The sequence below is a fragment of the Aspergillus tanneri genome (assembly GCF_003426965.1).
Source record: "Aspergillus tanneri strain NIH1004 chromosome Unknown AapTan_2_pilon_pilon_pilon, whole genome shotgun sequence".
Lineage (NCBI taxonomy): Eukaryota > Fungi > Ascomycota > Eurotiomycetes > Eurotiales > Aspergillaceae > Aspergillus > Aspergillus tanneri.
Window position 1 is genome coordinate 3,105,045 of NW_022984629.1, and position 1,088,828 is coordinate 4,193,872.

General features: G+C 47.5%; 326 protein-coding genes across 326 annotated transcripts; 173 read left to right on the top strand and 153 right to left on the bottom strand.

The window, feature by feature from the left end:
* Window positions 1-2,487: 2,487 nt before the first annotated feature.
* On the bottom strand, window positions 2,488-5,853 carry ATNIH1004_001003 (Nonribosomal peptide synthetases (NRPS); the record flags this gene model as incomplete). Its single annotated transcript, XM_033565703.1, has 1 exon — window positions 2,488-5,853. One exon carries the CDS (start codon window positions 5,851-5,853, stop codon window positions 2,488-2,490), a length of 3,366 nt encoding a protein of 1,121 aa, XP_033431460.1.
* Window positions 5,854-6,166: 313 nt separating this feature from the next.
* On the bottom strand, window positions 6,167-7,433 carry ATNIH1004_001004 (isopenicillin N synthase family dioxygenase; the record flags this gene model as incomplete). Its single annotated transcript, XM_033565704.1, has 5 exons — window positions 6,167-6,211; window positions 6,265-6,573; window positions 6,623-7,033; window positions 7,079-7,189; window positions 7,239-7,433. 5 exons carry the CDS (start codon window positions 7,431-7,433, stop codon window positions 6,167-6,169), a joined length of 1,071 nt encoding a protein of 356 aa, XP_033431461.1.
* A 318-nt stretch (window positions 7,434-7,751) lies between these two features.
* Window positions 7,752-18,286, top strand: nrps12 (nonribosomal peptide synthetase fmqA; the record flags this gene model as incomplete). The annotated part of the gene is made up of 3 exons (XM_033565705.1): window positions 7,752-8,174; window positions 8,227-18,149; window positions 18,205-18,286. The coding sequence occupies 3 exons, from the start codon at window positions 7,752-7,754 to the stop codon at window positions 18,284-18,286; spliced, it is 10,428 nt and encodes a 3,475-aa protein (XP_033431462.1).
* A 2,415-nt stretch (window positions 18,287-20,701) lies between these two features.
* Window positions 20,702-22,250, bottom strand: ATNIH1004_001006 (MCT family MFS transporter; the record flags this gene model as incomplete). Its single annotated transcript, XM_033565706.1, has 3 exons — window positions 20,702-21,128; window positions 21,286-21,976; window positions 22,061-22,250. The coding sequence occupies 3 exons, from the start codon at window positions 22,248-22,250 to the stop codon at window positions 20,702-20,704; spliced, it is 1,308 nt and encodes a 435-aa protein (XP_033431463.1).
* A 756-nt stretch (window positions 22,251-23,006) lies between these two features.
* ATNIH1004_001007 (uncharacterized protein) lies at window positions 23,007-23,780 on the bottom strand (the record flags this gene model as incomplete). Its single annotated transcript, XM_033565707.1, has 2 exons — window positions 23,007-23,286; window positions 23,767-23,780. The coding sequence occupies 2 exons, from the start codon at window positions 23,778-23,780 to the stop codon at window positions 23,007-23,009; spliced, it is 294 nt and encodes a 97-aa protein (XP_033431464.1).
* Window positions 23,781-24,592: 812 nt separating this feature from the next.
* ATNIH1004_001008 (putative Nonribosomal peptide synthetase) lies at window positions 24,593-36,693 on the top strand (the record flags this gene model as incomplete). Its single annotated transcript, XM_033565708.1, has 10 exons — window positions 24,593-24,793; window positions 24,849-25,116; window positions 25,164-25,309; window positions 25,387-25,735; window positions 25,803-29,260; window positions 29,328-29,769; window positions 29,830-30,131; window positions 30,192-32,544; window positions 32,605-33,815; window positions 33,874-36,693. 10 exons carry the CDS (start codon window positions 24,593-24,595, stop codon window positions 36,691-36,693), a joined length of 11,550 nt encoding a protein of 3,849 aa, XP_033431465.1.
* An 841-nt stretch (window positions 36,694-37,534) lies between these two features.
* On the bottom strand, window positions 37,535-38,282 carry ATNIH1004_001009 (uncharacterized protein; the record flags this gene model as incomplete). Its single annotated transcript, XM_033565709.1, has 4 exons — window positions 37,535-37,666; window positions 37,738-37,913; window positions 38,043-38,142; window positions 38,202-38,282. The coding sequence occupies 4 exons, from the start codon at window positions 38,280-38,282 to the stop codon at window positions 37,535-37,537; spliced, it is 489 nt and encodes a 162-aa protein (XP_033431466.1).
* A 4,530-nt stretch (window positions 38,283-42,812) lies between these two features.
* ATNIH1004_001010 (Nonribosomal peptide synthetases (NRPS)) lies at window positions 42,813-51,047 on the top strand (the record flags this gene model as incomplete). Its single annotated transcript, XM_033565710.1, has 4 exons — window positions 42,813-43,217; window positions 43,267-43,683; window positions 43,767-44,069; window positions 44,119-51,047. Coding segments are annotated over 4 exons (8,054 nt in total), but the record flags the coding sequence as incomplete, so codon positions are not given.
* Window positions 51,048-51,089: 42 nt separating this feature from the next.
* Window positions 51,090-61,865, top strand: nrps1 (nonribosomal peptide synthase Pes1; the record flags this gene model as incomplete). Its single annotated transcript, XM_033565711.1, has 5 exons — window positions 51,090-56,356; window positions 56,420-56,799; window positions 56,856-57,516; window positions 57,572-59,196; window positions 59,256-61,865. Coding segments are annotated over 5 exons (10,543 nt in total), but the record flags the coding sequence as incomplete, so codon positions are not given.
* Window positions 61,866-62,288: 423 nt separating this feature from the next.
* ATNIH1004_001012 (MFS transporter) lies at window positions 62,289-64,107 on the bottom strand (the record flags this gene model as incomplete). Its single annotated transcript, XM_033565712.1, has 5 exons — window positions 62,289-63,143; window positions 63,194-63,525; window positions 63,611-63,666; window positions 63,714-63,735; window positions 63,792-64,107. 5 exons carry the CDS (start codon window positions 64,105-64,107, stop codon window positions 62,289-62,291), a joined length of 1,581 nt encoding a protein of 526 aa, XP_033431469.1.
* A 4,155-nt stretch (window positions 64,108-68,262) lies between these two features.
* On the bottom strand, window positions 68,263-70,696 carry IML2 (TTC39/IML2 family protein; the record flags this gene model as incomplete). Its single annotated transcript, XM_033565713.1, has 6 exons — window positions 68,263-69,093; window positions 69,146-70,185; window positions 70,236-70,302; window positions 70,377-70,453; window positions 70,521-70,538; window positions 70,606-70,696. The coding sequence occupies 6 exons, from the start codon at window positions 70,694-70,696 to the stop codon at window positions 68,263-68,265; spliced, it is 2,124 nt and encodes a 707-aa protein (XP_033431470.1).
* Window positions 70,697-71,490: 794 nt separating this feature from the next.
* Window positions 71,491-72,014, top strand: ATNIH1004_001014 (proteasome regulatory particle lid subunit SEM1; the record flags this gene model as incomplete). The annotated part of the gene is made up of 3 exons (XM_033565714.1): window positions 71,491-71,602; window positions 71,690-71,801; window positions 71,981-72,014. 3 exons carry the CDS (start codon window positions 71,491-71,493, stop codon window positions 72,012-72,014), a joined length of 258 nt encoding a protein of 85 aa, XP_033431471.1.
* Window positions 72,015-72,776: 762 nt separating this feature from the next.
* Window positions 72,777-74,213, bottom strand: pgkA (phosphoglycerate kinase pgkA; the record flags this gene model as incomplete). The annotated part of the gene is made up of 3 exons (XM_033565715.1): window positions 72,777-73,543; window positions 73,619-74,039; window positions 74,148-74,213. The coding sequence occupies 3 exons, from the start codon at window positions 74,211-74,213 to the stop codon at window positions 72,777-72,779; spliced, it is 1,254 nt and encodes a 417-aa protein (XP_033431472.1).
* Window positions 74,214-74,922: 709 nt separating this feature from the next.
* On the bottom strand, window positions 74,923-75,844 carry ATNIH1004_001016 (Mpv17/PMP22 family protein; the record flags this gene model as incomplete). Its single annotated transcript, XM_033565716.1, has 4 exons — window positions 74,923-74,994; window positions 75,074-75,637; window positions 75,710-75,735; window positions 75,787-75,844. 4 exons carry the CDS (start codon window positions 75,842-75,844, stop codon window positions 74,923-74,925), a joined length of 720 nt encoding a protein of 239 aa, XP_033431473.1.
* An 888-nt stretch (window positions 75,845-76,732) lies between these two features.
* ATNIH1004_001017 (TRAPP trafficking subunit Trs65 domain-containing protein) lies at window positions 76,733-78,677 on the bottom strand (the record flags this gene model as incomplete). Its single annotated transcript, XM_033565717.1, has 4 exons — window positions 76,733-76,916; window positions 76,974-78,102; window positions 78,168-78,440; window positions 78,503-78,677. 4 exons carry the CDS (start codon window positions 78,675-78,677, stop codon window positions 76,733-76,735), a joined length of 1,761 nt encoding a protein of 586 aa, XP_033431474.1.
* A 168-nt stretch (window positions 78,678-78,845) lies between these two features.
* Window positions 78,846-81,527, top strand: ATNIH1004_001018 (snoRNA-splicing protein PRP40; the record flags this gene model as incomplete). The annotated part of the gene is made up of 4 exons (XM_033565718.1): window positions 78,846-79,091; window positions 79,153-79,307; window positions 79,373-80,429; window positions 80,484-81,527. The coding sequence occupies 4 exons, from the start codon at window positions 78,846-78,848 to the stop codon at window positions 81,525-81,527; spliced, it is 2,502 nt and encodes an 833-aa protein (XP_033431475.1).
* Window positions 81,528-82,758: 1,231 nt separating this feature from the next.
* Window positions 82,759-85,027, bottom strand: RLI1 (ATP-binding cassette domain-containing protein; the record flags this gene model as incomplete). The annotated part of the gene is made up of 8 exons (XM_033565719.1): window positions 82,759-82,782; window positions 82,864-83,935; window positions 83,988-84,084; window positions 84,136-84,297; window positions 84,350-84,752; window positions 84,817-84,828; window positions 84,904-84,928; window positions 85,008-85,027. The coding sequence occupies 8 exons, from the start codon at window positions 85,025-85,027 to the stop codon at window positions 82,759-82,761; spliced, it is 1,815 nt and encodes a 604-aa protein (XP_033431476.1).
* Window positions 85,028-86,155: 1,128 nt separating this feature from the next.
* Window positions 86,156-90,714, top strand: ATNIH1004_001020 (chromatin-remodeling ATPase CHD1; the record flags this gene model as incomplete). Its single annotated transcript, XM_033565720.1, has 2 exons — window positions 86,156-90,498; window positions 90,585-90,714. The coding sequence occupies 2 exons, from the start codon at window positions 86,156-86,158 to the stop codon at window positions 90,712-90,714; spliced, it is 4,473 nt and encodes a 1,490-aa protein (XP_033431477.1).
* Window positions 90,715-91,885: 1,171 nt separating this feature from the next.
* ATNIH1004_001021 (C2H2-type zinc finger protein) lies at window positions 91,886-93,138 on the bottom strand (the record flags this gene model as incomplete). Its single annotated transcript, XM_033565721.1, has 2 exons — window positions 91,886-92,499; window positions 92,607-93,138. 2 exons carry the CDS (start codon window positions 93,136-93,138, stop codon window positions 91,886-91,888), a joined length of 1,146 nt encoding a protein of 381 aa, XP_033431478.1.
* Window positions 93,139-93,810: 672 nt separating this feature from the next.
* On the bottom strand, window positions 93,811-94,815 carry PLR1_1 (aldo/keto reductase family protein; the record flags this gene model as incomplete). Its single annotated transcript, XM_033565722.1, has 2 exons — window positions 93,811-94,291; window positions 94,385-94,815. The coding sequence occupies 2 exons, from the start codon at window positions 94,813-94,815 to the stop codon at window positions 93,811-93,813; spliced, it is 912 nt and encodes a 303-aa protein (XP_033431479.1).
* Window positions 94,816-95,443: 628 nt separating this feature from the next.
* Window positions 95,444-95,953, bottom strand: ATNIH1004_001023 (uncharacterized protein; the record flags this gene model as incomplete). The annotated part of the gene is made up of 2 exons (XM_033565723.1): window positions 95,444-95,758; window positions 95,822-95,953. The coding sequence occupies 2 exons, from the start codon at window positions 95,951-95,953 to the stop codon at window positions 95,444-95,446; spliced, it is 447 nt and encodes a 148-aa protein (XP_033431480.1).
* A 1,538-nt stretch (window positions 95,954-97,491) lies between these two features.
* ATNIH1004_001024 (uncharacterized protein) lies at window positions 97,492-98,501 on the top strand (the record flags this gene model as incomplete). Its single annotated transcript, XM_033565724.1, has 3 exons — window positions 97,492-97,574; window positions 97,646-97,725; window positions 98,059-98,501. The coding sequence occupies 3 exons, from the start codon at window positions 97,492-97,494 to the stop codon at window positions 98,499-98,501; spliced, it is 606 nt and encodes a 201-aa protein (XP_033431481.1).
* Window positions 98,502-107,173: 8,672 nt separating this feature from the next.
* Window positions 107,174-107,953, top strand: ATNIH1004_001025 (C2H2-type zinc finger protein; the record flags this gene model as incomplete). Its single annotated transcript, XM_033565725.1, has 1 exon — window positions 107,174-107,953. One exon carries the CDS (start codon window positions 107,174-107,176, stop codon window positions 107,951-107,953), a length of 780 nt encoding a protein of 259 aa, XP_033431482.1.
* Window positions 107,954-109,449: 1,496 nt separating this feature from the next.
* On the top strand, window positions 109,450-110,979 carry ATNIH1004_001026 (uncharacterized protein; the record flags this gene model as incomplete). Its single annotated transcript, XM_033565726.1, has 3 exons — window positions 109,450-109,804; window positions 109,914-110,886; window positions 110,937-110,979. 3 exons carry the CDS (start codon window positions 109,450-109,452, stop codon window positions 110,977-110,979), a joined length of 1,371 nt encoding a protein of 456 aa, XP_033431483.1.
* Window positions 110,980-112,429: 1,450 nt separating this feature from the next.
* Window positions 112,430-114,568, bottom strand: ATNIH1004_001027 (uncharacterized protein; the record flags this gene model as incomplete). The annotated part of the gene is made up of 1 exon (XM_033565727.1): window positions 112,430-114,568. The coding sequence occupies one exon, from the start codon at window positions 114,566-114,568 to the stop codon at window positions 112,430-112,432; it is 2,139 nt and encodes a 712-aa protein (XP_033431484.1).
* Window positions 114,569-119,752: 5,184 nt separating this feature from the next.
* Window positions 119,753-120,811, top strand: ATNIH1004_001028 (uncharacterized protein; the record flags this gene model as incomplete). The annotated part of the gene is made up of 4 exons (XM_033565728.1): window positions 119,753-119,887; window positions 120,179-120,245; window positions 120,313-120,577; window positions 120,640-120,811. 4 exons carry the CDS (start codon window positions 119,753-119,755, stop codon window positions 120,809-120,811), a joined length of 639 nt encoding a protein of 212 aa, XP_033431485.1.
* A 558-nt stretch (window positions 120,812-121,369) lies between these two features.
* On the bottom strand, window positions 121,370-122,642 carry ATNIH1004_001029 (uncharacterized protein; the record flags this gene model as incomplete). Its single annotated transcript, XM_033565729.1, has 4 exons — window positions 121,370-121,805; window positions 121,858-122,246; window positions 122,296-122,364; window positions 122,487-122,642. The coding sequence occupies 4 exons, from the start codon at window positions 122,640-122,642 to the stop codon at window positions 121,370-121,372; spliced, it is 1,050 nt and encodes a 349-aa protein (XP_033431486.1).
* A 307-nt stretch (window positions 122,643-122,949) lies between these two features.
* Window positions 122,950-125,028, bottom strand: clf1 (putative cell cycle control protein (Cwf4); the record flags this gene model as incomplete). The annotated part of the gene is made up of 2 exons (XM_033565730.1): window positions 122,950-123,186; window positions 123,241-125,028. 2 exons carry the CDS (start codon window positions 125,026-125,028, stop codon window positions 122,950-122,952), a joined length of 2,025 nt encoding a protein of 674 aa, XP_033431487.1.
* Window positions 125,029-125,328: 300 nt separating this feature from the next.
* Window positions 125,329-126,915, top strand: PRP31 (U4/U6-U5 snRNP complex subunit PRP31; the record flags this gene model as incomplete). The annotated part of the gene is made up of 1 exon (XM_033565731.1): window positions 125,329-126,915. One exon carries the CDS (start codon window positions 125,329-125,331, stop codon window positions 126,913-126,915), a length of 1,587 nt encoding a protein of 528 aa, XP_033431488.1.
* A 714-nt stretch (window positions 126,916-127,629) lies between these two features.
* Window positions 127,630-128,464, top strand: ATNIH1004_001032 (uncharacterized protein; the record flags this gene model as incomplete). The annotated part of the gene is made up of 2 exons (XM_033565732.1): window positions 127,630-128,206; window positions 128,289-128,464. The coding sequence occupies 2 exons, from the start codon at window positions 127,630-127,632 to the stop codon at window positions 128,462-128,464; spliced, it is 753 nt and encodes a 250-aa protein (XP_033431489.1).
* Window positions 128,465-128,874: 410 nt separating this feature from the next.
* On the top strand, window positions 128,875-131,506 carry ATNIH1004_001033 (uncharacterized protein; the record flags this gene model as incomplete). The annotated part of the gene is made up of 6 exons (XM_033565733.1): window positions 128,875-129,505; window positions 129,592-129,806; window positions 129,859-129,951; window positions 130,441-130,705; window positions 130,760-131,153; window positions 131,221-131,506. The coding sequence occupies 6 exons, from the start codon at window positions 128,875-128,877 to the stop codon at window positions 131,504-131,506; spliced, it is 1,884 nt and encodes a 627-aa protein (XP_033431490.1).
* Window positions 131,507-133,845: 2,339 nt separating this feature from the next.
* Window positions 133,846-135,418, top strand: SAH1 (adenosylhomocysteinase; the record flags this gene model as incomplete). The annotated part of the gene is made up of 5 exons (XM_033565734.1): window positions 133,846-133,884; window positions 133,948-134,080; window positions 134,133-134,259; window positions 134,311-134,912; window positions 134,970-135,418. The coding sequence occupies 5 exons, from the start codon at window positions 133,846-133,848 to the stop codon at window positions 135,416-135,418; spliced, it is 1,350 nt and encodes a 449-aa protein (XP_033431491.1).
* Window positions 135,419-135,800: 382 nt separating this feature from the next.
* ATNIH1004_001035 (Tm-1-like ATP-binding domain-containing protein) lies at window positions 135,801-137,081 on the bottom strand (the record flags this gene model as incomplete). The annotated part of the gene is made up of 1 exon (XM_033565735.1): window positions 135,801-137,081. One exon carries the CDS (start codon window positions 137,079-137,081, stop codon window positions 135,801-135,803), a length of 1,281 nt encoding a protein of 426 aa, XP_033431492.1.
* A 138-nt stretch (window positions 137,082-137,219) lies between these two features.
* Window positions 137,220-138,172, top strand: ATNIH1004_001036 (TIM-barrel enzyme family protein; the record flags this gene model as incomplete). Its single annotated transcript, XM_033565736.1, has 3 exons — window positions 137,220-137,307; window positions 137,365-137,510; window positions 137,564-138,172. The coding sequence occupies 3 exons, from the start codon at window positions 137,220-137,222 to the stop codon at window positions 138,170-138,172; spliced, it is 843 nt and encodes a 280-aa protein (XP_033431493.1).
* A 138-nt stretch (window positions 138,173-138,310) lies between these two features.
* ATNIH1004_001037 (SDR family NAD(P)-dependent oxidoreductase) lies at window positions 138,311-140,177 on the top strand (the record flags this gene model as incomplete). Its single annotated transcript, XM_033565737.1, has 3 exons — window positions 138,311-138,362; window positions 138,428-139,213; window positions 139,828-140,177. The coding sequence occupies 3 exons, from the start codon at window positions 138,311-138,313 to the stop codon at window positions 140,175-140,177; spliced, it is 1,188 nt and encodes a 395-aa protein (XP_033431494.1).
* Window positions 140,178-140,403: 226 nt separating this feature from the next.
* ATNIH1004_001038 (C2H2-type zinc finger protein) lies at window positions 140,404-142,366 on the bottom strand (the record flags this gene model as incomplete). The annotated part of the gene is made up of 6 exons (XM_033565738.1): window positions 140,404-140,504; window positions 140,555-140,617; window positions 140,666-140,693; window positions 140,742-140,818; window positions 140,867-141,007; window positions 141,055-142,366. The coding sequence occupies 6 exons, from the start codon at window positions 142,364-142,366 to the stop codon at window positions 140,404-140,406; spliced, it is 1,722 nt and encodes a 573-aa protein (XP_033431495.1).
* A 1,174-nt stretch (window positions 142,367-143,540) lies between these two features.
* On the top strand, window positions 143,541-144,017 carry ATNIH1004_001039 (uncharacterized protein; the record flags this gene model as incomplete). The annotated part of the gene is made up of 2 exons (XM_033565739.1): window positions 143,541-143,768; window positions 143,859-144,017. 2 exons carry the CDS (start codon window positions 143,541-143,543, stop codon window positions 144,015-144,017), a joined length of 387 nt encoding a protein of 128 aa, XP_033431496.1.
* A 379-nt stretch (window positions 144,018-144,396) lies between these two features.
* PRP5 (DEAD/DEAH box RNA helicase) lies at window positions 144,397-148,285 on the bottom strand (the record flags this gene model as incomplete). The annotated part of the gene is made up of 5 exons (XM_033565740.1): window positions 144,397-144,671; window positions 144,765-147,188; window positions 147,249-147,672; window positions 147,750-148,076; window positions 148,145-148,285. 5 exons carry the CDS (start codon window positions 148,283-148,285, stop codon window positions 144,397-144,399), a joined length of 3,591 nt encoding a protein of 1,196 aa, XP_033431497.1.
* A 494-nt stretch (window positions 148,286-148,779) lies between these two features.
* Window positions 148,780-149,847, top strand: ATNIH1004_001041 (uncharacterized protein; the record flags this gene model as incomplete). Its single annotated transcript, XM_033565741.1, has 3 exons — window positions 148,780-149,301; window positions 149,364-149,666; window positions 149,740-149,847. The coding sequence occupies 3 exons, from the start codon at window positions 148,780-148,782 to the stop codon at window positions 149,845-149,847; spliced, it is 933 nt and encodes a 310-aa protein (XP_033431498.1).
* A 3,052-nt stretch (window positions 149,848-152,899) lies between these two features.
* Window positions 152,900-158,352, top strand: ATNIH1004_001042 (uncharacterized protein; the record flags this gene model as incomplete). Its single annotated transcript, XM_033565742.1, has 5 exons — window positions 152,900-152,938; window positions 153,004-153,714; window positions 153,775-156,769; window positions 156,826-156,953; window positions 157,024-158,352. 5 exons carry the CDS (start codon window positions 152,900-152,902, stop codon window positions 158,350-158,352), a joined length of 5,202 nt encoding a protein of 1,733 aa, XP_033431499.1.
* An 871-nt stretch (window positions 158,353-159,223) lies between these two features.
* Window positions 159,224-160,576, bottom strand: ATNIH1004_001043 (putative eukaryotic translation initiation factor 3 subunit EifCh; the record flags this gene model as incomplete). The annotated part of the gene is made up of 4 exons (XM_033565743.1): window positions 159,224-159,803; window positions 159,908-160,377; window positions 160,465-160,504; window positions 160,569-160,576. The coding sequence occupies 4 exons, from the start codon at window positions 160,574-160,576 to the stop codon at window positions 159,224-159,226; spliced, it is 1,098 nt and encodes a 365-aa protein (XP_033431500.1).
* Window positions 160,577-161,047: 471 nt separating this feature from the next.
* Window positions 161,048-162,010, top strand: ATNIH1004_001044 (arylformamidase; the record flags this gene model as incomplete). Its single annotated transcript, XM_033565744.1, has 2 exons — window positions 161,048-161,145; window positions 161,215-162,010. 2 exons carry the CDS (start codon window positions 161,048-161,050, stop codon window positions 162,008-162,010), a joined length of 894 nt encoding a protein of 297 aa, XP_033431501.1.
* Window positions 162,011-162,559: 549 nt separating this feature from the next.
* On the bottom strand, window positions 162,560-165,038 carry CKB2 (casein kinase 2 regulatory subunit; the record flags this gene model as incomplete). The annotated part of the gene is made up of 6 exons (XM_033565745.1): window positions 162,560-163,060; window positions 163,112-163,357; window positions 163,829-163,844; window positions 164,503-164,543; window positions 164,607-164,848; window positions 164,924-165,038. 6 exons carry the CDS (start codon window positions 165,036-165,038, stop codon window positions 162,560-162,562), a joined length of 1,161 nt encoding a protein of 386 aa, XP_033431502.1.
* A 1,824-nt stretch (window positions 165,039-166,862) lies between these two features.
* Window positions 166,863-168,290, bottom strand: ATNIH1004_001046 (uncharacterized protein; the record flags this gene model as incomplete). The annotated part of the gene is made up of 2 exons (XM_033565746.1): window positions 166,863-168,177; window positions 168,238-168,290. 2 exons carry the CDS (start codon window positions 168,288-168,290, stop codon window positions 166,863-166,865), a joined length of 1,368 nt encoding a protein of 455 aa, XP_033431503.1.
* Window positions 168,291-168,861: 571 nt separating this feature from the next.
* Window positions 168,862-169,997, bottom strand: gcy1 (putative glycerol dehydrogenase Gcy1; the record flags this gene model as incomplete). The annotated part of the gene is made up of 4 exons (XM_033565747.1): window positions 168,862-169,357; window positions 169,423-169,671; window positions 169,732-169,860; window positions 169,975-169,997. 4 exons carry the CDS (start codon window positions 169,995-169,997, stop codon window positions 168,862-168,864), a joined length of 897 nt encoding a protein of 298 aa, XP_033431504.1.
* Window positions 169,998-170,755: 758 nt separating this feature from the next.
* On the top strand, window positions 170,756-171,588 carry ATNIH1004_001048 (PSME3-interacting protein; the record flags this gene model as incomplete). The annotated part of the gene is made up of 2 exons (XM_033565748.1): window positions 170,756-170,921; window positions 171,017-171,588. 2 exons carry the CDS (start codon window positions 170,756-170,758, stop codon window positions 171,586-171,588), a joined length of 738 nt encoding a protein of 245 aa, XP_033431505.1.
* A 1,005-nt stretch (window positions 171,589-172,593) lies between these two features.
* On the bottom strand, window positions 172,594-173,385 carry ATNIH1004_001049 (uncharacterized protein; the record flags this gene model as incomplete). The annotated part of the gene is made up of 3 exons (XM_033565749.1): window positions 172,594-172,849; window positions 172,956-173,182; window positions 173,233-173,385. The coding sequence occupies 3 exons, from the start codon at window positions 173,383-173,385 to the stop codon at window positions 172,594-172,596; spliced, it is 636 nt and encodes a 211-aa protein (XP_033431506.1).
* Window positions 173,386-175,355: 1,970 nt separating this feature from the next.
* Window positions 175,356-176,549, top strand: ATNIH1004_001050 (uncharacterized protein; the record flags this gene model as incomplete). Its single annotated transcript, XM_033565750.1, has 4 exons — window positions 175,356-175,454; window positions 175,536-175,607; window positions 175,690-175,959; window positions 176,061-176,549. The coding sequence occupies 4 exons, from the start codon at window positions 175,356-175,358 to the stop codon at window positions 176,547-176,549; spliced, it is 930 nt and encodes a 309-aa protein (XP_033431507.1).
* Window positions 176,550-177,608: 1,059 nt separating this feature from the next.
* ATNIH1004_001051 (uncharacterized protein) lies at window positions 177,609-178,157 on the bottom strand (the record flags this gene model as incomplete). Its single annotated transcript, XM_033565751.1, has 2 exons — window positions 177,609-177,639; window positions 177,700-178,157. The coding sequence occupies 2 exons, from the start codon at window positions 178,155-178,157 to the stop codon at window positions 177,609-177,611; spliced, it is 489 nt and encodes a 162-aa protein (XP_033431508.1).
* Window positions 178,158-178,396: 239 nt separating this feature from the next.
* On the bottom strand, window positions 178,397-178,997 carry ATNIH1004_001052 (uncharacterized protein; the record flags this gene model as incomplete). Its single annotated transcript, XM_033565752.1, has 3 exons — window positions 178,397-178,566; window positions 178,635-178,647; window positions 178,698-178,997. 3 exons carry the CDS (start codon window positions 178,995-178,997, stop codon window positions 178,397-178,399), a joined length of 483 nt encoding a protein of 160 aa, XP_033431509.1.
* An 880-nt stretch (window positions 178,998-179,877) lies between these two features.
* ATNIH1004_001053 (uncharacterized protein) lies at window positions 179,878-180,768 on the top strand (the record flags this gene model as incomplete). Its single annotated transcript, XM_033565753.1, has 1 exon — window positions 179,878-180,768. The coding sequence occupies one exon, from the start codon at window positions 179,878-179,880 to the stop codon at window positions 180,766-180,768; it is 891 nt and encodes a 296-aa protein (XP_033431510.1).
* A 662-nt stretch (window positions 180,769-181,430) lies between these two features.
* ATNIH1004_001054 (putative VPS9 domain protein) lies at window positions 181,431-186,771 on the bottom strand (the record flags this gene model as incomplete). The annotated part of the gene is made up of 3 exons (XM_033565754.1): window positions 181,431-185,023; window positions 185,084-185,333; window positions 186,085-186,771. The coding sequence occupies 3 exons, from the start codon at window positions 186,769-186,771 to the stop codon at window positions 181,431-181,433; spliced, it is 4,530 nt and encodes a 1,509-aa protein (XP_033431511.1).
* Window positions 186,772-187,223: 452 nt separating this feature from the next.
* tim44 (protein translocase subunit TIM44) lies at window positions 187,224-188,817 on the top strand (the record flags this gene model as incomplete). Its single annotated transcript, XM_033565755.1, has 2 exons — window positions 187,224-188,083; window positions 188,142-188,817. 2 exons carry the CDS (start codon window positions 187,224-187,226, stop codon window positions 188,815-188,817), a joined length of 1,536 nt encoding a protein of 511 aa, XP_033431512.1.
* Window positions 188,818-189,578: 761 nt separating this feature from the next.
* Window positions 189,579-190,655, bottom strand: ATNIH1004_001056 (putative Hsc70 cochaperone (SGT); the record flags this gene model as incomplete). Its single annotated transcript, XM_033565756.1, has 2 exons — window positions 189,579-190,583; window positions 190,653-190,655. 2 exons carry the CDS (start codon window positions 190,653-190,655, stop codon window positions 189,579-189,581), a joined length of 1,008 nt encoding a protein of 335 aa, XP_033431513.1.
* A 326-nt stretch (window positions 190,656-190,981) lies between these two features.
* On the top strand, window positions 190,982-194,272 carry ATNIH1004_001057 (RIC1 family protein; the record flags this gene model as incomplete). The annotated part of the gene is made up of 5 exons (XM_033565757.1): window positions 190,982-191,242; window positions 191,302-192,687; window positions 192,741-193,008; window positions 193,060-193,535; window positions 193,589-194,272. The coding sequence occupies 5 exons, from the start codon at window positions 190,982-190,984 to the stop codon at window positions 194,270-194,272; spliced, it is 3,075 nt and encodes a 1,024-aa protein (XP_033431514.1).
* Window positions 194,273-194,484: 212 nt separating this feature from the next.
* On the bottom strand, window positions 194,485-195,217 carry TMA20 (translation machinery-associated protein 20; the record flags this gene model as incomplete). Its single annotated transcript, XM_033565758.1, has 3 exons — window positions 194,485-194,875; window positions 194,999-195,139; window positions 195,204-195,217. 3 exons carry the CDS (start codon window positions 195,215-195,217, stop codon window positions 194,485-194,487), a joined length of 546 nt encoding a protein of 181 aa, XP_033431515.1.
* A 205-nt stretch (window positions 195,218-195,422) lies between these two features.
* On the bottom strand, window positions 195,423-197,103 carry ATNIH1004_001059 (YchF/Obg family ATPase; the record flags this gene model as incomplete). Its single annotated transcript, XM_033565759.1, has 4 exons — window positions 195,423-195,592; window positions 195,642-196,023; window positions 196,251-196,808; window positions 197,029-197,103. 4 exons carry the CDS (start codon window positions 197,101-197,103, stop codon window positions 195,423-195,425), a joined length of 1,185 nt encoding a protein of 394 aa, XP_033431516.1.
* A 569-nt stretch (window positions 197,104-197,672) lies between these two features.
* On the bottom strand, window positions 197,673-207,419 carry HIR1 (HIR complex subunit; the record flags this gene model as incomplete). The annotated part of the gene is made up of 10 exons (XM_033565760.1): window positions 197,673-197,773; window positions 197,836-200,586; window positions 200,654-200,875; window positions 200,972-201,046; window positions 201,174-201,245; window positions 201,986-202,794; window positions 202,885-203,321; window positions 204,672-204,840; window positions 205,043-205,092; window positions 205,188-207,419. The coding sequence occupies 10 exons, from the start codon at window positions 207,417-207,419 to the stop codon at window positions 197,673-197,675; spliced, it is 6,918 nt and encodes a 2,305-aa protein (XP_033431517.1).
* Window positions 207,420-211,161: 3,742 nt separating this feature from the next.
* Window positions 211,162-213,729, bottom strand: NPR3 (nitrogen permease regulator 3 family protein; the record flags this gene model as incomplete). The annotated part of the gene is made up of 2 exons (XM_033565761.1): window positions 211,162-212,552; window positions 212,610-213,729. The coding sequence occupies 2 exons, from the start codon at window positions 213,727-213,729 to the stop codon at window positions 211,162-211,164; spliced, it is 2,511 nt and encodes an 836-aa protein (XP_033431518.1).
* A 1,474-nt stretch (window positions 213,730-215,203) lies between these two features.
* Window positions 215,204-215,838, top strand: ATNIH1004_001062 (GFA family protein; the record flags this gene model as incomplete). The annotated part of the gene is made up of 3 exons (XM_033565762.1): window positions 215,204-215,211; window positions 215,260-215,439; window positions 215,535-215,838. 3 exons carry the CDS (start codon window positions 215,204-215,206, stop codon window positions 215,836-215,838), a joined length of 492 nt encoding a protein of 163 aa, XP_033431519.1.
* Window positions 215,839-217,613: 1,775 nt separating this feature from the next.
* ATNIH1004_001063 (aldo/keto reductase) lies at window positions 217,614-218,738 on the top strand (the record flags this gene model as incomplete). The annotated part of the gene is made up of 4 exons (XM_033565763.1): window positions 217,614-217,753; window positions 217,817-218,078; window positions 218,140-218,467; window positions 218,539-218,738. The coding sequence occupies 4 exons, from the start codon at window positions 217,614-217,616 to the stop codon at window positions 218,736-218,738; spliced, it is 930 nt and encodes a 309-aa protein (XP_033431520.1).
* Window positions 218,739-219,079: 341 nt separating this feature from the next.
* On the top strand, window positions 219,080-220,303 carry ATNIH1004_001064 (phosphatase PAP2 family protein; the record flags this gene model as incomplete). The annotated part of the gene is made up of 3 exons (XM_033565764.1): window positions 219,080-219,165; window positions 219,237-219,751; window positions 219,813-220,303. The coding sequence occupies 3 exons, from the start codon at window positions 219,080-219,082 to the stop codon at window positions 220,301-220,303; spliced, it is 1,092 nt and encodes a 363-aa protein (XP_033431521.1).
* Window positions 220,304-220,491: 188 nt separating this feature from the next.
* Window positions 220,492-221,320, bottom strand: ATNIH1004_001065 (vacuolar protein sorting family 37 protein; the record flags this gene model as incomplete). Its single annotated transcript, XM_033565765.1, has 2 exons — window positions 220,492-220,978; window positions 221,046-221,320. 2 exons carry the CDS (start codon window positions 221,318-221,320, stop codon window positions 220,492-220,494), a joined length of 762 nt encoding a protein of 253 aa, XP_033431522.1.
* Window positions 221,321-221,864: 544 nt separating this feature from the next.
* On the bottom strand, window positions 221,865-222,524 carry ATNIH1004_001066 (ankyrin repeat protein; the record flags this gene model as incomplete). The annotated part of the gene is made up of 1 exon (XM_033565766.1): window positions 221,865-222,524. One exon carries the CDS (start codon window positions 222,522-222,524, stop codon window positions 221,865-221,867), a length of 660 nt encoding a protein of 219 aa, XP_033431523.1.
* A 489-nt stretch (window positions 222,525-223,013) lies between these two features.
* ATNIH1004_001067 (tRNA ligase) lies at window positions 223,014-225,476 on the top strand (the record flags this gene model as incomplete). Its single annotated transcript, XM_033565767.1, has 1 exon — window positions 223,014-225,476. The coding sequence occupies one exon, from the start codon at window positions 223,014-223,016 to the stop codon at window positions 225,474-225,476; it is 2,463 nt and encodes an 820-aa protein (XP_033431524.1).
* A 9,301-nt stretch (window positions 225,477-234,777) lies between these two features.
* ATNIH1004_001068 (basic helix-loop-helix domain-containing protein) lies at window positions 234,778-236,358 on the top strand (the record flags this gene model as incomplete). The annotated part of the gene is made up of 1 exon (XM_033565768.1): window positions 234,778-236,358. One exon carries the CDS (start codon window positions 234,778-234,780, stop codon window positions 236,356-236,358), a length of 1,581 nt encoding a protein of 526 aa, XP_033431525.1.
* A 993-nt stretch (window positions 236,359-237,351) lies between these two features.
* ATNIH1004_001069 (putative mitochondrial 2-oxodicarboxylate carrier protein) lies at window positions 237,352-238,521 on the bottom strand (the record flags this gene model as incomplete). Its single annotated transcript, XM_033565769.1, has 5 exons — window positions 237,352-238,063; window positions 238,124-238,207; window positions 238,275-238,304; window positions 238,372-238,382; window positions 238,447-238,521. The coding sequence occupies 5 exons, from the start codon at window positions 238,519-238,521 to the stop codon at window positions 237,352-237,354; spliced, it is 912 nt and encodes a 303-aa protein (XP_033431526.1).
* Window positions 238,522-238,787: 266 nt separating this feature from the next.
* ATNIH1004_001070 (putative GPI anchored protein) lies at window positions 238,788-241,094 on the bottom strand (the record flags this gene model as incomplete). The annotated part of the gene is made up of 4 exons (XM_033565770.1): window positions 238,788-239,398; window positions 239,457-240,087; window positions 240,417-240,911; window positions 240,978-241,094. 4 exons carry the CDS (start codon window positions 241,092-241,094, stop codon window positions 238,788-238,790), a joined length of 1,854 nt encoding a protein of 617 aa, XP_033431527.1.
* A 546-nt stretch (window positions 241,095-241,640) lies between these two features.
* ATNIH1004_001071 (uncharacterized protein) lies at window positions 241,641-242,024 on the bottom strand (the record flags this gene model as incomplete). The annotated part of the gene is made up of 1 exon (XM_033565771.1): window positions 241,641-242,024. The coding sequence occupies one exon, from the start codon at window positions 242,022-242,024 to the stop codon at window positions 241,641-241,643; it is 384 nt and encodes a 127-aa protein (XP_033431528.1).
* Window positions 242,025-242,059: 35 nt separating this feature from the next.
* ATNIH1004_001072 (uncharacterized protein) lies at window positions 242,060-242,743 on the top strand (the record flags this gene model as incomplete). Its single annotated transcript, XM_033565772.1, has 2 exons — window positions 242,060-242,409; window positions 242,458-242,743. The coding sequence occupies 2 exons, from the start codon at window positions 242,060-242,062 to the stop codon at window positions 242,741-242,743; spliced, it is 636 nt and encodes a 211-aa protein (XP_033431529.1).
* Window positions 242,744-243,059: 316 nt separating this feature from the next.
* On the top strand, window positions 243,060-243,630 carry PNO1 (pre-rRNA-processing protein pno1; the record flags this gene model as incomplete). The annotated part of the gene is made up of 2 exons (XM_033565773.1): window positions 243,060-243,132; window positions 243,197-243,630. The coding sequence occupies 2 exons, from the start codon at window positions 243,060-243,062 to the stop codon at window positions 243,628-243,630; spliced, it is 507 nt and encodes a 168-aa protein (XP_033431530.1).
* Window positions 243,631-244,853: 1,223 nt separating this feature from the next.
* Window positions 244,854-245,339, top strand: ATNIH1004_001074 (uncharacterized protein; the record flags this gene model as incomplete). Its single annotated transcript, XM_033565774.1, has 1 exon — window positions 244,854-245,339. The coding sequence occupies one exon, from the start codon at window positions 244,854-244,856 to the stop codon at window positions 245,337-245,339; it is 486 nt and encodes a 161-aa protein (XP_033431531.1).
* A 294-nt stretch (window positions 245,340-245,633) lies between these two features.
* On the bottom strand, window positions 245,634-246,215 carry ATNIH1004_001075 (HD domain-containing protein; the record flags this gene model as incomplete). Its single annotated transcript, XM_033565775.1, has 1 exon — window positions 245,634-246,215. The coding sequence occupies one exon, from the start codon at window positions 246,213-246,215 to the stop codon at window positions 245,634-245,636; it is 582 nt and encodes a 193-aa protein (XP_033431532.1).
* Window positions 246,216-246,464: 249 nt separating this feature from the next.
* Window positions 246,465-248,213, top strand: CECR1 (cat eye syndrome chromosome region, candidate 1; the record flags this gene model as incomplete). Its single annotated transcript, XM_033565776.1, has 3 exons — window positions 246,465-246,555; window positions 246,613-246,858; window positions 246,904-248,213. The coding sequence occupies 3 exons, from the start codon at window positions 246,465-246,467 to the stop codon at window positions 248,211-248,213; spliced, it is 1,647 nt and encodes a 548-aa protein (XP_033431533.1).
* Window positions 248,214-251,078: 2,865 nt separating this feature from the next.
* Window positions 251,079-253,157, top strand: PHO89 (inorganic phosphate transporter; the record flags this gene model as incomplete). The annotated part of the gene is made up of 6 exons (XM_033565777.1): window positions 251,079-251,254; window positions 251,314-251,741; window positions 251,800-252,511; window positions 252,571-252,654; window positions 252,709-252,863; window positions 252,955-253,157. The coding sequence occupies 6 exons, from the start codon at window positions 251,079-251,081 to the stop codon at window positions 253,155-253,157; spliced, it is 1,758 nt and encodes a 585-aa protein (XP_033431534.1).
* Window positions 253,158-253,405: 248 nt separating this feature from the next.
* On the bottom strand, window positions 253,406-256,598 carry BUD6 (formin-mediated actin nucleation enhancer; the record flags this gene model as incomplete). The annotated part of the gene is made up of 2 exons (XM_033565778.1): window positions 253,406-256,288; window positions 256,437-256,598. The coding sequence occupies 2 exons, from the start codon at window positions 256,596-256,598 to the stop codon at window positions 253,406-253,408; spliced, it is 3,045 nt and encodes a 1,014-aa protein (XP_033431535.1).
* A 1,896-nt stretch (window positions 256,599-258,494) lies between these two features.
* ATNIH1004_001079 (putative PAB1 binding protein (Pbp1)) lies at window positions 258,495-262,158 on the top strand (the record flags this gene model as incomplete). The annotated part of the gene is made up of 5 exons (XM_033565779.1): window positions 258,495-258,667; window positions 259,137-259,212; window positions 259,270-259,543; window positions 259,615-261,891; window positions 261,947-262,158. 5 exons carry the CDS (start codon window positions 258,495-258,497, stop codon window positions 262,156-262,158), a joined length of 3,012 nt encoding a protein of 1,003 aa, XP_033431536.1.
* Window positions 262,159-264,252: 2,094 nt separating this feature from the next.
* ATNIH1004_001080 (COPI-interacting protein CEX1) lies at window positions 264,253-267,153 on the top strand (the record flags this gene model as incomplete). Its single annotated transcript, XM_033565780.1, has 9 exons — window positions 264,253-264,375; window positions 264,465-264,605; window positions 264,681-264,791; window positions 264,872-265,018; window positions 265,077-265,450; window positions 265,513-265,807; window positions 265,876-266,079; window positions 266,136-266,308; window positions 266,382-267,153. The coding sequence occupies 9 exons, from the start codon at window positions 264,253-264,255 to the stop codon at window positions 267,151-267,153; spliced, it is 2,340 nt and encodes a 779-aa protein (XP_033431537.1).
* A 559-nt stretch (window positions 267,154-267,712) lies between these two features.
* ATNIH1004_001081 (uncharacterized protein) lies at window positions 267,713-269,896 on the top strand (the record flags this gene model as incomplete). Its single annotated transcript, XM_033565781.1, has 1 exon — window positions 267,713-269,896. The coding sequence occupies one exon, from the start codon at window positions 267,713-267,715 to the stop codon at window positions 269,894-269,896; it is 2,184 nt and encodes a 727-aa protein (XP_033431538.1).
* A 379-nt stretch (window positions 269,897-270,275) lies between these two features.
* Window positions 270,276-271,128, bottom strand: ARD1 (peptide alpha-N-acetyltransferase complex A subunit ARD1; the record flags this gene model as incomplete). Its single annotated transcript, XM_033565782.1, has 2 exons — window positions 270,276-270,667; window positions 270,741-271,128. 2 exons carry the CDS (start codon window positions 271,126-271,128, stop codon window positions 270,276-270,278), a joined length of 780 nt encoding a protein of 259 aa, XP_033431539.1.
* Window positions 271,129-271,534: 406 nt separating this feature from the next.
* ATNIH1004_001083 (uncharacterized protein) lies at window positions 271,535-273,079 on the bottom strand (the record flags this gene model as incomplete). Its single annotated transcript, XM_033565783.1, has 4 exons — window positions 271,535-271,538; window positions 271,623-271,818; window positions 271,871-272,470; window positions 272,539-273,079. The coding sequence occupies 4 exons, from the start codon at window positions 273,077-273,079 to the stop codon at window positions 271,535-271,537; spliced, it is 1,341 nt and encodes a 446-aa protein (XP_033431540.1).
* Window positions 273,080-273,967: 888 nt separating this feature from the next.
* On the top strand, window positions 273,968-275,018 carry ATNIH1004_001084 (SUR7/PalI family protein; the record flags this gene model as incomplete). Its single annotated transcript, XM_033565784.1, has 2 exons — window positions 273,968-274,376; window positions 274,429-275,018. 2 exons carry the CDS (start codon window positions 273,968-273,970, stop codon window positions 275,016-275,018), a joined length of 999 nt encoding a protein of 332 aa, XP_033431541.1.
* A 476-nt stretch (window positions 275,019-275,494) lies between these two features.
* ATNIH1004_001085 (uncharacterized protein) lies at window positions 275,495-277,564 on the bottom strand (the record flags this gene model as incomplete). The annotated part of the gene is made up of 1 exon (XM_033565785.1): window positions 275,495-277,564. The coding sequence occupies one exon, from the start codon at window positions 277,562-277,564 to the stop codon at window positions 275,495-275,497; it is 2,070 nt and encodes a 689-aa protein (XP_033431542.1).
* Window positions 277,565-278,172: 608 nt separating this feature from the next.
* LST8 (WD40 repeat domain-containing protein) lies at window positions 278,173-279,546 on the top strand (the record flags this gene model as incomplete). The annotated part of the gene is made up of 4 exons (XM_033565786.1): window positions 278,173-278,194; window positions 278,283-278,304; window positions 278,368-278,863; window positions 278,917-279,546. 4 exons carry the CDS (start codon window positions 278,173-278,175, stop codon window positions 279,544-279,546), a joined length of 1,170 nt encoding a protein of 389 aa, XP_033431543.1.
* A 554-nt stretch (window positions 279,547-280,100) lies between these two features.
* ATNIH1004_001087 (uncharacterized protein) lies at window positions 280,101-280,819 on the bottom strand (the record flags this gene model as incomplete). The annotated part of the gene is made up of 3 exons (XM_033565787.1): window positions 280,101-280,385; window positions 280,468-280,542; window positions 280,793-280,819. The coding sequence occupies 3 exons, from the start codon at window positions 280,817-280,819 to the stop codon at window positions 280,101-280,103; spliced, it is 387 nt and encodes a 128-aa protein (XP_033431544.1).
* Window positions 280,820-281,709: 890 nt separating this feature from the next.
* Window positions 281,710-282,202, top strand: VTC1 (putative vacuolar transporter chaperon Vtc1; the record flags this gene model as incomplete). Its single annotated transcript, XM_033565788.1, has 2 exons — window positions 281,710-281,743; window positions 281,865-282,202. The coding sequence occupies 2 exons, from the start codon at window positions 281,710-281,712 to the stop codon at window positions 282,200-282,202; spliced, it is 372 nt and encodes a 123-aa protein (XP_033431545.1).
* Window positions 282,203-285,456: 3,254 nt separating this feature from the next.
* On the top strand, window positions 285,457-287,562 carry ATNIH1004_001089 (uncharacterized protein; the record flags this gene model as incomplete). Its single annotated transcript, XM_033565789.1, has 1 exon — window positions 285,457-287,562. The coding sequence occupies one exon, from the start codon at window positions 285,457-285,459 to the stop codon at window positions 287,560-287,562; it is 2,106 nt and encodes a 701-aa protein (XP_033431546.1).
* Window positions 287,563-288,097: 535 nt separating this feature from the next.
* Window positions 288,098-289,192, top strand: ATNIH1004_001090 (uncharacterized protein; the record flags this gene model as incomplete). The annotated part of the gene is made up of 2 exons (XM_033565790.1): window positions 288,098-288,483; window positions 288,571-289,192. 2 exons carry the CDS (start codon window positions 288,098-288,100, stop codon window positions 289,190-289,192), a joined length of 1,008 nt encoding a protein of 335 aa, XP_033431547.1.
* Window positions 289,193-289,553: 361 nt separating this feature from the next.
* Window positions 289,554-290,207, bottom strand: ATNIH1004_001091 (GPI anchored serine-threonine rich protein; the record flags this gene model as incomplete). Its single annotated transcript, XM_033565791.1, has 3 exons — window positions 289,554-289,758; window positions 289,909-290,007; window positions 290,071-290,207. The coding sequence occupies 3 exons, from the start codon at window positions 290,205-290,207 to the stop codon at window positions 289,554-289,556; spliced, it is 441 nt and encodes a 146-aa protein (XP_033431548.1).
* A 711-nt stretch (window positions 290,208-290,918) lies between these two features.
* ATNIH1004_001092 (uncharacterized protein) lies at window positions 290,919-296,684 on the bottom strand (the record flags this gene model as incomplete). Its single annotated transcript, XM_033565792.1, has 11 exons — window positions 290,919-291,018; window positions 291,067-291,462; window positions 291,519-291,656; window positions 291,710-292,003; window positions 292,071-293,286; window positions 293,409-293,542; window positions 293,610-293,715; window positions 295,877-296,006; window positions 296,067-296,154; window positions 296,214-296,470; window positions 296,532-296,684. The coding sequence occupies 11 exons, from the start codon at window positions 296,682-296,684 to the stop codon at window positions 290,919-290,921; spliced, it is 3,012 nt and encodes a 1,003-aa protein (XP_033431549.1).
* An 872-nt stretch (window positions 296,685-297,556) lies between these two features.
* On the bottom strand, window positions 297,557-298,375 carry VPS29 (vacuolar protein sorting-associated protein 29; the record flags this gene model as incomplete). Its single annotated transcript, XM_033565793.1, has 4 exons — window positions 297,557-297,673; window positions 297,734-298,147; window positions 298,239-298,253; window positions 298,319-298,375. 4 exons carry the CDS (start codon window positions 298,373-298,375, stop codon window positions 297,557-297,559), a joined length of 603 nt encoding a protein of 200 aa, XP_033431550.1.
* Window positions 298,376-299,881: 1,506 nt separating this feature from the next.
* On the top strand, window positions 299,882-301,162 carry ATNIH1004_001094 (alanine--glyoxylate transaminase; the record flags this gene model as incomplete). Its single annotated transcript, XM_033565794.1, has 2 exons — window positions 299,882-299,970; window positions 300,094-301,162. The coding sequence occupies 2 exons, from the start codon at window positions 299,882-299,884 to the stop codon at window positions 301,160-301,162; spliced, it is 1,158 nt and encodes a 385-aa protein (XP_033431551.1).
* Window positions 301,163-302,030: 868 nt separating this feature from the next.
* On the bottom strand, window positions 302,031-303,650 carry nemA (Nem1-Spo7 phosphatase catalytic subunit NEM1; the record flags this gene model as incomplete). Its single annotated transcript, XM_033565795.1, has 1 exon — window positions 302,031-303,650. One exon carries the CDS (start codon window positions 303,648-303,650, stop codon window positions 302,031-302,033), a length of 1,620 nt encoding a protein of 539 aa, XP_033431552.1.
* Window positions 303,651-304,443: 793 nt separating this feature from the next.
* On the top strand, window positions 304,444-305,923 carry EIF2B2 (translation initiation factor eIF2B subunit beta; the record flags this gene model as incomplete). Its single annotated transcript, XM_033565796.1, has 4 exons — window positions 304,444-304,541; window positions 304,594-304,883; window positions 304,938-305,784; window positions 305,851-305,923. 4 exons carry the CDS (start codon window positions 304,444-304,446, stop codon window positions 305,921-305,923), a joined length of 1,308 nt encoding a protein of 435 aa, XP_033431553.1.
* A 547-nt stretch (window positions 305,924-306,470) lies between these two features.
* Window positions 306,471-307,112, bottom strand: rps23 (40S ribosomal protein uS12; the record flags this gene model as incomplete). The annotated part of the gene is made up of 2 exons (XM_033565797.1): window positions 306,471-306,649; window positions 306,854-307,112. The coding sequence occupies 2 exons, from the start codon at window positions 307,110-307,112 to the stop codon at window positions 306,471-306,473; spliced, it is 438 nt and encodes a 145-aa protein (XP_033431554.1).
* Window positions 307,113-307,546: 434 nt separating this feature from the next.
* On the top strand, window positions 307,547-308,287 carry ATNIH1004_001098 (DUF5315 domain-containing protein; the record flags this gene model as incomplete). Its single annotated transcript, XM_033565798.1, has 1 exon — window positions 307,547-308,287. One exon carries the CDS (start codon window positions 307,547-307,549, stop codon window positions 308,285-308,287), a length of 741 nt encoding a protein of 246 aa, XP_033431555.1.
* A 413-nt stretch (window positions 308,288-308,700) lies between these two features.
* Window positions 308,701-309,143, bottom strand: ATNIH1004_001099 (MICOS complex subunit Mic12 family protein; the record flags this gene model as incomplete). The annotated part of the gene is made up of 2 exons (XM_033565799.1): window positions 308,701-309,048; window positions 309,123-309,143. 2 exons carry the CDS (start codon window positions 309,141-309,143, stop codon window positions 308,701-308,703), a joined length of 369 nt encoding a protein of 122 aa, XP_033431556.1.
* A 518-nt stretch (window positions 309,144-309,661) lies between these two features.
* ATNIH1004_001100 (mitochondrial 54S ribosomal protein bL17m) lies at window positions 309,662-310,371 on the top strand (the record flags this gene model as incomplete). Its single annotated transcript, XM_033565800.1, has 2 exons — window positions 309,662-309,877; window positions 310,015-310,371. 2 exons carry the CDS (start codon window positions 309,662-309,664, stop codon window positions 310,369-310,371), a joined length of 573 nt encoding a protein of 190 aa, XP_033431557.1.
* An 831-nt stretch (window positions 310,372-311,202) lies between these two features.
* ATNIH1004_001101 (putative R3H domain protein) lies at window positions 311,203-313,772 on the bottom strand (the record flags this gene model as incomplete). The annotated part of the gene is made up of 4 exons (XM_033565801.1): window positions 311,203-312,550; window positions 312,654-312,794; window positions 312,858-313,651; window positions 313,722-313,772. 4 exons carry the CDS (start codon window positions 313,770-313,772, stop codon window positions 311,203-311,205), a joined length of 2,334 nt encoding a protein of 777 aa, XP_033431558.1.
* An 826-nt stretch (window positions 313,773-314,598) lies between these two features.
* ATNIH1004_001102 (zinc finger CCHC-type containing 10) lies at window positions 314,599-315,397 on the top strand (the record flags this gene model as incomplete). Its single annotated transcript, XM_033565802.1, has 3 exons — window positions 314,599-314,687; window positions 314,747-314,872; window positions 314,932-315,397. The coding sequence occupies 3 exons, from the start codon at window positions 314,599-314,601 to the stop codon at window positions 315,395-315,397; spliced, it is 681 nt and encodes a 226-aa protein (XP_033431559.1).
* Window positions 315,398-316,260: 863 nt separating this feature from the next.
* Window positions 316,261-316,644, bottom strand: ATNIH1004_001103 (CCDC12/cwf18 family protein; the record flags this gene model as incomplete). The annotated part of the gene is made up of 1 exon (XM_033565803.1): window positions 316,261-316,644. One exon carries the CDS (start codon window positions 316,642-316,644, stop codon window positions 316,261-316,263), a length of 384 nt encoding a protein of 127 aa, XP_033431560.1.
* Window positions 316,645-317,292: 648 nt separating this feature from the next.
* Window positions 317,293-319,452, top strand: ATNIH1004_001104 (pentatricopeptide repeat protein; the record flags this gene model as incomplete). Its single annotated transcript, XM_033565804.1, has 1 exon — window positions 317,293-319,452. One exon carries the CDS (start codon window positions 317,293-317,295, stop codon window positions 319,450-319,452), a length of 2,160 nt encoding a protein of 719 aa, XP_033431561.1.
* A 1,310-nt stretch (window positions 319,453-320,762) lies between these two features.
* On the top strand, window positions 320,763-321,330 carry TAF13 (putative transcription initiation factor TFIID subunit 13; the record flags this gene model as incomplete). The annotated part of the gene is made up of 2 exons (XM_033565805.1): window positions 320,763-320,823; window positions 320,882-321,330. The coding sequence occupies 2 exons, from the start codon at window positions 320,763-320,765 to the stop codon at window positions 321,328-321,330; spliced, it is 510 nt and encodes a 169-aa protein (XP_033431562.1).
* A 791-nt stretch (window positions 321,331-322,121) lies between these two features.
* On the bottom strand, window positions 322,122-323,308 carry ATNIH1004_001106 (eukaryotic translation initiation factor 3 subunit F; the record flags this gene model as incomplete). The annotated part of the gene is made up of 3 exons (XM_033565806.1): window positions 322,122-322,338; window positions 322,414-323,126; window positions 323,204-323,308. The coding sequence occupies 3 exons, from the start codon at window positions 323,306-323,308 to the stop codon at window positions 322,122-322,124; spliced, it is 1,035 nt and encodes a 344-aa protein (XP_033431563.1).
* A 323-nt stretch (window positions 323,309-323,631) lies between these two features.
* Window positions 323,632-328,027, top strand: UTP25 (rRNA-binding ribosome biosynthesis protein utp25; the record flags this gene model as incomplete). The annotated part of the gene is made up of 7 exons (XM_033565807.1): window positions 323,632-323,735; window positions 323,796-324,187; window positions 324,244-324,440; window positions 324,515-325,092; window positions 325,157-326,012; window positions 326,603-326,914; window positions 326,978-328,027. The coding sequence occupies 7 exons, from the start codon at window positions 323,632-323,634 to the stop codon at window positions 328,025-328,027; spliced, it is 3,489 nt and encodes a 1,162-aa protein (XP_033431564.1).
* Window positions 328,028-328,645: 618 nt separating this feature from the next.
* Window positions 328,646-329,794, top strand: ATNIH1004_001108 (uncharacterized protein; the record flags this gene model as incomplete). The annotated part of the gene is made up of 1 exon (XM_033565808.1): window positions 328,646-329,794. One exon carries the CDS (start codon window positions 328,646-328,648, stop codon window positions 329,792-329,794), a length of 1,149 nt encoding a protein of 382 aa, XP_033431565.1.
* A 904-nt stretch (window positions 329,795-330,698) lies between these two features.
* On the bottom strand, window positions 330,699-332,293 carry ATNIH1004_001109 (choline-phosphate cytidylyltransferase; the record flags this gene model as incomplete). The annotated part of the gene is made up of 4 exons (XM_033565809.1): window positions 330,699-330,839; window positions 330,898-331,306; window positions 331,364-331,714; window positions 331,779-332,293. 4 exons carry the CDS (start codon window positions 332,291-332,293, stop codon window positions 330,699-330,701), a joined length of 1,416 nt encoding a protein of 471 aa, XP_033431566.1.
* Window positions 332,294-336,009: 3,716 nt separating this feature from the next.
* PTC2 (PP2C family serine/threonine-protein phosphatase) lies at window positions 336,010-338,083 on the bottom strand (the record flags this gene model as incomplete). The annotated part of the gene is made up of 7 exons (XM_033565810.1): window positions 336,010-336,392; window positions 336,468-336,710; window positions 336,765-336,971; window positions 337,037-337,178; window positions 337,238-337,278; window positions 337,348-337,666; window positions 338,048-338,083. 7 exons carry the CDS (start codon window positions 338,081-338,083, stop codon window positions 336,010-336,012), a joined length of 1,371 nt encoding a protein of 456 aa, XP_033431567.1.
* Window positions 338,084-341,100: 3,017 nt separating this feature from the next.
* ATNIH1004_001111 (putative transmembrane glycoprotein) lies at window positions 341,101-343,907 on the bottom strand (the record flags this gene model as incomplete). The annotated part of the gene is made up of 2 exons (XM_033565811.1): window positions 341,101-342,105; window positions 342,180-343,907. The coding sequence occupies 2 exons, from the start codon at window positions 343,905-343,907 to the stop codon at window positions 341,101-341,103; spliced, it is 2,733 nt and encodes a 910-aa protein (XP_033431568.1).
* A 561-nt stretch (window positions 343,908-344,468) lies between these two features.
* On the bottom strand, window positions 344,469-347,867 carry CUE5 (ubiquitin-binding protein cue5; the record flags this gene model as incomplete). The annotated part of the gene is made up of 6 exons (XM_033565812.1): window positions 344,469-344,919; window positions 346,132-346,498; window positions 346,550-346,819; window positions 346,889-347,113; window positions 347,169-347,469; window positions 347,766-347,867. The coding sequence occupies 6 exons, from the start codon at window positions 347,865-347,867 to the stop codon at window positions 344,469-344,471; spliced, it is 1,716 nt and encodes a 571-aa protein (XP_033431569.1).
* A 93-nt stretch (window positions 347,868-347,960) lies between these two features.
* On the top strand, window positions 347,961-351,373 carry ATNIH1004_001113 (uncharacterized protein; the record flags this gene model as incomplete). The annotated part of the gene is made up of 7 exons (XM_033565813.1): window positions 347,961-348,185; window positions 348,257-349,310; window positions 349,384-349,685; window positions 349,768-349,923; window positions 350,527-350,575; window positions 350,652-350,763; window positions 350,953-351,373. 7 exons carry the CDS (start codon window positions 347,961-347,963, stop codon window positions 351,371-351,373), a joined length of 2,319 nt encoding a protein of 772 aa, XP_033431570.1.
* A 408-nt stretch (window positions 351,374-351,781) lies between these two features.
* VPS20 (ESCRT-III subunit protein VPS20) lies at window positions 351,782-352,634 on the bottom strand (the record flags this gene model as incomplete). The annotated part of the gene is made up of 3 exons (XM_033565814.1): window positions 351,782-351,991; window positions 352,054-352,417; window positions 352,591-352,634. The coding sequence occupies 3 exons, from the start codon at window positions 352,632-352,634 to the stop codon at window positions 351,782-351,784; spliced, it is 618 nt and encodes a 205-aa protein (XP_033431571.1).
* Window positions 352,635-352,936: 302 nt separating this feature from the next.
* ATNIH1004_001115 (putative AAA family ATPase/60S ribosome export protein Rix7) lies at window positions 352,937-355,275 on the top strand (the record flags this gene model as incomplete). The annotated part of the gene is made up of 3 exons (XM_033565815.1): window positions 352,937-352,984; window positions 353,056-353,289; window positions 353,371-355,275. 3 exons carry the CDS (start codon window positions 352,937-352,939, stop codon window positions 355,273-355,275), a joined length of 2,187 nt encoding a protein of 728 aa, XP_033431572.1.
* A 240-nt stretch (window positions 355,276-355,515) lies between these two features.
* erb1 (ribosome biogenesis protein ERB1) lies at window positions 355,516-357,795 on the bottom strand (the record flags this gene model as incomplete). The annotated part of the gene is made up of 1 exon (XM_033565816.1): window positions 355,516-357,795. The coding sequence occupies one exon, from the start codon at window positions 357,793-357,795 to the stop codon at window positions 355,516-355,518; it is 2,280 nt and encodes a 759-aa protein (XP_033431573.1).
* Window positions 357,796-358,312: 517 nt separating this feature from the next.
* ATNIH1004_001117 (Zn(II)2Cys6 transcription factor rglT) lies at window positions 358,313-359,359 on the top strand (the record flags this gene model as incomplete). Its single annotated transcript, XM_033565817.1, has 1 exon — window positions 358,313-359,359. One exon carries the CDS (start codon window positions 358,313-358,315, stop codon window positions 359,357-359,359), a length of 1,047 nt encoding a protein of 348 aa, XP_033431574.1.
* A 535-nt stretch (window positions 359,360-359,894) lies between these two features.
* On the bottom strand, window positions 359,895-361,422 carry ATNIH1004_001118 (Paf1-complex subunit LEO1; the record flags this gene model as incomplete). Its single annotated transcript, XM_033565818.1, has 3 exons — window positions 359,895-360,887; window positions 360,950-361,130; window positions 361,211-361,422. The coding sequence occupies 3 exons, from the start codon at window positions 361,420-361,422 to the stop codon at window positions 359,895-359,897; spliced, it is 1,386 nt and encodes a 461-aa protein (XP_033431575.1).
* Window positions 361,423-362,091: 669 nt separating this feature from the next.
* ATNIH1004_001119 (Mob1/phocein family protein) lies at window positions 362,092-363,548 on the top strand (the record flags this gene model as incomplete). The annotated part of the gene is made up of 4 exons (XM_033565819.1): window positions 362,092-362,329; window positions 362,394-362,508; window positions 362,577-362,965; window positions 363,502-363,548. The coding sequence occupies 4 exons, from the start codon at window positions 362,092-362,094 to the stop codon at window positions 363,546-363,548; spliced, it is 789 nt and encodes a 262-aa protein (XP_033431576.1).
* A 267-nt stretch (window positions 363,549-363,815) lies between these two features.
* On the bottom strand, window positions 363,816-364,911 carry ATNIH1004_001120 (uncharacterized protein; the record flags this gene model as incomplete). The annotated part of the gene is made up of 2 exons (XM_033565820.1): window positions 363,816-364,492; window positions 364,560-364,911. The coding sequence occupies 2 exons, from the start codon at window positions 364,909-364,911 to the stop codon at window positions 363,816-363,818; spliced, it is 1,029 nt and encodes a 342-aa protein (XP_033431577.1).
* Window positions 364,912-364,967: 56 nt separating this feature from the next.
* Window positions 364,968-366,678, top strand: ATNIH1004_001121 (rhomboid protease PCP1; the record flags this gene model as incomplete). Its single annotated transcript, XM_033565821.1, has 6 exons — window positions 364,968-365,008; window positions 365,086-365,516; window positions 365,575-365,678; window positions 365,761-366,094; window positions 366,167-366,341; window positions 366,423-366,678. The coding sequence occupies 6 exons, from the start codon at window positions 364,968-364,970 to the stop codon at window positions 366,676-366,678; spliced, it is 1,341 nt and encodes a 446-aa protein (XP_033431578.1).
* A 1,194-nt stretch (window positions 366,679-367,872) lies between these two features.
* Window positions 367,873-369,549, top strand: ATNIH1004_001122 (uncharacterized protein; the record flags this gene model as incomplete). The annotated part of the gene is made up of 1 exon (XM_033565822.1): window positions 367,873-369,549. The coding sequence occupies one exon, from the start codon at window positions 367,873-367,875 to the stop codon at window positions 369,547-369,549; it is 1,677 nt and encodes a 558-aa protein (XP_033431579.1).
* A 2,806-nt stretch (window positions 369,550-372,355) lies between these two features.
* Window positions 372,356-372,808, top strand: ATNIH1004_001123 (uncharacterized protein; the record flags this gene model as incomplete). The annotated part of the gene is made up of 1 exon (XM_033565823.1): window positions 372,356-372,808. The coding sequence occupies one exon, from the start codon at window positions 372,356-372,358 to the stop codon at window positions 372,806-372,808; it is 453 nt and encodes a 150-aa protein (XP_033431580.1).
* A 443-nt stretch (window positions 372,809-373,251) lies between these two features.
* On the top strand, window positions 373,252-375,547 carry ATNIH1004_001124 (uncharacterized protein; the record flags this gene model as incomplete). The annotated part of the gene is made up of 3 exons (XM_033565824.1): window positions 373,252-373,273; window positions 373,359-375,371; window positions 375,420-375,547. The coding sequence occupies 3 exons, from the start codon at window positions 373,252-373,254 to the stop codon at window positions 375,545-375,547; spliced, it is 2,163 nt and encodes a 720-aa protein (XP_033431581.1).
* Window positions 375,548-375,668: 121 nt separating this feature from the next.
* On the top strand, window positions 375,669-376,223 carry ATNIH1004_001125 (uncharacterized protein; the record flags this gene model as incomplete). Its single annotated transcript, XM_033565825.1, has 1 exon — window positions 375,669-376,223. One exon carries the CDS (start codon window positions 375,669-375,671, stop codon window positions 376,221-376,223), a length of 555 nt encoding a protein of 184 aa, XP_033431582.1.
* Window positions 376,224-376,254: 31 nt separating this feature from the next.
* Window positions 376,255-377,103, top strand: ATNIH1004_001126 (uncharacterized protein; the record flags this gene model as incomplete). The annotated part of the gene is made up of 2 exons (XM_033565826.1): window positions 376,255-376,416; window positions 376,474-377,103. 2 exons carry the CDS (start codon window positions 376,255-376,257, stop codon window positions 377,101-377,103), a joined length of 792 nt encoding a protein of 263 aa, XP_033431583.1.
* A 365-nt stretch (window positions 377,104-377,468) lies between these two features.
* On the bottom strand, window positions 377,469-379,441 carry ATNIH1004_001127 (uncharacterized protein; the record flags this gene model as incomplete). Its single annotated transcript, XM_033565827.1, has 5 exons — window positions 377,469-378,221; window positions 378,278-378,896; window positions 378,971-379,084; window positions 379,146-379,273; window positions 379,361-379,441. The coding sequence occupies 5 exons, from the start codon at window positions 379,439-379,441 to the stop codon at window positions 377,469-377,471; spliced, it is 1,695 nt and encodes a 564-aa protein (XP_033431584.1).
* Window positions 379,442-380,038: 597 nt separating this feature from the next.
* Window positions 380,039-381,379, bottom strand: RPL9B (60S ribosomal uL6 domain-containing protein; the record flags this gene model as incomplete). The annotated part of the gene is made up of 5 exons (XM_033565828.1): window positions 380,039-380,089; window positions 380,170-380,347; window positions 380,503-380,758; window positions 380,863-380,910; window positions 381,163-381,379. 5 exons carry the CDS (start codon window positions 381,377-381,379, stop codon window positions 380,039-380,041), a joined length of 750 nt encoding a protein of 249 aa, XP_033431585.1.
* A 479-nt stretch (window positions 381,380-381,858) lies between these two features.
* Window positions 381,859-382,749, bottom strand: ATNIH1004_001129 (glutaredoxin; the record flags this gene model as incomplete). The annotated part of the gene is made up of 3 exons (XM_033565829.1): window positions 381,859-382,169; window positions 382,250-382,601; window positions 382,675-382,749. 3 exons carry the CDS (start codon window positions 382,747-382,749, stop codon window positions 381,859-381,861), a joined length of 738 nt encoding a protein of 245 aa, XP_033431586.1.
* Window positions 382,750-383,627: 878 nt separating this feature from the next.
* ATNIH1004_001130 (alpha/beta hydrolase) lies at window positions 383,628-386,442 on the bottom strand (the record flags this gene model as incomplete). The annotated part of the gene is made up of 2 exons (XM_033565830.1): window positions 383,628-384,556; window positions 384,621-386,442. The coding sequence occupies 2 exons, from the start codon at window positions 386,440-386,442 to the stop codon at window positions 383,628-383,630; spliced, it is 2,751 nt and encodes a 916-aa protein (XP_033431587.1).
* A 2,256-nt stretch (window positions 386,443-388,698) lies between these two features.
* Window positions 388,699-392,812, top strand: ATNIH1004_001131 (uncharacterized protein; the record flags this gene model as incomplete). Its single annotated transcript, XM_033565831.1, has 4 exons — window positions 388,699-388,989; window positions 389,167-390,784; window positions 390,874-390,987; window positions 391,044-392,812. 4 exons carry the CDS (start codon window positions 388,699-388,701, stop codon window positions 392,810-392,812), a joined length of 3,792 nt encoding a protein of 1,263 aa, XP_033431588.1.
* Window positions 392,813-393,248: 436 nt separating this feature from the next.
* ATNIH1004_001132 (uncharacterized protein) lies at window positions 393,249-395,075 on the top strand (the record flags this gene model as incomplete). The annotated part of the gene is made up of 4 exons (XM_033565832.1): window positions 393,249-393,321; window positions 393,390-393,511; window positions 393,596-393,749; window positions 393,838-395,075. 4 exons carry the CDS (start codon window positions 393,249-393,251, stop codon window positions 395,073-395,075), a joined length of 1,587 nt encoding a protein of 528 aa, XP_033431589.1.
* A 616-nt stretch (window positions 395,076-395,691) lies between these two features.
* Window positions 395,692-396,711, bottom strand: OPI3 (bifunctional phosphatidyl-N-methylethanolamine N-methyltransferase/phosphatidyl-N-dimethylethanolamine N-methyltransferase; the record flags this gene model as incomplete). The annotated part of the gene is made up of 5 exons (XM_033565833.1): window positions 395,692-395,767; window positions 395,907-396,370; window positions 396,431-396,476; window positions 396,549-396,588; window positions 396,663-396,711. The coding sequence occupies 5 exons, from the start codon at window positions 396,709-396,711 to the stop codon at window positions 395,692-395,694; spliced, it is 675 nt and encodes a 224-aa protein (XP_033431590.1).
* Window positions 396,712-397,276: 565 nt separating this feature from the next.
* On the top strand, window positions 397,277-401,020 carry rgsC (putative intermediate filament protein (Mdm1); the record flags this gene model as incomplete). Its single annotated transcript, XM_033565834.1, has 2 exons — window positions 397,277-399,941; window positions 400,005-401,020. The coding sequence occupies 2 exons, from the start codon at window positions 397,277-397,279 to the stop codon at window positions 401,018-401,020; spliced, it is 3,681 nt and encodes a 1,226-aa protein (XP_033431591.1).
* A 609-nt stretch (window positions 401,021-401,629) lies between these two features.
* On the bottom strand, window positions 401,630-402,417 carry ATNIH1004_001135 (uncharacterized protein; the record flags this gene model as incomplete). The annotated part of the gene is made up of 4 exons (XM_033565835.1): window positions 401,630-401,776; window positions 401,867-402,050; window positions 402,116-402,167; window positions 402,252-402,417. 4 exons carry the CDS (start codon window positions 402,415-402,417, stop codon window positions 401,630-401,632), a joined length of 549 nt encoding a protein of 182 aa, XP_033431592.1.
* Window positions 402,418-405,304: 2,887 nt separating this feature from the next.
* sonA (putative nuclear pore complex protein (SonA)) lies at window positions 405,305-406,487 on the top strand (the record flags this gene model as incomplete). Its single annotated transcript, XM_033565836.1, has 2 exons — window positions 405,305-405,568; window positions 405,660-406,487. 2 exons carry the CDS (start codon window positions 405,305-405,307, stop codon window positions 406,485-406,487), a joined length of 1,092 nt encoding a protein of 363 aa, XP_033431593.1.
* A 719-nt stretch (window positions 406,488-407,206) lies between these two features.
* On the top strand, window positions 407,207-407,782 carry ATNIH1004_001137 (Yae1 family protein; the record flags this gene model as incomplete). Its single annotated transcript, XM_033565837.1, has 1 exon — window positions 407,207-407,782. One exon carries the CDS (start codon window positions 407,207-407,209, stop codon window positions 407,780-407,782), a length of 576 nt encoding a protein of 191 aa, XP_033431594.1.
* A 705-nt stretch (window positions 407,783-408,487) lies between these two features.
* ATNIH1004_001138 (SMP-30/gluconolactonase/LRE family protein) lies at window positions 408,488-409,696 on the top strand (the record flags this gene model as incomplete). Its single annotated transcript, XM_033565838.1, has 2 exons — window positions 408,488-409,323; window positions 409,393-409,696. The coding sequence occupies 2 exons, from the start codon at window positions 408,488-408,490 to the stop codon at window positions 409,694-409,696; spliced, it is 1,140 nt and encodes a 379-aa protein (XP_033431595.1).
* A 191-nt stretch (window positions 409,697-409,887) lies between these two features.
* Window positions 409,888-411,052, bottom strand: ATNIH1004_001139 (MYG1 family protein; the record flags this gene model as incomplete). Its single annotated transcript, XM_033565839.1, has 2 exons — window positions 409,888-410,920; window positions 410,991-411,052. 2 exons carry the CDS (start codon window positions 411,050-411,052, stop codon window positions 409,888-409,890), a joined length of 1,095 nt encoding a protein of 364 aa, XP_033431596.1.
* Window positions 411,053-412,020: 968 nt separating this feature from the next.
* On the top strand, window positions 412,021-413,413 carry ATNIH1004_001140 (ICE2 family protein; the record flags this gene model as incomplete). Its single annotated transcript, XM_033565840.1, has 2 exons — window positions 412,021-412,542; window positions 412,610-413,413. 2 exons carry the CDS (start codon window positions 412,021-412,023, stop codon window positions 413,411-413,413), a joined length of 1,326 nt encoding a protein of 441 aa, XP_033431597.1.
* Window positions 413,414-415,147: 1,734 nt separating this feature from the next.
* Window positions 415,148-415,769, bottom strand: ATNIH1004_001141 (endosulfine family protein; the record flags this gene model as incomplete). The annotated part of the gene is made up of 3 exons (XM_033565841.1): window positions 415,148-415,525; window positions 415,594-415,677; window positions 415,734-415,769. 3 exons carry the CDS (start codon window positions 415,767-415,769, stop codon window positions 415,148-415,150), a joined length of 498 nt encoding a protein of 165 aa, XP_033431598.1.
* Window positions 415,770-416,363: 594 nt separating this feature from the next.
* On the top strand, window positions 416,364-417,219 carry ATNIH1004_001142 (SAM-dependent methyltransferase; the record flags this gene model as incomplete). The annotated part of the gene is made up of 4 exons (XM_033565842.1): window positions 416,364-416,685; window positions 416,760-416,942; window positions 416,990-417,108; window positions 417,163-417,219. The coding sequence occupies 4 exons, from the start codon at window positions 416,364-416,366 to the stop codon at window positions 417,217-417,219; spliced, it is 681 nt and encodes a 226-aa protein (XP_033431599.1).
* A 610-nt stretch (window positions 417,220-417,829) lies between these two features.
* Window positions 417,830-419,830, top strand: kexA (serine-type carboxypeptidase kexA; the record flags this gene model as incomplete). Its single annotated transcript, XM_033565843.1, has 3 exons — window positions 417,830-417,957; window positions 418,064-418,424; window positions 418,487-419,830. The coding sequence occupies 3 exons, from the start codon at window positions 417,830-417,832 to the stop codon at window positions 419,828-419,830; spliced, it is 1,833 nt and encodes a 610-aa protein (XP_033431600.1).
* A 444-nt stretch (window positions 419,831-420,274) lies between these two features.
* Window positions 420,275-421,561, bottom strand: cia1 (iron-sulfur cluster assembly protein CIA1; the record flags this gene model as incomplete). Its single annotated transcript, XM_033565844.1, has 1 exon — window positions 420,275-421,561. One exon carries the CDS (start codon window positions 421,559-421,561, stop codon window positions 420,275-420,277), a length of 1,287 nt encoding a protein of 428 aa, XP_033431601.1.
* Window positions 421,562-421,897: 336 nt separating this feature from the next.
* ATNIH1004_001145 (IQ calmodulin-binding motif domain protein) lies at window positions 421,898-424,879 on the bottom strand (the record flags this gene model as incomplete). Its single annotated transcript, XM_033565845.1, has 1 exon — window positions 421,898-424,879. One exon carries the CDS (start codon window positions 424,877-424,879, stop codon window positions 421,898-421,900), a length of 2,982 nt encoding a protein of 993 aa, XP_033431602.1.
* Window positions 424,880-425,794: 915 nt separating this feature from the next.
* Window positions 425,795-428,113, bottom strand: ATNIH1004_001146 (CHY zinc finger protein; the record flags this gene model as incomplete). Its single annotated transcript, XM_033565846.1, has 3 exons — window positions 425,795-426,328; window positions 426,774-426,782; window positions 426,851-428,113. 3 exons carry the CDS (start codon window positions 428,111-428,113, stop codon window positions 425,795-425,797), a joined length of 1,806 nt encoding a protein of 601 aa, XP_033431603.1.
* A 743-nt stretch (window positions 428,114-428,856) lies between these two features.
* On the bottom strand, window positions 428,857-429,389 carry ATNIH1004_001147 (uncharacterized protein; the record flags this gene model as incomplete). Its single annotated transcript, XM_033565847.1, has 2 exons — window positions 428,857-428,971; window positions 429,088-429,389. The coding sequence occupies 2 exons, from the start codon at window positions 429,387-429,389 to the stop codon at window positions 428,857-428,859; spliced, it is 417 nt and encodes a 138-aa protein (XP_033431604.1).
* A 528-nt stretch (window positions 429,390-429,917) lies between these two features.
* Window positions 429,918-433,077, top strand: ATNIH1004_001148 (DUF2293 domain-containing protein; the record flags this gene model as incomplete). The annotated part of the gene is made up of 6 exons (XM_033565848.1): window positions 429,918-430,052; window positions 430,108-430,227; window positions 430,587-430,610; window positions 430,685-431,425; window positions 431,487-432,835; window positions 432,960-433,077. 6 exons carry the CDS (start codon window positions 429,918-429,920, stop codon window positions 433,075-433,077), a joined length of 2,487 nt encoding a protein of 828 aa, XP_033431605.1.
* Window positions 433,078-433,591: 514 nt separating this feature from the next.
* On the bottom strand, window positions 433,592-433,958 carry ATX1 (copper metallochaperone ATX1; the record flags this gene model as incomplete). The annotated part of the gene is made up of 2 exons (XM_033565849.1): window positions 433,592-433,743; window positions 433,871-433,958. The coding sequence occupies 2 exons, from the start codon at window positions 433,956-433,958 to the stop codon at window positions 433,592-433,594; spliced, it is 240 nt and encodes a 79-aa protein (XP_033431606.1).
* Window positions 433,959-434,275: 317 nt separating this feature from the next.
* ATNIH1004_001150 (uncharacterized protein) lies at window positions 434,276-437,170 on the bottom strand (the record flags this gene model as incomplete). Its single annotated transcript, XM_033565850.1, has 3 exons — window positions 434,276-435,341; window positions 435,394-436,084; window positions 436,144-437,170. The coding sequence occupies 3 exons, from the start codon at window positions 437,168-437,170 to the stop codon at window positions 434,276-434,278; spliced, it is 2,784 nt and encodes a 927-aa protein (XP_033431607.1).
* Window positions 437,171-438,047: 877 nt separating this feature from the next.
* SPC25 (kinetochore-associated Ndc80 complex subunit spc25) lies at window positions 438,048-438,887 on the top strand (the record flags this gene model as incomplete). The annotated part of the gene is made up of 2 exons (XM_033565851.1): window positions 438,048-438,279; window positions 438,343-438,887. 2 exons carry the CDS (start codon window positions 438,048-438,050, stop codon window positions 438,885-438,887), a joined length of 777 nt encoding a protein of 258 aa, XP_033431608.1.
* A 199-nt stretch (window positions 438,888-439,086) lies between these two features.
* Window positions 439,087-441,353, bottom strand: ATNIH1004_001152 (SKI complex subunit WD repeat protein SKI8; the record flags this gene model as incomplete). Its single annotated transcript, XM_033565852.1, has 6 exons — window positions 439,087-439,270; window positions 439,334-439,520; window positions 439,587-439,680; window positions 439,732-439,901; window positions 439,973-440,233; window positions 441,029-441,353. 6 exons carry the CDS (start codon window positions 441,351-441,353, stop codon window positions 439,087-439,089), a joined length of 1,221 nt encoding a protein of 406 aa, XP_033431609.1.
* A 396-nt stretch (window positions 441,354-441,749) lies between these two features.
* aspD (septin aspD) lies at window positions 441,750-443,074 on the top strand (the record flags this gene model as incomplete). Its single annotated transcript, XM_033565853.1, has 6 exons — window positions 441,750-441,888; window positions 441,954-442,082; window positions 442,139-442,220; window positions 442,271-442,408; window positions 442,469-442,682; window positions 442,736-443,074. The coding sequence occupies 6 exons, from the start codon at window positions 441,750-441,752 to the stop codon at window positions 443,072-443,074; spliced, it is 1,041 nt and encodes a 346-aa protein (XP_033431610.1).
* A 474-nt stretch (window positions 443,075-443,548) lies between these two features.
* Window positions 443,549-444,499, bottom strand: GUK1 (guanylate kinase; the record flags this gene model as incomplete). Its single annotated transcript, XM_033565854.1, has 5 exons — window positions 443,549-443,699; window positions 443,792-443,913; window positions 444,037-444,239; window positions 444,309-444,419; window positions 444,484-444,499. The coding sequence occupies 5 exons, from the start codon at window positions 444,497-444,499 to the stop codon at window positions 443,549-443,551; spliced, it is 603 nt and encodes a 200-aa protein (XP_033431611.1).
* A 298-nt stretch (window positions 444,500-444,797) lies between these two features.
* Window positions 444,798-446,858, bottom strand: ATNIH1004_001155 (putative Golgi matrix protein; the record flags this gene model as incomplete). The annotated part of the gene is made up of 6 exons (XM_033565855.1): window positions 444,798-445,021; window positions 445,074-445,180; window positions 445,249-445,528; window positions 445,581-446,016; window positions 446,071-446,496; window positions 446,550-446,858. The coding sequence occupies 6 exons, from the start codon at window positions 446,856-446,858 to the stop codon at window positions 444,798-444,800; spliced, it is 1,782 nt and encodes a 593-aa protein (XP_033431612.1).
* Window positions 446,859-447,644: 786 nt separating this feature from the next.
* On the bottom strand, window positions 447,645-448,591 carry SFK1 (Frag1/DRAM/Sfk1 family protein; the record flags this gene model as incomplete). Its single annotated transcript, XM_033565856.1, has 3 exons — window positions 447,645-448,116; window positions 448,185-448,454; window positions 448,512-448,591. The coding sequence occupies 3 exons, from the start codon at window positions 448,589-448,591 to the stop codon at window positions 447,645-447,647; spliced, it is 822 nt and encodes a 273-aa protein (XP_033431613.1).
* Window positions 448,592-449,674: 1,083 nt separating this feature from the next.
* Window positions 449,675-450,847, bottom strand: ATNIH1004_001157 (uncharacterized protein; the record flags this gene model as incomplete). Its single annotated transcript, XM_033565857.1, has 1 exon — window positions 449,675-450,847. The coding sequence occupies one exon, from the start codon at window positions 450,845-450,847 to the stop codon at window positions 449,675-449,677; it is 1,173 nt and encodes a 390-aa protein (XP_033431614.1).
* Window positions 450,848-450,873: 26 nt separating this feature from the next.
* Window positions 450,874-451,398, bottom strand: ATNIH1004_001158 (putative COPII vesicles protein Yip3; the record flags this gene model as incomplete). Its single annotated transcript, XM_033565858.1, has 1 exon — window positions 450,874-451,398. One exon carries the CDS (start codon window positions 451,396-451,398, stop codon window positions 450,874-450,876), a length of 525 nt encoding a protein of 174 aa, XP_033431615.1.
* Window positions 451,399-452,641: 1,243 nt separating this feature from the next.
* ATNIH1004_001159 (putative endoplasmic reticulum DnaJ domain protein Erj5) lies at window positions 452,642-454,001 on the top strand (the record flags this gene model as incomplete). The annotated part of the gene is made up of 3 exons (XM_033565859.1): window positions 452,642-452,714; window positions 452,823-452,888; window positions 452,959-454,001. The coding sequence occupies 3 exons, from the start codon at window positions 452,642-452,644 to the stop codon at window positions 453,999-454,001; spliced, it is 1,182 nt and encodes a 393-aa protein (XP_033431616.1).
* A 541-nt stretch (window positions 454,002-454,542) lies between these two features.
* Window positions 454,543-455,016, bottom strand: ATNIH1004_001160 (uncharacterized protein; the record flags this gene model as incomplete). The annotated part of the gene is made up of 1 exon (XM_033565860.1): window positions 454,543-455,016. The coding sequence occupies one exon, from the start codon at window positions 455,014-455,016 to the stop codon at window positions 454,543-454,545; it is 474 nt and encodes a 157-aa protein (XP_033431617.1).
* Window positions 455,017-456,398: 1,382 nt separating this feature from the next.
* On the top strand, window positions 456,399-456,803 carry ATNIH1004_001161 (putative DnaJ chaperone (Caj1); the record flags this gene model as incomplete). Its single annotated transcript, XM_033565861.1, has 1 exon — window positions 456,399-456,803. The coding sequence occupies one exon, from the start codon at window positions 456,399-456,401 to the stop codon at window positions 456,801-456,803; it is 405 nt and encodes a 134-aa protein (XP_033431618.1).
* Window positions 456,804-457,542: 739 nt separating this feature from the next.
* ATNIH1004_001162 (uncharacterized protein) lies at window positions 457,543-459,932 on the top strand (the record flags this gene model as incomplete). The annotated part of the gene is made up of 5 exons (XM_033565862.1): window positions 457,543-457,590; window positions 457,643-457,956; window positions 459,134-459,354; window positions 459,479-459,812; window positions 459,875-459,932. The coding sequence occupies 5 exons, from the start codon at window positions 457,543-457,545 to the stop codon at window positions 459,930-459,932; spliced, it is 975 nt and encodes a 324-aa protein (XP_033431619.1).
* Window positions 459,933-461,083: 1,151 nt separating this feature from the next.
* On the top strand, window positions 461,084-467,745 carry ATNIH1004_001163 (putative SNF2 family helicase/ATPase; the record flags this gene model as incomplete). Its single annotated transcript, XM_033565863.1, has 7 exons — window positions 461,084-461,126; window positions 461,182-462,623; window positions 463,029-463,047; window positions 463,110-463,291; window positions 463,363-466,591; window positions 466,659-467,113; window positions 467,203-467,745. 7 exons carry the CDS (start codon window positions 461,084-461,086, stop codon window positions 467,743-467,745), a joined length of 5,913 nt encoding a protein of 1,970 aa, XP_033431620.1.
* Window positions 467,746-468,659: 914 nt separating this feature from the next.
* Window positions 468,660-474,486, top strand: ECM29 (ECM29 family proteasome component; the record flags this gene model as incomplete). Its single annotated transcript, XM_033565864.1, has 4 exons — window positions 468,660-473,579; window positions 473,652-473,851; window positions 473,938-474,020; window positions 474,080-474,486. 4 exons carry the CDS (start codon window positions 468,660-468,662, stop codon window positions 474,484-474,486), a joined length of 5,610 nt encoding a protein of 1,869 aa, XP_033431621.1.
* Window positions 474,487-475,866: 1,380 nt separating this feature from the next.
* ATNIH1004_001165 (fungal specific transcription factor domain-containing protein) lies at window positions 475,867-478,496 on the top strand (the record flags this gene model as incomplete). The annotated part of the gene is made up of 6 exons (XM_033565865.1): window positions 475,867-476,085; window positions 476,412-476,544; window positions 476,590-477,176; window positions 477,237-477,419; window positions 477,480-478,001; window positions 478,074-478,496. 6 exons carry the CDS (start codon window positions 475,867-475,869, stop codon window positions 478,494-478,496), a joined length of 2,067 nt encoding a protein of 688 aa, XP_033431622.1.
* A 591-nt stretch (window positions 478,497-479,087) lies between these two features.
* ATNIH1004_001166 (WW domain protein) lies at window positions 479,088-482,785 on the top strand (the record flags this gene model as incomplete). The annotated part of the gene is made up of 3 exons (XM_033565866.1): window positions 479,088-481,468; window positions 481,548-482,154; window positions 482,240-482,785. The coding sequence occupies 3 exons, from the start codon at window positions 479,088-479,090 to the stop codon at window positions 482,783-482,785; spliced, it is 3,534 nt and encodes a 1,177-aa protein (XP_033431623.1).
* Window positions 482,786-483,419: 634 nt separating this feature from the next.
* Window positions 483,420-484,721, bottom strand: ATNIH1004_001167 (lipase family protein; the record flags this gene model as incomplete). Its single annotated transcript, XM_033565867.1, has 2 exons — window positions 483,420-484,382; window positions 484,458-484,721. The coding sequence occupies 2 exons, from the start codon at window positions 484,719-484,721 to the stop codon at window positions 483,420-483,422; spliced, it is 1,227 nt and encodes a 408-aa protein (XP_033431624.1).
* A 585-nt stretch (window positions 484,722-485,306) lies between these two features.
* ATNIH1004_001168 (WD40 repeat domain-containing protein) lies at window positions 485,307-486,577 on the bottom strand (the record flags this gene model as incomplete). Its single annotated transcript, XM_033565868.1, has 4 exons — window positions 485,307-485,347; window positions 485,422-485,662; window positions 485,716-486,302; window positions 486,355-486,577. 4 exons carry the CDS (start codon window positions 486,575-486,577, stop codon window positions 485,307-485,309), a joined length of 1,092 nt encoding a protein of 363 aa, XP_033431625.1.
* Window positions 486,578-486,881: 304 nt separating this feature from the next.
* Window positions 486,882-487,613, top strand: MSL1 (U2 snRNP complex subunit MSL1; the record flags this gene model as incomplete). Its single annotated transcript, XM_033565869.1, has 3 exons — window positions 486,882-486,955; window positions 487,037-487,250; window positions 487,317-487,613. 3 exons carry the CDS (start codon window positions 486,882-486,884, stop codon window positions 487,611-487,613), a joined length of 585 nt encoding a protein of 194 aa, XP_033431626.1.
* Window positions 487,614-487,731: 118 nt separating this feature from the next.
* On the bottom strand, window positions 487,732-488,715 carry ATNIH1004_001170 (ATG3/ATG10 family protein; the record flags this gene model as incomplete). The annotated part of the gene is made up of 4 exons (XM_033565870.1): window positions 487,732-487,938; window positions 487,996-488,211; window positions 488,271-488,390; window positions 488,473-488,715. 4 exons carry the CDS (start codon window positions 488,713-488,715, stop codon window positions 487,732-487,734), a joined length of 786 nt encoding a protein of 261 aa, XP_033431627.1.
* Window positions 488,716-490,715: 2,000 nt separating this feature from the next.
* Window positions 490,716-491,129, bottom strand: ATNIH1004_001171 (uncharacterized protein; the record flags this gene model as incomplete). Its single annotated transcript, XM_033565871.1, has 1 exon — window positions 490,716-491,129. One exon carries the CDS (start codon window positions 491,127-491,129, stop codon window positions 490,716-490,718), a length of 414 nt encoding a protein of 137 aa, XP_033431628.1.
* Window positions 491,130-491,226: 97 nt separating this feature from the next.
* Window positions 491,227-492,981, top strand: ATNIH1004_001172 (uncharacterized protein; the record flags this gene model as incomplete). The annotated part of the gene is made up of 1 exon (XM_033565872.1): window positions 491,227-492,981. The coding sequence occupies one exon, from the start codon at window positions 491,227-491,229 to the stop codon at window positions 492,979-492,981; it is 1,755 nt and encodes a 584-aa protein (XP_033431629.1).
* Window positions 492,982-493,852: 871 nt separating this feature from the next.
* Window positions 493,853-495,096, bottom strand: ATNIH1004_001173 (uncharacterized protein; the record flags this gene model as incomplete). The annotated part of the gene is made up of 3 exons (XM_033565873.1): window positions 493,853-494,486; window positions 494,850-494,969; window positions 495,041-495,096. 3 exons carry the CDS (start codon window positions 495,094-495,096, stop codon window positions 493,853-493,855), a joined length of 810 nt encoding a protein of 269 aa, XP_033431630.1.
* A 580-nt stretch (window positions 495,097-495,676) lies between these two features.
* Window positions 495,677-496,128, top strand: ATNIH1004_001174 (fumarylacetoacetate hydrolase family protein; the record flags this gene model as incomplete). The annotated part of the gene is made up of 2 exons (XM_033565874.1): window positions 495,677-495,848; window positions 495,917-496,128. The coding sequence occupies 2 exons, from the start codon at window positions 495,677-495,679 to the stop codon at window positions 496,126-496,128; spliced, it is 384 nt and encodes a 127-aa protein (XP_033431631.1).
* A 600-nt stretch (window positions 496,129-496,728) lies between these two features.
* pre4 (proteasome core particle subunit beta 7) lies at window positions 496,729-497,627 on the bottom strand (the record flags this gene model as incomplete). Its single annotated transcript, XM_033565875.1, has 3 exons — window positions 496,729-497,333; window positions 497,395-497,542; window positions 497,598-497,627. 3 exons carry the CDS (start codon window positions 497,625-497,627, stop codon window positions 496,729-496,731), a joined length of 783 nt encoding a protein of 260 aa, XP_033431632.1.
* A 152-nt stretch (window positions 497,628-497,779) lies between these two features.
* Window positions 497,780-499,040, bottom strand: ATNIH1004_001176 (HCNGP domain-containing protein; the record flags this gene model as incomplete). Its single annotated transcript, XM_033565876.1, has 4 exons — window positions 497,780-497,804; window positions 498,226-498,802; window positions 498,866-498,917; window positions 498,969-499,040. The coding sequence occupies 4 exons, from the start codon at window positions 499,038-499,040 to the stop codon at window positions 497,780-497,782; spliced, it is 726 nt and encodes a 241-aa protein (XP_033431633.1).
* Window positions 499,041-499,462: 422 nt separating this feature from the next.
* prs3 (proteasome core particle subunit beta 6) lies at window positions 499,463-500,295 on the top strand (the record flags this gene model as incomplete). Its single annotated transcript, XM_033565877.1, has 2 exons — window positions 499,463-499,551; window positions 499,608-500,295. 2 exons carry the CDS (start codon window positions 499,463-499,465, stop codon window positions 500,293-500,295), a joined length of 777 nt encoding a protein of 258 aa, XP_033431634.1.
* Window positions 500,296-501,499: 1,204 nt separating this feature from the next.
* On the top strand, window positions 501,500-503,232 carry MDM31 (mitochondrial distribution and morphology protein; the record flags this gene model as incomplete). The annotated part of the gene is made up of 3 exons (XM_033565878.1): window positions 501,500-501,737; window positions 501,793-503,021; window positions 503,101-503,232. The coding sequence occupies 3 exons, from the start codon at window positions 501,500-501,502 to the stop codon at window positions 503,230-503,232; spliced, it is 1,599 nt and encodes a 532-aa protein (XP_033431635.1).
* A 1,660-nt stretch (window positions 503,233-504,892) lies between these two features.
* On the top strand, window positions 504,893-508,132 carry ATNIH1004_001179 (GTPase-activating protein BEM3; the record flags this gene model as incomplete). The annotated part of the gene is made up of 2 exons (XM_033565879.1): window positions 504,893-507,971; window positions 508,032-508,132. The coding sequence occupies 2 exons, from the start codon at window positions 504,893-504,895 to the stop codon at window positions 508,130-508,132; spliced, it is 3,180 nt and encodes a 1,059-aa protein (XP_033431636.1).
* Window positions 508,133-508,350: 218 nt separating this feature from the next.
* Window positions 508,351-508,700, top strand: ATNIH1004_001180 (uncharacterized protein; the record flags this gene model as incomplete). The annotated part of the gene is made up of 2 exons (XM_033565880.1): window positions 508,351-508,639; window positions 508,696-508,700. 2 exons carry the CDS (start codon window positions 508,351-508,353, stop codon window positions 508,698-508,700), a joined length of 294 nt encoding a protein of 97 aa, XP_033431637.1.
* A 602-nt stretch (window positions 508,701-509,302) lies between these two features.
* Window positions 509,303-510,095, bottom strand: SVP26 (uncharacterized protein; the record flags this gene model as incomplete). The annotated part of the gene is made up of 2 exons (XM_033565881.1): window positions 509,303-509,940; window positions 510,026-510,095. 2 exons carry the CDS (start codon window positions 510,093-510,095, stop codon window positions 509,303-509,305), a joined length of 708 nt encoding a protein of 235 aa, XP_033431638.1.
* A 453-nt stretch (window positions 510,096-510,548) lies between these two features.
* On the top strand, window positions 510,549-511,444 carry ATNIH1004_001182 (18S rRNA methyltransferase BUD23; the record flags this gene model as incomplete). The annotated part of the gene is made up of 2 exons (XM_033565882.1): window positions 510,549-510,571; window positions 510,628-511,444. 2 exons carry the CDS (start codon window positions 510,549-510,551, stop codon window positions 511,442-511,444), a joined length of 840 nt encoding a protein of 279 aa, XP_033431639.1.
* A 655-nt stretch (window positions 511,445-512,099) lies between these two features.
* On the bottom strand, window positions 512,100-516,864 carry IDH1 (isocitrate dehydrogenase (NAD(+)) IDH1; the record flags this gene model as incomplete). The annotated part of the gene is made up of 7 exons (XM_033565883.1): window positions 512,100-512,187; window positions 512,251-513,154; window positions 513,235-513,309; window positions 513,362-513,445; window positions 515,005-515,324; window positions 516,105-516,380; window positions 516,557-516,864. 7 exons carry the CDS (start codon window positions 516,862-516,864, stop codon window positions 512,100-512,102), a joined length of 2,055 nt encoding a protein of 684 aa, XP_033431640.1.
* A 903-nt stretch (window positions 516,865-517,767) lies between these two features.
* Window positions 517,768-518,892, top strand: ATNIH1004_001184 (proteasome core particle subunit alpha 7; the record flags this gene model as incomplete). Its single annotated transcript, XM_033565884.1, has 5 exons — window positions 517,768-517,770; window positions 517,825-517,890; window positions 517,947-518,105; window positions 518,182-518,508; window positions 518,560-518,892. 5 exons carry the CDS (start codon window positions 517,768-517,770, stop codon window positions 518,890-518,892), a joined length of 888 nt encoding a protein of 295 aa, XP_033431641.1.
* A 179-nt stretch (window positions 518,893-519,071) lies between these two features.
* On the bottom strand, window positions 519,072-519,834 carry ATNIH1004_001185 (lumazine synthase RIB4; the record flags this gene model as incomplete). The annotated part of the gene is made up of 3 exons (XM_033565885.1): window positions 519,072-519,489; window positions 519,574-519,739; window positions 519,792-519,834. 3 exons carry the CDS (start codon window positions 519,832-519,834, stop codon window positions 519,072-519,074), a joined length of 627 nt encoding a protein of 208 aa, XP_033431642.1.
* Window positions 519,835-522,820: 2,986 nt separating this feature from the next.
* On the bottom strand, window positions 522,821-525,252 carry gfa1 (glutamine--fructose-6-phosphate transaminase (isomerizing) GFA1; the record flags this gene model as incomplete). The annotated part of the gene is made up of 6 exons (XM_033565886.1): window positions 522,821-523,041; window positions 523,108-523,269; window positions 523,327-524,720; window positions 524,810-525,041; window positions 525,120-525,193; window positions 525,248-525,252. The coding sequence occupies 6 exons, from the start codon at window positions 525,250-525,252 to the stop codon at window positions 522,821-522,823; spliced, it is 2,088 nt and encodes a 695-aa protein (XP_033431643.1).
* A 3,303-nt stretch (window positions 525,253-528,555) lies between these two features.
* set1 (histone methyltransferase SET1) lies at window positions 528,556-532,357 on the top strand (the record flags this gene model as incomplete). The annotated part of the gene is made up of 2 exons (XM_033565887.1): window positions 528,556-532,189; window positions 532,254-532,357. 2 exons carry the CDS (start codon window positions 528,556-528,558, stop codon window positions 532,355-532,357), a joined length of 3,738 nt encoding a protein of 1,245 aa, XP_033431644.1.
* A 1,676-nt stretch (window positions 532,358-534,033) lies between these two features.
* On the bottom strand, window positions 534,034-535,203 carry ATNIH1004_001188 (small ubiquitin-related modifier domain-containing protein; the record flags this gene model as incomplete). The annotated part of the gene is made up of 1 exon (XM_033565888.1): window positions 534,034-535,203. The coding sequence occupies one exon, from the start codon at window positions 535,201-535,203 to the stop codon at window positions 534,034-534,036; it is 1,170 nt and encodes a 389-aa protein (XP_033431645.1).
* A 1,309-nt stretch (window positions 535,204-536,512) lies between these two features.
* On the top strand, window positions 536,513-537,708 carry MRI1 (S-methyl-5-thioribose-1-phosphate isomerase; the record flags this gene model as incomplete). Its single annotated transcript, XM_033565889.1, has 2 exons — window positions 536,513-537,039; window positions 537,096-537,708. The coding sequence occupies 2 exons, from the start codon at window positions 536,513-536,515 to the stop codon at window positions 537,706-537,708; spliced, it is 1,140 nt and encodes a 379-aa protein (XP_033431646.1).
* Window positions 537,709-599,040: 61,332 nt separating this feature from the next.
* On the bottom strand, window positions 599,041-600,162 carry ATNIH1004_001190 (RNA-binding protein; the record flags this gene model as incomplete). Its single annotated transcript, XM_033565890.1, has 5 exons — window positions 599,041-599,093; window positions 599,146-599,521; window positions 599,585-599,684; window positions 599,736-599,792; window positions 600,080-600,162. 5 exons carry the CDS (start codon window positions 600,160-600,162, stop codon window positions 599,041-599,043), a joined length of 669 nt encoding a protein of 222 aa, XP_033431647.1.
* A 4,175-nt stretch (window positions 600,163-604,337) lies between these two features.
* Window positions 604,338-605,055, top strand: ATNIH1004_001191 (putative mitochondrial carrier protein; the record flags this gene model as incomplete). The annotated part of the gene is made up of 3 exons (XM_033565891.1): window positions 604,338-604,580; window positions 604,631-604,767; window positions 604,833-605,055. The coding sequence occupies 3 exons, from the start codon at window positions 604,338-604,340 to the stop codon at window positions 605,053-605,055; spliced, it is 603 nt and encodes a 200-aa protein (XP_033431648.1).
* A 1,748-nt stretch (window positions 605,056-606,803) lies between these two features.
* RPL18 (60S ribosomal protein eL18) lies at window positions 606,804-607,613 on the top strand (the record flags this gene model as incomplete). The annotated part of the gene is made up of 4 exons (XM_033565892.1): window positions 606,804-606,807; window positions 606,923-607,027; window positions 607,106-607,473; window positions 607,536-607,613. The coding sequence occupies 4 exons, from the start codon at window positions 606,804-606,806 to the stop codon at window positions 607,611-607,613; spliced, it is 555 nt and encodes a 184-aa protein (XP_033431649.1).
* Window positions 607,614-607,731: 118 nt separating this feature from the next.
* ATNIH1004_001193 (glutamate-5-semialdehyde dehydrogenase) lies at window positions 607,732-609,324 on the bottom strand (the record flags this gene model as incomplete). Its single annotated transcript, XM_033565893.1, has 4 exons — window positions 607,732-607,748; window positions 608,015-608,767; window positions 608,816-608,977; window positions 609,024-609,324. 4 exons carry the CDS (start codon window positions 609,322-609,324, stop codon window positions 607,732-607,734), a joined length of 1,233 nt encoding a protein of 410 aa, XP_033431650.1.
* A 1,595-nt stretch (window positions 609,325-610,919) lies between these two features.
* ATNIH1004_001194 (uncharacterized protein) lies at window positions 610,920-616,817 on the top strand (the record flags this gene model as incomplete). The annotated part of the gene is made up of 10 exons (XM_033565894.1): window positions 610,920-610,942; window positions 611,025-611,244; window positions 611,302-611,984; window positions 612,129-613,111; window positions 613,236-613,254; window positions 614,133-614,743; window positions 614,799-614,858; window positions 614,931-615,513; window positions 615,605-616,155; window positions 616,411-616,817. The coding sequence occupies 10 exons, from the start codon at window positions 610,920-610,922 to the stop codon at window positions 616,815-616,817; spliced, it is 4,140 nt and encodes a 1,379-aa protein (XP_033431651.1).
* Window positions 616,818-618,342: 1,525 nt separating this feature from the next.
* On the top strand, window positions 618,343-620,649 carry ATNIH1004_001195 (PX domain protein; the record flags this gene model as incomplete). The annotated part of the gene is made up of 1 exon (XM_033565895.1): window positions 618,343-620,649. The coding sequence occupies one exon, from the start codon at window positions 618,343-618,345 to the stop codon at window positions 620,647-620,649; it is 2,307 nt and encodes a 768-aa protein (XP_033431652.1).
* Window positions 620,650-624,227: 3,578 nt separating this feature from the next.
* Window positions 624,228-627,780, top strand: ATNIH1004_001196 (uncharacterized protein; the record flags this gene model as incomplete). The annotated part of the gene is made up of 4 exons (XM_033565896.1): window positions 624,228-625,148; window positions 625,218-625,371; window positions 625,429-627,683; window positions 627,745-627,780. The coding sequence occupies 4 exons, from the start codon at window positions 624,228-624,230 to the stop codon at window positions 627,778-627,780; spliced, it is 3,366 nt and encodes a 1,121-aa protein (XP_033431653.1).
* An 881-nt stretch (window positions 627,781-628,661) lies between these two features.
* Window positions 628,662-630,137, top strand: ATNIH1004_001197 (uncharacterized protein; the record flags this gene model as incomplete). Its single annotated transcript, XM_033565897.1, has 1 exon — window positions 628,662-630,137. One exon carries the CDS (start codon window positions 628,662-628,664, stop codon window positions 630,135-630,137), a length of 1,476 nt encoding a protein of 491 aa, XP_033431654.1.
* A 686-nt stretch (window positions 630,138-630,823) lies between these two features.
* ATNIH1004_001198 (aminopeptidase P family protein) lies at window positions 630,824-632,358 on the top strand (the record flags this gene model as incomplete). Its single annotated transcript, XM_033565898.1, has 3 exons — window positions 630,824-630,990; window positions 631,061-632,093; window positions 632,158-632,358. The coding sequence occupies 3 exons, from the start codon at window positions 630,824-630,826 to the stop codon at window positions 632,356-632,358; spliced, it is 1,401 nt and encodes a 466-aa protein (XP_033431655.1).
* Window positions 632,359-633,076: 718 nt separating this feature from the next.
* On the bottom strand, window positions 633,077-634,151 carry ATNIH1004_001199 (uncharacterized protein; the record flags this gene model as incomplete). Its single annotated transcript, XM_033565899.1, has 3 exons — window positions 633,077-633,601; window positions 633,655-633,704; window positions 633,950-634,151. 3 exons carry the CDS (start codon window positions 634,149-634,151, stop codon window positions 633,077-633,079), a joined length of 777 nt encoding a protein of 258 aa, XP_033431656.1.
* A 3,634-nt stretch (window positions 634,152-637,785) lies between these two features.
* On the top strand, window positions 637,786-640,206 carry ATNIH1004_001200 (bifunctional aminopeptidase/epoxide hydrolase; the record flags this gene model as incomplete). Its single annotated transcript, XM_033565900.1, has 8 exons — window positions 637,786-638,109; window positions 638,421-638,581; window positions 638,637-638,754; window positions 638,808-638,832; window positions 639,199-639,205; window positions 639,262-639,454; window positions 639,544-640,025; window positions 640,080-640,206. The coding sequence occupies 8 exons, from the start codon at window positions 637,786-637,788 to the stop codon at window positions 640,204-640,206; spliced, it is 1,437 nt and encodes a 478-aa protein (XP_033431657.1).
* A 349-nt stretch (window positions 640,207-640,555) lies between these two features.
* Window positions 640,556-641,662, bottom strand: CBP3 (uncharacterized protein; the record flags this gene model as incomplete). The annotated part of the gene is made up of 3 exons (XM_033565901.1): window positions 640,556-641,073; window positions 641,147-641,522; window positions 641,594-641,662. The coding sequence occupies 3 exons, from the start codon at window positions 641,660-641,662 to the stop codon at window positions 640,556-640,558; spliced, it is 963 nt and encodes a 320-aa protein (XP_033431658.1).
* A 1,290-nt stretch (window positions 641,663-642,952) lies between these two features.
* On the bottom strand, window positions 642,953-643,905 carry ATNIH1004_001202 (TIP41 family protein; the record flags this gene model as incomplete). The annotated part of the gene is made up of 4 exons (XM_033565902.1): window positions 642,953-642,958; window positions 643,019-643,126; window positions 643,190-643,580; window positions 643,628-643,905. The coding sequence occupies 4 exons, from the start codon at window positions 643,903-643,905 to the stop codon at window positions 642,953-642,955; spliced, it is 783 nt and encodes a 260-aa protein (XP_033431659.1).
* Window positions 643,906-644,229: 324 nt separating this feature from the next.
* Window positions 644,230-645,514, top strand: IPL1 (aurora family serine/threonine-protein kinase; the record flags this gene model as incomplete). The annotated part of the gene is made up of 3 exons (XM_033565903.1): window positions 644,230-644,325; window positions 644,377-645,327; window positions 645,380-645,514. 3 exons carry the CDS (start codon window positions 644,230-644,232, stop codon window positions 645,512-645,514), a joined length of 1,182 nt encoding a protein of 393 aa, XP_033431660.1.
* A 287-nt stretch (window positions 645,515-645,801) lies between these two features.
* On the bottom strand, window positions 645,802-646,636 carry ATP23 (mitochondrial inner membrane protease ATP23; the record flags this gene model as incomplete). The annotated part of the gene is made up of 3 exons (XM_033565904.1): window positions 645,802-646,029; window positions 646,089-646,348; window positions 646,408-646,636. The coding sequence occupies 3 exons, from the start codon at window positions 646,634-646,636 to the stop codon at window positions 645,802-645,804; spliced, it is 717 nt and encodes a 238-aa protein (XP_033431661.1).
* Window positions 646,637-647,435: 799 nt separating this feature from the next.
* On the top strand, window positions 647,436-648,355 carry ATNIH1004_001205 (glutamate 5-kinase; the record flags this gene model as incomplete). Its single annotated transcript, XM_033565905.1, has 2 exons — window positions 647,436-647,483; window positions 647,534-648,355. 2 exons carry the CDS (start codon window positions 647,436-647,438, stop codon window positions 648,353-648,355), a joined length of 870 nt encoding a protein of 289 aa, XP_033431662.1.
* A 355-nt stretch (window positions 648,356-648,710) lies between these two features.
* Window positions 648,711-649,217, bottom strand: ATNIH1004_001206 (putative beta-1,6-glucan biosynthesis protein (Knh1); the record flags this gene model as incomplete). Its single annotated transcript, XM_033565906.1, has 2 exons — window positions 648,711-648,776; window positions 648,861-649,217. 2 exons carry the CDS (start codon window positions 649,215-649,217, stop codon window positions 648,711-648,713), a joined length of 423 nt encoding a protein of 140 aa, XP_033431663.1.
* A 921-nt stretch (window positions 649,218-650,138) lies between these two features.
* Window positions 650,139-651,169, top strand: ATNIH1004_001207 (signal recognition particle receptor subunit beta; the record flags this gene model as incomplete). Its single annotated transcript, XM_033565907.1, has 2 exons — window positions 650,139-650,348; window positions 650,423-651,169. The coding sequence occupies 2 exons, from the start codon at window positions 650,139-650,141 to the stop codon at window positions 651,167-651,169; spliced, it is 957 nt and encodes a 318-aa protein (XP_033431664.1).
* Window positions 651,170-651,612: 443 nt separating this feature from the next.
* Window positions 651,613-653,387, bottom strand: CYS4 (cystathionine beta-synthase CYS4; the record flags this gene model as incomplete). The annotated part of the gene is made up of 4 exons (XM_033565908.1): window positions 651,613-652,233; window positions 652,297-652,973; window positions 653,037-653,123; window positions 653,183-653,387. 4 exons carry the CDS (start codon window positions 653,385-653,387, stop codon window positions 651,613-651,615), a joined length of 1,590 nt encoding a protein of 529 aa, XP_033431665.1.
* A 3,605-nt stretch (window positions 653,388-656,992) lies between these two features.
* ATNIH1004_001209 (hydrogen/calcium exchanger domain-containing protein) lies at window positions 656,993-658,171 on the top strand (the record flags this gene model as incomplete). The annotated part of the gene is made up of 3 exons (XM_033565909.1): window positions 656,993-657,447; window positions 657,509-657,805; window positions 657,862-658,171. The coding sequence occupies 3 exons, from the start codon at window positions 656,993-656,995 to the stop codon at window positions 658,169-658,171; spliced, it is 1,062 nt and encodes a 353-aa protein (XP_033431666.1).
* A 273-nt stretch (window positions 658,172-658,444) lies between these two features.
* ATNIH1004_001210 (uncharacterized protein) lies at window positions 658,445-660,142 on the top strand (the record flags this gene model as incomplete). The annotated part of the gene is made up of 4 exons (XM_033565910.1): window positions 658,445-658,599; window positions 658,670-658,946; window positions 659,004-659,483; window positions 659,531-660,142. 4 exons carry the CDS (start codon window positions 658,445-658,447, stop codon window positions 660,140-660,142), a joined length of 1,524 nt encoding a protein of 507 aa, XP_033431667.1.
* Window positions 660,143-661,445: 1,303 nt separating this feature from the next.
* ATNIH1004_001211 (uncharacterized protein) lies at window positions 661,446-663,860 on the top strand (the record flags this gene model as incomplete). Its single annotated transcript, XM_033565911.1, has 2 exons — window positions 661,446-662,427; window positions 663,175-663,860. The coding sequence occupies 2 exons, from the start codon at window positions 661,446-661,448 to the stop codon at window positions 663,858-663,860; spliced, it is 1,668 nt and encodes a 555-aa protein (XP_033431668.1).
* An 827-nt stretch (window positions 663,861-664,687) lies between these two features.
* AKR1 (ankyrin repeat domain-containing DHHC palmitoyltransferase family protein) lies at window positions 664,688-667,273 on the top strand (the record flags this gene model as incomplete). The annotated part of the gene is made up of 6 exons (XM_033565912.1): window positions 664,688-664,993; window positions 665,099-665,902; window positions 665,979-666,051; window positions 666,122-666,386; window positions 666,450-666,562; window positions 666,618-667,273. 6 exons carry the CDS (start codon window positions 664,688-664,690, stop codon window positions 667,271-667,273), a joined length of 2,217 nt encoding a protein of 738 aa, XP_033431669.1.
* Window positions 667,274-669,735: 2,462 nt separating this feature from the next.
* Window positions 669,736-671,298, bottom strand: ATNIH1004_001213 (uncharacterized protein; the record flags this gene model as incomplete). Its single annotated transcript, XM_033565913.1, has 2 exons — window positions 669,736-670,372; window positions 670,430-671,298. 2 exons carry the CDS (start codon window positions 671,296-671,298, stop codon window positions 669,736-669,738), a joined length of 1,506 nt encoding a protein of 501 aa, XP_033431670.1.
* A 7,411-nt stretch (window positions 671,299-678,709) lies between these two features.
* ATNIH1004_001214 (tyrosine protein kinase SWE1) lies at window positions 678,710-681,640 on the top strand (the record flags this gene model as incomplete). The annotated part of the gene is made up of 2 exons (XM_033565914.1): window positions 678,710-680,848; window positions 680,912-681,640. 2 exons carry the CDS (start codon window positions 678,710-678,712, stop codon window positions 681,638-681,640), a joined length of 2,868 nt encoding a protein of 955 aa, XP_033431671.1.
* A 1,227-nt stretch (window positions 681,641-682,867) lies between these two features.
* On the top strand, window positions 682,868-686,218 carry ATNIH1004_001215 (putative mRNA splicing factor RNA helicase (Cdc28); the record flags this gene model as incomplete). The annotated part of the gene is made up of 1 exon (XM_033565915.1): window positions 682,868-686,218. The coding sequence occupies one exon, from the start codon at window positions 682,868-682,870 to the stop codon at window positions 686,216-686,218; it is 3,351 nt and encodes a 1,116-aa protein (XP_033431672.1).
* Window positions 686,219-686,556: 338 nt separating this feature from the next.
* ATNIH1004_001216 (cytochrome b5-like heme/steroid binding domain-containing protein) lies at window positions 686,557-686,939 on the top strand (the record flags this gene model as incomplete). Its single annotated transcript, XM_033565916.1, has 2 exons — window positions 686,557-686,733; window positions 686,889-686,939. 2 exons carry the CDS (start codon window positions 686,557-686,559, stop codon window positions 686,937-686,939), a joined length of 228 nt encoding a protein of 75 aa, XP_033431673.1.
* Window positions 686,940-687,371: 432 nt separating this feature from the next.
* ATNIH1004_001217 (putative nuclear migration protein) lies at window positions 687,372-691,295 on the bottom strand (the record flags this gene model as incomplete). Its single annotated transcript, XM_033565917.1, has 2 exons — window positions 687,372-688,210; window positions 688,271-691,295. The coding sequence occupies 2 exons, from the start codon at window positions 691,293-691,295 to the stop codon at window positions 687,372-687,374; spliced, it is 3,864 nt and encodes a 1,287-aa protein (XP_033431674.1).
* Window positions 691,296-703,793: 12,498 nt separating this feature from the next.
* On the top strand, window positions 703,794-704,599 carry rasB (Ras small monomeric GTPase RasB; the record flags this gene model as incomplete). Its single annotated transcript, XM_033565918.1, has 2 exons — window positions 703,794-703,871; window positions 703,949-704,599. 2 exons carry the CDS (start codon window positions 703,794-703,796, stop codon window positions 704,597-704,599), a joined length of 729 nt encoding a protein of 242 aa, XP_033431675.1.
* A 1,731-nt stretch (window positions 704,600-706,330) lies between these two features.
* Window positions 706,331-708,581, top strand: ATNIH1004_001219 (putative acyl-CoA synthetase; the record flags this gene model as incomplete). The annotated part of the gene is made up of 4 exons (XM_033565919.1): window positions 706,331-706,709; window positions 706,779-707,174; window positions 707,230-708,102; window positions 708,157-708,581. The coding sequence occupies 4 exons, from the start codon at window positions 706,331-706,333 to the stop codon at window positions 708,579-708,581; spliced, it is 2,073 nt and encodes a 690-aa protein (XP_033431676.1).
* Window positions 708,582-709,078: 497 nt separating this feature from the next.
* ATNIH1004_001220 (putative GPI anchored protein) lies at window positions 709,079-709,662 on the bottom strand (the record flags this gene model as incomplete). Its single annotated transcript, XM_033565920.1, has 3 exons — window positions 709,079-709,340; window positions 709,392-709,474; window positions 709,525-709,662. The coding sequence occupies 3 exons, from the start codon at window positions 709,660-709,662 to the stop codon at window positions 709,079-709,081; spliced, it is 483 nt and encodes a 160-aa protein (XP_033431677.1).
* A 1,598-nt stretch (window positions 709,663-711,260) lies between these two features.
* Window positions 711,261-713,095, top strand: SHM1 (serine hydroxymethyltransferase; the record flags this gene model as incomplete). The annotated part of the gene is made up of 5 exons (XM_033565921.1): window positions 711,261-711,422; window positions 711,498-711,554; window positions 711,607-711,700; window positions 711,762-711,899; window positions 711,951-713,095. The coding sequence occupies 5 exons, from the start codon at window positions 711,261-711,263 to the stop codon at window positions 713,093-713,095; spliced, it is 1,596 nt and encodes a 531-aa protein (XP_033431678.1).
* A 456-nt stretch (window positions 713,096-713,551) lies between these two features.
* MARC2 (MOSC domain protein) lies at window positions 713,552-714,792 on the top strand (the record flags this gene model as incomplete). The annotated part of the gene is made up of 4 exons (XM_033565922.1): window positions 713,552-713,566; window positions 713,630-713,757; window positions 713,840-713,994; window positions 714,017-714,792. The coding sequence occupies 4 exons, from the start codon at window positions 713,552-713,554 to the stop codon at window positions 714,790-714,792; spliced, it is 1,074 nt and encodes a 357-aa protein (XP_033431679.1).
* Window positions 714,793-715,013: 221 nt separating this feature from the next.
* ATNIH1004_001223 (CinA family protein) lies at window positions 715,014-715,720 on the top strand (the record flags this gene model as incomplete). Its single annotated transcript, XM_033565923.1, has 4 exons — window positions 715,014-715,109; window positions 715,163-715,237; window positions 715,315-715,505; window positions 715,567-715,720. 4 exons carry the CDS (start codon window positions 715,014-715,016, stop codon window positions 715,718-715,720), a joined length of 516 nt encoding a protein of 171 aa, XP_033431680.1.
* A 438-nt stretch (window positions 715,721-716,158) lies between these two features.
* ATNIH1004_001224 (putative Patatin-like serine hydrolase) lies at window positions 716,159-718,085 on the top strand (the record flags this gene model as incomplete). The annotated part of the gene is made up of 4 exons (XM_033565924.1): window positions 716,159-716,225; window positions 716,280-716,290; window positions 716,358-716,857; window positions 716,927-718,085. 4 exons carry the CDS (start codon window positions 716,159-716,161, stop codon window positions 718,083-718,085), a joined length of 1,737 nt encoding a protein of 578 aa, XP_033431681.1.
* Window positions 718,086-718,475: 390 nt separating this feature from the next.
* On the top strand, window positions 718,476-720,332 carry ATNIH1004_001225 (DUF803 domain membrane protein; the record flags this gene model as incomplete). Its single annotated transcript, XM_033565925.1, has 2 exons — window positions 718,476-719,204; window positions 719,259-720,332. 2 exons carry the CDS (start codon window positions 718,476-718,478, stop codon window positions 720,330-720,332), a joined length of 1,803 nt encoding a protein of 600 aa, XP_033431682.1.
* A 985-nt stretch (window positions 720,333-721,317) lies between these two features.
* ITR2_1 (inositol monophosphatase family protein) lies at window positions 721,318-722,403 on the top strand (the record flags this gene model as incomplete). The annotated part of the gene is made up of 1 exon (XM_033565926.1): window positions 721,318-722,403. One exon carries the CDS (start codon window positions 721,318-721,320, stop codon window positions 722,401-722,403), a length of 1,086 nt encoding a protein of 361 aa, XP_033431683.1.
* A 901-nt stretch (window positions 722,404-723,304) lies between these two features.
* ATNIH1004_001227 (uncharacterized protein) lies at window positions 723,305-727,970 on the bottom strand (the record flags this gene model as incomplete). The annotated part of the gene is made up of 5 exons (XM_033565927.1): window positions 723,305-724,622; window positions 724,683-724,815; window positions 724,867-725,061; window positions 725,127-725,816; window positions 727,958-727,970. The coding sequence occupies 5 exons, from the start codon at window positions 727,968-727,970 to the stop codon at window positions 723,305-723,307; spliced, it is 2,349 nt and encodes a 782-aa protein (XP_033431684.1).
* Window positions 727,971-737,116: 9,146 nt separating this feature from the next.
* Window positions 737,117-737,413, bottom strand: ATNIH1004_001228 (uncharacterized protein; the record flags this gene model as incomplete). The annotated part of the gene is made up of 2 exons (XM_033565928.1): window positions 737,117-737,242; window positions 737,318-737,413. The coding sequence occupies 2 exons, from the start codon at window positions 737,411-737,413 to the stop codon at window positions 737,117-737,119; spliced, it is 222 nt and encodes a 73-aa protein (XP_033431685.1).
* Window positions 737,414-739,783: 2,370 nt separating this feature from the next.
* Window positions 739,784-744,711, bottom strand: ATNIH1004_001229 (putative ATP dependent RNA helicase; the record flags this gene model as incomplete). The annotated part of the gene is made up of 10 exons (XM_033565929.1): window positions 739,784-739,999; window positions 740,077-740,407; window positions 740,485-740,698; window positions 740,758-741,142; window positions 741,198-741,339; window positions 741,394-741,451; window positions 741,499-742,220; window positions 742,276-743,169; window positions 743,242-743,890; window positions 743,946-744,711. The coding sequence occupies 10 exons, from the start codon at window positions 744,709-744,711 to the stop codon at window positions 739,784-739,786; spliced, it is 4,377 nt and encodes a 1,458-aa protein (XP_033431686.1).
* Window positions 744,712-744,993: 282 nt separating this feature from the next.
* On the top strand, window positions 744,994-753,416 carry GCN1 (putative translational activator; the record flags this gene model as incomplete). Its single annotated transcript, XM_033565930.1, has 9 exons — window positions 744,994-745,114; window positions 745,197-746,886; window positions 746,983-747,268; window positions 747,316-752,017; window positions 752,067-752,258; window positions 752,319-752,477; window positions 752,531-752,612; window positions 752,669-752,810; window positions 752,862-753,416. 9 exons carry the CDS (start codon window positions 744,994-744,996, stop codon window positions 753,414-753,416), a joined length of 7,929 nt encoding a protein of 2,642 aa, XP_033431687.1.
* A 655-nt stretch (window positions 753,417-754,071) lies between these two features.
* RPL19 (60S ribosomal protein eL19) lies at window positions 754,072-755,317 on the top strand (the record flags this gene model as incomplete). Its single annotated transcript, XM_033565931.1, has 5 exons — window positions 754,072-754,095; window positions 754,150-754,256; window positions 754,417-754,686; window positions 754,904-755,054; window positions 755,168-755,317. 5 exons carry the CDS (start codon window positions 754,072-754,074, stop codon window positions 755,315-755,317), a joined length of 702 nt encoding a protein of 233 aa, XP_033431688.1.
* A 1,266-nt stretch (window positions 755,318-756,583) lies between these two features.
* Window positions 756,584-758,116, bottom strand: ATNIH1004_001232 (uncharacterized protein; the record flags this gene model as incomplete). Its single annotated transcript, XM_033565932.1, has 1 exon — window positions 756,584-758,116. One exon carries the CDS (start codon window positions 758,114-758,116, stop codon window positions 756,584-756,586), a length of 1,533 nt encoding a protein of 510 aa, XP_033431689.1.
* Window positions 758,117-760,198: 2,082 nt separating this feature from the next.
* ATNIH1004_001233 (uncharacterized protein) lies at window positions 760,199-762,778 on the top strand (the record flags this gene model as incomplete). The annotated part of the gene is made up of 4 exons (XM_033565933.1): window positions 760,199-760,250; window positions 760,465-761,855; window positions 761,911-762,041; window positions 762,757-762,778. The coding sequence occupies 4 exons, from the start codon at window positions 760,199-760,201 to the stop codon at window positions 762,776-762,778; spliced, it is 1,596 nt and encodes a 531-aa protein (XP_033431690.1).
* Window positions 762,779-772,630: 9,852 nt separating this feature from the next.
* On the top strand, window positions 772,631-776,060 carry clcA (putative C6 finger domain protein; the record flags this gene model as incomplete). Its single annotated transcript, XM_033565934.1, has 8 exons — window positions 772,631-772,771; window positions 772,871-773,061; window positions 773,324-774,790; window positions 774,844-774,924; window positions 774,994-775,196; window positions 775,256-775,578; window positions 775,636-775,781; window positions 775,838-776,060. The coding sequence occupies 8 exons, from the start codon at window positions 772,631-772,633 to the stop codon at window positions 776,058-776,060; spliced, it is 2,775 nt and encodes a 924-aa protein (XP_033431691.1).
* A 917-nt stretch (window positions 776,061-776,977) lies between these two features.
* Window positions 776,978-778,036, top strand: ATNIH1004_001235 (short chain dehydrogenase/reductase family protein; the record flags this gene model as incomplete). Its single annotated transcript, XM_033565935.1, has 3 exons — window positions 776,978-777,050; window positions 777,112-777,462; window positions 777,546-778,036. The coding sequence occupies 3 exons, from the start codon at window positions 776,978-776,980 to the stop codon at window positions 778,034-778,036; spliced, it is 915 nt and encodes a 304-aa protein (XP_033431692.1).
* A 1,087-nt stretch (window positions 778,037-779,123) lies between these two features.
* On the top strand, window positions 779,124-796,068 carry lah (involucrin repeat protein; the record flags this gene model as incomplete). The annotated part of the gene is made up of 3 exons (XM_033565936.1): window positions 779,124-784,475; window positions 784,607-794,464; window positions 794,539-796,068. 3 exons carry the CDS (start codon window positions 779,124-779,126, stop codon window positions 796,066-796,068), a joined length of 16,740 nt encoding a protein of 5,579 aa, XP_033431693.1.
* Window positions 796,069-797,047: 979 nt separating this feature from the next.
* MNR2 (CorA metal ion transporter) lies at window positions 797,048-799,861 on the top strand (the record flags this gene model as incomplete). The annotated part of the gene is made up of 4 exons (XM_033565937.1): window positions 797,048-797,457; window positions 797,513-799,480; window positions 799,535-799,737; window positions 799,791-799,861. 4 exons carry the CDS (start codon window positions 797,048-797,050, stop codon window positions 799,859-799,861), a joined length of 2,652 nt encoding a protein of 883 aa, XP_033431694.1.
* A 1,491-nt stretch (window positions 799,862-801,352) lies between these two features.
* On the top strand, window positions 801,353-804,118 carry ATNIH1004_001238 (putative phospholipid metabolism enzyme regulator; the record flags this gene model as incomplete). The annotated part of the gene is made up of 1 exon (XM_033565938.1): window positions 801,353-804,118. The coding sequence occupies one exon, from the start codon at window positions 801,353-801,355 to the stop codon at window positions 804,116-804,118; it is 2,766 nt and encodes a 921-aa protein (XP_033431695.1).
* Window positions 804,119-805,117: 999 nt separating this feature from the next.
* ATNIH1004_001239 (DUF3824 domain-containing protein) lies at window positions 805,118-807,777 on the bottom strand (the record flags this gene model as incomplete). The annotated part of the gene is made up of 4 exons (XM_033565939.1): window positions 805,118-805,590; window positions 805,648-805,962; window positions 806,028-807,431; window positions 807,495-807,777. The coding sequence occupies 4 exons, from the start codon at window positions 807,775-807,777 to the stop codon at window positions 805,118-805,120; spliced, it is 2,475 nt and encodes an 824-aa protein (XP_033431696.1).
* A 1,437-nt stretch (window positions 807,778-809,214) lies between these two features.
* On the bottom strand, window positions 809,215-811,353 carry hxt8 (putative MFS monosaccharide transporter (Hxt8); the record flags this gene model as incomplete). The annotated part of the gene is made up of 12 exons (XM_033565940.1): window positions 809,215-809,350; window positions 809,400-809,505; window positions 809,592-809,705; window positions 809,769-809,908; window positions 809,978-810,107; window positions 810,161-810,170; window positions 810,219-810,270; window positions 810,336-810,764; window positions 810,831-811,021; window positions 811,073-811,134; window positions 811,201-811,228; window positions 811,294-811,353. 12 exons carry the CDS (start codon window positions 811,351-811,353, stop codon window positions 809,215-809,217), a joined length of 1,458 nt encoding a protein of 485 aa, XP_033431697.1.
* Window positions 811,354-812,709: 1,356 nt separating this feature from the next.
* ATNIH1004_001241 (60S ribosomal eL42 domain-containing protein) lies at window positions 812,710-815,047 on the bottom strand (the record flags this gene model as incomplete). The annotated part of the gene is made up of 7 exons (XM_033565941.1): window positions 812,710-812,749; window positions 812,817-813,001; window positions 813,065-813,157; window positions 813,642-813,675; window positions 813,948-814,536; window positions 814,647-814,911; window positions 814,970-815,047. The coding sequence occupies 7 exons, from the start codon at window positions 815,045-815,047 to the stop codon at window positions 812,710-812,712; spliced, it is 1,284 nt and encodes a 427-aa protein (XP_033431698.1).
* A 1,743-nt stretch (window positions 815,048-816,790) lies between these two features.
* ATNIH1004_001242 (uncharacterized protein) lies at window positions 816,791-820,418 on the bottom strand (the record flags this gene model as incomplete). Its single annotated transcript, XM_033565942.1, has 7 exons — window positions 816,791-817,812; window positions 818,866-819,096; window positions 819,157-819,674; window positions 819,728-819,773; window positions 819,840-820,164; window positions 820,257-820,356; window positions 820,414-820,418. The coding sequence occupies 7 exons, from the start codon at window positions 820,416-820,418 to the stop codon at window positions 816,791-816,793; spliced, it is 2,247 nt and encodes a 748-aa protein (XP_033431699.1).
* A 1,240-nt stretch (window positions 820,419-821,658) lies between these two features.
* ATNIH1004_001243 (putative tubulin-specific chaperone Rbl2) lies at window positions 821,659-822,131 on the top strand (the record flags this gene model as incomplete). The annotated part of the gene is made up of 3 exons (XM_033565943.1): window positions 821,659-821,826; window positions 821,892-821,978; window positions 822,030-822,131. 3 exons carry the CDS (start codon window positions 821,659-821,661, stop codon window positions 822,129-822,131), a joined length of 357 nt encoding a protein of 118 aa, XP_033431700.1.
* A 150-nt stretch (window positions 822,132-822,281) lies between these two features.
* On the bottom strand, window positions 822,282-823,375 carry ATNIH1004_001244 (uncharacterized protein; the record flags this gene model as incomplete). Its single annotated transcript, XM_033565944.1, has 2 exons — window positions 822,282-823,282; window positions 823,339-823,375. The coding sequence occupies 2 exons, from the start codon at window positions 823,373-823,375 to the stop codon at window positions 822,282-822,284; spliced, it is 1,038 nt and encodes a 345-aa protein (XP_033431701.1).
* Window positions 823,376-823,962: 587 nt separating this feature from the next.
* Window positions 823,963-825,132, top strand: ATNIH1004_001245 (uncharacterized protein; the record flags this gene model as incomplete). Its single annotated transcript, XM_033565945.1, has 1 exon — window positions 823,963-825,132. The coding sequence occupies one exon, from the start codon at window positions 823,963-823,965 to the stop codon at window positions 825,130-825,132; it is 1,170 nt and encodes a 389-aa protein (XP_033431702.1).
* Window positions 825,133-830,606: 5,474 nt separating this feature from the next.
* Window positions 830,607-832,330, top strand: ATNIH1004_001246 (putative MFS transporter; the record flags this gene model as incomplete). Its single annotated transcript, XM_033565946.1, has 3 exons — window positions 830,607-831,435; window positions 831,489-831,744; window positions 831,811-832,330. The coding sequence occupies 3 exons, from the start codon at window positions 830,607-830,609 to the stop codon at window positions 832,328-832,330; spliced, it is 1,605 nt and encodes a 534-aa protein (XP_033431703.1).
* A 1,180-nt stretch (window positions 832,331-833,510) lies between these two features.
* ATNIH1004_001247 (putative C6 transcription factor) lies at window positions 833,511-835,044 on the top strand (the record flags this gene model as incomplete). Its single annotated transcript, XM_033565947.1, has 2 exons — window positions 833,511-833,690; window positions 833,740-835,044. The coding sequence occupies 2 exons, from the start codon at window positions 833,511-833,513 to the stop codon at window positions 835,042-835,044; spliced, it is 1,485 nt and encodes a 494-aa protein (XP_033431704.1).
* A 3,602-nt stretch (window positions 835,045-838,646) lies between these two features.
* Window positions 838,647-840,271, bottom strand: ATNIH1004_001248 (uncharacterized protein; the record flags this gene model as incomplete). Its single annotated transcript, XM_033565948.1, has 7 exons — window positions 838,647-838,658; window positions 838,725-839,084; window positions 839,151-839,387; window positions 839,453-839,472; window positions 839,540-839,959; window positions 840,047-840,152; window positions 840,203-840,271. 7 exons carry the CDS (start codon window positions 840,269-840,271, stop codon window positions 838,647-838,649), a joined length of 1,224 nt encoding a protein of 407 aa, XP_033431705.1.
* Window positions 840,272-841,080: 809 nt separating this feature from the next.
* ATNIH1004_001249 (NAD-dependent malic enzyme) lies at window positions 841,081-844,838 on the bottom strand (the record flags this gene model as incomplete). The annotated part of the gene is made up of 7 exons (XM_033565949.1): window positions 841,081-842,155; window positions 842,241-842,589; window positions 842,646-842,724; window positions 842,888-843,000; window positions 843,069-843,175; window positions 843,296-843,784; window positions 844,681-844,838. The coding sequence occupies 7 exons, from the start codon at window positions 844,836-844,838 to the stop codon at window positions 841,081-841,083; spliced, it is 2,370 nt and encodes a 789-aa protein (XP_033431706.1).
* A 2,478-nt stretch (window positions 844,839-847,316) lies between these two features.
* ATNIH1004_001250 (uncharacterized protein) lies at window positions 847,317-849,594 on the top strand (the record flags this gene model as incomplete). Its single annotated transcript, XM_033565950.1, has 2 exons — window positions 847,317-847,713; window positions 847,775-849,594. The coding sequence occupies 2 exons, from the start codon at window positions 847,317-847,319 to the stop codon at window positions 849,592-849,594; spliced, it is 2,217 nt and encodes a 738-aa protein (XP_033431707.1).
* Window positions 849,595-850,651: 1,057 nt separating this feature from the next.
* Window positions 850,652-851,975, bottom strand: SCJ1 (putative DnaJ domain protein; the record flags this gene model as incomplete). The annotated part of the gene is made up of 2 exons (XM_033565951.1): window positions 850,652-851,744; window positions 851,809-851,975. 2 exons carry the CDS (start codon window positions 851,973-851,975, stop codon window positions 850,652-850,654), a joined length of 1,260 nt encoding a protein of 419 aa, XP_033431708.1.
* Window positions 851,976-852,594: 619 nt separating this feature from the next.
* On the top strand, window positions 852,595-853,297 carry IMP3 (snoRNA-binding rRNA-processing protein IMP3; the record flags this gene model as incomplete). Its single annotated transcript, XM_033565952.1, has 3 exons — window positions 852,595-852,601; window positions 852,679-853,043; window positions 853,124-853,297. 3 exons carry the CDS (start codon window positions 852,595-852,597, stop codon window positions 853,295-853,297), a joined length of 546 nt encoding a protein of 181 aa, XP_033431709.1.
* Window positions 853,298-853,728: 431 nt separating this feature from the next.
* ATNIH1004_001253 (uncharacterized protein) lies at window positions 853,729-854,673 on the bottom strand (the record flags this gene model as incomplete). Its single annotated transcript, XM_033565953.1, has 1 exon — window positions 853,729-854,673. One exon carries the CDS (start codon window positions 854,671-854,673, stop codon window positions 853,729-853,731), a length of 945 nt encoding a protein of 314 aa, XP_033431710.1.
* A 4,237-nt stretch (window positions 854,674-858,910) lies between these two features.
* Window positions 858,911-860,826, bottom strand: ATNIH1004_001254 (allantoate permease family MFS transporter; the record flags this gene model as incomplete). The annotated part of the gene is made up of 8 exons (XM_033565954.1): window positions 858,911-858,962; window positions 859,012-859,192; window positions 859,256-859,604; window positions 859,659-860,078; window positions 860,129-860,189; window positions 860,249-860,393; window positions 860,453-860,548; window positions 860,625-860,826. 8 exons carry the CDS (start codon window positions 860,824-860,826, stop codon window positions 858,911-858,913), a joined length of 1,506 nt encoding a protein of 501 aa, XP_033431711.1.
* Window positions 860,827-861,597: 771 nt separating this feature from the next.
* On the bottom strand, window positions 861,598-862,480 carry pyrG (orotidine-5'-phosphate decarboxylase pyrG; the record flags this gene model as incomplete). The annotated part of the gene is made up of 2 exons (XM_033565955.1): window positions 861,598-862,265; window positions 862,324-862,480. 2 exons carry the CDS (start codon window positions 862,478-862,480, stop codon window positions 861,598-861,600), a joined length of 825 nt encoding a protein of 274 aa, XP_033431712.1.
* Window positions 862,481-864,360: 1,880 nt separating this feature from the next.
* On the bottom strand, window positions 864,361-866,098 carry ATNIH1004_001256 (putative diacylglycerol O-acyltransferase (DgaT); the record flags this gene model as incomplete). The annotated part of the gene is made up of 4 exons (XM_033565956.1): window positions 864,361-864,560; window positions 864,621-865,623; window positions 865,687-865,727; window positions 865,819-866,098. The coding sequence occupies 4 exons, from the start codon at window positions 866,096-866,098 to the stop codon at window positions 864,361-864,363; spliced, it is 1,524 nt and encodes a 507-aa protein (XP_033431713.1).
* Window positions 866,099-866,734: 636 nt separating this feature from the next.
* On the top strand, window positions 866,735-868,834 carry PFS2 (pre-mRNA cleavage and polyadenylation factor (CPF) complex subunit; the record flags this gene model as incomplete). The annotated part of the gene is made up of 4 exons (XM_033565957.1): window positions 866,735-866,825; window positions 866,946-867,061; window positions 867,122-867,322; window positions 867,410-868,834. 4 exons carry the CDS (start codon window positions 866,735-866,737, stop codon window positions 868,832-868,834), a joined length of 1,833 nt encoding a protein of 610 aa, XP_033431714.1.
* Window positions 868,835-869,895: 1,061 nt separating this feature from the next.
* On the top strand, window positions 869,896-872,128 carry pex8 (putative peroxisomal membrane protein Pex17; the record flags this gene model as incomplete). The annotated part of the gene is made up of 4 exons (XM_033565958.1): window positions 869,896-869,969; window positions 870,025-871,022; window positions 871,071-871,519; window positions 871,568-872,128. The coding sequence occupies 4 exons, from the start codon at window positions 869,896-869,898 to the stop codon at window positions 872,126-872,128; spliced, it is 2,082 nt and encodes a 693-aa protein (XP_033431715.1).
* Window positions 872,129-872,346: 218 nt separating this feature from the next.
* ATNIH1004_001259 (protein-S-isoprenylcysteine carboxyl O-methyltransferase) lies at window positions 872,347-873,291 on the bottom strand (the record flags this gene model as incomplete). The annotated part of the gene is made up of 2 exons (XM_033565959.1): window positions 872,347-872,435; window positions 872,484-873,291. The coding sequence occupies 2 exons, from the start codon at window positions 873,289-873,291 to the stop codon at window positions 872,347-872,349; spliced, it is 897 nt and encodes a 298-aa protein (XP_033431716.1).
* Window positions 873,292-873,685: 394 nt separating this feature from the next.
* On the top strand, window positions 873,686-874,492 carry ATNIH1004_001260 (sugar O-acetyltransferase; the record flags this gene model as incomplete). The annotated part of the gene is made up of 3 exons (XM_033565960.1): window positions 873,686-873,837; window positions 873,948-874,344; window positions 874,415-874,492. The coding sequence occupies 3 exons, from the start codon at window positions 873,686-873,688 to the stop codon at window positions 874,490-874,492; spliced, it is 627 nt and encodes a 208-aa protein (XP_033431717.1).
* A 2,036-nt stretch (window positions 874,493-876,528) lies between these two features.
* ATNIH1004_001261 (putative ubiquitin C-terminal hydrolase) lies at window positions 876,529-884,383 on the top strand (the record flags this gene model as incomplete). Its single annotated transcript, XM_033565961.1, has 8 exons — window positions 876,529-877,084; window positions 877,149-877,302; window positions 877,375-878,260; window positions 878,408-880,270; window positions 880,323-880,473; window positions 880,530-884,126; window positions 884,188-884,244; window positions 884,301-884,383. 8 exons carry the CDS (start codon window positions 876,529-876,531, stop codon window positions 884,381-884,383), a joined length of 7,347 nt encoding a protein of 2,448 aa, XP_033431718.1.
* Window positions 884,384-885,037: 654 nt separating this feature from the next.
* ATNIH1004_001262 (putative transcription factor TFIIE complex alpha subunit) lies at window positions 885,038-886,522 on the bottom strand (the record flags this gene model as incomplete). The annotated part of the gene is made up of 3 exons (XM_033565962.1): window positions 885,038-886,172; window positions 886,239-886,334; window positions 886,428-886,522. 3 exons carry the CDS (start codon window positions 886,520-886,522, stop codon window positions 885,038-885,040), a joined length of 1,326 nt encoding a protein of 441 aa, XP_033431719.1.
* A 662-nt stretch (window positions 886,523-887,184) lies between these two features.
* Window positions 887,185-889,081, top strand: PUS1 (pseudouridine synthase PUS2; the record flags this gene model as incomplete). The annotated part of the gene is made up of 4 exons (XM_033565963.1): window positions 887,185-887,270; window positions 887,328-887,531; window positions 887,590-888,807; window positions 888,859-889,081. The coding sequence occupies 4 exons, from the start codon at window positions 887,185-887,187 to the stop codon at window positions 889,079-889,081; spliced, it is 1,731 nt and encodes a 576-aa protein (XP_033431720.1).
* Window positions 889,082-890,458: 1,377 nt separating this feature from the next.
* On the top strand, window positions 890,459-891,554 carry ATNIH1004_001264 (uncharacterized protein; the record flags this gene model as incomplete). Its single annotated transcript, XM_033565964.1, has 4 exons — window positions 890,459-890,898; window positions 890,983-891,136; window positions 891,222-891,379; window positions 891,434-891,554. 4 exons carry the CDS (start codon window positions 890,459-890,461, stop codon window positions 891,552-891,554), a joined length of 873 nt encoding a protein of 290 aa, XP_033431721.1.
* Window positions 891,555-891,904: 350 nt separating this feature from the next.
* On the bottom strand, window positions 891,905-892,339 carry ATNIH1004_001265 (uncharacterized protein; the record flags this gene model as incomplete). Its single annotated transcript, XM_033565965.1, has 2 exons — window positions 891,905-892,005; window positions 892,084-892,339. 2 exons carry the CDS (start codon window positions 892,337-892,339, stop codon window positions 891,905-891,907), a joined length of 357 nt encoding a protein of 118 aa, XP_033431722.1.
* Window positions 892,340-895,666: 3,327 nt separating this feature from the next.
* On the bottom strand, window positions 895,667-897,318 carry ATNIH1004_001266 (cytochrome P450; the record flags this gene model as incomplete). Its single annotated transcript, XM_033565966.1, has 2 exons — window positions 895,667-896,097; window positions 896,175-897,318. The coding sequence occupies 2 exons, from the start codon at window positions 897,316-897,318 to the stop codon at window positions 895,667-895,669; spliced, it is 1,575 nt and encodes a 524-aa protein (XP_033431723.1).
* Window positions 897,319-897,980: 662 nt separating this feature from the next.
* On the top strand, window positions 897,981-899,002 carry ATNIH1004_001267 (class I SAM-dependent methyltransferase; the record flags this gene model as incomplete). Its single annotated transcript, XM_033565967.1, has 6 exons — window positions 897,981-897,997; window positions 898,081-898,334; window positions 898,409-898,553; window positions 898,618-898,722; window positions 898,769-898,869; window positions 898,923-899,002. The coding sequence occupies 6 exons, from the start codon at window positions 897,981-897,983 to the stop codon at window positions 899,000-899,002; spliced, it is 702 nt and encodes a 233-aa protein (XP_033431724.1).
* A 91-nt stretch (window positions 899,003-899,093) lies between these two features.
* Window positions 899,094-900,341, bottom strand: ATNIH1004_001268 (ankyrin repeat domain-containing protein; the record flags this gene model as incomplete). Its single annotated transcript, XM_033565968.1, has 1 exon — window positions 899,094-900,341. One exon carries the CDS (start codon window positions 900,339-900,341, stop codon window positions 899,094-899,096), a length of 1,248 nt encoding a protein of 415 aa, XP_033431725.1.
* Window positions 900,342-902,777: 2,436 nt separating this feature from the next.
* ATNIH1004_001269 (uncharacterized protein) lies at window positions 902,778-905,780 on the top strand (the record flags this gene model as incomplete). The annotated part of the gene is made up of 6 exons (XM_033565969.1): window positions 902,778-903,253; window positions 903,326-903,686; window positions 903,738-904,103; window positions 904,158-904,232; window positions 905,072-905,494; window positions 905,565-905,780. The coding sequence occupies 6 exons, from the start codon at window positions 902,778-902,780 to the stop codon at window positions 905,778-905,780; spliced, it is 1,917 nt and encodes a 638-aa protein (XP_033431726.1).
* A 420-nt stretch (window positions 905,781-906,200) lies between these two features.
* ATNIH1004_001270 (uncharacterized protein) lies at window positions 906,201-906,683 on the bottom strand (the record flags this gene model as incomplete). Its single annotated transcript, XM_033565970.1, has 1 exon — window positions 906,201-906,683. The coding sequence occupies one exon, from the start codon at window positions 906,681-906,683 to the stop codon at window positions 906,201-906,203; it is 483 nt and encodes a 160-aa protein (XP_033431727.1).
* A 2,763-nt stretch (window positions 906,684-909,446) lies between these two features.
* On the top strand, window positions 909,447-911,319 carry ATNIH1004_001271 (uncharacterized protein; the record flags this gene model as incomplete). Its single annotated transcript, XM_033565971.1, has 3 exons — window positions 909,447-909,693; window positions 909,743-910,272; window positions 910,333-911,319. The coding sequence occupies 3 exons, from the start codon at window positions 909,447-909,449 to the stop codon at window positions 911,317-911,319; spliced, it is 1,764 nt and encodes a 587-aa protein (XP_033431728.1).
* A 212-nt stretch (window positions 911,320-911,531) lies between these two features.
* On the bottom strand, window positions 911,532-912,929 carry ATNIH1004_001272 (uncharacterized protein; the record flags this gene model as incomplete). Its single annotated transcript, XM_033565972.1, has 1 exon — window positions 911,532-912,929. One exon carries the CDS (start codon window positions 912,927-912,929, stop codon window positions 911,532-911,534), a length of 1,398 nt encoding a protein of 465 aa, XP_033431729.1.
* A 283-nt stretch (window positions 912,930-913,212) lies between these two features.
* ATNIH1004_001273 (uncharacterized protein) lies at window positions 913,213-916,422 on the top strand (the record flags this gene model as incomplete). Its single annotated transcript, XM_033565973.1, has 5 exons — window positions 913,213-913,763; window positions 913,817-914,124; window positions 914,429-914,454; window positions 914,877-914,947; window positions 915,015-916,422. 5 exons carry the CDS (start codon window positions 913,213-913,215, stop codon window positions 916,420-916,422), a joined length of 2,364 nt encoding a protein of 787 aa, XP_033431730.1.
* A 1,897-nt stretch (window positions 916,423-918,319) lies between these two features.
* On the top strand, window positions 918,320-930,492 carry ATNIH1004_001274 (putative Nonribosomal peptide synthetase; the record flags this gene model as incomplete). The annotated part of the gene is made up of 5 exons (XM_033565974.1): window positions 918,320-922,356; window positions 922,427-924,886; window positions 924,935-925,641; window positions 925,734-927,500; window positions 927,560-930,492. 5 exons carry the CDS (start codon window positions 918,320-918,322, stop codon window positions 930,490-930,492), a joined length of 11,904 nt encoding a protein of 3,967 aa, XP_033431731.1.
* Window positions 930,493-931,772: 1,280 nt separating this feature from the next.
* ATNIH1004_001275 (sialidase family protein) lies at window positions 931,773-932,858 on the top strand (the record flags this gene model as incomplete). The annotated part of the gene is made up of 1 exon (XM_033565975.1): window positions 931,773-932,858. One exon carries the CDS (start codon window positions 931,773-931,775, stop codon window positions 932,856-932,858), a length of 1,086 nt encoding a protein of 361 aa, XP_033431732.1.
* Window positions 932,859-932,947: 89 nt separating this feature from the next.
* ATNIH1004_001276 (carboxymuconolactone decarboxylase family protein) lies at window positions 932,948-933,559 on the bottom strand (the record flags this gene model as incomplete). Its single annotated transcript, XM_033565976.1, has 1 exon — window positions 932,948-933,559. One exon carries the CDS (start codon window positions 933,557-933,559, stop codon window positions 932,948-932,950), a length of 612 nt encoding a protein of 203 aa, XP_033431733.1.
* A 640-nt stretch (window positions 933,560-934,199) lies between these two features.
* On the top strand, window positions 934,200-934,983 carry ATNIH1004_001277 (uncharacterized protein; the record flags this gene model as incomplete). Its single annotated transcript, XM_033565977.1, has 2 exons — window positions 934,200-934,420; window positions 934,470-934,983. The coding sequence occupies 2 exons, from the start codon at window positions 934,200-934,202 to the stop codon at window positions 934,981-934,983; spliced, it is 735 nt and encodes a 244-aa protein (XP_033431734.1).
* Window positions 934,984-936,398: 1,415 nt separating this feature from the next.
* Window positions 936,399-938,031, top strand: ATNIH1004_001278 (putative MFS alpha-glucoside transporter; the record flags this gene model as incomplete). Its single annotated transcript, XM_033565978.1, has 2 exons — window positions 936,399-936,560; window positions 936,631-938,031. 2 exons carry the CDS (start codon window positions 936,399-936,401, stop codon window positions 938,029-938,031), a joined length of 1,563 nt encoding a protein of 520 aa, XP_033431735.1.
* Window positions 938,032-938,114: 83 nt separating this feature from the next.
* ATNIH1004_001279 (uncharacterized protein) lies at window positions 938,115-938,787 on the bottom strand (the record flags this gene model as incomplete). The annotated part of the gene is made up of 3 exons (XM_033565979.1): window positions 938,115-938,410; window positions 938,471-938,626; window positions 938,685-938,787. 3 exons carry the CDS (start codon window positions 938,785-938,787, stop codon window positions 938,115-938,117), a joined length of 555 nt encoding a protein of 184 aa, XP_033431736.1.
* Window positions 938,788-940,968: 2,181 nt separating this feature from the next.
* ATNIH1004_001280 (cytochrome P450) lies at window positions 940,969-942,921 on the bottom strand (the record flags this gene model as incomplete). Its single annotated transcript, XM_033565980.1, has 6 exons — window positions 940,969-940,993; window positions 941,158-941,298; window positions 941,351-941,517; window positions 941,577-941,687; window positions 941,738-942,073; window positions 942,142-942,921. 6 exons carry the CDS (start codon window positions 942,919-942,921, stop codon window positions 940,969-940,971), a joined length of 1,560 nt encoding a protein of 519 aa, XP_033431737.1.
* A 2,579-nt stretch (window positions 942,922-945,500) lies between these two features.
* Window positions 945,501-947,135, top strand: ATNIH1004_001281 (uncharacterized protein; the record flags this gene model as incomplete). Its single annotated transcript, XM_033565981.1, has 3 exons — window positions 945,501-945,638; window positions 945,688-946,074; window positions 946,155-947,135. 3 exons carry the CDS (start codon window positions 945,501-945,503, stop codon window positions 947,133-947,135), a joined length of 1,506 nt encoding a protein of 501 aa, XP_033431738.1.
* A 1,099-nt stretch (window positions 947,136-948,234) lies between these two features.
* On the bottom strand, window positions 948,235-952,468 carry bud4 (putative GTP binding protein (Bud4); the record flags this gene model as incomplete). The annotated part of the gene is made up of 3 exons (XM_033565982.1): window positions 948,235-949,595; window positions 949,647-952,317; window positions 952,379-952,468. 3 exons carry the CDS (start codon window positions 952,466-952,468, stop codon window positions 948,235-948,237), a joined length of 4,122 nt encoding a protein of 1,373 aa, XP_033431739.1.
* Window positions 952,469-953,451: 983 nt separating this feature from the next.
* Window positions 953,452-955,263, top strand: mrh4 (ATP-dependent RNA helicase MRH4; the record flags this gene model as incomplete). Its single annotated transcript, XM_033565983.1, has 1 exon — window positions 953,452-955,263. The coding sequence occupies one exon, from the start codon at window positions 953,452-953,454 to the stop codon at window positions 955,261-955,263; it is 1,812 nt and encodes a 603-aa protein (XP_033431740.1).
* Window positions 955,264-956,012: 749 nt separating this feature from the next.
* SET9 (SET domain-containing protein) lies at window positions 956,013-957,971 on the bottom strand (the record flags this gene model as incomplete). The annotated part of the gene is made up of 2 exons (XM_033565984.1): window positions 956,013-957,797; window positions 957,861-957,971. The coding sequence occupies 2 exons, from the start codon at window positions 957,969-957,971 to the stop codon at window positions 956,013-956,015; spliced, it is 1,896 nt and encodes a 631-aa protein (XP_033431741.1).
* A 487-nt stretch (window positions 957,972-958,458) lies between these two features.
* Window positions 958,459-959,046, top strand: ATNIH1004_001285 (mitochondrial 54S ribosomal protein uL14m; the record flags this gene model as incomplete). Its single annotated transcript, XM_033565985.1, has 4 exons — window positions 958,459-958,473; window positions 958,536-958,620; window positions 958,693-958,917; window positions 958,976-959,046. The coding sequence occupies 4 exons, from the start codon at window positions 958,459-958,461 to the stop codon at window positions 959,044-959,046; spliced, it is 396 nt and encodes a 131-aa protein (XP_033431742.1).
* A 192-nt stretch (window positions 959,047-959,238) lies between these two features.
* Window positions 959,239-959,944, bottom strand: RPB9 (DNA-directed RNA polymerase II core subunit RPB9; the record flags this gene model as incomplete). Its single annotated transcript, XM_033565986.1, has 4 exons — window positions 959,239-959,283; window positions 959,343-959,432; window positions 959,633-959,804; window positions 959,865-959,944. The coding sequence occupies 4 exons, from the start codon at window positions 959,942-959,944 to the stop codon at window positions 959,239-959,241; spliced, it is 387 nt and encodes a 128-aa protein (XP_033431743.1).
* A 402-nt stretch (window positions 959,945-960,346) lies between these two features.
* On the top strand, window positions 960,347-963,994 carry pin1 (peptidylprolyl isomerase ESS1; the record flags this gene model as incomplete). Its single annotated transcript, XM_033565987.1, has 6 exons — window positions 960,347-960,349; window positions 960,424-960,827; window positions 960,878-960,994; window positions 961,838-962,361; window positions 963,449-963,820; window positions 963,975-963,994. 6 exons carry the CDS (start codon window positions 960,347-960,349, stop codon window positions 963,992-963,994), a joined length of 1,440 nt encoding a protein of 479 aa, XP_033431744.1.
* An 83-nt stretch (window positions 963,995-964,077) lies between these two features.
* ATNIH1004_001288 (uncharacterized protein) lies at window positions 964,078-966,788 on the bottom strand (the record flags this gene model as incomplete). The annotated part of the gene is made up of 3 exons (XM_033565988.1): window positions 964,078-964,248; window positions 964,303-966,417; window positions 966,483-966,788. The coding sequence occupies 3 exons, from the start codon at window positions 966,786-966,788 to the stop codon at window positions 964,078-964,080; spliced, it is 2,592 nt and encodes an 863-aa protein (XP_033431745.1).
* A 305-nt stretch (window positions 966,789-967,093) lies between these two features.
* On the top strand, window positions 967,094-967,879 carry CBC2 (nuclear cap-binding protein subunit CBC2; the record flags this gene model as incomplete). Its single annotated transcript, XM_033565989.1, has 5 exons — window positions 967,094-967,159; window positions 967,230-967,324; window positions 967,377-967,421; window positions 967,473-967,664; window positions 967,747-967,879. 5 exons carry the CDS (start codon window positions 967,094-967,096, stop codon window positions 967,877-967,879), a joined length of 531 nt encoding a protein of 176 aa, XP_033431746.1.
* A 207-nt stretch (window positions 967,880-968,086) lies between these two features.
* ATNIH1004_001290 (pyridoxal 5'-phosphate synthase glutaminase subunit PdxT) lies at window positions 968,087-968,999 on the bottom strand (the record flags this gene model as incomplete). Its single annotated transcript, XM_033565990.1, has 2 exons — window positions 968,087-968,666; window positions 968,728-968,999. 2 exons carry the CDS (start codon window positions 968,997-968,999, stop codon window positions 968,087-968,089), a joined length of 852 nt encoding a protein of 283 aa, XP_033431747.1.
* Window positions 969,000-969,384: 385 nt separating this feature from the next.
* ATNIH1004_001291 (4'-phosphopantetheinyl transferase family protein) lies at window positions 969,385-970,449 on the top strand (the record flags this gene model as incomplete). Its single annotated transcript, XM_033565991.1, has 1 exon — window positions 969,385-970,449. The coding sequence occupies one exon, from the start codon at window positions 969,385-969,387 to the stop codon at window positions 970,447-970,449; it is 1,065 nt and encodes a 354-aa protein (XP_033431748.1).
* A 658-nt stretch (window positions 970,450-971,107) lies between these two features.
* Window positions 971,108-972,042, bottom strand: SLC1 (1-acylglycerol-3-phosphate O-acyltransferase SLC1; the record flags this gene model as incomplete). Its single annotated transcript, XM_033565992.1, has 2 exons — window positions 971,108-971,277; window positions 971,331-972,042. The coding sequence occupies 2 exons, from the start codon at window positions 972,040-972,042 to the stop codon at window positions 971,108-971,110; spliced, it is 882 nt and encodes a 293-aa protein (XP_033431749.1).
* Window positions 972,043-972,852: 810 nt separating this feature from the next.
* CDC27 (anaphase promoting complex subunit bimA) lies at window positions 972,853-975,498 on the bottom strand (the record flags this gene model as incomplete). The annotated part of the gene is made up of 4 exons (XM_033565993.1): window positions 972,853-972,924; window positions 972,990-974,845; window positions 974,899-975,072; window positions 975,162-975,498. The coding sequence occupies 4 exons, from the start codon at window positions 975,496-975,498 to the stop codon at window positions 972,853-972,855; spliced, it is 2,439 nt and encodes an 812-aa protein (XP_033431750.1).
* A 1,008-nt stretch (window positions 975,499-976,506) lies between these two features.
* Window positions 976,507-977,076, top strand: ATNIH1004_001294 (SND2/TMEM208 family protein; the record flags this gene model as incomplete). The annotated part of the gene is made up of 1 exon (XM_033565994.1): window positions 976,507-977,076. The coding sequence occupies one exon, from the start codon at window positions 976,507-976,509 to the stop codon at window positions 977,074-977,076; it is 570 nt and encodes a 189-aa protein (XP_033431751.1).
* Window positions 977,077-977,570: 494 nt separating this feature from the next.
* ATNIH1004_001295 (uncharacterized protein) lies at window positions 977,571-980,334 on the bottom strand (the record flags this gene model as incomplete). The annotated part of the gene is made up of 3 exons (XM_033565995.1): window positions 977,571-979,374; window positions 979,431-980,147; window positions 980,213-980,334. 3 exons carry the CDS (start codon window positions 980,332-980,334, stop codon window positions 977,571-977,573), a joined length of 2,643 nt encoding a protein of 880 aa, XP_033431752.1.
* Window positions 980,335-981,922: 1,588 nt separating this feature from the next.
* Window positions 981,923-986,101, top strand: ATNIH1004_001296 (E3 ubiquitin-protein ligase SSM4; the record flags this gene model as incomplete). The annotated part of the gene is made up of 2 exons (XM_033565996.1): window positions 981,923-984,488; window positions 984,540-986,101. 2 exons carry the CDS (start codon window positions 981,923-981,925, stop codon window positions 986,099-986,101), a joined length of 4,128 nt encoding a protein of 1,375 aa, XP_033431753.1.
* An 849-nt stretch (window positions 986,102-986,950) lies between these two features.
* Window positions 986,951-990,783, top strand: ATNIH1004_001297 (uncharacterized protein; the record flags this gene model as incomplete). The annotated part of the gene is made up of 2 exons (XM_033565997.1): window positions 986,951-990,308; window positions 990,371-990,783. 2 exons carry the CDS (start codon window positions 986,951-986,953, stop codon window positions 990,781-990,783), a joined length of 3,771 nt encoding a protein of 1,256 aa, XP_033431754.1.
* An 836-nt stretch (window positions 990,784-991,619) lies between these two features.
* Window positions 991,620-998,717, bottom strand: ACC1 (acetyl-CoA carboxylase ACC1; the record flags this gene model as incomplete). Its single annotated transcript, XM_033565998.1, has 4 exons — window positions 991,620-992,402; window positions 992,468-998,227; window positions 998,311-998,481; window positions 998,550-998,717. 4 exons carry the CDS (start codon window positions 998,715-998,717, stop codon window positions 991,620-991,622), a joined length of 6,882 nt encoding a protein of 2,293 aa, XP_033431755.1.
* A 1,642-nt stretch (window positions 998,718-1,000,359) lies between these two features.
* ATNIH1004_001299 (SMP-30/gluconolactonase/LRE family protein) lies at window positions 1,000,360-1,003,021 on the bottom strand (the record flags this gene model as incomplete). The annotated part of the gene is made up of 6 exons (XM_033565999.1): window positions 1,000,360-1,000,523; window positions 1,000,592-1,000,798; window positions 1,000,835-1,001,267; window positions 1,001,320-1,001,580; window positions 1,002,754-1,002,900; window positions 1,002,956-1,003,021. 6 exons carry the CDS (start codon window positions 1,003,019-1,003,021, stop codon window positions 1,000,360-1,000,362), a joined length of 1,278 nt encoding a protein of 425 aa, XP_033431756.1.
* Window positions 1,003,022-1,003,363: 342 nt separating this feature from the next.
* Window positions 1,003,364-1,004,782, bottom strand: ATNIH1004_001300 (uncharacterized protein; the record flags this gene model as incomplete). The annotated part of the gene is made up of 2 exons (XM_033566000.1): window positions 1,003,364-1,003,697; window positions 1,004,457-1,004,782. The coding sequence occupies 2 exons, from the start codon at window positions 1,004,780-1,004,782 to the stop codon at window positions 1,003,364-1,003,366; spliced, it is 660 nt and encodes a 219-aa protein (XP_033431757.1).
* Window positions 1,004,783-1,004,966: 184 nt separating this feature from the next.
* Window positions 1,004,967-1,006,149, top strand: ATNIH1004_001301 (uncharacterized protein; the record flags this gene model as incomplete). Its single annotated transcript, XM_033566001.1, has 6 exons — window positions 1,004,967-1,004,979; window positions 1,005,040-1,005,187; window positions 1,005,245-1,005,541; window positions 1,005,592-1,005,685; window positions 1,005,754-1,005,945; window positions 1,006,000-1,006,149. The coding sequence occupies 6 exons, from the start codon at window positions 1,004,967-1,004,969 to the stop codon at window positions 1,006,147-1,006,149; spliced, it is 894 nt and encodes a 297-aa protein (XP_033431758.1).
* Window positions 1,006,150-1,006,184: 35 nt separating this feature from the next.
* ATNIH1004_001302 (uncharacterized protein) lies at window positions 1,006,185-1,007,707 on the top strand (the record flags this gene model as incomplete). The annotated part of the gene is made up of 4 exons (XM_033566002.1): window positions 1,006,185-1,006,562; window positions 1,006,615-1,006,734; window positions 1,006,802-1,007,220; window positions 1,007,335-1,007,707. 4 exons carry the CDS (start codon window positions 1,006,185-1,006,187, stop codon window positions 1,007,705-1,007,707), a joined length of 1,290 nt encoding a protein of 429 aa, XP_033431759.1.
* Window positions 1,007,708-1,007,732: 25 nt separating this feature from the next.
* On the top strand, window positions 1,007,733-1,008,329 carry ATNIH1004_001303 (uncharacterized protein; the record flags this gene model as incomplete). The annotated part of the gene is made up of 3 exons (XM_033566003.1): window positions 1,007,733-1,007,940; window positions 1,007,990-1,008,216; window positions 1,008,267-1,008,329. The coding sequence occupies 3 exons, from the start codon at window positions 1,007,733-1,007,735 to the stop codon at window positions 1,008,327-1,008,329; spliced, it is 498 nt and encodes a 165-aa protein (XP_033431760.1).
* A 995-nt stretch (window positions 1,008,330-1,009,324) lies between these two features.
* Window positions 1,009,325-1,011,202, bottom strand: nde1 (nuclear distribution protein NudE; the record flags this gene model as incomplete). Its single annotated transcript, XM_033566004.1, has 2 exons — window positions 1,009,325-1,010,836; window positions 1,010,963-1,011,202. 2 exons carry the CDS (start codon window positions 1,011,200-1,011,202, stop codon window positions 1,009,325-1,009,327), a joined length of 1,752 nt encoding a protein of 583 aa, XP_033431761.1.
* Window positions 1,011,203-1,012,332: 1,130 nt separating this feature from the next.
* ATNIH1004_001305 (cysteine hydrolase family protein) lies at window positions 1,012,333-1,013,738 on the top strand (the record flags this gene model as incomplete). The annotated part of the gene is made up of 4 exons (XM_033566005.1): window positions 1,012,333-1,012,439; window positions 1,012,584-1,013,008; window positions 1,013,054-1,013,185; window positions 1,013,236-1,013,738. The coding sequence occupies 4 exons, from the start codon at window positions 1,012,333-1,012,335 to the stop codon at window positions 1,013,736-1,013,738; spliced, it is 1,167 nt and encodes a 388-aa protein (XP_033431762.1).
* Window positions 1,013,739-1,013,879: 141 nt separating this feature from the next.
* On the bottom strand, window positions 1,013,880-1,014,543 carry TRAPPC2 (TRAPP subunit TRS20; the record flags this gene model as incomplete). Its single annotated transcript, XM_033566006.1, has 2 exons — window positions 1,013,880-1,014,276; window positions 1,014,353-1,014,543. The coding sequence occupies 2 exons, from the start codon at window positions 1,014,541-1,014,543 to the stop codon at window positions 1,013,880-1,013,882; spliced, it is 588 nt and encodes a 195-aa protein (XP_033431763.1).
* Window positions 1,014,544-1,014,722: 179 nt separating this feature from the next.
* ATNIH1004_001307 (splicing regulator NSRP1-like domain-containing protein) lies at window positions 1,014,723-1,016,048 on the top strand (the record flags this gene model as incomplete). Its single annotated transcript, XM_033566007.1, has 1 exon — window positions 1,014,723-1,016,048. One exon carries the CDS (start codon window positions 1,014,723-1,014,725, stop codon window positions 1,016,046-1,016,048), a length of 1,326 nt encoding a protein of 441 aa, XP_033431764.1.
* Window positions 1,016,049-1,016,402: 354 nt separating this feature from the next.
* On the bottom strand, window positions 1,016,403-1,017,884 carry ATNIH1004_001308 (Zn(2+) transporter ZRT3; the record flags this gene model as incomplete). Its single annotated transcript, XM_033566008.1, has 3 exons — window positions 1,016,403-1,017,593; window positions 1,017,641-1,017,771; window positions 1,017,830-1,017,884. The coding sequence occupies 3 exons, from the start codon at window positions 1,017,882-1,017,884 to the stop codon at window positions 1,016,403-1,016,405; spliced, it is 1,377 nt and encodes a 458-aa protein (XP_033431765.1).
* A 713-nt stretch (window positions 1,017,885-1,018,597) lies between these two features.
* NUC1 (DNA/RNA non-specific endonuclease) lies at window positions 1,018,598-1,019,581 on the top strand (the record flags this gene model as incomplete). Its single annotated transcript, XM_033566009.1, has 1 exon — window positions 1,018,598-1,019,581. One exon carries the CDS (start codon window positions 1,018,598-1,018,600, stop codon window positions 1,019,579-1,019,581), a length of 984 nt encoding a protein of 327 aa, XP_033431766.1.
* Window positions 1,019,582-1,019,694: 113 nt separating this feature from the next.
* On the bottom strand, window positions 1,019,695-1,020,938 carry ATNIH1004_001310 (putative RING finger domain protein; the record flags this gene model as incomplete). Its single annotated transcript, XM_033566010.1, has 3 exons — window positions 1,019,695-1,019,993; window positions 1,020,052-1,020,307; window positions 1,020,369-1,020,938. 3 exons carry the CDS (start codon window positions 1,020,936-1,020,938, stop codon window positions 1,019,695-1,019,697), a joined length of 1,125 nt encoding a protein of 374 aa, XP_033431767.1.
* Window positions 1,020,939-1,021,263: 325 nt separating this feature from the next.
* On the top strand, window positions 1,021,264-1,022,682 carry LAG1_1 (sphingosine N-acyltransferase lag1; the record flags this gene model as incomplete). Its single annotated transcript, XM_033566011.1, has 4 exons — window positions 1,021,264-1,021,336; window positions 1,021,399-1,021,709; window positions 1,021,798-1,022,085; window positions 1,022,146-1,022,682. The coding sequence occupies 4 exons, from the start codon at window positions 1,021,264-1,021,266 to the stop codon at window positions 1,022,680-1,022,682; spliced, it is 1,209 nt and encodes a 402-aa protein (XP_033431768.1).
* A 224-nt stretch (window positions 1,022,683-1,022,906) lies between these two features.
* ATNIH1004_001312 (Arf family guanine nucleotide exchange factor SYT1) lies at window positions 1,022,907-1,027,298 on the bottom strand (the record flags this gene model as incomplete). Its single annotated transcript, XM_033566012.1, has 3 exons — window positions 1,022,907-1,025,524; window positions 1,025,584-1,026,801; window positions 1,026,872-1,027,298. The coding sequence occupies 3 exons, from the start codon at window positions 1,027,296-1,027,298 to the stop codon at window positions 1,022,907-1,022,909; spliced, it is 4,263 nt and encodes a 1,420-aa protein (XP_033431769.1).
* Window positions 1,027,299-1,029,088: 1,790 nt separating this feature from the next.
* ECM14 (M14 family metallopeptidase) lies at window positions 1,029,089-1,030,905 on the top strand (the record flags this gene model as incomplete). Its single annotated transcript, XM_033566013.1, has 2 exons — window positions 1,029,089-1,029,499; window positions 1,029,565-1,030,905. The coding sequence occupies 2 exons, from the start codon at window positions 1,029,089-1,029,091 to the stop codon at window positions 1,030,903-1,030,905; spliced, it is 1,752 nt and encodes a 583-aa protein (XP_033431770.1).
* An 823-nt stretch (window positions 1,030,906-1,031,728) lies between these two features.
* ATNIH1004_001314 (dicarboxylic amino acid permease agtA) lies at window positions 1,031,729-1,033,664 on the bottom strand (the record flags this gene model as incomplete). The annotated part of the gene is made up of 5 exons (XM_033566014.1): window positions 1,031,729-1,033,049; window positions 1,033,112-1,033,272; window positions 1,033,318-1,033,324; window positions 1,033,384-1,033,441; window positions 1,033,517-1,033,664. 5 exons carry the CDS (start codon window positions 1,033,662-1,033,664, stop codon window positions 1,031,729-1,031,731), a joined length of 1,695 nt encoding a protein of 564 aa, XP_033431771.1.
* A 2,976-nt stretch (window positions 1,033,665-1,036,640) lies between these two features.
* ATNIH1004_001315 (uncharacterized protein) lies at window positions 1,036,641-1,037,696 on the top strand (the record flags this gene model as incomplete). The annotated part of the gene is made up of 1 exon (XM_033566015.1): window positions 1,036,641-1,037,696. The coding sequence occupies one exon, from the start codon at window positions 1,036,641-1,036,643 to the stop codon at window positions 1,037,694-1,037,696; it is 1,056 nt and encodes a 351-aa protein (XP_033431772.1).
* A 640-nt stretch (window positions 1,037,697-1,038,336) lies between these two features.
* Window positions 1,038,337-1,042,023, top strand: ATNIH1004_001316 (uncharacterized protein; the record flags this gene model as incomplete). Its single annotated transcript, XM_033566016.1, has 9 exons — window positions 1,038,337-1,038,504; window positions 1,038,548-1,038,558; window positions 1,038,609-1,038,681; window positions 1,038,730-1,038,815; window positions 1,038,886-1,039,164; window positions 1,039,211-1,039,356; window positions 1,039,404-1,039,936; window positions 1,040,270-1,041,336; window positions 1,041,396-1,042,023. 9 exons carry the CDS (start codon window positions 1,038,337-1,038,339, stop codon window positions 1,042,021-1,042,023), a joined length of 2,991 nt encoding a protein of 996 aa, XP_033431773.1.
* Window positions 1,042,024-1,042,212: 189 nt separating this feature from the next.
* On the bottom strand, window positions 1,042,213-1,046,395 carry ATNIH1004_001317 (aminophospholipid-translocating P4-type ATPase DRS2; the record flags this gene model as incomplete). Its single annotated transcript, XM_033566017.1, has 3 exons — window positions 1,042,213-1,043,061; window positions 1,043,114-1,043,417; window positions 1,043,472-1,046,395. The coding sequence occupies 3 exons, from the start codon at window positions 1,046,393-1,046,395 to the stop codon at window positions 1,042,213-1,042,215; spliced, it is 4,077 nt and encodes a 1,358-aa protein (XP_033431774.1).
* A 587-nt stretch (window positions 1,046,396-1,046,982) lies between these two features.
* ATNIH1004_001318 (exosome non-catalytic core subunit RRP45) lies at window positions 1,046,983-1,047,979 on the bottom strand (the record flags this gene model as incomplete). Its single annotated transcript, XM_033566018.1, has 3 exons — window positions 1,046,983-1,047,577; window positions 1,047,639-1,047,758; window positions 1,047,816-1,047,979. The coding sequence occupies 3 exons, from the start codon at window positions 1,047,977-1,047,979 to the stop codon at window positions 1,046,983-1,046,985; spliced, it is 879 nt and encodes a 292-aa protein (XP_033431775.1).
* A 221-nt stretch (window positions 1,047,980-1,048,200) lies between these two features.
* On the top strand, window positions 1,048,201-1,049,257 carry CWC15 (spliceosome-associated CWC15 family protein; the record flags this gene model as incomplete). Its single annotated transcript, XM_033566019.1, has 8 exons — window positions 1,048,201-1,048,210; window positions 1,048,265-1,048,287; window positions 1,048,347-1,048,423; window positions 1,048,477-1,048,767; window positions 1,048,815-1,048,899; window positions 1,048,947-1,049,114; window positions 1,049,161-1,049,196; window positions 1,049,240-1,049,257. The coding sequence occupies 8 exons, from the start codon at window positions 1,048,201-1,048,203 to the stop codon at window positions 1,049,255-1,049,257; spliced, it is 708 nt and encodes a 235-aa protein (XP_033431776.1).
* Window positions 1,049,258-1,049,696: 439 nt separating this feature from the next.
* On the top strand, window positions 1,049,697-1,050,269 carry ATNIH1004_001320 (RNA polymerase II mediator complex head subunit MED22; the record flags this gene model as incomplete). The annotated part of the gene is made up of 4 exons (XM_033566020.1): window positions 1,049,697-1,049,730; window positions 1,049,784-1,049,848; window positions 1,049,904-1,049,972; window positions 1,050,102-1,050,269. The coding sequence occupies 4 exons, from the start codon at window positions 1,049,697-1,049,699 to the stop codon at window positions 1,050,267-1,050,269; spliced, it is 336 nt and encodes a 111-aa protein (XP_033431777.1).
* Window positions 1,050,270-1,050,489: 220 nt separating this feature from the next.
* ATNIH1004_001321 (dihydrofolate reductase) lies at window positions 1,050,490-1,051,236 on the top strand (the record flags this gene model as incomplete). The annotated part of the gene is made up of 1 exon (XM_033566021.1): window positions 1,050,490-1,051,236. One exon carries the CDS (start codon window positions 1,050,490-1,050,492, stop codon window positions 1,051,234-1,051,236), a length of 747 nt encoding a protein of 248 aa, XP_033431778.1.
* A 749-nt stretch (window positions 1,051,237-1,051,985) lies between these two features.
* On the bottom strand, window positions 1,051,986-1,053,450 carry ATNIH1004_001322 (uncharacterized protein; the record flags this gene model as incomplete). The annotated part of the gene is made up of 3 exons (XM_033566022.1): window positions 1,051,986-1,052,142; window positions 1,052,195-1,053,280; window positions 1,053,335-1,053,450. The coding sequence occupies 3 exons, from the start codon at window positions 1,053,448-1,053,450 to the stop codon at window positions 1,051,986-1,051,988; spliced, it is 1,359 nt and encodes a 452-aa protein (XP_033431779.1).
* Window positions 1,053,451-1,053,843: 393 nt separating this feature from the next.
* Window positions 1,053,844-1,056,155, top strand: ATNIH1004_001323 (Zn(II)2Cys6 transcription factor; the record flags this gene model as incomplete). Its single annotated transcript, XM_033566023.1, has 3 exons — window positions 1,053,844-1,054,251; window positions 1,054,315-1,054,949; window positions 1,055,012-1,056,155. The coding sequence occupies 3 exons, from the start codon at window positions 1,053,844-1,053,846 to the stop codon at window positions 1,056,153-1,056,155; spliced, it is 2,187 nt and encodes a 728-aa protein (XP_033431780.1).
* Window positions 1,056,156-1,062,444: 6,289 nt separating this feature from the next.
* On the bottom strand, window positions 1,062,445-1,063,263 carry ATNIH1004_001324 (uncharacterized protein; the record flags this gene model as incomplete). The annotated part of the gene is made up of 1 exon (XM_033566024.1): window positions 1,062,445-1,063,263. The coding sequence occupies one exon, from the start codon at window positions 1,063,261-1,063,263 to the stop codon at window positions 1,062,445-1,062,447; it is 819 nt and encodes a 272-aa protein (XP_033431781.1).
* Window positions 1,063,264-1,065,273: 2,010 nt separating this feature from the next.
* On the top strand, window positions 1,065,274-1,066,043 carry ATNIH1004_001325 (uncharacterized protein; the record flags this gene model as incomplete). Its single annotated transcript, XM_033566025.1, has 2 exons — window positions 1,065,274-1,065,661; window positions 1,065,757-1,066,043. The coding sequence occupies 2 exons, from the start codon at window positions 1,065,274-1,065,276 to the stop codon at window positions 1,066,041-1,066,043; spliced, it is 675 nt and encodes a 224-aa protein (XP_033431782.1).
* Window positions 1,066,044-1,070,189: 4,146 nt separating this feature from the next.
* On the top strand, window positions 1,070,190-1,070,976 carry ATNIH1004_001326 (uncharacterized protein; the record flags this gene model as incomplete). Its single annotated transcript, XM_033566026.1, has 2 exons — window positions 1,070,190-1,070,447; window positions 1,070,503-1,070,976. The coding sequence occupies 2 exons, from the start codon at window positions 1,070,190-1,070,192 to the stop codon at window positions 1,070,974-1,070,976; spliced, it is 732 nt and encodes a 243-aa protein (XP_033431783.1).
* Window positions 1,070,977-1,071,987: 1,011 nt separating this feature from the next.
* On the top strand, window positions 1,071,988-1,076,355 carry ATNIH1004_001327 (uncharacterized protein; the record flags this gene model as incomplete). The annotated part of the gene is made up of 1 exon (XM_033566027.1): window positions 1,071,988-1,076,355. One exon carries the CDS (start codon window positions 1,071,988-1,071,990, stop codon window positions 1,076,353-1,076,355), a length of 4,368 nt encoding a protein of 1,455 aa, XP_033431784.1.
* Window positions 1,076,356-1,079,794: 3,439 nt separating this feature from the next.
* Window positions 1,079,795-1,080,187, bottom strand: ATNIH1004_001328 (uncharacterized protein; the record flags this gene model as incomplete). Its single annotated transcript, XM_033566028.1, has 2 exons — window positions 1,079,795-1,080,046; window positions 1,080,185-1,080,187. The coding sequence occupies 2 exons, from the start codon at window positions 1,080,185-1,080,187 to the stop codon at window positions 1,079,795-1,079,797; spliced, it is 255 nt and encodes an 84-aa protein (XP_033431785.1).
* Between the last annotated feature and the right edge of the window lie 8,641 nt (window positions 1,080,188-1,088,828).

Genomic DNA, 1,088,828 nt, shown 5'->3' on the forward strand with positions numbered 1-1,088,828 from the left:
CCCTTTCTCTTCTCTTAGCTATTTCCCCGTGACTTGTTTTCTTAATGGTTTTCTGCTATTCTCTTTGTCTTTTATTGTGCTTGTCCATATTACTTGACATTCATTCCAGCTAGGCTGAACGTCGGGAAGAGATTTCCCCATGACTGTTACCAGACTCTGTTACTTATTATATGCCTAATTCTAACTAACCAATCTTTGGCTTAAATTGCGTAAGGAACTATAACGCAAGGATTAAGCTGGTATCTAGATGTAAGGCTATAAAGTAGTGGTGGTAGAGACACGAGCAAGCATAGCAGTAATAGAAATTATAAAACAAGCTTGCTTGGGCAGTTTTAAGCAGTAAATTATACTAGTAAATAGCAGCCCTGGTCACCTATAGCCACTAAGTAGATAAATTAACAGTACAGAAATGCGTAGCCTGGCGTATAGGAGTAGGATCCTGTGTAAAACGCTGGAGCCCGTTTAACCTCTCGGGCCAATTACCCCGTTGTCCTGTTGTCCCTGTGGTCCCTGTTGTCCCTATTACCCCTACGGACCCTACAGGCGCTTTTAGCCCTATTGGCCCTCAACCCATATTACGTAACTTTTCACTTTATCTGTTTACGCTTATTTTCCTCTTCCTTTCTTCCCTTCTTCAACAATTCCTTTTGTTCGTAGCCTATCTTATAGGTTCTAGGGGTTCAGCCCCTAGGAGCGCAGGAGGTATCCAGGGAAGTAGTATAGAGGGAGAACTGCAAACAGTAAGGAGGATACACTGTAGACACTGTGGTTATAAAATTAGCTTGTTATACTGTTTATTTGTAATATTCCTTTTTAGGCCACCGTAGTAGCTAGATACTAGATATAGTATTCCTCTGCTTAAGCAGCGCCTGGGCAACCTTGTATAGTAATATATAATAATATATACTTAAAATAGTTATTGTTCTGTGTGGGTCGATAACGAACTGAATAGTACGCTATGGTGCCAAAGGGGGTACGTATATGGGAGGGAAGATAGGACCACCAGAACTAATCGCTGGTCTTCAAGAGTTCAGGCCCAAGGGTGCGAATATATAAACACTTCGTACCTGACTAAGCATCGTAGCTAAGGATCTGGCTATCACGCTTCTGAGCGCTCCTGTTATAGCCAAGCTCAGGATCTTAACTATTCCACTGGACCAAAAGACCACTATATCTATATCTGATCCCAATGGGGATCAGATATTCCTGAGCGCCTTATAGAGTAGCTCACTGTAATGTCAGGTGACGCACCCACACCTAACAGCTCCTAAAAATATCACACATATAATAACTTAGGTTTTTATATAACTAAAATAAGAAAATCTTCGAAAAGACATACAATTTAGCGATATTCGGGAAACTCCCATTTCCTAATGGGAATATCCCGATTTCAGTAGCGGGAAGGGAATTTCCTTTTTTCATTTACCTTCGGGGTGGGATTTTCCTTTTTTAATTTGCTTCCGGGAAGGGAATTTCCCTTTCTAATCTTAATTCCCAAGGGAAATTCCCGTACGGGAAATGGGACGGAAACGGGAACTGATGCTAAAGGTAAGTGGGAATGGGAATCTCCCGTCCCGAATCCATTCTAATGGGAATCACTTCCCATCAGACTTGGCACGGTGTGGGAATCAAAATGCAATTCCCATGGGACTATGGGATGGGACTGAAGCTCGTCCGTGATCCCGAATCCCGTCCCGACGGTCAGCCTAAATTTCCAGCTTGAAGAGCTAGTCTTTTCTTCCGCTCCTTTAAGTGAACTAAAATCATACTTTTGTAATAGATCACCGCGATGGGTAATTCAGTCCTTTGACTCCAAAAAAAAAAAAGCCCTCGTAGGGTTATGGTCACCTTCAATGCTTACAAACAAGGGGGACGGAGGATAGACGGGATTTGCGAGCTCTGACAATCCTGTTGAAGCACATGGCATTGCCGAACAGTATGCGTATTTCTATGGTCGTGCATTATGGAAAGGTAAAGTCAATTACAATACTGTTCCTTGCGCAGAGGGCCTAACCAAGTATTAATATCCGAAGCTATGTAGATAGTCAGGCGGGTAGTCGGGCCAATTTAATTTGTCTAGACTAATCTGGAGTAAGAAATTGATATTAGTCAATCGCTATATGGGGAGGTGGGAAGTGTGTTGTTGGGTATAGCGCTGACTCTAGGTCGGGCAAAAGTACTTGCTAATGCCCATGGACTTATTCCTTTTTCTTTCTCTTTGTATAATTACTAGCTGACGCCCTGAAATGTCACTGATTGTGTTAGGTGTGGCGCGTCACCTAACATTACAGTGCAGTAAGCAATATATAAGGTGCTCAGGAATGGATCAGATATAGCGGTCATTTAGCCCAGTGGAATTGTTAAGATCCTGAGCTTGGCTATAACATACTGGTCTTTCGGGTATTCTACATAGAAGATTCCATCATTTCAAGACTAAATAGCCTTATAGTCAAGGCCCTGGCTGAGTAAATCAAATACAATTCTCTCCTAATTAGGAGGTACACACTCAACCAGCCCTGGATACGGCGAAAGATCCAGTGCACTGTCTACCTGTCCCAAACTCTCCACCGCTTCACCGAATTTCTTCAACAACCAGTCAGAGCGCCTGTGAGACATGATATGGCTCGAGGACGCCAACAGAACGTTAACCGAGGAGGAATACGGATACACCATAAGCATGACCGGCCATTCCATCGTCTGATAAATCTCCTCCCGCATCGGGATAAACCGAATATCCACTGTCCGGGGCTGTCCATCCAGCGAAATCTGAAACGGCTCCGGGATTTCAAGAGTCACCGTGGTTCCGTAACCGGTGCCCTTAGGCCAGGCAGTGCAGTGAGAGACGATATGCCTAGGCTCCAGCATCTCATAGTCGATCGTGCCCGCGTATTGGTCGTGTACGTGCTGTAGCAGATCCAGCACTGTCCACGATGACGACGAGGTCGGGAACCGGACACGAATAGGAATGGTATTCATGCATGGGCCCATGACACTATCCAGGCCTCCCGGGACCGACACAGAACGCCCGTTGACATGGTGTCCGAAGACGACGTCGGACTGCTGCGTCAGACGCATCAGGACCAGTGCCCATGCGGCTTTGATGACGGTGGCCGTGGTGATTCCCGGCGGCGGAGCCTTGAAGGGAAAGTCTCCAGAGGACATGATCATCGACCGGGAGGAGTTCTTGTTCTGGGCCATGGCTGGGTTATCGGCTCCCAGACGCTCGGATGGAATCATGCAGCTTCCCTGGAGATAGTTTCTCCAGAAATCCTCAGCTGCAGGCGTGGTCTGCGCCCAACGGTACTGTAAGTAGCGAGGATAGTCCACGGCGGGTGGGGCCGTTGCTTGCTCTCCCCGGTACAAGACGCCGAGTTCCTCCAGGAGGGGATCTAGCATGAGACGGTCAAACTGGGCGTGGTTGAGTCGGATGATAAAGAGGTGCTGATTCTGGGCTGGGCTGGCAGACGACGCCAGGGAAACTTGGAAATAGGGTTCCTCCGAGGGCAGAGGCGTCACCACATCGCGTTGGCAGAAATCCTGCAGGAAGTCCTCTAGAGACTGGCCCTGGACGCGATACTGTCGTAGGGGAATCTCTAGCTGCGACAGAATCACCTGGATCATCTCCCCGCGGTGGGGGAAGAAGAGTGTGCGGAGGATCGCATGGCGATTGACGAGGGCCTGACAAGCATGCTGTAGACGATCGGCATCCACCGGCTCTGGGAACCAGCAGGAGAAATGCGTCTTGTGCTCTGCCATGAGCCAGTCCCGCTGGAAGTCCGTCGTGGGAAGAATTCTCTCCACGTTGTCGCAAACCAGGGACTCGGCCTGGCCGAGCTGCAGGTCGTCCAGCGCGCAGGGGCTGGCCAAGTTTGGTGGTTCTGATTGTTGTTGACCAGGACGGTGGTCATTCTGTCCCTGTGCTAACTCCGCCAGAGTGGCTCCCGAAAACGAACGAGATGCCGAGAGAAAGGGCAGTCCCTGCGCATGGGCTTGCTGGACCATCTTCATGGCGGTCAGGGAGTCGCCCCCGATGGCAAAGAATGGATCGTCGATGCCGACTCTGTCCCTCGGCAGGCGTAGAATCTCGGCCCAAATGCGCTGAAGGGTCTTCTCCGTCTCGGTGACGGGTGCCCGTTTGGAGGATCGACTGTGCAAGAAGGAACAGAAGCTATATTCCTCTAGCGAGACGGAGGAGAGAAGCTCGCACTGCCGGCGCAGCTCCGCACGGTCTGCTTTGCTATTAGAATTGAGAGGAACTCGACGCAGGGGAAAGAAGGCCGTGGGGACCATATATGTGGGCAATTGACTGCGCATCCCCATCACTGCCCGTTGGACTTGCTTGCCGAATTGCTCAGTCGGGGGAGCCAGAATGCTGCTGCTGCTGCTGCTGCTGCCGGTGGAATCCGGTTCAGGGACATGGACGAAGAGCCCTAGAAACGGCGCCCCGTTGGAAGGCGTCATCACCTCAGCCCAAACCTGACGGGTATGAGGAAGCTGAGATCGAGCATGGGTTTCGACCTCGCCCAGTTCGAGTCGCTGACCTCGCAGCTTGGCCTGCAAGTCCCGGCGGCGCACGTAGCGGAGGCCACCGTCTACGCCGTACTGGACAAGGTCGCCGGTGCGATACATCCGGGGCGACGCCAGGGACATGGGGAACTGGCGTCTCCAGGACGGACTGGGGATGAATTTCTCCGTCGTGAGGGCCTGCTGGCCGAAATATCCCCGGGATACAATGGGGCCTTCGATCAGAAGCTCGCCCACGGCTCCCACGGGCAGCAGGGTTTGGCAGTTGCTGGGGTCGACCACCCATGCGCGACTTCCCAGGGGACACCCCATATTCCGAGCGTCGTCATCGTCGTCAGGGTCGACGCGATGCGCGGCGGAATAGACCGTGGTCTCCGCGGGACCATATCCGTTGAAGAGCTGGACGTGGCCGCGCCAGACACGGAGATCTTCCGGGGCCACTGGCTCGCCTCCCAGAACCATCGTGGTTCCACGGGGCAGATCCGAAGGGGAGAGGAGCCGAGCCACCGACGGGGTCAACAGGAGGCAATTGACCTGCAGGTCCTGAATGACTCCCGCCAATCGGGCCATGCGGTCTGCCTCGGACGGGATGCACACGCATCCGCCGGCCACCAGGGTGGATAGGATCTCGGCGATGCAGGTATCAAAGGCATGGGACGAGGATTGGAGGACGCGAGACTGCCAGGTCAACGAGAATCGCTCCACCTGCGCTGTGGCCCCGGAGCTCATCGACCGATGTTCCACCACGGCACCTTTAGGACGGCCGGTCGAACCGGACGTGAACACGGCGTAGAGAGGCTGGTCGAAGGCGATCTGCGTTGGGAGTGTGCCCACAACTTCACTCCCAGGGAGGGACGCCAGGAAGGGGCCATCCACGGTAACCACGGAGTCTCCTAGTTGCGATGCCCGAGGGGCGTGTGTCGGCGAGGCGAGGATCAGACTGGCATGAATCTGACGGCATATGTCCTGGATGCGTCGGAGGGGGTGAGACGGATCGAGGAGCAGAAAGGCTCCGCCGGCCTTGGAGACAGCTAGTAAGGCCACGACTGCCCACAGCGACTTTTCGAAGCAGACGGGCACAAATTGCTCCTGGACGACACCGATGCGGACCAGGTGTGCGGCCAATGTTGTAGACAGGTGGTCGAGTTTCCGGTAGGAGAGATCACCGTCCCATGCGTGGATGGCGGGAGCGTCCGGGTGTGTCTTGCAATGTTGCGAGATGAGGTCATGGATGCAGCAGTCCACCGCAGGGGGTGTATGGCGGTTCCATTCGAACAACAGAGCCTGAGACTGGGGGTCCAGTCCGTGGACAGTGTAGTCTTGGTCCATTTGTGTTATCTCAACTGCGAATGACGGGAATAGCGTCAGGATTAAGGAGCATGTCCTTCTCAGCCAGCTCAGTATGACTCCAGTCAGGTAAGACAAGTTCAACTAGCAGACTTGGCTGCAGGGCATCCCATTACGCAACGGATATCACGATACTTCCTGGCGCCTAGATATGTATTACATCGGAATTACGCACATCCACCGATAATCATGATATGATGCAAGCCAAGGATGCAGCCGAGTACGCTGCAGCAGGCTAGTCTGTAGATCAATATATAACAAACTAACTAGGTAATGAGCATGACCATCCCCCGCCCTAGCTACGACCGCTTTTGACACCGTGTATCTGGCGATGCATCCACTAATGCGCGTGTTAGCTCACCCCAGGACCAGGAGGATCGAAAATATTCCTACCTCGCCAAAGACAAACGGTTCGGTTATGGCCGGCCGGTCGTCGGAGACGCAGTCACGCAGGCAAGAAATCGTGGCATTGTAATCTGCATTGAAGAAGAACGGAACGGAGTAGCGTTCTTCTCCAGTCAGATTGATCCCCCGGTGGGGAGTGGACTGGAAGATGCCATTAGAACTGTAGTGGAGGATATCCCCGATATTAACCACCAGCGTGCCCGGGATCGAGGGAGCCGCAATCCACTCCTGCCGGGCGTTCTTCACCTGCAACCCGGAAACGCCGCCTTGATGCAGGATGGTGAACAGGCAGATATCCTACACCCTGTCAGTCTAGATCCTTCCTAGGAGTATGGATTGTACGCACTGTATGGGCCCCTGTAGCCGCAGGTTCGGTCTCAGGATTACAGGCATAGTAGTGCATGAGGCGACAGATGGACGGGGAGTGCGGCCGCACTAGGGAATCAAACGAGTCCTCGGGCACGTCCAGCGCGAGGGCAAATATCTGCAGTAGTCGACGGCTGAACTGCAGCAGGCAGCGATAATAACGCAGCTGAGCCGGGTAAAAATCCGGTAGGATGGCATCGTCCGGCCATTCATTCGGCCCATACAGGCCACAGGGATCGGTGGGCATCTGGTCGTCCTCGGCCTTGTCTGGATCGCCCGCGAGCTCGTATCCAAAGGCCAATGACTCGAAGCCAGAGCCTCCCGAAACACGCATGTGCTCCTGCGCATCGTGAGGCAATGCATCGGAGGTGGGGTGGTAGCCAATAAACTCCTATCCCGATGAGCTCATGAAAAGAGGCAGTGAAGTAGATCTTACATTCCCGCGAGTGCCAGCGTACTGCCGCATCTTGGTCTCCAGGGGAAGTGCAAAGTACTGGCGTGCTGTGTCTTGCATGTCGTCGAGAAACTCGTCTGGAATGCCGTGGTTCTAACATGGTCAGCACCGAGAGGGTCAGCTTGCCGTCGTCGAGTCTGACCTTGATATAGAAGAATCCCACGGTCGTGGCCACCGCATAAATGTCGGCTGCCAGGCTCTTCTGGTCCTCGACGCTGGAACTGGACAGTCGGGACAGGTCTACGATGGGAATCTGCGTGAACTCTCGCTGGACGTGCTCTGGAGCACCGATCGTGCCAAAGCGCGCTTCGAGGGGTTTTTTCTTGAAGACAGACATTGTTGATCACTTGGAGACTCTGCTTTTCTCTCTCTGTCTCTCTTCCTCTGTCTCCCCCTCTCTCTTTCTATATATACACCTTGCCTAGGCGCGGATTGTAAATACGAACTATGATGCAATGTACAAATGTCGCAGGATTGAATTACGTAGGAGATTCTTCATCCTGGTTAGAACTGACATACTAGTGGGAACGGAATGTCCGATATGTAGCCCGGCAGAGCTCTTACCCTATAGATATTTAACTTGGCCTCGTCTAGATGGAGTGACGGTTATCTCGAGATTCATTCTACCTGTACCATGGGTTTATCCTCTTTCGATATGCCGAGCAACTCCCTGGGTTCAGCAACCGGGGCTCCATCCGGGCTGTTCCCCGTTATAAACGACGGCATTATACAGCCTGAGTCGGCTGAAGACGCAGTCACTATAGACCCAGTCGTGCTGGAGGAGATGCTGCTATTCTGTCGGCGTGCCAAAGTCCCGGTTTCCCACTTTCTCGCAACCATATGGGCAGTTATCCTGCGCCAGTACACCGTCCAGGATCAAATCCAGATGCAGCTGAAGACAGGCAAGGATATGAGAGAGCAGGGCACCATCCTGTCCACCAGCGTGGAGCCACGGCAGGGGATCAGCGACTTCTTTTGGCGAGAGGCATGGCACATTGCACAGGGCGGATCCACCACCTCTCCTCCTCCGAATACGATGATTGTTTTCCCTGAACAAGGGCTCTCTGGAGTGGACCCGGTGGGTAGCACCTCCATGCCTCCTGTCATGTTCTGTCTAACTGAGCCTGTAGCATTGCGATATCATGCTGGCTTTCAGCACCGACGAGGAGCCTACCTTAACCGTGCAATTCAAGCTGGCGACACTGTCGGCCGGCCATGCACGACTCCTCGGTGATCTCCTGGCTCATTATATCCGCAGCGCAGTCTACCAACCCGAGCAATCAGTACGAGACATCTCTCGGGTTGATCTTTCCCCGCATGGAGACGTCATCCGACAGTGGAACACGCGTCCAGGCCCCCGAAGCCCGGGCATCGCAATCCACAGTCTGATCCGCCTGCAGGCACTGCGGAACGGTCACCGGCCGGCAATCCACGCCTGGGATAAAGCGTTGTCCTATTGGGAGCTGGATTGTCTGTCGACTCGGCTCGCCATACGGCTTCACGCCCTAGACATTGGCCCTAGATGTCTGGTCGCCGTCTGCTTTGAGAAGTCCGCATGGGCGATCGTCAGCATGCTCGCGATCAACAAGACCGGCGCGGCGTTCGTCCCTTTGGATCCCTCCCAACCACGCCAACGACTGGAGACCATCCTGCAGCAGGTGCCCGTCGCTGCCCTGGTGACTTCGGCGCAGCACGCCGATATCGTTCCCGGGAGCCCCCTGGTCCGCATGGTCATCCCGGGGGAAATGATGGAGAGCTTGCCGGTGGATGAGAGGAATACCATTCTTCCTCGTCCCACGGCCGACGACCCAGCATACTGCCTGTTTACATCCGGGAGCACGGGAACGCCACGCGGATGCCTGGTACAGCATGCCGCTTTATCCAGCGTGGCCAACCACAGCCAGGCCCTGCGGATCGATGCCGGCAGTCGCGTGCTGCAGTTCGCCTCATTCGCATTCGGCATCTCCCTCATCGAGATCTGGTGCACCCTGACCGCGGGAGGCGTGGTCTGCATGCCGTCGGGGGCGGATCGTAACGATCACCTGGTGGACGTGATCAACGAGATGAAGATCGACTGGGCATTGATGACGCCCACCACGATCCAGCTCCTGCGACCCGAGCAAGTCCCGGGTCTGCGCATCGTCGGCGTGGCCGGGGAGCCACTGCGACGGGCGCAGATCCAGCTCTGGGCCGACGCCGTGCATCTGTTCCAGGCCTTTGGCTTGACTGAATGGGCCGGCATCTGCGCGGTCTCCCGCCAGGTGGGCACGAGCACGTCCAGCGCCGTCATCGGAGCCAGTGCTGGGGGCCGGTTCTGGCTGGTTGACCCGGACGATCATCACCAGCTAGCCCCTATCGGAGCAGAAGCAGAGCTCGTCATTGAAGGGCCGAGTCTGGCGCAGGAATACATGAACCACCCCGAGCAGACGGCGGCTAAATTCATCGCTCCGCCGACGTGGTGGATGGGTTCAAATCCTGCGGCCTCGACCCGGCTGTACAAAACAGGAGATCTCGTCCGATACAACACCGACGGCAGTCTATGCTATGTCTCCCGCAAAGGATTGCAGACGAAAGTGCGAGGCCAACGCGTCGAGCTCGGCGAGGTCGAGTATCACCTGAAGCAGGCGGCCGCCGAGGAGATCAAAACCGTGGTAGACATCGTCCAACTGTCGGGCGAGGAAGATGCCACCCTGGCAGCGTTTCTTCTGGCAGAACGACCGCCGGGAGAACGGCCTCAAGGCCATCTAGAGGGAGCCCAGAACTGCTTCGTGGCCGCCACGGCCGATCTGCGAACGGCCATCCTCCAGGCCCGGGCGACACTCCAGGACACGGTCCCGTCTTATATGGTGCCGGGGCTGTTCATCCCCATCTCGTATCTCCCGGTGACCGTGTCGGGCAAGACAGATCGACGGCGACTGCGGGAGATGGCGCAGCAGTGTTCACGGGGCAAGCTCACGGCGCTGACCAGGGACGACGAGCCCATCCAAGAGCCACAGACCGAGACCGAGCGCCTGCTACAGGAATGGACGGCGGAGGTTCTCAATCTGCCGTCGCCGGAGGTCGGCATGAACCAGCATTTCTTGGAAATGGGCGGCGATTCTGTGAGCGCGATGAAGCTGGTTGGACTGGCTCGTCAACGGGGCGTCGCGCTGACAGTTGCGGATGTCTTCCAACATCCTTCTCTTGGGGCTCTGGCGCAGAGATTGACATCTTCCGAGACACCCCAGGCGGGTCCGAAAGAATTTGAACTCCTACCAGAGAGTAGCAAACGAGAGTCGCTACTCACAGAGATCGCCGCGCTCTGCTCCGTCACAACGGACGAGATCGACGATGTCTATCCTTGCACAGCCATGCAACAGGGCCTGATGGCACTCTCGGCCAATCAAGCTGGCGCCTGTCTCGCTCGCTTCCAGTATGCCATCCAGCCGGGGGTGGACGTAGCCCGTCTGCAAGCAGCCTGGATGCAGGTGGTCGAAGCCAACGCCATCTTCCGCACGAGAATCGTCCAGACCGGCGCTCACGGAATGCTCCAGGTAGTCCTGCGTCCGCATACTTTCCGGTGGGACGAGGCAGGACCCAGCCTATCGAAATATCTCAAGAAGGTGGACGAGAGACGCATGCATCTGGCAGATGCACTGATAGCGGCAGCCGTCATCGACTCCATGTTTGTCCTCACCGTCCACCATGCTCTCTGTGATCGATGGTCCATGCAGACAGCGATGCGCCAGCTGGAGCATTGCTACACGCATGGATCCTCCCCGGCCCTGCCTGCATTTGCATGTTTCGTCTCGCATGTGCATCAGCAACATCTGCGCCAACACCAGCATCAAGAGTACTGGCGAGACTATTTCCGGGATCTCGACGTCGAGATATTCCCTGCTATCCCAGCCACACACACTCCAGTGGCAGACAGCAAGATTGAGGCCCTCGTCCGTCTGCCCACGGGTGTCCTCCCTCGCTGGACCATGGCGACTCTGCTGCAAGCCGCATGGGCAATCGTCGTGGCGCATCACACCTCCTCCGCGGACGTCGTCTTCGGCGCCACGGTCAGTGGACGAGGGGCTGCTCTGCCCGATGTCGACCGAATCTGCGGTCCGACCATTGCGAACGTGCCGGTGCGAATCGGTCTGGACCGGGAGGAACCGCTGGCCCGACTGCTCGACCGGGTCCAGCAGCAGATGGTGGCGATGATCCCGTTTGAGCAGGACGGGGTGCAAAACATCCGCGGCTACAGCGACGAAGCGGCCATTGCCTGTCGATATCAAAGCCTGCTGGTCGTGCAGCCTCGCTGGGAGACGCCGGCGCCGCATCTCTGGTCCGACAGCCATCAGGATGCCACCGCCGTCGGGGCGTTCGCCGCGACGGCATTGTCTCTAGTGTGCAGTCTGACGGATTGTCCTCGCGAAATCCGCATCGAGGCCATCTTCGATGCTCATGTCCTCCCACCGACTCGGGTCCAGCGTCTGCTGCACCATTACGAGTCGATCCTCCACACCGCCGTGCAGGATCTTTCGCAGACGATGGGGACGTTGGCTTCCATCACGCCCGAGGAGCTGGGCGAGATTCAGGATTGGCATCGTCGATTGCCTCCCCCGACGACGACGACGGCCTGCGCGCATCAGCTCATCGATCAGCAGGTTCGCCAGCGCCCTGAGGCCCCGGCAGTCAGCTCCTGGGACGGCGACCTGACTTATGCGGAGCTGGACCGGCTCTCCACCACGCTGGCCCGTCGACTCGCCCTGTGGGGAGTGGCGTCGGAGCAATTCATCCCCGTCTGTCTGGAGAAGGGCAAATGGTCCGCCGTCGCCGTGCTGGCGGTGATCAAGACGGGCGCGGCCTTCACGCTGCTGGATCCATCCCATCCGGTGGACCGGCTCCGGACGATTTGCCATACCCTCGGGGCTTCCGTGGTGATCTCGTCCGGGACGCAGTGGGCGGGAACCCTAGAAACCGAAGTTGAGCTCGTCGACCCGGAAGAGGTGGAGGGAGCAGAACGATCCGAATTATTCGAACTACCAGAATCGCACCCGGATCAAGCCCTCTACGCCGTCTTCACCTCCGGATCGACAACCGGCCAACCGAAGGGTGTAGTTATCGAGCACCGAGCCTTCTGCAGCAGCGCGCTGGCGCACAATCCGCTGCACGGCGTCGGGCCGACCTCGCGAGTGCTGCAATTCGCCTCATACGCATTTGATATCAGCATCCTGGAGATCCTGAGCACCCTCATTGCCGGCGGTTGTGTCTGCGTGCCGTCCGAGGAGCAACGTCGGGACGCCGTGGTCGAAACGGCCAACCGTCTGCGCGTCACCCATGCGTTCCTGACGCCTTCTATCCTGCGCGGTCTGGATCCCATGCAGCTCGAATATCTTGAGACCCTCATCCTGGGTGGCGAGGCGTTGCTCCCGTCTGACCTGTCGCGGCTGATGGGCCAGCGATTCCGCGTCCTGAATGAGTATGGGCCGGCGGAGTGCGCCGTCACGGCCACCGTGACGCAGGCCCTGCAGGAAGGGGACGATCCGAGGAATATCGGCTTCCCGGTCGGGTCCCGGTGTTGGATCGTCGATCGACGCGACCATCATCGACTGGTGCCCATCAGCGCCGTGGGAGAACTGGTCATTGAAGGTCCCACGGTGGGCCGAGGATATCTCGCCGATGCAAATGCGGACCAGACGTCGTATGTCGAGCCACCCGCGTGGCTGCAGCAGCAGGTGCTGCCCGGTAAACGCGTCTACAAGACCGGCGATCTGGTGCAGTATCATCTCGACGGCTCCCTCCAGTTCGTCGGCCGAAAAGATCGCCAGATCAAAATCCGCGGGCAACGCATCGAACCCGAGGAGGTCGAGACTCAATTGCGACGCTGCTTCCCCGGCCTGCATGATGGTGTCGTTGAAATGGCCATATTCGGAGAGGCTCAGACGGCAGCTCTGGTGGCATTTGTCCAGCAGGAGCATTTCCGCGCCAGAGAAGGCGCCAACTTGTTCGTGCCCCCCTCGGAGGAGTTCCAACGCGATATCGGCATTGCGGAAGGCCTCCTGCGACAGCGGCTGCCGGGGTTTATGGTGCCGGCGGTCTTTCTCCCTGTATCCTCCATCCCCCAGACCGGGACCGGCAAGGTCGATCGACGACGACTACGTGCCGCGGTAGAGCGGCTGACGGACGCAGAACTGCAGGCGTATCGCGTGCCAGGCTGCGATATAAAACGGGCCCCGGAGAGCGAGCAGCAGCGAGTGCTGCAGGCGATATGGGCGATGGTGCTCCACCGCGAGACGGACTCCATCGGCCTGGATGACCATTTTTTCTATCTGGGGGGACATTCTATCCACGCTATGGAGGTCTCCAGCCAAGCTCGCGCGATGCACTGGGACCTGACCGTGTCGGAGATCTTCGCCCATCCGGTCCTGGAGCACCAGGCCTGTCTTCTTCGACCGTCAGCCGGGGCTGATGATTCCGTGCCCGTCCCCTTCTCCCTGATCGGGGAGGATATGGTTCGCGAAGACCTGGTGCAGACGGCCGCTGAGCAGTGCCGGATTCATCCCGACGAGGTCCAAGACATGTATCCGTGCAGTCCGTTCCAGGAAGGACTGCTGGCTCTCAGTGCGCGACACTCGGCCTCGTCCTGCGTGGGACAATGGGTCTACCGGCTGCCCTTGGAGGTGGATATCGAGCGTCTGCGCGAGGCCTGGGAATGCGTTGCCCAGAGACATGCCATTCTGCGCACTCGCATGGTCCAAGGCCCGGACCGTCGCTTGTATCAAGCCGTGGTTGGTTCTGTCTCCCTCTGGTGGCAGGTATGCCCTCGTCTGTCGGCCACCAGCATGGAGGAGATCCGAAGAGAGATGATGATGGGCTTGGGACGGCCGCTGGTGCATCTACTCTTGCATGAGCAAACCGCTCCTCGTCTCCTGCTGACGATGCACCACGCCAGCTACGACGAGGTTTCCATGCGTCACATCCTGCACGACGTTGAGGCGGCCTATCGCGGATTCCACGGTTTGGTGACCCGTCCATTCGCCCCTTTCATCCAGTTCTACCTGCAGAGAGCAGCGGACCCCGCCGACGAACAGTATTGGAGACAAGCCCTAACGGATCTCGCGGCGACGCCGTTTCCTGACCTCCCAACCGCCTCCTACCAGCCATCTTCGTCCAAGGTGCTGGAGCACCGAATGAGTCTGAGAGCCCATCATGAGTATCATCGTGCCGGCGTCACACGCGCGTCCCAGATCCATCTGGCCTGGGCCATTGTGCAGTCTCGCTACCAGCGGAATCCCGACGTCGTCTTCGGAGTGACTGTATCCGGTCGATCCGCTCCAGTGCCTGGCATGGAGCGTATTTCTGGGCCCACGATTGCCACCGTCCCTCTCCGCCTGGTGCTGGATCCGCAGCAGCCGCTGGGGGCGTTGGCGCACCGCGTGCAGGACATCCGATCGGCGACCATCGCGCACGAACACGCTGGGTTGCAATCCATTCGCCAGTGGGGATCGGATGCGGCACAGGCCTGTTCCTTTCAGACGTTGCTGATCGTGCAGCCCGGGAGACAGTATGACCCCCACGGCTCTGAAGGCCTGCTACAGCTCGTCGACTCGGTGACCGACTGGACTGCATTCAGCAGCTACGCGCTATTGCTCGCATTTGAGCTGCACGAGGGAGAGGGAGAAGACGAAGAGCGGGTGGTCCTACAGGTCTGCTTTGATCCGGCCGTCATCCCAGAGCCACAGGTGCATCGGGTGGTGGCCACGTTTACAGAGGTGTTGCAGCATTTGATCCTCCATCCCGAAACGCGTTTGCAGGATCTCTCATCGATCAGCCACCGCGACTATCAGGAGATCGTGGCATGGAACAGTCGTCAAGAGTCCATCGCCACCAGCTATCACTCGGTCCATCAGCGGATCCACGAACAATGTCTCCGACATCCGGACTTCCCGGCCGTCTGCGCGTGGGATGGAGATTTCTCCTCCCAAGAACTGAATGTACTATCCACCCGTCTGGCCGAACACCTCAGCCAGCAGGGCGTGCGTCCGGAAGAGGTGGTTCCCCTCTATTTTGAAAAGTCGCGATGGACGACTGTGGCCATCCTGGCCGTGCTCAAGGCCGGCGCGGTCTTTGTTCTGCTGGACCCGTCGCATCCCCTGGAGCGTCTCCGCGACATGTGTGAGCAGGTCCATGGCCGGGTCCTACTCGTCTCGGAGCGCTGCATCGACATGCCTACCTCCCTCTGCGCCGTTCAGATCCCCGTGGGGGACCACTATCGCGACAGCTGGCCCTGCGTGCCGCAGGGTTGGACCGGCCCCCCCACCAGCCCCAACCAGGCCTTGTATATTGTCTTCACGTCCGGATCCACGGGGAGACCCAAAGGCGTGGTGATCGAACATGGCGGCTTCTGCTGTGCGGCGCAGGCGCACGCTCAAGCCCTGGGACTGGACCAGACGTCGCGGATGCTCCAGTTCTCGGCGTACGCGTTCGATATGAGCGCGATGGAGACGCTGACGACCCTGCTGATGGGAGGCTGTCTCTGTGTGCTCTCTGAGATGCAGCGTCGCGAGAGTGATCGCTTCGTGGAGGCGGTCCAGTCTCTGCGTGCCTCCCATGCCATTCTAACCCCGTCCTTTGCGCGCTCCATCCCGGTCGACCGCTCCCTCGGCTCGCTGAAGGTATTGGGTCTGGTCGGAGAGAAAGTCAAGCAAGGGGATGTCGACAAATGGGCCTCCACGCTGCACCTGGCGAATACCTACGGACCGGCCGAGTGCTCTGCTCTGTCGGTCATCCAGCCGCAGCTGGGCCATCAGCACCCGAGTACGATCGGTTTTGGCACGGGATGCACCACCTGGGTGGTCGATCCCGATGATTATCATCGTCTGGTGCCCATCGGGGCCACGGGTGAGCTCTTGATTGAAGGTCCCATCGTCGGCCGTGGGTATATCAACCAGCCCGAGAAGACGGCCGAGGTGTTCATCGGTCCCCCTGCATGGCGTCGTGAACTACCCTTACCGTGGGGCCGTCTCTACCGGACGGGGGATCTGGTCCGCTACGATGCATCTGGGGCCCTGGTCTTCCAGGGACGCAATGACACCCAGGTCAAGGTCCGCGGCCAGCGACTGGAGCTGGGCGAGGTGGAATCTCGCGTTCAGTCCTACTTCCCGGGTGCATCAGACGCAGTGGCTGAGTTGGTCGATCTGCACGGCGGAGACCTTTTGGTCGTATTTGTTCTCCCAGAGAAAAAGACGGCGTCAGCCCCAGATCCAGCATCATCGTCGCCCTTGGCCCCCTATAGCGCGGAGTTCCGGGCGGACGCCATCCAGGCCGAATGTCTGCTCCGAGAAGTCCTTCCTGATTACATGGTGCCGGCCCTATTCCTCCCCTTATGGCGCATGCCGCACACAGCCAGTGGAAAAGCCGATCGAAGATGTCTTCGAAAGGCAACCGCGGACCTGTCTCCGGAGGAGGTCCAGCTCTATCGCGAAGAGCCTGCTCAGCAGCAGCAGGGGGAAGAAGAGCAGCAAATGTTGAGCGAGGAAGAGAGGAGCATGCGCGAGGTATGGGCAGCGGTACTTCGCCTGCCTCAGTCGAGAATCCGCGCGGATAGCCACTTCTTCCGGCTTGGGGGCGACTCCATCGTGGCCATGAAGGTGGCCCCCATGGCTCGAGAGCGTGGACTGGGCATCACCGTGGCAGACGTCTTCGAGACTCCCCGACTGCGAGAGCTGACCATGGTGGGGATGCAGAATGCGCCCTGGCAAAAGGGTGGCCAGAAACCCGTCCCCCTGGCGTTGTCGCCGCTGGAGGATCCTTTCGAGTATTTCCAGTGTCTCCAGGCCCTGGGGTTAGTCCCGGCGCAGTCGGAGCTGGAGGACCTGTTTGCGGCCGCAGACGTGCAGTCATTTTTTCTGAAACGTCGCACGACGCACCATTATACCTTTACACTGACCGGAAGAGTCGACGTGGACCGTCTGCAGCAGGCTTGCCAATGGGCCTTGGAAAGCTTCAGCGTCCTCCGCACGTTCTTTGCCCGGCATGGAGACCAGCATCTCCAAGTGGTTCTGCGCCAACTCGAGCTTCCTTTCCATCATATCACCGGCCTCGCGGATCTGCCCGCTTTCCAGAAGTCCTTATGGGATGCCGATCGACTGAATGAGGTCCTTCCGGCCTTACCGGCTCGGTTCATGCTGCTGTCGAGCCGCGATGCCCAGGAACATGTCTTCATCGTGCGCTTACTGCACGCCCAGTGGGATGCTATCTCCATCCCGGTGCTGTTCAATGCCATCGCCACCAACTACAATGTGACTGCGCCACCGTCGCCCCCCTCGACGGACTTCTCTGACTTCCTCCATTGCCGTTCGCAGCAGCCGAAGAGTCCAGCCTTGGAATTCTGGCGTAGCCTGCTCGAAGGGTCCCGTATGACTTCACTTCCCACGGGAGTTGACAGATCATCCGACTTGCCTACCACCACGCTGTGGGAAAACCAAGAAATCCAGACACCGCACCAACCACCCACAGGGATCACCATGGCGACGCTAGTCAAGACAGCGTGGGCGTACGTTCTGTGGACCACGACCGGCGAGCGGGACCTCACCTTCGGCCAGACGGTCAACGGCCGCAGCCTGCCTCTGCCCGGCGCCGACTCGATCCTGGGACCTTGTATTAGTATCATCCCCGTGCGCATCCGACTCGATCCAGCCAGCTGGAGTGTACAGGATCTCCTACAGATGGTCCAGGACCAACATACCCAGAGCCTTCGGCATGACTTTGTGGATCTCTCTGATATCGTCGACCATAGTACCGCGTGGCCTAAAGGCACTGAGTTCGCATCGATTGTGCAGCATCAGAACTTTGATTTCGACTACAGACTTCCTCTCCAGGGTCTACAGTCGAGATTTTCCCTCCAGCATAATTTCTCCCCAAGATCGGAGCTGTTCATCTTTACGTATCCGCTGCCGGACCGGCTTCTAGTACAGGTGTGCGTGTCGACAGCCGTGATGGAAAGGTCGAGGGCTGTAGAGTTGTTGAATCAGTTGTGCGGGACAATCAAGGCTTTTGCTCATAGTCCTGAGAAACGCCTGTGTGATATTGGTGAGGTGTCTGTCTAGGAATCTCATCTCATCTTATTATAAAAGTTTAACTCTGAAGAATCGAACACAATTCAAACAATCCCTGCAGGAAATATCTGCGAGCGCCTGCTTTGCGCAAGGAATGTAGATATTTCTCAGAATATCTGGATAGCTACGAATTACTGGCGTTAACCGAATAGATGAATTAATGGATGGACGGCGGATATGGCAACATCAATGATCCACCTGCTTGGTAAAGGATAGGAAGCGTGAGAGACCATACTCTTGGTAGTCTATTCTACAGATTAGAGGACCATTAGGGCTTTCTTTTTCTTGCACCTATCATCTTCGCCATATTGATCTGGGATTATCTCAATGAAATGTGATTAACTCCAAGCGTATGACTATTATATTTCCCTCTCATGCAACCAATTAATAGCATAGAACTATGAATCCGTCTCAGGTCAATCTTTTCTGTCTTCACTTCTACTATCGTATATCATTTCTTTCTAGTAAGACCTCCAGCAGATCCGACTGCTAGATGCCAGGATGCGCGGAAGGATGGGAGAATACACCAACAGTAGGGCATCCTGAGTTCTTTCTATGGGAGTTTAAGAAATAAGCTATCCGTCAGTCCTGATGGTAACATCTATTGGACATGGCTCAGTATAGTTGTATTTCGAGTGAAGATGTCTGTTAGGGATATAACCTATTTCTGGCGCTACAAGGACATACTCTGTACGCTATTATGTTGAAAGGCCAATCTATGTTCCATAGTATCTATGAGGATACAAGGCTATATTTCTTAGTCAATACCAGTATTTAAAGACTTATATGCCAAGTACTATCGCGGCATTCTTTCTTTCTCAGTCGAAGACGCCAAGCAAGCAGCAGCCCTCAATCTGTAGAGACGCTCGACTCCTAAAGCTTCCGACGGTCCATTCTGCCTATACTCCGTGTTCTGTGGGGACAAATTAATAATGGATATGATACAAGGTCATATGAATGATAGAACTTCACTGGAACACAATATCGACAAAATCCCCCGCCTGTTGATAATTTCTCGGATACTAGAGAAGCTTAGGACTGAGCTGTTTTCAGGAAGGTATTCCATGCCTCCGAATCGATGTCCAACCGTCAAATCCCAAGTCAGCTAGTAACCTCATAACTGTTGATACAAATCTTTTTTGTCCAGCATCGTGCATGGGTGCTGCAAAATTGGTTGAATAAGTCCAGCCCCCGATGGAAACAAGTACTTTAAGGTTACGATTCTTTTCAACAAATTGCTGCTTCATGCATCCATAAACATTCTTTCCGCGTTCGAGCCATGAGTAGCCCCGATAATGCTTCAGATCCGCATAGGTGTCCGAAAGATATACCTCCCCTGTCTCACCGTGAATTTTGGCAAAGGCATACAGAACATGTGAGCCAGTGAACAGGAAGATCCTTGGGGTTGTGATTGCGCCCATAAATTGCCTGACTAGTAGTTGGTCAAAATATCAGCGAGGCCATGCCATATACAAACGATGCGCTGACCCAGTTCTCAAAGTAAGCAACAGATCAAAGCCAAGGTTCTCCTAGTCTTAATGGCGCTACTATGCCCGCACGTCGTACTTACGGCTACGTTTGCATAACAGGAGTCGCTAGTTGGGAGGATAATGATAGTGAAGACTAACCCTTTTAAAACAGATTGCGTGGAGCGCGAACATAGTGGATCAAGATTGGACTTCTGTATGTATTTAACGTGGCTTAATTTTGTTTCAGCGGAAAAGGCATTTATTCTGCTATTCTCTTCACTCTAGAAGCTAGCAGTCTGTCCTTAGAATCATATCTCGCAGCCAAATTTTCAACCCCCGGTGGCCATCCGTTAGTATACATTTGTAAATAGAATGCCTGTTAATTATGCATCTAGGTTCACTGTGAGACAGAAGCGCATGATATTTAGGGGTTGATACATCACAAATTGTCAGCAATATGTCCTAATTTAAACCTTCGAGTGACTACCGCATTTAAATAACTACTTCCGGCTAAATTACTAATAGGGGATCTTCATGCACGTATAGCTTAGCAGAAGTCCCGTCTCCAGTATACAGACGATGTGAGAAATGCCCAATCCAGGCTACATATGCCTATTAAGTCAAGAAAAGATTCCACGATATGTACAAAGTGGGCTAAATGATGCCGTCCGTATAAGAACCCTGAGGTAATTTCTGAGCATCATACTCCAGGCTGTTCATTATATACCTAATCTTTAGGGAACTGAACCTCAAAGCCCATTATCACATTATCGACTCAGCACATAGGTCAATGGAGTGTCAGTGTGGCATAGTAGGTACTTCGTCTGAAATCATCTCATGGAATAGTATTCCGAGGCTAAGAGAACAATGTGAAATGCTGCTACAGAGTTGCCTTTTTTTGGGGCCGATTACTTGTACGTAGGGATGTAATATTGTTGACGGTAACACGCCCCGATCCGGTCAGGCCTGTTCACTGAAGATTTGACCCCGACCAGAATGAGAAGGGTAAATGCCAGCAGTTCTATGCTGTGAACAGTAAATCGGCATCACACTTTCACCAAGGCAATTCCACTTTGAAGATAGCGAGCTATGGCAAAAGACAAGAACCCTCCAAATTCCATAACCCCACTGAAGACAATCATGCCCGTATAACTCCCTCCCCAGCTCTTGATCAATGCGCCGCCAATAGGGCTGCCAAAGAGCGCGCCCAGGCTCGCCATTCCATACATTGTGCCAATCCGCTGACCGACCTTGCCCAGCGGTGAGATCTGTGCCATAATAGTTGGAGCTAACGACACGAATGCACCCGAGGCAAAGCCAAAAACTGACGCAAACACAATGATGCCAGTATTCGACGTTACCGGGATGTAGATTGCCAGTATACATATAGATGCAATACAGCTCATGATTAACATGATATTAAATCGGCCGAACCGGTCAGCAAGATAATTGGGTATCGTTCGGCCGAAGAGACTGCAATGGGCCAGAGTGGTTAGCCATATCCTGCGAGAGTAGTCTTTCAAGTACTCAATCGAGCCAGAGCAGACTGATTGCTCCGGCCTGGGTTGTTGCCCGAAGCTCAGAAGTCTCATGGACACAGGTCACATCGATCCCAGGGGTTAATTCATACCTGGCTCCATTGAAGATGGCTACCGTATAGACAGCCATGTCCTGGCTCATACCTAGGTGTTCTGCCTCCGCGACCAAGTAGTTGACCGGAGTAAATAGACCAAATGAGAATAATAAGGTCCCGATACTCACGATAATGAACTTCAAGTCTTGGAATGGTTCAAGATAGTCCTGGATTCCACCCACGTTCCTTGGTGGTGGGAGGCGTGTCCTAATTACTAGATTTGCGACCACTAATAATCCCAGAATAAGAAATGCAGATATCCGCATACTCCAGGGGAAATCCACTTGTGGAAGCAATTTATTAATCATGATAGGGAATATTACCCCTCCTAAACTGGAGCCAGACGTGACAATTCCAGTTGCTAATGCCTGGTGTTTGGTAAACCAACCCGGTGTAGCACCTAATGCTACATAAAAGCACATACTGGCACCAATACTGCTGCAAATCCCTTGAGAAAGCAGGAACTGGTAATACTTTGTGGACAATGATGCCATCATAAGACCGAAGACGTGCAGAAAAGTCCCAACCAATAAAAGCCATGGCGGACCGTAACTGTCGAGGACTTTGCCAATAAAAGGACCTCCCAAGAACATAAAGAATACCTCAAGTGATGTAATCCAGGAGACAGTGCTAGAGTTATAGGTTTTCAACTGATGTGTTTCGTAATAACCCTGAAATATGCCAATGCCTGGGAGCAGTGGTCAACTCAGCTCAATGGAATGCAGAAACGAGCGAGAACAGGACTTGTCAAGAGCCGGATGATCGTACATACAATTTACCCATCCAAAGCTCACGAAGAGACAGCAGAAACCACCCAGGACAACTAACCAGGCTCGAACTCCATTCTGCGGCGGGATACCAGTGTCGGAAGGCTCAGATTTGGCTGGATCGCTCTGATAGTTCACAGAGGGACGTGGTGGAGGCTCCGAACGGTCGAGCTGCGCGGTGGTAGCAGTGGACATTGTCATACATGTAGGCTTCCTTCAAGGAGAATCTTCAATGACTGAGAAGGCTGGGAAAAAAAGATGTCGCGAAATCTTCTTCTTTCTCGTGACAAAGTCCGGCCTGTGCACAAGATGACTAGTCCGATATAGGCAAGTAGGGAAAGCTGTGTGATTGACCACTCACATTGGGAGGGACGGCGCCAATGTGCAGCGAGATCTTGAGTGATTAAGAACTGATGTGGAAGCTCCAAGACAGGGGCAATGTAAGGCGAGCTAGCGTGATTCGCCTGTGAAATTATTCAGACATAATAAAATGCTCAAAACGCCTGATATCAGTGTGCGGAATGTGGATGGACAGAAGGCCCTGCTAAAATCTGACGTTGCCTAATAGCCATGCCGTACGCCATTGCTGTCTTACCTATTTTTACGCTACAGACAGTGAAGACATAACTCCCAGGTGCCCGGCGGGAAGTACCGCCCAGCCCTGCTAAGTCTCGATGGGAGCCGGAAGATTAGCGTTGATCAATCGCTTGTCGCCGGCTGTGGCGTCATCTGAGGTGACAAGCCATGTAACATCAGTGGCTACCTCTTCGTATTCATGCAGATCGCAAAAATGTCGTGACAAACCATGTAACATAAGTGGTTACCTCGGTTCGTATTAATGCAAATCGCGAAAATGTCGTGACAAGCCAAGAGAGCGCACAACAGCCCAGTTCTCGGCTCAGGGGCAAATCGAATGTTCCGAACATTCTTGATCATCGGCTGGCTTGCACGTCACGGCATGACATCCTTGTGCATGGTCTGGTATTGCTCAATAAGACCGCCCGGAAGCATGTACCCCTTTTGCAGGTACTCATACTTCGAATCCCCTCGCGCCCCGAACCCACCTGTATCAACTGCGGAGGGCGGGCTGGTGAGGCCGGCCGTGCAATCCCTCACGGTCGGTGGTGCATCAGTGCCAAGGGGTTTCGGACGGGCATCCCGCGCAGGATCGTTGTAGGGCGCCGGCTCTTCATTATCCGGCAGTTCCCGCGCCTGATGTGGCTCGAACAGCCTGTAGCTCTCCACGGGTAATCCGGAAGGAACAAGGCGTGTGGTTATTCAGCAGCGCAATGCTTAGTGTGCCTTTTGATCCACTCGGCTGGCGATCACCCAATCCTCCAAGACTCCGTAACCGATTTAGCTTCGGAAGTTTAAGAGACATGCCGCAGCCGAGTTATAACGATATTGTATTGTTGATAGTTGCAGAACGTAAGATCGAAGAACTGCGACGAGGTTATCTAGATCTGTGACGATGTCACCCACGTGTCGACGAGGTATTTGTGGTATCATGTAACTGCAGCAATATATTATTGGAGACATGCAGGGGTGCTGATCCTATTATGCAACGCCTTCTATTCTTGATATAGATATGGATCGTCTTCGGAGATGACCAGGGGATCCACGATCCACTATGAAATACGAGGGCATTATGCAACGAGGTCTTCGAACATTAGCGCTTAATACAGCAAACGGAGCCGAATTCTGCACAGACCGGGAATGCTGCATTGCCGGTAGAGGGCAAATAGATTCATTCGCGTTAGCCAATGATATTTCCAGACATTAAGCATGTGGAATATTGTGTAAGACAAGTAGTTTCTACAGAATTGGAGATAGCAAGGTACTTAGTCCAGTGCCTTCCGGATTCTCGGGCTTCCTGCGCCACTACCACCTACCCGGCGTGGATAGAGACGGTCAATGCACTTAGCACTCTTCCTATGGCGCGAGTTACTGAAGTCTAAGCGTAGTAAGGATGATAGCAAAGTCGTGCACGGGCGGTATACAATACGTACTTGTTCGGGAATAATTGACGTATACCATCAGAACCCACATTCAGAATGGAGCAATAATGAAGTAGGATTCTTGTTTCTTTGCTGATCGAAGATTCAATGGACACTTGAAAATTGATCTTGGCGCTGGAATTGACGAAGCCCGATGGATCGCCATCTGAGTTAATGGCTCGATACGCTCTCTCGATGATGGCGTGACAGAGATTTCCTACATTCTCGTGTCGAGGGTGTCATGAGTGGAATACCGGATGCTATCCAGACCAATACCTGTTTGGATATGGGTAGTAAAAGGAATCGTTAGTGCTGACATGACCGGCAATGACGTTGTCGCAATATCAGTTCTCGTGTATACGAAGTCTTAGGTCCTCGAGAGTGAACTGAGGGGCGGGCATCAAGAGACTTTCACGCGGTTACCTATGAAATATAAGATGGTAACCAAGCAGCGTAGCTCTTCGTTCAGATATGCAACAAGAACTTGCCCTGAACTTCTATTGAGATCAATCATAATATACATCAAGTTAGTCACTCAACATGCCGGCTCCTGCTATCCATCAACAGCCCCAGGAAGAGCTAAACGGCATAGTTGGCTATGCCTGCCGCGTTCCTGGTGCGTCGAGACCGGAGGAGTTATGGAAGCTCATCGTAGAACAGCGGGATGTCCGGAGGAAGATGCCAAAAGATCGATTCAATGTGGATGGCTGGTTCCATCCACACGGCCCTAACAAGGGGACTGTGAGTTTGATGCCTCCCGCATAGTTTGAATGTTACCTACTAAGTATGCCCTTAGACGAATGCGCCATATGGATACTTCCTCGACCAAGACTTGGGTCTTTTCGACGCTGGCTTCTTCCGGATTTCCGGTAAGGAAGCCGAGGCAATGGACCCTCAACAACGGATTCTTCTCGAGGTGGTGTATGAAGCACTGGAAGACGCTGGTATTCGGATACAAGACATAGCTGGGTCGAACACCTCTGTATACTGCGGCTCCTTCACCAATGACTACTTGAAAATAACCGATCATGACCTCGCCTCCTATCCTAAATATGCTGTGACTGGTAAGTCTTACTCGGCAGGAAGAACCACTCAGCTAACCGACTGGCAGGCACGGGACAGAGCATCCTGGCCAACCGAATCTCGTACTTCTTCGATCTCCATGGCGAAAGCATGACCCTAGATACTGCTTGTTCATCTTCATTAATTGCCTTGCACCTTGCCAATCAGTCTGTGACGACTGGACAGTCAGACATGGTCAGTAACAATTTAGCCTAGCCATGGGCAGTAATGAACTTACTATTAGCCCAGAAATAGAAGCTAACGGTCTGAAGGCAATTGTGGTGGGGTCAGCCTTACATTACCACCCGGGAATGTTTGTCACCATGCAAGACTTTGGCATGCTCTCTCCCGAGGGTCGGTCCCGTTCTTATGATGCTGGGGGCAAAGGCTACGCTCGAGGGGAGGGTGTGTGTGCGGTAATCTTGAAGCGAGTCGCCAGGGCCGAGCACGATGGTGACCGTGTCCGAGCAGTGATTCGAGGGACTGCCTCAAACCATGATGGTACCAAGAGCGGCATTACACTTCCTCGCTCGGAGGCACAAGAAGAACTAATTCGCCGAACATATCGGCAGGCTGGTATCAATACGCGAGATACGCGGTATTTTGAAGGGCATGGAACCGGTAGGTAAACTCCTTATTTTCGGATTGATATGAGTCGATATCTCGACTGACCCGGAGCGCACCACAGGCACAGCGGCAGGAGACCCTCGGGAGGCAAGGGCTATTGGATCTGTGTTTGGATTTGATGATAGGACTGAACCATTATTTCTGGGCTCCGTTAAAAGTAACATCGGCCATCTTGAGGGAGCAGCGGGCCTGGCTTCAGTAATCAAAACAACACTGGCAATCGAGAAAAAGCAAATACCTCCCAACCGGCATTTCGAGTGTCCCAATGACAAGATCGATTTCGGCGGTTGGAAGCTAACTGTTCCCACCGAGTGCTACCCATGGCCAGAAAACGACAGCTGGCGCCGCGCGAGCATCAATTCATTCGGGTATGGCGGGGCTAACGCACATGTCATAGTGGAAGCTTATCAGCGGCATTCTAATACCATCAACGGAATTAATGGTGTGCACACCAACGGCATTCCCAAGCCACCGCCGCTCTTCGTCGTGCCCTTTAGTTCCCATTCGGAAACAGCAGGTCGCAAAATGTTTCAGCGATTCGCCGAATATCTACGCCAAAATCCCGACTGTAACCTTGGCCATCTAGCACACACATTGAGCACCCGCCGGTCTTTACATGAATTGAGAACGTTTCTTATCGCGGATAGCCCTGCATCCTTAGCGGTACAGCTAGGCGAGCCCAGTGGCGAGAGCGTAGGTCCATCTTGGGTTCGGGAGAGGCCCTCCAGCCAGCGAATTGGGTTTGTCTTCACTGGACAAGGGGCACAGTGGGCATCCATGGGCCGAAGCCTGATTCAGCTCTGCCCCCAATTTGTCGGCTCCCTGCAAAGATGTGATGATATCCTACAGCAGCTTCCTGATAGGCCGGAATGGTCAGTGGTTGCCGAGCTAACCAAACCAAACGAGTCGTCCCGTTTGAATCAAGCGGAATACTCACAGCCTCTCTGCACTGCAGTACAGCTTGCGCTGGTTGATCTACTCCATGACTGGGGGATCACACCGGCCGCATGCTGTGGACATTCGAGCGGCGAAATGGCCGCTGCCTATGCAGCAGGCATCCTCCGCTTCGAGACGGCACTCATATACGCCTATTATCGGGGCAGATACACATCCAAATCTCGCCCCGAGGCGTATCCCGTGCCGGGGTCAATGATGGCGGTTGGCATGTCCGAGGCAGAGGCCACGAGCACTGTTGAAAGATATTCGGGCCGTCTGAGAGTAGCTGCGATCAATAGTCCCACGAGCTGTACCATCTCGGGAGATGAGGATGCAATTCTAGAACTCAAGGCCCACCTCGAACAGCGCAAAATCTTTGCGAGACAGCTGGTTGTATCACAAGCGTATCACTCCCACCACATGGAGCCGTTCTCCCACGTATATCAAGAAGCGATGGAGGATTGTCCCCTCACCTCCCCTGCCTCGACTCCAAAAGCCGAGATGTTTTCCAGTGTGACCGCTCGGACCGCTCGATATAAGGAAATGGGTCCTTCTTATTGGGTCAAGAATCTCGTGTCGCCAGTGAGATTCTCCGATGCAGTAACCGGGATCCTGCTCGATGAATTGGATCGGCCAAATGTCGATATCCTCCTCGAGATCGGACCTCATCCAGCCTTGCAGGGACCGACTCGCCAGACCATGTCCGCCCTGCAGAGGGACGTGCCCTATGTGGGCACTCTGAAACGTGGCCAGGATGATGTGGAGGCGATGCTGACGACCATGGGTCGCCTCTTTACCCTCGGGGTTAATATTGACTTCGACCGCGTGAACAATAATATCCATCCCAAACGACTCGAGGAACTGCCCAGCTATGCATGGGATCATTCTAAGTATTGGGCTGCGACTCGGCTGACAAAGGAGGTCATGCAGCGACCACACCGACATCCTCTCCTAGGGTTTCCGTTGCCCGGATGGACGGGGTCCAGTCAACGCTGGCGTGCCATTCTCCGAACTAGTGAGCTGCCATGGCTCACTGACCACAAGATCCAAGGAGCCCCCATTTTTCCCGCTGCTGGGTATATCAGCATGGTATTTGATGCGAGTCTGATCGCATGCGAGGGGCTTGAATGGAGCCAGATCTGTCTTCGAGAGGTCAAGATCATCTCTGCTCTTGCCATCACAGACAGCGACACCGGGAGGGAGGTGATCTTGGAACTCGTGAGGGCGGCCACTAATAATCCAAGGGATCCCTGTTTCACATTTTCGATCGGGTCATTTAATGATGACTCCACCTGGGTGGAAAATTGCCGTGGCTCGGTCCAGGTGGTCGCGGGGAAGGCTGCTACCCCGATGCGGCAACCTTCGTCTGAGCCGCTATTCGATCGGATCATTCCTCGTGAACGGTTTTATCGAGGGCTTCACCGAGCTGGACTACAGTACGGCGATCAGTTCCAACTCGTCGACAGCGATGTGGAATCTCAGCCTGGGCATGCGATGGCGCGACTTCGCTTCGAGGATACCTCGCTGGACCCCCGGAAGTGTACACTGCATCCGAGTTGGCTGGATGCTTCGCTTCATCCATTGTTTGCTGCGATTGAGGCTCAGACGGACGAGCCTCTGGAATCTGCCTTCGTCCCGACGTCTATCGAGACAATTCGCGTCTCGAAAGCATGCATGGAACACATCACCACCGGCAATACGATTAAATCGATGAAGACATACGCGTCGGTTTCCCAGCTGCAATCGAAGTTCGTTGTGGGGGATATTCGCGTGCAGTCTCTAGACGATGATGTGTGTGTGGAGATGTGCGGCTTGACATGCACCGCGTTGGGCGGCGTAGCACATGACGTTGGCCGGTCGCTCTTCAGCCGCACGCGATGGCTTCCCGCTTTTAGCACTCTGGGAACACATACGAAACTCTCGTCTCCTGAATTCCCCGAATACCTCGACTTGCACACCCTATTGCAGTGGTATGTTCATGAGTTTCCGACCTCGGTCATTTCATATGTCTTCGGGGGCGCTAGTCCGTCGCCCGCCGTTCTGCGGGTCCTAGGGGCCGAAGAGGGTTACAGGAGACGACATTCAAAGTTGGATGTACTGTCTGTAGCTGAGGCCGAAACGAATCTTTCTCAGACCAACTGCGACCTCTGTGTCCTCGAGGGAAGCCTAACTTCAAACTTTACGAATGCCGTGGCTCCGGGTGGCTATTTGATTAGTCCACACTCAACCTCTGACCAGTGGCAGTCCGAGCTCGTCTTGCGGCTTCAGAGCCCCAAATGGGATATCTGGAGGAAGCAGGAATCCACGACACCCAACGGTAGAGTAGCTGATACACCACTGGCCATAATAACTGATTCATCACCATCGCTTCGAACGAAGACCTGCATCGATATTCTCAGGCAGAGGAGGCGGGCAGTAGACATTTATGAAATCTCGGACTGCAAACTGCAGGACGTTGAATCGCTCCCGAAGGAGATCATTGTCTTGGCTTCTCTGGACACACCACTTCTGGTCCCGGGATCTATCGGAGAGGACGATCAATTTGAGAACTGCCAGAAACTGCTTTGCAGCCCCAGTCGATCTGTGATCTGGTGCTTGAAGGTTGGGCGGTTCACACATCGTGAAGGATAAGGCTAACAACTATTCCCAGGGTGCAACTTCGGTCTTCTCGGAAACGGAGCCTGATCAGGGCATCTTGTTCGGCCTCCTCCGCACTGCGCGGAGTGAGAATGAACTCAACAGGGTGGTGACACTTGACGTGGCATCGTCAACTACGGCTCAGACGCTTTCAGATACTGCTATGTATCTTCTCTCAGATTTGACCGGTGAAGATGAAGTCGCCCGTGACAATGAGGCCCTGTATATCTCAAGGATAGAGATGGATGATACACTCAATTCCAAACTTGCGAATGGTTATGGGCGATTGCCGCATCCCGAACCATTCCATCAAGACGAGCGTCTGTCCTTGAAACTACAGGACTGGGATTACCACAGCTTGCCAATCTGTGAGAAATTCCCTGGAGAGGAACTGGGTGAAAACGAAGTTGAACTGCGGGCCACCACGGTCGGCATTTCACTTCCAGGTTCTACCGGTATGCCGGGCCTGCTTAATGAATCAGCTTTCATCCTTTGCTAATTGATATAATTTCTAGGCGTTGACGTAGCGGGTGACGTGATCAAGAAGGGTAGACTGGTGACTGAATCGGCTTTCAGGGTTTCTGACCGTGTCCTGGCATTGGATGTTTCAACCGGTTCTCTGGGTAACACAATCCGCATTGATCAAAACCGATGTGTTCGCCTGACAGGGCTCGAGGACTCTGCACTGATGGGCGGCTCGGATCTCTGCCTGGCAATTTATGCTGTCCAATACCAGGCACAAATACAGCGGAATGATGGGGTTCTAATTGTGGGTATGGAACGGAATGTGTCACTGATGATTGTTCGGCTCTGCCAGGTGAGTCGCGGCTTTGATTTCAAGGTTCCTATCCACTTAAGCTAATTCACTGAACCGCAGAGACTTGGTGCACGGGTCACCGTTTTGGCTTCCTCTTCGAATGATGAGAAGAGGGTGAAGCATCACCTGCAAGCAGAGGACCGCTTCCTTGTTATCAATGATCTTGCTGCATTGGATCAACTTCACAGAGATGGTGTGAGGTACAATGCCATAATCCAAACGTATTCATCGGCGGCGCTTAACGTACCCGACGATTTAATCCTTCCAGGATCCCGCTCCGTAAGTATCGACCCGTTGGCCTCGCTTACCCCAGCAAAACATATCAGGGCATGCTTTATCGCCGATCTTGCAGACATTTGGCGACAAGATAATTCCTTCCGTACTTCGATCCTTGAGACCACGATGGCTATTGCCGAGGACGGTTTCCTGTCCGTAGACGGTTTCGATTTTACTTTTGCGCAGATTGGTTCCACGATGGAGATTAATGCAAAGGAAAACACACGCTTAATTCTCAGGGTACCTTTGGAATTGCAAGTACCGGTGTTACCTTCCCGGAACTCACCACAAGAAAGGCTATTCAAGCCAGACAGAACGTACCTACTTGCGGGAGGGTTCAGTGGCCTTGGAGTGGAGATCGTGCAATGGATGGTGCGGAAGGGCGCGCGGAATTTGGTCATTCTGAGTCGCAGTGGAGCGACCAGTGAGGCAGCACAGAAATGTCTTAACTGGCTCCAACAGCATGGGGTCAAAGCAACTGTGTTCTCTGGCGGCGTGTGCGACCCTAACATCGTCCGAAACTGTGTTAAATCGGCGAACCCAGCCCTGGCAGGTGTCTTCCAGATGGCAGGGGTCTATCGAGATGCCAGTTTACAGGAGATGACCGTTGGACAATGGAAGGAACCACTTCAGCCAAAGGTGGTAGGGACCAGGAACCTCTCCATAGCGACAGAAGGCATGGATCTTGATTTCTTTATCTGTTTCTCGTCAATCTCTGCAATTAGTGGAGCTCGCGGGCAGGCAAACTACAATGCTGCCAACACTTATATGGATTTCCTGATGAGGTGGCGCCGTGAGCGAGGCCTTCCGGGTGTAACATTGAACATCGGAATGGTTCTTGGGGCGGGTCTGCTGGCTAAGAATAGTGCCATCCAGGAGATTATGGAGCGGACAGGGTCTGACGGCCTCTCCGAAGTTGAACTTCTTCGGCATGTTGAAGAAGGCGTCCGTGCCGGCTCGTCAGCGACGATTCGAGATGCATCAGGGATTGACTTGTATCAAATTATCAGCGGCGCTCGGGTGACAGACAAGGACACCTTTCGATCTCGCAAGCCTCTTTACAAGAGCCTAATTGCCGACAGGGATTCAGAATCTGGAAGTGCCACCAATGCGGAGCAGGGGAAGACGGATATCAAAGTCCTCCTGCGCAGCGCCTCCGATGAAGCTAGGAATGAAATTGTCCTGGACGCGTTTCTAACAAAGCTTTCAACAATATCAGGGGTCCCTCGAGAAACGATTAATCCAGCCAGTTCTCTTGCAGGTTACGGCCTTGACTCCCTCGTCGCAGTTGAAATCCGAAACTGGTTCCTCAGGTCTGTAGGGGTGGACATTGCGCTTTTTGTTATTCTAGGAGCGAAGAGTATCCGCAGCCTCATATCTGAAGCGGTCAAAGGGATCCAAGATGAGGAAGAGCGCGCCACAGACGAACCCACAGACTCTACAGTCGCCGCAGATGCCGCTCTATCGCCTATTCCCGTCGGGAACCGCCCGGATCACATTCCTCTATCCACTTACCAGGGGCGGTTCTGGTTTATGCATAATGTGATGGAAGATAGAACTCACTTTAACCTTCGCGTAATTCTGCATCTTCAAGGCATACCGGATGTGAAAATTTTACAGGCAGCTCTTGAGGAGCTCAAGCGACATAATGAAATCTTGCGCACGGCCTTTATCGATGGCGACGAGTTTACCGAGCAGCGTGTTCTAAGCGATTGTCGTGTCCACCTTCCGTACCACGATCTCTCATCACGCAATGATCCATCACAAGAGCTTGACAACCTCACCCGTGAGTTACAGCGATTAGAACTTGATTTAAGCCATGGCGAATCTCTCAGATTCTCTTTGGCGAAGGTCAACGAGAGGAACTTCGCGCTTGTCCTCATCATCCATCATATTGTGATCGACAGAGGTAGTTCCGAGGAACTCTTGAATCAAATTTCCACATTCTATGATGATATTGCTCTTGATCGATTGTCTTCACGCCCTCGTGATCATGTGCAATATGCAGATTTTACCCTCTACCACAATGACAAGCTTCAGTCGGCCTCTGTACGGGCCAATATGGAATTTTGGAAGAAGGAGCTAGACAGCTTACCTGATCCGGGCCCGCTTTTGCCTTTTGCCAAGTCAAATAGAGGTGAGCTGTTAAATTGGTTCTTTGCTTAACTCTTCCCAAAAGCTAACCTATAAAATGCAGATGACGTAATCGAGATTCAAACGTTTACACATCATGCGACACTGGAAAAGGAATATTTGAACCGCATGAAACGCATCGGAGCTTCACTGAATGTCACTCCTTTCCAATTTGTCATGGCAGCATTTAGATCCTTCTTTTACAGGTTTACAGATGCCACTGATGTAGCCATCAATATCGTGGATGGGGGCCGTCCTCATCCGGATGTTGAAAAGGAGATCGGGGCTTTCATCAACTTGGTTCCAGTGCGCATCAAGCATACATTTGATGGCAGTTTTGAAGAAGTTTTGAAAGTCGTGAGAGATAAGATGCTGGAAGTCAGCGAGTATCCGGTCCCATTTGACTCATTAGTTCGCGAGGCATCGTCCCGAACTAACGTCGGCACTTTCCCACTCAGTCAACTGGTCATCAACTATCAAATCCATGGCAAGATGGCAAAGTACCCCACCCGTGACTTTGTTATTGATGACTACTTTACGGAGGACGTACCGACCGCCTCTGAGATCAATCTAGAGGCCATTGAAGATCAGGAAAATGGACTGAGAATCCGGTTCGAACACACAACGAAACTTTACGATATTCCTTGCATGCAGCGATTCCTTGAAGGATTCGTAGCATTTATGAGAAGTGTCATCAAGGACCACCGTCAACCCATTCGGGAGGTCCCCATTATTGGCCAATCTGAGCTTGACTCTCTGCGTGAGCAACACTGGACTATTTCACAGACCCCTATTTCAACGAAGCACTACTCGTTGATCGAACAGATTTTAAACATAGCCAAACGTCAGCCCACAGAATCAGCTCTAATCACATCTGATGGCGACACAATGACATATGGTGAACTAATAGATGCGTCAATGTCCGTCTCTGCGAGACTTATTGCCGCAGGAGCGACACCCAAGTCACATATATCTCTTCTTACTTGGCCAGGAATACAGGAAATTGTTGCAATTCTGGGTATCATCATGTGTAGATGTGCTTATGTTCCTCTCGACCCGGACTTCGCACCGGACAGGATATCCTTCATTGCTGAGGACTCGGGTTCAAAAATTGTCATGGTCGGGGATGGTCTTTCCAACCTGGTGAATCACTCTGGAGAACAATTATTTCCAAATAAACAGATTATCTCCATTGCAGAAGCAATTACATATCAGAAAAAGAAGGTTCTTCACCCTACCAGTCTGGACGATCCTCTTTATGTGACCTACACATCGGTAAGTCTTTCCGGCCTTCTGTTAAGAAAGTTACCAGATGACTGACGCAGCATTACAGGGAAGCACTGGAAAACCCAAAGGAGTTGTAATGCGTCACTACAATGCTTACCCCATGTTCACTGTAATTGAGAACGACTATAAATTCAATTCTGCAGACCGATTTCTCCACCAAATATCGATGTCATGGGATCTCTCGGCGGTACAAATATTCTCTCCGCTTCTAGCCGGAGCTACAATGTGCATTGCCTCCGCAGAAGCTCGCAAAGACCCGTTGCTTTTGGCGAGCTTTATGAAGCAGGCTGAGGTCACGTTCACATACTTCACGCCGACTCAGTTTGCCGTGCTTCTGGAGGCTGATGTCGAAACCCTTAGAACCTGTAAGCAATGGCGTTTGGCTTGGTTCTGCGGGGAAGCATTCCCTGTTAGACTTGCGCAAGCCTTCTACGACCTGAAGGTACCTGCTCGCCTGTTCAACACATACGGTCCATGCGAGGCTATGGTCCAAGTTACAATGTATGAGGTCTCTCTGCCTCCGAACACGGCAACTTCGGTGCCAATTGGCCGCTGCCTGCCTACATGCCAAGTCTATATACTTGACGAGGGGCAGAACCCGCTTCCGCTAGGATTGCAGGGAGAAATATATATTGGGGGACCGCAAGTCGGTACAGGCTACTTAAATCGGCAAGAGGCGTCCGCCAAAGGGTTCCCCGACGACCCATTCGCAGTGCAGCTAGTCGAAGACAAGGCGTACCTTGGTGGTAAAATGTTCAGAACAGGCGACCTTGGTCGTCTCGACCAAGATGGTATACTGCACTTCGTTGGCAGAGTTGCCGGCGACAAGATGGTCAAACTTCGTGGACTTCGAATCGATCTTGGCGAAATTGAGCACAATATCTTTCAATTTTCCCGCAATGAATACAACGGTTTCCTTACTGATGTCTGCGTCGTCGCACGCCATATCAAAGATGAAGTACGAGGCACTGCAAGTGTAGCCGATGATCGCCAATTAATCGCTTTCCTGGTCTCTCGGAGGCATGATAGTGCCTCTAGACTTCGGTTTGTGCAAGAGCTCTCGCAGAGCCTCACCCGAACTCTTAATCAGTACATGATACCCACTGGTTTCTACTTTCTGGAAGCTCTGCCAACAAGCATCGGCGGGAAGACAAACCGGCAAGCTTTGTTAGGGCAGAACCTGGACGGATTGCTCCATTCTGGCCAGTCGCTCCCTGTTGACGAAGATTCTAAACACGAGCAAGATAGAGATCTAGGTACGAATTTCATTGAGAAGGTCACGGATTATTTCCGTGAATTACTCCAGGTACCAGATACCACAGAGTTGGGTCTAGATAGCAACTTCCTTGAGCTAGGTGGCAGCAGCATCCTACTCATGCGCTTGCAAAAGAAGTTACTCAAAGAGCTGAATGTGAAGGTTGCGCTCGGAAAGTTGTTCTCAAACCCTACTCCAGCCGCTATTGCGTCCCTTCTAGGTGATGTCACTGTCAAGCCTATATCTATTCAGCCTACTGCACAAGAACATGCAAAAAGCTCAAAGGTGAACAAGCCGAATGACCAACACGTGAATGACAATGCCCGTCCAATTAATTGGCACGAAGAAGCTCAGCTACCTAACGATAGCCGATTCCACATTCCTGCTCCAGATAGTGACGACCTATTTGATGCTCCCGATCCAACAGATATATTCATGACAGGTGCAGACAGCTTTATGGGCATTCATTTCCTGGCGGAACTTCTTTCACGCAGCCAAAACATGATTTATCTCGTCGGTACAGAGAAGCGATTGACAAAAGATCATCTCTTGTCTGAGTTCCGCCACTTCAACCTTTTAACAGGCAGCGTCAATGAGCGAGTTCTCACTTCTCGCCTTAATGTTCTCGGAGGAACCATGACACAGCCTCACTTTGGGCTAAGCAGCAGCAAGTTTGCCCTTCTTGGGTCGCGTGTACATACTATATTCAGCCTGGGCGTTTCTGTTTCGCTTCTGAAGTCATATCATGACCTTCATAATGTGGACATTCGGCCTGTTCGCGATTTAATCGAGCTTGCCGCGTGCGGAGACCGGGTTAGCAATATCGTTCATCTTAGCACCTGGAGTGTACCCCAGTTACAATCTTGGTCTGGGACGACGCGTACCCCACGGATCATTAGATCCGAAGAAAGTGCTGAGACATATGCACCACCTGCAAGCGGTGAACAAGGCTATATCAAAGCGCGCTGGGTGGCGGAGATGTTATTCCACAATGCCGCCAAGCGAGGATTCCCGGTTAAGATTTTCCGAGGAAGTGCCATGACCGGTTCGACCAAGTCCGGGGTACCTGAATATCGGGATGGTATCATCCAGCAGACTATCATGGGCATGATACTCACAGGAACTGTGCCTGAACTTGATGGGTTTGTAGCCGATTTTGTGCCTGTTGACCATTTGGCATCCTGGCTTTACTCGCTATCATTCAATGACCTTGAGCAGGAACACAATGATAGTGACCTTCCTCCAGCCGTCAAGAGTCCAGGTGCTACATATTACCATGTGACGAATCCATCACCGCTGCCTCTAAGCCGCCTTGTGGAGCTGATTCCACAGCTTCGCCCAACACTGGTTGCTGCAGGGGCAAGGTCGTTGCCGCTAGATCGATGGCTGGAAAAGGTGGAAAGCGAAGCTTCTACTGGTGCTGGAGACGATTTGCGATGGGCTGCTATGAGAGACCTCTTTCAATCCGGCCACAACATGTGGGCTTTAGATACCGCAGCTACTCAGAGCGCGTTGCGTCGGGCGGGAGAACGTCCTGAGGCTTGCCCTCCCGTCGATGCCAAATACTTGAAGCGACTTCTGGAAAACTGGACGGCTGCAGTGAACAACTAATCAGTATACAATATGTATAGAAGAGGAAAGGCCGCTTTGCTGCTACGATTTTTCTGTTTTGGTGATTCATCTTGTGCATGTTCTTAAACACAACCGTCTTTGATAACAGAGATAGATAGCTTAGACATCTAAGACTAGATAATCCTAGCACAAATGAATCAACTGCTAAGTAAGCTGGCATGAGTTAATAGACCTCTGTCCAATTAGTCCACTGTACTCACTAGAAATGTCCGCGACATAAAAACAGGAACATCCCGGACGAAACGGACAGGGACAGCTAGTTGCTTACGATTTGCCGCAGGCTTTACCGGAATCCAGGCCACTCGCTAGCATGAGACCATAATGTGACTATACCATTGGAGGCCTATTTCCCTCTCTGCCCTACCTAGCACTATCGGATCCTGTCTGCATTCCAACCCAGGAGTGCGAATTCCTACTCTGCGCAGACCCCCGATGGCCGCATTCCCATACACAATCTAAACGTTCTCCTGAGAACCACCATTGCTGTGACAGCAGAGTTGATCCCAAACAACAGGGGCCTGGCTCCTGGGAGACTTGTGGGATGACCGGAACTGCTGATGATGCTAAATAGAGTGCGTCGTCCGACGTGATTATCCACGTACCTCGGCACCTAAACCACCACCTCCTCCGTATTTGAATCAGGGGTCTGACGCCGGGTATATAACTGGCTTCGTCCAGAGTTCAATCCTCCAAGCCCAATCCTTTTGTTGTCCCCAATCAGACGGATAGCCATGAAACTCACTCTACCATTCCTTGGGGGGCTTTGATTGCCCTTGTAATCTTATATATATATATACACAGATACAGATCCACCAATGCCCTAGTTGCTGTTGACACCGATGTACATGTTCTCGATCCTCGATGATGCCTTTCGCACCAGCACAGTAGACGACATCAAGACCACGATGAACACCTGGGTCTGGGCCGCGAACAACGCATTCAAGACGCCTTTCTAAGCTCGTCATTGGGCCTGGCTGATACCTTCGCCCTCGCGGCTCCGTTCCAGCCACTCGTCCAGCGTACCCGCATCATGGTCGACGATATTATAGCGAAGAAAACTCTCATTCGGGAAGGGCTGACCAGCAGTCCCCTGGCGCATTTCGAGTCGTATATCGGCGGCTTGATCAGCGCAATGCCGGGGAAGTTCCTGTGGTCAAGGATTCTCTCCTCTGCTGGCTCTTCTCCGTGAAGTGGTATCGCTGGTGGTGATCAGCCGCAATGTCCTGGCATCATTGCCGATGCAGCCTTCGCCAGCACAGGTGTTCGCCGACCTCCATAGTAGTGTCACTCAAATCGATGCGTTGGTCCGTAAATTCAGCTAGACTGACCCCAACCCCTCTTATGAGATATCGTGGGCTTGGAACGACGTCGAGCGACGCCGGTTGAGTAATCTTGGTCAAGGACTTGAGCGAACAGGACCTGCTGCCACTGGCCCCGATCATTAACACCCTGTCCAGCGATATGCAGAGCCTGATCAATGGGCACACCCTCCGGTAGGACGCATTAGGGCAGATCCATCTCTCCCCGCCCATGTCGATGTGGAATTTGAAGTCGACTTCAATACACATGTCCGGCTCGTTCACCGATTACGTTATTCTATTGGTTAAAAAGGGGCTTAAAACGGCGTCGACGGGCTGCCATTTTTGGTCGCTGATTTACCATCATCCAGCGTTGGGATGCAATACAGAGGTGGCCGACTCACTTCCGTGGTCGACTCGCTTACCAGTTACGTTATTGAGGAACTATGCATGATCTGTAAGCACCGTTCAGGTATCCGGCATTGTAGAGTTGGGCCCTTCCTCACTCATGGTTCAACACCCATTAGGTTTTCATCATATTTGATGGGAAACACAACGTCATAAATACCTCCTTGGTCATCATCTTAGTTGCATAAACATTGCCATCGAGCCAGTACCGTTTCCCCACCCCCCTATTTTGCAACTCGAGAGGCTCCAGTGAAGCTATTGAAATGAACAGATCTAAAATCTTCTGTCAGCCGGTGGTTTCGTTCAATAAACCGCAACAGAGCCCGAGCTGTTTCAGTCGCGGATCCTCGGCCTTGGTGGTGGCATTAGAGAAATAAATAAGTCCGTGCAGTTAATAAGAGTACCATCATTCCATGTAGTCAAGCGGATGAAGCCATCACCAGATCCTGTTGCCCTACACGTTCCTGGGCATTGCAACCTGAGTTGTCCTTGCCTGCAGAAGCCCGTAGTTTGTTTGATGTGTTCTTCAGAGAGATGAGGTACATTCCGTAGCCATATCGGCTAGTGTGATACTGATAGTCGTGGTAGAGTTTTCTCTGCGTCTTCTGCGGTGCTGATGGCTCTCTTTTCAGGACGGCCATTTGGTACATTCAAAGTTCTTTCCAGCTTGGCAAGGAGTTCGCAATGGTCCGAATTGTTCCACAAGAAGTGCGAGAAGCATAGGTGATCCGTCTTCATGTTGAATGCAGGATCACATCGGTCCGATGGAATAGCCCTGAAACACTATTCTCGAAATTTGAAGAGATCCGTGGTGATTCAAGTCTTGCACCTTCAGACTTTTCAAATTGGCCAATAGTATGAATCTCCCCTGGCGATGGCTTTTAGGTAGTGCTAAGTCATCTTCTGAGATGGTGTAAAGAGTTTCTTAGAGACCTACCGTATTCGGTATGGTCACGTGGTCTCTCTTAGCCATCTAGATAGACAGCTCACCGAGCCCCTTGAATTGAAGAGAATCGTGCCTCGCGAACAGAGTTCACAGGTCAGCTGGACCACGCTACAATGACCGGTGCAGACATTGCAAACAAGGTTACGCGAACTTTAGCTTGGTCGAGGTGAGCTGTATCCCGAGGGGCGAAGGAATGTGCCGTGTTAACCTGACCGCTAATCTATATTTGGCTATCTAGAATGCACTAGAATGCAAATTTGCATTCTAGATGGGCTGCAAATTACCAGCGCTAGTAGTCACGCTAATGCTTCGGTTATGTCGCGAGATAATTTGACTTGTCTCCAAGCCGTTTATGAACTAGGATCCGGTCACCTTTATTTCTTTGTTTTGAACGGGCAAGAACGTGATCCAAGACAATAAATTATAAATCTCCTCGCAGACGCGAGAAATTGTACGCTCAAGCACGTTGCAGATGTTGTACGACCCTACTGAGTGGTTAGTTGCTGGGCATTGGGGTTGACAAATCGGCTGCCGGGCAATCGAGTCCATCGTCAATGGTGGACTTCCAACTTGGCTAGGTAGGTAACTGAGAGCAAGTATATCGCTCCAGTGTGACGCACCGGAACCAAAAGCACTCAGCATGAGCTGGACTGACACTTGGTTACCCACTCAGGAAACTACAATGACGACGGCGTAGAGACTTACCACATCTTGTTTGAATTCTAGAGTCACACAAACGCAGTGATCCAGCTGCATCGGCGGCTGAAATCCCGGCTCTGTTTGTTAGCTCTACATGAGGACATTTTGCTTCTCATTGTGCCATTCAGTCCGAGAATAGGAAAGCGCCAAGACCGAAAAAGGGGCGAGGGTAAAATGTTCTGACTATTGTTCACTAAGTTTCTTCCTTGTAGTACTGGACGCTGAGAAACTAGGTAGATGGATTCGTTACTATCTCTGCCGCAACTGTTGTATGTATACCGGGAATGCATCCCATCACAATAGGTTGTCGACAGATTTCCAAATCGAGAGCTGTCCCAATTTGGTACCACGTCACTCGCAAGATTAGGGAAGGGTAAGGAAGGGGAGTCAGGATAAATTCCAGGCTAGAGTTTTGTCAAAGCGCCGATGACTAGATCTGTACGTTGGATCTCGGGACGTACGGAGAAGACTTATTACCTGGTAGCGAAACGCCGCATCTCCTGACCGCCAATAAGAGCATAATGGCATGCCGAAGAGGGATCGGGCAGTGCTATCATCTTAATTGGGTGAGATGGTGCAGACCGGTATCAAGTAGGCAGCCTCCCTCCGTAGGGGAGAGTAACTTACGCGGGAGGATACATCGGGATAAATTAACTAAACTGATCGAATTAGCGACAAGCGGTGAATATGGGGCTCATTGCACTTCGTTGCTTCTTCTAATTTAAGTTGTAGGCCAGTGCCAACAGGGTTGTTCCGACCTCGGATAGTGAAGAAATGGGAGTTAACCACCTATTAACTAGTACCTAGATTAGTAGATTATTCATTGTCTTCTCCGTAGATGCGCAGTAGTCGAAATTTCCCCTTCTGCCCCACTGGAATGACAACACTTGTTTGGGTGATGAGGACATCCGAGTACCCATCTATGTTAATGTAGACCCTGAAGTTATTAGCAGTCATCACAGTAGGGCCCTGGCCAGTCGAACCTTACTTTTGTTTACCTACTGTGTATGTATGTACTCCGAGGTACGCACTTAGTGGTACCTTGGACAGCTCAGTAAGAAACCACTGGTGATATGCATCATATGGAGCAAACATCACTCGGTGTCCATGCTCTATGTACAACATCACAGATACAATGTTTCCTACTCCGTAGAATTGGACTCATCCTTCGCGTAGGCATGTTGCTATGTGAAGTACTGACTACCGAGTACCTGGTGGGAGGAAAAAAAAGAAATAGATTATGCTGAATATCACACCTTAGGAGGATGCTTAAAAATCTTCTAACACTCTATGCCAATATCTCCAAAGGATTTATGTGCAGGGATTGTATGTATCTCTGAGGTGTATTCCTCAGGCTACCACATAGCCGGTTCCTCGAAGTAATTCCCCATCCGAACTCAAAAACACCTACTCCGTAAAATAGGGGACATTGCCACCTGCCTAAGCAGTTCCAGTCTCCTCCTAATACAGGTAGTATACCTACAACCCACCTGCCGTGTCTTGTAGGTGGAGGGTACTTGCCTATACACTGTATCCCGTAGTTAAGTAGGTATCCATGCTCTGCAGTCAAATAACTGTTATGGGATCCGTGGTATTTTTTTTTTTTTTTTTTTTTTTTTTTCATACTTGCTTGTTCTTTAGGCGTACCCCATTTTGTACGGTAGACAGGCAGGTAGATGCTCTTAGGTCGTCACTGCGTTAATCACGCGAAGATTAAGATACCTGACTGCAGTGTTCCCCATGATCTCGAGTTTGTTCAGGGAAATACCCAATCATGTAGCAGCTAAATCCTTCTCTCCTCAACCATCCCTAGGATGATGGAGTATAACCTCCGAATGAACAGTGCCACCTTCTCCTGATCGGTTTGATCGATTTTGCGACTCATCACTTCGTCAAATTTCCCGACGCACCCAAACGAGATGATTTCGTTGGTCAGCGGTTTGCAAGGCTTCTATCAGCAGCATGCCCAAGACGGGAGGATTATTGGAGCGACTGAGCCATCTTGACAGTAATCATTAGCTATGAGCAAGTTAGACTCGTGGCCCAGCTCGTACATCAATGTTCGTATACAGCCAGATGTATACTGGGTCGCCCACAGTGGGTTTGACTTCCTCACCGTCTGGCTGCCTGCTTTTTGATTAATTGGGCAACTCCCAGAGACATAGTCCACTTCACACGTTAGCACAATGAACCCGATAGGCTTAAATCATATCTGAGCGCCATAAGAGAGCATGTACGCCATTGGGTCCACATAGGTTGCTTTCTTCTTGGACTTGCCCCATAGACAATACATTCCCTGTGATGTCCTGTGGCGGCCAATTTTCTGGCCTTTCCACATTTTCTAAACTCTAAGACGCATTATTGGCCCTTGACCATGTTGGTATAAGACATACTGGGATGATGATATTGTTTGTGAGCAACTAGGACCCCAATGGGGTTATTTAGTTGGCTCGATTAATCTATTTTTGTCTGGAATACATTTATATTTTTTAAATTTTTTTTTTTTTTCTTTGGTAGACCCCTTGACGAGATGCCCTCGATTCCTTATTTCTACCTTAAAAGCTATGAGCAGGTACTCCGTACTCCGTACAAGTCGAGTATCCTCCGATGTGCCTGCTGTTTGTCTCATATTGCTGGACCACTGAATCCTATCGGAGCAGCATCCCCAAGAAACTATGGCTCACCCTCCCTCATGCTGTCTGCCAAAATTTAGCCCTTCGTCGTCTGGTCCAAAACGACCTGTATCGATGAAAATTAAGACGACTCATTCTCAAAAGCTTCAACTGCTGTCTGCTTGGCGCCACGAAAACATCCACTCGTTATTGCAAACGGCGTGGGCCTTACTCCTACACTGCTATACCGGCTCTAATGATGTATGCTTCGGCTACCAGTATTTTGATTCCTCAGACACTGGAGACTTGTCGACAGTCAGTCTTACCATTAATGAGGATGATTCTGTCCTAGCAATCCTGCAAAATGTTACAGGAAAATATCATCTTATTCAAGACCCTGGCATGCGTACAGTGCCGAATGTTGTGCATGACAGCTACATGCTATATAACACCACTCTAATGATACGCGTTTGTGATTCCACACAAAACTCCACAAGTGCTCAGGCGCAGTCGGTTCTAGCCATTGCACTACCAGATAAAGTATGTTATTAGTCAGATATTTAAAACAGTCTATCTAACCTGCAAACAGTCCCGTGTTAGACTCCATGTGAAACTGCTGGAGAAAGATATCAGCATGTTCTTAGAATGGTGGAGTGATGAGATATCTACAGAGCAGATCAAAAGCGTAGCCAAGTACTTCGAGAAAGCGTTGGCACAAATTATTTCTGAAGACGATGTTGCAGTGAAGGAGCTGGATGGGATCTCGGAAAGTGACTGGTCTCGCGTCTGCAAGTTCAATTCAGTCATCCCGGAGAGTCTTGACCGTTGTATCCACGAAGTCATTCGGGAGCAGGCGCTTCTTCATCCAGAGAACGAGGCAGTATGCGCCTGGGATGGAAGCTTGACTTATAAGGAGCTGGATATTTTGGCTTCTCGGGTAGCATACTGCCTTCAAGAGCAGGGAGTTGGGCCCGAGATTCGCGTCGCTCTCTGCTTTGATAAGTCTGTAAGTGTTCCTGTCTTTATAAGTCTTTTCCTACAGTCCACTATATTCCCTCCAGTTCTATTAGGCACCGCTAATGGTTCCAGAAATGGAACATCGTCGCAATGCTCGGCGTTCTGAAAGCTGGGGGTGCTTTTGTGCCTCTTGATCCGGCATATCCAACATATCGTGTACAATATTTGATGCGACTAGTAAAAGCTAGTATCTTAATGTGCTCCAGGAAACATGAAGAAAATTTGAAATATCTTACACAAACGTTGATACCGTTGGATGGGGAAACCTTGGAACGGGTTCCAGCTTCGCCAGAGAAGGCAAACCCACAAGCCGAAGTTAAAAGCCACAATGCAGCCTATGTGATATTTACTTCCGGGTCAACGGGGGAGCCGAAGGTGTGTTATATATGGTCTTACATTTATTATTTACCACTAAGTTTTACAGGGCACTCTGGTAGAACATAGAGCATACGTATCTGGGGCTGTGGCTCATGCTCCCCAGCTTCATATCAACGCTGACTCACGAGTACTACAATTCGCAGCGCATACATTTGATGCAAGTCTTATCGATATCCTGACCACTTTGATGCACGGTGCTTGCATCTGCGTGCCGAGTGAGGAGCAAAGACTGAATGAAGTTGTCAACGTGATCAGAGATATGGAAGTAAATCGTGCTTCACTGACACCATCTTTCGTTGATTTTATCGATATTTCGAAAATTCCAGGACTGAAGACACTCGTTCTAGCCGGAGAGGTAATGTCTCAGTCGCATTTGGACACCTGGTCAAGAATTAAGCTTATCAATGCATACGGACCTACCGAATGCTCTGTTCATGCAACAGCTAGCAATAAAATTACGCCAACTTCTGACTGTAGGGATATTGGGCTCCCTGCTGGGGTCCGTTGTTGGATAGTGAACCCACAATGCCATGACCAGCTTGTTCCTGTCGGCTGTGTGGGTGAATTGCTGCTAGAAGGACCAACACTTGCTCGATGTTACATAAACAGCACAGGAAAAACCGCTGAAGCCTTCATTTACAATCCAAGTTGGGCCAAGGCTGAGAATGGAAGCCACTCAGACCGGAGATTTTACAAAACTGGGGACCTGGTAAGATATAACTCTGACGCTGGCTCGCTAACCTACATAGGAAGAAAAGACACGCAGGTCAAGCTCCATGGACAAAGAATTGAGCTAGGAGAGATTGAAGACAACCTAAATGCGGACCCAACAGTTAAACATTGTCTAGTTTCCCTTCCAAAATCTGGGTTCTATGAGAGCAAACTAGTAGCGGTCATATCACTGTCTGAACAGTCAAATGCTTCATCGGAGTCAGATGCAGTACCTTTGAGATTGCGTCAGCATTTAAATAAGGCCGCGGTTGTTGCAGAAATCCGCCATCGACTATCCTCACGACTGCCGACGTATATGATTCCCAGTTCATGGTTATGTGTTGAAGCCCTGCCTCAGCTTGCATCCCGCAAACTTGACCGAAAAGCAACCGCGACTTGGGTTGCAAAAATGGAGAACGACCCGGAAATTGGGGTGGCCAAGCTCAGCATTGACTCTAACGAGGGGATTATTCGCTCTGAAAATTTAGCAGAGGATCGACTAGCTTCGATCTGGTCTCGCGTGCTCAACATTCCTAAGAGTCATATTAGTCTCGACGAAAGCTTTCTTAGTTTAGGCGGAGATTCGATTGCTGCGATTACCTGCATGGGATTTTGCAAAAAACAAGGCATTGGCATTACCGTGCAAGAGGTGCTTCAAAGCAAATCCATCAAAAACTTGGCAACGCAGGTGACGGAGATCAATCATGTCACAGTCTACGAAGAAACTGTTGAGCAAACATTTGACCTTTCGCCAATACAGAAACTCCATTTTATGATGAGAAAGGAACGTCAAGGTTACTTCAACCAGGGCGTTTCTACTCGCTTGAATCAGCCCATTGGCGAGCGTGACCTCCGCAATGCTATCGAGGCTCTTGTTAAACGTCACTCAATGCTTCGGGCTCGATATACGAGTACTGGAACAAGAATTAAGCAGCGTATTACTGAAGAAGTCGCTGGTTCCTACTGCTTACGCACACACAACGTTGGCTGGCAGGACGACATTGAACAGGCCATTGCAGACAGTCAGCTATGCATTAATGCATTTGTGGGCCCAACGATGACAGTGGATCTCTTTCATGTCGATGGCGGGGAGACTATTCTGTCGATGATTGCGCATCATTTGGTGGTTGACATTGTTTCGTGGAGGATCATCCTGGAAGACTTGGAGGATTTCTTGTTAAATCCACAACAAGATACGCCTGGAAATGGCTCTCTTCCATTTCAGACATGGTGCAGGCTGCAGGAAGCTCAATATCACGAGGCAGAGACAACAAAAAGCGTGGACCCGGGAAGTGTTCCACCTCCAGAATTTGCGTACTGGGGAATGGAGAGCCATCATACTACGTACGGAGACGTGGATTGTGAAACCTTTGAAATCAGCCCTGAAGAAAGTGCTTCGCTCCTGATGGAATGCCACCAAAGCCTCCAGACGGAGCCAATTGATCTATTCCTCGCTTCCCTTCTACATGGATTTCGACAAACATTCACTGATCGACCCTTGCCTGTGATCTATAACGAAGGTCACGGGAGGGAAGTCTGGGACCCTGCAATAGATATTTCGCGCACAGTAGGATGGTTTACTATCTTGCAGCCTATCTTCTTGTCACATATTGCCATGGATGACCCTGTCGACGCGGTTATACAGGTAAAAGATCTTCGTCGCCGTGTTTCAGATAATGGACGACAAGCTTTCACACGCCGTGCTATCCAAAACAACCACCATTGCCCAATGGAAATCACATTTAATTACGTCGGTCAACATAGGGATCTCCAGAGAAAAGATGGACTATTTCAGCTTATAAATCAGATGGCTGGAGAGACTGGTCGAGGCGGAGGAGCTGCAGACTTTGGAGAAGAAACTCCTCGATTTGCGCTGTTCGAAATATCGGCAGTGGCGTTGCTGGGAAGTCTGCGCTTCACCTTCACTTTCAACAGATACATAGAGCACCAAACATCAATCCGAACCTGGATATCAACCTGCCAGAGCACGCTGAAATACCTAGGGGCGAAGTTGCGATCTCTTAAGCCAAGACCTACTTTGAGCAGCTTCCCAATGCTTCCGCTCACCTACAGGGAGCTTGAGACAATCTTATCGAATAAACTACCAAGCATTGGAATCCACTCGTCAGATTTGGTGGAAGATATTTACCCTTGCTCACGTATGCAAGAGGGTATCTTGCTTAGTCGTTCTCGTGATGAAGGCCTCTATGCCGTACATGATACATTGGAAGTAAAGGGCCTAGGATGCACGCCCGATGCTAATCACCTCGCTCTTGCGTGGCAAAAGGTCGTTTCACGACACCCAATGCTACGAACCATCTTCGTGGAAAATTTCACTAGCCAGAACTTGTTCTGCCAAGTTGTTCTGAAGAATTTTGATTCGCGTCCTAATTTTGTGAGGTGCCTGAAGGACCATGAAGTACTGGCCACCTTGGATGAGCAACAGCCGATGGCTTACCACAAACACCAGCCGCCTCATCGACTAACAATCTGTGAAACTGAGACAGGAAGGCTATTTTGTAGGATTGAGATAAGCCATATATCCATGGATGGCTCGTCGATTTCTATCATCCTTCGAGATTTGCAGTTGGCGTATGGTGGAAAGCTTGATGATCGCAGACCAATGTTTAAGAATTTCATAAGCTACTTGCAGAACGTTCCACAGCAAAACACGCTTGAATACTGGTGTTCATACTTGTCAAATTTCAAACCATGTCATTTACCTCTGTTGAATGACGGCATGTCCACCTCAAAGCAGCTGCGAACTATGCGGCTGAACCTAGGCTTCTCTGAGGAACTCCAGAAAGTTTGTGAACAAGATAGATTGACTTTATCAACTGCGTTTAGTACTGCGTGGGGGCTTACTCTTCGCTCTTTCTGTGGCACCGATGATGTCTGCTTTAGCTACATAACATCTCTAAGAGACGTTCCTGTCGAAGACATAGAGCTAGTTGTTGGACCGGTCATCAGTCTGTTACCATGTCGAATGAACGCTTCGGGGAACCTCCTTCTTAGTGATATCCTACATCAAGTCCAGAAAGACTACATGGAACAAGTGCCCCATAAACATGCATCGCTAATTGACATTCAACATTCCCTGAAGCTCTCGGATACAACGTTGTTCAATACAGGTATATCCTTCAGGCAGCTGCCACGGTTCAGTGACACCAAAGAATGGATAGAATTTCTCGAAGTCGGAGCAATTTATGATCCTGCAGAGTTTCCTGTTTTTATTAACATTGAAGTTTCAGACGATGAAATACGCATTGATCTGAACCACTGGACAACTGCTTTGTCAGATGGACAAGCAAAGAGTGTCGCCTCTACTTTCATCAAATCATTGGAGAATATCATTCACCACAAGAGCAAAAACATTGGATTAATAGACGGAATGAATGATTGGACTCAACAGCAAATTGCAACGTGGAACAGCAAAATCCCACAGAAAGTTGATGGGTGCATCCATGAGGTTCTTGAAGATAAGGCTAGTTTGCAGCCAGACTCCATGGCAGTCGCGAGTTGGGATGGAAATCTTACTTACTCCAAGCTCAATGAACTGTCCTCGGTCCTTGCTACCTACCTGACAGGGCTTGGTGTTAGCCCAGGAGCTTTGGTTCCGCTTTATTTAGGCAAATCAACATGGCACATTGCCTCTATACTGGCAGTGATCAAGGCTGGTGGTACCTGTATCCCAATGGACGAGTATTGCATACAGGGCAGTTTTGATCAATGGTTTATTGACAGTCGAGTACAAGTCGCCCTTACAAGTCCAACCACAACACATATGCTCGAGGGCACAATACCCTATGTTATCCCCGTGGGTAAATCTCTCTTTGAATACCTCCCAAAATCTACTGCAGAGAACAGCTTCCCTGTTCAGCCATCGGATGATGCCTATGTGATATTTACTGCACAGAAGACTCGGCCTGTTGTTCTCAACCACACTGTGATACTTTCCAGAGCAAAAGCATTCGCCGAAGCTCTTGACATGGACCAGAAGACAAGAATGTTCCAATTCTCTTCACCTACTTCTGATATGTTTGTCCAGGAGCTTTTTGGAACACTTCTGCACGGTGGATGTCTTTGCATCCCATCTGACAGCGATGTTGGGAATCTTTCGGCGTCAATAAATGCATCCCAAGCAAATTGCATCAGTATCACGCCATCAATTGCTTCTTCCTTGTTACCCTCCAGTATTCCTGAAGTCCAGGTCCTTGCCTTGTACGGGGAAGGTGCAATAAAGAGGCTCACTGAAACGTGGTCGCCAAAGGTTCGACTACATACTTTCTACGGTAGCGCTGAATGCTCCTCAATTTGTGTTCATAATTCAGCTTGCGACGTATCTTCCGAAGTGCCCCATGTTGGATCAAGTCTGGGTTGCATCTCCTGGCTTGTTGACCCTCACGATCATGATATACTGCTTCCTATAGGATGCGCTGGCGAATTAGTGGTAGAAGGGCCAATTGTCTCTCATGGATACCTTGATAAGGAGCAGCAACCACTTAAAAACTTCTTTGAGAATCCTAAATGGATTTCTAATTTTAAGAACACGCCAGTAAATAGAGAGGAGACTATTCACCAGGTGAACTCTCCTCGACGGATGTTCAAAACCGGTGACTTGGCTCGCTATAATTCAGATGGCACACTGGTGTATCTAGGAAGAAAAGACAAAGAAACCTCTTCTCAGTCTGAGATAAGCAAGTGGAAATTAGAGCAGCACATAAGCGCGCTGCTCCCAGCTCAATATCATTGTGCCGTGGAGACGATAAATTATCCTAACAAGCAGGCAATTGCCGACAATCACTCTGTTTTCATATTTTTTGAGAACACCAATTCGAAAGCCAGCAAAGATAATTACAGGTTAATTTCTCAAACGTCACCTCAGTTCTACGATGTTATCGCTACGCTTCACACCAAGCTATCGCGTTCTTTGCCGTTGAACCAAGTTCCGAGTTTGTATTTTCCAGTGGCTGAAATGCCACTCACGTCATTCGGCAAATTGAACCGTTTGGCATTGAGAAACTGTGCCCTGGAACTTCCTGATGATGTCCGACTTGGGTTTCATGTCAACAAATTCAATGAGTTTTGGCGACTTGCGTTGGCTGGTTCTGCGCCAAATCAATTTCCTCCGGTCTCTATCAAGCAGGGACATAAGACGAACACATCATGGTCCAGGCCAATAAAATTACGTCCCGCCGGAAAGACTGCAGTTTTAGCTGCGTGGGCGTTGGCTTTATATGGCTACACAGCATCTAGAGATGTATGCTTCGGACAGTTGCTGCTGGAGCCTGAGATAAGCAACACAGTAGTACCGCGGAGGTTCCATATTGACGAAGCAACTCCGATAAATGAATTCCTTGGTAATATCAACCAAGCCTTAGCAGTTTCCCAACCTTTCCAAAAAGGTGGGCTCCAACGAATTCGGAATCTCAGTGCAGACAGCACACGTGCATGCAATTTCACCAACCTGCTTTGGATATCAGATGCAAGTAAAGAAAGGCAAAGGACATGTCAGGACATATTTGACGCTAATGCCAAAATCCAAGATGAGTCTCTGGCTTACCCGTTAATACTGTGCATCAATTCAGGTGAAGACATGGAAGTCAGTGCTCGGTACGACCGAGGAGCACTATCTGCCTCCCACATTGAGCGAATTATATCCCGGTTCATGGACTATCTCGACTTTTTGAACTCAGCATCCAAGACACAAGACACAATAAGCTGTATGGCAATTTTCGAAGGCCAAAACATATACACCATTAGCACTGATATGGATTACTGGAAGAAGTCTCTGGCTGATGTTGAGCCGTGTCTTTTCCCCTCCTTGTGTTCGGAGACGCCTCAAGGAAGCTTTGGCTTCACTGAACTGGAACTCAAATCCGTCCCAGATATACACAAATTGAGCCAAAGTGTCGGGTCCAGCACCAAGTGTCTCCTTCAAGTTATTTGGGGCTTGGTTCTGAGGTGTTACACAGGCATGGAAGATGTGTGTTTTGGATATTGCCCTTCAATTACCGATAAGTTTTCAAATGGCCAAGATTGCACCAAAGAACCTTCATTTGAAGACGCCCTTGTCTGCAGATTATGTCTAAATGACGATATTAAAATTGCGGAGGCTGTTCAAACGAGGAAACAGGAATTTGAAACAATGTTGCTCCATCCTATTTTTCTTGCTCAGATCCAGAAAGAGCTTGGGTTTCACGAAACCACTTTCTTCAATACAATCTTCAAATTCGAGGAAGTCTCGAGTGTCTCTGACCGGCTGTATAGCTCATTTCCTTGGCCAAACACAGTTGACCCCTGTAGGTATATGGTTGCTGTCGACGCAATGATCTCACACTCAGCCGGGAGAGTCTTCTTTACCTACCAGAAAGGGTGCTTGTCAATTGACAGCATTGCGAATGTTATCGATAGCTTTGACCATATCCTTCGTTCTGTACTCAATCTTACCCAGAACAGCACAATTGCCGGTATTGAATTCTTCAATCACTATTCCTGCCAAAAACTTCGCCAATGGAATGCGACATTGTCCGAAAGACCTGACAAATGTGCACATGAATTATTCGAACAGCAGGTATTGAAGCGACCACAGGCACCTGCTATATGCTCTTGGGATGGCAGTTTTACGTACTCAGAGCTCGATCTGTTGTCAAATCGCCTTGGGCGACGCTTGAAGGGCCTAGGCGTCAGGCCTGACACTTTTGTAGCACTATGTTTTGAGAAGTCTGCTTGGGCTATCATAGCGCAAATAGCTGTTCTGAAAGCCGGAGGAGCATTTGCTTCTTTGGATCCTACGCATCCGGAGAGTCGGCTGAAGGACATGGTTGACGACATTGGTGCTCAGATCATCTTGTGCTCTACAAAGCACTACGGTAAATCTTCCAGAATCTGCAATACGTCACTTGCTGTTTGCGAAGGCATGATCAGCGGGCTTTTGGAATCGGGTCCTCCTGAGCCAGTTTCAACAGTCGAGAACGCAGCATACGTTATATTTACTTCAGGAACAACCGGGAAGCCGAAGGTGACAGTGGTTGAGCATGCTGGGCTTGCATTAGGTGCCAGCGCGTTTGCTAAACCTTTAAATATAACCCCAGACACACGAATGTTACAATTTTCGAGCTTCACTTTTGACGTTAGCGTTTTGGAGACAATTGTTGTTCTGATGATAGGTGGCTGTATTTGCATGCCCTCCGACACAGAGAGATTGAATGACTTGCCTGGAGCGGTTCGCAGGATGGGAGCTACTAACACATGCTGCACTCCATCTATAATAAACTCTCTTGACCCTAAGAGTGTCCCTACTTTGAAGATTCTATCTTGCGCGGGAGATAAAATGATGGATAGTCATATCGACCGCTGGCTGGACAGAATTGTCATTAATGCGTATGGGCCTTCCGAAGCGACTATAGTTGTCACTGCAAGCAAGAAGACCGATGGAGAGGGAAGACGCATCGAAAAAGATAGCAGCTCCATTGGTACTGCCATAGCTGGCAGAACATGGATTGTAGACCCTCAAAACCATCATCGGCTTCTTCCTGTCGGCGCAGTGGGTGAGTTGGTATTGGAAGGCTGCAATGTGGCTCGTGGTTACCTCAACAATGAACAAAAAACCAAAGAGGTTTTCATTCGTGACCCTCAGTGGATCCAACTTGACGGTCTTAAGGATTTGTTCAAGTGCAGAGAGCGCATGTATCTGACTGGAGACCTAGTTCGATACAGCCGCAACGGGACCATTCAGTTTATCTCCCGCAAGGACACACAAGTCAAGCTTAATGGCCAGCGCATTGAAGTGGAAGAAATTGAGCAACAATGCATTTCTCACTTGCCAAGAGACACTCAAGTAGTCGTTGAAGTTGTCACCCCGAAGGAGAAGACCGTGGCTAGGTGTTTGGTAGCCTTTATCACTGTGGATGAGAATGATGAGAATGATATCACGCATAGAGAGAGCCCGACTTCAGAACTACTTCCAATGACTGAGCTTCGTACGCAAATGATAAAAAGGCTTCATGCGTGTCTAACTGATTCGCTACCATTAACCATGGTGCCGAAGCTCTTTTTCCCGGTACGACGGCTACCTGTCTCGTCCAGCGGCAAACTCGACCGCAGTGCACTTCGAACTATGATCGAGTCGTTATCAAAGGAGCAGTTCAAGACTTTTTTTATATCCCGTGGCGGCGGTAAGCGGATCTCTGAGAGTGGAAATATAGGGGAACTTCAGAATTTGTGGGAAGAAGCCCTTGGCCTCGCACCAGGCTCTGTTGGCACTGAAGACAGCTTCTTCGGGCTCGGAGGCGACTCTTTCTCAGCTATGAAACTCGTCGGTGCTGCGCATTCTCATGGAATCTCGCTGACAGTTGCCAATATTTATGCTAACCCGTTCTTGATGGACATGGCAAAATGTTGTGGACACGCAACGACGATCACTGAGTCGACGGTACAGCCCTTCAGTATGTTGCCTAAACCGGGTAGACTTGAAGAGATAATGGCAGAGGTCTGTGATCAATGTTGTGTATCGAAGGACATGATATCCGACGTCTACCCTTGTAGCCCTGTGCAAGAGGGGGTTGTTACACTGTCCATCAAGCAGAAGGGGGCCTATATTGCTCAACCAGTGTTTCAGCTTGCGGCAAATCTGGACATCGAGAGATTCAAGGCTTCCTGGCAGCAGGTTGTGGGTGAATTGGATATCCTGAGAACACGTATCGTGTACACCGACTCTATGGGATTTCTCCAAGCAGTTCTCGATAAAGACCCAATAACCTGGACCATTACAACCACAGTCGATGAAGCGATGGATGGTTTCTGTGGCTTATCAACCTACAATGGACAGCAACTGGCAAAATATGCTATTGTCCAATCTGAGACAAACTCTGTGCCTTATTTTGTCTGGACGATACACCATGCACTGTACGATGGATGGAGTATATCTCTGATCCTCCGCAGGGTAGAGGAGATCTACTCGAAATCCTCTCCACAAAAACCAACACTTCCTTACAAGAATTTCGTAAGTTACCTCCAGGAGAGGGACATGTCCAACTCGGATGATTTTTGGAAACATCAACTTTCAAATATCTCTTGTTCCCCGTTCCCCCAAAAGAAGTCAACCTCTCCAGATTCTGTGCGGGTAGGAAATCGACACCACAGTGACATCAGCATCCCTCGAATTCAAAATAATTTGGGGTTAACTTTGCCCGAACTCCTCCGTGCTGCGTGGGCTATCGTGGTGTCTGCACATACAAGTTCCAGCGATGTCTGTTTCGGCGAGACACTGATGGGAAGAAATATCAGCCTTCCTGGGGTTACATATATTGCAGGACCGGCCCTTACAACAGTCCCTACACGCATACAGGTTGAGAATGATATGTCGGTTGTTCAGTATCTGCAAAATGTAAGGGAGTTGACCACAACGACCATTACACATCAGCATGCCGGATTGCAACATATTCAAAAGCTCAGTAGCGATGCATCTGTTGCCTGTGATTTCCAAAACCTACTGGTGATACAGATAGACGAAGGGGCCCTTGATAGGGGTATATGGACTCCCAGAGATAGTGAAACCAGCGGGGATTTCTTCACCCACCCACTCACTGTCGAATGTAAAACCAGAGGCCTAACTCTGGGAATAACTCTACATCACGATGAAGTTGTTTTGGACAGTTGGCTGGCTGAAAGACTAATCCATCAGTTTGGTGTTGTTCTCGGACAGTTGCTTGCAATTTCCAATGATGACCTACGTAAAATAGGCGATCTAGATTTAATCAGTGATTTCGACAGAAAAGAAATCTCACTGTGGAATCATGAGAATCCAACCCATGTTGAGAGATGCGTCCACGATATCATTCAGGAAAAGTGTTTGCTTCAGCCCAAGGCCTCGGCTGTTTATTCCTGGGATGGTGAGCTCTCATACAAAGAGCTGAATAAACTTGCCTCATCTTTTGCTGCATATCTACATTCTCATAAAGTTGGCCCTGAAACACTCGTACCTATTTGCATGGACAGGTCTCTTTGGGTGGTAGTCTCTATACTTGGTGTTCTCATCGCTGGCGGAGCATATCTTCCACTGGATCCTTCCCATCCAGTATCCAGACACAGTGAGATCATTACAGAAGTTGGCGCTCGGGTCATTCTTTGCTCACCCCAGTATCGTAATCGATATTCTGGGTCCGTCAATACAGTCATTCCTGTCAGCAAGGAAACCATAAGAGCGTACGGTTCTATGAGCGAAAGGCCCAAACATCGTCAGGCTGCGACTCCCTCCAATATGGCGGTTTCAATTTTCACTTCGGGCAGCACAGGACGTCCCAAGGGCATTATCCTAGACCACCAGGCGCTTGCAAGTAGCGGGATGGCTTTTGGTTCTATGGTATATCTAAATCAAAATACTCGGGCGTTCCAGTTTGCATCTCTTGCATTTGATGCGGCGATCATGGAAATACTTGTCACGCTGATGCATGGAGGGTGTGTATGCATTCCCAGTGAGGACGAGCGTTTGAATGATGTCGTCGGTGCAATTCAACGAATGAGTGTCTCATGGACTTTCTTGACACCCTCTATAGCAAGCATCATTGAGCCTTCGGCAGTTCCATCCCTAGAGGTTCTTGTCTGCGGTGGAGAAAAGCTGTCACGAGAGGTGATAAGTAAATGGGCCAACCGGGTGAAGTTAATGAATGGATACGGCCCAACAGAGACAACCATCTTCGCGGTGGTGAACAGGGAGGTTTACCCGAATTCTGATCCTTCTTGCATTGGGCACGGAATACCTTGCACGTTGACATGGGTCGTCGACTCTGAAAACCATGATCGACTCTCTCCACTAGGGGCAGTTGGAGAGTTGGTTTTAGAGGGCCCCGCTCTTGCAAGAGAGTATCTCAAGAACCCTCAGCGAACAGCTGAGGCTTTCGTAGAAGAGCCGGCTTGGATAAAGAGTTTCGACCATCCCCTACCTTCCCCAAGGAGGATATTTAAAACAGGGGATCTTGTCAAATACAACCCCGACGGATCTATCGTGTGTATTGGTCGCAAGGATCATCAAGTTAAACTTCATGGCCAGCGCATGGAGCTTGGAGAAATAGAGCATCGGCTGCACGAGGACCCTCAAGTGCGTCACGCCGTGGTGGTAATGCCAAAAACCGGTCTCCTTAGGAACCGACTAGTCACAATCTTATCTCTAGAGTTGCTGAATGGTGATAAGAGAATCATGTCATGTGAAACTTGCGAGCTTGTTGACCAGGACGCCATGGAATGTGTGTTGCCGAACCTGGTTGAGATCCAAAAAAATCTCAAGACGCATCTACCCATATACATGGTACCTCAGACATGGGCTGTATTAGAGAAACTCCCCATGCTTGTCTCCGGAAAACTGGACAGAAAAAAGATCTCAAATTGGGTTGAGAAGGTCGACGAACCCACCTACGCTCGGATAATGCAAGATTTTGACGGCATAAAGAGAGGAGACATTGAGCACAAAGACGACAGCCAGGGGACCGTTATAAATGTTCTCTGCGAGATTCTTACTCAGGTGCTTAACATTCCATCTCGCAAGATAAGCCTAGAGAGGTCGTTTGTAAGCCTAGGTGAGAGAAGTCATTACTCAGACGGCCAACAAGAGGGCATAAGAAACTAACAAAGTACTGCAGGAGGTGACAGTATCACTGGAATGGCCGTTATTTCCAAGGCCCGTAAGAATGGTATTCAGTTATCCTTACACAATGTGTTGCAGAGCAAGTCTATAGCCGAGCTCGCTGTACTGTCTGGAACAGATAGCAAAACCATCCTACATGAAGAAAAGTCCGGCGAGTCATTTAGCCTGTCACCCATCCAAAAACTATACTTCGAGCCTGCGAATATGTTCCATGGTAATGCACACTTCAATCAGAGTGTCACAGTTCGCATTACTCGAAGAATACGTCCTGAAATTTTGGGACGAGCTGTTAGGGCTATTATTGATCGGCATTCGATGTTCAGGACACTATTCACTGGGACACAAGATGGGGGTTGGCGGCAAAAAACCAAGGATGTATGTTAAATCTCCTTTCATTAAGGAATTCCAGGCTGACTTAATCACTTTCATAGGATGTCCATTCCTCTTATCGGTTTCACGTCCATGTGGTGGACAGCCTAATTGCGGTGTACCCCAAAATGGCAGAAAGTCAACAGAGTCTAAATATCTGGGACGGTCCAATCTTTGCTGCTGATTTATTTGAGGTCCATGATAGTCAGCAAATACTGTTCCTCGTTGCCAGCCACCTCTGTGTGGATATGGTGTCATGGCGTATCGTCTTGCAGGACATGGAAGAGTTTATCGAAACCGGACTCCTTTCATCCGAGAAACCATTGTCATTCCAGAGTTGGTGTGAGATCCAGACGAAGAGTAGCACGACTGAAGACACCAGTATCCATCTGCCTTTCTCTATCGGGCTGCCAGACCTAGCCTACTGGGGGATGGAGAATACACCAAACGTTTACGGCGACGTCAAGATGGAAACATTTACGCTAGGCGAGGATACCACTGCTTTTGTTCTTGGACATTGCCATCACGTCCTTCGGGCTGAGGCCGTAGATGTTGTGCTTTCGACAGTCATCCATTCCTTCCGCCAAGTTTTCACTGGCCGAGAGACCCCGACAATATACAACGAAGGACATGGCCGTGACTCTGGGGATCCCAATATCGATCTTTCAAGAACGGTCGGCTGGTTCACTACAATATGCCCATTGCGTGTCAGTAAAGGTTCAGGTAAACTTCCCTCCATATCCCCTTCATCCAGACTTCTTTCTGACTTGCATGGTAGACATAATGGAGACTCTAAAATATGTTAAGGACACAAGACGCCAAATGAACGATTATGGACAGGCTTATTTCACCCAGAGTGTGCTTCATCAAGGAGAAAATAAACGGTCCAAGGACTTCCAGGTACCATTCGAAATTATTTTCAACTATCTCGGGCAACTTCAGCAACTTGAACGAGACGACGCCTTATTCCAGCACTTTGGAAACGTTTTCAACTGCGAGAAGATGGAATTGGCTGGGGACATGGGGCCACAGACACCTCGATTTGCCCTCTTGGAGGTGTCAGCAATCGTTGTCAAGGGAAAGATTCATGTTTCATTCACGTACAATCAGCAGATGAAACACAAGGCTGAGATTATAGACTGGGCTTCAGAGTGCAAGCGAATACTGGAGGAAGATTTCCTTTATTTCAAAGACTACGTGCCCGAGCCTACTCTCAGCGATTATCCTTTGCTCCCTACCACATACGATGGGCTGCGCAGCTTTGTCAAAGACACACTTCCCGGCGCGGGAGTCAAAGATTGGGACTCCGTTGAAGATGTCTATCCCTGCTCTCCTATCCAGGAGGGTATTCTTTTGAGTCAACTTCGTGATCCGAACCGGTATATGTTTTACGCAATCTTTGAGGTGCAACATTATAATGAAGGTAGCATGATAGATCCAACAAGGCTCCGAAAGGCATGGTCAATGGTTGTCAGTCGTCACCCGGTTCTGAGAACACTGTTCATTGACAGCAATCATAAGGGAGGAGCTTTCGATCAAGTGGTCGTAAAAACACCGAACGCTAAGGTTATTGAGGTCCGGTGTGACAATGCCCTCGCATTCGAGAGACTTGAAAACATCAAACTCCAGGATATCAACGCCAATAGACCCTCAAAGTTCCCCCAACAGCTGACTATTTGTCAAACGTCTTCTGGCCGGATCCTGGTTAAGATTGAGATTAATCATGCTATCATTGACGGTAGATCGATCGACATTCTCTTAAAAGATGTAGCACTAGCGTACGACAGCCGACTCGTTTCAGGACCAGGGCCTCGCTTCAGCGAATATATCAAATATGTTCAGACGCAAGATCAAAACACAGCCTTGGCGTACTGGATAAATTATCTATCCGGGGTACATCCATGCCACCTATCATTCTCTTCTGTAGCAGGTGATCGCCAGCTGGGTTCCCTCATGATGAATTTCGACCGCTTCCTCGAATTACAGCAGTTCTGCGAAAAGAACTCGGTCACCCTTGCGACTCTAACACTCTCTGCCTGGGCAATTGTCCTTCGGAGATTCACGGGATCCGATGATGTTTGTTTCGGTTATCCGTCTGCTGGCCGTGATTCACCGGTCCCTGGAATTCAGGAGGCGGTTGGAATTTTCATCAACATGTTGTGCTGCCGAGTCAAGTTTGCTGCCAACCATACTCTGTTCGATGTTTCTAAGATGGTCCAGGACAATCACATCAAAAGTATTCCACATCAGAGCTGTTCCCTTGCGAAGATTCAACATGAGATTGGTCGTCAAGGACAGATGCTTTTCAACACCACTATCTCAATACAGAACCGCTCGCTGTCAAAACACACCAGTAATGATCTGATCTCACTGCTCCCCCAAAGAGTCCATGATCCAACCGAGGTAATTTACCGCAATATCGGTATATGAATCCAGAATGTTGTGCTAATTGGCGATATTAGTATCCTGTGACACTAAATGTTGAGACCGCTAGGGGCCAAGAAGGGATCTTACTGAGATTCTGGACCGACACCGTATCCGAGAGTCAAGCAAAGGACTTGGCCGACTCGATAGCTCAGGTGTTTGCATGCTTTGTCGAAGGACCGTCTACATTAGTTTCCGATTTGCCTCTTTGCCAGCTACCAAAGGACTCCCCTCCCACAGGGGTACAAATGCCTGACCACGACCATTTGCAAAGCCTGATCGATAGGCGTGTCGATGAAGTCATCAACCAAATGATGAATGAACGGAAACTAATACTCATCAAAGCCCATGACCAAGATAAAACCCAGTTAAACGAACATCAGATTAAATTACCTGACACCGCATACCAAGCAGCAGAAACACGCAAAATGGCACTTTCAGACTCGTTACCAACCCTAACCGGCGAAAAAGAGCCCACGGACCTTGAGGATCAACTTTACAGACTCTGGAACACAGCCCTGAGTCTGCCAGAGAGCACGGTCCGACACCAAGATAGCTTTTTCAAGTTGGGTGGCGACAGCATAACGGCCATGAAGATGGTTGGTGCTGCCCGAGAGGAGGGATTGAAATTGACTGTAGCGGATGTTTTCAACAGTCCCATATTCGAAGACATGCTGGCTATCCTCAGTGCCAAAAGCAGTCCTTCATCGCATAGCGCTGGCACACCACCCATGACGCCAGAGAATGAGAAAGAGACCGAGACTCCTGTGGTTCTTTCCAGGCCAGTTTCACCCGAGGTAACTGTCCTGAGGCCGACGGAGCTCGATAACACTTCTCTGCAAGCCAGAATATTCCCGAAGATCGGTGTATTCAGAGGCGGAATCGCCGACGTTCTTCCAGTGACCAACTTCCAAGCCCTATCTCTTACCGCAAGTCTTTTCAAATCAAGGTGGATGCTGAACTACTTCTTCCTTGATGGCAACGGGCCATTAGACATCCGACGAATCCGAGAAAGCTTTTTGAGGGTCGTCGATGTGTTTGATATCCTGCGTACCGTATTCGTGTGCTTCCATGGTCAATTTTTCCAGGTAGTGTTGAGGAAGATACGTCCGGAGATCTTTGTCTGTGAAACAGAGGAGAGTTTGGATGCGTATACTGGATCCCTGCAGCAACAAGATCGGGCCCAAGTCCCACGGCAAGGTGAACAGTATGTGCAGTTCTATATTGTGAAGAAGAAGACGAGCGATCAGCACCGTATCCTGATAAGAATGTCCCATGCCCAGTTCGATGGTGTATGCCTTCCACGGATCATGTCCGCCATCAAGATGGGGTATGAAGGGAGCCCAATTCCCCCCAATGCGTCGTCCTTCTCAAACTACATGAGGATGCTCCCTGCCTCGATCACGCCTGAGCACTATCGGCATTGGAAGAAGTTGCTCAAGGGATCCCAAATGACGCAGGTTATTCGGCGGGAAGGCCCGAACACTTTCCAGTACATCGGTGCCTTCACTGAGCAGAAAAGAACCGTCAGTTTTCCCCCAACTGTCCTTGAGAACGTAACAATTGCAACTGTCATGCAATCTGCATGGGCTTTGACATTGGCGAAGCTTTGCGCCCATGAAGATATTGTCTTCGGCCTCACTATCAGCGGTAGAAATGCCACCATCCCCGGCATCGAAGCCACCGTTGGGCCATGTCTCAATATAATTCCTGTCCGCGTGAAATTCGGAGAGCACTGGACTGGGCTGGATCTCTTCCGTTACCTCCAGGATCAGCAGGTCGCCAACATGCCTTTTGAGTCTCTGGGCTTCAGGGACATCATTCGACACTGTACGGATTGGCCCAGCTCCGTATACTTCACGACTTCAGTCTTCCATCAGAACGTCGAATACGAGGGTCAGATGCAGCTGGATGGTAACACTTACAGAATGGGAGGTGTCGGCGCCATCGACAATTTCACCGACCTTACCCTGTTCTCCAAAGCGTTCCCTAACCAGCAGAAACTTGAAATCTCACTTGGGTACTCCCAGAAAGGGCCTATCGGTCCGGCACTTGCCGCCCAGGTCCTCGAAATGGTCTGCGAGACCGTAAAAAGTCTCATTGCCAATCCCAGCATCCCTCTGCCATCGCCCTTGACTCTCTGCTCTCTTCCCTGCCAGGTCGTCAGGGACCTGCCCCGATCCTCCGACGAGGTATTCCTCTCCTCGCACCTCAACAGCCGAAGCATATCAGATATTCTGGTCCACTCGGACATTCTCAGCCAGATCTGGCGACAGGTGCTTTCCAAAAATCGCACCAGAGGCGAATCCGACAGCTCTCCGTGTCCTTACCAACTGAATTCCTCCTTCTTTGACCTGGGAGGCGATATCCTCGGCATGGCGCAAGTTGTCTGGCTACTGGAGCAGGAGAGTCTACAAGTGCGATTGGAGGATCTTCTCGAACATCCCACTTTCTTGGGCCAGCTGGCCGTCCTGGCTCTTCACAATGCCAGCCCTGATACTAGAGTCCACACTCCGGCGGAAGCGGAAGTCGACGAGGTACCGACTACACTGACATCGTCCAAGGCACTCTCAAAGAAGTCGAGTTGGAGTCCATTACGCAAGGCCGTTACTTTGGCCAGACGGTTCACGAAATGGGGCTCAGTCTAAGACTTAATCGGCCTCGCTGGTCCATGAAATTATATGCCTGTTGTATTATTCTACATCATTGCACGTGTACAACGGTTTCTCTTGAACTAATAATATTCATCAGTCTATTTTTCTTTTCAATTTCCAATTTCCTATTGTCTTTTAACTTTCTGATATAGTCTTTCATTCATGTCTATTTAATTCCTACCAGACCGATTCTTTTGTTATGATACAATCATTTCTCATTAGACTATCCCATTATGTTTCAAATATCAAATAATAGCCACTTTTTGCAATATGCAACCAAGAGCAAGTCTATCAACTCATCGCGTAGTGGTATCTCAATCACTACTCTTCATGGGTATTATTATGCCTTTTCACCCTCTATTTTTGCTTCTTCTTTTTTTTTTTTTTTTTTTTTTTTGCGCGTTCTCATGAATGGAATTAGTAACCGTAAACCGAAGCCCTGGACCACTTCCCCCTAGCTCGGATACGTTTCCCAAAGATATAAAACAGATACGGGATGGGAATCAAAACAATCCCCACGAAGCCCAGAACACTGGAAGCCCAATCGACACCCAGTTTCCGAAACATTATATGCGCAAAGAGCGGGAAACAACCCGCGAAAAGACTGCGAAGGAACGTATTTGCAGCGACAGCACTGGCGGCAACTTTTTGAAAGGTATCAATGAGATAGTTCAAAGCGGCCTGGAAAATCGTAAAGAACCCAAACCCCATCATAACAGCACCGATGATAGGTCCGATCCAGTGGACATCAGGATCACTAGTCCAACCAAAGACGAACAACCCCGCTGCGAAAACAACCGACCCAACCATCATAGGCGGAAGCCGTGCCTCGGGGACAGGGAAGTCATTGTTGGCTTTTAATCGCTTGATGTAGAATTTCTGATTGAAAAGGTTCACGCATGCACCGAAGAGAATCCCAACAAAGTAAGCGAGGAATGGCAGAGCACCAACGACTTGATTCCATCCTCGGACTTCTTGGAATTCGATCGGGAATGCCCCAAGGCTGAGATAGAGAATGCCGTAAACGAAGGAGGCGTAGAGAGCGACGAGGAAGCAGATGGGAGTGGATAGGAGGGCGAACGGACGAATGAGATATTTGTTTCCGAGCTCTTTGAACGTCACGTCCCATTCTTCGTGGCGCGCGTGAAGTGCCCAATTTCCGCTGTCGAAGCGGAGTCGACGCGCTTTGTAAACTAGAAGAACAGGGGGGTAGCTTTCGTCGAGGAAGAGGATGTCCATGGTAAGAAAGAACATCATCATGATTCCGGTTAGCTAGACATATTAATATTCTTGCCAACAATGTCTAGGGATAGAATACGAACATATTCAGTCCATCTCCATCCTAGATAACTCTGACAAATGGCACCGCCAACAATGGGCCCCAGAACCGGTCCTCCCACCACAGCCAGGGCGTATCCTACAATGGCTGCGCCTCTATCCTCCGCTGTCCAGATATCACTTAACACGCCGCCGGTGTTAGTAATAGGCGCGGAGCCAAAGAATCCAGTAAAAAATCTTGTGATCATCACGGTTTGCACGTCTTTCGCCGTGGCCGTGGCGAATGAGAAAATCGCCGCTATGAAATAGGGCGCCAGGACGGCGGGTTTTCGTCCGTAAACTTCAGACAGAGGAGCCCATACAAGAGGGCCCAGTCCTGTTACCGTCAATATAAATCTAGATAAGTGAAGTATACGGAGAACTACCGAAACCAAATAGTAGAAGGGAGGTACCGAGCGTACCGACCTCTTCGCCTACTCTAAACTCGGAATCAACCTGCCTTATACCGGTTGAGTAACTACTATTGTCAGTTATACATCAGATAATATGAATGGAGATTAGTACATGGAACTTGACCAAGTGGCGCCTATTTCAAATCAGCACCCACCAGATACCGATAAGATATTAAAAAGGTATACATACCCATAGTTGTCAATCCGTAGAGCAAAGTAGTGATACACTTCTTCCCAAACCCCCAATTCAGCGGCTTGTAAGGATCATCCGGACCGTCAAACTCAACGATCACGTCGTCGACTGTCTTGATATGGGAGAGCGGATGCGTGAAAAGCGCATTCTGACCTGGTTCTCGGCTCCGAATCCTAGAGATGACGGACTGCGCGCGCTGTTCAAAAACGGATAACCCCGACGCCACTGTCGTCTGCTTCTGCAGTGTTCCATTTCGGTCGTCGGCGGGAGTCTGTTCCGAGGACCCCTGGTTGGAAGATCCATCCTTTGCCATGACATATATCTACGGAGTAAGAAGTCGGCAGCAACCAACGATGAGTACTACTTCGTAGTAATGACCGAAAGTAAGGAGGAGACCAATTGTTCGACGTCACTGACAAACAGTCAAATCTGGTTCATCGTGACAGGAGCCGCTGCTTTTAAGGGAAATTGCCGACTTAGCCGGACAATTTCCGACCATCGGATGTCCGATATTACTCAGCCAAGTTATGTGGGGACGCCAGTGTTAGCTGCTACGGCGACGGATGTCCGACAGCTTTAACTGATTCTACATTCTATTATGAATCCTGAGAATGTTTCTGTGAAATCTGTCGGAATTTATCCGTGTGGCGAGTGACACTGCACGCTATGTCGGACATATAGTGGACCCTGTCGGTGGGCCTGGATGGGATTGGCGCTAATTCTCTGGCAAGCTTTTTGGCTGACTTAAAGGGGATAATCAGTTTTATGTTGGAGCATACCGCCACATATACGCACGCGCCTGCTGCCGGTTCCATCACCGAGCTGGGATCACCGAGCTGCACGCCTCTGTATTGCATATAAAATAGCACTTTTTATAAGCCTAATATCTTAACAACATGTCAAGAGAGCCTAGAATCAATAATACATAATAATAACAATGGCATACATATAGATACTAGGCCTAGATCCTTTTAGGATTTCTAGTTTATTATATTTCAAAAAAATACATTTAAATACAGCGGTATTTAAAATAATCTTGTATTATGAGTCAGCAAAAATCTTTATAACTATGAGCATTCTGAAGTATATTATAACTCTATGTTATTGTTAAAATATTAAGGTCATAAAAAGTGTTATAGCCAAGCTCAGGATCTTAACTATTCCACTGGAGCAAAAGACCACTATATCTGATCCCAATTCCTGAGCACCTTATATAGTAGCGCACTGTAATGTTAGGTGACGCACCCACACCTAACCGGAAAACCGAGTTTTGACAGCGTGAGAGATGACGAGTTTACTTGTAGAACTCCCGTAGACAGTTGCAAGAGGGAAGAACCCTCCCAGACCCGGAACTATTCCGCAGGGTTGTCGTCACGTGAAGCAACCCAAATAAAATGTTGGAAGCGATTGCTTATATATTGAATGGCTGGGTGGCCGCTAATAAGTATTCGATCACCGAGCTGCGCGCCTCTGTATTGCAGATAAAATAGCACTTTTTGTTAGGCGTGGGTGCGTCACCTAACATTACAGTGCGCTACTATATAAGATGCTCAATGGGGATCAGATATAGTGGTCTTTTGCTCCAGTGGAATAGTTAAGATCCTGAGCTTGGCTGTAACATTTCCCTCCCACCTTCCCAGCTTTTCGGTCATTATACAGTACAATATTATGTTACACGCAGCAATACCTGAACCTCACGCCTAGTTGTACGAGCCATGTGTATAACACCTAACCGTGACTTGCACCTCTACGCAGTTAGTACTAGTAGCCATTTACATGGTGAAACTAAGCAAGTCACGGGATAATGTTCTGTCGGCAGAGAATGAGGGATTATTTTTGCGGAGTGGCATCAATAGTCGTCCGTATGTAGTGTTTCTGTGGCACATGCTATATATGCCTACTGTGGATAACGTGATACAAGGAGCCATAGGCTCAGTACTTTGCTACAAAACTGCCTTAGCCTTATGGGTGGTCAGAGAAGATATTACTGTAAAAAGAATCATAGCTGGGTTCCCTCTGAGAGGGGAAATGCCCCTGGGTTTCATTAGCCCTAGAATAGGAGCTGTAACAGGGGAAACATAATTAAAGAAAATAATTACTAATTCTCTTCGGATTCTTGGACGATAGTTCGTGTTGTAACCAATTAAAGAAACAAAATGCAAGTACAATAATTCTGGCTTCGACTGTATTATGGGCCATCAATATTGAATTCTCATCCTGCGGGATTCTTCATCTCACTATTCTCAATGGCTGCATTTCTGTTCCCAGAAATAGACTCTTGCAGATGGGACAATCCATGCATCCTGCGAAATCAAATGCATCCAGCCAGGCGGGTTCTCTTTGAGGTTTTTCTCATTGAAAAGCGCAGCGTAGCAGTCTATGACGCCTATTATGTCTCTGAAGGTCCAAATCTTAAATATAACAAAACATCCAGATTGATCCTGTTTCCTATTCTAAATTGATCTATCCAAATTAGATTGTCCACCTCCTCCACGTCAACAGCAGAGGTCTAGAGCAACCCGCCTCTTCTGATAAAGTAAAGATACATCCCGTCCAACTGTCGCAGTCAGCCTTACTATTCTATCTAGTATTCCTCTGCTTGGAAGAACCGTCCAAGATGCCACTGGTATTTACCCTTATGTCTGAGATTCAGGCTCGGGTTGACGGACACAATGTATCTTTTCTCTTGAGCTTCTTCCTTCTGGGTCTGATATATTATTTCTTCTGGCCAGTTCAAACCTCCAGTTCCCATTCTCCCAGGCTGGCCGTGGGAAACTGTTTCTCGTGCATCAGCAACACTGAGCCGCAGTATTTAGAATGGGCAACTCAATAGGGGCATATTTCAGATCCACCTGGGGTATACTCTAGTCCTGATGGTGATCAATTCAGAAGCAGCTGCAAAGGAGATATTAGGATGTCACTCGCATACTGTGCCGTCGCGACCTACATTTTATATCTTCAACACCGTGTCTCTTACTCTATAAGTTAAATAAATGTCATTGACTTCTTTTATAAATAATAATAGTAATAATAGTAATAAATACCCTCTCCCGTAATCTAGGTACCACTGTCGGAAGCCCCAAATTAAACAATAGTCTGAAACACACCCGTAAAAAATCACCTCCTAAGCAAGCAAACCGGCCGTCAACTTGCATCTGGGAAATATCGACCAAGATACTTGTGTTCTAACCCAAGATCTGACGATCCCCTGTCATGCTGTCAAACCCCAGGTTGACCCGCACATGTTGTCGCCAGGGGTGGGTTCAGTCTCATAATGACAATGTGATGTGGTCGACAGATGTCCCTTGATTATCCGCTCACAGAGAATATCAACATGGAAGATCAGCTTCTGGCTCTGAGAAGTCCGGAGTTGAATTATCTGGATTATCTTGCTTTTCTTGGTCCGTTCATATTTATGGGTCTTGCGCCGAAGGCGGCGCGCTTGAGGGACAGACGAGATGCGTACGTTCTGAGATTGAAGAAGGATATGGATGAGAAGATTCAGTCCGGCACTTATCGCCCTTGTCTATATTCCAAAACTATTTCAGCTCCCATCCGCTCAGTTCCAGTAAACTGTCCGTGATTCTGGCCAACCTTGTTGTCTGCGGGTCTGGCCACAAATGCCCTGCACCGGGGGACCTGAATGGCCTTAATATCTTATATGCATTGGACCACGCTTCGAAATGCGTAAGAGACTCGACAGAAAGGGAATAATGTCAGAGTCAATTGAGTTTCCCTTCTTTGAATTCAGTCCAGGTACCGAGATAAGAAAGGACAGCCTTGCTGATGGAGCAATGTCAAGACAGACAGCCAAGGAAACAAGGAAAGATACACCAGGACCGAAGATCATGGGGCGATAGGTATGCAAGAGGCTTCGAAAGGTCGAATGGTCGTATGGTCGTCAAAAATAAGGCAGTGGATCTACTCCGTGCAAAATTGTGAAATTCTACAATGCTCTGAGCCACGGATTGATCATCAGACTGACGTCTGTAAATTCTCGGCTTTCTGCATAGCCGATTATTCAAATTGGTAGAATTGGCGTCGAAGGATTTATGCCCTTTCAGAAGACTTGCTATAGCCCCTTAGACTTGCTCCATGATTAGAGGATGATCCTCCATCCTCGAAATCACAATCGTTTTAGTACTGATACGAGCTGACAAAGAGTGATGAGAAGAGGCTAATAAGGAGAGGTGCCAAGATTATAATATTGTGAGATATAAATCAGTGAGGAAGTGCTCCTGAAAAATTTAGGTGGAATTCAGCCTGACCCGTACTGTAATGATTTATAGGGCTGCACGGTGAGCAAAAAGCAGCGCCACTTCGGACCGAATCCGGAAATGGAAGGTCGCTATGTAGAAATGCTATTCGGTAGGTAGATTCTGCAGAGGGAAACTTTCATAATTAATACCCATCTCTATTCTGCATCAAGGGAATATAATCTACACTATAATCATCACATCACATCACATCAATTAGAACTGGCGGTATGCGTACTCTCCCACTTATGTACCGCTTCCATAGCAGCCGTCACTTTCAGTCCAATACGGGCATCCAGTTCGTAGCTTTCCCATCGAGACGCTTTATCTAGATACTCCTTGCATTCGCGCACCTTTTTTCGTTCCACCGAGGCAGAAGATTCATCCCTTGCCGTCTCCACAAACTCTCTCGATTCCTTCCCGTGGACGATATACCCTGGACGTTCCATCCATAGATTCGCGGCCATTTCGAAAAGCGCCGCCGGAAGCACCCAGTTATCTTTCAGATGACCGGTGAACACGGACTTTTCCTGGCTCAGCACCGACGTTTGGATCAGCTCCTTGGCTTCGTTGTGTTTACGCATCGAGCGCCAGACGGCGGCACGCAGGAGTTGCAGAAGCGCTTTCTCTTCGGCACCCTCGCGGGTCCAGTTCTTATTCGCGTCGCTCTCCGACCACGCCAGTTTCCGCAGGGATTCCTCGAGATGATCGGTCGTCATTCGACTATGACCGTTCCAGAAGAAGATCATCTCCTCGATGGGATCGACACCCACGGCGTCCACCAATGGAACCTTCCACTCCTTGGCGCGCTCCTCCCATTTGGCGATCTTTCGTGCAACAAACACGTCAAAAGGCAATTGTCGCGCCATGAACCGCTTTTTCCCTGCCAGAGGAGGGGCTGTTCGGAAATACTCCATCGCCTTCTCGGCATGTTTGGCTGCGAGGTCAGCGTCCGTTTCAGCAGCGCTGCGATATAATGAGAGATGAGAGGACCCCGCAATGTAATAGTACAACGAGCGAGACCAAGAATTCAAATCCACGCACTGCTATCAGTCAGCCCTGCCTCTTTGGTAATTTCCAGCAAAGATGACCTACCTCGAGGAATGAATCCGCACACAGTTCATACCGGTGAAGGTACATCGCATTCAAGCTCCGTTCAAATACTCGCAGCGCTTCGACTTGCTGGAGTGGACTTTTTTCCTCACCACAAAGAAGCTCCAACGCCACCTCCAAGTTTCTATTCGCCCCTTCCATCCTGGATTCTTCAAGGAGCCAGAGTTGACTTTTGGGAAACCGTTGCCTCATCTTGGCCAGGAGTGACTCGAGCCTCTCTTGCGGATATCCCTGCACGTCTCCATCTTCCCCAGGAAGGGGATCGGGCATGATGTCGCAATATCGCACGAAACCATTGTAGTAGCCGAGAAGGGCAAATGCGGCAATGGCACCGATCAAGTTGTGGAACTTGCTTGCCTGCCATAACATCCTCAACCCTCGTTCCTTGTCCCCGTGGAATCCAATGATACCAAGCAGCTTACTAAAGGCGGGAGGCACCATGGAAATCAGCAAAAGGAGGATCCCGAAACAAAAGTTTGAGCCCGAATGCACAAAGACATCAATCTGGTTTTTGAAGATGTCTGATTCAGGGTCGTGGCTCAGCATATCTGCAGGACTGTCCGTCGAGGACACGTCTGTAGACTCCTCAGAGCCATTTGGTTCATCCGAGACGTTAATATCGGACAGTTTTTGCGATAGCCTGGAGGCTTCGACGGAGTCTGTTTCGGTTGATTTTGACGTTGACTCCTGCCCTGAGAGCTGACTCGAGGACTTTGCGAATTCTGCAGGAGTCACGTCGCCAGAACGGCTCATCTGGGTAAATTTCTGTTCCATTTTCAGAATCCCATCCAAGGCTATATAAGCTTTTCTTAGTTTATAAAATCCTTTGATACTCTCGGTGAGACTCTCGTTGAGCACTCCGACCACGGCACTCATGAGCTGCGCCATGGCCTGACAGAGTGCGAACTCGGTCCCGGGCGCATAGATCTGTGAATGGTAAGAATTCGGCGCATGCGCACTGTGTTGTGCCTTGTGCTGATCGTTGTAGGCACTGTTCTCGGCTGCATTGAGTCGTTCTGACGCTGCAAACGATCAGTACTGACCCACCTGAGAGTTCGCCAGACCAGCGTACCTTGACGCATCACCTCCAATTCGAAACCTAACGTTGCCCGGATAAAGGCGACCACTCCTCTTCCTAGCTGGATGCGCCAAATCATCAGTCCAAAGCAAACTATCCGAAATGTGGCCATTTGCCAGCACAGGTCATACACACATTATGAAAAGACGAGGTTCCTTCCGAGAGTCCATCTTCGGCCCCATCCACGTCGTCGTTGAGAATCAGCGTTGCGGCTGTGTTCCGGAGCGATTAGAATTGTGATGTTTTATCCATAAGAGGGAAGAGGCAACGTGATCATACCCTTCATCGCATCCTCCACTTCAATTCGGCGGCACCAGTTAGCAGAAGCTTGACAGGACAGTCCACCTGACGGGGAAATGCTCACGATCTCGCAATTCAGTCAACGAGTCTAGAGACTGGGTAGAGGCATTGGCACCGGACTTTTTGCCATAGAGCCATGACCCTACTCGAAGCATCTTGCCTCCGATTCAACGGCGTAGCAATCTAGGGGGGAAGAAAAGGCAGAAAGAAAAGAAAAACGGAAGATAAAAAAGGAGGGACAAACAGCCGAGCAGCACTGTATATAGAATGAATCGAATGGGATTTCCTTGTCATGAGCCGCGGGGTCCGAACCCCCAAAAGAAATCGGAATAGAGAAGAATGCAGCCTGTCGTCACCGAGAACGTGGAGACCTTCCGTGGGGCATCACCTCGCGGATGGCAACGAGGAAGGGAAGATAAGAGGAAGCAAAGAATCGGGAAAGGAAGAGGGAATGGGATGAATGAATATCTAGTACGACGGAGTTAAAAGGATCCAGAGTACGGAGTACCGTGATCCACTAGGCGGAGCATCACTGGAGTAAGATGAAGACAAGGCAGAGAGAGAAGAACTACATCATACTTCGATATACAGAATGTTACGAGACGGCCAAACCAAACCACCACTCATTCGATACCCAGAGGCATTACCCGTGGTCAATGTGGAGATTCTACCTGTGATACCTACGGAGTATGCAACCGATCTATTTTTCGTTCTTTCTTTCACTTGAATCCGGGAATCCCGCTGTGTGGTGAGCCTCAGGCTGCAGCCCCTGCGTTAGTACCGGCGGGCGGTGAAAGAACACACGGACAACCTCGCCCAGTCTCTCGCTCATAACCCGCTCTCATCGCCAATCGCCCAGGTTACCATCAATCCGATCCTCCACCTTGTATTTGTCTTCTGCATCCGACTCTTCTTCCTCACCCACGGTCGCCGACCACAGTCATCCACAATGTCGAACTCAACACAGACCCAGGAGAAGACGGAACCGTCCCAGCAACCACCGCAGCAGAAGCCCCCCGTGCTCGAAGAAGATGATGAGTTCGAGGATTTCCCCGTTGAAGGTTAGATGGATACGGATAGATCTCAGACCTGGAGATTGGGACGATTTGGTTGGACATAAGGAGACATGCTGACGGATGACTCTGCAGACTGGCCACAAGAAGAGACCGAACAGGCGTCGACCAACGGCGCCAATTCCCATTTATGGGAGGAGAGTTGGGACGATGACGATGCGGCCGAGGACTTCTCGAAGCAGCTGAGGTGTGTGGGTTTTATTTCTTTGCGATCGGCCTGCCTTTCTTCTATCGGCCAGCTCAGTATTAGCGTATCCATCTGGAATCTACTGGGGCCATCGCCTGATACATGATTTCCTTTATTATCGCGTTCTCTTTCACTCCTTCTCTTTAATACCAAGACTAACTATCTATATCTATATTCAGAGAGGAACTGAAAAAAGTCGAAGCATCTCGTTAAGATACCCCATTGACGTGAGACCGATTCGCAAGAGAAATACACCCCGCTCGATGATAAATAATTGGTTATGTTATGAAAACCAATAATATCAAGCAACTGGATACACTGTCCGAGCGAGGTTTTGTGGAAGAATGAGCCTTGGTTTGTCCGAGTCAATCTAAATTGAAGTGCTGTTGTGAAAACAAAGAATGAGGGGGAAACAGAAGAAACAAGCAGCTGCTGGAACAATTTGATGGGATCCTAGGTAATAGACAAACCCTGCGTATGGTTTGGTTAGGTTTGGTATGGAGACAATGTGGCTTGAGGATTATTTCCCCCCTACCGGTTCTATATTCTACGAGGATCTACCGTTGTCAAAGGAATAAACCCCATCTTTCGACTCGGCAAGGGTCAAGGCTTACGTACGATGCTTTTTTCTGGTCCCTACGAGTAGTACTCCGTAGATACTCCGTACTAGTCACGTATTCTGAAATTGGAAATTGAGATCACAGTTTAGGGCGCGTAGCTATATTTTGCATCAGAACCGGTCTCGAATAGAAACAAAATGCCTTTCAACTTAATTAACTTTAAACGTCTTGTACATTACATTCGTCGAGGATAACAGACAAAGCATCCCTCTCTTCAATAGAAATGCTGAAGCGGGTCCTATGGGGTTGCCAGTAGCCGGCTGTGCAAAGCCGTGGGCTCAGCCACCGTTTGTACATTTTGTTCCGCAATTTGCCCTTTCCAATGCATTGCTGGTGATATTGATTATGCGTACTTTTACTTACTTGACAGGGCAGCGACGCCGGGCAGCTCCTTGCCCTCCAGAAGTTCCAATGAGGCACCACCACCGGTAGAGACATGGCTGAGCTTCTCCTCAGCCCCGAACTTGGCAGCAACGGTGGCAGTGTCACCACCACCGATAATGACAATGCTGCCGGACTGGGCAGCCGCGACGGCAGCGTCGAGAGTCTCCTTAGTAGCTTTGGCGAAGGGCTCCAACTCGAAGACACCGGGGGGTCCATTCCACAAGATGGTCTTAGCTTCGGCGATAGTCTTCTTGTACAGTTCGACACTCTTCTCACCAACGTCCAGGCCCATGTAGCCGTCGGGGATGCCCTCAGCATCGGTGGCATAGCCAGTCTTTGCGTCCGCAGCGAACTTGTCGGCCGTCACATAGTCAACGGGCAGAACAATCTGGACGTTGTTCTTCTTGGCCTTCTCAACAATGTCGCCGACGATCTTGCTGCCAGCTTCATCGAACAGGCTGTTGCCGATCTTGACGTTCTCCAGGGTCTTCTTGAAGGTGAAGGCCATGGCACCGGTGATGATGAGGCTGTTGACCTTGGGGAGCAGGTTGTCGATCAGCTGGATCTTATCAGAGACCTTGGCGCCTCCGAGAATGGCCAGGAATGGGCGCTGGGGGTTCTCCAGAGCCTTGGCAAAGTACTCAAGCTCCTTCTTCACCAGGAAACCGGAAGCCTTCTGGGGCAGATCCACACCAACCATAGAGCTATGGGCACGGTGGGCGGTTCCAAAAGCATCGTCTATACGACGGATCGTTAACAAAATGATCTTACGGGCCTTGATCTATTAGATTTGGGGCTAATGGTGTAACTTACTGATGTAGATATCACCCAAGGCAGTCAATCCCTTACGGAATTCGGCGACCTTCTCCTTATCGGCCTTGACCTTCTTGCCCTCTTCATCCTTGTAGCTACCTTCCTCCTCCGCATGGAAACGCAGGTTCTCAAGGAGTATTACCTGGCCACCGGAAGCGTTGTTGACGGTGTCCTCAGCAGCCTTGCCAACACAGTCTTCCGTGAAGATGACGCTCCTGCCGAGCAGCTTCTCCAGCTCGGGAACCACGGGTTTCAGACTGTATTTGGGGTTTTTCTTGCCATCGGGGCGGCCGAGGTGGGACATGAGGACAACCGCCTTAGCACCGTTGTCGACAGCATACTTGATTGTGGGCAAAGCACCGGCGATACGCTGGGTGTTAGTCACCTTCTTGTTCTCATCGAGAGGGACGTTGAAGTCGACCTGCCAGTCCAGAAGCGTTAGCCATGATGCCCAATTTGGGGGAGCCCCAACCCACCACCGGGGAAAGGAGGGGCAGTCTCCATGGGAAATCGGCCAGGTTGCACGTACCCGGATCAGGACACGCTTGTCTTTAAGATCGACGTCAGTAATAGCGAGCTTGTTGGAAAGAGACATTGTGAGAGAAGGGTAGTCAGGTCAATCTGTCTGAAGTCAGGTTAGCGAAAAGAAAGAGACAGAGAAAAGCGGTACAGCTACTAATTAACTAACTCTTATTCCGTCCACGGTGAGTCTGCTCCGGTCGGCTCAGCGGCGGGGTAGGAGACTAGGAGCATTTGTTGTGTTGCGCCAGTGGGGCTTCGGTGAGAGATTTGCTGACGCATCGGGCTGATGCGGGACTTGATGTCAGTCACTGTGATCGATGACGGAAGCACCCGGGGCAGAGAAAGCTCTTGGGGGGTGTCAGTTCTCGATAGCCTCGGATCTCGCAGGCCACTTCCGCGACTGTGGCAGGCAATTCAAGTTCATGGATTTATAAACTACCGCTCCGGATTCTGTGTGGGTTGCGCTTGGCTTGTCTGATGCCTACGGGGTTGGTGGAGGACTTCCGGATATTCTATCGTATGGTACACTCATGTAATGATACTCTTTTTTTTGTTTGCTTTTTTGGTTCCTTCCTTAAAGTGACAAACTGCAGTGAACGCCTGTTGAAACACATCGCCGGCAAAGAAGACCTGTACACCATCCATTAGATTTCGAAGCGAATTCCCCAATGCTCTTTTCCAATGCCACGTAAGAATGAAATCACGCAAGTAACGAACAAAAAAGGGGAATAATAGATACCAAAGAGAAGAATCAAGAACAGAGGACATTCGTTTGTCTTGAATTACTCCTCCTCGGAAGAGTTGGTCAAGGACAAGTAAGCGGTCCAGGCGATGCCAACAGTGGACACAACGGGCTACAGTAAATACCGAATAGGAAAAACCATTAGCCCTTGGTCTAAAAATGTTTGCTAAAACCAACAGAGTGGAACTCACAATCTGGAACTGCATTGGGACAATACGGAAGTTCAGGATCTGCACTGCAGGCCACAGGACGAAGTTGGCTTTCAAGGTCGGCAAGTAGACGTCTTGGAATTTGCGCGTCAAGGCTCTTTTTCCACCACCCTCGGCGATCGTCATGAATGTAAAAAAGCACACCAGACCTAGATGCAGGTTGTCAATCACTAAACTCAGTCCACCGCAGGTGGGATCCGTACCAAAAGGAGCGAAGATGAATTGGTCGAAAGCAACCCGCTTCAAAGCCGGAATGGTCGGATTTTTCTTGGTAAGTGGGAAGGCTCTGGACAAGAAACCGAACCATTTGAACTGAATGGGCGCCATAAAAAAGCCGTACGACATGAAGCGAGTTAAGCGCTCAAAATCAAAGGGCGGCGGCAAATGCCTCGCGTGACCCAACTCCCCAAGAGCAGGTGGTTTTTCCTTGTCAAGATCATGTATCTCAATGGAAATTAAATCACCACCATCGGTCCGCGCGCGTGTAGGTCGGGACTTGAAGGCCGTAATGAGCTGTGCAACGGTGTCCGCGATTCCGCCAAGAATCTATAGAATACATCCACCGTCAATTGATCCTTCATTTTCAAAGCTGCAACATTGTAGAATTAGTGGGTTTACCGCATTGGTGACCATAGTAGTCAGTACTAATTATGTTAGTGGTCGTTCAGAGCACTTGGGGGCGAACACAGACTTACCCGGCTTTTCCGCATAGTAGGAGTTGAATTTCGCAGCCAGCCGCAGAACCGCCGCCATTTCAATGAGAAAGACTATTGTATGAAGGAGAGGCTACACAAGAGAGTATTCCCATAGGACATAATATCAGTAAAAGCATCCCATTTGAATATAGGAATAGGGGCGTAGCCCATATCTTTAAAATAGGAGAAACAGAAATGAACTCAAGGCAGAAATCAGCGCACCAAGATTCGACCACATACCAAGCGACCGTAGATGTACCTCCTGTTGAGTCCATCCAGGATTCTTCGACGTGTCGCGGAGAGCATAGTGTAGTCGATTTGGATCAAACCACTGGTAGATATATTAAAGGTAAAAGGATCGAGGGTGAAAGTTCCCGCCCGGCGGTGTCGAACAAAGTATGACGCAAAAGAGAGTACAAAAAGGAGACCAAGATACCACAGCAAACCCCTGACGCTGGACCCGTAAGAATAATAAGGGGAATAAAGGGACTAAAAACAAGGAAGTCAATTGGTAAATCCTCTTTGCAGAAACAAGCAGAGAACAAACCAGACTACCTTGTCCTGGACAGTTTGCGGGGAAGGGCGTTTCGGATGGAGAATCTCTAGGATGTTCAGACGGGGAAGACTTGGGAATTAATGATCGCCAAACTACGCACGATCAGCTGCCCGCTTAGTCCACCCGCCGCCTGGAGCGGACCCTGTTGCCGCTTTAAGCAGTCCACATCGTTCCAAATTAATGTAGGGTCCATTTGATACTAATAATATTGATATTGATATATATCGGTCCTGCATATGCTCCCTGGATATAGATTGCCGGTAGCACAACATTCATTTCATGCGATTCCATCCATCATTTCTTGATTTAAAATTCCTATCGTGTGTCTCATCGTTCGTCTCAAGTAACGACCATAGCTCAGAGGTCTATGTATAAGGAAAATTACACCAGTTATTCCACACCATTACAAGATGTGTCTCTTCTATCGAATGCAAGGATATCGGGCAGGTCCCTGATGTCTGTCGTTTCATTCGTATTCAGGTCCACAAGACGCACGGCCTCCATATGAAGAGAGCCAACCGCCAAGGGGAGTAGTTTCAATTCTGTCGCGAAACATGTTCCGGGGAGAAGCGGACTAGAGATTCGCAATTTAGAAAAGAACAGGACTGGTGAGGGGCTGAAAGCAACTTACCCAACCCGAACATCTGTGCTTAAGCTAACTAGTTCGACTTCTTGCCCTGCTACACTTTTCTGCATTGCATGGACAATATTGTCATCGATCACTGCTTCCGCCACTTTGTCCTCCTTGCGGTGGGAAATTGACGAAGAGGAGGACCGAGCTACATGTCCCCTTGAATCGGCCCGCTTCCTCCGTGGAATGGCAACCATAGCGAACTTCCGAGGAATTGTCGAACGGTTCACAATGAAAATATCCCATGAAAAAGGTTTACCAACTTCCACGCTGGGAGGGCCGGAAAACGAAATCATCACTCCTAGACCCGAGGCTGAATATGCTTTCTCCCTAAGAGAATTTCTACTGGGAGGAGGTGCCCCAGCTGTTGTTTTGGTTTGGTTTGGTGTCATAGAAAGGAGACTTGCAGGACGGTTGTTTCGTTGTAAAGCTTGGCTCGGGCCTCCAAAGGTCGGATTAAGAGCCGTAGAAAAATCAACATTCGTCCGCCATCGCATCAGTATCCGCGGGTTACAATCTTCAGACAACTTAACCGTTGCCTCTAAGGATATGTCCAAAAAACTCATTATTGCGGTTGTTAAAGGATTATGATCCGATCCATATTGTGGTGTCAATTTGTATATCAAAGTGATATCATCCCGTGGGCGACACCTCACGGGCGGAAGGAGCTCTTCCATATCTGAGAGTTTTTCTATTGTTCCATCTGATATTTGAAGATCTGCCTTGTCCAACACAACATCACAACTTAGGAACGGGGTCACCTCGAAATCGAGGCTCGCAATGGTCGTCGGCCATCCAGAATATGAGTTTAATCGAGAGCATCGTATCCGTGCGCTAGCCGCAGGAACGACTCGAATAGGATGACCTGATTCCTGTTCAACATTGTATATAGGATCTTCGCTGTATTTCGCGGGTACGACACGCAAGAGCCTTGAGGCGGGAAGGAAAGGATCTCTTTGGGGGAACGCTTTATCAGTCGACAAAGGCTGTAGAATATTGGTTGACGCCGGGACGAGGGATGGGAGGTAATCATCTTCACGAGATTCTCCCTGTCGGGCCTCTGATGGGTTAAGGGTGGCCGATGCAATAAAGAGAAACGACGGGTGCTGAATACGTATGCGAGGACGCTCTGAAAAAGATCAGTAAGGTGCCACGGTAAGGTGCCACGGTAAACCTAGGGGCAAGTCATCGTACTGAGAAACGTTTCGACGCTCCAAATCACGTATACATGATTACCAGAGCCCGTATCCCCCTCGAATTCATTCACCACGACCAGCGGTTCCTCTTCCGAATTGACAACCCCTGAAAAGACTAGATCTCTAGTGGGTGTTGGGTTCTCGGCGACAGTCTCCGCAGGATCAATAGCAAAGGCATCAAGTCTAACTTCGAGGTTTTGGAGATGGTGTTTCAAGCTGGACTGAGAGCAATTGGAGAGTCGTAGGACCACGCGAACGGTGCAGAACTCATCTATAACACTCTATATATGAGTAAGAGACAAAGGTCAATTCGGGCATGAAGTTTACACCTACCAAAGAATAGAAGAGAACGTTGTGGGATCAAGGACAGAACAGAAGATAGATCCTCAGCTCCTCCTTCCAAGGCGGAGGTCAGCCCCGCCTCCAAATCTGTACCTGGAGCATGCGGGACGAATGTATCTAAAACGGCATGTCGTAAGAACTCCCCCGGTACATCGAAACTTGGCATCATGGGGATAATAACCGCATGCTTCTCTGCCACGGACTGGCAGGAAGGTAGCACACAACAAGCCAACGAAAATATCAGAACAAATGCAGTACTTATAGTACGTGTCCCCGGGAGAGTGAGGCTAGTGGAGATGGTGCATGGTGTTTGACATTTGGGGCACATGCAAACATGACAAACATGTTAGTGCATCTAAAAGCTTCCTTTGGCCGCTACATTTTCGACTGGACTCGTGCCATCGGAGAAGCAGCAGTATTTCTCCCCTACACCCCCAGCATGAATCCGATGAATGGTCCTGCGGCAGTGCCTTCTATCTGGCAGGAGGCTCGCAATGCCGATGGAAGGCCATACTACTACAATGTCCAGACTAAGGCCACGCAATGGGCTAAGCCTCTCGAGCTGATGACACCCGTGGAGGTTGGTACCGTCCCACCTGTTTCTTGCCTAGCTATGCTAATCTCTTCTCTTTGATGTCTAGCGAGCTCTGTCGAATCAACCATGGAAGGAATATACGACAGAAAGCGGACGGAAATATTGGTACCACACAGAGTCCAAGCAAAGCACTTGGGAGATGCCAGATGTTTACAAAGATGCTTTGGGACAGGCCCAAACATCCCAGCCTCCCCCAGCAGCGTATGTCTACCATCCCTATCATTATAGGAAGTTTCTTTCGTTCTATTATTAACTCACACATATAGGGCCCCAACATTCGTTGCGGGAGGCGTGAGCTCAATGACGTCGTATACACCGCAGCGTGAGCGCGATGACTACGACCGGGGATACGGTGACCGACGTGGTGGCTATGGCTCAACTGATACAAACGGATTTATTGCTACTTCATTACCTGGCGCCGCCCAAGCGGAGCCCGAGTATGGCTCGTTTGAAGAGGCGGAGGGTGCGTTCATGAAAATGCTTAAACGCCACAGCGTGCAACCCGACTGGTCCTGGGAGCAGACTATGCGTACGGTCATCAAGGATCCTCAGTATAGGGCTCTGAAGGATCCCAGAGACCGCAAAGCAGCCTTTGAGAAATATGCGATCGAGGTTCGCATGCAGGAAAAGGACCGAGCGAAAGAAAGATTCGCTAAGCTCAGAGCAGATTTCAACACAATGCTGAAACGTCATCCTGAAATCAAACACTACAGTCGCTGGAAGACTATCAGGCCAATCATTGAGGGGGAGACCATCTTCCGGTCTACAAACGATGAAAACGAGAGACGCCAGCTTTTCGAGGAGTACATCCTGGAGCTCAAGAAAGAGCACGTTGAACAGGAAGCTGCCAGGCGCAAAGCCGCAATGGATGAACTGGTGACCATTTTGAACTCGTTGGATCTGGAGCCATATACGCGCTGGTCTGAGGCACAGGCCATTATTCAGTCAAACGATAAGGTCCAAAACGATGATAAGTTCAAGACCTTGAGCAAGTCCGATATCCTGACTGCATTCGAGAACCATATCAAATCGCTTGAGCGAGAATTCAATGATGCGCGTCAGCAGCAAAAAGCGGCCAAGGCAAGAAAGGAACGCCATGCTCGTGAGCAATTTCTTGAATTGTTGAAAGAGCTACGAACACAGGGCAAAATCAAGGCCGGCAGCAAATGGAATAGCATCTATCCAATAATTCATGAGGATCCCCGTTACCAAGGGATTCTTGGGAACTCTGGATCGTCTCCCTTGGACCTCTTCTGGGACATGGTCGAGGAAGAGGAAAGAACCCTTCGAGGACCACGAAATGATGTTTTGGACGTTCTTGATGTAAGTGATATCCGGTAGTATCCTCTCCCGCTCTCTCTAATATCATTGTTCTAGGACAAACGCTACGAAGTGACGCCCAAGACTACTTTTGAGGAGTTCAACGCCGCTGTACTTGGCGATCGCCGAACTGCCAACCTGGACCCCGAGATTCTCCAACTGCTATTCAAGCGCATTCAGGACAAAGCTATTCGTAGAAACGAGGAAGAGAAGCATGCGGCGGATCGCCATCAGCGGCGCGCTATTGATGCTTTGCGCTCCCGGATCAAGCGTCTGGATCCTCCTGTGCGGACTGCTGATACCTGGGATCAAGTGCGGCCCAGGCTGGAGAAGTTTGAGGAGTACAAAGCTATCGAATCTGATGAAATTCGTCAGGCGGCCTTCGACAAGTTTGTACGCCGTCTGAAAGAGAAAGAAGAGGATATTGAGCGAGACCGCGACTCGCGTGACAAGGATCGTGGAAGCCGTCGAGACCACGATCGCAGCGACCGTGATTACCGTAGCGGAGTATCCTACAGAGGCGAAAGAAGAGGGGCTTCCAGTCGGCATAGCCGCACCCCCGAACCCGACGCCTACGAAGCGGATCGCCGCAAAGCCCAGGCAGACCGAGAGCGATCCTACCGCAAAGCCAGCGGGCTTTCGCCCGTTCGAGAAAGGCGGGAGGAGCGTGATAGGGAGAGAGACCGTGATAGGGATCGTTACCATGAACGCGACCGCGAGTGGGATCGGGAACGGGAACGGGAACGAAGCTCCCGCTCCCTCAGCCATTATGGCCGTGACCGCCGTGAGCGGGAAGATGAACGCGAGAGACTCTATCGCGCCCGTGGAGATCCACGTGGCAGTCGAGATGAACTTGATTACGGTGCCGACACACGAAGCACAATCAGCAACGATCGCCGGCGTAGACGGGATAGCGATGCAGAAAGTGTCACTAGTCGTTCTACTAAGCGACATCGACGCGACAGTCGTGAGCGAGAGCGCAGCCACGGAGCAAGACGAGAGAGGGACCGCCACGAGCGTACTCCGGCCGTAGATGAAACGAAGAAAGAAGAGAAGGCTGTACATTCTGGTAGCGAAGAAGGAGAGATTGAAGAGGACTAAGCGTATAGATTGATGGAGGGATGAAGCTATCTACGAGTTAATTTGAATTGTAAGCAGTGGGAAGAGATTAAAAAATAAAATAAAAATGCTAGGTCACTTTCCAAATGAGTTCGTTGTTTCTCTTCCTTTTATTTTTATGCCCACAAATTCATATCGTCCTACACTACTATTGCCATCGTCCCATCCAGATAAGTTGTTGATAGTACCCCTATGTACACGAAAGGGTATCTTTCTCTGTTTCACCATACTCTCAAGCATGTATGATCTCTTCCATATTTGATGCACTTGAATTATCATACTGAGAATAGAATCCAAAGTCTAGTGATTGAGTCGATTGTCAATGGTTGATTCCATCTCATGGATATATATGTCGGCTGCATGCCAAACCTTAGGTAGTCTACTTTGAAGTTTTTCTACATTAAAATTGACCGGTAAGAGGGATGACAGATTTAAACAGTTTCCTCCTTTCTCTTGTTTATCGTTATATTCATGAAGAACTGAGTTCGATTTGCATGAATTCTTTCCCAATGGGGCAGTATTGCGGCTGGCTAATATTCGACTAAATATAAAAATGTCTTGTACGAGAAAAGAACGGCATTGAAATAAAGCGGGTAGGGGACTAGGGGAAGCATTCGATAGTAGAATAAGACAAACTCATGTTCAATCGACTAGCACATACCGCGCACATAGGTGTTTATACACAGTGGACATCTAGCTAACCCAATTTCAGTATCTTGACTAATCCCTTAACACGCTGGTCGATGCGACCATTTATATCATAACATCTTTGAAACTTTTGACAGACACAACTCCAGCTTGATCGCGCCAACCAGGAACCATAACCCAAGCAAAAACCCTTACGGATCAGGGTCTTCTACCCCCCATTATGGAGACAACTAACAAAGCTGTAGGCACGGGCGCAAGAGGAGGTGATATGATGTGACAACATCTGCATGTAAATCGTGGACTGGAATGCAGGTTAGACCACTGCCTCTAGTCAGAAGAGTCGTCCTCGTCATCTTCCTCGTCCTCTGACGCACCGTCCATATCACCAGTGAGGCACACACCTCGGCGACGTGGTCGCCCATGTTGAGCCGAAGCCTTGGTAACGCCGAAAAACGCCCCTAATCGAAGGTATCTCCACTCCCCGCGACGTCTGTTTTGTCGGCGGTCAGAGTCGCGATCATCGCGCCTGTGATGATCGCGGTTATGCTTTCTAGGGACAGCTTTCTCAACTCTCGTCCTCCAAGAAGAACTAGTGAGTGCAAACGTTAGCATGGTCAGCCATCGCATATTGGATATGGGGAGGGTCGTGCTGATCAGGGTGTGAACTTACATAATTGCCACTCAATTTCTGTTCCTGGTCCATCTGACTGTCGTACTTGTTGATACGAGGACGGTAGCTGTTGGGATCCCGACGGAAGGTAACATCCAAGTTCCTCAAGAAAGTGTTGCAGCCTGTGACCAAGGATTCGGGGGTGTTGGCGTGGGCATCAACAGATGGCTTGCCATCAAAAACAATAACTCGGTCGGCCAGATAGGTGGACATGATAAAATCGTGCTCCACAATAAAAGCAGTCTTCTTGGTGTGCATAATGAAACGCTTGATGACCCTCGCAGCAATAATACGTTGCTCGGAGTCAAGATACGCGCTAGGTTCGTCAATCAAGTAGATATCGGCAGGGATACCCAGGGCCAAGACAATTGCAACACGCTGCAATTCACCACCAGACAGGTTCTGAACCTCCTGGTCAATGAAATCGTCAATCCGAAGCGGCTTGTAGACATCAGTCTGGAATTGAGGAGACAGGAAAGCAGCCTTGATACGCTTGAAGAACAACTGGCGAACAGTACCCTGGAACTTAGGAGTGATCTTCTGAGGCTTCATGCTGATGTTCATGCGAGGGATCGAGACGTTGTTGTCGGGTTTCTCAGCACCAGCAAGCATTTTACAGAAAGTGGTCTTGCCAGTTCCGTTTTCTCCCATCATGACGACGATTTCGGAATCAGTAAATCTGCCGGCATCGATTTTCAAGTGGAAATTTCCCAGGGTCTTCTCCATGCTGGGGTAGCTGAAAGCACGGCCCTTATCGGCAATGAAATCATCGCCAGCCTCGGAAAGACGGAAAGTGAGAGACTCATCTCTGAATCGAAGGTTCTCGGTCGGAATGTGGCCATCCAAAAAGATATTGATACCTTCGCGAACAGAGGAAGGCAGAGTAACCACACCATAGACTGCGGGTTTTCCATAAAGCACGCAGACAAAATCAGAAAGATAGTCAAGCACAGCCAAGTCGTGCTCAACAACAATGACGTAGTCGTCGGCTCGCAGAAGCTCTCGAATGGTGCGGGCGGCGGCTAAACGCTGCTTGACATCAAGATAGGAAGACGGCTCATCAAACATGTAGCTGTATCTTCGTTAGCCTCTGCACGGGAAACCAATGGTCGAGCTCTCCTTACACATCAGCCTTTTGGACACAGACCAAACCGATAGCGAATCGCTGAAGCTCTCCTCCGGAGAGATGATCAATGTCACGATTGCGAACCTGCTTGAGTTCTGAAAGAAATTACTAAATGAAATCGAGAAAGTGCCAAGAGTATCACGTACCAAGAGTTTCCAGGATGTGCTCCATATTGTCCAACTGAGCACGAGCTTTGATCAACTCGTGAACGTTCTTAACCGGGCCTTTCACGGCCCTCGGAATCTGATCGACATACTGAGGCTTCACAACAGCCTTCAGATTGTCTTCCAAAATCTTGGTGAAGTAGTCTACATGCGTTAGCACCCGCTGCCTTGGAAGTAACGCCGGATACAAACATACTCTGCAATTCCGAACCACGGAAGTACTTCAGGATTTCCTCCCAGTCTGGGGGGTTATCATAGCGTCCAAGATTGGGTTTCAGCTTGCCGCTGAGAATCTTCAAAGCGGTACTTTTGCCGATACCGTTGGTTCCAACAAGACCGAGGACCTGTCCGGGACGGGGCATAGGAAGACGGTGGAGTTTGAAGCTATTGGCGGAATAACGGTGGGTGACCTGAGTTTCCAGGTTGGTCGGCAAGTTGATGATATTGATCGCACCGAACGGGCATTTTTTTGGACAGATACCACAACCGATACAAAGGCGCTCGGAAATGAAGGCGATCTTGGATTCCGGGGTGACTTCGATACAGAGCTTACCCGTACGCACAACGGGGCAAGACTTCTTACATTCTTGGCGACATTTCTGGAGGAGGTGAGTACTTATGTGGGACAGAGTATAAAGGTAATCTAGGGAGAAAATTTCTTACCTTGGGCTTGCACTATTATGGAAAAATAGGAGATGTGTGAGCAAATAGGAAGGGTGCCTTCTTTGTTGCGGGGTATTGTGAACTCACTTTGTCGCTATTGACAATGGCAATACTAGAGAAGAAAAAAGAATCAGGTTAGTATCTATAATTATTGCCACATAGACTTCACAGACTGGGAATCTGAATCCTACCGTGTAAGCTTGTCAGACATGATGTCTGTTCAACCTGAATCGACCCGCAGAGGGAACGAGAAAACAATGTCTATGTCAAAGTGAATGAGCTAAAATGCCAGAATAAGTGTTAGTACAAGAACTTTACCGGACACAGAAGATGGTATTGCAATCGTAGGACAAGCCAAAAGTAGGAGACGTCTGAGAACCGCGTAAACAGGGTGCCACCAGACCGCGAACAAGAGAAACGATGCGTAGAAGAGGGGTTCCAGAGTGATGGAAAACTATGTCGCCGCATTGTGGGTAGTGCCTCAGGCACCACACCACCGTTCATTATTTCTCTGCGCGCTGATTGGCCTGCTAGAATCTGACCGGAACAATGATTCTGCAGGCCCGACGGCCACGTGAGGGGGCGAGGTGTTGAGCCTATGGGAGCCTCCCTTGTTGGGGCGCTAAACCATATATAGCATAGTGCCCTGTAGCCGCCTGAAGGCTCAGGCCGCAAAGGCATGCATGGCCGGCGACTCGCTCACCTCCAGCCGACGTACAACTCTCTTCCTACTCTCCCATCATATTCCTTCCATCGTTTCTCTATTCCTCTCCACCCTCATCGTGCCCCTCCCCCCGCCTTTTCCTTTGTCGTGTCCACCATTAATTTCCTCATATTTCCCTCTCTCGGGGTCACCAAGCTATGGATTGTAAGTTTTTTTTCCTGCTTTCTTAGTCTTCTCAGACGTGTCGTAGCCCTGTCGTCTGGGGTGCTATTCCAACGGTCTCGACCCACCGAAGAACACAAGGATTCCTCTACAGAGACCGTATGGAGGCTTTTTTGCATACATTTTGGTCAAAGTCAGGACGTATCTCCTTTCTAGACTCGGATTTTGTGTATAATGTTCTCTTATGTTCTGTCATTCTCCCGCTGAACGTCTTAGTCGCGTTTCATCAAATCTTCCATCTACACCATCCTTATCCATCATACCCCATCTCCTACCCTCTTTCCCTGATGGTCAAGCTTCTATTGACCGGGGTCTTGGTCGCATACAGTCGATCTAGCCTCTAATGCATCTTCCATCCGCCCCCGACCTTGTCCTGAGCTTCAATGCTGATATCTATCCCCATCAATAGCTGCTGGCATGGTGATCCCATCTACCGAACCTTCGATGGCGACAATGGCCTTCACCAATGGGGTTTCGGCTTCTCCTATCTCCAATGCCGTGAGTATCAGGGATGAGCTTGCAGCTAGTGACGATGAGAGCCAGTCCCCCGATCCGTCGATGAACCACGTTGCTCCCGATTCCTCCCCCGACGGAGATGCCGCGGACGAGTCATACGATGCTGGTTTTCTAGATGCTGAGGCCGACAGGGATAATGTTCCAGTGGAGAACAGCGACAAAGATAGCAACCCCTCCAGCGGTGAAAATTCTTCATCGCCTGGAATGAATCGAGGCACGAAACGGAAGTCACCGTCAGTCAATGAATCGGACTACATCAGGCAGAATCCCGATTTATACGGGCTAAGACGAAGCGGTCGGGCTCGCACGACGCGACAGGTTGCCCAATCCGTTTCCGACTCTGATTCTGACGCCGTGGCTCCCCGTGCTAGGCGTCGGCGCCCTGTGGCCCCGCAACACTCTTCCAAGCGTCCCTCACGTTCCGCAACACGTTCGTCATTCTCTGAAGAGTCAGATAGCGATGAATATGGCGGTAGTCGCGCACGCGCGAGTAAAGCGAAGCGCCGGCGACTACTGCAGATAGCATCAAATGAACCTTCCCACGCCGAAATTCGCTTCTCCACTAGAAACGCCTCCAGGGTCTCGAACTATAACGAGGACGATGATGACTCTATGTTTGAGGATGATCCCGATGACCTAGAACAGAGCTACTGGGTTAACACTGTGGAGGATGACCGCCCGGCCGTTGATATCGTGCTCAACCATCGCCTTACAGATGGTGCAAACTTGACAAACCCCAATATCGGTCGTCATGACTTCGAATATTATATTAAATGGCAAGGCAAGTCGCACTATCATGCGACATGGGAAACCACTGAATCTCTCGCCAATTGTCGCAGTATTCGTCGCCTTGACAACTACATTCGAAGGGCCGTGTACGAAGACATTCGTTTGAAGCAGGATGAAGATGTTGCCCCAGAGGACAGAGAGAAATGGAATCTTGACCGCGAGAGAGATGTAGATGCCATTGAAGATTATAAAAAAGTCGAACGAGTGATCGGTATGCGAGATGGTGAAGAGGAGACTGAATACTATGTGAAATGGAAGCGCCTCTTGTACGACTCTTGCACATGGGAGAGCGAAGAGCTCGTTAGTAGGATTGCTCAGCACGAGATAGACCGGTTTCTAGATCGTTCCTCCCGGCCACCTTTTTCGGACAAGACCGAATCAAACCCTGCCACGCGAAAACCTTTTGAGACCGTCAAAGGCACGCCAAGCTTCTTAGAAAATGGGGAGTTGAAGGAGTTTCAGGTGAAGGGTGTCAACTTTATGGCTTTCAATTGGGTGAAAAATCGCAATGTCGTCCTTGCCGACGAGATGGGTCTGGGTAAAACTGTACAGACCGTTGCCTTCATCAATTGGCTACGCCACGTTCGGCGTCAGCAAGGGCCCTTTGTTGTTGTTGTTCCCCTGTCGACCATGCCTTCATGGGCCGAGACGTTTGACTATTGGACTCCTGACTTAAATTATATTGTGTACAACGGCAATGAAGCTGCTCGCACTGTCCTGCGAGAGCATGAACTTATGATGGATGGCAACCCGAAGCGGCCCAAATTCAATGTTCTTCTGACAACTTACGAGTATGTATTGCAGGATTCGACTTTCCTGAGTCAATTTAAATGGCAGTTCATGGCTATCGACGAGGCGCATCGCCTGAAGAACCGTGAATCGCAACTATACCAGAAGTTGCTAGAGTTCAGGGCGCCCGCTCGCCTTCTCATAACTGGAACCCCGATTCAAAACAACCTTGCTGAGCTGTCCGCTTTGCTAGATTTCCTGAATCCTGGTCTTGTGGACATCGATGCCGATATGGATCTGAACTCAGAAGTCGCTTCTCAAAAACTCGCGGAGCTGACGAAAGCAATCCAGCCTTTCATGTTACGTCGAACTAAATCAAAGGTGGAATCGGATCTGCCACCCAAGACTGAAAAGATCATTCGAGTGGAGCTTTCTGACATCCAGCTGGAATATTATAAGAACATTCTGACTAAAAACTACGCTGCCCTGAATGAAGGTGCTAAAGGCCACAAACAATCGCTCTTGAACATCATGATGGAATTGAAAAAAGCAAGTAATCATCCTTTCATGTTTCCCAACGCCGAGGCAAGGATCTTGGAAGGCAGCACCCGGCGGGAAGACCTATTGAGGGCCATGATTACTAGCAGCGGTAAAATGATGCTTCTGGACCAGCTTCTGGCGAAGTTAAAACGGGATGGCCACCGTGTTCTGATTTTCAGCCAAATGGTCAAAATGCTTGACTTGCTTGGTGAATACATGGAATACCGCGGCTATACGTACCAACGTCTTGATGGAACTATCCCTGCTGCTGCTCGTCGCCTTGCCATTGAACACTACAATGCTCCCGGGAGTAGCGATTTTGCTTTCATCCTCTCAACCAGAGCCGGTGGTCTTGGAATTAACCTCATGACTGCCGACACTGTTGTTCTGTTCGACTCGGACTGGAACCCTCAAGCTGATCTTCAAGCTATGGCCAGAGCCCACCGTATTGGACAGACAAAGCCTGTCAGTGTGTATCGTCTTGTGTCTAAAGATACAGTGGAGGAAGAAGTTATCGAGCGAGCTCGGAATAAGCTGCTTCTTGAATTCATTACTATTCAACGGGGCGTCACGGACAAAGAAGCGTCTGAAATGCAGAACAAGATGGCTCGGTCAGTTGGGGAGCCGAATTCGACGGATGATATTTCCCGCATTCTCAAGCGCCGCGGTCAAAGGATGTTTGAGCAGACAGGCAACCAAGAGAAGTTGGAGCAGCTTGACATCGACTCAGTTCTTGCAAATGCTGAACTTCATCAGACTGAACAAGCAGAAGAGATCCAAGCCGATGGTGGTGAGGAATTCCTCAAAGCATTTGATTACGTTGACATCAAGGTCGATGATCTTACGTGGGACGATATTATCCCCAAGGATCAGCTGGAGGAGATTAAGGCTGAGGAGAAAAAGAAAGCGGACGAGCGCTACCTTGCTGAAGTTATCGAGCAAAACCGGCCCCGCAAACGCAATGCCCCTGGGGATGAACAGGACTCGAGAGAAGAGCGAAAAGCTAAGAGACGAGCAAGGGCCCAAGTCAGCATGGAGGGCGGCGATGAATCCGATTCGAATGCTCAGTCTGATCCGAAACGACCACTGGTGGAGAAAGAGTACCGCCACCTTCTTCGAGCTTTCTTACGCTATGGTGACATCCACAATCGCGAAGAAGATATCATCCGGGAGGCACGTCTCCTAGACCGTGATAAGGAGACTGTCTTGTCCGCTCTACGTGAAATCACCGAAAGAGCCGCTGCTCTTGTTCGAGAGGACACCGAGAGGATGGAAGCTCTTGAGAACGCGGGTAAGATGCCGACGAAAAAAGAAAAGAAGGCAGTTTTGTTCGATCTTCATGGAGTTAAGCGTCTAAACGCTTATACTATCGTCGAACGCCCAACTGAGATGCGTATACTGAAGGAAGCTGTCTCATCAGCGCCTGATCCCAAGAGCTTTCGCATCCCCGAAGCTACCAAGGCGGCAGATTATACCTGCTCGTGGGGAGCACGCGAAGACGGTATGCTTTGTATAGGTATTTCACGCCACGGCTATGGCGCTTGGGTTCAAATCAGAGATGACCCAGATCTTGGACTTGGCGATAAATTTTTCCTTGAAGAGCATCGTGTGGAGCGGAAGAATGAACGGATGAACGCCGAAGACAAGTCGACTAAATCCCCTGGAGCTGTACACCTTGTCCGCCGCGCGGACTATTTGCTATCTGTTCTAAGGGACAAGGTCACGAATGGCGCGAGCGTCAACGCAAAAAGGGCCGTCGAAAACCATCATCGTAATAACAGAAAGGGCCGTCACAATACAAGCGCTAGCGTGTCAGCCTCACCAGCGCCCTCCATCTCTCGTAAAGGGCATCGTGAATTCGACCGGTCCAGACATCGTTCTAATACCCGCGGTATTCGCGACAGTGTCGAGCGGCATCATACGCCGAGTCACGACTCACGACCTAGGTCTGTACATGACGGCGAACGCAGTCGCCACAGGAACTCAGATGCGTCCAGTGAAGATGTTCGTCGCCGCAAAAACAGTGAGAATGGATACTCTGCTGGGAAAGAGGACATTTCTCGTTTGTTCTTCAAGCCAATTCGTGATGACCTGAAACGCGTTTCGGCAGTCACCAAGGAGAATTTCGCCAATAAAATTGAGCGTGCCTCGGAGTTGCGGAATCTACTTCATAAAATTGGCGATTTTATCGATCGTACATTGCGGGGAGAGAACTCTATCCCGTCCCTCGATACTCGTTTATGGCATGTTTTTTTTCCTGACAACAATCGTGGATATCACTTAGTGTAGTTGCTAACTTGAGCAACAGGCATTATGTTGCGGTTAATCATTGGCCGAATAAAGATGCAGGAGGAACCAAACTCCAAGAAATGTATCGAAAACTGAAGGCTGCTAACAAGGATGCGACTGCAGCCAAGCCCCCATCTACTGGCAACTAGACTAGGACATGTCTTGTGTGCAGCAAAAGCTATTATATTACTTCCACGGAGTCTTGCTTTATTTTCGAGGTAAATATGCATCATCATTAGGAAGCATGGCGACGGCGTCTGGTATGATCTACGAAGGAGTGCTGAGCATGAGTGGATTTGTTATGAATGTTTGCATGACACACTTTGGTCCTTTCTTCCTTCCTCTTTTAACATTTAGCTCTCTGTTCCCCCCATTTTGGAGCGAGGGGCATTGCACCATGTTTTTTACACATTTACTTTACTGTTATTCGGCGGCTTGGCCCCCTCCCTATGTTGGTGCGACGGGCCATTGCTATTTGCTATTTGGTCTTTCTGTTTTGTTTTCTCTTCCATGGGATCCCCTTTACTGATGTTGGGCCCTGTGGGGTACATTGTGTTCATTTATATTTCCTGTATCTTACTGGAAGGTCTTCCTGGAGTTTGCTTTCTGTTTGGGATCAGGCAGTTGTCCTGGGTCCCTTCAGCAAATGGTCTTTAGACTGCTTTTCGATTCTTTTGAAATATTTTTACCAATGGAAGGACGGAAAGTCCATGTGAATTATCTTTTTTTGTTTTTTGCTTAATAATCTGGCCACTAGTGTTTGCGTAAGACGAAATTCCTATCAACCCAAGCCGAATAGCTTCATGTGCTGAAAGGGGGCTGTAGGAATTTCTTGTCGCAACCTTATCGATATATCCACTTTAAGCTCGCATGAAAGTATAGTTAAAAACTTTTATGAATTTCATTTCCAAAAGAAAATAAGTAGTAGTAGAGTCGAATCTCATTCGAAAATACACATCAACAGACTCAGTATTCGTGAGACTGAATGAGGAACCCAAACCGTGACTGAAAGAACCGCATGCTCCCAGGAAAATGAAAGTAACACTCGATTAGATAGATATCTTGGTCCGTAGAGTAGAAGTATGGGTATACTTGGTCTTTGCCTTGATTTACACCCGCAATGAATATGAGTTGGAGAGAGAAGAGGGAAAAAAAAAAAAAAAAAAAAAAAAAAAAAAAAAAAAAAAAAAAAAGAGTACAAAGAATTGGTTGAAGAGGTGTCGAAAAGCGTTAGCGATGGAGGAAGAAACAAGAGAGAAAGAGGTTGAAAATGATCGAGAGATTCTAAGATAGGAAAGAAGATATATAGATGGCTTCGCTTCATAGCGAAACGGATCCCGCATCCGAGGTAGGCTTTGCTTGCTTTTCGGCAGTGTCGGAGGGCTTTTGGGATATCTCTGGAGCGTTGGAGGTTGCGGCGGGTACGCTGTCGCTGCCCATCAGGACGCTAAAGAGACGGAGCTGGGCGTCAATCACATCATCGAAGATGGCCTCCTTCTCCAACCAGGACTGTTTCCGCTTTGGTTTAATCTTTTCCCACTCGCGTCGTAGACCTAAACCCTCCTTCTCTGCCCAATGGATCTGTCGACGAAGGAGCCGGTACAGTTGTATAGGCGGAAGCCCCAACTCGTGGTCATCGAATCCAAGATCGTGGCTAAATTCGGGAATTTCGAATTCGTCGAGGTCCTCCGTACCAGCTACCTCATCGTTGATACTTTCACTATACCGATCTGTCTCATCCTTGGGTGGATGCGACAGCTTCAATTTGATACGCTGGACCTTGCTGGCGGGAGTCGCGGAAGGGGTGCCTGCCGCGGAGAAGGGGGGATTGTGATGCTTTGGGACAGGATCAGACGGGCGGAGCGCTTCGGTCTCGTGAACGGTTCTCATATGTTTTGCAAGAGCATCTGATCGAGTGAAACTTCGGTCGCATTCTGTGACGAGATTCGGACAAGTTAGTTGTGCCACCGCTGAAAGGTAAATGGGCCGTTCTCGTATGAGAGGTGACATTCCGAGAAAAAGACCAGAGGCCAAAACTCACCCGGTAGCGCACAGTAGAAAGGCTTTTCTCTGGTGTGACTCCTCATGTGGGCGCGCAGTGCGTAGCCGCTGGCATGCGTTTGTCCCTTTCGACTGCAATCGGACCACTCGCAGGAGTACTTCTTCTGTCGGCTGCCGATATGATCATTATGAATATGCTGGACCAGATCATCCATGTTTCCCAGATCCCCGGCATCGCATCCTTCCCATCGACATACGGTCACCTGGTCATTACCTTGGCCGCTGTAGTCGTCGTCCTGACTGCCGCCGATGAGGGCCCAGGTTGTGGGAGAGTTGGGGATGTCGCCAGATGTGTCAGAAGATATTGAGGACGAAGGGGAGGCCGGGGGTATCTCATCCTGAAACGATGTCGAAACCGGAGTATTGCGATCCCAGGATGCGATGCCTGTCCGGCGACGTTTAGAAGGAGGCATGTTCGACACTGGGGGCGATAAGCCCTGCTTTCCATCCTCGCGATCCGACATTTCGTCAGAGGCAATGGAGGAGAGGGGAGAGCCGGGGGATTCAGCCATTGGAGAAAGGGAGAAGGGGAAGGAGTCGACGAAAGTCCACAGAGACAGTGAATATCCAAGGCGGCGGGCAGCGGGCAGGACAGTGATGCGGTAGGGGCATCCAGATGGAGATGAGATGAGGCTGGGCGCAGCTCGAGTATATGGGCGGCACGTGATGGGGCTGTTGCGGCCGGAAAAAAGCGCACAAAATCCAAATTGATTCTTTCCTCCTCCTTTTCCCCGGCCCTCAGCGGTTACACGCACATATCGTCGCTCTATGATTCCTTCTAGATGGCGTTTAACTGCCAAAATTGTCGCGTCTGATAGTGTACTAACGATGCTTACATTCTTTGTCCAATTCGGGACACTCTCAGCTCTATATACATGGTAAATAGCCCCCCTATTTCCCACCCTTCTCTTCTTCTACCTTGTTCGAATATCCAATGATGAATGAATCAAGAATTCTGCAATCCTGACAGTCTCCTTCATTCTGTGAGATTGCATGTTGACCCTTCTACACTTGATCTGATCGATTTAATTTTCACTTCTGTTCCACAGCCTATTGTCGAAAGTGAACAACACGCTGACAGCAACAGTATCTACGGATATTAGATGAAGATTAAACAATGAAATTACGTCAATTGGAATCAACAGCACTCTTTGCCTGTATCCTACATACTACACGTAATATGTTCAGTACCGATTCCCAACAACTTCGTGTTGTTTCAGGATGGCATCGATCTCAGCCAACTCTGCGTCGGAGAGGCGAGGAACTCCTTGCATGTTCTGTGTAACCTTGTCAACTGTCGTGCCGCCGGGAATCGGGATAAAGGTGGGCATTCCCGGTCGGCCACTCAAACTGAGAACCCAAGCCAATGCGATCTGGGCTGGGGCGACTCCTTTCCGAGTGGCCAGCTTGTTCACTTCATTGACGAGTTTAATGTTCTGCTGCATTGCCGCGTCCTGAAACTTAGGCAAATGCCTCCGCAAATCGCCCTCGGGGATCTCGGATACCTTGGTGAAGGCACCCACCAGCACGCCTCGACCCAGAGGCGAATACCCCACGACGGGGATATTAAGCTCCGCACATACTTTGGCAACGTCGTTCTGGAGAATAGAAATATCCCATAGAGACAGCTCGACCTCGACAGCGGCGATCGGATGGACCTTGTGACTACAAACTTCGTATCAGCCAGCCACGCTAGTGCCAAAAATCCCGGTAGGACCAGTATATAATCCTCCAGAAGACATGAACTGTAGAACTTACGCCCGTCGAATTGTCTCCGCGTCAACCTCGCTCAGTCCAATCCCCCCAATTTTACCCTCCTTCACCAGCTTCGCCAACACCGTCACCGTGTGTTCCACAGTGGTGTTGGGATCCTGTCGCGCGCATTCAAAGATATCAATCGTCTTCTTCCCATCCAACACCCGCAGACACTCATCCACGCTGCGACGGATATTTGCCTCCGAGCCATCCGCATCAAGCAGACCGGGCCTCAACCCGCCCTTAATACTGAGGACGACTTGGCTTGCTTTTTCCGGGTACAAGGTGAAGTACTTATTGAGAATATGCAGGGAATTGTATTGTGGAGTGCCGTAGAGTTCGCCTCCGTTCCAGAAATTTGCGCCTAGCTCGAGGGCTTTGTTCAAGGTTTTGAAACACTCCTCTTTTGGGGGAGGTTGAGGGACCCAGGTCATTCCTAAATATGGTTAATATCTCAACATGAGTCCACCATTCCTAATCATAGACGTGAATTCAGGAAAGGGAGAGAAAGAAAGACGAACTCATCATCCCATAGCCTGTATGGCCCACTCTTCGTCCTACAAGAGAAACCATCGTGCTCTCAAGGTACCCACGTAGGATATTTTTTCAAACGGCTGTCCTGGATATTAATTTGCACAGCACAACAATAATCGAAAACTACTAGCCACTTATAACGGGAAAAAGACTATGTAGATGTATGACTGGATGTTCGGATTTATTCTTCGTCTTCCGTTCCTCTATACTTTGCCACCCACACTTTCGCCTTATCTGACGGAGATAGCATGGACTACATACTATTCGCTCTCTTGCCAATATTTCTCGGATTTACGATAGAAATACGGGATACTTTGCGCTCCGGTGGGATCATGAATGACTATTGAATTGTTACTAACTGGTATTTGAGTTTAACGATCGCTACTATTTTGTCATAGTCATTCATGAACACCACTGATTGGTGCTTTTAAGGATATCAAAGCCGAAAGGCCATAACCGGCTCGAGCAAGTAAAGGGCACAAGACAAAAACCATCAATCATTCCCCTCAAACAGCGAAGTAGCTCCACTTAAGTCAGAGTATGTTCATCACTGCTATCGCTCGCTTCTCGGAACCGATCCGACAGAACCCGGAACACCAAGCTCATGAAGTCTAACGGGTCTTTAGGACGTTCAGAATCTTCAGTGCGTTCTTCCTTGGTGACATCGGTGGAGAACCCGGATGACATGTTGCCATGTGCGGTCTTGGTGGGCGTTGAGCTGTGACTGTCGTCGATGGAATCTGGATCCGTCCAGGTCTTCCAGTGGTTGAGCTTCGCCAGGTTTCCAAGGCCGAATGCCGACAGGGCGTCGAAGAATATATCGCTACTACCAGGGATTTGTCCCTATTGAATATCCGGTAGTTAGTTCGTGGATTGTTTGCTGATTCTATGAAGGGGGGTGCATACCGGAGTTGGAGATCGCGGAGGCCGCGACTGCGGAGTGGAAGGGATGGGCTGCGAGGAGCAGATAGAGGACAAGGCCAGACAGGTAAATATCACGAAGCTAACGAATGATGACAGTTTGGCGAAGATTGTCATGGTAATAAAATGGAGTTGGTCCAGTGGGATCTAAATCAACTGTTGGCGTACTAACGAGGTCCTCGAGAACTGGAAAATAGCTCCCAAGACTAGGGTCGAGGCTGTCAAACTGACTATACCAACGAAGTGGCGGTCGATCAGATGGAGAACGTTGACTCCTAATATACCCTTGGGATATCTCCTTGTCTCCTTGTGCGGTTGTTCCGCCGCAGTATGGAATGGAGAGGGCTGGACTACTAGGTACCTCTCATCTCGAAGTGACTTGAATGACATTGTCGGTACGGAGTCTAGTTTCCATACCTAGAACAATAATGTGGCTCGGGAATAGCATAACGGGGCGCGTAGTCTGTCCAAACACTATCCCAACCATAAATATGTCGAAGAGCGGAATGGCTCTATTCTAAGCTCTAGGTCCGCTTGATGGGGAAATACTGGCAACTGCAGCCAAGCGATCCCTAATGGGCACTTGTTCTATCCAGGGCCTCATTGTGAGACCACATGTCTCAGTGGATCATGCAGGGAAGGTCGATTGACGAGAGGGAAAAGCCCATCCCTGGAAAGGAATGTCGCCACAGCATTCCAGAGATGCCAAGATATGAAGCGCGCCAGTGTCGCGCAGTATTCTTGCCACCATTCAGCATGAAGTTATTTCCAGCATAGAGCAACCCATTCTCCTGGAAACCTTCGACTAGACGTGCTATGCATCAGGAACCGATGTGGCAACGCGCCATACTGGAATGGAAGTAGGCGGTCGGCTGGTAGTCGGTCGCGACCATGGACTTGATCTGCCCCTTGTGTACTATTGTCCTTGGCAATGGGAAGATGAACATTAGCGGAGGATCGACAGCCAAAGAGGTTATCACTGTGGGTAAGTTGAGTTTATTTCTCTTACAAGAATATTAATGATGGTAAAGTACGCAGTCAAAGCAGAGACAACAAGCTAACTACTTCAGGTAAGGGACCGGCTGTTTTGCATCAACGGGCGTTCCAAGTCATGGAGATTGTTTCTTCATGGGGAAGTGGTGGTGTAGATAAAGAAATGTGGGTTAAAAAATAATAATAATCAATATTACTATTATTATTCTTATTATTCGGCGGTCGGTGGCGTTAATATTTTACCGAGATAGTACCTTAGAATCAACATTCACAATAATGCATTTGTAATCTGGGACTGAAAAATACCCTCTAAATTGCCTGTAATTTAGCTGTGGAAAGGACATAACTAAACAGAGGTGCGGAGTTATTATGAAAGGAATAAACAGTTAGTCAACCAAATTCAATTCATTCATAAGTTTGATCTGCTTGAACGAACGCTGTGGAAGATAGGGAATAGGGCCAATCAGGCTGGGCTGCTCGGGAGGCGCAATCCGGCCGGAATCTTAATGGGGAACTTGAACCCGAATCTGGAGCCATCTCAAGCCATGGACAGTCAGTCGCCTTTGACCCATCTCCTCTTTTCTTGATACCCAATCCGTCCAATCTCCATCAGAATGGCTAGCCCTGCGGATGACTAGCAGGTTGGGATGCAATTCGACTCCATGAAAGATGACCGCGATGCCCTCGTTCGCCATGCCCTCAAACTTCGCACCTCGTTTCGGGTGGAGAAGGCCAATTCCGAGAAGTACTTCACAGTTTGTCACAGTGGGACCGACTGCCCCTACAGAGTACGCATGTATACAAGCCGGAAAACAGGCCTGGTGCGAATTCAGACGTACGAACCCCTGCATACCCGCAGTCCCGATACCCACGACAATTGGAGACCTTCGTTGCCCGTAGGTTCGGAAGTGGAAGTGTCATCGCCATCGCAACCTAGAAATCCAGAGCGAGTCATCAATGGTAGTACAGAGACGTTCCTTTAACCCCCCCCTTTTTTTTGCACACAAGCACAAAAAAATAAAAGAGGAAAGAAAAAAGACATATCAATGCCTTTGTAATGTCAAGACTGGTATTACCGCCGTATGCCACAGCGGGACGCCAAGGCGCAATAATTCGGCCATTCAAGAATGTCCTGTCCAATATTCTTGGGCTTTCTTATGAATCGGATGGGGTCGGAACTCCATGCACCTAGTTTCCATATCTATCGCTGATAATCCAACACAGTCTAGAACTAAACCATGTACGGGAGACTGGCGTACCACGCAAACCAGGCCGGTCTGCTAAATCTCAAAACTCTATCTATCAAAAGGGTCTTCGCACCCGCAGGGCGGTTCTCGGTGATGAACATGTTGATCGTACCTTAGCCAATAGCTCGAGTGCCTTCTCCAGTCCAATGCAAGAGATGGTGACTGAGTGGGCCTGGGGAAATCTCTGTAACCGACCAGGACTAACCCGTAAGGAGAGCACCCTATTAGATATAGGGCTATTAATGGCACTGAACCGCACACCGGAGCTAGCGGTACATATCAGAGGGGCCATGAACAATGGACTAAGTGAATTGGAGATTAGAGAGGCTACCTTGCATTCAACGATCTTCTGCGGTGCGCCGGCGGGTATCGAGGCAACCAGGGCGGCAGAAACGGTGTTGCAGGAGATGGCAGAGAAGGGATAACATGAGCGGGTATTGATCTGATCTCATCATTGGGTTCCAAATCAAGATCACAGGTCACAGCCCCTTACGAGTTGAGCTCGTGGCCCGAGACGGTGTTGCAGACGACCGCATGGAGCTGAATCGGAGTATCTATACGAAGCTAATCTCAGTTGTATCTTCCTATACGAAGTTTGAGAGTAGATCTTAGGGCCTGGACTTTTTGATTAGTGAGTACCACAATGTCCAGCTCTCAGACTGGTCGACTGGTGTTAAAAAAGAACATGTAGGAAATTAGCTAATATCGCAGCCCAGTAGGTACCCATCCCCACTGCATTGCCACACATTAAAAAGAAGATTCAACGACGGGTCCTGCATTGATTGCAGTCCCTACACGTCCATTCATTTACGGCACAACTCTTGCAGGGTTCTATAATAGACATGTTATAGCACACTTGCAGATAGTAGAATGAAACAGATATAAAGGGCTACGGACCTATTCTAGAACCTATACAACTCTTAAAGGATAAGATTCGATACCGGTCTTATTATAATTTATGGGCAGGTACTGCCTATTTCATTCTCCATATCTCCCTGGTTGAAGTTCTAAGACGCCCACTCGACCAGCCTACTACTACCTTGGAATAACGCTAGAACGGAGTCCTAAAGTGCCTATTCTATACACTCTAATACAGTTTTTCTCTGCTCAGTGTTAAATCTCAACAGAAAACTCAGGAAAGTATGCTCAGCCAAGCATGAAAAGACAATTGATAATCCAGCAACATGCCATATCGTTTAGAAAGTCCTATACAGGATTAGGGCTCCGTAATCGGCGCGGGAATGCCGTAGATCAGCCAATTAACGGCCAACTCCACCGAAAACCCACGAGCTAATTAATTGGATCATGGTGCCATGCCAAGCCCTCGAGGACATCCCAAACCCCGGGCACTCGCACGACCATGAGTTTAAAGTCCTTCTCACTAACTAAGGACCAGATAGGAAATCTCAGACTCCGATTCGGTCGGCCGATACCTCAGCCCTAGATGAATCTAGTTCGCCGGCCCCACCCCGACCGCCGAGCATTCGTATGCATCTACGTAAGTTGAGATGAAGACAATAAAGTTGTCAGTTTAATAACGTGGCAGACTATGGAGAATGAAGACTCTAGGAAATGCTTCTGCCTTGCGCATGCTCTACTAGCTAAATGTATCCCCGCTGTCCCACTATATTACGTACTGTCAAACGAACCACCACGGCGTAAAAATGCTTAGCTCGAGCTAGAAAGGTAGTATCTACTAGATAATGTACTCCATAGAAACCCCGAGGGCGTAACGAGCTCGCTGCTGCCCCAGTCGGCTTCTACTTCCCTTCTAGTCCTGGATACTCTGTATATATTCATCCGGCCAAGTCCTTCTGCACCTGTAGGGTTTGATGCTCGCATCCTGTATGGTATATCCCCAAGCTTGAACCCCACCGAGTGACGTCTCTGCTGACGTATTTTAGCGTTGCTGTACTACTACGTAGTGCATGACGTCTTAGTTTCGGTTGTTATCTGATCGCGGGATGCTAGTAGCAGCCCCCTTTTTTTTTTTTTCCCTCTTTCTCTAAGCATTTTGCCGACGTACGCTTGTTCAAAGAATTAATGTTCGGCCGCTGTATATCGGAGCCGAGCATCCATGATGACCGAATTCGGGTACAAGATTGCACTAGAGTTGGTGTAATATCCTCGGCATCGATCCACATTCTGCACTTTATCAAACCGCCGCGTAGGCCAAGATAAGCAAAATAAAAGGTGGAGTCGATAGACGAAATCCACCTACAAAGTCTGTTCGCTAATCGACACTGCAATCCAATCTAACCCAATCTATAGTATTGAGGCGCAGCTCGGAAGCTCCGTTCCGCCACAATACGATGTAGTACAATACGTGGTACGCTAAAATAAGCTCACTTTTCATGTCCCGTACGTAGTCCGTGACGGACCCAAAAACTGTCTCAGCTCGGGCTTGTCCAGACCAGGCCCATTTTGTTGGGTAAAAAGAAGTATACAAGGTTTCCCGTTCCAAACCTTCTTTCAGACCCTGAAGATCTCGATAGAAAGATTAAATCAGCTGAGAAACAAGTACCTACTAGTACTCTACAGAGTTTCCCAACAACCAAAACCAACATGCCCGTCAACCCGACCAGGAAATTAAAATAACTTTGCATCAATCAAAATACCCTGACATCCTCCGCAGAAGACGACAAGCCTCTGCCATATTCTGTCCATTCGAAGGTCTAATTCTTCAGGTCTGGGTCTCCTCACCCAATGTGGCTGTTTCAGGTGCCTCTTAAAGTTTACCTACGGAACATTTCCGCTGACTTGGTTTGTACTGGATCATGGTATTTTACTTGGCCTCTTGCTTTCTCCCAGCAACATTCTGAATCCAAATAAAAGCAAAAAAGGGACTGGTGTAGATGAAACAAAAAGGTCAATAGGTACACAGTAGAAAAAAATGTTGAAAAAGAAAAGATAAGAAAATGACTTAAAATCCAGTTTGCCTTCTGTTTCAGTCTGTGCATCCGCCCCATGCTGCGCTTGGAGCCTGAAAGTGAGCCTGAAACTTTATCATGATGCCAAGACTGGCGTCATCCTACTACATCTTATCTGAGTATCCTGGTTATAGATAGCAATATGAATATGCACAATATAAGGCCGGCATGGTGGCATATTTTACAGGGTAATTTAGAAGAGTCAGAATAAACAGGAAGAGACAAAACTGATAGGGCTCCGGAGAAAAACCAGGAACACGATATACATACAGTATTGAAAAGGAGATTAGCTATGCAGACTCCAATCCTAGATTGATGATCAGAATAGCATGGTTTAATCTGCAGGATTCTTAGGGATCCTTAGCAGGATTGGGTCGCATGTACGGAGTACGGAGTACGGAGTATGGGCCTTTTCTTGTTCCTTGCCAGGGTTCTAGCTGCGATCCCCGACAGCAGTGAGCACATCCTGCGACTGGAGAAACCTATCCCGAACAGACCAATTGTTGGACTCGCTATCTTCCAGTATTTCTTGCCAAGTCCACCAAACCTTTATCACCGTGTTCAACGTTGCCCAGAGTTCCAGGAGGAGCTGAACCAAACTTGAGCAACGCATGGTTCGCTGCGTGGAGGAAGGGAAGGGACAACGGCAGACCCCTCATTTTCCGCTTTCTAAATTTCAGGCAGTTTAAGTGGTGCGTGGCTGACGATGAGATAATCCATGGTCTCCATGTCCAACCATGCAAGTGGGGGGGATCTAGGCGCTCTATATGCTCATCTAGATGATCTACGACCAGCTGTTGACCAGTAATCATATCCTGGAGCGTTGCGGGTCTCCACCTCTGGTAAATGAGGTTCAGGATCCCAGCTAAATGGCGAAATGGAAAAGTACATATTATTATAGTGCGGTACATGCTAGGCGTTGGGGCACATACCTAACCCTTATAGTAGCATGTATTTCAATACAAGCCATCCTCACGCCCGCCAGAAAGGTACCTTACTCAACATGAAAAATACCGTTCAGCCACAAAAGCACAAGGGCATCTGTATCTAACTTGGTATTATAATGTATGTATTTATATCGACACTAGGTACCTATGTTAGGGCCTAAGGCAAGGAACGACAAGTATTGCGGCAGCTATGATAGTTAGATAGGTAAATATAGCCGCGTTCCTGAAGGATCCAGCTACTGTAGGGACCTCGATAGCTTGCCTTAGTGTTGCAATTCATCTGTCTCCAAGAAATGAGGCGTCATTAAATGCTTGCTAGATACGGCATGATACCTCGGGTAGCTCGGCAACGGTCGGTCATTGGTACCACCCGGCAAACTGACATGTACAGCACCGTACGGAGTAGATGTAAGTACTCCAGATGATGAGATCGATCAGAAATCGGCCGACCTAAACTGTTCCTGACGAGGCGTAAGTCTGAAATCTCCGTCAGGTCCTCGGAGAGTTTTCTGGTCTATCAGTCACCGCCCGTAGATACACACATAATATGCACCTTATATACGATTGGTAAAAGCTGCCAGTCCTGGTATGCATTACTTCCACACTATATGGCGATTACCCCAAGTCCTAAACACTAGGCATACATATTTTATGCAAACCTGCAGCGGAAGCTCAGATATGCACTCGCCTTGCACTTATGCAGAACTACCTCCTCAGTGGCCCACCTATCAAGACGCTTCAAATCTGAGCCGTCGTGATTCCATCAGCCACGCATCCATCGGGAACGATTGTCCATAGAAACAAGCCTGGCCGTAGAACTCCCCAGCTGTATACGTCAGGGTCTCCAAACAATCCCAGCACCTAATCGCTAGATCTGGATAGCTCATATTGTCTGGCCGGCCCTGACGCGTATGATGAATCTAGTCGTACCCGCTAAACATTTAGCCAGAAAACAGGACAAGAGAGCCACCACCGCTGAACCATCCAGCGAGGGATGCGGGAGGATATCTGCGCATACAATCACTCACGGCGCTAAGTATTTTGTGACGAAGACGGCGTCTATCTCCTGGACTGCAGTCGTGCGCCCTCCCTCAGGCGATCGAAGCGTTGGCAGCTTATGCTCCCGTACTGGACTAACCCCGCAGCGCCACCGCTGGTGTGGGTGGATACAGAGTCAAAAGGGTGGGGATGAGGGGAAGGGCGACGTCGACAACACGTATGCATGGAAACAGATGGTTAATGAGAGGAGGGCTACAGACCAGACTTTGATATATTGCTAGGGATGTCTTAGTGTATTGTATAGGTTCTATCCAGGAGAGGGGTCCAGAGGGATTGGAACTAAACACACTATTAATTAGTATTAGCGATGTCTGACTGTAACCATGAAGTATCCCATTGGTACATATTTCTCCCGGTTGAGGAGAAGCAATTTAGTGTCGACGCTTTGTAGGAGGTTAACTTTGGGCTTCAGAGGTTTTTTTTTTTTAAAAAAAAAAAAAAAAAAAAGGAAGAGAACAGGGTTGGTTATCTGCAAGGGATTGAATCCACGTTGTTGAGAGGTACATTGGGCTGATCCAACGTCCCGTACTTTCAAAAGCCGGGAACAATAACTTCATACATACGTATGCAGTCTGCTATTTCTAGTAGCTAACTAGTTCTTTACTATTAACTCTTAATTTTACACTAGGTACTATTATTTTTAGTCCTGACGGTGTCAGTGTTATGCTGTTATTGGATCCAAGGGACATAATGGAATGAAACCATTTATTTCTGGCACAGGTGGAACGTCTGAATTTCCAGGATATTTCAATTTAATCCTTTTTACATCAGTTAGCAGCAAACAAGAAAACTGCTAATAGTAATCATATTTCCCGAATAGAATGCATCCAGTAAATGATGGTTACACAGTATAGTTACTCTGTACTCTGTACAGACAGCCCCAGTCCCGTTTCTGCCCCCACACTGAAACCCTCCAGCCACAGTACTGACTCGTACGAATACGAAAACGAAATTTTCCGAATCGCGATCAGCAAAATCCGAGATTGTGGACGAGGATACCAAAACAGGGCATTGAAGTATTCCATGAACCTGAAGTTTACTTATTCACAGAGTTAATCTTGGCACGGAGTAGGAGGAAGTCGAACCAAGACACTGTTCAACGTTGGGCTAATTATAATTAATACAGGGTGTAGAACCCAGGTCGGACACGGACAAGAGCAAATTTCATGGAATAGGAAACATCAACGACCTGCGCACACCAACCAACCTAAACCAGATTACTAGGGACCAGAGTTAATGCAGGATATAGAACCACGGTTTCCATCACACTATGGCTAAAAGCTTGTCCATAAGGCTTCTGGGGATGTGGTCAGGGGCCACTTTACCCGGTCTGGTATCGATGAGCGTGGTCGTCCATGATGGAATGGAAAGATTGGGATATAGTATTCCAGATGTTGGATCTGTGCGAACGATATAATAATGGAACAATATTATGTGCGTATGCATCGAGTAGACTGATTCTCCTGAAGATAATCGCTGTCTTTGGACTATTTCCTGGAATTATGGCTGAATTACTACATATGATTTTGGTGATACTGGGATACCGGAATTTCAATACCAAGTAAAGTTTACACCGGTGCAGGTACTAAAAGTTAACGAGATAGAACATTGCTTTTGCCCCCAGGAACCCTGGAACATGTGGCTGGTTTTTATTTTATTTTACTTATTTCACCATGGAGAGTAGAATGGGAAGGGAGGACAGCAATTTGAATTTACCCAATGTTAGGTACTTATAAATAAATAAATATTAGCTTTGAAAATACTCTCATTGGCACAGTATGTTAGATTGAGCCCACGGACATTGGGCTTGAGACAAGCAGTTTTAGTGGCACTCAACAGAATACAATACCTACTACCACAGACTAGCTTCCGGCAACCCCCATCATTTAATTATCTCGTACTCTGCGTATTACTCTGTATTCTTTCTATTTCGGTAAATCTCGTCACCAGCTACCTATGTACCTTTTCGGCTGACAGCAAGGAATTACCTAGGTACGCACTGGTCAGGGATCCAATTAGGTAGTTAGGACTATTCTTTGCGAAGAATGGATATAAAGGTGATGATGTCGTTGGTCTATACGGAGGATGGATAATGATGACGATGATGACACTTAGGTAATAAATAATAAAAATCTACCTTGGAAATAATTCCGTATTATGGAGGGGATGAGGGGGTTGACAGGGCAAAGCCACTTTGGATGGATCCAGCGGCTGTTCGCCGATGGGCGGCCGGGTACTCCGTACTAACCTGTAAGAGTGTAAGGAGTGCCCTACCAATTAGAACTGGGTCCATAATGAGCCACTAGCTGTGATGTACTTCGGGTATACTTCCACATGTTATTAGAGTTGCCATCAAAGCCAATCAGAATAGAAGTCTTTTTTTCTTTTTTACAGGTTGACAAATATGGGAGCCGTCGGCAACGCACAAGGCCCTGTATTTTTTGATACCAGATGTTTATATACGTCTTTTTGTGCTGCATAAGACTGAGAAGCAACCACCAAACAATTACCCAGTATTTTATTATTCTGACGATGATTATTTCCAGGATGGAAGACCTCCGACGATGTAGGGCCAGGAAATTAAATTACCTCGACTCAGCGAATTATTTCCGTCCTTGACCTCTGGGCAGACCCTTGGCCATCAGGACCAACGACTACCAAGGATTCTGCCCATGGATGGATCATGTTTCTTCTTCTTCAAATGAAGATGCCTACGGTGGCTCCACTCGTGGGCGAACTAACTGTTTTCTCATGGCGTCGTGGAGACCACCTTGAACTAACTCTGCCGCTAGTCAGCTCCCTTACCCACCGCAGTGTACTAGACTTAAACGGACCAGACTGACTGACGGACTGACTTACTGTGACTGATGGAAGACGGGTTCTCGTTCTAGATGACCAGAGCTTCTGGAGAGAGAGAGAGACAGACACAGACACAGACACAGAGACCCTGGAGCAGTTTCATGATGCTTCGTCTGGTTCTTCGGTCTGTTCTTCTACTTTCTCCTCCTGTTTTACGTTCCTCTTTTATTACCCCCTTCTCGTCCTCTATCCCCGTTGTCTTCCCTCTTTTCCTTCAATTCCTTCCTTTTCGCGCTTTCGTCTTTCCCAACACTGGTTCCACCTTCCCCGGCTTGACCTACTTTACCTCAACATCTCCTCACTCTCTATTACTTATCCCCGTACATCTATCTCCTTGATCAACACTGTCCATTGCCGCGTGGAGGGTTTGTTCTGATATTACTACCTTTGAACCGGCTGTTCCACGTTGTAGCTTTTTATCCTTATTCTTATCATCATCATCACTACTATTGTCCATTACTGTTCTTGTCTCGGATCTTGCTATATTTTTTGGCTTTGCACTTTTCTGGAATACTGTTGCTTCAGTCCTTTCTTACCAGGGTTATTATTTTTGCTTTTTTTTTCTATTTTTGTATCCTGCTTTCCCCATATTCCTTTTTCTTCTCTTTTTCCTGAACAGTCGTATTTCATCTAAACCCTGCACCTTCGCCGGGCCGGTTTACAACCATCGTTAAGGATCACTCTTATCCGCTTGCCCGCAGCAACTAGTGGCGCCAAAGAAAAGAAACTTTTTTCTTGCGACATCATTGTCTCACTAGGTGATTGGCTTTGGGTCGTCTTGGGGATCGGTTTGACCCAGAACGTGGGAGATCTTGCCGGAAGTCCTCCCGGTTTGACCTCAACAAGTTACTTGGGCAAGGACACCTCGAGTCATACGTCGGGTTGCTGTCAGATCTGTGCCTAGGTGCCTGTCAACAGATCGAGGGCGCGTTACACGAAGCAAAGGACAAACATCCTCGACGACAGCTGGTGCGTACTTCTACTTCCTGTTTTTATCTTGTTTTTTTTAAAAGAATAGAAAAAGAAAGATATTTTGTCTCTTCTCTGTTCCCGCCCGCCTGTCAATGTTTCTCCCTGCTATTTTTTTTCTTTTTTGTTTATCTAAGCATCGCATTTACAATCCCTCTCTTTCTTTCTTTTCTTGTCGAAGTGTCATCCTGCCAGAGGAGAAGTGCAGAAGAAACAAGGCGACACGCAATTGACAGGGGAAGAGGGAAAGGGTGACAAAGAGAAATAAGCAAGCTGATAGCTAATTGCCCATTAGTTTGTATCTTCATGAGCAAAGATCAGTGGTGCAACACAATGGCCAGCTGCAAGGGGAGCTTTGTGTCGATTTTGAACAACGATGATAATCCATCATTCGCTGTTCGATCGGCTCCGAGCGTATCTAGACATCACCTGTCTTCTCCAATATATCCATATCAGTGTGAGCTGCCGAATCGCTCTCCAGACCTTGAACCGCGTTATGGGAATGCCTATACCGAGTCAATCGCAGTGTCCCCCAGGGTAACGAAGCCACCGTTCAACCCTGTGTCAGATACATCACAGTCCACTTCGCCTGGGTCGTCCGATTGCTCATATGACTATATGACCAACCCTAGTGCTGAGCCATATTATCATCATGGCCGTCAAGAATTCTCCAGTTATCCTCAAGCAGCCATGGGTGCCCCGGAGAAGCGGCTCAGCGGCAACGCAATGGTTGATCCCCCGTCCCCGCCAACGTCCATCGGATCCAAAGACACAACTGCCCCCCGAGGATCCCGGAAGAATAAGTACCCTTGCCCGTTTGCTGCTAGCCACGGCTGTTCAGCTACATTTACGACCTCGGGCCATGCTGCACGCCATGGCAAGAAACACACGGGAGAGAAAAGTGTCCATTGTCCGATTTGCAATAAAGCATTTACTCGGAAGGATAATATGAAGCAGCACATTCGGACGCACCGGACACATTCAGAGGATATGCCAACGGGGACAATGGAGCGGGACAGCGACGGGAATAGCGGATGGAGCAGTAGGAAAGCCAGCCCTACCCAACCACCAGCAATCCGTGAACCAGTCTCAGGTATATGGGAACGCTTATGAGAGCATGTTAGCCATGAATTCGAGGAATTAAAATGGCAGTCACCATTGAAAGCCTTATGGGACGATGTTGTCACGAATTTATTGAAGACCGATGTGAGGTGAACTGTGCAACAGAGACACTGGACCCTCTAAAAGAGATAGCCATGCGGAGTCCATGTTAGATGGTCTCTGCAATTCTTTTCTTTTTCTCTCCTTCTGTCCCCCCCTTTGTCCCCGTCTCCCATTTTCCCTCCCTCGCCTTCTCCCTCTCTCTTTTACTTTCGACTTTCTTCTTCGTCCTTTTTTGGTTTAAGATGACTTCTGGCGTTCCGACAGAATAGCGTCCTGGGGGTTAAGAGAGTGACCGCGGTGCGGCACTCGGACCTCCTTTATTCGTCGATGGCCTTTATCTCTGCCGTCTGAGAATGACGGTTAGAATCAGGAATCATGATAGAACAGGGCAACCGGGATTCCCTAGTGACAGACTGGACTGCAGGATTTGGGCTTCTTCATCCATGTACACCTAGTCAATGGGAGAGGAATGACTATATATGTTTTTTTTTTTTTTTTTGCTATTTTAATTTGGATACCTTTGAGGGCTTTTCTGAAAGATTTCTCCGATACCGCTTGATTGTGTGCGTGTGTCTGTTTGTTTTTTTACTTTCGTTCTTGCCAGCGTGTTTTTCACGAGATTTCTGTGCCATGAGCTACGGATTTGGACTTCCAGAGTGCGGGTCTAAGTTCGCGATGTACAGTAAGTAAAGTACTTAGGTATGACTGGAGGTGGTCGATTTCAGGAGGCCGCATATGGAACATTAATGAAATGTGATATACCAGGATAAAAGAAAGTGGGCAAATCTATTGGCGTCGGTCGTTCTGTAGCCGCCCTGCCAAGGGCGTTTGGTGTTTGGGCTGGGAGGATGTTGTCGATAGAAATGGAACCATGGAACGATGCTATCCAATCCATGGTAGCCACACCAATTCGATGGACCACCAGGGCTGGATCAGGAACGCAACGGGTCCGTGGTTGCGCTTGATTTGATATATTGAAGTCTAGATAGCCTCGATGAGGCGTGGTCGATCAGTGACAACAGCGATAGTCACCAGTTCCTTTCTGCGACATGATGTCAATGGCGTTGGTCACCATTTCCTCGAGTACTTGGACAGAGAGGGAGACATGAGGAGCTTTCAGTACGAGTATGGCGGTCTGGAATGATCAACCTCATCGCGATGACTTGGCTGGGTGAACCACAGCCCACAATATCCTCGTTAACGGCAATCCAAACCATTCTGATGATGCTCTCGACGGATGGAAATTACCTAGAATACGGTGGTACTGGCCATACCATACATACGTCACTCACACTGACAGCCCCGCCTCTTGCCACATCCCGTGCCTTGTGACTTGCTTCCTCTTCTTTTTCATTCTTCTTCGTGTCTCTCTTTCATCTCATTTAATCCCTTTCCGCCGCTGTTCCATCTTCTATCTTCTCAATACGAACGAGCCGCGCCTCGCAATGACATACTACGGCGGTCGCCATCACTACCGCCAATCTCGACACAACTACCCACAGTCCAGCTATTCCAAAGAATACGATGGTCCCCACGATGATCGAACTCCCCAGTTGGGTGTTGTTCGTCGTCGTAATGGAAGCGATGACTCCATCGAGGGAGCCTACGGCGACTACCCCCTAGGGGGCTATGGCTACGAGTATGGCTACGGGCATCCGCATCCTCGCCTGTCTCGAGTAGCCAGCGTCCGAGATAGTGTACGCCGATCTCATTCTATGGGAGACCGCGATCCCTATTATAGTGACTTGGACTACTCTCGTTCACGCCGTAGTCGGCGATCCAGGCACAATGATGATCGACGTATGTTGCTCTACTTCTCCAGTCCGCTATCTCTTAAGCTACATACGGAAGCAGTACTGGGTGAAGAAAATCCAAGTATTTCGTCGCATAGGCTGACTCTAGACGACAGGCCACCTTCATAGACACCCCGCGCGCTCACCCTCTATCAGCCACTCCTCACCCCCTCGTCGCCGCAAGTCCCTCTCCGATCAGGCTCTGGGTGTTCTAGGTCTTGACACCGCTGCTTCGTCGGCGTCGAAGCACCGCGACCGCAGCCGTGGCCGTTCTCGTCGCCATAGGTCTGACTCCTACTCGCCATCTCCCACTCGGAGCCGAAATCGTCGCCACGGAGACAAGGGCGATCAGCGAATCGCTCAGGCTGTCAAGGCAGCTCTAACTGCAGGCGCAGTAGAAGCTTTCCGATCGCGTAAAGAGCCGGGCGATTGGACTGGTGCAAAAGGGAAACGGGTCCTGACCGCTGCGATTACCGCCGGAGGGGCTGATGGATTGGTGGACCGTGATGCTAAAAAGCACGCGAAGCGGCATGTTGTTGAATCCACCTTGGCGGGGCTTGCTATGAACCATCTCATGAACGGATCGAGCTCCCGATCCCGGTCAAAGCACCGTGGACGCTCCAAAGGCCGAGGAAGCGGCCTTGGAGACCTTGCCGCCTCGGGGGCCTTGGCTGCAGCAGGAAAGGAAGCGTACAGTCGATTCCGGTCCAAGTCTCGTCATCGGGGCCGTTCTGTGTCGCAGGATAGCTATGAGGACCAGCCACAACGGTCAAAAAAGCGCAGTAAGAGTGTGTCCGACTATATCAACCGCGGTATGGAAGCCCTAGGCCTTGAGGACAAGAATAAGGATGATCGGAGAGACCGCCGCCGTGACCGGCAACACCATGAGGACTATTCGGACGATGACTATGACAGTGGCAACAGGTCTAGACGATATGGGAGCCCTAGGAGCTCTAGGCACACTAGAGATGTAGGTCGACCCTCCTACCCCAGTGACGCTCGCAGAGAACCCCTTCCACTGTGGTCATCACACTATCCGGACCCAGCGGAGAAGGTGGCCATAACCAATCCCAAGATCGTCACTACAGTGTTTTGTGCCACAACAAATCTGTATAGAGTTATTCTGACCTTGGCAATAGTACCGATGAGGAGAAAACGAACGCTCCCGCGAAACCCTACTAGTCACGCTAACTCCTAGCTCTTGTCTCCATACATGCAGCGCGCTCATTTAGTGCAAAGACATCGCAAAATGGTAAAATTGTCAAGGAAGATGGCTCGACGACTGAGATGGCAAGAAAATAACGAATCAAAGACAACGTCATTAACTCCGCCAGCAAAGGTCTTACAACTGGGAATTAGTGCAGTTTATAAATGGAAAAATGCCAATGGAAACAAAAAGTGAACCCATTTACGAAAACTTGTCAGGAGTAGCAGGACCAGCGACATCATCAAGTTCAAAGTCGTCGATTTCTCTTATGGGAGCTATTCACCTAACGAAATTGAAAGAGTTCCCATCCGAACCAGCTCGGCCGAGGTCGATGGTTCACGAATCAGACTGTACTTGAAATGCATTCATTTGAGTTGGATTTGAAGCATTCTGGTCTTTTAAAGAAATATTTGGGTTGATCTTACGATTTTATCTGATACTATGGTAACGAAGAGCATGTTTATGTTATGATAACCATGATAATGTGTGATTATTCCTTCCAGTTAACTAGTGTTCTCTCTCAAGCACACTATTTTTGTTGCCCCGTTTCTACTAGCATCTTCGATTATCCAGTTGGTAGCCAAGAATTATAACCAAGTTAATTTGTGATCTGGACTTATCCAGTTTGTATGTACTTCAGGGATATTACATTTACGATTAGTTCACTCGAACAAGATACTTCGTTTTTCATTACTTGTACATCTTTACAGAATATACTAGGATAAGGACCAGGAAGACAAAAAATTCCGTCAATCCCATTCAAATACACGCAAACATGCAACAGCATGCAGGGAATATCTGTGGCTTTAAATCACCACTATTCAGCAAGAAGATCTATGTACAATGCATACAGTAGAGCACAGCCAAGGCAAAATAGAGAGGTAGAGTAAGAGAAAGAGAGGTATGGAAGGGGGAAGAGAGTGGGATGCAAAAGAAAACACCTAGCCTGAGAGCCGCCCCAATAAATACAGCAAAATCACAAACAACAAAAGTTGATCCGATTCATCGACTAGGGGAGGTATAGCAATGGTGAAATGCAACAAAAACATAATAAAGAATAAACTAGACGGAATGGAACGCTTCAACGCTCGACTCTAGCCAGTGGAGAGAGGGTATGTAGTAACTGTCAGTGTATGTGTAATATAGGTGGTGATAGGTGAAGGAAAGAAAAGTGGCTAACTGTACTTTAATCCATCCAGATGTGGAAGTGGATAAGATATAGGGAAGACAAAACATTATTTCTCCTTTTTTTTAAGGCAGCCTTTGGGTTTACTTTTCTCTTTCGCAACATCTGACGGAACGCGAGGTTGTAAAGAGTGAATTATTTTAGTCTTTGCGGGATATTAAAAGAGAGACAGCAGGCAGCAGTAGGTGGTTGTTTTCAATACAAGTGAATGTTGCCATGAACTTGGGTCCAGTCTGCCCTTAGCGTTCAGCGTGTAAGTTGAGCCAACTCATGTCGGAGTTGATGTTGTCGCGGGATGGTGGCATATGTTCATAGTTGTCAGGGATGAGCACACTCGATCCGCGCGTGTTGGTACTGGCAGTTGTATCCCGAGCTCCTGGTTCGTGGGCGGACTGTGGTGGCATCGAAGGCATGTCGCGCGGGCTTGGATTGTACATGCTTGGGTTATACATGCTTCTGCTGTACGTGCTGCTGGGTGGTCGCCCCATCCAGCTGTGTTGATAGTGTCCGTTTGGATCCTGTATACCGTTCGACAGCCCATCACGGCGTTCATAATCATCATCCGATGTAGCGCTGATGGAGCTGGCACTGGAAATGCGAGCGGACTGGCTCTCGGGAATGTTGATGTAGCGTCCATCCTTGGGAGATGACGCGTGCTCGGTGGTAGGGCTGCCTGTAACCACTCGTCCCAAGGGCTTGGGCTCGTCCAAAAGACCCATGTTCAGAGGCGTAAGATGGGGCACCGGCCATTGGCTCACCTGACTCGCTCGGTCATCTGATCTGGCAAATGGCGCTTGTGGTGTTTGATCGGACGCCAGGTTTACAGCACTGTTGTCCTGGAAGTACCGACCCCATCCTTCATCGGTCCTCCGATCGCCAGGACTTTGCGCTTCGATGGCCTTGTCCATCGAACGGGGCGAGGCAACCGCTGTAAGCTCTCCATCTGAGTGGATCGACAAGGGGCTTGGTTTCATCAAGGGCGGCTTCGTAGCAGGCGGGGGGCGAACGCCAGTGGATCGAGACTTTTCATCGCCCACATTACCTGCAAAAATGGCCAGGGAGTCCATCGACGTGGCGGCCAGCGGTGCTGGACCCTTCGCCATAGGGTATGCAGACTGGGTTAGGGGCTCTACACCCTGATCCTGGAAGCTTAGACGGTCCTTGTCGCCGCCGTTTTGGGCCTGTGCCGCCCGTTTCATGGCATTCTTCTTGCGCTTAAGGAGGAGAATAATCACGATCAAAAGCGCCGCAACGCCTAAGATACTTCCCAGAGTCGCCCCCAGGACGGTGCCCACGTTGGAGTTGTCCGTCTTGGAGCCAGCTGCAGGGCTCGTAGTCGCGCCCGATTCAGTAGCGGTGGCGGAAGGACCGGACGAAGTTGTCGTGGTTGGGAGAATCTGCTGCCGAGGTTTGTCGCCATAGAACAGCTTGGTCGCATTCACCCAGCTGTTAGATGTCTGGTTAAAGATAGCCAAAGTGTCGGTACCGCTTCCACTGGAGATAACGACCTGATTGCCGCCCTGTGCCAACGAATAATCTTGCCTCTTTGTCGAAGAGGCCAGGGAATCGTCGTACTTGGGATAGTCATCGATGGTGATTCTCTTCGTTCTCGATTTCGACTTCGAGAGTGCGGGCTTCCCAGCGGACATCAGTAGCGTTTCGCTGGTGACGGTGTTCGGCGAGGTGCTCATGTCAAAGGCTTCCAGGATCTTGCTTTCATCCGATCCACTCACAATGGCACATCTCACCTGATCGGGTAGCTCCTTGGATATCCGTACATGGGAGCTGCGCCATCCTTGGACGGGGTCGAACAAATACACCTGTTTCTTGTCGGTTATACCGCCCACCAATGCCGCCTCCTTGTCGCTCCACGGCAGCAAGATCGGATGGTAAACGGGTGATGCCTTGGACGCCTCGAAGGACGAAATGTTGTAGGGGTCGGCTGTATTGATAACGAAGGTGGCGGACGATGCATCGGTTTGGTGAGTCTGGTGGCCGCCATAGACTAGAATGGAGGAAGAAGATTCGAGGTAAACGGCACTGTGAGAGGTGCGATTGGCCATGTCGCCGCGAGAGGGCTCAAAGGACTTCCACTTCTTATCCTTAAATGAATAGCGTTGCACACCGGGGCCATTTCCTTGGGACTTAGACGGGATTCCCCCGACGACGTAAAACGCTTGTTGGTCTCCTTTACCGTCGACTCCACCCGTGACGCAGGCCGCATTAGAGACTGGCTCTCCCATGGTGAGTTCCGTCCACGTTCCATTCCTCTCGAGGGGGATCGAAGCAAATCCATTAGCGGAGTAGGTGTACAGGGTGTTGTCATGAATGACCGAGCAGTGGCCCTCTAATTTCACTGGCGGCTTGGGAACAATCATATCGAATGATGAGCCAAAGGAGGGGTTCTTCGAGAATACCAGCCGAAGACGAGCAGTAGTAAACCAGCCGCCTGAGGTTAAAATACGGGCGGAAGGACGGGTAAACGAATGGAAGGTAAACTGCCAGAGTACTATCTCATGATCGAGGGACAATGAATCGTAGGTGGCGCAGGGCCGTGCAGAGAGTTCGAGGAGGGGGTGAGTTGGATGAAGCTAGCAGATCCTTTCTTCGATTAATCCTGACTAGTAAACTTTTTTCTCCCTTTCTGGAATTCTTGCGATAGTCTCTAGAAACGAGTTTGGCGAAACCGAGGGTGCTGTCCGATGAGATTGTGTGGTGTTGTACGAATTGATGCACGCCGAATGAGTCGAAAAAAACGAGCAATGGCGACCTGACAGGACGGTGTCAACGAAGGACGGAGGGTAGCAGAGAAAACGGTCGAATAGAGAAAAAAAAAAAAAAAATACTAATAATAATAATTGCTCGATGTCAAACCGGCAGTCAAGGAGAGAGAAAGAGAACAACACGTCCCAGAAGAGACGGTACTGAGCGGAAGAGGAAATTGAAGGGGAAAGCCAGAAGGGGAATTCGCGAAAAGAGGGCGAGAGGGAGAGGAAGAGAGGAAAGAGGGAGGAAAAGGGAGATGAGGGTCAGGCCTGGTCAGGAGAGAAAGATAGTATGGGAGGATGAAACGACGGAGGGCAGTTTAGGCCAATACTAGGCCACTCACCTGGTATTTTTTTTTTGAATTTCTTGATTTACTGGGTTTTAATATGATTTAATTTCGAGATTGCATACTTTGGCCAACGAAGACTCGCGACAGAAAGAATTATCCGAAACCCCACACGAGTGCACAGCACGTTCAGAGATGCGGAAAGGCAACGAGAGGAAAAAAGAGAAGGAGGAGGCAAAAAGTAAGAAGGGAGAGAGAGAAAGTACGGAGCAAGTGATGGGATGATGGTGTCTTTGGTGGTGCCCCAGTAAGTTTAGTGGGTGGGCTGGTTTCTCAGAACCCAGCACGATCTGACTGTACAGGATTAGTTAGTAGAGAGAATAACTAGGAAGACGACGATGGCACAACAATGGGGCTTCGGAAGATAACGAGAGTGATTTGTTTTGGATCTGAACCTTACCTCCATCCCACGCAAGGCATGAAAAAGTGGATGGACTCAGGGGAATTCCCGTGCGACCTTTCCACGGCTCCAACCCACTGCCTACCGTGGTTCGTTTTGTCCCGAATTGGGTTGGATGCCCTCTTCAACCCCCAATTCGGGATTTTGGCCCCCCATTGGCAATGCTACACGAGAGACTTCTCGTCGATACTACCTACGACTTTCTACTATGTACGGTTGTTGACTCTCTGACTTGAATTCCAACCAGTGTCATTCGATGAGTAAGATTGGAAATCCCCCTGTTAAGCGTTGCAGCAACATAAAATGGAAAGCATCCACCAACATTACAGATAGAAGAAGGACAGGGGCAGAAATCTCCTCCATGCAGCAGCTATGACGGGGTGGCGGCAGTGTGATGGACACGCTGATTGGTTCTGTCGCCAGGGACCAGGGCTGCAGTGCATTGCCTTAGGAGGTAGGTACCTACAGGGATGCAGGTACACACATAGTACCTTCATAGGTAATATTAAGAGATATCAGAGCACTCCTAAATCGTTTTGTAGAAATCTCCACGTACAAATATACGGAGGAAATGCCTATTTATTTGATTCCCTAGCACCAGATAGACTGATAGAGCGATCCACTACCGAGATGAAACTCGTCCTGATATAAATAGGTTAGAACCGTAGCAGAGCCATAAATCAATCAAGTTAAATCTCCTAGTGGAGTATCTTGTTATCAATTACTCCCTCTTTCAGTACCGTACCAACTGGTCCCATCAAACCATCACATCCGTTCTTTCCGCCCCATGATTGGTCTACACCCTGGAACATTGGCCCCGTGCATACTCGACTAGCTGTATTTTACCGCAACGTACCTCGACACTGCCCCACCGCCCGGTGGAGCTTTGGTCGACACCTTCCTCCCTTTTATCACACTTCAATCTATCTTGCTAAATAGGGATTGATATTAATCAACTGGGCTGTCGCTCACGCTCGTCGGTTTGTGATTCGGACTGCGAATGATGCATTATTCTCCGATCCATGATTGCGAACTGTTTGCCGTAGCGTCCGTATTGAAGCTGTGGGTATCGTGCCGTACAATGGTGAAACCACAAGAACCCGCCTGAGATTAAGCAGCTTCTACTCCGTTCTACCTAGTACCTACGCAGTTATGTACTACGGATAGGTGCTATCTCTACCGGGCGATTTTGAATCTGACGGCCTGCTTGGTTTGGTCTTGCTGACCCTGTATCTAGCCCTTTTAAGTCAGTACGATGAAATCTGTGCGACATCCTCCCGTTGGGGCTGTATCCGTAATTTTGACGAATGATGCTCTATATATCCGGGAGATTTGTTGGTCACGGATCTCCCAGGTGTTTCGGGATAGACTCACTTTCGTAGGTTGATCCCTACAGTCGACAGTTGATCATCATTCTACGGTACGATGCCCATATCCAGACCTACTACTACTCTACCGAGTACCTTATACTATCAAGGGTGGCTGGGAAGTTTCTGGAATCCGAGACATGGGTATGGGTCAGTGATCGATTTAGAAGCAGACTATTCCGTTTAACGTGGAGTTCTGGCCCCCAACTCATCTCATCTGGGCCGCTCTCTTTCGATCGTTCTATTTTTATGATGAACGATTCAGGAGTCTTTTGAGGGCTCGACTTTATTGTCTATATACAATGAGACATATTCCAAAGATGCTCTGCAGGTGATGAATCAAGTATAGTCTATGCGCAAGTCAATTGTTGACTCTAATCTCACGGTCTTACTTCCCCGCCGAGCCCTCAGGCCCCAAGCTCTGAGTTCTGGGTACATCTCTAGTATTGAGACATGATTATTTATTGGCAAGCATCCGGCCTGTTGAACCAAATCTGATGCCAGAGGGTGACAGTGAAATGTACGAGAGTGAACTCATGTATACGTAGTATATATCTGAGTTACATGTATATGTTATAATCCATGAACTAGCTCACAATATATGTATAGATAAGTAACCAATATTTTATCACTTGGATATTATCCGTACTACAATCTGGCACGATGCACTGTATATTGTTACCTCGGAGTATAGTTCTGTAGGACTCGCACTTTGGTATATCTCATGTATAAGGGATTCCATATACGAAAAGGAGCCCCAGCTCCGATGCAACAACATCCTCCGTAATCTTGGTCCTATAGGTTACAGTCTACAAGGATGTTGCCCATCGCACCTGGTTTTGGACGCGCGGCTGTATCAAGTCAGAGGGGTCTCCTGAACAGTTAAGTAACTTCACCAAGCTAAGCTGCTTTCACGGGATGCTTTACTGCTTGTGGCATTGTAGGAGGTGAATATTAGGCCTTTAAAAAAGTGAAGAATCAATTGTCACGTGGGACTGCGTTCTGTGGCCAATTCTCTGCTACTTAAATCCACAATCGCAAGACCTGTCTTAATATAACAATTTGTGAAATATTTAATACCTTCGTTGTACTCTTGCACTGCTATGACAAGTTCTCTGCATTGCGTCATAACTGGATGACCGAGGTTTGAATTTCGGGGATTGATACGGATGCCTCAGGCAATGTCCGTATATAGACAGTTACCTGGCTTATTAGTGACCTTAGTCTATCCTACGCAATAGGACCATTAAATTTATGGTGATACGATCGGACCTGGATCATGCTCTGCAGTTACGCTGGTAGAGTATTCAGACACAGATTTCCTTTTCTGGGCAAGTACGCACTTTCCATGTGTCAATTGGGCCTAATAATAAATACTATCAAGTGATTTCACCCCATGCCTACACAGTACAACCAATCTGTCCTTTAATAATGGATCTATTCGCCTGATCTTCCCAGCAAGCGTGGCGGAACGCACGCTGCACAAATTATACAGTCGCGACGCTAGGAAAATAAATCTACCAATTACAAACACTGGTTCTAGGACTAGGGCCCTGTGTCAACATCAGAAGAAAAGTCTAGAAGATATGTGCCCATGCTGATAGTCCAGGGCACTATCACCCAGCATAAACGATAATGCCATATAGTTGCGGAAGAGGCCGCTGCTCCCAGGCTGTACTGACTGAAAGAGGATCTATTCTTATTAATTGCCACTCTTTTAAGAGAGGAGCACTGTTCATTAGATATGGTTGTTAAATCATCTATATAAAATAAAGAATAGATATATAGCTAATGCAGCTCTGCCTTGTTCTTTGAAAATTCAAATTCCAGAACATCAATCATAATTTAGACTGAAAATCACAGCGGATATAGTCTCTAGCTATTTAATTAATATTGTTTTACTGACTTCACGTTACTGAAGCAGATTCGATGGATCAATGCGAATGAGTTGCTTGGTTATTGCATGTTGGTGGATGTATATATCGACACTAGTAGATATCGGCTACCCTCATACAATCCATCCACCACAAGATATACGGGGTAAGTTCACCCCCAAGGTGATTGATAGTGTCCGACTTTCTAACGCAAATTATCGCTTCCAGTGCTATGAAAGATCTCGGAGCTGCTATTACCAGCCCAGTCGGCGAGGTGACTCCCGCCGAAGAACAAAAATCGACTCCGCAACTCAACCAACGCCTGTCGCTCCTGATTAGCCGGTTGATGATGGTCTCCAGAACATCTTTGGCCTACTGTCTCCATTTAGTGGGATGCAAAGTGCAGATGTGGACCCTAATTTTCTTTGGCATTCTCTGGACACGAGGGATTCCGGCGAAATAGATTCACCCGTCTAAAGAGTCTACAATACTGATGAAGAAGATATGTGAGTTGCTGTGTTGGGCTCATTGATCAATTGGCTGGACAACATTTGTCATAGCTAACAAAAAATGAGACAGAGCCAGTGCCTACTATATCTATATCCATCCATTTCTTTCGCTATTACCTCCTCCTGCAGCACTGCAGTATGATGGCCGGCCAGATGTATTCCGACCTCCTCCAGGAGAGGTTTGTACGATCCTCTTTGCCTTACTGACCCACATCGTCATTGGGCCTTGCGCTGTCCTCTATATTGGCATTGATACCACTTGCACAAGACCCAGCTCCCTTGAGTGAATGCAGTGTCTGGATGAGACGCGAGTATGCGCACCTCTACTCGCAAGCTGCCCTCGGCACTGCAGAGAAGGAGATCGATAACCTAACACCCCCTAGCTGTTCAGACCTTCCCTCGGAGCAAAGCGACACAACTTTAATGTACCGCCACGTTTGTATCCCATCCTGGCCCTTGTGATTCTGAGCGTATACGAGTATTACCAGCGTAGCAACATATCCACGATGCGCAGTCGTACTTATCAGTCCATCACAACGGCCATGGATTTCTGTCTTCACAATCTGGGCTCGAGTGCATCCGAGGGGCAGTGGCGTGCATGGTGGACCTCAGTTAGTTCTTCTCGGCTGACGACTTTAAGATGCTCGTAGTACTTAATTCGTCGATCTTGCAAGAGACAGTAGGCTTGGACGTCCTAACAGTCTAGGATTTTCTAACAAATGGCAGTCCCCCATTATATATGCGTCGGATCCAAGGATAACAACGCCGTACCCTGTTTTTGATGCGTGGTCGGGTAACGCAGAAGTATGAACAAGCTGGCTTTGACTGGTCCTCCTTGACTAATGGCATGACACTCATAGCAGTAACACCTGTACAGCCATGGCCGTTACTCATACAGGCTGAAGATGCTCTTTTATCCGTCTCCCACACCTTGGCATATGCTGGCATAGGTAGCAAAACGCCTATTAGGCATCCGAATCTACGCGACCAGATTCTACAGCTGGATTCCCACGTACTGTCGCTGGCAGCTGAATGCGACGTCTACGCTGGCACAATATGCAAGGAGAACATTGAATCAGTTGCAGCCCATCGTATTAGAATGATTGCACGCCTCCAGATTCACTCGTAAGCACCAGTCACTCCGACTTTGTGTGTTTCAGGACATGGGCTGATATATCGAAATCCAGTGCTCGGATAAAGTTACACAGTTTCAGTGTCCGACCGCCTCTCGATCTGCTATCCCCTTTTAACGTGCCTCGAGCCGGCAACGGAAACCCAGGATGCGGACCGCCTGCTGGAAGAACTCCGGCACGGGCTCTCGTCGGTGAACGAGTCAATGTAGAAAACCGTGACATTTGAAGGGATCCGACACATGGCGCGTAAATTGGATGCTGCGTATACTTCTACCTTTGATTCATGACCATACCTGTCCATAGTACGGTGCGGTATTTTCTAGGAAGCGGATCCTGTGCGAGGATGAGTAGCATCTCTTTCTAACTTAGGGATTCGGTCATAGAGCCGGATTCCTGGCAAATATAAGAGATGGATTGATGGATAGAGAGGGGTGAACAGAGTATTTAACCTCCACTCTGTCCCTGACCTGGTCTTTGAAGATCTTGGCTGCCAGCCACCGGGCCCCGTCGTTATTCGTCGAGATTATGCATGAGTCCCGCCGTGGCGTCGATAAGCTTAATTGTGTGGCATTCATTCAATCACCGAATACGGATACGTATATATCTTAGGGTTAAAATGCACAGGCCATCAACTACGGCTGAAATTCAGTTGACTTGTCATTTTTTTAATTATCTATCTTGGAGAGATGGTCAAGTTTGTCATAGTAGTATAGCGGCTACAATTCAGAAAAATATACTTTATTTAGATAAGATATATTGCTCCAGTCAGGGTAAACCATCCGATTCAAGAACCTGATCCAATGAGAACGCCCGCGCACACGGGACTAGGCCAGGGGGTGTTCGGCGCTGAGGTCCATGCGTTCCAGAGTATACCGAGGGGGATGAGGAGGGAGCCGATGATCATAGGTGGGAGACGGATCTCCGGGACGTAGGTTTCATTTTGATTTTTATTGTGGTTCTGGGTGTTGATCTTGTGGGTGTGGTAATATAGTCGGAAGTAGAAAATCTCGTAGAGGAGGATCGCGAGGGTACCGAGGAAGACGCCAGTGATGATGCCTACAAGGAGAACGGTGCTCAGACCCGTGGACCAGCCGTGGAGGTCGCCGTAGTCAATCAGGTAGGCGGAGTAGAAGAGGAAAAGTATCCCGTAATGGAAGGATTGGTAGAGGGTGAGGAGGGTGAGGATCGGTTGCAGTTTAGTACTATTCTTGCTTTTCTTACTATCGAAAGGATATAGAGATAGAAGACGCACGGAAAGGACGAGCGAGATACTGTCGTGCAATGTCTTCGAAGTTTAGAGGTCGCATCTGGATGCTGGCCTTGATCTGCGCATGTGCGGATTGTCGGTGCAGGACCTGTGCCCACTTCTGCAGGATGATCGGTGCATACGTCTCGGGGAATGTAACCGCGGATAGGAGACTGAGGACGAGTCCGGATATAATAACCAACCCCATGGTCCATCCCCAGCCGAGAGAAGACCCAGTTACAAAGCCTCCAACTACCCGGCCAAAGGAAGGTCCGGAGAACATCAGAGCCACCGCACAGGCCAGAGTAATCCCTCGATGCTCCAGTGTGAAGCAGTCGCTGACGACGCCTCCAAGGACTGCTGCAGGGGACACGCCGAAAAAGCCAGCGAAGAAAAGACCTAGAAGAAATGATTGCTATGTTGCTGCCCAGCGCGGGCATTAGATCGAAGACCGACGAGCCGACGATCAAGGGATACTTGCGTCCGAACTTCTCGGAAAGAGGTCCAAAAGTCAGGAATCCGAAGATGTAGCCCTAAATTGGGATGAGTCCAGATCAAAGTATACACGATCCTTGACATACGAAGAGGAACAGGGAGGTCCCCAGAACAGCCACCTCGGCCCTGGCGTGGAATTCCAGCATGATCGCCCTCTGACCTTTCCGACGATGCTGCTAGAGACGGTGCTGATAAAATTGAACATGCCTAGCACCCAGATCTGGCGCTGCAGCGTCCAGTTCTGTGGATGCTCTGGATTGTCGGGGCCATTGAACTCAACGAGCAGGACGTTGTCGCACCCTAAACTCGGTCCCATGATCGGCTTACCGTATCTGTGGTATTAGGAGGCATTGTTTAACATATACGTCTGATATATACCTGAAGGTAGTGCAGAGATTTCTCTTCGTCCCCAGATCCCGAGTTAGGGTTTTCTCCAGCCTCTGTTTCCGGTCTTTGCATTTTGTCCCAATCCCGAGAACAGTGCCGTTTGCTTGATGTAATTGCTAATTGTGTAGGTTATCTTGGTCTACAGTGGTAGTATGGGAACTGAAATGCTGTGTGATATTGACAATATGGAGCTGTTCATCGTACTACATGGTAATTGATCCGGTTCAATCCATCCATTATGCCTGGCCCTGTTCTTGCTTCCACTGGTGCGCTCTCTGCAACAGACGCGAGAGGTTCGCCGACGACTGGTCGTCCGCTGGGAATACGTAGTCCATGTATTCCTCGTAGCGGTCGTCGTCCATCTTGCGGCGCTTCTTGGCTCGCCGTGGCATCTGCTTCTCGATCTTTTCGATATCCTCGGGCGATCCATGCGTGTGCTCGAACGATCGCCAGGCGTTGAGGAGTTCCACACGCTGTTGCCATATTAGCTTCTTGCCCAACCAAAAATTTCAACGGCAATCGCTTACCTCTTCCTTGAGCTCCTTGTCCTTGAACACCTTGTGCGCTCGTTCGAAGATCCCCCGAGCACGTCGCTTGGCCTCGTCGCTGATGGGTCGCTCCTCCGCTTCTTCCTCCTCTTCCTCGTCCTCGTCCTCCGGCACGTTGATCTCAAACCGCGCATAGTTGATCCACACTTTGACGTGGTCGGTCTTCTCCAGGAGTCGTTCGTAAAGCTCCCGCACCCGGTCATATTCGCCTTCGTACTCTTCAAAGTCAATATAGGACTTCCACACCAACTCGGGCATATCCAGAGTTGGCTGTGCAATGCCCAACTCGTAGATGCCTCGCGCACGCTCGGAGTCATCCAAACCGCGCTCGAGTTCTGCGTACTGTATCCACGACTGGCTGTTGGACGCGTTCCACTCGATCTGCTTCTCAAACAGCGTCCGACATCGCACAAACTCAAACAGCTGGCGTTCCAGGTCGATGTAACCCCGGAACAGCTTGTCCTTGGGGCACATGCCTATCGCCTGGCCCAGAGTCTTGCGGGCAGCCGGAAGTTCCATCTGGCGGACCTCAAATTGCGCCTTCATGAGCCATAACTTGGCAAATGTGAACTTCTTGTGCGGAACCAGCTTCAGGCACTCGTTGTAGACCTGACGGGCCCGCTCGATATCCTTCGCTTCCATTTCCTCCCAGATCGCGTAGAAAATCCAGAGGTAGATATACCGCCGCCAGTGTCGCTTCTCCTGCGACGGCGGGATCTGGGCAATGGCCCGCTCGTAAATGTCGCGGACCCGCTCGGGGTCCCCCGAGGTCTCCTCCAAACGAGCGAAGTCGAACCAAATGTCGTAGTTCCGCGGGTTCTCCTTAAGCTGCTCCTCGTATTGAACCCGGCGTTTGGAAATGATCACATCCTCAACACCTTCCCGATCACCGAACTGCTTCTCAAAGGTCGTGTACGCCTTGTGTAATGTCATGGACTTGGACCGCGGTAATCGATCGAGCGCATACTTGTAGATGGCTCGCGCGCGTTCGTACTCCTTCAGCTTCGCCTCGAACTTTGCATACGAGATGAACAGCTTTTCATCCATGAAATCCTCTCCTAGCGTTTCAACCGCCGCTCCGTATACCTCTCGCACCAGATCACTGGTCCCATATTCCTCCTCGAACCGAGCCCATTTGATCCAGTTCCTCGGTTCGGGGTGTACAATGGTGAACCGTTGGAAGATCCCGCGCGCTCGTTCAAACTCATTATATCTCTTCTCAAGCTTGATATACGCGCTCCAGGCGCCCTCATCCGGTTCCCACGACATCCACCGCTCAAAGACCTGGCGGGTGCCGGGGATATTCCCCAGGGTCTCCTCCATGTAGACATACTTGTACCACAGCTTATCCACACGGGGCAGAATGGTCACGGCACGATCGAGCAAGTTCCGCGCATGGTTAATATTCCGGTTCCGCATCTCTGACTCGATATATCGAATCCACAACACCACGGAGGTCGGGTTCACGTCCAGCGCACGCTCAAAGATCGACCGTGCTCGTCGAAATTCTTTCTGCTCAAGTTCCCAGGCGGCATATCGCGTCCAGTTGTTCATGTTAATCCGGTTTCGGCGCACATAGTCTTCGAATTCTTTTCTCTTGCGACCTTGATACTCATGTAGTTCTTCGAGGTCCGCAAACCGCTGCGTCGGCGCCTGCAGCGAAGGCTCCTGTCGGTCGACCGCCTCGCGAAGCAGCTGCTCCGCTGAGATCTGGATCGGCGCAGCAGCCTTATTCTTGACCCTGGGCGGGCCGCGAGATGACTCCATGCTGGTGGGGGGTCACTCCTCGCTGTGAAGGGAAAGGGTAGGCTTCGAGAATCGAATGGTCCGGCGTCTGAATACCACTGTTGATGGAAACTGTACAGACCCAGTATCCTTTCGATGAAATCACCGCAGGGGAAGTTGTTTGGATCGTGTCGGCGGACAAAAGTCAGGCCGCTGCGGAAGTGGTCTGCATTGCCACCCGTTCATCATGACTAAGCCACTACAGGCAAATTGATACCTGGACCAAAGCTCAGTTTGACATCCCGTTTGCGCTCGATCACGACCCCCAAACAGTTGCCCATCATGTCTACCGCCGAAGAGCTCTTGCGGGACTTTGAGGAGGATGACGAGAATTTCCAGGATATCCAAGATGATCAGGAGGATGAACGGATGGAGGAGGACGTCGATGAGGAGCAGCAGCCAAAAACCGGTCCTGAAGCCACCAACGAATTCGAAGTTGCCATCTCAACCGGTGACGAACTGACACGTCTACACAAAGTTTTGCGTGATCATTATTCGATTCGGTTTCCGGAACTAGAGACTCTCGTTACAAATCCTATTGACTATGCTAAGACTGTTGCTATCTTGAAAAATGGCCCCCTCAACGATATCAAAGCCCTCTCAACGTCGGCCGACAACATGGTCGGCACTCCGCTGAAGTCGATCCTGGACGGCCCGTCTCTGATGGTTGTTGCTGTGGAGGGCACTACCACTCGTGGGCGTGAAATGACGCCGGTGGAACTGAAGACCGTCCTGGACACATGCGAGAAGATTCTGAAGCTGGACCGAGAGCGGACCGCGCTCACGGAGAGCATCCAGTCTCGCATGAGCCAGATTGCCCCGAACCTGGCTGCTCTCATCGGTCCGGAAACGGCCGCTCAATTCTTAAATCAGACTGGAGGACTACGCGAACTTGCCAAGATCCCCGCGTGCAACCTGGGTGCTCAGGGAAACAAGAGAAAGGAAGGGCTTGGCTTTGCTACGAACATTGGCATCCGGTCACAAGGATTTCTCTACAACTCGCCCCTTATACAAGGCATTCCCAACGACTTGAAGCGACAAGCAATCCGGATTGTCTCCGCCAAGATGGTCCTTGCTACGCGCGCAGACGTTTCTAATTATAGCCCCGATGGGTCACTGGGCGAGGATTTAAAACAGCAGTGCTTCCAGCGACTGGAGAAATTGACGGAACCCGCGCCAAACTCTGGAGGCAAGGCGCTCCCAGCACCGGATGATAAGCCATCCCGCAAGAGAGGTGGACGAAGGGCTAGAAAGGCCAAGGAAGCCATTGCCATGACGGAGATTCGCAAGGCCCAGAATCGCGTTGCATTCGGCAAGGAAGAAGCGGAGGTCGGATATGGTACGGGCGAAGGCACAGTTGGGTTGGGTATGCTCGGTCAACAGAATGACGGACGCATTCGTGCTACTCAGATCGACCAGCGGACGCGAGCAAAACTCAGCAAATCCAACAAGGGATGGGGTACTGCAACGCCCGCCAGCGGCACGGCTTCGTCTTTACGTGGGTTTGGCCAAGGAGGTATGGGAGGGACGGCGAGCGTTCTTCAAGCGAAGGGTCTCCGAGCTTCAGGCATTGGTACTTCGTTGGGCGCAGGCTCTGCCGGTACCGCGAGTACCATTGCTTTCACTCCCGTGCAAGGGCTTGAGCTAGTTGACCCCAAGGTACAGGCGGAATTGAGCCGGAAACGCAAGGCAGAGGAAGACCGGTGGTTCAAGTCGGGTACATTTACGCAGGTCGGAAATAGCCAGAGCAATAACAATTCCACTCAGGTAGACAGCGGAGGATTCAAGGTCCCGGCATTGCCTGCCAAAAAAAAGACCGACACGGGTGAAAGCAAAATGGCACCGCCACCACCGCCGCAGAAGGGATAACTGGATAACTGGGGGATAAGTTTTCTGATGTGATTGATGAGCATTCTACAAGGCGTTTGGAGACACAAGTCGGAATTCGCATGATACCACAAACCAATGTATTATATAGGCCTCGAGTGGTTTATAGTGTCAATCCAGAAGTTTAGCTTCTTCACTGCGGTCTTTCATCCGGGCGATCGGAAGGGGGTACCATGGTTCCAACCCTCTCCCGAGAATCCAAAATACGCCGCAAGGACAACGGATTGCGTGAGATCCGAAGATCCTGTCGCCATTGGCTCAGCAAGGGAAATGCTAATGTAAGCCGCCGTTGTGCCCCTGATCTATTTATTTTTGGGGGGAGCAGCAATACCGCCACTTTAGTCTACGTGGAATCGGACACGCGAGACTTAGGTGCAACAAGCATAAATTTGGTTACAATGATCCAATAAAGGATTGGTTCTCTGCTGGTGGTTCAATGGATTGCGGAACAGGTCTGGTCTCCTTTAGGAGACCGAGGCCGTCAGCGTATTGCGTGCTTTTCAGAAATCTTTCTTCATACCGCACCCAGGGCACTTTTTGTACCAAATTATAGCATTTCCCTCTCCTAATATCCTTCTCCCTCATCTCCCCATATTTACCATAGACATATCTTCTCTCTTCTAAAACCTTGTACGAAATTCTGGCAAGAATTGGTGTTTCTGTGATTCGTGACTCAGTGTCGACTTGAGCTATAGAATGGCACCCGAAATAGGCAAACCAGTGTTCCCAACAGAGGACACAGAAGGGTCTTCTTCATCGCCTTCTCCGACACAGAGCCCCTCGCTTTTCCATCATAGCCTCATAACGTCCGATCCGGATGAACTTAAATTCCACGCGGCCGCATCATTGCAATTGCAGCCCAGTCATGACCACATCGCCGCACCGTCGAGTGACCACCTCATCGCCTCTCCATATAACGATCCACTCCACCTTTTAGACCTGAAGACGCTGGAACAACCGAGCCAGTTATTTGCCAAGGCTCTTACCATCCTCAAACCGGTGCGCGACGACTATGCAACGGCTCCCTACACAGAATCGCTCAATTGGCAAGATGTCTTTGACTTCCTGCGAGATCTATCCCATGCCGAAGGGTACCAGTGGACGGCGCAGCATTTCTATGTGGTTGTGTTTCGGTCCCGTCTACGGGAGGATGTCGATATGAGTCGTTTGCACGACTTGGATGCCTTCTCGCATCAAGAAGCGACGGCTAGCGGAGGGCTGTTGAAGTATTGGTTTGGAACGAAGAATGCAAATCGAGAGAACCTGGCGACCTGTGAGTTTGTCCTTCCCTTTCTTCTGAACTAAGAACGTATGGAGATGAGATGAGACGGACTCGGCTGATGTTGGATGGACAGGTCTATGGCGCAGCCGGGGAGATGCCCGACTTGGAGGCACGGGACCGTGGCATAAACGAGCACGTGGAGCTGCACGCGATCTGTACGAGCAAATCAGCTTCACCACGTTGAAATTGGTGGTCGGAGATGGGGTGGAGACGTGGGGGATTGATCAGTGGAGGGAGGAGGATGAATGAGGATGTAGTCGAGTTTCACATAGAATTTGTTCGATATCAAATCATATAGCGGTTAATCATATTAGATGCATGAGTATTTACTCCGCAGTAGTACGGAGGTTGCTATACCGAGCCTAATCAGATCCACATCTTCGAAGTCAAGAATAGAACCCACCAAACAACTTACTTTTCCCGCTACCTGACCCCATCTGATTGGACTCCCCCACCTTTTGCCTCTACCACCATCCAAACGAGTATTTTTCCCCGCATGTGGACAGCGCGAAATATTGCCTGCTTCGGTTGATATCATTAATGCCTCATGAATATGTCTCCGCGGGGCTCATGGAGATCTGAAATATTTAAGCGGAGACTCGTTCAAAGCGATCCTCTCACTATCTACTATTCATACATTCAACTTTGACATTACCACCATGGTTGGCGTGCTGACTGATACCACCCTCTCCGTTAACGACGGACCTTTGACCTCTGAGAACGCGGGTCTCCTACGTCCTTCGGATCCCAATCTCCCCATCCAGGAGCTTCGCAGACGATACGACGAGGACGGGTATGTATTCCTGAAACAGGTTCTCCCGCGCGAAGATGTACTGGAGGCCCGACGACGGTATTTCGAGTACTTGGCTCCCACGGGGGTGTTGAAAGAAGGTACCGATCCGGTGGAGGGGATCTTCAATCCCACTAAGTCTATCGACGAATACCCTGGCATTGGCGCTGGGAATGAAGGCGCCAACGGTCGTCCGGGAGGGGAGAAAGCCGAGCACTTCGTGAACCGGGCCATCGAGGCCCATTACATGGACTGGTACACGGAGAAGCTGTGCAACCATCCCGTCCTGTACGATTATGTGGCTAAATTTACCGGATGGGGCCAGGACACCTTGGCGTTTCGTCGGACCCTGCTGCGGAATAATATCCCCAAGAGCAAGCCGATCGGCGTGCACTATGATCAGATCTTCCTGAGACATGGCGAGCCGACCAGTGTCACGGCGTGGGTTCCCATGGGGGATATCAAGATAAATGGAGGAGGGTTGATTTATCTGGAGAATGGTATGTTATGTTGCCTTCCATTCATCTAACATCCGTGGCATGAGGTTACATTAGAGCTTGCAGTACTGAGGGACGACTTGTTGTAGGGGACTCGGTGGGCCAGGAGATCGAATTGCAATTCACCAATAAGGCCAAACAAGCGGGCCTGTCCGAGGAAGAGGCCCGATCAGCCTTCAATTCCAACATGATGGCGACAGGACTGCTCTCGGAGCATCCCGCTCAGTTTGCTAAAGACAACAACCGACGGTGGCTTGTCTCTGCGTATGAGGCAGGTGACGTTGTCTTGCATAAACCTCACATTGTAAGGCTCCGATTTGTGCTTGCTTTCTGGACTCGACTAACCAGGGATTTAGATCCATGCGTCGACTATCAATAACGACGAGGATAATGTCATCCGACTGGCAACGGATCTGCGGTTCTGCGACTCGTCCAAGCCGTATGATAAGGTGGGTTAATTCTTGCAGGGTATATTGCTTTAGCATTCATGCTGATCGAATTCAGAGGTGGATGAACCATTTCCGGTTTAACGATGGCGTTTAGGATATTCCTATATTATTCCTAGTATCGTATGCGATCCATGCACAAAGTTTGATTAGGTAGTTGGCACTACTACGTACTCAGCACCACAAGGATAATCTACTCCTTATTCTGCCATAGTAATAAACAGAAAATATGTACAAATGCACATAATACTGAATTAGGGGCGTTGCAGCTCGGAAAAACCATCTAGTCCATCAGGAATCCTCGACACATCATTCCTTGCGTTCCCAAGGGATGAAGATTGGGACTGTATAATAAACTGAACATAGACTGATGGCATAGCCATAATATCTATACCTTCTTTCATTCGGATATTCATTCAAAAATAGATACATGGTTGATTTGATTCTGCCGGAGTTATCATGACTTCGTGGTTATTCACTCAATTACCGCAGCCGCTGCAAGATGTTCTACAACTGCAATCGGTCCAGCATGGGGTTATTGCGCTGCTCGTGGTCCTGCTAGCCAAAGTAATCAATTCCCGTCTCAACCAATTGAAGCAAAACAACAGGCTGCCGTCTCGTCCTTGGGATTCCCACAAAGAATTGGTGCTCTTGACCGGTGGATGCAGTGGGATTGGGAAGCAGATGATGCAGGACCTGGCACGGTTGAACGTCAAGACGATTATTCTAGATATCAAGGAACCAAGTTTTCAATTGCGTAGGTTATCTCTCCGTCTGAGAATTCTTTGATCACTTCAGACTGAGAAAAAAGCCGCCGGAGTCTTCTTTTACAAGACCGACATCACAGACCGGACATTGGTGAAAGAAATTGCATCTCGGATCAGAAACGATCAAGGCCATCCCACGATCCTGATCAATAATGCGGGTGTCGCATTCGATGAGACGATTCTGGATAAACCCGAGGAACAAATTCGTCTCACAATGGAGGTCAATATCTTGTCCCATTTCTGGACGGTGAAGGAATTTCTCCCAGATATGATCAAGAAGGACCATGGGCACGTTATTACTGTCTCTAGTATGGCCAGCTTTGTGGGCTTGGCCGAACTAGCCGACTATAGCTGCTCGAAGTCCGCGGCTCTCGCATTTCATGAAGCTCTGACTCAGGAAATACGACACTGCTATGGATCCAGAAGGATCCAAACGAGGTTATTTGCATCCTGGAATCCATGCAATATTATATTGATACTAGGTATATGGCTAACTTTGGACCAGCGTAGTCCATCCCTTCTGGGTGCGGACGCCCATGACTGACGATATCGACGAAACTGGGAAACATTTTGGCCTATCAGTCCTACGCCCGGAGGATGTGTCGGGCGCTGTGATCAAGCAGATCGTGTCTCAGAACAGCGGTCAGATTGTCCTTCCCAGGATCATGAGGATAGCATCTATGGTACGTGGACTACCGAGCTGGTTACAGGAGCGGATTGGGGATGAGGCATCCCTCGGGGCTTTAAAGCTTCGTCAGTTAAAAAAACCTCAAACAATCAAAGAGAAATGAGCCGGAGGGCAAGTATTGTCTTCCAGAGAACTCTCATTGTATATCCATAGTGAATGTTCCATAAGAGTATATCTAAAAGGACAGTATTTTGTTTTTGTTTAATATGATATTAGAGGTATAAATTTATAGCGTTATCGGGCCTCATGCAATAAGAAACATTATTTTTTCGATAATGATATTTCTCGGTCTAGTACTAGGTTGAGTGAATGTGAACAGAGCCTGATTAAAAAATCATACTGATGTGCCCGGACTACAAGTGCCCAGAGAGATTCTTATTCGGAAGCCCATTGCAATTCACATCAAGAGTAGAAAGATACAATCTGGCTGACATTTCTATATTATACTGAATGTTGAAGTCACTAGGGAACTAGGGGAAGAAGGTATGTTGTGAGGTGCTATGATAGCGGTAACTACATAGTATATTGAAACTATCGTGCGATCTAGTATCGTATGGTGAGTATCTTATTCTATCTTCGAGAGTGAGCGTAGACAAACGCTTTATTATGGCTACGTGTTCCTTAGCCCCGGAATGTGATATATCAGATCGCTGCGGGACTAGGATATCCGAAGGTGCCTTTGGCATCCTGATTTCCAACACTGAATAAGTTCAAAATATTCTCTGTTATTCAATGACAAAATATCCATGATCCTCTATATCCATGTGTTACGTTTCCCTACCATCTTCTTTGTACAGCTAAAAGCTAGGAGGGCTAGAAGAGTTTGACAAGAAGGAATTAAATCGGCCAAATTAGGATGAAGATATAACCAAAACTTCTCCTTTTCACATGTGTGCTTGGTAGAGATTGGGGTAGGGAGTATATGGACCAGCATCTTGCTTGAAGAATTTCTCTTGTCTTCGCCGGATCGGTGGATAGAACCGCAGTGGCCCGGCTTTCAGCGAGACTTGATAGCATATTCTCTGTCCAAGACTCAAGACTGGGCATATCCATACCTTGTCTAATCACCCTTTGATAAAGCATTGTAGTGGTTGATTTGGATTGTTTGGTCCATGATATCAAGATGGCAGCTGAGCTGAGAGAGATCCATTTCGTCATATCACTAGTTGTGGATCGTATCCACCCTGTATTACGTTCTCTTGACCGGTGGGAGGAACCAAGGGGGTTAAAGACGGTCATTATTCGGTAGCAGACTGGATGGCTAGTAGGATATTTTGTTTGCATTGTACTCTCTTGTGCTCTGGCAGATCGTCACCTTATCCTTTTTTGACGCCAGATGAAGGGTCTTGCTAATGCAGTGATTGGTTTGACTGGTATCATATAATAACATTCCATGAGACAGATAAACTCCTCTTTATATGAGATCGACGGATCCCATATTCCACCATACGATCCCAGTATACTAACTAATCCTCCGGTCAAAACGTACAGTGGCAGATCCTAGTAGCACCGTCAGCGACCAAGATCCAGATCCAGATCCAAGATATCCATCCTCTCCGCAATCGAGTCACATACTGCTGGAGATCACAATACCCTGCTTTCCAACCCTGGCCTTGTTCCACACACTACAGAGTCTGATATCAATTCACGGGTCGGAGTCCAAGAGGGGGATATCTACCGTGTTGTTGCAAATGAGGTTGCCCAGTTCTCCTCCCCCATCGGTCTCACATGATGAGTCGTTCTCTAAGACAATCTCCTGCAGAGGGAGACCTTTTGCGAGGGGAACGATGAAGCAGGTGCTGAGAAGCGCGAAGAGATTCATACTGTGGATGAATTGCATTCAGTTGATGGTGATTTTGATGCTTAATGCCTGTAAGAGGTAGAAAGTGGTTCGAACTCCCGATGACGAGGATCGCGGTATTTGTACCCAGCATTCCAAACTCCATAGGTACTGTTAAGGATCGACAGGTGGTGTCATCCAGTTGGTTGACTGCATTCATTCATGGTTCTCTGGACTTGTCTGTTGGATACAGTCTTGGATTGGCTCAGTGGTGGATTGAGTCCTACCATACACCTTGAATTAGCCTATTGATCGAATTAATTCCATCGGTTGAACCCAGTGTATCGATAGAAGAAGACAAAATCTCCAAGAGTCACACTGTTATTGTCGGCCCTTGCATGGATTTCCCGATTGGGATGTTGTCCGGCGCGGCGGCACAGAAAATCCGAGCCCCGCCTTCCCCCCTCTTTCTCACTTTCTCACTTTCTCACTCTCGCTTTTCCTCTAATTCTTCTCTTCCCTTCTTCCTCACTCATCCCCTTCTCTTCGTCCACGTCAGTACGTACTTCAATCACACCCCATTATATCCATTTCTTCCCTTCATCAAGCTATTCATTGCTAATGTCCTCCAGTCCACTCTACATTCCATCGTACCCATCACTATGGCTGCCCCCGCTCAGAAGTTCAAGGTTGCCGACATTGTACGTGGCTCTCTAGACCCCCTCCAAATCATCCTATCGTCATCCCATTGCTAACCATCTCAGTCGTTGGCTGCCTTCGGTCGCCGTGAGATCGAGCTGGCCGAGATTGAGATGCCCGGTTTGATGGCCATTCGTCGTCGTTATGGCGCAGATCAGCCCTTGAAGGGTGCTCGTATTGCCGGTTGTCTTCACATGAGTATGTTTTCCCGTTTCGATACGGAATTAATCCATCTAACCCAGGCCTCTAGCCATCCAGACCGCCGTCCTCATTGAGACCCTCACTGCTCTCGGTGCCGAGGTCACCTGGACCAGCTGTAACATCTTCTCCACCCAGGACCACGCCGCCGCCGCCATTGCAGCTGCTGGTGTCCCTGTGTAAGTTTTGTGCCGTTCCGTTCTGTCAATGGCCACTCTAACGTGCTCTAGCTTCGCCTGGAAGGGTGAGACCGAGGAGGAGTACAACTGGTGCTTGGAGCAGCAGCTCCAGGCCTTCAAGGATGGCAAGAAGCTCAACCTCATCCTCGACGACGGTGGAGACCTGACCTCCCTTGTTCACAACAAGTACCCCGAGCAGCTCAAGGACTGTTACGGTGTGTCTGAGGAGACCACTACCGGTGTCCACCACCTTTACCGCATGCTCAAGGACGGCAAGCTGCTCGTCCCCGCCATCAACGTCAACGACTCCGTCACCAAGTCCAAGTTCGACAACCTGTACGGCTGCCGTGAGTCGCTTATCGACGGTATTAAGCGTGCTACCGACGTCATGATCGCCGGTAAGGTCGCCGTCGTCGCCGGTTTCGGTGATGTCGGCAAGGGCTGTGCCTCGGCCCTGCACAGCATGGGTGCCCGCGTCCTGGTCACTGAAATTGACCCCATCAACGCCCTCCAGGCTGCCGTCCAGGGCTACGAGGTCACCACCATGGAGGAGGCCGCTCCCCTGGGTCAGATCTTCGTCACCACCACTGGATGCCGTGACATCCTCGTCGGCAAGCACTTCGAGGTCATGCGCAACGATGCCATCGTCTGCAGTAAGTATCCGACATTGCACACTGACAATATTTTTGAAATTTGCTCATGAAGACTAGACATTGGTCACTTCGACATCGAGATTGACGTGGCCTGGCTCAAGGCTAACGCCAAGTCGGTGCAGAACATCAAGCCCCAGGTCGACCGCTACCTGATGCCCAGCGGCCGCCACATCATCCTGCTGGCTGAGGGTCGTCTGGTCAACCTGGGCTGTGCCACCGGTCACTCTTCCTTCGTCATGTCCTGCTCTTTCTCCAACCAGGTCCTGGCTCAGATCGCTCTGTTCACGGCTGAGGACGCCTCTTTCGGCCAGAAGTACGTCGAGTTCGGCTCGACCGGCAAGAAGCCCATTGGTGTCTACGTGCTGCCCAAGGTCCTGGACGAGCAGGTTGCTCTGCTGCACCTGGAGCACGTCAATGCCAAGCTGTCCAAGCTCACCTCCGTGCAGGCCGAGTACCTGGGTCTGGACGCCAACGGACCTTTTAAGGCGGAGCACTACCGCTACTAGATGCATATTCCCTTCTTCCTTTTCCTTTTTATTATTGAATGTTCGGTATACCATGATACCTAGACTTGTTTTCTTCAACATGTGACGATGTTACGATGAACATAAAGGGCTCTGTTTCAACTTGGGAGCTCAAAAGTATTTGTCCTTCAACGGCAATCGCAAAAGTGTGGCATATATGAGGTTTCAGTTTATAATGGCTAGTATTTCTCAAACGGGCGGGCCTGGCTGGAGTATTTTGCATTCAACAGTGCGTGCCGTGGGAAGATGTTTCATAATATTAACGATAATGGATTAGACCGGTCGTGTACCGGAAGTCCGCATGGATTGACTGTCATACAACAGTGCATTGATCGATTGCCTGTAGATATAGTACTCTGTAGACTCAGTCCATTGCAATGAGGCGGACCAGCTCCTGCGCTGCAGCCACAGCAAAGTCCTCATTGATGCTGCTCGGATGGCGAGCGACAGCGATGCCCGTGCCGTGCAGCTCGGCCTCGAGCGTTGTGAACAGAGCCTCGTCCGCCTCGGGATCATGAAAGGGTTGACCCGGGGTATCCAGCAGACTGACACCGCCGACAGGCAAGAGCAGGCGCACGCGATCCGGCCGCACCGCACTGCGCAACTTACCAGCCATCCAGCGCGCCACACGACGGGACTCCTCCGCCGTGGTGCGCACCAGCGTGACCGTGGGATTATGCTCGTAGATGCATCGACGGGCCAACTCTGAGGGTAGTTCGTCCCGAGGTCCGAAATTAATCATGTCGCAGGCTCCCACGCTCACCAGCTGCGGGATCCCCGTCTGCGCCGCGGCATCCAGTCGACATGTCCCAGCACTGAGCACCCCTCCTAGTAGTTCATCCACCACCTCTGTGGTGGTTAGATCTAGCACTGCGTCCAGCTGTCTCTCCCGGATGAGTCGTTCCATCGCTTTCCCCCCTGCGCCTGTGGCGTGGAATACGTAGACTTCGTAGTTAACGTGGTGCGTTTCGAAGTACTCTCGTATACGATCCACCGCGGGGGTGGTCACTCCGAACATGGTGATGCCGATGCGGATGCGCTTCAGGTTGGGACCTGTGAGTGTGGATTTCTCCTTTTGTGTCTGTGTGGAGGAGTAGAACGACACCGTCATCCCGTTAATCGCAGCCGCCGCGTTGCTCAGGATCCGGTTGAGAATGGAGTTCGTGCCGGCGATGTCGACCACGGTGTACATCATTGTAATATCTGTCTCCTCGATATACGCTCGTACATTACCACTGGCCATGGTCGAGACCATCAGTTTGGGGAATCCCACCGGTAGGGCCCGTCGCATCACCGTCGTGGCGATGTTCGTGCCGCACGATCCGCCGATGCCTACGATGCCGTGGATGCGGTGCGCGTGGTAGAGTTCGGTGACTTGTACGGTGGCATATTCAGATACGGCGCCGATGTAGTCGGCCCGTGATAGGCGGGAGAGGGGGGGGTGGTAGAGAGGAGGCTGGATGGTGATGATGTTGGTGTTATTATTGCTCTCGTCATCGGTATTGCTAGTGGGTGTTGTGTTGGCACCCCGACCGACGTCGAGCAGAAGCACGGAGCAGACACCGAGTTGTTGAATCTGGCGCTGGATGAAGCACAGTTCGGACCCTTTGGAGTCGAGAGTACCGACAAGGAGGATGGTGGGCATTATAAATCTGTCTGGAGATTGTATGAGTATGGTAGGGACTATGCGTATAGATTATGGGAGAGAGTGGACGGGTGATTACGTTGAGCGGGGCTTTCGGTTGCTCGTGAACTTCAATCTTCTTTTCCTCAACTCCCCGGAATGCCTCGTCCAACCACTCGTCAGGAAGTCCTCGATCGCCTGCGCGAAACCATTGCGGATGGCTCCATCGTCGTGGGAGCTGGCGCGGGTATTTCTCTGCCCTCCGACCGACACGTAAATCTACTGGATACTGACATCTAACTAGGGATTGGCCTCTCAGCCAAGTTCATCGAAAAAGGCGGCGCCGATCTCATCCTCCTCTACAACTCAGGTCGATTCCGTATGGCTGGGCGAGGATCGCTGGCCGGTATGATGCCGTACTCGGACGCCAATCAGGTGGTGGTGGAAATGGTATATTGAACTTTCCCTTCCATCAAACAGATCCTCTCTAAGCATCCGATCAGGCCAACGAAGTCCTACCTATCGTCGAAAACACCCCCGTGCTGGCCGGCGTGTGCGGTACCGACCCTTTCCGTAGCATGCCCGAATTTTTACGAGAACTGCGTCGCATCGGGTTCGTGGGCGTGCAGAATTTCCCCACCGTCGGACTCATCGACGGCAAGTTCCGCCAAAACCTCGAAGAGACGGGCATGGGCTACGATCGCGAGGTCGAGATGATCCGTCTGGCCCATGAAATGGACCTGGTCACCACACCATACGTGTTCACCGTCGACGAAGGACAGCGTATGGCTCGCGCTGGCGCCGACGTCATTGTCGTGCATGTGGGACTGACCACGTCAGGCACGATCGGTGCCCAAACCGCCATGTCGCTGGATGACTGCGTGTCTGTCATCCAGGAGATTCGTGACGCCGTGGTGCAGATCCGACCGGAGGTGATCGTGCTCTGCCACGGCGGTCCGCTGGCGGGACCCGAGGATGCGGAATACGTGCTGAAGAGGACCAAGGGGGTACATGGGTTCTTCGGAGCGAGCAGCATGGAACGATTGCCGGTGGAGATGGCTCTGCAGGAGAATGCGAGACGATTCAAGCAGATCCAGATTGACGGTCTGTAAAGTAAAATTCCTAGGGCTAGGTCTGTCCCAATTGGGCAATTATCCGGCGGGGTGATCTATAAAACGTCAACAATTCAAATCTAGTTGTTGTCTTCTCTCTTTCCAGTACTCCGTATCGTAGACAGATCCGATCGCATCATGTCGCGTCCCCTCGAAGGCAAATTCGGCATCATCACCGGTGGTTCTCGCGGTAAAGCTCACTCCTTGTCAATTCTCCCCCGTTCCCCTAGTCCCCCAAGCTCATTCCCATCCCAGGCATTGGTGAAGCCATCGCACGCAATCTGGCCGAAAAAGGCTGTTCTCTACTGTTGAACTTTACTTCGGAATCGTCGCGCGCCCGCACCGAAGAACTCTGCATCGCCCTGGCGAGCGCACACTCAATCCGGTGCGAGAGCGTGCAAGCAAACCTGAACCACCCCGAAAGCGCCACGACCACCATCCTCTTAGCAGCCAAAGAGCATTTCACCAGCGCGACGGGCGCCTTCCAGATCGACATCCTGATCAACAACGCAGGGGTCTCGCAGGATCGACTTCTCAACGACCCAGTATCAGGACCCATCGACCCAGCCACCTTCACCTGGCACTACAATATCAATGTGCTTGCTCCTCTACTCCTCACCCAAGCCTGCGCGCCCTTCCTCCCCTCCAATCCGACCCGGTCTGGACGCATCGTTAACATCTCCAGCGTCAGCTCCAGCATGGGCTTCGAAGGCCAGACCGTCTATGGCGGTACCAAGGCCGCTCTCGAGGCCATGACTCGTACCTGGGCCCGTGAACTCGCCTCCCGGGCGACCGTTAACGCAATCAATCCCGGCCCCGTCATCGGTGACATGTACTTCCAGACCGGTGAGGGGTTCTGGAACCAGATCCAGGGGTTCCAGGATAATACGCCCCTGAGTCAATTGATAGATGATGATCCCCAGCTCCAGGCTCTCTCGCCGGAGCAGATCCGCTTGTTTAAGGACAAAATGGGCGGCCGGAGACCCGCCTTCACGGCGGAGATCGCTGGTGTCGTCGGAATGTTGTGTACAGCGGATGGGGGTTGGTGTACGGGTAGTGTGGTTTGTGCGAATGGAGGGATGAGAATGGGATGTTAATCATAGATATGATAATTATGATGATGATTGATTTGATCATTTGTCTGTAGATGGGTTTTTTGTTTGGTATCTTTTTTCATGATGGGACCACGTGAGAATACGTCATCGTCTCTCCTCTTCCTCTTCCTCTTCCATTCCTCCACGATTCTCCAATTATCTATCTATCATATCACTTTAGTAATTATTAACTGCTTTATCGGACAAATATAAAACGAGTAAAATAGAAATGACCCGTTTCCTCCCTCGTCTCCTCCGTCTTCGTCTTCGCGCCCCCATCCGATTCCCCCATCATCTCTTACTCTCCCGAACCCTATCATCATTCCGGCCACTTCCAGTTGCACGCGTCCCCTTACAGTGTCATTTCCGTGTCAACCGGCCGTCTTACTCAACAAACACCTTTGGAAAAAGTGAAAGTGATCTCATCGTGGATGAACTTGAGGAATTGTTTGTTCTCCTTGTTCCCAATTCCTTATCGAATCACTAGCCTGCCCTACCGGGGAAAAAAAAAACAAAGAGAAAGAGAGAGAACTAAAAGAAGTAGATACGAAACCGCCAAAGACGAATTTGAAATCGCAACGGAGAGCACAGATAGCGCAACGATCTACGCGGCATCAGACCGGGAAAGTGCGCGCGAAGCCCTGAATCAACTCTTGATTGTTTTTCAACTCTACACACAGGACCCGGCCGAGACGCTAGAACAGAGTCAGAAACAGGAGGATGAGATCCGGGAGGACATCGGCAACGATAACACCGAAATGCACGAAGAAAGTCGCCTCGTCGAGACGAGTTTCGACCCGTGGACGGTGCGTCCCGAGGTCAGGGTAGAGGTGAGAAGGAGAGTGGCGCAGCGGGTGAGGGAGTTGAAGAATGCGGTTGAATTGTTAGAGGAAAGGGCGTCAGCAGATTGATTATATTATAGGGCGTTATTCTTCTATAGGAGTTTTTTTTCCATAGGTTCTATTTACTATACGTCGATTTTGAACTCAAAGACTGTGGTTCTGTCCTGTATCGTATTATCATAGGTATCAATCCCGTTACTAATTACTATGTACTATGTATTATACATACAATAACTGTCGTCAAAATCATGATTCATATCCAACCGCTCATCAACAAGGTATAATATTCTCCCGTCTACGCCACCCTGCCGAATGAGAGCTCAAAGTTCTCCGTCATCGGCGACATGGTCGATCGGTCGTCCTTATGGGTCGACTTCATGTGCCGTTTCAATTGGTCTGCACCACGTCAGTATGTACCTCAAATCATCCAGTGGGGACGGGCTGACCAGGTCGGGTAAAGCTCTTGTTGCACCCCGGATATAGACACTTGTGTCGCCGCACCCCATGTGCTATCAGCCGTTAGTATCAGATCACCCACACAAAGAACATCGGCCTACTTAATCGGTGACTGGACATGTTCGATGACTGCGACGGTTAGTATCTTTTCTTCTAATAACCGGATACAGAACTTACATCGCCGGTCTGGAAGTTACATCCAGGGTAAGTGCACTTGAACGGCTTCTCGCCGGTGTGCGTCCGCGAATGAGTTTCTGCTCCTGTCAGCACGGGTTCTACAACACAGATTCCAGTACACCTACTTAGTTCGCTGCTGTCCGTAAAGGATTTCCCACACTCTGAACACCTGTACGGCTTTTCGCCGCGATGGGACCGCTCATGTCGTTCCAGCGTGGCTTGTCGTGCAAAAAACTTGCCGCACACCGAGCACTTGAAGCTTTTGTCTGTTCAGGTCAGCTATATCCCCTGCCGCAAAGTCTGGAATCCCTACAGTTGCTGTGTGTCAGAAAATGGCCCTGGAGTTTCGACTTCTGCGAAAACGGTTCATCGGGCCGGTGGCACCCCTGCCAGCAGCAGTAGTACCCTGTCCCCTTGGCTCCGTCGACCGTAGCCATGTGTCGAGAGACGAGGTGCTCTTGCAGGGTGCGCGGATCCGGGAATGTTGCCCCGCAGGTGGTACTGATACCATTTAGTGTTGTCGCCCACCTGCAGATGTGCAATTCACGATCTATCGGGCTGTACTCCGGGCTGGTCAGCACGGACGAGGCCCCACCGTCCAGTGGAGGTGGTGTCTCGCCCGGACTCGACAGCAATTGCGAGCCGGCGCTGGACCGTGAATGACGCGAGTATGGATAGAAATGAGAGTAGGGGTGGGCGTGCGCATGCCCATGCGTACGGCATCGGTGATGTGACCGACAAGGCCCCCTTGAGGTGCTGCCATTCAGATGGGCCGGGCTCTTCATGAGGTCATTTGTGTTGAAATGGGGGATATGGAAACAGGCGAGCGAATCGGAAGCAGCGTTTTCGTTAAGCTTGTCTGAATGACTTGGACAACCCTGATCTTCGTGCACATGGAAATTTTGGCAGGCCAGCAGATCAGGACACATCCCCAGCATGTGGAAGACCTCTGCTGGATTCACCTCGTTCGGTAAAGGATAGGTTGGGTTGATTAGGTTGTCGTGAGTTTCCTTGGGGAAGTCATGGCAATGAAAATGAGGGGTATTTTGAGGATGATAATGGGGCATTGCAGCAGCATAGGGCTGAATAAAGTGTTCGGCGGAGGGCTGTGAAACCACTATTCCCGACGCAGGGTTCCCAGGTGCTTTGGGTAGCTCGTCCTCCTGCGTGGATTGCATAGCAGTTGAGGAGATCAAGTCATGGGATTCCAAGTTGAGAGGGCCTCCCAAGCCTAGTAATGACTCGAGACTGTGCTCTGTGCCAGGGGCTTCCTTGGTGAAGTCGCGAGAGCCAAAACACTGGTCATCAAAGCAGGCCGGGTCGGGGTCCTCACAATTCTTGTGATCGCAGGCATCATCGCAGTGCGCCGCAGAGCATGCGGTGGACTCATCACAGTCCACGAAGCCATCGCAGACTGACTGGCAATTCACGGAGCAGGTGTCGACTTCACAACAAGTTTCATCAACATGGCAGTGGTCGAGTGAGGCATGGTGTTCCTCGCCTGCGCAATTCCACTGTGATGATGGATTCGTCCCCTGCAGGTCTTCCGAGTTTTTCCCGTCCAGATGGAAAGCTTCCCAGTGGCACTCGAGGCAGAAATCGTCCTTTCTCGTGTGAGAAGCCATCGTTGGTCTGAAATATCCAGCCTACCAATGGTGTTGGACGTAGGGAAGGAAAGATCCCCTGATAACGGAGGAGAGTGGTAAGGCTCGTCAAAACAAAGCAATGAAGAGATTGCAGCGTGGTGGAGGCAACGAAAAAGCAAGAATAGGCGGGGTGCTACGGAGTCGCAGTTGCAGCAATCTGAAACCAGGCTCCGTCCTATCACCACAGAATGGTGTTAGTGCGAATCTTTGCCACGAGAGTTTGACTGACAGGAACAAAAAATACCACTAAGCGCAGCGAGATGCACAAAGAAGACTATCAATCAGGGCCAACGGACAGGACAAGGTGTGGAAAGATCGCCTGGAAGAGAAAAAGACCGGCGGTTTGGGGCATGAGGAATAGGCGATAAGGACCTTGGGAGCATAAGGCCAGTCCGTATAATATAAGTAAATAAGGCCGGGGATTAGTAACGAAGAGCCTTGCGCGAAGAGCTGGGCGTGTAAGTTCTCGAATGCGTCAATTTCTCCCAAACTTTTTGGTTGACGATCCAACCCTCGAGGACCTTGCGGGCAAGGGAAGGACCTTGCGGGTTAGCGCTCAGTGGGTTCCGCCAATGACGATGCCTAGACTGTCAACGGGAGGAGTCCCGCTCCACGTGATTCTGCCTGCATAATCAGGCCCCGCGGTGGGGTAGCTGAGTCATCACTCATTTCCATTCTAGTAAAAAAAGTTAACTACTTACTGATTAGTTAACAGCTGCACGTATAGAATTGCATGAATATACAATATATGTCAATGTGACAGTCCAGCACAATATAGTCCAATGTCCAAAAGTAGATCGCACTAAGTTATATATAGTATAGTCCCTCGATGCATTTCAATAGCGTACCTGGTTACTCCATGCTCTGTAACCCAACATTGGAATGTGGGAGACCACGTGCTCCTCCACCGCCCTTTCTCCAGATCGTCATCCAGCTATCGTACCTATCGTCCGATCTCAACAATATCAATCGAATTATCCTATCTAAGTCTAACTTGCAAGGATAAAGTGTCTGCTTCTCCACGTATCAAACTCAAAATCCCCCTTACCTCCAGTCTGACCTTTATGGAAGATCTTTGACGATTTACTCATCAGTCTAATCCCCTTGAGCCTCTCTTCCGGCCAACCGCGCATAGACTCACCCCTTCCCCAGCATGGGAAACATCTGTTCTCGATCTAAAAACGAACCGGAACCTTTCTCACGTCCCGGTCGTCCTCTCGGCTCCAATCCTCCTCAATCAACTGGTGGTAACTCCTCCGGGCTGCGCGCCCCGCTCCCCTCGAAATCCAACTTCGGTACGCCGGGGAGGACCCTAGGGGATAGTTCCGAATCAGGTGGTAGGAATTTCGATGCACGCGCTAATGCTGCAATAGCAGCGCAGGTAAGCTGCTCACTCTCTAGAGATATTTAAACTTAAAATAAATAGACTCGGGGCATCCCGTTGACCAAGCTGACACTGGCTCAAATCTAGAAACGCGCCGAGTCCGCAACGACGGGGAAAGGGAAATTGGGCTCAAAATTGGCGGCGCAGAAGGCGCAAACCCAGGCTCAGACATTGAACGATGCTAGTCTCTCCGAGAGAGCTGCGAGGGACGCAGATAACGCAGCCGCCACTCGGAGGTGGGATTGATGTGCAGGGACGGATATCGATACCAAGCTTACTATTAGATGCCATTAGCCGGTAGTACATGCCTCTTTTTTCATTTTTCATTTTCTTTTCTTTCTTTCTTTCTTTCTTTCTTTCTTTCCTTTTTTTTTTTTTTTTTGATTCACTTGGGAGTTGAGGTTTATCGGGAAGTCTACAGATTCATTCTAGCGTTTTGTACCTCCTTTTATCATGGTTGGCCATAACTTGGCCGGTGTCCCATACTCAGCAGGCGGCGACGTCATAGGCATCAAGGTAATATTGTCATTCCGTCCTTGTATCTCTATCTAACCCACCTAATCGGTATTGAAGAATCTGGTATATTTTGGATTATGGTACAGATATATTTAGCTCCAGGTATGCCTTACACCACGTTATACCGTCCTCCCACGGGTGCCCGCGCGTCACTATCCACGGCAGCGATGGTTCCCTCTTTCAGCAAGCGCATGAGTTCACGCATGGCATTTGTAACCGACAGCTCCGTCTCGCCTTCAACAAGAATATACAGCTTGGGATTCTCGCCAGGACCTGGCTCCTTGCCAGTCGCATAGAAACTTCCCTTGGTCGTAATCGACGTGCCAGTAGCCTCGAGAATCTTGGCCACGTTGGTACGGTTGGTAACAGCCCACCGAGCCTTCTCTGTTTGATAATATCATTAATATATGCTGGGTCATGATAAACAAAACATAGTTGCAGGAGAGCAGAAAACAGAAAGGACAGCAAATAACTTACGAGGAAAGTCGTTAATCTCAAGCGTCGCATGGAAAGCTCCTGCATCAGGGCCGCGGTTGTCGATAGGCACTCCAGATCTCATCACACCAGCCCGGCTAAGGCGTGCATGAATGTCGGCAACTGCCGAGCCCACCTTGTCCAGTGGGTTCTTAGTTGTACCAGCAGGTTCCCTCTCAGTCTTATGCACAGTGATCTTACCATCGAGATCAATACCCTTAGGAACACCAGGGGTCGGGGTAGCAGAGGCGAACTGAGTCCCAGATAGCACCTTGTTGAATTGCTCTTCGGCCTGCTCATTCTTTTTCTCATCCTTCTCTTCTTCCTCCTCTCCCTCTTCGCCAGTCTTGTAAGTACGACGTTCCCGCATCCGGGCGGCGTCTCGTTCCTGATCCAACCGTTCCAGACCTTTTCCACCAAATCCAGAAGCACCAGCCTTCTCCTTTCCTGCACGCACCTTCTCCAAGAATGAGTCAACCAGCTTCTGCACGGGTTCCGGCACTTGCTGTCCACTTTGTTTAAGTGCTTTGGCAATATCAACCGAGTACCGCTCTTGGTCTTCCGTTAAGAAGGTTACTGCTGTTCCGGTATTTCCAGCCCGCCCAGTTCGGCCTGCACGATGGACATAATCTTCAAGGTGGTTAGGTGCGTCAAAATTCACAACAAGCTTTAGTTGCTTCACATCCAAACCACGCGCTGCAACTGAGGTGGCAATGAGGACGGGAAAGATGCCCGCCTTGAAATCCTCGATCGTAGAATCGCGGTCAATTTGATCTTTGCCCCCATGAATTGACATGCAAGGATAGCCTTTGCGCATCAGCTCGCGAAGAAGGGTGTCTGCGGCCTCTTGACGATCAACGAAGATCAATGCACGGGCATCTTCATTCTCTTCACTGGAGTACAGGTTACCCAGCAGCTCGAGGAGCCGCACAAACTTTTTGTCGTCATTTCGGACCTCCACAATCTGCGTGATTTCCGGCGCGACGACACTCTTGCCACCAACGACGATCTCGACGGGTTTGGATAATGTTTTGCGAGCAAGAGCTTCCATGTTTCGGGGGAAAGTGGCAGAAAAGAGCACAGTCTGGCGATCAGGTCGCACATTGGCCATGATCTTCATGACTTGGGGTTCAAACCCCATGTCAAACATGCGGTCAGCTTCATCCAGGACGACATATGTGACTCTACGTAGGTTTGTTACTCGGCCCGCATTGGCTGCAAGTAGGTCAATCATTCGCCCAGGAGTACAAACGATTATCTCAGCACCGCGCTTGAGTTCCGCGATTTGATCCTTAATAGGCGCTCCTCCATAGGCGCAAACGGCTCGGAGGTTCAAGGCTTTCAGAAACGGCTTGCAATCCTTGTGGATCTGAGTAGCCAGTTCACGGGTTGGCGTCATGATCAGCCCAACAGGCCCTTCCATATTTTCTAGCGGTCTTTGATCTTTGATGTGCCGGAACATAGGAATCAAGAAAGCAACTGTTTTACCGGACCCTGTCTTAGCCACACCGATCACATCACGACCAGACATGATCGCCGGTATAGCCTGTCCTTGGATTGAAGTAGGACTTTCATACCCTAGCCTATCAATCACATCCAAGGTCTGCACTCCCAAGCCACATTGGGACCACTTCTGCACCGGTTTCGGAACTTCCACTCCCCGGACCTTGATCCCATCAAACTCTAGTCGCAAATTGGCAACCTCTTCCTCGGACATTTGCGCCAAATCACTGGGTTCGGTGTAAAATTCCTTTCGGAATGGTTCATACTCGGCCTTCGCGTGGTCGACGGCAGGGATATCCTTCTTCTTTTTTGCCTTATTGGCTATGGCAAGAAAGTCGTCTGCATCGCCATCCCCGACGGCAGTCATGTCTACCTCATGCTCATCACCAAAGATAGCTTCGGGCTGCTGTTCCTTTGTTTTAGAGAATTTGGCACCCGCCATCTTCTTTGGAGGAGCAGTTTCGGCCAGCTCCGACATGAAAGCATCCAGAGGGTCAATCTCCTCTTCCTCCTGTACGTCAACCTCCATCTCGACGGAATCAGGCTGCTTTGGTAACCCATCATTAGGTTGGGTGTCGCCATTTGCCTGTTGCTCGTCATTCGTTTTCGTTTCAGTCATACGAGCTTCGTTTTGCAAACGCTCCTCTCGTCTTTCTGCCGCTGCCCGTGCCGCAGCAGCGTTTTCCTCCTCGGTCCCACCGTCTTGCATGTCGACATCATCGTCATCTTCTGCAGCCAATTCGGCCGGTCTATTAGCTTCTTTGGCATCATCCAATGGAGGGGTCGGCAATCTCTCCAATTTTCTCCTAGTCGACTCCTCTTCGCCAAACCCCAGAGTCTTGGTAGCGGAAGATTTTTCATTATCCGTGGCTTGCTTGCTACCCAAACCAAATCCACCTACATTGCCCTTCGTTTTCAAGGTTGCTGTGAATATATAGTTAGCCCCAGTCTTGGAATGAAATGGATGAGGGGTGATAATCATACATGAAGATGCACTTGTAGTAGCAGCAGGCTTGTTAGCTTGCACCTTAGTAGTGGTAGAAGTGGATGTCTTAGCCGGTAACGGAACAGGAACATCATTCCCCAATACAGATGGTGAAGTTTGAGATGGAGCTGCGCTCTTTGCGATGGCCTTCGGGTCAAACTTGCCGCCATAGGTAGCTGGAGCTGTATCTGCACCTGGAGTGGCAGGAGATTGAGGAGAACTGATAGCCGGCGATAAACCCGACTTTCTATCAATTTCTTCCAGGATGCTCCTTGCCCCACCGGCGGCAGCGGCTTCTCTCTGTTTTCGCTCTTTTTCTGCTGCCTGTTTTTGTTTCCACGCTTCCAGCTTCGCCAGCCTTTCAGCCCGCTTTTCGTCGTCGGTGGGGCCAGCGGGGGTCGTGGGTGTTGACAGTTTTGACGTCTGAAATTTCAGTTAGCGACGTCAGCAAAAAGATTTTTTTAAAATTAGCATTATGTAAAACTAAGCGGGAAGCGTACCTCTCTAGACCGCTGGAGCAAGTCCTTCCCCAGGTCCCGGCTATCATCCCGTCTAGACTTGTGCTTCAAGTCAGCAGAATCGTCTAACCGTCTCCGAGCCCGTTCGCGGGAGTCCTCTCGCCTGCTTCGGTAATCCCTCTCGCGGCTTCTACGACGATAGTCCCTATCATCATCTCTGTCTCTCGATCGACGACGGTCACGAGAACGATCCCTACGGCTGGGCCGGTAATTGTCTTCGTCACGATAATCATCGCGTCTATCTACCGAGCGGTCACGTCTCCGATATGAATCACGGTCGCGTTCGCGTTCACGTTCACGATATCGTCTCTGAATAGCAATAGATTGTTAGCTTTGGAAATACCGAATATTGGGCCACCCTGTCAGCAAACACGTACCTCAGGACTACGAGATCTTCGGTAACTCCTAGCGTCATCTCGCCTGCTCCTCTCATGGCGATCATCTTTGCGGCTTCGTCTGGATGAAGAATATGTGCTGCCTACAGGTGATGGTGAGCGAGTATCCCCGTGGCGAGCCATTGTTGCAGGCCAGCGATGAGTGAGTATTACTGAAAACTCAAAAGCACTCGATAAAGTGGAAAGGATAATAATGCGAAATGTTACCCTTCCATTGGACGCACAACTCCGTTGACTTGCAGAGAGTCAGTGTCGACTTCGTGGCCTGGGTAGCAGGGTGGAGTCCTCCAAGGTCAAGTCAAGGCCTTCGCTTTTGAGGCCCCGGACCTAATATCTCAGAGCCAAGTCTTGGGCCGCCTATCAGTCACGTGGTACTGACGCTAATAGCAACGCCTCTATATGTATGTATCACGTGGTAGCTTCTTCCCCTTTCGGGATATTCCAAATGATATGCCGTGACGCGACCCCAGCCTCCCGGATTCGTGTAAGCTCCTGCGGCCAAGCCCCTGCGAGACACCCAACAGCTGTAGTCCTTCTTTGCCTTGGTTGGCTGTGACTGATTCTAGTCCTTTGAGTACCTAGTTTGCATATCTTTGTATCCCATTCTTTATACCACCATGCCTTTTAATGTAGCTCCGGGCAGGGCTGTTCTTCGGAACCTTCGTCTCAATGCTTTCTCTCGTCCCATGCATGCGCCTTTGGCCCATTCTCAGGTCAGGCGCGTGTGTCTTGCGACGCATCGTGGCACTTTGAAACCCTTTTCTACGACTGTCCTTTCTTCCAGTCCCCTATTCCGACAACAAGTCAATGCCTATAGCACTGCCAGTGACAGCAGCAAGAAGAAGACAGCATCGAAGGCGGGGAAGGCTTCCAAGAAGACCACAGGCAAAAAGAAGGCCACGAAGCCAAAGGAGTTGTCAGAGAAGCAAAAGCTGACCCAGGAGAGACGAGAATTCAAGAAAACAATTGAAGCACTCAAAATAACTGCGTTAGAACCGCCGAAGAGACTCGTGGAAAATCTCTGGAACTTGGCTGTTCAAACTAAACTCAGTGAAACTAAAGGGGAATATAAGTCCGGAAAAGAAATATTCAAAGCAGCTACGGACCTTGCTAAGAATATAAGCCAAGAAGAGAAAGAGGTCTGTGCATCTCCTTTCAGGTCCAGCTCCGGAGAGATCTGACTATTACTCATTTTCCATAGAGTTTTGCAGCCACAGTGAAATCCAACAAAGAGGCCAACGAGGTTGCTTACAAGGAATGGATTAAATCACATCCAGCTGTCCAGGTTAGGGACGCCAACATTGCCAGGCGACGACTCGCCAGACTTACTGGTCGGATTTTCCCCCCTCTCCGAGATGATCGTTTGGTGAAGCGGCCTAGAAACGCCTTCTCGTTTTACATGAAGGAGAGATATGGAGGGGGCGATTTCAAACACATGACTGCCCCTGAAATGATTTCCCAGGCGAGACAAGAATGGCAAGGCATGACTAATATCGAAAAAGAGGTATGTCTATAGTTCTGATAATTATCGCGACCTCAACTCCATACCAGTGCAATACTGACTTATTTGCAATCAGAAATACGAGGAGCTTAAACGCAGTGATAAGGATCGCTATATCCGGGAATATCAGGAAGCCTACGGCGAGGAGCCCAAATTGGTCAAGAGGGAGCGAGAAAGCGCATAAAGGAGATCACATATTCATGGTTCCTTGTTTATGGCAATAGGAAGAGTGATGATGTTTCGTGCTCGTCATTTTGAATGAAGTTAAGGAAGGGCGTGTTGTCTTGCGAGTACCCGTATCGTTCTGTCATTTGTGCATTCTATTGCTTCTATTCTAGCACTGTTTTATTCTATGGCTATACTGTGCTGTTTATTTCGTTTCCGGTTGACAATAACCCAAGTATTGCAATCATCTGGCCCTTCTTGATGCTAATGTCATAAACCCTATGTTGGCAACGTGCCTAAAGTACAACCAATGTAATACACCCTATCAGTGCAGATTCCCGTTCTTCTCGTCCATTAGTTTAAGAGAAGGCTCAGTCCATAGACACATCCAGCTTGGTCAATATAACTAGCTAAAACCATGGAGAAGAAACGACGCTACTTGTATATTGGCTCATCAACAGAATATTTCCGATAAAGTCGAGTCAGGATAAACCTCGAGTGGATTTAATCGACAGTGCAATACTTAGTAGTACTGCCAATACTTTGACCTACGTCATATATGATGGGTGTTTACTGATATGCCTCATGCTAAAAGCAATATAGTCCCTCAAAGCGTATTGTCAATGAAGATCCCATCATACCTGCTTAAGAAGCTACTGAATCCAATCCAGATGGCGGGAAATGTCTGGCGGCTCGGCTGCATTGACCTTCCAAATGCAGGGGCATCACTTTTTGTAGTGCATGAAGAACTACACAGTACATACACTAGCTGTGATTATATTCAATATTCCAGGCCTTGCAGCAAGTCCAGGACCCATGAGTCATTCAGAGATCAACGGGGATGGAACTCGATTGCTGCTTTGTTGTTAATCTTCCACCGCCCCAGTCTGATCCAGAACTTCTGGGTCAGGTATTTTCGACATGAAACATGCTGTATAGCTTCCTCAGCGACTTGTACTCTGAAAATTTCTGCTCAGATCCCTACTCCGTAGAGCGGATGGCAATTCCGCCTGCATGTGCTCCGCAGCGGGGGACTGTGGTACAACCAAGTGAGCATCGGAAAATTCAGCCAGATGACCTGCTGTCAACAGGGCCAAAACAAAACAAAACAAAAATAGTAAAAAAAAATAATTAAACGGAATCGGACGATTCTCAGTGAGTAAGACGAAAATGGAGACTGGCCAGTGATGTAGTTATTGGGTCTAGAGTGAAAACACCCACTCTCATAGGCTCATGGGAAGTCCGCCTTCGATGCGGTGAAGAAGGACAGCGATCGAAGCACGCTCATTTATTACTGTTAGGAAGAATTAGTACATTTTGAATTTCCTATACCCGAGGTTCTCGCTGAATTTAGAAAAAAGAACAAGAATTGGCTGCCCGATGACAACCGTGGTCAGTGTTTCCGACTTTCGAGTCGAGTGACTGGAAAGAAGAAATAGCGGTCTTGCCTGCCTTGTGGCCTGAGTCACGATAGAATCCACTCGCTCACTCACACTCACCACCTTACGGAGTTACTAGTAGAGTAGGTAGTTCTTGCATTTTCTTTAATTCAAGACTTGTTTCCGCGTCGATTGTTTTAGTCCTCGATATCCTTTCTCTCGCCTGTTGACCCAAGGAACCAGGCTTTTTTTAGCTTCTTCTGACCAAGTATTTCCCTCTAGACCCCACTTAGATGGGACAACAAACACTGCACGTTTCTACTTCGATGACTACATCTGCTCACTCGTGAAAGGAACTGGAGTCTATCTATAAAATAATTATAGTACCTGGATTACATCAGGGTACAATTACAACTCCTTCCACCGTTTTGCCTTGCGTTCGCATCCATTCCAGTGAGAAGGAGGGGACGATCTTTATTGATAGGATTGACAATTCCTTCCCAACCAGTCGTTGTGCGCAATCTAGCCGTGTGAGTGGTTTGTGCCTGCGTGACTGCCATCGCTCATTGCTCTCTCTTGGCCTCCTCAATTGTTATCGGTCTTGCGCCAATCCCACTTTAGATCTGTGGTGTTTTCTTCCCAGTCCACTAGGCTTCGTTGGTTCCCCAGCCACCGTTTTACTTGTGCTTCTCGGGGAATCAATCATATCATCCTCCCGAAGATTCCTTCGTGCTACCCCAATCAAAGGCACTGTGCTCGTTCTTTTTCAAGGTAGGTCCGGGAAAAAAAAAAAAAAAAAAAAAAAAAAAAAAAAAAAAAAAAAAAAAAAAAAAAAAAAAAAAAAAAAAAAAATTGTTCATCCAAACTCTCCTGTCTTGACTTTTTGCGCAACTGCTGACCTTTCCCATGTACGCGCCAGCCTAGTTCGCATTCCGAACTGTGTGCGTCGCATACCTCACTGTCCAATCCCATCCCCTCTCAGAACGATCCTCAGTAGCAGTATTACTCTCCTTTCGCAAATCTCTCCCACCGCCTCGTGGTCATGAACTCCATGACCCTTCTCTATACCCCTGTGGTTTCCTGTTGAAAATTTCCATCCATTCTTCCCCGGGAAACTTATGCTTTCAACTTTGCATCAAAAACACCGAGTGCCTCTTTCGTACTTCTTCCTCAGCTTCTCTCTCCGGTTTTGAACCTTTGCTTCCCGTGTCGCAAAGTTGAGTTCGTCGTGGTTTGAACGGCCTTCCGTCTTACTCCCTGTGATATTCTTTGACTTCAGTTGCTCTAGGGGAGGCTTTATTATTATTATTATTCTTCTTCTTATTATTATTCCTCTGTAAAGTGTTTTTTGACACCGATCCTCTGCCCACTTCTTTATAGTTGGCTATTGACCAACTACTTGAATCGACCACAGCATTTTCGCAGGTAGATAGTTGCTTGAATTGCGGCCGATGCACCCTCAGTGCCTATGCGCCTGACGTGGTCGTCTCGCTGACCTCCAGCCAACTGCCTACCCTGTTTTCAACTATGGCGTCTGTGTGCATGGCTCGCTACGATGAATTTACCCTCTCTTTCGAGGCCTCAAAGACGGGAAATGCCATGGTGAACCACAGATGGAATGTACGATACACTACAAAAAGCTGCTTTGCTGGGGGAAGCATATATAAAATGGGTCCCAATACCTATTCATACATGCTTGAGGTCTCTCCTAAGCAGAGAGTGGCAGATAAGGTATACACTTTAACAAAAAATGAAGAACTCGTATTGATGCTGATCAGATTCAATCCGGGCAGCAGATAAGCAACCAGTTAGGCCACCTGTACAAGGCGGCCCTATTTTCAGAAATAAATGTTGAAGGACTGGAGCCACAAAACTATGATGACCTACCTTCGTACGACGATGCCACTAGAGATCTACCTCCGGAATATTCTATTCTTTCGCCCTTGGCTCGGAGCAAGGTCTTGTTCAACGTTTCAGCGCCACGCGCAAGCAGCGGCTATTCAAAACCCAGGTCACCGTCCCATATCGTTGATATTGACAGTCCGTTTGGGATTCGAGAACATAAAGGTGGAAAGAAAAAGAAGAAGCCTGCACCACAACGGTCACCGACGCCACCGCCGAACAATGATGGCGATAAAAAGGACGACGGTGCAGAAGATGGCCAAAACGGCGGAGATGCTGGAAATGACGGGGCTGGGACTGGAGGCGAAGGAGGAGGCGATGGCGGTGATGGTGGCGATGATGGCGATGGTGGAGATGACGACTGGGGCGTATGGAATACAACTGGCAATAAAAAAAAGAGCAAAAAGAAGAAGGAGGAAGAGGAGGAACAAAAGCGGAAAGAAGAGGAGGAGCGTAAAGCTACTGAAGAGGAGGAGCAAAAAGCTGCCGAGGCCGCTGCTGCGGAGGGCAATAACAATCTTAGCTGGGCAGACGATATTGATGGAAACGGCGATGATTCGTGGGCCGGATTTGAAGTTGCCGGAAAGAAAAAGAAGAAGGGCAAGGTAACGTGTTCTGGACAGCGTCCGTATAGTTTGTTTCCTCACGTACTAACTATGCTATAGGGCGTCGAATTGGTAGAGACTGACCCTCCTTCAAATTCATTCCAAGATATCAGTTTGAATGATGGAGCACCACGAATAGATCTAAATCTTGGTCCTCCAGGAGGGAAGTCTGGGAGGACCGATCTCAGTTTTGGTTCATGGGGCAAAGGCTGGTCCACTGGAAATAAATGGGGGTTGGATTCTCTTGACAAAGGGAAGGTAGACAACAATCCTTGGTCACTAGGTAAACAGGACCCATCAAAAGCATCAGTTGGATTCGATTTTGGAAACTTCGGGGACTCTACTGGTGGCGAGGTGGCCACAGAAGAGCCAAAAGCCGAAGAGGAGGATTGGGGATTCACCGTCACTAGCAAGAAGGACAAGAAGAAGAAGAAGGAAGAAGAACCCCCAAAGGAGCCTGAACCAGCCCCAGCAGTAGACAACGCTTGGGGAGCGAGTCTTTCGAAGAAAGAGAAACGAAAAGCAAAGAAGGGAGTCGGTAAAACTGCAGAGGAACCGCCAGCGGCAGAGCCAGTCACAGAAGAACCAAAAAATAATAATGTTTGGGCAGCGGTCAATGATAAAAAGGAACCGGAGCCAGCCCCAGAGGCGGCCGACGATAATGATTGGGGCTTCACCACATTGGCGAAAAAGAAAGACAAGAAGAAGAATCTCCTAGTCGAGGACTCCGTTCCTGAACACCCTCCCGCGCCTGACCCGCCTGCCCCAGCTGAGGACGACTGGATGAGCGGTTGGACTTCCGGTAACAAAAAAAAGGACAAGAAGAGCAAGAAGAATGCAGTCATCGAAGATCCTGCACCCGTTGTTGAGGAACTCCCACCAGCCCCAGATCCACCAGTAGCAGAGCCTACTGCGGAGGAAAAGAAGGATGATGACGGGTGGGCAGGCTGGAATGTACCTACCAAGAAAGAAAAGAAGAAGAAAGGCAAGGTTGCCGAGCCTGAGCCTGAGCCTGAGCCTGAGCCTGAGCCTGAACCTGAACCTGAGCCCATCGCGGAACTAGAACCGGAACCTGAACCTGAACCGACACCGCCTACACTCCCAGATGACCCTCTTTATAACAACTGGGCAACTCTGAGCGGGAAAGACCGTAAGAAGAGGGAAAAGTCGCTAAGAAAGAAAGGTCTACCTGTTCCCGGCCAGGACTTCGAATGGCCACCCCCGCCGCCCCCAGAGCCCGTGGAGCCTGTCAAGGAACCTGTGCAGGAGCCGGAGCCCGAGATACTTCCAGAAGTGGTCCCGGAAGAGCCAGTGGAACCAGAACAATCTGTTGAAGATGATGGTTGGGGCATCTTGGCCACTTCGAAGGACAAGAAAAAGTCAAAGAAAAGCAAAATTCCGGAGGCACCCCCGCCACCTGCGCCTACTCCTCCCTCGCTGGCATTGACTCCCGAGCCGGAGGGAACATTCGCAATCGACGATATACTGGAGGAGCCGATGTTAGATGAGACACCTAAACCGTCTAAAAAGAAAGTGGAGGAAACTCCACCGAAAACAGTCAAGGGGGGATTCTGGTCGACCTTGGGGGCGGCTGCGATGGGAAAACCTAAAATGACTACAAAAAAGAAATCCGAGGAGAAGCCCAAACCCGTTGAAGAGCTGGACCCTACTCCAGCTGAGCCTGATTTGCTCATTGACATTGGTGATGAGCCTAAGGAAGCCGAAGCGCCTGTTGCGTCAGCTGAGCCTATTGTAGAAGAGCCATCCCCGCCAGCCGCGCTGCCAACTAAGACACCTGATGTCAGCACCAAGACCAAGTCATCAGGCAAACTGTCGGTAGCAGAGCGCATCAAGGCCCTGGAGCAGGCCAAGAAAGATAGACTGAATGAAAAGCCCGTCCGAAAATCTAAGACGAAAGAAGCTGCCGAGCCTCCTCCACAGGAGCTCGAGCCTGAGCCTGAGCCTGAGGTACTTGAAGAACAGAAATTTACACGAGACTCAGTGCCAGGAAGTTTCCCTGACGCATTTAACGACGATTTTGAAGAACCACTACCTGCTCCGGAGCCTGAGCCCGAACCTAAATTTGAGCTACCGCCGGAGCCTGAACCACCAACCTTGTCAAAGAAAGCCAAGAAGAAGGAAAAGAAAAAGGGGAAGACAGTTGAGCCGGAACCTAAGCCTGTTCCTGAACCTGCTCCCGAGCTGCCTAAGGAGCCTAAACCCGAAGTCGAGCCTGCCAAGTCAGATCCCCAGCCTGAGCCTGAGCCGGCGCCACTGTCCAAGACTGAGAAAAAGAAGAAAAAGGGCAAGATAGTTGAACCAGCGCCAGAACCAGAGCCGGAGCCAGAGCCGGAGCCAGAGCCAGCCCCTGTGGGTGTGCCTCAACCGGAGCCGGAAAAGTCTAAGAAGAAGAGCAAGAAAAGCGCACCCTCGAAAGGAGCTATGGCTTACATGGATGAGTCACCGGCGGATGCCCCCATTGCTGATCCTCTGGACGCAGATGCTGGCGGCCCCCCGACGCCACCACCTGAGCCGGCTGCGCCTGAAAAATCGGCCAGGAAGGAGCGTGCTCGTGTCGAGCGGACAGCAGGTGCTGCTTCCTGGGCTTTCTGGGGAGCTACAGCCCCGCCAAGGAAGTCTGGCCACAGGGAGTCTGGCCACAAGGAGTCCAGGCATAAGGGGGAACAATCTCCAGAGATTGCCAGGTCAAAATCGACGAAACACTCGAGACCCCGAGATCCTGAGAACGATATGGAGAAATCGTCTGCATCTGAAAAGGACCGACGCAGAGAGGTAAAACACAGCCGAGGCATGGCCTTTTCCAATTTCATTCTTGGGGCGGCGGCTCCTCCACCTTCACGGACAAAATCTGGTCGACGGAATGGTCCGTCTGCGTCCAGGCCTACCTCCAGACGCCCGTCGATGGATATGAATGATGGTGGCTTCCCTTCGCCGCCGCTACAAGATCGACATGATTTGCCTGATAAGGCAGCAAGAATGATGGGAGTGTCAGGAATAAAGAGGGAAAGGTCGCGTGGGATACGGACCAAATCTGGTAAGGGTGGCAACGTACTGCATATTGTTGAGACATTACTGATTGAAAACGCCTAGGTAATCGTGATCCCTATGCCCTTGAAGATGAGGATATGGTTATGGTGGACCGGGACGATACTGAGGCCCATTCACCGAAAACACGCTCCAGAGGATCAAGGCATTCCGGGAAGAGGTCCAGGCGACAGGTAAGAGAGAATCCAAAATCGGATTGAGTTTGGAGAACGAGTGCATAAGGCTGATCTTGAATATCTCCAGTCGAGATCGAGACCAGAAGAGCTCCAGGAAGATGCGGTCATGGTTGATGCCGACCAAGTCCAACAAGGACCCGATGTCTTTTCCGGGCCTGATGATATTGCGTTTGTTGGAACTCCACCAAAGGAACAGCGCCTCAAACGATCGAGTACTGTTACAAAGAAATCTGAAACGGGTGGCTTCATGGGGTTGATCGGCTCGTTGCGAAGAAATACTCGCCCAGAGCCTCCCGAACGCCGAAAGTCCCGATCACGTCGTGATGAGGATGCAAAGTGCATGACGGAACCAGAACGAGACGAGGCTCGACGTCTGCGACGCGAGGAACGAAAGAAACGCTCCGGCCGACTGGATTATGAGGCCGAAGGCTTCGTCACCGATGCTGGCCCGGCAGAAGGAATACCCAAGATGGAAGCGGAGGCTGCGGAGGCCAGGAGAGCGGAGCGCAGAGCACGACGTGCTTCGAGACAGGTTGATTCGGAGAAAATTCAGGAAGGTGAACTTCGGGAGGCGGAAGAGCGACGCGCTAAGCGAAAAGAGAAGCAAATGGCTCGCGAGCGGGAGATGCAGGAAAGGCAGGTTCGCGAAGAAGAAGGACGAGAGCAAAGACGCCAAGAAGAGAAGATGGCACGTAGGGCTGCCCGCGAAGAGCGTCGTGCTCGTGAAGAGCAGGAGGCCAGGGAGGCACAAGCCCGCGCCGAAGCCAAATCTGCAGAGCGACGTGAGCGAAGAAGGCAGAGAGAAGCAGAAATGCATGAAAATACCAAATCCAGGCGATACTCGTACGTGGATGAACGCACTGCTCGGGATTTTTACGTCGAAGACCCTTACGCAGACCAGGGGCGTGGCGCTAATCGAGCTGGAGATGACGGAGAGAGGTCCCGACGTCGAAGATCCAGGGCCCCCGACATGGCCAGAGACCCGCCAATGATGATGATGTCTGGGGGCCGAAAGGATAAGATCTCATCTTGGGTAGATTCACAAACAGCAGAACCGCCAGAACCGCCGCCGCTGGTGCCAACCGTGCTGGACGAGCCACCAGGTCCTGGAGAGCCGATCAACGCACACTCCGTGTCATCGGATGAGGAGGCTCGTCGGGACCTTCGTCGTCGAGCTCGACGACGAGCACGGTACCCGGGACTGAACGACGAGGAAATCAACGACCTAAGAGACAGGAAAAGGGAGGCGCGCCGGGCTGAACGGGATGGACTTAAAAGTAGCTCTGGCAGTGGAGACTACGAGCGCGATCGTGGCATGAAATACGACCGATACGCTGCGCCACCCAGTTCTGGCGCAAAGATACCCAACTGGTTCAAGAAATTGACCAGTTTGTAACGCAGGGTATTATATACCTATATATGATTTGGAATTGCCTGATGATTGAAATGATGAAATGACAGCGTCAATGTCTTTTTGGATTATGAAAAGATTATGTTTGTTTATTTGTTTGGATGGACTGACGATTCAGCCCGATTTGGGCCAATTGGGAATACAGAAACCATATATGTACGACTAGCACCGACAGCTGTGTTACTCTCTGCTCAATAATATGGCAGTTCAATTGATGACCGTGATTTCACATATCTATACCTATCTACGATAATGCAAATCCGTGACGACGAGAGGGTAGAATACAGAGTATATATGCCGTTGCCTATTAGACATACGAACCAGATGTCAGAGAGTTAGTATCGTAACAGGACCGACGTAGATTCCAAACAATGCATTGGATGAATCTAAGATAAAACACAAGATGACAGCCCCGCAAAAGCAGACGGACAATTCGAGGGCTTGTGAAGCTACAACAGACTTCATAGTTAACTAGTTAGTTATCATGATATCTTATCTAATCGGCTATCGATAGTTTGTACACCATCACGTGCGACAGGTGCCCTAATGCCCCCATTAGGGCACAGCCAAGGATATAGAATAGAGCTGACGGGAGGGAAAGGAAAGGAAAAACTCAAGGAACAAAATACACAGGTCAAGTTCAGAGCATACGGAGGTTCAAGTAAAGCCAGATCAAGAAAGACTCAAGTCATATCCCGCAACTCTCTAGTTGTCACTGGAATGAGACGGACATATTAACAGTCAGATACAAAATTTTCCCTCCCTACGCCGTTTAAGGTTCATGCATGCAATTCCCAGAATCCCCAAGTTTCGGATAAAATATCATCAGTCGCCCGGTGTCGTCGCCATTCCTCCTCTATTTGGCGGTTTCACCCGGCATCAGGTTGCCCTTGACGGCAAACATCTTCCCAGTTGTGGCGGAGACGAAGCTATCGACTTGGCGCGCGTACTGCTCCACCTGTCGGCTGTTTAGCATGGTCTCCAGACGACTGGGCTCCTGAGGCAGCTTGAACAGTCGCTGCCATTCGTCCTCGGGGAGAAGAGGCTGTTTGAGGGCCGCGCGGCTGGCGTTCTCCGACTTGCGCTTGTTCTGCCAATTCGTGATCTTGCTCTGCTCGCGAGCAAGCGACCGCTGGTAGTACTGGTAGTTGTTGGTCTCGGTGTGGTGGACCTCAATGCTGTCCAGAAGAAGGTCGCAGTTCTTCTCGAGGAACGGGTCGATGCTGAGGGACAGGTTATCGTAGTTGGGCGCCAAGAGGTTGTCCTTGACGAAGGGTCCAGATTCCAGGGCGGCAAGAGACGGGGGAAGATCCGTGGGAGCCGACTGGCTGGGGCACTGGAGCTGATGGATGAAAGACGTGATCAGGTGAGAGTTGTGGATTTGTACCGGGAGTTCAACGAAGATGTCCTGGAATCTCAAGTTGGACTTTTGCAGCCTGTATAACATTAGCATGCGGGCCCGAATCTCAACAACTGGCAGAGACAAAAGAACGTAAAATTCCCAAATAGTACGGGTGAAAGCACATGGGCAAGAACATACTCATCAGAGGTAAACTTGTTCTCCTTGAAGGCAGCCATGAACTTGGGGGACAAGCGGAATGCCCTCAGGCTTAGGCTTCCCTGGGCACTGCGGCTGACGTCGTGCACAAGGGCAACTGTCCGCTCGTTCATCTCTTTCTGATAAAAGAACTGGTTTTCGATCACGTTCATGTTGACAAAGTTGCCCATGTTGGCACTGGTGTACCAACCGACGTTGTTGGCATCAACGTTGACCTCCCGAAGCATGCGAATCATTTCGGCCTGGTAGACAGTGTTGGCCTTTGCGCGAGGGGCGGCGGCAGCCGGATTGGCCGCAGCGTTTTCAAAGTGCGACTCCGGGGGAACTTCAATGACGGGGAAAGGGAAGCAATTTGTGATCTCGAGGACACCGTCCGAGTCCATACCAACGATCGAACCGGTCGCAGTCGTCGGGAAAGTCTGAGAGCAGTGCTTGATGATTTTCATCACCACCTACACGCGAAATTATATCAGTCTTACTATGGCTCGCAAAAATGGCGGGGGGGGTGACGAGGTTTTTATGGGCCAGAAAGAACATACCAAGGCCTCGACCTTGACGGCCGTAAGGGGAACTTCTTTCCTGTTGACTGAATTAGTGACAAAAACCATTGGAATAATCTCCAGATAGCAGTAAGGGCACTTACTCCGCCATGTTGAGTGCAGCAGCGCCAGGGATGCGTTTGACGGCGACGATGGATTGGCACTTGGGAGGTTTGTGTGGATGGATTTGATCAATTTCCCACCGCCTAATTCCCTATCGGGTTAGTCTGCCAAGCCCTTCGAGTTGACAATCACGTTTTTCCTCTTTCGGCCTCCCCCGAATCTCCAGCAATTCTATTCCTCGAGCTGGAATCAAACGGGCCTTTTCCTTCATTACGTGCCTATCTCCGGATGTGCCTGGGTAGTATCCGGTTCTGGTGGCAGGCTGTGATTGTGTTGGTTGTGCAGACCCATACATTTCTACCTGAAGAATCTGGATATCTAAACTCCATCTTAATGGCGACTAGTCCGGAACCCCTCCGGTCCCATGTATAACTAGTACACATGACACTCTCTTGTCCTCGCGCTCCTGTCCAGACCTCCAGTCTATTTCCACAACCATCCATGTCAGACTTTGTGAACAATGCTCACTGAAACGCTTCACTATGGCCAGGACCATGTCCTTCAGAGCGTCACCATCACCACCCTACCCCAGACCAGGGACACAGGCTATTGGGTGATGTATGTACTTCTCCTCAACCCCGCGGTTGTCACCCGTCCGGTCCTTCTGCTAATATAACATACATTCAGCCTCATACACGGTGGCGCCTGGAGAGATCCCAACCAAACCGCGACCAGATACCTCAGCGGTGCCGCATCCATCCTCACCACCTCACCCATCTACACCTCCACCACTCTGCCTCGCATTGCTGCCTTCGCATCAATCGACTACCGCCTCAGTCCTCATCCCAACCACCCACAGGACCGATCCACCACCAATCCTAGGGAATTTCGCGAAGCCAAACACCCCGACCACATCCACGATGTGCAACGCGCCCTCGCCTTCTTGCAGCAGAAGTATGGGTTCGGAGAGAGATATATCCTCGTCGGACACAGTTGCGGTGCGACGTTGGCGTTCCAGTCGGTCATGGGGTTGTTTCGGAGCACCGACAGTGGAGGTTTAAGTTCTCCATCTCCGACGGCTATCCTGGGTATGGCGGGAATCTATGATATCAGACTCCTCAGGGATACTTACCAGGGTATATCTATTTATCAGCAGTTCCTCGAGGAAGCTTTTGGCTCGGATGAGTCTGTCTGGGATGCCGTGTCTCCCGCTCTGGTAGAGGGGCCGAGCGGGGTCGAGGGCGGATGGAATGCGGGAAGACTGGCCGTTCTGGCTCACTCATCCGAGGATAGACTTGTCGATTTGAAGCAGAGAGATGTCATGAGACAAGCTCTTGCTTCATGGGAGAAGGGGCACCCCCGGAAGGACAGTACGAGAGTTGAAATACTCTCGATCAAGGGTGATCATAATGATTCCTGGGAGAAAGGGGATGAACTGGCGAGAGCGATCGCTTTTACGCTTGGAAAGCTAGATGATGAATGAGCGACGTTGCGAAGACTGCTACATTGGTTTAGACCCGTTATCACCTAGCCGTTCTAGCTATGCCTAATGTAAATAACTGCAATGCAAATGAGACGATTCCATGAGTACCACAAGAAGAGACTGAAACAATTTACCTATGTTAGATTTGGGCCCTGACTTCAATCTGAAAAAGACAAGAGCAGGGAATATATAACTAGTTCACATCAGAAGAACAGAAAAAACAGACCCGCCATTTCACAACTTCCAACGCCCACCAGTGCTCGTGATCTGAAATACACAGTATGTGAAATTGAAGCATGAGGATCCGTCATACGCCGGGTATTGCGGAAAACCGTGAGCCAGAAAAAGAAAAGGAGACAGATCGTAACTAAAGGAAAAGAGAATGTAGAATCATAGTCCACTTCAGCGCCGCCCACTACAGAGTAGCACGTGAGAAGAAGCCTATACAATTTATGCAAGGTAAAATGCGAGGATAGATCGGGCTATTGTGCAAAATGGGGTGGGTATTGCAAAATTAGAGGAAGACACCAGAGGAAAAAGATGTGTTTCTCAGTTACCCAGGTCCATACGGCCAGAGGCGGCATCACCAAGAGACTTCTCTTCCTTAGCCTCAACAGCCTGTTCTTCGTCCTCGTCATCATCCTCCAGCTCCTCCTCCTCCTCCGTGTCTTCGGCGTACTTAATTTCTATGCCAGCTTCACGAAGACAAGCCTTTTTCTCCTCGCGATATTGATCTTGCCAGCGCGCAAGTGCGGCGGTAGCATGGACTCTGAACCCATAAATACGAGGCTCATAACGGCGGACACTCTTCTCTGGAATCAGAGCGGGATATACCTGGAAGAGCATGCTGTGAAAAGAAGTACCAAAATAGGCACCGTCGATAGCAGCATGACGAGACGATTTAGGATTGTAGATATCCTCGCACTTGGCGCAGTAAAGACGGACAGTGCTCATATTAGGAATGTCGTGCTGGCCCATCGGAAGCAGGGGGTGTCCTTCGCACACGACGCGGGGGCATTTTCCAAAGTCGCCCCTCTTGTACTTGTCGACCTAGCTATGAGTCAGTAGACGTGGCCCACGGCGTTTCGCTTCGCTACACACCATTTTAGAAAGGCCACGAGTGGTGATGATATATCTTGCATGTACCAGTCCGTAGAGATGACGTGCCGATTTTTCGATTTGCTCGCGCAGGTCGTCGTCCGCATCCAGGTCGAACACATCGGTCACCAGATCCAAAGCATACTGATAATATGGAACCTCGGTATTCAATCCAGTAAGATTGAAGCGATCGGTTAAGTATTCTTCATCGATCTCGCAGAAATACTCGTTCCCACGGGAAGAAATGAACTGTTTGCGCCAATTAGGGATTTGCATCAGTCTCGGAAGTATCACTTCAAATGGGAATCTATAAGTAGGATTGGGAGGGGAAGGAACGCGTGAAAAGCAAGGATCGGAAGTGGTTTCGGTCCCATCGGTTGAATGTGCAGCATCCACCGATAATTCGGGCACAGCAGGGGGAGGCCTGAGGCGCCGAATAGCACATGCAACAGTGGATGGAGTAATAGGACGCGGGGAGTGATCCATCTTGAATCCAAACAGTGGTCGAGGCGACGGCCGCGAGCGGCTCAAGGGAGGAAATGAGTGTGAAGAAGAAAGGGAGATAAGTCCAAGTCCCAGAGATTCTTTGTTTTGAGCCTCGTTTCCTTTTCACCCAGCCGCAATCGCATCGTCAAGTGCAACCCACGCTCCTTCCCCCAGTTTTTACTCACGACGCAGGCGCGGCAGGATCGATGGATGAAAAATGAAAAGTGAACTTACCCAATCCTTCCAGTAACTGGTGTAGTCACTGTCAGTCTCACTATTAAAATCCTCCATCATGATCTCAGGTATATCCAAGACAAGAGAGAAGAAGTGTCTGGAGGTAAGATTATTTCTTTGCTTTGCCTGTAGCAGTTGCTAAGCGAAAATGGGGTCAGACCATCCCAGAGCAGGAGAGTCCCCGGAACTGCACAGCTGGAATAATCTCCCTCAGAGCATTCAACAGCCACGAGTCACGGAAAATAGGAAAGTGTGCTCGGTTTCACAGACGATGAGGATGCCCAAGTGATTGAAGTGTGTGTTTCTTCTCCAGTCCATCCGCCTGTTATCAGTGGACCTCCCTGTTGCAGTTTAGCGCGGGGTTGGCGGTGACTTTGGGTCGTGCATTTCTCACCGCCTTGTTTGATGGCTCTTTGTTATTTTGGCACTTGCAGTGGTTTAGAGCTATAAAGAATTCTGTCTCCAGAGCTGGTCTGCATCCTTAGGAGTTATACTAAGTATATACCATGGCTTACTCACATATGATCGAATAATCTTGTCAAGTTCCTTAACAGCCTACGTTATCCACGGCTCTACCATACGTCTGTCTGGCTACTATGTAAATATTTCGTTCACCTCACGAATCCAACTAAGTCGAAACAATAGCTTAGATTCTCTACTGGATATCGTCTTACAGAGGTGGGTTAGCACTATCCACCTGCTGCTCAAGGTAGGACTGCAAATCCAATATTAGCAATACAGGATCCCATCGTTCGTTAGACAGTCAATGGCAACTTACCTGGAGCCAGATACCAGCCTCTGGAGCAGGCTGCAGGGTAGAACCCAGACCACAGTGGGCATCGTATCGTTTTGCAGAAGTGTCAGATGTACCGTCACTCTCCTCACTCGACTTGACCCGGACGAATGCATCTACCAATTCATCTCCTGTGTCTGTTGTTGGGCGGGCTCCGAACCCTGTTCCTTTGACATTACACCAGTCACCCCATTCATTTTGACCTGTGGGTTGCTTTCCATTCCGTCCTGAAGATGCAGGTTAGATGAGTTATCACAGAAAATGGCAACCATGGAATATGTGTTCCAGTGTCAACAATGAACTGAGCATCGAATCCGACGCTTGTTCACTGTGAAGCCAACTTGTTGATATAACTCTTTTCGTCACAAACATCATTCCCCGAGGTGTAAGACGGGCAAGACTCAATATATCGGGCATTGTAGTTGGCCACATTAGTTGTCAGACCGCGAATAGTGGCAGGTGAAGCTGCGTTCTTGTAAACAGGGACGTATAGCTAGTTGCTGGGTCGATGTTCGCAGGCCATCCCTGCCATTCGGCGTGGCCTGGTGTTAAAGTTAGCTATAATATTAAGTACACCGGGGAAGTTTAAAATGATGTTTCCGTACCAGCTTCAAGATACATTGCGACATTGGGTAGGTTCAATTGCGCCAGCGCGTAATTAGTTCATCCTAGGTACGCCCCCTTGGGATTAGCACATTTAGGTATAGATCCATGCAACTCAGGGATTTGGGGTATGCACCTGGTATCTGAAATAATCACTATCATGACAATCGTCCCCTTTTGAACTTTTCGGTTACGGAGAGTTCGTCTTGACTCGTTGGCTATCTTCAGCACAAACAAATACAACTTCCTTATTTGGACGGGAATCGGAGCACTGCATCTGTTCTGAATTCCAGCTTTAGTCCATGCATGATACCTCGTTTAGACGAATCTCACCATGCGTCTCCTTTTTTCTTCTGGCAATCGGGACGTAGTTTACAAAGGGTGGAAGATGAAGAAACTGGTATAATTGGATGCAGCTGTCGTTGAAGTCCTCAAATATAGACTGTGACAGCTAGGCATCTCTTAAAGATATGTCCACTAGGGGATAATACAACTGTCAGACAGGTTTCATCTATTCGTTATGCATATTGTGTCGACATGTGGGCTTCGGGGGCTCTTCTACCGGTCATTTCCTCTACCGTGGCCTTTCTGCTGCGAGTACAATTGTTTCTCCATCTGTTCCTCGGACGAGCTCACTTTAGCCTGCTGGAACCCCAGGAGGCAATCCCTTCGCTGGTTATAAGCAATCTGTGAGCCCTTACTACAAGTCTGAAGTTGAAAGTCTAGCAATTCCATCCATGACTGCCGACTGCCCCACGGGCTGAGCAGGCAAGGGCTACAGCTGATCTCCATCTTTCCATTGGCTGTACGTGCTGCATAGCTACCGTAGTATGTGCACGGTTTAACTCGGCTGATAATTACATTGGTGAGTCCCCTTGAGTATGGGAATAATCCTGGATGTGTTCTCTAACGTCTCGTAGAACCTGACAGTCTGGCCAATACTAACATGAATGTTTGTTCTTTTCTGGGCATTTTTATTGAGCCGAGTAGGCAATTGCCGTGGATAATATCCCGGAGTTGCAGGAAGACAGTCAAGAATACTAAGGGTCCATAGGAATACCAAGAACCGAAATGGAGCTACGATACACCCGCTAAAGGCCGACGCATTGACAGACTGATAGACCCATGACCATAGCGACAGTTTATTAAAGGATTGTGAAGATACAAGGTCGGATATACTACTGGGGAAAGAAATACCTCGCATCCAAACCAACTTCGTTTCATCTATAGGGCTGAATTGCTCAAGTTGTCGCGGAGTTTCTCCCTTACAGGCTCCTCCAAGCTAATGATTGTCCTTTGGATCGCACCCTAACCTGGGCTCAAGTTATTTTTGTAATGATAACTATTGGAGTTTCATGGAAGCTCTACGCTGAAGACATCGAATGACGATGTCTTCAGTAGGCTATGGTTTAATAGCCCTGGTTTGATTCAATATGGTGCAATAATTCCATTGTTCAACGCTAACAAAGAAATTTTTTTTTTTTTTTTCCTCTCCTTTTCTTGATAAGTTCCGTGTGGTATCAACGGAGTCCTATTTCATCTTACATGTATGGATGATGCATGTAGATAATACAAAAGAAAAAAAAAAAAAATGAATGGAGATGACTGAGGAAGTCCCTGTAAACAACTCCAGTCAGGCTAATGGTGTAGAACTGCAAGGTCACACTCCGCCAAAAATCGTTGAATTCCTTCTACTCCATCGTATTCGGAGGAGCTCTCCGGAAAACCGGCGCTTGAGATTTCAGGGAAGAGTGCACGATCACCAAGTTCACTGATGTTGATGCTAGAATACCCAGATGAAGATGATATCCATGGGTTCTCTGCAAAAAGCGTGACATCCTCAAAACTTATTTGATTTCCCGATTTCCCAAGGCACCTAGATCCTGGTGATGTTGCAGGTTTGTTTTCCGGGGACATCATAGCTTGCCAGTCAACTTCCTCCGGCATCTCTCGCCCTGAAAGTTCCTTCCGGTAGAAATATTCCTCCATTTCGGGAGATGGAGGAACACTGGGTGCAAAAGGGTAAAGTAGAGCAATATCGGCACCTACACGGATGTCGAAATCTTCATCTTGAACAATCTTACCCCTCTGAACCCCGACTTCATCACACAACCGCTCTACAGTACCTGCATCGCATCCAGGGAACCGCACACGGATAGTCGACCTATCGTAAAGCAAAATGGGCAAATCACCAAGAGTTGCTAGTCGTTTAAGGTCATTCAACACAGCGGCTAGATCCTTGAGCGCACGGGCGAAGTCGGCAGAGAGAAGATCCAGAAGACCATCCGAGTTCAACGACTCGGACTGGAAAGCACCAGTTGGATCAAACTTCTGCAAACCGAAGGCTGTGATGGTAGGAGAGAGTTGAAAATCAATGTAGGAGCCAGGAGCTGTGCGGGGGATTGCCGTCATCTTCCGTTCAGCCTGGTCCTGGAGCATAGTCACAGCCTTGTATGTCTTGTTTCCAGTGATGGGATCGACGCCATCAAAACGAGCCTTTTGGCCAGAAAGAAAAAAGGCTCGCATTCCCACAGATACATTGTTGATGACCTGGGCGGGTGCAGCTGGGCCATGTGAGAAGTATCGTGCTCCCCCAATGCGACCTGCACCAATAGTATAACCACCCGCGGTGCGACCCAGAGTACCACCAGTTAGATTTGGACGGAGAGCCGACGCAAATGGGGCCCGACTGGTGAGACGGCCGATATTGGATGCAATACGAGACGCCTGAGAAGCAGCATTGCTGGGTTGAATGTTAGACCGGATATAAGAGACAAAGGAACCTGTTGCCCGCGTAGAGAAATGGCGGCTACGGGCTTGTCGGATTGCAGCAATTCGGTTGATGGGCTGTCGATTGATGCGAGCATGTGCTGGTTGGAGCCTAAGGGATCCTGGTTGCACATGTTCTGGAAATTTGGCTTTAATGGCTTTGCAAGCCTTCTCGTAGGCAAACCTGCAAAATGTCAGGACAATGGAACGGAGTAAAAAGCATACCGAGGACAAGAAAACTCACCTAGCTGCCCTCCAGAACTTGGGGAGCAACAGGTGCCCGCTAGAAGGCGGCATCCTGGCGATGATAAAATAAGTCTAAAAGAGATAAAAAGATGGAAAGCCCATCCCTGTGATGAATTGTAGATGGAGAGAATGAGGAGGATGACTGGGTGCCTGATGATGACGGCATTGTGGCGGTGCAGCACCTGACCACCAAGCGCTGGCTTTTGTCACATGATATTTTGTACGTACAAAGTCCTTAGAACTTCGTCGGAGTTTCTCTCTAAAAAAAAAACCACGGCATGTATAACTTGGCATATCTCTTTTGATGGTAGGGCCTTAGACGGGCAGACTTCTGCCACCAATCTTGATAAAATATTCATGCTGATAGTTGCCCGGAGAGTTTCTTCTATTTGCATGCAGCAAAAAAGTGTTGAAAAAGAAGTGGAACAAATTTTTTTGTTTTCTGGCAGATTTGAGAGTTTTAAGGGGAGCCCAGACCAGATCCTATTCTATTATAATTTAGATTAAAGGAAACTGTCAAGATTCTGCATCAGACGCATATGTGATTATATATAATTTTCAGAGAGAGAAAAGAAAGAAAAAAAGCAGCCTACACAAGTAGGACATCAAAATATGGGGAAATTTACTCATCATCGCCGAAGAAAACCTTGACAGGAAGCCAGCCGTCACCACAGACTTTAAAGCGGTCCTTCAGGTTGTCAAGCTGGTTGATCTCGTCGGGAGCTAACTCCCAGCCGTCAAGCTCGAAGTTTGCATCAATGCGAGACTTGCTGACAGACTTGGGGATGACACTCCATCCTTTCTGTAGACCCCACAAAAGCAGAACTTGCTGGGGAGTCTTGCCCTTCTTCTCCGCCAGCTGCAAGAGGGTGGGGTCTTTATACAACGGAGAGTTGGTGGAACCCAAGCAGGAGTACCCGGTGGAGTGGATACCTTTCGAGGTGTTGTAAGCAACCAGCTTGGGGGAAGGGTTGTTGGGGTGCAACTCGATCTGGTTGACAGCGGGAACGATCTTGCAGCTTGGGTCGTTGAGAAGTTTCTCAAGGTTCTTGATTCCAAAATTGGAGACACCAATATTCCTGACCTTGCCGGTGGCAGGCAGCTTCTGCATTTCTTGCCTGGATAGCCGTTAACGGAATTGTTCCTGCAAGGTCGGTTCTATAAGGTGAGTAGGCGTTCAGACCAGGTCTTGATAAAATCCCAGTAGGGAAGATGCTTCGACTTGTCATTGGGGTCAGTCGAGCTGGGCCAGTGTACAAGATAAAGATCAACGTAGTCTACACTAAGGTCTCTGAGAGACGAGTCAATGCCCTCGGGAACGCGGTGGTGCCAGGTGTTGTCTAGTTTCGTGGTGATCCAGATTTCGCTACGAGGGACGCCTGAGTCCCTGATTCCAGCACCAACCTCGGCTTCGTTACCATAAGCAAGGGCTCTAGGATGAACTTGTCAGTATATGCTCTAGAATGGAAGCAAGACATGAGCTGTGACGTACGTGTCGATGTGGCGATAACCCTTCAGCAAAGCATTCTTAACGGCCTCCCGGACCTCATTTGGCTTGGACTGCCAGGTACCAAGGCCAACGGCAGGAATCTGGTCCCCGGTGTTGAGGGTATAGACCTTCCTAGAATCAGGAACATATTAGCCTCGCGCTTTATTTCATTTTCTTGTTCATCACCCTCATCTCCTTTTCCTAGGACTGAATGCTACAAGGGGATACAAGTGGGGCAATACTTACTTAGTATGCTCGAGATTAGACATAGTGTATGATTGAAATATTAATTGGTGGTAGTGCGTGGCAGCCAAGTAAAAAAACACAAGGTCGAACAAAAAGCGCTGGAAGAAGAACGACTTTATTGCTTGGGGTTGAAGCTTGGAAAGCCATACTTATGATAAGGCAGGTCCATCCAGGACACCAAACGCGGGATGATGTCGATGGAGGGGCATTTCACGCCTTAACGCTGCTCCGAGCATATGTGGGGAGCCATCTCTATGGCCAGAAATTACCCGAGTTCTGGTACAATTTACATACAGAGAAACAAGGGAGAATGAATAATGACTGAAGCTTGATCCAGGAGAAGACGGGAAAAGTGGCTCAGGATGATGGGAGCAGCCAATCCATTCACCCAGTAATCATAGTACCTACGTACTAGTTTGCATGCCCGGAAAAAGAGTGAGTGAGGACTCCGTGTCACTGAGTACTTACAGTTACGCACTGCGACATGCGGCGCCTTACAGTGGAGCACGTATTCTCACCGCCTTTTACTGTCAGCCGTCCAGCCCGCTAATGTCTCCGAGGAACTCTCTAACAAAAACCATCAAGGTTGGATGAGGTGACATAGTCTTACTGAATTGCTCTTTAATTTCCCAAGCTCGTCTTCACTGATTCCAATTCTTTGGATAGATACTCCGTTGAAACGCGATAGTTCGGGTTACTAGCTCTTCCCCCTACATTGGTGTTTCCCCTTGCCTCTCTGTACGATAGATCACTAAATTCCTGTCGTTTCCCTCAGAACGCTATGTCTTCTGGGTTCGTATCTGCAGGGACAGACAAAGAGCCAATAGAACGTGACGATGAGTGGCATCGAGTACAGCGGGAACTTGAAGAAGAACGCAGGCGCAAGGCGGAACTCGGCAGACAGGATGGTGGGAAAAGTTTGTACGAGGTTCTCCAGCAGAACAAAAGTGAGTTAGAACATCTACGGCGTCGCTTATCCGATACACCGTTGTCCAGACCCATTGGATTGACATATTAGGGTGATCTTTCCTACAACACCCAGTGGCCAAGCAGGAAGCTTTCGAGGAGAAAATTAAGTTGAAGAATCAATTCCGTTCCCTAGATGAGGACGAAATTGAGTTCTTAGATTCGATCATGGAGTCGACACGGGCCCAGGAAGCTGCAGTTAAGAAGGAGACATCGGAGCAGCTCGAACTATTCCGCCGGCAGCGAGAAGAGGCAGAGAAAGCCATGTTAGAAGACACGTCTGTGGATGTCGCGCCGGCAGCTGAAGGAGAGGACTGGAAAATACCTGCTCGCAAGAGACGACGAGAGAGAAATAAGGATCTTCTATTCCCGGGTAAGAAACGCAAGTCCACGGCTGAAGTTACTGGTGAGGCCTCTCCATGCGAGTCGAAGGCGGATAAGAGCACGGTGAAACCTAGCGAAAAGCCTGATTCGGCTCAATTCAAAAATACTGCATCTGAAAGGAAATCGGAATCTCCTGTGGAATCAACTAGTCCCAATACAATGGATGCCAAGGATGCAGGTCAAGGACAGCAGGAAGCGAAACCAGTAGCAAACCTGTCATCATTGACTCTTGGCCTTGCGGGCTATAGTTCAGATTCAGAATAAACTTACTTCTCCATGTCGCCGTTCCATGATCCCGTTCCATGATATCACTTTTTTTGGTTCATTTTCACCGGGTTTCTGGATTGATGAGCATGACTACTTCACCCGATCCGCGTCCAGAAGCTCGTCCACAGAGTATCTAGAAATAGCTTTCTGGCAATGGATGGAGTGCACTGTTGGAACAATGTAGTATCCACCAAACCAAAAGACACCTGATCTAATGTCGGTTTTCTAAGGTAATGTAGCAACAGTACATTATTCGAACCTACAGCTCCCTTTCTCCCACGGGACTTTATTCATCTATCGTGATTAACCAGGAGCACTTCAGACACTAGTTTCCCCTGGTAGAATTGGATGGTCTACTGTGCAATATGTTAAGTGACTTATTTTAATGCTAAATTGTTTTGGACATATCCCCCGCTGTTAATAATGTCGTCTTGCGTCTTTAAGCTGAAATTTGGAGTGGACAATTCTAAGTTTAATTTGTGTTTGGTTTCGAAGATTCCCTCTAGCGTTTGGTCTCCTTTCGAACTGGCATTACGCCGGCCACACACCACGCCTCTTCTCTTTCCACCTTCTCCATACTTTCTCTTATCTCACTATTCCGCATTCCTTGTAAGTTGCAAAGGCCTTTTATTTTCTTCCTGTTCTACAACTCTTCGTTCCAGATCATGGGGAAGGTAGTCCTCTTTCTCGGTTCTTACTATGATCCATGGAGCATTGGTGAACAGATAGTTCATCTCCTCCAGAGGCAATTTCTTGGTTTCTGGAAGCAACAGCCAGAAGGAAACAGTGTTAGTGAAGTTGCAGATAATGAAAAGGAAGTAGCATCGATAACGATTGCTGTCCATAACAATTGGCGTCTCTTGGCCCATCTGTTGAACGCGTATGAGGTCACTGTGGCAAGAGAAACGCCCTTTGCTCGAGTGCGAGTATCGAACATCTCGGCATGAATAATCCATGCTAAGGGTCCGCAGGTACGTGAGAACGAGAAGTTGTACAACCAGGTCATAATAATGAAGTCCAGTGAGCTCCCGTGTTGTTAACTTCCGGAGCAAACTGACCAAGCAGAATGCAAGTGACGATAAAGCTGACAACATTTCCCACGTTCCTGAAAACTAGGGTCCAGCGACGACCAAGACGGTCAATAAACACCATGCACAAGAACTGAGCCACCAAAGCAATAATGGAATTGACTGCCTGGTACCGCAGGGTTCCATCGCCTCTGATCCCAACCTGCCCATAGATCTGTACCGAGTAGTATCTGCGGCGTGGAAGTTGTTAGTTCTGCGCACACTTAATTTTTAAGGAAAGTGGTTGGACTAGATATCAGGTATTTACTGAATCGCTGACAGGCCTGTCATTTGTACAGAAGCTTGCAATGCGCAACAGAGAAACAGACGGCGAAATGACGGCCGTGAAATGAACAGCTCTGTGTAAGACTCTGCTGCATGCTTGTGTTCAATACAATACCCTCTTGGATCTGGTTGTATTCTGCACGGACCGAAGGGTCGTTTTCATCTCCATACCCATGGAGCTTTGCGAGTGTCTTCAGGTCATTTTCATGATGACTATGGTCAATGAACCAACGAGGCGACTACTCCACTTTCGTCAGTGCGACTAGGAGAAAGAGGGTTGTATGCGTACCTCGGGGAAGAACGTGATTAAAAGCCCAAGAAAGACGGCCCGGATAATTTGCAGACCAAGCGGGACTTGCCACTGAGCGTTGTTGGTCGGAGCTAAACCGATATAGGTGCCATACGAAATCCAAGCAGCACATAGTGAACCGACACCAATCATGGATTGTTGCAAAGCAGTAACTCGGCCTCGAATGTCCGGGTGACAAATTTCAGTCTGGTACAGTGGGATGATTATGGTGAGAAACCGGACCCTATACAACAGATATCGTCTTACTTCTTCCAGTCTTCTGGGAGGCTTACCCTAGCCCAGCCAGAAATCGTCCTCTGTACAGATAATCCACTGTTTGCGCTCCTGTCTGAAGACCTCCACCAAGACAAAAGATAACGTATCTGAGACTGATAGTCCGACGTCGACCCAGGGTGCGAACCTGGACCCGAAGTATTTGCTGGCAATTACCTCCGCAATTACACCTAGATCATCTTCAGAAATCATTGTCAGCATCTAACAGCGGGTGGCATAGGGTCAATACTTACATCCACAGAGGAAAGACCCAAGAGAGGCAAAAATGCCTACCAGAAACTTCAATGTCTGTCAGGATTCGCGTGAACTATATCTTGTTCATTCTATAATTTGCTTGGTACCACGCTGGGGGTAGATGCATGGTGAGCTCAATGTGGGGCTCACTCTGGGCCTAATAGCATTTATTACTCCGAATTTCAGACAAATAAATGAAATAAAACGTGGGGTTTGGGCTTGGTATCTCCAACTTTTTAAGAATATCCGTGGATCGAGTAGCACGCAATCTACATTTATAACGGAGATTTCTATGTGTCCATTATCCATTTCCGTTGGATTTATTAGCCATTACTTATAGCCGCTAGTACAAAACATGACATTATCCTCGGAGAATCAACCAAAGTGTGACTTCCGACAGTATCTCCAAGGAGACGATCCCGGGGTTCAAGTCTAAAAGAGCTTCCCCGGTAACATGCCACAACCTATCGGAATATATTCACGAATCAACATGTAAATTTATCCTATGCTACACTAGATAACGTTTAACCTCTGCGGGGTGTATTTAAGCCATGCCAGCCGGGGGAAGGAAAGAAGCGCACCAAAATAAGGGCTCTGATTGACGGAAGTTCCCATCGCGCTTCCTCGGCTCCAGTACACCTTACACCACCAGCTTATGATCCAGTATATCGCATCATTTCCCTGGAACAGCCCCGCAGGGGATTTTACCAATTTATCGGCATGGCTACGCTGAAACTAGAAGATATCAACATTAGCTCTTATGTCACTTCCGCCACGACAGTTTGGCCTTTTATATGGTCGCCAAACTGATCCATATTGCCTTATCGTTCAATTCTCTACCAAGCAACTGATCTTAGGACCATTGCTATTCATGCTTAACTCTACTGCTGCATCAACAATGACCAGCTTCACAAAGTTCAGTGACCACGATGTGCTTAGTCTTGCCATCTCCAACCCCGCGCATCTCCCGGATCAACCCCAATATCTATGCCGGATTTACAGAGTAGGACCAGCATATCCTTCTGTTTTCTTCTATGTAAATGGGAAATGTATCTAATGCATGGTTGCAGGCACATGGATAGATGCATATATGGCGGCATGGGAGCCCTCTGTCCGATGAGAATGGGTTCCGCAAGGACGTGCTTGAAGCCCTGAAAGAACCCAACATCCCTGTTGTCCGCTATACTGTGGTAACTTTATGGCAACATATCATTGGATTGATGGGGTTATCCCTAAGGAGCAGAGACCTTCAAGGTATGTCTTAGACTGTTTAACAGCCTATCGCTGTTGTTCATGAGCAAATCAAGCCACTCCCCACTTCGCTAGTTATTTCCTGTCTAATGAGACCTGATTTAATGGAAATAAAAAGCCTGAAATTGTTTGGCTAGGAACGGAGACAAACCAGTTTGGAACTGACGAGTTCTTGAAGTGGTGTTAAGTTCTTGGGGCAGAACCTTTCTTTTGTCCGAACTTTGGGACAGGTAGAATACTCAAGCATGCATCTTCAGGACCTTGCGCGCTGAATATTACCTCATAGGAACCCTTGATGAAGGTCAACTTTTGACTTTTGAATCCACCCTAGGAGCCTTACCCTAATGCACTCTAGCACTGGCCTGGGTGGAGTGCTGCAATGGCACAGAAACACCTGCTATGCCAACCTTCGCAGGAAGAATGGCCAAGAGGAGCCGTATAATGTACGGCATCCTCTCCTCTTATCGTCCCAACAACACTAATGCATTATTTGGCAGATTAATTACTAACCTCTTGGAAATGAGACCTGGGGTCCTTGGCAAGATGAGCAGATGACCAAAGAAGAATACGCTCACAAGGCATACCATTGGCGAAAGGTATGTTAGTTAGTCCTTGAATATTAAATGACAAACGGCTAATATGATACTAAAGCCCTGAAACTACTGGATCCATCCTCAGTTCTTGTCCTGTGCGGACAAGATGGCACCGCTTCTTGGGATTACTATACCCTCAAGCAGTGTCTACTCCCTGCCCATTTGCACCTATCCACCAGTGCCGTTCCACTTATCGACATGCACAGTATCCACTTATATACATCCTCCTCCTCTCAACTTCCCAATGCCACCTCCCCCCTGGCAGCAGAATGCGCTGTTGAAATTACATCCTCCCTCATCGACCTCGCAAGAATCGAAAACGGGGTTCCTCCAGATCAGCTCCGTCCCACCATCTGTTTCGACGAGTGGAATTTATGGGATCTTATCTGCGCAGAAGGCAGCAGAAGCGCTGACTCGCTGAGGGATCCTACACACTATCAGATGCACTAGCCGTAGCAGAGTCTACCTTACCGTCTTTGTCCGCAAGAGCAAAGACGTCGGGATGGCTTGCATCGCTCAAAACGTCAACGTGATCTCACCTCTCATGACCACGAAAGACGGCATCACAAAGCAGGCCACCTGGTGTCCTCTGTACCTGTTCTCTCGGTATATGCGGGGTTGGACCATCAGTGTGCATATCTCCTGGTGTATATCTCCTATGGTGTCTATGAAGGGGATACTTTTCCGAAATGGATTCGTGGTGTCAAGGATACCCCGTGGCTAGATGTTAGTGCCACACTGGTTGATGATGGGGACGTGAACGTGGCTGTTGTTAATATCCACGAGAAGAAGGGGATGGAAACCAAGGTTGACGGGCCCTCGGGAGAAGTTTCCGTATTCACCGTCACTGGTGACAGTGTCACAAGCAAGCAATATGAACTGGAGGCAAGAAGTTGGTGTTACGGAGAGTACTTGGGTTGGAAATGGTTCATTCATGTTCACTAAGCATTCGCTTACTCTTCTAAGATGGAAAGCATAGGATTTCAACAGACTTTAAGTTTATTCCTTTATTTAGATATACAGAAGTAGAAAGAAAAAAAAGCATAGATAACAACAGTCACATGGACAATCTTCCTAACCAGCCAATCCTATTCAAATATCTTATTTATCCAAAATTAACGTCATGAACGATCTCATTATCATCCAAATAAATATTTAATCTTTAAACCCATCAGTGCATTCATCCCTATCTTTATTTTATCCCTTACATCTTGAAGACGGAGCGAGCAACAAAAACAACAAAAACTTACCGATCAGGTCTATAATCCATCGTCACCGCATCACCGGGCTTGATAATCCGATGAAACTCCGGAAGGTCCTTTCTACGAAACGTCTATATATCCAGAAATAAATCATACTTAGCTACCCAACCTATGGAGAGAATAGATGTACTGGGAAGAAGGGAGGAAGGGAGAGAAGATGGAAACAAACATTCACATCACTTGTACAGTCACTGATTTTCTTTCCTGCTAGTTTACTGAGCCATTCGGTTCTGTTGTCCTTGTCCTCTGCAGTGGCGTTGTACACCCCGGGGATGACGAGAGGCATGGCGGTGTGGAATGGTCGTCGGGGATAGAATAGTGGTTGGCTTTGGGGGTTGGTTGGTGGTGCAAAGGGGTATCGAGAATGGAATTTCCTCATGTAATGGAGTCAGTTAGAGGATATGGATGGAAGGACTACATAAATAGTCAGCTCGAAGTATTCAGAGTAGGGATGATGACGTCGTTTGGTCGATTGCTATTTTTGGATTAGTGCATGATCTGCCGGGACCTGAGTCATGTGCCGTACAATACTGTACTGTCAATACCAGATTACTTATGGGCTATTTTTATTTTTATGGACATTAAAATTCTAAATAGCACATATGGCATCCACAGAACAAATACATCGCTGGAGATAACAGAATGAACCCAATACAGACTCGAACACTTAACTATCTCCACCTCCACCATTCTTGAAACAAGTAACAAATCAATACAGAATCAGTTCGTTTATATCCACATTTCATGATTGATATGCATCGGGAAAGTATTTCCTATGCAACGTCAGTCAAGTCGGTCTTCAAGATGGGAGACCAGAGTGGATATGGACTTACGGAATTGCTCGCTGGTATATCTCCATGGCTTGCTCCGAGAAATTGCAAATGATGACTCTGGTAAGGGTCTCTCTGGGTCGATCACCCTCCAGGTAGTCGCGGATTGCCTCTAGAGCGACCTTAGCTGCTTCCTCAATAGGATACCCGTGTATACCAGTACTGATCGCCGGGAAGGAGATGCTGTACATTTCGTTCCTATCGGCGAGTTCTAGGGACTGCTGGTAGGCACTACGGAGGTGTCCCGCTGCCTGTTCTGCATCGTCAACGGAGTAGATAGGCCCTACAGTATGGATCACCCTCTCGCAGGGGAGATCATACGCCTTCGTTATTTTTGCATCTCCAACGGCGCAGTTTCCGAGCTGGCTACATTCGTCGTGAAGCTTTGGCCCAGCTGCGGCATGGATAGCCTCGTCGACTCCACTGCCCCCTTGGAGACTCAACTTGGCGGCATTGATCATGCAGTCAGTTTGCACTTTGGTGATGTCGTACTACAGAAGTGAGACCATCTGGTTGAGGGTTGGACATGGTTGGTACCCTGGGTTTGGCTCCAGTGTAAGTATCCATCCCTATAGAGCTGAGCCACCGTGGGTATCCGCATCGTGGGTAGAACCTCAGGACCACCCATGCGGTACCCGCGGCATTTCCCTGTCCTTGGACTTCCCCGGACAGTTCCTATGTCGGTGCCGGGGGACTCCTGCTAGATGCCGTCCGATGTTTCAGACTCCAAATCTATTATGGCCTCCGCCGCTCTCTCTTCGCTGGAATTGGATTCACGCTTAACTGGGGGGTTTTCAACAACGACACACCTTTCTGGAGTAGCGGGAGTTTTGGTAGTAGCATCCGCGTTGTTGGAGGTTTCGGGTATTTCTGCATGGCAAAGCATGAGCTAGTGTCCACTTGTTTTCTGCCTATATGACACATTCTGTCCTACTTACCTTCGGTATCCCCCTAGATATATCAGTATCTTCAGGTGGGACAAACTTGCCTCGATTGCGAACCACCAACCGTCGAAAGAGAGCCACTGTTTCTTCTGGCCTTTGCTGCAGTAGGCCTTGGAACTCACTATAACGTAGCCTAACCTGATTCCTGATGATAGTGTGGACCTGTTTCTGCGTCGCCTTGTATCGAAGATCTTTATGAAGAAAATTCTGATAATACAGTTCCAGTATTATGTTATTGGTGATCTCATTTCTGCGCTCCTCGGTGACCAACACGCCTAGTTGTGTCCAGATATCTGGAGAAGCCCTTCTCCGGCTGGCGCAGTACGCAGCCCTCTTTCTCCTGCGACGAGAAGCCATGTTCTTGATTCTCGAAGGTATGCAGCGAATTTATGCTTGTAGTTGAAACAGGTATTCCAACAAGAAAAGTTTTATCTCTGCAGGGGTAGAATATAGGGGGGTTTCCCGCCGTCGGGATAAAAAAGCTGGGAAAGTGTCGAATATGAACACAAAAATGACAATTCTTATAGACATTTGGGCAGAACTGTCACAGGTATTTAGATCTGGTACCATGGACAAAGAATAAGAAGATGAAACGGGATATTCTTGGCCTTTTGTGTCGTCAATCAATGGATTGATGCAATGGAGCTCTACTACAGGATGAATTTATAAATAGATCGGCCATGATGGGTTTCTGTTTTGTGTTATTCATGGCCACAACGCTTTGTTCAGGAATCTAGTTAGGCCTTTGGATGACCAGAGAAGAGTCTAACGCAACTGCAGTTCAACAAGACAATGGCAGTGACGATGATAATGCCAGCGCTATTTCCAGGCTGTTTAGGACGACACGACAATGGCCTGGTTCGGACTAACCAACCATATTGGTCCGATCTAGTTCAATTGCCTTGATGGAGCTCCCAGTAGAATTCAAAATGAGCGTCCATAATTCCAGGAAGCTGCGATGGAACGAAGTCGCTGGGGGCGCCTGCTTCGATTCCGACGACAACCTGGTGTCTGTGACCCTGGGGACATACACTCCAATTATTCGCTGCTCCATCACATTACCGTCTTTCATTAAACAATAATTAATCATACTCAATACGATATATCGCTTGTATTGCTACTGGAGTTATACCTTCCGCTATCCATCGTCGTTGGACAGCATACATTAACTGCATTCTCTTGTTTACTTTTCTACCTTGTCCGCAGCCCCTTTGCAGCACGAGATACTCTTCCTACAATGTTGACTATGTGGCAAACGTCCAGAGCATCCCGCCTACGGTGGACGGACAAATGGGATCTCATTGAACCTGGCATGCAGGAGAGTCCAATAAATCAAGACGTGGGCAGTGAATACAGTCGTCCTCTGAAACTGGTCATTCGAGCTCCACAAGCGACAAATATGACCGGCAATGTGAACACCACCATCACAGGGAATACAGCCTCGACGTCACCAGTAGCTCATAAGTCATTGGTTCCTCACTGGAGCTACGAAAAAAACTCAATCGCTGTAGCCATTGCCATTTCCGTGGTTGCGGTCCTAGGTCTTATAACCCTGGTAACTCTCTTTGTCCAGAAGGTCCGTCGAAGCTGGGGTCGGCGTCAAGAGGAGAAGATAGACTACGCGGATCCAAGATTTCGTGCTTTCCATGCGAGTGGTGATGCCGAAAATGGAATGTGTGAACGCAAACTGAGTCGCGAATCAGTGATGTTTAGCAAGGGCAATTCTGCTCCTAAGGAATATGTTGTCGAGCAGCAGGGCGACAGAATCACTCGAGTGGTTTGTGCAGGAAAGAAGGATGCACCCAAGGCGTTGGATTCAGTTGACAAGCCTTCGCAACAGCAAGAGTCCTCAGTCGAACCACCATCTTCGGAGTTACCTGTGAAGAATGACCATGACGACTCTACTTCCCAGCCGAATGTCGTAGTGCCTCCTCCGCTGAAGCATGCGTCGTCGTTGAAAGCCACTCCGACCACCCAACAATGGGACTCGAACCCAGAAAAGCCTTCCGCGTCCCGTAGACCTGCAGGTGAGGCCCGAAGGAGCATCATCAAGCTCGCATCTGCACCTGGCTCGTTGTTTCGACTGCCTTCGATTAAGAGGACCACGTCTCCCATTTTCAATTCCTAATGCCTGATGTCCCTATTATGATAGATATTCGGGTATATATATAGGAGCGTAGTCCTGAGAGTACTCCCCTGGCATGAGTACTAATGATCCAACGATGCTATTCCCGATGAGGATGGAAGAAAGAACAATGAGAAAGTTAAAGAGTTGAATGATGTGGTGGGCTGGGAGTCATGTTTTGACCTGTTTGCTTTAGTCTTTCTATCGGCTTCGGCTTTGTTTTTCTTTTTCATTATGTTTGAGACTGGCTTCTGCTTTCTGTACTTGCTGGCCATGGATGCTAGTCTGGTTTGTCGATCGTTCTTTGTATGCTAAGAAAAACTAATATTAGGCGTTTGCTTCTGAAACCACCGTAGCCTTGACATAATGAACCTTACTAGATGTCTGCGATGTACTGAGAGTGCAACGCATCCTCCGAATAATTCTATAAATTCTGCAGCAGCATTTACCATCAAATAGATGCTGCATAAGGCAAGAAGAGTAAATCCTCATCATCGGTGTTTTATTTCGATCTCATAACTTCATCATTATAATAAAACATCAAACAGTACAACAGCACAAGTAGATGAGGGTTTAAAAAAAGAAGGTAAATAAGATAACCACAAACATAGAGAGAGGTGGGAAGAGAAAGATAAAGGTACATCTACAGGAAAGAAGAAATCTATCTATAATACTGCATTGGAAGAAGACTCTCGCACGTTCCTCAAGCATCGTTCTAGCCGTTTCCCACGCTCTTTCTCTCGGACGAGAGTGGCCTTGACAAAGGCGCGGATAGCGTCGCGACCGACTTTCTCGCGCCAGGAGGTCCAGCCCGCTAGCTCGCCGACAACGACATCCTTGTTCCAGGTGATTTCCCGGGAGAGACGCGCGATCTGGGATTCGGATTCCTGGACCTTGGTCTCGAGGTCGCGGACGGATTTCTGACGCGATTCTTCCAGACCGGGGAAGTTGAGGTTGAATTTGCGCGGGAGCGAGGACGAGACGAGGGAGGATTGGGAGCGCGACAGTGAGCGATTGGCGGATGACAGGGTAGACATGAGCGAGAGTGGGCGTGCGAGAGAGTGCAGAATGGCGGTGGTGGTGTTGTCGATGGAGGTGAGGGCAGTCAGGAGTTGCAGGAGGGGAGAGGAGTCGGAAGACGAGGTCGAGAGATACGAAGCATAGCGGAAAAAGGCGTCCACGTGGGATTGGGGGAGTGCGTTGGTGGGCTCCTTGAGGGTTGAGACCGTAGCAGAGCATAAGGACACAGCGTCGGCCACGTCCGCGGCCGCGTTCTGCAACGCATATCCGCAGCGGATGAGGCTGCGAGTGTTGGCGTGCACCGAACGGACCATTTCCTGGGCGTGTGAGACGAACTGTTCCATCTCCCGCAGGCCGTCCGGCGTAATAGGTTCGTACTCGTCCGTGATGGTTTCGGAGAGAACCTGCGCCTTGCGACGGGACCGGTCCGCCATCATCTCCGGATGCAATTCCGGCACGAGAAAGAATTCCCAGAGCATCTCATGGGTTGCAAATGTGGGGTGGGAGAGCAATATTTTGAGAAATCGGTCGAGCTTCTCTTGCAGATTGTGAAGCACCGCGCGAGACGGCTTGGAATGGATTTGGAAGGGGCTGCGGAAGTCCGAGAGTGATGGCATGTAGGAAGCTGGATGTTCAATCGAGAGCCACTTGGCGAGATTCTCGAAATCCGAGAAAGTCCGTCGGCAGGTGGTAACGGTGTACATCGTGGATCCAGGTCTGGAATCGGCCAATTTGGTAGGGGGATTGGGGGCGCCGGATTTGAGAACGAAGCGTACCGTTGCATCCTCGACGAAGAATGAACGGACGACAGTGGTAACGCGCCCGGACGGATCGACCGTCCCCGATGGAGAGCTGGATATAAGGATGAGATCGTCGATCCGGTTCCGGACTTCATCATCCTTGGCCAGTTCGACGGCCGTCAGCCCGCGTGCCTCTTTGAGATGAACATCCACTCGCGGGTCTAGAAAGAGTATTCGCACTTGGTCGATCCGTCCATACTTGCTGGCCATCATGAGGGGTGTAAACTTCTTATCGTTGGTCGCATTCGGATCACAATCACTCTCCTGGAGGATTCGAATGGTGATATCCGGGTCGCTGACGATGTGCAGTAGCGTATTGCCCCTGGAGTCCACATGGCAGTCGAGGTGCAAAGGCTTGCCATCTCCCTGAGATTTCTGAGCCGATGTCAATGCCTGATGAACCATCGATTTGTAGTCCGGGTGATCGTAAGACCGACAGAGCGCGAAAAGTGGCGTTTGTCCATGCTTATCTCGTTGACGCCAGGGCAGCAATCCCTCAAGACGATGCATGACGGAAGGCGTACTGAATAGATAGTGAGCCACCGTGCGCCCATGGATGTCGGACTTTTGTAGGTAGGAGACAATCGTATCCTTTTCCGCTGCGCGGAAGAGGAAATCAAGCAAGACGTCTACAATCTCGGCGTGGGCCAGTTGAACAGCGGCATTGAGCAGTGTCGTTCCATCCATGTTCGTATCCTCAAGGATGTCTTCCAGAGGATAATATTCGTCCAGACTGAGCAGGTATCTCAGAGCCTCAGCTTGACGGCATTCCACCGCCATCATAGGAATGGAATGACCTGCGGGGTCCTGCGTCTTTGTCAATGTCTCGATGGAGCTGTCACCTTCGATCGCGCTTGTGATGGACCCCATCGTGGTTGTACGGGAAGCGAACGAGACAGCGGACGATTCAGATAGACTGCGAACATCCATAGAAACTCTCTTCACCGGACGATTTGCCTCCTTCGGAGGGGAAGCATTTTCCCATGTCTTAAACGGAAAGACGTGTGCGAGTGGTGGTACGTCAGGCGTATCGTCCCGGCGCACCGATTCACCGTTGATTTTAAGGTGCCCGTTGGGGATAGATAAGGAGTCTCGAGAGCGGCATAGGTCTTCTTCACCTTCAGTATTAAAAAGAACAGTTTTGCTCTCGGGCTCGTATGGGATATCGTCCATGGATTCGTGGTCGCCATCCGGCTCCAGAATGGCCTTCATATCAGATATCCGTCCGCCTTTGGTGGCATTCCATAGGCGCTTGTTCCGGACGCTGGCTCTTCGGAGACCGGCCGAATCAGTTACTAGATAAGTGAGGACTGCTTCAAGGGTACTCAAGGCGTAGCCCATCTCGCCGCTGTCCACATCATCGACATAGATGAAATGCTGCATATACAGGAGCCGTGCTTGCAAATGCTTCACCTGGGATCGGATCACCACGATCAGCAATAACGACACCAAGATATCGGCATTCACGGTTATTGGGGGTCGATCCTTCTCGGTCGTTTGTGGATGGCCTTTATCATATTTGCCGGGATAAGAGAGGATTTTGATCGTCTCCAGCAGGAGATTCAGCATATCGTGAGGACATTTTGCATCCAGCATTTTGCGGAATTCTTCCACGGCTCTACCAAGACGTTGCAGCAACTCCCGCTTGCCCTCATGGCCCCCTTCGACGACAATGCCGACCTGGGAAACATCGATGTTATCCATTTGACGAATCCGCGCATCCAACTCCACATCCTCCGATTCTCGAAAGCCGCACAGCCGAGGGAAGAGAAGGGTTTCGTGTACCTGCTCGGCGACATAACGCTCGATCAATCGCTCCACCAGAGGCCCCGTAAGGTCTGTCGTGGCGCCGAGGAAAGAAAGTTGCTGTTTGTCCACCAGCCGAAACAAGTCGATGGCGGCGGTAACAGCCGTCTCTAGACTTCGACGCATTAGATCCTCATCGTCCTCGAAATACTCCTCGGAATTGAACGGTAGTCCCTCCCTGAAACGCGACGACGAGTTTCTGATTGAAGCCACCTCGTCGGTCGGGGGGTTATCACGATCCTCTTTCCCATCAATTTCGTCGGGTATCGAAGGTGAGCGGGATGGTGGCGGAGGTAACGGCTTCCCGAGTTCCTTCCCAAATTCGCGGAATAGTCTCTCTAGTCCTGGCTGCATCTGCCTGGCAATCATCGGGAAATGCGCGAGTAGTTCGGCAAAGGTCCTGATCTCCTTCTTTGGTAGCGAGGAAACGGGCTCCCCGGGCTTGGGTTCCGTAGGGGTGGTGCTCTTGATCGGCAACGTTCCGGGGACCACGGCCGAAATGATCTTTCCGGGGTCGAACGAGCCGATCAAGGGCCGAGAGATGTAGTAAATAAGCCATGGCTGAGAATCATTGCTCGGAGTATAATAGAGGGCATCGGATAGTAGCTGGGCTTGGGTCAGAGACTTGAAGCCTAGATAGGTGGTTTAGCACATGTATGATCCGGTGAGCAAAACAGAAGATCATTCCCCACCCTTATTGCTGTAAACTGAATTCTCTTTTATAATCACCGTGCGCCCATTGGCCGTGGCTACCTGCTTTGCTTTCCCCCTACTATCGCGGACGTTCAAATCATCTTTGGGTCTGGCGCTTCCGTTGGCAACGGGAATGCGCAAGGTATGACTTCCCAGGAACTCTTCGGAGACCACGAGGTCAGAATAGAGGAGAGTTGATTCCCGATCACGGGAACCGACCAGCGATTCGGTCACCGGAACAAGAAGGATCTAGATAGTGCAGGAAGCGTGAGCATGTAACTGGAGTGAATAACAGCATTGTGGGATGGCAGAAAGGATTACATGATTCTCTATCGGAACGCACTGGCCCGGAACCGTGCTTCGGAAGAAGGCACGCAAGAAAGGGTTTAAAGGGTGCATCCAAACGGTCTTGGACGACGGCCCAACGAAGAAGCTCTGGTACTCATCAAGCCGCCTCTCTGAATCGCAACCACGACTTAACGGCTACTCGACCGTCACAGGAGGGGAGTAGTTTCGGCGCATGCGCTTGCGGGCAACAAAACGCAAGGAACGCGAGGAGAGGGCCACAACAGGCTTATGGATCAATTACTGATAGAGTTGCAGTCCCATCTGGGGTTGTAAGAGAGAAAGATGAGGATTCCCGTGAAAGTGAAGGAGAGGCGGCGATGCAACGCTCCAGCCAGCTGGAGGGCAAGCTACTGGCGCTATACCATATTTGGAATGTCTGATTCAAGAGAGAGTAAAAGCAGGAGAAAGAATGAAAAGAGCACCACAATAAGAGATCAAATACATTGGCTAGTGTACAAACATGTTACAGAACAAATCTTCTCAACTATTCCCCCCTAAGAAGCCAAATTCCCCAATTGTCCCCGTATCGAAAGGGTATCAGAAATAGCATGTCCTTCCTCTCACAAGCGCTCTATCAACAACATTCATACCGTCCATGCAGGCAACGCAGAAAAATCCCCCAGCTACATCCTGCTTAACCCAGTCGGCGGACCTTCCGGCTCCGAGTACCACCAAACTTGATCCGAGTCGAGTCGGTTACTCGACTGACCAATCCTCGAACATTTCTTCCTTCATTTCCGAGCAAAACCTTGGTGAACGCTTCGCGACCGGCACCGAACCCACGCAATACCACTTCTAACCGCTTGATCTCTGGGAGATAGCCTCGCTCCTGCATCTGGCCAAACACATGGGCGGTTAATTGATATGCTGGATCATACCCTCCACGGCCGGCTTTGCGGAACCCAAGATGACCGCAGCCCATGGACAACATTGGGTTGCCATTCGGACGGGTCAGGGTCAGTAGAGTGTTGTGCTTATGGGAGAAGACGTGGAGGTGATGCGGCGGAGACCGGTCGGAGTAGGGCTGTCTGATCATCTCGGCCTCCAAGCTCGCGGCCATCCGGGAGTAATCACGACTTACGCCCTGGTTTGTGCGAGACTTCTCTTGGCCCATCATTCGAGTGATTGCAGAAAGAGGGGAGTTGTCATTTGCTGGCTGCTCCGGTTGCGTATTCAGGATCTGTCTCTCAATTTCGCGGGTCTTGTCTTTGGCATCCGAAAGGCCCCTCCGAGTGGTCGAGAATGGTCTCGTAGAACGAAGAAGAGAACCTCGAAGTTGGCATTGTCGGCCAATGGATGGCAAGGCTCTCGTCAAAGCGTTTACGAACGGCGAGTTCATCTTGGTGTCGTGGAGAGAGATGGCGATAGATGAATTCCTAGGAATCGGGGAGTGCCGTGGACGACCCAACCGACCGACCAGCACAATTCGAAGAGAAGTAGAGGCGCAACCGTAGGCAGAACGACAAAACGATAAACAGATAGATGGTAGGAGTGAATAGGACTGGGAAGAAACGGCAAAAGGCGGCGGAAAAGGGCCGAATTTTCGGGTCTTGGCGCATCTCGACTTTTTTCCCTCTTCATCATCTCCAGCGGCCGAAATCGCCTCTTTTTCTTCTTTCTTTTTTCTTCCCCACGCTCCATACCCACAACTGTCCCTTGACTCCGGGGCAGTTTCTTTTGGATTTGATTTGTCTTCCATCTCGTCCTGAGAAGACTGCCTATCATCTCCCCTTCCCCTTTGTTTGGATTCTTTTTGCTATTCCTCTCCAGAGCATGATCTCGGCTACGAGAATGTCGGCTACCGCGCGGGCGGCGACCCTGCGATCCCAAGTGCTGAATCTGAAAACATATGGTAGCACGGTCGCTCTTCAGCAGTCGCTGATCCGTTCGACCTCTCATACGACGTTGCTAGCCGCGAGGTCTTCCCTTCTCGTCAAACACGAATGTCCTGTATCCTCAATCTTCTCCCCGTACGCTGCTCTTCCACTCACTAGATCGTTCCACGCCGGCACTGCTCGCTGGCAGCAGCAGCAACAACAACAACAGCAACAAAAAGAAACCAAGCCCAACGACGCAAACAAGGACAAGGACAAGAAAGAAGAATCGAAAGGTGAGGAGAAGGAAGAGAAGGAGGGAGATAAAGAGGAAGCCCCACAACCACCTCATGGAGATAAGACGCCTTGGCAGGTGTTCCGCGACACTCTCCAGTCGGAGTTCAAAGCCTCCAAGGAATGGAACGAATCGACAAAGGCTCTTGCCTCCTCAGCACACCAGTTCACCGAGAACGAGAATATCAAACGTGCTCGCGCCGCTTACGAGGCTGCCTCAGGAGCTGCCTCTAGCCACACCTCATCCGCATTCAAGACTACAGGTCAGGCCATTGGTAAGAGTGCTGCGTGGACATGGAACACGCCTGTTGTGAAAGGCATTCGAAAGGGCGTGAATGCAACTGGTTCGGGAATAGAGAAGGCGACACGGCCTGTGCGGGAGACCGAGGCTTACAAGAGCGTGAAGGATGCCATAGACGATGGCAGTAGCTCTCGCTATGGCGGCTGGATCGAAAAGGAGGAGCGTCGCAAGCAGCGGAAATTGCGTGAGGAGATGGAAGCTAAGACCGGCCGCAAAACTGAGCCAATGGTGGAGGATCCGAAGTAGGTGCTTGATCCAGTTAGGCCGTGTATCCAATTCTAATGTTCTCTTCTCCCTCAGCGCGGGTACCAACGTCACCCTTCACAAGGACTCGGCTTGGAAAGAGTCGTGGCGCGATTTCAAGGATTCGAACCCTATGATGCAGAAGCTTTTCACGTTAAAGGAAACCTATAACGAATCCGAGAATCCTCTTATTAGTACCGCGCGCAGCATTTCGGACCGTGTGGCAGGATTCTTTGCCGAGAATGAGACCGCCCAGGTGATCAAGAAATTCCGGGAGATGGATCCGAACTTCCAGATGGAAGCTTTCCTGCGTGAGATGCGCGAGTACATCCTCCCAGAAGTGCTCGATGCCTACGTCAAGGGGGATGCCGAAACTCTTAAGCTTTGGCTTTCCGACGCACAGTACCATGTCTATGCTGCTCTTGCACAACAGTACACCACTGCCGGACTCAAATCGGATGGTCGCATCCTGGACATTCGCGGTGTTGACGTCTCCCACGCTCGCATGCTGGACCCTGGCGAGATCCCTGTATTTGTAGTCACTTGCCGCACCCAGGAGGTCCATGTCTACCGGAACACGAAGACGGGCGAGCTTGCGGCCGGCATGGAAGATAAGGTCCAGCTAGTGACATACGCCATCGGTCTGACTAGGATCCCCGATGATGTCAACAATCCGGAAACCCGAGGATGGAGATTGATCGAGCTGCAGAAGGCTGCTCGTGACTACATCTAAACTTACTTCCCTTCGGCATGTTTCCTGCTCGCTTTCGACGATTATACTTCAAACATTTGTCTTGATTATCGGCGATTATTTATGAATTTCCTCCCTTTTCTCCCACCTATTCTTTTATTTGTACTTTTCATCTCTCTTCTCGAATGCCTTGATATCATCTGACTGTACAATACCGACTATTAAATAGAGACCAGGTGGAACGGGTGCTTTATATTCTGCCTGTGAAGTAACCTTGACCTAATCTTCGTTGGATATTCTTCTGCCTTTTTTTTTTTTTTTTTTTTTGGTGCCTGGGGCGTTTGGGGTTCCAGGATTACAACATTTACGCTCCACTCATCATGAAGCTTTGCATCAAGTTGATCCATGTCTAGCCGTTTACTCCTGTTGGTCCTATTCTATCTTGGGGACTTTTGAGCTATCTTGAAATGTAGAACATCTCACAGCGTAAAAATTGACTGTGCATTTATATTGAGGACGTATTGTTTACATGCATAACTCAGGAGGTCTGGTACAAAAGATGAGGATGATTGGTGTCTAAATCAGGGGACCCCGTCGTTATGTGAATAAATAAAATATCCTGGAATTGAAAAAGGGAGAACAAGTAAAGGGGAATTCAAATACTAGCAAGTGGTTCTTCGTTTATTGACCGTTGCCGCGGCCAGCATCACCACCACCACCACCACCCATGAAATTCCGAGCCCTTAAAAAACAGATCTCTAGGTTAGCTTCAAGTAACCAAAGGATGATTACACCGAGGAGACTTACATATCGGCAATATTAGGGTCATTCATCAGACTCGACATGTCGGGCATTCCACCGCCTTGGCCAAAGTTTTCGGCCATCTGTCTCAACTGAGGGTTGTTCATGAGGTTGTTGAGCATATCGGGGTTGCTCATCAGATTTTGAGCCATGCTGGAGAACATAGGATTGTTCATCAGAGAACCAAGATCGGGCATACCGCCACCTCCTGGTCCAGCACCACCACCAAGCATGCTAGCCAGCGAGGAAAAGTCGGGCATACCACCCGCACCGCGAGATGCTCCAGCGGCGTCATCAACGGCATCCGCAGGGGGCTCAGCACCACGGCTAGCCTCTTCAATCTTCTTCTTGGTGGTCTCGAGGCCTCTCTTCATGGCATCGCTACCACCGTTTCCTTCCGCCTCGATCCCCCTCTCGTAGGCTTCCTTAGCGGCCTTGTAATCGGCCATGTCATATCGGGCAAGACCCAAGCGGCTCCAAGCCTTGGAATACTTGGGGTCCACGGCCGTAGCGAGCTCGGCGTCCTCGGCAGCCTTCTCATGCTGTCCAGAAGCAGAGTAGGCGGCAGCTCGGTTGGAGAGGTAGATAGGGTTCGAGGGAGCAATTGTCAAAGCTTTGGTATACGAATCGATGGCGGAGTTGTAATCCTTGCGTGCCATGGCCGCATTTCCCTCCGACTTCAACTTGTCCGATTCGGGCGTGGGAGCGCCAGCCTGGGGCTTCTGGCTCCCGCCTTCCTTAGCCTGGGACGCCGAGCCAGCAGAGTCACCTGAGGGCTTCTTGCGCAACTTCTCATACACACTATAGATGCTGGCCAACGACTGACCACCCAAGGCATCCTTCACAGCGGCCTGATCGGAGGGATCAACCTTGAAGGTATCAGCAATACACGATTGGGCGATTTCAATAGATTCGGCATCATCAGCAGTCAGTGTACCATCCTTCAAGCTAGAGCTCAGGAAGTCGATGATCGCAAGCGCAAGGCGCTTCTTGGACTCGGTGGGAGCCTAGATACCACATCAATCAGAATTCGACTCACACAATCACATGAGATGATGGGCAAAGGCATAACCTACCATTTTTATGAGCGGGGAGACAATAAGAGATGGGGGTGGGGGAGCTACAAAGAAGAGGCTACAGAAACTAGAAGAAGACCTGTTTGCCAAGTTTGCCTGCCGCACGTGATGCCGCCGGTCCCCCGAGGCTCTTGCAGCTTGCCATGACGCTCCCCATTAGCACCCACAATACTACCTCCCCATTTTCGAAACAAGGCATTGATTGGATATGGTCAACACATCTGGGATTGAATCTGTCCCGCTCGCGACGGAATAATCCCCACGCATCCCACGAAGATGACTCGGTGTGAGCTCGTTTCCCTCCGTGACTACTGCACCTATATCAAGCGATGTACTGGCCCCACGGAGTTCCGCGGGTCTATGCGATCAATGGCCCTGAAATCCCGTTCACTGCTTTAGAAGATGAGGAATCTATAGGACTGGAAGACTCTGTGGAGCAGAGACTATCCTTGAATGATAATGACCCTAACGAACCCTCTGTGACGGAGTCGGCATGGGCGAGTGAAGCCATCGGCGGTCTTTGCGTCTCTCGCACGGGTCATATGTTTGCGACAATGACCCACACGTCAATCGCCTTATGGCAAACAAGAGTATGTCTCGGTTTGATATGCACACTTTATGGTCGATGCATGTATTGACTAATCGTTAGCCTACCGCTGTTGTTGCTGCAGTTGCCCGGTCCGCTTCGTCACTCAGCACCTATGGCCCCAACATAACGCTTCTGATGCACCCCGATTCGACCATCATTGTCGTACAAACACTCAACGGATATCTGTTGACCTATACAGTCGCTACGGACCCCCACAATCGAGTGTACCAACAGCATTTCGATCACTCTACTCAGAGACAGCTTGCGCGATTGTCCGCCGAGGAGGATGCCAACGGGATCCGAGATGTCAACATTCGCTTCCGAATGGCCATCAAGATCGAATCTGGAATTGTAAGAGCTCTTGCTTTGGATAACGAGCTTGTCGTGGCAACGGTGAAACCACCGGCTATTCAGTGCATTCGATGGAGCCCGGACGCCAACGGTGCCCAGACCACCTCGGAACTGTTGAGCCGTATCCTGGGTGTGTCTAAGCGGACATCAATAACAGACATGGTCTACGATCGCGCCATCAATCTCCTAGTCTGGGTCACCAATGATGGTCAAGCCTATGCGGTCCAACGCGTATCGGAGAAAGCCCAGGAACCAGGGGCGCCAAAGAAACTCTTCCATGGCCATTGCTTTCACAGCCCTAGGGTTGACGGAGAAAAGGCGATCAAAGTGGCTGTGAACGCACGTTTTTCGCTTCTGACGGTGAACTGTGCCAACGGTAACATTCTGGTGTATACAGCCAAAGACTACCTAGGCAACGTTCCTCTATCCCACAGTCTTCAACTACCAGCCTCACCGGCCACGACAGGGAAACTGAACTTTATGTGCTACTCGCCAGATGGATACTGTCTTTTCGCCGGTTATGATCGTGGGTGGACTACGTGGAGTGTATTTGGCAAGCCTGGAGGGAATAGTTTCACGGCCGACCGGTCACTAGCGGAAAGCAATGCCGAGGACTGGTTGAACGGGGTTTCACATGGGTGCTGGATCGCCGGAGGCTCGGATATCATATTATCAGGACTGAGTGATCGGCGCCTGTGGGTTTTGGAGACGGCTCGCAGCGCCTTGACGGGCTGCTTCTCGCCGGCGAATTTAGCGAGAGGACTGCTGCAGACAGGAACGGAAGTCATTCTTTATCGAGGACATGACTTACCCGACCTCATGACTATATCAGGGAAGGATTCTCTGTGGCATCACGCGCAGTACCCTCCAAGCTATCTTCAGTCACAGTGGCCAATTCGATCCAGCGTCATCTCTCAGGATGGGCGCTATGTAGCCATAGCTGGTCGCCGAGGGATCGCACACTACAGCGTGAACAGCGGGCGTTGGAAAGTATTTGCGGATGCCAGTGTGGAGAATTCCTTCGCAGTCCGAGGCGGCATGTGCTGGTATGGTCACATTTTGATCGCCGCCATCGAAAGTGATGGCTCCTACGAGGTTGGTAGTGGGTCGCAGGACCAATATACAGGATCTGGCTAACAGCACTTCAGCTGCGACTATATTCACGGGAGCAACCGTTGAATAATCAATCAATTTTGCATATCGAATACCTCCCCTCTCCGGTGGTCTTTATTGGGCCATCGGGTGAGGATTCTATCCTTGTTTATACATACGAAAACATCCTATATCATTACATCATCTCCTCCGTGCACTCTCGAATTACACTGGTCCCGGTTGGTCAGATTGCCTTTAACGGAATCGTGCGAGCCCCAACTCGAGTACGGGCAATCAGCTGGGTGTTGCCAGAGGATCAATTGCGTAAGTGCGCAGATGGCATTTGAGATGGATAGCAAGTTCTGACTGCAGCAGGGAATGGTGACCCGTCCCAGGATGTAAAGCAAGCGTCCGTGCTTCTTTTAGTGGATGGCAACCTAGTATTGCTGCAGCCGTCGACGTCGGATACGGGTGAGTTGAAATACGACATGAGAGTGATATCCCACGACGTTGAGTATTACATCTTGATGCGGGATCAATTTTCATTCAATTTTGCCGCATCCATGGACGAATCACTTCCATCTAGTCCGGCGGCCGAAGTAGTATTGAACATGTACCACAACAGCCTGTCGTTACGGGACTCTCTCTGGACGTTCTGCGGAAAAGACCTGCTGGCCTGGGCCGATGTGCAGGATGTTCTACAGCGAGACGAAGTTCCAAAAGCCATCCAGATACCGCTAGACTTTTATCCGCTATCGGTTCTGTTAAACAAGGGCATTGTACTAGGCGTGGAATCAGAGATGACTCAGCGTCGCGATGTCACCTTTGCCGTGCTCAAGTTTGCCATACGGGTAAGTTGGGGCCACTGTATCGGAGGCAGGTGAACAAGCACTGACGATTACAGAGCCATCTATTCCTTCCATATTTCTTACAGCATTGTTTGACACACGGCGACATGTCAGCAGCGCTGTCGCTATGCCAACACTTTTCCCACCTATCATACTTTCCGCATGCTCTTGAGATCTTGCTGCATCACGTCCTGGATGAGGAGGTCGACAATGAAAGCAGAAACAACAAAGTCGAGGACCCGTCCCAGAAACACGACCCCCTCCTTCCCTCCGTCATCTCGTTTCTCCAGGCATCCTTGCCCGCCCGAGTATATCTGGACATTGTCGTGCAATGCACACGAAAGACCGAACTTCGGTCGTGGCGCACGCTATTCACCTACCTCCCTCCTCCTAAGGATCTGTTCGAACAGGCACTCCGACTCAACTGCCTCAAGACGGCCGTGGGGTACCTCTTGGTGCTGCAGGCATTTGAAGATGAAGAGGGTCACGAAGCGCCGATTGAGGACTACGTGGTGCGACTTATTGGGCTGGCATCGCAGAAAGGCGAATGGGAGCTATGCGCCGAACTGGCGCGGTTCCTGATCGCCTTGGACCGGTCTGGCGATATGCTTCGACGGGCTGTGTCGCGCGCGGGACTCCGGAACGGCGGTTATGGACTCGGACTGGCGATCAGTCCGTCATGGTCATCGTCACCAGCGTCGTCGATTTCACCACGACGAGGTTCTCGAGAGGAGCAATAGGGGGTTCTATCTGTACATATGCTAGATATCATTGGCTTGAATTTAGTTCAGATCCATTACGTTGATTACCTACATACGTATAATTCATGCAAAACATAAATCTATCTCATCACTCATTTCATTGCCCTGGATCAATAAAATAAACGAACCAAAACGGGAATCGAAACAAAATCGTCCATAAAAGAAAACCAAAGAATGAAATAGAGTCAAATCTAGTCCAAATTCATCCTCCACAACCCATCCCCCAAATAATGTCCATCATCAATGACAATTCCCTTCTTCTTTTCCTTAATCTCCTCCGTCCCCGCCTTCAACACCCCAACCAAACACGCCAATTCCTTCCCCTCTGCCAACACCGCGACCACGTCTCCCTTTTCGAGTTTCTGGTCCGCGTCGGGGAGTCGGCCGCCCGCACTGGTTAAGCCGGGGGCCATGAGAGCCGCGCCGGAGAGGACGAAGCGGATGGCGCCACGGTCGATCTGGACCGTTGGGAGGGCGGAGGGGAAGGAATGGACTAGTTTTAGGTGCGGAATCGGTGGTCCGTCAAGTGGTTGGTAGAATAGAGGTGTGCTGTCGATTGTGTAGAGGGTGCACTTATCAGGTCTTTTATCATTCATTCATTTATTAGCTTTTTTTTTTTTTTTTTTTTTTGGAGTTGAGTGGCGGTGGATATGGGTCTGGATATGTGCAGATATGTAGAAATAAGGAAAAGAAAGAAAGAAATACAATTTCACCGCATCCAGTTGAGCCTTCTTCGGAAGAATCTCTTCAATATATGGTTCAAATCCTGGATACGTTTCTAGGAATCGTTGGCGCAGACCGCGCTGCACCGAGGATTTCACTTTCGATCGACTGCTAGGAGGGATTCTGTATCTGTTAGTCTCCCTCTGTGGGTTGTAACTCAATCACGACGGGGCAAACGAATTCTCACTCTTTCTTGAACATTTTGCTGGTGAGGTGGGTTGTGTCGTAGCTCTGCTCTCGATCGTGGCGGTTTGCAGTCGACGCGGGGAAGGGTTGCTGTCATCACGTGCAAAAGTCCTTTGCATATTGACGTCTATTCTATTCTGTATGTACTCACTACAGATACTCCGGTATACTCCATACTTCATACACAACATAGGTAACGTCATTTATTCATACTAACTATTTAACCACGGGCCGCTCCCGCCTTGATCAGAAGGATGTCTCCATCCTCCACTACATAGTCCTTACCCTTGGTCATTACCTTACCGGCGGCCTTCACAGCCCCTTCGTCACCGTATTCTCTCAGGGTATCGTAGTTATACACAATAGCCTGGATAAATGTTTTCTCGAAATCTAAATCCCGTCAGATGCAGTCACCCACACAGGAAAAATCCATACTTACCAGAGTGAATAACACCTGCAGCACCAGGTCCTTTAACACCCTTGCGAATAGTCCACTGGCGCACTTCATCGGCACCGGTGGTGAAGAAGCTGGCCAAGTTCAGCACCTGACGCATAGTGGTGATCACCTTAGGCAGGTTGGACTTGGTGCTCAGCTTCTTGCACTCCTCCTCGGCCTCCGCGTCAGTCTCGAAACGCGTGAGACGCTCCTCGAACGAGACGGAAATGGGGATCAGAGGATCGCCGGGGGAGTTGGTCTTGATCCACTCAAAGACTTTGGGAAGATACTTGTTCTTCTGGCGGATGTAATCCTTCTCACTGAGGTTGACCAGGTAGACAACCGGCTTGGCGGTCAGAAGCATGAGAGGGTTGATCACCTCGACCTGAATGAGTTTCCAAATTAGCGACTGATACTGAACCATTACGGCAAGAAAGACGACGAAAACACATCATATCAGACAGGACTTTATCTCAATATGACCTCTACGTGAATTAAAAATGAGGTCATTCGACGAGCTGGGTTAATTTCGAGCAAAGCTCTTATTCATCATAAAAACAGGCTAGGGCAGGAAAAGCCAAAACAAAGCGGGGGAAAAAAAAAAGCACATACCTCCTTAGGACTCCATTCGCCCTTTCGGACATCATTACCCTCCTTCAAATACTCCAGCACCTTGGTGACGGTAGCCTCTTCCTCACGGAGTTTCTTCATCTCCAGAGTCTGACCGCCACGTCGCGTCTGCTTGCTCAAGGCCTCCTGAGCCTTCTCGACGAATTCGATATCCTTGATACGCAATTCCTCGCTGATGATGTTCAGATCCCGGATGGGGTCGACGTCACCCTCGACGTGGATGATCTCGGCATCGTCGAAGCACCGGACGACCTGGAAGATGGCGTCGACGGCACGGATATGCGATAAGAAGGCATTGCCCAGACCAGCACCTGTGGAAGCACCCCGGGTCAGACCGGCGATATCATAGACGGTCAAGTTGGCAGGAACCTGCGACTTGGGCTTGTAGTGTTCACACAGCCAATCGAAACGCTGATCGGGGACGATGACACGCGCCTCTTCCGGATCAATGGTGGCATAGGGGAAGTTGGCTGGATTACCCAGCGACGACTTGGTGATAGCTTGGAACAATGTCGATTTACCAACATTGGCCAGACCAACCTAGAGATCGTTAACCCAAGGGGAGACCCATTATGTGTGCATGGTGATAGGAGAATATGAGAGTGAGAAAAATAAAACCAAGAAGAGAATTATTTTGAGGGGAGGGAATGAGATTAAATAGGGGAAGGAAAAAAAGGAAGGAAAAAAAATAAAATCGTGGCTGGGAAATTTAAGGGCAGAAAAAAAAAAAAAATTGTTGGTGGGGTCAATGCTCACATACGATACCACTTTTCAGATTGTTTCCTGGACGGCCCAGGAGTACCTTCTCTTGGACAACAGCCTTCTTGGGAGGCATCTTGGATTTGCTCTTCTTTTTACTGGCGTAGGAACGGACAGAGACGAAGAGGGGAGAAGAAGAGGAGGGGCAGAGGACGCGGGGACCGAAGGAACGGAAGCGCAACCAAGAAGCAGGACCAGCTGCAGCAGAGGAAGAAGAATGGAGGGGAAGAAGAGAAAGGAAAAGAACGGAGGAGGGGCGGGTGAGTGACGTGGTGGCGGCAGGCCCAATGACGTGGGCGACTACAGTAACTATTTGGATAGAGTTACTCAAGAGTACTTTGCATGGTTGACAAGTACGGTGTATATACTTGGTATAAGTACAGAGTAAAAGCCTGTGATGAAAGTCGATCTCGCCTAATCGGTGTGCGTATCACTCACCGCCCACATGACCGCAGAGCCCTGACGTCACCTGATCCGGTACCGGTACTCATGTGGTACGGTATGGTAAGATTGGTATCCATTGGTATAGTATGTATTGTACAGCGCAACAGAGCTCGTTCGACTGGACAATAACCACCCCCTCGCCCCCGGAAACAAACTCCTTGGAACACCAGACTCCAAGTAAATATAACCCTCAGGCCAGACTCATGTCTCCATGGCATCCCCGGCCTCCGAATCATTATTATCCACTACTCCCAGGAGCTTCGCATAAGGAACCGTCACCCTCTGAAGGTCCCGATGCTTACCTAGCACGCACACACCCTTCGTCAGCAGTTCTCTTGCCTCAACGTTGTAGGACTCCACTTACCCAATGCCAGGATCACCTCCTTCAGGAGGACCTCTCGTGGCCAGCCACAGAGGGTCTCCGAGTTCTCTCGCCAATTGCGGTCTTCCTGTTCGTTCCCCTGCAGCCGTTCTCCGGTCGCCGTCTCCTCTTCAAACAGTCCCCCAATCAGCCCCTTGAGTAGCTCTTCCACCTTTATCTTGAGCCCTTCGGCCCCAATGCGCTTGGCATACATGGACAGATACAGGCGGAACTCTTCCTTTGCGCCCAGGGACAGGGCCGCGGCCAGTCGGTTCTCCAGATGCGCAATGGACATGCTCGACTCGAAGCTCTCGTAGCCCTCCCGCGACAGAAGAACCTTGATCAGCCGTTGAAGGAAGTATGCTCGTCCACGTAACAGCGTCTCGTTGGTCGTGTTCCGCTCCAGAAACGGGATGATGCCCGCCGACACCATTGCCTTGGCTTCCTTGTCCTGCTTGGAATCTGTGGGTTGGAGGTTGCCCACCGGCGCATCCGTCGTATTCCAGTACTGGCTGCCTACCGCCCACCAGGCCTCGGAGATGCGCTGCCACGTATACATGGCGGGCGAGTATGCGTATCCCTCCCCGTTGGACAGAGCCACCACCACGCGGCCTTCGGAATTGATCCGCGCATTCGTCACCGCCGGTGCCGCCGTGGGATGCGCTCCCAGCGTGTGAACTGCCGCATCCAGCACCGGCTGCAGGGAGATAGGCGGGTGAGGCGACGACAGGTGCTGTACATTCCAGACATAACACATCCCCACCGCGGAGATGCAAAGAATCCATGGCCCATTGCATTCCAGTATCACCGGCTGCGCCTCCAGGACAAGAGCACTAACGAGACGACGGCCGGCGGGGGTCCAGATGTATACCGATCCATCCTCGCAAGCCGCAGCCCACATGTTCTGGTTGCCCGTCACAAGAAGGACGGCCCGCGGAAGGAAATCCTGCCACAGAGGCTGTTCCCCCCGATAGAGTGTGAGCCGGACTGGCTCCCGATCGACAGCGCGACCCGTCAAGCTCGCGGGAGATGGGTTCCGGGCTTCGAAAACCACATCTACCCGAGATTTACTCGACTCTCCCGCAGTGCTAGGGGGTTCGGTGGGCTTCCCTGCCTCGTCGATGGCACGCAGAATCTGGCTGCGGACCTTCGGCACCGCCAGTCGCAGTTGACTGATAGCCATGGATGGGTTTGTTACGGCGGGTCGAATAAATTCAGGTGTCGGTTGCTGCCCCTCGGACGGGGGTTGTGGTTGTGCAGGGAGGAGACCGTCGGGCGTGTTTGCAAGAATGGGAGTAGCGCCATTCGCACTTGCCAGCGCCACTCGTTTTTCAACGTGACCATCATCATCACCCTCCAGCTGCGCCAGTTTCCGTTTATTCCCAAACAGCAGCGCGGCCAGACCCCCTTTTGGCAGGCCGTCAAAGGGCTTGGAGAGATCCACGATGGACTGGGGTGTATCGGCTTTCACTTGGCTGCTCACCGAAGCCATAAGCCGTGCCTGTGGCAGAGAAGATTCGGCCGCCCCTGCGCCGGAGACCAGAAGAGGTGCGATACGCTTTCTGCCATCTTTCGTGTACGTAGGACGTTGCTTTAGTCTCTCCAACTTTGCCTGGTAAGGGTCTGGCTTCTCCACCTCCGGAGCGGCTGGTGTCGTCGTGGTTCCGTCCGGCTGTGCCTTTTGCGCATCGGAGGCAGGAGACGCGACTCGAGCTGGTGTTACACCATTTGACGGTAATGGGGTTGATTTGCCGTTAACCATGCTGTCGGCGGCCGCATGGTTATCGCCCATCAAAGCTCCCATTCTTCCTTCAACGTCCTTGATCTCGCCAGCCTTGCTCTTCTCCTCTAGTAGAAGACCGTCCGTAGTCTCCGTAATGCCGGCACCCCTTCTATTAGTACCGAACTTGGTGAGTGATTTCTCGTTCTCCTCCATTTCCATCGCAAAGCCAAGGTCTCCGTCCTCAAATCGAACCGCCAATATCGTACCATCCAGAGCAGTTGCATACAGACACTTCCCGTCAGGACTCCACGCGAGGTCGGATATGGATTTTGCCGCCAGCTCCTGAGCCACCACGATAGGCCGGGGGTTGCTTGTAATCCAGATACTCAGTGACTTATCGCCTCCCGCACAGGCAATGACCGTGACGGAGCTCGGTGCATGGCCTTGACTATCCACCCCCGGTTTGTTGGCCGGCTGGCTAGAATACAGACGCGGGGAGAAAGCACAGACTTCAACGGGAGCCTCATGTCCAATGAGGTTGATATCTCCGTCCCATGACCCACGATTAATGATTGCGACGGAGCTAACAGGTCCGTTAACGGCGTTTGCTGCCGCAATGTGCATCCCATCCGGAGACCAGGAGCAGCGACGGAAATAGGCTGTAAGTGGGGAATTATGGAAGGGCGCAGAGATGGTGTGTTCAAGGACGAAATTATTCATCTGATCGTGAGCGGTCGAGTTGGGGGCTGGAGAGGTAAAGCGGAAAATGCGAACGGTGCGGTCATCGCTCGCCGTCGCAAAGTATTTATTTGCGGGATCAAATGTAATCCCCTTGACATGGCTCTGGTGAACAGACAAGGTTTTGAGCTTCTCAAATGTGTGGCCCGACCACACCACCACCTTAGAGTCCAGGCCGACGGAAACCAAAATAGAAGAATCATAGGACCATCCCAAATCCTGCACATCATTATCATGGCCTATCAGTCTGCGAATTGTGCGCCAGTTCTCTACTGGTGGCGCCTCGTTTGATCCTAAATTGACAGCCCCCATCATCAGCCTCCATAGTTCTCCAAAGCCATTCGCATCCTCAGCACTTACCAAATGTCGAAGCGTGAGACGGGGGATTGGCATCCAGGGAGTAGATGCAAACAATTTTATCGTCTGCTCCCGATGCCAAGTACTTCCCATTAGGTGAGAATCGGACGGTATGTATTGTTCCGGAGTGGTTGCTCATAGAGGCCAGCTGTTTTGGCTTACTCGCAACCTCTGGGTCATCAGTGTTGCAAATAGCCTCCGTAGACCATATACGAACATATCCATCTGTAATCCAACAAAAAGTACAACGTCAGCTCCTATTCTCCTCGGCACGTTCTCACGACTGTAGGGACGCTATTGGGCATGGCACGAAAAACTAACCTCCAGCGGCTGTAACAAGTCGGCTTCCATCGGGCGAAACATCGCAACTGTAGACTTCAAAATCCTTCCTCTCACCTGCGATACAAGAAAAGAACACGTTAGCAGGTACAAATCACTTTTCACGCCGACCCGGTCCATCTCCGCAGAGCTCAATGGAGCAGTGAGAAAGATTGCCAAAAACAATAAGAAAATAAAATATTACCTCCATGCGTTAGCCAAACTGGCTTGATGATATGCATTTCCAAAACTTCGTAGCTATGAGCTTCACTTGTTTCTGTTGCACTCAATCACTGGTAAGTTGACGTGGATGGAGAGCTTCCTGGGAGCATCGCAATGCAACTGCGTCCACCAGTCATCGAACCACGGGATTATTTCTCAATCCAACGGGACGTCCAAGATTGGAGTAAAGACTTGTCTCGTCCTCGGAAATTCCGGGGTTGCTGGAAACCGGTAGGGAGAGTCAAGGAACAGACAACGCGAGAACCAAGAAAGGGCCGATAAAAGTCGCGCCCGAAGTCCATCTCGTCGCGATTTATCTCCTGCGTTGGTCCGAGCTTCTGCCGTTCTCCGCCTGCTTGGCAGATCCAATCTTTATTTGAAGGAATCAGCAACATTACAAGCCTCAGTTATCTACCTATCCTACTGTACATACATCCGGTTCAATTACATGACCTGGTGATGGGTAATGTCCTCGCTCCAAGATCCCAAGCTGCAATACAAGCACTCCCACCCTCAGCAAACCCTTTGTTTCTTTCTTTTGTACCATTCCTGGCCTCCGATTCCATGGACTCCAAAAGCCGCGCTAACAAAGTTATGGGTTGGGGGAAAGAGAAGAGAAACAATAGCGCGGGTAGAATACACGGAGAGGAGGATAGTATAATACTCAATCGTAAGTTAAGATTAAAAGGAAGAACAGTCCACAAGAGAAAATAAGGAGGGAGTTAAAATAGATAGCAACAAAAGAAAACACTGCGGATTGTCACTCAAGAGGTCCGATTCACCGGCTCTGCTTACTGGCCTGGTCGAAGCTCTCCAGCACATTCTCTGTGACGCCGTCTTTTCCAGTCGCTCCCTCCTGGGACTCTGCAACGGGTTCCCAGTCCTTGGTAGGTGTTGTCGGCTCATGGATTTCGTGAGAAGTTGCGCTCTGTGATGGCTCCGGCACTCCGAGAGCCTTCGCCGCGATGCTTTTCGCCTGGCCCTCTGTAACTTTGCCGTAGACAGCCATGGCATTTGCAATCATTCCACCCAAATCGCCAACGTTTCCAGGAACCACCACTGCAGTGCCTTCCTTCGCAAGCTTCGAGAACGCGTCGACGTATTTCTCAGCCACGCTGAGGCTGACGGCGCCGTGGGCATTCTCCTGACCAGCCTCAATAGCCTTGGCCACGGCTTCGATTCCGCGGGAAGTAGCCCGAGCCTTCAACAGGATCGCCTCGGCCTCACCAGCAGCGCGGTTTATCTTTTCCGCCTGGATGGCCTCCGAGGCTAGAATGACGGACTGTTTGCGGCCTTCCGCGATGTTAATCGCACTCTGTCGCTGGCCCTCGGACTCCAGGATCTCCGCCCGCTTCGACCGCTCGGCCGTCACCTGCCGATGCATAGCAGCAACCACTCCATCCGGAGCATGGATATCCCGGATCTCGTACCGCAGACAGACGACACCCCAGACCTGTGCCGCCTCGTTGATGGCCTTTGTGATGTTGGTATTCAAGGTTGCACGCTCCTTCAACACATGGTCCAGCGTAAGCTGACCGATTTCCGAACGCATTGTTGTCTGCGCAAGTTGAGAGACTGCATATTCGGGATCCTCGACGCCGTAACTATAGCCAAGAAAGAAAACCCCCGCAAACATTAGCCTCGTTCCAAAACCTCCGGTCCGCAGGGGCCCGGAAACAGTTGCGAACACTCACCTTGCCTTGTAGGCATCGAAAACCCTCGTGTATAGAACACCGTCAAGCTCCAATGTGACATTGTCGGCTGTAATGGCATTTTGACTAGGTATCTCAATAGCGGACTCCTTCAAGCTCTTGACGTAGGCGATGCGGTCGAGAAACGGGATCAGAATTGCCAGGCCAGGATCAAGAATTCGATGGAACCTCCCCATGCGCTCGACAATCCACGCGGTCTGCTGGGGGACGAACCGGATGATGGTGTTCATGGGAAGTGTCGAGCGATTCGCGAAGTATGTGGCAGGCACGCCGCCGCCCGGCGAGGAGCCAGGCCCGAAGTGCAGGAGTGATGAGTCGGGCGCAAGCCTTTGAGGCGAGGTAGATACATTTCTTCGTCGAACACGATTCAGGGTGTTTGTGGCTATGAGACTAGAGTGAAGACGAGAATTCTTGAGAAACTGGTAGGAACTGTTAGGGTGACACCGGAATAGCCTCGACGTATTTCTGGAGGCCACTTCCATTATGAAAACTTGAATGCTGCAGGACTAATTTCTATAACACAGTTTAATAGGAGGGGAGGTCGGGTTGAGCCAGAAAGAGCTATCTGCCGAGTGAAGATCTCCAAGACGCTGGCTTGTTCGTCACTTCAGCTACAGCTTGTGGCCTGAGGCAGACTATGATGAGTCATCAGTTCCACCCCCCAACCAATTACCTACGCAGCATTTCAGGTTACAATGTAGAATGTAGGCACTATAGTAAAGAAACAATGTAAATGGGGCTTACAGAAAGCAAGTAGGGGTTAATAATTGCCCCTAATGTGCCTAGCAAATTACCTTCACATAAAAAGGGGGAATGAAGTGGAAAGCAAGTCAACCAACCCGTATTAGTTATGCAAAATACAATGACACAAACACCATCCATCCCAACCAGCTGAACAAATAGATAGCAATATTTTAGTGAACAAAGCCCACTAGCCATTTGAGTGAAAAGAGTTCTGCCATACCATGCCTATAAAAAGAAGCCGACTTCAATTTTGTCTTTATGACCTCAAATGCGCCTTGTAGAAGAAAAGAATTTTTTTCTCTTTTTTTGGGGGGAGTTCTCTGGTTTTGATATTCGTACTAGAAATTGAGAGCAAGAGTGGAAACATTACCGCAATATTAGAGGCAAAAAGAAAAAGAGGATAAAAAAAGCCGATGAACATTCTATGGTCGTGGGAATAACTTCAACCCGGCACACCACAGAAGCAAACATCAAATGCAGACGATACTGCCCAGGAAAACATGCCCGGACTCCAGAAAATTTTGAAACCTCCCATGACTGAAACAAAATACGATGAAATTGGGGGGGAAGAAAAGACACAAGCTGAGACATTGAATGTGAATATATCAATCCACCCAGCCGAAGGTTGGCCATCGGCAACTGAAAGCAAAATATGAAAGATATAAATGTAGAAGCTGACAAATAATAATGCAAGTCATGATGGATAAGGCCACGGAAAAAAAAAAAAAAAAAAAAAAAAAGAGATAAATGGTCGGTGAAAGAAAGAGGGAAAACAAAAATCACTTTTCCAGCTCAGCTCGCCCAGAATACAGTTAACCATTATTTTGCGATGTTTGGAATCGAATTCACCGCGACAAACTGAAGGTTTGTAAAACCCGGACACTCCGACTCATTCAAGGGAGTTCAGTCGCAGTAAAACCGACAAGATCAAAGGAACCTCGCCGATGAAGACTTTTGCCTGTCCAACAAAAAAACAAAAAAAATGAAACCGTAAAGGTGAACAATTCGGGAAAGCCTTGGCTGACGTTTCGTGTAAGATCATCAAACGCTAGACTCTTAAATTCATTGTACATTTGTGCATTGAAATTTTGGACCAAGAAGTGCGACCAGAATTGGTACAGGACATCCATATCACGGTCACCATCTCGGGTTGCCGTATAAAGTTCGTTCGTCAAGAACACGTTTCGGAAAGCACTGCGGAGTTTCGTAAAAATAAAAACAATCGGAAAGGCAAAAACCATGACCGGAAGAGCCTTCTCTTTCGCGCCAGATGTCGATAGATTGATTCCAGGGGATTGGTGGAGTGCTCAGCCCACGACCTTAAAGTGATAAGGCCTATGTCTTGACTGGGGTTGAATTAGTAGAGACCGGGGACTCAAGGCGGATGAAAGCATACCAACAGGCCAGCATCCCGGGAAGAGAGGGAGGAGTTCTGTCCAAGGAGACCTAGTCTACCCGCTGCTTTAGGTCAGCACATTTGCCAAATCACCGGACTAAGAAGCCCATGTTTTGAACTGTGAACATGGAGAGAGGACACTTACGTATTCAGCTGGAGCATCAGTTGCCTTCGCAGGAGAGAATTCTGGCGCATCAGAAGACAATGATGTCTTGGGAATACCATTTGATAAGGACTGATGGGAAGTAGACCCATTTGTCGCCCCATCCACATGGCTCTGCGGTGTTGAGCCCTCGTCGGCCTTGCTCTGCTTTGCCGGGGAAGTGCCACTATTCTGAGCAGAGGGATCGCGCTGGTTCAAAGGTAGAACCCATTGCTCCCACTCCCGCGCTCGCAGACGGTCAACACCATCTTCTCCAGCAACATGTTCAACGTTTCTCAATTGACGGGCCGCAAGGCGGAGGAACTCAAAGTCTTCGGTCAATGTCTTGATTCGCTTGAAAGTGGCGATGAATGCCAAATCCACAAATCCCTGTGAGTCCATGTGCTTACGGAGGAACAAATCTTTGCACAGGTTATCAACAGAGAAATAATATTCAAGCTGGAACGAAACCATGCTCATCAGGGAGTAGGGTTCCATATATTGCGGATATGGGGCTGCCGTCATAGGACCAGCGTGCATTGGCTGATAGCCATACATGGTGTTGATATCCGCAGGGAAGGGATAGACACCATACATGGACGCAGAGTTAGGTAGCGAAGGTGACCTCAAGGACATCCTGTGACCCTGAGAACCATTGGCAAGCCCATGCTGTGGCCGTTGCCGGTCGCTAAAGCCGTACGATTTCTGGTGCATGAACGAACTATGCGACATGTGGTTGTTGGGGAAGTTGGAATTCTGAGAGCCGCCAAAGCCTCCCCGGCCACGGTGCGAGCCTCTGCCTCGTTCGGCACGTGACTCACGAGAGAACTCCTTGTCCTTACGGTCACCATAAAATCCAGCGAAATCCGCTGACCTGGGACCATTTTCAAATCGACGGTCATGTGAAGAACCATTGCGAGGACCAGCTTGTGCATCCACAGACAGATTCGGGTTTTTGGAACCATGATCTCCTTTGTGGCCCGATTCATGATTCTTGAATGCCTTAGCATCACGATGATTCCGGGGGAACGTATCGCCATGTCTACCAGCAGGGGCGGCATTGGCACTATCCGCTCCCTTAGGCGCACGGCTGCGGTCTGCTGCCTGAGATTTACGTGGGTCTGCCGAGCCAGCGTCGGTGCTGTTGGATCGCCTTGATGTTGCAGGAAGCGAGTTTGCGCGAGCAGAGTTTGGCTCATTCCTTCCCCGGTCGGTGGTTGTGGCCTTGCCAGAGCCCTGAGCTACCTGACCAGAGGCAGCTTTATCAACGGTAGAAGCTCCGGCACCGTGGGCTCCATTCCGAGCGCCATCCCGTCCTCCACGGGCAGCTCTTCCACCTCTGCGAGCAGCGGAGGGGAGAGGGGTGTTGAAAACGGCAGTAGGAACATATGGGACGGGCATCCATTTCTCCTTTCCGTGAGGTCGGATCACAGGGCTCTTCTCAGACTTCTCGGTCTTGTCGCCCTTTTCTTGTGCTTTCCGCTTCTCTTCGCCTTGAGCGACCTGAGGCGTCGGCCACGAGGCTGCATCTTCAACTGGTGGGACAGTTACGGATTCATCACGTACTGCCCTCTTCCTATCTTTGCCCTCGGTATCCCCTCCCTTCTTCCTAGTCGCTGCTTTTGGCTGATCTTGCTGGTTGTTCCCTGATATCGAAGAAGCTGTGGATCCAGTCTTAACACTTCCACTCTCAGAGTTGGCTGGCTTCAGTGACGCCACTGCTTTGGCCTTGGCTTCCTGTGCCTCTTTTCTCTGTTGCCACACATTTACCGACGGAAGTGGAGCAGCCTTCAGCTCCTTAGGAGGTTCGTTCTTTTCTTTCTCTCCCGTAAGCTTGTCCTTTGGGGTTTCATCCCCATTGCGCGGCTTATCGGTTCCCGAATCCTGGGATTGCTTGTCCCAGGTAGATTCCGAGGTGCCATTAGGAGTGCTTAAATCCTCATCCTTCGCTATTGTAGAAGTCGACGACGAGTTACCAACACTGGGGGATGATGTTCCTGAAGCGTTCGCCTTAGAGTTGATGGGAGCTGCAGTCTCTGAATCCTTGCCTGCGATGGCAGTTACATTCTCCGCTTCCTGAGATGCTTCGGCCTTCGAGCTCACGGAATTTTCAACTTGCACACCCGAATTTGGCCCATCTGGCTTGGTAGCGTTATTCGACTCTGCTGTTATCATTGTTGGGGCTGTTGAAGCAATGCCCTTAGCTGCTTGGGCGTAGGAAAAGGTAGTCGCCATATTCTTTGCGGTAAAGAAAAAGAGAAGTCTAATATATCCGCTCTAGAAAAGTGAAGAAAACCGATGTTCTGCCAGAGAACAGGTGCCTCCGTTGGTAACTCCAATCAAAGAAACCTGCGTGCGCCAACTGATGGCGAAACAGCTCCAACGTTGACGGCTATCAGAAGAACCAACTTCCGTCCTCTTTCGAACCCACCAAGCTGCAACTTCCCGTCACTGGAGATAAATCCTTCTCCGGTGCAGGTTGTGGAGGTAGATGTCCGTTTGATCGGTTAACAGAAGGCACGAAAATTTCGTTCGCTGCCGAAAAGTGGCAAAAACAAGTATTTTATCAGCGTATCCTCAATTATAGAATACTACCACACAAAACACATCGGTGTTGCTCTTGCTGATAGGAAAAAAAATATTTTTTCTTTGGGTCGGTTCGATGGGGGTGGGAACGATAATATTGGCGTGCGCAAGTTCGGAAAAAGGCGATCGAATCTTGAGAAGCTGGAGAGTTAAAACATGAAATCCAAATGAGAAACAATTCAAGAGCTTCAGTATTGAACGCAAAGTGTTGTGTAAAACCACCACAGAACTCACCCAGTTTGTATCGTTCGATGTTCGGTCCGCCGGAATATTTGCGAAGGCTACCCGAGATGCCACTTGAGCAGTTGAACAAAGTGACAGTGAATACACGCTAGATGTCTTGAAGAGGGCCTCGTTGGGTTGCCCCTTGTGAAGCGTAGGCGAGGCGCGACTTGCACGTGGCGACGACTGCTGCAGGATAATAATGAGACGGACTTCGAGAATTTCCCTGCGAAGGAACGGTCCAGGGGGGGAATAGAGATAAAAAAAGTAGTCAAGAGTAGCGACGGTAGTCGAAGCTATTCTCCTGCGGAGAAAATACAAAAAAAAAAAAAAAAGAAAGAAAATAAATTCCAAGGGGATCAACCGATCAGTATACCCTTGCCAGTAAAAATTCCCGCGAAATACAGGATGTGGGAAGGAGAAGATCGGAGAGCGGAAGATGTGCACTGAAGAATGAGCACAACCTCACTGCGGCAACACGGACGCCAGCAACGGAACCACGAACGTTGGCGAGGATGAAGAGAAGTAATGGGAAGAGAACTTCCAGGAACGTTGAGGGGAGAGAGGGGGAGAAGGAGGGGGGTAAGAAACAGAGGGAGAAGGAAGAAAGAGAAGTGAGGGAAAAAGAGACGAGCGTAGTGCAGTGTGTGAGAGAGACAGAAAAATAATTGGGGAAAAAAAAAAAAAAGACAGAATAATAATAAAAACAGTAATAAATTTGGAGGGACGTGGAGGGAAAGCCGAAGGAAGCAAATGAGAACAGTAATAATTGTGGACTGACAGAAAAAAAAAATTAAAAAAATGAAATCAATTAAAAATAAGTTACTGTCCGTTTTCTGCCTGTAAACTGCGCTCCATTTGATTCTCTGTACCTAAGCAGAAATGTAAAAAAAAGTAAGATTGTGTACTGTCGTTTCCCTCCCGTACGCGGAGCAAAGGTAAGTAATTATTACTTTCCCATTACTTTTGGTCTGCTTCTGGCGGTCCGCAGTGCTGGTTTAGTGGACTTCAGGGCTTCTGTGGGTATGAACCACTCTTTTCCTTCCTGGCTAGGACTAGATACTTCTCTTACTTCCGATCGTGGTTCTGATTCAGCACTCGAATTGCGCTAATCTGTTTCTAATCTACGAATATCCATATATACCAAAATATACGAATTATATTCGATACTCAATCCATCGATGCTGACTACCTCTTGGAGGGCGGTACAAAATGCCTAACAACATCAATATCTCAGAAAGATGTATTATTGTTTACCTGCCCGTCTGTCGGTCCAGGCTACATCTGACAACCTATAACCCCTCTTCTACATAGCTGTTCAACCACTATTCTGTAAAGGATGTCCTGGGATTGATTAAGAATAATACGAGCACTACACTGCCATTTATAGTAGCCGACTTCCGCGGCAGTATTCAGTACAAGGAAACAATTATCCGTCTGCATGTCCCACAGTGCCTGTGCAAGGTTAACTATGACATGTTTTATTGATCATGAAGGTGGTTCGAACACAGCTTCTATGCAATCAATATGATTGAAGCCACCGCAGCGAGCGGCGCAACACAGTAGAGGGGTGTGGAGGGGTCTCTTGGCCAACCCCTCCAAATGTAACTATACAAATTCGGCATAATTAATCTATCTACGGGAGAACAGTAGCTTGGTCCTCCGTATGTCTCTCCCAGGGGATGACATTGCAACCCCAAACTTCCAATGGTGTTTGACATGCCTAGGGGAATTATTGAAGAAGCTTAGCTCTCCCCTTGAATTTCTTCTTCGACATCATTCGAGAACCCAGAATAAACGTCAATCAAGACACTGCCCCGTTTTGTGAAGATTACTCCCAGACCATTGCAATCTCCTCTAATATGAATGGTGGGACCCTCATATCGGAGACACCTGCTCTTCCAGGGAGTACCTTGGGGTACCTACATAGGCACATACATACAAGCTTCCTCCGTGGGTGCTCCGGTCTCCAGAACCCAACGAAAGCATCAGAGGCATAGAAATCGAGTCTCAACCAACCAGAATCCAAGCAGGGGATTTAAAATCCCTGAGTAGGTACCAGTCTGCCTGTCTGGACCGCCGGAATTTCCTGCAAGTTAAAGTATTCCTTCTTCCTCCGCTTTCCCTACTAGGATTCTATTCCCTTCGTCCCGTTTTATCCTTTCCCCTTTCTTGTGCCCCCTGACTAGCCATGTGTCTTGAATGTTCCTTTCAAAATGCTAAATTCTTGGAATAAACCGAAGTATATAAACTATGTACTAACTATACCGTATCGACCTTCGGTACTAGATACCTACCGTACCTAACCTAGGTGTTGAATTCACGTGGCCCCTCCCTGTTTCAGCGGACTAGGGACCTGGTAGGAGCCCGTAGGTTAGTACCCCGTAGGTTAGTACACCGTAGGTAGAACCTGGTAGGTAAGGGCTCGGGTAATTGCAATACAGGCCCCTCTTAAACGTGGTTTCAAACATAATAATTAAATTTCTTCATAATTAGTGCTGCTTCTACTAGGTAGAACTTTCTTATTTTTATTTTTTATTTCCCATCTGTAGGTTCCAATCCTATACTCATCAAGTGATTGGAATCTCAATCTAGATATAGGTTATTTAACATTGATAGCAACACGTATTTGATCTGTAAAATCTATACAGGAATTACACGTGACACCTTGGATCTTTTCCGGCGTGTGCCGTGATGCCCCCTAGACAGGCGACGTAGCTATTCTCATGTCATAATTGTTGATCGCTAGCCAATGGCAATGCCCAGACTGCATGCCGAGGCGGACCTACACAGGCCACATATGGGGCAAGGGAAGAAACAATATTCATCGCTTAACAGCCCGCGTGAAGACCATTAGGGCTGAGGCTTCAAAGGGTCGCGCTCGGAATTCTTCGGAGGTTGACATCCGGCCGAGCGGTTGGGCATGTGTCACGTGAATGTTGTTTAGGCCATCCTTGTGTTAATATGTATTCTCCAATTTCTCCAGACCGAACTCCGTAGTATGGAGTGACAGTATGGAGTACCCCGTGCTAAGTATGTGCTACTGTTTTAGGGGATTCATGAATTAAATATTATAATAGAATGCATGCTCTATACAGGATGTCCTAGATGGTATCTGGTATATGCCATCAAAATACAAGGAATCAATCCTATGGAGCTAGCGTGCCTGTTACCAATGTCGTACGCTGACCAAGACCTGTTCAGCCGGATCCAATTCAATGGATGGCTGAGAACTTGTCACTAATCCCAGACGCGTAAGGACCTGCCAGACCAGTTTGCGCTTGAGATTCTCTCGCACGGGAATCTTTTCGAGCGCGTCATACCCGTTAAAGTATTTGATATAAATCGGCCAGTACTCCTTTAGTGAGTTTCGAAGTCCCGCATATTCCGGGTCACCCTCTGCAATATCACCGCTGGGTCTGCCTCCCCAGCCACGGCCCGAGACCCGAGAGTGTTGGGGGAATCTTGCCACAATCTCATCCAGCCATCGAGATTCTAGCGGCGAGGCACGATGAGGAAACAGAATCAGTGACGACGTTTTCAATGACGTGTTTCGGTCTAACAGTGAATGGGACATACGCAGGTCAGTGTCAGCTGTGTTCCGGCCTGGTATTGGAGTTTCTTCACCGCTGCCTTGGCTTGCAAGCGAGGATGACGAGGATGAACTAGTATCATCAAAATCGTCATGCTGTTGAGCTGTATCGGAAGAAATAGTGGTGGTCTCCCGCTTGCTCAGGTACTTGTCAATCTCCTCCCGTCGGAGAGCCGTCTCAACGGCCATTTTGATTTCCGGGGTGACTTTAACTCTTGCGAACGAGCGAAGTTGAGTAACCCACCCTCCACGTAGTAGCCATGCCAATATGGCGAAATACGTTTCTTTGTGATCTTTACTGGGGATAAAGCTCCCATACGGTCTGGGGGTCCCACTCATGGCCGACAACATCTTTGGGAGACTTGGAAGCGTGGGAAATGCTGCCTGGTAAGCGGCTGTAGCCACCTCGAGTTTGCTGAGATCACAGTTCGGGGACACAATGAAAGTGTCCCGTTGGTGGATTGGCGGTATAGCCCGTGCCCGTCTCCAGTACACGAGATGGCTCGCCAACATTTGGATCATTGAGAGAGGAATCCCGGACGATGCAGATATTTGGGCAAATGACTTCGTCGGCTTTGTACACCGAATATAATGAGCAAGAGCGGGGGCCAAGGCACCCCCAGATGACTCAACGTCTTTGAGGATGGTGGCCTCGTTGTCAAGTAAAAGCAGCGCAAAATGTTTGGCGGGCACCTGATGGGGTGCGGCATTCTCGTCGGCAGCTGGGTCATCCGCTGGAGTAACGCTGTCGGCTGTGGTGAGCCAGAGACCAGGAAAAGCCTTATCGGTTGGACCAGGAAGATAGGGTGTCGAGGTCAGAGGAGGAATCTGGAGGGAGATGGACACGTCCGGGCTCAACGAGACAGAAGCAATCTTAGATGCCGAGATACTAGAATACACCGTGTATATCGCTCTGGCCAGCGACGACTGGCTAATGAGCTCCGAGTAGAGGGTATTCATAGATGTTCCTGTAAATCAGGTCAACAAAGCCATTCCTGTTTGATTCCAGAAAACCCATTACATACTTTTCTCCTTTGCCTTCTCTTTGAGATGAGAGATGTTCTGGGCCTCCCGCCAGACATAGTCTGTCCGAGCCTGTTCCCATTTCAAAGCTTTGGCGAATTTCTTGATGATATTGTCATATACTTCGCGGATGCGCATGGAGTATTCCAGTAAGGGCGGATCCAGCACAAAAACCACATTAAACATCGTCATCGAATCCTTATCCTCGACATCCAGCGACTCACCTGCTGTCCATCCGGTCCTACTATTGGCTATTGACGCTCGCTGGGATTCAGCGGCCGTCAATAAGCTCGGACTCAAAGTCTCCGATGACGCTGCCATCACATCTCCGCCATCGTCCTGCGTATCCTCGACATTCTCATTGTGTCCAAGTTCACCTCCTTCCCACTCCGCCCGCGGTTTCTTCTGCTTTCGCCGCCGCTTCCTCCATGTTCCCTCTTCACGAACAAAGACGGGCCACCCCACGAAAGCCAGATCGTTGATCCCGACCTCAAAGCGCCGCTTATGCCACGATCGTGATGGACTCAGTAGCTTCTCCCACACATCTGCAGGGAGACCAAGCATTGACTCCCACGGCGGACGGAAAGGTCCCCCGCCTCCTCCTCCTCCTGCTCCTCCTCCTGCTCCTCCTCCCGGGCCATCCTCCGGTCTATCCGACGCAGCTCCGGGGTCGTCCTCCACGTCGGAAGCGCCCCCGCGCTTTCTCAATAACTTGCGGTTCGAACTGACGGATCCGGCCCGCTGGGAGTCACCACCCGGTGAAACCGACATAGATCCATGGTTGTCCAGGCCGAAGTTACTCGACCGCCGACCGGTGGTCGCCGAAACGGCGCTACCGGCCAGGTGAGTTACGCTGGGATTTTGGCTGTGTGTATGATGTTCCTCCTCGTCCTCATCGGATGTCGATCGACTATCTTCACTGGAAATTGAATCATTGCTCTTTGAACCTTGTCTGCTCCTGGTTCGCGAGGCCCGGCGCGCTTTGGCGGCGGCGGATCGTAGTCCATTCTCGCTGAGCGGATTGGGAGGGTAATGGAACACGAAGCGAGGACCGGCTCGCGACCGGACAATCAAGACAATTGCCACTAGGCAGGGATCTGGGGGACGTGCAATTGAGGACATTGGAAGTCAGTCACAGACGAGAACATGCTGAAAAGTGAGTTGGGATTGAAGCGTGGTCGAGAAGGCTGAGGTTGATGGAGTGGATCAGGTTGGGATTCCAGAAGGCGGGATAGCTTCCCCGCATGGACCACCGGTTGACATCCAGGCATATTCCAGTCTCTTTACACCCTTCATGTAGAAATAGCATATTCTCGCAGATGATTTTACATTCCTATGATACATCCATGAAATGATTACCAGGGTTATCGATCCAACGTACAGAAAGTAGATGCTAACTAGTATACACCAAACACAAAAGATGTATATAATACATGGCAATCCAGTCAACGCCTGAAAATGGAGATTCGGACGTCCAACAGGAACAATCCGGACGATCGTCTCGTCATACGGTATCATACAAATTGATATCTAAGAACTGACCATCAAGCTTCATGACTTTGTCTCTGCCGCTTCACTCGCTGCGTCTTTCGCACCCTCGTGTTTCTCAAAGATAAGACCTAGATTTTTGAAATCATCTGGTGCCATCAAATTCCTAGAATTAATTCCGAATACTAATTAGCTCATGATGATCCTCCGGACACGACCATGGCAATGTAGGAATGCAACCCGCGGGTGCGCTCCCAAACCCCAAAATCCACTTCGGGGAAGAACGTCCAGCAGGATTGGACAGACATACTTATCCATCCGACAAGACAAATATTCCTTTGCCAATTTCCGACATTCGTCATCATTGGTTCCTTGTCTTGATTTCAGACACTTCAGATAACTGGAGATCAGATGCTTGCATTCGCCTGTCGAGGAGAACAACAGGTGTCAATCAACAATTCCGAAGCATTGAAGAAGGGCCGTGGAAGAAAGGAAGATACCTTCATGGTCGAGAGGGAAACTACCACGCTCCGGACTATGGTCGGATTAGTCCAGGTTCAAGTGACAATTTGGAATGGCATGCATATATCCAAGCCAGCAAGCAAGAAAAGACAAGGCAGACTCACGGCGTAGGCTTGTAATTGGTGGCACCACCACCGGGGCTTCCGAACCCCATTGGATGCTATATCTTAAGAAAATGAATGTAAGAGGAATGATAATTGGAGTGAGAATGCAACCAATGGAGAGAATTGATCTCATCAACGGCCTGGAAGAGAACGGATCGGCTACCAGGGAGGATGGGATAGACAAACAAGACAAACACGACAAACCGCTATGCTACCAGTAAAACTGCTGAAGGAGCACGACGCATATTGGATGGCACAGTAGGGATCAGGGTAACGAATGACGTAAAATGAACATATGCAGCCATGTGAAGTCGACAGCCCCTCTTTGTTCGCCTACAAGTCCAGGGAGGGGTCTACAATCTACTATATAAGCTAAAGTCTCGGACTACCTGATGTATGGATGACATCGTTCTTTCTCATACTTCTCTATATCACCGATATACCTAGTTAATAATCCAACACGTACTATAACTACCTCCAAAATGCCGATGTAAGTCGTAAACAGCGCTCCACCCAAACCACCTGACTTAGACTCTAGGCATCTCGAAGGCAGCTGCCAATGCGGCGGAGTCGAGTTCTCTCTCGACTCAAGCACACCGGTTCCTTACCAGCTATGTGCATGCAGTATCTGCCGCAAGGTAGGAGGCTACAACGGCAGCGTCAATCTGGGGGGCATAGCAGACAGCCTCAAAATCAAGAAAGGGAAGAATGTGATCAAGTAGGTTCTAGTACTCTCTTGACCCAAAGATACCGGATATCTTGTTTGTCAACGACAGATATAGATAGGAACTGAATAAACGGAATATGGTTAAGGAAATATTCAGCCATTATGAATCGTGGCACTGCCGATGAGAAGGTCAGTTCGAGTGAGCGGAATTTCTGCTCGAATTGCGGCACAATGCTCTGGCTGTGGGATCGTCACTGGCCCGAGCTGATCCATCCCTTCGCCTCGGCAATCGATTCGGATTTGCCGATTCCTGATGAGATGGTTTGTATCATGGAGGGATCGAAGCCTTCCTGGGTGCGATGGCCCGAGGGGGAAAAGCAGGTGTACAAGGAGTACCCAACAGATAGTTTGGAGGAATGGCACAAGAAACACAAAGTCTTCATGGACTAGAAACTACAGCCCTTCTAGGTGATGTGACTACGTGGGTGATGGCTACGGAATAACGGGTGATGGAAATCAAGATGAGCTGAAAAAAATGAACATTAATATTGTCACTATTTTCTATATTCATAGCTGCAGGTTCATGTCCTATGTTTAACTGTCAGCTGGTGCGACGCTGAGTTGTGTAAACAACATCTTTGACAACAGAATCATCAGTTCTCCAAGGTGAAATTTGTTTTTTCTTCAATATGTATTCAGTAAGAACACAGCGATTGAAGTAATCATCATGGAATAGTATATAAAAAGAATTGAAGTAATACTCACATTTCAAGGTCGAAACCACACTACGAGAAGGATCCCTATTAATGAAATTGACAAGTTAGCACTCATTCGCAAAACGAGACTGAGTGATTCATTTTAAATTGTGTCAACTGAAATCAGGCTTTAAGACTCGTTAGCATGCATTGCTTCTAGAACAGGAACTTCTAAGTCAAGCTTACCTCATTAAATCAGATTTTTGTGTAAATGTTCATTTCCGCCCGCAGAGCGTGCAGATCAAACAGTGTGAATAAACACATTCATCATTTAATGTTGACATGTATGGTATTGGGGAATTATACGCAGAGAGTAACAATTGGCAGGTACCTAAGTCATTCCGTTAGCACGGAGAATGCCATAGAAATGAAAACTATGGGATGGTGGAGCTAAAGCTCAGGTGACGAAATCTCAACAATCAATACACCGTCCAAACAGCCGCAAAGTTTGTACGCTTTGCTTGTAATGGATGCAGGAAGATGCACAATTCTGTCCGCCCGTTCGTTCAAAGTATCCTCATCGAGAGATGGGTTAAGGAAAGGGTATGCAGCAGAAATATTTACCTATTCAACTAACTGTTAGCACATGTCCAAAGTAGAGACAGGTTTGTTAAACAGTGAATAGGATTCAAAGAGGTCAGACAAGGCTGAAACTTGAGTAAAAACACAGATTCCACATAGAAAATTAAGTTTGAGGAATGCCTTAAGCGTGTCATAGGGTCATCATAAGAAGTGTAGAGAAGGAAAAAACACAGAAAGAAAAAGAGAAAATACCGCATACCTTTTTGCAGTGTACATCTGAGTGATTGAAGGCAGGAGTTGGCCATTTGCTCCTATGTCTTAGTGGGCATGTTGGTTGACTTCAAGTGCAAGCTGATGCAAGTTGAAAAAAAAAATATTGTGGGCTGCGGCAGACTTTTATAGCAGGCAACTAGACCACGGCAGGCGGAAACCGCCAGATGCGCTGTTTGACGGAAAGGCAAACACAGCTATCTCCACGATAAACGCTCTGGTACTGCTTCAAATTTAAGATGTGACCAGAGAGATATCCGAGTTTGTATATAGATACACATTGCAAGCTCATTATTACCCTCCTTTTTCTAGAGTGTAGAGCTCATGGTAGCTATTGGGTGATTCCCTGGGAGGAAGGTTTGTGGGCGTATGACCTCAGACAAAGACTGGAAGCAAATCTCCAATTATTGGTTCAATTACAGAATAGCGATTCCCACGTGGCGACCCATCGATTGAGCCTAGAAGGATGGTTGTTGTTGTGGTGAAATTGGCTCACCTAGACGTCATAGCCGCAATAGATGGCAAGAAACGGGGCAAGCAATCAATGCGTCAACCTGACGTCGATTTGCAGATACATTCATAAATAATGAATAGACGGTGGCCGTAGTACAGTGCACAAAAGCCAGTTTTACAAGAGCAATCAATTCTTCGAGGAATCAAACCATAAAATCTACCACAATGGCGACCACCTTCAAACTCAACACGGGAACAAAAATCCCTGCAGTTGGATTTGGAACCTGGCAGGACGTAGGACAACAAGAGCAGGCCGTAGCTGAAGCGATTAAACAGGGATACCGCCACATCGACACGGCTCGCGTGTGAGTTTCAGCCTATCATTACTCTTGCGGTGGGAAGACATGCAAATGCTGATTGCGTACTAGATACGAAACAGAGAAGGCAGTGGGAGCGGCCATTAGAAAGAGCGGAGTGCCTCGCGAGCAGCTTTTTATCACAACTAAGCTCTGGAACAACAAACATCACCCAGATGACGTCGCTCAGGCTCTCCAGGATTCGCTCGACGATCTGCAATTGGATTATGTAGACCTTTTCCTAATGCATTGGCCAGTGGCTTGGAGACGAGGTTCCGAGCTTTTCCCCAAGGAGAATGGGAAGATTGCAGTGGTGGACATTGACTATGTCGATGTAAGTATTTCTGTGCTACTGTTTGGTCATTGTGGGCAGAAACACTGATTTCCCATCGCAGACATACAAAGCCATGGAGAAATTGTTATCCACCGGCAAAGTCAGAGCTATTGGTGTTTCGAACTTCTCGAAGGGCGAGATGGAACGCTTGCTGCAGAATTCCTCCGTCGTCCCTGCAGTGCATCAGCTAGAAGGCCACCCATGGTTGCAACAGCGTGCATTTGCCGACTGGCACAAATTGAAAGACATCCATGTGACCCATTATTCGCCCTTCGGAAACCAGAATGAGTTCTATACGGACGGTGGTACTATTGGCAAACTCATCGATGACCCTGTGCTGGTAGAGATTGGAGAGAAGTACAACAAAAGTTCTGCGCAAGTTGCTCTGGGTAAGGTCTGACCCTGTAGGCATTGACAGAACCCGAAGACTAACACCAGACCTTGCTTAACCCCTGCACAGCATGGGGAATTACACGGGGACATTCGGTGCTCCCTAAATCAAAGACACCCTCGAGGATCAAAGCAAACCTTGAAGGTGACTTCCAGCTGAATACAGACGATGTGCAAAAGATCCAGGAGATTGACAAAAAGCTTCGATTCAACGACAGCAGTGTGGACTTTGGCCGTGAATTCTTCTCCGATTTAGATGGCAAAAAATAAAATCTGATGTAGTTTATATAACATGTGCTGGAGAGGATGGACATAAAGGTATTCTAGGAATATTAGTTTTTCATGACTGACACATACATGATTCTTTTATCAAGACTCCGGGTATGAGGACCTTTGTCGTGGCGCAGTTCAATCATGAGGAAACCTGTCAGCCTAGCCAAGATGATCGGCGGAACCTGTACGTCACCGTGGATGGTCATCATGATGTCGGCAGTAGCATCCTACCCTTGACAGTGACTAACGAACTAATCTGCGCCAGAATACCATATTTTTTTATTTAGTATTTATTTATCAATTTTGGATATACTGTGTAGACGAGTTACAGTTTCAACATGGGCTCGCTCGCGGCGGTAAGTGCTCATCTGAGCATCTCCAAACGCGTGGTTCTTTCGTATATCCTGGATTGGATCTGGATCATGTGCGTACAGCCTGGTTGCTTGTATCTGCTACTGATGGAAAGTTTTTCCAATATTAAAACAATCTCTGTAGTGGCATTGCGCTCATTGGCTTTGGATTTTCCCGAGTCACACCGAATCAACGTCCATTCAGCTTGACTGACCCGAGCATCTCGTTTCCCTACACGGAGCATGAGACAGTGTCAAACAGTGTCCTGGTGGTGGTCTCGCTGATTGCTCCTGCTGTCCTCATTGTGCTAGTAGTATTGTTCTTTGTTCCCGCCTCTACGGCACGGGAGTCAGGCTCTCGATCCCTGCTGTGGAAGTCCAAAGTATGGGAATGGAACGCGGGATGGTTGGGACTGGGCCTATCTGCTGCGGGGGTCTTTATGGCTACTCAGGGACTGAAGGGTCTGTACGGCAGGCCTCGTCCAGATACGCTTGCGCGCTGCAATCCAGACCTCTCAGATATCGCCGCGTACGCCGTCAGCGGTCTAGGGCAGGAGCTTACCGAAGCGCCTACCATGGTGACTTGGGAGATATGTCGGAATACTTCCGATGATCTGAAAGTGGATGGATTTTCTAGCTTTCCCAGTGGTCACTCGTCCTGTAAGTAGTTCTCTCTGATTCAAGAAGTACATGGGCCTAACATTTATTGACATCTATCCAGTTGCCTTTGCGGGTCTAACATATTTCAGTCTTTGGCTATGCTCTAAGTTCTCCATTGGCTTCCCATATCTCGCCCATTCGCCTCTGAGCCAGGATCTGCGTGCGCAGAACCGCGAGTCCATCCGGACTCAGGGAGCGGCGCCTCCGGTATATATGGTTATCATTGCCTTCGTGCCATTTGCAGTCGCCTTCTTCATAGCGGCTTCGCGCTGGTTTAACTACCGACACCATGCGTTTGATATCATATTCGGTGCTCTCATGGGGGTTGCTTTCGCCTGGGTTGGATTCCGGATGTACCATCTTCCGATCATGCGAGGTGCAGGTTGGTCATGGGGAGCAAGGAGTCCACGACATGCATTCTATAAGGGAATTGGGCTTTCCAGCCATGTTGGCGCCGACAATTGGTCCAATACCGGGGATGTGACTATGACAGCAGAGAGAGAGGGACAGGATATTGACCTCGAAAGTGGACGGCGTAATCTGGCAGAATGAGGATTGGAGATCCATGATGAACATGGCAGCGAGGACACAACTCGCGGCGTTCAGTTAACCCCTCTTCCCCGAGCACCACATAATATAACAGTCCCTGTAGTATGAGATTTATGGAGACATAATCTGGTTTGGATTCAGTTAGCAAATAGTTTAGTCATTCAGAGACTGCGCAACGTACCCTCCCACAATCACCTCCATCCACCCACTCTCCCCTCGTCCCACCTTGCCTTAGCTTCCCTTCTTGCTGCCAATTTGGCGCCCTCAGCCCTTACCCGTCTGATCCAATCGGCGACTTCTTTCTCAGTGGCTCGTCCATGATGCTCCTCCTCGAGAAAGCTCTCTTCTACGGCTTGACACACAGCCTCCTGTTCCGCAATTGACGCCGCCATCCGTTGATATAAAGCCTTAGGTGACCATGGAGCTAGGGCGACGTCCATCTCCGACTGCTTTTTCCGCCAGGAGACCTCGAGAGATTGATGCTTGAGAAGGAGCGCTTCCGTCGAGCCACGCAGCTCTGTCAGATGAGACTGGATCTCCAGAAGACTGTTCGCCAAATCTTGGTTGTATTTGAGCTGCGACCGAAGATTCTCCTGATGGGCTGAGTATGATGGATGATGGCTGGCAAAGGCGGAGAGGAGGTTAGGGTTTCTAAGGATGGCTTGCAAGTCCACAGTCCTGCCAAAAAAAGAACGTTGGTTAGATCTTCGATTCTGTCCTTGTCAATGCGGAGAAATGCTCGTACGATTTGTCTTTGACACTGTCAGGCAGCCATCCCTCTTCGGCCGTTGGCGCTTTCGGAAGAACATTTAGCGAGTAGGTGTGGGCCATGCCAGGGGAGGCGATTCTATTCATCGTCTGCGTATTCATCCCGTTCTGTCCATCATGGGCGTCATGGAACTGTCGTGGTGTACCCGGTAACGATGGGTTCAATTGCGGTGTTCCCCTCCGACTAGCTTCGTGGCTGCTCGGTTTCGGGGGGGGAGGTGGAGGCGTGTCGGAGTTGAGCGCTGGGTTCATGACTGGGAACAGACCAGCTTTCTCTGTCAGACAGTCAGGGGGTAGAGACGAGGATTGTCTAAGGGATCAAATGAGAGCCAATGGAGATGCCCATGATCGAGGTTGGCAGTGCGGGGAAAGGCGCCTGTCACGTGGCGTATCGCCTGCTGCGTCAAGATTTCCGAACTAGGCAAATGGTCTATTCTATTGCTTGTTTGGTGGTCTACTGGTCTCTCATTGCTTCTGAATGGCATATTGGTCCTGGTTTTCTTTGTATCTAGCCGTCGTCGAGGAGATTGGCTCATGCACACCCAATATCTATGAGAGCCGTAGCTATTTCACGAATGGGGGGAATCGAGGGACATGCATTCCCTTGACCGTGCATCTAGAGGTTCAAGGGCTCGTGAGATACATATCTCAGAATTCAGAGCTCGAAGATACTCTGGTTCAAGCCCAGTGGAGACATCGACAGACCACAACAGTCGGATCACTGGAAGAGGTGGCACGGTCTACAATGAAGCCCATCATTTTAATTATGTACCTGATCGATACCAAAGAGCCCCATTTAATCCACTCTGCGCCGTACCTCCCGATCCTGCGTATCAATGTTCGACCCCCTGATGGCATCCATGACCAATTCGCGCAGTTGATTCTGCGTCGCTTCGCTGTGGAAATCTTCCCGGGCAGCCAGCTCATCAATCCTGCGCTTGAATTCCGGATCCACCTGATCGATCCCAGCGCTAGCTTCCTGCTCCGATACTGTCCCCAGGTTCACTTGGATATTCGGGGGTAATGGCGGAGCTGGATTTAAAGCATGCGCCGGTTGGTCTGCAGTCGTCAACGCTGGGAACCCCATCACCTGTCGAAGATATGCGGTGACTTCCGGAAATAAGCCTTCGGTCTCAATGTTGTCCAGCGCCGTGCACCCTTCATCATTCTTGCGATTGTAGTCCACGCCCAACTCTTCGACGAGACATTTGGCGATATCGACCGTCTCCGTCACGAACAGGCAAGTCTCACCGTCCTCGTCAAGTAGGTTTACATCCACTTGGAACTCCTTCACCAACGCACGTAGCAAATCAATATGTCCGTATGATGCGGCTGCGTGGAGTAGCGAATATCCATGCTCGTCTTGGTTGGATGCGATGGAGGGATTAGACCGTAGCAGCGCCAGAACAGCGGAAGGGTTATCGGCGGCCAGGATGTAAGGGTTCGGTTGACTCATAGCGGGCTAGACGTTGATAGAACCAGGCGATGAGTCAAACACAGTCTATGATCAGTGTCACCGCAATTTACGGCTGAGGAGGCAGAGGAGGCTGAGGAGGCAGAGAAGGTGGAAGTTTGCTGGAGAGAGCGAGAGGATTTTATCGGTGGCGCAGGCGGAAGAAACTAGAGACAAAAAAATGCATAGATTAATTGATTGCCACGTCTTTCTGCCCCGCAAACAACCAACATTGATGGGATTGAGTCACACGAGGCTCTTACTGGAGACCTAACCATTCGTTTTTTCCCTCCTATCGAGACAAAGCACTTGTACTCTTTAATGTGATCGTCATTTCCGAGCAACTTCCTCAACATTCTGGCTCCTAGAGTACCTACCTTCCTTCGGCACTTTCTGCCGGCTCCCTTGGCAAGCCCGTTTCGACCCTCGATCATTCCGATTTCCCTGGTCTATCGTGAAGGGACTAAGGCAACGTTCCGAACGAATTGCAGAATGGTTCAACAGGATATCGGAGAGGTGACCCGCCTCGTTGATAGCTTGGAGGCCGCCAGCAAAAAGACCAAGCGCGAGGGGAAGAAAGCGCTCTCGTGCAAGAAAACCTCCTTTCCGGTCGCAGGCTCGGATAATATCACGGTCGACTCATGGAAGTTTATGGACTGGGACTACAAACGGGACGGTCTACCAACTTATGCTCGTGGATTGTTCACCACCAAGCGCAAGGATGGGTCCCCTGAGATTGCGGTTCGCGGCTACGACAAGTTCTTCAACGTTGACGAAGTCAACTCGACGAAGTGGAGAAACATTGAGAACAATACTCGTGGCCCTTACGAGCTCAGCGTGAAGGAAAATGGGTGCATTATCTTCATATCTGGCCTGGAGGATGGAACCTTGTTGGTTTGCAGCAAACACTCGACCGGAGAACGACCTGACGCCGACGTGAGCCATGCGCAGGCTGGCGAACATTGGGTCGAGAAGCACGTCGCTTCGGTAGGCAAGACGTCCAAGGAGCTGGCCCAGGAGTTGCGCCGTATGAATATCACTGCTGTAGGGGAGCTGTGCGATGATAGCTTCGAGGAGCACGTTCTGGCCTACGATCAGATTGCGTCGGGCATTTACCTTCACGGCCTCAACTACAATATCCCGCAGTTTGCAACGTGTTCGAGCACCGAAGTCCATGAATTCGCCGACCAATGGGGGTTCAAGAAGGCCAAGTTCCTGGTCTATGACGATATCGGGACGGTAAAGAATTTCCTGGACTGTTGCGCAGAGACGGGGACCTGGGATGGCCGCGAGACTGAAGGGTTTGTAATCCGATGCCAGATGCATGAAACAAGCACTGCGCCTCTTCGGGACTGGTTCTTCAAGTACAAGTTTGAGGAGCCGTACCTGATGTATCGTCAGTGGCGTGAATGTACCAAAGCCGTCATAGCGGGCAAAGTGCCCAACATCAAGAAGCACAAAAAGATCACGGAAGAATATCTGCAATATGCTCGTCGACAGCTCGTCAAAGATCCCAAGCTAGCCAGGCTCTACCAGCAGAACCACGGGATCATCGCTATGCGAGATGGCTTCCTTCGAGAGCGTGGACTTACAGGCTCCGCTATCGTCGCTATGGAAGAAGGGGCCCAAGAGGAGGTGACAAACAATGTGATCCTGGCCCCCATAGCTTCTCTCGGCTGTGGAAAGACAACGGTGGCTCTCGCTTTGACCAATTTCTTTGGCTGGGGCCATGTGCAGAATGATAATATCGCCAAACAGAAGAACAAACCTAAGAAGTTCGCCTTAGACATCACCAACCTGCTGTCTGAACACCCGGTGGTGATTGCAGACCGCAACAACCACATGCGACGGGAACGACAGCAGCTCATGGACGATGTACGTCTGGTGGTCCCGAACGCCCGCTTCGTCGCGCTCCACTACGTCCACGAGCCCAAAGGCCAGCTGCTTCCTGGGATCCGCGAGGTGACGCGGAAGCGCGTTCTCGACCGTGGGGACAACCACCAGACCATCCGGGCTGGTAGTAAGACTTCTGAGGAGATCATCGGGATCATGGAGGGATTCCTGACTCGATTCGAGGGCATCGATACTGATCGCGAACCTGACAGAAGCTTCGACCAAATCATCGACCTCGACGTTGGGGCCTCTTCGCGGGAGAATCTCGAGACGGTGATCACCTCGTTGCAGACATCATACCCACATCTCATCAAGCAGGTTCCCACCGCGCAGGAACTGGACGACGCCATCCACCGGGCCATGAGCGAATACCAAGTCCAGCTCGATCTGAGCCACCAGTATGGATCGTCCGGGAAGCAGGGCCAAAAACGCGAGAAAAACAACAGGAGCCCCAGTGGTCCTTCCACCACGCCCACTCCCCATGCCGAAACCATCGCAAAAAACATTGAATACTTCTGCATCTCCCTCCCCACCGCAGACATCAGCGCCGTCCTCAAGTCTCTCTTCCCCCCATCCACACCTCCCGATAAGGCGCGCATCTACCACCAACTCCTGAACTCGCGCCGCATTCAACCCACCTTCCACGTCACTTTGATCCACCGCGCCCTGAAGAAAGATCGTGCCGAAGTCTGGGATTCCTACATCCGTCGATACCTCGACAAGATGGCCCAGAAGCCCGAGTCCGATCCCACCGTGACGCCGGTGCTCGCGCCAGCCCGTGTGCGTCTGGAACGTTTGATCTGGGATAACCGGCTCATGGCCTTCGTTGCACGCATCATGCCGCCTGATAGCCCGGAGCAGCACGATTGGGTATGCGTGAACTCCATACCGCACGTCACCGTCGGCACCGTGTCATCCAATATTAAGCCCAAGGAGAGCAACGACCTATTGCAGCGGTGGCTGGACGTCGGGTCTGGCGGGGATACTGGGATCTGGGAGGCCGAGATCCCTGGTGTGATGGTTGTTTCGGGGACGGTGGGAGAGGTGATGAGCAGGAGATAGGTTATATCCGTCCATTGATTTTAGGTTGAGGATAATACGTGGGATGTAGAATTACTGCTACTGTGTTAATGATGTATAATATAACGAACAGGACATACGTAAAAATAGCTGGATCAAAAATACAATATCCCATTCACTTGTTTAATACTCCACGTACTTACGTACCATGACGCCAGTTTTGGACGGTATAGTAGATAGTATACTGTATAGGTATAGTACATATTCTTATTGCAATAATCCCAGCTCAAGTTGGAAATAAATCCCCTTCGTGAAAACACACAGTATATTCAGTATAACGCTATACGCGCAAAGGATCTATCTACCAGACTTTAGGATAGTATCGCAGTATTACACCAATATCAGTATCAAGGCCCAGATCCGGATCAATATCGGATCAATATCATATCAAAACACGGCATAAATATACCTTAAAGAAAGCAGAATAATCTACCACGAAACGATGCATGCAATCTATCATCAGCGGAAAAAACAAACAAAACAAAGCAAAACAAAACATAACAAAACATAACCACCATCGAGTCAACTTTAATCGAACAATCTTAGTTATTTATCCAAGACGTGACGCGCTGTGCACCGAACCGACCCATGAACTGTAACCCCGTGCTACCCATGGGGAAATAGCTGACGAGATACCAGAGTAGGGCAGCCAGCTGGAGGATGGACGAGATGAGCGTGAGGAAGGTAGAATGGAGCTGGGAAAGACAAAAGACAAAGTAAGAACTTGGGTTAGTCTGGATCCTTCTATTCGGTTTGAGAGGGGGGTAGAGGGAAAGGGTATCAGATGGGAGTTAGAGAAAGGTAGGCAGATAGGTAGTTTGCCCTGCTGAGCACCGTTGCGGGATGTTTTCGTCTCCACTCGATAGAGAGAGAGTCTGGCATGTGCATGAATGATGTCATGGCAGTTGGGATGGATTTCGTGCATATGCAAGATCTCGTTGCGATTTCAACACCACCACACGAGTCAGCAACGCGGAAGGCGGCAGATGCGCCATCGCAAGGCTCGGATAGCGTGCAGAACAAGGGGGAGGGGGGAGATGATCTATTGGTATCCACAAAACTAAAGTAGTAGGGCACTTACTCCGATGGCAAAATACAGGGTCATGGCAATCGAGCCAAAATAGGCGGCTGTAAAAGGTAGCCGTGGTCCCGAGACCAGGTGCTTAGCGTAGACCAGGGGTCCCATGAGGACTGCCCATGATAGGAGAAAGAGGAGAGAACCGACGGACCATCTAGTTCAAAGCCAAAACAAAAAGAGAAACAAGTTCGTCAGCTCCGCAACGCATATAGAGTTCTTGGAAGCAAGCAGCATGGATGTTTTCTGCGGGCAAAGATCGGCCGGCGTGATACAGCCACACCACGACAAGCCCTACACCGCCTCGTGCCAGGAGCCTTGAAGAATGTAATGGGGTAGGAGAGGAATGTATAGAATTCCCGACGAATACACTTACAAGATGGCAAATTTGCGGGGTTTGAGTGAAAGCACTGGAAAGAGGAAAAAGCAAATAAAGAAACAAACCGCCGCCCCAAGGTTGCATGCAATGAAGACGAGCATGCGATCCCACCGACTCACTAAGGAATCATATGGTTAGCCATATAAATGTTAGGGGAACGATTGGGGCAAAAAAAATATTTGAAAAAAAAAAAAAAAAATTAAATAAATAAAAACGGAGAAGAATCAAGGCACAGTCCATGACGCAAAAAAGAGTCGTTCCTCTTCCGTGAAACCCATCCGGACGCAGGAACTGAACCGTCGTCACCTGGACTGAGCAATGCATCAAATCAGGGATAGGTGAGGTCTTCGGAAAGGAATCAGTCATGAGCTCGGAGATCTTACATGCGAAGAATCCTTCCTCCTCTTCCCGTCGATTAGCAGCCGGTAGGGGAGCTCCTGGAGCTTCATGAGTGGGCAGTTGCACGTAGCCCTCCCCTCCGAAAGGATTCCATGACTGTAACCTGGATAGGAAAGGAGTTGTTGACGACGAGTTGTTGGTCCGTACCGGTAGATCCGGGTCCCGTCGAGACCAGCCTAATGAGTTAACGGAGTCGCGGAACGAATTAGAGGTCATGATTCTGATTCGTGCGCCCCCCCTGTACAGTCTGGTTGCGTCCCGGATGAAAGGAGTGGAGGGGAGAGGAAAAGCAAAGCAGAGGGAGGGAGAGAGGCTCCGGCTGCAAAGGCAAGGCTACTACTGCGCTAGTGTTAACGGCGGGTAGGCCAGTGAAAAAGCAACACTAGAATGTCAAGCTGAGGAACTCTCTGCAGGGACTATGCACGACGGAAACCAATATGTACGTGCAGATGATCTGCAGATATCGACGAAGTGTGGGTGAGAGGGTGTAGAGCACAGCCGCCGGTGATAGGACCGACACACTGCCGGCCAGATGACTTGCGCAACAGGACGACTAGACACCCGCGGAGCTTGGGCACGGGGCAATCTAGAGTCCGCTAACGAGTCGTAGTTTCTTGGACGGTCGTCGCTCTGATAAGCTTGTGATCGCCCTCCTTCCAGACGCCGCGCTGATTTGCTATAAGATATTCACCCACAGCCCGATTTTCTGGGAAGAATCGGAAAGGTGGTTGGCCGGGATAGGTATAGTGATCGATCAGTCCGCCGGAGGAATGACGGTATATCTCCAACCCAGCACAGGGAATGTAAGCCAGCTATGGGAAGCGCAGTCGATAGATAGCTAGGTAAGGTACTACCAGGTGGGGAAAGGCTTGCGGAGAATGGGAAGGGGAGGGGGGATACTGCTGCAAGATGATGCGAGAGTCAAATCAAACGGCGTAATGCTTTTAGGGGCACGGGATTTATTATTTCGGCGACAGAGATCGCTTCTACCTGGTAGACAGGCTGCCATATCAGCCATCATCATCTGACCTTCGAAAGGAGGAGTACTAAAGTAAACAAGGAGGGGGAGGAGGGGGAATAAGGGTGTAGTGGAGGGTTGAGCAGACAGTTTTCGACTTGAGACAAATACAAGGCGCGGGTTGGAAGACCAGGGAAGGTTACATACCATGAGGATCAGAGAGGACACTAGTGACGGCGAAACCTGACTTTTTGTCGACGATGCTAATTATTTTTCGACCGTTTTTCCAACCGGTGTATGTGTCCTAGAATCGGCGATGGAAGAGGGATCCAACACTGACGCTGAGGAGGAATGGCAGTCGGAAGCTTGGGTGGACAGGTTGAGGTTGGGCCGCCAATCAGAGGCCGGTAAACCGGTAACGGAGGCCTGGTGACGGCACTAAACCTAAACAACACCGGTGACCCCCCGGGCGATTACACAGCCACCAATGGGCGCTTGAGGATGTGCCGTAGAGTACGGCGCTGATGTAAATTATTGGCCGCCTGCCTTGGTCAATTCCTTCCAAGTTTGAGACCCATTGGAGAGTTCCCGCCACAGCCCATGGGGTTTAATCGTTTAGCGCCGTTTCCGCTGACCATCAAGACATGCACCAGCCTTGGTAGTTGGTACCTCTAAAGTACAGGACAGGCTAAGTCCTAAGTACATCCCTGAATGTACCTATGAAGTACCCATAACTAGTCTTGGGCTAGGGTGGATCAATAGATATTAACTTTGCTAACTCTAGAAAGCATGGCTGCCTGCACCCAATGCTTCTGACACGGGAGATCGAACAGCTACGGAGAGTGCATTTTCCTGAGCCAGTGATAATGGCTGTTTCGCCATCAATCCCCTGGTCGTCTCTTAGCCCAATCGATCGCTGCTAGAGCAGCCGTGTTCTGCAGAAGTCTACTTGAACTTCACGTACGGGTACTCGGAAGGTCGAATAGGATAGTATACCAGCCGCGGAGCTAAAAGTTTGATGAGAGACACATTACGTAGATGGCCGCCTGTCATTAATTCGATGGGAATATTATCCGACGTAGTCAAATCTTTCTTGATTGAGAAAGAGCAGAATTGGGATCGAAAAAAAGGGGAAAGAAGCCGTGAGCGTACAACAGGTACATGAACATGAACATGCGCACTTGCTTTGGCTTTTCCCTTGGACACGCTCAGCCTGTCTGATGGCGAAGAAGGACACAGAAACGAAAATCAACGTCGAAAAGAGGAGGCAGGCAATAGCTCTATCTTCATAACCGAAGACATTTACTAGTTCCCTCATGCTGCGTTACTTCTTGTCAGCGGATATATTTCCCCGCGGTTCAACGGAAAGAATACTTCGTCATATCAGTCAGACAACCAGGGGGAATAACCGAAGGCAATCCAAGGATGAAGGATTCTAATCCCGTCCGTAGTCTATGTTTGAAGCACCGAACCAGAAACGCAGAACCAAAATAATCGTCGCGATGCGGCCAACGCCGGGCACTTACAAGCCATGAAAGCTCCTTGCAGTCAAACCGTGGATATCGGCAATGCACTCCGAACCTTGACGGGACGGGACGGACACGGGAGCCAAAAATCGCCTTCAATTCGCGACAAAACTCCGCATTGAGGAACACTATTCCATTGTTGACTGCAGGTAGGATCATAGTTCTTGGAGTTGTCGGTATGTGTCGTACTTGGCTTTCCCCATACCGCATTTTCATTAGCTAGCTACCATCGTTGTCGACATCCATGATGCGATAAACATAGTGGACTAGCTATGTACCCAAATGTATGTACTGTACCAGACACAGTACAAGAAAGGGCATCGCTCTAACATACCAGACCTACTGCAAAGTAATGCTTACCCCCCTCCAAATCTATCTATTTTGGTGCGGTTGGACTGGAGCCAGATAGTTTGTCCGCGGAGAGGGTGATAACCGAATTGGAATGAGGGAGTTCATTGGTCTGCTATTTTGACAGCATTCCATCTCAAGAATAAAGGCTTGATTGAGTCTCGTCAATGGGCTGAAGGTGGGCTAACCGACGCCACCCCCCACATTCTTTGCTCCGTAGTATTCCAAATCATGGACAGCTGAAAGGGTTAAAGAATGATTAATACAACGAATGTGCTTGAAATCGACCGTCTGAACAGCTGCGAATATGTGCCTCCTAGAAAGCCCTTGACCGAAGGGAAACACCTGTTGCAAGGGCATAGCCTCAGACCCTGATAGGCCGGAATAGGCAACAGGTAATAACGGGCATTGATTAGCTCGATGAAGAATCACAACGGATGCCATGATCCTCCCCCCCATACTACGTAAGGGAACGGCTTCGAACCTCTCCACCTATCACAGACCCCCGCATTCACGTACGACGCACTCCTTCTCGGGAGGCGACAGGATCTCCAGTCTGCATGGTGTCACGGACCGCCTTCTGAGCGTCAGCACCGAACAAACGCTCGGACGGCTGTGGAGGTCCGGAGGATTGGTTGGATTCATCAGCAGTGTCATCATCTATGGAACATTCTGATATTGCTACTAAGAATAAGTATAACCCAGATATGAATCATCGTTATAATAATAGTAGCCACCAAACACCGTTCCCGCCGTCATTAAAAAACATTACGACTCAAGAATCCAACAATACGATATTGGTACACACCCTCTCCTCAGGCTACTAACTTCGCTAACTAGCACTACTAGGTATCGACCGGGTCAATACTAATCGGATGTTGATTCCAGCATGTCGATCCTCTTAGTGTGCCCCTCTCCAGACTATATCCCTCGATAACCAGGTATGGGGGACTCCCGTAACCTTCATCTCCCAATCTGAATCCTCCAAGGAGATCTTTTCCCCCATACATCCCTTCCACATGGTGTCCCACGATCATACATACATTCCAGCGATACCCGGCATCAGGGTCGTATTGTCGGCTAGGTAGACATTATGAGCTACCCAAGAAGGCAAATATTTTTTTTTATGGCATCTCCCCAAACTAGGTAGCTTTTTATTGCTCCCCCCCTGCAATGATGTCATTCCCTCGCCTTCTCTTCTATTTTATCTGACTTTGGCTTTCAGGATGATCTATTATTGGTAGGTGGAGTGTTCTCATGCGAGAATGATGAATCTACGATCCTCACGCTCTCGGGTCATCCCCGCCCCAGCCGAATACTAATGATAAATGAACAATGATCTTGGTATGTTTGGAGTTTGCCCAAAGGAGGCATCTGATACATTCTACACTTCGGTTCGCCAGCCCGAGCGAGGATCAAGCCATCCCCCAACCAGAAATCCCCCTAATCTTCCCATAATCCTCCATAATCCAAAAATAATAATAATAAATAAATAAATAATAAGCAGAAAATAGAAAATAAGTCCAGAACACCCTAGTCTGACCGCAAGTGAGTCATGACCGCCCTGGGAGAAACAGGTGACAAAGCTCGTAGTACCTGGCTGCTCATGGGATTGCAGTGGATGGTTATTCTCCTCCATCCGGACTGTACGACCCTCCTTGACGAACAAGAAGACTACCGGATCTTCGTCAACACCATTTTGGTCCACCCCTCCCCCCTTTCTTCGTTGAATCTGGACGTAGCTAGAGATTGACACCCTCCATCTTCCCAGAGCTTTCTTTCTTGAGAGTTTCATCGCCACTGGGCCGTTGCCCCCCTTCATGCACTCAGCACACCTTCCTTGGCCAATCATTTATTTTATTTTATTTTTCAAATGTATAAGTAAATATCAATAATTTTTTTTTTTAGATTTTTATTTATTTATTTAAAATTTTAATTAATTTACGCTTTCCTACTTCTCGGCTGAAGATGAACGAGCGACGCACGTAATTCCCGTAGTCTATCAAGCCTCGTCGATTTGAGGATCGACACCCTGCATGACCATCGCTGTGATATATCAAATGAGAGACTGCGAAGAACGCCTCGGGAGCCCTTTAAAGCGTTGATTCCCTCGCCCGTTCGATCTTCAAATGTTTCTCTGAGATTTCATTTGGTTTCACTTCTCTGTCAATCTCGAACTCTTTCACCATCGTCAGAGAGTCATTTCTACATCGGTAATCGACCAGCTTCACCAGACCATCTTACTTGTCTGCCTGCGCTCTACTCCTTCCTCGCTCATGAAGAGGTACCGGGAGTAAACTGATTCCTCTGCACCTCTTGAGCTCGAGCCCCTTGTCAATGCGACTGGCCCCCGTATCCAGCAAGGTGCATGTGAGTTTACCTTCGGGCCCTTCTTTTGCCTTTTCTTTCCCCCCTTCCCTCCTTCCCAGCTTCCGATATCTCCGTGGTACATTGATCATGACCTTCCTCACTGCGGCGCGACGAGGCTCCGTATGAACTGAAGGTTACCCTCAGGTTGTTTGCTTATCCCACTGTCCCTGTCGCCTTTGATTGGTTTCTGAGAAGCGCATGCTCTTGTTGCCACGTGTAGTGAGCATCGTATTTCTAGGACCACCTCTCTCCTCTGGAGGGTTTCTCATATATATCTTTCTAGACCCCGCTGTGATACCCCAGAGGCTTACTTACTTCTCTTCATCCAGGAACGCGAATCAACCCACGACGAATCTGACCGTCTACATATCTCGTAAGTAAATCTTTTTCTTTTTGCTTTTTTCTTTTTTTAAAATCACCCCCGGTCATGTATGATCGTATATGATTCAAGTTTTCCGTTTAATTCTTCACCCCGTTCTCCCACTACACCAACCCCCATCACCACGAGGCTGGCGGGTCCAAGGAGACAGACACCACGACAAAAGACTGAGAACAATCGGAACCAAAAGGCATTTAAAAAGGGAAAATACCCCTCTTCTCTCCTCTGAACCTCACTGGAAATCAATTTGGCGCAGTTGGCGATTGTTGACCCCACTGCTGCACTCACGCCCGAACCCTGCAGGCTTTACTCGGCGGGGTGTTGAGATGGGGGAGTAATCTAACCGGGGGGAAAGGGTTGCTTATTCGATGGTCCAAGTTACCTAGAAAATAGCAAAAAAGCTAATCACCGTGGGGCAACCTTGGGCTCGAAAGTCCGTCAGTCTCACAGACCTTCCCCCCGGGAGGAGAGGAGAGCTGCCTTTCTGGTTGGACCGAAGCGGAGCGCTGGCATCCGGGAGAGGCGAAGGAAATCGAGACAGTCAGGGAAGCAACGAAAGGGGAAGAAAACATACAATCCAATGGAAAGGGCCAGCAGACAAAAAGCAATATGCAGTTCCCGCGACGGTCGGACAAACCCACTCGACAGGCACCAGCAATGGTGATGATGATCTAAGATAATCATAATTAATTAATGCCTGTGCCCACCGCCCGCCTTGCCTCACCGCCTCTGTCCTCTTGGACTCTTTCACCTCATTCTTCCCCACTGCACCTGGTTGCTGCAGTGATTAATCAATCAATCAATCAATCAATCAATCGATCAATCGATCAATCGATTAGTTCGGTCTTCCTCTTCGTTCTCGTCATACTAAGACATCTCCTCTCCTGGTGCATACAAACCGTGTCAAACTCTCCACCTCGGCCTTTTGTCCGTCTCCGACCGGTCCTGAACTGCTGTCCAGTTCCCCATCTGGCCTCTATTTCTTATCTTTCGCATTGTTCCAGCCCCGTCGTCTCCGCAGACCCATCGTGTGGCCTCGAACTTTTGGTTGGTCTCGCTTATGGCCACAACTCCCTATTTCTTTCTGAACACTGTCTTGTGTTGTTCTTGATCATTCTCGTTCCTGTCTTCGTGGTTGCTCACGGTACAAAGTTTCCTGACTCGATCGCTTTTCTTTTTCGGGACAAACGCCACCCGCTGGAGCCGCCTATTGGGCTTCGAGTTCCGCCCACGATAGTGGCATTTTGCCGATTTGCCCGTTTTCGACTCATACTTTTACCACGCCTTCGTCTTTCTACCCCTGTCAGTCTTATTTGGCAACATACAGCCCCTCACATTACCCTCGAGTCATCTCGTTCGTACCCCCAGTTGCATCTCACCACTATTAAGGCGTTTTCACTTTCACTACCCGGCTTTCCGTCTCGCCCCTGGTGAGTGTCATCCTCGCCCCTCCTCACTGCTTCTGGTATCGTCGATAGACATCGTTGTCTTGACTTGGTTGGGTAGATTTGTTGATCACATTTCGTTTTCTAGGTTATTTATGATCTATTTTCACTTGCTTTTGATGTCTCCGCTTTCACTCCTCGATCTCTTCTGACACCGTTCCCTGAGACGCCGAACGAACCTCGTCAATATCGCCATCGAAACCGAATTTTATCCCAAAGTCTTTTTTGCGACACTGATTTGAGTAGTGTCATACATTTGGACGCAGTTTGCTATTAGGTCGAATTTGTACTGAACCCAAATTTTTTTTTTTCCCCCTCTTCTTTTGGTGGATCTCGGACTGTAAGGGTTCCCTGTGGAGTGGTTCCTGGCTTTCTTGCTCGGAACTTGTATATGCTCGCACACTATGACTGAAACGAGCATTTTCATCAAGAGTGACCCTGACGACCACCACAGTGACCCAAACCTTTTCATGATGTCGCATGCCGGCTATTCCATGCCCAACCAATTCGGGAACGCCGACGGCGTCGATCCCTCGGACCTAACCATGCAGAATGGTGGATTCATGTCTTATCCGTTTGGCTCGCAGCAGAATATGTCCTCCAGTTTCAATTTCGGCAATTCCGGGATCGATACGGACGAGTTGTTAGATTTGGAGATCAATGGACACAACGGCATCCAGCGCGCGGACAGTATGAACTTCCTCCAGGACCAAACCCATTCAAGTGCCGGGATTTCTATGAGCCACCCCGGCCAGATGTCACAGATGTATTCGAATACCCCGGATGGGGCTCCCATGCATAGCCCCTTTATGAATAACAGCTTTAACTATGACCAATTTCGGGCGATGAACCAACAAGGACAGCCCGGTTCCCATATGCAGAGTGCTGGGTCCCACTTTGAGCAAAACTATATGAATGGCAAAGTACGACCTGGTCTCCAGACCGTGGATCGTTCTGCCGATGGCCGCAGCCCGATGACCCCAAAGACCCCTGCCCTAGGCGGTCTTACCCTAGGTACTCCCGAATCAGGCAGCTTCCCTACGCAGCCCATCCGCACAGGCCTCCAGCACCGTCACCAGAAGACCTTGTCGAACCAATGGGATGGTACACCTGGAAGTGTGCATTCCTTTGCGGAGTCCCCGATCTCATCCCCTGGCCATCCTCACACTGCTGGAATCTCCGAGATTCTCAAGTCGGGCAAGCACGCCTCCTTGCCGACCAAGGTTGATGCGCACATGCCCGGTTCTGCACAGGACCTGGAATCGCAAGAAGCCAAGCGTCGACGCCGGAGAGCCTCCCACAACCTGGTTGAGCGTCGCCGGCGCGACAACATCAACGAGCGTATCCAGGATCTCTCCCACCTGGTTCCCCAACACCGGCTGGAAGATGACAAGGTCCGGAAACAGCTGGTCAATAACACCTCCATGTCCGCCACGGGAGCCAACCCGAATGCTGCCACATCTCTCTTGGCGGGTGGCAATGGCCGTCGCGCCACAGGGGGTAACATCACCATGGGACTGCCCATTGAGGAAAAGGAGAAAGGCCCTAATAAAGGTGACATCCTGAACGGTGCCGTAGGCTGGATGAGGGATTTGATGTGGGCCCTGCACGTCAAGCACCAGCAGGAGGCAGAGCTAGCAGAGCTGATCAGTAGCCTCGGCGGAACGTGGCCGTTCGAGCAAACGGAGGAAGAGAAGCGGATGCGGACGGAGATCCTAGATGCGCTGGAGAAGAACGATCCCAGCTCCTTCAGTTACAGCCGAGCGCCGGGAACCGGCCTACGAGTCCCGAAGCACACGAACATGGCCGGGGAACCCGTCTCTGGCATCGGCGCCTTGAGCCCCCAGAGCCTCAGTCCGTCCTTTAATAGTGGGGCGAGCAGTGCGAACAGTGCTGGTGCAGGTCAGGCGCAGTACTGGAGTAGCTCAGGCCATGCCGGAATGAGCTTCAAGGAGGAAGATGAATACGCCATGGAGATGAACTAAGTGGGAGATGTCGCCCTTCCCCTTGAAGTCCAATCCTCTCTTTCTACGACACATGTCATGACCTGTTGCATACGAAGGCGTCTTACGGAGATATGGAGCAGTGGACCGGCGTACGCAGAAGTCCTGACATTTAATTATCCGGCTAATGACTTTGACTGCGCTTTCCGTTGGGTTTGTTTTGATTTCTAGGTGTTTTATTTTTATATTTTTATGGATTGATGCGCTTCTCTTAATGTTATTAACAAGCCCTATTTTTTATTTTCCTCTTTATTTGGGTTTGGGTTCACTATCATCATTGCACTCTTTTTTTTATTTTTATATTTCCTTTTTCTCGTTATTTTCCTGTACACACCATGGGTGGCCTAGAGTCAATTCTCCCATTCCTTGGAACACACCGACGCGTTCGTTTCTTGCGATCAATCAGTTGGGTGCAACTGGTATTGTTCGCCGGCTGGCCAGTGGTTTACACCTTGCAGTTCTCATTTCTGTCGATACCCTTTTCCTTATTACTTAATCATACGTGCTGTTTACCATCTCGGATGTTATTGTTAATGGGCGATGTGTTCTGCTGTTCATAGTTATGACATGATTCTTGCTATCATTATATTATTGCATGGTTTTATATGTAGTACCGATATTATTAGGAATGATGGCATGTTTTTTTATTTTTGTTTTTACTCTTTTCTAATTCACATTCACATTTCTTGAACTATCCAGTATCCATGGGTATGCATAATCGTCTAGATCTGAGCCTTATAGCTGGGTATATTGGGATCCCTGTTCACATATGCCATCCATGTGCATCTATCGTCGTAGAATGAAAACAGAACGGGTATTGTGTATTGGGGTCTGGGATTTCAGTTTCAACGCAGACACAGTTGGGCACGAGAATCCTTGTATCGCACAGTCTATGCAGGAGTCGATCTATTTGCAGAGAAATAGAGGAAATATAGAAAGAGAGAGAAAGGAGAGAGAGAGAATCCAACCTAGTGTTTACTCGCCACGAATCTTACGGAAAAAGTCCATAACGCCGGTGAAGACAACCAGGAGGATACCACCACCGGGACCCAAACGAAGAACTTTTGGAACGAAACCCTTGTAGAGGGCGGCGAAACCCTCCTCCTTCATGACGGTACCGACGGCAGGCCAAGCCCAGTTATACTTGGGGGTCTGACCGGGGACCTTGGGGCTATTCTGAATCCGCGACTTGACGACATCCATAGGGGTGTTCAGGATAGTACCGGCGGTACCACCGATTGAACCGGCGATGAGATCGTTGCGAGTCTGCTGGGCCTTGTTACCCGCTTCGGCGGGGGGCATCTGTGCCCGCACCTGGAAGATACATCCGAAGTAGCCACTGTTCCAGAGGATGTGACGCCAAAGGGTTGATTCCAGACCGTTGTACATGGCCAGGGGACCCTCGGTCTGAACGATCTTCTTCACCACGTCCAACATGCCATTGTATTTTCCGGCCGATGCCTTGTCCTGTAGACGAATCTTCACCAGTTCGAATGGCACTACGACGAATGATTCCGTAGCACCGGCCGTCGCGCCCGTCAACACAGCCAGACTCTGCGTCTGCTTCTCCACGCCGAAAAGCCCCCGGTAGAATGTTCCCCAGCTGTCATTGGCTGCGAATTTGGTCGCTCGCTTGGGCGCTTCCATCAGGATCGGGGCGCTGATTCCACGATATAGACGGGAGAAACTGTTCGTGATCAGGTTAGGGATAGGCGGTCAGGTATGGAGCCAAGGGAATCAGACGTACCCTTCATGCTTGACGATCTTGCGCAGACAGTCGAACATGCCAGTGTATGCTTCCTCACCGACTGCCGCACCCGATTGCAATTGACTGTGGGAATCCGTTAGATATGTTTCTGCGGCGGTGGCAAGAGATTGCGAGTGCGTAGGTTTCTTACACTCGGGTTTTGACCACGTCCAATGGGTACCTGGAGGATTTTACATTGTCAATCGCGACAGCGCAGAGAGGGAATCGTCACTGAAAGGACTGCCTACATCACGAGAATCTATCCAGACGCAGACAAGTTAGTCATAGGCCTGGGTCGGTTTGCCTCGGGTGAGAGAACCTACCTCCGAGACACCAGCCACCGCACCGGCGACGAACTGGTAGGCGAAGGGGAGAGGCTTCTGAGGAGTATCCGACATGATGGGGGAGAGGAGGTGGACAAGGGACTAGATGGGAGGAGGGGAGAGAAGAGGCGAGGAATGAATTGGGAGGAAGAGCAGCGGAAAGAACAGGAAGAGAAAGAGAGGCGGCCGGAGTCGCTCACCGGGGAGAATCTCCCAAACGGGAAAAATCAATCGCCCCACATGCCTCGAGCCACGCGGGGAAATCATACAATTTATTGTCTTCATTGTCTTCCACTTCAAATCATTTAGGTCATCTATTCGTGGTCTCATATTTACTACATTTATCGCATCATCCACAGTACCCCCATCACGCTGATTCCCACCCGGATCACCTCCAACCCCCTTCGACTCGCCGCACCCGTGGGCTGCTCTTTGGCCACTGTGCCCGTCGCCGTCGCCGTCGCCGTCGCGAGGGCCGTGCAGCTCGAACCACACGCAAAGCCCGTCGGACAACAGCCTCCGCCTGCGGTGTCTGCACAGCTAAACCAGCCATCTGCGCACCGTCCCGTAGCATCCCCGGATGCCGTCGTCTCCATCGGGACCACGATGGTCCGGTCGTTGGTGGTGATGGTGGTTGAGGGAGTGGACGGACATGAGGTAGTGTCGCAGTCGCGTCCAGTGCGACAACATCCTCCGCGGTAGACCGCGGAACACGCGTAGAATCCCAACGGACAGACGTCACCCGTTTCCTGGGACTGAGAGGTCGTGGCGGTGGAGAGACTGGTGGGTCGTGCAGGAGGAGAAAAATCCCCGGTGGATTTGGTTTCTTTGCTGGTGACGGTGGTGGTCGTGCTGTGACTACTGACGGTGCTCGTTGGCGGGATAGACTGGGTGGAAGTGGATGTCATCACCGTCGAAGAGAGCGTCACGGTGATCGTGTAGACCCTCGCACCTGAAGTCTACAGTCAGTGGGGAAGAACATAACAGAGAGGCAAGAGGAAGATGCTTACAGCCATCACTCACACAATCATAGCCCGGAATACAACACCCGCCTCCCAACGAGGCCGCACAGGTCGAGTACCCCGATTTGCACTTCCCAACGGACCCCGAGCAATTCTGACCTTGAGGACAACAGCCTACATCGCCGGACCCGGCATCTTTGACTAGTTCGCAGGTTTCCCCGGTACTGCAGCAACTGTTTGGCCGATCGATGGACGCACAGGAGAATGTCCCCGACGGACATTTATAATCCCGGCGAAAGAGATGGCCCATCTGCGGGAACGACGGGGGATGATGAGGATGAGATCGGGGCTGGAGGTCGATTCTTTCCTGTAGATCGTGTAGCTGGGTGGAATTCCCCATCTTGATGGCATCATCGAAGTACCAGTAATCCAGAAAGAACTTCTCGCCCTCGTCGGGGTTCATCTTCCTCACCCCACGGACGGGAATCTGAGCGAGATGGGCCTGAATGAGGGCATTGTGCTGGAGGATGTCCTCTGAGAGGATGCTTTCGGGGAGATGCGACAGGTTGGCATGCGCAGAGGCATGAGCCAGTCCCAACAAGAACAGAGGGACAAGCAACATGAGGAGCATGGGAATGCAAGTCCAGTTGCTTTGAAGATAATCTGAACCTGCAGATTCCTACGATCGAGAGAAGTATATGGAGTATTAAAGTGGCTGGGGAATGGTATTGGTATTACCAGGTACGGTCTCACCGCCTTGAGATACATCCATAGCAATTCAACATCATAGACAGATTCAGATTCAGTGTGCTTGCTCATCCTGACAGCTTGTATCCTTCTTATCTAGACTCTACAAAGACCATCCACCAAGCAACTCAACAGCTGCACTCCGAACAAGCGACAGGCCCTCCCTATTCCAACAGTCCATCCCCGCTGCAGCTCTCCAATGCGAGCCTGTCTCCTACCCCGCGGGACGATAGTCAACTCCTTCACTGGGAGAAGACTCACTTCGACCAGGACTAGGACTATCCACGACGGGAGATAGAGACCGAGACGGACGAGAGCAGACAGCACCAGCGGTTCGACATGGGAGATCTCTCTGGCGATGGCATGCATGAGAGATGGGATGATTAGACATGCCCATTTCTCTTCTATGTCGATATCTGCATCTGGGTCCGCTTTTATACGATGACATTGATGACACCGATAACACTGAGACACATGAGAAACGCAGATACTCTGCCGAATCCAGAGAAAATGCAGACGTGTCAACAGAACCGAGGCGACGACGCGAGCGACGGGAGCCAGTCGTATATGTAGAACCATACACAGGAGGGATTCTATACTTCTGGAGAGAACCAGACTGACGACGTCGTAGATGATGCCGAGCTTGATTCCTTGGAAGAGACCGCTGCGGTAGAGCGAGATACACGACTGGACGATGCGGGGGTCATCTTCGAGAATGAGGAGGATGGGAAGGAGGTGGCTGAGGATGTAATCGATCTAGAGATAGAGAGGCAGAGATAGATATAGTCAGTTAGTTTGATATGGATGGAAGGGGATACTAACTATGTAGTAGAGAGGGTATACAATCACAGGAAGGATGACGTTGTCGCCGTAGAGAAGGATGTTGAGGCGGTGCAGAAGAAAAGCACCGATGTAGTCGAGCGAGTGCATCCCGATCATCTATCTCGAAATGATCATCGAAGTGATGATTGTCGATCGGGATATTCATACACCTGGATAGAAGAATATGCCATAGTGTAACGTGGGACAGTCAGCATAAACCAGCAGCTCATCGTCCATCTCCAAGGCCTCTCCTCTCAGTCCATTGGGATTCTATCTATCTGTCATCATTGCCATCATATATGATACTATCTACTGTGCAATTCGGACTAACCTAGATCTCCTGTTGTTCATTCTTTACCAGTGAGTACACCTGCAAGGAGAAGTATGATATAGAAGACTTATAAGATGCCACGATGCTACGATCAGATCAATACACCATGGAATTCTCTCTGACTCCCTTGGACAGCCTCAGCCTGCCCATCCATGTGCCGCCGGCCTTCGCATTTACAACCAACCATCTTACCAATGCCATCACCATGCTGCAACATGGTATCACACAGCTGGTTTCCTGACTGGCCATTATTACCTACAACCTACATCCAGCGACTCTGCAAGACCTGCATGACTCTCCCATGATAAGTGTACAGTATCATCCCCAGAGCATCATCGTCCTACATTGGGCCAACTTCCGTGGACTGGCGCGCGAGACCTTCCTGCGGTGCCCTTGACGACGAACGTATCGTCAACTAGCCCCGTCTTGCGCTTCAGCTTCAATGTCTTATGCGACTGTCTCGTGCTTGTCGTCTGCTTCCACCATGCTGAAATGGATGGCATCGGCGAGATGAACGTCCTGTACGCCCCTAACACATGCTGTGTCGCAGCGCAGATCCGGTCCCCCGGGGGCCGTCGTCTGCCATCGAGGCCGCCACGCACGAGAGACTTTCGTGTGTCGCGCCCCGACGTCCCTTCATGGACTTGCGCAGCTACGGTCTCCAGTACTGGGCGACGCCATCGTATCTGACCATTGTCAAATTCCTCTTCCCGCATAGTCGCATCCGTCTGTCATCTCGCTCACCTCTGCAATGTCCGCCGATTCCAGGAGGACGAACTCTCGACTAGGGACATCGCGTCCGCCTTGCTGTGGCTCTGCGGGTCGCGCGCTCGCTCCTCATTGTCATCACCGTCATCGTCAGTCACCATGCATGTCGTCCTCTCCGTCAAATTCCGAACGGTCCTGCAAACCCCCCCAACGGGTCTCCCACTGCTACGTCAGGAATTGCATGGCCATCGCGTCGCCGACTCATTCTCGCGGGGATATAAACATCGCACATGTTTCAACAACCATAACCACGACCATCGATACGGCAGATCTACATCCCCTCGTCGACCTGGCGGCTGAAATCCATCACAACATCCAGACTATCGATCACCAGTCAGTCTGCGATGAGTTATAACGTATATCCACCAGCGACGAGAATAGTCCGTTGACCGCATTCTACCTCCCGGACTTCATCGTTACCAATCTACGATTGGCCCCTCCCCCTCTGCGAAAGTGGGACTGGGGGAAGTCCCTCAGCAGCATCGTGGATTTCCACCACCTGGAGAGACGAGAATCAGTGGACTCTGTTCCATCTTACAGGTGTGTGAGTGAGAGTCAGAGAGACGGGACACCACTATGGCGCGTTCGTGTGAACCTGGATCCGGTCGCCATGGAACGACTGCAGCAGGATAGACTCTTGGGGGGGTTGGAGAAGTGGCCAACGTAGTAGATTAAGATTCAGTTCGTGGTCCGTGGTTCCCCACTCCTTCCTAAACCTGCAGGACTTAGATTTTGTACATGTCACTACCCTTCAGCCAGACAGTACTACGCTGTTTCCGTTCAAGAATGGAGTATACTTTGTAACTGTAGATTCTTTGTAGATTCCTCGTCCTCAGTTAGGGCTGTACCATCACGTGGATTTTGCCCCACGGTAATCTCCACGTGACCGCCCCACAGGAAAACCTCGAATTAAAATTATCGTCAAGACTCAATCAATTGGCAACCACGATCATCATCATATCAGATCAGATCCATATACTACAATGCCTGCACCAACGGCGCTACGGCGCAATGACGAGCCGATGGTGGATTTCAACACGGGGACCGTTGTGCAGGGTATATCATCCATACCTCTATCTCTACCCTTATCCACGCCTATATTCATGCTAATTGCATCCAGAGCCGGAAGACGAATGCATTCTTGACCTCGATGCGACTCCCGCCCCCATCCAACTGACCGCGGACTCGCAACCACAGAACCTAGTCCACATTCAAACCCGCAAAATCCCGATCCCACCGCACCGATTCTCGCCCATCAAGGCAGAATGGCCAAAGATCTACCCTCCGCTGTGTGAACACCTGAAACTGCAAGTACGCATGAACATCAAGAACAAATCAGTGGAGCTGCGCAGCTCGCGATTCACGACAGATACCGGGGCGTTGCAGAAGGGCGAGGATTTCGTACGGGCACTGGCCTACGGATTCGACGTAGAAGACGCCATCGCACTACTCCGACTCGATGACCTGTTCATCGAGTCCTTCGAGATCAAGGACGTCAAGGCCAGTCTTCAGGGGGGATCACCTGGCGCGCGCGATTGGACGTATTGCCGGTAAGGATGGAAAGATGCGATATTCGATTGAGAACGCCTCGCGGACCCGGATCGTCCTCGCAGGTCAGAAGGTGCATATCCTCGGTGGGTTTCAGAATATTCGTATGGCCAGAGAGGCGGTCGTCAGTTTGGTGTTGGGATCGCCGCCAGGGAAGGTGTATGGCAATCTGCGGACGATAGCATCGCGGAGGAAGATGATGATGTGATGATTTTTTTTATTTTTCATTTGTTTATTTCCCCTCTTTTACACCTCTGTTTTCTGTCTTCTTTGGTGTTTTTACATGATTTATGAAGGAGTTGGGGTTAGGATCATGCATAGCAATGCTACTTTGCCAAACACTCCGTCGTTCCATAGGAGATAGGCGGGGTTCGGCTCGGCTAACTATAAAAATAACCAAGAATCAATATCCAATAAATACGGTTGAGAATAATAAATAGACAGAACAGAAATAGCCTGAAGAAAAGAATAATCTAATACAAAGTATTATTGAATGAAGGCCTTTCTTGCTCTCCCAGGCTCAGCCTCGGCCTTGTCTCGGCCATACACCTCGGAGGGTATCATCCTTTATATAGCCGGTTCCTACTATACAGAACCAAGAATACATAGGGTAAGTCTGATCGGCCTCGCTGCCGACGAGAGCATGCTCGGCACCGCGCATACGGAATTCAACTCGCTCTCGTGTGGCCAGAAACAGACCAGTTATCCGTACCTGAATCCACCGGAGCTGTTTCTACACCTGACGCGATCCTGGATTCAATCTGATTCGACTCCCCATGGCATAGGTACATACCCAGGAAGGATTGAATGGGAAGTTGAACGAGACTACCCTCAAGGGATTGGATGGGCTGGTCGATGTGATTACCAAGAATGGGAGTACTGTGATTTTGGATCTTGTATGCTCTCCTTCTTCCTTATTTTCTTCCTCTTCCTTCATCTGTAAGAGGAATATGTTAATGAATACTATGGAGCACAATTATGCACGATACTGCTGTGTCGTCATTGGACAACCGTCGCTGAATCTCCCCGGGGCACCACGAAAAGTCACCGATGAACATTTTGTCGATCTGTGGACGAAACTGGCGGATCATTATAAAGATAATCCGAATTTGATTTTTGAACTGATGAACGAGCGTAAGACTTTACCCGACAATCGTTAATCATGGTAGTAATGATAATGATAATGATATATAGCATGCGGTCTCAGCGCCACCATCTGGGCCGAAACCATGACAAAAGCCATCAGAGGGATTCAATCCAAAGCTCCCTCCCATCGTATCCTCATTGCCGGACCTCTCGCTGCTACTGTTGTGACTTTTGAGCTGCGATCCACACCCGCCCTTCTCCCACTGCTGGATCTAGCGACGTACCCCGGTCAGATCATCTTCGGTATGCATCAGTACTTCGATATCCTGAACGGGGGAACCAAGGACTGTCTCACCTGGATCCTGTTTGAGCCTTTCTTCAAGACGGCGACGGACAATCTGCGCAAACATAAGGCTACCGCTATGTTGACGGAGTTTGGTGGAGGGCCGAACGATGCTTGCGCCAAGATCATCGATAAGATGTTGACGTTTTTCGACGCGAACAGTGATGTCTGGGTTGGTTGGACGGCCTGGAGTAATATGTATGGTGATCAGGTTATTAGTCGGAATAGTAGTAGTGAGTATTATGCTTTGACTAAGGTGATGGATAAGTATGCACCGTTGAAATAGTCTATCTTTATTGTCGATATTTTTATATCTCTATTATATTATATATCTATTTAATAGTATTCTTCTTTGTATGCATAAAAACTTGTAGTAGATGGTCATTATTACTCTTAGGTTGAGTGTTTGCACTTAGATATTGGAAATCTCTATGAAATAATCCTCCTGTTCCGCAGGGATATAGATGTTGACTGTCTATGTATTACTTGAACGGTGCTAAAGGAATGTTTAACAGAAAGAATACAGGATGCGCCAACTGATCAACTTGATGTTTAGCCAATTCATGTGGACATCCCGAACTTATTGGGAAGTTCCACTATTCGTGTCCATCCTGCGTCTCGTATCTTTGTCGATGACCTCGCGTATTGCCCAGAAAAGAGGGTCTGAATTCGTATATTTATCACCGTAGGTCAGATTGAATTTGTAGTCAAAATCCGGCGGATTCTGGCCCTGCGTGTGTTGGAGGATTGTCTCCAATTTATCCATCGCCTTCACGGCCTTAGCCTCCGGAGTGGACCCGGCTTCATATTCCTCCCAGAGAGACATGATAGATTCCTTAAGCGGTGCGTCAAGTCCTTCTGTCAGCTGCAGCATATCGGTCCGTTCTTGTTCACTCTTGTTTGGGAATTGTTGCAGACTGACGGCAGGGACATCCCCACTGATGGCTTCGCCGAGATCATGAACCACACACAGTTTGAGAACCTTCAACATATCAAGTTTGGTAAATTCGTCTTCAAATGTCATCGCCATCAGACAAAGCCTCCATGTGTGTTCTGCTGTACTCTCGTTGCGACCTTGGGAGGTGTGACCACTTCGAAGGACGTTTTTGAGTTGTTCTGCCTCCCGTAGGAAAGCTAGTCGATTTTCGATGTTGGAGGTCATTTTGAAAGTTTCTCTTCTATTCAGGTTCTTTTGTCAAGTACCAAGAAGAAGAAAAGAAGAAAGAAAAGAAAGAAAAGAAAGAAAAGAAAGAAAAGAAAAGAAACCGGGGGTAAAGCTTGGCGCTTGTGGAGTAAATCACATGAGGATGACTCCGATGATGCCCGACATAGCAAGGCGATTGTGGACGACACAACCTTCCAAGTAGGCTGTCAAACTTCTGAAGCTTTAGATCTGCACAAGCGAGCCCGTATGGACAAGACAGGTGATGTTGGCCAGCTGGCCCAGGCTCATTTGCTTCTGAAGAAAAAATTCCTGGATTCAGAGAAGAAACTTAGACATGGTAGGTTCACGAAACCGTGCGTCTACCAAAGAAACATATTAATTCCCAATCTTACAGACTACCACTTTCGACAAGGGCTATCTGAGCTCGAGCGGAGAGCATGCTCCATCGTGGAGCGGATTCGATGCAATGAACTGGCCACCATCTGGAGATCTGAATTGAAAGGCAATTCAGAGCATCTGTTCCAGGGCATTGCATTCGATCTTGCGAAGGACACAATTCAAAAAACGCAACTGTGGCGAATTGTCAAGCGTCTGCCTAAGGGTGCATTACTCCATGCCCATATCGACGGCATGGTTGATAGTATGTAAAAAAAGTCGTTGTACCAGAGCAATCTAATATATTCAGTGGGTTGGCTCATCGAAACGGGACTGAATACTCCCGGCATTCATATCAAATCTGATACACCCCTTACGTCCCCCGACAGGTTCCGAGAGGCACTCATTGAATTTACATATCTCCCCGAGCCGTCGCAAGCCGCTATGATCGATATCTTTTCTCCGTCGTATACTCCAGGCGAAACGATGCCACTGACGCGCGCGGCGGAAATATGTCCATATGGAGGTCAGGATGGACTAGTATCCCTACTTGTATCGCGGGTTACCTTTTCTATGGATGACTGTCTCCGCCATCATGAAGGAATTGACAAGATCTGGTCCCGCTTCGAATCCATTTTCCAGATATTAGGTGGTCTTACTTTCTACGAACCGATCTTTCGCCAATTCGTACATCGCATGTGCGCCGAAGCCCTCGCCGACAACATTCGCTGGATCGACCTTCGAGTGGTCTTCCTTGCACCATTCCAGCTCGCCAATGGAACAGCAGGCGGATTTCTGGATCTACTCCGCGTATTCGAAGAAGAGCTGACCAGATTCCAGTGTTCGGAATCAGGAGCATCATTCTGGGGAGTTCGGATCATCTGGACGTGTCATCGTCGTCAGGATGACGAGTTCATTCGGCGCGATATGGAGAATTGCCTTGCAGCCAAGGCCCAGTTTCCGCATCTGATTGCAGGCTACGATCTTGTCGGCCAAGAAGGGCTGGGTCGCACCCTGGAGGAACATCTATCATCTCTTCTGTGGTTCCGACAGGAATGTAAAAACAGAGGGCTGGAACTTCCTTTCTTCTTCCACGCGGGCGAGGTGCGAGGGGATGGAGACTGTCATGATCTAAATCTTCTGGATGCTGTACTGTTGGGTACAAAGCGGATCGGACATGGATATTCACTGTTCCAACATCCGTTAATAATCAACGAGGTTAGGTCTCGGGATATCTGCGTTGAAGTGTGTCCCATAAGCAATGAACTCCTCCGACTGAATGGCAGTGCCTCTAGCCACCCAGTGCCGGCACTGTTGGCAAACGGGGTGGCTGTGGCTTTGTCGAGTGATACTCCGGGAGTCTTTGGGCATATTGGGACCCGCGTCAGCTGTGATTTCTGGCAGATATTGAATAGCTTTGATGCGGTGGGGTTGGAGGGCCTCGGTGACATAGCAGAGACAAGCATCCTGTATGCTGCGTTTGCGGATAGTCGTGGATGCTGTGAGGAGATGGGCCGGCAGGCAGGAGCTGTTCGCAAGACGCGGGTTGCTGAATGGCGGGGCGAATGGCTCGACTTTTGCAAGTGGATTATTGCAGAGTATGATGAGCAGTTTCCGTAGAATTATAAAGCATAGTATTGAAGGATGTGGGTGCCCAGAGTTCATTGTCTTCCAGTCCAGTAAAATATATTATTTCTGAGTGACACTAGAAACTCGGTATATTAACCCCCATAGAGGCAGTTTCTGCAATCCTTATTCCCTCCTTCCCCTCCAGTATATGTTCCCTCCTCCCTCTTTCTCTTTTTATCATCTCCTGTCATAATTCTTTTGTGCTGTCAGTTGTCATTTTCTTATTACATCTAATACTCTCTGTCCACTCCCGGACTACTGCTTTGTCATATTTCAGAGATTTACCTGGCTATTTAGCGACCTTGATCACTTTTAGTCCGATGGACAAGAGCTCGATGATGCTTAGAGAAGCCTTTTCAATTTTTCATACCTTAGTATACCCATGATATTAAAAGAAAGTATGGAAAAGCTGTACATCGCCCAAACGAGGATAAAATATCCATCTTCGTGAGTGAATATCCGAACTGCATGCCTGGAGGTGGGCTGACAAAAACACATATAAGCCCAAATTTCGAGCTCCAATCCTGCCACATATAAAGGAGCCGTAACCCGTTTATCGAATACTTCCCTAGTTACTCAATGCAAGCGGCAGTGGCTAGAGGCAAGGACCTCAGTTTGGAACAAAGGGAGTGATCAGCTTCGTACATAACTCGCAAACGCTGCCCAACCTCGCCAGTATCGAGACTATAGCCTCTATGGCATGATTACCATTGGTAGGCTCGTTCGGTATACAGATACAATAATAGGAACATACGACAAATGGCTAGTGATGACCCTGTGTACCATACTGTCAACCACAACGAACGGTGGCTACAAAAATTCAATTCATTAAAAATCATCCTTCGTCAGAATGGACGCCGGTTTTCGCATAACGATTTGTGCACTATCCTCGATTTCGGCCTAGGACAAGCGTCGTCCGAGTCAACGGCAATTGGAAGATATATGCATTCCAGCCAGACATTCCGCATCAGTATAGAAATATACCTACAGGAGCTACTAGATACTCCTAGATAAGATGTGGAATACAGTAGCTCCCTGTACTTAATCTGTATAAGGAAATAAGAAGCAACATATATATATGAATAGGCATAGATGGATGCAATTTAATAAGGAAGACCAGAAGGTCAAGACAAGCAGCACAAGCCAACATAAAGGACAAGAGACTCAACCTAACCATTCATAGATTACCCCTGGAAAGAAGGCCCGGTAGGACGATACGGATTCAGTCTTCCATCTTTAGCAATTCCAGACTTCTGTGCCTGCCATCCCGTGAATGTTGCTGAAGTATCGGTTAATGCCTGCCTGGTTCACCCTCTACCGCACGAGTCCGTCATCATAGTTCTTCCGAAGCCACATTAAAATCTCGACGCAGATATAGCACAACTAAACTCGCACTATCTTCACTACTATATGCCCTGGGAAAGCGACCAAGGCCTTGTTGGACATCCGATCCAGGAAGAGCTCAGAAAGAGCCTGGCATGTCCGATAGTCCTCGACCCGTATGAGACCTCTAAACCAGAACTCAAACACGAACTTGTTGGCTCTCCGGTTCATTCCCGTTGCTGGGACTTACTTACTCAGCTTAAAGTAGGGAAGTATTGGAAAGGGCGCCTGGGTCCCATCCCTTGCGCTCTCCGTCAAAGATGTCAGGAGGAACCCGATATATGGGCAGCCATGTGGGAGAGGCCTGACCATAACACCATACAACAGGAAGTTAATGTGGAGTCCGCGCAAACCTACTTTGTGCTGGTAGCATTGATTGCTAAACATACGACGTCTGGACCACCTGACCTGGTGAGAATGGGCCCAGTTTAAACCCTGGTATTGGATATGAAAGAACGGGGAGAGCGGGTTGAAGCGAAACTCTCCCAGAATCCTCAAAGTTACCGTTTCCCTTCTTCCTGTGGAGTTAAGGTACCTGGTATTAGACTACCTCGAATATAAGGATGTGGTTGGGATGCGAATGGCCATGGCTGGTAGGTGGAGGAACGCTACTGGCGCTTGAGAATGCGCACATTTTTTGTTCATGAGATCGAAGATATCCCTGTCAAAGATTTGGATCGGCAGTTCTTGTGTCCGAAACTGGAAGAATTGGCTAAGGCCTCGAAAGGTTGATTTTACGTCGGCATATCCTGCAATGTCTGGATGAATTGGAGGGCACGGTCCGTCGAAATTGGAGGACGAGGCTTAAGCCATGTACGGCTGGGATTCCGCAACTATTTCTAACTGCTTTGCATGGTTAAGCAGACAAGTTCAATTATTAGTACTACTATATCTATCAATAGGATTAGGTTCGTGACAGCGCCGATCTGTTGATCTTGACCTAAAGGTTAGAAACTACATAGCATACGGTATTCCCTCTTGCAATCCATTCTAGCTCCATCTCATCCTCAGTTTCCGCTAAAACCAGGAAGAAGTAGTCAGCAGATGGCTCGCCCACGTGGCAACGACTATACTCGCCCTCTCCCTAGGAGATGGCCAATCACTGCTACAAGCAACTAACCTGTGCGCCTCAGAGCTGGGCAGAACACCACACCACCAGATGTCTCGTATTGTGCAGCACATGTCGGAGAGAACGACGCGGACTGGTTCAGCAGTGCTCCCTTTGGACCCGCCAAGACGCATGCCCTATCCTGGGCGGAACCCCGCGAGCTTGAATCGAGTCCACGTTCTGCTATTAACGATGCTGATTGGCGGTATAGGAGAACATCGAGGCGGAGGCTTGGCACTGGAGGCCAAGACCTGTATAGATCAATTCCCTGTTCGAGCGGAGCCATAGAAACTAGATGATATAAGAATAGCATTCTACCTCGATTTCTTATACTCTCACCTCCTTATCCTTTAAGTCATACCAAGATGATCCTCCATCAGTTTGACTATCTCTTTGCCATCGGCACCATCTTTGCCTTTCTGGATGCTTGGAACATCGGTGCCAATGATGTCGCCAACTCCTTTGCTACCTCCGTGTCCTCGCGGTCCTTGACCCTGTGGCAGGCCATGATGATTGCTACGGTCATGGAATTTGCTGGGAGGTACGGATTCTCAGTCATTGATGTAATGGAATTGAATCGAATCTAATCTAATCTAATAGTGTCGGAGTGGGCGCCCGCGTCGCTGACACTATCCGCACCAAGATCGTCGACGTCGACCTCTTCGAGAGGGATCCCTCCATGCTGATGTTGGGAATGGTGTGTGCTGTCATTGCCTCCTCCATCTACCTGACCATCGCGACGCGACTCGGCATGCCCGTCTCCACCACCCACTCCATCCTGGGCGGCGTCCTGGGCATGGGCATCGCCGCGGTAGGCTCCGACGGCGTCAAGTGGTGGGGAGGCAATATCAACTCAGGTGTTGTTCAGGTCTTCCTGGCCTGGATCATTGCACCGATTCTCTCCGGGGCTTTTGGTGCCATTATCTTCCTCTTCACTAAGTATGGCGTCATGCTGCGGAGTAGCCCCGTGATGAAGGCTTTTGTCTCCGTTCCGGTCTATTTTGGTATCACCTCGGCTTTGTTGACCAGTATGTTATCTATAGTTCTTTCCGTGCCATACCGGTGAATGAGTGCTAACCTTTGTAGTGTTAATTGTCTGGAAAGGCGGATCCAGTCGAATCACACTCAACACCCCCCAGACCGTGGGAGTCATCATCGGCGTCGGAGCCGCCGTCGCCCTATTGGTCTGCATCTTCTTCCTGCCCTGGCTGTACCAGCGTCTCATCAAAGAAGACTGGCAATTGAAATGGTACCATCTCTTCCTGGGTCCTCTGGTGCTCCGTCGCAACGACATCCCCCGAGCTCGCGAGGGCCACTCCATTGTGCAGAACTACTACCGCGGCCACAAGACCATGGACGAGCTGCAGGCGGAGCGGGCTGGTCGTCCCTCCTCTGATCCTGAACAGGGCGTGAGGACCTCCGACCTGGCCAAGGAAAAGGAAAAGGAAAGCCACGCCACTTCCACCGCCGCGGAGAAATCCGAGCCTTCTACCAGTGCGCCCGCCTCGACCGTCGGCGAGAAAGAAGTCCCATTCAGCTTCATCGGTCCTCGACCCCAGGATAAGGGCTTCTTCCATCCCGTCATGCTCTTCTGGCAGTTCCGTCGGTTCTTCTTCCGTGGCGTCGAACAGGACGTTGTCGGTCTGCAGAAGAAACGGAATATCCTGACGGGGGATATCGAACTTGTTCATGCCCACGCTACTCACTATGATAATAAAGCAGAACATATGTATTCGTTTCTTCAGGTTATGACCGCTGCTACGTCGTCGTTTACCCATGGTGCTAATGATGTTTCCAAGTCCGTCCTCCCGTTTCCTCCCAGCTTTCATGACAATGACAATTAATTGATTGATATAGTGCCGTCGGCCCCTACGCAACAATCTACTACATCTGGTCCACTGGCGAACTCCACTCCAAGAGTCCCGTTCCCTACTGGATTCTGTACGTCCCCTCCCCTGCATATAATATATCATAGCAAAATATCTAATAAAATAGTGTCTTCGGCGGCGCCGCTCTGGTCATCGGTCTATGGACCTACGGATACAATATCATGCGCAACCTCGGAAACCGAATCACGCTGCATTCTCCGTCTCGGGGATTCTCGATGGAATTGGGCTCCGTGGTGACGATTATCATGGCGACGAGATTGAGTACATCCCCCTCCCTTATACATCTATATATCCATATAATATGGATGAGTTTGTGTGGGGACCGATGGAAGCTAATGAAATGGAATGATAGAACTCCCTGTCTCAACTACGCAATGTATCTCCGGCGCTACTGTCGGTGTTGGTCTGTGTAATGGGACCTGGAGAACGATCAATTGGCGCATGATTGCTTGGATTTATTTCGGCTGGGTTATTACTTTGCCTGTTGCCGGGATAATCTCAGGTTGTTTGATGGGGATTGTTATTAATGCGCCGAGGTGGGGGTTGGGGGTTTAATCTCTCTTTTTTTCTACTTTCTTAGTCGGGGATGGGGTTATCTGGATTTTTGACGAGTATATTTATTAATGGCTGGGTGAGAGGGTTGCAGGAATGTATCTATTTATGTCTTATACCCGAGTAGAGTATCTACGATCCACAAAAGTTTCCAGTTGTAACCATAGTATCATAAGGGTATCGCATGATATACTTCCAGTATACCATTGGAATCAAAACTTATCTACCTCTCACATTCTTCATTTCCCCAATCATACCCCGTCTGTCTCCATCTCTTCATCCTTGGCCACCTTCTGCTCGTCCACTGTCTCTCCATCTACTGCATCCACTCCATCTGCTCCGTCCACGCCATCCACTCCATCCGCTGCCGTAGATGCCTCTGGATTATCCACCTTCTCTATCTCCACCGCGCGCGCTTGCTGCCTCTCCCATACTTCCTTTCGGATTCGATCGTCCTTGGCCCGTCGTAGTCGCTCCGTTTCCTCCACCCCCCCGCTCTTCTTCAGCTTGCCTTCTTCCACGAATGTCCCTAGCTCCTTCTGGAAGAGACCGACCCGTCGACTCTCGAGCTCCTTCTGTCGCGCTTTCTCTGCCCGCTCGATGGCCTCTAACCGCGATTCGTGGTTCGGCTGCAGCGCACGCACCTCCCCCAGCACGTTGTCCTTCGCCTTCATCGGGTCCATCGCCGGGTCGATCACCACGTTCCGTGATGCACTGCGCAATACTCCTCCACCACTACCACCACCTCCTCCTCCCGTGGCGTTCTGCATCGCCTGCTGTTTCGTGGCCTGCTCCACCAGGCCAAACGTCTGCGCTGCTTTCTCCAGGTCGTCCTGAAGGTCTGCCGCAAGATCCTCCTGCATAGTGAGCTGATCCCGCTCCTCACACACCTGCTGCAACTCCTTCTCCCAGATCTTGGTCCAGATGGGCTTCTCCCGCCTGAGGAACTCCTGCATCTTCTTGATCTCCTTGGTAACTGCACTGATATCTTTGCTGACGCCCTCCAACTGTCGCGGCAAAGGTCGCACTCCGCGAGTCACCACATCTTTCCGCAGATCCTCCACCAGATCTTGGAGGTCGTCAACCCGTGCCACCAGTCGCTCCGACTCTTCCGCCAGTTCTTTCTTTCCGGAGTTGACCCGTGCACGACCCGCGTCCCCTTCAAAGGACGGCACTGAAACATCCGCTGCCACGCTCTTGACATTGCCAGCCTTGGCGCGGATGGCACTCATCGAGCTGGCGATGTCGGAGGAGAAGTTCGAGTACGTCTGGCGCAGCACGGCCAGATCACGCCTCAAACTCTGGAGCTCCGCCACTTGGCTGTCACTGCCCGTGATCGGACCCTTGCGGGTGGCCCCAGCCGGAGCGGTACTAGAGACCGGGGGTGCGACAGCAAGACGAGCTATCTCCTTCGCCGCGTCGAGCTGGCGTTCCGACACACGCTGCATCATGCTCTCCTGCCCTTCCAGAGCGCCCCGGACTCCCTCGATCAAGCGGCGGACTCCACCGAACTCGTCATCGAAATGCTTCTTCACCTCATCAAGGATATCCACATTCAGCACGAGGACCGAGCGGTCCTTCACGTCCCCAAGGTCCTCCAGCTCGTGACGCACGCCGGAAACTGTATCTTGAATATAAATCTCCGGTAGATCCACGCCGTTGTTGTGCGTATTCCAGGCAAACTTTTCGATGAAGGCCAACTGGAGCCGTCCAATGGTCAGGCCAGCATATCCTTCGGGAAGCACATACTTCTTGATTTTGCTCTTGTATTGTAGGAATAGGGTAAGCTCCTTCGCCGGGGATGGTTGCTCTGCGGCTAGTTGCGAGGATTGAGGTGATGTAGAGATGGATGTAGGGGTCGGTCGTTGTTCGGATTTGGGTGTGGTGGGAGCAGCCACAGCATCCGTGGTGTCGCTAACTGACTCAAACTCCTCGGCGAGTGATGGCTCTTCTGGCGGTCGAGGCAATTCAGGTAGTGGCCCGGTTGGGGCATTTCCCGGGGTTCCCTTACCGGGGCGAAGATGGGATCTATCCTCCGTGTCCACTCCGTCGGCTGATAGTTCTGCCAGAGATGCGCCCCGGGATGATGTGCGTTCTTCTTCGATCTTGGGTACACTTGACACAGCCGGAGGCTGCGCACTTTTGGCGCTCGCAGCGTCATTCGCTCGATTTGTCGACCGCTGTCTACCATGGGAGTACGACCCACGCAGACGCACCGCATTTAGGGATTCACGAACATCACGGCCTCGGTTTGGGATGGGAGAATTCTGAGTGGGCAGGACAGGGACCCCGTTGGATGATGCACCCAGGTGTTTTTGTATCTGATAGGCGGAGAACCTTCGGGAAGCACGGCGTTCAAGTTCGCCACTTCTCTGCAACGCACCGATGGCATCGTCTTGTTTCGGAGGAGGGGGTGGCGGAGTGGGATAGCTAGGGGCGTTGGTCGATGTCGACTCAGGACCCTTGGGGAGTATCGTCGTCTCCGGATGCGAAGGCTGTGACAGGGTCATCTGTGCTTCGCGTCGTGACGCTTCCCGCTCGGAGAAGCTCGCGCCGCGCATGTCACTAGAGGTTGATGGAGTTGGGGAAGCTCGAGCCATGGCATTTGGCGGCTCATCAATCGAACCATTGCTCCCGTAACGATGACCTGGCCGCTTTGGCGAGGAAACTGTAGAAGCTGTTTCCTCGTATGCCTGATTCACCGCGGCCTGTCCACTGCTGGCGCTTCCCGCGCTCGCCTGTCGACCCGGTCCGGCTCGAGCCTCCTCTCTCTGCTGCCGTGACCGTAAACGCGCTTGCTTCTTCTTGAGGCCATGCAAGAGACTGATGATGATGTCACGAATGCGTGGAAGGTAACGGTCGAGGCTCTGTGGGGACGCATCCTGGCTAAGGGTATCTTCGAGGATAGTGCGGAGAAGATCCGGAACGGGGCCTAGGTCTGAGGTATCAACCCCGATCGCGTTGAAAGCACGGCAGGCCAGGTTGAATTCATAGCCTAGCCGCACATAGACGTCGGAAACCTCGTTTTCCGATGCTTGTGTGCGGGACCATTGTGTTAACGTTTCCAACAACTGTTTCGTAGCAACCAGGAGATGTGTGACGCTCTTTTCGATTTGGGAGATCTGCTTATCGGGCTGTCACGGGACGCAAGTACCAAAAAGAATTAGCTGGGGCTTCCTGCAAGGCTCGAGGTGACCGACCGAGCCATCGGAGGAGCTTTGTCGGTGAAGGACAACGTGGTTATAGTACCACCACCACGGGAAATAAAGAGGATGGACTTACCACCGCACTTCTAGATTGTGACCTTCCGGAGCTGGATGAACTGCGTGGTGCAGAAGATTGCGAAGTCATGGCAGAGTCGATGCTACTTCCAGAGCCCGACGGAAAATGCTGGGCTGAAGGGCTCCGCTGGGAGCGAGAAGGAATATTGGAGGCCGGCTGCATATGGGAACGGAGATCGGGGTTTTTTCTTTGCTTTAAAAGGGAACAGACAGAGGGCGGGAAGGATGTGGCTAATATGCACGGAGCAAGAAAGAGAGCGACCAGGAAAGGGGCCGGATTATACGGAGGCAGGAGGATGTGTGTAAGGGGAGAAAGACAAGAAACAATCACGACGATTGCAACGATGAGGAGGAAAGCCAAGGAGTCAGTCGAACGACAGACCAGCCTCTCTCTTTCATGCCGTGGAATCTAAACGGAAGTTGTTCAGTTGCTCGTTTGGGCCCAACCGCTGGCCTGAGGCACATTGCCGTCACATGGCCCACCACCCACTCAGTCAGACTGGACGAAACATCCGGCTATTATTAGTATACTGAGGTTGAAACAGTCAGACATCTGATAATTACTCCGTAGCGGAGTAGGTTCAATCGTCAATTCTAGAACTATATACAATCCGTTGGCATCCTGAAGACCGTTCATTGCCTACGTCTGGCCTCTCAACAGTGATATTGACCTTGATCTTATTATTAGTCTTTATGCAATGCTTCAAAAGGAAAAACACAAGAAAAAAGGAAGACGACGAAGATGAAGAAGGAGTTTAAAATAAATCATCAAATCGATTCAAGTAAAATAAACTAAACAATTTTCAACACGGAAAAGACAACAGAAATCCAATGCCATTCCGGTGCACTATCGATACATAAATGCCTAGGATATACGAGATCAACAAGAACCGTCGCATCCAAGTACCAGCAACGAAGTACCTATTGGTCTCCATATGGAAGGCGACGATGTTTCAACATTGACCTGATGTGTTGGCACTTGGAGACCCTTGCTGGTCCAGTGGGACTTCCTACTGGATCGGAATACTGGAGTCGATGCAAGTGGGAGACGCAGTAAGACTGTGGACCCATCAGTGTTCGTCAGGATGATTTGAGATTTGCTGATAGCGAGGGAGACCATCCTGTAAGGAAGGGTCCACGGCTAGGAGCCTCACTGCTCTTGTAAATCATAATGGAAGTTGACCATCATGGTCCTGCGATGGGCTTCGACCTCTTCCAGGGATGCTTCAGGGGAGGCAGAGGTACTCACTCTACATCTACAGCCTATATAAGCAATGGTAAAGTGAAGCATACTGTCTTTCCGTAGACACACTATCTCCATATCCATTGTACAATTAATGAGAATCGAAACATCGACAAATAGGACTGGGCGGGTCCCCGCCCGCCCAACCGTCCAATGGAACCATGGAAGGCGCCTGCTGCGTTCTCTCCTCCACTCTTCACCTCACCTTCACCTTACCTCACGATACTAATCCAAACACAACATCCTTCTCCTCGTCCTCCCTCCCCCCCCCTCTCCCTACCCCCCACCGTTATTGCTTATCTTTGACGGTGTGAACTTCCCCCTTATTCTTAATTAGAATCGAGCCATTCAACTCGGTCGTATCTGGAACCTGCCATTCTCGACTCTCCTCCTCGTTCCCTCCTTCCCCCTCTTCTCATCCTCTTTTTCTGTGCCTCCCTGCTGAGATTCTCTTTCAAGGTCCCGTGACTTCTCCAGGACGGGTTTCTGCACTGGTGACCTATTTCTTGACTGGTCGGACCTTCTGGTCTTCTTTTCCCCTTCAGCTTTCTTTCTGACGAGCTTTTTTTTTGTCTTTTTTCTTCCCCCTCCCCCCTTGTTACCTTCTGTCTTTCATCCTCTCCTATCTATCTCGTCTTCCGTCACATCGCCTTGTTCCCCTTCTTACTTCGCCCCTGTTCAATTAACTTGTCATTCTGTGTGCACAACTGGTGAACAGTGGCTTCGTGCTTGCCGTCCGTCCCGGTTGGTCCGCAGCTTGGTGTCGTGTGAGATTCGACTACCTGAGCGAGTGTCCGGTTGGACAATCCAACCCAGATGACTTCTACCGTCAACTCCGTGTCAGCGGCCAACAGTGCGTCTGGCAATGCATCCTCCCAGAATCCGACCCCGAGACCCTCGCTGAGGCCCAGTGCCAGTGCCGGTGCCAGTGCCAAGGCATCCGACGGCGGTCGACACCAATCTGGCAGTCCTCTTGACGGGGGACAGAGGTACGTTTTGCTGTTCTTTCATTACCCCCCTTTCCCACTGCTCTGTTGATTGGTACCTGCTTGTTCTGTTTTTGTTTTCTTTTTTTAACGTTTCACCGCTTCTTACCGGATGATGGCTTTGCTGAACATTCCCCTTACGTTTTTTTTATTTTTACTTTTTTTACCCTGAGGCTTGTGAGGGTCAAATCTACTCCTCCAATTGGTTCCGTGCTTCTCTTCTATGTGGCTTTATGGTTTCTTTTTCCTTTCATTCCTTATTTTTAACCCACCCATCAAATGATTGATAGCCTTTCAAACTGAGTCACGGCATTACACCGTCAAATACATTGGACTAATTCTTGCTACTTCCCATGCAGGCGCAGCAATTCTCAGAGGGCTTGGACCCAAGGCACAAACCCGATTACCCAGAGATCTTCATACTCGCAGCAGAACGGCAATATGTCTCAGAAGCAATCTCCCTCCCCCCCAGACCGACTGCGAAAGAATCGAACACACCGGACAACCATGCCCATGACCGCCTTGTCTTCTTGTTTACTAGCTTTATTGTAAGCGTGGCTCAGCCTAACCTGCTTTGCTTGCAGTAGAATACTCATCATTGCTAGGGCCTTGCCACTTCGATCACCACGAAGAACGGCGATAAATTCACAGGCATATTTTCTTCCTCGTCCCTCGAACCCACCGATTCCTCCTTTGTCCTTAAGATGGTACAGCGACAACATAAAGACGAACAGTCTCGGGCGAACGGTGTGAGTGAAACCGCTAGCCCATACATGGGCCCGGCGCCCGATCATACTGTGTCTTTTGACGTCAGGGATGTCGTGGATATCTCGGTGCCCAACGTATCCACCTCGGAAGTCATTGCGAAGGCGTCGAATGGTAGGTCTATTTGTTCTCCCCCCCCTTTTATTTGGGGGGATATAATGAATGTATATTGACAACGCTCCTAGGTCATTCGAGTGGATTCAAAACGGATACTGACATTTCCGGAAACTATGCCATCCGTGAGCGGACTTTAAAACGCTGGGAACCAACCGCGGATGCGGACATCGGTTTGTCGCTGGAAGGCCCAACGTCGTCGGGGACCTGGGACCAGTTCGAAGCCAACGCTCGACTCTTTGGTGCTACGAGTAACTATGATGAGAATATCTATACCACCCGTATTGACCGTTCCGATCCAGCCTACAAACAGAAGGAAGCAGCGGCCGCTCGAATCGCTCGTGAAATCGAGAGCACCGAAACGGATAATGTCCACATGAGGGAAGAACGAGGGTTAACGGTCCCTGATACCGGGGACGAGGAAGAAAAGTACAGCGGTGTCCGTCGTGACGAGAAGAGTTTCCCCCCTCTGGTTTCCGGGCAGCCAAACAAATACACCCCGCCTGCCCGCCGGCAACCTGCCCCACAAACTGCATCAGCCAGCGCTGCTGGCGGGCCCCCGACCTCTATGCCGTCGAAGGAGAATCTTGCACCGCAGGCGCAACCGACTGCCGCAGCTGCTCCGAGTGTCAGTACCGATACGGAACAGAAATCGATTCCAGGAAAGACGCCGTCGACTGTCAATGCCGTCCCAAAACGGGCTGTCGCGGAGAACGCGTCCACTAATGTGGAAACAGAAGTGCTGGATCATTTCCGACAGTTTGCCAACAACGAGAAAATCAAAGTGCAGGAGCGACGTCGTAACCAAGCTTCCCATGATCGCACCATCAAGCTGAATGAGTTGATGAAGTTCTCGAAAAATTTCAAGCTTGCTACACCGGTCCCGAAGGACCTGGTACCGATCCTCGCCAAAGACCCTCACAAACAGGAAGAAATCATCCAGCGAGCCCAACAGCATTCCACTGACAAACCCACATCCAAATCCCCTCCCGCGGCAACTGCTGAGCAGCAAAAACCCACGGCTCGCGCTCCGGTTTCCGCAATACCCGCCTTGACGTCCGATCGCCCAACCTACCCTCGTGGCCGTCAGGTGTACCCTCCCGCTGGCCCTGGCGGACGACCTCCCCACCAGGCCATGCAACCCGGCCGTCAAACTACCGGTATGCTTGGTCACCGTCTTGCAGATAATCTCCAACAGCGAAAAGGGGCAGCAACGGGGCCGGTTCCAGCACCTCTGCCCATTGCCGATACGCGCCTGCCTCCTACTGGCCCGGCTGCCGACCAACCTGGAGTGTCCAGCCCGAACAAGGCTCAAGCGCCAACCTCTGCCACCTCGACCAAGTTCAACGTCCGAGCATTGGAGTTCAAGCCTAACCCTGCGGCCAATACCTTCACACCCGGAGCATCGTCGAACTCGTCCCCGTATGTTCGAGGCCGCTCAGTGTCCCGTGCTACCAGTCCGTCGGCCTTCTTCGGTGGGAAGAAGCCGCGGCCCATCGCTGAGCGCCCGTCTCTCAACGACCACTTTAATCCCATCAAGCGAATGAAGAAAGAAAGCGCCGAGCAAGCGGACAAAGATTACACCTTCAACGGAGGTATCCCACCCGCCTACAAAACTCTGCCTACCTGGGAGGTTGCACCCGGTAACGAGGAAAAGACGTACGATCAAATGTTCAAGCCACCTGCCGTCTCCCCTCAGAATCGTTCAGCTTCGAACTCGCAAGCGCCACCGCAGCCACAAATGCCGTTCCAGTTCCCGCAATCCACGCCTGGCATCCCCCCCACATCGGGGCCACCTCACGGACCTCACCTACATCCGCAGCAGCATCATGGATCCGGCCCACCTCATTTTGATGACCCTCACCGGATGCAAATGTCGGCCTCCACGTCGCAGGTCTTCCCGTCTCCTCGGCTTCAGCCCGGATACCCATCTCCTATGGCGCCGCATGCCCAGCTTGCATTTGGACAACATATGCCGCAATTCTACCAGAATCCTCCGCAGCCTGGCCCCGTCAGACATTACCCGGGCAATACGCAATTCATGAGCCCACAGGCCACCATGGGCGCTCCTGTGATGGTCCAGCAGCCCTCCAATGGACCCTACATCGGTGTCCCTCAGGGCATGGCCCCATATAACCCCCAAATGCAAATGTATTCTCCTAATCCGGGCCATTCCTACCCTCAGCATGCCCCACCTCAGCCGCACAGTGGCTATCCGAGCCCTAGTCGCGGTGCCCCTATGATGATGCACCAGAATTCCCAGCCAGGCCAGCCTCCCCAGCCGGTCATGTTTATGTCCCCTGGACAACATGGGCAGCCTGTTTACCCCGGTCAGCAGCCAGGGCACAGTACGTTTCACTGAACCACATACACCGCGCCTTTTATGTTGCTAATCATCACTAGTTCCTCCGGTTCGGGGCAATTACCCTCAACAACAGCCGCATTTTCAGTCCAGCCCTCATCAGGGACATCATTTCCCTCCCCACCAGCACCGTACACCAAGTAATGGCTACAATCAGATGCCCCAGATTCCGCCTCAACTCCCCTCTCAACCCCCGCCGTCCGGTGCATCTGGCCCTGCTCAGGCCCCGGAAGCTGCTGACGAGGCGAAATGAACGTTTCCAGAGTCAACGGTCCGCGAGATGCTATAATTGATTGGCCTTGCAATCGATGAGCACATATATTGTGACCGAAATAGTAATGCACCAGCGGTGCTGACGTACGTGTTAATAATCGATCTCTTCCTTGTCGGCAAATTCAGTCGCTCGTCGACCTCTCAATGTATTCTTGGAAGATATTTGTCTTGAACGTCTTCTCCCGCACTGGGTTCTAGGGCAAGGGCATACTGATTTTGGCGAGCGGGCACTGACATTCCTGCTTGTGAGTGTCTCAATCTTCTACAAGACTCCAATTTGATCTAGTAAATAACGGATCTAGACTGCCTACTTTCCATTTGTCCTGTCTTGCCGCGAATGTTCCAACCACATCAGGAGTGTATAGGATTCGGGATGATTTCCTCAAAATGTGTCACGGACTAGACTAGTTGTGTGGCCTGCGCGTCGGCAACTTTACAGGTCACTGCACGGGCTTAGAACCATATTGACCTTGTGATCACCTATACTATACGCAAGTGCAGAGGCTTATAAGATGGATTCGGCCAGTGTTACATCCCCATGTTTCAGAGATCCACCCATGTCCGTGAAATGGTATATGCCAACATGTTCGGGGAAATTCTTCGATACTTTTGTTCTATTTATGTTGTCTTTTATTTTTCTTCCTTTGACCTTTGTACCTAGGGGAGATACTGGGCATGAAGTAGGTTGGATCTGTTGGCAGCAACGAGCGACTGTGACCATTCCATTCCCGCGGATTGGAGATTACATGTGCTTTAGTGAATCAGATCCATACGCTTTTATCGGAGATATTGTAAGAGCGTTCAGCGTAGTGTTATACCGTTTTCACATAGTTAGGGGGCGATTGTAATGGATAGTGAAGATAATGATAGTACTCTAAAACGTTCATATGCAATGAATGGAAGCTCAAGTGGATACGGTTGTTTCCATTTCTACCTAGTCAAACTGCCAGAAAAAACCCGGGTGGGGAGGGGATTGTCTGCATCTAAGAATTAGCCACCAAATCTCAATGTATAATTCTGTATGATTTGCGAGGGGGTGTTGGGACGAGGAAAAGGACAGCATCTCCTCAGTTCTTTTCAGTTTATTTTCAGTCATCATCCAACCGGGGCAGAACATCGCAGTGCGCGGTGCTATATAGAGTCCTCATCCGAAGAACGAACCGTCGAGAGATCCAGACCCGACCAGGATTGCAAATTCCACAGGCGTCCGACCGAATCCAAGACCGCACTTGACACTCGTTTCCGATTCCAGCTCCGTCCTCGCTCCTTTTCCATCTGCAGTGAGATCCAAAGCCGCAACCCTCGACCAACCAATGTTCGCCACAGCCATTAGTTTCTGAAATTCCTCATAGAGACAAAGCGGACCAGAAACCCCAAATTGTGGCCCTAGTGTACTGTACACATGTCTTCCCAAGGTCTGCCACGTCAGGAGTCTTACGACGAAGCCCTCGTGCCTTTTACTAAGCCATGTGCCTGCATTTCGATGGAGGAGAAAAAAGGAGAGGAACTGGAGTGTCGAATCTTCCGCGAGGGTGGATGCGCGCGACTCAGACCAATTGGTGCGGACCAGGGATTCTGTCAACTCTAGGTCGGAAGGCTCTGTTCGATTGATTGGGATGAGGAGACTCTAGTACCTTCGGGCTTTGATGTCCTGGATAACGCGATCTGACCTTTTACCAGGATTCACATCACTGGAGATGCGTGGAGGGGGTGTGGTTTGACAGGGGAAATGAGAATGAAAAGCTCACCTGTTACGCGTGGTAGCTGAGCGGGAAGACCATCCTCCTTCCTCTTACTCCTCCTCCAGTGAGGAGACATGAAGGCGACAGAAAGACGACGCGGTGCGGAGAGGATGAGGAAGAGGAGAAGAGAGGGAAAGAAAGGGAAAATAAATTGGAGAAACCGGCCCTAAACCGGATTTGGGCGGGGTACCACGGTCAGCGCCAAGGGGCGAGAGAGAGAGAGAGAGACAGAGAGAGAGGAAGAAACATCCCTGGACAGGTTCTCGTGCTTTAGCTGGAGTCGTGATTCTCCGTCAACCTCCGATTGATTTTTGAATCACTCCGCGACTGTCATGGACTTCCTCAAGTCCGCTGTTGCCTCTGCCATCGCCAAAGGCAGCTCCTTTCCATACTCACTCGGAGACCGAGTCGACATTTCGGATTCCATATGGACACTTCACAATGCCACGAAACGCGTATGGAAATCCCAACCCCGTCCATGATACCCATGTCGGACATGAAACGAAGCTAATGCGATGATCCATCTGGTCTCCGCGACATGTAGGACGACGGCTCGGCATGCAGCATTTTCACCTTTGATATTACCCCGTCCAACAAATCCCGTCTGCCTCTGGCGAAGAACGCGGTGCGAAAGTCCCGAACACTGAGACACCCAGGCGTGATCAAAGTGCTAGATACGATTGAGGTATGGGATTGGAGCTGGGGACGACTACTAGTATCACTGCGACCAAGTCCCGCATCTGTTACTTACACGATCTAGACAGAGTCGAACATTTACATTGTAACGGAACGAGTGGCCCCCCTGTCCTGGCATGTGAAGCGAAGGAGTCTGGGTGAGGAAATTTGCAAATGGGGTTTACATACAGTGGCGGTAGGTGTTTTGGGCTACGGACGACCGACAATGCGATCGAAATTCGGAGCTGACTAGATTGGGGGAATGTCCCTGCACAGTCCACGCTCAAGTTTATCAACGAAGATGCTTCATCCGTCCATGGCGCTGTGAGAGCGTCGTCCGTATACTCCAGCGAAAGCGGCGAGTGGAAGCTAGGGGGTTTTGATGTCCTGAGCTCCATGAACGATGAAGATGCAGTTATATATGTCAGTCCTCTATATCCGGGGTCCTTTGGATAGAAGAAATTTGCTAACCCTGAATCAGACATATGGCAGTCTTGTGCCGGATGCCGCTCGATACACTCCCCCGGAGGTTGTCAAGAGTGGATGGGATACCATCAAACGCCATCCGCTCGCGGCCATCGACGCTTACGGGCTCGGCATTCTAATCTATGAGGTTTTCAATGGCGCTTTTTCAGGTGGGGATCAAGTGGGCAGAACGACGAATATCCCACCCACCATGCATCAAAGCTACAAGCGACTCTGTACGGCCAATCCCAAACTACGGCTGAGCCCGGCGCATTTCGTCGAGCAAGGAAAGAAACATGGCGGCTTTTTCCAGACCCCTTTGATCCGGTTGACGGACGGCATAGAGAGCTTGGGGTTGAAGAGCGACACAGAACGGGATGAATTCATCAAGTACGTAGTCTCGTCCCTGAGTCCGTGTATAGGTGGTGGTATGGATGCTGACTGAAAGCCAGTGAACTGGATGAGGTCGCTGAAGACTTTCCCGAGGACTTTTTCAAGATGAAGGTCCTTCCAGAGCTATTGAAATCGGTCGAATTTGGCGGGGGTGGCCCGAAAGTCCTGAGTGCTTTGCTGAAGATCGGTGGGAAGCTGTCACCAGACGAGTATAATGCCAAATTAACGCCGGTCGTTGTTCGGTTGTTTGGGAACCCCGATCGAGCACTACGGGTGTGTCTACTGGACAATCTACCATTAATGATCGATAACCTCCCCCAAAAGGTCGTCAACGACAAGATCTTTCCGCAGATGGTGCGTGCTATCCTACGACCCCCCTCCGCGTTGGAATGCTAGCTAGCTAATTTGATTCGTGTCTGTAGACATCTGGATTCACCGACGTGGCCCCGGTGGTCCGAGAACAGACTGTCAAAGCCGTGCTGGTATTGATAGTTAAACTGAGTGACCGGACTATTAATGGCGAGCTGCTGAAATTCCTGGCACGGACTGCCAACGACGAACAGCCGGGCATTCGAACGAACACTACCATCTGCTTGGGCAAAATTGCGAAGAACCTGGGGCAAGGCGTAGGTAGTCACTCGAAGAAGGGTACAGACAACATGGCACTGACGAAGTAATCCAGTCAAGAAGTAAGGTCCTCATTGCCGCTTTCACACGAGCTCTTCGGGATCCATTCGTGCATGCTCGAAATGCAGGGCTGCTTGCCTTGGGTGCCACGATGGAATTTTTCTCCGACGAAGACTGTGCAGGCAAAGTCCTCCCCGCTATCTGTCCTTCCCTTTTGGATAAAGAGAAGTGAGTTTTCTCCTCCCCTCTCTCCTTTTACCGATCGTTTTGCCGGTCCAAGTCTCACACCACCAAACCATAGACTCATTCGAGATCAAGCGAACAAGACGCTGGATTTGTACCTGCAGCGTGTACGCAAATTTAGTAGCACGATGGCCGACACGATGTTGCCGCCCTCATCCAGTCCTGACACTACCAAAGATGCTGCTCGTATGGAGACGCCAAATGATAAGTCCTGGGCGGGATGGGCGATTTCTTCGTTCACTAATAAGATCACGGCGGCCAACGGCGAGATTCAACCCACAGCCAACGGGGGCAAACCCCCCGTGGAGACTGAACCTGCTCGGTCCTCGTCTGTGCCTCGTGCGACCAAACCCTCCCCCTTGACGAAGGAGGCCCTACGACCTACGGCGCAGCCTCTCGGCCGGTCGCTATCGGAACAGCCCGTCCGCGTCACTAAAGAGGAACAAGATACGGACGACGTCTACGACGCATGGGGTGCCATGGATGACGATGACGATGGCCAGGACCAGTGGAAAGACGAAGATCCATTTAGCCCTGCCTCAACCACGAACTCGTCCACCGGCCTCTCTGCAGCACCCAAGGCAGCCCCCGTACCCTACGATGATGGTGGAGAACCGGATTTTGCGGGCTGGCTGGCGGCACAATCCAAGTCCAAGAAACCATTACCCAAGGGATTGAGTAAAACCACCACGACAACCACGTCAGTTCCCCGAACGGCCAGTCGGAATAATGCGAGTAAGCCCAAGACAGCGACGGCTCATGCAAAGAAGATTGACACGAAACCGAAGGATGATGAGGTGGATGATGGCTGGGGAGATGCATGGGATTAATCTCTTTTTTTTTTCTTTTCCTTTTTTTTCTTTTATTTATGATCTACTGCATAGCAAGCGTATCTACTGCACTAATTCTTTGTATTGATGCCCTGTAAATCAGTCATCCATCGCGTTTCCCCACAGCCAATCAGCAGCCGCAGGCCTCGTGATCACCGCCACGTCGTTTGTTCTACCTAACTAAGCCAGAGACAGTCAGCCTTGCTTTCTCCTCTTCCTCTTCGTCCTGCCACGCTGCCATCGCCAGTATCTATGTCATCCCGGCTGTCGTTTGTGCCTGTTTCCTGATCGAGATCAGGGTAGAGTTCCTCTTGGCTGTGCTACCCACTTACCAAGGCCTTGATAGGCTGTAATCTTGCTGCCTTCTTCTGCATCAGCCCGCTGTGTCCCCCGGTGTTGGGGCGGCTGCATACGGCCTATTCCTCGATGCGCGATGGATGACCGTTGACAAACCCTAGGGTCGCTGTCACTCATCGCATCGACTGAAACATTCCCTTTCCGTCGTGGGAATTCGAGATAATCACTCCATCCTTCCTTCTCAGTCTGCTGACTGTCCACCATGGATCACGAGGAGGAGGCTCCTCCGCCGCCCTACTCCGCCGTCGACCCGTTGCTCTCGGCCAACAACAATAATAATACTAATAGTAACAATAGCAACAACCACAACCAAAATGCGGCTGCTTCGTCAGAGGTGAATCGCGTACTCCTCCGTCTTCGCGCGCAGAGCTCCCCCCTCTCTGATTCTGCGTTGAGTGCTGGTTCCAGTTCCTCCCTGGTCACTACTACATCCCCGCTACTACCCGTCAATTTCACCTCCGCCGCCGCTTACTTCGTCGAGAGACCACCCCCTGCCTCGGACGACGGAAGACCGGTCCAGGAGCATCAGCTAACGATATACCCGCGAAGCCAGTCGAGGGATTTCCCCCGTCGCCCTCGTTGCTGGGGCTCCCGACAGGAGGACATCACCCAGCAGGACTGGGACACGTTTCTTCGATATTTGTTTCCCCCCCATTTGGGACTGGCCTCCTCGTCTGGCCAGCTCCCCCGCCAAGTCAGAGCTGAAATCCAGCGAGACCGCAAGGATCGACCTCAGGAGACGGATGGGCAGCGTAAGATGCGGATTTCGGCCGTGATCACGGAATGGAACCAATACTTTTTTGAGCTGCGTGCCACGCGCATCGTATTTGCCTACGTGACCGACCCGCAGAACGCTCCGCCTTCGCCTCTCTGTCCTCGATGTTATCCCGCTGCGACGAGGGTGTCGTCGGAGAATCGGTTGGGTCCATCTCCCGAGGCTGGCCGTGGCCGCCTGATCGTGCGACCCGACGCGGCGCCAGCTGCCGCTCGACCGCAAATTGCATCGCAGACCAATTATACGTACCCACAAGCATCTTATAGTTATCCAAGTCCGCCCGTGAACCCAAACCCGTACGGCCCATATGGTGCACCGTCGTACTTCCACCCTCTCACTCAAGCCTCTCGTGCATATCCTTATGCTCCGCAGCCACCGCTCCCTTATCAACAGCAGTACTCATGGGGTTACTACAGTGGACCGTATCCTACACCGAGTGCCCCCGGCTCAAAGGGTGGACCATTCGGATGGATCGCTTCGCTCGCGTCTCAGGCGCAGAAGTACGGAGAACGCATTACCGAGCAGGCCCAGCAATATGGGGACCAGATCAGTGCTCAGGCGCAGCATTATGGCAGGCAGGTCGAAGAGCAGGCCATGGCACATGGCCGTTGGATCGAAGAAAAGGCGGGTCTGCGAGATGCAAAGATGGACAGTGCATATGGTGGCATGGTTCATGCACCTCGCGGCGACTGGCCATCCGCAGACCCCCGCCCTCAACCAAATTACTACCCGGCCACCTACCACTATCCCTACACCGGCACCGGCACCACCACAGGGAGAAATTCGGTGGAGTCCGCGGCTGCGCCGGCACTCCCTCAACGCCCTCGCAGGGCATCCACCTGCTCCAACGCGTCTGAGTCGTCATTAACGTCCATTGACTCTTTGTCGACGACGTCGGAGCTGAGTTCGTCCGACCTTGCAACCGTCCGGGCTCAGCTTCTTTCTCTTGAAGATCATCATGACCGCGATCTACACGAGGCGGTTGTGGGTCTTCGGCGTCAGCTGACCCTTTTACAAGAGTCGCGCCGCCAGATGCGCGTGGATGGACGAGGACATTGGCGCAATGGCTGGGGCCAGTACCCGCAGCAGGGTCAGGGACGTGGCAGCCTGGGCCGTTGGGAATCGCCACAGCAGCGGCAACGCAGCAAGATGGAAAAACGAGCCTTGAAGGATGAGACGCGGGCCACGCGAAAGGCGTTTCGAGATGTACTGCGTCGCGCCAGGGATGAACATCGAGAACAGCGACGGCTCAAGCGCAACCAGCGGCGGCAGGAACAGCGAAGCCGCCAGATCGAAGCCGCTCCATCGGAGCCACCGTTGGAGCAGCGACTGCAGAATCTGGAGCTGGACCAAACCAACTGTGAGAGCCGTTCAACGGTCCAATCGTTCTGCCCGTCGCCTACAAGGTCGCTCGTGTCCGAGGTTAGTGAGATCAGCTCCATTAGCACGCCGAGCTCGGTGTCGTCCCGTCCGAGTAACCACCCGACGAATACCAGAAAATTGGACTCGAAAGAGGGTAAGAAAGACATGGAGAAGAGAGAGGCCGATAAGGAGACGAAGAAAAAGGATGAAACGGAAAAGTCTTCCGATACGACGAAACCCAGTTCATGACGTCTCGGGTTTGATGTGCGGCCGTCGATCTAAACTTCTAGGACATATAGGCTCTACTAATTCTGATGGATATTATGATAACGATACAGCGGTGTTTATAGCGGGTCAGGAGGGAGTTGTGGAGGTTTATTATTTTCCCTGTATTATGTGCTTGGATTGGCTTGTCATCGGGCGGCGTGTGTCCTAGGGGATGGAGCATTCTTTCTGGTCATTGAAATATCTAAAATCTCGCATGAGGATACCGGCGATCGATAGTTAACGAGATATGACCTTTTGCCTTTTCTTCTTCTCTGTTTTTCCTTCCTTTTTCCCCTCCTATGTCCTCTATCGTGGTTAGATGTTTATACAGAATCCATTTTTATTCCTTCGAAGAATCAATTTAAGAACTCGTGGCCGAAGTCTGCGACTCGTTCTTCTCGACCAAATCGCCCACACCCAAGCCGCGGCCTACCTTCACCTTAACCATTTTCTCCTTGTCCTTGTCGGATTCCTTCTTACCCAGCTCGCCGACCTCGTCGCCCTCGTCGGCATCCTTTTCATCGCTCTGCTGGCGTAGACGATCCTTGCGCTCGATCTCGCTCCAATCCATCCACATATTCGTTAGGTCCATGCGCATAGCGTAGGCATCCTCCCCGTCGGCGTAGTACTTGCTCTCGACATTATCGACCTGAAACCCGAGCGTATCACGATACAAGCGTAAAGCAGCGGTATTGGAGACACGAACATGAAGCGAGACATAGTGAGCACGATGCGACTCGGCCATTGCACGTTCTACATTAGTTTTCATTAGTTTTTCATTCTCTTCATTTTCTTTATTCACTGAATTAAGAGGGGGAAGACATACGACTCATACGCATCAGCCTCTCCGCAATTCCCAATCGACGGTGAGTCCTCATAACACTCAAACTCGTAATATGACCATGTTGCATCCCATCCGCCGGCTCCTCTTCCATCTTCGCCAACACGTACCCGACCACCTTGGGATACTGCTCGGAGACATTACCGCTGCCTTTTTGCCCTGCACCAACACCGGTGCCGGCAGTGGTGTACTTGGTATAGCCTGATTTGGGCCGCACGACAGCGACGAAGCTCAATTGCGGCCAGGTCAGCGCATGGTAGAGGTAGTATTTTAGGAAATAGTTTTCGGGCAGGTTGGTGATGTTGCAGGTTTGGATCGAGGGGAGGAGGTCGATGTATGACGGGTAGGAGGAGAGGGGGACAATGTCGACCATTTTTCTTTCTCTCTATTTCTTTCTTTCGGTTCTGGTCTGTTCTAGTCTCAGTTTATGGTAATGAGGGTGGGTAGTAGGTTTTGGAGGGCCACGGTGATGTGGATTGATTGGGTTATGATATCGGTCAGGTGCGCGCTAGCCGGATTGGGTGTGCCCTACTTTCTACCTATCTTTCCTCTCGGCGTATATCTTGGATCTTTCGCTGGATCTATTCGATATATATGCACAGGTGTTGTAATTGAATGTAGTCTGTATGTCTTTATATAAAGGCTGGGTTTGCTGATGAATCTCAAAATCCTTCTGCAGTCCAGGTAGCAGTCATGCTCTTAGGAGTGATGACTACAACAATAACTACAATAGTAGTGGATCAGATTGTATCAACAAAAATATCAGCATGAAAGTCTAGTTAGCTCATCAAATATATGTAAAATCATCGCGATAACTGTCAGCATCATATCTCATCAATCATCTACTAAAATATAGACACCAGATACTGTACCCCCGCAATCAGCACCATGGACACAGTCATACTCTGCGGCGTAACACTCCATCCGCCCGACGTCGTGCCACAGCACTTGCCATTATAGGTGACGTTGTTCATGTCGGCCGCCACCTGGAACACCGATCCGTTCACCTTGCCGTAGTTATAGTAATCGACCAAAAGGAAGTTGGGCGGACGGTCATGGTCCCCTACGAGTTCGTTAGTTCCTATCACTCCTCCAACACAGGGTCATCCACTTACGGGTGCAATTGGTAGCCATCCATCCCAGACTACCAAACCCATCCGCCGCATTCGTCTGATTCAGCAGCGCCATGTTTGGAATCAGCAGGTTCAGATTCGCAACGTTCAGCTCCAAATTAAGGTTATGGTTGGCCATGTACAGCCGGTTGCTGGCACCCGGCGGTTGCAGACCGGGCGGCCGCTGCACGGTGCAGGGGAAATTACGATCCGTCGGTGAAAAGGGCGTTTCCCACATCTGCGAGAACTCATCCATGAGCCACGGATATGCGGTCTGGTTGGCCTGGTAGTCCATGAACACGACCGCGCGTCTCCCTGACAGGATCATGGTCGACAGCGTGGGCCAGTCATGCAGACCCATGGGGATCTTGGGAGGTGTGTACACCATATCCATTAGTCCGGAGTTCTTGATGGGTTCCGTGAAGTTGCCCGGGTCAACATAATCGTAGTTGCCGATTAAGATCGTGACAACGTCATACGGATGGTCCTTCATCCACCGTGCGACGGTGGTGAGGTACGATTCCAGGGTTCCCACGTCTAGCAGATCGCAACTGGTGTGGCAGAGTTTCACAGTGCCGTTGATCAAATGGGTTTGGAATTGTACTGTGAAATATTTCAGCGAACGGTCAGCTTACGATGTAGGAGTCCAATTAAGGTCACAGGATACCTACACATGCGAATCCCATCATTCAACTGCGTTTCAACATGCAGTGCCTGATTCGCAGCGATATTCCCCAGTTTCACAAACGGACTATTATGGGCTGCCACCATGGTGATGTTGGAGTAGTTCCGTGCGCAAAGTTCGGCGTATCCATTGCACGGCTGGGTGTTGACGACGGGCGGCGAAGACGAGGCCGTGTTCGTCGCTGTGCGAGTGGCATTGACCGTGTTGTTGCCCACCAGCCGGGTCATCGAATCCGTGCTCGTTGTGTGCGTGGAATTTCCCGTGGAGGCCGAGCCTGTGTCGGACGTCAAGTTTGCCATACCGCCATGGTTTGTGGACAAGGTCTTGGTGCTTGTGTAGGTGATGTAATGGCCAGTGCGTGTGGCCGGTTCACTGACGGTGCCTGTGACGGTGCCATCTAGTGTGAGAAAGCTCTTGGTGTCGGAGATCGTTGTTTTGGACTGGTAGGAGGAAGAAGCGGAGGAAGTAGTATCATCTGCGGCCAGCACAAGAGCTGCAAGCAGCGGGAGGAGAGGAGCTAATCGCATAGTAGGATTAAGGCATGCGATATACTGGATAAAAAAAATATACAGAGAATATACACAAAGGAATATATAGAGAGAAATATGAAGAACGCAGAAATGTAAGTGAGCCAAAAAGATGGAGAATTGCTCAAATCGATGCGTATTTTTAGGTAAATAAGGCCGGTTATGGTACGTATCAAACGGATTTGTGTACCGTACTGGGTTAGTCAGCTGACTTCTGTCTCCACCCGATCGGCGCACCATATGGAGTGGCGCTGTGGCGTGGCCGTGAACCAATCAGCAGTGGCAGATGAGCAGGCAACGAGCAAAACAGACCCACTGATGGACGGCATGACGTTGTCGGCGATGAATTGGGGCCAATGGTGGCAGGGATTCGCCCACTTGGCGTTGCAATAGCATACTTGCCGATACGAACAACCAATCCAGGTAGATGAATTGCTAGGAATAGAATAGGTGACAAGAATCCGGTGGTGATCATTTCCATAGTCCACGTCAGGGATCACGACGACTACGCCTGTCTCCAGCCCTACTTAATAGTACTTATCCAAGGTTTGCTGGTCTAGGTGCCGATCGACCCGAAGAGGATGCATTTAGATAAAATAGAATCAGAAACTGCTTCACACTAGCCAATTCTTAGCTCCGACGGTGGCTTTTCTTCTTCCTCCAACCTTCTGCTCCATCGCTCTGTCAATCCTACTATCCTTTGAAATTTTATTTTTATCTTTTCCCTCTCTATTTTCTCTTCCATGGAGAACTCGATCCACGTCATCTATCTGACTCCCTAAACAGCTACCTTCCTTCATCTTTCCCGCATTCCCCCGTCTATTTTCTTTCTCCCAGCTCCATCGTCTTGACGTGCTGGTGATACCCAACTTCCCTTTGTAGTAGTCCATGGCCAAACTGCCTTTATTCCAAAAGTCTCCTCCACGGCTTCCTTCTGCCGGAAGGACTCAGTTCACTGTTTCTTGGCATCGTATCCTCCGCTCTCTGTTCTATCTCCTGGCCTGGATCTTCTTATTGCTGGTCATCATCGGCAATGTCTCCAACAAACCGGTCCTACGGGACACCTACTTTCTCAAGATCGACCTCTCCAATATCATCCCCCTCTCCATCCCCAATGCTGTCCTGATCAACAGTATTGCTCGCTCCATCGGTCTGCATGACTTCTACCAGGTCGGTCTGTGGAATTTCTGTGAAGGCTACAACGACGTCGGTATCACCTACTGTTCCAAACCGAAGACCCTATATTGGTTCGATCCCGTCAGTATCTTACTCAGTGAACTGCTCTCCGGCGCCACTAGTACGTATCCCCTCATAATCATTATCTTGGTTCTGGAACTGATCGACAACAGTTGCCCTCCCCGCCGAAATCACCGATGCACTACAAATCGCCCGGAAAGCATCCTACTGGATGTTCGGTCTCTTCCTCACCGCCATCGTACTCACCTTCGTCATGATCTTTCTCTCGCCCTTCGCTGTCTCGTCTCGTCCCCCACAGACCATCTCCGCCGATCCCGCCATCAACGTCGCTCACCCCGTCCACCGCCGTCGCACCTTCGTACTTTTCCGCTCCATTCCCTTCCTTATCCTCTCGTTCCTGACCGCTCTGTTCACTATAGTCGCCTCCGTTGTCGCAACCGTCATGTTCTACATCTTCAGAAATGTCTTCACAAATTCTGCCCAGGACTTGAATATCGATGCCTGGGTCGGTACGAGGATGATGGCGTTCATGTGGATCGCATCCGGATTCAATCTGATTCCCTTCCTGTGGCAATTGGGGTCCAGCTGTGTCGCTTGCTGTGGTGGGCGAAAGGCGAGGAAACTCTTGAAACAAGGAGGGAGTCCTGTGGGCACCTCCGAGTCTAATGGCGAGGTTGGGCACCAAATGCGTCAGAGGCAGAGGTCTCATTCCCCTATCCCCGCTGCGTCTGCGGTAAACTAAAGGTGCCGTGCTATTGGATTCTCATTTTTGGCATGGTTAAGTATCTTGATTTTCCCCTTCCCCGGTCTCGATATTATATATATATTTCAACGTGTACACACTTTTAGACGCGGACTGGTTAGATTTCCTACGGTATGTTTCTTTTTGGATATCAAAGTCATAGTGGACTGGGCTGGAGCATACATATACATCGGCGGTGCATTTAGAACGCGAGATTGAGTAGCTTGCTTAGAAGATGCCTGGGGCATTTCATTACCTGACGATTGTTATGACCGATTTTGGATTACGACCTATTTTTTGCATCTACTTGCTTTTATCCAACGGACCCTGAGTTACAATGTAGTCCAATCCATTTCACTTCAGTATTAGCACTGACGTTCGTAATGAGTATGGCATTAAGCTACAAAAATTCCATCGAGCTATGCAGATACATGAAAAAATTAAACTCCCGAAAGTAACAATGCAAGGGGGTATCATCAGTCTTGACTCCGTTCTAGTTCCGCTTCCATCGCACGCGCCAAATCATCATCGCTGAAGTCACCGTCATTCTCATCCACGGATGTACGGTGTGGGTGGTCATGGTCCCGTCGGGCCATGGGTGCTGCTCCATCCTGAAGTTGTGGGCGCCAGTGCACGTTCGATCCAGTATCATTGAGCCAATTGTATTTTTTGTTTCGCAGTGATTGGAGCATCTCCATTTGTTGTTGCGTCTGTTCCGACGAAGCTTCTGTGGGGACAGGCGGTGTCTCAGTGGTGTCCACCGTGAGATCGATCGTAACTGGTTCAGACTGGGTCACCATAGGTGTTGAACGCGTGGTCAATGGGGTTGTAGTACGAGGCTGTCGGTTCTCGTGAGCAGCTTGGGCGTCAGCCGCCGGAGAATCCTGAGCTGGCATGGAACGACTGCTTGATCCGACAGCCTGGTCGTGTGCGGGTGTCGAAGAGGCAAGTGGCGTAAGAGGCGGTGGCACGGGTGTCGACCATGTAGTACCGGCCGGCCCTTGTACGAAGGATTGTGGCTTGTATCCAGGAGGAATGGGGCTAACGGCGGGCATCTTTCGTTGGACGTGGATTTCGTACAAGAGATTGTTGTAGACCGTCCCCAGCTCGCTAAGCCTATTTTTCCACTGCTCAATCTCTTGCTTATATTGCTCGACCCGATTCTGGTGATGGGAAGAAACTCGCCGGAGCGTAACGTTCTCCTCGCGCAACAGCTGTTCTTTCGTCTTTCCGGTCGCTGGATCGACCGTCGCCCACTGAACCCATTCATTTCGGTATTTGTTCCTTTCCCGTGTGAGCTGCTGAACCCTGTCCCTTAAACTGGAGAGACGATAGTTCATCCGATTTTCCGCAACCTCTATGTATCGGACATGGACGCCTGGAGCTGACGGAAGGTATCCCAGTCGACCTCCATACGCTGGATAAGGAGATGTATATTCCGGTTCCTGGTATACTCGCCGAAAAACTTCTCGACTTGTATTGGCAATTATATCCTGAGAATCGAGTGAGAATCGTCGCTTAGTCATCTCGCTGAGCGAAGGTTGTGATGGGCTAAGGTCTCCTTCATTGACCACTGGTTCTGGGGCTTGTTCGCAGTGTCCGGGGCTACCAGCTTGATTCATGCTCAAATTATCTTCGTTGGTGGGCTCAGCAACAGGCGACACAGCGCCCAAATCAAAAGGGAAACTGTCTGCTGGCATCTCCAACGGAATGCCAAAAGTTGAGTCCTCGAACAGTGTATCCAATGAGGTAAAAAAAGGGTCGAGAGACTTCGCTCTGTCGGTCTCTGCCGGGGTATGAGGAGCACTGTCTCCTTGGCCAAGTCGAACAACCGAGTCCGCAGAAGACAAAGAAGGCGTTTCATTTGGGGTGGTACATTGTTCTTGTGTTGCTTCAGCATGTTGCTTCTTTGCCGATCCTGAAAAATAAAAACCTTCTGGAAATGCTTCACTACTTGTCCGTTTCTGGGACTTAAAAGCAACATCAATTTCTCGAAGAACAGAATCAGAATCGAAAAGAGGATCGTAAAAGAATGCTTTGGTCACATCATTCGAGCTGTCATCAGGCTCGACATTCAGGCCTTGCTCCGTCGAGCTATCCCTACCATCTGTCGATAACTTTTTGTCATTTGTAGTCGGCAACCTTTCGACAAACGGACTGGTACGACTAGAGCCAGTGGTATCGGTGGTTTCTAAGAAATATCCTTCCTGTTGGAGGTGCTTCTTGGTCTGGATATCGGTATCAAGGCCCTTCGACTGGTTTAATCCATCCTGCCTTCCGGGGCAATCAGGTCTCGCTGGGGCCCTAGCAGAAGGGTCGTGGTTTTCATCCGGTGAAGATATCCGAATAGCATCGGTAGATTGCTGCATTTGAGACCCAGGGGGAGGTGTAAGCCCCAGATCGTTTACATGCAGATAAGATATTGATGGAGAAGTCGGGAGATCTCCCAAAGCCAATGATGCTTCGGGATCAGGAGGGCAGGTCTGGAGAGCGGTATAAATACCTTCAGCCACACTTTCATCCATATCGGTCAAATATTCCAGCATATTCTACCTCAGAAAGCGAGGGAGCTAAAGAATGTCGTGTCCGCGAAGCAGGGTTGATCGGATACAACACCGAGTGTAGTTGACGTTGATGGTATTGTCGAATGGCGGATTTCATCAACAAGATCAGCAGCGGAACGCAATATAATGTGTCATCTGGACTATTTGCAGGCTATACAAGCAAGTGAGAACGAGACCTGACTAATCTTGCCACAGTGCTGTCGTACCTCTTGAGCCAGCGCAACTCTTTAACTAGAAACTTGACCCTTGATAACGCTGTCCATACAAGTTCAGATGAGCTTTGAAGGTAATGGAAAGGGTAGCTTTGTGAGCAGTCCGCTATCGGTCAACGGAGAAACGGTAAGATGCAAGTTGAAAATGTATGAACCAAAGGCTGAGGCAAAAAACAGGAGTTAAAAAAAAACAACAGCAGATCACCTGCTCCGCACTCCGCCTCCCATACCGCTTGGGAGACCGCTCACGTGCCCTAGTAGCCCAAGAACCCGTCACTGCGAAAAGTCCGGCATTTCACCAAACTGACAACTTTCCAAAGTTCTCTTATCTTCACTCTCTACTCACTTCAGCCATCTTTGGTTGTCTGCACCTCCAGCATGAGCGTTATTCTCTGTACTGGTAAGCTTCTGTACCATGCCCTTTGGATGTCACAGTTTTATTTATACTAGAACTCGAGCTGAAATTGGTGAACTGCCAACCTTTCCAGCTGGATATGACCACACTATTCGGTAGGTGTTTAGTTGCGTGGATCTGCCTTCATATTAGCATGTAGTGCTAACATGCCTTAACAGTTTCTGGGAAGCTTTATCTGGAATCTGTTCACGTACCATCCAACATCCTGACTCACAAGTGAACCGGCTATGTATCACCCCGGATAAACGCTATCTGGCGGCTGCAGGCCACAGCAATGTTAAACTATATGATATCAAGTCCACCAACCCCAACCCAGTGATGACCTTTGATGGCCATACGAACAATATTACAGGGGTTGCCTTCCACTGTGAGGGGAAATGGATGGTCACCAGCTCAGAAGATGGCACGGTGAAAGTGTGGGACACCCGCACTGGAAGTTTGCAACGCAACTATGCCCATAAGGCTCCAGTGAATGATGTTGTTATTCACCCCAATCAAGGTGAACTGATTAGTGGTGACCGTGCAGGCATTGTCCGTGTCTGGGATTTGGGCGAGAGTGTCTGCACCCACCAACTAATTCCTGAAGATGATGTTGCTGTACAGAGCGTCAGTGTGGCCAGTGATGGGTCCCTACTTTGTGCAGGAAATAAGAAAGTAAGAAGGGCAATCCAACACTATATTGCAATTTGTCTCTAATCTCGGCACAGGGCAATGTGTATATCTGGCGAATGATTCAAGATGCGGAACTTACCCGTATTGTACCGATCTGTACATTCCAGGCACACAAAGATTACCTCACCCGTATTCTCCTCTCACCGGATGTGAAACACCTCGCAACATGCTCTGCTGACCATACTGCCAAAGTATGGAACCTGGATCTGGACTATCCGCCGGCAAAGGCCGCAGTCAAAGACAAGATGAAAAGCACCACACCCGACACAACTGAGACCACTTCTTCTCAAGCAACTCCCGAGGGCCATAATGGAACTCCAGACAGCAGCAAAGGAAAGGCCGACTTCAACCCGTTCAGTCTTATCGAAGGGGTCACGCCTCCTCCTCCCAACAACGAGCCGCAGCAGTCCTTCCCCGTCCAACCAGATGGACCTCCAATCGATCCAAACACTTCGACACTCTACCTGGAGACCACATTGGCCAACCACCAACGATGGGTATGGGACTGTGCCTTTTCCGCCGACTCGGCCTACCTTGTCACGGTCTCGAGTGATCATTACGCCCGTCTGTGGGAGCTGGCTTCAGGTCAGGTAATTCGTCAGTATAGTGGACATCACCGCGGGGCGGTATGCGTTGCTCTCAACGACTACTCTGAACCTCGTTAAGAGACTCGAGACTCGAGTGCTAAGTTGAGCGGGATGGATACCTACCGCGTGCAGCATTGGATTGATACAGTTATTCTTTTTAACATGGGTAGCATGGCGCCAAGGATTTGGGACAGTAAGGAACGTCCCCTGTCTATTGAACTGGAGTTCCGGGTTCTTTTTTTTTCTTTTCTTTCTATTTGGCATTCTTTTGGATGTTTCATGTATCTCACTTAAAGTTCTAAGGGCCTGTGTGACGAATGCTGTAGTATTTCGCGGGTCCAATGTGACTGTAAGGTTGGTACTACCAAGAGAATAGAAGGTGGGGGTTATTTAAGCACCGCAAATTGAAACGCAAGTCCCAGATCAAAAGCCAGCATCTTATGAACACCCTGCTCCCCAAAAAGTAAAGGCCAATAATGGTAATGAAGGAATCGTCAGGCAACACGCATCGGTCTCAACATAGAAGAGCAAAACTCCAGCCCAGGCAGCTAATAACTTATATAGCACGAGTCAAATTATTTTTTTTAAAAAAAAAAAAAAAAAAATTTTATCTTTTTCTCTTAAACAGATTCCTAGTCCACCGCAAACCATGTCACGCTCACAACGACATCCAGACCCCGTTCATCAGCCCCGGGGTACTTGAATGTCCACATGCCATCGCGCTTGACATCCCAGAAAGCGCCCGAGGCAGAGTGCATGCCGCGCTTGCCAGCATTGCTAGCTGCGCCGCCTGCTGCAACCGACTTATCGATCAGGCCTTGTTGCACGATCGTGCTGTTCACAGTGAAGCGGTAGGGAGGGGATGTCGAGGATGAGGACGGAGAAGTAGCGGCAATGAGGGCTTTAAGAATGCCGTTCTATACGAGGAAGCACGTCGTCAGATGTTGCCCCAACGGCGGAATGCCGCTTAGACAAGGGAAGATGAAAATCGAAGCTTACAATGATCTGAGAATTCCAGTCTCCGACCTTCAAATGATCGTATCCCTCGACATCTTTAAGTGCGGAGTCGCAGACCTGGTGGAGAGATGTCAGTCCCAAATGACACGGTGACAAGAGTTTCATCCAATTGGCGACCCAAGTTGTATTAAATAGCGATGAGGTCAAGAGAGTGACGTGCCTCTGTAGAAATCTTTGTGAGCTCCGGGATGGGAACAGGCTGCGTCACGAGAGACAAGGCCGGTCAGCAAACTATAGGAAACACTCGGCACAATGGCGAGCCACAGTGCGCGCAGTGAACTTTCGGTGGGAGAGGCCGACTACTCACCGACGTAGGAGTATATTCTACAGCCATTGTAGACAACTTATTCACGTATAGAACAGGTAGGTGGCTTTTGTAGATGGCTTTCCAAGCTTGAGGAGCATTAGTTAGCATGGCCGGTGTACATTGCCGTCATGAAAACAAAAGGCCGAACGCGGTTTGTAGATGCGACTGTGGGGGGCAACTCCAGTACCGACGTGGGTGATACCGATTGATAGATGAGATTGTGGGGAGAAAGATACCTACTTTAGGTAGCTGAAGCAGATATGCAGGGACGGAGAAGGGCTAGAATCTAGCAGCACATCCGAAGACTGGAGCGGACAAGCAGCGGAGCGGAACAAGCGTGTTGTTTGGGGATGTTTTAGAGGCAGTTCAGCTGTGGTATCATGGGTGTGGCTCAGCAACAGATGGTTGGCTCCTGACAAGCACTCGCTATACTCGATAAGGATAGGATTATATTCTCTCCCGTCATAGCGCGTTTCTTAGGCCCGCACTGCCATATCGCAACGGATAAACAATTGTCCAGGCGAGTCTAGGAGCAAATCAACGGAGCACGTGCAAGTCTTCTAGCGGTGGGAACTGGCAGAATCCAGGGTACGTGCCAGACGCTAGCCCCGAGGCAGTATATGTCCGCCATCACCTGCAATCTGGGCGGGGCAGTATTAAATCCCATGGCACGCCATGCATTGCGTCGATTTCAGCTTTGAGCTCACCACTCCGTGCGATAGCCGCCTCCGATCAAGTTGAGATTGCTGCACATAATTCCCTTGCAGAATTTACGTGATTATTTTTTCCTATCTCCCTTTCAAGAGACCCGACTCGATTGATTCGATTCGTCTTATCTTTATCATCGACCATCACGGTGAAGCGCCCTTGTCTCCCCCCTTTTCTCGCTCGTCTGAAATACCCATCCATACAACAAAATGTCGAGTCAACCTCTCCTTCAAACAGCTCCAGGTCAGTATCTAATGTGCACAAGGAGAGCACAATTGCGCAGAATTCTCCCATCCTTACCACCTCTCTATCCTCTCAGAATCTATGTCGTCATCAACGTCAACTAACCAACCTGGGCCCTCAGGCAAGCGCATCGCGCTCCCAACCCGCGTAGAACCCAAAGTCTTTTTCGCCAATGAGCGAACATTTCTCTCATGGCTTAATTTCACCGTTATCCTGGGAGGGCTGGCGGTGGGTCTGCTGAATTTCGGGGACCGCGTTGGTCGCATTTCCGCAGGGCTATTCACCATCATTGCTATGGCGTCTATGATCTACGCTCTTGTCACGTTCCACTGGCGTGCTCAAAGTATTCGAAAGCGAGGACAGACGGGGATCGATGATCGGTTTGGTCCGAGTGTGTTGACCGTGTCTCTGTTAGCGGCCGTGGTGGTGAATTTTATCCTACGGGTGAAAGAGTTCTAAAGTACGAGAGGTTAAAAAGTTAAACAAGGCAGGAGTGATAAGAGGAAGAAGATTTCATGCTGTCATGCCACAATTTGTACCATTGCTTACATGTACACGCTTCACGGAGGATGCATTGGATATCTCTAATTACGGGGCTTCATCTTTAGCCTTGGTTTCAATATTACGCGGCCACTAGTCGAAATGACTCAATGCTTTCTTGGGGTTCATAGTCCTCGAAACCACTATTTATATCGCTCTTCGATATGTCATAGCGAACAAGAACGTGCTTAAGTTTCCTTGTTTAATTACTCTTGGAGAGAGATTATTCTCATGAATACTAAAAGTTTTGGAAATATATACTGCCTATTTCTCTTTCTCGGTGATTATATATATCAGGAAGTGGATTAGATCTGATTATTTCATTCGTTCCCAGATTAACAGATAAGACGTGATCAATGAAGAACTCGAGGCTCCAATAGTCTCCCTTTACTCCTTGTCAGTGCACGGTCCCATTATTCAAGAATCTTCCAATAACTGCTGTCCTGGGCATGTCTAGCAAAGGTGGCTAGTCCGGCGTTGAAGTTCCTGTGTTTCAAGTCGCTTGGATGGACTGCTCGCCCACGAACACTGGGATTTCCGATTGTCTGGTTTCAAGTAGGTAGATATATTATTGGATGTGGTATTTTGAGTTTAAAATAGCAATTGTGCTCTTTAGAGATTAAACAGAAGCCAGCCCGACCACTTTTGGACCAACTTGAAACTTCCTTCGAACATGCTAGTGATGGTGGCATTGGTCAAGGACACTGGGTTAATCACGGCTTGGTCAAGTTTCAGCACCCAGGTAGCGCCACGATGCGCGAGCTGCCGGGGTTCTGAGCTTTGACATATGCATTGGACTCATTTAGTGACGAATAGCGAACTAGTACGAGGGACTGACGTTCTCACAGCAATGTGCATGTTATAAGTTTAAGTGCGTCCTCGGTTATCTCCCTTAAGTAGGCGCACCGATATCCAGAATACAACTACGAAACATGTACATTCACCCGGACTGCATAGGAGGTTGAGACCCATAAACAATTGACACCAGCATGTGAGAGCTTGCCGATATATCTCCTTGTGTGACATACGTGGCGTATCGAGACCTCAGTTGCTCACATCATCATCATTAGATCCACCTGGGTATTGTGCCCAGAATAGGATCAAGACCTTGCCAGTAGCAGCAACCTTCATCATGGAGAGCTCTGTCAAGCCCATCTGTTTCCGAAGGCGATCTATAGTATCTATTAATCAGTGAGGAGATTGCCTTTAGGCCTTTGTAGATAATAAACATAGGACTAAGGCTTATCTTATTTGATAAATCAGCATCCCTCGCAGAGGTTCTGCTATTGGTCTTTAGAGTAGAGACCCTGTTGTGCGGCTTCGTTTGGATATACTCCTGAAGTCAGTAGAGAATATTGCCTAACTTGGCATGGACTGTTCCTTCGATAGGTGGTAGGTTCCTGTCATGTGACCCTAACAATGGGTACCTATGGAGAATGGGGGTTATCAGTCCTGATAAGTGCTCCGAAGTCCGCACCGCATTTTAGCCCCAGTCATTTCGGTTCGCTGAAGTCAGTAGATAGGCTGCGTACTCCACATAGATAGATATTGTAATCCTAGGTAACTATTTTACGAAAAGTACGACAACGGATGTTTCTCGATACCTAGGAAGACGGTATCAGACCAAATGGCACCACCCATGGACCAGTCCAGGCCCAGGATCACATCTTGGGCCCACCTACCCAAAGTGGATGAGAACGCGTTCTGATTTGACGTGTCATTCTCTGGCGGAAAACAAGAATCAGAGTTGGACGGTGGAAGTGAAAATGAAATACCGCCCAGATTTAATCAATACCTTAGTAGTACCTAATAAGTTACTGTAGTCATCATCACCACCATTAATTGTCAACAACAAAAGTCCCAATGGCACTGAAGAATAGTAAGACATTGGGTATTTGACTGACTAACCTTTGTTCCGTTTCCCCTCTTTGCCTCCCTATCTCACCCTGGCCCATTTACTCTTCTCTCCTCTTTCTTTTCTTACTACCTTCTCTCCATCTTGCTCTGCTGTCTTCCTAAATACCTCCCACTGAATCCAGATTCTTCCCTCTTCGGTTAACTTCTCCCCCTGTCTACCCAACTGATCATACTCTTCTATCGTCTTCGACTTCCCTGTGTCCCTGGACGGACAGCTGTGTGATTTATTATTGATCTTTTAGTATTCTTATTATTGTGTTTTTCTATTTTCTATTTTTTTTTTTTACTTGTCGTTATCATTGTTGTTATTTATTATTGTTGTTACCCCGACTATTATTGATTACTTACACTTAACTCCATGCTATATGATTTCTCGGTGCCCAAATAACATCTTCCAGTGTTGATCTATTTTCCCCCGTATTTCCCTCCTCCTATATCAGAGTACTGATTTGACCTATCTGGATTTATCGCTGCGTGTTTCCCTCTCCTTACTCTCCGGTCGTCGTCATTTTGCTGCCTGTTCCTGGTGCTGTTTTGTTACGGGGGCGAGTATTACCTTCTTATTAATAGATTACGCCACCCACCGACGCTTTGCCTCCCCCAGTTTTGCCAGTGGATCGTGCGTTCTTCCTCCTTCCACGCATTGATTGACTGAGTGCTGCCGTCAATCAATACACTTTGTCACTGACAGAATCATACATACCATACACTTGGTATACCAATCTTTTTTGTTTTTCTCGGTGGTTGTGTTTGTTATTGCTGTCATCATCATCGTCAGTAAATCACCCTCCAGCTCACTCCCCAACCAATCGGGAGAGAACGTCGATTCCTTCGATAGATTCTCTCAAACTTCTTTGTTGCCGTTCGGAGCCTATTGCGCCCGGTCCACGGTGTCTCTTTCCCCTTCCCCTTTTACCCTCGGCGATTCCCCTACGGTCGCAAATCACCTCTCCGCCGATCGGCGTTGGTTGTCCACTCCTTCACCAGACTCTACGCCTCACTCCACCTCTCCCATTCCCATCTCTCTTTTCCCCCAAGATCTAGATCGCGTTCGCATGCACTGGTGCATGGTTTCGGCACTTTGCAGTTGACTGTCGACGGGTGAATTTATTTTCTCTTTTTCTTCCCCAGACGTGTCGCATTCCTTGTCACTTAGATCAGTCGCATCCGTTTCTCTTTTTTCGCATGGCATGTTTCGGCTGCTTCCCTGGTCCTCTGCAATCGGGGGAAACAAGGCGATAGCTAAGGAGCTCAAAATGATCGCTGCCTCGCCACACTGCGCCGCGCCGGGCGTCAACAGCCTGGCGTTACCCAAGTTGAAGCGCAAGCGCTCCGATTCCAGTGACCCATCACCTGGTGAAGATGCTCCGGTCGCAACCAAGTTGCGTGCAGACAATGTGCCAAGTTACTCAGTCGCTACGAAACTGAATACATCATCGACCGGCCACAGTGCGACACAGGGTCCGGAGTCCTTAAACGGTCATTCGTCCGATTCGGCGTCCCGATCTCCTACCTCGTCACCTTGCCTAAACCCCGGTCCCAACGACTCTCCCACCGATGAGGATGCTACTTTGCGCAAAGTGGACGTTGACAAGTTGCGTGAGACGCTTGAAGCGCAGCTGAGCCTGGAAGTCTTGTTGAAGCACAACGAACTACGCTTGATTGACCAGGAGATAGCGAAGTGTCAGGTGGCGTTGGAGCAGCTGCGGCGATGCGCTGAAATCCCGTATCCGGGGACCCAGGTTACAGGGCCCTCGCAATCCATCAATAGTGGTACAGGGAAGGCGGTGCTTGCTCCTGGAAATGGGCCTGCACCACTCTCACCTGCACCGTGGGGTGTCACCGACGGGCCATACACCCGACACTATGCGAGATGGTTGCTCCCTGATCCCCGCTTTGACGGTGGCGAGGTTGACATAGGAACCCCCTTGGTTCCTGGTACCGTAGGGACCCCTACGATGGAAGGGCGATCGACGCGTGGGAATTCCGGTGATGGTGGCTTCTTGGCCGGGAAATCTAGGCCTCAACGTGGATCTGGAGGTGTGCGATTACAATCCTTGCCTAACGGCTACCCAGCCCCGAAAGAAAAGGCTGGTCCGATGATCATCCGGCGAAAGTCAGATGGCGTCATGGTCAAACTCATCTGCTTGGACTGTCGTCGAGACAACTTTTCTAGTACGCAAGGGTTCATCAACCACTGCCGCATTGCCCATAACCGAAACTTTGCCAGTCATGACGCTGCTGCAGTGGCATCGGGGGAACCTGTGGAAGTAGATGAGGCAGGTGCCGTGGTTGGGGGCAAAAGCGACACTCCTAGCACAGCCACAGCCGGCTACGTCCATCCGCTAATACGATCGGCTCATGTCATCGAGCCATCATCCAAGACTCCATCATCGGGTTCAGAGGACCATGCAACACCTCGGAAGCAATCTACCTCCAGGCGACAGGCGTCGTCCACGGTGGAAACACCCCGTGCGCCTGTTCAAACGTTGCTGGGAAAGCAGAGCACACCTGCAACGGTGACACCTTCGAGTACCGACAATTTTCTGGCCTCCGCCGACGCACCACATCTATCATCTCTTATGCAGCTTAGAGGGGTTGGGCTTGACCTGGGTCGATTGGTCGGAGAAGCGAAAACCACAGTTGATCTGGGTGCATATTCTTCCGACGAGGGTGACTCAGATACCGAACAGAAACAGCGGTCGGAAGTGAGCCAGGATCAGAAGCCGCTTGGACGTCGTGTAGGCCGACAACCAATGCAGACTACCGTTTCGCAAACAGCGTCGCGACGGCCTAGTAGCCGCAAGGGTGTGGACAAGACGAATCACAGACCATATCCCATAGAAACATTAACCCCTACACGGCCTGCACCGTACCGGTCGCCTTACGGTCCGACAATGTCCTCTCAAGCGGATGAACTTCGCGATGGTGACGGGATGGATCGCTCCTCGAACTTGAGTCCGAATACTGTGGAGTCGAACCAGGCTCCGAGCCTGGTGAGCGACGACGACGACTACGAGGAGGCATCAGACTCAGAGAGCCCAGGCCCCAGCTCTTCTGAAGCAGGGGACCATGAAGAGGACTTCAGCCATATCGATGTAGAAGGTGATGAAGACACCACGGCTTCGTCGCCAGCTACCGACCCTAAAGCGGACTCCAGTATGGCTGGGACGACGGCCCATCCATCAGCATCATTGTCAAAATCCCTTCGCCGTGGCAACACCAGAAAGAAGGAGAGACTACTTCCATCTTCGGTTGTGCCTCTGAGCAAGAGTGAGAGACGGGTGAGCTTTGCCAGTCCTGAAACGAATCCAGGTAGAGGCAAGAAGGACCACAAGCATAAGCCTAATGGGGGTTCATAAAGATAGATTTTTTTACTCGTCATCTTTTCAGCTTGAGAATTGGAGGGGCGAGGACCCTCGATGTTGTAATCCTGTTATCTCTCTTCTCCTGTGTATGTGACTTTCGCTTTTTTCAACCTACCGGCGGGGGTCTTTACAAGATGAAGTTCATGTTTCGGACTTTTTGTTTTTCTTAATTTCCTAATGCATCTATCTTATTTTCAACCTGTCTGTGCTTTGCCCTGTATGGGTACGGGTGCGATGAATTTGTGTGATGAGGAATGTCGAGCGTTTCCGTTGTTATGTTACAGTACAGCACTGGCCTGTGTTGTTACTGATTTGCCTGTATTTGATAGGATTAATACAAGATCTGGAATAAATATACTATTTCCCACCTCTGTCCCCATTCCCGTCTCTAAGACCCTTTCAGATTATAGCATGTTGTATAGGAGTCTTGAGCGGATTAAAATTCCCCCAGATCACATGCGGTCACGCCAACCGGATGGTATTCCACGAAGATTCACTCTCCATTCTACGGGGCCCAAACCCAGGAATAATGGCCAAAAAGACTCATTTGCTGGAGGGCAATATCCCAGATTTTCACCCGCACCACATAAGGGGGCCTACATTTCGTAACTTGCTAAACAGCTACCGAGCGACTGTCGAGGCCGCTGCCAGACGCAAAGCTACAGAGCGCATCGCCCGCTCCTCATCAGCTACATCGAGGAAGACAGAAAAGCCAAAACTAACCCCTCCATCTCAAAATAAACGAGATTGCGATGCGGAGCAGAAGGTGGAAAGCGAAGTCAAGGAGTTTTTACATCTAGATGAATTGCGGTATAGCTCTCTTCCGGACTTGGTGAAGGAGAGAACCGCTTCTGGAGGAGCTGGATGTGGGTTTTTAGAGAAGGAGGAATTGATTAGGTTAATGGAGTGGAAATTGTAGGTCTTTTTTTCTTTCTTTCTATTCCCGTCTTTGATCCATTCTTAGTTATCTACCGATGCTGATAGATTGAAATCTATCGCCAGAAAACATGGAGTCTTTCGTCCCATGTTATTAGGAATGGTAAAATCCAACCCGGAAAAAGTAGTCCGTCAGACTACGTCTGAGGCGTTTTCTGCCGTATCTGGATCTAGAGCTACAGTCGCACGCGATGACGAAGCTGACGAGTTTCCGAAATCCACTCTGGAGAAACTTTCACGTCCTCTTCGTGGAGTCGGACCTGCTACTGCTTCTCTTCTACTATCTGTTGGGACAGGATCTCAAGATCCCAAACAGGAGGTGCCCTTCTACAGCGATGATACCTTTCTTTGGTTGTGTATGGAGGTGTATCCGCGTCCAAGGGATCTCATGGGCCAAGAAACAGGGGGCAAAGATACGATTAAGAAAAATCGTCATTCGGATATCTTCAAACCAAATGGTGAGATTAATGTCAAGTATAATATGCAGGAGTATCGGATGTTATGGAATGCTGTGAAGGAATTGCAAACCAGACTGAACAGTGCTGAGTTGTCTGATAAGGCTGTGTCTTGTGCGGATATTGAAAAGGTGGCATTTGTGCTGAGACATATTGATCTTTCGGGCTATAATGAGCAGGGAGAATCAAACGGCAGTTCAAGCAGAAAACGGAAGCGCAAGGATATAATTTAATCTATGGAGGACTTTGGTTTCCGCATGCATATGTACTAATACATACCCTTTTTGCTTCACTTTTTGCTCCCTGAAAAGACATTGATTACTGGTGACCTTACTCTGAACTGTCCTGAATTCTAGTGCAATCTCTCTCTCCCTCTCTCTACATTATATTGGAAATTCCTGTTACCCGAAGTATCATCCTACACTGCTAAAAGTGTCTAAAGGTACCAGGCAAGAATTATTTATTATGCAGTAATAGACTAATACTAATATATAGTCCATATTAACCAACAACTTCACAAACAGTCCCTCTCAGTCCCTCCCATCAGATAGAGACAGACTCCCTTAAAAAAATACCGAATAGGCGATGTATATATCACAGCAGACCCCCAAGAACTCCCATCAAAACACCCACCCCCATCCCCATCCTCATACCTCCGACAACACCAGCCGCAGCCTCAGACGCACTCGTCGTTGCCCTGGTATCGGTTTCCCTGGTCGTAGAAGACGAGGACTCCTTGGTCTTGGTCGGAGTGGCAGTGGCCGAGGTGGAAACGGTCATGGAATTGGCCTTTGCTGCTCTACAGTAGCTGTCTGTTTGTTGTTCGATCCCGAATCGGTCGGAGTGGTTGGGGCAGTTGTTGTAGCAGCTATTTTTTTTTTTTTTAGCATATTTATAAAATATATGTGTATGTGAAAGAGACGAAGACATAGGAATAACTAAAACTTACGTCAAAAGATTATTACTTCTCTCGCACAGACAATCCCATTTATTCGGCTCGCATTTCTCAAGCTGAGGTTTCAAAGATTTAATACAGGCGCTGAGAATACTATCGTGATTAGATCATATTAGTTTCTCTTCATAGTCAAGGTCAAAGAAGAGGGAGGTATACTTTTCTGCCTCGCAGGTTGACGTGGACGAAGACGACGAAGTCTTTGTGGTAACAGCAGTGTTGGCGGTAGGAGTGGTGTCTGCTGCTGTGACTGCTAGTATGCAGGAGGTAAGGACGGTGAGGAGGCTGAGTTTCATCCTGTCTTATCCTCTTCTTCTCGTTCTGTCGTGTCGTGTTGTGTTCTTGAGAGGAGAGAATATAGAAGATGGTATAGATGGATGCACACAAGTTCGAGTACTCAGTATATTGGTTATAGGAAGAAAATAAGAAAATCAAGAACAAAAAGAGGATAGACTACTCTTTTATGTATCCATGCACAGGTCAGCTGAGAATGGTTGACAAAACTGACCATCGATGCAGCATTGGACACTATTGGAATCCCAAGTGAGACATCAGATACCACCCTCGATTATTGAACCTACTCCAGTTCCGGATGAATAATTCCATTGGATATGTCATAGCAACTAGCCTACTCTCGATTATTTGGAAAAAGTACGAAGTACATAGCACGATACAGAATAACACTCAAATCAGATGGTTATGGTCCATCGGAAGATAATACACAGTATATACAGAGCTCACCACAATCGACCAAGGACATCAGAAAAGAAAGTAAAGATAAATAAAGGTCATCAACCCGCGTATAATGTGTTTGCTCCAAGAACCCTCGCATGCAACAAAAAGCATCATCACGAACGAAAGGGGAATAATCAACGAGAGTCAAACAGTGTATTCACATCTCGGTAAAGACAATGCGCTCTCCAATTCAAACATCTTCGTCGGCCAGTAATTACTACGCTGGAACACGTCTGCTAAGTATATGTGAGTGCAGTCTATCATTCCAGCCTCTACTCCTGGCCGAATCCTAAGGTTTCCTCCACTGCGATAGACAACTTGTGCTCCAACGCGTCATGCGTCTTGTACGGTGGAAGATCCAGACGATTGAAACTGTCCCAAATTAGCCTCATTCCCTCCAGACTGAAAAATGACCCTTACCATGTGTGCGACTTCGGCAGCGCCACCGGATCACCCGATTTCTCAATTGTGAACCGTCTCGGTCCGTCAGACCCCTGCAGATCCTTGAAGCCGTTGACCGGAATCCGTGAAGTACCCGTGGTGAACTGCAGCAGCCGAGACTTCTGTTCCGCATCCCAGGAACGCACGATCTTCCAGAAGTTCTGGATCACCTCATCCTGCTCCTGGTAGCCGCGATAGTCGGTGTGCTTCTTCCAATCGTCCACATCAATATCTGCAATACCTCCGATCAACAGCTCGAGCTCGCGTTCATCAAACACGTTAACCAGATCCGCCGGGATCAGCTCGTTGAAGCCCGACATAAAGGCATTGAATTGCTCCTCAACCCGCTTTACAATCTTCCATTCCGTCACCAACCTGCAGAAACCATTAGCCAATACAGTCCATATAGCCAGGCAAGACAGATCACTTACTCGACGTATTCGTGCTTGTTCTCGTTCGTAACGGGTATATCACGACCGCCCGGCTTCAGGTCAATAGTGCGACGCTCTCCGAATTTCTCGTCATCCACAGAGAAGGTCAGTTCGATGATTCCCTCGATATCGTTATCTCTGTCCATCCGTCAGCACCAGCGTCATCCGTCTCCAAAGGTCAGGTCACATACAACGTCCATGCCAAATTCCGGTGCACATCCTCGTCGACACCTTCCATGTCCTGCAGCGAGACCTTCTTGCGTAGCATCATCTTGTAGAAAGCTCCAATGAAGAAAGAATCGAGGAAACGACGATGGAAGATGGCCAATCCAACGACGCGTCCGATGAACCTGAAGTAGTTCAAATGTTCCGGGTTAACACCCGAATGGGGATTAATTTGCAGGGTATAGTTATCATGTGCTGAATACTCGAAAAGACAATAGAACGGGTTGAACATTTCATGAGAAAGGAGGAAGAAGAATTCACTATTCCGTCAGTCAGTACAAACCCCCTCTGAGGTTATTCTTCTACGGATAGGCAGGGAAAGCTTACCGAGAAAGACCGCCATAGTCCAGGCCGTCCTCGCCATCGAACTTGATCATTAAACGCTTCTTCAAATCCGAAGCGCTCTGTCGCATGATCTCCGCATAGGAGTCTTCGAAGATGTTGTTGCGGCGCACCTTAACATGACACTGGCCGGACATGATTCGCAAGGCGGGTTGCGACCGGAAGTAGATCAACTTGCGCCTAAAGTCACGCTTGTACTGGGGGACACCCTGGTCCAGCGACGACGGAAGACGGGGATCATCCCAAGTAGTCGTCTTGGTGTTGTGGTCAACGAAGTAGACACGGGCCGTGTTCGTTAAGCGCATTTCCCAGCCACTAGGTAGCGGTCCCAGTTGAGAAACCGGTTGCTGCTGGATGGTTGTGTTGTTGCCGTTGGCATTCTGGCCGTACATCCGAATGTACTGCTGTCGGCGGGGGTCCACCCACGTCGTGGTTCGGGTATTATGGTCGACAAAGTATGGCCGCCCCTCGGGGGTATTCCGCTGCTCCCATCCTGGCGGAAGCTCGCCAGTGCCTGCAGTGGTAGCTCCCGTGGCCATCATGGACACAGCGTTCACGCCGCCACCACCGCCAGTTGGCGGGGTGGAAGCCTGTGGCGGCTGAGGTTGCGCCTGGTTATCTTGCAAATTTGGAGAGCTGGCCCCAGTTCGGTCCTCTGGCAGCATTCGGCTCTGATGAGCCCTTCGTTCCAGCTGCATATTAGCCTCACGCTGAGTGCGCTGTGTATGCTCGTTGTAATTTGCCGAGGGCCGAGTCCAGGTGGTGGTTCTCGTGTTGTGATCGACATAGTAGGTTCTCCCCAGGTTATCCTCCCGCCGCTCCCAGCCGGCCGGCAGTCGTCCTTGGCTATCTTCGAAAGAACTCAGGTTTGTGCGAGAGCCGTGTTGACCGTTGGGAAGTGTTGCAGCTCCGTTGGCAGGAATCACCGTGCTGGAAGGTCGGGCGGTCGACGGGACGCGTTGAGGGTTGAGAGATGGATTCGACACAGCGGATGGAGAATCGACCTGGCTTGGAGCGGAGGAAGTCGAGGGTGCAACCTGTGGAACAAGGCCACTAGACGTCGACGACTGAAGATGTGATCGATGCATACCATTGGCTTGATTGGTGTTGGGCGTGCTGAGATTGGTGGACAGGTTGATGATTAGTTTTCCGTGAACGACAAGATTATCATTGGACTTTTTCAAATCTCTCGTGAGCATTTCTATCGAGGGAAAGCACGAAAAGCAGCGAGGTCAGCTCCAGTTCACTCAATCATGCCAATAGGGGATGGGGATGTAGATATATTCCAAGACACCCCAAAAGGTTATGAGAGATGGAACTCACCATCACCACCCATTTGTAAATCTATCACATCTCCGATACGGACATTAATGACGCCGAGGAATCCTTGGTCCTTTTTTTTAAACTTCTTCTGGTCGAATATCTGGATCGCAAGAATGCTGTCTTCGTTGACTCGTCTACAGATTGCAACGGACCCGGATCAGACAAGGAAACCCCACCTAGGGAGCCTAGAATGCCACTTACAGGTCAAACATCTCATTCCAATACGGGTTCAACGTCTTCTTGATCACCGACGTCGTGTGAGTCTGCTCACCGCCGACAGTGGCCACAGCGAAAGGATCAGGGAAACCTGGAGGGTTGGGAAAGAATCATCAGTCCCCGACTGTACCAAAATTAATCGAGGGGAGATCACATATGCTGGACATACGGAAAACATCGCGTTTATATAGCCCATCTGCCGCGATAACTATAATAAGAAGGGAAAAAAAAGTATTCAGTCAGTTTCCATTCGTAGACAAGCTCCGTGACATGTTTTTCTTTTCTTTTTTTTTTCCTCTCCCACTGAATATCGGGACAAAAGGGTGGGACAGATTCTCACTTGTGACCCTGAGGTTTGGCTGGCTGTAATTCAATCGACAGGTTAGCACCACAAATTCACCACGCAGGAAATCCAACGTATTCGAGTCCCGAGAGCGACAGACGACAGGGGATGGTCACTCACGCTGGTAAATTGGAACCCATCCTATATAGGGGAAGGGGACGCTGGCCGTCTAAGCCTCCAGGAGGAACAGGCCGAGCAGGACGAGCCTAACTAGTAAATTGCGGCGTGCGCATCCACCGCCGTCCACAGACAGGGACACCGAGAGTAGTCCAGAACTCCCGGACACGACAGTTGGATAGCAAAATGGAACGAGCGGGCGGTGACGATGGGAGGGAAAAGGAGAAGGGGGGGTGGTGTCAAAGGGAATGACTTGGGGTGGATGGGGTGGATGGAGCGGGATGGAGAGACGAAAACTAAGGTAAGGTCGAGGTTGGCGATAACAAACGGAGACTAAAGAGTTGATGACTTAGTAACTCACGCAAACTCTCTCGCAAGTAGACTGACTCTCACTCTCACTCACTGGACTGTCACTAAGGCTGAGGCGCGGGCAACTTCCATGGGGCTGAGCAGCCAGTCTTGACGTTTGTTCTCTTGGGGCCCAATCACGGGCGACCGAGGGGTTTGCGGGTCACAACAGCGGGAGTGGGCGGATTTGTGGCGAACGACGGTAATCGACGAGTAATCGTCGACTCAAGGATAAATCTTTCTACTCTTTACTACATAAGTAGGGGGGAGGGGAGAGAGAAAGATGTCTGAATTCCAGAACTGATATAGATATGGTTTCTAGTAGAGCCCCTCTCTTGTCCTCCGTATTGGGTTTCCCTCGTATTGTTGTCTTGTATCGTCTTCCTCCCGACGGAGTAACGGAGTACTGTACCTCCGCAGTACTTCTTTGAGTACTTAATCTCCACCGTTATTTCACTTCCCCTAATACCTCAAAGGAAGACTGAACCCCCGCGTGGTTTTTCCCTAAGTTTCCCAAGTTTCAAGGCCAGAAACTCCCACCCGTCAGCCGGGCCGAGAACAGCCTAGCTCCGATGCATGGCCCAAACAAGGCAGCAGAATTTGAATCTCCAGATCTTAAAATATCATGCTTTCAATTTACCACGGTGACTAGGGTCTATCTATCCAACGGGAGCGTGAGATGGATTTTAATACCTAGAAATCCTGGTTATTACTTGATGGTAATAGTTACGTATGTACTAGTACAAGGTACGGAGTATGTTGAAGTTACGGAGTACATATAGCAGGGCTCTGTGGTCTTTACCTACCGAGGCAGCCCGATTCCACTGTACCAACTAAGGCGCTACATGGAACTCTTTAAGGGTGGGGCACATGGGGATAAGCATATAGATCTTAAAATGTCTGTATATATCTTTTGACTTTTCTCATCTTCTTGCAGGGCTAGATCAAAATACTCAAGGCCGAGACGGGGCACATAATCCTACCTTTAGATCCTTTGAAACGGATAACCCTATCGTATGATACCCATACGTCATCTCACCTGACCTACATCTCCCTCATCTATTTGAAGCCTTTGGAAGAAAGAAAAATATATAGAACAAGCGCGTGCGCGAGAGAGAGAGAGAGAGAGAACCAGAATGGTGGATAATACTAATAAGACCCAGAGTAGAATACGATATTGATATCACAGAATAAGCGATTTCGGTTATCCATCCATCTTGCCCAGTCCGAGGTTGCCAGATGGTTATCATACAGTAGTACATCCCAGTCCCCAACTCCAAATATCTCTTCCATGAAATAAGAGAGATTCCTATTTATCTTCGGGCGTCTTTCACCGTGACGCGTCGTAGCTCCCACAGTCCCTCTATTGTCTTTGCATGCCGTTCATCCGTCCGTCCGTCCGTGCCTAGTTTTGCATGCTCTTAGTAGGGGGCGTAGCCCCTACCCCGGCCACGGTAGCCGCCGCGGTAGCCTCCACGAGGGGGGTATCCTCCACGGAAGTGTCCTCGTCCCCGGAAGCCGCCCCGGCCGCGGCCGCGACTCATGCCAGGAACATTCGTCCGTTTGGGGACAACCTGCATGACCATATTAGTGGATCTGACTTGGCCGGCAGAAACAATTTTGGAGTGGCTTACCTTCAGGTTCCGGCCGCGGAACACACTTTCGTTCAGAACAAGGGCCTGGGCCACCAAGCTTGGCTCTGCGAACTCTACATAAGCGTACCTGTAGATCCGACGGTCAGCAGCTATGACAAACATACATCAACTATGACAGAGACCCACCCCTTAGGCTGACCCGTGAATTTATCCAGCAGGATAGTGACACGGTTTATCGAGCCGCAGCTCTGGAAGTGCGCTTGGATTTCCTCGGGAGAAGCTCCGTAGTCCACATTTCCTACGAAGATACTCCGAGCATCGATCTCTTCTTTATCCTCTCGTAGATTCTCGGACTGTTGATCAAGGGTGGCTTGCATTTCGCGTAGTTTCGCAGCTTCGGATTCCATTTCCGCGACCCGTTTCTTCATCGCCGCAATTTCTTCCTGAACCGGGAACAGCATGGGTTAGCGGAAAGGATAAAAGATATCATGGCCTCCATCTAACAGAGGCAATGCATTGTATCGAAAACGAGGGAGGAGCTTCTGGGGTGCGAATCAAAGCTTCAAGCAGCTTCGGCAGGATTCTTACCTCATCGTCACCGCCCTCTTCCTGGGTCCCCAAGCGCTCATCTTTAATCTCAGTTTCTTCTGTGGCCATTATGACAGATGGTAGGATCGGGAATTATAGGTTCCCTTTTTCTAATTCGAGTTGAGAGTTCACAAAGGGAAAAACTCGGTAGCAAGACTGCCCGCCCTTTCTACCAGGCGGGGAACAAGAGTCCTGAAAAAAAACTATTGGATTTCTCTTCTGTCTTAAAGAAGAGAAATGCCAACAACGACAACAACGCAGAGTCAATCTTGACCCTGTGTGTTACAAAGAATGAATGGAGGAGAGGTGCGCTGAGGGATTGGAATGAAAGTAGGTCATCGAACTTGATACCCGCGTTGGATCGGCGCCGAAGTCACTGCTACTCTTTCCGGCCTAGCGACTTTTGTCATCTGAGTTCTCGCTGCGACCAACGCAGATGCAAAACCACGAACTGAGGTGTTGCCAGACAGACTGGTCGGAGATTTAATATTTCTTTGTTCTTTATTCTGCGTGCCCTCTCCTGCTTTCTGCAGACTTGCTAAGATTCTCCATCCGTCCTTTATGTAAACTTTTCCGCATATAAAGCTACTCCTTCACTTTATCATAGTAGTAGCTACTTTCCTATCATTGCCCGAACAGCAACTGAAAAATAAGACATAATACACATAAGTTATCTAATGACGTAAAGTAGCATATTCCTACCATACGTGCGACAGTTTACCAAAATTACATGCACCGTCTAAGTCTATCATGACCTCCCTTCATTCGAGGCTCTATGCTCGCAGTTTCGTAGCGGACGAACCTTTGCTATAGAGTTCGAGCTATCACTAGTAAAGTCACGGCAGGCAACATTTCAGGAAGAAGTCAAGTAGAATTAGCGTCGTAATCGTATCTGTTTCTATGGCGTATATACAAGCGAAGAAATTGAAAAGAACATCAACTCATGAAGATGGGACATTGTTCTTGCGATATGAAACTTTCTCGACGGCGACGGTCTCGGCTCCGTTGGCATCCGTCTTGAGCTGGTAAACATACAGCACGAGCACATCACCTTGGATCTACGTAGAGGTTAGTGTGGGGACCACAAAGCGATCCCTACGGGGCCATGCAAGACTCACATCCATCAAGCAAAAACTAGGCGTCGGTTCTTCTCCATCCGCCCAGTATCCCGTGCTCAAAGCTCCTGTTGCGCTTCCGGGGTTCACGAAGAACCTGCCCTCCATTTCAAAGGCCTCGAAACGATGAGTACCTCCCCAGAGCAATATATCCACGTCCATCTGGCGCGCCGCAATCAGCAAGGCGTCGGCATCGCCCGGCGGAATGATGGTGTGGCCATGGGTAAATCCGATGCGGAGACTGCCGTGCGTCACCACTTTCGAGAGCGGAAGATTGGGAGAATCGACATCAAAGTCGCCCTTGACCAATTGCAAGTCCGGAGCAACCTGCCGAAGAAACTCGAAGGTATTGCGATCGGTAAGGTTCCCGAGACACAAGATCTGGCCGATCTTGCCAGGCGTTAAGAGCTTCCGGAACTACGGTCGGTGTCAATTGAGAAGGAGGGATTGGGAAGATAGTCTATCTAGACCGTCGCGTGCCGAAGAGAGGAGCAACGACGGTGCGTACCTTGGCTGGGAGATCCTAGCGAGCGCCAGTTAGTTAGCCAGCGATCATGTGGCATCCAAGGACCGGGAGAGATCACGTACGGGAGCCCGATCAGGGATAAAGAGGTCACCGATGACCAGGACTAGACGCGAGGTCATCCTGAAAAGAAAGCTTGGTAACTTAACGGAGCATTCCAGAGAGGGGAGGCGGCTTCCTAGAAGGCCCAGTAACTAGCCAGCTAAATGTCCACGGGTAGCGAAGAAAGCTGATGGATCACACTGGATGTAGGCGGCAGCGAGTTCTGGTTACGTATGACTATTTGTTGCGCTCCGGGACGTCGATGGGAGCTTCGCGGGGAAAGCTGACGGGCGGCAAACCCTAAACCCTACAGCAGTATCCAGTTTGGTTAGTAGTAGACTGAGAGTACATATCAGTATGGAAGAACCTACATTCATCCAGTGAATACTACGTATTAGATAGAAAAACAGATAATAGCTATACGATGTACGGATGCTAGAGTTTGCAATTCAAGGTTATAAACAACTCTCAGCGGACCTTAACTTGTAGCTGGCTGTACACTATGTACTAGATAGACTATGAAGAAGGCTTCTGCAGTACGCTGTGATCCTAAACCCAGCTTTTTCTGAGCTTCTCTTGGACTGAATACTGAGTCACCCTTTTCAGTTTATGATGTCTCGCTCAATACATTCAAAGAACTGTATGCTAAGTCTCTGTTCCTGTTTCTCAATGATATATGTAAGGCAAGTATAGACGAAATAGTAACGATTCTCTGCAATATACATCTCCCACTGGAGAGAGAACGATACCATGGGATATATTATGTAGGACAATATGTACCTAGGTACCTACAGTACATACATATAACTCCAGTTTGAATGGAATTGTATCCCTAGTTGGTTCTGACATACCCACAGTCCCATAGACATCTAACCTGACCGTCATCCCCAACGGTTGAGGGAATTATGCCGGATATTCTCTTCCTCTGAACCCCTCTCAATTCTCCAGCAGACTCAACCAATTCAACTCTTCCATAGGGAATTGTCCCGGACAACGGAGGTAGTCGCAATTGCAGTACGGATGGCTCCGCCCGTACAAGTACCTAAGTAATAGTAATACTGAGTGACGGAGGACGGTTAATAATCGGAGAAAACCAAAAAAAAAAAAAAAAAAAAAGATAACCTAGGTCATATTATATCAATTGGCGATTCCTCTCCCTTCTGATCCCTTTCAACAAACACCACACATTCCTTTCTTCGCGCCTTTTCTGGAGTCTTTCTTCATAGATATAAATCCATCCCAAGGAATTGCCTAGGCACATCTGATCGGCCCGATCTTTTTCTGGGGGCACTCTTCCGGCGTTCCCCGACCGGTTCCTTACGCTTTCCCATTTCCCCCGCGGGCTCTCCCGTCGAGAGCTGACGTCGTCGGAAACTCTGGCGACCAAGCAGGCGACGCAGCGGTTGAGCCTGATTTCCAGGCACCTGGATCAGCGCCTACCGCTGCCGGAGTTGAACACGCCTTTCTCGACCGAGAGGAATTCTCTCGCTCCCGACGATCTCGAATATAAACCCCTCGATCGCTCCACCCTACCCTCCATTCCTCCCACGATCTCTCCCCAACAACCTTCATCCCCAGTTGCCGTCATGTCGTCCCAAGCCCCTCACCCCACCCTGTTGATCCCAGGGCCCATTGAATTCGACGATGCTGTGCTACAGTCCATGTCCCACTATGCGTGAGTTCCCTTCCCCCTCCCCTCACTCCCCTCACTCCCCCATCTCGCTTCCCCTCGCCTCTCGTCTCAACTCCCCTCCCCGCACTGCTTGACTAACACTGCTTCGATTTCCCCCCCTCTTAGTGAGAGTCATGTCGGCCCTGGGTTCGTCAAGACCTTTGGAGAAACGTTGACCTTGGTTCGGAAACTCTTTCAGTCCACCAGCCCGACGGCGCAACCATTCGTCATCTCGGGCAGTGGCACCCTCGGCTGGGATATTGTGGCTTCCAGTTTGATCGAGAAGGGCGAGAATGCCCTTGTCCTGCACACCGGCTACTTCGCCGACTCCTTCGCAGCCTGTCTGGAGGCCTACGGAGTCAACGCGACACAGCTCAAGGCCCCTGTCGGGGAGCGCCCGTCTTTCGAGCAGATCGAGCAAGCCTTGAAGGAAAAGCCCTACAAGATCATCACCATCACGCATGTGGACACCTCCACTGGCGTGTTGAGTGACATCAAGCGTGTGGGGGAGATCGTCCGTCGGGTCAGCCCCGAGACTTTGGTGGTGGTCGACGGAGTGTGCAGTGTCGGCTGCGAGGAGATCGCCTTTGATGCCTGGGATATCGACGTGGTCCTCACCGCCAGCCAGAAGGCCATCGGATGCCCTCCAGGTCTCAGTATCCTGATGGTTTCCGGCCGGGCCCTGGAGCGCTTCAAGTCCCGCCAGACGCCTCCCGCATCGTACTATGCCTCGCTCGGCAACTGGCTCCCGATCATGCAGAACTATGAGAACTTCAAGCCCTCCTACTTCGCGACTCCGCCTACTCAGCTGGTGCATGCCCTACACACCACGCTGTCCCAGATCACCGCCGGCTCCATTGCCGAGCGGTTTGCAGTCCACGTACAGGCGTCGGACCGTGTCAAGGCTGCCGTCGCCGAGCTCGGCCTGTGCCAGTTGGCCAGCAAGCCGGAGAACCAGGCCCATGCCATGACGGCGATCTGGCTGCCCGAAGGTCTGACCCCGCCAGACGTCCTCCCGGGTCTGTTGAAGCGCGGAGTCATCTTTGCAGCCGGTCTGCACAAGGAAGTCGCCACTAGATACATCCGATTCGGCCACATGGGTGTCAGCGTCACCTCGGGACGCCCGGACATTGACAATGCAATTGCCGCCTTGAAAGAAGCGATCACGGAGGCTAAGCAGGCTAAGGGACTGTAGCTGATAAGTTATCTATATACGTACCTGTCTTCCCCTCGAGTAAATAGTCAATAGAGAACCAGAATGAACTTATGAACTATACATCCTCAAAATAGAGAGTAGGCTTATGTAGCATACTATGCCTATTAATGGACATTCGGTTATATATTGTTCCATCAAGTCCATGGGGTTGACCTGATGTGATTATAATGATTTCGTCGCATAGTTATACTGCACTTGTGTATTCAATTATTTACACTACCTGCATTTAAAATTACTGAATATTAGTAACTATCCAGGAGTAAACAATACAAAATACTTTTAGCAAGAAGAAAGAAAGGATACTACAGTTGAGATAAATTCCATGTCCGCTGGTTTGGATATTGTATATCATGGAAATTTAAAACTCTCGAGACTCTATCTTCCATAATAGTATCATAATTACCGATCTCAGATTCGTACATAAACTATAAAGACACTTAAAGTATTGAGTACAACAGAAAATAAGGAAAATAAATATGCATCAAATAAAAATTAATAGTAGGTAATCCTGCTCATAATGTCCTTCCAATCAATCAATCAATCAATCAATCCCTTCAACAGAAAAATAAAAATATAAAAATTACAAGGAGAAAGGAAGTCGCATAAAAAAAAGAAATAAGAAAAAAGAGAAAACACCAGATGGCCAAATAAAATAGGGGGTATGAAGTGATGCTAGGCACTTGTCATGCTTTCAATCAGCTTTCTTTACAGGAAACGTGAATGGAACTATGGATGCAATAAGAACTCATGTTAATCCCCAGCCTGTATTTTTGTTCTCTTTTCTTTTTTTTAGTGTCCATGGTCATGAGTACTTGCTTCGGCCTCTTATCGTCTCTCCATATCAAGGCTAAGCGTCTAATTCTCCCCTACGTAATGCTAGGGGTGCCCGGACATCGGTTACATACTGCAAAGCTTCTAGCATAGGAATTAGATGGAGGAGACCGTTATCCGTCGGGTCGTTTATCCAGCCCTCGATGGGAATGGCATTATCTAAAGAATCATCAACATCCGAATCGGCGGGTCGCGCAGGGTGGGAAACAAAACGGAGCTGGGGCGACCAAGACGTACCTTCGTGAAATATATAGCTCATAGGGCTATTATCCAAGATCATCACTTTGCTCAAATCAGGCTCCACGGAACTGAGGTCCTTGATATAGGCGCCATTACGGAAAGTACAGTGCTGGCGGTAATACCGAGCGTGGAAGAATTTCCGCTCCTGTTCCAGCCAGTCGATCACGGGGTCGGCGTACTCTTGCACACTGGCCGTGAAAATGACCAGCTTGTACCATTTGCAGATCTTCCGCAGGAACTCATCACAGTGTGGCCGCTTGTGAACGTAGTACAGGATGGGATGCTGTGGTCCCAGCGTTGTGGGCGGCGCTCCCGGCGTGAGAGCCGTCATCATCGGCGTAGCTAGCTTGACCTCAACCATATGGCCGCTGGACATGCGGCCGCCCTTGGCCAGCGAATGGATAAGTGTCTCGTCCAGATCGAGCACCAGCGTCTTCTGAGGGACCCGGAACCCACGCGACGTGGCTGTGTACGATGGAGCCCGAGGTGGGATGAGCGGTCGTGGAGGCACGGGCGAGTGGGGATACCTTGTCACCCTATGGACCGAAGGAGAAGTCGGGGATTTCAGACTATCGAAGTTGAGAGTTCCTTGGGGACTGCTATGCGAAGAGGATGATCCTAAATCGGCACTCTGCGCCCGACGGTGCCGTTGCCGTTGTAGAGCTTCCTCGTTGTGAAGTTTGATCCGAATCGAGCGACGAGGAGTGTTGTCGTCTGACAGCTGCTCCAATCCTGTAGACTTTGCTTTGGACGACCGATTGCCACCTGCCTTGACAGCTCGACGATCTCCTTCAGATTCGGAAGTGCTTGAGGCGACGGAATCCCGGGATACGTGGCCTCGAAGCTTCCGTGTCAAACTAGCCCGCCGTTTGCCGTTCGCAGGCCGGGCTTCTTTGGCCGTGCTTCTCCTTCTACTTGTCGGCCTAGACCCAAATACCGACTGACGTAGCTTCTGAACCGGCGCCATGGGAGTGTATTGGCCATTATCATCCCGAAAGCACTGAACTGCGTATATCCCCGGAGCGGCCAATGTAGATAGGATGAACTTGATTGTTTCGGTGATCGCATCAAAAAACCGCTGTGCAACCAGGCCTAGAGCAGTACTTTTGGTAGCAAAGACACCATCCTTCTGAATGCCCCGTATCAACGGCGACTTCTCATCCAGCGTATGTCCAAATCGATCGTCTTCTTCCGTTGACTCGAGCGCATTGTCACCGAACTTCTCAGGGACAGTGGTTGAATGGAAGTCGTTGCTACTGTAGGACCTGAATTTCGCGAGGTCGCCCGGCGAACTCGGTGGGGACAGGTCACCCTGGGAGCGAGACCGCTGACGGCTGCGGCTGGAATTGGAGGACTGGCCAATAACTCGGGACGACAGGATATTCAGCGAGTTCATCTTCCTACGCGGCCCACGGAAGTCCGGGCTGGCGCAGGTATCTATACAGACAAGGCGACAAGCGCACGAGTCAGCCAGCCATTCATACGATGTATACGAGTCAGCCAGACGAGAGTCCACAACAAGAAGTAAGAAGAGCAATGGGAATGAGGTGAGGGCTCCAGCAGTTATCTGGTTAATGCTCACCTCAATGCGCCAGTCGGCCGTGTATCGGAAATACCCGATCTCCAAGAGGCTGCTCAAATGGGGGTTGAGAAGCGGTCGAGAAATAACCGAAATAACCAGCGAGTGTCAATCTTAAAGGGTGACCTTTACGTGAAAGAAGAGGCGAGAAAGGGGAGGAAGACGGAGGATGGGCGAGGGGGAAGAGGGAGAGAGAGATGGGGAGGTGTTGGGAGGAAGATGACGGCGAGGTGTGGGGAGAGCGAGAGCCGTTAGTCTTTCTTGGGTCGACCGATGTCTGATTTCTCTATCCCACCATCTCCCCTCCTTGGTCCATCCCTCTGCTCTTCGACACCACTTCCCCTTTATTTTGGACGAGCTACTGTCCTCCATTGGTCTACCCTCTGCTGTCTCCTGCAGGAATTCTCCCTGAAAGTGCAATTTCGTGAGGGCTCTGGTATGCTGTGCAAAATATGTCCGTGACTCAATTGTGCTAACTGATCGGCGTAGCTCATACTGTTGCCAAATTGTGGAACATTTTTATTTATTTTATTTTATTTTATTTTTACTTCACATTCACTCTGGTCCTACCTTCAAAAAAAAAGAGGATCTTAGAAACTAGGATATCGCAATGCCGTCCACACCCGCGGCCTTGACGCCGGGTTTATCGTCTTTCCTGAAGTCGCTGAAGACGAACCCGATCGACACATCCATTGACAATCTAATCTCGTGTGTTATTAGGGATATAATACTTACTGCGATCACGCTAATGGAGGTGCAGGCTGCTTAAACGAAGACAGATTCGACACTCCAGATCATGCGCTACGGCGACTGCCTACCTTCTGCTCCGGGTCGTCTCGGCCTGTAGGACATCAGATGCAGCGAAGCTGATCGAGCGGGTTCAGAGTGTGGGAAGGCGATTGTTGGCTGCACAACCAAGAGAGATGGTAGTAGGGAATATCGTGAGACGTGTGCTTGGTTTGATCCGAGACGAGGCCGAGGACGACAGAGAAGCCGACTTTACACTGAGTGAGACCGAAAGCCAGCCTCAAACTCCCCGTGCCATGGATGGTGAGTTTTGATTACCTCCGGTCATTGAGGTGCGGAGGACTGAAATTAGTCTAGACCCGTCGGAAGCCATGTTGAGCCGTCACGACGGCTCCGATCGATCGTCTTCCCGACCTACGGCATCCTTATCTGCGCCGATTTCCATGTTCAGCCTTCTTTCACATCCGGAACCCGAGCCATCACTGCCTGGTACGCCGGCATCGGCGTCCCCCTCGGGCAAGCTCCTGGGCAATCCCCCCAACAAAGACGTTCGTGCCGAGGTTCTCGAAGGGATCAACGAGATTATCGATGAACTGGGCCAGGTGGATGACCAGATTGCCGCCTACGCCCTCGACCATATCCACTCCAATGAGATCATCCTCACCCATACCTCGTCGACCACCGTCCAGAAATTCCTGCTGAAAGCGGCTGCGAAGCGCAAGTTTACGGTCATCCATGCCGAATCTTACCCCAACAACCATGAAGCGACCCATGCTACGGTCAGCGGCACCGCTCCCAATGACGAAGAAATCCTGAGCTCCGAATCATTTCAAAAGCCCCTGATCGCATTGGGCATCACGGTCATTTTGATTCCCGATTCCGCTGTCTTCGCTCTGATGTCCCGGGTGAACAAGGTGATTCTGGGAACTCACTCGGTTCTTGCCAACGGTGGTCTGGTCGCCGCCGCGGGCACTCGGGTGATTGCGCGCGCAGCCAAGGTGCATCAAACTCCCGTCGTGGTGGTCAGCGGGGTATACAAGCTCAGCCCCGTGTATCCATTCGACTTCGAATCGTTGATCGAGTACGGCGACTCCAGTAAGGTCCTCGGGTATGAAGATGGGGATTTGGTCGATCAGATCGATGTCCAAAACCCCCTATACGATTATGTCCCGGCGGAGCTAGTAGATCTCTACATTACCAACCTGTGGGTTTTCCTTGACTTGTATTCTTTTGACCTTTGGATGAGCAAATAGCTAACGTGGAATTACAGAGGAGGACATGCACCATCCTATCTGTATCGTATTGTGTCAGATCACTACCGCAAGGAGGATATCAGCTTTTAGCTGCGTGACAGGAGTCAAAAAGAGGCGAAAATTTTAAAAAAGGAACAGAAAATAAAAAAAAATTGACAGAACAATAAACAGAAGTATAAAATGTCTACTCATAGCTGGGCGAGGTATGTGGAACCCCAGAAGGCATAAGGATGATAATGGGGAAAATGTGAGGCATGATACCCACGATATACTGCTTCCAACTTGGTATACAAAGGATACTTAGGAATCTAATACTTGAAGGCCGCCTGAGTGTACAGATTCATCCCGACTGTAGACGTCTCGGAGATGGAACCTACGAAACTACGTCGTAAGTCAGGTCACTTATTTTTGAAAGTTTGATATTTTCGGGCCCGTCCCAAAGAAAATCAATCATGGCGCCATCTTTTTATGAGTATATCAATCGTAGTAGCTGCAATGTATTTTTGCAGGGTCATCCGTCCTGAACCATAATATCCAGACCATATAGACCGAAGACAGAATCCCATTGGTATCTTCCCATCTTCCATGGAATGGGCCCCTCTCCATAATTTGCATCGCACCCCGTTTGTGCACTGCTCTACGAGCGGGGCTTCTCCTTCTTCTCCTTCCACAGAGCCATCAGACCGACACCGGAGACCTTGACGACCTTGAAACGGACACCGGGAATATCACCCTTGGCCTTACCCTTACGACCGAAACCGGCGAGGAGGACCTCGTCGTTCTCATCGATGTAGTTCAGGCAACCGTCATTGGGGACTGTGAATTCATTCCGTCAGCACTGGGGTTCACCAAAAAAAAAAAAAAAAAAAACTCCGTCGTTCTTGCTCATCCCATTCATGTTTGTCCATTCTAATTAGCCCCGAATCCCCCTCCCCGTATCATAACCATCTCTTTTCGATCTAAACAACACATGGAATCCCCCACAGGCTTAAAAAAGGTAAAAGAAAGGATTTCACCCACCGAAAGCGGCGACCTTCTTGCCGTTCTTGATCAACTGGACCTTGACACACTTGCGAATGGCAGAGTTGGGCTGTTTGGCCTCAACACCAACCTTCTCGAGGACGATACCCTTGGCGTGCGAAGCACCACCGAAGGGAGAAGACTTGTAGGCAGTACCGAGGAGACGCTTCTTGTAGTGCAGATCGGCCCAGCGATTGTCACGACGAGTAGTCGCGAGCTTGCGCGCGGCGTTGAGACCACGGGGCTTTCCCTTACCCATCTTGGCGTATTATGTTCGAAGGATGGTCTTAGAAACAAGAAAAAATCAGCGTTGGATTCTTATGCTGCTATCTGGACTGGTGGGTTGATTTGATTTTTGACTGATCCGAGAGGGAAGGAGGGAGGTTGAGATCGTGGAAAATCCGGTGATGGATGGACAAATCCCTCGAATCGAAGTCATACACCAGGGGGAAAACGTACCGACTGATAAAATTTCGCCAAAAGGCCTGATGGGGATGGTTGTCGAAAGTCGAAGGTCGAAAGGTTCCTTGAGGCGGTCTCGCTAAGTCAAAATGAATCTTCGGCTGTGCGCCCGTTGGCCGCTAAGCGAGCCATCCGGAGAAACGTCGGCCCTTGATAAGATAATCCTATACTATGGATGGTTACAATTAATTACTTTACTACGTTGTAGTTACGGTAGTTAGATAATTCGCCATGGATGCCGCCCCTCGTATGGAACATCTGAGGAGGGTTAGTACCCAGCGTCTCCCTCCTCCGGCTCTCTTCCAAGGCCCCTCTTTTCACGATGCTTCCCCCCTCTCCTCTCCTGGAACAAGCCAGCGGCCTCCCCTGCAGCGTCATCGCTCGTCGCGCCAGTCTGGGGTCCTGGAGACCCCCGGGTCCACGTCACCATTCCTATCTCGTAAGCAGTCTGCAGGCGAAGCCGACCGATCAGACGCCATTTGGCAGGAAATGCAAAATGCCTTATCGGAAGTCGAGCTGAGTGCCGTTACGAGCGAACACGTTTTCGGCGAGAAACATTCTAAGGCGCTGGAGGATCTCCGCACCAAGCAGCTGAAGCTTGCGCAGGCATGGGCGCGCAGTGAAGCGGATGACGACGGATCAGATGGCAAAGGGACTCTGGGGAAACCCTCGTCGGTGCGAAAGGGCTCCCGCAATACCGTCACGACCTCGGGTGATCCGGCCCCTGCGGACGATTCGTCCCCTAGGAACTTGGACGAGGAAACCGAAAAAGATCTTGCCTTGGCGCGTGAGAGGCGAGAGGCGAATGATCGTTATTTTGATCGAGTCAATGGCGGCGTGTTGGATGTGGTGGCTAAACTCGAGGAAGTGGCTGAGGCTATGGAGGTGGTCGAGAGGGAGAGCAGAGATATATGGAGCGACACGGATGCAAACAGCGTAGCTGAATCGACACAGCCAACCCACACCGGATGAGACTCTGGGGGCGGTGTTTTGATTCTCCAGCGATTCCTATTGGTGCATGTATAGTGCACTGTTACTTGTCTGATGGCTGACTCGCCATGTTATTCTGGCCTCATGTCTTGCACATGAAACTGACATGTTGCTCTACTGTTATACGCGCAGTAGAGCGTTGATATCTCCGCGTCGCCTCTAGGGTAACGAAATTCTACCCCGTCCCCAGGTCAATGTTCGGGGGTTCCGCATAAGCGTGGACGTATGAAGTTCGCGCAACCATGAGATAAGGCTCCATCGCCCGTTATGTGAACATAGTAGTAGTATAGCATCCAAATTTTAGTCATGACAATGGCAGGGTATCTAATTTTGAACTATTCATCCAATGTCAAACAACACCAAATGAGTATGTAAGTAACCATCCAAGCACTCCATCATTCCTTTTTTACAAGCCGAATCAAACTTTTCCATCCTTCCACCGCCGTATCCCGCGCATCCACCCATCGACTTTCGTACGCCTTCCTGGCTAACATTTCTACCTCCTTGTTCCATCTATGCTTCAGTAGATCTTTCAATTCCGGTCTGGAGGGCCGGGTAGCCTCCCTGTCCGGTTGGGGAAGATTTCGCGGGACAAGGCGACGGTCATAAGCGCCCACGGGGGAAGCCAACCGATTCAGAATCCGAGTCTGTTCACGGATGAGGTCGCGCTGATCAAGACGGTGGGACCGATGGACCTGGATTGAGATGTACAGTACAGAGGTGGTTAATGCGAACCCGCTGAACTGTAGGCCGCGTTAGCATCCGTGGATCCGTGACGTTTCGTTTGCACCGAAGCGAGGGTGCGTCAAGAACTCACAAAACCAGTGAAGAACCCCATCTTGATCGTGATATTCGTTGGTTAATTTAATTTATATCTGGGGTCGGATAGGCGGAGGAGAAGAGCCACGGCTCTCGGCGCAGCGAGGGAGAAGACAAGGACAAAAGAGCGGAATATCTAGACGAAGGGGGAAGATCGACTTCGAGAGATACAGACTCGATCCCAAAGAATTGGCACCGTAGTCCACCAGACAGGCCCAAAAAAAGAAGGGAAGAAGGAGTCATTCCATAAGTTCCGTCTTTTGCGTTGTCTGCTCGGCATTGCCGTTTCCAGCACTCCGATTGGCTGCGGCGGAAAGTCGAATCTTCAATTTCAGAGAGAGAGTGAGAGAGAGAGAACATTCAACCATCTTCATCTTAACGAACATCTCCTTTTCTTTCTCTCGCATATAATATACTTTCCTCCAGGGATTTTGATCGGCCACGTCGATCGGCTATATTCCTCTCTCTATCTGAATCTGATACAATCCCACCTACGAAAAGAACCTCCGTCGAATCGCTCTACTTCCCACCTTCACCATGGCCGGTGGTGCTGCTAAATACCGTCATCTCAGCCGCAAGTCGTCGCATCGACAGGCTTTGCTCCGAAATCTGGTTACGTCTCTGTTTAAACACGAGTCGATCACGACGACATGGCCCAAGGCCAAGGAGGCCCAACGACTGGCCGAGAAATTGATCACCTTGGGCAAGAAGAACACAGAGGCGAGCAGGAAAAGAGCATTGTCGATTTTCTATGTAAGTGAGGACTGTTCAAGTCCTTTGTGGTCTCCTTTTTTTCCCGTCTGGAGATTTAGCAGAAGACACTGGCAAAATGTCCCCCTTCACCCACATGTCTCCTGCGAGCTGTTTATTACCCCCAGCTAACCAGTTAGACTCCTCATGATTTGCTCCCGAAGCTTTTCGGTCCCCTTCGCGAACGCTACGCCGAACGTCCCGGCGGTTATACCCGGGTATTGCGAGTCGAGCCCAAGAAAGATGACCAGGCACCCAGTGCGATCCTGGAACTTGTCGACGGACCGAAGGATATGCGCTTTGCTCTGACAGCACGGACGATCGCCCGACAAAGGTCACAGGGTCTGGAAACCCTCAATGAGCTGACTGCTATGAATGTGCGCAAGGTGACGAGGTTCCGAAAGGACGGCGTGGAGGGCCTGGAAAGAGCGATTGATCGGTTGGCACTGGACGGGAAGGAGACCAAAAGCTCCAGGGATGTGGACGAGAAGCAATGAACGTGCAATACTTGTATACAATCATCATGTGGCATTTCTGACGTCAAATCAAGACGATTCCCTTACGGATTGGGGATCACTTGGTTGTTAAGCAACCCGATGCGACGGTTTGAGACCACCTTCTCCTCCTAGTGGTCTACTGGTGCATATCTGTATCTATCATGTTCTCTCTTTTTTGTCTTGTTTACTTCCTACGTACCTATCATGATCGTGTAATTCTAGCTGTCTTGGTGTGCAGATTGCCGGCCATTTCTCGGAAGGATGTCCCTGAGTTTACACTTCTTTCCTTTCCCCTGTCTAGCATATCTACTGTATGTATCTTATTTGATTCTAACTTCTTTTATTGGTTCTCACCCAAGTGGATAGCGTTTTTACCGGATACGTCCATACTTTGGGTCCGTGTTTGTACGATATCGTGATCGAGAAATCTAGGGCCATGTGTTAAAGATTCAAATGTTTCTTGATTTAAGTTCATAAGTCTTATGTAGCTTAGCATCCATCTTCCGCCTTCAGGGCCAGCAAAATCTAGATAATAAGCACGATAGCAACATGTCGTACTTGGAATTAAGACTGCTTTTAACAAAACGGCATCCATGGTGTCTACACAAAGCCAGCTTCCCACACATTTTTACCGTAGACAAGACGGAAGAAATCCATTTTCCACAGATAGCCGCCGAAAACTTCATGAGGCTTCAGTACTCTATCTGCCGGAGATAGGAGCCGCCATCTCGAACAACCTTTCCCTTATCACGCATACAAAGAGCAGGTGTGTTTCGGTCTGTAAGGATTCTATGCTTAGCCACTGGCTAAATGAAATAGTCGGACTGGCCTCTAATTCGACCGTGGGAGGCTGGTTCCTCCAGAAACAACTAGTGGGCCGTTTTTCGAACTTTGCAAACCATTGTTAGGGTAGGGAAGAGTCGTACCACTGCTAGCCCGATGCTTTAGGTCAAAATCAGACGGGACTTCAGACGGTGGTGGTTTCGGGGGAAGATGAGATGGGGTTCCCCATTTCGCGATAGAATCCCTACCCCCCAAGGCTGCTCCCTGAGGCTGTACACCAGCTTGCATGGCCGGGTACGAGACCATGCCATGCTGGTTGCTTTTGCTAGGATGTCGAGCCAGAGGAGCACCGGCCGGAACAAAGGAACGAGTTTGGGGATTGAATGCGGGTCTTGTAAAACTTCCTGGCAGCGGATGCGCACTCGAATGACTCTGCACTCCTGGATTCATTGGCTGACCCGGGTATTGGGTATAAGGATACGATGTCGGATTGAATGTCTGCGACTGATAGTTCGGCCAGGGCATTGGCGGTTGGTTCCGATGTGTGGGTTGTTGATAGCCTCCATGATAAGGCGGGGAAGACCAACCGGGAGGTGTATGCTGGAACTGCATAGAATTGGGAATGGGGTAACTGTTCATTGCTGGCGACGGTTTGGCTGCAGTCACTGCAGGTGATTGGTTGAAGGTGGCATATCCGGAATAGGGGGATTGTTGAGGCATAGCACCGTTCTGCCACGGGCCGCTTGTAGCCATCTGGGGGGATACAGGCATGGGATATTGAGGCGTGGAGTTCATGGGAGTAGAGAACATGCCACCATTCTGACCGCTATGAACGTAACTCGTGCCCGGAGGAGACACTCCAGGCCCTACCATACAAGGCTGGCCGTGAAATGAGGGATCGTTCATGGTCATATTATACGGAAGTGATCCTTGAGTATAATGCATCCCAGGGTAGTAGGCGTTGAACTGGGAGCGGACTTCGAAGCTGTCATCATGGGGAGTCTTCTGTCTCTGCGTCTTCTTACGTCCACTTGTTGAACTCGAACGCGACATATTAGTACCTAGATCACCACTCGCATTCTCTGAAGATTTGGACTCTGGGAAATCTCGGAATATCCGCTCTCTGACTTCATGGTACTTCGCTTCTCGTTCCTCCCGGGTCAATGCCATTCTGTCTTTGGCTGGTGTAGCACCGGCCGAAGAGCTGCCACGGTCCCCATCATTTCCACTGTCACCAGCTTCTGACCCTGTTTTAGATGGGATGCCGGAGCTGGCCGCTATGCTTCCTTCAGTGTAAGGCCGCTCTCCATCTGTGCGGCGCATAATCTTCATCGCAGGCATAGCAGGGGGTGGCGTGCTGTTTGTGGAAGCATGCAAGACAGAAAGAGGAGTAGGCCTGCAATAAAGTTAACACTATATGTCAGTCTTTTTTCCCTTTGGTTGACGTGTTTCCGGCTCAATCATTCATGGTATGTACCAAGAAGAGAAGAAAAACTTACAGCCGACAGAAAGGTGTCCTATGAAGTCGGACGGATGTAACATTGTTATCCACAAAATGGGTCAAATGGTAATAATCACCCAGTTTATGGGCTAGGAGTCGACCAAAGGCATTGGATGGTGGTAGTTCCAAAGATTGCTCTCTGCAACGAAACGTTAGGTAAGACAGTTACGAAAAGTTCCAAGCGTGTCACAGGTAGACTTACTTAGAACTTTGAATAAAGTGTCGGACTTTTTCTTCTAGTTGCAAAATTAAGAGACGATCCTTTGGAGATTTCATCGCCTCCAGGAGTTTCTCATCCGGCTCCAGGGGAAATGGATGCATTGGTATCGGCTGGCTCCCTGGAAAACCGTCCGGGGTTGGGACAACAAAATTATTAGAGACAGATTCTGGCATGACGGCGCCATTGGCTCTCTGATTTCCGTCGAAGATAGGTCCCATGTTGTGTAAGGTTGCTCGAGCTCTCTGTATATCTCTGAAACCACGAGCACCGGACTCAGAGCCCGTCAACGAATTGGGTGCGCCAGAAGCTGCGCCAGAAGCTGCGCCAGAAAGACTCTCTTCTTCATCAACGGCTTGGACACTGGCACTATCATCGGGTCGTAGGGAGTCCTTCTCGTCCATTGCGAAAGTAGTAACCGACGCCATGCTCTTCGAGTCAAAACTCGTGGGCTTCGTTGAGGAGTTCGACAGGTGTGTGCGATCATCTTCGAAAGAAGCCTCTCGTTTTAGAGACCCGGTGTCTCGACCTTCAGAAAAGCCGGGGCTCTCTTGGCCCTTTTTTTCCAAGTGTACGTCGTCCATCGCTCCCGATAGACTATCGACATTTCGATTGACGGGACTGGTCTCACAGAAGACCTTGTCCGAGCTTTCCTGGCTCGTGGGGACATCTTTGGGGCCTTGTGATTCGGTACATGTTGGTTCCTCGGCTGACTGTAAACCATTCTTTTCATCAGATGCGACAAGATCTTCCGAGTTCGGTGGGCGCATAGCAGCAATCTTATGCGCAAGTCAGAAGGATGGAGCCATCATTTACATTGCGATAGTCTATTCGTACAAATGAACATACCTTTGCAAAAGAGAGACGATGTTCGCCTCCTGTAGATCCTTTCGATGCCATGACTTCGCCAAACCCCCAGGAATAATTCGAAATTCGCTTGTTGACTTCTCTTCTTTTGGCGTGACAAACGAGCAGGTAAGGATGAATTCGAAGAATGAGACAAAACCTGAGAGGAGAAATTGCAGTCTGAACTGGACAGAATACAAGTTTTCACAAGGACGAATCCGAGATTCGAAGCTATAAAAAGCCACTCAAAAATCCCACTTCACACAAGCCCAAAAAGAACGACCGCATATCTTTGAAAAACGTAATTCGCCATAGGGAAAAAACCGCTTGGAGTCAGGACCAGTGAGTACACGATGAGCCGTGTGTTGCAAGCAATCAGGATAGGGCGAAGGCCAGTAGCGGATCGAATGGTAAAAAGATCGGAGGCACTAGGGACGTAGATAGATGCGAAGTGGAGAGACAGGCCTAACAAAGTCGGATCATGGCTTTTCTTTCGAATCGTGAACTTCTCGTGAAAGGAAGCAATAAAGCTCCTCCCAATCTGAAAGAAAACGAGCGAGTCCCTGCCGAGATGGAGGGAATCGAGCCGGCCAGACAGCTCTGCTTTCGTTGATGTGGTCGGTGGTCTAGTGGATCAATGGTGGTGGCTTTTTTTTTTTGGGTCTTTTTCGTTTGGGCTGAGAAGGAGCGAACCGTGAAGGGCGCTTGCCGGCGGTGAGCCGCGCGCTTAGACTAGCCCACTCGTTTGCCTGAACAGCCGCGGAGGGGATTTGATATATAGGCGGATCGCACAGGATTTAGAGAAGCTTGCAGCGATTCATGGTCATCTAGACCTTAAATGAGCCCTTAGGCCACATACGTCTATATTTTACTGCCCTAGATGAACCGCTATCGCAACGCCCCGGGCGTACGGGGTCCTTCAAAGGCAACCGCTACCACCTTGTGTCAAAAATGCCTGAAACGAGATATGTCCCCTGTATTCTGGCCATCTGAATGTCCCTAGCTAACTTGTTAGCACGGCACTATAGCTATGAGTGTACAGTGTCTGCCCAGGAGCGGCCCTATGCATCCCGCCCCTCTCGTACACAGCAACTGCTAAATCCGAATTTGAGGCCACAGCTTTCAACAGAGGTCCCGAATGACCTCCTGCGCACGTAAGTTTATTCATGTTATATATGTATAGTATTTAGTAAAGTGTTTAATATGTCTATAGAAAAGGCTTGGCTGATGAGCTGTTGACTAAACGGGAGGAAGAGCGTGGTCGTAAGAGAGACTTGGATGAATTCGATCCCCTCGAGACCGAAGGACAAACGTCAAAAGAGCTCGATCAGTATCGTCACATTCTACAAACTCTGTATCTACAATATCCACAAGTCGCTCACGTTCCGAGTCCCCGCCTCGTCATTCAGGCTACACTGCACCAAGTGGCCGTGAGCGGACTTCGTCAACGCCCTCTCGTCCCTCAAGGTCAAGAAAGAGGAGATACAGTGACTCGTCATCCGGCTACACAGGCTCTTCTCAGTCGTCAGAAAAAGGGACTCGTTCACAGTCGCGCGACTGGCCGGATGATAGGAATACTAGACGAAGGCACCGAGTATCCAGTCCAGGGCAACGTGGCCGCGCGACGAACGTATCCCGGGACGGAGGTCGCAGAGGACGAAGTCGGAGTTGGAGTGTAGACCAAAGTCGCATTGCAAGAGACAGGCACTCCGCCACGACAGCTACTGTGAGTGACGACCACAAGTATTCAAAAGACTCAACAAGAGGTCATGTGAACCTGTGGGATAATTCACGCCATCATCAAAACCAAGCACATGGTAGAGGGGGTGGACGCGAGCAAAATGGTGCTCCATCTCAGCCTCGAAGAGATCGAAGCCTTAGTCCTTACAGCAAGCGTCTTGCTCTGACTCAAGCTATGAATTTGGGTCAATGATTGTTAGATATTTATTCGAAATCTGGGGAAGGGACAAAGGTAAAATATATCAAAGGGCGGGGTGATCAGGAAAGCGAGATTTTGGTGGGGGGGGTAAGGGGTTCAAGTATTTTCCTTCAAGTTTTGCCTGCGAGTGTACTCCGTACAGCACAAGAGGACGGCTGGAAGTAATATTATAGACATGATGCTGTATTATATTAGTTTAATTTGTTTTAGTGTATCAAAGTTGATGTCCATGATTTAACTGCAATGTATGTATCCTTAACGCCTTTTTGATGTACACCCGGATCCCGATTCTGAGCGCCTTAAAAACAAAACAAGCAACATAGATAAGGATAAGACCAAATCATAACAGCGCCCATACCTCCCCTAGGGTATCAAAATCATGACATTTAATTCTCGCTATCCTTCTCATCTTCTTCCTCCCTCTCGCGGACATGGATTCCCTCCACTAACATTTCACCTTCGATGCCCACTTCCTCTCCCTGCCCATCTCCCCTGGAATTCGTGCTTTTGGCCTTGGCTGCACGTTGCACATTTTCCATCCGTTGACGAACAAGTCTTGCAATTGCATTTTGTGTCCTCACGTTGAGGGTATTAATTTTCTCATTAAGATCCCGTTTGAGATCCCAGTTGGGCTTCTTGGGCTGTAGCTTGAATAGATCGATCGGCTGGTCCCCCCTCGTCATCCTTTTTCGCCTGCTCTGCCGTTGCTTTCGCTATTTCGGCGGCTTGTGCTTCCAACGTAGCCTGTCCGTCGAGTGGGGATTGATCGAAACCCAACTTTGGGCCACGGGTCTCCGCGTCATAATTCCTTCCCGAGAGATATTTTGTTGCGACCTCATCGAAGGTATCCTCCTTCATCTCATCTTGAGCTTGAGCTTCTGCCTGGGGCTCTGATTCTGGCTTCTTCCGTTTCAACGATGCAAGCTTCGCAAGACGAGCTTTGCGCTCTGCCGCTGCCGCATCGAGCGAGGCATGGGTGGAGGCCATAATTGTGAGTAGGTAAAATGGGAGGCCGTCAAGAGTAATACAAGAGTACTAGATAATAGGCAATATTTGAACCCCAGAATGGGAGTGCTTGCGACACGAAACAAAATCCGGATGTAGTGATGCTCTGCGGAATTAATTTCTCTTGCTGGTATCGGAAGTGGTGCGCCACAGTCCGGCCGGGGGCACCAGCCACAGCCATGCCGGAAGAAAATGGGCTTTTTGGATCGATAAGCTGCTACAGTGAAAAGTTACTTAGCCCATCACCCTTCGCCATCCCATTACTGCGCTGTCCTCGTCCTTACCCTATTATATCCTGTTCTAATGTACGACATCAAGAAATCCTGAATGTCAGCTTGTCCGCATCATCTCCTGCGTTCTCGCTTCAACGCTGGTCTGCCATCCTGTTTTCCGCGGCATAGTCTGCGTCTAGGGCGTCAGGATTGCAGGAAGACGAAAACTTCAACTGCGCGGAATATTGCCAATTATGCGCAAAATTCTAGCACAACGCCTTTGGGCGATACTCGCTTAGCCGAAAATAGTTGGACACCTTGCGCCGCATCACGCCCCCCTGGTGTAAAGAGTAAGGTTCAACATGAGGATGTGTCTAATCCTGAAGCCTTCTCTGACGGATACGCGTGGGACAATTCAATGTATTCCGGGTCGTCAGATTCTCAAAGCACAGTTTCGTCGACCAACGAAAAACACGAAGCCCGTGCCGAGGAAGATACACCGTCCTTTCGCCAACGAGATGACCAAGCTCCGTTTTTCAAAACATACAGTCTCCTCGAAAGTGGTGCGACCTCTCTCGTTCGCTATAATGACCTCGTCTTTCATAACGGGGAAGTTAAACAGAGACGGAAAGTGGTAAGCCGGGAGTCTGTTGAATGGGAGGGGAGGATAAGGTCGAATTGTCTGTTGCTGGATGGACAAGAGCTCCTTAAATGGAAACTCTGCTGCTCCGAATTATACAAGGCGAATTTCTATAAAAGGAACATTAAAAGTGATATTTTACCGCACCTGGATCTGCGTGACGATGACTTGGATCTTCTCGAGAAAATCTCAACAGACTGTCAAGGCAGTTTTCGTGAAGCCTGGGAAGAGCTAGGGAAAATTGAGAAAGCGGACCACTGGAAGAGATTGTCCCTATGGTTGCTACACAACTCCCCTGAATTAGCTTGGGAGTTTCTCCTCGTTACGTGCCAGAGTGCGCACAAGCCAGTGTTCTTGATGGTGGCTAATTCCGTGATCTTCTTGGATGCTTTCTATTCCGATAAGCTAAAGCGTCGGGAAATACCAGGTCATACATACCGATCAGTCATTGAAACGTGCTTAGATCCAACACTGTGGCCCGTTGTTTTCTTGCCTCAGAAAGGTGTGCGGCTCTATATCCAGAGAGCCGACCGGCACAAAGTATATCAGGCTTATAACATTGTGCACGAACGCGGTTCGGACATCAAAGCTGAGACCTGGCTCTGTTTTATGCACCGGTTTACAGAACTGGGTGATGTTGACAAGGCATTGGAGGCACTTGCACAGGTTCAGCAGTTGAAACGACGCGATTTTACACTGGATTCTGTAGCAGTCATGCGTCACTGCTGCAAATTACTGCTGCTAGACTCTGTTCGGGATGATTCCAAAGGACGCAACTTTCGCATTCTCCCGAAGCTCCTCGAAATGGGAGTGCGGCCAGACCGGGACATGATGAATATTGTTCTCGCTAATGCTTTCAAGACCGGAGACCCGCAATTGGGATATGACATGTTGACTTACATGAAAAACCAAGGCATAGAACCGGATTCGTACACTTATCTCACCCTTCTCAATGATGCTGTTGTTCGTGGCGATCGGGAGCGTGTGGATTTATTGACGCAGGAGATTCGGCCCGTGGAAGAGTTCCAGAAAAACCCATGGATAGCGAGCAAGCTGCTCCATGCGCATTTTACCTTCACGGCGAAACATATTGACGCAGACGTCGACCCCAACACGATATTCTACTCCATGCTGGACATGTATAACCAATTATACGACCTAACTCCTCTAAAAGAGCTCACCATCATTCCCCCACAGTATGCTCCTCTGATACGAGGCGACAATTCTCCCCCATCCGTTGTGGCTCTGTACATTATTATCGCGACCTACCTCCGATGCCAGAACAATGTGTCCAACGCGCAGCGCGTCTATACCAAGTTTAAGTCGCTCGTGGCGCAGGGACATAAAACCATAGCCCCTCTCCAAGTTACGGACCATGTCTATAATGAGTTCCTAGTGGCTTTCCGGGACGATCCCCGCGGGCTGCGACCGGCTGTACGACTGGTGGAGGATATGCTGCAAGCTTCTAATGACCTACTCGACAGTGGCCGGGACAGTCTGGTTATTGTTCCTGCAAAGCCAACCGTCCGAACGTGGACCCTTTTACTTGCCACGTTCATCTACAGCCGACAACCGCTTGCGGCAGAAAAAGTGAAAGATATGATGGCCAAGCACCAGGTCGAGTATAACGTCATTACCTGGAACGTTATAATCAGTGGCTACGCCAATGCACAGAACATCCCTGAGGTTGCCAAAACTATAAAAGCCATGGAAAAGCAAGGGTTTGCTATCGACGAGTGGACTATGAAGAGCCTCCGCTACCTCCGGGATCCGGAACGCCTGTGGGTGGCACTCGAAGAGCTGGACAAAGGGCCCGAACCTCGAATTGACCTCCCAGAGCCGGAAACAGCATCCCCTCTTGTACTGGATGAGAACGAGGCGATGGAAAACGAACGACAGCTCGATCAAGGTCTGCAGCGTCTCAGCCGTCGTACCTAACTTAAGCTATGACCCAACTATGAGATACCCTTTCCCAGTTTTCCCCTCCTTTCTCCCCCTCTTATTTGGAGCATGGATTTAGAATACCTTGGGGTTTCAATAGAGTATGGATGTACTGATAGATACCACACCATGGGCGCAATGTAAGATATCACTTGACGTATGTACAAAGCATATATAACTCATACCAAAAATTTGAGACGACAAAAAGAGGAAAGACAACCCTATGCCATAGGTGATGCCCAAATCAACATGAAGTCTGCAGTAACGCCCATTGCCTGGTAAAACCATGAAGTCATGAAAGAAAGGGTGAGAAGCAAGTCAAAGGGTATAAATCAGCCACCGAAGAAGATCGAGACCTGCGAGAGTATCACTGTTAGTCAACCCATTCTTGATGGACCATCGGAACGTTGATTCTACTCACGGCCATCAACACGCAGCAGATACTGATGTATGGGCTGAGTCGTTCCCCGATTCGAGCACATTTCCAAAATATCCCGAAGAAGCTGAGAATAACAGATTAGCAACCAGCTGATCTCACACCTGAGATATAGTAAACAAGGGAGACAAAACCTACCCATGTCGATTGCGGTCCATAAACCCGGGCAACATAGAATGAACATAGGTGCTCGTGCAGATGATGAGCAAGATAACTAAGAGGAGGGATTGAAAATTGAACAAAGCTGACTGCAGTATATTTATTGGTCAGAATTCAATTTCATTCTTTCATAACAACCATATCATTGGAAGCATGGGGACTGCTAGCAGGTGATTCCTAGACTCTTCACTCACCATCTTGGTTGTTTACCATGCCAAGCCTTACAGACTGAGTTGATTCCTCTACTCCTTCACTTGTACTCTTTGAGACTATACCCCAAAACACCCACTTGTGCTATTTGCAGGATAAGCAACAAATCGATATTTAGCTGAATATGGCCAGCTTTCCATCCCACCGAATCTCGACTCTCATTCTGCCGCCATGCTTCCTCTCACCGCCCACGGGAGCTCTACGGCACCGCCTTTCACCCAACAATGCTAGAGCTTCGTCTCCAACGACTGGATCATCGTCACTGCTGCCCGGTCACACTCCTGGACCATCGGTCTCCAGGAATCCATACTGACTAACCAGATAACCCAGTTCTGGCCATGTGTCGAGGCATCTTGCTCCTCCGTGACCGTTCAACCCCCAAGAAACTGTCTTGATCCGCACCGGCTATCATCGCGCCTTTAAACCCAAGACCGCCGCGACTGAAGAAGAACATTCTCGCTCGGACGCAGCCTCGAGCAAGAAAAAGAAGAATCCCTCCACCATGGCTGAACCCAGGGCTCGAGTTGCCCGTCACAAGGGCCAGATGAACTTTCCCTCTGAACGTGAGTGATTCCGACTACGGAATACGAATCGATTCGCTAACCAGGTCAACTTCTATAGTTCGTCTTCTACTTCTTGCCTACGGCGATCCGAGTCCTCATCCGTCTTTTCCTGCGGAGCCTCTCCCCGAAACGGTCCGCGTACTCGATGAGATCGTGACCGATTTTGTTCTTGAGATGTGCCATGGCGCAGCCCAGTATGCCAGCTACTCGCGCCGTCAGAAGATCAAGGTCGATGATTTTCGGTTTGCACTGCGTCGTGATCCCAACAAACTGGGTCGTGTTCAGGAACTGTTGCGGATGGAACGTGAACTCAAGGAGGCGCGGAAGGCCTTCGATCAGAATGATGATCAGGTGGGCAATCTGAAAGATGCTGGGAAAAAGGGTCTCGAGGAAACCGTGGACAGTGCGGATGGTAAGAAGGGCAAGGGTAAGGGTAAGAGAGGTCCTAGACGCGATTCGGATGCTACGGAGGATGCTATTTCGAAGAAAAGAAAGGTCACTGTTTGATCAGACTGTTTCCCCCTCTTCTTTTCATCCTTCCTTTTTCCTTTTCTGTCCTACTACATACGGCGTTTCTGGATGACCGAACATAATGGCTTTCATACATAGACATTCCACTATCTGCATGGGGGCGTTGATCAAGGATGATGCACCAATACGGTATAATTTTATGAAATCAGTGGCTAATTTGAATTCTCTGAAACATAAATTCCACTGCGACTGTAAACATTTTTAGCATATGTATGTCCATTCATCATGACTTGCACGCCACTGTCGAAGATGCGACTTCGTAATCATCGAATCTACACATCAGAAAGCAACGACCTTCTCACATCAAAACCCCATTATCAGCTTATCCCGAGGACCACTCCATTCATCTCTCTCCTTTTGTTTTTTCCCAACCATTCTGAACAAAGCCAGATTGACTTGACTCCCATACGCCGTACTCTTGTTTTGTTTTTGTTTTTGGTTCCGTCCTTTAGATTGAAATGCTCCAGTAACCAAAAATAGAGGGAAAACACAGAGAAAAGCCGTGGGAGTGTAAAGTAAATAGGAGCAGAAATTGACAGAATGCTTTTTTCGGTTCTTCTTCCATATAATGAGATAACCCCTGGATAAAATAGGACCCCAGACATGTATCAAAAAGATAATGGGTAGAGGAAACAACAGCGAGGAGCGAGAAAAGACACAAAAACGAACAATGCGAAAAGCGAAAAACGGATAGGACTATCAAGATGTGCATCGAGATGTGCAAAAAGAAGAGAACATATCTAAACTATTTCTCTTTCCCATTCTTCTTACGCACGAGCCTCTTCAACACCACGTTCTTGGTTCCGCTGTTGTCCTCCACGGCCTCCTTTGCCGCCTCGTTGGCCGCGCTGACCAGATTCGGCATTGGCAGATTCTCCACCCAGAGTAAGCTGGGCGGTTGCTAGCCGGTTGGATAGCTCCATCTGTGTACGGATGGTGTTGGCTAGGTAGGACACAACCAGGACATCCTGGATGTGGTTGTTGCTGGAGAATCGAGTTAGTAAAAGAAACGGAGTTATACCATAATTAACAGGATGGGGAAAAGAAGGGAAAACATACAAGTCACGCTCGATATCCACCGCATCGACCTTGGGAGCCAAAGCGAGAGTGTTGAGAAGGAACTGGCCCAGAGCCGTGGAAGCAGGAGCCTCCTCATCAATAACCGACTCGACGTACCGGGAGACCCGGTCAATCATGCTCAAAACCTCCTCAATTGCGCGCTCAAGAGCCTCGATGTCAGTGAAGATGTTGGTCGTGCGCTCCTCCGTATCGCGGGCAGCGGACACCGCCTCCAGACCACTCCTTTCCGCCTCACCGTACCGGATCTCGTAAGGAACGGGGATGAAAGCAGCACTGTCGGCAGCTCTCTCAGCGGTGACACCCACGGGCGCGGAGATGTAGGCCCGGGTTTCGATATCCTTTCCAGCCTCGGTGGACACTGTCAGGTGGACAGCGGGGTGAGGCCATGTGCCATCACCCTGGCCGCTGTAGAAGTTCTGGATCAAAGCGGAGAAGGTGTTCAACTCAGACGAAGTGGCGTACCACCCGACGAGAACTTCCTTGGGGTTGGCCTTGAGATGTAACGCCAGCATCTGCTTCTGGTATTCCATATCGACCTCGACCTGATCCGTCGTCTCGGTATGTCCGACCGCAAAGGTGCTGCGAATTTCCACCTCAGTACCATCCTCCGACCTGGTTCCTAGAAGGGTTCCGATGACACGTTCCTGATCGGCATTGCGACGAAGAGAATGATCGAGGATCGAGAACAGGGCCTACCGCCACCCGTTAGTTACCCTAATTGTCTAAACCCCTTTCCTCCATCGGAGTCGCCCTCCTCTCGCACACATACCTGAGGTTGAATGACTACATTCAGAGGGGCGGTCGTCGGTGCAGACCCCACTGCCACGGGGCCCAAAGGACGAGCCAGATGAACGAAAGAATCGGATTCAGTCATGATGAGGGGACGGTGAGAAGGAGAATCTGGTAGATAGGTTCGGGGAGTCTTTCGCGCTGGTGGGGACTCCTTGTCGTGGTGGAGAGTGCGCAGGATGAATCGTCACTCGTTTTCTTTTCTTTCTGTTTCTATTTTTCGTCTTCAATTCTTTCTGCCACCAACTTCTCGGTGGCGGAGGTTCGGCGAGGCTCAAATTGTGTGTGCGCAACGGGAATTTCGCGCTAAGATAAGATAAGCTGCCCAGCAGAAAAAAATCAAGAAATAATTCCCAAAATCCCTCGACCACCACGTATATCTACGCATCCGAATTAGATTTCTTACTCATGGCCCCTCCTCGAAACAGAGGCTTCAAAGGTCGGGGCAAGGTCCCTGTGACCAATGCAAGAAGACGAGATGGCTTCTCGTCCTCCCGACTAGACGAGATACAGTGAGCATTATTGACCTTTATCTCTCACGGGTCAGTCCGACTAACCGGTTGGTCACTTAGGTCGGAAGAATGCTCTTCGGGGAGAGAAGAATCTACTATAGAAGAGATAGATGATGGAATGGACTACGAGGAACTTGTCGATGGAGGGTCATCAGACAGCGAAGAAGATGACCACGAGGATCAGGAATCCGGGCGTCCCTATACGGAATTGCTCCAACTACTCAATACTAGCTCGGACAGCAAAGGGCCAGCCCGGAAAAAGAGAAAGGTCGAGGAAAAAGCCAATGAAGCGGAACGCGACGCTGAGATGTTCCCCCGTGGCGGAGGGGATGACGAGTCGCTTGCAGACGTGGATCTAGAGCAGCGAGAATCCGAGGATGAGGAGGATGAGGAGGATGAGGGCTTGGAAGAAGTGGACATCGATGAACCCGAAGGAGGCGATGAGGACGATGGTAGTAAAAATTCCTACATTGATCCTGGTGCTCCGGCTCGTACTGACATCGCATAGACAATGATCCGTTCGAAACGCATTTTACAACTCCACCGGAAGATGAATTATCTAAGAAGATCCAGGCTGCGAAGGAAAACCAGTGGCGGACCGTCAAAAAAGAACTTCCAGAAGGGTTGAAATTGGTGCAAGCGGTGCCGGACATCGGAAATGACGTCCCTTTGCACCTGGCCATGAAGAACGTTGGCAATGTGAAGGTAAGCACCCTTTCTAATGGTCCTCTAGACGAATGAGAACAGCACTTCTCACACATTCATACGTACAAAAACAGCTCAAGAAGAAGCTCAGTGGACCCGCTACGGAGCACATCCGGGAAATCAGCGGACATGCTCAGCATCTTGCTCCGTATATCTTCAATTACCAGGATGTCTTGTATGGTGCCAGAACCACGTCTAACACAGTTGCTATGCGGGATCTTTTGGCCGTCCATGCGGCCAATCATGTGTTGAAGACGCGGGATCGCGTGCTCAAAAACAATGCTCGCATTGCGAAAGAACCGGATGCCGACCTCGATGTACGGGATCAAGGCTTCACCAGGCCCAAGGTGCTCTACCTGCTGCCGACCCGACAAGCATGCGTGCGTGCGGTGGAGGCGATCGCCCGATTCTACCAACCCGAGCAGCAAGAAAATAAGAAACGGTTCCTCGATACCTTTTCTGCAGACGATGACGAGGGCTGGGAGAACAAACCGGACGATTTTCGAGAGCTCTTTGGAGGGAACGATGACGATATGTTCCGACTGGGTCTGAAGTTCACTCGCAAGACCATCAAATTCTTTGCGCAGTTCTACACCTCCGATCTCATCCTGGCTAGTCCCCTGGGTCTGCGCACCATCATGGATCAAGCTGAGTAGGTCCCCCACAAAAAAAGTTAAACAAGGGTGTTTCGGGGAAGAACGCTGACACTCTTCCAGCGCCAAAAAACGAGATCACGACTTCTTGTCGTCCATCGAGGTCGTGATCGTCGACCACACCGATGCCCTGTTGATGCAGAACTGGGGCCATGTCGATTACATCTTCCAACACCTGAACCTGCAGCCCAAGGAGGCGCACGGATGTGACTTCAGCCGGGTTCGCACATGGTACCTGGACAACAACGCACGCTACCTGCGACAGCTGATCATGTTAACGTCCTTCGTGACGCCGGAGATCAACTCGGTCTTCTCGTCGCAGATGCGCAATGTAGCCGGCAAGATCAAATTGACGCCCGTGTACGCGGGAGCAATCTCAGAAGCAACCATGATGCCCATGGCAGTCAAGCAGACCTTCTCGCGGCTCGACTGTCTCTCGCCGGCTAAAGACCCGGATGCGCGATTCAAGCACTTCACGACGACGGTGCTGTCGTCACTCGTGCGCAACATCACCTCGAGTCGTGGCAAAAACGGCGGCGGCACCCTGATCTTCATCCCGTCGTACCTGGATTTCGTACGCATCCGGAACCACTTCGCCACGTCGACGCAGACCAGTAATATCTCGTTTGGGGCCATCTCCGAATATACGGATGCTCGCGACGTCAGCAGAGCGCGCACGCATTTTATGACCGGGCGACACTCCGTACTCCTCTACACGGAGCGATTCCATCATTTCCGTCGGTACCAGATCCGTGGTGTCAAGCGGGTGATCATGTACGGGCTGCCAGAGAACCCGACGTTCTGGGGCGAAATGGTCGCGATGCTGGGACTGGGTCCGGCCGGGGTGGTCGAGGCCACCGGCGAAGGAGGCGTGCGGGCACTGTTCTCCAAATGGGATGCGTTGAAGCTGGAGCGGATTGTAGGTACGAAGAGAGTTGGTAACATGTTGCGAGAGAGGGGGGGGGATACCTTTACCTTTGTGTAATTGGATGTTATATCCATTTCTCTATACCCGTACATGTCATATTATATCATATCATATCACTATCAATTTCACTAATAATATCAATCAATATCCAAGACTGTACCCGCAGATCATCCGACGGCGCTCAGCGCCACAAGCGCAGGAAGTCTTCACATTCATTGCATTTCTTTATTTTTCTTTTTTACTTCTATCTGAATTCTCTGTATTTTTTCTTTCTTTCTTTCTTTCTTTCTTTGCTTTTTCTTTTTTCAATTTTTTGCCCCCTCAGCTGAGTGTCTATAGTTAAGGGATCCCTTGGCTTAGATTAGTCATGGTGCTCGGAGAAAAATCCGTAATTAGATTAAACTAAATAACTTGGTGTAGGTGAAGTTTCTTCACATTATGATGCTTTCCTAAATAGACAGTCCTCTACATGTGATATATATATATATATATGTGTGTGTGTATGTTGATAGAGAGGGGGATCTACATATAAGAAAGAAAGTGTGTATATTGTTGTGTCTACCATGTCTTCTCCCTCCAAGGATGTCCATCCCCATCAGCAGTCAGCTTCGGATGTCACTTACGATACGAATCCCCCCTCCTTATTTTCAAGATTTGGCTGGATGACATCTCGACGGACGGATCCCGATGACGTGCGAAGACCTTTTCTGGGGTCGACAGCACCCTCCTCGCCGTGGTGGCAACGCACGCAAAAATCCGCCCGCGAGGCCTGGGCTCGGGGCAAAGGAATGATTCTGGTGCTGCTGTCGCAGTTCTTTGGATCGTCCATGAATGTGATGACGAAAACGCTGGAGATGGAGGGAAATAATGGACGGGGTTTCACTCCGTTTCAGGTACGTATTTTATGGACTGGCAGGTTCTACAGGTGGATCAACAGACGTACTTACAGGGATCAGATCCTCTTCGCTCGCATGTCCATCACAGTGGTGGCGAGCTATCTCTACATGTGGTACGCCCAGGTACCGCATCCCTTCGGTACCCGATCTGAGCTCGGATTGCTGCTGCTGCGCGCTACAGGGGGGTTTTTCGGGGTTTACGGACTGTACTACTCGGTGCAGTACTTACCGCTGTCGGAAGCCACAGTACTGACGTTCCTGGCGCCCATCCTGAGTTGCTACGCCTGTTCGTTCTTCATCCCGCATGAAAGCTTCACGATTAAGCAGCAGCTGGCTGCGTTGATGTCGCTGGCGGGCGTGGTCTTGATCGCGCGGCCGTTCTCCCACTCTGACGAGGAGTCGGCCGACACAACCCACCGGACGCTGGCAATCATCATGGCTTTGGTCGGGGTGCTTGGCGCGTCGTGCGCATACTCCGCCATCCGGATGATTGGTCCACGATGCCATCCCCTGGTATCGGTGACGTATTTCTCGCTCGTCACGACGGTGGTGTCGCTCGTAGCCATGCTGGTGATCCCCTCGGTGCCGCTGGAGTTGCCAGGCACTGCGTTGGAATGGACCTTGCTGACCGGATTGGGTGTGTGTGGCTTTCTGCTCCAGTTTCTGCTTACGGCCGGGTTATCGTACGTGCCGCCACCACCGCGCCGGAAGGAGAAACAGGTCAACAGTCTGTATGGGAGTGACGATAATGGTCAATCGGATGACGAGAGTGCACCGCGGCCATCGTCGTCGGGATCCCGGGCCACATTCATGCTGTATACGCAGATGCTATTTGCGGTTTTCTACGACCGAGTGGTCTGGGGGAGCTCGTTGTCGGCGGTGAGCTGGGTGGGATCGGGACTCATCCTAGTCAGCGCCATGTACGTAGCGATGGCGCGGGAGAGCCGACCCGACCGAGAGTCTTGCGCCGGAGAGGCAGACGAGCCGATCGAGGGGAGTCAGGATGCAGACAGCGATGCAGAGCGACGTCATGGAGGAGGAATGCTGGGGAGAAAGGCGGGGAAAACAACGCATGAAGCGGCGGACGCGGCAGGCGGTCGGACGATCTGAGGGAATTACCAGGATTTGGCTGCAGCCTGGTGCAGAAGTAAGGTTGCCAGACTCAGAGCTAGGAGGATTGTGCTCCGGATGTCATCATAGACGGGGATTGTACTTAATGATAATGAAGAAACGAGTATGGGTGAGATGATCTGGGTGAGAATACTCCGTAGATGGACGAGAGATACTACAAGATAGATACTGTAGATACTAAATAAGACGGAGCAATTATCCCGTGACAAGTACCAGATGCCTGAAGAATGCGACATCCTGAATGGACCCCAAAGCGGTATAGAGCACCCCACTGCCGACGGGTGATTGGCAACAGTGACGTCACAGGGTTGCAGTTTCCGCCGAAAAGACCCGAAAAAGGCAGAGGCGGATGCTCCCGAGAATGGCCGGCCACCAATGGGAGGGGCGGCAGTGGAGCTTCCCCGGAAGACAGTCGCCCATCCGTCAGTGGCGAGGTCTTAATTGTGAATAGCCTCAGCCATCAATCGCTCAGACTATGGGAGGGTCGCAGTATAAGAAGGTCCACCTTCTCCGGATCTTCGTCTCCCCACTGGGTCCAAAAGATTAAAAAACTAAAAAAGAGACTATACAAAATATAAAAATACAAATAAAAACGAAATGCGTCACTTCGATGCCTGGTTGCTCCGCGATCCCTACTCCATCTTCCACTACTATCCCACCGGTCGACGATGGCAAGAGACCGTCCGTGATCTGATTCAGGAACGCAAAATCTGTTCTCCCTGTCTGGACCCGCCGTATTCCTCCACTACCACCCCCATCGAGCCGTGTGCGCTTCCCATGGCCTCGCAGTCCGACTGCGGCCTCCTCAGCCGACTGCCCCCTGAGATCCGTCTGATGATCTACGGCTACGTCTTCGGTGACGAGGCCGTCCATCTGGTGCAGGTCAAGAACAAGATCCGTCACGTCCGCTGTCGTCATCCCGTCTCCTCGGTTGACCAGAACCGTCGCTGTTGCCCTTCCACTCCGGCCCACTGGCGTCAGGAGAGTAATAAGAATCATAATAATAATCAACAACTTCATCATCACAGCGCCATGCTGTACCCGCACACCCACGCCGACCTGCCCTCTGCACTGAGTAACTCGTCGCTGGCGCTGCTGCGCTGCTGTCGTGCCATCTACGCCGAGGCCGCCGACATCCTGTACGCCAACGTCGTCTTCGACGTTGACGACCTGCACACCTTCATTGCCTTCTCGCGGACCGTGGGGACAGACCGGCTGCGCTCCATCCGTCGTCTCACCGTGCAATGGTCTCCCGTTTGGCAGCCCATGGCCGGCCACGAGCAGCCCTCGTCCATCTTCGCCCACACCCATAACGACCGACTCTGGTCGCTCTTCTGGTCGCGCGTGGCCGCTCTGCGCGGTCTTGAGGAACTCCATCTCAGTGTCGATCTGGGTCGGTTCTCTGGCACCCCCGCCGGTGGCCTTATCGCCGGGAAACAGCGACTACGTCTGGCCATCGACGAGCCCTGGGTAGCCCCCATGTTGTGCGTCCGTGGTCTGCAGTCCTTCGAGTTGGGTATCACCGCCCGCTGTGACACTTACGCCAAGCGTGTGCTGGAGGGCGATTTGGTTCGCGACGCTGTCACTCTGCGCGATCATCTCCGTGCCATCCTCTGCTCGCCCCCGGGGTCAGTCCCATCCATCCCCGGTGTTCAGCTGCAATTGAAGCGTCCCTGTGGAATCGACGAGTTGAATGAGACCGTCAGGCCAACGGTGCGTCCTCGTCTGGCTATCACTGCTGCTTAATCATTCTTGTTCCTCTTCCGACCTTCTTTCTCTCATGATTTCTTGCTCCGATTACCTTAAAAAAAAGCGATTTTCTGTGCTAGAGATACCCCCTTTGTGCTTTCATTTGATTTCGTTTCGTCTCTTCTCTTCGAATGCCCAGTTGGACTTTTTGAATGCCCTGGTTGATCTCGACATGTTGCGTTGCATGAAGTGCATGCTGTTTAGACTAGAGGTGCTACCATAGACTTGATGAATGTCCATCCCATAAACGCCAGTCCATTATGTCGAGTCCCTTCTACCTATTCAACCCGGTTAGACAATCTATGAACATCTAATCAACAGTGGGGAGGGCCCAAATTTGCCTCCAATTTCGCCCCTTCCTCCGATCCCAGGCAAAACCAATAGCGACGGCCATAGTTGGAAAACATGAACTGAAAGATCCAAACCCAATCACATGCACATCCCTCTCCCTGTGGTTCAAGTAGGCCAAATAATTATGTCGAGAAGATCCAATAATAATACCAATAAGAAAGGAAGTATGAGCTCGCGGGGAGAGGGGGGAGATGTTTAAAAAATTAACAAAAGAAAAGCACGTTTCCACCCAATACATCTCATGAATCTATCGGATGCATACCAAAATTTTTTTTTTTTTTTCTCTTCAATTTTTTTTTTCCCGGTCTGCTCAAATCTACTCCTCTTCCCAGTAGACCATGTGCTGACATGCCAGGACGATCGTTGTGCTCCTCTTGTCCTAACTTACATCAAGTCAGCAAGTCCAGAGACATCTGTCCTGTGATTTATCCCACTATGAGGTGAAACTCGATCCGATAGATATATGAGAGGCTCGTATAGGTGCAAACGAAAAAAGTAGGAATTAAGGAAAAGAAAGGAAAGGGGGGAGGGGACAAAGAGAAAACCAAAATTACGCAGAATGAATTCTCGCATTAGCAGGTGTAGAGCTGCCAGCAAAATGACCATTACTCCGCTCTTGTTCAGATTCCTGATCCTCCTCGCTGACTGGAGAGTGAGCCCGACTTTCTACGAGGGACCGACGACTGCGCATCTATATCACCGTCAGCTTTGTGAACCTTTCCTTCTCCTTGGGACCCAGGGACACTCACCCATGCTCTTACTCCCCCAATCAATCCCAAGCTGTAGCCGGTGGCAAAGTCTTCATTGCGTCCGCCTCCTACAGGACTATCAGGACGGCCCAACGTCTCCACCCGAGAGAGATGAGTCTTGGTGCCCCCAGTTGGACTGACCAGACCACTTCGAGATCCGCCAAAGTCCACACTGTTCCTCGCGCTGGGCGCCGGGCTGCTGGGCCGACTGTTCTGCCAGAGCTGCCGTAATTCTCGCCCTAATTCTTGGCCGGTGGTCGACCAGTTCGTGCGAATACTGTCCCGAATCTCGGCGACGTGGCGCTTGATTTCGAGCTCATTCTTTTTAAGCCATGACACGTTAAGCTCCTGTCGAGAAGCGCCCCGCTTGAACTGACGCGAAATGTATTGGTCATAGTCGCGAACCACCCTGCAATTAGTCAGTTCTCAGCCGCTCTTTGCAATGATGAAATCAATTGGTGCTGACCTTGTGATGATGCCGGTAGTGCTGACACCTTCGGTTCGCTGGGTAACCAGGAACTTTCCTTGGGACTTGATCGGAGCATAGATATCATCGCCCTCGGCAGCGCCGTACGGCAGGTCATCATGTGCGACATAGTCAATCTGGTGCTGCTCGATAAATTCCGGAGTCACAATCCAGGGACAGTTGGGGATCACTTCATCCACCCATTTGCAGTGTCGGACACTCTCCGCGCGCTCCGTGCCGCTCAACACCGTCAGACCCTTCCGCTGATGAGTCTCCTCGTCGCCAGTAACCCCAACCATCAGATGCACGTCTGGGAAAGCCTTCTTTGCCTGCTCGAGCTGACGCATGTGACTAATGGGGGAGATGTGTTAGCAGAGATCAAAGCTGATCTATGGCAACCGGCGACAAAGCTTACCCCATATGGAACAGATCAAAAACGCCATCGGCATAGACCCGAACCGGGCGTCCCGTGGGAGGGGGGTTCGTCTTGTATCCCACTGGATCCTGCAACCCAGCCTTTTCAGGCGGCCCCAAGTTCTGCCGGGTCTTTATCTGCAACCCGGGCCGGCCCTTGCTTCGACTCTCAATGTCACTACTAGCGACAGTGGTCTCGGACGGCTCGCCCGGATCCTCCTTGCCGATTTCTGACAGCTCCTCGGCTGCAGAACCATTGATCGGACCGTGGTCAATTGAGCTCTTTCGGGCCCGTTTGGACGGCGGAACGGTCGCAGACGTTACGTCAATGGGAGCGGATATCTTGTGCTTGCTTGGAGATGAAGTGAGAGGACCGGTCGACTCATCACCCTCTTCCCCAGATGCATCGCGAGATGAAGGTTGTAGGAATTCAGCGGGAGTTGGTTTGGTGGCATTGGCCGGTAGATGTTGGGAAGCACTGCGCTTGCGTTTGCCCGCAGACGACGGAGAGGACATGGTGGCTGACCGAGGGAGCACAGCTCGACTTCTGTCGGGAATGGGGAGAAAAAATAGGAGATGGAGGGCGGACGAAAGGCCAGATGGCGAAAGACGCGTTGATGGATCGAAAGGGCAGAGTAAGGGGAAATGAGATACGGCGGGAGGGTCCAGTCGAGGAAGCAGCAGGTTGGACAGACTGAAAACACGCGACCGACGATGATCTCGAGTTCCGAGGCCACTAACCAAGTACTGTACAAGATGGAAAGGGGACCACCGTTCAAATTAGAGGACACTAAGGCGAAAAGAGGCGAAACTCGCGTTGGTTCACCAAGGAAGAGGATGCTACGGAGTAGATTTTCCACGTCGCGTCAAAGCCCCCAAAAAAGGAGACGCAATCACAAAAAAAAAAAAAAAAAGTTGTAGTTACGGTGTATTCCTGAGGCCGTGAAACATGGCGTATGGAAATGTCATAGCCTGTTCTGGTGGGCCCATGAACCGTACCATCTGACGTTCCGTACGGTATTGGCGAACCCACGAGGAAGGTCACTTAGTAGGTTTCACTGCTCCGCACATCCTCCATTGACAGAGCTCAGCGGTCCCTTTACCACCCTACTATCCCCTTGGCTGGCGATACGTGCCTTTTTTAGCGCCAGTTTTCTGCCGCTTCGCATTGACCACCTATACTAATACCACGCACAATGAACCTATGCACACCATTAATTCTTGTTGACTATCTCTTTATGATGATGGAAATCTAACTAACATGACCGTATATCCTTCCTACATAAAGGCACACCACAGATTTTACAGCTAAATGTAGTCTTCTGCTTGCACCAGTAGCATCTCTTTTGAGATGGAATTCGAATAGCCTCATGTGCTTCACCTGTCTCCAGTTCACTTATCCTCTCTAACTCTCTAGTTCTTTTCCCAGTAACCGCTTCCTGGAGGCCTAATTGGAATAGTTCTTTGTAAAGATCCTTCCGAAACTCCAGATGAGTAACTGTCTTTATTCCCCGGGATTGGCGAATGATATTGCCTATAAGATAAGCATTAATAATCGCCACATCTAGTAACCAAAAAAATATAGGCCACCATGAGCGAAGCATTTTTTGATAAGTCTCATAGCTTTCCCGGAGTTGGTTTGCACGATCAACACCTCCTATATGGAAGTTATAATTATTAAACACACGGGGAATAGGTAGTTCCTTGACTGGCTCTCCATTAAATGGCTCTCGGGCAATCTTTGCACTAGTAGATGTCTTTGCTGGTCGTTTGCGAAGGCGAGGGATCCAATCAGATGGCCTGTGTACAGTATGTGTAGTTGTCATGCCAGTAACTATATTATTGTCTTGCCATGCAAGACAAAGAATATTCTGGACCCCAGGTTCAATACCTGCAGGCACGGCATATAATGTATTCCATGGCTGAGATTTCTTGGACTCTTTGAATAGTCGAAGGACCTTTGGGAATAGTTGTTTAGAAGCCTTTGGACGTGTTGTTCCACATGCACCAATGCCAAGTTCTCGGAGGCGATGAAAAAGCGGTATTGAAGTAAAGTAATTGTCCATATAAACTGTATATTTATGCTTTTTCTTTGGTAACCCTTCCTGGACCAGTTGAAGCACCATTGAACCAGTCATAGTAAGATCTTCCTGCTTTTTAACCTCTACCATTGATTTATGCCGGCTTGCCCAAATCCAGTGTAGGATATAACCTTGGTCTGCAATTGCAAAAAGCTTAAACCCCTGCTTAATTGGCTTATCAGGCATTTTAAATGTGTGTGTAGAGCGCCCAAAGCCACGGATCATAACTTCATCCACAGAGACTGCATGTGATGGTTCCCAGTATTGTAGGCAGGCAGAACGTATACTAGAAGCAAATGGTTCTAGCTTATACCACCACATTTGATGAGGCTTTAAACCAAGCCTTATAGCCTCCTGCACAGCTGCATCAGGATTGGGATCAGCAACATGAAAAAAGCGCTTGATTTGTTGAAAGCGCTTTAATGACATAAATCGCCGTGGCATATGAATAGGCTCCTCTGAAGTCTGCCAGTAATCCTCATCTCTAGGAGATACATGAACCCCCATATAAACAAGAATGCCAAGAAAAATCATAATATCTGCAGGAGTAGTATCATGCCATGTACGCCCGGTTTCTCCTGCTTCCTTTATCCGCGCATATATATTTGTATTGGTTGATAATACCGCCAGTGACTCTTTTGAGGTAAAGAGGGAGAATAAGCTGTATGCACTTGAGATATTAATATCTGGTGGAATATGTGCAGAAGCATAAAAAGGCTTTTCTATATTAAGCGGTTCAAATTCAACATCAGTATAAGGAGGGATTTCATGAAGCATCTGAGCAAGATTTAGCTTCACATCTTCCCTTTTAGGCAAAGGAGTAGGGGAAGGGGAACGAGAAGGTGATGCAGATGATGGAACAATAAAAGAACTATGCAATAAGGGTTCCTCTGCCTCCTCTTTCATTGGATAACCCCATTGGTCCATAGTAGGGAGGAATGTAAGGAATCCAGAGGATGAAGCAGACCATGTAGGGGGCTACGCGTGAAATGCTTTGTGACGCGCTGAGGGACGTGCGTACTCATAACTAAGAATCTTCTTATGTCATCAGGCGGTGATAATATAAACCAATAAGAATGCTTCAATAATTTACCGCTAAAAAAGGCACGTATCGCCAGCCAAGGGGATACCATTGCCCACTCGCAGTCCCTGACACTTACTGGATTCGGCAAAGCGTTCCCCAACAGGATAGGATTACCTAATCACACTGTTCTCGGTCTCTCTATCCATACCTACTCCTTACAGCGGACCTTATTACTCCTGGACAAAGCCACATGATCATGATGAGCCCATTATCTATATCTGTACGTGATGGGAATAGGGACAAGATCCACTGGAAGCTCGTGTGCATAGATCACAATCCCAGAAACTCCGCTGCTCAGCTAACACGGTTCTTCATGCCATGGACGAAATACTTTCCGGATACGCCGTCATGCGTGCATTTATAGGTAGATTCGTCACTCCTCACCCCTACTCCTTACCCGGCTGTCTTACTCATGCCATCGAAGCGTCACCCCCATTAGTGAGCCGTCTCGTTGATCATATCATGGGATACCCGTAAGTAGAAAGCAGGAGCACCCAGGAGGAAGAAGACAGGCGCGAACGTGGAACGGAGAAGGGGAAAAAATGGAAAGAGAATCATAGAGATATCAAAGTTCATCAATAGCGGTAGGTTTGTGCGGTATCTTGTGGGAAGACATGAAACAAGGCGTACTCTCGTGAGGTCTGCCGCTCGCGGCTTCGAAGACAAAACTAAAAGAAAAGATAAGACAACCCCTCCTATCTTTAAGGCGAAAGATCCCCAGTCAATCCATCCGGTTCGATATGGAACAAAGATCACTTGGCCAGCTGAGTCCGGTTGCCGCTGCTTAGCTCCGCCTTATTCACTACCATCGGAAGTTGATCAGAGAAGAAATAAGAAACATGGGAAGGGGGGCGTTAGATAGAAAAAGAAAAGAAATAAGGTAGAATACGGAGACAGAGCGCTTAGGGGAGAAAGGGCTGGGAGAAGAAAAGAAAAGAGGTCGCAGGGACGGCAACGGTCATCAAATCACAAGAATCGTTTTCAAAAGCCAAAAAAAAAAAAAAAAAAAAAAAAAAAAAAAAAAAAAAAAAAAAAAAAAAAAAACAATTGCTAAAATCCCATCATAACTACGAAGTCGTAGATTGTTCCGTGCTTTCCGAGCTGCCACCGGAAGCGCTCTTCGCGGCGGTTGAGGGGGTCTCAGATATACTGGCAGATGCCTCATCAGACTTGGGGGCGTCGGCCCTAGACTGCGGCCCCGGGGTTCCTTCACGTTCCTTTCTAGCCGAATCGGGAGATTCATGCTGTGCCTGACGGGGCAAATCCCGGTCTTCCTCAGTCTGGTCAAAGAGCTCCTCGTCGTTCTGTTCAGGGATTAATTCTGTGCCGTCGCCTAAGAGAATTATGCGACCAGAACGCACGCTAAAGCCACGGGCACGATCATTATCCACCTCATAGTCATCCGGGTTCTCTTCGAACTGATTACGGATACCGGGGCCACGGAATTCAGCTGCGTCCCCGTTAAGTCAGTAGGGGTTGGAGGCCGCGGATTCCTCAAGAGACTTGCCGTATTCGGGCGGAGCACAAGGGCCGTCACCATTGGCCACCCTCTCAGCGATCTGATTGTACCACTCCTCCTTGGTTCTACCGTTCAGGAGTCCAATGATGGTCATGGTCATGTTGTCGCAACCCACACCGCCGGTTTCGCTGTTCGAAGCCAAGCAGTTGTCCATCATGTTTTCACAGATCCGGTAAAGGTCTTGTTTCGCTGCAATACCACGGCGAACGAATTCGACCACAGCCTGAGAGGTCTGGCAGTCCCAGATGCCTACCAACGTGGGGTTAGCGCGGGAATAGCTGTGACGGCGAACATTTCACGTACCGTCACAAGCAATGACTAGGAATTCATCATCGTCACTAAGTTCGTGGACCGTCACATCTGGGTATGCGGTTACAATCTGCTGTTCAGGCGACAGCTCGGGGCTCTTCTTAAATTCGAAATCACCAATGGCTCGCGAAAGGGCTAGGTTGCCATTCACACGGCCAAAATCGACAAAGCCACCTGCAGCGCTGATACGGGCCTTCTCGCCTACAATCAGGTTCATCAGTATCACCAGGTCATTAAGATGACGACAACAGGACCGAGTCACCAACCTTCATTCTGCGGCTTGTGATCAAACGAAAGGGGTTTCGCGCGACCCTTGACACCTAGGACCGATCGTGAATCACCAGCATTGGCCTTGTATCCAGTTAGACATGGCGAGACTGCGGTCCAGTTCGTGTTCAATTCCTCGGACTGGCCCAGTGGAGAGGGAGACATACAACCCAGATTTTGTGCTTTGAGATTATACTAACCGCCGCCGTACAGCCGGAAACCTCCTCCTCATATTTCGGATCTGGCCACGTCAGCGAGAGGGAAAACGACAAGAGGGGAGAAGATAAAATCTCCCATGTCATTTACGAACCTTCCAAGATAGCCCGGTCGGTAGCCAAGAAGCCGTCCTTTAAGGCTTGTTCGATATCGCCCTTTGCGAACGAATCCTGCTTCGCGACAATCTTGTGCAGGTTCTCCCCCGCAAACAAAGCCACTTTGTCCCCACCATGCCCATCATATACACCAAAGAAAGCGAGACGTTTATCGGGTTCGGAGGGTGTGTCCTTAGGAGTTGTATATTTCGCATAGAGGTCTAGGACGGCAGCATGGGCATCCTCCATGCTGATCCGCCAGCCTTGCATGGCGGAGACCCCATACACACAGCATTCATCTTCGCCTTCAGAGGAAGTCTAGAAATTTGACCTGAGTTAGCGATCGTGTGAATGCCAATGGTGACTAGTCATCCGTCATGGGGGCGGCTGCGGGAAATTTTCTTCCACTTATGAAGGACCCCGCAGGAGAAAACCACCACGTTGTGACGCCGCTCAATACCGCAAGGAAGGGATATAACATGGCCTGGGGTGGGCTACAGATGGGGATGACAAAACATTGAAGCAGAATACAGAACAAAAAATCTCAAGAAAGATAGGGTGTCGCTGAGAAACATGGTAGAGGCGTTCGGCAGGCTGCACAGGGAAGGAATGGAATTGCGTAAGGACAGTGTGGGGAGAGAGGGGAGGTGAAAGACAAGTCAATCAATCTCAATTTTTTGAACTGTAATTTTCACTCACCTTCTCGACGACTGGCTCTGACAAAGTTTGACCCATTATTGCAAGTAATCACAAGGAACTGTCAGGGGGGGACTGTGGCCAAAAAAAAAAACACGCAAGCACACAGACACAAAGGATCTAGGAGGGAAGGTTAAGGCGGTCTCTTTTGGGGGAAAAAGGGAAAGGGAAGTGGGAGAGAAAGACAAATGGAGGAGAGAATCAGGTGAGCGAGGGTAAGGGCAGAATCACTGGGCGGCGTGCGGGAAAGGGAAAGCACTTTTTTTCTGGTAAGGCAGGCAGAAAGGCAGAAGAGGAGGAAAAAAAAAAAAAAAAAAAAGAACTACTCTAGAAGCTAAAGATGTTCAAAAGTTTTAGAAGATCTAATTATTTAGATTTATATGATACTTACTGATACTTCCTGTGATAGTGATTTTATGTTTCTTCTAGCTCTTAAAGAAGTGGGGAAGCCGAATCAGGTAATCTAAGTCGGAGGAAAGATATGGGTGCGTAGAGAATCAACATTGCAAAAGGGGTTCAAATGTTTATAATATTCTAGAGACTAGGCAGAACATCTCAAAAATCCATCATATTAGGCTACTACAAGGGAGAGTCTAAAAAAATTTAGTTGTGTCACGGGCTTGTACAGGAACAGAAAAGGTTCATCCATTCGTCCAATTCCATCATCATCTCTTAAGATTCACCTGAAGAATTTCCCGAATTTCCCTGTCGCGTGTCCAGTAAGGTGGCAATTACTAGATACTACCAGGTACTACCTAATAGCTCCTAGGCAATTCGCGCTATACATGGTCTGAGATCAGCCCGCTGCTGACTAGCACGGGATTTCTGGAGCCCCAACCTTGACAGATCAATCCTTCCTTCTGTGATAGTACCCAGCAGACACTTAGGATTCCTGATCAGCAGCTACCTAAAAGGTCATTGCAGACTCTGTAGATACCGACCGACCTCCAGCTGTACTGCCTCGTTGTACGCCTTACAGACTACCTACAGAGTATTGTTAGTATCTAGCTATCCTAATCAGGATAGTTCCATCAGCTCTATTGGTGCCTTGCTTTTCAGGTCCGAGACAGGTCAGGCGCCGTCCTGCTGTCTTGAGCTCAATCAACCAAGCAAGGCGTTTTCATATCAATCTCAATAGATACTACTCCGTATTTCTCCTTGGATGCACCTCACCTCGCAGAAATGGCTGGTCTTGAAATACTCAAGATTGGATACCTGGACTGTGGAAGCTGCGGGCATTCTGTTCACACCGCATCGAGGTAATTCCAGGCATATCGAGCATAGGAGCAGCATCTACTTAAGCATCTATCCAAGATCTACATTACACCGAAAATCCCAATAAAGCTTGTCTGCATCCAAAATTATGGTCAAAAAAAGGTCAAATACAGCCGACATACTGGATCAATTCACACAACCAGTGTGTTGTTCAGCTAACCATCAGCTACCACACTGAATCTCAGCGTCCGTCATCTCAGTTCATCAAGAATAGACAAGGCAATAAAATATTAGAACACACTCGATAAGATATCATCTCGATTGTGAACCACAGGGTTCTCGTTCAACACGCAAGGGGCAATCATACTTACGCTAACCTCCAATGCGTTGTTTCTACCTGTCTTGGCTCTTTAGTATAATATCTTACTCCGCTGTTGCAATCTTCCATAATCTTACTTCCACAGTTTTATAATTCTCGATCTACTGCAAGGGCTCCTTTATTGTTCTGTTGTCGGTTCCAGTTTTATTTTGGGAACTTCCAGCTTTCTTGTCCTTCTTTGCCTTAAGTAGCGCCCTACATGCATCTATAAAGGCTGTCCAGGCTATAGTAAATTTGGTAGGTATTTTTTATGACCTCATGAACCAGCTTAAATGCTTCTAAATATTGATCCTTCCAGGTGTATTACTTTCGGGTACTGAGAGGGTGCGATGATAGTGACGATATCATATTGCCAGCATTATCAATAACTTTACATGGACTACAAGAGAACTCAAAGTCAGGCAGATGCCCCAACCAAGTCCCCAGATTACAGAGGATATGCCCTGATTACCAAGCCTTAGAATGCCACAATGGGAACTCAACATCGGGTAGACTTTACAGGAATGAAGAAGAAATTCTACGCTAGCATCTCTCAGCTAGACTTTATGTCCTACCCCGATCCCAGCATCCTCCATTAAATTACCGATAGCTGCAAAAAGACGTCAGAAGCACCTTACATTAGCAGCGTATAATCGCCGCAGGGTAATTCAACATTTCCATTGCCGCAGTTACTACCTGTTCTGTAGTTTCTGTCGCCGAGACAATGTGTTTCTGAGAGAGTACTCATGGGCTATTTCGATAAGCCGGCTTCTCTATCTTTTTGGAGTCTCCAGGGGATCTTAAATTAACTGGAATATTTATAGCTCAGGATAGCTCTGCCAGGTACATCTTTATAAGGCTAGATAAATGTAGTTTTAGAGTTGCATTAGCTGCGAATCCACCCGACCCGCCTCTTGCCCCACCAAGTCATACATAGTGTGTCAGTCAGTGGAGATACAGCGTGTATAGTTGTATCCAGAGTCGTCATTTAGTAACGGTAAGTGGTAAATCAAGTGTCTATACTCCCTACAATTAGACACAATAGACTAGTTGTTATGTTTCTATATCTGAAACTACTGTTGTCCGGCCATGGATTGGAAAAAGGTCCTCCAAAAAGCCAAGAAAAAGCATTCCAAAACAATGCGTTTCTGTGAAAGGTCTAGCTAGACACGCCATCCAGGTTCCATCATATTCGGACCACATCAGGCAGATCTTGGGATTCTCGAGCCTGGTGCATCAACGAATGCCTTCGATTGACAAGTCTATTCGAGAGCATCCAGAATGACGACTGTCTAATAAGAGGAAACAAAAGTTCATAAATAAATTAAAGGTTATCAGAGAGATCACACAACAGACTATGGATATCATGATGCAAATGCTGGTCAACCACAAAAAAAGAAAAAAAGAAAAAGAAAAAAAAAAGAATGAATCAATAAACAAAGGCCTAAGGCAAGCAGTAATAGAACTTCATGCCATCCCGTGCTTATACAAATGCTATATCACTCTTTATGCTGCTGTTCAAGTCCCTGGAGAGTCCTCGGCGGCCGTTCACGTCTCTCTCCGCTAATCGAATCAAGCTCACCCGACGGATCTTACCATCGAATGCAGCGGTTGAAAAAGAAGAACTCTTTCGCACTGGGGCTGGGATTGGCGTACCGCCATCCATGCCATCCTGCAGATACGAGTTGGATTGCAATGAGTCGCGACGGCCAGCCTGGATACCTTGCTCCTCCGTGAGAGCCTGAAAATTACCCGATCCGCTCTCGGGAAGGCTGGCCTCCGCCCGACGTCTACTACTCAAGCTTAATTCACTGTAGAAGCGAGGAAGTGTCTCCGAGTATTTCTGCGCCAGGCTTGATTGGCTTGGCCCTTTTCCAATCGGAGCCACTGGCTGCATATTCAAGGATTCCTCGGACAAAGATTCTAGGTAAGCGGATCGTCGATTGTCATCAGTATAGATGGATGCCGACATGGCCGTAGACCAGGGACGATCGCGGATGGACTCCCTATTGTCCTCAACGTACTTGGAGCTGTTGATGGTATCGGTCCGACTAGCGTTACTTCGAGCCCTCTCCAAAGCGCGCAGGCCAGTGGATGTGCGACGGCTGAGCTGACCTGCAAACAGAGGGTTGGAAGAGTTACGATGTTTCGCCCGACTGTGAACAAACACATCCAGCGAATCAGATTCACTGATCGTCAAGTTATCCGGCTCCACGGTTCGCAAGCTCATACGCTTCGGATACTCCGGGCTATCTCGGTCCCGAGGAGGCCGAGGAAACAAGGGCGCCAGGTTTCCAACACCGCTCTCATCACTCTGGAAGGACGTACGCGTATTTTGCCACGACACCCGGACAACCCCATGACCTGGAGGCCCAAACCCACCTGCCCCATGTCCAGCGCCGCTGAGCCTTACGGGTAAGCCCGATGCAATGGAGGAGATCCCACTCGAGCGCTTAGAAAGCCTCTTGGACCTGGATGATTGCATCGACTGTCTTTTCAGTGACCTTCTTGGCTGTATCGACTTGAGTGGTTCTCGCCGGCGGGAGCTATTAGTTCGCCTACGTGTAGGTGGGCTGCTTTGGAACGATAGGCGTTTGGGCTGCGTGTGTGCATCTTCAACTTGCGTTTCCTCGTGTGCTTTAGCGTTTTTTGGGTGGTGCGAAATCCCATCCAGTCGTGGAGTTTGTAGCAGCATCTTCCCTGGTTGACGCATGTGTTTGCTCGTCGTCGTGGAAAGGACTGGTTATTCCACAACGGTATCAATTCCAACCTTGGGGGTTTCGATATCGGCGAGGGACTCCTGACAATTTGCGGTGGACTCCCTTGGGCCATGTCTTCGAAGGGTTCGCAGTGCGGTAGCTTTGATGTCTTTAACCCTAGAGGCGGGATTTTCTCCGAAGGCGCGAAACTATCGTCCCGTAGCGCTATCCTGCGTTTACGGCACCAACAGTAGAAGAGGAAGAGGAAGCTCATGACAAACACAACAGGTACAACAACGGCGGCTGCAATGATTCCAGCTTTCCTTCCATGGATATCGCCACCACCGGAATCAAATGTATGTGGACTTGTGCCCTCCACAGCATTAATTGTAAAGTTTCGGGTGTCCTGAGCCGTTCCGTTGCGAGCAGTAAGTTTGATAGATGATTCGCCCGGGCTGATATCAGATGGGACTTGTCCGTAAAGTGTCTTATTGTCAGAGTTGTAGTGCAACCAAGGGAGATTGTTTCTAAGATCCACTTCAAGCTGAAACGAGTCATTTGCCAAGACAGTGTTGTCAAAAACAAACGTAAAATATTCACCGATGACTGCATTGCACCCCTTCACGCCACGAAAAAAATGTGAGTACTGCAAAGTGATGAGTAGTTTCGCTTCATTCTGATATCTGTCTCTGACGGAAATTGTTACATTCTCGTCTTTCCCACCGACTGGAGGATTACCACTAAGAGAAATCGACTCCTTGTCCAATTTAAGCCAGTCGGGAGACTCAATTTTAATACCAATCAAGTCAGCCGGCACTGGCTTGCGGCCATCCAAAGCCAGGGCATCATCAAATCGGGGGCTATTGAATTCTTTCCCTCCGCTGACAAAGAACGTTCGTACACTCTCATTAAACGACAATATGTGTGGACTGATTGTTATATCGAAACTAGCGGAGGCTGCACCGAAGCCTGCCACGTCCGAAGCCACTAGGTTAAAACTGAAGGTTTGTGGTCCAATATTAGGAGCCGTACCCGAAAATTGGAGATTCGACTGGTCAAATCCAATCCAGGACGGTAAAGGGGCATTGTTCGGAGATGTCCCATAATATACAGTAGAAGGTCGCGTGTTGGTAAAAGTGTCGGGGTCGAAAGCTATGGAAAACGAATCGCCTGAGTGAATGAGAATTGTGGAGGGGGCCGATGTTGCCCCAGTATGTTCAAGCTGAGGAAGAAGTGGTTTTCCTAATTTTGGACCATCGTCCTTCGTTACGATGAAGGTAACCACCATGCCAGCGGACTCGGGTCCATTTGATGCTACTAGCACGAATTCGGCCGTACCCTCATCGTCCTTCTTAGGAGTACCTGAAAAGGTACGCCTCCCACTATCCACACGCAACCATGATGGAGCGTTTGAGAGCGAGTATACAGTGTTCGCATCGACACCACCGAACGTGTTTTCGGAGAAGGTATACTCGAATGGTTGTGACACTCTAGCCACGGGAGGCAGCTGCGAATTCACGGGATAATCGGTGACCAACTTTGCATCCACAGCTAACAAGGCGCTGAGGACAATCAGTCCCCAAAGTGCCATATCTCGAAGGCACAGAACACAGTCCTCGAAGATATCTAATTAAGGGCGCACGATGCACGTCCGGATTGTCGCTCTAGCAGATCATTTGATTTGACAACTGTTGATGTGATTCAAAGAGCAAAAGTAGCTGGAAGTAGTTGAGCAACAAGTAGGGAAATGAGATTGGAGGAATGGGACTGCCCTTAGGGGAACACTATTGTCCTAGGACATAGGGTTATCGCGCTCAAGGACCGTTCAACACAGGAGAAGCGCGAATCGCACAATCCCTTTAACCGAGCCATACCTCGATATGCTTGACGTCACATAAAATATGGAAGGTGTCAGGGACGATGAATGCCGGCGCGATAAAGGTTCACGTTGTGAAATGCAACGCCCCTGCAAGGGATGCCTCGCGCTGTCGCTCAGGAGCCAAGAAACGCGAACCAAACCACCATCCCAAGGTCTCCTCCTGCCCTTTCAGCAATCTAGGAACACGTACAGACTTGCAAAAATTTCCCTGCCCTTGTTAAAAGCAAGCCCAAAGTCAAAGGGCTGAAGGAGATGTACTGGTGCAAGAGTAGCTCAAACACCATATTCCAGATCGAGGATCATCCTAATCCCCGTACGTCCCGGCGCGTAGTAATCAGGAATCTCTTCACGTTCTTCGAAGCCACTGCGAAGATACAGAGACCGGGCTGGACTCCTGGCCTTATCCACCCATAGTTGGATATATTGGCAGCCCTCCCTTTGCAGCCGGCATCGGATATAGTTCATCATTTGCAGCCCGACGCCCTGTCGGCGATGAGACTCAATAACACAAACCTTGTGTAGCAAGGCTACCCCTTTCTGCCGAACATAGACCGCATACGCAACCAAAGGTTGAGTTGCACCAGGCGTTAGACTAGTGGCATACAAGACTCTGGTGTTGGGCTTTTTCCTCCACAAATCCTCGACGAAGCTAAAAGCCTCATTGGCCGGGAAGGACTTTTTCTCGACGCGTGAAATATGGGCGAGAATCTCAAATGCCTGATCCCTACCCAAGGAATGAATGTCAGATATTTTAACCTCAGCCCGCATTCTTGCAAGTTGCAACCCCTCCAAAGTCTACATTCAAGGCAGTTCGAGAACTGAGAGGTGTGGCAAAGGAAGTTCTCCAGAGACGCCCTTGAGTGGGTTGATAATTGTGATTCCCAAGATTTATGATAGAGCATCAGTAAATATAACTATTAGGTAAAAATAGATGAATTGATGAATAGAAAGAAAAAAGATCCCTCTCGAGGACCAATCATGTGCTTTTGGCAACAACAGTAATACTACCGTAATTTACACTCTGACGGCCCTGTGGAATACCGTATCGTCCCATCCCAATCATCATTATTTCCTATGGTTCTAGATGCCTCTGCTCACTTCTCTTCTCTGTTAGGCCCGTTAGATGCCATCGGAGGTACTCGGTCAACATTCCTCATAGCCCTTTAGGACAAGCCTTATTGATCTGGACTTTTGTCATGCCGTCGCAATCTGATGACAAGCGTCAGGCTGCTCGTGAAGTCGTTGACATTCTTCACGAGATCTCAACGCTGCTTGTACGTGATTCTTCCATTTTTGATTCCGGCACTGTGGTACCCCATGAACCAGAACGTACTTTAGACAACTGTTGTTAATCGATTGGACGCGTATAGAATACGCATTTGGACCGAACAGAGCTTTCTCTCTGTGTCTCGCTAATCGAGAATGGAGTAAATCCTGACGCACTGGCTGTAGGTCTTGCTGTACTGATATCTCTGTTGGAGTCATAACAAGACTAATAGGATCATCGCTGTTGTACAGGCTGTAATCAAGGATCTAAGGAGAGAAACTGCAGCGTCTTCCCAGGGTCATCCCAATGATCATGGCTTAGCCGAGTAAAAACTCGCCTGGTCCCGATTTCTTTTGCCCCTTTGGTGCTTTCTCCCATTTCATTTGCATTATCCAAAAGATACCCGCTCTTCTTCAAGTTTCAACAAACAGGCTACAGGCTACAGGCTACAGGTTACTTAGCAAGTAGAAATAGTTATTAAGAATGTATCAAATACAAGCTAACTAGCAACTAGCTTTCAACCGTTTCATGCCTCAAATGGCAGTCTCTGGTATCATCAACGTCGTCTGAAGGTACAAATGACAAATATAAACGTAGAAATCGGGAAACAGACGGAGTAGTACAGAACGGGAGAGAGGGAAAGCACGCTAAGCTGGCACGCTTTCTCACGCTTTCCCTGCGTCCTCTGTCTTGTTGCTATCCTTTGACGAAGAACCAAACCCGGTCGTAGCTTTCCTAGCCTCATCTGCAGTCTGCTGATCTTTGGCCTTGGTGTCTCTCTCATCCTCACTGTCGCCCAAGCTGAATGGATCATTGTCCGCGACAGGAGATGGCTCAACTGTTGAGAGGGGTTGCCATTTGCTTGTCTTGCCTCCCACGGAAGGAGTTCGTTTCGCTGGCTCAGATGCGTCGTACAGATTTCCAATTTCAGTCGGCAGACCGTCTTGGAAAGACACCTTGCGTCTATCCGGTGAAGGCGACGAGGACTTGTAAAGGTTAGAGTTCGCGAGCTGTCTGGGGGGCTGCGCGGGAGGAGCTATGGTCCAACATTAGCGAGCTTTCACAGCATCCCATGGGAAGGACAGACCTTCTGTATCCCTTAGCTCAAGCGCAGAGAAGTCATCACTCAAGACTTGGGGATCTGCGTCATAACGTTCGCGGTCGCCGCTGCGGTGCCCGAGATCCCCACTTCGCCTCGGTCGACTGTAGCCTTCGTCCCGGTAGCCCTGGCTAGATGGACCACCGTCTTCCTCTTCACCATCGAGTCGTTTCTTCACGTTTTGAAACCACGAGCTAACTTTAGTTTGGGTGTCCAGGAAACCTTTGCGGATATTTTCACGTATCACAGGGAGGTCATCTATGCACAGGAAGTTCATTTAGCATCTGGAAGTGACAGCTGTGTAAATATACAAGCTAGGTAGCATACCATCAAAAAAACTGTATTCTCTTTCATCCGACTGCTCACTATCCCTCCTCGAGCGCTCGTATGGAGGGCCACCCTCCCAGCGAGATTGCGGTGGTGAACGACGATTGTAGTGTTCAGCAAGCTGACGGGCATAGAGTTCATCTGCTTCCAGCTGTCTCTGGGCTGCAGTTGGGCGAGGGGGCTTCGGAGGAGCTGCCGCTTCTTCAGCATTAGGGTCGGTCATGCCTATAGGTGTTCTGTTAGCATTATGCAGCTTCAATACTGTAAGACACTCGCGAACCCAGAAGAGCATGGAACGCCCGTTCAACATCCCAGTTACTTGCCACCAACACGGCTTTAACCACAGACACTTCAACCGTTGGAAACGCCTCTTTAAGCGTATTTTCTGCTTGCTGCTGAGGGCTCAATGGACGCGGCGGCTTTGGCGGCGCAGTTTCCGTCGCATCTGGTTGTGCTGTTGCGGAGGGAGGGGCTGAGGCAACACCAGTCTCTTGTGGTTCATCATCAAAGTCGAGGGGGCGTGCTGTAGTAGGGGACTCTGGTTTTATGCTGGTTGGCCCTGCAGGAGGTTTGATGGTAGCCTGGAGTCAAATAAGTAGGTGTTTGAAGACACGATTTAGACATCGGGGGAGCGAACGGTCTTGTCTTCTTCAGACATTGTCAGCGTTTTGGGGTTTTGGGATGACAGCTTAAAGGGTAAATATAGGCCAGATACGTTGATTTCTCGGAACACGGGGAAAGTAGGTACAAAACAGAAGAATAAAGCGCCCACAAGGCAGAAGATTAAGGAAGACTGCTATTGGAAGCTCCGAGCAACTTCCGATGTACAGTGACGTTAGGCACGTGACTGGTCATCGGGCTGAGTAATCATTCTTACCTTGCATGTGAGGATCAACTCTGGCATAGGCACAGGCACAGGCACAGACACAACTGTTAGCTTGCAGAGTTTTTGTAACTGCTTTCTCAGTACGGTTATCATCTTGGGGCTCACTATGTCTCAGCTCTGTCAATTAGTAAATACTGTATCATTTTTTGGTTGAGACAGGGCCGATTGCATTAGCTACTACTGCAAATGGCTTCGGATTTCGAACTCACATCGTCTTTCATTCCAGCGCTGTACAAGCCTGCTGCACTTTTACCAATTGCGAGGCACAAGCAGAGTTTACTCTACCTTGTGGAGACCTACCCTGTTACTATAGTTGTTGGGCAAACTGGCAGTGGGAAAACAACGCAATTACCCCAATACCTTGAACAGGCAGGATGGTGCGCCGATGGGAAAGCAATAGCAGTGACACAGGTAAGTTGCATACCACCCTTGTGGATCTCATCACAAGATTTGCTTGATTAAGAAGAGCTAAGTAATTGCAGCCGCGACGGGTAGCTGCCACCACTGTGGCAACTCGAGTAGCTGAAGAGCTGCGCTGCAAAGTGGGCGAGGATGTAGGTTACTCAATCCGTTTTGAGGACCTGACTTCTGCTGCTACAAAAATCAAGTTCCTAACAGATGGGATGTTACTAAGAGAGGCCCTTGTAGATCCTCTTCTGTCACGATATTCTGTAATTATGGTGGATGAAGCACATGAAAGGTCGCTCAGCACAGATATTCTCCTGGGCATTCTTAAAAAAATCATGAAGCGCCGCCCTGAACTCAGGATTGTGGTCAGTAGTGCGACATTACAAGCTGAAGACTTTCTGCGTTTCTTCACCGGTGATGATATCCATGATAATACAGGCTCGGGTCAAATTGGGGGAAGTGTTGGAAGAATCATCAGCCTGGAAGGAAGGATGTATCCCGTGGACATACTCTTTCTCGAGTCGCCTGCGGAAGAGTACGTTGAGAGGGCTGTTAAAACGGTTTTTGACATACATCTGCAAGAGGGAGATGGTGACATTCTAGTGTTTTTGACAGGCCGCGAGGAAATTGACACAACGGTACAGTTGATTTCTGAACGCGCCGCGGACTTGCATCCAAAGGCACAGGGCTTGCTTCCACTTCCCTTGTACTCTGGCCTCACAACAGATCAACAAATGTACGTTTTCGAGCCAGCGCCCGAGAACACACGCAAGGTCATCGTATCGACGAACATTGCGGAAGCGTCAGTCACCATTGACGGCATTGTATACGTTGTGGACTGCGGGTTCGCCAAGTTAAGAGCATACAATCCAAATACCGGGATAGAAACATTAACTGCAGTTCCGATATCGAAAGCAGCAGCAGTTCAGCGTGCAGGTCGCGCGGGGCGAACAAAACCTGGCAAATGTTTCCGTCTCTGTACCCAGCAGACGTACGAAACCCTTCCAGAAGCCACAGTCCCTGAAATCCAACGATCAAACCTAGCACCTGTGATAATGCAACTCAAGGCCCTCGGTATAGACAACATTGTACGATTCGATTTTTTTGACGCCGCCTCCTGCGGAGCTTGTGACCCGTGCATTCGAGCTTTTATATTCACTTGGGGCTGTTGATGACTATGCCAAACTCACTAAACCCTTAGGCATGCGTATGGCTGAACTTGCCGTCGATCCAATGATGGCAAAGGTTCTCCTTTCCGCTCAGTCATTCAACTGTTTAAACGAGGTTCTGTCGATTGCCGCCATGGTCAGCCTCCAGGGGTCCGTATGGGTGCAACATGAGGGGGATAAAAAATCAGCTGAGAGCAACCGCAGAAAGTTCGCAGTTGAAGAAGGAGATCACTTGACGTATCTCAATGTTTACCAGGCATTTGTCACCGTCGGGAAGAAGGATCCCAAGTGGTGTCGGGACAACCTCTTAAACTACCGGTCTTTACAACGAGCTGTAAGCATCAGAGCCCAGCTGAAGCGGTATCTTGAACGCTTTGGCATTCAAGTTGATGAGACGCTTTCACGTTCTAAACCAGCCCCGGGCAACCTGGGAAACATCTCTGAGCACATCTGCAGATGTCTCACGACCGGGGGGGTATTTCGCACATGCTGCCAAAATGCAGCCTGATGGAACTTTTAAGACAGTTAGTGGTGGTATTACACTCCATGCACACCCTAGCTCGCTAATGTTTGTATGTATCCTTCTGATCCGTCTCCCTATGGTTTTCAGTTGGCGGTGTTAACTTGTGCCTCTAGAATCGAAAAGCAGACTGGGTGATTTTCCATGAGATATTGCAGACAGGAGAAAGGACATATATCAGGGACATTACTAAGATTGAAAAGGGATATCTGATCGAATATGCACCTAATTATTACAGGGTTAAATGATGCCACTTTACAGGAACATAGGATAATCCCACCACATATGCCGCATGCGTTGCTAACAAGAGAAAAAAACTCATAATTATATGTACTATAGTCAATGGAAATAAGATTCTTAACCCAGCGTTGAAGCAAAAAAGACTATGTAAACATAAGCGACCTCTGACGTCATGCAGGCTTTGTTTTCGTTTCGGAGCGGAAGAAAATCCGCCTGCTGTCACATATCGAGTCGATTCACGGATCCAAAAATCGCAATCTGTCTGTCTAGAAAGGACGCAAATCAACGCTGGTTTCCTATCCCATTTCATACTGCCATGTCTGGGCATAATCATCATCACCGTCACGACCACGGCGGACATTGTCATGGGGAAGACGGACACGATCATTCCAATGATATCACCCCCGCCATCCAGTCCCTCCTCTACTCGCAGATCCAGTTTGATTCGATCACAACACTAAATGGTATGAGATATATGATCTTTCATGTTCTCCCTGTCTTATACTCATGGTTCAAGGTGAATTCTGACTTGAATTATAGAAGCCGCTCCCAAATCCGGGGCTGCCATAGTTCAAAAGGCATGGACTGAAAGACTGAATGATCAACCCGAGCTTGAGAGCGATGCAGATGAGCAACTGCTAATGTATATTCCGTACGTTATACCTGGTTTTGTCCCATTTGGTTTATTGGCTACTGTTTGGCTTCTTGTTCTTTTCTCTTTGTTTTTTTAACCACACCATATGTCCACTCATTCTCCCACGTATGATTGCCCCCGCCAGACAGTCGGGAATACTTGTAACTTACTTGAGGGCTCATTCTTATTGATACCAATCGCTTCTAGCTTCACCGGGCAAGTCAAGGTTCACTCCCTCCTCATTTACACTGCACCAACAGCATCTGCTCCCAAAGCCCTGAAACTCTTCAAGAACCGCGATGATTTAGATTTCGCAACAGCCTCGGAACTCGCCCCAATTCAAACCATAGAAGTACCTCAGCCAGTCCCTGGCGCGGATGTCTTTGAGTTGCCATTAAATCGTGCTCACTGGAACGCCACCACGTCCATCACCTTGTTCTTTGAAGACAACTGGAGTGATGGCGAGGAGGATGTGACCAAAGTCGGCTATGTTGGGTTCAAGGGTCAATTTATGGCCTTGAATCGGGAACCAGTCAACTTCCTTTACGAAGCAGCAGCTAACCCTGGTGACCATGTTGCAATCCAGGGCGTCAGCGGCGTAGGCGGCAGGATTATGCCAGGCCAGTGAACGCGTAGGAAATCATAACATGGTTTATTTCTGGAATTCGATGGTGGACATCCACATACAAGACTTCAGGAACAATGCTCAAGTGACTCATGAAAGTAATATGGGCTTGTGCATCCCTATAAACATGCAAGGCTCAAACAATGAGGGACGCAAATGATAAAGCACCTTTACTAAAAGCTGAGCCAGAGTCTATTTGAAAGTTAAGATATCGAAAGCGGCGACGCTAAGCTGTCTAGATGCGAATGTATCAGGATGATGGGAGAAAAGTGAAAGGGAGAAGAAAGAAAAGAAAGACCCGTCATGCATGTATCCGTTAAATCCAACAACGCCAGCGATGCTTTAATCTTCACATGTAGAATATTCAGACTTTCGCTCTTCTGCAGAAGAGAAGGGCGTAGGAATCAAATATCACGTAGCTGGAATTGCAGCTCGTTCTTCACCCTTAGTTCGTTCCTTGATCTGTGTTGTTTCTTCCTCGACTACCTCTGGAGGCGCAAGTTTAGGAGGAGTCGGTAGGTCGATTGGCCTTTGTGTCTCACGCTGTAAAGCGGCCAATTCATCCTCAACTTCATCTTCGTCTTGATTTGATAAATGGCCAGCGAGCATTTGGCTGATCTCCTACATCACAGACATATCAACATGCGAAAAATGGTCACATTTGTCTGACCAAGAATCCTCACCTCTTGATAGGCCCTCGCGTCTTCTGTCTCACCCATCAACTTTTCCACGGCTTCAATGCCGCCCATCTCCTTATGGATCGTCTGAAGCACCTGTGTACCTTGCTGCAAACCAAACAAGACATCCTTCTGGACAAGAGAGAATTCAACCTGGCTAGTCAGTTGTTCCAGTTGCGCTAGCTGGTCGTCTGTCTTAGAGAGGAGCGACACTTGATATTTCTTGCGGCGCAAAGCAAGAAGGGCACGATAGCGGTCATTCCTGGCAAGACACTCCTTCGCGATTTCGGTTTCGCGATCGGTGAGAACAGTGATGCGCCGTTGATATCGACGGAGATTATCCCGCTGGTTTTTTAGATCCAGTATCGCTCTAAGAAGAGAATCTTGGAGTCAGTATGGCTTCTGCTGAAGACGGAGATGTACGATGAGGGGAGTGTCACGAGGGCAACTGTCTTCGGGGGGGAGCTCCTGGGCAAAAACCAGAATAAGAAGGGGGATAAAAAAGCAGAAGCAGAACCATAGTCCGAACCGAGTCTAGCTTACCTATCCTCAGCCGAGATTTTGTGGGAGCTGTTGGAATTGCCCATGGTCGTCGCATTTGGTCGTGGCTCTCAGCCGATGCGATAAGAGAAGGATGAGTGAGTTGATAGGAGGTACGGTACGGTATCAACGTAATAATACCCTCGAAATGACGTGGTGTCCATATTACCGTACCAGATCCCGGCTGACAAGCCGATGGCCCAATCAGACACCATTACCGTGTAATTTCCACACTCACCGGCCTATCAATTCTCCGGCCGCATCAAAAATTATACAAAATCGACGACGATGATCGGCCATTTCTGAGACGCCATTTCCAGGGATAAACCGGCTGCCGGACTTGGGAAATATGCGTCGCGGGGGTAGACCAACCCTACGGCAGGGCCTAGATCGGGAGGTGAGAGATCCCAATTGCTCTGGTTTACGATTACAGGCCAGCCGCTTACTGTTGATTTAATATATATGTAGGTCTACCAGATCGTACGCAAGATTATTGATAGTCAGGCGGAGAACGAACACAAACGCCTCTCGGTACAGATTATCTATGACACCATCAAACGCTCAAATTCGAGCCTAAATAGAAAACCTAAACGGATTCTGGAAGACAGCATCGAACGGGTTGTGGAAGTGCTTGGAGAGGAGGAGGATGACGAGTCTGTAGAAGGCGACTTTGGCGGACTGGAGGAAACCCCACCGGTTCCGGTATGAAATAATATTTGCCCCATTTGGTGGTCCGAGTCTGACTGTGGACTGTGAGTCTAAAATGACACTGACCATACTTAGGAATCCAACAGCCTCAACAAGAGCATAGTGGGTATGTGGAGTACGACGTCGAAACTGCAGAAGTCCAACGAGCCCAACGGTACCACCGACTCTACTCCTGCGCCAGCGACGAGTAAAAGGCGACAGCATGGAGGCGAGTCTCACTCGTCCAAAAGGCGCAAGGCCGAGAGTGCCATCGATCGGTCTCCCCCAACTCATGTGAGCCTCTCGGATTTGGGTGGATTGGACGATATTATCCAGGATCTTGGAGACCTCGTCATTCTTCCTATGACTCGCCCACAAGTCTATCTGTCGTCGAATGTACAACCGCCGCGGGGCGTCCTCTTGCACGGACCCCCAGGATGCGGAAAAACGATGATTGCGAATGCCTTTGCAGCAGAGCTTGGGGTTCCCTTTATTTCCATTTCCGCGCCATCCATTGTCTCGGGCATGTCGGGGGAATCGGAAAAGGCACTGCGAGAGCATTTTGAGGAAGCAAAAAGGATAGCCCCTTGTCTAATTTTTATTGATGAGATCGACGCCATTACGCCGAAGCGAGAAAGCGCACAGAGAGAAATGGAGAAGAGAATCGTCGCTCAGCTTTTGACATGCATGGATGACCTGGCTTTGGAAAAGACAGATGGAAAACCGGTGATTGTTCTTGCGGCTACAAATCGGCCAGATAGCCTGGATGCGGCTCTGCGACGAGGAGGCCGCTTTGACAAGGAGATCAATATGACTGTGCCTTCGGAACCTGTGAGAGAGCAGATCCTTCGAGCACTCACGCGCAAGATGCGTCTTGCCGACGATCTGGATTTCCAGACTCTAGCGAAGAGAACCCCAGGCTTTGTGGGTGCCGATCTCAACGACCTAGTTTCCACAGCTGGTTCTGCGGCTATTAAGAGATACCTAGACTTGTTGAAGTCCCATAGCGGCGAAGAGATGGAAATCGAGGAAGTAGATGACACCAGTCCCATGGTCAAGGAGCTACGCCGTCTCATCAGCCACGCCAAAGAGACGCCTATAGGAGAGGAAGCGCAGGTTGTTCTAGTCTCAAATGCGGATTTCTTTACTGCACTCCCCAAAATCCAACCGTCGTCGAAGCGGGAAGGCTTTGCTACCATCCCAGACACTACCTGGGCAGATATTGGCGCCCTCGGAGGCGTCCGCGACGAGCTTTCGACTGCGATTGTCGAGCCGATCAAAAATCCCGATATATACGTCAATGTTGGCATCACAGCGCCCACCGGTGTCCTCCTCTGGGGTCCTCCTGGATGCGGCAAGACACTACTGGCGAAGGCTGTGGCGAACGAGTCGCGCGCCAACTTTATCAGTGTCAAGGGTCCCGAATTACTCAACAAATATGTTGGTGAATCTGAGCGCGCTGTGCGACAGGTGTTTGTCCGCGCACGATCATCCATTCCCTGCGTCATTTTCTTCGATGAGCTTGACGCCTTGGTGCCGAGACGAGATGACACACTTTCTGAAGCGTCTGCACGCGTCGTCAACACTCTGCTCACGGAACTTGATGGTCTAGGCAGCAATCGTCAAGGGATCTACGTGATAGCAGCCACAAATCGACCAGATATCATTGATCCCGCCATGCTGCGCCCAGGACGCCTGGAAACGCTTCTCTTTGTAAACCTGCCTAGCCCCTTGGAACGGGTCGATATATTACAGACTTTGGTCCGCAACCTGCCCATCGAGTTCAATGAAGATCTGAGAAAATTGGCAGAGGAATGTGAAGGGTTTAGCGGCGCAGATTTGGGAAGCTTACTTCGCCGTGCTGGATACTCAGCCATCAAGAGGCGCGATACGATTAAACTCGAGGACTTTGCGGCAGCGAAGGCGTGTATTCGACCCAGTGTGACGGATTTGAAGAAATATGAAAGACTACGGAGGGACTGGGGTGGAGGGGTGATGTAAATATAATACCTATAGATTCCATTTACTGTTGCTTGTTATCTACCTACCTTTTTTTTTTTTTTTTTTTTTTTCTTTCTTACCGGGCTGAGTGAATGTGTCTACAGGCTCTAGGTCGTTACAGTGGTGTCACTTCCCAAATCTAAGAATCCAAAACTTTTTTGATGGATATCTAAGAGAGTAATTTATGCACACCAAACGCCTCCTATAGAAATGATAAAGTATAATGACAGGACTATGTAATTACATCCACAAACGGCAAGTTCCATCTGCTCCGGCACTGACACACCATGCTTCCCGAGGATGCCAATCAATATCCAACACACCCAATTCTCCGGTAATCTTGTGACCCTTGAGCACCTTCAGGGGAACGATACTGGCGTTGCTGAGCATATCACCGGTGACGCTGCCGTGGAAGATTTGCAGAGAGCCATCGTCGCTGGCATCAGCGAAGAGAGGATAGCGGCCGCTTGGGTGGAACCGCACGGAGCGAATCGCCTTCCGGTGATACCGCAATGTCTTGTACGGACGCTGCGAAAGCTCGAGGTCATGCCACAGAAGGCGTCGATCGTAAGATCCAACAACGAGATTGTCTCCACCGGCGGCAGTGGCAGACGTCGGGTGGATGTCGAAGGACGAGATCCAGCGAGCACCGGGTTGTATGATCTTGACGAGAAGCTGACGGGAGAGGTCGTACGCGCGGATGGTTCGCTGGTTGGCAACAAAGAGAATCGGCTTTGAAGGATGGAAGTGCGCCGTCTGGGGAGGACCACCTCCCTTGATGCGCCGGCGGAATGGGAATTGGGTCAGATGTTTGGAGAGAGTATGTATAGAGATGGCTACAGAAGCCGGAGTCGAGGACCCGGGGCACACCGTGACAAAGTAATCACCGCGGCGATGCCAGGAAATAGTCTTGACCACATAACGAAGAGGGATGACAGCGCAAATACCAGAGTCAGCAAGAGACGAGGACGGGCGAATCCACTGAGGGGGAGTGTTCTTCTTGTTTTCCTCTGCTGCGGTCGGGGGAGGTCTCGATGCTGCATATCCCCAGCCTGCGTCGAGGATATCAAAGCTAGCTTGTTCGATTTCCGGATCAGCAATTGGAGGCACTGCAAGGAATATACTGTCGCCTGCTGCGGCGGCGAGTATGACGGCATCCTTGCCAGGCCTCCAACGAACGGCATTCACCGACTCCTCGTCACCCAATTTTACGCTCCACAGTTGACGGCCTGTGAGGAGCTCCCAAACACGGACGGTTCCATCGTCACCGCCGGTAGCAAGCCAAACACCGGAGGGGTCGACCGCAAGAGAACGAACACGACCCTTGTGGCCCCTAAATACAGTGGCGCAGGTAGTAGGGAATGGCTTCAACTCTTCGGGGCTAGGAAGTTTAGGGAGGAGGCTTTCGGGGTCGATATTCAATTTGCTCCTACGAACTCTAGGAGCCAGGTAAAGATCCAGACAGCGCTCAAACTTTTCCTTAACGAAAGACTCGAATCCAGGAACTTTACGAAGAGAGCCGAAATCTTGCGGAAGAAAGTCACGCTCTCGGTCTTCAGGGTCAGTCTCCTCCCAGGTCTTCCGTTCCGTTTTGTCAGGGAGATATTCAAGAGGAGGATGGTAACTCTCCTCATAGCCCGGCGGTGGAAGCTTGGGAGCAGGAACATTCATGGGGTGATCTGGCCGCTCTGCCTCGTCCGCCCACAGGTCGTAGTTGATCACATCCTCATCAACCTCGTCCTCGGTTGGAGGCTTGTAAGGCAGGATCCGACCTTCTTTGATCGCCTTCACGATCTTCATGACACGCTTGGCTTCGTGTTTCGACGGGACGAATCGACGCTTCGGCTCCGGAGCAGCACTCAATGGCATAATCTCCTTCTTACTGGAGAACCACTCCACCAGGGGTTCGTAGGGGTTATAATCTTCGTCCGGGATTTCGTTCATTTGCACCTTGCGCAACAACTCCAACTCATCCTGGCTTAACTCCAATGGCTTGCCGGTTGAAGGATCTGTAAGACCAGTCCAACCCTTGGGGATTTCAATACTATCAAGCAGTGCATCAAGAGCCTCTCCCTTGGCAGGACGCATGATTTTCTTTCCGTTGATATCGTAGCCGATATGAGGATACTGATCGTAGAACGACAAGGGAATATTGCCGATAGTGTTGGCATTCTCTTCGACATCGGAGTACTCTGAATCGTCATCAGGGTTAATCTCATCATAGAGAAAGCGGTCGTTCCCATTGGCATCCTTGACAATGCGATAATTCGGTTCCTCTCGTTCTGGGATTTCATCGCTGTCTAATTCATCCTCTTCCTCATCTTCTTCATCACTGAAGTCATCCACCAGTTCGACTTCCGAATCACTGGCATCTTCGTCGCTTGATAAATCATTTGCATTATCTGAAAGTGCACCTTCCAGATCACCAGTGTTCAATTCATCCCCCGAAAACACACCCGGTTCCTCCTCCACATCCCGAGTAACGGCCTTGCGTTTCTTCGAAGCCTTGAGGGCACTCATTGTCATGAAGAACCGCTGATGCCTCGTTGTCGTGACTTTGGATGGCTTTCCTGAACCTTTTTTTTTTTCCCTCCCCTTTTCCGAGATCTTCATGTTGACCGCCCACGTGACACACCGCCTACGTTGTTAGCTTATCGTGACCATTTCTTCGCCCCTATTTAGACTTGGTATTTGACTTCCACATGCATACGATGCAGTGGGTGACTCCCTGCTACTGAATAGCATTCCTCCGCCATGCAATCTGATGCTACTGAGTGGTCCCAGCCACTCCCTATACCGGTGGGTGGACCTTGTCCTCGGAATGTGGCCGCATCCCCTGCTTCGGCGCCAAAAAGACATGCGGCATGTGACGAGTGCAGTAGGTTTTCTTGCAACATGGAACTAAATACTAGGCTCAGAGTACTCACTATGTGTTTGTGGAACAGGGAATCGAAAGTTAAAATGCTCAGGCGAGGCGTCGGGCTGCAGTCGTTGCATAAAGCAGTCTCTCGTCTGCCATTATTCGGTACAGAAACAAATGGGCCGCCCACCAAAGAAGCGGGCACGAGAAGATGAGAACCTTTCCCACCTGGGTCTGTCAGGTAGTGAAGTATGGGCAGATTCGGATAGCTCTCAGTTCACATCTCTGGGGGTAGACATACCCGTCGTACCAGAATCTCTTCCCTTCTGTGCTCCGGTCTACTCCTCCCCGTTTAGTACGCCTCAGGCGTACCCTCACTTGGTATCTACAAGTAATATAGACCACAACCATTCATGGCAACTCGATCATGGAAAGTTCCTGGACCCAGTTCCGGCAACCACTGGGCCATGGCCCGATTTTTCCAGCGTATCGGCTGCAGCATCTAATTCGTTCTCATTGCCGCCAGGCTTACCACAATTGCAGTCTCCTCCCACCTCTCCATCCGACCCGGACTCTTCCGAAGCCCAATGTACATGCCTGTCGTATTTGTATTTATGTCTCAGTCATCTTTCTTCTCTTGCACCCTTCCCTGTCTCCCAGCACACATTGTGTTCACTATTCATCGCAGCCAAGACAGCTCGCGCAGTGATTCGGTGCCAGGCATGCCCGAAGAAGTTTGCCACGGGCCTACAAAATGTCATGTTCACAGGAACTCTGTTGACTGTCATGGGGGATGCCTGGCTGCGCGTGTCCAAAGCTGATGCGGCGGAGCTCGGGAAGCAGGCCGCGCCATCCAGTTATGTATATACAATCAACCAGAATTCCTCGAACCCCGCGGAAAGCTGGAAAGAATGGCTGCGCCAGACTGTTCGAAGTGGGGTTGCTGGCGTGCCAAGCGATCCCGCTGGCGCTGTCCAATGCTCTGGTGCTCCCAGCTTGCTCTCTCTCATCGAAGAAATGGAGGCTCGACAACGACGGTGGCATCAGTCACATCCGCTCCCCCAATCGGAACGTTTAAATGTCTCGCCCGAAGTTCTTGCCAAGCCCTATGATCCACAGAAAGAGCAGGACCTGCTGTGCTTGCGCGTGGTCAAGAGTGCCAGAGAAGTGATTGCAAAATTTGAATTTGAACCTCATGAGTTTCCGGATGGAGTGGGCATATAAGAGTAATCTGCGGGTTCTCTGCTTGAAAATGATCTCTTTCAGAGTTTGATTGGCGTCAAGGTTTAACTAGGATATGTTGGTCCACTGGAAAGTCTGCTTGGGCGTTAGAATGATGATGAGTGATGAGCCTTTTTTAGTCAAATATATATACATAAATATACATACTATAATATTTGCATATATTTTAAAAGATCGATGTCTTCGCGTAGGTCCAGGATATATGTCAGCTAGTTAGATGACTAATATGAGAATCTCATATCTTGAGAGCGATCACCATTTGGGGCCATGCTTGTCGTCTTGTGTTGTGATGAGGGATGGAATACACGTAAGCATGCTTCCAGATGAGTTGATCCATTCCTATTATTCTCAAGACCAAATAAAAGCACCAGGACTAAGAAACCACTGAATCGCCAAGTACAGAATCATCCACGGAAAGACTGATATAGTTACAAGATACCATTATCAAGGAAAGCAGTATTCATAGAGAACATAGCCGAAGCGAGATGAAGGAAAAAGTATTGTGTCGCAAAGGAATTTACTCGTCGTCATCATCATCCACAACGAAGCGGTTCTTCTTCCGGACAGGAGGAGTTCCAGATGCTTCTTCAGGAGACGTTCGCCGCTCTTTCGGTTTTGTGGCCACAGGCTCCTCCTCACCCTCCGCATCCATGTCTTCATCATCCAGGATATCCTCGTCATCATCACCATCCGCAACCTCCAGCTCCTCGTCACTCCCAACGAGGAAGCCATCATCCTCATCGTATTCATCCTCTCTCGTGCGGCCGCGGCGGTCGTAATCTTCCTCGTCATCGGTGTAGATTTCGCCACGACGATTGGCCCTGCGAGGTTTTTTGGCTCGGGGTCTCGTAGTGAGTAGTCCATCGTCATCCTCCAACCCACCAACGGTGAGACCAGCGCCTCCGGTGCGAGAAAAGCCGATGCGCCGGCCACGATCAAGCTCCCGGTCGGCAAGCTGCTGGCGTCGGCGAGCAGCCTTCAATTTCTCCCGTTCCGCAAGCTCCGCCTGTCGTTTGGCGAGTTCGGGGTCCTCCTTTACTTCGATTACGGGCGCCGACCCATCCACCGTCTTCTTGCCACCTCGAGCCGCTGCGGCCAATGACTCCTGGAGACGCTGCACAGCGTCATCGGTCTCCACAGTTGTCGGATAGATAGTGAGCCCGTGGGTCACATGGGAGGTCAACCTGAACACAGAAGATGTTTCTGCAGCCGCTCCTAGATACACGTGAGAGTCCAGTTTTGTCTCATAGTCACCCGCTTTGTTCAGAGGCGCCAACGGCTTCGTTGAAATTCGGTACTGCTCCTTTGGGGTCGATGCCAATTGAAGCGTCATAGAGCCATCTTCCCAACGAATGATTCGAGCGTTCGACTGCAGGAGTGCATCGTTATCCGGGTCGTAGCGCCAGCAGAGAGATGTGGCTGCCGTAGAATATGGAGGTGCGACGTAGTTTTCAGGATTGAATTCTTCCGTTTCCACAGACAAAAAGTGAGGAAACGGCACGGTATAGATCTAGGACCGTCAGTGCAAGTCAACGACGGATTATGCGTCCCGAGTTACAGTCTCCCACATACCTCGCCGTTCGAAGATACCGGCTCAGGCGCTCGACCCAAGCTCAGATCCATAATGTTCACCGTCTCCTGGTACTCGTCCTGGGCCCCATCCTCATAGTCCATCGGCTCCCCTGCCCGATCATATCTGTCCTCATCATCCCCTGAATCAAGATCCTCGTCATCAAGTGTCCGTTTTGGTCGGCTATCGGCAAAGTCAGTGTGCGGTTCCTTTGATTTACAAATCAAACAGAAAGGAAAGACCGAATAACGAGGAAACCATACTCATTATCATCCCCGAGCCCTCCGTCTGATGCGTCTGATCCAAAGAGGTCGGCGTCATCATCCCCATTCACATTGCCCGCGTACGAGCCGGCTGGACTGCTATGCCCTGCGACAAGGGAATTATCATGTTCGCTTCCAGACGGACTCTTAGGTTGACCAGCACCCGTGCTACGTCCTGGACGACGGACCACATCCTCATCGGATGAAGACATAGCAGGCGATCTGTGAACGTGGGCTGCAGGGACAATGTAGATCTGGATATCTAGATAGAGAGATCTGAAATGCGGTCCGCGGAGCTTTGAGGCGGGACTATAGATGATCCATTCCGGACCCAACAGGGCTTAGCGCCGGCAACAGCTGTACGGGGCGAGACCGATACGGAAAGGCAGAATCATGATCCTCCTCTTCATTCATTCATTCATTCTCATTCATTCATTTGCTGTGTCGTATTGATCCTCTCCATTCCATCTCCCTTCTCGCTCACTTCTCCCCCAAATTGCTCTGGTCGGTTGGGACGGGAAGTCATCACCATGGCTACGTTCTTTCAGAGTGTGTAAGTCATCCTGTCACCCATTTCTTTTCCCTCGATCCATGGATTCCTTCACTCCTTGATCCCCCACCTCTTCCTCTCTTGCACTCTGAGACTACAGCATGCGTCTGGAAAAGTAGAAGTCCCAAAAATTTGTCCATTCTGCTTTGTCAATGTTTCTTATTTTCTTATTGATTATCTTTTAATATATAATTACATTTCATCCTGATTCTACCCGCCCCCCCTTTTCTTTCTCTTACTCTCACCCTTAAGTACCTACTGACTCGCCAACTCTAGCCGCCAAGGGTTTGGCCGAGGGGGTAATAACAAGAATAACAACAATGTCCCTAAAATGAATAATGGAAGTCCAGCTCAGCCACCGGCTCCTCAGCACCCTCAGGCGGGATCTGTGCCCAACTCCCCATCTTTCCCTCCCAATCCGTCCGGAGATGGTTCCGCACCTTACGATCCTGATGCCCCCAAATACTTTTTTCAGGAGAAATATGCACCGTTAAATGTGAAGGGTAACTTTTTGACGCTATGCGCTTGTCCTAAGAATGTGGAATTGGGGGAATGGTTGGCCCATCAGAGTGAGCGGCTCTCATAACCTCATTTCTCGTGACTCTTGAATCGCTAACCGGCAATGTTCAATAGTCGTTGAGCAGTATCGATTGCTTCACGGCATGCTCCAAGTCATCCAGGATATCAATACCGTTACTGGCCTTCCCATCTGCAACGAGGCCACGTGCCCCACTATGTCGGCTGGCCGGTAGGTCCAATCACTACGTATGAGCGTTCAGGGGGCTGGTTCCTTGCTAATGTTCTCGAGCTTTCTAGCTTGACATACACCTGGCTTGTAGATGGCCGCGCCGCGAAAATCTCGGCTCCCAAGTTCATTAACCGCGTGGAGAAATGGATTGTTAGCAAGATCCATGACCCCGTCATGTTCCCCACGGACAAAGTCACCGGCATGCCCGAGACCTTTGCAATCCACGAGGCTGGTGGCACAAACCCGTCCAGCCCGGGTATGAATGCCCCTGGAGAGGAGTGGATTGGCAAGTCTAGTGGTTTCCCCCAAACTTTTTACAAGGACTGTCAAGGCATCATGAAACAAATGTTCCGTTGTTACGCTCATCTGTACCATGCGCATTGGCTGAACCCTTTCTGGCACATTAATAAGCATGACATCCTCAACATGTGCTTGTCCACTTCGTTACTGTCGCAAAGTACTACAAGCTTGTTTCGGATAAGGAGATGGAGCCCATGCAGCCACTCATCGACTTGTTTATCAAGCAGCAGCGAATCCCTTCGGAGGCACTGGCAGGTGGCCACTGGGGTCAGCCAAGTTCTAGCTGAGCTAGAGGGCCTATGTTTCTCTCCCTACATTCACCGGCAATGAATTGTCTTCTAACCTGGCGTTGGAAACCTCTTTTTGGTGTCTTACCCCGCGAATGCATGGGAATCGGCGGATGGCATGACCCCGGTTGAGAACTTGAGCATTTAGCATGTAGTGTGAATATTCTTTTCTAGTTACCCCTTGCATATTCCCTTTGTGTCGAGATTTAGTCCAGCGCCTTTTTTTTTTTTTTTTTTGGGCCTAGATAATAAACGCAGTGCATCAACCACTTTCTTCATGGTGAGACTTCATGGTTGGATGGGACCTTTTGATTCTTCCTGGAACTAGCGTGACGTGGAAATGAACCATCGTGGATAACCCCTAACTGAGAATATGAACAATGATTAATCAACACATCTATCCTAGCTGGCAGCACCTCCACCCGTAACTCGAACCTCACGGTGTGCAAGTAGTCTCCCCAAGATAGACCATATCAGGTCAAGGGTTATGAATGAACCCTATCACTATAACTGAGCGTAATCATAGGTCGTAGATTTCCGGTGATCCGATAACAGAAATCGTTAGTTCTAGGCGGTCATATCTGATCTCTGCCAACCTGCATAGTTCTGTTAAAAGGTAGATGGACGGACGGCTTTGTACATTGCCATAGGAATGGGACATATCAAGAATCCTGGACATCCTGTTTAGTCAAGAGGCAAATGAAACCAGAATCGACCAGCTCAAAGGTAGACGCCATCCTGTTCCTGATCATCGTGTGTATTCTGTCGTCGATCCCCTGTTGCAGAGGGGTCCTGTGGCGTAGTCACAGTGCGTTCCTCCTCATTTGTGCCGTTCGCACCGGACGGCGCAGGTTGCGAGCTGCTGTCTTCCTTCGCATCTGTCCTATTCTCTTCCACTTCAATCCACTGCTGGCCCCGGCCTACAATCTCCGCCTTCAGCAGCACGATCCTCTCCGTCATGGACTGCATCACATCCTCATTTTCGACGATGTAACTTTGTAGTTCTCGTTTCTCGTCCTCCGAGTCGCAGGATTCCAAGACAAATCTGTTTAGCTCGTCGTTCGAACGGCGGAGGTGGGAGATGGAGTTTCGGAGTTCTAAGACTTTGGCATAGAGGGCCGAGAGGGGCAACTCCTGGATTGCTTCTGCGAATGCAGACGGCTGGATAGGGATGGATTCTGCCGACATAGTGATGCTTTCTTCTCTCTCTGAGAGGATGAATTGGTAGCCTTGCGCTGCCTTATCGTGACTATCGACACGTGACCCGCCGACACGTGCCTGGCCCAGCGACTCCATTTGGACGATCAGTAGGGATGAAGTCGGAGATGCACGCTGCTGAAATGCAGAAGCAGCAGCTTCGGAGGCAGCCAAGGGCCGTTTGGTCCGGTTGAAAAGGTCTATCTGTGGGAATGGATGAATCGGGATATGCACCATCTTCGGAACAATTGGTCGGCCGGCCGGGACAATCCCGCCTGATTTTCAACGACCGGATTCCGCTGTTCGACATCATCTTCTGATTAAACCTTCCGCCGGTGCTAGACCCCTTGACGAGCTCGTTGTAGCCGGGACTCATCCCGCAGTCGCAGGATATGAGCAATGTGTTCGCCATATCGTGGCGTGTCCCGTGCTCGGGCTTTCGTCCTTCGAGCCTGCTCCAGTCGAGCCCATCGCCGCCGCCGCTCCGCCCCCTCTGTCGCATTTCCTGTCCACCATGGCTTCCAGACAGTGTGTCCAGACGGTCCATCGGCCCAATAAGGCCGTTGTCCTTTGTTTCCTCTCCATCGCCCCCAGCCCGGCGGTTTCTGATTCCCGACATTCGATCGTTTACGAACTCGGGCTATCGACCCGCTCAGTCAGTCCAGCCGATAGAACATGGCGTCAAACCTCGTCCGGATCCCTTTTCCCCAGCTGAGGTGAGTGCGATCTTTGGACGCCGTGCGAAAATAACCCCTCAGATGGGGAACCGCGTCCTCGCGGTGCTACACGGTAGACGCGTTGATGGTACTCTCGACCTAGACCTTCCCAATGACATAGTTTCGGCGGTCCGCCCGTCCAGCCTCCATACTGCCCTGCAGTGGCTCCGCAAGAACTACCCGCTCGACGAGGATGCTGCGATCCTTGCACGCATTGAACGAGAAGAGCAGGAGGAAGAACGGAAGCTTATCCAACGCGCCGAAGACCTTGGCCTGTACAAACCTCAAAGCGGTTCTTACGGAGCCGAGCTGGGAGAATCGAATAACCCCTATGGCCGGAGTATCCTAGAGGAGACCAGGCAGCAGAATGAGGCCCAGATCCTCGCCGAGGAAGAAAAGCGGCGTCAAGAATGGCTTGAAGGTGAGCAACGGGATCGCGAGAAGCTCCAACGCATGGTAGAAAAGAATACAGCGCTACAAAAGTATGAAGAGACGGCCGCCTTGGAAGGTCAGGATCCCATGAGACTATTTATCGGAGTAGCTGAGGTACTGACGGTTTCTAATAGTTCGGGAGCGCGCTGATCCTGCTCAACGTCCTTTCCTCGCCTGGATACAGAAACACCACCTGCGAGCAACAGAGATGGATCTAGACGTTTCTCAGATCTCGACCGTAAGTTTTATTATCATCATTATTTGCTAGTTTTCTATCCCATCCACGTGGATGCTAACGTTCATGTCCTGCCGTTTGACAGAGAAGGCGGTTACTTCCGTCTCTTGCTACCACCATTGTTGTCCTTGGCCTCTGCTATGTCTTTGCAGAGAACTACGAACCCCCAGCTAAATCAGACCGGATGTGGCCCACGGTGCCTCCGGCAGCTGCTACCGTTCTAGCTATTATGGGTGCTAACGTCGGCGTATTTGCTATGTGGCGCTTCTGGCCTCCGGCCTGGAGGATGCTCAATCGCTATTTCATTACCGTTTTCGGCGCCCCCCGTGTGTCTAGCTTGCTTGGAAATATTTTCAGCCATCAGACGTTCCCCCATCTTGGATTCAACATGCTGAGCTTGTGGGTTGTGGGAACTCGACGTGAGCACCTGGAATCCCCCCGGCCCCCGAACTCTCAGTGCCAACTGACATGAAACCTTTTTTTCTATCAAGTCCATGATGATATTGGCCGAGGAAATTTCCTGGCCTTCTATATGGCATCAGGTGTTTTCGCTTCTTTTTGCTCGTTGACGGTCAATGTCCTCAAAGGAAAACTAATGCTCAGTGCTCTTGGAGCTAGCGGAGCAATCGCAGGCATCGTAGGTGCTTTTTGCAACCTTCATTCCGAGTACGTATTTGACCAAGACTCAAACCCGCAGCTTCTAACCTTATCGATGGAACTGTTCTGACTGTTGCCCTCAACCAACAGCGACAAACTCACCATCCCTTTCCTTCCCGCAGAATGGAGAGATGTCATATGCGTTAGTGGATCCACGGTTCTTGCTATCATTGTTATTATGGAGCTCGCCGACTTAGCATTTCCAACATTTGGGAAGCGAGTGGACCACTGGGCTCATCTGAGCGGATATCTTTTTGGAACACTATGGGCTACGGTATACAAAAGGCAGGAAAAGGAGCGACGTACGAAAAAGTCCTGGTTTGAGCGGACATTTCAGAATGGTTGAGATCAGGATTTCATGCCGGACGCTGGCACCTTTGCTTGGGCTCGGATTTCTGGGATGAAGTTCCTCAGATCGACAATGTCTTACTCTGGCCCTTATATTCTTTCTGTGTCTTACTATACACCATTGGCATGTTATGTGCCGTTCTTTGTATTACAAATGAAAATAATACCCACCTTTTCCTATCACCAGTTGGTCATTCTGAGGAAGTCTGGTTCACACCCAAAGATGACTAGTAACCAGTGGTAGAAATTAATCATGTATGGGACTGCCCAATTGGGGCATAGGAAAGATCCTACATCCACTATGTCTCACATTACCTTTCAAGCCAGTGCTGCATGCGATACTGCGGACTCTCTAATATCTTGTTATCCGTGGCAAAACGTGTCTCACATCAACACGTTGGTAGCTTGGAGTACAGTCCAATGTTAAACTGACAATGCTATGTTGAAACCTGGGAAACAAACTTAGATTATCTGAAGTGGTGGACTAGTTCTAGAAGCCCTTTAATGTGAGACTTTTCCCCTTTCTCAAGGTCTATGTCCATTATGCGCCGTCTAAGGGCACTAAGAGCCTGAGGCATCTATTGTGACAGCTAGCGCTTCCCAACTGGGACAGTGAATTGAAGTGACGAAGAACTTCGCCTTGTGTCAAACCTGTCATGCTCGGCCGCATGGTCTCAAATCTGGTTGCGCAAGATTCTGTGACACAAGGCATCTCAGCGATACATAGGTCTTCATACAAACGTGGATGTCCACATCTTATTGTTAGTAGGACTCTTTGAAGAGTCTGCTTTGTAGAGATAGAGAGCCTCTTTATTCGCTTGCAAGATGCCATTGTCCACGAATGCTGTATTGATGGAGTTCAAAGGCAAACAAAGAAACCTTGCTTCTGCGATTGTAAAGCTCAGAAGAGTCTGCCCTCGCTTCTCAGAATCCCCTTTCTTCTTCCTCCCCTCCTCCTTCTACCATCCACCTCATTTTCCGTCTCTTCTGTCTATCCCATTATCTCTTCAGCTTCTAAAGGCCTTCTCCTCCTAAGCTACATTAACCTTATCATCTTATCCAAGCACTCAGTGAGTCTTGAGAGCTGAGGGCTCATCTCACCCTGTTTTCCCTTGCAAGTCAAACTTTTCAATTCAAACTTTGGAGGCTTCCACTGTTCGCCCTTCAATCCATTTCCCTAGACGTTGCAGTCATGCCTTTCAAGATTGACTGTAATACGGCGAAAGAAATGCCAGTCCCTCCCGTCTTCAAGCTCAAGAGAAGCTGCAAAGAGATCAAAATCGTGCAGAAAGCCATGGAAAGCAACACCATCTCCATTACTGACATTGACCAGGCTCTCTCGGACGATGAGACCTTGCATCAATCCCAAGTTAAGGTTCAGACAGATGCGATTGATAACCTAGACGGTTATGGTAGCGATTTTTCTGAAACTACATCAGTAGCATCGGATGACTCAACCGAGCCAGAAGCTAAAGGTGATGAATCCCAGCAGCCCATTCACGATGTTTGTCACCCCTGGGATGTTGTGGATTATCATCTGTATCTTTGTGGGCTTGAGAAGGGTATGGACACACACACGAGGCGCAATGGCATGTACGTGTATGACGGACTCGACTGCCGTCCAGTATGCTACCGTGAGCTCTGCGACAAGGAATCGTTCGATCCCTCCAATATCGGAGACGATCCCAAATTCTTATCTTGGATCTTGCCTATTAGCGACGGGGGCCCTTCTTTCAATGGAAGAAGCTATGTTCTCGGCTTCGATTACAACAGCGGTACTCTTTTCGCCCGTCACTTTGACTGGATGCCCAGTAGGACTGATGACATCTGGTGCGTGTGGGACGATGGATGTACCACATACCGTCTCAGCGTTCCCGACCTATTCAATGTACTGGAGTCAGTTCTCTCTAGCATGGTGCACGTTGGTGGAGGCATTCTCAGCTCTAGCCCTTATTGCTTGGCTGCCACGAGGAGCGATGACCCTGGCTTCGAGATCGTGATTACCATCCTGTTTTGCCAGTGGGTAATAGACTTTGCGGAAATCTTTTTCGACCAGGACGAAGCGAAACGCGACATATTCACGATGCAGCTCACCAACTATATGGAAGAGTGTCGTCTTATCCTGCAGCGGGCCTCATATAGGGCGTGGTTTGCTTCGCGCGACGGTTACACGAAGAATGAATACTCCCGCAAAGCAGCCATCGACAAATATACCAACGACCTTTACACTTTCAGCAAATCCGCCGAGAACGGGAGTTTGAAGGGCAAGTCATGGCGTGCACCAGGCCTGGACACATGTAACCTTCTCCGTCAGAAGGATAGAGTGCGGAGAAGAGAACGGGCCGAGCGACGATTGACCGATCTGTTTACAATTTCCGAGCCTGATTCCCATGCTGAATCTTCTGAAAAGGTGCTGGAGAAAATGTTGGCAAAGGCTGAAGAGAACTTTCAATCAGCTATTGGGTTAGAGACCCCCAGGACACCTTCGCCACGCCTCCTTCATACCAACTCCTTTGCGGGCGATGTCTCAAGCCCTAGATCGCCTGAGATTATCATCGCAGCAAAGGAGCCATCCTTTAATTTTGAGGCCACAGATTACCATAAGATACCACTCCCTCTTCTTCTGGAGCGTACCTTGGAGCTTTTCGAATCTCAGCCGGGTTTGGACACGCCAGAGAACCGTTACCAGTTTGGTGCTTTGTTGACCGGGTTTGGTATTGCTGTCCAACGTAAGCTCATGGAGCACTCCTCATCGGTCTCGAAGTTAGGATATGAGAATAACAGTTGGAAATTGGTTTTACGCTCTTTGGCTGACTCAAAGAGACCAATCGCCCGTCATCGCCTTCTTCCTAGCCCTATTCTGGACTAATAGCCATTGGAATCTGGATTTGCCATTTCGCAAGAAAACGATGCTTAATACCAGCAATGCACTAACCCCAATATTTCCTTTTGCTTTTGTGTTTGTTTGATCCCCAATCCCCCTTTTGTATTATTTAAGATGTTCACCCATAGCCCTGCGAAGTATTTCGATTTCGATTTATTCCTTTTAGGATGTATGAGTATGATACCCTTTTCATATTGACCTCCACTCTTTCTTGTTTCTCCTGCTCCCCCTTTTCTGTTTTTCGTTTTAACTTAACCTGTCTTTCTAGGAAATCTGTCTACTTCTGGTCTGATTTCATCCTGAATATGAATGCCGGCATCCTTGGTCGATGCAATAGGCTTGATCACGGACATATTGTCAACACATCTGTCGTATATTATTGACATTCAGGTCTGGGACATTTTGCGCGGAGATTGATACTGTTGAGACTTGGGTCAAGTCATTCGTCTGTGAGAGCTCGGCACTTGAGTTTTTCTTATACCCACATGCCCATTATCACTTGGTCGAGTATGAGTGTATTGATTGATGTTTTGAGTTAGCATTTGAGAGATTTATCAATGAGGGAGAGGAGAAGGGAGACAATAGGAGGCAATCAAGAACAAAAACAGGGGGAAGGTGATAAAGAAGAGGCCGAAAAACTCCAGGGGCTGGTCCTGGGAGATAGTGCATCAGAGAACTGTACGAGAAGATGGATGTCAGAGAGAGAAGACACGTGCTAGTCATGAGTCACATGAAATGGATAGACAAAATGCATTTTACTTTATGATATCTTCCGCAGTCCTGTAGGATGTACGGACCATGTATGCATTGCATTCTTAGAATAAGGTAAGCTTCAGAGGTATGAGCCGGGCAATATGAATCACATCCAATATGACTCACGCCCCCTTCCCTGATGGCTAAATACCCTTTCTTGTCTTGTGCTCTTAGTACTTATCGATTAAAAAGAAAGAAAATATACCCTGGGAAGAATAACCAAGAATGACGACGGAGACTACAACGCGCTCCGGGACCCGTTTAATCGGGGATTTCGCTCGTGAGGCGTCGCTTGTTTTATACTGAAGCCTTTGAGATTTATCGCACTTCTGGAGCTCTCAATAGTGACAGCAGAAGGTTATTTGACTACAGATCCCTTGGATGTTCATTGCAGTCTAACATACATTGTTGACGTATGGCGGCGACATTTTGTCCTCAATGAGGATATGCTCTAGTTGCATTGCACCATCATGACCTCCGAGGCCGTTTTCATAACAAGTGGACATGTGGATAAGTTTGAAGATTAAATGTGCAAGGACTCCAGGACGGGTGAATTTCTCCGCGCTGATCATCTGATTGAAAATATTTTGGAAGCCAGACTCAAGGGAAACAAGTCTGCGCGAGATATTGATATGAGCTCCAAATGTGGCGGCCAACTGGTTGACTCCAAAAGAATATGAAAGACATTCAAGCCGTAAGACTATCAGATCAAGTGGTCAAGGAATATGAGGGGATTTTGGCAAAGGCATGCTAAGCATTTTTTAGACCATCCCATGGAGATATCGAGATCTGTATGAATAATGACTCTTATTCTTCTTTTATGGCAGTCTGATAACTACGACCGTACAGAACTTGGTGAACTGATCGCCAGGTTTGATATCCGAAATCCAGATGGAAACAATCGGGGCACTCCCACCAACTCCGTTCAACCTAATATTTAAAAAACCACGGGGTCATACTAGCACATCGCCAGGCTATCTACGCCCAGCGATGGCCCAGTGACAATTCTTAAATTTCAGAAAGCTCCGTGGGTGTAACCAGAATGCCATGCCATTTGCTTCAGAACTATTGGCAAATCCTTTCGCAATGAGATTTCTCCCCGCCCCGGTCTACTCCGTGTGAGGGAGTTTCTTCTGGCAGAAATCCAGCATTTTGTGGACCCTGAAGTGGTAAGAAGCATCCAAAGTTTTATGAAATCCAAGAAACCTCCTTGAGTTTCCTAGACCGTTAAACACAGCTTGCAGGAAATACTCGCCTTCAAACTATGACGATTGGAGAAGCTGTCGCAAAGGGAATAGTTGACAATGAAGCATTAGGATACTTTCTTGCCAGAATCTATCTCTTCCTGCTTTGGATTGGCGCTGATAAGACCAAGCTACGTTTCCGCCAACATATGACCAATGAAATGGCTCATTACGCCACTGTTAAGATGCAGAGCTATTAACCTCGTATAGAAGGATAGAGTGTGTTAGGTGTGCGGATCGAAGCGCCTATGATTGAAGAGAACGGGAGAATCACTGGTTGTTCGAGAGCCTTGAGTAGAGCCGCTGAAGGCTGAGGAGTGGCAGGTCGATATCAACAAGGCAAAACTCGGTCCAACTTTCAGGGAAATGCCAAGTTAGCTCGAGGCAGCATTCAAACCCTTGGTCAATCCGAACGCGAAACGCTTTCTGGTGCCCTAAGAGAGCATGGCTATATTACAGTCAAGTTCCCGGCTTACCTGAGAGCATAGTGACGGTGTCTCAGGACCTCATCGATTTTGAAAAACGAACCAGGGTGGAGAATATGCGCGAATGCACACCATATATAATCGAGCCATCCTTTAGAATTGGGCGGATTCTCCATAGCCTTCTGGAACATGTTTATTGGCATCGGCTAGATGATGTTGCTCGTGCTGTAAGCGAACTCGAGAACTTTTGCGATGGATTTCTATGCTAATGTATCGTCTAGGTACTGTCGCTTCGTCTTTCGGTTGCAGCTATAAAGGTGTTGATTGTCCCTCTAGCAAACCAGCCCAGTTTCCTTCCAATTATCCGAAATGTGTCGCAGCGTCTCCGGCAGCTCGGACTATCCTGCCCTTGATAGTAGTGCGAGCATTGGCAAGCGTTACCTCGGAACGATGAACTGGGCGTACCACTCGGTATCACGATTAACTTCGATACACCCAAAGATGGCACCGTCACATTGCGGGAGAGGGACAGCACTCAGCAAGTCTGAGCCTCACAAGCGGACATTCTCGGAGCCATCAGGAATCTCGTTGACAATGCAGAAACTTGGGACGGCGTGTTCACGAGGCTCCTCGAGTTCCTCGGTTAGACTGGAGACAACTAAGTTAGGATTGTTCAATGGAAAGGCAGACTACCTCCAGCGTATACTAGATGGCACACGAGCTGGATCAGTGGCGGTGGAAGTGGACTCGATGACCTTTCCAGCGAGTCATTATTGGCCAATAGATGTGGATCAGATCTGGGCAGAGTCATTTCTTCCATGAATCGGCAGGAGGATGCTCGTCATGTCCTTGAAGCTGGGAAGAATACAGAGGATGATGGTGGTGGTGGATCGAAGTACTGGGTACCTAAAGGGTGACCTGGTCAGCAGAGAGGAACTGCCCCTCGTCGTCGGTCCACCTCGTGTCACTGGTACATCGACCAGGGGGAGTTGTGTATGTTTATTATGAATTCTGATCTGATTTGATCTGAATTTCTGCCTTGCTCTTTATTACAATTTTATTTTTACTTTTATTTATTCTTCTAAACCTCAATTTTTCTCCCTCATTCTTCCCATTTCGTCTGTCTCTCTCTCTCTTTCCTTGACAGTCCTTTCCTCTCATTCCTTTCCTTGAATTTCTCTCTTTTCTTTCCCCCTCTCCCTTTCCTTCTCTCTTCTAACCCCTTCCCTACATCTTCGTTCGTTATCCTCGTGGCCTTCTGAACAATGGCCGAACAGCTCGATTCGGGTAAGCACTCTCATTTGCTCTCTTTGTTTCGTTCTGAGTCTTGTCGTCGGTTGCTGACATCGTCGTTGCTGGTGCATTATTAAAGGCGCTGCCCTCAAGCAAACTTCCGACTCACGCGCCCAGGTTGACGTAATCTGCGGCCCTCTGATCAACTTCAAGAATATGGATATCACGCCTACTTCCTCGCTTTGGCGTGGCAGCGTGTTGATTGTCACGAAGCCTCATCAGACTGCGCCGCAGCTGCTCTTGCGCCAGGCCGGCCCTGTCGGAGACAACGTGACGGCCCTTGCGACCGCATCTCCGCGCCAGGAGGTTGCCATTGACGCTCTCCGTCTCTACGAGGACCCCGGAAAAGCTTTCTGGCGCTTCTCGATCGCCATCGCCGTCGAGGCCTACGAGTCGCGCTGGGAGTACAGAATACCTGGCTTCCGGTATGCGGACGGCCCCGACGTTGCGGTCCCCTGGGATTTTGTTGTCCCCTCCGTGACCCAGTCCATGCGCCTGATGTTTCACTCCTGCAACGGCTTCTCGGTGGGAACGGATATGGATGCGTGGCTTGGTCCAAGTCTGTGGAACGATGTGTTACGGGTACATGCGCAGAAACCCTTCCACGCCATGATCGGTGGAGGCGACCAGCTCTACAATGATGGCATCCGAGTGACTGGCCCCCTGAAGCCGTGGACCGCCATTAGCAACCCGCACAAGAGACGCACGCACAGCTTCGACAACGCCATGCGTGCTGCATGCGACGATTATTACTATGCAAACTACATCCGGTGGTACTCGACCGAGCCGTTCAAGGCGGCCAACGGACGCATCCCCCAGATTAATATCTGGGACGACCACGACATTATCGATGGCTTCGGCTCCTACACCGACCACTTCATGCGTTGCTCCGTCTTCCGCGGCATTGGAGGGGTCGCTTTCAAATACTACTGCTTGTTCCAACATCACATCTCGCCCCCCAAGTCCACCTACACCACCGACGCCCCGCAGACCATGAAGGCCGTCAATGGCACAGCCGGGGCCGATCCCCGACAGCTCGAGAATACCTTTGTGCTGGAGGGCCAGCCCGAGGATGACAGTTGGATCATTGGTCGACACCCGGGACCCTACGTGGAGGAACGAAGCCGGAATCTCTACATGCGCCTAGGCAAACGGATTGCCTTCATTGGCGTGGATGCTCGCACCGAACGAACACGCCACCAGGTGAACTACCCGGAAACGTACGACGACATCTTCGCGCGGCTGGAACGGGAGGTGTCCGCCGCCAACGGGGACATCAAACATTTGGTGGTGCTTTTGGGGGTGCCCATCGCTTATCCCCGTCTGGCTTGGTTGGAGAATATTCTCAGCTCACCCCTGATTGCCCCCGTTCGCTTGCTCAACAAGCGGTTCGGGTTTGCTGGGGGCTTCTTCAACCAGTTCGATGGCCAAGTGGATCTCCTGGACGACCTGGACGACCACTACACCGCGCGCCAGCACAAGAAAGAGCGCCGGATTTTCGTTCAGCGCCTCCAGGATTTCTCCAAGGCGCATTCGGTTCGTGTGACGATTCTGGGCGGTGATGTGCATCTGGCCGCCATCGGACGCTTCTATTCGAATCCCAAACTGGGCCTCCAGAGTGAGAATGACGCGCGATACATGGTCAATATCGTGAGCAGTGCCATCACCAACAAGCCACCCCCCAAGGCCGTCGCCAACCTTCTGGCCCGGAGGAACAAGATCCATCACCTTGATTCAGACACCGACGAAACCCTCATGGATTTCTTTGACCGACAGCCCGGAGGCCAGGAAAAGGGAGCCTCGTGGAATAAAGTGACCATGCCGTCGCGAAACTATGCGTGCATCACCGAGGTCGACCCGGCGACCCCCGATAGCAATGGTTCTGAGCCACAGAACAGCAGTGCGGTTGACCCCTTGCCAAAGGACGGTCACTCACCACTACACAAAGCCGAAGCCGAAGCCGGGGCATCTTACTCGTCCGCGGATGGATTCAGCAACAACAGCGGCTGGTATGGCGGCTTGGATGTGGCTATCCGTGTGGAAATCGACCCGCAGAACCGTGAAGGGGTAACGGAGGGTTATGGATTTAGCAGTATGTTCCCCCCTTAGACCATCGCGACAAGGCTAATATTGAATGTAGTTCCCGCATTGAAATATATCGCGGTGCAGGACAGCACGCGCCGGGGTTCACGCGTGCGTTCGTTGCGTCCGCGTTCGTCGCAGTCGCAGGCGCAGTCGAAGGCGACTCGTCCTCAGACCGCTACTTAGCCATTGGGCCTATCCGTGTATTGTTGTGTGTGTTTTCCGTCAGTCTTCCAGAGGACTTGTTATACTATATCATATATCCCCCAGTTGTATATTCACCATATTTGTAATGAAATAATTGACTATGGCTGGCTGTATCCGTAGCTCTGCTTCTCTCTACATGCCTAATAGAGAATCCCAGTCGCACGAGGGATTTAATGTAGTTTTCCTTCCCTTACATTCGAGGCGATCGGGAAAAAGGCTACTGACACCCAGCGTTGTACGTGATATCTTTTGGCATCTCTCTTCCACTGCTCGCAAAGACCACCTATCTCTCTATATCCCGGTCGTGATGGAGGTTCTCATGGACAAAAACACTGAACATTCTCCCCCTCGATATGCAGAGATCTTTGAACGATTAAGTACCCAAGAAGGGGAGGGGCTGAGTCGACTGGGCTACAAACAAGAGTTTCATCGGAACCGCTCCATGGTCACCCTGCTATTCCGGGTCCTATCCATCGCAGCCATTCCATACGGTGAAGGAGGTCCTCTGATGACAGCCATCTACGACGGTGGTCCACTGTCCATCTTTTTCGGCTGGATCGTCGTCTGTATTCTGGACGAAAGCATAGCCCTGTCCCTGGCCGAATTGGCAATCGCGATATCCCACGTCGGCCGGACCCTATCACTGGACCTTTAAGGCTCCTCCAAGTCGGTCCTCTCGTATATCAATGGCTGGGTCTCGCTCGTGGGAAAGTGTACCATCACCTTGCCGTCAATTTGGGCTTGACCTCGCTGGTGACGGCTCGGTCGCTCTGTATCACCCAAGCTGGAACGCCACCAGCCACCAGTCGCTATTGATCGTCTATGCCATCTGTCTATTAACCTTCTTCGTCTGTACCTTCGCCAATCGGTTCCTGCCCCGCGTCGACATCCTCTGTGCCACCTAGACGGTGCTCGTCATCCCCGTCATCCTCGTCGCTCTCTCCATCACCGCCGACGCGGGCAGACACAATGCCTCCTACGCCCTGGGCCATTTCGACCCGACCCTCTCCGGATGGCAGGACTTTTCCTTCTTCATCGACCTTCTTCCCCCGGCGTATACCTTCTCCGCCATCGGGATGGTCACCTCCATGGCCGAGGAGTGCGCCCAGTGCCCCTGGGCACGGATCTGGTCGCGCATCGATCCTCATCTCAGCGTCCCAGTCTCATCATTTGCCCTCGTGACTCTCGTCCAGATGCTCCTCGGTCTAACCAATCTCGGCAGTTCCAGCGCCTTCACAGCGTTCGTCTCCGTCGGAGTCATCAGTCTGGCCGTCGCTTACGCCATCACCATCGCGTTGAGTCTGCTCGACCGTCGGAGGGAAGTGTTACGCGCGCGTTGGACCTGTGGTCCTGTCATAAGTCCCCTCGTTAACTTCGTTGCACTCGGCTGGATCCTCTTCAACCTCGCCCGTCCTGTTCAGTATGCCCACCGTTCTGCCGGTTATGACCGTCTCGATGAATTATGCGGCGGTGGTTTTTGCCGGGATGATGGCGATTTCGGTAGTGTGGTATGTCGTGTTTGCAGGGAAATGTAAGTATCCCCGTCCTCTATACTTCTTATCAGCCTTTGGATGTCTGCTGACTCTTCTCTGTCGGGATAAAAGCATACAAGGTTCCGCCTGTGTCAGATAGTTTTTGGTATTGTCTTTGCTAATATATATCGGTTACGTAGAGGAAGGGGAAGGGAATGGGAATGAGTCAAGTCATAATGCATATGAATTTGTTCACTTCTGACTTGGGCCGATTATTGTAGTCTACATTCTTTAGTGATAGGCAGGAGAATTCATGTGAAATTCAGAGCAAGTAGACTGTAGTATTAGAGCGGAACAAACAGTATACCTATCTTCTATGTCAGATAAATTTGACATTCAATTCAGTTCAACACCAACCCTATAATATACTACAACGGATTCGAATCATCATCCTGATACTCCATTCCTCCCAGCAGTCCCTTGGACCGCCGCTTCCGGGGAACTCCTTCATTCGGCATGCGTCGCTGTCCCGACATAACGTAGTTAACAGACGCAGACATATCCGACGGTCGTCGTCGTCGCACCACCTGGTAACCCTTATCCAGTTCGATCTCCACCACACATCGCACCTTCAGTGCACTGACGGCCGGCCACACCCCCCGCTCGCCTTTCAGGATCCAATGGTCCAAGCTCTCCTTGGTCGGGTTCTGGAATAGCTTGGTGAAGTCGCCCAGTGACAGGTCGGGAACAAGAGTCAGATTGGGTCCCGGGATCGTCTCCTCGATGAGGAGCCGCGCGAGCATCTGAGGAAGAAGACCGACGTAGTTCAACTGTTTCAGGCGGTGTCTGATTTCGAGCAGCACCAGGCGCATCAAGGTCCGTGTAATGTTCCACTGGCCCATGGGACGTCGGTCGAGAAGGTCCAGATCCGACCGAAGAAACGGAACGAGGTATGGCCGCGCCTGCGACACAATGAAGTTATTGACGTTGAATAACTCGGCAATCCGGGTGAGGGGTGATTCTCTCTCGTCATATTGGGCATGCCGCCATGGATGAAATGTAACATCCTGCGCATACGTCCAGGGGACAATCGAGCCGGTTTCATCTTTACAATAGATCGTGACTGGCTGGTAAAGAGAGTTGGTCGATACATTCGAGGCCACTGCAGCGGACCAAATCAACTAAAGCTCTTTATTAGCACACCTCTTCAGTAGAAAGGGCAAGGGGATAGACATACTACGTTCGGTGCAGTTAGGTAATTCAATAAATTCGGAGCTCCCGTCTTACTCGACGTGACCACTGTAATGTTAAGGATGCGCTTAGACCGAGCATATGCCTCTTCGAAAGTCAGATCACCGAGGTTGGCTCGAACGCATTCTTCAAGAACCTCTGTATCAAAAAAGTACCCTTTTTGCGCATACCGCTTGATCCGTCGAAGGAGAGTCCACAACCAGTTGTCTCGCAGCAATCGCCCGCTGCTTCCGCCGGAGGCTCCCCTCCATCGTCGACGGTCAAAGGCGGTTAAATCAATGCCATCTCCATTGAGGAAGGTCAATAATTCATCCTCGGTATGGACCCCAACAAGAGCAGCAATAAGGGCCCCTGTGGCTGTTCCCGTAATGATCCTGGGCAAAAGGCCCTGCAGGTGCAAAGCCTTCACCACGCCCAAATGACACAACCCAAAAATCGATCCGCCTTGAAGGAGCAATGTCGTCCGCCCGAACGCCTGACGTGTATCGTGCAACAGCTCGAGCTTTGCTTGGGAAGTAAAGCCGCTTTCGTGAACTGGGGCCGTCTCTAGGCTCGTTACATACTCGATGGCAAGAGCAACTTCGGTGATGTAGTCGCTGATCAAGCTTTTGGTGCCGATATAGGAATGGAGGAAAAGCTTCCGCGACGTGATATTGCCCAGATGCGCACTAGTCCGGACCGAAGGAGGTTGGCCAAAGTCAGGATGTCATCATTCCGTCTGGCAGTCATAAGAGCATCCAGTCTTCCCATGATGAGCCGATAATCATAGTGGCGACTTGCTGCATTCTGGCGCCTATGTCCACGATCTAATATTAGTGCTACCGACATTCAAGCTTGTCTGTAGTGAATCTGACCATATGTCCATGCTGAGGAGCTCATCCAGCTCATACGCGGCCTGTTCCCAGTCTTCATACCTCTCTGCTGAGGCCAAGGTACGTCGCAGCTTTTTCTTAGAGTTTGATCCCCACCATGAGAGTAGCCTCTGTCCGAAGCCCAACACGTATTGATATACAATGTTAGCCCAACCGCATTGCCAATACGCATAGAAATATATGACGTATTTACGTACAGCCTTCCAGAACTGCGCGACATCCAGAATCATGTTAAAAATAGCAGCAAATACACCGCCCATCGCCTTCCAGGACTCCATCTTGATCGTGAGCGCTGATGAGAGCTTAGGGGAATAACGACGCAGGAAGGCACACGTGGGAGTGGGGCATTCTTCACATGCTCAAGCGGAGTGTGATCGATAGCGTCGGATTTGGGATGGACATGAGTGAAGTAAATACTGGCTGAAGCAAGCCACTGGCAGAAAGATGGAAAGTGGTAGCTAAAGGGCGGTCGGTAGATGGGAACAAGTGGAACCACTGTGTTGTATCCAGTACCTGTCTCCAGAGTTACTATGATACCGATATGGAGGTACTAGGTACCAATAACCAGTATGATCCCTATTCACTTTCTACAAGCTTCTCACTGAGGGAAGGTGGAATGTTCTTGCAATAGAACCATGTCCAAAACTCCAAAAACAAAAAAGAAATTGGATTGCTCATAGAAAGCTGAATATTTTTTTTCTACACACCACTTCCCAAGGTGAGGAGAGCCATATCCGTGGACACGTTAAGGGGCATTTGAATTCCATGGTCCTTGTTTTGCTTTAATTCGCGTTGCTTCCCTATGCAAGTGGGCGAAAATTAAATCTCTCCAGACATCCTATCTACCCTCCAAGCCGGACAAACCTCGTCACCATTTACTCTTCAACAATGTTACCCTTCTCCGACACGTACAGACCGTCAAGGAACTGGCAGGAATCAGACAGTTAGCGATGGAAGTTCTCGAACGCCTCTCTTCCACTTAAAACAAGGACATATATATGCTCACCTTTCGGATATCCTTGTTGCGGACTCTGCAGATCTGCTGGATGTCGGCGGCGCTCTGGGAAACACCCTCCAAGGAGTTACCAGACAGCTGGAGCTCATCCTTAACGTTGGGAGAGACGATAACCTCAACACCGGGCTGGGCAATCACACGACGGACGTACTTCTCACCCAGGAAGTTTCTGTCAAAAAAAAAGGCAGCCCATCAGTATACAATTCTCATCTCATAGCGAATCGACTCATGCGGCTGAACGGGGGGTTGTTGCAACTACCCCCCGTCCCCTTGCTAGAATTCAAATTCCAGATCCGTGTGTAAACGTTCATGTGGTCGGCATACCTGATTTCAACTTCGAACTGGCCGGTCTCAGAGTTCTTCTCAATGTTGACGTTGATGGGAAAATGGGCGTAGACGTAGCGCATCTTGTACTTGAAGCCCTTGGTGACACCGATGATCAAGTTGTTGATGAGAGTACGGACGGTACGGAGAGTAGCGACGCCCTTGCGAACACCGTGGTGCATCTCAATCGAGATAACATCCTTCTCGGGGCGTCCGAAAGTGACGGCAATGTGGGAGAGGTCCTTGACAAGCTTGCCTGAAAGGTTAAGGGAAACGCCAGTCAGAAATCCGTGTCGCAACATTTGCAAAGATATAAAATCTTGCAAGGAAAAGAGAATTCAGGAGGATTGCATTGCATACCTCGGGGACCCTCAACGGTGACAATCCGCGAGCGAATGTGAACCTTCACTATATGATGATATTCGAATCAGTTTTCCAGATCCTTTTTCAAGACGAATAAACGTAACCGATTCGACATCCACCTCTTCCTCCAGTAGACTCGAGCATCCGACATCTCTCCAATCTAGCCGCTACTTTGAAGCCGAGGCGACACTTTCCTCAATCTTCCTCCTTCGCGATGCTCATCCTCATATCTTCTTCCTTCTTCCTCCCCCCGCAACAGCGAAACAGAGGGTAAATCAGGGACGCTCAAATGCTCACCATTGTCGGGGATGGGCAGCCGTTCCTCGGAGTGAATGTACCGCATCTTGACTGCGTGGGCTGTGGAATGTCCGAGGGGAGAATTGTCGATGTCGTCGTGCGGTCGGTCGTTCGAAAGGATCGAAATTCGTCGAGACAAACCTCTGGCTTTCTTCGGTGGAGCGAAATCCGCGGGTTGTGCGTCGCTTAGGGCCCGTTTGGGTTTAATGCGTTCCATCTAGGGCTCTGTAATGTAATATTTCGCAGAGGTACGATATACGTAACTTCGGTATTTTTTACTAAGCACAACACCCCATGCAGCTATCATGCTGGTCGATATTCCTCAATGGTATGTGGAAATCTCAATGGTTATGATTCTTATAGTCTATCATGTATAGATTTGTGCCTTTGTACCTTTACCCCATTACCCTTTGTCCCATTGCCTGTATTCTTTCTCATCTACAAGGGCCTTAGAAGCGCTGGAATAATGCAAGAGTAAGCTACTCTTTAAGTGCCAATATCAAACAACCCTAAATGAGTACACATTACCAGACTATATTATTATATACATATGTACTGCGGCACAGATAGCCATCCAAGGACCCAATAAACCCCCATTAAAATGTATAAAACAAGAATAGCACCATTCTTCTGTCATGCTGGGTCCCAGCGGCACACATGGTATAACATCCGCTCAAAGACGGAGTAGGGACAGAGTTAATGGCTGGTCTCCTTGTGGCTCACCTCTTGGAGCCACTTGCCGCCCATCCCTTTCAAGATCGATGCCAATTCGTCCTTCTCATCAAGCGCTGCTACTTCGTCGCCCCCGCCGATACTTTTCCCACTCACCAATACATTGGGGACGGTGCGACGGCCTGTATTCTCGGCCAGCACTGTCTGTACATCTTTCCCCAGCGGGTGTTGATCCAGCTCCACCACGTAAGGTGCCGGGACAATCGAATATTTGCCTAAAAGAATAGATTTGGCTCTTGCACTGTGAGGACAGTAGGACTTGGAGAAAATAATAACTAGGTGGAATCACCAGAGTCAGCATCAACGCAACCGGATTGATCAATTAAACACAGATACATGCAAGAATGACACTGACTGGGTGACCGTTTCAATATACTATTAAGCTCAGCCTTCGCCTCCGCATGTTCGTCAACCACTGGTACTTGTTCCTGTTTTTCTGCGTCATTCCGGTTCCTGGTGACGGTCATCTTCGTCCTACCCGCTATGGGTATCTCTTCAGTCACTTCGTTGCTATCCTTGGGAATGGCGGGTTTCATCTCATCGGTGACGGGCTTCATTGAATCTCCATTGCCCGGTTTCGGGCCGAGAGGCTCTTTCCGCAACGAACCTTCTGCGGTTGTTCCAAAATTCTTCGCACCTCTATGAGCCTCTATCGCGGCCACAGTAGATTGGTAGAATTTCTGGTTCTGGACCCCTCGTGCGTCACCCTAGATAATAGTCGCGATCGCACATTGTGTAAATAATTTGCCAGCAGAAAGTGATCAGGGGGAGATGATCTACCGAGTAATATAAAGCCATGATGACGAATGTCAGCACGGCAATGGCCAGAAGCCTGATCCGGCGCTGGGAAAACATTATAGAATAGGGATAGGATACCCGAAGGAGAGTATTCATATATATAAAGAGGTAGAAGCTAGTCAGATCCTCGTTCTAAGCGCGGTTGCACAACAGGCAATGGGCTTTATATAACTTTCCGGAATTCCCAGGTCAAACAACTGTTTGGCGCATCGAGATCGGGAGTTGAACTAGGGGGTCGACAGGTCATAGGCGCAGCTCTTACACCTATACTGACGGAACATTTGGCGCCTGGGGGAGAAAAGGGCCCTCTAATACAAGCAAAGGCTATTCTTGGATATCCTAGACCTATATTCTCCCCAGGGGTCGAAATGACAGTCACAGTGTCGAAGATCGAATGATGTTGCCCGTGGGAGTAGAGAGAGGGTGGCGGCCAAGGTACACTACAGCGGCCCACAGGCCTAGTACTGTAAGTTCTTACGTCACGAGGTCTGATCCACTCCTATTTATCCACTCTCTTCCATTGTTTAGCTTTGGCCTGGATCTTTGGAGCTGATTCCTTGAGTATTTCGCTCGAATCACCTATGAGCGAGATGGATCATGTCAATTAAAGATTACATTATCAAGTATCCACGCTATCATCGGGTATTAGGCTAAGAAGCTAACAACAAATGGAAGAATTAACGGTATCATGATCAAAAAAGGGCGTCTTGAGATGGCACACAAACAAGCATGCCTACCCACGCATCCCTCGCTACTTGGAGTCAGCACTTGAGGGGGCGCAACCATGCCCAGCGAAGAGCAGAAAAACGAGTGACCGCAGGGCCTGCAATGGTAGGGCTCGGGGCTTGGCAGCACCTCTCAAAACACCAGCGGAATCGATCGAACAACTAAGATTCCTGTCCGTTTGCGACAACGGCGACTGTAGCTCCTGTCTACTATGCTTGAACGGCGATCCCTGGCCGTGTGCCCATGGTCCCTCGGCGCTTGCCCTGGACCACGATCATCCAGTCCTCCCACTCTTTGGCAATTTCCATGAGGACATTGCCCATCACCGCCGCCGAGGCCATCAATCCATGGCCTTCGCCTTCAAGGACCCGAACCTCACATCGCCGCATGGTTTGACCCAACCATCTCACGTTGTCAACAGGAACACGCGTATCCCTGCTACCATGGTGGATAACCACGTTTCGAGTAATATCGACATATCGAAACCCAATCGGTTGGCGGCGTTCCAAGCACACCAGCAGGTCAACTGCCGGATTGGCGTTTGTAGTGGCCAGTTCCCAAATTTTGTGGGTCAGTCGAGTATCATAATCGGTCTGGCGTTCCCGGTCTTCGGGCACGGCGACCGCAGCTTGGCTTGTCACAACATCGCGCTTCTTATCTGCCAACCCATTTGGTATTTGCGGCGCCTTAATACTCTGGAGCTTCCGAAAATCCTCCCCCTGTTGCTGAATCTTGCTTTGAAATCGTTCCGCATCATTAGACTCGAGAGCAGCTGCGTTGGATGAATCTTTGACTGTAGCTCTTCGCCTAGCACGTCGTGGAGATTTTGGTAGGCTGGAGGTGATACTAGCACTTGTTGCACTCATAAAGCTGGAATTTGCGACCTTCAGAATGGAGGTCGGGAGGGCACGAAGAATCCTCTGAGAATAAGGAACGGCGTTCGTGGGGACAGGTGCTTTCGGCGAGCTTATGCTGGACAGTTGGGATGGCGGTATCCAGGGGGCCAAAAGGTGTATGCGCCCCCGGATGTGCTGGGGGATCCTCAAGGCCGTTGCCAATGCGTAAATGGCGCCCGCAGAGTGGGCAAGAATGGAGAACTTGTTTACTTTGAGATAATTGCATACAATGGCAACATCGTCTACCGAGTATCAGTACTCTATGCCTCTGCATATATGGATTGACAGTCATGGAATTGTGCTTACCAGGCCAGCTGAGAGGAGTACCCGACTCACCCACATAAGGCCCACTCTCACCAACTCCCGGACGATCCAGTGTTATAAGTCGGAGATGGAGAGACCGGGCTAACTCGTCATAGAATGCCATCAAGTACCGGGTTAGGCCCATCCCAAGACAGCAAAGCACTACGTAACCCTTCGGGTCTCCTACTTCGGAAAACGCTATTGCACGGCCAGTGGTAGGATGAGAAATTCTTTGCGTCAGTTTTGGAGACAATATGTAGTCGAATACGGCAAGATCAACAGAATCGGCACTCGATGGTCGTTCATCGCCAATCGACTCATGACTCGCGGAAGCCTGGCCGGAAGGAGAATGTTTATCATGTAGAGGCGGAGTTGAAGATTCTATCGACTGCCTATATCGGGTCTTCTCGATCTGAACGGACTTGTCAAATGACTGTCTTGCCGCAAAGGACTTGAGTGGCGAATTGGACGGTGTAGAAGCGAGCGACGTGCTGTTGCGTTGGGTCGATCGGCTCTTCCCCGTCATAACCGCCGGCGCTGGAGCGCTCTCATCAAACTTCGCATCACTTGTATGCACACTTTCCCTCTGAATATTTCCCTCAGGACTGTCGTCTGGTGCGCGGGACAGCCGGGTTTGCTTGTAAGGTGGCTCCCTTGAAGGTCTATCAGGGGTGTCAGGACTGTCGTCAATCTCCAATTCGGTCTTGATTTTCTGTTGCTGGTCCTTCAGTTCTTGGATTCTCTTAGCTACCTGTTCGGCCTCGTTACTCGTACCGACGACCTTGGCGTCCGCTTTGGTCTCTCTACTCCCTGTTGAGGAATATCGAGCATGACGTATGGACCTGCGCCGCTTAGGACTGGATGAGAAGCTGTGCCGAAGAGACGATTCACGGGCCGGAATGACCCTGCCGCTTCCGATTCCACCGGGAGTACTGGGTGCACTTTCACGAGTGTACTGCGACGAATGGCGTTCCTTGCTGGAGCTTCTGCTCATGGTATTTGCTCTTGCTGATTCCACGTCGGATGGGTTCGGCCGCCCCTCTTCGGCAACGTCGGCCATAGAATACAACGATCGTAGGCTGGCTCTGCTACGGGGAAGATTGTGCCTCAAACTATCGTTGTAGCTACTTGTCTTCCGCAATCTCTCCGCGCGCTGATCTTTGTCTTTGTCGCTGGCGAATTCTCGAGAGCTCTTCTTCAGGAGACCCAATTGATTCTTGAGGCTTTTTCTGGAGCCTGACGAGGCAATGCTCGGTGTGGCCGCAACCCGGGGACCAGGCTCCGTGGTGATCATGCCAAATGCGTAGTCTTCGTACGCCGCCTTCGTCGACGTGTACGAGCCTCGGGAGGTGGGTCGACCTGGCGAGGGTGGAGGGTCGAAGGTTGTTTTAGACTTTGGAGATGGAGGAGCTCGGGCCATACGAATGACGGGCGCAGCAGCTGCATCATCTGGATGCAGAAAGGGACTATTTGTTGCCCCGTCGGAAGCCGTGGTTGTCCCGTAGCTCACACCCAGGCCATGTTCGTTGAGGGAGCGCTGGTCAGAAACCGAATGTTGCTCGGAGGGTGAAAAGATCGGCGACGAGGGGCCAGTATCCGAATCAATGCACGGCACGTTGTCGAAATGAGATTGAAGGGGTACGGAAATCGTTGAAAGGGATGAGATTAATGAAGATATTACTTCCGGGGATGCCGGGTCAACGGTCGAAGAGTTGGCGGAATGTGAGGGCGAAGGCACGGCTCCGCGATGTCTTGCAAGTCCTAGCGACGTTGAAGACTGGAAAGGGGTTTGAAGCATCGACAATGCATCTTTGGCGTGGACCATGGCGAACCCTCCTGCAGTTTGGTCCCCTTCCAGTCTGAATTAAGAGACAATCAAGGACGATGTATGCAGAAGGCCTTGGTACGCTCCTGCATGATCTGGTAGGAGCAGGAGGGATTGGCGTCTGCAGGCCAACCTATCGGTGTCAATCTATAACTTTAGATTGCAGGGAGTTTACGCATGTGCCAGTTAGAAATAAAAAATAAAAAAATAAAAAATAAAAAACAGGTAGGCAGTAATGATGGAAAATCCAAGTCCAATATGACCCTTTTTAGCCCCTTGCGGCATGCAAAGTAGCCCCTTGCAGAACGTTATTTATCTGAAGATACAAGGAAGGGCTAAGAAAAAAAAATGTGACGGCTCGGATTGGAACCGAAGAAGGAAATTAAAGGGCCGGAGAAGTAAGGAAATCAAATATAGAGAGGGAGGGAAAGCAGTCGGGCAATTAATTAGAGGATGTTCAGTGTAGATTAGATCAGATCAAGGTTTAGAAACTAGTGTCGAAGGGAAAAGAAGGGAAAGGGGGAGGATTTACGTAGAGAGGAAAAATGAGAGAAAGGCTCCAGAAAGGAAAAAAAAAAAAAAAATTTGACAAAAAAAAGATTAAAAAGGGGAGGAAAAGATCATCAGAACAGAAGACTAACGAGAAACCAATAAACTCCAATCAAGATACAGGGAGGAGGGGCAGACGATAAGGAAGGAAGAAATAAGAAAGAAGTAAGTAATCCTACAATCCCCCAAAGCTTCAATGCATACACAGTTACTAGAAGAACCCTTTTAGTCCAATATGCCGTGGGTAGGTCCTATGTACTCGAACGATACCTAAGGATATTGTTTATTATGTATTACTACTTTTACTGACTTAGCATCAATCACCATGAGCGAGTTAGTTCTGGATATAAATTAATCCATGTTCACACACACCCCTAATTTGTCCTAGTTGTGGTCCTCTGTTTGTCTATTACATCCACTTATTGGACTCCCTCAATCTGAACTTGAGAAAACTTCTCCGCACAGTTCGCAGATCAAAATTTCACTGGTGATAGCGAGAGATGACTGGCTGATGAGGGATCCGGACCGGAAATCTTAATCCCAGCAAGGACGGTCCGGTTCCGATCCATAGCGATTACACCATGGCCATTAATAACTCCAGGGTCATCAGGGTTCTTACTTCTCAGGGCTCAGCTCAGCTCAGCTCCCACCCTTACATGCCCGTACAGAAGGAGTCTGAGCTTCCCGACCCGGTCGAGCCTCCACCACCTGGACCTGGTGAATGTATTATGCAAGAAGTGAGGATTTATCAGTGATATAACATCCTACATGTATGTAGTATTTGGTGTAAACCCACATTGAACATAAATACATGGCTGTGATAATTCTTGGTTAAAGAAATAACTATTTTACCTGGTAAGGATCACCGGCTTTAGTGGGTAAGCCTTGGACTTATTAACCAACACTTGCATATATATAATTACAGAGTATCACTTACTCTTTCTCGACCTATACCCTGTGCATTGCATAGGTGAAAAGTACTTTGCCACGTATTAGCCCAACATGCTTTAGTTTCTGGAGAAATTCAGTAAAGAGTTATCTTAGGCTCTCCATGGGATAAAATCAAGGTACATATTAAGTTTGCCTTCCTCAGGCAGAAATGTGCACCTTCTATCAACATACGCTTGAAAGGGGTCGACCTATGTAGTATCGAATATCTACATACCAATCTAAAATTCTCCAATGTCTCCTGTCTACCAAGACGGAAATGATACAATCTCATGCTTTTCTAAAAGAAAAAGAAGAGAAAAAAAAAATACACCCAAGCAATTCTTTCCCGGGTAAGATATAATTGACAGGGCTATCCAGTTGAATTACATCTCAGCCAGCATTTCTATCTGAATTGTAAAATCATTCAGCCCTATATAACAAACTCATTCAGCTATTGTTAGCATTGCAGGAATTAATGAGAATTACCTTAGAGATATAAGATAGACCGACCATGCTGCCCACCAGGTGGCTCTATCAACGGCGGGCTTGGCGGTGATGGCATGGGAATCGTCTAGATAAGGCTATCAAGTTAAGCACCCACAACGGAAACACCGCCAACCACCCACAAAGACCGCATTTATCTTATTTCAACCCTCTTTCTATTCGACATCATCTAAACGTGTTCTGAGGCCAATCACCTACGGTGGTTTTGAAACCGTTCCATCGAAATTCAGATATGCGGTGACCTAGTCGTATACCAAACGACATCTGTCCGCAATGGACGCCTATCCCGAAGACTATGTGGTCAACAACCTCCCATTCATCTTGCTATCTGGCTTAGAGGCAAGCTCCGAGGATGACCTGCAACCAAGGGGGGTCGACTATCCTCTGCTCCATGAAAAGGGTGCGAGAATATACTCTGATTTCCCGCCCTTGAACGGACCGATCGCAAAGGAATTGCGGGAAATGCTGCTGGAGGAAGATGCTTCGGAGATCCCCTGGAAACCCCGGGATAGTGCCCATACTGGGTTGCCCCGAATCAAATACAAGATCAAAAGTGTTGGCCGGGTATGTCTGTCCTTTATCGCCCTCAGGAATTGAATTGCCTACGCCGAATAGTGGAACACTACAGCCCGTTCAAACAGGATCTAATCGCCGAGGAATTTTGCTATATACTGATCGCTACTCTTATATAGCGGCCTTTAGACAAGCATTGCAGGAAATCATTTACTGACCGCCAGATAGACGTACAGGCTCCCTCCACGCAAGGCTAACCCCCCACCTGTGTCTCCTCCCACAAGTCCAACGGCCGGACAAGGCGATGATATCCCACACGCGTCGTCTCTCATTCTTCATTCTCCAATATCCCCGTTGACACCAAGCTCGCCGACTTTCCCAGATGGCTTGCTTACACCTCTATGGGTGACGAAACACCAGAACTTGATCCCCGCCGCCGTGATCAATTTCTTCCCTTTCTGTTTGGACCATAACATGAGCTCCCTACGCGATAATCAAATGAAGATAGAAATAAATGGCTTGAAGAATGAATGGTCGGCTTCGGGCTATAAAACGCGGTTTATAGTGGTCCTTCTGTCGGAAGACTTCCCCGGTGGCTACATCGGGGATGCCGATGACCGCCTAGCAAGCATCCGGAGGGCAACCAACCTGGATCAGAAATCAATTTTCCTCCTTCCAGCAGACGCAACTTCGATGGAGTTGAAAGAGTTTACTACATCTTTATTGTCCTTGCTCCAGCCGTCGATAATGGAATATTACCGGGATCTATCCAAGCATGCAAGGCGAAAGCGAAATAGAAGCACCATCCCACCCCCGACGGCGCCGCCGACAAGTGGAACGTCGCAGACTCTTTCTCTTCAGGGGTGGAATGTGCGATATGAGTTCAAAATGGGAATCTTCGCGGAGTTCCGGCATGAAGTAGATGCAGCGTTAAGGAACTACGAAAATGCCTACGACACATTGTTTGGGCAGGAGGTCTTTGAAAATATTGCTGGATGGAACCCTAGATTTAATGACGCACGCCTTCTGGGGGATACCATTGCAATACGTATCATTCGCTGCTTACTTTGTTCCGGACAGACTACTGCCGCAGTACGGTCATGGGTCGGCCACAGAACTCACGTGCAGGATATTGTCAACCGCCGGGGTAAAGGAACAAGAAATTATGGTTGGGAAGCCTGGGAGGCTAGATGGTCCATGGTTATGGCACAGCTTATACGGCAGGCTGGTCTTCCTCATTTCTCTTCTGTCGGCGTCCCTCAGGACCAGTTTAATGAGCAGTATTCCATTTTCATTGCCCAAGAAAGGGCAGCCACCTTGGCAGATGCAGTTACTCCATGGGAACATCTTCATCACGAGGGTTACTGGCTGTATCGATCAGCGAAACATTCTATGTACCGACGGACCTTAGCAGAGCAGATCCCGGATGAGGACCGGATCCCACCAGGGCAATCTCCTGCTTCCCAAATTGCTAGCAAATCCTATCTGTACGATACATATTTGGCCCCAGAAAGCCATGTAGAGGCCCCTCAACCAGGCTCAATCGGCTTTGATCATTCGGCCCTGATATTGGACGCCTTGAAAGCCGCTCTAGCGGAGTTTTCGAAGCGAAACCAGACTAGAAAGACGGAAAGCCTTAGCCTGGAGATAGCTGAGGAATACATGCGCATTGGCTCATGGACCGAGGCTTATGATATACTTAAGCCTCTGTGGCCAGTCCTCACTTGGCGACGGTCAAACTGGTGGCAACTCATGTCAAAGTTTGGCTGGGCTCTGCGAGAGTCTGCTTTACGGATGCATGACAGTGAAATGGTTTTACGAGTAGACTGGGAGTTACTCAATTCTGGTAAGACTCCCGAATTTTGCGGCTGCGTTTCTTTTGATTAGATTAAAATATGAGTCCCCATGGTAAGATTGACACTCGACGGCTTCTAGTGTTCCAACCAAAATCCGACTGGCAGTATGACATTCATCAAAGTCTTAGTGACTTCCCGCTGGAGAAGCCCAAACCATCTGTTGTCCTCAAAGCCGAGGATGTTCTGTCTAGTGGTAGGTTTGGCCCGCCTTTCCCATAATCAGCACTAAAGCATCACTTTCTACCCTAGTCACTGCCTCGTTTGTCTTCGAAAAATTTGAGGGGAATGTGGGCGAGCCGTTGCAGGGTCAAATTACGATCACATCATGCGCCCAAAAATTATCCAAGCCCATCAGACTTTCCGGGATTAAGGTTGTATTTGAAGGCTGTCTTCGTCCAGTGAAACTTGAATTTGATGAAAGCGTGGATACTAATACCGCTGATTCCTGCGTAATATCATCACTTACACTACATGAGCCGAACTTACCAGGCGATGAAACATCACTCCATTCTCCAACGAGTGGCTTAACGGCCCTCGTCGGTGCTGCGGACTTGTCTCTTGGGCCTTCCCAAATCAAGGTGTTTGACTTGACGTGTATCCCCCGAGAAGCAGGAGATTGTCGGGTTGCATCCATTACTCTGTTGATCGAGGAAGAAAAGTTTGATCTCGCGTGCGCCGTAACGGATATGGCCCAGAGCGAGTCTTTCTGGTGGCGACAAACCAAGAAAGGGCCGTCTCCAAGGAGAGTGGGCAAAGATAGAGACACTATAAGGTGCAAGATTATGCCGAAACCACCTAAGATTCGGATTACAACACCAAACCTCAAGGACAGTTATTACACAAACGAGAGGGCTGTCCTTAGGATTGGCATACACAACGAAGAAGACGAGGCTGCTGATGTTTTTACTGAGATTCGGCTTTTTGGTCGGCCAGAATCCGCAGCTAAAATCATATGGCTCGATGAGGAAGACTCACCGTCACCCCAGAGCTCTGAGAGAAGCTCTCCGATCGAGGGCGTTTCCCATTTCATAAAACGTTCAATTGGTGTAATGGAGAGCTCTTCCCAACGAGAACTAGCTATAGTGCTCACAGGCACGCATGACACATCTGAGTATGAGCTTGAGATATCTTGTGTATACCACCTGGCGTCTGATATCCAAACTCCTATAATCGCGACTATGAGAGTCGTTCTATCAATCACTCGGCCATTTGAGGCCAACTACGAATTCCTCCCTCGTCTTCATCCCCTACCGTGGCCAGATTTCTTCTCGGTGAAGGAGGACGTGCTTGGAGATGAGGTGACGGCCAAGCCTAGAGGTTTACAGCAACGATGGAGCCTGAATTCCAAGGTTGTCTCTTTCGCATTGGAGCCTCTCGTGATTGAAAGTGTATCTCTAGTGCTGCTAGGAGCTAGTGGAGGAGCTACCTCCCACATAGGTTCGGAGGTGGCGGTTAGCCCAGAAGCATCGGAAATACACCCGGAGGAGCTTCGCGAATCAAACTTCACGTTGGACATTCAAAAAATGATCTTGGGCGACCGACGACCGACGGCACTGAATCTGGCACTGCAAATCAAATGGCGCCGAAGTAGTGCAGCTGAAGATGAATCTGCGCGGGACAGAGTCACCACCACGACACTTTCGATCCCTCGCTTTGTGGCCCCAGCTGGTGAGCCTCGAGTGCTTGCCTCGGTGCTGCCATCAGAGACCCTTTCTGGCCTGATTCACTTGGATTACACCCTGGAGAACCCCTCGATGCACTTCCTCACGTTTAATTTAACCATGGAAGCTAGTGAACATTTCGCCTTCAGCGGCCCGAAGACTATGGTTGTTCAGTTGGTGCCGCTGAGCCGGCACACGGTCCGATATAACTTGTTGGCATCACAACGGGGACTGTGGATTCAACCTCAGCTTCTTGTGGTGGACAACTACTTCAACAAAACGCTGCGCGTCCTTCCTACGGAGGAGATGGGATCTGATAAGAAAGGAATCCTGGTCTGGGTCAATGCGGATGATTAAGCTGTTAGGATAACTAGTGGTTTGGGGGGAGCAGGGAAAGTAGAAATCCGTCCTCTTCAGACACCTGTACCGGCTTTTGCTTGGAGTGGAACATGATGGTAGCGTAGCAGAACAATCTTTCTCGCAGTGTATATAGACCTCGGCACGTGATGTGCTCTTATTACGGCCCAAAGGGGACTAGCGGATATCAGATTAGTGGCTGGAAGCTCCCCCATTGACATTCTGTCCAGCGGAGAGAGTATCATTTCATCATTCCGTTTCCGATGGGCCGTTGCTTACTGCAACTGAAGATCTTTCATGAATTAAACAACAGTTAAAGAGATAGATCACTGACCCTGATCCTCACCCGGTCTTTTCTTCGTCTCATCTTCTCTCTTGCTCTCTTACGGTGCGACAACTGCATTATCCGTCCCGATCCTTCGCTTCATCGGGAATCATGGCTGCGCAGGCGGCTTTAATCGCTGACACTATCGTTGGCATGAAAAGAGCCCTACACAAGGAAACTAATTGTACGTCAAACATTAAGCTCGCTCATCTCTATTCTTGGCGATTTTCTGACCGGTCTCTCTCTTCACAGACTCAGCACCCGACGATCTCATCACTCAGCCAACGAATCGAGGCAACAAACTACGAGCTAATGCACAGTATGTGCGTGAAGGCGCATTGGGGTATATTCATTCAGAAGAACTCTATAAACAGGTGGGCCTTGACTCCCAGCGCTGATGCGCTTATGCGCTTCCTGTCTCTCGAAACCGCTGACCTGCGTTTCCTTGACATTGTCAGAAAATTGACCATGCTGGATACACTCGCTATATCCTCCAACCCAATCCTGTACGTTACGATTCCGAAGGGGATGAACTAGATGAGGAGGATGAAGATTCCGAGGCGGATGCTATTGCGGCCGAAGAGAATCCATTTTCTGAAATTGCGCTCGAAAGTCAGTTTCTCCCCTCCTTTGCCGTTTATGCAATGCAGTGAGCTTTATCAAGCCCCATAAAGCTTATTCTAATTCTTCTATCCTTTAGATTTTCTGTGCCCTCTAAAACACCCATCGGAGCTACCTACTCATCCTTCTTTGTCACACGCCTATACTTCCAAAGCTCTCTTCAACATGACACAAGCCATTGATGCCAAACTGCGACAAGAACGAGCTTTGTTATGGCGTGCAAGAAATCTCCACCGACAATTCCTAGGCGATGGATCATGGGTACCGTGTGGATCAGTTGAAACATCCGAAGACAGATTGATTTTTGCGCCTCGGATGCCCAGTACTGGACACAGCTCGCCCGTCGGCCAAGACGGACAGAATGGGACGTCTACACCATCCGTGACGGGGGGATCTCATACTCAGCGAAATGGACTACATAGATCACGCTCAACCGTGAATTCCCCAAGAGAATCTCAGATGGACCGGAATGAGGCACCGGGGGCAGATAAGGATGTGGAGATGACAGATGCCCAAAACCAGGCGACGGGATATGATCATACCGAGCAAGCAAAAACTCCAAAGGCGGAAGAAGTTGATACTTCTGTCAGTGACCTTCCACCACATCCTGAAACTACCGCCTCGGAAGCAAAAGTAAACGGTAGTAGCACAGGTGCGTGGCAGTCCGAACAGAGTCGAGTCTCAAACTCCGAAGGCGCAGTCGATAAAGATGGAAAGGAAGATACAAGAGACGGTGCATCTGCCGGTGTCGAGAGTACGCCGGCCGATCATGAGAACTGGGAGAATGAACTAGATAAAGATGAGGAAATGCAGGATGAGACTGATCTTGCTCTGCCTCGGCGGATGACGACTCGAGCCCTAGCAAATGCAGTCAACCCACAGCAGGAGCAGGAGATACGCAATTTCTCACCTTCACTTTCCTCCGATACTCTCAGCACACTACCAACCCCTCATCCTCTTTTCCTCCCCCCCAACTCTGTCCGACCAGACCCCAACTTCGGCCTACCACCCAATGAGGCTGAAGATACGAGACGATTGCTCTGGTCATATGTCCAGAAACAGGAAGAAACAGTTCGCGGATTCGAACACATGCTAGAGAGTCTCCTTCGAGCCTGTCGGATGAAGGATGATGTGCTGGAGTGGTGCAAAGCAGAGGGCCATGTGGGTGAGATGAGTGATGGGGAGGATTGGTATGACCGGGAAAAATGGGGACTCGCCGAGGGCGAAGATCTCAAGAAAGGAGCGGATGAGGATGAAATTGAGACTGTGGAGGAGAGTCGGACAGCGAACAAAAGGGGCCGAGGTCGACGAGCATAGATCAGATTATGATGGATTTTTTTTCTCTGTGCTCTCTCTTTGTGCCCTCCCTCCCTCCCCCTCTCCCCCGTCTCTTCTCTCCATATTCCAAGATGTTTTTCCATCATCACCCCTACACAAATCCATCGATCATCCTCATACATAGAAACATAGCATGGAGTTGGCTGTGATTATGTTCAGGACGAAAAACTAACAGCCCTGGGTTCCTCTTTTCTACTCGTGTATGATCTAGGCATGTCTTGTTATGATAAGCATTTACGAAATACCAAAACTGATTGATTACTATTTTTCAAAATTGATATACCGCTTCCCCCACCGTCAACTGGGAGAAAGTCAGAACACGAAGTAAAAACAGGTGATCGACCTCTCCTCTGTCTATGAAGACTTCTCGTTGGAACTCGCCCTTGTGTATTCATCACACCTCCAGACCTCTCTTACTTGTTGAATTTGCTCTACCCTTTTAGCACTTTTTTATTGACCATCGGGCCTGAATGAGAACTATCACCTCGGGACCCACACCGATTGGGTGGATGTTGAAAGCCCAAAGCCCCGATATTTTCAAGGCACTGCGTATTTGAATCATAGCCTAGTTCTGCAGCCGCCTAGGCGTTTGCTTTTACAGGTTCTTGCCGCCTTGTTTCGACTTTGCGCGCTCGCGCTCCCGCTTGGCGTAAATCTCAGCGGTGAAAGGACTACCCAGTCGTGGTCAGCGGGTCATGACACGCTTTTGCTTGCCCCCAGATGCTCTACAGGAGTAGACGAGGGAGAATAGTTGCATGGGGGTTGAAGACTGGGACAAGTAAAGAAGAGATGACAAGGTCAAGAACTTACTCCTCCCAACGGAGCGCGAACCAGTACAGAATGAAAACTTCAGCGGTCAAAAGGAGTCCCGCCACCTTTCCCTTGTACAGGGCAACACCCAGGAAGTTCAGGGTGCTCCCCCAATACATCGGGGAGCCCGTCACGTTGAAGGGGAAGCCGGTGACGGGGGCATCCATGAGAATGCCAAAGTAGTCACCAAGATAGGTACCAGTCACTCCCAGAGCGTACATACTGGACAAGACAAGGACGGACCCGATGGCAAAGAGGGCACCACCCAGGATCGGTTGGTGCACTGGGGCATAAAACGGTTGGTCGTCCAGGGCTAATTGATACACATGGTCGCGAGCGATGCCCAGAGTGAAGATGGTGAATGCGAGGAAATAGCACCCGTAGTAGGGGTTACCGAATATACGAGTCAGGTATTGTTTCCGATATTCTACAGAATAGTGCCCAATATTTGTGACATAAGCCATCTATACGAGAGATGATTTTCGAGTAGAAGTGGCCAGGGGGTTTAGGAAGGGGAAACCAACCGCCACGGGCAACGATACTGGAGGCAAGAGTCTCTCAGTCAGTTGACTGACGGCATTCAATGAGCACCAGGCATCTATATCTCACAGAGGGAGGAGGGGAGACAAATGAGCAACTCACTTCCAGAAAATGGGGTTGAATGCAATAAACCACGCAGCCCCTAAATAAAGAGCGCCAATGAGAATCACATGCCGGGAGAGGGAGAGGTGGAAAGTAGTGTTACCAAGGACTTACAGTGAAGGGTCACTTGAGACAAGTCGATGAAGTCCGAGAAACTGGCCATGGCGGAGTGAGCGAAGTACGTAACGAAGCAGGTGGGTGAGGAGAGGAGTGAAGAAAAGAAGAAAAGAGGAGAGAGAAGAAGAGAAGAGGAGAAGAGGGACAAAAACACATGACGTCGCTTTCATCGGAGGTATTATGCTTACCTAACAGGACCACATGTCTCTGGATTTCCGTTCCTGAATACCTGGACAAACACTTCGACCCAGTCAGAGAGTAATAATTCATTCACTTTACTCTTAAGTGATCAAACATATATAGTCTCCAAATACTCAATTAAAGGAACCCACTGTGTATTGACTGATAAGTACCAGGTACCTGTATAGTCAGTAGGTAAGGTATAATTAGTTTCCATACGGTACGGTACGTCCCTGGCAGATAAATGGCCTCACCGCCCGTCACTACTTCTGCCGCCATCGTCGTCCATTGAAGTTGTTGACAAGCGTTCCTCGAGATCTCTGTTCGGTTTAGTTTCATATCTTCTCTTCCCCTGATGTCCTCCCTCGGCGCTTTCTTCTCCTGAACGTCATGGGACAGCTTCTTCCAGCAGTGCAACTGACCCGGGGAGAATGGCCCTTCAGCGTCGTGATCTGGTACTGCTGGGCATCGGTGGTTTTATTGCCTGGGGTCTAGCTGTTCGTTGGATTCCAGTCCTGCGATACTTAGGCTATGCCGTCAGTCTAGGGATTCTTCTGGCATCATCAGCCTTGTTGGGCCTCGTCCTCTTTACTATAAGGAACCCTCCTCATTTGGCAAATCCCACCTGTCACAGGAACATCTCCATTGCAGCCGTTGCCCCCGACCACTGGCATCAGGAGTTACAGGAGCTTGAAAGACGCTCTACCTACCAGCCAACACCCCTCTATTCGTCATCCTTCGTTGTGTCGGAAGGCATTGATGAGCTTCTAGCGCTACTCACCCGAGACTTTATCGCATCCTGGTACAAGAGTATCAGCCCAAACCCGGTCTTCATGAACGAAGTCGATCGAGTGATTAGAATAGGGATTGGGAATCTGCGCGATAGGATATTGGAGGAAGACATTGTTTCTCTCATTGTGTCCCGCGTCTTTCCCATCTTGACCTCACATCTCAAAGAATTTGACGTCGCAGAGCGGTCAGTACGCGGACGGAATCTGACTCGAAATGTCACCGAATCGGAAGAGCTGGATCTCGCAATTGCGAACAAGTATCGCGACGGCCACCTCCACCCAGCTGCAGCTCTGTCGTTGGCGGATCAAAAACTAGTGGAGCAAGGGTACCTTCGGAAAATCGCCGTTGGGCTGCTCCCACAGCTAGTCCCCGAACATGTCCTCAAAAGTCGTATCGTCTCGGTATTGGTTAAAGAAATACTCGCCTGCGCAGTCCTCTCTCCCTTCGTGTCGACATTGTCGGACCCAGACACTTGGAACCAGTTGATGGAAGCTTATGGAAGAACCGCTCTCCAGGACCGTAAAACGGTACGAAAGCTTCGGGCTGCTTTGGATGAGCATGCTTCGCCCGTAGCGAAGTCTAAACATGCGCAACAATTCCCCCGGCTCAATCCACACGATTCCGAACGTGCTTTCGAGCGGTTTGTCCGGGCCATCCGCCGCTGCAACAATCTATCGGATGCCAGGCGGTTCAGAGCACTTGTCACGAGTCAGTTGAAACGGGAGACAATGGTTGAGGGACAGGACCAGATTTATCTCCGCCGTTTAGAGACTGGAAAGAGAGTTTTGGACCAAAAGGTATCCAAACTTTCAACAAGTGCTGGCGGCCCCATCTCGTATGCCTCCGCAGTGACGTCGCACTTTCACCGCAAGAACTCCGTGCCTCATGAGGCTTCGTTGGTCGACGTGATGCACGATGCCTCGGGACTCTCGTACTTTATGGAATTTATGGATCGCCAGCAGCTTATGTCCCTTGTACAATTCTGGATCGTGGTTGATGGTTTTCGCAACCCACTGGAAGATGATTTTGGGGATGAAAATTCCCCAAGTTCCACATCCTGGACAGCGACGGATCGAAATGATATGGCTCTGATAAGTGAAACATATCTGTCAAAGCCCGAACTCAACGTGACAGCAGAGTCACGTCAAGCAGTGAAATCGTTCTTGAGTGCGGGCAAGCGGGCTACCCCTGAACAGTACCGCAAAGCTCGGACGGTAGTTCTAACAACGCAGTCTGCGGTTCTAGAAGAGCTTCAGAACGTCTACTACCCCAAGTTTAAGCAGTCGGATTTGTATTACAAATATCTCGCTTCGGACGAAGTGTCACATCCTAGGTCTCATACCTCACCGGAGCCTCAAGGGAGCTCCACAGTCAGTACGGAAGCATCTGAGAGACGACCCCTGCCCCCCTTGATGGGACGCACGGCATCACATCCAGGCACTAAGTCAAAAGACCTTCGGAGAGCCGCTGTGTCTTCAAGTGATGTTCGGAGCATGGGCAAATTATTTGACGACGACGAGCCCGTGCGGCGCTCCTTCGATTCAGAACGGTCAGCTCCTCTATTTGACGATGATTACGATACCGACCCTCTTGCAACGTCAACTCATAGCCTGAGCCGGGATTCCCAATCTGGCGAGAATGAGGCGAATCAAAACAAAGTGATAGAAACAATGGAGGCCGCGCTGAATGATATCATTACTAACGAACCAAAAGCCAGCAGACTAGAAGATCTCAAAGGCACTGGTATATCTTCATCTGGGTTGTTGAGCATTGAGGAGAACCCAAAATCTCCCGGCAGCTCGATGGAAACATCACGAACAGACAATCGGACAGATGACAGGGCCAAGCCTAGTATTGCCTCACTAGGACTTATAGACCAATCCTCGCGTCTCGGGGTTTTTGTTGATGATCTTTTCCCTGACCAGCAGAGGTTTATTGAAGATGAATATGAAGAACCGGGCACAGATGACAAAGATCCCGCCGATGAGGTTCACAAGGCTGCTCCTGGAGACCTTGGGCTGACAGAAGCAGTTGAGGCACTCACTGCTGATATCGAAAAACTTGGATCTCAAGAATCAGTGGTAGACGCTCTAACCCGAAAGGCAGAGCTCACGAACAACACGGCAGAGCTCCGAATCCTACGGAAGTCCAAAGCTAGCATCCGACGTGAAATCCAACGGAAAGAGATGCAGCGACAACAGTACATCATTCAGGAAAGTGACAACAGCTTGTACGGCCGGTCGGCCGTGCGAATCAAGTCCATCGTTGTGGGCAAAGAGGAGGACGGACGAGAATTTGCCATGTGTATGTATAGCGCCGCCCCTTCCCTTTTCTGGGGCACTTCAAGTGGCTAATTATTTGCTTTAGACGTGGTCGAAGTCCAACGAAACGCTGGGGAGCAGATGCCCGCGGCGTCTTGGGCCGTTGCTCGCCGATATAGCGAATTCCATGACCTTCATCACAAACTTCGCATGAGATACCCATCAGTTCGCAACCTGGAGTTCCCTCGGCGCCGTGTGGTTATGAAACTACAGAAAGAATTTTTGCAGAAGCGACGCTTAGCGCTAGAGGCATATCTACAGAAATTGTTGCTGTTACCTGAGGTGTGTCGCAGCCGTGACCTACGCGCCTTTCTGTCCCAAAGGGCCATCATCCCACGCGACGAGACGCCTCCTGAGGGAGAGGCCAAAGATTTAGTGAGTCGAATTTACAACTCGGTAGCAGATGGGATGGATGACTTTCTGGGTAATTTTGGAGTGCTAGATCAACTGTCGACAGCCGGCCAGAGCCTTATTTCAGCAGCTACCAGCCAACAGAATACCGTTTCTCCTGGCTCGGGACTGGCCACCGAAGATGCCGTAACTTCAGCGGAGGCGGAGGCAGAGCTGAATGCATTCGAGGATCGTGAGCTGGAACCATTCATCAAGCCGATCTGTGATCTGTTTCTGGAGGCATTTGAGCTGAACCGGGGGAACAACTGGCTGCGGGGGCGCGCTGTAGTCGTCGTCCTGCACCAACTCTTGGGAGGTACGATCGAACGCAAGGTGCGTGAAGGGGCTCGGTCGTTGATGCAAGACGAGCCCCTGCTACGGTATCTTGCTCTAGCCAAGGAGAGCCTGTGGCCAGGAGGCTCGCTGCGTCAGAGTAAAGTTCGCACGGCATCGGAACGGCTGAGAAGTCGCACCGAAGCCAGCCTGGTCCTCGCAACGTTGATCCCAGATCTGGCCGGCAATGTTGTAGGGCGAGCCAATGCACAGGGAGCAGCACGACGGATCTTTGCAACCTGGAACAACCAACGTTTAAATGCCCATCTGGTGTTCACCATCCTGGATGAGATCATCTCTGTCCTGTTCGGCGGGGGAGAAGCGGCCCGAGGGCGATGAAAACGAGCCCAACTTGCATTTGGAAAATAATTTTTTTTTTTTTTTGTTGTTGTTTGTTTTTATATTTGTTTTTAGGCACCTCTCAACATTAGCGGGAGTTGTCTGGATGTATGTATTTATTAGGTTTGTCTACTTCGGGAATACTGCTATTAATTCTTTAGTGCGCGTACAACGTACATACTGCCGGTCCAGTTCTATACGTAGTGGCTACGAAGTGCCTAATAGCGTAATCTTGGCGCCAACATAGGCACTGAGTATAGATAACAATTGATAAGAGGCCGTTCATATTGTGCAGACACGGACTGGTAAAGAGAGCGGCAGTGCTTCTGGAAAGCATAATTCAATAGAACAGTAGGCCATGGAAATCTTCAAGCGAACCGAAAAAACAGCAGCCACGAAGTCCAGAGTGAAGAGTAGGACAAGACTGATTACAGGTACTATTAACGCCCTCTAAGCTCAAGCTTCTACACCCCTAAGAGCCTTGAAAGACAATTCAGGAGAAGTAAGGTGAGGCAGACAAGAAACTGTTGGCGTGACCATGGAGAAAATGGGGGAACGAACGATGAGAAAAGAAAAGCGAGTCCATCGCCTTGGCGTGAATGTTCATGTTTATGCATCGTCCTTCTTCTTCTTGGATTTCTTCGAGGATTGTTGGGGTGGGCCCTGTTTAGTCTGATGAACAATCAGGCGTGTCCAACACTCATCTTTGTCCCACTCAAAGCCAGCAAGGTAGGGCTGATCAAGCTCATCATCGGCCTACGGGTCATGACTTGTTAGTTTACTTTCACCGGAGATTGATCTTCCCACATGAAACACAGTGGATTACTTGTTTGGAGCAAACCATACCTTCTTCTTGAATTGTTTGTGGATTGCGTCCAGCGCATCCTTGATTGTGACTCCCTTGAGATTACGGGCGGTTACTTCCAACCCCAGGGGGAAATGTAGGTCGATTTTCTTGACTGGTGGGTTTACAAGTTTTAGCTTGAGAATGTCCTTGTCCTCAATTGTAGACGGAGAGGTGTTGAGCTTCCTGTGAACGAGAGATTAGACGCCTGGCAAGCGAGAGCGGATCTAGAACAAAGATATCAAACCTACCACCCTGTTTTCTGTGTCTCAATTGGCAATGTGATGTCAATCTTTTGCGCCTCTGAGAGAAGAGACAATTAGCATACAGCCCCGGTGAGAAGCTAAAATTGGCTTACATAGCTGAGCAGCGACAATGGGGACTTACCTAGGTCTTTGATATTCCAGACCTCTTCCGTCGAGGATGAGGTCCGACGGTCCGACGAGGTGCGTCGATGACCCTTCTTCGCTTCTTTGTCGGGAGCCTTCTCGTCCTTGGCCGATATCGAGAGGCCAGCGATGGCAGAGTCAACCTTTGTGAGTTCGGCGGACATGACTGAAAGTAAGAAGACGTATAGAGAGGGAGAAATAGAGCTGATTTCACTACGAATATAACCTCCCAGGTGGGAGAATTGAGTTAGTGCCGCGTGTCCCGGCCGAATGAGTGACTGGAAGGAGTATTGAAGAATGTACGTGTAGAAGAGAGGGGCGAGGAGTCAAGGTAACTAGGAAGAATAGAGGGGTACAATGGGAGTGAGGCTGCAGGAACGAACGGAACCTACCAAGCTGTGGAAGAGTATCAAGCAATGAATTCCGGGATGAAGAGTAGATGAAAGAGGAGAAAAAGGAAAAAGGGGAAGAAGAGAGAGGGAAGAAGGGGAGAGAAGAAGAGGGGAAGGGTAGGCAGGTGACCTGACCTGACCTGACCTGGACCATCATACAATCTGCTCCTAGGAAAGTACCGCTACCTCCTTCCAAGCTTACCGATGGGTGGGTGATCCAGTACCTGCTACATAGGTCCTTTACGCCTAGACTACCTTGCCTACCAGGGTCCATACTGGACCATGCGGGGTTCGACAAGCCACCCTCCTTGCTCTATGTCCAGGGGCATCGTATATTCCTCAGACTGGTGGGCATACATCAGTTTATGTAGTAGTGTCAACCCTATGTCTTCTGCATTTCCCCTCTCTCATCCCAAAAGAGGGATGGCACCCTAGTCACCACCTGCAGCCTGCGGACTAGAATAGTGGTACAAGGTAGGTACCAGTTCGTACCTACTTTCCTTTCCATACCTGGATCTCTCCAAGAAGGAAAATGGAAAGTTTCTCCCCTTACGTTTGAGAAATCTCTCCAATATTCAGCCGACTTAACCGGATCACGCGAGAGCCTACGTCGAGAGCTCTGAAAGCGGTCCACTAAGGCTGCACCCCGCATTCCGTTCGCTCCACTTTGCCCCATCGCCCTTAGACTGGGACTTAATACAGAGTCGAGAGAGTTCGTTGTCTGGTCCATCCTCGTTCTCATTTTTCCATTATCTCTCGTTGTTGCGTATGGGACGCATGTGGGTTCTCCATCCTGATGATCGGCTATACCTATAGTATGGGATAGCACGGAGTACTATGGACAGAAAAAGCCCCCAAGGTCAGTAGAAGAGATGTCCAGGAAGACCTCACAATACCGCCGACAATAAGAACATCACCACGCCTATCCCCTGGTACTTTTACCCCTTTATTCATTCATCCCACACTGGCAGTCGGAGCGTTTCCTTCCATCCGTGGAGCGGCGTCGCAAAACTGTAAGGAAGCGTTCCAAGGCAGCTGCACGTGACCCTCCGAGGATCGTGACACGTCATGGCTGGAGAGTCCCATTTTGAGAGTCTTTGCGGAGTTCCATCCAGAATTGTCAGTCATGGTATCATCGTTGAACCTTGTTCATCCCAACCTTTCCTTCTCATTGGCCGACTCGCATCAGACACACAAAACATGATCGTTGTATGCTATTGTGTAGATGGCCAGATACTAGGTACTAGGTACAGAGTGGTGTGATGCATGAAACCCAACACTCTGTAGTGGTGCTGTTCAACCCATACTAATAATACATCAAAGGATGAGGAGATGTGAGGTGATCATATGGTTGGCGGGTGGGGTTTCCGAAGCACCACTGCTAAATGTACGTACTAGTAACTTAGTAAGTAGTTACTACTACAAAGTTATTCTGTGTGTCGGGATGTGGGGTTTGGTCGCATTTGATTGATTGAACACATCCGACATGCTGCCTTTAGTAAGTACTCGTGGTGAGTAAGCAGCAGATCCATAAGTTAGTTACCTTACGACTCGATTGTGGTTGGGAACCGCCATTTTAGTGGTCGGTATATATCGGATAGCTGTTTCTCAGCCTGTACTCACTAAATGAAACTGGTTCATTTGTATAATAGACTCTTCATCTCTACCTGTACGGCACATTATTATGTTCAATTCCCTATGGTCACAGTTAAGAGCATATGTAGGGAATATACCCACTAACTGCTAGATCCCAGTAATAGAGAAGGTAAAGTTAACAGGAACATAAACTCTGACTTTAGAGAGCAGGATCTATTCGCGGCTCAATGTGATTAAGGATAGGCTCATTGTGTTATAGGGACTTGGCAGAGTCATTACCGTGGAGTAGCCAATATGCAAATATATACTACCACCACTAGTTTTATTTACCACATATAGTTGTTAACAGTCCTCTATATGAGGGTCTTACAGGAGTCTATTTAGAATTCAGGGCTCTCCTGGTTTTAGGACTGGAGGCTACTACAATTTTTATATCGACTTATAATGAATGCGACCGTGGAGTGTAGCGGCAGACTATAGAAGAAGCCGTTCATTAATAACCATCTATCTAATCCTGATATACTCCGTACACTGAGCTCACTCGAATTATGCTAAGGCTAGCCGTGCAATAAAGTAGCTTCAAAGAGACACACGCGTTGACAGTCGCGCGGGTGGACAGTCGTCCCCTGACGGATATGTTATAGTTGTAAACTAATTATGAAGTGGTTGGGTTCTGTAATACTATGGCTTTGTATAGGCTAGCTGCCACGTAATTAAAACTTTGTAGTGTAGTTGTGGGAAGCAGTAAATTGGTCATGTGATTGACTAGCGCGGGCGTCTCACCTGTACGACGATGCCACCAGACCTGTAACCTGCTCAAAAGGCGGTGTGGACGTGCCTGAGAATACTGCCGTAGCCTCTAGTCAAGCCTGTGTAATTGCTTTGCAGTGCATACTTTTTGCTCAACACTCATTTCGAACTCACCTTCTCACTCATTGACCACACCGGTAGAGATCTACCTCCTACTTGGTATTCAGCCGTATTCTCTCTTTGTGTTTGCGATTCCCGTGTTGATTTCCCTCGCATCTCTAGTCTAGTGGGTGAAAGACAAGTCCTCGTTCGAATGTCACTCTTCGGTTCTGTCGGCGCTACGTCGACGACGGCAGGTCAAACAAACACGACTGGCGATATATCTAAAGATGTAGCCCTCAATTCTCCCCCAGAGGACAGCATTTCCGACCTTCGGTTCTCCCCAGCGAGTGAGCATCTCGCAGTAGCCTCGTGGGACAAAAAAGTCCGTATCTATGAGATCAACGAACAAGGTCAGAGTGAAGGGAAAGCTCTATTTGAACATGAAGCTCCTGTGTTGAATTGCTGTTGGTCACCGGTAAGCTTAAATAGCCCCTGGCGATGTCAATCGTGCGGCTAACTCTTCCCCTTTTTTTCTCCCGTGGCTAACTGCTTTGCTCGCTTATTAGGATGGAACGAAAGTGGTGGGAGCGGGTGCTGATAAAGCTGCCCGCATGCTCGACCTTGCTGCAAATGCTACAACGCCTGTTCAGGTAGCTGCGCATGATGCTCCGATAAAATGCTGCCATATGATCCCCAACCCGGCCGGAAACAGTCCTCTTCTCGTGACTGGCTCATGGGATAAAACGGTCAAATACTGGGATCTACGACAAGCGACCCCTATTGCCGCGGTGGAATGTCAAGAGCGTGTTTATACGATGGATGTCAAAAACAAACTCCTTGTGGTCGGAACGGCGGACCGTTACATCAACATAATCAACCTCGACAACCCAACCAAATTCTACAAAACCATGCAGTCGCCTCTCAAATGGCAGACGCGGGTAGTCAGCTGCTTTACCGATGCCACGGGTTTCGCTGTTGGCAGTATCGAGGGCCGCTGTGCCATTCAATATGTCGAGGAGAAAGACTCCAGTTCAAACTTCAGTTTCAAGTGCCACCGTGAAACCCCTCCCAACCAACGGGACATCAACAACATCTATTCTGTCAATGATATTTCCTTCCACCCGGTTCACGGTACTTTCAGCACGGCGGGTAGTGATGGTACATTCCACTTTTGGGACAAAGACGCCAAGCATCGCCTTAAAGGTTATCCTTCCGTAGGGGGGACCATTTCAAGTACGGCCTTCAATCGTACCGGCAGTATATTTGCATACGCAGTGAGCTATGACTGGAGCAAAGGCTACTCCGTCAACACCCAACAGCTTCCGAACAAGGTGATGCTTCATCCGGTTGGCCAGGAGGAAGTGAAACCTCGACCTGGAACCAGGAAAAGGTAGTGGAGGGAGATGAAGCATAATGAATGGGGCGTAGTTTGGGATTCGGTGAGGTAAGGGTCTGCCTGGATTGAATTAATTTCAAATATCCAAAAAATTCAATGATATAGTGTGGTGGTGATTGATAAATCTCCCCTGTTGCCCTGGCTACTTTGGATTGGTTTCTCTACCTGCAAATGTTTTTTCTCTGCTTCTTTCTGTTTTCTTTTTTCTACTCGTCTTTCACCCATGCGTTATGTATTTTTTTTACATCCGGGAATGCATAGGAGCGAATTGTTTTACATTGGTTTCTTGTGTTGTCTCTTGTTTTGTATCCCTGCAAAACCACCCGTCAAGTCCTCATATTGGTAGTCAATTACGATGTTGTATGGATGATGATACGATAGTAGGCTCAATTACAAAATTCCATCGAATTTGGTCGCTGGATATGCTTGGTATTCAGCGTTTTCTCTATTTGTTCCGGTTCCGTTGGTTACTGGATGGCGGTGCAAGAAATTAATCTAAAAAAAAAAAAAACCGCCAAAAATCGCTGCCATTATCTAGAGCTTTCACTACTAACCATCACCTATATATCCACCTAATACAAGCCTTCTTTCGTTCGGCTCAATTTCCAAATACTTCGGCGTTTGTCCTTTCTCGTCTTCTAAGAATCGAAATCGCCATTGTTTTTCGTTCTGCCCCGCTGCCCGCCTCAACCTCGCCTCCAGGATTTGATTGATCCCATGGAGAGAAATTTACTGGAAAGTATCCTCGATCTAGAGGAAGACTTCTACCAAGAAGGATACAACCTCGGCGCATCGGATGGGGCAAAAACTGGTTATATCGAAGGCAGTGTGTTTGCTGTCGAGAAAGGGTTTGAGAAATTCCTTGAGCTTGGCAGACTCTATGGAAAAGCTCTCGTCTGGGCTCAGCGGTTGGCAGATTTGAACTTGGAAGACAAGGACGGCGATTCTTCCATTACCCCTCAACTAGTCAGTGGGGGGGAGCAAATCTCTTTAAAGCCATCTATTTGTAACGAGATGTCAAGATTTCCACCCAGTTTAAGACTAGCCAAGAATATCGACACGCTTCTCGAGCTAGTCGACCCCGCGTCTCTACCAATGCATAACACGGAGGAGGCTGTTACTGATGTGGATGAACGCCTGAAAGGTGCCATGATCAAGGCAAAACTCATCCAGCGTGCCTTGGGCGAACGTGAGGATACCTCGGATATTCATCCCGACGCGAAAGATCCTCAGATTTCGGGCGATGGGACGGGCAACATTGAAGATATCAGTTCACTGACCACTCGCCACTGATTTCTGGAATACATATCATCTCTGCAAGGATAAGGATGCATCAGTCCTCTATCCTGCATGTTCCTCAGCAACAACAATCCATGATCACCCCTCCGGGCTATCTCCGACCGCAAGGCTCGGCCTAATGAAGCCTATCTTGCCGTTTCCGAAGGTAGTAAGGGTGATCCGGGTGATCTACGGCAACGGTGAGATTTGCACACGAACGATACTATTACCCCATTTATGGACTTACCCCTCTTGTTGTTTCACAATCATCATCTAAGAGCCTTGTGACCCCTTAGTTGCAAGTCACCGCTTATGCAGATGCCAATGTTCTGGTGGGCCGTAAATCCCAGGGGTCGCTTTTATTCCTCTCCCGGGTATATATATATAACCAAATACATACCACATAGGGAGGATAAGAGGCCCGATGATCTTCCCATCAGACTGTTACCGCTCTCTATACGTGTAAATGTACTCTCACGTCTGTGTTTACAACTATGCGACCGTATCTCCTATTATTTCACTTACTATTGGTTGGGGTCTCTTGGGTGAAGCCGGGAGTAACGAATCCAATTTCAGAGATCTGTGGTCCGTCAGTGGTATGCATCAATCGTTACGCGAATATTCTACCGTAAGTTGATCTTAGAGGCACTTGGAATGGAAGATACACTGCGTTAAAACCAATTCAGGTATCATTTCTATCGAAATGTATCGACCGAGACTATGCCCACGACTTTTGGCGATACCTTGGTTGCAAATGGCTCTACACTGACAGATGTGAAGTCTGCCGATTTTGTTGTATTTGACAAAGAGAGGGGGCTGGAGATACTGGGTTCTGAGCCGAGCTACGAGTATATGTTCGCTGTATCCTACGCTATCCACGAGGCACCTGTTTACGTTGAATCGCAAAACAAATTGTATTTGTCACAGTTGGCTCCTCCAGCGGGATACCTTCCCCAGCTCGTGGTCGATCTAAATCAAGTCCCTCCTACCTTGTCAGAATTTCTCTCCGATCCCCCTGTCTATGCTCCCAATGGTGGCACATTCCACAATGGCAAGATCATCTGGGGGGCTTCCGGCGGCAATCAAACCATTGAGGGCGGCGAACAGCGCGTATCTCTGAGGACATTAGACCCGGAGACCAACAAGACAACTACTTTGGTCAACAATTATTTTGGATACTACTTCAACACCATCGACGACCTTGCCGTCCATCCGAAAACCGGGGATATCTGGTTCACAGACCCTCGTATGTTAGATCCGTGGTTTCCTCCCATTGCTATCGCACATGTCGAGGCACAGTGGGCTGACGCAGGAGCAGACTATTCCTGGTTTAATGGTCTTACGGATACACCTCCGCAGCTTCCAGCCGCTAGCTACAGGTACAATATGTCTTCTGGTGCCGTAACTGTTGTGGACGACAGCCTTGGTCAGCCCAATGGTGTAGCTTTTAATCCGGAAGGCACAATTGTGTATATTAGTGATAGTGTTGGGGCAAGCGGACCAGTTGACCCCAAATATGGACACGGAGGAACCCCGTTCAATACTACCCATCACAGGTATGCATGCATCTCACCCTGGACAAACGAGTGAGGTGTAGCTAACCAACCTCCCCAACCGATAAAAAGGACCATTTACGCATTTGACGTAAGCGAAGATGGTACCCAAGCTTTCAACAAACGCCCCATCTACTTGGCGGCCGGATTTATCCCTGATGGACTCAAGGTGGCTGCAAATGGATGCATATTGTCGGCAGTCGGGCGAGGTATTGATGTACTTGACCCTCTAGGCCAGCTGCTCTTAACGATTCAAACAAACTACACGGTACAAAACTTTGCTTGGACTGGTCCCGAGCTTAAGACTTTATGGCTGATGGGAAGTGGAGGAATCAGTAAAGTTGAGTGGGAGCTTGCAGGCCAGCGTTTGAAATAATCCCATGAGCCTAAGTGATATATGATGCAGTGAGTATAATGGAGTATGCACATGGGGGTAAATAATAATAACAACAACAATAATAAAGAGTATCAATGCAGACATTCAATTAGAATAGATAGGCATAACGTGCGCCATAAATCGTTATTCAAATCGTTCTAACTTTTTGTTTTCGGGAGATATTATCCACATTATTCATCCAATCCTCGAACAGCCATGGCGAGAGCACCATCTTTTGTTTGATGGCCACCGATGAAACCGCTAGCATGGACAAAGACGGCGCCGTCGGGGATCTTGGGCTTGCCCAACTTCTCTGCTTCCGCAGCCATGACGCCATCCAAGTCGGCATCGCGAACTCCACGCCACGACTCTGGTAGCGGCTTGCGAGATTGGAAGCTCCCCTCATTCACCGAAACACATTGCACACGCCATTTGGAACCTTCATTGGCACTTTCCGGGTAGAGAACGTAGTAGACCTGCTCGGCCGGGTTCGTCTCGCCGGAGCTCGATGCTTCCCGCTCGAAATTGTACAGATGCTCCTTCCAAGGGACGCCCCCCTGCGGCAGGACGATGATACGGCCGGAAGGGTGAACATCACGGCGGGAATGGTAAGCCGCACCGACGACAGACCGAGCAGGAAGCCAGGAAGAGGTTGCGTGGTGCAACTTGCGAGTGAAGACATGTCCAATGAAGGTGCTAGCTCGAGAAAAGAGACTATCCTCGTCCTGGGGCTCCCCGGGTGGACAAGTGGGGTCAGGGTTGTTCATGTCGCCCACCACGGAGGCAATCGTAATGCCACCGTCCCTGAAGCGTTTCTCGACGTTGGACGCGGCCAGGGCCGCAGGATCGTACACCGAGACGCCATTGTCGTTGGCGTCAACAGCTTCGATGAAATCCGTGTAGAGCTTCTCATACAGCAGAGTGACGTCGTCGTGATCCAGGGGCAGCGAGGTGTGTTGTGCAATGATGGCCCGACCAAAGTGCATGTACACTAACCCTGCGGAAGACAGCTTGGTGTTATGGTTAGGGAAGGTTGTCGAGAAAGTACGCTGATGATGGTCATAGCGGTTACTGGCGGGGTCATATTCGCCACCAACATCGACGACGGTATGACAGGTTGCTAGCTGAGCGGGATCCCGGGTACGGATCAGAGGAGAGGAGGAGTAGGTCGGGAGCTGTCGGAGGAGATAGACAGCGAGGGCTTCATCTGCGTGGAAGTGGCCGCTACAATTTATAGGATCAGTAATGAGAAAACAATCATTGGAGGATATAGGAGGGGCAAAAGAGGACAGACTTATGAGTCCCGATTAAGGGAGATGATGTCTTAAGCTTCTTTGTGAGAGTCTCGTCGGCCATTTTAAATAATTGTTGGAAGCGCCGCATGCAGCATCAATAAGAAGTCGGACTGTACTATGTAGGGCCAGTTCCTTTCGTCTTGTAACAGCTAGTCTCTAGGGCTGGGAATCCCAGGGTACGTATCCGACACGTGAGAGATTCTTATCATGTCCCAAAGCAGTATATTTGTATTCCATGTATTGGTACAGTTCCATACAGGTCACGACGTAGAATATTACAGTACTAGAGATGATGATAAATAATGGTAATGATGCTATCACCCTTATAAACAACTATGATCTAATCTACACTAACTGCAAATCCAACAGAGGGGATTCATTATTCTAAAATCCAGCAGCTAGCATGAACATCCAGCCTCCCCTGTTTCAAATTGACCGCTCCTCGCATCAACCAAAGTGGATTTAGCTTAGCAGAGAAATGGAATACTAGGTATGGCATGGTTCTGTGCCTCTCTACAAGAAGGGCCTATCTTATAACCACAATACTAAAGAGCGGTCGCAATGGAATCCCACTAACTTTGTCTAGATTCTCGCACTTTATATTTCTTTATCTTTGTTATTTTATCCCTTCCACTGTTTTCCTTCCTTCTTTGTTAAACATTCATTTAACCAAACAAGAGGGATCTCACGATCTCTCATCGCCGTCCCTCTCGTTGTTTCCAGTGCCACGTGAAAGTCCGCTTCTCCGTCCCACCTTAAAAAAAAAAAGAGCAGATCAGTCAAGCTTTCCAACAATAGAAAAAGAGAGCTCAAGACACAAGTGTCACACAGCACACATCCATCTCTATTCGCTTTCACTTGTCTACATTAGTTAATTACCCACCTTCCTCCGTCCTGACTAAGGATTTCGTCACCCGCTGTTTCTGCCTTTCGGAACCGTTATCTCGGTTCCCTAAGGACTTCACGAAGGTTTCTCTTGCTCCATACCCTTCTCCCCCTGTTGTGAGCGTGCCGTTCTTCTGTTGTCCGATGTGGCTCTTTCGGGTTCTCTCTTCGGCCTTCTTCCTGACCGTAACTGTTTCCTCCATTCCCCTGGCCTTCGATGTGGGTGGAAAGACATGCGGCTTGGCCTTCTCTCTATCCCTAGCGACCTTCTACTTCCTATTTTCGCTCCTGCGACTGACCACTCCTGATCGCTCGTGGCTCCGTTCGTCTCTGATTGTCCTCATTCAATCGACACAATGGATTATTATTCCGATTCTGCTTATTTGGTCGCTTAACCGCTTTTCGACCGACACCGAGAACAGCACCGGTTGGGTGGAGCGGACGTTCAGCGGGAAGCGGGCTCAGGATGCCTCGATCCAGGAGTGGTTGTTTGGCCCGGACGGTCTGCTAGAGGTTCTGACAATTGGAAACTGGGACAAACTTTTGAGATGGTCGACTCCGGTATTTCAGCTGGTAGAGGGATTTTGTAGTCTTCTGGTCATTCAGGCTGCAGGTCAGATCACCCGCTGGCTGGTCAACCGTGGTGGACGAAGTGATAGCTGGATGGTAAGCGCAAGCTATTCTTTCCAAATAGGCTGCATGGGTTGAGGGCTAACCTAGTCGCTTCTGGAAGATCGGCCTCCTGGTACTTTCCGCCTCTGTCATATCAAGTGCTGTATACTTTCTTTGGCGGGTCCTTCAGTTCCCTGGAATTTCCAATGTCGATGCGGCCCTGATTGGCGTGTCGATCACTTGCGCGGTGATCTTGTGCGCATGGGGGATTGGAAGTGGCCGTGGAAATGCCGTGGAGAGTTCCCTTCTGTTCGCGTACATCGTGCTGTGCATCTACCAGATCTTCACGGACTACCGACCATCATTTCCTGTGGAATCGGTTCCGTCCCCTGCACAAGCCGGTGACTTCCCACCGCTGCCGCCCATCATCATGGCCTCTTACACCACCCTGCTGCACGTCCTGTCCCTCCTCCCATCCATTATCCATGCGGCCTTCAACGTGTTCACGGCGGTCTTTAGCGCGGTGACGCCTTCTGTACTGATCTCATTGACCTACCGTATCGCGGTCCTGTATGCGTCCACCCGGATCATACCCGCTGTTCGCGAATCGGGTGCGCGCGCGCTCTCGCAAGAAGCCTCGTTGGATGATTCAGATGCCGCTGGCCAATTGCTGGGTCTCCTGGGTTATTTTTCTCCCTCCATTCTCATTGCTGTTTACACGAGTCTGTTAATGCAACACTTCTCTGCCACCTCTCAGGCCATGGGTGGTAGCGGCGAATGGTGGAGCAGCCAAGGAGGAGGCGGTGGGAACCTCTGGCGATGGATCAACTTAGCCTGCACAATGGCCCTGTATGCTGTTGAATTATGGCTCGGTGAAAATGACGACTTGGATACGGGGCTGACGGGCCATTGGAAGTCCGACTGAAACGAATAATCTGCCCTGTACACCCGGAGGCGTGTTGTCCTTTCCCAGTGCAAGATATACGACCTTGTACGGTTACACAGCGAGCACCATTCGCTCGCTTCCATTTTTTTTTTTTTTTTTTTTTTTTTGAGCCATAATGTCCTTAATCCCTTTGTTTGTAGGCGTCGATCCTGCATTGATTGCCCTTTGGACCAGACAGTTGGATGAAAATGTTGCCTTTGTGGTGCTAATCTACTATACTCGCGCTGAAGACACGGGAGATACTTTCTGGCCCAGTCCAGAAAATGTGGCTTCAGACGCGGGGCGATCTACCCTTGAACCTTCCAACTCCTTGTATACAAGCATACATGATCATCTCCGTTCCTCATTTCCACGTGTTGGCTGAGCATGATGATTGGAGATACATGGACTGACATGCCGACTTCTCTTCTTTATAGCGGCTAGGTCATGAGGGTTGGAAGGAGCTATAACCCAGCCTTGTGACATGATCCTTTGCCGCTGGAGAAATCTTACTCTTAGCGTACATCCGGGATTTAGCATCCAAGAATCTAGCGAAGAAGCTCATGAATATTATCAGATCAGATCAGAGCATTCCTATCTTACACCTACTTTTGCATCTCTGTTGCTCTACTTGTTGACCCTGAACTGGCTCCTGTTCCTCTCTTCTATTTGTGGAATCTGCTTGAGCTTTTGATGTGACTGTCCTTGCTTTTCGAGCTCCTTTTATTATACCCCACAGATCCTTTTGTCTTTTGTCTTTTCAGGTTTTCATTTCATTATTTTTCACCATTCCTTTTTCTCCCTCTTCCCCTTATTTCATCTTCCTGGAAGTTGTGTTTTGCTACACCCTGCATGTACGAGTAGCTCGCTGGTACTCTGGACACTGTATAGTACATGGATTAGCATTACCCAACCATGGGACGGCTTCCCACGCGTGCTGCTCTCTGAATTTATGTGTAAGACCTTTATTGAAACTCGAACCTCTAGCTGCAAGCAACCACTAGTTTACTCTGCCTTTTCGCTGGCCCAATGAATTCAGGCTACAGGTCGACAGCAATAGATTCTCCTAAGCTCTTACCAAACAATTGACAGAAGAGCTCCCAGCAAATTGAAAAGGAACTGGGATGGATGTGAACGAGTAAGACAAATCTCATTTTTTTGTGCAATTTCTAGAAAATCATACATAACTAGATACGCGCCTCAAAAAACTCTTTAATGAGATTGGGTTGTGAGGCGGCAGCATGTATGAACAAGTGATATGGAACAAGGCAGTTTGGAGGGTCATCACACGTGAAAGCAAGATTAAGGAACGGATTCGAATGTCTCAAAACAAAAGCAACTAAATCATAAAATATGCAGATGTATCTGGATAGAATTGAAAAAAAAGGGGAAAGGAAGGAAAAGAAATGGCGAGCGAAAAAATATATGATCTGCATATGAACAGAGAAGTGAAATAAGGATAAGGATAGGATGCAGGTGATGGTTAAAAATTGTGGCCAAGAAAACTTGGCATCACCTTCAGCCATCTTGATTTGCTCACTGCTTGCTCACAAGTGATTAAAAGGACGACCAGGTCAATTTTCGTCAACACATCAAAAGAACTAGAATCCTCCATAGCGCCAGGCTCATTTGAAATCACACAATCACCAAACGGGGTGATGTGCATAGTAAAAAAAAAAAAAAAAAAAAAAAAAAACAGAAGTGGCATGTGAAAGTAAACAAGCTGCAAAGCAACTATTGCCGAATGGGGACGCCACCTTGAGTGGGAGGAGGGCTGACGCTAAGGTCTTTTTTATCCTTGTCCTTGTCATCGATAGACTCATCTGCACTCGTTTCCCGTTGCAGATAGCTCCCCTCCTTTACAGGACTCCGGCTTTGGAATCCGATCGAGCCGTGATGGCCGCTAATGCTGCCAGGGATCTGCTGTCCTTGCGAGTTGGTGCTGGTACCATTGTTGGCGGCGCCGGGGTTATTGGCTCCGGAGGACGTGGCAGTCAGATGAGGGATGTTCTCGGGGACAGGGTGTTGCGAGCCGATGTTGGTCACTCCCACATCTGAAGCTTTACCCGCTTTGCTCAGGGCATAATCGCCCGAGTCGAAGTACTTGCGCTCCTAGATTGTTGCGTGGAACAAGTTGGGAACTGAAGATCGGGTAGCGGAAAGGACCTTGGCCAACGTACCTTCAGTTTATTCTGCAGGAGGTCTTTTTTGTTGGGCATTTTGCCATACAAACGCAAAAGCCGCTGCTCATCGGGGCTCAACGACTAAGAGGCGTGGTGAATAGCTAGATCACCATTCCATGGGGACGAGAGAAACTCACGCTGATATCGACCTTATTCTGCTGGTGAGGATTCATTGCGGAAGAGAAGAGTCCAACAGAATGAGCAGTGTAGAGATGGTGTTTGTCTGTCTGTCTGGGTGGATATGCCCGAGGGGCGATGAGAGAGGTATGATGGTGGGGAGAGAAGGTGGACGAAAGAATCACTGAACGGGTGTCGTCAGAGAATCCCCACCAACCCGAATTGTTCAACACTCGACCGGATTCTCCAAAATGTTCCACCCAGGGAATTCGATGGGGGCTCAAATGGATCTGGTATGATGGAGAATCGAAAATATTGCACGGTGGAGGAGAGAGCGAAAAGAGAAGAGCAGCCCAATATGTAGCTCTATGTAACTTAACTACGGTACCTTTAGATTACATAATGCTAGTATACATAGTAAAGTACAGGTCATTACAAGTCAGTACAATACCAATAGATAGACGGTCTTAGTCAGACTGGCTATTCGCACGGTGCCGCTTTAGGGCCAGGGAAGTAGAGGCGTTATTAAGTCAGGTTCCGATTTTGTCAGTCAGGCCTATTGTATTCTAAAGATTGATACTCGATTGGCAGATAACTCGCAGGATTGGACCTTCATCAGTCTTCCCATTCGTACCGTGAAGGTAGATCAAATGCCTTCCGCTAACCCGGTGACCATAGTGGTCGAGCATTTGGACCCTGAACTGGGTGACTGGTCTGCTTTGGAATATAGCTGCATCGCTCGTGAATCACACACGGCAGGCAGCCGATTTCTCCTCAGCTCAGTGCCCACGTCTCTGCAGATGCCAGAGGACCTGGCTACTACGAAAGGGTTCGAGGTTGAGCACCGGAGTATCGAGGAGATCTTCGCGGACCGGAAATCAAGGGTCTGTCTGTTGGACCCGTCTGCCCAGGTTGAGCTGAGTCCCGCAGATGGGGAGATTTTTGATGTGTTTCTTTTCGGAGGCATTCTTGGTGCGAGCTCCTCTCCTTCCTAGCCGCGAGCCAGCTGTCACCCCGCTAACTACGAAGTCTCAATCTACCTGCAGGCGATGACCCTCCTCGTGGTAAATTCTACGCTGAAATTAATGGCCCTACTCTCGCTAACCTCATGGATGCAGATCGGACATCGGAACTGAGGAAGAAAGGCTATGCTGGAAGGCGATTGGGCCCTAAGCAGATGACCACTGATACGGCAGTGCGAGTAACACGCATGGTGGTTCACGAAAAAGGTAGGGTTTAGGTAGAGGAAGAGAGAGAGAGCTAATCTCTTTTACAGTACCGCTGGAGCAAATCCAATATGTCGACTACCCGGAGATTCTTATCAACGAACATGAACGGACAGAGATGCCATTTCGATATGTTAAAGGAGATCATGGACAGCCTATTATGCCCCAGGTTCGTGTTCCCTCGGCTGTACGGCATTATTTTCTATCACTAACCTGCGGATAGGGAATGATTGATCTTATAAAGAAGGATGCTGACCAAGGCATTGATGATCTCGTTTGATCATCTGATGAGGCTAGGATAGTACAAATAGAATGTATATACAAAGCACAAAAGAAAAGAATGACGACGGCTTGACATTTGTTCTATTCATGCCTGCATTCATCCATCTATAGAGACCCACCAACGGCGGTTCAGCTGCTTAGTCATGATACGGTAGGTATCGAGGCCACGCCATCGTTTCATCGCCTCTTCGACTCTCCGTCATATCGCAAGGGGTTCCTTTTCTTGGATCAACGTTGACATCGTTCATGCGCACCTCCTATCAGGAATTTAATTATATAACCTTTTGTATTCTCCCTGGTTCTCTTTCCCCCGCCTCCTTCCTGTTTGTCTAAATTCCTCGACCTTCTCGATCGACGTCTCTTCCGTCTCTCCGCCTCCGGCTTCGATCGACATCATCGTCATCAGCATAGCATATCCATGTGTTCTTGAGTGACGTTTTCGTCCTCTCAGGACCAGTCTCTCTCCTGGCTATTAGAAACCTCTTTCTGTCTCCCTTTCAGACCACTCTCTACCCCTTTCTAAATTTGGGGAACTATTCAGGATGATTTCCTCCCTATTGCGGGGGCAGCCCACCCGGCGGGGAAACACTACTGTCTCATTTCTTGCCATGTCATGGGTGTTATCACTGCTTTTTGCTATCAATCCGACGCTCGTTTCGGCCGCTACTGCTGCGGACTACTATGTTCACTCGTTACCAGGGGCTCCCGAAGGGCCTTTGCTGAAAATGCACGCTGGGTGAGTTTCTACCTCTGTCTGATTGGATCGGGGGAACTGTCGTATTTCCCCCCCGGATTTTATCCTGTCTTCATCTGCAGAATGACTGATACCAGAGACTCCAAAGACATATCGAAGTCGATGAGAAGAGCAACGCGAATCTTTTCTTTTGGCATTTTCATAACCGTCACATTGCCAATCGTCAGCGAACTGTTATCTGGCTGAACGGAGGCCCCGGATGTAGCTCAATGGATGGCGCATTGATGGAAATTGGTCCCTACCGATTAAAGGACAAGAATACGCTGGAATACAATGACGGCTCCTGGGATGAATTCGCAAATCTCCTTTTCGTTGATCAGCCTGCCGGAACGGGCTTCAGCTATGTCAACACCGATAGCTATCTCCATGAGATGGATGAGATGGCTGCGCAGTTCGTTACATTTCTAGAACAGTGGTTCGAGCTGTTTCCAGACTATGCGCCAGATGATGTATGAATGATATCCTTCCCGCTTTCCGCCCATCCACTTGTTTCTGACCCCCCCGGTGATAGATTTATATCGCAGGCGAGTCTTATGCCGGTCAACATATCCCTTACATTGCCAAGGCCATTCAAGAGCGGAATGAGAGAGTTCGCGCTGGCAATAAGGCTCCCTGGAAACTTCGGGGACTCCTGATCGGTAATGGGTGGATCTCTCCCGTAGACCAGTATCTATCATACTTGAAATTTGCATACAAGGAAGGCCTTATCGAAGAAAAGTCCCGGATCGCCAACGAACTGCAAGTGTTAGAGTCGGTCTGCGAATCAAAGTTGCAGGGTGGGAATACTAAAATCAGCCTGAGCGATTGCGAAGATGTGCTGGTGAAGCTCCTGGAAAAAACGATTGACTCTAAGAAAACCTGCTTCAATATGTACGATGTTCGCCTCCGTGACGAAGCTCCGCAATGCGGCATGAACTGGCCGCCAGATCTAGAGCATATGAAGCCATATTTGCGGCGGGACGATGTTGTGAAAGCCTTAAACATAAACCCGGAGAAGAAAACGGGATGGGAAGAGTGTTCGAATGCTGTTTCTAGCACATTCTACCCAAAGAACTCCAAGCCCTCCGTCGAGCTGCTCCCCGGACTCATTGAAAGTGGAGTTGAAGTCCTTCTATTCAGCGGTGACAAAGACCTCATATGCAACCATATTGGAACCGAACAGTTAATCAACAACATGAAATGGAATGGCGCCACTGGCTTTGAGACGTCCCCGGGAGTCTGGGCTCCTCGACACGACTGGACCTTTGAAAGTGAGCCAGCCGGAATCTATCAGTACGCTCGAAACCTGACGTACGTTCTCTTCTATAATGCCAGCCACATGGTTCCTTTCGATCTGCCTCGCCAGAGTCGAGACATGCTGGATCGATTTATGAAGGTTGATATTACGAGCATTGGTGGAAGCCCGACAGACTCGCGCATCGATGGCGAGAAACTGCCCCAGACGTCCGTGGGGGGACATCCGAACAGCACCGCGGCCGAAGAGCAGGAAAAGGTGAAGATGAAGGAGGCGGAGTGGAAGGCCTACGCGAAGTCCGGAGAGGCCGTTCTCGTGGTCGTGATCGTGGGCGTGTGCATCTGGGGTTTCTTCATCTGGCGCAGCCGACGACGTCGGTATGGATACCAAGGCGTCTTCCACAAGGAAATGAGCGGGAGTTCTATTTTGGAACGGTTTCAGAATAAACGGACGGGGAGTGACGTGGAAGCGGGGGATTTTGATGAGTCTGAGCTGGACAATCTCCATTCGCCGGGAATGGACCGGGAGCACTATGCCGTGGGAGAAGACAGTGATGAGGATGACATTGCCAACCGGCATTCTCGACAATCTTCGTCGCGGGTTGGAGGAGACCGTTCGTGATAATACTGAGTGTATATATATATATTTTGTCGGTGTTGATATTGTTCCCTTTTCCTGTTTTTCCCCCTCCCTGGTACTGTCTTTCCGCGCCTTCTCCGTCGTACCTCCATAGTTGACATTTGTTAGGATCATATTGAGCATACATAGACATGAAGACTTATAATGACAAAACTTTCGGTTTGATTTGACTTTGTAGACCCTGCGCCTGATGATCCTGCATACCTGTGACTTTCCCCATTTGCTTCTCCTGTAGAAATCAGGCATATGCATAGACCCAGGCCTCTTTACTACTCGAATGGATGAAGCGGTACCGGTACCATGACAGATTCAATTTTTCTCTATTCAGTCATTAAAATATTACGCCCATGCACCGTCTAGGTAACGAACTATGTAGAACAACGCCTATAATATTCACCGGACATTTGCTCCCAAGATGCCTAAATCTCATCTCCCAACCGTCCAAACCTTGATGCTTCCATCATCCGCGGTGGTAACCAGGACCTCCTCTTCTGGTCCTGCCTCCCGACCTCGGTCTGCGCGTCTCGCCCAGGCCACATGGTTGATCTCGTAGATACCATGCGCACCGTCCACAACCGCAATAACTTTCCACTCGGTCTTGGGGACAGATGCACCGGTTTCACCGGCCGGAAGATCAGCGTCCGTGACTTGCGTCGACTCAGCAGCCACAAATCGCTCTTCATACAGAACTATCCGTCCATCCGCGCTTACGGACGCTAGGAGTCCCGTCCGCTTGCTCCATGCCACCGCGTACACTGAGAGCTCGTGTCGCGAGGGCAGGATGGTTTCTTCTTCCCACGTTTCGTCAATGCCTGTTGGTCGGATAATGCTGGGAACACCGGTGCCCCCGAACGGAGGTTGTGCTCGTTGCTCTTTAGGTTGTCGTCGCCAGATACGGACGGTTCGATCGTCGGAGCACGAGACGAGGCGAGGTCCTGACAGAGCACGATGATCTTTCCACTGAGTGGTCAGGGGGAGGGTTGCATCGTTGGTCGACAACGGTACATTGTCGGCTCCTTCCCAATCCAGATACCATACGGTACCCGCATGGCCCTTGATGCAGGCGACCTGGCCCCAATCGTCCAGATCCTCCCGCCACACTCGAATAGTATCGTCGTAGCTTGCGCTGGCCAGACACTCCTCGACTGGATGCCAGGAGACACATTTCACGTCGCCCTCGTGCTCCTGCATGACGGCCACCGTCTCGAAGTTGTTATCGCCGTCATCGAGGTCCTCCCAGATCCAGATTGATTTGTCCCGTGAGCACGTCGCCAGCAACATGCCCGACGGGGACCAGGACACCGACTTGACCTCGCTATCATGCCCATCGAGAAGTACCGCAAATCGCCACTCTTCGTCATCATCGCTGTCGTTGTCGTTGGGCCCGGTGCCATTGGCGACATCGGACTGAAGTCCGTCATCGCGGCCGTAAGTGTCCCAACGGCGCCAGATCCCCACGGTGGCATCGAAGCTGCCTGTGGCAAGAACGCTTTCGCCTTGCACATGCGGCTTCCAGGCCGCGGTACGCACGCTGCGTTTATGACCGCCGGTAATGGTCGACAGGAGTCGGAAATTGGTCAGCGAGTAAACCCGCACCGTCTTGTCGGAGCTGCAGGTGGCGACGATCGGGAGGGTGGGATGAGGCGCGGTCAACCAGGTGCGCTCGAGGGATGGAGGGCTTAGATCAGACAGGAGGGTGAGATCTGCTGCCATGATGAGAGTGAATTTGTGTCTCTGGCCTGGGGGAGATTCTCGTCCGGCGGAAATGGAAAAGGTGGGGGATGGAGGAGAGGCGGTAGATTTCTCCGCTCCGAAGAATGGAAGTAATTGAATGCACTCTTATTGAATATCCAAAAAAAATAGATCGTACGGAGAGATTGATATATAGTTATATCGTGTGCTCATGAGTTGATGTCATCATGGAAGATACACCACCAAAAAATAAGAATAAAAATAAAAAAAATAAAATATAAAAAAATTCCACCGCAGCAATTTCTACACCAAACAAAGCCTATATCAGAACCAATCCCTCCCAAAAAACGCCAATATTCATACTCTGGATTCGGGGGAAATGATTTCCCCAAGGATCTGCTCGTAGACCGTCCCATGGCATATCCAATCTACTTCACGGACCTTCTCCAATTCTTCCGTTAACTGTCCGACTTCGTTGACAAACTCGGGCATTCCTGCCCCCGCCAGGTTCTGGCTCGCCGTGGTTGTAGCCCGCACTCTTTCGCTAGCACTCGAAGCACTCAGCCGAGAGACAACGTGGGCTCGCAGACGTGACAGAATGAGCCGCGCAACGGGATCCGTAAAACTCGTCGCTACGGCTCCATTATTTGCGCTATGCCCTGGAAAATTGGCTGGATCAGACGAGGGGGATTCATGCTGAGACAAATCCGTCTCAATCGTGACCGGGGACTGTGTTCCTCCAAATGGCGAGACTGCGGCACAAGCAGTGGCAACCGGTCCCAAAACCCGCCGGATGGTTGCTGCCAGTTGAGCGCGGGTGCTGGCAGGCATCGGGTGTGTTGATTCCAAGATTGATTGAACTCGGTCAGGCTGGATGTCGCTAAAATCTAGGGAAAGGATTCGATCGGCCTCGGCTTTCCATTGGGACCGCACGTCGCGCTTAAGTAGGTTCTTCGCCGTCAGCAGGATCGATGCCGTGGCTACAATCTTGAACGCCTGCGCATGCAGTTTTCTCAGTCGTTGCCGGTCTAATTCAAGCGTCTCCGGAATCAGATCGTCGGACACGGAGGCATTGCTTAGCGCAAGATCCACGAGACCTTGCGCATAGATCTTGGACGCCGGTGGCCGCGGCTCTCCATTGACATTTTCCGGGTCACGCTTCCGCATCTCGTCCACGATGACGTTGTGATGGGTTCGCCAAAATCGTCGGCTTTTGACCAGGCCTATGGATCCATCCTGCAGTCCCCTTTCAAAGGTCCTCTGTTCATACCCCGGCGCTTCCTGGATGAGCTGAGGAGCTGCAACCTGGATCATGAAATTCGTGTGATCGAGAGACAGAAGATCGATGATCGCCATCAGTCTCGCCAAGCGGTCGATTGCATCCCCTGATGTGTCCTCTGCAAAGGCCTGGACTGCAGGGTCCCGATAAGGAGCACAGAGCTTGGGCAAGATGGTGTTCATAAAGTTGAAGAAGCTATCATAAGAGAAGGCACCGGCTTTGCTTTGAACCTCGATGAGTTTCGGATCGAGTACTTCACTAATCAGCACATGAAGTGAATTCCCCGGCCGTAGTGAGCGTAGTAAGCGATCCTGGATGACAGTGGCCATGGCCACGGTCCAATCCGTTCCCAGCCCGGCATCTACGTCTTTTCGCATCATCTCACACATATGCGCCATTACTTTCCTGCGCGGCTCCGTGTACTGAGTCTCCTCAATCTTAAATTCCTTATTGATGAGCAGCTCATGGACCAATGTACGATTTTCTGGAAGCGCCGTGAGGATTCGGGTGAATTGTTCATGGGGAGACATGCGCTGCCTTTCCAGTTCTCGAAGGAGCGTACTATCCGCATTGTTAAAACTCTCACTGATCGGTGACGCGACGCTTTCCGTGAGAGCTTCGGTAGACGAGGGTGCAACCTCGGCAGATCGTGGAATGGCCTGCTTGGACGTGGTTCTTTTCTTCTCGCGCTTGGCCTTCTTCAGGGCATCTCGGACCATCTGCATCGCATTTTCCGAACCGGCAAGACGCTTTAATCTCGCGAGGAGCAAGATCTGGTTCTGCCTGATTCCTTGGCGATAGTCGTCCGCTACACCTCCGGCTCGATCGTCTTTGACAGTCTGCCAAATCAGTTCTAGCTCAATGAACTGCGCCAGCATTATTTCGATTAGAACGCTCGAGTCATGTGATTTCCACGCATGGAAAGCAGAGAAAAACACGTTGTACGCCTCGCAAAGGGTCTGGAGCTCGGTGGAGATGACCGCAGGGGAGCAACAGCCAGCGGAGAGCAACGGCGTCACCTGTTCAAATGCCGCCAGGAGCTCGCGAGCTTTGGCAATTAGATCCTGTTCCTGCTCGCCATTGCTACTCAATACCTCCGCAGGGTGAGATACAATGAGGTAGCTGCTTAGAAAGGTCCGCACAGCACCCCGTCCGCCCATTGTCCCACTCTCCATATCCTCCAGACCGCAGAGCTGAAGGACGCGGGCCGTGGCGGATAGGACTATATCCTTCGAGAGGAGAGCACCGACATCCTCGAAGACCATGTCCCTAATACCATCCGTCGTCAGTTTTAAACGATGGAATTCCTGCATGACCCTCTTCGCACGGTAGGTCCGCCACACCCGTTGGATGGTCCTCGCGGCCGCGTCCCGAGTGAGCGATCTGGTGACCACCTTGGCCATCTTCTTTTCCTCTGCGGCGGGCAGGCTGCTCGTGCGATGACGTCGCTGACTTTGCTGGTAGAGAACACGCCTCTTTTCCGCCTCCGCGAATTTCTCTGCCATTTCTAACCGAAGACGGGCGTGTTCTGCGGCCTTCTTCTCTCGATTGTCCTCCGCCTTCTTCTTGGCCCGACGAACTTCCTCCTCGCACTTGGCAGTGATCTCAGCCAATAGTCGCTCCCGCGTCTGTTGGGCAGCCAGGGCTCTTTCCTCCCTTTGCAAGTTTCTGGTAGCAGCCTTCGTAAGGGCAGCGCGCAGTCTCACTTTCTCTGCATGCAACGCACGATCCGCGAGTCTCGCTTTCCGGGTTTCGAGGATAGAGGTACGTCGAAGGTGTTGCGCGATGTTGTCTGTAGAGGACGCGCCATGGGAAGAAGGATTCGAATGGTGCGAATGCAATGAGGAGGTCGAACTCCGGCGCGACGAAGCTGCAGAAGAACGGCGGACCAAACTAGGCTTCCGCGAGAAACGAGCAGCAAGATGTGAGGGCAGACTCAGCGGTAGAGGCTGCTCGTCCGACAGCATCTCCACATCTGGCTCGTTCAATGAATCGGGCGAAACAGTTGTCGGGCCCGCATCGGGCAGTTGAATCTCAACATCCGAGTTACGGCGTAGCATGGTCTCGAGGGCGAGAAGTCACCGTGGTTGATGTGTGCAGCCAAGGACGGAGGGGGATTATCAAATCGCGGGGGCTAAAACTGACGGAATTCGAGACGAGGATATTTTCTGGCTCGTCTTCTCTCACATATGCGGAATCTGATCTTTCTCTCTCTCTCACCCTCGCTCCAGCTGACATGCAGTCACAACGGTTCGAAGAGAGACAGAACCAAAAAGAGAGTACTTCTTGAGTTCAAGGACGATGCGGAACATGCCCTAGTCTGCGGAGAGATAAGCAGCTAAGAAGAGAAATGATGGAAGGGGAAATGGTAAGTAAGCAAGGAAAGAAGGAAAGAAGGAAGGGATAGATGGATAAATCGATCGAATGACACAAGTTCATTCGCCCATGACTAACTCGTGGACGCATGCAGCCATGGCCGTTGTCGCTGAGGGAGGGAGGCTCGAAGAACGCGACCGAAGACGCAACCAGGGAAGCTTAGCTAAGCGGCCCGGTTAGTTAACTATTGTGATGCAGAAGATTCGATCAAAGAAGATGCAGTCGAATATGCAGTCAGCGATCGTCCATGGCGATTACTGGTCTTGGATGCATGCATCAGTATGTCGATGCTGGATAGAGCTCTGGATGCATGTCCGATCGATCCACTATTCCTCTTCCATCTATCCATTGCATTGACGCTTACAATAGCGGAGCTGCATTCTAACCTATGGCGCTGATAAGAGGTATTATGCTTTGTAAATATCAGATTCTACGCAGATACATCGTGGCCCTCATGGGTTCAAATGAGTAATCTTAGATTGATATATGCGTAGCCTCGCCAAAAATGGTCCAACGTACATTGTATACAGCATAGAAAAAGCTAGGGAGGCAAGGGAGACATGGAGTGCTAATCGGACCAAAAAAAAAAAAAATTCTGTTCAGCGATGACCAAATATATCGAATCTCTCGTCGTCATCATCGTATTCTTCGTCCTCATCCTCGACCTCATTCTCTGAGTTACTATCTCCGGACGCATCTTCATCCTCTCTACCGCCTGATTCTGTTTCCCCACCAAGGAAACGATATCCATATTTAAACTTCGTGCCCCAGATGCGAAATTCTCCGCTATTGTCATTTTCATCGTCTCTAGATGCCCGCCTCCCAAATAATGAAGTCGAATAAGATCTCTCCGGTCCACGATACGGGGGAATCCCAAAGTAATTACTAATCACAGGGGACACCGCACGGCCACGTGAGAGACTGTATGAAGAGAATCGTCCACTCTGCTCAGCGGAGGAAGGTGCGCTTAATTGCGAGTTCAGACTTGTCTCCGGCGCGGTACCAGTGTCAACTCGCAGCGATTCTAGAGTTGATAGCATAGACACGTCAGCGCTCTGTGAGGACGATCGGAATCGAAGCGTATTGATACCCCTGCCTTCACTATCCTGCTCTATTGAGTCGAGTGCATCACCCTGTACAAGCCGTACTTGGGCAGTGTTATATGATTCACACCTGATATATATTAGCCCACCAGGAAGTGCCAATAAAGTACCATGCTCACATATCGCATCTCAGGCCCAGCCAATGATACCCCACGACTGACTTCACGCTGCAATCATTGCAATAAATAAGAGCCTTCGTATCTTTGAACTCAGTTGGCATCGGTTGACTTTGGATTGTGCGGTCGAGATTTCGAAACGTGGATTCCATATTGGTGATGGTTTTACTGCATATGGGACAGCGGTATGAGGACTTTGAATACTCAGACAGGCATTTTTGATGAATGCTGTGACCACATCGCATGAAAACCACAGTCTCTGGAGAAGTAAACATGTAATCCCCGCAGATTGGACAGTCGCATTGAGTTGACCGCTCGATGCATCGATGGGTGGTTTCTATCGAAATAGGCAGACATACACAACATGTCTGGATATGTTCGTTAGAACCGGCATATCCTACGCTGTCTCTTTCCTCTTGGAGTTTCTGCGCCTTACCTTACAGTGGAAGAAGTCTTTCCCTAATCCTTGACCGATTCGGCAAATCCCGCAATCATTGCAATGGTATATGCTTTTACTGCTGTCATTGTCCCACAGCTTGCAGGTATTGCAATAGTACTGTGCAGTCAGCTCGCCGCACTTTCGACAAAATTGTGCAGCAGATTGTGCATGGCCACACAACATGCACAGCATGTTTTCTGTTTGTGGCCGATTGAGCTGGTGGTCCTCAACCTCATCATGGCAGAATCGACATGTATACCACTTCTTGCAATGGAAACATTGCAATTTAACGTTCCTTTTATAGTGCGAGCAGCCCAGGCAAGGCTCCTCAGGCTCCTCGACGTCCACATCCTCGACATTACTTAGAGGAGAATCAAGTTCTGCCCCTGGATAAAACGTTGGCTTCATATCATCTTCTGTCACATTGTATCGAATGGTTTGAGAAACCACCGAGATGGGGGACGCTGAGGTGACGGACAATTGATCCAACGATTGCCGACTCCGACGTGACGTTGGAGTCCCGGCCCTTTCTGGGCTACGGGAACTGGATGGTGACGGCGCCGCCTTGAATGAGTGGCTATCATTGCCCCCTTGTAAAGCATTGTAGTTCGCTGTCATTAACTCATGAACCATGCGCGCTTTCTCTGCACTGCTGGACTTCAGGTCTCGAATCGCGTGGATCTTTTGCCGTAGTATACCCATTCCGTCATCCTCGGGGAGTAAGGGTTGTGTCCCAATATCATCCATATCGAGGCGATTATCTGGAATCCTAGTGATCTCTGTATTCGGATTTTCCTGCCGATTGACATATGGTGAAGATACGGTATGTCGACCTGACCCGATGGAACCATTTCTGGGTGTGACCCCCGACTGGATGTTTAAACTCCGCGGGGATGTACGGTCGGACACCTGTCTATTTTGCTCCAGTGAAAAAGAATGGCCTTCATCATTTTGGCTACTCCCGTCAAGCAGCGTCGATGTGGGGGTTGCTGGTCCATCGTTGGACCCCGCAAGGCTACCATGCGACCGTATCCTAGAATGCCTTTCGTAGTTTGAGTCCGACATTATGACACGCCCATCGCCATTTCTGCTGCTGGTGCTGCTGGTGCTGCTTGCTGAGGATGTCCTGTTCCGAACGTTTGAGGAGGATTCTACTTGGTTATGGTCGCAAGACGGCTGGGAGTCAATCGGTTGAGAAAAGCGGCGGCGGGCTTGCCGAACAATGGGGCCGATCAGCAAGGAGGATAATAGCCCGCTCATGGAGAATCGGAGGCAACATTTGATTCGGGAGAAAGCATGGGGTATGCCGACAGACGTCAATTTGATCGGAAATCGAGGGCCGAATGGAAGCTCTGCTACAATCCTACTCCGTACTAAGAGAACAAATCACCCACTAATGGGCTCGGACAGGAATACTGCCACCATGTGACATTATCTCGCCCGGACCGACTGCTGATTCGCTGCCCGAGAGTATGGAGGAGCACCGAAGGCACCCCTAAGTAGTTACCGTGTACTCCATATATTGGCTTATTCTTAGGCAACCTTCTCGGTGCCTACAAGCTATCTAGCAACTACCTTAAGGTACACTGGTCTACGGGAAGCTTCTTCTACTTTGACAAATGGAAGATGTTGTCTGTAGGTAGTAAGTAATCGTTTTACTCGTGAAATAGTCAGCAAGTAGAGACTGGTGTCACTGCCACCGGCCATAACCTCGAACAACTACTCATATCACCTTGTTCGGTTGATAACGCTTTCGGGTTTATGCTACCAAGCATTGCCTCTTCTGCTCCCTTGTCTGAGTGACCAATCTCCTAGCTTATTTCAACAGCCCGGGTTCATCTGAGCCACGTGGAGAGAATACATCGTGCCATCTATGCTTCATTTAGGCAGGAAGAGGCGATGGCGTGATGCCATGATGTGGCTAAGAGGGGGCTGATAGAAAGCCGCAGGTATTGTTGATGTTCTTGTGTTTGCGATAGTCGGGGGATCGACCGATTCTTCCATCATCTCAGGCAAGTCCCCAAAGACTCATTGAGGAGCATTAATGTCAGATTGAATTGCTCGTTAGCACTCTCCCGTAAACTGGCCTCTTTTTGATTAATTCCTAGTCCATACAAACTTGAGCAGAGTTAGCGCCAGCGCTTCTGTCACCTGTGCAGAGATCCAAGCAGACCAACGGGCGGATATGGTCCCATGCACAGCGGAATCATAGGAAGTAGAAGAATAAAACATACATCCGAAACTCTTTATTCAATATAGGCTGTTCCCAGTATCGCGCAATCAGTATATTTTTCACGATTTTATGCTCCATTCCTGCAACGTCACGTGCTCGCTGGAGAAAGCGCAAGGTGTTTGCGATTTTTTGAGGATCGAAATCCTGAGGGGAGCCAGATCGGAAGGATGAACGGAGAGTATGGAGAAGGACATGTCGAGACGGTGTAGAGTAGTTGACCACCTTCAACCCTTGTCGATACAGATGACGGTAGGCATGGAGAATCGCCTGATGATCCGCCAGGGGTGTTCGAATAGGAGCCATGACATTCATTTCCTGGTGGACTGGCGATGTGCAACGAAGATGGACCTGTTCTTTTCATGTCCGATGATCCTGGTGGACTAGCCCCGATCGGGCAAGCGCCGCGTTAGGCCGCAAAAGGCCCCATTCTGTGATTCTCCCACCTTTTGCAACCTCTCTTTCCGTATACTTCACTTCCAGAGGTCTTCTCTTTATCGTCGACCTCACCCATACGCCTTACTCTTTCGTGTGCTACCGTGGTTTCAAAAGAATCTCGGGCACTGGAATAACTGACGGAGGTGTTGCAACGACCTATCTTGTCCAGTTAACCCTTGACTCGGGCGCTGGGATTGATTGAACTTCCCGCACATGCGTTCCCCTGTATAGTAGAGATGATTGCTAACTGGGAGCACCCAGTCGTGGATGCTACTACTGGCTTCTAATGCTACTACTAGCTTCTACTAATACTGACGCCGTGCGGCCTTTTTGGAGAGGCGCCGCGATAATGAAGGCTTGTCTTGTAGTCACCTGAGAAGACCTGATATTGACAATATGGCCCGAGTGACTCGCAGGCTAGCCTCGGTCCTTGCCAGGCGCGCTCCGAGTAGAACTGCTCGGAGAAATGCTCGAAGGCATAAGGTGATCATGGAGTCCGTTACACAGGCGAAGAAGAAGCTTCGGAGTGTTGTATGTTACTGCGTGTCGTCGGTCGCAACCCGGACTATCTTGACAGTGGAAACAGATATCGTTCGAAGCGAAAGCACCACCTGGTTACACGTTCATCCCGGCCGGAAATCCCCAGCTTACGACTGCTTGCAAAGAGCTATGCCGGAAAGATGGTCTCAAAGTTTTTGCCGTCACGGTAGGCCAATGGTCATGTTTTGTCATTCCTTTCCGGTTGCCCATTTTTGGTCCTTCTTCTCCCGCTCTAATTCTCCTTGTTCCTACTAGACAACCCCCCATATGCATACTCATAATCTTTCTCAACATGTGCACCGCATAGGGTACCATTTCCCAAGTGCTGCTGTTGCTGCGGTGTGTATGGATTTAGGCCTATATCTCACTGCAACAGGGAAGGCGATGCCATTCTATGGTGCGACCTGTGCAGGGAACAACCGTAAACGCAGTAACTCAGAAGTCTCGCAAATAACAATCAACACTGAGGCAAGAGATGTTTTAAAGGATCTTTTCCCCAATATACCTGACAATGACCTAAATCAGATAATCAAAACGGCATTTCAGAAGGTATGTGAGCATAAAATTTTTTTTTTTTTGGATGGCTGAGCGATGAATACTAAGTTACTGCTGAAAACTATTAGGGTCAACGGAAAGTTGGCACAGCAGTCGAACTGCCTTTAGCCCGCCGAGCGCAATTGGCCGTCGTGGCACATATCCGGCATATTTATACCGATTATGATCGTCTTCTGAAGACAACTTCATTTCATGAGGCCAGAAGTACTGTCGAAGAGCCTACTTTAGCCAAATTAGTGGAATGGCGAGGAGACGATGAAAACGGAAAAACAGTCCTCGAGGACGTGTTTCGGGAAGTAATTGTCATCTCTGATGATGACGACAGCGATGTGGAAGGAGACGCACCCGAGTCTGTAGATCGAGACTACAGTGTGGAGATCGTTTCTAGCAAGCCGTGTGTCGAGGAACTGCAGACAAAGCCGGTGAATTACGCCAATCCTAGTGTTCGGGGCTCCCAAATAGATATATCAGAGGATGAGGCGCCACCGGGATTCCGTTACGTTCGGGAAGTCCCCAGAAAGAGGAGAGTTGATCGTCGCGGCTTCAGTAGATATCAGGCCTGGGACCGTGCCATCAACCGATATAGGAATATGGCACATGAAGCCGGCGGAACTAACTCTAGTAGATTACATGATGGTGCAGCTGACAATTCAAGATCTCTTTACTCTGTACGGCAGCCCTTGGAGCCGGCTCCCTACCGAGCCCTTGGCCCTCGTAATGGACAAGGCGCGAAGCCTACCACACCTAACCCGGCATCTGGGAACGATGGGATGAATAGATCGATGCTCGGCCCTTCCATAGAACGTCGTGTAAGTGCAACCTCATTTGATGACAGACGCTGGAAATGGTATCCTGCTGACTTCCAACGAGCCATATGAGCTATATTCCATGGTTGAGAGGCCTCACCAAGGTCTGATGGCTTCTTTGTCTGACAGGGTACCGTTGGAACGAGGACCAGCACTCCAACAGGAAAAGTATCCATTTCAGCAAGCTAACTCGCCAAATGCCCCTGTGTTTGTTGGTGGCCCTAGAGAAGTCCATGAGGAGCCCAGGAGTCGTTTTAGGTCCTATAAAGTATCAGGCCCTTACCCAAGCAGAACGGTTGCGAGCCCCCAGGAGCGCGTATTACCCTCTATTGAGGCTCCACCTGCAGATATCAGACGCCCGGATAGTGGACCTTTGGATCATTTGGCCCAGAGGTTATCTGGGGGGTTTTCGATTCGTTCATTGACGCCGCATCGTCCACCCCACAAGGACATCCCGTTGCAAATTATTGAGGACAGGGTGCAAGAACAAGCCCCCAAGAGAAGGCGGGTGGCCTACTACGAGCCTACAAAACCCTACAGTTCCCACCCGGGCATAACCTCATCTACAGTGGCAGAACCCCATACAGGAGAGCAGTATATTCGCCCTGCGTATTTTCCAGCCAAACAAATTCCCCCCCAGGATGAACCCCACTTGAGTAGGAGATATGCTGCCCCAGTTAATCCCCTCAGTGCTGCACAATCACGACCAGAGGACTTACAGGATACTTTCCTGGACACCATCCAGGCTAATACGGACTCGGGAATCATTATGCACCACAGGCGCCTAGAAGACCTTGAACGTCAACCGGTCCCACATGGCCGCCTGGCTCCAGTTCACGAAATCCCAGGACAGTCTTACGATTTGCCAGCAACCGGATTTGCTGTCCTTGCAGAGAAAGGCCACAAGAGGATGAGCCACATGCGACCATCTGACCAAGGAGACCAGCGCATCTATAGCACAGGCCATCCATACAATGCTGAGGGTGTGAAACCTTCTCAGTTGCCAAGGTCACATGAACCTAGTCTTCGGATAGGAACTTACGACCGTATCTCTGCGTCACATGAACTCCCCCAAAGAAGACACTATGCCGATGACTTTGTTCGTGCTATTGATTTGCGTGAGCCTATCCAACTAGACAGTCCTTTGCAACGCCGTCTTCAAACCAACAACTCGCCAGAATCCCAGTCTAATATTATCCAGTCTGACGATAATCCGTACAGGCCTAATCCACCAGGTAGTATAGCCGTGAGACCAAGTGGTCGAACCAATCCGGATTCTCCAATCAGACCGGGTACCCATATTTATGCTGTGGTGGATGATAGGGTTCCAAAACATCACAACAGCAGGCTACTTCAGTCTCAATCTGCGGCCCCTCGTTATGAAAGAGCATACGAGGGCCCTCTGGATTACTGGTATGATTTTTTCTAGGAGGTTAGCCTTGATAGCCAAAGGCCTAACTCCACATGGCTTTTCTTGTCCATCACTCCTTCCTTTGTGAAATTTTTGTCAATGTCAATGACTGATTCTATTGCACAGGCAAACCTACGAACAATTTGTGCCAGAGGAACAATCTCGTCCCACCTATGTGGGGAGAGTTGAGCCGCCTCAGCCTCAGTATCCGGTACCTGGACGCAGGGCTGTTATTGTGGATTAAGTAATGGTTTCTTACAGTTGACTGGGTTGCTCTGATTGTCTCCATGTTCCGGGATTTTCACTGTTATTTAAATTGTAAATGCCTGCATGAGCACTGTACATATAACAGGCTAGAAGTGGATGATACCCACAATCGTTGTTAACAGGGAAATATACTTCTCTAGAACATGAAAATATATTCATGATATCTCTGCTCTGTAGCTATGAAGGAGATCAGAAGACATAGGGCAGACTTTTTTATTTATGTCCCGGCCACCCAAAGCTGCGGATATCAGAATGTACAGTAACCAGAAAATATTGAATACACTATCTATATATATAGGAAATAGAAATAAAGAAATCTCGAGGCTCATTTGGTGCGTGGTATCAAGGATATCGTGCAAACTAGACGATGTTTCATTCAAGCTGAGGAATTTCACGCTACCCCACTATAAGAGAATCCCCAGGAGCTCATACTGAATGTGAACGCCACGGAGGACGGACGGACGTGACGACACAGCTCTCACCAGACCAACTCAAACACTCATCGTTTCGCCATCCGCTTCTCCACCTGTGACGGCCTTTCCAGTCTTCTTGATGGTGGCCAGCACTGTCTCGTATGCCAACGAGGTTTCCGTGGTGACGGTAGCGGTTTGTGACTCTAAGCTGACGTCGTACGATTTAACGCCTAAGAGTAAGACAAATTGTAAGCACGAGCAAAAAATAATTTAAAATAAGAACATAAAACATGTAGACGTTATATAATAACTGGAGTAAAATAAACAAAAGGAGACGATAGCAAGCGCAAGACAGACCATCTAGTTTCTTTAGGACTCGCTCCACTGCACCTGAGCAACCACTGCAGCTCATGGTGACGTTAAACTTGTATTGATGGTCAGACATAATGATATAAAGCCAGTTGAGGAGCGCACTTGAGAAGAAAGGAGAGTAAGCGTGGTGTGTGGACAGCTTTGAGTCCCTGTCTTATATTGTTGTAGTAATCGAGAGTGGGGAGGAGCTAGGGGTATGTGGGGGCGTAATGAAACGCTCAAAAATGAGCGAGGTGAGATAGCTTATGTACTTACACATCATGATTCTATTATTACTAATGCTATGCCCTACATAAGATTGCGCCACACCTTCATCACAATCACATCACGGAGAAAGAGCTAAGAAAAATCATGTTTAAAAAAGGGCACCAAGAGCCAGATATATAATAACTAAAACCCAGCTGCCCTCTTCTTCTTCCTGGTCCTCATCGCTGTATTCTGGCTGGCTTCTCGCCCCCCAAATATCCCTCGCTCTATTTGGGTCATGGGAAGGTCTTCTTCCACAGGCTGACTGCTTTGTATTCTCACCGCGGACGGCTCGCTATTTTCCGGCTGACTGCCCCATTCCCGAATAACGGGAACCGCGGAAGACGCCGGGGTAGTAGGCGTGGAAGGATGACGACTCCTGCTGTGAGAACGCTGGGACATCTTCTTCCGCGACTTGCGTTTCGGGGTTGCAGGATTGATCAGTCGCCGTGACTCTTCGTTTTCCAGTGCTTGTACGGTCCTTTGCCAGTCATATGTGGTTGGGTCAGTTCCCGGCTGCCAGTGGTGTAGCACGCCAGACAGGTTTCTTGACAGTGATCGCGTGCCATTGAACGTAGTAAAGGAAGAAAGGGTAGCGTATATGGTTCCAATGCCACTTTTCAACTCGTAGTTCCCATCCTCTCCGCCAATTGTGAGACTGCTTCGAGCTGCGGCACTACTAGGGGTTTCCAATCCGTGGTCATAGAAAACAGTCGATGACGAAGGTAATTTGTCTTGACCAAAGAATGAAGGCACACTGTCATACGCTTTTGAACTAAATGACAGCGCATAGTTCTCTGCCCTTCCTTGTTTATTGGAGATCAGTTCATCCAGTTCATAAGGCAGCCTACGCGCCGTAGTAATTTGAGCCAAAGCGAGATCAGCTGCAATGTAGCGGATCGCCTTCTCTTTCATGATACGTGTGCGTCCTGGTATATCATGTGGCAGAACAGCCAACCAATCATTGACCAGTCGGTCATACATATCAATCAAAGTCCCAGTTGACGAAGAAGACCTTGCCAAGTCGGTAGGCTTGAACGATGGCAAGCCAAAAAGATCAGGCGGTTGGAGTGCAAATATGTGTCGATTCTGGTTCTCTCGTACTGAGTTGTTACCCACGTTGTCCACAATAGCTGAAAGAAAACTACCCAAATCTTGAGCATTTTGGTCGATATCATCCAATAAGGGGCTGCTTCCGAGAGTTTCGAGTCTACAAAAGTTAGAGCCTTAAGTTCTGAACGTAGACACTGCTACAAACCTACATGGTTTGGCTGGTAGGCTGGTTGCTCAGGGTTATGCCATATAGTTTGCCTTCTAATTCTTGGATGGATTCCCTGAACCCTTTCCCTGTGATATGAAGCCCTTCCCCTTTTCTCGACACCATCAATCTTCCACTAGCGACTGCGTAAATCTGTGCGTAATCAACGGTCCATCGTGGGAGCGCTAATGGCGTAAAACAACATCCTGTGTCTGGTACCGTGAGCGTACTACCGCTAAAAACGGATTCGTCCCAGTCATCGACTATAAAATCATCCAAGGACCGTATTGACGATGCTCTCTGAATTCTCGGATAGCGTTTCCTCAGTCGCAAGACATCTTTCCTGAGTGAATGCTCATCTGTAGCTTCGTCACTAATAGGCCCAGTATACATTATTTCGCGGACAGATAGGCGGGAGTCCAGTATAAAAAGTTTTACAAGGCTGGAACTAGGACCATGACGATTTTTGTCCACCGATGACTGTGAGTTCATGATTTCTTTGAAACATAGCGAAGAGAAGTGTACCCCCCCTAGAGAGGTTTGAGGCTCAGAAGCATCTGATATCGATGGAATTTCCAAAACGAATGGATCAGGAACGGGTACTGTATCCGTAATATTGTCCTCTGTAGTAGTAGTAGGATAGCAGAAGGCCAACGCAAGGTCATTTAGCCGTGAATAAAGCACAAGGTAAAAATCTTGTACATCCGTCAGTACTACGAGGGCTTCAGGTAAATTCTTGAAGATGTAAGCATACCTTCACGAACGAACAAAGGGGCTAGTTGCAAGGTCGTGTCCTCAGGGTCCCGAAAATGACGCCAGGATAGGAGGGGGTATAACGGTGGTCTCGTATTTTTCTCAGTGGTTGCAGCAAGATCGAATGGGATATCAATCCAGAAAACTCGAGAAGTCGTGAGAATGAAAACGTGGGAAAAGTTGCAGTCACTTCTCTTGACATCTAGAACCCACTCTGATCGGCGCTTCAAATCAAGCTCAATTGAAAAGGAATATATTTGATCGTTTTGCAAGCGATAGAGCATCGGGCAACGCCGATCAGATACAATGAAGGTATTGACATCACTGGTCCATTCTATGGCTGCCCATCCATCATGTCGAGGACGGTCATCTGTATCCTGACTGTCGTCAAGGTCAAGCCATGGAAGTGAGCCAGACTTGACACATGCAGCGGTCCAATTGCCCTTGCTTCGCCTATGGCGACCTGAGATTTCCCAGATACTCCAGTTTCCCTTTACGTCAACAATTCCAAGTTGCTTCTGGTACCATGGATTGAAGGTCACGTCCGCGTGCATAAAACCTCCGGTCTTAACAATAGGTATATCCACCAAAGGGTTCGCATCAAGGCGCGAAGTGCGAGAATTAATCGGTGTCATGCGCTCATCACAATGATATATATGCACAGGAACTACCTTTCGATGGTACTCTGGCCTGCATATTATGGTAGAGCGAGGAAACCGAACGGCCATCCATGTCGCCTTTTCTTCAACAGTCCGTCCGAAACATATTTGACGGGCAGGGGCGCTACCTACAGACCACTCGATACTCTCTAATTTTCCGATTGAAGGAACTCGTATCGGAGTCGTCGCATCGCCTCTCAATTCGACAATATCCTCCTCCAGTTTGTATAGGGAGATGGCGTTGCCACATTCTCCAGAAGCTACCACCGCAATTGGAATGGCACGGTTTCCTGAACTGTCATTCTCGATATCCACCGCATATCCTAAGTCAAAAAGTGAGGAGACGAGAGGGTCACAAGCTTCACTCATGGTTGTGATAGCGTGGGATAGAGACTCATTGCTACCTGGTGGCCAATAGGCTGCAAGCTCAGGATAAACCTTTGGTAGAAAGTCTTTATTCTCGCTTTCATTCTCAATCAATGATGACTGAGAGGGTGCTGTAAGGGGTGATGGTATGGATACCCTTGTCACTCCAGCATAGGATATGTTTGATGCTTAACAATGACTTAGTAAATGCCGCCTTTTCTCCCTTGCTTGTAAAAGCTTACCCGGTGCCAAAGTCCGTGAGAACACCCAAGTCTGTGCTTCCGAATCATATATCGCTCTTCCGACGTGCCCATATTGCAGAGCACTTAACCCATTCATCAGGCCTCTCTTTGCTGCTAGAGATTTGGGCAAGCCCTTGTTTTGTGAGCATATCGGGAGCCAATCTACGGATATCAACGATGCTCCTTAACTGGTTCAATCGCGGGACGATGCTCTTGACAGCTAGCAACCAACAATCTGTAGGTATGGATAGTACATATCGAAAAGATCTGTTCCAGCAGACTAGAGATTCTGCCTGCTTACGCCGCCTTAAGCACGTGGTTCCCCTGAGGATGAGCTCTTAATCCAACATCAATCTGCGCTGTGATATGGATTGATGTGTTCTACTTTATTTATGTTAAACTATGCTGTCCTTTATATTTCCATTTTGACTATGTGAACTGATTATAATCTTGTAACTAACTCTGTTGAGCTTTGGCCGGGTCTTCCACTCAGGTGCCAAGCTTGGTTTAGTCCCGACGGTTGGCGGCGCAACGCAATCAGTTGAATGACAACAGTCAATCAGAACACCAGCTGAATAGGACGACAAGCGTACCTGAGCAGTATACAAGCCCAAAAAATACCAGGCAGTGCACTCATCATGTCCTCATCATTTGAGCCATCACTATCAATCAGCGGCATGCGCCCGCCTCTTACGTCGGCAGACGCGCCGTCAATGGCCGACTCTTTGCCCAGTATCAACTTTGGTTTCGAGGACTTGCGTAATCGCATGGCTCAGTTTACAGCTCGTTTTGATGCATTTATTGATCGAGGCAGGAAGCAGGTTCTGGAGGAGAGAAATCAGTTTAAGATTGGATTGGCGGAGCTTCAAGGTGTGTAATTCTAGAGGAGCGGGGAGGCAAATCGAGTGCGCTGTTACTAACAAATTGTCCCAGAGGATGAGCGAATGAAACAGAGGGATATTGAGATATTGAATCTCAAATATCAAACTCACAAGCAGACACTTCAAAAAGAATCAGCCGAGGCTGCCGATATGCATACTGCGATCTCATCGGTGACATTGGAACGCGATTCCCGCCTTGCCAAACGCGATCGCCTCAAACAACAAATTGACGAGACCCAAAAGGCCACCGCCCAGAAACTAGAAGCCCAGAAGGCCCATGCCAGACACTTAGATGCGCAATCCCGTCTGAATGTCCCCGAGCTGGAGTTTTGGCAAGAGTACCTATGTCTCAGGATTGAGGGAGCTGGAAGAGAGGATCGCCTCAAGTTTATTTATAGCCATTTGTTGGAGAAAGATTGGGAGGCAGAAGCTTGGTTTGAGCTGAGCACCACTAGTCGCGATTACGAGGTCTTCCACACACGGCCTAAATTGGATAAGGAAGCCCTTGGACGAGAGCTGGATATCGTCAATGAGGATCGTGACTTTGGCGCATTTCTAAAAAGAATGCGTAAACTTTTTATCGAAACAATGAAGTAATAATATGGATACTGTACATGAGAAGGGGGCACGTATACTTCATTTGTTTACAACAGCATTATGAAACTTGTAATGATTATGGAGTCTAGTCGGCGACTAAGGGGAGTCATAACTTAGCGTTTGTTGAATTTGATAAGAAAGAATCTTCATCTAAATACTCATGGTAGTGCTACAAATGTTTCGAATTTATTTTATGATATCAACCCCCAGTAGCCTCCCGGTAAAATGATATGCTTCGGTTCGCGCCAGCTGTGGCAAAGCCTTCTGATCTTCCAATCTTTGGCAACCACTTGACACTCCATAAAGCCTTATCGGTCTCGGAGTGGGTCGCAACACAAGTTCTTGCATCAATGGACCAGACTTTAACCTTCCCGTCAAACGATCTTGTAGATAGTCAGCCTCAAACCAGTGATAGCAGTTGACAGAGGGGATTTAAATGAGCTTACCCACTCAAAAGATACTCCCCTGTGTAGCTCCAAGAAAGCGATAAAACCCATGCCGAATGTCCTGAGAGGCTCGCCACCTGTTCGCCAGATGACGTATCATAGAGCACAATGACTTTGGAATCTCCAGCCGCAGCAAGGAACTTTCCACCAGGAGAGAATGCCACTGCCCGTACAGGTTTCACCAACCCTTGAAGAATTCAGATACAAGGTCTTAAGTTTACCCAGTAGAAGAGGATCAATGCAATATACTGACCTGAGAGGCTGAACGGCATACGATCCGTTTCTGTGCTGAATATATAGACACTACCATTCTCGTGACCGCTGGCTATAAAGCGACCATCTGCCGACTGTATATCTGTCAGCATAGCCAAACATACAGAATGAAGTTTATAGCCTACCATATCAATACAGGTGCCAAAACTCCCTTTTGTTTCATAGTCACGAATCTGGTTGCCGTTCGACTTCAAATCCCAGACCTTGATGTGTCCGTCTTGGCTCACGCCAGCAAGATACTGGCCATTCTGCGATAAGGTAACAGCCCAAACATCGGCAGATCCTGCATCATTGGCTGTCGTAGGTTAGTTCAAGGATGGTTATCCTATGGGTGCAAGCCAAATAGACAGGTAAGCAATTCAGTACCTGAGACTGTCTCATCTTGCGACCAAGTTCCACCGTCACAATGCCAAATCTTGATCTCGCCTCCAAACCCGACACTGACTGCCCTCGACCCATTTCCATCCGCTGCAATATGATGGCATCCAGCCTTATGGGCACCATCAATTGACTGGATGAGGGGAAATTCGGGGTCTGTAGTCGAATAGACCTTGATCGCAGAGGCCCCCGATGCCGACAAGACTTGACTGTTGGTCACTGCCAACGAGAATATGTCGATTGGGTGGGCTGTGTTTGGGTTGTCAATCAAAAAGAACAAAATTAAGGGCTAAAGTGTAGGGGAAATCTTAATACCATTGTCGGCGGAACCACAAGAGAGGTATTGCTTCGACTAAAGGATTAATGGGGTCGCCGTGTTAGAGCTTCGTGTGAACAAAAACTATTGGATATAGCTCTTCAGATCTTACCATTGCTAGAAAAACATGGGTACCGAAGAGACGGGGTATTTAAATCCGGGAAGATAGTAAATTTGTTGAGTTGGAGTTCGATGCGATATGATGACCGACAAATAGTGGGACACAATCTGTTGTCGGATGAGATCATGTGTTGTTTCTTCGCACGTCCATGACACAACTGTGGGCCACACTACGAGATTTAAGAGTGCTGGAGTTCCCAGACGCAGGAAGATATAAGCATAGATATATGCAATCGATCATTAGATTGATATTCAACATTTATACAGGAAAACAAGCTAAAAGATATGTATACATTCCGTGTTATATACCTAGACGCCAAGTGCCATACAGTAAGCATTTATCCTACACTTCATGTACATCAAATAAACCCAAGAAAAAACAGTATAAAAGTACAACCCTGGAATGTGCACCATAAACATTCTTTATCTCTTCATCTTTTTCTCTTTCTCATTTTGTAAAGTAAAACGCTTTTCCACTATGCTCTTTGACCCCTCACTGATCCATTATGCTGTTTACGTTTGCTTCCATTGCTTTTTGATATCTACAGGAACAGATTCACAGTCAGATATGCTGCAATCACAAGGGTGACAGAGAGTCGAAGACCTACTTTCAACACAATGTGGGCACAAAAAGTGAGCGCGCTTCATTTGGCCGCATCCAGGGCAGGTGTTCAGACTCTTCAAGTCCTTCAGACCCTTGCCAGCCATTTGCCTATGACGCTTCTTCATATGTGAGGTCTTCTTCTTGGGCACAGCCCGGAGAACGGAATCCCAAATTCCAGACAGCAAGCCCGGGATATTCAACGGAAATGCGGCAGGTACCAGTCGGGCGGGGGAGTTCAGGACATATCGAGGCCATCGCCCGGCAGCAAATGGCAGAGGGCGGGAGATCATCTGCGAAAATATGGCGGAGGGAAGCGATCGCAGCGCCATTTCGTCGCAGGGCACACAAGGAGAGTGAGAATTACCGGTCTTGAGACTTGAAGCTTTTCTTTCGGGATTACTGAATTTGGACCTGGAGACAAACTAGTCCAGATTCGGACTAGCGGCCCCCTGAGAGACGACAGTTTAAGGGGTCCAGAGGAAGATGACATTGCATCCCTCTTCCTCCAGACCGACTGGTATCGTATCCTGGGGGTAGACGACAGCAGCAGATCTCTTGTGCTCTAGACCTTGTTGGTCTTCCTACCTCTCTTTCATCATCACCAATTGAACCCCCATCCGCCGGATTCATCATCGATTTTCCTTAAGACTACAGCATTCACCTGTTTACTACCCCCGTCCTCTCTCGCTCGCTACTTCTTCCCCCAACTTGACTTTCTTTTGAACATGGCGGCTACATCTAGCACGGCCTCGACCTCTCCGGCTACGGTCTTTCCTCGCAGCCATGTTGGTTTTGACAGTATCACCTCCCAGATTGAGCGGAAGCTGCTCAAGCGTGGCTTTCAATTTAACGTTATGTGTGTTGGTATGTTCTGCCTCGATATGAGATGATCTTGCACCACCTACCTAGTATGCTAACTCCATGGGCAGGACAAACCGGTCTAGGAAAATCCACCTTGATTAACACCATCTTTGCTTCTCACTTGATTGACTCGAAGGGGCGCCTGACCCCCAATGAACCCGTGCGTTCCACCACAGAGATTCAGGCCGCTTCCCATAGTACGTTACACCTATCGATATATGCAAGAGGGCATTACTAACCGGTTATGACTAAGTCATTGAGGAGAACGGCGTGCGTCTCCGGTTGAACATTGTTGATACCCCTGGATATGGTGACCAAGTTAACAACGACAGATGGTATTGACTCAACAATTGTCTTGTGATGTTCAGGCTAACCCTTTTGACAGCTGGGATCCGATTGTGAAATACATCAAGGATCAGCATTCGGCATACCTCCGAAAGGAGTTGACCGCTCAGCGTGACCGCTATATACAGGATACCCGTATCCACTGTTGCTTGTTCTTTATCCAACCCTCCGGCCATGCGTGAGCTCCATCCAATCGCCTGTTGGAATGTAAATAAGACTAACCGCCAGATTCCTTCAGTCTTAAACCAATTGATATCGTGGTCCTGAAGAAGTTGTCGGACGTTGTCAATGTGGTCCCCGTCATTGCGAAAGCCGATTCCCTTACCCTCGAGGAACGTCAGGCGTTTAAGGAGAGAATAAAGGAGGAATTCGCCTTCCACAACCTGAAAATGTACCCTTACGATAATGATGAGTTCGACGACGAAGAACGAGCTGTCAATGCCCAGATCAAGGTATGAACTTTCGCGTGTCGGCCCTGTTCGTTCGCTCTCTAACTTCTACTCAGGATATTATCCCTTTCGCGGTTGTCGGAAGCGAGAGGACGATTGTTGTCAATGGTCAGCAAGTTCGTGGCCGGCAGAACCGCTGGGGCGTCATCAATGTGGAGGACGAGAACCACTGCGAGTTTGTCTATCTGAGGAACTTCCTTACCCGCACTCACCTCCAGGATCTTATTGAAACAACAAGCCAGATCCACTATGAGACCTTCCGTGCGAAGCAACTTCTTGCACTCAAGGAGAGCAGCGCAGCGGGAGGCCATACCGGTGGTAGCCGACCCATTAGCCCCTCTGCCGATAGGGAACTGAGCCGGAACTCGCAACGGGTGGCAATGAACGGCTATTGATCGTGCTCTGAGAGACCCGCTGGGAATGAATTTCAATGAATTGTGGAGCATACATTCTAAGCCGCCTGCTTCCCTACTCGACAGTATACAGCTTCAGTCGGCAGCTCTTCTCAAGTGCTATCTACTCTTTTCTCGCTCTCTCCATCTCTCAGTCTAGCAGCAGGCACTTATAGGTATTTTTTTTTATTATTTGAAGCTTCCGTACTAGTCCTATCTTCTACCTATACGAGAGAAAGTGACTTACCAAGCCCACCAATTTTCTTATGATTTCGTTCTTGCCGATCGGAAGGTGAATCTAGCATCGGGAACGCTAGAGCCGTCTCCTAATATTTGATGTACTTAATTTTTATCCGCTGGGGAAACTTCTCCAAACTGCATGTTGCGTTCTAAAGCCATAATCATAACCTCTTTCTGGGATTGCTTTAACCGAACTCTTAACTCCATATATATATGTTCTCTACCGCCGGTACGTGATCATTGCTGCGCTCCAAATCGACCCCCATCAACAACCCAATCCCTCAGTTCCTCGTAAGCCTTTTCGAGGTCGTCGTTCACAATAATTTTGTCGTGGGCTCCGGGTTGTTTAGAAAATTCAAGTTCGTTTTTCGCTTGTGCAAGGCGCTTGCTTCGTATTCCACGTAAAATTAGCATTGTACACGTTCGCATTAAGCAATCGTCGGAATACACCCCAGGCACTGCCGGGAATATTCAACATACCTCAGACTATCCTCAGTCTCCGTGCCTCGCCCACGTAGCCTCTTTTCCAATTCTTCAATTGACGGTGGTGCCAGGAACAAGAAGCGAGCATCGAGATCGGTACGCTTGACCTGCTTCACACCCTAGATCGTTCGGTACCGTCAGTCGTTTGTTCTAAACTGCTTTCGCATGCTTTTTTTCTCCTTTTTCTTTAGGACCCCTTCTGCCCGGCTCCTATACCATGCATCCAAAGAGATTTTTATTACCTCCATTTCTATGTCAAGAATACATATCCTGCCCTTCTGTGCAATATCCTTGACCGCTTGGACGCTGGTGCCGTAATGATTGCCGCCAAACTGCGCATGTTCGATGAAGCCATTTTGGCTAACGAGGTCCAAGAAATCCTCCTTTGTTGTAAAGTTATACTCACGTCCATGCTCTTCGCCGAGTCGAGGGGCTCGAGTGGTATCTGGATTGATTGAACAGATATGGTTCAGCTCAAATTGCAGTATGATGCGGGGTTATCCGAGGTACAGACGGGAAACCGAGAATCCAAAAGTATCGGGATACTCAGCGAATAGTCTCTTGAGCAGAGTCGACTTTCCCGTGCCAGAGGGACCTGATACGACCACCGGACGGAACTTGTGAACTGCAATTGTTGTTAAGGTTGGCCAGCAAGGAGGGGTTGCGGAAGGTAATTTCGTGGGCCATACCAGCGCTCGAATCCATTGTGACAGTCCGGTAGCGGGATACAACTGAGAAGAGATTATTGGGTGAGAATATAGTTGCTCTGGGCTTTAGAAAGCAATGCATGAAATTATAGAGCGCTCAGACGAAAAGGTGAATTGGTCATTTTACTCATCGAGCCGATCAGGCTGCGGCAAAACCAGAGGCGGTGAGACGACCTGATTAGAGACAGAACAGTGAATGATTACATTTCTAAGTATATTATACCCTATCACAGCATAACAGGAGGATAATTGACAGACACTTGTGTTGGTCTTCAGTGAAACTGATTAAATCCTTCTCAGGGCTTTGACTGAACGGTATTCTCTTGTGAATTCTGCGACTCCTGTTCGAGGAAATTGGACCAGAGTTCTGCCAGTGACTCCTTGCTAGTGTTGCCATTGTCCAGGAATTCGGTGGCTAAACTTGGTGTGCTAGGTGTACGGTGAATAGGTGTACCAGGGACTCGAAGATTCCCTGTGTTGGAGGCTCCAGGGCGTGCCAGGCCGGCCTGTTCACGTTGTTCTATTTTGGACAGTCAGTCCCACTCCCTTAGTTAGGGATGCTTTGAGCCTACCATCTGACCAGCCTAACAGCGCTGCAATAAGTTGCAGAATCTGAAATTTCTTTGGGTCTGACCGGTCAAGGGCCAGAAAATGTAATAGGTGATTTGTAACAATATGCCTATAGAACAGGAAACATTGATCAGTTTGATTGGATTTCAACATGCACCCACGTTTCGCAAGACGTACCTATCCACGTTGTCTTCCGGTTTTCCTTTCTTGAGAAAACGTAAAGCCTTCGTCAGGTGATCGTTCAACGTCACTGCTTCGTGCCGAAGTTTTCCGATCAAGAGATTTTTCTCCCTTACTTCTTTCTCAAACGGTCTCACTCGCTCAAGCTCATTCTGGGCCTCTTGAAGCGCTTGTTCTGCTTCCGAGGCTTTCTTCCCCGCGCCGTGAAGTGTTTGTTTAAGCTCCTCAAGTTGAGCGTCGGAACTCTCCACAAGCTCACGAAGCTCCTGTTTTCGAGCTGAGGCTGGTCAGCATTCGCCTTATAAATTGTACCTCTGGAGTCGACCTACCTGTTTGTATCTCCTGTAAAGCCCGCTGCAATCCATCTACAGTCGCTAGTTGGGAATCGCTCTCAGCAGAAGCCCTTTCGTAGGCATCTCTGAGGTTGGCCACTTGCTCCTCCAGGTCTATAACTTTCTCACCAAGGTTCTCCCGGATAGATCGCTCTTCCATAGCAAGGACCTCCCAATTGTGCATGGCCTCCTTAGCCTGTTCAAATTCCGATTGGAGATATGATTCCTGTTCAAGGAGTTCTTCTTTCTCCTTCAACCAGTTCTGTTGCGATAGGTTTGTTCTGTCTCGCAAAATCGAAATCTCCTTCATCCTCTCCTCATTTCCTCGGAGGAGTTCATCAATTTTCGAATTTTTTGATTGAACTTCTTCTTTCAGATTTGTATTTTGTTCTTCCAGCTCCTGGATCTTCGCTCTTGCTTGGCCCAGTTCCTCCTGTTGCAGAATTAGTTAGGAGACAAACAGTTTAGCAAGACAGGATCAACGTACAGCATCTTCCTTTAGTCTCTCACCCAGCTGAGATTTTATTGTATTCACTCTTTCCAAAAGCTTTTGAAACTGTGTTTCCGCAAGCTCTTTTTTGCTCTCAGCATTCTCCAATCTATGTTGCAGAGCTTCCATGTCTGCACGATGCTTGGATTGTATCTCTTCTAAAGACTTCCGCATGTCTGTCACCTCGGCACGTAGCGAGTCCCTGTCACGTATAAGGGTATCGAATCTCTCATTCGACTGAAGCGCATCAGGGTATGACGTGGTTTCGTTGTCTGCATGTTCGGTTTTATCGCCAGGGGCCGGTGCCCCCTTGTCTTCCGCAGGTTTACCTGTTGAATCGCGTAGACAGTTTGTTGCGGTTTTGCCCGCTTCGCTATCCTGACTCTTCTTCACATGCCCCTCAACTGCGCCGGACTGTTCGCCCTGTTGTTTGTTATTAGCACGAGTGGACTACTTGCCATTCTGAAATCACATACACTTGATTCCAAAGATACAGCAGCATTATCCACTGATCCCTCGTTCTCAGAAAGTCTCGTGGTAACCTCTTCCGTGGCTTTGGCTTTACCCTTTTTCTTGGCCTTCGATTTTCCGCCTTGTCGATCGATAACAGTCAGCATCATGGAGCGCACAGGTAAGATTGGAATTACATGGGCATAGATACCTTCAGGCATTTCCGTTGGGTTCCCCGGAGGGAGTAACGCGTCCGTTCTAGGGCACTTGATAAAAGGTCTTGTTTTGATGGTGTTGGACTTGCCGCGATCAAATCCAACCATAGTTGTCAACATCACTAGCGCTCCCGACACCTGTCTCGCTTAGGTATGCAAGCAAACAATCTACCTTTCAGACACTTAGGACCAACTGACTTGCGAGGTTTTATAATTGAAAATATTTTTATTATGAAAGTAATAATTAAATAAAGGCGTCGATTTGTTTAGCATAAACTTGTCATCCTAGGGTCAAAAGCCATTAAGTTGATACAGCTCTCTTAAATATCTTTAAAAGTCATGCATACAACTGCACAGAACAGTATCTGGGCAGCATAAAGGTAATAAAGTGCATCGGTTTATGATTACCCAATAGGAATCGAAGGTGCCCTGTATAGGACAGATTACCATTGAATGCGTCCTGGCTCTCGCTGCACTCTGACACAATCACCATTATCGGGAGCAGGGTGAATCAGGAGAAATAGGAGAGAATCCGCCGTAGTTTGGTTGCATAGAAAGAGTGATTTTCTTTCTTGCTTCCTTTTCTTTATATCACTGTCCGGCAGTGTCTGAGTTGCGACAAACATATACAAGATAGAAATTACACCAGAGCTTTGTTGTACCCTATAGAAAATGATATGATACATGCATTCCCCTCTATTGGACTCATCTCATTCGAGTACACTGATAATTACAGAGGCTGCGTGGATGTATAGATCTCCGAAGAAAAAAAAAAAATAAAATAAAATAAGATCAGCCGTATATACTCCAAAATCAAAATCGACAAATCCACCGGGGTATCCTGTGAAGCCCAATGCACCGGTTGTATGCGCTGCCTCCATTTCTCGACCCTGAAATCCATTCATGTTACATGCGCTGTCCCCGATAATAGTTGACATCATCGGCAATGGGCCCCGCGGAATCCATCGTTAGCGGTTCTTCGTGAGTAACTTCGACCTCAGGCTCATTCATTGCCATAGTGACCCGCTTCTCACCTTGGGGAACGCGACGACGGGTTCGCACTGACGGCAACAAATCTATGGCGAAGGAAAGAACATAGAAAGTAAATATAAGAGCGATCACTACAGAGCCATAGTTAGTCGGAAACGCAACACAAGGAACATGACTATATTCTTTACCCCATTCTATGACTGCCGCCGCATTTCTGTGGCCTCTGCTTGGAAGAACACCAAAGGCAATGGCCAGAGCGATTTCAACTACCACGAAGCATGCCTTGATGACGAAACTGGCTAACAAGACCCGATGTTGTGAGCGGTAGAAAATCCCGAGACGTAGATATTCGGCACAGATAAGGATGGCACTGATCAGATAGCCGACCCTACATCAATCAATGATAATCAGTGCCCTGGCGTTCTTTGCTCCGCTACAGCACGGATGAGGTCTCACAGGAACATAACTAGGAATCCGGAATGTAGATTGGAATGGCGAAGTGTGTCAAAGATAGAGAGCAAAATGAGTCCCAGGGCCCCGGCCACCGCGAAGAAAATCGACCCAATTGCGCAAGCCTTGTCGAAAATACCCTTGTTCGGCACTAATTGGCCTGCATGGCGTAACCATCGCTCGGCGATGAACGAGAGATCCAAAAACACCACCGTGACCACGCTGCCGGCAATAAAAAGTGGCTTCAAACTTTGCGCTCCAACATCGGAAATATATCTGGCATGATTCATGGTCAACCACGGCGTGAAGAGTCCACAGTGGAATAAGACCTACGCGATTGTCTGTCCCTTCTCCATGCTGGCGTAAATGGGAGAACCGACTACAACCCAGTGACCGAGCATTGCAAGTAGCATTGCTGGAAGGCCATGTTAGTATCTCACGTCTCCAGGATGCATTGGAAGAGCCATACCAATCCACATGCATGCCGATATGATTGGAAAGATCCAAAATGAGATCACCCACATTTTAGAGACTTGTGCTTTACTGGAGCTAGAATGATTGTATATCCAGATAAGTGAAATAAATGGAGAGAAAGTATATCAATCAAAGACGAGAGAAGGTAAATTTAAAGGAAAAAAAAAAAAAAAAAAGGGAGAGAGAGAGAAAGGAAGTGTGAGAGACACCAAAAAAAAAAGGGAAAAAAAATATTGATGACTTATTGCATCCAACTTTAGTCTGGTCGAGCAAAGAATAAGCAATTGGTTCGAAGTATAAGGAAGTGGCCGGAATCTGCGGGTGGCTTAGATGGCCGCAACTCCTATCGGCGTCGATCTTTTCTAGATCCCACGTTACCGGGAGAATAAGCAAAAGCAGAGAATGATAGGATATCTCACCCTGAGGTCTCTGCCAGGACTCGTCAATCAATGGTCTAAGCATACGTGACGGTCGGGCGAGGAGGGAGTTGACTGAGAGGATTCAATTAGGGTCGATGGAGAAAACTAATTCAGTCGAGTCGATGGTAGTAAGCTTCCACTCTGAATCCGCGGAAACCGGCCTGCAACGGTTCGTCGTGAGAGGTGGAAAAGAAAAGAGACTCGCTAACACGAGGCTATCGACGTCATCTCCAACGTCGGTGAATTAGACTCGGGCGCTTACGACGATCGACTATATACGTAGTTATTGCTCATCACCGCGACGAGGTTGCACCAGCACCTACTGGGTTTGGGTACATACACTTCGATCTATTTGATCTCGTATTACCTGACAATGCAGTTTAACTCATATCAATGTGAACATAACCCACAAACCCCGATCTATTAGAACTCCAATACGTTTTTGATTGTCGCAGAAGCCACACCTGGACTTTAATAATTTATTAAGGCACGCACAGAAAGGCCAAACCAAAAAAACACGACGACGCTCTCATTAGGCAGGAGGGAGAAAAGGAAAAGAAGGAAAGAATATATGGATAAAGAAGGGACACAATGCGGGGAGATTCAGGGACGACGGCGGCGCCGACGGTTTCCTTTGCCGGTTGCCACACGCGCTGAAGGACTGGCCGGGATCTTTCGCTCCACCACATCCACCATCTGCAACTCGTCACTGCTTCCGTCGGAGCTACTCTCTTTATCATCCTCGTCGTCCTGTTCATCAAGGGGATCCTCGTTTGCAGATCCGGCTGCGGTGAGCCATGAGGCAAAAGAGCCTCGCCCACTGCCCGGATGGCGTTCTCCGTAATTTGACATGTATTGCGCTGCTCCTAGCCGGCTCGAAGTACCTCGGGGATCCACGGGACTGCGTAGGGAATACGGAGGTGGATCTCTGGGATACGGTAATTGATAAGTAGGTACCCAATGCGGATCATCGGGAAGAGGACGTTGAAATGCGGTACTTTTCAAGGGAGAGGACGCCTGCGAACGAAAATAAGGGATCGTAGAGTGACGGTCGGCTTTGTGAGGCGACTGGGTCGGAGATGTGTTGGACTGCGGAGATCGCGAGGACTGAGTACGCTGCGAACTTGGAGAACCTGAAGCTCTGGCCCACGTATCATATCCATCACTGCCATCAGCAATGTTATACGGAGCCATTTGCCTACCCTGCCCCGCACTGGATACGCTTCGACGCGTTCCTGTTCTCGCAACCCCACCAGTCGGGGAACCATCTCCCGCCTTTAAACGACCATTTTCGCTCGCCTTTGAAGCAGGACTTTTGCGTTCGAGACTTCCCCCATCTGCGTGCATCCGTTTGCGTTCAAGAGCTTCCAGCTCGGGTTTGGATAGTCGCACGTTCTTCTGTCCCATCACTTGCGCGCGTCGGATTCTTTCCAGTGCTTTGTCCACCAGCCAATCCTCTTTATGCTTCATGGCCAATTGAACTGCATACGCCACTGTACTGTCTGCATCATCGTATATGTCATAATCCATTCCGTCAGCAGATTCCGGTTCATCGCCATAGTCGCTATATCCCACCATTCGTCTCCGCAACTGTGAACCCCCATCCATGTCCATACCAGCGAACAGCCTCGTGTACAAAGCTCGATCATTGCGCAGGATATATTCGTCCTCACTGTCTATCTCCTCGATTCGTGCGTCGTCATCTACCCAAGGAGCCGCCCGTCTCCTGGTTTGTCTCCCCAGTTGTGCCCCTGGTGGTCTTCCCCATCGGGGCATACCGTACGGAGCTCGCGGCCGACCACCTAGACCGCCTCCTCGGAAAAAGCATTCTCGATTGGTTTATCCATGAAAGCCGCATGGCCGAAGACAGTCACTCCCGTCGCACCGATCAGCCAGAGCACAGTCGTAATTGGAGAGGCCCAAAATCCCAGGGGAACGGCCACAATCAACAGTCCGGTGTAAAGCTGCGAGGTGTTGAAGCGAGCAACTCCTAGTTCCAGGTCGCGACCTTCCAGCTTCCCGATACCGTATAAGCCACCGGTAACTAGGATGATAACAAAGAGTAAAACGGGGTTTGTCAGTAAGCTGTAGATGCTGAGCATCACAAAGACCACTGCATAGTTGCTGGAAAAGTAAGACAGATTGTAGTTCACGCGGCTTTGCACCTCGCCAAAATTGGCCGGTTTGGAGATTCGCTTGAGATCAAGAAATTCGGAAACCGGTCGGAGGTTCGCAAAGCGCGTACCAATCGACTGAGCACGCATGCTGCTAAAACGATCACCAAATCGCGAGGTGATGGCGTCGATGGGAATCTTAATGGAGCTCATTGTGACAGAGGGTTGAGGTAGATAGTTAGAGATAAACAAAGATAAATTTTGTGCTACTTCCAATGGATGATGGAGGTCGAGAAATAACAATAGTAAAAAAAAAAAAAAGTACTGGGTAAGTGAAAAAAAGGGGGGAACTTGGAAGCGGCTTAGTTGGTCGAAAGAAATGGTTCACAGCAGACAGACAGACGAGGACTTTAGCCGTTTTTGTCTGGCCCGGTCGTACTTTAACTATAAGAAAATAAGCAATGAATTTATAAACAGCAGCCACAATAATGACAGCCAGGCAGCCACCAACAAACTAACTTGACTGCCTGCTGCTTGGTCGGTACTCAGTGAGGTACTTGACTCTTTTTAGGAGGGAAATACAGGAGAGAAAAAAAAAAAAAAAAAAAAAAAAAAAAAAAAAAAAAAAAAAAAAAAAAAAAAAAAAATCTCAATCCATAATCAAACAATGACAAAACAGGCTTCCGAAATCACTGGGGCGGTGCTAAGAATAGAAAAAAGTGGCCGTCGTTCGCGGGCTTGGCTGAGAGCGGAAGAATCAGTCGACTATGAATTAATTGCCTGAAAGGATGAAAACGAGCCGCATCTCGTCGGCCCCATTCTTCAGCATGGATGAGGTACCAGTACCTGCCTTGCACCGCGTAGTGAAGGGTGGTCAAGTAGGTACTCGGACACCCAGGGCATGTGCTTGGGACTGAAATCAAAGAGGCAAAGAGGAGCATAATAGACGAGGGGGACATTCATGGAATTTAAACCTACTTCCCCTCTTAACTTCCCCCAAATTACTATATTCTATTAGTTCATCACATTGGGTATTAATCTGTGGCCTACTAATTGATAGTACTGACTGAAGTGCCTGCCAACTTAGTCCTCTCTCCTCACCTCTTCAATCGTCTGAATAACTGGCTATCCCAATGATTGGTCCACGTTGTTCACCTGCAGAGTGGATCACACCCGTACGGTACGGTACTGTCTGGTAATTTAATACTGATTGCCTTTATGCCTGATGACAAATAATTTTTGCCTGAGAATGAAGGCATTCAATAGTTCATCAGGACAATTATGTAATTTCGCCCCAATCTCCAGGAAGACTCTCCCCTCAGACAACCACCCTTGTTCGTACTCTACAACTCCTTCGGTGGTAGACAGCCTGGGTGGTAATCCTTGCAGCCTCATCTTACATTTGTTCGTGGGCTCGGCGGTTTTGTCCGCTTCCCCTTGAAGCCCTTCGTCAACCATGAAGTCGGTAGCACTCCGCCTGTTACTGTTTGCTGTCCTATTTGTACTGGCCGCGGCTTGGACTAAAGAAGGTCGGCTCTCTACACCCCTTTTCGTTTCTTGACTTCTTTTTGCATGCTATTTTTACTCCCACCTTTGTGGCTTGTTGCCCAAATATGCTAACCTCCATGTGTCTCTAGATTATGAGATCTTCCGCCTTCGTGACGAAGTTGCTTCTGCGGAGGGCGCTAATGTGACTTTCTACGGTACAGTTGTCTTTCTCCCTATAGAAAACACTCTTTCGTCCATGGTGTGTCTGATTTGCCCGGTCGGTAGACTTCCTTGAAGTGCAGCCCAATGCCAACCAGGATGAGTTGAACAAAGCCTATCGCAAAAAATCAAGACTTCTTCACCCCGATAAAGTGAGACGATCTTTTGTTGCCAATAGCTCTAAAGACAAGACCAGGTCGAGATCGAACAAGCCTGGTGTTCATGTCAACAAAGGTCCCTCGGAACGAGAGATTGCTACGGCTGTCAAGGAGGCTCATGAGCGAGCCTCACGCCTCAATACCGTTGCGAACATCCTTCGTGGTCCAGGACGCGAGCGGTATGATTATTTTCTGAAGAATGGGTTCCCCAGGTGGAAAGGTACCGGCTACTATTACTCGAGATTCCGTCCTGGCCTGGGTTCCGTGCTGGCTGGGCTGTTTTTGGCCTTTGGGGGTGGCGCTCACTACGGGGCCTTGATCCTGGGCTGGAAGCGCCAGCGGGAGTTCGTTGATCGGTATATTCGTCAAGCGAGGAGAGCTGCTTGGGGTGATGAGTTGGGCGTTCGGGGCATCCCCGGATTTGATTCAGTGAATGCCACTGCGTCGTCGTCCACACCGGAACCAAGCGAAGCGACTGCCATACCAATGAACCGTCGCCAGAAGCGAATGATGGATAAAGAAAATCGCAAGGAGTCGAAGAAAGGGTCCCGAGCTACCTCCCGTGCTTCCGGCACGTCCACACCCACCACAGAGTCTGTAGAGCCCACCGGTGAAAGGAAACGTGTTGTCGCAGAGAACGGGAAAGTGCTCATAGTCGACTCGATTGGTAATGTGTTTCTGGAGGAGGAAAATGAAGATGGTGAACGACAGGAATTCTTGCTTGATGTTGATGAAATCCAACGCCCGAGGGTGCAGGATACAATGCTCTTCCGGATCCCAGTCTGGTTCTACCACAAGAGTTTAGGAAAGTTGGTGGGGTCATTTAACCCAGAGGAGAAACATACTAACGGCGAGGAATCCACCGAATTTGTGGAACAGACAGCAGCCGGTCCTGCGGTTGTCTCGAACGGGAGAACTAGGAAGAGAGGGAAAGGTTCACAAAAGTCTTGAGTTTGTAGAGCAAAGGCTACCATGATAGTTATCGTCATTATCTTGAAACAGGACAATTTTGTCTACTTCTTCCACTGAGAAAAAAGAATAAAGAAAAGGAAAAGGAAAAGACTAGGGCCAATGCTGGGCTGTACAGATAGATGTATTGTTAGAACTTAGAAATAGAGAGAATGCTGCTCCGAGTCCTTACAAGCCCTTTGTTAGATAGATCCGAAGACTATATGTCATTGCTTCTCTGTCCCTCTTTAAAAAAAAAAAAAAAAAAAAAAAAAAAAAAAAGGGCGAGAGCTGGACTGATATAAACGACCATTAAGGCTGGATACGTGGATTTCGACAGAATACCTTTGGAGGGAAAGCCCTGTTATGTCATTGATGCATAGCAACATAATCTTCGATTTTTGACATGATACAAAACCGAAAAGCGTTCAAATAAAAAGCATATCGTTATCATAATTGTCATGATCTTCTATGACTATCTTTGGTATCATCGACATAGGCATGGAACCCATCTTCCAATACATAGAAGCAATGGTTTAAAGGTTCACATGAACATTTTTGCAACATTCATCAGCCCAGTGATATTCTCTGCCATACCACTTCCTCCTCCTCCTCCACCACCACCTTGTGAGGATTGTCCACCTAGGCTTCCCAAAAGGTTCCGAGGCAGACGAATTCCAATCATAGCAAACAATTTCTGCAACACACCGCTGGTAAGAAGCGGTACAACAACCAGGAGAAGAACTTTAAATGGGTGACGGCGAGCATAGCTGGAAATGTCCCGGAATAAACGTTTGATGAAATGGACTACACGCTGAATAAAGCCCGATCGAGGCCGGGCCCGGCGCGAGGATGAAGAGAAGACTGATGGGCTTGATCGACCGGAGCGACTGCCACCACCGAAACTGAAGATTGAAGGTGCCGAATAACGGGAATGATGAGTTGAATATGTAGATCGACGAGAAGGAGAACGTCGTCGGCGGACAGACGAGGTTGTCAGTCCCTCGAACCAACCCATAGCGGCTAGTTGTCTCCGCAAAAGAGCAGGTGGACGACGGCGGACTACGCCTTCTCTGAATAGACAGCGTTGTCAGGGACTGAAATAATCAGTCTGAAGTGTGTGCTGCGCTCGGGAATTTGCTGTGTGGACGGAAATAACCCAAGCAATCAAAAACAGTTATGGACCCAGCTGCTGCAGATGCAGACAATTCCAGAGATCTACTTTAGACCCTTTGCTGCATTGATGGTCGCCACTAAATTTCAGCGCGGTACACAACGATTATACAAGATAAGTATAATCAAAGTGTGATCAAGTATCAAGCTTGTTTACTTGACAATTTCCAGCTGATACTGGTATTGGTATACTCTTCAATGAAATGACATGGAATTTTGAAATGGCAATTGGCAACCCACAAGGTAGTAAGAGGGAAAAGGGGAAAATTGACAGACCCCATCCATGCACGAAAGCTTCAACATATGGGGTCGTAATAATCGGTGGCTGGTGACAGCTGGTGGCCCTCATTGGCCGTGTTCTTCAGGGGCTCCTCCCGTCCCGTCCGAGTGAAAGCAACTATGGTGCCTATGAGAATATGTATGTAAAAATGTAGGGACTTTAGCCCATCCTCCTGTGTGTCGTAGTAGCACTTCCCTTTCTATGGAGTTCAATGTTCGTATATGGTGGGTATCATGGCAAGGTTGGACACCTGAGGCATTCACAGACGACGTCATCCTCAGGCCACCATATGGAGCTCCACGTTTACCCGTATCATGCCCCGCCCCTCAGTTTAAAAGCCTCGAAAAGGAAGTGTCAATATAATATATGTGTGTATGTGTGCCAAAATAGGTCTCACTTAGAGCCCGTAGTGCTTTCTATCCCGGACAGTAGTTTTTTTCATATTGGCAGGGAAAAATCTTTAGACGTCCTTCGATCAAATGAAATAATTCCTTCAACACATCTCAGTGCTCAAGTACCACCGATAGAATGCCTAGTGAGTTCAGGCGAACAGGATCTATCTGAACAGTGACCCGCTGATGCCTTCATTAAATAGGGCAACCCGACTACTGTAACTATCTCACTGACACAGGAGGCACTTGAAACTTTTCTTACCCAAATGCAGACAGAGTCCTAGGTGTATCCCCTTCCGCAACGCAAAGGGAGATTCGCACCGCCTACAAAAGGTGTGCGCGCGAAATTTCCGCAGTTGAAGCGTTGAATCTAAGCTGGACAGGGAATCACTAAAATCACATCCCGATCGAGTACCTGCCGACTCTCCTGAACGCCCTGCACGAACGCGCAGATTCCAGGAAATCAGCGATGCCTACTATACACTTTCAGATGAATCTCGTCGACGACAATACGATGCCACGCGAAGAGCCGAAGCAGAGGTAGAAGAGGACGAAATGCCTATTGGTGGGGAAGGAGGATTCTCATGGTCGACTTTTGGGTTTGGCGCCGAAGACCGTGAACAACGAGCCTCAGAGCAATTTGGATCGGTGTTTGAGGAGATGTTACGCGAAGAAGGGCTTTCTAGCGAAGATGGTGAGGATGGAAGACACACATACACCAGGCCTACCTCCCGATTTTGGTCAATTCTGGGTGGGATAAGTGGCGGGGCACTTGGATTCATTGTAGCCAATGCTCCAGGCGCATTCGCCGGTGCTGTTACAGGACATCGGCTCGGTGCTGTCAGAGATGCTAAAGGTAAAAGTGTCTACGAGGTTTTTCTAGATCTTTCGCAGAATGACCGTGCCCGATTGTTAAGCGAGCTGGCGGCCAAGGTCTTAGAGACTACTATGGGGCGTTAAGAGATCACTAAATGTACCCCTTGTCTCCTAGTATTGATGGACAAAGTCATGTCCAAACACTATTACAAGAATAATACTGTTTGGCCACAGAAAGTACGATTGTTTCTGTGAGCTCTAGCTTGGTATTAACATGTAGTTATTCCGACAGAACTCAATTTCGGACACTTGATATGGCAGCCCGTGGATACAATGTTTCAAGCCACCAGAAGAATGTCTACATTCTCACAGGCGTAGGTTACAAAGACCTATGTACCAGTGTTATCCATAAGCATGAAATTGACCAGCCTTCCTTTTAGCATTATCTATACAACCCAAAACAGGTAAGCTGCATTTGATATACTGTATCTATGTATGTACATCCCGCCTCTCACCGTATGCAGATAGGATACGTTCTTCCTGAATTTATAGAACTTGCTCCTTGATGTTGGCCATTTTTAGTTCCTTTTTCCAGTTAGACAAAATAATTTTTGCTTTCCCTTCTCTTATACCGTAGTTGTTCTCCATTGGCACTTCCTGAGGACATTTAGCACCATGGTCACAGAGGCCCCAGTGTATATCAAGCTCTGGAGGATCGTCCTATAAAGGACACAATTTGTCTCTTTGATGTTGATGGCACATTAACACCTGCAAGAGGGTAGGCAGTGATTGTGACCTCCCTACAGTATCATCCTATACTACGCTCTTCACAACTAGGAATGAGAGCTAACAGTCCCCTAATACTAAGTCTGTATCCCCTGACATGCTCCAACTCCTCTCCCAATTACGCCATAATTGTGCCGTAGGATATGTCAGCCTTTCTCCTGCATCCTTGAAGAAGCTCTGAGTCTTACATTATCCAGGTTGGCGGCTCTGATCTGTCAAGCAACAAGAGCAGCTGGGCACCACAACGAAAAGTTACCTCACTCTTCGATTTCTGCTTCTCCGAGAATGGACTGTCTGCCTTCTGTTTGGGCAAAAGCCCTGATAGTACCAGCTTTATCCAATGGATCGGAGAGGAGAAATACCAAAAATTCGCCAACTTCTGCCTCAAGTACATTGCTAATCTGGACCTGCTGAAGAAACGCGGTACCTTCATTGAATTCCGTAACGGAATGATCAATGTCAGTCCCACTGGGAGAAACGCAAGCATCGAGGAGAGAAATGAGTTTGAAGCGTATGTGCTCATCCTCACACTTGATTGGGCTTCGCGCGAATATTGGATCTTGAGAACCACCAGCTAAGAGATATTGATAGATATGACCAACAACATAATACATGAGGTGCTTTGTAGACGCTCTTAAGAAAGATTTTCTTGATTATAGCCTCACGTAAGTTAGGAAAAAGGTCCCTCAGCAGTCGAGTTGTGGAGAGTATGACATTGACAGTCTTTCGTTGGGATTGGTGGCCAAACTTCGTTCGATGTCTTCTGGGATAAAATATATTGATGGAAACATCTTGAAGCTGAGAAAGCTATCTTGGGCAATGAGTATATGACCATCCTTTTTTTTTTTGACAAGCCTTTCCCCGGAGGTAACGATTATGAAATCTACATCGATCCTAGAACGATTGGACATGCTGTTAATGCGCCTGAAGATACCTCGAAGCAAGTGAAGGAATTATTCCAACTGTAATTATTTGTTTATTCTTCTTAAATAAAATTAATGCCAGCTCTATCTTCCCCAGGGGTGATATATATCTTGACATCAAATAAATCTGGATATTAGCAAGATGTGATGGCCACATTATGTATAGTTAACTCTTAGGCAACTTGTGAGCGTGCGCTTTAACAGTTGTACGCCGGAGTTTATGATATTGCTATCTTTAGTCATTGCCGATTTTAACCGGCGAGGCTCTTTTCGTGTGGCTGAATTTGGTTGCCAAACTGGAACAAAAGGTTAATAGTTAATAAAATAAAGTTAGTCATCTAAACTCCCACCTGAACAAACATTTTGAGCTACAAGTTCCATGCGAGGGTGTCTCTATCCCTCTTCTTACTTTTCTCCCGATACATTATCCTTTCAACTTGCTTTAAGAATGGCGCACCAGAAATCTATCTCGGAGGTACCACGTTCCATCCTCCCTCGTTTGACATGGAATAGTTCCTCTGCGCGTACCTCAGTCCACCCCCCTCAGACCAGTGCTCTTTCTGCAAGGCGTCAGCAAAAGCAGCAGCGCATGTATTCTTGGGTCTCAGGTGGGCGACAACTACATAACTCGACACTTTTATCCGGCTCTTCCATCTTCCTCTCCGCCACAATCCAAGAAACAGTGTCACCAAGTGTTCGGCGAGCAATATCAACAAGCAGTGCCTCAAATCACCCAACTTCGGAACCAGCTAGCAACCCTGTTAGATATAATGGTGTCTACGTCGCTACTTTCAAACCCGCCCGGCGCGCTTTCCATGCCTCGGCTTCCCGGCAAAGGGATCACCATTTTGATACCTTAAAGTTTGTGCAACGGCTTAAGGATGAAGGATTTAGTGAAGAACAGGCTGCTGCCATGATGAGGGTTCTTAATGATGTTATTCAAGAATCAATCCAAAATTTGACCCGCACAATGGTTTTGAGAGAAGGTGAGCGTCATCTTCTACCATCGATTCTTAAGCTAGCATCCGCCTGTCACGCGGCACATCTGGACGGATTCACTTTTTCATCACACTATTCCCAAGGCTCGACTTATTTGCTAACTCTTTGCAGATACTGAAAGATCGACGTATACACAGAAAGTCGATTTCGCTAAGCTTCGCTCCGAACTTCTCAACGCAGACTCCACCGAAGCCCAGTTGACTCGATCATCACACGAGAAGATCGCTGCCGATCTTGCTAAGCTCAACTCACGACTACGAGACGAGATTGGGCGTACACAAGCCTCAGTCCGTTTGGACCTAAACCTCGAGAAGGGCCGCATCCGGGAAGAAGCGAACAGCCAGGAGATGCGAATAAAGGAGACAGAAACAAGAATAGAGCAAGAAGTTGCGGGGCTGAGAGAACGAGTGGAGGCTGTGAAGTTTTCCACGCTACAGTGGCTCATGTATGATCCATATACACACCCCGTAAAATCGGTCTTAACATTGCTGACATTTATGCTTCAAGGGGTGTTTGCACCGGTACTGCTGCCCTCATTTTGGGTGCTTGGCGCCTTCTGATGTGAACTGCTATCTCCGCACCTCTTTCTATCTCATAGATTTCTCAACCGGTTATTCCCACTTTGACGCGGCCTTCTCCTACTGTACTATAATTATTACCCTTATCCTTTGATTTTGATCAATGAGGACAGATCATGAAAAGTGAAATCTTCTTTCCATGTCATTCACTTTTGGTGTTGTCTGCACTGCTATTTTCATTATTAGCAATCTTGTTGTTATTAGTATGGTCAATCCAGGCTGGGACTGGAGTTTTGTTGATTCATGACCTAGCCTGGTGCAAAAATGGGCTAGCTGTTTCTCTCATGTCTTTTACACTTATGTCTATAATTTATCCCTCCTACAAAAACCCTGGAACTGTTCTAAGCCGATTATCGAACCAGGCAATTCAATGGAGTCTTCGGGGTGGGTTACATGCGCTACCATCGGCCGCGCAAAAAGTGAGGGGAAATGGAGTCTAGTCTACTAGTGAGCTCGGAGTCCGGCGCTGGACTTTGCTGGTAGGTACGACCAGCGTCACTGAAGAGTCCATATCCTGTTGTTAATATCCTATCAGAAGACAGACTAGGCAGTCAACATGTGGGTTTTCCTGCACGTTGATTTGAGGTCTCTATCCTATGTCTTGGTTTTAATGGAGCAGAGAGATAAGCCCAATTTGTAAAGAGATCTGATCCACCACTATAAATGGATCTTTTCCATTGAAGCCACTAGTATGAGAGTGATTCCGGACTATTAGTATTCTTGTTTTCCGGCCTCCTGAATCCTGAATACTGATCCTATTCTCATGTCCGATTCTTTGCCTCTGTTGTAAATTTGCACTGCACATTTTAACCTTGCTGCTAAAAAAAAAAACAAAAAAAAAAAAAAAAAGGAAAAAGAGAGAAAGGGCTCCTAGCGTCCTGATCACAGAAGTTGGAAGTTCCGGACTGCGCCAACTTGAATATCATACTATTGTCCTATAACGCAATACTAAGACGATAGGGTTGGAGGAGCCAGAGAGGTCTTTACTATAGATATGCTACTCTGCCTTTGCACGTTTTTTTGGATTGGCACTATTTTTGTCTCCTCGTGTAGTGCTACTTTAGAGGTCTTGCAGGAGTATCAGCCTGTACCAATCCCACATAATGGCAACTTGAGCTGTCACCACGAAGTTTTGCTAATGCAGCATGTGTTCGGCTCGAGTTACGGCCACCCATTCATCGGTGAGCGTCTAGTCCCCAACTACTACTGCTGCAGTCGATTGAAAATTCCCACCAGGTCATTATGAGCCACCTCAGTGCGACTTTAACTTTGTTCGAATAAACCTCACGGTTACGTCCAGAGGCCGGCAGTTCGACCGACTGGCACTCATGTACCTGGGAGATAGTGAAGTATTTCGTACTTCAACAGCAGAGCCTACTACTGACGGAATTGTTTGGACCTACATTAAGGACATGTCACATTACCGATCATTATGGAAGGAGCAACAAAAGCTGGTTTTTGACCTTGGGAACTTAATTAATGATGTCTACACGGCTTCCTTCACCGTGACCCTGACTGCGCTCTTTTCGCATGGTGATCAAGTCAAAACTGCGGACAGGATCCTTCCAATATCGGCTATGAGGTCATCTCGCAATTCCTCGAGCGCTTTTACTGTTCCTACAGAGAAAGCAAAAATACAACATAAGATTCCTCCTACAGCGTCGCGCGCTGTTGTGTCTATCTCAGCATGCGGTCAATCAACGGAGGAGTTTTGGTGGTCCAATGTGCTTTCTTCAGATATAGGAACATTCAATAGCACAGTGGGGGAGCTATACGGCTATTCCCCCTTTCGTGAGATACAGCTTTATATCGATGGCGTCCTTGCTGGCGTTGTCTGGCCATTTCCTGTCATTTTTACAGGTGGCGTGGTGCCCGGATTCTGGCGCCCAATTGTCGGAATCGACACCTTCGATCTTCGTGAACCTGAAATTGACATCTCTCCGTTCCTTCCTCAGCTCACAGATGGCCAACTCCATTCGTTTGAAATAAAAGTCGTAGGCCTCGATGTCTTCGATGAGTTGGCTTCATTTTCTGATACAGTTGGCTCATACTGGGTAGTCACCGGTAATATCTTTCTCTACTTGGACGCCTCTGGGAAATCACCGCGCTCCAGCCGTTTTAACCGACGAGGGCTTTCTATTATTGCGCCCACACCCCACTTCACGGTCACACGAGACCTTATAAAGAACCAAAATGGGGGGAATGAAACCCTCTTGTACTCGGTCACTGCTGAAAGGACCCTCCTTATCACGTCACATGAATTTTCATGGAATCAAACTTTATCATACTCTAATTTCGGCGTGTTCCAGGATAGGGGTATAACTCAGGCAAATAGGCAGCAAACCTCGGGGAGTACTTCTATCACACTTCTTGGACTCAATAAAACACCAGACCAGATAACCTTCGGATATCCCTTATATGTCAATTCTACCACCAGAGTCACGGGGGAAGGGCAGACAATTGACGCCCGAATGCGTAGGGGTCTCTACATCGAAGCGACAGACGTCACTGGAATCTCCACTTACACTCTCACTTCGGGGCCTTCACGCTTGCACACCGAGCAATGGGGGAGTGCATTTTACCAATCCAAGAACGACAGCTCAGTTTCTTTTGGTGATACTACTGATGTTTTCGAGAGCACTAATATTAGGGGGTCATACCGAAGGACTGTTCACGCAGTAAATGGAAGTATTGTATCAGATACAGATGCTAGAGGTGGAAGGGACTTAGGTAGCTTTTCGTAGCTGCTCCAAATGACCCAGCCAGGATCTTCACTTTACCCATGCTGATTCTGATATCCCTCGAACATGCCTTCAACTAGCTTTGATATGTAATTCATTATACGTCCATGTTGTTCTCAATGTATATGAGTAGGCATTTGTAGTTGGTCAACTTGGGAATGATTGGACCGGGCGAATTGGGTTCTATATGACCCAACCAGAGTTAACGACTTATCTTCACGTGATTGCGCGATAAGATATCAGCTGCCCCAGGCTTCCATTGACTTGACTTCCCCTAGAGCATAGAGGCACTTCCAGAGGCAGTGTGCTGACACAGCAGGGTACGGAATGACTGTGGTACAGGCCGAAATATCCTATCCAAGTAAATTATTTTTCCTTTGCTGTTGTTTTGCAAACCCATCGCTGATTTCACGTACTCCCCAGATCCTGTGCCTTATAATTTGGCCGCTGCGTTTGCGCCAAGTGGTGCGCTCGAGACCGAAGGCCCTCCGGGCAAACGTCGTAAATTGACCTCTGGCTTCCAGAGTCTTCGTACCCTGAACGGCGTGGGGGAGACACAGATTCCGTTGGGTTATATTCCTCTGGCCCGCTTGAATTTGTACCTGGTATGCAAATCCAGGTGCACCCACTAGTTTAGCAAGATTGTCTTGCTCACCTGGCTGACTCCTCCAAATAGAATTTCGCAAAGGAAAAATGGAAGCCAAATGGATCCAGTAGCCTTTTTAGCACTGCATCTTCTTTGCCTGTCCTAATACAGACGGCTACAAACATTGACGCCCCGACTCACTGTGTGACCGGCCTGGGGAATGATTGCTTCAAACTCGAGCTAGTCACCACATCGGGCCGGAATTTTATCTTCGAGGAAGGGTTTACTAGTCCTCATTTATTTGACCTGGGTAAACATTTGTCTCTTACCCAGGGTCTCGTTTGCGCCGACAGGTACTCCAGGAAGATCCCCTCCGTCTGTTACCAGTCTACTCTTTATCGCTCAGATGATACAAGCAGATTTCATCTTGAAACGGTTATCTTATGGAAGGACTCGTTAGTCATAGTAGATCCCAGCCAATTAGCGGGTGGGCCGTTGAAAGTATTCTCCAGGTACGTTCTTCAGGAGCGAGACGATGCCTCAGAGTATACGGGCCAGCGATGGAAGAGTCAGCGAGGGGGCCATGAACTCGGTTGGTCCCCCCGTGATTTCTATGACAACGTCTACGTCCCCCCAGATACTCCAACTTCATCAGCAGCAATAAAGTGCGACTTACTCGAGTGTCAACTCTTTCCGTTTCAGAGGAGGGCAGTTAGATGGCTTTTGCAGAAAGAGGGCATGGAGCTTCAGCAAGACGGGCAAGTGGTTCCTATTACAAGCCAGCCGCAGGATCAGCTACCAGTGTCTTTCCAGAAAATTATTGATGCAGATGGACAGCCCTGCTTTGCCAGTAACCTCTTTATGATAGTCACGAAGGACATGTCAAAATGGTTTGATGCAGGCGTCCAACTTAAAGGAGGGATTCTCGCCGAGGAAATGGGACTGGGAAAGACCGTTGAAATGATCGGGTTGATGTGTCTTAATCGCCGCTTGTTCTCACCTGAGGAAACATTCCCAGTCAGTGGCAATGGTGGATTGAGACCATCGGGTGCAACATTGATCATAACTCCGCCTGCGATCCTAGAGCAATGGGAACAGGAGATCGGGGCGCATGCACCCGGCCTTAGTGTCTTTAACTATACCGGCATCCAACGTCATTCAACACTTTCTGACCAGGAACTCGTAGAGATGATCGCAGATTATGATGTGGTTCTTACTACCTACAACGTGCTTGCTCGAGAGGTACACTATTCCGGCGATGCTCCGAAGAGGAATCTGCGACACGAGAAAAGGTTCGAACCGAGGAAGACTCCACTAGTCCAGATCTCATGGTGGAGGGTATGTCTTGATGAAGCCCAGATGATTGAAAGCGGTGTTAGCAACTCAGCAAAAGTTGCTCGGCTGATTCCTCGTCGAAATGCCTGGGCCGTGACCGGGACACCGCTTCGCAAAGATATCAAGGATCTCCTCGGCCTCCTTCTTTTTCTACATTATGAGCCGTTTTCCGGATTTGTTTGGAATAGACTGTGTAGCAGCTTTAGGCCTGTGCTGGCACGCATTGTTAACGCTATTTCTCTACGACACAGCAAAGACCGCATTCGTAATGAACTTCATCTACCGCCCCAAAAACGAGTTGTCATTACGATTCCTTTTACTGCAGTCGAAGAGCAGCGCTATGGACAACTTTTTGAAAAAATGTGCGAGGACTGCGGCCTTGATTTGTCTGGGGCACCACTCAATGATGATTGGAACCCTGAGAGTCTTGCTGTCATCGAAAAGATGCGGAGCTGGTTAGTCAGGCTTCGTCAGACTTGCCTTCATCCTGCTGAAAACACTCGTCGGGCATTTGGCATTTCTAACGGACCCCTACGGTCTGTGGCTGAAGTACTTGAAGTAATGATTGATCAAAACGACGTCCTTATTCATGCAGATGAGCGGTCGCTTCTTTTGTCTCAGCTTCGACGTGGACAACTTCTAGAGAATGCCATGCACCGGCAACAAGCACTCGATCTTTGGAAAGTTTCATTGGAGCATGCAAGTGAAATTGTCAAGGAATGTCGAGACCGATTACACGCAGAAAGGTTGAAGAACTGGGGCAGTTCCGGCGACATGGTTCAGGGTGCAATGGCAGCAGATCCGGAAAGCGACGATGAAGGTGAAGAAACAGACAAGAATACTCGAGTGGGCGCCTACCGTCAGAGGTTAAGGTCCGCTCTTGAGATTCAACACATCTGCGTGTTTTTTACCGGAAATGCGTATTATCAAATAAAAACAGACCCCAAACTTACCACCCCCGATAGTGAGGAATTCAAATCTTTAGAAAAGCGTGAAGAAGAAGCGTATGAAGCAGCCAAGTTGATACGAAAGGAGATGCTGAACGATATTTCCGAAAAGGTTGGCCGCTATATGAAAATTATCAAGGGGAAGTCCCTAAATGGGCAACTTGTGGATATTCCAAAAATGAGACCCGAGCTCTATGCCCGAGGGCTGGAAGCTCGTCGTGTTTTTGACAAGCTCGAGGATTTTTGTGAATCTATGAACCAACATGCTGAACAATATGAAGCATGGCGCCAAATCATGGTCAAATTACTTTTGCAGCCACTGATTGACCAGGAAGACGAGAATGAGCTTGAAGGCGACGAATATGAAAAATCCACAAAGCATCAAGATGAAATGTATGTCTATATGGAAGCGCTGCGCGCAATGTTCGCTGATCGCCATGACGCCCTGACGGGGCAAAAAAATGTCCTCATCGCACACGAGGTCAAGAGTGGATTAATACAAGCCCAGAAAGGGGAAGGCCCTTCCCCAAAGCTGTTCCTCGAGATTATGGACACTCGTAGTAATACTAAACCCGATCCTCAACTGGGCTCACTTCGTGGCATTATCAGTGAGCTCCGCAGCCTCACAACTTCTCTGGAGTGGCAGGCCGGCGGAGGAAGCTCGCGAGCCCAGTCCGAACTTGAAATTGCTGAGCTGGTTCTCCAGAACGCCAGCCGCATGGCTTCTGAGCAAGGGAAAGTCGCATTGAATTTAGAGAGGGAGGTGGAAATGTTCCGGGACACCATGAATAATCGCCTTGAATATTACCGCCAGTTGCAACAGATCTCTGATACCGTGGCTCCCTATGATGAAGAGAGCGCTGGCAAACCTTTAGATGAGACGCTGTTTGCTGAAAAGCTTAAGCAGGAGGACGCCATAGACGAGAAAATCTCCTCCTTGAAGGCAAAGCGTCGTTATCTCATCCATCTACGTGATGAATCTGGTTCCGATGACTTCTCAAAAATATGTGTTATATGTCAATCAGGCTTCGACGTAGGTACGTGCTATATAAATCCATACCCTTACCCTACATGACCATGCTGGTGGGTGCTAATGCCTTGTAGGCGTCCTAACCGTTTGCGGTCACAAATACTGCAAGGATTGTTTGCGCTTGTGGTGGCATCAACATCGAACTTGCCCCACATGCAAAAAACGATTGAAAGCGAATGATTTCTATCAGATCACCTACAAACCGCAGGAGTTCGTTGTACAGGAGGAGAAAACACCTACTAAAAGCGAAAATCGCCCGTCAAAGAATTTCATTTATACCGATATAGGTTCCGGAACCCTTAGAGAGATTAGGAATATTGACTTGGATTGTTCTTTTGGGACCAAAATTGATACTCTATCACGTCACATTATGTGGCTACGGGAGCATGATCCTGGCGCGAAGTCGGTTGTTTTCTCTCAGTACAAGTACTTTCTAGAGATCCTGAGTACTGCCTTTTCTCGATTCAAAATCGGCTATAGCAGTGTCGACAGTAAGGATGGCATACATATCTTCAAAAGTGACCCGTCGGTAGGTTTTCCCACCCTCTCTCTTCTATTCAATAGTCCGCAACGCATAACCCGCTCCCCCTCTGGGATCAAGGCTGACAGCTTCTCCAGGTCGAGTGCTTTCTCCTACATGCTAAGGCGCACTCTTCAGGTCTCAATTTAGTCAATGCAACTCATGTCTTTCTCTGTGAGCCTCTTATTAACACCGCAATCGAGCTCCAAGCCATTGCTCGAGTACATCGAATCGGGCAACACCTCCCAACAACAGTGTGGATGTATCTCGTCAACGACACTGTAGAGGAATCAATCTATGATCTCTCTGTGTCACGCCGTTTGAACCACATTGTCCAGAAAGAAAAGGAGTCTGCCAAAATCTCTGATGACGAAGCCGTAGTCAATAAACTGACCGAAACAGCCATTGACTCAGCAAATTCGTTGGAAGTGCAAGACGCAGCACTAGCCAAGCTAATGACGAGCGGTGCTTCGGGCGGTGAGCTCGTTAAAAAGGATGATCTATGGCAGTGTCTTTTTGGCAACCCGAGCCAAGAAAAGGTATATGGCCATTCTGCGGATGCCGGGCAAGAGGTGGCAAGATTCTTGAGGGGGGAAGCAGCAGAACAGAGAAGAACGGACACTGGGGAGTTGCAATACTGAGTGTGATTCACAATCTATTTATTATGTATTTTACATTTACATCTGGAATTGAATATTGGAAGTGCAAGTTTTGCGTCATTTGTCTGCATTACTATACTATTTATGTAGACTGCGTCTCTGAACTCTTTCTGCATTATATCAATTTTGAGTAGCCATTGTCAATTTTTTTGGCACCACCTTGCCTTGTGCCACAATATGTTTATTCTGCTCTAGCCTATTAAACATGTCGCTATTTTCAAGGACTTTCCCAGCACGTACTAAGACCACTGTCCTTGTGGTCACTTTGCTTCATTTGGTTAGTGGTCGGGTGATAGGGGTGGGGCCTGAAATTGAAAATCGCTTGAAATGTAATTTGAAATGGCCATTGAAATTTGAAATCACTGGTAAAATATAAAGGATAGTGTAATTATGGACGGATCCTAATTTTTGCAGAGATTGTGAAGGCTCTTTTAGCCTATCTAGCCTCGCCACTTTTTAAAAGGTGTCAATATATATATTTATAGGTGTTGCTAGGGATTCCAGTACAATTTCTCGGGAATGGCAGAATGGGGATTCTAAGGCCCTAGCTTAAAACTCTGATGACTAACCACAGCTGGACCCATTGAAATGAAATTGAAATCAAAAAAAAGTTGAAATTTCAATATTTCGTAATGGGTTTGCCGATTTCGTTATTACACCAGCTCTATCGGGTGAGGTATGGAGAGCTGACTAAGCCAGCAGGTGTTCCCGATCGGGATAGCAGCCTGTCGGCCTCAGGACTGCAACTGACGTGTGTCTCTCTCTGCCTGGAGAAAGGCAGTGGGGTCCAGTGAGTTCTTGCGCCCATCATCCCTTCAACGCTCACTTGTGGCCTTGTCTACTGTATTGCTGCGTCCATGTGTAAGGAATTCGTTCTCTACTGATTATTGTTTATCATGGCTTCCGAAACCACGCCAGCGAACCCGGAGGCTCGTGAGCTGAGTCTAATATCCAAGGTTGAGCTGCGGATTGCTCTGGCGGACTCCGATGAGAAACTTAGTACTCTGCTTAATACATACTTGGCCCCCTTGTTATTGAAGCTGGGGTCTGGAAGTCTTGCAGTCCGCAACAAAGTAATTGCTGTGTGTCAACATATCAATACTAGAGCACAAGCCCCGTCTATCCAGCTTCCCGTACCCGCTTTGCTGAAGCAGTTCAAAGAGCAAAAGTCTGCCCTTATAAGACATTTTGACTTGATCTATATTCAGCAAGGTCTAGATCGCTTGGATTCCAATGCCAGAGTTGAAATATTGGTTCCATTGCTCCAGGGAGTCTCCGAGATCGGGACTCCCACTGATGACCAGGGGGCCGTCTTGTTCAACCTCATCCTACGACTATTACCCCTACTGAAGTTGCCACCGAGGGATAGTAACGATGATACACAGCTGAAGTCTAATCTCGGTCTCTCGGACCGAGATACCAACTTCTTAGCCTACTGGTTTGAAAAATTACTCCTTCTTTCTCCCGCAGAAAAGGGTGAGCATGCATGCCCAGGGCTTTCTTCCTTGCAGTACAAGTACTTAAACAAGGGGGCCTCAATATCTGAAACATGGAATCCATCCTCGAACAATGGTTTAAACCTGACTGAGACCAAAGCAAGCGCGTTGAGGTTTCTTTCCAGCGGAGTTTTCACGCCAGCGGAACGCTTCATTCCTGCCTTAATTGCGTGTGCGGATGCAAACTCTCGCCTTTCAGACCTCGGCGAGGAAATGACGAAGCGGTTTGTTCCGAATCTTGAAGATCCAGATGTTGTGCAGCAGTTGTATGACCTATACTTTGGAGCGGATACACCTGACAATCCTCTCGCAGCCAGGCCCGCTTTGAAGATAAAAATACTAAATCATCTGGGCAGATCCATTCGAGCTACAATGGATATAGACAAAGTAGTTCAGTTGATTGAGGAAGGTCTCCTTTACAACGCGGCAGGGTGTACCCAAGGGTTACAAGCCTCAAAACTGCGGACTCAGATCTTCACTTTTACCACTTGGGTAGTCCGAATGGGATCTTCTTCCGACCTCAAACGAATGGCACCAAAGATAATAGCAGGTCTTAGGGACTATATTCAGTCTCAGGGTTGGCCAAGTCCCCAGGATAGCGGGAAAAGGCTGCCTTCGAGTGACTTGGGTTTACGAGGCCTTGCCTATGAAAGCATCGGAGCCCTAGTCCCTAAAGTGGATTTCCATGTTCAAGATGAACATGAGACGATATCAGGTTTTGAGCTCATCAAATGGCTCTTCATATCACTGAGTTCTGATGATTCGTTTCCTCAGATTTTTGTGAGCATTGAGCAGGCTTTAGGAAGCATTCTCAATTCTTCCGTTGATAGCTGGGATAAGGAATTCCAGGACCATCTGCGTCCCTTTTTGGTTCACCAAATGCAAAATAGCACTGGGGCAACCGACTCACTTACGGGGTTTAGGATAGCTCGGGGGCCTCAGTACGCTGCCGTGCGTTTTTCCAACAGGTTCCTGCCTTATAGCGACATTGTGGCTCGCTGGATCGACCTTATTGCTGTCGCACGTGGATCTGAGAGGCACGAAGAGGTCATGGAAGAAGGTAAAAAGGGCCTGCATCCTTATTGGTACAGACTTCTGAATCCCAGCAAGGATAAGAAATGGGTTACGTCTATGACAGATGAATCGCGTGCTGCGTGGTTTAGATTTCCAAGCTTCTCCGAGACGACACGCTTTATTCTTGGCTCGACGGGCTCGGCAGTAGTACCAGGCCTTTCCGCAGCAGAGATACTCTCTGGACCATACAAAAACGCATTTTCCCCGGCTATCGATTTCATTCGTAATATCTTGCTCTGGGAGTCCTTTTCAAAATTTGGCGTCACCGCAGAGATCCAGCAAGATTGGGACGTCAAACTTGATGTGTTGCTTTCGACCGATGAGGAAGCCCGTTCGGCCCTTAGGAAGCACATGCAATCCTGCGATAAAGAGGATCTGCTGCTGTTTCTGACAAGCACTTTGGCCGGATTTACTGGCCAGAGCCGAGACGGTCGGCAGAAATGTGGTGAGCTGTTTGTCAGTATTTGCTCGTTGGCCTTGAATGACATAGTTGGAGCGATAGCACCACACGCGCTGTCATTAAAACCTGGTCTGTATAGCAACGATCAAGATAGACAAGATATAGCTGCACATGCGTTTGGAATATTAGCCTCGCATCCTACGGTTACTGAAAACGATCTGGGAAGTCTAGTTGTGGAGTTATCAAATTTCATTACAACGTGGAAGGAAGCAATTGGTGAGGCTGCCCTTAGATCTCGAGGTGCAATCCTTGGATCATCATACCTATTCAGCAGGCTTGCGTTTCGTGGTACGAGATACAAAACATCTGATGCACACGTGAGCCAATTCGCAAATGCAGTTTTTGATATCATTGAAACTGCCCGTGACTCTCTTCTCCGACGCTCTGCGCAGATAGCCATTGGACAGCTTAGTCTTTCTGGGATTTTATTGCCAACAATGCTTTCGGACGATAGGTGGAAGACGGTCAAGGGCAAAATAATGCTAGACGCAAAGGCTGAGAACGAAGCGGCTATTACGGCCATGGGACTACTCTCTCTGACATTTTCTGCGAACGATGCTTGCAGCTCACGGCTCAAGGACTGCCTGGATGCACTCTATGCCTTACATGAAATTCGCAGTCCGGAGGTCCACTTTACCATCGGGGAGGCGCTGAGTAGTGCTGCCGTGGGATGGGGATCTAAATCACTAGCCACTGAATTTGATGTCGATGCACAGGTCCCTGTGTCTTCAATCTCCTCGTCGCTGCTTGCTGAAATATGCAACAAGCTCATAGCTGACAGCGGTGCGTCGAAACCGTCTCTCAGGAAAGCATCGGCCATATGGTTATTGTGCTTGGTGAAGAACTGTGGCCACATAGAAGAAGTGCAAAATCGATTACGCAAATGCCAGAGAACATTCTCAAGTCTACTTGGAGATCGAGATGAGGTGGTACAGGAAACTGGGGCCCAGGGCCTAAGCCTTGTATATGAAATTGGAGACCAGGCATTGAAAGATGATTTAGTACGTGACTTGGTCGACTCATTCACGGCGAACAACTCCAATCTTAGAGGTGGAAGGGTCAGTGACGATACCGAGCTCTTCGAGCCAGGAGCTCTACCCACCGGAGGTGGCTCTTCAGTCAATACTTACAAAGATATCATGAATCTTGCTTCCGAAGCCGGCGATCCCTCACTTGTATATCGTTTTATGTCATTGGCCTCGAACAATGCACTTTGGACCAATCGTGCAGCTTTCAGCAAACTAGGAATCGCTAGTATTTTTTCTGACTCAAGTGCAAGGGGGTATTTGGCCAAAAACTCCAAGATATATCCAAAATTGTTTCGTTATCGATTTGATCCCAATCCGAATGTGCAGCGATCCATGAATACGCTATGGCAAGCGCTAGTCAAGGAACCTACGGAGCTGATCGACACCCATTTCGAAGAAATCATGGGCGATTTACTCCACAGCATGATATCAGGTCGAGAATGGCGGGTGCGACAGGCAAGCTGTGCTGCCATCGCAGATTTGCTCCAGGGGCGGCAAATAGATAGCTACGCGAAATACACGGATGAGATAATCAACAAGGCTTTCAAACTTGTTGATGATATTAAGGAATCGGTTCGAGCATCAGCTTTGAAGCTTTGCCAAACGATTGCGAATGCGGTGATCCGCACTTTGGAATCAAGCAATCCAAACACCAAAAGAACCAATGATCTGTTAGCAGGCGTCATTCCCTTTTTACTGAGCGACAAGGGAATGGAATCTGGCGTTCAAGAGGTCCAAGGTTTCGCTATTGGTGCCTTAGTGCAGGTGATAAAAAAGAGTCCCGGGGGCCCTTTGCGCCCATTTGTTCCCCAGATAATGGAACAATTCTTGAGCTCTCTGAGTTCACTAGAGCCACAAGCAGTCAATTATGTCCACCTCAATGCAGAGAAGTATGGGCTGAGTGGTCAAGATATTGACAAAATGCGACTATCTAGTATCCGCACGTCTCCTATGATGGGAGTGATTGAGCGGTACCTCGTAGATACGTTGGATGATGATAGTATGAAAGAGTTTGCGGTAAAGCTCGAAGGCGTACTTCGATCTGCGGTCGGACTTCCAACCAAGGTTGGCTGTAGCCGTGTTTTGGTCCTCCTTAGCATGAAGACCATTCTCTTTCGTCCCTATGCGGATCGTTTTATCCAACTTCTTACCAAATACGTCGTGGATCGTAATGACACCGTTAGTGCGTCATACTGCACATCCATCGGCTATATTCTGCGACTGGCGTCTGACGATCGGATCTTAAAGACGATTGAGTATTCCAAGCACCTGTACCTGACCGCTGAAGACACCAATCAGCGAGCCATCTCAGCGGAGATCTTACACTCAGCGTCGAAGCTGTCCAATGACAGATTTATGGCATTTGCTGCGTCTGCCTTGCCTTTCATTTTCGTTTCGAAGCATGACAATGACGACCATGTGCGAGAAATTTTTGAGAAGACATGGCAGGAGAATGTGGGCGGCGATCGCGCAGTATCACTGTACATCAAGGAGATTACTGCTCTTGTCTTGGAGAATTTAGGGTCACCCCGTTGGGCCATCAAGCACACAATGGCATTGGGATTAGCAAATGCTATTATGGCGTTGGATCCTGAGATTGATACTGCTACAAGCGAACGTCTATGGTTTGTCCTGGAGAAAGCGATGGCTGGTAAAACATGGGAGGGGAAAGAGACCGTACTGAAGGCATTTGTGAAGTTTGCGAGTCAGGCAAGGTCCCTTTGGCTGGAGAAACCTCAGCTTGGTGATGCAATGAAAGTGAGCCGTGTCCTTTTTTTAATGTTTTTTAATTCGTCAAGATCCAAGACATGTACTAACGGCTTTTTCTAGGCGATCGCAATTCGGGAGGCGAAGCGAAAGAACCCTCTCTATCGCCCGCATGCGCTTGTCGCATTGGGTGGAGTTTCACAGGCACGCAAGGATCTTAACCTCATGCCGGATACTGTGGGCATCATATCTCAAGTGATGGATGAGCTGGAGGATGAAGAGGACTCGATGGATATCGACTCGGGTAGCGGCCAACTTTCCAAGTATGTCCTTACAGGCCTTTGGCCATCTACGCCCACGTCCCTTCCCTTGCAACGCCGAGTACTATTTTTACTGATGTGTATTCAAGAAACAACCTCGAGGATACATTTGCGGCTTGCATTAAATGTATTCTGCAATGCTTCAATCCAGCATTAGATGGACGTGCAAACGGTAAGCTGTCGGTCAGTCAGATATAGTTAACTAGGGCTATTTGCTGACCAAGACGCAAGGGATCACCCGGTATTTAATAGACAACAATACCCTGCTTGAGAAAGTGTTGCGCCATGGGGGTAGGAGAGTGCAGATCACATTGTATGATCAGCTTCGTATGCTCTTCAATCGACTGGAAACGTGGGCTTCTGAGAATACGGGGGAACAGTTCGATTCCGACGCATTACAAGAGCCGTTGGCAGCGTTAGCGGGGGATATGTTCTCCCGTGAGATAGATGTATCAGTCGAAGCCATTCGGATGGGGCGGGCGCAGGCAGTAGCGTCGTATATTACCATCTGTCACAAAACGGGGCTCCAGACCAGCCCAGCAGTCCCCGAGCTGATTAAGTCCTGGAGGAGAGAGGAACGGTCTGGACCGGTGCAGCAAATCCTGGACCAGGCATTGCAGAGACTCGTGCCACGGTGAGCTTGAGTAATGCGCGCATTGCAGCAAAAAGCGTATCATGTCTTAGTCAGGGTCTTCTCTAAAGGAACAGGTTTCCAGCCTATAATTCACAACATGGAAATTGGCAGGAACATTGATTACAAGATAGAGAGAGAGTGTGTGTGTGGTGATGCGAGATGTATCCAATATCGACAGTATCGCCTGGACCCTTCTTTCTTTTTTTTTTTTTGCTTTTTTATCCCTTCCCTGACCTAGATCGCGGCGACGATCGTGCAAGATAGAGTAAAAGGCCAGACCGTTCCAGGCCAGTCTTATACATAGCGTGATTCACACAGCTACTAATTTAGTGCTTAACGTTGGCGGGGAATTGGTCCTTTGTCTCTCCCTCTCCCCTACACACACTCTCTCTCTCTCTTAGTCTCTTCCCCCCCCTTCGGCCCAGCATCAGAAGAAAGTGATCTAATGCAGATAGGCTCACTGGTCAGGCTGATTGATCCATTCAGTCATCATGAACTGCATCCAAAGTAGAACCTACCCAGTGACAGTCCTGCACCCTCTCCACTCACTCTGCAGTCATCCAGCTATTTTCCGGATGGGGTGAGCACTAATCAATAGTACCGCAACTGGCTCTTCAATTCCCATCTTTTCTTTTCCCTGAACTTATGAGGATGGGCTGGGCGTTTCTCTCATTTCAGCCTTTTATTGCTGTACTGGTGTCCTATTTGGTGATTTCATCCTACATGGTTGATACCTGCAGTGAACTAAGCTCCCGAGTAAGTGCTATTAATTCATTCCGATCAGAACTTCGAACTTGCCCGGTCGTCAGCTAACCCCAATGCCCTCATGTGGACAGCCTAAATGGAAGTTGCAAAAATCTTCCCGATTCGCCTGCGTTGGTTTCGATCACCTTGGAATGCCCTAGGGTACCTGACGACCGCCACCGGCGACCAGAGGAGTTGGATGGACGGCTTTAGTGGAAACGCCCGCTCTCCTCAAAAATCTGGCCCATCCTTATAATTTATGTACGCGTTTCTCCATACTGAGAGGCGCCTTTTTTTTTTTTTTTTTCCCTTAAGATGCGCCCACGCCACCTTCAGCTGCGAAAACATGTATGAACTGGATTTTTGGTTCTTCTTGGCTTGACGAGGTCATTCCTCCCTTCATCCTTTCTAGTATACCTCGGTCTCGCTTTAATGATCCTTTAGGGTCTTCTACGCTTGGCATTTGTCAACATTGAACCATATAAAGTGTCTTTGCAGGAACAAAGGGTCCTGCTTCTTTTCTCCTACTGCAATAAAATACTCGGGTTTGAGAGGCAAAGTAATGGGTGACTGCATTCTTTGTTTGTCTGTGAGCACACAAACTGAATAGAGACTACATAGGGGCCCTTAGTTTCACTCCATGACGATTGTTAGTTTGGTGAAGCCAACGCGACGGGGCAGCTCATTGAGGAAGCGTTCCCTCTGGCTCCCCATAATCGCCCCTAAAGAGGATGCTACGAATTCTGGTCTCAACCTTCCGGTGGCCACCAGAACTAAAACTACACGGTCCCGTGTGCGGTTTCCGCCACGGTCTCGAACCGGCTGCTGGTATGTCTTCCTGCCTCAAGATGCTGCAATCGTCGGGAAAAATTAAAGATAGTTTTCTCTAATTCTGGTTTTGCTCCCTTAGGACATGTAGAGTGAGCCAACTATCCATTGATATCTGGGAAGTACTACGTTGGGCGACCCGCAGCATGCTAACCTGTTCTTATACAATGTAACAGAGCCGCAAAGGTGGGTTAGTCCTGCACTGCACTTTGAAATCGAAGCCTTTTTTGTTCTTTTTGAAGTATTGTTTTAATCAGTCAACAGTGAAGTGCGACGAAAGTCATCCTCAGTGTAATGTATTACACACAGAGTCGCCGTTGGCTGGTTTGGGGAACTGCTCACTAACTGAGATTCCAGCAATGTACCCGCTTGGGCCACACCTGTGACTATCGACCCCGTTTGTGCTTTCGCGATGATACCCGTCGAATCATGGAACGAATGTCCGATGTCATTATAACGGGGAACATGATATGGGATCGTGGGTGGTCCTGTTGGTCTTGCCTTGTTTGTACTGAGACTGACGTTCTAGTTCCAGCTGACGTATCGAAGACACCCAAAAGCCCCATCACAAACTTGTGTCATAATCTGCCCTCCTTTGTGATGCTCACGTCGGATGAAGATCGGGAAAAGAAAGCAGAAGCCTCTATCCCTGGCACCTATCATGTTATTGTCATCCCGGAGAGCTTCGCTCACCTTCCAGAGTACACCGAGTGCACTCCAGAGAAGGATGGGAGAGATCTTGTGGCCAGTCCGCTCTTGATCACCAGCGGAGGAGATCAAGACAGAGACGGTCTCCTCGAGGACGATCCGAACGTAGTGATCCTAAAGGGGTTTGGGGACTCGCGAAGATATTCTATCAACCGTAAGAGTACCGGGCCGTCACTGAAAGCTGATTTGCAGAGTCCTTCCATTGATGTACCTTCAGCCCCACCCACCATTGCGCACGGAAATAGTAGAGAGCACATGCCTGAGCTAGTGGGACATGATAATATATTGCTCGAGCATTTCCGCGACGTGGTAGTAGTACAACTGATTCCCGAGATGAGCATGGGTGGCTGCCCAAATGGCAGTTCTATGTTAAGCAGTGAGATCTTTGAACAGAAGGCAGCTAGGCTTCCTCGCGTAAGTCTTCTTCCGAAAGCACCTTTACATTGCCTGATGGTCTAATGCCTGTTTGTGCAGCTATATCATGCGATACTGGCTTTATCCGCCCTCAGTTTGTCTCGGCAAGGCAGTGGTCTCAATATGGATGCGTTGCAGTACTATCACCGTGCCTTGGCTTCCTTGGAGGAGGAGGTTCCTGGGGATGAAGATCTCCTGTCAGACGGAGTTTTGCTAACACACTTTTTGCTACTTGTATATGAGGTCTGATTCGTCGAGGAACTGTGTGGCATGCGAAAGCGAAACTGACTTTCTGGCGCTTAGATTTCAGCAGCACAACTTGACGATTCAAACCTACGACCGTACCACACCTCCCAATTGCTTCACATCGCGCACCGAAGGCAATCTGCCTATGGAGCGGAAAGATACCCTTTCCTCCTGTGGTGGGTTTGCTACATTGATTTGTACGCCCTTCTGAGGGGGGTGGGAACCGGGGAATTTGTCAAGGCAGCCATAGAAAGCCGTTGGCTCCCCTCCGTGGAATCCCTGCTTGCCCCTGATGGACTCGAAACCTCGAGTCCGGTTCATCCTGAGGAGCGTAGCAATCTACTTTTGCTTTTGGAGCGCTTACACCATGACACTTTAGCACTAGCCCTCCGAATTGGCCTCCTGGTGTTGGAAGCGAGAAAAAGTCTGTTGTCGTATCCCGGCACCCAAGTTGGTATGTGGCAAAACGCTGAGGAGTTGCGCGAAGAACTCCAAAGGCTCTGGGGTTCCCCGGAGGCACACTTCTTAATACAGAACCAGTCCGTTCTTCCGAAACGGCCACGAAATCTACTGCAACAGGTAAGCTCCTGCATTTCAGGAGGGTGGAGGCGGCAAAATTCGGACGTGGGTAAGGCTAACAAGCAGCCCTAGAGCCAGGTACTCTTTCATACGACACTCCTCCTGTCCTACATCAGCCTCTGGCCTGGGCAACGCACGGGACGGGAAACCTCATCCACGGACGGGGACGGGGAGGCTCAGTACCAAGCCAGCGTCATACTTCACCTGGCTGAGGACATGATCCTGCCAGCCCACGAAAGTGGCCGGCATGTTATCATCTTCCCCATCTTCCTGGCTGGGACGGTCGCGAGATCTAGTGGGCTCAAAATCCGGGCATGGGAGCTGCTCTCGAGCCTGGAAGAAGAAGAAATGGGGTATCATGCGTCGTCGACCTGCCACCAGTTGCAGCTGGTGTATGAGCAGCAGATGCAGCAGACCTGGGACGGCAGCGAAACTCCATGGATTGACTGTGTTGAATTGCTGGGGGAACGAGGAAGCCACTGCTCTCTGGCCTGAGGGATTTCTCTAGTGTTTGCTAGTATGGTACCTGCAATACAGATAACGGGATGTTATAAGATCCATGTAGTTTATTCGTAGTAGGTCCTGACGAGATCCATGCATGGATGAGTTGGTTCTGGTTTTCGGCTTCGGGCCGATCCTGACCTGATCCACTCTTCGTCGTCGCCGACGTCTTCCTCTACTTCCTCTCCTCTTCGCCAGGATGATCATGCTCCAGGCAGACGATTTCCCTCATTCGTCACAGAGCCCTAAACGGAGCCAACAGTAGCGCCAAGTCGGTTGGATTCTAGTGAGCCAATGATGGCCAGTGAGCGTCTAGTACAGGAACCCCTCAGCGGCTAATCGGAGGAGGGACAGGATGAAGATGGAGATACTTCTTTCTCTCTCCCTCTCTTTCACTTTCTCCTCATCTTTTCTTCTGCTTTTTTGATACCCATCACCTATCCCATCTCCTCTGCAACAACGTTGAGAGCTTGACCGTCTCTGGATTTAAATACCTCCGACTGATAGATTCATCGAGACTTACCCCTCCTGGGCCTGGTCATTCTCTCCTCCTCTCTCACAGACCAGGGTCAAGGATCACACAGAATGAATCCCAACAGCAGCCATCAAGGTACCCGTTCAGAGGAGGAACTATTTCTAAATAGCTCGTCGCAGCCACCGGTCGAATCGCCCGTGGTGGGGCCGCTGCGCATCAACAAAAGAGAGACCCCATCGCCTGCACCGCAAAGTGTGCCTCTCCCATACCCCGACGAACGGCTGAGGCCTCAGCTGCTGCACAATCCAAGCCCGACAGTCGATGGTGGACGAAGGTCAGGCGACTCCCCCACCATCTCACATCATCCGCCGGCTAGGACCGACTATCCACCCGCATTGCGACCAAGAGATGGCCGCGAGCCTAAACCAGCAACCCTAGCAGAACGACGGGGCAATGTGCCTAAACCACTCCCTGAGTCCCCAGCTGGAGACTCCCCCGATAGGGAAGGACTGTTTGCCAGAAAGGACCACCGCCAGGATTATTGGCCGCCGCCCCCGCGCGCGACCTCGTCGGGGACCGCAATGAGACCACAGCCGGTGCAGAGCTTGCAACCACCGAGCAACGCGATCAATCGAATAAGTTCGACGGCGTCGACCTCCACTACACGCGCCCAAAGGGGCTCTCCTCCTCCCCCAGAAACCCCCATTGTTGAGCCCGGTCAACAGCCAGGATCCGACATCGAAGCTCGCTATGCGGCGTCTGGGATCGCCGGCTCGTCAACACTATCGGGCTTGCAAGTCCAGAGCACTGCTGCCCAGAGGAGAGCCGAACAGTACGCAGGCCATCAGACTACGAACCACCCGCCCGTTCAGCGGCCATGGACTCCAACAGAACAGCCAGGGACCCAACCGCATGGACCACCTACGGTGTATCAGGGCGCTGGGGTGATCTCCTCAGAGAATCCCCCTGCAATTTTACACTCTCCACAGCCCGTTGCAACTCCATCGCATGTCCCTTCGGCAAATCAACCTCCAAGAGTCCTCCCGAATGCTCTGGAGCAGGATTTAGAACGAATTCGAATTAGCTCCTCTCCTCCCCCAGCGTACTCAAGTGTATCCGGATCTGCCGCCTCCCAGGGATATCCGAATGAAAAGCCGCCTGTGCCCCCATCGACAGGACAGCCAGCGCCCTCTGCACTGCATCCTGCGACGATGACGCCTGTAAACGGAGCCGTACCTGCTGCGACACTGGCGTCTTCGGCTCAGAACCATCCTGCTTTTGCCAATGATCCACAAGCGCAGCAGCAGTCGCAGCCGCAGCAGCAACAACAGCCACAGCCGCAACCACAGCTGTCGGGGCCATCTCCATCGAACGTTATCCAGTATGCAACTCAGAATGGAACGCTGCAAACGATCCAACAGACCCAAGCCAGCGCCTTGCCAACCCCATCGGGAATCCCACCAGCTTCACCTCCCCCTCTCCCAGAAGGGTGGATCGCACACCTGGACCCGAACTCGGGCCAGTACTATTACATTCACCTTCCCACCCAGTCAACGCAGTGGGAGTTCCCGAAGGGTCCAACGCCACTGAACCTCAATGAAACCCCTTTGTCCCCAGTGGGAAGCGTGTACAGCACTCACCCTCTATCGTCCCCGGGGCTGTCGGCCTTCAGCAAGCCACTAACCTCACCAGGCCTCCCTTTAACTCCGGGGTATGAGAGCTTGCAATCCCCGGTGGTGGCCGGCTTTACTGGGGCCCCGCCAAGCAGCGGCGTTGATGTGTATAAAGTTGTTCCAACGAATGGCGTCTACTTTGGCCCATACCTTCGCTACACGAATATGGACGTGGAGCGTGGCATTTGGCTAGGCTCTATTCTCCTCGTCACCGACGCTGCACAACCGCCAACGATCCACATCCATCAGAGTCTTGACCTTTCCCCTAATCCCCGACAGCTGAAGCCGATGTCCATTGCCGCTCATCAGCGATGGGCCTTCTACAAGTATGATATTGACTGCCAGATGGATGACTCCGGCCCTGCAAAATGGACATACGCCATCACTTCCCACCTCGGGTGCACTCGCTACGAATTTCTGGTGGCAGGACGCCATGAGAGCAACTGGCGCTTGGTCACGACATCGGGCAACGATTTCTCACTAAACGTGAACGCAAATGAACGTTCCCGTCTCGGAGGGGCGGGATTGATGTGGAAGGACATCATGCAGAAGCACAATGAAATCGGAGGATTCCATGCACAACTGTCTCTCGGGGGTCAGATCTACGCGGATCGAATGTGGAAGGAGGTCCCATCCCTCAGGCAGTGGCTTACTATTAAGGGGAAAGAAGCCAGGAAGAATGTGCCCTGGACTGCTACCCACGAGGAGGACGTATCTCATGCCTACTTCCATTACTATACCAGCCACTTTGACCAGCCATATCTTCGGGAATCGTTTGCACAAATTCCCTACGTTTGTCAAATCGATGATCATGACATGTGAGCCCTCTTTGGATACCCCCTCCCCTCTTTCTAAAACCCTGACATTCGTGTGACTTCATTACTGAGATCAAACCAGATTCGACGGATTCGGATCATATCCCGAACATATGCAATTCTCGAATATGTTCAAGAACATAGGGAGGGTTGGCATAGAAATGTACTTACTATTTCAGCACCATACTACGCTGGAAATGCTCCGCAACGTCAGCACGGACACAGACTTATTCACAATCACCGGAACCGGTTGGCATTTTGTCAAGTATCTCGGACCGGCGGTGGTCGTGATCGGCCTCGATTGTCGATCAGAAAGGAATCCTCACCAAGTAGTGGCAGGACCGACGTACCAAGGTATATTCCCCAAGGTTGCAATGCTGCCATCATCTGTGCAGCATTGCCTATGGATGATATCTTTGCCTATCATCTATCCACGTCTGGAAACAGCCGAGCACATTGCGCACACGGTTGCTACGGGGAAAAGAGCCGTCACGGGGGCGTATAATGTTCTTGGGAAGGTGACCAGCTCCGTGGCCGGCGTCGTCGGCGCGAAAGAGGTGGTTGGCTCCGGGTTCGATTCAGTTAAACGTGCTGTAGGAAAATCCGGCCTAATGGGCGGGATTTTGAGCCCGTTTGGAGAATTTGACGTGCTTGACGAGCTCCGGGATCAATGGACCCATGAATCCAAGGTCCGTGAGCCTACTCCCTAGGAGGCTTTTATTTATTTGATTTTTTTGTTTTGTTTTGTTTTTTTGGTTCTGATTGCATGTGCAGGAACTCGAGCGGACCTATTTCATTCGCACCCTACAAGGCATTGCACACCAGAAGTCCTTACGCATGACATTCCTTTCCGGTGCAGTCAACGTCTGCGGTGCAGGCTTGGTGCATGACCCTGCCCATCCTTCGGACCATAAAACCATGTATCAAATCATTTCTTCGGCGGTGGTGAACAGTCCTCCCCCTTCGTATATCATCAAACTTCTCCACAACAGCAACAAACCACTCTACGTCCCTGCCAACGGTCATCGCTCCACTCCGTCGCAACCCACAGATACGAAAGAAGATATGATGGAGATTTTCCAATCCGATGTTACGGGCCAGCCGCGGGAGCACCGAAAGTTGATGGGTCGCCGGAACTATGCTGCCATTGTGGCTTATGACCCAGACGCTGTCAACGCAATGTACAGTCAGACAGGGATCGGCTACGCAGGGAACAAGTTAAATCTTGCCGTAGATTTCATGGTCCAGGGCGAAGGAACCTATGGCACTGTGGTCAAGTATGGTCCGGTCATTGTTCCAAGCCTAGAGCGTGGAAATTGATTCCCTTCTTATTATTATTAAATTATACACCTTCTTTCTGTCTGTATGTCCTCCTGGTGGACAGTTGTCGAGTTAACTTCCATGTTATCCATTATTAGCGTCTAGTTCGGATTACTATTCTCAATTTTCTATCGGTTACTTTGCACGACGCTATGAATACATTATTTACTTAGATACATTGCATTGCATCCTAGGGGCACGTCCCCTCCCTTAAGTTCTAACTAGAAGTGGATGAAGCAGTCAATCCATCCCTATCGAGATGTTTTTCTTGAGTATTGATGCGTCATCAGGCTTAAGTTTCGAGAATTAAAGACCGTTCGCTGATTGTCATGATACCCGCGATATCTGGAGCACGGACAGATAGTAGAAAATCGCCCTTGCGTTTCTACTAAGTTTCATCTATCTACCGTCCGTCTGCTACACACTTGCATATATAGGAGGTGCCTTGCATGGATAACCCTTTATGTAATGCGGCGCGTTTTAATCGAAATAGCACTGGCACGTCTATACTGGTTTAAGCTATGCATGTACTCTCGGATGTAGGTAAACGAGGTAGAATATAGTGATTTGCGTCTTGCTGATACCATCCTACATCATATCATATCATCTACGAGCCATGGTTTATCGCGCTATTTTACCCCTTGCCAGTCGGGTCTCCACCAGGTACACAGAGACCCAATCGCCAGAAATAGTCCCGGTGAGTAAAGAAGAGTTCCCACAGTCGGTACCAAGCTGGAATGCGATTCCAAGGCAAACCAAGCCATGATTGTTGCAGATCACTGATGCCCTGGGCCAGCAGCGCTGAATCAAACGAATCCCGGTGCATCAAAATGGCCTGCTCTTCCAGATAAGCCCAGTTGGGACTACATTTTCCTTCAGTAAGAGTAGAGCCAATCTCGCGTATTGCTAACTCCTGCGCATCCAGTGTCGATGAAATACATCGACTATCGTTGTTTCCCTCACAAAGGTTCACGTCCAAGATTGACGGTGCAAGATGCACCTTCGAGATGAACATCTCCCCGGCATGCATTTCATACCCCCATTTATCCAAAGGCAGGAGAGGGACAGGATCATGAATGTGGGTCACTCGGCGAAACCTCCACTGTCGATCGTCAGATAGTCTTTCGGCATCATTGAGGCCAAACATTGCATTCAGGAAGCGGACAAAGTTGCCATTTCCGATTTTCGGCTCCCCAAAAGTGGTCACCTGCGGAGCCCAACCGCGCAACTGCATCTCCAGTCCGGCCAGCGCAGCTACAGCTCCACCAAGTGAGTGTCCCACCAGGATCAATTCATAGTCGGGATATCGCTCCCTTGCAACAGAAACATGGTGGAGAACGGTGTCGCGAGTGTTTCGCCACGAGGTCATGAACCCTGCATGGACTGTACAATTCGGACACTGCGGGGGTTCCTCCCCTTTGTGCCCGTCGTCCACATTATAGGGAGTATAGGGCTGTGGGTAGGCCGACAAGTCGACGATTGTATTTGTGATCGAATAGGTGCCGCGAAACGCTACAATGATGCGTTTGGGAGACGGGGGGTGGCTGAACGCTATGTAGCCACATGAATCGGAGAGTAATGGACCCGTGTGCCACGTCTTGCCAGTTTAGTATCCATAACTAACGAGCTCTAACGTCTAAGGGGGATGGTTAGGGACCATCCAAAGGCTTACAGTGATCAGCTCAAAACTCGGGAGTTCAGCACAATGATTCAAGCACGCAAAGGGCTTCCAGATCCCAGTGTTCCCAACACAGTACGACACATCGACGACACGTGAAAGTTCTTCCAGAGATGCAAAAACCAATGGGGATAGCGTGCGGTTGGACTTATGTCTTTGATCAGGAGTCTCATCGCTCGACCAAAGTGTATTTGAGGCCGAGAAGCAGGGCAGGAATATTAGAGCAAGAAAAAGGGCCAAATAGCGGTCAGATGTCATTGTTGGAGCATGAATCAGCCCTGGCCATTATCACGGCGGTCCATGGTTATACACTGAGTTGCAGCAAGGGCAGTACAATTTGAATATGTACCTGTGGAATCGCCCAAAATTACCGGAGGGCGTTTCAACGTCATTTTCCACATTTCGCCACTCTAGAAGCTTACATGTGACTTGATTACCTGGCTGAGTAGTAAGGAGTATATGAGCGACTAACTACTATTCTTTTTCTTTTTCTTGTATTTTTTACTGCTTCTTAATTAGTATAGCTTTCTGGGCCTTTAAGAGCCACGTACGGTCATTCTCTAGGAAGTCGTTTATGACTACTCGTACGAACATATGTACTTTTTGTTTTGTGTATTTAAATTACCAGCTGTATGACAATTCCCCAAAGAGGCAAGACTACCCTGGAAAGTCACCCGTCATTTGGGATTGGAAAGTGTCTGGTGATCTGACTTAAGGGAAGGTAAAAGATTACAGCTTAGGTAATAGTATGACAAGGATGTGCATTGGACTATACTGACATTGTGTGTTGTACTGGTCACCCTGGTCGGTGATCTACCTTATTATAGATAAGTTACTAAACCCCTAGATCACCCAAACAACTACACGCCCATCAACTCCGCTAGCTACAAGAAGGAAAAAGACAAGTTAGCAGATTCATCCAAAACTATCAAGGGAAGCGGAAGGGTCGGTAGCTTACTACTGAACCGGCGAACGGCCCCGTTGGCCTCTTCGTATACTCGAACAGTGCTAATAGTATTCTGGTGGACCGACTTGAGCTGCGTATCAGCCTGGGTTTGTCCTTTGAGATCCATCTGACGGAACATATTCAGAGCCGACTCCTCGCGGACGCTACCCGCGCCAGGGCCTGTCTTGTTTTCAATCGATCCCACAAGTTGCCACCCATTCTCATTGCCGCGGAGACGGTATGGTTCGCAGTCCTGCGGTAGGGGGTATTAGCATGATCCAGACTTCCTAGGTAAATCGGCCTTACATGACCAGCTACAATGATCTCGTCTTCCCCATTCCAAATCAAGCTGTTAAAAGGCAGAAGACGAGTAGTGACATTTAACATTGCACGGGGAGGTTGCTCTGGCGCACTTGGATAGACAACTGTGACACTGCTATCATGCCCAGTAAAAGCAAGCGCATTCCCACTTGGAGAAAAGCAAACCCCCTGAATCCACCCCGCCGAGTTATTCAGGAATTCTCCGCATATTGTGTTAAAGGGAAGACGCTCTCCCCAGGCACTGGCCTCCGGGCGTGTATCAACACCCTTTATATAGCTGGAAAGAACTCTTGCATGAGAGTCCGTCGAGCCAGCAGCCAGCAAGACCGAATTAGGATGCCAGGCAAGCGTAGTTATAGTGCTTCGGATAGGTTTCTTCAGGTGCTTTGAAATCCACCAGTCATTTTCTTCCTCAAAGTAACACACTGCTATCACGCGAGCTCCTGAGCCGACAGCAAACTTCTGTTCGGATGGAGACCAACGGACAAATGTGGCAGCTCTGTTAATTCGAAGAAGGACCAGTGTCGGTTTCCAACCAGAGTCGGTTCGCTCCCATACATAAGCGTTGCGATCTAGATTGGGAGTTAAGTTGGGCAGGGTACACTCGGACGATGTGAAACTTACCCTGCGAGCAGGTAACAATGCGGCCACTGCTAGGAGCAATGTCAACGCCCGTCACAGTCTTCTCATGACCTCTAAGCTCATCAGTCAAGGAAAACTTGCTTCCCCCTCTCTGGTAGAGCTCCACATTGTTATCCCGCGCAACTGCAAGGGTGTTCTTATCAGGTGAGAAGGAATGGTCTGCGATTGGGTTGTGAAACAGATGATGAACTTCTGGTGCAGACATTATTATTCGAGCGGCAGGAGGAGCTCTCTACTGCCGTGCAAAAAGAGAGAGAGAAGGAGAAAGAACAATAGTTTAGAGTAAGTGTCGTTTACATATAAGGCGGTAGTGGTGGAATGTAACCGATGACGCGGATAGTTAATGATTATGTAATTCCTCACGTGATATACTAGTTCTGCCGTCTTTTGCATCCACACACTAGCTGCGAGTAGTTGGGAACTCATGCGTCTTGGAAGCTCCCTTCCCTCGGAGAAAACATTTTGTCTCTCTTTTCATCTGAACCCCTACGTCTTCATCCATTGAAGCAATGACTACAAGTGCAACTCTTACGCGCAGCGGTACCCAGAGTAAATCTGCTCCTACTGGTCTTCCAAACCAAACGTCAGTCGTCAACCCTTTCGGTGAATAGGGAGAGAGAGAATAACAAAGTACGCGGTGCGGGAAATTCTGACCATTTTATAGGCTATACTGTACCAATCTTCCAGATAAGCTTCACAAGTATGACCTACGAATTTCGCTTTATACTCTTTTTTCCACGTATGGCACAGTTCTGGATGTCGTGGCTATGAAAACCAAAAAAATGCGTGGCCAGGCCCATGTTGTGTTCAAAGATGTCCAATCCAGTACGCAAGCAATGCGTGCCCTTCAGGGGTTTGAATTTTTTGGCAAGCCGATGGTATGGACATAGCCTTACGCACCATCTCACTTCAAAGTAAACACGTTCGCTGATGTCTGGTCACAGAAAATTGTTTATGCCAAGGGTTCCTCCGACATCATTTCTAGACTCCGTGGGACCTACAGTTTGGTACCAACAGGTGCAACACAAACTGTAGTTGCCTCTACAGATCTTCAAAAGACTATCTTCAGTGGACCTCCAGGGTCGGCAGTATTACCGCCCAGACCCGCTGGTGAGACCAACGGTGAACCTCAAGCTACCCACGGGGTCAAGCGGGCTCGAGATGAGGAAAGCGAAGAAGGGGAGGCGCCGATGGATGAGGATAGTGACGTTCCAATGGAGGCTTCATCGGATGAGGATTAAGATGTCTCACTCGATTTGAGGAACACTATCTCCTAGAAGTCGAAGTGGGTACGAGAAGAAGGGGTTAGAGAGAGGGGGAGAGGACAGTTTCCAGCTGGTCTGGTCCAATCACTCCATTCTATGTCTTGGGATTTCCTTGCTCCTTGCTCTCCAATTTAAGGAGCTCCTTGGGTAAATGGAGACCGAGATGATTTCCTATCAAACCGAGCCAGGCAATGAGGTACTTCTCGGGTGTGATATTCTGCTGCCCCACGATCTGCCTCATAGCATCTGCAGTGTTGCATGGATGAACGAAAAATGTCGGGGTTTCGGAGAGTGGGTGGTACTAGAAACATCAGCTCCGGCACACCGGATGATCTCAGAAACAGCCATTTGCACGTACACCGAAACTAATACCGCCCATGACACCGACACTTTGAAGTTCTTTCTTGTGCTGGTCTGCTACCAGGTAGTGGTAGACGGCGTCCACTCCCAGCGGACCGAGATTGCTACCCCGGAGCATGAAGTACAGGACGGGAACTTGATATGTCGGGGAGAGGAGAATTTCGTATTCTACTAGTAGACAAGTACTGGGGCGGGACGTACGAACGAGGGCCTCCTATTTTGATTAGTTGTCAGAAGATAGCCAAAGTATCCAATAGGACAGATTTCACAGACTGGGTCATCTTCACTAGCCTCCAATCGTGGTTCTGTAGTATCTACGGCTGGGGTTGCGTTGTATTGGTGAATATCAACATTGTCGATGCTGCGTGAGAGCTTCAGAATTGGGCCAGTTGCCTAACAGACCAGTTAAAACGTGGAGTAAGAAAAAGACAGCCCCACGACCAATTAAGGGGGACATGTCTAGCAGTAAACAAACAGGGATTTCCATCTGGCCGACTGCTGCAGGAAACACATAGATAGATAGAAGGGAGACAACTACCTGGTGCACCAGCTGGATCGAGGACCACCCCACAGCTGAAAGACCGAGCAAATGGACGCGATCCAAAAAAGCGCGACAGGCGCATTCGAACTCCTCCCGCGTGAGAAAGGGACAGACTGATAAAGAGGAGGCGGAGGCGAAGGCGGAGGTGGAGGTGTCTAACAAGAACGGAAGAGCCATGCGACTGGTAAAGACGCGGTGTAATACCTGCTTCGCTGACCGACATAGAACGGACTGCTCCTAGAAGATTTTTTTTTTTTTTTTTTTTTGCGTTGTAAAGCTAACTCCTCAATGCACACCGATCTCGTTCGTTCAGTCTAGGCAGCGTCACCTAAGCCGTTCTCGGGCTGCAAAAGTACTAAGTATTGTTTGCAGCGACTGTACTCTTAAGTACATCCAGATCGGGGATCAACCGGAACGGGTTGTATCTAGGTAGAAACGGAAAAGTAAGTTCCACAGAGCAATAAGTGTTTTATTTACTAGTGATGAATAAACATGAGCTACTTTTTTCAATTATTTTTTGTGATCTTCCTTGTCTGGAGACCTCACAATCCCCCTTAATGAATGAGAAGAATCCAGAAGAAAGAGAATTCTACCCAACATCTAGGCTTTTTACATAAGTTGCAGCATGCAAACGCCATCATTATCGTCATCGTTGCTGATTCATCATTCACATGCATGGTCATGGGTTGGTTGCAGCACTGCCAAGCCCGTGGTCGACCAATCAGCGCCCCGCCGCTGTCCAGCTCCCCGATGGAATCGGATTAAGCAAAAGGATATACCCTAGTACCTACCTACCTAGAACACTGCTAGGTAGTTACCAGGAAGTATACTCCGTAGAGAGGTACCTACTACCTAGGTAGTATGTTCAGCCTTCCCGGTCATACGGAGTGCTATACATACCTTGACAGGCCCCTGGGTAGAGGCAGCAGGTACCGACAGCTAAGAGAATGGATGTACCTGTCGAGTATCTACACGAGTCACGTCGCTTCGTAGCCAAATGGGACCGTTCTTCCTCCAACCCAACTCATGGAACCCAATTTCCCTACCCTAATCTGACCTTAATCCACCTCCTGCATGAGGAGGCCCTGCAACAACCAACCTGTCCGCATTCGGCCATAGCTCTCCACCTCTGCTTGATTGTTTTGCATGGCACACCTCCCACGACCACCACAATGGCCTTGTCAACCTTGGTTTCCATCTTAACTTTCCTCGCCCTCCGGCCGCAGTCGGATCGTCTCTCCCCCCAGATTCCCACGGTGCATGGGAGTTCCATAACGCATTCGTCATTTGTTGTGTCCCTCTCATCTCCTCCGCCATGTTCGCTTCTCTTATGTATCTGACTCTCTTTCCTTACTTGCCCCCAGGTTGAGCTTGACCTTGTTTCACGTCTTGAGCAGGATTTTTTTTTTTTTTTATTCTTTTGGATTGCTACTTTTACCCTTTTCTTTATTTTCGATTTTTTTTATTTTTTCGCCTTCGAAAGAAAATAAACTATCCGTAGTCATTATCACCTGTTGATCCTTTTGCCTGTTCTTTATTTGTCTTCCATTTTACATTCTTGGTTATATCTTTATTGAGTTCCGCGTCAGTCGTCTTTGTTCCCGGAAAGACGAAGACAAAAGAGAGCAGTCCAGAGTTGTTTGTTGTTTCGTCCAATTTTGTGGGCTGTGTACGGAGCATATCCCGGAGTCTTCCTTCCTCGCTCTGACCCAGGAGAGCGCTATTTCCCCTTATACATCTAGCTTTATATTTGTTCTCGCTTCTCCTTCCTTTACTGCCATCTGTTCGGCAGGCCCAGCCTCTGTCTACAGTCTCTCTCTCCAGTGCAATTGCGAGGAAGCAAGAACTTTGGGATTAGACCGAAGATCAAAAATAAAAAAAAAAAAAAGGTCCCGGATGCTTCCAGGACTCTCGCCAGGTAACCTACTTTCCCAGTCCTGCGTTGTTCTTGAGTCTGGATCAACGCGTCGATATCAAGCTCCGGTCAAGGTTTCAGGGCTCAAGGCTCTTTTATACACCCACTCACAAAATCGGCACTCGATACCAAACCCGTTGGCAAGCACCATTAGGTAAATGCCCACGAGGTGCTTGTGTTGGTTCTAATCCCCAGAACCTGGACTTCCTTCTGCACTGGGGAATTAGCATTTTTATATAGCCATGGGAAGCTTTTTCTCTGTTCAAAGTAGAAGCAAGCGCCGCCGCTCAAACCGGCTATCAAAGCCGCCCTCAAATATATCTACTCCGGTGTCAGTCAATTCATCCCTCCACACACCTAATCCCAGCTCTCCCATATCACCTATATCTACTACACCTACAGCTGCTACCTGGCAAAGTCCGTGGACAGGCACTTCCATTCCCATTGCCTCGCCTAGGCCGGAACTAAACGGTCGAAGATCGCAGTCGTCTCGTTGTGTGTCATTGAAAACTGAAACAGGATGGGTCGCTGCAAGCGAAACAAACAGAGCCAACTCCGTCACCAAAGAGCCAGATGAATTTCGTATCCATTCGTCAGCTTCTAGCTCAAACACCTCTGGGACTCTGTCTAGGCAGGCATCTTTCCAGCCCTCTCGCCAAACGGCATTCCAGCCCATGACTTTACGGAGCGAGGCCCAGTCCCCTTTATCTCGATCAGGGCAACCAAGGAGATCATACTCGGTTCACTCCCCACCCCACAGAGCGAAGAGCACCATGTACGCGACTAGCATCGACGAGGCTGCTTCTTCCAACACTCATTTTTTGGTTGACTGTCAGGGGTTTCCGTTGATTCGTCAACGCTCTCTCCTTACCCAACCTGGGGTTGCTACGAGACGATCAACAAAAAATGCTAATCAACGATATCCCTCCCCGGTATCTCAAGAAGCTCATTTCATATCTGATGACTTAAAAGCCCCCCAGCCTACGCAGTGGCCCCCATCAACCTCGCAGGTTATTGAATCCAGGCATCCTCTTTCACTTGCACAATTCCGCCCACCAACGCCAAATAACTTTGAGTATACACATTTGGGTGCACTCAAGTTAGGATCGTTACGAGTCGTAAATGGTTCTACGTCTCCATGTCCTAGTGATCGAACCCAGTTTAATCAGTGTCGAAGTCCGATAACAGAGCCTTCACCGGGCAGTACGTATCCGATAGGATCAGAACGCACCGCGGGAAGGCACGAAGCTCTATCGAATGCTATATCTGTTCCAGCTCCAACCGATAACACGGAATGCAGATATGGTGGGCCCTCACTCATGTTTGGGAGTCTGTCAAATCGGATCAGAGACGGCATGTCAGCTCCTATATTACAGACTCAGCATCTGCCTGAGGTCCGAAGATATGATGATTCCACAGCAAGTCCATTTTCATTCGACCAGTCTTTAAAGGCTACAAACCCTCATACCCTCTGCGAAAACGAAACTGGAGATGAAGGGATCTTTATACCCGATGATGATAAAAGCATAGCCTTCCGTCTCGGTAAAACATCCTCAGGGAATCATTGGCAAAGAAGACAGTCACGATCACATAAAAAAGATGACAGCGGTTATAGCTCTGCAGCTTCAATTCGTTCTCTCCAGGGCAGCCGTAATAGGACGTCGTTGGACTCCCATATGTCCACAAGACGTCCGTCCCTCAAATACCGCCGGTTTAGCCTAGAAGGCAACGCTAAGGACATTGACAGGCATGGTGCAATGGGTCCTTTATGTTTCAGCAACCATCTCCCTCTGTCCCTGACTCGCCGAGGTTCAAAAGTGGATCATAGACCCGAAACGAGCAACTGGGTGACAAATATGTCGACAATGTGCCATGAACCCCCTCAGAGACAAGGAAATGGACGGACAAGGAGCTTGTCAAATACAACCCGGCGAGCTTCTATCTTTCGGACTCTATCTCTTCCCCGATATTGTGCCCATCTACGCAGTCAGGATTCTGCTGCCACCGAAATGTCGATTTCCTCGCTGCGTTTCACAAACACGATTGAAATGGGAAACCGCGGTCAAGAAGCACTATGCCGACAACCCTGCTGTGGTCTGTCTAAGCTCAATATGAACTGCGGCTGTGAAAAAAAGGACCCCACAAGAATAGATGCTTCGAACCAAAACACACTGAACTGCAGCGGTGTCTTCGACAATGCATTTCCCCGCGCCACTGAGATCCATAGGACATACCTGAGTAAAGGTTTAGGACAAGCATATTACACAAATCCAGATTCAGAATGCAACAGCCGAGCAATCAAGCTTTGGTGCTCAAGACCGGGCGTTGACGACAGTGCGATTCAGATAAAGCCTGCTCCGGAAATAGTCGAGGGCATGACCTACGAGGATATTCCCAACCTTAATCTTGAAATCCCACGAGGTAGGCCGAGGAGTCGGAGTGACGAGTATCAACGTCACCAATTGTCAAAGCAACAACAGCGACGAAGCATCTACACAGCTAAGTCCCCATTGGTTGTCAGTCGATAACCTTAATAATATACCGCGTTTGTCTTTATCTTTTTGCGTTCGTTGAAAACGCTTGGCGTTAAGATAACAAGAGAGTTACCTATCCGGGTAGGATCTTTTGTGATTTTAATATACCCCTTTCGGTCACTAGGTGGCTTCCACTTTTTATTGTTCATCTTTCTTTTGCTTTTGTCTGTCATTATATTTTTTCTGAGATCAACCTGTTTTGGACGTTCCTGTAAGGAATACAGTTTTAGATACATGGAATGGTTGAACGGCAGATGCGCGGTCTTGAGTATCCTTGTTTCTGTGGGCTGGGAAATCTACATCAAAGAAAGGTTTAGCAGTGATCTAAGGTACATAAGTATCTTTTACACTGTCCTATAAGATTTGGGTTCCATAATAAATTCAGAGACTAACATTTCTTCTTTGGCTTACTGGCTTACTGTACATTCCGTTGGAAGAAGTGTCCACTGATCAGCTACGCATATATATATAGACCTAGGATATTGGAAGTTACACTGAGAGCAGCCCGTGGAATCCACACCCTTCGGAGTAAGTTCTACTGCCCTACATGTCTCAAGTAGAAAAGCCCTAAATAACTTATTGGTCTGGAATATCGTCAATAGTTAAAAGCACCCTTGTAGTTCGAGAAGATAGACAAAAATATATTAACATTTCTGAACTTTATCCATCATCGCATGCCATGATAAGTTTATATGATACATTTCATTGTGGAACGTTATATAAGTTCCCCATGAGAAACCCTGAACGGTGCTGCCAGATCAAACCAAGAAAAATATTGAGGGATTGAATCAAGAAAGTTAAATGCATTAGCAGTCGCGAATGGATTCCTCCTTCGATTTCAACGTTGTTAATGAAGTAAGTCAATTTACTCAATCCGAACCTTTTTCATTTTTTGTACCGGCTCCTTGGGCACAATCACTGAGAGGATTCCGTCTCTCAAGCTCGCCCGGACTGCTTCTTGGTCCACTCTTGTTGGGAATGTGAACACTCTGTGGAATTGACCAATTGACCGCTCCGATGCCCAATACTTGTAGGCAGGGCCACTGGATGATTGCTCTTGATGCACTGTTGCTTTATTTGGGGGGGCGGTGCTGATGTGTGTTGGTGAACCAGCAGATACCGTGGCATTGGGTGGTTCTTCATCTTCTTCATCTTCGACTGTGGGTTGGAGAGACCTTATGGATGAGGCATCATCGGTAATTTCATTGTCATCGGGCATTGTATTGCTGTAGTTGCGTTGGACATGGCCCTTAATGACTAACGTGTGAGGATCGGTAAACTCGATGTCAATGTTGTTCTGGTCAACACCGGGTAGCTCGCCGTCAAGATGATAGCAATCATTCCTTTCATAGACATCAAAGCGAGGGGTGAACGAGCGGACCGGTACAGCCTTGTTCTTTTGGCAGCTGGAACGATGCACATCATAGTCATTGAGCAGCCGGAACAAAGGCGCGAAGTCGTTGGCGACGCGGGGGAAGAAAGCCATGTTCAGTGCAGATCTTGGAAGACAGATGTTTGAAGTACTTGAGGTGCTTGAGGTGCTTATGTTTATAGATGCGATTGACTGTATTCGACTATGGCAAAACAGAGTCTGGGTGGGAGTCGATCATTCTTTTATATTACATGCGACCTATTCTAAAAGAGACTGGTACCTCAGATATTACATACAGTAAGCAGGTCGAATATGCCAGCAGATACTCGCAATGCGTGCGATCTTGATCTCGATACTCCAAGATGGCTCTGGGGCCTTCGAGAGTGCTTAGATAATCACGGGCTAAATCCGACGTAGTGGCGGGAAGCCGCGCGAAGCTTCCACGATCTCGGCTAGAATGCGACGAGAAGACTATCGTCGTCCACCTTACCGGATGTTCCGAATCCCAGGAGAAGAATACATTTCAAGCTGCCGGTTGCCTTTGCGCAGTAAATACTCTATTGCGCTGAAATCTTTTTTGCTAACCGAGAGATATTTGCGGAACTCCGCCCTATCGATACCGTTAGCAACCAGTAGCTTCGGGATTAGCTCAGTCGAGGTTCCTGCAAATTGGAAATATACCTCACATATGATCTAAAATTGTCCCTTGTCTCCTGGGAAGAGGGAGGACGACTCATTAGCCGAGGTCCTTCTGGGTGGCGACTACCTAGTATGGGCACCACTCACTATAGGCTTCTTCCGTATTTCTCGTAGGCATTTTCGGTAGAGGGACAAGACCTCCCTTTGCAGGCCCGAAAGTCGAGCCATTAATCTGTTCTGGGTGTAAGGTTGCGGATGGGTGAGGTTGGGAGAAGACGGATCGGAGCGATGCTATCAGTATCATAATTTCATGCGTCTCCGGCCGTCGCCGATTTTGCGGGAAAGGAAAAAGCAGCTACTAGCGTCTTTCCCAGCCGAATGAGTCGAGCCTTGTCCAAGGAGTTAGTTGAGTAGGCTGTCAATCCATAGTAATAATCTAAGGGGGTGTCAATACTCCGTACAAAACTAAAATTTGGGAGTAGTGGTAACTTGGCTCAGTAGAGTAGGATTGTAGTAACTCTGCGCAGACATGCCCACATTCTCCTGACCTAACTACATACGTTCATGGGGATATATATTGGTCGATCGGTGATTGCCCTTGGTACTACGTGATACCCTGAAGCTCACGCCTATATTTCCCTTTCCGATCACCATAGCGTCTCATTCGCTTTTTGGCCAATGATGGCCGAGTATATTATGGTGGTGCTATCCCCTCCCCTCAACGACCTGGCGACAGTGGTGAGGGCCTGGGTGATACAAGGTGAAATCTTTCCGCCGGCATCACCTCACGGATCAAGTCACCGAAGTCAGAAACCTTCTTGCACCATTAACGAGAAAGGGCATCGAAACTGTACGTTGTTTGGGGCTGAACTACGAACAACATGCCAGAGAGGCCCGTCTTCCACGCCCAGTATCCAGTCCTCTTTTACAAGCCGGTAACATCCATCACTGGACCAACTGATGACATTCCGGTCCCTCTCATGGCACAAGAAGGTGAAGGCCTGGGCTACGAATGTGAGCTAGTTGTCGTGATCGGCAAGGAAGCCAAAGACGTGCCTGAAAACCAAGCTCTAGACTATTATGTTCTTGGCAATGCTGTTGGCAATGATGTTTCTCACAGACACTGGTAATATCAAATGTGGTGGGGGTCCATGGGCATTAGGAAAGGGCTTCGATGGCTGGGCACCTTTAGGCCCTACTACAGTATCCTCCAAAGTAATCTGTGACCCTAACGCATTGCATATCTCGACAAAATTCAAAGGCCATACGGCCCAGTCTTCGTCAACCAAGGTTATAATATTCAATGTGGCAGTCTCGTTCCTGTCCCAAGTTACCACCTTGTTACAAGTGACTTGATCTTCACTGGAACGTTAGTGAAACCCTTGTACCTGTTTCAAGCCCTTCAAGTTCCTGATAGGATCCCAGGCCATAAGGTTTTGGAATGGGTAGAAGGCCCGCACTTTGGCTAAAAGACGGAGACTGTGTCGAGGTCGCTCTCGAGGGTGTGGGATCATGCGTGAATCGGGTTGTCTTTGACAAGACTTCCCCGAAACTCTGAGCGACTAAGGAGACTCAACAACACTCGGGTGATGCTGCGTGATGCAAGCAAGCGCCTCATGAGGCGCGCCGAAAGGCCCCTCTGCAAAGCTGAAATAGAAATATGCATTTGTAGTCCATTCTCTGCTAAATAAGTCCTCGCATTTAGACACCAGAATTTAAAACAAAGAAAACTAGTTGACCTGGGCTCCATATCCCTTGATGCCTTCCGCAAATGCCCAACTCTGAGCCTCGATCTTCTGATCTTCCTGCATCTCAATCCCCCCTTCAGTAATCACTGCCAAGGAGTACTTGTCGATGCTTCGGGCATCTCGGTACCAGAGAACCTTAAGACACTCTCTCAGTGCCGCCACTGCTTCGTCCTTACTGACTTCTTCTGTCGGTTTCTCTTCTGGGAACAATCGACGAAGAATCGGGACGGCGAGGTGAGCACCGAATCCGGTAGCAAGGTGTGGCGCTGAGAATGTAGTTCCTAGAAGATCCGCAGAGCTAAGGAATGGCTTCTTGTCTCCATCGAATCCGGCAACGAGAATGTGGTTCCAGAGCGGATTGAACTCGGAGCGGCGCTTATAGAACACCTTAGATAGATACGTATGGAGGTTCTTTGCATTAAGCATGTTTCCGTGGGCGGAATAATTCTCCCTGATATCGAGTGATCCCAAGAGACGATCAATGTACTGCATGTCGGACACATCACCACTGAATCCAATCACAGCCGAATCACCAAACACGCGAAGGCGCTTCACATCAGAGAATCGGGCAAGAGAGCCGTACGAAGCTAATAGGGAGCAAGTCATGTCAAAATTGTACTGAATGAGCTCTAAGCATAGGACACATACCTAAGTTATCGGCGGCGATCGCAACACCCCTGTTGAATTTGACGGCTATTACTGACGTTCCCGTCACGGCAGGTGATTGGGTGTGGGTTTTGGGGCCTGTCATTTGAAGATACGACGGATTATAAGTCCCATAGACATCATCCCTGGGCTTCCAACAAAGTGTCAGTGAGACATAGCGCACTGCTGCGATGTGATGCCCTTACCCGACCCCAACCTTCAGGGTAGTGATTCATGATGGATGTTGTGATTTGGAAACGTAAAGTGGACTGATCTGCTGCTGAATATGAAAGAAAATGGTGGTCTAAGGGCAAATCAAACCACGGACGCTCAAAAGAGTTAGCAGATGATATATATGCAACGATGTGGACTCGTAAGTTATTATGTATTAGGCAGTCAGAGCTGACGGAGCTCTGGTTACGTTAGTAACCAGTATTATCGGCGGTCGGGCCAGATACCGCGCCTAATCACAGCTCCCGCGCACGCGCTTAGCGACTAGCTGCCTCCGGTCTACTCTGGTATGGCGCTCCATCACTTTTAAAGTCTAAGCCTGGTTTCGACCACGGAGGTCCAGCATAATACCCATACACTTATGGATATTGGGCTTCGGCAATGTGAAGGCACAGATACTTACGCCTTGTCAATTTAATTTTTTTTTTTTTGCCCCCTTGACTCAAAACTTAATGACGACAATGGTGCCAAAATTTTGCTATGCATATAATATACTGTATGCTTCACCGCTAAGAAAGTTACTGGCTTTGAATAAATTTATATAATATGTGCCAATTATTGTGTATGATTCCTATCCACCTTTTCCATACTAGAGATAGTCACCTTAATCTCTTCTTTGAGTTGAGGACAGTTCCCGTGTGACTCGTTTCACTAGTCGCATTCACAAAACCAATTGTATCCCTTTGGCTTGCAAGCCTCTGGTCTTCTATGCTATTACGAGTTTCCTTCTGTGTCTTCAGGAGTTCTTCCTTGAAACCCCAACTCGGTAGACACGATGTATCCCACAGATCAAGTGGTAAAGACGTATAGTATTGCACCTGACCATAAAGGCCCATGTGATCCATCAGCTTCACGAGCAAATCTTGGTTCTTCAATGATGTTGAACTGGCTAGCTTCTCGTTAAAGTGAACTTCTTGTTCCTTCAATGTCAAAAAATGGGCAAACTTTGCATTTGCTGTAGGATTAGGGGTTCCAGGGGGGGATGGTGGGATGTCTAGATTAGGCACCGGCGGAAGTGTTAAATCATGAACCAATGTGTGCGACGTTGAGTATGGTGAGGAATGTCCATCCAACGAGTGAATATCTGAAGAATGGGTTTCTTGATGCAATGGGCCGAGAACAGGTCCACTGGGGTCTGGATTTATAGTATTTTTTGGGGTCTTGGGCCCATCACCAAATTCTGTTCGCATCACAATTAACGGTTAGATATACATCGATGTATTCATATATTAGCATACCTTACCTTTATTTTCCTCTGTTTTAAAGGCTAACTCTGGCCGATCTTTTATTACTTGCTAGAATGGTTTAGCCACCCTCGGTATATAAGACCCTACAGGGACACATACTCTCTGCGAAGAAGCACACTTTTGGTCAACTTCATCCTCGCTGCTGCTTTCATATGCTCCAAGACCCAGCATAGCTGTCAATGCTAATGTGCATCTAGTGTACTCCCATAAATTAGGTGTCAGTCTTGAATTTCACACAGGTGCTTGTGAATTTAAGGACTGTGTAATTCAATAATAGTAAAGCAAGTAAATGTAGACCGTATCAGTTCCTCTCTCGCTTGGGAACATTTAAGGTTAAGCTCCGCAGGAAGGCGGAATATCCAAGATTACATAAGCGACAGGCAGCTAGAGGACGGCGTCAGGGCAGCCATAGCTGCTGCATTGAGGACAGAACAGCCGATTCCTATCATCCACCAAACATTGTTGACATAAAATTTGGGAGAACTGTACAGCTCACTGAAGTGTGGCTTCTATTGTTCGGGTTGACAAGAACTGTTATTTACTTTGGAACTGAGTGAGGATCCGGACAAAATATGATGCCTCTAATGCCTCTAATGGGTCACCAACCTCATAACGAGGCTGTCGGTTACTCTTTCTCGCAGTCTCAGACTGCTGCACCCAACAAAGAACATTCGTTTTATCCGTATGTATTGGTATTCCAGGCCTGTCTTCGATGAAATAGCTGACTTGTATTGTTAGGTATACCGACAACGGTGGCTCCACCCTAGGTATCACAGGTGCGGATTTTGCTATCCTTGCTGGTGATACTCGTTCAGTTGCAGGTTATAACATCAACTCTCGTTTTGTTCCCAAGGTCTTTAAGATTGGCGGTGATGATGAAACTGGCGATGGTGCTCATATTCTTCTATCGGTTGTGGGCTTCGCTGCAGACGGTCAAGCTCTCAAAGAACGGCTAGATGCAGTGGTGAAGATGTACAAGTACCAACACGGAAAAGCTATGTCTGTCGGAGCATGTGCTCAGCGATTGTCGACTATTCTTTATCAAAAACGATTCTTTCCCTACTATGTGCATGCTATCTTGGCAGGCCTGGATGATGAGGGTAAAGGGGCATTGTACAGCTACGATCCTGTCGGCTCATACGAGAGAGAGCAATGCCGAGCGGCTGGGTCTGCAGCCAGTTTGATTATGCCATTCTTGGATAATCAAGTCAACCTGAAGAACCAGTACATCCCTGGAAGCGGCGAAGGACATGCTCTTGAAGCGAGGAACCCGGAACCATTACCCAGGGAGACAGTGGAACAGCTGGTACGAGATGCATTTACTAGTGCAGTGGAGAGACACATCGAGGTTGGAGATGGCTTACAAACGATGATTATCACGAAGAATGGAATAGAAGAGATCTACACTCCGTTGAAAAAGGACTAGGGGGAGAAGCGGTGTACATTTCCTCGTGTCTATTCTATTTCATTCCGATCAATTGGCCTACACTCAGTAGCAATGACAGGAGAATCCAGTATGCGATGACATTACAAGACATGTAGATGCTATGTCTATGATCACATTAAACTGTTCACCCTAGTGAAAGCATATTGGCGTTCGTAGTATAGCAGGGAATAGGTAATTTTTTGTAGCGATCTTGGTTGTCCAAAAGTTGTGAACCAATACCCACAACTGTAGTTATTTATTTAAATAGATTTCCATTATTGTGGGAACTTTCACATATAATTAATGCTATTTCTAATAAAACAAAAATTCTGGGGTTCCTAGAAAGTTTGTAAATCATAGTAGGGTAGCCTATTGAACTAGTACAAACAGGACAAACGTGCTCTTTACAGGTGCTGGGCGGAATGATTTCATTAAATTTTATCCAAAAGCAACGTCCAAACACAGTTTGAGACGCTTTCTGAGATTTTGGCTCACATCTGTTATCAGGTGCTTTATTAGACATTATCTCTACAATGAACAGATTCTCTTAACTAAGAAGATATTTGTTTTATCCATCTTCCCTCCCCCTCTCCTCTTTGTTACCTGAATTATCCACTATGTGACGGCGATCATGTCTAGCAAATTCGGACGCAGGCTATACACCAACTTTTGGGAAACGGCAAGCCCTTTCTTTGGGCGCGGACCATGGACAAGTCGTACTATTTTCTTCTCTGACACGGGAAATATAAATAATTCCATATTTGGCTTCCTGGGCAAAAGAGAGATCAAAAAATTATCATCCTTCCCTCCACGGAAAACGACAAAAATTACCAGGCGATTTGCTTCCGGAAGCTTTCTTGTTCTTGGGTTTTCACCAAACTCGACTGCAGTCGAGACTGGAACAACTTGTGCCATAACCCCGGAGAAGATTATTTCGCATAGAAGCTACCAACTTGACCGAAGATTTTTCCCCAGCCTGGCGCGAAGTGCGTTGGCACGGGGTTTCCATACGAATAATGATGACCGACCAAAATCAAAGGCACGCCAGGATTCTGTAATTTGCGAAAATAGAGATACATCCTCCCCTAAACATCAAAGCACAAGAGATGATCTCCAATCACATGATTTGAAGTCAGGACAGGAGCCGCATGAGCAACGTCTAGGAGAGCCGTCAAATCGACATTTGATAGATCGATTACCGCATATGTCACAATTACATCGGCCTACAAAGGAAGAGCTCTTGGCTGCGGCGAACGGTTTCTGGTCCAGACTCAAGGTACGCTTTAAGTGGTTCTCGATACGGAGTGTTAGACCTTTCAATCTGGAAGAAATAACTGCTCTCTTTTCGTGGGTTTTGTTGGGCCATGTGGTATGGATTGTTCTAGGTACGACAACTTTTTTCTCGTTGTTGATTATTGCTATCAACACGGTCCTCGCTCAAGGTATGTCTTGTCTATACTCTATTTCAGTGTCCCTCACTTTACTCATGCGACATAGAAACCCTTGCTCGTTGGATAGGCAATTACCTTACTAGGTCTTCAGGTGTAAAAGTAGTGTTTGAGTCGGCAATCGTTCCCAGATGGCGTGATGGTGTCATTACTTTTAAGAATGTTTTTGTCTCCAGAAGACCAGGCCAAGGTGCTGGACATGTTAGTAAAGGTTCATCAAAGACGGCTGCTGCGGTCGCCGCTGCTGCCGCACTCAATGAACAAGCTACCTCCGATCCAAGTGACCCTTCGGATCAGTGCCTATTTCCTGAAAACGAGGACACGAACTACACACAATTTGATTTATCGATTGAAATGGTTAACGTCACATTGTCATTCACAAAATGGATCAACGGTAAAGGGCTCCTCCGTGATGTTGAAGTAAAGGGTATACGGGGAGTGTTTGACCGCAGGTATGTCCACTGGTCAAATGATGACTTGGACCCTAAATCCTACCGGCATGAGCATAGTCCTGGAGACTTCGAGATCGATTCATTCAAGATGAGTGATGTGCTTGTCTCGGTTTATCAACCAGACAATTTCAGGCCGTTCTCCGTTAGCATATTTTCCTGCGATCTTCCGCAATTGAGGAAACAGTGGCTTTTCTATGATTTTATGTCGGCTAATATGATGACCGGATCATTTGACAATTCTTTATTTACAATCCATCCTCGCCAAACCCACAGTTTTACCGGCCCCCATTTGGGAAATGAAGAGGATGATGGCAAACGAGACCCTTGGAAGAAACATAGCAGAATTCGCATCGATGGGCTGAATGTCGACCATCTAAACCGCGGGGTACAGGGTCCATTTTCTTGGATACACGAGGGAACAGTGGATATTGTTGCTGATATTATGTTCCCCGCTGAAAATGATGAAAGTTTAACAAAGGTGATGGTCGATTTGTATGATCGGTTGGAAGCTACAGTTACGTCCAATCAATACCTTGAGGAGGTATCACACTATTCGGATCAAGCTGGGGAGACGGGTGTGAGCGATGATAGACGGTTTTTAATCACAGACCTGCGACTTCACTTGAACAACGTTCGGGCTGTTGTGCCTCTGTTTACACGAGATCTTTCTTATATTAATAATGCCCTAATTCGTCCTATCGTCGCTTACATCAATTCACGGCGTACCTTTATTCCTGTCCATTGTCGACTCGTCAAGCGTGTGGGCGACTTTGATGGCAGTTGGACCATCTTTGATAGTGGATTGATGGATGACCTCTCGGCAGCGGTAAGCTATTTTTCTTTCTTTCTTTCTTTCTTTCTTTCCTTCTCTTTTTCCCTCCCGGTTTGGTGCTGATGTATTGAAGGTGTACGATGCATTTGCGCGAGACGTAGTCGACGAACAGGCACGCAAGCGACGTTTTAAGAAGGTTGGCTTTTGGTCCCTCCAATTAGCAGCCCAGGCCATCTTTATGGGAATGGCTGGAAATATAGCATAAGCATGTATATTAGGTTATCATATCTCCAGTAACTCATTTCTTTGTGCATGTCTCTCATCTCCAAGGGAGAGAAAGCCGTTTTGGCTTTAAAAAAAGAGCAACGGATAGAAGTGCATTTCTTTTATTTTCACTTTTATTGTTAGTGTATAGGTCTCACCTCTTCTGACTTTATCATTTGTGGTTTCTCTTACCGCCTTAGTGTACGTGAAGCCATGTCGCCTTTCTTTGAAGACTAAGATATCTCACATTATTGATAAATTCGGCTTCGATTCTTTGTTCAGATTACTTCTTGACTTGGTATATCGCACAATTTTTTTTCATTTTTGTTTTTTGCATTTAGCAGAGTAGTGAAGTGTGCCCTTATACTACTGACTCACAACGAACTTGTTGAAAAGAGAGCAATTAGGAGAAGAATTAGTATATATATATATATATATATATATTAGGTCAACCAATATTAATATACATACGCTTCTTCAGGTGAGTAGATTACCCCTAGCTGGAATACTCTGTCGTAAAGAAACCTTCATGATCCATGGGTACCCTCCAGGGAGTACTGTTACGGAAATTTCCGGTGCAGTAAAGTTACTTTCGCTGGCAAAAAAGGGATGAGGGGCCATTTCGGTTGACTATAACCCCACTTTTGCCTGGGATTTGCATCCCTAATGTACGAAGTAGGGAGACATGCCTACTCATAGACCGTAATACCTAAGTAGGTACCAGACAGTCTCCGTACCAGGTACCAGGTACTCTGTAACAATCAGTACCTACCCCCTTCCCCCAACTCCACTCCTATGGATAAATAGAAAATTGAACCAGGAACATTATTTTTAATCCAATAAAGAAATGATATCAAAAACAATTTCAAGAAAAAAATAAGAAAAAGGCCTGGGACACCCGCTGCCATTATCAGCATGCTCCTTGGCGGCGATATCTACCCCCAACGGCAGACCACCTTGAAATTCTCTGGGGCGGTTGGCGCTAGTCAAGCCTAGCGTCCATGGGACTAATCCTCCATACGGCCACCAACTATTATTATGGATGAGCTTTGATTACTCCTGATCAAACCATGTCGCATATTTATCAAGAATAACAGCACCAGCAGGCTTTTTAACACTACACCCGTCTCTTCACATGCAATTGGCCCCGCCTTCTCTTGTCATTGACCTGGCGGCCGCATCTCCCCTGATTATTATATTGTTCTATCATTATTATAATTTTACAACCGCAGTCTGACGGGCTGGCCCTCGGACTCGGGGGCTGTTTCACTTAATAACACGAACACGTTTGCGCCGCTCCTCTTCATACAAGTCCTCAGTCTCAGTTACGCTCCAAAGGCGACATAAGTCATAGAAACAACCATCACCGAGATCATTTCCTTGCACCTATCCATTCCGGCATCGATTCTATTGACCACATATCTCATGCCGCGTTCCCAGCTTCTTCATCAGGTATTCGCCAAATTTCATCCACTACATCAAAAAGGAGGTCATTAAATGCGTCATACTAGTATGATAGAGATATGAACGGGCAGACAGACGACAACAGAGCGCTCCCGGCCTCAAGCACTCCGGAGTCTACGCAGTCAATAATATCTTCCACAGTATCTTCCATTCATACTAAACGATCAATGCCAGGAGAACGGCCGGGGCAACGCATAATGCCCCGCACTTCTTCAATCGATTCTGCTATATCGTCTCTCTCGTCCGCTTCCCAACCCCATAAGTTGTCGTTCGATGCCAACGCCTTAAGCCAAGCAGACATTGGAAACCTCATTGCTACGGCAGGATCAGCAGAGGCGGTGATCGTACATCTTCTGAAGGAAAAGCATCATGCAGCATCTCAAAATTCACAGCTTTGGAGGCTGGTCGATAAGCAGCGTACCCTCATCCTTGGGCTAAATAAGGATCTGGATCGTGCCTTGAAGGATAAAGAACGGTACAAGAAGAAGGTGAAGGAGCTACAGAACTCCATACCGCCGGTGCCATTGGTGGGTGCTCAAGCAGTACATGATAGAGCCACTAGAAGTAGTGACGAAGTAGCTGTCGGCCAAGGCACGTCCGGAAAGACACAGACACGAGACCGAGATGTCTCTGCGGTCTCTGACTCGGATACCAAGGGCCATTTGTCTAACTTGTCACTTGCTGATAGAAACATGGAATCATTGGCCACCAACTACCTGGGAGAGCCTGACCAACAAAGAGAGTCGCAAACACACCAATCGCTAATGTCCCCACAGCAAGAGCTATCAATGGGGGGCTCGCGATTCGCAAGTGCTATTTCCACCACGAATGACCTAAATTCTGGTGGAACTAAGCGACAAAGCCTCCCTCATCCAGTCCGGAAACCTCCCCCTGCGCCGCTGAACCTTGGTCAGCCAGATCGCCCTCGTGTAGAATGTCCAGTTGATTTAGACTCTGAGTCTGAGTATGAGGATATACTGGCTGTGGATGGTTTATCAGAGGAACGTGGCCGAAGGAAAACGAGAGACGACGATGACCGAGAGCGCGAGACAGCATTACACAAAGAAATACCGACTTTTGAACTGCCTTTAAAGGAAACAAACGAATCAGCATCAACCTCCGGAAAGCCTCAGAAAAGCCCACACGGTACGACGGGCCTTGGCCCAGAAGTAGTGCCACTAATTGAACAATCCGAAGAGACTCCTCGCGCTGCTCATGCGCCCCCTTTAACTTCTCATCCAGGCATTATGGTTTCAAAAATCCCTGGCTTACCGTTAAGTCCAAGGCCAGAAGACCGTCCCCCCGGGTCACCGCTACCTAGGATGCCGAGGGAAATATCTAGTTCTTTGACTTCCTTGCCAATGTCATCAGGAGGCAACCTCTCCGGTCTAGCCCTGTCACCCGGAGTTGGCCAATATCCGAATCTTTTTCAACCTGGTGGTCCCACTTCTACCGCTTCCAGAACTGGAAACCGTACAGTGCCTTCAAGTGATGCCGCGCAAATTGATAGTCTCCAGTCACCAGCGTCAAGGACCTACAGGATCTACCAAGGTTTGGTATCAGAGGATTATCCAGGCCTGCTTTTGCCGCCAAACGCCATTCCTTTAATTCGGGTGAAAGTGTCATCATCTCGACTTCGGCCTTCTAGGACCAGCTACACTATGCCTAGACCATCAGAAGAGGAGCCTGTTTTTACACTGGGTGTCTTCTCGCGGTCAGACGGTGCAGAACTCTGGCGCATCGAAAAGGTTATTGCTGCCCTTCCACAACTCGATCAACAAGCAAGACAACTTTCGACCTTTGGTGTAAAGCTGCCTGATCGGTCCATCTTCAACGGCCATTCTCCTGCGAAAGTTGACTCCAGGCGTGCCGCTTTAAATTCTTATTTTGACGCACTCCTCGAAACACCCATGGATGAAAAGACAGCCCTAGTTATCTGCAAGTTCCTCTCGACCGATGCAATCGAGCCTCGAGACGATGAAACAAGCCTGCTTAAAGGTAACAACCAAGCTGGGTCGGAGACATGCAGCCCAGATGAGAGGCCTCGGAAAGAAGGATATTTAACCAAACGGGGGAAGAATTTTGGCGGCTGGAAGGCGCGGTATTTCATTCTGCATGGCCCTGAGCTTAAGTATTTTGAGTCGCCAGGTGGCCCTCATCTCGGAACCATCAAAATTTACAATGCTCAAATTGGCAAGCAATCTCAGAGCGCAAATGGGCAAAACGGCTCCCCTTTGAGGGCTGAAGATGATGTTGATAACCAATATCGCCATGCTTTTCTCGTTTTGGAACCAAAAAAGAAAGATTCTTCAGCACTCGTTCGACACGTGTTGTGTGCTGAGAGCGATGAAGAAAGGGATGCTTGGGTCGAGGCGCTCCTAGAGTATGTTGAGGGACAATCTGAGAATGAGGGCTCTAATAATGGATCTTCGAAAGGGCAAACTCAAGCCCTTGGCAAGCAGACAGTCAGCTCAGCCCTCAAGCCCAAGATATCTTCGAGCGGAAGTAAGAAAGGGGGTAAAGGGGTCGAGGATCCGGATATGGAAAGACCTGATACAGTTCAAGGGTTTAGTTATGATAGCGCTACCCCTGCTGAACCGCCTGTTTTTGGCCCTTCTTTTGAGCCGAGAAGCCCCATTTCTCCTTCACTTACCCCAGGGTTGTTAACGGATTCTGGAGATGCAAATCAGATGGCAGACCCATCTCCAGACTCAAGTCAGCCATCCTCTAGACTCATCTCTGGTCCCACCAACGGTGCAGTTATACAGGATGCCGGAGCTTGGGGCAACAAAGCAATTAGTATTGCCAAAGAAAAAAAACGAAGCATTTGGGGATTCCGCACTAGATCCTCGATCGATCTTGCCTCACAGCTCCAAGCCAGCCATGATATCCAATCAGCACAAACCCACAACAATGTCTTGGGGGATAGAAAAGAATTTGTGAGGCCAGTGTTTGGGATCCCATTGGCTGAAGCGGTCCAATTTTGTGCACCACAGGGTGTTGCCGTTGAGCTACCAGCTGTCGCTTATCGTTGCATAGAGTATCTCAAAGCCAAGGACGCGGCGTCAGAAGAAGGGATATTTCGACTAAGTGGCTCAAATGTCGTTGTCAAAGCTCTCAAGGAACGTTTCAATACTGAGGGTGATGTTGACTTCCTGGCTGGGGATCAGTACTATGACGTACATGCCGTCGCATCTCTTTTCAAGCAGTACCTGCGAGAGCTTCCAACAACTGTCCTCACTCGTGGACTCCATTTACAGTTCCTCCGTGTACTTGGTAAGACAATGTCTCTTTCTCTCTTTAACCCGTGTTGTATGTTAACTCTAACTGGCTTAGAGCTTGATGAACGACAGCAAAAGATTGTTGCATTCAACTCGCTTGTTCACATGCTCCCAAGGCCAAATCTGGCATTGCTAAGAGCACTGGTCAATTTCTAATGGATATTGTAAACAATTCGGATATCAATAAAATGACAATCAGAAATGTCGGCATTGTTTTCGCTCCCACGCTCAATATCCCGGCCCCCGTTTTTTCGATGTTTCTCACCGACTTTGATGGCATTTTCGAGAATGTGTTAAGCCCCAGTGCGAGTGCAGTGGAACTAACTGCCAGCCACTCGATGGCCACAGAAGATATCTGTTCGCCACGTCGCCAAATGTTCTCAGATATACCCACTCCTACTTACAATCAAACGGCTTTCCGCAGCCAAGGAGAGCCTCCAGACGAATTCAATGCGCAACATGACACCGGACTCACCTCCATCCAGCAAAGCTACGAACAATCCTTTAACAATGCTGAATATCCTAATAACGATGAAACGAACTCTCCTTCCATGAATCAAATGCTCACGCCCTCCACTGAATCTCCACGCTCTGTCAAGGCGAAAAGACGAGAAAGCTCGATGTTTCTCATGGAGCTAAACCAACAAGCTGCACACAATCGTGGTAAGTTACTGTCCCACTTTTTTTTGGCTGGTGACCATCTTCTAATTATGAAAAAGCATGAGCAGCTGGTGGAAATCCTATAGTTCGCCAACCATGTCAACAGAAAGCTCTATGAACATTTGTTGCAATCATCGCCGCCGCTGACCAAGGCTGATAATGATTTGAATGAAGATGAAGTGATGAATATCCCAAGTTGTGCTACGCTCGACCAAGAGTTACCGAGAAGTTATTTAATACTAGTCTGAAGCGGTTGAACATTCTGCCTTCCTTCCTGTGTTTCCTGACTTTTGTTTCAAAGTACTTCTCCTGATATCAATGCAAGCATAAGTCTATGTACACGTAATTACATAACTTCATGTACAAAGTTTTGTTCTAAATGCATATTCTTTTGTCAATTTTAGTTGTACACATGCAATGCATGAATCATAAACGAAACTCCATATCACCCGCATCCCTTTCCCTTCTGAAAAGTTATGTTAGTATAGTAGTCATTGGTCGGTTGCCTCTTGAATCTGTTCACGATAAGTTCCAATCGCAGATATAAAGCAACATGAGCGTCTACTGAATTCTATGACATCCAGCTTTCCGAACGCATAGCAAGAAGTAAAAGAATCATTCACTGATACAATTCTATGGACATCAACTTGTATTTAACGTTAAGGCTTAGAACCTTTTAGAGCGATCTTCCCTCCAAAATCCCATTAATTCACCATTCTCTTTGACCCAATCCCGGACCCCATCAACCAGAGCCTTCGCCATTCCTTTATTCTTGTTCCTCCCTTCTGGTAACAAAGCGGTACTGCTGACTCCTACAGTCGAGATGCGTTCACCTGTGACATACTCGGAGCCCATGCTAGGCAGCACATTCTCACCCGCACTAAGGCTGACAAAAAGTGCGAAAGGCACCAGCCAGACACAGAGCCCAAAGTAAGACGCAACTTCAGTGAAAGTCGGCATATCATCCACATTGGCTTGATACGGGTTACGCCAGCTGCTTGCAGTTCGTGATGAAGGCAGCGGTTTAGAAAAGTGGCGGAACCAGAGCCAGTGATTTAGACCAACTAGGATGCAAGACATAATGAAAAGGGGGTCCGAGAGTTTAACAATCGGAAAGCGACGCAAATTACTTGCATAAACCATATGCGAGCCGATGCTAAGGACCGACAACGAAAGCGGGAATCGATCAAATAGGAAGAGAAGGATCTGAATGAAGACAATGCTATATATCAACCTGGTCAATAGCCGACGGGCGAGGACAGTATGCTCCTCTACAAGCTCAGACAAGTAGTAGAGTCCCGAAGCTAGACAGGATTGTCAGAACATCGTTGATTTCACTCGGGTAGCATACACTTGTCTCAGTATGACAATTACGACTGTGGGCCTTACCTATGGCCAGAGTCAAGAATGAGAATCCTACAATAACTCCCAGATATCCGACTAACGGCAGGATCCACATATTGTAAAACATAAAGGCGACGAGCGAATCTATAATTTAATATCCTATGAAGAATGAGAGGGGGTTTCGGATAAGAAAGGAGGCGGAAAGTATTCGTATGCAGCGGCAAAAGAGATGGGACCATTCAAAACTCATAATAATAATAACCACAGTAGAATATTTGGAGTACGGTTTCCTGAAGCAAAGGACTCCAGTCCTTCGGCGATCAGCAGGTATTCTCGGATGCTACTCTGGCCCAAACAGCGGGCAAAGTTTTGGTGCCTCAGGTATCATATTCACCGCCTGAGATTTTTGGCCTCCACAGTCATAGTTCCCGGCCTACGGACAATAACAACCAATCGGGCGCTTCCTGGATTTTAATACGACTTCTACCAGTTGTTTCTGTGGTTTTTTTTTTTTTTTTTTTTTTTTTTTTTTTTTTTTTTTTTTTTCTCGTTCAGTCCCAAAGTAACCATGTCACGCCCCGAGGATATCTTGTAAGTTGTGATTTTAGCAATCCTATCTCGGCTGTTTCTGACTGCTTTTACTGAAGACCGCCGGATCTCTTCTACGATGACAATGAATCCCGAAAATATACCACCTCTTCGCGTATCCGTAACATTCAAGCTGATATGACGAATCGAGCGCTTGACCTTCTCGACCTTCGATCTCCATCGCTCATTCTGGATATTGGCTGCGGATCAGGGCTTTCTGGTGAGATTCTCTCACAAGTGCCCGCAGAACAGGGTGGACCACATACTTGGATTGGGATGGATATTTCGCCCAGCATGCTTGATGTCGCGCTCCAACGGGACGTAGATGGTGATTTGTTCCTGGCCGATATCGGCCAAGGAGTGCCGTTCCGACCTGGCTCGTTTGATGCAGCCATTAGTATCAGTGCCATACAATGGCTCTGTAATGCTGAAACAAGTGATGTTAGTCCAGAAGGGCGTTTACGCCGATTTTTCGAAGGTTTATATGCCAGTCTTCGACGTGGGGGCCGTGCCGTCTGTCAATTTTACCCAAAGAATGATGCGCAACGGAGCATGATCAGTGGCGCGGCCATAAGGGCTGGTTTCGGGGCTGGCATCCTGGAAGATGATCCCGGTACAAAGAATAGTAAACTGTATCTTGTTCTGACCGTTGGAGGGGGTGGTTTGCAAGGTGACATTACAGGTGTTGTACAAGATATGGATGACATCAATGTCTTGGACGTTAGGAGAAAGTCCACGGACACCAGCAAGATATCACCTTCCAGGAAAGGTGATAGGGCTTGGATACTGCGGAAAAAGGAGCAGATGACACGGAAAGGCAAGATCGTAAAAGCTAATTCCAAATATACTGGCAGGAAACGGCGCCCCGCTTTCTGATCTGACGGTTTTTGGTGGGTTGATTTCTTCGCGCATTAAATGCATATTTTCCTTTGTGACTTTCAAAGTAGGAAAAAGAAAAATTGTCGAAACTTCGGTATCAACAACTGAGGCCCCTGTGAATCGAATACACGCCCCTGTGCATACAATGGGGGACAAAAAAAACAAGAGGGATCAGTGACTCCGATGTCGAACTCTTTTTTTTCTTTGCCTTCAATTCATGAGTAGAGAGTTGGTCTCGGGAGGACAAGGGATGCTCTATCTGGTTGATGATAGACCCGGAACTGGAAACACCAGCAGATTGTATCGAGAATGGCCACTTGGGGAGGCATTCTAGCTGGAAGTTCAGCGGCGTGCCATTACGACTGAAGTGATGCAAATGGTCAATGATTAAATAGGACCTCTATTTTCCTCAATGAAAAATGAAAGGAAAAAATTCAAACAGTATATAATTTTACATCTGTGTCACCTCCCAAAGACTGTTTCACATAACATTGTGCAGAACTCCCCCGTCATTGTCAAGGTGAAAGGTAATACAGGATGACGTATTTAGAAAGTGAGCACCAAGCCTGGAGGCACATACTTTGGGCTCATACAAGCTCTCGTTATCATAAAAATGTAGAGTAGTGCCTTCCGAAAAGCAGAAGTTGCACAATTACAGTGCAGTCTCCATTTTATCCAGGACAGCTCTTGTAAACTCGTGCGTTGTCGCCTCTCCGCCCATGTCGCGGGTCCTCGTTTTCCTACCAAAAGCGCATGCGTCAATAGAAGCCCTGAACGTCGGCTGAGACTTATAGTCCACTCACCCTTCTCCAATCACATCATACACGGCCTTTGAGATTCTGTTTGCGTGGTCATCCAAGCCAAGGTGACGCAAGAGCATAGACCCAGAGAGAACCATGGCGCTAGGGTTGGCCTGGTCTTTGCCCTTTATATCAAGACCAACGTGGCGACAGCCGGGTTCAAAAACAGCAACATCGCGACCCATATTGCAACCAGGAACCACACCTGGTCCGCCCACAAGAGCTGCACCAACGTTGGAAAGGATACCTCCGTACAGGTTGGGCATAACCATCACGTCAAATTGCTGAGGCCGTGAGACGGCCTGCATGGATGCATTGTCGACAATCATGTCATTAACCTCTAGGGTCGGGTAATTCTCGGCAACCTTGTGAAATGTACTGCGGAACAAACCATCCGCAAGTTTCATGATGTTAGCTTTGTGGATGCATGTAACCTTCTTTCTATTGTTTGCAAGAGCAAAGCCAAAGGCGAACTTGGCAATACGCTCGGACTTAGCACGGGTGATAATCTTAAGAGATTCAACAACCCCCTGGACAGACTGATGTTCAAGTCCCGAATATTCACCCTCAGTGTTCTCACGAATGATACATAGATCAACATTCTCATGACGCGTTTTGTAGCCAGGAATGTTTTTAATGAGAACAATGGAGGCGAAAATATCAAGCTCCTGGCGAAGGGCAACATTGAATGACTGGTGGCCTGAGCGTTCAACAGGGGTGAAGAGGATACCCTTCAGGCCCAACTTGTTACGTCGGAGCGATGCAATCGATTCCTTGAAAAGCTCTTCCGAGTGTTTATTGCCTGTATTCACCCCACTGACATCTACTTGCTCCCACTCAATGGGCACATTGTCGGCCTTAAAAATGGTCTTGACAGACTCGGCAACTTCGGCACCAATTCCGTCACCTTCGGATGGCAAGAACGAGAAATTGAACATCAGTAAGACGGAGAGTAAAGAGCGGGTTGGGCTAGAAAGCTGTGGATACCTGGAATAAGAGTAACAGTGTATTTACCACCATACTTGGTAGGCTTAAAAATATCAGACTGAACGCTGGCAAATGCTAAAAAAAAATTAGCGTGTTAACAACGAACACCCTCAAATTACCATCTCACGAAGGGGGAGGTTTGCAACGCACATCGCACTGGGATAGAAGAGCGGGGATACAAAGACGTTCCAGCAGCACGACGAAGGAAAGACTAAGGTTGAGAGCCGTGTTAGCTGCAAATTGGACATGGACAGTAAAGGGTGGATAGCAGCGGTTGAAAGGGAGCCAGAAAAAAATGTTGACGAAAACAGATAATGAACGGCAGAAAGAACAGTCCCATCTCTCTCAGCTCCTTTTTTCAATATTTTTTTTTTTTTTTTTTTTTTTTTTTTTTTTTTTTTTTTTTTTTTGGTGTTGTCAGGTATTGTGGCCACGGCGGTATTATCAGGTGGATGGATGTCGTCCGCATAGCCCAGGGCAAAAAAAATGCAAACAGAAAAGCCATTCCCAAAGGGCAGGACAACAAAAGAATATTCAATTGGTTAATTGGCTTACCTGCGCGGGCTGCGCGGTCCTCAATGAAAACATTTTGACGAGCAAGGTAGGAGGGATAGTAGGGCAACTGTCCTGGGCGTGGGAAAAAAGAGGCGTAAGGAGAGGAAAGAAGCAGGAAAAGGGAGATGGGAGTGGATTGTCACATTGCACAAGGCGCCGGAAAAAGCGGCGGATCCTCTCGGGCAATTGTTCAATCACAATGGATGGACGGATGGATGATACGGCCGGATCTTATCTCTGGTGCCTGCTTAGGTCATCATTTTGACCTTCCCTCCTTTGGCATATAACTAATTAGTTTGCAGTAACTATCTACTTTGAAGCAGGCATTTCACTGGCTTTACGTTTCTAGATATGAATAAGTAGATATAATCTGGTTTTAATTAACAGGCTCACCAATCGCAACTACTATGTATAGCAACACCCTTCTCAACAAAAGCGATTTTGTTTTATGGACTCCAACTATCGTGCATCATTTCCTGACCTTTCCTAATCGGTATATCAATTGGGGCTTTCATTCAATGTGTTATATAGGTAGTAGGTACCTTTCCAGTCTCTTTGCCAGCTCTTTATTAATTACTTGTTCCAGTTGACAACCACTCAGCTATTAGAGATGCTAACGCATGCCTTTGGAGATATTGGTACTTATTCATCTACGGTTTAGGCAATTAATGCCATCAAAAAGTATCTTCGTTCGTCTCCCCTCTCCCGAGCGAGAAAGAGCAAAATTTATGCCCGTTGGATAATGGGGTGGGTTCTTTTGGGCCAGTACGTCCCCTTTTACCCCTCTGGTCAATTTCTACCTGTCGTTTACTTATATCCATGGATTATATCGGTCATCCAGAATGGTCATGTCGCACCTGGTTTCTGCTTGTTGTCAGTTATCAATTCATGAGGTGATGCACAACCTTGGCTGATACATTCACCTTACTGCTGTTGTGCACCAGATTAAGCCAGACTTAATGCAGCCAGCTTATTGGGGGATGGGGAATCACAATTTAATTCACGATGTGGATCCCTTTTCAGGTTCATGGTACCGAACTATTCCCCTTGAAATAATCAATAGGCCTCCTGCTCTGTTGACGAAATGTAATGTGCACTAGTTCTAGCTTTCGGTATATATATACACATATATATATTCGAGTATAAGCCCAGACTGTCCCTCACTACTGGAAATAAACAATACTTGGGTTGATAAAACGTGAGCAAGTACCTTACCAAAGACCTTTTCCACAGCATTGACTTGATTTCCGACCTGTAACTGTCCTCCCTGAAAATGAAGCTTGTTGTATTCGTTCTTGCTGCCCTTGCGGCTACAACTGTACAAGCTGCGACCATGCAGAGATGGTGCAGTCTTCCTGGCCAGCCTTGCTCTATGCTTAAGCGTGCGGCAGATGCCACCGGTGAAGTTAGGCGCTCGGCCGATGCCCTTGCGGATGCCCTCGCAGAAGCCATGGCGGCGCTTGATAAGGAATAAAGACGCCTGTATGTCTGTCTCCAGTGTGATATTGCTCTTCTGTATACTAGTGCTTACATGTCTTTGGCCAGATTAGTCAGCTGGAATAGTATGTCTATTGCGTCTCAAACTGCATGAGGCAAGGGAATGACTTAGGCAGGTATTGACCAAGTCACTCTTTCTTTTTATCAGGTTTCCTTAGGTCATTTGCTATGTTTCAGCAGTTATGTCATTTCCGGAAGTGTGTAGTTTGAATTTTCTTAACTGCAGCTTTAAATACCGGGGAAAGAGGAAGACAGAGAAATGAAATGATAAAGCGAGGAGCAAGGTCAGAAAGAAACAACGATCTTACGGAAGTCCTTTATATGCTGCAGGCCAGCGGAACTTGGAAAATGTTGCAGTAGTGTTAGTATATTTGGCAGCGTAATGCAAAGCTTAAATTTATACCTGCAGTATTTCTTCCTTTCACTGCCGCCGTTTTCCTTGTTTTGTACCTAGCCAAAATTCATAAGATCACTGTCATGACTGCCTTATGCCGAGAAGTATTCCCTTACCAAATGCAAACAATAGCAACTATAGAATGTAGTCTACGATATCTGATAGCTTTACTCCCATCGGTGCTTATTTTGCTCCATTCTTAGGAGAGGACAAGCGCTGCAATGGTTCCCCTGCTATCTAGAACAGCATTTTTTTGATGGCCTAGAATAGAAAACGTTTCATACCAAAAATACGAAGTTGATAAACTTCGGTCTAGGTCCTTCCATGTTCTTGCCAACCGGGTTCTCCTGAATCACCACTCGAAAATGCACAACGGTTTGCCTTCCCCAGAGTAGAATACTCATATTCGACTAGTTGATCTCACTGCCATTGACCCTGGGCCTTGTAAACAGGATCCTTAGCGAGGATGTATGGTGTCCCAGTTGTGGGTTCCTTCCTCAGAGGCATATCGTGAGCATGAAGATTGCATGTCTTCTGCGAGAGCGCCTCGTAGCCAGATATCATGTAAGACTCAGCATACTGGCTGTCGTCATTGTTTATTTCCCGATTTGGATCACACATCTCACGGTCACTCTCGATGCCGTCAATACATACTGCTCGGGATACTTGGCTCAAGGGATCCTTGATAGTATTGCTCGCGCTTGGGGTCTTTAGTTGTCGTTGGAGTGTGTTGGCATCGTAGATAAATCAAGGCCGGTATGTTCTAAACTTGGAATTTGGTTGTCTCCCACAGCTCGAGTATCATTTGGATAGACCGTTTCAGAGCATATTTGCCACATTAGGAGTAATCGAGACCGTTGTTCTGGCATTGCATACTCTAGTAGTCGGAGCTGTGTTGGTGAAAGGGATAAGCTACTAACATCGTCACTCCTTACTGTCTTGTTTAGTGAGACTGTATCTGTGGAAAGGCTTGCGAAACCCTCCGGCCCCTCTTCTGGAGAACCTGAGGTTGTTTGGCAAACTTCATGGGAAGAATGAGGTAGGTGTTGTGCAGTGCCATAGGTGATGGAAGGTGTAAAAACGAAAGGCATGTCAGATGACGCTGGGGATTCCATTTTCATCTGTCTGGCAAAAAGAGTGACAAGGTCTTCTTGCATTCCCAATTCATCCTCGAGTGTTGACATGTCGCACTGCGTATCTCTGTGGTCAGTTACTCATCAAGTATGGATGAGAAACACATGTACCTGACTGCACGTTGGAATACCAGCCCTATCAGCAGATTTAATAAAGATCATCATCGATCGCCCACAGATCTGGCATCTGGGTAGTGCATACAAAGTCATGTCCAAGGAATCAGGGTACATCACAATTAATAATCAGACAGCACTATCCGATCAGTGATACAAGTAAGGAACCCGGGAATGCAAAATACACTGTATCATAAATTATTAGTGCACAGAGAAAGGGGCTAATTAATAGCAGTACAGCTTAGGATAAGACTTAACAAAAGACTCAGAGCTATGAATTTATAAGGGGGGTTTGGAGGACGACAGCTAATCTAGTTAATAAACTAAAAGTAATGCCACACTAGAAGAATTATGGTCTTATTTATATATATGGGGAAATAAAGAATTAGTGCCCGAAGTAATGAACATTGGGCATTTGGAATACCTAGATCATACTTATATATTGGACTAGGGTACTCCACATCAATCGCCAATATACTATGGAGTATTAATACCTGTAATTATGTATTCTTTTAAAGCTCCAGTGAGATAGTACACATGGTCCTGGGTTGGGACTGGCTGTTGTGGGATATAACTAGTTAAGGGAGCCCTTGTGGAGTATATAATAAGTCATGTGATACTGATAGGCAGAAACCCCGTGACGTGAACCCAGCTCCAAGCGGCAGGTACAGTCAGTTTACCTTACCTGCGTGCCTACCTGTAGTGTATCTCTGTGATCCGTGGGAGCTTCTGTTTTTCAAAGGCCACTTTCCCACCAGAGTCACTAGTGATTCTGCTCATCCCACTTTCTACATATAATTAATTTACCTATCTTTCTTCTACCTTAGGACCCTATTAACCATGGTTTGTCTTCATCTACACTCCCTTGGCAACAGAGCTGACGTATAAATATTTTAGACGTCTATCGGCACTGGCTATGATCTTTCTAATTCAGTCTTCTCCCCAGATGGCCGCAACTTTCAAGTAGTTATCCCAACAACACTAGGGATGCTATATATCAAGCTAACAATTCTCTCCAGGTGGAATATGCAGTCAAGGCGGTCGAGAACGGCGGAACGGCCATTGGTATCCGATGCAAGGACGGCGTTGTATTAGCTGTAGAGAAAATCATCACCAGCAAGCTTCTAAAACCGGGCGCAAATAAGAGAATAGCAACAGTTGATCGCCATGTTGGTATTGTAAGTCCATACTTTGGGACTGGAGTTCAATGTTGCCTTTTGTACTTGCTAATGTGTGTGGTTGGTGTTGATACAGGTATCAGCAGGTCTCGTTCCCGATGGCCGACACTTCGTTTCCCGAGCTAGAGATGAGGCCTCTTCGTGGAGAAGTGTGTACAAAGGACCTATCCCGGTTTCTGCGCTATCAAACCGCCTAGGTAGCTACGTACAAGCTTACACTCTCTACTCAAGTGTGCGGCCTTTTGGTGTTACCGCTATCATCGGAGGTTGGGATTCCGAGGCTGAGCTTGCTGTCGACGGTCAAGTTGGAAGTGGGCCGAAATCAGGCTCTGGTGGTAAGCTCGAGGGAGCTCAAACAGGTGGCCCAGGCCTATATATGATTGAACCAAGTGGGCTTTATTGGGTAAATTTATGAGACCCATCAGTCGAAATTTAAATGCTGACTCTGCTGAAGGGGTACTATGGCGCTGCGACTGGAAAGGGGAGGCAGGCTGCCAAAGCTGAACTTGAAAAATTAGATCTGACTTCTGGCAATCTGAGCTTGCTTGAAGGCGTGAAGGAAGCAGCTCGCATCATATATGTCGCGCATGAAGACAGTAAGGACAAGGAATTCGAGTTGGAGATGTCCTGGATAAGTTCATTAGATGGACCTACTAAGGGCAGGCACGAAGAGGTTCCAAAGCAACTTCTCGAGGAAGCAGAGATAGCGGCAAGGAGAGCTTTAGAGGGTGATGAGGATGAGGATGAGGATGTAACAAAGGTCGAGAATGAGCGGATGGAGGAATAAGATGGAAAATGTGAACAAAGACATTATAGATCTTTGAATGAAAGCTATTTTCCTTTCCTGCTTATTTCTAGCATTTCTTGCTTAATTTCGGTTCCTTCACTTCTGTCAAATAGCACTAAATTTAAGGGCTACCTTGTTTCCCCCCTATATCATTTCTCGTCCTGCCCCCAGGATATTCCCTAGGCAACCCTACCTTCAGCCCAATCTCTCCTTTTGACTCCAAGTTCGACGGCAGCATTCCCCCAATCTTCTCCGTGGTTATGCATGCCCTTCTTGCCCAACCCTGCCCTTTCGAGACCTTGTTCCTCATTCAATACAGTAAGAACACCAAAGATAACGGGCACACCGGTTTCAAGTTGAACTCGCATAAGTCCGTGGGATACTGCATCCGCAATGTACTCGAAGTGCATTGTTTCGCCCTTGATTAACACGCCTATGGTTATAATCGCATCAAAAGGCCGCATCGTAGCTGGTGTTGGTGACTGTGGCGACACCTTACTAAGGTCGGTAGTAGAGGAGGACAACAGGTCCGTCGCACTAATACCTACGGCCGAAGAAGGCCCTTTGGCAGCCTGGAGCTGGGAAGCAGCGTAAATCCTGTAATGTTGTTAGATAAGCTGCTAAGGCTAATTTTTTTTTTTTTTTTTTCCTATGAGTAGAAGTCGGGCATATGGCGCTTACCTCTGAGCAGCAAATGGCAATTCATAACTGCCTGGGACACTGTGAGTGGTAATATTCTCCTCAGTCACACCAGCCGACAACAGGCTTTTCCTTGTCCCTTCTAGGAGAGGACCAATTATCCCCATGTTCCATCTTGCGTGGACGATAGCAATTCGCAGTCCAGATCCTACAAAATGATGAATTAGCAGCCTTGAAGAATAGCTTTCAATGATTCTCACCGTCATAGATTTGGGAAGCCCCAGGCCCTTTCAAAGATGCCATGATCAACTCCCTATGTGGAAAATAGGGATAGGTTCACTAGGATAAGAGAGACAGATGGCAATCAGTTCAAAGTTCACAGTGGGGAATATGCATACTCCGTTATGTCGTTAGTATGGAGTACGTAGTCAACTTGTAGTATTACCTAAGGTAACTTAACCCAAGTTAACTAGTTAACTAGTCAGGTACTTTAATGCATTAAGCAGTATTATATATATTATATACACAAATTTATACTAACTTACTGTTCCTTCTACTGTTCTATGTAGTATATATGTATTTATATTGATTTACCTACTTATTTGTTACAACTAATAAATATAAGTGGATAAGTAAACCCCTCCAATATTCCTACCGTAACCGGACACCTCCGAGAACTTCCTAATTAAGTATGGCTTGCGTATTTAAATTAGCGAAAGTCTACTCCGTAACTAGTAATATGTACGGAGTAATACTTGTAAGAAGAGTTCGCATGGCCAGTAGAAAATTGACAATATAGTCTGTAATCCGTGTATATTCTAATAGGATATGGCTATTCCAACACCACTTAATATTGCTATTCTGACACTTAGCCCATCCCTTTTAGAAAGGTGGAAACACTAAACTGACCGCCTCCCTGGCCGCTTACAGATAAAACCACGTAGGTTAGTCATATCTCCACTAAATATAAGAACTTTCAATGAAAATAGAATCATTCTACGCATATGACGAGCCACATGCTTTATCTCTTGAAAATTCCTTCTATGAATCCGATTATGATTCCGACCCCGACCCTGCCTCCAATTCCTCTGCGCCAACTGAGCTTGATCGCTCGGTGTCGTGGCAGGCGTGGCGGTCGTGTAGGCAGTCGATCTAATTGATTTAAACTAGCCTAGAATAGGAAATAGGTGTTTGTTAGATTTTATTGCATTTTAGGGTGATTCAGACCACCTTGCAGAAGTGGCAGGGTATTTCGCTTGTAGGAGACACCATTGGATTTTCAAAAACTCGGCAGAATTTTGGTGGTGTGGGTCATTTGGTTGCACTATCCGAAAGGGGGATGGGCTGGGTGTCATTATAGCAATACGGAGTGTCAGAATAGCCAAATCCTTCTAATATTTATATGGAGCATACCGTTTTCTTTTTAAAAAAAGATTTAAGCCTCACAGTTACAGATATAAATATAAATATAAATATTTTATATTATTTAAAGGCTTTTTTCTCTTTTTTTCCCGTTCTATCTATCTTAACAGACTGCTCATATTATTATTAGTAGTCTATTTATAACTTTACAGAAGTATTTTCTATTTACGGAGTTGCACACTAACTACTAATCTATCTTCGTAAGTATTTTTATGTGTTAAGGTATCTAGAGATCATCTTCTGCTTTCTTTGGGATAGATTTAGTATACTCTATCTCTATATCAGGCTCAATCTAGATTCTGACGGAAGTGTGGCCAGTTAAGGGAGAAAGGCTTTTGGAAGGCTTTGGGATTTTAGCATAATTTCTTGTCTAAATAATCGTGCATTATACCAATTAGAACGTTGAGGCCTTGGGGGTTTGTAAAAACATTATAGGGGTGTCGCTACATCATCTCCCCAACTACGTAGATTCTATTGCATACACCCCGTGGTCTATATACTTGGTATATGCATGCTAGAAAATGCTAGTCACCATGGATGAAATATGTTGATTTAGGTCTTAATGCTAAATACCAAGTAATACCTAATAATGACTACCATAGCCCTCCCTACTCCGTCTGTTATGCCCTCTCTCTACCAGTTTGGTTGTCTATGCGCTAACAAATCGGGCACCCGAGTGTCCGGGGACACCGAGCGTCCGATTTCTGGGTCTGCTTCCCCCTGAATGGGTTAAGGGCCAGGAGAATTCTCCCATCATAAGCATTATCCTCCATTTGATAATATAGATAGTATAGAGGAATTTGCAATTGTTGGTGATGCTGCGGCAAAAAACTTAGAACACTCGGTGCCCGATTACGTTAGTATAGACTAAACCATTCGAACGACTGATCTCTGTATGTACAAGTTTGCCAATCTCACTAATCGCTGGGTACATTACATTAGTAGGTAGTAAGTCCATACTATATCAAGGATGTAGTAGGTATTGTCTGTTTTAAGATTTTCCATTAGCCCTTCCAAACTTAACCAATCATCTTAACAAGAATCTCAGTGGACATATAGCTGCTACGTCTATCTATAAGTTAACTAATTAGTTAACTTACCCCGTAATCGGTAAGCGAGCGTGCGGCTCTGTATTCCATATAAAATGACACTTTTTGAGACTCTAATATCTCAACAATAAAGCACCTAGAGGGCATAAATTTTAATATGCAGTATAATATAATGCTATATATATATATATTAAGTAGAGAAATTTCAGGAATAGATATTTCTCTATTATCTTATCAAGATATTTTTATATCTACTGGTAGTTGAGATATTAAGGTCTTAAAAGAGTGCCATTTTATATGGAGTACAGAATTGCGGCTCTCGCCATTCTGCGCTCGCTTACCGATTATCTACTCGATTAAGTAGATTACTTAATATCTTAATAATAATAAAACAAGGTAACTATAACTAGATCTCCTGGGCCTATTTATTGCAGCACAAAAATCTACCTGGGCTATAGAACATGTGCAGTCTTGAATGATCTCCCAAGTTAAGCTAACACTAGGCAAAGGTTAGACAGGATATCTATTGGCAATAGCCCATTTCTGCTGGCTCAAGACATTAGGCGGTTTATAGCCGCGCATGCAAGTCAACACCAGATGCCATATTTAACTGCAAAGAATATACTGGGAAATACAAACTCGCTCATCTCATCTAAACTATATTTCCCCGAAGAAGGTTTGGCTCCTATAACATCTGCATTCTTCTGAACACTATTTTAACAAAGTAAACGATATAGGAATCAAACTAAATACCACGAAGTACTAGTCACCATTTAGCTAGCCGGCACTCTCTACAGCGTATCTGCAGTGTGTAAGGTCTACTCAACAGTGACAGACTTCGCAAGATTGCGAGGAAAGTCAACATTGAGACCCTCCCCAACAGCGAGCCAGTATGAAATCAGCTGAAGCGGGATGACATTGAGGAGGCCCTGGAGGCAGTCGACGGTCTTCGGTACTTCAATCTTCTCCGTCTGTGCAGTTGAAAACTCCGGGTCATCGTGGTTGCAAATTACAATAGGGCGCCCACCACGAGCGATGACTTTGGGAACATTAGCAAATACGCTACACTTGTGAGAACGAGGACCTTAAATTAAATTAGACTGACCTTGTTGGTACGCATTCAACGACTTAGAGAAAATGTTATCCCTTGTGAGGATCATGATGATAGGTAAATTTTCGTCGACAAGCGCAAGGACACCGTGCTTCAATTCGCCCGACATAACAGCCTCGCAGTGAAGGTACGATATTTCCTTGATTTTTAGAGCACCTGGACGACGACAAGTTAATACCGATCCATGTTTAATTGGCCTAACCTAGTCCTTACCTTCAAGAGCAGTGGGAAACTGACTGCCCCTACCAAGTAGAAGCAGACTCTTTTGGTTTTTGAAGAACTTCGCACACATCTGTTTGATAGGTTCGTTAAGTTTTAATATCTCCCTAAACTGTTCAGAGACCTTAGCGAGACCTTCTATGATCTCTTCCCGTCTCTTCTGCTTCGAGGCTCGATCCTCACTGAGAGAGAGAGCAAACATAACCATGGCGACGAACTGAGAAGTATATGCTTTCGTAGAGGCGACACCAATTTCAGGACCAGCATTGATATGCACACCACAGTGCGTTAAAAGGGAAATGGACGACCCTACAACGTTCACAATTCCAACAGTCAATGCACCTCGCTCAAGGCAATAACGGAGAGCCATAAGCGAATCAGCTGTTTCACCGGATTGAGAAACGAAGACACAAGTATCATCACGGAAAACAGGTGCCTGTCTGTCCAAAAAGTCGGAGGCAAGTTCCACAGAAATAGGGATCTCGGATAGTTCCTCGAAAACTCCACGAACAGCCATGCATGAATGGTAGCTAGTTCCGCAGGCAACGAAAATTATCCTCCTGCAACGGCGAATGGTAGATATGTACTGGCGAAGCCCACCAAGTGTAACTTGTTTGTTGGGAACATCCAATCGACCTCTCATGGTGTTTACAACAGACTCTGGCTGCTCGAAAATTTCCTTTTGCATGAAATGATCGAATTTGCCCTTCATGATTTCCTGGAGCTCAAGCTCAATGGTCTGGATAGCACGAACGTTGGAGGTGCCGTCATCTTTTGTTAGTCGATGAATGTGAAGCTGTCCTTCATGCACATGGGCAATATCGTCATCTTCGAGGTAAAGGACTTTCTTTGTGTGCTCGACAATAGCAGACGGGTCAGACGACAAGAAAAACTCTGCTGGTTGGGGAACACCATCGTCAGATAAGAAAGCGCGGGACTGCGACCGATGCAAAAGCGACTTATCAGGAGGAGCAAGAAGCCCAGTAGCCGACTTCTTGATGGCAACGTTCTGAGAAGCTTGTTCCGCCGAAAGTGGCCCATCCTCTGAGTATTCGACATCCACGAAATCTACCTTCATCTTCTTTGAAGTCCTCACGCCAATAACGAGTGGAGAGCCTTTTCGAGCGGCAATGACCTCGTGGGGATAATGCACGGACTTTATCAGAAGACCAAAGGCACCCTCGAGCTCTTTCACAACAGCCTTAGCTAGCACAGTAAAATCGATATCCGGTTGCTGATCGTACAAGTATTTTGTAAGCTTTGCAATGCATTCTGTGTCTGTCTCTGTCTCAAAGCGAAATCCTTTGGTCTCCAATAGAGCCTTGAGTTCCTTGTAGTTGGTAATGATTCCATTGTGGACAATGGAGAACTCCCAATTCAAATCAGACCTGCACAAATATCACAATTAGCTAGTTGATTCCCATCCAAGTCAAACCAACCCATGTGGCACAGTCAGCAATGTACGTGATTAACTTACCTATGCGGGTGGCAGTTTTGGCGAGAAGGTGTCCCATGAGTAGCCCAGCGAGTGTGAGAAATACCAGCATGAGACTCGAACGTTTTTGTTAGGTCAGGTTTAGAATCCTCAATAAGCTTCTTCAACTTTGCGACCTTGCCAACTTCCTTGAATGCACAGACTTCGTTCTTCTTGTCACCGTCGATGGCAAGCCCAGCAGAATCGTAGCCCCGATATTCAAGCCGCGAAAGACCTGGAACACGTCAGCAAATCATTTTTAGCAATCTGCAGAATTTTGAGGAAAACAAAGGAGCCAGCTAAGGACACTTACCATTGAGAAGAGTATCAATGATATATTTACGGTCCCTTTCGACCAAGTAGTTGATATAACCGAAGATGCCACTGCTATTTGTTAACCACTTGGGCCATTTTAAGAACAACAATTATCCAAAAACACACCACATTGTTGTTCTAGGGGGGAAATTGCGCGATAGAGACTGATACAAGTTTTAATTTGCGGTTTCCGAGTCAAGCGCAACACTATCCTCGGTATATAAAGTCAGCTAGACAATGATGTTTAACCCTGGAGAACAATTTATTAGCATTGTTAATGTTTTGATTCTGTTAATGCTTATAGATAAGAACATACACAATGCAGATGGCAGTTCAATTTTCAGGGTGAAGGGTTGTTGGGAAGAAAATGAAGTACGAGAGGGGAGAAGTATTGTTGAACAGGATCGACAATCAGTTGGAAGGAGGGGGGGGAGCTGTTATGTTTTATGTTGTGAGATCGGCCCACACACAGACCAAGGAAGCAGCTACTACTGTGTATGGACTACAACTACCTGGTACCTAGTAAGGAGTAGGTGCCGTCTACCTACCGACCAGACTACTCTGGTTAGTTAGGTAGTGGTACTGGTGTCAGGGCGTAATCGATTCATTCAACAAGGTAAATGGCCAATAATGAGCCCCTTCTGCGCCTCAAACAAGTCCATTGGCATGTCTCACTCGTAACCCGGCTCAAGACCCATTCACCCATGGGAAATAGGAGGCGGTCCTAACCATTAATAGGAATATTCCCCACTTAAGGATTCAAAAATAGCCCACCATCCTTTTTGCTATTTATTATCATTAGTCGAGTGTGTATCGAGCTACTGTTTATGATCTGAGAAAGAAATGAGCAGGCTATACGGAGTATAATTAGGTACATAGGGTTTGATGGGTAGAAGCTAGCATCTACCTTGGGGAGGGTAAATATCGAAGCAATATCGAAGCAATTATTGGTATCGTATGTATACATCATATTAGCCTCTTGCTCCTTTCCTTCAGGCTGATAACTCCACGACTGAATGTCGCCATTATGCTTATTTAGAACTTAACAGTAGTTAAGTAGTTAAATTACCGGTCACAAATAACGAGTTACTTCAAATCCAGGATAGAGCAGTTTGGACATGTAAATACTGGAGGCCTCCTAGGTACGGTATATACTAATGTGCTTAACTCTTAGAGAGTTCGGAGTACCTTAGAAATAATACCCTAGGCCTTTCTATGAATTAAATGACTTGCCCTAGGTACCACTAATCAAAGACAGTGTCCGATAATGTTACCAATTCAGGGGTTTTACCTTTTTTAGGGAGACACCTAGCTCCACTTATCCTCCTAACCTCTACGGAGTTCCAGTTACATTGTTATGGTGAAACAGAACAAAGATAAGTCCCCCAGATCCCATACGGAGAACAGAAAACTACTCTATTTTTATCTATTCTTCTCACTCTTGGGCCTACTATTTTTAGTCAGGTTCGCGAGCCTCCTCTTTTCTGTTTGGTATCTCTTCATCCATACAACATACTCGATCACCGAGCTGCGCGCCTGTATATAAAATAGCACTTTTTATGACCTTAATATTTTAACAACAACATAGAGTTATAATAAAACAGAGGTATTCATTGATATAAATAATTCAGAATGCTTATGTAATTTAATTGGAATTTTAAGGTTTTTATTAAATTATAATACAGGATTATTTCAAATACCACTGTATATAATTGTATATTTTGAAATATCATAAACTAGAAATCCTTAAAGGATCTAGGCTTAGTATCTATGCATGTGCTATTGTATTATTATATATTATAGATTTTAGGCCCTCTTGATATGTAGTTGTTTAGATACTAGGCTTATTAAAAAGTGCTATTTTATATGCAATACAGAGGTGCACAGCTCGGTGATCGAGTACGTTACTACTCTGGTATACAAGCATACTTAGTATAGAAGAGAACACCTAAATCCCTCCCAGTGCCTAAAATACAGATCAATGACATGTACCAAGTCGGAGTAACACTATCGTCATATTAGAAAAATATACCTTTGGATATCTAGATACAGAGAAGTACGGAGTGTACTATATTGATACTGCAGAACCACCTATGTACTGTGAAGTAGATCTTTTTTACTCCTCCCTCTGGTAAAGGGGTAGATGATTGGTAATTTTCTACCCTCCACTAAGCGGCAACCATCTTAATGGCCTACCAACTACTTTTTATGGCTATATAAATTGAAGGTTGGCAGGTATATACGGAGTGGATGGCCCGTGTTCGCTGCACAATCTACTACGATATAGTGTGAAGTCCTGTCAGAGAGAATAGTAATACTATGGCGAAGTATCTGCCCAACAGTTTCTAGCCAGAGTTTACTTGTAGTGTATACTGGTTATTACGATTGACTACTCGCACCACAGAGTACAGTAATTATATTTAGATTAGAGTTGGCTAGTAGTAATCGAAGAGAGATAGTCGTACAGATACCAGGATGGAGAGAGTAGATTAGGTAGTTGAGATAAATCCATCCTAGTCAAATGTAACAAATCAACCGGGAGCTTTAAACATGATATAGAAAACCAAACTGCTAGTATAGTTAACTAAAGAGAAAAGAGCCTACATCTGACGTCAGCAAATAATTTTTGATGTATAACTAGTTTGTCACGGCAATTAACTAGCAACTGGATATTTAAACCAAAGTTGACAAGAAGAAGGGTTGAGCCCCCCAAACAACGGCCAGATAGTATATACGATGCAATGCTATGATTGCTAGAAAAGAAAATACAGCATAGTGTTTTTATCCATTGGGAATTTAGAGAGATACTGTAGTTTTCCAGTTGGTTGACTTCTACTATTTCGGCGACTAGCAAGTACTCCGTACTGCGTAATTAGGAATAGCAGCCAGCGGGTGTTCTGGTATCCTTTCGGGACATACCTTAAAAGGGGGGGGAAATCTTTAATTAACCATAACATCAACTAGATCAGCGCAAGAAGAACACAGCAACTCCATATCATATTCCATATTGTCTGCCTTGGCGTCTTGACTTACAACTTGAACTCCATGTGTGGTAACTCAACACTTGCCACTCCAACTGTTGTGAATTACTCCATACCCTCTTTCGCACCTAGTTTATCCGTGTCAGAAAATCCTGCGTCTCAGGACAGCAAATTTTTTCCCTCATTTGCTCTCATCTAAATGAGGGCCTTCCTTTCGTCAACCTCCTAGCTATTGAACAAGTAGAAAGGGAAGGGCTGCTCAATTTGTCTATCGCTCTACCTTTCTCAGACTCCTCACTACTGCCTTCCCCCTGCCTCCGAAGCTAGCTCCTATATTGTCTACACCAGGAGTAATTATTCGCTCTTTACCCACACATTAGCCAGTGGGATACGGTTAAGGATGCTGTTTCCTAGCCGCAAAGGCTTTGATTTTGGCGTGTAGCCATCACCACCATGTCGCGTTCCTCGGCAGGCTTTGCGGATTTCTTCCCTACCGCTCCATCAGTCCTCCAACAAAAACGTTTCAAATTAACCCGAGAGCGGCCTCAACCCCAACCTCAGTCTGGTAACGAGAAGTGCGAAGAAGAGCTTGCTTGCAATGCGGCTCCAAGGGGGAACATTTGTTCCACAAAGGAGGAGATATCTTCTGATGCAATCCAAAAGCATTGCGCAAATAGCGGAAAGGCATCTTCTGAAACTACAAAAGAAAGAACTGCAAGGCCTGCGATCAACGGAGTCTCTTCTTGCAGTGCCTCTGCTCCTCGCGGAAGCGCAACATCTTCACATGAAGTACATCTTGACACTCTCACTCCGCTCACTAATGCAGAGTTGTCGTCACCCCACAAACCTAGCTCGCCTCAAATTAAGATACCAAATGGGACTGCCGAAGAGGACACCACATGTTTGAAGCTGGAAGAGCAAAAGTCCGAGATAGCCTCTCTCCGAACTCCTCCAACTCCGCAATCACTAACTCGTCGTATCGGTGGCATCAGAGGCTACAAGCTGATATATGACCCTGACTTTGAGAAACGACCGTCAAAGGAGAAGCGCAAGAAACCTCGCTATTTGGATATTGGTTTCGACGAACAAACTCATTGTCCATCTGACCCTCGACTGGGTATATCAAATTACACGAGAGGTGCTGGTTGTAAACAGAAGACGAAGTTTCGGCCAGCGCCCTATACATTGAAGCATTGGTCTTATGATGCCTCGACTAGCATAGGACCTGGACCCCCGGTGCAGATAGTGGTCACCGGTTTTGACCCGCTCACCCCCATTGCACCGATTAGTGCCTTATTCTCGAGTTTCGGGGAGATTTCTGAAATTAACAACCGCACTGACCCTATAACTGGTAGGTTTCTGGGGGTATGTTCAATCAAGTACAAAGATAGTGAGTCGTTTAGAGGGGGCGGTCCTGTTCTCGGGGCGAATGCAGCAAAGCGAGCCTATTACGAATGCAAGAAGGAACAGCGCATTGGAACCCGCAGAATCAGGGTCGAATTAGACCGGGATGGCATGGTTTCGGATAAAATCGTTTCGAGGGCTGTTGATTCCCAAAGAATTGGATATAAGGGTAGCTTACCTATCGCTGAAGACACAAAAGTTGAACCACATGGGAAAAATGAACCTCCTCCGATGGCGCCGAAAGGCCCCTCTGGGAAATTGTCTATTCGGCCGATGGCTACGATTCCGGAAGGGCCAAGGGTAAGCTTTTTGAAACCTGTGGTTCCGTCATTAGTCGAAGATATTCCAATTCTGAATCAGATCAAACGTGACCCATATATTTTCATTGCGCATTGCTACGTTCCCGTTCTCAGCACAACTGTGCCGCACCTGAAAAAGAGACTCAAATTATTTAACTGGAAAGATATTCGCTGCGACAGAACTGGATATTATATAATATTTGAAAACTCTCGGCGTGGTGAAGAAGAAACCGAGCGCTGTTACAAGATGTGCCATATGAAGCCGCTATTCACGTATATCATGAACATGGAAAGTCAGCCCTACGGAAACCCGGGCTACGAGCGCAGCCCAAGCCCCGAGAGGTTCCAAGCAGAGCAGCGCGAAAGAGCTGAGAAAGAGAGGCTAAGGAAAGAAGCTAGTTTGGACGATGAAGAGGAAAAGAAGCAGCGAGCTCTTGATCTGGATCCATGCAAGGAGGTGCTAGCCATAATAATTCGAGATTTGAAGGATAAGCTTCTTGAAGACGTGAAGTCGCGCATTGCTGCACCAGCATTGTATGACTATCTTGACCCAGATCGGCATGCACCAACAAGGAAGAAGCTGGGAATTGCGGACCCAGAAGGCACCAGAATGCCCTTGTTTCGGATCGACTTTGATAATCGGCTTGGAACACCTGATTCTCGTTCTGGATTATCCCAAGCCGGTCGTCCATTTAATACGTCTAGTCTTAACGTACTTGCGCTTCCACGGATTAGAAAAGCCCGCCGCCTTGATCACACAGACGCTGCTTTCTTAGATGAAAGGCGTAAACAGCCACTGCGAAGAAAAGAAGTTCGCCCCCTTTACCATCGCCTACAACAGTTACATGATGATGACGACTCAGACGATGAGCAAAGGACCCCATTTGCTAAAGACACTGATGAGCAAGATAGTCGGCCACCAAGTCGGATGAGTTCGAGAGCTTCAGACACAGATGATGGCGATGAATTTGTCTCTACGTCTCTGCAAAGTTCACTTGCTAATAATCTGACTCATAAAGTGAGAAGTTCAGAGTTGGAGGATAAAGACGATGTCTTACCGGATGGGCCGTTTAGTGGCTCTACTCAACATTGTATTCCTGAGCTTTCGCCTGCATCGCATAAAAGGAAACGGCTTGGCGAAGAGCTTAAGGCACGAAAGAGACAGAAAGAAGATGAAGAGCTTTTCGGCATTAGCCCTACCATAGAGATAGAAGATGAACGCATCAGAGAGCGCTCAACTTCTCGGGAGGCCACTGACAAGGACGTTGTGGCTGGAGATATCAGCTCACTTCAAAGCCTGTCAGCTCAGGACGGCAAGAATCAGCAAAAGAAAACATTTCAACAACGCTCAGGACTCGAGAATCTGCAAGGAATTGATACAGATTCCCCCGTCATTCGAGACGGTCATCACGTCATGTTGAATTCCCTCGAGGAAGTCGACAATACAGAGCTACGGGATATATCAAAGACCCAAGTCAAATGGAGAGTCTCTGATGATGAGCCTCGGCCAATCGTTGATGATGATGATGCCATTATTATGGATCTTGATGGTTGGCAGACCTTGATTAAGGATGAGGAAGACCTCCACTTCCTTCGTGAAATTTTGGTTGAGCAGCAAAAGACCATTGTTGGGAACCTGTCAGCGTGGGCATGGAGACAAAAAGAGATAAAGGCACTTAATCGCCCTGGCAATATAGGGCCTGTACATGAAGACATAGTTATTCATGGTTACTATGTTTCTAATGCAACTGGCGCAGCTCGAACGGAAGGTCGAAAAAAGATTTTGGAATCCGAAAAGTCGAAATATTTACCACATCGGATCAAAGTTCAAAAGGCTCGTGAGGAACGCGAGGCAAAGGCCAAAAACGATCCCCACACCGTCGCCGCTGAAGCTGCAAGAGTTGCAGCAGCAAAGACTATTTCTAAGTCAACCTCCAGGTCTACGAGGGTGAACAATCGCCGCCTAATAGCTGATATCAACGCGCAAAAGCAGGCTCTTCCTACTCAAAATGGTGATGGTGATGTTCTCCGGTTCAACCAATTAAAGAAAAGAAAGAAGCCGGTGCGCTTCGCTAGGTCAGCCATACATAACTGGGGTCTATACGCTGAGGAGAATATAACAGCGAATGACATGATCATTGAATATGTTGGGGAAAAAGTCCGGCAACAAGTGGCAGACATGAGAGAAAGACAATACCTTAAAAGTGGGATCGGCAGCAGTTATCTTTTTCGAATTGATGAAAATACAGTTATAGATGCCACAAAAAGAGGGGGCATCGCTAGGTTTATTAACCATAGCTGTACGCCTAACTGCACCGCCAAGATCATTAAAGTTGACGGTAGCAAACGAATTGTTATATATGCGTTGAGGGATATTGAAAGAGGTAAGTTCAATATGAGCATCAATATTGGTAGATACATTTGGCGAGTAAACTAATAAGTGCCCAGATGAGGAGCTGACGTATGACTACAAATTTGAGAGGGAGTGGGATAGTGATGATAGAATTCCATGCCTCTGTGGTTCAACTGGATGTAAAGGATTTCTTAATTAATATGAAATTCTGCGCATGTTTTTAAGTGAGCCTTATGACTATGGTGTAATTATTTTTGGACGTAGGAAATACAGGTTTTCGAGAGAAGAAACGGCACTTGTTTTCTAAGTCATTGCATATGTCGGTTCTAAGAGCTAGCTAGCCATCTATTTTACTATGCCTAGAATCCTAATACTTTATTAGAACTAGAAATCAGTAGCAATACATTAGAGCTCAAGACGGACACAAATAGTAGAGTTAAAATTTTCCAACTTATAAAGGGAAATCAATTTCTATCGAGTTGACCATTGAGATGAGGCAGAGATATCTGCCAGCTTTAGGTCCATTAAAAAGTCCGTGCAACAATATCTCCCTTAGTACCAAGCCCTAAATTCTGCTTCGACTATGTATCCACTCCTGCCATTCATCCCCACCATATATTTAGCGAACAGTGTTTAATCAGGCTGAAAGGCAGAGTTAATAGGTTTCGAAAAGATTTTTTGGCTATATTCAGTATAATATGTAAATTGTAGCCAGTGACGCAGATAAGATATTCGAAGAGCATATTGAACTGAGTCTCTTGCTCTTGACATCAACTTATAGCCTGTCTTTATAATAAGAGTTTAAACTAAAAAGAAAGGAAAGAGAAACAATCAGCAGCGATCACAGGCAGTTGGGAAGCGACGCAAACCTAAATGGCTAGGAAGAAGAAAATTTGCTATCCCGTCTTTAACCAAGTATTGATGTCCACAATTCCCGCAGACCAACTTGCCCTGAACAATTTGTGTTTCCAGTAACAATCGATGGAGCTCTTTTAACGTCTGCCCATCCTTAAGCACATCTCCTTCGGGCTTTTTCGTGGGGATATTTGGGAACCCAAGCTTGTTGGCAAGTAAGTGCCTGTTCCCACAAATCTAAAAACATAAACACATGCATATTCATACCTCATTTGCCATTATCTGTAGTCCACTCCAGTCAATTCGAGGAACAATGTTACAGATAAACTCTGGTTGGAAATCAAGCTCTTGTAGTTCAAGCTCAACATCCTGAAAATGAAGTGGGAAGGATGCAGGAGACGTCTTGCAATCCTTGACAGCACACGTTAGAAAATTAGCAGTTAATACTTTCATATCGTCAACAGGGTATAGTAGAGGCGTTCGCAATCTTTTCCATTTAATATTTTATTTTCGAGGGTGGTGGTAGTTTAGGAGCAAATTATGTGTTATGCTCATCAAAAAAAAGTTAGAGAGTTATGGTCTGCGACTAAATTATCTCTTTGGGTACTACAAGTAGGTAATGATGTACAGTACAGTACATCCGCGGGAAATACTAGTAGCCTTAGGCAGAAACTGCCTTGAATGGAAAGAACTAAATCAGGACGGAGCTTCCTGCCTTGTGGCATTCTACCACACGCCTTCATACAAAATTCCTGCTTCAAAATCTAATTGTTTTGTGGCCTTGTTAGTATATTTTTGTAATCCATTTGACAGATTGTCTAGTTCTTAATTGCATAATTAAGGAATTATGATCCATATACCCCGTAGGTATTTGACTTATATAGACTCTCCATACAAGTGTTTATTTGGCCACATAGATCCATCAAGTATTTAATTTATATATTTCGCCAATGTGCAGCATCCTTGCTAACCACTTATTCCTAACAAAAAATAGCAATTGTGGAAGTAGAAGTCTCTGGATTATTTAATTATGACATCCACAAGATCTTCGTGTGTAATATCATAGTCTGTGAGGCAAGAATTCGGATCTAGGCGATCACCATCAAATATGAGATATACATCTTGGCACTCATCCACCCTTTGTGCATCACGATAGATGGCGACTACCTGGGAGACTCCCATCTGTGCACTGACATTCATTGTATAAGTCTCACGGCCAGGGCATTTTAAAGCAATTTTGATTGGCAGACATCGAGGTTTATCATCTTCCAAATGCTCCTCTCCTTCTAGATGTGTGAACAATGCTTGTTGACTACCAGGGGTGAAGTCTTCCTCTATAACAGCCTCCATGTGAATACGTATGCTGTCCTTCTCTGTGCGATAATCATCTGTGATTACTCTTTGCATATCTCTCTTTGCATAAATCCCCAAGCTTCTGCAAGTTGTGACATCGAATAGTCTGCGCCCTTTCCAAGACAAGAATACAGAGGAGTGCATCCCCTGTGGTAGATTCTGGTGCTTACACCACGCTAGACGGACATCTTTTAATGACTGTGACAATTTTCGATGGATAACGATTGGCTGTGTATTTGCTAGTCTTGAAGAGATAAGGATCTGAACTGTCACATCCCCACACATATCATTGCCATGAATGTCTGCCTGGAAAGTAGCATCACCATCAAAACCCTGCTTAGATTCAATAGCAAATAATTTGTCGGTACTATCTGGCTCTGTTGTGTGGTATGAGAGATGGGGCGTTAGAGGTTTCCAAAAGCCTGCTCGGTCATGGGACGGTTCATGAGCAGTGGCAGATACATCATCCACCCCAACATCCAAATTGTACTGTCTTCGCGAGGAAGTGCTACCCTTTTTATCGTCTTCGCTTGGAACATGGTAGGGGTCAACTCTAGTGGTAGATAGAGGGCCCTGATCACTCATCACTCGACCACTGTCTGGTAGAACAGGGTTCATTTCAAACTCTGGAGAATGTTCCCTTGCAGTAGGCAGGCGCTTACATACCTCGACATCCTCAGTGGGGGTAGTAGGGGCGCAATTAGCAGTACGTTCCCGAGCTTCCTTATTTGCGGCAACAATATCTCCATATGTTTGTCCAGCTCGGCGGTAGAAATCAGAAGGGGGATCCTTCTCCCCTCTGTTCGCCCAGGGTGGTCTATTAAAGAATGTCCGCATGAGGAGGACTAGTTTGGCTCTGCCTTATACCATCTAATCTGTGAAAAAATAACAGATTCCGCGTGAAAGAAAGCATGAAGTGCTGGAGTTATAAAATTAATATTGTTTCAGCCTCACCAGTCTCGCAGGTAACATAGATGACTAATATCCTAACTAGCATTTATCAGTGTATGCACGTGATTATAACTTGGTGACTAATCTTCTCCCAACCTAACTATCAACTTTTCTGTGACGCAAATAACTTGCTACACTAATAGGAGTTAAGAAGCAATAAAAAGCCAGTACAATGGAAAGCAGCACACCATCAGAAGGTCGAGATCCATCAGCTTTCTTAAGTGAAATTATTAGTGCTCCAGTCACAGTGAAATTAAATTCAGGTGTTGTTTACAAAGGTTTGAAGCTTTCTAGTGAACTTTTTCTCTCTGTATACTAATGATAACTTAGGTGAACTTCAATCAGTAGATGGTTATATGAACATTGCTCTGGAGAAATCGGAGGAGTATGTTAATGGAAAGCTGAGGCGAGTGTACGGTGATGCTTTTGTTCGAGGAAATAATGGTATGTTATATTACTCCTTTATATTAATGGGTCTAATGCAGTACAGTGCTTTATATATCTGCACATTAGAGCGAAATTTATAAGCTAAAGCTACTTAACACCTTGAGCATATTTCACTATCCCATTTATGGCATTGTGTGGTGCAACAAGTTAGTTTTCATTGGTCATTCAATATTGCATTGTACTATGTAGAGCGCCATGGAACAGAGGGTTCTAGTCTTTGACTACGCTCCTTTATATGTCTGTAGAAATTACATCTTTTTCTCTCGTGGATTATTCTTTGTAGGATCAAGGAGCCACGGATATATCCCTCTTTCTTCTTTATTTTTTAAGCGAATGTGGACCAGCATATACCAGACTATATAGATATCAAGAGCAACCAATTTTGAGTATGCTACTAAGCGGAAATCCTCACAGAAACGGCTTGTAGCTTCGTGTGTTATCAAATATACCCAGTTTGACTTCTATGCACCCTTTCTCCTCTTCGCATATGTGTATAAATCGAACCCCTACGCCCAATGGAAAAGAACTGGGAGGATAATCGAGGAAAGAGGGCTGGGTTTTCTGGACTTTTTAAGTACGTTGATGTCTGGGCATGGGTCACGTACCCCACTCGAAAAATATATTTTTCCGGCATAAGACAATTCAGCATAACACCACCTGAAATTTACCTACTCACATTCATCTCCATAATCTGCTATTCCATATACCTTTCCTCTCCATACCACAGCTACCCACGTTGGAATATAGAATGAGCCTGCAGGCAATTAAGTACACCAATGGCAGTCTTGCCATACTTGACCAGCTGCAGCTCCCATACGTGGAGAGATATTTCACAATACAGACATGTGAAGAGGGCTGGCATGCAATCAAGGAGATGCGTGTGCGAGGGGCTCCTGCTATTGCTATCGTGGCGGCCCTCTCACTTGCATCTGAACTTAATAATCTGATAACAAACAATAAATTACCATCCCAAGCACCAGACACACGGGCACTCATCACTGAGAAATTACGATATCTTGTGGAAAGCAGGCCGACTGCAGTTAATCTGAGTGATGCTGCACGAAAACTTGAGGCCGTAGTGACGGAGCATGCCCAGGAAGTGGGATCAACAGGCCATAGTGTTGCATCCTCGTATATCAGGGCAGCAGAGCACATGCTAGCAAAAGATGTGGATGATAATATGAAAATTGGCCAACATGGCTCAGATTGGATTGCAGCTAATGCAATCGCTATTCCTGGAAGCAAGGCTACGGTTCTTACCCATTGCAACACGGGGTATGTCCCAAGAGATTCATGCTAGTACCTTATTGACACTAATAATATATGTACAGCTCTCTTGCAACATCGGGCTATGGGACAGCATTGGGTGTTATACGTGCACTAGCATCAGCTAATATGCTGCAACATGCATACTGCACCGAAACAAGGCCATACAACCAAGGCTCTCGTCTGACTGCATTTGAACTAGTCCATGACCATCTCCCTGCCACCCTAATTACAGACTCAATGGCAGGTGCATTACTTGCAAAGGTTGAAGCAAACTTGAATGCAGTTATTGTAGGGGCAGATAGGGTAGCAGCAAACGGTGACACAGCTAATAAAATAGGCACATATAGTCTCGCAGTCCTTGCGAGGTACCATGGAGTGAAATTTCTCGTCGCCGCGCCCCTTACGACCATTGACTTCAGTACCAAATCGGGCAATGACATTATCATTGAAGAACGGCCCGCTGTTGAGGTGTCTAGGGTTAGAGGTCTTAGTGAAGAAAGTGGGACTATGGAGGGGCAGAGGTTGAAGACAGTATGCGTAGCAGCAGAGGGAATTAACATTTGGAACCCAGCATTTGATATCACTCCTTGCAAGCTTATTGACGGTATCATAACCGAGAAAGGTGTCATAGAAAAGGGCAATGACGGTGAATTTCACATGGAAGATTTGTTCTAATCCTGATGAGTCGCGGAGTTTTTCATAACCTCCTGCTTATTATTGCCATCTGCTTGAGGCAGAAGCTTATCACACCTCTCAAGTGTGACAAGCAGTTCTTCGATTCTGTATTCTAAGGCCGTGAGTTCATCCTCGAGTGCCGAAGCTGTCGCCTCGCCACTTGAGCGACGTCAGATGTGCCATAGAATCAGGACGTATTTAATTGGTGATTATGTACTTAGCTATGTCATCCAGGGTCTGTTGTCTTATCTATTAGCAACTTCGGTGCAAGTTGTTAATTTGATTTATTTTATGCATTCCATGGCTTGCATTGGCAGAGTTGGTGGGCAACCATCTCCTCCTAGGGCTAGCAGAGGTGTGATCTTACTTGTAAAACATAACTCCCAGTCTGGCCTTGGTGACCAGTGGTTTCAGACATGATAACCTGAGGTATTAAACTGTGTTGGATAATGACTTTAAAGAGTCATCACACCTTATTGTGGAACAACGATGAGCAAGAGAGTCTCACGTGGCATTAGTTATGATTGCGGAGACTCCTGCATAAAAGTATATTTTGCAGATAGTGGACGTCACATGACTGCTCTGTCTACGGTAGCTGCACTTGGATCTAGCTATTATCATATCAATACTAGTCTATTTTATTTTGCATGGTGTCAGAATAGCCAGACTCTGTCTTTGTGGCTACTTGGCGCTCTGTGTGTCTTCTATATCGTGGGTGATCTTGATCACCTGACGCTTGATATTTGTTGGAAGCATGGAGTCTAGGATTCGGGGGTATGGACTCTACGGAGGCACCCGCAAACTAGGCCAATAACGTACTCGATCACCGAGCCCCGTATTGCATACAAAATAGCACCCCTTATGACCCCAATGTTTTAACAATAACATAGAGTTATAGTAATTACAGAAGTATTCCTTGATATAACGTATTCGGTAAGCGAGCCGGCCATGAAAGCGAGTCAGCCACCTCGTATTGCATATAATATAGGGCTTTTTAAGGACCTAATATCTCAACCACAACATATCGAGAGGGCCTTAAATATATGATATACACTATTATGGTACTAAATATACATATAGTGGACTGGAAAGCCTATATCTTTTCTGGTTCTTTATATTACAATACATTCAATTGTATTTATCATATTTCCGTATTATAGAATGGGAAAAAATAATAAAATTATAAATAAAATATATACAGGCTTGGCAACGATACCTTCCAGTATCGATGGAATCGGTAGTATCACTGATACTAGCAGAACTCTCACCGCTTAATTAGTATAATCTCCTGTTTTATTATGTATGTAGGATTGGGTACTAATACCCTGCCAATTAGGTACTAACATTAATACTCTGGTTATATTATGCGGGAATAGACTGTATCTACTTTTAATTCTTTTAGAATTAGTTTATATATTAGTCTAAGCTACTAATTTTCTATTTTATATAACTTAGCTCTTGTGTATTGCAGCTTTACATAATTTCTAATTCTACAATATTATTATACGAACCATGGATTCTAATATAGTCTATTAAATTTAATACCTTTACCTATGCTTGATTCGGTTAATAGTAAGTCCAAAAGGAGAAAAATACCAGCAGCTTAAATAACATGGGCCCATACTCGTGCAGCTTATAATAGAGAGGTGTAATTTTATAATAATCCTAGAATTTAGTACTATATTTATTATACAGAATTAGTATATAGCACCTCTGTTACAACTAATATATAGAAACATCTTAAATCAAAACATTAAATCTCTATTAATCCTGCTCCAAGCCTGTTACAACAAGTAATATTTGACCAACTATTCTAACTTTATTTTAAGGCAAAGTCCTTAGATTAAACACAAGAAATTTATACTTAGGTCTTTCGAAAAATCTTAATTCAAGATATTATTAATAAGGCATTGGTTTGATTAATTATTGTCGGAGGAAAGTGGACCACTAGACTAACCAGGATAGGAATAGCCCAAGGCTATTCCTATTTAGAATTAGCTTAGGGGAAATGGATTGTGAATACTATTCTATAATAGTATGGTAAAAGAATAATGGTATATAGGGATAAGATATATTAAACAAGGTAAGATATAGTGGGTATATAATATAATAATAAAGAATAGCTTATACTTTCCTATTTAGGAAGGTATAGTCTTGAAGAATATAAAAAATAATTGTTCATCATATTTCACGCAGGGGTTTGAGCTGCTTTTATACCTTTAACATCCTAGGGTCTCCTTCTAGATTAATCTCGGGATTAAAATCCGTGTTATATACTTTTGGAAGTTCGGAACGGGCCGCCGAGATTTTTGTTTCCTAATTAAGTAATTACTTAATTAAATAATTAGAATATCCTGATATTCTAACATAACCCCCAGCTTCTAATATATATATTAATTAATTAATATATATTTTTAAGCTAAGCTTTTATTATTTTCGTTAAAATATCATGCATATTCAGCATTTTTATAATTTTGGCTTGAAAACAGTTTTGTGAATCTATCGGCAGGTATAATATTGGTAGATATTTATTTAATATCTAATTTATTATTTTGAATTTCTTGCCTGAGTGTTGCACGCTCGTACGGGTTGGAACTGCGTAAGTGGTTCTCAGCAGTCACCCTATGTTGTTTATTTATACTTTAAGTGTTTAACCTTGTCTATTTTTTTATCTTTAACCTTACACTAATTAATAAAATTAACTATGTTCTTTCTTTAAGCTTGTATATTTTATAGTTGGTAGTATGTTCTTGTGTTTTGTTTATTCTTTGGATATTTAATTACTAAGCTATTTAAATAGTTTAATATATTATATTTATTTAGTTGCTTTCTGTAGTTACTTTATTTTATTATTTATAGCTATTTTTATATTATTTTTTATTACTATTTTATTTATTTTATTACTATTTTATCTACCTTATTTTCCTTGCTTTAAGTAAAAATCCTGTGATATCCTTATACCATCACAGCAAGAGCTGTAAATTGCAGAGCTTGGCTATTAAATTATTTATTTTATTAACTTTAATACCTTTTGCTTTAGTTAAAAGCTAAATCCTAATATTATTTACTAATCTTACTATATTACCTTTACTACTAAATTACTGCTATTAGCACGGATCTATTTACCTAACTAGGATATTAATTATTCTACTATTTATTAAATAGTTGTAGAGTCTATATAACTAACTAAGTATTTACTAAATTAATAAAAGTATACTAACTAGCTAATATACTAACCTATAATTAACTAAATACCTTTATATCCCCTAGGATAATAATCCTTTATTTTAGTAATTTTTAAACCTTAAATAATCTCTAAATCTTAGATACTACCTATTTTTTAAACAGCTAAATAGTTTACTATTTATTAAATAAAAACTAAAAATATTTTTTTAGCCACCTTAGCTATTTTTAAAAGGCTTTTCCCTTTTATTAAACTAAAAGATAAGGTTATTCCTGTCCCTAATTTTATAATAGTTAGGTTAATAAAGCAAATAAAAATACAAGCTAAAAGTATTTTTTTTAAATAATTTTTATAATCTAACACCTGTGTTAGCTTACCAGGAGATAGTTAAAATATTTTTTTTATTAAATCTTAGTTATTAACCTATTTTTAAACACCCTATCTCCGGTTGGTCAAGATATTCTTGCTTAAATATTAGCTACTATACAAGTAACTCAGGCATCTATCTAATAAATAAATAGTTAGTTAAAGCAACTTAAGACTTATAGGGAGTAATAGCTATCTCCTGGACCTCCTAGTGCTCCTGGTCCAGCCGGACTGCCTGGTTAAGGTAGAAATGGATTAAATAATAGCAGCCCCTGGAAGACAGAGAAAATAGGCTACTTCTAGCTGGATCTTAAAAAATATAGCTATTAAATAGATTAATAACTATATTTATTACAAGGATATTAATATATTTGTTAACTATATTAAAAATATTATTACTTTAAAAAAAAAAAAAAAAAAAAAAAAAAAATAGTTTAAATTAACTTATAAGCTTGCCTCTGCAGAGCAGCCCTTGCCTGGTTTATTTTTAAATTAATTAAACTAAAAAGGACGCTTTGCGTACTCTACCTTTTATTAATTAAAATAAAAATAATAGTGGTAACAGGCACAGATAGTTATATTATCTAGCTAAATAGTTTAAACCTAATTTACTAAAAGCTTTTATAAAAATACAGGCCCTTTAATATACCTATACTAATATTTTTACTAAAAAAACTTTACAAGTATTTACTAAAAAAATTATATACTTAGTTTAAGTAGCTAAAATTTACCAGCCTTTTTAATAAATTATTATAGTGTAAAATATATTTAATCCTATTTTTTTAATAGTATATTTTTTAATCTTAATTTAAAATAACTAAAACCAAGTTTTTATAAAAACTAAAATAATAGTAATTTTTTTAGTATAACTTTATTTTCTATAAAAAAAATAACCCCAAGGCCTAATTACATAGTAAAATTAATCCTAATTAGGCTTATTATAACTAGAGACCCTTTTAAAAAAATAGTTACCAAGGACTAGATACTAATACCTTATTTAGATTATTTATATTATAAGCTGGTTTTTTTTTTACTAGTTAGTAAAAAGCTGTACTCTCTTTACTTTTAAGCCTACTAAAAATTCCTGTCTGCTTAGCTATTATATAATTATAATAAATATAATTAAAAAATGTATTAGTATCCTAACTAGTTTAATTAAGTTTTTAAATAATAGCCCTATAACCAGCAGAACTAACTACCTATTTTAGGTTAGCAAAGACTGCAGCTGTAAATAGCTAATAAGCCAGCAAATCCTGCTAACTATAACTAGTTATAGAATAATAATTATAGTTTATATAATTATCTAAGTTTACTTGCTAATTAGCTTTATTAGCTATAAAACTAAAACTAATAGTAAAAACCTTTATATAGATATATCTATAGTGCTAATATATTTAAGAATCTAAAAAAGGAGATTCCTAAATAAAATAATAAGTAAATATTACTAATACTAGGCAACCTATAAGTAACTAATTACCTAACTAATTACCTAAGTACCTGGGCAGATGGCTAATAATCCTTTTAATAATAGTTATAATAATACCTTCTACAGGAATAATTATTAGTATAATAAATTTTATAATAAATTATTTAATACCTATAATATGTATATATTATTTACTAAAATATTATTAAATAAAACTCTAAGTAATTTACCTGCTACTACTTTTAAAAGTAATAATAAAGTAGTAATATTATATAATTTTTATAATTTTATTTAAATAACAAACTACATGCTTACCTTCGCAAGATTAATTATTAAAAATACAGGGCCTTTAATTATTATTACTAGTATTAGTATTATAAAATATTAATTAAAAAAAATAATTATTTTTATAATATATTTTCCTAGATTAGTTAATTTTAAGCTTAAAAATAAAAATATTAGGGCTTTATTTACTAAGATTATTATACATGCTTAATTAGTTTCTAGTATTTATACTAAATTACTTATTAGTATAGATATTTTATTCTTAGAAAAATTTATTTTTAATTTTAAAAAGCAGACTGCCTTTATATTTTTATATAATAGCTTTAAATTTTTAATTTTTTATAAGGCTAAACTAGTATACTGCTTAAATTTTTTTATATATATTATTAGTTAAACTATAGTACCTCTAAAATTAAAAGGCAAGATTCTAGTTATAATAAATTTAAAGCTGTATAATAATTATAATTATTACTTTAAATCTTTAAAAAGTGCTCTGCTTATTATTACTATTTATTTAGTAAATTACAGTTTTTTATTTATTAAGGTCTAGAATAACACTAATAAACTAGTTGTTATTCCTTAGTATTTTTAAATAAAAACTATTTTAAATATAAATAACCTTTCCACAGTATATTAAGTTATAAATAATTTTTTTAAAAACCTATTTACTCCCACGGGCCTATTAATTAATAAGGATGCTAGTTATTTTATTAAGTAATTAAATAATTATATTATATAATAAGCTAAACCAAGCTTTGCTTACTATTAGTATATTAAAAAATTGTTTATATATATTTTACAAGCCTTTATATTTTTTACTATCCCGGTTAAAAAAAAGCCTAATAAGATTAATAATCTTATTAAGCAAAGTTACTGTTTACTAAAATACTTCGAGTCTAAAATATATTATTAAAAAAGTATAATATATAGGCCCTGCCTAATAAATTTAATATAGGAATTATTAATATTTCTAAAAAACAATAAATAAAAGTATTATTACAAGAAGGTTAGTAAAAGTATATACTAAAAGCTAGGGTGTATTATATAAAACTACAAAATAAAAAAATTATTAATAAAATTTTTAACCTGCTAAAATTTTGTGGCAAGCTAATTAAAGTAATTAGTTATATTTTTTTAGGGTATCCTATTTTTATTATTTATTAACTAGTCTGGGATAAGGAGCGAAATACCTTTAAAACTAAAAATAAATAGTTGTTAACCTCCATGGGGTAAATAAAAAAATAAAACTAGATCTATATCTACTACCTAGCTAAAAAAAAATTCTTATATTAGTACATGGTTGTTTCTTTATTTTTATTATAAATACAGTAAAAATTTTTTATTAATAGCCTGTAAAATAAAAGCATACAAACTATTTAGCTGTTATTTTTATAAAAAAATAAAAGATTTTCCAAGTTATAATAATAGGGTTTATTAATTCGGTGCCCTATGTCCAGCAGTAAATAAATAGTATCCTAAAAAATATGCCCTATGCCAAGGCGTATATAAATAATGTGGTAATAGTATTTAAAATATTTAAAAAGTATAAAAGTTATTTAGACTCTATTTTTACTTCAAGAATTTAAATATAAAGCTAGAGCCTGCTAAAGCCTTTATAGGCTTCCTAAGTGTAAAGCTGCTAGGCTAAAAAATAAATATCTTTAGCCTCTCTACACCTAAAAATAAGATTAAAGCTATTTAGCAGCTTATATTTTTAAAAACCTTGTTAGAGCTTAAACACTATCTTGGTTTTACTAGCTGGTTTAGATAGTATATTTCTTAATATGCCTTTATTACTTAACTATTACAAGAATAAAAGACCTTATTATTAAAGGGAGCTCCTAAAAAAAATCTAAGCAGCTAAAAGGCATATACTATGCAATCTTTATTTAAGCTAATTAAAAAGAAATTAGCTACCTTTAAGTGTTTATAGAACTATTTTATTAGCTAAAATTTACTATTTTTTTATTACTTTGCCCCCGAGAGACGCCTTTATATTAATCTAGACTTTTTTACTAAAAAACATGGAGCTATGGTTTACTATATTAAAAAAAAATATTTTAAACTATAAATACCACCTCTAAGAATATCAGTCGAGCTAATTATATTCCTAAGTTACTTTTTAAGTCCTGCTAAAACGCGATATTGGCTAACTAAACTAGAGATATCTTGCCTTATCTAGGTGTTGTAAAAGATACGCTATATAATTAAGTTATTTAAGTTAACCCTGGTTATTTATACCAACCACGCCTCGACTATTAGTCTGGTAACCCAAAGCTTGTTAGTAATAATTACCTCTATAAATTGTTTAAATCTGCAGCTTATAAGGGCGAGCAACTATATTTAGTAATTTAAGTTAAAAATTATTTTTAACCAGGGAAAACAAACACTGTAGTAGATACCTTGTTATATTTACCAGCTTAGAAACCTACTAGTTTAAATATTAATCTTAATTTAGCTTACTTCTCCGCCTTGATAGTCGAAATATCTAAGTTCTTTAAGCAGGAATTGCAACGTGCTTATTTTAATAATCCTTGGGCTACTAAGATTATTACCTATCTAAAAAAACACCCAAGCACCACAGAGGTTATTTTACATTAATTAAATAAAAACTTGTTGTTTATAAAGTATCAGCCTAGTAATAAATAGTGGTTATATTTACCAAGGCCCTTGGTTAAAAGTGTTTTTTAAATAATCTATAATTAAAAAAATTATTAGGGCCTTAATAAATACCTTTTTTATTTAAATAGTTTTACTATCTACTAAGATAAATATTTTTTAAGGTAGTATATTAACCACTGCTTATACTAGCTAAATAAACCTAAGCACTATTATTTTTATAAAGCTTTACAGCTAATTTATATACCTCTAGAGCTATTCCACACTATAACTATAGACTTTATTGTTAATCTACCTTTATCTTTGTTATTAAACAATTAGTTACTTGTTATTATCAACAAGTTTACAAAGTGTATTAGTTTAATTTCTAGGAAATCTACTTAGTTAGCTTGTAAGTAGGGAATAGCTTTAGTTAACTACCTTTAAAAATATAACTAGGGTTTTCCAAAGCGCATAATTACCAACTGTGATTCTAGATTTATAAGCTTGTTCTGGAAGGGCATGTTTGTAGCTATAAGAGTTAAGTAGTTTTATTTTATTATATACTTACTATTCCCAAACAGATAAATAAACTAAAAGGCTTATCCAAATACTTAAGATTATATTTTAATATTAATTAATAAAAAATCTAAATATAGATTAGAAAGACTTTATACCTTTATTTATATTAACTATAAATATATCTCCGAATGCCTCCACTAAAGCCTCCCTGTATTAATTAATATTTAGCCTGGAGTTGTGTTAACCATAAAATATTTTAAAAAGGTATTTTAGAAAAATCACGTTGAAGTTTTTATATTAAATTAATATTAAAAAAGCTTTAGCTCTTGCCTTGTTAAGAATAAAAAAATTTTATAACTAGAATTATAAAAACCCCCCTGTTTTTAAGCCTAGTAATAAAGTATTACTCTAGCTATAAAAAAAATATTTTATCCCTTTATTAAAGTAGCTAAAGAAATTATTATAAAGATATTTAGGGCCCTATAAGGTTAAAAAGGCTATTAGATATTTATTCTATTAATTAAAATTACCTTTAAAATAAAAGATTTATCTAGTAGTTTTAGTTATACAACTTAAGCCTGTGAGAACTAGTAATTTATTTAGGACCCTGCTAAAGCTGCCACCGGTGTCTAATAAACATTTCCTGGAATAAATAAATTATTATAAAATAAAAAGGATCCTAGACAAGCACACTGTTAAAAGAGGTTAAAAAGTAATGCTATTTACTAAGTATTTAGTATACTAGTATAAATATAGTTTAAAGGATAACTAATAAATATAGTTAAATAATATAATTACTAACAAGCTTATTAAGGAGTTTAAAACACATGTTAAATTATTTTATACCTTTTATTTAATATATCTTTTTTATTATGTATCTAGTTTATAGTGGTTAAGGACAACCTTATTTTTCTAAAACCCCTATATGTTGCACGCTTGTACAGGTTAGAACTATGTAAATAGTTCTTAGCAGTCACCCTATGTTGTTTGTTTATACTTCGAGTGTTTAACCTCGTCCACCTTCCATCTTCAACCTCACACTAATCAATAAAATTGACTATGTTCTTCCTCTGAGCTTGCGTGTTTTACACTGAGCCAGGGATTTTGGATATTAATATTTTTTAATTTTGTTTTAAATATTAAATTTTTTTTTGTTAAAAGACTAATAGTTTGCTGATTGTCGCAGTAAATCTAAAATTTTTGGTTAAGCCCTAATTCTAATAAATTAAATAGGCGCTTCTACTAATATAATTGTTTACTACCGCTAGTTAAAGCAAGTAATTTAGCTTTAGTAGTAGAGGTAGTAATAGTTCTTTGTTTTCTTGCAGCCCAGTTAATTGGTCTATTAAATAATAAAGCTATAAAGCCTTTAAGGCTTTTTTGGTTTTTATTATCTGTATATGCAGCATCTGCTGCAAATATAAAGGGGTTTTACCCTAATTTATTAACTTTAGGGCAATTATCAGGAGAATATTCAATGGCTAAGTATCGTGTGCTATATAAATATATAATTAAATAATTTGCAGCATGCATATGTTTTGGTTCAGGATTTAATTCTAAAGGAATTTAGACTGCCTTAGCAGTGTTAGGCCCATATTATAGTTGCATAGATACTAGACCCATTTTTCTACTAATATTCTTTAATAAATGCTGTAGTCGCTTTATAATTAGGGTCAGGCCCTAATTTTAACAAGTAGTGTAATGGCAGAGGTGTTTTGGGTGTTTTTAAATTAGTTATGTAAAAATAATTTGCAATTTTTTTTAATATATGTATCTTAGTAGATCTATAATTTTTTATTAGGTCTGTCCCTAATAATTCCTATATTTAGAAATTTGGTTATTTTACCAATTTTTTTTTATATTATATTTCTGCAAGAATTTATATTTAAATTCCTACGCTTTTGCATGATTTTTCAAATAATATAATATAATTATATTATTAACAAAGATCATCAATATAAGCATATTATTCAGAAATAGGCATGGATCTTTAGAAATAGGTTTTAGACCTAATTCTATTAGTGTTTTTCCTATTTCCTTTTACTATAGTAGAGGCGAACGCTTTTTAAACTATATAAGGCCTTATTTAATTTTAAAGCTTTGCCTTTCTGGCCATATCCAGGTGGATACTAAGTATAAATAGTCTTATCTAGAGGACTATTTAAAAATATATTATCTATGTCAAATTACATAGATTCAAGGTTAAATGCGGCTATTAGGGCTAATAAAGTCCTTAATATCTTAGATGCTAGGGTAACTGCCCTAGTATCTAAATTAGTTAAAATTTACAGGTCACCTCTAACATATATTCTAGCTTTAAATTTAGCTAGATATCCTTGGTTATTAATTTTATATATAAATACCTATTTTAATAGCAGTATTTGTTCATGTTTTATATTTTTTTTTTAATATTAATAACCAAGCGTTTTTATTTTTAAGCTGGTTAAATTTAATATTTGCAGCTTAAATAAAGTTATCCTTAAAAAATAATTTAATAATTCACGCCAGTTTTTGGTGGGTCAGGTAAATCCTTTTAATAAATTTTCTTGTTATGTTTATATAAAGCTGCTGAGAAAGCTTTATAAAACAATTTATGTTTTTTTATATACTTAGGTAACGGAGTTTAGTTATGTTTTAAACCTGCTAGCTTAGTGGTTTCGAAGTATTTATCGGAATTACCTTAAGTTTTATAAATTTTATAAATGTTATGATTTTAGTTATTAGTTATTATTTTAGTTATTATTTTGGTTATTTGGTTAAAATAATTATTCTGATCAAAACATGTATTATCGATTAGAATAACAGGTGGAGTTAGGTTAGGTAATATAGGTTAATTACCTAAAATTTTATTATTTGTTTTAATAACTTTAATATTTTCAGGATTTTCGGTATTTTTATTATTTATTAATAAGAGTTGGTAATTTGTTTGGTTAATAAAATTTTTTTTTTAAAAAAAAATGCAGTCTCGGGCTGAAATAGTATAATTTTGGCTAGGAATCTATATTCTCCAGATATTAGATATAATATAGCCTACTAGAAAACCTATATTAGCCCTAGGATTAAGCTTTTGCAACCTAGGTATAAAAGGAATTCGAGCATAGGCTTTGCATCCATATATTTTAAGATTTAAAATAGATGGTTTTTTAGTTATATAGCCAGGTTTTATTAGCAGTTTTTTGTGTAGGGTTTGGTTAGGGGTTAAAAACCCTAACTGCTTATTTGGAGTTCTATTTAGAATATAAATAGCTGCTTTAATAGTTTCAGGCTATAAATATTTAGGCAGATTTGCAGAATTTCTTAATAATCGAGCTTTATTAATAATTAAAGCTCCTAATTTTTCTGCAAAAGCATTTTGTTCTGGTTGTATTGGAGGTGATTCTATATAAATTATACCCTGCTTTTGGTAATATTTTATAAAGTTATTACCCAAGTTTTGATCTCCATCGGTAAATATTTTTTTAACTTTTATGTTAAATTGCTTTTCAATATAATTAATAAAATATTAAATTAAGTCAATAACCTCGTATTTTCGGCCTAAAGTAAGACCTAAATAGTATTTTGGAAATTGGATTATATATATGCGAAATATATTAATTATTATTATAGGCCTGATTTATGTGAATTAGGTCCCAGTAAATAGTTTTAAAAGGTAGATTTTTAATATATATTAGGCGTCTTGATATCTGCCTTTTAAAATTTAATATATTACAGGTTTCGCAATTTTTTATATCTTAAATATTATTATTTAAATTAATAATCTTGATATTGTTATCTACTGCATCCTTTAAATAGTTTATAACTTTATAATTTGGGTGCCCGAGGTGTTTATACCATAAAAATGCAGTAGCTTTTTTAAATAAAGGCTTTGCATTTGCAGAATTTGAAAAATTAATATTATTAATATTTTCTGCAGAGTTATTTGTTGATATATTTAATATATCAGGGTATCGAGGTATTTTATGATATTCAGGTGTTTTAGGTAGTTCGAACTCTTCAAGCCATTTAACTAGTAATATACTATATTAATCATTTATATAGTATATAGGGGTTTTATATTTTTCCAGTATATTCCTTTTCGCATTAAAATATAATCCTGCAGCTTTAGCTTTGAAAGTTGACATTATATTAATATAGAAATCAGGAATATAAGCCATATTATGCAGTTTAAATTAAACATCTTTACCAAATAGTTTGGAAGGTTTTAGTTAAACTGTGCTAAAACCCTTAATTTCTGCAGACGTATTGCCGAAATAAATTGTTAATATATTTAGTTAGAAATTAATAAATTTAGCTTTTAAATTGCAGATATAAATATCTGACGCAGTATTAAAGGCCTATATATTTTTAGGATATTTTAAAATATTATTATTTGCAGTTATTGCAATTTTTAATTCAGGATTTTAACTTAGTTAATTTAACTAATTTCGTATTTTTGATTTTGCTTTTTGCAATAAATTCCGGAATTTTATGTTTTTGCATGTAGTTTCAAATCGCTTTTTAATTTTAGAATTAACTGTGCCGTTTTTTATTAAATTATTCAAATATTTGCAATCGTTAAAATAGTGATTTCTATTATTAGGCTCTGATTAATATGGGCAATTTGGGAATTTCTGATTTTGCTAATTTTTATTATCCTGTAAATTTTGACCAGATTAAGTAGCTTGAGCAATATTAAACAATTCTGTTGGTTTTTGCTTATTTTGTTGATTATAAAGTTTTATATAATCACGAAATTGTTTAGTAATGGAAAAATGGAGGCATTTTTTTGTTATTTTTTTCTTTTTCTAATAGCTTATCACGCCATAATTCTGCGAAATAAGGTGAAATGGTTGAAACTGCCTCTAAAAAGTTAAATAGAGGTCTGCCCTGTTGCTAAATTTCTCTAATATTTAATTTAACTGCCTTAGAGTAGATATTTTCCTGTTGGGAAATCCATACATCATGTAAAGGGGCGAAAATGCCTTGCTATCTAATAACTAGATATGCACAAAGAGGAATCGCTGAAAGGGAGAAAGTAAAGGGGAGGAAGTGTGCGTTCTCATACTACAAGGAGTCATGTGACTACGATAAGCGGACCAATCATATGTGTCAATCGCAGCGAAGGTGAAGCCGGCAACATACAGGCGTAGCCCGTGACACATCAATCGAGTTGGCTTGATATTTTTATATTTTATAATATTTTTGAATAATATAACATTTCCGTGATTTGTTGGTAGGTGCGAGCTTATTTTTGAGTATTTTTAAATTATTATAGGCTGAATTCTGCCCTATAGTAGCTTGCCAATTACTATAGGATAGCGATGTTTAAATAATAAGCAGTATTACAGAGATATTGCTAATAATCCTTTTATATTCTTTATTTTAAGTTATATTCCCTAAAGGCGTCTCTCCAGAGTTCACGTTCTTTAGGGGTTAGGGCTAAGACTAACGTAGCCCCAGAATTAATTAATGCAGCCTCCGGGTATTGGGGCTTTGTTGGAATAGAGGGTTCTGGTTTAATATCAGGATTAATATAATCCCATACCCTTTTGTTTAGGGCAAGAACCCTAGTATTGTTAAACCATATAAGCCAATTATCTTGATTGCCTAATATAGTAGTGGCTTTATTGCCAATTAAATCCATATTAAACTAATATAATTAGTTAAATAATAATTTGGAATATCGTACCTTATTGTAAGATAAAATTATATCTATATATAAATCAATATATAGATAAATATATAAGTAGTAATATAAGCCTATGACTAAGCCTATTATGTGAATTGATATTGAATATGAAAGGTAATTAGTGTTGGTAAAGGTATTGGTAAGGCAATGTAGATAAGGCAAGCAGGTAGGTAAGATATTAAATAGAATAGTATTCAGAGCAACCGGGGCTCATAACCGTCGGAGGAAAGTGGACCACGACTAACCAGGATAGGAATAGCCCAAGGCTATTCCTATTTAGAATTAGCTTAGGGGAAATGGATTGTGAATACTATTCTATAATAGTATGGTAAAAGAATAATGGTATATAGGGATAAGATATATTAAACAAGGTAAGATATAGTGGGTATATAATATAATAATAAAGAATAGCTTATACTTTCCTATTTAGGAAGGTATAGTCTTGAAGAATATAAAAAATAATTGTTCATCATATTTCACGCAGGGGTTTAAGCTGCTTTTATACCTTTAACATCCTAGGGGTCTCCTTCTAGATTAATCTCGGGATTAAAATCCGTGTCATATACTTTTGGAAGTTCAGAACAGGCCGCCGAGATTTCTGTTTCCTAATTAAGTAATTACTTAATTAGGTAATTAGAATATCCCAATATTCTGACAATTATTGTATAAACCTTTTATTCTCTCTTGTTAAATAGCATAAGTTCCACAACTTTTACCGACTTTTTAATCCTAAATTAAAAAATTATATTGTTACAACACACAGCTTAGTTCCTAAAAAATTGAGCAATTATGGCAGATACAAAAAGATATTATACAAAAAAAGCTTTAGTCTGCATTATCTAGTGTTTATCTTTCGCTAGATATCTGGACCTCTCCTAATTGGCCTCTTTTTCTTGGTATTTGCGCCTACTTTGTTAAGCAGAGCCAGGAAAAACTATTAAAGGCTCTCCTTGCTCTTTATATAGTAGTAAATTATAGCAAAGAGGAGCAATTTAATACTTTTCTTCCAGTTTAAAAAACTATGGAACTGTACAAAAGCTTGGGGCTGTTGTTTGTGACAATTATACTGTGATGGTTTGGTTGTAGGCTGGCCGTTGGGAGGGGATTTTCCCTTGGGATTTCCCTCCCGAACGGGACCGGGACGGGAACGGGACCAATTTCAGGAAATTTATGGGAATTAGGGGTCTTAGGGAATATCCTATTCCCTAGATCAGGATTCCCTTTAATTTTTATTTAGGAAGAAAACAGGAAACAGGACCGAACTTATAAATAGGAAGGGAATAGAAATATTCTAATTCCTAGGAAAATCCTATGGGAATTTCCCTTATTTTAATTATATAATAAATAACTACTTTATATTACTTTATATAGTAAAATTTTTTATTTTTATACTATATAAATTTTTAGACTATATCCTATTAAAAAGTAGGACGGGATTCGGGATTTTTTATTAGAAAATAGGACAGGATTGTAAAACACGCAAGCTCAGAGGAAGAACATCGTCAATTTCATTGATTAGTGTGTAGATGAAGATTGAAGGTGGACGAGGTCAAACGTTCGAAGCATGGACGAATGAAGTAGGGTGACCGCTAAGAACCACTTATGCAGTTCCGACCCGTATGAACGTGCAACAAAAGGTGATAGGGAGATAATAGCCCTAGCCAGGAGCCAGGTGCGAGAAGCCAGGTGCGCAGGTAGGAAAGATATTATTAAATTTTTAAAAAGCCAGCAGAATTATAGTCACATGTTGAGCTATCCTAAAAGGGACTAGTGGGTGTGAAAATAGTTATACTGGGTGTGAAAATAGTCGGGTTCTAAATATATTACCAAATAACTCCGCAGGAAATATTAAAAATATTAATTTTTTAAATTCTGCAAGGCCTTTATTTAAAAAAGCTATTATATTTTTATAGTATAAACGCTTTATTATTATTATTATTATTATTCTTCTTCTTCTTCCATATTATAGAGCATTTTTCAGTCAGAGACTATGCATGCTCTACAGGTGGTAGGATTTGAACTAACAAACAGCTAAATCACATAATTGGTAGTACTACATAGCCTTTTTTAGCTAGGTAGAGACAGATGGAAGCCTCGGGCACCCAAATTATAATATTGCAATATCGCTCATCACACGGCCGGTAAGTAGGGGACTAAGCGAGAGTGTATAGCGCTATAAGCTGTAGGGACAGTCGAATATGGGAAGGGGCCCCAGGTGTAAAACACGAAAACTTAGAGGAAGAAAATACTCATTTCATTGATTAGTATTAAGTTGAAGATTAAAGGTGGACGAGGTCAAACACTCGAAGTATAGACAAATAGGCTAGGGTAAGTGCTAAGAACCACTTAGTTATACAGTTCTGACTTGTATAAGTGTGCAATATATGGGGGATTTATAAAAAGGTTGTTCTTAACCACTATTAACTAGGTACATGATAAAGAAGGCATATTAAGTAAGAAATCAAAGAAGTTGCTAAATAAAACAATTTAGTATAATAAGCAGTGGCAAGTTTTAGACTAACTAGTATTTTTAAACTCCTTGATAAGCTTGTTAGTAACTATACTATTTAACTAGACCTATTTATTATCTTCTAAACTATATCCACGCCAGCGCACTAAATACTTAGTAAATAGTGTTAGTTTTCGGCCTCTCTTAACAGTGCACTTATTTAGGTTCCTTTTTATTTTATAATAAAGGGATAAAATATCCTTTTTATAGCCAAAGTAATACTTTATTGTCAGGCTTAAAAACAGGGGGGTTTTATAATTTTGGTTATAAAATTCCTTTATCCTTTAACAAGGCGAAAGCTAAAGCTTTTTTTAGTATTAATTTAATATAAAAACTTCTGCGTGATCTTTTTAAAATAATTTTTTAGGATATTTTATAGTCAACGCAACTCCAAACCGAATATTAATTAATACGGGGAGGCGTTGGTGGAGGTGTTTAGAGAGGTATTTATAATTAATATAAATAAAGGTATAAAGTCTTTCTAATCTAATCTATATTTAGGTTTTTTATTAATTAATGTCGAAACACAACCTTAGGTATTTAAATAAGCCTTTTAGTTTATCTATCTGTTTAGGGATAGTATATAGTAAAATAAAACTATTTAGCTTTTATAGCTATAAACATAACCTTCCAGAATAAGCTAAATCTAGAACCACAGTCGGTAATTATGCGCTTTAGAAAGCCCTAGTTATACCCCTAGAGGTAGTTAACTAAAGCTATTCCCTACTTACAAGCCAAGTAAGTGGATTTCCTGGAAATTAAATTAATACACTTTGTAAACTTGTCGACAATAACAAGCAACTAATCGTTGATAATAAAGATAAAGGTAGATTAATAAAGTTTATAGTTATAGTGTGGAATAGCTCCGGAGGCATGTAAATTAGCTATAAAGCCTTATAAAAATAATAACACTTAGGTTTATTTAGCTAGTATAAGTAGTAGTTAATATACTACTTTAAAAATCTGCCTTGGTAGATAGCAAAACTATTTAGGCAGGGAAGGTATTTATTAAGGCCTTAATAATTTTCCTAATTATAGATTAATTTAAAAACACCTTTAACCAAGGGCCTTGGTAGATATAACCACTATTTGTTATCAGGCTAATGTTTTATAAACAATAAGTCTTTATTTAATTAATATAAAATAGCCTCTGTGGTGCTTGGGTGTTTTTTTAAATAGCTAATAATTTTAGTAGCCTAAGAATTATTAAAACAAGCAAGTCGCAATTATTGCTTAAAGGACTTAGATATTTCGACTGTTAAGGCAGAGAAGTAAGCCAAATCAAGATTAATATCTAAACTAGTAGGTTTTTAAGCTAGTAAATATAACAAGGCATCTACTACAATATTTGTCTTCCCTGGTTAATAAATAATTTTTAACTTAAATTACTAAATATAGTTAGTTGCTCGCCCTTACAAGCTGCAGATTTAGATAATCTGTAAAGGTAGTTATTACTAACAAGCTTTAGGTTACCAGACCAACAGTCAAGGTGTGGTTAGTATAAATAACAGGGTTAACTTAACTATATAACGTATTTTTTATAATGCCTAGATAAGGTAAAATACCTTTAGTTTAATTAGCCAATATCATGTTTCACCGGGACTTAAAAAGTAACAAAAATATAATTAGTTCGACTAACATTCTTGGAGGTAGTATCTATAGTTTAAAATATTTTTTTTTTTACTATACTAAACTATAGCTCCATGTTTTTTAATAAAGGAGCCTAGATTAATATAAAGGCATCTCTCGGGGGCTAAGTAACAAAGAAATAGTGGATCTTAGCTAATAAAATAGTCTTTCAAATATTTAAGGGCAGCTAATTTTTTTTTTTAGTTTAAATAAAGATCGCATAGTATATGCTTTTCAGCTGCTTGGATTTTTTTTTTAAAAGCTTTTTTTAATAACCAGGTCTTTTACAAGGGTTAAGTAGTGAAGGTATATCAAGGAATATACTGTCTAAACCAGCTAGTAAAACTAAGATAGTATTCAAGCTCTAACAAGATTTTTTAAAATATAAGCTACTAAATAGCTTTGATTTTATTTTTAGGTATAAAATAACCAAAGATATTTACTTTCTAACCTAGTAGCTTCACGCTCGGGAAGCCTATAAATTTATAGGCTTTAGTAGGCTCCAGCTTTATATTTAAATTCTCGAAGCAAGTAAAAACAGAGTCTAGATAGCTTTTATATTTAAGTATTTTAAATACTATTACTATATTATCCATGTACACCTTTGTATAGATATATTTTTTAGAATACTATTTATTACTATTAGATATAGGGCACCCGGTGGAATTAATAAACCCTATTATTATAACTTGGAAGATTTATTTTTTATATAAAACAACAGCTAAATAGTTTGCTTGCTTTTACTTTACAGGCTATTAGTAAAAGAACTTCGCCGTGTTTATAACAAAAATAAAGAAACAACTGTGTACTAATACAAGAATTACTTTTTAGCTAGGTAGTAAATATAGATCTAGTTTTATTTCCTTATTTACTCTGCAGAGGGTTAATAATTACTTATTCCTTAGTTTTAAAGGTATTTCGCTCCTTATCCCAGACTGGTTGGTAAATAATAAAAATAAAATACCCTAAAGGAGTATAACTAATTGCTTTAATTAGCTTGCCGTAAAATTTTAGCGGGTTAAAAGGTTTTATTAATAATTCCTTTATCTTGTGGTTTTTTATAGTATATCTTAGCTTTTAGTATATACTTTTACCAACCTTTTTATAATAGTACTTTTATTTATTATTTTTTTTAAAATATTAATAATTCCTATATTAAATTTATTAGGCAGGGCCTATATATTATACTTTTTAATAATATACTTTGGTCTTAAAGTATTTCAGTGGACAGTAACTTTATTTGATAATCTTACTTTTTAACAGCATGTTTCCTAACCCTAACTAGAATAATTAAAACCAAGTTCCTGTTAGTAACTTTTTTAGTAAAACCTTATTTTCTATAAAAAAAATAACCCCAAGGCCTAATTACATGGTAAAATTAATCCTAATTAGGCTTATTATAACCAGAGACCCTTTTAAAAAAATAGTTACCAAGGACTAGATACGAATATTTTATTTAGATTATTTATACTACAAGCCGGTTTTATTTTACTAATTAATAAAAGGCTGTATCTACTTTATTTTTAAGCCTACTAGAGATTCCCATCCGCTTGGCTATTATATAATTATAATAGATATAATCAGAACATGTATTGGTATTTTAACTAGTTTAATTAAGCTTCTAGATAATAATCCTATAACCAGTAAAACCAACTATTTGTTTTAGGTCAGTAAAAACTGTAGTTATAAATAGCTAATAAGCCGGCAAATCCTGCCAACTATAACTAGTTATAAAATAATAATTATAGTTTATATAATTGTCTAAGTCTACCTACTAACCAGTTTTATAAAACTAAAACTAATAGTAAAAACCTTTATATAGACATGCCTATAGCGCTAAGGTATCTAGGAATTTAAAAGGGGAGATTCCTAAAATAATAAGCAAGTAAATATTACTAATACTAGGCAACCTATAACTAATTACCTATTAAAGTACCTGGCTAGATAGCTAATAATCCTTTTAATAATAGCTATAATAATGCCTTCTATAGGGAGAATTATTATAATATATATATATTATTTGCTAAAATATTAAAAAAATTTTAAGTAATTTACCTGTTACTACCTCTAGGAGTAATAATAAAGTAGTAATATTATAGAACTATTATAGTTTTATTTTTTTATTAAATAATATATTATATACCTTTGCGAGATTAATTATTAAAAAAATATTAGCCCTAACTATTTAATACCAACAGCTAAAGCCTATTTCGTTAAAATTATTAAATAGGAATCAGGTATTTTTACTAAAGAATTGTTTTAATATTTGGTATTAATATTATATTACTATAAAAGCTAGCCTAAATTTTACTATTATTAGTAAAGCCTTTATAAAAACTATTAAAAATATAGTTATTAAAAATACAGGACCTTTAATTATTATTATTAGTAATAGTACTATAAAGTATTAAAAAAAAATAATTTTTATATATTAGTTAAACTATATCTCTAAAATTAGAGAGTAAAATTCTAGTTATAATAAAATTAAAGCTATATAATATTTTAAACCTGTAAAAAGTACTCTGCTTATTAATACTACTCAGTAGATTTTAGCTTTTTATGATACTGTTAAACTAAGTGTTATTTTTTAGTATTTCTAAATAGGAACTATTTTAAATATAAATAATTTTTTTATAGCATATTAAGCTATAAATAATCTCTCCAAGAACCTACCTATTTACTATTACAGGCCCACTAATTAATAAAGATACTAGCTATTTTATTAACCTATTAAAAAATCGCGCTGTATAATAAGCACCAAGCTTTGCTTATTATTAGTATATTAAAAAAACTTTGTATTTTTTACTATCCCAGTTAAAAAGGAGCCTGGTAAGATTATTATCTTGTTAAAGTTAATATTTATTAAAATGCTTCGAGCCTAAAGTATATTATTAAAAGGTATAATATATAGGCCCTACCTAATAAATCTAATATAGGAATTATTAATTGTCAGAATATTCAGATATTCTAATTATCTAATTAAGTAATTAATTAAGAAATTATTGAATAGAAATCTCGGCTGCCTGTTCCAACTTCCGAAACTATATAGCACGGATTTTAATCCCGAGATTAATTTGGAAAACATCAGGATGCTAAAGGTATAAAAGCAGCTCAAACCCCTGCTTGGAATATGGATAAACAATTATTCTTTAATATCCCTCAAGAATATACCTTCCTAAATAGGAAAGTACAAGCTATTCTTTGTTATTATATTATATGCCTACTATTATTTATACCTATATACTATTATTCATACCTGCTTGGTATAACTTATACCCATATACTATTATTTATTTATTATACTATTCCAGAATAGTATTCACAACCCATTTCCTCAGCTAATTCTAAATAGGAGTAGCCCATAGATATTCCTATCCTGGTTAGTCTAGTGGTCCACTTTCCTCTGACAGTTATAAATAAGCCCGGGTTGCCTTGAATACTACTTTATTTAATATCTTACCTACCTGCTTACCTTACCTATATTGTATTACCACTAATACCTATCACCTTTTATATTTAATATTAATTTTACATAATAAACTTAGTTATAAGCTTATATTATTATTATATTACTTTATCTATTTTAGGTTACATTTATTAAGCTTGCTTATATTATAAGCTTATATATTTATCTATATATTGGTTTTTATATATAGATACAATTCTATATTACCAATAAGGTATTATATTCCAAATAATTATTTAACTAATTGTATTTGTTTAATATGGATTTAATTAGCAATAAAGCCACTACTATATTAGGCAATCAAGTAATTGGCTTATATGGTTTAACAATATTAGGGTACTTACCCTAAACAAAAGGGTATAGGATTATATTAATCCTGATATTAAACCTGAACCCCCTATTCCACCAAAGCTCCAACATCCGGAGGCTATATTAATTAATTCTGGGGCTACATCAGTCTTAGCCCTAACCCCTAAAGAACGTGAACTTTGGAGAGACGCCTTTAGGAAATATAATCTAAAAAACAAAGAATATAAAAGGATTATCAGCAATATCTCTGCAATACTGTTTATTATTTAAATATTACTATCCTATAGAAATCGGCAAGCTACTATAGGGCAGAATTCAGCTTATAATATTTTAAAAACACTGAATTGATACATGCATAGATTTCCTAATAGGAATATTTACTCTAAGGCAGTTAAATTAAATATTGGAGAAATTCAGCAACAGGGTAGATTTTTATTTAACTTTTTAAAGGCAGTTTCAACTCTTTCACCTTATTTCGCAGAATTATGGCGAGATAAACTATTGGGGGAAAAAATAAAATAAGAAAAAAATACCTGTAGTTTTTTAAATTATAAACAATTTCGTGACTATATAAAACTTTATAATCATAAGCAAAAACCAACAGAATTGTTTAATATTGCTCAGGATACTTAATCTGGTTAAAATCAGCAAGATAATAAAAATCAGCAAAATCAGAAATTCCCAAACTATCTATATTAATCACAACCTAATAATGGAAATCACTATTTTAATAATTGCAAATATTTGAATAATTTAATAAAAAACGGAATAATTGATTTAATCGCGTGTAAAAAGCAAAAATTTTAAATTTTATTAGAAAGGGCAAAGTCAAAACTCGAAGCAAAGCAATTAAATTAAAATTCCGAGTTAAAAATTGCAATAACCGCGAATAATAATATTTTAAAATATCTAAAAAATATATGGGCTTTTAATACTACGGTAGATATATTTGCAATTTAAAAGCTAAACTTATTAATTTTCAACCAAATATATTAACAATTTATTTCGGTAATACATCTGAGATATTAAGGGTTTTCGCACAGTTTAACTAAAACCTTCCAAGCTATTTAATAAATATATTAATTTGAACTTTATAATACAGCTTATATTCCCGATTTCCATATTAATACAATATTAGCCTTTAAAGCTAAAACTGCAGGATTATATTTTAACGCGAAAAGGAATATACTGGAAAAATATAAAATACCTATATAATAGTATATTACTAGTTAAATAGCTTGAAATGTTTAAACCACCCAAAACGCCTAAATATCATAAAATGCCTCGAAACCCTGATATATTAAATATAACACTAAATAGCTCTGCAGAAAATACTAATAATATTAATTTTTTAAATTTTATAAAGCCTGTATTTAAAAAGGCTACTATAGTTTTATAGCATAAACGCCTTGGGCACCCAAATTATAATATTATAAACTATTTAAAAGATGCAGTAGATAACAGTATCGAAATTATTAATTTAATAATGTTTAAGATATAAAAAATTACGAAACCTGCAATATATTAAATTTTAAAAGGCAGATATTAAGATATCTAATATATATCAGAGATCTACCTTTTAAAACTATTTACTGGGACCTAATTCACATAAATCAGGCCTATAATAACAATTAATATATAATCCAATTTAAAAATACTATTTAGGTCTTACTTTAGGCCAAAAATACAAGATTGACTTAATTTAATATTTTGTTAAAAAACAATTTAATATAAAAGTTAAAAAAATATTTACCGGAGATCGAAACTTGGGTGATAACTTTATAAAATATTACTAAAAAAGGGGTATAATTTATATAAAATCACCTCTAATACAACCAGAACAAAATGTATTTGCAGAAAGATCAGGAGCTTTAATTATTAATAAAGCTTGATTATTAAGAAATTCTGCAAATCTACTAGATTATTTATAGCCTTAAACTGTTAAAACAGCTATTTATACTAAACCGAACTCTAAAGTAGTTAGGGTTTTTAATACCAAACCAAACCCTATACAAGAAAATGCCAATAAAACCTGGCTATATAACTAAAAAGCCATTTCTATTTTAAATCTTAAAATATATGGATGTAAAGTATATGCTCGAATTCCTTTTATACCTAGGCTGTAAAAGCTTAATCCTGGGGCTAATATAGGTTTTCTAGTAGGCTATATTACATTAAATATTTGGAGAATATAGATTCCTAAAAATTATATTATTTTACCTCAAGACTGCGTTTTTAATAAAAATAATTTTTATTAACTAAATAAATTACCAACCCTAATTAATAAACAGGTTAACTAATTAAAGCTTTATCCAAGGCCGAATTTAATATTATTTATAATATTGTAATCTCCATAGTCTGAAAAGGGTAAGACTAGGTTACAGGGTACACCCAATTGCCACGCTACTGCAAAAAGGTTCACTAGACTTGGTAATACCAAGTCTGGCTCCTAATTTACATATCTACTGTCTCCACGGTTATACTAAATTAGCTGTGATTATAATATATTAGCTATATCAAGCAATAAATATAATCTAAATTAAATTAATTTAGACTATGAAAACATCAAAAATCATAAAAATATTAAATATTAAATAAATAATAAAAATTTAGAATTATTTTAACTAAAATTATAATGTTTATAAAATTTATAAAACTTAAGGTAATTTTAATAAATACTTTAAAACCACCAAGTTAGCAGGTTTAAAATAGTAGTACTAGTAGTAGTAGTATTCATACTCGGATCTGTCAGCTCTACGCTGAGTGCCGGAAAAGGTCCTGTTCCGACGGCTGGGCCAACTGTCGGGGTAGTTAGATACAGGCACATGATTGTGTCACGTGTTCAAAAATATTTAACCTTATTCCTTATCTCGCCCCTGTATCCAACCTCTCTATAGTGTTTTATTGCTAATACCCACTTTGTTTTGTGTATACTATTAGTAAGGCTATACCTACTATACATATCTGTTTATATACCTGCATCCTATATTAGCACTATCCCTTCCACCTCCACGCCTAACTTATTAGTTATTAGTTTTATACCCTGTGTTATATATCTGTGTTATACACCTACAACCTGCAAAGGGCCTTTTAAGGGATAATAGTTACTTTTTAAATATATTTTTAATTATATATTAAAAGGTATATACCTATAGGTTATATAATAATACAGGGACTGTGTTATTAATACTCCTAAATTAGCTAAAAAATTATATTTATAGTATAAATATAACTACCTGCTATATTAGGCTGGCTGCTACTAACAAGATATTTAGATACTACTAATATTTTATTATTTGGTGGTTTTTTATAATATTTTTAACTATAAATTTATATATTAGTAGTATAAAATTAGGATATATTAAATTAACTATATCCTGTACCTGCATAGGCATGCGGTTGTGTTTATAGTACTAAAAATTTCTAGGTAAAATATAAGTATAATCTTACTAGTTTATATTTATATAAGCACCAAGCTTTGCATATAAAAAAAGGCCTTGTAGAGGTTTAATACATGCTTTATAGGCTTAGGTAGTATTTTTTTAGTATATTAGCTATAGTAAAAGGTTACCTATTATTTTTTCTAGGCTTTATAGGCAAGCTCGCGCAGGCACCAGCAACATGCAGAGACTAAAAAAATCCTAGGCTTTATTACTACTATATTATTAGCAGCTTAGTAATAAGTTTAGCTAGGTAGTTTATATACTTATTACTAGTAATATTTTTATAGCCTGGGAGCTACTAAAGGTATATATAGTAATATATAGTAACTTATTTTAATTATTAAAAAATACTATAAAAAATATATTAGCCTAATTATTATACAGGTTCAGCGCAGGCATGGATAGCAGCTTGGTTATTAAAATTATAATATTATTACTAGCTATATTACTATTAATAAAAATAACTAATATAAGTGCTATATTAATTTTTATAAGTTTTTTTATACGAACTATATATATTATTTCTTGTCTAACTAGTTAATATAAGGATTTCTATTATATAGTAATATCTACTAAGGTTTTAATATTATTTTTATAACTACTATTATTAATATAGGCCCTTGTAGTATCTTAGGGAAAGTAGTTATATTACTAGATTATTTTTTTATATATATTAGCTATAATAATTTTTAGTAGATTTTATTATAAAGGTATAACTACCAGCTAGATTATTTTTATACTAAATTACTTTAGGTTTTTTTTAAGGGCCTGGGCAATGCATTGTTTAAGCTAATATAATAATAATAGTACTAGGTGATATTTTATATAAATTTAATATATAGTAGGGGTGTTGTTTTGTATAGTATATAAGGTTTAATAAAAAAAATATAATTTATAAGCCCTGTTAGTAGCTATATATAGTACTATACTTGGTAGTAGTATATATAAATATACCTTTAAAATAACCTATATAGTTATATAGAAAGCACCTGCTATATAGTATAATATATAGTATTAAATACTCTCTAGTACTTTAGTAATTTATATAGTGCTTAATTAATAATAGCCTTTAGTACCTTAAATAAACCATGCTAAGCAGCTATAAAAAATTTATAGTATAAGGACTATAGTATATATATATTAAAAATATTAGGTTAGTATATTTTATATTAACCCTGTACTTAATAAAAAAATAATTATTAGCTTTATAGCTTTAACTTGTAGTTACTTAAAATATACTTTGCTGCTTAAGTTAGGGTTTAAAAAACCCCTAGATATTATAGCTTAGATATTAGCTGTATTACAGTGCTATTTATAATTAGGGGATAATCTAGCTTTATAATAAAAGTAGCATGGTATTTATTTTATAGCCTAATCTAGTATATTATATTAATTAGGCTATATTTAAACAATAAGAACTTTTAACACATATATTTTATATAAATATAAAGCTAATAAAAATAAGTATAATTTTTGTAAACTATTATATTTTAAACCAGGATATAAATATTATTTATATAATCCAGTCTTATACTCTTGTATATTAAAAGGGTATTAATAAAATTAGTATTATAAAAAAAATAAAAAATAGGAAATAATAATAACTTTTAAAAAATACTAGTTAAAACCTTGCACTTCTTACTCGGGCCCTTTTAGAGGTAGATAATAGTTTATTTTTTATTAAAAAGCTAGAGATTTATTAATAATATTATAGCTTTAGGCACTCCGTGCTTGTATAGATTATATAATAGGTATTTATAAAATATATTATTATATACCTTGATATCCAGGATTAGTAAAATAGCTATAATATTTTTATTTTCCCACGCTGTATATATTTATTTTAGTAGATACAGTGTATATTTATAAAATAGCCTTTGTAACTACTAATATAGTATTCTAGTAGAAGCCTGTAATATTTTATAAGGTAGCTAATTTATAATATAATAATAGCTTCCAGTGCTTTACTAATAGTGCTTAAAAATATAATTAAATAATAATTTTTAAAATTAAAATAGTTATTTTTCCCTGGCTTGTATAAGATAGTTTTTAATACTTTAAAATAGTTTAGGTAGTAACCTGTATTTATATAAACATTAAAAATACCCTCCAGCTATATTTTAATATAGGCCAGGTTCTGCTGTAGAACCAGGTTAGGGATCCTGTCCGGCCTAGAGGCCTTTTAGGGTGCGGCGTGGTGTACTGCTTGGCAAACCTTATAAATAATAATCCTTAGGGTTATAAGCAGTGATAAATAGCCTCTATAAATATTACTATAGTTAGTATTAGTATTATTAATTTTTAAAAAAAATGTTTATCTAAAAATATATACTTTTTTTTAGGGTTATTAATTAATATTAATTCCTGTGGGTAACTCTAGTACCAGTATAAATATAAATTAGGGGTTATTCTAGGTATATACCTACCAAGCAAGCTTTTAAAGTCTATTTATAGTAGTAATAGCTTTTTTTTTTTTTTTTCCCTGTGTATACTTTTATTTAGCTTGGCTATTTTGTTTATACTATGCCTTATAAAAATATTTAGTCTACTTTCTGCCCTGTGCACTTGGCCCTACAGCAGGCCCTTTTTATAAGCTGCTTAAGGTATTTTATCTTTAGTATATAACCAGGTTTAAAGCAGTATATATAGATTTTTATAGGGGTTATAATATTTATTACTATAATTAGTATAGTAACTAAGTAGCTAACTATATTATTAATTATATCCTGCGTAGTAGTTTAATATAAATATAAGTTTATATTATATATAGTATTTAAATATTTAGTTAAAATCTTTTAGTAAAGGTTTTAATTAGTAGTATCCTGGTTTTATTTTACCACCTTTAGTATTATTATCAGCTAAAAATCTAGCAGTGTGGTAATTAATATATAGCTATTTTTAGCTATAAATCCTTTTATATTTAGTAGGTAATTATATAGTTAGCCAGCCAGAATATAGTCTAGACAAGGTTAATTATAGTTTAGTAGTTACCCTGTTTATAGGTAACTATGTTTTCTGGGAGTAAAAGCTTTAGTTAGCGGTTAGTAACCAGGTTAATTAATTATTTAGCTTTAGGATCCTAATAGTCATAGCCTGTGGCAGCCTATATAGGGTGGTATAGATTAAAATTTTTAAGTATTAGATATTTATTTTTTTCACGTGTGTGGATCTCAGCCCTAAAATAGTTTAGTATATAAAATAGGCTAGTGTAGTTAATATTTTTTATTAAAATATTTTTTTTACTGTTATTTTTGTAATTTTATAGCCCAGGGTTATATATATTATTATATATATACTAGCTTATTAGCTAGTTTTTATATAGTTAGCATACTTAAGTTATATATATAATATTCTATAGTTTATATTTTTAAATTAATTTTTTTACTTATAAAAAATACCACTCGTGGCAGTAGTGTCTTGATATTATTAGTATAGCTTAGTATTAGTTAGATTACTATATAAAATTAACCTCCTAGGAATACTAAATATATAGAAATCTATATAATTATATAGTTAAAATATAGTTTTTATATTATAATAATATTTACAGTATTTTGCACCTTTTTTTTACTAAAAAAAATATTATATAATAGCAACATGTTTTCTATAGTTTGCTTGTAGGATTTTTAGTTATATTTTTTATTATATTATAAGTAGGAAAAAAACAAAGCTATATATTTTAATATATTTTTACTAAGCTTATTATTATTATTTTTATTTAGGTGTGGCTGCAGTGTACTGTACTAGTATATTACTAGCTTAATATTATTAATTTATTTAATTCCTGCTAGTAATATGTGCATGCTGGTAAGCTTTTTATTATTTTAGTTATTTATAGTTATAATATTATTATTATCCTTACTGTTTAAAGTGTTATATTAAATATATTTATTTTTATTCCAGGCCTAGTTTTTATTATATAAGCTTAGCTTTTAGTTATAGCTTTTAAAGCATGTTAGCCTCCGGCTTTTAAATAAAAGACTTTGCAGCTTAGGTTATATATTATAGCAGTAATTTTTTTGTTTATAGTTAACTATACTCGCTCCTAAGCAGGCGTGTGTTAGGGGCTATTTAAGCTAGTTAATTCTAGCTCTGGCTTTTATATTAGTATATTTATAGCAGGGACTGGGATCCTAGACTCTATTATCTTAAGAGTAGGTATATAGCCTTTTTTAATAAATTATTTTAATTTACTATTATTTAACAGGGTATTTATAGTTAGTATAGTACTTATCTCTACAAAAAATATAGTAGGTATATTTTTTATATTTATTATAATTTTTATATATATAGTTTTATATAAAGTGTTCCTAGCTATAGTATAATAGCTACTACTTATAAATACTAGTATTATATTACTTTTTATCTAGAATAAGTCCTTAATAGATTACTATATTAGCTGCGTGGTTATTATTAAATTTTACTATTAATATAGCTAGGTACTTTTATATTACTATTTTTTATAGCTGCACCTATCCTACGTAGGTAATCTCCGTGGGTGTAGTAGCTAATTAGTTAGTATTAGTTACTATTAGGTGCTTAATTAATACTTTTTAGTAATTTACCAGGTTCTTTTTACTAATTATTTTAATATCCACCTGGTGGACTATTATAAAATATCCTTTGGTATTTAAGCACAGTGTTGGATCCTAAGATATTTAGCCAAGTAAACATGCCTTGTTACAGTCTTTTAGTATTTTTTATATTATTAACTATAAAAATTATATTCCTACTAGGTAGCACACGACTAGCACGCGACTAGTAACCACCTTGCAGTGGCTAATTATTTTATTACTGCTTTAGTAATAAATTGGTTTATCTTATTAACTAATTTCTAGTAGTTATGCCGAAAGGGATTAACTACTAAGGGACCAGTCTTATAAATGTGTAGTTCTTAAGGTCTGCTGTTAAAAATAATACTAGGCAGGGGATCCTAATATTCTGGTAACTATACTGGGTACTGTGGATCCCTTAGTATAGGTAGTACCCAGCCAGTTGGATATATATAATCCTAAAGTTATTATTATAGTGGTTCCTAGAACTACACCGTGACAGGTGGCCTTAAGCCAGGAACACAAATGTCCTAACACAGGTGTTAATATGCTAGTCCATAAAATCCTAAGTATATTAATAAATTTAACTAGCTGTAACTAGTCTTTTGTCTGCTTCGCCACTAGGGACTTTAGTTTTATAATATTCTTGGTAAGGTCCTCCACTAACAGAGTTTTTTAAAATTATTTAACTAGTTTAATAATTATATCCATGAAGGGCTAGAATATACCCTTTAGCAGGCCGTGCAAGCCTGCTCTATCCTGGATTGCTTTAGCTCTAAGGCAACAGCTAAAAAGGCATTTATATATATATATATATATATATTTGTGGTGTTACTTATTTAATTAGCCTTATAGGTTTAAAAGCTATATAGCCTTTCCGCCCGCGTTTAGCACTTATTACGGCCACAATAATAACAGGAGAAAGGCCTGTTTTGAGGATGATCACGGGGTTATTTAATAAGTTAAGTATAATTTAACGTAAAATTTAAACAGTTGCGTACTTTGGTTGTGGTGCTAGGGCTTTTTTCCCCCTTATTTTATATACTAAATAATAATAGGTATATAATATAATAATAAAAAGTGGCTTGTACTTTCCTATTTAGGAAGATATATATTTAAGGGATATTAAAAAATAATTATTTATCCCTATTCTAAGCAGGGGTTTAAGCTGCTTTTATACCTTTAATATCCTGGGGTTCTCTTTCCAAATTAATTTCGGGAACCTATGTTATAAAGTTTTGGAAGTTTGCAACAGGCCACCAAGATTTCTGTTTCCTAATTAAGTAATTACTTAATTAGGTGATTAGAATATCTTAATATTAGAATCTAGAATAGCACCTAATAAATCACGAAAAAGATTTATACTAAATTAGTAAAGCTAAATATAGGTAAAATTTAGTACAATTTGCAACTTTAATTTCTCGAACTTTCACAAAATTATAAAAAATACCCTTTAAATATTTAATTAAGGTAACAAAAGCCTTTAAAGTAGATAAATGTAGCTTCGCTAATTACTATTTATAATAATTATACTATAAAAAGGCCTTGTCTGTGCAAATTAACGCCAAATAATAAATACCACTATTCTAATAGTTGCAAATATCCAGTAATTAATTAAAGACCAAGATATCAACCCAGAGGTTTAAAAACAATTTAATAATACTTATAATAAGAGTAAAAAGTTTTAAATCTTTTTTAAAAGGCCTTTATCTAAAGTAAAATTAGAAACTAAAATCTTAAAAATTAATATTAACTATAAAAAAAAACCTTAAAAAGTTTATATTTATAATTCTAAATTGAAATTCTATAATTTAAACTAACGTGATTTATATTATCATTATTGTATAGTCTATATTTTCCAAAAAAAAGTACAAAATAATATATTATATAAAAACAAATTTAGAATATAAATTAAAATATATTTATTAAATATTTAATTACTTAAAGCCCTTTAAATAGACTGGATTAAATCGGACTAAATACTCGGGTGAAAAACCCCATACAAGACCATATATAAAAATACCTAAAAGACCCGGGTATATAATCCAGAAACTTAAGTTTAAACGTCTATAGTTATAAAGTCTATATATAAATTTTATATACATCTAAACTTAGTCCCAGGTTATATATAGGGGCTCTAGTAGGCTATATTTAATATATTTAAAAAATATATTCCTAGCTAAAATATAATATTTTAGCCAGAGATTGCGTTTTTAAAAGTTAATTTATAATTTAAATAAACAAGTAATAATTAATACTAAGGAACTGAATAGTTCTAGTTATCTCTGCACTAGTAGAGATACAACCAAGTAACTATGTAAAAACCTGGTACAAGTTAATCCTTATTATATCTAGCGCTAGCCCTATATAGTAGCAAGGCCCTTAGTTCTAAGCATATACTGGGTTTAACTGGTAATAGGAACCTAAAAAATTTATCCTACGGACAAATTTTAGCAGGTTATTAAAATATTATTATAACAATATCACGATTATTAATTTAAATAATAATGTTTAAAATATAAAAAATTATAAAATATATAATATATTAAATTCTAAAAAATAAATACTAAAATATCTAAGATATATTAGAGATCTACCTTTTAAAACTATTTAGTGGGACCTAATTCACATTAGATCTATAATATTAATTAATATATTTTATATATATAATCTAATTTTAAAATACTATTTAGGTCTTTAGGGCGAAAATACAAGATTATATTAGCTTAATTTAATATTTTGTTTATTACATTTAAAAAAAAATTTAGTAAAGTTAACAGAATACTTACTAATAGGGATTAAAACTTGGATGATAACTTTATAGAATATTAGCAAAAAAAATGAGTATAAAATCACCTAATACAACCAGAACAAAATGCTTTTGCAGAAAGACCAGGAGCTTTAATTATTAATAAAGCTCGATTATTAAGAAATTCTGTAAATTTACCTGGATATTTATAGCCTGAAATTATTAAAGTAGCTATTTATATTCTAAACCGAACACTAAACAAGCAGTTAGGGGTTTTATCCCTAAACCAACCCCCTATACAAGAAACTGCCAATAAAACCTGACTATATAACTAAAAACCCATGTATTTTAAATCTTAAAATATATGGATGCAAAGCCTACACTCGAATTTCTTTTATCCCTAGGCTGCAAAAGCTTAATCCTAGGGCTAATATTATTATCGAAAGGCGGTAGGGGAAGTAAGGTATATTAAATAATCTTTTTATTTTTTAATAATTTTTGATAAAATGTCTTGCATGTTAAGGGCTTTAGTAAATTTTTTATAGTTCTAACTTAATAATAATTTCGTTAGGTCTGCAGGCATTTTTTAACTTGATATCTATTAGATATCTAGGTTTTTATTTTAAATCTCCTGCCGAAGCCAATAATTTTGGACGTTAATATGCTTTAATTTTGTTTTAAATATTAAATTTCTTTGGTCAAGTGTTTTCTGCTTTTTTGCTGCCTAATTAATAGGTCTATTAAATAATAGGCATATATAGCCTTCGGAGCTTTTTTTAATCTAGGTTATCTGTATATGCAGCATTACTGGCTAATATAAATATTAATTTAGATAAATCTAAATTATTGATTTTTGGATATCCTGAATATTCTATAGCTAGATACCTTTAGCTATATGAAAAAAATTGCATGATTTATTATATTTATATGTTTTAATTCAGGATTTAGCAGAAATTTGGATAGTATTTATATTAATTTTACAGTATTAGGTCTAGAAATTATCGTGGTATATAAGGCAGACCCAACCTTTTGCTAATATTTATTAATATATCGATCTGAAGCTTTGTAATTATTATTATTAGTGTCTTTAAATAGCTTTCGGACAGTAAAGGGGTTTTAGGCGATTTTTAATCTGTAAGGTAAAATTTAAATGCAATTTTCTTAATATAGGTATTCTAATATATCTATAATTGTTTATTAGGTCTGGCCCTAATAATTCTTATATTAAAAAATTTAGTTATTTTACCAAGATTTTTTATTTTATATGTTTTTAAGAACTTAGTTTTAAATTCTTGAACAGTTGTTTAATTCTTTGCATGATATAATATAATTATATTATTAACAAAGATTATTAGAATAAGGTATTTATTTTGAAATAGGTATAGGTTTTTAAGGACTGGTTTTAAACCTAATTCTTTTAGAGTTTTACCTATTTTTTTTTTTGCTATAATAATAGTAATCTTCTTAATCTATATAGTACCTGATTCAATTTTAGAGCATTATTCTTTTGACCATAGCCAGGTGGAAATTAGATATAGTCTTATCTAGAGCACTATTTAAGGTGTTATCTATGTCAAATTGCATAGATTTTAAGGTTAAAAGCTGCTATTAAGGCAAATAAAGTTCTTAGGGTTCTTGAAGCTAGGGTAATTGCCCTAGTATCCAGATTATTTATAATCTAAAAATCACCTATGACACATATTAGATCTAGCTTTAAATTTAGCTAGATATCCCTGGTTATCAAACTTATATGTAAAGACCTATTTTAAAGGTAAAATTTAATAACCCTTTATATTATTCTTTGACAACCATTGGTAGTCCAGGTATTTATATTATTTAATTATTGAAATTCAATATTTGCAGCTTGAATAAACCTGTTTTTAAAGGGATGCTTTAATAGTTCTAACTAATTTTTTAGTAGGTTTGGTAGATCTTCTTAGTAAATTTTCTTGTCTTCTTTATATAAAGCTATAAAAAAGGCTTTAAAAAATAATTTATGCCTTTTTAATAGAGTCAGGTAATAGGGTTTTATTATACTTAGAACCTGATGCCTGATTTATATTAGTATATTAATAATTGTGCTGAATTTTAACATTTTAATTATAAAAATAATTTTTATCAAGATCGGGTTCGTTATTAATTTAATTATTTGGTATAATAATATTTTTAATAACTTGCTAAAATTCGTCTCTAGAAAGACTTTCTAGAGGTTCTTAAGTATTTTCGTTAAATAGAATTTCTTGACTTAAATTTTAAATTGGTTTTTAATATATTTTAAAATATATTAAATAGATTAATTAATTTAATATTTTCGGGTTGATATTATCCCTAAATAATATTTAGTCACTAGGTTATAAGCATGTGAGGTATATAAGTCCCTATTATATATTTAATTTATATAAATTATATCCTAGTAAATTAATTTAAATAGTAATTGGCCTATATTAATATATCTTTTTAATATTTACTTTTTTATTTTGAACATATTACATATAGGACAATTCTTGAAGTTATTATATTCTGCAGGTTTAATAAAAATATTAACCTTTTTACTAGGGTGCCCAAGACGTTGGTGCTATTTATATACAGAAGCTGTTTCTAATATTAGTTAAAGGTTCTGTAAGTTATAAATAATTAAATATTTTAATTATTCTAAGTTGAATTATCCTATTTAATTAAGGAAATCAATCCCTAATTAGTCTTTTAACATGCAGATAGGCTTTTAATTATAAATTTTAAGCTAATTATTTTAAGTATTATAATATAGTCCTGCAGCCTTCGCTTTTAATACAAAGACTAAATTAATATAAAAATTGGGAATATATATAGTATTTAAAAGCTTAAACTATATATTTCCTTTTAATAATTTTAAGGGGGAAATATATACTGTACCAGTTCCTTTAATTTCTGTAAAAGTGTCGCCTAATTTTAACATAAGATGTTAATTTTATTAGCTGAAAATTATAAAATTTTAATCTAGAATTATAAATTGGATATATAAAGCAGTATTAAAAGTTTATAAGCTTTTTAATAAATTTTCTAGACTATATTTTGTAGTTATGGGTATTTTTAGTTTAGGATTATAATTTGCTAATTTTAATTTTAATAAAGCCCTTTTAAAGGCAGTTTTAAAGTTTTTACTTTTGTTATAAATATTATTAACTTGTTTTTAAACCTCTGGGTCGATATCTTGGTCTTGAGCTAATTGCTGGATATATTTGCACTTGTTAAAATAGTGGTAACTATTATTTAGCTTTGAATTACACGGACAAGGCCTTTGTATAGTATAATTATGCCTTTAAATATTACCTAAGCAATATTTATCTGTTTTAAAGGCTTTGGTTGGTTTAGTTTAATTAAATCCCTAAATTTTTTTTTTTAGTTATTTGGAAGAATAAAGGCATTTTTTTTATTATTTTTTTCTTTTATATTAGCTTATCCTTCCATAATTCTGTAAAATTCGGTGAAATAATTAAAGTAGCTTTAATAAAATTATATAAAGGTCTTGCACTTTGCTAAATTTTACCTATATTTAGCTCTACTGCTTTTAGTATAGATATTTTCCCATTGGGAAATCCATAATTTAATAGAGCTAACTCGAGGTGCTTTTTTAAATTGCATAATATTTTTAAATAATATACCTCTTTCAGGATTTATTAAATGATGCTATCTTAGATTTTAATATTAATAAGATATTTAAGGCTGAATTATTTCCTATAATAGCTTGCTTATTATTATATGATATTTAATTGGTAATAATTAATAGTATATAAGAAATAACATTAATTATTTAATTATATTCCTTAGATCTTATATTATATTTATAAATGGTATCACGCCATAGGTCGCATAGGTCGCACTTTTTAGTATTAAGGTCTAGTATTAAACTAGCCCTTTTATTAATATTCGAAATATTAGGGTACTGAGGCTTCCTTGGTATATTTGGTTTAATGCCTATATTAGGATCTATAGAATCCCAAACACCCTTATTTTAAGTAATAATCCTGATATTATTAAACCATAATAGCCAGTTATCTTGGCTTGATAGAATTGTTGACACCTTAGTTAAATCCATATGGTATTAATATTAACCTGCTTGATATTAATACTAATAAGTATAATAAGGTTTGTCCTATATATAGAACACCTTTATAAATCTAAAATCGTAAAGCAATTCGGGAAGGTATATTAAATAATATAGGTATTTAGCAGGTTAAATAATAAGATATAAGAAGAAGATAAGAATAATAAGATAGAATAATATTCACAGCTATGCCGGGCTTATAACTGTCGAGGAAGGCAGTAGGGGAAGTAAGGTATAGTAAATATTAGTAATATCTTTAATAGATTCTTATATTCTTATAATAATAATATATTAAAAAATAAATAGATTAAATTACTCGTCTTATTATTATAAAAATTGCTTCTAAAACCTGCTTTTATATTCGCATTTTAGTTTCCTTTTTGGGTAATTAAATCTGTATTAAAGTTCAGGTAAGACTTGCTTTGAAATTAACAGAGTTATATAGCTAATTAATTTCTCATAGAATCTTATAGAAATAAATTGAAATATTTTATAGTTTTCTGAGACTCATAAATTATTACTCATAATTTTTCCATGGTTTTGCTGATATTTTGCAGTAGTAATTGGTGCCTGATATATTAGGCTCCTATTTCCAACAAATATAGGTTTTCTAGTAGGCTATATTATGTCTAATATTTCAAAAATATGGATTCGCTAAAATTATATTATTTTGGCTTAAGACTGTGTTTTTAATAAAAATAAATTTTATTAACTAAGTAAATTACTAACTCTAATTAATAAAAAACAGGTCAACCAATTAAAGCTTTATACAAAGCCGAATTTAATAAGATTATTTAAAAGATTAATATTAGCCATGTCAAGCAATAAATGCAATCTAGATTAAATTAATTTAAACTATAAAAGCATCAAAAATCAACAAAATATTAAAAATAACCGAAAATCTTAAAAATATTAAAATTTTAGGTAGTTAGCCTATATTACCTAACCTAACTCTACCTATTGTTTTAATCAATTATACATGTTTTAATCAGAATAATTATTTTAACTAAAATAAAATAATAACCAAAATCATAGCATTTATAAAATTTATATAACTTGAAGGCGATTTTAATAAATACTTTGAATCCACTAAGTTAGCAGGCTTAAATATAACCAAACTCCGTCACATAAAAATAACAAAAAAACTAAAAAAATAAAAACACTTGGTTATTTAATATTAAAAGAAAATATAAAAAATCGACAAATACTACTATTAAAATGGGTATTTATAGAATTAATAACCAAGGATATCTAGCTAAATTTAAATCTAGAATATGCGTTAGAGGTGACCTGTAAGTTTTAACTAATTTAAATACTAGGGTAGTTACCCTAGCATCTAAGATATTAAGGACTTTATTAGCCTTAATAGCCGTATTTAATCTTAAATTTATATAATTTGTCATAGATAATGCATTTTTAAATATTTCTCCGGATAAGACTATTTGTATTTAGTATCCACCTGGATACGGCCAGAAAGGCAAGGCTTTAATTAAATATGGCTTTATATGGTTTAAAGCGTTCGCCTTTACTGTGGCAAAAGGAAATAGGAAAAACACTAATATAATTAGGGCTAAAACCTATTTCTAATGATCCATGCCTCTGATCTTTGTTAATAATATAATTATATATCATTCAGAAAATCATAAAAAGGCGCAGGAATTTAAACATAAATTCCTGCAGAAATATAAAATAGAAGATCTTGGTAAAGTAGCCAAATTTCTAAATATAAGAATTATTAGGGACGACCTAATAAAAAAATCATGGATCTGCCTAGATACATATATTAAAAAAAATTGCGAATTATTTTTACTAATTTAAAAACACCCAAAACACCCCTGCCATCAGAAAACTTATTAAAATTAGGGCCTGACCCTAATTATAAAGCGACTACAGCATTTATATTAGCAGAAAAATAGGTCTAGCATTATAATATCTAGGCCTGATACTGCTAAGGCAGTCCAAATTCTTTTAGATAATACAGCTATTAAATACTTTGCCGATAATAGCCCTCAAGTTAAAGAATTAGGGATAATCCCCTTTATATTTGCAGCAGATGCCGCATATGCAGATAATAAAGACTGAAAGAGCTTTAAAGGCTCTATAGCTTTATTATTTAATAGTCCAATTAACTGGGCTGCAAGAAAACAAAGAACTATTACTACCTTTACTACTAAAGTTGAATTACTTGCTTTAACTAGCAGTAGTAAATAATTATACTGGTGGAAGCGCCTATTTAATTTATTAGAATTAGGGCTTAACCAAGAATTTCAGATTCACTGTGATAATTAGCAAACTATTATTAATCTTTTAACAATAGAAAATTTATATTTAAAACAAAATTGAAACATATTAATATCCAAAATCACTGGCTCAGGCAAGAATTTTAAAATAATAAATTGGATATTAAATGGATATCTACCAATATTATGCCTGCCGATGGATTCACAAAACTGTTTTCAAGCCAGAATCATCAAAAATCTATAAAAATATTAGCTAAAAATGCATGAAGTTTTAACAATATAACAGAAGTCTTAGCTTAAAAATATATATATTATTTAATATATATTAGAAGCTGGGGGGGTATGTCAGAATATTGAGATATTCTAATTATTTAATTAAGTAATTACTTAATTAGGAAACAGAAATCTCGGCGGCCTGTTCTAAACTTCCGAAACTATATGGCACGGATTCTAGTACTAAGAAACCCTAGGATGTTAAATATATAAAAGCAGCTTTAACCCCCCTGCTTAGAATATAGATAAATAATTATTCTTTAATATTCCTCGAGAATATACCTTCCTAAATAGGAAAGTACAAGCTATCTTTGTTATTATATTATATGCCTACTATATTTCATGCTTGCTTGGTATATCTTATACCTATATATAATAGTAAAAAAAATATTTATACTATTATAGAATAGTATTCACAACCCATTTCCCCTAAGCTAATTCTAAACAGGAATAGCCTATGGCTATTCCTATCCTAGCTAGTCTAGTAGTCCACCATCCTCCGACACTTGCTAATTAAGTTTAAGCTTTCCAGACCTTTAAAGGTATTAAAGCTAATAAAGTAAAAATATTTAAAGGTAAGTATTTAGCCCTAAAAAAATACCTAACCTTTATTAATATACACATCCGGATTAAACAATCTTAAAAATATGGACAATTATATTATATTTGCAAGAACCTACTTTAAAAAGGTAGTATTTAACTGGTTTAAATTATATATATACAACTATTTTATAATAATAAAATAAAAAAGCGCAAAAAAGTTACTAGATAAGTATTTAATATTTATAACAAGAAATAATCTACCAAAGTATTTAGCAACCGAGATGCTTAAGCTGCAGCTAAATAATAAACCAAGGTATTAAGGTAGACTAAAAGCGCCAGAAAGCTTTATAATAAGATTTTATTAGATTTTACTATGCACTCTGCATGCTTTTAAAAACTAATACTTTAATAGTAAAATTAAAACACCTTAAGATATATTAATAATAAGCTATATAGTTAACAAAACTTATTAAAACTGCTTCTTAAATTAAGAATTATATATTAAATAAAAGGTTGGCAGAGCCCTAGACTATAAGAAAGCCCTAAAAGGACTGTAACAGAGATATTAAAATGCAGTTAAATATAACCAATGTAATTAATAATTAAGTGGGACAAGACTATATTACATATAACACTTTTTATAACCTTAATATCTCAACAACGACATGTTAAGAGGACCTAAAATCTAGAAAATAAAATTATATAATAGTATATATACAGATACTCAGTACACGACCTCGCAGAACTTCTTAACTCCTTATATTACAGAGAACGGGCTTAAAATCTCGTATTTAAAAAATATACTATATTGTAGCCTAACAAAAAATTAGAAATACTTAAAATATACAGGCTTTCTGTAGCTTATATTTAATAGGCAGAATTTACTATCAGTAGCATAGCTACAATATAGATTAAAATATTAGGGTTTTTAAAAGTGCTGTTTTATATGTAATATAGTAGTGTCTAACTTAGTTGCGTGTCTAACTTGCTTACTGGTTACAATACTTAAAAAATAAAATATTATTTAGTAATAAACATAAAAATAAAAAATTTACCAGAAATTAATTAAAACATGCGTGAAAATGCAAAAACAAGAAACAGATAAAGTATATAAAAAAATACCCTAATATGCCTATAGGACGGTTTAAATAATATTTAAAAGGGATTATTACATGCTTATACAGGTTAAAATTGTATAAGTGGTTTTTAGCAGTTACCCTATTTTATTTATTTATGCTTCGAATATTTAACCTCGTCCACCTTTAATCTTTATCTTCAACCTTATACTAATTAATAAAATTGACTATGTTCTTCCTCTTAGCTCTATGTGTTTACAACTAAATTATAAATTCTAGGCTATTTATATTAATGTATTAAAATTATTAAAAAGTGCTATTTTATGTAATATACAGGGTTGTTAGCCGCTTACTAAATAGTATATTACCCGCTAAAAAATAACTACCTAATTAAATTGCCCGTGGGCGTGTATTAATAAAGCTATATATAACCTCTAGGGCCTGTTAAAAACTACAAGTTAAGCAAGATTTACTAGTTTTTTATTTATACCTATTAGGCTATTATTAATTTAGTAAATTTATTACCACCCATTTAATTAGGAATGTTAAATTAAAAAAACCGCTGTATTAGGCGCAAGAAAATAGTATTAAAAAACAATATCCTTAAACTATTCTTATTTTATATAGTCAGGTTGTATGGCACTATAATAAAAATTAAATTAAAAGGGAAAACACTATGTAAAACACAAAAGCTTAAAGGAAGAACATGGTCCTTTTATTAAGTAGTTTTTTTAACTAAAATAACTAAAATAATAACTAAAATTATAATATTTTTAACTCACGAAACAAGGTAATTCTAATAAATACTTTAAAACTACCAAGTTAGTAGGTCTATAACTAAACTCTGTTACCTGACTTAGTATATAAAAGATATAAATTATTTTATTAAGCTTTTTTAGCAGCTTTATTTAAAAATAATAAAAAGATTTACTAAAAAAACTTACTAGAAGTACCTAAAAATTAACATAAATTATTAAACTATTTAAAAATAATTTTATTCGACCTTTAAATATTAAATTTAACCAGCTTAAAAATAGGTAAAACACTAATAGAATTAGGTCTAAAACCTATTTATAAGGACCTATACCTATTTCTAAATAATATGCTTATATTAATAATAATCTTTGTTAATAATATAATATAATTATATTATTTAAAAAATTATAAATTATTTTTACCTAACTAATTTAAAAACACCTAAAGCATCTCTGCCATTAAAAATCTTATTAAAATTAGGGCCTAACCCTAATTATAAAGCGACTACAGTATTTATTAAGAAAATATCAGCAAAAAAATGGGTCTAGTATATACAACTATAATATCTAGGCCTAATACTGCAATGCAAGGCAGTCCAAATTTTTTTCGAATTTTTACTAGATCCTAAACTAAAATATATTGTACATGCTGTAAACTATTTAATTATATATTTATATAGTATATAATACTTAGCCATTAAATACTCTGCTAAAGATAGCTACAAGATTAAAAAATTAGGGTCAAACCTGTTTATATTTGCAGCAGATGCCGAAAGACTAAAAAAGCTTTGAAGGCTTTATTGCTTGCTTATTTAATAAACCAATTAACTTGGCTGTAAAAAAAAAAAGGAACTATTACTATTTTTACTACTAAAACTAAATTACTTGCTTTAACTAGTGGTACTAAACAATTATACTGGTAGAAGCGCCTATTTAATTTATTAAAATTAGGGCTTAACCAAAAATTTAAGATTTACTGCGACAATCAGCAGACTATTAATCTTTTGACAAAAGAAAAATTAAAATATATTAATATCCAAAATCACTGCCTTAGGCAAGAAATTCAAAATAATAAATTGGATATTAAATAAATATCTACTAATATTATGCCTGCCGATGGATTCACAAAACTGTTTTCGAGCCAAAATCATCAAAAATTTATAAAAATACTAAATATGCGTCATATTTCAACGAAAATAACAGAAATCTTAGCTTAAAAACATTAGCTGGGGGGGGTTATGTCAGAATATTCAGTACCTAATCAAGTAATTACTTAGTTAGGAAACAGAAATCTCGGCGGCCCGTTCCGAACTTCCGAAACTATATAACACGGATTCTAATCCCGAAATTAATTTGGAAGTATAAGTTTAGGATATTAAAGGTCTAAAAAGCAGCTTAAGTCCCTGCTTGGAATATAGATAAATAATTATTCTAACATTACTCGAGAATATACCTTCCTAAATAGGCAAATACTTTTATCAACTATTATAGAATAGTATTCACAACCCATTTCCTTTAAGCTAATTCTAAATAAGAATAGCTTATAGCTATTCATATCCTGGTAAGTCTTTTAGTAAATCTTTTGTTATTTCTGTATAAAGCTGCTAAGAAAGCTTTATAAATAATTTAGATCTGCATTCAAGTTTAGATTAGATCTGCTTTGAAATTAACATAATTATATAGCAATCAATTTCTCATAGAATCCCATAGAAATAGATTAAAATATTTTATATTGTTGCACGCTCGTACAGGTTGGAACTGTGTAAGTGGTTCTCAGCGGTCACCCTACATTGTTTGTTTATACTTTAAGTGTTTAACCTTATTTACCTTCTATTTTTAACCTTACACTAATTAATAAAATTAACTATATTCTTTTTTTAAGCTTGTATGTTTTATAGTTAGTAGTATATTCTTGTATTTTATTTATTTTTTGGATATTTAACTACTAAGCTATTTAAATGGTTTAATATATTATATTTATTTAGTTGCTTTTTATAGTTATTTTATTTTATTATTTATAGCTACTTTTATATTATTTTTATTACTATTTTATTTACTTTATTATTATTTTATTTATTTTATTTTCCTTGCTCCAAGCAAGAATCCCGTGCTATCCTTATACTATCGCGGCGAGAGTTATAAATTATAAAGCTTGGCTATTAAATTACTTGTTTTATTAACCTTAATACCTCTTGCTTTACTTAGAAGCTAAATTCTAATATTATTTACTAATTTTACTATATTATCTCTACCACTAAATCACTGCTATTAGCACGGATTTATTTATCTAACTAGGATATTAATTATTTTACTATTTATTAAGTAGTTGCAGAGTTTATATACCTAACTAATTATTTACTAAGTTAGTAAAAAATACTAACTAGCTAATATACTAACCTGCAGTTAACTAGATACCTTTATATCCCCTGGGACAACAATCCTCTACCTTAGTAATCTCCGAACCTTAGATACCACCTGTCTCCTAAACAGCTAAATAATTTACTATTTATTAAATAAATACTAGAAGCATTTCTTTAGCCGCCTTAGCCACCTTTAAAAGGCTTTTCCCTTTTATTAAACCAAGAAACAAGGTTATCCCTGTCCCTGATCCTATAATAGTTAGGTTAATAAAGTAAACAGAGATATAAGCTAGAAGTATTTTTTTAAATAATTTTTATAATTTAACACCTGTGTTAGCTTACCAGGAGATAGTTAAAATATCTTTTTTATTAAACCTTAGTTATTAACCTGTTTCAAACACCCCACCTCCAGTTAGTTAAGATATTCTTGCTTAAATATTAGCTACCATGCAAGTAACTTAGGCATCTGTCTAATAAATAAATAGTTGGTTAAAGTAATTTAAAACTTGTAAAAAGTAATAGCCGCCTCCCGGACCTTCTAGACCTCCTAGACCTCCCGGTGCTCCTGGTCCAGCCGGACCGCCTGGTTAAGGTGGAAATAGATTAAATAATAGCAGCCCCTGGAAGACAGAGAAAATAGGCTATTTCTGGCTGGATTTTAAAAAAGATATAGCTATTAAACAGGTTAACAACCATATTTATTACAAGGATGTTAATATATTTGTTAACTTATTAAAAATATTATTACTTTTAAAGGGAAAAAAATAGTTTAAGCTAACTTATAAGCTTGCCTTTATAAAGTAGCCCTTGCCTAGTTTACTTTTAAATTAATTAAACTAGAAAAGGACGCTTTGCGTACTCTACCTTTTATTAATTAAAATAGGAATAGTAGTGGTAACGGACACGGATAATTATATTATCTGGCTAAATAGTTTAAACCTAATTTACTAGAAGCTTTTATAAAGGTATAGGCCCTTTAATATACCTATACTAATATTTTTACTGGAAAAACTCTACAAGTATTTACCAAAGAGGTTATATACTTAGCCTAAGTAGCTAAAATTTATTAGCCCTTTTAGTAAATTACTATAGTGTAAAATATACTTAATCCTGTTTTTTAATAGTATATTTTTTAACCTTAACTAGAGATAATTAAAACCAAGTTTTTATAAAAACTAGAGTAATAATAATTTTTTTAGTATAACCTTATTTTTTATAAAAAAAATAACCCCAAGGCCTAATTATATAGTAAAATTAATCCTAATTAGGCCTATTATAACCAGAGACCCTTTTAAAAAAATAGTTACCAAGGACTAGATACTAATATTTTATTTAGATTATTTATACTACAAGCTAGTTTTTTTTTACTAGTTAGTAAAAAGCTATACCCTTTCTATTTTTAAGCCTACCAGAGATTCCTGTCTACTTAGCTACTATATAATTATAATAAATATAATTAGAACATATATTAGTATCCTAACTAGTTTAGTTAAGCTTTTAGGTAATAGCCCTACAACCAGCAAAACCAACCGCCTGTTTTAGGTTAGCAAAGACCGCAGCTGTAAATAGCTAATAAGCTGGCGAATCCTGCTAACTATAACTAGTTATAAAATAATAATCGTGGTTTATATAATCGTCTAAGTCTACCTGCTAATTAGCTTTGTTAGCTATAAAACTAAAATTAGTAAAAACCTTTATATAAATGTGCCTATGGCGCTGAGATGTCTAGGGATCTAAAAGGGGAGATTCCTAAATAAAATAATAAGCAAGCAAATATTACTAATACTAGGCAACCTATAAATAACTACCTAACCAATTACCTGACCAAGTATCTGGGTAGATAGCTAATAATTCTTTTAATAATAGCTATAATAATGCCTTTTACAGGGATAATTATTAGTATAGTAAATTTTATAATAAGTTATTTAATATTTATAATATATATATATTATTTACCAAAGTATTATTAAATATAATTTTAAGTAATTTACCTGCTACTACTTTTAGGAGTAATAACAAAGTAATAATATTATATAACTTTTATAGTTTTATTTTTTTATTAAATAATAAACTACACACCTTCGTGAGATTAATTATTAAAAAAATATTAACCCTAACTATTTAATACCTACAGCTAAAGCCTATTTAGTTAAAATTATTAAATTAAATAGGAATCAGGCCTTTTTACTAAAAAATTACCTTAATATTTAGCATTAGTGTTATACCACTACAAAGGCCAGCCTAAATACTACTAAAAATCTTAAGGATATTTACTTTAATTCGGGGTGCTTTTTTACTATATTATTAATAAAGCCTTTACAAGGACTATTAAAAATATAGTTATTAAAAATACAGGGCCTTTAATTACTATTATTAGTATTAGTACTATAAAATATTAATTAAAAAAAATAATTATTTTTATAATATATTTTCCTAGATTAGTTAATTTTAAATTTAAAAATAAAAATATTAAAATTTTATTTACTAAGATTATTATATATACTTAATTAGTTCCTAGTATTTATACTAAATTACTTGTTAGTATAAATATCTTATTTTTAAAAAGATTTATTTTTAATTTTAAAAAGCAGACTACCTTTATATTTTTATATAACAGCTTTAAGTTTTTAATTTCTTGCAAGGCTAAACTAGTATACTACTTAAATCTTTTTATATATATAATTAGTTAAACTATAATATTTTTATAATTAAAAGGTAAGATTCTGGTTATAATAAAATTAGAGCTGTATAATAATTATAATTATTATTTTAATCCTTTAAAAAGTACTCTGCTTATTATTACCACTTATTTAGTAAATTATAGCTTTTTATTTATTAAGGTCTAGAATAATACTAATAAACTAGTTATTTCTTAGTGTTTTTAAATAAAAACTATTTTAAATATAAATAACCTTTTTATAGTATATTAAGCTATGGGTAATCTTTCTAAAGACCTATATACTATTACAGGTCTATTAATTAATAAGGATATTAGCTATTTTATTAATCTATTAAAAAATTGCACTATATAACAAGCTAAGCCAAGCTTTGCTTACTATTAGTATATTAAAAGATTATTTATATATATATTATAAGCCTCTGTATTTTTTATTATTCTAGTTAAAAAAAAGCCTAATAAGATTATTATTTTATTAAGTAAAGTTAATATCCACTAAAATATTTTAAGCCTAAAATATATTATTAAAAGTACAATATATAAGCCCTGCCTAATAGATCTAATACAAAAATTATTAATATCCCTAAAAAATAATAGATAGAAGTACTATTACAAAAAGGTTAGTAAAAGTATTATTAAAGGCCAAGATATACTATATAAAATTATAAGATAAAAGGATTATTAATAAAACTTTTAACCTGCTAAAATTTCGCGGCAAGCTAATTTAAGTAATTAGTTATACTTCTTTAGGGTATCCTATTTTTATTATTTACCAACCGGTCTGGGATAAGGAGCGAAATACCTTTAATACTAAGGAATAAATAGTTATTAACTTGCAAGCTGTAAATAAAAAAACTAAGCCTAATCTTTATTTTTTACCTTCCTAGAAAAAAATTATTATTATAGTTAAGGACTATCTATACATCTTAGTAATTAATACTGCGAAGTTTTTTTACTAATAGCTAGTTAAACCCAAGCATGTAAATTATCTTGCCGTGGTTATTTATTATAGCCAAGAAATTTTCTAAGTAGCTATAATAGGATATATTAATTTTATACTATTTGTTTAAAAACCATGGACCGAATTTTTAAGGATTTTTTATTTGCTAGAGCTTATATTAATATTGTTATTACCTCCAAATTAAAGACTATATTAAATACCTAAATAAGGTTTTCAAGCGATTCGAGTAGCTAAATATTAAGCTTGAACCTAAAAAAGCCTTTATAGGATTTCCTTTAGTTAAACTACTTAGCCAAAGGGTTAATATATTCGGGCTATTAACCCTAAAAAAAAAACTCTAGGCTATACATAACCTTTTATTTCTAAAAACCCTTGCTAAGCTAGAGCACTATTTTAGCCTTACTAGGTGGTTTTGTTACTATGTCTCCAGGTATATTTTAATTACCAAGCTGCTTTAGCAACACAAAACTATGCTGCTAAAGGGGATACCTTAAAAAAGCCTAGCTACCTAATAATTATAAACATCCAAACCCTTTAAGCCTACTACTTCTAAGCTACAAGCATTTAAAAAGCTATAAAAATATTTCGCGAATCCTTTATTTTTTACCTATTTTTCTCTAGAAAGGTATTTATATATTAATCTGGATACTTTAATAAATAGATTAGGTGCTATGGTTTATTATCTTAATAATAGCTATATTTATATTAACCCGGCTAAGCCTCCTCCGAGGACTGCAGTAAAACTGGTTATATTTTTATTTAGATTATTAACCAGCGCTAAGACTTGAATATTAGCCCACCGAACTTAAAGTCTCCTGCTTGGTATAGGTACTTTGGAAGATAAGGTATTTAATTAAATTATTTAAGTTTACTTTACTTGTGTATACAGACCATGCCTTAACTATTAGTTTAGCTACCCAGACTTTTTTAAGCTTAACTGCGACAGACTGCTTAAATTTATATCTAGTTAGGGCCTTGAACTATATTTAGCAATTTAAGTTAAAGGTTATTTATTAACCAGGGAAAATAAATATTATAGTAAATACCTTATCGCGCTTACTAGATTATAAACCTACTAGGTTAGATATTAATCTTGATTTAGCTTACTCCTCCGCCTTGACAGTTAAAATATCTAAGTTTTTTAAACAAGAATTATAATATACTTATTCCAACAATCCTTAGGCTACTAAGATTATTAGCTATTTAAAAGAACATCCAAGCGCCACGAAGGTTATTCTATATTAATTAAACAAAGACTTGTTATTTATAAAGCATCAGCCTGGCAATGAATAGTGGTTATATCTGCTAAGGCCCTTGGTTAAAAATATTTTCCAAATAATCTATAATTAGGAAAATTATTAGGGCCTTAATAAATACCTTCCTTGTTTAAATAGTTTTACTATTTACCAAGGTAGATATTTTTTAAGGCAGTATATTAACTACTGCTTGTGCTAGCTAAATAAATCTAAGCACTATTATTTTTATAAAGCTTTACAGCTAATTTATATACCTCCAGAGCTATTTTATACTATAACTATAAACTTTATTATTAATCTACCTTTATCTTTGTTATCGAACAATTAGTTACTTGTTATTATTAACAAGTTTACAAAGTGTATTAGTTTAATTCCCAGGAAATCTACTTAGTTAGCTTATAAGTAGGGAATAGCTTTAGTTAACTATCTTTAAGGATATAACTAGGGTTTTCTAAAGCGCATAATTACCGACCGTAATTCTAGATTTATAAGCTTGTTCTGGAAGGGCATATTTATAGCTATAAAAGCTAAGTAGTTTTATTTTACTATATACTATCCCTAAATAAATAAACAAACTAAAAGGCTTATCTAAATACTTAAAATCATGTTTCGATATTAATTAATAAAAAACCTAAATATAAATTAGGAAGACTTTATACCTTTATTTATATTAACTATAAATATGTCTCCGAACACCTCTACCAAAGCCTCCCTGTATTAATTAATATTCAGCCTAGAGTTGCGTCGACCATGGAATATTTTAAAGGGGTATTTTAAAAAGATTACATAGAAGTTTTTATATTAAATTAACACTAAAAAAGCTTTAGCTTTTGCCTTGTTAAGGATAAAGAAATTTTATAACTGGAATTATAAAAACCCCCCTATTTTTAAGCCTAGTAATAAAGTATTACTTTAGCTATAAAAAAAATATTTTATCCCTTTATTAAAGTGGCTAGGGAAATTATCGCAGAGATACTTAGGGCCCTATAAGGTTAAAAAGGCTATTAAATATTTATCCTATTAATTAAAATTACCTTTAAAATAAAAAATTTATCCAGTAGTTTTAGTTACATAACTTAAGCCTGCAAGAACTAGCGATCTATTTGGGAGGACCCTGCTAAAGCTGCCACCGGTGTCTAATAAATATTTCCTGGAATAAATAGATTATTATAAAATAAAAAGGATCCTAGACAAGCGCACTGTTAAAAAAGGTTAAAAAGTAATCTATTTACTAAGTATTTAGTATACTAGAAAATATAGTTTAAAGGATAACTAATAAATTAGTTAATAATATAGCTGCTAATAAGCTTATTAAGGAGTTTAAAAACACACACTAAATTATTTTATATCTTTTACTTAATATATCTTTTTTATTATATATCTAGTTTATAGTGGTTAAGGATAACCTTATTTTTTTAAAAACCCCCATATGTTGCACGCTGTACGGTTAGAACTATGTAATGTTCTAGCAGTTACTCTATATTATTTGTTTATACTTCGAGTGTTTGACCTCGTCCACCTTCCATCTTCAACCTTACACTAATCAATGAAATTGACTATGTTCTTCCTCTGAGCTTGCGTGTTTTACAATATACTTTTGTGACTTAAATTATACTTCATAATTTTTCCATGGTTCTGCTTATATTTTGTAGTAGTAATTAGTGCCTGATATATTAAGCTCTATTTCCATATTTTAAAACTGCTAACTCAGTTGTGTTAATCTATTCTCTTGAATTATCTTGAATTTTATAAACTATATAAATTTAGGATTCTGGTTATTATTTTGTTTATTTTGATTGCTTTAATTAACAGTAAAGTTAGGTTAGGTATTATAGGTTGGTTAATCACCTAAATTTTATTAGTTTTAGTATTTTCGGCATCTTTTATGATTTTTAATGCTTTTATAATCTAAATTAATTTAATGATCGTATTATTTGGCTAACATGGATGATACATTTCAATAATTTCACTAAATTCGGCTTTTATAAAGCCTTAATTAGTTTACTAGTTTCTTTATATTAGACTTGGTAATTTAGCTAATAAAATATATTTTTATTAAAATTACAGTCACGCGCTAAAATAATTTTTCCCTAGGAATCCATATTCTCTATGCATTTATTAGATATAAAATAGCCTACTAGAAAACCTATATTATATTAGCCCTAGGATTAAGCTTTGTGCGGCCTAGGAATTCAAGCATAGGCTTTGCAACCATATATATTTTAAGATTTAAAACAAATAGCTTTTAGTTATGTAAGCAGGTTTTACAGGCAATTTTTAGTATAGCGCTTGATTGGGGGATAAGAACCCTAATTACTATTAACAATTAAAGCTCCTGATCTCTCTGCAAAAGTATTTTGTTCAGGTTGTATAGAGGTAATTTTATATAAATTATACCTTTTTTATAGCAATATTCTTTAAAGTCATCACCTAGATTTCGATTTTTATTACTAAATATATTTTTTTGGCTTAACTGCAATGGGTGGAAAACAACAATATTCCCAAAATCCCAATATATAGAGGCTTTTAAAATTGCATTAGATATTTATATTTGTAATTTACAGGCCCAGTTTATTATTAATTTTTAACTAAATATATTACCAATTTATTTCGGCAATACATCTGCAGAAATTAAGTCCAAGCTATTTAATAAAGATATTTAATTTAAACTTTATAGTACAACTTATATTCTTGGTTCTTATATTAATATAATGTCAGCTTTTAAAGCTAAGGCTGCGGGATTATATTTTAATGCAAAGAGAGCACTAAAAATATAAAAATCCCATATACTATATAAAAACCCAATATAATATATATATTAATTATTAACTAAATAGCTAGAAATAAAATTCGTATTTCGGGCCGAGCGTCCGAGATTTTCTCTTACTACATTAGTATAAATTAGTAACTCGGCTTTTTCCTAATTAGGCAGTTAGAATATCTTAATGCTCTAATAAATCCAACTGTAGATTTAGCACCCTGTAAAAGGTATAAAACTCAGGCTATTTAATTAAAAATATAAAGACTTTAAACAGTAATTAATAATACTGTATTAATTATATTTTAATTCGAGTCCTTTTAAAGAATCTAAGTAGTAAATTATGTTTAACTTAAAAAAGCCTGCCTTAAGAGTATAGTTGTTGTGGTTAATTAATTATTATACAGAGCTCAATATACAATTACATAAAGATTTAATACTTTAATTTCGAAATAATTTTATATAATAAATTTAGTATTAAATTAATTCTTATAAATGTAAGGCCCATATCACAAATTATATAAGTATAGGCCTATATTATTTAAGCTGTTAGTGTGTTGCACACTCATACGGGTGGGAACGCTCATGCAGGTTGGAACTGCATAAGTGGTTCTCGGCGCTCGCCCTAGTTCATTCGTCCAAACTTCGAGCGTTTGACCTCGTCCACCTTCAATCTTCAACTTCAATTATTGTGATTGAAACATGTGTTATTAAAATAATAGGCGGAGTTAGGTTAGGTAATATAGGTTAAATCACCTAAATTTTATTATTTGTTTTAATATTTTCAGGATTTTCGGTATTTTTAACATTTTTTTGATTTAGATTAAATTCGGCTTTGGATAAACCTTTAATTGGTTAACATTTTTTTTATTAATTAAAAGTTAGTATTTTAGTTAATAAACTTTATTTTTAAAAATGCAGTGTCGAGCTAAAAAAATTATTTTAGCTAGGAATCCATATTCTCTAAATATTAGATATAATATAGCCTACTAGAAAACCTATATTACCCCCACTAGGGGACTAAGCTTTTACAGCCTAGATATAAAAGGAATTCGAGCATAGGCTTTGCATCCATATATTTTTAAGATTTAAAATAAATAGTTTTTTTAGTTATACAGCCAGGTTTTATTAGCAGCTTTTTGTATAGGGTTTGGTTTAGGGTTAAAAGCCCTAACTGCTTATCTACAGTTTGGTTTGGAGTATAAATAGCTACTTTAACAATTTCAGGCTATAAATATTCAGAAAGATTTGCAGAATTTCTTAATAAGCAAGCTTTATTAATAATTAAATCTCCTAACTTTTCTGTAAAAGTATTTTACTCTGGTTGTGTTAGAGGTGGTTCTATATAAATTATACCCTTTCTTTAGTAATATTTTATAAAGTTATCACCCAATTTTTAATTATATTTTTTTAACTTTTTATTGAATTGTTTTTTAACATAATTAATAAAATATTAAATTAAGCTAATAATCTTATATTTTTAGCCTAGGATATAACAAATAGTATTTTAAAATTGGATTATATATATGTAAAATATATTAATTCTTATTATAGGCCTAGTTTATATAAATTAGGTCCTAGTAAATAGTTTTAAAAGGTATATTTAATATCTGCCTTTTAAAATTTAATATAATACAGGTTTCACAATTTTTTATATCTTAAAAATTATTTAAATTAATAATTTTATTGTTATTTACTACATCATTTAAATAGTTTATAATATTATAGTTTAGGTGCCCTTTAATGCTATAAAAATATAGTAGCTTTTTTAAATAAAGGCTTTGCAGAATATAAGAAATTAATATTATTAATATTTTCTGGTGTTTTAGGTAATTCGAACTTTTTAAGCTATTTAATTATTAATATACTATATTGGTCTTTTATATAGTATAGTATATGGGCATTTTATATTTTTCTAGTAAAAATTAATAAATTTAGTCTTTTAAATTGCAAATATAAATGTCTAGCGCAGTATTAAAAGCCTATATATTTTTAGGATATTTTGAAATATTATTATTTACAGTTATTATAATTTAATTACTTTGCATTTAGTTTTAACTTTGCTTTTTCTAATAAATTCTTTTTGGTTTTTGCACGCGATTTCAAATTGTTTTTTAATTTTAGATCCGTTTTTTACTAAACTATTTAAATATTTGTAATTGTTAAAATAGTGATTTCTATAATTAGATTCTAATTAATATAGGTAATTTAGGAATTTTTGATTTTAATAATACTTGTAATAAAAGTAAAAAGTTTAAAACCACCTTTAAAAGGGCTTTATTAAAAGCAAAATCCTGAACTAAAAATAGCCATAATATGTATAAAAAATAGTCTAAAAATTTAGTAAAAAGCTTATAAATTTTTAATACTACTTTATATATCCATATTTATAATTCTAGATTAAAATTCTATAATTTTCAGCTAATAAAATTAATATTTTATATTAAAATTGGGGACACTTTTGCAGAAAGGTACTGGTACAGTATATATTTCCCCCTTAAAATTATTAAAAAAAATATATAGTTTAAGCTTTTAAATACTATATATATTCCTAACTTTTATATTAATTTAGTCTTTATATTAAAAGCGAAGGCTGCAGTACTGTATTATAATACTTGAAATAATTGGCTTAAAAATTATAATTAAAAGCCTATCTGCATGTTAAAAAAACAATCAGGAATCTCCTTAATTAAATAGAATAATTTAAATTAGAATAATTAAAATAATTAATTATTTATAACCTACAGAACCTTTAAATAATTAATATTAAAAACAGCTTTTACATATATATAGCACCAACGTCTTGGGCACCCTAGTAAAAAGGTTATCTAAAGGATGCAGTAAATAATATTTCTTTTAAATTTATAAAATATAATAACTTTAAGAACTGTCCTATATATAAATATGTTAAAAATAAAAAAGCAAATATTAAAAAAATATATTAATATATGTTGAGAATCTCGGGGAAGAAGCTATGTCGTGAGGTGCTAGAATAGCGGTGACTGGATAGTATATTAAAACTATCAGTGCGATCTAGTATCGCATGGTGAGTATGTTCTTCTATCTAGGAGAAAAAGCGTAGATAAACGCTTCCTCATGTCTACGTGTCCCTTAGCCCCTGAATATGATATATCACATCGCTGCGGGACTAGGATATACAAAGGTGCCTTAGGCATCCTGATTTCCAACAATATAGGCTAATTACCATTTAAATTAATTTACTAGGCTATAATTTATATAAATTATATAATAGGGATTTATATATTTTATATACTTACAACCTAGTAACTAAGTATTATTTAGGGATAATATTTTAAATTAAATTAATCAATCTATTCTGTAAATTTGCCTGAAGCCTTATAGCTAGAAGTGATTAAATTAGCTATATATATTCTAAATCGGACTTTTACTAAGTAATTAGGGTGAAAGCCCTATATAAAAACTTATATAAAAAATTGCCTGAAAAACCTGGGTATATAACCTAGAAACCATTTATTTTAAATCTAAAGGTTTATAGTTATAAAGCCTATACCCGAATTCTATATATACCTAGACTTAAAAAACTCAGTCCTAGTGTATATATAGGGTTTTTAGTAGGCTATATTATCTCTAATATATAAAAAATATGGATTCCTAGCTAAAATAGGATTATTTTAGCCAGAGATTACATTTTTAATAAAAATTAATTTTATAACTTAGAATATTCCAATAATTTAATTAACAAAAATACTTAAGAACCTTTAGAAAGCCTTTCTAGAGATGAATTTTAGCAAGTTATTAAAAATATTATTATACTAATTAAATTAGTAACAATAAACCCATAGATCTTGATAAAATTATTTTTATAATTAAAATACCAAAAATAATAAACCTTAAAAACCTAAATATAATTAAAATAACTAAATTCTTGGTAATTAACCTATATTACTATATATATTATTAATAGTATTAATCGATAACTTATGTTTTTAGGATTATTAATTATATTAAGAAAACTCTGAAAATAATAATTAAAATACTAATATAAATAAATAATCTAAATACTAGGGCAATTACCCTAGCTTTAAGAACCCTAAGAACTTTATTTGCCTTAATAGCAGCTTTTAACCTTAAATCTATATATACAATTTGACATAGATAACGCCTTTTTAAATAGTGCTCTAGATAGGACTGTTTATATCTAATTTTTACCTGGCTTTGGTTAAAAAAATAAAGCTCTAAAATCAAGCACTATATATATTAAGAAGATCGCCACTATTATAGCAAAAAGAAATAGGTAAAATATTAAAAGAATTGGGTTTAAAACCAGTCCCTAAAAACCTATACCTATTTCAAAATAAATACCTTATTCTAATAATCTTTGTTAATAATATATAAATAATCTTGGTAAAATAACTAAGTTTTTTAATTTAATATAAGAATTATTAGGAACAGACCTAATAGAAATTATGATATTAAGATACCTATATTAAAAAAATTATATTTAAATTTTACCTTATAAATTAAAAATCGCCTAAAACCCCTTTACTATCCAAAAACCTATTTAAAAACATTAATAATAATAATTACAAAGTTTAAATTAATATATTAATAAATATTAGCAAAAAGTTGGGTTTGCCTTATACTATAATAATTTCTAAACCTAACACTACAAAATCAATACAAATACTATCCAAATTTCTACTAAATCCTGAATTAAAACATATAAATATAAATTATGCAATTTCTTTTTTATATAGCTTAAGGTAGATGATATCTAGCTATGGAATATTTAGGATATCCAAAAATCAATAATTTAGATTTAAAGTAATATTTATATTAGCTAGTAATACTGCATATATAAATAACCTAGATTAAAAAAGCTCCGAAGGCTATATATGCCTATTATTTAATAGACCTATTATTAGGTAGTAAAAAAGTAAAAAACAGTTACTACTTCTACTACTAAAGCTAAATTATTAGCTATTTTAAATGCAACCAAACAATTATATTAGTAGAAGCGACTATTTAAATTCTATGTAATAACTATTAAATAATTAATCTCTTAATCAAAGAAAATTTAATACTTAAAACAAAATTAAAGTATATTAATATCTAAAATTATTAGCTTTGGAAGGAGGTTTAAAATAAAAACCTAGATATTTAATAAATATCAAGTTAAAGGGTGCCTGCAGATAGTCTAACTAAATTATTATTAAGTTAGAACTATAAAAATTTTACTAAAGCCCTTATACGACATGCAAGATATTTTATTAAAAATTATTAAAAAATAAAGGGATTGTTTAATATACCTACTATATTAGCCTTAATATACCCATATATATTAAAAGCTGAGGGGGGTGTGTTAGAAATAAAAGCCCAATATATTAGGCACTAATTACTACTACAAAATATCAGCAAAACCATGGAAAAATTATAAGTTATAATTTATATCACAGAAAACTATAAAATATTTTAATCTATTTCTATAAGATTCTATAAGAAATTGATTGGCTATATAACTCTGTTAATTTTAAAGCAAGTCTTACCTAAACTTTAATACATATTTAATTACCCAAAAAGGAAACCAAAATGCGAATATAAAAGCAGGTCCTTGCAAGCAATTTTTATAATAATAAAACAAGCAATTTAATCTATTTATTCTTCAATATATTATTATTATAAGAATATAAGAATCTATTAATGATAGAACCTGACTATTTTCACACCCAGTATAACTATTTTCACACCTACTAGTCCCTTTTAGGATAGCTCAACATGTGACTATAATTCTGCTAGCTTTTTAAAAATTTAATAATATCTCTCCTACCTACGCACCTGGCTCCTTGCACCTGGCTCCTGGCTGGGGCTATTACCTCCCTGCTACCTCTGCAAAATATATATTATTTAAAAATAAAATAAAAACTAACTAATACTTATTTCCTATTCTAGACTAGTCTATACAAATTGGCTCGGCCTGGCTGCCTGGCTAACTACTACCACAGCCATAGTTATGTTTACTATTGTCAAGGGCTAAACCTCTATAACCTAATAACTAGGGTGGATACAAAAGGAATCGTCGAAGAGGAAAGAGAAGAGGAAACAGCGATGAGACGATTGCGAAGTAAGGGGGGGGAAGTCACATGATAGAGTGTACTAATCAATATACTAATCATGTGGCAGGCGAGGAGAAAGGAAACACGAGGGCTGAGGGCCCGAGTAGGCTGAGGGGCTCTAGCCCCTTACAACTATGTCTACTATGTCCACCTTATCTACCTTGCCTACTACCTTACTGCACCAGTTAGCCCTGGACCTCTATACTTATCTTAGTGATTTTAAATACTAAAAATCATAATTTGGATAATTTTTTGCACTATATAGCTGCCCGTGCGTCTGTATAATACTAGGTTTCAAATAAAAAGGCGGGGATTAACTAGCTTTTTTCTTTACAGCAGTGGCTTAATATACCACTACTTATAAAAATAGTTTGGAGATAATAATTGTCCTATATTCTATATATTTTTTATTATATAAATGCAAGGAATTCTAACTGCTTTTATAATAGCTCCTATATAGTCCTTTATCTCTCACTTTCCTAGACTAGGAGGAAGGTATTTTATAGTTGTATTTTATACCTTATTTAGTGCGTAGAATGATATATACCCTATATAGTTATATAAAAAAGGAATATAAAGCTATATAGGGTGTTAAATATAGTTATTTATAGTTTTTTAATATATTTTACTATATTAATCCTTTACTACCTGCTAAATTACCTAGACTATATATAAAATATAACCCCGCCTTAATTAAAGCTCTTGCTTAACTATATAATACGATTTCTTATTTCTTAAAATAGTAACCTGGTTAAAATACATATACTAGTTAATATAATAGCACAGAAATTACTTTATAGTAAAATACTAAAGCTATTTAGTATTAATATACTATAAAAGCTCTATAGAAATTAGATTATTATACTCCTGCTAAAAGTACCACTATTCTGCTCTATACTTAGTCTTTATAAAAGTTTATATAATATTAAGAAAAGGCATGTTATACTAGTTGGTCTTGTATATATAATTTATAAATAAAATATAGGGGTTTTCCTGCAGATTTTTAATACAGATTTAATATATACAAAATAAAAAAGTAATATAGTTTTTTTTATTAGTTTAATATTAAAAATACCAGCCTTTTTTCTCCAGTAAAGAGATAATTAACGCCTGGATAGGTATTTAACTAAATTTTTTTTATATTTAAATTTAAGATATCTCTTGCAAGAAGAGAACAAGAGGGATTCTTTTTATATAAATTAAACAGGATATAGTGGATAGGAGTTACCTTATTAATTTAAGCCTTTATCCACTGTATATTTTGTTAAAGCTTGTTTTACCAGTAAGCTGGACGCGCTCCTTTAAATAATAAAGCTATATAATTATACTTAGGATCCTATATATACAAGGACTGATTAAAAGTATTATTATAGCTAATTATAATATTAAATAGGCAATTAATACACCTGGAATTTAATTACTGTTGTGCTGGCTGGCTGGTAGGTGTTGTACATGTGTGTATATTTAGTAGAGATATGGTCTATGTGGCTGTCACAGAGGCAGGCAGACGGTCGAGCGGTCAGGTTAGCGTTGGAGCTATCCTAAAAGGGACTAGTGGGTGTGAAAATAGTTATACTGGGTGTGAAAATAGTCGGGTTCTAAAGATATTACTAATATTCACTATACCTTCCCCTACCGCCTCCCTCCGACAGGTATTTACATATAAATTTAATAATCGAGGATATCTGGCTAAATTTAAAGCTGGAATATGCGTTAAAGGCGATCTGCAAGTTTTAAATAATTTAAATACTAGGTAGTTACTCTAGTATCTAAGATAATAAGGACTTTATTAGCCCTAATAGCCGCATTTAACCCTAAATCTATGCAGTTTAACATAAGTAATACATTTTTAAATAGCTCTCTAGATAAGATTATTTATATTTATTACCCACCTGGATATGGATAGAAAGGCAAAATTTTAATAAAATTAAATAAAGCCTTATGTATTTTAAAAACGTTCGCTAGGGTCAGACCTTAATTATAAAGCTACTACGGCTTTCATTAATAACATTAGCAGAAAATGGGTCTAGCATAACTATAAATAACTATAATATCTAGGCTTAACCCAGCCAAGGCAGTCCAAATTCTGAAGTAAAATATTATAAATAATGCAAATCATTTGATTCCATATTTATATGGCATATTTAGCCATTGAATATTCTGCTGATAATAGCCCTAAAATTAAAGAGCTTTACTACTGGTACTACTTTTTAATTTTATACATTATTAGTATTTTTAAAATATTTAAGGCATATAATAACTAAAAATTAATAAATAAAAATTAATAACATAAATTTAAAAATGCAATATAATATTACAGCACAAGGTTAGACAAATAATTAGAGTATAATTTAATAACATCACTTGAACTTTCTCAGAATAGGTCATGTCTATATTATTTATAGGCAAAGAAGGGGCAGCAGAAAGCCGTCATGTGACTGCTACCACTTTGAATTGTAACAAACAAATATAGTGCCTTTAAAAGCCTTCGGAATTATTTAGGTACTATAGATAATAGTAAGACAGGTAAGTCAACAGCTCTATACAACCATCCTAACTGTGGGCGTTTACACTATTGGTCGGGTTCGTGACTTCACTTGCATAAAGGGGCCTAGGTGTCAGAATAGCCAGCTCCTAAATATATATATAGGTCAGACACCCTCCTAAACAGGCATAGTTGCATGTCAGAGTAGTCGGATTCTTTTCATATAATATTATGGATAATAGCTAGAGCTGTCTGGTATGGTACTTTCTCACCTTAGCCTTGTGTAGCAATACAGACAGATAAGGACTATTGCCGGTAGGGAATATCGAGCATACAATTATTCTTATCTATAGAAGGAACAGTGCCCAGTGCCCATGTGTTATTTACCAAATCATCAACTACAAAAGCTAAGCATAACCATGCAATACAAAAATGGCAGACTACGTTCGGCTCGAAAGATATTGTTCGGCTTGCAACGATCGGCCGTGGTGGACGGGGAAGTGCAATCGTCTTCATATTAAACTGCGTCTTAAACTGGATGACGGACCGCTGGAATCGGGGCGAGCGGAAAGGACGACAAATACTGGCGAGCAATAAAAAGCGGTCACTCGATGTTCGTTCGGCGATGGCTCGAGCTGCTGACCAGGATAAATAACACCGTAAATAAACCAAACTCAAAGCACGTAACCCATCAGAAGCGCAAATTCTCCCCTGAACAAATAAAAGGAGGGGAGGTTGAGGGGATGTAGGTGGAAGATTAATGTGGAAGAACAAGGGGAAAAAAAGAAAAGAGAAAGGGGTCAGATAATATCAGACCACAACTCGGGCATACCATCAATCCCCATGACCTCAACATTGAGAGGAAGAGTTGGGAAATTATGAATTGCATTTGTTTCCCGCATCTCTTCTTTCTCAACTCCCCCCCTCTTTCAGCTTTCCAACCCCTTTCCCCTTTCCCCCCTTCCCCTGGACTTTCTTTCCTTTTCCCTGTCTCTTCCTTGCGATGAAAAGGTAGCAGAAAACAAAGTGATTATTGCCTCAGTGAGCCTAAACTGGACCAACCTACTCAGCGGTATCAAGCTCGTCGTGAGCAGAAGTCATGGGGTCTAGAGGAACTGTCACAATTAATAACATGGATTTGCCTGGGAAGACAGAGCAGCATCATACCTTTCCTGTTATCTCCATTTGGTACAATTTCATTATCATCATCACGTCGCTCACGTTCGTCGTCCTGGCGTTCTCGGTCATCCTTCACTTCCCGTTCTCTCTCATCAGGGCTACGAGAACGGTCACGAGAACGGTCACGGTCTCGATCTCGTCGATCGTAATCACGGTCCCGTCGGTCGTGATCGCGCTCGCGTCGGTCGTAGTCGCGGTCGTGGCGATCATAGTCCCGGTCGTATCGATCATCCCTCCTGGGAGAGTAGTCGCTGCGACCCCGGCGAGGGGATGGAGAACGGCCACGGCGTGGAGGTGAACGGTCACGTCGGCGGTCACGGCCAGAATCAAACCGCCAAGAAGCAGATGGAGGGGTCCGAGCCCACTGGCATCAAGTTGAGCGGTTGTGTATAGGAAGGTTGGATAAAATTGATTGTGAAAGACTTACTTCAATCTTGAGCAAATCATCACGGCCAATTCGTTTATTATGCATCTCATGATATGCATCATCTGCATCACGACGGCTCTCATACTCCACGAAAGCAAACCTTTGGGGCGTTAGAATTCAATAATAGGATACGGGGGATGTGGAAACGCACAATCTGCTGGACGGAGTACGTGGTGCTGGTATGTCACATCGAACCAGACGGCCGTATCTGAGGCGGTGTTAGGATTAGCCTTGAAGCTTAAATGAATCGAGATGGCAAATCAATGGAGGGTCAGTATGGGTGTTCAAGGGCGCGTAGCTTGCAAGATGGATCACAGGGTTTGGGGGGAAATAAGAAAAAGTTAAATCATAAGGCTACGACGGGCAGTTCTCTTTTGGTCACAGGGGAGCGGTGTTCTGACATCGACATTGCGAATTTCATCCGAGGTATATGTTGCGAGGATAAAACCGGTTCGTCTGAATAGTAGCGTGTAGCAATCGACGAGCGGCACGTACCGTTCGAATTCGTAGGCAAGGTCGCGAGCTCGAGTTCCGTGCCCGAAACCGGTGACATATAATGTAGTGCCAGGACGAGACATTTTATGTGATGTTTGGGTGATCCAAAGTATACACCTGGTAGCTGGAGATATTCGGGGTACAAAGATGTGTGCCCTTGAAAGATACTAGGGGTTGGTGGGTGAAATAAAGTCAGATGCCGAAACCGTCTTGGGGACTTTGTAGGTAGTCTGAGAACTACAGTTGGCGAGATAGTCCATATGTGCATTATTTCTCTCAACCATTCAATATTATAAAATAGCTGGTTAAACCGCTCACATTTGGGCGATTTAGAAATCTGATGTTAAAACAACCTAATAACTAGTAATAGTAAGTTCACTGATGTAGAGATTTTGTGGCTCTATAACTTATTTTTATCATTGCCGTACGAGGATTTTGTGTTATTCCAGATTAAGTCGGCCAGTATTCTGTGTACCTGCACAGGCCCATACTAATAAATGTAGTCTGATAGCAAAGGTGTACCATTCATACATTGCTACTTAGTGATTTGAATAATTAGAAGGAGAGAAAAAGAGAAGTATAGTAGAACTAAATTTACCTTTGTCTATAGAGTAACAATGGGTTATGTATGATGCAAGGCGCTGAGTGTATGTATATAATATCCTGTAATTGCGATTTCCTTTCCCTTCTCTTAATTTGACACTCTAGAAAAAAAAAGAATCTATTAAGCCATCCAGGGTACGCTCGTGTAATACCTCCCCCCCAACACCAAACTGTCCATTTGGCTGGTCACTACCATATATAGATGGCACCACTCTTTTCGAGATCGCATTAAGGCACTCACTCCCGGGCTACTGAGCCTTTTCTGTATGTTAGATGCTATCCCCGACGGATCAATGTTTCTCAAACTGGCCATACAGCGGACCTGGCAAGTTTATGCGGGTCAACAAATCTTGCCTAGTAGAATATATTACTTCGTATGTAGTATTAAATCATAGAGCAACAATTAATACATGGGAGAGAAGGCTTAATATCTCAGTAAAGGTCTTCCATCATGTCCTCATCAGCATCATTCCCACGACCTGTTTCATCTCTCTGATTAATAGCTGAACTGTCAACCACCTTTTGATTCCTATGCATAAATTGAAAGTGTTCATTGCTGAAACCCATTTCTAGGTTACCTTGATTAATACAGTGCCCAATAGCGCCCAATAGCTGCCTCTCCCATGTTAACTCTGTTTGAACATGGCACTCCTGAAATATACAGGATTTACCCGACGGGGCAAAGCGAAGCATCGTGGAGTTTACATGTGCTGGCGCATGAACCAGCATGGCGCTTACTGTGGAAGACATAATAAGTGATGCCACAGTCGCCTCAACCCTTTTGGGAGATGCCGTGTGGGTGGTAGATTTCTGTTGTGCTACATCTGATATCCTGAGGGCGGAAAATGTTTTCCCTAGTTTCAACACCATATATTTATTGAAAGCCGGAACTAGCTGCAATACCAGGCCAGTGTTGTTGTCCTGAATGTCTGTCAGTATGGAAATATTGTGATATAATCCCCAATGCACCAGTTGGTAGATGCACATGACTCACAGTATGCCATATAGAGCGTGCCATTTCAATTTCCGCCCGAAGTCTTTCAAAATTACCCTGCTCGAATGCATCGGCTATGGAAATATATGGCCTCGCCAGGGCTTGGTATACTTTCATCACATGTGAAGAAATTGCCGGCGGAGGCGCTAGTACCTGGGAAAGTATTAATCTATCAACCTGCGACCTAGAGATGGTCTTTTGAGATAATACCTTTCCATATCCTAGCAGGCTTGCTAAAAGCCATTTCTTGTATGCCTCCACCATTATCCTGCTGACGGAGTTGGTGACAGGGGAGGAAATGACTATACCCAACCAGTGAAGGGCCTTATCCCACTTTTTGAGGAAAATATAAACCATTGCACCATAGAGAAAATATTGAAGGTGATCTCTATGAGTTAATATCGAAGAAAACCCAGATGTATCAGTGATGAATGCCGTGTTACATTCATGATCGGCACACAGATAAGGTTGATGGTATTTCTGATAACCTTGGCTCATAGCATTGGGTAAGTGGTATATTTGCCGATCAAGAATGGGAAGTGCATAGCTGTACGATTTTGAAAGAATGGAAAGTCTTATAAATAGGAGGTGTACTGATGTGAAAACCTCAGACGAGTCAAGTCTGATTATGGAGTCCCTTATCACTGAAGCTGCTAAAAGTGGCTTTTGGGAGTCAGCGAGATGACAATAAGTTGGAGGAGGGGGACATATTAATTATATGTGATGTACCTTCGAGTCTGCCTGCGCAGCTTGCGAAACAAGTTCAACAAGCTGTCGCCATTCCAAACCAGCGTATCGAATTTGGATCGCATCAAAGCTCCTCAGGAAATGGACAGCCTTGGACCACAGGCCGCCGCCTGGAAGTATGCCACCAGGCAACCGATTTTTAGTTTTCCTCTGTATAGATTGAATATGGAAATTAAGGACAAAAAGGTAAGATAGACTGTGGATTGAAGGATCAAGACTCTGTTAAACACTTATGTAAGCTAGCAGTTTCTCAATGCCATGTGAAGACATATGTTTATTCATTTTCGTTACAGGGTAGTTGCTTACATCCAAGAGATAGTCACTAACAGGTGCGATAGCAGAAGCACTGCTGGGTTGCTTAAGAAAAGCAATTAAATCGTAAATTTGCTGATTGTATGTTTCATCACGGGATGTTGAATCAATCAAGCGAGGTGATACTGAAGTTAGGCGTGGAAGAAACTCGGCCATTTTATGTCTCTTTTTTTTATTTTTTGGGGGGTCGTATGTAAGATCGTAACTATAGATCAGCCAACAACCTAGGTAGAAAATCCAGAAAGAAGACACGAGTTTGTAGTAGATGAAAGCACCCCCGCATGTAGAGATCCGAGTCTCTGTATGAAGAAGACGGAGAGTACGGAGCACGGACCGATTGTTGGAGGCAGGATTATGTACGAAACTTACGGGCATCTAGTCCCTTATGCAATCCTATTACTTCGTAGTAGGTTGGTAATCTGTCGGTAAGCTGTAATTTGTGGTACGTTATGTATTTATTACCTCAGGGAAGAGGCATCTAACCATATGGAGTACTTTTGTTTGATTATTACTATTTTTAACATTGGGAATCTTGGCCTTAGTAATAATATTACAACTACTTGTTACCTGTGCCGAAACGCAACCAACACATAGCATCTCAATACCAAAATACGCTGCAATCAGAATATTACATATACTCCCACTTATCCTGTTTTATTATATCTCCATTTCCCTACAGCTTCTTTTCTCTTCCTTACGCCTCCCCCCACTTTCCTGGCACTTTTCTAGTTCCTCATAAAATGCCAGTCTAAATGAAAACCTGGATATCCCTATGGTTGATACATTGAGCCATTGACTCGATGTTTTGCAAGAGAATTTCGTTCCAATTCAATCAAGATCGGGGTTGTTCTTATACCTAATAGGCCTCGATAACTTAAAGCTCGTTCGGCTTAGGAAATTATCTCCCCTATTACCCCCACTGTGGCCCAGTACGTTGCTCCAGGGGCTCCAGTTTCTTGAGGTCATTATTTGTATCTTCTGCAAATCAGAATGAGCCTAGACCGCCAGAAATCAAGTCGACAAAATGAATCGACAAGTTCCGATAAAATGACTAGTATATCTCAATTTTCGCGGTCAACTGATCCGACGAAGGTAGGAAAACTTGCTGTACATTCAATAAATGAATTCTTAATGTTCTCAGGATACTGCATTCGTCGGCGAGATCAGAAGTAGGATAGCGGACCCTGTTATTGCCGCTTTTATCGCAGGCGGCGTGGCAGGTGCTGTATCCAGGACAATCGTGTCACCCCTCGAACGTTTAAAGATCTTACTTCAGATACAGAGTGTTGGCAGGGAGGAATACAAACTATCGATATGGAAAGCGCTTGTGAAGATAGGACGAGAGGAGGGCTGGAAAGGATACATGCGAGGAAATGGCACAAATTGCATTCGCATCATTCCTTACTCTGCGGTTCAATTTGGCAGTTATAACTTCTACAGAAAAGTACGTTGGTTGTGCGATGTAGTCCCGTATGGAAGCCAGCTATTTTCATGAAGAATGCTATGTCCATGGACTCGCTTCTCCTTTTGTCGCTTTTTGGCCCCCAGGATTGCTAATATTCGAAGTTCGCTGAACCGTCGCCGGGTGCTGATTTATCTCCAATGAGTCGACTCATCTGTGGAGGGGCTGCCGGAATTACTTCAGTCACCGTGACATATCCCCTTGACATTGTTCGGACGCGACTGTCTATCCAGTCAGCCTCGTTTGTCGCTCTCGGCCAACGTGATGCCAACGAGAAGCTTCCGGGCATGTTCAAAAGCATCGTCCTGATCTACAGGAATGAGGGTGGCGTTATTGCACTTTACCGCGGTATAATCCCAACAGTTGCTGGTGTTGCTCCATACGTAAGTTTGGAAGAAGATGATCACCGCAAACCTTAGCTGAACTTTTCAAGGTTGGTTTGAATTTTATGACATATGAATCTGTCAGAACATTTTTAACGCCTGAGGGCGAGAAGACCCCTAATGCTTTGCGCAAATTAGTGGCTGGTGCAATCTCAGGAGCAGTGGCACAAACTTGCACTTACCCATTGTAAGGTTACCTCTACTCGGGTTTCCGAAGTTTATTCGCGAAGAGTTAAATTGACAACATTCTAGTGATGTCCTGCGACGGCGTTTCCAGATAAATACCATGTCGGGGATTGGGTATAAGTATACATCCATCTGGGATGCGGTGAAAGTTATTGTAGCCGAAGAAGGGCTACGTGGGCTCTTCAAAGGCATTGTTCCCAATCTTCTCAAAGTGGCACCCAGTATGGCTAGTAGTTGGCTCAGCTTTGAGTTGACAAGGGATTTCCTTGTGGGTTTAGAAGATAACTGATACCCTGACCTCGAATTATTCATATACATCCATTCCACTTCGTGTGTGAAGTAACTTGATTGCAAGGAGCCATGCCATTTGTATTTCCCGGATGCTACATACCCTAGTCCACTGGGGCAAGTAAGACTACAGGTTATAGCTGGTTCAATATAGTACAGTGGTCAATGTGGTAGCTTTGGGAGCAAACATTTGGGAGGGGGAAGCTGTGGTGCATTCTCATTATTGTGTTTTATAGTGATATGAAAGCGGTTTTATTTTAGAGTATATATATGCTGACCTATGCACAGTCAACGCTCTGGGTGGTTACCAGTTTTCTTAAATACTGTATTAAAATGCATCTTCACTATGCTTCATTGTTGATACAGAGGAAACCGTATCCTCTTGTCCATTGAAGAATATTGTGGCATCTCGACAGAAAGCCAACGGCATAATATCTACCATATTATTAATTAGCGTGAGCTTCAATAAAAAATTATCTGTACAAACCATGCATCAAATTAATCCCAGTTTGCGACCTTGTAAGGCGCCTGGTATTTTTTGATGTACTATACCAGAAGCCCTCTGCAGTCTGCACAGCCCATGACAAACTAGATAAGTACGTAACCGGCATGTGCCATCTGTATTCTATACAAAATGGCTGGTTTGATACTCTGAAATCTCAATAACCAGAAAGTTCATATGAATATTAAGCGGTAATCATATATAGCAATATTATTTATTTTCTAGAAAGTTTTATTATTTTTTCTAGTTTTAAATATCCGAAAGTATAGGATACAAAAAAATACAGTTGTAATTTATCTTTGCTAAAAGTCCCTAACCTTTAGGAGCTGCCTATCTAATATATATAAGTATAGTATATTATTACTATATTATCCAACTTTTAAGCTCTCGCGACACTCTGTGGTTGAGATTTCAGAGTATCAAAAACAGCCATTTTATTGCCACTCAGTCTGAAGGCCACTCGCTTACCGAATTATACATCAACCAGTCACTACATATTGCTAAATTCTGATATATAGGTGTGTCATACCCGTCTCCTCCAGCTCACCGCCCGGCAGACCCTGTGAGCTGGAGGAGACGGGTAGCCATTTCCAATGATTTTCTGATGTCGACTATATTTTACAAAATTTACAGTATTTAACAATATTTTTATATGGATAGTACTATCTAAGAAACGGTAATTTAAATACTGACTGGTGGGCCATGGCTGTCGAACTAGTTGTGAATGGCTACAGTGATTTCAGAAATTTAGCAATATGCAGGCTGGAGACTATACAATATAATCGTATAACTATGTACTACTAAAAGATTCAACTCTCCAGAGCTGGATAATGTCCCAGCAGGTCAACATATGCTAAGCGGCTGAGGCAAAACAGATCTAAACAGTCAGCATATTAGTTTCTTATAAGTATTGTGACAGTCTTTACCCACTGCAAAAATTGAAACCCCTATATAAGGCAACATCAATAGGCAAGTATAGGGAACAGAATATGCTGTATGAAGTAAAATTTATTTCTTATGTTAGGTGTCCAACTCAAGCAAAAGTATGGAATACCAGCCAAGGCGGTGGACAGGGTGGAGACACTTCAATTACAAATTGAGCGCTATTCTATATTAGTACTGGGCTAGGGCTCAACCCGCACACACTGTCTATCTGAAATTTGTAGACTAAAACCCTCACAAGCTTCACTTTGCATACGGGTGCGACAGCCAGCCAACTCCCAGGTGTCCTGTTAGATTCAGCAGCAATGGGTATGTTTACAGATCTGGGCCTCCACATATATCTGCGGGTTATTTTCATCTGAAAATGATATAACGGACAGAAGATGCTATATATTTGTATATGAATTCGCTAACATTATCATAGGTATCGACTTGGATCGCCACCATGTGCGCAGCACCCATCGCAAGGCGCCTAAGAGCGAGAATGTTTATTTGCAAGTCTTGGTGAAGCTTTATCGCTTCCTCGCCCGTATGGATTAGCGGTCCCTTCAGCACAATTGAATTCATGGCCGTGGCATGGAAACTGATTGAAGTCTTTCTTCCCTAGGTCGCACGGATGCCAACTTCAATAAGGTCGTTCTGCGTCGCCTGTTTATGTCGAGAATCAACCGTCCACCGGTTTCGCTTTCCCGCATTGCCTCCAACCTTGCCGATGCGCATAAGGGCAAAACTGTTGTCGTCATTGGCACAGTCACAGACGATAACCGCCTCTTGAATGTCCCAAAACTGTCTGTGGCCGCGTTGCGCTTTACTGCTACGGCCAGGGCCAGGATTGAAAAGGCTGGGGGTGAGACGTTAACTTTGGACCAGCTCGCGTTGCGGGCTCCTACCGGAGCGAACACATTGTTGTTGCGTGGACCTAAGAACGCTCGTGAGGCTGTGAAGCATTTTGGGTTCGGTCCCCATAGCCACAAGGTAGGATGTTTCAAACCCTTCGATGAACTGAAATACCAATAATGGACTCTAACACGAAACAGAAACCCTACGTGCGTAGCAAGGGGCGTAAGTTTGAAAGAGCTCGTGGACGGAGAAGGTCTCGTGGATTCAAGGTCTGATGGGGCCTAATTGCATTGCATGTCTTGTAACTAGGGCGGAGTCGCTAGTTACTAGTTGATGAAAATTGTGTGCAGATATCCTGCCCAGTGCTTTTGCATCTATTTTAAATCCTGCTACCTAGAACAATGTAGCTTCTAGGCTGTGTCAGAATTAAATTTGAACTTCAAGGTAATTACGTCAAGCAATTAACTAGAAAGAGCTCCGCCAACTGCTGTATAAAAGTGAATCTCAATACGTCATTATTACTATACAGATAGGGGCTTATGCTTATATACTCTGCCTCCATGATCTTCAGAATAGTCAGAAGCTCGATGCCCTGCTCCCCGCAACAGATATTTATAGATGGTTAACCCATCCAACCCCACAGGTCCCCTTGAGTGGATTTTGTTTGTGCTGATACCGACCTCGGTACCAAACCCATACCTCATACCGTCCGCGAATCTAGTTGATGCATTCCAGAAAACGCCCGCACTGTCCACACCTTTCATAAAAGCCTCTGCAACAGTCTGTGACCTAGTCACGATCACATCAGTGTGTCCTGACGAATGCGAATTAATATGAGCAATAGCGTTTTCGAGTGCAGAACATTCAGGCGTCGAAGTGACAGTCTTGACAGCTAAAACAAGATCTAGGAATTCAGTTTGATAATCTGGGTCAACTGCATCTTGAAGTAATTCTAGTGGGGCGTTCGTTAAACCCTTCGCCAGTGCATTCTTGCTTGGCACATCACATCGAAGGCAGACCCCCTTGGAGAAAAGAGCTTTAGCGAGAACAGGAAAAATACTCCCAAGGGCGTCTTCGTGAACCAGTAGGGTTTCCAAAGAGTTGCATGCAGCTGGATAATCAGTTTTGGAATCCACGACGACTTTTACGGCAATTTCTGGGTCTGCATCGGAATGAAGATATGCAGAACAAACACCGTCAGCGTGGCCGAGTACTGGAATCTTCGTATTATCCTTAACAAATCGAACAAGTTCATTTGAGCCTCGGGGTATCACAAGGTCAATGAATGTGTCTTGCGCGAGTAGTGACCAGACAATATCTCGAGCCTTCACAAGCTGTATGGATGATTTGGGTACTTTGGTATTGGATAGAGCTTCTGATATAACGTTTGAGATGGCAATAAATGATTCAGTAGACTCTTTCCCGCCTTCTGTATGTCAGTACGAGCACGAAGGGAGTGGAGCGAAATTTTGCGTACCTTTGAGAATTGCCGAATTCCCGGACTTGATGGCTAAAGCAGCTATATTCGCAATGACCTCGGGACGAGCCTCAAATATTACAAGCAAAACCCCGATGGGGCAGCTCACTCGTTCGAGAACGAGATTATCATCCAATAGAGTTCTGAGTGTCACTTTTCCGACTTCAGACTGTTAGTAAATGCATTCAAACTTGTCTAGCATACCTACTTGGGTCTTCTAAATTTCGAACGCTCAATATACCCTTCAGCATGTCATCATACTTTCCAGGTTTCGACAAATCTAGTCTTTTCAAAACACTATGGCTAAGGTCACCATTCTCGGCTGCTCGGCTCGCTACTTCAAGATCCTTTGCATTCGCCTCCAGGATAGCACTTTTACTTCTAAGAAGTGCATCGTGGAGAGCCGCGAGAGCCTCATTTCGCTCATTATCAACTAAAATTGATAGGTACCGAGATGCTGAGGACGCAGCCGTTGCTATTTCGACAGCGGAGAATTCAGTGAGTGACATTTTATATAACCCTAGCAAAATTCGGACAAAGTGCAGTCGTAGAGTGCCAGTATGGTAGGTGTTTAGTGTTCGAGTGGGGGAGCAGCTTCGAAACTCTGATTTTTCTTTTAGGCTTTATTAGTTCAAGTTGTCACCTGTGACGCTAGGCAGTAGTAAAAGTGGGTCGGACTACTGCAGTACTCCATGCGCTCTGCCCACGGACAACAAAAAGTAATATTAAACAGGTACCTACAGTGTAAATCACACCCTCTTGTGAACCACTTTTGGAACAGGTCGGGCAATGCTTTAAATTATACGGAGTACTCTGTACATTCTTTGTGTGCTGGAGAATAGGTATACTACACAAAAAGCAGGCCTTGAAAGCCTAAGACTATGCTTCTCATAGTGTGCATTTAGATATCCCTTTAAATATATATATTATTTAGTAAATGAATTAAAATCTAAAGCATCAGAAACATACAACATTGTTTTTAACCTTCTTATGGGAGGCCAACCCCTATCTCTGGGTAGTTGTGTGTTTGCCAGTGTGCTTGAAAGCCAGGGTATAAGTAGATAAATAGCACTGGGCCTGGCCAGCGAACCGTCTATTTAGGCCTACCTGGTCGCAAATGGAGTAGGGACTACGTAGCCCTGAGCTGAGCTTTCCAGTCAAGGAATACTAGTACTAATTATAATAGCCACACTCCCAATCTTAATTATATAGGACGACTGGGGAAAGTTGAGTGGGGTAAATTATAATGTACCTACATAAACTAGTTCTAGACAGTAACACACCTGCATATCGCTTTTTTATCATAAGTGCTCTGTATTTGCTGAAGGATGCAGCTCCCCCAAACTAAGGGCAGGTTATCTACGGTCCACTGAGTATTACCTAGGTCCAAGTTTACCATCTGACATGGTAGGTAGGTAACCTATAAAGTAAACATAATAGCTATTCTGTGCATTTACATGCCATGCAAAAACATTAACATTAACTCTCTGGCTTCCATTAAAAACCATAGGATTTCTGGACTGTGTGTATCAGCCCCATATCTATTCAATGGAGGTGCTAGACAAGCTTGTTATATTATTTTCCAACTCCTGGAAATAAAAGAACTTAAAAAGGGGCTAAAATGGTAATTAAAGAGGCTCCGGAGTATGGACCTATACAGAGTACATATGTATGTATTATGTATTTGGCTACAGTAGAAGGATGGAAGGCTGCCAGATACCAGGCAGTACCTAGTACGGAGTACCATGTGTTCAAACACCCAGTGGGCCCGCTCCCTTATGAGCACTTTACTTCCATAGGGCAATACCTGCCCATACAGAGTACGCGTTCCCCCATATGCACTAGTACCTTGTATGGAGTAACCTTGCTAATATGAGGGGTACTTGATTCGACTTACTTCGCTTCTCTTCTTTAATTTCGAAACCACCAAAGAGCTTTCTGACTTTACCCAGATTGGCACCACACCCATATTACAACTTTAGCTATCATTTTTGATCTATTGTGTTTTTAGTGGAGGTTGCCTCCCTATTTCCTTGTCCCACCTGGTTTGGGCAAAAGTCGCCTCATACAGAGATATTAGTTGTCTAGGTTGGAACAGAAGAAAATGAATGTGCTCAGACTTCAACGGTTAGTTATACTCTACTTGTGCCTCCCTCATTCGGCTTGTCATTATCTTTATGCCATATACTGGATACTGTTCTGAGTTCAGTTCACACAGAAAGTTTCCACAATTTGAGCAAGGGGAAATATTTTCCCTCCAAGATGCATTTAGGAAGTTAGACATCGACGAGAAGGGGTATGTGGATGAAACAACTGTGATTAAGTCAGCTCAACAATCAGAACGTCAACCGTACGACATCGTACGCCAAGCGCTGAAGGAGGTCGAACTCGACAGTTCTCGTCGAGTCGAGTTTGAAGACTATGTGGATGTCAGTTTGCTATTATAATATACGTGGCCTTGGAAAAGCAGCTAAAAGCAGCCACAGCTCATCTCTAAACTTCGTGCAACTCCGGGGCAAGGAAGATCCGGCGATACCTCAACCACCGCTGTTTTACCTGGAAACGGAACTGGCTCTCGTCATGTCTCGAAAGGCAGCATCGGGGGTAAAATCCATGTGCAAGGATCTTCCGCAAATGTCACACATACGATCAACGAGGACGAAAGAACCGAGTTCACGAGACACATAAATGCTGTCCTTGCTGGCGACCCAGACATTGGTCAAGCCTTACCTTTCCCCACAGACACTTTTGAGATGTTCGACAAATGCAAAGATGGCTTGGTTTTGGCAAAATTAATCAATGACAGTGTACCTGATACCATTGATGAGCGTGTCTTGAATAAGAGTGGGAAGAAGATAAAGGAGCTTAACGCCTTCCACATGACTGAAAATAATAATATTGTGATTAACTCGGCGAAGGGTATTGGTTGCTCTGTCGTGAACATTGGAAGCGGTGATATCATAGAAGTACGAGAGCACCTGATCCTAGGTCTAATCTGGCAGATCATCCGCCGAGGCCTCCTTGGCAAGATCGACATAAAACTCCATCCTGAATTATATAGACTCCTGGAAGATGATGAAACTTTGGAGCAATTCCTCCGTCTCCCTCCGGAGCAGATACTACTGCGCTGGTTCAACTACCATCTAAGCAATGCAAAGTGGAATAGAAGGTATGTGGTTCTCTATTATATTTCAATCCGCTATCTTCCCTCTCAGTCCTTGCTCTATCTATAAAGGATTGGTCTTTGGAGCAGGCGTATCAAATACTATTGGTGGTGAGAAGTATAGACCGTGCTGATTTATTACTGTGACAGAGTCACCAACTTTTCCGCTGATGTAAAGGATGGTGAAAACTATGCAGTTCTTCTTAACCAACTGGCACCTGACATCTGTTCGCGTGGTCCTCTGCAGACCAAGGACCTGCTCCAACGAGCCGAACAGGTCTTGGACAATGCAGATAGGCTGGGATGTCGAAAGTTCTTGACGCCTACCTCCCTTGTGGCCGGGAACCCAAAACTCAACCTTGCGTTTGTGGCTAATCTGTTTAATACGATTCCTGGCCTTGACCCAATAACCGAGGAGGAAAAGCTCGAGGTTGAAGATTTCGATGCTGAAGGGGAACGGGAGGCTAGAGTATTCACCCTTTGGCTGAATTCCCTGGATGTTCAACCCACAGTCAACTCTTTGTTTGACGACCTTCGGGATGGGACCGTTTTGCTGCAGGCATACGATAAGGTCATCCCTGGCACTGTTAATTGGAGACACGTTAACAAGCCACCGGTCTCAGGTGGTGAGATGTTGCGATTTAAGGCCGTTGAGAACACAAACTATGCTACTGAGCTTGGAAAACATATCGGTTTCTCTCTTGTCGGCGTTCAGGGGGCAGATATCACCGATGGCCAGCGCACCCTTACACTAGGACTTGTATGGCAGTTGATGCGAAGGGATATCACAAACACCCTCTTGGGCTTAGCACAGCGGATGGGCAAGCGTGAAATTACAGATTCTGAAATGATTCGATGGGCAAATGACATGTCACAAAAAGGAGGCCGAAATTCGTCCATTCGCAGCTTTAAGGATCAGTCCATTGGATCTGGTATATTCCTTCTTGACGTGCTTAATGGCATGAAAAGTAGCTATGTGGATTACGAACTCGTAACTCTGGGCCGGACAGATGAGGAAGCCTATGCAAATGCTAAATTAAGCATCAGCATAGCACGAAAGCTGGGCGCAACTATCTGGTTGGTACCTGAGGATATCTGCCAGGTTCGATCTCGTCTGGTAACCACGTTCATTGGTGAGTTTACCCTTTTATGCAATGAAGGTAGATGGGCTAACGCCGGCGTTCTTACAAAAAAAAAGGCTCTCTTATGGCGACGCATGAGAAAATGTAGTAATTACCTAAGTTAGTGTTAAACTAGCACGTCCCAACATGCCTTGGTATGCTCAGTTACATTATTACTATCCATGTCCTTCGGCCTTTTCCTTGCCATTTTAAGAGCATCACCGTTTCATTTGAATTTGTTTACTCTTAAAAATGCATGGGCCTGATGTGAAATGCAGATATGCACAAGGAGTTTTCAACACTCGGAAAAACTTTAACAATTCACGACTATTTAAGTAGTTGTAGTAATAGTGGTGGTGTTGTCGGTAGTACTGCTACTTCATGTTATGAACGCGCTTCTATTCCAATTCTCCACTGGGGGCCTTTAGGTTGTTATATTCCTTTCCTCTGTGTTCGTTTTATAGCTATTTAGTAAATTAATATCTATACTTTATTTCTTCTAGAGGAATAGTTCCTAAGGTTATGAACAAACAGTATTATTTCTTGTTTTAGTAGACTAAGTCTCTAGGTAGTTATAACCAGTTGGTGGTGCAATGGTAGATGTGGTAATTCTTACGCTGTATAGTTATTTTTATCTACTTATTAATTACATAACTGTCTAATATCAGAACTAATATGGCCACGTATGGAGGAAGAAGGTACTTGAATTACTATCTAAAGGAGAAAACGCGAGCTCTATTTATATCTTTATATAACCACATAATTAGACACTAGACTTTAATATACCCCCCAGCCTGGCCGCCTTAAAGCCAGAATCTGCTGATACCCCAGAGGAGGCTCGGACTACGAGATTTGGAAATAAGCCTGATGAGACATACCCGCCATACGTAGCCCTCACCGCTTGGAAATCCTCCATCTAAGAATATATTCAAATTGTAATAACTCGTGCCATAGCTGCCAAAACTTTCTAATCAATGCCCCAGGGAAGCCACAATTGCTCAAGGACAATGTCACACTCTTGTGTCTCTGGAAGCACGGATGCCCAGTTTAGCACTGGCGAGCAGGACACTCTACAATGGTCCAAAGGTGAAGATCACACAGTTACCCACACGCACCGCCTTAGTTTTCACCGTTACCCTAATGACTGCCCCCTGCCGAAAGTAAGGTGGTTTTATGCTGTGGACTCCCCCAAGCGGAAATCAATGCTATGGGATCGAGAGAATAAGGATACAAAACCACTGCCACCGCCAAAAAAATTTGTTCCCTTTTCCTCCAGGGACTCTCAGGCGATAGAAGCCGCATTTCAGAAATTGTCTGACATCGAAAATGCGTGTGAGCACCCCAGTTATACCTACAAATGTGGACAGACGCAACGCAATTCTATCAAGGTAGCTGTCAACGAGGACTGTCTTTTCGATGTCGACGTGGAGAAGAGAGAGCTGAGCCCGGCATACTGGGCAGGCCCTGTTTACGAAGTTCGTCGCGGTACGTGGTTCCTCCAAGAAGGGTCCGCGATTAAACCCTGCGAGGAGAATTTAGCCTCTCAACTGGAGGAAGGCTACCTCAAGGTCAAACCATGGCGCGTCGAGGATCTCCTAGGCTCTTCTGCGCGGCCTTCCTCGGCCATGGGCTTCCAAGCCATAGGTGAATTTTACAATACGAGAAGGAACAGTAGCGTTTAGACTGATATTTTTACTAGCGCCTAATACTCCACGCAGTCGTACTGAAGATACTACGAATATAGCCCCTGCAGCAGGCGGTGGGTGTCAAAAGTATCGCCTTTTTGGTGCTTATATGAATAGCATAGTGACTTATGTGGATCAATCAACAGCAGTGTTGACAAATGATGACTTCATGTCGCGTATGAGCACCACTGTGTACCAGAAGCTGGGTGGTGTCCCGGGCACAAGAGTGATACGTGGGTTTGCTGAAACAAAGAAGGGAAAAGACGCGCGGAAACCAACGGGACAGGCCTTGCATAGGCCCTCAGAAGTACGGATTAATGCCTCAGAAAGCAGTGCATATAACTTCCTGAAACCTGATTCACAGCGTGATATCGCTGCTGAGACAATTTCAAAGCCAGCGCTGGAAAGGCAACTGTCCTCTTTGGCTGACGGTGCAAAGAATGAGCCCGAACTTGAAGAACAAGCATATGGACAGGAGGAGGAGGAGATGGAGGATTCTCGAGAAGCTGATAACGATGATAGGGAGCGGGAGATCGATCACCTTGTTCTCGTCACACATGGCATCGGCCAGCGTCTTGGACTACGGCTAGAGAGTATCAATTTCATACACGATGTGAATGTCTTGCGGAAAACTATGAAGAGTGTTTATAAAGCCTCATCTGACCTCCAAGCCCTTAATTCCGCCTTTCCAGACGAGCAGACGAACTGTCGGGTCCAAGTACTTCCTGTGTAAGTGGATATTATCACACCGTAGACTCTGTTGTATACTTCTAGTACCCACGAGCTGATACTAGAAATGTGCATTGCTAAATCCCTATAGATGTTGGAGGCACTTAATTGACTTCCCGTATCGAGCGGTGAAACAGCCCCGTAAAGAGTTTGACCTCGCCGACGCGGATTTCGTTGAGGATGACCAATTTCCAAGCTTGGCCGATATTACATTGGACAATGTACCGGCAGTTCGAAACCTGATTTCAGATTTGGCGATGGATGTGCTTCTATATCAAAGCGCGTATTGTGAGCATATCTCCAACATTGTCAGTCAAGAAAGCAACCGAATCCTCAAGCTCTTTAAAGAACGCAACCCGTCCTTTAAAGGGTCTGTCAGCTTTTGTGGTCATTCACTGGGCAGTGCCATTCTTTTTGATATCCTTTGCTCTGAGCAGCTTGGCAGTGGCCTTCGGCACGATCATACTACCCCATCAAAGAAACCAGAACAGCAGCAGCTGGATTTTGATTGTGAAGAACTCTTTTGTCTTGGTTCGCCTATTGCACTCTTTCAGATGCTTAAAGGGAACACTATTGCTGGGCGGTCTACATTACACGCCAGCAGAGCTACAAAATCGTTCTATTCAGAGGGACGAACAGAAGGTATTTATTTGCAATGAATCCTTTCTGGGTACAAGTTTATTCATATTACCGCAGGAATTTCTTATAGTGGTGGTTCAACTTTGGTGTCTTCTCCGAAGTGCCGTCGACTCTATAATATTTTCCACCCCTCTGATCCGGTCAGCTACCGAATAGAGCCCCTTATATCACCAGCAATGACATCACTCAGGCCACAGCCTTTACCTTCGGTGAAAAGGAGCCTTTGGACAAGCTCCGGGCAAAGTCTTTCCATCATAGGCAGTCGTGTGGGGCAAAGTGTTGGATCTTTGTGGAATAACTTTACTTCTGGTGTTGCCAGTAGCCTGCTCAACCGCAGTCTTGGTCTTGGTTCGGACGACGCCACGAATCAGCCTTCATCCTCTGGCACTTTTCAATCCCAACAGTCACAATTGTCGCCAAATACAGATAGTGGTATTCCTCGTCGAGACCAGCATCTTACACTTATAGAATCGAATTTGGAGACGCTTTATGAAGGGTTCCAGAAGTCCAGGCGGGAATGCAGAGATGTCTCTTCGGAGTCCAAGGGCGGTATCTCTGGCGAATATGATGAATTTGGTGATCATATGAGAAAAATACGATTAGAAGATGCAAAGGTGAGGGCATTGAACTCTAGTGGGCGTGTTGATTATAGTATCCAGGAGTAAGATTCCCTTTTTGATTATTACTTGGGTTAATCAGTCATATTAACTGTCAGTGTTAATAGAGGAGCATTCGACATATCATTGATAGCCAGCATTGCTAGTCACCTAACATATTGGGCAGATGAGGACGTCAATCATTTCATGCTATCTCAGATGCTATCTAGGAGAAATCCACCTCGAAGTAACTAACAATGTAGACATCTTTTATCCTTTTAATTTTTGTGACAATTCTAAGGGTATTATTGGCTGGGTCTTCTATCAGGTGGTTTAATGAGCTAGGGACTTTGTAGTAGCTGTGTGTGATTGTTATCAACCTGTACTATTTAATGTTAATATATATTATACAAATACACGGGTACCTAGGCTATAATATACTTATGTTACAGGGAAATATTGAGAAGGTCACATTCTTACATTTCCGAGGGAACATATGAAACTGGAGACGTGAACTACTAACTGTAAAGATAGTGAGTTAACTAGGTACCTATGTGGCCCGTATTTTTTAAATAAAAGTGATGGTGCTACAGCGAAATTGATATGAACCCAGAACTATCCATATTATATAATCAGAAACAGAGGTGTTCCATTTATAGCTAGTAACTGTATCTCCCCCAAAGAGTCCGAGGCGCCTCTTAGTTCGCATTTTATTCGTTGGACGCTGCAAGTACCCTAAAATCTATCCTGCTTGAAGCACCCTTAAATCGCAGCCTGGCTCGACCAAAAACCCTTTATAATCAACCCAACCTTACTGTGGCTAATGACTATTTTGCGGGCTCAATAACTATGGATGCCATGAACGAGGCACCTGCTTCCTCACAATCTTGTGGATCTGAACGTAGCATGGAAGCACTTGATAGAAGCTCTACGCCGAGGCATTGTACCAGTGAAGGCTACAGGAGCGATACCGGTTCGACACAAACAAGAGAGCTTATAGACTTAATGATCCAACACCTTTCAGCCTCCAGCAATGAAGCTCTACTATGCCTTTTCATCTGCCTAATGGGTGCAACATATGCTCTACTGGGAAGATTCGGCTTGGTCCTAATTGGACTCTTGAGTGGCATTTTTCTACACTCTTCGTGGGAGGGGCTGAACAATGGAGACTCGCCGAACCCCCACAGGAGGAGAGAGCTTTCATTAAATATAGCCAACAAATTACTCGATTGGAGCAAACGCAACCATACTGAAACAGGGCCTGGGCCCGACGACTTCGGGCAGCACTTCAACGAGGACATACATGATCTTATGCCCGGTTATTCATCTTTCGGCCCCGAGACAGCGGCCGCTCTGAATACATTGACTGAAGCGATAATTAGAGATTACGTGAAGTAAGCAATTCGCGTTATATGTCACATCATGAGCTTACCAGGAACGAAGCCATTGGTATGAGCCGATTCTACCTTCTGAGACGACTTTCCCTCATTCCTGCAGGAGCGTTTTAACTGCCTTTGTCACAGCCGTTGCATTGCATCTCGCACGTAAACGGACAGCAGACACTTTCCTCGAGTTTCTGACAAACTCTTCCTCTATGATAATCGTGTTTCTTAGTGAACTATCCACCGCCTTTGAGATTGCTGGGCCCTCTACAAAGCCGGAAGAGGCCATTCAGCGTTACCTTGAACTTTATCGGGAGAGCAGTTTAGCGAATGTTCTATCGACTCATCAACAGCAGAAGAAACTTAATATTATCGCCGATGATATCTTATCCAATTTCCTGGATTCGACAGCTTACGCCTGCCCTCCTCTTAGGAGCTTCCTTCGAGAAATACTATCTGGTATTGTTCTTGAATCCACCATATCCAATCTGTCCAGGCCTGAGACTATAAACAGTTGGATAATTTATTTGCTTAGCGAAGGCGAGTCGGGAATAATGAGCGCAATCGATGCTGGTGTTGAAGGTGCCCGCAACGATGGGGTAACTACAGCGAGCCGCTGCCATATGGACACATCTCTGACAACTTCGTTTGATAGCTTTGATTTGAAGTCGAAGTCTCCCATTAAGGCTTACCAAGGAGGACCTGATTATGCAGATAAGGCAACAGAGGAAGCCATAACCGAAGCAAAACGTCTGAGTGCTATGATTGCCGCCCAAGATCTACAAAGTCAAAGCTTTGACCAAACAACAGAAAATAGCTCGGGGAGTCAGACTTCTCAGCATGTTGACGGATTTTCTCCGGGATCTACCATTGACGCTATGAAGGATAAACCTGTCCCTGAAGTACAAAGGAGAGTGGAAGTCCCTGAAGCCAAGATGGACGGGACCCCATCTCAAATGAGCATTGAGCAGGGCGCCACGAGAGAATCTGGGTCCTCATCGGGGCTATCAGTGAGATCCTCATCATTAGAGCAACCCTTGTTGTTGTCATCTCCATTAACTCTTCACCGCGCATTTGTATCGATACACGATGGTTCTGAGTCCAGTGAAGAAATCATATTACGATCGAAACCAACCTCTAGTTATTTGCTCCAGATTGAACCGTCCTCGGCGCCGTGTACTGGATGGATGGTTTTTAGAAACTATGCGGATTTCGAGTCTCTTCATGAAACGCTAGAAGCTATCTCAAGATTAAACAAAATCCAACAATTTTCTGACGCCCACTCCTTACTTCCCACATGGAAACGCTTGACGAGTCGAGCTCTTGCAAACAATTTAGAAAGGTACCTACAGGATGCTCTCCAATATGAGCCACTCGCGGAGTGCGAGAGAATGAGACGTTTTCTTGAAAAAGAAGGACCCATCAACCATGAGACTAAATCCTCGACGAAGTCTAGCTTTTTCCCGAGCCAGGCAGCACTGGAGAACGTGGGAAAGGGAGTTTTGGGTGTCTTGACCAACGCACCTAAAAGCGTCTCTGGTGGACGCAATGCCGTTTTTAGTGGGATGGCTGGAGTATTTGGAGCAGGACCAAGCAAAAATACAGTGTCTAGTTTGATTCCGGCTAACAGTAATACTGCACGTTTTGGCGATTCTTTTCAAATCCCGCCCGGAATGTCCGGGAGCATAGGAGATGCAGTAGCAGGTCCCCTCCCAGTTCACCACGAGTCCCAGGAGCATGCGCCTACGCTTCCAGAGTCTTCCTCTACAAGGCCATCTGTCCGTGGTACTGAACATTTGGAGGAAAGCGTGCCAATTGACCTGGAAGGAACAACAAGCAGCGCTACAGAGAATGCTAGTTCTGGAAATGACTTTTCCAGCGATTCTGATATGGTACTTCGTATTCATGGGTTGTCAGAAGCTACACAATGTTTAGATGAACAGTGGAGGAACGATCTTCGGAAGGAGGATTTCGTGGAGCAAACGACTACTTCTGGGCGAGGCCTTTCGTCTGATAAGAACCTTTCAATCACGCAGGATGAGACTCGTGTTGCGGTAGAGCTTATTTTTGCTGTTATAAATGAGTTATACATGTTGTCTTCTGCCTGGAACATACGCCGAACCCTTCTGAATGCAGCAAAGACCTATATGCTACGCCCAGGAAACCCAAATTTAGAGACAATCCGCGGACTTCTGCAAAATTCAATGCTTGATGCTAATACATCGGATCAAGCACTTGCACGATATATTGTGAGACTCCGCGAAAATGCTCTTCCAACAGAATCAGAACTAGAGTCCTGGCCATCGCCACCGAATGACGCCGAAAAGGAACGTTTAAGACAGACGGCCCGAAGGATTCTTGTACAAAAGGGGCTTCCGCAGACACTAACGGGTGTAATGGGAGCAGCTGCCAGCCGGGAAGCGCTCGAAAAAGTGTTTGATTGTCTTCAGGTCCAAAGCGTGGCGAAGGGGTTTGTTTTCTCCATTGTAGTGCAGGCATTGAAGGCTGTAACTCTCTGACCACCCGCCGGTAATAAGGCATTCTGGTTTGCTATTATTATCATGGGTGATTGGACGTATATGAAAGCTCTTGGTTTTCTTGCCAGTATTTGCCCCTTACAGCCTAGCTGGCATCCTTTGTTTAATCTCGCTTCCAACATTACGGGTATTGCCTACCTATTAAATAGGCAGACAGCTAACCAACTAGTTTAGAGTTTTCACCTTCTAGATAGATATAGGCGGGTGTTAGAGTGGTGATGTTGACTGTAAGGATAGATTGCTTCTATAAATATGGCTGTTTTCTTACTCGTGGGAATTTAAGAACTCCCTCCCTTTAGGCCTCAAATATATTGCTTAAACTTTAAGCTCGTATGGGTTGACAAATTACATGCAAAAACAGGATCTGGGATGGAGGAACAGTAAATACCGAATCCCAAGACACAGCAGCCCTGTCCTGGTACTAGGACTGTTTACCTTTCACTCTCATCCTCTTCACTTGTTGCTTCAATATTCTTTCTTGACAAATGGGAATCCTCGTGTCCACTATTCCAATTAACCTCACGCTTGTTGTCGCCAGGTCCTTGCCGATTACCCGTGCTGTGATCATGATATTCCGGCCGAGGGATTGAATGCCCCTGTTCCTTGAGTGCAGCTTCAATGCCAGGCAATAAAGTCACGAGTGAGGCGAATTGATCGATTGGCATAGAAATTCCCTTAAGAGGATATTGAGCAAATTTTGCTGATACTGTCGCTTATCTGTGAGAGGAACTAACTTTCTTGCCAGGAAGCTCTTGTCCATCTTTCTCATAATACTCTCTAATATTTACCATAAACTTTCCTCGAAAAGAGGACACAGTGACCCGGCGCATTTTTGATAGCTCCCAATATCTATCCCCGTTTGAATCAATTTTCCCTCCTATGTCTTCGCGCGACATGTCTAGGCCGGAACATGTGGCTTCTTTAATGGAACCAGCCTTTGTTCTTTTAGGCTTGGAATGCTCAGTATGAGTAGAATCATCACTGGTATCTGACGCACGTTTTCTGGGTCCAGAACCCATGTTATTTACCTTTGTGGGGTTGGGGGCAACCAAGGGAGGAGGGACAGATCTGAGGTGGCAAAAAAAGGTAGAAATCATGAATCTTACGTTCTAATACCCAAACAAGCCAAGCACATATGGGCTCACGTGACTATTTGGATATAGTACTGAATTTGTATTCTCATGTTCTACCTAGGGGTAACAGTGAATATATAATATACATATTATATATTCTATCAACCAGGTATGTTCTTAACTTTCTGTACAAATAATATAACCTTTAAATCCAGGCTTCTCATTGAATTGTTGGACGGTGGGATTCTGCAGCTCTGCTCCTATACGAGGGTAGCAAATTAGATGGGGTTGCAGTTTAAAGCTGTATTTTACAATTATAACATTGCATATATTAATTAGTTTGTATATTTAGTAACTAGCTAGATTTTTTTGTAATTAGCTAGACATAATTTTCTACAACATCTCTAATTTCTCTATTATGGAGATTTTAGCATACTTCTTCGGACTTCTTCCACTTTCCTCTTATCCAATATAAATAAATACATGATTTTATATAGCTCGGTTGATTGGATCTCTATTCTTAAATTGGTTAAATATTGTTTGTTTTGTTGATATTTGTATTTATAACTAATAATTAACTAACTAGTTAGTAATCTGTATGATTAAGCGAGTTGCCATATTACAACAAACTCTATAGAGGTGCTAGAAATATAAAGAGGCTTGGTGGTATATTATGCATTATCTAACTTAGAGGAAGGGACACCTTTGTTATGTATATGTCAAAGATAGATTGGAAATCAGCCATGTTCGGGTCCTGAATTTTTATTGATAAGCTTGTACACAGTAACGCAAAGCTACATACAGTATTATCTTAAAAGTGCGCTTAGAAAGTCCCTATCTTAATAACATGTTGATGTAACTATTGTCATGATCTCATAATTGTATCATTATCTTATCTATGGGAGTTCTACTGTATCTATTATCTTCATCTATTCTTCGAAGAAGAGATTAAGGATTAGTTCTCCAAAATCTTGATATAAGATATAGTGATTTTGTTTTCTACTATCTTACCTAGCTGACCGGTTGATCTATCCAGCCAAGTAGATTCATCACAGCAGTATATGTATGTGACCTTCTATATTTGGTAATCCCCTCTCATAAACTAACGGTATAAGTTACATGATTATCCCGATCAAGAGGTTATGCGAATTATTAATGTCACGTGAGTTTTATATTTCAGATTAATTAGCTTTTTACTGTATTAATACTTGGTGTGAAATATAACTCCGAAGACTAAAGAATCACACCTCCGTATAATATAGTATTCCCATTATTTTGACATTACAAGCCTGGAGAATATTCAAATTCCTGCAAAAAATTTTTCTCTCTGTACTTCATTAGTTTCATATTGAAATAGAATAGATGATGTCGTCAGTTGCCTTGTTTTTCGCATAGTTATGTTCAAAAATTTAGTATAGTTAATTATCTATATAGAACAGTTCTGGAGACCTGAGCCCCTTTTCCCGCCATCCGCCTACGCCAAACGAAATCCCCTTTTCCGCTTCCAACTGAACCTATCCCTGGGATCTTAATCCATGGCACAGCTGCTCCCTCCGAGTTGAAAAAACATATTCCATGGGATATATGACAACAATAACAAAATAACGCCCCGCATTATTATTCATTGCGAACCGAATTATAATGAGTATCCTAAATTCTTAATTATAACATACTTTAGTAAGTACCTTACTCAAAAGCCAGTCAAGCATTATTTGCGAGCACAACTGTTTAATATATTATGTCGGCTACTGACTTGTCGCCCAGTTTCCCACAGTAGTCGGGCCAGAGAGCATAAAACCAATCAAAGAATACCTGGTATATCCCAGACTTTATCTATACCTATCTCACTCACTCTAATCCATTCTCGCCAAGTCTCTACCGTTTCTTCTTGTTCTCCTTCTTTCTCTGTGAGAATAAAAGGCGTGCTTGGCTGGGGTTTACATATCCCTAGTTTGCTTGTACCAGCGAATCGTGGTCGCACACAAATACGTCAGCCACGATGTGCTCTGACTAGAGGGTGGATTATATACCGTCCTGGCTATTAGGAGTCAATGTTTCTCCTAGACCCCTGAAACGGCCACTCAACCCGGAACCAATCTGAATGCTTTACTGTGTGCTGGAAAGTGGATACTGGTAGTCAAGCCATACGATCTGTCGTACGATTTATGATAGTGACATTTACAAAGCAGCTCCTCTTCTGTCGAGTCTGAACAGGAAGGCTAGGATGACCCACAGTTTGGGAGTCAGCATCTGTGGTACACCTACCAATTTGTAAAGTGCAAGACAGCACTTAGTGAAGTTCCAGTGAGAGTATCCTAGCTGGCGTGGAGTAATTAGATTTATCTCCGACGGCACTATTACCCTCTGCTGTCAATCGGGTGTGAAGCCGAGAAAAGCTGGGAGGACTTTTGCAACTATTGATATAATTGCCACATTAATTGTCTGCTTACTTACTATTGACCGGCTATTCATCTGTCCACGACAACCATGGCCAGCAACTCAACATCGGAAGTTATGTCTGCAAAATCCTCTAAACTACCTTCGCCTAGACCGACGTCGCCTGAATCTGTTTCGATAGCCTGCAGGACTGCCTCGCTTTTGCCTCAACCCGATCCACGGTCTAAAGATGAGCCGACAAGACCTGCCTGCGTCCCAGGGCAGGCTGAAGAGCCGTCTCTAGTACCACCAAGTGACAGTAACATCCAGGGGGGATTAGGCAGCTTGAACCGTTGGTCTCAGTCTACCGCATCTAGCAAAGAGTTGCCCGATAACTTTAGCCAAGGAGTACACCCTAAGGTGTTAAATGATGATAATTGTGGCTCTCCTGGGGGCGTGCACCGGTCAAACCGGGCAAACTCAAATGCTTCCCCTAAAGCTACCGGCGCACTGGTTAACAATGGACATTACCTGAACCCCTACTCAAACGACTTAGTAAATCCGGATATACCGATGCTTGAACTTCCAGGAATTGGTACATCGTCGACTTTCTCAACCAGCCTTGTGGATACAAACACTTCACATCTTGACCCTACATCTCTTGAGTCTACAGCTCTCACTACAGACGTTTTCCAAAATCCACGGTCAAAAGGGGGCACAGCAACGTCTGCAACTGATCAAACGTCGGAGGATATCTTTTCTCAAAGCATGTATGACACCGAAATTCCGCCTAATGATTCTCAACACTTGACCACTGGTAGTCGGACCGGTCACGAAAGACGACGACGGGGCCATTCCCAAAAAGCGATGCTCTCGAAAGCTCTTCAGAAGGCGAATACAGCTGTTCTTCTTGACAATGCAGCGAACTTTGAAGGCGCCATGGACGCATACAGTGATGCCTGTCAGCTCCTACAGCTGGTAATGCTTAGAAGTAATGGAGGTAAGGACGAAAAAGTTAAGCTCCGCGAAATTGTAAGTTGCGCATAATATCTGGAGTATGACTAGAAGCTAAGTTCTTTCTTCTCTCTCTGCCTCTTTTAGAGAGACACGTACATGATTCGAGTTATCGAGCTCCAACGCATGGATCTCTCGTTCCGGGGACCTGATAGCAAGGCCCTGCCAATACGCCCTCTTAGCCAAGAGTCTTACAGTGGGCTTTCTCAATTAATAGAGGATGATAATGGCGAGATATCAGGTACGAGCAATGTTCGATCTTTGTGGGTTTTTTCTGAGTCTCATCGTTCGTCACCAGCAGAATCAAGAGCACCATATCTCGACCGGATTCCACCGAGGCGCCAGTCTCTTTTACCTAGTGTAATTGATAGCTCCCAATTCGAATCATTGCCTAGCACATTGGGAGTGGAACAACAAGTGACAACAATTTCATCCGTTGAGGAGCGTGTTTCAGAGACAAATGTTCCAGAGAATCTGGATGACTGTCCACGATACTCTGAGTTACCATTGGCGACGACGCACACAAGCGATATTTATGAATCAACTTCCTGGCTTGATACTATTGACGAGTCTGGCGCATCTTCCCCAGTATCCATGGGCTCCAAAGCATCTTCCGTGTATCTTCGGCACAGGGGAAGTCGCCAACTTAGTCATGGTACAGAGGCCGAATTCGACGCTGCCCTTGACGCTGCCGTGGAAGCTGCTTATGATGGAGGTCTAGAGCCATCGGAAGACCCAGGTGATGGGTGCAGTAGTGATGATATTGTAGCAAACGCTCGCAGAAATGTCGAGCTGGCGAAACAGAAAGTAAGAGAGGCCGAAAGAGAGGTTGAGGTGGCAATGACGCGGGGCCGAGATGCGTGCCAAATGCAGGAGCTACCGACGTTTGAGCGATCAGACGATGTCGACTCAGATTACCTTGATGAAGAAGCCGAGGAAGAGGAACGTTTGTTGGAAGAAATGACCAGAGGCTATGTTATGGATGACGTTGAATTTGGCGATCAATCTAAACCTGCTCTCCCACGACGATCAAATTCGAACAACTTTTCCAGAAAAATCTGGGAAAGCCCGGCTTCAGTTAACATGGCATCACTTGGTTCAGCTCTGTCGACGCTTGCAGAAGATACTGCTCTTTCTGCTGAGGATACAAAGGTCCCGCAGAGCAAATCACCTTCAAAGAATAATCTCAATGTTTCTCCCATGTTGACGAAAGCAGCCCTTCAACAACTGACTCCGGGTCCGAGTGTACGAGAACGAAGAATGTCACACCAAAACACAACGGAATTAAAAATTGAAACGCACTTCAGGACAGGCTCGGACGTATCAGGGAAGAATGAACCTTCGGCTCTGTCTAACTTTCATGCGTTCTCTCCTAAGGATGAACCACAGACGAGCTTTCCTATCCTTGAAAATAAACCTCTGGACAGCAGCTCCTCCTTACGGCCTACAGGAAATTCTTGTAAGCGAAACGTCTCTGTCGACTCCATCACTGAAGAGACTTCCACAAAATCGGGCCTCAGCCGGACTTTGGAAAACGGGGATAGTGTCGAGACAGCGAAAACATCGTTACCGGCCCGTCAAATTGGGAAACTTCTGTCAGGCCCAGATAATCTGGGCAAGTCTAGCACGGGTCCGAAGACATTTCGCTCCAGAAATGTATCAATTCATGGTCCTGATCCAATCTTCGAATCCCCAAGCACTCCATCAAGTAATGCATTCCCCACCTTGGATCATCAAAGGGGGACGGTACCTACCGTGATGCCAATTTTGCCTACACCCTCTGGAGCTAATTTCGTTCCAAATGGTCTTCCTAGCGGTGGGCTATATTTGTTCGACAACCACATTCATTCTCCAACTAGCCTTGGCTCTCCAAATTTGATGGCTGCAAATGCCCCTCTTCCTTTGGAGCCATGTCCCGAGTCTTTCCTTCTGCGCCCTTTTTGGCTCTTGCGGTGTATTTATCAGACAATCTCTCATCCCCGTGGAGGCTATTTGACGACAAAGTTATTTGTTCCTCGTGATGTGTGGCGAGTTAAAAATGTTAAAATAAAGGCAGTTGAGGAAAAAATCTCAAACTGTGACTTATTAACTGCGGCGCTGCTCAAATTGGCAAAGGTGGATACCTATGATGCTGATGCCGTGTTGGAAGAAATGCAATCGTTCGAAAATATTTTGGATCAGGTACAAATCTCATTGTCGAAGAAAATCGGCAATGAAGTTGGTGTTCAAGGAGCCATACCCCTTTTCAAATCTCCCCAAGGCATAGATGACACGACAAGCATCGATACTTTGCCTCCTAAAACCTCTACTGGCCCAGGGAAGTCATACCTGAGTTCTTGGCGCAAATTGCGGTCCAAAAATTCTGGATTTGGTGCTACAACATCCCAGCCCAGCTCAAAGGATGCCAGCAAGGATAATTTAACAATAAGCTCGCTTCCTATGACTCTGATACCTAATTCTCATCTTACCAAGCACTCCACAACGCAGTTACAATTTAATGGACCTAATGCGAATTATATGGGTGCTTTGGCCCGACTATGTGATGCAGCTCAGGTATTAGGTAAGATTTATTAACGATATAATGCTCTCCAGGGTACTAACTGTTTTCACTTAGATCAAATTGCCCAGCAGGTTGAAGATCCAGGTCTAAAACATTCTTCCCCAACACTTGTTGGTTTAGAGCTGAGCACGCGTCATGCTGCAGAATTCTTTGGGTTTTATGTGTGCCGATTTGTTTTAAATGACATTAGTGTGATGCTTGATAAATTTATAAAAAGAGGCAGTGAATGGGTTCTTATTTAAATACCTGAACGAATCTGAATTGTGTTGCCTACGGTATACGGTTTCCAGTGTACCTAATTCTTAATTTTTTGGGGTGGACGATAGGTTATTGTTCCAAACCTTAAAATATGCATATATATTATTGTTTTGTACTGGTGGTTGGACAGTGTTAATGAGTATTTCACATTCAGGCTGTGGTTCTTTGACGCTGCAGCCAACCGCAGTGGATATTCCCTAAGTGAACCCCCCCGGCCCCCTTTAACAACCTGCAAATCCACGGCTACAATTGCATGCAAAAGCACCTCCGTGTTTTGCTCCTAAGAAGGAGGCATGATTCTAATACTAGGTGTCATATATAGGATAACTTAAAGTTGAAGTGAACATTGGTGTGTTACGGCCCTTGAATCCGCATTGGCAAATTACTATTACTTTAGGTGCCCACGTGCCTCCTTTACGCGCTGTGCCAGTCAAAACAAAGGGACGCGACAACACAGTCAACGGGCCAACCCGAACAACTACAGTATCTACTGCCCACAAAAAGGCCAGGCATTTCAACATCCCGTTCTTCGTGCTAAACTAGAGTGCAGACCAAACTCTACAGGGCCAGTGTTACTGGAGTTTTGGCTTAAAAAGATAAGATCGATATAACAGTTCATTACATCCACCAACACAGCATCATTGGTCTGAAGGACTGAGAGGCCAGCCCCATTTTAATAGTTTTACTCATCTTGATTCTTCAAAACAGTTGGCATGCCGCGCCCACCTACAAAACGCCACCGCAGTACTTCGAAAGGCTTGAAGGCTTCAAAGGAAGCCTCGCAGCGTACTGTTAGACGTAACGATGCGAATTTGGCCTCTGCTCTAGGATCACACTTGGGAAGCAATCAGGATGTGGAAATTTCTGCACATGTCATTACTAGTTCCCAGGTGCAGGAGATCTCGCGACAGTTGAAGGATCAGACACCCGTTTCTAATGCCCGCGAACGAGCGATTGGGTCGTCGCCGATAGGGGAGCATGGAGCTACAGGCAGCCGGCCACCTACCAGGTCTCGAGGCTACTCATCCACCCTGTCTGTAGCTGGGCGAAAAGGAGACATGAATTCGAGGATCCCCGGAACTCCTGCCTTTGAGAGTTCTATATTGAGCAATTTCAGAAGGCGACCACGACAACCAAGCATTCTGCAAATGATGCAAGCTGAGGACGAATCATCTATACTCAACGATGAGGATTTTCTCGGTGGCCTGAGCCCGGAGGACGAATCTACACCACTAAACCTATCTAAGGGGACGTCTCTTCAGATGGGGAACGCTATTACTTCATCTCCTCCGCTTTCGTTGTCATCTAGTGGTGGATCGCGCAAGCATAGACGGTCCATCGAAGAGCTTCAAATCCCCCAGTCACCCTTGGATACAGCGAGAATTAGTCCTACCAGATCGATAACCACAAGCAATCAAAGGCATGAACGAGAAGCCCATGGCTTCATGGAATTAGCCCAGTCCTTTGGATCTCTCGAAGCGCTTGGTCAAACAGTAGAACCACCTCTGAGCAGTAGCCTTCCCGCAAGCCCTACCTCAGCAGCTACGATTTTGGACCTTGCTCCATCTTCGACTGTCTCTAGGAAGCACATGAAGAAAACCGTGGTGTCGGCACCTGATTCTCTATCCACGACCACCTTACAAGACAAACTTCTTCCTAGGCGACGCCAACGGCTATACAAACCCCGCCATGTCGAAGATTCAAAGAATTCGAGCGATGACGATGGTTTTTTGTCTGAGCAGGACGAGGATGAATTAAATTATCTACCCTCCCACAGGACATCGCAGACTCAACGAAAGCAGATCACTAAGCGTAAACCATCCGGTAATCTTCCATATGTGCATGGAACCGAAAGATCGGCTAGTACAAGTGGAAACTATGTGCATTCTACTTTGCAGAGTGATTTGACAGTGAGCCATCCAAAACAATTGAAGCAGCAAGGAGTTCCACAAATGTCTTACTCTCTTGAGGATGAGGGGATGGACAAAGAAAACGTGCCTATTGATACTTCACCACTATCCTCTTCACTTTATTCAGATGCGTTTGAATCTGATTCTCAGCTAGAGCAACTGCCTACCAGCTACTTAAGTGACGAACTGAAGTTACAAGCAAGGAAGTTTGCAGAGGTTGATAAATGGGAAATGGAATTCGAAGATGTGCCTGACAGCCAGAACAATATTTTCGAGTAACCAGTCTTTTTTTTGTACATAGCACTTGCTTGTATGGTTGAACTACGCCTAGGGATAGATATGTATTGTGAATAAATTGTGCACAGCGTAGTTGGCCCTGTATTCCATGTAAAATAGCACTTTTTTAAAATCTTAATATCTCAACAAAGTCACTAGAGAATTTAAAATTTAATATATAGTATAGTAGTACTGAGCAAATTAGAAATAATATCTATAAATTAAGTTACTATTGTATTTTTGGTACTTTTGGCTTTTCTAGTATTTAGAGCCTAAAATAAATATTAAAAAATTGTAAAAAATTTTAATTGTTTTGTTACTTATATTATATGGTCCTACCCACTACCATTTATTATATGTATTGTTGAGATATTGGGCTATAAAAATGGCCATTTTTTATGGAATACGGGGGTGGCACTGGCCGGCTCGGCGCGGTTGGCTGGTTCGGTGGCCAACAACGTAGTTAAAAGGTATTTGTGATTTAGAATGTAATTAATACAATAATTATTAAACAACAATGCAAACAAGACTATGTATGTTCCCGGCGTTAGCCGACTTAGCCATGATGTTTGACCCCGCAACTAAAACCCCGCCAAATTTAAATCCCAAGTCATGTTGGTTTGAATATTATCAATGCTGTCCACAAGTTTCTAGACATTATACAGCTTTGGTTCATCAAGGGAACAACAATGGATACTACTGATAATATTATAGCGGGCAAGTATCCGGCCAAATCTCATGCACGTCGCGTTGCCGAACATCTTAAGAAAGCATGTGGACAAGCAGCTGGGATAATTTACTTGGAAGGGCAGAAGACACATTTGATAGAAGATAGTGACGAGACGATGCCATTCAGGTATACTTCTTTGACTCCCATATACCACAATTCACATGCATAGAACGCTGATCATCGAACCAAACCCCAGACAACGTCGTCCTTTTTTTTATCTCTCAGGGTGCTTACTTCCTGATTCGTCTTTGATATACGACATTAATGCTGAGAAGTTGGTCCTTTTCATTCCCCCGATTGACCCTGAAGATGTAATTTGGTCTGGCCTTCCTCTTTCTCCTGGCGAGGCCCTAAAACACTATGACGTCGACAACGTGCTTCCGACGACCCAAGTTAACGACACACTTGCTTCTATTGCCTCCTTCTACCGAGGCAATTCTACTGCCTTCGCAATTGCAGGACAGGTTTCAAGTGAAATTAAATTCCAAGGATTCTCAGCGACCAATGATTCAGTGTTGAGGGACGCCATTGAAAAGACACGCGTTGTAAAGGACATCTATGAGATCGCTCTTCTCAAAAAGGCAAATGATATCTCTGCGAAGGCTCATATTGCAGCCATCAAAGCATCTAAGACTGCAGATAACGAACGCCAAATCGAGGGTGCATTCATCGCAACTTGTATTGCTAATGGTGCACGCGAACAAGCTTATCATCCCATCGTTGCTTGTGGCGAGAACGGGGCCACTCTTCACTATGGGAAAAATGATGGCAGTTTGAATGATCCCTCAACCAACCAGAGGAAACGAAATGTGCTTATTGATGCTGGAGGTGAATATCGCACATATTGCTCTGATATTACCCGCGTTTTCCCCCTAGGTGGGAAGTTCTCAACAGAAGCCCGACAAATATACGAAATAGTCCTTCGAATGCAGATAGAATGTATTGCCATGCTAAAGGAAGGAGTCCAATGGGAAGAGGTGCATGCACATGCGCATCGTGTTGCGATCAATGGCTTACTAGACCTCGGAATATTGCGCGGTTCTAAGGACGAACTGTTTGACAGAAGAATTAGTGTGGCGTTCTTCCCTCACGGCCTGGGGCATTATCTTGGAATGGATACTCACGATACGGGAGGAAATCCAAATTATGATGACAAGGACTCTATGTTCAGGTATCTTCGAGTGAGGGGTCGTTTACCTGCGGGGTCAGTGATTACGGTTGAGCCAGGAGTAAGCCCGCCTTGTATAATTTATGGATCTGAGATTATGCCATGGCTAACATTTTGTGCTTAAGATCTACTTCTGTCGCTTCATTATAGAGCCATTTGTCAGCTCGCCCGAACTGAATCAATACATTGACTCTGATGTTCTAGAGCGATACTGGAGTGTTGGTGGAGTGCGCATTGAAGACAATATTCATGTTACTGAGGATGGGTATGAAAATCTGACCACAGCACCAAAATCGATTGAGGAGATAGAAGCGCTGGCATTGTAGGGACCACTGTCGTCTTCGCATACGATCGTAGGTTTTTCATGGGGGTCAGGTAGCGTTGCCCGTTTCTCACGGCTGGGTGCACCTTTTGTTCTAATATGCTATCCTGAATTGTGATTGTAGTCCTCGTTGTACCCATGTCTTTATGTGGCCTATGTAATTCTTTCAGTATGATGGCTGGTTAGATGGTAACTATACATACTACTTCTGGCCTGCATTTTCAATATACTCGGAAATAGTCATATGCCGAAGCTTTTTTCCAATATATTCTAAATATTGACTATATTTTGTTATTTATAGAAGCATTGATCGATATAATAGCTTAGGGATAGGTAATAGTGGTTTTGACGATTTAAATTAATAAGGATTATGACTTGGTATGGTCTTTATGTAATTCAGAAATCAATATCTAATTGTCTCTGAAACGAGGTCTATGATAAGTACCATGGATTCTGTATTAAATATAAAAGGGATGGAAGTTTAAACACAGCCTGATGATAATGAGACTTTGTAAAATGGTTACATAGTGATATCTGAAAACTATGAAATGCAGGCCACAGGTAGTAGAGCTCTTCTACAGTTTGAGCAAAGAGATTTTTGAATAAAAAGAAAGGAAAGGAAGGTGGTAAAAGTGATATTACATTGAGCAGAGCTCCCTAGCTATCATATCGAGGCATGTATCCCTGTCTGTTATCCACGCTGAATATTGTACATGTCCCAACTATATAACACTCCGAAGCCTTTTTCTTCCGCTTCCTCTGACATTGAATTCGGCTTCTGCCTTATCCCGAGAGCGTTTTTCTTTATCATCAAGAATGAGGCTGAGTACATCAAAACAGAACCGAGGAACTTCAAGGCACAGCTGGCAGAATTCTTCCTCAGCTTCGTGCCGTAAGACATGACTCCTCATTGCCCAGAATGAGGCAACAGATTTCCTAATAGTGACATCGTCGACAGGTGTGTGCGTGTAGACGTAGCGAGCGTAGGTTATTTCACCATGTGGACTACTGTTAATGCGATGAATCTTGGAATGGGCAAGAGTCTTCAATGAAGGCATCCCAAGCTTCTCCGCTAAAGTATATACACGTGCATGCTTTAGTAGTTGGTCGCCACTATCATCGATTTCGCCTATCACTACGTCTTCTGTGGAAGATGTAGCGGGTGATATAGAATAGTCCTGAGTGTATTGATACTGCAAAAAATAACCGAAAGCTTCTACATTCTCGTCAGGGAGCTCGATGCGACGCTGTCGGGTGTTAGCAAAGATTTCGGATAATTTGCAACTCCTGGTTAACCCACAGAGCCTGAATCGCTAAAAGCTGAGACTGCCTCCGCAAGAAACGGGGATTCTAGCAGCAGATTTTGGTGTGCTGTCAGTACTGTATTATTTTCCCCTTGCCCAACAATAATTTCCACAGTAGGCGATGTAAGATAACTAGGCGATGTAAGCCAGAGGCCTTCCTGGAAGTATATAACCAGGCCGTACTGATAGAGGGGTGACTCCAAAAATGAAAAAAGGAAAAAGATAAAAAAAAAGGGGACAACTCTTACTCGAGAAACCGAAGTCCAGGATTTTGTCTAACAGATGTCGAACCTTCCGATGGCTTTAGTTCTGGCTCTCCAACGTCTGGTAAAGAAATATCTGGTGTCCGTTCCGCTAGTCGCTCATTTATTGACTTCGTGTTTTGAGTCAAATGCATGACCACGTTAGGTGCCTCGGAGTTAACAGTATTTTGGATGCTTTCCGAGACCAGAGTATCTTCTGCACCACCTACCTCTACTTCAGGTTTGTCCATTGGGTAATGTTAAATGACAAAACACAAAAAAATAGGTTGCTCGAAGTCACCAGGTTCAAAACAATTGGGAAGAGTAAACCTTGTACGGAAACCAAGAGATTGCTAGTAGCAATTGAATCGTGGAGGAATTTGAATAATGGCCATGAAGTATTTGAATATCTAGAAGAAAGTACTACAGTTAATAAGGATAGGTGGTTGCTAGGAGATATGGTCCTTCTCGTACTACATAATACTGTAAACCTCCTCTATACGGGACTCCGCTGTAGGGGATCTCCAAATATCTAAACCCATTTTGCTGGTTACCATATTTAGGCCGTGAGACCACCTCCTAAGATCTATATATGGGATCTCCAACGCAAGGGATAAATGCCTTTATCTAAATTAATCCCCTATTGCGAAGTTTTACAAATCTACGTAGAGGTAACTACGGAGTATGGAGTACCTACGGAGTACTTCATATCTTTTTACGTTTCCTATCAGCCACTCATCCTGTGTTGGCATAGTTTGTAATATCGGTATGCAATATCGCTCATCACACGGCCGGTTAGATAGGGGACTGGACGAGGTAGTAGGACACCATGAGCCGTAGGAACAGTCGAATATGGGAAGGGGGGCCCCAGGGCCGCCCGGCCCTGGGGAGGACTGAGAGAATTCTATTGAGTCTTCTGAAGGAATGTATTGCCTAAGCTATCTGCTTGATGAGTCCTCTGTCTGGTCTGCTACTTAAGGTAGCAGGCCGCTATTTAACCTAGTGTCTACCGAGGCCTTCCAGTGCACTGCCGTGGGGATCCCATATCATACGATGTGGAATCGTATGATCTGGGATCATGTCTTCGGAGTGCCTGCGTGTTGTCGCCATATTTGTCAGGCACTATCCATATTAGTCATCCGGATGACAGGTACTACATAGGTAACTAGCTGGGGTATGTACTATATGTCTATTGTACTTAGGCCTGTATTTTTAAAAATTTCTAATACTAATTTTCTAATATATAGTGTACTTATATATTTTATAACTATAATTTTTTTTATAAAATACAGTACTTTAGTTATATAAAAGCTATGTAGATAACATTACTATAATTAAATACTAAGTATCTGGGAATACTAAGTGTCTAATTTTTTTCCTATAGTATTACTAAAAATTTTAAATTATTTTACACTATCCATATTATTAAATGGAGGATAATTTTTATAATAAAAAAAATTATCCTGTGTCACGGGCTACGCCTGTATGTTGCTCGGCTTCACCTTCGCTGCGATTGAACACATATGATTGGTCCGCTTATCGTAGTCACATGACTCCTTGTAGTATGAGAACGCACACTTCCTCCCCTTTCCTTTCTCCCTTTCAGCGATTCCTCTTTGTGTATATCTAGTTATTAGATAGCAAGGCATTTCGCCCCTTTACATCCTGGCCCTTAATATACTTTAAAATAGTTAATTTTTATTTACCCTAAAAGTAGTAATAGTATTTAATATTAATAAACAAACCTTTTAAAAATATTTTAAAGGTGTCTCTGCACACGCAGATATAAGAACAAACTATAAAAAGCTATTAAAAACTAAGGAATCTATTTTATTAGCATAGATTCTTAATATATACAAATATAGCTTGCCTCCAGGGCCTAAAATTATTAAATATTTAGCAGGATTATTATTCTCTGCATGGCTATTCTTTTCCTTATCCTCCAAGCCATCTCCAGCCCCCCTTAGTTAGAAATAGGTAAACTAGTTTATTAAGTTGTAATCTCCTTAGTCCGAAAAGGGTAAGACTAGGTTACAGGGTACACCCAATTGCCACGCCACTGCAAAAAGGTCAACTAGACTTGGTAATACCAAGTCTGGCTCCCAATTCACTTATCTACCGTCTCCGCGGTTACACTAAACTAGCTGTGATTACAGTATTATAAATATAATACAGGGAAAGATTTACTTAATCTTTAAAAATAACTTTTTATATTTTTATTTTATAGCTTATTAATATATATTATTACTCTCTAGTCTCTAATATCCAGAGTGGATTTATAGTAACTAGGTTAATCCCTTTTAGTCCATAGAGAGTACCTTTAAAGCTTTTTATTAAGCTATAAATAAAAACACCAACACCTCTATTTACAGCCCACAGTAATAAATTATTTAGCCTAGGGAAAATACCAGCGGATTTTTACTAATTTAAATAGTAAAAAAAGCGAATTAAACACCTTTAAGCTAAGTAAAATAAAATATCCCCTTTAATAATTACCCAGGCAGTTAATAAAATAATTAAAGGTGCAGAGATCAGCATGCAAAGGAAAGTTCTAGTATAGTATAAAATATATTAGTTTTAAATATTTTAGTAAAAAAAAAAAAGAAAAGAAAGCACCTTGAAAATTTATTTAAGATAAAGGTAGTTTTACTGGTTTAAAAAGCCAGCAAAAACCTTAGCAGATAAAGAAGGAGTTGCTTTAAAAAGAATTATTTAAAAAGTAATAAAAGCCTTTAAAGTGTAGTAATTATAGGTAAACTAGGTATAATTATTTAAAATATCCTAGTAAATAGCTTTATTTTTATTCTGTATTGTTGAGAATCTCGGGGAAGAAGCTATGTCGTGAGGTGCTAGGATAGCGGTGACTAGATAGTATATTGAAACTATCGTGCGATCTAGTATCGCGTGGTGAGTATATTCTTCTATCTAGGAGAGAGAGCGTAGACAAACGCTTCCTTATGTCTACGTGTCCGTTAGGCCCTGATCACGGGACTAGGATATACGAGGGTGCCTTAGGCATCCCGATTTCCAACATGTATATAGAAAATATTTGGATTTATAATAATTATGCAATAGTTGTAGTATTTGTAGATTCAGGGGAGCAGAGTAAAAAATCAGACACTCGTTGTTCCCGGACACTCAGTGTCCGATTACGTTACCTCCATAAAATATCTTTTCCTACTTATCTTTTGATCACTTCATTATCAAATAACAAACTAGGTAACTATTTACCTACTACTATTAAGTAATTATGAACACTGCATCGAATATATATGGCGATAACCACCTACCTACTTAGTTAACTCCCTATGAATGGCTGCGTAGTAATTTCAGAAATTTATAAAATACAGGCCAGAGGTAGGTAATGATTAAGATGTATCTCGATAGTTCTTGGCATTCTGGAGTTTCCTTCCATGTAACTATGGATCTTTGCATAGTTTGACATGATTTACTTCCCCAGAATCTGTCTAGAAACCTGCTAGCTAGTTAGGTCTGGATTACCCTACAGAGTCACAAAAGTAAATAAATACATAAAATCGGCGGCCATAGTAATGCCTATGTACCTACGGAGTAAGCTAGAGTACAATATTAAATACAAACCTAGTGTAATTTAAGATATTTATATAGATTTATCCGCTCTATACCTAAATTGAAGTTAGTTAATACTAGGTCCGTACATGTTCCCCTCCACAAAGTACACTGCCCCTCTCCACTGAGTCCACATGGCCTCTTTTATATCTCAACTCTCAAGCCTAGATGTAGTGATCTGGATTCCTTCGGAGCTCCACCAGCCAGCATTCATCTGACGAAAATATTCAAACGCATCGGACGGCTCAGCTATCTCACTCTTTTCAACCCTTTTTCTTCTAAGCTCGGAGACGTGCAATGGCGACTGTTAGCAATCCGCTTCGGGATCCCAATACTCTGAGCAATTATAATAACTGGACATCTACTCATATCTCTGCAAATTTTGACATTTTATTTGAACAGAAAAAGCTTGTTGGGAATGTTATTTATATACTCAAATCGACTACTCCCGCAGAATGCACCGATATTATTTTGGACACGAGCTATGTGGATATTGGTGGCGTGAAAATAGATGGCAAGACCTCTTCCTGGGAACTTCTTCCTCGCCTGGAACCCTATGGCGCTGCACTAAAGATCAAACTTGATCAGGGTGTAAATCTAAATGAGACCATCGCTGTTGATGTATGTTGCGACGTGGATTTCTGCGCTATTTTTACCTGGCCAACCCAACCAAACTGACAGATATCTAGATTGCAGTAGAAACCACTGATAAATGCACTGCACTTCAATGGCTGTCGCCAACTCAAACATCGAATAAAAAACATCCATATATGTGTAAGCTTGGCACCCGCAGAATGAAAAGAGTCCAAAAGAGAGAGGATGGGGGGAGGAGGGGGAAAGAAGGGAATACATATTGACAATAGGTAGTTTCGCAGTGTCAAGCCATCCATGCACGGTCCATTTTCCCATGCCAAGATACACCTGATGTCAAGTGTACTTTCGATTTCAATATAACTTCCCCACTGCCTGTCATCGCCAGTGGATTACCGGTTGATAACCCCGCAGAAAAATCGTCCCAGCCTGGTGATAAGACCCTTTATCAATTCAAACAGAGGGTTCCTATTCCAAGTTATCTATTTGCTCTTGCTAGTGGGTAAGTAAAGCCAACACTCTCGTATTCATGGCTAAACTCGACCTATCAACAACAGTGATATCTCGGAAGCAACCATTGGACCCCGAAGTGCCGTTGCAACAAGCCCCGATAAACTTCGAGAATGCCAGTGGGAGCTTGAAGCGGATACAGAAAAGTTTATTGATGTGATTGAGGTTTGCTTCCTGCGAAGTGTTAAACTGAGCAACATACACTAACCCGCACCTAGAAAATTGTCTACCCCTATGTTTGGGGTAAGTATAATGTGCTGGTCCTGCCTCCAAGCTTCCCATATGGGGGTATGGAGAATCCAATTTTCACATTTGCCACGCCAAGCATCATCTCAAAAGTAGATCTCCTTGCTTCTCAATCAGGGCAGTAGCCGTCGGTCAACACTGACATGAGTACTAGGATAGGGAAAATGTTGATGTAATTGCCCATGAGCTTGCGCATAGCTGGAGTGGTAACCTTGTCACCAATGCCTCATGGGAACATTTCTGGTTGAATGAAGGCTGGACAACTTATCTCGAGAGACGGGTTTGTGTTTTCCCCTATCATGTCCCCTATTGTGTCCTTCCGATGAAAATACAATTTCTCACTGACCACTCTTTAGATATTAGCTGCGGTGTGAGTAATCTAGGATAGCTAAAATTGTTGACTTTTTCAATGTTGATTAATTCTAGTCACGGTGAACCTTATCGACATTTCTCAGCTATTATTGGCTGGAAAGCACTTACTGATTCTGTGGACCACTATGGACATGATCATGAATTTACCAAACTAATCACTGACCTTAAGGGGAAGGACCCTGACGATGCATTCTCAAGCATTCCCTATGAAAAGGGATTTAATTTTCTATTCCATTTGGAGACGTTGGTTGGCAAAAAAAAATTTGATGAATTCATTCCCTATGTAAGGTTTTGATAATTAACCTGGAGAAATATCCGCTAATTCCTGCGTTTCAGTATTTCACAACGTTTAAAGGAAAATCGCTCGATTCCTACGAATTCAAGGACGCTATTTTGAGCTTTTTTAAGTCAGATATTGAGGCCACTGAACTTCTGAAAATGCTTGACTGGGATGCATGGTTCTATGCGCCTGGACTACCCCCAAAGCCTTCCTTTGATACTTCTCTTGTTGATGTTGTATATGAGCTATCGAAAAAGTGGAAATCGTTCCCCGAATCGTTCAAACCGCAGCCAAGCGATGTTCAAGATTTGACCGCGAACCAGGTCGTGGTATTCTTGGAACAAATTCTGTTTGAGCACTTGCTCACACCTGAACTATCCCAACTCTTGGGTAAGGTTTATGGACTTGCTACAAGTGAGAACATAGAGATCGCCAATCTGTATTTCCAAATAGGCCTGAAAGCTGGCGATGAAAGTGTTCTTGGACCAACGGCAGAATTGTTAGGAAAGGTTGGGAGAATGAAGTTTGTGCGACCTCTGTAAGTGTATCCTACACTTGAGTAAATAAGATTCACACTAATTGGATTGTATAGTTATCGCAACTTGCACAAGTTTGATCGTGCTCTTGCGATAGAGACTTTTGAGAAACATAGAGACTTCTATCATCCCATCTGCCGAGCTATGATTGAGAAAGACCTTTTTGGAACGAAAGGCCTATAATTGACTGAGCATAGTCTTATGCTTTGTCTATTTCTATATTACCGCCGTGCGGCCCGTGCCTGACAATAAATACACTTCGGAATAGTTTTACCAATATATGGAATGTTTGCCGCCAGGTAACTTCTATTATTTGGCTCGAGGACATACTCCGATATATTTATATTGAGATATTAACCTATTGATACTGGATTCTGAAACTTGGCTATGTCATCAGGTATATACAATACATTTTATGTTGTCTGGGTTTATTAGGGAATCTGTCGCCAAGCGGAAGTATCTAGATTAATACAAAACATAAGAAGATGAAAGACCCATGCACAGAATTATGCAAGCTATCATAATGGTGAAATTACCGTTTCACATGAACCATATTTCTATCCAAAACTGAATACCCGAAAATGCCGAGCTGCTCACTGTTTCGGTTACTCAACCGGAGTATCAAATCTGCCTCATTTACTTGCGATAACTCCGAGATCACTCGCCTCATATACACGACAACCCGGGCAACCTTCGTCCAGTCTAACTCAGTCCCGTCTGGTTCTGTGTGGCTCGCTTTCCATAAATTTCTCCAAACTGCTGCCCCCAAGACAGCGTCTCCTTTGACGATGCCCTCATCATAAGCTGCAAGAACGCCTCGCCACTGGATAAACAGATCCTTCAGAAATTTGTTTCGAATAGCACGACTGGTCAAGCCATGCAGGGCATCCATCCTATGCTCAGCATTATGTGAGAAATGGTCGATCAAGTGTCTCGAATATGTCTGGAAACTTTCGTGTGATGGTAATGCACGTAATCGAACGGTTAGCATGTACATGTGCAGGAATGTGATTTGCGACCAGGTAGAAAACGTCGGAATGAGTCCCAGATCTGTCGCTCATGAAATTAGTTACACACTAACATCTATTTAGGGAGCATTTTCGGCTCAATGGGCTGAACAAACCTTCATACCACCACCCAGCTCCTACACCAAGGTCTTCACCAGCTGCAGTTTTAGTGATCTGTGTCCCCTTCCCAGACAGCTGGGGGATACTGTAATCCGCTTGACTCGAGCAGGCCTCGAAAAGTTTTTGTGTCATTCCGTATGCCACATATGTCTCTGCTGCAGCACCACTGCCCGGCATCATAACCCGAGAGAGTCGTGAAGAGGCTCTGTTGCTTTGCAGAACAGGGCTGGGAGACGACAGGGCTATTGGTCGCAGCTGTCGACTCAGATGATGTACCGATTTCGAATTATAGCCCTGGAAAATACTACTGCACGTGTAGGAATAACATTGCAGTGTTGTGGACAAAATCGGTGACTTCTTAAGTTTTTGCTCCTACGGCTCAAAGTCCAATTAGTCTGGAGGACACTTCTCAGAAATTTTATCGAGCTGATGAAGAAGCATACCTGAAGTCTCATGCATCGAGGATTGCGAATGCCCCGCATCCATGTGCTGTTTAAGTTCTGGCAAGGCATCTTGAAGCATAAGTCAGATTTCTGAATTATTGAAGCGCTGAACCATGTCAATCTTGCCAAATGTGGTCCGCATCGCCTGCTGCATTCAATGTTTGCACTGTTTGCCAGAATATCCAATAAGATAGAGCCTTGGCAGTGAGAAAAAGTTTCCTCGTTTTCTGCCTACACCGCCCGCCTGCTTATACCTATCGGTAATTCCGCTGTTCAAACGTTTGTCAGGTGCATGTAGCATACCAATCATCTGCCTCAATAACACCTGTTATACAACGAGTAATCCGAGCATAAATCTCTCATCCCATCCTAGAGATATTTGGTATGCTCTGCCTACATGTTCTGCGTGATCTAGGTAGGTTGTAAGACAGAGGAGGTGTCCGGTCAAGTCGGGGCCAAGGGGAGGGGTGAACGAGTACTTTATCCTCCTACTGTATGTCTAGTACTCTGTACCTACAGAGCATAAAAATTGCTAGTTATACTACTTACCGCCTAATACGCCGGCCTTCCCACCAATTATCGAGGTTGCAACCCGCTTCATTGGAAGACGACACCTGATCATTGCACTATACTATTGTTCAGGAAAACCTTTGTGTAGCAACTCTATCTTTATTTCTGCAAATTTCTCCAAATGTCCGAACTAATGATGCGGACGATGGAATAAGATTATGAAATTCAATATGATTATAGGAAGAGTGATATAATAAATGTAGAAATGAGTGGTGGTTTAATATGTAATTGTACATGTATAGTCTATTACTAGAACAAATTTAATATCTATCGATAGATAACCAATTGTCTGCCTAACACCTTCCACAGAGACAGTAGGCCTAGTAGCATACTGTCCATTTGTTTTAGTGAGAATTTGAAGATAATGGGATCGAGTTGAACCCTGATTAATTCGCTTGTCTGACATTTCCCGATTACTGTGATAGATATCAGGGCAGTGGGAAGAGCATCAATATAGATTTCTCTTTTCTAGCTCAATAGGAGCTGTATGTGTTAGTTTAATAGGCACTTATAATGAGCATTATCTGGTGGATGTGGACAAATGGTACATATATTTGGAGAGCTTGAACTTGCAGTGAAATATCGCCGCCGATGGAGTGGCCGAAGTATAATGTTATGTGCAGAAATGTACCTGAACTGTCCGGCACAATCTCAAATTAGTAAGTGATAATGTTTTGCTAGTAGTTTGTGTCCAATTTTGAATGAGAGGTACTGGACGTAGTGAGCGCCTCCATCGCAAGATAGTGAATGTATACAATTTACTTTCCGCGATATATAGAATATCTCCTTCTACACCTCTGTCCAAAATTATGGGCAAGGCATTGTGGCTGCAACTGCCCCTGTTTTGCTGCTAACCCCCAACACGACTCGTTCCAACCGCTTCTCAAGAAGCGGAAGGATTTCTGATAGTCTGTTGGGATCTCTCATAACGGCTGGAACATCCTCTCTGGTAGTTGCCAAGACCTATAGAGACATTGTCAGCTCCCATTTCTCTATTTGTGGGTGTCCGGGTAGCTGTAAATATACCTGGCGGACAGTCTCGTAATCGCATTCTTTGGACTGGTGTTCACGAATCACTTCCAGTCTTTCAAAATCAATATACACTCTCGTATCGCGAAGGCGAAACAGAACATTATCAAGCCTCATGAAAAATCTCAAAAGCAGAAGCAGACGGTTTGGCATGACACGAATCTTACATGACAACGTCGTGATCCCATTGTCAGCGAGTTCATCTTCATATAAAACGACATCATCGAAAAATAAGATGGGATCCGGACGTTTTAGCAATTCGACAGGAATGGGCTTGTTTGTTTTCTCAAACGGCGGGCTTCCCGCAAGAAGAGTACCCGGATAGTCTGTGCTATAGGACCAGTCAAATGGTTTGACAACTTCTTTGATCCCTTCGTGGTTTTTCTCCCTACCCTGATTGTCAACGCCGTGCTTCAAATAGGGAGCCCGACATACCTGCTTTTTTGCCATTCTTTCGAATGTGCAACTTTTAACATTGATGAGCCTGTCTTATCTACACGATCCAAGGCATCAAACGCGTTGAAAGTGATGCCCCAATTTCCCATTTCATAATCAATAGTTACATAGTTATCACCAAAAATCATCTCTGGTGGGGCGATACCCAACTGGTTTGTCATGTCCTCGATCGGATCGGCTTTGAGTATAGGTCGCTTCTGAGTAGAAATCCTGAATCCCTTAACAGATATGGAACTTGGCTTTTGGAAAGCCGACATATTTGTAGCCGGGTGACCAGATGTTACTGTAGCTGTGGCATTACTGGCAGCCAAGGTTTCCTCAGGCGGTTCATCCGAGAATATCTAAATACCCCGCGGTTTCGGAGAAATGATCAGTCCGATACGTTGCTGGGGTGATCTGTTAAGGAACGGACCTTAGTAAACAGCCGAACAGCTCCAATTTTATCCTCTTTCCCTCACTCTCTCATTTTCCCCCAGTTAACTAATGGATGCTGCTTTATAATAATGCTCAAATAAATCACGGGTATCTTCAGCTACTGTACTTGTTTTTTGCTCTCTATTTATTTTCCTCAGCGTATCAGGATGTCGACTAAGGCACTAGAAGCTCGTCTCGAGCACCTATCTGTCAAAGATGAGAACGAGTCTGGGAACAACCAGGGCAGTTATCCGAAGCATAAGGTAATATCTCTGTATTTATAAAATGGACGCTCAGCTAATGTTGGCTTCCAGAGCTCTCTGTCAACAGCGATGTCCCTTTCAGGACTTGGGACTGCAGCACATTTGACAAGTGGGTCAAATAGGTCAAACCTGTTAAAACTGGCACTACAAAACACCAATGACAATAAGGTGAACGCAATGAATGCTAGCTCTTCCCCTCCAAAGGGGGTCACCATATCACAACGCAATATAGATGAAAATGGCGATCAGCGTCACCCCACACTTTACGAGCAGCCAGCACCAAAAAAGCTACACCTTGGAATGTTCGAGATTGGTAAGCCTTTGGGAAAAGGAAAGTTTGGCCGAGTTTATCTGGCCAAGGAGCGATCTTCAGGCTTTGTATGTGCACTCAAAGTCCTTCATAAGTCTGAACTTCAACAAGGTGGAGTGCAGAAGCAAGTCAGGCGTGAGATTGAAATACAAAGCAACCTACGCCATCCTAATGTTCTGAGACTATATGGCCACTTCCATGACAGCAAGCGGATTTTCTTGATCTTGGAGTTCGCCGGTCGGGGTGAATTATATAAACACCTTCGCAAAGAACATCGGTTTCCCGAGTGGAAGGCTGCCCAGTATATCGCTCAAATGGCTGCTGCTTTGAAATATTTACACAAGAAACATGTCATGCACCGCGATATCAAGCCCGAAAATATTCTTGTTGGGATCCACGGCGAAATAAAAATTAGCGATTTTGGCTGGAGTGTCCACGCGCCTAATAACAGGAGACAGACAATGTGTGGCACATTGGATTACCTCCCCCCTGAGATGCTCAAGCCAGGAACCCAAGACAGCTATTACAATGAGAAAGTTGACTTGTGGAGCTTGGGCGTGTTGACCTACGAATTTTTGGTTGGAGAAGCACCTTTTGAAGATACCCCAGTCATGACCCAGAGACGGATTGCTCGAGCAGACATGGCGGTGCCTTCATTTGTGAGCCCAGAAGCTAAGGATTTGATTAAACGAGTATGTCCACATCTGATATTCCAGTAACATCCGCTCTGCTTACCTTTTATAGCTTCTAGTACTCGAGCCAGAGAAACGAATTTCTCTTGACGAAATACAGCGGCATGCCTGGATTTTGAAACATTGTGTCAAAGATGAGAAAATTTTGAAGCGGAGTTCAGGGTTATCGAAAGAGGGTAAAGTTTGAAGTTCGCATCAATTTGCAAGCGGGTATTTTTTTTTTTTTTTTTTTTTGGTGTTGGATTTCTGTTCCATTGTTCGTGCATATCAACCTTCATGGGGCTGAGGCGTTTTTCCTAAGGGGTTTTGTATTGGAGTTCAGAGTTGTCTTGTGCGGGATTTTCTTTCGTTCGGGGTATGCTCGAATACAGTTGCATCTGATATATCTGGCGAAGAGCATTGGGCGTAATACATTGCAATGGAGTTTTCCCACATTGAGTAGGTGGTAAGAGTATACAAAAAGGGCGTATGGTGTTATCGGTAAATCTCGTCGAACGGTCGCGTGTCTCTGAAGCAGCTGTCCCAAACTTCATTCACAACCTTTTCCGCATGTGCCTCATCTTTACACGAGGGTCTTGCCCGTACAGATAAAATGGCTCTTCTTCGCACGCATTCCTGATGCTGCTGTGTGACTTTCCACTGACCTCGTCGGAAAAACTCTCTTGCCCATCTGCATTCTCCGCTGAGCGAGCTGGCACGAATCTGGAATTTAGTCGGTAAATTGAATTTTGTGGTCACAGGGCAGGTCTTGTTCTTCCTACCTCGGTGCAGGCTGCATGCCGCAGGTTATCTGCCCAATTAACTTTAAATCTTAGATGGTCATAGGCATGGACCATTTCATGGGCCATTGTGTCCTCAAGGTGCCCTTGGTCTTTCATTTCATTTGCGCAGAGAAGAATACCATATTCGGGATCAAATCCCCCAGCCTTCCTGTTTGTGCACCTACGGCAGTAGATGTTGTGGCTAGAAAGATCTCCTCCAAGTTGTCGAATATTGTCGCTCAGAAAACGAATAACTGGGCCTGGAAGAAGTTCATTGAGTCACTTGCTATCCATAGAAGAGACGGGATTGGAAGCCCACTCCACTGAAGTAGATAATCTCGCTGATCTTCGCAGCGCTTGCAGTCCGCAACTTCATTTCGAACATCTCTTGCAACCCGGAACTGTTCCTTTCCCTCGTCTGACATCTTCCCCGACAACATGGCAAAGATATTGCGCCATTGGGTCCATACATCGTTACCTGGTGTATATCCTGTGTCACGATGATCATCTGAGTGCGCGGCCGCGCCAGGCCACTCAGAGTCAGGCATGTCGGAAAGATGTGAGCACTAAATTTTCCAAGAACAAGGTGTCGAGGAGAAACCAGGATTTTGCCGCAATTCTCCGCAATGGCGGTGACAGGTTGCAGAAAGAAAGGACCTATTATTGTAGTAAGGTATTGTGCCGACCTTTGGCTCTAGAAATGATATTCAACATCTTAAAGGGAACAGCGGTATATTCAGAGAGTCTGTATTGGGTGGCTTTGAAATTAAACCACATCTGCCACCAACACAATGACCTCTCGACGGCTGACGATTGTCATCAAACTAGGTGCCGACATCAACCTGATTTCACATTACGCTTGAACCATTTTAACTTTCTCTACAGGAACAAGTTCTATTGTCGATGAAAATACACACGAACCGATTCTATCAATTCTTACACTTATAGTTGAAACAACTGCGAAACTTCGCAGGGAGGGGCACAATGTGGTCCTTGTTTCCTCCGGTGCTGTTGGCGTGGGTTTGCGGAGGATGGATACAGGTGAAAGACCGAGCAATCTTCCCCGCATACAGGTATAACTGCTGTTTTTACTGGGTATTTTGCAATAATTGACCGAATTTTTTCTGGAAGGCTCTAGCAGCTGTTGGGCAGTGCAGACTTATGACTCTTTGGGACGGCCTATTTTCCCATCTTCGGCTTCCAGTTGCACAGATACTTTTGACTAGGAATGACATCGCAGATGTAAGGCCCTCCATGGTTGTACGTGATATAAAAATATGCCCCCTAATATACTAATAGAGAACACAATATATAAATGCGCAAAATACGTTCGCGCAACTTTTTGAAATGGGAGTAATCCCTATAGTAAATGAGAACGATACTTTAGCTGTTTCCGTGAGTCTAAACCAGCTCTTATCCCCTAAGTAAGACTGACACGCAGCTAGGAAATCAAATTTGGTGATAATGACACATTGTCTGCCATAACAGCTGCTATGGTCAAAGCTGATTACCTTTTCTTAATGACGGATGTTGACTGCCTTTATACTGCCAATCCACGGCACAGCCCAGATGCGCGCCCAATTGAAGTAGTCTCTGATGTATCTTCACTGGAAGCCGATGTCTCTTCTGCTGGCTCGTCTTTGGGTACTGGGGGCATGAGCACGAAGATCGTAGCTGCCAAATTGGGTACGAGTGCTGGCGTGACAACAATTATCACTAAGAGCTCGAAACCCGGTAATGTCCATGAGATTGTGGATTATCTCCAACGAATTGAACGTGACACTTCTGCGTCTCCTGCGGCCCTCGAAAGTGAAAGCAGTCAATGTCCGCCCCCCCCGCTCCATACACGTTTCTTGCCATCTGAGAGCCCCATACAATCTCGTTCATTTTGGCTACTTCATGGGCTAAAACCACGCGGCACAGTTTATATTGATCATGGGGCATATAATGCCCTCCTAAACAAAGCTGGTCTCCTCCCAGCAGGTGTCATAGAGGTGGACGGCCACTTTGCGCAACAAGAAGCAGTCAAATTAGTTGTGGTGCAGAGAATTTCGCCGAATTCTCTAAATGGTGATTTTCTCCATCATGGCCAAGAACCCAAGGAGGTTGGTCGTGCATTGGTCAATTACAGTAGCCATGAAATCACACGCATAAAGGGTCACAGGAGTACTCAAATACAGTCTTTACTGGGATATGCAGACAGCGAATATGTTGCTCTTCGAGAAAATATTTCTTTCCTCAAATTAGACGATTCCCTGCGAAAGTAGGGAGACTGCTAATTGATTTTGCACCTGAGGATTTAACTGATGAACTTTTTTTTGTACATTTCCTGAGCATTGAGGTTGAGGATGAATAGTTACGAATCCTGACAATATTATTTGAGGCGATTAACTTGTTCGGGACGACAAGACATCTATAAACCAGAAAATTTATATAGTAGACAGATTGTATCATGGCAAAGGCCTCTCTTCTGGCTCCAATAACTAAGATTCAACGGTAGCCAAAGCGTGTGGGTAGATGTGTTAAGGCTACCTCGAGATGATTCAAAATATGAAACCAAAGATGGACGTGTTTTGTTATATTCTGCGCGTCCACTTGAAATTTTATACATATCATGGGATTTTAGTCTTTCCATCTTTCTAAGAACCTCTTCATATGAATATCATGGGGATGTGGCGCCGGGGAGGCCTAGATACAAAGGCAAGAACGTTAGATTTCTAGATACGATAGATGTGAGAGGCTAAGAGCCGACTGAACATTTGTATTACATACAGTATTCTCAACGCTGACCACAGAGTATGTCCGAGAGGCAGAGATTGTAGTCTGGATTTTAGGCGCAGGAAGGTATGTCGTCGCAATATCATAAGCGCTGGCGGGAAACTGAGGGACAGGTGACGACTTTCCGGGAATTGTGCTCCCAGGCTTCTTCGCCATTGGTGCATATCTTGTAAGCCCTGTTTGTAGTTGATAAGGGATTGTATATTCCCCTACAACTTCTTTTTTCCGCAAATCCCCATGGCCGTGAACTCCTTTTATGGGACGAGGAGATGAAAACAAGCCGGTCATTTCAGTAACTGTAAACCGTTCTGAATAGTTGATCACCATGGTCTCAGGCCCGAAAGCGACCATTTTCAGGAAACTGTTAAGCAAAGGCAAAGGATGCCCTTCAGCAAAAAAAAATACCAACCACATATAATGAGTATATCAGATAGTCTTACTATGCCTCTGGTTTGTCAATTCTGATATCTGGTTGGACCCTGAAGGAGACTGAGTTTCCACGCGCGAAGATACCATCTTTAATGACAAGATCCACTTCTTCCTATATAGGCCCTCTCGGTCAACCGGTGATAAGGATGAATGTTCGACAATATAATGGGAACCCACATAAGAGTCAGGTGTGTCTCGGACGGCACAGAGATAGAGATTATATAGGACTAGGTCCGATATATGAGGAAGCTTTCCAGATTCTTTCCAGTGAGCCGTTACAACATGCCCTGTTTTCATTACTGTACCAGTCACTGGCTCAGTGAATTGGACATCTGCCAAAACAGTTGAGAGCAAAGTAAAAATTAAAGTTAGCGAACGGAGGAACCTCATGATAACAGTACTATGTTCACGTTGAAGGCAAAAATAAAAAGTATAAGTGCAGAAGCTAAAAGAACAGCACGCATAAATTAATGGGTGGCAGATGGAAAGGGTTTACACCCTGCCAACCTGGAACCTAGAGGTCACACCCCCTGTGAACCACCGGTATGCAGAACTCCAGGTTAACATAACAAACCTGCCCCCCTTCCGTCTAGTATACATACTGGTAGTAGCTCAAAAAAGGGTGGGGCGGCATACTCAGGCCCTTAAAGCAGCAATAGGGTGGCATGATCAGATGCGGAATCCACCACCAACCAAATTTGGTCGATCAAACAGCCAAGCTCGGTATGCGAGGAGCTCAAGCTCTTATATTTCCCTAATCTTAGCACACTCACTTACATATATGAATGCAAATCTTTTTTAGTTTGTGTATTTATTCCCTTCTTTTATCAGATTAGTTTGAATATGCAAAATCATATGGGTTGGTCCATTGGTGGCATAGCTACCAGTTTGCTTGAAGGAAATCCCATTGCTATTGCTATTACGGCGCTCATCGCTTTTGGGCTACCGGTTTTGTTGCACCTAATTTTCTACCAGACGGTTGCTTCTCCGTCGCTCTGTAATTTTCTGCTTATTGGACCGAGTGGAGCAGGCAAGACGGCTCTTCTGTCGCTGGTAAGTCTGGCTACTCTTGGTATCTTGTGGCCTTTGGCAGCTATCGCTGACGTACGAATACCTGACTTTGGCAGCTTGAAACAAAATCATCATCTCTCGCGAAGCAATCGCGGCTCACACATATGTCTCAAGCATCCGCCTTAGCTACAGTCAGCCTGCCCGCCTCCGTTCCTACTGCTTCGAATCGCTACCGGTCCGTCAATGACTCCTCCTTGAAGGATATTTCTAGAAACCCGATTAAATATCGTTTGAAGGATACCCCCGGCCATGGAAAACTACGTGAGTCGCGGGTGCTCTCAGAGCTCCACTCAATGCTATCGTCGAAAGACAACAAGTCCAAGCTACGCGGAGTTATCTTTCTTGTCGACACTGCTGCTCTCTCCGAGGTGAATGCTTTGCGGGAAGCAGCTTCCTATTTGTATGACGTGCTCTTGATTCTCCAGAGACGTGCTCTGAGGAAGGGACGATCTTCAATCAAAGCGGCTTCTGAAATTCCTGTACTTGTTGCTGCCAACAAGCAAGACCTCTTCACTGCCCTGCCTTCGAGATCAGTGCAGGAGAAACTAGAGGCAGAGATGGATAGGATTCGCAAATCTAAAAGTAAGGGTATTGTGGATGTCAGTGCAGATTCTGTCATAGAGGAAGATGAGGACGAAATTCTGGGAAGTAGTGATATACGGAATACCTTTAGCTTTAAACTTTTGGAGGATGAAGTCGGGGTGAGAGTTGAAGTTGTTGGTGGTGCTGTCAAAGGCGACGAGGGAAGCATTATTGGGACAGGTGTAAGGAAGTGGGAAGAATGGATTGGCCAGTGCCTATGACACTCGATGACTCAATCTTAGATGTCGATGTATTTAGGAAAATAAGGGTTGGAGGATTCATATCTAGTTGCGGGTTCAGCTGTCTGGTGCATACATAGATCATAGTCATGTCTAGCCCGAGTTGCCATGATCATCCATTTCGCCAATATCTATGCTTGAAGAGGATCGAACACACGGCTAAAGTGAGGGATCTGCCAAGAAAAAATAGGGGAAAAAAGAAGCAGCAATATAAAATGAGGAGTCAATTAGGAGCCAATGACTCCAATAAGCCCCGGAATTTGAGCTAGTATTAACTGCGCTAAGTGGTGTAGGCCTTATCTATATTCTATATAAATCAAGCAAGTATTCCCCAATCAAACCCTGGCCCGCTACCGTTCAGCTCCCATATAGGTGAGCAAAAACTCGACAGTGGGTTCCAATACTTGCATCTCGGCTCTTTGAGTTCAGAAAGCATTCTTATTATGATGAAGCATCCACGTGAGTAGGTCAACTTTCGTTGCGACTGCAACCGGCTTCATTGCACCATGCTCATCTTTTTCGGTAACAATAGCTGCACTGTTCCATTCAAAGAAACGATTTAGGACACTAAGAGGTGTGTCCATAGTGATCTCCACGAACTTGCGATTTTGGATACGGGGTTGTGAAGCATCGTTCAAATTAGTTCCCTCCAGCCTCGAACTGATCAGTCCTATGTCCCTAGGATCAGTGACAATCTCGGGTATTTTGCTAAAATTGAACATGACATCTGCGACAGGACTCTTTCCTGTGGCCCGTCCATGTGTCAGCCGGCTAAGAATATTTCCTAGTGTAATTAATCCAACAAGCTTCTTTCCAGAAGACGCAAGGACAGGAAGTTGGTCAAATCCTCTATCTCGCATTATCTCAATTGCATTCTCGCAGGGTGTATTGGATTGGACCGTCGTAATTGGCTTCAATCGCAATGAATTGACTTTCGATCCAGCAAAGTCATCCCGTTGTTCTTGTGGCGCCGTGGAATAGGAAGGAGTGCCGGCGAGTGGAGAGGGCAAAAGTCCATTTGCAGCGAGCCAGTCATCATCGGCGAACTGTATCAGTCAGAAAGAGCACTAGTAGGTATCTAAGAAATGAGCGAACAGGCCTTCGATTACCTTGGTGAGATAGCTTCTTATACTATCGGGCAAAATGACAACCACCACATCATCTTTGCCAAAGACGTTGTCTTTTGCGGCTTGCACCAGAGCTGAGATAGCACTTCCGCTGCTTCCACCGATAAGGAGGCCCTCCTCTGCTATTAAGCGACGAGCATATTGGAAGGATTCTTTATCGTTGGTTTTGTACCATTTATCAATTGCGTGCTGGTCGAGAACTTCAGGAATGAAATCATATCCAATGCCTTCAACTTTGTAAGGTTCATTTGCATGTTCCTCGTTGAGGGTTGGGGGGATAGCAAGGATAGATCCCTGTGGGTCTGCTCCTATGACATGAACGTTGGGGTTGTGCTTCTTGAGACCCCGAGCTAACCCAGTGATGGTCCCGCCTGTGCCTGCACCGGCGACAATAGCTTTAATTTGTCCATCTGTCTGGGTCCAAATTTCTTCGGCAGTACCGAACTCATGAGCTAATGGATTGTTTTCATTTCCATATTGGTCCAAGATGTGAGCATTCGGTAGCTCTTTCTCGAGACGCTTGGCCACTCCGATATGGGACTCAGGCGAATCATATGCCGCCTCGTTAGGAGTACGGATGATGGTTGCATTTAATGCACGTAAAACGGCTACTTTCTCAGCGGACATCTTTTCGGGGAGCGTGATGATGGTCTTGTAGCCTAGAAGATGGACAAGGGAGAGTCAATGAGGCCGGTCGCGAAAGAACTCCAAGGAAGACTTACCTTTGACAGCTGCGACAAGGGCGAGCCCAATACCGCTAGATGACATGATGTCAATATGATGATTAATTCTAGCAGTGGCAGCAAGACCTACGTATTTCCACTTGTGGGTTCAATTAAAGTGTCACCAGGCTTTATTCGGCCTGTACGTTCTGCCTCCTCAATCATGCGCAAGGCAATTCTGTCTTTGACACTCCCGCCTGCATTGAAGTATTCTAACTTCGCAAAAACAGTCGCCTCGATTCCAAGACTACGAGGAAGCCTATTTAAGCGCACTAGAGGGGTATTGCCGATTTGCTGGGTAATCTTGTCTAGAGCCACTGGAGGAGCGGCTGGGGTAGTAGAGGAGGACATATTAGTAAAGGAAAAATTGGTGAATAATTTATGTGACTAGGTGGGATGCCAGAAGAGAGACCATAAAATCGAAGTTATAAAAGATGCAAAGGTTTTTAGTTGATCCACAAAAGGCAGGTTTCGCAACAGGGGGAAAAAACTCACAAGAACGGTACCCCTCCCGATGGTAGCCGTTGGCCGCCACTATTTTTCGTATGACAGACTAGTGGCATAATACCAATAGACAATATCAGTATCGGTATATACGCCGTGTCTACCTACCCTTGCCAAAGTAGAAGGTTTGTAAAACTGCCTCTCAAGATTTCTCTTTTTATCTCAATCGTGGTGAATTGAAACCAACTATATACATACCTAGTATATCTAACTAGTTATTAAGGAAGATTCACTGCACTAGAAAGGGTACTGGCCGTAGATAGGCTAGATAAATCTTCTAGTATTCTGGCACTACAGGTGGTTTAATTAAGCTATCTGGTACTTACAGAGCAGCCAGTAGCACTAATAATAGTTATTAAGAGTACGGAGTAGTCTGTTAATTACTCTGAGAGCCAGGATACACTGTAGTACTCTGTAACAACTTACTAGATAATTAGTAAGGATTCGGCATATAAAGCTCTTTCCAATGCGTGGCATCTACTTCAGTATGTACAGTTACACCATATCAACTAATTAAGTTGAAGCTTTCTGAATGGATGCCCATCTAACGTAATCCGACACTGAGCGTCAAGGGTAATTACCGCTAACCAACACCTCCTACATCATCACCACCACCACTGTCCCATATCCATCCATATCATCAAAATGGTGGATATTTCTAAAGAAGAGCGAATTATTCTAGCCCTTAATGCATTAAAAAAAGGCCATTATATCTCTAACCCAAAGGCTGCAGCAGCATTTGATGTCAACTACCGAACCCTTTATAGACAAGTTAGAGTTCTTGCGCGTGCTGATAGACTTGTAAACTGCAGAAAGCTATTAGTTACCAAAGAATTTACTTTTTTAGCATGGATTCTTAATATATATCAAGGTGATTTACCTCCTTGGATTGCAACTGTCCAGTATCTAGCAGGATTATTGCTCTCTCCGTGGCTATTATCCTCCTCCTTATCTCCCACCCCTTAGTATAAAGTGGGTAAAACGTTTGTAAAGCATCGTCCAGAGCTACGCTGCAAATATAATCGGAAGTATGGCTATCAACGCGCAAAATATGAAGATCCAAAGCTTATTTATAACTGGTATAAACTCTCCCCCAATACCAAGCTAAGTATAAGATTCTGGATAAAGATATCTACAATATGGATGAGACTAGCTTCCAGATGGGTGTTATATCAACTACAAGGTTATTTGTGGCTTAGAAATAAGAGGAAGTCGAGCAAAGAATCTACAATCAGGGAATCGCAAGTGGGAAACTTTTATTGTTGCAGTTAATTCTACTGGATGCGCATTACCTGCTTAGATTATTCTTGCTGGAAAGAAGCATCAATACGTATTGTATAATTCCACAAGAATATCGGATCAGTACGAGTGAGAAAAAGGGGCAATAGGGCCAACGGGGACAACAGGAACCATAGGCCCGAGAAGTTTAAACGCCCCAGCCCTTTACAGTTAATACCGGAAATTAATTCTTAATAACTTAACTAACTTAAATTAATTATGTAATTGATAAATTCTGTATAAATAGAAGTTGCCCCTTTATATTTACAACCACTTGGTGTGAGCTGCTTTTCTACTCTAAAAAAGGCATATAAAAAGAGTGTTGCGGAGATAATGCTTTGAGAGATTTATTTTATTTACGAGAACAACTTTTTATCTTATTATCCTACAGTTTATTAACATGCATTATCACCATCTAATATCTACAGTGGATTTAGAGCAACTGGTCAAATTCCTTCAGACCTAAAGAAAGTACCTTCGAAGCTTTCTATTAAGTTAAAAACACCAACACCTCCATCTTCTGCTCATAGCAATAAAATATTGGCCCACGGAAGACACCTGGGGATATTCTGGCGCATTCAACATCTCCAGACAAAAAAAAGCAATTTATCTGCCTCCATAATGATTCAGGCAGTTGATAAGATAATTAAGGGTGCGCAGAAGAATATACAGGAAGCTATTTTAGTTAAATATTAACTACATCAGTTCTATGCAGCGCAGGAGAAGCAGGACAAGCCGAAGAAAAAAATGTCTAATAAGTTTATTTAAAATGGGGGTAGTCTTACTGGCTTTGAAGCCAAATAACAAATACACGAGTAGTAGAAGGAGAAGGAAATATCCCAGAGGAAACGAAGGCCCCAGACATGTAGCAACTGTGGCCAAATTAGCTATAACTGGTTGAAATATGTAAGTAAATAGCTTTAATTTATTATTATCTCTTAATTTTATAATTATTCATAGTGGTTGGTGGTAATAGTGGCGTAGGTGCTGTGCGCTTGAAAATCCGTTGACACTTCGGTGTCCGATTACGTTAAACCTATTTAGGATTCTACTCTCCTTGGTATGGTCTAGATCTGTGGCTGTGTCAGGAGGATAATTAATCTAGAGAGTAAACATGGCTTATTAACCGCTTCCGCACCTGTCTTTCTCCCTATTTTTCTCACTAGAAAATATACAAATACAAGTCAAAGACCGCTACACGTAATGTTTGTTTGTTAACCTATATATAAGTTAACTAATCATTATTCTTTTCTAGAAAATTTTACTATTAACAGAATTTAACTGTGCAGGTTAGATTGTCAATTTTCTATTTTTTTGAACACAATATACTTATCATGTTATCATTAAGTCATTTTGTGCGATGATTATTATTAGACTATACTTCATCCTACAAGTTTTAGACATACTCCGGAGTACTCCGTACAGCATACAGCTAGGTGGCATCAATGACTCCATTCTGAGGCCTTGCCAATGTTTTCCATATGTGCATATTGATAATATCATGATACAGTTTAAGACCCTGCCAATGTCGTGGTCCCTGAAGATCGAGGGGCTTAGCAGGCTAAGTTCTAGCTGTCTTAGGTATTTGTTAAAGGTGGGTGGGTGCTGATCACTTAATACAACATGCTGATATGTATGTCCGTAAAAGTAATAATAAACAAATACTAATAATAATATGTTTTTTTTCCCCCAAAAATATTGTGGCAGCCAGCTCACACCCCTGGTTGTCACTTCAGCACCACTTCTTTTACTCTTTCAAGTTTTCATACACCTGCATATCGATCTTCCTAAATATCTACATTGCGAACTCTGCTTGTCGTGTCAATATGGGAAGCGCCGAACAGCTGCCTTTCGCTCAGCAAGAGGATTTAAGAGACAAAGGGGAACCTTCTAAACAATTCCCAAGATCGCATGAGGACTCTGTGCTCATGCTTCCTACACACAGTGACAATGCACCCCACCATGGTGTATTCCACATTAACGCTGCGGGAGAGAGTGGAAGACGTGGAGTTCATCCAATCCATTTCCTAAAAGTGTGTTTTAAGAGTACCTGTACACTGTCAATGCTAGTGAATATTCTTTGGCCGGTTGTTCCTGCAGCAATCGCTATCTACTTTGCTTACTTTGCTCGACGGGACCTTCCTGTCTGGATTTTCTCTCTTAATTATATTGCTATGGTGCCGTCAGCCAATTTACTTGGTTTTGCGGGCGGAGAGCTCGCGAAAAAGCTGCCCAAGGTGTTCGGTGTCCTGTTAGAGACGACACTGACATCGGTCGTGGAGATAGTCCTTTTCATGGTTCTGCTCCACAAAGATGAAGGAGGAAACCTTATACCTGTAATCCAGGCTGCTATTTTGGGGTCTATCTTGGCAAACCTCTTGCTCTGTTTAGGACTATGTTTCTTTTTCGGAGGGCTTCGTCGCGAACATCAGTCTTTCCATGAGGCTGTAAGCGAAGTGGGCACGGGGCTCTTGCTGGTCGCGGGCTTTGGCCTACTGATTCCAAGTGCCTTTCACTCGGCATTGAGCGGAAGCCCGTCGAATATAAATATCTCACCAGAAGAGCTATCACATTCCACTCTGGTCATCAGCCGGTCTACCTCTGTCATCCTTCTTGTGGCTTTTCTGATGTGAGCTAGCTTATGTTACCACCTTTGACTAGCGGTTTCTCCTGCTCATGCTATGCGTTAGGTACTTGTTCTATAATCTGCGCAGCCATCATAGTATATTTGACGAAGTGCTTGAGTTGGATGAACACCAAGACGAAGATCGAGAGAAAGAACTCAAGCGAGCGAAGCTTACATTAACTGAATGTTTTCTAGCTATTGTCATATCATTGGTTTGTGTCTGCATGTCGGCAGTGTTCCTGGTCCAAGAGATTGAAAGCATTGTTCACGAAAGAAACGTGTCGGACAATTTCATGGGCCTGATTCTTGTTCCCCTGGTCGAAAAGGCAGCAGAACATCTGACCGCCATCGATGAAGCCTGGTGGGTGAACCGTCTCGCTCAACCGGTCCATCTGGAGAATTACTGACACTGTGTAGGGATAACCAAATTAATTTCGCACTCTTCCATTGCCTTGGTCCATCAATCCAGACGGCCTTTCTGAATGCACCACTCGCAGTCCTAGTAGGTTGGGGCCTTGGCAAGGATATGGGCCTTAACTTTGAAATATTCATGATTGTTCTGGTAGTCCTGTCTATCCTCGTTGTGGGTAATTTCTTGCGTGACGGAAAGTCCAATTATCTTGAAGGAGGACTTTGCGTCTTGATTTATGTGATCATCGCTGTTACAACGTGGTATTACCCCAAGGTCGAACCTCAGGGTATCAAGTTGGCCCACCATGAAGCATAAGCCGTACATATTTAGGAGGGAATTCATACACAGTATGATACTTTCCCTGTGGACCAGGGGGTGTAGTATAGAATTGGAGCTGTTTCTGTTATACACAAGAGTATGATATTAATAATGCACATTTGTAGGTGGATTAGTAGCTCTATGTTGGTGGTTAGTTAAACTGTAGCACCTCCACTTTTGTGTGGGGCGGTCAATAGTTTGCTACTGGACCAAGACAGCATTAGCAGGTACCTCTGGTATGTCTGAACCAAACAAACAAAGGGAAGCTCAATGGACCCAGTCAACATTGTCCTGTCGGCCTTCAAATCTCATGATATTCATATAAAACATGACGAAATCAAACTAGCTCTCAATGATGAAGCCGCCAAATCGGCCTTGGGACTCCTGGTTGATGACACTCTCCTGTCACAAGAAGAGCTCATCTCGTATGCCACCATTACCAGGTCGAACCTTACACTAAATTCAATTGACTAAATAAATGACATTAAATACCAGATACTTAGAACTAGGAAGTTCTGGCGCCTTAGAGACCCTCAATCTCTCGGACGTGGATATGACTAGGCCATTCCTAGACGAAGACCTTCGGGGTGCGATCGAATCCTTGAACACATCAACAGCCGCGATTCAGAAACAGAATGAAATCTTAGCATTACAACACGACTTCCTGAACAAGCAGTTTAGCATGGAAAGCGAACGAAAACTTGGGCATAAAAAGGACGCGGAACGCCTAGGCCAAAGACACGAATCACGAAGGCAAAGTATAAATACAATGGTAATGATTTCTTACGAGATTTCAGATGATGGGCGCTGGCTGATTTATCTCGTATAGGCTACTGAGTTGGCCCACGAATTGAGCCTGACTCTGAAAAATGAGTCTGAAAAGGCGACAACTGACGGAAGGAAAATACTTTCCGTGCTGACAATCTTGATGAAGGAGGATGATAGGATATTCACTGATATAGAGAAACTTGTGACTGAAGTAAATACAACTGGCGATGACGCCTTATTCGTCAAGCATACGCTGGACCTGGACACACGGCTCTCACAATATGTCGCCGAAGAAATACAGCACCGGCTTGACAGATCATATTTGGAAAGTATCCAAGATAGCCAGAAGCCTGGACACTGTTTAAGAGAAACCGAAGATGAAGGTATGGCTACATTGGAGGACGAATTAGAATCTTTATATCCAGAAATCGATGTCCTCGCCGAGATTTCTTCAAAACAGCGGTACGGGGAACCCATCTTACGTGAGCTTCACAATCGTCACGGCAAAATGCGCATCGCTGCCCACAAAAAACTCGACTACGTAAGCCTCTTCTCAAACTTTACATCACAAAATCTAACTTAAATTAGATTATAGATTTGATAGCTGAAATGATAGTCTCGGCCGAAGACTTCACTAAATATTTGCAGGACCGCGAATCATTTTGCAGTACCCTCGAGACTTTGAGCGCCACGCTTCAATACGAGGTGGGCGAACAATTCCCAAATCCACATACCGCAAGGCGAGAAACATGGAAGAGACGTCCTGTTCAGCCTACGCCGATGCCTGCTCCTTCCGAGGGTAATGTTGGCCTCCTTCCCGAATTTCAGTTTCTCGCTGGCCTTTTGCGCCGAGTCAGTATGCCTTCTGAATTGGTGTTCCGAGCAGAAGAGGATGGGTCCATCGTTGCTCTACACGAGAAACGACTGCACATGTTCGAGTGCTCGAGCAGTTATGCGTTCGCTGCAGATGCATCATTGGTGGCAGAAACAGCCCCAACTGACAGAGCTACCCGACTTTTGTCATTATCTCTACACCCAAGTGATCACGGTGACTCTTTTTGCCATGTGGGCCATGAGAATAGCCTTCCGCAACTTGAATTACAGCTGCGGCGTATCCAAAAAGATATTGAACAACTAAACTGGGACGTGCTTCATCGACGAGACAATAACCGGAAGAGTTTCATGGAAAAGTGGGCATGAATTAGAACAATTATTGATCAAATTTCGTAGCTCCAGAGCTCCTGCAAGTAAAAAGGATACTATCACATTTGTTGTGAAGAAAGCTGTTTTAGACCTCGGCGCTCTTTTACTAGTGTCAGTATTCACTAATCATCTGCCAATAGTTAGTCCACGGGGTGCAATTCTATGTGGCTGGTGCGATGTAGTTCCGCGCCACATGATTTGCATAGTCATGTCTCTTGTCAGCCATCTTATCAAAGGGAAGATTAGAATTGTCCACATGGCATAAAGAGGTATAAGGGATGTAAGCCTGTTGCCTATGAAACCAACTGCTACGAAATACTTGACCTCACTAGCCAGGATCTCTGAAGAGGTTTCATCTTGGTCGCCCAAACATCCCTTTCACTTCATTGTATGAGGCTCTTAATGAAGGGCTCCTAGAAGTAGAGAAAAATATCAAAACAACATCTCAATTAGCGCTGCCCCTTGTCCAGAAGAAAGAGAGAAAGAAAGAAAGAAAGAAAAAGGACTGAAGGAAGGATAAAGAAAATAACCAAAATAAACTCCCTCTCATTGTCCTTTGACCGGCTGACTAGCTAATTGTGCCGCATGACTGAGGCAGCCACATATCATGCCTTTATTTTGTTCACCGGGGCATCAACCATCCTACTGCCTATAGGTTGCTTTGTTGATAACATCTTATTTTATTAGATCCATTATTGTAGATGATGATCATTAAGAAATTTGCTAATCTGCAGGGGTGCACTGCTCTAACGCTGTAGGCACTTGATACTAATGTTGAACACATAAACTCTTTATAACCCTTTTATTATTATTTCTTCCCTTGGCCCGTCCCATCCTTTATGCTGTCTCATGAAAAATCTTAATGATAACTTTGGTACTTGAAATGCAAAGAAATAACAAGCTGTATGCTTTTCTTTAGTCTCTGCATGGTAGGCTGTATCTATGTACAATCAGGCGGCTCAAACCCATGACATTACTCAACCACATGTTTCTGTTTATTTCTGTTATTACTTTTGCTAGCCATCTCGCAATGAAAAAGAGGCCAAGGTATCAGTTCCTATTGTTAGCTATTACTTGTAGCTGCTGCTGTCTATTTGCTGTCTATTAGATTTATGCCTGGCTACTATAATCGCTCAATCTAGACGAATTTGTTCATTTGAGCCTACGATCTCATATATAGATCCTCCAGATAACCCAAAGGTGTACAGTCCTCTGGTCCCCGGCAACAGATATTCTCTTGTCGGGTTCAGAGGTCATTCACTTATCATAGCTGGACGTCAACACTAAAGGATAGAGAGAGATGTGCCTAGTTGATGAGTACACTGACGTGTATCCAATGGAAATCCGATCGAGAAAAGTCTTCCACCGATGTTCACTTAGTGATGGTAGAAGAACCTGCAAGCACGTTCGGGTTCGAAACCATGGTGAATTTTACCACGCAGGCCGTGTCCAGTCAAGGGACTCCCCAGAAATAGCTTCGTCTTTGCTAGAAAAACCGCCGAGAACATCACCGTCGGCTCGAAGTCGCCCATCTAAATTCCGTGTTCCGTTTATCAGATTGTCTTCAGAGGCCGATGAAGAACAGAGCCGTTACAATTCTCGAAGTCACAGAGGAGCCACTCGTCCGTTCGTGGTTGACTTTCCTGAGGATATAGAGTGGACACGGCAAAGAACTGAAGGATCGAATACCCCACGGCGGCATACGGTTTCGCCGCAGAGCAAATTCTTTTTTGGTTTGGGAGACAAGGAACAAGATGACATTGATTGCATGTCCCGAAAATCTTATTCGCAGCATCGACCCCGAGTATCGCGCTCACGAGAAGAGAGGATGCCGATCCCTGAACGTGACCAGCGCCCATCTCTAGCTCATATGGTGGAAGCTCGTAATACACTTCATACCGGCAGCGATAGAGATCAGGGAATGAGAACCGGCCACCGACGTGTCCGTTTTACAAGCGAGGTAAACTATGCGGAGCCTATCAATAAAAATAGAGAGCACAATAAAACAGCCGATAGTGTCCACACTCATCAATATCGTTTCCTCAAGGAGAGGCCAAACACTGAGGCCCGTACGCCTTATCTTGCACGATCAATAGAAGTTACGAAGACTTTTACGGCATCTAGGTCAAACCGTCTTCGACCGAGAGTGATTCAAGACGGCAATCGCCGACTGGCTAGAGCGGGCGAGCGCATCTTCGTCGAGGCTCGGAGGAGACAAAGGGAAGACAGTGAATTCAATTCGTATACTGGCAGGCGACATTGGAACCGCCAACCTAGGCGTTGTACGTGAACTGAGTCCTGGCGATGACAGGATATTCTGCGATCTGCGATGAGAGCCATAATCGCTTTTCCTGACGCAGGCTAACCTGTATAGATAGTTTATCTTGGTCCTAATATGTTAATTTTGTGGCACAACTGTATTTTTGTGTTCGCCATGCTGTATCAGAAACATGGTTTCCCTCCATTTCCTCTGTCTTTTGTCTGGACGACGCAGACATAGTGGAAGAAGAAGCAGTTCAGTGTAATATATCACGTCTATAAGCCCTAGGAGACTAATTGGTGGTATTAAATGGATATGTTTATCAATGAATGTATGCATACAAATACTAAGTAGCAGCCAATAGCTGGGATGGTATGAATGCATGACTATGCAGAGGCGGATTTGGCTGGATGTGGGACCAATAAATGTCCGACAGCATTCTGGTACCTGGCTGGCTACTGCTAGACCACATAAGCATGCTAGGCTACAAATGCTTTCTCTTTAAAAGGCAAGCTACCCCTTAGAAGTCTGTGTTCTATTTACTTCCACCATACCTAGATCAATTCACTATAGAATTCACTCTTTCCACACAGGTCCTGGGCCGACAATGTCCTTGATAGATGATGGTCGATATTTTTATATAGGCTTGATATCCCTGTGAAACTGTGATGTTCACTGTTTCAGCTATCTACAGCTTATCCCACTGAATAGTTAGTCCTCCAGAAATAAATGGTTAGGGGATCATCACACAACTCTAACCGCACAATAGCATTCTCTGGCCAGAGAGCATTAATAATGGATAAAGGGACACTCAACTCTGGGCAGAATCTAGCACCTGATCTCAATCAGATTTCACCAATCAGGGCACTGGGCCTATTGTGTGCCAGCTTTGAGGTGCTGTCTAGGCCGGCTATGGACAACTCCAGCTCGTCTCCTGTCTGGACAGATAGAATATCTGATACAGCGCTTCCCTCAGTTCGAGGTACTGAATTTCGTTGCTCTCCAAGAGAATACGATCAAATGGATCGGGACCTTCTTCAACAGAGCATACTATCCAAGAGGTTCTTCTCAAAGCGGGAACCCCCGATCACATTGAAAGATTACTTACTGCGGCTCCATCGCTACTGTCCAATGTCTACGGCTGTCTACCTTGCTACAAGCATGTACATCACTCGAATGGTCACAACCGAAAGGGTCGTGTCGGTAAATCCGAGGAATATGCACCGCCTAGTGCTTGCAGGAATTTGCGTGGCAATGAAAATTCTTGAAGATCTCAGTTACCCTCAAAGTCGTCTTGCCAAAGTTGGCGGAGTGACAGAATGCGATTTGTCAAGGCTTGAGATCAGCTTCTGTTTTCTGGCCGATTTTGAGCTGCGAGTCGATGTTCGGATGCTTATTATCCAAGCGGCAATTCTTGAACAGAGTGCTATTTCCAATGTTGATTTTAATGAGTAAATAATTCCGCGTTTTATAGACATCTACCAGATTGCTTCTGGTTCTAGAAAGGATACTTATCACAAGCTATTGGGGTTGGGGATTTGACTATGTTCAATGTGACGCCATCCTATATAGGAGAGAGATATAGTATGCACATTCACACGTTGTTCTCTATTACATTCTTTCTTTTTGTTTCACCTGTTTATTACTTCTGAGAGAATAACAATGTTTATTCTGGATACCTACTAGGAAACTTAGCCTTTTCCGCTCGAAATCTTTTCTATCTGTTTATTGCAACTTGGTTGCCTAAATAGCCCCATTTGAAGACTGATGAGTAATCGACAGGGCTGATCGCGGTTCAGTATTATTAATTGCTATTATTTAAAGGAGTCGTGGATAGGAAAAATTTCTGTCACATCTATAAATAAGGATGTAGTTCTCATAAGCTAGCTTTTAATACGCATACTATACTAACTGGGACGAGATTTGTGCCACTTTACAGTTCTCCTGAAGGTTGTTGTTTGGGAATGCCTGAGGATCCTAGCGCCCGTCGCCAATTTCTACGAGCGAAAAAGTAAATTGTCCTGACCGTCCCCGAACTCTCCATTGTGAAGCCCTTTCGTCCTCTCGCTATTCACTTTTCTCATCAGCACCGGTGGCGGTATTTCCATATGAGACTTATATCGGTTTGTGGTTTGTGGTATTGATAGCACAATGATTTATTAGATCGCGTGGAGAGAAAAACAGCTACCCATACTTGCAATCTTCGTCACCATTACTCTTGCTTCCAAGCAACATATACGGTACACCTCCTTGCGCGGCAACCTACCGCGCTTTCGACGGAAATGTCTTCCGAATCTCCTTCAATGGAACCTCAAAGCAGCAGCAGTTCCGCTGGCCTAAGTTCGAGTTCACCATCCGTCGTCAATGGTAAAGGCACGACCACCTTCCCGAAGGTTACCCACGAGGATGCCAGCGTCGAACTCAAGAATATGAAACCAGAACGTGGAGGTATAAAAGGTGCAATCCCTCTGGGGGAAGATATTATGCAGATTGCTCGGATAGGCGAGATCCCAGCCATGCAGGGACTGTTCGATGAGAAGAAGTTCAGTGCCAACTATAAGGATGACGAAGGAATCACTCCATTGCATGTGGGTACCAATCTAATTTTCTTGTACCTTCTCCAAAACAACTTAGACGATTTATCTTTCTTTTTTGGCCTCCTTTTACTGACGTAATGCTTGCGTTGTCTCTAGTGGGCTGCGATTAACAACCAGTATGCGATGTGCAAATTCTTACTGGACTCTGGCGCTGACGTAAATGCTAAAGGAGGGGAGTCAGTGGCTACACCAGCAATGTGGGCGGCTCAGCGGTGCCACTATTATATTGTCCACCTTTTGCTTCAACGTGGTGCCGACCCCCTACTTACCGATGTACAAGGGTATAATATCCTTCATTTGGCAACTATCGATGGAAATGCTTTCTTACTTGTCTTATTACTGCACCAAGAAATACCTGTTGACGTTGTTGATCAACAGGGCCATACTGGATTAATGTGGGCAGCTTACAAAGGATTCCCTGCATGTGTTGATTTGTTTTTGCGCTGGGGTGCCAACGCGAATGCTGTCGACGAAGGTGGCCTGACCCCTCTCCATTGGGCACTGGTAAAGGGCTCGATGCCTTGTGTCATGAAGGTCATCGAGTATGGCGCGGATAGGTTCGCGAAGACTAGAGATGGTAAAACGCCAGCAATTGTGGCTGGCGAAATGAATACAACGAGAATTTGGCATCGCGCTTTAAAAGAATGCGGCTATGACCTCGACGGGAATGTGAAGATTGTCCCTATGGGATTGAATTCTTGGATAGGGAACAAGAACATTGCGTCCAAGTTCTTTTTCCTTTGGCCTTTTTTGATGGTTTTTGTGGCTGTTTGGATTCTTAGCAACATGGTGATATATGCCGCTATTCCAATGGTGCTTGTGGTGCTGTTCGGATTGCAGTGGATAGCGCAGAAGGCCGCCAGCCAAAGCGTACCTGAATATAAGATACTCCAGAAGACGGTATGTATAGACCCATGATGGTGTGTTTCATTTACGCCATGCTCTATTCTGGCATTGTTACTAAACTTCAACATAGCCATATTTGTCTGGTGTATTTGCAGGCACCCTATTCTGGGTTGGTATTAGATATGTTCTCTACGTGCTACCAGGTGCGATACGGTCTCAAAGCTTTCACCATTGGGCTACCTGAAGCTAATTTTTTTTTTTTTTTTTTAAAAGCGACTTACTCTACTGTGCCATTCTTAAATGCCTTTTTCGCCATATTTTTCTGCCTGACGGCATACTTCTACATTTACTCGATGGTTGAAGACCCCGGGTTCGTCCCAAAACTGGGTAGTAGGAACCAAGAGAGAGCAGTTATTGCCGAGCTTTTCGAGAACTGGAAGTTTGACGAAGAGAATTTCTGTGTCTCTTGCATGGTCAGGAAGCCTTTGCGGAGCAAACATTGCAAGCGCTGTGGACGCTGTGTTGCGAAACATGACCAGTGAGATTACATCTGCACAAATACGCAAAGCCCAGGACTAATTTTTTTTCGTTTTTATTTTAGCCATTGTCCTTGGATCGATAATTGTGTTGGTGCAAACAATCTGCGCCATTTTGTTCTATATATTACATGCCTAGAAGTTGGCATTATGTTGTTTTTACGGCTCTCATTTATTTGTAAGTGCATCTGTTGTTAAGGGGCGCAATTGAATTGTCTAACAAGAAGCGCCAGATATCAATGCTTTACCGGCACCAGCAGGGACCAAGTGCAACGTTATTAATGATACACTATGTGACTTAGTGGTTCGTGACACGTTTACTCTTATTCTAGATTTGTGGATAAGTATTCAGCTGGTCTGGATTACTATGCTTTGTGCTGTTCAACTAGTCCAGATATCACGGAACCAAACTACGTATGAAAATATGAGGGGGCATTCGATTGATAGAAGCTATCCAAGTTCGCGGGCCTTCGCGTCTGCTTTGACTGCTGGGGCGACGTCCCTTGATGCAGCTGGTCTCTCATCTGCCGGCCAAGGGCCAAACCCAGCCCTGCCACCGAGTGCTCCTCATCGACCTCGACGACATGGCTGTTTGCAGCAATGGTCATCTCTCCTAGGAATTGACACATTCTTCGCAACTGCACGGGATGGACTACGGGACGGTCGCCATTCGGCCCGGCCCAAAAACGCCTTTTCGCGTGGCTTTATTATCAACTGCCGGGATTTCTGGTGCGATCCCGCACCTTATTTTGGCAAGCGAGAGTCGGGCTCTGCAATGCTTGGTGGTGAGATAGTCAACTACAATCATATGTACGAAGCCCCACTACGGATACACAGCGGCGGTGGGTATCGGGGCCTGGCAATGGAGGAGCCCGAGCAGATGGTTTGAAAATGACTTCATGATATAGTAAATAGTTCTTCTTTTACCCTTTTTTTTTTTTTTTTTTTTTTTTTTTTTTTTTTTTTTTCAGTTGGTTTTCTGCTCAGCTTCAGGTTTGGAAGAGGTGGGAATGCATCTGAGGACCCAGCCTGATATAATGGAACGAATGCGAACCTTTGTATAGACGAGCGCATGACTGGCTAGGTTAAGATGGCCACAAATTGTTGTATTTTTGGAGCCCTTTCATACTTTGGTGTATTGGGATTTGCATACCTTAAGTACATATTGAATGACAACAGTACAATCTCAAGCTCCAAGGCATCACGTTCAACGAGAAAACACCAATGTTCTGAGTGATCTGGGACAGTAAACTTGGGACAAGGCTTGGAGATAAAAAAACAGTGGGAGCACGGAATCTCTTCGATTTAGAGATTTTTAGTTAGGAATTCAGATTAACAACTTTCACGGCTACCTTCCTAGGTTGTGGTAGGAGATGAATCACATTCATGCAGTCTACCTTGTGCTTGGTGAATGTCTGTCCACTTGGGCCCATGCCAGCTAGTACCTACCTACAAAATACTAAGGTACCGTGAGACAGGGAAGCAAGAACAGCCTAGTAAAATCGGTAAGTACTATACGCCGTACGCACTTAAAAAAAAAAAAAAAAAGAAGAAAAGAGAGAGAGAGAGAGAGACTAAAGGTCCGATATCGCCGGAATTCCGCAGGCTGCGCTAGGATCTTATCTCGGAAGGATGTATAGTCCAGGGGTGGGGGCTACGAACTTTCTACAGGCATACTTAGCTGCTGATACTTAACTGGTCTGACATTCCACCACCACTGTTAATATTCGTCCTTCAATCCATTTCATACTATTTGAAGATTTGGGGAAGCTACAAACTGCCCAACACTATATAGAATCCATACAATAACAAGCACCAGTTGACGGGAACGCGCCGGCACTGTTGGTCCGGATTGCCTGCGCTTACCTAGGTACTACGTTCTACGTTCTCCCCGTGACAAGAAAGGTATTGATTGCAGAGCATCGTATTCCCCCACGAGGGTCAACTTCATCCCCGTCATCGGGCCTGGGCCCTACGGGTCCAGATGTATAAAATGGGATCATATCTGAGACAAACAAAATCAGAGACCGTTACATGATAGTGATACCAGGACCCGAAGGAAGAGCTCCTATTCCGAAACCATCGTTGATTCTTCCCCTTATTGGGGGCAAAAAAAAAAAAAAAGCTTGTCCGAGCCAATGGACGGTGATGCCTGCGGATGGCTGGGTTCTTGGTTTTGTGGGTATCTAGGGGTGAAATGTGGGTAAGGGTTAATATTATCAATCAATTGATCAAATAGTTGTTGGAAGAAACTCCTTTGGATCTCAAACTCCCAGAAAAGACCAGTATTGAGAGAAGGATGGGGGATGAAGGTAACTAAGGGAAAAAGAAAGAAAGGGAAAAAAAAGGGAGACGGTATTGAATTAGCCAAAAGAGTTCTAGAACTAGCCACCTATATGTATGTATGGTCACGACGCACTGGTGATATTCCCCAATTGCTTTTTCTGTATTGACGGAGTGGATCGCTCCATGTTTTTTCCTGTCCTCGGGACGTGGTTTAAAAAGGGAGGGGGAAAGAAAAATGGCGCACTAGCGTCGGCCTCGGCTTGGTACCAACGTCAATTCGTGGGATGGCGCCATCAGATAACAGATGAAAAATTTTATCTGATCAGATTATCGGCAAGGTTCACGGATTCAACCTTTGGTTGTTAGATATCTATACAATGCCGTCTATAAATCAAGGAATGAACAGGAGCTCTCCTCTGTTTATACCTACATCCATTCAGCTATCTTAGCAATTTATTCTAACATTTGTCTTTTGCTAGTTGTTAATATTGTATCGTGTGTAGACGTGCCCAGAGCAATAATTACTCGCTAGTCATCAGCGGGGACATGTTTTACGAGTGCTTGCTACCTACCTGCTACCTACCTGCGACCTACCTGCTTCGTACCTGCGCCGTAGGTTTGCCTCACGATAATCGGTCGCACTACTCACAAGCCAGTAAATACGAAGAGACACTCCTTTTTTTCCTTTGGCTAGGAACACAACATATATCATATCTAGCTCTGAATTCAATTTCTGTCAACCTCTTTCCAGAACCCCAAAGTGATTGTATCTAGATAGCATGATATATATATAATAGACCGTAATAATAAATCTTTGACGTTAAAAAAAAAGACCAACAGAAGGTATTCTTTAGCCAAAAAAAAAATAAAAAAAATCATAAAATAAAAGCCAATAAAAATATCCGGTCCTCCCTCATTCCGTGTCCATTTCTACCCACTAGTCCATTTTCTGCCGAATTATTCTTCTAGCGCCGAATACGCGCAAAAGAAGCGGACTTGGAGGGCCTCCCCTACTCGTCAGTCCCCCTCTTGTCCTGTTCTCCACTCCTTGTTTTTTTACTCTTCCTAAAGCATAGCACGGTATTTGGGAGTGTCTGCCAATACTGCGCCCGCGAGCTGGTTTCCAAAAATTGACTGTACCATCTCTCCACCACGGGATGCAAGAACCGACAGAAGACTGTCACTCAAACCATGTGTTTTCTCGTTGGATCCTTGCAGCCAGATTCCAGCCTGCGCGCTGACTTTACCAGGATCTAGTTCAACCCGATATTCCCGGTTCGGGCTCCACTCTTCCTGGCCCACCGGGCGCAGATGCTGCACACTCCCTAGGAGCCGCTCATGCGCATTGCGGAAATAGCCCGTAGCCACCATCAAGGCGTCCACTTCCAAGGTTTCCTTGCCTTCGTCGACTGCGTTCTTGGCTTCCTCTCTGGCAGATTTTAGGTGAATGCGCATCCGACTATTGGGCCCGTAGTGTTCAACCCGCGTGATCTTCCGGTTGGGGAGGATGCGATGCTGCCATTTCGTTTCATCAGGATTCTGAACCCTCTGGATGTACATGTCGTGATAGATCTCCTCGATCAGTTCGAGTCGGACAACACTGTAGTTGGTCGCTTTATCGGCAGCGAGGGAGCGCTGGCGTTCGGCGGGAGAGAGGTTGAAGAATTTATCGACTCGTTCAGGGTTGAATAGTTCGTTGACACTAGAACCTCGCGTCAGCTAGCTGGTATAGAGCCTTGTCGGCGTGGTTTCAGCTTACAAGGGTGAATCATCACTGGGTCGCATGGCAGTATCTCTCATGATAAGTGTGGTCTTTGACTTGGGGTACCTCTTCTGAAGGTCGTGGAAGATCTCCGCGGCACTTTGACCACTTCCCAGCACCGCAATGTTGTAAACCTCTTGGTCGTTATTTAGCAGAGCCGGCAAGGTAGTGCAATATTTGGAAGAATGCATTATCCGAGGGTCCTGTGGAAGTCCTGGAGGAACCTTCGCAGTGCCTCCAATTGCTACAACGACCTTGCGTGCATTTCTTGCAGACACCACGCCCGTTGCCACGTTCCGAGACTTGACGGTGAAAAAGTCGACAACCGTACTGCTTGGGTCAGACTTTCCCGGAACTACTTCAATCACTTCTTCTCCGTAGGAGACCACATCTGAAAATCTCCGTGCACACCACCGCATGTAGTCCTCAAACTCCAGTCGGGCAGGAAGAAAAGTGCCCAGGTTGGTGAAATGGATCAGCCGATCTTTTTGGTGGAGGTAGTTGAGGAAAGTGAAGCTACTGCGAGGATCGCGTAGAGTCGCCAGGTCCTTGATGAACGAAATTTGCATCTTTGAGCCCGGAACCAGCATGCCCGAGTGCCACGCGAATTGCTTCTGTCGCTCAAGGAAGCACACTTTGGGCTGCCAGCCAGAGGGGGCGGACTTGTTCAAACACGGGTCCAACGCATCGTGAAGAGCAATCGCGATAGCCAGAGAAGCTGGCCCAAATCCAATACAGAGGAGATCGTGTAGCTCGTCCTTAGGTGTTGCCTTCAATCGAGGTGGATCGCCAGAGGCACGTTGCTGCACGACGGGCATATTGCGATGATTGTAGAAGCTCTCGGGCTTCAGTTCCACAGGCTCCATTGATGGAATTGAATATGCGGTGGTATGATATACTGTGAAGTAAAAGAGAGAGATAGAAGAGATAAAAAGAAATAATAATATAAATGCTAACCCCGAACTTGACCTAAGGAAAAATTATAGAACTCGAAAGGAAAATGACCAAGGATGTTGCGGGAGAGAGGGATAGCAGTTTATGTAGCGGTTGATGGAGAAGCAGAGACACCAGCTTTAATTATGCAGCCAGAAAACTGTAACAAATCTGGAAGGAAAAAAAAAAAAGAAAGGAAAAATTAAATAATAATAGTAATAATATTATCATCGAGTTACTTTTCAAAAAATAAAAATAAAAAAAGGCGGACCCAGAAAGACAGTTTTTCTAGGCAAACCAAACCAGGCGATTTCTTTGACAGCGGGCCGTGAATGGCAAGATAGTCGTCCTCGGTTCCACCAGCTGATTGATTAAGGTCGGAGAGTTTTCTTCTTCTTCTTCTTCTTCTTCTACTTCTTCTTCTTTTTCTTTTTCTTTTTTTTTTTTTTTTGGTTTCTTTCTGGCAGCCTTTTTAAAGAACTAGGAAGAGCGGGGGAATGTGCAAAGGTAATATGGCAACTGCTGTCAACCCCTGTAGCTCCTACTGCTTAAGTATGTACCTAGGAAGTAGGTAGGTACCAGCTAGGTATGGATGGGCTCTGATCGATTGCGGTAATACAGATACAACTCTTTCCTTTTTCTGGCAGGAGGAACAAAAATCGACTAAACACCTTAGTACCTAACTTTTATACATCCTAGTGTATTACTAGTATTTCTTAGGTCGGCCGGTGGGTTGGAACAGATAATCAGATAACTTTTACAACCAAAGCATGTGGAGATTACTCACGGTGGTTCGTTCCCTCGAACAGTTGAGTCCGTGTTGCCGAAACACGCCACGAGGGTTCCACTGATGAGTTGTAGCGAAAGAAAAAAAAAAAAAGGACTGGGCTATGCAGACAAGAAAAGAGGACGGTATATCACTTATGACTTAATATGCTCAGGCCATGCCATTTTCCCCCTCTCAAGCAAAAGCCAAATGCAAAGCCCCACATCAAGTTTTTTCGGCAATATGTGTAAAGTGGGATGATGGAAGCTCAGATTAGATCCGCACTTACCCGATATCCGGAGAATTGCGTCCACCGCCCATACTTGGTCCATGGCCCTACAACAAACTTTCCTCATCTCTGTGCCAAGTAGTACGTACCAGTACTTACTTAGTAGGTACAGACCTCAAGGATCTCGGCAATATTATGTTGGTACATGTACGAGCTGTATGGTTACCTTACAGCCGGTCCGGCGAAATCGGGTATTTCCTAGCCCTTCTCTTCCTATGTACAACCACTACCTACCTAGGTAGTTAGTAGAATGCTTACCACCCTAGGCCACGGGCAAGTTAACTTAATGTAGCCCAAACACATTATTGCTCAGCGGCATTCCCTGCTATTAATGCTGGGATAGCAGCATCATCTATCAAACAAACTTGCAAGAGCTTCGATGGAAAATATTCCCGCCTTGTTAAATGCCCATGATTCGTATAGTTAGGTATATCCGGAACTTTATCCAGCCGTGACGTCCCAGTTGAACTCAGGAGCTCCCCATCTGGTCCAGGGGGTTCTCCGCATTCTGTTCGTTATATTTTCTATAATGGTAGCGCGCACGCACCGCTTAAGGTCTTCACTTATGTCCAATGCCCACCCCCCACCATCGGAAAAAGGACGGACTGTCTCCGGGCATATTGTGTTCTGAGTCGGTTATACCTCTTATTGTGGTTGCGTTTCAGAGGAGAATAAGTTCTGCCGGTTTGTATTCAGGATAGGAAGAAGGTTTGTCCCACGCCAAGTATTTGCAAAATCCAAGGTCCGAGGTAGCATAAAGTGAGAAAAGGCACAGAGGACAAGACCAAAGAAGGCAATTAAAGAAACTCGGGAGAGAGGAGGGGGAGAAGACTCCTCAATCCTAAGTAGAAGGTAGGAGAATCCATACAAGTCTACTATCTGGCCAATCCTGTCTGTAAGCCCCCGCCGGGTCTCTTTTTCGAAGCTAACCTGGTCAATGGCCATGCAGACATCCACATATACGCATGCATGTTCTCCCAGTTCCCCCACCAATGTACCCCTCATTCAAAACTCGTCTCTCCGTTTGAGCCTACTATAGCCAGTGGCTAATCAAGTCCCATTTCAGCGTGCCTATCCACTCGCGGTATTACTTTCAGTGATGCGATAATTAGATGATCAAGACCTAAGTGTCTACCACAGCGCCTCGGGCCTCGCAATTACTGAAATCAAATAAAGGAAAAGGTGGCCGTATTTGTGACCCCGTGAACCTTAACAGTATTAAGTATATGGGGGGCCGATCTTTTTCAGGAAAATACTTTCGCCTAAAAATCGCTGCAGCGTAATGCTACTTTGGTACTCTAGCTTTTCTAGCATTTTCTCCTTTGCCTAAATTTCCAAATCCTAAGAAACCATCAAGTCTGCCGAGCTGCCTTCAAAGTTTATACATGGATATAACTGCTGACTCTTTAGAACCTCTGTACTGAATTGGAATAGAGGGTACATAAATTTGAAAAATGCACAATTGACACCATTCACTCGAAAAGAAAAGGGCGGAAATAAAATGGAAAGAGGAAAAGAGAGAACCGTAGTTGTGTTGTGGAAGGAGAGTGCATGAATGAAAGGTAAGAAAACACACCTCTCCTCTCTCTCTATATATCTTGTTATTCATGGCATTTTATCCTGTATAGAACTCGGAGGAGGGGCAGTTATTAAATATTAAACTTTATATTCTGAGAGCGAGTCATTCTAGTGATTTTAAAAGTAGCTGGTGATACCCCTATAGCATTCTTCCCGTACCCGGATTGGGCCTACTGTATACGTACATATCCCAACAGCGAACAAGCGTGTCTATTTATGGAAACAGTATCCATAATAAGCAGTATGTCAAACACTAAAATGGAACGAGTTGCATATACTACCATGTCCTACTGGCGCAAGTGACAACTTTTTTCCGTATGAATACTTAAAATTTATGTGAACTGCAGATAATAATAAAGTCCACCCGAGGTATCAATTTACAGATGGTTTGCTCAGGACAGAGGAACTAGACATTAACATTGTACGATATCTCATATGCCTACCTAATAAAGTTTCATCATAGTATATACTGCAACATCGCACATGTATTGGTAGTTCAGTGTCATTGGTAGTTTTAATATATACTAGGGAAATTAAAATCCCTAAGTGTATTTCCTATAATACTGGAAGAAGCAGCTTGTTAGGTGTGGATGCGTCACCTATCATTATATATAAGGCGCTCAGGAATATCTGATCCCAATGGGGATCAGATATAGTGGTCTTTTGGTCCAGTGGAATAGTTAAGATCCTGAGCTTGGCTATAACACAGCTTTTTGATTGTATTGGAACTTGAAGCAAAGAGATACTTGAATTATAAATAGCTCCTTTGAGAACGAATGAATTTTACATTCTGCCTATATTATTTTTTGTAATACGATTGTCTCACCCCAGGCTAATTCTAGCTTATCTCTCATAAATATGTCACTTTCTACCTCAGAGCAGAGTCTTCATGCATGCCCGCCCCGCTTGGTTACAGCTCTCAATTGTATCTGAATCTGGGCTGGTACAAAACCAGATGCCTGATTGCCATACAACCTCTTATAGACATCATGAATGAACACCACATCTCCCTCCTACGAGTTCTGTCAAAAGTAGCATTGGGTTTTGGATATTGACGTTTTTTATTTAATTCTCTACCAGTGCCGCATCGCTGCCTACGGCAAATATCATTTTAAAGTATTAGCAAATAATACTTAGAGAAAATTTAGCAACCTACAATTAACATGCTCGATAAGATTTTTGAAAGAAATACCCAAGAAGATCTATTAATAAGTGCCACACTACCTCCCAACGCAAGACACATGAACAAGTAGAGGGATGCATTGAGTCAAATCGATGGTCAAAATTTTTTTTTTATCTAATTAGGGCTAAAACATGACGTTCTACTAAGTAGCGGTGTTCTATATTTTAACCTTTTTGTCCTAGATCTTTTATATCAAGTCGATAACGATTAAAGGGAGTAGCCAAGTGCTTTATGATCTCTGAAACTAGAAGTTGTATAGTTTCAATAGCTCTGACAGTCAAGTTGCGGCATACACTGCATTATTGCTCTGGAAAAGGTTGAAGATACAGCGTAAGGGATAAGGTACATACATTGCTTTCATCCATTAATTTAGATAAAGTGGTACGTTTAACTAAAGGGCGCTTGTTGATTAGTCGTTTTATCTGTTAGTGATTATGTTCAACGTCTCTGGATAGGGATGGTATTAGCTCATCAATAATTTCAATCAAGGGTTGGTATATTTGCTAGATGATCAACCCAATTATTGTTCGATGTAATATGAGCTGGAATGAACAAACTAGGAAGGACTTCATATTTACAGCATTCTTATTTTATTTTATTTTATTTTTTTTCCTTCATTTTTTTTGTAAGCTGTGAAGCCATGCGGTGGCAGAGGCACATAGAAATATATATTCGGATTGTACATATTAAGCATGAGCTAATACTTATACCTATTTCGCTGACATCAGAATTATGTTCACAAAAATTATAATAAATCTGCAAATATGGATGTTGTCATATAAAATTGGCACTGGTATTTGGAGGCGCTGAGCTGGAGTTTAAGCTTTTAATGTGGCAAGTCAATGCGGATGTCAGGGGCTGAACCCGTAGAACCTATAATAGGCCAACGTACAAAAAGCAATCGTTGAAGAAAGAAAGAGGAAAAAAGCGGGTAAACAAACAAGGTAAAAGTCACGTGATGCGACTCGAGGGCCAATGGGGCCTGTAGGGCACGTAGGACTATAGGGACAGTAGGGTCAATTGGCCTGAGAGGTTAAACGGGCTCCTACCTGGCCCGTTATAGTGGAGGTCACTTGGATATGAGGCTGTTATACCAGTATCCATATACCAGGCTCGCGCAAGATATTGTATTTTTTTTTATTCTCTGAACCATTGTTTATACTAGACCAATAGTAAGATTATCTAGGTGGATGAGATCGTTTATTAGTCTAACTGTTCGAGTACCAAGTTTTGGACACGTCTGAGGAGGGCTAGCACGTGTGAGGAGTTATAGGCGGAGTGTTCAATAGGTGGGATAACTACGTAGGCCTGAATACTGTAATCAATTAGATATCAAGCTTGGTATATCTTAGGTGGGGATAATTTCAAGTTTATAGGATAAACAGTCGTTAATCAGATCCCGTTCTTTTACCTTTTCACCAACTGCTATACTAGGACACTACTAGTGTATAGTTAAATGCATCTATACTCAGTTAACTAAGTACTAGTTGATTATAAATCTGTATATGGGCGGTAATAACCAAGGCATGGTGGCAAAACAGGCGAATCCGTCATCGAAAACCAAGTGTGTTTTGCCTCTAGTAGAAATAAATCATGAACAATAAGGTACCCAGCATGGACTACGGAGTACGGAGACCTAGGTAATAGTGAAAATAAATTTGTAGTACATGCAAGGGGAAAAGGCTGGATTGATCCAAAATCCCCGCATCTTGCTTATCAGTATATCAATACAGCCAAGCCAAACATTACTTGGATAGGAAGGCTTCCAGGCTTCCAGCACTTGCTAGCTGGAAAATATTCGTGGCGTGCAAAAGGAAATTGGCCACCCTCCAAATCCAGAAATTAATATTTGGTCCTAATATGGATAGAGCGACAGAGGAAATAGAACGCAGCTGGGATTTCTAAACAGATTATTATGGAGATATCTGTATCCTTGTAATCATACGATCCGACTTAAGGCGTGGAAGTGATTGGGGTTACGCGTGACTGTGATCGCACTAAACCTAAAATAGGTACAGTCAACAACAAAAGACGCGTGCTGCGCGTGGAACAGAAAAACATCAGGCCTCGCCAGAGGATTGGCTGGAGGCAAAAGAGGCAACAATGCCAGAACTAAGCTAATACAACTTTTTATTTCTTTCCCTCACCCAATAAATTTAGCTATCGCGAACATATCTCATCTTCCCCAAATCCAGCTCATGAAAACGATCCATTCTAGAAACATAACAGCGCACTGTCTCAACCCGCAAGGGAAGTTCCTCGGGCGATTTATTTAGTGAGGAGGGCTGCATACCGCAACTTCATCAGCCCCTCCGTCCATCCCATCCCTTTCTTCCTCTCGCCCTCGCCCTCCTTCGCGTGGCGTCATTTTGGAAGACCTTAAACCTTCTATCACCCCTTGCGCAGTCGCCTTTCCGTTGTTATAGGGCCATACCAAGGGTTTAAAGAAAGAAAGGGAGACGGAAGGGAGTCGAAAGCCGCAGTTGCTGATTCCCCTGCTATCAACTTGAATCGGCCCGCCGCCTGCGTCTCTCCGGGCTCTATCTCCTTCTTGCGCACCGTCCTGTGTTTGTTGTTGTCTTGGAGCTCTCGTGTCTACCTCATCGCGCGTATTGTTTCATTCGCTCCTGCAGTCTCGCGACGCGCCTGCTTATTTTGACATCTTTGTTGTCACTTTGAAACATCCCTGTTGAGTCGAATTCGTCCCAGGCGCCAAAGGACAGAGTGAGCGCCGACACTGTATTTTAGGCGCGTGACTTGGTGCGCGCAGGTGTATGAAGGGGACTTCCACTGTTCCCCCCACCTTACGCAGTTATTCCCAGGTACAGAGGCATTAATCAGTTGGTTGGATGCTTTTCAACCTCAGAAGTATCTAGTGGGATGTGCATCCGTTGCCTGTTTTGTATAGCCGACTAGGTTTTGTCCTAACATTCTGGCGCTTCACCCTACTTTCGCAGCATTCTACTACGGAATCTGTTTCCTTGCCACGACTCGCTTATGGACTAAGGCACAACAACCGCCATATTGCCATAAGCTTCTGTCCTCGAGCCCCTGTGTTGTCAACAATTGCCGCGGCTGGAGGGCTTCGTATCTACCACGAACTGCACTCTCTTTACCAATTCGCTCCGCTTCTTGGTCATCATCATATTTGGATCTCTTCAACCCGTCCGTATTTACAACCCTGCTTTGACTTTCTAACACCACATCATGGTTGCGACTTTCTCGCCGCATCGTGATGCAGGCGGCACGCTACATTTGCCGTCTCACACTGGAATCCATCATGTTGACGCCAGTTCGGCTATTCGACAATTGCGCCGTTCACTATCAAGATCACCTTCCAAGAGCTCAAATTTTTCACTTCTCACCTCCCGAAATCACTCGCCTTCAAAAACAACTCCATACATTTCCTCCCCTTTGTCACCTTCGCGGCGGTCTTCGCATAACAGCTTTGTACTCTTTCCTAGTTCCTCTCACCCATCACCATTTGCTGTGCCATATCCACCAAGCGCCAAAATCTCAAGGCCTGCCATGCGCCGCGTGCGCACCTCTCCCAGAAGCCCTGTTAAACGTGCCTTGAACATTTCTGCGGACCAAGGGAACGCGAAACCTTCACAGTCGATTCCAACAACGCCGGATGTGGAGAACTTCCCTTCAATACAGGAGCCAACCGCCCAGTCGGCGGATAACATCAGCAAAAATGGCTACGTACCTAGCGTGCCAGCATGCCCGGAAACGACGCTTTCCCCTCGTCCAACACTGTCCCGGGTCGAGAAGCGGCGGAGCGGGACCTTCGGGTCTTTTGCGACAGTTAGCCCCCTAAAACGCAGCGACGGTATTATGAACCTTGACCGCGCTTCACGGGGCAGTCCTTCAGCCAAAAGGCGGAGCGTTCAGGCAGCCAATGTCTCTAATGAGTTCAGCATCTTTGATGGGGAAGCGACTCCGACTACTGTTGAAGAGTCTGTAGGCGAGACACTAGCAGAAGATGTAATAACTTCGTTTCCCACTACCATTAGCCCTTTCAGTCCTTTCGCTACGATTCCAAAACGCTCGTCTTCTTTGCGACGCTCGACGCTTCAGCAACGTCAAAGTGATCGTTCCCTTTTCTCTCGGGCAAAGGCTATGGGCGAGTCTGAATCTTATGAAACCGGAAATCGTCCGCGCCTGTCTTTGGATAGTAACCTCTTTCAACCAAATCGTGATAGCTTGTTCTCTCCTCGGCCTGTACCGGGCAGTCCCCTATTTACAACATGTACTGGCGCTGAACAGACTCGCTCTGCTGCCCATCCGCTCTCAAGGACAATTACGCAATCCTCATCGAGCTCAAGTCTGGTAGACGACTCGCCAACACATGAACCTATTCACAAGAATGAGCGTCCGAGAGGGGTGTTCAATTTCTCCAAGTCGCTTCCAGCAGGTGCCACTCGGCCTACAATTCGTCAACTGACCCGTGAAGATTCAACATCCTCCATCGATTCATTTGCTACTCCAGAGAACTACAAGCTAGTAAAGCCTCTGCCAGCTGCGTTCATGTCCACGGGTCTTATCTCTAAAAAGAACCGCAATGCTGAAGACCTTCAGAACATGATTGGCCTGAGCAAGAATATGCCTGATACCCCGTGCAAACGGCCTATCAATCTATTTCCCGCCGCACAGAAACCACAGCCCGAGCTATCGTTAGGAAAGTCAACATTGCTTCATCAGTCAGACGCAGGACTTCAGTCCCCATCCGACCCTCTTACCACACGTCCCAAGCCAGGCCAATTTGGGCGAGGTATGGGCATCTTTGGAAACCCCTTCAACCGGCCTGTGGCTTCACGCCGTGGTAGCTTTGTGAGTGTAGACGGAGATGAGGGGATGCAATCTCAGTCACCATCAGGCAGGCATGATAGCCAACTACTAGGTGAATATGACTTTCCACCGACACCAACTAAACAGTCTTTTTTCCCCTCGCGCACTTACCCACCGGCTGTCTCGCAAATAGCATCTCTCGAGAGGTTGTCCGAGGCCATGGGAACTAGCTCAAGCCCTCTACATGACAGGTTCCAACGTGAATCACCACATACTCCTCAAGAGCACTTCTTTCCTCCTGACCCAAGTGGTCTGTCAATTTCAGCACCCAATGACCAGCACTCTGTCAAAGCGGATTTCAATTCATCCAACCTGCCAGCAACCCCTACAGGACCACGCGAGTCTTTGCTGCAGTCTGGGAAGCGGCCTAGTTTGCCATTGAATGGATATCATGCACCTGACGTCGACCAGAGTCTCACTTCGCGCTTCGAGAAGGTCGAGCTTACGGGTACGGGGGAGTTTTCTCAAGTGTACCGTGTTTCTGAGCCCCACAAGAAATTATCGTCGATATTTTCAAGCGACCCTATGTCTCCAAAAATCTTACAGGAGCAGGTGTGGGCGGTCAAGAAATCCAAGCAGCCGTACTCCGGACTTAAAGACCGTGAGCGCCGCATTCGTGAAGTAGATGTGCTTAAGGCTTTAACAAATTCCGACCACATTATTTCTTTTATGGACAGCTGGGAAGACAATGGCCACTTGTATATCCAGACGGAGTTCTGTGAAGAGGGCAGTTTGGATGTATTCCTTGCCCATGTTGGTCTCAAGGCTAGGTTGGATGATTTTAGGATCTGGAAAATATTGCTTGAATTGTCCACAGTATGGCTGACCCCTTGATTCTCATGAAATCTCGGCTGCAAACGGTTCTGCTAACACCAATAGGGATTAAAACACATCCATGAAATGGGCTTTATCCACCTTGACCTAAAACCAGCCAATATCCTAATCACCTTTGAAGGTGTTTTGAAAATTGCCGACTTTGGTATGGCAACGCGTTGGCCAGCAGAGCACGGAATTGATGGCGAAGGGGATCGTGAATACATCGGCCCGGAGATCTTGATGGGTCGCTACGACAAACCGGCAGACATTTTCTCCCTAGGTCTGATCATGTTTGAAATCGCTGGAAATGTTGAACTGCCCGACAATGGCCTTTCGTGGCAGAAACTTCGGAATGGTGATATGAGCGATGTTCCTAGTTTAACATGGAGCTCTGGGACCAGCATCTTTCGTGACGCATCTGGGAACCCGGTTCCCGGGGAATCATCATTCGAAGAACTCTGCGCCTCGGATTTTGGTGACGATACGTTTGGTGAAAATGGGCTCCTCGGCAAGTCTAGTGAGCGCAAAGCCGTTCCCCTCGCTCGGTCTGGCGAGTTGGTTGATCCTCCAAGCTTTATGGTCGACGCCGGCAATGAACAAGCTTTGGACAGGATTGTACGGTGGATGATATCCCCGGAACCACTTGATCGGCCCACAGCTAATCAGATCTTGGAAACGTATGGTGTCCAATTCGTGGAGCGTCGACGCCGTGCCGGGGCTACGGTATATGAAGGCAATTGGGGCCCTGCAGACGAAATCCTCGCCGAGGATGCCGAAATGATCGACGTATAATCAGTGCTATTTGACATACTGGTGCATTTGGTTGGAGTTGGTGCTTTCTTTACAATAGCATTTTATGATGGCGTTAGGGTGGGTATCTGGGTTTTTGATATCTTACGTGCCTCTGCTCCTTGACTACGGAGTGGCATATGGTGGATACTAATGTGCGATGGAAACGTCATATAATGTACTGCGGAAATAACGCGTACACTTCTTGTTTTCAAGTCTCATACACTACCAACCACTCTTTGCACGACTCGAAACAGTCCAGTTCGACTAACAGACTGGAGCTCGATGCGAAAGGGTTTCACATTCCTTTGATCTTTACTGGGTTTCCTTTGTTTTTTCACCAATTTAGCGTTGATGCTGCTTTTCTGCATGTGACTGAACCATGGCTCTTGTATGATCGTTGAAAAGACTCCTGCACTTGATGTATCAAACCTTTTTTTTTTTTTTTTTTTTTTTTTTTTTTTTTTTGTTATCTTGAATTCTCTGATCATGGGTTGCGGCGGGAATGCCAGCCTTAATACCTTGATGTGTAAATTTTTTTTTTGTCTGTACGCTTGGCGGTTTAATGGCTACCATCACTTTCTTATATTTGTGACTCCTTTTCATTTGCGACTGTGGTATTCGATTTTGCGACTGTTAGTTTCTTCGTTTCCCTCTTGTTTTATATGTGTGTGGCCGATGAAACAGTCGATATGTGATCAAGCGGGCTTGAGAGCAGGTAATGCTTGTGATTTATACTCTTGAATGCGAACACTTCTGGACGCAGTATTTGCGGTAGATGAGCCAGAGTTGCTGTTTGATATCAACAGGGTCCTATTCCATGTAGAGACAAGTTACTGTATGTGGGAATGAAAACGATGCTGTTTCAGAAGGGATGTTGGATTCTCGCCACTTGCGGGTGTCTTGGCGACTCAGGGAGTTTCTTCGCAGTACCGTGCACTTTAGACCTACGACTACTAGCATCCCATCCAACACACTAGCCCCCCTCACTTGTTCCCCCCATCTACTGCTGTTTGTAGCAATTTCTTCTATTTTGTTCATATCCGATTGTCTGAATACTTGGGGAAATTTACAGCCGAGTCGCGACGATGTGCCGGTCAGCTTGAGAGACTACGAAGAGGAATAATACGCGCTTGGGACCGCTCCCCTTGAACTTCCAAACTTGCTCAGCAGACCAGGGAAAGAGACCAATAGAACCCTCGATTTAGATATACATATTTTTAACCAAACATGGACAACCGGACGTTTGTGTCGGATTCCCTTCTTCGCCTTACCAACGCGTCGGATCCTACCGTTGTTGACTTCGTGCTTGCGACCGCTAGCTCCGCCAAGTCAGCAAATTCACTGCAGGAAAAACTTGTTACTTTTCTGGATAGCGACTCGAGTGACATTGGTACGTTCTGCAATGAGCTGTATGGACGGGTCAATACAGGTAGCAAAAATGGAGCCGGCGATGGTATGCCGAGCAAAGCGCGTGGAGATATCGCGCCAATGAAAAAATACCGGCTTTTGGATATGGAGGATGAAGTTCCCGAATCCGCAGGCTCACTGGGACCGACAAACGTCGAGGCGGAAAGGGACCGGCGGAGACGAAGGGACAAGGGTCGGAATCGTGGCGAAGACAAAGAGGAAAAAAGGAAGCGTGAACGTAGTCGCGAGGATCCAGGCAGCTGGGACCGGCCTCAGTCTAAGAAGCTGCGGCGACGGGACGTGAATGATTTCGAAGACCGTTGGGGCGACGAAGAGATCCCCGACGACGAACGGTACGCCGAAACGCAAGAGCACGATTTCCAGCACGATTTCCAAGAATCACCCTCGAAACGTACACGCCTAGAGGATGGGTCCGCTTCACCACGGTCAACTATATCTGCGGACCTAGACCCCGAAATAAGGAAGGAGATGGAACGAAAGCGAGATCTGGCGGAGCGAGATGAGTTTGCTAAACGGTTAGCTAAGAAGGACGATAGAAGTACCAAAAAAATAGTTGAGGATCGGACGAGAGCTGGTGAAGCTGCTCGCAGACGGACTTTGGCGGATGATGCATCTGCCAGAGCAGCCGTCATGCCAGACCTGCGACTACGCTCCCGACAAGAGTATCTCAAGAAGCGCGAGACAGAGCGACTAGCTCTTCTGCGCAAACAGGTTGCGGAGGAAACTGCTGAGTTGCGGGAGAACCCATCCTTGACGCGCAGGGAGAAGGAGGAGTTTGCCAGGAATCGAGAAGTGCTCCGAATTGCTGAGGAACGACTTCGAATCGATGACCACCGCGATGGCTACATGATGCCGGAGGACTACATTACGGAGAAGGGGAAAATTGATCGAAAGAAGAAAGAAGAAGCTCTCTATAAGCGATATGTTGACCGCGACGACCACGGACAAGAGCGATTCATAACAGAACATGAAGAGTGGGAGATGGAGCAAACGGCCAAGGCAAAGGCTCAAATCAGCAGGGCAGAGTTTGTTGATGAAGGTGACTATGAATATGTCTTCGATGATTCGCAAAAAATCAATTTCATCATGGACGCCAAGATGGAGGGCACTCAAAAACCTATGACCCAGGAGCAACGAGCGCTCCAAGAGAAACTCGACGCCGCAGAGAAGAAGGCCGCGTCAATTGAAGATACGCGGAAAAGCTTGCCAATTTACCAATTCCGAGACCAGATCATCCAAGCGGTCCAGGACCACCAGGTTCTCATCATCGTAGGTGAAACTGGATCTGGTAAGACCACTCAAATCCCCCAGTACCTTCACGAGGCCGGGTATACCAAGAATGGGATGAAGGTCGGGTGTACGCAACCTCGACGAGTTGCTGCCATGAGCGTTGCGTCTCGGGTGGCGGAAGAAATGGGAGTGAAGATTGGCAATGAAGTAGGATATGCCATTCGATTTGAGGACAACACGAGTGACAAGACCGTTCTCAAGTATATGACTGACGGCATGCTGTTACGTGAGCTGTTGACAGAGCCTGACTTAGGCCAATACTCGGCGCTGATGATTGACGAGGCGCACGAGCGGACGGTGCCCACAGACATCGCCTGTGGTCTCTTGAAAGATATCGCCAAGGCACGGCCGGATCTGAAGTTGTTGATTTCGTCTGCAACTATGGATGCGCAGAAGTTCCAGCAGTACTTTGATAATGCGCCCATATTCAACATACCTGGCCGTCGGTATCCCGTGGATATCCATTATACCTCGCAACCGGAGGCGAATTATCTGGCAGCCGCGATCACAACAGTATTTCAGATTCATATCACTCAGGGTCAGGGCGACGTTTTAGTGTTTTTGACCGGCCAGGAGGAGATCGAGGCGGCGGAGCAAAGTCTACAGGAGACGGCGCGAAAACTCGGGGGCAAGATCCCAGAGATGATTATTTGTCCGATTTATGCCAACCTGCCCTCTGAACTCCAGACTAAGATCTTCGAACCTACCCCACCAAAAGCACGAAAAGTGGTTCTGGCCACCAATATAGCAGAGACCAGCTTGACTATCGATGGAATCGTCTACGTGATCGATCCGGGCTTCGCCAAGGAAAATGTCTTCAACCCTCGGACTGGGATGGAAAGTCTAGTGGTGACACCGTGCTCGCGAGCATCTGCCAACCAGCGGGCAGGTCGAGCTGGTCGAGTAGGACCAGGCAAATGCTTTCGTTTGTACACCAAATGGGCCTACCATAACGAGTTGGAGGAGAGTACGACGCCGGAGATTCAACGAACGAACTTGAATAGCGTCATCCTGATGCTCAAGTCGCTTGGGATCGACCAGCTGCTGGAATTTGATTTTATGGACCCTCCACCAGCCGAGACGATCATTCGTGCATTGGAACAACTGTATGCGCTGGGCGCGCTGAACGACCGGGGCGAGTTGACCAAAGTCGGCCGGCAGATGGCAGAGTTCCCTACGGACCCCATGCTGGCCAAGGCGATCCTAGCAGCGGATAAGTACGGCTGCGTGGAGGAGGTTCTGTCCATTGTGTCAATGCTAGGCGAAGCTAGCGCTCTGTTCTTCCGGCCCAAAGACAAGAAGATCCATGCGGATAGCGCGCGTAATCGGTTCACCATCAAGGACGGAGGCGACCACTTGACTCTGCTCAACATCTGGAACCAGTGGGTGGATTCCGACTTCAGTTACGTTTGGGCCAAGGAGAACTTCCTGCAGCAGCGCAGTCTGACGCGGGCGCGTGATGTGCGCGACCAGCTAGCGAGGTTATGCGATCGAGTTGAAGTGACGGTCAGCACTTGCGGATCGACCAACCTGATTCCGATCCAGAAAGCCATTACTGCCGGGTTCTTCCCGAACGCGGCCCGGCTGCAGCGTGGCGGTGACAGTTACCGAACGGTGAAGAATGGCCAGGTGGTTTACCTGCATCCATCCAGCACGCTATTCGAAGTGAATCCTCGATGGGTGATCTACTTTGAGTTGGTTCTGACGAGTAAGGAGTACATGAGGAGCAACATGCCGTTACAGGCGGAATGGCTGGTAGAAGTGGCGCCGCATTATTACAAAAAGAAGGACCTGGAAACTCTAGGACTAGAGAAGAAGATGAAGGGCACAGGGGCAGCGGGGGAGAAGAGCCGTGATTGAGGCCATGGTTCATTGTCAAAGTGTATGTAGCAGTATGTACTCTATATAGTGGCTATTGCATATAGTTGGATCGACCCAATAATTAACCATCTGACACCTGAGAAATCTGGCCAGAGTCAATGCATGTATGACCAATCACAACAGTTGTATTTCAATCGACCGCGGTTCCGACAGGCAAGTTACCTCGGTTGTTTCTGACCGGGACCTCCGCTTGAACCCCAGATCATCCATCCGTCAGTGATTATATACCTACTCCTTTCCAACTCATCCAGCAAGGATATCAAAAAAGACCGAAGTCCAATTAACAAGAAAAAGAGGCAACCAAAACTATACACAAAATGTCTCTATCCTTCACCCCTGCCGACGTCGCCTCCCACAACACCCCTGACAAGGGCCTCTACATCATCATTGATAACAGCGTCTACGACGTGACCAAATTCGTCGACGAGCATCCCGGCGGTGCTAAGATCCTGAAGCGCGTGGCGGGAAAGGATGCTTCCAAACAATTCTGGAAGGTACGTACTTGTCCCACCTATTTGTCTGTATACCTGTCTAGAGGGTAGATGGCTAGTGCCATGTGATCGGGGGGATGGTCTTCGGACTGAGTACCTAGGCTAACGATCTGGCTGTCCGACTGGTGTAGTACCATAACGACGGCGTTTTGAAGAAGTACTCGGCTAAGCTGAAAATTGGAGATGTCAAGGATGCGGCGAAGCTGTGAGCCGGGGGGAAACACTCTTGGGTGGCATGATCTTTTGATAGACATAAACTTATTAGACGAAGTGCTCGCTATAAATGGGGACAGACTGATATGTAATGATGGGTTCTTACACTGTATGTATGTGTACGTGTATTTTTTTTTTTTTTTTTTTTTGATTCTTTTATATGGATTACTTGGTCAGCGAAATGACATATGGTAAGAGTACATAGACTTTGTATCTCTCTTAACATTATATTATGATTGAGCTTTCCTGAACCGAAAACAAATCAGGTGGTATAATATGTCCAGCAATAAACGAAGTGGTATCAATATACGGTGGAAATCACGCTTTTCCCACATGCAAATAACAATTACATACAATCAGTCAATATAGTGTATCCTAATGCCATTTTCATATACAGTGCCTGGAAGCCTTTTCACGGAGATGAATACTTAAAACCCTCGGAAAGGATCGTCATGGTGAAAATGCTCACCATCCTCATAGGTTGGATACTCGGGCTCATGGTATCCTTGGCTTCCCACACCCCAAGGACTAGACGCCTTACTCCCATGCCAAGCACGAGTGTTGCGGATCCGGTTGGACTCCGTCTGGTCAATGAATGCCTCCATTCGAACGGTGCCAATCGCATCAAAGAAGTTTCCTGTTCCGGTGCTGGCTTCCGAAGTGCGCCGGCTGTAGCTACTCCGGCCACTATTAATAGTCGCCGGGCCATGGGATGTGGGCCCGTTAGCATCGGAGCCTCGCGTGCTAGGAATGGACGGCATTGTACCCTGGCTAGAGAAACTGCGGATCGCTGGCATGCGGGGGTTCGTGTTGCTTCGTTTGCGCGAGTGGTTAGAGAACCGAGGCACTGTGGGCGGATCGGCTGCATCCATGGAGTTCGTGGGTTCTAGGCTAGTAGGAAGCTCTGGGACTGGCTCCGGTTGATTTAACGATCGCTTCCCCATGGGTCCTGGTCGAGGTCGACCTTTGGCAATTCGGATCGAATCCCGGATTGGATTTCGACGCAACGTCGCCGTTGAAGCGGGCGACGTGATTTCTTCCTGCGGCACCGGTGGGAGAGCAGCAAGGTCATGGAGACCCGTGGCAGAGTGGCTCAAGAAAGACAGAGCTGTAAGCCAGACATAATGTCGCTCGACGCTCATTGCAGTAAATTTCAGGGCTCGCTTTGGGGTCAGGATTAAGATGGAACGATTGAACTGGTTCTGCGAGTTGAAGCCCTTGGGGAAAGGGGTATCATCTTTGACGTCCAGGACTGATTGAATAATTACTACTCCTAATAGTTTAGCAATGTCTTTCTCTCTCGTCAGCACTTGAAGGGATAACTTACGCTTTCTGCCACTCTTGCCAAGCAGGGCCGGCCCACTGGTGGGCTGCTTGCTGCTCCACATGACGGCTCGCTCGTACGGGGCCAGCCAGACCCATCGCTTGTGCCTCATTCCACTGTTGGTGATGTTGGCAGAAACCTCCTCGGCGTTCCGACCGTCCCAATTATCCTTGGATTCACCAACTCCAAACGATTTCCTCCGTACATACTTGAGCATCCATTCCCCAACCATAGTCTGGGCAATCGCATCAACGACACTCGTTGGCTGAACGGATGTTGCCGTTGAATCTTGCCTCTCATGAAGCAGGCTGCGAGGCGGGCCCGCACGACGCGTTGATCGTCTTTGGCTAGCTTGTCGGTCCCGAGGTGCCGTGATGTCATCGAATGGAAGGGGTGGTTGATGTTGAGGACTGTCCGGGCCATAAGAAGAACCTGACATCGGGGAAGAGAGGCTTCCAGGTCGGTGGTGCTCTGATGGAGCCATTGCAGCTGCAGATCGTACTCGCCGCAAGGTTGGACGACGGATAATCTGTGGCCGGCCATCGGAGTATTTTCGGAAATTGGGTGGAGTTGGGCTCTGGCGACCATCACTCCCACAGCGGGGGAATTTCCTTGAGCTGAGTCGGATTGGAACTGGAAAGGGAGGCGTAATGCTAGACGCTCTACTGGCACTGCCGCTGTCAAGGCTCGGCTCACTTGGGCTTCGAGGCCGTATCTTTTGATGCGCAGCTGCTCCACTGGAAATCATCGCGGCTCTTCGGATATCCTGCTGACGGATCCCCGATGATGTTGCCCCGGGCCGTGGACCTGGTTGAGAAGACCCGGCCAAGTCTCTGTCTTTTGGCCTATTCTCAATCGATGCGTCCAACAGATGAGAATCGGGGTCAAGAAGGTGCTCACTGAGGTCGGGCAGTGTTGGCTCATCCAAGCTAGGCCGTTCTTTAGTTGAGACCAACTTGCCCCGCTTTAATGTATACGAAGCAAAAGGCCTATTGAGAAGGGCGTCATCGGTGAATATGTCTTCTGATTCCCGAGGTCCATCATCATCACTCAGTTGCTCAAACCCGGCGAAGAGACTGCTTGATCTAAAAGGCCGCCTTAGGTCCGTCCTCAAGTCTTCAGACAAAGGTCCATTGTCGTTGTTGCCAGGGTAGGCTTGTACATGGCTTTGAATCTTGTTTGATGGCAGGGGTTTCGGCCACTTCTCTTGGACAGAGGATGGGGGCTTAGTCCTCGCAAGGGGGGCATGGTATGCCTGAATCGGAACATCTGCAGTACCTGCTCTGAGAGGTAGATCTTGTATGGCAGAGGGAAGTAGCCTCGCTGGTAATTTAACAGGCCGCTGGTCAATTCGAATTCCCTCTGTCTGTGTGCCCACTGTTTGAGTTTTAACGGCTGGCTTAATATCAACCTGGCAAGAGACGCTCTTGGTCTGTGGTGGGAGAACAACGCTTCCTCGGGGTGATGGGGGATTGGAGCATGGTGGATGGATCGCAATCATTGGAATCGCAAGATCCGGTGATGCTGAGCCATTATTCGGAGGCAGACTAACCCTTTCTGAATCGGGTCTAACATCTGTGAGCTGCTCTGTCTGGACTGAGACGGACGCCACCAATACTGTTTCAGGCTCTTGCGGTGGGGGTGATGATTCGTCGATCTTAGGCGTGAGAGGTGGAGTGGGAAGATATTCGACCGTCTGGCAGGACGCCGATACCATGTCAGCTGAGATTGTTGATGTACTGCTGTCCTTGATCGACCGCGGGTTACAATTCCGATTACCTGCATTTTCTTCTGCATGTCGGCTCAGAAGCAGGCCTTTAGTGACGGCCAGCTTCGGCGAAGCGGGAGGGGAGTATTGGATGCCGGTGTCTCGATACATGAGCGACACCGGGGACTTCCAGGGGCTGCTTGGCTCTGAAGCACCATCATCTCTAGTTACTTGGCCACCTGGATTGCTGTGAAGAGAAAGACCAAGGATTTTCCTCGCTTTCGCACCCATTCCGATTGTATGAGATAGATGAGATTGGACCGACATTGGACGTTCCTCAGGAAGTGCCTCGGGGGAATCAGGCACTAAGTCATTATCCAGCGAGCCGAACTCTTCGTCCTCATCGAATGCCAGCTCCTGGGCAAGGTTGAGGCCTTCACTCTCGCTACCTGGGCTGTTGGCAACGCTGGCCACCGAGTACCGAACATTATGGAAGTCATCCTCATTGGTGCTCAAGCTTGTGACGCTTGTACGGCGTAGTCCTTGGCTGCTGCCAGAACGAACACTTGCCGAATCACTTTCTTTCCCAGTTCCTTCTTTGGCCGTATCATTGGCACCTGAGTCAACGTCAAAAGGCCCAGCCGCCTGTGCTGCTGCCACCTCATCTACAACGACTCGGAGACGGCCTTCGACTACATGGACCTTGCGTTCCAGATTCCTGCGCTCACTCTCCCATGACTGCTTCTCGCGCTCCCAGAGCTTCTGTGTCCTCTCTATCTCCTCTTCCCGGCTGCGGATTCGCTTTTGGGCCTGCTCCAGCTTCTTGCGGACATCCGAAATACTATCCTGAACTTCATCTCGCTCCCTGGTGAGTTCAGTGAGAGCTGAGGAAGTACCGCCTTCCAACGATTGTAGTTGATGCCTAAGTGACCGGTTTTCTTTGTTGCTTTGCGATAAACGAACGGCGATGTTTTCATTCTCTGTTCGCGACTCGTCCAGTGTGCGTTCCAGCATGTCAATGGCCCTAGTTTTACTTTCTGCTTCTCGCCGGAGTGACAGAATCTCCGACACGAGGGAGGCATGCAGCGTTGGTGTGAAACGCCGTGGATCCAACGGTGATAATGTATCCTCGTCAGCGACATCGTCAAAATCAAACCTCCCATTGGGCGAGAAGTTCTGGAAGGGCAGAGAGGTCGGTGATGACGATGCGCCGGGAGAGGAATCATCCCTCGCATGCATGGAAGGTGTCGTTTGAGGGGTTGCGGATGGGGTTGGGAATGCCTTTGACGGCGGGCTCTGGGGGGTGATGTCCGTAGCCATCACGACTATAATCACATCGGAATCCACAAGACCATCACTGCATTATAGATCTACAGCCAGGATATTTAGCAACTAGATCTCGCAGGCCAATGGTCGGTTTATTTCCTCATGCACAGTTCATCGGGGATTATACGCCGGCGAAGTAAAGTTTTCCGGCAGTGAGGATGAGACAATTAGAGCGCGGGCCAGCTGTGGCAACAATAGATATCCCCACTCCTATAAGTTTTGCATTAGCGATATGCGGGTACGATTGAGGATAGAGTGTGGTTGAGGGCAAAGGCAGGCAGGGGAATAGACGTTGCTGCGTCCACCTACTTTTCGAATCAGCTTTCGAGAATGTTTCCCAGGATCGTCTTCGTAAACTATCCTGGCGTTGCCCAACCGGAGTCGAGAAACTTTTAGGTGCACAGTTCAATCGGAGGATACTTTCCTAGCCACTCAGTGGAAGAGGGAAGGGAGGGGACGAGGAGAAAGAAGTAAGAAAAACAGAAACAGGGAAGAAAAAGAAAGAAAAAGTATATGCACAATTGAATAGAGTGCTCGAGGCGGGGGGGGGGGGATGGCAAGAAATTGAAGATCAAACTCCAAGACGGCAAGGAAACTGGCGGAGTCTGTGAGGGTACTGCTGCTCCGTACTGACGATGGCTTCCCACCAACCCAGCTCATGCGAGCCTAGATTCTAGACGAAGATCTGAAAGAGAGGGGGGAACCGGGAAGAAATCCGTTAGATTACGGCCGGTCAAAAGCTAACTGACTAGCTAGCCTGGTGACATGTGTCCGAGCATCGAGATAGACACGGCATAATGGCAAGCCATGGCTACGATACTACATTTGAAATAGGCGGTTTGCTCATTCAGGGGTGTTCGTTAGGGGATGGGGAACGGAGTGTCGACACTCTCTCCGATTAGATAGAACGAGAGGGAGCAATAGAACCGTTCCACCAGAGCTGCCATTGACTGGCTTCCATCATGGAGCAAAACCCGAGAACAAAAGAAACAAAAAAATAAAAAAAAAAGAGGTAATGATGGCAAGGAGACGACGATCACGAATCAGGCTGCGTGATCGCAGGTGGATGCAATCCACCGGAACGCGGGTGCGGATTAGACTGACTAGTCTAGGACGGATTGACTTGGAAGGAACGCGTCCAGCGCGCAGCAAAGAAAGAAAACTAATGAATTGAGCCAATAATTGTACCGATCGGGCGTGGAAAGGGGAAAGAGGATGGCGATATCTGAAACAAGGTGGCCAAGTATGTACTTGGTACCTTAACTGAGTGTATTATTATTGACTGGGCTGGCCAGCGAGTGCACAAGTCCCGAGAAAAATCGAAATCAAACAAAAAAGGAGAGACACTAGCCAGTTAAAAAGGAGGAGTCAGTTAGTCTGGAGATCGGCCATTGGCATCTGCAACTAATCAAAATATTAATCAATAATACTGAATGATAGGGCTTGTTTGGGGTTCATGTTCTCAATAGCTGATGTTCTTCCCGCTGGGGAAAGAAAATAAAATTACCTAGGGTATGTATGGGACTTAGTCTAGTCGTATTTGAAGGGAGAATAATGCTGATAAAATTCGAGTATTCTATATGAGTAGCATGGTATAGTATTATCTTCAGTCCCTACCTAGTACTCCAAGGGTCCTTCCTTGGTTGCCTGGTCAATGATTTTGCTGTTGCATTTCATTATTGTACTCCGTACTCCGTTGGGCCCGAATATTGATCATACGATGTTCCCTGGAGAGGTGAGACCATTTTTTTTAAAAAAAATTTTGCCTTGTTTTTTTCTTTTCTTTTCTTTTTTTGAGCCATGTAGAGAGGATCGTCAAGATGTAATTTCCAAAGATCCCGTAGTCTGTGTTTCAGGACTTTAGGAACCCAGATAGTTTGCTATCTGGGTGGGAAGCACTCCCTCCGTACGCTGATCGTATCCTATTTTCATCATTATCATTATTATTACTATCATTATCATCATGCAATGGTCTGTGGTACGGAATATATTAGAGAAATAAGGCTCAGGTGCAGCAGTTGAGATCGCCATGCAGGGTCAACCATGGTAGTGTGGCTGTTAAGGACTTGTAAATTTGGCGTGGGTTCTGGGTGACAGATGCGTGGCGTTTGGCCAAAACCCTGTGGCCTTTCCACCTTGTGATCTAAGCTCTATTTAGTTCACGAGCATAAGTACCTACTACTCAGAAATAGGTAATCTACTACTAAGGAAGCAATAAAGATTACAATATATCATTCTTATCCGTTCTGAAAATTTGTCTTTGTTGACTTCAAACATCCTTAGTCTAGGCCAATCTACTCCGTATGTACGTAGACATACATTTGTCAAGTCATTTGCTGGATTCGAACATCTCATTCGAAATACTCATGTAATGAAAGTGTTTTTCCAGTTCAGTTTTCCAAGACATAACAGCAGAGGTCAATAATGATAATCGTAGGTGATATACTCCTTAGATGGCATCATGCAATCTATATAGAACCATAAGACCACGCACCGTGATGCCAAGAATGTCAGAAATCATCGGAGGAAAAGAAAAAAAGGGAGCAGCCGGAAGAGAACCCTGGTGGGGAGCTTTCTTGCCCACTTTGAGTTCTCCACCCTTTCCGCTATTCAGCCTACCAGTCATGGCTCAACTTTGGACATTTCACTAACTCCATTTCGGAGATTAGGAGGAAGCTGACCCCTGCAGTTGCTGCTTGGTTCTTTTTTGGGCGGTTCCGAATGAAGTACTCGGTAAGTACGGGGTAGATGCAAATAATTAGCCCCCAACCACTATGCATATATCCAAATTTCACGACACACTGACTCAATGATGGTTATTGTTCTGCAGACTTGCATTGCATAAGTACTGTGTATAGATCCTACTTCTTTCCTGTGCATAGCGATGGGCCTTAAAATCTCCAATACTGACTGATGCAGAATTATGGTTGCTAAGTACTCTGTACTCCATATACTAAGTACTCCATATCCCGTGACTAGGGACCATCGATCCTGTGGAGCGATAAGTTCGATGGACGGCAGTCATCACATCTTAGCCCAGAATCAAATCGCATGCCGCTCAGAACGTGAACCACCTTGGTAAAAGACAACGTGGGTAAAGCTCCAAAGTGTTTAGTCCCTTGTTGGTGACCCACTCAACCAGAGGACCCTCAGTTCAGGGGGTATCAATGAATTGACAGGTCACTTCGATGGAGAAAGTACTGAGTGAACAGAAAGGTACCTATTGGCTGTGAAGGCCGCGGGACTCGAAAAGGCCGGACCACTAGGGTATTCCGCATTTCTTCTTTGTTCGTGTCAGGGTTTCTTACACAAAATAGTTCCGTTGGTGGAGATGCATGGAACTTGGATGTTAATAGACATTTAGCCTAGGATTGTGTTCATAATCACAGGTTTTGGCCGTTGTGATGCAAAATTAGAAAAGAGGAGTTCGATGGAATTGCACCGTTGAGGGGTCTCCAGGCTGCAGCTCTCAAGGAACATGCCAATGGATCCTCGCTGCCCCCTGGCCAATTAACGATATGAGGCGCACGGTTATGCAAGCGGTATTCAATCAATGCTATAAATCTGAAGCACTGGTCAAGGTGATAATGTGATAGATCCCAGGATCACCCGCGCGGCGCACGGCTTCTGAGATGGTCCACCTAGTATCCAAGTATGTATACTTATATGAACACCATCCAATTTGGCAATGGAGACGGCTTGTCATAAATGGGGCCATATAATATAGCGCCTCAGAACAAGCCACCAGGGTACCGGGAATAATAATGATAATCCAAGATTGATAACTCATTTCCCTTTAACTCTGCTGTTACAAGTTTGCTCTTCTAGCACAATCCACATATGCCACATGTATCGGTGCTAGTCGACACTTTGGAAGGTTTTCCTCCAATTAATCTGAATAGGTCAGGACACCCAATTTTTGTTTTTGAGTCTAAACTAGCCCCCACTGCTTCCCTCCCAGGAGAAGCTGAAACCGGAAACACTAGGGAATAGAGAATTAATAATCTAAGCGTAGGATAGATCAGCAGACATCGCGTAGATGAGGCATTATGGCTTATATTGTGCGATGCTGATGATTCAATAAGGGTGGACTATAATTTATTGATGGTAGACCTCTCCCTATGGCTTCGCTGTTGTTCCCCCCAGCTCTTCCGATATACGTACTCCGCAACCTGAATAATGTCCAGCATATTGGCTCACCTCTCGAAGAATAACTGGACGACATTGGGGTAGTTAACCAAGGAGAAAGGATGAATAATCACCTCTAGTCGCATTTTATTTCCGTCCATCTGATACGACACATTCCCCCAGGGAGGACGCTGTGGAACGCTGGTTCGGTGTCCCGCATCCATACCTACCTAATACACGAATCTAAGGTGACTTGCAGATGGACGAGCCTTGCACAGCGAGATACGCCATGCGGCCAAAAGGTTGATTCAGCGTGTCGATCGACGCGCTCCCTCAAGTTTCTTCGACTGTCGTTGAGTGGCGCCCATGTGTCACATCAGCCCTAGAAGTGACCGCCAAGCTGGCTCTCAACGATCCTCACGGATCCCTCTCCGCGGATGTGCGCACACGTGTCTCGGCAATGACTTCAGGATTGGCGGAAATCCTATGGCCGATTTACCTGGAATTTTGACTCGTCGGAGGCATTTGAATCTGTCGATCAGCATCTGTACGCGACTTTGCATGACTACTCCGGCAACGCCAGACAGAGAATGTGTTCACAGATCAGGAGAGATGGGAGTTGCGTGCTAGCCCTAAGATGTTGAATCACCGATTCCGGACCTGCACCCTATCCAACGGTAATACCAGCTTGTTGGAAGATCTCCGGCATCAGGGACATCTACCTTTTGCTGATCTGATCAGCGCTTGAAAATTTGGAGCGTACAAGCCATCGCCCCGGTGTACCGCCGCGCAGCCGACCGATTCGGGCTGGATCCAAAGGAGTGTGCCTTGGTGGCATCCCATCTGGGCGATCTGCAAGCAGCCAAGACATGCGGGTTTCAGACCATCTATGTTGAGCGACCCCGGGAGGAGGAGATTATAGATCCTGTTCAGGCTAGGAGTGATGGATATGTGGACATATGGGTCGATTTGCACTGCGATGGCTTTGTCGAGGTTGCTAGACGACTTGGTATTTCTAGTTCTCTGATGTCTATGCATGATATAATTGTCTATCACTTTCACTCAATGCAGAGTTATCACCTCTTGGGTTCGTGTTTAGGCCTGCCATTCTTTTGCTCTCTACACCGTTCGTGGTATGTCTGGACTAGATATTCTATGAGTATATGCGATATCTTTGCTGCACAACACGGATCTCTGCGATCCTCTGGATGTAAACTCTACTCTACTCTTTCATCTCCAGGCTTGCTTCAAAATGGAGGGGGGGAATCTGTCCAGCGGCCAATATATGAGCCAACTCTTCCCCGTTGAGGGATTGGCATGCAGGACATTGAATTGCCCATATCAGACCATATCGCCGTTCCGGACGAACAGATCGATGAAATTGATTCCAATACCTGGAAGCTTAAAGAGACTGAAGATATAATTCACTATGTGCGCACTTCCTGATGGTAGCCCTCTTGATGTGCTAAATATGAGCAGCAGAAGACGAGAAGTGAGGATCCATTGCATAGCAGTCTTGGGGGGAACCAGCCTCAGCACAATACAAGGGCATGTTCGGGTGAGCCAGATATGCATCTAATGCCTTCAGGCTCCATGTCTTTCTCTCCTTAAGTCAACAGAAGTTGATTGTTCGCCACAGGAAAACGGAAGGCTATTGAATCGCAAGCACATCATACACTAATTTGTCAAACTAAAGAAGACACCGATGGGACTTAACGTGAGATACTATGATGGGGTGAAGACTGAAAATGGTATCTACTTTCGCACATTAGCTAAAAATGTGTTTCACAGAATTGGGCCTACTCCAAACCTGGCAATGGCTGAACAACTTCCTAGCACTCTCGGATTTATGTCTCGCCTATTGTCTCGTCAATCAGCTTCTCTCAAGTGTTCTGCCCATCCCTCTGGTGATTGTTCTCCGGCATCACTTGGGACCCTTCCAACTCCCTTATCCTTACATGCCCCCCTGAGGGCCCTTGGGCCCACCATGTCCAGCGTACAATTCTATATAAAGACTGGATTGAGATTGCTCCCTATCTCACGCGACAAGATCATCCTGGCCGTGAGATTTTTGGGGATTCTCGGCCTCAGATATTGACCATTTTAACATCCCATGCCAGAGAGTGGGGGATTTAGAAGATTTCTGGTGAAAATTGGGATAGTCTCTAAGGGCCACGAAGGTGCTAGTGACAATACACCAGTGAAGAGGACGGGACTGTGACTTATATAATAGCGATCAGAAAGCAATATTCTGAAAATGCAAGCCATAATTAGGTACATGCCACAAAGAATGGATGCAGCCTTCGATGCTGTTCCACCCTTGATATTTGGAAGATCCATATAGATGCCAGCCAATTAATTCCCTGGTTGTTGCAGTTGCTGAACTACAAATTATATAACAGATGACTCATACACATATACACTGACAGCATTTCTCAAGGGATAGATATTTATCGCACTACTATATCGCTAGTAGCCTTCTTGTGTAATACGAGTTCAATAGACAGATATGAGCACCACCGTCACTTGTTGCCTTTTCATTCCTTTCTACTCGTCCCTTACTACCAATAGCGAGCAAGTATCACATGTTCTTAATTGACAAACTCTGTAGGAGTTTTCAGTTGCTGCTTGTACATAGCTTGTTGGAAATGCAACGAACTGGTCTACCCCTGCAACAGTCGAATAAGTATATTATCAAAGTTATTCTTAAGTACTCTATCAGCTACAAGTCTATTTTTGAGATCGTTCAGTAAATAAGGACCACAGAGTGTACCAGAAAAAATTGCTAAAGTCTTCAGAAGCCCCAGATTTAGCAGTACGCAGATGTAGAGGAACACTTCGATGGTAAGATCCAGACTGCTGCACATTTATGTCGTAGGACTTGGGGATGGAGTTTCTTCGGAGAAGGATCAATATGTCGTTTACCTGGGCTACAGCTGTTTGTGGACGCGTCGGACCTATATCGTCCGGTCTTGAAGGGATGGAAGAAATTATCCAGCTGGTGATTTGGATCCTGAGCTGGGTCCGAATGCGTGGTTTTTCTCCTGCCGCTAGGGATCAGTGAAGAAGGGCCACTGAACGGGTTCACACAGCTAAGGCAACTGAGTTATATTTTAAAGTGGATTCGGTTATGAAGGATGATATACGATTTCAATTCTGTGGTACCCAAAGAAAAAAGATGATTTCGAGCACAAAAGCAGCAAGATCAACTGCATATTCTACAGCAAGTTCGACGATCGTCTCACGGAGCCCGTCTCACGGAGCTATCTCCTACCTGAAAGGAGACTAATACGATGAATGACTGGGTGTATGATAGAATCAACAATGGTGTGTACAAACGGGATTGCCACGAGACAGGAGGTCTACAATGTTATGCGTGCCCATTTGCTTGTGGGACTGGACCGCATCGAAGACCATCTAGATCAACGACATCAACAGTATTTTTGGGAAAGAGGGATCACCAAGACAGGCATTCGCAAGTGCATAGCCATTTACTGCTTTGACGTGACCTATTAGTTGGCTAGATCACGGGTATAAATTATAATTTGATGAATCCGTCAGAAGAATGGGAATGCTCAGAGGAAGGCGATATTTTCTACATGCATTTGAGTAGATCTGCATTATTAGAAATCAATTGTGGCTTAACCATGTGCACTGCTAGGCGACAATGATTGTACTCCCTATTGAAGTAACAGATTATTGCTGGATCATGATAGCTACCGAAGATGAAATGATCACCATAGCAACTCAGCTTGAAATTCCACGGTCAGCACCAACAGGTTGGGCATCCCATTGCAGGTCTACCCAAGATTATTAGCCCCGATGACATCAAAACGAATAAAATATGATCATTCAGGCAGCTACCATGTTTCAAGTCTCAACATCAATGCCCATGGATCCACTAGGTTAATACTTGTCAAGACGACGGTGGCAGAGATCCTATCAGTTTCCTGCATAGCCCGCACGCGGTTTATGCAGCCATCATTGATCGTGTACCAAATGTAGCAACGAGGATGGACTGAGTTGATGGCTTTACTGCGTAGGAACCGAAGGCTTGACCGACTGTTGCGGGTTTGAGGTTTCAGGAGACATTCGGATGTCCCGCTAGTCTACTAACCTCTCTAGGTAGGTCGAAACTTCCTAGGGCCGTCTCAGAAGAAGGAACCAGTTTCGACACAAAAAGAAACCTGTCAACGTAGCATATTCGTACCAAATAGAGATTTAAACCCTCATGAAACACTGTTCCATTCTATTTGTAAACTATAAAATGCTATCTTTTCATGACTTCAGCATGCAACAATTATTGTTTTTTTTTTTTTTTTTTTCAACTAGAAAGAAAGAAACCGGTCAGGTGCCATGGTTGCTAGCAGCTCGAGATAGTGGAACGCCCCTGACCAGGGCCGAATTGGCTGCCCAATTGGAGTAAGAGGAAAATAATACTATTCGACCACAGCTTGGCTGGAGCACCAGATAGCACACCTGGTCCCCTTGGACGAATGCAGAATGCAAGATTGCAAGGTGGTGTCTGCATGCAAGGGCGAAAGAGAGTCCATGCTGGACCTAGCTGAGGCGGATTCTCGCTTTCTCTACTCCGTACCTTACTTGGAAGAAAAGCATGAAATGTGAATCCTTGATATAAATAGAAGTTATGCCTACTTATGTCCGTAGCTCCAGGGGAGTTGCATGCAAAATGCAACATTAATGTTTTATGCGCAGAATTATCTAGGCCCTAGGTAGCTTGCCGTTGACCTACCTAGTTATACCTACATATATTCCAGAATGTGTTCGAGTCAGTTTGATTAGGATGGCACGGGAAACGGACGGGTTCGGATCCATTCAAGACGGCTCAGCTAGTACAGAGTGTAATTGGGTCAAATCGACCCTAGCTGTTACCGTTGCAACAGATTCCATGCTCGAAGTGAACCTTCATACGCCAATTGAATCATCAGAGATGAAATAAATCGAAACGAAACAAAACAAAATGAGACCATGCAGCGCCTCTAGGCCTAGTAGGTATAGTAGTTCCGGGCAACTTTTTGACCTTGCCTAGGTACGCACCCCCACGTGGGAGAACGGGATATTAAAGTGGATGTGCTGTTGTTTTCCTAATCAATCTACTTTGCTCCTAAGCTAGTGCACTGCACACATGCCTCGCCTTCTCCATGTCCCTATCAAACGGGCTGCTTCTAGAAGACTTCGAACATTTTCTAGTATATCATCTGCAGGCTAAATGTTCACTATTCGATTTTCTGTCTAGCTTCCCCTTCTCCCTTCACCCCTAAAGTAAGAACGTGCCAAGTATTCAGTACCCCCTAGTCTCTATGGGTGATAGTCACTCACAAGAGTCGCTTTGGGGATTGGAGGAATCCATGTTGGCTCGTGGAACGTATCCGCCATGGACCGGCCCGGCATCTGGCTATCGACGGGATTATTCCGGTAGGGACTGACTCCCTAGAGAGGAGTTGCTTTGTGCTGTTTGCTTATTAGCGGCAAGATTTGACAATAGGCGACTACATTAATATTTATACGGGCAATTCAGTTTTATATCTCTCGTATCCAGAGTAAAAATAAAAAATAAAAATAAAGGAGTATCACCGATGCTGATTGGCGCTACGAGCATTACAATAGGGGGTATGGAGGTACACCCCCACTGTGAACAAGGATCGTTCGGTCAACCATGTACGAGATTCTTGCTAAGCACTGACGGGGCGGCATAATTTTTCACATGGTGATGTTAAAGAAGGCCAGCGCTGGAAGCCAACTTAATAAGAAAGAATGCGAGATTAAAGGGGTTTTTTTTTTGGTAATTAATCAAGAAAGTGTGTTACTATCGTCTAAGATTTTATCAGCCACCACTTAAAATGAATATTATCGCGGGTTGGTTAGGTGAATCGCTGACAGACGGTCGACTCACATCAGCATCCATGAATTTATTTCAGCCCCCAAGAGGAAAACCGTATGCAGCTTACGCCATCCAGCACCTGGGGAAATAGGAATTCCGAACATGAGGAAGATGTCTGGGCCAGTCATTAGGGGCTACGGAATATTCCATTCTGCTTCCCCGTTGGCCTTCCTGGTGGGAAAAATGGGGACTAAGAGGATGGTGCTGCACTGGTAACATCCTAATGTGGGTAAAGGTGGAATCGTAGACTGGTTAGGTAGTACGGAGTACAGAGGAAAGAAGCAGCTAATAATTAGCTACATGTTATTTGGTCACTATCAGCCACAAAAGATAGGTATCGTAGCCTAGGTAGGCTGAGAGTTGCACTGATGGACAGTCATGGAATGGATTCCAATGTTCACGATCACCTGCTGGCCATGTACCAGATTAACCAGATCCCCCTATGACGGCTAGCATGCTAGGACAATCGAACCTTGGGACTGACCCGAATTGGCGCAAAGGCAAATCCAATCGTAATGGGCAGTCTGTGGAGAGTAGCTCTGAACCTACAGAGTAGTGTTTCCACCCAGTTCGTGTCTACCCGAAACCATCTACCAAGACCTCTCTTCATGGACAGTATTTTAAATTGAAATAAAAATACTGAGAGCATGCGTGAAAAATAATAATGAAAATGGAATCAACCCAATCTCCAGTATATAACGATGGACCTGCAATGCTAGGTAGCTACCGAAGTGACATAGGGATCGGGAGGATTGATACCGGGTCAGAAATAGGTACGATATTATACTGGAAGTAATGAATGGTATGCAGTTTCATCAGGTAGTAGTCAACAGGAGGAGGTGGAATGACGATCTCGTGCGATGGTGATCGATGTAGTTTTCAATTAAACTTTCTATAAGTAAACCGACTGTATATCTGCAGTTTCAGACTATTGGGATATAGCAAGGAAGGAAGGAGGAGGGAGAACATAATAACAGGGTCTCCAAAGCGACATGCTGGTGAGAAGGTTTGTAGGGGATTTAAGGGTAGGTTAGGGACTATAGTAGTAAGTTAGGAACTACCTTTCCTTCCATTAAAATACACCCTAAAATCGAGCTAGATAAAGACGGCTGTTGGTCTACAACAGGGATCGTCTCCGCTACTTCTTTTCATCTTTTTCTATTACGGAGCATATTATTCTGACTTTTTTTTTTTTTTTTTTTTTTTTTTTTTTTTTTTTTCAGAATAGTAATCTTCTCTCTTTTGCCCCCTCCTCTATGGTTCTAATTTTTTTTTTTCATTTATTTTTTGTTTTATTTTGATTTCGATTGTTCGCTGTCTCTCTTTTCCATTTCTTTCCAGCCTTTTCGCCCTTCTTACTGATTTATCATTATATTTTTTAGTATCTTTGGTCCCCTGATACTTTTCTACCTTAACCCCCTTCTTCTCCTCCCCTGATATCCATCCGACACTGATTGATTTTCCTCCTTGGGAGCCCCAAACTGTTTTGGTTTTGCCCCTCCTCGTCGTTTCTTTCTAGCCAAGCCTTCTTTTACCTTACCTCCTTGGTCCGGTTCCTCTTCCTCTTCCCCTCCCCCTCCTTGTTCAACTAGATAAGCGCAGGCGAAGTCTAATAAGGTACTTCATACAAGAAGCTCCCTCAATTCTCTGGCCCCCCAACGCCATCCATACTCGTCATCATAGTATCTGATTTTACCTACCACTCTACATATTACTTAATTAACATACAGACATCTCTGCGGGCGATAGTTCTCCCGGACTTAATCTTTCTTTTACGTCCACCTCCCGTGGCGGAAACAGCTTTAGGCAAAGTCCTCCGTGTGTCTTACTGGATATTTGGCAACAATCTGTCATCTTATTTTCTTCACAGCCTTTTCATTCTATTTTCCTCCCTACTCCTTGCTGCTTAGTACCCTCATTGATAATTTTGGTGGTTGTACTATCCTGCAGCTGTTGGTGGCCGCTTTATCCACTACGACGGTCGAGTCCGAATCAGGAGGAAATTCCCTCGAATAGCATCCCGAAAGCAGCTTATTCCTGTTGGATTTCTCCACCTCCAAAAGTCGGCTTCAGAGTTCGTAGGTATGTTATTTTTCTTTCTTTCCTTTTTTCCCGTAAAAAATCTTGTTTCCACTTTTCAATTTGAAGCCAAACGGAGAAAACAACCAGAACCATCGCCGTTTTGAGGGGCTTGTGCTAGGACGGCGGTCTGAAGCAACGACGACTATTCCGGTGGCTAATCGCGCTCACTACCAAAATAGCCGTTCTCTTGGGTCCCAGCGTCTCGCAGCATTCCGTTCCCGTGTCCGTGCTCGAGCATCCCATACATTGCTCTTTTCACACTTATTTTTTTTATTACCCTCTTTTCCCTCCACGCCGCGCACTCTTCCATCCTCCATCTAATACGCTCCGCCCAAATTAAGGACTCCAATCGCCCGCTACCTTTGTGTTTTATAGTCACCATGTCGGGAAAAATGACATTGTACAAATTGGTGGTGCTGGGAGATGGTGGTGTGGGCAAGACAGCGCTCACGATTCAGGTTAGCACTTCACTTCTCCACTTCTGATAATGTCTCAGTGACTGAGCTTTGGACACCCTGTCCCCTTCGTGCAATAGTTGTGCTTGAATCATTTCGTTGAAACGTACGACCCGACAATCGAAGACTCCTACCGAAAACAGGTGGTGATTGATCAGCAATCATGCATGTTGGAAGTGCTAGATACTGCGGGCCAGGAAGAGTACACGGCACTGAGAGACCAGTGGATCCGTGACGGCGAGGGATTCGTACTCGTCTACAGCATTACCTCGCGGGCCTCTTTCTCTCGGATACAGAAGTTTTACAACCAGATCAAGATGGTCAAGGAATCCACCAATTCCGGGTCACCCTCCGGCGCCAGCTACTTAGGATCTCCAATGCATGCTTCTCCAGGGTCTTCGCTTCCCGTTCCGGTGATGTTGGTTGGTAACAAAAGTGACAAAGCGGTCGAGAGGGCCGTGTCGGCACAAGAAGGACAGGCGTTGGCGAAAGATTTGGGGTGCGAATTTGTCGAAGCCTCTGCGAAGAATTGTATCAATGTCGAAAAGGTGTTCTACGATGTCGTTCGCATGCTTCGGCAGCAACGTCAACAACAAGGAGGGCGATCCCAGGATCGGCGACCGACCGGCTTGGGCGCCATGCGCGACCGTGATGCTGGCCCAGAATATCCAAAGTCTTTCCGACCGGACCGCACACGGCATCGCAGCTCGCTTAAGTGCACCATCCTTTAAGCTGGTCCGACTGGCCATTATACGGTGGGAGTAGAGATACTTTCACGGCCCTGTTTCGAGCAATCCATTCGATATTTAATCATTGAGAGTTCTCCTGAGACTGTTTCATGACAGTAACTTCTCTTGTCTATATTGACATCCACGCAGCTTGGCGGTCCTTCGGTTCTGCACCCAGCGCTTCCCTTTATTTTTTTATTTTTAGCTTTCTTTTTCGCAACGACTATTTCCTGCCCCCTATATCTTCCGGATCTGCCGGAGTATAACGGCGGGGAATCTCATATGCTTGATGCATTTTCTTTTTATTCGTCCTTTTTTTTTTTTTTTTTTTTTTTTCTCATTTGGGAGGCGATCTCAAATCCATGGCAGGGTGTTTCGGCTACCGGAGAATTGTCACGTTTTATGGGGCTGGAGACCCAGGATCTGCTGGGGCCATAGAATGTTCTTTCTTTACGTCTGAATTCTTTCTATATTGCTCTACATTCAACCCCACCGAATGGTTCCTAATCGTCTGGATTTTCTCCTCCACTAACCCCTTGGAGTTACAGCAGGACTGATAGTGGGAAGAGGATGAAAGTCGCGACTGACGTTGTCATACTGAGAAGGGAGCATCGGCTCAGGATCATAGCGATGAGGAGGACGATGCAGGGAGTCTGGAGATGGGAGATATTTTGGGAAAGAGGGCGGTGGTGGTGGTTGTGGAAGAGGACTGTAATTCTGGTTTCAACGAAGCCCAAGGATGGCAGTCAACAGTTTAGCAGGCATTGCGATATGATACCCTACGGCTGAGCTTTGTGTTCTGGTTCTGGTTTTTAATGCATTTGCGAGTAAATCAAAAGAATAAGAGAGGTCGAATCGATTAATAGAGTACAATGACAATATTTCCAAAAAAAAAAAAAAAAATAAAAAATAAAAAAATAAAAAAAAGGAGAGGGAGAAGAAGAGATGACAAGGGGAGTATTTTTCCGATTTCTGATTACGTGGTTTTCTAACAGCATTGACACGAGTGAACTGTTACTCTTAGCTAACGTAGCTACTGCTACTGCGTACTACCGACCGCCATACACCCTCTTGGTGGGTTCCAACTGTCATATGTCTCTCCGTCGAGGGCAGTGGAGGCAAGTCGATAACTTGATAGGTGAATTCTTTTGCCATCAAGCCATGGATGGGACTCTCTGGTCCATGCGTCGTGCGGGGAAAGCTCCGATCGTTGCGGATTGCTAATTATCTCTTAACCTCGGCCACTGTCTATCTCTCTCGCCATCTCCACCGAGTTAACTGTCCTGGCATTCTCGCCCTTTGTGCCCCCGCAATGACCCTTGTCACTTGTCCCTTTAGTTTTGCTTCATGTGCGTTGCCCCTCCTGCTTCTGGTCTCCCGCGGATATTTTTTGGTACTTTTTCATACGTCGCTTTTCCTCTTTCCCTCTCTTTCCCCCCTGGGTAGCTCGGGAGTAGTCTAGAACTAGCTGAACGGAATTGAATTGGATTGGACCGTTGTGTTCGCCTGTAGGGTAAATTGGTTTCCCCCCTTTTTTTTTTCTCTTCTTCTTCTTCTTCTTCTTCTTCTTCTTTTTTTTTTTTTCTGCGACAGCACACCGTCGTTCTGTTCCCCAATGGCTATCGTGTCCATTGTCTAGCGAAGAAAGATCATACGTATCTGGAATGCCAACCACCTGACCTCCAATCCCAGGAGAGTGTTTGTTTTGACTAGTTTTATAGATTAAGTTTCATGATGTCACCCCATTCACAGCAGCAAGTGCACCAGTCCTCTATTCAGGATCTGGAAGCCTTTTGGTCCCACCACGCCAGGGATCTGGACTGGCATCGGAACCCATCACGTGCTATCACTCGAACGACCAAGACTCTCCCTAGCGGTGCCAGCCACGATCATTGGGCCTGGTTTCCAGATGGCCAGATCTCCACGACATATAACTGCGTCGACCGGCATGTAAAAAATGGCAACGGGGACAATGTTGCCATTGTTTGGGACTCCCCCGTAACGGGAACCAAAGAAAAGTATACGTACTGTCAGCTGTTGGAGGAGGTGGAAGTGTTGGCTGGCGTATTGCGCGAGGAAGGTGTGCAGAAGGGTGATGTGATCATCATTTACAGTATGTTTCTATCTTTCTTGATTCCCGTTCAAGACCTGTCGAAATCGTATTCTCACAAGATACGGTCAGTGCCTATGATCCCCGCCGCTCTTGTCGCAGCACTGGCAATTGCACGGTTAGGGGCCATTCATGCCGCCGTGTTCGGTGGGTTCGCGCCAAAGTCACTGGCGCAACGCATCGAAGCGGCTAAACCACGGGCCATCATGACGGCATCATGTGGCGTTGAAGGACCCAAGGGCCCCATTGCCTACCGGCCGCTAGTTGAAGGGGCAATTGAGCTGAGCAGTTTTAAGCCCGAGAAGGTGCTTGTGTGGCAGAGGGACCAGCTGCGGTGGAACCAGCCAGACAAGCGGAATGGACAGCGGAACTGGCAGCGGTTAGTTAAAAGCGCGCGTATGCGTGGTATTAGGGCCGGCCCGGTGCCGGTGGACAGCACAGACGCGCTGTACATCATCTATACCAGTGGTACGATCCTTGGATGGATACAGTTCGACAAAAGATGACTGACTCTAGAGCCTAGGGACCACTGGGCTGCCTAAGGGAGTAGTCCGAGAAGCAGGTGGCCACGCGGTTGGGCTTCAGTTATCGATTAAATACCTGTTCAACATCCAAGGACCAGGCGATGTCATGTTCTGTGCCTCCGACATAGGCTGGGTGGTCGGCCATTCGTACATCCTGTACGCTCCTCTCCTAGTTGGGGCGACAACCGTCCTCTTTGAAGGAAAACCTGTTGGAACGCCGAACGCGGGAACTTTCTGGCGCATTGTGGAGGAGCATAAGGCCAATGCACTGTTCACGGCACCTACGGCGATGCGTGCGATTCAAAAAGATGATCCTGATAATCTATTCATCGAGGAAGTCGGCCGACGTGGCGGCCTCAAACACCTGCGGGCTCTTTTTCTCGCCGGCGAGAGAAGCGAGCCTAGTATTGTCCTTGCGTATCAAGCCCTCTTGACTCGACATGCAGCTCCTGGGGCCATGGTTGTGGACAATTGGTGGTCGTCAGAATCGGGTTCGCCCATCTGTGGCGTCGCCCTGAAGAGTGCAATGGGACTGATGCGGCAAGGAGAGACTAACTCGACGCCGTTGCCGATTCGACCCGGGTCGGCCGGGCTACCGATGCCGGGATTTGATGTTCGGATTGTCGATGATGAGGGCCATGAGGTCCCCAGGGGTACGATGGGAAACATTGTTCTCGCCCCACCACTGGCGCCCACTGCCTTCACTCGACTGTTCAACGATGACGAGAGATTCTACCGGGGGTACCTCAAACGGTTTGCGGGTCAATGGGTCGACACAGGGGATGCGGGTGTTATTGATGCCGATGGATATGTTCATGTAATGGCACGATCGGACGACATTATCAATGTAGCTGCTCATCGGTTCAGCACAGGTTCGTCTTCTCCCCTTCTTATTGTTTACAGCACGAGACTTAACGTTAGAACAGGTGCTATCGAACAAGCGATACTCTCGCACCCCGAGATCGGCGAGGCCAGCGTTGTGGGAATACCCGACCCTCTGAAAGGTCATCTACCTTTTGCATTTGTTCAGCTGCGCACAGCGACGGGAGAGTTGCCCGCGACACCGCGACGCGAGCTCTTTGACGAAGTCAACAGGCTGGTGCGGCGAGAGATTGGGGCTATTGCGTCGCTTGGGGGGATGATCCAGGGACACGGGATGATCCCGAAGACGCGCAGCGGCAAGACATTGCGACGAGTGCTGCGGGAGCTGGTGGAACATGGGGTGCAGGGAGATTACAATGCGACAGTCAGCGTTCCACCTACCGTGGAAGACGCCGAAGTTGTGGAGGTGGCCCGGGGAAAAGTGCAGGAATATTTCGAACAGAAGCGGAAAAAGGAGTCGAAGCTGTAGTTTGATAGTGCAATATCCAGTGTTCACGAAGCATTAAAATCAAAGCGATAGGTAGATATATGGCATTCTGTCCTACAACCTAGGCAAAGACGAGACATCTGAAGCATTAATGAAACGAAGATTATTCATACACAAGAAATAATATGAACATGGACAGGGCCACAATGCTAATCGAATCAATGTAACCCCAGGATAGGAACAGAAGGCGTAAGATATCCGAGAAAGTTAGAAGAAAAATGAGATGTATGGTATCGGTCGTAGCACCCAAGGGGAAAGCGAAAAATCCAAGAAAATAAGATAGGCCGGCACAACCTACTCCAACCCCAATCTTCTTTGCGGTGATTTGCTATAGTACCTAGGTATCGTACATACAAACGCAAATAAACCGTTAGGTCAGACGCACACAGGATACTCTGTGATCAGAAGATGGAGGGCCATTGCACCGACAAAAAGAAGAATGAATCACATGGCCTAAATCGAAATGGAAATCAAAGGATTTACAAGAGGTAGGCGACTAGACCGAAGACAGTAGCCAGACCAGCGCCAGCACCGACGGCAGCGCGCGAGGCACCGGCAGTGAAGAGGGGAGTGGCGGGGGTGGTGGCCGAGCCAGAAGGAGAAACGCCCGAAGGAACAGGAACAGAGCCGCTGGGGATCAGCGGCGTCGAGGAGACGGGGCTGCTGGAGGGAATGACCACGGAGCCGCTGGGGTTGGGGCTGACTGCGGTTGGCACGGGGATGACGGGGACACTAGTGGAGCTATAACAATTAATATCAACAAATAAAATAATAGCAGTAGACAGAACATACCACTTCTCGCAGTGAGTGACTGTGGAGGTGATCAGAGGACGAGAGATCGAGTAAGTGACTCCGTTGGATACGGTGATGGCGGGCTGGATCTCATTAGTCATATATCTGGGTCCATGGAAAATACATCACATACCGCTGTGGGAATACCAGAGGGCAGAGAGGTGGCCTGGCAGATGGTGGCATATTCAGTGACGTAGACGGTTTGTTCCACCTCGGTAGCAACGGCACCGACAGCCAGGGTAGCCAAGACAGCAGCGAAAGAGATACGCATTTTGATTGATTGAAATAGACGTGGATGTATATTTAGAAATTTCTGGTTTGGTGCAAAAATTAAATCGGGCGTGAAGGTGAAAAAGAGCGACTGAATGGTATATTGAAAGAATGTACTCGGTCAGACCGGGATTAGATATCAAGTGAGTAGACTGACGGGAGAAAGAAGGGAAAAGAGAGAAAGAGAGAAGAAAAAGGAGGAAGAAATGAGTAAGAGGCTAGTTATATGGATTCTCCTCTCCATAGCAAATAATCCCCATCAGGACGGCAACAGCGGGACATGCGACGCGACTAATGAAGTAGCCAGTGCGTCTAGTGACTTTTAGGTTTAGCTGTCTGGATTCTCCATTCTACGAGCCCTCGTTCGCAAATGATTTAATGGGATTTGATACTCCCACGGCCCATGCTTATTACCACCGCAGTCCCCCTTTTTTCCAGGACCATTGTGCTTCTTCTCCCCCGTTCATCCGTCCTTTTATCTATATATATACTTCATCAGTTCTTTTCCTTTTAGTATGACTATAGTCTACAGCTAGTTATGTGTATGTCTGTCTTCGTATTTCTTCCTATTTTTTTGCTTTCTTTCTTGGTCAATTAATCCCATTTATGCACCACCTGATGATCCTTGCCGGGTTCAGAAGGCTCTTATTTTGGGGCCAACTTTATCGCCTATTACTCTTTGGTGGAAGTTAAGTCCGTCGTATTAATATTAAATTAGTGTCCACAACCAAGGTCGGGGCTTCTAGACAAATTATGCCCGACCTTTCATTTCTCTTTTGTTTGTCTGGACTGGTGTACTGTTCCTGGTTCCTGTTGTTCAGGAACACGTAGAATCCCCACCGATGGAATAATCCGTTGTACAGTAGTACTCAGTCGATCCTCATTTCTTCAAGGCTGACCACCCCAGAACCTAAAGGATCTCATCTACTTCGTATTGGGTAATGCTAATCCCATCAACCATGGATGATTTACCTAGCTGTGATCTGAAACGAAGCCAAATACTGGGCGTACGCAGTATTCCATGGATAGATTCATAAATAGATGGACTTAACTACAATGATTCTATCAATAATTATCTAAGCCAAGGAATTCTTCATTTGATAAAAAAAAAAATAAAAAAAAAAAGTATATATAAAGCATGTATAAAACAGATCACACAACCTCCAATCCGATCGTTCATTGCCCCAGTATGGATGGTGAGAGGCGGGGACATCTCAGCAGCGCCCGGGAGAAGCCAGCGCAAGGCCGTCCGCTCCACGAGTGCTGTCCAGCAAAACGCCATTTCTTCATCTTGGATGTAGTTGTGTGATGAAGAAAGAAAGCGTGCGAAATGCCAGACTCGCAGAAATAAAATAAGCGAGCGGGACGGAAAATCTTTCATTCGACCCTCGGAGATGCTAGTCCAAGAGAGGTCTAGCGCAGACTGCTTTCCGCGGGCAACGCCGGTCATCGCATCAACGCAAGGTTGTCCGATGATAGGACTGACCCAGTTTTCTTCTTTTATCTAGGTCCTGTATGCTCATTTTTTCCATTTTCCTTCTACCTTCTCCAGGCTGATATCGAGAAAAAGAATCAGGAAAAGACGAAAGCGACGAAACCATGTTGAGTCGTTGCGGCCGCCAGGCCTTATGCCTAATTCCGCGTGCTGGAAGCTCCTCCCAAGCTATCGTCACCTCCCAGCTCCGACCTACCTCATGCCTCGTTAGATCAACTGCTCAACGGCGAGGTGTCTCGTCTTCCACTCGTGACGGACAGCAGAGTGTACGTGTCCATTGATTGGCTTTGATTATTCCTGTCCTTCAAGACTGGATGCTAACGTCAATTCCTACGGTTTAGCTCCTCTCCGCACATCTCCAGGAAGAGGACCCCGCTATCTACAATATTCTCCAAAAGGTGACTTCCCTCTACTCCCTAGTTGATTCCCGTCATACTCATGCATCTACAGGAGAAAAAACGTCAGAAGCATTTTATCAATTTGATCCCCTCGGAGAACTTCACTTCACAAGCAGTCCTCGATGCCCTCGGCAGCGTGATGCAGAGTCTGTACCCCACTGTTGTCGATCTCCAAAATTGGCGCCCTTTGTTTCTGACTGAGAACAGATAAATACTCCGAGGGATATCCCGGCGCTAGATACTATGGAGGCAACGAATTCATCGACGAGTCGGAGCGACTCTGTCAGAAACGTGCTTTGGAGACCTTCCGGCTTAACCCCGAAGAATGGGGGGTGAACGTGCAACGTGGGTAATTCAATCCGGCGTTTGAGAAATATGAAACTAAGCTGCGTATAGCTCTCTCCGGCTCTCCCGCCAACCTGTACGCTATTTCCGCTCTTCTTAACACCCATGAGCGTCTGATGGGGCTGGACCTCCCCCATGGTGGCCATCTTTCGCACGGCTATCAGACCCCAACCAAGAAGATATCTTTCATCTCCAAGTACTTTGAAACGTTCCCCTACCGTCTCGATGAGTCGACCGGCCTAATCGACTACGATGCTCTCGAGAAGTCGGCCCTCTTATATCGTCCCAAGCTCATCATTGCCGGAACATCGGCTTACAGCCGACTGATCGACTACTCCCGCATGCGTCAGATCGCTGATGCGGCCGGTGCTTACCTCCTGAGCGACATGGCTCACATCTCGGGCCTGGTCGCCGCGGGCGTGCTCCCATCTCCGTTCGTGCACTCTGACGTGGTAACCACCACCACGCACAAGTCGCTTCGGGGTCCCCGCGGCGCTATGATCTTCTATCGCAAGGGGGTCCGCCGGACGGACAAGAAAGGAAACCCTGAGATGTACGATTTGGAGAACGCGATTAATGCATCCGTCTTCCCAGGTCACCAGGGCGGTCCCCACAACCATACCATCACCGCCCTCGCGGTCGCCTTGAAACAGGCGCAGACGACGGAGTTCAAAACCTACCAGGAGACCGTGCTGGCCAACGCAAAAGCCCTGGCAGAGCGATTGGGCAATCCTCTCAACAACAGTGGCTTGGGATACAACATTGTGTCGGGAGGAACCGACAACCACCTGGTCCTGGTAGACCTGAAGAACCGCGGTGTCGATGGTGCCCGCGTGGAGCGCGTGCTGGAACTCTGCGGGGTTGCCAGCAACAAGAACACCGTTCCCGGTGACAAGTCTGCCCTGAAGCCTGGTGGCCTGCGTTTGGGCTCTCCAGCCATGACCACGCGCGGTTTCCAACCGGAAGATTTCCGCCGCGTGGCTGACATCGTCGACCGAGCGGTCATCATCACGCAAAAGTTAGACAAGGCGGCCAAGGAGAGCGCGACGGCCAAGGGGGTTAAGAGCCCGAATACCGTCAAGGCGTTCCTCGAATACGTGAAGGACGGTGAGGAGATCCCCGAGATTGTGCTTCTGAGACAGGAGGTTGAGGACTGGGTAGGAACTTTTAGCCTCCCCTGGGCGCAGGACGAGTAGACGTCATTATTCCCAATTATTTGCGACCGGCTTGAGGAGTTCTGTAGGTTTTTTTTTTTTTTTATTATTATTATTTTTGGTGTATATGTATGTACAAATGTTCAACACATCTACGTTAGAATCAATGATTTCTGGAACTGCAATGGAGTGCTACCCTTGTACAGTATGTGCATAGCTATGACTATGTAGATAAAGATTCCGACAACGGAAGCTTATCGGTCTCCGCATTCCCCAGACTCTTTTGTTTTCGGTTTCTTTTATTCCCTTCCCTTGTATTGATTCTTCCCTACATTCTTCGACCAACCTCTCGGCTGGGACATATTTAAAGTGGAGGATCTTCTCGGCGTCGGTGACTCACTCCCTTGTTTTGACTTGACTTGACTCTTGGAGTCACTACTGCGTAGCGTCAGCGCCTCACTCCCAGTCCATCGAGACAGGAGACATCCTTCGCTCATCATGAAAATTACGCAGGTAGCTAGCGATTCCTTCAAAAGTGTTTACTCCAGCGTCTAATGTGACTGACTTATCTCTCAGCTCTACACGTACCCGATTAAATCGTTGCGAGGCGTCGCCCTCCCTGCGGCTTTGCTCACGAGGACCGGATTCGAGTATGACCGTCGATTCATGCTCCTGAAGGTCAACGCAAGCGACGATGGTACCGAGTCCCTGAAAAAACATGCACGTGCCCCATTTTCCTGAAATGTGCCGTTTCCTGACCGACATCGTGTTCCCGACGGAGGGAAGCAACAACGGCAAGGTGATTGTCACATACCAGCCCACCGGCGTCGACGGCCACCGAATCAAGACCCTGGAAATTCCTTTGGTACCGGACGTGCGGGGGCTGGAAGAATTAGGGATTATGATGCACCAGAGCCCGACCAAAGGTTACAACATGGGAAGTCAGTATAATGATTGGTTCAGCGAGTGTTTTGGATATCGGGTTGTCCTGGCGTACTTGGGACCTCACTGGAGACCGGTGCTGGGGAGTTTTCCCCCCGGGGAAGAGTGCGGCGCACCGAAAGCCAGCCACCACGCCGCTTGTTTCAACGCGGTCCGTGGCAACCCTGGCGGCGTTGACCCTGCTCCTGAATGCTATCGGGGTGCCTATGGTGCGAGAGACCACCGGGTCGTCGTTGTTGCCCAGCCTAGCGGCCACAGCGGTCGCTGTGATCCTGTCGGTTGCTCTGGGCCGCCGCGACTGGTCGCGAGGAGGGAAGCGGAATGAGGAAAAGATCACCTTTGCCGACGTGGCGCCATACTTGGTAGTGTCGGAGACATCCGTGCAGGACCTGTCGACGCGTCTGGCCGGTGACGTGGAGATGGACGTGACCAAGTTCCGACCCAACATTGTTGTGGCAGGAGCTGCAACGGCCTACGAAGAGGACTTCTGGGCAGAGCTAGCGGTGGGCGAGAATGAATCCCGGCTTCTTATCACGGCGAACTGTGTACGGTGCCAGAGCATCAACGTCGACTATGACACGGGCAAGATGGCCCGGGGGGAGGCGGGCAACGCGCTGAAGAGACTGATGAAGGATCGGAGGGTGGACAAGGGGGCAAAATACAGCCCAGTATTTGGGAGATATACATTTTTGGACCGAGAATCGGAGAATACCCCGATTCGAGTGGGAGACGAGGTAATTGTGACGAAGATGATGGATGAACGGTCGGTAATCGGTGAGTTTCCTGAACTTCTATGACTGAAGGATGGACATTAACTATTTCTAGATTGGCCAGGTCTTAGTTGAGAGAATGCGTCGTAAAGATATACCTAGGTACTGCTAAATACAATGTTTTATAGAAAGTTAAGGATGCAGGTGACTGCCAAGACTTGCCATCATCATAGTATTTAGTGTAGTCTAGTAATTCAGCAACACCGCTCACATCATCCTACCGCATCACCACCGTGGATGTAGACAGTATGAGTGAATTCCCTCCATCTAGCCTTCGACCTCTGATTGCCGAGGTCTTTGATCTGCTTCGATCCCGTGAAGAATCGGTGTCCGTTGCTGAGACTGTATGTCATCTGCTGCATAATTGACCATACTGTACTGAATGCACTCCCTTTAGGCAGCTGGTGGGCTCCTCTCAGCATGTTTACTGTCGATGCCTGGCGCATCGTCCATCTACAGAGGGGGGTTGACTGTGTGTATCCCTGATCCGTCACGTTGCGGAGAGGATGGATAGATGATTATAATAGATAACTCTAATCTACATCACAGGTATACACTCTGGAATCGCGCATCGCCTTCGCTGGATGGACGAAAGAACACCTGGACCAGTACAAGGGACCTACTCCCGAGATTGTGGCCGGACTCGCAGACCATGTGCGTGAGAAGCTCGAAAGCACCTATACGATCGGTGAGAGCGGAACCGCCGGACCGACCGGTGGGACGACAAGAAATCGCATTCCGTAGGCACTTTCTTGTCTTGATTTGTCTATATTGGAAAGATGGAAAGAATAACAGTCGCAGGGGTTACGTAGCAGTCGCAGTGTCTACAGCGCATGGAACGTATACTCGCGAGAAGGAGACAGGGACAAACGATCGCGAGAGAAACATGGTGGCGTTTGCAGAGGAGGGATTGAAGTTATTGCGGGATGTGATGTTGGGGAAGGCTGTGTTATGATGCTTTCTAGGGACTCTGGAACTGTGCCTGACCCATCCATGGTACCTTTTTGTCATGGTGGGTCAATCTTTGAAGAGATAGATGATGTTGAATACATATGGGTCTGTAACTATTCCGATGTACTGCACCGCCTCGATGACGCAGAGAAAGCGCCACAAAAGAGAATCATGGTTTCACTTGCCCACCTCTGACTGGCTCTTGTTTCTTCATCTTCTTTCTTTCTTTCTTTCTTTCTTTCTTTCTTTCTTTCATCCTTTTTTCTTCTTTTTTCTTCCATTCGTCTTCTTCTTCTTCTTTTACCCCTCGAAACAATCATTTCTAAGTCATCCTACACTTCGCACCTGACCAGCCATTAATCCTCAATTGCCGTTATTAGGCCGCCACTTTCCCCTCCCAGGGTATTCTCCCCCAGGGAATAATCCCTCGACCATCCACATCATGGATGCCGTCAATCTTCGTCGCAAGGATACCACCAAGGGTCCTCCCTTGAGGATCCTGTCCCTTGGTGTGTTGTCTTTTTATTCTGCCACAGATCGAGAACCCAACTAACAATATTCAGATGGCGGGGGTGTTCGAGGATACTCCATGCTCATCATCCTCCAGGAATTAATGTACCGAATTTACGTCGAATGCGAAGGCAAGGCCCCCGCGACGCGATCAAATCCCCAAACCCTGCGACCATTTCGACCTCATCGCTGGCACCGGCACCGGCGGCTTGATTGCGCTCATGTTAGGTCGCCTACGCCTCGACCTGGAAACATGCAAGGAAGTCTACGTGCGCATGACCCGTCGGGTCTTCGAAACAGACAAGACGATCGCCGGCATTCCCTATCGCTCTACGCTGTTCAAGGCTTCGAAACTGGAACAGGCCATCCGCGAGTGTGTCCGAGAACACACGGTCTTCGAGGCCGAGGGCAACGACATGTCCCCTGGCGCCGGCGCCCGCACTTCGATTGCCAGTGCCCCGTTCAGTCCCAGTCCCATTCCCCAGCGGTCGGGAAGCCGCGCCAGCTTCAGCACCAGTACGTCCCATTCCTCCACCGCCGCCAGCCAGCGGAATTCAACATTTATTAACGGCCTCCGGTGGGGAAATCCGGATGCGCTATTGTATGATAATCGGGAGTATCGGACCAAGACGTAGGTGGTTTTTTCCCGCTTTTTTTTTGATCTCTATGTGGTTGTCCCCCGGCCCAGCTAACGGAATAGTGCGGTTACGGCATTATACAAAGGCACAACCCGCCAGGGGTCTGCCGTGCTCCTACGATCCTACGACTCTCGCAAAGAACCGCCCCCCGAGTTCAACTGTACGATCTGGCAAGCCGGTCGGGCGACGTCGGCGACCGGGCTCGCGTTCAAACCCATCCAGATCGGCCAACACGTCTTCATCGACGAAGGGGTCGGAACGTACAATCCGGCGCCGCAAATTCTCGACGAAGCCACCGTCAACGAGTGGCCTGGAAGGGAGGTCGGGGCGTTCATCAGCGTGGGGACGGGCCGGCGTCCATCCGGCACGAATAACCGGCAGCATGAGTGGTGGGAGGATTTCTTCGGGGATTCACTGGGCACCTTCGCGGAAGCCCGACGGCGACTGATCGCCAAGATCGAAGGGTGTGAGGAGATTCACAAGGACATGCTGCGCGATCATCTGGCCCGGCGCAATGTGAACAAGGACAATTACTACCGGTTGAATGTCGAGGTCGGCGTGGGCGAGTTTGGCATGAACGAATGGAATCGGCTGGCCGACATCAGCACCAACACCCGTCGCTACCTGACCCGACCGGAGGTGAAGAAACAGATCCTCGATGCGGGCGTCAAGTTCGCCAAGATCGAGCGCATGCACCAGCGATTGGCGGCGCACGAGGCGGCGGGACACGACCTGGCCGTATTTCAAGACGATGACAGTTCCATATATATCCAGAGTCCCCAGCTATCGGTGCCTCCGCCGTCGAAACCGTTCGCGGTGGAATTACCCGCCGAACTCCCTACCGACTTTCCCATGCGACCGCCATCAGGGCCTCCTCCTCCTCTGCCCACTGACACTGTCATGCCGTCACCCGCGCGGGGATCCGGTAGCGATCTGGGCAGCTTCAGCCCCAGCGAGGTGAGCCGACCGGGATCGCAGCAGTATGGATCGCCACGACAGAGCCTGGACCAGGTTGTCGAACACGGACCGCCACCGGTGCCGCCCAAGACGCCAATCCCCTATCCCATGGACCAGGTGAGCGAGCTGGGAGGGATCCCGATGCCCATGCCGTTGATGGGGTCGCACAGTCCGGGGCGAAATGGCAAAGTGCGACCGCCGTATCCGGTGGATGAACCTCCGGTGGTGAACAAGCAGCGGAAGCCCAGTTATCATCTGCGGTGATTATTCTGTATATTGTTGGTGGATGGAAGGATACCCGGATTTAAATTAATGAATGAATAATGAATGAATGATCAGTAAAATTAATTCAGAAAATTAAGGGGAAATACTGAATCAGCCCGCGATCCGTTTCCCCGCCCAGCCTTTTCTTTTCTTCTTTCATTTTTCTCAACTTTTCTCTCTCTTTTTCTTCTTCCTTTTTTCAATTGTTCTTGTTATTTCTCTCCCTAATTCGTCTCTTTGCTCCAAGGCGCCTAAAATTGTGACTTTCGATTTGCCGCCGTGAACCGTCAATCCCATGGATTAGTCGGATTATCTACTATAAATATATCTCTCTCCCTCGATCCCGATCGCCTCCCGATCGCTTCTCGATACCACTGCTGGCAGTGTACGATGGAATTCTCTCTCGAACCCCGATCGGACGGCCGACCGGCCTCGTACAAAGCAATCGGTGTTTCGCTGGCCGTCGCCTCGGGTCTCTTCATCGGAGTGTCCTTTGTCCTGAAGAAAGTCGGCCTGTTAAAAGCCAACGTCGAATACAACGAGGAGGCCGGCGAGGGATACGGATACCTGAAAAATGTCTGGTGGTGGAGCGGCATGACGTTGATGATCGTGGGGGAAATCTGCAACTTCGTGGCATATGCCTTTGTCGATGCCATCCTCGTCACCCCGTTGGGCGCCCTCTCTGTCGTCGTCACCACCATCCTGTCGGCGATCTTCCTCAAGGAGCGGTTGAGTTTCGTCGGCAAGGTGGGCTGTTTCACCTGTATCCTGGGATCCGTCGTCATCGCCCTGAATGCACCACAGCAGTCGTCTGTCAACAACATCCAGGACATGAAGCACTACGTCATCACCCCAGGCTTCCTGTCCTACGCCGGCGTCATCCTCGTGGGTAGTCTCATCATCGCCGTGTGGGCGGGCCCGCGCTATGGGAAGAAAAGCATGTTCGTCTACATCAGCATCTGCAGCACCATCGGCGGTTTGAGTGTCGTAGCCACTCAGGGGCTGGGGGCCGCCATCCTGGCCCAGATCCGTGGTGAGTCCCAGTTCAAGGAGTGGTTCCTGTATGCGTTGTTGGTATTTGTGGTGGCGACGTTGCTGACCGAGATTATCTACTTGAATGTATGTCCTCTTCCTTCCCAGGTCTCTTCCCTGGTCTGATACTCACCCTCGCAGAAAGCACTGAACATCTTCAATGCGGCCCTGGTCACCCCCACGTACTACGTCTGTTTCACTAGCGCCACCATCATTACCTCCGCCATTCTCTTCCAGGGCTTTAAAGGATCAGGCATGCAGATCGCCACCGTCGTCCTGGGATTCCTGCAGATTTGCTCCGGGGTAATCCTACTGCAGCTCTCAAAGTCCGCCAAGGACGTGCCCGATGGAGCCATCTTCAAGGGCGATCTGGATCAGATCCGCGAGGTAGCCACGCAGCAGGAGCCCGAGACCGAGCCCAAGGCCGACTCCATCCGCGGCACGGCAGCCATCATCCGCCGGCTGTCGACGCCGCGTCGCGCGATTGAAACGGAGGAAGTGCGTCGTTATCTCCGCGAGCGACAGGAGGACCAGCGACCGGCTGCGACGGAGAATGAGATCATTGAATGGGATGGCTTGCGCCGACGCAGGACCGTCCTAGGTGAGGGGCCCACGATGACGCGGGGACGCACTCCGTCGATGAAGAAACTGCCGCTGCCACCCTGGGGCATGTCCCGGTTTCCCGAGGAAGAGGAGGAGCATCAACATCGGCAGCAACGGGGGCCGTCGTTCCTCGATGAGATCCGGTCCAACCAGGGCTCCTCGTGGCAACCGATTCCAGAGGAGAACGAACCGGCGTCGTTGTTGGCCATGTCGGGTCCTCGCCCGGTCGACACGAGTTATGCCGGTTCCCTTCGACCGGTCGAAGTGGACGAAGGGATTCAACTAGCGAAACGGCAGTTTTCATTTTATATGTTCCCGCGCGGAAAGACCGATGCGCCGCACAGATCGCCGCGGAGTATTCTGCGACACGGTTCCCATGAGGCGAAGACGACGGAGGAGGAGCGACTGGGACTGGTGCAGGGCGATTCCACGGTGAACCACGAACCGACGGAACTGGCGCGGACGGAGTCCAACGACAGCGCGGACGAATTACCGTCTGGCCATGCCTACGCCCATCCACACGAGCATGATGATTACCGACGGGGATCAGGGGGGTCATTGTCGTCCGGACGAAGTCGAGGAGGGGGATGGCGAAGGGGGGCTTTTTTATGATGATTATGATATGATTATGATATATAATGATGTATGGTTATGAGTGTATGACTGTACTTATTTGATTAACCTAGTCCTCCATCTGTATTCTATAGTCTCTAAGAATGAATCTCGAGATAACCCTAATAGACTCTATCTTTCAACTCTAGACTCTAGCTACTATCGTAGTATATTCGTACTGACAAAGACTACTCAATCAAATCCCAGACATCTACCATTACCCCTTTCATCCGTCACTACTCCTGACCTCGTCGTCCATCCTTGTCACCATAACTCACCGTACAGAATCTCCGCCAGGTATTTGACACGCTAATGGTGACATATAATAAATAGACAGTGGACGAAATATATATTGTATCATTCTGATGATAAACAAATGCAGATTGGAAGATTACTTCTCGAATGGAGAGTACCAGCCAATGGATCATATGGATTCGGGCAAGAATCAGTCTATATCGACAGATAAGATAAAAGCATCCTAGAGTTATCTACGTATATCATATACGTGGCTTCTTGATAACTATGGTATTCTATACATCTACTCCCTCTCTGTGCGAGAGAGAAAGAGACAGTATTCACTACATTCCACCAAGCAAAGCACTCCATACCATTGGATATTGGATATTGGATATACCTACAAAGAATGGGGTTTCTCCATTATATACTCAGAATATAGTGTAAGTGAATCGATATGAAATGGATACCACTGCTCATAGTGAAGAAAATCATGGATATCTCCAATCGGCGAGCAGAATTAATGGCGAGGTCCATAGAATAGATGTCAAATGCATTTAGTATGTTTCAATTCGAGAGGTATAAATACCTCATTATTCTTCTAGATTATTATTATCATCATCCTCTCTATCCTCTTTATCCTAACCTTTTCATTCCATCCTTTTTATGTCTTTATCTTTATTATCGTTTAAAAACAAAAAAAAGGAAGATACAGTTTACCATCAATACACAAATCACAACACAACCAACAATGTCCAGTATGGGCTTCCATCATGAACTCCACATCGCCTCCTTGGCCGTCCAACGCGCCAGCATCGTGACCAAACACATGCAATCCGTCCAGGACAAAGGATCCCGCGACAAAGAGGACGCATCGCCCGTGACTGTGGCTGATTTCGCGGCGCAGGCGATCCTGATCGGGATCGTGAAGCACCATTTCCCGAATGACCATGTCATCGGCGAGGAGTCTGCTTCAGCTCTGCGCCAGGATCCGGGTCTCATTAAGCGAGTTTGGGAACTCGTTACTCTTGGTCTTGATGGAGTCGACGACCAGAAGGAACACGATGAGATTCTTCAGACCATGCCTTCTTCTCCGGATGAAATGCTCGAAATGATCGACCTGGGTGGAGCTGGTGGGCACGAGGATGATATGACTCGTGCTTGGATTTTGGATCCTATCGATGGTACGAAGACCTTCGTCCGTGGACAACAGTATGCTGTGTCTCTTGCGTTGGTGGAAGATGGAGAGCAGAAGTTGGGCGTGGTCGGGTATCCGAACATGGCGTATAGCGATGCCACTTCTGCGGAACGGCTGATGATGACGGAGGACGGTGTCGATGTCACCGGGTATGGGACCCTGTTGTCCGCCGTCAAAGGTCAAGGGGCATTCCAGCGTCCTATGACGGGTGGTATGTGTCTTCACATGGCGGAACCGCTCATCCAGTCTAGCGTCAACAAGACCGAGCTGGTGTTTGTCGAGGCCACTGCTAGTCCCTACATCGCTCAGGACAAACATGCCGCCATCCGTGCCCAGTTGCAGGCCACCGCTCCCTTCGTCGACCTGTGGTCCATGCAGACTAAGTATGGCGCTCTCAGTGTCGGCGCCGGTAATGCCATGGTGCGTATCCCCCGTGAGAAGGACTACTGTCCCTGGGTGTGGGATCACGCTGGTGGTATGTTGGTCTACGAGGAATCCGGCGGGAAGCTCACCGATCTCGATGGACGTCCCTTTAACTATGCCCGTGGACGACGCCTGATGGACAACTTCGGCGTCGTGGCTACCTTGCCTCAATTCCATGACCGCCTGTTGGAGGTGGCTCGTCAGTTCTTGGACTAAACATCCATGTATTTGGAGTTGGCTACAAAGAAAGGATTGGGAGATTGTATTGGAGGATAGGAATTGGATAAGGATTAGACGATTGGGAGACTTCTTTTGGAGGATGATTTCAATGATTGCACGTAGAGTATAAAGCTACGGAATGGGAGGAATGGGAGAATGCCCGACATGTCGTCAAATGTCATATTTTGTTTGAATGCCCATACACCATAGAAAAGACAAAAAAAAGAAAAGAAAAGACAAACCCCCTCAATGCAGGGGATTGAAGCCATAACAATATAAGAAACTCACGTAATAGGAAATTCGTCACATCATGGTCGTAAATATAGCCTCGCGGAAAAGCACATACCACAAGATGACTGACCAAAAGCACCATAACGCTGCCCATCCCTCAATCCAAGATGTAAAAATGTAAAAGCCTGGATCATGCCCCAACGCTTTTTCCAGGAACATTCCAAACCACGGTAGATTATAATAATGATCGTAGCCCGGCTTTCCACACCGGGTAGACACTCTCACCATAGAGGTGATGGTGCCAATGCTCCATCCCGTCTAGTCTTGATTCAACAGACAGCCCCAGAAAGAAGACAAGAAATGAAAAACAAAACCCTCCGAGACTCAAGGAAGAACATAGCGGCGGAGAATACCGATGTCGTCCACCATGATGCCATCACATCCCAGTCATGCGGAGGCAGTCTATGGGAAGCATGTAGAAAGCAAGGAAATTTTGTAATTCACTCCAACGAAGGGAATCATGACCCATCCATACAATAGGTCACCCTTTTATCCCGACTTTTTTGTTCGATTTGTGATTTTGGTCTTTTTTTATATTTTTTTTTTTTTTGCAAACGCTTTTAATTTCGTAGACCCAACCATGTATTAGGCTTCCAGACGACCACGATTAGCGACGGCGAGACACCACGCCCCCAGCTTTCATGGGCTGTAATCCAAGAGGTACACCCGCAACTGGCCCACCAACCTCAGTCAATGTCTTTCGGCGTTTGCTCTCATACTCGCCCCCACGGCTGTCGGGCCGAACAATGCGGTCTAGATCATCCTCCTCTCGCAAACGTTTGCCGGATCCCAGAGACCCATTCATCCCCGCCGAGTAGCCAGGAGCGGAGTTGGACGCCACCGAGTAATTTTCAGCCTGTCCACCGTTGGCCGGCGTGCCCCGGGTGTCGCTAACAATGTTGTAAAGACTGCTAGCGGCAGCGGCGGGTCGGGGCGGCGTGCTGTAACCGGATGACCATTGTGGAGGACCCCCACTGGTACGAGGAGTCATCCGCCCGGAGCCATTTTGCTGTGAAGGTGAGCCCGTAATGTCGGGAGTCAGCTGCGAATGATCACCCGTCAGGCTCCCAACAGATGGGTTCGTGGTATACGTGTATGAACCCCGGCTAGTGCTGTAGCCGCCATTATCATGCTGCACGTATTCCGACTCATGCTCCGGGACGTGTTCACCTTGTCCGTTGCCGACATGGCCATTGCTGTGAGAATAACGCTCCGACTTAACATCGGCAGTCTCACCCTCTGGCGGCCCGCCAGGGGTCCGAACCGAAGGAGGACCCATGTCATTTTTCATATATGTACCGTAAGGAGCCATGCCTGGCTGGCTCAGGGATTGTTGCGGAGCATAGTGGGCATGCGACGCAGGGGCGGTCGAATAGTACGGTTTCGAGCTGTCGTATCCGGACTGGCCCTGGTACGATTGCATTCCCTGCAGATTACTTCCCGGGGGGGTAGTAGCTGGCGTAGTGGGCAGTGACCGTGCATTGCTCAAAGCAGTGTCTATTGACAAGGGCTGCGAGTGTGGCACACCCGAGTTCATCCCTTGGCTTCCCCATTCATAAGAGGGGCCTTGATTTGCTATGCCCATGAGACTGGAGGCGCTGGCCGGTGGTGTCGGGAAAGCGGGCGCTCGATCAAGTCCTGGCCGACCCTGTGAGCCAATCGTTGAAGGCTGGGGCATATGGGAAGGAACGGGAGTTTGCAAAGAGTGGTGATGATGCAGTGCAGGAGGCTGAGTCCCTTGTGAAGTTCGCCCTGCTTGTGGGCCCTCTAACCGTCGCTGTTGCGACTCTTGAACCACCAGGTTTGTACGTGTTTGATTAGTGGGATGGTACAAAAGACCGCCAATATTGTGCACAAACAGAGGGTACAGAAGGTCTGTGATCTTCTCCTTGTTTGCAAATTCCAATGCACGTTCAAAAGGAATCCTGTACGAAAATGAAATATATCAGTTCAAATCTTCAACTGAACCATCGGAAACACCATACCACACGCCCTTGAGATGCATGGGGCCGATTTTCACCACGTGGCGGATTTTTTCACTCTTGAGAATTCCATCCCGACGACCTCTGGTCATTCCAGCAACATTGAGCAGCTTTGTCCCATTGATCATGTGGTTGTCTGGAGTGCAAATCAACACGATAATCCTGACAGCCAGAATGAGATGCTTACCTTCTCTTCGGGCGACGCACACGCCCTTCGCTTCCACCTGGTAGCAAAGACTGCCTTCGTCTTCCCACAGGGTTGCTGTCACCCGTGGTTTGGCCCCAGGAGGTGCGATTTGCCCGGTGGCATCGTAGACGTACCCTTGCAAAGGCGTCCCAGTAGTGTTTCCATAACCTGGGGGCGTAACAGTGTGGTTTGTAACTATTCATACAGACTTATCAACAATGGTCAAAGGAGATGCTAAATAAACCTTGATGAGAACTCACCGGGTAATGGCAGCAATTGAGCCGGAACTTGAGCACTCATCGAGGTCGATGGCGGTTGTGGCCCTCCTTGCGACGAGGCGACACCACTAGGATATGTATATTGCGAATATGAGCTTGCTGGTCCATAGGTAGTCGACGCCGGTTGCAACACCGGTGGCTGCTGGTGGTACTGATAATGGGCTATGCCACCGGCCGTAGCTGCCTGAGGAGCATACGGCTGCGCCGATGACAGATGCGAGTGGACATCCATGTACGGTTGAGTTTGGCTCATACTGCTAATGGAAGTTGGATGTGGATAGTACCCGTCGCTCACCGGTTGTTGGGCGATTGAGTAATCCTGAGGAGCAGATGAATCCAAAGACAGCCGGCCCTGGCCACCAGCCGCTAGGTCTGAAGGCGGTGGCGGGCTTCTGGCTTCGTTGACGATAGGTGTAGACCCTGATAGACTTGTCCGTGCACTCACGTTGTTAGATGCCGGGGCCGACGGGTCTTCGTAGCTAGTCCGGTAGGACTGGCCCGAGATGGGCGGCTGCGAGGCCGTTGGTAAACTAAGAGCCGGCAGTTTGTCGCCAGACAACAAAGGTCTCTCGGCGGCGTGATGATTATACCAAGGAATATCAACAGGACCTCTGGTGTGGACCTGCGAAATCGACGGTAGCTCCAGCTTTTCGGTTGGCGGGGGTAATGGCTCTAAGAATTCAATGGAATTGTAGGTGATGGACGTTGGACTCGAAAACGTCCAACGAACCGCAATATATGGTCAATTGCTCTTTTCGGGGGGACAGCCTTTCTGTCTTTTGTTTTCGTTTTTCTTAGCCCTCTGGCCAGGTCCCAACACTGATAGGTTTCCAAATGAACATGCAATGATACTGTCAGCTTTTATCGTTAATGACAAAAGAAAAGCCAAGATATTAGCACTGTATCAAAGAGTAATGCAGATATCCTGAGATAAAAAAAGAGAAATAAAATCAAAAAAAAAAGTGGATCGACAACGAAATGCAGAAAATGCTAGCTGTGCAATCGTAGGATCGTGGCGAGTCGTAACCGTAAAACACCTGAAGATCGCTGGCGCAACTGGATGGAGAGAATCGCTATGCAGGTTATGCGCTGAGAGAAATCTAGCTCCAGAAACTTAAGGAGATCCCAGTCGTCACAAGCAAAACATGGAAGTTCGAGGAACAACAGATCGCTTGCAGATGATCAACACAACTCGCTCAGCCAAATCAGAAGCACGAAATCATGGGTCTCGTTTCAAGTCGTTAAAAAGGGCCGGAGAAGGGGAGGGAGGAGGGAGACGACGTGATAGTCCAGCATCAAACGTCGATCTTGGAGGATGCGTTTCTGCACACTACTGCACCCGAGGGAAGGATGAAACCGAAAACGCGCAAAGACGAGCAACGAGCAGTGTATATCAAACTGGTGGCGATTCGTAACAGGTCGTAGCAGGTCGTCGAGCAAGTGGTGGCGTGCTGCTGCGCAGAGAGAAGTACAGGACTCGCGAGCAGTCTGTATGTAACAAGCGAAACAGGAGTAAGCAGGGCGTTCAGGTCATCAACATGATCATGCAGAATGAGAAGCAGAAGCAAAAGGCGGGCCAAGTGAGTGGTCGAGGTTAAAAAAAAGAAAAGGAATTCCAGACGGGAAGCAGTATGTATGTATAAGAAAATGTCAAACGGAAGGGATGCTACACTGACGGGGCAGACAAGGGGGAAGGGTAGGAACGGCGGAAATCTAAAGTCGAAATCCAGGCTCACGAATAAAGAGGGGGGGGCAGTAAATTGGAGAAAATAAAATAGGTAGAAAATGATCTGGGACACTTCAGCCGTCGATGATCATAGCAGACAGACTTCCCAATGAGAATAAGAAAGACGAGAAAAACAAGAAATAATAATAGAACAAATCATAAAAAAATAAAAAAATAATAAATGCCAGACGAAGACAAGCAGGCGGTGGAGTGCAGAGAGGGTAAAAGAAAATGATTGCTGTGCCGCAGGAGGAGCAGCAGATCATACACGAAAAGTGGAGGAGGCTGGGGGCGCAGAGCAAACGCAGGCCCCAAGGCTAAGCCTAATTATTCTCTGCAGCAGCTGGGCGGGTTGGTGTTTCTGGACCACGCCCCGAAGGAACTCCCTTCTCTTAAAACGAAACTATGGAGGCGGGGAGAGGGAGGACAATAACAATATTGAATGATGATGGGTGTGGTGGTAGTGTGGATGACGGGGGGAAGTGGGAGGAAGGGGGAGAAGGGGAAGGAAATAAAAACCGAGAGAAGGGAGATAGATGTACCAAGTAGGTAGGTATTTTTTTTTGTTCATTAATTTCTCTTTTTTTGGTATCTTCCCCCTTGTTGGCAAGTAAAGTAGTAGATAACTAGGCAGGAAGGAATTAAAGCTGGAGGGGTGTGTGGGATCAGAAGAAGCTCTCATCCATGGATGGCGAATGAGTGGTTGACGGATGGGCCGAGGAGGGGAAGGTTGGGAGCGAGGATTGGGTTTAGTCGGTTGGGAGGGGAAATCGAGTGGAATTAATGGGCCAGGGAAAAGGGAGAAGAGGCACTCTGACCGACCCAGAGATGAAGAGAAGGGGTCTCTTCCGTTCAGCTTTGGTTCCTTTTCCGCCTTTCAGTGGGAGAGTGAGGTTGGTTTGATTTGGTTTTGGCAATGAAAGGGAGAGTGGAAAAAAAAAAAAAAAAAAAAGCCTGCAGCAACAGTGCTCCCATTGAAAGAAAAGGGCCCATTTCCAGCACAATTATGGGGAATAAACCAATTCCAGAAAAATCTCCTTGTCAGATACTAGATCTTGAATGCACAATCATCCGCAATCGAACAAACCTAGTATCCTCATTCAAAGAAGGCTGCTCATGGTGGTTGGTTTTATGAGCGCACGGGGTATACCGGTGGCAGCAAGGAAGTATAGAGGAACCTCTTGAGGTCCACGAAGGGAAAGAACCAAAAAAATAAAATAAATATATATATAAAAATAAAATAAAAATAAAAATAAAAATAACATACCGGCACGTGTGTACTTTGCGACTTTCTGAATCACCAGTTTCTTTTGAGACCTGCTGCGCGGGAATGTAACAGAAGCTGCAAGGCAATAATTGCTGGATGCCAAAATGATTCTGGGTGCTTGTTTATAGCTCGAGTTGAGCTGGTCGGTTTCCTGGGTCCCGCTTTATCTATGGAAGGCCTCGGCTAGGTCCGTTTCTTGGTCCCGTTTAGATTCGGCGCTGAAGAAAAGGGAGTTTAGAGAGAAATTGGAGTATTGGAATGGGAGAAGTAGCCAGTGGATCACTCGACCATCCGTCTCTATAACTAAGTAGTATTCGGGAGTAAGTACCAAGTGGGAGTCTAAGATGAAGAGAGTTAAAAAAGAAAATTTTTTTTTAAAAAAAAGAATAAAATGAAATCTTCAATGAATAAAAAAAATAAAAAAAATACATAAATTAAAAAAAAAAAAAAACTGTCAGCAACCCAGGGCCAAGAGAGGGATTATTAAAAAAAATAATAATATATTTTCCTCTCAGATGTGGATCCACAACTCAAAAAGAAAAATAAATTAAACAAGAATTATAAAAACGAGGAAAGGAGTTGGATTTTCTGGGAAGACAACGACCGTGCGTCTTGCCTGCGGAAAGCGGAGATACGCCATCAGTACGTAGTAGGTCTGGTCTGCTGCTGCTTTCTCAGCCTTCTCTTCCTCTTTGGCAGGGTCCAGAAGCCTGGTGTCAAGCTCCGACAGCGAGATTCTCGCAGAACCGCCACGAAGCAAGGGCCACCGGTCGGATAAGCTAAACAAGACGCCAGACAGGAACCACCATTTGGGCTAGGACCGCGATGATCCAGTCGAACCGCAGCTGGCTGAGATTGGCTGGTCGAAAAGGAGAGGGGTCACGGTGAGAGAGACGGATGGATGAGAGAGAGGGGTGTGTGGATTGGAAGATGAGTACACTAAAAAAAAAAAAAAGGACAGGAATCCTTGACCTCTTCACGTACCTGTATATAGGAGGATTACTACGAACCGCAGTAAAGTTGAACAGAGGCACTGGTAGTTGGTTTTGGAGCGACAATGCTGATGGCACCCAAAAAAAAAAAGTATGTCGTCGGATTCTGCAGGGTTGAGCCACCATTAAGACACTATTTACATCGAGGGAAGGCCTGAGGCAAATTACCGTCCACCACGAAAGACCAATCCGATGAGGAGAAAGTAATCTGGAATAAATGAAGATTTTCCGAGCCACCTTTTTTTTTTAATTTTTTTTCTTTCTTTTTCCCCTCCTGACTATTTGCTGGGTACCCTACAAACATTTCGAGGAATTGCGCAAAACAGAAAAGAGGGGAAGAATTAAAAAATAGTTAGTTAATTAAATATAGTTAGTTAACGCAGGAGGTAAAAATGAATAAGACCAGGGTAGTAAAAATTAAATAAATTACTCAACAAGACATTCTAACTATGTGCTTCAAATTGACCGCGATTGTCGGTAGCCACTGTGAAATGTTGGGATAGATTGTGTTGCTGTAAGTCATTCGATCGTCCTGCGCTGCTGGGATAATGCTGGATCATCCTAGAAGGATGATCGTAAGTCTACTGGCTAGTAGCCTGAGAAGATGGAATTGTTATTAATACTGATATTTATTGTTAGTTACTAGTCCTCCGTACTCCGTATTTATTTATGATCATTATTTCTCATAGATTCTGCCCAGTATATCTTTTTCCCCCTTCAATTCAGTTCACGGGGCAATAGATGGTATATTGAACACTATCTATCCATTGATGAAATTATTAGGCGAATCGTAGGGAGAGTCTCCTCGTATGAGCAATTGAAATCCAATTCCGTCAATGACAATCAGTATGATGGAAACCATCCATACTCGAGACCACCTAGCAAGAAGGAAAATAAAAATTCGACAGGCATGTCTGAACTGATAGGCTCAGAAAACAGCCCGGAGCTAGAGCGAAACGAAATGACGGATGAGATGACAGGCGTGTTCCAGGATCGAACAGTACATTGTCTCCACGATGGAACACACGGGTCCCCACTACACGAACCAAGGACCCAGCCGCAAGCTTTTCCACGGAATCTCTGAGACCTTTGGTAATAATAATACAAAGTTACATGATGGAGCTCCAGAGCGAAATATTGAGGTTCGAGCTACAGGTCTGGAGGTCTATACCAGGGGTCCAGATTAGGCCTATTTATCGGCCATTCTTCTTGCGCTTGGGTCGGTAAGCTCCAATGTTCAGTCTGTTGTTTGCTCAGAAGAGCAGAAATCGGGTCAATTACCACTAGCTATGTTGCAATATCACTATTGGTGCAAATCAAATCCTCAATCAGGAGAGAAAAATCAATGCCTATAAGGGCCATAACCACGGGGAAAATAAGAGTATGCTTTATTCATAGTATAAAGGAAAGATTAATTTAGATAAATAAATCCAGCGAATGCAAGATTTGCGCAGTCTAAACGGTGTGGATCATTATGTAATATATGATATACCTAGCTACTCATTCAACACAGACCAACAACCTAAATCGGCTCAGAAGGTCAATCCCTATATGATACGGGATACCCCATTCAACCCAGGAAAGAAATGGAGCCCTGGATGCTATGACCTGGCAGAGGAAGGGGCAAAAATGGTTGAAGGTGAGCGGGTGGAAAATCCACAAGGGGTAAATAGCGACAAGATAATACAGATCAACTTCCCCTCGAAATGATAGTTCTCGAGGACCAAATTCGTATCCTCTTTCTTTTTTAAGGTTGATTTTATTTCGTACTCTCCCAGAGTATGCCGTGGCAAATATCAATTGTAGGGATTTCCGCAAACGATCCACTAGGCTTTAGTCCATTCTGCCCTGTCTGTTTTGGCAGACCGAATGATCCAACATTATTAATTACATCGGCTACCACTATCTACGCCCGTACGGAGCACTAAATAATAATACGAGATCTTTGCTAGGCGCCATCCCCGAGCAGACTAGAGAACGCCAGCGACCAATAGCCTCCAAACCAAGTGGCAACTCTTTCCGGCGGACCCATTGGACATGGCCCTGGCTTCCTGGTAGTGTGTGCGATACGTACATAATTTAAGGCTTTCGGGTCGATCTGGAGGGCGTTAGAGCGCGGGCCCCGCCAAATACCAACCCAAAGACCGCTGACAAGTCACCACGATCGGATGATGAATGAATGAGAGTGACTGGTCATCTATGGTAACGAGTATAATTCCCTTTTTGGCTTTAATAAGTGTTCTCGAAACTATCCTAATCATTCCACGGAGTTTATTTTATATTTTATTCCTATTTTAAAGAAAGATAAATCTGTAAGGGAGTGTTGTATTTGCCTCTAATTACTTTCACTTTTGTCACCCGTCCAAGTAAGCCGAAGGAGCCGGGGGGGAATAAAAAAGAACATACTAGACTGTAGAGTGGAAAGGAAAAGATGAAAATAGGTGTATGTATGCAAGCAAGCGAGTACAACCATGTCACACAAGTCGTCGCAGAAGAAGAAACAAAACTGGAAGAGAATAGCCTGGCAGGGGTTCGTGCAGCTGGCAGGGATGAATCACTGGATGAGAGAGCACCACGGAAGTCAAGGTGGCGTGCGGGCAACAGTCGATCAAGCTCAGTGTCTGGTCGGTCAGATTTATGGTACTCTGTATGGATCATAGTCAGAGAAAGTAATTTTAGAGCCTTCGTTGAGGCACATTATTAGGTAGTCGGTCAGGTTAGGTCAGGTCAGGTAGGTAGGTATGTATGTACGTCATACCTCCAAGTAGTCCATACTCCCTATCGATGTTGTCCGTTTCAACTCCATCCAGGGAACAGAACCTTACCAGACTGTTTCGGCTCTAGTCGCCCTCTCACTTCGCCCTCTTCAGGATCCAGACAAGATATATTGTAAAGTCATGGCTACCTGGTCGCAACCTCTATCGCTCTCCCCCTCCTTGGTCTACTATTCGATCACTAGTCTCAGTTGCAATACCAATCTCTCCTCACTCCCCTACCACCCACCACGTATCGATGTATGTACCATGACTACTCCGTAGTAGTAGGCTCTATTCCAGATGAGATCGTGCCGCTGGATACATCTAAGTCCCCAGTACAGAGTAGAGTCGGTCAAGAAGCCCATGCCTCATGTTTCTGGGCACCAACCCTTGTGGGTTCGCTAACAATTCTCCGTCTACAATGGCCTCCAGAATTCAAGTTCCTACTACGTGGGTCCATGCTATCGAGTGACTTGTGTCTCACGAGAACTATCAGAAGGGCATTGTACTAGGTTACAAACTGATTCATGCCAAGCAGGCTTCCATGATTGCGATGAATATGAAGCAAATTACCTTTTCGACTAAGAGCACAAATTAACTTGCGCTGGGATTTTCTGTTGATCGAATCGTGTCATTGAATCTGCTAATGCGACGCCATTTGACCTTGTCTTGATTACTACTACTTTACTACTAGTTAACTGGTGTCCGTGGAAGGGTACCTTCTTGCAAGCAGTAATCATCGGTGGCACAGTGGCAACTATCCACTTATTGGCTTGTCTCTGGTCCTTAAGCTGCACATACATACAGACGGAAGTATTCCGTACTTAGCTAAGGTAGTTTATTTACTAAAGAACGTACGGGTCCTGGCGGATATCAAATTCAAAGCAGATCCAAATAGACTAGGACGTCGCACTAAAATGGAGACTCGTGATGGCTGCGTTTTGTCCTGTACGGAGTACATACGTACATCCGAGCTTAGTACGGTGAAGGCCCCGACCACGACCCTTGTGTACATTTTCGTTTTTGGAGCTTTTTTCACTTTCTCGGAGTGCAAATGGTTCGGTGGAGGGCTCGTCCCAGGCGCAAGGGCAAAAAGTCTGTACACTATGAAACAGAGATGCACAGACATCAGGGTCTCACCGCTTGTTCTTCAGAGGCGAAGAACTATATTCAATAGACAGAACAGGGAGGGAAGAGAAGGGAGAGTGTAAAAAAAAAAAAAAAAAAAAAAGAAAAGAAAAAAGTCATTTGACTGACAAACCCTACCATTCCAGTTGTGCTTTTGCTCGGCTGATGGAGAATCAGGGAAAACAATAGGCCCAGGAAGCTTCCTCTCGCAGCACCTCCTCGCGACCCCTTGCGTGAGGTGGAGCGGGCTAATGACACACTACCCCACTACTATGATTGCCTAACCCCACTGCTGTCTGGACGGACCACGGAGTACTCAACAGTATCAGAGATACGGGGTGGTAACTGGTGGCGTTGGAATGATCCCATATTCCACTGTATGTACGGACGTATTGTGGTTGTCTTCGGCCGAATTATCTTGTATGTAAAGTATATACTACCTTGCTATGAATTGTTTGGGATCTTGACAAATCACTGAACAATGTCTCGATCGCTGTCGTTCCCGTAAATTTCACTCTCGAGTAACGCTGATGGATGATACAACTACGCTGGCCCCCCTCCAGTTGACCATATTAGGTATTCCGTCGAACCCTGGCTAGTCTCTTCTGTAGAGAGCAGAGTCGTATCTCGGAGATAGCACGGAGTAGCGTGTCCCAAGTATCGACACGTTCTGGAGTTGATTCCACAGTAGAAAGGCTGCAGTCAGACGGGGTATTCGTTGCGAGAGATATTTCTCAATGTTTATCCAAAAGTCACAATATTACCACATGCTTTTAAAAGTATACCACCCCCACAGAATACATACTTCGGTACTCCGTAGGGCAGCGTTCCATTGCTTCTACTTGCTATGTTATGCATGTATGTATGTACATAGGCCGGCTTATGAAGAATGACTACTGTACTCCGTATTCTAAGTAAGCTGTTATCCATGCAAGTTTAAATGCGCAGACGACAGGCCGGTTTAATGCACATCTGCATATCAATCCCGTCGACATCTACATAAGCATAGGTTTGGCAAAGCACAATGCACAAGAAGGTCCGTGTCTGCTCATCTGCGTCAAGTCTAACAGACAAAAGAAGTCTACTACTGTAGGAGCTAGAGAGGATCGACTAAAATACCTCCTAGTGCTCTGTAGTAACTCTAGTGACAGTCATTGCAACACTAGTTAGCTGCACCACATCAACCCCAACATGCGGCGCAGTCAAATTAGATTAGGATCTACAGTTGACCCGGAATTATCTTGGTCAGTATTATTTCTAATGCGATTCTCAGTCATTATAATTCTTCAAGCAACAGGCTAAGGTATGCAGTCCCGCAACGAATCAACAAAACAAAAAGACCAACAAGTAACCCCATTTTCAAGTTGAGATATAAGTCCCGAGTCACGCAGGATGACCAGTCCGCTACGGACGGGCCGACACCCGCAGCCGTCCGTACATACAGCAGATCTTGCGGGGCGACTCCCCATTCCAGTTAATAACGGAACGGTCCATCCATTCCATCTGGTCATGGACATTTATTCTAAAGAGCAGAATACTATCTTCGGATGACGGACCGATAGAGAGGATGGAACAATAAAATAAAAACTCGGAACTAAGACAGACGATAGTACCTTCCAGGGTACACAAAATGTCAGACACGCGAAATGAAAACGAGGGCTGTCACTTCATCCTCATGGGAGACTAAAAAATGCACTAAGAACCTAGGTAGCATCGTCTACTGCACAGGGACTAGACTGAGTCCTGACATTGCTCCTGCCCCACCGCTAAATTAGTCCCTTCGCTAGTTTGACTTTGACGGCTGATAGACAGAAGCAACCATGGTCCAGGCTGAGGGATGGATTGCTGGTCCAGCCTCATGCGCTAAGGTTAGGCTGTCGGAGCCAACCGTCACTCGGCAAGAGGACCAGTCGTATTGGATATCTTAGTGTCAGGCGCTAGCTGAGACGGTGGGAAGTATGTTCCATGTTGGTATGGTGGATTTAAGCGGCAATTCGGCTTGATTGTCTGCGTGTCTATTTCCAACCTTGGGATAGATAGAGTGGTTAATTTTCCCAGATCCCCGAGACGAAGAGAGTCGGAGAGGGTTAATTTGGTTGCGATGTGCCCGACATCCATAGTTAGTTCATTTTTAATTTCTTTTTACCGTTTTCGTTTTCTTTTCCTTTTTTTTTAAGTTTTTGTTTTGTTTTTTGTTTTGGTGGCATTTCCCTTAAAGTCACATGCGCTAATCCCAGGAGTGGGGCGTAGCTGAAATGTCGCAGGAATTCATGTCCTGTCCCGTAGAGCCTTTTTTCTCTCCCTTTTTCCCCCCAATACTATTTAAGTTCTCTGGGGAAACAATTTATATGTATAATATCAACAAAATATACCCAGGATGTGGCACAAGCAAAGAAGGATAATCCAGCGACAAACAGTGTACCTGCAGCTGGGCATGCAAGGAAAACCAACCGCTTCCAACCGCCGCTCCCAAGAACACTAAAGCAGTGTCAGCCAACGGAACGGCTGCTAGAGTACCGAGGAAGTAGGCGTCTCTTCAGCGCTGCCTACATTGCAGTAGCTTTCCACTCCTAAGCAGGTACCAGTTAGAAGCAGCTCGTCAGTCGGAGGATTCCTCCGTTGGTGTCGACGCTACCGTGTTTAGACCAACCGCTACGTGACTAACTACCTGGCTGACCCCTGACAGAGGCTGAGACGCTGGCCCCATTTGACGAGAAACGTAAGAGTAAATGAAATTCGGCACGTCCTGCTGTACTCCGTACGACTTAAAAACCCCATCGGCATGATCCTAGTCAATGATCCGATAGTTTTAGTTTTCCCTTGAGCTGAAATTCTCGGCAGTAGGAACACTTTTGCTCGACAGACAGGGCTGGGACACAACTGGGAAAGATTACAGCCATCCAAATTTAGTAAAAGAATGGTTTAGAGACCTCTGGAATAAGAGCTTTACGAACCCTGGTCTGCGTTTTCACTAAATTCGAATTTCGACTGTAATATGCCATTTATTTAGACAGTATCACTAGTGTTACTTGCGTAAATATATAAAAGTTAGTCCTCGGAATTGGGGGCTGATAACACTGAGACTACTGTTTGGATATAGCTATAATCCGTAGCATATAGTGACTTAATAATGTATAAAAATGTGGCTGTATGTACAATACATAGAATTCTTCACTGTATTGCTACCGAGGGTAGCACATGACATACCATGCTGCTTTCTAGAAAAGCAACGCAGCCAGAAGCGCATCACATTAAAACAATAATACATGATACCATCTTGTACCACCAATACCTCTTCCGTCCATACCATAAATTTCCCACAAGGAAGTACTTACTGCATATTGTTGCCTCGTGAGACCTGAAACCCACCAAGAAACATGGATAGGAACCATTGATCAGTTGGCCATGAAATCCTCCATCTGGCAAATTCGACGAGGAAAGGGGCCAAAGTGACATGGTTAATGAATTCCGGTCAATCTTGGGGGTAGTAACTTGGGTCTAATCGTAGTACGGAGTACAGCTGAATACCTACTATGATGACCACTGGGTCCGTCTTGACCTGAGAAATACTACCTTTTCCTCCGACTGACTATGGCCCGTTCATCCGAGGATGCTCCGTTGTCGCTAGGTAAATTGGGGGCCAATCACTCGAGCGGAGATCATGCTAATTGATCACGAGAATCGGGACGGCTTAGCTAGCTCTCTGGAGTCTGGTCATATTTTGGCTGCTATCGCTGCACGCAGGTAATTAACCTTACATTGCATGTTCCGTAGTTACCCGTGCACAAGAGATCGACTGCACGATTGGTGTCGACAGCATTGATTGGCTCTGGGGAGGTTCTCCTTTAACTGCTACTTATGATGATGAGCCATGGTCAACACACTAAATATAGCAGTCGTGTCGAGGGTCATGCTCTATACAACCTGACCTTTTCCTGGTAACCTGTTTCGATCAGAACTGAGGCTGCATGGGTTCTCTATCTCTTTCCATAAAAGAATACAGTCTACATATGATACCTTTGAAAGGGACACTATCCAGAGAATAAGGATAGTCTCTGTAGCATTGTGCTTTTTTCAGGCAATTCCCCTCCCAAATGAACCGCTCATCTTCGGTCCGGATCAATCGACTGGGATGCCAGTGTAACACCACACATCCCGGTCACCACGGGTCCATTCTCATCATAATCATCATCATCATCATCATCATCATCATTCGCAAGGATTACAGCCTATCAGTGACGGACCTGGAGCGATGATCAGTCGCGAGTGAGAGTTAAGACGAGACCTGATCCCCGCTTTGTTACCAAGACGGATGAGGACAAACCGCCAAGAACGGTCTCCATCCCGGCGCATCGCCCACGGACCTCTGGAATCAAGGAAGAGATTGGTGGAGGCCTCATTCTGCACAGGCCGGGTGGATTAGCTGGTGGGGGGATCGACTGGCTGTGGGAGCGACCACGTATGTAGGGACTTCGTTGGTTGACTAAATCGTTAGTCGGTGGACACGGGCACCGTTGACGCCGCGAACCGTCAGCTTTGGACGATTTGACATGATGGTTATTATTATGACGATGACGAGCTGTGTGGTTTTCCCTTTCCCTCCTCCCGACTCAAGTGTAAGGATCATAAATCCTCCTTCGTTTCATTTTTATTTTTTTTTTTTTATTTATCTTTTCTTTTTAATTTTATCATTGTGACATTTGTGCTGACTATCCTATCACCCCTAGTTATTGTCATCCTCGACCAATATGAAGAAGTATAATCTTCGGTCTGACCGCAACCTTCCACTTCCCAACCTTCTTTGGCCCCTTCCCCTCCCCTCCTTGCTGACTGCTGGATCATCCTGTAGGGTCTGGCCCGTTTGATCTTAGTTGAGAGGATGGCGACGGGATCCAGGTTTCAGCTGCAACAACCCGTGGTGCATATGCGAGTGCCGACCAGGATCTTCTGACGGAGGTGCTGGGTGGATATGCGAAATCCCTATCCCACACTCAAAAGAGGCGATGTCGAGGCTGGACAAAAAAAGCCGTCTGGAAAGTTGCAATACTCGATCTCTTTTCAGCCAGCGGATAGGAATACAAACTTCCTATCGAAGGGGCCAGAGACCATGGCTCCGACAATGTCATCCTCCCACTCACCATGGACCGACCAGTCCCACAGGGACCCGCGATCTCCCATGCAGCCGAGCCAAGGTCTACTCGACGTGTTGGTCACTAGTCGGTCTGTTCGGAAGGCAGGTGTGTTTAAACTTCTCTTACGTACAGAGTACATCGGCCAATGTATGTACGAAAGGAATAGACCATGCAGTCTATATATAGTGAAGTTCCTTTACTTTGTATAGGTCTTAGTGGTGGTGGTGAAATTAGTGGATGATGCAGGACAACGACGTCGCCAGAGAGGCGACAAATGATAAAACAACATTTCCAAAGTATCCGCATGAAACTATTAAGTGTATCATCGATAGTAGTTGAACAACAACCATGACCATGGCTCAATATCCATGGCTTCGTGCAGTGATTAAATTCGTTGAGCTTCGATCTAGCCAGCCACGTTTCACCGCTTTCTCGTCGTCTTTCCGTACGGAGTACTCCGTTGTTCCATCGTTTTTAGATGTTTATTATTATTATTATTATTTTGGACTTATCGGTACTACGCCAGTTTATTTTTCTTCTCCATCCGAGAATAAATCATCTTTTGCACCCCCTGATCTGGCGTCGTGCGTGGAATGTTGTGTCACCCGAGTTCGTCATGTGCATTCTTCTTTAGGGTCGATTCCACGGGTCCAGCAGAGATCAATCTAGGGATGGAGGGAAAGGAAAGGGCAATACGGCTGAGTTGTCGACCAGCTTGACTAGCCTGTTAGACGTCGCAAGAACCTAGTTTCGTGTTATAAAAACTCTATCTATCTATGTAGTGTTTTCGTGTCTATACCTGTACGGAGTACTGTATGTATGTATATATATTCATACCTATATATCTGTATCAATCTTTCTTCAGGGATATATGCATAAACATATATAGAGATACAACATACCTAAAAGTCCCATAGGTAGACAGGGTGGTAGGCTGCATCAACAGCTGCAGTCATCCAATGCAGTCAACACCACATTCACTGATGTATGAATGTACTTAATATGAATCTCATTGTTGGACAAGAACTTGTCGAGTCGACCGGACCGATCGGTTACATAGACGGCAGCGGACCTGTTCCTGCGTCGTATATAGATTTCCGCCTCATACAAGAGTATTCTATCCTTGCTTGCTGGTAGCAAGATGTCTAGATGGAATCATATGTATACAGTAATAAGGATGTAATATATAACCATGTCAGGGGATTCGACTTCCAGATTAAAAGTATATATGCGGATATAGAGGGTACTTGCAAGGGTCACATGAAATCAGGAGAACTTCAGCGTAAATACAGTGTGGGCATTTCATTTCCTCCGTGTTGAACTGCAGAACTCTAGGTGGTGAACTCTATTATTGTCCTTTTTCTACATGTACCTGGGGCTCTATTGCTAATTATTATTACATAGCCTATTTGAGAAATGCGTCCAGTGGAGAATCATAGTTAATGTCGAATCATTCTTCCCTATATGATCGAGTCCATGACACCCCATGCTGAGTGCAATAGCATGTCTAGTATCTACAAGAAAAAGATATGTATCTTCAACAAGAGGGAACAACAAGGGAATAACAAACACCCAATCATTCCACCATATCCCGACAATCCAAATTCCAACACCAAATCCTCCAAAATGAACACGATTTCATGAGTTGCGTTTCCCCGCCTGCGAGAATATCTGATTCCAAATATCAATCCACTGCTGCTGCTTGTATGATAGCACCTTTTGTGGATCGCGGAAGGTTCCAGACAGAATGTCTCGCACGCGAGCACTGAGCACCTTCAGCGCTAGCATCGACTTCCAGTCTCGAACTGCAAACCGGATTCGGTTGGCATCGATTGAAATCACACCGGAGTACATCTGTAGAAGGAGAGAAGTTAGTCAGCTTTTCTTTATTCGTTTCTTTCTGCTTCCATTCCGATTCGGCTGGAACTTACCTTGAACTCAGCCTCGCCGCACAAAAGAGCAATAGCAAAGTCGTCCACAGCGTTCGTTTCAAATGCATTGTAATTTCGGTTTCGTCCTTGCATGATGTGATAATATGAGAGCCACTTGATGGCAGGGTCGCACTGTTTGTTCACGGACGTGGGATGCAGTGTCACGGACTGGTTGTTAGCCACGTTTCGCCAACCTTTTCCTTCTCGGGTGAGTAATTTAGGATAAAAACTCCAAGCAATGACGGAGTTGACAATGACATCGTTATTGCTATTCAGGTCATACTCCTCAGGAATAGTGAAGAGTTGTCGTTGCCTACCACCATACCGCGCCCTGTGCTTATGTTAGCATCATATTGGAGACGGACTTCGGATAGAACACAGGTCAACGATAGAACGTGAGTGGCCTACCTGCTCAATGCAGCTTTTTGGGATGAATTCAAATTCAGAAGCCCTGCATCTGCAATGGACACAATAAGTTGCATCTTGATGTCTTCAATGTTCAACAGTGTCTGTGGACTGAGGAAATTCTTCCGGCAGAACGCGTATTCACTGACACCTAAGGTGTTTTTTGTGCGCTTCCAGGCGCAGTATGCATTGTATACAGTCAGAAGGTCCGAGTCGCCTGTCACAATTAGCTTACATAGAATATAACGTGGATCTTGAGCGGCTATCAGGTATAACCTTTTTTGAACGAGAGTCTTGAAAGATCCTTCTTGGTGTTCGAGCCTATAGTGTTAATAAAAGGTGACTTGGAAGAAAGGATAGCAGCGATGCTAATAGCTGCATCCAAGCACTTGAAAAACGAGCCATGGATGATCAATTTCCCGAGAAAGACATCCAAAGGCAACTTAGCAAGCTGCGTTCCCAAGGGGGTGAGATTTTCCGCATTTGTTAGGGCTTTGACCTCCTTCAAGGCGTCGATTGCACGACGGATATTTTTCGAAGAAGGCGGGTCGAGAGCTTCAAGTAGAGTCTGTTCTACCTCCCCTAGCTTGCAGATCTTCACTCGCAAGACCAGATCCTGCAGAGATAACCGAAGCATTTCGGGCGTTTGCTGTTCAGCGAGCTACGGCCAGTCAGTACTCATGTTACTCTGTATGTTGAAATAAAACGGGCCATACCGAATTTTCATGTCTGTACTTGGTGAACAAATGGAAGCAGACTCCACTCTGAACGCGACCGGCTCGTCCCCGTCTCTGCTTCGCATTGGCCCGCGAGATGAACGCCTCGACTAGCCTGGAAAGCTGTCGTCTCTCGTCGAACCTGATCATTTGTTAATAATAGACCTTCTCTGTGGCTATTGGGTCTTTCATTTACCGCATGGTCTTTTCCTTACCCGCATCAATGACAGCAGTTATATCCGGGATCGTAATACCTAGGGGGTGTTAAAATCCAATACTTCCAGCAGTGTGGAAGACATACCTGTCTCTGCAATGTTCGTGGCGATTACAATCTTTCTCAGTCCCTGTGGTGGCACCGCAAACGCTTTCTCCTGATCTTCACTTGCGATAGACGAGTGAAGTGCATGAACAATCCACCCTTGCTGGAAGGCAGGCTCCGATAGAATCTCATCGTTCAGGCGTCGAATTTCCGCCATACCAGGCATGAAAATTAAAATAGCTTTACTGTAGTGTTCCAACTCCGGACTTGAAGCGAGTTTGATTAATAACTTCTTGATTAGCTGGTAATCAAGACGGTATTCATCAACATTGAGGATGGTCTCTCGGGTTTGCTTTGAGTATCCGTCAAGCGTTGCCAGCAGCCCTCCAGTCGTATCTCCCTGGGAATTCTCGGGTGCTATTTCGTCGGTGTCTTCATCGACCAGGGCGTTCGAATCATTTTCTGATAAGCGATAATTTGTCATCTCGACAGCATCCTCTAAGAATTTCACCTCCACAGGAAAAGTCCTCCCCGGTATATTTAGCACCGGGACACCCCCAAGATAGTTAGAGAAGCGTTGGGCCTCGAGGGTAGCCGACATCAGGATTAGCTTCAAGTCTGGCCTTTTCTGCATCAGCCGGCGAAGGACAATTAACAGGAAATCACTATCGATAGAGCGTTCATGAACCTCATCCAGCACAACGTGGGTAATATCTTGAAAGTCTTCCGGACGCTCTAGCATCCGTACTACAACTCCAGTTGTCCTGCCCAGTATCAGCTTGTTTGATAGAGTCATTAAGGAGAAATGAAGAGACGTACGCAAAGACTAGTCTCGTGGATTGGCTCACTTTGCTCTCGAGCCTAACGGCAAATCCAATGAGAGAGCGGGATGTACCCACATCATTCTTGCTTTCTCCCAATTCTTCGCTAACTCTTCTAGCCAAAGATATAGCGGAGATCCTTCGGGGTTCTGTGACGAATATCTTGCAAGGACGACCTTGCTGCATCTCATGTTCAAGGATAAAAGATGGGATCTGCGTGCTCTTTCCACTGCCCGTTTCACTACAGATGATAAGCGCATGGTGAGTATCAAGCGTTTTGAGTATTTCGTCTTTGAAGTTCCATATCGGTAGTTTCATCCTGTCTTGGATCATCTGATGGAAAAGAGGAGTCGAAGACTTTTCTGCCCAGATATTCTGCAGTTGAGACTCAGGGTTTGATGTTTCCCTTACGCTTGGAGCTTTTGTGGGAGAATTCTGCCTGCTCGGAGTTCCATTTCTCCTACGGAAATTGTCTAACAGGACAATGTCATCCTCAAAGCTCCCGTGATTCTCTTGTATCAACTTCTTCAAACTCTTGACAGTTTTCTTCTCTTCCTCGTCTTCTTGGAGTTTTTTTGCAGTTGCAAATTCAGCCCATAGATCCCTCCACACTGCTGGGAGGCGTAAATATGATTTCCCTTCCTTTGAATTCTGTGGGAATAGGATGAAAATTGCAAGCGTCGAGACGAAGGCCTCTGCTTGTTGGGCAGTTGGCGTTGCCATGTTATCCATTGCGACAAAGGTGGCCCATGGACTTGACTTGTGTGTGACTGCATCCCATTCAAAGGGAAATGGTACATCCTGAGGTTTGGACCACCTTACTTCGACCGCCTTACGATTAGAGTGCGTCGAAGAGGAGAAGTCTTTGTAGGTAATTGTACTCCCGGAATCCCTAGATGATAAACATTGTTGTCAGGTGGAACTGTCTAATAGATGTTCAAGAATGCCACATAGCCATCCATACCTTGCTTTGCAAGTCTCCTCTAACACTCGTCGAGGATTTAGACCAGACCATTTCCCAAAGTCACGGAGTTGTATGGTAACCTTATTCAGCTCCTCGGTGATCACTTCTGTCTCCAAAATCGGCTCCTCATCCTGGAACATATCGCCTAGAAGGCCAGTAGCTTCGCCAACATCATCACTCGGTGGCGAGGTTTCCTCCTCCTTGTTCTCCGATTGCTCTTTGTTTTCACCTGGGCCTGCTGACAGTTTCTCATCGAGAGTACTTTGCCGGACGAATGCGGCCTCTTTCCGGAGGTCATCAAGCTTTTCTTTCCACCGGTATTCGGCCTCTGCACAGTCAAAAAGAACATCATTTTCAATGCCAGCAATTTTACGTTGCAGTTTTATTACTTGAGGGTTTTCAGTGCTAGATCCAGAGGCTTGGCGGCCTGCTTTCTTTGCTCTCTTGGGCTTGTCGAAAAGCTCAGGCCGGAGGCCATATAGCTTAGTTTGCAATTCCAAAAATTTTGGCAACAGGGTGTCAGGATCCAAGGAACTATCCGAGTCATAGGGACTCGGAGAGATCGATCCCTTTACATCAACCTTTGTCTTTTTGGGCTCGTTGCCATCCTGTATTCCTTTGGTGGCCGGGGATTGTACTGGCTCACGATCTAATGCTGATTAGCTATTCCTAATCCATGGACGACACTAGGCACCTAGGTTTACCGGATATCCACGAGATATTCTTTTCGTCTTTGCATAACTGGAGATTATTTGTCTGCATGTAGGACGGTAGTTCTTCGAGACTGCAGTGCATGGCGAGCCAATCCAGGGCCTCGTCTAGATTACACACCATTTCCCTATTAGTTTGGACAAAATTACCAGAGAAATAAAGTAAAAGATGCTTTAATGACTCTTCTACTTTTCCTTCGGGAAAACCGAGTCTAAGGAGGACCTCCCGTAGGGTCCAGAGTCTCATATACAGCTCTTCTTCCGTGGCAGACTTTTTCAGACCGTTCTGGTCCCGACCCGGTAAGGGACTTAGCTCGCGCTCCTCAGTCTCCGCGAGAGTCAGGATCGAGCTCAGGATATTCTTGGGAAGCCATTCTAGTAGGTTTAATAGCACGGCCTGTTGCCGGAGAACTCTTCGCTCGGTTTCCAATCTGGAGACCTGGCGGGATGCATCATTCTTGCACTTGAGTGCGTATTTATCCACCAATATCTGTAACTCCGCCTCCTCTAGGTGTCTCTCTAAATCCTCTGGGGAGTAGTTCTGTAGCGAAGGGGGTTCGTGCGTCGCTGTCGCCGGCAGGGTTCTCTCCGCGGGAGTAGGCAGGTCACTCTCCGAGAGGGACTTGGACTCTGCTGGAGTCGTGCGACCTGTTGAGTCAGTAGTCGCCGTGGATTTTGGTTTCGAGGGCATTGAGACTGTCGCAAACCCCCGAGCCGGGTTGGATGCGAGTTTCTTCCTTTTCTTATTGTTTGAGGGCATTGCGGTGGATGAATCACAATGAGTCAGTCACTACCAGTACAACAGTCGCGAACGTCCCAACCAAGGGGATATTTTAAAATGAAGATAGGATGAAAAATAAAATAAAATAAAATAGGTGAGGAAACTTCAAGCAGCAGGTCCATTGAGGAAGTGCAAAGAAACAGTGAAAGTTGGACGATGGAGGTGGATTATTGGGCGGCGAGCTCTCCCCACAACGTCGAAAACTCTTATGACAACATTCAAGTCTCTTCTCCATCCCGACATGCTCCAGGCCACCCAAACATGGACGACTTTCCATGGGATCAGGTGAAAGCAGGGGATCTGGAGAGCCTGCATGTCGTTCTCTTGTCGAGTTCGACTTCTCGCAGAATTCGTGCTCTCCAGGAACTCCGCGATCGAATTGGTAAGGCAGCCATCTCCAACCCCTCCTCTAATGTCCTCTCTCTCGCTCTCATTCCATTGCTCATATGTCGCTGTCTTTTCAGTCTCGGATCTTCCTCAACAAACCCGTCAGCCTCTTATTGACGTTCTCTTCAAGACCTATCCTTTATATATCGACCGTGCATCCCGACAGGCCGTCCAGCAATGTATTCGCTCTCTTCTGGCGACTCCCGTCCCGACCGACGATCTCAAGTTCCTCACGCAGAAGCTGCAGATCGAGGCCTCCAAACCCGGATTGGCTCCTAGTTCTGCCTTCGTGCTTCTGGAATGGTGTTCGATTTTGCTCCAGAAATTCAAAGATGACTCGGAGACACCCCTTTCCATCATTGTGGACCTCATGGCGGTGGACGCAAAGGTCCTGGAAATCTGTCTGTCGGCCAATCCTAAGCCAGCCGTGAAGATGTCCGCGCTCAGGGTCACTAGACGCGCTTTGCGGGCTGTTTTCTCATCGCCCATTCGAGGTGATGACGCGGTTCGTCAGTCCGTCCATCGGTTAACCAGAGACGCGAACGTAGGTCAGAGGAATGCTCCTTTCCTCGGTGTGATTTCTGGGGTTTGCGCTCGTCTGCCGGGCAAGAAGGCCGTGTTGGAGGGAGAGAAGAAAGTGATCATAGCATTTTACGTCAAGGAACTTGTCGGAGCAAAGGCTGCGCCGCCGAGTCACCTTACCGATGTCCTGTTCGACTTCTTCGTCTCCTTCGTAACTGAAGAAGACCTGGTGTCCGAGATTATACCACCTTTGGAGAAGGCTATTTTGCGGGCTCCCGAGGTAATTTTCAGCGGATTGGTGCCTTCGCTTTGCGCCTCGCTGCCGGCTACCATTGACCTGTCGGAGGTTCTGCAGTCCCGGCTGCTGAAGCATCTTCTATCAAGCATGAAATCGAACAGTCCTGCCGTCCGACAAGGTGCAGTCAACTCTTTCGAATCATTGCTCTTCAAATCCAAGGTCGAGACCTTGGTTCTCAAGACCATAGGTGAGGTTATCGCTCCTCTCAAGACTCAGAAAATCACGAATCCGGACCACCGTGCGGCGTATGCTCGAATACTCTCTTCTGCCTTGCAGTCGGTGAGCATTTCAAAGGAGGTGGTTCAGGGCCTTGTTCCTGTGTTTTTGCGGGAGTCCAACGAGGCTGCCTTGGAACAAGAAATCAAAGCGTTCTGTACACATCTAGGGGTCCTTGTCCGGTCAAAGGTGAAGGTCAGCGATGATGTTGTCAACACCATTGTTAAAGGTTCTGCAGAAAAGCGAATTCCATTTCGAAAGCTTTGGCAACTCAACGTTGGGGGAGTTTTTTGGGATGCGGATGCTACAAACTTAGTTAACCCTGATGTTGAGCCTCTTGTGACTAAATTTCTCAGTAAGATGAAGGAGCTGTTCATGGAAGTCTCTTCTAATCCCTTGCCATCGGCCCAGAGCGGCTCTCTATCAACAGCATATATCTTTGTGGCGCTCGCTGAACGGTTAGCTGCCGTGCAGGGCTTTGACCAGGCAACCTGGGAAACTGTAGTAGCCCAGTCTTTGGCTCTTCGTCCGAAGCCGTCTTTCCTTGTGAACCCCAAAGCCTACTCGAAATTGACATCTCAAGATGAGATTGAGTGGGTTGTTAGGGCGCTTTCGGCTATTACGACGAGCCCAAAGTTTGAGAATTCTGAAGAATCCACTATGGTTGCCTGGGGACAAGCATATATCTTTGCAATAACTGCGCCGGGACTCCACACAGACTTTCGCGAAAGGTCCGCGTATGCATTGTCGGAGGTTCATCTTATGAACTTCGGCCTAATCAGTCGTGTCATAATTAGGTCTCTATGGACTTGGATACTTTCCTTTAGGACTGCTGAGAAAGAATCCGCACCAGTTTCAGCGGGGCAGGAAAGCGAAAGATACCTCCATCTAATTGCAAAGGCCATCTGCCCCTCTTCCTCTGCCATACCTGAGCCGGAGATGATTTCTTCTAATTTGAAGAGTCAGCTTGTCAGCCTTCTTGTCCTTTGCCGGCCAGAACTGATCCCCAATGCGTCATGGATTGCTTTGTGCCTGCGGACTGGAACAGATCCCGGCCTTCTTGTTCGTGAATTTCCCGATCAATGCATGGAACAGTTGACACGGATCCAGGAGGTATGTCTTGTCTCCAGTCGGAATCATCAGCCACTAAAATTCTACAGGACCCCATTCAATCCAAACTCCCACAAGTCGAAGCGGCTATGCGGGCCGCAGCGGGAGACCTGGCCTTTGTAGCCCCTGACACAATGGTGCCTCAGCTTGTTGGCCAGATTACAGATGACCTGAATGTCTCCCGACTATCTAGGTTTACTCCGACCGATGCTGCTATCGCCCGTACCCCAGAAGGTACCATGTTCGTTGATGTTCTCAGCACCAAGTCGAAACAGCCTGCCTTTGACAAGAACACCAAAGACTACGATACCCTCAAGTGGGAGGAGGAATTACGTGCACAATTGGCAGAGAAGAAGGGCGAGAAACAGAAGAAACTTACCGCAGATGAGCAGTCTAAAGTGAAGGCGCAGCTCGCGAAAGAGGCTAAGATCCGTGAGGAGGTTCTCCAAGAAGTGAGGAGGATTGAAAGAGGTGCCGAGATCATCCAAGGTCTCGCAGATGGGCCCGCCGTTGACGCGGACGGCTGGATCAATTCCGCCGTGGGTTCTTTGCTATCCATCTCGCAAGCTGGCGCTGATATGTTTGTCGGTGATGCCATTTCCAAAGCATATATCAAATGCTCGGAGAAGGTATCTAGCCGTTTGGGCCCCCTGCGTCGTTTCGTCGGTATCGCCACTCTGCGGGCGCTTGGTAAAAGCTATCTTTCCCCGGAGATGGAAACGGAACCTCTGGGGCAGCTCGTAACTAGGATCCTTTACCGTTTGCGATTTGCATCAGAACAGCGCCCCCTCGACATCTCGTCCTTGGCTTACGTTCTTCCTTTAATCTTTGCCGTCCTCAGTCAAAACGGGGTTGACCAGAAGAAAGGAGAAGAAGGAGAGCAAGTGCTACTCGCCCTTGAATTTTTGTCCTTCCATTCGAGTTCATTCACGGATGATCGTCTTCCTCGTGTCAAGGTTCTGGACCACCTGCTCACATCGATGCAGAAGTATACTCCCCACTACAAACTGATCAAAGATACTTTGTTTGATTTGTGCAGATGCATTTCGTCAAGTATAAGCAAAGACGAGCTCGATATTCTCCTCAAAGGCACCATCGTCCCGGATACGTCTGTTCGGACATCGGTCTTGCAGGCTATTGAGGCTGAGATTGACTTGACCGATCTCGACTTCTCCGAGCACATCTGGCTGGAATGTCACGACAGCGTGGAGGAGAATGCTGATGTTGCAGAAACTATATGGGAAGAGAATGCCCTGGAGGTCGATGACTCTGCTTATGGAAAAATTATTCCCTATCTTGCTTCCAAGGATTCGCAGCTCCGTGGTGGTGCTGCCCGCGCGTTGGCACACGCCATTGAATTCAAATCGTCCATGTTTGGGGATGTTGTTTCGGAACTGCAGTCCAAGTTTGAGAGCGAGGCCAGACCCAAGGTACCAGAGAAAGACGCGTACGGAATGCCCAAGAAAATGGACATGACGGATCACTGGGAATTCCGCAGTGGCATTGCTCTCGCCTTTAGCGCAATGACTTTTGGATTTGAAGGAGACCAGATCGTCTCATTCCTCAGATTCTTGATTGAAAGAGGCCCTCTGATCGATCGTAGCGGCGTTGTTAGGGCTCAGATGGCTGATAGTGGTAGATCTGTCATTGCTGCGCGTGGTCAGCAGAAAGTTGAAGAATTGATGGGGCTATTGGAGACGACATTAAAGACATCAGACAAGGGCAGTGAAACTTCGGATCTTCTCAATGAAGCCGTGGTCGTCTTGTACGGATCCCTTGCCCAGCATCTCAAGGCGGATGATCCCCGTTTGCAGACTGTTATCCAAAGACTCCTCGCTACCCTTCCAACGCCCTCAGAAACAGTGCAGTCGGCAGTTTCTGGGTGCCTTCCCCCTCTCATCCGGCTTTCCGACTCCCGGAGCTCAGGGTATGTTCAGGAGATGCTAGACCAGCTTCTACAGTCAAAGAAATATGCCACCCAACGTGGCGCGGCTTATGGACTTGCTGGTATAGTCAGCGGCAAGGGTATTTCCACGTTGCGTGAGTTCCAGGTCTTGGCTCATCTCCGTGCGGCAATGGAGAACAAGAAAGAGCCACATCAGAGGCAAGGCGCCCTGTTGGCTTACGAACTTTTTGCGACAATCCTTGGACGCATCTTCGAGCCATATGTGATCCAAATCGTCCCGCAACTCCTAGCTGGCTTCGGTGACCCCAACACTGATGTTCGTGACGCCTGCCTCGACGCAGCGAAAGCTTGCTTTTCCAGTCTCAGTTCCTATGGTGTCAAGAAGATTCTACCCACCCTTCTTGACGGTCTCGATGACACGCAATGGCGAAGTCAAAAGGGTGCCTGTGACCTCCTGGGAGCCATGGCGTATCTGGATCCGCAGCAACTAGCGGCAAGCTTGCCAGATATCATTCCTCCACTCACAGTTGTTCTGAATAATACTCACAAGGAGGTGCGCAATGCTGCGAACCGAAGTCTTCAGCGTTTCGGGGAGGTAATTAGCAACCCTGAAGTGAAGGGTTTGGTTGACGTGCTCTTGAAAGCTCTGAGTGACCCGACGAAATACACGGACGAGGCCCTGGATGCTCTCATCAAGGTTTCCTTTGTTCATTATCTGGATGCCCCCTCCTTGGCCTTGGTTGTTCGCATTCTTGAGCGTGGCCTTGGGGATAGGTCGACGACCAAGCGGAAATCTGCTCAAATCATCGGTAGCTTGGCTCATCTTTCTGAGCGCAAAGATCTCATTACACACTTGCCAATCATTGTTTCTGGCCTGCAGCTAGCCATCGTTGACCCCGTCCCCACTACCCGTGCCACCGCGTCCAAGGCCCTTGGATCCCTAATTGAGAAGCTCGGAGAGGATGCCCTTCCCGACCTTATTCCGAATCTCATGTCTACGCTTAAATCGGATACCGGCGCCGGTGACAGGCTTGGATCTGCTCAAGCCCTTTCGGAGGTTCTGGCAGGTCTGGGAACGACAAGACTCGAGGAGACCCTCCCTACCATCTTACAGAACGTGTCCAGCGCGAAGCCAGCTGTTCGTGAAGGATTTATGACCCTCTTTATCTTCCTTCCGGCCTGTTTCGGAAACAGCTTCGCTACTTACCTCAGCAAGATTATCCCGCCTATCCTTGCAGGTCTCGCAGATGACATCGAGTCGATTCGCGAGACTTCTCTTAGAGCGGGTCGTCTGCTGGTCAAGAACTTTTCTTCGAAGGCCATCGACCTTCTTCTTCCAGAACTGGAACGCGGCCTGGCGGATGACAGTTATCGCATCAGATTGAGCTCCGTTGAATTGGTTGGCGATCTTCTCTTCAGCATTACCGGTATCACGGCTAAGGCCGATGCCGAGGAAGAGGCTGAGGAAGTCACTCAGGCTGGACAGTCTCTACTTGAGGTTCTTGGAGAAGAGAGAAGAAACAAGGTCTTGTCCGCTTTGTTCATTTGCCGCTGCGATACCTCGGGTCTTGTCAAGAGTGCAGCCATGGGCGTATGGAAGTCACTTGTTGCTTCTCCCAAGACTCTTAAGGATATGGTGGGCACCCTGTCCCAGTTGATCATACGACGCCTTGGTTCCTCAAACATGGAGCAAAAGGTCATTGCCAGCAATGCACTTGGAGATTTGATCAAAAAATCTGGAGAATCTGTTCTCTCAACTCTGCTTCCTACTCTCGAGGAAAGCCTGCAGACATCGCCCGATGTGGATGTCAAACAAGGTATCTGCATTGCTCTCCGGGAGCTCATTACTTCTGCGTCAGCCGATGCTCTTGAGGATTACGAGAAAGTCCTCATTTCTACCGTCCGCGTGGCTTTGGTGGACCACGATGAGGATGTGCGTGAAGCTGCTGCGGAGGCTTTCGATGCACTGCAGCAAATCTTGGGCAAGAAGGCTGTCGACCAAGTCCTGCCTCATCTTCTGCTCCTGTTGAGAAATAATGAGGATGCCGAGCAGGCGCTATCAGCACTCTTGACACTTCTTACCGAACAGACCCGTGCCAACATTATCCTTCCCAACCTCATCCCGACGTTGCTCACTCATCCCATCTCGTCATTCAACGCCAAGGCTTTGGCATCCCTGGCTGAGGTTGCCGGCTCCGCAATGACACGCAGACTGCCGACAATTTTAAGCTCATTGATGGACGACATCATATCAACCACGGATGATGGCCTTCGTGAAGAATTGAGCAGTGCATTTGACACTGTCTTGGTGTCTGTTGATGAATTTGACGGGCTTAACGTTGTTATGAATGTCATGCTCACACTTCTGAAACACGATGACCATCGCCGCCGCGCCAGAGCGGCGATCCATCTGAATAAGTTCTTTTCTGATGCATCAATTGACTATTCCAGATACTACCCAGACTTGATCCGCGTGCTGCTCATCTCTTTCGATGACAGCGACAAGGATGTCGTCAAGGCTGCATGGACTGCCCTGAGTGGACTGACTTCTCACATGCGGAAGGAGGAGATGGAAGTGTTGGTGATACCTGTTCGTCAGGTTCTACGGGGAGTGGGTGTCCCCGGAGCCAATCTCCCCGGCTTCAGCTTGCCAAAGGGCATTACCGCTATCTTGCCGATTTTCTTGCAGGGTCTTCTCAACGGAACTGTCGATCAGCGTACGCAGGCAGCACTTGCCATCGGTGACATTGTCGATCGTACCGGTGCCGATTCCTTGAAGTTATTCGTGACCCAGATTACCGGTCCACTTATTCGAGTCGTGTCTGAACGATCAGTGGATATTAAATGTAATGTATTTGCCTCTTCTGTTGATTTCACCACACTAATCGGTTGCAGGCGCAATCTTCTTCACCCTAAATAAACTCCTGGAAAAGATCCCGCTGGCGGTCAAACCGTTCTTGCCTCAGCTTCAGCGAACATTCGCCCGTGGTCTGGCAGACTCAACAAGTGAGACCTTGCGCAACCGGGCAGCCAAGGGTCTTGGGATCTTGATTACGTTGACCCCCAGAGTCGACCCACTAATTGCAGGTAGGGCAAAATTTGTGCGTTATGGAGATGAATTGTGTGTGTATTAATCTGGCTCTACAGAACTCATTACGGGAACGAAGACAGCAGCAGACGTTGGTGTCAAGAACGCCATGATGAAGGCCCTCCAAGAAGTGGTTGGCAAGGCTGGTGGCAATATGAACGAGACCTCCAAGAATTCCATCCTTGCTCTTATTGACGACGATACCAGTGACCAGACCGGTAGGTCGATTGGGCCATAAAATATTCGATCTATTTTTCTAACTGCTCAACAGATACTGTGGCCATTACAAACGCCAAATTGCTCGGGGCCCTCGTGAAGGTTCTCCCTGCTGCCATCGCAGGCCCTCTTATCAAGTACGTGCGGTATCAATATATGCATTAGAATGATCACTAACCGGCTGGACTCCAAGGAGCCGTGTGCTCACAGCGCACATTACACATGCGTCGGTGCTGGGGCTTAATGCGTTACTCGTTGAATCTCCCACATCGCTAACTGAGCATTTTGCCGCCGAGACGCACTCAGTTATCTGCCAGGGTGTCTCGAATAAGGATGTAAGTTGTAGTTGCTGCCGCGTCAGATCGAATACAACTAACTTAGACCAGCCCTTCATTGCCGATAACAGCGTCCTTGCCGCGGGCAAGTACTTGTTGGTGGAATATGAGCATCGCAACTTCGAGAGCAACAAGGCTATCTTCGAAGCATTGGCTCCCTGCATCCAGCCAGGTACACCTTCGGACACGCGCCGGCTGGCTCTGGTGGTTATCCGTACCGTGACTAGGCTTCACCCGGAGCTGACTCGACCCCATCTCGCCCTGCTAGCACCGCCCGTCTTCGCCAGCGTTCGCGATGTCGTGATCCCTGTCAAGCTGGCTGCGGAGTCCGCGTTCCTAGGCCTTTTCTCAGTTGTGGAGTCCGAAAGCACCGTGTTTGACAAATATATGGTGGGACCTGGAGCAGAGCTTCCGCCGGGACCGAAGCGGAGCATGTCCGACTACTTCAAGCGTGTTGCACTTCGCCTTGGTGGACAAGCCCGAGAACGTAGAGAAGCGGAGGGTGGACAAGGGGGACTGGGACTCTCCAATGACGAGGTTGAAGATGAAAGGGAAGTGTGGAGCATTGGGAAGGTGGATCTTGGGGAGGCTTCCTTTGAAGAGTGATTCGGGTTTTGTTGCTCCAGCGTGCATGAGTTAGATCTATATACCCCTTTGTTCCATCAAGGGAAAGATGTTTTCTTGTCTATATTGAACAAAAGTTTCCGTCGGACCTGTAGTTCTAATCATTGGGATTCCGTCCAGCTGCCATGTGACTTGAATTCATCGGTCACTTTTCTCTCTGATGTTTAGGGTATTTAAGAAGCGATTCGTATGTTTACTTCCTGTCAAATAAGTTGGTGGTAATAGTGACGTAAACAAGGTCATAAAAGAGGGGTAAAACGAACTCCCCTACACCTAGCAGAAGAAGCAACCTAATGATCCATAATAATAATCACAAGAATGATCATATCTTGATCAATACAATCAAGAAACCATCTAAAGCAATCATTTTAAGCACCTTTTCAAGAATAGTGTCTACCTTCCTATTCGGTATTAGCCGAATATCGGATACTTCCTGATCTCTAGTCACGTGATACTTAATCAGCAGGACACCTGCGGGAGGGACACTTGACCTCTCAGAAAAAGAGCTGATAGCTAATCTCGGATAAATCGAGAACAGTGACTTGCCAAGGAGTGAGCACTGAGCAGAGCCAGTATTGATGATGGACAACTCATCACGACTCATTCTGACTCCCCTCAATCCAATCCAATCCTGGTGATGATTGCCCAGTCCGTCTCCCCGGTATGGGGCACAAACCCTAAAGTGGAGCACTCGCTTAGCGACACAGTGGCTTAGCTAATCCGCCGCCCGAGTCTCAAACTCCTCAGCCGTGGGAATTCTCCCCGTCGACGAGTGCAACGAACATCATCCGCCAACGACCGTCGATACGCCGACTTCAAGATGTGAGTTTCATCTCCAGCCTCTGGATTCTGTCCCTAATGGGGAACTATTGCCCGTGAATGGCACCAGCTCCCATGTTCCGCCTCTTCTCCCGCTCTCATGGGGCTACACTTCATCATCCCTGAAAGGATCTCCTGCTGACCGACTGCCCCTACGATACAGGGTCAACCTTCGCACCCAGAAGCGCCTCGCCGCCTCCGTGGTGGGCTGCGGCAAGCGCAAGATTTGGCTCGATCCCAGTGAGGTGAACGAGATTTCCAACGCCAACTCCCGTCAGACCATCCGCAAGCTTGTCAGCGATGGCCTCATCATCCGCAAGCCCGTCACCATGCACTCCCGCGCCCGTGCTCGTGAGCTCAACTTGGCCCGCAGAATCGGCAGACACCGTGGCCTGGGTAAGCGCAAGGGTACTAAAGACGCTCGTATGCCTAGGTATGCATATATCGAATACCTCGTTCTGTCACCATCTCTTTTTTCAAAAATTTGCGCCATGGATGGGGACGAAGAGTCTATTTGGTGGTCGCCTGTAATGGGTGTGGGGGATTAGTTCGCAACCTAGGTGGCCAAAACAAAAAAAAAAAAAAAAAGATGATGTGTGATTGCTGAGTGATGGGACGTTCGCTTTTGCTAACGGGTTTTCGGAATATAGCCAGATCCTCTGGATGCGCCGTATGCGTGTTCTCCGTCGCCTCCTTGTCCGTTACCGTGCCTCCGGCAAGATCGACAAGCACCTGTACCACGAGCTCTACCACCTGAGCAAGGGTAACACCTTCAAGCACAAGCGCGCTCTCATCGAGCACGTAAGTTCCGCCTGACCCAGTTCATGCTTTACCCCGACAGAAACAGCATTGCCTCTCCCCCACAGGCCGTTTTATTGGGAGTATTGTCTGGCTAACCATTTTCCCCTCAATAGATCCAAAAGGCCAAGGCTGAGCGGCACCGTGAGCGTGTCCTCAAGGAGGAGATGGACGCCAAGCGTGCTCGCAACAAGGCTCTCCGTGAGAGACGGGCGGAACGCCAGGAGGCCAAGCGTAACGCTCTGGTCGGCGAAGCCCAGGAGTAAATTTCCTTTGTCGAAGTTTCACGGCGGTGCGGAGGTTGAAGCAGGAAGGAAGTGGGAGTTCGGCCAGCCAACGGAATCCGGTCGACCCGTTTCCGCTGTTTTGGCTCGATGGTTTGATGCATCCGGGACGTTTTTTTTTTTGTCATGTGGAGAAATCTGGATTGGGGGAGGGGTTCGTTCGGGAAAGCATATAAGAGAAGAAGGGAATGCAAATACTTTTTTTGTGTTTCGTATTCTCAGATTGATGACCACAAACCCAAATCCGGAGAGACGAAGAACTACGGATGCCCAGCAAAAGAAAAGAGAAAAAAAAAATATATCCCCATCCTACTAAATCAAAACAAATGGCATGGCGCTTTGTGTGATATGAAATCTCGAATTTTTATTTACCCGCATTTTTTTTCACTGGGCCACTTCCTTTTTTCTCTCCTTAGTTTCCTTTCCTCCAATCGACCCCCTTTCTTGTCCTCACACTGAGCAAGCTCCGATGCCTTCAAGTCCACCCCCTCCGTTATTCCTTCTCTTCATCTTCAAGCTCTCGTCCCCCGTTCCATCCAGTCAGTCTCCGTCTTAGTCCTAATGCTGTAACGTCTCGGATATTATGGATATTATTTGAAAGTAAAAATATGGTCAATTGTAAAAAGAGGTGTTCAGCCAAATCGGTCATTGAGTTAATTTCATGGATGTCTTGACGGACGCCTACCCATAGTTGATGATCAACATTGAACGTTAGTCAGACTGGGTCGTATTTAAATTATCTCTGGTTTACGTTGGCATCAGTCATAGATCTTGTTTATGCTCCTTGTGCTCAGATGTTGTCTTGTCAGTATGAAACTTTGGTGACGTGGAATATAGTATGTATTTCTGTGAGAATATGTATATATATTTGAATGCCTACAACAGATACGAACTGCTCCACAGAACCAAACCAGAAATAGTATTATGATCACAATTAGTGTCTCAAATAAAAGAAAGAAAAATCATCCATAAAATATTTACAATGAAAGTTATCCCAACATGACACGCTAAACATCAAACGCTAGTATACACCGATGTTACAATACTCACATAATGCCTGCAATAAAAAGTAGAATACAAATAAAGCCACATGCCTGCATCCCTTCATGCAACAATTTTCTGACCTTCATGGCTCATATTTCGTATACCTCGTGTACGTCCGGTTAATGAAGAACCACCCTGCCACGCACGGATTTGGTCCTGTTGCTTTTCACTGGTTTCTATCGACTACCTCGTCAGGCTCTTAGGTTATACATTGGCCCGTGGCAGAATAGTAAAGCTGTGTCGCTCCATCGCCCTCGCAGGGACTTCCAAGTCAAAAGGGTCGCTCCGAGTGCTGACTCTAGTCACCGATTCATTTGGGCTACTCAATCCCAATTCTGCCGCCGAAATGTGACGGCTGAATTGTTGGAGGCTACTTCCAGAGCTGCTTCGCCCGGGAAGAATAATGGTACTGCCCAAACTGCGGTCACTGCTGCGGATCGACCTCTCGTCCAGCACAAATGGCATCCCAGGTCGCTGCATATTTCCAGATTGGTTTGTGAATAAAGGAACGGAGGCGGGTCTTCGAGGGAAGTGTGCCTGCTGTGAAATCTGATTATTATCGACTGGGTTGGCGAATGGGTTCTGGACCGGAGAGTCTACGTTTGGGGTGCTTCCTTGCATTGCCCGAGTTATCTCTGCCGAATCGGTAAAAGGGTTGGAATGGCAGGCGTGCTCCTGACTAGGGTTATGATGACCATCGTGGTCGGAATTCACTAACGTATTTGGTTCGAAATTGTATAGTGAAGCAGAAGCGCCAGATGCATTCGATACACCGGAGCCGTATCCATGGTACAACCCGGCTGATGAATCTGCCGATTCTCGGCCACCACGCAGTAGGTTTTCTCTCCCTCCAATACCTCTATCATTTATCTGCTTCCGTCGCCTGTGGCGGAAAAGCAGGAAACATATTAGAAGTACTAGGGCTACAAAAGCGGAAGCGCCCAAGATGCTACCCAGTAGTATACGGAGAGAAGCATTGCCACTAGTGTCATCAGACGAACCGGAATGGCTTTGAAGAGACTCAGAGGGCACGCTTTCAGTAGCTGTTGAGGCGAATGAATAGGGGTTGGTGGTATCGATCGTAGGCGTTGCTGGAGGGGTAGCAGTTGCCGCGATCGACGAACGAGTAGACAAATCCCATTCCACCGGCAGCGGCACCGTATCCTCACCTATTGTATCATTCGAAGATGATAGACCTTGGGCTTCCGAGTCTTCTTTGGTCTTTGAAAGAGGCTTGGTGGAAGTTGCCAACAGTGTGGTTGTACTAACTGCAGGTGCGGCAATCACCTCGACATCATATGGTGTCTGTGATGCCTGCGTAGTATTTGTATCTGCGTGGGTCGAATGGGCGGCTGACCCAGCGGCAGTTGTATCTGCAGCAATCGTACCAGAAGCAGTTGAATCTGCAGTAGTCGTTCCCGTAGCAGTCTGGTGCACAGCAATCGTATCAGTAGCAGTTGAGTCCGCAGCAATTGATTCAATGGCTGTTGGATGTGCAGCAGTTAGCTCAGTAGTAGCCTGAGATGCAGTTTTATGGGACTTTCTTAAAGTGGAAAAGGCGGCGATGAATAACGTAGGTTGTAAGGTCACATCCGACGCGTTGGACGTAGTTGGGGTGAACGAAGATGTTGGGGTAGAAGAGGAGGTTACAGGTGTCGCTACTGCAGCCGAGTTCCTTGGGACTTTAGTACATCGTAACCCGCGATGAAAGATCACCGAAGGACTTGACATCGACATGTCGCCTAGCCCCGGGGGCTATTTGGACGCAAGAATAGCGTTGCTAAAACTGGAGAAGAAAGAAAGTTGAAGAAATGGTGCTGCATGGGATTTAGGACTAGTTAATGAACGGGAGCCTCACGCGTGAGCAGAATAATCAAGGAATGACTGGAAGGACTTAATGAATGATAAAGAAAAGGAAACCCCAATAGTCAAAGGAAAATGTGAACATGAAGGATCTTTCTCATTGTCTTTTCTCTCTACAGAAAGTCACAAGGAAAGCCATGACAATAGGCTTCAGAGGCGTCAGCCCAGTGAACCGTGCCGTTTCAGGAACCAGATAGCAAAGCAGAGAGAGACAAGCGCGGCACACCACGTTGACAGGGTATATAGCTAGTAGACACAGGGGAAAGAGAAACACAGAACAAATCAAAACAAAAACAAAAGAAGCAGCCTGGTGGACGATCGGAGCGTAAGGCAAATCGCTGGGCGCTCGCAATCAGGCAGGGCGCTTGTGGTCGAGTATGGAGAGATAAACTGGAAAGCATCATTCGACAAAATCTTAAGCAGGGGGGTGAGCGAGAGGAACCCCTCGGAGGAATAGATGAAACAAAACTTATCAAGGGTATCCAATCCCTTGTGCAGAGAGGTGGTGTTAGGTTGGCCCCCTCGCGCCCCCAATTGGGAGGGGGGTCAGCCATGGTGGACGCCGTCCAGGGAGGCACAGATGGAGACATGCACCCATCACATTTTACCGTTGGAGATTATGGCAGAAGATAAGTTGGAAAAGAAGAATAAAAGACGAGGGTGAAATGACGCCGTAGTGGGCTGCCTATTTGGGAAAGAAGCAGGTGCTTTGACCCAGCGCTGTCGACTAGTCCTAAATTAGACTAGTGACTATTCCTCTGACCATGTGATGTCATGTGGTGTGCTGACTCATTGCTACCACGGGCCGACTCTTCCGCTTTGGGATTCATAAAACCGGCATAATAACATCTTGGAGTCTATTAGACATTACGGATATGGGAAAAGAAACCTATTCAGATGGAATCATAAATAGGGCAGGAAAAATTACCCAGTCAAACGTACGGCATGACCGATATCGCTGTAAATAAAATATTACTAGTAGGAGACATTCAGTCGATCAATCCAACGAGTCAGGTAGTAATTTCCCACTCTACAGAGAGTCCAATTGGATCAATGTTCCTCTACTATCGGAGAACTGCATACTCCGTAGTACCTATCCTGTACGTACTTTCGACGTAGTTAGTTCCCCACATCTTCCACAATTGACACATTTCTGAAGTCAAATAAAGGCGATGGCCTGACTATCACCAGGGATCCCTCAAGGCCTGGCTAGGAGCTCATCTCCGCGGCTTAATGGTTGCAGGTTTGTTGAGGGAGTTCGTTAGTATCATGGTGCCTAGTGCATCGTCATGACATTCCAATATCCAACTGTCTACCTAGCCTTAACGGTCCCCATATTCAAGCGTGGACACTAGGACCGGCTAATCCACATACTAACAAGATGCCAAGTGGTAAAGAGCTAATGGCTCATCGCTCTCCTTTCCCTCATTCCCCCTCCACATATCTATTTCAGATCATCCCTCTTCTTCCAATCCTTAGTAACTATTCGCTTTTCCCTTCGGAGCTCATTTTGGTGGCACCGGTTACCCATTCGGGGCCCGTTTCACTGACTTAGCTTGGTATTACCATTTTTGAGCCGGACCAACAACCCCGGTTATGTTGAAACCCCGCCGCCACCTGATTTCCCCCAACCCTGAATCACCATCAGCGGCACCAGATTCGAGATTATTGACAGTTGGGCAACCCATGTGATTGCGCCGTCTCCTTCATTCCTTCTGTATCGCTGCTGAACGTAACAGCTTCACTGTCTCATGATTAATTCCCTCGCATTGTCTTCCCCTTTCTGGCATTAAGTAGACTTCACCTTTCATTAGAGCCCATATCATGTTCGGGTGGTGCGGTGGACTGGGTATGGCTTCCCTTCTCCTTACGAGCAAATGACCCCCCCAGCTATGCTTCCCCAATGCTCGGTTAACTCGATTCACGATAATTGCAATTGAAGTCACGACGCGGGCCATGTTGCAAAGCAATGTCTCCCACAACTGCATTCTTCATAAGCCTGTCATCGGTATAGACCTCTGGATTGGCCACCACTATCTCCTGTGAAGAACTTCATAGCTCTTAGGATTCGGAGTATAGCTCACCCGGTCTCCATCCTCTGGAGTCTTTTGTTTGGTGGACCAACTGTCAATGGCAACTACTTATCCAGACAACCATTATTACGCGCTTCTTCTTCTTCTTCTTTTCGAATCCTTATGTATTCCCACTAACGATTGACGTAGGCATCGCCACAGTGGGATTGGACCCCGAGCAAGAACGGCGGCCCCCGTCTGCGCCTACGAATCTGGACTTCCCACTTCACAAGGGCTTGGATGCCACAGGAAGCGAATCGGAATCCTCTTTGAGGCAAATAGGCGACCTCCTAGCTTCCATTAAAAGACCGCAGGATATCTCGTCCGAAAGGTTCAAAGCTTTCAATCTGAAAGTAGAGCTCAATATTCCTGCCACCTGCATTGTCCGACGGGATAGCACAAGTCGTTCACCCTTACTACCTTGGGAAGACAGCTCATCAAACCCGTCGCCGTCTTTAGATGATGGCTCTCCAGTCTTGCTCGAGAATGGGGATTCGTATCCGCCAAAGGAGAGATTCGAGGTATTAAAAGACGAACTTCTTATGGACAATGACGACGTATTCCGCGAAGTGGGCAGGTTACCTCCCCGCGAAGGCCGCCAAAGGGTTCGGGTAACTCAGACGAGAAAATTCTGGACGGGTTTGGAACGAATGTCCCAATACTGGGACTCCAGCTTGGATCACTACTACGAGCGTCCTGCAACACCACAACAACAGGGTCCAGCAGGCGATTCTGGGGGCAAGATGCAGACAGACAACGGAACACAGCCGGTCTCCCCGAATGAAACGGAGGTATCGATGGACCTTGAAGCTCCCGCCAAGACCAATGACCAGGTGCGCGAACAATCAGAATGTGTGACAATGTATAAAGGACGGCGTACCGGCTGTGGAAGTGAGATGCCAGAAGACATTCGCGAAGAGACCATTCGCGCATTGGCGGAAATGGCGGCCTGGCCCTTCGGGTGCCAAGTGGCTCTTCCCATTATGCCTCCAAGGCTCACAGTAAAGACTCTGCTTTTCCCTGTACGACAGACGTTCACGGTGGCTCGATCCCCCAAGGATCGACAACTGGCACGAAGCGGTGTTATGGAAGGACCCCTTCTTGTTGCTCAATGTCGACCCGAAACCTCTTTCCGAGTATCTCACGAAGCTCCTGGGTCCGGCACCGCAGAGATATGCGATTTGTTCCGGGAGGTTGGGGGCATGCTCCTGACTGCTCAAGAACGGTTGCGCCAGGGAACTGCCGAAGTCAGACCTGGCGAGGGGAAGTGGTGGACGACTTCGCCCCGGTGGGGTGGTGCTCCCAATGACGCTGTGGGTGATAGTGGCAATTGTAATGATATACCGCCAACACCGGAGTCTGGCAATGCTCGCAAACGATCTAAATATGAGCATCCTTTCTTGGCCTCCCGGAGACCAGCCGGTTCACGCAAACTAAGCAACAGCGAGCGGTGGAAGCTCGTTCAGCCAGGCCCTAGTCTCTGGGACCGGCGGATGAGGTATATTCAGATCGGGAAGGGCATGGAAAGCCCATTTGATGATGTATATGACCATATGGGATTTGCTTGTTATAGTAACATGACTAAGTGCGGTATAGATTTACATGTTATCCTCCATCAACCACCATCTTGCCATTCTCCATCTCCAGGTCCATCGGAGATACATTGAAATCTTGACGACGGGAGACAGTGACTTCCCCCCCGACACCGACACACCGGATCAACCATGGTACGTGCTAAAGCTACGGAGAACCAAATGGTATGATTTATTCGATCCCCAGGAGCGCCTGGAAGTATTCAAAGGAATATGGAATATATTGCATCATCTTCTTCGGCGCCCTTGAGCAGAACATTTGTTATACCCTTTTAGGTTGATTATGACTGCTAGTTTGAAAGGCCGACATACAGAGATTGCGTAGTTCTGTCCACTTGTGTATCTATAAACTGACTCATTCATTGGCCTGCGGAAGGAATGCTCAACATTGCACTGTATAAAATGTCATTCTCCAGCAGAGCTAGACCGCCATAGCGATACCCCTTCTTTAAGGTTTTATATGCCTAGTGTCATGATTACTTGCTAGCCAATGTTTTAGAGTTAGATAGTTTTCTGCAAGAGAATGAATAAAATATTCGATATGGGCTTCCCTACATCTCTCTGTGATACAATGCAAACGCTGAACCTCGCGTGCTATATCTATCAACATCTTCTGCTTCCAGGGTGGGAAGCATTGATTGGCATATTTCATAATCAGCTTCGATTAATATTATCTGTCTGCTTATTCCCACACCATCCCTTCTAAGTATAAGAGAAGTAGATGAGTCAATCAGTTTGGGTTTTGTATATCCAGTATACGTACAATGCCCCTGATCATCTTGCTTCGCAAGCAGCTACTTCTCGAAACAGATCTATGAATCCGATGCTGCGTATTATTGACAGTTTCCAGGAAGTATGTCCCCGGCGCATAGGATATGATCCAATACCTCCAGCTCTTAATGCATATCATACAGTACCAGCCGCCAAAGCCGATGGGGAAATAATGCCCACTCCTGCATGGAGTACGTACATATATGGATGCATACAGTACATTAAGACATGCGTTTGCATTGCCGTCTCCTCGACGCAGTAAGTATTCAGTACACCATATGAGACCTATTTTCGCAACAACTTCCTGTTCTGTATTAGACACTGTGAAGTGTCATCTAATTCTGGTATTTTTGGAGGCCTTTTTTTTTTTTTTTTTTTTTTTTTTCCTTTTTATTTCCTGTAGACATGGCTTTGGTTGTCATCATCTGGCTACGGCCGCAACAGACTGGTTATGTCATGTAGGAAGGGAAGGGAAGGGGAAGATCAAGGCCAATAACATCCGCTGTACTCCGTATTCCGTGCGCAGGTGATAAGACAGAGCTACCCAGCGAACAAGCCTTTGGTTCAGCCAGTCAGAACTCTCTAAGTAGTGAGGCTCCCTAAGGTTTTGATCATCCTACACCCATCAGATGCTAGGTATGTCTGTGCGCGTGGGTAGACACTATGGCTATGAGGATTCGTGGAGATGATATCCCATCCATATACGGAGTACTCCATATGAGGTAGTGAAGTGCGGAGTAAAGTGAAAAATAAATATGAGGCGAAATAAACTTATCAGTTTTTCTATATAAAAGGCACCCCTATGATGAAGACCAGCAAACCGCGGTGACTACTATACAGAAATAGATATATGAAGGGCCCAGCTGATCGGTATTGCTGATCGGGGGAAGCGGACGGTCCGTAAAGACAGGAGAGTACTTTTGTAGTTGATGATTCCAAAGGGAGTAAATGCGAGACTGCACTCTGATTGGTTGGTCTGGTAGACTCGTACCTAACCACGATGATAATTGCTTCTTTCTCTTCTTCAGCTGCGTATTCCAGACCATCTATGGACTAAAGAGAACCTAGAACAGGTATGCATATCTGCATATTTTATCATGAGGTGTTTCAACATTTGTACCCAGTCCTACTCCGTATATTCCAAACCAGCCATGGTCCAGGTCAGTCTGATTGGTAGTCTAAATGCCATATTTCTTGTCTGCACGGTTGGTCACTAGGCAATCAAGTGCGGTGCAGGTGGTATTGCAATGTCCACTAGTCATGGAAAGGCTCGGGACGCTTTAGTTAGGTGCCGATCCCTTCATACCTTTACTCTTTAGTATACCTATTGCAGGTTTATTGGGCCATATCAATAGTACTTATTGAACCCATAGGGTTTCCTTTTTAGACTTGCTGCATGTCTAAGTATCACTATAGGTGTCGTTCTACCCCGTACCAGGCAAAATTATCCCATATAACTAGACTAGTCACAATCTTCTAACTGTGTACTTCGTACACATGATGTGTACCACTTATTTATTTATCTATCTCGCTCTAAATGTAAAATATATTATGTATGAACAGAGGTCTAATTTTGTTGTACATACTCCGTACGTAAAATAAAAAATATATAAAAAGAGAGAGAGATTATGGGGACTTCGACAACTACATTGCATATGACATGAGAACCATCAATTCAAAAAGCAGATGTATATTAAGATGGAGTGAACATCTCTCCACCCTCACACCATTTCGAGGATCTTCGGTGTGCTAGAGAGGATGATCTCTGGAAAGGGAGGGGGAAAAGGAGATTAATGAGGTTCCAGATCAGTGGAAATATGATACGTCCAGTGGCGTCCAGTACAACGCTCGCCACGGACTTGCCCTCACATTGGTAACATCGCGGGCAAATTGTCATGCATTTACCTCAGTAAAAGCATGTTCGCCATGCAACCATAATAATGGAGTACAGAGTAAAAGACTTGACTAGGTAGCTGACGAGACTGACTGGTTCGCGTGGTCAGGTCAAACAGCTCAATTTGCCCCCACACGGCTGCCTGCCTGGAAGCATACCGAAAGCTTCCCGGGCCCACCAACCAGGCCCATGGAACGGACAGCGTGGTACCCTGTGGCTGAAATTCTATCTGAGTCATTAACTTTCTGGCTGTTGAAAAATTACTACTTCATCCACAAGTTCAATAACCATTGTCAATGTGAAGAACTCTGTATATCTCTGAGAAAATGTAGGTAAATAAAATCTGCTCATCTGGGGATGCCAAGAATTAAGGGAACATTTAACAAAGTGAGCGGAGAAAAAAAAAAGCTACACATCTCATTTCTGGGTGCATACTCTCTGGCGACTATTTGGATACATAGGGCTTCTGTCTATCTTCCATCATGTCTATTTCAGTAAGGAGACCGTTTAATCACCCCAGTGGCCTTCCTATAAGAAGTACGGGGTAAAAAGCAGAAGAAAAACAATAATAAAAGGTCAACTTTAATCCTAGTCGGAGTTGCACTCTAGAAGTCCCTATGCATAAACAGTTAAATTAAGGTGCGTAAGTCAGCTCTGTAGACATTGAAATGCCTCCATATCACTGGTGATTACATGTATGTACTCTGCAGGTACGGAGGATCCATAGAAATCTACTCCGGATAGGTTACTCAAATCTGCAGCCAACAATATACGAAGAAAGATATCTGGTAAGCCTACTCCATACTTAACAACACCTGTTTTATAATATATGTCAGTATCCACTTGATGGTTTGAGTTCTTTGGACGTTTACTACATGTTCTATGAGTCATAATCTTCTTGGCGTAAGACACAGATGATGGAGTACTACGCTGCAGGAATTATGTTCTGTTGTATACTGGCAGCGTAGTGAGAATGTGTTACTGCACAAGATAATTACAGGGGCACAGAATACACCTTAAGGCTCTAATAAACAATCCAGAAATATATTACTATTATATAGAAGCAAACAGCTTTGCTTCTTACCCTCAAGAGATCAGGCATCATCCGACCGGTTGGTATGGGAAGTTTAAGTCGGCAAGGAGTCAACCCAAGGGTGGGACATCGGCTTAGCGGTTTAAATTTGATAGCAAGCATGTAATTAAGCAGTAATTGTAGCTCGTGGATTTGTACATTTTCGGCAGTATTCATCTATAAAAAGCCCACAAGTAATACTTTAAATTTGAATGCGAGGAGAGGTCAGCAGATTGACAAATCCATGTTGGAATATAACCATGAGTCTATCAAATTAATTGTTGATATGATGCCTACTGCAGGGAACATAGATTTATACATTGCCGATATATTGTGGTATGAAATACCTGAACTACTGTATGTACAGAGTAGATCACTATAATAAGCAATTCTCCAGCCTGACTAACATACCTACCAAACGTTGGATTGATATTTCCAATCCCAGAGCTTTTAACTAATAACAAAATAATAAATTAAGCAATAATAATAATATACAGACCCTAAGTAGGCAGAAATTATAGAATATACGTTAGGCATAAACCAGAAATCTCAACAGTGCTCCAAATCGTTATCTTTCCGGAAAATGAATCTTGCCTTGCATGTGGAACATGTGGAGTGCCACTCAGATAAACAAGGCAGCTGCCTAATCTATTTCGTCACAGTAAGTCAGTGTCTTTGGCAGGATCCTCTAAGTGGATTCCTTTGAGCATCTTCCTAAGTTATTGGTTGGATTCATCCAATGTAATCGCAATGTATTTATGACTGTAATTGTAATCAACTGAACAGAATACTTCATTGATTAAAACGAAAATGCCCAGAATTTTATAGCTTCCCGTCCTTTGGCGTACTGATTTGGATCCGCCCACGAACCGCTGCCTCGGAGCCATAAGGCGGGAGGTCCCGTTGCCAGATCTCACAGAATATGGAGATTATCAGGGGCTCAGTTTTGTGACTATTGGCTCACAACCGATGATAATGTACCTGGATGGTTGGGGTTGAGTCTAGGTTATGTATAACGTTACAGAGTATAGTACAGAGTATAGAGTAGAGGGGTAGAGCAGAATTACAAATCTCCACCTAACTGTGGTTCTGAAACTTGGATTTGATCTGCGTTGTCCTCGTGATGACTGCATTCCAATCAGTAGAACGGAGACCTGTAGCATCAGTAATTGGATCCTTTGCTGAGCTATGTACTTGGCCTTTAACGAACCATATCGCACCGTCTCTGTCCATCATCGGAGTAGTGGGATTCGGATGCCCAACAGTTACATTACCACTGACCCTGAACTGCCAATGGCCGTAAACTTTATAGGCTTGTAGAGAAGAGGCTGTTCTCTTGTTTAGGCTGTGTTGGGTGTTTTATCTCGATGACAAAGCCGAAGTTTGAGAGGGGAATAGAATAAAAACTCTGAGTCAAGCATAGTTCAAGATCTCCAATTCCATTTTTTGTCTATTCTGTACCAGAGAGACTGCTGATTGTAACAGTACTCTGTATACTATTAGTAGTACCCATGTACGAGGAAGAAATGCCTTGTAAATTTGCTCACTTTTTATACCCATGCGACACATACAGGGTAGTTAAAAATGGTGACTAGTGAGCCTGTTTAACCATAGACGGGGGAAATGAATTCTGTCAGACTATTGTATCACTTCAACCACCAGAGTAGTCACATACTCTGCCTTGTACTCATACTGGTTAGTCAGTAATCAAATCTACAGGAAATTTTGACATAGTAACCTACCATACCAGGACTCACCCAGGGAGTATTGAGTATAGTTAAAGTATAAAGTTGTCCGTAGTATTATTGCTATGCCTATTTAGTTGTGTAGCTACTCAAATATATAAGTTAAAATACGCTGAGATTCTAGGACCTTAGGGAAGCATTAAACCTAATTGGACTCAGAACTCTACATATACCACTGTTTAGGACTAGGAAATTTAAGAGTCTGCCAATATAGAGGATGTTCCAAGGGTCGACATAGCTAACATATCGGCCAACAAAAGAAGGTTAATGAGAGCTTGCGAATAGTGCCCTAAACGTGTATAAATCTATATAGCATGATATATTTTCTAGGGCTTTAGAGATAGTAGGTTATCTGGAACAGTTCTTAACCTATTAAAATACATATTGTCATCGACTCATCAATTGTCCCGCCTTTTCCCCGATACCAAGAAGATACTAGCCAAACTTTTGGGTCTACCAACTCCGTATTGTTAACCGCCAGAGTATGTTACTATAGATCCTGTAATTTTGTGCTAAACCCACTCATGACGTATACTTTGAGAAATAACTCTACTACGTTTAGCATTCCTCTCATCTTATTGCTCTATACTAGGCACTATTCCGAGGCTCTCAGTACCCACTACCTGAAATTATACTTATAGGAGATACTAGACAAGGTAGGTTGTACTACATTCAATCCATACTACCTAAGCTCCAGGCACTGCGCTTAAGCTACTAGGGTATTCCGGAGTCGGGATGTACCAGGCTGAAAGAAGATTGACACATACGGAGTACTCTTCAATAAGTAGCTGCATTTATGTTATGTCACATGATTAATAGTATAGCATTGCAATTTAGATACGGACTGAAGCTCAGCAAACCGAGGCCCGCACATCTCTTTGGCTCCATAAAGTTGTGTGTGCTACATAGATGTAGTTAAAATGTTGCCACCCGAAAGAGACGGTATCTACGAAGAAAATAATAGTAGGTAGCAAGATCCTTGGCATTAGACCCAATAATTCGTCACTCTCGACTCCATTCCTAGTATCTCCTTCCCCCCTATATTACTACTTCGGAATACGGTAAATATTAGTATTAATAACACTCTTATTTTGTAACAGTGATGCCACCCAACCTCAGTTGTTGGAAATGTATGTACTACCAAGAATCCTTCCCGGAGCTTTCCTTGGTTTGACTTACCATGGGTTGACCGACGGGAGTCCCTGAATAGTGAATACTACCCAGGCGTGAGTAAATCTGGAACCAGGGAACAGCTGGCGGCTTGTGGAGTTTGGATGCATGTCACAGTGTACGTGTACATGTATGTATGTCCTTAAGTGACAGGGATGTTTAAATACATGACCTCATCTTGTGCACCTAACTAGTGATGGTTTGATCACCCTTCTTTAGAGACACTATTAAAAGCGATCTACGGAATACCTTACTACCTAGTTGGACCTAGATAGGGAGAAGGATGGTACCAAGGTATTAAATATTAAATACCTGTAAGATTTCGCAACGTTATATAGGAGCAATCTGCTTTTAAATAGGGTTTTTATTCAACTCTTTTTTAATCTCTAAAGAAGCTATCTATAGACATACAAAGTACAGACACAGTAAGTATATACCAAGTACTCCGTATTTGTTGTATGGATACTTATGTAGGTCTAGTGTTGGAGGCGGTTGGTACACTTCGATTATACCAATTACGACAGGATTCTCACCGTCTTCTGATCTCTTGTGGGGCTGTTATTTAGTATGCCTGCTCATACATGCCTCTTATTGTACACCCATTCACCCCTCCCTATTCCAATTTTTTCATACTTTAATGTCTGCACCTCTACTATGTGATATCTGTCCTTAATATTAAACCCGTAGATTTAACTGAACAACTGACCATAGACTTTGATAGATTATACCATGTAAATGTCTCTTGGGTAGCCCTGTATTTTATCGAGTTTGGCTTTTTTGACTAAGAAGAGGGGGGGAACCTTGCTGGAACAGATATTAGCAATAGTCACGGAACTAACACCCCTTGTTAACAATCAGCGGGATCAGGCTGGGTCTCAACGCAAATGGGCGCCCAACCAATCCAGAAAACATTTCTAAGAGGCTGAATGTGTGGACAGCAACAATTGTGAGTATGTAAATATCCGCACCACTGTCTATATGTTTATACACAGAGGCAAATTAAAGCTCTTTTACTGGTCGTTTTTATTCTCTCTTTAGGTACTATGAAGCGAGGGAATGAGCCGAAACCTTGACATTTCTATTATCGATTTGATTGAGTAGTCAATTCCTTGTTCTTTTGCCTTGTGGTATCCTACTACTTAGTCGCTTACTTCGATCCGACCTACTCCGTATATACTTGACCATCAAATACTTACCCCTCCTGATTTTGGGCATCGACCACTCCCTGATCAATCTAACATATCCTATATTAGAGAACATCCAGGGCCCAACGACGACATAAGATGCTATCGTCCAACGGTGCGTGGATGGTACCAGATGGTTTAATTTTGAGTGACGTCTTTCCTTTTCCCAAGATAACCTATGTGGCTTCGAAAAATCGAAGGATGGAACAAATTGCGGGTCTCACTTGACAGGATTGAAAATTGGAGACAGTACTCGGTACGGAGTATTAATACAACAAATTTCCCAGAATTGCTCTTCCCTCTTTTTTTCTACTTATTTCTCTCGACCCACCTCATCCTTAAGGCGCTCTGGGTTTTGGATTCTCATATCTCATCCTGGCGGTGTCGGACGGCTCGAATTGCGGCTCCACCTTCTTTCCTTTTCTTTTCTTTTCCTTTTTTTTTTTTTTAAAAAAAAAAAAAGAAAAAGAAAGAGAGAGATGGATGAAAAACGATCTGTCAATTTGTGGCTTGGGCTAACTGCTGCAAACCAAAATCCCAGTTCAGAGTTACAGGTTTCAGTCTATCAATCAATCCAGCAGAAAGAGGCGCGCGTTAAAAAAAAAAAAAAAAAAGAAAAGAAAAGAAAAAAGGGTAGAGAGATAGGGTGTATGAATAGATCAAGAGATAGAGCAAGAAATAGGAGAGATATACTGATCATAAATGATACTATTAACATTGCTTCCCTATGTAATTGTTTTTCTTGTTATTAGCTATTTCTGTACTCCGTACCATCACTTACACACATTCGACTGTAAGAGAATGACAGAAGATCAATCATTCTATGGCAAACTAGTATTAAGTCGGGTACAACATCCTCCCTCTATATGCATTATTATTGTTCTGCTTCCTATAGCTAGATTCCTCAACCAGCCTTTTTTTTCCCTTTTTTTATTTAAAAAAAAAAAAAAAAAAAAAAAAAAAAAAGAAGAGAGAGGGAGAGAGCATGAGGGACAGAGTCAGAGAGGGGCACAGGCATTCATCGTCTACCATCAAATCAATAATTATCACAATCACACTCCTACTTCTGTTTGTTGTCTGTGTGTGTCTCTGTTCTTTACCCCTTCCTCCATCTCTTTGGTCAACTTCCTCTGTTATGGTCTACACCATCCTTCATCCTCCTTGATACCTTCCCATCATCTAACCACCCCCGCCTTCTTCAGACAAGTACCAAACCAATTCAATATCCCGCTCCCGCACCATTTTCACCTGCCTAGTCTACTTCGTACATCTAGAGTCTTTACCACTCCTACATACTCTGTACTTACCAGACATACGCGAATTTTTTCCTTCTTTTCTTCCTTTTCCCCTCCTTTCACGCGATAGCAAACCTCGAATCTCTCTTACTTATTCTGAGTTAATCCGCCAGCTCCTGTCTCTCTATCATTCCCATCTTGTTTGGAGCTGTCTCCATTTCACCCGTGGATTCTCGACTTTTCTCTAATATACCGACCAAATCCTTTGGCTTTCCCACCGTTCGATCTACCTTTTGCACCAGGCGACCCGACAGCTTGGCTTAACTATCTCCCGATTGATCGGTGAGCAGAGTGCCAATCGCACATCGTATTTTATTATTATTACCCTTTTTTTTTCCCTGGCACCACTGTCGCAGAGTACGTACAACTCTATTTCATCATTATCATCGTCATTACTGCCTATTGCACAATACTGCCGGAGGGTTTTTTTTATTTTTATTTTTTTTTTTACCGTAACCTTATTATCAACGCTTCGCTTTACCCCCAGTTTGATTCACAGGAGCTGGTTCTAAATTGCTACCCCTCCCTTCTTAACTTTTGGTTCGGTTTGGTTTACCGTGTGCTTATCCTTTTTGGTGTTTCAAGAAGAGGGAAGGAAGGACAAAAAAAAAAAAAAACCGTCCTGGGCAGAAAGGTTTCCCTACGGAGTAGTACCATTAACACTAGGGTCAGCGCGTCCACTCCAAGGCGTTTAGTGTACCTGCGCGGATCTTCTGCTCTGGTTCTCGCCTCCCTAGGCACATCCTTCTCCGTATGGTATCTACTGCCTTGCCCACCTTTGCCTACTAGTGCTCCGAGCTTCGTTCTGATACCCGCTCTAATATTACTCTGTACCATCGCCTTGGGTTTTCATTTGCATTAGTTTTCTCCTTTATTTCCGCTACCGCCACCATCCCCTCTTCTACTCATCCCATCTTGTCTATGGTTTTGTACTTTTAGCTGGGGATCGCTCCGTCTGCGCCAGCCTATGTTGATTCCTATCAACGACACCCAGGCTAATTATTGAAAAGCTTCCGCGCTCTCCTCTCTCACAGACACACTTCCTGACCGGTCTTTCTCCCCCCCGTGCGTCGCACAAGAACGTCTTACACCTATTCTTGTCCACTCGGAGACGATAATAGAAGGGGAAAAAAGGACGAAGAAAGAAGAGTTTTTTTTTAAGAAAGGGGGGAATAGGCCAGGAACAGAGGATTAATTGCCGAGTGACTCGCATCCCCCCACTCCAGGCTACCTACAGCCTGGTACCAGAAGTTTACCACTTTGGGAATTTCTGTTGAACTCTTGTCGCGGTCGCACAATCGGGACCGCTTACCGCGCTCGCCTATTGCATCAATATGTCCTCATGACCCTATGACTATATTACTGAATTGACGTGTACTGCGGAATTGCAGCGAGCTGGAGTGCCTTGCCCTAGCTGCGGGCGCCCTTCGACCATGGAAATCAATGCACCGGACGAGAAGCCGACACCACTTCCCGCATATTCCGGCTCTGCGCCTCCAATGCACCGTATGCCCCCTCCGGAGGGCGGACATGGCCTACCAAGTGGCCCGGGAATATATGAACCTTCGTGGCGCCCCTATCCACCCCCATTCGATGGTCACACTGCAGAACAACGCCGAACCTCCAATGCCCCTCAGCCTTCATTGCCATCTCACGGATATCCTGTCATTCCCAACCGAGAGCTACCGCAGCTTCCCCCTGAGGGTCCATATGGCCGACAAGGAAGCTTGCCAAGTGCGTCCCACACGCCCTCAGACACCCACCCACCGCATTCCAACTTTCGTCCCATGAATGGAACACCGCATGATACAACATCCCATCCTGCACCTCCAGAATATCGACCTCGGATGTCTTTCCCGCCGCAAGAAGCACATAGCAATGGGGATCCTTCGCACTCACTCCCTCCAGCCCAATATCCCACCACTGCCTCTCACATGTCCCATACCCCCGCTCCTTACGACGCCGGATATTATCAGAGTCAAGCCTATGGGATTCGTCAGCGCAAGGCTGCCCGAGCTCAACAGGTAACCATTCACCTGTTCAGACCAGCAACTATTGTGGTGTTTCTCATAGAGGACAATGGCTGACATTTGTTTTATATTCTCGCTCCGATTGAAGGCATGCGATCAATGTCGCGCAAGAAAGGCGAAATGTGATGAAGGCCGACCGGCATGTAGTCACTGCAAGGAAAACAATTTATTTTGTATTTATAAAGAAGTCCCTCCGCACAAGTCTGTGATCCAAATCCATGCTCATTCTTCTGATAATTACTAACAATTTGTGCAGACAAGAAAAGGCTACCCAGCTCATTCTGGATAAACTACAGCTAGTTCAAGATTGGCTTGACGAGAAGGTGTCCAACCTTCACAAAGTCCAGGTTGACCATGGGAATTATTTAGCGCAGCAAGGGTTGCAGTTGAAGCAAATTGCCGAATCAGTAACTTTGAAGCCCAAGGCCAAACTTACCCACGAACCTCACAAGCAATCAGTCCAACGTCTACTGAAGCAGGATAACTTCGACCCTTTGCAGGACTCGAAGACCAAGGATGAGAATATTCCTGTAACTGCAGGACAAGAGTTAAACCCAGACGAACCTGCCACAATTCCGGCCCCTGGCGAGGAAACTCTGGAGCCTGGGGAGGATGGTGAGCTTTCGATCCCAGTGGAGCACACAACGGCGGCACACAAGTTATTGATGTGGCCGTCCATCAGGAGACTCCTGCTGCCTAAAGAATATGACGAAGACTATGTAATGAAGCTTGAGGAGAAGCGAGGTTTGATTCGTGTGTACGGGCGGGGAGAAGGTGACGATACGAGTGATGATGTGGGAATGCCAACAGCGTCAGTGACACCAAATCCTGGCCCAGATGACAATTATACACACACTTCCTCACCCAACGGACCTTGGGGAGTGGGTGCAGCCTCTACTCAACAGAAACTTCTGGACAATGGCCTCGATGAAAGTGGTACCCTGACTACAGACGCGGAAACAGTTCGCCGATATCACCAGAGTTATATGGAGCACATCCATAGACTCCATCCATTTCTCGACCAGAAAGACTTGGATAAGAAGATTGATCTTTTCATTAAGATGTACTGTCCACAATCCACGTCGGATTCTCCGTCTATATCGAACAGCAATAACACAGGAGATTTGCCACGGGGAGCAAAACGGAAACGTTCTTGCGAAAATCTACAGGGCACAGCATGTGACCTGCAGTCCCCTATTGGCAACAAGTCTGAACGCACGAGCAGCCGTCGTATTGAGAGATCTGTTGGAAACGCCATTATTCTTTTAGTTCTCGCGGTTGGCAGTATATGTGAAGTTCGCATCGTTCCTGGACCTGTCACAGATACCCCTGTGGACTTCCGAAAGGAACGTATCCCGGGTCCTACAACTCGTAGTGGTTTATCACCAGCAGGTTCCGATTCTGTTTACCAGATGCAAAGCAGCTTGTATGCACAAAGGAGTCGTACGTTTCCCTCATTGTCCCTAATCGACGGGCGACAAAATGTGTCAGGTCACTCATCAGCTTCAGACGATCGACACCTCAGGAATCTGGATGTTATTCCTGGCCTAGCCTACTACGCTTATGCTACCCAAATTATTGGAAGCCTTCAAGGTGCGAATGGACTGCCTCACGTCCAAGCTGCTCTGTTAGCAGGGCTCTATGCTGGTCAACTGGCGCATCCTTTCCAGAGTCACGGATGGCTCTACCAGGCTGCTAGAGCCTGCCAAGTGCTAGTTCGATCGTATGTTTGATCCTCCAAAGACAATACAGGACTTATCTGATTGGCACATTCAGGAAGCGGTATGAGCAAATGAATGACGGTCCCCTGAAAGATCTTTATAATTTTGCGTATTGGACTTGCTTGCAATTGGAAAGGTACGTTACATGAATTTATAAAGCCTGTCTGGTGCAGAATAATATACTAAGACTAAATCCATTGGCCAGTGATATATTGGCAGAACTCGACCTTCCGGCAAGTGGTATATCGCGCTCTGAGGCCCGCATCAAACTACCGAAGGGCCTATTTACCCTTTCACTCCCTAATGAAATTTCTGCCCCAAGCACTATGATGATGTTCTTTTACTCCGCGCAGATCCATCTCAGAAAAGTTCTTAATTGTGTTCACACCGATCTATATAAGGTTGAGAGTAAGATATTCTTGCTGACTTATTTGGCAATGTGGAGATGGCTAATATTTTGTTTGTAGAACAAGGCCAGAACCGCTGGTCCTCCAATGTGCTAGAAATTCTAAGCATGAATCTTGAACTCTGGCGAAGCAGCCTTCCGGACATAATGAAATGGAAAGATGCTGACCCACCATCTAAAGACATCAATATCGCTCGCATGAGAGCCAAGTACTATGGTGCCCGGTACATCATCCACCGGCCTCTTTTGTACCATGCGCTTCATTTTGCCGGGCATGCTGATGCCAGTGCAACGTCGGTGGATTCACCTGGGTCTGCTTTGTCCGGCTCCAAGTCCCAGCAGGTCTCACCGTCAATGACGCACAGTCAGCGTGCTACAAATATGGTGCGCTTGTCAAGCGATATAGGTCCAATTGGCCGCAGTTTATCTTCCTCGGGACAGACCGAAGGGATGCCGTATCGTGATCTACCCAACAAGTTGCGAAGAGCCTGTAAAGTTTGCATTGATGCTGCCATTTTGAGTACGGAGGCCTTTGATGGAATTGACGGCCGTCCAGTGGTAACAAACATCTTTGGAACAGCTCATGCGTATGTTTATAGTCCAAAGCGTATTCCTAGTTCTTGCTAATTGCTTTTTGTGGCAGACAATTTGGAAATATGTTAGTACTATCTGCAACCTACATGTCAAGCCTCTCCGAACTGGTGGAGCGAAATGATCTTGAGCGACTTCTCAAGCGGACAATCAGATTTCTTTTGCAGAGTCGCTTTATTTCTCCTAGTCTGCGCGCTGATGCCCAAATACTTACTGAGATATACGAAAAAATTTTCGGCGAGCCAGCAGGAAGCTTTTCATCGAGTCACTATTAGAGAGATCTTTATCACAACGATACCATGCACTATACTATGTCTACAATTGCTTTAGAGTGTGCTAATACCGGCCACCGAAAAAAAAAAAAAAATAAAATAAAATACAGGGACTCAAGCTATTATTACTGGCCTGGATTTGCACAACCCTTTTCCATCAAGCGTTGGTATATTTTCTGCAGTTTCTGGACTCTTTATTTAACAGGTATCTATCTACCTTTGCATGCTCATTTCTTGCATTCCGACTTAAATCTTGCCTGCATCTTTTGGCGATTACATATCCGGTCGTTACTTTGTGTATAAGGGAATGGTGGCTATTCTTTTTAAATCTCCTTTTCCTTATTACCTCAACTTCGTGCCTCTCTCTGTATCTCCTTCTCTCCCCCCTCCTTTTTTCTCTCTCTCTCTTCCCCCCCCCCTATTTTTGTTTTGATTGCGTGAAATAATTGTCTTTATCGCTGGATTCGGTGCTTTGTTGGCGTTCAATCTACCCTGCTTTTCAAGCAGAAATTGGGCATGGGAGGAAATCTTTCGTTGCATTTACAGTGGGCCACGGAGACTGATCTAGTACATTCTTGAGGAGTTTAAAGGGGTGGCTTTGCTGAATGATTTAGTACCACTATTTACCTCAGCATTAGCTGGCGAACGCAATGAACTAGTTATATTGTATATGTTGGACTTGTGAAAATTGGGTGGTTGATGCGTCTTTCTTAGGCTATTTCCACACCAGCCAACCTCGGCTGCATAGCCAAGCCTTTCCCCGCAATTTGGTCGGGTTGAGGCTGACATGTGGTCACTACATCTACTGGTTAAGTGTTAGGAGACAGTATCTAACTATCATTCCCACCATCCATGTATACGTGGAACAATAATGTTATCTCGAACACTTTATTTTTCGCGTGAAGGTATCGCCCCGTTACATGAACGAACTGCGCCTGATGGAAGCCTCGTCCATTAACCGTTGCGTTACAGGGTTTACTGCTGATGTTTTCGGTAAACTGATCCAGCAAATTTTCCTCAACCCTTGGGAGAGTATTACCGCTGGTCCTGGTAGCATACTGTACCGCGAAGGGCAAGCAGACTACGCAGCGCTATCCGCGAACCTTCCAGTGGCTCCAGATCCTTGCTTCTCTTGCCATTCTCCGCCGTACAAACTCATGGGCCAACCGCCGTGCATTGGATAATGGCACTTCCGACTGTTACGATTGGACTCGTGAAGTGGTTGTGTTAACGGGTGGCAGCAATGGGATTGGTAAGCAGATTGCGATCTTGCTGGGAAACCGCGGCATCAAGGTCGCCGTCCTTGACATTCAACCACCCCAGGATGAGCTTCCACCGACGGTTCGCTACTGCAAGTGCGATATCACGTACCCGGCCGAGGTCTCTGAAGTTGCGGCGAACATCCGTGCCACCATGGGGGGGAGCCAACTGTCCTGATCAACAACGCTGGTCTCTGTAGCAGCAGGACCATTCTGAGTGGCACGGAAGCTCAGACCCGGCTCCAGTTCGAAGTTAACACTCTCTCGCATTACTGGCTCTCTCGGGAATATTTACCATCCATGATCCAGCGTAACCACGGCATGGTCGTCACTGTAGCATCCCAGGCTGGCTACGTTACCACTCCTAACATGGTGGATTACTCCGCTACCAAAGCAGCAGCCATATCATTCCATGAAGGCCTGGGAGCGGAGCTGGTGTCAAGATACAATGCTCCTCGAGTCCGCACAGTGCTGGTGACCCAGGGATTTACTCAGACGGCGCTCATCAGCGAGCTGACCCCTGAAGATACATGGTTCAATCCACTACTGCTTCCAGAGACGGTGGCAGAGGCAATTGTAAAGCAAGTTCTAACGGGCTCAAGTGGCCATGTTCTGGTCCCTGGGTCAACGGGCTGGCTGGCGAAGATTTTCCGGGGGTTTCCTTTGTGGTATCAGCATAAGCTTCGAGTGAGATTGGAGAGATTAATGCGTGCTTCTTAAATTCCGCCTTGCTTTATGTCGCAGTTCTTTTTTTGGTATAGGGAGTATATATATTGCGAAGTCCCCTCTCCCCGGGTATTTTGTATGAATGGATGGATAAGAAGGGTTTCATAATACGGCTCTATAGTTAACGATCACAATGTCAAGAAGCTTTGTATTTATCTCTTCTAATCCGTAATTAAATGGATATGTTCGATGGTCGAGAAGCTAAGGCAGCTCCAGGCTTGGAAGCGAGCCTAAGGCCACCAACCTATTCGCGCAGCTGGTGGGACTCGACAAGCTGGTCTTGTTGAGCCACATCATTCACAACGCACTAAAGAGCCAATCGGCATCACGTCAGTTCGGGGTAATGGAAGAGGCTGGAGCTGAGGTCGGCACCATTGCCCAAGAAAAAAAAAGGACCTTAGTGGCCATCCAGCCTCGCTCTTTTTGTTTGTTTGGAGATGACCGCACGTGCGGCCCCACTGCCTCACCGCGATTTCGTCCTCGTCTTCAAATCTTCCGCACCTCATCGTCATTTTCCTCAAGGTTTCGATCAGGAATTAATTCCATCCCCTATCTGATCGGGGATCTTCTCCTGCATCATCGTCGGATTGTGCTCCATCCCTAGACAGCATTTACCCCGCAGTCTTCATACTGGATTTCTTCCCCTCCCTCGCCCATCCATCTATCTTTGCCACGCAGACCTCGTTCCACGGACCCCGTCCTTGCCTAAGGCGCTAAAAGTCGCTGGATCGCCTTAGTGGCCGATTGTCTAGAGCAACCAGACTAACCGTCTCCGCTAAAAAGTTGGGGCCTCCGATTCCGAGAACCACGGTTCACTTGTTTACTGCAGTTCCTGTTGCAAAAACAACTCCGCTGATTCTATCAATCGGCTCTTGTTTTTCACCTTTTCATACGTTGTGTCCTTGAATTGGCGTTGCGATTTTCTTTTCCTGTCTAATTATAGTTCCTTTCCATTTTCTTATTTTTTATCTTTTGGTCTTGTGGCCGCCCGCCTTGATCTACTTGCCTTGGATACCCCGATTCACATTCCACATGTTCGTCTGAATCGTTAGCGCATTGCTCGGATTGCTCTTTGCCCACAATGTTCAAGGCCCTCATGGGCGGTGGTCGCTCCTCCGATACGCGCAGCAACTCGAGCTCCAAAGCCAAAAGTCGCCGCGGAGCTGACTCAAAGGCCTCCTCAACAGTGAGCCGTAAGTCATCACGGGGTGACGACCGTGACCGTGGCTTGGGCGATCTGTCAGCCTACTCAACCTCTGGCGGCCATAGCAGGCGCTATGCATCCAGTGCAGCAGGGGACTCGGTCGCTTCAAGTTATGCGACGGCGGAGCCTGCTGTCTCCGTAGAACCCGAGCGCATCGTTATCGAACGAACGCCTAAGCGCCGAAATGCCTACGACTCCGAACGCCGTGGGCGCGACCGAGGCAATATTGACGAGGTTGGTTCACGCAGGCGCGATCGACCTCGATCGTCGAGTCGGGATCGTGAACACTTTAGGTCAAGCCGGGAGAGTGGAGTGGATGATGCTGGTACTCGAGACCGTGAGAGCCGTCGCCGACGAACCCGGTCAGGCGATGCGTATCTGCCTGCGGCATCTAGTGGTGATCAAGGTGCCTCTGGGAGGCCACGTTCTGATATACCCCAATTTCCTCCCGAATTCCACAATACGCTCCCAGGTACCTCCGCACCCGAATCTCCCAACACAGCCTACGATCCTCATGTCCAGCAACAGTTTCCTGGTCAGTTTCCAGCATTTGTTGCCGAGCCCTACCGACCGCCAAACCCCGCAGGTGAAGCGTCTGAATACTACGGGGATCAAGGACAGTCTGTCGCAGAACAACCGGGTGTCCGACCTAAGCCTCAGGCCGTCATCCCCCATCACCAAGCGCACTTAATGACGGCTTCGCCGAGTGCCAACCCACCCCCGGAGCCAAGCAGCATGGGGCAAGTTGGTGCAGCAGCGGACTATTACACAGACGATATTCAGGACGAGCCACCACCCGAGCAATCGGGACATTCTCCGCCCGTGCCGGCGCCAAAACCGCCGAAACCATCTGCACAGCCATCTGGATCGACAGTTACAGCGGCGGCCGCCGCTTATGGTGTAGAAGAGAGCATTCAGGAGAATGCTGTTTCTAATTTGTCTCCTGCACCTGTTGAGTCTCCGGCTATAACTCAGGCTCCTAATTCCCATAGTGTTGACGCATCTATTGGAGTTGCAGTAGCGGGTACAGCAGCCGGCTACATGATAGGTCACCATCAGCAAACCTCAAGCGTTGATCACTCTCAGCAGAACACTGTGCAGAACTACGAGGAAATATCCCAGAATGGCCTTGTGCACACAGGGCCATCAATATACCTCCCTACTTCTAATGCACCACTCTATACTCCTGGGGATGGGGTTCCAGTAGGGTACGCCGCCCATCCGTCGCATCCCCATCATGCCGCCCTCTACCATGGCTCCCCATTTCAGGCCGGAGGATTGGCTTTTCAGCAGCCCCAGCGCGGGCCACTGGATAAGTTCATAGATTTTTGGCGTGATCCTGAGGGCGTGGGCATGTTCGAAGATTACACGGAAGCAATCGGAATCTGCAAGTATTGCTTTGAACCCGGCACCACCTCTCGGGATGCACCTCGCAAGCACAATCATAAACCTCACCGTCGCTCCGGTGATCGATACAGTAGCGGTTCCAGAGTTGACAAGCTAGGTCGCTATGCATCCTCCGAAGACGAAAGTCGACGCCGCAAGAAATCATCGAGAAATTCATGGCTGCCTGGCATGCTTGCCGGTTATACAGTAATGTCGCTTTTCAACAACAAGGGTTTTGATGATACCTATAGTGTTCGGTCTGGTCAAGTAAAAGGCTCGTCATATGACAGTGACAATGGTTCGATCGAGCGGAAAAGTCAAACCTCACGCGGTGTTTATAGGCGTTCGCCTCGTAGTCGATCTCGGGATAGCTTCCGCCGTAACCATTATACGGACAAAAGATTGGGAATAAATGAGGGATCTAGAATGCGCTCTCACTCGCGCTCTCGTTCCTCATCAAGGACAGAAAGCCATTTTCTTAGAGATGCCGCGCTGGGCGCGGCAGTCGGCGCCACCGCCATGTCAGGGTCCAAAGCTCGCGACAGAAGCTGTAGCCCGAACCAATCTCAACGGGCACGGACGAAAAGCAGAAAATCCTCCTCTTCAGATTCTTCTGTTGTGGACGTTTCCAGGTCTTCTCGGAAATCTCTGGGCGGAGGACTAAGTTCTTTTTTCACCGCATCGTCCGAGAATCGCAGGAAGCGACGTACTAAGAAGCGAAGCGGGCTATTTTCCTTTAACAATTCGTCTTCCTCGTCCCTAGACGCTGATTTGGCTTTTGGAAATGGTTACGCGAAACGATCTGGTAAACTGAAGAAAAGGGGCAGCAAGAAAAATCGAGCGGATGTGGATGCAACCTTGCTGGGTTTGGGTGCAGCTGCCACTGCACTTGCTGCAAAATCCCATCACAAAAACCGACGGGCAGGAGAGATTCTTGCCGGCAAAGATTCTCGTTCTGGTCGCTCAGACTATTCTTCTGCTACTAACGATGAAGGATGGGAAGACTTGGACTCAGGTGATCAGTCGCCCTCCAGTATCAGCTCAGCCCTTGCCTTTGGCGGTGACGATTCCCAATCCTCTGATTCCGGAACATCGCTTTGGGGCTGGAGATGGGGAAATAGGAAAAATAAGAAGAAAAAGTCCAGTTTAGTTGCGGCTGTGGGTGCTGGTGCTCTCGGGGCAACCGTATTGGCTTCTGACTATTATCGGGATGGCAAGTCGACTAGCCAGGACGGCGTAAGCAGTACTGGGAGTCTTCAGCATGTGGCTCCAGTGTCAACAAACGACCCTTCGCGCTTTGATGCTATCAGAGAATCTTCGTTGCCTTCTTCCCAGCCCGCATTCATCCGCCCAGGACCTATTCCCCTTCGACAACCTCAGCCAGTGACGCCGGTTTCTCAAGCGGTATATACAACTCAAGGCGAGTCCGTTCTTGCGTACAGTGCACCACCAACCGGGGCTCCACTCTTTGGCGGAGAGACGTACTACCCTTATCGAACCCGGGTCTCGGAGTCAAGAGACAAACCATGGGCTCATCCCGAACGCAAAAATGTGGCAAGTAGGCCACCGGGGCGGAGTGGTGCTTCCCCTGTGTTTCCTACAGAGTCTCTGGAAGGGAGTCGAATATCCGGTCCGCAGCGTCGATCTACCATGAAAGACCAAGCATCGGTTCAATTTGACCTGACCGAAGAGCAAGAAGATAAGGAGCGGCGTGCTGACCGACTGGAGAGACTAAGAAGCAATGCTGAATACGAGAACGGTGTGCAACTTATTGATCGAGAAAATGAACCAAGATCTCGGGATGCAGGTCGTCTGTCAACTCGATACAGAGATCGAGATCATGAGAAAATTCGAGTGGACGACAACAATGAAGAGCAGAGAGGCTATCGGCAAGAGCCCCGTAAGGAATCGAGTCCTTCGTGGATTGGTGCAGCGGCCGCCGGTACGATAGGTGCCGCAGCCGCAGCGACAGTGCTTTCTAGTAAAACTTCTAATGATGGCACCTCCGAACCTGGTCAACATTACCATGATGAACGACGGGAGAAACGCCGAGCAGAAAGACGCCGCTTTGCCGAGTCTGAGCCTACAGTTTTAGCTTCAATGTCGGGTGTTGATGAAGGGCGGTCGTACTCTGCGCGTGGACCAGAGCATGTCAAGACATCTGCATTCCGAGACATCTCCCGTAAGAAGCCAGTCTATGATGACTACGCACAATTTTTCGCACCTGAGGTGCAACGTTACAGCCCCGATACTTATACACGCCGCGAGCCTACTTCGATGCCTCCGATTATTGAAGCAGAACCCGCAGGCAAGGATACACGGACGTTGAATGAGGAACCGCATCCTGATTATGGCGGCTTGCCCTGGCCAGTACCTGTGCTTAAAGTCATCGAGCCTACTCCTCCACAAAGCCTGAGCGGCTCGGTTAGAGATATTTCGTCGCCGATTATGTCAACTCCGGATATAGTCCAGGAAGATAGCAAGCCCAAACGGCAGACATCTGGCTCTCGAGTTTCTTGGGGTGAACATGAGCTGCACGAATATGAAGTTCCTTCTACGTCTTCCGAGGTTGAGTCTGTCGATCACGATGTGACAGACCAAAGTAAGCAGAAAGAGAAAGGTAAGAATGTTCGAGAGGACCGTGAAATTTCGACGAAGAACGATTCCAGTGCTTTCGAACACGATATTGAATTCGCGGCGACTGTGGCTGCAGCCACTGCAGCAGCAGGCTTTGATCCGTCTCTCGTTACGGACGATCCGGCATACCATAGACGATCATCGTCTCCTGGATCCGAGTCCCGTGAAAATTTCGTTTCGCCTTGGGCTGAAGTTCGCTTTGATTCTAGACAACCTTATGGCTTTGTTGAAGGTGAGGCGGAGACCGCAGATAATATGGACGAGAGCCAGTCGGTGCCACGACGATTTGTCGACAACGGACCTCTTTATTCGGAGCCTGAGACTGTTGTCCGGCAAACAGAGACGGGTCATGAATCCCGGGCACCAGCCACAATTGCGCAGGAGGTCATCGAACAGCTCGGTGGAAGAAGAGATATTGAAGTCAATGAAATTTCTAAAGAATCTGTCAACCCTACTGACGACACTCAGCGGAATGCGGGCTGGAGTGAAAGCAGCGGTAGACCTCAGTCACCTCACGAGGAGGTCTACGCCATGCCAGGTGGATTCGAACAAGACTCTCCTGGTATGCTCAAGGACGGTGATTCGCGATCGGCTGTTTCAGCTCCTGTTTCTGGGGAGTTCGCCTCTTCGTTAGTACCAAAGTCGAGGACGAGTGCAGATGGATCGAATCAGATGGATGATGCCGCTGCATCTACTGTTGAAGATGGTGGCGCCGAAGGTAAAAGGAAGCGACGGAAGAGGCGTTCCAAGCGTGACAGTGATGGGATTGAGGAAACAGTTTCTGTTGCATCTTCTCCAGCTAGGATTGGCAAAATACGTGGCCAACACATGGTCGTGGATGAGAAGGCAGAGACGAGATCTGGTGGCTTTCTAAGCGGTATCTTTGGCTCAATGGTATCTGAGCCAGTAGATAGCAAGAGATCTTCATCTGCAGAGAGACGCTCGTCTCGTGAAGTCCAATCGGAGATCGGAACTCGGGTGTCAGAGGAGTCAAGGAATCGACGGAAAGAGAGGTCATCCAGGCGCCGCAGCAATAGTGGGAGAGACCCGTTAGAAGATGACTCTGCCCCAGAGGATGGTATGGCTGCGGAGAAGGAGAATATTAACATTGAAGGCTACAAATCTAGCAGACAGCGAAGGGAAGAACGACGGCGGCAAAGATACGAAGGAATCCTGGAAGCGGGTAAAGATACGGAGTATGAGAAGGTATAGTTTTGGAGTTTTTCATTATCTGTAAACTGTGGGGTTTTCTCTGATCTATTCCCGGAAACCATTGCGATCATGTTGTTATGATACATATACTAAATGATTTCTTGCTCCTTTTTTTCTATGTACAGGCTCGGGATTCACCTCAAAACTACGACGATGGACAATACTTTTTAGCAGAGGGTTCTGAATTGCCGGTCAAGGTAGACGACGGCGATCACAGTTTTGTTTCAGAACAGTCATCCTCGACCGATGCAGAAGCTAGAAGGTTGGGATTAGAACTTCTAGAGCAGCGGCCAAGAAGTCGCTCGGCCTCACCCCCTTCATCGGCAAAGGCCTTCGATATGGAGCCCAAATCCCAGAGTAGACCCACCTCTCCTGAGATGGCCCGAAGACACGAAGAGGGTAGGGATTGGGGTATGTCGCCTCCGTCTATGATGCGGTCGATGGAGTCTCCTACTGCTGTCCCATTGCATTTTCGCCGGCCTCCTACCTCACCGGGAGTCCAGCGTTCACCGTCAGCTATCTCTCCTGTACCCCCTTCACCCAACTCACCAACTCAAGCGCGCCCTCGTCGGCCGGCCTCCACTGAGTTCAAGAGTTCGCGTGAAATCCGACCCTTGTGGCTTGTAGAGCGGCACGGGTCCAGCAAGGCGGATGACCAGCCTCACGAACCCTTGCCTTCCCTCCCGTCGAGCAAAACCTCATCAGCAACTGCATCTGTGGAGGATCTTACAGTTCTTCCAGATGAAACGAGCTGGGAGATGCTCGACCTCAGCCACTACGTTCACAATGCACCGCAGCCTAGAGGTACTGATATCGCGTTCACCCGACGCTATAGTGATAACAGCCAGTGTGATATCCTTGATTCCCAGCAAGGAACGCCGACTGCAAAAACTTTTGGCCAAGTCAATGCTCCCTCTTCATCCAGGAAAGACAAGCCAAAGTATGAGTTTCATTCCCCTTCGGAGCTTCTACAGGACCCCAGTGCGTATGCCGACTTGCCTCCTTCCTCCACGATGGAAGCGCTCCCTTCCGCTGAAAGCTCCGTAGTTGGGGTCCAGGAGAATGTTGAGACACAGGGCTCGTTACCACATCCATACGACCGGGCCTCTACTCCAGAGGGCAAATCTATTGAGGCCTCAGTGACTGCAGACTCAACCCCCACTCAAACAAAGTCAGCCCTTATAGTGGATGCTTCGAAGATTCCCAAGGAAGTGGGATTTGCTAGTGCCGTCGACGCAGCAGTTGCTGCAGCAGTGGGTGCAGGGATGGCTATCTCATCAGACATGTCAGACACAGAAGCCAAGGATATGAGTAAATCGGCTGGTGTCCCATTTGCAAATGACGAAGATACTCCAGCTGCCATTGACAAGGATGATATTCTACGCAATCTCTCGCTCAAAGACTCACTGTTCGCAGAAAAAGACGTTGAGGCATTTCCACCTACATCGAATACCAAGATTGATTTAACTCCGGTAGACTCGGTCTCCGCGGTCTCTATCGATGAAAAGTACGAAGATGCGAATGAGACGGTACTAGCCGAACGGGCTAATGAGCCAAGAAATGAAGATTTTGCTCCGGAAATTAAACCAGTCGATGAATTCTTAGATAATGAAGAGGGGACAAACGCCGGCGCTACTGGTGAAGATGTCTTGGAAGTAGGCATGGGAGTAGCGGAATCTGAAGCAGGTACCGTTCCAGTCCTAATCGAAGATTCTTCTTATGAGCCCTGGAAAGAGGAAATCTATGTAGTTGAAACCCCAGCATCTGGAAAATGCACGGAAGCGGCACCCGAAGGTGAATCCCAGGCAGAGGAAAAATCTGTCGAAGTTGTTGCCCCAGTATCCTCTAAGAAGAAGAAAAAAGACCGGAAGCGCAAAAACAAGGGAATGAACCCTGATACTCCGGAAAGCACTCTAACTACCGGAGACTCAACGGCTACAGCACCGCAGGAAAGTGGGCAATCACAAGAGCTGCTGTCTCAGGAACCGGTCCTGGGAGCAAGTCCTGAAGAGCTTGAATCTGGTACCCAAGCAGAACCCGAAACATCACTGGCTTTGGGTGTTGAGGAGACACATATCGACATCGCGACGTCTTCCAAGAAAATCAAACGTGATAAGAAGAGAAAGAAAAGCAAGGGCTCTGTTCCGGTCGAGGCTTCAGAGGAACCCAGTAGCATTGAAAGTGCACAACTAACAGCGGAAACCACCGCGGATGAAAAGGACGCGAAGCCGATTGCAGAGACTACGAGCCCTAAAGCGGAAGAGGCGCCATCCGAAGAAGCTTTTAAAGAGACACAGGAAGTCCTTTCCTCTACAACTCAGGAGCTGGTAGAACCTAGTCCGGAAATCGCTGAAAATCTCAGCCGTGACATGCCAGCTCTACCAGAGAATACGCTACGAGAAGTGACACCAGCAGAGGTCAAAGGCGGAGATAAAAAATTTCTGGAGCCTGTTGACGCCCTACAAGGATCGGCTGGAGAGTTTAACTTCGGCCAAGAGGAATCTCCAGAATCTACTCAAGTGAATGAAGATCTTAACCCACCGGCCGCTTCGATTTCGGAAGAGGGTGTTACAGTGTTCGCTATGGATGATGACGCTAATGACACACCCCCAGCCGATGTGCAGGGGCAGATGGATGCTACTGGATCTGAATGTGTTGACTCTCACCCTCAGCCAACAGAGCTAGTGGAGAAGGATCGGAAAGAGATAGTTGGCGACGGAGAAACAACAGCCCTTGAAGATTCAGTCTTAGACACTGCCTCCACTGCACAGAAGGAAGGTATCCAAGGTGTTCCCGGAGCGGATAGCCCATCTATTTCTACCGACCATGGCAAAACTGTGCTAGATTCCGACGTTCACAGTCAGGAGGCTGAGGCCATTCCAGAAAACGAAGCTACATTATCACGCAAAAGCAGTAAGAAGAAAAAGAAGAATAAAGATAAAAGTGGTATAGCGCTATCAACAGAGGGCGAATCAGAGGGTATCGCGCCACATACGCTTTCAGGTGAAACCGTGCCTGAGGCAGAATTTGAGCCCGCAGCCCCAGGTGAGAGTGAGGTTCAGTCAACGCAAACAGAGGAGACTTATAAACAAGACGAAACATCCCTCCAGGTTTCCTCAAAAGTTGACGGGTCAGCTCCTGAAGCTACAACTTCGGCCACCGACTCTACTGTAGTTACTTCAGCAGAAACACATCAGGAAGTCGTCACAGAAGAATCGTGGGAAGTGCAACCAAAAAAGACTGGCAAAAAGAGTAAAAAGGACCCCAAGTCCATGACGTCTCTGCACGAACCTCAAATGGAGCCCGAGGCCAAGGCCAAACCAGAAGAGTCCGTCGTGGAAGATGCTGCTGAAACCCCGCTTCCTCAAATTAGCGGTGAGGTGCATCCCACAGATGACAGAGAGGTTCTCAACAAGCAATTCTCTGGAGCAGGGGAGGTTGAAGCCACACCCCTAACAGCAGAAAATGAGTCAAATCCTGTGGAGAACGGCGAAGCCAATGACGTTGTACCACATGTATCGGACCAAGCGCCAAAATCTCTGTCTGGGCCTGACGTAGGAGAAACCGCATCGACAAAGAAGAGCAAGAAAAAGAAGTCGAAGAAACAGAGCACCTCATCTATTGCTAATGACAGTTCGATAACTGCTGAGTCTTCTCTGGACAACAGCACTGTGAGTTTGGATGCGACTGCGCCCCCTCTCCATGAAGAAACAGCTACCGAGGAACCCCAGGAATTTAAGGAAGAGGAATTAATTGAAAGCGAGCCACCAGCTCCACAGGACAGAGTGTCACCAGAACCAGCACTCATAATGACCGCTACTCAAAAGAAGAAGGCAAGGAAAGAGAAGAAGAAACAGCGCCAACCTTCTTCCCTAGACAAGACAGTGATTCCCACTCCACCATCTGAAAAAACATCGACCGATGGACCTAAAGAGGATCTCCCGCATTCTACAACAGAAGTACCAATTGCTCAAGAACCAGAGAAGACTCAAATAACAGCAGATGCAGAACACGAGGAAGAGCAGTCAAAGGAGGAGGCGACAGTAGCAACGGAATCTAGCATCGCAGCAGAAAAACCTGTCGGTCATGGAGAGCCTGAGCAGCAAGGAGCCGGAGATATCATCGAAGATACTACTGCCGTGGATGAGCAACCTGGAGTTGAGTCTGAGCGTGAACAACCAGCAGATGAAACGTCTCACGGGGTGAGCACTACTTCTATTCCCGAGGAGCCGCTGGAGATCGATACCCAGCTGGTTCATGAGGGGCTCAAAGACGTAACGACTCAGGAACCATTGCAAGAGCCAGTGCAGGAGCAGTCAATACAGGAGCCGACCCAAGTCACAACCCCAGATGATCCGGTTAATACCGAAGAAATGCCAGAAAAGCAACCAGACGAGGAACGTACAACTGCTGAAGATTCTGCGCAACACCCACTCGAAGAGTCCAAACCTGATGCTTCTGCAAAGTCCAAGAAACAGAAAAAGAAAAAGAAGAAAAGGCAATCTGAACAGACTACTCCTGCAACAGAAGGAGCCTCTGAATCACCCTCTGCGAATGTAGAGTTTTTTGAAGCATCTGAGGACCAACGTGACTGGGTGACACACAAGCACCTGAAGAACGTCTGTGATACACAAGCACCTGGAGAACGAACAGTTCCAGAAGAACCGATCCAGGAGCCATTGCTAGAAGCAGAGCAGACAGCAGAACCAGCAGAACCAGCAGAACCAGCAGAACCAGCAGAACCAGCAGAACCAGCAGAACCAGCAGAACCAGCAGAACCAGCAGAACCAGCAGAACCAGCAGAACCAGCAGAACCAGCAGAACCAGCAGAACCAGCAGAAGCAATAGAGCCAACAGGACCAGTGGAGCTAGCGGAAGCACCTCAAAGCGTAACTTCCAAAAAGAAGGCTAAGAAAAAGAAAAAGCGCCAATCTCTTTCAATAGACGAAGTTCAATCCCTCGTTGCGACCGAGTCTACCGAAATTTCTTCTGTTGATCCTCTGAACGCCGAACATATCCCGGAATCTATACAGAGCCCGTCTATTGCGGATGCGGCAAACTTTGAGAAACAAGTAATTCCTGTGCAAGAAGAGAAGGAAGAGGAGGCAAAACATGCGGAGGCTACGGAGACAACTGAGACTTTAGAGGCTGCAGAAGAACCACAAATAACCGTTTCCAAAAAGGCAAAGAAGAAACGCAAGTCGGTTACTTTTGCGGCAGAGGATTCATCAGCGCAATTCTCTGAACAGCCACTCGAACTAAAAGAAGTGAATTCTACGGACTCTTCACAACAACTAGATGAGCAAAAGAATGAGGGCACACAGACATGTGTAAACCAGGAAAGCCGTGTTGGTATATCTTTCGATGAAGTTCAGCATTCGGAATCGCTGCCTGCTAAGCCTTCCCAAGACACTCTCAGTTCTGCACTTGACATAGACACCAAGCCCACAGATGAATCCGATCTACAGGAGGACGAGCTCACCCGGCTACAACCTGAAGTTTTAACTGAAGAGCCAAGAGATACCACAGAGGCTTCTCAATCCCTAGTTCAGTCTCCTAAGGAAGAGAAAGAACCCGAAGTGGAGAACCTAGCTGTTGCAGCAAAGGATGATACTCTCAGTGATACTCCTGAATCATTCAAACAGGTGGAAGAGCCAAGCCAAAACACTCAAAATCCCGAAGAATTTCAGAAAGAAGCCGGCTGTGAAATTACTGTTGAGCCTGATACGTCCGAAATACGGCCTCAAGTTGTCAATTACACCGGCGAACAGGAGGCAGGCCCTTTAGAATTCAAAAATGAGAAGCCCGAAGCCCCAAGATCAAATGAAGAGGTGGCCATGCACAAATCTGAGCCCGTCCATAAGAAAGCTACTGGAGATGCACTTAATACTACGGCACCCGAAATAAAGGATTCTGAAGAGACCACGACTCAGTCCGAAAAGTCAAAGGATGAAGGAAATGCAGTTCTGTCAGCAAAAGAGAAGAGAAAGGCAAAAAAGAAGGAGAAAAAACGCCAATCCCAAAATCTAAATATTGGACATGGTACCTCAATCATAACAGAAACGGCTCCAAATTCATTGGAACGAACGCTTCGTGATTCCTCGGCACCAGAGGGGACCACTTCTACTGAGAATGTCCCCCACGCTACAAACGAAGCCGAAACGCCTGCCAATGCTAAATCTCCGGGCCTATCACTCGAGACGGAAGTTGCACCTGCTGAAGATGACGGTAAAGACAATCAGTCCCACGACACCGGAATACACGGCATGAACGATAAAGATCTGATTTGGACTGATGACATAGTATCTTCGCAGGTAGAGCAACGGCAAACGACTTTATCCGCCTATCCTCCCCTACCCGTATCTGAACATGGAGAAAATCCATTAGCTGCTATCTCTGGCCAGGAAGAAAGAACAATTGGTCAAGTTGCTGTGGGGGGAGAAAGCCAGTTGCAAACTGTCAACGAGCCAGGGGAATCTAGCGAGGCAGACAAGGAACCGATCACAACGCCCGCCGAAAGCATTGAGGAAGTATGTGATGATGTGGCAAGTGTGACGGCGCCAATGCAGGAAGGAGATGAAGCGATGAGCGAGCGCGTACGTGCGATGTCCGAAGATGAAGAGAAGTTGGAAATGCCAGAACCGGTTTCGACAATTGAGGAACTCGCCAGGGGTGATGGGGAGAATACGGCCGAAACTCCATCCAGCAGGGATTTAATTAATGCTCTACCGTTGGAAGGTGAAGAAAATCTACCAGATTCCATCAAAAGAAACGCAATGGGTGAGCTGCCAGAGGAAAGTGAAGAAGTCATACCGGACACCGAAGAGTTTGGATTGGCAGCACTGTCAAGTAAAATGAGTAAGAAGGGACGGAAGAAGCTTCGAAAGGCGCAAAAGGCTGTACGTCTTTCTCAGAATCAAGGTCTGGAGGATTCTTCCGAAAGTAAAGGTGAGGAAACGCACCCAGCTGCTTCGGAGCAGCCAACAGACTCCACAACTCATACGGCCAATCAAGAAACGCTTGTAGCGCCTGAGGACTCCGTGCAGGAAGCAAAAGAAGATCTTGAGTCGCAGGAGTCTATTGCACAGCTTCCTGTTTCAACGGTGGACGAAAATGAAGTGGAAACAACTGTAAAAGGGCCTTACGAGACCAACACAAGCGAAGCTTCTTTAGGCTCAAACATACCTATTGCCACTGAAGACCCTCGTGCAGATACTGTAGGAGAGACTTTAGCCCCGGGGATTACAGAAAGAGACAAAAGCAGCAAGGATGAGATCGAAATTGAGAAATCTAGTCTTAGCACCTCGAAATGGAAGGATGAGGCCATGCAAGAAGAAAAGACGAAGGGGCTTCTCGGATTAGAAGAATTGCCGGCAACAATTGACGTCGCCATTGACAGTGGAGAACCCATAGATAAAGAACGATCTGCCGAAAGTTCGCAACCACCAGAGGTAGCTCATGGGCCGCTTTCCAAGAACAAAGAATTCTCTGAGGGCGATTTGCGGCCTGCGCTTGAAGAGGTTCTTAGTCAGAAGACCCAAGACGTGAGCCAAGAAACTCACGAAAAAGCCTCTTCGGAGCCATTAAGTCGCAAAGAGTCTAAGGGAAAGAAGAAAGCAAAGAAGAATGTCAAAAGACAGTCGGATGCGTCTCCTGGTCCTGATCCTACCGAGGTTGAGATCAGGCAAGATATCATTGCGGACCTCGCTCCAGAAGCAGACTTTGCATCCGGTCTGCCTGCTGAAGAATCAAAATGGTCACCTGGAGACGTGCATTCAACCATCGAACATATAAACGCCGAACACGCCGAATCATATCCAATTATGGACCCATTAGTACGTAAGGATACAGATCAGCTGGCGTCTATGGACAATCCTAGCCAGAGCAGTCAGGAAATACTTGAAGAGAAGCAAGAGGAGCCGAGAGCAGACGAGGAGATGGCAATAGCCGAGGACTCTGTCGGCGGCGACCTCGTAGAGCTCGATGCTACAGTCCCAGTGTCAAGAAAGCAGTCGAGAAAAGAAAAGAAGAAGGCCAAAAAGAAGGGGAAGCAAGAGACCATCCAGGTAGCACAGGAGCCAGAGCCAGAGTCAACCCTGGAGTTGTCCAAAGACCATACCGAAGACCAGCATTCTGCCACAAAAGAGCCAATGGAGGACTCGAGACTACAGATAGTTGAGGGGGCCAGGATGGATGAGGGTCATCTTTCAAGGGCATCTTTCCAAGAGGAGGCGATGAAAGAGGATGGCGAAGATGTTAAAGCTATGGATGTTGAAGCTCCTACTGAGCCGAGGATCTCCTCCGAAGAGCCATTTTATGCACAAGAGGAACCCATGGCCTTGGGAGGAAAACGTTATTCCCATGGTGGTGACTCTTTGCCTTCAATAGATTGGGAGAAAGGTAAGATCGACTCCAACGGACCATCTCCCCAGTCATCGCCTGAGGCTTGCCCAGTCCCATTTGAGCCAGGCATTGCTGAATTCGATGAATCTGCTATTCCAGAAGGTCTAACGATACGAATAGACAAGCTGGCTGCTGAAAGGAAGGCATTGGAAAGCGCCATGACAGACAAATCTACTCTGGAGATTCCACAAAATGTGTCGGGGGCTTTGGATTCCAGTGTCGAGCCACCCGCGGAAGCAACCAGGCAGGTGGAACATGAACCATATCTAGACCCTGCTCTTCATGTCGTGCATGAGACTGAGAGCGCCAAACCTCCAAGGCGAAGAGATGACAAGCTCGATGGGTTGTCGCACAAGCAAAGTAAAGTTGCCAGCGTGTTCCCCAACCTCGCGCGGGGATCATTTCGACTCCCCGTTCCAGTTCAATCGACCCAGTCGGTAAAAGATGGGGCCGAGGATGAGACTCTTGATCATCAAGAGGTCTCGGAGGCGCCCATTCCCACTGCTGACAGTCAGGTTAGCAGGCTCTCGCAGGAAGATACTGGCTTCCAAGGAGAACAAATTACATCTACGAACCGCAATCTATCAGAGGAGACTACTGCAAATTATTCTCAATCAATTCACCCTGAGGGTATTCCTGTTGATGCCGGAGCAGAAGACGTAAACAACCAGCCGAAAGAGCGCTCTCGCTCCGTCGGGCCACAATCGGAGAATGAAAAAAATCTCAGGGCCATGGAATCCAACCAGGCCGAGCAAGTCATTCCAGAGCTGTTCACTGGCAACGAGACCCCTTCGTTATATGCACCGAAACCCATACATAAGCGAGCCTCTACTCTTTACCGTGCCACTAATATGGACCGGCCGTCAAGCCCTGACTCCTACGGGCTTCGACACAACCCATCAATTCACGGACGGCATAATCACCCTCTGCAGCCATGGTCTCTAGAAGACCCTGCACCGATCGCACAGCCAAGAACGTTGTCACCGTTAGGTTTCGTTGATGGACAGCAGTCGGGGCCTAGCAAGGAGGCAGTTTCACCGCCACGAACACCGTTACAGACGATTACGGAAGATGGTCCAAGAGACCGTGGATCTGGAACCCGCGGCACGCCATGTCTGGAGATGAAACCAGAACATATACTCCCACGTCCCGAGACGCCCGTAAGGAAGTTCACCGACAACGCGTTAGCGCGCCAATCTTGGCCGACGCCTGAGCGAGACCATATCGCAGACGAAGATGAGGATATCGGATTGAAAAAGCATCGACGCACAGTGGACAGCAAATGGCCGATGGAAATCCAGACACCTGAACAAGGGATGCCGATCCTGAGACCGACGGGCAGCGCGAGCAGCATCCGAAGTTTACAGAGCGTGCAGAGCGCCCGATCGCTGCGCCGAATGGGACGCTCGACAAGTGGTGATTTGCGGGCGGCAGCGGCCAGCCAACCACCCGGTTCCCAGCCTCCTCCTCATTCCCCTCTTCCCACCGATCTGAACATCGAGCGCATTGCTTCCTCCTCTTCCTACGACCCCGTCACGGACAAGGGCAAACGCCCCCTACGAGCCATGACGGATGTCTATGTAAGTTGATAATTTTGGGATTCCCCTATTCTGCATCCCCCGCTCTCTGCTGACGGTTTGTTTGTTGTCATTAGGAGGGTTGGGGGGAGACGCCAAGCTCACCCCGGTCGCCTAGCCGACCACCCAGTATCCGCCATCGCCGCAGTATGCAACACCTCCAAGAACTGGAATCTCGTCTCGACCAACTCATCTCTGAAAATCGTCTTCTCATCGCCTCGCGGGACGCCGCGGAGGAAAAATTACGGAGCACCAGCGTTGCCCGACGCAAGAGCGACCATGCCCTTAATACTAGCGACGCCAACTTGCGGGACAGGGAAGCGGAAGTAGAACAACTCAAGAGCTCGGTGGACTGGCTCCAGAAAGAAGTGGCCCGATTGACCGAAGAAAACGAAGGTCTAACCACCGCGAATTCTAACTTGACTGTCGCCCATGCAACCGCAATCCAAACGGTGCGCGAATCATCCACCCGCGAACTTAATGACTTGCGCCTACAAAACCACCAGCTGGCGTCGAACGTGCAAGACCAGATACGACAAGAGGTAGACGCCGCGTTGTCTCAGAAAAATCTAGAACTGCGCCGGCTACGGGAGGAACTTGAGAACGCTCGAGACAAAGTGAAAGAGCTGCAGCAGCAAATCACAACTTCGATGAACGACAACGTCCTCGTCTTCCGCGACGAGGACTATTTCGATGCTGCCTGTCAGAAGTTATGTGGCCATGTGCAGCAGTGGGTGTTACGATTCTCCAAACACTCCGACCACCATCGTTGCCGCAAACTGGGCGACCTACAGGATGAGAAGGTCGCCGACCGGTTTGACAACGCTATTCTAGATGGCTCCGATGCCGACACGTACCTTGCGGATCGGGTCCATCGACGTGACGTATTCATGTCGGTTGTGATGACAATGGTGTGGGAGTACATCTTCACGCGGTATCTATTTGGTATGGACCGCGAACAGCGGCAAAAGCTCAAGTCCCTCGAGAAACAACTGGCCGAGGTAGGCCAGCGCAACGCCATCCATCGATGGCGTGCCACTACCTTGACCATGCTGTCGAAGCGTCCCACTTTCTCCCGCCAACGCGACGCCGACACCGAAGCCGTTGCATTGGAGATTTTCGAAACCCTGTCGCGCCTCCTACCGCCACCCACCCACGTTGAATCTCAGCTCCTCGACTCTCTGCGCAGGGTGCTCCGGGTTGCAGTCAGCCTGTCGGTAGAGATGCGTACACAGCTAGCGGAATACATTATGCTGCCTCCGCTGCAGCCCGAATACGACACCAATGGCGACCTTGCCCGTCAAGTCCACTTTAATGCATCACTTATGAACGAGCGCAGCGGCGAGACCACTTCGAATGAAGAGCTGGAATTACAACAGGCAGTGGTTCGGGTTGTCCTGTTCCCACTGGTGGTGAAGAAGGGCAATGATATGGGCGAGGGAGAGGACGAAGTGGTCGTCTGCCCGGCTCAGGTGCTTGTTGCACGCCCTTTCAAAGATAAAAGGGTGGTGAAAATGCTCAGTGGCGACCGTATGTCCTTCGATGCCAACAAATCCGTTCACAGTGTGGCTCCGTCATCCACTATGGACATGAGTAACGTGATCTGAGGCGTCACACTCGGTCAGTGCGTGTCTGTGGATCCACACTGACAGCTGTTGTTGGCTCTTTTTTAAAAGAAAGAAAACAAAAAGAAAACTAAATAAGACACAAACCAGCGATATTATTTTCCTTGCTGCGATGGTCAAAGCAATGGCAAAATTCCGATCGGGTAAATAGTACAAGGGTAATGAATAATTCTCGAAGGGGGTGGTTTAAACTATATCTTTCCTGTTTCTCTCGACAATGATAATGATGATGATGCCAATATCTCCCTTAGAACTGATGATATAACGGCTCTCCTTTTCTTCCTTTTTTTGACTGAACTATGTACATGTTTTTCTTTTTTCTCTACCATTTTTGGAGGAATGGCGTGGAAAGGCTGTCAATGATTTCTCTCCTTGTATGTAGATGTATCTATATATATTATTTTATTTGATCAAAGCCCCTTCTCTCTCTCTCTCTCTATATATGTATACTTGTGCTAACTTCTGGCTTGGGCTGATGCTGACCTCAGCTGGTGCCTCAGGCCCCCACCACACATGACCCGTCCACTCCGCCGGCACTTTGATCGTTGCATCATCCAGTCCAAGGTTGACGGACTTGACTGGATTTCTGCAGCTGTCCATCCGCTTGCTTCCTCACTAACTTGGCTTCCTTTACGGTATATTCTTCCATGTATCTTGTTGGTGCCTTCATGCTCAATCACAACCTGGCACACGCATTGTTCAAGCCAGTTGCAATTCCCCCACCCTGCGTCTCCATGAGCTGTCCATGACCATGCTAAAGTCGGCTATTTTCAACCTCCTGCAGCTACCTGAACCCTAGGATCATCCCCCGTCTTCCTGGTTCCCTTTTTCTATTTTTCTTTGGGCAGTCACCAGCAAGCAGAGTGCTTGGATTGTGGAACAAGCTATTTGGACCCCTTTCCAACCACCAATCACTGTGCATGTTATCAACTCTGCATATACAAATCACAGATAGAGAAATATGCTACGCTCTCCGTCTTCTTCACATCAAATTCCCTCGACCTCTGGGAGATCCTCTCCATCCAATGGTCACTCTACGAGGTCACGGCCTTCAACTATCCGTGGCTCAGCCAACTACGGGAATGGGAATCCGGAGAGGAAACAGGATATGGAAACGGAGCCCACTTTGAACCCGGCCAAACCCCCCAGGCGAAAGAAAAACCGTCATCGGAAGCGTCGTAATCGCCGACCGTCCTTTCTTGGTGTCGAAGAACCTCATCCGGTGCCAGCTCCAACTTCAGTTCCCGAAGCGGAGGGTTTTGCTACGATGGAACCGGATCAGACAAAACCCCGGCCAGCGCTTCCGTTTTACAAACTCGGTAGAGATTTGAGTAGCACAAGTCTTGAGAGTGAGGCTCTGCTGGATCATCGGTACGTCTCTTGAATTCATGCTGTTCAATTTAATGGGGCTGCGTGACTAATTCAGAGCCTGGGGCAACAGGGATCAGCCTTCGATGCGACCTCGCAGAGAGAGTCGACTGGCCCAGTCTTTTCGTCCTGGATCTTTGTTGTCGTCCATCCGCCCTAGCGATACAGGCTCCCGTATTCCTCCCTCAAGCACTCTTCGCCGAGCAGAAGACAGTGACGGCGTTGAGGGGGTCGATGATCGAACTCCATTGATAAGGCCTTCCTCGGGTTACAGGCCTAGTCAGTCCCGTTATGGGACAGAGTCGAAATCGAGTCCGTTGTCTCTTAGTCGGCGGCGGACATCGGTGGATACGAGTTCATCCCGGTGCTCACCCCGGGCCATTGCGAGTCCATCATTCCCGGAGCCGGATCGTGACTATGACATCAATAACCCCCCGTCAATACCAACTACCCCGAAGCTGGGGCCAGATATGGGGTACGATGATGCGATGGTGACAGGAACCGAGTTCGACTTCTCCCTAGCCAAATCCATTGATCACCGGGGTCGATCCCGTGACATAGTCATTGATGTGGATGATACCGGTCGGAATAGACCATCTTCCCCGTCGTCTCTCTCGCCACGTCAGACTCCCCATGAAGGACTGCGCCGTCGACGAACCCTTCCTGTTGAAGAAGACGTTTGCTTCCCTACCGAGGAAGTGTCAGAGTTGGCGGAGGAAGATGTACCGAGGCTACATCGGGGGGATGAGCGTCGAAGGCGACGGCAGAGAGAATGGCCGGATCTATCAGTTCTAGAGGAATGGAGTCGCGAGGAGAAAGAGGAACGCACAGGTGACTTCAGAACAAAAAAAATCAGCGAGCCTATGCTTATCGAGGGCCGTCTGCGCCCCCAGTACCGACTCTGGAAGCGCGAGGAGGACGAAGTTCCGTACCGTTTCACCTACTTTAACGAGGAGTTCCAGAGTACAATACACGCCCAGACCATCTCCGAGCTGGTGCAACCGGGAGGTAGCTTCCGAGAACTTTTCATCCCCGACCCACCGGAACTGGAAGACTCTTCCGATGAGGAAGATAGAGAATCCGACAATCACGCTGGAGGAAGCACCACTGGAAATAGTGGTGCTACTAATAGCGAAGGAGACCGAGCAGCGGCCACCAATGACAACAACCACGAGAATTTGACCGATCGTAAGCAGCGGCCTCGGCCATCTGTCATCAGCGAGGTCGTATCGGAAGCTCGTACTTCGGCAGATGCGTCTCCTTCGCGACGACTGCTGCCGCTTTCCAAACCAAAGCGCTATGGTCCTCGGCCAACATTTTGGCTTGATGTTCTTTCTCCAACGGACGCAGAAATGCGGGTGATTGCCAAGGCGTTCGGGATCCACGCTCTCACGGCTGAAGATATCATGATGCAGGAAGCGCGTGAAAAAGTTGAATTGTTCCGGAACTATTACTTTGTCAACTACCGCACGTTTGAACAGGATGTTAACAGTGAGAATTATCTTCAGCCGGTGAATATGTACGTGGTTGTGTTCCGGGATGGGATCATTTCTTTCCACTTCTCCCAGACACCCCACCCGGCGAATGTACGGCGGCGGATCCGACAGTTAATGGATTATTTGATTCTCAGCTCCGACTGGATCTCATATGCTCTGATTGACGATATCACCGACGTGTTTGGGCCGTTAATTCAGTCCATCGAAGACGAGGTCGATGAGATCGACGAGATGATCATGAAGATGCATTCACCGGAGCACGGGGTTGAGGCCGGTAATAAGGAAGCCACTAGCGATAATAGTTCGGAAACCATTGCCCCCGGTGAAATGCTGCGACGAGTAGGGGTGTGCCGGAAGAAAGTAATGGGGATGTATCGGTTGCTGAGCAATAAAGCAGATGTTGTAAAGGGCTTTGCGAAGCGGTGCAACGAACAGTGGGAAGTCGCCCCTAAATCGGAGATTGGTCTCTACTTGGGTGATATCCAGGATCACATCATGACGATGACTAGCAGCTTGACCTACTACGAAACGTACGTTCGACACGAACGGACTTGATATCTAGCCCTCCGCTAACTAATCTCTAGTCTTCTATCACGCGCGCACTCTAACTACCTGGCACAGATTAACATTCTCATGAATGAGCGTCAGGAACAGACGGCGGATGTGCTGGGGAAGTTGACGGTTCTTGGAACCATTGTACTGCCGCTGAACATCATCTGCGGCATGTGGGGGATGAACGTCAAGGTTCCAGGCCAGGAAGTGGACAGTTTGTGGTGGTTTTGGTCCAGTAAGTTGTTCTCTTTATTATGTTGATGGGTATCAGATTAACGGGGGATGTAGTTACGGCCGGGTTGGTGCTTTTCGCCATTGCGTCGGTTCTGATTGCGAAACGAGTCTACAAGATTGTATAAATTACTGTGGGTCATGGCTGCGCGCCTACAACAATGATTATTACGACGATTATATACCCCCCACCCCCCAAATCTCTTTTTGATGCTTGGATTTGCTTCGTGTGTGTTGGAAGCGATTCGATTTATTTGGGACGGAAAGGACAGCTTGGTTATCATTATGATGTTCATAGCTTGGATATTGCTTTTTGGCTAGTATATTGCGGGCATTGGGATTTTTGGAATTGGGGTTCTACATGGGACTTAAAAATGAACTAGATAGAGCAATGAATATTTTTCCGACTGGAATCCTAAAGTAGGAGAAGGAGCATGGATGAGGTCACCATGATGCTGCGTACGGAGGGTATCACTGTGACCAGGGCTACCCACCGTTTCGGCAGGTAATATTACGCAGACCGTTACGGATGGTATCCTCGGACCGTTCCTTCAAGGCATGCATTCTCTCTCGCTAATTTCTCATCACCACCTTCTTCTTCATCGTCTTCTCCTTCCTCCTCCACTTCGCTCGCTGCCATCCATCCGACCCCCCATATAATCGCTATTCGCTCCCTGTTTTGGCAGCTCTGCATCATCTTTCTGTTTCCAGAGTTTGTTGCCTGAGCCAGCGAGAGGCCCGACATCCCACCCAACTGTGCGCCCCAGATCGTGCTGGGCCTCCTTGACGTGGGCCGCTATCATTGGGTCTTGGACTCCCCTCCCCTGAGCACTACTGGTAAACTACGAGATGCTACTTCGACTTGACCGCCGTTGACAGTCGAATCCTCCGTCTAATCCCCTTCTGGTTTTGATTTCTTGATACTTTCCTTGTGTCTGGCTCTTGCCTCTTGGAGACTTGGGAGTACCCGCGCCGCCAATTGTTCCCCGGACAAGTATTAGCTACTAGTTCCGTTACCCCTACGACCGTCGTACAATCGCGTTCGGATCGACAGCACTCCTCCCGGTTGGCTAATCGGTGTTGGGCGTGTGTGTTCTAGACGTTCCATCTTGCGCGTCTTGTCTTCTGATCAAGTTATGTCCACCATTGTGTCCGTCTCTCTGGCTTCGGTCAACCTGGATTCTTGTTCGGATCCCTGAGCGCTACGGTCAATTCAATTCACTCTGTTTGTCTCCTCCTGCAGACCGTTTCTTCCCATCGTCTCCTCCCTTGATATCTTTCCAGCATGTGGCTGTCGTCTATTCGCTCTCTGAATCTCTCATCTGTGTAACGTTGTGCAACGGATGATCCTCTTTTTTTTTTTTTGTTGGTCCCAACTGTCCAGGATTCTCTTGACGGCCTATTTTCTTCCCTTTTTCCCCTGCTTCCTTCTGGCCTGGCCCTCTGGTGTTCTTCTCCGCCTTATCTTTTCCTTCCCTTTTTTTTTTTTTTTTTTTTTTTTTTTTTTTTTTAATTGGGCAACTAGGGACTGTCCCTCTCATTCTTTCATTCTGGTTCCCTCTCGGATCTCCTGACTTCTCCTTTAAGTCCGGTCAGCGAGACCTGACTCGACCGAGACCATGGCAGCGGAGTCCGAGAGGTCGCCTTACTCCAATGGTCATTCTGTTGGATCCAAAATGGCCCTTAACGATGAGGTTGCCTCGCCTGCATCCCGGCGATCTGCTAATGACAGTGACATGAGAGAGTTGCCACGTTCGACCGTCAACCCCCAGATACAAGCCACCATCTCATCTCAGTTGCCTAAATTATCCCCTGGCGTTTCCACGCCCGCTTCAACCACAAATTCGACTTTCTCATCCCGCGAATCCTCCCCCGTTCGCTCCACACGTCGCCCACAGAGCTCAACCTCAAAATCCCGTGTCTCCTCGCGTTCACGTAAAGGCAGCCTAAATCAAAGTCCAGCTCGGTCCGTCCCAGCTCAAGACCCTGGCCCGGGCGCTCCTCCCTCTGAGGCTGCTATACAAAAGGCGCTTTCTAAGCCCCTTGCCCTTAATCCTTCTCCCAATGTCGAACCGCCTGCCGATGTTCTCGATCCTGAAAACCCCAACATGTCTTTATGGACCGCCTCCCGGCGATCAGAGCAAGAAATATATCTTGCCAATACCTCGAGCAAGCGATCAATGGCCCTACCTGATGATCCGGCTGCCAAACCAGATCGAAGTGCACCTCGCGCCGTGAACCGAAATGGGTCCGTCTCCGCACTTGAAACCGTTCAGGAAATGGCTAGTGACCAATCAACTCCGTCAACGGACACTATATTAAATCAACCTCCCTCGGATGAGTCCCGACTACAAAGAATTGATGAAGACCCCACCCCGAAGGCCGCCAAGCAGACTGTTGAGAGTGGCAGCGAGAGTGGGGGGAACAAAAGCTCGGAGCCTATGGGAGAGAACCGCCGGCGTACATCATCTGGACCTAAAGGGCCTGATACTATCATTCCAAAACGGTCGACTACCTCTCTGAGTGGCGCTCGTAGCAAACCGGCGGATGGATCTGTTCGCAACATGATCGTCGAGACCGAAACTGTCAGCTCCATCCCCCAAGTCTCCTTGGGCGTGGTGACGGGGGACCGAGGTAGTTCGAGCCGTGTCGATCCGGGTACTCTCCGAATGAAGCTCAGCACTGAAACAATTCGCCCCAAGAAGGAAAAAAGAAGGGCTCGCAAACCGGCCGCTCTAACGAGTGGGGCAGCGTCATCCAAAGCCGACATTTTTGAAGCGAAAGTCGCCAGCGCTGTCGATGAAGCCGATGTGTCTGACTCAGATGAAACGTTTGTTTACGAGTCCAACCCTCCGGATCCATACCCTGCCCGGCAGAATCGGTATCATTCTCGTACCCCTAGCGCAACGTCTATGGCGAGTCAAGTCGACCAGCTGGCGGGTCGGAGTCGTCCAGGTATGAGAGAAGGGAACCACAGCGTTACCGGGAAACGGAGCATGAAATTCACCAACAATGTTTACGCGGATGGAGATGCTGGCGAGGAAAGCGGCCGCAGTCACTCCAGAATTGATGGCAGTGGAGCTCATACCTCTCGTCACCACCATATTGGACGATTTGGACGGAACAATATACATCCGTCTCTCTTTGATAGCGATTCACCGTTTCCTCAATCCCACACCCACAACAAATCCCCTCGCCACTATATGGGAAGCGGCTTGCGACAGCCGAGGCATGCCAACTCCCGCACAGCTCTCAACCATCGTTCAATCAACAGCGCCAAAAAGGCAGGAGAGATTTACGGCTACGATTTCGACGCCGAAGGTGCCGATGATGAACGGACCCCCTTGATAGGGTCTCCCCGCTTAGCGCGGAGCCGTCATGGTAACCGACGACCCAACAGTACCAGTCTGCGTCAGATGGAATACATGCAGCAACGTCGACGAAACTGTTTCTCGCGGTACGGCGCATGTGTCATTATCAGTCTCTTACTTTTGGTGGTAATCGGAGGCGCTACCTCGTTTATTGTTGCTGTTACCAAGTCGCTTCTCGACGTTCAGATCCTCGCCATTCAAAACGTGCTCGCATCTGAGCAGGAAATCATGCTTGACCTCAGTGTGCAAGCGGCTAACCCAAATCTTTTCCCTGTGGTTGTCGACGACGTGGACATTAACATCTTTGCCAAAAGTCGTTATGTGGGCACGGACAAATTGTGGCGTGATCACGTCTCGGAGTCGACTCATTTTCCTCGGGTTGAAGGTAGTAGGAAGCGAGCTGAGCTGACTCGCCTGGCACGCTGTACAGGTGGTACAGCAGATTGTTTGACTAATGAACTTCCTTCCAATCAATCAGTGTCCATCCGCGATGATGTTGACAAGGGAACCGATCCCATCCCAACAGATCCAGCAGGGGATCCCCAAACAATGCTGTTGGGCCGTGTATTCCACTTTGACTCTCCTTTGACCTTCGAGCCTTCTCCCTGGAACCATCTAATATCCGTCTCGAAAGGGCAGATTCGCCTCGCCCGGCCAGGGAATAAGACGGAAGAAGGCGGCACGGAACGGTGGGAGCGCGTTCTACAGCATCAGTTCGATTTGATTGTGCGCGGGGTCGTCAAGTACCAGCTTCCTTTGACTTCGAAACTTCATTCGGCATCTGTCAGCTCTACTGTCAAAGTAACACCGGATGGCGATGGCGATGGCGATGATGATAACTCGGGGGATGGTGATCCGAACCGAACTCCTGGCAGGAACGAAACAGCTAGGATTTCTTTGACGAGACTCTATCGCCGCAAAATCTCAGCCCCTGATCAATCGGTTGTCGGACGCTCAAGAATAGAATCTGCACGAGAAACGCTTAGAAGGGGCGGACGAGCCTTCGCAGCTTGACAGGAGATCTCAGCCACCGTCCTTGACTGAATTCCGAATTGTATCTTTGCCCTTTCTTTTTTGGTAGTACTCTTTGACTCGATCTTTTCCTTGCGTCTGCCCCTTAATTTCCATTCGCGACACTTACCCTTGCACATTATTTTCCCGTCATTGTCCAGACGTTTGGATAGTGCGGTTGTATACTGAAAATTGTTATATTATCTTTATTTATGTTTTTTCTATGTGATTCTCATTTGGATCTTTCTCACGCCTAGTGAGGGTTAGTCATCCAAGATCACACAACAGCCATTCCTTTTGAGATATCACCTCATTTTTAATTTTCTCTGTCCTTTTTTTTCCCTCTTGGAGCAAAATTTCTTCTGAATGACGTGACGAAAATTTGATATATTTCTCATGAAACAGCAGCAAAAGACATGGAGAAACGGCACATTAAATGAGAATTGGTTATGTATGCATCAGCATGGCGCTTATTATACAAGTTTTTTGGGGGTGCTCGAAGGATTTTGATTTGCGTCGTTCTGAAAATTGTTTGTTTAGACACAGCACTGGAAACAAGAGGCAGCAAATGACCCTAATGGACGATTGATTGTTCTACATCATCTCAGGAGTTTTTTGTATTATGCCTTGCTGGATTGACTCCATACTTTTCTTTATGTATCTCTCTGTACATAATTTACATCCATTATCAGTGGACAGGATGTGCTACTCTATATTTATTTTATATTAGACATATTTCTGCCTTTCCTATCACTTTTGTCTAGAATTATTGCATTATGTATAGAAAGAATACATTCAGTTCAATATATTGACTAATGTACTAATATTAACTTGGGTCGTATCACGTCCATCATCAAAACACAAATCATAACCAAGAAATTATTCCTAACATATCCAACAGCATATCGTGAAATCATAAATCTTGTAAATACAGAACCAAAAAGACAGAAAACCACCCGTAAAAGTGACGATAGATTGATTACCTTCAAAAAGAGAAACAAATTAGGCATAATCTCTACCAAATCTCTTAAGCATATCTTCAAAATGATCTGCTAATGGATCATCTCCACGCTGGGGTAGAATTCGACCTTGAGAATCAAAGCGATTGGGTAGCTCGATTGTTGAATCAGAGTCGGGTTCTTGTTCATGTTCATGCTCACGACTGCTGGATTGCATTTTCTCTCCTGTGGAGCCATGTTCCCGGCTTGGTCTGGGCCCGGGTCTTAAGGGATGAGGTGCAGAAGAGGAATGACGGCGACGATGGAAACTACGGCGGCGTTGGCGATGACTACTCCCACTTGACGAGTCAATGGTCGAATCGCTATCATCTGATTCGTAGCCAGGATCTATCGGACGGCCGCGTCCAGGAGGACTAAGATTAAAGGCAACTGATTTGGGCTGGTCTGGCTTGCTGGTGGTACGCGACCTCCGTTTTTCTGCACGTGGAGTCCTCGATGGAGAATACGGCTTTAGACCTGAACAACCGGGGTTAGCCATACGCTGGACTGATCGGTGCTCTTCCCTGAACCCACCATCGCATGTGTATTGGGCAGTAGAAGGGGGAGAGTTCCATGTAGCACTCACATTCTCATCTGCCCTTCGTGGTCGAGGGGCGTACGGCTCTGGTCCCGGTGGAGTCGGATAATTGTACGGTTGGGAAGATGGAACGGCACCAGGAGGGGGATAGTCGGCTTGATTGTATGGGGTAGCATACTCAGCCTGCCGGGGTGCTGGACCCGGTGGTGGAGGGAAAAAGTTGCTGTTAGGGTAGTATTGATTTTCTATCTGCTGGGGTGCAGCTGAAGAAGGGGAGTACGCCTCATCATACGGGTCCCGCCCATCATATTCTAATTTTTCCACATGTATCAGTACTGATCTTGGAAATAATATGGTTGAGAGGGAAGAGGTATACTCTGTCTATCCCTATCCTGCTCCGCTTTTTTGCGATCCTTATGCTGCGAGTACTTGTGAGCTGCATACCCAGCACCGGTGGCAGCAAGAGCAGCTTCGGCTAGGCCACGAGATCGGCTGCGAGGCTTGCTACGGTCCCTTCTCCGCCTCCTGCGACCACTCTTGTCGGAATCAGAGGAGCTGCTGTTGTATCGCCCGAGACTTCGACTCCGGCTACGACCACGGCCACGGTGTCTTGAGCCAAAACCTGCTGCTCCGCTGGCGACTGGGTCGGAAGCATCAGAGTAATAACCCTGCGGAGTCATTGATCGGCCATAGTAATTGGCAGCAGGAATGCTTCCATGCACAGGATCTTCGCCGTACTCAATCAAGTCAGCCGAGTCTCTTGCAGGGTCGGGATAGAAGTCCGACGGAGCCCTGCTGCGAGATCTGGAGCGTCGTCGTTCTCTATATCTTGACTCATCCTTGGTCTCTTCTTTCTTGTCTTTGTGCTTCTCGTAAAGCCCTGTGGCAGCGGCCGTTCCTAAGCCAGCTGCTACGACCGGCAGAGCTTTCCTTAATGTGCTGTGGGATCGGGATCGTGCACGTCGACCAGAGCGCGAATGACTGCGCGCCCTCTCCACAAGACCTGCCACTGCAGCACCAGCCAGTCCAGCGCCAGTCATATGCTTCTTCCGTTGCGATTCGCTGCGCTTTTCAAAGTCGGGGTCCCCCTTAGACCTCACAGAAGCTGAGCGACGGTGTCGGGACCGACTACGTCTCCCGTCCTTATCCTTTTTCGAGTGGTGTCGCGCGAGCGCGACCGCACCGGCAATAGCCGCAGCACCAAGCCCAATTTCCGCGAACGTTTTTGCACGGGAACGAGAATGGGAGCGGCTGCGACTACGGCGAGAGTGGCTGTGGCTGTGATGATGGTGGCGATGATGAGAACGGGAACTCCGGTCGTCGTCGAAGGAATGGGAGCGATGACGGCTTTTGCTGCGGTAGTAGTCTTTAACTCGCGAAGCCGCATTCACCGCAACGGCGCCCAGAGCACCAGCGCCGACATCACGGCCGAGACGGCCCATACCACTCGACACTTCTCCTCCATCCTTCTTCCGGCGGCTACGGAGCAATTCTGCAGCACCAACGCCGACCAGAGCGCCTTCGGCCATATGACGATGGTGATGCGGATGGTCATCATACTCGCGTGTCTCTTTGCGAATGTACACCATGCTGTCATCGCTACTGTAGTCTTGACCATCGCGCCGACGGGTGGCTTGGGAGACCGAGTCACTAGGGCTGAGCTCCCGCCGGAAGCGACGGTCATCATCATACTCACGAACACGACGATGATATAAGTAACCAGGGTCACGGTCTACCTCTGACCGGTGGACAATCTCATAGTCGGACTCTCGGGTTCGAGCTGTAGTAATCGTTAGGCACTTATTCCTACCAGTGACAACCGGGACAGAGTATAGGGACTCACGCTCGTAGTAGTCTCTTTCGGAACGATAGTCGTATCCGCCGCGCGAGTCATAGTCGACTTCGCGCTCATAACGTTGAACCATAATGGGATCTTCGCGGTCAGTAGACCGCCGAACGACCAGCTCTCGATCACCTGAAACTAGATCTTCGCGTCGATAAAGAACGTCTCGCTCTCGGCCTCGATCGTCCTCGGGGGGGATGACGTAACGTTTGATAGTGACAGGCGACGACCGGGATTCATCCCAATCTCGATCTCGTTCACGCTCTCTGTAAATGTATGACATGAGGATGGTTGAATTAAATATGGATGGGTGAGAAGGTAATCAGGATTGAGGGATGGTTGGTAGAGAGCAAAGTAAACTGAAAAATAAATTTGCAAGGGAGGGGGGGGGGGGAAGATGATAGGAAGTGGGGTAGAGCAAGCAAGGCTGAGGCAGTGAAGAAGACAATGAGCAAAATGATCGGGTGCAGGCGGCACAATTGTGGGGAGGCGAGAAACGAGACAACAGGATAAGAGGGACGTTGGATAAGAGGAGAAATAAGAATGAGAATAGTTATAATAACAATAACAAATAAGGAGTATAGGCAATACACAGCAGTTGTAGGTAGAGAGTTAGAGAAAGAGAGAGAAAGAGATGACAAGGGAAAAAATAACCCACGTGAAGCCTCGTGATAAACTCTTCTGTGGATTGAATTAATTAGATTGATTCGAATTGCGTCTAGGCACGGAGTAGACGTCCAAGTAATCTGGAACAATATATCCGGTCGACAAGAGGTTGACACAGACCTAGCTATTTGCTACCCCCTACTGCATTTACTCATGCTTGACTGCATTACTCAGTAATTACTCTACCTAAGAATGACTTCACATACAGAATGGGGCCGGTGCGACGCCCCGTTTGCCCTTTTTTGTCTGCCTGAACTCTATCGGTCATGTCGGGCACTACTAGCGACTTTGTTGATGTTGGCATTGCCAGTGGTCCGTTTGGAACATGTGGGGGCAATTTAAAAGAGCCTTCCATGGAATTCGGTCGCCTTGTCGGGAGTCGACCAAGGATGAGAAACAGAAAATTCCAGCCAGATTGATAAAGCATTTACTTAGGTAGAGCAATTACTTATTAGGTAGATACTCCCCGACATAGCCTAATTATCTACAATACTCTATTCTGTAATCTTTTAGTATCGATTATTTACAGTAGTACCATACCGGACAGGTACTGTACATACCAATACATCGAGACCTGCATGATATGTGGCATATTTTGTGGCTCACTCTGTAGAAGATCTTCTTTTCTATTCTCAAAAGCTTGGATCTGCCCCTCTCTATTATCAAACTGAGCCATTGTTAACTTAATCAGCTGTCTTCTTCTCCATAATATAATGCTGTTGATTTGCCCGCTATTTTCATGTCCTCAAAGACGCGCTTCTTTCACCATCATTAAAGGCAACAATTATTGGATTCCTTGGTTCTTCCCATACTAGATATTGACATCACTGTCTTGATGTTGGCCCATTGTGTCAATTATACATACGGGAAAGTCAACTGAAATATCAAATGCTACTATCTTATTACTGCTGCTCTGTGTCTTGCAATATTATCAACAACCTCTACCAGAATTGGGGGTAAAGATCATATGTTTATCATCATTCGATTCAAGTATGTATTATATCAATATATCATCAGTGTCTAGAGTTTCAAATTCACCCCTCCCTCGTCAGCATCACTCCACCTGCTGAGCGCGAGGCTTGACAACATCTCCATCATCATCATCGACTCCCGCATCCATTCTGTCCGGTACAATGACCTTATCCCCAAAAGAGGCCGCGATCTCCTCAAGCGTTTTCCGTTTCGTCTCACTAAACCCCATTAGTTTCAACAATAAAGCGGATCAGACCATCCACATACGGGAAATAAAAGTAGGCCACAATGAAAAAGAAAAGCGAGCAGGCCACAAAGACATAGTAATAATTCTCATGGATATTGGCAAAGGCACTAGGCCCAGCCTCGGTGACTATCATCAATCAGTTCATGCTTTTAAATGTCATTTTTATAGCTTTTTATAGTATAATATAATGTTCGAAAACAAGAAAGACATACTAGCCACATTCACAATAAAATGCGACGCGGCGGCCAGTCCCATGACCTTGCTTCGCAGCGCAACCGGCAGGACTTCGGCACCATACAGCCACGTTGTGCTATTAAGCATACCATCTGTATACAGATCATCACGTTAGCTAAGAGAAGGACATCAGAGTTCAGAGGGTGTTATTCTACAGTAAGCGACAACGAATAAGTAAATTCCAAGGATTGCAAAGCCTTTCCCAACTCGATTGTCGGTATTTTGGAACTCGTGCTGCATGACGGCGGCGTAAATTTCAATGACCACGATCCCGGCAAGACCTGAAAGAATCATTCTGAAAGAGTCAATTTTCTGGTCAACCGATGTTTCTACGCTTGGGTATACTGGTTGGATAATGGCTTACTTTCGACGACCCCATTGGTCAGTGAGGTATTTTGTGGTGAGGCTGTTGACAAGAAACGCTATGCTACCATAGACTGCAGCTAGGCCCAGGATAGTGTGCGAGTTTATACCTAGGGACTCGTATAGGATTGCTGCGGTACCGGTTACTTGTTGGGTGCAGTGCAATACTAGACATGGAACATACTTTGATAGTACTAGTTTATGTTAGTGTATATTCGCAGTCTCTAAATGGAAATCCCTACCTGGATAACATTCACGCCGGTAAGGCTGGTCATTGTCTGTACGGCGATAGACCTACACAGACAAGTTATTAGATCTGACCTCTTCTCTGCCATACTTATACATCACCGAGAACTCACACTAGAACACGATGTCTGAATAACTTAAAGATCTCCAGGTAGGACGTAATCTCGCGCTCCTTTTCATACTCAATCTGCGCCAACATGAGAGAAAACTCTCGGTGCACATCATCGGAATGCAAATCTCGCCGAATCCGCGTAAACTCTCTGCGTGCTTGTTCGACCTTTCCATTGCGGATCAGATAACGCGGCGAATTAGGCATAAAGCTAATTAAGCCACAGAACATGATGATACCCCAAGGGATCTGTATTCCCAGGGGAAGTCTCCATTGTACCGGACCGTAAGGAGCAAAGCTACAGGCGTATCCTACCCAATTGGAGGCCATGGTGCCAAACGAGATGCCGCAGCCAGAGATGCCTCCAATCAAGCCGCGATGTCGAGGATCGGAGATTTCGCTAAGATAGATGGGTACAGTAGATACCATTCCTCTAGGATGAAGACCTTAGTTGCGTCTGTTTCTCAGCAGTTAAAGCAGCCAATTCGGTCTTACTCACCCGACAGCGTAACCGGCCAGCACACGGCCAGCGAGGAACATGCCAATGTTAACTGCAGCAGTCTGGATGACAGTTCCAACCGTGACAACAACACACATCAGCTCCATAAAATGCAGCCGACCCAGTCTATCACCAATCAGTGTTTGTGTTAATGCCCCGACTGCCTCGCCGGAAATATAAACAGCAACAACCTGCTATAGTTAGACAGGTCTTCCATGACTCAATATTCTGTTCTGACCTACAGCTCCTGTCAATCCCTTGGAGGGATGGCCCATATAATCGATCCAGCTTTGATGGGCAATGGCTAACGACGTATATTAGATAGCTAAATCTAGTCAAGAAGAGTAGGAGACATCCTCAAACCACATACTTGTCGTCGCGATCCCTGTATCAAATCCCTATGATTCACCGTTAGGATGCGAACTGTTTCCGCCACAACGCTATGATGATCAAGCTATCTTACAAAAAGGAATGTGCCGATTGCGGCGAAGAGCGCAACGCCATAAGAATACCAACTGGTCATGGTGAGAGTTGCAAATAGGGTCACATCGGGCTATCTTGTCTTTAGAAATGGCTAAGAGGTCAAGTAACCGATACTTGTCGCAGTATATATGGATATCCGCAAATACATAAAGGTATTAGGATCCAAATGTTGAGGACGCAATAGGCAATCAATCTGCGGGATCTGTCCGACAAACAAGCCGAGGATATATAATGAGGAGCATGTCACTCGGAGAACTGCCGACCCTAGTCCAGGTGCCCATGGGGTAGGGGATTAAAAGACGACGATCTGGGGAAATCATTCATTCCCCCCCTAGCTTGAAAGAGGTCGGAGGAATACCCACCGAAACTGCAGTGAGGGAGGTCATCTTCTGGTTACCCCGCATCGCGGTTGTTCCGCCTCTCGTATTAACAAAAAGAGGAGATTCTTAGATGAGCACCAGGATTGGAATGATTTACTTGTTTGGAATTAAGATGGCATGGTCAGATGATAGGTTCTATATATATTTAATATAGCTTCGTTAGTACCGACACCAGGAATGCCGAGTAAGGGAATAGAAGGTCCACTTAAAGGAATAGAAAATGTTCCATGATCTAAATACGCAATAAAGCAGCATACCAGGTTCTCTCTCCGAATTATTCGATTTGCTCACAGCCTGGATCGTATCCCAACAATACCCGGCAGTAATTCCCATGATGCTGTTACATATCTACATTATATATAGGCTAACAAATGTAACTAGATTAAAGATAACTATCAGTTTTTATCAGTATAGACTTTACTCTTGCCAATACTTCTCCCTGAATGAGATTCAAGACCCATATGAGATGGACTAGATGATAGGTGCAGGCAATTTTGTATCTCACACGGTGACTACATAGTCCAGACTATAACAGGCGACGAAAGTCATGACAAAGACCAATACGAGGTATCGGAGAAGCATCCGATATGCATCAAATTCCGCAGATATGTGAGCCATTTATCAAGACAAACCATTCGACCAACAGAAAACTCGGGCTCTTAGTGAGCCACAATGGTGAGTCAAGTCATATGAAGCTTCAACACCATATCTTTAACAGAGACAGGTACAAAGCTTGAGGTCCAGTGCCAGTTTCAGTTTAACTTGGCTCCTATATTAAGATATGATGAAGGTTGTCCCTAGACATACAAAGTCACAGGACCATGGAAGCTCTACTCATTCAAACTGGGAATAAATTCGTGAAGAGACTCATAAACTAGGAGTCATATAATCTTTCTTTGTTTTTTTCTTGAATATGAAATCCTATTCCATTTATCCATTGCCAAAGTCGTATGCCCTCTGCCGGAGTAGCGGTCTGTGCAACGGGAAACCCAGAGCCGAACAAGAAAATCACAAACTTAGAACACAAGAGCAGCACCCTTGGTCTTCTTGTCACCACTGTAGAAGCGTTTCCGTTAGTATGCGTCGCTGGAGTATAGACATATATCCTTGTAAGTAAACGTACCCCAATTCAAAGTGCTTGCAACGCTTCAGAGCGAGCTGCTTCTTGGCCTTGCAGACAGTGCACTCGAGACGCAAGACGATCTTCTTGGTAGTCTTCGCCTTCTTGTGGAAGACGGGCTTGGTCTGACCACCGTAACCGCTCTGCTTCCGGTCATAACGACGCTTACCCTGGGCAAAGAGAGAGGCCTGTATATCACATTATGAGCATGCGTCGAGGAGCCAGTGTTCGGGGATGTCGGGCGCATTCACCTTTCCAGCCTTGTACTGGGTGACCTTGTGCTGGGTGTGCTTGTGGCAGTCCTTGGACTTGCAGTACGTCCGGCGGGTTTTCGGAACGTTGACCTGGTTGCGAGAACGTATCAGCATTCTGCTGTCAAAAACTTCGTGTATGCGTTTGCAGCCAATTTCTGGTTTCCTGTCCCATCGGAGAAATGTCGTTTGCATGTTGGATTGCCGAAATGAATTATTCCAGGACAAAAAAAAAAGTAAACAAGGAGAATCCTGAAGTCATAGAGTTCGAGGTACTGGAAAATCTTCGTGTTCGGTCGCACTTTGCTAGTCGCCTCTCGTCGAAAGATCGTATGAAAATCTCACGCTTCTTTCTTCTATTCCACGCCATCACATCTCTTCAATTTCAAGCGACTTCGTGCCTGGCCGATCCGTGGCATTTGCAACTTCCGATATCCCTCTCGCCACAGTTGTTGTCGACTGGAACGAACATCTCTTCCCCAATTGCATCATCCATTGTCCAACCACGTTTCACCAGGGCCCAGGATTCCAATAAAAAAGCTGCAAGCAAAGATGACAACAAGAATCAGTTTCTTACCATTTTGACTGACTTGGCCGGATCGCGGAGGGTGCTGGTCGTTGGGTGTCTCTTGTCGAGAAGAGCAAGTCGGCTGACCGTGGGTTGTGGGATTTCGTTCGCTTAGGCCCTATTTCGGTGTGCGCTAACCCGATATGGGCACATGCCAAGACCAGCTATTCCATGCTCATAGCCGAATTTTCAAGCAATGGAGAGAGATAGATAGTACATTAATTCGTTAGCTAAATTTCAAGATGTCTAAAATTATTGTCCTCTGTAGGTTACTGAAATCCTCTCCCGACAAACACCTTCTCTCCTCCCCCGTACCATGACACCCCCTTCTGCAGTTCCAGTCCTTCCCCCTGTCCAACTAGCCATTCTCCCTTCGAAGACATGCCTCCATCCTGCCGCGGCCAGTACTTCTCCCGCAATTCTTCATTAATCTGCTCGATTTTCTCCACCAGTGCCGCTACACACTCATGGTTGACAGTATGGTCACCATCCTTGCTCGAACCATCAAGCAGAAACCCATCCTGAGTAATAAACCGTGCAATGGTAATATGAGCTGAAGGGGCAATATATCTCGGTTTCAGCTCAACGCCTGTCGCCGTCACCTGGTCAAAGAGGTCTCGTCGCAGGTGGTGATAGGTATAATTGTTGTCACCTGTGACATACATTCTGGCTGTGTTTCCCTCACCAGCGGCAGGAACGAAACTCAGGCCCATTGCGGTGGCATCGTAGCTGACTATGGGTTTTATCAACCGCGTCCGCTTATGGAAGGTGTAGTCCGCAAGGTCCGGAAGAACACCACTCCCCTTGATAGTAGCCACAATGTCCTCGATTTCTTTTGGGGTGCGTGCCGCGGCTATTTCCAGCGTGGTTATATGCAGAAAATGCGACGGTGCAAACCACATTGCTAGTATAAGCATTAGTAACCGAGGTCTTTCATATGAGTTGTTTCAAATATCAATCAAGAATAGTTAGAGGCAAGGCAAAGGAATCAGCGAAGACACAAGGATGACTAACTCTGGGCAACATCACGAATACCCTGCTGTATCTCTGCGACTAATTCCTGAATATGTTGTGGTGGCCGAGCGACAAATGAAAGATTGTTTCGAGTATCTACGAAAGGAGTGTCGTTGTTGTCGGTGCTTGCCTTTGTGGCTTGAACATACAACTTTCGTAGGATCTCGTCGGCTTCCCATCCTGCGAAGTCCAGGCTGAGGAGTTCGGCTTTGAACCGTTTGTTTCTGTCGGACCGATGAGTTTCGTACCGATTTTGGATTTGAGTCTGCAACAGTTTTGAGGCTTAATTTGGAGTCTGTGCCGTATCGCCAGAGGAGAAATACCGGGTTATTCTGGCAGTCCACAATCAATTGGTCGAATGGGTTGGCTGCTTGTGCTGTATTAGAGGTGACTTTTGTCATATTGAAAGGAGAAATGATAATCAGCGAGTAGTATATATAACTTCTAAGTTACCTCGAAGTACATAATATACATAGGTGTTCGCGTGTTGTGGATGGGTAAGATTCAGGTACTTCCGAAGTAACCACCCAGAAACATATATTTAGGCGACTAAGCAGACCCTCGCAGGACATCCAGTAGATACCAAGACATAGCAAATATTACCAACATATAATTCATAAAGTTTATCATTCCATGGCTGCCTGCCATTATATCTGTTGCCTGAGGGCATCTACTCCATAAGTCATGTAGTTGGAATAGATCGATACTGCTGCGCTCCAGGGACTACGAGGAAGGAAGAGGCCGCCCCACCAAACCCCGCCATGGCAAAGCTTCAGTCACCGTTCCAGCTTACTCCCAACTGACCTGTCCTAAACTCTCCGCAATACAGCCTGGATACTCCAGTATAGTGTCATATCAGTGACAGCTAATCAAGATGTTGATCAAGTGAGTTGTATATGCTGTTTATCGGTTCTAGAAGTCGCAACTAACTAGATTTCCACAACGTCGCAGAGTTCGCACCCTTACCGGCAAGGAGATTGAGCTGGATATTGAGCCCGACTACAAGGTACTTTCCCACCACGCTCTGGAACCCGACTGTCTATCTTGTGTTCTTGATCCGTTTCGCATGCCTGGATATGCAAGACCGTTCTAGAATATCGAGCTGAACATTTACTAGGTGTCCAGGATAAAGGAACGCGTTGAGGAGAAAGAGGGTATCCCTCCAGTTCAGCAACGACTGATTTTCGGTGGAAAGCAAATGTATGTGACGTGGCTTACCACGAGAGTGTCTCTTTCTCCACATCCAACTCGCGCTTACTCGTTTTCCGTGGATAATAGGGCCGACGACAAGACTGCTTCAGAGTATAACCTGGAAGGTGGTGCGACACTACATCTTGTCCTTGCGCTCCGTGGTGGCGCTCATGCCTTGTGATTAACCCGCGCAGCACCTAGAGTCTGTGTGGCACTAGAAATAATGAAGGGGTTGGGATAACATCAATGAACAAGATGATCTTTTGAAGCGGACACTCGAAGTCTCCTGGGAATAATAGCAGTGGACTCAGCCATAGAGTGTTTGGCGCAGTATACCCTATTAGCTGCCGGTGCAGGTGAACGTGCCTTATATTTTGACTTTCAGGCTGATATCCTGACCGTTTGTTTTCAAGCATACATTATGCCGCATGTCTCTTACTGGTACGACTTGTACCATGCCAACGCAGTAACGACAAATTTTATACCGAAGAAACTCTAAGAAATTATGTTAGCAAAAAAGTGGATAAAATTATCATTATGTAAATAGCCTACCATGGCTACAAATTGAGTTGTACAAATAGACCCTCAAACTTGCGCCTGCCAAGCTTCTAAACCAATACAGATGAATGAATCGTGCCCATTTGAAATATAAGCTTCAAGAATAAATGTAATATTGAAATAGATCAAGAGTAAAGAAAATACCTATATTCGTTTATCAAAGCACCCTTGACATATGCTTCAAACAAAGAACGCCGTAAAATGCTGCAAACGTAGATGCACTGTGTACTTGAAATAGAGAGCAAACAAGAGCCTGCTCCAACTAACATCATCAATACATATACTGAGTAAGCTAGCTCTCGCCAATCCTGATATCTAACCTCCTACGCATCGAGATAAACTGAAATATAGCGATAGTGTAGCAAAACGTTAAAAGGATGAAGCAATATATGATATCAAGATACTCTCTTTCGCTTTGGTTGGATTAATGGATTCGGAGGCGGTCGTTTTCGAATAGTTGCAGTGCGTGGTCCTTGTTCTGGAGAAGTCCGGGACTGGCCGGGAAAAGAGCCAGCTCCAAGTCCGATAGATTTATAAGCATCAGAGTAGGAAGTTTGTTCTCTGGCTAGACTTTTTGCCTCCATATTGGGTCCGGACCCTCTTATGAGCGTGGCTCTTGTGTCATTTGCAGAGCATGGACTAGTAGAAGATGCATCTGTTTCTGCTCTTGACAGAGCAGGAGACGTTGAAGAATGCGCTGCCAATCTCTGCCCTGAGGTGATTGCCCGCAGCCTCCTTTCTTTTTCTTGCAATGCCGGAGTGGCGACATAATTAACTACCCCTATTTCATGAGGGTTTGATCGACCCGGCGCTCTTAGCGCTGGGGTTGAGTAGTCTTTTCGTCGAGGCGCTGTCGGTTCTACAGGTCGTCTATGCTCCTCAATCAATGAGCGTGGGGCTTGTTTGACTTGAGAGGCTCTGTTATTTAGTTGCTTGGTTGGGACGGTAAGAATAGCATTCCGTTTGGCTGAAGCGAATATGCTACTCTTCTTCTTTGTCTCGGGCCGAGGGAGCGGTGGCCGCTCGAAGGACCAAAGAGGTGTCCCTAATGGATCTGAAGATCCAAGAGGAGTCCGCGAAGAGGCAAATACAGGTCTGATGCCGCCCATTTTTCGATCGAATGAAGCATACCGTTGCTTAGTTGTCGGCCTTTCTTGGGGGAGTCGAAGGTGCTTTCGGTCAACGAATTTGGCGCTGTGCTTGGCACGCTCTGAATTGATTCCATCTAGGGCCATCTTCATCCTCTCTGCATCTTCATCCACGGATTTTTGCACACGTTCTCGGAGGTCGCAATATACTTCATACGAACAATTAGACAGCCCAGGCAGTTCATATTGGTCCCAATTTGGTATGTCCCTCTTTATGAATTCAAACCAAAGCTCGCCATCTTCATCGATAATATGTGAGGATTGGGTCTCTATAGATCTCTAGTATCAGAGTTAGCTGGGATGATAGACGATGCAAGTCTGGCGAAGCGACGAACTAATTTCTCGGGACTTTCGATTTTGATGAGGAATGGTCGAGCGAGTATATATGGAATGTTGCCAATATCATTTAAATCTGAGAAAAAAATATAGAGTAAGTGTCATGTGTCGAGGGCAAGTTAAGTAACGGGTGTTTGCCTACACTTCACGTTCCTAATAGCAGTCGCCGTGCAGAGCTGTCGGAGCGACGGCGGTGGCATTGTCGAGACTCGAAATATAGACCAAAGACTACCAAGATGACAGAAATAATCTAGTGTAACATTTCGAGACCGTAGATGTAGGTGAATTCTGAGTTGGAAACATGTAGCATAGCCGCCAACGCTTTTAGACAAGCCCATAAACTCGAGTAGGGATGATAATGCGCGGTATTTATGAATCCCCGGAATGACCTAAGAAAGGCCGAAGGCGGATGACGCCCATCACATGATTTCAGTGGCTGACAAGGTTTGGAATGCTGGTAGTGAACTTAACAATCGAATAATATTTTTCTCAGTGATGATAAGAAATTAAGAAGGATGTATATACTACTGCAGAGCTGGTTGAATTCTCTCACTATAGTGTACTGAAGCATCTACACTCTTTAACTTACTACTTGATATATTGCAACTAGTTAGTTAATTGAGAGGAGTTATATAAGAAGAGCGCAACAAGAGCAGTTATACCAAGAGAATCAAAGATATCTAAAAGACAAATAAAATTCTCTTTCGAACACATTCAAATCATTTTGAATGCATATCATGAAGGCGTTTTGTTGGACCGTTGGCCACCATCTACATGACTCTCAGGCGGCATTTGAACCAGCCACGAGGGGGGACTGATCCCAGTCTGATCATGAATTGTACTAAAAAGGGGTGGAAGGCTCCTCATGATGTTTTGAATCGGTTTAACTGCATCGCTAGAGTTGTCTTCTTTGCCCATGGACAGATATTAGAAAGGTCTGACGATAATGGACAGGCTGGTTAATGCACAGAGATGGGAATGCCTACCTCCAGTACTCCAGGTAGTGATTTTGGGCTGAAGGCCTTGGATCGCATTGCCATTTGCCTTGGCTAACTTCTCATAAGTACCGTTCTGCATCATCTGGAATTGCAAAAAGGCCTGAGGGCCGCCTAGAACATTAACCAGGGCGCCGTAAGCTTTTGACATTTCAAGAATCCCTTCAGCTTCACGCTTCTGGCGGTAGAACGCAGCGTCTGCTTCTTTGCTTTGGCGGTAATCTAAGGGAGGCCAGTCAGCCAAAGCCTTGATCCTGTCGGTTTAACGAAAGTGCAACATACAGGTAGCGTCTGCCTCCATTTTTTGCTTGTACAATTGTGCATCTGCTGCTTTCTGTTCAGTGTACAATGCAGCATCTGCATTTTCTTGAGCAGATTCACGCTCAACTTTGCTTCTTGTCACTTGATCAGCTCTGAGACGCTCTAATTCTGTCTGGGCACGCATGCTTTCAACTTTCTTCTTCAAATCTGCATCCCTCATTTCCGTCTCACGCTGGGCTATAATCTCGGCAAGTTGAACACTCGAATCTAGCTCTGTCTGACGAGTTTTGAGATCGGAGTCCGCTTTTGCCTTTTCAGCTTTACGTTTTGTTTCTAGGACCGCGGTATCGGCATCGATTTTGGAGATTTCCTGTTTTGTCCTTCCTTTCTTTTCTGCTTCTCCTATCTCACCTCTCATCCGTGCCTCGGCGACATCGATTTTAGCCTGGTTGAGTGCCCCTTCATGAGCCTTCCTGCTCAGAAACGCAAAGTACTCACTGCCAGGTGTATCCTGGAGTTCTTTGACGTTGGCATTGTAGCTATGACTTTTGTGAGCATAGGATCCATCATTCATATTGCTCTATAGCCTTACATTTTCAGACCAAATTGGTTCAGCTCTTTTTGAACATTGACAACCACTGTCCAGGAAATAAATAGTCAGTTTTTTATTTATTTATTTTTTTTCGAAGAATGAATAGGCAGACCTTTTTCCTTGAAGACCTGCCTATCCTTGAATATTTCTTCCATTGTCATGCTGGAAACTATGACGCGGGTTTCGCCCTCGATAATTCCTTTCACAATATCCTGGACATGGTCTCTCCTTTCCCGATCAGTCACATCCCCCTGTTTGGCAAAATCGACCTGTTCTGTACTCCCAGAAAGAAGCAGAGCATATTTCCTGAGGGAATCATTCCCTTCATGATCAGGCCCGATCGTGAAGACCGCCGGTAGTGCGAATTGTAGTTTTTCAGTAGTCATCGCCTGAAGATTGAGTGAGAAGTCAAACGGTGCCACCGAGATCCTCGCACACTATAGAAGTAAACATAATTAGTAGGCAAAAACTTATCCATACTCCCAGCGTTTTATATTGTATGAATTGGCGAACGACGGAGTATACATACCCGTTGCCATGGCATTACAAAGGCCTTTTTGCATAGGCGTATATCTTCTATCCCGGCTCCTGTGAGCACGAGATACTCGCTGGGTCGAGAGATGGCATACCTGATCAAAGAATTAATTAGTACTACCAGATGTATAAAGCCACATAGGGTATCATACCGCATCGTGGCTTACTGTGTCACAAATAATGTAAACTCTCATAAAAACAAACAGATGACTATCAGAGGCACAGAAGCAGAAGCAGAAGCAGAAGCCCTTTGCAATCTTGTATTCTTATACCTCGGATCAGAGCCTCAGGGATCCAATACAATAATTAGATACTCCGTATGACTTACAAGTTCCTGAAACACTGTGGCAGTGTCATTATGGTCGAAAGTCTAAAGCCGAGACTACCCAGGTAAGATGTATAAGGCCAGCAATTCATTTGCCTATTTACTTCCGGGCAACGCCTTGGAAGTGAGGCAACGGGGCAATGCTGACGGTGTTGGGACTACTTCCCATGACACCCAAGGCAAAGTGCACGGTAACAAGGCTGAAGAGGATGTATTTCAATGCAGCCGATATATATGAACGGCTTGCTTGTTAGCATAGCATCGTAGTATCTCTGTCATGCGATATTTTCAGAAGGGCTAGAATGTAGAAATCTGCCTATAATTTTTATCGAACATGTTTAGCGCTCTACAGTCCTAGAGATCTCTTAAATAATTTAACATTTGCTTCTTTACTTCATACTTTGCAATATACTGAATTGGAATATGCGAGACGCAGGATTGAAGGGACAAAATTTAATTTCTGCTACTAAAGATAAACATGAAAGAGATAAGAACCTAGGCTAGATACCTACAAATAATGTACGAAAGAAACAACGCCTAAGTACTGCAGGCCAAAAAGGGAGATACTAATCACGTGGCAGTAGCCCCTCTAAACAAACATTGCAAAGTAGCTTCTTTCGGATAGCAGCATCATCATTGCGATTGTTTGTTGAGTGGCTGTAGTGCTTGGAAGCATTTTCAATCGACGGTTTTGCCAGAATTTTAACAAAGTCAACTTCTACTCTTTCCAATACCTCCGCTCATCAGTTTTGAGCCCCGATATTCAGGTACTATCTCCGGTATGTATAGGGCATCAATATCCACATATCACTTCAAAGTACATGCTCCTGGCTGGATTGTGGACCAAGACTGCATAACACGATCGACAAGTGTCTTTTTCTTGATATTCTTAGTTGCCATTCTTTATACATTTAAACCAGGTCCAAAAACCGCCCAAAATACCATGCTAATTGTTGTGCTATGGCGTTGACCTCTTTATCCCGATTTCTATTTATACATGACATCATCCTTTCGGCCTCTCCTTCTGCTTCATCACGATAGATACTGATCGTATCCCGAGACAGAAACCACCATGGCACCGCTCTCTCATTTGGAGATTGCCACGCAGTCCGTCCTGCGTCTCGTCAAGGAAGAGGCGTCCTACCATCGCGAGCTTAAGGAACAGACCGAACGGGTTCAGCGACTTGAAGCTCAACAGAACACCGATGACGAAAATAGCGAATACACCCTGAAACAAGAGGTATGTGGGGGATTGGCTGGATAGATATGTAATTTTGTTGCAACCGATTGCTTACTAGTCGACAGCGTCTTGCCCTGGATGAGACCAAGAGAGTCCTGCCTACACTCAAGCAGAAGATCGAAGATGCCATAGCGAAGCTTCAGAGTCTATTGGTAAGTTGGATATAGCTGTGTATGTGTTCCTATTGACTGACGATGCTCTAGACCGAAGAGGGCCAGAAGGGCACTGAGAGCAACGTCGAGCATATCAATGCCGCAAAGGATGCTATTTCGAAAGCCAGAACAGCTGAGAGGGAGATTGCTTGAGATATGACAATTCACATTCACACTTTATGAAGATGTATTCGTTACTATGAGACCACAATAAATAGATTCAAAAAGTGCTACCTCCAGCACCAATGCCATGAAACCAAACTCCTCGCTTTATGGATAGTAAATGTGCCAAAGTTTCGCTGATCAAGTAGTATCCATTTTATCAGCTGTGCGGTCGTCTGGGACTTCCTCCCCTTCCTCCAATTCATCAGATTGATCGGCGTTCTCGCCCCCGGTTATTTCACCTTCATCCACCATATTAGCATCTTCTTTGTCGGGAGAGGGTTTGTTCTCATCGTCGGCGGCAATGACTTTTCGCAATGGCGATGCCGCTCCAGTTGTGGACAATTTTTCTGCATGTAGACCGGCCGGTGATCGTCCAGCCTCATCCTGGCTTTGCTGAGAGGGAGTGACACTCTCGCCATCAGGCCGAGGGGTATTGGCGCCGCTAGATTTTCCTTTCGAAGGGATGTCCGCGTCATCTCCATCCTCACCTTCCTGCATGCCTTCTCTACGTTCCACCTCTTCCTTCTCATCTCGAATGAGTCGTCGTAGTTGCATTCCCTCTTCCACAATGCGACCAAATTGCTCCCTCCGTTCAGCCCATGTAGTGGCGTAGTCCCTGCTTTCCTTTTCTAACTCAGTGATCTCCGTCTGTAGCTTCTGTAAATTGGCCTGCTGATCTTCTCTCGGCTTCAAAAGGCGATTACTTGTAATTTTGTCGGCCAGGTCATCGTAACTTTTCCGCAAAGCTAGCAGACGCTGTGCCTCATCTAGCTGGACCCGCAGTTCTGCCGTGTTTTCGCGCACGGATTGCATGGTGGAGAGAATCCGAAGCTTCTCGGCTGCATAGCGCTCACGCTCCTTCTCGTTACTTGTGAAAAGAAATTGAATGCGCGCAATGCTGCCTTCAAAAGCAGCAAAGTCCAGCGCCGCGTCTTCGCGGAATTGACGCCATTCCTCCAGTCTTTTTTGCTTCTCGGCCTCTACGGTGGCCGCCGCATTTTCATCAGTCGCGTCGGGTGGAGGGGTCGGAGGGAGGGTCGAATTCGAAAGAACCACAGATTCCGGGTGCAAAAGACGTTTGGAAATCCGCTTGAAGGGCTTTTCTTCGACGTTCAAAAGGCGCGACTTATGGAGAGCATCTGGAAGAAGTTAGTGAGGTGAGACGAGGAGGATCGGGCATAAGAGCCACGGTGACCTTCTTCTGGTTGATCGAGGAGCCCATAGGATGCCATGTTGCGTATGTACAAGGCAGCAGAATATTTCACAGTCAACTCCGATTGTCGCGAGGAGAATGACAAGTCGTCAGTGTCCACTTCGGTCGCCGAGAGAAGAACGTTGCTTTTGAAAAATGGCCGATCCGAGCGGTCTGGGGGGTTCCGCGCTAAGCGGAAACATCTGCCTAACGCCGCTTTGCTGGCCGGTGCGTATTTTTATTGACGTCGTCAGTGCTAAGTCTTTGGTTCCCTATTGCTGCAGTCGTCTGTCTCCTTGGAACACCCCAATCAACAACGCACCGCACATTCCCTCGGAGGGTCATTCATCTTTTGGCTATTAGACCCTGCTTTCAGTCGTTGCACCACACCAGCGATGCCAATTGCTTCTTTTTCCCCTGTATGTTTGGGCGGCGTATTCTTCCAACTCAGCTCTGAGATAGTGAGCTATTGCACGCAGATTACGCCAAGCCTATTTGCGATTTTGGCAGTTGCGCAACTTGCCAGTTTCTACCAGTGATTAACTATGATTTACTGATGGCATTTTCACCCATAATCTCCTCGCTTTTGTCCTCGTTCGCGGTGCTGTTCCTCCTGCCATGGCGGAAATGTACTCGGGGCTCCATGTGGGCCAGCGGTTCGTCTCTTTGGAGGAGTTCAAGGCGTTGGTGCGAAGTATATCGGTCAGGCAGCACTGGGAGCTCCGAGTGGCGCGGAGCAATAAAAAGAGTGTAGTGATAGGCTGCCGGTCCTCGAGCAATTGCTTCTTCCGCGTTGTGTGCCGGGCGAACAAAAATGCGACCTATATTAGCAGCCTCCAGGACAGTCATAGCTGTCGGCGGAACGCATCTTCCACCCCTAAAACACCAGTGCGCTCGGAGGTATCCCATGTACGCTTTCTCCTCACCGAAATACCAAAGCTGTTCGATATGAGAAACAACATCAAGGCCCAGGAGGTCGTCGATGCCGTCAAGCGCTACCATGGGTACGAGATTTCAATGAGACAGGCCCAGAGGGCTCTCATTCGATTAGAACAGCAGCAATCGCAAGCCCAGGGTGAGAGAGCCGACACCCTCGACTCCAGTGGAGATGACCAGCAGGACATCCAACTACCTGCGCCGGAGGAACAGGCCGAGGGTTCAACATACAGCGGTCTATCTGGGCAAAGATGGATCCCGGAGGCTATCCAAAATAGCCTTATTGGCAGCAGTAATCCGGACCTCCAAGCGTCGCAGCTCCACGGGGAGAATTTGCAGCCGCATCCTCAGTTGCAACATCAGCCTCAGGTACAACCTCCACCAGAGATCCACTCACAGGGGCATCCATCGCCAACCTACCCTGTCCATCACCAGGCTACCTCGCATCAGCCTGCGTATGGGGTGCCGACACCAAATCCACGATCCACACCTCAGACTACGCAGCCTAAGCCTCAGAGACGATTCTCAAGTAGCGGCCATCCTTCGGCTTCTCAACTGATCCTTACTAACTTCAAGATTGAGTTCACCTGTACTACATGCGGGGCTTTAAACCAAAGCTTCTTCCCGAATCACGGCAATATCACGGGCGGGAACTATCTGCCTCAGCACGCTGTGCCTACCCCAGCCGCTGCCACAGACATGGGAGAACCCTCAACCCAACCCGTTCAAGGGACTGCGCAGCACAATCGGGTTGACGATGCTCATGGTTTTGGAGGGGATGCTACGGGTGCAACACGTGGAGTGCAATCTCCTTGGGTGTCCGGTGCATTGGACGTTTCGATGCCGTCTGCTCACAGCTAATTTGCGTATATTCATTTGATATTATTTGTCACCGGTTGAGGGGTGCCTATTAGGGAGGCATGACACTGGTGCATTCCCTCCGGCAGCTATATTCATAATATGGAGAGTTGAGTTCTGGAAATGTATCTTGTTGGGAAATTTGGCTGCTCGGGATTTATAAGTTCAGCCAATGGTATTGGCCCTGACCTCTTGTATCAGATTACCCCAATGGAACCCAGAAATTAAAACGTGTTCAAGCCCAACACCCTCTTACTACTATGACCCTGGCTAGCATTCTTCCATGTATACGTAGCAATGGTGGCTGTCAATCCAATCATGGCCACGGTTACAGGCTCTGTCAGACGTCCGATATCGATCACCAACATTAGGAACCCGAACTCCGAAAGGAGAATTTGGTTTTATTCCTTATTGGAAGTCTTGTCAGATCAGGCCAGCTGATTAATGCCACGCACCTTTCGAGTGTTGAGTATGGTCTCTATCGCTCCAACGAGACAAAATATCTTTCTTCAAACCAGTTCACGAGACTAGCAGAGACAAACTTGGTTGATGAACTTGTATATGCTTGATTTTTGCAAGTATCTTGATATCCTGATCAGTCTAGATCTATATGTACTACATGACCTCAGCCGGATGAAACTTCGGTCCATGGCACCAACGTGGAGGGATCAATCCAGCTTAAGGTACTGGTAGAAGGTACAAATCCTATAACTTGCAGCTCCATCAACTGAGTGGTGATTGATCCCTACGACTCTAGGTCCGAGATTATGAGAATAGTGCTTGAAATACTCTCGATATCCAATTCGCATACTAAATAGCACCGGACTATTATCACACACGAATACCTAACAAGGTATTGGATAGCATCAGGCCTCCAATAATCGCGGAGGATCCCGGACCCGGACAGATTTATTAATGTAGCACATGTTTCCTGCCACTAGCACTCCAACGATTCTGCACTGTACGTCTCATTATCGATTCACGAAGTGTTGGCATACAAGAGTTCAATCCATCAGCATAAGCATCTCGGTGTATATGCGTCTATTCCCGAGGCTAGAATCATCCGCCGTTATTGTTATAGACTGGATGAAGGCTATCTACTCTCGGAGACCGAGTGCGGAATCGGTGTAACAATAGCCTCAGCCATGGGGAGGCTGGGAAAAGCATGGTCGTCATCATCTAACGAAGGAACAGGGGATTTGTTTGGTCCGCTGGCCTCCATTTAGGCGTTGCGTTGCTAGTCATCAAAAAAACTGACGGTGGCGTATTACCGTCAGGTGGGTTCTTAGCGCTGTATGCAAGCTGTGATGGTTTATCTGTGAGCGAACAAATTGTTTATTTTCATATGAAGACAATGGTTTATTCTACTTAAATAATCATATTTAGATTATAGCTCCCAATCACAGTAATTTTCTATGCTAATTGCATAAATTTGTATATCGCTCTGCTGAAGTATGAGTATACATTCTAAAACTGGCTCGAAGAGTTTTTAATGTAACATACTATAAACCTGACTATATAGATGATTATGACAACAGAAACTATAAAAATGAAAATAAAACAGTCTTCCCTGCGCCCCCAATAATCATTCAATTTCTAATGCCGGTTCTTGTGCTGGCAGAATGGCACGGAGGACTAGTCCACCGTGGTGTGGTTTCCTTATCTTTATATCTGACGATAGGCGCGAGCACTCTCAGATCTTTTCCATATACAATGTCGTTGAAGTGTACAAAATACTTTTCGTTGCTCACAAGATCTGTAGATTTATTCCATGCCTCCACGATCTCGTAATAGAGCTCGATGACCTGAACATCGCTTGTGATCGGAGGGAACTTGAATGACTCTTGGATCTTTGCCACAATTTCGGGCTGTACAAACCCACCCATTCCTCCACGGATGTGGCTTGGAATGTTCCTAGGCCGCACTTCCATGCCAGGAACCTCCAATCGTCGTTGCCCAGTCTCGCAGCATTATCATGATATCCAGTGCCGCAAGAACACCGGTTAGCATGTCAGCGGTGGGAAGGCTAAGAAGGACAGAGTGACCTTCCGACAGGTCAAATAGTTGCCCATCACATAGCTGCACCCCGCAGCCGCATCAGCAATCTGCTACCAGCCAGGACGCTCGGCCATATATCCGTCTAACCCGTAATAATTGTCATTGATGTAGACAATTCGCTTGCACACGTGCAGTGGCTATTTCCAGAGCTGCATCGAGACCAATGCCACGACTTTCCAGAGATTGGTAGCGATAGCCACTAAGGACCATGTCGGCATTTTCGATGAGTTTACCAGACGTGCACGATCTTCTTGCTTGCCCACGTCAAGATCATAAGTCGTTTTACCTGCCATGAGACGCAATTGAGAAGGCTGATTCAGAATGACTTGCGTTAGCCAAAGGAACTCTTTTCTCTCTATTTTTCTTTCTCCCCGATTGTCACTGCTTACCGTCAAATCAACCATCCGCTTGGCCTGAACACGCACCACCTCAGGCTTATGGACTCCAGGATTATCTCACAAGCTGGCGCAGCAATGATGCACGCTAACTAGACAACTTTAATGCCAGCAAGGGGCCGTTTATACGACACACGATGTGTGAGGAGCATAGGTTATTTGTTTACAATTGACCAGAGTGTGTTGTGCCAGATGCCGTCCCTCTGTGTCTTCCGCCACTCTTCTGGGGTGTAGCAGATGGAGCCGCAGAGCCGATGCTCCAACATCAGCATATCCAAGCCATATGGGGAGAACTGCACTGTCGTCTGCTTGGTCGCCTCGTAGGCTTCATCGTACGAGGCGAGCTTGAGATGGCGGCCCAGGCCAAGTAGCTGCAAAACCGGGTCTCCAAATGTGGATCCATGGAATTGGTACCATCACTGGGGTCTTTAGTGGGATAGATCGCGGTGACCCTAACTTCCAGGGACTTTCCAGGTGTCCATCGGTGAAGCTGGGCAAGTGCGAGCTGTACAAGACTGATCTTCTAGTGTTTATCGCTCAACTGGCGAATAGACCGAGTAACAAAATTTTACAGATCCAGCTGTGCTGGACACCAAGCTGGTTGAACACCAGGCCGGTGCAGCAGGCAAGGGAATTGGTTCTTCGAGCGCAAGAGACTGGCAAACCATCACGCGTATTGATACAGACAGCGTCCGCAACGAGGCGGCATGAAGCCAAATCAGATGTGGTGTTATAAGCTGGAGCCTTTTGAATCTAGACTTCGTACAGCTTATTTACAGTACTGGAAACCTTCCAGCGTAGATTTTATTAATAAAACAATAATTCGTGGTTTTGGGGCGCTCTCATTATATATTTAAGATGCCAAATAAGCCAATTAAGCAAGGACATAACGTATTCAGTAAGCGAACGTTCCACGTAAGCGAGCGTTCCAGTCCAATACTCTGCGATAGATTTCAGTCTTATATCACAACAACCCAATTCTGGTATTACAGTTATACTTTTATTCATGGTATAGGAGAGGTATATATAGCAGTTAGGATTAGTATAAAAAGATTGTTTACAGTTAGTACCAACAAAACATAAATTGCATTGTATTTTATGTATTTTATTAAAAAAGAAGCCCAAGCTCCTTATATTCTGGCTGAGCTCTCTTATAATGTATTAGGTTGCTATATATAACCGCATCTTAGAGTTTGATGTCATTGTCTAAGCTGGTTGTGGAGATATAGGATTGAAATCTACCGCATTTACTACGAGTATTGGACTGGAACGCTCGCTTACGTGGAACGTTCGCTTACTGAATACGTTAAGCTCTTTGCTATTGCTAATCAAGGCTATATACTTAGTTATTGGATATGGGCAAGCCGTCACAAGTCTCTTGTGGAGGTTAAAAAAAGTAATAGCTTAACTCTTACTGGGTCTATGGTTATTCAACTAGCACAAAATGCTTACCATCTCAACGCAATACCTATACAATTTATATGGATAACTACTTCTCTACTATTCCACTATTTAATTATCTTCAACAGCGAGGGATTGGCGCCTGTGAAACCACCAGACCGAATATATTTAATGTTGGAATTCAGGATGCCCAAGGCACCTTCGGACATCCTAGACCGCAGCTACCTGATATATCATATTCAGGGTGTTACGGATATGTTGATATAAGGAGGCGAAACACTTCTCATCCTGTATATACACACAACTCACCATGCGATAGTAGATCGTACGATAGTTTAATACTATCCAGTCACCGTAATCCTAGCACCTCACGACATACCTCCTTCCCCTAGAGACTTCAACATTTAAGAAGTTATTTCTAAAGGCTCTTTATATGCTAAAAGATTTAAAAAAGCTTTAACAGTGGAATATTTTATATGCAGCCCCTGCAAGTGCTGATTCTGATATTAATTTTATACTTTGTATTGCATGGCAAGATAGTAATCTTATTACAGCATTATTAACTGTAAATGCTGTACATAAGCCAATTGATTCGATTCCTTTCTTGCGTTAATGCCCTGCGAAGGCCTTAACCAGTGCAAAATTTGCCCGTAAGCCATTTAGTGATCAGCCTACCAAGGCATTTCCAATACCTCGGATTATTAATGGTTATAACAATTATATAAGAGGGGTGGATCATGCAAATTAATTGCGAGCAAGTTATAAGACTTATTACAAATCTTTACTATTGCATTGTTAAAATTGCCGCAGCAGGGAATGAAGGAAATTACTTATCTTGATCCTTTGAATTTTAAAAGGCTCTTATAAAAAGCTTATTAAGCAAGGCCAGGAGGAATCCCCAATGTCCTACAGAACCAAAGAAAAGGGGCCGGGATCTTTAAGATTCAGGTTAATCAGCACATAATAGTGGCCAACTAGCTATTCGAATTTAATCCTGCAAATGCTGCTACTGGTGTAAAGCTCAAGGTAAAGAGACAAAAACTCAAAGCCAGCCTCTCCCAAGGATATTTTAAACCGGCTATAGTTGCAAGGCTTGCAATATTCCTTTATGCAGGCAGGACTTCTTAAGGTCATATTGGGCTAAATTTCACTGTCCAAGGGTTCTACTTGGAGCACGAGATGTAAATTGTATATAGAATACAGATATCCTTGAGGTCACTTCATATAAAACTAGTAGTATAATAAAAAGTAGCTTTTGGCTCAGTGCGTGGTGATAGTGCAAGCAAGCGGCAGAAAAATGGCGCTAATGAGACTAGCGTCTTGCTAGGAAAAGATACTTACGGAGTCCCGAATCCTGTTCAGAAGTTCCGTCGGGGCAGGCTCCGATGCGTAAAGTATCAAAAAATATTGCATTTCCTACAGGATGAGTCTCCCTATTTATACGATTCTTTTTCTCTGCAGTGCCTTATGATTCTTTATCGTGGGCACCATTGACCTGGGAGACCTATTATTTAGTCCCGTTGCTGCTCTCGCTTCATTGACCGTCCCTCTCAGGACCTTTAGAGCAACTTCTTGTGCTACATTCAGCTACAATACCGAGGTCATTGCTCAGATTAGAATAGGATGAACCGGCAGCAAGCTGCAGAGAAGGCATTACATGACCAGTCAAATATTCTTCCAATCAGTCAACTACTGATTGTGTTCACGGGTCTAGCGGTCTCCTTGCTTATCACTTTTGTGGACCAAAATGGCATCAGCGTTACTCTACCCACAATAGCCAAGGATCTCCATGCCCGAAACACTATCTCTTGGGCAGGGACATCATCGCTTATAGCAAATACTATGTTTACGGTGCTGTATGGCCGCCTCTCGGACATATTTGGCCGGAAGATAGTATACCTATTCGCGTTGGCTCTCCTCTGTATTGCCGATTTGCTGTGTGGGCTATCCCAAAATGCCCCTATGTTTTATGTCTTTCGAGGGTTAGCTGGTGTGGCTGGAGGCGGCGTGACGTCTCTGACAATGATAATTGTATCTGATGTCGTCTCTCTCAGAGAACGAGGCAAGTATCAAGGCATTTTGGGCGCATCATTGGGGCTTGGAAATGTGCTAGGCCCGTTCATAGGAGCTGCATTCGTCATGATGTCAACATGGAGAGGTTTCTTCTGGCTTCTTTCTCCATTATCAGCTTGCTCCATAGTGGTGGGCTATTTCCTCATTCCGAACAATGCTCAAAAAAATAGCTTCCGCGAGAACATAAGCCGCATTGATTTCTTCGGGATCATTGCATCATCCGTCGGTATAATCTTCTTGCTTATCCCTATATCTGGCGGTGGATCCTATTTCGAATGGGATTCTCCCTTGGTTATCAGCATGCTCGCCATCGGTGCTTGCTCTTTGATAACGTTCATATTCATCGAATGGAAAGTGGCCACGCTGCCGATGCTTCCTGGTACGTCGTGAACTCACATCGCCTTTGTACGATTGAAACTAATATTTAGGCAGTGGCGTTCTTCAAGAATAAGGTGATTTGTACACTCTTCCTGCAAAGTTTCCTCCTAGGAGCTGTGTATCAATCCTATCTCTACTATTTGCCACTCTATTACCAGAACGCTCGAGAGTGGTCTCCACTTGTATCTGCAGCATTCACTGCGCCCATGGTCGTGTGCCAGTCGTTGGCTTCCATCTTGTCGGGACAGTACATCTCCCGGCGCAGACGTTACGGAGAGGTAATTTGGACCGGATTTGGTCTTTGGACTCTGTAAGCTCTCATTTAGTGCATGAATCTGGATACATGCCGCAGCATCTAATGAAGGCGATTATCTAGGGGCGCTGGTTTGGTCCTTTTATTTGAGCTCGACACTAGTCCAGGTGTTATCGTGGCCGTCGTCGCTATTATCGGTATAGGAGTGGGCGGAACCTTCCAGCCTACCCTCGTAGCCTTCCAGGCTCATTGTACCAAGTCCCAACGTGCTGTCGTTATCTCAGACCGTAACTTTTTCCGCTGTCTCGGTGGTGCATGCGGACTAGCCGTTTCGGCTGCTCTGTTGCAGGCGACCCTCAGGTCCAGCCTACCTGATGGATACCAGTATCTCGCCCATTCTTCTTATTCTTTGCCTTCACGTTCAAATGTTTCGAACGCAGATTGGTCGCAGATTGTCACTGCGTACGCTAAGGCATCGAGGAGCGTGTTTATCCTGCAGGTGCCGTTGATCGGCGTAGCATTTATTGCTTGTCTCTTGATCCGGGATAGGGGGCTAGAAAGGCTAAAGGAGCCGGGAGAGGAGGAAGAGAAAAATGAGACACAGCCTGGCTGTGATAATCAGCAAGGGAGTGCTCATGGCTAGGACGAGCGGTGTTTCCAATAACGAAGTAGACCATAAACAGAGTTCCGTAAGCTCTGATTTGACAGGACGCTCGCATCAAGGCAAGTCCAGCGCATGATCTAGAATACAGTAAAATATTCAATATAAAGCGTACTTGGATCTAAGTATGCTATAGGATTCGTTCTATAGAAATATCAATAGTTCACAGTAGATGTGACTGTCCCCGCACGTTATCGATAAGACCCGTTCGATGCAGCTTGGCGTGTGCCCCATTTCGTCCATCCATTCCCTTCCATCTCCATTTCATTTGCACATGTTCCTCATCACTTTCCTCCAGCCTTGCCGAAATAATGGATACATAGAGACTCCAGTGCCATGGATATCCCTAAGCCAACGCTCCAAGCAAGTTCTTCTTCCCCTTCTCGAGACTACAACCCCCGAAAGCGTGGGAGGACTGCATGCACACGCTGCAGAACGAGGAAGCAGAAGGTTAGTCTCCTCTAGGTAAAGTCTATTGGGTTGCTTCTAACATTTTGTGTAGTGTGACAATGAATACCCAGTATGTTCCAATTGCCACAAGGCTGGCGCCGTGTGTGACAAAGCCTCTGTGAGGAATGACGGCGATCAGCAAAATGAGTGAGTTTTTTTTAACTTCTTATGTATTCGACCTATAAGTATTAATCTTCCAAGGTATACGCGAGCGCTGGAAGAGCGCGTCAATTATCTCGAGTCACAATTGAATAGTGCTGCTAGTAATAATAATAGCAACAACATCGCCCATCCAGGGGCTACACTTTACTCGCCTCGGAGCCAAGACACTGTTCAGGCTGCTCCAACTATTGGAATTGATCACAATGCCGTGGGGGAACTAGTAGGATTTCTTGCTGTGAACTCATCCGAAGCACCTGCATATGTAGGCTCGAGTTCGGGTCTATCTTTGGCAGCAAATCTCGGCGAAATGGTCCAGGCAACAGTGTGGAATCAGATTCTGATCCCATCACGAGGTCAGCAGAATACCTCAAATCCTGGAGGTGCACCATCCGCAGCCAATCCTCCACCGCCAGGTGCAAGAGGGGCTTGTAGTCATTCTCGATTATTGAGAATGGAAGAGATACTAGCAAAAAGCACCATCGAACCACCGAATGACAAAATGGGGTCACGGATGCTTCAGGCCTATCTAACCAGATTACATCTTCGCTATATGTTCCTTGATAGACAGGAGCTGTGGCGGCTTCATGAGGGTCGCTTCCGGTTGGCAAGAGCCAAGAGCGAGGAGCTATCCCAGGCAGAAAGATACGGTATTTTCAAGCTGTACATGGTGTATGCGATTGGGGCAACAGCCATTGAGCTAAGTGAGAAAGATACGTATATTGCACCCGAGGTGAGAGTGCTCATTGTATTCCTTTTCTAGGGTGATCTAACGCCTGTAGCGATTCTACATGACTGCGCTTCAACAAGTCCCAGCTATGTGTGAAGCACGATCTATCGAGAATATAGAAGCCATGACACTCCTGGTATTATATCATCTCCGCTCAGCCTCCAGCCAGGGCGTCTGGTACATGGTTGGACTTGCCATGCGTACTGCGATTGATCTCGGCCTGCATCGAAAGGCAAACGAGATTCACCTTGATCCCATAGCCGCGCAGATGAGACGACGATTATTCTGGACAGTCTACTATGTAGAGCGAGTTGTTTCCATGTCCCTCGGCCGGCCCTTCAGTATCGCGGACAGACATATTGACCTTCCTCTACCCGTGGATGTCGACGATGACATTCGAGATCCAGCGTTGCTGACTGAATCTCCGCCCATGGGCCGAATAACCACCATGACTTTCGCCATATACCTGATTCAACTGCGTCGGATTGACTCCAAGATCCAGCATAAAATCTACCGGGCCGACCGCTCGCTTCACTCCCTGCGCTCGAAAATGGACAGTCTTTTTCTCGAGCTGGAAGAATGGAAGCGATCAGCCCTTTTACGATTCAGTGGGTCCGACCTCGACTATCCCATCTTGCACTATAACCGGGCCCTAAGGCTCCTTCTCCAGCCATTTCTACCCTCCCTCCCCCTCACCGACCCCTATTACCATATCTGCCTCCGAGCAGCCGGCGATATCTGCCAAACCCACAAACGACTGCACCAGACGCTCGAATACGGGCATTCCTTCCTAGCTGTGCAGACCGTCTTCATGGCAGGAATCACACTGCTGTACGCGTTATGGACACACACAAACGAAGTCTGGTCCGTGCAGATGAGCAACGACATCCGCGCCTGCTCCACAGTGTTATTCGTCATGGGCGAACGCGCTGTCTGGGTCAAAAAATACCGTGACGCATTCGAACTCCTCGTCAACGCAGCTATGGAGAAACTCGAAGCCAACAATGACAACACAGGCAGGAAGATTGGAATGGCCGAATTAATGACGGCCCAACACCCGGGAATTATCAATCCCCACTCTTCTTCCTATCCTTCCTCATCTGCTGCGAACCCTGGTATGTTCAAAGTCTACCCGAATCACGCCGCCGGTCCGGCAGGAACGGCTGCTCCGGACGTTCATTCGACCTTTGATACAGACCTCTCTCATAGCCATGGAGTGCGCATGGCTCTGCAACTTGCTCCGTGGATCGATCTCGAAGAAGATAGTCCGTTCTGGATGCCTGATTTCGAGACTCTTGAGAATTTCTCGGGGAATTTATGGAGCGGTGAAGCGCCGGTCCCTTTTGATCCTTTGTAACGTGACTTTATATATTAGTTTCTATTTTTTCTTGCATATACTCTAGAACACGCTTCAACTATGGTTAATACAGTATCCGAAAGGAGCATACAATATCAACTTTATGTGTATGATTTCATCAAATAGGTGTATATTGCCAAGGGCTGAACCCGTAGGACCTATAGAATGGGCTACGTCCAGAAAGGAATCGTTGAAGGGGGGGGAAAGAAAGAAAGAGGAAAACGAGAGGTAAACAAATAAGGTGTAGTCACGTGATATGGATCGAGGGTCTGTCAAATAAGTTGGTGGTAATAGTGACGTAAACAAGGTCATAAAACAGGGGTAAAACGAACTCCCCTACACCTAGCAGAAGAAGCAACCTAATGATCCATAATAATAATCACAAGAATGATCATATGTTGATCAATATAATCAAGAAACCATCTAAGACAATCATTTTAAGCACCTTTTCAAGAATAGTGTCTACCTTCCTATTCGGTATTAGCCGAATATTGAACAGGGTCAATGGGGCCAAAAGGGCGCGTAGGGGCCGTAGGGGCAATAGGGACAATAGGCCCGAGAAGTCAAACGGGCCCCAGCCCTTTACATATATACTGCAATCAGATGCCAGCTAACTACAGGCCGAGTCGAAACCGGTGTCATCCCCTCATACTTTGATTGTTTTTCGGACCCTATTACCAAGTGACGCTAGACTGCACTGTAGGAAGCTCTACAGAACGGCTTGTAAAAAACAATATGTTGCGTAAATATTGTTGAGGAAACTTAATCGGAAAAGTGAGTGATCGGCTTGAGCCAAAATCCTGAGGCCTCTGAGTCACCATATTCAACATGCGGCTACCGAATCACCAAACAAAGGGTTTCACAGCGTGAAATTAGTTATTTATATGGCTACATGGCTTTCTAATTAAAAATGCAGTATTTAAATTTTGCAAGGTTTTATACAGTTTAGAGAGACTTAGGATTTGGGTACAAGTATGGGTTAAAGTTGCCTTTAGATAGTAATAGGTTCTCTGATTATTAAATTAAGTAATTAGATCCTTAATATTCAGCTTCATAGTTAACACAGTCTGATGTTCAATCAAAATATCTTCTCATAACCTTTCTACTTCAATATATAACCCATTTAAATGAGGTGTGGCTCCATGGCCCGCAGTAGAATTACACTCGGTGCGGATTCGGTGCGGTTTGTATAATCCGCTCAGCACTTGGGGAATCATATCCTTACTAATCCTCAATTGGGCTGAAAATTATTATGTTTTATATAACAAATAACTTTAACTTAAGAAGTATATAAAAAAGGAGCCTTTAGTGTGGTTGGAGAGAAAACAGTGTTCAGCATATTACTGGGGAAAATACACCACATGTATACATGTGTATGTATGTGTGGATAGTAATTCTAAATAGTCAGAGATATAATAAGGAGTTGCTGATCTAATAAGAAAAAGCACTTAAAAAGATAAAACAAACTATATAACTATTTAATCTAGCTACGGTTAGATTAATATTGCAATCTCGCTCATCACATGGCCGATTAGGTAGGTACTATGTCCTATGACTTACGAAACAGAGTGGAAATGAAATCAAACCAACTCTATTCGGTGCCTGCAATGACAATATATCACCTCCTTCCACCGTGTCCAGCTGCCTCACCCCCGTCGTTAAGCAGAGCGGACAAACAAAAACTGCAAACCGGGTTCGCCTCCAAAAGCCGCCCTCGTTGCCAACGAAATGAATAAACAAACGATGCAAACTGGCTTCACGCAGGTTCTCACACTATGTATGGATCGTAGAAGCTATTAAATATTAGGACTCCTTGGGGGCCGCCATCAGGATAACAGTCCTAGGGAGAAGAACTATCAGAGTTGGTATATGTCTTAACTAGATTAATTACAAAGCTGTCTGTTTATTTCCAGTATACTATGCTAGTTAGTAGACCACCATTTATCTCCTACAAGCAAAGAATATATAGGATGCGTAGGGATGTAATAAGGGAGTGTCGGTAATAAATTTTTTTTTTTTTTTTTTTAAATTGTAGTACGCGTTATCACATATCGGATTTTTCAGACTTGCGGATTCGGTGGAAACCGCAGAATCCGTTCGGATTCCCGTAGTTTCTGCGGATCTTGTCTTTAGAAACTGCAACCGCATGCGGCTTCCCTGTCTAGGGGCCGGATCCGTACCGATTCGGTGGCGGTTTTTGCAGTTCCTTCGTGCAACTCTAGCCCGCAGTCAAGCAGTTGACTGAGCTTATTTTGATCACATGTATATAAACCGCAATAATTTTAGTGCACAGTGCATAAACAGTACTTCTTAAGTCAGAAACAACCTTTTTAATTCCTTAAGAAAATACTTGGAAAGTTTCATCTAGATTGTTTTTCAATATTTTCGCTTCCTTTATCGACGCCAAGATGGGAAACCTTACAAAGGAACTTCGTATCGCGATTGATGATGGCAACGTTGACAATGTTACTGGGTTAGTAGATGAGTGAGCACCATGATCACTGAGCATTCTTCTTACAACACAACTGAAGTTTTATAATATTCTTGAATTGTTCCTTAATTACTATTGAGATATAGATGCTGACTTTGATGCTTGGACACTATCACTGTGTAAGTTTAACCGGATACCTTAATAACACCTCCAAATAGCTAATATACCGTAGGTATACTTTTGACGATATAACACTTCTTATATAGCTTTTAAAGCATGGCGCCGATCCAAATGAAAGATCTCACATCCGCAATTATACTCTATTATCCTATGCAGTCGCAGAGGCTCTATTTGAAGCTATTGCGATACACTTTCGTTACGGGGATTAACTATCCAAGATGCGTGAATGTACAGACAGGCATATTGGCAGTCCTAAAATATATACACAACAAAACCCAGGTGCAAATGCCATGAATATCAAACAAATTGCTGGACCAGGATTGTCCGGGGAACTTCCAGGTGAATTTTAGGGCCGGACTTGCACCCACTTCATTATGCCGCACTGGCTGGATTGTTGGATTCTGCGAAATTTCTGGTATAGAATGGAAGAGGGGTCTTGGATACTTATCGTTGAACAGCGTTGGGGTTGGTAATCTATCCTAACTATGAGCAAGTGGCACAGTTTTTAAATGGGCTTGGAAACTCTATAATGTCCAAAAGGATCTAATAGTATCAGTATAACTGCCTGAGCTCCGAGAGTTTGTTGTATTGAATTATACAGAATATATTGGTTTCATTTCTATTTAGCGGCTCCGCAATTCGGGATGAAAATGATTAGGAATACTGCCTTTTATTGTATTTAATTTTAATGTCAATGAATCAAAACTGCATTTACCGTGGGCACCAATCCTTTATATTAATTAAAGAGTATGAGGAACGATACTGTTTTCGACTCAGCTTTTACATTATTAGAATTGATTCTAAAGTAACTAATCTTCCTGCAATGAGTGTATATACTTCGTACCCAAAATTTAACCCAAATTTATCATCATTATTACCAATTATAGCATATCTTAAACATGTGAGATTACAAGCCAGGAATCGCAGTTTTCAATCCCTTTGCTATTCTCTTTATCTGCCCTGAATAATAAGCCTGTTCAAACAAGACATGTCAGTAAACCCTCTGTTTCAACAATGTAGTTAAAACTCAAAAAAGAACTAAAAAGATAGAGAGAGGAGAGAGGCATACGGTTTCCAATCCCGCCCCCACCCCTTTCACCGGAACAAGCCTTGTATAAAACGGAGCAGGGACCTTCCCTAACTGCATCTGTGCCTCTTCATCTTGCAGGCTCTCATCCAGCAACAACTGTGGAAAACGGGTGTCAATAGCCGCCGGACGTCCGATGCCGACCAGGTCGCATGCGTCCTGGGCGATTGCAGCTTCGGCTCCTGCGCGCGTGCGGAACCCCCCTGTGAGCATGAGGACGAGAGAGGGGAATCGTTTACGAGTTTCCGTGGCGAATTCAAGGAAGAAGGCTTCTCTGGCTGCAGTGCGGGCGGATTTCTTCTCTGGTGTTTGTGTTGTTGGGGTTGAGTGGTTGCCCATCATCTGGAAGTAGTATTAAGTTAAGATGGAAGGGACAGGCCACGTAGAAAGAAAGAATATGCTGCTTACTCTGGGATCCTTGTAGTTCCCTCCGCTGACCTCGAGGAAGTCGATACCTGCGTCTACGAGAAGGCCGATCTGAGTCATGGTGTCTTCGAATGAGGCGGAGTTGTGATCGGCTGAGTTGAGCTTGGCGCCGATGCAGAAACTAGACGAGACGGTTTCGCGGATCGCAGCGATGATGTCCAGGATGAATTTGGCGCGCTTCTCAGCCGATCCGCCGTAAGCGTCGGTTCGATGGTTTGTCTGTGGAATTCAATTCGATAAGTAATAGGTTTCTTATAGAAAGCAGAATGAAAAAGTTATCGTACCTTGGGATTCAAAAATTGATCTGGTTAAGATTGCAGGTTTAGTATTAGCTATTCAAGCCCTTATGATATGGACAGTGACAGAATTACCGATTAAATACCCATGTGCACCATGCAATTGCACCCCCGAGAAACCACTATCAGCCATCAACCGAGCGGTATCGACAAACAGTCGCGTCACGGAGTCAATATCCGCCTGTGTCATCTCTCGCGGCGGCGGGAAAGTAATCCAACTGATAATTCGCTCGATCAGACCATCGCCCATTACTAGAGGAACGGCACTGGGGGCAATTGTGGAAGCGAAAATGCCTCGATTGCCAGCGATTCGAAACGACTGTCGGCCTGGATGGCAGATCTGAACAATGGATGGGGTTCCATGCTGTTGACAGGCATGGGCAATCTTGCTCCAAGCTTCCACCAGTGTCGCATTGTTCTCTACCCCGGTATATTCGGCGGGGAGGGCAGGGTCGAATGGGGTTCCTAGATGGTTGACATCGACTTGGACGTTACCTGTTGCCGCGTAATCAGTATATCCGTTGTTTCCCCTTTCTTTCCATTTTTCTCTTCCTGTTCGCATGATTCAGTCAGGGGACGAACCGGTCAGAACACCTCCCCATCCCCCTTGACCCCACTGGTTATACACTTCGGTCAAATCCGGATTGGGCGTATGCTGGCATCCGGCTAACAATTCCGCCATTGCAGCCTACAAGAGTCATTAGAGAATAGCTTCTTGTTCCGTCCGGTAAACTTCACCTTCACTAGACGGTTTGAAAAGACTACTCCGCAAGGGAGCTTCACTGGTTCACTCAGAGAAGACGGCATTGTGAGTATGTCGATGAAGATGGAGATGGAAACTTATCCAGGATCCAAAAGCATCGGACTCCGTTTTTATATCTTTTTATATGTATCTGTTGAGCCGAGGTTTCGGCCTTCCCTGCGGTGGTTGTGGATAAGGACCGCCGCCATTAAGTACTACTAGTAGTAGTAAGTTTGAGGACGATGAAGTGAATGGTGCTCTTAAAAAGACGGGAAAAGGCAAGGATTGGCTGCTGGACGCGCAGGCGCCACGCGTGCGGGTTCTGCCTCAGGCTAAGCGCCGGCGTGCGATTCCCAATGCGACAGTCGTTGCGAGCTGCAGAACCACCGTGAAGAATAAACTAAGTTAGTCGGGGATTTGAGTCTATCCGCCTGCTCCACTTACTCGGGGAAATTACTAATTCCCCACGACTTAGTTGGAGAGGGGAATCTAGGAGATCTCCTGCCTAGTACCGTGGATCAATCAAATCTACGACACATGTACCGCCAAAATGGTCAATCCGAAATGTTCATAGATTCATCTAATTTGCTATTCCAATATGGGAACGCAATCTAAAACAGGGAACCAAACCCAAGTCTGCATCAGTGCAAGAGTGAAATTGCTATGAGGAGTAATGCAAGAAGCCGAAAGAACGGGGTATAACAAGGAACAAGGTGCTTTCTTCCAACAAGTCCAGTAACACGCTTGAAATGAAACTCAAATTATCCTGGCAAAGCTATCATTCAAACTATGGACGACGAGGCGCCCATGGAACATGCCATCGAGACGACAAGGGTGGAGACAGAGGGAGAAGAAGGAAGAAGAGTGCTGGTAATTACAGCTTAGCATTCTTGTCGGCTTCCTCGTTTGAGAGTCCGTTCAAAGGCAGCGAGCCCGGGCCCAGATTTGACAACAGAGCACCCACTTCCCTCTCCAAGGCCAGCACTTCGGAGTGAGGGTCATACATGCGGGACTTGATCCACGCATCCAGGGCGGCATCGTCCATCGTGCGCAGAGTTGCCTCCCGGTCTACTTTTGCCTCCTGGGCGGCTCGGATGACTTTGCGAGCCACCACCACGCTGACCGAGCGGATGCGAGTTAGGTCGGGATACAAGAGACCCCGGTCGATCTCCTCTGCGGTGAGCGCCTGGGAAAGCGCGTCACCCGAGGCGTAGATCATGCTGTCGGTGACCTTGACCGCCTTGGAGAGAATAGTACCCAGACCAATACCCGGGAAGACGTACATGTTATTGCCTTGTCCCGGGTAGTAGGTGCGAGTCTCACCTTCCGAGTTGGTGAAGGAGAAGGGCTGGAAAGGGGAGCCTGATGCAAAGAGGACACGGCCATCTGTGTGGGTAACGGCGGTTTCGTAGTCACATTCCGACTTCGAGGAAGGGTTGGAAAGAGGGAAGACGATGGGGTGTTTGTTCCACTCCGCAACCTTGCGCAGGATATCGGGGGTGAAGACACCGCCCAGGGTAGACAGACCCATCAAGATGGTCGGCTTCACATGGTCGATAACTTCCTCCAGAGTCTTCCACTGCTGGCCTTGGTTGTCCGTCCGCGCGAAGTACACCTTGTGGTCGGCGAGCTTGTCACCACGGTCCAGGGTGACGAGACCCTTGGTGTCGACCAGGTAGAAGCACGAGCGGGCCTCATCCTCGGTCATACCCTCCCGCACGAAGAAATCCACAATCTGTTTCGCAACACCCACGCCGGCACTTCCCGCTCCAAAAAACACGGCGCGATGATCCTTGCAGGGAACGCCGGAGCGCTTCACGGCGTTGATGACGCCACCGAGAATGACAGCTCCCGTCCCTTGAATGTCATCATTGAAGCATGTGTAAACATCGCGGTAGCGCTCCAGGGCGGGGAACGGATTCTTGAAGTCTTCGAATTGGATGACGATGCTGCAGGGCGTGGTCCGCTCCGTTAGTGTCCGGCCTTTTCGGAAGATGTTGGGACGATCGGGGAGGAGGGGGGTGAGTCACTTACCCAGGCCATTGCTCGGTGAGAGCAGCCATCAACTCATCCATGAACTCCCGCTCCTGCTCCGGGGTGATCTTGTCATGTCGGCTACCCATGTACAGCGGGTCTTCCCGGAGAGCCTTATTGCTAGTCCCCAGATCCAATGTCAAGGGAAGGGTGGCCTCGGGACGAATCCCCGCACATGCAGTGTAAAGAGCTAGCTTGCCAATGGGGATGCCCATCCCGTTGATGCCAAGATCACCTAGACCGAGAATTCGGGAGCCATCGGTGATGCATGTGATCTCCACATTGGGCTGGGGCCAGTTGGCTATGACGGCGGCCAGATTGCCGCGATCTTCCCAGCTCAGGTACATGCCTAGGCAGGGGTCGTTAACATGCCGGATTTGAATCGTCGCAGGAGCTGTAACTTACCTTCCGGCTGCTGGTAGATCTCGGACCATCGTTGGCATGCTTCACCCACGACTGGGGTATAGATCAGTGGGGTCAATTCCTGTCCAAATATTAGCACTACTGATGATCACGAAAATGACACTTCTGAAAGAACTGCAGAATGCCTCGGTATTTTTTTATTAATTTTTTTACAAAAAAAAAAAAAAAAAAAAAAAAAAAACCACAAATACCAAAAAAACCAAAAAAAAAGTCTCAGAGCGTACCCTCAAATGATCCGTCACAAGACGGTAAAATAGATGCACGTTATTCTTGCGAATTGTGCTTAGGTAGAGGAATTTATCGATCGGCGAGCTCTTCAGGGCCAATTGGGCCAGGCCTATCGAGTTATTAATCTCCAGACTAAGAATAACGAACGTGAAATGTGCGGTTGCGAAGTGTACATACAGCGTGTTTTCTGGACTTCGTAGGACTCCGCACGCGGGGGAGTCAGACCGTAGGTGCGGAGATATTTGCGAATGTATGCAGGGTTCGCGGTGTCGTAATTGGTCTCTCTAGGTGGGAAGAATTGGGTAAGTAACCTCATATACCAAGTCCTCATGCCATCTCGAACATCCAATTTTTTTTTTTGGTTTTCTTTTTATTGACTTTTTCGTAAATCGAGGGACACGTACGTTGGAACTGCATGGACCGGCCGGTTTTGTTGCGCAGGATAACGAGCCATGGGGGCGATCTGAGTCACGGTGAAACCAGCCTTAGAACGAGGACAGGTAGGAGAGGTGGAAAAGTAGGAAACAGAGGTGGAATGGATGGGGGAAGCAGAAGTGAAGAGTAGTAGTGATTGAGATGATGAGGCCACAGGTGGCAGTCTGATTTTATGTAGGCGCACTAACATTGAACCCCCCTGAGCACGAATCCACCACATTCCGATGGTCAGGATGCAGCGGCGGTGGTGATCTCCAACGAAGACGTCGCGAGAAAGAAGAAACAGGGCTGTGGCCGGTGTTGACGAAGTCTCTGGCTCAGGAGTCGGGAAGAGCCGGGGACGAGGGAGCCAGTCAGGAGGGTCGGGATCGAGACGGTGGATATCGGGAGCAGTGGTTGCATGGCAGCGAACCGTTTCGACCGCGTCACAGGAGCTGGTGGGAAATGGCGATACGAAGCTTTTGGGAAATTGGGGGAAGGGTGGAAACGTGAGACGAATTGGGAACGGCTGTGGAGAAAACGGGAAGAGACTCCGAAAACGACCAAGTGCGGAGAAAAAGACACAAAGACAGAATAGAGGATAGGCAAATGAGAAGGCGAAAGGGAAGGGGATCGAGAGAATGGGTGAGGCAATTCTAGATGCCAGGACGATAACTACCGTGTAGTACGGAGTACAGTCGAGGAGAATATGCTGATTTGTTAAGGCTCTCGAGAAACGGACCTGATATGTCCAGTGGGGGATTTTTTTAGTTTTTCTTACTTTCCTATTTAATATTATATTATGTTTATTTTAAACTTTCAATACTATTTCATTACTATTTTTTATTTTTTTGTTGAGAATGTACCTTCACGTCCATTACTATTCCGTTCCCCCTGGTTGGATTTTTGTTGGGCCTCTGGAGTAAGCGAAATCGATCGATTGGACTTTCCCTTTGGACAGATCCATTGACTTTCGTGATGCCAGGGAATCTCGAGAATTACTCCGTACTCCGTTTCTCGTCGTACTTGGACAGAGCTTGCATCGACAGGAATGGCAAGTCTCCGCCTTCAGATGCAGGCGGCATCCGGAATGGCATCCCGATGACTTGATGTCCTGTTTCTTACATTCTCTCTATCTCCCTGTTTCCATCTGTTTTTCTTTCTAGTTTTTCTAATTTCTTTGTTTTTATTTTAGTTTAGTTTTTTCGTAGTGGAGTAGAACCAAACATCCATCATCCAGACAACGAAAGATTTGACCTCACTAAATACTCCAGTGGAGCCGGTCTCATGTGGCAGCAATTAGGCTTGGACGACACTAATATAGACCACCATCACCTAGTAGTGGACTAGACGCTCTATCGCCAACAAGACTAACTGCGAGAGGAAGGGTTCCAGACTGGAGCTACTGTGTGATTCTTCATCGCTAGGGTTGAGTCCCCCATCACGGCCCGGACGCTGGCCGAGTTCGGCTTCTTGAGTCAGCGTCCATATTGCCGTTATTAATGAGTCCTGCAGACGAAGACAGACAGACATACGGAGTAACGGAATAATATACTCGATCGAGATTCTCCGTCACCTGTACCTTTTCCTTTCTGATTTCGCTTCGTCATGCGAAACATGTCGCATGTTCTAACCACCACATATAATGTGACTTATGACTTACATGCATCTATCTCCCTACAGCGTACTTCAACCCAGAAATTAAGTTGAGATTTCCTTGGTTTTTTTGTTGTCAGTCCTTGAAACTCTCCAAACAGCTACCAAGTCCATCAGCTCTGTCTAATCCACCGAGACTCGGCTCCGATCGGCCCCGACCGATGGAGACGTCGGATGGAGCACAACTCCTAGCTTTTCTCCTCAACCAACGCCCAGCCAAAGTCCTCTCCAGTCCTATGTCCACTTAGGGTTCGCCCGGGAAGACTATGGATAAAGTATCAGAGCATTCGAGCCTTCGAGGCCCATGTCGCCCTCGTAGTACTGACGTGCAGAAGTACCAACTCTGTACTTCATACATTTCATCTGTCCTAGTTAGTTACACCCTAGTTAGTTAATAGCTAACTAACTAGGTAACTAGCTAGTTATCCCTCACTCTACTTGTCGGCCCAAGTACTTGTCAACAGTGAGTCTTTTTTGCCATACACCCGATGCATCGAGTACAGCTAATCTTCCCCTTGCTTTTCTTTCTTTCCTTTCTTTTATTAAATACTCCATAATAAGGGAATGCTGGGTCCATTGATCATCTACTCCTGACATGTTGACATCGTATCGTTTAGAGTCTAGCCTACTTCAGTTACCCACATTTACCTGGTGTTTTTAACTTCCCCCGGATTCATTGGACAGCTTGCATGAATCACAAAAGCTTGGTTCGTTGCTGATCATCCCCATACGCAGAGCCTTGCTCGTAGTCCATCATTCCGTTGGGCACGATCCCGTGCAGCTAAACCCCTGCAGGAAGTGGCTATGTCCAGTACTCAGAGTACGGAGTACTTCATAGAACGTGATTCAAATCCCTCATGTCCATGTCTCTCGGATCGAACTTGTGTCATCCCCAGCGGAAACACGTTGCGGCTGTATTGTACATACATACTCTGTACTTCGTACTGCAGGTCTAAGCTGTTTTTGTCTGGAGCAATCTATTCCAGTTTAAGGGTAACACGGGGTGATTAACCACACCCTCACCCGGCTGGGGGTGGCGGTGGCAAGAGATCAAACATGTTACTCTGTGGCACTGTGCTTTAACTGCCGATCTACTGCGTACTCCGTAGCCATACTATGCTACGTTAGGCCAGTGAAAGGGAGACAGATTAGATAGACTTGCTATGAGCTTTTTGAGTACTCTAGAGCAAAGGTTCAAAGGCTTTACGATCGTTGTCTCTGCATCATCCTCGGGTTAAACCTCCCATCGTAATAGTCAACCGTAGCCATTCAGTTATCAGAAGAACGCAGAGGTAGCTAGACTAAGCAGGGGGAAGTTCGTATTCTTGCTATTTCCTAGTCTCTCGTCAGGCAACCAGCGGCCTTTCTACAAAGACTGACATATTCCGATGGTCTCACTTTCTGTCCCCACCGTACGGGAATTCTTTCCTCTTCCACGAAGGATCTGTAGAGCATTCTGATCTCCATGTTGATGTGCGCTATACCGTTTCTGGCAATCTTGACAGCCAGATTTCCAAAATGGATGCCTGAGGCCCGCTGACATACCATACCGGCCACCGAACTCGCCTCTGTATCGCCTATAAAATAACACTTTTATTGACCTTAATATTTTAACAACAACATAGAGTTATGATAAAAATAGAAGTATTCCTTGATATGTAAATAATTCAGAATGCCTATACAATTTAATTAGAGTTTGTAAGATTTTCATTGACTTATAATACAGGATTATTTTAAATACCACTGTATTTAAAAGTATTTTTTTGAATTATAATGAACTAGAAATCCTACAAGAACATAGGGTTAGTATTTATATATGTGCCATTGCACTATTATACATAACAGATTTTAGGCCCTCTTGGCATGTTGTTGTTAAGACACTAGGCATATAAAATATACAATACAGAAGCGCGTAGCTCGGTGGCCCGCGCAGTTCGGTGTTCGCCGACGGAGTTTTCTAAACACATAGAATTTGGATTGTGCTCGAGGATGGGAATAGGTTGATTGTCGTATGACTTCGACCGCGAAGGTGCCTCTGAGGACTACCTACTCACCTGCCTCATCACATCGAGAATGTGTACTTGTACCATCGCTCGATGTATGCCGTCACCTGACTGGGTAAAAGCGGCGGACAGTGACGCAACAAAGAATGAAGCTAGCTGAGATACCAATAACAACCTGGAAGTAGTTAGCCGCCCTGCATCCTGGTCAGACATTGAGCCTTTACCTCCGCTTTGCTGATCCTTGGATTCCCGCGGAGTCCTCCGGTCTGCTTGCAATCCATCATCGGTTATCTCCTAGTCCAGCCTGATCGAGATCCCATCATTGTGACGACGGTGTCGGCCATCCTCCGCTATGCCGCACGGAGAGACAGAGCCCCTTCTTCCTCGCTACGAGGAGGAGACGCCCCTCCGGCGTCGCTTGCATCAGAAGCTACACTCCTATCAGATGCTCCACGCTCTGTCGGAAGGTTACATGCCCTCGACGGACCAGCTCATCGCCAACCTTAGCTCCCTACTGGCTTCGGACATTTTCAACCCCCGTACTCAAGAGATCGGCACTGTAGGCCGCCAGTTGATCCGGGACTGCCGTCTCTGTCTCCAGGTGTTTATCGACTTTCTGCGGGACAAAAACAGTGATGACCAACTACAAGACTTTTTATGGCATCTTTCCCGATCGAGGGCCTCACTGCGCCCCAGCCATATCTCGCAGCATGCTTCTCAGGTGAAGGCAAGGGCAGACTCTAAAGCTGGTATTGGCCTCCCGGGCAGACGGCGTCTGTTGCGATCACCCGGCTAACGGTGTAGTGATAGCGTATGATAGTCTTCGTACCGTGGGACAGCTTCTTTTAACCAATGCCGACTTTCGACTCTTCGTCGATGACTTAACGACAATCGGTCGCCGGATCTTCTCAGACACCACGGTTACTTTATCAGCCACCTCACAAGAAGCAGGCGAACAGCTGAAACCGTCTGCAGAGGATGTCCATGAGGTGAACGGTGCGAGTGCGGATGAGGACCGCGCTCCATCAAATGAGGAGTTACGCCAGGAGATTACAGATGTGGCGGAGTCTGCAGGCAATGAGATGGCTCATACAGGCCGGGAGGCAGTTGAGAGTGTAAAGGAACACCTAGGAGGGCAGCAAGGGGAGACTCTGTTTTATCGGTTGAAACAAAGCATCTTGAAACTCCGAGAGCGTCCCGATTACTCGAATTCGGTTGCGACGCTGGCGCAGCTGGTTCGTCGATATGCTACGATCTACGCTAATGCAACGCCTGATATTGCGGCAGCAGCTGAGGACATTGACAACAACGCAGACCTCAAAGAGGCAATGCAAAAGCTCTGGGCCCTGCTTCAATCATTCGGTGATCCTATGGAATGGAGCATCCTGGAACAGAACTTCAGACAACTGCTGCGGCATGCCAACAACGACCCTGAATTTGAACGGCTGATGTCGGAGATAGGCTCCTCCATCCAGGAGATGCTGACCAGTCCCGATTTCTTTGACTCTGCCCCCGAGAAGATCAAGGAACTGGAAACCAAATCCAAGCAAGTAGACGTTGGATCCAACCTGCGTCAGGATGTAGACGCCTTTCTGGTTCAGGCCAAACGGGCCATATGGACAGTCCCTGAAGACTCGGCGGTATCTAAACTGATCGACGCCACGGAGAAAACCTACAGAAATGCCTGGGTGGGGTACTACGATCAGAAAGAGCGATTGCCGCTTGACTTACTAGAAGTGCTATTCCCTCTCTTTCTCCGATGCATCCATTACATTCCAATCCCACGGCTGGAGATCTCCGCGCCGGAACTCGACCTTCTGCTGGAAAACTTGATCCTGGAGCCTGGCCACGCAGCCCAGTTTTCCTCATTCCTTCCATGCCGGATACACATCACGACACGCAATGACATTGATATTATAAAACGGCATTCGAAAAGAACCGAAACCGATCTCAAGACTACATTCACCGCCACAATCATGGGACTGAACATCAGCGCCTCTGAGTTCGGATACTGGCTCCGCACCCACTCGGGTCCATTCTGCCTATTCAAAGACGAAGGCATCGCCAGCTTCTTCCTCGACCGACGCGGCATCGACATCATCCTGGATGTCGAAGTCGGCCGAGACCGTCTCGAACAAATCTTCACCCTGCGCGGCGTCCGCGTGGTCATCCACAAACTCGACTACCAAGTCCACAGCAGCAAATGGAGATTCCTTCTGTGGTTGATGAAGCCTTTGCTCAAACACCTGCTCCGTCGCGTTGTGGAGAAGAAAATCGCTGAGCAGATCGTCCAGGTCGCGTTCGCTCTGAATCGCGAACTGGTATTCGCGCGGGAACGACTGCATGCTGTACGAATCGCCAATCCGCACGATCTCGTCAGCTTCGTTCACGCCATCCTGGCTCGACTGTCCCCCACGTCGTCGCTATCTACTCGAATCGGTATTGACGTGCCGGGAAAGAGTGTTTTCAAGGGTGTTTATGCCCCTGAGAGTCTTGTCAAGGTGTGGCATGAGGAGGCAATCCGAGCTCAAGAAGCCATTGAAGAGGGGGATGAAAGTCACCGGTTAATTCACACTTGGCGGAATGATATATTTGATGTGCCTACATCTAGATCACATCTGGGACGCTAATGTAGCCGGTAGGCTGGTTATTTTTACTATGATGATGATTTGTTTATTTTTCTTTCTTTTTCTCCTTTCCTTGTCTGTTAGTTGTCTGGACCCCAAATACGCCAGTAGCAAGTAGTATAATGGCAAGCGCCCTAATCACAAGCGTTCATTGGTTGCTGAAACTCTTATATGAATATCTAAGGCCGGGTTTTATTAATCGAATGGTTTATCTTGAAATTGATCATGGGAATCCACTATTAGCATTTGTATTTCAAGACAGGAAGTCGGATGTACTCTTCAATATTGTTGACTTCATATAGCTCGGCAATAGCAATTTCAATGCTAAAAGAAGACTTGTATATTACTATGGTGTATTATTTTAAGGACCTTAATGGCAAGACGATCTAATGTATACCAGTTTTGAATACACCTCTAGGTGTAGTAGACTAGGAGGCCCAAAAGAGTCAGGAAATTATTAATCTGATAAATAACGGCTGCCGACTCATTGCTATAGTTACAGACGGCAGAGAAGATATTGACGGGTTGGAAACGGTGGACGTCGACATTGTGGTAGAATGTGTTAGGTATGTCATTCTATATTTGTGAATGAAATTTGTTTGATAGTCTTATTGTAGAAAAAGCATGGAATATGTTTGATAGTTTTATTGTGGAGAAATATCTACTCCGTAGTGGACTGTTGTAGATTATCTTGCATAACCTTCCAACCAGGTAGGCGCCAGCTTCGTTTCGCACCCAAATCTCTGTTATATTAGCCATCAATGTTGTTACCATCTTCAGATTGTTGTCATGACATGATTCATGAACTTAATTACTTATCATAGTCCATTTTATTGGCCGGTGTAATCATGTTACAAATCTGCTGTATATAGTACTTAGTATTCACTATTTACTGAACTGGTCAATCTATTAAAACTACCTGCTTAAACAACTGAAGATTACCTCTATTAAGAGGTGTATAAGAATATGGGATTAACGTATTGTCTAATCTAATGATCTAGTAATATACAAACCCCACCCCCCTGGATATTTGGAACATATCTGGAATTCAATTGAGATATTATAACTCATCCTTCGGTGGAGGTGGAGGCATCGGCCGACCATTTTCCTTGTCTAATCCCACCCCCTTCTTCTTGCGCCATTTCTCCCACAACGCGAAGAACTCTTTCTCCATGCCACTTTCCATCTGATCCGGGAGAATAACCGTATACTCAACGTACAGATTGCCTGGTTCTCTATCTTGGTCGTGGTTTTCGTGGAGATGTCCTTCTGAATAGAACGGCATGCCTTCGCCCTTGACCGTCTCCACGGATAACGGCTGCACGACCTCGCCGCGCTTGCGTCCCAACTGCACCACATGTCCGTCCAGATGGGTGACATTGCGCGTCCACTCGCCCATCCACGCTTCCCGCAACGAGAGGGCCTCTTTCCAGAATAGATCCCTGCCCTTCCGACGGAAAAACGTGCCGTCGTTTCGGTGTTTGTCCGTCGTGCTCAGCTCCGGTTCCTTCTCCTCCAGGATCAGGACCAGATCACCGGCAACCCAGTCAGGACTCTCGTCGGCTTCGTTCTCAAACACAATCCGGTGTCCCTTGTCCATTCCCGGTTCGACGGTGAACACCGTCTCCACATCTCTTCGGACGACGCGGTGTCCGTGACAGACCGGACACGGCTTCTTGATCGTCTTCCCCTTTCCACCGCATTTGTCACATTGCATCTGCACCTGCTGGAACATCCCCGGAGCCAGCATGTGTTTCTGTATGAACACTCCGCGGCCCGAACACTTATCACAGGTGACAACCTCGCGATCCGCTGAACCCGTCCCTTCACAAGCGTCACAGATCTGCTGCTTCTCCAATACGATCTCTGCCTCCCTGCCATTGTAGAAATCACGCAGTGGAATACCAATCCGGAATTCCATATCTGGCCCCTTCCGATGTCCCGGGGCATGGCCGAAATGCCCTCCGCCGCCGAAGAAGCGAGAAAACAAGTCGAAGGGGTCGTGTGCCTGTCGTCCGGCCGATCCACCCTGGCGATGCTGATTCACTCCCTCGTGTCCATACTGATCATAGATCTTACGTGTAGTAGGTGTAGATAGGACATCATATGCTTCGGCTATCTCGACGAATTTCTCTCGCGCGGTTTCATCGCCACTAGACAGACGTTAGAACCAGCGGTGCTCTCGTTGAACGATGGAAAATACCAGGCAGTACTCACGGGTTCTTATCAGGATGGTACTTTTTGCTCAACGTCCGATACGCCCTCTTGATATCCCTCTCGGACGCCGACTTGTCCAAGCCAAGAGTCTTGTAGTAGTCCTCGACAGCCAATACCACGTGTAACAGACACAATGCAATGGCCAGAAAAAGACAGATTAGACGCATGCTGAATGATATTCTCCCCAAGCTGCACCGCAGCTTGTGCGCCGCAAACAAAAAGCCCGTTCAGAGACGGCGGTTCAGCCAACGCAGATAAGACGAAACAGTGGAATGTCGTTGTCTATTTATTGAAGCAAATATGAAATGCGACGCCTAGTCAGCCATCCAGAGGAAATCGCTTGGAGACTCGAGATCAGTCAAGATCCCAAGATTGTGGTGAAATTTGTGTTGCCGTGTATACTTTTGGTCGTAAACGATAGCTGTCGATTCCCGAATGGACTAGGTGGCCGCAATACGGGTGATGGTTATTCCGACCGGAATCACGTGAAACATACTGTCGGCTATTTGAGAGTGAATTGATGCATAATGTAGATAAAAGAATTGCATGCATATCAATCTGATAATATCCAGTTCGCATTCCCTGGATGTATGTACGATAGATAAATACTGCGACGCACAAGGTAGAATTTGTACATCCGATGGCCCTATGTAGGCGGAGGCCTAGTTTGTCCCGTTTGCACCAATACCGCCGGCAAAACCACACCGCTATTACAATTTTATCTCAGCATTATTTTCAAGCCTTACGAAACCCCCTCACGCATCATACCAAATAACCCCATTCAAAATGGTCCGTCAACTCAAATACCACGAGAAGAAGCAAGTTCTGCCCTGTCTCCCTCACACCCTGACAAGACCAACTAACTAACAGCGTATAGACTTCTCCGAAAACACAACTTCGAAGAATACAAATCCGACGGCGGACATCGCGAAGCCTCCATCCGCCAACGATACTACCTCCCCGACGCGCTTGAATATAAAAAATACAACACGATATGCGGCTCGCTGCGCCAGCTATCGCATAAGCTGACGCAGCTGGATCCGAGCGACCCCGTGCGCAAGAAGATCGAGAGCGAAATGCTCGATAAACTATGGCGAATGGGGATCCTCAAGCAGAGCCGTGAACAAGGTGCCGGGTTATCTCGTGTCGAGCGAGAGGTCACCGTTTCGGCTTTCTGTAGGAGGAGATTAGGCGTTGTTATGGCTAGGTCGGGGATGGTGGAGAATGTTAAAACGGTTAGTTCTCTCTCTTTCTCTCTTCCCTTATATCGGGAGCGGGGTTTGGTTGTGTATTAATATAATCTGATGAAATGTAGGCTGTCACGTTCATCGAACAGGGCCATGTGCGAGTGGGAACGGAGGTGGTCACTGATCCTGCATACATGGTGACGCGAAATATGGAGGACTACGTCACCTGGGTGGATAGCAGCAAGATCAAGCGCAACATCATGCGCTACCGCGACAAGCTGGACGACTTCGATCTGCTGTAGATGGTGTGATTGTGGTGATTCTGCCCTGGTCGATATACCCTTCATTTATTTACGTTCCTGTTACTTTTGCTCTAATGGTATTGCATGGCGTTTATTACTACGGACAGACTTCCTAGTTGAACTACAAAGAATAGAGAGGGAAGTCGGTGTAAAATAAAGAATGATAGAATTCGGTCCAATCTATTGCATCTCTGAATGGGTATCATAACTTCAAATCTCCAATCCGCACAAAGAATAGGAACCAGTAGTGTGCTCAACACACCTTGATTTCTACTCAGGTTTAGCCGTCTCTGGTCAAGCTAACCGCTATATGGAGACGTCTAAAAGCGCCAGGCTTCATGAATACTATCCTCACCGGCGCCAGACGGCCATTACGGTTTGTGGGTGACACCAGTTCACCGCCGACCCCAGTGTCGCTTCCGATGCAAAGTTCACGCAGAACCACTTCTCCGCCGAGTTCCAATCCTTCCCACTACCAGCTTTCTTTTTAGCTTCAATCCTACTTTATTCTCGGTAACTGGCTCGTCCGGGAGATCCATGCGAAATCTCCGTACACTCCCCTCGTAATTCCCTTTGCCGTCTTTCCCCTCTTCGAAGAACGGAGTGCGATTGTCTCTAGACTGGCACCATCGGGGAGCGACCCGGCGCCAGAATCCTCGCATACCGCTGCTGGCTCGGTCGATCTTCTCGTACTCACGTCGCCGGGTTGACGGCGAGGTCCAGTCGATTACTGTGGCGGAGGATTGTATCGGTAAAATTGGATCCCCACCGTGAGCATCGCTGAAGACGGAGCATACCCGGACCGGAGAGTTACAGTCGATGAGTTGGCCGCTGAGGACGGGAGAAAGCGGAGGCGTACTGATATTTGAATACGTGTGAACGGTACGTGGAGGTGTATGAGTGCCAGCGGAGGACGAGGGGGGCTCGTTGTGCTCGTTGAAACGAGACAGTCTGTTATTTTGAAACAGTCGACAAGATTCCCGATGCAAAGACAAAAGGTCCTGACGTCGGATCTCTTCGTCATCCAAACTGGGAGCCAGGGACGGTGTAAGCGAAGAAACAGTTGCTGCGCGATGGTGCGAAGAAAACGAGCTGTGGCGACTACTAGGAGGTACACACCGTCGAGTGCTGCGAGAAGCTGAACGCAAACACTGTGGGGGCGTATTCAAGGAGGGAGATGGAGGGGAACCTGTCCGCTTTCGCTTTGGAGTCCGACGGCTGTCAGGAGCTGATGATGATGTACCGGCCATCTTTGGAGCGGTCGAGTGGCTCTTCTCCGTCGAAGGCTCATTGCAAATCCGACCCGATTGAGGACGTGAGTCACATGAATCGACGGGGATTTCGGCGACTCTGAGCATGTCCTTCTGGGAGGCCATAGTGCTCAGACGCGGTGAGATCGGACAAGACTTATATTCGACAAAAGGGTTCGTCACCAAACAAGACGAGACATCCCCAAGGCTTGTAGTGAGTGGAGAAGATGCAAGGGTAGGGGGTACTATGTACAGCGGGCGGTTAGGGCTGCTATTATTATGACCACATTCATGCAAAATACTGTCACAGTAGGCGCCGTGAAGATTAAATCGGCAGCATGTGGAGGCAACAGCCATCAGGTGCCGAAGAACTGTGGCTAACAGAGACGAGGGGATGATCTACCACAACTTCACATGCTCGGATGCTAATTTGCACCAGTCAGGAGCAATATGGGAAAGGAGATCAGCCGACCAAGAAGGCAATCCGTCCAAATACTAATAAGAGCGACGGCGACTGTAATAGTGTCTGGTTTGTCACAGCTAGAGGGGAGAAACGAAAATCCACGGTCTTGACAGACGATCAGATTAGGAAGGGAATAGAATAGAAATAAACCCCCGCTTATAGGGCAAAACTAAAAGAAACTCCAAAAATCCACGATCAATCCAACCCAGAGCGTTGAACCGCTCCGGGATTTAAAGACGAGGCATTTCTTGTCGAACAAGGGGGAGGGTGGAAAGAAAAACAGGAGGAAGGACCGAATGTGGGAGTGAATGCAGAATGACAGGTCAGGGGACGAAGGAATCCATCCTGATGAGTTAAGTACTAACAAAGTGCGAATACTCCATAGGAAAAATACGATGCATGTAGGAATGTCCGATGGTGCTATGCCCACACTTCAAATCAAATTAAATCCTTCGTCTCACCGACTAGGCACATGTTTTACTAGGTACTGGGGAAACCGGGCCGTCGAGGGTCTACACTAAGTACACCGCACCAGCACAGGGGATAGAAATGGAGATTGGAGCCGGTTTAGTTCCAAATCCCTGCGTTCTAGCCGGGTCTGATTCCGCAATGATTCTCCCATTTTGTCAGGATCTAATATGAACCCGTGACAGGTGTTCCCTGTATCTAGTCTAGATCGACGGTGCCTGCGTCGGGGTCAGGCACCGTCCAGTTCCATCCATTCAGCCTTACATTCTGCAAAACAATGAGAGGGTAAGAACCTTAGATAAGGCTGATGTAAATAGGACCTGAGAAGTGAGTACTCCCCCAAGGCCTGGTTTTCGATCGTTGTTGAATACTCCGTACTACAGACTCTTCCAATAACACATCTTGGGGGTCTGCCCTCCATTTGCCCCACCATCCAGTTCTTCGCCCCGCTTTGCTCCAGCAGTGCCGGGTTTCGCCACCCATCATTGGCCGATGTCGCTGACCGCCAGTTTTCTCGTGGGCAGGCGGTAAGTCCCGCCCGAGATTTATTTAGTCTTTGCATTGGCAGCTTGGCTAAGGCGGTAGGGTAGGTAAAATAGTAGTTACCCGACAGGAACTATTCCGGAGGTCGGGGGCCGCTGCTTCCCTTGAAAATGACCTCACCTGTTGGTAGTATGGCCATACAGCAGTATTTGAGGCCTTGGATGTGTCACAGTAGATTTAACCAATACCATCTCTCTGGGGCTCAGATAACGATGGGTGTATGACAGACCAACGGTCCGTTGGTTTATCTCGCATGCAGGCCTAAACTACGTGGTTCTGAGTAGCAGATTGTTCGAACTGGTCCCGTCCCCGGGGGAAAGTTCAGGCCAAACGAGAAAGTCAATTCCCTACTTCATCATTGCATCGTAAGAAGATTTTTCACAGAGGTAATATGCGGAGGACCAATCCGCCCAATCAGCACATCCACAATCAGGAACAGCGACGGGTTTCTATTCCCTGATATACTATAACTGCGACCATCCATGGCTGTATCGACTAGCGTTACGGCCCAACAGCCCCGTCAGATCTACAGAGTATGTACTGGAATTTTATGTGGTTCGCATTGAATTTCTCAACGGCCGCACGTGGTAATGGTAACGTCTTCTGTCGATCTCACTCTTTGGAAGTCACTTCTGGAGATCCTATTCTATTGGTCTTTATCATATCTTAAGCTGGCCTCACAGTGACTGTAGATAGTATTGCTTGGTAATACCTGAAATAAGAAAGAGCAGGTCCTGAATAATCTGCTAGAGATATCTTTGCCTAATTCACCTGTCCAGACCACGAATATAATGGAGATCATTGCATTTAATCTCTCAATAAACTTTTCTGTTATAACTTCCATAGAATGTAATCTGGACCAACAATGGTATATGCTAGATTTCTGGCGTTTCCCCGCTTGCATGAATCGTCTGAAGCAATACTATCGCTATTAGCCGATCATTGTATTTAGAATCCCTTCCAGAATAGTGAATCCGTCCTTTAGTAACCAAGGAGGTTTTGACACTGGCTTGATCAGCACAAATTCCCTCAACCAAACGGCTTCCATAGCTCTCCCCATCGTCACACGTAGTCAATGTCGATTCTATGCTCTTCAGAGCGAAATCATATTTCGAAATCCTATCTGGAATGCAGAATCCATCCAGTACAAACCAACGAACTCATTCTTACTCTCTCTTTGGGAAATAATGCCCCCGCAGCCAAACCATCTCCCATGGTGCATCGAGACAACGTCCACCACCTTCCTCTACCTCCTATTCCCATCCAAGTGAATGTATTCTGACTTCACCGCCCACCCCAACGAACTATCAATTTGGCAATGTTGAATTCCACACATCATGATTTGATCAGGGCTAGGGGCTGGGTATAAAATCCCCCTTCCTTTCTCCTCTGAGCTCTTTTTCTCTTTCCCTCCTACATCTCTCCTCTCGCGGCCAGCGAGGGAGACTGCTCTGAGACTTGTCTCAACTTATCAACTTTTCCTTCTCTTCTTATTTCTTTATATACTGCCATCTACTTGATCTTTTCCCCTCTGTACTTGTTTACCTTTTCTTCTTTCTTTTATATACCGCCATTTATTTCATCCTTTCCCCCTTATATTTGTTTATATTTTATTGAGCTTTCTTGTCTTTTCCACTTTCTCTCCTGTCGTGGCTAGCGACGGAGAGTGCACTGAGACCTCTGGGGTCTCAGTTGGTCGACTTTCCCTCCTCTCGTGGCCAGCGAGAGAGTGAACTGGAGCTCTGTCTCAGTTTCTCAACTTTTATTTCTTTCTTATTTCTTTCTTATATTGCCATTTACTTCATGTACTTGTTATCTTTTCTTATTTTTACCCTTATCAATCAATCGGGAGGGTGGTAGATATACTTTTGAGGGGGAAAAAACAAAAGGAAAAACAGAGAATAAAAGAGAGAAAAAAAACGGGGTCTACAAAAACAGAACAAGAAACCAAGAAAAAAGAAAGAAAGGAAAAATGAAAGAAAAAACTCGCTCGATTATACTATATGACCGGGTCCTGGTTGGGTGGCTGGGACGGGCCTGGGTTATCAGATGTGGGTGGGTGGTGTGAAACTGGTGAGTCTTCTACTTCTTGTATAAGTCCTTTGGTTGTTCTCTGATGGCTAAGTTCTCTACAACGTGTAGGGGGGAGGCAGTGCGAATGACGAAAGAGAGAATGGTGTAAGTAAAAATTCTATCCAGAAGTAAAACTTGCTCTTCTTTGTAGGTTACTTTACTCGATCATGTCATGTAACCTGGTCCTGACGCGCGGACGGGATGGACCTGGATTATCAGATACTCTATGTATGTTTGTGAACTTGGTGAGTCCTTCTCTTCTACAGATGATTGGCTGTTTTGTGATGGCTTGTCACAGGCTGAACCTGTAACATACTATATAGGGCGCTAGATGCGACTGATCGAAGATCAGTCGTCTTGTACCTTTTTATATGGTCAAGTAGTTTTATCTCTACTAGCGCAGAGACAACCAAACCATCACATGGCTAACTTCTATGATACTCTATTCTATCGTGCAACGAGGTCCAGGTGGGCGCACGGGACGGGCCGTGTCATCAGATATTAGATATACTGGTTTGAAACTGGTGGGTTCTTCTCTTCTTATATAGATAATTTAGCTGTTCTGTGAAACTAACTTCACTACAATGTGGAGGTGATAGTTGATATGCATCAGTAAGAACGAGAGTAATAAATGTATTAATGCCATGTAAGTAATCATTCAATATAATGTCTAGGCATACTACTGATTCATTTCCTATGTCCATATATATTCCCTTACAAGTTCTCCAATAGGACAGTGCAAGCATCATCTGGAATACTACTCATTCATAAGACTCATATACCTCATAGTAGTAACCAAAGTCATGCTACGCCATATCACAATGAATAGATAAAGTCGTGATTTTCCCGATCCGTCAAGTCCATGAATCTAGAGTAAAGTTAACAAAAGACACTCGTCATCGGCATTCAATACTCACTCCTGATTCTCCAATCGCGTATAGTTAGGGCCTGCGCGGATTCGCTCCTTTTTTGTATTCTCCTTTCTGTACCACCACCAAATGAATACCAGCAAAAAGAGGCAGACTCCCCAGCAGACAACAATGGCAATCTCGGCGGGGACATATCGGGGTGCATCTCCGGGGAGGAAGATCTGAGGGCCTAGGCAGAAAGAAGAGACGTTAGACTCAGTGATACCAAGAGCCAGGGATTATCGATACTTACCTATGATGTTCCCCACGCAATAGCCAATCAAATAGAACGCTGCCACTGTCGTCTTCTTGGTGTAGCCAGCTACGTTCGACGAAATCATTGACAGCAGCGCGACAAACGGCGTTGGACTCGCCTGTGTCATATAATAGCCGAGCAGACGGCCTATTTTATTGCCTAGTGGGAGGGCAATAATGAGGACCATGCCGACAATAGCTGTAGCCAAACCACCAAGGCTACAAAGGAGCCGTTGATTGGTGATATGCCCCATATACCCATTCAAAAGGAGAGCGACAACCTCAACTGCGCCGCCAGGTGTACCGTATAGAAGACTTTCGTTTTGCGTGTAGCCAAAGCTAGTGATCTGATGGATAGTTAGGGCTGCAAACGTGAAATCAGGATGAAAGAAAACTCTAACCAGCTGGTTGAAGAAGTTGCTGATGCCACCATTCGGGATGTTGGAGAGGATCGCGAAAAAGAAAAATGCCCAGGTCATTGGATCTAGAAGTGTCTCCTTAAGCTGATACAGTTTAAAGTGCTTGTTCCCGATCCCCTGCTGATTTATCCTAACACGCGCGACGGCCAGAACACGGTCTTCCTTCTTCAGCCAACGGCAATTTAATTGGTTATCAGGTACTACCCAGAGAAAGATGAACCCAAATGCCAGCGTCAGTAGACCTGTGACGAGGAAGACAATCTTCCATGGCTGGATGGCCGATCCGTGTTTCTGAGTACCTTCGGCAATACCATATGCCACGAGACCCCCCAAGATCTGGCCCCAGCCGTTAAAGCTGAACCATATGTTGACACGGCTGCCTTGTTCTTTCTTCGTGTACCACTGAGGGGATATCATCAGTAAAAACCGAAATACTAAGGCCAGACACCTACCTGCGAGGTTAAAAGGGCAAATCCTGGCGTGACAGACGCTTCGAAGACACCCAAGAAGAAACTATTCAATCGAAATCAATATAGACCTCTTTGAGATACCGAGGATATGCTAAAGCCCACCGAATTGCGACAGCGCCGGGGAAGTTGTGAACTGCGGCAAACAAGCAAAGGATAGCCCCCCATATAACGACACATGCTCCGGAGTACCTTGCAATAGGAAGAAGCTGAAGTAGTCGACTAGTCGGATATTCCCATGCCAAATAACCTTTGGGTTAGCATCGTTAGTATACTAGCCATATCTGTACTCCAGGAAATACGACTGACCGAAATAAAACAAACTACCCAGCCACTGGTACTCATTGCCTTTCAATCCTAGATCCGTTTTAAGCCCCATAACACTGGCATAGGATAATGTTGTTTCTGCCCAAAGTTAGCGAAAAGTCTTCAGGAACCTCCCCCTCCTTCAAACCCCGCATATGACTGAAGAAAGGCATACTGTCCAAATAATTCATCCCATAAACCACACACATGATCGGCATAATATGCCAGTCGATAATTCGTAACAGCCTTCTATTAGTTGCCTCATCGAGAGTGATGGTTTCGCCTTGAAGCTCTTGGAAGGCTACCATCGCCTCGTCGGCATCATGGGAGTGTTTTTCCAGCGATGGGTCGACATTCTTCCTCCCACCAGTTTCCATTTCTATCGGAGTAAGTGGGGAGTTATTTACTTCTGCCATTATTTAGGACCTGGTGTATAGGGTGTCCGTAGTGCGAGAGACAAAGCCTGGGGAACACGAATAAGGAAGGGGCTGGTATTTAGCATGTTTCCCGCCCACTTCTGGCGTTGGAGGAGATGGCTATGGGACTAGCAGCGATAAGCACACAATATCTGGGGTAATAAGCACTAAGGTAGCAAGCTTATCAACTGGGGCCAATGTTGTGGGCGTTCTGGTCTGGAGACCCACCGTACGGTGAAGTGCCATAAGGAGAAGCCATGTCAGCACAGAGAAGATAGCCGAGTTAGTCCTATCTCGGCAGCCGACAAAATTTGGTGAGTGGAAGGTACGTGGATCAGTCAACCGCGGGGAAGAGGTGAATAGGTTGTTCCTCACAAAAGGAGACACCTCGGCCGCAGATGTGCCTCCGATGTAGTACAATATGTACCCACGAAGGTGTTTACTGTCTAATTTGTTGGAACGAGATATCATCGCTTATCGCTATCTCTCGGTTGATGATCGTCTTATCAGTTGACTAACGTAGTGATTGGTGCTTACAATCTGAGAGCCGAAGTGCCGCTGTTGTCAATTTGCAGCATCCAGAAACTTCCCGAATGCCATTCTTGATTTTTTCCCAAATCCCAGGCGTCCCTAACATCTATCATTATACTTAGATTCTACATAAGTCCATCTCACAATCGTAACCTACCGTTAGCCATCCCACTCATATGCAAGCCAATTCTTCGCTTATTTCTATCGAACGCGCGCCAAATACGCCTTCCAACCCTCCTGCTGATAACGCTGTACTGCCTCCACCGGGTCTGGCGCCGCATAAATCCCCCTCCCGGCGATGATAAAGTCCGCACCGCGCCCAATTGCCGATTCGGGAGTTTGATACTGCTGACCCAGCTTGTCTCCCTTCGAGGACAGATTCACACCTGTCGTAAACACCACAAAATCCTCCTCCTCAGAAGGAGAGGTAGTCTCCGATACCACTTCACCCAGGGACCGCGTGGACACAAACCCCATGACGAAATCCTTGTACTTCCGGGCATAGTCCACCGATGCTGTCGTGTAGGGCCCTGTAGCCAATGATCCCTTAGAGGTCATCTCCGCGAGGATCAAAAGGCCTCGTTCCGAATAGGGGAAGTCCTTGGACGAGGCGGTTTGGGCAAGAGCTTCGACGATTCCCTCGCCGGGAAGAATGCTGCAGTTGATGATGTGTGCCCATTCGGAGATCTGCAGGGCTCCACCGTGATACTGCTTCTGCACTGTGTTGCCGATGTCGATGAACTTGCGGTCTTCGAAGATGAGGAAGTTATGCTTTTCGGCTAACGCCTTTAGGCCGATGATGGTGTCATTGCTGAAATCTGACAGGATGTCGATATGGGTTTTAATCACAGCAATGTGGGGGCCGAGACCTGCAAGAATACACATTTATGAGAGAGCCATAACATCATTTTCGAGAGAGCGGCGTACGGTCAGCGAGATCCAGAAGCTCCTTGGTGGTAGTCACGTCGGCTGAAACAGTCACATTGGTTTTCTTGGCCTCAGCGATCTCGAAAAGCTTCTTCGCAAGGGAATTGGGGTGGTTGCTGGCCCGAGCACTGTAGGTCAATTGCGACTTGGAAGACATGCTGAAGGACGGAGGGGTAATGTGGGGTGGGTGAGATGATTGGAATGGACCTGGAAGACAATTGTATGTTTGTAGTTATTTCTTCATCCAACTGGCCCAAATATCAGCGAGTGGAGTTTCCAATAAAAATAGTGCCGACCGAGCCTATTCCATGCGTTGTAATTGTATCCTTTTCGGCAAAAAAAAAGTCCCTTGTAAAGTAAATGTCCGGTTCTGCTCCAGCCACACGGCGTTAGATTCCTCCATGCCGCTGTGGTTCAGCCACAGCATCGTTGGAAGTATCTGTGGCGCAGCTACTGACAAATGATCTGGTTAACAACAACATACGTAGTGCTATATTGTTTCAACCCCACATACAGATTAGCTAAAAAAAAAAAGAAAAAAAGATCGCCAAGTTTCACATGCGTCGAGCAATCAGATAGATAGCTGGTCGGCGAAAGCCACTAAATTGAGACTGTCCTCCGTATGATGTTGCATCTACTTGCGAGCATGTGAAAACAGGTCGTATACAGGCATAAACCCAGTAGGTACTCCGTAGTACTCCACTAAATGGAAAACAAATCCCGTCCAACACCAAATACACTCAGTCCCATTAGAATCCACTGCACAGGCCAGAACCACGAACCGATGTATCGTCCTCGTCCCTGTGGCTTGCCCGAGTATACATACCCGTAGAGGAAAAGCGCTCGGGCCACGCACCAGGCGACTCCAAGGCCAGCCGCCAACTGGGGATATTTCAGTCCTGAGACCAGAATGCTAAGCGTTGTATGGGGTGAATTTTCAAGGAAATTGGCGTGGGCGCGTTGTGCACAATTGAATTGTTCAGCCTTGGCCTGTGTTTTTGATCATTGGATAGTCAGTATACATGAAGGACTTTGTCATGGTATATAAAAATGACCACTTCAATCAGCAGGAGTCTCACATTCTCTCTGCATTGCTCTACGGTCGCGTAGTTGTGGGGATACGGAACTTTGGCCACTTTGCGGAGACCCGTGGTGATAATGCCGTGGATAAAACCCAAAAAGGGGATAGCTCCAAGCGAGACAGCGATGACAGGGCTGGGATTCATTAGACACGAAGATTCTATGGACCTAAGGTAACTAACCCATAGTTTTCAGGGAGGTTCAACACGACCATTGTGGGAAGCAGCTGTCTGGTAAATCCCAGAAACGGGGTTGTATAGTAAAAGCAATAGCTAATTCTTGTTGAAGCAAGGCAAAGGCCGTGACGTTAAGTAATAATATAAGTAGGTGGCGAATAGGCTCCAATATGAACATCAGCTTCCGTCATCCCGTTGCTCGGAATTCGGCTCTATAGTTCCCAGCCGGAACAGCTGCACACCCGACCCCGATATCATTCTCAGTTCTTCTTGAAGGTTCTGCACTTGCCTAGGAATAATAGGGTTGTGTCGACCATTTTGGATGTAGGCTGGGCTTCGTGTACTGAACAGGTTTCATTCCCAACTCGTATAATTGGTTACGTTCTACCTAATTGATATCTGTCGACCATAAAAATACGCGTACCCGCAAGTATCGATCCTCCATAGACTGAGGTCTCTGATTCAACTAAACTACCAAAAATTCTCGCTTTATAAAGGCGAGGTAAACAGACGAAGAATGCAAACCAACTAATATAGGAAATATAAGCGATCCGATGATGTGGTATCATCAACAACATTTGACTGAGAAAGGTGCCGAATAATCAATATTACCATAACTAATTGTCGACAATATCTAATCATACGAGTTGGAAGCCATTAAATATACCTACTATCTCTACTCCGTCACTATAGATTAAATTTGGTATCGTTATGAAAGCAACGCGATCCCTCATAAAATTCAAGTCTATATCATAGAGCCAATCCAGTTGTGCCTGTAGGCTCACATCTTGCTCACACTGCCATACTTTGCTTGCCATGCAAAGAAATACAATAATGCTCCCAGGGGCTGTCCTACGACGCAGAAACTCACCCAAAAGATGGAGTTCCCAACTACTTTGCCCGAGGGATCCTTCATCTTCTCCAGCGGAGCCGTGATGGCGATTAATGGTAGTTGGAACAACATCCCAACAAGTGCAACTCCTAGGCATCGGTCAGCGTACGTCGTACACCTCTTGATGGGAAAGCATGGGTTCCACATACCAATGACATTGTGTGTGGGAATTCCCACAAGCAACTCATGCAGGAGAGCAGAAATTATGAAGACTACTGTGCTCGCCGCCAAGGGGCTGTAACCCCGTCCGACCATGGGGGAAAACACGTGCCTTTTCATGAAAAGATACACTGGCCGGTTCCATGACCGCCAATATGCACCCAGGCTCGAGCTGTTCCACCAATCCGTATAGAACTCGCGATCGCCGAATCGCATTACCTCGGCCAGGCCATTCAAATACGACTGGAAAATAGCGAAGAACCCGGCAAGCCAGATGATGAGGGAGATCGTGGACAGCTTCATTATTCGCTCGAGAATTGACGCAATGTCCATAACGGCGATCTTGTCGATTGAATTCCGTAGAACTGGAGCAGCGTATTGGGCGGAGAGAAGCCAGATAAAGACGGAGAGGCCTACGAACTCGAGCAGACGTTTTGCAACAAATGACCATCGAATCCGCGGTGAGCGGGGATAAACAGGCTGATAGACTAGGGTCGGCGCCAGCCAAAAGTACGTTAGATTCCCGAGAGTGATGTTCCTGGGGTAAGAAAGGGACGAGTATAGTTCAGGAATGGCCGACTCTGCAGAAGGATTGAGCATTGCTTCACGCAAGTCGCGGTTCGTGAACGCATATGACCAGTTTTTGAGCGCGACGATGATCGCATGAACTTCACAGATAGTACCGATTCCAGGATGGTGGATGTAATAGTAAACGACGAAGCTCGTCACTGCGAGAGTTAAGAGTGTGTTCAGAATATGAAAGGATAACGTAAACCGCCAGATAGTGCGAAAAGCGCGCTCTTCGCGCTCGCCTTCGTCGACAGATCTGTCCTTTTTCTTTCGACCGACTGCGGACTTGGCCCATCCTGCTGCAGCCAATTCAAGGATGTATGCCACGAACAATTGGCATGGAACCAAGAAGAAGAGCATAGTGCCAAGAACGACATCCTGCTTCCGATAGTCATGGCATCTGATGCAAATAAGGACCCCATACTACTCCAGAACTGGCATTAGTGGAACAAATCTCTAACATCCGCTATCACCCGTAAGACTCACTTTCATGTAATTTTCAATGATCAGCCGGAGGTTCATCGCCACTGGTTTCCAAACCGGAGGTATTAGCTCTGCCTGCACCCAAAAATAAAATAAAAAATAAAAATAAAATTCTACGAGAATAAACCTTCTTACCTAGAACGATCACCATGAGATTCCGAAACCCCAGGAAACTCGTGTTGGCATTGGAATCGCGACTTAAACTGGAATGACGCAACTGAGAATGATAGGCTGCGACATGGCGATACTTGCTCCTTTTTCTTCCCTTTCCCCCCAAAGATTTGGAAGTAGCAGACGAAGTGTTGGTGTGAGAGGAAGAAGTGCCATCCATGGCCTTTGAACCCGAGTACGAAGCCCCGCTGCTAGAAGCAACAATAGCTTTCTGGGAAGGGGACCCCATTCCTGAAACAGCCATCGCAATGTTAGGTCTCCCGTGGTTCTGCCGTGAGCACAATCATAGAATGACCCGGGAGAAAGCCAAGACAAGTCGATAAGCTGGACGAAAGTACTGGGCCGATAGTCGACTCAATTGCGGAGATAGCTCGGAACATAGGATAAATCCCAAGGGCGGGGTCTGGATCTGATCAGTCATGACAAGACAAGACAACCTGAAGAAAAACGAAGGGAAGGGACGAGGTAATTATAGCATCGAGAGCCAACAGGAGGACCACAGCGGGGTTAGCGAGCAGCTCATTGCAACGGCAATGGAGCAAAGGCCTCGAAAGTGACCAGGGGGAGGGGGTTGTTGATGACCCTCAGGGCCCTTTAGAGCCGTTTAGCACTAGCCGTCATTGGACAAAGCACCACCGCCCGCGCGGCCAAAAGTCAGTCTCGTACAAACTAACGGTCGTCCTACTGCATGCACGCCATGACACCTCCATTCTAGCTAATTACCGCTTCTCCTGCCTCATTGAGGTTTTCATTCCTATCATTATCGTCCTTCGGCTATTCATTTGGCGACCCTCCCCTGTCATGGTCGTGAATGTTACCGAGTTCCCTATCAGCCAGCTTATTTCCCTCCCTTGTAACTGACTAGCTCGGCTTTGTTGCGATGGCCTTTTACGATGAATCCGGCGATGCCCTGCCATTTGGGCGGCCTCAAAAGTCCTATGAAGCTGGAATAATTGGACTGCGAAGACCGAGTACGTTATTCTTTTAAGCCATTTTATTTTTTTTTATTCCCCCTCCCCTCCCCGATGGGCAAGGATATGTTCTGGCTCTGGCACAGTCCCAGAAGACAGAGAGCTAACAGGCCTCTTCAGGACTGGTCACTGATTATGGATCGTCGCTCGTACAGTGGATGCGCACACGGCGACCGCGCTATCAAGGAGGCCATAGAATGGAGGTGGAACGGCCCAGTGCCAGCTATGTAGTGGATGTAAGTTCCCATCTCATGCCTTGCGCTGGGGTTGACTAACCAGCTTTATTGTTTGATTAGATGCTCCCACCACTGGCACGCGTGCATTCTCCAGCAGACACCATTCCTGTTCGACACCTTCATCAGTCAATTGGAAAGTCGAAAAAGCCGATCACTGTTGTACGGTGGACTCCGGAGGGCAGACGTCTATTGACGGGTGGGCACACTGGAGAGTTCATGTTGTGGAACGGGACGGCCTTCAATTTTGAGACAGTAATGGATGTGGGTTTCCCAGTTCTTTTCTGAAGCACTTATATTTGTCCCTACTTAAATTAGCCTTGGTGACTGACTTTGCTAATGGTGGAATAGGCTCATTATGATCAATTACAAGCTGGAGTGACTTCGTTGTCGTGGTCGCACAGCCATGATTGGTTGATTTCTGGGGGACAGAAGGGTGATGTGAAATACTGGCGACCTAATTTCAACAATGTGGAGACAATTGATGATGCGCATCATGATGCTGTTCGAGACCTTGCATGGGCCCCTAGCGATACCAAATTCCTCACGGCGTCCGACGATACAACTCTGAAAATTTTCGATTTCACGTCTCGAACGGCTGACACCGTCCTTACCGGTCATAACTGGGATGTCAAGACTTGCGACTGGCACCCAACGAAGGGTCTATTGGTTTCAGGGTCCAAGGACCATCAGGTCAAGTTCTGGGATCCTCGCACTGCAAGATGCTTGACAACGCTTCACAGCCACAAGAACACCGTTACTGCTACACGATTCTCTCCTGTCAACAGCAACCTTCTGGCGACATCTTCGCGTGATCAGACAGCGAGAATTTTCGATCTACGGATGATGCGAGATATCTGTATCCTTCGGGGTCACGAGAAGCCGGTTTCATCTCTCACATGGCACCCTATTCACACTACGCTTGTATCGACAGGCGGCGAGGATGGATCACTATACCATTATTTGCTTGACGAACCTAATATGCCTTCGGGACAGATCCCCACCGTTGCCCCGTACGACAGTCCCGACCCTGCAAATACGCCAGCACAGGTGATCTACCCTGCTCACAAGATCCAGTATGCGCATAGTGCAACGATTTGGTCGTTGGACTGGCATCCTCTCGGACACATACTGGCCTCTGGTTCTAAAGATAATTTCACTCGGTTTTGGTCTCGGGCTAGACCAGGCGAGACTAGCTACTTGAAAGACAGATTCCACATTGGAGAAGACGCTGCCGAGGCTCAAGGAACCTGGAACCGGGGCTTTGGAAGGCGACAGATGCGTGAAGAAGAAGAACAAGAGCTGCAAGACGAGGCAGAGAGTTTGGTCGATCAGAAGAACCCCACTGGGTCATTCCTTCCGGGTATACAGACCGCACCTCCCGGCAGTATACCTCAACAGAACGGGTCTGCGTCACAGATATTACCTGGAATTGGCGCTCCCCAGCCACCACCTCAGAGTGGGGTCCCGGCTTCCATGCCTCAAATGGACCCTGCCCGTCTTGCGGCCCTTCTGTCTACCCAACCGCCACCCCAAGCAAACACTTTCCCCCCAAACACGGGATTGCCTAGCTTTAGCATGCCTCCTGCTATGTCGGGGACGCCCCCGATGAACGTTGACCTTGCAGAGTTACAGAAGCAGCTTCTCGCGCAAGGCATATCTCTCCCCCAAAATTTCCCCCCGCCGGGTTTCGGTTCAATGTCTGGGCCCATGGGTCCCGGGGGTCTACCAGGTCTGCAAGGTGGTCGTACGCCGGACAATGGTTATGGAAGGTGATTGTTTCGAGTTTGCACATTTGCCTGGAGATTTGGCGTAATATATGTAGCTTGTTTGGGGAGTTTGAGGGCATTCATGTGTGTTGCGAGGTCGGCCATTCCACTGGATGTATTATAATCGGGTATTTCGAGAAACATTTAGTCCATACTATGGTGAAAACAAAAGCTGTGCTTATGTCGACTGATTCTGTAAGACATTGTCCTGAAAATTAAGGCGATATGACAGATAGCGAACATTTCGATCGTTGCCTTGTGTTATTTATAGCCCACCTTGCATTGGAAAGCTCGACAGTATAAGGACTAACACACTAATCCCGCTCCAGATTATAGGAACCCACGTTGACATTCTAAAGTTGCCAGCTTCGTAGACACTACCTAGACTATTTGCTCGCTATGTTAGTTCCCATCGCCCGTAGATATCGTATGGTGGAACGGACAGTCACTCACAGAAGGCCAATAATGCTTCCGGATATAAGTGCCTCCAAACCAGCGATGGTAATATAAATTAGCGGAATAGTTATGCAGAGTCGCCAACTTCGGCATTGAGTAACCAGGGCGCAGGCCGCGACCGCTAGGTGAGTAGCGGCATAGAAGATCAAGGTCCAGTACAGTGTGAATCGCCAAATATCGTGAGTATAGTAAAGGTAGAAGGCGATACCATTACGTCTGGGAAAAGGATTGTAGAGTGATGGGAAGGGAGGGGTTTCGTAATTAATAGGCACACGGTTATTGGCCATTAGCCCTTGAAAAAGGCTTTATAACTGGCCTTTTCAACTTGATTATACAAGACGAAACAGGAAATCATGATACCCAGAGCTAGGGACGATGGTGCTGAGTGGATCTAGCAAAAACGAGGACTGTTAAATATGTAAGACCGTCTTAGGACAGAGCTATATGTTTGCAATGTTTGCTTAAGCCCCGTCATGCGGTAACCTCGGCAGGTGGTCTGGGGTTCTCCGCGATAGTCAACCCACTACTTCGACCCGATCCCCTTCCTAGGGTCTACCGATTGCTTTCCATGTCCCGTGGTTTAAGCCCCTGTCTTAAGATTTTGCCTTAGAGATGGCAACCGAACGCTCTTTGGGTGCATTGTTGCGGTCACTCCAGTCGCCATCCGACCTCCAGGATGCCATTGCGTGAGCCAATGTGTAACTTGAAGTCCAACTACTCCGACTGACGCTCATACATCAGATTACTTCCAACCGCGACTGGTCTGCTATACACCCTTGCGAATCCCTTGAACCTTAGCCTTCTCTCATCGCAACTGCTCTCAGCACCCGCGATATGGGAACATCCACTCGACCTCCACGCTTGCCGGAAGATTCTCAGCATCTTCAACACGGCTGCCATTGCATTTGTACGGAGTGAAACCTCAGACAGTCCACGAATCCCCTATGTGAAACCTAAAAAGATTGAGCGCGAAGCCTGGGTTAAAGCCGTTGTCAGTGGAGCCGATGACAAGTCACCTCGCTGGCGGCATTTGCTTCTGATCGGGGGTCTCTTGCTAGGGTTTGAAGGCCAAAACAGACAGGGATTACCGTGGAATGTTCGCAAGAAACTTGAGTCAGCACTTGTGACGGCTGCACAGCTCGCATTCGAGGAATTGAACCCCCATAATGAAATCGAAGGTCTTTGCGTCTCCATGGTTCTGAATTATTCCTTTGAACTGCTATCTGATCATGAAAGGACGATGCTCAACTATGATCGTTTGCTGCCGATATTAGTCCACGGAGCTTTTTCATCCCGAGAAGGCTTTGAGGGGGGATACTTTCTTGGAACTGTGGATAAAGATATCGTTGAGGGGTCCGGGAAACGTTTCCAATGGCCGCAGCAGTCCCACACTTTCTGTCGTGTAGCCGCAATTTCCTCCAGCCCCCTTGTGTCTGCGTTAGGCCCACTTTCTCGACTTATTGCACATGCAATTGAGAATGTCAATGATCCAGGGCTAGTGGCACGGTCTGTGGATCATCTCGCGAACTTTGCCCGTACCCTCATGGTGCAGTGGCGCCAAAACAAGTTGTCGGAAGTTGATCCAGCGGAGGAGGCAGAGTTTTTGGATCCAGAATCTCTAAATAACACAATACCGAGTTTATGGAAGCTCCTTCGTAATTGCCTATACTCTATTGTGATTGTTCTGCGAGCTGTTCTTGGGCGGGTGATCAATGACCATGTTTTGGCTGCTAACAGAAGTAAGTGCCTGCAAACTCAAAACTAGAACGCCTGCTAAATTGGCTTAGGTGCACCCTTCTTAGCGATGCAGGCCCTACATATTCTACGGAGCATGTACTTTGTTTCATCGCGGATTGGTCGGAATGCATCTTCTCAGCATATGTTTGTGACCCTGGCCGCTGTGGATATTCTTGCGCAATATCCAGATCTTGCAGAAAACCTTTTGAGAAGCATCAAGCCCAATGAACTGGGCCAGATCCCTGCTCATCCTCTAGAAAGATGCCTCGATTTATATTTTCTCAACACGGCAGAGCTCTTTACCCTTGTCCTGTCACCGAAGTGTTGCGAGGAACTCCTTATTGCTGCCTCAATCCCGTATCTCCCTGCAGGTGGAAACAATCACCTTCTACAGATCTTTGAAGCCGCTCATAGCGTGCTTTTGGCCGTCTTTGCAATCCCAGATAATGCGAACATAACAGCCAAACATCTCCCATTTTACGTAGACAACCTCTTTGCCGTACGTTGCTTCCTCCCCGAATCTATCATCTCCTAACCATTCGTATAGGTGTTCCCTGATAACTTGTCTATTCGCCAATTCCGCTTGGCGTTCAAGACTGTGCTACAGGTTACTGCCCCTCCATCCCCCATTGCAAATAAACAACCTCTTCTACCATCTATTTTACTCGAAGTCATCTATGACCGGGCTCTACACGCGTCCGATAAAGTCATAGTGCAGCCTTCGCCCGTCGGGGATGGCACTGGGATGGACCAACCGCAGCGCCCACTATCGGAGCAAGCGGCTCTAGCTCTTTCTTTAATTGATGGCCTGTGCTTTCTTCGGGTGGAAGTTCTCGAAGAATGGCTGTCCTTGACGGCCAATCTCATCAATGTCATCCGGGACCCAGATATGCGGGCCGCCTGCGTTGAGCGCTTTTGGGACACCCTGAGTAACGGCGAGATGGACGTTGAGCGAGCCCATTACTGTGTCACTTGGTGGAGCACCAAGGGTGGACGCGAGCTAGTCCTGTTCGGATCTGATCCCGGAACAGAAGCGGAGCCCAATAGTTCTCAGGGCCCATATATGAGCGGTGCAATCGGGGGAGTTGCCCCTGAAAGCAAACTATGAGATTTGGAAACTTCGTGTTCTCTGTTTGGCATGCTTAGCATTGGGTTACTATAGCGCTTAGGCGTAGAGTGTGTTATTTGCTTGCGATACCATGAGTGATTTGATGAATGTACAGTACATTGGTATAGTGGTTATATTGATGACACAGGAAGAACAATAGATCCGAATCTAGATGTTCATGTACATACTAATGAATGGACGCGTTTACTGTTCATACATCAGCGGATGCCAGGGATTCCTACGGACGACCTGCTCCTGTACCCGACATACTCCTCGCCAAAGAAAGCGACCAAAAACCGTTCCTCCCCTGCAAGAGTCAGTATGGATATACCTCCGGGAAAAGGGAGAAACCTACTCAAGATCCGTTTATTAAAAAAATTCCATAAGACGGCCAAATACCCCAGAAAACAAACCACATTACCCAGCAGCAGCTGGGTCCCTAGGCTCCACCAAAAAAAACCAAAGTAACTTGGATGACGTAGAATCGCATACACCCCATGCGTGACCAGAGTATGACCTTCCTTCCGCTCGACCTGCACCGTGTGATTGAAATTACTACCCGCCTGCACCATGGCCAGCGTCCGCGTTGTCTGTCCCACAACCATCAGAAGAATACCCAGCACGAGCTGCACCTTGACACCGTGTATGGGACCCGTCCATTCGAAATAACTCTCCCGCGGCCAGAAAAGATACCCGAGAAGACACTCCACCGCAGCGGATATATGCGCCAGATTATACGCCCAGCCATTGGAAGAAAGCAGGAAGGCAGATATAGACGCAGACCGGGTATTGTATGCAGCTGTGACGTAGTATTCGAGGAAATGGAAGAGACACAACGAGGCGAGGAAAAACGGTAAGCGCCAGAGCGGAGTCGAGGAGATGCAGCGTAGAATGAGGACAAGGGAAATGGAGATGCCGAGCGTCGTGCCGATGAGGAATGCACGGAGGGAGATCCCCGCTAGAGACTTTTTGCCGCCCGGGTAATTGGATAGATCGAGGCCGGGAGATGATTTGGTGACCATGGGGGCTGCTGGTGGTGGTGGTCGGGCTGGTCGCCAGGTTGGTTCGGAGGCGTGTTCTGTCGATGACGAGGATGAGAGTGAGAACGAGGGGGTGGAGAAGTTGGGATCTGTATCGGGGGATATGTTGTTTTCTTGGGCCATTTCGAATATCCTTGTCATGATTGTTGTTGCTGATTCTTGTCTATTGCAGTTTTTCTTTTCTATTGGACTGGGAGTGAAATATTCATTTAACCTGAAGAGAGAAAAAAGAGAGAATAAGAAAACGAAGAAGAATTAGTTGGTGTTAGGAATGCATCACTGTGGTATTAATAGAAATGAAAATTCAGAGCGGAACATGAAATCTACACTGTGGGCAGGAACAATAGGATGCTGAGAGCAATGAATCCATGGAATAAATCTATGGGTCCATTGTTGCTGGAATATCACGGGATTGCTCCAGGCTATTACTCATCCCCCGCATTGTTGCAGACAATCGATCACAGTAAGCAAATGTTGGTGACACATAACCTAAATGGGGTCTAACGTGGTCGCGACCATGTCCGAGAGGGACAAGATGCTCCGTGGGGAGATGTACCGTGCCTTTACTCCGGATCTAATCGCTGCTCGGGCTCGCTGCACCCGTGCATGCCACCGGTTTAACAATGCGTGCAACGTTCCTCGACGACGGCTCGTTGAGCTTTGGAAAGAGTGAGTGTGAGGCTGATGGTAAGCGAGGGAAGCCCTCTCTTGCGCATATACATAGAGACCCTCACTTGTCTCCTTTAATCTGGGATCCGTCCCTACTAACATGGTGACAGTATTGTGGAAGATAAGAGCCCCATCCCGCCCTCCAAGGAGGATCCAACAGAAGACGATGCGCTCTTTGCGCGTTACCCTTGGATCGAGGCACCCATTCGAATGGACTATGGGTTTAACGTGAGGGTGGGCGAAGGTGCCTTTATTAATATGAACTGCGTTATTCTTGATACATGCCTGGTTACGATTGGGGCGCGGACCTTATTTGGACCCAATGTACATGTGTATAGTGGAACGCATCCTCTAGACCCGGAGCTGCGCAATGGAACCCAGGGCCCTGAATTTGGGAAAGAGGTTCATATCGGCGATGATTGTTGGATCGCGGGCAATGTGACTATCCTCCCCGGAGTGACGATTGGTAAAGGCGCTGTAGTCGGAGCTGGAAGCGTGGTCACGAAGGTACAGCATCCCACGTATACCCTGGGTGTACCTTGTTAATTTACATGGCTTCTGACTATGGTGGATCCAGAATGTTCCCGCTTTTCATGTGGCCGCAGGAAACCCTGCGAGGATTATTCGCAAAATCGAAACGGCTATGGCAGAATAGGCTTACAGGGTTTCTGATGTCCGTGGAAAGAGCTGGGGGCACCATAGCTCCATTGGCTAGTATATTTCTCTGGGATATGCTTTTTTTTATTTATTTTTTTTTTTTTTTTTTTGGATATTCTCTCGAATATCAGAAGCCATCACAGTATATAAAAGACGGTCTAATTTAATAGATAGAGTAACATATTGATATGCCCAGGCTGTGTGCTATGAAGTAAAACTTGTGAAGATCGAAATCGGGATTAAGCACAGACCTGAGGCAAAAGTGGGGTGCATACAGAGTGTACTAATTACACCTTATCCTTATCTTTCCTAAAAAAACTGAAACTTTGATTTTGCAAGCTTTCATCTATATATATATAGTCTTCCATTTGCTTCGTCTATAAACGCGGAAACCGGGTACATACCTTAGTAGGCTGTAGGAGGAAAGCCTGAGATCCATACACACGTACATACATACGGGTTACATACATACGATGCATCATGGATGATGCATACAATGACCTGCACGAACATGCTAGAGGGCTTGGAAGGTTGGTTTTGGGCGGTGTTCGGGGAGTTTGAAGTTGGAGGGGAACAATTCCGGAAGGGGATAAATGATAGTTATCTACTCCGTAGCGTAGGCAGGCATTATGTCATTGTTGCTGGTCTAGAATGAATGCTGCCTGGAATGCGAACCACTGCGCGTTGTCTGTATGCTCATACCTAGCCAGGTACTTCGGTCGGTCGGGTTTTTAGTATGTACCATTTGGTACTCTGTACAGGGGATAATCAAGGTGGGGATAAATAGGAGATTGGTTATGGAGGGAAGATTAAATTTGTCGGAGTATTTAGTGCACTATAAAGATTTTCTTAAATTTTCTATTTTAATTTATTGACCATGGTAGTGTGTTATGTTGATTAAGAAGTTGCTAGTTGAGGATCTAGTATTCCATAGGACCTCATGATGACGACGACATCCGTAGTATTACTTCCAATAGAATCAGAGGGGGACATGCCACGGAGTATTCTGGAGTAATGTCCTATTTGTTCGTCAGTATAATTTGTTTTGTTTGTTTTATAGTCTTTGAATACAATCCATGACCCACCAAAAAAAATCTAAGATATAAGCAACAGAAGGATCATCCAGAAGAATCAAACTAACTCCTACAGTTGATCGCATCATTCTGTAATGATCTCCTTGTTGTGCAATACACAGCAACCGAGACTATCTATACTGAACCTAGCATCATAGATTAGTGCCCAGGGCATTCACCAACCAACGCCTGGCTATTGGTCCACCGCAACGTCAGAGCTTCTCTCGCTCTAAGGGTCTGCTTTCCTCTCTCACCCAAAGTGTCAACTCAGCAGGCCAACCGTCCATTCATCCCCCCGCCCTTTTCAGCTGTCCAACGACCCTCGCTGGCAGGTCTCACTCGCGACGTGACGACCCTCCGTGCCTCTTCCCAGGTACCTGACCTCACCTCGCCTCCTCCGTCCAATCCCCTCCGGAGTCTAGACTCACCGACTGTGGATGACAGACACAGAAGATAGAGAGAGATACCTACCTGGTAGTTGCAGCTGCCTGCTCCGACTTGTCCCCACAAATAACATACTCTCAACTTTTTTCTCTATTCTTTATTTTTACTTTCCCTTGCCCCTTCCAAAATTATTCGTCCCCTTCTCCCTTTCCTCACCCACCCTTCTCTTTCCCTTTGCATCGCCGTTGCTACTAACTGGCGTTTCTGGCAGTCCGGGCGGCTGGTCTTTCCCGTCACTGTTTCCCAGAGTTAATCGTCCACTTGCCCTTTCTTCGCTTTCCTTCTTTCTTCTTCTTTTTTTTTTTTTTTTTTTTTTTTTTTTTTTTTTTTCTTTCACGTCTCACTCGCCCTATACTACTAATAATACCTACTGGTGCCAACCCCCGGAGGAAAGGACTAGGGATAAAAATATAAAAAGAAAAAAGAAAATGTCATGGCCGCTGCCCCGCTAGAGAGCTCTAGCACCACCCCGCCTGACGTTAGATCGACCGACCCGACGCGTTTTCCCGGCGATCTCATGGAAGAAAGCGACCCTCAGACTACAAGGAAACGTCCTCGTCTCGATAGTGGAAGTGGTGTTCGGGAGACCTGGTCGACTGGTGAGGCCTCAGCTTCTCCAACAGACGAGCAGGCGCCGGATGATCGTACAGCCAGTGATCACGAAGCTCTTGCGTCGAACCGTCCTGCTAGCAGAGTCACTATCAACGTGAAATCCCCTACTACTCCCACTATGACCTCCGAAAATATGACGTCTGCTCCCGAAGGCCCTCCTACCGTGCAACCGGAGTCGGGTGCCCCCCCCAATGATGAGGACGGGACCGGAACCCACGCCTCCAACGCAATATCCTTATCATCATCGCCCGTTCAAAGTCCGGAGATTGAGGTGGCTGAACTAGAGGATATGGATCAGGATCCTAGCACGTCGAATTGGAAGCCGCTGGGTGAAGCGCTGGGAGATCCGGATGTAGTCCAGTTGCAGGACCAGCCTCCTCTGACGGATACATTCCCCAAGCTTCGCAGGGACTTTGAATTACGGGATAACTTGGAGGAGATCTGTGCCGTTATTGAGAAAGGTAAGGATGCCTATGTTTTGGTTCCCAAACAATGTATATTGAATTCCACTGAACGAACTCGCAGGACCTCCCAATAATGTGGCTGTTTTTCTGGCGACGAAGAATTGGCTCGAGGACGTTGCGAATAATTTAGAACAGCTTACGTACGAGGTGATAACAATAGATCGGGACTTCTGGGAGGAGCTCCCTGCCTTGGTGGAAAGCTTGCTGCGCAGAACGTAAGTGTCCTGGTGAGGGATATTGTTCCTCAGTTGCGGGCTCTCTCGGAACCGCTAATTTGTCACCTTTAGGCATGATCTTCAACCCGATGAAGGCCAAGAGCTTTGGACCTGTCTGGAGGAGTTCTTTCTCAGTTATGCCCATATGGCGCTTCACATGATTGACATGGATACTTTGGTACTAACCAGGGCCATCGAGGAGGACGCTGACGTTCAGGTGGCATCGGACTTGATATCAAGAACCTACATGTCAGCTCTTGGTTGGATGCTCCAAATTAACCAAATCCCCTTCTATCGTGCCATGGAGAGAATTTATGGCCCGGAGGTTTCGAACTTAGTAGCTCGCCTTAACGACCAGATTGCGTCTCCGCCCTTGGACTATTTCCAGCATCTACTCGAATACACTTCCTGCATCTTGTCCTTAATTCCTCGTTGGCCCCAACTTGCACCCCACTTAGCGTCAGTCACCACCCTTGTACATGTTATTGTGGAGTCTTGGAGCGAGCGGAAAGAGTTCAAAGCGGAAGAAGCTTTGGTCGATTCTCGTGTTAGTCCGGGTGTCATGAAGGCGGCTTCTGGCTTGGTCCGAGCTATCGATGAAAAATATCAGGAGAGCATAACCAAAAAGTTACCGTGGGTCACCAGTGATGTCAGTGATTTGATGCTGCGCAACGTTTCGTGGACATATTTCGCCCTATCCCTACGGAACTCGGATCTTGCAGAGCAGATTATCACGGACCTTGCACTTGACTTGCCGGGCGGCATAACGGCGGAGGAACGTGCGTTCCTCATTCATTATGCTTGGAAATTCTCTATCCTCAAAAAACATATCATCGATGGTCGTATGGAGCTGAGGGTCCACGGCATGGAGACAATGCAATTGGACCTCGTCCAAGCGTGGAGGCAGTATATTCAACACGATCCCGATGGGATAGAGCACCCCGTTGTCCAATTTCTGGTGAGATTTCTGAGGGAGAATAGGATAGTCGAGTACATAGTTGGCATCGATTCCCACCCTCAACTAATCAGCAGGAGCGGCAATATAGTCGGCTTTTTAATAGCCACATCTACGTATACTGCCGCTGATACGGATACAATTTGGGAGGCTGTTACAGAAAGCCCTGATCCCCGAGCTGTGTCGGATATCTTGACCATGCTCTCACGAACGTTCCACATGCACCTGGCAACTTCCCCGGCACTACTTTATTTGTGCTCCAAGCTCCTGGAGCTTCCGCTAGCTCGCTTCGATACGCAGATGCTTCTCTTTTGTGAAGAGCTGTTCCGTCAGATACGCGATAAACATGAGGAGAGACACCAATTGTTGGATACGCCGCATGTGGATGCGATCCCATTGCGTCTGTGCGTGCGCCTCATCCGTGAGAGTGCTGCGGCGGACGATTTGCCTGATGAGCAGAAAGCTCAGTTGCAAAAGTTTGCCAGCTGGCAGCTTAGCTTGTTTATGACTGTCGGGTTAAGTGAGTCGGATAAACTGGATACATATGAGCGATGCGTCCAGGATATTTCTGAGATGAATCGGTTCGCTGTGGGAAGCATGCAGGCTTTGACAGCCATTCTCACTCCTTACGACTCCCAGCAGATCCATAAACTTGCCTCGGAATTTGACCTGACACGCCTGGTGGTTCACGAGATAGCCCATGCGGTCGATAAAAACCACGCGGACTCCCAGGATTCATTCTCGGAAACCGCATTTCTTTCCCGTGTCGTCCTATTAACACGGATTATCGACAAGGTCCCGGAATCTGTCACTGCGGATCTTTCTGACTTGTTGTGGCATAAGGTCTTCATGTCGACGAAACTCACTCAACAGGGGAGAAAGGCCCTCTGGGAAATGTTATGTGATATTATGAAACAAAGCGTCAGGTCGAATCCTTTCATTGACCGGTGTATCCACGAATATCTTCCAGAATTGTCACCTACTGAGGGCTACTTTCCCGAGGTTCTCTCGTTTGCAAAACAGACTATCACTTACGAAGCTCGCCTCAATCCGCCATCCATTGCAGGCGAGAATGAGGTCGTCTCAATCCCCGGTATGGAGCGCATGTGGGATATCATCCTAACTGCTCCACCTGGGTCTATTGAAACCGAAGCGACCGCCTTCGCGATCGACGTCTACCTCGATCATAATATAATTCGCCGATCTCCGCGATCGGCGGCCGAGGCTACTCATATTGCATTGGTGGACCGTTGTGTTGACCAACTCAAGTCTGCCGCATCCAAACTGAAGCCATCCTCGGGCGACGTTGCCAATGAGTCGGGTGAGACTCTAACTGTGGAGCTGTCTGAATCTAAAGTCCAGGCCGAAGAGCTCAGATTCAGCCGTTCACTGTTGTTTCTCCGTCAATTTCTGCAGGGACTGCGGAGTCGACCTCAATATAGCCCACCGCAACACTCGCCCCCCGGGCTGCCTGGCGCACCGGTGAAGGGTGACTTAATCAGTCTCCGATATCAGACATTCGATGGTAGCGCACAATCAGCGGTTCGCATCTTGCAGATTGGAGACCTCTCGACTGCGTCGGAGCTTGTCGACAGGTTCGTGCAACTCACAGGCTTTTCCAAGATGAATATTATCTTCAGCGGACGAAGAATCGACCTTCTCGAGAAGCCTAATCAGACCATCCGGGATCTCAAACTAAATACGGCGCTGTTACTTCTTCACAGGCATCCGGACAGCCGTGAGGTGAGCTCTACTGGCCGCCGGCAGTCTCTGACGCCCGTAGATTCAGAAGTGCTCAAACACTTCGACGATCTCTACGATCTGCTCAGTCTAGAGGATCACCTGTCTCGGGAAATATTTGACTTTCTTGTTGTGTTTCCTCCACAAGATAGGGTGTTGCAGTTGGTGAAGTCGACGACCAGCACTGAACAGGAGTTGTTTCCTATGGATAAACCATATGTTCTCCTCTACTCGGTGAATGCGTTTATGATATGTTTGAGGGAGGTAGTGGAGGTACGTCGGTAATTCTTCTGTGTTAGACTTTATTTGTGCTGAAAAGATTTAGCCTCCACCAAGCCAGGCCTTTGTCTCTCACAGTGTCAATGTCTTGGTAGCCGCCATAACACGTCCTGAGATGTCCAAGTCTCTCACAGATCAACCTACAAGGCTTATGTTTGCCACAAGTCTGGTTGAGTGTCTTCTTCATGCACTTTTAGGTAAGTTCTATTTTCCCGCAAAACAGTGAAAACGATCTGGTAATAACATCTTCTAGTGAGGCCACCGCCATCAGATAACTCCATGTCAATTCCAAATTCGGAAAGTTTAGTCAAGCAGGTGCTCCATTTTATAGACGCTGGGCAACACCTATTGGCTTCCCAGATGCTAGAAGATGATGTCAAGAAACTAATATGCCACTCTTTTGCTATTCTGACCGAAGGTTCGGTCCGTGATCAAAAGTTTTGGAGCATGGTCAAGCAACATGTGCAGTTCCCTCAACTCATGTTCTCGCTCCTCCTGGAAGAGAGTCTCCCAGCAATTCGAAAAGGCATCTCAGAAAATATAGCTACTGTTTGCAGTCCTTCAAGATTCTTGAAGAAGGGAGGTAAATGCGTGGACACTGAAGGCCCAGAAATGCGGGAAGATTCAATCCCTGAGCACCCTGCGAGGATCGATATCCTTGCAACTATTTGGGACGCTTTTGTGCAGAACTTTACCCACACTTTGGGATACGTGCGGCAGTCCCAGGAGTTCTTCGAAATTGCTCACCTCGTGTTTCGCTCAGTCGCTGAGAGATCTCCACACGACCTGATATTTAACGAATATCTCAAACAGTGGAGCGGTATCATGTTCAGACATCGAAGTGAAGAGTTTGTTGGACGTGAGCCTATGGACCCTTTGATTCTGGGATTCTGTCGCCTTTTGAAATCGTGCCTTGATCTCGCTAGCTCAAGCAACACAGCCGTAGATACGTTTGACCTGACCGAAAACCTATTCGACAAATACCTATTCCCTGATCTGTCCGCGCCGTCGTCTGATACCATTGTCCCCCAAATACCTGTTTTGCACAGTCAAACCCGGCAAGAACTTTACACCGTGATCAGTTTGCTTTGCAAGTATAATGCGAATTACTCGAAAGTCGTGGAACGCCTGGATGATATCATTCCTCAGGGCTATACATACTCACCTGCTTGGTGTTTTGACCGTCACAGGATGATTCGATCACCAGAAGGCTATGCTGGGCTTAAGAACCTATCCAACACCTGTTATTTGAACTCCTTGTTAACCCAGCTTTTCATGAACGTTGGTTTCCGCGACTTTATTCTGCAGCTCCATCTCATAGACCCAGAATCATCTCAGAGGCTGCTGGACGAGACGAAGAAGGTCTTTGGCTACATGCAAGAGACGTGGCTCAAGTGTGTCGACCCCCAGGGGTTAGTGGACTCAATTCGGACGTACGACAACGAACCAGTTGATGTTACGGTGCAGATGGATGTCGATGAATTTTACAACCTGCTATTCGACCGATGGGAAGCACAGATATCAGGCTCGCAAGATAAGAAAAAATTCCGGTCATTCTACGGCGGGCAGCTGGTGCAGCAAATCAAGTCCAAGGAATGTCCCCATATCTCTGAACGCCTAGAACCGTTCTCCGCCATCCAGTGCGACATCAAGGGCAAAGCGAGCCTTGAGGAGAGTCTCCAGGCCTACGTCGAAGGAGAGATCATGCAAGGAGATAACAAGTACTCGTGTACCTCCTGTGGGCGTCACGTCGATGCTGTCAAGAGGGCATGCTTGAAAGAAGTGCCAGATAGTCTCATTTTCCACTTGAAACGGTTTGATTTTGACATGGTTACTATGACGCGCAGCAAAATCAACGACGAATTCCAGTTCCCCGAGCGCATTGATATGAGCCCCTTCAAAGTTGAATACCTCTCTGAGCAAAACACAGACATTCAAGAGGACAGTTTTGAACTAGTCGGTGTCTTGGTACATAGCGGTACAGCTGAATCTGGCCACTACTACTCCTATATACGTGAACGTCCTTCTTCTAGTACTACACGGTCATGGGTAGAATTCAATGACTCAGATGTTAGTCGGTTTGAGCCCTCCAAGATTGCAGACCAATGCTTCGGGGGTTACAACGACAACCCGAACCCCGCCGCCATGGGTCAAGTCCGATACACCAAGGCTTGGAACGCCTACATGTTATTCTATGAACGGGTCTCGACAATGGAATCGGCCAAATCAATCTATAATCCTCCGACGGAGCACTACCCTGTGCGTGTACAGCTCCCCGTGCCTCTTGCAAATCACATTGCAATGGAAAATGAAGTGTTCATTAGGGCATACTGCCTATTGGACCCATACCACGCCCTCTTTGTCCGATATATACTGGGCCAGCTTCTTGAGATGAAACACGCCGAGGATGGGGAGAATTCCAGGCTCAATAAACAGATCATCTTTATCGTGATGGATACTCTGGAGCAATTGGTTTCGAGAGCGAGCAATCCTCTGGGATTGGATGTGATCGTCGCAGAGCTTGTTCGAGCAATTGACGAGACTCCGAAAGCAGCCTACAGAGTCCTTCAATGGGTGGAGCATAAGCCAGCCAGTATTCGCAACCTAGTTTTGAAGAGCCCCCAACCTTCCGTTCGCAACAGCTCCATCAGGATCTTTGTGTGTGCTCTTTCCAAGCTCCTGGAACTTCGCAATGAAGCGGACGAAGGGAGCCTTGAGAGGGAGAAGTGGCAAATGCGGTATTTGGAAGGCTTTGAAAATGTGGTGGCCACACTTGAAGGTCTCTGGTCCACACTCCATACAGTGGGTCGGTCTTGGGACGACTATTTTGAGTTCTTGTTGTTGCTTGCAAGTTTTGGGACCGAAGAAGCAGGAATGGTCTTAAACTATGGATTCTTGCTCAAATGCTTGGAAGTCTTATGGGTGGATCGGGATGACGCTAAGAGGCTAAGACGCCAATATCTTGCTTATTGCAAACTTGTTGAGAAGGGCAGAAGATTCTCCCACAGGAAACTTACAGAGCTGTTGTCAGTGCTGCTGGCAAATATAGATTTTTCTGCGCCTCCTACAGCCGATGACGAGCGACGGGTTCTACCTACTGGCCGATATTCTCTCACAACATCAGAGAGCGACTTAATTCGACCTCTTGGGAGAAACGATGAGTTATTTGTATTGAGGAGGATCCTTCAGCAGTACAGTAGTCCGCAAGCGTGCAGGAACATAGTCAGTGTACTTTTGGATGCGGAGCCCGAGGCTGGCCTCTTGGATCCGATCTGCAAGGTCCTAGAAGATGGACTTCGAGTGGCCCCTGCCGATCTTTGTGCTCCATTTCTGGATGCAACGATAATATTTTGTCGACGCGGCCCGGACGAAGAACGAATTGCCGCCATGCTTGATTATGTTGCGAAGGGTGTTGACTCTATTAATGATAGTGGTGGGAAGGAGCATCTTGCCTTCTTCACAAATGTTATGTCGTGCCATAACGACCGTCTTGGCCTTAGCGAGATATGGTTCCTCTCTCAGCTTATAGACAGGATCCCAGATTGGGTCCCGACGTTACTCATGTTTCCGGACAGGACTATTAGAAACATGACCATGGAGATTCTACGCCGCATCCTGTTCACTGGGGAGACTGGGGATATAGGCGAAGACTGGCAGTCACGCCATGCCCAGGTTGCCCGGGAATTAGTCTATGCCAGTATAGACAAACTGAGGAAGCTGTACCTCTCTGTCCCGGAGAACACTCTTGAGGCTAAAACGGTGGAAACGATAAAAACTGTTATCGACCACTGCGTGGACGCATATTTTGATGACAGTGAACAGGATCAGGATATCGCTCGCCAAGCCCACGGTATGTTCCGACGCTAAGTATCACTCGCATCAGTATCACTAATATCAAATGCCTCATCTAGCGGTAATCGGGGCCGTCGAAGAAGTGGCGGTTGATGTTCGTGAGGATCTGGGATCCGGTATGTATTCATTTTCATTACATCCGTTTTCACCGTCTAATTCCCGGGCCCCTCAGAATCTGATGTACATTCTCCAGAGGAATGGGACGATAATTCCGTGGTGAGCGACTCGGAAATGGGAATGGCGGGCTCTCCCTAGATACAACCAACCTACCGGTACATCTCCTACGAAACGCCGATTCTATCACATATGAGAAATGACTTGATGAGAAAATATTCCCCCTTCCCCTCTTGTTTATTGGCTGTGCTCCATGCCTTGCATCTGTCGGCGTTTCCTTTGCCTTATCTGGTATTTAGACATGGTAGTGGTTCTGCACAAGGATCTAGTATTGAACTGGTTCTTTTTTCTTCTTCTTTCTTCAGTTCTGTATGACAAGCTATTGCAAGAGAATTGTGTCACGGATGTGCAGGAGCTTACTGCACTTTTTCTTTCTTTTGACTGGGGAGGCCTCCTTGGGTTTCAGCATGTTATTGAGTGAAACAGGCCGACTTCCTCTGGGTATAGAACCGTAGTAGCTCAGCTGGGCTTTTATGCAATAGACTGATTGATTTCCCTTAGGACATTTCATTTTTCATAGAGATATAATACAAAATGGAAGTTTACCTGAAATTTTAACACCTGCGAATTCAGAAAGGATAATTGGGTTGGGCCAAAAAAACACCTGTCTATTGAAACACGCCCATGCCGATTTCTCTTATAATAGGACTCGACTCTCAGCATACATGCGGCGCCAGCACCGCCCTAGACATGCGGGAAAGTCGTTTTACGCACTGATAAAGACAAGGTTCCCCTTCAAACATCCTCGAACTCCTCTTCATCCTCATCTGACTCTTCTTTCTTGATGTCGGGTTCCACCTTGATCCTTTTCGCTGCGAGGCCCTCATCGGCCGCAGTGGACGGAGTCGCTGTGGAGGTCTGAGGCTCACTGGTACCAGAGTCTGCTTCCAGTTCACGCTTGATCCCAGACAACATCGCAGATGCTGGAGCACTGGTAGGACCATCGTTGGCGCCGACGGTAGGGGACGTAGTATCACTCGCCGAAACACCGCCCACATCTTCAAATTCATCAAACTCATCCGAGTCTTCATCCGCACTGCTAACATCCTCCTGGGCTTGGAGAGCTCTCTCCCGCTCCATTTCGGCGTAGTAAGCGGCGAGTTTGTCGTCTAGAGCGTCGATCACAGGCTTCTGATCCTCCTCCTCCTCCTTTATTTCCGGCTTGACTCTGATGCCCGGTTCGTTCTTGATGCGATTGAGATTACCAGCCGTTGTGGAAACTGTCGAGTGGGTGTGCCACACGGGCAGAGCGTTCTGCTTCTCCAAGGCGGCCTTTCGTGCCGCCTCCTCTGCCTGTTCGGCGGCACTCTTCTCCTCCGTGGACGTAAGGGAGATCTCGAGGGCGGCGGTGTCGGTTTTGATGTTGCCACGGACGGCTTCCTGTTGTTTGGATGGAACCACGATAGCAGCCCTGGTTGGGTTGATCGCCTGATTCCGAACGACGTCAACCTTATGGTCCCAGGCGGTGTCAAAATCATTCGGAGGGATTTCAACGGAGTCGATCTGCTTGAGTAGTTTCAACATCGTGTCCAGCTGGGCCATGAGCTTGCTGTTTTTCTCGTGGCCTGTGCGGTCGATCCCCTCGGTTCCTTTCACATCTTCAGTGCGTTCCAGGATAGCGCCACAGTTCTGGCATTCGAACCCTTCGTCCGAGTACAGACTTAGAACATCCAGCTCCGTCCACTCCGCTCCACATCGCAGGCAGATATACTCCTTTCTCTCCTCGCTGGGGGTATATTGGGCTTTGATCGTTGATGTTAACCTGGAGACTTTGAACTTGATGGCGTCGATAACGGGATGTAGAGGGACGTAATAGTATTCGCGGTTGACGGGACGAGTCGATCCATCTCGAATCTCGGCTCGGGTATTTCTGCATTGTATACCAGTTAGACTGACTGTTCTCTGGTAGCAAACACTCCTGGAGGAAAGAAATTACACCGAGATCAGGCGATCCTCGCGCAACTTGGCGCATAACTTTCGGAGGTCTTTCTGTTGCATTCCCAAGAGGAAAGCGAGGTCTTCGGCGTGGAGACTGGAGACGATGTGTCATTAGAACTGGCAATTCTCTATTTCGTAGCCATCTCGTCTGCGACGAATCGTTCGAGCTCAGAATAGAAATACATACACGGAGTGGATAAAAAGCGCATCCACGACCAGGATGTGGCGTGTCTCATAGAAGGCGCGCGCTACGGTGCGGATCAGAGTATTCGCGAGATCCATGGTTATCGTCACGTCGGCAATATCTGGGGTGTAAGATATTGGGGAAAGCTATTAGAGTGTTTGCGTAGTCGGTGCAAGAAAAGCGTCCTTGTTATCTCCGATGCTGAGCTCGACTTTAGCAAAGCCACATGCTAGTTATCTTGTGGATCTCTAACCACTGCTGGACGGGGGCAAGGAAAGAGGGATCTGTCACGGAAATGTCCGACTCCACCCTCATAGGTATAAGATGTAATCTGGAATCTGACTCAGGAGTGGAAGAAGATGAAATCTCGCGATGAAGAAAGAACCGAAAGCAAAGGACGAGCGGACTCGGCGCCTGAGGCACAGCTTGTTCGGGGATAGCGTGGTTATATATCAGCTAGTCCATATATGGACTAGTGCATCCGGACTTACGCCCAAAAAAAAAAAAAAAAAAAAAAAAAAAAAAAAAAAAAAAAAAAACCAATATTAAACCAAAGCGGAGTACAGATAAACGACGATTCCCTGCACTGTCTAGCTTGCTTCATGCACCCATCTGTCTCCGTGAGTCAACAGTTGGCCGGGATTTACACGTCCTGTAGACTTCCAGTCCTACTGAATCGAACCTTTTGCATTCCAACCCTTTCGCAAGGACATCGTCTCACATTGCGACGCTATTACTGGCTGCAAACCCCTCGATTACCATGGACAATAACGAAGGAAGAGCTGGAGGATCCGAAGAAACTGGAGGAAAGCGTAAGAAGAGGAATATGGGAAGGGCAGAGTGGAGGTATGTTTAATGGGTTTTTCTCAGAAATCCATTAATTGAGACTGCTAACCAAGCAAGCCGACAAAATATAGACAAGAGAGCGCGGAACGAAAAACAGCTCGAAGCTAAACGCCGGAAGATCGAGAATGGAGAGCAAGTGGCCGCCCCGGTATACGCGACGCATTTCTCGCAGGAGGACATCGAGAACGAACAGCGACGTCCGAAAAAGAAGGTCGCCGTATTGCTGGGGTATTCGGGGACCGGATATAAGGGAATGCAATTGTACGATAATAGTATTATATGGGTTGGTGGAGCACTGATAATGATGTGTTTAATTTAGGAGCGAAACCGAAAAGACCATCGAGGGAGAGCTCTTCGCCGCGTTTGTGGCTGCCGGCGCTATCTCCAAAGCCAATGCAACGGACCCGAAGAAATCATCGCTCGTCCGATGCGCACGTACCGACAAGGGAGTCCACGCTGCGGGAAACATCGTCTCCTTGAAATTGATCGTGGAGGATCCAGGCATCGTCCAGAAGATCAACGAGAAGCTCAGTTCGCAGATTCGCATCTGGGACATCTTAGTCGCCAATAAGTCGTTTAGCAGTTACCAGATGTGCGACTCTCGTATCTACGAATATCTCATTCCGTCCTATTGTTTCCTTCCGCCGCATCCCAGTACTTATCTGGGGAAGAAGATTGCGGAACTTGCCGAGAGAGAAGGCGACCTGGAAGGATTGAACTCCCGACAGACGGAAGTTGCTGATTACTGGGCCGACATTGATGACAAATTCGTCCGGCCTATCCTCGAAACTGTCCCCGAAGATATCAGGCAGATCGTGCAGAAGGCGCTGTATTTCGACGAGGAGAGATCCGCGGATACCGAGTCCGACAACAAAGGGGAATCGTCGGCCGATACGTCAGTCGAGCACGAGGATAGTAAACCTGCAGCGGAAGAAACCTCGCAGGAAAAGGCCGAAGTTGATACGGCGCAAGAGGCTCGCCGCAGGCAGATTTACGAGTCTGTGAAAGCTGTGAAGGCGGCATACAATACTGCCAAGCGAGAATATCGCATTCCTGCCGCTCGTCTGTCCCGTTTACAAGAAACTCTGGACAAGTACCTGGGGACGAAAAACTTCTACAACTACACCATCCAGAAGATGTATAAGGATCCGTCTGCGAAACGACACATCAAGTCGTTCAAGGTAGACACGAACCCGATCATCATCAACGGCACCGAATGGCTCAGTCTGAAAGTGCACGGACAAAGCTTCATGATGCACCAGATCCGCAAGATGGTGGCCATGGCAACGTTGGTAGTGCGATGCGGATGTGATCCACAGCGCATCGTGGACAGTTACGGCGCTACGAAGATCCCAATCCCGAAAGCTCCGGGTCTGGGTCTTTTACTGGAACGTCCGGTGTTCGACGGGTACAATAAGAAGGCCAACGAGACGGGCAAAAAGCCGATCAATTTCGACAACTATGTCAAGGAGATCAACGAATTCAAGCAACGCGAGATTTATGATCGAATCTTCCGTGAAGAGGAGCAAACCAATGCGTAAGTCCTTCTGTCTTGACGTTTATCTAAGTTAAGCTAATTAATCGACAGGTTCTCATCATTCTTCAATCACATCGATCACTTCCCCCAGGAAGAATTCCTGTATATCACATCCGGTGGAATCAGGGCTTCAAAGCGCGTGCCGCAGCCCACGGAACCCAAGCAAGAGGGCGGACAGAAGGGGAGGAAATCTGAGCGGGAGGCTTTGTGCCTTGTGGAGTCGGAATCCGATACTGAAGCTAATCTTCCTGATGGGGGTGAGGAGGGAGGTTGATCTAATTGATCTGCATAGAATGCACATTATGATAATCCGTGATTGTAGGGTGTATACATTAAGAATCCTACATGTAATACTTAGCTCCCAGGAACTTAATACATCTCCGATTACCCTAGGATCACTGAAAATTCCAACTCCCTTCCAACTCTGGATCACCTGCATGTGCACTTTGCGACGGAAACCTACAGTGACGTCTTCGACGCAGGACACCCAACTCCGACCGATCCTCGACATACTTAACACCATGCATCGTATCATGGGGAGCCTCCCGTTTCACCCGATCAACCAACGCCGCCAGCATATTCCATTCCCTGTCGAACGGGACGCTGGAAGCAGATACTGACCCAATTGCATGAGATCATAGGCCCCCCGACCCGCCTCCGCAATGCGCCATACCAGGGACAGGACACGAAAGTACGAAAGAAGCGTCCAGATCTTCCGTGATCATATCCATGGCACAAGAGAGTTGGATATAGTATCGAACTGTGACGTAGATGTTCATGGCTTTCCCACATGGAGACAGGGAAAGACGAATGCTTATATTTTATGTTTTGGTAATTATTGATTGTAGACTATTATTTCTGGGTTTAGAAGAGGAACAAATATGATAATCAAATAATACATGGTAGTACGCGTAGTAATTTTACATTCTTACACGACTCGCATAATTTGACGGGAGCGATGTAGAAGACTAATATATAATCATAGTAGAAGTCTTATTCTATATTCTAGGCAGTAACGCTATTTGATTGGATGAAAGTAAGCTGACCATTGATTTTTATCAAGACAGCCCAAACTGTATTTTGTTAATCTATTTTGGGTTAATGATCTGCCAATCTGGGTAGCGCTTACTACCAGCCATAATCACTCGTAGTAGAGCAGTTAGCGTTATCAAACACATCACTTGTCTGGGCTAATAATCGACCCGGCCTTCCGATAATCTGACGGCTTCCAGTGTAGTAGAGCATTGCAATTAGTGTGACTTAATGGGTTTCAGTGACAATACTAGGAATAATACTAAGAATAATACTCCATCAGTCAGTATTCGCGCTAGTAAAGGACACAATAATTATCGATTAGTTATCATTTTTAAGCCTACATCAATCTTGGATCGAGAGTCTCGGTTTAAGTGCCTAAACGAGATCTAGTATTAACTAAGAAGCTCAAAGAAACGCCTATGTTAAAATATAGCACAGCCCGTTGTCTGTTCTAGTTTTCGGACTTTCTTTCTCGCCCCCATTGCCGTTGAGTGGTATCATCTCTCCCTGGAAATTTCTAGCTCCTGTGCGCTTGCTATTGCCTATTCGGGTCTTTGATTTCCAACACCTCACTCACCAATTTAATACACAGTTTCATCTTCAATACACGTTCAGGATGAGCCGACCTTTCGACATCTCGCCCGAGAAGGAGGCCAGCACCAGCCAGTACCTCTACCGCCAGCTGTTTGTGACGCCCGCGGTCTTGTCCAAGAAGGAATTCAATCTCACTGGAAAAACGGCCATTGTAACTGGCTCCAACATTGGTCTTGACCTTGAGTGTGCGCGTCAGCTTTTGGATCTCGGATTAAGCAAGTTGATTCTGGCTGTACGTGATGAATCGAAGGGTGAAACAGCACGTAAGGAACTCTCTATATGCAGGAGTCTTGCCCCGGGCGCAATTGAGGTCTGGAAAGTAGACCTCTCCTCTTATAACTCTATTATTAAGTTTGCAGAGCGCGCCCACAGCCTTGAATACCTTGACATTGCTGTGTTGAATGCGGGTGTATACAAGGTGAACCTTACCTTCAACCCTGCAACTGGCTTTGAAGAAGATGTGTAGGTTAACTATCTCTCTACGGCTCTTTTAACTACCCTGCTACTCCCTATCGTTAAGGCCAAGAAGTCTGGCATAACACCTAGCCGGATTATAATTGTCTCCTCTGACACCGCAGCCTGGGCCAAGTTCAATGAGAGGATAGTAAATCCTCTCCTCCCCGCCTTCAAGGCTATCCCAAGTAAATGGGACATGCAGGAGCGCTATTCCACCTCAAAATTACTGGGCCAGCTGCTTTTTGTCCGAGCTAGCTAAACAGGTTCCCCCCTCTGTGGCGACTATCAATTGCGCTAACCCAGGTTTCTGCTATGGATCTGGTCTCCAGCGTGATGGTGCTGGTACCCTCTTGGGACTTGTTATTGGTATTATTACACGCATCATTGGTCGGCCGTGCAATGTGGGAGCTCGCCCTCTCACTGCCGCCGCTGTGAAATTTGGAGACGAGGTGCATGGGCAATATGTCGAAGACAACAAGATTCGCCCGTAAGTGCTTTTTGATTGCGAGAAAGATAAGGAACATGACTAACTGTTTACTAGAATGGCACCTATTATTTACAAGCCTGAAGGCCAACGCATAGCCAAGAAGCTGTGGCAGGAGTTGTTGGATGAGCTTTCCTTTGCAGGCGTTCGTGATGTTCTTAAGGGGCTTAAGAAGTAGACTTTATTCTTATTTTTTTCATGAGCTTGTCATTTTTTCATTCGGATTTGTGTTCTCGTCGCGTGTTAATCAGGCTCGGAATGCCCTGCTATCTGTCTATCTATATCTATCTGTGTTGATCTGTTGGTATCTCAGGGTTGTTCTGTACATAGCCATTTAAGTACTTATGCCTAAACATGCATCTGCTCCGCCTTCCAGGAGCAGTTGTACCATCGCAATGTCTCCTCCCATCGTAGCTATATGTAGAGGTAGCTCTCCTGCCGTATGGTGATTTTCTCGTCCTGTAGGCCGTGGTAAATGAAGAGTTCTCCGCCCCAGTCGCCAAACAGCAATAGATTCATTGGCTAAGTTTAGATCACTGATGGGATTTGTAGATCTGCGAGGAGCGCGTCGTGGATGGTGAAGTAGATGGTGTTCCAGTCTGGGGTGTAGATTACATTTTGGAAACATTCTGTGAGTATTCATTAGTATGTGATATAGAATGGTATGTTCATGCGGATATATACCTCGGAATAGTTAGATGGCGCACCGCGGTATAGTTCCTGCGCCGCTTTAACTTCACTGCCGGGCTGCATACCAGAAAAGATCATCCGTCCATCCTGATCGCGGAGAGGACTATAAATCCGCAGCACCGTCTCGAACTGAATGGGACTCGGACAATCATCTGTGGATACCTCTTGCGGCCTGAGCATCGGAGACACCCGGTTGGAACTCGCACCGCGAAGGGTCCTCGATAATACCGTCTTCGATGCTGTCGGGACCATCTCACTGACGGAGAACCTCATGGTGGATTAGTTCCGTCCACTGCTGTGCGGAGACGAAGCCTGGTGTGAGTCTGGAGTGCCCGTGGTCGGGAAGAAGCTGGCTCGCCAGGAGACGAGATTGCTTAAGTCGATGACAGGAGCGCCGGCGATGATGCCGTCGAAGTCATGCGGGAAGACATCCGCAGAGTGAATGCCCTGTCGATCGCTGTAGGAGCATCCGAAGGAGTAGGATTTCGTGTGTGAGTGGCCGTAGAATGTGTGGGTGAGGTCTTGCCAATGGTGAAGCTGGTATGGAGGCGGAATCACGGATAGGGACATGTATATGCAGGATAAAAGGTCGGAAAAGATAGCTGTTGCGAAGTCTTGCATCAACTTTACAGTTGACAGCATTAAAAATGAGACACGACATTTGGTTCGCGCAATCAAAATATGCGAATCCAAGTTGAAGGGTGCATACTAAAGTAGGTCTGTGTTCACCCCATGGGCATACCAATATCGTGTGCCACTAATCAAATCTTTAGCCTCGAGCTTAGCCACCTGGATGGACTCAATGTTGGCCCCCGATGATAATTTTAGGCTGTGTCAATTTGCCTATGAAAATCTGAATATATGTCCAGCCTAATGAAGCAAGCTCGAAAGGAAGAGGGAAAGATAGTACCACAAGTCAAAATAGCATCTTTTTCCCAGGCTAGACATTACCTTGGGCGGCTGGCTCACCACGTTCGGGCACCTCTGCAGCTCGTCGAGGATGCTGGTCAATTGAGCCACCTGCTTGAAACATTTCCAGGGTCGCCAGTGGCCAAAGGGGCTCAGTCAACATACACCGCAAACCACAAATCGATCAACACGCCTCCGTCGTTAAGCCAGATGCACAAGTTCTGGTGGTCCCCAGGCGCCAGTTGGCCACCATATAAACTTGCTCCAGAAATATATATCTCCCACAACCCTTGACTGCCGCACACATTATGTATCTTCAAAGCCCACTTTGTTCGATCGTTTTTAGCCCCATTTCAAAGCTCTGTTTGCCCGCCGATTTGCTCCCAGCATGACCGCCCAGACTACTTCCGGACTCATAGCTCTCCCTGACATTTTAAAACCGTTCAGTCGATGTGTACCCGCTTGTCGGTTGAAGTCTCGGTTCGAATCGTGGACGGAAACGAGGCGCCGAATTCGACTACCTTGTATTGAAAATTATCAGATCTCCTGGCCTCCCTCTCAGCATAGCTATGTAGTGAACAGAAGTAACCACATTCATAGATTGGGACTCTATTCGGTAGTTCGCTTAACGGATGCCAGCAGGTTTATTGTTTCTGGATTATTGTGCCGCGAGTCATAGGAAAGTAGTGTTTGGCCTTCAGTGTCCATTTCCCCGAGATCGATTGAAGACGAATTCAGGATTAGCATCTTGATTGCTTCAAGATCACCATGCTCAACCGCATATGATAATGGTGTTCGTCCCTTGTAATCCTTTGAATTATGATTTGCTTGAGCACCTTGTGTCAATAATAGACAAACAATCTCTCGATACCCATACTCTGCAGCCACAGACAGAGAATTCCGCTTGCGTTCCTTGGTTTGGGATGCTAGGTTTACCTTTCCTGTCCCTAACAGAAATGAAACTATATCTGTATACCCTTCACTTGAGGCTATAGTAAGTGGAGTCTCTCCAGTACTAGTAGCACTGTCTGGATCAGCTCCTGCTTCATATAGCAGTTTCATGATAGATAGATTGCCATTAAATGCAGAAAAAAATAGAGGAGAGCAATTCTGGTGATCTCTAGGGTCTGGGTTTACCCCCTTTGCAAGTAGAAGCTGCACAATAACCTCTGAATTAACAGAAACTGCAAGATGCAAAGCGGTCTTTCCATTGCCACATTGATGGTCTGTATTAATATTAGGTGCTTTAAGCAATAGCTTCACTTTCTCTATAAATCCCCTGTTAACAGAGAACATCAGGGCGGTCCACACTCTTTCAACATGTAATTAGTAGCTATCACAGCATTAACATCAATGTTCTGTCGAGATAGGAATTGAGACATGGCTGCTTCCGATCCGTAACTAGCAGTCCAGGAAAGTGGTGTACGGCCATGGAGATCTTTTAGATCTAGATCTATGCTTGGTGTGGCAAGCAGCTGCTTGACCACAGCATCTTGGCCACTAAACCCAGCATATGTAATAGGCGGTCGTCCCATCTAATCTCCTAAGTTAGGGTTGATATCTTTTGTTGAGAGTAGCAGTTCAACCATATCCACATGCCCTGCTTGGGCTGCTCTTGCTAAAAATGTTATGCAAGATGTATCTTCGTCACCCTTGTACTGAAAATTAGGATTGATCCCTTCTTGGCATAGAAGAATCCTCGCAATACTTGTGTGCCCCGCTTGTATGGCTATTGAGAGTGCATGGTAGAATATCCCAAGTTTATTATTTAAAGTCCTGAAACTAGCATTCAGCGCGTACTGGGCGGTCTTGGATATCCCATGATCTGCAGCCCACAGGAGTGCGGACATCTGCCCATGCATTGCATTGAATTGATACAAAAAAGCGTTAGTTGTATTGTACAGGTGGCGGTTTGTCCTGGTTAATGAGTTTATATCTTGCTCTAGGGTTAAATAGCCTGCAATGCAGTATAAAATCTCGTTTGGTAGGTCCAGCAACTGTGGCATAACGAACTTCCTCGATCAATTATATTAGAGGTTGGGCGTTGAATTCGGATAACGTAGGTGGAAAGGAAGGTCACAATAATCTGAAAGAGATCTTCGGCATTTCCCCTGCTTAAGACGTACCGTGTTTATGTTATTGTTCGAGTTTTGAGGAGGTCTAAATTGATCGTATTCAGAAGGACGTTCAGTCCAACCCCTCTATGAGAGATATTGGGTATGTATACATATCTGTTGAATAGTATGGCCTTTGGTGGACCGGAATCAGGTGACTAGATCGGGGTAAAGCTTAAAGCCCCGCGGAGCACACAACAAAAATCAATTCGTTCAAATAAGACCTTTTTATCAATCGTACTCTATTTCCTCTTCGTGACTAGCTGAATATCTGACAATTTCATATGAGGTCCCGATATGGACTAGCCTATTCTGACGGTTATCAAGCCCCTCCCTTCTATCCCACAGCCAACACCTGATTCTCATACTACGCTACGCGGTATCCTCAACCGAATGCTGGGGGCCAAATGACCCAATACATAACAGACAACATGTGCTAATGCTTATGAGTACGTTCTTCCTGGTTCGACTGAGCGCATCTACTTAGGCCTACCATGTAGTGCATCATATTGGCAACTGCTACGAAACCGCCCTTGCCTTGAACATTCCCGCATAAATCACTTGCGAATGTAGTAGATCATGACAATCGCACCTTAGTTCCATCTAGGCTACACATTGTCAACCTTATCTTTCCATTCCACTCCTGGCCCCCACAATCCTCAATCTCTGTAAACGTTTGCACAAGCCGGACAATTGTATATTCTGCCACGGTTAAGGCATATTGTTGTCCAGCACAGATCCGCGGCCCGCCATTAAAGGGTAAATAGCCCCATCCGGGCCGGATCGTGTGCCAGCGGTCGGGGTTAAACTCCTCAGCGTCAGGCCCGAAAATATCTTCGCGGCGGTGCATGGCGTATACAGTGTAGGCAACACGCGCACCCCGTGGAATGAATATTGGGCTTTTCCCGTCTGGCCCGCCGCCAACAGGGAGGATGGTATCTCTGAGAGATTCTCGACCATTACCGGGAATGACAGGGTGAAGGCGAAGTGCTTCATGAGCCTCATTAACTTTGGTTCGCGTATGACTCATGGTGGACGACACGTAGAGCAGCAGCGATGGTGGAATGAAGGAGCGGATAACTTACATTCGTTGAGTAAATGACGAAGGAAGCTAAGCCCTCTGAGCGTATCGTATGTTGGGCGTTTTCCCTGGAGACCTTGCACCTCCTCCTGGAGCCTTTTCCACAGGTCGGGCCGCTTAGACAGTATCACGAACAGGTTGCTCAGTAGACTGGCAGTCGTGTCTCTGCCTGCTAGCAAAATATTCATCAGTTCGTTACGGAGGACCAAAGGATCGTCGGTCTCTTTGGCCAGCTCATCTAAAAACACGTAGGAAACGTTATTCTCTTTCTCCGCATCAAGTGTGCCCCTTTGGCGTCGGTCCAGCGCCCGTTTCACATATTGATCCACGTAGCTATGACAGAAACGACAAGCCTGTGAGAATAGCTTGTTTCGGTAGAGCCCTCGCAATGGGCCTAACCGGAAGCGCGTGGTCAGTCCATCTTGCGCCAAATCGAACTGAGTCCCAAAGTCATCCGACTTGGTTTGAACGTCCGTGCCGAGGCTGTTCACGGATTCGCCTAGGAGGAATTCAGTCACCGAGTCGATGGTTAGCTGGAAGAAAAGAGGCTGTAAGTCGACAGTGGTCTTTCGCGGGATGTGGGAAATCAGATGTTGCACATGCGTCTCAATGAGGCTGAGGTCAAGCAACTGGGCTTTCTTGAAGGTGGGTCGGATCATCGCCCGGGAATGCTTGGGGATATTAGCTAGGGTTGTGACATGAACTGGACGTATGTACTTCCTCACCTGCCACTGACTCCCGTCTGTAGTGAAAATGCCACTCCCTAGCAATGGCCCAAAAGCTTTCAGTCGCGATCCCAGAATATAGTCTTCAAAATGAGTCGACAGAACAGCCTTCACATTCTCGGGCTCAATAGTGAGGTAGATTGTTGACCCCATCGTCGAGACCGAATACGTATTGCCATATTGCTTGTACCGGTTCAATCCATCCTGTAGAAGGCGATCGCTTTTGGCAACTTGAATACGCTTGAGGAAGTATTGGATGCCGATCACATTTTCCCACTGCTTATATTGAGCTGGTGGGAGGCATCCGTGTGCTTTCTTGGTCTTTGACCGGGTCAGATGGAGGCGGAGGCGGGAATAGAGATAGAGCAGTGTACTTGCCAGAAGCAAGTGTGCCAATGCAAGGACGATAGATTCGGGACCCATGAAGACAATGTAGAACTAGGTTGACTGCCTAAGCCTGCAGTTCTGTTCGGGGTAAGTATCTGACGACGAGTATATGAAACACTGACACGGTATATGCACCCGGTAGTCCATGCTTGTGGTCAGCAGTCATTCTCAGATGCTGGGTCTTATGCTGACAGTCTGATATCTGGGGCATCTCTTCCCGAAGTTGTCAGATTAACCCAAGGTCCACCAGGCAGCAGCGTCACCCATTTTTGTCTGTGGGATTATTTCTGACCTCGGTATTCGCATACACCTTCATTCCAACGGGGGTGGATATTGAATTGAAGGCTAAGAAAGCCAGGTCATCTTCTAGTGGTCATGATATAGGGATGTAAAATATAAATTAGACAACAAATGAAGAAGGTAGAAAATAGAGAGAGAGAGGGAAAAAAAAAAAAAGGAAAGAAGAAAAATAAAAAAAATATTTATAAGGACTACCGATATTGAGATTAGGCGATAGCAAAATGACAGAACAAGATCCCTACATCCTCCAACGAGACTTCCAAGCCTCCTGCCGGTTTGTTCACTGTGCCCCGTCTACTGAGCCTCTGCTGATTCCAATAGCCTCAACCTTCAATCTTATTTATGGAAGGACTCCTTGGGATATATCATCCATCCCACTATCCCGCCACTTCCAGCAAATGGCCATGTGGCTGATGTAGGCACAGGAACGGGGTTTGTATATGTGACACAAGAGAGCTCCGATAAGTTATATATAATAATTTAATCTTACCGAAACAGGCTTTGGCTTGCTCAACTGCACTCTGAGCAGCAAAAAGAGTCCATCCGCATGGACGGGTTTGATATCGACATTACCCAATGCCCGCCGGCAGGATGGGTGACCGATAACATCCATTTTCGGCGGTGGAATGCCATCGAGCCACCACCTTCGGAGCTGCGTGGGCAATTTGATTTGGTGCATTTGCGGCTGGTCATGATTGGCATCAACAATGAGGATGTACCAGCCTTGGTTGAGAACTTGTCACTGCTGCTGAGTATGTGTTCCTTGCTTTAGGCCATTTCGCTGAATTTCGAGATAGTTTCTGACGGGTCTGCGCTCAACAAATAGAGCCAGGTGGCTGGCTCCAGTGGGAAGAGATGAACAATTTTGATAACAATATCGTAACTGTGGACGAATCGACCCCGAAAACTGCAATCGCAGAACTCCTGCAGTGGATGACCATCGGACCGAAGGAGCGCCGAAAGGGGAACGAGTACATGCTTCACTTCCCAATCGAATTTTGGAGATCCATGAACTGCTAACAGCATCTGCTGCAGATGGCGCTTAACGATTCCAGGTGTCCTTGAACAGCATGGATTCACAAATGTGAGGGTGGAAAATCACTCGGACCCACCGTACATGAGGAGGTGGATGACAGAGGTGTAGGTGCTCGATTGATTGAGAGATGACTGGTACTGACAATAGAAGCACATTCCAAACGTTGACGGAATTTGCCAGCAAGCAATTTTCTCGAGACTCTAAAGAAGCCACTTGGCTGGCGCGGACTTTGGCGGACGCCCACGAGGAATGTAAGAAAGGGGCAGCAATTCACATGGGAAAGTTAATCTGTTTGGCTCAAAAGGTTGGAGGCCTCTGAAGCATCGAAGGGAAAGGCTGCTGGATATCACACCACCTGTGGTCAGACAGATGACCGTGCAGTAGCGTCATCGCACATTCAGATGTAGATCAGTTCCCGTCACAGTGAGTGTGCGGATATATCCATTCCATGATAAAGAGAAGACAATGAAAACATTTAAAGTGCCACTCGAGATCGCATGTCCACCCCTCGCTGCAACAACAAGCGTACGACCTCTTCATGGCCACCCAGAACCGCCAAATGAAGACCATTATGCCCAGTGCTGTCACGGATATTGGCATCGGCACCATATTGCAAGAGGACTCGAACTGTGCGGGTATCACCGCTCATCGCAGCATAATGTAATGGTGTACGTCCCCATTGATCACACAAATCAGGACCGGCCTCATGCTCCAACAACATATGCACCAGGACTTGGTTCCCACTCGTGGTAGCTAGATGGAGTGGCGAACGCCCGTCCGTGTCCTTAGAATCAGGATCAAGGCCAGATCCAAGTAGTAACCGGACTATTGAGACATGATCCGAACGCACGGCCAAATGCAAGCTTGTGGATCCACTTGCGGTGCAGAGCTCACCCGTATCGAGTGGGTTGGACGTCCCCCGCACCGCAGCCGACTTCCTATGCTCGACCGAGACTTTCGCGTAGTGCTTGTCATCGACCTTATTTGATATCGATTGAGCGGTGATCTGCTCAGAGTGGGCCCGGCCACAACAGTTGCACAGGTCGAGCGGATAATGTCTAAGAGACAAGGGCCGCTGGGCGGCGGCTTCAGAAGTAACTGGGAGACAAAGACCGTCAACCTCATGTCTCGCATTCGGCTCTTGCGCCTCCGGCAGACACGTAACCTGGTGCGTCTGGGATTTCTCGCATCCTTCTGTCTCGCTCGAACGCGACATTCTGGTTTCTCCGACGGGTGGTAACCTGCCCTTATGGGCATTAAATGCATCGTAGTATTTTAGACCCATGAGTTCGGTTACATCGTCTATGCTGGCTTGGTGACTCAGCAGAAAGTCATCAGGCCACAAAGTTTCTGGGTCCAGCTGGTCCATAAGTGTCGCCGGAGTCCGTGGTTGATCGTCGAGGGCTGAGGTTGAGTGGGCAGCAACGTTCTCCGCGCAACCCATATCAGCCTCCAGCTGCAGCGACGTGCTTGAATCTTGGACAGCATTCTCCGCACCAGCCATGGTTGGTGGCTCCGATTCAACCTGCTGCTGGGTTGCTTTTTCCTTCTGCACTACCCGGGCTTGCATCAGAGCAGAGATGCACAAGGGTTTGACGGGAGACTTACACCTACGTCGTCTTCGCTGCGACAGTCGGTTCTGAATCCGTCGACGAGAAGCGCGGTCGGACAGATGAGACCAATCATCATCACCCACAATTCCCTCCCTGGGAGACTTATCCATCGGCGCGGCTCACTCTTGATGTAGTCCACAAGGCACTGCTTCCGATCTAGCCACGTGGTGCAGCAAAGCGGCTCTCGCATTACATCTATATATAAAAGACTACTCAGACCATGCTCACCGTGCAGATATTCCTTGTCGTACCTGTCCTTCCTAATTTCTTCTTTGGCCCTGTAAAGGATTAGGCTAATCTGAGGCCATATTCTGACGCTGGTGGATCCATGAATTAGTCAGAACCAGTCCCAGAAGCAGTAGATATGAAGAGGGGCGTGCAGTCCTTATTCTTCTAGGATAACCAAGAATAAGGAATCCTATCAGATCGTCGAATATATCGCCATTCTCTAAGCTCCTCTGACCTATATGATGGTTGGCGTGTAGACGATACACCAGTACCGCAGCTTTCCTATAGCGAGACATGTAAAAGCTCTTCCCCCCGAGTCCTTACAGGGTTCCTCCAAGTCAACCGAAGGAAGGGTAAATTACCTGTCAGGTTGGCTCTACCCATTGGACTCGGACTCGGAGTTGCCTTACGCAACTCCGCAAGCTCTGATCCCTGAGCGAGGCACCTCTTCGTGAGAGTTTTTTGTCGATTGGCCAGAAATCAGAAACGACTGCCTTCGGGCAGGGTGGTAGGTGTGATCGCTCACCTCTGGCCTTCGGGCGATTGAAACACCTTTGGGTGGGGTAGCACGGTGGATGATACCTGAAACATTTTGCTGCGCATGACCGCTTTCGGGTAGATGTTAAGCCAATCGTCCCGTTGCATCTCTCTCCTATACACTAGAGTAGTCCCTGGTATGTGCACACTCATGAGCCAGCCTTGGTCAGCATGTACAAAGGGGAAGCTTGGGCTGAGCTCCCTTTGACGGAACAATGGAACCTTGATAGCCAATGGCGTTGTGACTGATGACGCAAGGGTGGCTATGAAGGGATCAAAAGTTAACGAGTTTGATTGGTGGTTTTTTTACCGACAAGAGAAGAGAGGAAGTAGGCAACAATCCACGCGAGGTTATCAAACAGGGGGGTGGATCCCTCGGCCCGTTAGGGCTGGCTCCTGCCGGTCGTCGGTGCGTGACAGAGTCCGCCAATGAAAACGAGGGTTGGTACCCACAGATCCAATGATAGCCGCTGGCAGTCCACTGTCAGACTGTTGTCAGACTGTCAGACACCTCCCTTCCCCTCCTCCAGTGTCCCTTTTGGTAGGATAAGGGGCTCATTGGGGGCAGTGTCTTACCATCGTGAGTCTTCACGTGGTAGGGTATGAGAAGATCATTCCGGGAACAATCAGACCATTCTGGCAAGGGTACCGTAGCTCGTATCAGATTCGCGTACGATTTTATTGCAATTTTTGGTTCCTAGTGGCTGGTCCATAGAGCAGTTACACCACGTGGTTGCATAATCCAGGAATTGGGGCGTTTCAGTTTTTTTCTTTCGTTTTCTTTTCAGGGGGCGTATCTATTTACCCGCGTATGCCTAGAATACTTAGCTTGCTTGAATTGCTTTAGTTGCTTGGCCTGTACCCTTACATACCCGCCTAGATACCTGAGAATCCGTAGATTCTGTAAATTCTAAAACCGTCCATCTACTTAAATTGCTGAATCCTCAGCGAGGCAAGGTCTGCATGCCCTCGGGTCCCTTAGGGGCAACCCTAACGCAGCACGACTGGTACAATTCCTAGGAGCACAAATATACAAACACGCCCACCACAGGAAGATCAGGGAGGGCCTCAGTGTCTGATTGGCGAAACTTTTGTTCCAACGGACTCCTGTAGCTTGGCAAGGCTTAATCCAGCTTGACTTATCGGATGCAATCCGTTCGGCATCTCCGTAGCAGGAAATGGGGGCGAAATCTCAAATATCCTGCGTCAATACATGGTCGTGATCGACTTCCAACTCGTACTGGACTGCAGGCAATACGATGGTGATACCGGGGCGCGAGGTGGTCCGTCTTCTGTCACCCAAGGTTGCGTGTGTGTGAGGCTGACAATGGGCGCCTGCATTCTGCCATCCTTCTCATTTTTCCTGATACATACCAGAGCGGGAGCGGGGGACAGGGCGGCTGAACCAGTGGATGGGGAGCTTGTCAATAACCAGATAGGCGGAGGAATAATTCTGGTACGTAATATCTATCCCTCGGGCTTTTTGATGAACCCCACTCGCCCCCTCCACGATCTGACAGGGAGCGTTACCATATGTGTGCTCGGTCCCCAAGCTGACCAGGACGCACCTTGCTCAGAAGTCCTGCCAATTAACGATGGCATATGGCTCATATCTTGCACTAAAATAGGCACTGCGAGCTGTTTACTCAAAATGGTAAACCGAGCGACTAACGTCATCTGTTGCGCTAAAATGCGCGCTGGAGCGAGTGTTAAAACCCGCCATTTCTAATGAGGCCCGGCTTGCGGATTGTGTCTTTCCTGAACATCGCCGAGGAACAACCATGGCGTTACGGTACAGTCATTCCCACCCTCCCTCCTACAAGTCCGTGGATCTGAGTAGCCGCGTCGAAATCACCGATTCCGACTCCGAGCCCGGGTCTGAATCAGAGCGGTCCCCGCCTGATGCGGGATCGGCGGTTGATACATTCCTTCATGCGCACCCTCAGCCGGCCATCAGGGTCGCCGCCCCGCCTCAACTGCCCTACCCTGTGGTGATCCCTCAGCGGCGACCGGGCAACAAGGAAAGGGGGTTCGTCAAGGCATATGCGCCCGTTCTGGAGCAGTATGGCATCAGCCACGATGCCTTTCTCGACTTGATCCGCGCGTGTAATAAGGCCATTCAAGCATCCAAATGGCTCGTCGCGATTCAGGTCGCGGCGGCGGGGACGGGCTTTATCCCAAATAATATAGCCATAGGGGTCTCGATGGCCGTGCAGGTAATTGCTGGCGTGATCGCCCAGGCGGAGATCAAGTGGAAGTACGTTGACCCGCTCTGTGGCATGATGGACAGCGTGAATTTCTCCGTCTAACACCGTGGTGCCATCCGCAGAACCAACTCGTTCTTGGAGCGGGTGAACAATGAGTTCTTCCGGCCTCGCGGACTATGCTGCCTCCTCATGGCCTACAACCCAGTCGCAGCAGACCAAAAGGACAAGGTCGATGATACGCAGATTGTATCCAAATCCGTTCCCCCTTCCAGTGGCCGGGGGTTTGCTGCACGAGCCAAGAGAAATTTGCGCGACCCAGTGGCCGGAACCGCTGAGGGCGAAGAGAATCTCCCCGCGACGGTGGCTCCGTTAGTCTATCCGGACTATTATGACAAGAACCGATCGCCAGGAGAACAGGAAAAGAAAAGAAATAAAATTACCCGACTGAATGATTACTTCGACCGACGTGCTCAGGCACGCTATGTAAGTGTTGCGCTTTGTAGTATTGTTTTCGGCAGCCGGTAACGACTCTAGGCCACGGAGAGCAAAGAAGACGTTCTATCCACTCCCTTCCAGCCCTTCAAGAACCGATACCTGGACCCCAACCACCCCGCCAATAACGGCGGCTTGCTTGGTCTCCTCTCTGGGGGGCATCTCACCCCCAACCCGGAAAAGACCAAAGGACGCATGCAAACTGCCCTTGCCGCACAAGAGAAGGCCGTGAGAGAACAACAGGCCTTGGGCATGGCCCAGCTGCACCAGCAGCTACAGATGATGAATCTTTCCCCGGAACGGCAACGGGACTATGTACAAAAGTATCAGGATGCCTATGACCTGCAGTTGCAGCAGATTCAGCGGCAAGCAGAGTGGGTGGCGCAAGGGCAGCGTCGGATTACTCAGGTATACCGCATCATCCTGCCTCCGATCTGGGATATCGACTAAGGTTCAAAACAGAATATCCTCTACTTAATGATCGTCAATATGCCATCCGAAGCAGAGATGGCTGCAGCCCGCGAACAGCTCAATGTGGTGGGTCAGGATCAGCCCGTAAATAATATGACCGTCACAACGGTGAATGTATAGGTAGACTCTTCCTTTACTATCATGTGCCAGTGTGTTAGACGCTGCAGGAGCATATTCTATCGTAGTGTGGTGGAGAAATTGGTGTGGGAACTATTCAGATGTATGTAACGCTACACGGTGCTCCTACGCGCAGCGCCTGGAGTCAACGACCTGGCAACTACGGTTTACCTGCGATGGGGAGGCACAACGAAGAGGAACATCCACGGCATTCTAAAAATTACGTAAAGAAACCCCCTGAGATCGCAGATCACTTCATGGGAACTTTTGACGCAGTACTCTTCATGGCACTACCCCATAGCATGCAGTAGTCTGACATCCTTGAAGCTAGCAGGGTTCCAGGGCTGGGTGTCAGACCGCTAACAAGACAGTGTTGCCTAAAACCAAGGTTCATTGTTGATACTGTTAGCCCTTTCAATTGCTGCCTGTTGGTGCGGACGCTAGGTGGCTGTAAAAAAGCCCTAGGGATTTTCCTGTGGTCAAGAGACACGGTCATTCATATAGCTTTGCCTCCTTCGACCACCAATTCTGCCCGCTACTCGAGTATCCTATCAATACCCACCATGCTCACCGAACACAGTAAAGCTAGTATTGCCCAGATAGTTTTCTGGGTACCTGCTGTGATTCCCGCACTCATACTTCTCTTCCATCGTCATGGAGCACCGCGAGTGCCATGGGTGATTCTATTGCTGTTCTCGATCAGTTAGTCCCCCACACTGCTTTATACAACGGATCTGCTAATCCACCTAGTCCGTATAACCTGTGGAATTGTCGTGATTATCTTACAGAATAATCCAAGTGATGTGGGTCTGATTATTGCTGCACGTGTTCTCCTGAACGCTGGTGTTTTCCCACTGATTGCAGCGACCTTTGGCCTTCTACTGATCGTGTATATCTCTCCCGCTTACTCTCCCGGTCATCAGCATCGACAGGACATTAACAAGATTGTCAGGGTAATCCGAGACTTTCAAGGCGACAAGAAGATCCGCAATGCCTTCATCTTTCTCCGAGTGCTCTTTATCACGGGAATCGCCCTCGTAATTGCCGGTGGCTCCCTTGAGGGAAATTACTGGGATCCTCACGATGTATCCTTGGGATTTAAACTAACGAAGGCGGGGTACATCCTTGTCACCATCTTCGAAGCGGGTCTGATATACTTTCAGTGGTATTGTTGGAGGAAACGCGAGAGCATATCGTCTGCTAGCTGCACGGTAAATATCTTGCCTCCTTGGACATCATTGATGGACCGCATCATCTCTAACCTGTTCTGGTCTGCTCTAGGCACTTCAGGGAATGTTTGCTGCGATCCCTTTCCTCGTCGTCCGAATTGCCTACTTGTATCTTCCCGTGTTCCGGGCGTCCGATCCGAAGTGGAACCAGCTGACCGGATCGATTGCGCCGTATGTGGTTATGGGGCTGTTAATGGAATACATTGTGTTTATGATTTTCCTGGCGACAGGATTTTTGATCCCACCTATCAAAGTGGTCAATGCGTGACCGGTACCAATGGAGAAAGGACTATACAGGGCCAGTTTGGTTTACATGGTTGGAGCTGGTGCTGCGCATCGGTTGGCGGACAACTTTGGAATATCTTAGATTACGTATCGAACTCTTTCCACTACAACAGTGGCATATGACGGACAGCGTGTCATTTTCCCGTGGCTATCCTACTAAACTGTATTTGTCGCATTGGATCTAGGGCTTGGGACTGTGCTACCCGCTGGCGTTGGGTATTAGAGCTCTACTCCATTTCCAAGCACAAACCACGAGTTACCAGGCCCTGTTCCACAGAGAATACAAATCCACAGTTCTAAGCAGGGCCATCTTATCCTTCGTTCCTTTTTCCTGCATTTCTTCCCTTCTTTCCTTCTTAATCTTTCTCGGTCTCCCAACGAGGAGATTATTTCCTCTCTCATCTCATTGGTCGTCCATATCCTCATTGCATAATCTATCCGCATGCTCATTCTTCTCCCTCGGAATCCAGATATATTTCACGTCTCCCACCTCATCCAACCTATCATCAAGATCGGAAGCTTCCTCAAGAAGATCTCGATTCGCAACCTCGTTGCCCGCAGCATTGGTCCATCCGTTTCTGGTCCACTTGTAAATCCAGTTTGTCATACACCCGATCGCATATCTGGAATCCGAATAGATCGTGACATTTAGATATGGCTGTGTGTCTAGCTCTTCCAGCTTTTCCAGGGCTAGCTCCAGTGCAAGGATGATGGCTGTGATTTCGGCCCGCTGGTTTGTGGGTGCGGGATATAGGGGTAGGGATCTTGTCCAAGAATCGTATCTCCCATTTCTTTTCTTGATAATGGCGGCAGCAGCGCCTATTGCTCCTGGTCGTCCGTTGCCTCTACAGCCACCGTCGGTATAGATTTCCATGATGTAAACCATGCTGGCGAGGTGGGCTAGACTCGAAGAGAATGCGATGGTTCGGTGTCATGCACAAGTATGTACGGTCTGGAGGTTTAACCAGCTTTCGTAGGAGCATACTGAGTATATATGTTCTATGGGGCCATACTTACATATACGTGAATATTTCTTTCACTTGGGTCTTTGGTGCTTCTACTCACCTCCACTGTTGATGCTTTAATGTCGATTTGAGCTTCCTGGAGGTTATGGTAGGGGAAGGAGAGAGTTGGAGCGAAGTATTGACTTAGAAGTTAAGTTGCTTAGAATAAATGTTAATAGAGCTTTGTCAAAGTCCTTATAACACGATAGGTGGTTGTACAAGCAAACTGAGGTACGAGGATCTGTTGGGTAGCTCATCCAATATTAGGTGTTCCCCTGGACTAGAATGCCAAGTGTGGAGACGTTGATCACGCCCGAGTGGGGCATGGGTTTGAGTCACGTGATGCACCAACGAGCTGAAGGTATGATGCGCTTAGAGCCCTAACACTTGTGTGTATGAAGCATTGAGTGAGCCGTCAATTAGCTGTAAGATGGATCCGATGAAACATGATACTCCAAAGGATAAGGCAGAGAGACTGGAGGAAATATGGCTCCTTTCTCAGATTAAAACCTAGAGCTGTCCTCACATTAAGCGGAGCAGATCCCTGCCTGTAGTAAAATTCAGAATGTCAGGAGTAAGTCGTATCAGGTAAGGTGCGAATAGGCTTCACAGATAAGGCAATGATGTTTCTTGACAGACTTTATTAGAGGGCAAGGGCACTCTAGAGGGCCATGGTGTGGCTGTACTAGCTGGTGCCAGTTTACTAATTAGTCTAGGTGTGCTATAGAGAGATGCAGTCTTGTAAATAGGTTTAGATAATTATTATCAGGCTGAGTTTAGGCACATGCGAAATAATTTACATTGAACGTTGTAACCTGATATCGAATAGCTAAGTCTTGCTTCCATAAAAGTATATGGAAGAACAAGTAAACGCAAACCAAAGCCACAGCGTCGAAATACATCAAAAGGTCGGGCTGGACAATGCGGTACCATAAAAGAGGAGATTGAGAACTATCAGATTCAGGCAAATTTAAGGAACCTGCCACAACTATGAAGTATGCATGAAGTTAAAGAGGAACCTTGGGTCTGAAAATGTCTAAGGCCGGAGCAGAGGCAAATTTGAAGGCACATATCATTCATTTATATCAAAGATCCGAGCAAATTTATTATGTCAGACTGTGATCCAACAACAAATCTCTGGCAACTATTCGATCTATAGGAATACTAACAATCTCTAAATGAGCCCTGTGTGATCACCAATGAATGGAACAAAGACTCCTCTATAACCCATTCAAGTCAGAAAATTATACTAGCACCTAAATTGAACAATACGCACTAGCGGCTTGTAGAAAAGGGGTTTCAGAAGATTCCACGAGAGCTTTACAGTTATCAAAAGAAAAGCAACTATAGGTATGGCTTTCACTTGTTCAATGGACATTGTCCTGGGTGTAGTAAATTGGTTGACTCAAACAAACGAACAAATAAGGGGGTTACTGAAGACACCTGTCATATTTCAATACCTTAAATATGATATGACTCTACCCGTTTGGCCACTCAATTCAAATTAACTGTCGGTGAGAGCTATTTCTGAACAGAATCTTCACCGAGCCATGTAGTACAAGCAAGTTGTTGAGATTCTTGGCGATCTTCTTGGGATAAACAAGGCTCTTCTCGACGACGAGCTGCAAAGTCTGGAGGGAATATGGAAGCACACTGTAAGATGAGATTTTGCAAATGTGCTGCGCCATCCGTGTTAAGCACTTCTCCTTAATTCCTGAACCTGGGCTGGGGGGTAAATAAGCGTAATCGCTATACACACCCCTGCCCTATATTCTACTGCTTACTCTCAACTGTAAACGCCCCATATGACCCTTATCTAAAGAGATATATATCCACAGCGAATGTAGGAGAAAATTGCAAGTGGTCATAACTGCACCACTGGGTGCATTCGCAATAGTCTGAAGCACGTCTGGGAAGTCTTTCTGTAGCTGAGTGCCAGAAATCTTGGATTTGGCCAACCTAAAAATTTGAATCTACACTGGCAAACTGGTATGTAAGCTTCCACTGGCTCGGTGGACTTATTATTGACTGTTGAATAGTGAGACGGCATTCGATGGGCCAGTTCTTGCAATACTCCTTTAGTCTCTTGTGACCACTATCCTCTGACTGCAATCAGGCATTTTATTCGAGAACGACTATCGTTGGTAAAATGCAGTTGAAGCCGACAGAGCTATAGGGTGCTCTCGTACTATGAGATATTGCTATCGCAAGCTAAGTGGAGTTTTGCCAGGAACTATAAAGGACAAGCCGTATAACTCATATCTGGCTACTTGGTGGTCGAACTAAATACACATCCAGGCTGCAGGATAGAGACAAGAAGGCTTGGCAATGGGCACCACAATGTTGCTGAGAGATGGGAAGCTGTCTGGAAGCTGCCCACAGCTTCAATTTTACCCGCTGTGTACCATGTCAGATAGCATGTCAGATAGCATGTCAGATAGCATGTCAGATTCTGACACATCGTATGATACGGCGATGATTGCCTCTTCTGGGTAGATGGTGCCTACACTACTACGCCACAGCCTCTTTGGACCTTGCAGCTATCATTGCTAAATGCAATTGGATAGCCTCTCTCATCCTAGGCGCAGAACGAGTAGCAGAACGAGTAGTGTTCTGAAGCATAGCATCGCCTTATCTCTGGGAAAATGCGGCTTTTCCTTACGGCGATTTTGCCTACAGCCGTCACTGCAAAGTTGCAGTGTCACTGCCAGCCTTCTGATCCATGCTGGCCGTCTCTTGCGGCCTGGAATCGGTTGAATACTTCGGTTGATGGAAACCTGCAAAAATTGAGGCCAATTGCAGCCATCTGTCACGACCCGGACTACAATGAAAGTGCCTGCCGTTATTTGCAGTCTCAGAGCAGTAATTCGTCGTACCTGTCAAACCAGCCAAGTACTGTCCCGTATCAAAGCAGAAGAACGCATGACTTACTGGTTACTAGGTGCGCTGCAGTGGGAGAATTGGTCAGCATGGCCTACTCACGATGAAGAATGCTACCTGGAGACACCCAGACAAACACCCTGTAGCCAAGGGCGCATCTCTCCCTACGCTGTGATCGCGCAGTCAGCTGCTCACGTCCAGGCTGCTGTGCGATTTGCCGCGCAGCATAACATCAAAATTACAATTCGCAACACTGGACACAGTTTCATGGGGCGATCAAGTGCGCCAAACTCACTACAGATCAACGTCCATAACCTCGACAACATTCAGATTCAGGACTCCTTCGTGCCTCAGGTGCCTGAAGACATTGATCCTCCGTCAGGGATTCCCGCAGCTACAGTTGCCGCCGGGGTTCAAATGCATAGTGCTTATACGGCTTTGAACGCTAAGGGAGTAACTATCCCAGGAGGATCATCCAGCACAGTTGGCGTGGTTGGAGGGTTTCTTCAAGGAGGTGGACATGGAATTCTGGGATACAAGGCCGGGATGGCCTCTGATAATGCTATAGAGTTCACGGTCGTGACAGCAAATGTAAGTCCGTAACTCGAACCCTTATTAGCGATTTACCTCAGGCTAACACTTGGCGAATAGGGCTCCATCATCACTGCCAATGCACATCAACATCAAGATCTGTTCTGGGCTCTCCGCGGAGGAGGAGGGGGTACTTGGGGTGTCATTCTCAATGCCACTATTCGCACATATCCAGATTATCCAGTCACCGTGGCGGTCATAGAATACAACACGACATCCCCAGATCCTCGGTTTTGGGCTGGCGTGGAAGCCTGTCACCGGCATGTTGTGGGAATCAATGAGCAAGGCGCGACTGGGTACTATTATATTACCCCGTATGCTAGTGTATCATCGTCCGCTAGCAACAGTACCATTGCTTCGTTCCGATTGTACCTTTACTTTGTCGGCCAGAAAGACGCACAAGTTGTTCAACGCACTATCAGCGATATGCTGGGCGATATCCGGAATGCCACGGCTGTTCCACTTGCTGTGAAGGTGATCCCTGTACCTAGCATTACCGGGCTTCTTTTATACACGTTCTCAGGCGCGGACAGTGATGGCGCTTTGGTCCTCCTTGGATCCCGACTGTTGTCTCGCTCATTCTTTGCCCAGCCACATCCTGCGGCAGCCAGACTCTCCCATACCTTGTCGCAGCTGCGGCTCGAACAGGATGAGTACATTATGGGCAACATAGTGGCAGGAGGCCAAGCGACCAAAAACAGAAACCGCACCAGCAGTGCCCTGAACCCTGCCTGGCGCGATACAGCTATACACTTGCTTTTCACCCGCTTATTGTCAGCCAGCGACAGTCTCGCTAACCAGCAAACCGTTTCCCGCAAACTAACTTTGGAGGACATGCCGCTGCTAGAATCGCTTGAGCCCGGGCCAATGGCGGCATATTGCAATGAGGCAAATGCCTATCAACCAGGGTTCCAGAGCGCGTTTTGGGGCAAGAACTATAAGAGGCTACTGGAAATCAAACAGCTAGTAGACCCGGATAATCTGTTTGTGTCGAGGCTGGGAGTTGGCAGTGAGATGTGGGATGAGAACGGAATCTGTCCGATATAGCATTGGGTTCCTGGGAACACAAGTGTCCATGGGATACTGTATGTATATAAGTTTCTGGCACTCTACAGACTTAGAAGCAGGTATGAGAATACTCGCTTGCCATAGAGCTAGCTCCTTTTTAATATTCACGACCTAATTCGTAGCAACCCATTGACATGCCATGAATGGTAACAGAGAGCCCAGGCCATAATCATCATTGAATTGGAACACTGCTACTTATGGATCTTGTACTCATTTACTCGGCTTATCAGATCTTCCAAATCCTCTTCGGTCCTCCCAGCCAATACCAACGACGTTAGGCTAAACCGAAACATTCCCAGAGGCCCTCCTCGACTCTCACACCAGCCGCAGACGACAATCCTTCCAGCCAGGAGCTCATCTGCGAACTGTTCCTCAAACGTCTCACGGTTGCACGTCAACCCTAACGGAAAGTATAGTACTGCCTCGCTGAATCCCAATCGCTCGTAAAAATGCCTCTTCAGCAATGGTAACTGATAGCTTGCCGTGACTCTTGGGTTCAGATCAATGACAAGCTGCTGTCCATCGTTGGCCTGGATCACATCAATGCCGCATGGACCGAAGTACCCACGCTCGTGTAGGGCCCGCGCAACGGTCTCGACTATCGATGCATGTTTCCTTCCCGCTTCAACTTGATCGGCATACGAGATGCGGCTGCCGTACCATTGGTGCTTCTCGCTCATTTGTTGTCGGCCGACGCCCAGGAAGACTGGTCTTCCAGACTTGGTCACAAAGAAATTGACACCCTCGCAAGTGTCAGTCGGTATATGTTCCTGTATTATAATGCCATTTGTTGCAAGGGATGGATTGGACTCTGTGAGCTGAAGGATCAATTTCTCGATCTCAGGACGGAGGACGCTGACTGTCTTCTCGAGGTCCACCTTATCTTGCACGATGAAAACACCTTGTCCGGCGAAAGCTTGAGGAAACTTGAGGACAAATGGTAACTCATGCTGTTGGATTACGTCCAACATACGGTCCACTTCCCGGCGAACCAAATCGGGGTTTCCAAGCTTACTGGGATGCAACTGTGTTTTCACAATCTCGGTGCGTGGTGTAGGAACGCCCTCCAACATAGCAAGTCCCACCTTGGATTGTAAATCATAGTGCTGATAGGGGTCGACAGTGTGTGGCAAGTGGAGCAGACCATCCATGGGATGCAGGACTACGAATTGTTTGTCGTCCCCGCGCACCGTAATATCGGCTGGTCCGCGCACAAACGAGAGCTGCGGTCGCTGGGCCGGAGACAGGGCATTGAAAACCCTTGCTGCGGCGTCGTGATAGCTTGGGCAGGACTTAGCCTGTGGTGTGTCGATGTCGAACAATATCAGTGGCGAGTTCCCAGTCACGAACCCGTACGACTCTGGGCCGACTAGGAGGCAACTTCGGGCTGCCACGTCGAGACTAATGAAGGTGGCCAGAGGGCCCTGGATGGGGAAGGTTTTCGATTGGGGAAGAGCTTCCGTCAATGGTCCATGGGGGGAAGGAATTGCATAGACGAAGACTAAGTCGCCAACATTAGGATTGTCAATGGCATAAAGATCGCGGAGTGTATAGTCCAGGGTTACAACTGGGGCGCTGATCGAGCCCATGATGTAGTAGCAGGAATTTCAGCACCGCTAAGGTAGTCAGAAGATTGTAGGTTTGTGACAGTGTCATAAGTAGTTACAGCCCCATTGGTACACCAGGAGTGGTCCAATATATGGACACCAAGTTGCTTTCCACGCGGTCATCCGGTTGTGACTAACAAGGTGCTGTCTGACAATCTGACATATTTAAGCTACCCAGATCTCTATCTCCTCAGATACCATTTCACTATTTTCTTTGTACATACCATCCCATACGGTCTTTTTTTTTTTTTTGCCAGCAGCAACTATGGTAGCCATCACCACTTTACCGTCCGCGCAACGTGCCCTAACGGCAGGCCCCAACGGAGAGTTCATTCTCTCCCACAATGCACCAGTAGCAGAGCTTGATCCCGACTCGGTCATCATTAAAACGTCAGCTGTCGCTCTTAACCCGGTAGATACTAAGATGATTGGCGACTTTGTTACACCTGGGGCAATCTTTGGGTTTGACTGTGCCGGGAGAGTTGTCGCCGTTGGAGCCAACATTTCTCATCTCGCTGTCGGTGACTTAGTCTGTGGCAGCGCAGATGGTATGAACCGGGCCAATCCACGAGGCGGTGCTTTCGCAGAGTATGTCTCATTGCTTGGAGACATGACGCTGCGAATTCCGGAGTTCACTCTACCGCTCGAAAATGCGGCTTGTCTTGGGACCGCGCTGGCTTCCGGATGTATGGCTCTCTTCCATAGCCTGGGTATTTCGCCCCTACTACTGGAAAAGCCAGCTGTAGAGCCTTTCCCAGTGCTTATCTATGGAGGAAGTACGAGCACCGGCACCATGGCCATCCAATTAGTTAAGCTGTGCGTTTGAGCCCCCCCTTCTCTTCACGACTATTTAATTAACAACAATCCAGCTGCGGGCTACACCCTATCACTACTTGCTCCCCCCAGCGCTTTGAGTTCGTCAAGTCCTACGGTGCTGAAGCAGCCTTCGATTATAAGTCACCCACTTGTGGGGAAGAGATCCGCCGCTACACGGGGAACACACTTGCCTATGCGATGGACTGCATTACCCAAGAACAGTCCACTAGGATCTGCTACGCTGCCATAGGTCGTGCAGGTGGCCGCTATGTCGCCTTGGACCCCTACCCCGAACGCGCTGCAACACGCAAGGTCGTTAAGCCCGACTGGATCCTCGCCACTGCTATCACTGGCCGCGGATGTTCGTGGCCGGCGCCGTACGGAAGAGAGGGTGATTCTACGCTACGCGACTTTGGAAGGCCAATTTTTCTGGGGCTCCAGAAATTACTACATGAGGGGAAAATTCGATCTCATCCACCAAAGATTTGCGACGGTGGGCTGAAGGCCATCTCTGACGGGGTTAGTTTGATCAGACGAGGCGAGGTGCGAGGAGAGAAATTAGTTTACCGAGTATAGGTACAGTTAAAAATCAAATATACAATCTGTCTAAAGCCTAAGTCACTTTCACGCTCATTACTCATGTTCCTCATTCGATGGTTATGTAGACCTGGGACCCGATGAATGTAGGAATGTGCGTGTCTGACGGACGCAGCTGACATGCTGACATTAAGCTCTTACCACGGACAAAAAGACTATAGTTGCATTGCCTTACCCATCAGTTTGCCCCTGCCAGTCAGAGCGGTGGGAAAAAAAAGTCATTCATTATGAGATTTACTCCGTTTCAACGTATTTTGGTTCTTGCAGCGGTGGAATCCTATGGTTTGCTGCGTCTACTACCGCCATCCTCACGCTTTCCGGCAAGCTATCTCACAACATACATTGCCCTCTGGGTCCTGTGCGCTTTTCTCGCATTATGTTACCACGTTTTGGTTTATCACCGATGGTTTTCACCGTTAAGACATCTTCCCGGTCCCGAGGTACCCTCCCCCCCCTTTTTTTTTTTTTTTTCTCTCCCCTGCAGCCTAGGACAAGAGCTGAGTATCGACGATCCAGAGGGGTAGCTGGTGGAACGGGCAGGCCAAACGCATCTACACCGAGGGCAATGGTTTCCCAGCGAGTGACTGGTACGTCATACCTAGAGCGCACAATCTCGACAGCATGAAAAGCTGACAAAGTGTCCGATGCATCCAGGCTCAACTCAACCCCCCACAAGCATATGTTCCGGTACTTGGGTATCCTCAACAGCGAGCGGATTGTAGTCACCTCACCGGAAGCCCTGGCCGAAGTTTGTACCAGGAACTATGACTTTCCGAAATCTCGGCAAGCCGCGCTCGTGGCTGGCGACCTGCTGGGGCGCGGCCTCGTTCTGACGGACGGTGACGAACACAAACACCAGCGAAAGATGCTTCTCCCCTCCTTTTCGAGCAAGAACATTCGGGCCTTGTATCCCGTGTTTTGGAGTAAGGCGCAAGAGGTCACAGCGGCACTCACTGCGGTCAACAGCACTCTGGCCGATGGGGAGGAAGGAGTGGAGATTGGGGAATGGGCCTCTCGCGCTGCCCTCGACGTCATTACGCTTGCAGCCCTGGGCTTAGATTTTGGCGCCATCCGTGACCCGAATACCCCCTTAAACAGGGCTTACCGCCAGGTCTTTGAGCCTACTCGTCTCTTCCAGTTCTTCTCACTCCTGAAGCTCGTCATCCCTGCCTGGGTGGTTCGGCGCATCCCCATCCAACAGAACCGTGAGATTATGCGTGCCGTGGACCGCGTGCGAGAGACCTGTCGCCAGCTCGTTCACGCCCAGCGCGAAGAGATCGCGCGCAAGGATACCTCGCGGACGGACTTGTTGAGTCATATTCTCCGCCGAAGCGGCGCCGCACTCGATGAAGCGGCCGCAGTCGACCAGATGATGACATTCCTCGCCGCGGGTCACGAAACCGTCTCTGTGGCCATCACTTGGGCGATCTATATGTTATGCCGGTATCCAGAATACCAAATCCGCCTCCGCGCCGAAATCCGCGAGCTCCTGCCCGGGGGGTTGGATGGCGACGCGGGGGAGACCAGCAACCTCGCCATGGCAGAGACGCTTCTCGATCGCGCCGTGTGGTTGACCGTCTTCTGTAACGAAGTCCTTCGCTACTGGCCTCCGATTCCGCTGACCGCGCGCGAGGCCGCTCATGATACCACCCTGCAAGGCCAGTTCATCCCGCACGGCACCAAGATTATTTTGACCATTGTTGGGACCAACCGCGACGAGCGGCTTTGGGGTGCTGATGCTCGTGACTTCCGCCCGGAGCGATGGCTATCATCCTCGCCTACGGAAAAGGACGGGAAGAAACTCCATCTGGATGCCACGGGTGGTGCGTGCAGTAAATACGCCAATATGAGCTTTAATCATGGGCCCCGGATGTGCATCGGGGGGGAGTTTGCGCGTGCCGAGATGGCGTTGATGGTGGCAGCCTTGGTAGGACGATTCGAGTTTGCCTTGGTTAACGAGGCCATGCAGGACGAGAAGTCTATCAAGCTGTCTGGGGGAGGGTTTTCTGTCAAACCAGTGGACGGTTTGCACGTCACGATGAGGAGAGTCGATGGATGGTAAATTTTCGAGCACACGGTGCCTACTACTCCGTTTTATGGCGGCCTCATCCTGTCCCCGTTCCCTGTTCTGGCATGTTTGGACAACACCACCTGTGAGATACCTTGTATAGAATTATTCTACGGAGGGGATGGGATAATCATCTGCCCTTGTATAGAATGTTGATGTCAAAAAAATCACCGATATTCTCGGATTCAGCCACCAACTGCTGTTCTTTGTATGAGATTTTATATGGCCCGATACCAGATCTAATTGGCTTGGCAGCATATTTGGTGGCTAATTGACGGAACTACTGAGTATCTTGGCTAAGAGAACCTTCCCATCTATGCCAAATGATCTCGACCCGTGGAGAAGCCGATCAAAGCATCGGATCTGTTTCGGCCTATAAAGACGGAGTACATTCATTAGATTCGGAGAATCAGGCCTGTTGCCCATATCGTTGCGGACCATCTAGTCCTAGGGACATTACCATTAGAACGATTTCCCGCACCTTCAATAGTTGAAAATTGTTTGTCATACCCCTCTGCATCAGAAACTCTGACATAGACTATTCCTTGGCCTCTGGTTGTTCTCCTATACGCTATCGTGACGCACCCTGATAAAGAACAGCCGTTCCTTTATTTCCCCGTCTTTACAGATCACTACTTAGCGGAAAGAACATCTTCGCTATGGTTAGGGACATTTGCTCTTTTATCTTGTGGGTCCTCCAAATGATACCTCCGGCATCTCTTGGATGGGCTACCAGGTATATATATATTTGCACGAGCTATATGATCGTTTGGTAGAAGTCACCCACCACAACGATAAGTCCTTGCTTACAGAGGCAAAGTTGAGCATCATTAATCTCATTTTACCACGTTTATTCCAATCCCTGCTGGAGATATCCAGTTCATTGAATCTTCGAGATAAAGCAGAGAATCCAGTAACGTTCAACCCCTAGCTAGGGCTTCGGCGTTTTGCGTGACCGCCTTCATTGATTCTGCCCTTCGGGTGTGTAGAATGGGCAGGCGGTCAGTGCCCATTCTCGTAAATTTCATTTTCGCGACTTGCAACATCGGTCTCATCGGTCTCGTAGTTCCGAGCGGACGTGATATAATTACCTACGTTGTCATCTCTCCGAAGCAGGCACAGATCCTTCATAAGTGTAAAGGACTCGTAGGAAGAGCTTTTACATGTTTCGGTATAGGAAAGCTGCGATACAGGTGTGTCGACTAGTACACGCCAACCATCATGTAGATCAGAGGAGCTTAGAACGACGATATACTCGACTATCAATAGGTTTCGTTATTCTTGATTATCCGAGGAGAATAGGGACTGCAAGCCCCTATTAGTATCCCCGGCTTCTGGGGTTGATTCTGACCAATTCATGGATCCACCAGCGTCAGAATATGGCCTCTGATTGGCTTAATCCTTTATATTAAGTATTAATCTTCCTGTTGTGAATCCAGGGAAAGTGAGCATTTGAAAGGAAACAAGTGCTAAATTGAGCGGAACTTGTCTGAATAGTTACAAGAAAAGAAGTCTCAGGGGGTAAAAACCCTGAGACTTGCCAAGGCGCTAGCTATGTGATACCTTTTAACACTCTCATAAGATGACCGCTGATGACAGTTACATTCTGCACCCTGGATATATTTGGCCCCCGCGTGGTCTTCTGCTGTCAGATCGTCTGACAAGGGCAATCTGACGCAGGTCGGAATGTTGCCACAAATGATATGCATATTCTGTGCTGGGTCATGTAGGGTCTGCATAATGCCGTGCGCCTGCATCCCTATGGTTTGCTTGGTCCGTCATCTGTAGCCCTATGCTCATGCCTTGACCTTGCGAGACCAATATCTTTTTATGGGCTGCAGAATCCACAGCTATCTCCGTGAAGAGAGACCACTTGATATACTGAACCGACATGCCCCGTTCAAATGAACCGATTGCCATCGTGGGCAGTGCTTGTCGCTTTGCAGGCAATGCAACCTCGCCATCCAGACTCTGGGAACTGCTGCGACAGCCGCGAGACGTCCTGAAAAAGATTGATCGATTTGGAGCCGATGGCCATTATCACGTCGATGGCCATCATCATGGAGCGAGCAATGTGCGACACGCCTACTTGCTGGACGAGGATCCCCGGGGCTTCGATGCTCCTTTCTTTAACATCGCTGCCTCCGAAGCGGATGCAATCGACCCCCAGCAGCGGCTGTTGCTGGAAACTGTCTACGAGTCCATTGAATCGGCGGGCTTGAGACTGGAGGACCTCCAGGGCTCCGCCACGGCCGTGTATGTGGGCACCATGACCGACGACTATGCGGAGCTCTCGCACTATGACCCGGAGAACATCCCAACCTACGCCGCCACCGGAAGCGCTCGCAGTATTCTCGCCAACCGCATCTCATACTACTTCGACTGGCGTGGGCCATCAATGTCCATCGACACTGCCTGCTCATCCAGTCTGGTGGCTGTCCACCACGCAGTGCAGTCACTTCGTGCAGGCGAATCTGCGATGGCCGTGGCAGCAGGGTCAAATCTGATCTTCGGCCCCAAGATGTTCATAGCGGAGAGTAACCTGAACATGCTCTCCCCGAACGGGCGGTCGCGGATGTGGGATGCAGATGCAGATGGTTATGCCCGTGGTGAGGGTCTCGCAGCCGTTGTGCTGAAACCGTTAGCCGAGGCTGTCGCCGCTGGGGACCACATTGAGTGTATTATCCGAGAAACCGGTCTGAACCAGGATGGCCGGACGCCGGGTATCACCATGCCCAGCTCAACTGCCCAGACCGATCTCATCCGCGAGACGTATGCTCGCGCTGGTCTGGACCTCCACACATATTCCGACCGGCCGCAATATTTTGAGGCACATGGGACTGGTACGAAGGCGGGTGACCCGCGTGAAGCCGGGGCGATCTTCGAGGCGTTTTGCCGGGATATCGACGAGGCCGTTGACAGAGGGCACCCGCTCTATGTAGGTTCGATTAAGACCATTGTTGGCCACACGGAAGGGACCGCGGGTGTAGCAGGTCTCCTGAAGGCCTCCCTCGCCTTGCAAAACAAGACGATCCCTCCCAATATGCTATTTGCCAATTTGAATCCTGATATCAAGCCATTCTACGGGAGAATCCAGATTCCGACCGAGGCAAAGCCATGGCCCATTCTCCCGGCTGGCGTGCCACGGCGAGCGAGTGTCAACAGCTTTGGCTTCGGAGGTGCGAATGCCCACGCTATCCTCGAGAGCTACGAGCCCGAAGAATACCAGCCTGGGAGGACTCGCCGCGAGGCCGTCATCCCACTGACATTTTCGGCCATGTCCCAACGTTCGTTGAATGCTATGTTGCGGACATATTCCTCTTTCCTCGCCGCGAACCCCAGTATTGACATGCGTACCCTGTCCACTTCGCTGTTTCGGAGATCCGCTTTACCCATCCGCATCACATTCCCTCCGGCACAGAACGCAAAGAGCCTACACGAAGCGATTGATGCTTGTTTAGAGGAGAAAACAACTGGGACCAGAGCGGCTGCGGCCAAGACACGCGCCGTCCTGGGCGTATTTACTGGCCAAGGTGCACAGTGGCCGGCAATGGGTCGTGAGTTAATCGTCGTGTCTCCACTGGCGAGGCAGATCCTAAATCGCCTGGAAAACTCATTGGGCGGTCTTCCAGCTGCCGACCGTCCACAATGGTCACTTGTTGAGGAGCTGATGGCAACAGCCGACACGTCGCGGGTTTCCGAGGGAACGATCTCTCAGCCGTTGTGCACTGCTGTCCAGGTCATGCTCATCGACCTGTTACAGAGCACAGGAGTGCAATTTGAGGCAGTAGTGGGTCATTCGAGTGGCGAAATTGCTGCGGCTTATGCTGCCGGCTTTATAAGTGCCCGAGACGCAGTCCGTATAGCGTACTACCGCGGACGATACACCACACTTGCGGGTGGTCCACAGGGACAGCAAGGTCGCATGCTGGCAGCAGGAACCTCCATGGAGGACGCTGAGGAGCTCTGCCAACTGCCAACATTCAAAGGCCGCTTGTCCGTTGCCGCCTGCAACTCATCCGCCAGTGTGACCTTGTCCGGTGATGCAGATGCCGTGGAGGAGGCCCGTTTTATCTTGGAAGATGAGCAGAAATTTGCTCGTGTTCTGAAGGTGGATACTGCCTATCACTCCCACCATATGATCCCATGTGTAGATGCCTATTTAGCATCATTGCAGGCGTGCCACATTGAAATCCAGCAACCGGCACCGTCGGCTCCGAAGTGGTACTCCTCTGTCCGAGATGGCTTGTTGGTTGATTCCCAAATAGCCCAAGACTTAGCATCCAGCTACTGGAATGATAATATGCTGCAGCCGGTCCTGTTCTCCCAGGCGCTGCAGGCAGCCCTGGGGACTACAGGACCTTCACTGGCCATCGTACTTGAGATTGGCCCACATCCAGCCCTCAAGGGTCCGGCTGGCCTCACCATTCAGGAAGCCCACGGGACTGACATCCCCTATTCTGGTGTCCTAAGTCGCGGGTACAACGACCTCCAAGCTTTTGCGAGCGCCCTGGGGTTTATTTGGACGCACTTGGGCCCCAATGTGACTGACCTGTCCGTATTCGACAAGGCGTGCCACGAACAACGTCTTCCCTCCCCTCTAAAAGGCCTCCCCTCCTACGCATGGGACCATGAGCGACAGTTCTGGAGCGAGTCGCGTGCATCTAGGATCAACCGCACGCGGACAACGCCTACCCATGAACTGCTCGGCGTGAAGTTGACCGACGACCGGGAAGGAGAGCACACCTGGAGAAACTATCTCAAACTGGCAGAGTTACCGTGGCTGCGCGGGCACCAGATCCAAGAACAGGTCCTTTTCCCGGCAGCTGGCTATGTCGTAAGTGGGTTGGAGGCCCTCCGCACGTTGGTTCCTGCCGATGAGGATGCCCGCCTCTTTGAGGCACACGAGGCGGTGATCCACCACGCTCTGTCTATCCCTGATGATGCCTCCGGCGTGGAGATAATGATCAAGCTTGCGAGAGTCCACACCACGCAGCTGGATGATTCGAAGACTATCACTGCTGAATTCTCCTTCTCCGCATGTCTGAACAAAGAGACTGGGACCTTCACCGTTATGGCCACGGGCATCGTCCAAGCTGCTCTTGGAGAACCTTCCTTAGCTACACTTCCTCAGCGGCCCCCGCCTGTTGCGAACATGACCGATTTGGACGTTGACTATTTCTACTCTTCTCTGTGGGACCTTGGGTACAATTATCGCGATATGTTCAAGGGCATCACCAGCTTGCATCGGACTACAGATGCAGCATGTGGCACGCTTCAAATCTCAGGTGAAACGAACCCACCGTCTACCTGCTTGTTTCATCCTTCAACCCTGGATGTGTCGTTCCAAACCCTGTTTGCGGCGATTGGTGTACCCGGCAGGCTGTGGTCACTACATGTGCCACTGAAACTGGGGCGACTGCGAATCAACCCGTTCGCGTGCCCGGATCACGCAGCTCTGGGCGTAAACCTGTCCTTCGACGCGAACCTGCGGGAATTCTCCATTTCGAATGGCATGTATGGGGATGTGGATATTTATGACCAGAGCGGCTATCCCGTTCTTCAGCTCGAAGGAATGCATATAACCCCAGTTTCGCCAGCCTCTAGTCAGGATGATCAAGAAATCTTCGCAAGGACAGTCTGGGGTGGCTTAGAACCTGATGCGGACGAAGGCTTCATTACCCCAATCCCTCATGACGAAGTTTCCGCACATTCAGCTCTTCTGGATCTCGTCGCGCTAAGATATCTTAAGATGCTGACAAAGTCGGTGGATATTCAGGCTTTGAGTGACCGTTGGAATGAGCATCAAAAGAACATGTGGGTCTGGATGAAGGAAGTAGAGGAACGTATCGCACTGGGACAGCATCCAACGTGCCGTCCGGAGTGCCTGGAGCCTTCGGAAGAGAGAATAGAAGTGGAACGTAGTCGGTAAGGCCATATATTCCAAGTAGCCCGCACTGAACGTCCTTGAGTCATTCCTTGCTGACCGTTGATTTAGGGTACCACATTCGCAGGCTATTGAGACAGTACAATCAATGGGCGAGCGCTTGGTGCAATACATGCAATGTGGTGATGCTAAGAGAGACGAGCCTGAACCAACGAGTATTCATGCACTGCATGCGTTTGATGCCGCTATGCCGGGTCGATCCGCGTACATCAACCAGTTGGCCCATGTGGTAGGTCAGATGGCGCATCGCTATCCGCATATGAACGTACTGGAGGTGGCTACCGGCCTCGAGGGCGTGGCCGAGCCTATAATAGAAAATTTGAGCCAGTTATACCTGTCGTATACGGTGGCTGGGAATGTTGCTGACCCGTTCCCTGACACGGTGGGCCAGCCAAAGCCCAGGGCACTCTTCCGAAAACCGTTCAATGTGCAACGGGACCCCTTGGAGCAAGACTTTGTGGAACAGAGCTACGATTTGGTCTTGGTACCGAACACTCTTTGCGCTACGAAATCTGTGTCGAAGTCTTTGCACCATATTCGGCGGTTGGTACGGCCGGGAGGCTACATTATCCTGCTAGAACCCATAGGTCAGCCCGAGTTCGCACGTCAGCTGGTGTCTGCCGCTTCTAGGACCATCTGGGCCGCTGATGATGGGATGGATGGAGAGCTAGATTTCCCGTCCCTGGTCCGCTGGGACTCCCTTCTTCGCGAGACTGGATTTTCTGGTGTAGACACCTCGACGTCAATACCGTTAACTCTTCGTACGGGCTTCTCCTTAGTGGTCAGTCAGGCGGTCGACTCTCAAATCAGCCTGCTACGGGAACCTTTGACGGAGACTGACTTATCCCCCTTCATCGATGACTTATTCATTCTTGGTGGGAAGACGCTGAAAACACTGCGACTTGTGAAAGAGTTGCGTGAAATTTTGGCACCCTTCTGCCGGAACGTGCATGTGGCCACCGGCTTGGAGACCCTGGAACGTTCTATTATTCCACCAAGAGCTTGCGTTCTTAGCGTATTAGAGTTGGATGAGCCAGTCTTTCATAATCTGACACCAATTAAGCTCGAGACATGTCAGGCCCTGTTGGATATGACTCGGACCATTCTTTGGGTGACCAGTGGCACGGAGGGCGAGCAGCCATTTGCAAATATGATGTTAGCAGTGTCTCGCTGTCTTGCTCATGAAATGCCTGACCTGCAGTGGCAATCCCTTGACATTGGTAAAGAGAAACCCTCTGCGCGAGTCCTTGCCGAGGCGATGATGAGGGTCTATATCCTGGGTGCCTGGAAAGTCAGAGAAGCCGACAACATGCAGCGTCTCTGGACATTTGAGCGAGAAATGGCTATTGTTGGAGGGAAGATCATGGTCCCCCGCTATACCTCTCATGATGATGCAAATTATCGCTTCAACTCCTTCAAGCGCGTGGTGCGAAAGGAGGTCGCCCCCACGAAGTCCACTGTGGCCCTGGTCCTGGACAAGGAGAAGTCCTATGATTTGCACCTCTGTAGACAACAGCCGCTGCCACAGGGAAGATACATCCAAGTGGAAGTTGTCCGATCGGTGCTGCTCGCTATGAAGGTTGGCACAGCCGGGGATGTTTACTTGATTGATGGTATGGATGTGAAGACGCAGACTCGAGTTTTGGCCTTCTCACCGTACCAGCGATCGAGTATCCTCGTGCCGCAAGCATGGACGATTCCCTGTCCACTGCCACCAGACACGGATATTATGCGCCTGCTCCTGGCTATGTCAAATAACTTACTTTCGAGCTGGATAGTCGCAGACGTTCCACCTAGCAACCATATTCTTGTCCACGGAGCCACTCCAGAGCTGAAATCAGCGCTACTGCAACTTGGAAAAGAACGAGGTGTGCAAATCATGATGACCACGTCAGTTCATCGTGCGGATCTGGGCTTTGTTTATTTACATCCATTGGCTCCGGATCGCGACATCAAGTCCTCTCTGCCTGATAACGTGTCCGTGTTCGTCGATTTGTCCGACGATCAGCAGCCATCCGCTTTGGGTCCTCGTCTGGATTCTTGCCTTGATTCTTCATGCGTTCGCAAGCATGTTGCCCAATTTGTCAGACCCGAAAGCTTTGTCAGTGTGGAGACTTGCATAGGAGAAGTGGCAGAGTATCTCAAAAATTCGTACACAAGAGCGTTGGTCGAAATATCGCAGCCTGACCTCTATAACTCGAGTGAGGAGCTAGCTCTAAGGACGGCCATTGGCCAACCTATGCAACTTCATCATGATGCTAGAATCTTGAACTGGCAAGCCTCTGTAACTGTTCCAGTGCGTCTTCGGTGCGCAGCGGAGGATGTTCATTTCCGGAATGACAGAACATACTTCCTAGTTGGCATGACAGGCGAACTCGGGCTGTCTCTGACGCGATGGATGGTCAGTCGAGGCGCTCGGTGGTTTGCATTGTCAAGTCGAAACCCCCGCGTCAGTCCCGAATGGATTGAGCAGATGGAGGCTAAAGGAGCCGTCATAAAGACCTTTGCAATGTATATCATACGACCCCTGATTCTCGCTTACCACTAACCCACTGCTAGGGACGTCACAAACCGAGAATCTGTTTTGTCGACATATCAGGAGATTTGTCGGTCTATGCCTCGCATTGCTGGTGTGACTAATGCAGCAATGGTGATCGCAGATGGCATTTTCACGAACGTCTCGTACATGACAATGACCCAGTCTATTGCGCCAAAGGTACAGGGCAGCTTATACCTGGACGAACTATTCCGTGACAGTGAGCTTGACTTCTTCATCCTCTTTTCTTCCATCACGTCAATTACCGGTAACGTCGGTCAAAGTAGCTATGCCGCTGCAAACGCCTTCATGACAGCCCTAGCGAAGGCACGTAGGAGCCGCGGACTTGTGGGCAGTGTGATGAATCTCGCTGGTATCTTTGGCCTCGGCTACGTCACGAGAGCAGAGAAAGGTGTCCTTGATCGCTTGATCGCCTTGGGATTCTCCAACATCTGCGAATGGGACTTTCACCAGAATTTTGCGGAGGCGGTCATCGCTGGCCATCCGCAATCTGGGCGTGATCCTGAAGTGTCCGCAGGACTGGCCAAATACGATATTGACAAGGAACAGGATCTACCACTTTGGCTGCAGCAGCCCAAGTTTGCAAGGTATAGGCTTATCAGGGCTGATGGGGGGTCCCAGAATAATAGTTCTAGCGAAGCCCAGGTGTCCGTCATAGCACAGCTGAAGGAGCAGACAACAAAGGATGGTGTCCGGGCGGTGCTTATAGGTAAGTATCCTAAGTAGATCTCTCCATTTTACCTCCCTCCCTCTCTCTCTATTTTGCCCGTTTCTCCTTTCTCCCTACTGACCGTGGACTAGATGGATTATTGTCGATGCTGCGTGGCACGTTGCACATGGCTGAGGAAGACGCAATCTCACCGGATTCAACTATCGTGGAGCTGGGTGTTGACTCACTGGTGGCGGTGCAAATGAAATCGTGGTTCTCTAATGAACTGGATTTAGATATGCCGGTTCTCAAACTTCTAGGTGGCGCCACAATCTCTGATCTTGTCGACGACGCTGTCGACCGCCTGTCTCCTTCTCTTATCCCTAGCGTTGACTCCGACGCTGTAAACAATCGGGCTGAAGCATCCTTGGATACACAGATAGTCGTATCTTCCAGTGAGGACTCTACATCCACGGAGGATGACACTGGGTCTTCTGGAGATTCTTCGCAGACCTCGGCTGACGATGAAGACGTTGAGGGGTTGAAGGATGGCCATGTCGGTGACTCTAAATTCACATATCAACGCACTGCGCAAATGGGTTACGCTTCAACACGCTTCTGGTTCCTACAGCAGTATCTCAACGATCGGAGCACGTTCAACGTTGTCTTCAAGTTTACTCTGACAGGTCGCATTCGTGAGGCAGATGCTGAGCGTGCGATCAAAACCGTCGGAGAAAGACACGAAGCGTTCAGGACGGCCTTTTTTGCCCAAGGCGAGATGGGCGAACCTACTCAGGGAGTTCGTGCGGATTCCTCACTGCATCTGGAAAGGAAGAAGATCACCGATGCATCGGAGGTAGCCCGGGAATACGATGCCCTCACACGGTACAGCTTTGATCTCGAGAATGGAGAAACTGCCCGGGTCCTTCTACTATCCCTGAACCCCTGGAAGCATTTCCTGATCTTCTGCTATCACCATATAGTCATGGACGGCTTTAGCTTTAACATCCTTCTTGATGAGCTAAATAAGCTGTACGCAGGAAAGCTTCTTCCTCCAGTCAAGCTACAGTTCACGGATTTCGTGGAGCGACAGAGAGCTCAGGTCAAGGGTGGGGTGTTCGACAAGGACCTTCAATTCTGGCGAGACAAGCTCTCGAAGTTTCCTGAAGTACTTCCGCTCTTCCCTGTAGCCAAGGTGACCTCGCGGCCGCCTCTCATGGCTTACAGCTTCGAAGAAGCAGTAGAGACACTAGACTCTGCGACTGCCAGTCTGATCCGAGACCGATCCCGCCGACATAAATCTACACCGTTCCACTTCTTCCTCGCCGTGCTGAAAATCTTCGTGTTCCGGTTCCTTGACGTGGAAAATTTATGTATTGGGGTCGCAGATGCCGGCCGAGGGCAGCTGGATACTGAAGGGACCATTGGCCTCCTCTTAAACGTCCTTCCACTCCGTTTTGAGCAAGGCCATGCTGACCAGAGCTTCGGTGATGCTATTGCAGAGGCTCGCAGCACGGCGTATGCAGCAATCCAACACTCAAGTCTTCCCTTCGATGTACTGCTTGAGGAGTTACAAATCCCTCGTTCCTCTACACACAGTCCTGTCTTCCAGATCTTCATGGATTACCGGCAGATTGCAGTTCAGAGCCCCAAAATGCTCGGAACCAAAGCAGATGCAACAGCTTCTCCTGGTCGTACTGCATATGACTTGATTCTAGATGTTAGAGATATTGCTGCGGGCGAGATGACTGTTAGTTTTAGAGGGCAACAGTCGCTCTACTCCCAGACAGCCACAAGGTTGCTCTTTGAGAGCTACATGCGGTTGGTCAGGTTCTTTGCTTCGAATCCATCGGCGATAATCAGCACGGCGCCGCTATTTGACCAGGCCGATATTGCTGCCGCCATCGAGCTTGGGCAAGGTATATGTCCTAAGGTGCATTCCCTCTTGCTGTCTTCACCACTACTAACATGTTTGAAGGTCCAACCTTAACATCGTCATGGCCATCCACTATCTCAGAACGGATTGAGATTGTCTGTCACCAGAGCCCGAGCGCTCTTGCTGTTAAAGATGGTCTGCAGCCACCGCTAACATACGGGGAACTGGCAGCGAGAGTCAATGCCATTAGCGCTAGCTTGATATCTACTGGGGCAACGCAGGGTAGCAGAGTAGCAGTCTTCCAGGAACCTTCCTCTGACTGGGTACCGACCATGTTAGCCATCTGGAAGATTGGAAGCACCTACATCCCCCTCGAGTTGACAAACTCGCTTCCCCGCCTAGCCGCAATTGTGAAAGACAGCTCGCCAGCGGTTGTCGTCTACCATAACAAGACGGCCACTGATGTCGTTTCCCTTACGGCTGAAACATCAACGCGAACATTGAACCTTGCTGACATCGTCCAACTGCCAGACAATGTGCAAACCCCGAGTCTCGCAAATCCAGACAGCCCGGCCGTGGTACTCTACACGAGCGGGTCGACAGGCACTCCCAAGGGTATTATCCTGAAGCATTCCAGCATCCGGAACGAGATTGAAGGGTACAGTCAACAGTGGGGTATTGGGCAAGAAACCGTACTCCAGCAGAGCGCGTATTCATTCGACTTTTCGCTTGATCAAATGCTTTCGGGTTTGGCAAACGGCGGTACTATTTTCGTGGTGTCCAAGAATGACCGGCGGGACCCGGCCAGGATTGCAGAACTGATCTTCAAAGAGAAAATTACATATACAAAGGCGACACCTTCCGAATACGATAGCTGGATCGAGCATGGATCCACCTCTCTAGCTCAGGCGACATCGTGGAGATTTGCATTCGGGGGTGGTGAGCCACTAACAAACAGAACCAAGGGTCAATTCCGGTCTCTTGGTCTGCTCAGCCTCCGACTTCACAACAGCTACGGGCCTGGTGAAATCACGATCTCTTGCACAAAAGGTGCTGTTCCCTATCTCAACGAAGAAGATTATACAGAGCGACCGGTTCCTCTTGGAAAGCCACTGCCCAATTATGCACTCTACATTGTCGACCATAATATGGAAATCCTGCCACAAGGAGTCAGCGGCGAAATTGTCATTGCAGGATTGGGCCCAGCCGCTGGATACCTGAACACTGAAGATGCCACCCGGAGCAAATTCCTTCCCGATGTCTATTCTCCTGCACGTCGCATGTCTGAAGGATGGACTACTGTGTACAAGAGTGGCGACGTGGGTCGCCTGCTGCCAGACGGATCCTTCACGTTTGAGAAACGTGTCGACGGTGACACCCAGGTCAAGATCCGAGGCCTCCGCATTGAGTTGGAAGACATCGAAAGCACAATCATCAAGATGGCTAGTGGCCAGGTGTCTCGTGCGGTTTGCTCCGTCCGTGGTGACCCTCAATTCATAGTGGCTCACGTTCAGCTCATTGAGGCATTCCCACAAGGTGAGGAATTACAGTACTTGAGGGTTCTGAAGAATCGTTTACCTCTCCCTCAGCACATGCGACCAGCTGTGATAGTTCCCGTGCCCCAGATCCCCCTCAACAATCATTCCAAGCTAGATAGGCTAGCCGCAAAGAAGCTTCCGCTACTCCAAGAGAGTGATAGGGAACCATCTGACGATGACCTCACTGGTGCTGAGTTAGCACTCAAGGAGGTATGGGTCTCTGTCCTCCCACCTGACATTGCCTGCCTCGGTGACGTCCATAGCGAGTCCACCTTCTTCGACTTGGGAGGCAACTCGCTTTTACTGGTCAGGTTGCAAGCAGCCATTCGGCAGGCATTTGATGTAGTTATGCCGTTGGTCACGCTCCTCGAGTCAAGCACGCTTCGAGACATGGCGGCCGCGATTAACGAGCAGTCCTCCGTGAGAACCATTGATTGGGGTGAAGAGACTGCACTACCTGCAGGATTAAGCCTTTCCGAGCCAGTGCCAGTGGACATAGAGAGCGTCAAACCCAGTCATCCGGTGACTGTCCTTCTCACCGGAGCCACTGGTTTCCTTGGACGACATATCCTGCAATCGCTCGTCGATGACGAGCGCATAGGCAGGATCCACTGCGTCGCCATTCGTCCGTTGCCCGGAAGCGACAGCCTTCGCCAACCTGTCGACTCGCCTAAGGTGGTTTACCATGGCGGCAATCTAGCAGCTACTCTCCTTGGTCTCTCACAAGAAACCTTTACCGAGCTATCCGGTGAGGTCGACGCCATCATTCACAGTGGGGCGAATCGCGCCTTCTGGGACTACTATCAGCATCTCCGCGGCTCAAACGTGTCTGCCACGAAAACCATAATTCAGCTAGCACACAAGCGCCAAATTCCTGTCCATTTTATCTCCAGTGGAGGTATTTGTCAATGGACTGGCAATAACGCAAACAATGCTGAGTCGGCAGCCTCAATCAAGCCACCTGCCGATGGATCCATGGGCTACCTTGCCACCAAATGGGCCAGCGAAGTCTGCTTGGAGAACGCATCTAAGGCATTGAACCTCCCCGTTTACATCCACCGTGTCACCACGCCCAACAATCCCGGGGATGCCAATGTCCCTACGGAAGTGGTGGAGGAATTTTCCCGCCTAGCACTGGAAACAAAATCAATCCCCATATCCTCTAACTGGCGCGGCACATTTGACGTGATTCCTGTCCGTCCTTTGGCGGAGGAGATCCGCGATACGGCACTCCAGAGCGTGGTTTCCAGCCCACCTGACGTATCTTATGTTCATCATCCCAGCGAGTTTACGGTCAACATGGACAGTGTCAGAGACTATATTAATAGTCAAGTCGACGACAAGACAAGAGCTACCCTCGAGCAGGTCTTGCCGCATAAATGGGCAGGCCGTGTAAAAGCCCTGGGCACGAAGTATCAGTTTGCGTCGCAGGATCTGACTTTAGGGAACGCCGTGTCAGGAGACGGTGAGAAAGGAGAATTGCAGTTGAGACGATAGCATAGCTTCTGTGCGTTTTTTAATACTTTTTCCAAGATATCAAAATTTGGAAATGTACTCCGTAGTTCAGTCAATCTGAACCCGCTTCACCCTTGTATACCACGTGTATCTTTCTGTTATAATCATTCGCTCAGGGGAAGGGACGGCTAGCAGAAGAACACTATGCCAGCTACACGCCGGTAGCCTACTAAGGATCTGGAGGATAATAATATCCACTATATTGACTGCTTGCTCAGCTACCCTCTCACTTAATTCCTATCCAAAGGAACAGAAGCGATTCAGGGGGATGACGCTTAACGCTCGCCGACGCTAGGAGTAATCGGATACCGAATCCCGGATATTTCTCTATCACTTTGTAACATAATGGCGTATGTCCGGAGTACTAGATAATGTAGATTTTGTATGATAGGTATTCCTTCCCCCGTGTAGACTGGCTAGGCCTCGGCAGACCCGCGGGCCATATATAGACTGAAGGCTAATATAATAGCGCCTATGGGCTCTTAGCAAGCACCCGTGGATAATTAAATAGAATAAATATAAAGATTTGCGGGCTGAGGCCCTTTAGTTGCTCTGCCACGTGATAACCACGCGCGTATCTTGACGCGTCTCTGGTCTCTGATTCTCATTTTTTTCCCTCTCTTCCAACGAATTCTCTTGTTTAGGTTAGTGTCAGGATCTCCATAGGACATTCTGCCCTCTGTCACCGCTTAAGTGCATTCTGCTGTCCCTGACCGCCTACTTTCCCCATATCTTCCCCCGCAACTAGTTATGTAGGTGTCAAATAATATGGCCGTTGGTGGACCAGAATCATGTGACTAGATCGGGGTAAAACCCCCGCGGAGCACACAACAAAATAATCAATCAAGAATAGCCAAGAAGAATAATCAAGAGCAACCAGCTCAATTCATTCAAATAAGACCTTTTACCCAATCGTACTCTATTTCCTCTTCAGGACTAGCTGTATATCTGACGGTAGGGCGCGTTTTCTTCCTAGAGAACCGGTCATGTAGTCATGCGAGAGATGAGCTGAGTTGGCCTGTACCTGTATTCATATTGAACTATCTACGCAGTACATGCTAGTAAGGCACCTACATGGATTGATATAGATAGTCCTCTACTTATATACAGATTTATATACGGTTATAATTCTGTGAAGGAATCTCTTACATAATCTCAGGCAACCATGTTCTGTTAGCTGACGTCACTATTATTTATTTATTGTTGTCAGGATTGTCGCTTCATTCCCCCTTGTTTACTCTTGATCTAACTACTTTACCACCATGCCAGGACGTTTCGGCCAGAAAATCCTCCAGACGTTCGGCCTGGAGCATCAGCAACAACAACCTCAGGCATACCAACTAGTCGGGAATCGGTTCCTCAACGACGATGAGCGCCATATCTCCCCAACCCCCCGCGGCACATACCCCCGTCTAGCTCGCTTGGGCGATGGCTCGCTGCTAGGCTCCTTCACTCGATTCGAAGGCAATACGCGGGTCCTATGCGTCTCCCGGAGTGTCGACGGCGGACGGACCTTTGAAGACATCGGCGAGGTGACGCGGGGCGACGGAGACGTCGACAACATGTTTCTCCTGGAGATAGCCCCCTCGACTATCCTGGCAGCCTTTCGCAACCACAGTCTGGGCCCAGAGGGCCCAACTCATTTCCGCATCACCGTCTGTCGATCCACGGACGGCGGCCGACAATGGCACTTCCTCTCGCAGGCCGCAGAGAAAGGGGCCCCAATGGGTCTCTGGGAGCCGTTCATGCGTCTAGGGCGCCAGGGCGAGGTGCAACTCACCTACTCGCAGGAATTTGCGCACAACAACCAATGCACGATGATGGTGCGGTCGTTCGATGGCGGCGCAACGTGGTCGCCCCCGCAGTGTCTCCACGGTGACCAGGACCTGCTGCGGGACGGCATGAATGGGATCGCGCCGACGTACGACAACGGACGCGAGGCTCTCGTCATGGTGTTCGAGACTACCACCTTCGGCACGTTCTGTATCGAGGCGCTCATCTCCTACGACGACGGAATCACCTGGGGCTATCGACACCGGGTATTCTGTCCGCCGCAAGGCCACAACGCCGGATCACCGCAGATCGCCTCGTTCGGCGACGGGTCTCTGGCCGTGATCTTTATGACGGATGAGGATTCGTCCGAGGTGCAGTGGACGAAAAATGCCGCTATCAAGGTGGTGTATGCGGCGCCGCCGTGCCACGGTCGGATGGCGTGGTCGCGTCCGATGGTGATCTGTCCGGATGACAGTCACTGGCCGGGCATTATGGCCCTAGATCATCAGACGTTGGTGGCGACATATGAGTGTGGAGGGGCACCTCGAGCGAAGAATATTTCTTTGCAGATGTAATGATCTAGTTAATCTATCTTTTTGTATCTACTTTTGGATATGTAGTTAGCGGTAGAATAGAGTAGATACAGAAGAGATATGGGACATGATCACTCCAGCAACTCCTCAACACTCTTCATTTCCTTGTCATTATTCTCCCCCACATCCAGCGCGACCAACACGCGACTGACACAGTTATACGCCGCGATTCCCGTGGTCAACTCGACGATCTCACGATCGGAGAACCCCCCGTCGGTTTGGAGCGCAGCGAAAGTCGAATCCCGGACACGCACTGTCAGGGTCATCTCGTCTGCATACCGCACCACAGCTTGCTGGCGTCTCGTCAGAGCACTTTCCTGCAACGCCACGATCTCACGGTCGGATCCCGTCGCTAACGATGATAGCGTGCGCACCGCATGGAGTTCCTCGGGTAGTACCCCCGCGCGTAGGGCCAACGGCGCGTGGGCATTCCATTCGTACACGGCATGGGTGAGCACCGCGACGCGACAGACGGCTAGTTCAAGGAGTCCTGCGTCGACGAGCGTGGCGGTGCGGATGGCGCCGAGAAAACTGTTCCATCCGTCGGCGACAGGAGGGGAATGCAAGAGGGATCGATCGAGGGGGATGAGAGGTCGGGGATGACGTCGGGCGGCGATGCGGGCGTAGATATCCGCGGAGGGAGACGAGGAGGGCACAGAGGATGGGGCGTAGGGAAGGCGCATTCTGTCTGTGTCTGTATCTCTAGTATACAATATGTAATTATGTAGAATTGAACTGAATGATGGTGATTGTGGATGAAGATGGATATCTGTTTATCCGTTGATCCAATCATTCCCGAGTCAACTACCGAGCTATCCTTAGCATTCACTTAGAACTATATTCTACTACAGGGTGTGAAAACCATCAACCAGGCAAAATAAATTGACAAGACCGGAATTCGAACTATCCTAATTCCTTATACCTCGAATATTTCTACCTTATACTAATGTCCTGCCTGACTAATCGCTTTCGGAAATGCACCCTTTTGCGATGACATCAAGAGAATATATACAAGACCTCAGAACAGGAAGATTTCTGATAGAATCCACCGTTATCCATTTCATGCCTCAAGATATGGGTGATGGCCCCGACAGAGCTGGTTGGACCCTCCCCGGAGGCCGCGAGGCATGGACTAGTCGTCTTGGTTCGTCACTGATGATGTTCCCTTCGTTTGGCTTCCAAACGGCTGTGGGTTCCATCCAGGACTACATCAGCAACTAACAGCTCTCGCACTACAGTGTGCGCGATATCGGCTGGATCACCGCCGTGCTGGTCTTCCTGATTTATTCCTGGGCATGCAGATAGGCCCGCTCTTCGATCGATATGGTCCCCGAGTTCTTGGATCCGCCGTCATCACCACAGTCTCCGTGGCCGTGCTTAGCGATTGGTTTCACTGACGTCGCGCCCTCGCTTCGCTTCAGGTATATGCATGGGAGGATCTCAATCGGTGGCGCCATCATTCCCCTGATCCTGCGCACGCTCTTCTCCAATACGGCTGGACCTGGACCATTTGCGTCCATCGCCTTCATGTCGTTTGCTACGTGGTTGGCAACATCGCCATAAATGACGATTCCCGTCGGCAACAGCAATCAGGGCCGATCAAACGTCGATTGAGAGCATTCTGATAATCTCGTCTCTGTTCCTGGCGGGAGCCGTCTTCTCCTTCGAGTGGATGACTCTCCTCGGAAATGTCCTCCCAGGCTTCGTCACCTATCTAGTCGTCCGACTCAACATCTTACTATCCCTCGTCGTCGTGGCCCAGATTATCATGGCAGCAGTCTGGCTACCTCTTGGATCCCGCGACGTCGCGGCGTTGTATGCCGTGGTGGCTTTCTTCGGGTTCAGCTCGGGCGGATGGTTTTCCCTGGCGCCTGTTTGTGCAGGCCAGCTATGTCACGCGGAGGAGTACGGACTTTTCTATGGGACTGTGTACTGCGTTGCTGCGTTTGGGGTGTTGCTTATCGTGCCGGTGGTGGAGAGCAATTGCAGCCTACGACACCACAGATGCTGGTCGGGTTTTATTCACGGTGTTGTTGAATTGACCTGCGTGGCTTTGTTGAGATTGGCTTTATTGAATTGGAATTGGAAATGGAAGGTCAAAGTTTGATATAACTACTTCTTTATGGCTTATACAGTTCTGTCTCTACAGGTAGGTCAAATGGTATCCTTATTCTATACATGATAGGCGGCAAAGCCAGTTATGGCGGTCTATTTCGTCTGGGTAGATATTATTATGGACTATTATGGACTATTATGGAAAGTTCCACGGAGGTTGAGGGTGAATCCGTTTATACTGACAATGGATCGTGTATATAAAGGATGAATTCATATTTCGATACCAAATCATAGTAGCTGCCATTAAAATCTGATGACTCTAATATAAGTAGGACTTCAACGCCCCCACCCACAAATCCTACATCCAACTCTCCAACTCCCACTTCTCATAATCTAACGCCATACTCTAGCCTCATGCCAACCCAACTCCACCTAACAAACCAAACCAACGAACAAAAAAAAAAACCAACCCCAACAATCAAAATGTCTATCCCAGCCGAGACCTACAACTTGCAGCGCAAGATCCGCCTCCAAGAGGCAGGTCTAGACCTCAACCACCCAAGATCCACGAGGCTTCTAACGACGTGATCCTGTACTTCAACGTGTGCTCGACAACACCAACCTGAACAAACTGAACGACATTGCGCCGCTATGTTCATTTCAATGCAACATGCGTCTTGGGTTCGAAAAGTACGAGAACCCAAAGGGTCCTTTCCCTGACGACGCCGTACATATCAAGGTAACCATGCGCAACCGTAGGATCTTTTTGGGTGGCGAAAGTGGATGGGGAAGACTTCTGAGAAGGCTGATCAGGATCAGTGATTTATTTTGACTGATCATTGACTTGACCTTTTGTGTTATTTCCATGCTAAATTGATTCCTGGGCTGATTGTTGTCAAGATATTGGGTGCTTTCTTTATTTCCTTCTCTTGCATTGGGATAGATTGAATAAGGAACTTGTCGGATTGATTCAATAACACAATGCAAGAAAGACAAAAAAAGGGAAAATAGAAAGAGAAAAAAATATAAAAAAAAGCAAATACAAAATACATGGCATTCAGGCATGAAATAGTCTCCCATTCCTGTCCTTGTAAGACATAATTAGTTCGATTAACAGCCTAAGCACTAGGTTCATTTCTTTGTAGTCTTTATGCTAGTCTCACTGTAGTCTGGTGGACGCACTAATTATGGAATACCAGCTTCTATATATCCAGAAAATTTAAACAGAGATCAAATTATTCTGGATTAGAGATTACATTCTAAAAATATGTGCAGTCAATCAATGTGCATTGAGCGATATCGGCCCTTGGCAGATCTGTCCTGAGTCCAGACTCCAGCAGATTCTTCACGATCGTTTCAGAATCAATGGCTACTTGTGAACATGAAAAATCACAATCGGCCACTACATAGGAGAGACTTAATCGACACTACTCCCTGAAGCATTGATGATTATGGTTGGGGGTGACCATGGGCGGACTCTCTGAAATCCTGGTCCAGTCCTTCCCTCAATCCTCGACAGAAGAGGCTAAACTGTCCTTCCAGTTCAGCAAGGAGGAACACTCCCAGCGCTTCTGGGATGCGATGCGATGCCATTGGCCTGCCATTACATGGGGGCTGTTCATGAACCTGGTATAGAGAAGGCCTGTCTGAAAAAGACCATAACCAGAAGACAATCACTGATAGTATGATACAACCATAGGCCACCATTCTCAAGGGCATTGATGGCGGCGTCGTCAAAGGCCTCGTTGGGCTGGACGCCTTCAAGGAAACCTACGGATACCGCTATCAAGGTAGCTACATGATCTCAGCCCCATGGCTGTCAGCCTTCCAGTACGCCAACCTACTCGGGGCCATCGTGGGTGCCCTTGGCTCGGGGTTCGCCTACGACCGCTTTGGGCCGCGGGTGATGCTCGCTACATGCTCGGGGCTCTCGATCGCGTCCGTCTTCCTCCAGTTCTTCAGCCACACGCCCGCCCAGCTCTTCGTCGGCCAACTCGTCAACGGCGCCATCATCGCCTTCTACCCGATTTGCGCCTCCGCCTATGTCGGAGAAGTCACTCCCCTCGTCCTGCGCGGCTTCGCGGCCACCATGACGAATCTGGCCTTCTGCGTTGGCTCGCTGATCGCCTCAGGTATCCTCAAGAGCACCGCGTCCATGAACAGCGTTTGGTCCTTCAAGATCCCCATCGCCACGCAGTGGGCCTTACCCTGCGTCATCCTGCTACTGGTCGGCTTCTGTCCCGACCCGCCGTATTGGCTCTGTCGCAAGGGCCGACATGACGACGCGGCCGCCTCTCTGCGACGTCTCGCCACGCCGGGGGTCGATGTGTCGCGCAGGCTGGCTCACATCCAGGAGACGCTACGACTCGAGCAGAGCTTCCAAGAGGACCGGCCACAGTACGTCGAATGTTTCCGCGGGCCCAATCTGCGTCGACTTCTGATCTGTGTCATGGCGTACAGCATGCAGGCATTCACCGGCAACGTCTGTTTCATCAACTACGCCGTGCATTTCATGGAAGTGGCGGGTCTCGTCTCGTCGGATGCCTTCTCCATGAACCTGGGTCTCACTGCCATCGGGTTCGTGGGGACGTGCGTCTCCTGGCTGTTACTGTCCTACGTGGGCCGTCGCACCATATATCTCTTCGGATGCTCGACGCTGGCCGTCCTCTTGTTCATCATCGGAGTGGTGGACCTCGCCCCGCGACATTCGCCGACAGCGTGGGCGCAGTGCGGCATCATACTGCTCTGTACATTAGTGTACGACATGAGTCTGGGCCCCTTCTGCTACGTGCTCTTGACAGAGGTGGCGTCGGCGCGTCTGCGCAGCTTGACGATTGCGCTGGCCACGGTCACCTGCTTTCTCTGGTCGGTGGTGTTTTCCGTGGTGATTCCGTATGCCATGAATGAAGACCAGGGAGACTGGAAGGGGAAGGTGGGCTTTCTGTTCTCCGGGACTAGTTTTTTGTGCTTGGTGTATTGCTACTGGTGTCTTCCTGAGACAAAAGGCCGGACCTTTGAAGAATTAGATATCTTGTTTGAGCAGAAGGTGCCCAGTCGACAGTTCAAGTCGTACAAGATCGGTTTGGATAGAAGTAGATAGATTAGTGAATAGATTACATATTATTAATGACTATTCCCAGTTGTTTTCTCTTGATATACTCATACGGAGTCCACCTACTTTCCTTACCTCCTCTTTCTCTTATCCTCATCCTCATCGTCATCGTCATCGTCATCCTCCTCCTCATCCTCCTCGTCCTCATCTTCATCCTCATCCTCGTCCTCGTCCTCATCCCCCTTTTTCTGGTTCGCATCCTTGTCGCCGTCCTTCTCCTTCTCATCGTCGTCCTCATCTTCATTCTTCTTCTCACCCTTCACTGAAACCCGAGAATCACCCTCATCTCCTCCCTTACCATTCTCACCCTCGAGGGCCTTCACCTTCTTACACGCAACTTCATCATGATCCAAGTTACATTCATGATCTACCAAGTCAGTCAGTCAATCAATCAGTCAATCAATCAATCACAATCCAACAGACTTACAGATATTATTGCAGAAATCACTCTCCCCTGCAGCCCCATCACGACACCCCTCTGGACACTCCCAGATCGCCATGGCACTATAACGAGGGTAAGTCGCGTCCGTCGGATTGGTCTCATAGCAGCGGTACAGCCCATCGGGATTGAATGCACCGCTCACTTTACGCAGTTAGTCCCAAATGCTCAGGATATGTTACGATATAATTTGGGTGCTCACTTCTGCCCTGTAAAGCGCGTCCACAATAGGCTTTTCCATTTATGCAGCTGGCAAAACTACCCTGGAACAGGGCAAATGCCAGAGCAGCAAATTCGATCTTCATTTTGAAGGATAAGAGAGGATTGATCCTTGAGATGGTCAGGGAATAGGTGGTAACTAGTAAGTTGTAAAGACAGATGTTAGGTTAAGGCAGAAGTCAAGACAGGATGAATACTCACTTTTATAGACAAGCTCATCATCATTAGTATAGTGAATACTGAATAGGTATACATATTGACAAAAGAAGAAGCTTGAATGGAGATTTGTATCTCCCTCCTTGCATTATATGAACCATAAATATGATGAAAATGATAGGTATCATATAATACTATTTCTATATCTATTTTTCCCTCACAAATCATAGTCCCTCCGTCGATTACGTATACCTACATGACTGGTCATATCGATGATTGTCGCACGGAACCGGGAATCACCACGTCAAGAACCAATAAACCACCTATATTTCTCATCACACACGCAGGTACATCACACTCCATATTTCTAGCTGTTCTCCATGAGAAGACACTAGTGAGATCGTCAACCACATACCCGACTATCGTGTACCACTAAACACAGCCTTCTAGGTACAGTACAACACATCTGGAGTCATATATACTTCCTATAAAAAGCTATACACCAAGTACTGAAACAGCAATCAACAGTAAATTTGGATGACAGTGCATGCTAGATATGTTGAGAATCTGTACCTTAAAGGAAAGGGTTGCACATTACCTTGGTGAACCACCAAGGGATGGCCAATGCCCAGTGTTTAACTGAGATTGCCAGGTTTGTTACAAGACCCAAATAGCTATATCCAGTAAGCCAATACCAGCAGTTTTGGTATACAACATCGCCCTAAGCATATTCTACAATGCAGAAGAAAGTCACTGGACGCTGCACCGTACCAGCAACAGTACAAAAATGGAAAAAGAGCACATCGACGAACCAACAGACTTTCCTTGAGTGGTGATATTTGTGTGCCAAGTGGTTTTTCGCTATACACTGGTAGCTCCTGGGTTCTGTCCCTTCTGTCTAGGGGACAGGATTCAGAAACCCGAACAACGATTCCAACAATGGAAGAAAAGTCCACCCTGATAAATCACATTGATAACAAACATTTGGCGGGGGACGACAAGAAAGAGCCTATTTAGTGCTGTTATCCTTGTTATGAGAATAAATGCTACAGCACCACCATGGATCGTCGACGCCATTATTATAATGCTCATTCAATTGAGGAACCACGCAGCAACTGCGTTCAAGGAAACGTAAAAAGCTTTGAAAATTTCTCCAAATTCCACTTCGAATCCTCCCCTGGGCGGGTCTGGGCTGGTCCTTCTTGTCTCATACCTAAGGGTGTTAAATGTACTGATACGCTCGTACGGTTCAGCCTCGCCAAAATGAGCAGAAGCTTGGATCGGAACAAGCTGGAATTCATTAATTATCATCGTTAAGTATTTCATCCCTGTGAGCCACTCACTGCGTGGGTAACAAATCCGTCTTTGTGGTACTCTGTGCCACTAGCTCGGGGCCAGAGAAGAGGCACTAAGGTACTTGTTTAGCGTCAGGGAAGAATGTTGCCCAGACGGCACGTTATTAAGGCCCCATAGGTTTTCCTCCAAATCATTAAGTTCCTTTAAAGGCGCGGATATAGCCTCCATGTCGCGTAACAACACAAGTCCAGAAGACAATGCTCCAGTGATGCCCCTGTCGTCTTTTTCATCAGTATCGACGAAAAGATCTCACTCCTCACGCCGTCGCAAACCGAGCGATTCAACATATCACACGCGAATGCTTTTCATGCTACAGTATGCTTGGATGTGGAAGCTCCTAGACACACCCAAGGCCGAATTGAGAATATTCTAGGAGCGGGACTTTTGTCAAAAGGAACAGCATGCTTGGCATCTAAGTTGCACCGAGAATCTCTTGAAATAGCGGGAACACAGGCAAGAGAAGCCGAATAGACTGACAATATACATGGACTTCTCAACGAGCTGAAGCCATAAGAGCTGCTGTCTGTTAGAAATAGAGGAAACTTACTTCTTACAATGACACTTGCATATCGCTGATTATCTGTCGTGGAGACTGGTTTAGTGACATCAAACCGGAAGTTCATCAACCCACACTTCCATTACATTCCATTGTTTATATTTATCTGGAGGTCTACATGCCAATCCCAGATCATATCAACAGCTTGCAAAATTCGGGTGTTGAGAGCAGACAAATCTCTGGCTGCACAGCTAATAAGTCATTCGGCTGGACTGCCGGCATAGCTGATAGCGCATTAGACATTACTGGATCGACACTTGGTTTATACTTCCATCAAGAGAGCCTGTTTGGAAAACTCCCTGGATGCCCGGTGGGAAATTTTCAAATCGAGAACGTTTTTCCACACATAGTGTACTAACAACCGTACTCTTTCAAGATTTTTACATACACATTATTCACGCCGCTATCAGTCTGTCCGATAAAGTTATCGCGCGTCATCTCGACATTATTCTCGGTGGTTTCGTGCAAAGCAAGGTCGTATCGACGCAGCAGCGTCCCAAGCACGAGATTCATCCATGCTGAATTCATACTGTTTTTGTCAGTCATATCGGGGTGAATCAAATAGTATTGGCGCAACCTACTTCTGTCCCAAGCAGCCCAGGGTTCCTTTCGAGGCTGGAACCAGATATCTCTGCAGTCTCTGCAGGTCCTCGGGGTCAAGCAGCCAGCGCTCGGGAATGAATTTGGTGGGTTCGGGGAAGATGTCCGGGTCTCTGAGGATGAAATATGTCGACATGCTTACTGGTGTCTGTGGCTTATTAGCGATGCTTGCAGTAATACAGGCGGAGCACAGTAAAGGCTACATACACCGGCGGGAATCTGCCATTTCTGATACTGTAGAACCTCATCGGGGGCAATGCGGGGAAGACGGGTCGTCACGATGGAAGACAGACGAAGGCCCTCTTTGATGGTTGCATTCTACAGAGTTAGCCTAGCGGTTGGGGTTGGAGCAGCAGTGTGTTAGGTACCAGATATGGAAGCTTTTCTAGGAGCTCCAGAGTAGGCGTGGAGGTCACATCGGAGACGTTCGCGAACAGTTCTGCCTTGAGCTTCTGGTGGACGGCAGGGTTGTTCAGAATATGGAAGATGGTGATGGCGATGGCCTGCGACGGGGCGTCTGTGCCCGCCATCATGAGAAATATGGCGTCGTCCTCCAGACGCGGGGAGATCTTCTCGCTCGGAGGCACGTCCGGGTCCGCCAGGATAGCGGGATAGATAGCTGTTGGCGCCCTCGTGAGATATCCGTTCTTGCTGTCGGCGCGTCTATGCTGTTCGATTGCGCGGCGGACTCGACCTCTCACGTCCTAGTCATGCCATTTGTTATCTATCCAAGTCCGCGGTAAGGAAGCCAACGGTATGGGACTCAGCTTACCTGCTCAAATTCAAGCACATGCCCGTATGAAGGCACTAGCCACGCCACTGGACCTGGGAAAATGCGTGCAAAGGACGACAAGATGGGAATCTGTCTGTTGAGCCGGCAAAAATTAAACATGCTATTGATTCGCGCCTTCCAGGTCGCCGGTAACGTGGGCTGGTGCAGGTAGTGAGAGCCCTCCTGCCTACCGAAGCAGTATTGAGACAGCGTATCGCAGACGAAACACTGAAAGGCGGCGTGTAGCTCCAAAGGCTGGTTGCTGCTTGACAGGGCTGAGAAGTGACGGCACAGCGATTGCACATTGGCGCGGATAGCCGGCTCAAACTGTAAGATGGCGCCCTTCTTGAAGAACTGGCCCAGAACCCTTCTGCGGTCGCGATGGAGCGCATACCCCTCAGTGGAAAAAATCGACTGGGGGTAGGAGATGAAGCTAAACCAAGGATCTTTGTTGCGGTGTTTGCCTGGGCCGGCGTAGAGCGTGTTGTAGTAATCTGGGTCTTTGATGTGCAGCTCATCCGGCTTGATCCGAATGATCGGGCTATTATACTCTCCATGGAGACGATCGATTTCCCATGTGAATACGCCCCCTTTGACCAGTTGGAAATATGCCTCGTACAGACCTGTCGCGGCTGCGAGACGAGGACCAGGGAACTTAGCCAGAGGGCTTAGGAACAGACGGTAAAAAACAACGGCCCCGACATAAACGATGGCGCATAAAGCGGTATAGAATCCATAGCACAGGCCACTGTACAAATAGTCCTTGATTGTGGGGTCCATCGTTTTTGGCAGGCGACACAAAAGCACAAGATAACGCTGCATTTCGCTCCTCGTGTGGATCGCTGGTTGTCTGAATTTTTTGCAGCTTCAATGAGGGTTAATTAAGGGGTTCTATGAAAGGGGGATCGAAGCAGCAAGGGATGGATAGGAGCGGTGTGCGAGCCATATATGAGATGCGCCTTGTCATACACATCGACGTGTCTCCCCATTCCATGCCGTCCAAGGAGCACTTGCATTTATTATTGCCAATTGTTATGCTCCGGAACGTAGCATACCTGTTATTCGATATGGGGAACTGTTGCTGTATTACTCCGTATACAACAGCCGTATACATGACTCTGCATATTCTGCAGTAAAAATTTCTATTCCTACCTCTGCGATCGTTTCTCTTCTAAAGCTTGCTGCTGAAGCATCTGTTCTCGCATCCGTTCTTGCATTTCTAGCTAAGCGCGCTGTCGTTGATTTAGTCTGCTGTATAGCAGCGTGCTTGGGTGGTCGCTGAGAGATGATTTATATAGCCTTGATTCTGCCCCAATAATGCTTAGAGTCAGCTCTCCAGGCGCCTTCCGCCGGTCCGTGTCAGTCCCCCACCGATAGCAAGTGAGCTCAACAAACCGTGAGCGGCTCGACCAGGGCACCTTGCTAAATTCAAAGATGCACGTTTGCAATAATGACTCCATCGGTGACAGTATGAATATGGGCTATATTCTCTCCATCTCCATCACTGGGGTAACACGAACGAAGCAGTGTAAGAGGTATGTGAGAAACGTAGCCGACATGTCCCCTTAAACGGATCAGTGGCAGCAACAGCAGCAGCATCAATTTCACTCTCGCCTGCCCGATTGGGAACAGTACATTTAATAAGTCTCTCTGGAAGAATTGCAAGGGTTGTCAAGGTGTATTCGTCAAATGTTTGTTAATTTGATGGCTGATATTTATATTTGTCAAAATATTTTGCTTTTGCATTCCTGGTCACCACTGTTCTCAATGAAAAGTAGTGCAACTTAGATTCACCTTAATTAAATCCAAGTTAACAAAAGAAATGTGGCTCACAGGAGTGCGTGCTAGTGCCAGGCTATAGGGCAGTATCAGGATGGCTAAAGAATGATATACCAGCGCCGTATATAATTAATATCTGGAGGTAGGGTACATCATACGGCGAACTAACCAACATTGTGAAACATTTATATAAGAAACAAATTCCGCACACTATTAATTAATCAGCAATCTGACGTTCACATTGTATATAAGTGTTAAGTTCTCCAACCAGAGTAATAACAGTCAATATACCTCTAATCTACAGCACCCAAGATAAGAAGAGCGAGAAGAGAAAAACATGCCGGCGAATTTCGCCATATAATAGTAAAGGTCATCTCTAAGAGACGCACTAACTGTTCCAGGTGATCATGCATGCAGCAACATTTTCCCATTGATCAGCGCTAGTTAAAATAGCCACCTTGAGAATTAGAGTTCCCAAATGCGCCCAACTGAGTCCAAGCAAATCACATTCTGGTCCAATCCGGATGTCTGGCTATCAGCAAGTGAAAGGCAGCAATCGATCGGCCGGTCACTCATTATTGGGCTCTGAGCCTTGAGAAATACTTCTATGTGTCAGGGGCTGAGCCTGTAGAACCTATAGGATAGGCACAAAAAGGAATTGTTAAAAGAATGAGGGGAAGGACGGGTAAACAAATATGATGTAGATCACGTGATATGGGGCTTCAGCCAACGGGGGCACCAGGGACAACAGACGATAGGCCCGAGAAGTTAAACGGGCCACAGCCCTTTACACTAAGACTTTTGTTGCCACAGCCCCGAAACATAATAGCCTAATAATGCTAGGGGTATTTGATATGACAAGGTTATATAGTATAGTAATGCAATCATTGTGACTCCGCTAGGATAGTATTGTATGGTGGTGTGCCCGTCGAACTGCCTAATCGAGACATCAAACCAATCTTTGGACATGATTTCTACTCCGTACAAGTCAATCCACGACGTTTAATAGATTAGCTTAAACAGGCAAAATACTCTCCTTTCATTCATTACCTGTCTTGTAGACAGGTGCCATACTTTTACAGAATAAAAGTTGGGAAATGTAGGGCTGGACTGATCACGTGATTAGCATCATTTACATTACGAATATTGGTAAATATTTACAACGAACCTATCATTCTCTTGTCTATGGAACTTTGTGGAGTGCCCCTGAGATATAGCCAAGTACTACTAACAGGGTATATGTATGAACTGCGTAAAAAAAAAAAAAAGGTCCATTAGTGGTCCCAGAGGGGGTAAGGTCTCTGACCGTTGTAATAAGCGCCTGGTGGATTCGCAGGGATTAATTTAATTTGATTGAACAACCAAGGAAGGCAGACTAATGCATCAGATAAGACAAGAGATGCAATCTCAATCTCCCTATCCTTCTTTGTTCCGGGTCGTTCCACTATTTCGCTCGCGACCTTATACAAAACAGAAAGTTCCTCATGGTCTCGCTTCTCATTCACTTCCTATCATTCCACCATCAGAAAACAATTAAAGAAAGCAGCACCAAAGAAAGAAAGAAAGAAAGAAGTTTAACCATGTCGGTATCGGGAAAACACACTGCCATCGACGCAGCCTCGCCACCTGTTGCTGCCGGAAAAAACACCACCACTACCACCACTACCACCACTGGTCAGCAGCAAGAACGACTCAACGCTTTACGCGAAGAACATGGAGTAAATTGAGCCGATTAGATAACCCTCTTGCATTCTAACAGTCCCCTAGGCCACGTGGGATTCCCCCGAGGACCCTCATGATCCCTATAACTGGTCGTCCGGCCGCAAGATCTTGGTTGCACTGATAGTCTCCTTGGGTCAACTGGTCACGCTGATGTCCACCAGCATGATGGCTGCTGCATTGACCACGATCGGGGTCGACATCCACCTGGGCAGCTCTGCCACCCAGATCGCCTTCTCCATATTCATCCTCGGCCTGGCCTTTGCCCCGTTCTTGATCGCAGCCCTGTCCGAAATGTACGGGAGGCGACCTATCTGGATTGCCAGTAATCTGTGGTATATCCTGTGGAACGCCCTGTGTCCGGTCGGTCACTCGGCAGGGCTGATGATTGTCGGCCGATTTATGGCTGGATCAGGAGCCAGTGCCGGGATTACCGTAATGACCTATTTTCCTCTCCGCCATCTTGCTGCGAGGTGCAACTTTATACTCACTGACCCCCCGTGCGGACATAATAGTTGACCGGCCCCATTCTGGCTGACATGTACCGCGCCGAATACCGTGGCCGCTCTCTCGCCGTGGCAACCTTTATACCCTATCTGGGACCGGCCCTGGGTCCGATCCTGGGCGGTGTAATCGCTCAGCACCTGCAATGGGGGTGGCTATTCTGGATCCTGTCCATGTTCGATGCTGTCATCCTCGTGGTGGGGTGCTTCTTGCTGCCCGAATGCTATACTCCCCCTCTCCTCCGTCACAAGGCTGCGGTCGAACACCAAATCTCAACCTCCGCCCTGAGCAACACCTTCTACCGGGATCTGGCCAGCCAGCTCGGTCCCAGCCTGATCCGGCCGCTGCGGCTGTTAGTGTACCGGCCGGCCATCCAGGTGATAGCGATCGTGATGGCGTTCAACTTTGCCATCTACTGCCTGATGCTCTCGACCTACGCCGATCTGTGGAGGAAACAGTACGGCGAATCACCCACGATCAGTAGTCTCAATTATATCGCTATCGCTATCGGCACAGTCGGGGCGTCGCAGGTGGGCGGTCACCTGATGGACTGGATCTACCGCGTCCTCCGCGACCGAGCCAACGGACAAACCAGTCCGGAATTTCGAGCCCCCTTTCTCGTACCGGCCGTGCTGCTGGCCCCCACTGGCCTCTTCCTGTACGGCTGGTCAGCTGAGAAGCACCTCTCGTGGGTGGCTGTCGACGTGGGCACGGCATTGTTCACCTGCGGCAGTTTTATGCTGACGCAGGGCATACTGGCGTATTTGCTGGATGAGTTCAAGCATGCGGCATCGGCAAATGCGGCGGCGCGCATGTTGTCCAACATTCTGGGGTTCGTGTTTCCCATCTTTGCGCCGCAGATGTATCAGCGGTTGGGATATGGATGGGGGAATAGCGTGTTGGGGTTTGTGTTTTTGGTGGTGGGCGACCCTCTTCCGGTGGTGTTGTGGGTCTACGGAGGGAGACTGAGAGCATATGGCCGAAAGCCATAGGCTTTCTTTGCTCAACTTTTTTCTGTTCTCAACTTTTTAGCTCGTCGAATCACCAACCCAGAAAGTCTCTGAAAAATTAGGGTCGGCACAGTCGTATGACGCCAAGAGTTTCCATACATAATCACGGTAAAACTCGGGGATGAATATTGTGTCCTCCAAGTACATACTCTCTGTACCTGAAAACCGAATTGATTTGTGGAGAGACGTGGGGCAATAGGCATGAAGGTACCGCCCCTAGACCTGTTCAGTCCCACTGCTCCAGATGGCATCCTATATTAAACAGTAGTCAACTGGTATGTCAGTTGTCTATTTTAAGTTTCCTGGAATAAGAATAACTAAATATTATGAATTATACTGTTTTTTGGGCTGGCACTTACAACTGTGTCTTATGTTGGTTTATTTTTTAGTCTACTTCTGACTATTAATTGCATAGGTATATAGATTGGATGTGCCTAATGTGAGCCTTAATAATAGTAGAATGATTGAGATATCACAAGTTTAAAAGGGCTAGTTTGTATAGAAATGCAAATTCATCGCTTGGTAGTATTTGCCGCTCGGTGGATGAATGCGTTAACTAGTTTGCTGACTACGAGATATGTATATATATACCACGCTGGACCGGGGATATAGACATAATAAGTTGATTTGGTTAGTTACCGGCACCTATAGGTTTTATCTACTCTAGACAAGTAGGGGCTGCAATAGGTTAGATGACCACCTGGTCCAGTTAATGGGATAATAAGCAGCAGGTTATTCAAAAAAGTATCTACATGCCCTCGTCATATCTTTAGGGTTACTTATACCAAAAGGAAACCGTAATACGGACTAGAGATCAAATTGAATATCGACTCGAAAGAAAGCGCTATGTATCATTAATGTACGCCAGAATCAATCGTCAAGGACAGTGGAAATGGCAAGCAGTTTGCTCTCGATTCCAGAGATCGAGGCCAACAGGTAAACAAAGGGAATCCTAGCAAGTACACCAACACCGCGGTCAACCAGGAAGGAAAGAAAAAAAATATAAAAAAAAAAGATGGAACAAAATGAAACCAGTTCGAAAGACCGTTCGTAGTAGACAAATGGAAATCTCGTGACGACGCTAAAACATCAATGATCGCGCCTTGTTGCGTCGAGCATCCGCGCTGCGAACTTCGGGCTGCGACTGCGTGTGCCGGTGTCGAGGCCGAGGCGATGCCACTGCCGGCTCGGGCACGCGGGACGCGGGGGTTTGCGCCACGTCCTTGCGTGCCGGCGGAGGGCCCGCGTGCGAGAAGCGATCTCCTGTCTCCCTGCGTGCCTTTTGACTGCGCTCATGCTTCAGCACGAAGTCAGTCCATGGCTTCACCTGGCTGCTACCACCGGTTCCCTTCCCGACAGCGTCAGCCAGCACCCTCATCCAGCCTTCCTTGTCCGCCGCGCTGTCGGCATAAAAATCAATCACCTCGCCGTTGCCGAAGCGGATCCGGAAGCCCTCTTCCACGAACATATACCCCTCTTCCTCTTCAGCGAACGCAGACTTGCGGCGTCTACCCCCCCGGGCCGTGGTCTCCTTTTGCGTCAGGGTAGACCGGTCGTCAATCAGCTTGGCGGCTTTGGACAAATTGATGGTAGCCCGCGGCTGCCGTGTGGTCTCATGGAAGGCGGTCAGTTTGGAGCCCTGCAGCTTAAACCACCGACGCCGCCAATACTGCAGCAAACTCGTCAGTGTCACGATTGACCGAGGATGGATGCCATCCTGGGGGACAAAACTCACTGGACAATCGCCTCCCTGCTGGGAGAGGAAACCTTCCCAACTGCGCGCCGACACACTTTCAGCCTCGCGCATTTCTCGAATGCAGGCATTCATGCTCTTCGGCATATCTTCGTCCTTCGCACCCTTGGGCCGGGGAACAAACAATAGCTGTAATTCTAGTTTGCCAATCTTGTAAGGGGGTCGGCGCTGGGAGGCGGAGCTCGAGGTACTTTTCTTGCTCTTCACACTACTGGGCTGCTCCTCAACCGCCCACTCATTGAAACAAGCGACGTCGACGGTGTAAGGGCGTCCGAATGCATGCTTTTCATGATCGCTAAGTGCCACGTATGCGCGAGCAAAGCTACCGTCACGCGCAATGAGCGACCGGAGTCGGTCCCACACCCCGGCATTGACATCTTTACTCTTCTGCTGCTGCTGCGAGGCAAGCTGTTGCTTCATGTCCAATTCCTTGCGCTTCCGGGGTGAAGCAAACACCCGGCTAAATGTCGACGTCTTCGGTCGTGTAGGCGACGCAGTAGGAGCCAGCTCGGGGCTTCGGAATCGGTCGTCGTCCACTTTCATCTGCAAAGTAAGCTGGAACTCAAGATCATTCTGCACAATAAGTTCAAATTCTTGCCCGATGGGGGCGGATTTTCCCAGCTCCAACCAGGCGGTTGTCACGCAATGTAGGCCATTGTCCAGTGTAAGAGAGAAGTATGATCTCTCACCTGATTCACGTTGTCAGATGCGATGTCAAACATGAAAAGCTCAGCACATACCACGTGGTACCGGAAGATCCAGATACTTCAGTCCAACGACCTTGACAAACAGGCGGCCACGTTCTTCTCCCTCCTCCAGGGCGTTATTTAGTGCCAGCTCGGATTCCTCGATGGTTGCCGGGGTCTCTTGAACGTTACTCTGCTGTCCGGGGAGTGGTGGCACGGAGCTGTTCACGGGCTTTTTCCGGATTGCACTGGAAGGAGTTCTTATGCTCGAGCGACGCGTCTGGCCGTTCCAGGGTACGGTGGTCCAGGTTTGCTGGCTTGCTTTACGCGGAGACGGCCCTGGGGATCTTGCAGCATGGGGATCGCTTGGGCCTTCAGTAGGGGGAGGGGCAGGCTCGTCCTCGGGGCGACTGCTGGCGATGATCATTCGCGTGTTCTGTCGCATGAGGTAGCCTCTCTGTTTGCGGGGTTGCTCGTCAGCATACGAAACTAAGGGATCCTGGGCCTGGGGGGTTCTCGTTGCACGGGAGTACAACTGGGAGAGGGACAGCTCAAACGCAACCTTTTGGGTTTCGATCACTCGGTCAAATTCCTTATCCAGGCCAAATCCAAGGCTCTCTTCCTGGATACTAAAGGGGATATCCAGTTTCATGAGACTACTCTTTCGCTGGATGGGCTCCTTGGCGGGTTGAGAGGCGGTAGGCTGATCAGCAGCATTCTCGGGTGCGTCAGGCTCCTTCTGACTGTTGGTGTAGGGCATTGGGGGAGGTTGTTGGCCGCTAACTTGACGCCGGGTGGCCGCCATCGATTCCACATCGGCAGGAGTCAGCGATGGGCGCGTCTTGAGGCCAGCTCCACGGGCTTTGATGGTCGCAACCGGTTCTGGCACGCACTCCTCAGACGGCGATGCGTCACGATCACTGCCATCGCTGCCCGTGGGATGTCGAATAACCGATTCCGGAGTCGAGGGCTCCGACACTTGGTCATAACACTCCGGTGTCATGGGTCGCTGCTGAGACTCCCCCCCCTGCTCCTCAGGAGGCGGCTGCTTGCCTTGACCATTTTCGGTCCGGTCTTCAGGGACAGGTGTTGTCTGACCTTCATCGAACTGGTCCGAACTGTGTTCAGGGGGGTCGCTGGAGTATTGGCTCTTGTCATCAGTAATATGCTTGTCGTTCAGGCTCTTGAACGAGGAGTCCTTCGAAGGGACATTTTCATAGTAATCAGGTATGTCATAAAGGTCATGTTCGTGCTCTTCTTGCTTGATAATAACGCTTTTGGCATCAACTTCATCGTCATCGAAATCGTTATCATGCTCAAGCGATGGGATGGGAACATCGGGGTCATAATTCACGTAGTGGTCAGGATTGGACTCAACCTGAGAAGAGGTCTCAAAGGAATCATCCATGAAACTCTCACTCTTGCGAAGATCCCTCAAGATTGAGTCTCTAGAGATATGGGGAGGCGAATACCTTCCAGGTGCGTCCGCCGTAGTTTCATCCACCGGTTGGTCGTCGCTTACCTTGACATTATCTTCCTTATGGTCAGCATGGTCAGGTTGTTTTTCGACCGCTTTCGACTGAGGCTCTTCTCGACTCTGGTGCTGAGGACCGTCTCCCTCCCGTTCGTAGTCCTGGATCATCATCAGTCGCAGTCTATCGTCTATGGACATCGAAGTATGGCCCAATTCGGCGATGTCAGACTTGGTATAGGAGGCTGGACCAGGAGGTGATGGCAGAACCCGCTGACCACCACTCCCCCGCTCAAAAGCAGCGGCCAGCTTGCCGGGCGATGACGCGCGCGGAGAGAATGAGGTTCGACCAGCTGCGGGAAGAGGGGGTAAAGGACGGCGTTCTTCATTAGATTCTAATGGCTCGACATGCGAGTGCTTCCCAGATATTTCTTGACGGGATGACGGCCGCAGATCAGCGCCGTGGCTTTCATTGTCATCTTCGGTAAAGGGATCCTCGTCCTCTTTCACCAAGTCCTCATTCGCGTTTGATGGGCTCATGTAGCGCCAATCCTCGGGTAGAACAACGGGGGTTTTTTCGAGGTCCTCTAGCGAAGCGTCGAAACTATCCTCACGGTCCATGGAAGATTCACGATCGAAGCTGATGTCGGCTTCATCGTACTCCGAGTCGTAGCTACCATCGCGTGACCCAGATGCGACAGAGGATGGATCTGGCGTGGTCATCTCATACTCATTCACCTGGGGTGGCGCGGCATCGAAAGTGACACTTTTGGGGTATCGGCTGTCGGCGTCCGACCAGATCTCGCTTTCAGGGTCGAAGGCTGCATCCTTTACACCAAACCGGCTCGCTCGGGACAAAGAGGACTTCGCTGGTGGCACTTGATCCTTGCTGGGAGATGGTGGTCTGGGTCCTATCCGCTGGGTGGTGTCTCGGCCACGGGGGATTTGCGATGGCTGGGCCGTTGACGATTGCTGCTGCGGCAACTTTGCTGTGGCCAGTGGTCTCTGGGGAACATAAACATGAGCTGGGTCGTACTCCTGATTGTAGTCACGGAGCATGTGGCTGTTCCTGACTCTCGATTGGCGCTTCAGATTCTCGAGAGATGGCCGCTTTGTCGGCGTAAAGGACGCCTCTGGGTCATAAGGGGCCTGATTTTCTGAACCCCTCTGGAAAGGCGATCCGGATTCGCGGCCTTGCCAGAAGAGACGCGGTGATGGAGCTTCATAAGGTGATGACTCCATGCTCTTCATCGTCTAGGGAACTGATGTTAGTTCTGCAGTTTCCAGACCTATCCAATGCCAGCAAGACACTCACCTTGGTGCTCTGGCTCCAGACTGGTGAATTTCGTTGTTGAGCCATGGGACTCACTTCTGACAATGGCCGCTGGCCGAGTTCAGGGTTCATGTTGAGACGGAATACACTCGGCAGACGCGAAAATTAAGAGAAAAGAATAAATGAAAAACAACGCTGCGGACGGAAAATATTAGCTATGCTCGTTTCATCATTGCACCAGGGCCACCGTACTTGAGGAGGCCCCTTGCGGTATGTGGCGCATTACCTATTTCAGATAAACAACAACAACAGAGGTGGAATAGAAAATTCGATACAAGAAACGTCGGAGGAATTGAAATCCCAATATTAATGGGTTTTTAGATGCGCTGGAGACAGAAATGGCTCATCAAAATCATCAGGGAAGTGGATGATGCGTCACAATGATGACCGGTTATACAAAACGACAGCCGATTCGTCAACAATGTCTTTCTTTGTTGTTTTTGCTGCACGACGGGATACAGTGCGACGGTAAGTAAGAAAAGAATGTAGAAAGACCAGCCCGATGGGAAGTGTGCAACAGGAAGAGAGAAGTGGAAATACAACGACGTAGAGGGTCAAGTCAACAACAACACCGCGTCCACCACGGGAAAGAAAAAAAAGAAGACGAGGAAGAGAAGGAAGAACGCGACGAGAAACACAAGCAAGGTACGATGGAGGAAACGAGATAAGTAAGCCTGAGTGCGCAGAATCAGGATCCCCGACCAGAACTGCAGAGCGCAGCTGAACGATGGAGACTCGAGCGATGTTGACATTCGCCAGCCGGGAGTCTCCATAGCAACTGTGCGGCCCCTGGGCACCTGAGGGTCTGAGTGCCTGGGTGCCTGGGTCCTCCACGGATCGCGTTAGTCCCAGACAGGCTTAGCGCTTTGATCGCCACTGACCGTCACTTTTTCTGCGTTTCTTCTATCTGGCGCGCTTCTTCCCATCTGGAATAATCCATCACCTCACTCATCATGAATCGACTAGGTCGAGTGCCTCTGCCCTCGATATGTCTGCTCTGTCGTGGTCGGAATGTCTTCGTTCGGTCTTTCTTTGGAACACAATCCGTTCGGACCATGGCTACCGGTCGCCTTCGTCGCAAAGAAATTGCGCGTAAAGCGCTGTCACCGAATGTGGCCAAATCTTCCCTAAAGTCAGAACATCCAAAGAAACACAAACGAGGTCCCTTTGCAGGCATGAACCAGACAGAGGCTCACATTCGAGAGACCCCTCGGCCGCAATCCTCCGCATCTCAAAAGCGATTAGGGAAAGCAGGGAAACCAGAGCTTGCATCTCAGAAAAGCGACAGTCCTCTGTATAAAGCTTTGAAAATGCAGACAACATTGGCGTCAGTTTCCTATGGCCGTCGAACGGCCATCAAATCTAAAATAGCCGACCTCACAAGTTTCGATCAGTTTCCTCTCCTACCGGTCGTCCGGAACTCGATCTTCTCTCAAGCTCTACCTGGTCTGATTGATGTCACGCCTACTCCAATTCAACGTCTGGCGATTCCGGTGCTTCTGAGCGACTCAGATAATCATATAAAGTTGAAGAAGAAGAACAAGACAGATGACGTCGAGCACCAGTATGATCAATACCTTCTAGCAGCAGAGACGGGCTCTGGAAAAACTCTGGCGTACTTGGTTCCGTTGGTCGATGCTATCAAGCGGCAAGAGGCAGAAGACAAGGAGAATGAGAAACGTGAAGAGGAAATAAAGGTGCGAGAAAGGGAAGAGCGCCTGAAAAACCAGGCCTTCGACATCGAACCCGAGATTCCCCCGCTGTCCAACGCCGGTCGACCGCGAGTGGTGATCTTAGTACCGACAGCCGAGTTGGTGAACCAGGTAGGCAGCAAGGTGAAAGCTCTCTCTCACACGGTCAAATACCGATCAGGAGCAATTTCGTCCCGATTGACGCCCCGTCGGATCAAGAACACCCTTTTCAACCCGGATGGCATCGACATCCTAGTTACCACTCCACACCTGCTCGCGTCGATCGCGAAAACGGAGCCTTACGTTCTCAGCCGTGTCAGCCACCTGGTTCTCGACGAAGCCGACTCGCTGATGGACCGGTCTTTCCTGCCAACAACCACAGATATCATTAGCAAGGCGGCTTCGTCTTTGCGCAAATTGATCCTGTGCTCGGCTACCATCCCGAACAGTCTCGATAAACTCCTCCGGCAACGCTACCCAGACATCAGACGTCTCACGACGCCCCTGTTGCATTCCATTCCACGTCGAGTCCAGCTGGGCGTGGTGGACATTCTGAAGGAGCCCTACCGTGGGAACCGTGATCTGGCATGCGCGGACGTAATCTGGTCAATCGGCAAGGCCGGCGATGGCGATCCCACCGATCCATTCGAATCCTACGGCAAGCCCAAATGCAAAAAGATCCTCGTCTTCGTCAACGAGCGCGAGGAAGCCGATGAAGTTGCCAAGTTCCTCCAGTCGAAGGGTATTGACGCCGAATCATTCTCCCGGGACTCGAACGCCAGAAAACAGGATGAGATCCTTGCCGAGTTCACGGAATCGTCGCCACCCCCTAGCCCCGAGGAGATCATGCTAGCTCAGAAGAAGCGGCGTCAGGAGGACGCCATTCCCTTCGAAATGCCACGGTCATCCAACGCAGGGGACAAATCTCGCCGCTTACCCAATACCAAAGTACTCGTCACTACCGATATTGCCTCTCGCGGTATCGACACACTCCCAGTCAAGACCGTTATCCTGTACCATGTACCGCACACCACGATCGATTTCATCCACCGTCTAGGCCGAATGGGTCGGATGAACAGACGCGGCCGCGGTATCGTGCTAGTTGGAAAGAAGGACCGCAAGGATGTGGTGAGGGAGGTGCGCGATGGTATGTTCAACGGCACAGCATTAATCTAGCGGATTGAAAAACGGGCTTGGATTTTGGTATATTATCAACAGTACAGTCAGGTGTTAGGGCGGAAAAAGAACAGTAAATTCCAATGGATGATGTATAATATTGTACAAAAATGTAGTATAGTATAGACTTGATAGTTATCGGACATGGATACAAATATACCTATAATATTCCAATAATATTCCACTCAGCACTTTCCTCGCATCTACACTGTATATTATCTACTTCGTTGACCCGGACAAGATCATGTCCATGATACTCCAGTGACTTTCCCACCCACTGACCTCCATAGGTCACATTCCTTGAGAAACGTCACCGGTACATTCTTAAATCGAGTCCCAGCGATAATAAAACTCAAGAGGGTTCGAATGTTGGATCAGATTGCAGAGATGCTGAAGTCTCTTCGGTATTATCTATTATAGATGCATCAGAAAGTGGGCAGAAGCATGAAGAAGATAACTTGATTGACACCAACAAACCCGAATTGTATACGTACAAATACACGCCAAGCAAGGCTGAAGGATGCGCGAACCTGAGGCTCTATCCAGAACCAAAAATAAAATAGAAATCGTGAACCGCAAAACATTCGACCAACCACACATACTTGGAATCAGACTAAGTTCTAGAAAAAAACGCCACCTCAAAGTGTACAGGAATACTAAGGAAATGCCCAGGCATTGCTCCCATCCCAACTCCAGCTCTAACATCCAGTATTACATAGAAAACCCCACCGTTGATATATGGCCAATCGTTACATAGTCATCCGAAGGGAACGAGTCCGTCGTCGACTCGCCCGCGTGTTGCGTCGCTCCTCGCATGTTTCGCTGTCCTCTGTCTCCGTACGAGGCTCGGACAGCTCCGGCGTGGGCGTGATTCCAAAGCTGACCCCTCGGTCTTTGCGCGAGATGCGAGTCTCCTCATCCGGATAAAGAAATCGATGGACGGTCCGGTGGTCCATCACGCGCTCCTCGTCGTCCGATGGACCCTCGCGTTCGGTTTTAGGCCAACGGAATCCGTACAGCATGGAATGGCGCTCACACCGGGGACACTCTCGGCGAGTGAGGTACGAATTGTGCTGGACGAACCAAACGTTGCAGGTGTGGCAGTCGACCCACCGGTCGTAGGTCTGCGCGAGCAGCTTCGAAGTCTTCGTGTAATCGCCCGGAACGCGAGCCCGGTTTGATTCGGCCTCGACAGATGGGACAACGGCGGATCGGCTACGAGAGGTCCTGGCTCTCTTCGTGCGTTCGACAACCATACCGAGTTTTTCGTCCAGTTCGAGCGAATCGGATAGGTCGGATAATGCGTCGTGCTCGCTACCCCGACGTGACTGCCTTCGGTCTGGCTCCCCCGGGATGGCCGCTCCAGTGTTGGCCGTTGCTGTCGAGTCAGACTCACCCGAATCGGCGTCGACGGTCTCCTCGACCTTGATCTTAACATCAGAAACCGAAGTCTGGGCTGTAGAAGCTGAGGAGCGCTGAGATCCGTCGGTCTCTAAGGACGAAGGCGACTCGCGACTATTAGTGGCAGCGGGCCCGGATGGCGAAACGGTCGCCTCCTCATTGACGCCAGGCGCGACCGCATTTCTAGTAGCATTATATTTCATTTCTACTGCAGCCGCGTTCGAAGGAAGGTCCAAGGTTGATTGCAGAGAAGGGGTGACTTCGACAAGAGACACCTCGGATCTCAGTTTCGAGCTCTGCCGCATAAACTTGGTTCTCTTACGAGGAGTCGAGCAAGGAGATATTTCAGAATCAGCGTCCGGGCCCTGTTTACGCTTCCGGGGAGAAATACGGCTGTCGATGGAGAACGAGTCTTCTTGCAAGGCTGGAGTCGACGCTGGGCTCGACCCTTCCGAGTCCACCTGCGGTGCCCACCCATTACGGACCGCGCGTTCGCACGTCAGACAGAGACATTCGCAATTGTCGATGCCAAAATAATCGTCCCCGTAGGAAACGGTGATTTCTTCCCCAGTGTAAATATTTCGAGTCGCAACGACCAACATGCCCTCGGAGCCGCGGGTCACCAGACGCCCGTTTGCATTACAGTCATGGTTCGCGAACCGAGCAGGTCCCAGGAAGAAAGACGGCGTCTTCCGCCGACTCGACATCACGATACTAAAATCCTTCCTCTTTAAATCCAGATCTCTCTCCTCTTCGCGTGTCACAGGGACGAGGGTGCCACCCAGATATTTGATCTCTTCGCCCTGTTTGATGAACTTCCGCGCACAGATTGCGGCCTCGTGCTCGGTGATGGTGTAGCGATTGGTCGTCATAACCTCGAACGGACATTCGGGGAGGTACATCTGGATGTACTTGCGTAGATGTCGACGGAACCATTCCTTCTCGCGGTCGTTGGGAAGCCTGGCCATGTACTTCTTTAACCCCGAGTTCGTCAGTAGTTCCCGTTCGGCTTTCACGACGTCCTTGGCGACAATCACATCGTGCAGAAGAATGTGGGCGATATTGTCGTCGACAATCCCTCGGATGGGGATATACTTGGTCCGGTTCTTACGCGTGTTCGTCCAAAAATAGGCCTGTGGTCATCAGATGGGCAGATCCTGGAGGATAGCTCGCACATTGGAGAACTGGACACATACACGGTCAACCAGCGCATCCGTCGCAACGTCGTCATAGCTAGCCAACTTCGCAAGCGTGAGCCGATCGCGTCGTTCGTCAGACGGATTAGATTTCGCTTTCGAAGACGGCATGGTAATCTACAAGGTCCTAGGAGGGCTCTTCCAACAGCGATGGAGCCCGTCGTGGATTTGCTGGTTTAATTGTTCAGCCTCGCGGTGATATAACCTATGCGTGTAGGGGAACTGGAACCAAGCGGAAAAGCGGAGAAGGGAAGAGGTGGGATTGCACCAAATAGAAAAGGAAAATGAAGAGACCAAAAAGGAATGTGAATGGTCAGTTAGAGAAGAACGATATTCCACGTCGGAGTGGCCAACATCATGAAGAGCGAACAAGTAAAACAAAGGAAAGAATTCCCCCTGAGGGAAATTAATTAGCGCGTGCACGAAGGGCAATATCCAAGCAAGCAGCAAAGCATGAGTGACTGAGACTACTGACTGACTGCAGCGGTCTGGGGTCGGCGGTCGGTGAAAACCTTCCGGTCCGTTTCCACGGAAATCTTCCACCACGACGTGCAAGACAATCTCTGATCCTCAGCGCTCACCACGGCGTGTGATCAAGATGATTCAACTCAAGGTATTATGCTCTAATTCCCTAATTACTGTTGGGATATCGGTTTACTGACAATGGCTGTGCAGACGTTACTGAACTGCATCGACAACTCCGGTGCCGCGGTTGTCGAATGCGTGAATGTCTTGAAAAAACAGCGTCCTGCCACTGTGGGTGAGTGTCACCTCCTAATCATGTTTTCTGGTGGTCCTTGTCTATCAGGCTGACATGTATTGCTGCTTGTAGGTGACCGGATTGTAGTGGTAGTCCAGAAGCAGCGAAACTTCGGCCCTGAATCAATGAACACCAGTGGTATTGCGAACAAGGTCCGTCGAGGAGATATCCGACATGCTGTTGTTGTCCGAGCAGCCAAGGAGATGCAAAGGCCTGATGGGTCCACGGTGAAGTTTGACGACAACGCCTGTGTACTGGTAAACAAATCTGGAGACCCGATCGGAACGAGAATGAATGGTGAGTTCGGTCGCGACATCCATCTGTCGTGTTTGCATCCTGATCTCACCCTTTCTAGGAGTCGTGGCTACGGAACTACGAGGAAAGCAATGGTCGAAGATTTTGTCGTTGGCGCCAGTACATGTATAAATATCCCGATGAAAGCGAATGGTTTTAGTTACATATCACTTGTCTGTATCAATAGAGTTGTTTTTCTTTTTTATCGCCATAACTCCCTGACCATGCAAAATAATAATAAAATAAATAAAAAAATGCAAAATAAAACAGGAAGAACTGAAATATTGGGTATCGGATATATCGCGATGAAACACACATCAAAGATCAAACGAAGACGTTACCGCACGCGCAACAGACGTAGTAGAGTTTCTAAGGAGCAAGTGTCAGTGGATCTTCATCAGCAGCAGAGCCACCAAGGGGCATCTCACCATCCCCGTCTCTGCAGATCGCTGTTGAGACTGGAAGAAGACTGCTTCGGCTTCACCGCAGCTCGGGCAGAGCTTGTTGGACCGGGGAAGCTAGGTCAAAGAATAAATGTTAGCCACGGAAATTTCAAGAAATCTTGGTATCTCTCCATGACACGAGACAGGGCTACTCCCGCCTAGAACGGTGAAAGTCCTTCATAATCATCTTCAAACAAGGTATGTTCAAGAGCCAACCCGCATGTATAACAAGTGATCTCTTCTCCGCAATGGGTGCAGAATCCTGGGAGACAAACCGTCGGATCAGATCCCACATCCTGAGTCACCCCGGCGGTGTCTCCGACTTGGGTATTCAACTTGTTTTGGTACACGCAGTACGTGCTCGCGGGCTCACCAACATGGCAAGTTCGGCAGGTAAACATCAGACGATTGTTCACGCGGTCTTCTTTTGGGTACAGCAGGTTGGAGCTAGATGCCAGCAGTTAGCAAAAGGTCTCGAGCGACAGGGAAAAGACAGGGTAAGCGCACCATTCGCGACAAAACCGGAAATGAACCTGCTCAGCGGCTTTCGTCTCGCCACCAGCAGACGAAGATGGAGTAGCAGACATTTCGAAGGTAAAGGTTATTCGTGATAGTTTGAAGTTGGGAGCGTCTACTGGAGTTAAATAATGCGAGATGTCTCAATCTGATCCAGTTAGTGATGACTGTGGAGACGCTGGACCAGAAGAAGCGATGACACAGACTGATATCTCAAGCGCCTTCGAATTGGCAGCGATGGAGGTTCGCAGAGGGGCTAGACTGTATCGGGTGCTGTGCATAAACTTTTGCAGTGTTTGCAATGTTTGCGCTGTTGGCAGCTGCGTCCATCCCCCGCAGTTTTGTCCCGCATACAAAAAGCATCTTCGAAGCTTCCTGACATTCCTCATGCAGTAGTGACACTGGGGGAGTCTGTAACTATTCTCTGTCTTTCTCTATAATCCTCTGTGTGCATATTTTAAACCAAGACAACCATGGTTTGTTTTCTCATAGTTCACCGACAACATTCTTCGTCAAGCTGGAAACTGACCGGCTTGCCCTCCTCGTTCAGGTAGAGACAGGTCTTCCAGCAGGATGGGAGGTCCGCCATTCCAACTCCAAGAACCTTCCTTACTATTTCAACTCCTCGACTAAGGAGTCTCGCTGGGAGCCGCCCGCGGGAACAGACACAGAAACACTCAAGGTTTACATGGCAAATTACCATAGCGGCCCAGCAGGTCGGCCTGATGGCCTAGGCAACGGCGAGGGAAAAATACGCTGCAGCCACCTCCTGATTAAGCACAGAGACAGCCGACGACCCAGCAGTTGGCGAGAGGCCGAAATCACCCGGTCAAAGGAGGAGGCCATCGAGACCCTCCGTGGCCATGAGGAGCGTATCAAATCGGGTGAAACTACCTTGGGAGATATCGCAATGTCCGAATCGGATTGTAGTAGTGCTCGAAAAAGGGGTGATCTGTATGTTCCGTCGGGAGTAGATCTTCGTATCGAAACTAATTGCGCTTCAGTGGTTTCTTCGGGCGAGGTGAGATGCAGAAGGAATTCGAAGACGCGGCTTTTGCTCTGCAGCCAGGTCAGGTCAGTGGTATTGTAGAGACGGCGTCTGGTGTTCATCTAATTGAACGGTATGTCTCCCCTGGACAATTGAATATTTACCGCTAACCAAGTGGCCGTTGAACAGTGTCCAGTAAATAATGGAAAACATAATATAAAGAAGCATGTATTTAGATATCTGGGAAGCAGTAATGGTCTTTGTCTTCCTATTTTTTTTTTGTTTTTTTTTGCCCTAGCTATCCTCGACGACTTCTATGAGTGCAGTAAGTTTGCCAATTTTCTAGACAAAGCCAGAGAGCATTTTACCCTAAATTACTAGGCTTGATTTAGTGGATCTCATAGGCCAAATATTCTACTTAGATACCACAGTTGGATAGTCTATAATGGCTGGCCTGGGTTGTCTTCTGACATCATACTAGGTGCTCACAAAGCGAGATATTCCATAAAACTATGGCTTGTTGCCTTCAAGCAGCTGCTTCCAATTTGCTCCCAGCAGTGAATATGTTTTCTCAAACAGTCCCCGTACTACAAACAAGTTACACCTTTGCCTTACTGCCTCTTGTTTACACTCTACTGCACTATTCTCTGATGTGCTTCTTTGTTTAAACTCTACGATAACTTTTATTGCTCTTCGCTCTACTCTTTATGTTTAATATGGATTGCTGCAGAATTTGTCATATTGATCATATGTGCATTTTTGGATCCATGATTAGCAAACCCTCATGCAATCCAACTGGGGATACCTATACTGACCCCGAATCAAGCGGCATCGACACATTTCACAGAGAGAGACTGAAACTCCCATTGCACCTCAAACCAGTTATTGTAGGAGAATGCCATGACGCATTTGAGATTTGCCGTCATGCAGCCATCAAAGCACACAGACATCTAAGACAGCTCAACGATCTCTGCAGACATCGCTACAAAGCCATGTGTCCCAGCACCGACACATCCATCGCCTATCTCCATTCCAAGTCTGTCCAGCGTCTCCTCGACTGGCCCTCGAACTACGTCGCCAACAGCCCAACACTTGCTCCTCCTGCCAAGATTCCAGCAGAAGTCCTCTCTTTCACGGTTGATCAGCGCGCCTACAACGCATATACGCGGCAGTTCAAGACCGCTGTCGATACCTACCTTCAGGGAGACTATCAGCTGTTCCTAGACTCAAAGGTTGGAATGGAGAACTTGATCGCCAAGTCCAATATCGGGCACATGGAACATCGTATGTGGGAATATTTCTGGTATAGGGTCTTCATTCCTGAGAACGCGAAATGGGAGGCTCATCTTAGGGACCTCGCCCTGCCGTCTTGGGAAAGTATCGTGAGCGAGATGTATAAGGCGATTGTACAACGCGTTGAGGGTGCCGATAGATTGACTAGAAAGCTCTGTGCTGGTAGAAAAACGTCGGGCTTGCATTGGGACGATAAGTCTGGTCATAGTAAGTGTCATGGTAAATTAACATGCCTGTCTGCTTTATTGACACTTCCTTTAGTCGTGTCTTTTGATTCCGATATTGTTTAGAAGTCTCATATTTGGTTTCTAGGATCTGGTTGGGTCTCCATTTGAGGAGTTTGCAATAAAGAGCTCTCTGCTTGCATGGACTATAATACTGCTGGGACTCGTGAAATTTGAGAAATAAATTGAAATCAGACTGACGTCAATATTTTCTCTTGGTTTTCTTGTTCAGAGCTTGGCATCATCTTGAGACTTCCTTGTGCTGTATGATAGTCAGGCATATACAGGAAAATATCTGCCATCACGACCCTATTTAAACCTCTATGCCTACTATATTCAGTCTAAGTTATAAGCCGATCCAAGTCAGTTCTAACAGAATTATATTCCTTGTCTTCTCACAATATATCAGAATTTAGGGCCATGGCAGACGAGACATGACCCAGCACGCTTGTTTCACGAGTCAGAGTATACGCGTACATATAAATAGGCAGAATTGTCTTAGATTTAAACAAAAAAAGAGAGAAGTCAGCCTTCTTATTTACCTATACACTAAGTTCTTTCAACAACCCGCAGCATCAACCTGCCTAGTGAAAGTTTCTATCTACTATCGCATGACTTATTCTACTCCATCTACCACCTTACCAGTCTGCACAATTCGTTAGATAAAGCAAGTCTACGATAATACCACCGTTGATTTTCTTGCTTTATGGCTCTTCAAGCTCACAACAATGCTCTTTTCCCCATCTCTAACAAAGACCATGGTCCCGAAATACTATATATATCTCTCTCTTACAACACCCACATCATCAAAACACAGTTCAACCACAAAACAGCTAAACCGTACCTTATCGATATACAAACAAGACCTCACAACTAAACCCAAATATCCAAGACAATGTGCTACTTCTGGATCTGCAAATTCACCCTCTGCGGCTGCATTTGGGATGAATGGTTCCAAAACTGCGGACACGGGAGCTGGTGCTACAAGAAACGACTGGTCCAGACAAAATACGATCGAAGCATGTGCGAGGAATGCTGCATACGAGCGGGCGAGAGATTCCATTGGATAGATCTGATGGCTGAGTTGGAGTACCAGGAAAAGAATGGTGGTGTGAGTACGACCAACTTGTATTCCGCGTCGTCCAAATCACAGGAGGTGGTGGCATCGGGTCCTGGTTCTGGTTCGAAGAAGCCAGAGAAAGAAACGTCCGAACCTGATAAATGGGAGCAGGAGATTCCTGTGATGCTGGAGATCAAGTATACCGTGCAGAGGATTATTGACCCAATTAACCTGGACGTCGTTCGCGACGAGAGACGCCAGCGTAGAATGCAGGAGTTGCGCCAGTTATTGAGAGAAGAGGGATTGAAGATTACCTTTGAGCACAATGGTTTACTGGTCGTTTCTAGGATCATTGGGGATCGACTCCAAGACAAGGTTGACTGTATGTCAAACAGATAGATTCAATTCATGGGATATTACACAATCATATACTTGGAACCGTCAAGACAAACTATGTAAGCTTAGAACATCCATCATACAGGGACCGGAGATATAATTCAGACCCAATTCTATCAATACTAGACGCTTGCATTTAGACGTTCTAGCCGAGACGTAATTGCGTCAATCACAGCAGATCTAGATACTAAATTAGCAAGCAGATCCAGAGTACCAGTAGGAAGGAGAAAAAGGCAGGGTAGCTCACTCTCGTTCTACCATCTTCATAGCATCAGCTACCTTCGCCCGCTGAAGTCTCTGAGGAACTCGGGGTTGGGTGCCTTTAGGGGTGGCTGGACTTGGCTCAGCCGTAATCGGGGCTTTGGCGGAAATCGACCTCGCATCTGACTGCAGTTTTGCTGCAATTTCCTTCACCTATGGGAGTGGTAAGCACAGTGCTATTCCGATTATGAACTGCCTCACACTTACAGCATCAATCCGCTGAGACAACTGCTGGCCGTTCTCCCGACTTCCGTGTTTGGAGGCTTCAAACGATTCTGATAATGCGCTGACCTCCGAGACCCAAGACTTCTCTTTTGCACTAAGGGGCCGGCCACCAGATCGGTGAACCTTGGTCCGGAGAGTTTCATATCGTTGAACAAGTTCAACCTGTCGGTCTTTCGCACTCTGCATCCTCTTATTTAGAGATTCGTTCCGAGATTCCTGCTTTTGTCCATCTCCAACGTCACCAGATACACCCTTAATTCGCTCGGCTACATCAGAGAACTGCTTGAGCTGATCCTGCATTTCCCCTTGCAGCCTCTCACAGCGACGGAATAGATCCGATGCAGCTCTCTCGAGAGCGTTTGTGTGAGCGGACAGAATCCGATGGGCAGCAGCCACCATGTCCAGCGTTGCCGGCGACAGACGTATCTGCTCTTTAAGCGTGTGACGTTGGCGGTGAGGGACACAATTATCGACAAAAAACTCCAGGGGAGGCGCAGAATAGAAAATCGAGGGTACCTGGTAAGGGGGTCGTCGAGGTGGAAATACGGGGGAACGGGGAACCTCTCCATCCGAGCTGTGTCGCGGGTCTGCGAATGAGGGGAAAGATACTTCAGGGGTGTCCATAATAGCTGCATAAGGGTGAGAGGCGAGGAACGTTATCAATAAGTAGCCAAGATCGTAATCATAGTACACGACGGAAGCTGGTAGGTGGACTGTTGGATCTTTGGCACCAATGTCGGCATCATCCACCTGGATAATCTGTTCCATTATGGAAACTGTTCCTTCGCATAAAACTTGCAAGCGGAACGCTGAGCCGGCTGTGTCCTCAGCCTGCAGCTCTGCTTCCAATCTTTGCACCCAGGAAGAAAGGGAAATGGACATAACGTTTTTGTCGTTGGTAACAAAGAAGCTGTACCGTGAATGAACGTCTCTTGTGAAACTAGGCCAGTTTTTCAGTGATTGTTGTCCGTCCTTGAGTGTATCCAAAGACTCCACCAGTATAAGATCGGACGGCTCGGAGATAGGAATTCGGAATGCATTTTTCTTTGCCCTAGGGAGCCATTGTCCCTCCACCCCATCGAGTTCAAGGCAGACATAGACTCTACCACTTACAGTAGAGAGACAGATAATCGTGGCTGACAACCTGTCATCCGGATTCCCTTCCAGGGCAATCTCATTATCTTCACCCAGCATGAGGGCTTCAGTGTCGACTTTAGCTGCAATGACGATGAGGTCGCAAAGGTCCAGGTCATCAACCTCATCACCGGTGTCAATACGGAAAGGCCCCTGCAGTCTAGGAATCGCACTGGGACTGGCAGGGCGAGTGAGGATGTCCGATGTGGACCCAGTTTCGAAGTCAGAGATATTATACAGCGGATCTTGATTATCAATTTCGGCCAGCCAGTCATACTGCTGTCGACATGCCGTTAACTGATCCTCAACTTCGATAGAGTCCTCCTCCAGTGCCGCCAATTTCGGGAGGATAGCCGCGGACAGCGAAGGAACTGTGGTGACTGGCGCCCTCCATTTGGAAGGGAGCAGCGGACAAAGTGCGTAGAGATCACCGGGCTTCATCGCAACCCACAAGGTCATTGGTGCCCACGCATCTTCGTCTTCACTTCCACTCCCCCCAAAGCAAGCTGATGCCACCTCCATATCCACATAGTCAGCGGAGAATCCCATATTCTTGCCAAATCCAGAAGGAGAGAAATCCTGATCGGAAGAAGTCCCATCCACCAACTTCCTCAAGTCGATCGCGAGTGAAGGGCGATCGAAAGACCAATTGTTATTCCGGTCCAACTCCCAAACCCGAACCGCGGCATCTGCTGTAATTGTCACGATGCAACCGGTCAGATTGCTGTATACACCGAGCGGATGCCATAGTGCTGATACTACAGGCGATTCCGGGATTACATGTGTCGTAGGACCGAGTTGGTAGGTTTTCACGCGAATAGGCTTATCATCGGTTCCCGAAAGGTGCGACGGATCCGGAAGCACAACAATGTGTACAGTATGATCCGCCACAACTGCTAGGAAGGCACCATTCGGAGAGGGGACGAGCTGGCGGATGTCTTCATAGACGGGTACTACCAACTCCTAGTAGTTATCATCAGCCACAACGCCTCGGACTATTCAAATTAGAGAGGGGACGCTTTCCATACCCTGTAAGGCACGCTGACATTGCGATCTGTCTGTCCATGTGAAGCTTCTTTCCGGTCCTGAGATTTTGTCTGCTGCCACTCATCCTTCAATCGGGCCAGGGTAGACCAGCGGATCTGATTGCCCACTACCGTAAACACCTCATTTCCTCTCTTGGCCAAGATGCGTGTTGGGCCCGTATAGCCCACCTCCTTTCGAAGCCTTTGAGAGGGATATTCTGGAGCTTTTGGGACTGTGTCGGCGAAGAGCGAAGCCCCGGGGGCAGGGCGGGAGAGCCAGGGAGGAGTATAACTGATCACTTTCGGCATTGTCAACGCGTTTATTCCAATGAAAGTCCGGAGTTGCTAGAAAATCCCATCCCTGATCTGCAGTAAACAAGTGAGAGAAAAAGGAACCTGTCACAGGATGTGAAGCGGCAGGATAAAGCAATGGCAACAAATGGCCTCGGGGGAAATTTTGGAATGGGGAAGCGTGCCAAGAGCGGCAAAGCAACTGACGCCTTTGTTAACTTGGCACCAGCGAGAGCTTACCAGCAACCTCTGATCATCCCTGGGAACTGTTATCTCTTACATCACAATTTGCAGCTCAGAACACGAGCATATTTCTTTGCATTATGAGCACGTTAGTCTACAACACAGTCGATAGGCTGGACCGGCCCAGCGCCTACTATGTTGGAAAGGTATGCTCTGTGAATTTGCCATTGATTGCTAGCCTGCAGAAAATGGCCATTAACTCGTCCTTTCAAATAGAATAAAAGGCGCAAGTTCAACCAGGATGAAGCAGAAGAACCAGAAGATCCATCAGTCAAGCTCAGAAATGCCACAACTCTCTACGTTGGTAATCTGTAAGTCCTAGTTAGCCATTTGAAAGCCGGTTCCTTCGCTAACTCCCCCAAGCTCTTTTTATACCACAGAGGAGCAGATACATGAGCTTTTCTCAAAGTAAGACGTTACGACCTCATTATTTGGAATCGTAAACTAACACCAACGCAGATGTGGCGAGATTAAACGGCTTGTGATGGGACTCGATCGATTTAACAAGACGCCGTGCGGATTTTGCTTTGTGGAGTATTATACTCACCAGGATGCGCTAGACTGCTTGAAATATATTGGAGGAACCAAGCTTGATGAGAGAATTATCCGCACAGATCTTGATCCGGGGTTTGAGGAAGGACGGCAGTATGGGTACGTGCATTATCCTTTCATTTTCCTTTTTTGGAGGGAAAGGGAAACGCCAAAATAACTGTGGATCCTGACTCTATCACAGTCGCGGTAAATCCGGCGGTCAGGTTCGCGATGAATACAGAGAAGAATATGACCCGGGTCGTGGAGGTTATGGCCGAGCATACGCCGATGAGCAACGACAACGGGAAGAAGAGGAGTACGGTGCAGGTAGGTGAGATTGGGGATCTTTCTGTAGATTTTGTTTTCTTTTTTTTTTTTTCTAGTGCAATTGGCGCATGTATGGCGTTGGCATCAAATCTATTTCTATCAACTCGGTAGAAGACAACGGCGCATCAAGAAAAGAAAATTCCAACAGGATACCCAAAATCTCCCAAAATCTCCCAAAATCAACTATATAACTCTTCATGCAAAGATGCAGGGTATTAGCGTTGCTCAATTTCATGTCTTCGTTTGACAGACTCCTCCACTTGCCGCAACCACCATGAATGTATTCTGGCGTCGCCGGTCAGTTCTGGGTGAAAGCTCGTTCCAAACACGTTGCCCTGCTTAACAGCAACAATGTCCCCGGCCTCCGGTTCTGGGTCAATGTGCTTCCCCACGCTAGCCAGCTTCGCAGCCCTTCTGGGAACCGTGGCTAATACTTCTACATGGCTTGAAACTGCATCTAGAGCTGCGGCATCTTTTGCATGCTTCGAAGGCGCAACAACGGTTTCTTCTCTGGAGATTTCCTCTACTTGGATGCCTTCATGATGAGGCAGAATCTTCTCCACCACTGGGGCCCGGATGAAGACAGCTGGGTAGGGAGGCTGAGGGCTCGAAGGATCCAAAAAGGGCATGTCCAATTGTGCCTGGAAACTCTCGGTCTGCCGACCAAAATGGTTCCTATTCACGCGCACATCAAGGCCCCCAATGAGTTCTTGGCCACCTTGTTTGGTCCTATTCGCAGACTCAGCCAACAAGATCAGGCCGGCACAGGTGCCCCAAGTTGGTTTGCGATGAACCCTGTCATAGGAAGGACTGTCAGCGAAAGGACCGGCAAATCCCGTATAAGTTACTGACTTACTTCACAAACTCCCTTAATGGCTCTAGCAAATTCGACCGGGCTGCTACCAACGAGATGGTCGTGCTTTCGCCTCCGGGCAGAATAAGACCATCGCATCGTTCCAGCTCCTGCGGGGCGCGCACTTCAATGAACTCCCATTTTGAACTGCTCTGTCCCGAGGTCAGAGAAGCCGCCGCCTTTTTTAGCAGCTGCACATGCTCATAGAATGCGCCTTGTAAGGCGAGGACCCCGACGGTAATATTCATTGATTCCTGTAAGAGTCGATCAACCATTGAGTCAAGGCCTGGCCACTCCGACTGGTCAACATAGATGGGCTTATATAATCGGATTAATGTTGTGCCGGTGTTATCAGCACGTGCAGCGTAGCACTGATAGTGTAGACCCAATCAGGCACGTTGACTGGCGATCTCTCCGATGTTGACAGCGAAAGGGAGTTCTTGATTTTTAATTCTTTTCTCCTGCATTGCATAGACCAAAAAGTCCTTTGGATAGAGCTTTAGAGCTTTCAGGCGACTTGTATGTTTGCACGAACTATACACCAACAGCGGTAAGATACGGAGTACATCTACGTCGTTGACGTGAACCCGCCCTTGAGACTAGAAGCACTGAGATAGCGCCGTTCATATTCACCTTTTCAAGGTTATATTCACTGTCATAATGGGGGAGGAACAGAGTACATCTCAATATCCCCTTGTGCGGTGGTACATTGACACTCGTCTCCTAACATCGACCAACTCCTCGCTACCACTATTGGAGACCCTGCAAGCAGCAGACCAGGAAACCGTCCAACGATTTATTCACATCAAGGACAGACATATGTCGCTTGCTTCGTACCTGCTCAAGTATCTCTTTATTCACCGGAGCTGTCGCATTCCCTGGGAGAAGATCAACATTAGCAGGACTCCTGCCCCGCACAAGCGACCCTGTTTTATCACCCCGGCCTCTCTGCGCCAGGAAACAGCCACCGGCCAGCCCATTCCCAGCATTGAGTTTAACGTCAGTCACCAAGCGTCTCTCGTGGCCCTCGCAGGGACCATCATCCCAGCCGCAAACGACAATGAATCCCCGCCCCGTCCCGATCCCAGCACCACATTCACGACCCCCGATCCATCTTCGACACCGCCCATCCCCCAGGTCGGAATCGACATCACATGTGTGAACGAACGACGAAACAGCCGATCCCTAGCCCCGAGCTCCCGGGAAAAATTCATCGAGTTCGTCGACATCTTCGCGGAGGTATTCTCTGAGCGCGAACTAGACACAATTAAATCCCTCAGAGGAATGCCCCAACACCTTCGCAGCAAGGGCGAAGCAGAAGAGATTGAGTACGGCTACCGCTTATTTTACACCTACTGGGCTCTTAAAGAAGCTTATATTAAAATGACCGGCGAAGCACTCCTTGCGCCCTGGTTACGGGAATTGGAATTCACCAACGTCGTTGCCCTAGACCCTCCTCCCCCTCAGGCGGGAGTCGGAGGCCAGTGGAATGGACCCGACACGGGTATTCAGACCTGGTTGTATGGGAAAAAGGTAGAAGATGTGCGAATTGAAGTGGTTGCCTTTGAGAAGGATTATCTCATTGCGACTGCGGCGCGCGGAGGAGCGGTTGGTTCCTCTGGAAGTGGTCTGATTCTTCAGGATATTTGGCAGAAGTTGGAGAGTATTGATATCGAGAAAGATATTCGGCCTTGTGCAACGGGTTTGTGTCGGTGTTTAGAGTAGCAATTTTCCACATTTATCTGAGCGGGCGATATTAGTTGATCTATGACATGTCATTCCTTGATGTAAAGTTCAACTTTCATAAATTAACAACTTCTTGCATCAAAATTGTGTTTCTCTCTTATGAGAAATTATGTTATATACACTCTAGTGGAAAGCGAGGTCCCAATTAGAGGGAAGTGCAATGCGCTGAACTTAACACCACCGTCTACCCCCACGCTTTTTCTTTTGTTTCTTCCACCAACCTCCTGTTTATGGCATTGTCCACTGAGATAGTACCTCGCTTCCACGGTCAACCATTAATCTATCTATCTAGAGTATGTTTGAATGGGCCACATCTTATCATCAGATTTCAAACAAACAAGGAATAGATCTCATATATCCCACAGCAAGAGTATGAGCAAGGATATGGGGATCTGACTCGGGGCTAAAAAAAAAAAAAAATTAATAAAAATGCAGGATGCACAGTCATGTCTCATTTCGCGCTGGTTGTCGTATTTGATCCGTTTTCCCATGTGCAATCGCGCAGGTCGATTGACATTCGTAAAGCGAGAGATGGAAGTAAGTAACATAACTAGAAGACGGGCACCGCCGGCGGCAGCGGGGATGAATGGGATAACGGTTGCGATGTGGTCATCATGCATGAGTCATGATGAGAAATTTAGATCTCAACCGCAGTTGAGGATGCCTTGGGTTGGGCGTTGAGTTCAATTTCGGCTGATTCCTTTCGGGAAAGCTCTAGTAGGGTTTTGAGCATCGATGCCTGAGTCGCCTTGGTCAGGTCGTCGACGTCCACGGCGGTCAAACCCTCCGTGCTAATGGGAGGAAGAACTGTAGACTGCGTAAGTAGTGTTCTGGGTATGAGGGACGAGCGACGTATATACCCTTGATGTTGATGGTGCCGGATTTGAATCTCATGGCTCGGGGAGAAAGGACATGCGAGTAATTCTCCGCAACGACTGGAACGATCGGCACGCCGGCTTTCACGGCAAGGTGGAAGGCGCCTTTCTTGAACGGTAGCAAATCTGGCTTGTCGGAATAGCTTCTGGTTCCCTCAGGGAAGATGAAGACGCTCTGCCGGTGGATGCGCATTTCTTCTGCGGCGCTGTCGAATGCCTTGACGGCTGTCTCGCGATTGGCGCGGTCGATGAAGACCGTCCGAGAGAGAGCCATGAACCACCCCAAGATAGGTACGTGCCGTAGCGATTTCTTCGCCGTAACACTGCAGTAGGGCGGGAAGACCTCGCCCAACATGAGAACGTCCAGTTCCGACTGATGGTTGGAGATGAATACGGCAGGCCGGGTGGAGAGGTGCTCTTTGCCTTCAATAATATCGAACTGCACACCAGTGGTACATCGCATAACCCATTTAAAGCTGCGGGCGGTCGCCCATTGCGATACTCGCCCGTAGCCAGCGAGGCGTAGGATAATCGACGCGATCACTCCATAGATGGCACAGAGAAGAAGCGAGCCATACGCTGCAAAACATCGAGCAAAGAATGCCGCGCGGGGAACCTTCTGGCCGAGGGCAAAGAGTGACAGGGTTACGGCGACAAACGAGCTGACGCCCGAGACGATGTAGGAAAAAACCGACATGACGAGAGGGATGCGGTCCACAGAATACAGTCTTCAGACTTGGTTAGAAAAAAGGCACGTATGTTTATGTATAGAAATCGCCGAACTCAGGTAGGGGAAAGAGGTTTCCTTACCGGTGTCTCCAGGAGCCACGGAGAACCGGTGGATGATGTGGTCAGGCGAGAGATTTGAGAGGGGGATGATCACAGCGGAGATTCACAAGCAAAACTGGGACATGACAGGGTTGATGCACAATGGGCCGGAGAAAAAGGATAGGCAGCAGTGGGACGAGAACAGAGAATCAATCGGAGAGGTTTCGTCGCACTTTTGGTGCCTTTCACTTTGCCGCTCACCGCCTTGGCTGCCATTTCTTTCCGACGACGAAATACTTCTCTACATCATTCATTCACAGGCAAAAGATAAGAATGGATTGCCTAAGAATGGGGTAATAATGGAAACTGATTATGCGGAGAGCCTGGTATGACAGACAGTATGTTCATGACTCTGTCGCCCGGCGTCGTCGTCTCTCATTCGTAGCCAAATGCCCTGCTACGACACAGCCAACCCACGCTAATATACAGAATCAAAGAGCCTCGACAACATTTCGAGAGCTGGATGCATGCAAAAGCATCCTCTACCCAACCAGCCTGCTAACGCCCGTAGAATGCTGATGCGTGCGCAAATGGAATCCAGGAAATGAAAACGCCCTCCCTCATGGATATAGATAGATCCCCTTGGAACAGGATCGGATCGAACAGATCAAAAAGAAAAACAGAACTGGGGAAAAAAAAAAAAAAAAAAAAAAAAAAGGAAAAAGAAACCAAGGTGTTATCATGCCATCTCTTCATCGTCCTCCTCGTCGTCATCTAGGGACTCCATGGCGTCCTTGATGTACTGCGCCGCCTAAACAGAGATAAAAAGCAGTAAGCGATCCGACACCCTGCTCGAAAGACTTGGTTTTTTCTTACCTTTGGATCCAGATTCAAAGCCGTCGTAAAATGCTTGATGGCGTTTGCTTTATCATGTAACATCTTATACAATTTACCCAGGAGATAATGCACATTGGGCTCATCCGGAGCTAGGTCTTTAAGTGTTTTCAAATCGTTCAGGGCGGGCCTGAGTTCATGCAACTTCATGGACACGCGAGCCTTCCGGAATCGAGCAAGGACGGAATGAGGTGCTAGGGAGCAGGCACGTCCATACTGAGCCAATGCACTCCTAGGATTGTTCATCTTCTCTAGCACCAACCCAATACAGCATACCAGTACGGCGTTGGTAGGATTGATACTTGCGGCGTTCCGGAAGTGCTGTTCCGCGAAATCAAGCTTGCCCATCTTGTCATATACCGTTCCAAGACCGTACCAGGCGTTATAATGTCTGCTGTCCGCGCCGATGCCGCGCCGGTATGCATCCAGTGCTTTGTCGTATTCCTCGTTGGCGACATACTCGTGTCCTTGAAGAGTAAACCCGTAGGCGAAACAAGGATCGAGCTGGGTCGCCCGTTTGAAGCATTTCAGTGCTTGGTCATGATCCCGTTGATGGGAGAAGGAGTTGCCAACAGCACACCATGCTTGGGGCGATAGGCGATCAACATCCATCAGCTCATGCGCAAGGTATGCGAGTTCAACATCATTCTTCAAATGCCATAGGACAGTCGAGTATATTTCCATATCCTCCAACCTAGACGGCACCATTGTCCGCACCCGGATGAAATACTTCTCCGCCTCAGAATACATTGCTTGCTCGTAGTACGCTCGGCCGATCTGGGACAGAACCCAAGGCGTCTCACGTTGGCCTTGAGAAAGGGCGTTGAAAATCTGGATAGACTCAGTGCATTTGTAGCGATTCAAGGCAAAATAACCGGAAGCTAACTTGGAGAATAGTTCCAGCAGCCAGGTCAAGGCCTCTACTGACTTGGACTTTTCAATTGCGGCACTCCTGGATGAGGCATATTGAACCCCATATTGTGTCGACGAGGTTGATCGGTGCTCTTTGCCGTCATTATCATGGACGTCACCGGGCTGCTTTCTATTGCCGCTTACAACGCGGCCCATGGTTGTTCCGGTCGTAGTGCGGCCCTTTGCACCAGTTGCTTTAACCTTCTTCAGTTCCCTGCCATCTTTCACTCCCAGCGTCGTACCTGAGAGCTTGCTGGTCGTTGGCTTGATTTGATTGAAAAGTCGCACACTCCGCCGCTGAGGTGCTCCGGGCTCTGTGGGCTGTGTCGCAGAGTGAGCCACTTGACCAGAAACCGTTCGTTTACGGTCTCCTACTCGAGAGCTTGGTACGGCATCCTTGTCGGGTTGAGATGAGATATGCTCTTCGGGCTCAGCTCTTGTCCTTGTCTTTGGTCTGATGCCTGTAGGTTTCATCTTGGGAGGAGGGTCCACCCCGTGGTCCACGCCTATTGTTTGAATTGTCCGATTTTTCCTCGCAGGGGCAAGTGGGGGCTCCAAAGAGGTATCTCCGTTCGCTGCCCCATGCCCGACACGAAATTCGTCGGACTCGCTACTTTGTCCCCCTGGCGTTTCCGTACCTTCATGTACCACGGGAACCGATGCTCCTGTAGAAGCCACGCTGACAGTACTGCCATTCAACTTCTCCCACAAGACAGAACTTCCATGCGTCATATTCGGATCGCCTCTGGTTGTTGCAGATGTGAAGGGATCCAAGCTTGAGTTTACGTTAGACTGTGCCTGCAAAGGTCCGCTTGCAGAAGTCACCCTATCGGAAGCGGAATCGGCATCTTCCTGGGCCGAGGAAGAAACTAACGCGAGCAGTTCAGAGTTCATCTTGTAGATATTGGGAACCCGGACATTGACACCTTCGAATATTAGTCAGTTACTGTTGCTGTCAGACAAAAACCTTTATGCTCACCAGTCTCGCACAAGCCCAGAAAAGCATCCCACATGAACGGGTTCAACTTCAAAGCCTCGACGTAGCATTCCACTGCTTTATTGAGATCCTTATGGGCATGCCATAATTTACCCTGGAGGCATAACACCGCAGCCGCATCGGGCAAATGTTGTCTTCGTGTTTCACTGTGCTTGTCTAATTTGCACAAGATCAGCCTCAATCGACCTATCTTGTGCTTTTCTTGTAGTGGAACACAATGGATGGATAAAAATCCGGGAACTTACTCCAGTGGTTTTTAGAAGCCCATAGGGTCTTACTCCGCTCCAACGCCGTAATACCGTCCAAATACTTGCCTAGATCTAAACATGCCTGAGCATATACGTAGGAGCAGCCCACGTGGGTACCCCGCGACCCAAAATTCCTGCTGTAATCCAAAGCAGTCTTCACCTGGCCGTTCAGAAGATGACACAGTGCGAGTAAGTATGAAGCTTCCGATGTTCGAGGTTCATAGGCGTGCAAACGACCGGCGAGGAATAGAGCATTGCGAATCAGATTGTTGTCAAGATGATAGTATATTAATTGCCTTAACTGGCTCGATATATGAGACGTGGACGGCGACATGATCAGAAGTGAACGGGAAGCCTGGTGCTTGACAATATGAGAGAGTAATCATAGACTTCGAGAACAAGAAGCGGTGTCGACACTCTCCCCCAGGGAAAGAAATGAACAAGAACGGAGGGGATAAAAATTGGAAAAAAGAAGAATGACGGAAGGTGGAAATCATTCAAGACGGGAGGAGCATTTAGATGGGCTGGAAATCCGGTCTTGTGTCCTTTGGCGACACCAGGAGACGGAGGTGAGGAAACAGCGATGTTGTGTTGCTTTGAACTGACTGCGGAGAAAACCGTCAAAAGCTCAGAGGAAAACAGACGGAAGAGCCTCCAAGACAACAGCGGTTGCGTTCAGATTCTTTTCAGAGAGCCCCTTCTTTGTATCCTTCTTTCTTTCTTTTTTTTATTTCACTGTTCCTGGCCCACGATTTGGAATACGCAGGGGAATACCACGTCGTGTCTAGGGCAGGAAACGACGTCCAGAAGACTCGTGATGCCCCTTTGGGCCAACGAAGAGCTCACAGACAGACAAATTGCATATCGAGAATGGCGATCGGAAGTGGGAACGGGGGAGGGCGCACGAAGCTGACAAGAGCCTGTCGGGGAAGGGAAGGGAGAGGAGGAGATGCAGATGCGACGGATCAGGCAATGCAGACTGTCGTCACGAATGGATGTCTTTGTCGATGTTTGGAATCTGGTGAGTGATGATTATTCCTCTGCGTGGCTGGTGGCGCGGGCGCTTGTCCGGTTGTGGAGGGCAACGCCATTCCGTTTCGGCTCACTTCTACCTCTGTCCTCTTATTGCTTCTGACTGTTCTTATGATAGCTCGGTGATTCTTTCTTTCTCCTGTCCTCTCTTTCTTCCTCTCTCTCTGTACTAAATTTCTTTGGTTACTCTGCCGGACACAATATGGCTCAGGTGGGTCCTTCTCATTTCCACTGTACAATGCCTCTTTGAATGGCGTATATGTCCTGTTCAAGCCCATGTGTCATTTTGATCTAGACACAAGAACCAACAATGAACCCAGACAAGCAGAATAAGAACAAAGAACATGATCTGCAATCCAATATATCGCTAACAGTCTCCAAGAAAGCAGCCAAAACTCTTGCCGTGCGAAATGCCTCTCTATTGCTACGCACCCACTTCACCACTCTTGGCATACATGCCGTCTTCCTCTTTCTGCATTGGACCTTCAACCGCCCTCGCTCAATGACTCCTTACTATTGTATGGCCTGCCCGACTCTCGCCATTGAGTTCTACTTGGACCGGTTGGGCCGTCCTCGGTATAACACCGCCGACGGGTCTCTCCGCTCGCCCGGCGAGGATCTGGGAGCTGCCGGATTAACGGAGTACATGTGGGATATCCTGTACTGGACCTGGGGCTGTCTTGGTGCGGTTTGTATATTTGGCGATCGTGCCTGGTGGCTGTGGGTTGTTATACCGTTGTACTCCGTCTGGTTGGCATATACAACCTTCACTGGGGTTCGAAGCGGATTAGCCGGAATGGGTGGCGTGGAACATTCCGAGGGAGAGAGCAAGAGGCAGAAGAAGATGGAGAGGCGAGGACAGCGGACACAGTATCGTTAGAGATTGCTATATGCAATGTAAATTGTTGGATACTATCATAGTCCTTATTACCATAAGGCTATTTTTACCGACCCAAACATTCCGACTGCAAAATATATAATTTCATGCAATTGATCATACAACGACATAGTATGCGTATAGCCACCCTAGACATATATAATCTTACAACCGTCATACCTTCCAAACGAACCCATTAAGTTGAACAATCAGTAGAGATGAATTGCATAGATACGTGAAAGGGTATGAAATGGGAGAGGAAATAACAATAATAATAAAAAAGCTCATCAAAGCAACGTGATATATCGTGGCACAGTCGTAGTAAAACTATGTGGGGAATAAGCAAGGTCGTGGGCAATCTGGGACAATAATCAAACCAGAAAAGTAGAACTGGGATATCTTGCGTGTAACTGAAAGTTAGATCAGACAACGTGAGCATCAGTACACCCAGCCAGGAATCACTTGACAAAACAAGAAAAAGCATCGAGAGTCTTACATTATAGCTCGCCTCTGTTTAGTGTATCCTCGACATGATCGGCCAAATCATCATTCTCTGCCGCAATGCATGAGGATGCTTCTCCAGAGACTTCCAGATACTCTGTCTCGTCATCGGGATCACCATTGATCCCAAGTTGTGTCTGCTCACTTGCACCCTCTACATTGTTGTCGAGAATCGGAACACCGGTCGTAGACACGGGCGAGCTATCACGCGTATCCTGGGCATGTTCAACGTCATCTGTAGGGGATGGAGCAGCAGAAATTGATTGCCCATAAATGGCATGCAGTTTGTTCATCACATCTTCGGCAAAGGAAGACTCTCTACCTTCAAGTAGTAGGGCGACAAGATCCTCAACTGCTGCGTAGTGCGGCAGTGGTTGGTCAGAAGTATCTTGGGGGTCGCTATCCTGTTCAATAGTTGACCTCTCGCCCAAATCAGGGCTGGACGACGGTTGGAGCAAGTCCTCGTCGAAAGTTTTCGTTGCGGCTGCAACGTTGTCGCCAGCTGCACCCAAAATGTCATGAAGCACTTCAGATGATTGACCGTCTTCAGAATTATTGTCTTCTATGTCAACATCAGCTGCAGCAACCCCCCATGCAGATCGATCTCCGTTATTTTCTCCTGCATCTTCTTGTTCACTCGTGGCTGAATTCTCGCCCTCATCTTCACTAGAGAAACTGGGAGAAGAATTGATGGACTGCAAATCCTGTTTACGCATTTCCTCATCATGGCGTAGGGACTCATGTTCCTGATCGTCCATAAGGGGTGCATCGTCGAGACCCCGGCCGTGCTCTTCTGTTTCACTATCATCAATAGCGGAGCCAGAGGCAGAGTTCGTATCAGTATCATGTTCTCCACCCCGTGAAACTGGAGTATCCTGTTCATCCTGACCCTCAGCATCATTCCCTGGCGTATGGCTTATTGCTGTGCTGCATTTTGGTAGAGGAGGCGGCGGGCTAGTCCTAGCATTAAAATCGTCGCTAACTTCTCGTGCCGCAATTTTCCAGTTGCCAACATCCTTGAGCCTCGCAAGCTCATTCGCAGCTGCTTTGGCGCCATCCATCCCATGTGACAAGATGTTGTCCGACAACGCTCTAGCCTCATCTATTTTCGCATGTTGCATCCCGACGTCGCGAATGTGACCTCTCCAGTCGTTGAACCCTGCCTTTAAGGCATGGTAATCCGCCCAGTCCTTATATGTTACCCCATCCATCCAGGCCCATCGCATGCCTATCTCTTGGAGTCCTAGATCACGGACACTATTCAATACATCCAGAGTAGAATCTACAGCAGCAGAGACACGGCGTTCTATCTCTTGGTCAAACGTTTCATGCCATTCTCGGAGTGCATGAGCATGATCTCGTACGATGATCGCGGCTTGTCTGATCTCTGTCAAAAGTTCATCATGTGCCGTCGCCTCTTCTTGAGGAGCATCTTCAGCAGGCAGTGACTCGACTAGTGCGTTTATGCGAAGCTTGATCTGTGCTAATTCATGCTCAAGAACCTCGTCCAATGATACTAGAAGGCTTTCACCACGACCTTTTGCCCCTCCGGATATATAGCTCTCAACGATCGTATTTATACGTTCTTCAAGGTCCTCGATCCCCTTGTCAGCAGCAACTGTGAATTTTTCCTGCCATATTCGAAGGTCAGAATCAATCTTCTCACGAGCCTGAGCCGCCAATTCCGTAGGAGAGAGTCTATGCGGAGTTGGGGATGACTCTACCGCCGTTGATGTGGCTGGCGGTTCATTCTGAATTGATGCGGAAGTCATTGGGGGGGGTTGTTCCGAAGAGGTTATACTATGTAGTCCAAGGATTAGCTCAACTGAGATCACCCTTCCAGTCTCAAAACTCACCTTTCAGCGTCATCCACCACATTTTGCAATTTTCTTCCCTCACGATAGCTTGCTAGCCTCTGTCTTATTTTTACCAGTTGAGGTTCGACATTCTCCGAGTAGAGACCAGTGATCTTCGGCCATAACGAGCTGTTTGCAAAGTAGATGACCGAGGACCAGGTAGTTTGTGCATAGGGCATAACCGTAGTTGTGAGTATATCTTGACCAGAAGTATACGTTTTGCCAATGAATGGCTTGGACTGGGCACAGAAAGGTAATACATATCCATGAAGCACCGAGCTCAGTACGGCCTTGGTCTTCAGACAGTACGGTGACAGAGCAGCCTCAACACGTTCCACGTGAGGCGCTATATTGGATTTATACAGTTCGCCTGCGGTGTCCTGAGCGGACTGCAAATGAGGAACGACTTGTCTTTCCCAGTGTTGCCGGGTGTATTGTTGAGTCCTGTCCAAAGCAGGAGCCCCATATCTGCCATAACTCCATTTAGCGGCATTTGAAACAGGCGTATAAACCTTATCATTGAACCCTCGTGCATATGGACGTGTAATTTCAACGTAAGGCGCACCGTAGGTTTCATAATAGGGAGCAACATAAGGTTCAATATAGGAGCGAGCGACGAGATACGGTTTGCAAACTTGCGGCGAGGACTCATTCAAATCTGAGAGATGGGACGGACATCGAAAGATCGGCGTAAGTAGTGCATACCATATACATAGGCTGGAGTCATGAGCTTATCAGACCAGATGTGCAAAGACTCTTTCTAGAATACTGAACCAACATACCGTACAATTAGGCCAAGTGTCCACCGAAATAAACTTGTCTTCTTCGGTTTCGAGCGACTTTCATTGATTTCAGTACCGTGCCCGGCATTTTCCAGGATACAGCCATCGTCCGGGTTGGTCATGATTATTTCTCCTGTGACAGGGGTGCTCCTGCGTATGAAACAGTCGGTGCTCACGTCGGTGCTCACGTCGCGTCCCAAACGAACGGGTATACAGACAACCTATCAATAATTCCTATGGCATCGCAGAAAGACCACCGGTTTGCAAAATTTTTAGTCGCCTGATTAGGTAGCTAATCAGAAGTTGGAGTTCAGTCAGCAGTCAGGCATGCGTATATGGGTTCGTCGCAACAAGATACGCGGAGCACACGCGACTATGAAGCCGGCGGGTCTTGGCACACTTTTTTTTTTAGTGAGCTGTGTATGGAGTTCGCCTCTACAGGCGGCGAAGTTCTGGGTGGGATATGAAGGGAGATCTAAAAATGACCCCTAGGATTAATCAAATGAAATACGGTGTCAAATAATAAATCAGCGTATAGATTCTACGGCTAAAACCGATGATGCTCGTTTCCCTGCTCTGGTCAGTGAGGTCATTGGCATTGATAATGGAACAGCTGTCTTGTTACATGCCGTTGTATTAATACAGTAAACCTGTGGGTTTGAGCAGAGGTCTCTGCGTATCTTACTGTATTATCACGTGTAAGACTCATGTTGGCTGAGTCATCATTGCCTTCCCCGAACCGCACTCATCGTTGATTATCAACCTCGACAACTTGCCACAACTTGGATCAGTCGACATTCTCAAGGCCCATTGAACACGCATCTCGCTCTGGGGTAAAATTTTCAACTATATTTGTTGTGGAGACACTTACTGCTTTGAGTGTTGCGCCATCAAACTCGAACACACGCCTTAGCGGGTCTTTGAATATGATATCTGGCTATCAATACTGAAGACGACTGGATCGTCGACTTTGTCACAAAGATGGATTTCCCAAGACATCTAGCTCCCAGCTTTACAGGAACGCCACCCTTTCCGGATCTGATGAATGATCCGGCCTACGCTACCAACAACAAAGGCAAAGAAAAGGACATGGAAGAGCCGGATACTTGTCGAATTTGTCGTGGGGAGGGGACTGAAGAAGAACAGCTCTTCTATCCTTGCAAATGCAGTGGCAGTATAAAGTTCGTTCATCAGGCCTGCTTGGTGGAATGGCTGTCCCACTCCCAGAAGAAACATTGCGAGCTGTGCAAAACACCGTTCCGTTTTACTAAGCTTTACGATCCAAATATGCCTCGAAGTCTCCCAGCTCCGCTGTTTATAAAACAACTTCTGATCCATAGTCTCAGGACAATGGTCACATGGCTACGTTTTATACTTGTGGCGTTTGTCTGGCTTGGATGGCTACCGTGGTCTATGAGAGCAATCTGGAGGGCCCTTTTCTGGCTTGCAGATGGTCGCTGGTCTGGTGGTGATACCCCTCGACGGAATACTATGCCTGGTCACCTTAATAAATTGGTAGAGAACAGTACTGTCTCGTTAATTTCGCCGGTGGTGGGCACAGGATCCACAATTCCCACGGACACCTCTTCAAGCACGACTAGTGCCCCAATGTCGCAAACATCAGTTCCATCAATGTTCGGCTTCTCTTCTGGTGAGCCATTAATGCTCAGCCTTATAAGGAATGCCCTCTCTAGTATTTTCTACCCCGCAATGTCCTCTGGTGCTGGCAACACAGATACAAGAACGTCGAACTTGACCATTGGGCCATATAAACGACGCTCCTCATGGCTTTCTGATGTCAAGTTTTTGAACTCTTTGACGCCGTCGCCGACAATAAACAATATTCTAATTGATACGCTAGAGGGTCAACTGATTACTCTGCTTGTCGTTGTCTCGTGCATACTGATCTTCCTTATCCGCGAATGGGTGGTTCAACAGCAACCAATGGCGAATATCGCAGATGGGGAACGCGAAGCAGCTGTTCAATTAATCGCAAATAATCGTCAAAATGAACCAGATGATAGACAAAGAGCGGAGCCCAACGACCGTCCACTTCCTTGGGATGTGCCGCCCGAGAACCTGCATGAGCATATCGACAATAATTCAAATGGCCCAGACGACGCTCTCTCTCATTCGGACATAGACACGTTAGGTGACCATTCATTTATTCGCGATGGCAGTCCTTCCCATTTACAACCCGCGGAAGAACCTGGTACAGCAGCTTTTTTTCGCCCTCACAACAGCAGTGATTATATGCAGGATGTTGAGCCTTCCGACGAGCAATCGTCTTCTCATGCTAGCCAGGTTTGGCCCGGGGTTGAAATTTTCCGGGATCTCTGGTCACGCGCTCAAGGTGATCCTGAACAAGTCTTAAGGATCATTAGAGAAGAGAATCGACAGGACGAATTGAGTTGGATAGTTACCGCAATGACGAAACTTCAACAAAATGATGGTTTTAGAGCGTCTTTGAACCGTGATGAGATGGTAGCACGATCCTCTGGTATGGATGCAACCGCTAGAAGATTCAGTAACGCAGACCCTGCGTTGCAGGCAGAGGGTTCGCAGTATGCTACTAGACGTTTGTCATCAGATCGCGACGTTCTGCCATGGGATACTACCGATTCACATGATCCAGACTTCAGAGATAATGAAAGTACAGATCCCCAACAAAGCTATTTTGCTTCGAATTTCTCGGACCCAGAAACACACACTACTCATAAAGAAGAAGCAAACCCTGTCTACCCGGACGATGATGGTTCTCATGTCCCACAAGCCCTTATTCCAGATGAAGCCGTAACGGCAACCGCCAGTGGTGATTCATCAGAGAATGTGCCATCATCTACTCAAAATGACCATCCGGCTGCTGCCAAAGCTCCTCCCAAAAATATGGCCACCAGGGTTGTCGACTGGTTTTGGGCCGATATTACCCCTGACAACGAGCCTGAGGAACAACCACAGCCAGATGAAGAACACCTAGTTGAGGATCCTGCTTTAGAAGCGCCTTTCGTGCCTGTGCAGAACAACAGACGCATTGCTGAGCGTGCCGCGCAAGATAATCAAGGGGTTCTTGCCGACGCTGCGCTTGAGGCAAACGACATTGACGCTCTCGAGGAAGGTGATGATCTAGAAGGGATCCTGGAACTTATTGGTATGCATGGTCCAATCTTTGGACTCCTGCAAAATGGCGTTTTTAGTGCCCTCCTCATTTCATTTACGGTTGCAATTGGGATCTGGCTCCCTTATCTGTGGGGGAAAATTGCTCTTGTTCTCTTAGCGAATCCGATACAGTTAGTCTTTGGCGTTCCCATGACTGCAGTATCAGTTTTCGCGAATGTCACACTCGATACCCTCATTGGTAGCCTTGGCTATGTGATGTACTGGGTCACTCTTCTCTGTAGAGTGCTGCTGGGTCCTCTTGCTGCCCTAATCCCACTAGGAGACTGGATTCCTCACACTAAGTCTATTACAAGTGCTTCGCTTACACTCATTGATGCTAGCAGTCAGCGATTGAAAAATGTGGCTAGTGCGTTTTTTGTCTTCCATGAATCTGATGTCCCCATATTCTCTGTGCTCTCTCACCAGGCTTTGAAAATTCACCAAGCGCGAATTACCAGCCTTCTACAGTCAGCATTTCTCTTAGTGAAGTTTATATTGCGCGATCTTCCTATCCAATTGCTATCTGGTGGAATGCACAGCGCCCTTACATTTGACAGTGGGACCATGGAATTTACTAGTATGCTGTCGCAAGCACGAGGTCAAATCAGTATCTTAAGCACTCAATTTCTGGCCTCCTTGAACGGCACAAAATGGTTCAATACAAACATTGTGGCTGGAGCATCAATTGGTATGGGTATTGATTATGACCTAGCAATGTGGGATACAAAAGACCGTGTGATTGCTATCATTATGGGCTACCTCCTCATGTCAGCTTTAGGTCTCCTTTACCTACGTGTCACCGGTTTGATATCTGGAGTGGCTCGCGGGCAGAGGGTGGAAGGCATAGTTGCTGATATCCTCCACCAAGCGGGAGGGGTGATGAAGGTCATCCTGATCATTGGTATTGAAATGATAGTGTTTCCGCTCTATTGCGGCTCCTTGCTTGATGTTGCCTTGTTACCCATTTTTGAGGGCGCCACTATTGCGTCGCGTCTCGAATTCACTTCGTCATCGCCTCTCACTTCTCTTTTCGTGCATTGGTTTATTGGTACCTGTTACATGTTCCATTTCGCCCTCTTCGTCTCTATGTGCAGGAAGATTATGAGAAGTGGTGTTTTATGTAAGTGCTGCCACCTTCAGGGCCCACTAAACAAGCACTCACGCGAACTAGATTTCATCCGCGATCCGGATGACCCTACGTTCCATCCCGTCCGAGACGTCCTGGAGCGTAACATCACTACGCAACTTCGCAAGATCGGCTTCAGTGCCCTAGTCTATGGTGCTCTAGTCATTGTGTGTCTTGGGGGCGTTGTCTGGGGACTATACTTTGCATTTGAGGGTGTCCTGCCCATTCACTGGTCTGCCACGATTCCAGTCCTTGAATTTCCAGTTGACCTACTGTTTTACAACTTTGTCATGCCGCTTGCAATCCGGTCCATCAAGCCTTCCGACGGTCTACACAATCTTTACGGTTGGTGGTTTTACAAGTGCGCTCGCTTTTTGCGGTTGACGGACTTCTTTTTTGGTGAGAGGCAACTCGATGAAGAAGGGTATCATGTGCGCCGAACTTGGTGGGATTTGTTAAGAGGAGCCAGGGGGGATATTGGACAGCCTGTCATTGACCACAGCCAGCTGCCTGCCACTGATGACAAGCATGATGGCGTATTCTTTGCACGAGACGGGAAGTTCGTCAGAGCCCCCGCCTCGGATCAGGTTCGCATCCCTAAAGGCAGTCAAGTCTTTTTGGAAGTGACCGAGAACAATGAGCGCATTGATGGAGCCCCAGAGACGGATGGGGGGTTACATGGCCGGAAAAACGAAATGTTCACCAAGGTTTATATCCCTCCATATTTCCGGAGCAGGGTTGCAGCCTTCATTCTCTTGATTTGGGTATTCGCGGCTGCCACTGGCGTAGGCATCACTATTATCCCGCTGATTGTTGGGAGGAAGTTGATGTCGTCATACTTTCCCAATCGACCGCTGAATGATATCTATGCCTTTTCTACTGGCATCTGTATGGTCGGCATGGCTAGCTGTATCGCCTGGTACTGTTACACCAGCGTCACAGTGGTGAAGACCCATTTAAGCCCACATTTGCAGTCCCCCCGAAAGGCTTGTTTGGGAATAGTGAGCGCCGTGCTCAATGGCCTGCGCCTCATCTACGTCTTCATTGCATTTTCAGTAGTGCTGCCATCGATGTTCGCTTTGGTGATGGAGCTTTATGTGCTGGTCCCCGTGCACACATACCTAGGTGGCACTCAAGCTCATGTCATCCATTTCGTGCAAGACTGGACTCTAGGGGTTCTCTATGTCCAAATGGCAATCAAATTTGTTCTGTGGCATTCCACCTCACGTCCCGCAGCCGCTCTAAATGGCATCTTCCGCGACAGTTGGCTCAAGCCCAATGTCAGTCTTGCGACGCGTGCATTACTGCTTCCGATTACGATTCTTACTGCAGTTGCGGTCACCTTACCACTTTCCCTTGGATTTATTTTGAATTCAGCCATGCTCCACTCGGCCCCCGATGTGCAGTCGAAGGTCTACCGCTACGCGTACCCAGCAACTTTACTCATGAGTCTACTGGTCTGGCTCAGTTACGCGGTACGCCGACAGGTGGAGGTCTGGCGAGTCAACATCCGGGATGATGTGTATTTGATTGGGGAACGTCTTCATAATTTCCGTGAGAAACGAGCAAGGGATGTGGGTGTGCCTCGACAGGTGATCACGGGGTGACCAGGAGGGATGGAGAGTGTGATGGTTCATACGTATAGTAGTAACCTTTTGACTTTTCTATAGTTTTTATGGCTTACTATGTTTTATTTATTTTATTTGTTCTTCGTATTCGTTCCCGTATTCGATATTCGTTATTGCTATTACTAGAAGCCATAGAATGTTGGCTGTTTCAATTGAGTATTTCAATTACATACTCCAATTAATGGGACGCGGGATGAAAAGGTTGTTGCCTAGTATGGTTTTCTTTTCTGCCTGTTGTTGTCGCAAAGTCTTCCACATCTGAACAGTCAAGAAAAGATGTTAGATATGCTTGAATCCCACACTCGCGAATAATAAACCAAGCTCCGCTGGGGGCCATCAAATAGACTCAGTTCTAATCTCACGATCGTAAGAATTGCCTCCAGGACTACAGCGTTTACGAAGACGGCCAGTGCACGTGCTCGCCTGTGACCGGCCGCCAATCAGCGGCGGCGAACGGGGAGAATCGCGGCTGCCTGCCACGTGACGCGCCAAGGTTGCGCGGACTTGTGGCTTGGCACATGAGGCTTTGCTTCACTCGCCACTCCCTATTGGTTAGGCAACAGAATTCCTGCCCACCTGAGAATCTATTCTTATTTCTTATTCCGCCTGCCGCTCTTTTGCCCCTCAGCCATAGTGGATGAACTAAAATATCGCGGCAGTGTTCATCACCTCTTCTCACCACACCACCGACCCCTGCCTTTCCATCAGTCGATCTGACGAAACCATGTCCTTCCCCTGTTGACCGTTTTCGGATTGTCTGCAATGCTTCTGCTCTCCCGCTAAATTTTGTCTATTCCGACCGCGACCGGTCGGTCTCTGCGTGCCAGGATGTCCGTTCTCCGTCACGGGGGTTCCTACCTCCAGCGACGCCTCACCAAGATGTATACCGACACTAAAACCTCGTGTGAGAGTGTAACTACCGCTTCCAAGGCCGTCGACGACCCGGAACTGGTCGCCCTCCACCGAAGTTTCAGAACCCAGCGAGACAGACTTCTAGCATGGGGCCTCGACTGGAGCGACGCCAGTGCCGCCCAGCCGAATGACATCGATGAGTCGCTCACCCAGGCGGGTTTCAGCGACGTCGTGGCCAGCGTTATGTCATCTATCCAAGACCTCCTCAACAAGGCTGAACGCCTACAACACACGGAAACGTCCGACCTACCTCCGAAAGGTGGACGAGCAGATCCGCCGTCGAAGGACGCTCTGAGCCGTCTGCCGGTGAAGACGCAATGGACTAACGAAGATATTAATCGCTCGAAAAACTTGTTGGCTGAGCTGACTGCGTGTATTGACACTCTCTACGACCTGTCTCACTCCAGACGCAATATGACCTCCAGCGGACAGTCTGCCTGGGCACGACAATACCCAATATCCCCAGCCCCCGTCGCAGATTCTAAATCCTACCACGGGTCCTCCTTTGAGACGAAGCAGATGTATTCGAACTCCAAAGCAAAGGAGGTATTTGATTATTCGCCGTTTTCCCATCACGGTCTCGATCAACCTAAGCTAGATAATCCCTACAGCCCCGCGTCCTTTTCCTCGAAAAACTACCTCATTGATCGATCGGCCCTACAGCTCTCGGGAGCCTCGCACGAAAACTGTCCGCCACCGTATGAGATGGTGGCAGCGTCCACCAATTCACGCGCTATCGGTCGCATAAAGACCTCCGCATCTCCATTTTTGCGTGGCTCGAAAGACTCGACTGCGACTATTCTGGTTGAATACATGCCTATGATCCTGGAGTCCTCGGGCGCCGTGGCAGTCCCAGGGAACAAGCGCCTCGATCATGTGCATGAAACTCTTGAGCAACTCGTACAGAATGCCAGGGTCTCGCATCTGGGTTTGTTAAAATTCCTGGGATATTATATCGATATGCCAAACTCCCGCTATGCATTCATTTACCAAATGCCGATGGCCTACTTTCCTTTCCTGCGCAATCCCACGGATCTCTTGCAGGGGCTGAAACCGAAGCCGCTGGTATCTCTGTTCCAGTCTAGCGAAGACTATCAAACTCCAAATCTGGAGACGCGTTTCCGCTTGGCGTACGATCTCGTGATGGCGGTACTTCAATTGAGGAGCCAGAATCTTGTGCACGGCAATATCAATAGTGGCAACGTCCTTATATTCCCGGGTTTGACAAACTCCGCCAACGATGAAGTCAGCCTCACGGAAAACCTGCAACGGCCTTACTTAACGTCATTTGCTCAATTCTCTGGAAACGGATCCTCTCCAGAACCTCTGTCATCGAGCATGTATCGCCACCCAGATGATAAACGGTCCATAGAAGACGATGCCGCCTGGGCTTACGATCTTTATTCGCTGGGCCTTATATTGATGGAAATTGGCTTGTGGGCCCCTATCAGCCGTCTGTGGAAAATGAAATACAACAATTCCATGTTCAAGCAAAGGATCGAAAACGTATACTTGCAGAAATTGGGCCCCAAGTGTGGCAGTGCCTATCTACATGTGGTCCAGCTATGCCTCGATGCGCCAAACTTCCACCTCTCAACGCAGCCCTTTGACGATCTGAACCTCCGAGTGCCACAGACCTTCCACTACCCGGTATTGGATCTTTCGGAACCCGACAGCATTTTCTCATTTTCAATGAACTTCCTCTACACCATGTCCAAGATTGTTTGGTCATGCTGCAGAATCGACATCTTTTCGGCGCCAAGTGCGGACGAGTTGGATGACTGTCTCCCGCTTGCTCTTGTTCCCAGACCCGAAGTGCCGGCCTCGAAAGAGGCCGTGAGAGAATATGAGCCCGCACATACTCAATCTGTCCCAGTCGCCGAGCCATTTACTATACTACCTCATGCTGATATGAAGGCATTACGGGAAAAGATGGGTTTGGATGAGAGAAAACCCCGCAAACGGACTTTCAAAAAACTCACAAACGTCGACATCCCCCAAGAACATTTGAACCAGTGGAATTTCCATATGCTCCCTAAACTAAGGAAACTTCTTCAAAAAATCCTCAAAGACTCCACCGAGTCGTGTGGTGTAACTTTGATGATGACCGGCGACACGATTGAAAATGCCAGGACCACTATCTGCGTCACCTGTGCGAGCGCAAAAAAGGTCCGTGCAGCGCTGAAGAAGTACTTTGTACTAGACAGTGAGGATTGGGATCTTATTGTCCTCCGGGGAGATATTCAGCGGTCTAAGGTGCCGCGGAAGAAGCGCCGCAGGCCGGCGAACTCTGGACCGAACAGGACCGACTCGCTTGCTTCTTCCCATCAGGACCCAAACCCTCATTATCAGCAACGGCCCCTCTGCGGCGCATCCATGGGTGCGTTTATGAACGAAGAGCATCTACCTCCTGTGACGTATGGTGGTGCCATACTAGTCGACGGCATGCCATATGGAATGACCGTTCACCACATGCTTGAAGCACCTAGCGACCAAGAGGATGAGTACCAAGATCCCGTTGCTCCACTGCGATCTTCTGGAAATTGGCCCCAAAATCAAGACCCGCAGGAGGCAGCGTTCATGTATAGTTGGTGCGACCAAGATCCGTCGGAGCTTGACCATGAATTTGAGATTTCGGAAGATGAATATGGGGATGGCTGTTCAATGGATGGAAGCTATGATGACTTCTGCCTCTCTGAGGGCTATTCTTCAGATGAAGACCCGTTCGGGGGTGATGATGATTATGAAGACGAGGATGCAGCGTCGATAGGTGACACGGCGGGCATTGAGCCTGGGGATGAGCCTCCCTGTTTCGTAACCCAGCCTGCTATAGACGACGTTCGTGATGATTTCTTTCCATGTCCTGAGGATCGCGATGATGAACACCTGGCTTCTCATTCCTTCGGATTCGTTCACGCGTCCTCTGGCGTCAGACGTTGGACACGCAAAGGGATAAAGCACGAGATCGACTGGGCGTTGATCAAAATCAACGACGACCGCATCGACGCGCGAAATATTGTGTACGACAAGTCGGCATCATCAAGACCAGGAGGATCGAGACAACGATACCGTGACCGCAGCCCACTGCCACAGGGTGAGGTCATATATTTGAACGACATCGCTCGCACGGAGGATCTCGGTGGTTTACAGGTCCATTGCTGCGGTAGAACCAGTGGCTTGCAAAGCGGACAGATATCAAGGGCGATGACGATCGTCAAATTACACGGCCGGCAGACCTTCTCGACGAGCTTCTGTGTTGATGGGAATTTCGGGGGTACGTAAGCGCACCACACCCTAATGTAGTGGTTAATTCACACCCCTACTAACAGTCTGCAGTGCCCGGCGACTCCGGCGCATGGGTCTTCGAGCGGTCGACCGGTCGTGTGTGTGGCCATGTTCTGGCGTGGTCCGACAAAAGCCACACGGCGTACATTGCCCCTATGGAAGTTCTGTTGGAGGATATTGCCCGCAGTCTCAATGCGTCCTTTGTTGCTCTCGCAGGGGGGCCGGATGGATCTCTGGCTTACGCGATGCCTCATTCCAACAACCTGGAACCTCAGAATCCTCGCTACCGTGCACCTCCTCCGCTGCCCGATCAAATTCCTGTTGATATTGGCCGACTCCGTCTCGACGATACCGGCATGGGGCCCGTAAACACTAGTCGTGGCCTTCGGGAGGTTTCCACCCCGTATCGCGGAATGCCACCTATCTTGACACAACCTCGCAGTTTGGAACGACAACTTGCATAACCCGCACTTTCATTTATCTATCTAATCCATTCCTTTATCTTCCCTGTATTCTCCGTTTCTCTACAAAGTTGGTGATGCTTATAGTTTCGTTTTTATACCCTTCTTCTTTGATCTCTGATGTTGTGCGACTTTTTTGAATGAGTGGATGGGAATCAATAATACCCCGTGGCGTTTTGTTCTATATATGGATTGAAAGCCCTCATATTTTTCGGCTGGTTTCGATTATCCATCATATAGCCAACTAGTTGCCAGTTTGATGTTAGATATCTGATCTAATTACCTTGCACAATCTAGCATTATGTCAATAGCTCAGTCCCTTGCCCAGTCAGTCCCCGCATGATACGTACAGTCTGTAGAAACATTCCACTACGATAACACCTCTAATTAGATCAAATCCTGTCCTTTAGCTTAACTTACAACTGGCCTGCTGTACTCGATTCTATTAAGATAGCAAGCGTAGAGTTCCGGAAACATGGATATGCTTCATATGTTCTCGAAATGGCAGGACGAGCTTCTCAGCAGTCGACTTCTGCTTGTAGGTTTGTCTCGGGCCTACCCTCTCAGCTGCTGTAGAATATTTTTAGTATTAATTTTGTTGGCCTCACACATTGTTGGACAATCAATCTGCTAGAATTAAACTAGGCTAGAACCTGATCATTACCATAACTAAGCTGACTAAATGAATAAATGTCCACAATCCAAACTATAAACATCTCATGCATTAATTGGAGTCATAACGTGTATGTAACCATGCATAGATATCGGAAAAACTCCCGCTCGCCCAATAAAATATAAAAAAAAATCCCTTTTATGTAATTATATTCCCAGAACTGAATTCATGGTGATCCCAGCAATTTGAGAACTGCCTCCTTTTCCTCGACAGGGAGCATGCTCAGAACCTGTTTGACTCCCTTCAACCCTCCCTCCTTGTCGCTGATCAATAACTGCGCAACGTCACTAGCCACGCGCTCGGTGTGCAGCGACTCAACCTTGGTCTGAATAAATTTCTTGTTCTCCTCAAACCACATAGCCACCCCCTGGTCATCATTCTCTAACTCATCTTCAAGCAATCCGGTCCAGGAGCGCAAGGTGCGGAGATGCGACGCGCGGACCGATTCCGTCGACGCCAGTAGTCGGCCAGGAGCGTTGGCCGAAGAAGCACCATTGTTATCCTGAGCCGCAGGAGTCGGCACCGCCTCGACCATGCGCTTCACAATGAGCTCTTCACTGAGGCGACGACGCAGACGCCAGTAGAAGAACCGACGAGCGTTCTTCCAGATCAATGGGCGACGGATAGTGTTCTTAGCCTGCATACGACCCGCGCGATCATGGAGATCAGCGAACTGCAAAGCAATCTGCATATACACAGGCAGGAGTTGTTCCTCGCGGGCGGCCATCTTGGATTTGATTTCGGACAGTTGCTCCTTGCTGAGGGACGAGTCCTCGAGAGAGCGACGGAGTTCGCCGTACGTAGGATCCAGGCGAGCCATCGTGTCCAGCTGTTTGTCACGGCGGTACTTGATGTTGACAATACCCTCCGGTTCCAGGACACCACCACGAGCCTCCTCATCAGCGTACATTTCCATCTGGTCAGGGTTTATGGTGGGGTCGATGACGACCTATGAATTTGAGTCAGTATAATCAGACTACAAAAGTATTGTGGACAAGATGGGAGAAAACGTACCCATGAACCGCCACGAAGCTCACCGAAGGGTGGAATGTAAACGAAGATGGGCTGCTCATACTTGACAAGAGCATCGACAATGTACGATCCATACTTGAGAACTTCATTGTACATATCACGCTGTCCACCCGAGAAACCTCTCCAATTGGCAAGGATCATCACAGGAAGCTGTTCACCGTTGTTGAAGTCGCGCAGGGCTTGAGCGGTCTTGAACGCGGAGTTAGGGTACCACACTCCACCTGCTTCGGTGCTGATCACTTCCATCGAGTCTGGGTTGGCCGGATCAGCCGGAGTGACATTCTCAACGGAACGAGTCTCGACAGCAATAACACCCATAGGGATACCGCCCAGCCTGGCACGGCCAACAACAACAGTGCGGGCCCATCCGCCCAGGGCTTCTTCGAAGGAGCCCGTATCAAACAATCCGGGGAGGAAGCCATCCTCATCGTCCTTGCCGGCGATGAGCCAGCGAGGATCATATGCCTGCTTGTTTGGGGGATGGTATGCCACGTCTCGATCCCAGTTATCGGACCAGGGCCGCACCGGGTTCGGTGCTCCTTTGCTTTCTGGGACAAAGGACATCCACTCAACAATCTTCTGAACACCTTCGAAGTCATCGTTGGCAGTCATGTGGGAGACACCGTTCCTGTACATGATCTGGGTTCCACCAAGTTGCAGGTTCGATGTGTAAACCTCTCTACCCAGCAGCTTGTTGATGGCCGGTGCACCGGTCAGAATAATCGGCTGGCCTTCCACTTGAATGGCCCTCTGGCCCAGGCGGACGAGGTAGGCACCAATACCGACAGAACGGCAAGTGACCAAGGTGATCGTGAAGATATCGTCATAGGCTTTCGAGGTGGCACCGGCAATAAGACCAGAGCCCTTCAGGCACTCGACACCTAACCCATCTTTAGCACCGATGACTGTGGTGATCTTGTGCCGCTCTTCGCCCTCATCGAAAACTTGCTCGGTGATAACCTCATTCTTCCTGGCCGCGTCGAATTTCTTCTTAACCTCAGGGGTCAAGTACAGGTACTTAAATCCCGCCTCAGGCTTGTTGGGATCATTCCAGGCAACCGAGAAGTAGGGGATGAGTTCGTCAGCCATGCCGATACGGGCACCTGAGTTTGCAGAGAGATAAATGCGCGGGATACCGAGCTTCCTTGCCAGTTCGGTACATTTGTTGAAGAACTTGTCTTCCAGAGGGCCGAAAGATCCAATCTGGAATGTGATGTCATTGGCAACGATGATGAAGCGTCTGCCGCAGGGGTATTCCGGGGTACGAGCGGTAACGAGCCAACTCACCATGCCGTGAGTGTTCGTACCAGGGCCTCTCGAAATCTCCACGAGGTTGTCGGTATCATCAAGCACAAGCTCTGTGTAGTCAATGCACTCGCCTACAGGGGGCTGGCGGTCCGCCAACGACGGGACCTTAGCAATAGCGCTGGCCCAGCTGTTTTGGACAGCTTGCCTGAAGAGCTCCGGGAAATCATACACATACTGGGTACCCATGAGATGAGCTTTGTATCGCTTAGGCTGGAGCCATTCCTTGGTGGGATATGGCGTAGAAACCGGACGCAAGTGCATGGAACCAAGCTTATTCGTTCCGCCGATGCTCTGGAAGATGAACTCGCCCTTCTCGGACTTCTTCTCGATGTACAGTTCCACCTGAATGATGAAGCCGTAGGTGTTCGTGATGATTACGCGCAAGGGGTAGGGCAATCCAGTGGCTGGGTCGGTGCACAGAATACGAATCTCCGCACCGGTCACACGAAGTCGCCAGAGACGGCGGCCGAAGCGATCCAAGAAGCCAGCCAGCGCCTCCTCAACATCGTTTGGTTGTAGGTTGAATACAGGGGAGAAGTTGATAAAGATATGGTTCAGGTCAGAGTTGTTGTTGCCGATGATCTCCAGAGCATCCAGGATATCATTCATCAGTCGGTCAGCCTCCGAAATTAGATACTCCGCCGTCGGGATATCGTCACGCAGGCGACCCGGGCGCACTACCGCACGAACGAAGTACCGTTTGTCCACAGCCTTGTCATTCTCGGGACCCTTGCCAATGGCTTCATACACGTGAATGTTCCTGTTTTCCGTGAAGACTGGTTTGATTCTGAATTTGCACAGACGGCCCAGTTCCAGCTGGAACGCCAAAGCAGGTTCACTATGCCGAATGCTCTCATCCTCCTCGTAGGTCGGTCCCCTAAACGTGAAATAACCTGGATAGAAGCCATTCTTGCCACAAATGAAGGTTACCCGGCGGACACGGCGAGCGAGTAATTCCTCCCTGACATCGGCGAGGAGTTTGTTGATCTGGGCAACGATCTGACTATCATCCATATCCTCGACATCGCGAACGGCAATGTTGAGGACACCGGCCAGCTCGGTGTCAGTTTCGACCCGAGGGGCGACGGGTCGACGCTTGCCCTCCAGGTCGGCGAGGAGGCCATTGTCACCGGGCTTCCTAGCTTTTCCAGTTCGTGGGAAAGCTTCGATAGCCCTGGGGAGGAATTCCTCGGCATCCTCCAGATACTGGACAGGCAAAATAACGCCCTTCCTGATATCATCGCTGCCACGGCCCACCAAGTAAGACATGTCACTGATGGAGTTGATCCTCTGGAGGGGGTTATGAATCTCTGTCGTGGGTGTGCTTGGAGTAGACGGGTGCGTCGACGAGACGGGACCGAACTCAGGCTGGCCGAGCTTGTCCAGACTGAAATCCCAGGAGAGCAAGGGCTGTTCCCCGGAATCATCGTACTGCATGCTCTTCAGCGTGTAGGCGCGGTAAGCGCGGCGCACGTAGACCTCAAGGGCAGCCAGAGTGACCCAAGCGTCCTGATGCACGAAGAAGCGCGGGAGCACGTCGAACACGGTATACTTCGAATCGACCACCTCCTTCAGAACAGCTAGATCGGGCTCCCGGTGATCCCAGCCAGTCTCACCATACTGGGATTCAACAACCGAAGAACGCAGGATGAGTTCCATCTGCGACAGGCGCTCCTCCAACGAGGGAAGGGCGCACTGGATAAGAACCTCGCGGGCCTTGAGAGTAACCTTAGCAGCCGCACGCGACTCGAGTTCTGTCAGTTTCTTGAGCACTGGCTTGAAATGCTTGCCGACGTTGCCAACTCCCGGCTGATTTGGGCGGTACATGGCCAAGATGGCAAGAATGAGGTTATTCTTCGCACCAATGCGGCTGTGGGAAAGCACTTTCTGGACGACGCTAATGATATCATCCTTGTTCTCATCTCGCAACTTGAGAATAGCAACTTCATCGCGAGTATTGCGTCCAGAGAACAGTTTCTCCACCTCGTAGTACTGTTCCAAAAGTCCAATGAAGACGTTGAACTCATGGGTCTTCAGGCCATCCATATACTTGTTCATCACCTGCACCAGAGGGAGAAGAGTGGTCTTGAGGATTTCTGCATCTGCAGGGTTGACATTCTCTTCAATAAACCGCATGAGGGTCTTCTGTAGCTGTTTGGCAGGGAACTCTGCTTTCCGTGCGTGCGCGCGGTCGACGACATTTTGGAGCTGGGTGTCCAGTCTCTGGGGCATACGGGAATGCAAGGCCGACGACTGAGCGTTCCATTCACCGTATGGTAACTCAGGATCACGGAGAACCTCCACGAGCTCCTTGAGGGTGGTGCCCATGATGACCTGGTTGTCAAAGCCTCGCAAAATGTTCTCGAGAATGCTGTGCAGAAGGACAAACCTCTGTGGAGGCTTGTTGCCAACGACCTGAGGAGGGCCCAGGTCGGGCAGCTGTCCGGTGAAGGGCTGAGCGTGCTTGACACGAGATGGATCATCCAAGGCGAGAATGCCCAGAATATCACCGGCCTCCAGAGTGGCGCCAGGCTGCTTAATCAACTGAACAATGCCATCCTCCTGCGCGATCAAAGGCATGTACATCTTCATCACCTCCACCTCAGCGTAGGCCTGGCCGGCCCGAACGTGATCACCATTCTCGACCGTGAACTTGACAAGTTTGCCTGGAGAAGGCGACCGGAGCTGGGTAGGGTCATTCTCTTGTTCCAACAAACAGGTCTTTCCATCCACACTGATACGGGTGGCGGCCGCTTCCTCCTTCCAGTAAACATTGTGGCTGCGACCGTTCAAGAGGACGAGGAGGCCACCGTCTGCCAGCGCGCGGACACCCACAGAGCATTTGGAACCGTTGATGAATACGTGATAGCTGTCCAGAGAGGCGCGAGTGGCGGTGAACTTATACCGTTGGCCTTCGTAGATGAAATCCACGGGGAAAACCGTCTTCAGGACATCTTTCGAGGGAACCTGTCCCTTCTCAAGCCCCTTGCGATATTCTTCCATCCCTGCCTCACTGGCTTGATGAGCCTTCGTGACAGCGCCACACAGGACAGCCACAATGGTGTTGGGGCGCTCGGCAGTCAGCTTGTTGGAAATGAGTTGATCCAGCCACCCGGTCGTGATTGTGTTGTCTTCAAAAGCGGGGGTCTCCAGCAGTTTGATCAGGTATTCAATAGTGGTCCGGAAATCGCCACGAATGCTCAATTCCTTCAGTGCAACCACCATGTGTTTCCGTGACGCGGATCGATTCTCGCCGTAGGCGAAGATATGACCAAATTGGCTGTCTGAGAAACTGTGGATACCTCCGGACGTACCGACAGAGAAGTAACCCCAAACGTTGGAGGAACTACGGAAATTCAGTTCGTGCATGGTACCGCTGGAGGGCTTGAATCCCTCGCCAGGATCCTCCGATGTGATACGACAAGCGGTCGTATGACCCTTGGGCTGCGGACGGCGCTGAGTCTTGAAGCTGTCTTCATTGGAAAAGTCGAAGTCGATCTCGGAGAAGGTGTTGGGGTCAACGCCGTAGAGGAGACGAATGTCGCGAATGCGATGCAGGGGAATACCCATGGCGATCTGGAGCTGAGCTGCGGGCAGGTTGACACCAGAGACCATCTCGGTCGTAGGGTGCTCGACCTGGAGACGGGGGTTCAGTTCCAAGAAGTAGAATTTGTCATCCGCATGCGAGTACAGGTATTCGACGGTACCAGCTGACACATAACCGACCAGCTTGCCCAGGCTAACGGCGGCCTTCTCCATCGCTTGGAAAGTCGTCGGCTTCGCGATCGTCACAGGGGCTTCCTCGATGATCTTTTGGTGCCTTCGTTGAACGGAACAATCTCTGCCAAACAGAGAAATGTTGTTCCCGTATTGATCGGCCAGCAGCTGAACTTCCAAGTGCCGAGCGTTACCCGCGAGCTTCATGATGAATATCGGCGATCCGGGGATTTCATTGGCAGCGGCATTGTAGAGGCTGATGAATTCCTCTTCTTTGTCGACCTTACGAATACCTTTGCCTCCACCACCTTCAGACGCCTTGACCATCACCGGGAAACCAATTTCCTTGGCTTTCCGAAGACCTTCTTCAGGAGAGAAGGTGCACCCCTTGTTGTAGGTATCATCCTCCACGGTAACGATGCCTTTGTCGTCAATCTTTACCTCCTCAACCCCAGTTCCAGACCACGGAATGCAAGGAACGCCGGCATGCTGAGCAACAATTGTCGATGAAATCTTGTCACCCAGTGAGCGCATAGCCGAGGCAGGAGGACCAATGAAGATGATCTTCTTCGGCGAAGCAGCTAAGGACTCCGGAAGTCGAGGGTTTTCAGAAGCGTGACCCCATCCAGCCCACACGGCGTGGACGTCCATTCGCTCGGCAACATCCACGATCAACTCCACGTTGGCGTAATTGTTGTTATTCGTACCGCCGGGGACCTACGAATTAACATCAGCAAGTCTCTCCAGGAGAACTCTTTTTCCGTGTTTGAAGGTGAAGGTAGAAAGTTTGCACGACGTACCTCGACATATTGATCTGCCATTCGAATGTAATCCGCATTTGCCTGCAGATCTTCCGGGGTTGCCATGACCGTGAACTGGATAGCTCGCTCGTTTCCAAACGTCTCGTAGGCCCATTTTCGCACGGATCGGATTTCTTTTACGGCGGCAATACCGTTATTGGCAATGAGAACCTATGGAAAATACAGAGGTTAGATTGAAGGACCAATGCGCAAGACACCACACACTCGGATCGACTCACTGAACTGATGACGGAGTGACCATCGTGTTTGGCGACAAAGTCCTTTACACTACTCGGCGGCGCGGCATCGAGGTTGTTGCCACCGATAAAATGTGAAGGAAGATTGTGCTTAGCAGCCTTGGAGCTGACATGACCGTTGGCGGTCGAGGTTGCGGTGGCGGGTGCCATAACAGAAGCAATCAGTTAAGGATCATATACCTCCCATATAATTTCAAGAATCCAGTCAAAAACTGTGTAGGGAATGAAATTAACGGCGTAAGCAGAGAGAGGTGTAGAAATCGTTTCGCTCGTAATGGTACAGGTCGATGAAGGTAATAAAAAAAGTGATAAAAAAAAAGTCGAGAATTATTGAATAATAGTAGACGTGATCCTCCCCAGATGGAAAGAAATCTTCACACGGTGTCAGGAAGAATTATGGAACACGTAAGGACGGGAGAGAGTGGGGGTTGTGAGATGACGAGAGGCGATAGCCCAGCTGCGATAGCAATTCCCAGGTCAGCGACTAGTTGCAGGGAGAGAGGCTGATAGAAGGAGGTAGAATCTGTCAATACGAAGAGAAGGACAGGAAAGGTACATCGTAGGGCAGACCAAGACGGCATTCGGGCAAAACGGTAATGTCACCGAGAGCTACCAGCTTAGTCTTGGGGGAGATAGGAAAGTTGCGGGAGCTAGGTAGGAGGAGTGTCATAGGACTTACAGAATTGACACCAGGCGGAGAGGAGAAGCAAAATGAAGATTAAAGGATTAGAAGAATGTAAGAAAGGTGAAAAGAAACAGAACGATTGTATAGTCCCTATTAGGAGGATGGGGGTATCCGGAGTACTCATACCGGAGTAGGAAACAGTCAAAAAAAAAAAAAAAAAAAAGAGCCGGGTGGGTCTCACCGCCGAAGTCTAAGAAGGGAAGAGAACCCCAACTGGTTCCCAATTTCCGCTTGTTGGGGCTCATGACGTCCTTTCCCACCACTTTTGGCGCTTTAGCCTGGAGTCCGTCAACAGTTGTTCCTTAATTCTGCCTTAATCTAGGCCATTTCATCTCTGTGCATTGATCTAGTGCTTCATCGACACTAGCGTCGGTAATGTAGTAAAAGTGCTACTGGACATAAGTACTCCATCTGTACTAACGGAGGCCGACTGAAGGGATCGGTCATCGGTCATCGGCCAGGGCCATCAAGTTAATCTTCTTCCCATGGGCCTATAACGGACGTGGTTTAATTAATCCCGTCGGAGGGATCTCACCTTGAAAACTTCCGCCACAAGTCCGGACAGAAACCTCCGAACCGGAGACTTTACTGTATCACGAACATACCTTCTCCATAGTTGTTCTATATCGATTGTGTATAATAAATAAAAGTATGAATTCAGTGAATATACTTGTATCTGTCCAGATAGTTACTACCCTGTGATTCCAAACCTGAGATACATGGAACCGCACATGAGAAAGACAAAAGAAAAAGAGGAAAACAGGAAGATTGTCATCCCCGAACACGAACAGGGAAATCCCCGACATCTGAGGTAAGCAGAAATTGCCGTCTCACTCTGACTCTCACTCTCACTCTCACTCTCACTCACAAAGAGAGGCGATCATCCATCCCGATACTTACTGTATACGTAATACATAGTTTATGTACCTGTCTCAACCAGACTTGGAATGTTGACGGTTGGATCCCGCCGTTGCCGTTGGGACTCACCTCTATCCAGTAACTAGTAGTACAGGTACCTTAGTAAGTATCTGCTCCCGACATCATCTCTGGACTTGAAAGCTGTCTACTATATTTATTGATTGGCATTCCAAGTGTTGGATATATCCCTCAAAGACACTCACTTTGAATAAGTCGTTCAACATTTGTCATGCGCAATGGCGTAATATACATTTCCGCTTGGTACCACTCTGGTATGGGCGTATTAACTTGTGTAATGCGCATCATGAAGAACATCTCGAGGCCTACATAGACGAAGTCTTTTCTATAGCTATCTAACTGAATACAGGTAGAGATGTTAGCTCGGTAGTATTCAACTCCACCCGATACACATTATTCTGACCAAAGATATACAACCAATTCGCAGCCCAGGCCATGTTAACGGCAACATCGCCAGCAGCGACCTTGGTCCGCCCGAGCAAGGTTCCATGCCGATCAAAAATATCCACGGAGCCCGTGACAGCGGCGTAAACATGCCCATGTCTATCTGTCTTGATACCGTCGGGGAAGCCGGCGTCGACGTAGGCGAAAATCTCCCGATGGGCGATTCCTGTCGGGACGACATCTTAGACGTAGATGGTGCAACCGCCGTGGGGATCGGAGCTGGAGTTGCCGCGATTCGTGACGTAGATTTTGGACCTATCATGGTTGAAGGCGAGACCGTTGGGGTTAAAGAGTGCTTGTTCGGCGGCCCCTGCCACCATCTTTATATTTCCCGAGTGCATGTCCCAGCGATAGATGCCGTTGGGGAGCTCGGGAAATAGGGTATAGTTGAAGTTGTCCCAGCCATAGTAACCGTCGGAGAAGAAGACCATGCCGCTGTCGGAGATGACCAGGTCGTTTAGGGAGTTGAAGCGATGGCCGTAGAAGTTGTTCTTCACAACCTGCGTCTTCAGCGTTCGTGGGTCCATCTGGATGATGGCGCTGGGTGTAGTCGTGTTTCCTTCCTGTGACCAGTACATGGATCCGTTGAAGTGATATGCCCCATTAGCGATGGTCAGCGGCGGTGATAGATACACCTTATGTGTTTAGGGAGAGGCTAGATCCGAGATATCCACCTTCCACTCGTACGGGATGGACTGCACTGAATGCCCCGGTTGGGGGGAGAAGAATTCCGCTACGATAGAGCGCCTTTCCCTCCGGTACGTAGACGGATCCATCGTGGATCTGTCTTTGAGCGTATGGTGGAGGCGGTGGAAAGTGGAAGATCTTTTCTACGTGCTTCTCATCCTGGGTATCCGAGTTGCCCAGCAAGTCATAGAAAGAGGGATCGTAGACGATAAATAAAGAATTGGCAATCGTGGCCAGGTCCTCCTCGATCTGTGAATTGTCCTGTCCATTTAGCAGAGCAGTACCTCACATGGCAACCGTGGCGTTGCGGTTGAAGTTCTCACTCAGGGGGAAGGGAGGTGCAGGGAGCAATACAGACTACAGGCCTAGCAGCCTGATTTACAGCACTGGAACAGATTCTTGCTTTATCAGCAAAGCACTTGCATAGCTAGACATGTCATAGTCTGGCTCCATCAGGTTAATAGAATTTGAATTAAAATTGAATGAGAGTCGATTTTTCTTAATAATCATTAGATATAGCCTGTAAAAATTCCCTGCAGCAGGCAAGTAATACTTGTTAGATGGGTGTTGTGTGGTACTCCATCTAACCAGTGCTACTATATAAGGCGCTTAGGAGAGTCTGAACCTTGACAGATTCAGACATAGTGGGCCTTTTGGACTGCTGGAAAGTCCAGACCCTAAGCTGAGCGTAACAAGACTACTCTTTGTAGTCACAGTTTAATTTCCGAAATATCTTGTCGTACCCGGCTATGGATCCGCAAAATCCTTATTAGTTAACTGATACAAACCCTTCCCTATCTCTCCATTAATTTTACACTTCTCCCCAACAGCAAGCTCCTCCGGGATTTCAAAATTCCGCTGATAGCATGCAGATATATTATTAATATCCATTCCCTCGCCTATTTCAAGACGCCCCTCCCGAATAATATTCCGGTAGCCATCCAGGAAAAGTAACCAAGGCTTATCAGTCTTAAATACCTCTTTATCCAAGATTAGAAGCATCAACTAAATAAAGCCTGTCTGTATATTAAGAGCAGCATTCTTAATAAGCCTCTCTTTATCCTCCTTCCACATATTCGGCCCATCCTGCTTTATTAAATATAGCAAATACTTAAACACTTCTTGTCTAGACCTAAGAACTTCCTTATCACAATGGCATCGCTTTAATGGGTGCATAGGACCAGCCATCTCTGGCAAAATATCGTATATACGCTGTTAGTTAGAGCCAAAATCGAAAAACTCTGCATTGCTAAGCAAGGCTTAATGTTCTGCACTGCGGAACATATTGTCATCTCTAGTCTATTCACTTATTCTGGCGTCGGCATCATCTTCTGGATTATAATATGTGCGAAGTATAACAGGATATGTATTATTAAACATCCATCTTGCTTTTCAACGAATGTTATCGTCGGAACGCCAGGGCCGAAGAATAACATTAATTTCTTCCTCTGTTGGCAGACGTGGAGGGGGGTCTTTGAAAAATTCCCAGGTTTCAGGAACATCCTCCATCTCGAGAAACTCCTGAATGAGTCGTTGTCGTTGCTGGTTCGGTTCTTTAGGCGAGGAATAAGACCAGTTTCTCTACTGAAGTTAGCGCCCATATAAAATAGCCTGTTTACATAAATAAAGATTCTACAATCAGATATTGTTCAATGATGATTGTGCCCCAAGGAGGCGGATAATCATCGACTTCTTCCTCCATTATAAGCGTTCATGACTGTTGGAAGAGGAAAAGAAAAAAGGGGGACTTTAGGTGGCAGGTCCGCGATGTTCGGTGGAGAGCCAATTCTACTAGGTTTCCAGTGGTTAGCCACGCCACCCAATAGCCGGCCGAACTGTACATAATCCTGTCCCTGAAGCGTCTCCGGAAACGAGTGGGGGGGCTTTGATTGTGAACAGTCCTATGGCTCCCCTATTAAGTATCACCAACGTTCTTTCTCGGCTATTAAAAGATGTTATTCTTGCTCTTGGTTATCGTTGTGGGTGGATTTGGTTTTCTATTGTAAGATTTTCCGCGTCTATAAACTAGTACATCCCCGTCCAGTTACAAGATAGATCGAAAATCTGGATGGTCATCGCCCGAATTCTGTACATCATTAGACAGATCCGGCACGTCCATAACTCCGTGGAGTCTGTCACGTCGTCGATTCTCCCTCCGCATCAGGAATCTCAGCACCTGGGCAACGATCGCAGCAAAGAACAGGAGAGCAGCACTGATGGCCATCCCCTTGACGTAGAACGGTCCTTCTTCCTTGGGAAGAACCGAGAACCAGCGATAGATCCTGACTGGCCTACCATGCCAAAGATCACCAGCACAGAGCCGCGTTTCGATACCGGGATGGGCTACGACATTACCCATACAGCGAACCAAAGCAATTCTACAACGGAGTTACTCAGGATGACATTTCATCGACCGACAGGATCGGTATCCAAAGTAGGTCGCCTCAAGAGGGCCCAGATAATGCAGCATACCTCGATCTGACTTGTTAGGATAGACATCGCTGCGCACCCGATCGTCACTCGTGGAGCCCTTCTGGATTGGTATGCTTACGCTCGAGAAAATGGTCTGCCGCATAGTCCATTCACAAACCAGTCCATCCACCTAGAAAAGCTTCTAGAGATTGCACGCGTATAGGAGGTTATCTTCCGTCGAGGAGATGTCCTACTCATCAGAACCGGGTGGACTGCAGAATACTCGAAGCTTAGCGATACAGAATAAGAACAACTCGGAGGCCGGGACGATCGAGCATCGTGTGGCGTCGAAGCTACCGAGGCGGCCATTCGCTGGCATTGGGAGCAGGAAATTGCCGCCGTGGCTAGCGACACCGTTGCCTACGAAGCCTGGCCTTCGCCCAAACCATGGGGGGTTTGTATGCATGAGGTGAGTTTTCCCCCATCCGCTGAGAATAACCTGTGGCCATCAATTAGTCGACTTCCCCCAATTCCCTCAGAGCTGGCTTGAGCTTTGTGTGTTGAAGTAGAGCTAGGGGACAGACAGTCAGCCAGCCTCGCATGACACCGAGTGGCAGACTCACTTCGTCGTCATTTGCATGTCCCTTGGCAATCAGGAAATGCGCACAACGCTTTCGGCGGGGGTTCATTGATTTTACCCGGACATTCAGTGGAAGGCTACAAACCTGACGTCAGCGTCGCGAAGGACATGTAAAGATTTCTGCTCGAGATACTTCAGATTGATCGCTTTGCCTAAGAAGACTTCTGACCTGGTAGCCCGAACGACATCCTCACTGATCAGATTCAATGTTCCCAGTTCATCATTCCCTCCCCAAAGTCCCCATGCGGAGCCTTTGGGGTCTCCCTTTCTCAACGGCAGGTTGTCGAATGCGGGCCGAGAGACTGTCAAGACCGACGTTGAACTGACTGGCGAAGGAGAGGGCACCTGACAATGATCCTCTCTACTTTTCTTGAAGAACCACGCAAAAGGGAGTAGTTTCGCTAGTGACATCCTGGGATCAACAGAAAGAGATATCAGATTGCACGTGCGAGCGACGTACATACAAAGATACAAATAGATGCGAAAGGACTACTCAGGTCTTCCAAGTGGATGGTAGATGAACCCACTGTGAGTGCCTTAAAATTATTATCATTACCAGCAGTAGTAACTGAGTTCATATTGCGGCTGCTTCATTATGTTCGGTCTTGGTATGTTCCTGCCTCTCGGAATCATGCCGATGGCAGCAAGGATTATTTAGACCCAACTAGTGCCGCTGATGCAATCCGATGCCTACAAAGCATGTCCAACGCCTAATGCCATGCTCGGCTATGGCTACCGAGCGGAGCATTTCTGGTATGGGATTGAGAAGTTCGCTCCCAAGGCGATCATTGTGGATAGTGGCTCCATCGATGGGGGGTCTGTACAAGCCCGGGTTGAATAAGATGACCTGCGGTCGCGACTCGTATTTACGAGACCTCACGCCGATCCTACAAGCCTGCTTTCACAAGACGATCCAAGTCCTCATCGAGTCTGTTGGGGGGATGGAAGCGATAAGCATGTCCAGAAAATGTTCGAGATCGTCCAGGAGATTGCCGCCCAGGAGAGTTTCTCGTTCAAAGTAGCCACCATCTCCGCTGGGATTCAAAGGCACCTGCTGAATGAGCGCATCACTTGCCAAAAAGTAGCACCATGTGGTCTGGTGGAGGAGTTAATGGTGGAAAGTGCTGACCGCGCCATCGACGGGGAGAGCCGTACGTATCACCCACAGCTGTAAAATATGGTGTCGGTTGATTGAATTGACCCTGTCTGACGACTCCAAGATTCACCAAGACCCTAGAGTTGAGCCCGGATATCATCCTCGGCGGTCGCTGTTATGATCCCGCCCCGTTTGCCGCATTCTCCATATACCATGGCGTACGCCTGGGCGTGCCTGGCTTGTGGGGAAGATCTTGGAGTGTGGAGGGATCTGTGCGGTGCCCAAGGGACGGTCGATGATTGCCACGATGCGCGAAGACTCCTTCGACTTGACGCCACTGTCGCCCAAAGAGCGGTGCACTCCCCTCTCAGTCGCTGCACACACGCTGTACGAGAAAACCAGGCCGGATCGTCTGCCTGGTCCCGGAGGGGTCCTAGTCCTGGACAATACATCGTACGAGCAGCTGACAGAAAAGACGGTGCGTGTCAGAAAGGGGGGGGGGGTCATCTCAACTCCCGTCTATCAGGTCTAGCTGGAAGGTGTGGAGAAGCTGGGATACGGCACCATCTTCATTGGGGGAATCCGAGATCCTATTCTCATCGGCCAGATCAATGACTTCCTGGCCGACGTGAGGGCCTATACGCAGAATCTGTTTCCGCAGTTGGACCAGACATTTCAATGAAACTTGTCTTTCACTTCTATGGCCGAAATGGCACGATGGGCCCCATCGAACCAACCCCCATCGCGGGCCATGATCTGGGTACTTTTAGCGAAGTGGTTGCCCCATCTCAGGAGCTATCGTATACGATCGCCAACAATGCTAGGGCATCGATCCTACACATGCCGTGCAAGAACCAGGTTGCCACGACCGGCAACTTTGCCTCCCCGCTGTCACCACACGAGACCGCAGCTGGTCCTGTCTTCCGATGCAATATCTATCATCTGGTGGATCTGGAACTGGGCGAAGAGATTGGGTTGTTCCCGGTCAAAATGAGGACGATAGACAACCCTCCTGCCTATGAGGGAGATCCTACCCTCGGACTCGCCGATGTCGAAAGAGATAGGCTAGTGTCCGAGAAGCTGGAGCCATTGACGGTTAAACCGGTTCCTCGGGGCAGTTCCTCGCGGCGAATGCTAAATGCTGGAGATCGCAAAAATCATCCAATCCAATAATTCGGGCCCCTTCGAGTTGACGTTTGACATTATGTTCGATAGCAAGGAGGCCTATGAGAGAGTCAAAAATGCCAATGTCTTCACCAACCAGCGCGTGATGAGCCTCTATCATCTGCAGGAGGAGAACATTATCACTAATATGTTCTTTGAACCCGTATTAGCATGGAAATGCACGATTTGCCGACCGTGCAACAGGGGACCGTGGGAGTGCGAGATACCCTGGGAACGCAGCAACATGGCCCCTCTTGACTATTACGGTACCCAGCACAAGCGACATTCCTTCTACCAAAGGCCTCTTGTTCAACAAATCGCCCCCTTTTCAGGACCGCTCCACCTTCTCGGCGAAGGATAGCGTGGAATACATGTGGAGGACACTCGGTCTGCCTTTGAAGACCCTGGAACACCTTCATCTTCCTGGTAATAGTCTCGGCCTGCCCTCCTCGTTCAAAATCGCCCACCTAGCTCAAGCGTCTGTCGGTCTCCCTGCCCTACTAGCCTCGCAGATATATGCGCATCGCAATCACTCCACCTCTGTCCCCGACGTCGCCGTCCCCTTGCAGCATGCCACCATTGAAGTCAAGTCGGAGTGACTATACACTCTGACCGGTAAACCAGCTCCTTCACCCTGGGGCCCGATCGGAGGACTGCACCAGACATCTGACGGCCATGTCCGCGTGCATGACTCCTTCCCCAGCCACCGCGACGGTGCAAAGGCTCTGTTGGGTTGTCCGGCGAATTCGACCCGGGAGCAACTGGGTACCCAGATTGCTGACTGGCACTCCGTTGACCTAGGAACCGCTACCTTTGATTCAAAACTAGTCATTTCGGCCCTGCGTAGCTATTCACAGTGGGACATGCTTCCCCAGGCTCGCGCGATTGCCAACTTCCCTATCCTCCTGCGCAAATTAAGCGACGGACCCGCTGGCCTACCGCCGAACATGCAATCAACCAATGCCGACAAATGCCTCCCTGGGCTGCGCGTTCCGGAGCTCTCGCGTGTGATTGCCGCGCCTCTGTCGGGCAAGACGCTGGCAAGCTCACGGCGCCGTTGTTCTGTGGGTCACTAGCCCCACTCTTCCCGATCTCCCGACGATGGACCGCGATTTCGGCCGCGGGAAGCGCACGATCCAGATCGATTTAGCATCGGAAAACGATCAAGGGGACCTGGACCGGCTATTGGATGACGCCCATGTCTTCGTCCAAGGATTCCGACCCGGGGCCCTCGCAGCATCGGGGTTGTCGCCTGAAACCCTCGCCCAACACTTCCAGCGCCGCGGCATCGTGTGTGCCAAATGTCTGCGTATGGACCTCATGGTCCTTAGAAGGACCGACGCGGATTCGACTCCCAGGTTCAAACTTGCTCGGGGATGAATGTCTCCGAGGCCGAGCATTTTGGGGCCGGAGACGCGGCACAGCCTACTCCTGTCAGGCACCGGACCACGTGAGGGGTTATTTCCTGGCCGCGGGCATCATGGCGGCCCTATACAAGCAGGCCACTGAGGGAGGCTCTTGGCGAGTGGATGTCCCTCTTGCCGGCGTGATGAAATATCTGCGATCGCTGGGCAGTGGGAAGGACGTTCAGGGTTCGAGACGCGGAACTACTCGTTCACTGACGATGTACCACAGGAATACCTGGAAACCCGTGACACCAGATTTGATCCCATGACGGCTGTGGGCATTCCGCTGTGATCGATGGTGTTGAGGTTGGTTGGGATGCGATGCCCAAACCACGGGGATCAGATGAGAGGAAATGGCTATAGCAGGGCAAGGTCATTCTGATGGCACAAATCTGGATAGACTGTCGTTAGGGAGGATGAAAAGAATGAAAAAATAATACTGACACCAGCTTAATCTATAGACCCTGCTTCTACAGTCGTCTCTCCTGCCTTAGATATGTTCTCGCTCTTTTTGTTATACTAATTGAATAGAGGGAATGTAGAGTTGAGACGCGTTTGGTCTGGTAGAGTACTGTAGTGGGAGGATCACTACGAGACAATGAGATACTAAGAACTCACAGGAGAAGTGATGAGGAATAAATTTAGCCGGATAGAGAACGTGACTGCTCTGGCCAGTGGGAGCCACTTCATCCTCGATACCTGAGCTCATACTAGTAGTACCTAGTAGTATTGAACTTAAACTAAGAAAATTCATAAGAGGTATAATTTTTCTCCTACATGTATTATCTATGTTTATTATCTACGTTTACAGGACTCAGAGTTGAAACTGTAACTGGGTATTGTTCAACAGGACATAAATAGAACCAAAGAAAAGTAACTGCTGCGAAACAGCTTGGACGCCGATGGAGCAAGAATCCCCCGGCTGGGTAATTAATCGATGCGCCATGGAACCAGACAAATTTGCTAACTCCGCCGAACTGGATTGTACAGACAATGACGATGGAGCAAAACACGATTGGGATATCCCCGAATTCTATGAACAACCAGCCCCAAACCAAGTTCAACAAGATTCAGCCCTCAACATGGGGCGACTCAAACACATGGAACGAACTTTACAAAGGGGTAGTTGGTTCGAAAAAAAGTCACAGAGAAAAAGAAATCGATAATAAAGATAGCAGTCTGAATGGTATGAAATTTAGCAGATCCCGCGAACCAGCCGTGAACATCGTAAAGCCCCTTGTAGATTGGCCACGGGGGTATAACAAGGACAATGACCGCAGGGAACATTTAGAATGTCTCACCCAAATCGTGGACCTGGGACTTTGGATCAATGCTGCTTTCCGGCCGATCCAATCCGGTACTGGCTCGGAAGCTTCGAGGAGCTGGGATGGCAGAAACTCCACTAGGGGTACGCTTCTTCAGCCCATTAGGAGTGGAAATCGAACCCAGGCGGGTCTCGCGGACCTCGCTAATCTTCGCTCGCACAGACATGCTCAAGGAAAGATTCGCGTCTTCGTCAATGTAGGTCATACCGTTCACGGGAGGGCCTTGACCGGACGGATTGCTGACGGATGCCCGTAGCTGCCGGCTTTCAGTGGTCGGGTTAGTCGAGTAATGTCCTAGTGGCGTCTTGGTGCGGCTCTGACGACTCTCGGGGCGAGTAGACGGCGCCATACTGGGGTGGGTGCTCTGGCTGAAGGAGCTAGAGTAGCTCGTGCGGCTGCTCGGTCGGCTGTCCCCCTGAGTCCGCGTGCTAAAAGACGGTCGGCCTTGCGGCAGGTACGACGAGGCACCGTCCCCGTGAATCGACGAGCTGAGGCTGCTGCCACTCAACCGCTTGCGGGAATTCCTTCGAGTCGTGATCGTCGAGGCAACCGGACTCTCTCCCACCACGGATACGGATCCCGAGCGAGAAGAGGCACGGGATGGGGAATTCGAAGGAGGGGGCAGCTTAGATTTGGCCGACTGGACCCTCTCTTCCAGCTTCTGCATCTTGCCGATCAGGCCACGGATCTGATACAGGGATCCGGAGTGGGCTAGTCCGCCCTGCCGAGTGGTTTCATCGGATACGCTGGGACGGGACAATATGGACGAGGTGGAGCGGCCGGTGCTATGAGCAAAGGAGGTTGCACGAGTGTGGGCGTTGTTGTTTCTTTGCGACCTCGTGTCGTACATGGACCAAGAGCCAAGCGACTTCGAAGCGGACGCCTTTTGCCGGGGAAAACCAGGTGTGGCATTAATAGACTTGCGCATACTATTAGATGATTCGGAAATTGGCGGCGACGGGGGAGTTGCAGCGGCAGAGAGTAGGGCGGGTTTCATGGGGGGGGTGCTAAACAAGGGGGACGACACCGTTGACACCCTTGGGGAGCGATCGAAGAACCCAGGAGTCTGCGGCGTGCTTGGGCTGCGGAACAAGGAAACCGGCTTCTTGTGTCGACCGCCATGCAATTCCGCATTGCGGAGCTTCTCCTGCACTATCTCCGTCTCAACCCTCAGCTCAGACAGTTCGCCACGGAGACGCTGATTATCAATGCGTAGTTTCTCCCGCTCCTGTTCCCCGTTCTTGATCTCCTCCTCTAATAGGACCTCTCTCTCAATAGCCATGTTATATTTGGACTCCAGATCCTCCAGGGATGAAGTCGTATGACGAGCCTGACGTTCATAATCATCGTTCGCCACTTCGATGTCTCGCAATTTCAAGTGTAGTGTTCGGTTGGTATCCCGGAGCGAGGTGATCTCTTTTTGTAAGACATTCTGAGCAGCATCACCCTCCGACTTGGATTGCTTGTATTTGGTCTGTGGCGAGAACAAATGAGTTGGGCTGGCCAGGGGATGCAAACACCGCCACCACCCACTCCGTCTAGGGGGGTAGGTAGGTAGGCTGGGTGAAGATAGGGACCGGGTCTGTATCTAACAGCATACCTTCCATTCATCAACCTCATATCTCAAACCATCCACCTTCTCCTTCAATTGTCGCTCTCGCTTTTCGGATGCTTCAATGTCTTTTTCCAGCTCCGCCTCCAACTCCCGACTGGACGCTTGGAATTCGGACAACTCGGCCTCTAATTGCTCATATTGTGCCTTGTAGTATGCGAGCTCCTCCCGGCTGGAGCTGGTCCCGTTGGGTTTGGTGGAAGTAGACGAGGCGTCGGCCGAGGGCATTGTTGCCGTGCCGGCCAATGATGCCGGGACAAGGGAGGCACGTTCGGCAGGAGCACGTTGAGAAAACCGTCACCGGTAGAACAGGGGGGCGCACGTAACCAAACGTATGGATAAGGTTGGGGGCTATAAAGTAGCGAACCACGGATTGAGATCATCCACCGGGGATGATGTCAACAACCGCGCGTGAACCCGTGGTGTTGTGGTGGAGGGGCCAGGGGAGGCGGTGTCGCAGTTGTCGGGATTGCGACAAAGGCCTTTAACGAGAGAGGAGGCCGAGGAAAGGGAGGAAGAACCACGAGAAGAAAAGAGATTGAAAGCGCGATGACCAGAGCAGATTCTATGCGAATTAACTTACCTTTTTGGCTCTGTTCCCTCGCAGAGGGGAAAGGGGGGAGATGTTTTGGAAGAGGAGTGATGCTATCCGCAGGCGTGGGCAGTGCCGTGTCCACGGGAACAACAGGCAAGAGGCCAAAAGCATGGTACCGGTACTTGGTAAGGTACCTAGTAGTCAGTACCTAACGGGAGGCTAACAGGAAGTTCCTTAGTGGTACCGGGTACTTCGTACGTCGTCATAACAATAACAATCCACAGGCCCATTCCTCAGTGGGACTAGCGGCACCTGGCATGCCGGGTCTCGTGCTCACCGCCTGCGCTGTGCGTCTTCCGAGGAAACCGCGTGGGTGACTCTCGGGGGCAAAAAAGGTCTCTCTTTGCCTAGGTTTGTTTAGAGATCACCGATCGTGGTAGGATTGATTGTTCCCAGTGAGTTGTAGCGTGTCTCCTTTCTGTCTTGTGTTTCCCATCCTGGTTGGGATTCTGGATTCCCGTTCCCCGTTGCCTGAGAAGATGGTTCCCCTACCATCTTCCCATCTACGTGATGATCCGCCTTCCCTCCCCCAGATATGCTATGTCCACGCACGACAGGGTCCCGGTTCACAACAGAAGTCTGCTGCCACGCACTCATCTAGATCTCTCTTCTGATATCCATGTTGATGTTTTGGCTTCTGCATTTCGTCTGCTTGGAATTCTTACAATGATTTGTCTCTTGATTCCGGCTCCCACCATGATGCTAATGCTACATTTCAGACCTCTCGCCCTTCCCTGTGGAGATCCACTCTCGATTTATCACAATGGCTGACCCCACTGATCTGAATCTGGATGCGCCGAGCGATCTCCAAGATATCCCAGAGATGTCAATGCAACTTCTTCCCCCTCCGGAAGGGACATATCCGGACAAGTAAGTGTGGCTCATTCATCCCTGGAGATGCCGGTGGGAGAACCCTAAAGGTGCTACCTGTAGACTGTTTTCTTGATACATGTATTTATATACAATATGCTTGTTTATTCATTTACACTCTACTTACGAGAGCGACGTGTGAAGGGCCTCTCTTCTGGCGGCTGTCCAGGCTCACGGCAAAGCGCATGGATACAATGTGGTGGTCAAGTCGTCTAGTACACCCACTGAAAAGAAACCGGGACGCACAGCAAAGGTTTGGCTCCGGTGCGATCGGGGCGGACACTATCGTCCACGGAATGGTCTTACCGAAGAGACCAGGAAGCGACGGCGAACCTCGCGGTTGATGGATTGTCCATTCATGCTGGTTGCAGCTGGAACTCCTGGTATTTGGACGTTGACCGTATTGAACCCGACTCACAACCATGGCCCGGTTATTGAGAAGCCTCGACAAGTTCCTCATCACAAGGTCCGGAAGGGCCAGATCGCAGCGGTACCTTATGACTGGCCGCATGATGCCACTCTGACGCCGTATACGACGGCGTTAGTCATTATTGACATGCAAAAGGATTGTGAGTCCACAGATCATTTTAGATATTTATGTGCTGACGATGCAGTCTGTTCACCCGGTGGCTATATGGAATACCAGGGTTTCGATATTTCAGCAACGCAGGCACTCGTTGTCAAGTTGCAGCAGCTTTTGAATGTGTTTCGCTCGTCTGAATTCCCGGTTTACCACACGCGCGAAGGTATGTAGAATTCAAGCGCCCGTAATGTCCACTATTACTGACCCCAGCAGGCCACCGGCCCGACTTGTCCACGCTGCCGAGTCGAGAGGCATATCGGTCCCGAAACAATGCGCCTGGAGTGGGGATTGGTTCTCAGGGACCGCTAGGGCGCCTTCTCATCCGCGGGGAGGTCGGACACGACACGGTCGACGAACTATATCCGATCCCCGGGGAGCCCGTGATTGACAAGCCGGGACGTGGGGCATTTGCGCACACGGACTTTGAACTCCTTCTTCGGAACAAGGGAATCAAGAACCTGATCCTGGCGGGAGTGACGACGGACGTGTGCGTGTCCACAACGATGCGGGAAGCCAACGATCGTGGGTTCGACTGCGTGATCCTCGAAGACGGCACGGCGGCCAGTGAGCCATCGCTCCATGTCAGCGCGCTAGAGTCAGTGAAGATGGAGGGGGGGATCTTCGGAGCAGTGGCTAAGATGGAGGATGTGATTCATGCGGTGGAGAATTTCAAGACTGTTACAGTGAAGAAGCTGGCTCCACAGATGACGGTATAGTTTGGTTTTTATTTTATTTTATTGCAATTCAGCGAGACGGAGTGATTGGATTGGCATAATTAGACTGGAAATTGATTGACTTGACACTATAACTGACGCTGGAAACAACAACAATAATAAAGAGAATAATGAAATACAACGTTATAACCACTTTCTCCCAGCAGCCGCAACCTTATTCCTAAAAACCGGACTTTTAATAACCATCCCCTGTCGATAAAACGGACTCATCACCGTCTTGACATAATTCTCAAATACCTCATTCATGAACTGCCGCACGGCCTCCTCCGTCTGCGGCGCTGTCGGATTCGCAGCGATGGAGCTAGACGAGGCCCGAGACGAGGATCCCGCCAGCGCAGAGGAAGAGAATGAAGACGCAAGCAATGAACTCCCTGCCGTCCCTGACGATGATGACCCGGTGGTGTTAGTGGAGGGGAGTGTAGGCGGTTGGTGGAGAAGGAGGAATCGTGCGCCAGAGGGGGTGAGAAATGCTGAGATGTAGGATGATGCGGGGGGGTAGGTATCAATATGCTTTAGGTACCTATCATCATATCCATCATTAGCATATATACTATAATATAATTTATATAATGTGGTAAATTGGAAGGAGGAGGTACATATTCCCATTCATCCATTGCGCTTCCTCCAGAATATCCAAACTCGAATGGATAATAAACTGGTTCATGTATTGCGCTGTATCAGGGAATCGAAACCTCGCGATGCCATCACCGCCGCCTTTAGAGGTTCCAAAGGCGATGTTAAAGAGGGGGACATCTCTGGGCGACAGGATGGTGAAATAGTAGGACATAGTGCTAGTTAATAGGCCAGTAATTGATGTAATTCAATTATTCGATTCAATTGATAAGTTGACGGCCATGTGATGGTCACGTGGTTGATAAGATAAACACCATCTGCAATATTGAATTGAATCTACAACTCCAGTACAGAGAGTACAACTTACGAACCACATACAGAATATAGTCAGATATGCCACCCACCATATCCTATGGTCTCAATCTGCCGAATAAAAAACCCCCGGGTGGTCAAAAACGTAAGAAAGCTATTTTCGACTCCGACTCCGACGACGAAGACGGAGGAGGAGATGATGACCGCGGCGTGGAAATCTCAAGCCTAGGCGGACTGGACGAGCCCGACCCCAAGACCAACCCATCGAGGGGACCCACTACGAAACGCAAACTGCCATTCGGCGGCCAGACGGTCAAGCCGAATGTCAAACCACTGAGTAAGAAATCGATCTTCGCGGATGATGACGACGACGAAGACGGAGACAACAAACCCGGAGAGCAGCTAGGCAAAAATACCACACAATATGGATTAAACACAGCAAAGACATCCAGCGAGGAATACACGAACCTATCCGCCCTCCGCAGCAGTAAAAAACACGCCGAGGAGGCCGAGAAGCTGGATCCATCGATATACTCCTACGATGCGGTATACGAGAGTCTCCATACGAAACCGACGAAGACGCCCGTAGCAGAAGGAGAGAGTGAAACGCCTCGATACATGACATCGTTGCTGCGGAGCGCGGAGATCCGCAAGCGGGATCAGCTGCGCGCCCGAGATCGCATGCTGGCGAAGGAGCGCGAGGCGGAGGGTGAGGAGTTCGCGGACAAGGAGAAGTTCGTAACGTCTGCATACAAGGCGCAGCAGGAGGAGCTGCGACGGGTGGAAGAGGAGGAGGCGGAGCGGGAGCGACAGGAAGAAGAACGAAGAAAGCAGAATGGTGGATCGGGTATGATTGGATTCTATCGGGATATGCTCTCACGTGGAGAGCAGCAACATGAGGCCGCTGTGAAAGCGGCCGAGGAGACAGCACGACGGGTCCAGGCCGGAGAGGTGTCCGAGGAGACGGAGGATACGACCAAGGAAAAGTCGGAAGCCCAGATGGCGGCGGAGCTCAATGAGCGCGGTGCCCGCATCGCTGTTAATGACGAGGGTCTGGTGGTCGATAAGCGGCAGCTGTTGTCAGCGGGTTTAAACGTAGCGCCGAAGCCGAAGAAGCCAGACGAGACGGTCCGCTCGAAGACTGCTACACGCCCGTCGGCGGCAGTCAACTCTCGGTTCGATGGGGCCGGCCAACGGGCTGGTCAGCGGGCCCGTCAGACGGTGATGATTGCGGCGCAACTCGAAGAGCGAGTCCGGCAGGAAGAGGAGGCCGAAGCAGCGCGACAGAAAGAGATCGCCGAGCGCAGTCGCAGTCGCCGAACGGAAACCGACGTCTCGAGTGCCCGGGAGCGATACCTAGCGAGAAAGAAGGAGCGAGAGGCAGCAGCCAAAGGGAAAGAGTCTTAATGTGTGGTTCCCTCTATCGTTCTATATGGTTGCACGCACGGCGTTGGTATGGAGTTACTTGATTTTCAAAATGTATACTATCAATCGTTCATAAGATACGGCCCAGAGCACTCAATTTTCTAAGAAAAATGTATTATATATAGTAGGTTCCTGGAATGATACACCGTCGCTACCCATCAAAAAACTCTCAAGAAACACTTGTCTCACTGGTCATGAACAAATAGGGGTCGTCACTCGTGGCAAAAATGTAGTACTGAACTCCGGATGCTATCGTATTTTACTCCCGTCATCATTCTATTCGGGGCTCGACTTCAAACTACGGATCGTATGGAAAGGTAAAGAGCCGTCCTGCACTCATGCGGTCAGGGCAAAACTGAGGCCCATGAGACCCATCCCACCAATGGCAAATCCGATGCACATTCCCCGGCGATGGGTAAGTGCTAAGCCTTCGCTGAACAACTGCAAGGCCACTGAGGTCATGACGCCGGCCGTTGCCGCAAACATGCCTCCATATACCCCCCACGCGGGACCAGAGGTATCGTCACCGGGTCCGCCAGTATGTCGAGCACCCCATATCCAGAGGGCCGCCAGCGCTGCACCAGCGGGCTGACTGATGCCGCCCAAAAGGCTGGACCAGAACATGGCCTTGGCCCGCGAATGGAGCGCAAGGTAGAGGGGCAGGGCCATTGCGAAGCCTTCGCTGATGTTGTGGATGAAGAGGGCCAGAAAGACGGTCGTGCCCAGGGTCGGACTGGCATGGTTGGTGGCATAAGTAATGAAGCCCTCGGGCAGCTTGTGTAGTGCGATAGCCACCGACGTCTGTAAACCGATGGACAGAAAGGCGTTCTGCGGCACGTGGTGGTGGTGTTGGTGGCTCCCAGAAGGAACCGACTTGATCGCGTCCGCCGCGGGGGTCCCTGGGAGTCCCGTATGCGAAGAAGAGGAAGAGGAAGTAGCGTTGGTCTCACGCTGTGGTGTTGGGTGCGAGTCAAGCGGGTCCGCGGTTTGACAGACCAACTGATCTGAGTCTCTTGGTAAGGGGGTCGCGTTGGAACGCGAAATCGGCGGAAGAAAACTGTCGTCGCCCACCGCAACGAGGGTTTTCGAGCATTCGTGGCCACAGGTCTGCGAAATGCCATAGCACGGGCCACTTTCATCACACTGCGTTTTGACACCCCCCATCAGGCGGTTGAAACGCCGGACTATGCGCATGCGCCAAGGTTCGCGGGGTACCGTCGGGATGGATTGGTCAGCCCGGGGCAGCAAGGAAGTGCGTTCCGTCGGCCTCCCGTTGATCTCGGTGATTGGGAAGTCATGATGACGGCCATGCTCAAGATCGGCTGGGGGGTGCGGTTCGTGGGAGTGGGCGCAATCCACGACGTGGGAAGGAATGTAGTGGTGGAGCAGGGCAGACAGCAGGCGGATAACAATGACACCGGCCAGGAAGAGACCGATCAACGAGTAAGCGGCGAGGGAGGGTGATAGACCAGCACGGGTGAGGTACTCAAGCGAGGTGGGAAGCATGCTATAGAGCGAGGTAAAAAGCTGTTCATGGTTAACTGAGAAGAGCAGAAGCGGGGGAGCAGGAGTACCATAACGCCGGCACTGAGGCCTAATGAGGCAGATAAAAAGGCATTATTGTTCACGATTTGGAAGTTCTTTCGGTGGGAGAAGCGGCGTAGGAGTACATCGATGCAGATAACGGAGGAGCCCAGAACGCAGGCTGAAGAGTTGTCAGTTAGGTAGCTCGCAGGTAGAGTGAAGAGAACAGGAATACTCACCCACACCGGAGACGGCACTCATAATCCATCCCCGGAGATCGCTGCTGGCAGCCATGATGGATTGTGGGAGAGAGGTGAGAGATGGAGAGGGAAGAGAGAGAGAGACAGGATCAGTGAGAGAAAAAAGCGGATGAGAACCTTGAGGGAGATGATCTCATAGACCGGTATAACTTGATAAAAAGGAGACAGAAATGCATCAGCTTACAATTCATCTTGGATTCTCGAATTCTCGGATCTTCTCTGACCCTCTTTATCTCCATATTCATATTCTTATTCTTGATCTCCAATCCTGATCGTTTTATTCGTGAAAAGATACGGAGCGGTACTCCATCTTTGGTGGTCTCCATCATCACCACCATACCGGTATCTCTGAGTACCTAAAGACTCGAGATGTTGTTCTGACTAATCTGTATATTTTTTTTTATTTTTATATCTTTACTTCTTGATACGATCTGGTAGAGCCAGTTTGGATTAATTACCGATCTAAATCAGACAGAAACTGCAGTTACACAAGTTCTATCACACGGATGGTTAACTGTCTAGATCAGTCACTTGAATTCTTCATAGATATAAATATAATACAAATATATCTATCCATCTATCTATCTATTCAGTCCTTCTACTCAGGCCTACCATCTCTACTGTATTTATTCAAGATTGTTTCGACTGATCCGGTCACCTGATTGGTTAAGCTTCCAATTTACTCCACTAGGCAATTCATCCTCTCTCTCTCCTCCCTCCTTTCCTCTCCTCGTTCTCCCTTCAACCATGTCTAAAATCACCGTCGCCGCCATAGCTGCGGCCAGTGCGGCCACCGGAGCCGGTCTGACAGCCCTGATCTATTCCTCTAGACCGTTGCAACCTCCCCAACAACAGCAACAGTCACAGAAACTCCCTCCGACACAGCTGGGAACCACCATACCTCCCTCCCAACCTGCGCCTCCTTCTCTCGCTTCCAAAGCTTCCGGTGGTTCCCCCGTCGACCCCTCCGGTATCTACCAATATGGCTTCCCCGGTCCCGTGGCCGACACCCTGAACTCTCTCCCCCTGACAGGGGCATACGATCGCCGCATGCGCAATCCCGCCTGGGTAGCCGAACACATCACACCAGCCTCCCTGGCGCAGAAGAACGCGGATCGGAAAAACAGCACCTTCTTCGAAGACACCACCATCCCAACGGCATTCCGCGCCAAACTGGCCGATTATTTTCGCTCGGGCTACGATCGCGGCCACCAGGTACCCGCCGCGGACGCCAAATGGTCGCAAGGCGCGATGGATGCGACCTTCGCGCTCTCCAATATGTGTCCGCAGGTTGGTGAGGGCTTCAACCGCGACTACTGGGCCCATTTCGAGGATTTCTGTCGTAACCTGGCAAATAAGTACCCCTCAGTGCGGATCGTGACGGGACCTTTGTATCTGCCCCATCGAGACCCGGATGGGAAATGGCGTGTTTCCTACGAGGTGATTGGGAACCCGCCGAACGTGTCTGTGCCAACGCATTTCTACAAGGTGATCTATGCGGAGGAGGGGCCGGCGGGGAAGGTGGCTTTGGGCGCGTTTGTCCTGCCGAATGCTCGCATCTCGAATGATCGACGGTTGGCTGACTTTGAGGTGCCCTTGGAGGTGGTGGAGCGTGCCAGTGGACTTGAGTTCGCGAACAAGTTGGAGCCGAGTCGTCGCAAGCGTCTGTGTCAGGAGGTCAAGTGCGAGGTCACGGTGCGTGAGTTCAACAATGCAGCCAAGCGGACTTAGTCTGTATATTTTAGATTATTTTACACTCCGATTGTCTGACCTCCGCGCGAGAGGCTGTCTGTATGTATACATTAGGTCGTTCAATATCCACCAGCTTGTTTATCCCTCGTAGGTTAACATTGAAACGCAACCCCCGACTTGGTGGCTATGTTTCCTCCGCCTCCTGCAAACCCAGTTCCCTCGGAACTGACCTCGACCAACCCGGGCTGGATGCCATCTTTCTTTTTCTTCTTCTTGGTGCTGGCATCCTCTGGAGTGACGTCGGTTTCGCAGACGTAGCAGAGGATGCGGCCGTGTAGCGCCGCCGTCTGCTCCTGTTCTTTTTTCGTAGCATGGGGATCGGGGGCATCGTGGGGAGTCATGAATTTAGAGACGCAAGGTTGGCAGATGACATGGCCGCACGGTTTAGTCACTATTATAAGGCATAAGGTTAGAGAGGCATATAGGTATATAGAGAGAGAGACACATACGCATAGCTTTGAGACCATTCGTTAGAGTCTTCTTACAACTAGGACAGATACGAGCAACAGAGCCATCGGTCGTCTTTTCCTCAGTGAAATGCACGTCGACCAGCGACTTGAGCGAATAACCATGGCGTTTATCCTCCGAGGACGCCGGACAGATCGGAGTCAACTTGACGGCTTGATTGGCAGCGATTTCGTCAGGGTCGGTCGTGGGCGTCAACGAGGGGACCCAAAAGGAGGGTAAAGCGGATTTGCTCTCGGACTATTCAATAAATGTATCGTATATACGTATATATGTGTAGGGTGGATAGATTGATGGATACCTTTTCCCTCTTCAGCTCGGTTTTCAATCGTTCTTGTTCCTCACGAGCTACGCGCGCAAGCTCCTTCTCATCCAGCTCGAACACCTTCTTCCGTTTCCCGTTGACTTCGACCTCGCGGGATTTGAAAGCCAGAGTGTCTGATGCGTCTTCGGCTTTCCGCTTCTTATTATTCTGATCATCCTTACTCTCATCCTTGTCCCTAGCGGGATCCAATCCCATGCTCACGAGTTCGAAATCGTGGAGATCGCGCTGTCGCGCCTCTTCGAGAGTGCGTTGTTCATCGTCGGCGAGTCGCTTGCGGGCGGCGTCGCGACGTTTCTCCAGTCGTTTGATCTCCTGATGCTGGGCGAGCAGGTCGTTGATGGCGCATTCGCGACAGAAGAGATCACCGTGCGAGGCGCAGGCGACGACCGGGTTGCGGGCGGGGTGAAGACAGAGTCGACACGAGTCGAAGGGGAGGAAGGAGTCACGACCGATGACGCCGCGCTGCGTTCCCCAGGTTGAGCGCAGGAGACTGCGCTCGTAGGAGGTGAAGTGCGGTAAGGAAGTATTTCTTTTCGAATGGGCCATGGTGTTGGTTGATGAGAAAGTATACTACTACTCCCCCGGGGCTTAGTGAACTCGAGGATAACTAACCAAATTATGCGCATGACATAATCATCCATATCATAGTTAACAAATTATAATGGACGTAAACATAAATCAATTGGTCAAGCCCTTACTATTTGTACCTCTCTACTTCTATCTATATATCCTGTAATAAGAACAGATAGGGATCCTGACTCCAGATCGGTCACTCTCTAGAGTAAGCCTCCATTTGGGGGCCAACAATTTACCAGATATTCAGAGACAGAGACAAAGACAACCACCCCATCTTCAAAATCGCTCGTCAACAATGGCAAAAAGACCGGGGTCCGTCTCGCAACACAGGTATTCATTTCGCGAATGGATGCTAACCCACCAAATCGGTATCTCCTTCCACCCGCTTTGATCAGAAATATACTAAACTGACTAACTTACACTGACAAAGGCCTCTCCCTAACACTCATCGCCACGCTTCTCTCCATCCACAGCCTATATCCCTCTCTACAACCGTATACCGCCCCATTCTTCCAACTGTCCTACTACAATGCCGTACAGAACACCTACCGTCCCGGAGGGAAGGACATCTCGCTGGTCGTCAGCGCCGCTCTCGTCCTAACCGCCGTGCGTGCCGTCGCCATCGAATGGATCCTGCAACCTCTGGCTCGACGGGTCGGATTGAAAACGAAAGCGGCTCTCCGAGTAGCGGAACAGGGATGGGCATGTATTTATTATATGATATTTTGGCCGTGTGGGATGGTTTGTCCCCTCTCTTCCACTCAGCATACTACTTTCTACACCACTTATATCACTATATGAATGGTATATGATGATGCTAATAAGATAGTACCTCTGGTCCTCCTCCAGCTACTGGGCCGACTACTCCACGTTATGGACTGACTGGCCCGCACGAGATATGTCTGGCCGCATGAAACTGTATCTCCTCGTGCAGCTGGGTCTCTGGATCCAGCAGATCCTGGTGATTCATATCGAACAGCGACGAAAAGATCATTACCAGATGCTGATCCATCATTTGATCACCTGTGCCCTGTTGGGTTCTGCTTATACATATGGGTTTTATAACGTCTCGAATGTGGTGCTTTGTTTGATGGATATTATTGATTTACTTCTTCCGGTATCCCTCCTTTGCCTATATTATATTATACAAATAATGGTGTTGATTATATGGAAATAGGCGGCAAAAGTCCTCAAATACCTCCACTTCGAAAAATCATGCACCCTTGCGTTTGGAACCATGTTACTCGTATGGCTCGTCACCCGCCATATCTTCTTCCCGCAACTCTGCTGGTCCATCTACAAGGACGTCCCCACGCACATGCCGTATGCGTGCTACTCCGGAGCCACGGGGGAGATCCTCCTCGGGTATCCGGAGGGATATCCCTCATCTAGGGACACATGGGCTACATACCTGCTGTATCTGTATCCTTTTCAGGATCTGGATGGTCCCATCTGCATGAATGCCAGTATCAAGTGGGCATTTATTGCGTCATTGGTTGCCTTGCAGGCGTTGTCGCTCGTGTGGTTTGGTATGGTGGTTAGGGTTGCTATGAGGGTTCTCCGGACTGGAGTCGCGGAGGATACGCGCAGTGATGATGAGGAGAGTAGGAGCCATGGTGCCGGGGCTACGGGATTCGATCCCAGTGTGGTACGACGTGTGCGCGATCCTAAGGCGCTTCTGGGGAGGATCGGCTGCGAGAAACCAACCTCTTAGTTGGATCCCCTATGGCTATAGCACTCCTGAACATAATTTGTGGTATTACCGCTCAGAAGATATCTACTGGACCGTATTGTTACTAAAGCAGACAATCATGAATTCCGAATCCGCTATCGAAAATAAAAACCCACCGCAAAAAGAACAAACCAAAACCTAAACCAAGGTCAAGGGGTATAATCGTCGTAAATGGAGTAACCAATCTCGATAGCTGCGAGGCCAAATCATGCATGCACTGTCTGCTCCGGAGTACTAGCCGGCATTTTCTGGCCCGTGTTTCTCTCAACGCCGTGATTCTCAGCCGCTATTGAGTGCGACCCCCGATCTTCGTCTGACACTGTGGCGCTCTCCTGGATCGGGGGGACAACATGGACGAGTGAAGCAGCGGGCTCCGTCAACTTCGAATCCAAGTCCAGCGTGTCCTCGCTTTTGGCTTTGATCTCCCCGTAGAGTCTCCCCGCAGCCTCTTTGGCACCGTCGGAGTCCTCCGCAGTCGGGATGCTCTGCCTGGTGGCCGTACTAGGTCGGCGTAGAGAGAGTACGTCTCCCAAGTTCACCGGCTCCGAAACAATGGAGTCGGCGCTGCTGCCAATTCCGGGTTCGCGGACCCTCTGCTCGTCCGACGGAGTCGGCTTGCGCAGTTTCAGTCGCTCCTCCGGTGGTATATTTTGCCACTCCGACCCAAACGTCACGATAGAAGCCTTCTTGCCGTGAACGGTGAAGCTCGCCGACTTCCGTGACAGACCTTCTCCTCGTACTCCTTCCGTAGCTCCCTGTCCGTCCTCCGGCGCGGTCATGTTGGATGCAGAGTCGCGTGATTTCTTGCTTCGAGGATAGTTACCGTGATTTCCACTCGAAGTGTCTCGCAAGGTGCGATGTAGACTACGGCGGACTCGGCTCATCCGCTCACCCGCATACGCATCCGACGCATCGTCGGCCTTGGAATCGCCATCGCCCCCCTGGCCGGCGGAAGACAGCTTCCGCGATTCATGCGAGCTGTTGACATCAAGCAAACCAGTCTCGCGAAGAAGGCGTTCTTCCCCATCGTCGAAGCTTGCGGGAACCGTGAGCTTGGAACCTCGTGACCCCAGGCTGGAAACATCAAATTTACTAGCAGCACTGAGGACGGATGCTTCACGCTCCAGTCGATTTGTTGGGGTCGGTGACCAGGAGTCAGTCCGCTCTTTGGGCTGGTCGACGGAGAATCGCCTACCAGCACGAGGGGCCAGCTCGGACGAGGCGACAGAGGGTGCGATGGAGGGAACGACGCTCGGTCTGCGGGCTTCAGAAGGCTGTGCGACTGCGATCTGATGCACTGATGTAGGGCTACCAGGGTCCGCATGTGGGAATACATCCTCAACGGGAGACGCCAGCTTGACGGGAGATGCCAGCTTGTCGGCATGAGCTACTTCTGACGCATCTAGAGTCGACGGCACAACGTTCGTCGTCGGGATCTGCAGATGCAAGGGATTCTGCTCCGTGACCCCCTGCTTCTCGTCTTCAAGTTCTTCGCCGTCCAGGTCCCGAACCAGGACTTCCCGATAACACTTGGTGCGCCAGATATCCTGTCTCACCCACTTCAGTTTCGCTTCCATGCGTCCTGCAGCCATAATGACGTTCTCTCGTGCCCTAGCATGCACGGGTGTCAGGACCTGCAGATGTCGGGCATTCCGCAAAAGTTCATCCAGCTGCCTCTGGCCCACAAAGAGCTTTTCATTCGCCTCTCGGATCCTTTGACGTAGAAGGTGCCTCCGGGCTAGAACTACGTCTCGAGCGACATCTGTATCTGGGTTAGGCGAGGCTGGCTCCCTGTCGGTGGACACCCGCGAGCCGCTGGAATGAACGGAACCTCGGCGGCACATTCGATTGCGCTGGGCTTCATAATTAGTAGCGATCATTCCTTTCGTCCGTACACCAGTAGTTCGAAACGTTGACGCGTAATTGAGCTTGGCCAACCAATCATTCATGTCCGCATCCGTGTTGGCTAAGAACACTTCCTCCAGAGCATTGTGGCGCACGAAAACAAAGGCATGTTTGTGCTTCTTATAGCTGGAATCTAGCAAAGCCACGGCACCCCCAGTCGACATGATGCCGTCCGGTTTGAAGTCTGTGAGAGGCGGTTTGAACACAACCGCTCGACGGGACCCATCCCTGTGGTGAGCTTCGTGTTGGGCCATGAGGGACTTGATCCACGTCACATCCTTAAAAAGGTAGAGCTGCGACAGAGTCAGGAGAGCGCCCCATTCCTGCCATGGCGATCGAGCTCTCTTCTTCTTTGGGTCCTTGCGCCAAAGCAAACCGACCTTGGCGACCTTGATGTCCACCACCCCGGGGTTGGAGTCGGCGGGGTTTTCCAGGCTAGACGGCATGAACGCATCAGGCCGCGACCGGGGGGACAGGATCTGCAAGATACCGGACTTGGCAAAATCGTGGTGGAGGCTGTCCATGTCGGGCGGCCCATCTGTGCCATCACAGCGATAGGTATCCTCCAGGTTCATGACGTCCTTGAGACTTGGTCGTAGAGAGTCGAGCTTTCCGTCCATGATTAGGGTATAGGGATCCACTGGTTCCCGCGAGACGCGAGCCAAATGGTCCGAGCTAGCGGTCTTCAGCAAAGGACGTCGGGTTTTCGAAACGTGACGCCCGTTTGCATTCGCCTCCTCGATGTGGATGAAAGGGGTGTAGGAGATGTTTTCGTAGAAACACTCCAGAATGTCCTCCGCTAAGCCTTCACCGCGACAGTTTTTCACGTAGTCTGGTTTCTGCATTTTGCGTTTATTGTTCTTGTTGAAAACATCGGTATGCAGGATCAAGATAGAGAAGGCGATAAAGTAAGCTTGATCTAGATGGTATGTGACGTTAGGACACCAATGTGGGCTATAAAGAAGACTAATAACATACCGGTTGAGGCGAAGATCCCCGGGTTACACTCATGGTACCTGTCAGCAAAACTCTGCAGAAAACGGTCGATCTGTTGGGTCTCCTTCGGCAGCTCCACCTCCATCAAGAGTTTGCGGATAGCCATATCAATAGGATCTCCGAAAAAGGAAAACCCTCTCATATACTTTCTTAGTGCGTTCTTATAGAAGTCGTCATTTGCCTGGGCCAGCACTCCGGCAATTACACTCTTCGGGATGGTCTCTTCCAACCGAGTCAAGTACGTCGCCGGTGTGTCGTCTTCCCGCTTCTCTGGGTATGACGGCAGACTGGGGTTCGCAGGAGGAGTCCCGGAAGCACTGACACTAGGAGTTCCGAGTCGAGGGAAGGGGGGTTCGGAATTTTGCCTCAACAGCTGCGTGATGCTGAAAATATCGCCGAAGCTCTTCCGCCCGCTGGTAGAGGTGGACGTCCGTGCGGAAGAACTTAGATGAGGGGACAACCGTCCGCCATCCTGTGCGTTGACTAGGGAATCCAACGTCGAAGATCTTGGTCGGGTCGTCGGTCTTGTCTGGCTCCTACTGGAAGGGGTAGAGCGGACGGAATGGGTAGAGTTTGCCGAGTTCTTTCTGGGCAGAGGAGGTCGTGGCGACGACACGCCCACCGACGATCGAGAGGGAGATGGCAGCGGAGAGACGTGATCCTGTTCGTCCGCGTACTCGGGTTTCGGGACGGACTTGGCTGCAGTCGAGTCCGGTGCTGCCGGCTGTGAGATGGTTGGCTTTGGAGGCAAAGGGAATAGCGGGCTGCGATTTCGTTTCAACCGCGGCATGCGAAATCGTTTACTAACGGAAGTCGCCGGTTCACGGCTGGCGCCAGGATCTCCAAGACTCTGGTCAGAACGAGAAGACTCGGAAAACCGAGCATCCGTCACTGATGATCGCTGGGAATCCTGCGGGTGGTCGCGACCACTGCTCCGAATCGACGTCGTAGATAACCGTCCCGGCTCTTCGCTACTGGCTTGAGACGCTGATAGAGTAGGATCCGCCCGCTGGCTGTCAGTTGATTCCTGAGCTGCATGTCGAGACTTCGCATATGGATTGGGATGTTGTGGAGAGGACCGGGCAGAAAGTTCCTCGGCGGACGGCTTTTTGGAATCTGGAAATAGCTTGAACTTGGTCTTTCGCTTGACGAGCTGGTCGGTGTCCTGGGTTGTGGGTGCAGTGGTGATTATGGTCGGGGCTGTTGTCGACGACACACGTAATCATTAGCCAGCTGTTCAGTAAGACGTCGTGGTGCCCCATCAACTTACGTGGTAGGGACGGTACTGGAGGGATATCCTCCTCTCCCTTTGCGTACGACTTCGAAAGCTGCGGGTCGGAGGCATGACGGAGTCTCATAAAGCTAAAGCGATTTCTACGCCAGTTTGAACCGTCTTCGGGGGTCATCGCGGGGTTCACTCTTCGGGTGTTGGCCGTCGAGTTACGAGAGCGAGATCCAGCGAGTTGTACGGCGTCATCATTATCGGCATCATGATCCCCTTCTTCTACTTCCTCTGACCCAGTCAACGGTGGGGAACGAGGAGCAGACTCTGAATGTCTGGGAGCGAGGTTGGTGGTTGAAAGGGTAGGACGAGGCAGTTGCTCGCTGTGCCGGGACAACGATTGAGGTTCGGTCATGCTTCGTTTTTTGGATTCGTCGCTGTCCGAGGTACCCAGCCATAGACTTTTCCAATGCATGGCGAGCGACAGACCGCATACGAAGTCCTGGGTTATCGGGGGGCAGAACTTGTCCCAGTGTGGCCCATTCGAAAGGATGCAGCTGCGCCGAACGATTGATGCAAGGTATTTGGACCAAGCCAATCCAGGGGCTCCGCCGGTGGGGGAGGTGAGGGTCGAGTCAGACGACACTAGGAGGGTAGTATAAAGGCGTCACCCTTAATTGGAATCAAATTGGCATTGCGAACAAACCGGTGGAGGGAGAGAGACCAGTCGCGAGGAAAAGAATGGGCAGTGGCGGGAGGTGGAGGCGCGGCTTCGATAAAAAAGGGGGAAATGGAGACGGTAAGGGTCAATCATAAAAAAAGAGTATTCTTCAACAATATATAATCAGGAGGGAATCGTGAGGAGTTTTTTTTTTTTATTTGTCATCCGACGATGTTAACTAGTTAAGGGAGAGGGAAGAGGAAGGAGAGGAAGGAAGGGTCTCGAGAGAAATGGGGAATCGTATGGTCAAAAAAGTCAGAGGTGTAAAAACAGACCAAAGTGTCAAGGGGGAGAAGCTTTTCTTTCTTTTTTTATTTTTTATTTTTTTTTTGAACAAAAAGGTATAAAAAGAATAAAAAGAAAAGAAAAAACCAGGAAAGAAATAGGAAGGAGAATATCCAAATCAATCCACAAAAAGAACGACCAGCGACGAGCGGATACGGAGAAAGAAGCCAAGAAGGCGAAGAAGGATCGAGGTGACGATGACGAAGTAGTTGGTTTCAGCCGGCACGTGTCAGGTACCTGGTTGGGTCGGCGAATGCTAATAAATGGAATCGTGCGGCAGAGACACTATTCTTTCACATGGAGTAATGGAAGAGATGCAGAGTCAGTCAGAGTCAGAGTTGGAGGATGCTAAGGCGACCTGAAAATGGTGGAATTCCATAACTAGCCGGTTAACTTCTTAACTTAAAAAGAATGATGACTAACCCGACATGGCATCAATATACTATAAATAAATAAATGTAAATAGAATGGTAAATGTAAAACTGCAGATCTATCAGTTATTTACTATCCAGAGGTTATGGTATATAAAACCGACGGTTTTAAGACGAGGTAGGAATATAAAGGTACATCCCGGGTACTTTGGATAATGATGAAAAGACTCCATCGACAAAGTACCTCTAAGTACCACCCATAGCCTTCCAATTGGTAATTAATTCCACCTGCATTTTATATTTAACATGTCGAACCTTTCCCGGATGGACCGAGACCGAGAGTAACAGAGACCGAAAAATAATGGGGTCTCGCAGTTCTACGCCTATACCCGGCCACAGAACGGCTTCGTCAGCAGCTGAGCAGAGACAGCAAAACACAGCAACAATAATTAAGATAACATCAGATGAGAAGTCCAGAAGGGCCGGAAACCTTATCGAAGTGGGCCGGTGGGGAGAGACAGATTGACCAAGTGAATTCATATGGAGTAATAAATAGTATCCGGTGTGGGAATTGAATGAATTCTTAGTTGATCGAGCTATTGGTCTCATGAGATGGTGATCAACAGGAGAATAAGGTCATTCCGTGAATATATATGAAGATGAAGACATTCCTATAATACAGACGACTCCTAAGATTTGATTTGCTGCTCGCCGCTTGTGGCCATACCCGATGTGGTGTAGGCAGAAACCAAAGCCATCCTCAACATCTCTCTCTCTCTCTCTCTCTCACTCTCTTCCTTTCACTTACACACGCTCTTTCTTCTCTCCTCTTCTCCCCAAAGGATGCTGACTTAGAGGATTCAATTGGTGATTTGATCACTATCCAATATGCGTCATCTTCTGTCTCTCGTCTTTCTCCTGGTCGCATGGGCCACCGTCATCTCCGCGGTCCCCGCCGGTTCCAGCATCACTCCTCCACCGCCCATCGAACCGGTTCAACTCCTTTCATCACAGCCTTCTACCCCTCGTCGCCCATGGATCCGACTCCGAGATTGGGTCATTGAAACGATATGGGGGATCCCAAATCTGACCTCCCCGCGCTCCCCATTCAGGGATCCCTCGCGCCATCGGCCCCCTTCGTCTCAGGTACTGGCGCGCTATGGCAGCGATGTGGTCCTTCGATTCCACTTGCGCACTGTTAAGGAAGCCGAGGCTTTGGCCCAGGCCGCCGATGTGCTCTTCTTGGATGTGTGGGCATCGACGTCCGAATTCGTCGACATTCGGCTGGCAGAAGAAGTGGTGAGCTTAGGCTCCCAGATTTCGCCTATCACATGAATTCATCGGTTCTAATCATGGCTCTCCAGATCCCCTCGCTGCTCGGCCTCTTGCCTAAATCCCTGAAAACAGCCTATATACCTCTCATTGACAATCTGGCGGAGATGATCTACAACTCGTACCCGACTCGACAGTCTATAGGTCTCGAGCAACCGGCCAGACTCGAATCTCCCGCCCGACAGTCGGCCCAAGTGGGGGATCTGTTCTTCGAAGAGTACCAGCCGCTGTCTGTCATTGTTGCGTGGATGCGATTGATGGCGTCCATGTTCTCGTCACATGCTCAGCTGATTAATGTGGGATTTTCATACGAAGGCCGCGAGATCCCCGCGTTGCGGCTGGGTGCTCGTCGTGACTCTGGGTCCAGGCCGCGGAAGACCGTAATCATAACCGGTGGAAGTCATGCGCGGGAGTGGATCAGCACGTCCACGGTGACCTACGTCGCATATAATCTGATCACGAAGTACGGCAAATCAACGGTGGTCACCGACTTGTTGAACGACTATGACTGGGTCCTGGTGCCCACGATCAACCCCGACGGGTACGCGTATACATGGGAGGCAGACCGCCTGTGGCGCAAGAACCGACAGCCCACAAGCCTGCGATTCTGCCCGGGGATTGATCTGGACCGTGCGTGGAGTTATGAATGGGACGGCGAGCCCACACGCTCCAACCCTTGCTCGGAGAGCTATGCCGGTGACGAGCCCTTTGAAGGCATCGAGGCGCACCAGATCGCTCAATGGGCGCTCAACGAGACGCAGTCCAACGGCGCTGAGATTGTCGGGTTCCTGGATCTCCATTCGTACTCGCAGCAAATCCTTTATCCCTTCTCATTCTCGTGCTCTTTGGTGCCCCCGACCTTGGAAAGCCTGGAGGAACTCGCTCTGGGCCTCTCGAAAATCATCCGACTGACGACGCACGAGATCTACGATGTCACGTCAGCCTGCGAGGGAATAGTCACACCAGCCAAACACGGAGCCCAAACAACCTTCTTTCCTGTTGGAGGCACCTCCGGCGGCAGCGCCCTGGACTGGTTCTACCATCAGCTGCACGCCACATATGCGTATCAGATCAAACTGCGCGACCGAGGCAGCTACGGCTTTCTTCTTCCGTCGGAATACATCATCCCCACGGGCAAGGAGATCTACAACGTGGTTCTTACCCTGGGCCATTTTCTCACCAAAAACACAGCGGCCGTGGACGACTGGTTCACCGAGTTCGGACGCACGGATGAGCCCGCACCCCCGTCGCATCATCCGGATACGGCTGACACAGCTGACACAGCTTACACAGCTGGCTCGAGAGACGAGCCCGACATCGAAGACTTGGAAATGGTCGATTGGGAGGAACCCCATGCGTGGGACCTACGATGACGATCTGATATATCTATTTTATATCTATCACTGTATTACAATACGGGTGGTGTTCTGGATTTGACTTGGTAATAATTGATTGGTTGGATGAGATTATGACTGATGATGTTTATACATTGATTGAATTGACTGTCGGGTATAATAATACTTTGATCGAGTAGGATAAACAGAGTAACTGAGACAGCATATGCTCTTCTCTAACTAGATATACAGTAATTACCCGACAACAGCAACCATAAGTAGCCTAAAACTTGTGGAACCTCCAAGTGGCAAATCACGTGCCTTGGTTTGCCTGAACCCCCAGCCACTCTCCATATTGCATATAAAACAGCGATCTTTAACTAATAACTTCACGAATAATAGATTTTAGATAGATATAAGTCAACTATATATAGCTTATATAAATAGTGTAAAATATATGATTTTGTTTAAAAAATTTAACCCCTTTTTCTAGCCTATGATAGATAAATAGTAGTAATATAAAGGAATACAGAGGTAATTTATTTTACAAAGGTAAATAATTAGTCTCTAGATTCATCTACCTAACATACAAATCTAACCTACTACATTATTTAGTAGCTTAAATTCCAGCACTTCTAGATACTTGATTGGCGAGATATACAAGTTTAATTAATTTCATTACCTCGACTTTATAATATCAACATAACCCCACCAATGATTATTCAACTATGTTATCTAGACTGATCTAGACATGCCTAGGTATTAAAAACTACAAGCACCATAGGAATATTGTATTTTGAAATCGTGAATTCAATAAGATATAAACATAATTATGACCAGGGGAATCAGAATCAGAATCAAATCAGAACAACCAAGAAACAAAAGTCCGATAAAACCAATTCGCATTCGCATTTTTTTCCTCATTAGCCGCCTGCCGCGCGAGGAACTCCGCCTCTTCACGATCAATAACATCCTTTCCGGTCCAGAGATCCGCCTCGTGGGGATTAACCCCCTTAGTGCCCATGATGTACTTGTACCCCAAGAGGAAGATCAAGTAGAGCGGGATACCAAGGTACGCCGTGATGAAGGTCTTATAGTTGAAGTTGCCATAATCCGGGCTATACGTGAAGACGTCGTAGCTCTTTGTTATACAGATGATGATGCAGAAGAAGAGGGCGGCATAAGAGCCGTAGACGCCGAACGGCGCCTTATAGGCCAGATCGGACTCGGGGACCTGTTGAGCCTTGCGGGCCCGCACGAAGAAAATGTGCGTGACGAGGAGGGAGACCCAGGTCAAGAGACCGAAGATGGTGACGAGGTCCACAAAGTAGCCGAAGACGGTCTTGGAGTCGTTGGACACGTTCATGAACGCCAGGCAGGCGATGAGGGAGCACAGGATCAGCGCGAAGACGGGGACGCCGCGACTGTCGGTGCGGGCTAGGAGGGAGGGCGCTTTTCCTTCGCGCGCCAGACCGTAGATGGTCCGCGTGGCAATATAGAGATCTGAGTTGGCCGCGGAGAACACGAATAGCAGGATGCAGGCATTGAGGATGTCTGGTAGGGCGGGGATTCCCGACAGCTTGATGGCAACCACGAAGGGCGATGCCGCGGCAGAGCTGCTCGCTTTGTTGGCGAAGACCAATTCTTTGTGGTCGAACGGAACGAGGGTGCCCACAAGCAAGACGCTGATGACGTAGAAGACGACAATCCGGTAGAAGGTCAGTTTGATAGCCCTGGGTATGGTCTTGCGCGGGTTCTGCGCCTCGCCGACAGTTACGCCGATTAACTCGGTCCCCAGGTAGGCGAAGGTCGCAGAGACCATGGTGGCCCAGAACGCGTAGAATCGACCCGCTGCTTTGTTCTCATGATCAATATAGGTGTTGAAGGCGCCGGGGTCCTTCCAGTAGCGAAAGCCTTTGCGGTCATGGTCGGGCCCTCCACCCAGCATCAGGATGAAGGAGACCAGAATCAGGCCAAGAATGACAATCACCTTGAAGGAGGACAGCCAGAATTCAAATTCGCCAAAAAACCGTACTCCGAAGTAATTGATGCAGACGATCAGCACCAGGAATATGGTAATCCAGGCGCCTGCATTGACTCGTTCGGGTTTGATCCAGTACTGTATGACTAGCGCCCCGGCTGTTAGCTGACTCGGCGTGAGGATGATATATTTAAACCAATATCTGTAGAAAGCGATGCCGTCAGCAACGATCTGGCAAACAATTAGGATCGAAGAAAGTCTTACGTCCAGCCCAGCGCAAATCCCAGCGCCGGGTCAACGAAGCGCACCGCATAACCCGTGAAGCCAGAAGGCAAAGGTAGCCAGGCGGCCATCTCTCCGAGGGCACACATGACCAGATAGACGATGAATCCGACGACGGAATAGGAAATCAGAATAGAAGCGGGCTAAATAGTCAGTTGCGTCCTGTTATATCGCGTGGTTCCACTTACACCACCTCTATGGAGATCCGTAAGCATAGGGTATATAGATTTTGGCAGAGGTTTCGTCCAACTGACCTTGCAAGAGCCTTTCCCGTTCCAATAATAAGACCCGTACCAATCGCGCCTCCAATGGCTAGTGGTCAGTTAGTACCTGTAATGGCGCCGTGGACGACGGAGCCCTAAGCGACGCATGTACGTATGTACGTACCAATCATAGTAATATGGCGAGCCTTGAGGGCGCGATGGAGGTCTACATGATGCTGTTGATTCATGACACCCTCCTCGGTAGCGGAGATTTCATTTTTGATGGGCATCTCGTTGGAGAGCCCATCGTTCTTGTATTCCACTACGCCCATGGTGGGCAGAGAGAGGTGTTTCTTCGGCAACAATCACGGGATAGCGGGCAGGTACGCTCTGCTAATGACTCTGATCCGAACGAGACAAGAAAGGAAGATAATAAAAGGGGAGGAACACCGAGAGAAGGAAGGAAGAGAGAAAATAAATGGGAGGGAGGAGTATTTAGAGCATCGGGAAAAAAAGGTAAGAATGGAAGAAACGAATCGTGCCACGGACTAATCATCTAATAAGAATAGTCATAATTATATATTAATATATTAACGACCAGAATAGACGGAACACGAGGTCCATAATGATAAGCGGGGAGACTACGAAAAGATTATACGACGTTAGTACGGAGCACTGCGTACTATTTCTGATTGACCAGGCTTCGAGGCATCTTCCCCTCCCTAGTATACAATTACACTCGGTACAGACCATTCCGAGAGTACAGAAACCAGGAACTCCATTTTTCGGGGCCAGAAAGTGGCAGACATCCATGGAATATTAACCGAAGCGATTGGATCTGGCGAACAGGCGGACGGGCTTGGCGGACTTTTATGGAATAAAATAAGCGTGAGACTGTCGACCCATCTGGGGAAGAAAAGGCTTGGATGTCGCGATTAGCTTTGGTGTTAGTCATGGAAACTGATTTGGATTTGATCCGGGGAAGACGAATACGATATGCTTTATTTATTACTTCTTTCTTCCTTCTTCCCTTTCTTCTTTCTTCTTTCTTTCGTGTACTTCTTCCATAGTACTACCTCGTACTACATGTTCCTCTTTACAATTTACATAACTGTCTGTAAGATGCAGCCGAAGCAAAGCGAGAATGCGGCAAGATCCCCGCAGAGCACGGCCAATGGGGAAGAATGCCCGACGGTCTTGGCACGGCTTGGCTGCCACCGTGGCTGGAGATTAGGTGGCATACGGAGGACGACTCCTTTCCTATTACGGTCTTAGACTCTTAGTACGATGTGGGAATTGGGCCGTAATATGGATGGCTTCTGCATACGGTGCCCGGGCCGTCGACAAGCACGATACCATGAAAGTATCGGTTCTCCCGTCAACAACATTACGGAACCAAGACAGCCGAGCCTCCCTGGGACGCCAAGATTTCCTATCAGTTGTTTATCTACACAGCCCCTGTTTGTACCAATTACCGGACCTGGCTTATCTCCCTGCGTTTCGAGAACCTTTCAGTTGCCATGTGGTATCTTGCGTCGGTATACCGTACCACTACCAACTAGATACGGAGTAGGTAGTAGGTAGTAACCAACAGAGTCCAGGCTATGACGCTATAATTTCATGGTCCCTCCGTAAAAGTGCTACACAACGAATCCTTGGAAGGATCCAACGGACACCATATGTGGATACCTCCTACAATACGTTAGGTAATGGAATCCATATTCCCCGGGATCTTATCTGGATGCTGGAGGGACTGAGGGATTTCCGGTATCGACTCCGGACTGTACGACGCAGTTCTCCGGTCCCAAGGTATCTGGCCAGTACTTGGATAAGTCCCTCCGTAGAACCTAGCTTAGTCGGTATGATTCCTTCATCCGGGTCAGCTCGACCAGCATCTCTAGTCAGTGTATATTGGGACTCCGCCCAATGGGAGGGCAGCGGAATCGATGCAGCGGGCGTTTGTTCGATCAGGGGGTGCCAAGTCGAGTATATCTGAGGCGTTTCTTGGGTCTTGGAGTTGTATTATCTCGATCTTGATTGGGCCGTTTTCTGAACGCTCTCTGACTAGACCTTCGTAGTAGTAGGTACGGAGTAGTACTCTGTAGGTGGGTTTGGATGAACCTGGAATCACTCAGGATGTGCAGTAGGCAGGTAAAAAGTATATATACCTTAGTATCTGGACATATCATGAGTCTCTTCTCTAGTACGGATATCCTCCAAGACTTTCTAGCCACCTGGGGCCATTTTTTGTCAACGCCTTCACCCTTCTGTCAGATCTTGGAGTCGATGCTGGATCAGACTTTGGCATACAGAGTATCACTCGATTGTAGTATATCTGGCATATAGATATATTGATATATATTATTGAAAGGTAAAGAAAAGAAGAGGAAGAAGTATAACCACTATGGAGTACATCTGAGACGGGTGGTTGGCCCAGGCATAAAGACAGAAAGTGGACGAATGAGAAGAATGAACGACTCGTGTCACTTGATCTTGCCGAGGGATTATCATTGTAAGGATGGCATTAGAATACCGCTGAACACGTCCAGGTTGAGTGATGGCGTATATTTGGCCCCCACATTCATGCATTCCAGTCTGCATACGCTGGATAAAGATGGACAAAGATGGATAAGAATACTTACGATGATAACACAGACTGACAAATAGGACTCGCTTCCATCCCTCCACAATCAACTCTCCTACGTGGCCACAACGTTGATATCAGGATCAACTCAGCTCAGGCGGGGTCATGAGAAGGACTGGTCCTCCATAACCGAACACATCAGCCAACTTCTCGAGCCTCCTGTGAAACCCCCGGACGAAGCGCGCAAGCTATGCAGACAATCAATAGTTTCTGCAAGTGCGGACGCAGAATGTGTGTCTCGTGCGGGGTTAGTGACAACAACAAGCCATTCAGAATGCAACGCAGAGTTAATTGATGCTATTTTGGTGTGCCGTGTACCAATGAGATGGCCTGAGGCACTGAGGCGACGACTGCTCGGCGCTTAACGTTATTTATATCAACAAGCTTGATTGGGTTCCGTCGTGATGGCACTCGCAGAGACTGGAGGAACAACCAGGAGATTTGCTATCATTAGAACAGGAAGAAGGGAGTAATTTGTCCTGGTTCCCCTCACCCCCTTTTCGGACGATTCATGGTGCTCCTGAGTTAGGATGGAGTATATTTTCAGTCAGACCTCCCTTCGGTCCCTGGGATGTTTTCCTCTCCATCCAGTGTCTTTGGGCACACGATACGGAGTTCTTCATTCTTCTCTGACATATCTACTGCTTAATATCTATATACCACCATGGGTGTGATGAGGCTTCCTCGTCCCACCGGCGTGTACGTGCCCAACTCGCCCACCCGCAATCTCACCGTCGATATGATCTCGCCACCGCTATCTCCGGGCTTCAACTTCGACTGGGAGACGCTACCTACCTCCATCCTGCCTGCGCTAGAATACATCTCCAGCAAGCTGCAGCAGAAGATGATGCACGTCACCTTGCTCGTCGGCCGCGGCAAGCCCTTCCCGACTGGCCAACCCTCCGACCTGATGGTCATCCCGATCACCGCTCTGGACGCACAGGCATCGCGAGCGCTGCACCGCACCATCGCCAAAGCAGCGAATAAGTTCTCGCTGGGCTCCAGCTGGACGGACGCGCTGGCCCGCAGCCAGTACGAGCGCCACGCCAACGAGTACCTGATGCAGCAGTCGATCATGCAGAACGAGGTCGTCTTCAGTCGCGAGGGTCTGACCCTGTTGACAGTCGACCGCATCTACACCTTCAAGCGTCGGCTCTGCATTCTCGCCCACCGTGGACCCAACCCGGACGAAGAGTCCGTGGCCTCGTGCGTGCAGCTCCTGCACCGCACCATCCAGGATTTCCAGGGGCGACCCTTCAGCAAGGCCTTCTTTCACCGCGTCTACGAGCAGTTAGACGTGCGTGACGACCTGCTGGCCCGCATCGCTAGCATGTATCTGAAGGAATTCGGCGAGGAGGGCATCGTGATGCCGTCATCGGCATCCTCGTCTTCCTCCGAGAAAGAAATCCCCAAGACCAGAGCCAAAACCATCCGCAAAACCGCTTCCTCTGTCAAAACCACCGCCACCACGCAGACAACCAAACCCGCTACAACAGTGCGGAAATCACCGATGCACAGTAGTATTCGGGCGCGCAGAGAACCTGGACCACCGCGATACCGAGCTCCGGCCAAACGAGGACCGAAGACGCCGTTATCAGCATCGGATGTCACGCCCATCACGCGCAATGAATGGAACATGTTGGTGGGGACGGATTTCCGACACGTCAAAGCGACGGTGACGAAATGGACGCCGTCGCCGATTGTTCTGGCGGCGGCGTAGGGGGAAGAGGGGTACGATGCCGATCATATCGGATTGACTGATATATAGACGCCCATATCATTTTTCTTGATAATATGCAACAGTCAAGAATTCGGTATCTCCACCGCGCTACTGCACGCGATGAGATATGAGCCATTGAGAAGCGACGCTGCTTCTTGGTGGCTGGTGGGGCGATGCGCTCGGCGAACGGCCAAGTCCCTTCACCTTCATTCATTCCTGAGATTTGGATGAACTGGAAGAACTGGATGAGGAATGGGCTGGGCTGAAAACTGGATAGGACCTGTACATATAGCTATGAGATGATTCCATGATAATGAGATATGAATAAAAGGGAATAAAAATCAACAGAAGAGCATTGAACCTTATGCAAGGAGGCCGAGTGGGGGATCGGCCTCGACCGGCGGTGATGAAGCTGTTCAGGACCTGTATAAATTCTACAGAGTACCATCGAAGATTTTTTCTGAAGCATTGTGCTAAGTCTGCTGGGTGTATCTCTGGATCTGTGGGTTTGGATTGCTCGATAGGATTAAAGCTTATCACCCCACATCACCTACGTTCTTGTTACCCTCCTCCCCTTTTCTTTCCCTTTCTTCTCTTTAAGTTTAAATCTTTTTTTTTTTTTTTAAAAAAAAGTCCTAATATGGACGAGTCAACCGACAAAGGTAAAATTAAAACCCTCATTCGCCATGCCCAACGCTCTCACCGTCGTCTACCCGGGATTCGCAAGGTGCCTCTACGGGCAATTGCAGTGATCCTGTTGGTGGCCATGATTAACGTGCTGGTTTGGATTGCGGCGGCCATCGTCCTGGTATGTCTGCTTGATATCGGAGGTTCTGAGCTAACGAGAATAGCGATACTATCCGTATGTTCAATCCTGGGTTGGTGGAAATATCAACAGTACTGACTATCCAGATCGCTCGTCTCTAACGCCGTGCTTTCTTATACCCTCGGACTGAGACATGCGTTCGATGCGGATCACATCTCGGTATGTCTTGATGTCTCTAAAGATATTCAGTGCTGTCTAACCAGATAGGCTATTGATTTGATGACCCGACGATTGTTGGCTACCGGTCAACGACCTGTCACTGTGGGCACATTTTTCTCTCTGGGACATTCCACGTAGGTTCTAATTATTCTTTCTCTCTATCTTTCTGTTGGATTTTTATCGTTTATTTAATTATGTGAATAGAATCGTCATTGTTACGTCGATTGTAGTGGCCGCCACCGCAGCCGCTGTTTCCTCACGGTTCGATAGCTTCAGCACCGTCGGTGGTATTATCGGCACTTCCGTGAGTGCAGCCTTTCTGATCCTCCTGGGTCTCATGAATGGCTATATCCTGTATAAACTGTACAAGCAGATGCAGAAAGTGCTCAACCTCCCGGAGGGCCAAGAAGAGGAAGCCTGGAAGATCGAGGGAGGGGGGTTTCTCTTCTCCGTGCTGAAACGCATGTTTAAACTGATTGATCGGTAAGTCTTTGGCTGCCACTTTATTCTAGTTCTACTGACCATCCAGTCCCTGGAAGATGTATCCGCTAGGGATTCTGTTCGGGCTGGGTTTCGATACCTCCTCAGAGGTTGCTCTGCTGGGGATCTCCTCGATTGAAGCTGCCCGTGGCACTGATTTCTGGGTGATTTTGATCTTTCCGATTCTATTCACCGGTTGGTACTTTGTCATATAGACTGGAAATGATTACTAACACGGATAGCCGGGATGTGCCTTCTCGACACGACCGACGGAGCCCTGATGCTCTCACTGTACATCCAACCGGCAGCGAACTTCCTCCCTCCCAAAGACGAGGGCTGCCAGACTTCAGGCGAAAACGAAAACGAAGACGAAGTGGTCCCCTCACAGAACCACCGGGACCCCATCGCATTCCTGTATTACTCGATTGTACTGACCACGCTGACGGTGATCGTGGCCATCGTGATCGGCGTCATCCAGTTACTCACGCTGGTCCTGAACGTGGCGGAACCCACGGGGAGATTCTGGGATGGCGTGGAAACGGCCGGCGACTACTACGATGCCATTGGCGGCGGCATATGCGGCTGCTTTATCATCTTCGGTGGACTCAGCGTACTGGTGTATAAGCCGTGGAGACGCTGGATTGCCCGTCGACATGGCCGGCCAGTGACATACACGGATGAGGAGGCCAGTCAGGAGGTGATGCCTCGTCCGGATACGCCGATTTTGCAGGAGAGTGGGCCGGCGAACTATGGAAGTACCAAGGGGAAGACACAGGTGACTGTGAGGGATGGAGATATCTAATTGTTCTTATAGATCTTCATCTATACGAGTTATATCATCTCGAATAGCTACTTATTCTTAAGATCCTTTGATCAGGAACCCAGCAGAGAACATACACCGATGATGTACAATGAAGCAAATCACGTGACACAATCGAATGACTACGTCACATTCTCCACATCTCATCTCAATTACATCTATCTATACATAGAGTATGTCCATGTATTAATCTATAATATATAATATATATAATAAATGTTCAATCTCTCTTCTTATCCCCCCATTTTTGTCCTCCCGACTCATTTATCACTGGACTCGCTGCACCAGATCGAAGATACCCTTGTGCAAGCATCCGCCCATTTGACATATGACATCACCGAGGCGCGTCTGGTTCTGAGTCGATCGACTCAGAAGAAGCGCGTGGCATTGGAGTTGCGGTCTCGTGGGGTTTGGACGGAGGAGGCTCAGATTGAATATAATCATGGATATGAATCGGAACCTGAACATGGACATGGACACAAGCATACATCTGAAAATGAGCATGGATCAGAACCGCCAAAGAAACGTCTCCGAAAAGGCATGGTCGACCTAGAAACAGAGACTGAAGGTGATGGTATAACGCATACCCAGAAACATATCTCTGGATCTACCGTCAAGGTTGTGAAACTAGACTGGTTGGACCAATGTCTCGCCGCCAACGAGATCCTCCCTCTCGACTCATACACGATATACCAAGCTCGCATAGTGAAGCAAACTACACCCACCACAGCGCCTACTACTACAAGACGAATTCTAGCTGACACACATCCCCTACAACTACACCGAACCACCACCTCCGAAGAAGACCAACAAACCAGCATCCCACCACCACCATCCTGGGTCCGCAACCATATCCTCTACGCCTGTCAACGCTCCGCGCCCCTCCACCCACCAAACGAACTCTTCATCACCCAACTAGAACAGATCCGACGCACGCGCGAACTCACCCTCGATGAGGTCGGCGTACGCGCATACAGCACCTCCATTGCGGCAATAGCAGCCTACCCATACTCCCTCCGCCATTCCCGGGAGATCCAATCCCTTCCCGGATGCGAGAACAAAATCGCCACTCTCTTCACAGAATACCAATCCAGCCCCGATGGCACCCTTGCCGCCGCTCGCGCCTTACACAGCGACCCTGCTCTCCGCACCCTGGACCTCTTCTCCTCCATCTGGGGCGTGGGGGCCCGCACTGCGCGAGATTTCTATTATCATCGTGGATGGCGTGATCTCGATGACATCGTCGAATACGGATGGAATTCGCTGACGCGCGTACAGCAGATCGGAGTGAAATATCACGATGAACTTCAGCGGGGGGGGGTGTTTCTCGCTCCGAAGCGATGGAGATTGCGGATGTAGTTCTACAACATGCGAAGCGTGTGCGTCCGACAGCGGGGCATGATGGTCGTAGTAGAGTAGAATGTATCCTTGTTGGTGGGTATCGCCGGGGAAAGGAGTCCAGCGGGGACGTGGATATTATCCTCACGCATCGCGATGAGTCCGTCACGAGAGATTTGGTCGTTGATGTTGTGGGTAGTCTGGAAGAGGAGGCTTGGATTACGCATACCCTTGTTTTGAATGTTGCTAGTTCTCATCGGTCGCAGACTCCGAAGTCAAGCGGTAGTGGTAGTCATTTTGATAGTTTAGATAAGGCGCTTGTTGTTTGGCAGGATCCACATTTCGACAAGGACGCTCACGCCCAGGAGAAGGATGAGACCCAAGAGAATACCCAGGAAGGTCAAGAAAGAAAACGACGGAATCCAAATCCCCACCGTCGAGTCGATATCATTATCTCACCCTGGCGGACAATAGGTTGTGCCGTGCTAGGCTGGACGGGAGATACCACGTTCGAGCGGGATCTTCGTCGCTACGCGAAGAAAATACACGGCTGGAGGTTTGATTCCAGCGGCATACGACAGATCGACACGGGTCATGTAGTGGATTTGGAAGACACCGGACGGACGTGGGAGGAAAGAGAGAGATTGGTGATGGAGGGATTAGGTGTGGGATGGAGACCGCCAGAGGAGAGATGTTCACGATAATCTGTTTATCTCTATATTTTTTTTTTATGGAATATTGAGCTGTGTGCTATAGTATAATATAAGACATCGATGCATTGACTCATTGTCCAGCTAACTAACTAGACACCAAACAACCGCCAATCATCTACACATACATGACTAAACTAATCAGAAGAAAGAAAGAAAAAAAAAAGAAAACATATAAAAAGATTACACCAGCGCCCGCGAACTAGTCATTTCTCCGTATCGACCTCTGCCCCTCGTGGTATCATAAGCATTGACAACGCGCATCTGTCCGCCCTCGTCGGCCTGACTGAATGCATACCCACGCTGTTTCCGCATCCGCTGCACATGGCGTACCTTGCGGATCGCCTTCTGGAACTGCTCCATGCGTGGCCGGTAATCCTGCACGTTGTACTTCTGGATCTCCTGCACATGGTGGTAGTGTTGCGGGTAGTACATGCGTTTGGCGTATTTCCATGCGTAATCCCGTAGCAGACAGATACACGGTAGCACCACCGCCATGAGGTAGAAGACGGGCGATTTGAACAGTCGCGGGATCGTCCCGTAGTATTCGGTCGAAAACCCGATGGCTGGCGCCGCGTAGCCGTATGCCGGAAGGAATCCCAGCCAGATCACCATCGATCCCGGGATCGCGATGAATGTATACTTGGTCCAGATGTTAGTGATCAGTGCTGCCTTGCCGAGTACTGTCGCCAACACCGCCGTGTACAGCGCTGAGCCCCAGACCCAGTGGCCTGCAACCTTCCCGTCCGCTTGAGGCAGGTCCCAGAGGAAGATCAGCTGAGAAACGATATACAGCAGTAAGGAGTGGTAAAAGCCGTTGGCAATCCAGGACCAGAAGCTGTGCCGCTTGAAGAACATGCCTTTCTGCCCCAACTGATACAGCTGGGGATAACGGTCTAGTAATCGAGCGGAGATAAACTGGTCGCAAATCCCCATGGCGAACGGCGGAAGAACGGTGAAGAAGACATTGTAGAAGGAAAGCGTCCATGATTCGTAGATTACTTCGCCAGAGAAAGCGTTTTGGAAGGAGTACTAGATCCCCAGTCAGCCATTAGCCATGAGGCACATCAATCATAGAGCTTACCCAAAATTGCGTCATATAAAGTGCAATGTTCTTGTAGAACGAATACAGAATGACTCGACTAATCCGGTGGTAACTCCAGGCACCATGCACAAGGAGCAGTTTGCGAAGGTAACGGAACTGAGCAATCGACACATCGGCAGACCGGGCAGCCTGAAGACCTTCAACGCCGCTGATGCCAACCCCAACGTGCGCCGCCTGAATCATGGAGACGTCGTTGGCGCCGTCGCCGATGGCTAGAAGTAGAGACTTGAGATGACGCTTGACGAGCTTGACAACTAGGGCCTTCTGAAGGGGAGAAACACGACTGCACAAAACCGTTAGTGCTGTTACATGTGGAACAAAATGGAATGATTCTTACCAGCAAACCACGGCCTTACACATGACCGCCAGATCCAAGAAGAGTTTCTCCATGTCCTTCTCCAGTGCGTAGGTCAGCGATCGACCATCGATAACAAGGGCCATCGCCTCCATTTCCCCCGACGCCCCCTGGCTCTGAACCGCCTGAAGCTTCTTGGATAAGTTATCCTGAGTTGCCGGGGCTGTTTCCTCGTTGACAACCAAGAGGGTCATATCCTCGGAGATCAGTTTGCACGACATGCCGATGTTGATGGCGGTCTCCTGCCGATCACCCGTCAGAACCCAGACCTTGATGCCAGCGGTCTGAAGGGTGTGGATTGTGTCGGGAACCCCGTCCTGCAGGCGATCCTCAATAGCGGTGGCTCCGAGAAGAAATAAGTCCTTTTCTATCAGCTCCGATGCCTTGTCGAGCTCGTCCGCACGGTTTCCGCTCACCGTGGTGGCGGCCTTGTCGTATATTTGGTACCATTGCTGAAACTCCTCCTCGGGCACCTCGCGCATCGCCAGGCACAGTGTTCGGAGACCTTCCGAGGCGTAATCCTCCAGGTGCTGCAACGTCGCTTCAACCATCGGGTTGTCAGGATTCAGACGCTCAAGTATGACCGTGTCTGCTCCTTTGGTATAGATGCGGATCCTGCCATCGGGGCACCGGAAAATTGTCGACATCCGTTTCCGGGAAGAGTTGAACTCACACACCGCCAACAGCTCGTATTCATATTCCTGCCCGGCCACCGTGATGATCACCGACCGAGGTCGTCGGTTTGTGAACCGATAACCTAGTTGCGCCGCGCCTTCGACTAGGGCGCCCTCGTCCGGAGACGCGGCTTGATACTTGATCACATCTGGCTTCTCGTCGTTTCTTTCGGGAATAACCGTGTGGCAGATGGCCAGAAGCGTGAGGAAGTGGTGGATCGCATCTGCCGTGGGATGAGACTGCAGGTTCTCTCGGAGCCTTTTAAAATCGTGGACTCCGACTTCGACTCCGTCCTCCACGGTGGCACGTTGGTCTTCCGGGATGTCTTCGCCGTACTGGACACCGGATATCGTGCACTGCTTGAACTCCATCATGTTGCAAGTCAAGGTGCCGGTCTTGTCGGAGAAGATATACTCGATCTGGCCCAGCTCCTCTACCAGCGACGACGTCCTACACGTTGCCGGTGTATCAGTTTTCTCGTAGTAGATGTCGAGGTCCGAGTTGATCAAGAACGCTTGCGCATATTTGACAATCTCGATGGTGACGAAAAGAGAGATGGGGACCAGGTTCGAATAGAGGACCCAGTAGGTGAATATGTCGAGGACGAACTGCTTCGCGGGATGCGTATTGCCGTAGTCGAGGTAGCTGAGTCGGTCGGATGCGGTCTGCCGAATGATCAAGTCACCGACCGAGCTGATGACACTGAGGGTGATCAGAATGCCAACCAGCATCAAGATCTGGATGTTGACCATGCGCTCGACCGCGGTCCGCTTAATCGGGGTCGCCGTGGCATTCCGCATCAGCTTGGTTTCGTGACCGGTGAAGACCACGATTCCGTGGATCCACGGCGTATTCCGCAGCGTCGCTCCTCGAAGGAGGAGCTGATCCGGGGCGAGGGGCAATTCCTTCTCCCCTCCCCCCGCGTGCATCGTCAAGGTCGCCTCGTAGGTGTAAAGGCTGCTGTTCGGCTGTTCAGAGCGAATCCGGCCACTCAACCGACTGAGGTCGGCCGGGCTAACGAGATGTGCAGTTTCCGGGATCGCCTGCTTGATCTTCAGGTTGGTCTCCCCATCCAGGTTGGCCGTTTCGATATAGCACAGGCCCTCTGGCTCGGAGGAGGCCAGCAAGACCAAGTCGGCCGGGAAGGGCTGCTCAGACTCGACCCGAACGATGTCACCCACCGCCACATCGATCCATTTCGTATCGTGGAATGCGGATCCCTTGAGCACCTGTGTCCGGGAGAAATTAAGCGATTTGTCCGACGACCGCCGCTTGTAGTCCTCGACCAGTTCCTTGATGGCGGACACCAACAGCACGATCAACAGCGGACCGATGGTGGTGTATCGATTTGTCGGGGACACGTTCGGAATCTGCTGGAGGACGGCGGTGAACAGGAAAAATAGGTTGGCGTATTTAGAGAATTGTTCGAAGAGGAATTTCGGCAGGAAGGTGAAGATATTGTACTTGGCCGTCGATACGTGGTTGTCCACGAACTTGTGCACCGCATTGGCCGGCGGATTGTTCAACATGATCATACGTGGGCCCAGAGTCGAGGGATCGACCTTCCTGCGTCCAAACCCGAACTTGAAGCCGGGCTTCTTAGGTTTCCTCCGGTCGTGCTGGGGAGCGGCCGTCTCGTCTGGTTCTGCGCTGTCGACGCGAGCTGCCCTGGCTCCGGCCTCTGTCAGAGGAAGATCCATCTCCGAGTAATCGGGGCCCATTCCCAACATGTGTTTTGCGCGTCCCATCAGGCCACCTCCCAGTCCCATGATGCTATTCCTCTCCTTTGTCTGCCGCACGCGGTGGCCGGTATGCATGGGATCGTCCCCGTCATCCAAATTATAGTACCCTGGTTCATCAGCATAGTCGTCGATGGAATAGCGACGGTAATTGTTCAAGCCCGATGTCTGCGAGTAGGTTCGAGAGGCCTCAGCCCCCATATACGGATCGTTCAAATAGGGCCCGGACGGGGCCGGGGGATGCGCCGTGGTCATCGCATGGGCGCCGACGAGTGGCGGCGGCGCTTGTCCGCCGACAAAGTGATCGTAGGAAATGGAGGGTCGCGCCTGGGGTTGATCGGAGTCGTTGATATTGAACTGTCGCAACAAGTGCTCGTCGTTGACGGGTGGACCTTGCCCCGAATTGTACATGGGAGCTGGCTCTTCCAGCTGCAGCAGATCATCATCGCGGCCAGCGGCTGGATGATGTCCTGGAGGCCTACCGCTGGCCATGATGATGGGGGCGGACAAACACCGTCAGAGCAATGACGAGCCCCTGGAGCATTGATCAGGAGAGTGGCAAAGGAAGGAAAGCAAAATCGAAGAAAACAGAGAGACACAGAGTAAGCGAGAGAGGTGAAAGGAGAGGGCAAGGAAGGAAAAATCGGACCAACGGAGGTGACTGGGGCAGAGGACAGCGAGGAATGAATGAATGAATGGATGGATGGATGGATGGATGGATTATTCTGGCGGAGGTTTTGGAAGATGTGAGACTAGTCCGGGCGGTGCTGAACTCGGAGTGGCTGGGCATGGACATTAGCACACAACGTATTAAAAACAATCAATCCAGAAATAATCTTATTTTTAGAATATTAATTTAAGATTGGGAAATAATCCTCTGTCAGTCAGTTCAAGGAAATCCCGGGGGATGTCGAGGACTTTCTGAAATAACAGAATCACGACTCGTTCGTGAGAGCTACAATACAAAACTCATGGCGCATTATCTAGATATTGTACATAAAAAAAAAAAAAAAAAAAAAAAAAAAAAAAAAAAAAAAATACTAAAAAAATCTACTCTGATCTGTGAATTCATTTCTTCCTCACCGATAGTTCTCAGCTCGAGACTCCTCCGCCAGACCATTTTTGGACCGTTTCGCCAGATCGGTTTGAAGCGCCTTGTCAATTATGCCGTTGATCTCTTTGACCTGGTTGAGCGCCACAGTCGTTTTCGACACAAACACCATCGCTTCCACGGGCGATCCAGAGAATTTAGACAGATAACAGACATCCCCCGCCCCGTTCATGCCGATAACCACGTCGGCTTCCGCAGCCTGTTCCTCCTTTCGAGTCGCATCCAGAATCACGCGTTTTCCCTCGTCGAACGTGTGGAAGGTAATGGATAGCGGTTTATGGGTAATGTTCAACGGAACCGGGACCCGTTCATCCAGGCCATAGACGATCACCTGTCCATCTTTCACGACCGCGTCCGGACGTCGGAAATGCTGCAATCCCGCCATCACGCCGATACAGGCAGCATCGACAATGTTTCCATCGTAGTCGGTGATATGGACATCGGCCCGAACACTCCAGCAGCTCACACCCTTGAGAATGCAGAGCGATTCCGTATCCAGAGCATTGGAATGACGGACCACTCGATCGAGAACGTTAGTCACGTATGTTTCGAGATCTCCTTGTCTATAGCAAAATAGAGATATTAGTACACTCAGGAAAACTTGTAGTTGATCAATTAACATACCGGCCGTTGTCCCAAGCGGGTGATCCCATGGCCGTTAGCTCAAGAGCAATTGTAAAGATTCCATCGAAGGGACGGTCATCGCGAGGTTTGGACACTTCCGATGAGATGCGGACGATAAGACTGAGGACAACATTAGCCTAGCTAAGTCGAAGAGAACTGGACTGGGCGGCATTTTACCTGGTCTTGCCCAGTTGCACCTTCACATGGCCGTATTCATCCCCAAACGACACGGTCAAGGGACGGAACTGGTCTGCCTCGCGACCATCCAACCTCACATCCTCGCGCAGAGCATTGAGGATGAAGTCACGCTCAGCAATGGAGAGCGGTGCTTCTTTATTCATGATTGTGGAGGCGGACTCGGCCCCAGTGGGGGGTCTAGGACTTTTTTTTTTTGTAATTAATTGGCAGCGTCATGCTGTCCCGGCGGATTGTTGTTCCTGCCGTCCAGGGCGGTGTGCATGAACATGATGCGGCTGACTCAGCCCAATCCTGAGGCTTTCGGAGTTCATTCTTTCGTTACAAGATCGATCTCCAATCGCCAGAAGTGATACTGGTAACCACCATGACTACGGGTATAGTCCTATTGGAGCTCCTATGATGTGGAATATGCGCTAACCTACCACCAGCCCACAGACCCACGTTCGACCCCGTATGTTCCTCGTCATTTATATCGGTCTATTTGCGCAAACGTGCTAATCACGTCAATAGGCGCAAGGAAAGGAAGCCCTGCGCGGGCCTGCATATCACCAGCGACTTCTCCCGGCACATACGTACCTGAAGACCCGGTATGTTACACCCCAGTTCCATTGTGGTTTACTCGTATCTGACCTCATCCAAGTCAACTCGGCCAGGGTAGTGAGCAGGAATCCCACCAACGCGACTTGCGTGCCGAACTCCTCCAGGCAGAGGCCGCCCATTTCGCCAAGAAGAACGGTGTCCCAGTGGGCGCACCAGCAGTCGAAAGCGTCGCACCGAAGCACCAGTTAGAAGGAGCTCTGCCTGACGGCAGCGACGCGGGCGGGATAGACGAAGAAGACATGGAAGCCAAACGACGGCGAATATTAGAAGAGACTCGAGATATAGACGCGGACTCAAACGGTTCGGAGGACGAAAGTAGCGAGGAAGACAGGTGGGTTGTCCTTGCGCCAGGGTGGAAGCTTGGCTAATTGTGCTTAGTGATGACGACGAAGACGAGGCCGCCGAGCTGATGCGGGAACTAGAAAAGATCAAAAAGGAGAGGCTCGAGCAAAAAGAAAAAGAGGTATGCGTGATGGGCTGGGTTGGTGGTGTTTGCTGATTGGTATATAGGATCGGGAACGCGCGGCTCAGGAGGAAGAACAACGGGAAGTTGATATTGCCAGGGGCAATCCCCTGCTGAATCCTCAGGACTTTAACTTGAAACGGAGGTGGGATGACGATGTTGTGTTCAAGAACCAAGCCCGAGGCACGGAGAAAAAAGGAGGCGAATTTGTCAATGTATGTGTGAGGTGGCATGTGGATGGTACAGGGCTAATAGTAATAGGACCTGCTGCGATCTGACTTTCACAAGCGATTTATGGTGAGTTCATTCACAGTTAATGGAATGTCGCTAATGTACCTAGTCGAAGTATGTTCGGTAGATACGACCTGCTATTCGCATGAGCACCGCCGCGCAACTTAGCTGCATGACATTGAGCGGTTCCGGCTACAGCCATTCGCATACGATATAGTCCAGTAGAATAGTGCCTGTCATCGAGCAGTCATCCTGGATGGCTGGGTTGGACCCTCCTTGTCCTGGTGGTACTGATGGATTGATGGATCTAGCTGGTCCTAGACAAGGATGCTGATATTTAATTATCTGTATTTGATCATATGGCCTGGATCCAAAATCTGGAATTCAGAACCGAAGCGTTACCTGTATGAATATAAATTTCCATCCTGATTCCAGCGTGTAGTCTATCCACTGTAGTACTAGGATATATAAATACTGCCGGCAATACCACCGCCGCCCTACCGCCAACTCATCGCAACACACGGCATCATTTGTCTATCCAGCAAAAGAAGACCAGAGCAGAAAAGATGGACTCCCAACCATCATCGAAAGTACTACACAGTAAGTACTCAGTCACATCCAAAGGAGACAAGAAACCAAAACTAACGACGCAGACCGCATCAACACCAATGTCTCACAATTACTACAACGATTCGAGAACATCATGGCCACTGCGACAGTATACTCAACCATAACTAGGTACCTTGACTACAATACTGACGAATTAATTCCAGGTCGATAGTACCAGTCACACGGCCACCGCTGTCGAGACATACCAGCTTGATGTGGAGTCGACAGCATTGGTACGTGATATCTCTACCTACTTAGCACCTAATTACCTACCTGCGAATTACAGTCCATGGTTATAGAAAAAAAAAAAAAAAAAAAAAAAAAAAAAAAAAAAAAAAATAGTAAATATTAATATAATACAGGTCCGCGCTGCAGAAGATATCCTCGCATTGACACGCACGATGAAAGAAACATGGCTATTTGGAAAACTGGATACCCTGGGCGAAGATGAATCGGAGGTGAAGAGACGCGAAGAGCTGGAGAAGAACGCGGCTGTAATCGAAGGGGTGATTGATGAGTTGAAATCTTAATTCTACCTACTTGATCATACCTTATTTTTGCTGGCGTTGAGATATAAATGATGTACATAGATACCCTACTGATAATACCTGTTTTCTATCCATTGAGTTGCTAAATTCCGCGCGGGGCATCCACTTCTATTCCGCCCTATCGGACTATCTTCCATCTCACAATACAACATCACCACCAACACCCAACCCAAACAACAGAAAAAAGAAAGAAGAAAGAAAAATGCCTCCTAACCCCCTAACCCTAATCGTCGCTACGACACCTATAAAAACCAAAACCACCAAACCCGCGGTGCTCAGCGAACGCCTCGGCATCGGCCACGGCGGGGCCCTTCCCTGGCCGCGCATCAAAGCCGATATGTCTTTTTTCGCACGGGTGACGACGCGCGCACCACGACCGGACACTACGAACGCGATCTTAATGGGTCGTAAGACATATGACTCTCTACCGGTGAAGCTGAGACCGCTAGCCAAGAGGATTAATGTTGTTTTGACGAGGGATCCGATAAATGTGGGACGGATGGTAAGGGGGGAGTTGGAGAATAAAATTGCTTCTTCTTCGATATCGGCTTCGTCTGGGACAGAGCAACAGGAGACCCAAACACCTACAACAGATGCGATCGTTGAGACAGGACTTGAAACAGCGTTGCAGACACTGGAGACAAAATACCAAGGGGGGAAACTCGGAAAGATATTTGTGATTGGGGGCGCGGAGATCTACGCGGCTGCGTTGCGAATGGCAGGGTCACGACCTTTGAGGATCGTTATGACGAATGTGCAGAAGATCAACCCCCAGGAGGAGTTCGAATGTGATACGTTTTTCCCGGTCGATGAGGAGCTCGTTCACGAGAGAGGATGGAGGAAAGTGATGCCGGAGGAATTGACGGAGTGGGTGGGAGAGACGGTCTCGTGTGAGTGGAAAGAGGAGGGCGATGTTAGGATTCAGATGGTGGGATATGAACGGATATGATATAGTATGTACGGAACACTTAGCTCATATGTACGGGATTTTCACACAGCTTGATGGTGCTCACCCCTCGCCGCATTTTGCTCACTGAGCAGGGGCTGAGCAGAATATTCTGTTTTAATTCTCCTATTGTTGTGCCTTAGGCCAAAATTCCAGCTCAATGGCCTCCGCATAATAGCCTTAATACTACCTACATACGCTGCGGATTGTGTTTGCGTGGTACAAGAGAGTCTGAATTTAACTAGCATCAGATCTGCTGAAATACAGGGAAAGGCTGTACGTGGACGATGGCGATGGCAGTCAAGACGTCCGGAATGAGGAGCAAGAGAGCAGTGGTGATTGCCAGGACCAGTACTGACGCAGATACGACTGAGCAATGAACTGAGACGTCGAGCTTGACTGGACTCAGGCGGATTGGCCCCATCGCTCACGGAAGGTCGTATTTCGCGTCCATGACATGAGGCCGAAGGAGAGGCGTAATTACGGATGATACAATAGAAACGCAGTGGGATTGGCAGAGATGAGCAAGTCCAAAGGGGATTCAATTCAAAGTACTGCCTTTTTTTTTTTCCCCCCTTCAAATATCTGTCTGGCCCATGAGTGAATCGGCCATGAAATCAGGTGAGCCCAATTTGGTGACGGAATCTGAACATTGAGGCAAGACTGGTGGTTGGATGTCTTGTCCATATATCAATTGTTAGACTGAAATAGGAGCAGGTGGAATACTATCTACTACGTCACAATATTAGTGTCTACACCTTCCTCAAATCCCAGCCGCCTTTCTTCACGCGTGCTACAATTAAACACAGCGCACCCAGGGCCATGATGGCGCCCGACAGTCCGATCAGCGAGGCCCAGTTGCCCGTGTTATCGGCCAGAGCGCCGCTGGCCGGGATGCCCACAAGAGAACTGGAAATACGGTGAGAGAAATTTCAATAGGTTACTACAGAGGGAAACTCACCCAAAGGCCAGACAGATGCAGGCAATGCCGAATTTCAGACCCAAGTCAGCCATGCGGCCGTCAACCAGTGCCACAACACACGGGGAGAGCAGACTGGTATACCCCCCCGACACAAACCCATAAAATGCAGCAAAGAAAATTATCCCGCCGTCCGTGGGTGCGTAGTACACGGGCAACCAGATAGCCAGCAGCGCGACGGCGGACAAGACGCTAACCAGCACCATCACGTTAAACTGTCCCAGGTGGTCCGACAGGAAGCCTGGCACCACGCGACCAACTATCGAGCCGGCATTGATAATGGCTAGCATGTACTGCGCCAGATCGCGGTTCATGCCTGCCTGCACTGCCATCAGTGGGAGGTAGTCAAAGGGAACTAGTAGTGAGAAGGTACAGCAGAAGATCCCAACGCAGAATGCCAGCCATGCTGTCCCATTGTGCCGCAGCCCCGCCCATTTACTGGTGGGCTTCTGCGCATTCCCCCCAGAGATGGCCGCCCTCAGACGCTCCGGGTCGTCGCGGCTGTCGGCCTTGAAGTGTATCGAGGAGGATGCACTGTTCGCCTCTTTCTTGCTGAGGGCTGCCATCTGCTTCGGGGGGGAGGGTCCCTCGCAGCAGATAACCCCTGTCACCATGCAGATGCCGACGACCACGGTTGACCACTTGATTGCCGGCGCAAAGCCGTGGGTGTCGATCAGGCGCGAGACCATGATCGGGAAGATAAGACCGCCAAAGCTGCTACCGGCGCTGGCGAGTCCCACGGCGAGCCCGCGCTTGGTCGAGAACCACTGGGTCACACAGATGACAGCGGGCAGTGTAGTACCGGAGCAGGCCAGGCCGAAAGCGACGCCCTGGCAGAGGAGGATCTGCCAGTAGGTGCGACAGAGACTAAGCAGGCCTAGTGATATTACCCCCAGTGCGGCGAAGGGTGCAATAATAGGACGCGTGCCGTAGCGGTCGACGAGAGCGCCGATAGGGATGCCAACGCCGAAGATCAGGAAGATGGCGATGGTGGTGATCCACCCAAGCTGTGATGTTGAGTAAGTTGGCAGCATGACCTCGGAGTAGTAAAACATGAAGACACCGCATCTACTGGATATTAGTATCGAGTATTGCATAAACGCTTTATTTAGCTGGACGTACGCTGTCACGTAGCCGTAGGATGAGGTCTGCAGCAAAAACGAGCCGAACACAGTGCGCCACGCCTTGAAGCCGCCATTGGGGGGCTCCAATTCGGAGGAGGCGTTTATGGAACCCATAATCCAGAGATAGAAGGAAAATTATAAAATTATGGCAATTGCTCATCGAGACTGCATCAACTGATAGAGGTATATATGCGACTCATCTCCGTGGAGATATCCCAAAAAGGCAACTCTCCGCGGACTTGTGCTGGAGTCGGTCTCCGGATGGAGATGCATTTAATATACAAGGAATGCTGTCTCTATTGCTTGAAATTAACGATTCCTTGGTCATTGTGGTCAGTTTGAAGTGGACTGGAGACAGTGCCTAACCCAGCATGGCAGGAAAGTCCATGGACATCTCCGATGCCAGTTGACCGTAAGCCTGCTGCATCCTCCCTGCCTGCCTGAGCCTGCATAATTCCTTCTTCTGCCCAAGCCAGCAATATGCTACATAATAAGCCCTCTCCCACCATGGACACCGACAAGAGGTCTGTTCCCATAATCTTCGTGCAGCGCTCAGCCCGACGTCCCCTCTCGTGTGGCTTGTGTCGGACCAAGAAGCTGCGGTGTGATCGCGGCCATCCCTGTGCCAATTGTCGCCTGCGCAAGAGTCCCTGTGTCTACGCGGGGCAGGCAAAGCAGAGAGAGCAAGGAAAGCCACATTCCACGACGGAATTATCCTCCGTAACGCCGGATGTCGCGATAAACAAAGATGAGGTACAACAAAGGGTATTCAATGGCAGAAAAAAGCCTCGAGATATGTCCGAGGTCTTCACCCGGTTGAAAGCGCTGGAAGACGCAGTCTTCTGCACGAGCTCCAACACAGCGCCACAGCTGTCCTCAACCCCATCGCCCATTGTGCCCTCCACAGGCTCAGAGGTATGCACTGTTGCTTTCCCGTTGCGATCAAGGTTCCAACAAACAACTAACGATTTAATAAAGACCTCTCGCACAACGACCGGCTTTGGGAACCTGCTGCATCTTGCCAACCCCGACCACCGCCAGAGTCCACCAGACCTGGCCGTTATCTGTCGCTGTCTCCCCACTGTAGAGCATGCCCGCGTGCTCTTCGATCATTTTATCCACAGTATGCATGCCAACTTCGGCGTGCTCCATGTGCCGTGGACTCGCACCGTGATGGAGGAGAGCTACTACCAATTTGCCCATGGCGAGACCCCCGCTGCGACGACACTGCTCCTCTTGCTGAGCATCTTCGCCAGTGCTGCCTGGGTCTGGACGCCATCGCTGCTCCAGACACTGCGCGCAGCTCCTACGGAGGCCAAATCCGCCTACGTCGCCTACAGCCGTCTGGCCCTGGGACTCTTGGATCACACGGTGTCGCCCTCGACGGCGGCTCTGGCGGCTATTAGCAACCTCACCTATCTGCACACCAATGCTGAGGGACTCCCGGATAAGGTGCATTTGCTGCGGGCGAAGGGCCTATTGATGGCGCGGGCGATGCGCATCCATTGTTTAGACTCGCCCAAGAGTCGCGAGCAACGCCGGGCGAACGGAAGTGACGCCGTCGAGGTAGAGTTGCAGCGCCGAATCTGGTGGCACATGGTATCCTCGGACTGGTATTAATATTACTTAGTTTTTTACAGTTCTTTGCAGAAATCTATACTAACAGAAAATATAGGCTTCTTGCCTTCTCCGGGGGCTCGCAGGAATGCACCTACATCTTCCACCGCAAGCACATGCTGGTACAGTATCCCAGAAACGTCGACGACGAGTTCGTCACGCCCACTGGCGAGATATACGACTTCCCCCGAGCCATGCCCACCACTATGTCGGCGTCGATCGCGCGCATCCAGCTGGCTGAGCTGTGCGAGGAAGCTGTGAATCGACTGCCCTTTCTCGGACTGGGTCCCAACGATGGTGACTACGAGGCTGTGCTGGCGCTAGATGTCCAATTCCAGGATTATCTACGCAATCTGCCCTTCTTCTTCCAGCTGGATCCGACCAGCATCCAAGAGAGCCAATTTATCTACCAGGAGCGACCATACATCGCCTGGCAGCGACTCATCCTGCAGTTCAGCACCCACTCGCGCCTCTGCTGGCTGCATCGCCGCTTCCACCTGGCGAGCGCCGTCGAGGATCGGTATGTCTACTCGCGCGAAGCAGGCCTGCGCTCCGCCCGCATGGTGCTGGATCTCCGACGTCTCATGGATGACACGGCGCCGCTGGTCAACATCAATCCCTCTCACCTGTGGTCTGTCATGCAGCATGTTTTCCATGCTGCCATCCTGCTGGCTACCGACGTCTCTCTGTATCCCACTGCGTCCGACGTCGCCACGCGCCAGGCTGAGGTCCAGGCCGCGTCTCGCTTGCTTGAACGGTCCGCTCCGCATGTAGATGGCATTCCCAGCGTGCTGCAGACGCTGCAGGCAACGCTGCAGGAACGACGGTCGCGCAAGTCTGCACCGGGAACGTCGACCACAGAGTCGACGTCACTAGGTTCTCCAAGACCTCTTTCAACAGCATCGTCGCACCCGGAGGTTGACAGTCGCGTGTCCGGGTCATCATCATCGTCCACCTCGCCTCCACCGTCGATGTCCACCGTAGGTGATGGAGGGAGACAAGAGATCGGAGAGTCGAGCTGGAGCCAATTGTGGTCTGAGTTCGTCCATACCGCGCCGGAGCTGGACCTGCACCAGTGGACGATGTTGTTGGATGATATTGATGACACGCTGGGTGAACCATTGGGGGGCCAGTGGGATGGACCGGACCATGTAATACTAGGGGCCAGTGACTGCAAGTCACCAGAGGCATGCGGAGCGTAGTACTTGTTGAAATTTTAGTTGTTTTTATATGTTATGAGTTGAACCCTTTATTCCTATTATTCCTATATAGGACGCTTGTGGGAGTCTTCTGAGGAAGGCTCTGGCATTTAACGTCCGCAACTTCAGCTTTACCTCGGAAATGGTTAAGCGAATTGTCAATCAGCACTATCGGTCTTCCATCTTGCATGATCTATTATTCTACACGCGATGCCGCTCCATGGGTCAGTAGCCCCGGTACCCCTACCATGAAGGCGTCTGGTACTAAACGAGCAACTCTTATCTAGGTTCATCAGCAAAGCAGGAGTTTTTCTCATATACCTCTGGTTTCTTTATAATGAGAATATTCGATTACGTGAACGCTACGTTGATCTTGACTCCATTGCCCTTCTATGAGAAGCAGAAAGCATATTGCTCCTAGCCACGGACACGTTGCGTGCATTACCAAGCTCGCCGAAGGGGGTTTCAATCGAGATTTTCTCCAGGTCAGGCTAATAATGGTTTATTCTTAATATAATGAACCAACAATCCAAAACTGAAATCATCAGTTACAACAAAACCAATCGGTAACGCTTAGCATGCAAAGCTTCGGGATTACCGTGTTCCGTCACTTCTCCGAGTCACTTAGACGCTGAAGGCAAGTGCTTTATTTAGACGCTCGGCTTTTCTAATAACGTCAAGAAGCCATCGATGATTTATCCCTAGACCACGTAACGGCGTTGCTCGCTCTTCCCACTTCCCGTGTCTTACGCTCCGCTGGTAAAAACGGAACTCTTGAGAGACTTATCGAACCTTAAACAATTCATTCTGATAGCTTTGATGCCAACAAACTTGTCCCATTGCTTGCCACAGTATTGACCGAGGAGCCCGACGGAATATTAGGTGGCAAAGTCCATGCTGCAGTTATCGACTCCACCCCTCCTGAAAATTGCTACTTTTTCTCAGTCAAAACTATTTGCATACTGCAAGTAGTTTTGTTACCTCGTCCGAACAACGCAGGCGTGTGGATGTTGTGCTAAGAGAAGAACTTAGGCCAATTTATGTTGGCGTATAAGATTCTATGAGGCATACTTTGGTGGTATTGACGGCTTAGAAGATGCAGGGGCGATGGTATTCAGGAGATGTCAGGGAGGACGTAACACCCATTATTCACAAGTAACGGCTGACGAACTGGCGTGAGAGTGCGAAGGAATGGGAGGCCTTGGACTGATCTTCTGCTTGGGTCAACAAGATCTGCAGCATTGCAAGTGAGGAAGGTTATACTATAAATTCACATTGCACTGTTTAGACTCAACCTTTTAGAAGGATCTACGACCAACCGCAAGCTTGACACTGGTATCAGGAATGGTGCCACATCTAGTTTTAATTACTAAGGTTATCTGTGTTCCAACAGCTAGTATCCTAGCTTGGGGGAATACTTGTCCATACAAAAAATCACATGGTCTGCGTCCAGGGGATGACGTGATAATGAATTTATCACGTTCTTTGGTGCGTTGGCTCTCGATTAACTTGCAAGTAATCAGGTGTCGGTGGAAATAATCTGTAATATCACGCTAATAAAAGGCGCGGTATCCGGCCTCCCAGTGGTGGCCCGCCAATAATTCTTTGACAAGAGTCTGGGTCTAATTCATCCAACCTACGGCGTTGTAGGAGGTTTCGTGTGCCTTATGGTTATAATAGAGCTTCCACTTAGAGACTCTGCCACCAGGATTGCGAGTATAAGACATCTGACAGCTGTATTTAGGACAAATCTGTTTTTCTTCACTAAATTCTGGTAGCAGATCACTTCTTCAGCGAGGGGCGGCAAGTCTGCATTTAATCCAGTCTGGATGTTATATGGTGCTCTATCAGCGTGATAAGGCTTGGGATTAGAGTAACAGCTTTTACTTTCACGCTTTCATGGCTGACTGGGAGTTAATAACTGCGCCAGTAGCAGCACTTGCAAGCAGAGGAAGCAGAAGTGGTCGTATAAGCACCTTGGCTATTGTTAAAAGACTTGCTTGCACGACAGACTATTTGCGGAAGAGTCTTATTATGCGAAGGATAGTGCATTGTGATTTGTGGCTAAGTGTGAATTTCCAAGATTAAATAGATATCTACTAAGTACCTTGCCACATTCACAACACCGAGTTCTTAACATCTTGCAATATCTGACCGTCTTCGCACTCTTGGTACTGCCACGAGTCCTTTGCAATAATAGGGGTCTTACTTTCATCATATAGATGGGCTTTCCAATTTGACGACCTGGCCTTGGACACCGCGCTCAGGTTAACGCGGTGAGGTGATGTTTATATGGTTTGATGTAGGCCGTATTGGGATAAGGAAGGGTGAGGGCACAGGGCTGGGGCTGGGAAGCTTCCCATCATATCCTCGCTCCTCGCCATGACAACGCCCTTCTACCTTCTTCCTTTCCTCCCCATCTTTAGTATTCTCGATATAGGACTCAATGTGATCTTATCCATCTGATCTGTCTGCCGTCACATCTAGCTCGTTGACTGCGGATATTAAACAAGACAGTCCTTCACCTACACAGCTGCAACCTTGTCTAGTATGTGCAATATTAAAATATATCTTGCTGATAGAACTTGGACCATTTACTTGATGGTTGAACCAGGTTTATTAAAATTAACTCCAGGATACAGTTATAACCCTGCATTTGCACGAAGAATATGGGAAAACCCAACCTGATTAGGGAAAAAAACATAATAGAGCCTTACAAAGGAAACAAAAACGGCGATGGAAGTTAACCCTATATTAAAACAGACCATGCACCGCACCTAATAATGCGACTTAATATTACAATGTACCGACAGTGGATCGTAATAGTAAAGATCAGGCCAGTTGCCTGCGTCAACGGTCCCTAGGTAACCACTGCAACCTTGGTGCCTAGACTGAGTTAGCTTGTGTTTACAGATAAAGACCTGATCCCATACGCAAAAATATAGCAGTAATCTTAGAATAAAGCATTCTAATTGTCACTTATACCAAGAGATGTATTGGTGGCAGGTAGTTTGATAGGAAGTGGTTATTAAAAAATAAAAGATGATGGACATTCGTATAAGCAATACAATAGTGCTGAACGCAATATTTATATCTGTAGCTGTGGCCATGAAAAGCACTATCTATCCGTTGTTTAAACTGCAGCGTCATTTTCAGCAGTATTTATCTACTCTAATCATCATAAGACCAATATCACCTACTGCTGTTTTCGGACATTTCATACAGTCTTTGGTATAATGCTCGATGATTTGGAGCCACTGCACAGTGATATCAGGATGATGAGGTCCATACTTACTGTCACATTCTTGTCGCTGATACATGACATGCAAACACCTCTAAGCATTTCTTAGTTGTTTCTTGTAGTTGCTGCGTCTAGATCCTGTGCTGCATACGATGACTTCCCTGAGTCTATGATATCATTGTGTAACGTATCAGGCTATAGTAACTAAATTACGGCCTGTAATAGAAGCTTTAAACTTAAACTTTGGTTAAACGACATTTTCCAATATGGTTTCTGGTCCCAGAGATTGTAACATAATTTCAATGATGATGAATCAATAGTCATATTATGCTTTTAAAGGCTATGCGGGTAAGGCTAGATCCGACCCGACTGAGCGCGGCCCGTTCCGATAGGTAAAGATAAACTCTTTGCTCCACTATTAACTAGGTATGGAACGAAAGCATTTTCAAAGAGACCAACCAAGCATTTTAGTAATCCATTGTTGCATACCAAATATATCAGGTTTACGTCTCTATGCAATGCAATATTTAAAAATATCTAACCAGCCTGTCAAACGTCATTATTATGATTTGTTTCTTTCCAGCTACTGGCAGTTGTTGTGCAGTGATGGGGGGCAACCAAAAAACGTCACTCCTCTCACAGCACCGAGGATAACTTGTTATTCTCTGATATTCAAGGCAAGAGTTTTCATCGTGGTGAACAGCCAAAGTCCCCCGAGAGAAGCAGGAAATAGTCAGCCCTACGCCTTCAAAACGGCTTCGAGCTCCCGCTATATTACCTTCAAGTGAAAATACCTTCACCACCCCTTATTCTCACTTTATGTCTGTGCCGCTTGATAAGCGTTTGCAATTTCTTTCTTGGCTGTTTGAAGGTGCACTACCACGTTGTATGTCTGACCCCGTCTCTACAACATGCAATAATGGAAATGTGTGTTCAAAGAGTTGCTCGACGAAACTGCATTAAATCTCGCAGACTCGGCATAATTGCAGCGAGGCCCAAGGAAACTCTAGAAAGGGCATGCTATGGTCAACTAAAGGGATAGAACTTTCTGCTAAAGTTAAGAAGAGATGAGAGAGTTTGGTCAGAAGTCACAAAATTATTCTCGGACCAATATACGGGAAGAAGTTCTGCTTTAATTCAAGTATACTAGAGTATGACCTTTAGAAAAGTAGTACAGAATAGTATTGCATATATGGCAGTCTAAAAGAAATAACATGCTCATGGGAGCAGAAGTGGGTGCTGGCCTTGATAGGGCTATACAGGGAATTACGGTGGTTTCTGTCGAGCCCAAGATAGCAGTTGGCTTAGGAGCCAATTTATCAGCTGCTGGTGGTAGTGCATTATAGATAATTATAATACTCACGTTTGACACATACGACCATAGGGTGTGGAAAGCAGGGCTTCCCGTCCGCTCAGCCGTACTTAAACCATGAACGCGGTTAATTGATACTTAAGCCCTGCGCTAGTTGCCGCTTTATGGGTGAGCGCCGCTAACTCTGAAGATGAGCTGGGTGAGCTGGGTGAGCTGGGTGAGCTGGGTGAGCTGGGTGAGCAGGTGGGTGAGCACAATGATTTAGGGGTTGAGGGGGAATTGCTACTGTAAAATAAATAGAGGGCACCCTGCTTTCTTGACCATTGTTTTCTTCCCCTTCCAAAGAACTCAGGAAGATTTTATTCGGCAATCGACCATATTATTGTATACAACATTATGTCACGTGATTACAAGTCTATTTTACTGGAGGAGCAAAGACAAAGAAAAGTTGAGGAGCTCCGAAAACTCGTTGAAAAACGGGGATTAACTATAAAGTACCAGCATGAGAAGAAAAATAAGGAAAATAAGTTTTCCCATAAAAAGAGGGCCCCAGCTACTGATAAATGTTACAACCGTGCTGTTAAGAATTAGAAAACTGTGGGGTAATTAGTAACTTAATTAGGCTTACAAGCAATTACTAATCCTATATTAGATAGATGATAACTGTAGATAAACCTGAAGATAGGTACTTTACAAAGCAAGAACCGGACCCTCCTGCTTAAGTCCTAAAACTCTTCTGTGAGAGTTTTATTTGTCTACGCAAAGGAAACTTGCCTTCTTAATATAGTGTCTGTTATAACCTTTCTTGCTTTATTACTAAATAGGAGAAAAAGACTTCTAGAGTACTCCCAATTGCAGTCAAAAAAGATGTTTATAATGCTTGTTATTGATTCCTGTCTACCAATGGCACTCGCTGACATCTTAAGTATATTCGAAATGACTTGACACTAAGATACGGGCTTTAGACAAAACATAGAGAGAAGTTCCATGTTACAGCAAAAGACCTTAATCTTTTTTAAGGCAGTTATTCCAAGATGATAACTATAACTATATCTATAAGCGCTCAAGATTTCAAGATTCTTTTGCCCTCTTATTGTTTTTGGCCTCTGGAGCCAGAGCTGGTGCTATCGTCGAGTCCAGCGCCTATACAACAAAATAATCTTGGTGTGGTCTCCAACGTGACTCTGTTCAAACATTCTGCTCGTGGTCTTTAGTGACCTACAACTCAACTAGTCGCTATAACGTGTCTTACTTAAATGGCTATTTACGAATTCCTCCCCAGGGATGGGGCGGAAAGGTTTGTTGGAAACCTCTCTCTGAGGCTGTCCTTTGTTTCCTTTGTGTTTTGGTTTGGTTTTGCTCTGTTTCTCTTTTTTTTTTTTAAGGGATTTGTAAAAGCCGCGGTCCAGAGGGGCAGCATAGCATAACACCAAGGCAAAAGGGCCATCACAGGCCTTGACGAGGCTCTAAGTTCGTGCTAATAATAGACTCATGTAACTAGATACATACAGAGATAGCTATAGTTAGTTACCTGCATATCGCCGAAGGCGAGGGGTCAGTGTATGAATACTACTACTACTACTACTACTACTACTACTACCCCAAGGTGGTTGGGTACCGGGAGAGTGGATATCCGCGCGCATGCGATCGTGACAGGTTGGGTTATAATACGAAGAAATCAATGTGTTGTAGCAGAAGCAGGGGCATCAAGTATCAAAGCATTAATTGCAGGGACATGTTCACATTAGAAAGAAACTCAACGCTCCGAATGCAGCTAGCAAGAGGGATACGCCGAAAACAGCCAGTTGCTGGGCGGCATTCTCATCGTCCTCCGGGCAATCAGCCGGCGGGTTTACGCCCTTACACAAGGTGGCAGTCAAGGAGGCAGACATACTTGCAGCAATAGCCGAGTCAATATCGACCCGACAAGGATCTGGTATCGGCATCGGGGTAGAGGACGCTACCACTGCACATGTGTTATTAGTGGAGTCACCACCAGGCCAGTCCACCCACAGTGGAACTTCCATGGTTTTATCGGTAACTTTGATAGCAACCCCGTGTTCCCCGGGACAGGTCTTGTTGGCTGTAGCAGTAACAAGATCCACCTTGGGAGCGGCATTTTGGATGGTGAAGAAGATACCCCAAGATGTGGAGTTGTAGATCATACTCGCACGGGGAAGACTATTAGAAAAGGCGTACTCGTCGCAACTCTCCCAGGTCAAGCTCCAATCCAGCTTCCAACGACCCTCAGTGCTGAAGTCACTGAAGTATGTGTATGCAAAGTAGGGGTCGTGGCTGGACCAGTTTGTCCATCTTAAATCGTAAGATCGAGTAATAGTGTCGTTCCTGTTATCCCAGTTCCTTATTGTGTAGGAAATATGAGGGTTCAGGTATTTCGCGCGCTCGGCATTCTGGAAAGCAAAAATAATAGGGAACAACTCAGTGGGCGCATATGTTTCGTTGCGCGGGAAAACCAGGTCCATTTCCAGCACGCTAGAAGCGCTGACCATGGCCCCCATGCAGGCAGAGAGTAACCAGCTCGCCCGCGAGAAGTGCATGTTGAGGCGAAGCAAGGATTTTAAAGCGTGGTGAATAGAGGGCGATAGAAGGCCGAGGTCGGAAATATGGGGAGCAACAGCGCGATAGAGAAAAAAAAGGTAAAGGCCTCTTGACAATGGTTCTGTAAGGTTCTGCAAGCAGGCGATAAAGGATTTGCAGTGAAAGTGGTAAAATAGGATAAAAAAGGGGTAGAGCTAAGTGTAATATTTTACTCTGCAGACTAAACCAAATTGTGGCTGGCAGGGGTCGAGGTCGGACTAGATAGGACCTCGTGGTTAACAATATAGGAGTTTCCTGTCAGAATAGGCAGATACCATTATTACATACAAATTGAAACAGCGCTACTTTTTGTGGTGTAGTGGTATATCTGACATTTCTCTGGGGGATTAGCACGGTTAATAGTGGAGACGCCGAGCCACTGGGTACTGGGCTAACCCAAAAAGGAAGTAGAATCTGAATGGTGAAAACACTGTAAAGGGTTGGTAGCTAAGAACAAGCAGAACAATCTCTAATCGCATAAAGTAACGCCTTGGCGGCCCACTAGTAATCTTACAATAAGGCTAAAATCTCTGTATCTTACCAGATAAAACGCTAAGACAAGGCATATTTAAGATTACTTGCTAAGAGTATGTTATTGAAATACCAGAGGCGCTGATTATGGGGCGCCTATTGCCAAGGCTTCACTTTATGTGTCCGGAGGCACACTGCAGTGTTACATTGCCTTGAAATTATTCCTCAACTCTCACTGGCAGTTGCATGGGCTCGGGGGGATGAAGTTCCTCAACCAGTCCGCTCAGAATGGTTCCTGGCACGGGCATTCGAACCCCCCGGCTCCGGCGGGTTGAATTATCCTATTTCTGCAGTTATCTACTCCGGAGACTCCGCTGTCTTTCTTACTGCCTTGCCTTGCGCAGGAGCAAGATTCGACGTTAGAGTCTAAGCTTTGATGGTATGCAGTCCTTCAGGACTGGGATTCCTCATGCAAAATGTCATATGTCATATGTTATATATCCAATCATTGGATATATAACATCACATAGACCTCGCCATAATGCTTTTTTGGGTACCCATGGGTTACCCAGCAACCCGCCAAGAACCCAAGTCCAGATATATTACGGTATTACGTATTAAAATCCAGGGATTCTATGAACGACGGTGTAAAATTTATATATATTACCGCTATTTACTTTTGGCGGGTTTTCGGTCAAGGGTCGAACGTTTTTTGGCGAGGTCTAGATTTTAATCTTGGCATCTAACCCTCCTAGGTCCCGGGTGTGTCTCCCATCTATACAACTAACAAAAAGCCAGCTCTCTGGAAGACAAGCGGGGCATCAAGTGAGTTAAAAGACAGGTATAAGATGTGGGCCTGGAGTCTGCCTTGATGAGTTATCTTGCTCTTATGCCACCGACCTCTCCTCTTCTCTGTCGGCGTATGCGTATTGATAACACGGCTACTCTGTAGAAGGTGGCAGTAAATAGCGTCCAGCACCTTGCTCCACAAAGGAATTAATAGATTCTGACAAAAAATGCCGAACTCAATGCCTAACGTATATTTACCCTATCAAGATATCTCCGGTTTGCTGTTTCACACTCTCTGGCCTCCCTCCATACAATGATATCCACTTTTTAAGCTAGTTATTTATACCGCATAAAACATGGCAAGTAATGTAACAATCAGCTGAGCACTTCAAAGCTTCAACTATTCCTAAAGCAGTCGAGAAGTAAATGAAGTATAGCACGCTAAGTGGGTGGATAGTAGGTATCCTTGGATGCAGACCAGAGGGTGTAGCGCAGGAAATGTTAGGGCCTTAGATTGCTATATAAACCTCTATACAGGCCGTAGTTAGCTGTCAATCATTCCCTTATTTAATTTGAGTCTATATTACGTATGTGACACTCGACTCCCTAAGCAGCGAACCCTCGCTAACGCTCATATTCTCTACAGAGTCCAATCTAAGACCAACATAATGTACCTGACACACCTTCTTGCCGTCGGGTTCGCCCCAGGAATGGCCGCGGCCCTGTCCCGCCGCGCAGTTGAGTGCGACTTTTCCACCACTGCTGACGCGGGTGCTACATGCTCGAGCTTTGCAAGCAGCTGGGGACTCTCGGTCGACACTCTCCAGCAGCTGAACCCTGGCATTACCTGCCCTAATTTTGATACTAACAAGTTATACTGCGTGATCGGCACTGTCAGTGATAATACCCCGAGCACCACACTCACGACGACAACCACCACCGAGCCCGCGCCCGGCAACTTCCCCACTATGCCCGGCGTCGCAGACAACTGTGATAGTTTCTACAAGGTCTTATCCGGCGACCAGTGTGATACCATTGCTGCGAAGCACAGTATCAGCGTAGCCCAGTTCAAGAGCTGGAACAGCGAGATTAACAACGGTATGTCTTTACCTTCCTCCCCTTTTCTCTTTCTTTACGCAACCAAGAGCCATCCTATCAGATCCGAATCTAATATCCATCCCTTTGGTGTATAGACTGCACAAACCTCTGGCTGGACTACTATGTCTGCGTGCACGTTTCCGGCGCAACCACCACTTCGCAGGCACCCAAGCCAACCGACGAGCCCTCCGGCCCCACGCCCCAGATGCCCGGGATCGTCGACAAATGCAAGTCCTTCCACCTGATCGAGGACGGTAACAACTGCTGGTCTATCTATACGGATGCGGGGATCACGTTTGCGCAGTTTCGCGCATGGAACACGGAGATCAATGCGGCGTGCAGCAACTTGTGGCTGGGATACTATGTCTGTGTTGGTGTTTAAACTAAGCTGTGCATGGAGTTGGACATTGCGCAGTAGGAGGGTACAGTTCCTCCGAGTCATCAAAAGTGTACCCTAGAGCCACCTCTACACCAAACATGAATCCATCCATCATTTCCATCCAATTTCCTTCTTTCCTTCTTTCCTTCTTCATGTTTAGTTTTCTCGATCGACACTACCTAGGTATGGAATGATATCTGGTTTAAGCAATCCATTATATGACTTAGGTAGACATTAGGGATGGTAAAAATCCATCTACTAAATAATTGACAGAAATATTATGACTCAGTCTAGTAATCCAATCTCATCTTTATTATCGAATGTACCAGGTAGTTGCAACGAGAATATCAAACATGAAGAAGAAAGAAGGATACATAGGAGGTGCGGGGTCAGGTAAACAAGCCGTACCGTCGGTGATCACCTGACGCACGATTTTGGCAATACAACGACTTCTTGACATGGAATTCAAACCTCTACAATTCCACCAAAATGGGTTCAATTGAAGCAGCTCTTGAAGAAATAGAAAGCCTAAAAGAAGGTGAAAAGCTCAATTACACAAAAGTTGCTGAAAGGCATAGAATTAGCTGATTAACGCTGTCAAAACACCATCGAGGGATACAGCAGTCCCAAGCTACTCAGTACGAAGCCCAACAATTCTCAACAACCAGCAATCCAAAGAGCTTATAAAATGGATCAATACACTTATCGATCGAGGCATTCCACCTACCCATGAAATACTATGGAATTTTGTCAAGGAATTTACTGGAAATAAGCCTGGAACACAGTGGCCGGGGCGCTTTATAAAGAAATATTATGATAGCTTGTTGCTCATTATACTACTGGAATGGATGTTTCAAGAAAGCGGGCTGATTCAGCATATAAATATGCTTTAAATTTTGAATTTATGGCCCGAAAGATCGAGGAATAGGATATCCATCCTGAAGTTTATGTATAATATGGATGAAAAAGGCTTTCTTATTGGAGTATTATCTAAAGGCAAAAGAATCTTTTCCCGGCAAAGATATGAGCAAGGAGGGATCAAGCAACGACTCCAGGATAGAAATAGAGAGTGGATTACTACAATTGCTTGTATCTGTGCAGATGTAAGCTTTCTTTCTCCAGGTCTTATGTACCAGGCAATTTCAGGTAATATCCAGGATTCATGGCTTCAGGACTTCAATTCTAATAACCACAGCTGCTTTTTTGCATCCCCTCCTTCTGGCTGGACAAATGAAAAGCTGGGATATGCTTGGCTTACAACTATTTTTGATCGGGAGAAATAGGAGAAAACCCGGAGGCGCTGGCGCTTTCTAATTTTAGATGGTCATGGATCTCATATTACTATGAAGTTTTTTCCGAATTGGGTGTGGATAATAGGCGGCCCATTTTAATTTAGCGTATAAATTCTCTTACTGACTGCAAGGTGTATCCTTCGAAACCGGACCAGAATCCTATAGAATTGGACAGGTATGTATAGACCCGGCCAGATCCCTGAGCCGGATTCCCAAATAAACATCAGCATCTCACATCTTGCTGTATTTGTATACTTTTTTTTATAATGCTCGCTCTCCGTCTATCTCTCCTGTGCCGGAGGGATTTCTCCCATGATCCTGAAGCCCTCGCTACCCTTCGTCTTTTAAATATTTTCGACATTATATTGGAGACTCAAAAGTAAAAGAAAAGGGGGGCATTTAGAAAGTGATTTGATATCTCTTGCATACTACATCCTAAGAAACATAGGAGTGTATTTATACTATAGATGACTTATTGGTATAATAGTAATTGATCGTTCTTGCTGAAATCAGGTAGACTATAGTAACCAGTGACCAGTAAATGAGATGCATTTTCAAGTCTAAAAACAAGGGTATGTTTATACAAGCCTAGGTTACCTCTAACTCCCATTTTTTGTAGGGTACTGTATCATAAAATAGAGGTGCAACTAAAAAATAAACCCAAAAAGCTTTTGGATGTAGACAGTAGTTTACTAGGGGATCAACGACAAAAGCACTTTGAAGTTTAAATTTACATATCTGAGGGCGGCGTCTCTACTAGATAAGGAGGGGCAGTTGGTTAACCCATTGTCTTTATTTTTAACCCTAGAACATTATAAGGGAAAGTGTTTGGAAAGCGAGGGTATTTTTACCCACCCTCAGTACCGACAGATAACACAACTACTAAACGGTCAACAGATGCCAAATAGTTCGGTGATGAACTACAGAGGAGGTTTGTTGGGGGCAGCGCTAGCAAATTTCTGCTACTATATTTCTGCCCTGCCTTGTCTTTTCGACATTCGTCCCTAAATCAACAACCAAGTTCGGACAGCCGCACAAATCTGAAGGCCTTAATTCCCCACCTCAATTAACCTGGGTAACTGAGTGTTGAACATCCGCTTGATTGGGATCCATAATCATTTACCACTTACTAGGCATAATATTTCTGGTGGGTGAAGTTCATTCTGTAACGTATAATTTTCTCCTATTTTGGACGCTTCAATTAACCAGATCTGCTTTCCATATATCTTGTAATCACAGCTAATTTAGTGTGACCGCGGAGACGGTAGATAAGTGAATTGGGAGCCAGACTTGGTATTACCAAGTCTAGTTGACCTTTTTGCAGTGGCGTGGCAATTGGGTGTACCCTGTAACCTAGTCTTACCCTTTTCGGACTAAGGAGATTACATAATTATATTTTAAATGTAAATTACCATTCACATAGAAATTTACGCATTATTTGGTGGAATAAAAAATCATCGAAAAGTGCTAGTTTGTATGGGAAAGGTGGTCCGATTCGGGGGGTGGTCCGCTTCTAGGTGTCCCATCTTATATACTGTAGGCGGGGGCTATTATTGTAGACCCGCATGTATTTTATTTCCGCGCATGCACTAAGAACCAATCCCCAAGCCCAATTTTTGAAGCCTAACCAGACCAATGTAACACCGATTAACCGCGGCCGGTGGATTTCTAATAATACTTATATTAATCTAACTACCTGGCCAGGAATAGTATCCCTCCTTGACACTAATAGAAGCAATGCACGGGCGGCTGAGTCCCAAAGTCACTGCTAATAAGCAACTGCGGTAGAAGTATGCAGTGGGGCCGAAGACTACCAGGATTTAAGATATAATTTTATGTTTATTGGTGACCTCACGCATATTCGGCTAGTACCGAATAGGAAAGTAGATACTATTCTTGAAAAGATGTTTGAACGACTACTTGGACAGTTTCTTAATTATATTAATCAACGTACTAATCAATATAATCATTCTTGTGATTGTTATTATGGATAATTCTCTAGCTTCTTCAGCTAGGTGTAGGGAGCTCGTTTTACCCCTCTTTTATAACATAATTTACGTCACCATTACAACCACGCTTAAGCCGGTTCCTGCATCGTAGAAGTATCGGCTCCTGCCAAGGGCACTAGTTTCTTACATCCGTAGGAATTGCTCGCCAAGAGTGATTATCGTCGGGCCGGGGCTTTAGCCTCCGATACCAGTATGGAGACGAGGCGTTCCAGCGATGTTCAAAGGAAATGCGTCACATATGTGCTTAGGCCCTCCCCAGGCGTACTACCTTACTGTGGTATAAGCTAACATGGGAAGACAGTCTTTACTAACCTAACCAGATGGGGAAGGAATTGATTGAACAAGGTTAAAGCCGAGGTTGCCCAGGAAGGCGAGAAAAAGCGCCTCCGAAGAAATTTGCACCCACTCGGCTACTTGCCTCCGTCCGTCTGGCCTCCACTCCCCAGTCTGTATTATCTCACATTTTAAGACGATATATTACAAGCGTTGACAGGCATCTATCTTAGTTTGCCAAGAGTAGGTCGGCTTCTAAACCCAGCAAGCCAGTGCTGGTTGGCCAGTTTGCGTTAAAATGTTAGGGGGTCCAGTCGCCGCCACAAGACAAACACAATACCTATGTATATCAACCGAAACAGACAGCAATTAAGGGCCAAGGCAACGCCAATTGGTGCATACAGATACAGTTTAGTACTATGAGATGAAAAATAACGGCCTCGGTATTCGTTACGTGTAACGCCAACTACTGCTGGACATGGTGAGGAAAACAGCTATGTGAATGGTCATGAGAACGGTCATACAGCCGCCACTAAGCATCTCCATTATGAGAAATTCTCCATCATTCGCTCTTCATGGGCTGGAAGGGCGTACAGCTTCTACGCCCTTCTCGCCAATACTTCCTTGACTACATCGTTGGACCGACTAGTTCTCGTCGCCCGCACCCCTGCCCAGCAGCTGGCGGATTCCCTGAGCGGAGATCTGAAACTGAAGTCACCCTCGCCGACCTCCTCGCCCAATCCTCATCGTTGCTATCCCCCACCACACTGGATGTCTCCACCGTCGAGCTCGACAAGGTGGCCCTCGCGGAGGCCAACGAGGCCAAATACAAAGTAATCAAACATATCGTGGCAGAGGGGCCGCGGATCGCCTGAACTACCGGATTAGGCAAGCAGGACGACTTCGATCCAATGCAATCTGTGTTCTCGGGGCTGGCGCGCGCCCATCATGATCGAGCAGCCGTCGACGAAGATCTTCTCGCTAGAATTGGCTCCGCGAAACAACCCGACAATCATCTCGCGCGCTGTGGCACGCATACTCCAGACCGAGGTCACATCCTCCTCCCCCAGCAACATCGACTATATGTACCTTCAAAACGGCGCAGGTTTGCTAATCAGTCGCGCCGTGCCAGACAAGCGCATGAATGAGCGGTTCCGCGAGCGCGAACAGGGCAGCGCCACGCTGATGCTGCTCTCCGGTGCCGTCCATGCGGCGCTCTTTGTGCAAAAACCAGGCCAACTGAGCACGGTGGACTTTGTCACGAAGAAGAATCCTCCCGCCGCAGCAGACAACGACCACGTCGTCGTTAAGGTAACCTGCACCGGACTCAACGCCAGAGACGTAGAATCGCCTTTCTCCTAAGTAGGGCTAGGGGTTGGAGTAGGTGGAAGGGCCCGAAAGGGTTTACCAATTAAAACAGATTAGACATGGCGTGAGCTCTCTCTCCGGACAATATATTAAAATATTAAAAAAAAGGTACTAATCAAGTACTCCGTACATCTCCGTTAGTACACAGTACACCCGGATACTTAGACCCACCGGAGTTTCCATTACAATAGAAAGATAGGTAATAAGGCTATTATATCTACCAGTAGCTTACTTCTACGGAGATACTACGGAGTAATTAAAAGCAAGCTATACACAAAAGGCCATGACCCTGAGGCTAGAATACCAAGGCAGCAAGACTAACTCTTCCCTGAGTAGGTTGGTACCTAACCACACCACAGTACCTAACCACACCACACACTAACATAACTTCAATTCGCCGCTTACCACCCTTAGGGTTTGTTTTTCAACTATCCCCTCTTCTTGCACATGCGCCGCAGTTAGACAGCTCTGCATAGATTGAAGATTCAGCCCCCAACAATACCAAGGCGCTAAAATTGACCTAGTGTGTAGTAAGTTTAGACAGGTCCGTGGACCCCTTCTTGATGGTCAGATGTTCACACGTTTATATGCTGAGGCTAAGAGACCCTCTACGGAGTCTACACGAGTAGTACGGAGTATGGTTGCATTAATTCACCAATTTGGAATTTCCCATCTTCACCGGCCGAAATCCTTGCTAGGGAGCCTTGTAATGGCTTGTACGAGTACAACTGGGGGACTAATACAGTAGGGCTTCCAGCTAAGCTGAGATGAGGTGGGAAATGAGCCGATGCAACGTCCAGGGCAAGCGAGGGATGGGATGAAAAGGTACGAGAAAGAGAAAGCTCAGACTCGAGGCGAGGATACGAGAAAGGGGTATAGATGCCGAAATAGTATAAAACACACTGCGCCATGTCTCTCTCTTGTGGAAATGTCTTCTCATCATTCTTTCATTATTTTGACATTCTTTAACTTGTGTCCGCAGGAATGGTGACTTTGTCATCCTTCATGGCAGTACTTGGGGCTGTTAGCGTTGGCCTCTTGCTCTCTGCCAATGGAGCCGTGGCCACACCAGGATTCAGAAATTCCGCCAGTCCAAGCTATCGCAGCGCTGAAGTCTGTCCTGAGCGATGCAGTGTTTCTGGGCCTAGCACGGGGAACTGGTCTGTGTATCCCAACTTTAAGCAGATCAAGAAATGCAAACAGACCATGTTCTACGACTTTTCTCTCTACGACCCTGTTGACGACCAGGCTAAGAATCACAAGATCCATGCTTGCTCGTCTTTCGGTCCTGATTTCTCGCAGATCCCCGCTTTGGGCGCACGGATCGCTTCCGTGGAGTCTGTTGATGTTAAGTTTGAGATGGGGTGGTGGAAGGAGGGGTTTGGGCTTGCGACTTCGGGACTGCGGTCACTTGTCAAGCAGATTCGTCAGTATGCTGAGAATGGACATGGAGCCGCGGATAGGCCCTTTATTATCTATGGCCAGTCTGGTCAGGCCACCATTGGTCTCTATATTGGCCAGGGTCTGCTGAACCAAGGCCTCAGCGAGTCTGCCTTAAAGATCTTCCAAGATAACCTCGAAAACCTCAACGTTTCGACACCGAGTTTAGCCATGCAGCTCTGCGAGCAGAACTATGACAGCACACACATTTTCGGAGTCATGGCCATAAGCAGTGGTACGTTCACTCCCATCCAGGACGCTATTAAGTCTTGGGCCAACGCGACGTGCCTGTCGTTCGAGGGGTCCACCAAGTTTCCTGGCCTGGCCATGTTTACCACGCCGCGTCTACACGTGAATCCCACCATTACCACCACCAACTCAACTGCTGTGACTAGGAAGCTCCACGCTCGTGCTGAGTGTAGCACGGTCCAGGTTGAATCTGGCAATGGCTGTGCGGACCTGGCTGCAAAGTGTGGTATTTCGAGAGCCGACTTTACCAAGTACAACCCTGGCGATAACTTCTGTTCGACATTGAAGCCCAAGCAGCACGTTTGCTGCTCCAAGGGAGACCTTCCGGATTTCAGCCCCAAGCCTAACAAGGATGGCTCATGCCATACATACCAGGTCAAGGAAAATGATAACTGCGACAATCTCGCTGCCGAGTACAGCCTCACGAAGGAAGATCTTGAAGACTTCAACAAGAACACCTGGGGCTGGAACGGCTGTAAGCTTCTGTTTAAGGACATAATTATGTGCTTGAGCGAAGGTACTGCGCCTTTCCCTGCCTCGATTGCCAACGCAGTGTGTGGTCCCCAGAAGCCAGGGTCCGAGCCGCCCACCGATGGCTCGGATATTGCTAATCTCAATCCCTGCCCGTTGAACGCCTGCTGCAATATCTGGGGGCAATGTGGTATTACCAAGGACTTTTGCATTGACACCAATACCGGCGCCCCGGGGACTGCCGAGCCGGGCACCTACGGCTGTATTTCCAACTGCGGGATGGATGTTGTTAAGGGCGACGGAACCGGCGCTATTAAGATTGCCTACTATGAAGGTTACTGCTTGAGCCGGGAGTGCCTGTTCCAAGATGCCTCCCAGATCGACACCTCGCAGTATACACACATCCACTTTGGCTTTGGCACGTTGACACCCTCCTTTGATGTTGAGACTGGTGATGCGCTGTCCTCGTACCAATTCGGTGAATTTAAGCGTATCTCTGGCGCGAAGAAGATCTTGTCGTTCGGTGGCTGGGACTTCTCAACTATGCCTGATACATATCAGATTTTCCGCAATGGAGTCAAGCCTGAGAACCGGCTTACGATGGCTACGAAGATTGCAAACTTTATCAAGGAGAATAACCTTGATGGCGTCGACATTGACTGGGAGTATCCCGGGGCTCCTGATCTTCCGGACTTCGATCCCGGTACTAAGGAAGAGGGTCCTAATTACCTCGCCTTCCTTGTTGTTCTTAAAAACCTCCTGCCCGGTAAATCTATCTCCATCGCCGCTCCTTCCTCCTACTGGTACTTAAAGCAGTTCCCCATCGCGCAAATTAGTAAGATTGTGGATTACATTGTCTACATGACCTATGATCTCCATGGTCAGTGGGATTCCCACAACAGTAACTCCCAAGAGGGATGTGACAGGGGTAATTGCCTGCGCAGTCAGGTCAACCTGACAGAGACCAGGCAGTCATTGGCGATGATCACCAAAGCAGGTGTTCCCGGAAGGAAGGTAATTGTCGGTGTGACTAGCTACGGGCGATCCTTTAAGATGGCCGAGGCAGGGTGCTGGGGCCCCGACTGTATATTCACCGGTGACCGGCTGAATTCAAATGCGAAGAAGGGAAAATGCACCGGCACAGCTGGGTACATTGCTGACGCTGAGATTGCTGAGATCTTGAACAAGCCAGGCCGAGTTGTTAAACACTTTGTCGACTCCAGCAGCAACAGTGACATTCTTGTCTATGATAACACGGAATGGGTCGGCTACATGAGCGCTGCAACCAAGAAGACACGCACAGCCCTCTACTCCGCCTGGGGTCTGGGAGGCACCTCTGACTGGGCCAGTGATTTGCAGAAATACCATGATGTGCCCGGACCGGCAACGAGCTGGGGTGTGTTCAAGCAACTCGCCCTCGCCGGGGAAGACCCCAAGACGGACCACACGCGGAACGGCAACTGGACCGAAATGGATTGCACGCATAAAATGATTGTCGACTCTACATGGTACACGCCCTCTGACCGGTGGAAGACTTTGAACGCGGATGCTGCATGGGCGGACGTTGTTAGGATCTGGGAAGACACGGACGAGCCAAGACACGGGATCAAGTTTATGCAGTCGGTCTCAACTACCCTCCATATCGGAGCTGAGGCCAACTGCGGGGAGTTGGTCTCGAACAGCTGCGTCGCGAAGGACTGCCCAGATGGTGCGAACGGTGACACGTCGGGACCCGCGGCGCAGCTTATCTGGAACTCGCTGGTGAAAATCCATAAACTATACGCGGACTATCACAAGACTCTGTTCGAGGCCGCAGCGATTGGCAGCACAGCGCTCGATGATCTGGAGAATAAATTTGCGCCGATCCCGCCCGAGGAGGACAATACCTGGCGCTTGCTGCTTATTGACCTTATCACCCTTGGAGCCCTCGGGACTGCTGGGCCTTTCTTCAACACGGCCCTTAAGAACCTCCCTTATTTCCTCGAGAAAGGAAGCACCTTTGACAATGTCAAGGATACCACCATGACCGTGATCGGACAGGGTACAACCATCGCCAAGGACGTGTTACCCAGTAAGGACGCCCCATGGAAGCCGGAGGCACAGGATGAATTCTCAAACTATATGGGGCAAGTCATCAATGGCTGGGCCAATGTTACCTCTCTTGCACTCGAGGAATTATTCAACGGAAGCCCGGAGTCGATCAAGATCCTTGAGGACACCATATCCAACGGAAAGCTCATCGAGGATGGTAAATTCGAATCAGAGCCCCGAGAGACCGGCAATGTGAAGAATGAGCTACGAGCCAATATTCAAAAGTGCTTCTTCGGCTACTCCATCCCTGCTCTCTGGCAGGTTTCGAAAGCCTACGCCTTTATCATCGACGCTGGCCACGGGTGTGATGAAGGAAAGCAACTCAGCAACTACCTCGACGACGACACCATGGACGCCACAGGCGCCTGCGTCGACGGGCGACAATACTACCTCGCATACCCTGACGGTGACGCCGTAGAATGCCACTGCGTGTACCACGACGGAGGACACTGCGAGCGCGTATGCGTAGACAACAAATTCTCTGCCCCCCCAGGCCTCGACTCCCTCGGCAACGGCAACTTCGGCGGCATTACCAGAGACGACCTGATTAAGGGCTCTGTCCGCACGTGGATGAAAAACGGCAAGGAAAACGGCGGCGGCTTCGCGGACCCGACTAACGAGGGCACAATCGACAACCTGATGGACGTGGACGTCACAACGCCCGGATTCATGCGTATTCCCGTCTGTAGCCCCGAGCGTGCCTTTCAATCCTGGGACACGGCCAAGGCGGGCTCGAGCGACTTCTACCCCTGCGATATCCCGCCGGGCAAGGACACCTGCGGGGACTCGACGTTTGTGGACCAGACCAGCGATGCGTCACCTAGTGTAGACGACTGTCTTACCATTATTAAGAATATCGAGGGCGACGCTAGCACGGACTGGACCACCCAGGTTGTTGGCAAAAACCAGCGCAAGGTTGCCTCGCATGGTTCTTGTGCGTTTGGCGTGGAGGCTACCAAGGTGGACGGGAATGTGAACTTTGTTGTTGGTGGGCAGGATGTTATTGATATTATCAACGACAGTATTAAGCAGTTTGCTAGGGATGGGAAGGTTGGAGCGAAGGGGAACATGGATTGTAATGGCAATATCAAGAGTCAGCCGGTTCTGTGGGGGCTCTACTAGACAATTGATGTTTAGCTAGTGGGTAATTGGAAATGTCAATGCCATTAGTAGATGCGTCAATGGAAGTCGCTATACGCACTTTGGTAAATATTCAGATGAGATTTTGCTATGCCCGCTGAACCAGGACGTGAAATATTTGAATATTTTTGCTTTCAACATAAACTCACCTTTAGTAGTTATCTCGGAGCGGGAGCGAGAGTCCTTCTGTACCAAATTACAAGAAATCCGCCAGATCCAAAATTTTGCCGTACATCGAGTAGCACTGAACACCAGCACAATCAGGAGATATGAAAAAATTGCTCTTGGTGTCTTAAGACTTGCGCAAAGGTTAGGAGGCGAAATGTATACCCCCCTAACCGACCCCTGCGCTAAGGCCTCCAGGGTCGCGCCTTGCGCGACCCTGGCAGCCAAATGACCAAAAGAGTATATCGAAAACTTCAAGAAGCAATAAAATCATTAATTTTTAGATATTATATAAATTTATATATATAATGAAAGCCTGAATTTTCTATTATGCTTGCTTCCGCTTCCTAGACCTTTTTGCAATGATTCCTCGATCAATTGTGTTGCGGCGCTGTACAACCTGACTATATAAAGCGAGAATAGTTCAAGGACGCTGTCCTTGAATACTAGTCTTTTGCTCCTGGCACAGCGGTTTTCTCGATCGAATGTTCCCGATCCGGCAGGTCGTGTCAATTTACAGGTCTTTTTCTTTAGCTTCTATATCTTTAGTTTATCACATACTCTATCTTGTATAATGGATAGATTTATTCGCCCTCGTCCACAAAACGCACGTCAGCAAGGCTTTTGGAAGATTGCAAATGGTGGTAGTGATAATAAAGCTAATCTAGAAGATTAGATTAAAAGCCAGCCTACAGAAGCTCTTAATAATATTAAACAAGTTTTTATCAATTATCCTTCTTCTCAGAGTAGTCCCGTTGTTCCCAGTGATTTAGTTTCACAGATTCAGCTATTAGCAATACAGTATACTATTAAATCCTTTTTAAGCCTCCGAGACCGAAAAGACGGTGACGAGAAACCTCATGGGCCTACACTTACATTTACAGACAATTATGGAAGGAAAGTTCATTTTTAATAAGCAAACTGGGAAGACAAAAGTTAATATATAGTATGCTTGTCTATACTGTAAAGCTCCAGGGAAATAGGTTACTGTTAATTCAGTCACCAAAGGCTTAACCTGTAATTTGCAGAAGCACCTAGGGGAGAAACATGGTATCTATAAAAATCAAAGCACTCTAGGTATTTCTATTAGTATCAGGATCTTTTAGACCTTTGTACTTCTTGGTCTCGCCAGCTAGGTACTGAACAGGCTTTTGCCTTTTAAATCGAAAAGTAGATTTGCTATGATTAGTTAGTTCTTGAGTGAGAAGAGTTCTGTATCCCACTCGACCAGCACATTCAGGGGGAGAGAAAGCTTTGACCCCTGAATATGATGGGTCATATATCTCAACACTGGCAATTTTTCTTTTGTGCAAAAAGAACCGGTGCCCTCAAGTAGGAAAACAAGCGGACATAAAACAAGCGAGCAAAAAGAACAATCCTCCTATCCTACCGCGCATTGTTACGCACGTAGATCTCGCCATACCCTATTACCTTCACTCCACCCATCCCTCTATGCGTACTCGTAGGGTATTCGTAGTGATGAACTTCTCCAAGGCCTTGTTGGGATCTGTCTTGGTCATTGCATCTGCCGGGTTTTCACTTCCGTCGATCCATCGTATTTCCATGATCTCCCTTTGTTCGTATGACTGGCGAAGTGCCATGATATCGATCATAAGGCGCTTCTCCTTGGTGGTTCCGAGTTTAACGAGGCATTCATAAAGAGAGTATGAATCTGTGCACACGATGGTAGCGATCTTTGCAAAGCCAAGTTGGTCCGTGATCATCTTGATTGTTGTGCCGACTTGCGCATGGGGAGTCCCAAGAGCAGCGTTTTCGGGCACAGCAGTAGGCATGGTTCACTGGGAACCTCAGGGATCCCTAATGTGCTACTTAGGGTCAGCGTCACTTCTAAAGCTGACTTAGTTCTCACTCACTTCTGCTTCTTCCGTCCACGGTAGCGTTTTGTTTTGTGTGGTCTGACCTTCAACACCATATGGGGTCGCCCTCTTCCTGTAGGAAACAACGTCACAGCCACATCGTTGTGCAGCATGGTAACCAGCGCAGCCGGGCGATGACAGGTGATGCCGGCGAGAAGGATGATCAGAGCAAGCTGCAGCGGGTCCTATAACTTGTGGCCAACATTCCACAGCACCTTCAGCAGTTCGAAAACATCTTTAGACCAAAGGATTGGCTTTTTTCTCTTCTCTGTGCGAAGTCATCTTCTGCCAATTGGTCACGCGCCTACTTGTTTAATTGGCAAGTGCAAATCAAAAACCCGTATTTGAAAAGCCTCTTACCCCAATTATCTGGTCTTTGACTAGAGGTGGAATTGCGAGTCCGCACTTTTCTCGCCGGATCGTTATCCACACGTTCTAGTAAGTTTGCAAGTTAGAGGCAGCATTGATATATTGTCAACACTTTGTAATCGTGTAGTTAAAAAAGGTCCGAAGCGTTTTTACATTCGGAGGGTCCTTGCTTATAAGTGCTAGAGCGTCTCGTCCTGTCTCCCCACAGAAACTTTATATTATAAGATATGCTTTCGTCACTGGAAAAATAAAGAAAAAGCGGGGGTCTTGCTTATACCGACTCCAAAGTTCCCAAACCCACTTTTGTAAAATAATCGATTTCCCTCTATAGCTCCGTCTTTGTATCTGCTTTTTATCTAGATTATTCTCTTCTTGGAGCCAATCACGGGAATTTTTTACCTCGACGTCGGTGTCCGAATTAGATAATAAGGATATATATTTCTCGCTATCATTATCGGCACTATCCTGATGGCTAATGTTATCCTCTATGCTTCGGTGTACCCTTTTTCTTAAACATATGTTTAGTTTTTTTCCATTTATCTGACAAGTCAGAGACTTCCGAACTTGTGCTACCACGCCAACAGCGTTTCTGGCACTCCTTGGATGGCATCGTGCATATTGAAGCAGGCGAGCACACGCTTTGACTAGGAGCACAATAGAACGAAGTCAGCTTTGGTTAGACATTATAATTATTTATAACGATAATTATCAGAACAGCTTTGCAATAAACATAAACATGACAGGGAACAGAAACCAAGTGTGGATGGCCACTGTTGGAAAGAACGATCGTACTAATAGTTTTTAAGCTGGCGCTTGCCTTGGACAGAGCACAAGCACGAACCGACAAGAGGTGTCCACACTAGGGACAGGGGAGAATATGGGAAGGTTAAGGCGCTGGGAGGGGAAGGGATAAGTAGGAGGGGGTGAAGGGGTGTGGGAAAGCAAGATATCAACTAAGCTCCATATGGGACTCCAGTACTCTCAGCTGTAATAAGCGCCAGCTGGGAAGGTTATTCAGGATCGACGAGAAGAGGGCCTGCCTTATATATCAGGGGGCCAGTTTGAGGGATGGCGAAAGACCGGGCATTGGGATTGTACACGGTGGTGGATGGGTCTTTAGCGTCGTACTTCGGACATTGGATTCGGCGCCCAGGATCCTCTGGATCGCCGGTGAATCCGCGGAACATCCAGAGGACTTTTGAACACCACCTTGAGTCCTTCTTCTCATAGGGTGCGAAGAAGACCGCATGGGTCCACGAAGTCTGTGTCGGTGGGCCGTCATCGGAGAGTTCCGTAGTATCAGTGGCGGTTCCGACCACCCACCGCCTTCCGGCAGCGTAAAGGAATTTTCAACGTAGAGGAAGATAATCAATTTCCTACTTTTTTGAAGCCATACAAACCATAAAAAAGACCTAAATCGCCCGAAATTTCAGATATATACGTAAATGAAGCCGCTGAAGCCGCCCGTCTCGAAAAAAAAAAAAAAAAAAAAAAAAAAACCAATATCGCAAATATCGCGCGAGAATTAGGGGTTCCTTATGGCACACTCCACGGCCGCATCCATGATCGAAGAAAGCCTCGTACGGCTCGAAATGCACCAAATAAAACGCTGAATTAGTATCAAGAGGCTGCTTTAAGGCAGTGAATTGCTAAAATGCGTGATATCCACCTCCCCGTGACTATCTTATTGCTTTTAGAATGGGCGAACCTTACTATACAGCGCGTTGATCCTAAGCACAGCGTTAGCCGATCGTGGGCGTATCGCTTTGCTAAAAGGCTTCCTTTTGACCTTAAATTGGGCCCTGTGATTTAAAGAATGAAGGAGAAGAAGCGCTTGGATGCAGAGGGCGTCAAACAGCTTTAGTTTTAGTATAATTAGCTCACCAACTTGCTTAAAAATGCCCCCGCTTGCCTCGTGTATAATTTTAATAAATACGGTTTTCAACCAGGCAGTGGAAAGCCTTAAAAAGTGCTCGGTACGAAGGGGAGAGTTCCTGATTTTCCTAAAGCCGAGCATGCAGAGAATATTACAGCGCTTAAGTGTATTACTGCAAATGGCTGGATTATAACCCTGCTCTTTATCTTTAAAGGAAAGAAATTTATGGAGGCCTGGTACGATAAAGCGATTCCTAATTACTATACTGCAGTCACCGATAAAGGCTATATAAACGAGGAAATCACGCTTAAATAGTGTTAAAATTTTCACGAGGAGACCAAAGATCATACAAAAAAAGGAGAAAAACGCGTACTTCGACGGCCATACAGCTTATAAAACAGTTGAATTTCTTTAACTCTGCGAGACCTACGAGATCCTCCCCTTTTATTTCAAGCCTTATACAACTTATCTCTGCCAACCGCTCGATGGAAAGCCCTTTCTCACATATAAAACGCATTTTCGCAGTGCGAATAACCTCATCGTGCAGTGGTATAGAGTTCCGGGAGATAAAGCGAATTTTCTACGCGATATTATTACTATACGTGAGAAGACCTTCAATCCATGCTTTATTCGCAACTCCCTTAAAAAAAACGCAGTATCTTCCCTATAGATGGATCTTTAATTATCAAAGCTATCTAAAATGCTTTACCACCGCTACTAGTGATCTCTGCACCCGATCTTCACGCGTATGGCGAGAATACGCTTCCTTTAAACCCTTTATCTTCAAGCGCTAAAAATACGCCTCCAAAAAGCGCGCAGCAAGTCGGAAAAAAATCAGAAAAAGCTATTTAAACTGCTAAATAGTGATACACCAATTAATCCTCGCGTTGAGCGCTATCTCAAGCGCTTATTTTATCAGCAAAAACTTCAATCCGAACAGCTTGCCGTCATGAATTCAACTCTTAAGCGAATTGAGGCCGCCCAGGCACCCCGAAGGCGCAAAAAGACTAAGCAAGAGGTTCAACGCCTCGGGGATAGTGGTATACTAGGCGTAGAGGATGCGAATCGGTCTATCGCGGACAGGAAGGCCAAAGATGATAAAAAGAATAAGAAAGCGGTGAATAATGTGTATTTGAAGGCGTACAGTCACCCCCCGCCAGCGCCCTATACAGAAAATAAAACTACAGCTTCATATACAGGATTGGCAGAGGAATCGGGCGATTAACTTTATTTTATTGATTCTACAGGCGTTTAGTGGTGATAATGCGAATTGCTTCCTTTATGTTGAAAATTCCACTGATATAGAGTTAAAGCCTGGTGCAGAACAACCACAAAGGCGGCACCGCGACGACCATAAAAGAGGCAGTTCTTGCACCGTAGGAGCGTTTCAGTGTATAAAGGAACCCCAAGTAAGTTAATCTATCTAAAAAGTCGGTGTTAGATAAAAAGTGGGCGTCAGGTGACCGGGTACAGTATTGCAGTAGATTAATACCTAAAGATCCTAGTCTGGATTGGCCGCTTTCTCCTATCCAATCATCCTAGATGTCAGCTACCTTCTTGGTAGAAAAGATTAAATCACAGAATTACAAGTCTAGAAGGCTAATTTATAAAACTATTGGGACGAGGTGGTAGTCTTTCAGCGCCGGGAGGCAATTGGGCAAAGAATCAAAGCAAATAGCGACCCAGATGTTTGCATTCGTATCATAATGGACTACGGAGGCGTGCACCAAAAGTTCTTGCGTTGCGCTAGTAATATTAACCCACCCAATTGGTATGCCGTCTGACGGCTCCCCTAGTAATTTATATGGGACTAAGTCTTTGTCGGTCAGCTGAATACGCGTATGAGCTAGTATCACCGATTATATAAGAATATGGATATGCATTGAAGAAAATGAGGTCTCTAAGGTCTCTAACTATCTGAATCTATCTGGGAGAGCTGGATGAAAAAGGTGAAAACAAAGGAATAAAGTCGGACCGAGCGGATGCTGAATAATGGGTAATATTGGCCCACTTTGGTCGACACACCCCCAGTATCTGCGAGGTCAGATGTTGAATAGCTGAATGAATAGATGATTGATTACTGCAGTTGAATGCATGAATGTTGCCTGTTTAGGCCAGAATGCGGTCTTGAATGTTGACCAAACCAAGCATCTTGATGAACTCTTGGTGTTTCTGGTCAGGGGAGGAGCTTGGTCAGTCCATCTGCGGGCATTTCCGCGGTGGGAACCCATTGGACATGGATGTTTCCATTTTGAACTTCCTGGCGAAGCCAGTGGCCATGAATATCCACATGTCTGAGCTTTGTGCGGAACATGGGGTCTTCCTTGGTGAGTAAACCGATTGTTTGGCGATTATCACATTGGATTGAGATGCAGTGTTCTGGGTCAAAGTTAATTGCATTGAATAGACGTTTCCACCAGAATATACTCTTCGCAGCTTCTGAAATTGCAAGAAGTTCGGCTTTAGTGGTTAAAGTGGTAACTGTGCGTTGTTTTAAAGCTCTCTAATCTATTGGTCCTCCATAGAGCTTGCAAAGGAGTCCCTCTGTGCTTTTACGGTCTAGGTTGTCTGCAAATGAAGCGTCGCTTGCACATAGAAAAATGTGGTTCTGATTAGTCAAACCAGAAAATTCAATAGCGTAGAAGCGGGTAAAATAGAGATATGCAATAACTCGGTCTAGAGCTTCCAAATATGCTTGCGAGGGATTTGATATAAACTCTGCTAGCTTATTAACTGTGCGTGCGGCATCCGGCCGTGAAATAACTGTTGTATAAAGAGAGGAGCCGATCTTTTGCTGGTAGTGATGAACTTAAGCTGGTAAAGCAGTTTCCTGGTTAGGAACTAGGTTGTGGGATCCTCCAGGTGTTTTGGGATAGGTGGTCAGATCATTCAGATGGTATCTTGTAGCCATGTGCTCGATGTAGGCGTCTTGGCATAGCCACAGCTTTCGGTTAGTTCTATCCCGAATACTCGAATTCCGAGGAACCAGCTAAGTTCTCCCATATTGCGAGTTATATTAGCTTCAAGCTTGTTTAGCTTTTGAGCATTCTCCCGGGCTCCTGATTGGGCATATTGCAATGATATGTCGTCCACGTATACATAAGAAGAATATGGTTATTTGTGAAGAGGCATTGGTCTTCGTTGACTGGTTCAAGCCCAAATTCTTGAAGGGTTGCAGATAGATCTTTCTGCCATAATCTAGGTGATCTGCGAAGATAAGAGCTCGAAGAAGCTTCCATGCTTTTCCTTTGATCCCATATCCCTGTGGCATTGCCACATAGATGTCTTCATCCATTAGGGCGTTTAGGAAAGCATTTACTGCATATACTGGGTAGTTTCCATGTCAAAGCTGCAATAAGTGCGCATATTGAGCAAAGGTCTTGGCTGCAAGGGTGCTGCGCGCTTTTCTTGCATGGAATGCTTGAGATCTCCCGTACACAGATGCGTGCTTTTGTTTAGGAGATAGCCATCTTATTAAATTGTAGGCAAATACCCAACGTAGTGGAATAATTTGGATGCCTGTGATTGTTCCACCACTCTAACTGTTCCTTTATCTTGAATTGTCTTGTATTCCAATGCTGCTGATGCAATAAATTGGTCTCGAAGTGGGTGTTTAAGCATTTCATTCCATGAATCTGGAGGAGAAGGTAGATCGTCTCGATGGATCTTGCGCATGGAGGTGGAAGGCTGATGGTTTAATCCTATTGCAAATGCACTTAGTAAGCTGTCTGGCCAATGAGTTGCCGAGTATGCTTTAAGATAAGGGTCATTTGGCTTTTTCTTGTTGCGCTTTCCTAGGATAATGTTGTTTTCATCAACTTCCTTCCTTGGTCGTCGTTGCGGTGGTAGTTCTTGTTGCGGTGGTGGTTCTTGTTACAGTTGCGGTTCTGCTTCACCCCCAGATTAAGTCCAATAGGTGGGATTGATCTGAATTCAATGAATCTAGGAGTATTCGGCTTGGCGAATCAGGTTCTTCCATTTTAGGTGGTGCAGGAGGGTCATCTGGTTGCTCCAATTGGTAGTCTAACTGACCAGGTAAGTCAGGTGGGTGGTCTGCAGGTGGAGGTGTTGTCTCCGGTGTTGGTGGAGGTTGGAATAAGGTTTCCTTTACTGGCTGTTCTGGATAAGCTTCTTGATAAGCTTGTTTTTGTGGTTCTGCCTGATTGGTTGAATTGGTATAATTCTTGTCTTCAACCACTGTTACTCCTTCAGGGGAATCATCAATCTCAACAGTAGGGGTTGCTTTTACAATTTTTGGTATTCTAAGCACCTCGGTAGGTGGCTCTGGTGCAGTTTCTTGGACAAGGTCTTCAAGGAATGGCTCGGATGGGTTGTACATGCAAGATTTATCGAAGGTAACATCTCTGGATTCGATGACCTTTCTCTGTCTTGGTTGCCAGATTTTCCAGATATTTAATACCTTGTATCCCACTAGATACCCAACGAGCGCTCTAGGGGCCATTTTTTGTGTGTTGGCAAGGTCCTGATCTCTGAAATATGCGCGGCAACCAAAGGTGTAGAGGTTTGCAAGGTTTGGACACTTTCCGGTAAGCATTTCAAATGGGGTTTTCCATTCCAATTGTTTTGTTGGTGATCGATTGAGAATATAAACTGCGGCGTTTATTGCTTCAGGCCATAGATCCAATGGTATTCTTGCATTAATTAGGAGAGGTCGAGCCTTTTGGAGAATCATCCCCCAGAACGTTCTCCTCGGCTGTTCTGTTCAGGTTGACCGCGTACAGAGGTTTGATGGATGATCCCATTCTGGCTGGTTAGGCTGTCGAAGTCATGGCCTAATGTTTGCTCATTATCTGATCGATAGATCTTGACTGAAGTGTTCCATTGGTTCTTGACTAGATTGGTAAAGTGGTTAATTGCACCTTGAATCCCATTCTTGCGTTGAAAAGTGTACGCAAAGTGCATGTGTGTAAATTCATCATAGAAATGGCCACACCATTAATGTCCATTGTATGCAGGTCTTAACTGGATAAGGTTAAAGTGGACATATTCGAAAGGCTTGGTCGCTTTCTTCGATGGTCGTCGAGAGATTTGGCGTGGTGCATGGGAGATTAAGCAAGTCTGGCATTTCTGATTAAAGCCTTTTAATTGGTTGATTTGCATTCCTGTTGTTGCCTCTCTGGCAAGTGCTGAATTGCGTCATGGTTTAGATATCCTATTCAGCGGTGCCATGTGTGTGCATCTCCATCCAGAACTAGGGGTTTTTCAGACTTTTTAATGATTTCAGTGCAAAGGCTTGTTCAGATGGCTGATTATCTTCGACTACCCATAGATCTTAAACTGTCTTTAGTCTGCAGATTTCCATTCGGTCACTCTTCCTGCAGATTCGGTCGTTGTTAAAATCCCATGTATATCCTGCTTCTTTCATGCGGCGAGCAGATAGAATATTGGTATGGAATCCTGGGACGTATGCAACCCTCTAGAGACTAATTAGATTTTCCTTGTTAGGGAAGATGGTGACTGTCCCTAGCCTTGAATTGCCATGGTTGAATCTCCTGCTCGAAGGATCCCTTCATATGCGGGATTGAATGAGGTAAACCGTGATTTATTGTTGCAAACATGGATAGATGCACCTGAATCCAGAATAGTGCTGTCTTTTAATCGATAGGATAATTACTGTTGCAAAGCTGGCTGGGATTACCGCCATGACATGGTGTTCGTTGGTTTGAACTGCCATGACATGGTGTGCATCAGTTTGACTGTCTGGTTTTTGATCCTTTTGGGCTTTTTCGATTGCGCGTTTGATTTGCTGATGCTTTGGACTTAAGATTCTGCATGATTTATTAATTTGGCTTGGATTGTTGGATTTGGCTGCTATCCTGATGGTCGAAGTGCTTTATTAAGGTAGAAGCATCGGTGGAAGAAGTGGATCCGTCCACATATACAAGGTTTCAGGGCTGATTTGAGCTTGTATTCTTATCAGATTTCTTGGTATCTGATTCCTTTGACTGATCTGTTTGGCCCTTTAGAGTTGCATAAGCAGCTTCAAGCTTGGAAGACTGTCTGATCTGCGTAGTCCTTGCAATATATGCTCGAAATTCGCTCAAAATCTCCGGTAATTCAATGGATTCATCCTTATAGAGGACATCAACGTGACATTCGGCCCAAGCTGGTTGAGTGTTTTGCAATTGCATCAAGAAAATCCTGTACAGCATGATCTCCTTTGGCTTCTAGTAGATCCGCAGATTGGCATTCGTGATAAGCTGATTCAAATAATGCAAGCCATTGGTCCAAATTGGTGTTGCTAACCGGTGTATCCCGTGCCTTCTTATATTTTGCAAAGATAGACTGGGCGGTTTGTCTCTTCGTTGGTTCAAGCTGTTTCTTTAGTGATCTAAGGATCTGGTAGGTTAAATCCTTATAAAGGTGATGCACTAGTAGAGTTGAAACAAAGCTTTGAATAGTTTCATGGACAGCTGCAATCCCTTGTTTGATTCGATCATATTAATTCTTTTGGGCAGTGTATAGCTGCATTCTCATCTTCCAAAAATCAAAGTAATCTGGATCGTTCGGCATATCTGGGATGACTGGGTTGTTCGGAAGTCTGGGTAATTGGTCTTCCGGTGTGCTAGGATTAATGTAATCCCACACGTCTCGAGCTTTTGCTTGGCTCTGGATGAGGCTATACCAAGCGCGCCAATCATCCTGTGATTTCAGGATGATGGAGACCTTTGTGGGCGCTTCGTTGCTCATTTTGACTGGTTCGATGTGATTGGCCGTTTCCAGGGTGTATGGAAAGGTATTGCTTTCGTGCGTTTAAACGAATCGATTCCGGTTCAAGGGGTTCGATCGGTGGAATACCGCGTGCGTTGGAATTCAGTGGGACAGCGCAGGGAAAGGTCTGAATAGCTTCAAGGTTTCCTATTCAGGGTGCCTAACCGGGCTCATAACTGTCGGTCAGCTGAATACGCGTATGAGCTAGTATCACCGATTATATAAGAATATGGATATGCATTGAAGAAAATGAGGTCTCTAAGGTCTCTAACTATCTGAATCTATCTGGGAGAGCTGGATGAAAAAGGTGAAAACAAAGGAATAAAGTCGGACCGAGCGGATGCTGAATAATGGGTAATATTGGCCCACTTTGGTCGACAGTCTTTGAGCAGTTTGACGGATTAAATAAACATGAAGCTATTCAGATCACTATATCTACTAGATATCTTCCCAATTCGGCGTTGGAGATAGTGTAGAACGTGCTGAGATCTGACCTTTCAGCCGCCGGCCCTGCCATCTGCGCGTTTCTCTCCCTCTACGCCCTTCTTTATACTCATTAACTATACCTAGAGTGCTTGCTAAATTGTCGAGATCAAAAACTAGGTTACCCAGGTCAACCGAGAGTCCACTGCAGAGTCTACTTAGTGAGCTTTGCTGAGGGCAGCGACTGGAAGGGCCAGGAGGTCTACTTCCAAGATCTCTACCTCGGCCCTCGAGGGTATCAGCAGGATTCCATTCCCTCGTGAGAGGGGTTTGCATGAGATTTGCGACGGAAATTATTCTTCGGCATGATCCAAGCGAGAGGCGAAGTACGGCTACAATTATCCCACATGTTTCCCGTGTTGACTAGGGGAAGGCTCGATTGAGCACTTTTTGCCATAATGTTCGGGATCTTACAGAGCTCCAAATATTATTGAGGAAGCTGCAAAGCTAATAGAAGTTCATGGTTGTTCAGTTTTCGAAGTTCGTAGTTAATCGACGAAGGCTACCAATCGTTACATACAAAAGACGGGTTTTTACAGAGTGACATTTCGACAGGGAAACTTATTCTAAATAATGATGCAGAAAATCCATCGTGGTCAGCATTCTTAATCGATTTGGACCTTCCTATCAAGGAGTAAACAGAACATGCCTCTGAAGCTTGACGGTAGACAGGAACAAGAGTATTCATGGCAATAGGTCTGCTCTTGGGTGAGCAACATTCTTTTAGACATGACCTTGAATCCTTCTTTTGGGTGCTATTCTGGATATGCATTCACTATGATGGCCAGGCAAAGAAATTGGGCCAACTGATTTTTGACTGTTGGAATTATGAGGATGACAGAAAGTTGGCTCGTTCAAAGGGTATAGTTGACGACGAAGCCGATTTTCTCAAGACTGCAGAGGAATCATTCCTTGGGTCAACAGATTGCGTAGAGTTATATTTCCGGGAGGAG